The following is a 1,114,868-nucleotide window of genomic DNA, read 5'->3' on the forward strand; positions in this document are numbered from 1 at the left end:
TAAACCAGTTTTTTTCAGAACACTGTTTTGACAGGGGTTGTGCCATGTTCTGTTTGAAATGTGAGCCCATTTTTAGATGACCCATTTGGACCTAAAGATTACACATATCGCCTGTATTCCTTCCTTTGAGCGTTTGCCTGTTTACTGTGCACATTGCACAAGGCACATTACATAAGGCATTTGGAATTTTGTGCTGTTTCACACATGACATATACAGAAACGTCAATAAAATGCATAACTCGATAGTGCATGAGGCCAGTGGTGAGTGACCCATAACCCGGCAGCAGCGCTCACCTTCTGTCCAGAGCTATGGATTTCACATCTGCAAAGTATATATAGAAAAATATGATTTGTTTGTCATCAGCAGTCATAAATACATTTTATAAGACAGCTGTTAATGTTTTGTGTATTAACCAAACATAAAGCAGAACGACCTTCCCATTTTGTGTTGCCAGATTCTACAGCACAAACCCACATTATTAGTGCATGACATCTACTCATTTACTCTTAACTTTGCTATAGGCCGATTGTCTTTACTTTACAGCAGTGTAGTATATTCAGGGTGTTACAAGAGTAAAAGTACAATATAGTATAGTATATTTAAGTGCATACAGGTACATACTGGCTCACAGTAGCTTTGTGGTCATTAGTATTGATCACAGCACTAGTGGACAAGTGCAGCTTTCTCACCCCATGAGTGAACCTTTACATACTGAACCTTTCCATAGCAAACCTTTTCATGGTGAACCTTTACATACTGAACCTTTCCATAGCGAAGCTTTCCATAGTGAACTTTTACATACTGAACCTTTACATAATGAACTTTTACCTAGTGAACCTTTATATACTGGACCTTTACATAATGAACCTTTACATAGTGAACCTTTACATAGGCGGGGCGACAGTGGCGGTACCTGACAGCTGCAGAACTGCATATGGGGACAAATCATGTTCGCGGCTCCATCTTTCTCTCACCAATCATTCGGGCGGCTCCATCTTTCCTTCACCAATCAAACGGTCTCCCCAATCTTTTGACAGCCAGTCGCTGAGACGTCTCCATTATTCCTAGAACCAATCAAATACTCCGCTCCATCTTTTGACAGGCCAATCACAGGCCGAGCTGAGCTCTCTGTCCCGCCTCCGCGGCGCGTGCATTTAAATCCTATGACAGGAGCACTGTCCCAGTGCGGATCTGCCGAACACTGAAACATCATCGTTTTGTGTTGAGGTAAGTACTTTCACTGTCTATTAAATATCACACGCACGTTTAGCCGTTTCAGACAGGATAAAATGAGCTTCTCTGTTGCCGCTAATGTGACAGAAACGGTCACTTACAGATAACTTTAGCGATAGCATCACGTGTCAGTCTGTTTACTGCAGTACAAAGAAAACAAAGGTGTTAAAATGTGTAACTACAGCCGTTTACTCAGATATTCTGTACTGATGCTAGTGACAGGACACATGGAGGTGATTTCATTACACTGACATTAATGATGGGCTAGCCACGTTATTATTAAGCTTTACAACAACATACTCGACAAAAACAACTGCATATCCATCCCTATTATGTATATGTAAGTGTGAGAAGAAGATAATTTTGGTCGTGAATAAATTCTACTCTATATGAAGGCACGCACATAAATGGCACCAATTTAATCCGCCTTTTTGTTGGCTATAGTCCTGTAGTACTAATAAAGTGTCTTACTGTGATTGTGGCACGTGTGTGATCCTGTGAGTTCTGTTCAGTGTTTAGCATTTGGATTTAGACGAGACTCTGTTGATGCAAATAGGCTTTTTGGTTCATTCTATCTCATACAGTAAGTGGAGTATCCATTTTTGCCTTTCTGCAGTTATTTCTAATCAGTAGAGTCATTTTGAAGCTTTATGATGAGTGACAATGTGTGATTTGATCTGCCAATGTATAGTCCAAGTTCTTTTTATACAATGTCGGAGTTTTCTAAACTGGGGAATGACCGTTGTTTCCATTGCAATGGGAAATGTCTGCTTATTGTGATGTTTTTATATAATCATGAGGAAATAATAATAAATTTTCATTCCAGAAAAATGTCTAAACATTCGAAAAGCCACAAGGCCATGGACGACAGCGAGTGGGTCTCACGGCTCAGGTCTTTTGCCTCCACTGGTGCCTGGCCATCAGATGCAGGTAACCGACCTGCACCAAGGCAACACAAGTGGTACAGTATGTATCAGAAGGTATGTTGAAAGCATATCAAATGGGACACATACATTACTTTATTACTACTGCGTATTTACATTACACACTTTTAAGTTTATGCTGAACAAAGTCATTGTGTTCATGCAGCATCCAGCATATAGAATATATGCAGACTGCAAGATGGTAACTTGGTTTTCTTTATAGATAGAAAAGTGCCCTCTGCAGCTCAGAGGTCAGCGGACACTTTTATCCCAGCCACAGAAGTGCACCTGTGGATTTCATCCTCAAATTGTAATATCCTTTTTTGAACATATTGCTAGGCATATAATTAACACAAAGATATTTCAATACCTTAATGTGTTCTTGGGCATTGTGTATTGTTCCTATTTGAATTTTTATAGCAACAGGTCTCTTCCACAGCAGAGGAAATGGCATAGCAGGTAAAATATGGTCATAAGGTTATTAACACTAACTATAACTAACAGCAAAAAATACATATGGCTTAATTTGCATGTAACTGGCACAAATTTGGCTCTCGCGTTTACTGCATAGCTGTAGAATAGAATGGTAATAATGAGCTTTCTGTAAATCACTGCTGATCTCGGCTTTATATGTGTATGAATGAATGAATCTATGTTATTATTGTGTCTTGCATACAAAAAGTGTAATTCAGAATTTGCCTATGTATATACTCTTAATATTTGTTCTGTAACAACAGGAGCCTACTGCCTCACCCAGACCAACCAGTAGTGCAGACCAATCAACAAGTGGTCAAAGTGCTCCCTTAATGGTAGGAAAATGTTATTGTTTGTTGTATAGAAATCTTTAATAGCAGTCACCACATTCATGTCATGCCACATTCATATTTCAGGTCCCAACTGCTGCTCCATTGGAGCACTCCAGAGGTGATGCTACACCTGCCACACCAAGTCCTTCAAAAAGGGCAAAATTGACTGTGTCTTCGGTAAATATGTATGAATGTTATGAATTTTATAATGGTTGTATTAATGCTTGTCTTTCTCTCAGTTTGAAAGATCCAGATTCGGGGGAAAGCACGTGGAGAGTGCAAAACCAAATTTAAATCTTGTAAGGAAACGTGAGGTAAATGAAACAATTACGCTGAAATAACAGACTTCATATAAACAATTCAAATTTTATTTAACTACTCATTTGACCTTGTATTTATAGACTATATCAACACCTCCACCTGCTGGTTTAAATACCATCTCCCAATCACAGCCTGCAGTGGAGGAGCCCTTTTTTCTTGCTCCTCCCAAAGAACCTCAAAGGCCAGTGGAGGCACACTCTTTAGAAGGGAACATGGTAAAACGCATTTTACTTAATAAGTATTTGATTTGTCATTTTAATAGTTTTTGACTATTCCTTCTCTATATTTACCGAACCCTTTTCAGCCAGAGCAGGGTGCTACGCTTCCACTCCTGTGGCCTAAGACCTTGCCACAGGAGGATCACCAGTGGGTGTCCTCTGCATTATTTAGACTAGGTGCCAGTGACAAGCTGGAGCTCCAGGACCATCTCCAGTTGTGGTTTACACCCCCTCAGCCATCTCTTATATACCACCAGCCATCAACATCAGCCAGGTTCTTTGCTCATCCGTTACTGTCAGTACTGTCAGTAGTAGCCAGTTTTTTATATGCCACTGCTCATGCCACCTCAGACCACAGCACCAGGCAAAGTGATGCCACTGCACCAGAGTCTCTCCATCTCCACACCACAATTTGAGAGCACTCCCACTGATCCTGCCCAAACACAAGACACACCACAAAAACGCAAGTACACAAGGACAGTCACCTCCAACAAATGCACCAAGTGCGGAGAACCCCCGCACCACAGACACCGGCCACAGCCAGTTTAAAGGGAGAATTTACTGCCCCAACAGGGAGACACTAACTAAGGAGCAGTGGCTTAGACTGATGAGAAAATGACAATATAACATTATTTTATTTTTTTTGTATATAAAGGTACTCTGCCTTATGTAAATATTTGTAAATATTTTGTAAATATTTTTGGAATATGTAGTAAGTAGGAGTTTTGTGATTAAACACTGTAGTCTATAATAATAATGAATACTTATAATTTGTTGAGCATGTACATTAGCTATAGGTTGTAAGTATGTATATAATATATTTTGTACATACTTTTATAATACATATTTTCTGTTATCTTTTATAATAAATATTTCTTGTTTTCTGTTTTATTTTGAGGAATAAAAATTCCCAAATTTCTCAACTTTCAATACTGTGTTTTTGCTTTTTCTTTTGATTGGGTGATGGGTGATAAATATACTAAATTAAGTCAAACAAACACATGATAGATATTATTATATACTATATTACACACACAAATACACAGTTACTATATAATGTGATCTAATGTTACTGACGTACTATGAGGATCACCAACTCTAGTGGACTGACTGGACAAGTCATAAATCACAAAGTTCATCTGGGGTGCATGCACCTGCTGTGGCTGTAGACAAACAAACAATTTGACCCAAGCCTGGCAGATTTACAGCTCCCTCTAACATCTGCTTAATTAGCTTGTTTGTGTAAACACATTTTGATATAATAGTGATTATTTTTTGTGTAGTAATTAACATCGTATACAAATTGAATACATAGTGGTCTGAGTCTTTGCCATAGTTATCATGTTTAATCCATTGTTTTTCAATAAATGTATATTACTAGTAATGCTGCTAATATTGCACAAAACATTTGACAAATTCAAATGAATAACCCTGTTGGCAATGTACAATAAAGTCGTAGGCCATTGTGTTGAATACAACCATAGAGGTACTTGGTAGAGGTTCAGACTCGAACTCGGGTTTTTTCCTCCCCCCTTCTCCCCCTCCCCCTCACATCTTCCCCATCTTATGTGGATAATTGTTCCCCAGCTTTAGCTCAGTTGGTAGAGTGTTTGTCCACTGATCCAAAGGTTGGCAGTTCAAATCCTGCTCTCAACATAAAAAAACATTGGATGAGTGGTCAGATCCACAGATCTGTAGGTTGGTGGTGTGATTCTAGCTCACACAGATGAATGCTGTTGTTGTGTCCTTGGGCAAGACACTTTACCCACCTCGCCCTCAGTGTCTGTGTACACTAATGTATGAATGGGTGAGTGGTTCCTTGTTGTAAAGTGCCTTGAAGGTGGAAAAGCGCTATAGAAAAATGTGAACCTTTACATAATGAATCTTTATATAGTGAACCGTTACATACTGAATCTTTAAGGTCCTGTGTCAGATCTGGCTAATCAACAGCTGCTAGCTCAAATGCTGCATCTACTGAGGAGACGTGAGCTCTGACATATCAGGAGTGTGGAGAAGTGTGTTCACTTTAAAAACACAGAGGCACACATTTCCTGTAATACCACCTGGTGACATCATGCAGTGGGACTAAGTGTTATGAGCTCTGGACAGGATTAGCATACATCATAAAAAGGAGGGAGGCGGGAGTGAGGGGTAAGAAGATTTCAGATGCATATAAATCAAGAGCGGGGCAAGATGAAAAGAGGGATGGGGGAGAGAAAAAGAAAGTGGGAGAAGACAGAGGACAGACAAAGTACAGGAGTAGAGAGAGGAAAGAAAGAAAGGGAGAGAGAGAGATGGTGAAGAGATTGGTGGTATAAAAGAGTGAGGAGAAAAAAGAAAGACAAGGAGAGAGAGAAAAGAGAACAGATGAGGATGGAGCAGGTCTTTCAATGAGCGGATGAGGAATCTCTGGGGTCAGCCAATTAGAGCAAGAGACACTAGGGGCCCAAGCTCTGCACCGAAAAATCACACACACATGCACACACATGTACACACACACACACACGGACACTCGCGCACACACACATGCACACTGCACACACGCGCACACACATCCAGGCACATACACACAAACACATGCACACATACGCACACACGCATATGTACACACACGTACATGCATGCCGGTCACACCGAGCAGAGGAACACAGAGGGACATCAGCAGTCTGAGCTCTGCACCATAAACCAACACACATACCCAGGCACAGACACACACACATAAATGCACACAATAGACATGTGCAGGGGGAGCTCTCTGTCACTGCAACCCATAAAAGAAGTTGTTCAGAGCAGAGTACAGGTTAAACATGTGGATGTGAGCATCCACATGTTTAACCTGTACTGGGAGACTCATTGACTTTCTAAGAGGGTCTGAGCTTCTGTTTCAGGGCTTTAGAGAGGTGGATAATAGAGTGGGTATTTATTTATTTACTGTATATGCATCCATTATCCATACGCTCATTTACATATATATACATAAATGGATGTGGCTAACTTGCTAGCCGCCGTGTTCCAAATAGGAAGTGAGCATGGGTGCGCTACTTTCTATTGAAAAACCTCTCTCCGTTAGTGCTGCTGTGAGGCTCATCATTTTAGTCTTAAAATGTTCATATTAACCCATATGATCCTGGGGTTTTTATTGCGCTATTTTGTCCATAAATCATGATATGATTCTTTCCCTGAGGTCACTCTCAATAGCGTTAGAAGCAGAGAGCACCCGCTCCCTGCTAAACCAGCAGTGTGGAAGGGAAGGGGTGTTACCATCAGCTTCAGCTTCACTCCAGATTAGCTCTTTGGTTGCTATGATACTTGCTATCAGCATTCCAAATATGGAACTCAGCTCCAAATTAGTCTCTATAACCACTAGCTTCAATGAGCTTCATTTTGCTGGAGCTCAACTCAATGGGTGACATCACACTCACTTTGACTTCTTTGTACAGTCTATGGTATTTACATTTCATTTATGCAGTTACTTTTATTTGAGTAGCTTTTTAAAGAAATTGTACTTTTTAGAGTACTAGCAGAATACTATTACTCCTCAACTGTGGTTCACGTGTTAGCCTTAAAAATTGACAAGATCAAAGTTTGAATTTTATGAAAATATGCAAGAACTTTGAATGGCAACAAAGTGGATCTCATTGAGTAAAATATATTCCTCTATAAGAAGAATTTTAGCTAAAAGAGTTTGGTGATCACCACAATTCACTGCCTGACCCACAGCACAGTATGAAGCAATTTTTAAAATGTGTTCATTATTTTACATATTTCGCATCCAGTAGTGCAACTTCCAAGTGTGACTTCTAATCCATCGTTATGGCATCACCTGGAATGCTCCATAGATCCATTTTTAATTGTTTATTTTCAAGATGTAATTTTGCAGATCATCTCCTATTTTCACCGCACTGGCATACACCCACTGCTCTCTACTTACTTCATTTACCACTTTTATTTTCTTAATTGGTGAAAAGCTTAGGCTTCGGCAGCCTCACTAACATGATCTGCAGCTATCCATCGGTGCTGACAGCATGCGGCTTTCTTGGGAATGATGTTTATGGCGACGTCAGCTCCCATTGGGCCTTGCAGTTTTCTAATGTGGAAGTCAGTGGATTTGTTTCTTTTTAGTCATTTTAGATGAATATTACAATTTAAAATTATAAAATAAAGATCCACAGGTGTCATAGATTATAACTACATAGCAGACACAAGCACAATAACTCTTTTTTAAGTTGTAGGCATCTTGACCCCTTAGAATTTTGGGTCATTTTGGTGAAATTGCCTTTGTTCTGACCTCTCCAAATTAAAATGATAACCATTATTGAACCCTCAGTAGTATATACACAAGTTTGGGGTCTTTGTAAACGTAACATCCTATAGTTTTACCCACAGGTGTCAGAATCACTGTAAGTATGTCTGGCAAACATTTATACACTTTGGAACACACATAAAAAATATTTTTTCTCATCCTCACCACATTTTTTTGTTAAAATGAAGGTGCAGAAAGCTGCAGTAGGTAGCTGGGGACAAAAATACACTATATCTCTGTTGAAAATATTGTTGACCACTCATATTTCAAATTTGAGGACAATATCTATAAATAATTTTTAATTTTTTATTTAAAAGCCATTTTTACACTGATTTTATTATTTGTAAATCTAGGTGTTTTACTAATAATAGGTGAGGGACTTTTGGAGGCAATCTTGACAACCACTACTGCCAAGTATTTGGCAAGGAGGCAAGGAGCTCTGTGTTGCTGCCCAGTTTTGAACTGGGGACCTTTTGCATGTTAGGCGAACATGATAACCACTACACTACAGAAACTGTATGTGAGCCATTCATGTAAGTAAGTGTAGCCCTACCATAACCCAGTTTTCAGGATAAAATCAATTTCAGCTCATGGTAGTGGTTTTCTGTTGCTTGTGAAGAAAAACAATGAATTAGCATTGATCTAATTGCTGCTGCTAGGTGGATTCTATTCATGACAGAAAGGTAATAACTTTTGAATGCTTCAACCCACAGACATCAATGAGGGCTCTAATCGAGACAACTGTTGTTGTGATTTTGGGCGTTACAAAAATAAATGAATTGAATTGAATTAATCAATTCATTCAGTGCATGTTGGACTCCGCCAGGGCTGCCCTTTGTCACCGGTTCTGTTCATTATATTTATGGACAGAATTTCTAGGCGCAGCCAGGGGCCGGAGGGGGCCTGGTTTGGGAACCACAGGATTTCATCTCTGCTGTTTGCAGATGATGTTGTCCTGATGGCTTCTTCGAGCCAGGACCTGCAGCAGGCACTGGGGCGGTTTGCAGCCGAGTGTGAAGCGGCTGGGATGAGAATCAGCTCCCTCCAAATTCGAGGCCATGGTCTCGACCGGAAAAAGGTGGTTTGCTCTCTCCGGGTGGGTGGTGAGTCTCTGCCCCAAGTGGAGGAGTTCAAGTATCTCGGGGTCTTGTTCACGAGTGAGGGAAGGATGGAGCGTGAGATTGACAGGCGGATCGGTGCAGCGTCTGCAGTGATGCGGTCGCTGTATCGGTCCGTTGTGGTAAAGAAGGAGCTGAGCCGGAAGGTGAAGCTCTCTATTTACCGGTCAATCTACGTTCCTACCCTCACCTATGGTCATGAGCTTTGGGTAATGACCGAAAGGACAAGATCGCGGATACAAGCGGCTGAAATGGGTTTCCTCCGCAGAGTGGCCGAGCGCACCCTTAGGGATAGGGTGAGGAGCTCGGTCACACGGGAGGAGCTCGGAGTAGAGCCGCTGCTCCTACACGTTGAGAGGAACCAGCTGAGGTGGCTCGGGCATCTGCTCAGGATGCCTCCTGGACGCCTCCCTAGGGAGGTGTTCTGGGCATGTCCCACCGGGAGGAGGCCCCGGGGAAGACCCAGGACACGCTGGAGGGACTATGTCTCTCGGCTGGCCTGGGAACGCCTTGGGGTCCCACCGGAGGAGCTGGAGGACGTGTCCGGGGTGAGGGAAGTCTGGGAGTCCCTGCTTAGACTGCTGCCCCCGCGACCCGGCCCCGGATAAGCGGAAGAAAATGGATGGATGGATGGAATTGAATTAATGAAAGCTTACACTGAGAGGAATCTGTATCTGCACACCTAGTTGCTCTATTACTGATGTAAATTTATATAACATATCAAAACACAATATAAAATGTATATTTGTATACAAAATAGTAGTAACAGTCAAAACAAGTGGTATGAGACAAAAGCAATATATATTTACAAACTACACACTGCAAACAGTGAACAAACACACATACTTCAAAATGTAAACAAACATACACTGCAAACTTAAAACACACTGCACATGATTATGGCTGGTCTTCTGTGTGCCAGTCATTATAAGGCAAGGCAAGGCAAGGAAAGTTTATTTGTATAGCACAATTCGTACACAAGGTAATTCAAAGTGCTTTACAGAATAAGAAAGAGATTAAAATCACACAAATCAAAACATAAATAATCACCCAATCTGCAACTCTCTCACCCACTCGTTTGCACCCTTTAAAAACTCTCTCTCGCACTCTTTAAACAGTGTCTTGCTCAGTTTAAGAAGTTTCCCATTACTTTACAAAAAACTTTCCTGTCATTTCTCAAATACTTTCCTGTCACTTTACTATGTCTAATAAAAGTCCATGTTTCTTTTGTCATCATAAAATTACCATTAAACCAGAAGAGTGCAGAATAAAAACCTTTCAGTCATATGCACAGCTAAACAGAACCGTTTTGAGCCTGGATTTAATTATTGTCAAAGTAGAGGCCTGTCTCACATCTTCAGGAAGACTGCTCCAAGTTTTAGCTGCATAAAACTGAAACGCTAATTCCCCATGTTTAGTCCTGACTCTGGGCACCAGCAGGAGGCCGGTTCCTGAAGTCCTCAAATTGCGAGATGGTTCATATGGCACTAACATGTCAGAGATATACTTTGGACCCAGGCCATGGAGAGACTTATGCACAAGCAGAGCTGCTTTAAAGTCTATTCTTTGAGCTACAGGAAGCCAGTGCAGAGACCTGAGCACAGGACTTATGTGCTCGTACTTCCTGGTTCTAGTCAGGACCCGAGCAGCAGCGTTCTGGATGTACTGCAGCTGTGTTAAGGCTCGTTTGGAGAGGCCAGTGAGCAGGCCGTTACAGTAGTCTAATCTACTGGAGACAAATGCATGGATAAGTCTCTCTAAGTCTGGTTTTGACAGTAAACCTTTGATTTTTGCAATGTTTTTTAGGTGGTAAAAAGCTGCAGATGTTATTGATTTGATGTGGCTGTTAAAGTTCAAGTCTGAGTCCATTATTACCCCTAGATTTCTAGCCTGATTTGAAGGTTTTAGAGAGAGAGACTGGAGGTGACTGCTGACACTTTCTCTATGTTTCTGTGGGCCAAAGATGATGACTTCAGTCTTGTCTGAGTTTAGCAGAAGAAAGTTGTTTTGCATCCACACACTGATCTGCTGGATGCAGTGGCAGAGTGAATCCACTGGTCCATATTCACCTGCTGCCAGTGAGATATAGATCTGAGTGTCATCTGCATAGTTGTGGTAAGACACATTATTGCTGCGTATTAACTGGCCCAACGGCAGCATGTAGAGATTGAACAGCAGGGGTCCCAGGATTGAACCCTGGGGTACCCCACAGGTCAGGGACATTTTCTCTGATATACATTTTCCAATTTCAACAAAGTACTCCCTGTTTTCTAAATAGAACTTGAACCAGTTTAGTGCAGTACCAGAGATGCCCACCCAGTCCCCTAGTCTCTGTAAGAGAATCCCATGATCCACAGTGGCACTCAGATCTAACAGGATCAAGACTGAGACTTTGCCTGCATCAGTGTTCAGGCGGATGTCATTTGTCACCTTGATAAGAGCAGTCTCAGTGCTGTGGTGGGGTCTAAAACCTGATTGGAAGACATCAAAGGAGTTGTTCATTTCGAGGAAGTTAATAAGTTGTTGGTAAACAACTTTTTCGAGGACTTTGCCTAAAAACGGCAGATTTGAGATCGGTCGATAATTGTTCAATATTGTGGCATCAAGACTGCTCTTCTTTAGGAGAGTTTTCAAAGCGCTTGGGAATGTTCCAGATTGAAGTGACATATTAACTATGTGAGTGAGTGGTGATAGCAAACTGTTGAGCACAGACTTTAGAAATTTAGTGGGTAACACATCGAGGCAGCATGTAGATGAACTCAGACTGGTGACAATCTCTTGGACAGTTTTGTCAGCTACAGGTGCATAGTGAGTCAGCTCTAAGTGTCTAGGTGGGTGCTGGGTTGTTATTTGCATTGTGGAATTTATGGCATTTTTAATGCCCTGAACCTTGTCATTAAAGAACACTGCAAACTCATTGCACTTAGATGTGGAAATTAGTTCTAACGGCAGTGGAGCTGGGGGGTTTGTTAATCTGTTTACCATTGCAAACAGGACACGAGAGTTGTTACTACAACAACCAATAATGTCAGAAAAATACCTTTGCCTTGTTCTACATAAACTGTGGTTGTACATGTGAATCTTTTCTCTGTAAATCTCATAGTGAACGTGGAGCTTTGACTTGCGCCATTCCCGCTTAGCCCTCCGGCACTCCCTTTTCTGTGCCCTGACCGTGTCATCATTCCTCCATGGCGCTTTCTGCTTATCTTTAACCATTTTAACCTTCATTGGGGCAATGGTGTCCAGAACATTCAAAACACTCAAAGTTACAGAGTTCAACAAATCATCAACAGTAGAACATGAGGCATTTTCAAAGTGTATCATTTCCATGAACAGTGCACCTGTGTTATCATTTATGTGTCTCCTTCGAACAACTGCAGGACCAGCCGCTGGTTTGGGAATAACAGACAGGTCAAAGAAGACGCAGAAATGATCAGACAGAGCAACATCCACCACATTGACATTTGAAATATTTACTCCTTTTGTAATGAGCAGGTCCAGAGTGTGTCCTCTGTTGTGGGTGGGCTCGCTGACATGCTGAGTCAGACCAAAGGTTTCAAGGATAGAACTGAGCTCTTTAGCGTTTCTGTCAAACACATTATCCACATGTACATTAAAATCACTAGACTAAACCATCAAAGTCTGTGCATACGACTGAAAGCATCTCAGTAAAATCATGAATAAAACTCAGACAGTGCTGGGGAGGTTTGTATATGACTAAGTAGAGTATGGAGGGGGATTGTTTTAGCTCCATTTTGAAAGAAACATACTCAAAAGATGAAAACACCCCAAATGACAATCTGTGAGTAACTAAATTATCTCTACAAAATGCACACACACCTCCACCCTTTTTGTTTACCTGTGTTTCAGATTCAAATTTGAAGTTGGGTGGAGTTGATTCCACTAGAACTGCATTACCTGTATTTTTGTCGGTTATAAACATAAAGTCAAGATTAAAAGAAGAAATAAAATCATTAATTAAAAAGGACTTGTTACATAAAGATCTGACATTGAGCACAGCAACTTTCAGATTAGTTTCAGTAGGACTGGATGTTATCGTCTTACAGGGAATGTGAACTAAATGTCTCTGATTGGACAGTCTAACTGTCCTTCTGTTAATCAGTCTATGTGGTAGATATAGCTCCATCACAGGACCTCAGCATGATATTATTTTTATCATGACTGTATGTCCTGAGACAGCAGAGGCCCTGTGTGTCCTAGCTCTTGTTGATAACAGCTGTGGGGGAAGGCAGGGAAGGGCGAGCAGGGGGGAGTTTGGGTGAGGGACCAGTTGAGAGAGCAGGGGGGAGTTTGGGTGAGGGACCAGGTGAGGGCCGAGGAGGCGGAGCAGGGGGGAGTTTGGGTGAAAGACGAGGGGGGATAGGTGGGTATGGGGAAGAGTTCAGCATAGTTGATGCCAGAATTCTCGATCGCTCTATATTAGGTGTGAGGGGAGCCATCTTAATTCCTGATCTGATGAGACTTTCTAGATGGTCGGGAAGGGCCATAGGTGAAGGTGTGGAGGAAAAGGAGAAAGAGGAGTCCCTAGAGGGAGTAGATGTAGCAAAGGGGACCCAGGGCTGGTCTGTGGGCAGGGGAGGTGATGTGGGTGCTGCTACGACTGAAACCTCTGCTGGGGCTGTCACAGACAGGTTCAAGGCCTGTGATGTGGGCCCTGAGGGAAGTGACACTGGAGATGCATCCTTCACTTTTGAATCTTTCGCTGGGGGAGATGGTTGTGCTGCTGGTGGTGAGTCCTTCGCTGGGGGAGGTGGTGGTTGTAGTTGTGGTGCTGCAGATGGTGTTGACACATTGGCTCGGTCTCTGGTTGGTGCAGCAGGAATGCTTCTCTCATTCCTCTTTTCTCTCACTGGCCCAGGACCCTGTCCATTATAACAGTATCTTTGTTGCAGGAAGCACAGGGGTATATTGTGTGTTAAACATTTCACTGGAGTTTTGGCATGTCACTTTTTGCACTTCAACCTGCCCTGTGTGTCTTGCCACTGCCAGGGTTGATGTACACAAGACGACTTCTCCGTGCTTCCTTCTTCCTGCTGTGTTCTGATGGCTCCTGCCTCTGCCAGCTCCAAGACAAGAGTTTCTCTAAAGGCCTTTTGGTGCATAGGGATTTTACCCTTCGATCTACAGTGTCCTTTATAGAGAATAAAGGCCTTCACAATGGCAATGTCCACAAAATGGTAAAAAAAAAAAAGTCTTGTACCATTACTTTTGCAATAGCCGATGAGCGCATCTTACAGGTCGGAGTCACCCAGAAAAACACAAATGTGCACAGAAGCCATGCTAATGATTAGACATGATGTATTTTACCTACAATTAAGTCAATAGCAGAATAAGCCACGCTTCATGATCAGGAACAGCATACAGTCCATTAAAACATAACATCCTCTACTCCTGAGTCCAAACGCTATCTTCACTCTTTGCCACAAACTGCTCCGGGTCCGAGATAACTCTAGTATAACTTGTACAAACATCCACAGTGTCCTCGATCGCGTACTTTGTTTGTTTTGTGTGTTTCGTCAAAACTGCTGCAAAACAACAATGCGTCATTTTACGGAAAACCATGGCATGTCATACATCGTCGTATTCCACTGCTCATTGGCTGTAAGGGGAAAACATCACCAGACATGTGTAATGTAACTGCTTGTTTCTACAAGGGGAAGAGTGGGGCATAAACTTTCAGTCATCTGTAGGACTGATTCACTGTCTGAGGCTCCAGTAACCCACAACCCCCACCTTATTGCACCTTATTGGCCAACATTGGTGTCAATCACAAGCTAACAAGTTTGTTTAGCTCTGAGAAACAAAGTTGCGCTGTGAGAAGTTAATTATGCCTGAAATTGACAAAAGAAGTGCAAAAAAGGGACGGAGCAGATTTCACGTTTGGAATACCTTCCTGCAGCAGATTGGACATCAAGGATCTAACTTATTTTGTAGCCATAATTTCTTGACTGGATTATATTCTTTGGATCTGTACAAAACAAATGAGACCAACTTTGTGGGAATATGTTGATGTTTGACAGAACCAGAGCGCTCAAAGTCAAGTGAAGTCCAAATCCACAACAATTTTAGCTTCTGTAAAAATGGCTTTTCTATCAGAGGTGTGGTGATTGCAAGTGAAAATGGTTTGCACATTCAGAAAGATGAGAGCCGTAGCTTTCATCTGATGTGTAGATTGTTTGTGTGGGTGACACAGAAATATATGTACATTGCTGTAAAATTGTAAAGTAAAGGCGACGGCCCGCCCGCTAACAGGTTAATGGGCTCTGCATGTCTGTAACACAATTTAAAATCACACAGTCACATTTTGCTCTTATTTCATTGTTAGTTAAACTCAGTTCCAGTGTAATTCAGCCCTGCTCCCTCTTGTCTGTCACTGTGCACTGGCTGCTCGCTTTACTCACCCCACAACAATTTTAGATTTTCAAATAATGCACTCTCTCTCAAATCTATAAATCAGCACTTTCAATCATCTCTATCCATGGGTTTCAAAATTCAGAAGGACAGTAACCATAGCAATTAACATTTCAAAGCTAAATATTATGTATTTTTGAATGATCAACCGTCTGCAAAATGGCACCATATATCAGGAAGCTGGTCCCATGAATAGGATGTGGTTCAGTGAGTAGAGCAGATGCACACTAACCTGTAGGTTCACACTCGCAACACTTTCTGAGCCTGTGTGGATGTGCTGCATGAGTGTTGGTAGAGGCCGGAGGGGCCGATGGCACTTCCGTCAGACTATCCCAGGGCAGCTGTCTCTACCAGAAGTAGTAGCAGTACCAGAAGCAGAGGAATACTGCCTACAGTGCAGCACATTTTCACACAATACAAACGTCAGATATAATTCAGTAGTTTAACATCCCTGAGTGTGAGTCAATGAATAATTCAATGTATAGCATCATTAAGTGTCTGAAAGCACTACAATATCCAAGTCCTATGTAGTATTATTGTCCCAGTCCACCTCACTATATTTCTCCACATACAAGATATACTAGATCCCATCTTTGAGAATCATGACAAACTATATGTTCCCTCCTCTCACCCTCTTTTCTTTCTTCTCTCTTTTGATTCCCTCACCCCTCCCTCCCCTCTCTCTCTCTCTCTCTCTCCCTTATTTCTCTCACTATTGAGGGTTTCTTGTTCCCTCTCTTCTCCTCCTCGTTCTCTCCTTCTCTTTCTCTCTCTCTTCCGCTTTCTCCTGCCCCTCATTCTGTCCTCCTTTTCCCTCTTTCTACTGATAACCCCCCCCTCTCTCTCTCCGTCCTCTCTTTCAATGTTTTCCTTTTCTCTCTCCTTCTCTTTCCTTCTATATCGATGGTTGTCTCCCTCTCCTCCTCTTCCTTCCTCTATCAACTTTCCTCTTCTCTGGGCTGTAACGTAAACGCCGCACAGTCGGAATAGTAACTGGCAAGTAGCGGTGGATTAGCGCAGAGGAGTGGGGAGAGGCTGGCAGGAGTAGACGGGGGCTGGCAGGAGTAGGCAGGGGCTGGCAGGAACGGATAGGAGCAGGCAAGAGTAGACAGGAGCAGAACCCTCTGTAGGTCCACGTGCTGCGGGTTGGCTCATATAGGAGAGGGGAGCAGAGGAGGGGGAGAGACTGCAGTATGACATGCCAGCTCAGCATCCAAACAGCCACAGTAATATGTCAATGGATCTATAAGGACTTTACATGAGGCAATACTGGAGATGTTAAAGTGCATACAACAGGTTTTCATGTTTTTATAACTGTGATTTTGTTTGGTGGGATAGTACCTGTGGTAAATATTTATCAAAGTTTTACATTCAGTAAGTGGCAAAAGTACAAAAAATCAGGAAGTAGAGGAGAGTTCTTCAAAGGTATGTAGCCTGCACTGTTACTATTTAAAAAGGTAGTGCAGTCTCAACTGAACTTGTTTTGGCAGTGTCCTAAAATGGAGATAGAGGACACATGCAAGTTTTTTTCTTTCTCAGTATATGGACAGGCCTCATGTGAACCAGACCCTTAGCTAAGAACCTCCACAATTCGCTCACTGAGCTGCAGAGGCTGCACTAGCATTGATTTGTGGTTGGCAGCAGGTGCTGGGGTTTAGGTAGTGACCATTCAGATCTTAGAGAGGCAGTTTAGGCTTTCCAATTAGATAATCACCTTGAGAACCAAAACATCAAATTATGACATGAACAATGGAAATGTATTTATAATCAGATTATAACAATAAATCAGCATTACAACTGTTTACCTTATCTGATAATACAGTTATGTTTCATTAGTTTATGAAATTTAAAATAAAAATCTGACCTAACAGTAGCACCTGGATTTAACTAAGCAAATAGGTACTGGGGTTGCTGCAGTCAGGTCTAGGTTCAGCAACAGTATGTGCTCAAAGAATGAGGTCAGCTGACTAGCTGAATATACTGAATGACCAGGTTATACGATCAATGGATTGTTTCTTCCCTGATGGCACGGGCATATTCCAAGATGGCAATGCCAGGATTCATCAGGCTCAAATTGTGTTCAAGGAGCATGAGACATCATTTTCACACATAGATTGGTCACCAAAGAGTCCAGACCTTAACCCCATTGAGAATCTTTGGGATGTGCTGGAGAAGGCTTTGCGAAGCAGTCAGAATCTACCATCATCCATGCAAGATCTTGGTTAAAAGTTAATGCAACACAGCATGCCGTAATCAAAGCTAAAGGCGGTCTAATGAAATATTAGAGCGTGTGGCCTTTTTTTTGGTGGCGACCCTTTCCCATCCTTCCCACTGCTCTGGAAGTAAGTACAGAGCATACATCCGGGTCAGGCATGTAGGGTTACAGATTGCCTCCGACATTTTCATCAGTAAAAACATTTAAATAAAAATCTGCTGCTTGCTCCTGTGAAATGTCACTGGGAAGTGTTTTACACAATATGTTTTTGTTTTTGTTTTGTTTTTTATCTAAAAAGCATTTGGTAAAGCCCAGTATGTAGCTTTAGCTTAGTTTCCACCCAAAAGTACATTCTCTTGTTTACCATTATGTGAAAATATAATTGTTGTTGGAGATATGGAAATAGTCTATAGTAAAACACATTAACACAGACTGCAAGATAAGCAATATATGGATAAAAATAACAATTTGATCTTTAAAACTAAAAGCATAATGTGATCTTTCCAAGAGTGTATAGCAGACCTCTACCCTATGCTGCAAACACCCAAAAGGATGCACCTCCGCCCACTTGCCCCTACTTTTTCATGAGTTTATTCTTTATAGCTGTTGCCTTAGTGCTGCCTAAGTTCGTAGTTAAATGCTATTAAAGGTGATAAAGCTCATGCCAGATATATATGTGTAGCACTATGAGTTTCACAGCAGCGCCAACAACAGCTAGAGAAAAATACAGACATCTTTTGCACATTTTTCACAAACAGAATAGTCCGCTAAAATAGGCTGAAGTACATATGTCGGCATCGCCATGTTTGTTTTGGGTTGCTTGGGCACTTCACCTTCGGCTTCCACACAAACCAAAATGCTGCTCTGTGTTTGGTCTGCCCACCCGATCTCGTGGGTTTGTGGCCTGAAAAATTGCAGTACTTCAGACTGTATATAATCCACAATACACATTTAAAAACAAGTAGCCTACAATTGCATAAATACAAATAGCATAGACATATTAGATGCAGTTTGTCCGTGAATGTGTTGTGGATGTAGTTAAGGTTAGGAGAAGGGTTTGGCCTTGTCTTTAGTCTGAAACAATGTTAATTTTTGTAGAGTTAAACTGAAAACATGAAATCTGTGACATAACAGCTTATATAGAGACACTACACTGGGGGATTGCAGGTTTGAGTACAGCGGAGAGGAGGAGAAGGAGGAAGAAAAGAAGGTTGAAGGCGAGAAGCAGGAAGGTGAGGCAGAAGGTGAGGAGGAGCAAGAGCAAGAAGAAAGAAGAGAAAGAAGAAGAGAAGGAGAAGAAAAGCCCGAAACGGTGTGAGTTCTGGGCATTCCTCTGCTCTTTGTGTGTAAAGCTATTTTCAGACACGGCGCTTTCTTCAGCACAACAAAGACATCGTGAGAGGGCTCTTCTGGTCAAGGCTAAGTTCCTTATGAAAAGCCAGAGAGGGGAGGGAGGAAGGAGACAAGAAGAAAGAAAAGAGAGAGGGGGAGAGAGGGGACACTGTGAGAGGGCTCTTCTGGGAAGGCCAAAAAGCATGTGGAGATCTCCTTTACAACACCCAGAGGGGGAGGTATGAGGGAGAGAAGAGAAGAGTAGTAACGGGAGAAGAAAGGAGAGGGGAAAGAGGGTGGAGTGAGAGGGTTGGATAGAGGAGAGAGAGCAGAGAAGAGAGAAGATGTGAGAGGGAGAAGAGGGGAGGAGAGTGGAGAGAGAGGGGTGGAGAGGAGGGGAGGAGGGGAGGAGAGAGTTGAGGTGGGAGTGGGAGAGAGAGGAAGTGAAAGAGAGGGGGAGAGAGGAGGGATAAGTGGGGTGGAGAGGAGAAGCAAGAGGAGAGACAGGGAGAGAGGAGGAGGAAGGAAGGAGAAAGGGAGACAGAGAGGGGGGAGGATGGTGCTGTATCATGCTCACAGGGCTTCCACATGACTGAAAAATGGACTAAAACTACAACTACATTTCATTTAGTTGACAAATATATCATAGCTTCTCAGAAACTAAACTATATGATAGTTTGAATCACAATCTGCATATTGTCTGAGCTCTGGCCAATCAGAGCAGGTAATACAGTGCTGTTGTTTGGTGTTATTGGGGATATGGAGAGGAGCAGAGACAGATGATTTGGGAACACTGTACTCAGTAACTCCAAAGACTTTAGGTGTAGCTAATTACAATTCTGCATGGTTAGATTTAGACAGGTGTCTGTAATCTGGGCAGTCATGTGTAGTCTGATGTAGTACTATTGCAGGGGCCACTAACGGCAGCACACACTTACATTTGAACTATTTTTGACCAGAAAGTAGCAAATGAACTTAAATTGTGCTAATGTTGCCAAAATGACTAGGAACAGTAGACAATGCTATTAAAACACCATATACACACTTAAAAAATAAGCTTATTTAGTGTTCAACTTTAAGCAAGGATAAACTCCAACCAATTCATATGAACACACTGTATTCTCTGCCTCTTCCTGAAACCTCTTCCTTTCATTCCAGCTCCAACCATCCACCCCAGCAGAATTATCAGCCTCCTCAGCCTCTCGACCTCCTCTTCTTCTTCATCACCACCACCACCAGTGTGTAGTCTCCAGACAAGACATCTCCCTTCACAAATCATTCCCTCCTCCTCCCCCCTCCCTGACAGGTCTAATGGGTTATGGTCCATCTACACAGAGCTGAGCTGAAGCACCGTCTACTGCAGTGTACAAATCACACATGGCTGTCACATGTCACCATAACGACGTGTCACCATAATGACATGAGCCCCTCATCCCCTTTACCCTTACCAACACACACATATGTACCTGAGTGGTCAGACAAGGCTGTAGACACTTGTTGTATACTAACGTCCAGTAGGGTTTATCAGTCACATAAGGCACTATACTGTGAGTTGTGTGGACATTGACTGTTCACATGCATTTGAATACTTGGATTATAAAGTGAATGTAAGCACATGTGAGAAAGGGAGCTGTACCGGATTATTACTGTCTTAGGAATGTGAAAAACAGAACTTTATGCATTCTTGGCATCCTAATAATTCACTACAGTGAGTTCATAAACACTTTCAAGGAGGAGACGAGTTAATGCCTTGATGGTAAAGCTAACGAAAACTAGCATGCTAATGTGCATTATTAGATGTGATTAATAATTAAAAGCACACAGTACACAGCTGACTTTTTAAAACTCAAGACCTGCTTATATAATATAGCTGTACTGGTTCAAGACATATTTTGCTCAAATACATGAACAAAATTGAGTATAGGTTGTTTAAAGGTGCACAATATTATTTTTCTGATGGAACTGCGTCACGTGCTTGTCTCCATGGAGATCCTATTTCCGATCCTGGGGTGCTCTGCAGAATGGCATGACACTGAACTATCTTTCATTTATTCAATTACATATGTTTTTCATGCTTTCTTACTGTGATTGGGCTGGCCTCTTTACAGATCTGACCTGGCACTACCTGCTTGTCTCCATGAATATAGATAAGATCAGTCAAGATAGTGTGGAACATTCCAAGCAAACCACTAACATCTTCATGGAGACAAGCAGGTGACAAATCCACCACCACTAAGTCAACGTTTTATTGCAACTAAACTGTGTATATGGTGTTTGAATGGCATTGTCCAGTGTTCCTGGCAATTTTAGCTATTTTAATGCAACCTAGATAAATTTACAGCTTTCTGCTCAATAACAGTCAAAAAAAGTCTATACAGCCCCCAGTGACCACTGCAGTTTCAAGTACTACGAGACATCACACCAGACTGCCCTGATTACAGCCAGATGTTTCTGATTACAAACACCTGACTGCAAGGGCAGCGTTTGAAGTGTGGATACCTGTTAGACCAATCACACTACTGTACCCCCAGACCCTCCCCTCCCCTTTACTCCTCCAGGTACTGCCCGCTTTAGCACTATTACTACATACTTACTTCTTTAACTCTATTTGAACTGTGGTTGCGGGTGGAGTTTAGGTGTTTAATCCAACTTTAAGAAGAAAATCTGTTTAAGCTGTAGACATTTTTTAGCCTCTCTTATTAAGATACTAAATCCTAATCTATAGTAAAATTCTATTGTTAAGCTAAGACATGCACATAAAAATGCAATAATGGCGTTAGCGGTGTACCGATGAGGTGCATTGTGGGGAATTGGCAGTCTAGTGGTGAGGTGCATTGTGGGTAGGTGGAGCTGCACAGGACTTTCTCACTCTCACAATAGTTCTTTGTTCACAGTGTGGCAGCGGTCATTTTTCAGAAGGCTATTCTCATCAATAACAGAGATTTAAGAACCAGCCCCCAGTGTACCATCAAAGGGTTATTAAAGGGCCCTTATTACGCTATTTTAAACCACTGTATTTTAAACTCCTTACACTTTAGAATCATTTGGATGATTTCAGCCGAGGAATTGCCAGTCTCTACTGAACTAATGGTAAAAGGTAGCTGTTAACATGAAAACTACTACTTCATGACATCATAAGGTGGAACAGAGAACTTTGAGCTTTGGTGTTGTTGACAAATTAATAATAAAGGGTTACTCAAACATGTGTGACTGAAACAAAACACAACACTGGGTAAGTCTATGAGGAGGTAACAGCATTCTAACATGGCTTAAAGCTCACATAGTCCATTTAGCACAATAACTAACCCTTATCATTAACTATGTGTACGGAAATAGCTAAAGACTGCACTGCCCTAATGTTTACGTAAAATAAACATCAACACTGGGCTCAACAATGCCACCTGCTGACACACTAAGGAGTCCCGCAGTATAAAGTTGCCCCCAAAGTCAATGCTGAAATCTAGTTGGTTTAAACCTAAAAGGGCTCTGTTTTTATGTGCAAGACAAATTTCAGATCTCTGATCTGACAATAAAGTATTATCTATCTATCTATCTATCTATCTATCTATCTATCTATCTATCTATCTATCTATCTATCTATCTATCTATCTATCTATTATCATAATCGGCCCTACCTAAACCCCAGCACCTGCAGCAATAATTAACCAGTGCTAGTTGCGTGGCCTGTCCATATGCTCTCAGAGGTTGCTCTCATAATTAAAGAGGAGGTATTATGCAAGATTTTTTTTTTTTTTCTGAGCTTTCTACCATGTTATAATGTTGTTCCATCATCATCAAAAACATGCCCCAAGGGGTTTTAGATGTCATCTATGCATGTTTGAGTAATCTAGCTATCTCTTCTAGGCCCTATTTGACCCTCCTTACAGTTAGCTGTAAAATTCTGTGCAATTCTGAACATGGTGATCTAAGTTTGTTACGTGTTAGCAGTTAATACCCCATAGAAGTAAAATACCTTCTCTTCAATATATGGATAATAGTGACACAACAGCTATGTGATCATTTGTCGATGTGTTGAGTATGTGCACAGATTTTGAGAAAGTAGCAGTTTTGAGAAATTAAATTAAATCTGCCTTTTTCCTACTAAACTGTGTATATGGTGTTTTAATAGCATTGCCTGTTGTTCCTCCAGTCAGCTTGGACATTTTGCAGCTTTCTGGTCAAAAGACAAAATCTTAGTGTGCACTGGCTCTAGTGGCCACTGCAATTTCCAGTACTATGTGACATTTGAAATCACAATGTTCATCTAAAACAACTTATTAAAAGAAACAAGTCAAGATTTTTTATTTAATTTTTTTCATTTGTACCAAAATGTCAACACGATGCTGCCGAATTCTACATGTATTACAGATTAATAAAATAGAAATGGAGAACAAAGTAAGCACAGATCAATGGCTGTATATTGGGGACAGTGAAAATGTGAGTATATGGTATATGGGAGAATATGGTATCCTGAAAATAAGCAATTAAAGATTGCTGGAATATGCACAAATCACTCTAAATACAACTTTGGATAAGTAAATATTGAGGGGAAACAACTCTATTATGGTTACACGCTCTGAAGAGTCAATTTTGCAGAATACGTCTGCTTTAATAACTGAGTCTATTGTCACTTTTTTCCTAATGCTAATATAGCAAAAGATGAAATTAAATCTGTCAACTGGACAAATCGTTGTAGGAGTTTCCCTGCCTATCCAAGCGGCTTCTTCAGTCCTCATGAATTGAAGAAGCGACTTGGATGAGCAGCGAAACGACCTCACAATTTGCCACGATTTGTAATGGTAATATAATTTCACCTTCATTAATTTATAGTGAGAAATGAGAATCCACATTGAACCTTTTTTTATTCAAGACTGCACAACTGCACAACATTTAGCACTGTACTTTTTATAGAAACAAATAGTATGTGCAAGTTAGACCTTTGGGTACATACATGAGATTATTGCATTAGTTTATAATGTTTCAGTTTTCTCACAAATATTAATTCTGCAAGGACAAATTTCACTCTGAACAGAATCCTACATTTTAAAAATACATTGCAAAACCTATTCACAATGGCAATACTTTTGAAAATCATACAGCCCACTAATTACAGGCATTTCAACCAAAAATGATCATTTAGTTTGCATCACTTTACTGAAAACTGCACATTCCACCATAAAATCTTTGTCCCAATCCACAATGCTAGGATGTGTTATACTGCTAGCATCTGTGTGAGGCTCTTATTGATTTTATATTAACATACGTCATGCAGGTGTTAGGTGCAGACAGACAATTGATGCGGGGTGGTCCGCATTAGCACTAAGGCCGAGAGGGGAAGAGCAACTCATCTGTCAGGGATACATTAGCGCAAGCTAACTGCCAATGCAACCAGAGTGACACCTTTATCAAGAGCTCATCCAGAGACACGTGTGAACCTGTTTAGACCTAGTTTAGTACTGGTTTAGTCATGGTTTAGTTATGTTTTAAACTTGCTTTAGTCCTAGTTTAGTTCTGTTTTAGACCTGATTTAGTCCTGGTTTACACAGATTAAATGCTGTTGTGTATTTTGCTTATTATTATTTATTTCTATGGGCCAGTGTTTTTACAAACTTTTCACAACAAGTAGGACAGAGATAAGATTACTATTTTTAAAGCTAGAGGATTCCAGAGCAGAAATGTCATTGCTGTTTTAATGTGTGACACTTACAATGATACTTACAATATTTAATAAATATGACATGGCATTTTTAAAGATGCACTCAGGTACATTTTGAATCTAAAGTGGCTTTATGTATCACAGAAAGAGCTAGCCTAGCGATTTTATGATGAGACTTCAACTGGCAACACCTCCTGCCTCTCATCCCAGCCCAGTTAATTTGTCCTGACAATTATATACCTTCCTGGTTTAGACCCGCGTTAGTTCTGATTTAGATCTGGTTTAGTAATGTTTTAGACCTGGTTAAGACCTGATTTGATTCTGTTTTAGACCTGGTTTAGACCTGGCTTAGTTCTGTTTTAGTGCTGGTTTAGTTCTGTATTAGACCTGATTTAGTTTAATTTTTTACCTGTTTTAGACCTGGTTTAGTTCTGTTTTAGACTTGGTTTATTTCTGTTTGAGACCTGTTTAAGTTCTGTTTTAGATCTGGTTTAGTTCAGTTGTTGACCTGGTTTAGATCTGGTTAATTTCTGTTTTAGTCCTGGTTTAGTTCTATTTTAGACCAGGTTTAGTACTGGTTTGGTTCTGTTTTAAACCTGGTTTAGTTCTGTTTTAAACCTGATTCAGTCGTGGTTCAGTTTTGTTTTGTTTTAAACCTGGTTCAGACCTGATTTATTTCTTTTTTAGACCTAGTTCAGTGCTGATTTTATTCTGTTTTGGACCTGGTTTAGACCTGGTTTAGTTCTGCTTGGATCTGGTTTAGTTCTGTTTTAGACCAGATTTAGTCATGATTTGGTTCAGATTTGGTTAAGTTCCGTTTTAGCCCTGGTTTAGTTCTGTTTGTGACATGTTTTAGACCTGGTTAAGTTCTATTTTAGTCCTGGTTTAGTTCTTCTTTAAACCTGGTTTAGTCCTGGTTTGGTTTTGTTTTGTTTTAGACCTGGTTCAAATGTGGTTTAGTTCTGTTTTTTATGTAGTTCAGTCCTGATTTTATTCTGTTTTAGACTTGGTTTATTTCTGTTTTAGGCTTGGTTTAGTTCTGTTTTAATCCTGCTTTAGTACTGTTTTAGTCCTGGTTTAGTTCTGTTCTAGACCTGGTTTAGGTCTGGTTAAGTTCTGTTTTAGACCTGGTTTAGTCTTAGTTTAGTTCTGTTGTAGATGTGGTTTAGTCCTGGTTTAGTTCTATTTTAGACCTTGGTTAGTCCTGGTTAAATTCAGTTTTGGACCTGGTTTATTTCTATTTTAGACCTGGTTTAGTCCTGGTTTAGTTCTGTTTTAGACCAGGTTTAGTCATGGTTTAGTTCATTTTTTTTAAGCTGGACTACATCAAGCTTAAAAAAAATGAAACAAATCTAAAATGAGAAAACCATGGATAAGGAAGTTCTAAATGATGATTAACCTAAAAGAATATGTCTCTCAATAAAACAAACACTCAAAGTGTACAAGCAGCCTGTATATGTGCCAGTTATTCTAGTTTCTATACCATATATTCCAGTTTTTCCCACAACCGCTCCCACAACCACTCCCAAAACAGCTACCCCAACTGTTTCGACAACAACTTCCACAACCGCCACCCCAACCACTCCCCCAACCGCTCCCCCAACCGCTTCGCCAACCATTTCCCCAGGTTATCCCACAACCGCTCCCCTAATCGCTCCCATAACGACTCCCACAATTGCTCCCCAGCTGCTCCCAAAGCAAATCCTCCAACTGCTCTCACAATCGCTCACCCATCTGCTTTTTAAAGCTGCATTCAGGTACATTTTAGTTCCAAAGTCGTTTTATGCATCAAAGAAAGCGCTAGCGTAGCAATTTTATGATGAGCCTAGCAGAACCAGACCATATGTCCTCACACTCATATTGTCTTCAAGTTTGTGATTAAAATATGTGTATTACAAATGAAAGTAACTTGTACAAATTAACTTGTGTTAAAGTATTTGCAAGATTATGGTTTCCTCCTCTGCATTTATTATACAAAAAGTAAAAAAAAAAAAAAAAAGTATTGACATTCTAGTCATACAGTAATAAGGCCAAATAATCTGGCCATATTTATTAAAAAGTGTGCATAAGCATTATACATTATTACCATAGTCACGTTGCAGTCATTATTAATTTTTATACATAATTATACAGTGTTGTGATGCCATATGGAACACAGCCTATATAGCTTCAGCAAATTTCTGCAGAAAAACATGTGAGCTAACTTGGCAAAAACAAATGTGAAGCTTTAAGTAAAGGAAATAGACTCATTGTTTTTGTTGAGACAATTATATTGTCTTGTTCATTGAATGATCACAGTTTTAAAAAGGGGGTGGGATCTACAGAAGTTTCAAGGTTTCAAATGTGTTATATTTATTCTAGTTTTTGCATTTTTTTCAAGGGCCCATATTGCACTATTGTCTGATCTATGTTATAATTGTTTCCTCATCACAAACATACCTGGAGTTGTTTTGTTTCATTCACACATGTTTAACACACAACTCTGCATATTTAGGAGTTCTCTCAGAGAGAAAACTCTCTACTCCACTTTGTGGAGTGTCTTTTGGTAATACAGAAAGTGCTCCACTGTGTTTTTAAACTCCATACCCCTTCACTGTAACGATCTTGATCATTTCAGTTCTAGAAGTGCCTATTTCTACTGAACAAAATGTAAAAGTTAACTGTTAACTTGAAAACTACCGCTTCATGACATCACAAGGTGGAACAGAGCATTTTGAGCTTTGGAAATGAAGACAGATTATATAATAAAGGGTTACTCAAACATGTGCGAATAAAACAAAACACAACTTGGGGTATGTTTTTGAAGAGGTAACAACATTCTACCATGGCTTAAAGCTCACAAGGGTCAATTTTAGCAAGATATAGAACCTGTAAATGTATACATACAAAATAAATGTCTCAATCAATCAATTGCACAGCTCTAATGGGGTCAAACATGTCACCCAGAACTGACCATTGCAGATAACAGACTCTACCACATAACCACTGGGTTTCAAAATCCATTCCCAACATCACAGCAGTCTTCCAAACACTTCCTTATGGCTACCCCCTCCCCGTCCTTCTCCATCTGTATATGTTCCTGTCCGCTTCCTCTGCATCAGCATCAGATATAGTTTTACTGCCACTACCGCAAATTCAAGCCCTCTCCAGTCCCCCACAGCCGCTCCCCCAACTGCTCCCCCAACCGCTTCCTCAATCTCTACCCCAACCGCTCCCCACACCCACTCCCACAACAACTCCCACAGCCGCTCCCTCATTTGCTTACACTACCACTCTCCAAAGACTCCCCAACCACACGCAACCATTCCCCCACCAAATCTCCAACCACTTCCCCAACCGCTCCCACACCCACTCCCACAATCACTCCCACAACCACTCCCTCAACTGCTCTCACAACCACTCCCACAACCTCTCCTCCAACCGGTCTCCTAACCATTCCCACAATCGCCCCCCTAATTACTCCCACAATCATTCCCCAACCACTTCCACAACCGCTTCCACAGCCAAACCCCATTCCTTCCCACAACCACACCCCCATCTGATCCTACAACCGTGATATTTTGCTGAATATGATGATGTCATAATTTCAAATGGAGGGCAGAGGTCTATACAATGTTATAATCTCAGATGGAGGCCAGGGGTCTATACTATGCTATGGGAGATTCACTGTTATAATCTCAGATGGAACGCAGGGATCTATTCTATGTTATAATCTCAGACGGAGGGCAGGGGTCTATACTATGCTATGGGAGATTCACTGTTTTTGAAAGAAATGTTGAAACCTTATTATTATTTGTTTGGAACTGGCTCCTCTGGGGGTTGAATAACCGCATCTCTTTTTAAAAAAATTGTTTCACTTTTGTTTATTTATACTGATAGAGAAGACGTTGAACTTTGTGTCAGTTTTTGTTTCACAGGAACAGGCCCAGCAATTACAGAGACATTAACCATAAACCAGGTCAACAAATCTACAATCTCACAGTTAAAAAGCAAATTCCACCATGGAATTCTGATCTATTGTCCAGCTCAGTTTAAACTATAGGGATTCTGCAATGTTGTGATATCACGTGAACCCAACCTGTTAGCATATCGCAAAATCAGCAGTTATTAAAACGCCCTCCACAACAATATAGACCTATCATGTCTCCATGGAGCCTTATTATGTGTAAAAGCTGCTATAACTCTTTAGTTTAGCCCTCTACAAACATGTTTTGAAATGTGTCAGATGCTCTCCCTGTGTCTCCATGGGGTCTTATACTGTCAAAGAGCTGCAAACAGTTTAGTTTAGACCACTACAGATATAAACATATATTTGATTCTATCTTTGATTAGTTTAGTGTTCATAGGCTACTCTTGGATATGTTAAAATGATGCACTGTGAATATTGATTGCATAATATAAATCTGTATTTTAATATCAATTCTAACCTTAGTACTTAAAAAAATAAAAAAATAAATACCCATTGCAGTTCAATGCCTCCAATGAACCACCGGTTTACTCAAGTTGGTTCTAATCAGAGTAGAGCTATTGGGTTTTCTACCTGCTGTAACCGTAGTGACAGGTGTAGTGTTTTTGTTGTGTTTTTTTTTTTTTTTTCCTGCAGTACAAAATTATGATTTATTTTCCACTGCGCTTGGGCCCATTCACCCTCGGCTTACACTGACCAGGACTTCCTCAAGATGTTACCACTTTAAACCACCAATCAAGCCATGCATTATGGCAATGACAAATAAACATCTTCAGCGAGCGCTAAACCAAACCAGCTGTTGTTATCATAACGCAAGGTTTCCCAAAAGAGCTGAATGGGCAGAAATACCTTAGATGCGAGATAGGACACCGAGAGATCGCTTATACTTGGTGAGGGGATTGTTTTACCGCATTGAGGGGGGGGGGGGGGGGGGGGGGGGGGGTAAAAGAGGATAGAAGGGTAGAGAGGGTCCTGTCCCATCTCGGTGAAGGGAGCAGTGCTTAACAAGACATGCATTGCTTCATTAGGCTGGTACATGGAACTGCCCTCAAAGCTGGGGAGGTGTTCCATGTGTGCGCCGGAGGACCGTACCCCCCCCCCAAAACAACCACCCCGTCTCCAACCAGCCCCACCACCCACCACACAGTACCTTGCGTTTCTTATCCCGCGAGCGACTCCTCTTCTTGCTCCTCTCCTCCTCTTTCTCCTTGCGCTCCTGCTCCAACTGCGCCTCTAAATCCTTGTTTTTACGAAGGTGCTTGGCGGCTTGAGCCATGGTGTCTGCTCAGTGTCCGGGAGGAGGGGGTTGGTAGCTTTTGGTTGTTGGTATTTTGGGGAGTCCACTCTTGTTGAAAATGCTGCGACCGCGTCGTGTCCGGTAGTTGTTGTTGGTGGTGGTCAGTGAAGGGGCCGACGCGGTAGCCACAGCGCCCGATGCTGCGCTCCTGTCTCTGGGCCCTGCCTGCGCACTTCCCCGCCTCTTGGTGCTGGTTGCAGTGAGTCGCTGTCTGCCGCACTGCTCTGCTCTCCCTCTCTCTCCCCTCTCTCTTTCCTTCTCTCCCTCTCTCTTCTTTTGCCTTGATCACCTTTTCTCCTCCTCCTCCTCCTCCTCCTCTCCAACTCAACAGTACACCTCAAAGCACCTCACTCTTTTATCACTTGTTATTTTGGAGAATTCCCTTCCCTTTAAAACCACAAGCTCTCCCTATCTACCCGTGAGTCGGCCAAAGATTTAAACGCGGATGCCCTGACAGCTTGAGGAGTCAATGGGGCACCGCGCTAAATCAAACCCCGCTCCCTTTCCCTCGACAAAGCATTGATTCGGTGTCCTCTGGCGTTGTTTAATTTCAGTGTCTCTTCATAGTCATGCCGTGAAGCCAGCTGTGGAGGTGAGCGTGCGGCCAAAAAGAGAGAGAGGGAGCGAGGGAAAGGGGAGAAATCTGGAGATGAAACATATATGAGCAGAGCGGAGGAGAGACGGAGGAGATGCGGAAGAGAGGTAGGCTCCGGCACGGGCTCTGGCTCGGTTCCCTCACAGAGTACCCCCCCCCCCTCCTCCCCGCTGCAGCAGACTCGCGCCGTGCTGCAGTGGGCTTGTGCCTATACAAGCCGGGCGTATACGGTGTATGCTGTTTACAAAACAGTTTTTGCGTGACCTAATTTAGTCACAAGTGTGGTATCCGTATTTTTATTTTTTTTTATTTGTTTTTGTTTGTTTGTGACTAGGTAGTTTAATGCGTAAATTCCTGATGTATGCGTAACTAAATGTACTCAAGCACAAAAATGAAATACTTGCTCAAAATGTACACACAAAAATCATTTTACAGATGCACTAAACGGTTTTACAAACACACAGCATTGGTTTCACTCTTAGAGATCGGTAGTTGGACATGTTCACAAAAACTTTTGACACTATCCTGACGGAGATCTGATCCACCTGTAGATGATCCATTCGGGCCTGCCTGAAGCTGGGATATTGAGATTTCCACCTAGGCCCACCGCCATTATAAAATATAAACAGTATGAATAAGGTTGTACAGAAAACAAAGAATATTAAAAATACAATTTTCATACGGCAACTTTGCTTTCAAGTCTTAAATCTCAGACATCTCCTCTGAATATCTTTGTATCATTTAGAACAAAATCAATCATTTCTTTAACCTGAGTGTTAGAGTGACATTTCACAGTGTGTCAAGCATTTGACCAAAAAATGAAAGGTTGCCAGTTTGAATCCCACGTGGGTACAAACTGTCCCTTATGGGACAGGAAGGGTGTCTGGTGTCAAATGACTGATTCACAGTGGCAATCCCAATAAAAAGCATTAGCATGCTGAAAGAAGGGATGTGTATTTAAGTCTAAATGTCTTGACTCTTCTGACAGGAAATATAGATGCAAATACATTTTAATCTCACATCTGTCTGAAGCATGCAAACAGTGTTCTAAACAATATCTTGGACCTAGACCTACAAAATAAAAAGTATACTGTGGGATATATGTGATAGACAGTGCACAAAAACCATTAGGAGTTTAAAGCCAAAATGAAGCTAAGACAAAGGTCAGTGTGTTTGAATAGTCCAATGTCTCAGAGCAAACACTGCTCAGAGCTGAATACAGAAACAAGCCACAAATGTCACACATGTTTGACAGAATATTTAGACATCAGATCTTTTATGGCCTCACATGCTGCTGCACACAGTACAGTGCACAGGGCTGTGGTCATGTCTCTTCATACACAGTACAGGGCAGAGGGCTTCAGTCATGTCTCTTCATACATGCAGTACAGTGCAGAGGGCTGTGGTCATGTCTCCTCATACTCAGTACAGTGCAGAGGGCTTCAGTCATGTCTCCTCATACACACAGTACAGTGCAGAGGACTGTGGTCATGGCTCCTCATACATGCAGTACAGTGCAGAGGGCTGTGGTCATGTCTCCTCATACACACAGTACAATGCAGTGGGTTTCAGTCATGTCTCCTCATACACACAGTACAGTGCAGTGGGCTGCGGTCATGTCTCCTCATACACACAGTACAGTGCAGAGGGCTGTGGTCATGTCTCCTCATACACACAGTACAATGCAGTGGGCTTCAGTCATGTCTCCTCATACACACAGTACAGTGCAGAGGACTGTGGTCATGTCTCCTCATACACACAGTACAGTGCAGTGGGCTGTGGTCATGTCTCCTCATACATACAGTACAATGCAGTGGGCTTCAGTCATGTCTCCTCATACACACAGTACAGTGCAGAGGACTGCAGTCATGTCTCCTCATACACACAGTACAGTACAGAGGGCTTCAGTCGTGTCTCCTCATACACACAGTACAATGCAGAGAGCTGTGGTCATGTCTCTTCATACACAGTGCAGTGCAGAGGGCTGTAGTCATGTCTCCTCATACACTGTCACGATGCCTGTTTTGCCTGTCCTCCTGTGTCCTCTCCCCCTCCCCTACCTGTCTGCCTGGAGCTGGGAGGAGTCCCTGACTCCTCCTGCACGCACCTGGAGCGCATCACCGCAATCACCGTCACCTGCTGCCGAGTATTTGAGGGCTCGGCAGAATACACTCGGAGCCAGATCGTCCGCGTGTAAATGTGAATGCTCCAGTTTAAGTATTTGTATTTTGTTACCTGCTTGCTTGTCTCTGACCGGATTTTTGCCACTCCTCAGATGCCTGTTCTCCCGCTCGTTCCTGCTCCTGCCTCTGCGCACCAGCTCCGGTAAAGTTCACCCTTTGTCTTCGTCTCCTGTCCCGGCTGGGTTCCCGGCTCGTCTCCCGTCGTCCACCTTGGCTCTCACCTGTTGGATTATTCCTGCTCGGTCTCTCCTGGTCCTGTTCCTGGTCCCGTCTTGTCCCGGTTTTGGCTATCTCCGCTCCCGCTCCCGCTCCCGCTCCGGTTCTGATCTGTCCTACCTTGGCCAGTCCTGCGCCCGCCCGCTCTGCCTCCTGCACCTTGCCCCCAGTTGTGACTATTACTATTGACTTTGAATCCCGCACCTTGTAAATAAAACACTGTAAATCTGTCCCGAGATCTGCATCCTTTGGTCCGCACCTACACCCACCGTTACGACATACACATTTTATTTATTTATTTGATGGAGACAACGCATATTAATTAACATCTGTAAACACAGTGTAAATATGACAGATTATAGCAAAAAATACAAATTTCCATCTGCTGTCCCTAGGCAAGTACACAGACAACAAATACAACATAGACATTACAAAAATACAATAGAAGCAGCTGAAGGTGCTCACAGACCTGGTTTTCCTTCAGCCACAGTTTAAGGTGCAGTTTGAATGTGGACGGAGATGAGCATTCTCTTATTGTCAGAGGAAGACTATTCCAAATATGAGTCCCTTTAACAGAGAGCACGGTTTGTCCAAATTTAGTGCGTCTGTGTGGTACATCACAATCTCCTCGAGATGTGGCCCTGGTTCCCATCCCAGTCAGTCTTTAACTTGATAAAGTCTTCCAGCGGAGGAGGAGCAAGTCCGTGTAGAACTTTAAATATAAAACAAGCATTTTTTAACTGTATAAAATTATCAAAATTCAACCAATTATATTTTTCTAAAACAATACAATGGTGAAAGGAGCTAGGTTTTTTGTCAAAGATTTTTATGGCTTTTTAAAGAGGAATTCGATTGGTTTTTGTGTTGTGCCGGCAGCAAGTGACCAGGTGGTTATACAATATTCAAAATGAGAAAAAATCATTGAATGTAAAAAAAATTTAGCTGAGTGCTGTGTCAAAAAGGCCTTACATGTCTAAAATTTCGCACATTAAAATTGATTGTGTTTATCATTTGTTTTATGTGTCGGATCCAAAGTCAAACCTAAATACTTGAATTCTTTGATAAGATCTAGTTCTACTCCATCAAAAAAAACAAAAAAAAAACACTGGAGTGCTGCAATTCATTTGTTATTTTGGTAAACATCATACATAAAGTTTTCTTTATGTTAAGTTGCAAGCAAGAACCTTGGATCCAGTTTTGGACATGAGTCATGGCTGTTGTCAGAATTTGAGAAACTCCTTGAGTAGTTTTAGCATGGGTAAAAATCACAGCATCATCTGCATATAATTGGACATTGACATTGAAAGACACATTTGGTAAATCATTAATATACATACTAAGTACACATACACATAGTACAATGCAGAGGGCTTCAGGCATGTCTCCTCATACACAGTACAGTGTAGAGGACTGCGGTCATGTCTCCTCATACGCACAGTACAATGCAGTGGGCTTCAGGCATGTCTCCTCATACACAGTACAGTGTAGAGGACTGCGGTCATGTCTCCTCATACGCACAGTACAATGCAGTGGGCTTCAGGCATGTCTCCTCATACATAGTGCAGTGCAGAGGGCTGTGGTCATGTCTCCTCACACACACAGTACAGTGCAGAGGGCTGTGGTCATGTCTCCTCATACACACAGTACAGTGCAGAGGGCTGTGGTCATGTCTCCTCATACACACAGTACAGTGCAGAGGGCTGTTGTCATGTCTCCTCATACACAGTACAGTGCAGAAGGCTGTGGTCATGTCTCCTCTTACATACAGAACAGTACAGAGGGCTTCAGTCGTGTCTCCTCATACACACAGTACAGTACAGAGGGCTGTGGTCATGTCTCCTCATGCACACAGTACAGTGCAGAGGGCTTCAGTCATGTGTCTCCTCTTACACACAGTACAGTGCAGAGGGCTTCAGTCATGTCTCCTCATACACATAGTAAAATGCAGTGGGCTGTGGTCATGACTCCTCATGCACACAGTACAGTGCAGAGGGCTGTACCTGAGGATTGGATCTGTTCTGCAGATCAGTCCTCTTTAGATCTCAAAGGCTCAATGTGACATCATCAGTCTGTAGTGCTTCTCCTTGACCACACACCTTCAATAGAGGGCTTAAATTCAGGTCCCTGGGCAGCACAGAGCACTTGCAGAAGTAAAGGAAGAATTTCATAACTGAAGTAGTCTGCTCCATGCAGGGTCCTAACAGCTAGACGTGGTGCCCATCTAATACATCAGCTCTGTATTCAAAGGCATTACTACTAAAGAGTGCTGCTAGCACTTCCCGAGGACTCAGAAGGTACAGGACCTGATGGAGAATTTGTGGCTCCATCTCCTGGTCCCATGTTCTGATCTTTTCTGTGGAGGTCAGGTCCAGCAAAGTTGTGTTGTGTGATCTGAACATCTTTCTTGAGGGTCACAGGGTTGTTTGTCCTACCTATTGTATCCCTTTTTTGGATGCAATCTAATCCAGTTACCTAACCTCTGCTTCATACAATAAAAGAACTATACATTTTGCAGGATTATAAAATCCAGATTATAAGTATAAATTTATAAATTCCAGATGATGCGGAGCTAATAAATGGCATCACTGGGGGAGGGAGAGAGAGCAGGAAGAGATGGCAGAGAGGAGAGAGAGGGAGAGGAGGGTGAGAGAGGAGAGAAAGAGGGGAGGGAGGGAAGAGAGAGAAAGAGAGGAGAGTGAGAGAGGAGGGAGAAAGAGGAGGGAGGCGGGGAGGAAAGAGGGGATGGAGAGAGAGGAGGCAGAGAGGAGAGGCAGGGGATGGTGAGAGAGGAGGGAGAGAAAGAAGAGGGAGAGAGAGGAGAGTGAGAGAGGAGGGAGCGAGAGGAGGGGAGGATTAGAGGGCAATTAGAGAAGGGGGAGGAGGGAAAGAGGGGATGGAAAGAGAGGAGGGAGAGAGGAGAGGGATGAAGACAAGGGAGAGAAAGGGGGAGAGACATGGGTGAAAGGAGGGAAAGTGGAAGGAGAGAGGAGGGAAGAAGGGATGAGAGAGAGGGGGAGAGATGAGAGGGAGGGAGGGAGGGAGGGAGGGAGGGAGGGTGAGAGAGAAGGGAGAGAGAGGACTGAGAGAGAGAGGAGGGGAGGGAGAGAGGGAAATTAGAGCAGGGGGAGAGGAGGGAAAGAGGGGATAGAAAGAGAGGAGAAAGACAGGAGAGGGAGGAAGAGAAAGGAGAGAAGGGAGGGAGAGAGATGGGAGAAAGAGGAGGGAGAGGGGAGGGAGAGAGAGGAGATAGCAGAAGAGAAGGGAGAGAAAAGACGGAGAGATGGGAGAAAGAGGAGGGAGAGAGGGGAGGGAGAGAGGGGATGGCGGAAGAGAAGGGAGAGAAAAGAGGGAGAGAGATGGGAGAAAGGGAAGGGAGAGAATGGTACTAGAAAGGAGAGGGAGGAAGAGAATGGAGAGAAAGGAGGGAGAGAGAGGTGGATGAGAGGAGAGGGAGAGAGGAAAGGAAAGGGAGGGAAAGGAGGGAGAGAGGTGGGAGAGAGGAGAGAGAGAGAGAGGAGGGAGAGGCTCAGTAAAAGACCACACTCATTCTCTCCTCCTGCCCCATCCTCTCATCCTCCTTTTCTTCTCTCCTTCTTCCTCCTCTCCTCCACCTTCTCCTTCTACTCCTCTTCATTCTCTCTTCTTGACCCCAACTTTGTCTATTTTTGCCACATTTTAAAGCTCAAGTCCAATTAGTGTTTTTTTTATGTATGATACAGATATTCTCTTTGCTATCCCACTTCTCCCTCTTTCTTCCTTCCCCACGTTACTCTTTCTCTTTCTCCTTCCCCCTCTGTTCTTCTGCCCTCGCTTCTCTCTCTATTTCTCTTAATGTCTCTTCATTCTTCCTCCATTTTTACCCTCCTCCTTCTCCCTTTCCTCTCCCCCTACCCTCTCGCCCCCCACTCTCTCCATACTCCTTCCTCCATCATCACCCTCTTATCTCTCTCCCTCCCATCCGCCCCCTCTTTCGATCCCTCCTCTCACCCCTCATCCCCCATCTGTTTCTCTTTCCATCCCCTTTCCATTCTTCACTCTCTCTTCTCCCTCTCTCACTCTTCCCCCTCCCCTCCCTCTTTCTCTTCTCACCCTTGTCCTCCTCCCTCATCTCCCTCTCTGTTGCTCCCTCCTCTTCTTCTCCCTCTTCTCCTTATCTTTTCAATCCCTCTCCTCTCATCCATTTGCTCTCCCTTTCCCCTCTATCATCCCCTCTTCTCCTCTCCCTACCCCCTGTCTCTCTTCGTATTAGTGCTGACACAGACAGAAGCTGCAGTTACATCTCTCTCTGGAGGCTGTCATAAATCTCACTTTGTCCACAGAGCGCCCAGGCTCGTTCACACACAGGACACATTCACAAATATCTGAGGATCAATGTTATGACGCTATTAAGAAGCTATGTGGTCTCAGGTTCGATTCCCACGCAGTATGCGGCCTTCCCATGTGGAGATTGCATGTTCTCCCTGTGTCTGAGGGGGTCACCCACTGCTTCTGACAGGTTGCCACAGCGACATGGTAGGATGGATCGAATGCAGAGGACATATTTACTACACAGGCAATAAGGTGCACCTCAATCATGAAATTTAGCTAATCTAGAAATTGTCAGAATGTAAACATGAAATAAACATGTTCAAATCAAATATGGCTTTTACTGACAACAGGTGCTGATTGATTCTTAACTACAAAAGCATTGGTTCTCAGGACAATTATCCTATCAGAAAACAGATTGAACCTTGCTTGAGTGTCTCATTTGGGTTGCAGTTGGTTTAAACTGACCCTCTCTGATATGAACTGTCACTACCTAAACCTCAAATCATGAAGCACCCTCTACAGCTGCACCAGAACAGCTGGTTCTGAGCTTTCACATGAGGCCTGTCCATATACTAAGAATGAGAAAAACTTGTATGTGTCCTCTATCTGCAGGTTAAGGCTCTGGCAACCCAGGGCCGGTTGTGATTGTAACACTTCTTTTCAAAGTGGAAATGCACAGGTTATATACAGTTCCTTTAAAATAAAATAAGCATGTACAGTATAGCATATGCTTTGTGCTATAGATGTGTTTGAAAGCCAGTACTCACGAATCAAAAAGAGCTGAACAATCCACAACAGTTCCTTGTTTAGCATCAGGACTTGCCTGAAAGTATTAGCCCAGACTCAGTATTTAGTTGAGTACTGAGTAGCAGAGATTAAGCTTAAGAACACATTCTTATGGGAAATACAATATGCAATAGACCAAGAATAAAGAATTCAGCTTATCAAATGTTTAAATTTGAATGGAAAAGATTACCTGATTAACTAATTGCAAAGGCTGCACTAGCAATGAATAATGATTGGCTGCAGGTGGTGGGGTTACAGTGACACGACACTGAGACCAGAGTGACCAGCTTGAGATGAAGAAGACCTGAGTGTGGCAGAGTTCAGCTTATCACTAAAATGTGGCCTGCTGAAGGCTGATCGGCTGTTAAAATGTAGCACGGTGAAGGCTGATTGGCTGTTTTAATGTAGCCTGCTGAAGGCTGATTGGCTGTGTAAATATAGTCTGCGGAAGGCTGATTGGCTGTTTAAATGTAGCATACTGAAGGCTGATTGGATGTTTAAATGTAGCCTATGGAAGACTTATTGGCCTCTTAAATGTAACCTTTTGAAGGCTGATTGGCTGTTAAATTGTAGCCCTTTGAAGGCTGATTGGCTGTTTAAATAAAGCCTGTTGAAGGCTGATTGGCTGTTTAAATGAAGCCTGTTGAAGGCTGATTGGCTGTTTAAATGTAGCCTATGGAAGGCTGATTGGCTGTTTAAATGTAGCACACTGAAGGCTAATTGGCTGTTTAAATGAAGCCTGCTGAAGGCTGATTGGCTGTTTAAATGTAGCCTACGGAAGGCTGATTGGCAGTTTAAATGCAGCCTATGGAGGGCTGATTGGCTGTTTAAATGTAGCCTGCTGAAGGCTGATTGGCTGTTTAAATGTGGCCTGCTGAAGGCTGATAGAATGTTTAAATGTAGCATGCTGAAGCATGATTGGCTGTGTAAAAGCAGCTTGCTGAAGCCTGATTAGCTGTTTAAAAGTAAATTATGGACACATAGGTTTCCATGAGAGCCATGCCCCGGTCCAACAGCACTAACTATATACTTCTTATAATGTGAACATGAAGATATGTTTACATATTATGTATACATGTATATGAGTAAACTTTCACGGGGTCTCCACATGAAAATGAGCCCATGGCTATAATGCAACATATTGTTTAAAAGCTCATTAAGGCAGCGTATGAAGGGAATGGTTTAAAATGTACTACAATCACAACTGAACCTATCTAAAGTCCAGCACCTGCAGACAATCATGAATCAATGCTAGTGCAGCCTCTGCAGCTCAGTGAGTGAATTCTGGAGGTTCTGAGCTTTAACATGAGGCATTGAGAATTCACTCACTGAGCTGTAGAGACTTAGTGATGATTCAGATCAGAGAAGTACATGTAGACAATGGGTGGAATGACTCTGTCCCATCAAATATGGTACTAGTTGTTGGCCAGAATGCCTAAAACTCTGTGAAAGTGCTTATGCATAGAGTGACATTGTCTGATGTAGCCCATTACTAAGAGATGACCTTCAGGTGTGTGCATTCCCTGTTTATTCCTATTCATTCCCACATCTCCCATATATCCAATTTGAAGTAGGCCTCTTAGAGCTTAACGAGGGGGTATTCATTCGAACATGGGTAAGGTAGCTAACCAGGGTTCGAATGATGTCCATCAGGCATGTTTTTGATGAGGGAATAACTGTATAACACAGTCGTTTTAGCATAATACCCCCTCTTTAAGAAGAATGCATGTCAGTGATAGTGTTTCAAGACCGTGGACAGCTCCCACACAGGCCTCACTGCAGACAGAGTCAGGCTGAACACTGCCAAATCTTGAGATAGACACTGCATAGTGGAGAGTTATCTTGCTGATCAACAACAATCTGTTCTATTTAATGTAATTTTTATTTCAGGTCTTTACCAAAGTTCTATTGGAAAAACTCAAAGATCTTTCAGTGGTGTTTGGTCTGATGTGAGGAGTGCTTCTCACACCCTCCTGGTCACATGACAAGCTGCTGCCCAGTGGAGTGAGACAGGCAATGATAGTATGTAATAATACAATGTAATATAGGAATACATATCACAATCAGTAACAGCAGTAAAAATACTAATTCACCTCTGAGTCTGAACACTTACATTTGCAATGTTCAAAAAGTCTCCCTCTGTCCTGTTGTCATATAGCTCTCTACAGGAGAAACATGACAGGGGCCAGCAGAGGATATCACTATGGCAGACACTTACTCTTTAAGGTACTCATTTAATTTGAATCACTTGACTGTATAATTGTATTTATGTCGCACATTTAATACACTTAAAAGTACAAAATAATTGAAATCATTAGAAAAGCTTCTAAAAGCTGAGAATGTTATTCAGTGCACTGTCGCTATCTAGTGGCTGTTTGTGCAGAGTGCAAGGACCTGAGAGCAAAGTGAAGAGCAGACCCAAAGAGGAGAGCCAAGCAAATACTCAACAGATATGTTCGATTCAAACATACTATCATGACAGGAAATGTTCACATTTGTCACAGAACAAATCATGGCAACTAAATAAAGAAATCATTATTTCAAATCAATAAATGTTTTAGGGGTGGCCATATACCAAAAAGCCACACATTTTATTTAATTAATTTTATTTAATTGATTATTTACTTATTCAGAAGAGTGCCATCATCATTGTCCCGTAACAGGTGTTAATTTCAGCCAAAAAATTAAAACAAAGAAAATAAGAAGATAAATGTAACAGTATCCAGCAAGGAAATATTTACACTATTTACAAAACAAGACACAGACACATCAGTCAATCAAAAGCATTCTAACAGCACACAACAGAGACACACATCAATGAAAAACTATGCAACAGAGGCACACATCATGAAACAACTACGCAACAGAGACACACATCATAGAACAACTGCACAACAGAGACACACATAGAAGAATTAAAAAACAGAGACACACATTTCTCCGTTTCCTCCTCCTCTTCTTCCACTGTCTCCTCCTTTTTCACCTCTTCTTCCTTCTGCTCCTCTTTATCCAACTCCCCCTCTTCTTCCAGCTCCCCTTGTTATCCATTTATTCCCATTCCACCTCCTCTGCTTCCTCATGTTATTCTCACTCCTCCTCTCCGTCCTCTTTTTCCTCCTCCTTCACATACTCTTCCTCTTCTTCCTCCACCTCTTTTTCATCTTACTCCTCCTCCTGTCCTTCATCCTTCTCCTCTTTCACCTATTCTTCCTCCTTCTATTCCTCCTATTTTTCCATTCTTCCTTTTCCTCCACCTCATATTTCTCTTCCTCTGCTTCCTCTTCATCCTCTACTTCCCCTACCTCTTCTTCCTCCTCCTTCTTCTCTTCTCCTCCTCTTCTGCCGCTTCCTCTTTCTCCTCTTCCTCTATGTCTTCTTCCTCTTCCTCCTCTACTTCTTCTTTTCACTTCTTGTTTGCTCTCCTCTTCCTCTACCTCTCCCTCCTCCTCTTCTTCCTTTTCCTCCACTTATTCCTCCTCACCCCCTAACTCCAAATCCAACCCTAACCCCAATCCAAACCCTAACCTCAACCCTAAACCTGACCACTACCCTAACCCTAATCTTACCCCAACGCTAACCCTAAACCTCACAGCAAACCGAACCCCAACCCTAACCGCAAACCTAACCCTAACTCCAACTCAGCCCCAACTCTAACCCTAACACCAATCCTGGGGTTAGGGTTGGGGATGGTGTTAGGTTTGGGATTAGGGATAGGGCTCCTCTTCTTCCTCTTCCTCCTCTAAAGAACAGGGGACGTTCTGGAACAGTTTTCCATTTGCTTGTTTTCTGTACCTTAGCTGCTTGTCTGTTTCTCTTTCATTGTTGATTTTCTAGCTTTTCTGTTGGTTAAATCGATTTTCATCTTCAGTCCTAAGAGGCAACTGCTGTTGTGATTTTGGGCTTTACAAAAATAAATTGAATTAAAGCCGCAAGCAGCATCGAACGGCCCTCACGGGCCATGCTTCGCACTCGGCCGACCCGGCACTCCCTGTGGGTGGCGCTGACGCGCTACTTGCCTCTGGTTTATTGCGGCGTTGGGCTGCACTTCTGGTTGTCACCAAACAAAGTCAAAAGACATTGGAATCGCTGATGCACAAAATGCAAAAACATGGATTTTTCCAGGAATCACGATGGGAACACCGTGCAAAATACAAACTTAGCCCCTTGGACTTTTTTGACGAGGACAACCTGAAGAATCACTGTGCCAAATTTTATGTTCGTCATTGAAGGTAATAAGTCGTTATAAGACTTTGAAATGTACGCAAATTAGGACATTTTCCCATTAGGATAACATGGGCTGTTTTGCGCATTGCCATGGCAACCCAGTGAAAAACATGACATGTTTCCATTTGACTTTTTTGATCAGGATGACATGAAGAGTCATTGTGCCAATTTTCACATTATTCCATGAAACTAATATTTTTTCTGATGAATCGGAAAATTTGGGAGCATTCCAATTAGATTTACATGGGCAGATTGGTGCATCGCCATAGCAACACGATGCAAAATGCCACATGGGTCTGATTGACTTTCTTGATTGGGATGACCCAATGGAATTTTGTGTCAAATTGGTAACATTTCATTGACTAAATTTTCGGTCCTCCATACAAATATATTAGCTATTCTGTAGGGGGCGCTATTGCGCCAATTTAGTTTCTTTCATAATGAGTAGGTTTAGGCCAGAAAGTTTTATAACTGATTTGAATTTGAGCAAAATCAGACTTTGCATGCACAAACGGGAGCAAATTTTGACAAGTGAAAATTCCAACGCACGCAAACCTTGATAGGCATCATCATAAATTGGATAACTGTTGATGCCCCACTTGTCAAGATGATGTACAGTGATTTTCAGCCCTGCCGGTGGACCGTCCTCAGAGGAGTTGTTTAAAGCGTGAACGCGACGTGAACGAAAATGCTGAAACTGCATTTTGGAATTTTCTATCCAAGATGGCCGACTTCGCCCATTGACTCAATTTTGACGCTGACACGCTAGCAAGAACAAATATGCATATCGCATGGGTTGCTAGGATACTGGAGTCAAGGCAGGGGGCGACAGGGCTTCGCCCATGCACTCATCATTGCGGAAGCAATAGGCCCTACACCCTGTAGGGGCTCGGGCCTAATTAAAATTTAATTGTCGTTTTGGAGAGTCGTTAATAGTCGTTTTGGACAACCAAAACATAGGTTTAGTCTTTATCGTCTATCTCTATTGCGATAACAAAGGGAGATATGGGGCATCATATGTTTGGTTCCTCTATTTACTGTAAACTGGGGGTAATTAGATTTTTAATTCCAGCTTTCCTCCTCCTCTTCTTCTTTTACTTCCTCCTCTTCTTCCTCTCCTTCCTCCTTTTCTTCCCCTCTTCCCGCTCCTCCACTTTCTCTCTGAATCCCCCCTTCTTGATTTGAGTGACAGCCACAAGCCTTCACTTTCTCACTTTCTCTTTCAATCTGTCACATACATCAGCATCTGCCCCACACCTCTCTCTCTCTCTCATAGTCTTTCTTCCCCTCCTCTCTCACTCTCTCCCCCCTCTCTCCCTTCCCTCTCTCTTCCCAATTGAGCTCAGATTGATGGAGCTCAGATTGACAGCTCAGATTGATGGAGCCGAGTAGGGGTGGGTGGAGCTTTGTGGAGGTAGGTGCAGGTGGGTGGGGTGTGGTACATCAGAGGCAGCAGGTGCTCTTGGTAAAGCTTAATTACATGAGCTGTGATTCTTCTAATTGATATGCTAATGACTATGTAATGAATGAAGTGGCTAAGCAACCCATTGATTAGACGTCCGCACGTGTTTATGTACGCTCACTGGTAAACAGACACAACATCCCATAATACTCACCATATACCAAAGAATCAGTCAAACATTCAAAATTGATCATTTGCATCTGATGTCATCAACATCCCCTGGGGGGGTGAAGCTGACTGGAGTCACTCTTCTGTCAGAAGTGCTGTTATTCAACTTTGTTTTAACACAATGTGACCATAAAGAAGTGAGTTATTATTAAACACATGTTTAATAAATCCTGCATATTTAGGCTAAGTTCTTCTCTCAAACTGAAAACACTTTGTTCCAACTTCTGATGCCATCTGGTAATAAAGCAAGTGTTCCACTGAGTTTTTAAACTTCATACACATTCACTGGAATCATTTGGATAATTTTAACCCTGTAATTGCCAGTCTGCACTGAACAAAAGGTAGAAGATAGCTGCTAACTTGAAAACTACCACTACATGACATCACAAGGTGGAACAAAGCATTTTGAGCCTGGGAGATTTAGACAGACTAATAGTAAACAAAGTTTCTCAAACATGTGGGAATGAAACAAAACACACATCTCAAACGCTTTTGATGATGTAACATGGCTTAAAGAGTCAATTTTGCACCTTTAAATAAGTCTCTCAAATTACATTACATGCACACTCTAGCATTACTGATCAGTATTTTAATTAGCTACTCTCACCTTTTAGGTGAAAATCTAACTCCTAAGCAGGACCATGAATGTTTGTATTGATTTTTCCTTGAGTTTTCAGAAAATCTAAAAACTTACTTGGACATAAACCCCAAATCCCCCAGCGTGATGTCACTGTAAAGTATCAATAAGTGCAATACCTGATTTGGTGAAAGGTGCAATGTGTAACTTTTCTGATGCAGAGTTGCCTCCATAAAGATGTTTTTGATGTTATAAACATGCAATTTTATAAATACAAAATGTTTTAATAGGGTACTTTGGGACATTCCAAGGCAAAGCATTCATCTGCAGCATCTGCATGGAGACAAGCCAACAGCTGACCCCTCACCACAAAAGCTACTAGTGCATCTATTTGTTGTCTGGGAAGATTCTAACCAACTAACCAACTAATGCAGCAGTGACTTTAAATTAGGCCTACACCTAGGCTGGACTAAACCAGAATTAAAGCAGGACTAAACCAAGAGTAATTCTAAACCTGGACTAAAACAGGATTAAAGCAGGACTATTCCTAAGCCATGACTAAACCAAAACTAAAACTAAAGCTAAAGCAGGTGTGAATTTCACTACAGTATATGAAATTCATTACTTAATTTTGTTTAATTATTTTTATTTTATTGATTGATTTTTTTTACAATGATGTTGGTGTATTACGGGTAACAAGACAGTGAAGGATACACTTATTTATCTTTTCTAAATTTACCACATGCTAACAAAGCAGAGGACACATGTCTGTGGTGGACATGAGGAATGGAACACGATTTGGGCAGCGAGTGATGACCTGGATGGCTTACCACTCCCAGATCAAACCAAGCCAAGGCAAGACGCCTTGCATTTGAGAAAGCCTCAGATCATGTCTCTGCAGTGACACTTCCCACCGCTGGAGGGTGGTGTAGAGCTGCTCATTCTCACCACAGTTATTCAGACAATAAGTGGGAAACAGTAGAAAGGATCACAATATTTGGAGTAAAATTTACACACCCGAATGTGTAGTGTCTTTCTGTAGGAAAATGAAATGAACCAGCATCAACAACATTTTCTAAAACATAACTGACACATGATATCTGTGGATGCGAGTCAAATCAGAAACCCTAAGCTCTGGTCTGAGCACAGTGTTCAACCTTTAGAGGCACAGTGTTCAACCTTTAGAGGCACATGATAGCACAGTACTTCAGGAGAGAGGAGAGGATGTGAGGTTTATATATTTGGACATTAATGATGTGCCAAAGGGTTTGTGAGAGCGAGGTATCAGTTAGCCTGAAATAGGCTGTACATTTCAATGAGTTCTACTAACAGGGAAGTTGAATTTGTCTTAAAATGTCATATACAGAGTTCAGTTCAGAGTAGTTCAAGTTATCAAAATGTTGAAATATTTATAAAATGGTAAATGGTCACATCTATATAGTGAGTTTCTGACTTCAAGTCACTCAAAGCCCTTTACATGAAGGAACCACTCACCCATTCACAAACAGAATTGCATTGCAACCTGTGGGTCAGTGCATATGATGGTGGACGAGCACTCTACCAACTGCAGACAGGAATTGTGCACAATGGTGGATGAGCACTCTACCAACTGGGCGGCTGTCCCATTTATAAACCAAATGCACTTATTATTATAAGGTAATTTTAAGGAGTGAGGTGTATCCACTACACTACCACTGACACAGATATTCAAGGACTAGTGGAGCTGTTAGACTCAGGTTGGTTTCTCTGCTCATACAATCAAATTTAATACAGCCAGTTGTGCACAACCCCTGTTTGCAGTGTGCAAGTCCAGCGCCATCCCCATCAAACCATCTGAGACAGTGATAAGTGACAACTGTGAGTCTAGAGCCTAAAAAAGGGGACGTGTTCTAGGTCCCGTCTATTAAATTCAACTTTTTGAAGCTTTGAACATTTAAGTAATTCATGTTATTTATTACATGTAAAGTAAAAAAAAAGGTTATTATTTTCCTGAAATGCTAATACTTAGAGCTCATATACAGAGAGTGGCTGTGTCTGGAGCTGAGATGCTTAACCCACTTACCTTTGGATAACACTGTGCACAGGGCAAGGGCGCTATGAATGGTGGATGGCCATACAGGAGCCAGGTCAATTAGCCAGGCAAGACCCCCCTCAGCACAGCCCCTGTATCTCTGAGGGGAAGCAGCTCTGTGTGGGAGGGAACTCTGCATGGCCCTTGGTTTACTGAGTGGAGGGGGTCCCTGGTACTCTTAGGCGAGGGGGCTCTACGTTGGCCCTGGTACACTGAGGAGAGCTCTGTGAGGCCCCTGGTACACTGAGGGGAGCTGGGGTCTGTGCGGCCCCTGGTGCGCTAAGGGGAGGGGGGCTCTGTGCGGCCCCTGGTACACTGAGGTGAGGGTGGCGCTGTGCGGGCCCTGGTACTCTGAGGGGATTCTGTGAAGCCCCTGGTACATTAAGGGGAGGTGGTTCTGTCTGGTCCCCTCATCTGTCAGACTCTGGGTGATTAATCACGTACATTATCTCACCTCCATGCCCAATACAACAAACTACACCAGGTAGCTCTGGTCAGACTAACGGTGGACTGGAGCATCATAAGACAAATATTTGGTCACAAATTGAAACCTGATCCAATGTGCAGTAGTTTCATTAGCAGGATGTATGCTGATGGTGTTCTGACAGCGCTCGGTGTAGGCTTTTTGTAGAGTGTTCTATGACCCGCACTCACACCTGCACAACCCTGAGCCACAGCCCGGTGATGCCATCATACAACATTGCTTCTTTGCATGCTGTGCAAAGCCTTCTCCAGCACATCCCAAAGATTCTCAATGGAGTTAAGATCTATGGTGGCCAATCCATGTGTGAAAATGAGGTCTCATGCTCCTTGAACCACTCTTTCACAATTTGTCATGATCCCTGTCTGTCCTGCCTTATTTGTTGTCCTTTCCCCTCCCTCATGTGTCTGAGCCTGGAGCTTGGCTCAGTTCATGTTTTTTCCTGCTTTTTTCCTTGCTTACCAGATACTTTTTGCTCCATACCAGATCCCGCTCCTTGGACCAGCTCAGCTCTCCCGTCTTCGACCCTGCTTCCCTGTACCAGTACTGTTCTCTCCGTCTCTGACTCAGCTACTCACGTTTTCCCCTTGGACCACTGCTAACTCCTCGCTCCTGACACACTGTCTGATATACCATCATTTGCCTTTTTGCATCTCTATAAATAAACACTGTTAAAACTTCCCCGAGTTCTGTCTTTTTGGTCCCTTGTGCCTAACGGTCTGATCTGGCCAATATGGACCAATCAGACTCGGGGCTGGATCAAACGCTTCGTCAGGTGTTTACACATCACAAAGTGATAATCGGACAACACGAACAGACAATCCGGACCCTGCTCGACTGTAACCAGACCCTCACCCAGCAAGTGTCTCATCTTACTAGCAGGTCGCCCCGCTACTTGCACTCCCGCCCTTGGCTCCCACCGCTGCTGCCGCTACCGAGACCATAGCGCCTCCGGGTCCTCCAGAGTCGAGGGGCACAGATCCAGAACCATATTCAGGTCAGCCTAACCTCTGTCGGGGCTTTCTCTTCCAATGCTTGTCCATGTTGGAACAACGTCCAGCCCGTTTTACATCTTACGCTGCCAAGACAGGTTACATTTGTGGATTGCTGAGGGGGAGAGCACTCCAATGGGCAGAGGCTAAGTTCTCGAACACTGCGTTAGAGCAGATAACCTTTGATAGTTTCATTAGCGAGTTTAAACTAGTCTTTGATCGCCTGACACCTGTTAAGTTTTGCTCAGGGATCCAAGTCTGTGGCAGATTATAGAGTCGAGTTCTGGACATTGGCTGCGGAGGTGGACTGGAACGACAGTGCGTTAAAGGTCGTCTTTTTAAAGGGACTCAATGATCAATTAAAAGATGAACTGGTTTCTCGCGATGAACCCCCTGACCTGAGATCCTTGATTTCGCTAGCCAACCAAATTGACAACCGCTTGCAGACGCGCCAGAGAGAGACGCCATTTGCCGGTTCGAACCGAGATACGCTCCTCTTCACCGCCCCCTGTGGAGTCTATGCAGCTGGGTCGAGCACGCTTGTCTGCCGAGGAACATCTGCGACACCGCCAGGTGGGGGAGTGCTCGTATTATGGCAAACGGGGATACTTTCTTGCCACCTGCCCGGTTCAGCCAAACTGGGGCACCCACCAGTTACACTGGGAGTATTGGTGGGTAAGCATCTTATCCCAGAGAAAAACAATAAATTTCGGCTTGAGGCTACACTGTGCTTTCGTTCGGCTACTTTACCCATCCTAGCCCTCACAGACTCCGGAGCAGAGGAGGATTTTATTGATCAGCAGGTGGACGAGCAGTCGGGGATTAGGCTGGAGCCTCTCAAACAACCCCTCACAGCGTTTGCTCTTGCTCTTTTAGCCAGAGTTATGCACATCACAGAACCCATCTTGTTGCAGTCCCCACAGGAACACCAGTATCATGTACGCCAGGTCCTGCAACGTCTTTTCGAGAATAAGCTCTACGTCAAGGCTGAAAAGTGCGAGTTCCATGCAGACAAGGTCAGCTTCTTGGGATTCATCATGGGGCGTGGACAGGTGAGAGTTGACCCTGAGAAAATTAAAGCCGTGACTGACTGGCCGGTACCCAATAACAGAAAACAATGCCAGAGGTTTATCAGTTTTGCCAACTTTTATAGACGGTGCATCCGGGACTTTAGCTGGGTGGTTTCAGCTCTCACCAAACTCACTTCTCCTTCCAGACAGTTCACTTGGACCCCTGAAGCCCAGTCCGCTTTCAACAAATTGAAGGACCTCTTCACCTCCGCTCTGATCCTACATCAGCCCGACCCCTCTCGTCAGTTCATTGTGGAGGTAGAGTGGGAGCTGTCCTCTCACAGAGGTTTGAGCCCCACAGTCATTTGTTTCCTTGTGCTTTCTTCTCTCGTCGTTTGTCTCCAGCGGAAAGCAACTACGATGTGGGGGATCGCGAACTACTGGTGGTCAAGCTCGCATTGGAGGAGTGGTGGCACTGGTTGGAGGGGACAGAGCATCACTTTTTGGTATGGACTAACCATAAGAATCTTTCCTACATTCAATCTGCCAAACGCCTTAATTCCCATCAAGCCCGTTGGTCCTTATTCTTTAGTCGGTTTAACTTTATACTCACCTACCATCCGAGATCACGTAATGTCAAGCCAGACACCCTTTCTCGTCAGTTCGCTCAGGAGGAGTCCACCACCGATCCAGAACCCATCATTCCACCTACCTGTGTTGTCGCAGCCGTCCACTGGGAGATTGAAGACTTGGTCCGGAAGGCTCAACGCAACGACCCTGATCCAGGTAATGGCCCACCTGGCACTCTTTTCGTTCCAGATGCTGCTCGCTCCAAGCTACTAGAATGGATCCATAGCTCTCGGTTCACCTGTCATCCAGGAGCCAATCGCACACTCTCGCTGTTGAAACAACATTTCTGGTGGCCTACCATCGACAGAGACACCAGGGCTTTGAAGGGTATGTCAAATAATAAAGCTTCTGAGTTGCATTACAAATACATATATCAAAAATATCGAATGCATATTGATTGAATAAAGCTAGGGGCATCACATATACATATATATCTTTTGATACTGAAATCATATAGGTTTTGAATATTGTCATGTAATCACCATTTTTATACTGAATTCATATATCCTTTGAATGTTGTATCTTTTTGGAGGTCGTCTAACAAGCACTATGTTTATACTAAAATTTGAGCACCATGTACTAACACTGAAACTAGGTTAAAGGTAACATTGTAAAATGTGAATTATGGTAGACGGTGCTTTGCAGAAACTCTTACCGAGTTAAGGCAACATTGTAGGATGTGAATCATGTTGTCTGACAAGCACCATGTTTATACTAAAGTTGGAGCACCATGTACTAATACTGAAACTATGTTAAAGGCAACATTTTGTGATATGAATTGTGGGAAACTGTTGGGGTTGTGTAGACGCTCCTTTACAGGGATAGGGCGGTCGGATGAGACTCAAGGCCGAAAAAATAGACTGGTGCAGCCCGGAGAGGTGAACGAGGCCGGAGGAAGGAACCGGGAAGTCAATCTGCTCAACATAATATTTGCATATTCATGTTGCATGTTACATTTTTATGTTGCGGGGCCAGGGAAAGGCAGACAGACCGCCTGCTGCACATACGAGGGATAGATCATTTGACCCCGGGTACTGTATTAGATTGTAACTGTCAGGGGAATAAACTTTTGAGATTTGAACTGATCGAATCCAGTCGTCATTTTGATAGAACACGCCTAACAGCTTACTTCTCCACATGCCAGGTGTGTGCCAGAGGAAAGGCCTCCCATTCGCCACCATCCAACCTGCTGCACCCGCTTCCAATCCTGAAGCGGCCTTGGTCCCATGTGGTGGTGGACTTCGTCACAGGCCCAAGGCAACACGGTCATCCTCACCATTGTCAACTGTTTCTCTAAGGCAGCCCATTTCATTGCACTGCCAAAGCTCCCGACGGCTCAGGAAACAGCTGACCAGATTACAAATCACGTATTCTGGCTGCATGGAATTCCCTCGGATATTGTCTCGGACCGTGGCACCCAGTTTATCTCCCAGGTGTGGTGCGCTTTCTGCGAGTGTCTGGGCGCATCTGTCAGCCTCATGTCTGGTTTCCATCCCCAGTCCAACGGACAGACCGAGCAGGCAAACCAGGACTTGGAGACAGCGTTGTGATGTGTGGTATGTTCTAACCCTTCTGTCTGGAGCACATTCTTACCCTAGATCGAATACGCACACAATTCCTTGGTGAGTTCGGCCACGGGTATATCCCCATTCCAAGCCTCTCTTGGCTACCAGCCCCCTCTCTGTCCTTCGGAGGAAAAAGACCTGGCGGTACCGTCCATTCATCATCACCTCCAACGCTGTCGCAGAGTCTGGGGGAAGACCAGAGCCCCACTACTCCAATCGGGGGCTCATACCAAGACAACTGCAGAGCGGCACCGCACTCCCGGTCCCAGATACCAACCTGGTCAATCGGTTTGGCTTTGGCTGCTGAAGACTGACTCCCGGAAACTATGCCCCCACTTCCTGGGGCCATTTAAGATCACCAAGATCATTACTCCATCCGTCATACAACTGCAACTTCCTCCGTCTCTCCGCATCCACCCTACTTTCCATGTGTCCCAAATCAAGCCCATCTGTACCAGTGACCTTTGCTCTCCTGCCGATCTCCTTCCTCCTGCCCGGGTCGTGGATGGTCACTTGGATTTTACCATCTAGCGGCTCATCGATGTCCACCGACAGGGCAGGGGACTTCAATACCTGGTAGACTGGGAGGGTATGGTCCTGAAGAGCATTCTTGGGTGTCTAGAGCACACATTCTTGACCCTGAATTGGTCATTGACTTTCACCATGCCCATCTGGATAAGCTTGGGGGTCCACCTGGAGGCGTCCCTTGGGGGGGATGGGGTACTGTCACGATCCCTGTCTGTCCTGCCTTATTTGTTGTTGTCCTTTCCCCTCCCTCACGTGTCTGAGCCTGGAGCTGGGCGGAGATCTTGGCTTCTCCCATGCGCACCTGAAAGCAATCACAATCAGCTGCACCTGCAGTGGATAAGAGGAGCCAGGACTCGACACTCGGCACCAGATCATCTGCATGTTCACATGAATATACCTTGCTTGGCTCAGTTCATGTTTTTTCCTGCTTTTTACCTTGCTTACTGGATACTTTTTGCTCCTCACCAGATCCCACTCCTCGTACCAGCTCAGCTCTCCCGTTTTCGACCCTGCTTCCCTGTACCGGTACTGTTCTCCCCGTCTCTGACTCAGCTACTCACGCTTTCCCCTTGGACCACGGCTAACTCCTTGCTCCCGATACACCATCTGATCTATTGTCATTTGCCTTTTTGCACCTTTGTAAATAAACACTGATAAAACTTCCCCGAGTTCTGTCTTTTTGGTCCCTCATGCCTAACATTACAACACTATTTGAGCCTGATGAATACTGGCATTGTCATTTTGGAATATGCCCGTAGTATCAGGGAAGAAATAATCCATTGATGGAATAACCTGGTCATTCAGTATATTCAGGTAGTCAGCTGACCTCATTCTTTGAGCACATACTGTTGCTGAACCTAGACCTGACCAACTGCAGCAACCCTTACCTATTTGCTTAGGTGGTGACTTTTTTTTTGCCCAGGCAGTGTATGTATTTTAATGTGATACAGTCCTCTATGAGTTCAGTGTATGGAGCAGAGAGGGCTGCAAAACCTTCATTGTTCACACACTGGATAAACATATCATGCTGTAGGGGCTTTCTGGGCTAGTGCACAGTTTGTTTGGGCTAGTGGTTTTCAACCCAAAAGTCAACATTAAACATGCACAAAGATGCTGATAAAATTCTCCAGCTACGGTAGTTCTGACCAAGCCTAGATCAAGATTTAGAGATGGGTCCCAAGGTGCTGCAGTGCTTTTGACAGGTTGCCCCAGTGGCATTGAAGAATGGGTCAAATGGAGAGGTCAAATTTGCCTACAACACTATTCAAACTCTCCTTCTGGTTAGCGGCATAATGAGTGTATAATGTGACTCTAAAGGGGGAGGGACTCAGAACGGGGACCCCTCTTTAAATGTTGATAGAACAAACTGAACAAACTTGTATTTTATGCTTTTACTGCTTACTGCTTTTTGCAGTTTGATTTAATTGGTGTTATTGTTTCAAGACCAAGATCAAATGGAGCATTCATTTCTTGTGTTGTCTTTTTTGTTCTGCATTTCTGTGCAGTACTTTCGACGCTGTGTGTTTATGAAATGCAGTATAGAAGTGTTTTTGGTGTCTAACCCTACCTGTATTCTGTTATTACATCAGAGCTTAGCTGCGGTATACTCTGGGCATAAACATAGAACAGAATTAGTGAATCAGGTGTATGCTGCGATGTATGCGGACGTCATGGAGGGAGGGGGGCTAGTGCAAAAACTTCCAGAGCACTGCAAAAATACTGTTATAGATTCATGTTAAAATATTCCAAATAGCTTATTTAAATTGATCATTGTTTATGTGCAATATCTGTGTATTTACTGGCCTATCCACATGAAACAGCACTGGATTATCCCAGTAACAGTATTTAGAGAAAGGTTTAAAAAGGTAGGGTTTATTACAAATTATTTAGTAGAGTGATTAATATCACTGGATCTGACTAATGTGAAATGACTGTAAAGTGATCCAGTGTTCAGAAATAGCACTTTATCCTCTTATTTGGAAGATTACAACAGTAGTATTATTATTTTTTGTTTTGATTTTAAATCAGGTCTTTTTGCAGTGTTGCAGTGCAAAACACAATTCACAATATTATCAAAACTTCAATAATCTGCCACTTCTCCTGAAACAAAGATGAACCAAGGAGATTTTAGCTTGAATCTAGGGTTGTCGAAAGTATCACAAAATCAGATACTAATCAATACTAAAACTAATATCAAAACTAGATGCAATTATCAATACTGTAAAAGTTGACATTAACAGGACAAAATGTGAGCTTTCTTCAACAGTTTTAGTGCATTTTGAGCTTTATCAGAGCAAATATAAAACCATGCTCATGCTAAACTAAAGAAAGTATTGTTATTTTATTTAGGAAAATTATTCTATTACTAAAATTATTTAAAAGGAGCATGTTTATCTTCACTGTGGTATCATAATCGGTATCGTGCATTGACTGAATTCCTTAATATCGAAACCGAAAGTTTGAAATTGACACTACTTGAATCAATTGACAGAAATAGAGTGGTGTTTTGATCCTACAGCTCCACCATTTTGACGCACATGTACAGTACAGTGTGTGTAGGCAGCACGGTGGCTGAGTGGCAACACTCATGCCTCACTGCAAGAAGGTTTAGTTCGATCCCCGGGTCGCCCAGGCCTTTCTGTATGGAGTTTTGCATGTTTCTCCCCGTGTCTGGATGGGTTTCCTCCGGGTACTCCGGTTTCCCCCATCAACCAAAACATGAATGCCCTTCGAGACAACTGTTGTTGTGATTTTGGGAGTTACAAAAATAAAATGAATTGAATTGAATTGAATATATTGCTGGCACTTTTACACATTCTGAAGTAAATCTGTATTATCTTAAGATCACAAAAGACCTTATATGCATGTATGACTTGTGTTTACATATGTGTTTTTGTGGGTAAGGGTGAGGGGGTGGGTCTCAGGGGCCTGTCCCATCTGCTGCCTTTCTCCCCCGGGCCCCCAGGGGATGACAGAAGGCCCTGAGGGAGGAAAGGGGGGGTGGGTGGCGGGGCCTGGACAGTGATGCGAGTGAGAACCCCAGCAGGACTTTAACTAATGGAACAGAGGCTGGGCGCCGACGCTGGAGGTACGAGGACAATACTGGCCCCGGTGATGGCTTGTGGTTTGGGTGTACTACTGGATGAAGCTCCTGCAAAGGACAGGGGAGATTGTTATTCTGTGGGCGGATTGTTGTTCTTGGGACCAGGATTGGATTAGGAAGGAAACCATACTCATGTTTTATTCATATGGATAGGGCCAGTAATAAATATAATCTATCAAACAAACCTTAAACCCTAGAATGTTATGTCATCAGTTGAAGTCAGCCTCTGGGACCAGTGCGGAAACTGGGGTAGGGTGAGACAGGGTGAAGTGAGGGTGCCCCTCCCACTTACTGTATGTCTGTAGAAGAGTCTACGACCAGATACAGCAAATAATTTCTCAAACTCAAGTTTTCTACCCACCTTATTATTTTCACTTATTTGTTACAATGGGCAATATATTGGTATACTGTAAATACTGGTGGGTTTTGTCAGATATAATAATTTTTTGAGATATAATATTTTTTACCAAAGTTAATTTGCTAGTTTTACTAAAACTTAAACTTGATATAGATTTTAGAATATTAATATTGGTAAGTCTCATTGTTGGCCACAATACCAAGACAAGTACAGGATATTGTACTGGCTCAAAGAATTCATATGGGATCATTTTCAAATGGGAAGACATTTATTCTCAAATATCCTCATGAATATCTACACATTATTCAGAACAATCCATTTTTTATTTTTTATTTTTTTTCGCTACTAAACTGTGTGTATGGTGCATTACCTACAAAAACGCCTAAATCAAATTTTGTGTTGCCTCCAGTGGCCACTGTTGTGACTAGGCGAAATGAGACAGTGTTGGCCTAAGAGCAGGTCTAATGCATGTCCACGCAGTGTCTGTGGGGCTAATGGTCCCAGAGAGAGGAGAAGGAGGGCCTATTGTAAACGCCTAACATGAGAGAGGAGGCACACCTTAAACTACACTGGGCCTATTGTAAAAACCTAACATGAAAGATGCACTTTAAACTACACCAGGTCTATTGTAAACACCAACATGAGAGAGGAAGTGCACTTTAGCACAGCTCTGTACATGCTTCCCCTGGTTAATGTTTTTAGAAAGCACAATGTGGCATTTGTTTTTCCGATGACATTCAAATATAAAAACTTCCTGAATTTAAATAAAAATAAAACAGAGATTGTGGTTTTTGGCCAAACTAACCCACTGCTTGGGCCTGATAGTGTGAGGTCTACTGTCCTGTTAATGGCGCCCTGCAGCAGCACTGATCGTGTTTAAATTTCTGCGCTCTATGAGACCTCTACATTTGGTCTGTCCAGGGCCAGGCTCAAAATCAGAGGAGACAGTGCCTTTTCTGTGGCAGGACCCACACTATAGAACAGCCTCCCTCTACAGACTGAGAGGATCCAAGACCAGACTAAAAACCCACGTCTTCTCACTGCATTTGGTCCTAGCTTGGCAGATATCTGTTTTATTGTTATATTGCCTACACATTGTATTTTATGTACATCTGTTTTTATTTGTTGTTATTTATGTGAAGCACTTTGGGCAGCTTAAGTTGTATTTTAAATGTGCTATATAAATAAAATTGAATGGAATTAAACTGAACTGAACTGAAGAAAAATAAGAGGTCTTGCAGCAGCTCCTCTGTCATTTTAGAGTGGTCAAATGTGGTGTGAACGCAGCTGACCGACACAGTCTGCGGTAACAGTAAAAGTGCTTGGAATTGGTCAAAAACCACTTGGATCACATATATTTGTTTGAATGGGCACTGCAGAGCTGCTGTTTGACACGTTCATCTGACGGGGCCAACTTGGATCAACTGGTTATCAGAGACACGTTTCCTTTCCTTTTGCCTTTGTCTGCGCAGGTGATCCTGGGTCTGTCTGCACAGGTGAATCTCAGTCTGTCTGTGGTGTCATTCAGAGAGTTTTTTCTCTGCTGTCATCCACGCATATAGTGTGTATTTATGGGGCTCTGTTTGCTTGAAGCACCTAAATAACTTTGTTGATAAACTGATGGCCTCTCACCTGGATCCCTTGGTCAATCAGCTGCTGGCCTCACACCTGGTGCAGTGTTTGGAGGTGAATGATGCATGGTGCATGTGAACAAGACCAACCCAAAAGTAAAGTAAACTGAACTACATCTAGTGTGCACTGGGGTGGCTTCATAGAGCCACTAACATGTGAAAACAACCTTAAACTACACCAGAAGCTGATGCACTTAAAACTAAACTCCAGATCTTACGCTAGTCTTGGTCAGGACAATTCAATGGATGCTTAAGTATAAGAGCTGGCCAGGATGCTAATAGGTGTGTCTTCGTCAGGACAACCCTAAACCATATTGCCGTGAGGCGAGAGTGCTAACCACTAAGCCACTCTGGTGCCAGATGAAAAATGAAAAGGAAAGGAGGAGGGTAAAATTCAACGGACGCTTAATTATAAGAGCTGGCCAGGATGCTAATAGGTGTGAAAGCACATATCAAGAGCTGAAGGAATATGTTATGTATGTCAAGCATAGTGCACACTTAGTGCAGCTTGACAGACCTAGCCTACAAACAGAAACAGTAAACAATAGCCGTTTTCAGTTTCAGTGTAGTTAGCTTCTCCCTTCAGATAGATATAAGGCAGTGTCCACCAGTAATCTGACCAGAATTGAAGAAGCGGCTTGGATGAGCAGTGAAACGTCTTCACTCCCACAACTTTTTTGTCCAGTTGACAGATTTTACTTTTGTTTTTTACTATAGATTCGACCTGAATGCCTGAGGGATTACACGGACATTCACTATGACCATTATGTTGACAATAGCCATCCTGTAGAAAAACATAATTTAATTATAACTAGACAAAACATGGATACATTTGGTGGATACATTTGCCACTCATCCAAGAGGCTTCTTTGGATCTGACAGGAAAATGGTGAGTCACTGCCTTATTACTGTCTGAAGGAGCTAACTACACTGAAGTACGCCTTACTCTGAACAACTGGGTTGAGTTAGTTTAGGTAGTGTAGTTAGCTTCTCCTTTCAGATAGATATAAGACAGTGACTTACCAGAACGCTGTGAGAACTGTCTCCATGTTTCTAAATATATTCACTCTTAAAAACCTTTGTCCATTTGACTGATTTTTTGGTGTGCTATGAACCTGGATGACTGGGGATACACAGAGCTTAGTCAGGCTGCTGCTTTCTCAAAATAATCCAAATCAGTGGATGTTCAACACAAGTGACCCAGGTGATCCATGTGATCATCCATCCATCCATCCATTTTCTTCCGCTTATCCGGGGCCGGGTTGCGGGGGCAGCAGTCTAAGCAGGGACTCCCAGACTTCCCTCACCCCGGACACGTCCTACAGCTCCTCCAGTGGGACCCCAAGGTGTTCCCAGGCCAGCCGAGAGACATAGTCCCTCCAGCGTGTCCTGGGTCTTCCCTGGGGCCTCCTCCCGGTGGGACATGCCCAGAACACCTCCCTAGGGAGGCGTCCAGGAGGCATCCTGAGCAGATGCCCGAGCCACCTCAACTGGTTCCTCTCGACGTGTAGGAGCAGCAGCTCTACTCCGAGCTCCTCCCGTGTGACCGAGCTCCTCACCCTATCCCTAAGGGTGTGCCCGGCCACCTACGAAGGAAACCCATTTCAGCCGCTTGTATCCGCGACCTTGTCATTTCGGTCATTACCCAGAGCTCATGACCATAGGTGAGGGTAGGAACGTAGATTGACCGGTAAATTGAGAGCTTTGCCTTTGGGCTCAGCTCCTTCTTTACCACAACGGACCGATATAGCGACCGCATCACTGCAGACGCTGCACTGATCCGCCTGTCAATCTCACGCTCCATCCTTCCCTCACTCGTGAACAAGACCCCGAGATACTTGAACTCCTCCACTTAGGGCAGAGACTCACCACCCACCCGAAGAGGGCAAACCACCTTTTTCTGGTCGAGCACCATGGCCTCGGATTTGGAGGAGCTGATTCTCATCCCAGCCGCTTCACACTTGGCTGCAAACCGCCCCAGTGCCTGCTGCAGGTCCTGGCTCAAAGAAGCCATCAGGACAACATCATCTGCAAACAGCAGAGATGAAATCCTGTGGTTCCCAAACCAGACCCCCCCGCGACCAGGACGAAAACCACACTGCTCCTCCTGAATCCGAGCTTCGACTATGGGTCGGATTCTCCTCTCCAGTACCCTGAAATAGACCTTACCGGGAAGGCTGAGGAGTGTGATTCCCCTGTAAATGGAACACACCCTCTGGTCCCCCTTCTTATACAGAGTGACCACCACCCCGGTCTGCCATTCCACAGGTACTGTCCCCGACCGCCACGCGATGTTGCAGAGACGTGTCAGCCAAGACAGCCCCACAACATCCAGAGACTTGAGGTACTCAGGACAGATCTCGTCCACCCCCGGAGCCTTGCCACCGAGGAGCTTGCCGACCACCTCAGTGACTTCAGCCAGGGTGATGAACGAGTCCGCCTCCGGGTCCCCAGTTTCTGCTTCCTCCTCGGAAGATGTGACAGTGGGATTGAGGAGATCCTCAAAGTATTCCTTCCACCACCCAACAACATCCCCAGTCGAGGTCAGCAGCTCTCCACCCGCACTGTAAACAGTGTTGGTGAAGCACTGCTTCCCCCTCCTGAGGCGTCGGACGGTTTGCCAGAATCTCTTTGAGGCCGTCCGATAGTCCTCCTCCATGGCCTCCCCGAACTCCTCCCAACCCCGAGTTTTTGCCTCTATGACTGCCCGAGCTATGGCACACTTGGCCCGCCAGTACTCATCAGCTACCTCATCAGCGTGCTTAGGAGCCAACAAGGCTCGATAGGACTCCTTCTGCTTGACAGTATCCCTTACTTCCAGTGTCCACTACCGGGTTTGGGGATTGCCGCCGTGACAAGCACCGCAGACCTTACGACCACAACTACGAGCAGCCGCATTGACAATAGAGGTGGAGAACATGGCCCACTCAGAGTCCATGTCCCCAGCCTCCCACGGGATCAGGGAGAAGCTCTCCCGGAGGTGGGAGTTGAAGACCCCTCTGACAGAGGGCTCCGCAAACGCTCCCAGCAGGCCCTCACGATGCGCTTGGGCCTGCCAGGTCTGTCCGGCTTCCTCCTCCGCCAGCGGATCCAACTCACCACCAGGTGGTGATCAGTTGACAGCTCAGCCCCTCTCTTCACCCGAGTGTCCAAGACATTCGGTCGGAGATCAGATGACATGACAACAAAGTCGATCATCGACCTCCGACCTAGAGTGTCCTGGTGCCACGTGCACCTATGGACACCCTTGTGCTCGAACATGGTATTTGTTATGGACAAACTGTGACTAGCACAGAAGTCCAATAACAAAACACCACTCGGGTTCAGATCGGGGAGGCCATTCCTCCCAATCACGCCCCTCCAAGTGTCACTGTCATTACCCACATGGGCATTGAAGTCCCCCAGGAGAACAACGGAATCCCTGGTTGGTGCACTGTCTAGTACCCCTCCCAGGGACTCCAAGAAGGGCGAGTACGCCACACTGCTGTTTGGCCCGTAGGCCGACACAACAGTGAGAGACCTGTCCCCGACCCAAAGGCGCAGGGACGCGACCCTCTCATTCACCGGGGTGAACTCCAACAGGTGGCGGCTGAGCTGTGGGGCAATGAGCAAGCCCACACTAGCTCGCCGCCACTCCCCGCGGGCAACACCAGAGAAATGGAGAGTCCAACCCCTCTCAAGGAGTTGGGTTCCAGAGCCCAAGCTGTGCGTGGAGGTGAGGCCGACTATAAATAGCCAGTAATGCTCAACCTCCCGCACAAGCTCAGGCTCCTCCCCCCCCCCCCAGTGAGGTGACATTCCATGTCCCCAGAGCTAGTCTCCATGTCCAGAGATCCAGTCGTCGAGGTCCCCGCCTTCGACTGCCGCCCAGATCTCTCTGCACCCGCCCCTCATGGCTCCTCTCGCAGGTGGTGGGTCCACGGGAGGATGGCCCCATGTCGTTCCTTCGAGCTGGACCCGGCCGGGCCCGGCCACCAGACACTCGCTGCCGAGCACCCACCCCAGGCCTGGCTCCAGGGTGGGGTCACGGTAACGCCAGTCCGGGCGACGTAAACGGCCTTGTTGAATTTTTCTTCATGAAGGGCTTCTGAACTACTCTTAGTCAGACCCATCTCCCAGGACCTGTTTGCCATGGGTGACCCTACCAGGGGCATGAAGCCCCCGACAACATAGCTCCCAGGATCATTCGGGTGCTCAAACCCCTCCACCACGTTAAGGTGGCGGTTCGGGGAGGGGTCCATGTGATCAATGTGGAATAAATTCCTTTTGTGTTTCAAGTTCAATGGGCAAAGGGCAGGAACTTCTTTCCCAAAATTCATTCATTTTAGTCATACACATTCATAAAAATGCATTCATAATTTGACGTTTGCTAATGAGCTATGAGGTAGCTCATAATGCATTCTGACCTATGAAAAAGTTTATAGAAAATGTTAACAAGAACTATATTGCTGTCATTTCAGATGACATCACAACATTCTATAGGCCAATACTATTTGATACAGATGGGGGCAGCTAAATGAATTTAGTTGATATGCAGATTTCTGTTAATATAACAGGTTCTAGGCTTTAGTCACTAATGAAAATCATCAGCTTGAACATTTGTGAGTTTTCCTTTTAGATATCTCATGGCAAACCTATGTAATGTAAATAATGTTATCACTATGAAAGTTTGGCTCCATGCCACCATGTGAGTATGACAGCATTACATCCTAGGCTTCGAAAACAACCAATACTGTACCAGAAGCAGGTGTGTCCCCTTTAAAACCTTTATAGTGTAATATTATAGTGTCTTACACCTATGATCACATACTCACCCTGCCCCCTTGCTCCCAGCTCCCTCACATACACGGGGATACACAGGGGTTTCTCTACTGCTACATTAATTAGCCCATCAAAACAGATCGCCTGGTTAAGCGGCCTTTTTCACCACCGCTAATTACCCCAACACAGAGAGGGCCATTTGAGGAGAGCACTCCACACGAGCCAAACACCAGCAAGAGAGAGAGGAGCTGCAGGAGGAGCTGCAGGAGGAGAGGCGGTCCCCAGGGGCCCACTACTGAAGGCAGAGAGAAGGGCAGCCATGTTGTTTTTCTCTGACATGCTCCATTCAGTTTTAAACAATTAAGATGCTGCGCCTCATCAGATCTGTGCACGAGTGTGGCAGCCAAGAACAAAGCAGCGCTATCTCATGTCAAATACAGAAAGGACAGACTGCTATATGATGACATGGGTTTATTATGTTTAAGCTAGAAGAAAAGGCTAATTAGTCATCAAGATACACTACCAGTCAAACGTTTGGGCACATGTAATGTAGCTAGTCCATTACTATCATGGAGGCTAACAGGAAGAAAAGGACATATACAAATGTTTAAAATGTTCTATTAATAAATGTGTAGCACTGACTTGATTGTAATTGAATTGTGAGAATTTTAACTTACCCGTGTTGTCTGCCTTAGGTGTTTCGGCCAAATGAGTCCCCAGGGAGCCGAAGCACCTTAAGAAGGTTCCGGGGCAGACCATTGGGGGTTAACAAGGAGGGGTGTTGTATATTTTAGCTTGTGGGTAATGTGATTATTTTCCACTGTTAAAATAATTGAATTTAAACTGAGCTCTATTTTAATTGACAATTTAATTGAATAAATTCGTACATTGATGGATTGGAGCTGAATTTTAACAAGAGAACTGGATCTGAGAAAGGAATTACCTGTTATACAGAATGGGCTCACCCAATGAAGGAGAGGCTCTATAAAAGGAAAAATCTCAGTGGGTACAGGAGAGGGTGCTGTATGTAACAGGTACTGCAAATGATGATTCTTTTAAACTTTTGCCTTGTTTTTTTGTAAATGGTTGTGGTGGAAAATAAAACGCACTTGGGTCTGCACTGGACTAACTGGCTCAGCTCTGCTCTGTTCCTCTTTTGACCGCTAAGGCTATCCGGGCGATTACAGCACATCTTATTCATATTTCTTTACATTTAATTTTTTTTTACATTTTAGATGCATATATTTGACACCTTTCATATGTACCATGTATGGGCTTATGTAGTAAAGAAAAAAAGGGAAATTGTCATAATGACTGACAGGAGGGACCAAAGAGATAGAACTTTGGGAAAGGTTCAGCAGTGTTTATTTACAAATTTATAAAGTGCAAATGAAGGTAGATTGGCCAGTGGGTTGAGAGCGGGGTATTTGCCATGGTCCAGGGATCGAGCGTGAGTAACAGAGTCTGAGACAAGGTGAACCGTACCAGTAGAGGAGAGCAGGGTCCAGGGAGAGGCATCTGGTGAGGAGCAAAAAATATTAGTGATGTGACGTTCCGTATTGAGGCTTCAGAGCGTTTCCGCGATGCGCGTATCGAGGCTTACTTCATTTAGGGGAGGAGCTCAAAATGATGACGTCCGAAGCCTCGCTGCCCGGCTGTACCACGTGACTGATTCAGGAAGTGGTTTCGGATTTTGTCGCGAATAACACCTGTAGCATAGGTAGCAACCTGTGGTGTCGCTTGGATGACAGTGTCAGACACAAACACAAAACGTGAGAGCAGACGCAAATATTGAGATCCAACACTACATGATGAAGCAAGGCTGAAGGACCCCCTGGGAGAGACAGAAAAATGTGTATCCAGAGCCCATGTATATGTGTGTGTATTTATATAAGTTAGCAGTGGCATTCTTGTGTACACCTGTATGCCCTGTGAGCGCGTGTTTTCCGCACATACACACAGTGTATATATATATATATATATATATATATATATATATATATACACACACACAGAGTATACTGCCATCACTACAATATACATGTTTTGCATACATCTTTATTTTGCTGACAGTTTTATTCAGACTTTCTACAAAATGCCACACACTTCAAATTCATGCAAACTGATATGTTTGCGTCCAGTAGATGTCCTACTAGAGCAAATCAAACTTCGAGAAGCTTTGCACTGAAGTGAACCAATTGGATGAAAGGCTTCAATGCTTCATGAAGCTTCATCCGCCCATCCCTAAAAAATATCCAATTCAGCAAGAGTCAAAAAGCACAAAAACATGACCTGAGCCAAGCAGAGTTGCACCACAAAGCTACACAGACAATCAGGTGCTGAGTGTCAGGTCCTTGCTCCCTTTATCCTCCCCAGGTGCAGCTGATTGCTCCGCCCAGCTCCAGGCTCACATACAGAAGGGAGGAGGGGAAAAGTGCAAAAAATGGCAGATCAGACTGGCATCATGACAGAAATACAGTATCTCTATGTTGATGACAGTGCCGCAAACCATTGGCCTTCTCTGAGCCCCCAAAATGCTTTTCACTTCATAGCTGTACAATGTGAAGGTTGATTAGATGAATGCAAGTTATTTTTTTGTTTTGTTTGCTTCATTCCTCATGTGCTTATTCATAGTTTTGATGTTTCACTGAGAATCTACTCTGCAGTAAATTATGGAAATAAAGAAAGAACTTAAATAAATGAAAAAGTCCATCCTTTGGCCGGTAGTGTATGTGGAACAACTGATAGCCAAATGGTCTGAGAGGTGGTGGATGCAAAACAGCACTCATGTCTGTTAGTCTGCCCAGTCTGACAGCTGTGGTCACCAGAGGACGTACTACTGTAAAAAAAAAAAAAAAAGAACAAATAATAATATGTTACAATTTTGGAGTGCGCCATTATCAGTTTGAATGATTTGTCCTGAGAAATAAAGACAGATAGCTTACACTTTGTGATGGACTTAATTGTAGCCTTGTAGCCAGACTGGTTCTCTCTGTAGATTCTCTACAGAAGACCACTGAGTCTGGACACCACCTTCTCCTCTGCAAGAGTCTGGCTGCAGACCTCCACCCAGAGGACTCTTGGTTCATTGTCTACTAGAATTCTGTGTTATTTTGGTGAAATTGCCTTTGTTTTGATCTCTCCAAATTAAAATGATAACCATTATTGAACCCTCAGTATTAAATACACAAGTTTGGGGTCTTTGTAAAGGTAACACCCTATAGTTTTACCCACAGGTGTAAATGTTTGGTAAGCATTTACACACTTTGGACACACATAAAAAATTATTTTTCTCATTCTCGCCTAATTTTTTTTTGTTGTTAAAATGAAGATGTAGAAAGCTGCAATAGGTAGCTGGGGACAAAAATACACTATATCTCAACTGAAAATATTGTTGACCACTCACATTTCAAATTTGAGGACAATATCTATAAAAAATTTGATTTTTACACTCATTTTATCATTAGTAAATCCAGCCGTTTTATGGAGGAACTTTTGATGTGTCTCCAAACCTATCCGAATGGAGACATTTGGAGAACGTTTGGAAAAAATGCAATAACGTTTAAATGCTTCAACCACAGACATCAATGAGGGCTCTACTGAAATCTTACATTTAGAGGAATCTGTACCTGTACACATAGCCGGCTGCTCTATTCTTATGTACATTTATATAGCATATCAAAACACAACATAAAATGTAAATATATATTTATTTTGACCCATACCACTTGTTTTGACTATATTTTATATACAAATATACAAACTCAACACACTGCAAACAGTAAACAAACACACACTTCAAAATGTAAACAAACACACACTGCAAACTGAAATCACACTGTACATGATTATGGCTTCTCTGTGCTTCCTTCTTCCTGCTGTGTTCTGATGGCTCCTGCCTCTGCCTCCAAGTTTCTCTAAAGGCCTTTTGGTGCATAGGAATTTTACCCTTTGACCTACAGTGTCCTTTATAGAGAATTAAGGCCTTCACAAAGTCAATGTCCACAAAATGGTGAAAAAATGTCTTGTACGGTTTCTTTGTTTTGTGCAAAACCTGGTAATAGCCAATGAGCGCATCTGATAGGACAATGTCACCCATGTGCTTAAGGAAAAACACAAACACATTAGTAACAAGAAAGTACAAAATTAAGAGGGGGTGAAGTAATCATATACGCATCCATAATCATCACACAAAAACAGTAAATGACGTACAATGATGAAGGATTTACGCATGGAGCTGCGTCTCTACACTGTACTTTACCTGTGTACAGTAAAGCATGTCAAACTATACATCATCTTGTTCAGCTGCTCATTGGCTGTTAGTGTAAAGCATCAGTAATGAGTAATGTGTCGTAATTAGTTGATACTACAACGGTGAGAGCATAAACATTCTATGATCTGAGGCTTCAGTGATGCGCAAAGCCAACATTGATTGTCAAATTAGGTATTAATCAGAGGATAACATTTGGGTTTATCATTGGGCAGCACAGTTATCGCGGTCTGAACTAAATTCTGCCAGATATCAACAATAAACAAATCCATAACTCTCCACAGGAATGTACCAGAGTGCACCTCACCCATGCGCACAGATGAAATGCTAATGAGTGCACATCTTATATTTATAACTACAATAATGCAAATTGCAGAATAGAACAACACCTTCCAAACAATAGCCAAATGAAGTGTAATGCATACAACTAAACACAAATGTGCCAGAGTGCATGGTTCGAATACACACATAAGTGTTGCTAAGGATTACACATATATATTTTACCTACAATTATGTCAGTAGTAGAATAAACCATGCTTACTGATCGAGAACAGCATCCAAGCCATTGAAACATAAGGTCCTCTACTCCCTAAGTCCACCATGGAATCTTCACTCTTTGCCATTAACTGTTCTGGTCCGAGATGCCTCTAGCATACCTCGTACAAACATTCACAGTGTCCTCGATCGTGTATTTCCTTTGTTTTGTCCGTTTCGTCACGTTTCAAATGTAAAACTGTTGCAAAATAACAGTGCATAAATTACGTGGGCTTTACGCAAGAAAGGCTCTCAAGTCACTTGTAATGGAAATTAAAATATTGTGTCATTATTTTACCTTTTAGAAATCACATGGTCTCGTAACTAAAACTCATTTGGTTTGGTCGTCAAAGACAGTGTTAGAAAAACCTTTCTCATGTCAACCCTTTTGTTCCCTTTTGGTGGCTAGACTTGTTAAGATGTGTTGTAATGCAAGTGAAAGTAGATGCAACCAGACCATACAGTCGGCTTTCAATCCTCCCTATTGACCCCCTGAGGGGACCCAGCTCATGAATGTCTTCTGGAGCTGGTCTGACCACACCTCAGCAGAAGAGTGTACCACACTCTGTTATTTTTCTTTTTTTACTTGTGACCGCAGTGCTTTGATATGGATGGAGCACGCGTTCTCTTGGCTAATCTGTCAGTTACGAGAAGACTCTTGGCTCGCTAGGCTAATCATATTGTATGTGCATTTGATTAATATTCAGTACAATTTTATACTCTGAGCATGGTCACCTTTCCACACATTTAACCAGGCCTAGAGGTGCCACTGCTTGTTTCCATGGTGATAGATTAGTTTAATGCCTCCATAGCTATTTCATTGCCATCCAGGCAATGAAATAACTATGGAGAAAACTAGATCAGAAACCTTTAAGTTTGTCTTCGTTAGATTAATTATTCTGAAGAATACAGATCAGAACACTGAAGTAGTTTTGCTTTGTTTTTATTCAGAGCACAAAATATAATTACAACTTGAGATATACAAATCACATTTGCACCAATATGTACTGCTTTAAAATGGCTTTAAAACATAATATTAAAATTGCTAATGCTTCTTAAATAAATAATAATAATTTCATTCCTCAAAATCTGCAACATCAGTGATGTCCGCTCAGCACTGTTGGAGTATAGGACAGTGTTTTATATTCCAATACCATGTCTACATTTCAGATAGTGAGCAATAGCCAAATTTAAAATAATTGCTAAAAAAAGACAAAACTATATAATGTTGACCCTGATTCTATACAGCAATTGGATCTACAAACATAGCAAACTTGCTTGATAAGAAAATGCAATGTTGGGGAAAATTATATGTTGACAAAAAAGATTAATCATAACCCAGACCTCAATATTAAAGGAACTGTACCTGATTTTGCACCATAAGTGAAGAACATGTTTCAGAGTGTTAGCCCTGTCCACGTAGACCCATTTCTAACCCTGATGTTTGTCTGGGCTAGTCACTGGCAGTTCTTTCCACATAGTTCCCATCCATTAATATCTCTGATTGGATAAAATTGTGTGTGTCTGGTGGCTGCTTCTTTATGGCTGTTATTAAGTACAATGCCTTTTAATATCTTTAGGTAATATCATTCAATCCTTCAATTTTTTTCTTCCACTAATAACTGCTTGAGCCATTTATTGTTTGGAGATTAAATGTATAAACTTGAGCAATTAATAGATAGGTAGGCCCTTTAAGTACTGTCACTTCTTATAAGAAATTAGGTGAAGACAAAGTATAGACTATTTAATGTTCTTCTTAGGAAAAATCTATTGGTTTTCAGAATGTAGAATTTGATGACACAGCAAATTTTGTGATATGGTTGGGTTAATTTAACCAAACAACTATACTGAACATTTAAGAATTTAGTTTGGGGATTTTTGTCATGAAATATATTTAAAATTCTACAGTCTGAAAGCAACTATTTTTACTCATAAAACAATAGAAATGTATGTTTTGTGGGTTCCATCAGACTTGACATCCGTGTACTCTGTATGTCTGTGTTGTGTTAACGGAAGCTAGCAAGCGAGATCAGTGTGACATGGTTAAACGCTCCTCTAATAAGCTCCACTCACTTTGTGTTTTCACTGTACTGCATAGAGATCATATCTGCAACATAAGACAATACAACTGCAACATAAGACAATACAACCAGTGCTGGAAGATGCACTCATAAAGCTAGGACAATGTGTTGGTTAAGTACAATGCATTTGACAGTTAAAAAAACATAAATTATAATGGCATTGTTGAGATTCCTTCATTTCAGTAATTGCAAAAATAATAAAAATGTTTATATTATCACCTAAACTAATAACAACAACAACAACAACAACAACAACAACAATAATAATAATAATAATAATAATAATAATAATAATAATAATAATAATAATAATAATAATAATAATAAGTTAAATTGCTTCTTAAATAAATCAATATATGCATTAATGTAACCCTTGAGACAAAGAGTTTCCCTTGTAAAACCTTCAAGAGCTGAACAAAAATAATAAAAAGTCTATATTTCTGGAATGTCTTCAAAAAGTACTACAAAAGTTCATCTCTGGCTATCTCAAAGACAGTCTACACACATGCCATCAAGTGTCAAGTTTAGCATCCTGCTAACGTCAGAGTCGCTGTTAGCTTAATGTCCAGTTCAGCGCTAACATTGCAGCCTATGCTCGTCCTGGCAGATACATATCATTGGAACAACCAGAACAAAAATAATCCGCAAGTCACAATTGAAAATGTATCCCTGTTTATCCAAAATGGTGGACAAGCAGAGTAGTCTTGTCCAGTCTGTTAACCATTAGCAGTGAGCCATCAGCTGTTCTTATGAGGTTAAATGGTGTGTTGCTTCTTAAAACACAGTAATCCGGTCCATTCCTGTGCTGTTAGCCATTAGCATTAGCCGCATTCATGTTTGTTAGCTTTCATCCACTGATTCGTTGAAAAACAAAATGGCTTCCTCTACTTCTTAAGCTGCTGCCATTCTTTGAACACAGCCATAGCTTCAGAAGTGGTTCAGGCATAGAGAGGAAAATTTTGTGACTGCTCTTGACCTATCCACCACCCTTTTCACCCTATTAGTGCCAAGGATAAATGAAGCAGCAGTTCCAAGTGAAGTAGCTTTGTTTACATCGTGGGAGAGACCAGGCTTGTCATGGCTGGAGAGAAAAGGATATACAAAATCTATTACTCTACTGGACGATCCAAGGTACATCCTGTGTCCCTTTCTGGAGTCTGGTCAAAGCGCGGAGGTGGGAGGAGTTAGTGGGAGAAGGCCTAGACTGCGTTGGTGAGTTCGGACAGTGGGGTGAGATAGTGGCTCGGGTGGCTACCTCGGAAGCTGTTGCCCGATGAGGCGGGACAGGCCGGAGAGGGGGAGCCCTGAGGTCGCAGCACTGGGGCGAAGGCGCTCTTCTGTTTGGCAGCAGATGGGAAGGAGGAGAAGGGCAGAAGGGAGGAGGAGGAACTGCCTGGGACTGTGGGGCTGGAGGGCATGACTGTGGAAGATACACACTCTGTTAGAGTAGGGATGCTGTGGTCCAGGCACATAACCCTAAACGGCCTTCAGTCTCTGGGTTGCAGGTTTTGGGTTACGTCTTTTACCGTTCACAAAGGACAGATTCTCAGAAGTGCCTACCCACCTCGTTCTAAGTCAGTTTACCATTAATTTTTCCACATCAATATTTTCATTTTTCATATTTTCATTCTCAAGAGTGTCAGTTACAGATACAATGGTGGCTCAGCTTATGATCTCATCTCTATTAATTTCAAGCTAAAAGTAAATAAGTTTCAAAGAGATCAGCTCACAAGGTGCTTTACAGATTACCGTAATGATAATACAAATTGCAAAAAAACTCAAGCTATGTATACTTGTCTTCTTAATATTCTTTCTTTTAAATAACCTACTGTAAAAAAAAAAAAATCTTTCTAAATACTTATATGCCACACTTGGAACTATGATGTGGAGAATTTACTTCAGGAATGGACATGCAGTGTTGACCACTAGCCCAGATTTTCACTTTTATTTTTATTTCACTTTTATATTCTGAACCTGTGTTGCCAGTGTCTTAACCTGCAGATAGAGGACACATACACGTTTCAGTTTTTCTCATTCTCAGAACACGGACAGACCATTCCTCATGTGAAAGCTCAAAACCTTCAGAATTCACTCATTGAGCTGCAGAGGCTGGACTAGCACTGATTTCAGCATTAAAACTGGCAAACCAAATGAAATGCTTTCAGACTGGATAATCGTCTTGAACCAAAACATCAAACTTTAACATACATAATTTGGCCATCATGTCCAATGTTGTTGTAACTAAGAATAAATTAGCATTGCAATTGTTACCAGTAAACACTATTTTTGATTTGAACACAGTTATAGAATTGAAATCCTTCATTTAAATAGGGTTCCTTTATCATTCCTTAATAATGTGTGACCTTTATTATGAATCAAAAAAATAATTAAAAAGTAATAAAATAGCAAAACTGCAAATTGTGACAGAATTAAACTTTTTGAAAACCGCTCTAATAGGCCATATATGATTCAAGCTAGACTTACTGTATGGCGATCCTGTTGGGGAGGCACTGTTAAACCCGGGCGACCCTGGCACTCCCAGGCTGGTCATTGGGACTGTCCCATACCCTCCGGTCATGCCCCCACTGCTGCCGTAGCCACCTTGCTGAGGGGTGGAGGCCGAGGGGTACCCCCGTGGAGACAGGTTGCTGGAGTTACGAATATACCCTGTGGAGGAGAGAGAGGGCAGGGGAGCTGGGTTATGTTCAGGATTGTATCAGTTTGGGTCCTTGTTTAGCCCAGATTTAGTCCTGGTTTGGTCTTGGTTAAACCCTTGTTCATTATAGGTAGGAATGGTTTAGTTCTGGTTTATTCCTGATTTGCACTTTGTTAATCCTAGTTTACTCTGGGTTAGCTCTAATTCAGTTATAGTTTAGTCCTGTTTCCGTTTTGGTTTAGTCTGGGTTTAGGCCTGGTTTAGACCTGGTTTAGTCTGGTTCAGCCCTATTTCCTGTTTTTTTATGGATTTCTAGTTTAGTCCTCCTGACTCCTGGCTTACGTCTTGTTTAGTCCTGTTTTTTCTTGGATTTAGTTCTGGTTTAGTCGTTACTTTCCCAGTAAACACCTCCTAACGCCCCCTACCAGCCCTCCCTGTGTGAACTCAGGAAGCAGCATACCTTGGCTGCTCTGGACTGGCTCTCCAATCACCCCCAACTGTGAGGGGTACGAGCCCAAACCCATGACGCTGCCATGGGCCGGGGAGCTGGGCAAAGCCTGGAGCTGGCTGTGAGGCCGGGGGACGCTGTAGAGAGCCTCCGCAATGTCTGCCGCACGCTTCAACAGCATGTCCTGAAAGGGGACAGATTTGATTGTTACTAAAGAACGGGCTACTTCTTATACTGGATATTTACTTGATATATCAATAGTGTAAAAGGTATTGAAAAATATCAGCTCTCCTGCAAAAAAAATAAAAAATTATATATATATATATATATATATATATATAAATATATATATATATATATATATATATATATATATATGTGTGTGTGTGTGTGTGTGTGTGTGTGTATGTATGTGTATGTATATGTATATATATATATATATATATATATATATATATATATATATATATATATATATATATATATTGCAGGAGAGCTGATATATGTGTGTATATATACATACACACACACACACATCACATATCACATATACAGCTTTAAAATATATGATTTATACTTTAGTTTAGTATAGTTTAGTTTTAGTTTAGTCGCATATTTAAAAAAAAAATTTGTGTGTGTGCAATTTTGCATGCTTTTTTTTTTTTTTACAGTTTGTGAAGGTCCTGTAACTGATTTGTTACAGTATTTCTAAAAGCTGGCATTTGTATTTACAGTACAGTATAGTATTTGGTTTTGTTCAGTAATACTGTGCTTATTTTTTTAAATCTACGAAGGTCTGAATTTTGAGAGTGTTTAAACAAGAGAGAAATGTGAGAAAATATTAATGCCTGTCTGAGAAACGTGTATGAAGTGAGAGACGGGTTTTACTGCCTTAAAATATATATAATAATTGTAAAAAATTAAGTTTTCTACTTTGCGGATTTCATTTATCGCAGGTTATTTTTGGAACATAACCCCCGCAATAAACAAGGGAACACTGTACTTGCATAGTATTACTATGAAAAGTGAGGAATATCTTTGGACCACTGAAAACTGAACTTGTATTTTATGTTATCTGTTATGTTATTTGATTCAATATTATTAGTTGATTAAAACAATGCACTTGTTAGAATACACAAAATGTCTATGATTCAAATACCTGATTACTATGTGGGTTTCCATACAGGGCCTCCACAAGATCAGCTGCTCTTTTCAGCAGAATTTCCTGTGGAGAGAAAAGTTATTTGCTCATTCTGTTGGTCACTTTTTTTGTTCTTCCAAGTTATTCATTCAATCACACTCTATTGATTTTGCCATAATTGGGTTACATGGGACATATTCAGATTGTGTAAGTCTGACAATTGCAACGAATGGCTACATAAATAACTATACAAACAAATCAGTCTGACAAGTGAATTAAAGCATTCAGTAGACAACATATCCCATATGTTTGAAGGGTCTTACCTTAGCTAGCTTCTCTGGGTCTCCTGGATGCCGTGGGATGACTTTCTGCAGACGCTGGAAGCCATAGTCTATAGTAGGCTCATTCAAAGCTAAAACACAATTAAACATATTTACTACATAGGGTTACAAGTCATACTCGTAAAAACAGCCTACAACATGCTAAAACTACTGTCATCCATGTCATATCGTTCTTTCAAACAACAAGAATGTGATTGTTACATTTACAGTTAGACTAATTCTGCATAGTCAACAACACATTCTCCCTGCTTCAGACCCTACTCACTGCCAGTGTGTCCTCAGGCAAGGCACTAAAGTCTGTGTACACTGGTGTATGTATAGGGGAGTGGTTCTTTGTTTAAAGTGTTTAATCATTTACTGAGAACAAAGCATATTTTATACAGAGTTCAAATCAGTAATAATGGTTACATTTTTATAAAGCACATTATATCTAAGAGCCACTCTCCCATTCACATCCACATTCAAACACACATTTATACACCAGTGAAGGCAGACACTGGGGGGCAAGGTGGGTTAACTGTCTTGCCCAAGGACACAACAACAGTATTCATCTGTGGGAGCTGGAATCACACCACCAACCTGTTGGTCACTGGATCTGACCGGTCTACCAATGATGTTTATATCGAGAGAATTCGCATCACCAACCTTCAAATCAGTGGACAAACACTCTATCAACTGAGCCACTGTCACCCATCTACTTCATATATCTTCTAATATCTAACACAGTGGTTCTTAACCTTGTTGGTGGTACTGAACCCCACCAGTTTCATATGCATATTCATCGAACCCTTCTTTATTGAAAAATATATCCATCCATTTTCTTCCGCTTATCCGGGGCCGGGTCGCGGGGGCAGCAGTCTAAGCAGGGACTCCCAGACTTCCCTCACCCCGGACACATCCTCCAGCTCCTCCGGTGGGACCCCAAGGCGTTCCCAGGCCAGCCGAGAGACATAGTCCCTCCAGCGTGTCCTGGGTCTTCCCCGGGGCCTCCTCCCGGTGGGACATGCCCAGAACACCTCCCTAGGGAGGCGTCCAGGAGGCATCCTGAGCAGATGCCCGAGCCACCTCAGCTGGTTCCTCTCAACGTGCAGGAGCAGCGGCTCTACTCCGAGCTCCTCCCGTGTGACCGAGCTCCTCACCCTATCCCTAAGGGTGCGCCCGGCCACTCTGCGGAGGAAGCCCATTTCAGCCGCTTGTATCCGCGATCTTGTCCTTTCGGTCATTACCCAGAGCTCATGACCATAGGTGATATATATATTTTTTTTTCTAATTCAAGACATAGGTATGTTTTACTGGTGCACAAAATGGTACTTCGATAGGCACATCAGAGGGTCCATTTGTTGAACTGGGACACGGCCAGTGTCTGGAGACGCTCGTAGTCCGCGAATCATATGAGTCGGGTGCATGTCTTGACCTCCGCCGAACCCCTGAGACTGACTCACCGAACCCCTAGGGTTCGATCGAACCCAGGTTAAGAACCACTGATCTAACAGCTAATGTTTTAGCAATAGTATAATAGCCCTGAAGTTGTGTGATGTTGGAAATGTCTCTGACCTGTGTAGATGAAGCGTCCTGGGGCTCCTTTGCAGAATTGCTTGGATTTGTAAGACAGAGTGACCTCCACAACCCCTGGGATGTGCCGAGGAGGCGTCTGCACCCGGATCGCATGTGGGGTGATCAACTACAACAACAGAGCCAAAACTACGTCAACATCAGCACAACATTATATACTGCACAACTGAGTATTTGTGAGGTACAATGACTTCATGAATTCAATATATTTATCCTGACTTACTCAAGTTTAGATTTAGTAAGATGGTTTAGATTTTTTTGTATTTTCAAGGTATTTCTTGCAGATGATGTCTTTATCCAATGACCATATTCAAACGATACTTTAGCAGTTGCAGTTTAGCAATGCAAAGATCTATTTCCATTCATGGATAATTTAACTTAAACATTAAAAAAGTGTATCAAAAATACCAGTACAAATTAATTATATTCAAACTAAGACTGCAATAAAACGTCTAAACTGAACCCTTTTTAACTCCCGTAGATATCTAGATTTACAGTGCATTTGTCATTCAAATCACTAATAATATCAGATGCTTAATGGTAAAAGTGCAGTTTTGTGTCTCTACCTCGCTCCACACTAGCATGCTGCCGAACACCACCTGGAGTCCATCAAAGAAGTTCTCCCCAATGACAATGACCATAGCGCCCCCTGTGGTCCAGCCCTCGCTCGGACTGATGGCTTTGATGCATGGGGTTGCTGCAGGGGAACAATAGAAATGTCCAAAAATGTGAAATATTCTGAATGGTACTCTGGTAGATAACCCTTAACTGCCGATGCAATATCACTATTTTAAATCCACAGCAGCTTAGCCCAGTATTCAAGTGGTCCAAGCAGCACCACATATTTTAGGCTCTGTCTAGCTGGCCTCAGGTGTGGGTTTGATTCCTGGCTCTGATAATTTTCTGAATTTCCCCCTTGCTCTTCACCCCCATTTCATGATACACTGTCCTTTGTGATAGAGTGCTGTTTTCAAGTTAAAACTTTTTTCTCCATTGTCCCACCACCTCCATCTCTATGGAGACAAGAAGCTGATGTAGAGTCAAGTAAAATGTATTGACCTGGGATAGAATATCATTTGTATTTATTATGTCTGCATACACTGGTGTATGTATGGTTGAGTGGTTCTTTGTTTAAAGTGTTCAGTGTGCTCATTCATTTATGATATTCTGGAGAAAAAGGCATATTTTATACAGAGATCAAAGTGTCAGCCATTTAAACTACTACAACTGAAGTCATTTTAACTGATGTTAAGGTTAGAAGCATTTGTAACAGATAACATGGCTCCTTGTGTTATTTTCATTTGGGTCATTGCAGTGTGGTGACAGCTGTGTGAGTGGTTGAGTTATTCTTAAATGAAAAGATGTGTTTTAATGCTTTGATGATGTCTTAATGGTAATGTGCTCATAAGTGGAGCTGCTTATGGTGATCGATCTGGTGATTAGCATTGGATGTTAGCTAACCAGCGTCTGCCTTTACAACGCTGGTTCTGAGGGAGATATTACGAAGGATGCAAATGAGCTGTGACAGAGCTAACATGTTTACCATGGCAAAGTATCTGGAGGTTATCTGAAACTTTTTGGATTTATTTTGTTTTTAAAATGTATAATCCCAAACATAAACTTTTCTCATCTTTCCAGTGGTTTCTTTTTTACACTATCTAACCTTTCTGTTAGAGGGTTCGGCATTTGCTTGTTTCCATGGAGATATTATTGCTTTGACTGAAATTGCACAATATGGCATTAATCACTTCTATTTCCATAGAGACTAGCAGGTAACACCACCAGGCCAGTCAGATCTAGTTTTTTCAGGTTATTTGAGCTATGTACACATATAATTCACTGAATTATATAATAATTACATTATTTGAGGACATATCTTACCGTATTCGATGGGGTTCTCGATGCTCTCGCCCGGCTCCAGTCTGCGAGCGCGGCGGCCATGTTTGGAGTTGTTGTGGACAAACATGTTGTCGGACACAGCGAGAACATGTCCATCTACGCTGACTGTGCTGGACAGGACAACCTGAGGACAGGGAACACATAAGGCCAATCATATTTCACAAAAACTAATATTTATTTCATTAAAATAAGACATTTCTTAGACACTGTACTTTTCTATTTTGAGTATTAAGGAAACTGTACAATTTATCCTATTTTGTGACATTTTAATTAAAATCTTGAAAAGTGGGCAATTACTCATTTTAAATCTAATGTTATAAGATGGTGTAATGTTTCATTCGCCCAGAAGTGGTTACATTTTAAAACTGACTATTGTTGAAACATTCTCAATATTGATAATTTGAAATGCATTTATAGAAATATTACCATTTTAATTGTGATTTTTTTTTTTTTTTCAGTTTTGTGAAAATAGCTTTTAAATATACTAAAATAGCTCTTTTAACAGTAAAGTCAACAATACAATTTTGATTGTGTCAATACCTGTCCAGCAATTGTGTGTAATATACTTTTGCTGAAATTAAACTTAAATTAAAACTATGCAGCACAGTTTATTAGTATACTTATACTTACTCTTTTTTTTTGTTGAATAATAAACAACTTTTTGAAATAATTACTAAATAAAAAGTTTAAACTAGTCCCACCCCCAAACAGTTGCGGTGTCATTCACCCACTAACCACAGGGTCTCCAGGCCAAACCTCAACCAACTCTTAAGTGCATATACTGTACTGTAGTCTATTACTATTATATATTGTCTAGTGAGAGCAAAACTTTTTTCCTTCTCTACTCGACTGCCTTCATGTTCCACTGGGACCTGCAGGTGTCCAGACACCCCTTCCTCCCCTTCTTCCCCTCTCCTCCCCCCTCCCGGCCTGTGAACCATGCAGCTGTTCAGTTCCTGTCCACAGCACTGCACACATGGATCTCGGGCTGAGCGCTAAAATACTGCGTGATATATGGAGAGGCTAATTTGATTTTCTGGGCCTGCTTGTGAGTCGTCCTCGCACACATCTGCTCGTGGTGCGCACGTAGGCTTCTCAAAGTTCACTTCACAGTGAGAGAAGGCATACAGAGTTTGGGCTGTCATAATGAGTGTGAGCTTTTATGGTGGTGGTCCTCAATATCTTACAGATGCATCGCCATGGGAACATGCATCAATTTGACTATTCAGTGTGCCAAATAAAAATATGATGTATATAATGATGGAAAGAGCATGAACCTAAATCACACTCGAAGTATATTTACTCCAAAAATGTTCATGCTGTTATTCTAGCATCCTCCAAGTGTTAAAAGCCCTGCACTGACCATAGCAAAACAAATCATTCATCATTTATTTATTTATTTTCTTCAACATTTCTCGATCACCCCATGTCCCTAGATATGAATAAATGGGTTAACATCAAATGTTGGTTTTACTGTTAACTCAATGTTGATTTATTTTAAGTTACAAAAACATTGCATGTGATGTAAAAGTTGTTTACATTTAGAGTTTTGGTTCTCAAGCCTACTGGCCAATCAGAAAGCAGGATGAGCTGCTGGGTTGGCAGATTCTATGACTAAAACCATTTTGCATTATACTTAAAAGTGCTCTGTATGTTATGATGTATTCTCAGTATATGACATGATAAAACAATCCTAGGTTCAGATGAGATAGTGCTGTTGTTTTAAAATGTCCATAAGAAATTAAAATGTTATAACAGTGATATCTGCTCATATTGGTTTAATTTTTCATGAATAAATTCATTTGAAATAATTTAGTTTCATTCATTTCTACATACAAAATGACAGGAAAGATGGAAGCAAAATTAATTAAATACAATGGCTGTAAGTACTGAAGTTGAAAATCTGATTGAAATGAATGAATCAGACAAGTGATAGAACCGCAGCAGAACATGTGCTGTAGGAGAACATCTCAGAGAGCCAGAGTAGAAGATGTGCAAGTGAAACGGGAACGTCGGAGAGAACCGAAGCAAAACATGTGCTGTAGGAGAGGAACATCTGAGAGAACCAGAGCAGAATATGTGCATGCACTATGACTATAGGAAGGTCTGACAGACCCAAAGTAGGACATGTGCTGTAGGAGACGAATATCTCAGAGAACCGGAGCAGAACATGTGCTGTAGAAGAGGAACATCTGAGAGAACCAGATAAGAACATGTGCCCACGCTGTAGGAACATCTGAGAGAACTGGAGGAGAACATGTGCAATATGTGAGCAAATTGAGAGAACTGGAGTGGAACATGTGCTGTAGGAAAGAAACGTGAGAAAACCGGAGCAGAACATGTGCATGTGCTGTAGGAACATCTGAGAAAACCAGAGCAGAAAGTGCTGTAGGAGAGGAATGTGAGAGAAGCAGAGCAGAACATATGCTGTAGTAGAGGAACATCTGAGAGAACTAGAGCAGAACATGTGCTGTAGGAGAGGAGCATCTGAGAGAATTGGAGTGGAACATGTGCTGTAGGAGAGGAATGTGAGTGAATCGGAGAAGAACATGTGCCAGTGCTGTAGGAAAATTCTGACAGAACCAGAGTAGAACGTGTGCTGTAGGAGAGGAACATCTGAGAGATGAGATATGCTGTAGTAGAGGAACATCTGAGAGAACTAGAGCAGAACATGTGCTGTAGGAGAGGAACGTGAGTGAATACGAGCAGAACATGTGCCCGTGCTGTAGGAACATTCTGAGAGGACCAGAGTAGAACATGTGCTGTAGGAGAGGAACATCTGAGAGAACCAGATGAGAACATGTGCAATAGATGAGGAAATTGAGAGAACTGGAGCAGAACATGTGCATGTGCTGTAGGAACATCTGAGAAAAACGGGAGAACATACTGCAGGAGAGGAATGTGGGAGAAGCAGAGCAGAACATGTGTTGTAGGAGAGGAACATGTGAGAGAACCAAAGCAGAACATGTGAACAAGAGACAAACATTTGAGAGAACTGGTGCAGAACATGTGGCCTGCACTGTAGGGGAGAAAGTTCAGAAAAAACAGTAAATGGTGGATGTGCTACAAAGGACTGTCCTCCTGCACTGACCTCCTGACCCACACCCACAGCGAGGGGATCCCCCCTAGCCCCCATCACACCCTTCATCACCCCCTTCATCACCCCCTCCATCACCCCCCATTCACACCCCGACCAGATTAGGATTTGCAGAAGCTAAAGCAAATAGAATGGGGAGATGGTAGTGACTAAGGGTCCATCTCCTCTGTGTCTAGTAGCTAAATGAATATATATATATATATATATAATATATATATATATATATATATATATATATATATATATATATATATATACAAAGAAAAAGAATATGACTTTTCACAGTAATCGGAGGAGCTGAGAAACATGACGCGGCCAGAGGGACAAAGCTGAGTGACGCACAGGAAGTCAGGCGGGCGGTCCCAAGTGAGTACTTCCTGGGCCATGGAGCGTGACCTCTCCATCTGGAACTAATCACTCAGCTCCTGACCACTTCCTGAACACCTCTGCACTTTCTTCTCCCAGCGGTCCGGCTCAGCACGGCCCGATTGTCTGTCCACGTCGCACTGTGCTTATTGATTCTACACTTTCACCTCTCACCTCCACTCTACGGGAGATGGATGTCAGCTCCTCACAGGGGAGTGCTCACAGTTAAACTTTTAGGCCAAGTTTGTGTAGATTTGTGCGTAACACCCACGAAACGTGATGTGTGCTCTTTGACTTGTGCAACAAGTAGCAACAAATTGTTTGAATGTTTAAAATGTTTTTATTACTAAATATGAACCTGTTTTTTCACAAGTACAAAATATTGATGGACATTTTTAAATATATTTACAGCCACTTATTTAACTGGCCTGAGATGCTGTTGGTTGCTTTTTGGGATTTTGGATTATTATGCTATGTTATGTGTAAAACGTTTTTGGCCATTCAGGTCATTTAACAAACATGTATATAATGTGTGGTTATTATTTAAATTACAGTTGTTTTTGTAAGCTGTGACCATAGTTTAGTTGGTAGAGTGTCAGATCTACTGAGGTTAGGTCGAATCCCGTTCTTGATACAAACATCATTGGTAGAGCAGTCAGATCCACTGACCCACATGTTGTTGGTGCAATTCTAGCTCCCACAGATGAATGCTGTCCTTGTGTCCTTGTGTCCTCCTCGTCTCCATTGTCTGCATACACTGGTATATGAATGTGTGAATGAGTGAGTGGGTCCTTGATGTAAAGTGCTTTGGGTGCCTTAAAAGGTGGAAAGCGCATTATGAAAATGTGACCATTTATCAATATAAAGTCTTTGTATGAAAATGTAGATCTTGACCTTTTGTTGTCTTGTTCAGATAATTAGGGTGAATAAATGGTATCTTTGAGAGTCAAGACCTTGTCAGTTTTAAACACGTGTTCAAATATCTTGCAGTAAGAATATTATACTTTATACTTACTATTAACTCGTTTAGATTCATTTAGTCAGCAGGTCTAGATTTTAGACGTTTCAATGCACGTTTCTGACTGATATAATTTTGTTATGGAGTGGAGAAAGAAAAATATGCGTTACTGATAAATGATTAAATCTAATCTAGACTTGCAAACTATAAAAATAATGCTAAACAAAATCAAGATTAATATTCTGAAACTGACTCCCTCCCTCCCTCTGCTCTGCTTGTACCTGGAAACGCCTCATGTCCCTGGGGTTCCCGGCTGTCTTCAGACAGTTCTGGTTACACTTGAGGAAGAACTTCAAGAAAAACCTGCGGTAAACAAAGAGGACACGGCCGTTAGTGCATCACGACATTCTCATACACATTTTCAGATCTCCTCTCATATCGTTGCGCTCTGTTTTAACTTAATAAATCAAACGTTGCGAGTTGGAAGCACGGCAGTTTTCAAAGTGGAGTGGACGCATTGGCTGTAGTGGATGGCAAAGGCCTCTGGGGAGACATCTTGCTGTGCTGTATTTGAAATGTCACTAGGGAGTTTGTCGCGTCAACTACAGAGGATGTGCGAAGATGAGGGTACAAGGGGGGGACAGGCCGGGACACGTTTCTACTTCTCAGGCAGATGTGTCTCATTACATATGTGCGGTGCAGGGGTCCATGGGGTGAGACGATGTTATAGCCCAACCAGCGCAGCTGCAGTGGAAAAAATATAGGAAGAATATGAAGAAGAAAAAAAGAAGGAAGGGGGGAAAAAGAGTCAAAATTCCCAGGTGGACACGTTTGGCAACACGGCCCGCTGCCATGGCAACCGAGCTCTGCCGCAGTCCCAAAGTCCCAGAGAGAGGAGAGACGAAGCAGGAGAACATTCCACCAGAGGAGAGAACGTGAGAGAGCTGGACCCCAGTACATTTAATTTATTCAGATAGATTGTACATAAACTACAGATAATACTGGTAATACCTTTGGAATTCTGAGTTTAAAATTGTGCTTGTTTTAAAATGCTGGTTATTTGTCTAAGATTGTTTTTCTGATTTCTGAAGATGTCGCAAAAATATTGGCAGAAAATTCAACCACAAACTGTATCACAAAATGAAATGATGACCCAAATAATTATATTCTTTGACTTTTTTACTGTTGTAAATTTTATGGCCCCGAATAGGTGCCGTAAAATAGACTGCCACAAAATGAATGGGGAGGACACGAGCGGCAACATTTAAGTCTTTATAACAGTCACAATGAAATGTAAGTGTTGAAATGCAGGTGTAAGTGCAAAGTACAAGTAGGGCAGCTGCAGCATGGCGTGCAGATGGAGGAGGAGCAGAAACAACCACGTCAGAGACAAGGCCTTTTATACCCAGGGATCCACTGGGCCTTGTGCAACCTAGGAGATCCACAGCACCACCACCAAAAACACAAATAACTTAAAACATAGTAAGTAAATTGTGCCACAAGTGGGCCATAATATAGACACAGAATATTTTTATATTTATATAATATTCTATAAGATATATTTATAGAATATAATATATTTAAATGGGGTCAACATTTCATAGTTTGAATGCATGTTATTGAAGCAATTGTTCACTATGGCCTAGTGACAAAACTATGAATATGGTTATTATTGTTGTTCTTGTTGTTCTTGTTCTTCTTCTTCTTGTTATTATTATTATTATTATTATTATTATTATTGTATCATTTCTGTAATATTTCTTCTAAACCTGAATTACACAAAACAATTACTTCACTGCGTATCTCAAATGTAGTATTGTGACTCAAACGTTTCACACCAATAACTATCAAGAAAAAGACCGGCGCATCAACGATTTGGAGAGGCGAGTGGACGAGCTGGAGCAATATACTCGTATGAACGACATGGTCATTACCGGGATTAAAATCAAGCCGCACTCATACGCGTGCGCGGTGGCTGGGGAGACGGTGAGCGGGCAGCCCAGTGAGGAGGAAATGCGCTCGGTGGAGCAACAGGTGGCTTCCTACCTCCAAAGCAGGATAGAGTTAGACCTGGAGCACATCAAGGCCTGTCACCCGCTGCCCTCAAAGAACAATGAATGACCAGCCGTCATAATGAGGGTTGTGAATCGGAAAAACAAAACGGCTCTGCTAAAACAAGGACGTAAACTAAAGGAACTAACATTTCATAAATGAACACTTAACAAAAAGAAATGCTGATATAGCAAAAAAGGCCAGACAACTGAAAAAGCTACAAAAGATCCAACACACCTGGGTAACAAACTGTAAGATCTTCATTAAACTAAACAGGACCCCAGAGGAAGCCAAAGTGTTGGTTGTGAGAAAGAAAGAAGAACTGGATAAATACAACTGACAACATCAGTGGGCAAAATAAGGAAACACATGACTCTGTACATCCCCTATGAACAATATGAACAATAGGCCCACAACAGATACATCTACACCATCCAACAGCAATGAACTGGACACACTACAGAGAATCCTCCATCACAAACAAATGGATCTGGAAACTTTTAAGTACATGTAGTCTGACACACCCTATCTATCTGAGATTGACCCGGATAACAATTTTCTCTCCACTCTTGATACAATCTGCAATTATCTTACTCAAGAAGATAACAATAACATAAATTCAGAAAGGAAACTGTCAATATTACATTTTAATAGTAGGAGCATGTATAGTAATTTCAATTCTATCAAAGAGTATCTGCAACAATTCACTCGCCCTTTCAGTATCATCGTTATTACAGAAACCTGGTTTAACCAAGACAGAGAAAATGGGAGGTGGGGTTGCCTTACTCATCCATAAATTGGTATTATTTAGCCTGTTAACCCATCTGTCACTTCCAATAGAAGAAACAATGGAATGTTTAACTGTTGAGGTTCAGAATATTGAGATAAGAAGAAAAATATTGTTGTGAGTTCTGTGTATCGTTCACCTGGCTCAAACATTGAAGCTTTTGCTGAATGGATGGAGAAATTGTTTTCTACTATTAATCATAAGCCATTATTTATCTGTGGTGACTTCAACATTGACCTTCTGAATCCAACCAGACAAAAAGCAATAGATGATTTTTCTGGTACAATGTACAGTTTGTCCCTCTGTCCAGCAATAACCAAACCCAGCAGAATAACATCACGCAGTGCAACAATAATTGACAATATCTTTACTAATATTATGGGAAACCAAACAACTATTGGCTTGTTAATGTGTGACATCACTGATCACTTACCTGTCTTTACTATCTACCATTGTGAATTTAAAAAAATCAAAGAGGACAAGAAGGTGACTTATAAACATATAAGAAGTGAAGAGTCCATTAATGCTCTTGACAATAGTTTAAAAGAACAGGACTGGAGCTCAGTCTTTACAGAAACAAATGTAAACCAAGCGTATGACAACTTCTTAACCATATTTCTATCTCTGTATAATAAACACTGTCCAGTAAAAAGAATATCGCAAAAACGGCAAATCATCAAAACCCCTTGGCTCACCAAAGGTATATTAAATGCTTGTAAAAAAAAAATCTTTATAAATTGTTTATCAAACTAAAAACTAAAGATGCTGAGCAACGATATAAGACATATAAAAATAAATTAACAGATATAATTAGAAGTGGCAAACAGTTATATTATAAAAGAATACTATATGAAAATAAAAACAACATTAAAACTGCAAGCAGTGATAAAGGCCCTCGCCACCCCTTGCAACCGCGGGGTACACGCTACCGTGAACATCCTGCGTTTCGTTCCCGCTTACATCGCTCCCCCCAAAATCAGCGTCTCAGTAATACTACCCCATTCATTCCAATGAGACCATTTATGACATTGTCACGCCTGAACGGTTGGAAATAGAGGTATGTCTTCATTGGCTTTTTTGTTCAGTATGATGAGAGGAATATGTGTACCAACTTTCAATGGTCTATGACACAGTAAATATTTTTCATCCCAGTTAACCAAAACCTATGTATTTCAATGAGAAATGTCAGACGACTCTTGAAAATAGAGGTATGTTCTCATTGGATTTTTTGTTCAGTATATCAATAGGGATGTTCATTCCAAATTTCAAATGTTTATGTCAAAGTAATTTTTTGGTGCAATTCAAACTTTCAAGGGGGCGCTGTGGAGCAATATAATGTCTGACCTGTGTAAATTTTATATCTATGCGTTCAGATCAACATTTTGGAAAAAAAAGTATATTCCTGCCGGGACATAGGACACTAAATGTGTGAGTTACACGCATTTAAAAACTTTTAAAAATGGCTTTTTTCTTTGCAGGCTGGCCACACCCACATTTTACAATGTAGAAAATTCCAAAAGAGTTGCTTATAATCCCACATAGGTCTAGTTCATTTTTTTGACCAATTTGCAAGTTTCTTAAATGAAAATCCACGGCGTGAAAAATTCTGAACATCAAAATAATACATTTTTCACCAATCTTGAATTTTGGGTCCAATAAAATTGACTTTTCGTTAACGTTCAGGGGGTCAAAAGTGGATTTAAAGTCGTGACCAAAATAATAATAATAATAATGGAAATGCATTTTGGAATCCTAGGCTCGGGCCTAATAAAGAGAAACTGGGACATACTAAAAAATTAAACAGGGATCAACAAAAACTATGTATCCCAGTGATTTTGATTATATAAATGGGGTTAATCACAACATTAAGAACATAGTTAACGTTTTTAATAACTTTTTGTAAATATTGGTCCAGAGTTGTCTGCTGAAATCCCAGACCAATCCAAAATCCAGCGTAGAAAAACAAAAATGGAACAAAGAGGAACCTTTGTTCCATTTTTCTCTCAGCAACCAACAAACATGAAGTCAAATATGTTGTTCAAAAATGTAAAAACAAATTCTCCACAGACTGTCATGATATCAACATGTCATTGGTCAAAAAAGTCATAGATAACATTGTAAAACCTCTAACCCATATATGTAATTTATCTCTTCAGTCCAGCTGTTTCCCAAACAAAATGAAAATTGCAAAAGTGATACCACTATTCAAAAATGGAAATAAACACTGTTTCACAAATTATAGACCAATTTCACTGCTGCCTCAGTTCTCCAAAATTTTAGAAACAATATTCATATCTCAGTTAGAAATGTTTGTCAACAAACATCAAATAATAAACAACAGTCAATACGACTTCAGAGCAAAAAGAACCACTTCCATGGCAATAATTGAAGCATTAGAAGAAATCACCAATGCACTGGATCAAAAGAAGCATGCCGTTGGTATCTTTATTGATTTGAAAAAAAGCATTCGACACAATTAATCATTCAATCCCGCTTAACAAACTTGAAAGATATGGTTTCAGAGGAGTAGCTGGGGACTGGCTAAGAGCTTACCTAACAGGATAAGTCCAGTACATTAAAATGGGAGAATACTCATCTGAGTACCTTGGCATTTCTTGTGGTGTTCCCCAGGGGTATATGTTGGGACCAGTGTTGGGAGTAACGGCGTTAAACTATAACGGCGTTACTAACTGCGCTACTTTTTCAGTAACGGAGTAATCTAACTAATTACTTTTCCCAGCGTTGTAACGCCGTTACCGTTACTGACAATAAAATGTGGCGCGTTACTTTTAATTGATTTCACTCTGCTCTTCATCAGAGTCTCAGAGATAAAAGGTTTGTTTGAGATGAGGCGGGCGCAGATACGACGCCGTCGATCGGTGCGCGGTGCATGCCAGTTAGTTTTGTGTCCAAGATGCCACCGACTTGCTCTGACGTAACTTGTGCGCCGGTAACAGGAAGTTTTTGAGCGCAGCGTAATGCATGATGGGAAATGATGTCCTGTCCACACGTGCATTCACAGCGGATTGGGTCCGAGTTGTGTTGATCAGAAACGTGACTGTGTTCTCTCCAAAGAGGAACAGGCTCAGATCAGAAGTGATTAATATTTGAATACTGGGCAGAGAATTACAGTGTGTGGCCAGAGAAGGTTAAAGGTTTTGTATTATTTTACATGGTTTACATCTGAATGCCTTAGTTTTGCAAAACATGGTAATGAAACTTTTCAGTATTATACTGAAAGCACTTTATTGTTACTGTTTATTTTAATGAAGAAAATACCTGAAGTTGAAATTGTGTGACATGTTGATTTATTTGCACTTCAAATGAAATGTTTTATATTTTTTTTTATTTTTGATACATTCTATAATTTACTTGGAAACAAATGTAAAATAATAGCAATCTGTTCAAGTAAAATCAATGTTAAAGGTTCACATCTGTTGTGTTTTTATTATTTTAACATAATAAGTAACGTGGAGTAAAGTAACGCGGAGTAGTTACTTTGCCTAGTAACTAGTTACTTCTCCCAAAAAGTAACTGAGTTACTAACTCAGTTAATTTTTGGGATAAGTAACTTGTAACTATAACTAATTACATTTTTGAAGTAAGATGCCCAACACTGGTTGGGACCCATACTTTTCAATGTCTATATAAATGATATATTTAATGTATCACATTCATTAAAACTAATCCTCTTTGCTGATGATACTAACATTTTTTGTAGTAGTCTAGATTATAATCAGGTAGTAGACACTGTGAACATGGAATTAAAGAAAATAAAACAATGGATGGATACAAATAAATTGTCATTAAATCTAAGTGAAACCAAAGTAATGACCTTTGGTGACCATAAATCCTACCCAGACTTACAAATAAATATTTAGGGTGTACAAATTGAAAACGTATCCGAGAATAAATTCCTAGGAGTAATTATGGACAGCAAATTATCATGGAAAGCCCACATCCAGCACATAAGAACTAAAATAGCCAGTATCGAATAGCGAGTATCTCAATTATAAAAAAAGCAAAACAATATCTTGATCATGATGCACTCCATACATTATACTGCTCACTGGTTCTCTCTTATTTCACGTATTGTGTTGAAATATGGGGAAACAACTGCCAATGCTCAATTAATCCATTATTCTTATTGCAAAAACGAGCAGTGCGGATCATTCACAAGGTTGGTTTTCTAGATCACATTCACAATCTTTTCATCCAGTCCAAACTATTAAAATTTCCCGATCTTGTAAAATATTGTACTGTAATCATATTATTCAAAGCCTTCAATAAGTTATTACCAACTAACGTGCAAAAATTTTCTCTCTTAAAGAGAGAACTTACAATTTGAGAGGCTATGGAAATTTTATTCTACCTAATATGTTCGAACCACTCGCAAAAGTTTTTGTGTGACTGTATGTGGGGTGAAACTGTGGAATGCCCTGGATTTAAAACAAAAGCAATGCCAAAGTATTCATAAATTTAGGTTTTTATATAAAGACACGGTCTGGTCTGTATACAGAGAGAGAGAAGTCATACTGCACTTTCAGTGTTGGTTCCACCTTATGCTTGTTGTTTCCTTACCATCATTGGTATGTTTTTCTTTCTGTTACAATTTGGAAATGCCTCATGGTAATCCCGGCAATACTGTACATCTAAATTATTGTCAGTGACTTTTTGTTGTATTTGAATTGAATTTTGAATGCGTCTATGTGTATGTATATGCATGTACGTGTGTATGTATATATATATATATATGTGTGTGTGTGTGGGGGGGGGGGGGGTATATATATATATATATCCTCTTTTTCTTTTTCAGCAGAATAGGAAGCTTAAACAAAACATTGAATTTATGTCCTAAATGAAGACAGGGGTGGGATTTAATAAGTTTTCTTCCTCCCACTCCTTTTTGAGCTTATATAAGGATGAATTTTGTGAAATGTACTTTAAGTGTACCCGATACAAGTGCTCAAAATAAATAAATCCATAAAAGTAAAAAAATATAAATTGATAAGTCTCACAAACATTTGCGCAACACTAGGAATAGACCAAGACTAAATCTGAACAAAATCAGGTCTTAAATTTGAACTACAAATGACTAATGTAAGTGTAACCAGGACAAGCTCTAAGTCAGTAATAACTCAAGTTGTATGAAACTTTTATTTGATTCAGCAATCTAATATTTGTGAAACAGCGAGACTGAATGCTATTGTCTGGTGTATTTTAAAAGGCATTTGCATGGATGAGAACCACAAAGACCTAACTATCAGGGACTAACAAAGACATCCTATCATAAACATCAATGAGAGCCATGTGGAACCAACTGCCTGTTACGCTCTCAGACAGTTGTTTCAGTCATGGTTCAACATCTGAGTGAGGGACTAAATGGGTAGGGCTAACATTGTAAAACATGTTCTTCACTCATGGTTCAAATTTAGCGACCTCTTAGCAGTATAACTGTGGAAGACCCTTTGTACTACCCTAAGGTCCACAATCCACTTATGAAAACCATACAAAGTAACCTGCTATATTGTAATCACCAAGCCAATGGAAATGTAAAGAATTTGTATTTATTTATTTATTTTTAACTATTGACTTCTTTAGATTAATTTAATTGTGCTACATTTCTATGTTTTATGTTTCAATATTTTTTTCTGACAGGTTTCAATTCCATGGGAAAATTTGTCAGGTTCTATGAATATTTCACTTGAAGTAATTAAATAACTCAACTAAAAGATCAAGGACAAATCACTTGACACTTGAGTGCTTGACACAAGAAAAGAAGACAAAACCAGACAGAAGGGCTTAGATTTTTTTTGCTGCTAGTTATAAACAAAAAAAACAGAGCCAATCAAAAATCTGTTATATAGATTTTGGGAAATTGATGTTACGTATATGGTATATCAGACAATCTTAAGGTGTATGGATAATGGTAGTACATAGAGAGTTTTTTTTACATTTGAAATTCTGTATCAGTTTTTGCATACTGAATTTATCCCTTGTCCTGCTAATGTGGAACATGATTTTAGAGGTCCACAGCCTGTCTCAAGTCCTAATAGTAGCCATTTCTTTGCGTGTTTTTTTTGGCCCACACTTGAGATAATTTTTCAGTGAGCTCTCGGACCTCTAGCCTCGAGCTAACATCACACTTCCTCCTCTGCTGCTTAGTACAACTGTAGAGATGGATCACACTCATTCAGACTTTTAACCATTTGGGTGCATTTCGGGAGTCCTGGGACAGACAAAGAAAATGGCGATTTCCTGCAAATTCTGCAGTGTTTTAGACAGAGGGGAAGAATTGGGCTAAACTTCAGATACAAAATGATGTGATTTGTGAATCTAGCAGATAATGTTCCAGCTTGCTTCTTTAAGTTTCAAAGGCTCTTGCAGTCCCTATATAACTTTAACGGCTATGTATTCATTGTATTTGTGTCTTGCCCCAATACCGATACCTCAAGATCAAAATCTGTCTACATCTAATTAGACAGCATTTTATTGTCTGATAATCAAGAAGTGCATGTTAGCATGCTAGTTGCCACAAACTGTATTGTCCCCGCTCTGGTCTCTGAGAGTTAAGAGTTTAGTGAAAAGTGCTTATAAACTCATCACAGTGAATAATTAGGATGCTCGGAATGGATAAGGTAAATGAGGAACAACTTTGGATGACTGCAAACTGTTCACTAGTTTACTACTTTTCCACGTTTTTTAAGATGATAAAAATCAGTGCCTTTAACTGTGCATATTGGCAAAAACTACGACATGGTGGTATAGCTAATGTATACTTTATGGTCATTTAAATGCACTGTGTCCAGTAATTAGTAGTAGCTAATTAGTATATTTACCCTAATTGGCTAATGTATGAAAAGACCTATATTGTTAGTGACATTTACAATTTCTATATTGACTTTACATTCAGTCTTTTCTGTAATTGATACTATTAACCACAGTTGGCATACTACAGTTGTTGGTGACTTGTTGGCATTGCACTAATCTCTATCAGCGCATCACCTCTCATCCCGCTGACTGACACGCTAACAGCTAATTCTCCACTCCACCACTTCCATAGAGAGTTCTTGACCTGGTTTGTTGACTTCTCCTCCTCCTGCTCCTCTTTAGATGACACCCTTGTTTGCCCCGCCCACCCTCTACTACCTCCCCCCCAGGCTGCACCCCCCCCAAAAAAAACCATTGAGTCAACTTTTCACCCCCCTCAGTTCTCGGCCCAGACGCGCACAGCTGCAAACGCGCCCAAATTAAAGCGAGACGTTAGCGCATATATTAGCATGCATTAGCCGCTTCCCCCCTGCCCACTTAACATGCAAATCTCCCCGGCCCCATCGCCTCGCACCTTCTGCCACACATTCATTTGCTGAATTATAATTAGACTAATCTTGCATAATTAATAAGAAGTCGAGGACCCTGTGTATTTTTTTTCATCCCCACGCTTCATTGTGCTCGCCTAACTTTAATATTGCCGATGTTTGTTTTTGTTTTCGCTAATGCACGCCGCCCACTGTAGACGCGAGGGGTGAAGAGTGTGAAGCTGTTTTGCAAAGAGAGAAAGATCCTGCTTTGTTGTGCATGTTTACATGTATCTCCTTTCATGGACAAGTGGATATGATGTTGGCTTTTATCGTGTACAATAGTAAAACAAACAGCCGAAGGGGTCCACGAGTACTCAGACATGTCACAGTTTAGAGGCTGGTTGGATGGGACAGACCAGTGGACTGTCTGTGCCGGTCCAAAGCCTGTAGAAAGGGGAATCACTCACTTCATGAAAACCATCCATCCATCCATTTTCTTCCGCTTATCCGGGGCCGGGTCGCGGGGGCAGCAGTCTAAGCAGGGACTCCCAGACTTCCCTCACCCCGGACACATCCTCCAGCTCCTCCGGTGGGACCCCAAGGCGTTCCCAGGCCAGCCGAGAGACATAGTCCCTCCAGCGTGTCCTGGGTCTTCCCCGGGGCCTCCTCCCGGTGGGACATGCCCAGAACACCTCCCTAGGGAGGCGTCCAGGAGGCATCCTGAGCAGATGCCCGAGCCACCTCAGCTGGTTCCTCTCAACGTGTAGGAGCAGCGGCTCTACTCCGAGCTCCTCCCGTGTGACCGAGCTCCTCACCCTATCCCTAAGGGTGCGCCCGGCCACTCTGCGGAGGAAGCCCATTTCAGCCGCTTGTATCCGCGATCTTGTCCTTTCGGTCATTACCCAAAGCTCATGACCATAGGTGAGGGTAGGAACGTAGATTGACCGGTAAATCGAGAGCTTCGCCTTCCGGCTCAGCTCCTTCTTTACCACAACGGACCGATACAGCGACCGCATCACTGCAGACGCTGCACCGATCCGCCTGTCAATCTCACGCTCCATCCTTCCCTCACTCGTGAACAAGACCCCGAGATACTTGAACTCCTCCACTTGGGGCAGAGACTCACCACCCACCCGGAGAGAGCAAACCACCTTTTTCCGGTCGAGAACCATGGCCTCGGATTTGGAGGAGCTGATTCTCATCCCAGCCGCTTCACACTCGGCTGCAAAACCGCCCCAGTGCCTGCTGCAGGTCCTGGCTCGAAGAAGCCATCAGGACAACATCATCTGCAAACAGCAGAGATGAAATCCTGTGGTTCCCAAACCAGGCCCCCTCCGGCCCCTGGCTGCGCCTAGAAATTCTGTCCATAAATATAATGAACAGAACCGGTGACAAAGGGCAGCCCTGGCGGAGTCCAACATGCACTGGGAACAGGTCTGACTTACTGCCGGCAATGCGAACACAGCTCCTGCTCCGGTCATACAGGGACCGGACAGCCCTTAGCAAAGAGCCCCGGACCCCATACTCCCAGAGCACCCCCCAAAGGACACCAGGAGGGACACGGTCGAATGCCTTCTCCAGATCCACAAAACACATGTGGACTGGTTGGGCATACTCCCATGAGCCCTCGAGGACCCGATGGAGAGTATAGAGCTGGTCCAGTGTTCCACGACCAGGACGAAAACCACACTGCTCCTCCTGAATCCGAGGTTCGACTATCGGTCGGATTCTCCTCTCCAGTACCCTGGAATAGACCTTACCGGGAAGGCTGAGGAGTGTGATTCCCCTGTAATTGGAACACACCCTCCGGTCCCCCTTCTTATACAGAGGGACCACCACCCCGGTCTGCCATTCCACAGGTACTGTCCCCGACCGCCACGCGATGTTGCAGAGACGTGTCAGCCAAGACAGTCCCACAACATCCAGAGACTTGAGGTACTCAGGACGGATCTCATCCACCCCCGGAGCCTTGCCACCGAGGAGCTTGCCACCGAGGAGCTTGCCAACCACCTCAGTGACTTCAGCCAGGGTGATGGACGAGTCCGCCTCTGGGTCCCCAGTTTCTGCTTCCTCCTCGGAAGACGTGACAGTGGGATTGAGGAGATCCTCAAAGTATTCCTTCCACCGCCCGACAACATCCCCAGTCGAGGTCAGCAGCTCTCCACCCGCACTGTAAACAGTGTTGGTGAAGCACTGCTTTCCCCTCCTGAGGCGTCGGACGGTTTGCCAGAATCTCTTTGGACAAGCTTCATGAAAACCTTATGCTTTAAATGTTGGTTAATCTATCTGTCTGTCTGTCTGTCTGTCTGTCTGTCTGTCTGTTATTGACTTTTCAAATGTTCTGTTGGTTTGAGAAGCCCTGCAAGATGACTGCTGTTGTGATTTTGGGCTATACAAAAAGAGATTGAATTTAGCAGAATTTGTGGGGCCAAAAATCAGGTTCCTATGAGGTAAATCCTTCAATATTCAGCAAACTACATGGTTTATCATAAGTAACAAAGTAAAAGTAGTAGAGTACTGTACAAATTTTGCTCAAGTAAATTTTAAAGTGTGTAAATTTTTATTTTATTTTACGTCACTGCATCTGGGAGCAGGTGTCTGTACTTTCTACTCACCTACGTTTTTTTAACTGAAGCAAAAGTATTGTTTTATTATTGTTTGAGACCTGCAGAAAAGGCTGAGGGTTTATTTTTAACATGTTCATACTTTGAGAAAAACAAAAATATACAAATAAAAACACCTGAAAAAAAACAATTGATTCAGTTGTTTCTGTTGAACAAAATTCTGCTCAAATCTTTAGCAAACTCACTAAATTTGAAGCTATCAATCTGTGCAAAATACTTTTACATTTTACTCTTCAGGTACATGTTTAAGCAGGTACTTAAATACTTGATACTGAGTATTTTTTTTACAACAGTATCTGTACTTATTTACTTACTTATTATGTAACAAAACAGAGTACTTCTTCCAATACTGATAGATAGTTCTTATGTATATGTAACTTTTATTAGTTTTTACCATGTTATAGCATCATTCTCACATCACTCACTTAGTAACATTCGGATTTCAATGTATTCTTGCTTGTTTGAGCCCTGTATTGCCATGCACTTGAAGATTGTGCACTCAGAAAAGTTTTGCTTTCACCTACCCCCTGTCACCACCTCCTACCCTGTGCTTAGCAATAAAAGTTGACTTGAGTCAACTTAGTCAATAAAGTTGACTCGAGTGTAGAGTTAAAAAAAATTCATGTAAACATTTTTGTTTGTTTTTAAACAATAAAAACAATTTCATGAAAAACTGCTACTCGCCACAATGAAATATGATTATGAAGAGGTGGGGTCTATCAGTTCTGCAGTTTTAAACAGGAAGTCAATTATCTATTATCAAGTCATGTTAAATCAATACTGGTGTGTACAATGAGCAAAATGCAAAATTATGATCTATGCTATGGACCAGGGTGTAATAATGTGTATAATGTACTTTTAGCTTAGTTCATATCCACATACACGAGAAAAACTGACTACCCACTGACCCACTGACCAGGGTCTAAGCTGGATCAGCCTCCTCAGCCTCGGGGCTGCTGGTCCTGGGTCTGCACCTTTCCTCCTTCACATCTGCTCCATTTCCCAAGACTAAACAATGAACCAATGATGGACCATATCAGCGACTGTGAAAGAGGACAGCTGATAATGGAATGGAATTACCATCATTTACCAACATAAACCTAACAATAATAGATTCAAATCAGAAAGTGAATGCAAACAATCAATCTCTATGTTTGTCTATATCTTGGGAGAAGGGGTAGGGAAGTGTTGACATCATGTATTCAGGTCCATCAGTCATCAGACCCCCCTGCCCCCCTGGCAAAACAAAACAGTGTCCTGGTGCAGCGGTGGTGGGGGGAGGCTAGGGTGTTGGAGAACAGGATGGGGGGGGTCAGTATTAGGAAAGCAGATGTGGGACATTAAAACATACTGACAAGCTCAGGGCTTCCTCTGACGCACTCCACACTCATAGCACTAACCCATCCAGCAGCAGTCTCATGTGCACGTTCACTCTGTCCACGTGCACGCTCGTACTGTCCACATGCACACTCATTCTCACCTTGTGCACTCTTATACCCTCTCATGTACAAACATGAGTATAGGACCGTTCATGCAAGGGCTCATACTGACACATCTGAGGAAATAGTTCAAATTCAATTTCTATTCTTAATAAAAAATGCTGCAGGTTTAGCTCAGGGAGAAAATGTAAAAACATGCAAATTCTGCCACGATCCCTGTCTGTCCTGCCTTCTTTTTGTCCTTTTCCCCTCCCTCCTGTGTCTGAGCTGGGGCGGAGATCTTGGCTCCTCCCTTGCACACCTGGAGCTAATCTGCAAACAGCTCCACCTGGGGAGGATAAGAGGAGCTAGGACCTGACACTCAGCTCCAGAAAGTCTGTGCATATCTGTAGTACTCCTTGCTTCGCTCAGTTATTATTATTATTATTATTATTATTTTCACTTTTTGACTTTGCTGAACTGGATGCTTTCTCTCCTCATCAGATCCCGCTCCCTGGACCCGCTCAGCTCTCCCACCTCCGACCCTGCTCTTCTCTACCGGTACTGAACGTTCTGTCTCAGTCTCTGCTACTCACGCTCTGTCCTTGGACCATGGCAAATACCCCGCTCCTGACCCACCGATTGATCTACCGTCATTTTTGCACTTGCACTCTCATAAATAAACACTATTAAACCTTTCCCCAAGTTCTGTCTTTTTGGTCCCTCCTGTCAAACGTTACGACAAGTTCACACATTTGTGTTTTACTCAACATGGGACTGTTGTCTTCAAGTGACCAATTATACACATCCTTTGACCAAAGCACATAAAAAATCACCAGTGTTGTGATTTGTAAAAGTTATTTTTTTCAGTAAACAAAATGTAAATGCATGTAGTTAGTAGAGTCAAGATCTAAATAAAGCCAAGGGTTAACATAAGGTAAAATGATGACTGCATTAACATTGAAAAAATTACTAAGTTTATAATAATGCTAGCAATAATAATAAAATTGGCCTTGCTGGAAGGACAGCAGTAATACAAAGTTTATTAAATTCATATGATGTAGTGATATAAAATAGAAAACTCATATGCCACATAGATGCTAATTAGCAAAAACAATTCCTTAAAGGCACATATATGTATCCAACGGCTGAGTGTTTGGGGAAGTTGGATCAGGATGTTTTGTTTTCCTTGCCTCTCAACAGGGAGGGAGGGGGCAGAGGAGGGCATAAGGGGGCAGTAATAAATACCCCCGACTTGCCCCCCCTCGGCAGACTGGGAGCTAGACTGGTCACCAAGGTCAACACCCGGGGCAGCCCACCTCTGACCCTGCTAATGGGGCACAGAGAAGCCTCCCCAAACCGATACTGCCGCTGTCGCATACCAGCACGGGACCTTTCACACCTGGCACCCTCTCCGGAGCCCCCTGGTATCCCCCCCCCGAATGAAAACACAGGGTATCGGTAGCATGGGCTGCACTTGTTTGTCAGCAGCACAGATCTCCAAACACTCGCATTTCATCCACAGTTATTCATGTCATGACAACATTCTGTACAATCACAGCACATGAGAGATGGGACAGCTGCTACAGACCCGACCAGTACAGAAACAGAACACATCTTCTGCAATTATTGGTGTATTTTTAACATACAATTTCTGGAGCAAGAATGTATACAAAGAATGTAAAAAAATATACAATAATAATAATAATAAAAAATAATAATAATTATTATTGTATTAATATTAAACATTAATTTAAGGGGACAAAATGTTAAGACATCACCCAGTAAATAAATATATATATATATATATATATATATATATATATATATATATATATATATATATATATATATATATATATATATATATATATATATATATATATATATATATATATATATATATATATATATACTAGTTCAAATGTTTTTAAATTATCCATTTTCCAAATTTTCATTTTGGATCTTATATTATTGACTAGTGTATATGTATGAGATCTAGTCTTTCACTATTAATCTAGTAAATGTATTTTTTTTTTTTTATAAAACAACAGTAATTGAAAATATAGAAAGTAATTTTACCCCACGTTTTACCCTATTTTTGCAGCACAATTAAATGAATACTTAAATGTGAGCCAAGGAGTACTTAAAATGATATTACAATTAATGACAAACATAGTACACAGACAAGTATTAGCATTCCATACTTAGTTTGGAATAAAACAAAATAGTCAAAGTAGTAACATTTCTTTGTGTAAACTGTCCTGTGGCCTCGTGGTCCCGAGGCTGTCTCCACTGGCCCCTGAACCTGAGAACTGTGACCAGTCCAACATTTGGCCCTGTGCTGCTGATTTATAGAAGTGGATAGTGTAGTAAAACCTTCAGCCAACTTTCACTGAAGCCAGGATGGCCTCACAAAAAACACTGCACTCTCTCAAAACAACAGCTATTATCACCCTTATAAATCTGGGTATTTTAGGTCCCGTGCTGGGAGACCAGGCCACATGGGACAGGGGATAACCTATACATTTGTTAAGATTTTTAGTTGGCATCACACATTCTGAAAGGATAGGGATACTACTAAAGAGTGGAACAGTTTAATCATATGTCTAAAATACAGTACATCTCCAATTACAACTGTAGCAAGATATGGTCCCATCTCCAACACTTAATACAATACAGTATATATTGTATTAAGTGTTGGAGATGGGACCACATCGTGCTACGATATATTGTGAGATATAATTGCTAAAAGATTATGGGCGTATCGTTAGCAAACTTGCATTTTTTTGGCAACAATGACAGTAAAAATATTTGAAACCACCAATTATTATTATAAATAAGCAAAATCTCATATTTGATCTCATATTTCATATTGTCTTGTGGAAAATGTCTTGTCTCATCCTAAAAGAATTTAAAAGGAATAAACTAAATAGTTAACATTTAGCTAATATATAAGAATTAGTGCTGTTAGCAGGAAATTTGGCAAAGCAGAACAATGCAATGGGACAGTTGAGGTAATCAACAACTGGACTGTCCACACATATATTTTTGGTTGACATTACACAAAGACCTAGAGAGATTTATAGTGCATTTTACTGTGATAAATTTGCCGTTGTTGGCAGGATACCACCAGGACCAAACAGCTCAAACTAACTGCTGGGCTATTTTCTATTTGTAAAACAGACTCGGCAAACACATTCAAGTCTCTCAACAGCAACTTCTATTATCCTCTAGATAAATCTGGATATTTCGGGCCCCATGCACTGAGACGATGAGGCCACAAGGGACGGTGGTGTTCAGCTGCCAACTGGATGGATATGGATGGATATTGGAAGTCAAAAGAACATGAATTCACAACCAGGACGGGGAATAGCGGTCCCTTCAGTGGGTGACCTCTCCCAGCTCGATCGGCGGTCCAGAGGGATAAGCAAGCAGAAATATTCAACTGACTCTAACATAATGTTACCAAGCACAGAATAGATAGTCATAACGGTCCAACCCGGTTTTAAAGTTTTCCATTAAAGTCATGGTAAGTTTTTCTTGCTAAACAATTTTATATCTCAATTTTATATAGTTTTACTTACTTACTTTAACACATATTATACAATGCTGACTTTTTTGAGCCTTTAACCATGTTATATTGTTGCCCTCTCATCAAAAACATATCTGCATTTGTATACTTGTTTCATTAATCAAAGTTGTCTTCTCTGAGCATTCAACCATGCCCCATTTGGATTTTGCTAGGATTGTTGCATCAACAATAAAACTCCAGACTTCTCCTGTGCAGTTTTTAAATTCACAAACTATCACCAGACTCATTCTGCAGTCAAATGGAGTTCACATTGAATGCATAGAAAATTTGAAATATTTATCCCAAAGTGACCAAAAGCATGTTTAAAAGAGAATATAAGTCACAAACATGCATAATATGTGTTCTTTCATCATATTTTGGGATAGATAATTGCAATGTAATGCTAATATGACCAAATTAAATTACCAACGCAAGAAGTCAGTGGGTACCCAAAAACAGGTTATCTAAAGAACTGACTCTTGTCTGATATGCTCTTATCTCCACACTTCATTTTCATTGTACCTGTAAGTACGTTAAAACATATATTTGAGCCAGGATCCTGGTCTGGAGTACCTAGCTGGAGGATAAGCCCACAGAGCACCTATTACATACATGGGGAAAATCAGATCACTTGAAAACCCAGAGATCTTTAAGCTGTGAGTTAGGAGTGCCCTTGAGTTTAAAAAGATATCACTGTTGGCTCAAATATGCCTTTGACATTAAAGAAAAGTGTTGACACTTAATACCAATTTTGATACCACAGGGTAATAAACATATATAAACATATATTTAATACAATGGAATAGAATTTTTTTCTACACAAAATTGTAGCAGTTTATTTAAAACTATCATGTAATCATCTACTAGTTCTGATCAAGACTGTTCCTAAGTTATTCAGTACCAGTTTTGCCCTTTTCATGTGTTTTTCTTTTTCATTATAGCTTGTTACAAATGAGCAGTCTGAAATGGGTGTTGAATCACTAGCTAATGTAGTTTTCTGGAGGCAGGGTTGGGTGAAAATCTATCTATTTAAGTCCTATTCTGCTGACCAAATTTTTGTTGAGTTTAGTTGAGTTGAGTTCCCAACATTTTTATAATCTTTCATCCTTCTTTCAGACATTTCACACAGTAACCTTTCTTTGCCTTATTTCCTTCGCAGCAGGAAAATAAATCCCCTCCTCAACCTCTCCATCTCCTCCTCACCACCACAATTTCACCAGACCAACTGTCAATTCATACAATCTCATTCTTTTGTCTAAGTCAATCCTGGTTGGATTTCTACCAAACAATATGAACAGTTAAACATTCGGAAATCAACTCGCTAACTCGACTCCCTCCTCCATGTGTCACTCAGACTGGAAACAATGGCGGCCTTGCAGGCACCTTTTCAATCAGTCGTCACTAATCATGTATGCAGATAACCCGGGTGTGCCGCGAGCCGAGATGGGTGCCGTGATGCTGAGGAAGAGGAGTGGAGAAAGAAGAGATGTCTTCTTAATTAGCCAGTAATGATAAGATCTGACAAACAACAGCTGTTAGAGAGAGAGAGGAGAGGAACCTGTGAAGCCTATCAGCAGAGGAGGAAGAGAAGGAAGGCTGGGTACAGACACACAGATGAGAGGATGGATGGACTGACAGAGGGAGAGGAGAGATAGGGTATAGGATCAGGACTTACAGAATCAGGCACATCTGCACAACTGGCCTCTCAGCATCATTCATCTGAGATATAAGTCTATGTCATTTTAACATTTTCCAAGATTTCAAGATCAAATGTTAAAACAACTTTCAATATTGTTTTCATTTTTAATAAGAATAATAGCCATTAGTCAAACCAGATATCTGCTACTATGTTTTTAGATGCATAATTCGGCTCTTTGCCCATTGGACATTTTACAAAGTAAAAAATTGCGGGGAAAAAAACATCTCGAATTTGCTTCTAAAATAATGAGCTCCCACAGTTTAGTATATAATGTATTTGAGCAAACTGTTGTTAACTGAACTGAAAAGCAACAAAGCTTTTCTCATCCAGACTAGTCCAGGCCGCTGCACACATAAATATTCCATAATTGAGGTACAATTTCAATCTTGTGAGATAACCCCAGCAGTGAACACAATTTTCAAAATAAATGATACATTATAACAATGCAATGAAGTTATTTTTGTTTTATACTTCTTACAACAGAAGCATAGGCAGACTGGACTGGACTCCTGGGTTCCATAGTGATCGTAAATATCTTCCCCTGTGTTAGAACTCCAGCATCATGCCCCTTCTTACAATTCTGGGCGCATACCTTAAGTCCGATTTTGCAGTATTACACATTCACTTCTCACTCACACTGTTGGAATGAGGTGCCTTTAGTTTCAACTGCCTGGGACAGACTCCAAACCGATCACCACCAATCACACACCTTCAGAAAAGACAACAGCATGCAATGATAGCAGTAAAATTCAAACTGCTAACCTCAGAGATGATGGGCAAACTTTGCTTCTAAGCTAATACTACTTCCAGAAAAAAATGTCTATTTATGACTTGAAATCATCAATACAACTAGTATTAATATTTATACAAATCAAATGACTAAAACCGCTTCTTTGTGCTCTACATGGAATTTGCACTATGTATTCCTCAGAGTGAATAGGGAAACCAGATGCATGTGGAGGCTAGAAGACAGAGGTGAGAGAGGGGAGAGGATGTCCACGGAGCGCTAATTTATTGTCCGTGGCTAACGCAGTGCGAATGTTTGGAGCCAGCGGTGGGATGGGTGGCCGGGGGGGCAGCAGGGGGGCTCCTGTCACAGTGGGCCTGCTGAGAGTCTGTCAGCGTTGGGTCACCTCTGCCCTCCTCCCTGCTCACAGCTCCATCACACCCAAACCAGTCTCATATGTCCAGACCTATGTGAGAGCTAGCCTGCGCAGCTAACCGTTAAATCCATTGGTTACTTTTTATAACTACACTTTATTAAGGCTTAATAAAGTATGAACAAAGATTTTCATTATAAACAAAAACTTTATTAAAGGGTCTATATTACACTATTTTCCGATCTATATTATAGTGTTTGCTCATCAAAAACATACCAGGTGTGTTTTGTTTCATTAACACAGATTTAACTCACAAACCCTGAGTTCTTCTCTCAAACTGAAAATCCTATGTTCCACTGTGTGATGTCATGTGGTAATACAGGAAGTGCTATGCTGTATTTTTAAACTCCATACACCCTCAATAGAATCACTTGGAGAATTTCAGCCTCACTCTAATGAACAGAAGGTAACTAACTAACTTGCAACTAATGCTACATGACATCACATCACTCAAAACTGAGTGAATGAAATGTGTGTGGGTGTGTGTGTGTGTGTGTGTGTGTGTAGGTGGGTGGGTGGGGTGGGTGTGTGTGTGTGTGTGTGTGTGTGTATGTTTGTATGTATGTATGTATATATCTATGCATGATGTATGTATGTGCGTATGTATGTATGATGTATGTATGTGCGTATGTATGTATGATGTATGTTTGTGTGATGAGCGTATAAAAATGTTTAAAGTAAAGGAATTTTTATTCATGTTAATACAAAATGCTTTGGGATTGGTATCAGATCAATATAACACTACTTGTACTACTAATACTACTAGTACTACTTGGAATCGGATCAAAATAAAAACTTGCAGAGAGAAGTAATAGTTATTTCTTGGACAAATACTTTGTACTACTATGATAGTGAAGTAACATTAGACTTGAGTGCAATTTTTGGCTTCCACGCCTGCATGTAGAATACCAGAGACATAACATGTCTTTGATTGTGATGCAAAAACTTTTTCAAATTCTATACGGCAGAGTTTGGGAACATTTTGTCAACATTTCTGCATTAAAACCATATGGTGTCCGTGACAACCAATTAATATAGAAAAAAACGTATACTGTACATGCCCATACTGCATGCTCTTGTCATTATTTTAGACTGGAAGCACTCATGTCGGTGGGGGTCCATAGTTAGATGTACCTAACAGAAAAGTATGTAGCCCAAACTTTGGTAGTTTTGGCTTCCTTTAGGCTTGGAGTTGCTACAAAGAACCTGTCTCAGGGTAATTGTGGCAGTTTTACACCAGATGCTCTTCCACTTGAAACTGACTAGTCAGGAGGCAAATGTGTATGAAATTCTGCCACCCCATAATAAATGTATGTATTTAAGGGACAAGATCTGAACTGGCTACCCGCTCCAAATGTTCTCCATATCTGTCACTGTAACCCAATGATAATGACTTAACTCGGGTCTTTTTAATGGACCATGTGGTTTTGGCGACAAGTTCACACATTGGAGGAAGAAATTTGACTATGTTTTGGGTGCCAAATTGCAATACTTGACTGTCTGTTTTGTTTATGCCAAAGGTACAGTATGTAACTGTCTGGATGCCGTATGTCTTGAGCATGATTTCAAGAAAATAGTAAGTTAAGACCATACACCAGAACATTCTGCATGCAAAGGAACAACATTTTCATGGAAACGAGTGTGGGGGCTTCCTCCAGGCCCAATAAGAGTCAGGTTTGTGGAGATGCAAGCCCATTCAGAGCAAAAAAAGTTACAAACTGTACTTAAGTAACATTTTTAGGTATCTGTACTTTAGTATATTTTAAAGTGGATACTTTAAAGTTTAATTTACTCCGACTGAGAGCATGTATCTGTACTTTCTACTCCAGTTCTTTCTGAACAGGAATGAAAAGTAAAATGATTTCTTTTATTGCCATTTGAGACCTGCTGAAAAGGTAGGGGGGTTTATTTTTATCAACTTCATAATTTGAGTAAACAAAAATTTACAAATAAAAACAATCAAAGCACAAAGCAAAATTCAGCAAAATTGCTACATTTGAAGCTTTATTGTAGATCTCATAATCAGCACAAAATACTTTCACTTTTTACTATTTAAGTACATTTTAAAACAGATACTTTAATACTTTTACTTAAGTAGATATTTTCATGTGATAGTTTTACTTATTTTTATGTATTTTATGTGGGTTTTTTGCTCCAGTATCTGTACTTTTACCTAATTAACAGAACTGAGTGCTTCTTCCACATGCTTAAAGGCTTCTGTAACATGATCTAATCTGAACACAAATAAAACTGCAGATTTCAGATTCCAGAAGAGTGGCTAAACAAACAACCAGGGTTTCCCAAAGGCAGCAGGGGCCCGGTTAAGTCATTAGTGGAATCTCCAACCTCTCCACACACACACACAGGTCTGAGCAGGGCCAAAGCTAACACAGCCTGATCAGTACAGCCAGCAGAGCACAGGGGCCCCACACTCCATCTGTGACTAAGGGCCCTCACATCAGCCTAATGGGCCTTGTGATCCCCCAGCGGCCTGGGCACAGGCCTGGTTGCAGAGGGGGGCTCATTAGCAGGAGACAAATGTGAGGGGCCACAGCAGTGAACCAGGGACCACTCACGGCTAATGGCACTTAGCTTGATAGCCTTAGCCTCATTCAAATGTGTAAACCTGAAGTAGACAGCTTCTGGTTTGAGGGTCTTACATTCAGACAATCTTTAAATGTGTACTATGTAACTTCTCTGGTGGGAGGAGGATCTGTTTCCTGCTTGTGTCATGAAAATGTTATTGCTTTGTGTGGAATGTTCCACAATATGATATTTGATTAATGATCTTTCTTTTATTAATTTACAGGAGTTTACATTGAATACAATATTTGGTTTTGTAAAGTCACGTGTTTGTGTTTAAATCAAAAAGGATGAATTCACCGTTCTATAACACCACTGTCATAGCAGTTACATCACTGGTATTATGATATTTTAATACAGTGTTTCAGTGTACTTGGACAGTTCTTTAGTTAGAGGGTCCAGTTCTTGTTCAGAACTACCGTATAAATGATGTAGTACAATTCTAGGCCTGGTTTAGCCTGAGATTAGACCTGGAATAGTTTTAATATAGAGCTGGTTTAGATTTGGTGGGACTTGGAAAACCAAATCTTTTCTTTGGTGGTACTTCATCAAACATTTGAGAGCCACTGTTGTAATAAAACTTTATCTGAATGGTAATGTCAACTACAAATACATTTGAACCATTAACAAGTGAGCTCATTTTGTACAGGTGAGCTCATTTTGTGCTGTTAAACAACTCCCTCTCAAACAATATTAAACTCACAAGCTATAATTAGTATTAGCCATTTTTTTCAGTTAGGTGCTCTCAAATTTTGAAACACCTAAACATTCTTAAAAACTTATCAGGCTGTGTTTGGAAATGTGTGCATTCTGTCACTATAGTAACTGCTGAACAATCCTCCCTTGGCACGATGTCAGAGCAAAGTATCAATAGACTTTTACCAACAAATCAAAACCACACTGACAGTCCTACCTGAAATTTTAGGTTCAGTCTCTTTTTGACTTTTCTGTTTTATTGATATTAAAAGTGAGTGCATGAGTGAGCTCCCTGTCAGTCAGTGGGACGTGTCCAGGCCGTTGCGCTGGTGGGACAGTGGACAGTCCCTGCGGCCCCTGTCAGAACTCTCAGAAAGACAGGGCCTGGGGGTGTGGAGTGGATGGAGTGGAGTCTTGGGGATGGGGCCAAGCTCCAGTGCAGCGACTGGACCAGTGAGCAGCCTGGCACCGCAGGGATGCCTGGTCCCATGGGGGCCCCTGGCAGAGTGACATGCAGACAGACAGAGAAAGGGAGCCAGAGAGAGCGAGAGAGAGAGGGGCCGCTACAGTACGTCCAGAATATCAAGCATTCTGACAGGTCCAGTACACATTCAGAAGTGAGAATGAAACCAAGGACCAGAGAGGGGCTGACAGGAGCCATGAGGGGCCCCGGAGCCACTGTGTGCTCTGTCACCTCTGAGCTGCACCTCACACTCATGATGTCAGGGCCTGAACTGTGAAAATGTCCAGAGAAGTAAACGGAAGAGACAAGACGCAAACAGCTACAGTGTGTGCTGGGCCAAGAGCTCTAGTGTTCTTATAACTAAAAGTATTGCTTGTTTTGGAGAATGTACGGTGTGATCCTGATTTTCTAAGTTCACCCATAACAAATATCCAAATGTTAAACCAAGGTTTCATTATCTCCAGCCACACCACAAAGAGGGCACAAAAGCTCTGTGTTCTCAGTCAAATTTTGTTTCAGCTTTGTTTGAGATTTTGTGGGGAAAAAGATTTGTCTCCATATGTTTAATGCCATACTGCTGAACATTCCAGCCAAAGCAATAAAATCTCCATGGAGACAAATTGGTGGTGACGCTCCATCAGAAAAGTTACATAGTTTAACTTTAAAGCTCCAGTATGTAACTTTTTTTTTTACTAAAATAAAAGCTTTTTTTTCATAGTAGTGTTTATTGCACTGAAAATTTTAGAAAAACACGCTCCTTACTGTGAGTGGGCCAGCAACTCCACAAACCTGTCTCTTATTTGGCCTCTTCCTGTTTTTTCTGTGGAAATGTTGTTTCTTTGGCTATAATATTACACAGTATGGCATAAAATGTATCTGTCTTTATGGAAAATGTTCTGAAGCATGGTTTTATCTTTCTGTTTCCATGGAATCATGCAGTTGACTTTACAGCCCCAGAACGTTACACTATCACTTATATTTACATATTTCTTTTTTGTTCTTACACAAATAGAGGACTGAAACAACTAATCCACCAAATCACAGCAAATCAAGGATTTCTTGTTAACTCATTTAGAATTGGAAAAGATATATACTCAAAAGCTGTGCTGAAAGAAGAGCTTTAAGACACAAATAAAGCACAAGTTACATCAAAATGTCAGAAATATGGTAGTACTGTTTTGGATGGAAAAATCTATATTGTAAGTAAACTCTATCAATTATGTCTAGCAGCTGCAATACTTGTAGTTAATGAAACTTATGAATCAGAAAAAAACTAAAACCAAATACATGTTATTGACATGTCCCTGGCTGATTGAGACAGGAAGGGCATCTGGTGAAAATATACCAGATTTCTCACAGTTAAATCCTCAAAATAAACTCATCGGCACATCTCATCTACCTGCTTTGGTCGGTTCCACAACAATGACAATGACGTCCCAGCTTTCTAAATCTATAATGTGCTGCTATATGCAAATGTCCCTGTGAGGCTGCCGTAGTGTCACTCACACCATCTGTTCCCTGTCCACCCGCCTGACCACATCATGTTACACACAGTTAGCGCTTAGCATGGTTAGCATTCTGCAGAAGGATACATTCTGTTCCATACTCACAGAGTCGAAGGTTGAATTCCGCTGTTTCCCAGAAGCATTCTCTCATGTTAGGCTATCACTAAGCTCCCGGACTATATTTTCACAAAACAACCATCAATTCAATGACTGTTTTGGTTTGTAGATTTTTGTGGCGGTGCCAGAGAAAGCCGTGAGCAATCATGGAATAATTTTATAAGACATTGTATTATTTTGCAATTACTTTGGGAATTTTTATTTTTTTTATTTTTTTATAACGAATTATTTCTGAGTTCTGAGTTCCAATCAAAAAATCATATGCATTTCAGAACATGATTGTATAAGTCTAAAATACAGAGTTAGCAGCTTTTAGACCTAAGACCCCATGGAGACACAGGGAGGGCATTTGACACACAGGGACATTTCGGAACATGACTGCAAAGGTCTAAACCAGGGGTGTCAAACACATTTTCATTGAGGGCCACATCAGCATCATCAGCAAAATGGTTGCTCTCAAAGGGCCAGATGTAAAATAAATAACTACTTTTTAAACTTGTTAATTAACTATTTCTGTGTTCATTACTTATTCAAGTTACAAATGTTGTATACGCATTTGCCTAGATGTAAAAATATGGCTATGTAACTGTGCCATATGACATTTTAAGACCATCATCTTTTTAATTTACCCTGTTGAGGGCCACATAAAATGATGTGGAGGGCCACATTTGGCCCGTGGGCCTTGAGTTTGACACATGTGGTCTAAACTAACTCTAAAGAGTTAGCACCTATTACACAGAATAAGACATATTAGATATAGTTGGAATGCCTAAATAATTTTCTATTCTGTATTTTAGATCATTCAGAATTTGACTTTGATTCAATTTAAATCTTTCTATTTAAAAAAATAAAATAAATGTGGGGCTAAATTGTGATAAATCCCCTTCTTTTTCATGTAGCTACATTAGAATATACAATTAAAAATATCTATGTCCATGGAAAGTCAATATTCAGCATTCAGCCAAGTCAATAACATCTCATAACATGGAGACAAACAATTGGACCATTAACCACAAAAGTTATATATTGCGATTACTTGTGTAAAATAGATCTAAGTGCAGTATTTTGACCCCCATCAGCAATAGCTATTCTGGTCAATTTCCAATAAGGCAGTCTATTTAAGAAACCATTTATTTTCACATCTTCACTAACATTGGTGAAATGCATTGATCTGGACCTCCTAAGCCACACCTGGTTCCACACCAACGTGATCTTGAGGTGGTCGATGCATAACAGCACAGATTAATAGCAGATGGTTTTCTATAGCCACCTGCGAGTAGAACCATCAACTACCATCATACCAATTCAAAAAACTCATATATTTATGTATGAAGTACTAAATGAAGTAGTGAAATATATAATGTAGGACATGTGTTTAACATGGCTCCACTGTTTGTATTGTTGTGCTTGAGTGCTCCAGGATATCGACAATATTGGGGAAACTGGTATTGATTATTCCTCAGGTCTGGGAGCGGGGGCTTGTTAAAAAAGACCCTTCCTAGAAACACAATCAATTAGACAGATAGAAGCGGCCATTTATCAACTCAGGCCCCGCCCCTTCCTGTACCAGCTGTTGATACTAAAACCATTAGGAATCTAGATATTCATTTGAGCAGGTATTGATATTGAAAGAGGACATTCATAGGACAGAAATGAACCTATCCTGAATAGCTTTAGAATGATCTTGAGCTGTATCAGAACAACTATAAAACCACATAGACCAGTATGCGTCTATCTTTTGTAATTATCATTGTGGTATCAGAATTAGTATTGAGTATCAAGTCTATTCCTTAGTATCAAAATCGAGTTTGATATTTTAATATTGTGACAACATTATTCTTACTTTCATTTTCACAATAGCGTTTTTATTGTTGTGACAACATTTGGACACAAGCTATTGATCCCATTCCAACATGGCCGACGCACGACATCTGCCTGCACTGTAAACCAGTAGAGGGCCCATAAACCCGGGGCCCAGTGCTGGCCCTCGAACATTATATTCCCACAGAGGTCAAAGGTTACTAGCTAATAATCCAGCTATTAACAGATCTCTGTGTTATTGGTACAAAGGCCAGTTTAGTATTGTATTGTTTTTGAATTTTTGTTTCCTTTTTCACCAGTTTTTATCTTGTTCTGTAGAGTGTCCTTGGGTCTTTTGAAAGGCATTTATAAAAAATAAATAAATAAATAAAATATTATTATTACTATTATATGTTTTTCAAAGAAATAAGACACCTGTTGCTGAATAAATGCAAGAGAGATTATTTTTAATGCCATATTGTGGAACATCCCAGGCAAAGCAATAACATCTCCATGGAGACAAGCAGGTGGCAGACCCTCAGTCATAAGAGTTACATAGTGCTTTTTAATGCCTGGATTGCTTATTTGCTGTTAAAGGCCCTGTATTCAATTGTTTCACCATGTATTTGAGCAAAATGTGTGTAATGTCTGCATTATTTATAAAGCCTTTTTTTTGGTACGATCATCAGGAAGTGTCTGTTAACATGCTTTGTGTTGGTTGTTGTTAGCTACTGCTACAGCAAAACTCCGCTCTGGTCTCTGACAATTGTGGAAAAGTGCTTATAAACTCATCATGGAGAGTGGTTGCTCAGAATGCATACGGTAAGAGAGGAATAACTTTGGACCACTGCAAAGCATTTAAAATGAACAAATTCTGTTTTTTCATGTTTTAAAGATCAGGTACAGCACCTTTAAGATAAAATGTCAACAATCTTAACTGTTATATTTTGTTACATGTTGCTTGTAAATGTACTTGAGTATTTATTTTGACTGCCTAAGCCCAGCACAAGATAACTCCAGTCATTAAAGTGAGAGCAGAAGTCACCTTAGCTCTCCTCTAAACTACTCGATGCCCCCCCCTTCTCTCTTCCGCCCCGCTGCCCTCCAAACTCTGCAGAGCAGTCCCTTTTGTCCTGCCCCTGGATCAGCCGTGATGTGGCCCTCAGCTTTCACTGCAGGAACCGGATTAGACCCACCAAACAGAGGGAGAGGGGAGGGGGGGTAAGTGAAACAATATGGAGAGAAGATTAGAAAAGTGGGGGTTTGGGCGGGGGGCCGCTTGGGGAATTGCTAAGTCCCTGCTGCTTGGGTATGGGTGCTCTAATGACACCCACTAATTATGGTCAAATTAGATGCAGCCACACAAGGGGAGGGGTATTGGTGTTAGGTTCATGGGACCTTCAGACAGTTTGCTTATGACAAAAAAGTTGGGCTACGATTTACAGTTTAAACATGTGTATTTTTAGTGGCAAATTTGTCACTAAAACATGCATTGTATCAGAAAATTTGGAATTAACAGTATTTCAGCTGCATCTCGGAGGTTTTGCATGTTAAGGCAAAAGCAGACTAACTTTAACCAGGCTTGAATTTTTTTTTTTTTTATAAAAGTAAAAAAAGAATGAATAAATAAATAACTAAATATAAATATAAATATATATATATATATATACATACACACACACACACACATACTCCTATATGCACCTACAAACATGAATAATTGAGGAGCAAGCAGGGACCAGGGAGAGGTCATAGAGGAGGTCATTCACTACCCCACTTATTAGATATGCATACATACAGATATACAAACATATGGCTTATATGGAATCATGTTTGAGTATGTTCAGCAGAAGAAGCATTAGAGCAGAAGAAAAAATCTTTTTTAATGTTTTTGAATGAAGATTTACATTTGACTAATAAAAGTCATGAATCACTGAACACATTACAGTTTAAACTGAAGTGTTAGCAAGTTTGATAAGATTTCAGGATATTCTGTTGAGGACATTATTCTACCGTAAAATATCTAAATTCTCTAAATGTAAACAAAAAACAACATTTCTGAACTTTCACTTGAAATTACTCTCCTCTTGCTCCTCTTGCTCAATCTATAAGAAACTGCAAATATTTTATATGTTTTTCTTCATTAAACAGACATAATATGAATGATTCTGACATGTAGGAGCACCACTTAATGAAATCACAAAGTGGAATTGAGCATTTGGAGTTAGCAAGAAAGCTGAAATTAAGACCTGAAGTGGGTTCAAAGTGCATATATGGCTTATTTTGGTGGGATAACAATGGTGGTAAATATTATGTTTTCACTGCAAGCGTCAATATGTTCAGAAAAGCTTAAAAAAATAAAAAAATATGGGAAGGCAGCAATATTTATTTACCGGTATGTATTTATTTATTGCAAAATCTTATGCATATAATAATGTTACCTCTGTTTTAATATGAGTAGTCATGCACTTCAGAAATCTCCAATTCAGTCAGTACAAAACAAAAGCTATGTAATGTATGCGATTATTAACACTTCATATTATATAGAGTTTGTACAGTATAGCCCAGTGCATGTGAGGTGAGACTAGAGGTCAATGCAGTCTCGCTCCTATTGGCTTACTGCAAACAAACCATACTCCTATTGGCTTATCGCAAATGAACTGCTGCTAATAGAGCGCTCCCTCTGGACTTGGGGATTAGCAGAAGTGTTAGCCGGATATGGCCTGTGCAATTAGATTGTACGCAGGTCATACATCCCCAAATCAATGACCCTCCTCTGGCTTCGGATTCAGGAATAACACTCCTCACATAGCCCAGGCTGTGTTCAGGTGAAGAACCAGGATTCAAATGAGAAACACAGTTGTTTGGATGGACTTGGGCAAAAATTATCTGAAAAACTACAAAGAATTACGAAGGAAATGTACTGTGTTGTTTGAGGGGGCGTCTAGAGCTTTGTGGAGGTTCTGAGTATATGTTATTAGGCCTGAGCCCATACAGGGTGTAGGGCCTATTGCTTCCACAATGATGAGTGCACTCATCATTGCAGTCTGTTTTCACAAAGTTGCTCGTGAAGCGCGCAACTTCATGTGCCCCATCGCCCCCTGCCCTGACTCCAGTATCCTAGCGACCCATGCCGTAGGCAGGCGAAGCCCATTGACTCAATGTTGACAAATGCAGCGTGAAGCGCACATGTTCCCAAACACACTCCTGGCGTTGAGCCCTATCCAAGCACCCATGCCGCAGGCATGGGCCATATTTATTACCTCTAAAATGAATGGAAATCAATGGGAGGTCAATGGGTGACCCCCACGCCATGGCGAATGATGGGCACGTCAGCCATTGACCCCACTGTGACGTGGGGAAAGTCAAGAGCTTTCAAAAAACGTATAATATGTCATTGTAATGTTATCGGATATATTGTTTTTGCTAAAATTATTATTATTTTTGTTTGTTTATTTATTAGAACCGACCTCCTAAAGGGCAGAGGGCCTATTGCTTCCGCAACGAGTGCATGGCTAAAGCCCATTGACTCAATGTTGACAAAGGTAGCGCAAAGCGCTTATGTCCCCAAACACACTCCTGGCATCGAGCTCTACCCAAGCACCCATACCGCAGGCATGGGCCGTATTTATTACTGCTAAAATGAATGGAAATCAATGGGAGGCCATAATAATAATTTTTGTTTAGCATCACTTGATGAACATGTGTACCAAATTCCGTGGCTCTACGGCAAAGTTGACATCTCCCATTGACGTAATGTATTTTGGCTTTTGCAGGGGGCACTGTCGTGCCATTTTTTTATTATGCAACATATAAAAAAATAAATTTTTCAGCAGACCTGAATTTTGGGCAAAATTTGGTGAGTTTTTGAATATGTTCAGGGGGTCAAATTCCTGCTCAAAGAGCAGAAGAAGAAGAAAAAATGAATTAATTAAAGCCACAAGCGGCATCGAACGGCCCTTGCAGGTTGGATGAGCAGTGAAAGGTCTTCACTCCTACAACGATTTGTACAGTTGACAGATTTGAACTTCTTTTTTTGCTATGGATAAGACCTGGGCGACTGAGGGTCTACACAGACATCTTTGAAAAGCAAAACTAAACCAGGGCTAAACTGGCACTAAACAGGACTAAACCAGGACTGAAGCAGGATTAAAACAAGACTAAACCAACACCAAACAAGCACTAAACCAGAATTTACTGGCATTAAGCAAGCACCAAACCAGGAGCAAACCAGGACTAAACCAGGACCAAAGCAGGAATGAACAAAGACCAAACCAGTACTAAACCAGGGCTAAAATATGTCTAAACTAGAACTAAACCAGGACCAAAGCAGGGCTAAAGAAAATGAATGATAATGACTATAGTGTAGCGCTTTGAGAGGCTTTGAAAAGCGCATTACAAGTGTAAGCCATTATTATTATTTATTATTAAAGCAAGACCAAATCGGCAATAAACCAGGACTAAACTGGCAATAAACCAGGACTAAAGCAGGACTAAACCAGGGCCATAGCAGAACCAAAACAGGACTAAACAAGGACTAAACTGTGACTAAACTAGTACTGAGCTGGGACTGTTTATTACATTATATCTCTGTGTCTTCTGGTACAGCTCCCTATAAGGCAATAGCTGTGGATATATCAGGCAACACCAATAGATGATTATATAAGTCTGAACCAGGACTACACCAAGTCTCAACTCTGGATCTAAGATTGAACCAGGACTAAACCAGGTCTATCTAGGTCTAACAACCAAGTCCAAACTCGCCCAAAATAGCAACTTTCCTTTCCCCTCCCTTTATATGAAAACCATTTTGAAGAGTGCTCCTCAGAGACATTCTGTCAGCGAGCAGCCAGCCTGAACGAAACAGAGACTGAAAAGGCCTTGTGACGCACTATACAGTATGCGAACCTCAAATCACCCACAGAAGCAGAAGATCAGGGGGTGAGGGGGTAGGGGACATTGCAGTATTTATCACTATGTTTAATGGGATCCAGAGAGCAAAGAGTGGACAAATCCCCAGGACGTGCAAGTCCTCGGCGCGCTACATTACTGCGCCGTAACTGTCTGTCAGCGCGGCAGTTAGCACATGCCAGGGACTGCATGTGAGGGGCCACATGTGAATGGGGCCGCACAGGAGGGAACGTGGCTAGCAGGTGTGAAGCTAATGGAAGGCTAATCAACGCTAAGCTGCTAAAATATATGGAACAGGCAGAGGATTAATCAAAAAAGTTGAAAATAGCATTCTGGAAACAAAACCGGTTAACATTTTGAGTGGACTGCCCTATAATTTTGTGCTAGAACTCTAAGACTCAAACTATGAAATTTGGAAATAGGAAATTGAAAAGTGGAAGTAAAATGCACGTATGAACTACACGAACCAAAACATTTACAAGAGTGCCTTTACTACAGTAAGAATACTACTCAAGCAGACGTAAAAGTATGTTGCTTTCTTTAAAAAGTAGACTTTCTTTAAAAAGTTACTCAAGTAAATAAAATTGAGCAAATGTAGTACCTCTGGCACTATATAACCTCTCTGGTGGAGGGTAAAGCCAGATATGCTTTTTCCATGTGTTTTTATTGCTCAAAGATACATGCAATCTTATTTTGAGCGGGGTTGCCTCTTCTCAGATCTGACCAGTAACTTGGCCTGATGGTTTAAGTTTAATGCTGTACTGTGGAACATTCCAGGCAAAGCCATAACATCAGGGAGACAAACAGGTGGCAGATCCTCCACAAGAAAAGTTACATAGTGCACCTTTGAGTGACATGAACTCCCATCATCCATCCATTTTCTTCCGCTTATCCGGAGCCGGGTCGCAGGGGCAGCAGTCTAAGCAGGGACTCCCAAACTTCCCTCACCCCAGACACGTCCTCCAGCTCCTCCGGTGGGATCCCAAGGCGTTACCAGGCCAGCCGAGAGACATAGTCCCTCCAGCGTGTCCTGGGTCTTCCCCGGGGCCTCCTCCCGGTGGGACATGCCCAGAACACCTCCCTAAGGAGGCGTCCAGGAGGCATCCTGAGCAGATGCCCGAGCCACCTCAGCTGGCTCCTCTCAACATGTAGGAGCAGCGGCTCTACTTCGAGCTCCTCCTGTGTGACTGAGCTCCTCGCCCTATCCCTAAGGGTGCGCCCAGCCACTCTGCGGAGGAAATCCATTTCTGCCACTTGTATCCGCGATCTTGTCCTTTCGGTCATTACCCAGAGCTCATGACCATAGGTGAGGGTAGGAACGTAGATTGACCGGTAAATCGAGAGCTTCGTCTTCCGGCTCAGCTTCTTCTTCACCACAACGGACCGATATAGCGACCGCATCACTGCAGACGCTGCACCGATCCACCTGTCAGTCTGACGCTCCATCCTTCCCTCACTTGTGAACAAGGCCCCGAGATACTTAAACTCCTCCACTTGGGGCAGAGACTCACCACCCACCCGGATGACATGAACTTTTTAATTATTATTCTCAATTACTCTAACGTGATAGTGAATAAAGTTTTAATACTTTGGGAGTGGATAGATTTTCTAGTTTTTAACCTTGATGCCCTTCCTGTTGCAACCAACCACATTTATTGTTAGTAGAAAGAAGTGGTAGATGAAGTGTACTGCTCAGGGACACAAAGATAGAATGAGCTAGGATGAGATTTAAACTGACAACTGGAGCGCTACACCTACTCCATCGCTGCTTTGGAACAGTTAAAATTAGCAAAACATTTGCAATAACAAGATAATTAGCACTTAGCCACTTTTGCTATGCTTGGATTTGATCTGCATATCAAACTACATTTTCAAGGTCTCACACATCAGATTTTTCATGGAAATTATGACAAAATATCAAACCTGAGAAAAAAAATCTACAGCCTACATGATGAGACCAAACGAGTGAAGGCTTGGACATGATAAATGCCCTGAACGTGCTAGCCCTCACACAGCACCATTAAAGCGGGATCACAATCTGTCAGCACAACGCTTAGCACATGTGAGTGCCGGACCACAGGCAGGAGCAGACAGGCGCAGACAGGACTTGACAGGAACAGGTAGAAGCAGACAGGACCTGACAGGAGCAGGTAGAAGCAAACAGGAGCAGGTAGAATCAGAGAGGAGCAGACAGGAGCCGGTAAAAGCAGACAGGAGCAGGCAGGAGCTGGCAGGAGCAGATAGGAGCAGGTAGAAGCAGACAGGATTAGGTAGGAGCAGACAGGAGGTGACAGGAACAGGCAGGAGTAGGTAAAAGCAGACAGGAGCAGGTAGGAGCAGACTGGCGCAGACAGGAGCAGGTAGAAGCAGACAGGAGTTGGCAGGAGCAGACAGGAGCAGGCAGGAGGACAGAGCAGGAGAGGAGGGCAGGTGTAACTCATATACAGCAGAGGCAATGCTTTATCATGGCACTTATGAGGAAAGTTACTCCTGAAGGGGGGCAAGTATGGCTCTTTCTTTCTCTACCAAGTTAGATTTCATAGTAAATTTCATGGCACTAAACCAGGTTCAAACTGGGACTAAAGCAGTAGTGAAAGAGGAGAAATGCAGGACTACAACATGACCATAAAATTCAACATCCTGTATACTATATGGGTTCCGGTACAGGTGTGTGTGTCTGCATGCTGATTGGCTGGTACAAATGTGCGCGCTGATCGTACAGGTGTGTGTGCATGCTGATTGGCCAGTACAGGAGTGTACGTGCTGATTGGCTGGAACAAGCCCTGCTCGGGGGCAGGCTCTTACCTGTCAATGATGACCGGGTCAGAGGGCGTCTCATTGCGGTTGCCACAGCTCTTCTTCTCACAACAGCGGCTGAGAACAGACGCACACAAAGACAGAGAAAAGTCAACAGAAGGGGCAGCCACCACATGCTCCGGGCCCTGGAGTCGATCCGCACCCGGCCCCACACCCGGCCCCCACAAAGGAGGCCCCTGTGAGGGGAGGGGCCACACAAAAGAGGAGTGCAGGAAGAAAAGGTACAACAACACTCGAACAAACAGAGAGAGCCCATTGAGGGAGAAAAGCCGCCCGGCAATCTGTCACATTGATTTCCAAATCAAACCAGCCCCTCCCCACATACCCCCACCCTCCCATTAACACACACAGCCCCATTCGTCAGCACTCCTGTCCCCTCGGCTGCATAACAAAAGTGCCCCCTCCCCAAGCCATCTGCCGTGCCTGCCCAGTGCTGGGCCTGTGCGGAGCATCCCTGCCCCTGTCCTCTGCGCCCCTACCCCCGCCACACAGCCCAGTCCCCAGCTGTGCCCTCTGCCTGGCTCTGTGTTATTAGCCAGCTGTGAGTCCCGCTCAGGCATCTGCCGCACCCACGCACAATGGTGAGGGAGCCAGCCCCCAGAGTCTACCCCAGGATAACCCCTTAGAGCCCAGGTCACTGCTCTCACTAAACCCTTCTGCCCCATCACCCTTTCACCGCTTGGATTTTGGCTTGTAGGTAATGTTTTAGGTAGACTAGACTGTAATGAAAGCTGTCCTTTCCATTAGAGCCATCTTTCAAAGTTACTGGAACAACTATCAGGAGCTGTCCCTTCTCCAGATTGTGAGCAAGCACCAAAGCTTGGAGAATCCTGTTGCACATTTTATGACAAATGGAGAAGATGAGGTAACTCCACACAGAACTTGGGCACTTTTACAGGAGAAAGAAATGGCGAAAATATTCAACTATTGGTTCCACTTTTAAATGCATAAATTTGATATACCGTTATTCTATACACCTGGCCATGGGACCAACCACTGCTTGCACAGGTCAGAGCTGAGGTCAAACCCCCAACTATCCTTTAATAAGATGACAATATGACAACCTGAGCCTATCCTCCTGAACACATTTATAGCAGCTCTAACAGAGTTTTTATACAATAAAGCAAAATTTGTCTTGTGCCAGTACAGATATGTTGTAAAAGCAGTTTTGGGGGCAAAATGAAACCACTACGTGCTGTCTGCTGATTATAAAACAGTTCTGCCAGGATCCAGTTAGCAAACCTGTCACAAATTTTTTTTGAAAAAAGATCCAAGATGGGGCCACGTACGGTCACCCTGGTGATTTGGTTCAGGATCTCCACAGGGCTGTGTACTTTCTCCCCTGCTCTTCCCCCTGTACACTAACTGCTGCACCTCCAGCCACTACTCCGTCAAACTGGTTAAGTTTGCGGATGACACCACCCTCATTGGACTCATCTCGGACGGCGATGAGTCTGCCTACAGGAGGGAGGTGGACCGGCTGGTGTCCTGGTGTCAGGAAAGTCACAGCCTTCCTGCCTCCCCTCACCCTGACGGACTGCCCCATCACCACTGTGGACTCTTTCCGCTTCCTGGGCACCTGCATCACCCAGGATCTCAAGTGGGAGCCGACCATCAGCTCCCTCATCAAGAAAGCCCAGCACAGGATGTTTTACCTGCGGCAGCTGAGGAAACGCAAGCTGTCGGTCCAGATGATGGTGCAGTTTTACACGGCCATCATTGAGTCCATCCTCACCTCCTCCATCACTGTGTGGTTCGCTGGGGCCACTGCCAGGGACAGACAGAGACTGCAGCGCATTGTGTGCTCTGTTGAGAAGGTGATTGGCTGCAGCCTTCCATCACTACAGGACCTGTACCTCTCCAGGACTCGGGGGTGAGCAGGCCGTATAGCAGCTGACACTTCTAACCCTGGACATGGACTATTTGAGCCACTTCCCTCTGGCAGGAGGCTACTGTCCATTGGGACCAAAACCTCTCGTCATAAGAACAGTTTCTTCCCCTCTGGCGTTTGTCTCATGAACACTTTATAACATCTGCACAAAACTGGATACTTTATAATACCAGTCACTTTAATAAGTCATGTTTGCACTGTTGTTCTGATGCTGCTGTTGTATATATTTTCTACCTTAAAGTATTTTATTTGATTTTTTTAAGCATATCTTTTTTAACTTTGTGCATGCCCTTATTTGTATTCGTATTTATTCAGTGTGTTTTATGTTGCACTTTATCACCGAAGTAAGTTCCTAGTTTGTGAACTGTGTTCACAAACGATGGCAATAAAAGGATTCTGATTCTGAAATCCCAAACCTTAACCAAAGTACTTGTTCCTAAACCTGACACAGGCCTGATTTTGAAAAAGCATATGGTCAAACATAACCATCTGCTAAAGCTTAGCCATCATTGCAAAGTGGTTGATGTTGCATAACTGGGTTATGATTGGGATTAAACATTATATTGTATTTTTAATGTCCGCAAACCATGAAGTAGTTGTGGTTAGCTTAAATTTACTTTTGTTTGAAAACTCTGCTCTGACCTCTTATGAATTAATCGTGCTGAATAATTAGGATGCTCAGAATGCATAAGCTAAGTGAGGACCACTGCATATCAGTTAAAAGGAACTACTTCTGTTTCTTTTCACATTTTTAAGTCGGTAAAAATCAGGTCTAATCAGTAGTTCAGTTTATACAAGCACATAAACTGTAATTGTTTAAACACTAGAGCTTAAGAGTTTAGAGCTTTATGCAGTAAACCAAAGACAGATTAGTTGGATGATAATAATCTTCATATTCCTTCTTGTCTCCACTGACCTGCACATTACTTCGTGAGTGAGCAGCACACGGCACATCTCCGGATTCTTGTTCTGTCCCTCGTATGAGATGGGCTGAAGAGAGAAGAGGAAGAGGAGGAGGGTGAGATCAGCGGATTAGAGGAAGAACCGAGGAGGAGAGAGGGACCAGTGAAACAAAGAAGGAATAGAAGAGACGTAGAAGAGAAGCAGAGGAGTTGCTGAGGAGAGAGGAAGAGGAGGGTGAGACCAGGGGAATACAGGAGTGGGGGAGGTGCTGAGGAGAGAGGAAGAGGAGGAGAGTGAGACCAGGGAAATGGAGGAGGAGCAAAGGAGTTGTAGAAGAGAAGCAGAGGAGGTGCTGAGGGGAGAGAAGGAAGAGGAGGGTGAGACCAGGGAAACAAAGGAAGAAGAAGAGGAGAAGAGTGAGACCAGCGGAACAGAGAAGGAGCAGAGGAGGTGCTGAGGAAGAGAGTGACACCAAGGAAACAGAGGAGGAGCAGAGGAGGTGCTGAGGAGAAAGGAAGTGGAGGAGCGTGAGACCAGGGGAACAGAGGAAGAGCAGAGGAGGTCCTGAGGAGGAGAGTGACAGCAGGAGAACAGAGAAAGAGCAGAGGAAGAGGAGGAGAGTGAGACTAGGGGAGGGTTGTGAATGGAATAGAGGGAGATAGGGTGTAGAGAAGGAGCATTGGTGTAGAGGAGGGACTGAACTGGAGAAGAGGGGGAGAAAAGGAGGTACAGAGGAGGAAGAGCAGGAACAGAGGACGAGCAGCTAGGGTTAGAGGAAGTACAGAGGAAGAGCAATCGAGCAGAGGAGGAGTAGTGGTTTAGAGGAGGAACAGAAGAGGTATAGCGCGGGAGGAGAGGAGGTGTAGAGGGGGAGGAGGTGTAGTAGCACACACCTGTTTGGTGACAGAGTCTATGAGGCGTGCATACAGGTCCTGCTCTGTCCTCACACCTGAGAACAGAAAAGTGTGTTGGGTTTGATTCCCTGATATGGAGTTAAAATGAGAAGAGCATTTGTACTAGTGCTGTAGCCCTTCAGTCCCTTAGTTGATTAATCAGTCGATGGTAACTTATTCGATTATCCTCTTAGTTGGCTAATCTTTTTATTTAGATTAGAAGGAAAAGTGAGTGAGTTAGCTGAAGATTTCTTGGTAGTTTTTTCTGCATAAATAATAGATTTTGCATGAACTCCTGTGCAGGTGTAGTATTGTTAGTGCAGTTTGGGTCAGATACTAAATAATCCTTGTGATACTAAATAATCCTTGTGCCCAATGATGTGGAAGCCAGCCATTGTTACACCAATTTTCAAGTCGGGAAATGCGAATGAGGTCACAAATTTCAGACCTATCAGCATTTTGCCCGTGGTATCAAAAATAGCTGAGAGGTGTGTTGCAGACCAACTTCTGTGCCACCTCAATAACTCACCATACAGACTGCACCCCTTGCAGTTTGGCTTTAAAACCAATCATTCCACCGACACAGCTACCTGTTTTCTCATTGAAAGTGTAAAATCTAAAATGGACAAAGGGGGTGTGGTCGGTGCCATTTTCCTTGACTTGAAAAAGGCATTTGACACAATTAATCACAGAATTCTCATCTCAAAATTAGCACAATTTAATTTCTCACCAGATGCTGTAAATTGGGTCAAATCTTACTTACAACATAGAACACAAGCAGTTAAAGTTAATAACACACTGTCATCTCATCTGGCATACAATGTTGGAGTCCCCCAGGGATCTATCCTGGGACCAATTCTGTTCAGTCTTTACATCAATGATTTGCCTACAGTGTGCACTGGATGTGAGGTACAAATGTACGCAGACGACACTGTGATCTATGTACATGGAAAAAAACAAAGATGAAACTGCTAAAAAACTGTCTGAATCTGACTGGATCATGTCTTCATCTCAATGTAAAAAAAACTGAATGCATGTTTTTTACAAAAAGACCATCAACTTACCCAAATCCTGATGTTGTTGTTGCGGGTAAGAAAATAAGTATCGTGACACAATATAAATATTTGGGTGTTGTGTTAGATTCAAATCTTACTTTTAAACAACATGTAAAGAAGGCCACCCAAACAGTGAAACTAAATATAGCAAATTTTAGACATATCAGGCATAATTTAAACCAAGAAGCTGCAAATTTATTTTTTAATGCAATGATAATGCCTCACCTGACCTACTGTGTCACCTCCTGGTCTCAGGGTTGCAAGACGACAATGAAACCAATCCAGTCAGCCTATAAACAGGCTCTCAAAGTCCTGGATATGAAACCTTTTCACCATCACCATTGTAAAGTCTTGAGCAAACATAAACTTTTAAATTGGGACAGTCTAGTAAAATTTCAGGATGCTAACTTGGTCTTCAAAATTCTTCATGGCCTTGCTCCTCCTCCACTCTCTAAATTTTTTACACAGAGTGGTAGAAACACCAGAGCTGCTGCCTCAAACAATCTAGTTGTGCCTCTGAGAAAAAGCTCATTTAGCCAATCTGCTTTCTCAGTTCGAGCGGTCCAGTTTTGGAACACTGTCCCGCCTCACATCAGAAGCGTGGAGTCACTCAGGACTTTTAAAATCATGGTGAAAAAATGGTTACTTCTGAATCAAGCCTGTGATCATCAAATGTGAAATTGTGCTGCCATGTGCTGCCTGCCAGCCTCATCTGTTCTGTGTTGTCTGTAGATTTTGTCTGTCTGTATCACAGTGTTTTACTAATTGCCTACTTACCTGTACTAACTTTTAAAACATTTTACTAATTACCAAACTAACTTTTTATAATCTTGTATTTTATGTGTGGTGGCATTTTACATCTTGCCATAGGGACTGCAGTTGGAAACTAGCTGTATAGCTAATACTGGCGCATTTACAGAAATGTCGATTAATGTGCATTGTCCCTATTCAAATAAACTAATAAATAAATAAATAAAATAAATACATAGAGATAAGTAATAGTTTTGAGAGCTTTTGCCACGCCCCCTTTTAGTTGAGTAATCGATCAGAAGCACATGTCTTTAGTCCACCAATAATTTTTTCAGTCGACTACAGTCCTAATTTTGGCCCCATCCTTCATTCATGTGTGAGTTTAGAATGGCGATCCCATATTGTAGCATGGAATGTGTCAGTCGTCCTTGTTGTCATGGAAGTGCAGATGACAAATTCTGAGGGATTCTTTGGGGATTGGGACTTTTTGGATGACGATATTTGTGATGTTTTCTCTGAGATGGTTCTCACGCGCTGCCCTCTGATTGGGGACTACCCCCACCCACATGCATGTACTCCTATGCTGTATGCCCACGGTGACCAAGCAGCTAGCGCTCTTGTCTCATAGGAGGTTCTGGGTTTGATTCCCGGGTCTTTATGTGCGGAGGTTGCATGTTCTGAGTCTGTGTCTGAGTGGGTTTCCTCTGAGGCCTTCAGTTTCCCCCATCAAGCCAAAACATGTACAACAGGACAGGAATGGGTCAAATGCAGAGGACACATTTGACTATGGAGACAATAACTTTAACCTAATCTAATCTAATCTACAGCTTCAGATGGTAAGTGACAAGGGAAAACTCTATAACATGGTTAAAAGCTGTGAAAAGACGATCTGGAATATTTGGTCTGCTTTAACCTCTTCCCTAGTGCAAGTACTCTTGTCCTGTCCCTGTCGGCAGGTGCAGAGGCAGTGGCCGGCAGGAGCAGATGTCCTCTCATGTGAGTGTGATGGTGTAATCAGTTGTGAGACCTCTTCTCACTCACACCTGACCCTCTGCAGCCCAAACAACACTATGTACAAAATAAAGTTGCGTTTGATTTCAAACCAATGGTGTGGCAGTATTTTTGAATTGGCATGGTTTATTAATGCTTCTTAATGCTTTCTTTTTAGTGGCAGTGGCTTAATAGTTTCGTTTGAAACCACATTCCTGTCAAAACAGCTGCTTTACCATGGTTGAAGTAGTCATATAGTGAGCCACATTGCCATTCTAAAAGACATTAAAGTAAACACTCTGTAACCTTTCTGGCATGGGGACTGCCACCTGCCTTGCTTTCTCCTAGAATGTTTCACAGTATAACATTCAGCTTATTGAGTGTTCTTTCAATGCTCATTATGCACTGAAAAACATGCATCTCCATGACAAACAGGTGATGGGCAATCCACTAGAAATGCTCCATAGTGGCCTTTAAAATGATATTCTGAAGTGCATTACCCGTTCATAGCGAGGGACTGTGGTGAAGCAGGATTCCTCTAGTAGTCGGGACACTTGCTGCCTACAGCAGCCCTTCCTCTCTTCAAAGAGTACAGGAAGGAGCTTTGATAGGGCTTGGGGTGGGGGCTGGTGGGGGGTGGGGGGGGCACATGGGGGGGCACATGGGGGTGTCTTTTATGTGTGTCTCCCATGGGTGCAGAGCCACAGCAGCACCAAGGGAGTACCTCGAGAAAGAGAGGGAGGGAGTTAGGGGGGTTTGAGAGAGGGGGGGAGAAAATGAGAGAGAGGAAGAAAGTAGAGAGTGAGGAGAGAGAGGGCGAGAGGGGGAGAGAAAGATGAAGGGAGAGAGGATGACAGCAGAGGAGAGGGAGGGATAGAGAGAGACTTGTGTGTGTCTGGGAAGGGGAGGGGAGGGGAGGGGGGGGGGTGCCTAGTTTAGTCTGAGCTCATGGAAATTGATTTTTTTGTTGTTGTTTTTTTCTTATTAGTGGTTTTATGATCAGTAAAGCCAAAGCAACATCTCCATGAAGCAAGTAGCACACCTCTAAACCAGAAAAGTTACATAGTGCACCTTTATTTCATTTTAAGCTGCCCATCTGAAGATGCATTTGCTAAGGTTAGGTACTAGGGCTGCAATACATAGGAAAAAGATCTGATACTCAGTAACTATTTTTGTATTTTGTAGTTTTGTAGTTTTGTATTGTATTCCTATGCCTTCATTTATTATTCAAACTAAAAACTTAAGATAAAACCAAGACCGATTTTACTTTACTTAAACTTACTTTACATAAACAGTACACGTTTGTAAAATGGAGAGATGCATGCATTTGACCCAGTTTTCATTACCATTTAGTCCTGTTAGGAACAGAGGACCCATCTCAACCAAGTCTTTGTATGTTAGCTTTTTATCATCAAGGTTTGAAAGTCAGAGAGTCTACATCATTTGATATAAAGGTTTGAGCAGGCCTTACTCACCGTTGCTGTAGAGGAGCTGCAGTTTGTAGTGTGTGCCATTGTTGGTCTTTTCTCCCTGAGATACAAACAAGAGATCAAAGGGTCAAGTGCGGTGCCTGGACCTCAGCAGGTGCAGGGGTCAGTGATGGGAGCAATACAGGGTAAAATTTAGCCATAATCTTGATCTTAATTACAAGTTCAAAACATTTCCATCAATGACATTTGAAGTTTAGTCTGACATTTAAGAGAAATGGGAATGGGAAAAACCTGCACTTCTGAGTTACATTAGTCTGCAAAAACATACCAAAAGTATCATCAAGTACAGAGAGTAGTCCTCCAATCAATTATGTATGACTTCACTTAAACTGGCCTAATTTAAAGAAGGGGTGTTCAATTTTTATGGGGTAGTAATCGCGAACACATAACATATTTAGATCACTGTGTTACCTTGTGAAAACGCTATACTCACCAAAAACAACATATTAATATGTTTTATTAATTCTCTCTGAATCTTAGAGCTAACCATAATGACACTTTGAGTAGGGCCTGGGAGAGATCACTAAAATAACATGCATGGATGACATCGAAAACATCAGGCAACAATTGTTTAAGATGGTAGAAAGCTCCAAAAAGTTGTTTTTGCAGTTCCTCATGAAACTTTTACTACATTTCAGACTCATTTCAACTTAACTTAACTTTTGTCCAAACGTTTAGTTTACTTAACTAACCCTCCTCCACCCGTCTCCCTCTCCTCCTCGGCTGGCTCTCATCTTCCTCGCCCGGCTCTCCTCCTCCTTGCCTGGTCTTCCTCCTCCTTGCCTGGCCGATTTTTCTTGTTTTGTCTGATTTTTCCTGTTGTTTTGTTTTTGTGTGTAGGTAGCACGGTGGCTGAGTGGCAACACTCATGCCTCACAGCAAGAGGGTTTGGTTCGATCCCTGGGTCGCCCAGGCCTTTCTGTGTGGAGTTTTTCATGTTTCTCCCCGTGTCTGGATGGGTTTCCTCCGGGTACTCCGGTTTCCCCCATCAACCAAAACATGAACGCCCTTCGAGACAACTGTTGTTGTGATTTTGGGCGTTACAAAAATAAAATGAATTGAATTGAATTGAATAATAACACTGAGAGCTGTTGGATTTTGTGTCCTACATGATATCTATAGAAAAAGGTACAATATAAAAAATAAGTTTGGATTTGGTGGAGTGGAGCCGCAGCACCAGTGGGCCTTGACAGCTGCCCCCTCCCCCACCACCACCCCAATGTGTATGCTGGGCCTGCTCCTGCCTGCTCCTGCCTGCTCCTGTCTGCTCCTGCATGCTCCTGTTTGCTCCTGCATGCTCCTGTCTGCTCCTCTATACCTCCGTGGTCTTTCTAAGTGGTCTCTAAGGAATGCTCTCTGGTCCAGTAAGCCACGGTCCGAGCAGCAGACAGGAGCAGGTCCGAACACAGAGAGGAAATAGGAGATAGGAGATAGGAGCTAGGAAGCGAGAAGAGAGTTTGAGAACTTTGGAGTGGAGATGCCTGATAAACGTGCGGAGGTGCTTGTTACAATGTTTTTTTATGATATAACACGTGTAACAAGCTTAGTATGCAGCCACATTAGCTAGTATTTATGTCAATACAAAGCATAGTTTTGTTCCTAAAACTTAAATTCTACCAAACGCATTTGAAGTTGTGTTTTGTTTCATTCACGCATGTTATGATTGTCATCTTCTCCAAAATAAAACTGCTCAGAATTGTAGTGTCATCCAATGGTAATCCTGAAAAAGCTCCTCTGTGTTTTTAAATTCACATTCTATGGTGCAATCATTTCAGTTGTCGAATTGCCTTCAGAAACATGCAGATATTTTCATTAACCTCATTTGAATTGCTTGACTTCTGAATACTAAAACTTAATAATGAAAACAGCTCATTTTGTGCTGCAGGCCTGGCCTCTACACAGCTGCAGATCTTCAGTGATTTTAATTTTTTAATTGAATTGAATGTCTACACAATTTTTTTCAACTGTACATTTATGACCCGGAGTCTGAATTTGTCAGTGAAGTACTGTAAGGCTGTGGGCAGGGATAGGGGATAGGTGAAAACTTTTTGAGCAGTCAAGCTAAGGACAAAGGCAAACTAATATAACAAGTTTAAAACATATGTTATCTTTAATTCTTACTAAGACTAAGATAACAACCCTTAAATACATAGCAATGTTACTAATAATCTGTAGACTCAGATTAGGTCCATTGCTCTTTCAGTGCAAAATAACAATTGTTTTTTGTAGTTCCTTTGACTCTTTTCCTGCTTTTTCCTTCATCCATGGCACCCTCACCACTGTCCAAAAACGTCTATCATCGCTCCTCACAAGTCTACTGCTGGCCCCTATTCTGGTCCGGACCTCTCTTTTCCTCTGAGATCCCCCACACACACATACACACATGCATGGACTTTGTAGATGTGCTGGCTGCATGTATAGCTTTGGAGAATGAGCACATCTTAATGAGGCCAGCTGCTAATTAGTCCTACAGATCCCTTTTCAATCGCTCCTTGTCAACATCACAGCCACCAACACACTCCGGGCCACGGTAAACAGCACCATAAAACACAGCTCATCTGCGCCGAAGTGACCCGGGTACACACATGTTTAAGACTGGGGGTGAGATGTCTTGCTCAAGGACACAATAAAAGTGGAAACGGAAGGGTGCGGGATGTGAAACAATACTTTTTTTTTTTCAGCCGTGGCTCTATGCAAAATTCTGATTTCTTTCTGCATCATAAGTGCTGTAAAATCTTTTCACAAAGGTCTGAAAAATATGTTATAAATTTTAACAATCAGACATATTATTAGCAATAGTTGGATAAAAATACACATTAGTTAGCCTTAATAAAGGATGAACAAAGACTTAATTTATAATGAACAAATTGTTTATTAAAGAGGGACTATTATGCAAATCTCTCTTGGACCCTATTCAAACCTGCCTTACGTTTAGCTGTAAGGTTCTGTGCAAAGCAATGGAAGTAAAATACCTCGTCTAAAAGAATGATTCCTGCTTAGTGACTACTTAATTGACACCCTAACACCTTAATAAAGCAGTTACTAAACAGGAATTATTAACAAACCGTTTGCTCATTATGGATTAGGTCTGTTCACTTTTAATAGACTAGTTATTATAATGTGTTCCCAACAATTGCTGATGATGCTTTGAAAATATTTCAAAAGTCAGAAAGTTCTTCAGTAAAGTTAATGAAATGTCACTTTTGATCTTCAGTTGTCAATATTGTCTAAAAGCAGCACGGCATATCTTTCTGGAGGTGGCACGTCACCTTCACCATTCCATAGAAATGCTTTTATTTCAGTCTGTTTAATTTCTGCTAATACCTATTTTAAATATTATGCATTTTGTTTAAATATACACAAAATGCATAATATTTAAAATAGGTATTACCAGAAAACAAACAAACAAAAAAAGAAGAGTTAATTTCTGCTAATACCTATTTTAAATATTATGCATTTTGTTTAAATATATACAAAATGACTACCTCAGGCATCTCTGTGATACCCTCAAGAATTGATTGAGCTGAGGTCTCTTTCCCATAGTTCATAATCATAATCATACAAAGCATCCATACACCAATACTTTGAATTAGAAGGTTCTGTTTTTTTGTATAAACTAGAACCTTGTATGCGCCATACCTTCTCATGCTCCACAAAGTCCACAAAGGCGGTCCTCTCTATCTCTACAGGCTGTCCATGCCGGTCATATAGGGCCAGCACAAAGTGAAAGAAGTTGGATTTCCGGAGGTTTGAGGGGGGTTGCTTCTCAAAGTGTGCCCGCGACAGAGCCACTCCGCTAGGGGACACACAAAGAGGACAGTTAGTATGTGGAGGTCTGACTTTTGGTTTTAGCCAGCATCCAAAAGTTAAATCCACAAATGTTTTCCCTGATTATTTTTATCATTCTCCCAATGTATTCAAACCACAGCACAACATCTGGGAGGGCATCTGACACACCACAACATCTGCAGATTCATTAGAGACATACTTAGGAGTTGGAGGTAATATTTTTGTCCCCTAGGTGGCGCTCACACACGACTCCAATGCATCTACAAAAACTTTTCGTGCTGCTTTATTTAGAATCCTTTTTAAATAAAATCACAGCTGGTTTTATGAAGTGAAAAATGTGGACCCTAAAGTGACTAACATAAAATGAATAGGTTAACTAAACAATCAAGTAACGAATTATTAAAATCCAGTTAAAAGGTTTTTTTTAAGTATGCCTCTTAAATATTTTATGACTATTTCGAAAATCTAAAACAATTTGTTATATATTGTCTTAGATTTTTATAAGACAGAAGTAAAATGATGAATAACATACAGCAGTGCATTTGGGAAATCTCTCCGCAAATCAAAAGAAGAGGAGAGAATTTGAATATTGATTTAAAATGAACTCATGGTCCTGTACACATACAGGATCATGACAAAGTCCGTAATTTTCTTGAATTATTTTAAAACAAAACTTCGAAATTTGTGTAAAATTGGTAAAGTCTGCTCCGGACCAGCCCTCTCACCCGCCGCGCGCGCAGGCCCTTACATCTTCATAAAATCAAACGTGATATTTTTCAGCGGCATAAGCAAATCTAACGGCTAAATTAGATTGAGTCTAAAGAAGAGGCCATTTTGAACCAAACGAGACGCGCGAGACTCTCTGGAGAGTTCCGTATTTGAATAATCACATTCATTATGAGAGTTGAGTCTGCCACAAATAGGCAGCACGAGCGCCTCGTAATGAAAATTATTATTATGCGCAATAAAATAGAACGATTTAAATATTACATTTTAATAAACCATTTCAATTCTGTAAACAGTTACATGGAAACGAGTTGTTTTATTCTCAAATGCAACGAAAATAATGTTGTTCAATATTTAACTTTGAGGCTCATCCATATGTAGGCCTATGTAAAAGAAAAGATAGGCTATAAGTCCCGCTTTAAACTCAGAGTTTGAAAACAGTGGTGAGAGAATTATTTACGCTCTCATGTTGCGCACCGCACTTTGACAAAATAAATAATAGAGCCACAGTCCACATGTCCAGGCAAAGTGCAGAAATAAGCACGCTTTCATCAACAGTATTGCGAATCTTACTCACTACTTATTTTAAAACTTTTTAAAATGTTGTTGTTTTCCGATCCCTCACAGTTTCACCCGCTCATATTCCCCATGTAATGAAACAATAATTAAACTAGAAGTTTAGGCCTACAGAAATCTAAGTGCTTTTTCAACAAGTAGTTGGTTCTGCTCCAAGAAGTGCACGGGCCACTGCGCAGCACGGAACGAGACGAAGGCGCAGTTTGTGCCTGGTGAGATTTTATGAATATTGTGCTCTGCAAAATAACATCAGGAGCTCAGTGGAGGGGGAGACAGATTTATATGTCCTCATTTATATTATAAGTCCGTCATATTATATTCTGCACACATGCAAACCTATAGTGAAGCAGTTAAAAATAATGTGGAACCGTTTATGATGGATCATTATATTGTAATTAAAACAGGCTCCAAGCAACTCACGCGGACCGCTATAATCTGTGTGCAGCATTTATTTAGCATAAGGACTCTTGATTGCCAGTGTCAACATTGTAGAACTGACTGGCTGCATTAAACACCACATCTGAAACTGTGTCTCTTGTTTGGGACTTTTCTGTCCAGTAAACTTGCCGGCCCCGTGAGTAACTCTTCGCTCTGATTCACCATGTCAAAACCACATGACAAACTCAGAGAAAGTCAGAGTACCTTTGCGCGGCCACGTTCGCATCCACCACGCCGACATTGCGCACCCAGGAGCGGACCGGATCCATGTCGTCCACGCCGCGCTCCTTCGCTCCGCTCGCGTCTCTGATCAGATGCTCCTGCAGACCGAACATGGATCTGCGCTGCGCCTCCTGTGTGAAACCGCTCCTTTTACGCTTCTACTGGGGCACTTTTCTACGGTACAGGTCCACGCTACAGGTCCACGGTACGATGCGCTCCAGGACTAGTTATTGGCCAGTCCAAGTAATATCCCCGCGGTGCGTCCTCAGAGCGCCGTCATGGTCCGCGCGTGGATGTGGGTGTTGTGGAAGCTCTGTACGCGAGAGTGGGGTGCGCGTGCGGGGGGCGGGGCCAGGCGGAACATATGGTGTTGTGACTGTGGCACAGAGCGCATTGATTGGTGCGCGCTGCGTCCCTTGTTTTGGACACTTGATTCAGTGGCACTCCACGGGACTGTGTCAGGGCTGGGCGTGGGGACACGGCTATGGGGGACAGGGTAATTTATTGGTTTGGGCTATCGAGGACTGGGTGATTTATTTTTTTGTGTTGGACTGTTTGGAGAAGTACATGGGCAGCGTGGACAGGAGCAGTGCGGGTGCATGAACCACGTGCCCTCACTGGAGACTAAAATGTGTGTTGAAGATCTAAAGATTCACCGTTAAGTCAAGTCTGAGCTGCAGACGCTGCATTAGCACTCATGAATAGCTGCAGGTGCTGGGGTTTAGGCTGTGACGATTCAGATCAGTGAGAGTCCTTTCAGGTTTAAACAAACTGGATTTAAGTATCTAAACTTGCAACCCAAATGAGACACTCATGTTAAGCTCATTCTGCTTCTGGTTCTCATAATGGATAATCATTATGGAGACCAAAACATCAAATTATAACATAAACAACTTGGCCATCATATCCAATGTTTTTGTAATTACGTATAAGTCAGAATTACAACTGTTATTAGTAAACTCTGTATTTGAACATGTTTCCCTCATATTTGTGGGCACTGATAGGTTATGTTTCTGAAATTTGAAATCTAAATCTTGCATACAGTTCCTTTAACTGCTATAGAGCCCTTTAAAACACACAGTGTGTTATAATTATTAGTGTATTTGTTGCAAACAATAGCAAACTTCTAGTCAAATATTTACAATATACAAAAATTGCTTCAGGTACTGTTTTATCAGGAATGTACATTCATTTATAAAGTCTTCAGTTGAATAAAAATTGTGTGTGTTGCCATAATCAATTCTATCAAATTAGCAATAGAATGTTAAGCCCGGTAAGAGTAGCATTACTTTAAAATAAGTGACTGAACTGAAACTTAAAGCCATTGTATGGAACTTTTATGGCCATACATTGTTTAAAATAAAGGCTTTTTTCACTTAGGATGTTTTTATTACACTGAAAAACACATAAAAGCATGTGTCATTACTGTGAGCGGGCTTGCATCTCCACAAACCTGATATGTCCTTGTTTCTATGGAGATGTTATTGCTATGCCTGGAATGTTCTACAGAATGGCATTAATAATTTTTTTCAGGTGTTTCCATCTCTCTCATCTCTTTTGAGCGTGTTGGCCTCTCCACAGAGCTGACAAGACAAGTTTAATACCATATGGTGGAATATTTATTTCATCACAAAGGAGAATAAGCTCAGGAGGGTCTTTGGACAGAGGATGTTCTGAGAACATTTGCTTGTTTTCTGTGAACACTGTAAAACTTCCAAACTGTTTTTTTTTTATTTTTTTATTGTAATTATGGTTTAAGCTTGAATGGACCAATCAGCTGCATCTGTGCTGGGTCTCATGTTATTCCCACATCTGTTCAGTCAGCCCTCAACCCAAACATGCCCTTAGCTTAGCCCGCCCCTGCTAATGAAGTAATGCTAGGGTTAACTCTTCACAACATGTCATTAAAAATCCATCCCTGTTTTGTTTGTTTTTTTGTGTTTTTGTTTTTCTTTTGTTTTAGGTGTTGTTGTTTTTTGTTTGTTTGTTTGTTTTTTTCATTTTTATACTTGGCGATTTACAATTTACAATGTGACTTTACAATAAAAACTAAACCAAAGTAAAAAAAAGTGTTCCCCAAAAGGAAATGTTTCAATGCTTCTTAAAGGTGTATTACATAACGTTTGGGCAAGGGTTGTGTTGATTGTATTCCTTATTTTCTGACAATAATATTAGATGCAAACAGTACACAGTGAACTTATTTTGACCTCAAGAAAAATATAACTCATTAAATTTGCAGTCTTATTGATATCATAAGGAGCAGCCTTCTATAGCTACAGCTACTATGAGCCCCCCATTGGCACTCACCCACACTGTCTCGTTCAATAGCCAGTGGTGGAACGTAACAAAGTAAAAGTAGTTAAGCAATGTATTTAAGTATACATTTTAAGGATCTGTACTTTACTTAAGTAGTTGTTAAAGTGGATACTTTTTACTTTTACTTCATTAGATTTGAGAGAAGGTATCTGTACATTCTACTTCACTACATTTTTTTATTGAATTGAAAAGGAAAGGTATTTTTATTATTGTCTGAGACCTGCTGAAAGGTCTGTGGGGTTTATTTTTAACACGTTCATAATTTGAGCAAAAATATACAAATCAAAACAGTTAGGAAAAAAACAAGTTGTTTTTTTTGAACAGTTGTTTGTTTTGAACAATCACAATTACTGCATTTGAAGCCTTAAAAGAGCTCAAAATCTGCACAAAATGCTTTTATTTTTATTTTTAAACAGATACTTTAATACTTTTACTAAAGCAGATTTTTTTCATGTGATACTTTGACTTTACTTTTTTTTTTTTTTACCCTGGTAGCTGTACTTTTACTTAACTAACAAAATCGAGTACTTCTTCCACCACCTCGAGTAGCAGAACAACAATACAAACTGGTCAAACTTAGCTGAATAGATGGTTGTGAATGGTTCATTTGACATACCTGCTTTGGTCTGCTCTGGTCTTTGTAAACGGGTCATTAAATAGTAAAAAGTGAGCACTGCAATTTATACCTGGCTTTAACGTAACTTGGGCAATGCATTTAAGATCATATAATGTGACTGATCTAAATTATATTGATAATTTGCTGTGACATCACGCTGGGGGTGTATGTCTATGGTGGAGTTTTCAGCAGTTACCTAGGTGACATAATGCACACATTAGCAAACACAGTTAAAAAAGGTTTTAAAATAGTCAGAAAATTCAAGAAAAATTAAAGCCGCAAGAGGCATTGAACAGCCCTCGTGAGCTGTGCTTTGCACTTGGCCGACCCGGCATTCCCTGTGGGTGGCGCTGATGCGCCACTTGCCTCTGTTTTATTGCGGCTTTGGGCTGCACTTGTCACCAAAGAAAGTCAAAAGACTTTGGAAGTTCTGATGCAGAAAATGCAAAAACATGGGTTTTTCCAGGCATCACCATGGCAACACAGTGCAAAATACAAACTTAGCCCCCAGACCTTTTTGACGGGGACGACCTGAAGAGTCACTGTGCCAAATTTCACGTTTCTCCATGAAGTCAATAAGTTCTTATGAGACTTTGAAATGTATGAAAATTTGTAAATTTTCCCATTAAGATAACATGGGCTCTTTCGCGCATCGCCATGGCAACGCAGTGAAAGATATGACATGGGTCCGATAGATTTTTTTGATTATGATGACATGATGAGTCATTGTGCCAAATTTGACATTATTCCATGAAACTAATATTTTTCTCATGAATATGAAAAATTGGGAGGTTTCCCACTAGGATAACATTGGCAGTTTGGCACATTGCCATGGCAACACGGTGAAAAAAAACACATGGGTATGATTGACTTTATTGATTGGGATGACCCAATGGAATTTTGTGTCAAATTTGGTAACATTTCAGAAAATTTGTAAATATTCCCATTAGGATAACGTTGGCTACACAGTGAAAGTTATCACATTGGTCCAATTGACTTTTTTGATTGGGATGACATGAAGAGTCATTGTGGCAAATTTGACATTATTCCATGAAAGTAATATTTTTTATCATGAATGGGAAATTTTGCACACCCCCAGAGAATGTTGACATCAGTTACAAATTATCAATTAAAGCCGCAAGCGGCATTGAACGGCACTTGCGGGCCATGCTTCACACTTGGCCGACCCAGCACTCCCTAAGGCTTGTCTCTGTTTTATTGCGGCTTAGAGCCGTACTTGTCACTAAACAAAGTCACAAGATAGTGCTGGAAACACTCATGTAAATGCAAGAACATGGGTTTTTGAGGCATCGCCATGGCAATACCGTGCAAAATAAGTTGGCCCCTCAGACTTTTCTGATGGGGACCACCTGAAGAATTACTGTGCCAAATTTCACGTTTTTCAATTAAGCTAATAAGTAGTTATCAGACTTTTAAATGTAGGAAAGCTTGGAAAATTTTCCATAAGGATAATATGGGCTCTTTCGCGTATCGACATGGCAACTCAGTGAAAGATATGACATGAGTCCAAATGACATTTTGATCGTGATGACATGAAGAGCCATGGTGCCAAATTTAACATTATTCCATGAGACTAATATTTTTGTCATGAATGGGAAAATATGGGAGCATTCCCACTAGGATAACATTGGCAATTTGGCGCATTGCAATTGCAACACACTGCAAAAACATGGATCTGATTGACTTTATTGATTGGGATTACTCAATGGAAGTTTGTGTCAAATTTCGTAACATTTGGGAACAAAAAATTTTCAGTGTTGTTACTTTCACCACGAGTAGGTTGAGGCAAGAAAGTTTTACAATTTGAGCCCAATTGTATGCACAAACAGGAGCAAACTTTGACATTTGAAAATTGCAAAAATCCATCCATCCATTTTCTTCCGCTTATCCAGGGCCGGGTCGTGGGGGCAGCAGTCTAAGCAGGGACTCCCAAACTTCCCTCACCCCGGACACGTCCTCCAGCTCCTCCGGTGGGATCCCAAGGTGTTCCCAGGCCAGCCGAGAGACATAGTCCCTCCAGCGTGTCCTGGGTCTTCCCCGGGGCCTCCTCCAGGTGGGACATGCCCAGAACACATCCCTAGGGAGGCATCCAGGAGGCATCCTGAGCAGATGCCCGAGCCACCTCAGCTGGCTCCTCTCAATGTGTAGGAGCAGCGGCTCTACTCCGAGCTCCTCCCGTGTGACTGAGCTCCTCACCCAATCCCTAAGGGTGCGCCCAGCCACTCTGCGGAGGAAACCATTTCGGCCACTTGTATCCGCGACCTTGTCCTTTAGGTCATTACCCAGAGCTCATGACCGTAGGTGAGGGTAGGAACGTAGATTGACCAGTAAATCCAGAGCTTCGCCTTCCAGCTCAGCTCCTTCTTCACCACAACGGACCGATACAGCGACCGCATCACTGCAGATGCTGCACCGAGCCGCCTGTCCATCTCACGATCCATCCTTCCCTCACTCGTGAACAAGACCCCGAGATAACTGAACTCCTCCACTTGGGGCAGAGACTCACCACCCACCGGGAGAGGGCAAACCACCTTTTTCGAGAACCATGGCCTCAGATTTGGAGGAGCTGATTCTCATCCAAGCCACTTCACACTCGGCTGCAAACCGCCCCAGTGCCTGCTGCAGGTCCTGGCTCGATGAAGCCATCAGGACAACATCATCCGCAAACAGCAGAGATGAGATCCTGTGGCTCCCAAACCAGACCCCCTCCGGCCCCTGGCTGCGCCTAGAAATTCTTTCCATAAATATAATGAACAGAACCGGTGACAAAGGGCAGCCCTGGCGGAGTCCAACATGCACCGGGAACAGGTCTGACTTACTGCCGGCAATGCGAACACAGCTCCTGCTCCGGTCATACAGGGTCCGGACAGCCCTTAGCAAAGAGCCCCGGACCCCATACTCCCAGAGCACCCCCCAAAGGACACCACGAGGGACACGGTCGAATGCCTTCTCCAGATCCACAAAACACATGTGGACTGGTTGGGCAAACTCCCATGAACCCTCGAGGACCCGATGGAGAGTATAAAGCTGGTCCAGTGTTCCACGACCGGGACGAAAACCGCACTGCTCCTCCTGAATCTGAGGTTCGACTATCGGTTCTCTCCAGTACCCTGGAGTAGACCTTACCAGGAAGGCTGAGGAGTGTGATTCCCCTGTAATTGGAACACACCCTCCGGTCCCCCTTCTTATACAGAGGGACCACCACCCCGGTCTGCCACTCCACAGGTACTGTCCCCGACCGCCACGCGATGCTGCAGAGACGTGTCAGCCAAGACAGTCCCACGACATCCAGAGACTTGAGGTACTCAGGACGGATCTCGTCCACCCCCAGAGCCTTGCCACCGAGGAGCTTGCTAACCACCTCGGTGACTTCAGCCAGGGTGATGGACGAGTCCACCTCCGAGTCCCCAGTCTCTGCTTCCTCCTCGGAAGACATGACGGGGGGATTGAGGAGATCCTCAAAGTATTCCTTCCACCGCCCGACAAAATCCCCTGTCGAGGTCAGCAGCTCTCCACCCGCACTGTAAACAGTGTTGGTGAAGCACTGCTTCCCCCTCCTGAGGCGTCTGACAGTTTGCCAGAATTTCTTTGAGGCCGTCCGATAGTCCTCCTCCATGGCCTCCTCGAACTCCTCCCAACCCCAAGTTTTTGCCTCTGCAACCGTACGAGCCACGGCACGCTTGGCCCGCCAGTACTCATTGGCTGCCTCAGGAGTCCCACAAGCCAATAAGGCTCGATAGGACTCCTTCTTCAGCTTGACGGCATCCCTTACTTCCGATGTCCACCACCGGGTTCGGGGATTGCCGCCACGACAAGCACCGCAGACCTTACGACCACAGCTACGAGCGGCCGCATCGACAATAGAGGTGGAGAACATGGCCGACTCGGAGTCCATGTCTCCAACCTCCCCCGGGATCAAGGAGAAGCTCTCCCGGAGGTGGGAGTTGAAGACCCCTCTGACAGAAGGCTCTGCCAGGCGTTCCCAACAGACCCTTACGATATGCTTGGGTCTGCCAGGTCTGTCCGGCTTCCTCCTCCGCCGGCGGATCCAACTCACCACCAGGTGGTGATCAGTTGACAGCTCAGACCCTCTCTTCACCCGAGTGTCCAAGACACGCGGTCGGAGATCAGATGACACGACAACAAAGTCGATCATCCACCTCCAACCTAGAGTGTCCTGGTGCCACGTGCACCGATGGACACCCTTGTGCTCGAACATGGTGTTTGTTATGGACAAACTGTGACTAGCACAGAAGTCCAATAACAAAACACCACTCGGGTTCAGATCAGGGAGGCCATTCTTCCCAATCACACCCCTCCAGGTGTCACTGTCGTTACCCTCATGGGCGTTGAAGTCCCCCAGGAGAACAACGGAGTCCCCAGTCGGTGCACTGTCTAGTACACTTCCCAGGGACTCCAAGAAGGCCGGGTACTCTGCACTGCTGTTTGGCCCGTAGGCCGACACAACAGTGAGAGACCTGTCCCCGCTCCGAAGGCGCAGGGACGCGACCCTCTCATTCACCGGAGTGAACCCCAACACGAAGCGGCCTAGCTGTGGGGTAATGAGCAAGCCCACACCAACTCGCCATCTCTCCCCGCGGGCAACGCCAGAGAAATGGAGAGTCCAGTCCCTCTCAAGAAGTTGGGTTCCAGAGCCCAAACTGTGTGTGGAGGCGAGGCTGACTATATCTAGTCGGTAACGCTCAACCTCCTGCACAAGCTCCGGCTCCTTCCCCCCCAGCAAGGTGACATTCCATGTCCCCAGAGCCAGTCTCCATGTCCAGAGATCCGGTCGTCGAGGCCCCCTCCTTCGACTGCCGCCCAGATCTTCATGCACCGGCCCCTTACGGATCCTCTTACGGGTGGTGGGTCCACATGAGGACGGCCCCACGTCACTCCTTCGGGCTGAGCCCCGTGGGGCCCAGCCACCAGGCGCTCGCTGTCGAGCACCCACCCCAGGCCTGGCTCCAGGGTGGGGCCCCGGTAACGCCGGTCCGGGCGACGTAGCTTGCCTTGATCGTACTCTTTTCATAAGGGGCTTCTGAACCGCTCTTAGTCTGTCCCATCTCCCTGGACCTGTTTGCCATTGGTGACCCTACCAGGGGCATAAAGCCCCTGACAACATAGCTCCCAGGATCATTCGGGCACTCAAACCCCTCCACCACGTTAAGGTGGCGGTTCAAGGAGGGGAATTGCAAAAAATCAAACGGAATTTTGCAGCTTCGCTGCACACAAACCATGATACTTATCAACATAATTGATAAACACTTGTTTAGATGATGTACAATGATTTTCAGTCCTGCCGGTGAAGCCGCCTCAGAGGAGTTGATTAAAATGCAACATCAGTGAAAATGCTGACTCTGCATTTTGGAATGTTCAATCCAAGATGGCCGACTTCCGGTTTGTCAGGGGGCGTGGCCATAGTAATATATTTTTTGGTATTACTTGAGGAATTGGCATCACTAACGTGACTTGTTGCGGAAGCAATAGGCCCTGCCGTGTAGGGGCTCGGGCCTAATAAATTTATGATCAGTTGAGACGTGTCCCTTGTTGTCGCCATTGGTTTATAAATATAAAAGGAATTGGTAAATATAAAAGGAATTGGTGTTGAACTTGTTGAACATGTTGAACTTGTTAATATTTGGCATGATCATTCCTATCTATTTTTAAAAACACAATGTCAAATTTGCAAAATAACAATAATAATTTCTGAAGTTATGATGGAGTAATAATACCAAGATGGCGCCACGTACGGTCGCCCTGGTGATTTGGTGCGCCGTGTGTTTTTTGTTTTTGTGTGTTTGTCCTGTGTTCGCGTGCTCTTACACCCGTGAAGAGCTCTTATCCATCAGAACTACCACTCCTGTTGATCTACTGCCAGTCCTTTTAGTACCTGCAGTAGATTTTGTTCACTCTTTGGCCAAAAGAGTGAGACGCCGAAGACGAGGAAAGCGGGCAGGGGCCTTGGTGCGCCTTCGGAGACGCGGCGCTCATACGCCCTTACCTGGGATTTTCCTCTCAAACGTTTGCTCATTCAGCAACAAGACGGACAAACTGGCGCTGCTGATGAGGAGAAACAAGGACTTTTCCTCCTCTTGCGTCTTATGCTTCACGGAGACATGGCTCATTGAGCGCATCCCGGACTGCGCACTTCATTTGGAGGGATTCCAGCTCCTCCGCACGGACAGACAGCGGGGACTCTCCGGGGGAACGATGAAAGGTGGAGGTGTCTGTTTCTACAGCAACAACGCCTGGTGTACGGATGTGACTGTGATCTCCCAACACTGCTCTCCCGCCGTGGAATATCTGTTCATTAACTGTAGGCCTTTCTATTCTCCACGTGAGTTCACTTCATTCATTCTGGCCGCAGTTTACATCCCTCCGTGCACGGACACGCACGAGGCCCAGCGCGTGCTCGCGGAGCAGATTCTGAATGTGGAGCGAACCTTCCTGGACTCTTTACTAATCATCTTGGGGGATTTTAATAAAGGAAATCTGAGCCAGGAACTGCCCAAGTACAAACACACTGGCCGTGTCCCAATTCGCCAAATGCACCTTTTGAAGGGTCCCTTCGAAGTACTCTTCAAAGTGTAGTTTGAAGGTTCCGGTCGAGAATCTGCCCTCCTCAGTGTAGCCTCCATCTTGCTGAAGTGGGACAGGTCTACACCACGGACCGCACTTCCACCGCTGTCTTTGAGCGTACGATACGTACATTACATACATTATTTTTAATGATTTATTATTTAATCGAAGAAAACTAAAGATGCCGTCGTCACAGCCGTTTCTTTCTGTTTAAAGTGAATATCAATAGGCAAATATAACGTTCGAGGTGATTTTTTTACTCAATTGTAGCTACTTCATAACTTAAACAAAATAAACCTTGTGAAAATGTAATAACAGAGACAGAGGTAACAATATAATTTTGACATTCATAGTCTATAAACCAGAGAACACTGATTAGTGGTACATAAAGTGGGATATTGCAGTTTAATGGTTCAGTATTTTGGCCAGTGGCTACACCATTTTAATAACAGTAGAGGGCACTGTTTCCCTTCTATGCCGTGCCAGTTCTTTTCATCTGATTATTATAAGGTATTTTCTAGCAGTGCAGCGCTACATCAAGCTAGTATCTTGATTTACTAACACGAAGGTAAATGACACGTGCCCACGACCTATGGAATGTACGGAACTCATGAAGATTTTGTGCACGTCTCAGGACTCTCTTCTGTCCTTTCCTCAGAGTCCGTTGCTTCATTGTTCACATTACCTGTGTGGATCATTAAACTCTTCTGGCTTTACGTTTCAGTCTCTTGGTCTTTGATGCTTACAATAGAAACAAACATTCTTACATTATTCTTATTGCAGTAATATTTTCTAATGATAATAATGTCTTCTTATTGTCTAGCAATAACTCCACATTCCTTTATTCCATGTAACTCTCCTTTTTAATCATCAAACACACTGTACAGATCTTTATTCAGATTTAATAGTTTCATGTCACACTGTTGTAGATGAGGTAAACCAGTACGAACATTTGAACGTGTATTGTGCAACAGACTCCATTTTCTTCTCTTTTTTGCGTAGCCGTGGTGCATGATGGGATATAGAAGTGCGTGAAGTGTGCACGGATGCACGCTTTGGTTACGTCCGATCTCCATGGAAACGGTGCAAAGGGAAGGGCAGGTTTGCCTGCTGCATTCAGTAGGGTGCGTTGAAATGGGACAGCACTTGTCGTGCCGGAAATTACGTAACTGCCCTTTGATGCACACTTTGAATGGTGATTCTAAGGCCAGTTTGGCGAATTGGGACATGGCCACTCACACTTTGGTTTGGTTTGGCTGACGTCATTTCCGGGTGAGTGCATTCTGTTTTGCGAGTTGTATATCTAGCGTCTCTCTCCTGAAATTGTTAATCCACGAATCTTTACAATTTTAAAAAGCAGTTTCAGAGACTGTGTGTGCCCCACGTGCCCCACGTACAAAAAGCAAAAAAAAAAAACACCTCTAAACTCTGACAAGGAAGCTGTCAGATCTCATAACTTAATAAAAATAAATAAATGTGCCGCAAATAAACATAATGATAAGTGTGTAAAATGTGGACTGCTAAACATCAGGTCTCTTTCCTCCAAATCTCTTTTAATAAATGAACTAATTGGCGACCTTAATATTGATCTGCTAGCCCTAACTGAAACATGGCTTCGGGAAAATGATTATGTTAGACTAAACGAATCTACACCATCAAGTCACATGAACTTTCAGAGTGCCTGGAGCACAGGTCGAGGTGGTGGTGTGGCCGTCATCTCTCATTCCAGTCTAATTCTCAGCCCCAAACCCAACTATACATACCTCTCCTTTGAAAGCCTCACACTCTCCATTACGTGCCCCAATTGGAAAAACCAAAAAGCTGTTATATTTATAATAATTTATTGACCTCCTGGTCCATATGCCGACTTCCTGACAGAGTTTTCTTGGTTTAGTCTTGAATTGGGAAAGGATTGTTATAGTTGGAGATTTCAACATACATGTAGATAACGGCAGTGATTGCCTCAGTAATGCTTTTGGCGCGCTCCTGGATGGGATCGGTTTCACCCAGAGTATGAATAAGCCGACTCACTGTCACAATCACACTCTAGATCTTGTTCTAACCTATGGTATTGAGATTAATGATCTAATTGTCCTTCCTCAAAACCCTATACTCTCTGACCATTTCTTAATTACCTTTCAATTTATTCTAAAAGACTATCCAGCCCCGCAGAAAAAACTATAATGAAAAGAACATTATCAGATAAATCGGTTACAGAGTTTAAAGAAATTATTGAGCCATTACTGAAAGATATGTCATGTGACAATGAAAATAATTTTAATCCAATTGTCACTGATCAATTGGTTGACAGAACAATGCTCACCTTAAAATCTGCTCTCGATGTTGTAGCTCCGCTAAAACAGAAAAGCATTAAACCAAGACCTCCGGCTCCATGGTCCACGTTACAGCTCAGGACACTCAAACAACATGTAAGTAACTCTCCAAACCTGCTGTGAAGACTTCTAAGAAGTAGACCAGTGAGGCTGTGGAGGAGCTTCGCACGTGTTTGGACACTACAAACTGGGATGTGTTCAAGGCCACAGACAGTTTGGATGAGTACACAGACATACATTAAGTTCTGTGAGGACAGCATCATTCCATCATGCACCAGGGTGACTTTTAACAACGACAAACCCTGGTTCACACCCAGACTGAGACATCTGAGGAGGGAAAAGGAGATGGCTTTCAGGGCAGAAGATCGTGAAGGCTACAGGCGTTGCAAGTATGCCAAACCAAAGTACAATACACGTCTGGAGCAGCATTTCTCCACCAACGACTTTGCTTCTGTCTGGAGAGGGCTTAGGCAAATCACCAACTACAGGCCCAAAGCCCCTCCCACTGAGGACAACAAACAACTAGCAGAAAAGTTAAACAGCTTTTATGCGAGGTTTGAAATTTCACAGCCCTCCCCCTCCTCCCTCACCATCATGGACATTACCTCCAAACCCACCTTGGACCCCCCCCCCCCTCCTCCCCCACTGCCCTCACAGTTTTGGAGCAGGACGTGACTAAGCTTTTCAGGAAGCAGAATCCCCGTAAGGCTGCGGGCCCAGATGGTGTCTCTCCTTCCACCCTTAGACACTGTGCAGAGGAACTGGCTCCTGTCTTCACGGACATTTTTAACACCTCCCTGGAGTCATGTCACGTCCCAGCCTGCTTCAAGCTGTCCACCATCGTGCCCGTCCCCAAGAAGCCCAGGATCACTGGACTTAATGACTACAGACCTGTGGCGCTGACGTCCGTAGTCATGAAGTCATTTGAGCGCCTGGTCCTGCACCACCTCAAGTCCTTCACCTCCCCCGTCCTGGACTCTCTGCAGTTTGCCTACAGAGCCAATCATTCTGTAGACGACGCCCTTAACCTGGCCCTTCACTTCATCCTCCAGCATCTGGACTCCCCGGGAACCTACGCCAGGATCCTGTTTGTGGACTTCAGCTCTGCGTTCAACACCATCCTCCCTGCTCTGCTCTAGGACAAGCTTGCTCAGGTCAATGTGCCTGACTCCACCTGCAGGTGGATCACTGACTTCCTGACGGACAGGAGGCAGCGCATACGGCTGGGGAAGAATGTCTCGGACACGCGGACTATCAGCACAGGATCTCCACAGGGCTGTGTACTTTTTCCCCTGCTCTTCTCACATCACAGGATGTTCCACCTGCGGCAGCTGAGGAAACGCAAGCTGCCGGTCCAGATGATGGTGCAGTTTTACACGGCCATCATTGAGTGCATCCTCACCTCCTCCATCACTGTGTGGTTCGCTGGGGCCACTGCCAGGGACAGACAGAGACTGCAGCGCATTGTGCGCTCTGCTGAGAAGGTGATTGGCTGCAGCCTTCCATCTCTACAGGACCTGTACGTCTCCAGGACTCGGGGGCAAGCAGGCTGTATAGCAGCTGACACTTCTAACCCTGGACATGGACTATTTGAGCCACTTCCCTCTGGCAGGAGGCTACAGTCCATTGGGACCAGAACCTCTCGTCATAAGAACAGTTTCTTCCCCTCTTCAGTTTGTCTCATGAACACTTTATAATATTTGCACAAAACTAGACACTTTATAACACCGGGCACTTTAATAAGTCATGTTTGCACTGTTGTTCTGGTGCTGCTGTTGTATATATTTTCTACCTTTAAGTATTTTTATTTGATTTTTAAGCATATCTTTTTTAACTTTGTGCATGCCCTTATTTGTATTTGTATTTATTCAGTGTGTTTTATGTTTTATGTTGCACTTTATCACCAAAATAATTCCTAGTTTTGTGACTGTGTTCACAACCTATGGCAATAAAAGGATTCTGATTCTAATGTTAATAGGGTTCTATTAGGAAATAATACAACCCCATTAACCTAATCTTTAATCAACCTTGACAGTACTCTGACCGCAGCCTCTCCACACAACAGCGGCACTTTACATGTGCTGGCACGAGTTGCAATCGCAGTCAAAAAGAAACCACTTGACAGTGAATAGGCGCTGCGGTGTGGACCTCCTCTCCTTTTACTGTAGTGTCGTGTGAATGGGCCCTGGAGCGGGGGCCCTTGTGCGCTCAATGGCCCCTAGTGCAGATCCCGTTTGCTCTATTGCGCGCCTGCTGGAGACGAGGTGCGCTCTCCACCGTGCGCTCTGAGGACGCACGGCACTGGCACATGGCACAAAGGCCCCGCGCCTTCGATCAGCACGTGACACTGGGTTTGCTTTAATTATAACAGCCGCGGCCTCATCAGAACAACCGACACTTGAGTGATAAGTGGAGTGGAGGAGACACTGCGCATGACTGTGTGAGGAGAAAAAGTTCACTGAAATGTTGGCTGTATAATTACCTAAGAGCAGAAGCTTGAATTGTAGTTATAAGGCACATAAAACTAATACAAAGACGATTCTACAACCAGGCTACAGTATCAGTGATTGCGCATTATACCTATTCCAGGTTTGACGTAATAAATTATACTGAGACAACAAAAGAAAAACCCGAGTGGGTACTTTGAGGAATTTGAATATTTAAAAAATCTTTAGTTAGGCTTTTTAATCGGTTTTCTTTGCTGCATAGTTCTATATATCTTGTCTTTTGTGTGTGTATATGTAGAGAGTAGTAAACAAGACAAAAACATTGAATGAGAAGGTGTGTCCAGAACTTGTGACTAGTAGTGTACATCCGTGGTAAGAATCCTTGGATATGTAAACATTTTTTATGCATTTCAGAATGTTCAATAAGTTGCTGTTTAATCATTAACCAGATCGATACTGTTGTTCGGTGGGTTTCTTGGGTGGACATTATTGATTACCACGCCTCCGAACGTAAAATATAATGTAAAAGGCTTTCCCAAAAAAACAAAGTTAGGGGTGAGACCGCAAACGCGCAGAGTGACAGTCCTGTGCAGCCCAGGGCGGAGTAATATCCGCCATGTGCGGTGAAAGAGAAAGTCTGGGCTCGCGCCTCTGTAGAACGGGACTATTGTGCGCGCGTGGAGCTGCTGCGTGCGGACAATACATGTAAATGGGTCCTGGCCCGCCCAGGCCCGGCTCACCATCTGCCGCGCGCATTCAAAAGGCTATGGGAACGGCGCCCCGCCCCCACTGCGAGTCACGTGAGCGCCTGCAGCTACAGGTCCGCGAGCATCTGCGTGGGGACCGGACGCAAGTGGGTCACCGCTGATTACGATTCCTTCACTTTGGATGGGCATTACGCGTGGGTTTGGAGGAGCGGTCCATGGGAATGTGGCTTAATATGAAGCAACACGTGTTTAGAGACCAGAGAAATTCGATGTCAAATTACAGAGTAAGAAAAAAATAAATAAGTGATACTGAAAAATCTTATGGGGTTTATTTTTGGGGTTTAGTTCCGGGCATGTCTGAAGGTAAATCTGTCCTTAAAGGAATATTTTGGACATGTTCAGAGAGGTAAAGGGAACATATGATACAGAGAAGGGACGGTGAATATATGGTGCAGAAGACCGGCAGTATATATGGGTAAAATGGTGGTGAGGCTGGAGCTGCAGGAAACAGGAGGACTAGAGGAATAACAGAAGAGCAGAGGATGCAGAGGAGAGGGCTGGCAGTAATGCCCCCAAACCAGGAACATCGTCTCCATATCCCCATAATATGAGACGCTCTTTATTAACGCCCACGGATCCTCGGGCCCTCACAGGTCCTTGGGGCCTCCCACAGGTAATGCCTACCACAAACTTCAGGACCGGGCTCGTGTGCTTCTTTTGGGCTCCTCTAAAGTGTATCGCGCGCTCTGAACATGGATTAGCGCGTAGCGCGTGACAGGCCTAATCCGCGCGCTCCGGGTGGGTCCCTCACTGAGCCAGAAATTCGTGACTGCAAGCACAGACAATGCGCTACCGGCCGCTCCCAGGGCCTCCCGGGGCCAGAGTCAGTAGAGGTTAGAGGCCGTGGGGCCGTGCGCGTGCGTGAACTGCAGCAGCTGGCAAGCGCCCCTTCCTCAGATGAGCGCTGAGGAAACAGCGGCGTTAATGCGCACAGCACGGCGTCATCGATTGGCTTTATAACATTGGATTGTGTTATTATTGGAGTATCTTTTAGAACAAATTTCATTTCAAGACGGGCTTCACGTATACTATTTACTTGGGGTTTATTGTTAGTAGCCTAACTCTTACTTGAGTAAATGGTTTTGTTGTTTGTTTGTTTTTTTTATTATTATTATTTTTAAGCTTCGCCTACTAAATCAACACTAAAAATATTTCAGGCTGTCAGTTGCTTTGTACTGAAGTACAAACCCTATACTTCGTTACTACCATGATTCGAGCAGTTAAGCGCTGCACAGCCAGCCGCTGTTTAGATAGTGGCGCCATCTGCTGGGTAAGATCAGTTCAACTCAACGAACACCAGCAAATAAAACCTCTTCAATAATACATTGTTTGGGCTCTCGATCCCTTTACGCCATCTATTTAGGGAAACAACAGAGAAGACTAAACCGACGCTCACTGGACTCTATACATCAGGGCCGGCCCAGTTTATAAGTGGACTAAGCAGCTGCTTAGGACCCCAAGGTCACCAGAGGGCCTCAAGAGCCTGTACATTTATATTGAAAATAATGATGGAAAAGGTTTTGGGGTTTTTTTGGCACTTAGATGTTTGTACTTGTCTACAAATCCCTAATGATTAGATGTGTTTTATTTCCAGTAACTAGATATGTGCATACATTTGAGTAGGGCAGTGTGTGGATAGCTACGTGTTTACACCTCCCCTCAGGTGTGCTCTGGGTGCACTGAGGCAGCAGAGGGTATATTTGAATGAGTGTTTTACAAACTAAAAGGACTAAAGTTAGTGAAGTTCAGTTTATATAAAGCACGAGACAATGTATGAAGAGCCCAGAAGAAGATTGTTTTGGGGAAAGATGGACTTTTCAAAGAAACCTCGATATATGTCAACATTTTACACCAGTGCTGATGAAACAGTGAGGCTGGATGTGTGTGATTGTGAAAACAGGACACACCTCAGAGGGACAGAGGACAGCAGGTGAGTCCATTTATTATACTGGCTTGTTTTTTGGTTGTGGCTCATCCTTTTGTCTCTAAAACATCAGATGATGTGAGTGTAGTGAAAGCATCACTGCTCCTGTGTCAGATCAACAACGTTGATCAACAACGTTGATTATGGCAGAAACTTCTCTGTTACATCTGCTGAACGAAAGAACGACCCGTGAACGACTCCTGAATGTGTTGTGAATTCTTATACAGAGACACAATGATACCACTGCAAAAATGAGTATGAGTACTTCATTTTAAGTACTCGCCAATACTGAGTAAAGATACCGATACCAGACATTATTTTTAGTGGTGTTTGATTATAGTAGTAAGTCTAATTAATTTCTTAGGATTTTTATAGTATAGACTACTTTTTCATCTTAGAATACTTATCGACTGAAATAATTGTAGTTACGTATAATTCCAATATAATTTATTTAGATAAGCACCTGGCTTTAACTAACTGCTAACAAGCCACAGTTAGCATAACAGTGACTGTTACTTTTACCACAGCCACACTTTCACCAATATGGACACGCTTTTAAAAGCTCTGAACCCACTCTATTCTTTAACAAAATTATTTGCTAATCATTATAAGTTACAATGCAGCATAACCAAATAATCACCAGCACCACTTGGCAATGTTAGCATGTCACTATTGTTAACACAAGCACTGCGCTGGTATCCTCTGTGAACTATAAAAACCTTTAGTCCTAAGTATTTGTATTTGAACAGTTGCATAAGATTATAGCTGCCGTTAATGTGCACCTTTTTGGTCACCTTGAGCATGTGCACCTTATGGTCACCTCTGCGCATGTGCATCTTTATGGTCACCTCTGCCAATGTGCACCTTTATGATCATCTCTGCCCATGTGCACCTTTAATGGTCACCTTTGTGCAGTGCTCTGCTCAGAGCTCCACTGCTCTGTGGAGAGATGAGCTGTGAGACTGAAACAAGAGGCAGCACAGCAAAAGCTGAAGTTAAATCTGTCAAGTGCACAAGGCATTGTAGGAGTGAGAGTCAGACGCAATTACAGTGGTATCAGCTCTTGTTATCGGCAGCCCATTGACGAGTATGAGTACAGGCCACCCGATACTGGTATCGGTATCTGTGCATCCATATTCATTAATATTGCACATTTACGTGAAATCACAGCATCCAAAGCTTGACAATAAACATAAAAATAATGTGATCCTAAATCCTCTCTTATTTAATGTTCAGTCCTTCCAAATGATCTGATGATTATAAAATCTGATTTTATGTCCAGGCTGTTTCTCTTATGCAACTATTAACTTGGATCACTACTTCTTGACTGATGTGATTTTGAAGTAAGTGTACTCTTGCTTAAATACATCATTTGGCTACTCTGCTCTATCCAATTATGCATTTTATGACTGAACTGATAAATGTAAGCCCACTTTATTCAACTGGAACACAGTAAAATGCAGTAAAAACAGAAACCACAAGAAAAAAGTCAGAATTTTAAAATTTCTTTGGTAGGCCCCCCTTCCTTACATGTTTCATACTGTTATAGGTATTGTTGTTGTGAAGCCCCTAGAATTTGCAGTCTTTTTAAGTGGTTGTGATCATGTCTTAATGTTGTCAAATATGAATATGTGGCATGAAGTGGCGAGGGCCCCTGAGGGCAAATTGAGCTTAGGGCCCCCTAAAGGCTAGGGCCGGCCCTGTATATGATTATATGACCTTACGATTAAAGGGGCTAAAGCTGTTTGTCGCTCTGTGCTTGTTAATCAACCTGTTGTGTTGTCTCCCGTTTAGTGCAATGTGATCCTAAATCCTCTCTTACAATAAAAGCCATTCATTTCATTATTTACTTAATACATTTTTTGCAAAACATTTAAAAAATCCACATTGTAAATTCATTCAAAAGGGGATTAAATTATTATTAACATTCTCCTTCATTCATCCAGATTTACAGATTGTCATCACTTTAAATCATGTACAATAAAAGAGTAATTTAACATATTTAATTTAACTTTCATTATAACATTGTTAAACAGTGGCTCCCAAACATGAGACTGGGTTTTTCACATCTCAAATCTTCAAAAGACTTAAGTCATTAATTTATTACTAATAAATAGCCATTGTTCTATCTGCTGTACATAGGACTTTGGCGGTCTGCTTGGTTATGTTTAGGAGCCACTAGTGAAACAGAAAAAAATTGATCAATGCTTAAATCATGAGCACATTCACAATATTGTGTATAAAGTAATACACAATATTAGAGAACAATACACTTCTGTATCAAACCACGGTTAACCCTTTTATAGTCCTGGTTTAGTTCTAGTTTAGTCCTGGTTTAGTTCTAGTTTAGATCCAGTTAAGCCCTGGTTTTATTCAGGCTTAGTTTGGGTGAAATTCTATTTCTGTCCTGCTACTGTTTTGTCTAGTCCTAGCTCAGTCTTGGTTCAGAGCTGATTCAGTCCTAGTTTAGTCCTGCATTAGTCCTGATTCAAGCCTAGCTTAATCCTGGTTCAGTCCTGGTTAGTCCTGGCTCAATCCTCGTCCAGTCTTTGTTCAGTCCTGGTTCAGGGCTAGTCCTCGTCCTCGTCCTCGGTGAACAACAGCTTCCCGTTGAACTGACTGTCCTTCAGGATACTGTTGCTGCCTTCGATGATAACCAGGTAAACTTCATCGCCCTTCTTCAGAGGGGTGATGGTGTTGCCGCTGGCCATGATATTGCCCCCAGGAGGCAGTGTTTGAAGGAGTGCAGGAGGGGTTCCCCATTAAGCATCAGGTCTACTCCCACAGATGGCTTTTGGATCATCAGGGTCATCTGGAACTCGTACACACCGGGCACACGGCACACAAAGCGGCCACTTTTCTCGTTGTAGTCTCCTGGGTAGTTGTACAGCACCTGATGGAAGATGATGGCTCTGTGCGCCTTAGGGAAGTCGTTGCCCAGGCGAGCGGAGAAGGCCACTTTAGGGAAGGTGCCAAAACATACGTGTTTAGCCTCATAGATTTTTATTTTTTAAATTAATTTTTGTTATTAATGTTTCTATCTTGTAGAAACTGGTTAATCTGCTTTGTCTATTATTGACCAATGACTAAGAGAACTTATCCATTCACGGGAATGGCTGTTGCCCCAGTTGGAAAGCTCAATGTCCCAGTGTAAAAACAGTTTAGTGCATCTGTAAAATTATTTTGTGTCTATTTTTCAGCAAGTATTTCATGTATTTCAAATATTTCACGTTGATCATTTAGTGCTTTACTACACTTAATCACACAGACATCAGGAATTTACACATTCAACCACCTAAAGTCACAGACAAATCACAAAATATGGATATGACGAAATATGTCAACAAATCAAAATATTACACTTATAATACTGCATAAACATGTTGTTAGACTTTTGAATGAACACTGATTTTCTAACTTTTTTCTTGCTTTTCTAACTTTCTTTCTTGATTTTCTAACTTTCTGTTGGTTAAATCAACTATTTTGTTAAGTCCTGCTGCTGCTGCTGCTGCTGTGATTTCATGTTCAAAACATAAATAAAAGTTAAAATAAAATAAAAAAATAAATGTAATTGAATTAAATGTATGAAATATATATTTGATAAAACGGCTGAACTCAGTTCAGCAACACCAGGTATGGTTTATTTTTAGATTGGCATCAATTGTTCTTGAGAGCATAAAAGTATAACCCAACAGTAAGTTTACCTTTATGTCCTCGGGGCTCCTTCCAGGGCAACAGGTCCAGTTCAGGGATTTCCTCACAGGAGGTGTAGCCATCCCCTCGGGGCTGGTACTTGAAGGGATCCACGGGGACCTCGCTGATGCCGGTGTTGTCACAGATGAGGCGGGCCATGGACGCCTCGCGGATGGACTTTCTCTGTCTCATCGTGAACCACATTTTTATTCTCCCACCACAGTCTGCAGCACAGCACACAGCAACCGGCTCATTCTACAATCTTTTTTTTATCTTTATTATTGCAAAAACAATTTTAATATGGTTCAATATTTAGACCATTGACTTTCAATTTGTAAAAAAAAAAAGTGATAAGATATAAAGCTGTATGGTCCTTTTGAAATGAGGTGGCATGTCACCTGTACTTCACAACAATCTTCATGGAGATAAATGTGTTTTATGCCATACTGTGGAACATTATATATTATGTTTTCAGTGCAATAAACACAACTAAAATTAAAAACAAAAAGGTCATTTGATTTGATACTGTAGCTTTAAACCTAATGAACTTAAATCAGTTCTTCCCAATCAAAATTTCCAATCAGGGCACAACAAAAGTATGTGTCCCAATGTGATCTCCTCGCGTATCCCTGACATAGACAAAATGATGTTTTCGATGTTCCATCTAGTGATGTAATGCAATGGTGGAACCCTTATAGTTCCTATGAACATTTATATTTCTAGTGTAGTCTAAGTATGCTTTATTTCTGTCACTGAATTCACTACACTTTTGTGATATCTACACAGACCATTCTTGAACTTTGAAAGTTTGTGCAGAAGGTTTTATCAAATTCCTGCCCTACATTATTGAAAATGTAACTCCAAACACTCCAGTGCTTTCAGTATCATAATACAGTACTGAAATACAAAGTAAGTTTGTAGTTTAAATACATTTTTGGTATTAAAAGAATGGTATCTAAGATTTTGATTTTAAATTTCATAAACATAACCTGTCTGTGTTCCCAGATGAGAGGTAAATATATTACCACATTATACTACATCAAATGTAGATTTTACTGGTAATTATCCTAATGGTGATTTATTCCATTACTACAAAAACATTGGACATGTGTAGTTTATGTTAGGTCTTGTGATTGTAGTACTGGCTGTTTTAATACTCTAAGAGCGTGAGCTACATACAGCTCCTTTATGGCTACATACAGCTCCATTAAGGCTACATACAGTGCCTTTAAATGGTCAGCTTTTTATTTCCACTTAGTCTCTAGTCTCATTCCCAGATCTCTCCCTTACACTCTCCATACTTCTGCATTGTTACCTGTCCCCCACTCGTATCCTCTCAAACTGCTCGGCGATGAGGCAGGCAAACATCGGGCCCACCCTGCCTCCGGGCACCAGCGGTTCAGACAATCCACCCAGCCAGGGGTCTATGTTGTCAGGGGTCTTGTACAGGCTCATCAGCTTCTCCGCCAGGTCGTTGTTCCCCAGCACCTTCTTAAGCTCCTTCAACGTCTTGGGCTGGGACAAGCCGCAGTAGCCCCTCCACGCATTGTAGCCTGATGGGTTGTAGGACAGAGTTAGAAAATAACTAGAGGAGAGAAGAGATGTAAATTTTACTTAGATACATTTACTTGTTTAACTAGTAATGTAGCTAATACCACTTGAGTACTGGTTCTGGCTTCTATACCATCCCAACAATATTTTTTAGACCTGGTTGGGTTCAATAGTCCTGGTTTAGTCTTGTTTTAGATTTGGTTTGATAATAGTTCAGTCTTGATTAAGACTTGGTTTTTATCCTAGCTTAGTCTGGTTAGTCTTACCATAGTCCTGGATTGGTCTTGGTTTAGTACTGTTTTAAACCTTTGTTTAGTCCTAGTATGGTCAATGTTTAGTCCTGGTTTGCTCTTCGTTTAGTCCTGTTTAGACCTTGTTTAGTACAGGCATAGCACTGGTTTAGACCTGCTTTGGTCCTAATGCATTACTGGTTTGGTCCTAGTTTAATTCTGGTTTAGTCCTGTTTTAAACCTGGTTCTGTCTTGGTAATCCTGGTTTGGTCCTAGTTTTGTCTGGTTTTAGTCCTGTTTTAGACCTGGTTTAGTCTTAGCTAAGTTATATTATAGACCTGGGTTAGAGTTGTTCACCTTGTCTGCTGTACATATTATTAGCTTGTTTTTACATCAGATGAGACTTCATGCTGCCCTTGTATAGACCCTCGTAGTACCTAGTATACATCAGAAAGTACCCGGCTGGAGAAGTACCTGGCAGGCCATGGTCCCTCCCTCGCTGCATGTTGAGAGAGCCCAGGTCCAGAGCCAGAGCCGAGGTGAACTTGAAGAGCTTCTCGCGGAGCTCATCAGGCATCATGCGCCTCGGTGTGTTGAGTTTGGCCGGAGTGCCCATCATGCCACGCAGAATGGGGTCTATTCCACCTGTAGGGGGTGCCAGCACACAGGGGCATCAGATATGTGCACTTTTATATACATTTATATATAATGGTATAATGTGTGTTATGTATCCACTTTTTACACAATAACAAGCAGCACAAAGAGTGTCCATCAACTGAGGATTGTTGCCATAGCAATTTACAATTTTAAATGAAAATATTATCAATTGAATTGTAAAAAGTGTCCACATGTTCCTCAAAACAGTCAGAAGAACTGTGAACATACAATATTACATATATGGCATTTACCACCACAGCACAGTCTAAGTGTTTCTAGCTTTTGAACAGACTGGGTACATGCACGTGCATGAAGCCCCACTGACCACTAGGGGTCCCCAAAGATGAACATACTACCTCGTCTGCAAATTTCTAGTCATCACAACACAATACAATATCATATAGTAGTAATAGGATATAATACTATTTTATTAAATAGAATGATACTATATTTTAGTTATGTTTTTGCCTTTATGGGCACCATTGTATGACATTTGACCATTCAAAATTTAGGGTTCATGTAGATTGTTAATTGCTGTGGAAATAGCCCCTTTTAAATTAATGTATTAATGTATTCCACCATGAGGTGATATGTGTTTTTAAACCTTTTTAAACCATGTACATCATGTAACTTTTCAGGTAGAGGGTTCCACAGCTGGTTGTCTCCACAGTAGAGTTATTGTTTTGTCCTGAATGTTCCATAGCATGGCATTAAACTACTTATCTTGTCTGACTTCATCAGGCCAAGAATCATCCTGGCAATAAAAGCACCTGTCTTTAAATACACTTCTGAAAATAACCATGTTATGCAACATTCCAGACAAACTTATTTTTGGTTTTCAGATTCTAAATGTGATGATGTCATGATGTCTTTTAATGTCTCTTGGATTGTACAAGAGAAAGATCTTACTCTTGATTACACTGTACTTTGGCATGAATGTTGAACCTGATGATTTCTATTAGTAACAAATTTTCACTTAAATGATGCCCCCACCACCCTCCTATCTGTATAAATAACAGTAGTCTATAGAATGTTGTGATGTCATCTGGTGGTCTGCCACGAGGAGACAATCACAAATATTACACAGTGCTCCTTTAAACACAATCCCATAATAATTAGTAGTGAAGGATGTACCTTCATGGGTCAACCTCCAGGGACGAAAAAGGCTTGTGCAGGAGGATGCTTGGGTAGTCGGGATGCTCTTCGTACGTCTCGTTGTAGCGGGAAATGCTGGGCTTGATCATGTGGTGGGCAAAGCGGTAGGCGGCAGTAGCAAAGATGTTGGCGATAGAGGGGTCCACCTGGCTGTTATAGCCTGGATACGTGGACAGGTGACTGGCCATTACATCAGGGCCCACGATGTGCGGCAGGTAGTCCCGGTATGTTAAAACCTGAGGGGACAGGAGTAGATGGGAAAAGAGGGGGGTAGAGGAGGTAGCGGGGAAGGGTAAAGGGGAGGGAGAAAGAGCGGGTAGAGGGAGAAGAGGGGAATAAAGGAAAAGGTAAAGGGGAGGGAGGTAGAAGGTAGGGGGGTAGAGGGGAAGTAGTGAGTACCTATCTGTGTCGCATCAATTTAGAGACTGACCCACCTTTTACTGTGCTAAAAAAGGAGGAAAAGTACTTATCGATTTATTGTTTATTTATATAATTTACTCTAGTAGAATTTTTAGCAAAAGAAATTAAATCTGTTAACTGGACAAATCGTTGTAGGAGTGAAGACATTTCGCTGCTCATCAAGCCGCATTTTCAGTTCTGAACTGAAGAAGTAGGTTGGATGAGCAGCGAAACGTCAAGTTGTCCAGTTGACAGATTTTATTTTGTCTTTTGCTATGGCTCAGACCTGGACGACTGAGGGATTACACAGACATCTGTAGTATTTTGGCAACGCATGTAAACATATCTATGTAATTTTTTTTTAAAAATTCAAATTAAGTACCTGTGAGACGGCCCCCAGGATCTTGCGGGCTTCATGGTACAGCTTCTCCCCGTTCCAGTGAGGGTTGAGCTGGGATAGCCTACGAGCCAGCCGGTTGTGCTCTCTCAGCAGCAGAGTGTGGAGGGAGGTCAGAGCAATGTTCTCGTCCACACGTTCATCACCTGCACAACAACAACAGGCCTGTCTACAGCTCCAAATCTCAAAATGCTTTTTTTCACCTTATGATATCATGACATTTTAGTTTTCAAGTAAACAGTTACCTTTTACCTTTAGTTCAGTAGAGATGGGCAATTCCAGGACTGAAATCCAGACAGAGATCAGAAAATAGCCTAATATGGACCATTTAAAGAGGTCAAATCAACCTAAATGAACTTTATCCATCATAAGCAGCTCTTCAGGTTAAAAGTCCACTGTTTTCTGCCTCCCTGACCTGAACCCCTCTGTTATTGGACTTCTGTGCTAGCCACAGTTTGTTCATAACGAACACCATGTCCGAGGTTGATGATCTCCTTTGTTGTTGTGTCAACTGATCTCCGGCCGCATGTCTTGGACACTCGGGTGAAGAGAGTGGCAGAGCTGTCAAGCGATCACCACCTGGTGGTGAGATGGATCCGCTGGCCGAGGAGAAAGCCAGACAGACAGGCCCAAGCGTATCATGAGGGTCTGCTGGTGGAGCCCTCTGTCAGGGGGGTCTTCAACTTGCACCTCCGGGAGAGCTTCTCCCTGATCCTGGGGGAGGTTGGGGACATGGACTCCAAGTGGGCCATGTTTTCCACCTCTATTGTCAATACAACTGCTCATAGCTGTGGTCATAAGGTCTGCGGTGCTTGTCAGAGTGGCAACCCGCGAACCCAGTGGTGGAAACCGGAAGTAAGGGATGCTGTCAGGCTGAAGAAGGAGTCCTATCGAGCCTTGTTTGCCCGTGGGACTCCTGAGGCAGCTGACGAGTACCCGCGGGCCAAGCATGCAGCAGCCTACGTGGTCGCAGAGGCAAAAACTCGGGGTTGGGAGGAGTTTGGGGAGGCCATGGATGAGGACTATTGGACAGCTTCAAAGATATTGTGGCAAACCGTCCGGCGCCTCAGGAGAGAGAAGCAGTGTTTCACCAAAACTGTTCACAGTGCAAGCGGAGAGCTGCTGACCTCGACTGGGAATGTGGAAGGAATACTTTGAGGATCTACTAAATCCCACTGTCACATCTTCCAAGGAGGAAGCATAGACTGGGGATCCGGGTGTGGACTTGTTCATCACCATGGCTGAAGTCACCGAGATGGTTGGCGGACACATTTACACTACAGCATTGCGTGGCGGTCACGGACAGTACCACTGGATTGGCAGACCGGAGTGGTGGTCCCTCTGTATAAGAAGGGGGACCGGAGGGTGTGTTCCAATTATGGGAGAATCACACTCAGCCTTCTTGGTAAGGTCTATTCCAGGGTACTGGAGAGGAGAACCCGGCCGATAGTCGAACTTCAGATTCAGGAGGAGCAGTGTGGTTTTGTCCCAGTTATGGAACACTGGAGCAGACTCTCCATCGGGTCATCGAGGGTTCATGGGAGTTTGCCCAACCAGTCCACATGTGTTTTGTGGATCTGAGAAGGCATCCAACCGTGTCCCTCGTGGTGTCCTTTGGGGGGTGCTCTGGGAGTATCGGGTCTGGGGCCCTTTGCTAAGGGCTGTCCGGTCCCTGTATGACCAAAGCAGTAGCTGTGTTTGCATTGCTGGCAGTAAGTCAGACCTGTTCCCAGTTCATGTTGGACTCCGCCAGGGTTGCCCATATATTTTATATATGTTTATGATATTTATGGACCCCCTCTGGCCCCTGGCCATCTCATCTCTGCTGTTGATGATTTTGTCCTGATGGTTTCATCGAGCCAGTGTGAAGCGACTGGGATGAGAATCAGCTCCTTCAAATCCGAGGCCATAGTTCTCGACCGGAAAAAGGTCTCCGAGTGGTGAGTCCCTGCCTCAAGTGGGGTCCCACCAGAGAAGCTGGAGGATGTGTCTGGGGTGAGGGAAGTCTGGGAGTCTCTGCTTAGACTGCTGCCCTCGTGACCCGGCCTCGGATAAGCGGAAGAATAAAAGGATGGATCGATGTGTACTGTCTGCATCTAATTATAAAGCAATTTATTCCTCGATTGTTGTTAGCTTTTTGGTCACGGTGAAAAGCAGTCTGAAAGTTGTCAAAACTCTGTGTGGTGAACAATTAGGATGTTGAGAAGGCATAACGTAAGTGAGGAATAACTTTAGACCACTGCAAACTTTTTTAAATGAACTAGTTGTTTTTCACAAAGGCATAGTGCCTTTAAATCAGACCTATTCTGCAAAATGGACTTTTCAGAACTTTTAACCGTATTATAGTTGTTTCCCCTCACCATTTACTGACTGTAAGAGTGATTCATAGATGTTTAATTGTTTATTCTCAAGATACCATTTTGTCGATCTACCCCCCGTTTTCACCTCCACTGACACATGCCCATTGCTCTCTACTTACTTTGCTCTCCAATTTTCTTAATCTGTGATACTCCTAGGATTCAGCATTATCACGCTATTTTGGAGAGAAAATGTTTTAAAATGGGCGTGTGGGGCGTGTGATGTGCAGCTACCCATAGGGGGCGCCAACAGCATGCAGCGCTTTGTTCTGATGATGTTTATGGCGACGCCAGCTTCCATTGGGCACCTCAGTTTTCTAATGAGGAAGTGAACAGACTTGTTCCTTTTATTAAGTCATTTTAAATTAATAGTGTGATTTAAAATGTGCAAATTATATCATAATGATTGACAAATATCTATATATATATATATATATATATATATGTGTGTGTGTGTGTGTGTGTGTGTGTGTGTGTGTGTGTTTTGGGAATAATCCTGCTTTAGGGTTATTGTGTCAGTTGCATCAATTAATCTCAATATTATTGTTTCCCCGAACCGCCACCTTAACGTGGTGGAGGGGTTTGAGCACCCGAATGATCCTGGGAGCTATGTTGTCGGGGGCTTCATGCCCCTGGTAGGGTCACCCATGGCAAACAGGTCCTGGGAGACGGGTCTGGCTAAAAGCGGTTCAGAAGCCCCCCATGAAGAGAAAAAGAACAAGGCCAGTTACGTCGCCCGGACTGGCATTACCGGGGCCCCACCCTGGAGCCAGGCCTGGGGTGGGTGCTCGGCAGCGAGCGCCTGGTGGCCGGGCCTTTCCCCACGGGGCCCCGGTCGGGCCCAGCCCGAAGGAACGACGTGGAGCCGTCCTCCCGTGGACCCACCACCTGCGGGAGGAGCCATGAGGGGCGGGTGCAGAGAGATCCGGGCGGCAGTCGAAGGCGGGGACCTCGACGACCGGATCTCCGAACATGGAGACTAGCTCTGGGGACGTGGAATGTCACCTCGCTGGGGGGGAAGGAGCCTGAGCTTGTGCGGGAGGTTGAGCGTTACCGGCTAGATATAGTCGGCCTCACCTCCACGCACAGCTTGGGCTCTGGAACCCAACTTCTTGAGAGGGGTTGGACTCTCCATTTCTCTGGCGTTGCCCGCGGGGAGCGGCGGCGAGCTGGTGTGGGCTTGCTCATTGCCCCACAGCTCAGCCGCTACGTGTTCCCTGCGCCTTCGGGTCGGGGACAGGTCTCTCACTGTTGTGTCGGCCTACGGGCCAAACAGCAGTGCGGAGTACCCGGCCTTCTTGGAGTCCCTGGGAGGGGTACTAGACAGTGCACCAACCGGGGACTCCGTTGTTCTCCTGGGGGACTTCAACGCCCATGTGGGTAACGACAGTGACACTTGGAGGGGCGTGATTGGGAGGAACGGCCTCCCTGATCTGAACCCGAGCGGTGTTTTGTTATTGGACTTCTGTGCTAGTCACAGCTTGTCCATAACAAACACCATGTTTGAGCACAAGGATGTCCATCGGTGTACGTGGCACCAGGACACTCTAGGTCGGAGGTCGATGATCGACTTTGTTGTCGTGTCATCTGACCTCCGACCGCGTGTCTTGGACGCTCGGGTGAAGAGAGGGGCTGAGCTGTCAACTGATCACCACCTGGTGGTGAGTTGGATCCGCTGGTGGAGGAGGAAGCCGGACAGACCTGGCAGGCCCAAGCGCATTGTGAGGGTCTGCTGGGAACGTCTGGCGGAGCCCTCTGTCAGGGGGGTCTTCAACTCCCACCTCCGGGAGAGCTTCTCCCTGATCCCGGGGGAGGTTGGAGATATGGACTCCGAGTGGGCCATGTTCTCCACCTCTATTGTCGATGCGGCTGCTCGTAGCTGTGGTCGTAAGGTCTGTGGTGCTTGTCGCGGCGGCAATCCCCGAAACCGGTGGTGGACACCGGAAATAAGGGATGCCGTCAAGCTGAAGAAGGAGTCCTATCGAGCCTTGTTGGCTCGTGGGACTCCTGAGGCAGCTGATGAGTACCGGCGGGCCAAGCGTGCCGCGGCTCGGGCAGTCACAGAGGCAAAAACTCAGGGTTGGGAGGAGTTCGGGGAGGCCATGGAGGAGGACTATCGGACGGCCTCAAAGAGATTCTGGCAAACCATCCGACACCTCAGGAGGGTGAAGCAGTGCTTCACCAACACTGTTTTACAGTGCGGGTGGAGAGCTGCTGACCTCGACTGGGGATGTTGTCGGGCGGTGGAAGGAATACTTTGAGGATCTCCTCAATCCCACTGTCACGTCTTCCGAGGAGGAAGCAGAAACTGGGGACCCAGAGGCGGACTCGTCCATCACCCTGGCTGAAGTCACTGAGGTGGTTGGCAAGCTCCTCGGTGGCAAGGCTCCGGGGGTGGGCGAGATCCGTCCTGAGTACCTCAAGTCTCTGGATGTTGTGGGGCTGTCTTGGCTGACACGTCTCTGCAACATCGCGTGGCGGTCGGGGACACTACCTGTGGAATGGCAGACCGGGGTGGTGGTCCCTCTGTATAAGAAGGGGGACCGGAGGGTGTGTTCCAATTACAGGGGAATCACACTCCTCAGCCTTCCCGGTAAGGTCTATTCCAGGGTACTGGAGAGGAGAATCCGACCGATAGTCGAACCTCGGATTCAGGAGGAGCAGTGTGGTTTTCGTCCTGGTCGTGGAACACTGGACCAGCTGTATACTCTCCATCGGGTCCTCGAGGGCTCATGGGAGTATGCCCAACCAGTCCACATGTGTTTTGTGGATCTGGAGAAGGCATTCGACCGTTTCCCTCGTGGTGTCCTTTGGGGGGTGCTCTGGGAGTATGGGGTCCGGAGCTCTTTGCTAAGGGCTGTCCGGTCCCTGTATGACTGGAGCAGGAGCTGTGTTCGCATTGCCGGCAGTAAGTCAGACCTGTTCCCGGTGCATGTTGGACTCCGCCAGGGCTGCCCTTTGTCACCGGTTCTGTTCATTATATTTATGGACAGAATTTCTAGGCGCAGCCAGGGGCCGGAGGGGGCCTGGTTTGGGAACCACAGGATTTCATCTCTGCTGTTTGCAGATGATGTTGTCCTGATGGCTTCTTCGAGCCAGGACCTGCAGCAGGCACTGGGGCAGTTTGCAGCCGAGTGTGAAGCAGCTGGGATGAGAATCAGCTCCTCCAAATCCGAGGCCATGGTTCTCAACCGGAAAAAGGTGGTTTGCTCTCTCCGGGTGGGTGGTGAGTCTCTGCCCCAAGTGGAGGAGTTCAAGTATCTCGGGGTCTTGTTCACGAGTGAGGGAAGGATGGAGCAGGAGATTGACAGGCGGATCGGTGCAGCGTCTGCAGTGATGCGGTCGCTGTATCGGTCCGTTGTGGTAAAGAAGGAGCTGAGCCGGAAGGCGAAGCTCTCGATTTACCGGTCAATCTACGTTCCTACCCTCACCTGTGGTCATGAGCTCTGGGTAATGACCGAAAGGACAAGATCGCGGATACAAGCGGCTGAAATGGGTTTCCTCCGCAGAGTGGCCGGGCACACCCTTAGGGATAGGGTGAGGAGCTCGGTCACACGGGAGGAGCTCGGAGTAGAGCCGCTGCTCCTACACGTTGAGAGGAACCAGCTGAGGTGGCTCGGGCATCTGCTCAGGATGCCTCCTGTACGCCTCCCTAGGGAGGTGTTCTGGGCATGTCCCACCGGGAGGAGGCCCCGGGGAAGACCCAGGACACGCTGGAGGGACTATGTCTCTCGGCTGGCCTGGAAACGCCTTGGGGTCCCACCGGAGGAGCTGGAGGACGTGTCCGGGGTGAGGGAAGTCTGGGAGTCCCTGCTTAGACTGCTGCCCCCGCGACCCGGCCCCGGATAAGCGGAAGAAGATGGATGTATGGATGGATTATTGTTTAGCAGACACAATATTATTGTTTAAAGCACATTGACGAAAATGTGCCTCCATACCCAGATGTTAAAATAGTTAGAATTGCGCTAGAATCCTCCTTGCAACCCTCACTCACCAGCATAGAAGCAGGGCACCTCTTCTGCGTTGGAGTCGTTGGTGATGCGCCTCCTGGTGGCACACATGTTAACGGTCATAGGGCTGAAGGGCAGGAACTCGCGTCCATTGTCATTGTACTTCTGGTTGACCCTCATCAAGCCCTTGTCTGAGGAGAGGTCCCGGAGTGCCTGAGCTTTGACCTGGTCCGCCCCGTACACCTGCCCCACGTCCAGGAAGGCAGTCAGAGCGTTTATCTGGTTCCTGACCAAACCCCCCGTGCACGCTGGGGAGGAAGTGATGAAAGGCATGCACCCACCCTGGGGCAGCCGCGCGTCTCCACTGGGGACCTGTATGGAGTTTAAAAACACCATGGAGCACTTCATGACATCACAAGGTGGAGCAGAGTGTTTTTTGTTTGAGAGAAGCGCTAAATATGCAAGGTTTGTTTGTTAAACATATTCAAATGAAACAAAACCCAACTCCAGGTATGTTTGTGATGAGTAAAACATTGTAACGATCGAAGAATAGAGTTATATGGGGCCTTTTTAGAGCTGCTGAACTGGGCAGTACCTAGAGGATTAAGGAAGAGAGTGAGGGGGAAAGAAGGGGCAGGTCGGGGGATATAAGGACCAGTGTGATTGGTCTAACAGGTATCCACACTTGCAGCCAGGTGTTTGTAATCATGATAGTTCAGTTTGGCAGGTTTTTTTTGTTTGTTTTTTTAAATACAAGGCTGCAAATGTACCTAGTTGCCACTAAAATTGCCCAGAAAGGACTAGGAACAGTAAACAATACTATTCAAATACCATATATGCAGTTTCAGTTTAAGGGTCCTGTACCCCATTTGGAACCATGAGTGAGGAACATTCAGTTTCAGTTTGAACTGTTGGCCCCACCCACTTAATCCATTCTCTCATGCTGATGTTGAACAATGACAGTGAAATCTGGAATTGCCACAGTTGGTTCCACCCTGTTCTCATCCTTTAACTTGCATGACTGGACAAAATCTAGCGGTTTAAGCTAACATGAAGCGGCTAAAATGCATCTCCCCCTTCTGGGAGTATTAAACCACTAATATGGATTAATATCAGGTGAAGGTCTAACTTTATCTGTCAGCTCCTAGGACTTATCTCTCTCTTTCTCTCTCTTGCACATAAATAGATGTCAGTGGTACCTCTATGGGAAAGCAGGGCAATGCACGCTCACACGTCTCCTCACAGGTCTCCGTGGAGTTGAAGGAGCGGATGAGCGGAGAATGAGGTGTCAGGGTTAAGTCATGGTCAGTCCACTGGCCAAAGAAGGTCACCATCATGGAGAATATGGGGTCCTCATCCACCGTGTTCCCCGTCTTCAGGATATGGTTGGACACCATTCTCACCTGCACCACAAACATATAACATCAGAATAATTATAATAGAAACGCCAAAACAGTGCATTTCAAGGATCAGTGCATTAAAGGTACAATGTGTAATTAAAGCCAGAAGCGGCATTGAACGGCCGCGCTTCGCACTCAGCCAATCTGGCACTCCCTAAGGGTGGCGCGAACGCACCAGCTGCCTTTATTCTATTGTGGCTTTGGGCTGCCCTTCAGCGCAAGTAAAAAAAACATTGGAAGTGTTCATGCACAAAATGCAAAAACATGGGTTTTTCCATCCCCATGGCAACACCGTGCAAAATACAAACTTGGCCCCTTGGAATTTTTTTGACAAGGATGACCAGAAGAATCATTGTGCCAAATTTCACATTCTTCACTGAAGGTAGTAAGCCGTTATGAGATTTTGAAATGTCCAAAATTTTGGAAATTTTCTTGTTAGGATAACATGGAATTTGTGTCAAATTTGGTAACATTTGGGTAAACTAAATTTTCGGCCCTCCATACAAATTTATTTGATATTCTGTACGGGGCACTGTCACACCAATTTTATTTCTTTCACAAACAGTAGAATTATGCAAGAAAGTTTTACAACTGATTCGAAATTGAGTCAAATCGGACTTTGTATGTGCAAACAGGAGAAAATTTTGACATTTGAAAATTGCAAAAGTTCCGATGGAATTTTGCTGCTTTGCCGCAGGGAAACCGTGATACATAGCAACATAAATTGGATAGGTTTTGATGGCCCACTTGTCTAGATGATGAACAGTGAATCTCAGCCCTGCTGGTGAAGCCCCTTCAGAAGAGTTGATTAAAATGCGGAATTTTCAAGCTAAGATAGCTGACTTCCAGTTCGTCAGGGGGCATGGCCATAATTATATTTGTACCGTGTACCGAATTTCGTGGCTCTATGACAAAGTTGACGTCGGGACGTCTCCCATTGACACAATGTATTTTGACTTTTGCAGGGGGTGCTGTCGCACCATTTGTTTATGCTCAATTATACAACTTATAAAAAAAAAAAATCCGCAGACCTGAATTTTGGGCAACATTTTGTGAATTTTTGAATATGTTCAGGGGGTCAAATTCCTGCTCAAAGAGCATAACAAAGAAGAATTAAAGCCGCAAGCAGCATAGAACAGCCTCGCGGGCCGTGCTTCGCATTCGGCCGACCCGGCACTCCCTGTGGGTGGCGCTAACGTGCCACTTGCCTCTATTTTATTGTGGCTTACACTTGTCACCAAAGTCAAAAGACGTTGGAAGCGCTGATGCACAAAATACAAAAACATTTTTTTTCCAGGCATCGCCATGGCAACACCGTGCAAAATACAAACTTGGCCCCTTGGACTTTTTGTGAAGTGGATGACCCGAAGAGTCACTGTGCCAAATTCCATGTTCCTCAATGAGGCTAAGACGTTGTGTGAAGTCTTTTCTGATGAATGGGAAAATTAGGGTGCATTGGCAGTTTGGCGCATCACCATGGCAACACAGTGCAGAAAAACTACATGGGTCTGATTGATTTTTTTAATTGGGATGACCAAATGGAATTTTGTGTCAAATTTGGTGACATTGCAGAAAACAACATTTTCGGCCCTCCATACAAATTTATTTGATATTCTGTAGGGGGGCGCTATCGTGCCAATTTACTTTCATTCATAGTGAGTAGGTATCATGTGGCCTGCATTATCTGTCCTCCTGTGCTCTCTCCCCCTCCCCTACCTGTCTGCCTGGAGCTGCATCAGCGCAATTACCTCCACCTGCAGCCGAGTATTTGAGGGCTCGGCAGAAGACACTCGGAGCCAGACTGTACGCGTGTCAACGTGAATGCTCCAGCTTAGTTTTTGCATTTTTGTTACCTGTCTGTCTGTTACTCATTGGAATTTTGCCACCTTCCAGATTCCTGCTCTCGCTTGTTCCTGCTCCTGCCTCTGCGCTCCAGCTCAGGTACAGTCCACCCCTCTGCCTTGCCTCCTGTCCCGTCTTGGTCTCCGGCTTGCGTCCCGTCTCCGGCCCCGTCTCCCCGCTCTCTGATTACTGCTGCTGGGTCTTCCCTGGCCCTGTCCCTGGTCCCATCGTGCTCCGGCCCTGGCTGTCTCCGTGCCCGCTCTGGACATCCCTGCTTGGCTTGCCCTGGTCTCGTCCTGATCCTGTCCTCGTGCCGGTCCTGGTTTTCCCGTCCCTGCTCTGCACTATTCCCGTCTGGTCTGCCTCCCGCTCCCTGCTCCCCGTGTGTGTTAAATGAACTATTAAAAACTGAATTTCACCATTTTGTAAATAAACACTGTAAATCTGCCCCGAGTCTGCACTCCTTGGTCAGCACCCGCACTAGCCGTTACGACAGTAGGTTTAGGCCAGAAGTTTTGCAACTGATTCAAATTGAGCAAAACCGGACTTTGCATGTGCAAACGGGAGCAAATGTTGACTTGTGAAAATGTGAAAAATTCGGATGGAATTTTGCAGCTTTGCCACACGCAAACCGTGATCGGCATCATCAAAGATTGAATAACCTTTGATGCCTCACTTGTCTAGATGATGTACAGTGATTTTCGGCCCTGCCGGTGAAGCCCCGTCAGAGGAGTTGATTAAAATGTGACATCAGCAAAAATGCTGAAATTGCATTTTGGAATTTTCAATCTAAGATGGCTGACTTGCCATAATAATAATTTTTGTTCGGCATCACTTGATGAATGCGTGTACTGTATTTTGACTTTTGCAGGGGGTGCTGTCGTGCCATTTATTATTCCCAATTATGCAACATATGAAAAAATTATTAATACAACTGAGCAACATTTACAAAAAATACTTTGCCTACAATAATGCACAACTACAACTAAAGGGCACACGGGCAGAAACTTGATTTTCAATTCTATTTTATTTTGTCTACCTAAAAACAAATAAATATGGCTCTTCAAATAAATTGCATGAACTTGAACATGCTCATGCTGAATTGAATATTTTCATTCATTCATTAAAATAGGCCAAACCTCGCTATCTTTACAGGATTTATTTTCTTAGGAATTCAGATTAAAGTAAGACTAAAGTAAAAAGAGATGTCATACCAGGGGTAGGGTGTTCCCATTGATCTTGACATTGGGGTCCCAGCCCTTGGGCAAAGACAATCCGTCCTGGTACTCTGCTGGCAGGAGGCGCAAGAAGGGGGTATTGGATGCTCCCCACAGCGGGTGCTCCCTGACAAACAAGCAGCTCTGTTAGACTGAGCGTGTACTGGACTCTGCAGACAGGATCATCTCTGCTGCAGTACAAATTTATAGAATTCCCTCTCAGTATTCAACTTGAGCAATATGGCCTATGGATATAGAGTAAATATAAATAAAACAAATAATAAAAAAATATATCCCACAATTCTAACATTTCAAACTCAATTTTGATGCTAAGGGATTAGAATTGATATTCAATTCTGATTCTGATACCATGATGATACTAAAAATATTCTTTCTTTAGACAATAGAATGTGATTTTTAGCATTAAATGGTAATAGTAAAAGTAATGTTTTTATATTCCCATGTGGCCTTATATCTGTAATTCCTCAGTCGCCTAGGTAGATTCCATAGTGGTCCATGGGCGTATACTAGTCTATGTGATACTTGTTCTGATACAGCTCAAGATCATTCTAAAGTTATTCAGGAAATTTTCATTTCTGTCTTGTCAGTGTGACTGTTTTAGTATTGGTACCTGCTCAAATGAGTATCTAGTTTTGATACTAGTTTTAGCATCAATTAGTATTAAGTTTTTGATACTTTTAACAGACATATTCCACAGTCATTCTGACATGAAAAGTTTTAATGGCATTTTTTTTCCTACTTTAAGGAAATTCAGAACACTTAACTTGGAAAAAGAAATTCATTAATTAAATAAAATAAAACTAACCTTATTCCTAACTGAACCAAAGTTAAGTCAAAATGATCTGAATTGTGAATGTAGGTGACTCTGTTTAGCATTGTGTAGACTGTAAATGTAATGACTTGCACTCCAATCAGAGAGCAGTGTACTCACAGGTTGTTGCACACAGAGTTGGCAGTGCGGTACTTGTACAGGTTGGGTACATTCTTACAGGATGGCTCTGCAGTAAGGCGGGCACAGCCACTCTCTGCAGCCAGAGCCGCTATGTCCTGATCTGACAGCTCTGAGGGACACACACAGAGGAGTGAGTGTTATTGGCAAAAGTAGAAACTGTAGGGTGATATTATGGGCCTAAAATATGCATTGAACTGAAAAAATGAACTTGAAATAAAATGTTTTAGATTACATTTAAAGATTCTATATTCTTGTGAGCTTTAAGTCATGTTAGAATGCTGTTACCTCCTCAAAAACATCTAGAGTTATATTTTGTTGCATTCACACATGTTTGAGTAAGCCTGGATTATTAGTCTGTCTACATCTCCACTGCTCAAAATGCTCTATTCCACCTTCTGATGTCATGAAGTGATAGTTTAAAAATGGAGCACTTCCTGTATTACCACATGACATCAAAAGGTAGAATAGTTCTATAGACTATACTTTTAAATGTTTGTTTTTTTCTGTTTGAGAAAATAACTCAGCCTAAATATGCAGGGTATGTTTGTTAAACATGTGAATGAAACAAAACACTACAGGTATGTTTGTGATGAGGAAACAACATTATAACATAGATCTGAAAATAGCGTAATATGGGCCTTTTAAGATTACATTTAAAAGAATAGTAAAACTATGGTTTGTTGCATGGGCCAATCTGGTGTCACAGATGAGGTTTCACCAACTTGGTATAAGCTGATTATTATTGGCAATAAATTATAAATAAAATGCAGCAGAAGACAGGAATTTATGTGATTTTATTCCTAACATGTTAGGGGGAAGACCCCTCGGGCCGCCCTACACATTTGAGTGGCGTTTTGATGATGTCCTTTTTAAAGAGGGGGTATTTTACCTCTATGGGGTATTAACTGCTAACACATAATATATTTAGATCACCATTTTAACTTTTACTGTTTTGTAACTGCTATATTTGCAAAAACAAAACAAAACATATAGACATGTTTTATAAGTTTCACTTTCATCTTTGATGAACTCTGAGTCTCCCATCTGACTCAGAGTTGAAAAGGGGCTGACCCTCTTGACTAAGCTCTCACCTGTCGTGTTGGAGGTGGAGCGTTTGTGTCTATAGTGTGGGTTCTGAAAGTAGCTCAGGGCATTGTTCATGTAATCAGCACGCCTCACTGCCTCCCGGGTCTGTCCCATTGGCTGCTTCATCAGCCTCAGGATGTCTGCAGGGGAGGCCTCATTCCTCCTCACCCGAGACAGGCTCCTGCACAGAGGCAGGAAGGGTCAGGGTGGTACTCAGGTTTGGACAGACTTAAGAACTTAGAATTTGGTGGAACTAAACACCAAATGAACTTTTTCTGACAATTTTAGTGCAAATTATTCAGCTGTGTGGTAAAAAAAAAAAAACAAATAAATAAAAAAATTTTAAAAAACGGTTGCCAGTGGTGGCAGGTAACAAAGTAAAAGTAGTAAAGTACTGTACTTAAGTATACATTTTAGGTATCTGTACTTAACTTAAATGCATTTTAAAGTTGATGCTTTTACTTCACTACATTTGAGAGCAGGTGTTTGTACTTTCTGCTCCACTACATTTTTAACTGGATTGAAAAGAGTATTAAGTAAACTTTTTATTATTATTATTATTATTATTATTATTATTGTCTGAGACCTGCTGAAAAGGCCAAGAGCTTATTTTTAACACATTCATAGTAATTGCACTTCTATAGACAAAAAAAAACCATAAAAAATATTACTTCACTATTTTGCAACTGTGAAGGAGTAAACAGTATCCCTATTAAAAGTAACCAACTAAGTAAAGTAAAACAACAAAGTACTAGTACTCACTCCCTCCTGGAGTACTCGTAGGCTGAGTCCACACTGACTTTAGCAGCTCTTACAGCCCTCTGGATCTCACTGCGGCTCAGCTCTGGAACAAAGACATGTCACCATTCAGATGTGGGAAGCACCAAATATCAGCTGTTATAAATGCCATAAACGTCAGTGTAATCTTTCAGTCGGCTGGGTTTGATTCAGAGTAAAAAAAGAACACTGCCTTACATTTATCTGAAGGCAGTGTCCGCCAGTAATCTGACCAAAACCGAAGAAGCCGCTGGGATGAGCAACCACACGTCTTCATTCGAAAACTTTTGTCCAGTGATAGAATAAAATATTTCTTTTGCCATTTTAAACATCTAGGCCTGATTACCATTTGCAGTAGAGTTATAGATAGGTGGGTAGAGTAACCAAAAATTGCACACAAATATTACAAACACTCAAGTAGTGGTCTAAGAAATTACTTAAGTAAGACTAAAAAGTATTTGGGAAAAATACCACTCAGGTATGAGTAACCTAAAGAGTAACTCTCAGAATGTAACACCTGATTTATAATTTTAGGTTAATGTAATGCGAAGGACAAAACATGAAATAATACATAAAATTTGGTATTTTCAAATGATAGACACAAAGATTTGACTAAATAAATCATATCTGAAGGAGCGGAGCAAGAAACACAAATATTCAAATAATTTCATATTGTCAACATAAAGCTTTTGTCACTTTACTTACTCACATTGGCAAGAGTAACTAAATCCTTTAGTCAAGTAAGAGTACTGTTACTTCAATCAAAATACACTCAAGTAGAAGTAAAAGTATGCTGTTAGAAAAGTACTTTGAAAGGTGAAATTTCATTAAAAAGTTACTCAAGTAAATGTAATTGAGTACTAGCCACTTTGCATCTAGATTCTGTAATATCACTGTAATTACTTGGCCTATCCACATAAAACTAAAACTGGTGTATCTTCTCTGTCAGCACAAATGAACTTTTAAGCCAATGTTTAAAATTCCAAAGACCCAGCTTGTGCCATAAAAATATACAATTGTGGATTTACCGTTTGGATATTTCTCTGAACAACAGAAGTCCTCATAGATTAACATAGGCCCCTGTCCCCCATCCAACTGTAGAATGGTGTGGATGTAACCTGCAGTACTCACCTGCCTGCACCTGCCACTGCACACACAGCAGCACTGCCAGGGCAACCACAGTCACACACAGCCTCATCTGCAAAAACACAAGTACACAGGTAAGAATGTATGGAAGAGCTGGTTGACAAGGGTTCATTTTCAAATAATATTAAAGCAGCACAACGTAACTTTCTAGAGGTGGCACGTCACCTGCATGATTCCATGGAAATATAACGTTAAAACTTTGGAACCTTGTCCACGGAGACAGATTTTATGCCATATTGTGGAATATTATAGCCAAAGGAACAACATTTCTATGGAAAGGAGGTGAAGGCCCTTCTCCTGGCCAAATGAGTTATTTTTACAATAAAAAAAATAAATAAATAGCAAAAGAAAAAAAAAGAAGCAATAGAAAAAAAGTAAATATGAGTTAATAAGTTGTGGTCTCACCTCTGCTGTTGTCTTGCAGAAGGTCCAGTGTCTGATCTCTCCTGATGAAGGTCCAGTGTCTGATATCTCCTGATGAAGGGAGGAGTATTTATAGTGATGTTGTGACGTCACTGTTGTGTTTTTTTTTCTGATCTATATTCCTATATCTTACAGGAAGAACCTACGGGCTCCAGTAAGTGGCACAGCATGACATGTCGCTGTGGGCACCAGGCCAAAGCTAATCTAACTAATATGTGATCAGGCAAGCTCATTATTTAAGCACTCCACCTATAATAACAGGACAGTATGAACCAGTTACATTCCACTTTATTTATATAACACATTTAAAAACAACTTCAGCTGACCAAAGTGCTTCACATAAAAATCAGCAAAAAACAAATATACAGATAATATGATACATAAAAAAAGAACAATAAAACACATCCTGTCTGACAGAGAGGATCCAAATCAACAGAGTGCAATGCCCTTAATGCCCCTGTGTCTCAATTAATGCCCCTGTGTCTCCAGGCAGGACAGAAGGATGCTGTGGTCCACTATGTCCAAGTCAGCTGATAAGTGTAAAAGCAAAAGAACTGTGGATTTCCCAAAGTCTACATTTAAAAAGCAGGTCATAAAAAAAAAACTTTTAAAAGAGCTGTTTCAGTATTTTTACTGGGATTTAAAACCAAATTGGAATTTTTCACAAATTTAATTCAAACCTATAGTTGGTCATATGCAACCTTCTCTAACACCTTTGACAAAAAGGTGATGCTATGAGCCACTCTGTCTGTGTATTGTATTATTTCTGTTGTTATGAAGTGCTGCATTTTTATATGAAAGTAAAAGATACAGGAGTAAAAACTGCAAAATTATTTTTAGAACTGATGTGATTATAGTTCTGCAGATTACTATACTAAAATGGACTTGAGGCAGTGATGTCATGACATGTTAAAACTCAGTCCTGTAAATTAAAGCCCCACAGTGTAACTTTTTAATCCAAAAATAGTAAAAATAAATAAATAAATAAAAATAAAAGCTTTTTTTCTATTTGGATGTTTGCATTGCACTGAAAAGCTTTTAAAAAAGCATCTGTCCTGACAATGAGCTGCAAATATCATCATAAAATACAAAACATGTCATTAAACACTGACTTTACCTTGTGATAAACCTCCATATTTCCAGTGATGTGACTTATATGTTGAGCCAAAATGCTTCACAAAACAAAGCCACCAAATTAGCAACAGCTGTTTATCCTTTTTATGGATGCAAGGCACTTGCGCAAAGACCACAAAACTATAATATATTCAGTGCATAATATGTGTGACATTAAACACCATGCATTACATTAAGAGACCCTGAAACGTGGCACAAGTGAAATATAACCCAAAAAAAAATGGAATGGCCCCACGTTGCTCCTTCGGGCTGAGCCTGGCCACCAGGTGCTTGCTCTCGAGCACCGACCCCAGGCCTGGCCTCAGGGTGGGTGACGTAGTGAATTTCGTTCACTCATCATAAAGGGCTTCTGAACCAGCATCACAGAGAGGGAGAGGAAGAAGCTGGACAAGGTCATCAAGAAGTACAGCTCGGTCCTGGGCTGTCCTCTGGACTCAGTTCAGGAGGTGGGGGACAGGAGGGTCCTGGCTAAGGTCATTTCTATGCTGGGCCATGAGTCTCACCCCCTGCAGGACGCCCTGTCTGCCCTGGAGAGCAGCTTCAGTGACAGACTGATTCACCCTCACTGTGTGAAGGAGAGGTTTCGCAGGTCTTTCCTTCCTGCTGTTGTCAGACTGTACAATGAACACTGTTAACACTGAACATATGTAATTCAACCATAACTATGTGCAATACTCAAGTCACTTTACAGAGATGTTATATTAGAGTCTATTTTTAGTTTATTTTTAAGTCTCTTAAATTATTATAAGCTATTTATCTATTATCTTGTTTTATTACATGTACATTTTCCTTCCGTTCTTTAACTGTGCGGTGCAATACTGGAATTTCCCCACTGTGGGACTAATAAAGGCATATCTTATCTTTAACCACTCTTTGTCTGACCCATCCCCCTGGACCTGTTTGCCATGGGTGACCCTACCAGGGGCATGAAGTCTCCAACGATATAGCTCCCAGGATCATTCAGGCGCTCAAACCCTTCCACCACATTAAGGTGGCGGTTCAAGAACGATTTTGAGTTCTTTTTTTTTAAAGAAATAATTATTGATTATAATGATGTCTAATGTAGCAGAACCCTGCCCCTGGCCTGGGATGTGGAGGCATGGATACCAAACTGACCCTCTCTAGATGCGGCCCCAAGGGCTCCTGGAAAAGAGGCTAAAGAGATGGACTTTTTTTTTTTTTTTTTTACTTTACTTTTTAATACATTATTAATTGTCTCCATGGAAACATTATTGTTTTCCAAAAACATTTCAGTTTATGCCAGTACAATTATTCATTTTGCATGTATTGTAATTACAGTAATTACAAATATTTTTTTATTACTGGAAACTCCTAGAAAAAACAGCATTCTTATGGGCGTATTCACACTTGTTCTGGAGGACTCAGAGCAGTTGACAGACTTTGCACCAGCCTTCATGATGTCCTCTTTCTGATTCATGTTCACATTTGAGTTCTGTAACAAACTGAACTGTGAGGGACCCTGTAGAAGTGAGGATGCAGTCCCACCAGGAGAGGATAGTGCATCCGACGAAAAGGACAATGGAGACTGATTCAACAGAGAGGTAACTAACAATTTGGACACTAACATAGTTTAGTTGAACTAATGTGAAATGCATGATTATACATAGTCAGACTGTCCATGATTGGTTTGGTATGAATCTGGTTTGTTGTTCACATCTCGATGAAGTGTTCTTAGCAGGAAACACACTAGAGTTTGCTTCAGTCAGATGAAGAGGGAACACGCCCTTTCCAGTTCTATTAGCATTGAGAATCTATGAGCATTGTTCTGGTTGACAGAATGATGCTCACCTTAAAATCTGCTCTCGATGTTGTAGCTCCGCTAAAACAGAAAAGCATTAAACCAAGACCTCCGGCTCCATGGTACACGTTACAGCTCAGGACACTCAAACAACATGTAAGTCTCTGAAGGCATGGAAGCTCTGCCTGCTCACTTATAAGGCCGCTCTGTGGAAAGCCCGAACCAGATACTATTCAAATCTAATACAAGTAAACAAAAATAACCCCAGATTTCTGTTCAGCACTGTAGCCAGGCTGACAAACTCCCACACTGCTAATGAGTCTCTTATCCCCTCGAACATTAGTTGTGATGACTTTCTTCAATTCTTCAATTACAAAATTACAACCATTAGAGACAAAATCAACAAAGTTACTCCAAAAATCAGCTCTGAGCTAATCCAGTCTGTAATACCAATATCCCAAATGGATCCTCTAATAATATTAATTTACTCCTGTTGATGAGGTGGAGATTACCTCAGCCATCATGTCGTCCAAACCATCAACCTGTATGCTCGACCCTATTCCAATCAGACTCCTCAAAGAAGCCCTCCTCCTAATAATAGATTCCATCCATAACATAATAAATATGTCATTAGAAAATGGCTACGTTCCTCAGTCCTTTAAGTATGCTGTGATTAAACCCCTTTTGAAAAAACTAACCTAAAACCTGATGAACTAGCCAACTATAGACCTATCTCTAATCTTCCCTTCCTCTCAAAAATTCTAGAACGAGTGGTGGTGAAACAGCTCTGCCGCCACCTGCAGGACAATAATATATTTGAAAAATTTCAATCTGGATTCAGAGCTCACCGCAGCACAGAGACTGCACTGCTTAAAGTAACAAATGACTTACTACTAGCTGCTGATAACGGGCTGGCTTCAGTCCTGGTCCTACTGGACCTCAGTGCAGCGTTTGACACCATTGATCACAACATTCTACTGCAGAGGTTAGAATGTGACATTGGAATCAGAGGGACCACCCTCAAATGGTTTAAATCCTATCTATCAGATAGGTACCAGTTTGTTAGTATAAACCAGAGCACCTCTCCCTGTTCTAAAGTAGCCTGTGGTGTTCCACAAGGATCTGTGCTTGGTCCTATCCTATTTACTCTGTATATGTTGCCATTGGGTAACATTATCAGAAAACATGGCATTAATTTTCACTGCTATGCTGATGACACTCAGCTGTACTTATCAATGAAACCAAATCAGACTGATCAAATAGATAAACTCAGTGCCTGTGTGAAGGACATCAAAACCTGGATGACCTTGAATTACCTGCTCTTAAATCCTGAAAAAACAGAGGTCATTGTCGTTGGCCCAAAAGGTCAAAGAGATTCTCTGTCAGAACAGATAATCTCACTCGACAATGTGAGTATTGCTTCTAGCTCTACTATAAAAAATCTTGGAGTCCTATTTCATCAAAATCTCTCATTCACAGCCCATATAAACATAGCTTGTAAAACCGCATACTTTCACCTGCGAAATATAACTAAAATTACAAATATTTTACCTAAAAACGATGCTGAAAAACTCATCCATGCATTTGTTACTTCCAGACTTGATTACTGTAATTCTCTGCTCGCCGCCTGCCCCAAAGGTACTATAAGAAGCCTCCAGTTGGTCCAAAAAGGCAGCGGCCAGAGTCCTAACAGGAACTAAAAGAAGATACCACATCAGTCCTGTACTAAAATATCTGCACTGGCTTCCTGTCGAGCTCAGAATCAAATTCAAAGTCCTCCTCCTGACATACAAAACTCTAAACGGTATGGCCCCATCCTATCTGCAAGATGCTATTGTCCCGTACCAGCCAAACAGAGCACTCTGCCCTCAGAATGCAGGACTATTAGTGGTTCCTAGAGTGTCCAAAAGTACAGTGGGAGGGAGAGCATTCAGTTACCAAGCTCCTGTGCTATGGAATAAACTCCCTGCTGATGTTAAACAGGCCCCCACAGTCTCTGTATTTAAGACCAGGCTTAAAACCTTCCTCTTCGGTATAGCTTATGACCAGGTTACTTAGTGAGGGAGTTAGGGACATTAATTCACATGTTGTCCCCTGTCCCACTCCCCCTGTGGAGTGTAGCTCTTTCAGATGCCTCAATGACAGCTGGACCCTCTCCTCCTCCCCGCCTGGCTCTCCTCCTCGCCTGGCTCTCATCCTCCTCGCCTGGCTCTCCTCGTCCTCGCCTGGTCTTCCTCCTCCTCGCCTGGCCGATTTTTCTTGTTTTGTCTGATTTTTCCTGTTGTTTTGTTTTTGTGTGTAGGCAGCACGGTGGCTGAGTGGCAACACTCATGCCTCACAGCAAGAGGGTTTGGTTGGGTTGCCCAGGCCTTTCTGTGTGGAGTTTTGCATGTCTCTCCCCATGTCTGGATGGGTTTCCTCCAGGTACTCCGGTTTCCCCCATCAACCAAAACATGAACGCCCTTCGAGACAACTGTTGTTGTGATTTTGGGCGTTACAAAAATACATGAATTGAATTGAATTGAATATTACCAAGTTACAGGTCAAATCTCCACAGATTTTACCTGTAATTTGGCCTGCTGATGCAAGATGGTACTATAATCTGGACCACTACATGAAGACATGCTTTTGTCTGAACCGTGTGGATCTTTATATTACATGTTGGATATTTGAAATATGGTAGTTTGATAGTAGTTAGCATAAGCAGTAGATAGTAGCTACTAAATGGTCCTGCCCAAAGAGTGTGATCAGTCCACTCAGAAAGGTAGAGGGAGTGAACAGGGCAAGAGCTAAACTAGGTCCTTTAAAAAATCTCTTTTCATTTTCTAAACTTCCAGATATTCACGTTAGTGATAAGAAGAAACTATCATAACATCAGTCTTCTTTACAAGACCTGTATGTACAATTTTTTAAAACTTAATAAACATGACCTACCTGTGTCCCCAGATACATGGTAAACATCAAATATTGCTTTTACTAATGACAGTTGTAATCCCAATTTATTCTTAATGTCAAAAACATTGGCCATGGTAGCCATGGTGTTTATAATACAATTTTGTATTTTAGTTCTCAAGATGATTATCCAATCAGAGGGCAGAATGAGCCTCACGCATGTCTCTCATCTGGGTTGCCAGTTTCAATGCTGCTACAGTTGGTTTAAACAAAAAAAGGACACTCTCAAATCTGAATGGTCACCACCTAAACTCCAGCACCTACAGCCAATCATGAATGAGTACTAGTGCAGCCTCTGCAGCTCAGTGACTGAATTCTGGAGGTTCTGAACTTTCACTTGAGGTCTGTTCATATACTGAAAATGAGACACACTTATATGTGTCCTCTATCTGCAAATTAAGGCCCTGGCAACTACAGTTTAGTTGTAGTACCTCTTTTAAACTGTAAACTGACTGTAAAAAGTAAAGTCAGTGATCATTCGGAACAAATTAGCAGGAGGTCTGACAAAAGCTGTGGTTGTGGTTTTGTGAGGTTTCACATGTAAACACCAGTATGCAGTGTGTCTGGGGCCAAAAGCTGTCTATTGTGGGTATGTCACCATTTTGATTAATACACAGATGAGTTTGTTTGTTTATTGTTCTTATTGAATCTCTCCCTTCAGAGCCCCTATCAGCCTCGTCTGCAGTGCTTGTCACAAAACTGTGGTACACAGTCAGCACACACAGGGTATACAGAATATGGGCTTCTTTCTAACATTTGTTTTTTCACAGTGTACCAGGTTTGTCACAGATGTGTTTTATGATTTCCAGTTTGGGTCCTTTACCTTTGCATTTAAGGTAGACATTTATAGTTCCCATCGGAAAATTTGCATATGACCCACCACTGTAGCTGCTAGCCTCAACTGGCTTCAGTTTACTGGAACCATGGGTGACGTCTCACTCCCTCACTCCACTACATACAGACTATGGTCAGGTTAGGGCAGAGGGTGACTGCAGTACAGAAATCAGGGATCCAAGGGGGGCTAAAAAAAAACCTACTGAACCTCCACCCATCCCCTGAAAATATTCAAACTAGAAGAGCATATATATACAATTGGCATGCTGGCTAATTGGGAGAGTCAAGATGTTTAGAGAGAATGCGGCCCAGGCGCACTCTGTGCACTCCACACAACCTCAGCACTGGCGGCTCACAGCCCTCAGCTCTGTGCTTGACCTGCTCTGAGCACTGATTGACTGCCTTGGCCGTCTGTCTGCTGGGTTGGGCAAAAAGGAATTTTCTGCATAATGTATAATGTTCTGTGAGTTCTGCCTGAAATACTGGGCACAAATGGGGAGATGAATTGGAATAAAAAGGCGTTAGAGCCATGTGTTGCAAAACCGAACTGAACAGAAGTGACAATAACATAACAACAGCATCTACAGCTTTAAATGATGAATAAAAGCCAACTAGTATAACTAAAAATACTGTATCTTGTGGTTGGCAGTGTAGCAGTGCCTCAGAGGAGAGGTTTTATTCATCACAAGGTCCAAAGTAGCAGACATTAAGACTTCTAACTGGAGCAGTGTCCCCCTCACCTTGACTAAATGGCCTTTGTCCTTTGTCCTTTGCAAATGCAATAGTCCTGTGGGCTGGTTTATTTTTTGGTGGGTGTTTGCTTTTCCATTCTTGCTCCAAGATGTCTTCTAGTATTACCAACACCTTATCATGGATGGTAGCATTAGCCCGCAAATGATGATGGCGCCAGCGACATTTAAGGATCAACACCTTGGTTTGGGCTCAGCACACATAGTGTGATAAGTTCTTCTGTAGTTTGTGTGTGACTGGCTGAACGCAACAGTTCCTTAGCAGTGGATTAACAGTAAAAACGGTTTGTGGCCTATTCTGGTCTATCCCCTTTGTCTTTACACTAAATCTTGACAAATTTTATTTAAGGGTTGGGACAAGCTGCTGGCCCCTCTGCCTTGCCTTTTTATGAACATTTCGGGTTAACGTGTCCATTGCCTCTGCCAACAACAAATCCATTTGCCTTTTTAGTATGGTCTTGGGCCTATAATAGTCCAGTGTTATTTTTTTCTGTTTACAGCTACATTTAAATTATTCTGTAAGTGTACCTTGACTTGCTATAGTTGCAACATCATACCTCAGGATCCGCTAAATGAACAAGACAGATGTTTAACCAGTTCAGCACGCTCCAGCTTCTTTGTTTGAGTTTGGTTCTTCATGTTTTCAGATCATGGTATGTCCATAAGGAAAATAATTGGAAATCACATCGTGTCTTATGACTCGGTGAGTATGTAACACTTAATAGGCCTGTGTTATGTGATGTAGAAATAGCAATAATGTTCATATGTTTTCACAGATTTGATTTTGATAGCTACAGTTGAAACCAGAACATTGCATACACTATATAAAAAGACATCTTTTTCTTTTTTTCTTTTTTTTTTTTAATCAATGTCTGATTTTATCAGACTAAACTTACATTGATAAGACTAAACGTTCCTGTTTTAGGTCAATTTTTTAGACAATTTTCATTACTTTCTTCAAAGTCAAAAGTTTACATACATTTCATTAGTATTTGGTATTGTACTTAATACAGCAGTGTGTGTGTGTGTGGGGGGGGGTGTGTGTGTGGGGGGGGGGTGCGTGCGTGTGTGTGTGTGAGCATTTAAACGATTTGGGAAAACCCAGATGATGATGTCATGTCTTTGGAAGCTTTTGGTTTATTGACCACACTTGAGCTTATTAGAGACACACCTGTGGATGTAGTTGAAGCCACACCTTTTTGTAACAACATGGGACAGTCAAAAGAAATCAGCCAAGAGGAAGAGAACTGTGGACTTTCACAAGTCTGGTTCATCCTTGGGTACAGTTTCCTGATGCCTGAAGGTGCCTCATTCATCTTCTCAAACAGTGGTGATGTCCAGCCATTAGGAAGGAGATGAGTTTTGGGTCCCAGAGATGAATGTGCTTTGGTTTGAAATGTGGATATCAACCCTAGAAAAAAAAAGATCAAGACCTTGTGAAGATGCTGGCTGAAGCCGATGAGCGTGTGTCATTATCCACAGTGAAACGAGCACTGTACCAACATGGGCTGAAAAGCCACTCTGGCATTTTTAATGCCCTGAATCTTCTCATTCAAGAAAGCTGCAAACTCATTGCACTTAGATGTGGAAATTTTAACCATTTTAACCTTTGTCGGGGCAATGGTGTCCAAAACATTCAAAACACAGAGTTCAACAAATCATCAACATTAGAACATGAGGCATTTTCAAAGTGTATCATTTCCATGCACCTGTGTTTATGTCATTTATGTGTCTCCATCGAACAACTGCAGGACCAGCGGCTGGGGTTTGGGGATAAGAGACAGGTCAAAGAAGACACATAGAAATTATCAGACAGAGCACCATCCACCACATTGATATTTGAAATATTTTAAAGGAAACACACTCAAAAGATGAACACCCCAAATGACAACCTGCGATTTGCTAAATTATCTCATGCACACGCACCCTTTTTGTTCGTGTTTCAAATTCAAATTTGAAATTGGGTGGAGTTGATTCCAGTACACTTACATTACTTGTGTTTTTGTTAAGCCATATTTTGGTTAAAAACATAAGGCCAAGATTAAAAGAAGAAATAAAATCATTAAATAAAAATGATTTGTTACATAAAGATCTGACATTGAGCACAGCAAGTTTCAGATTAGTTTAAGTAGGTCTGAATGTTATCTTCTTAAAGGGAATGTGAACAAAATTTCTCTGATTGGACAGTCTAACTGTCCTGTTGTTAACCAGTCTACGTGGTGCAGATATAGCTCCATCACAGGGCCTCAACATGGTATTGTCTTTATCATGACTGTATGTTCTGGGACAGCAAAGGCCCTGTGTGTCCTAGCTCTTGGTGATAATAGCTCTGGGAAAAGGCAAGTAAGGGTGGGCAATGGGGGAATTTGGGTCAGGGACAAAGACCCAAAGCACACTGCCAAACTGGTTATCAAGTGGCTTAAGAATAAAAAAGTCAATGTTTTGGAGTGGCCATCACAAAGCTCTGATCTCAATCCTATAAGGCATGTTTGAGCAATCTGGCCTTCAAACTTGGCTCAGTTACACCAGTTCTGTCAGGAGGAATGGGCCAAAATTCCTGCTAACAGTTTTGTCAGCATAATAATTATCTTGACAACACACACTGAGCTTTATGAACTTTACCTTAATGTGGTGGAGGGATCTGAGCACTCCAATGATCCTGGGATCTATGTTGTTGGGGGCTTCATGCCCCTGGTAGGGTCACCCATGGCAAACAGGTCCATCCCTGGAGCCTGGCCTGGGGTGGGTGCTTGAGAGCGACCACCTGGTGGCTGAGTTTTTCTCCATGAGGCCCGGCCAGGCTCAGCCCGAAGGAGCGACGTGGGGCCTTCCTCACGTGGACCCACCACCCGCGAGAGGATCCGTAAGAGGCTGGTGCAGTAAGAGCTGAGCGGCAGTCAAAGACGGGGCCCTCAACAACCGGATCTCCAGGCATGGAGACTAGCTCTGGGGACATGGAATGTCATCTCATTGGGGGGAAGGAGCCTGAGCTTCTGCTGGAGTTTGAGAGTTACCAGCTAGATATAGTTGGCCTCACCTCCACGCACAGCTTGGGCTCTGGAAGCCAACTTCCTGAGAGGGGCTGGACTCTCCATTTCTCTTGCGTTGCCTGCAGGGAGCGGCTGTGGGCTGGTGTGGGCTTGCTCACTGCCGCACAGCTCAGCCGCCACTTATTAAAGTTCACCGCGGTGAATGAGAGGCATCCCTGCGCCTTCGGGTTGGGGAAAGGTCTTTCACTATTGTGTCAGCTTATGGGCCGAACAGCAGTGCAGAGCACCTGGCCTTCTTAGAGTCCCTGAGAGGGGTACTAGACAGTGCACCGATTGGGGACTCTGTTGTTCTCCTGGGGGACTTCAATGCCCATGCGGGTAATGACAGTGACACCTGGTGGAGCGTGATCAGGAAGAACGGTCTCCCTGAACCCTAGCGGTGTTTTGTTATTGGACTTCTGTGCTAGCCACAGTTTGTCCATAACAAACACCATATTCGAGCACAAGGGTGTCCATCAGCGCATGTGGCACCAAGACACCCTAGGTCGGAGGTTGAATTTTGTTGTCGTGTCATCTGATCTCCGGCTACATGTCTTGGACACTCGGGTGAAGAGAGGGGCAGAGCTGTCAAGCGATCACCACCTGGTCGTGAGCTGGATCCGCTGGCACGCCCAAACATATTGTGAGGGTCTGCTGGGATCGTCTGGTGGAGCCCTCTGTCAGGGGGATCTTCAACTTCCTGATCCCAGGGGAGTTTGGGGACATGCACTCCGAGTGGGCCATGTTCTCCACCTCCATTGTCAATGTGGCTGCTCATAGCTGTGGTCGTAATGTCTGCGGTGCATGTTGTGGTGGCAACCCCCAAACCTGGTGATGGACACCGGAAGTAAGGGATGCCGTCAGGCTGGAGGAGAGCTGCTAACCTCGACTGGGCATGTTGTCGGGCAGTGGAAGGAATACTTTGAGGATCTCCTCAATCCCACCGTCATGTCTTCCGAGGAGGAAGCAAAGACTGGGGACCCGGAGGCGAACTTGTCCAACACTCTGGCTGAAGTCACCGAGGTGGTTAGCAAGCTCCTCGGTGGCAAGGCTTCGGGGGGTGGACAAGATCCATCCGGAGTACCTTAAGTCTCTAGATGTTGTGGGGCTGTCTTGGCTGACACGTCTCTACAACATCGTGTGGGAGTCAGGGACAGTACCGCTGGACTGGCAAACCGGGGTGGTGGTCCCTCTGTATAAGAAGGGTGTGTTCCAATTATAGGGGAATCGCACTCTTCAGCCTTCCCAGTAAGGTCTACTCCAGGGTACTGCAGAGGAGTATCCAACCAATAGTCGAACCTCAGATTCAGGAGGAGCAGTGTGGTTTTCGTCCCAGTCGTGGAACACTGGACCAGCTCTATACTCTCCATTGGGTCCTCGAGGGTTCATGGGAATTTGCACAACCAGTCCACTTATGTTTTGCGGATCTGGAGAAGACATTCGATCGTGTCCCTCGTGGTGTCCTTTGGGGGGTGCTCCGGGAGTATGGGGTCCGGGGCCCTTTGCTAAGGGCTGTCCGGTCCCTGTATGACCAGAGCAGGAGTTATGTTTGCATTGCCGGCTGTAAGTCAGACCTCTTCCCGGTGCATGTTGGACTCCGCCAGGGCTGCGCTTTGTCACCGGTTCTGTTCATTATATTTATGGACAGAATTGAATGAGAATGAGAATCATCTCCTCCAAATCCGAGGCCAGGGTTCTCGACCCGAAAAAGGTGGCTTGCCCTCTCCAGGTGGGTGGTGAGTCTCTGCCTCAAGTGGAGGAGTTCAAGTATCTCGGGGTCTTGTTCACGAGACAGGCGGATCGGTGCAGCATCTGCAGTGATGCGGTTGCTGTATCGGTCCGTTGTGGTAAAGAAGGAGCTGAGTCGAAAGGCAACGCTCTCCACTTACTGGTCAATCTACATGCCTACCCTCACCTACGGTCATGAGCTCTGGGTAATGACCGAAAGGACGAGATCACGGATACAAGCAGCCAAAATGGGCTTCCTCCGTAGGGTGGCCGGCCGTACCCTTAGGGATGGGGTGAGGAGCTCAGTCACATGGGAGGAGCTTGGAGTAGAGCAGCTGCTCCTACATATTGAGAGGAGTCAGCTGAGGTAGCTCGGGCATCTGCTCAGGATACCTCCTGGATGCCTCCCTGGGGAGGTGTTCCAGGCATGTTCCACCCGGAGGAGGCCCCGGGGAAGACCCAGGATATGCTGGAGGGACTATGTCTCTCAGCTGGGCTGAGAATGCCTTGGGGTCCCACCGGAGGAGCTGTAGGACGTGTCTGGGGTGAGGGAAGTCTGGGAGTCCCTGCATAGAGTGCTACCCCCACAACTCAGCCCCGGATAAGCGGAAGAAAATGGATAGATGGATGGATCACACATTGAGCGGAGGCATTTATGTATATACTAAAAAGCATAAGTCTGAGGATTGAGCCCTAAGATGCAAACCAGTTTATTGCAGGTTATTTTCCAAAATGTCTTATTTTATTGAGAAGAATACTGTGGTTTACAGTGTCGAATGCCTTGTACAAGTCAAGGAAGACAGCTCCAACTACTGTGCCCTGGCCTAAACTTAATTTGACTTGAAGAAGTAGCAGCAGCTGTTTCAGTGGAATAGTTACCTCTGAAACCAAAAGGCAGTGGAGTTACTCATTTGCATCAAAGTGTTGGGCAAGCTGCTCGGCTACAACCTTCTCGTAGACCTTAGAGATGGCAAGAAGTATACTTATGGGTCGATAGTTACTGACCTCTTGCTTATCTCCTGACTTGTCCACAGGCATGACAATGGCAGTTTTCAGTATTGTTGAAAAAATGCCTTCGTGAACCTGGAGGAGGACCTCCTCCTGATTGTTTCCAAGGAAATGTTGTTCCTTTGAAGGCTCCCCCATTGTGCAAATTTGGAGAGAGGGTAAGGTGTTGTTTGCTCTCACACCCTCTCAGGTACAATGCAAACCAGTCTATTGCAGGTTGTGATAATTCAATATGACCTGTTTTATTGAGAAGAGTACTGTGGTTTACAGGAAATGCTTTCCTTTTTTCACAGTATGGAGCTGTATCACTATATTGCACAGTAATTGCAGTGAATGTCGTGTGATTGTCTAATCACATATCCTTATAATTAGGGTGTTTTTAGAGCTAGTTTCCAGCACGTAATAAGGAAGACTATATATGTACAGTCATCGTGTTCGTGACCATAGCTTACAGTAGAAAAGCAGCAACAGAGAACCAGACTAGCCACATTCTGTGAAAGGGTGGGGCAGATATGAGAGCAGGAATTACAGACATAGATTGTATTAATATTGCAAGTATACTTCAGTCAAGCACGATTCATATTTCTTTGTCTTGAGACTTTTGTTTAAGATTTTCTTTCATTATTAATATCACTTTATTATTTATTTATTTATTATTGATTACTAATATTATAATTTATATTGTACTCAGATAGGCACCTCATGTATAGGTAGTGTGACCATCATAGCCGCTTATTGGGCACATCCTGCAGAACAGCCCCATTTTACCATTAAACTGCAGCACTTCAATGCACTGCAGCTACAGTGTGAACTCAAATTTAAACTGCACCAACTTCTAGGAAAAAGGAAACTCACTTCCTTTTGATTGAATAGATTATGTAAACAAAATTATGTAAAGAAGAAAATGCAAGGCTAGAATTTACTGGTATAACTATTTAAAAATCATAATTGCAGTATGTCAGTAAATTGTGCTGCAAATACGATATATAACAGTTAATGGTTTTGTATGTTTAAATCAATCAATTTTGCATGCAGGACCAGGGTTGCCCTTTGTCAGCTGTTTTGTATTTAGGGACAGAATTTCTAGGTGTCGTGAGGGACCGGAGGGGCTCTGGTTCAGGGACCACAGGATCTCATCTCTGCTCTTTGCAGATGATGTTCTCCTGATGGCTTCATTGAACAAGGACCTGCAGCATGCACTGTGGTGGGTGAGACCAGTGTGAACGTGATTTAACAGCAGAAATGCTTAAAACAAGTCCAGCAATGATTTATGGACTTAAAAATTGCACTGGGTCTCTGTGTGACATCACAATCCTGGGAATCCTGGGAGGCAAAGGACAGTTTACAGAGGATTGTAAATGAAGCTAAATACAACCTCAGGTATGTTTTCAATGAGAACAACATTCTATATGGTTAAAGCTAAAAAAAAAAAAAAGTCAGTTTTGCATAATAAGTGTTCTTTAACCCATGCCACAATCACCGCAGCATCTGAATAATTTTGAATGTGAGCAAGCGTTGTCCCCTGTGCTGCCTCACGTTGCTTAAGACCATATCTGATAGTTGTGTCGAGCCGGATGGCTTTGCTGTCAGGTAGTTGAAGATCCAGGAAGTGAAGGTGGTGTCTACTCTCATTGTTTAAAATGTCTCCTTTAGCAATGCAAGCTGGATGATGTTGTGCTTGTGAAGTCAAAGAACATAATGCTAACATACCGTCCTGATTCATCCAGCAATGACTGGATCTTGTGGAGCATGTAATGGGCCACATCTCCAACAATAACACATTCTTGGTGTACAATCTAGAGTGAGTGCAGCATGCACAAGATATGACAGCTGCAGCACATCCAGAATGCCCTGACTAGAACCAGGCAGCACGAACACATAAGTCCTCAGGTCTCTGCACTGGCTTCTTGTGGCTCAGAGAATAGACTTTAAAGCAGCTCTGCTTATGTACAAGTCTCTATGGCCTAGCACCAAAGTACATCTCCGACATGTTAGCGCTTTATGAACCATCTCTGAAGAATTCAGGGACCGACCTCCTTCTGTAGTCCTGGTTTAGTCCTGGTTTAGTCCCGGTCTCCTGCTGGTGTCCTGACTCAGGACTAAACATGGGGAATCAGAGTTTGAGTTTTATGCAGCTAAAACTTGGAGTATGACTGAAAAGTTTTTATTTATTTTATTATCTTTATTCAACTCTTCTCTTTTAATGTTCATTTTATGATGATTATTTGTTTGTACTGTGATGTTAAATCATTCTTCTGTAACTCAGTTTGCATTACGTTTGTGTAGAAAATGTATCATAATAAACAGCATTTGGGAACTGAGGACACCAATTGTTGAAGCTTTGAAGGAAGAATCCTTTCCCATTCTTGCTGAATGTACAACTTCAGTTGCTCAGCAGTCCGGGTCTCCGTTGTCGTATTTTTCACCTCGTAATGCGCCACACATTTTCAGTGAGAGGCAGGTCTGGACTGCAGGCCGGTCAGTCTAGTACCCGCACTCTTTTACTACGAAGCCACGCTGTTGTAACACGTGCAGAATATGGCTTGGCATTGTCTTGCTGAAATAAGCTTGTTCCAAAACCTGTATGTACTTTTCAGCATTAATGGTGCCTTCACAGATGTGCAAGTTACCCATGCCATGGGCACTAACACACCCCCATACCATCACAGATGCTGGCTTTTGAACTTTGCGCTGATAACAATCCAGATGGTCCTTTTCCTCTGTGGCCTGCAGGACACAACGTGCATGATTTCCAAAATCAATTTGAAATGTGGATTCATCAGATCACAGCACACAGTCAGTCAATCTCAGGTGAGCTCAGGCCCAGAAAAGCCAGCGGTGTTTCTGAGTGTTGTTGATATATGGCTTTCGCTTTGCATGGTACAGTTTTAACTTGCACTTGGAGATGTAGCTGTGACTCATGGGGGGGGGGGGGGTGACAAAAGTCACTCTGCTTTGAAATGTATGTAGCATTGTCATTCTGGTATAAAATAGTCAGAGCTCAGATGCTCGAGGTTGGTTGTGGGGGTTGAGACTTGGACTTGGTGAAATGGGGGAGAGGACGGGAGGCAACCAGTCTGTGGCCAGGGCAGGCCTGGGCCCTGTCCTCTCTGTATCTGCTGTAACAAACAATAAACCTTTTTTTTCTCTATTTGAAAACTCACCGAGCTTCGTAAATGGATTACTTTTCATCTAGAACTGTAATTTTTCCACAACATAGCGATGAACTGTGTTAACTGACAATGGTTTCCTGAAGTGTTCTTGAGCCCATGTGGTAATATCCTTTACACATTCATGTCTTTAGTACCACCTGAGGGATCGAAGGTCACAGGCATTCAATGTTGGTTTTCGGCCTTGCCACTTACGTGCAGAGATTTCTCCAGATTCTCTGAATCTGTTGATGATATTATGGACCATAGATGATGAAATCCCTAAATTCCTTGCAATTGTATGTTGAGAAACGTTGTTCTTAGACTGTTGGACTATTTGCTCACGCAGTAGTTCACAAAGTCCTGAACCTCACCCCATCCTTGCTTGTGAATGACCTTTTATACCCAATTATGACACTCACCTGTTTCCAATTAGCCCGTTCACCTGTGCAATGTTCCAAACAAGTGTATTTTAATTATTCCTCAACTTTCACATTCTTTTGTTGCCCCTGTCCCAGCTTTATTGGAACATGTTACAGGCATCAAATTGAAAATGAGTGAATATTTGCATAAAAACAATAAAGTCAGTTTGAAGATCAAATATCATGTCTTTGTAGTTTATTCCGTTCAATATAGGTTGAAAAGGATTTGCAAATCTTTTTTTGTTTGTTTTACACAGCGGCCCAACTTCATTGGAATTGGGGTTGCACTTCCAATCCCTCGACTCTATAATAGTAAAATTCTAGTGGCAAAATAAACCTCCCAGAATAAAACTATCCACACTACAAACCCTAAATCACAAGGTGGACTTACCCTCACCCATTAGACAAAATCTGGTCCAATATTGAACTGGCAATTTGCGGCAACATCTCAATATCTGACCTCCCATTCCAAGGCCATACAATCAAACATCACCCTTGCTTTACATTTTTAACAATATCTTTAGTTCTGACAGCCTGGTGGAAATTTCACAAAATGGCTAACTCCACCATAGCACCATCCAACTTCACACCTATCTGAAATAATACAGATCTCCTATGAGACAAGAAACTCCTATATTTACGCTCATGGGAAGAGAAAGGTATCACACAGCGACAGCATATATTTCAAGACATAGATTGGTCTCTTTTCCACACTTGGTGCAGAAGTCCGGCATCAGGGAGACACAATACCTAGAATCACCAACTCTGTGATCCAAAGAGTCTACCCCCCCCCCCCCCAACAAAACAATCCACACACACAACACAGACTTGTACAACGTACAATTGTAAATAGTTGTTATGTCTACAAACCATGTTATTTCTTAGTATGTCTTGGTATGTCTTGTATGTCCTGTATGTCTTGGTATGTCTTATCCCTACTGTATATGTATCATTGGTCACTATGTTTTATATTTAATAAATACATTTAAAAAAATGTTTTTGTCCCTGGGGTTTCCTGTTTATGTGGAGTAGCGCTCTGTCTCTTCTGTGCACAATTCTGAATCTGGAGACCTGCATCTATTCTGATTATAAAGATAATACTCTACCACAGCACAGTGTTGCATTAAAATAGAATAGGCTTTTCAAAACACTGCTCATATAATTAGGAAAATTGCACCGTTATACTGTTATACTAAACCAAACAATACCATTCATGGAGGAACAGAGATTTAGCTTAGCAGATACCGACATGAAGATGTGAACGTAGTGGAACTGAAAAAAATTAAGTCCTTTATTAAAACAAATGTCCTCATCAGGGCTTAAGAGTAAAATGATAAGGGTGACTCCCTTTTATAATGGCTTACATGTCAAGACACAATTATCAAAAAGGAAACATGATGCATCATGTATACAATAAAAACATATGACGATATAGAGACTGACAGTGAGGCACAGTACATACCCAGTACAGACCGATAACAAACAGTGACTAGAACAGTTTATGAAAAAGGAGCAAAGTCTATCTCCTCATTGAGACCAGGAACAGAAGTAGTGCCAAGGGTGTGTATCCAGAAGGATAGGTCACCTTCTCTGGGGCTCCATTCAATGACCTCTATCACCATGACTTTGAGGTTATCTATATTCGTGTGGGCCTTAGTTTTGAAATGTTTAGCAATAGGATACTCCATCTTTTGAATTCTGATTGCATATTTGTGTTCAACTAATCTTTCTTTGAGTTTCCTTTTGGTACAGCCAATATAGAAACAGCAGTCACATTCTAGTTTGTATATTACATCCATCCATTTTCTTCCGCTTATCCGGGGTCGGGTTGCGGGGGCAGCAGTCTCAGCAGAGACTCCCAGACTTCCTTCACCCCAGACACATCCTCCAGCTCCTCCGGTGGGACCCAAGGCGTTCCCAGGCCAGCCCAGAGACATAGTCCCTCCAGCGTGTCCTGGGTCTTCCCCGGGTCCTCCTCACAGTGGGACATGCCCAGAATACCTCCCTAGGGAGACGTCCAGGAGGCATCGTGAGCAGATGCCCGAGCCACCTCAACTGGTTCCTCTCAATGTGTAGGAGCAGCGGCTTTACTCCGAGCTCCTCCCATGTGACCAAGCTCCTCACTCTATCCCTAAGGGTGCGCCTGGCCACCCTACGGAGGAAACCCATTTCGGCCGCTTGTATCCGCGATCTCATCCTTTCGGTCAATACCCAGAGCTCATAACCATAGGTGAGGGTAGGAACATAGATTGACTGGTAAATCGAGAGCTTTGCCTTTCGACTCAGATCCTTCTTTACCACAACGGATCGATACAGTGACCACATCACTGCAGACGCTGCACCGATCCGCCTGTCACTCTCATGCTCCATCCTTCCCTCACTCATGAACTAGACCCCGAGATACTTGAACTCCTCCACTTGAGGCAGAGACTCTCCACCCACCCGGAGAGGGCAAGCCATCTTTTTCCGGTCGAGAACCATGGCCTCGGATTTAGAGGAGCTGATTCTCATCCCAGCCGCTTCACACTCAGTCCAGTGCCTTGCTGCAGGTCCTGCCTCGATGAAGCCATCAGGACAACATCATCTGCAAACAGCAGAGATGAGATCCTGTGGTTCCTGGACCGGACCCCCTCCGGCCCCTGACTGCTCCTAGAAATTCTGTCCATAAATATAATGAACAGAACCGGTGACAAAGGGCAGCCTTGGCAGAGTCCAACATGCACCGGGAACAGGTCTGACTTACTGCTGGCAATGCGAACACAGCTCCTGCTCCGGTCATACATATATTACATTTGTAGAATTACAATTGGCAAAAGAAAATAGTTTTAGTTCCATGTACAATGATTGCAGGTGCCGCATCTGTGAGTACTAATAGGTTTTCTGAGGAAGGTTCATAAGAGGACACCATAACATTTATAAGCTCTAAGTCAAGGTACAAAATGGAAATTATGAAATAAGAAACAGCTTTTTGGCAATATATGTATGCATAGAATTCCAACATATAGCTTTGAAACATGTTATATTGTTGTTCCCTCATCAAAAACATACCTGGGCTTATATTTTTCTTTATTCACACATTGATTGCACCTGCTCTGTTTTGTGTGTGTTGGCAAGAAGATCAAGGCAAGGCAAGGCAAGGCAAGTTTATATGTATAGCACAATTCGTACACAAAGTAATTCAATGTACTTTATAGAATAAGAACGTTTTTAAAATGACAATACAACAAATCAAAACACAAATAATGACAAATAATCATCATAAAATGAACATTAAAAGAGAAGAGTGCAGAATAAAAACCTTTCAGTCATATGCACAGCTAAACAGAACTGTTTTTAGCCTGGATTTCAGGAAGACTTTTCCATGTTTTCGCTGCATAGAACTCAACGTTGATTCCCCATTAAATAAAACTGTGGTTTGATATGAATAAACTTTCAATGAATCTAAACAAAACTAAATAAATAATCTTTGGGAATAGAAAAATTGACTGCCCAACTAATATTAAATTAAATGACATGGAAATTGAATGAGTGACTGCGACCAAATTCTTAGGTATTCATATTGATAAAAAACTTAATTGGAAAGTGCACATTACTGTTCTTCAGACAAAGTTAGCTAAAACTGCTGCTATAATGAGTAAAATGAAATTTTTGCTGAGTTAGGTTTCACTTAAATGATTGTACAATAGTCTGTTTCTACCATATTTGAATTATTGTCTGGGGTATCTGGGGTAATGCTTATAAATCTAACATAAAATAAATTTTTCTACTCCAAAAGAAGGTCATTAGAATAGTTAACCAAGCAGACTATCTAGCACCAACAAATCCTATTTTTGTTAAGTTTAAACTAGTAAAATTGTTTAATCTTGTTAATTTGAGCACAGCCGTAATGATGTACAAGGTATATATAATCATAAGCTCCCCTCTTGTTTACAGATGTTATTCAAACAGAGAGAGAGTCAATATCATCTCAGACAAACAGGTATATTCAAAAAAATTAAGACTGTAACCAATAAAAAACGTCATTGTATTTCTGTTCGAGGGGTTAGTGTGTGGAACAACCTTGATGATAAATTAAAAAGCTCCTACACGATAGAAGCATTTAAAAAGAGGTACAAAACATAACTTTTTAAAATTACAGGACTCAGGAATGATTCATGTGAACTGTCGTGGTTTGTAGTTTTTCTTTTGTTTACATATTTAGTCATATGTTGTGGAACTGATGCTGCTTTTCTTTGAATTCTTGTGTGTTATTATTAATATGGGTTAGGCATTATAAGTATTTTTTTCTTTACTTCAGCCTAAACCCTTTCGGTCACGATAGAGATGTTATGTACAACCTTATACAAGTTGAATAATGTTTAATTTGAATATAATGACCGAATAAATCTACACATAGCCATGTTTAGTCCTGACTCTGGGCACCAACAGGAGGCTGTTCCCTAAAGTCCTCCGAGTGAGAGATGGTTCGTCTGGCTCTAACATGTGGGAGATGTACTTTGTTGCTATGTCATGGAGAGACTTGTCCACAAGTAGAGCCACTTTAAAGTCTTTTCTCTGAGCCACAGGAAGCCAGTGCAGAGACCTGAGTACATGACTTATGTGCTTGTACCTTCTGGTTCTAGTCAGGACCTGAGCAGAAGTGTTCTGGATGTACTGCAGCTGTCTCAATGCTCGTTTGGAGAGGCCAGTGAGCAGGCTGTTACAATAGTCTAACTGGAGACAAACACATGTGTAAGTCTGGCTTTGACAGTATACCTTTGATTTTTGCAATGTTTTTAGATGGTAAAAAAAATACAGATGTTATTGATTTGATGTGGCTGTCAAAGTTTAAGTCTGATTCCATTATTACCCCTAGATTTCTAGCCTGATTTGAAGGTCTTAGAGAGAGATGGAGGAGGTGATTGCTGACACTTTCTCTATGTTTCTGTGGGCCAAAGATGATGACTTCAGTCTTGCCTGAGTTTAGCTGGAGAAAGTTGTTTTGCATCCACACACTGATCTGTTGGATGCAGTGGCAGAAAGAATCCACTGGTCCATTTTCACCTGCTGCCAGTGAGGCATAGATCTGAGTGTCATCTGCAAAGTTGACACTCGTTGTGGCAGGACACATTATTGCTGCGTATTAACTAGCCTAACCGAAGCATGCAGAGATTGTACAACAGGGGTCCCAGGATTGACCTCTGGAGCACCCCACAGATCAGGGACATTTTATCAGAGACACATTTAACAATTTAAACAAAGTACCTTCTAGATAGGACTTGAACAAGTTTAGTGCAGTACCAGAGATGCCCACCCAGTCCTCTAGTCTCTGTAAGAGGATCCCATGACTGACAAAGTTAAAGGCAGCACTCAGATCTAACAGGAGACCGAGACTTTGCCTGCATCAATGTTCAGGTGGATGTCATTCGTCACCTTGATAAGAGCAGTCTCAGTGCTGTGGTGGGGTCAACAACCTGACTCGTTCATTTTGGAAAAAGTTAATAAGCTGTTGGTAAACAAATTTTTCAAGGACTTTGCTTAAAATGGCAGATTTGAGATGGGGTGGTAATTGTTCAGTACTGTGGCATCAAGCTCTTTGGGAGAGACTTGATAACCACATAGCAAAAGATGAAATTGAAATCTGTTAACTGGACAAATCGTTGTAGAAGCAAAGACATTTTGCTGTTCACCCAAGCCATTTCTTCAGTTCAGATGAAGAAACAGCAGTTTTGTTTCCGATTGAAATTACATGTTAACTATGTAAGTGAGTAGTGATGACAAACTGTTGAGCACAGACTTTAAAAATCTGGTAGGTAACACGTCGAGGCAGCATGTAGATGACTTAAGATTGGCAACGATCTCTTGGACAGTTTTGTCAGTTGCAGGTACAAAGTGCCTGTAATGGCAACGGAGCTGAAGCATTTCTTAATCTATTTACTGGTGCAAATAGGACACAAAAGTTGTTACTGCAACTTCCAATAATGTCAGAAATGTACATCTTTTCTCTGTAAATCTCATAATGAACCTGGAGCTTTGACTTGCGCCATTCCGACTCGGCCCTCTGGCACTCCCTTTTCTGTGTCCTGACCGAGTCATCATTCCACCATAGCGCTTTCTGCTTATGTTTCAACATAGAACATGACACAAATGTATATTGTCAATGAACTGAGCACCTGTGTCATCATTTATGTGTCTCCTTCGAACAACTGCAACTGAACAACTGTAATTCCCAAAACAGCCAACACACACTAATAGTGTAACTGCATATATAGCTCCATCACGGGGCCTCAGCCAGATATTATCTTTATCATGACAGTATGAAATAAAAAGCTTTATTTTTACAACTTTTTGAGTTTGCCTGCATCCATTTTAGAGTGCCTCCATCACCCATGCTGACAAGTGGTGTCAGATGTATGGAGATTTGAACCTGGTCATGAATTTTAAAAAATTTGAAAAATAACGAAGCATAGGAAGATGATGATGCTAGTGCAGCAGTGGAAGCAAATGGAGGAGGTCATTTAAGCAATTTGGATAAAGTGGCAAATATGCTCAGATCCCTGGTGCAGTCACAAGCTGGTAGGGACCAGGAATATCAGCTGGAGACCAATCGTCAGGAACAGAGATGGGTGATAATGGAGACGCCTTGGAACGAATGGAGGATGTTATTATTTCTGGATTAGATGTTAAACCACATTCCTCTGCCAAAGTTGTGCAGAGAGGCAGAGCCGCTGGCGAGGACGCCACAACAGAGAAGCTGCAAATGCTGGAAAACAGGTGCTGCAGTTTTTTGCAGATAAAGACATCCAGATGCAAAGAATATTTCTGTTTCTCATACCCTTCCCAAAAAGGACAAGTCAAAACCGGCGGACATACTACGGTTTGTTAACCGAAAGTTTAAAATTGAATTACTGCAGCAAGGGAAGAAACTAAAAGGATCTTACGTCTTTTTGAATGAGCATCTAACCAAGAAAAATGCTGAGATCGCTCGGGAAGCACGCAAAATGAAGAAAAACCACAAGATCAAGGCGATGTGGACTAGGAACTGCAAGGTCCTAATCCAGCTGAATGGAAATACTCCGGAGCAAGCTAAAGTCATAACGGTAAGCGAGATAAAAGATAAATATAGATAATTTTTTTTGACCAGGACACATATTTTTGGGGGAGGATGACGATGGACAAACCTGGATCCCTTTTTTCTGGACTTGTGGATTTGCTGAATTGACTTTTTTTGTGGATAAAATGAGGAGATATACCGGTATATATAATTTTTTCCAGATGGAATTATAGACTGTTCCTTTTTCCTGCATGTTTTTTTTTGTTTTTGAGATATTGGGATGGACCTATGGAATGGACATATGATCTGCTGTATTTATTTTTATCAGAACATAATGAAATCTATAAACTATGGGTCGGGGTGATTATAGGTGTGGGCGTGTGTGTAGGTCCATGTGAGTGTGTGTGTGTGTGTGTACGTGTGATTGTGCTTGGATGGATGGGCAGTGTACACATACTGTATACATACAAATGATGATGACACTTAGAGATACTAATAGTGAAGCATGTCAACTATATTCTAGTTATGAAAGGTTTTGTGTTAAGGATGATAATTTGGAATATAAAATTAATGAGTTTGGTAATATAGATCCTGATAATAACTTTTTCAATAGTACAAAAGATAATTGTGAATACTACACTGATGAGCAATTTAAAAATATTAACACTGAAAAAAGCTTTACCATAATACATTTTAATAGCAGGAGTCTACAGAAAAATTATAATAACATTAAAGAATATTTGAAGCAATTTAACAAATTTACTATTATTGCAGTGACGGAGATGTGGTTAGATATAGAGAAAGGTCATAACGTGGAAATGGAGGGATATGAGTTGTTAACATTACACAGAACTTGCAGAAAGGGAGGAGGAGTAGCTCTGTATGTAGATACTGACTGCAGAAGTAATATTATTGATATTATGTCAAGTACAATAAATAGAATTATGGAATATCTAACTAACTGTAGAAGGAACAAAGAATATAATAGTGAGCTGTCTGTACAGAACACCTGGATCTTGTCTAGATATATTTAACCACAAAATAGATTTAGATAGAGTTTATTTAGTAATATAAATAAGGTGCACATAGTATGTGGCAATTTTAATATCAATCTATTAAAACCCCACTTAAACACCAAGACAACACATTTCATTACAACAATGTACAGCAACAATCTATTCCCAGTTATTACTAAGCCAAGTAGGATTACAGTTGATACAGCTACATTAATAGATAATATTTTTATAAACAAAATAGGTAGTCAAATAACAGCTGGATTACTTATTAACGACATCAGTGACCATCTTCCTGTTCTTGGTATTTTACATCAACTTCTTAAAATAGATAAAATTAGAACCGTAGACTATAAAATAATTAGATGCAGAACACCTGAAGCCATGGCTGCCCTCAAAGCGGACCTGTCCTCACAGCTGTGGGAAGAGGTCTATGCCACTAGTGACCCTGATAGGGCGTATAATGTCTTCATGTAAGGTCAGCTAAGGTCATGCATTGTCCACAAAGAAAAATCTTACTTAATAATTAAAAATAAACAAAAAAACTAAGGGCATAGAAAATGCATGTAAAAAGAAAAATAATTTATATAAATTATTTATAAAATATAGAACAAAAGAAACTGAACAAAGATATAAAACATATAAAAATAAACTAACAAATATTATAAGAATAAATAAAAGGGATTACTATCATAAAAATTGGAACAGCACAGATCTAATATCCAAGAGACTTGGAAAATACTAAACAGAATCATTAGAAATGGGACTGAAAAAGCCCTAATACCCAAACCCATTTTGTCAAGGACGGTATAGTAATAGATCAAATCAAAGAATTGACAAATGCATTTTAATAACTTCTTTGTAAATGTAGGGCCCACCCTTGAAAATGAAATTATAGAGCCCAGAGAAATAGAAGGGTTAAATGAGGAGATTATTCAACGAAATACAAATTCTATGTTTGTAAGGAATACACGAAGATGAAATTATACAAATAGTAAGAAAATTTAAAAATAGTCTACTGACTGCTCTGATATAAATATTTTATTGATTAAAGACATCATACACTGTATAGTTAAACCTTTTACCTACATCTGTAATCAATCCTTTACCACCGGCATCTCCCAAGTAAATGAAAACAGCTAAGGCTTATTCCTATATTCAAAAATGGTGACCGACACCTGTTCACTAATTACACTGGGTTACAAAAAAAATATTTTTGAAAGTTGTCTGTTTTTTTCAACTGAATTAGGACCATTTAGCACCGCTGAATCCAAAAATGATATCCATTTTTCTCAGTCAGGTCAGGTTTTTATGCTAATTTGATTTTGAAAATCTGATCTTCTGACTAAATTGATTACAATTTGTGACATTATCACAGTTGATTTTCTTTAATATTTCTCATTCCGAAAAATGATTTAGGAGATAAAAATAATTTTCTAACAGAATGTATTAATTAAATGTTACGTTATGTTAATTGATAAAGGTAAGTACATGTAAATTGGAACGTTACGTATCATTGTGCAAAATTCAGGACCTGAACTTTCTCTTTTTATGAACCCCTGAATGCTCAGCAGCAGGGATGTCTCTCTTCAGAGTCCAACAGTAATCAGCCATCATGACTGCATCCCAGCATCACTGATACCTGGTCTCCATCTCTTTTATGTCCTGATGGAATCTCTCCACCTGCTCATCACTCAGTGATCTCAGATTCTCAGGAAACCTGAACATTTAGCTCCTTTTGGGAAAAAGGATGTGGAGCATCATCATTAAAACCACACTGGAGGAATCTTTGTCACTGATGTCAGGAACTTCTACAAAGACAGGTACTGGAATTTCATCACAGTGAGCTACAGGACGATGTGCTGATTCACAGTCAGGATACTTGAGGCTGCTTCGGTTCTTTCTGTTGATCCCAGTCACATCAATAGCCCAGAAGTAGCTATTGATGTCGGCTCTCTCCAAACCATGGGAATTCCAAACTTCAGACAACTTTTCTTGCTTTTAGTCCACTGACGCAGATACTCGGTGCATGACTTGCATGCCATGTGTGGCACCCAAGCTTCATCTTGGTCACCAAGTTTAATACCAAAATAAGCATGGTAAGCACGCTTTATGAAACTTGTGACTTGATTCCTGTTAGGAACATTGGTGTATTCACCGCAGATGTAGCAGAATATGTCAGGCTTATTTTTGCAAGATCTTCTAGTCGAAGCCATTTCATTCACTTGTAATATAAAAAAAAAATTAGTCATAAGTTGGCACATGCAAAATCTTCAGAATTTGTTTATAGCGAGAAATATAACAGAATTTTGCATCATATGACATGAAAATACTCATACATGTAAACAAAATTGTCCAAAAACAAATATGTAGCTTAGTTCAGAACGGTGACCTGATTGAGCCAAACCTGTCGTAACCAGCGGGGCGTAAGGACCAGAGTAGCGAGACTCACAAAGTTTTATAATGTCTTTAATCTCAATAAGTGTTCGTAGATCCAACGTGGCTACAATAAATGTTCATAGCAATCAAAGTTCATAGAGATCAGAGTTCGTGGGTCAAACGTAGCTACAATAAATGTTCATCAAAAACAAAAGTTCATAGAAGTGTCCATATAGATCAGAGTTCATAGGTCCAACGTAGCTGGGGAGCGTGGGTGCAGGTTCGTGAGCGTAGGGAGACACAGTGCACGGCAGTGAGGATACAGGACATACCAGGGCGGAGGTGCGGGTGCTGGGGTAGTCCGGAGCAGGTTCTGGGACGGATATCTGGAGCAGGACAAAAGGATTCCAGTGAGGCACAGAGGACGAGCATGAATCAAAAGTACAAAGCCAAAAGTATAATCACGTGAAACACGCGGACGTTCCGGCGCCGAGTGACTCGTCCGAACCCCTCTTATCCACGGCAGGTGGCGTTGATTGCGCTGATGGGGAGCAGGTGCGCGTGGGAGGAGTCCGGATTCCGCCCAGCTCCGGAGACAGACAGGTGAGGGAGGGGGGAAGACGAAGACACGGGGAGAGCAAGGCAGGAACCGTGACAAAACCAATGTGATTTTTGGATTCAGCACATCAAAATTATCCTAAATCAGCTAAAAAATCTTAGACAATAAATTTAGTGTTGACCAGTGTATAGACCCATCTCATTACTCTCGCAATTTTCAAAAATATTAGAAAAATTGTTTGTAGTAAGGCTTGATAGTTTTATTGAGAAAAATTATTTAAGTAACCATCAGTATGGGTTTCGATCAAACAGGTCCACTTCCATGGCAGTCATGGAACTAGTGGAAGAGATAGTAACAGCAACAGGCAATAATCAATCAATCAATCAAACTTTATTTCTATAGCACCTTCCAACAACCAAAGCTGCCCAAAGTGCTGTTCAACATTAAAAACACGATTAAAAACAATAAACATCATACAAATCAACAAAGCACATTACACCATTAAAATAAAGAAAGTGTCACAAGGCCACTAAGTGCTAAAAGCCATTGTAAATAAATAAGTTTTAAGTTTGGCTTTAAACAGAGGCAGGTCAGAGATGGAACGCAACTCTGTTGCTGCTGTTTATTGAATACAACAATAAAAAAAACACAGTTGGAGTTTTCATTGACTTAAGCAAGGCCTTTGAAAAGGTATGGAAAAATGGAAAGGTATGGTGTCAGAGGCACAGCACTTGCCTGGTTAAATAGTTATCTTAGTAACCGACTTCAGTATGTGTATATGAACAATGTTGACTCAGATAGAAAGACGATTACACATGGAGTTCCACAAGGTTCCATTTTGGGACCAAAATTGTTCTTTATGTATATAAATGATGTATGTGACATATTGATAAACGTGCATACTTTTTTGCAGATGATACCAGTCTGTACTGCTCAGGAAGAGACTTAGATCAGCTTCTGGATACAGTAGAAATGTTTTGATATTAACAAACTATCACTTAACTTAAGTAAAACCAAATATATACTCTTTGGGAACAGACAAATTTCTAAACAAATTAAAATTAATGATATAGAAATAGAAAGAGTGCATGAAACTAAACTTTTATGTATCACCATTGATAGTAAAATAAGCTGGAAACTACATATAAATAATGTAACAACAAAAATATCAAAATCTATGATGTGTAAAATGAAAACTTTTTTAAACCAAAAATCACTGTTTATATTATATTGTTCTCTTTTCCTTCCATACCTTAATTATTGTGTGGAAATATGGGGGAACAATTATAAATCCAATATGAATCCAGTATTTTTTACTTCAAAAGAAAGTGATTATGATTGTCAATCAGGCAGAATATTATGCATTCCACTAACCCACTCTTTATAAAACTAAAAACATTAAAACCAAATGATCTGGTTGAGTTTAATACAGCAGTTGTTATGTATAAGGCCCATAATCATATGCTTCCACGCTGTATCCAGGAGCTGTTCAGACCTAGAGAGAACTACAAAAAAAACTATGTGCATCTCAATTACAGGGGTTAATTTGTGGAATCGTTTGGATAATGAATTAAAAAGCTGCACATCAATTAAAGTATTCAAAAAAATGTATAAATTAAAAATTCTAGAAAAATATAGAGCAATAGTATAACTGTTACTATGACAACTGAACTGGACATTAATGAACATAGTATAAACTTTGTCTATTACATAATATAAATTATGTAATAAGAAAACAAAATAGTAATAATAATAATGATATGTTGATGATTAAAAATAACACCTATGATCATGATAATAAGGACAACAAATGATTATTATATATATATAATATAAACCCAGAGGTAACCGTATGAATATAAAAACAAATTCATTTCTTCTGTATTGTATAATTATTTGAAATTGTTGTGTGTATGTAGAATTAGGCAGGCATAAATAAGCTTAGCTTCAGCCAATGTCTTTCAGTCACAATGGACGGATTCTGTGTGAGTGACTGTGACATTGTTTTGTTTGTTTTCTGTGTGTGTCTGAATAAACTAACTAACTATCTATAACTGGTAAAGCGTGTCTCTCTATGGTAGAATTGGGGATTAGGTTGTGAGTACTTAATGATTTAACAATACAACGATTTTAATGAATGTGGGGCACCAGAATTCCTTGGAATTCAAAACAAAACAATCAAAACCTATTAGTTCCCTTTGAAGGGTCTGAAGGGTAAATAGTAATCGGTCAGAGACTAGGAAATAACTTCAGAAAGCACTCAAACCAGTATTCTTTGTGGTGGTTTATTTATCAAACCCGGCAGGTGAAGCAATTGGGTATAACCTTAACAAGTGAGGTAGTTAAAACAGGGATTCAACTTTATTCAGCCAGGTAATATGACACACAATAGTTGTTCACAACTACTTTTGACTGGGGTGCAGGATGCAACTTATTAACCTGCCAACTTAGGTCAAATAAGGTCACTGCATTTTCAGATCTTACTGGGGGGATGCATAGGTCATGTTGTCAGGGGCTGCATTTCCTCTGGTGGGAGCGATAACGCAGAGCCCTGCAATGCAAACCAGTCTATTGCAGGTTGTTATTATCCAAAATGTCCTATTTTATTGAGAAGAATACTGTGGTTTACAGTGTCAAACGCTTTGCGCAAGTAAAGAAAGACAGCTCCAACTGCTCTGTCCTGGTCTAGACTTGATTTAATTTCTTAGCTGTTTCAGTGGAATAATTCCACCCTGAAAGCAAATAGCAGTGGATTTAATACATAATTTTCATCAAAAGGTTGGGCAAGCTGCTCAGCTACAGCCTTCTCATAGACCTTAGAGATGGCAAGTACTTATGGGTCGATAGTTACTTGTCGTAACCAGCGGGGCGTAAGGACCAAAGTTGCGAGACTCACGAAGTTTTACAATGTCTTTATTCACAACAAGTGTTCATAGAAACCAGAGTTCATATAAGTGTTCATAGAAACCAGAGTTCATATAAGTGTTCATAGAAACCAGAGTTCATATAAGTGTTCATAGAAACCAGAGTTCATATATCCACATGGCCGGGGAAACGAGGCAGCTTCACAGCATAGCGTCTGGTATTATACAGTTCATTAATCCAGCGTAGCTGGGGAGCGTGGGTGCGGGTCCGTGAGCGCAGAGAGACACAGTGCACGGCAGAGAAGACACAAAACGTACCAGGGCGGAGGTGCGGGTGCTGGGGTAGTCCGGAGCAGGTTCTGGGGCGGAGATCTGGAGCAGGACAAAAAGGTTCCAATGAGACAAAGTAGACGAGCATGAATCAAAGTACTAAGCCATGAGCGTAATCACGTGAAACACGCGGACGTTCCGGCCCCGAGTGACTCGTCCGAACCCCTCTTATCCACGGCAGGTGGCATTGATTGCGCTGATGGGGAGCAGGTGCGCGTGGGAGGAGTCCGGATTCCGCCCAGCTCCGGAGACAGACAGGTGAGGGAGGGGGGAAGACGAGGGCACAGGGAGAACAGAACAGGAATCGTGACAGGGCAGAACAGGGATCATGACATTACTGACCTCTTGCTTATCTCCTGACTTGTGCACAGGCGTGGCAATGGCAGTTTTCAATATTACTGGAACTACTTGTGAACCTGGAGGAGGGCCTCCTCCTGATTGTTTCTAAGGAAATGTTGTTCCTTAGGCAGCCCCCCAATTGTGTAGCTTTGGAGAGAGGGTAAGGTGTTGTTTGCTCTCACACATTGCTGTCACCCTCTCAGGTACGATGCAAACCAATCTATTGCAGGTTGTGATAATCCAAAATGTCCTATTTTATTGAGAAGAATACTGTGGTTTTGTCGTAACGGTGGGTGTAGGTGCGGACCAAAGGATGCAGATCTCGGGACAGATTTACAGTGTTTTATTTACAAGGTGCGGGATTCAAAGTCAATAGTAATAGTCACAACTGGGGGCAAGATGCAGGAGGCAGAACGGGACAAGGTAGGACAGACCAGAACCGGAGCGGGAGCGGAGATAGCCAGAACTGGGACAAGACGGGACCAGGAACAGGACCAGGAGAGACCGAGCAGGAATAATCCAACAGGTGAGAGCCAAGGCGGAGGACAGGAGACGAGCCGGGAACCCAGACGGGACAGGAGGTGAAGACAAAGGGTGAACTTTACCGGAGCTGGCGCACAGAGGCAGGAGCAGGAACGAGCGGGAGAACAGGCATCTGAGGAGTGGCAAAAATCCGGTCAGAGGCAAGCAAGCAGGTAACAAAATACAAAGACTTAAACTGAAGCATTCATGTTTACACGCGGACGATCTGGCTCTGAGTGTATTCTGCCGAGCCCTCAAATACTCGGCAGCAGGTGACGGTGATTGCGGTGATGCGCTCCAGGCGCGTGCAAGAGGAGTCAGGGACTCCTCCCAGCTCCAGGCAGACAGGTAGGGGAGGGGGAGAGGACACAGGAGGACAGGCAAAACAGGCATCGTGACAGGTTTACAGGGAATGCTTTCCTTTGGCTATAATGTCCATAGTATGGAATAAAATTTATCATATGTATGATTTTTTTTTTTTTTTTTTATATGTCTCGTATTTCTATGGAATTGTGCAGGTGACATGCCACCTCCACGAGGTTACATCTTGTATCATTACATAGCACAGTAACTGCAGTGAATGTCATGTGATTGTCTAATCACATATCCTTATAATTAGGTGTTTTTAGAGCTAGTTTCCAGGAAGGAAGGAAGCCTATATTTACAGTCATCATGTTCGTGACCATGGCTTAGAGAAGAAAAGCAGCAGCACAGCGTGCTAGGCCTGAGAACAAGACTAGCCACATTCTGTGCAGGCTGGTGGAGATATAAAAGTAAGCAAGAGTTACAGAAATGTATTGTACTGATATTACAAGTTATTGTAGATGTACTTCACTTAAACACAATTCATATTTCTTTCTTTTGAGACTTTTGTTTGAGTTTTTCTTTCATTATTGTTAAACACTCAATCAGTATCACTTCATCCAGGGACGAAAGCTGTATGAACCAAAAGGGTGAGACATATTTAGTTGTGGAAATCCCCAACGGAATGTACCAACCAGGAAATGTCCAGGTCTGAGCCGTAAGAGGGCGTAGACTGAGGCCAGCCTAGCCAATGCAGCTGTGACAACAGTGTGAACTCAAGCTAAAACTGCTCCGACTGAGAAAAGGAAACTCACAATATTTTTATTGAATAGATTATGTAAACAAGATTTCTTGAAATGGAAACAAGGAAACCAGCCACGTTCCATCCCAAATGCAGCACCTTGAGACTATAAGGATGGAGGCCGAGGACTAGTGAGTGTGAGAGCCACAGTCCAGGATGAAATATCTAAGACTCATTGGTACATCAAGGACAAGGCCCCAACAGATGACATGCAAGTGTCTCAGACAGTGGAGTGCAGAAGAAAACATGCTGGAGGTACCACATGGGAGGACAAGCCCCTACATGGGATGCACCACCGGAACATAACTGAAGTGGCTGATATCAAGAAATCCTACCAATGGCTTGAGAGAGCTGGTCTGATGGAGAGCACAGATCCATGTCCAGAGTTGCCGCCTCCACCGACATACCCAACACTGCTCCGGTCGAGGCTGGCAGCAGGTGGCCCCCACAGAGAGGGCCTCATACCGCGCTTCCAGCGGCAGGGGAGAGTGGGCCATAAGGAGACTGGGCGACTGCCCCACCAGTCGCGGCACATGCCCAGACCCGCCTCGCCCAGCCCGACGGATCCTTATCCTGAAGCTAGGGATCTGACATGTCAGTTTCCCTTGTCTATTTCGGGCTCTCCATATCTGGGGACACTATTGTATCTTGTGTTTGTGTCCTTTTAGGTTCCTCCAGGATGGTTCCAGATCCTCTCACAGTGCTCAAACCCAAACACATGGTCAGCTCATTTTCTGCTTTTTGTTAGTGTTGGCTCTATGACACGGACCATAGATCTATAATAGTGATAATTATATCTGAAATAATGCAAAACAAATGTCTTGAAATAAAATAGTGGCTTACAGCCACTATTTTATTTCAAGTCAGCTAATGCAGGCCTACCAACACAAGGTTAAAGCAGGATATTTTCAAACCACAGAAGGAGGAAGTTATTAAATCTAGTCTTTAGCTCTCATTAACCCTTTATGTTCATGTCCACATGTATTACCGCAGGGTCTAAGATGCTGGCAGGGAAAGCATATACGGGCGGCATAACCAATTTGCGGGCATGCTTTACAGAAATATCTTTACAGAGAACAAACTGGAGACCCCAAGGTCAAGGTGAGAAACACCTCCAAAGGTAGTGGAGAATGATAGAGCCAAGATCCTGTGGGACTTCCAGATGCAGACTGATAGAATGGTGAATGGTGGTGGCAAACCAACTGTACATTGTAGTGGTGGATAAACAACAGCGCAAAGTCGTTGTGGTGTTCAACAGCAGAGGTACAGCAGCAGAAGTACAGCTCCCAAGCCCTAATTATACACACACACATATATATATATATATATATATATATATATATATATATATATATATATATATATATATATATATATATGTATCCGACAATAAGGGATTTTGCCGTGTTATCTTGCCACTCACTAAACTGACCTCTCCCTCGTTCCAGTTCTCCTGGTCACCCGAAGCGCACACGGCCTTCAATCAACTCAAGAGACTGTTCACGTCCGCCCCCATTCTATTCAATTCAATTAATTTATTTTTGTAACGCCCAAAATCACAACAACAGTTGTCCCAAAGGGCGTTCATGTTTTGGTTGATGGGGGAAACCGGAGTACCCGGAGGAAACCCATCCAGACACGGGGAAAAACATGAAAAACTCCACACAGAAAGGCCTGGCGACCCGGGGATCCAACCAAACCCTCTTGCTGTGAGGCATGAGTGTTGCCACTCAGCCACCGTGCTGCCTACACACAAAAACAAAACAACAGGAAAAATCAGACAAAACAAAAAAAATCGGCCAGGCGAGGAGGAGGAAAACCAGACGAGGAGGAGGAGAGCCGGGCGAGGAGGAGGGCCAGGCGGGGAGGAGGAGAGGGTCCAGGTGTCATCGGGGCATCTGAAAGAGATACACTCCACAGGGGGAGTGGGACAGGGGACAACATGTGAATAGCATTGCTGATGAGAGAATAGGACAAAGCAGAGGATAGTGCTCAGGTTGCCATACTTCCCCCAGCTAGTTATCTCCTACTGCAGCCTATCTTATCCCGGGTTTTAATGTCCCTAACTCCCTCACTATGTAACCTGGTCATACGCTATACTGAAGAGGAAGGTTTTAAGCCTGGTCTTAAATACAGAGACTGTGGGGGCCTGTTTAACATCAGCAGGGAGTTGATTCCATAGCACAGGAGCTTGGTAACTGAATGCTCTCCCTCCCACTGTACTTTTGGACACTCTAGGAACCACCAATAGTCCTGCATTCTGAGAGCGGAGTGCTCTGTTTGGCTGGTACGGGACAATAGCATCTTGCAGATAGGATGGGGCCATAACATTTAGGGCTTTGTATGTCAGGAGGAGGACTTTGAATTTGATTCTAAGCTCGACAGGAAGCCAGTGCAGATATTTAGTACAGGACTGATGTGGTCTCTTCTTTTAGTTCCTGTTAGGACTCTGGCCGCTGCATTTTGGACCAACTGGAGGCTCCTTATAGTACTTTTGGGGCAGGCGGCGAGCAGAGAATTACAGTAATCAAGTCTGGAAGTAACAAATGCATGGATGAGTTTTTCAGCATCATTTTTTAGGCAAAATATTTCTAATTTTAGTTATATTTCGCAGGTGAAAGTATGCGGTTTTACAAGCTAGGTTTATATAGGCTGTGAATGAGAGATTTTGATCAAATAGGACTCCAAGATAGATTCTGCACCAGCCCGACCCTTTGCGCCAATTCGTGGTGGAACTGGATGCGTCCGACATGGGAGTGGGGGCTGTGCTTTCCCAGAGATTTGAACCCCATAACCGACTCTGCACCTTTTTCTCCTGCCGGTTGTCCCCGGCAGAGGCCAATTACGACGTGGGGGACCGGGAGCTCCTTGTGGTGAAACTCGCCCTGGAGGAGTGGCGCCATTGGCTGGAGGGGGCGGAGCAACCATTTGTGGTCTGGACAGACCACAAAAACTTGGAGTACATTCAGTCCGCCAAACGACTCAACTCCCATCAGGCTCGCTGGTCCTTGTTTTTCAGCCGTTTTAATTTTGTTCTTATTTACCGTCCCAGATCACGGAACATCAAACCAGATGCCCTTTCCCGCCAATTCGCCCTGGGGACAGCCCTTCCTCGGCCGAGAGCATCGTCCCTCCATCTTGTGTGGTGGCGGCAGTGCACTGGGAGATTGAGGACACAATCCAGGAGGCCCAGACCAACGATCCTGACCCAGGTAATGGCCCACCTGGCAAACTATTTGTCCCTGACTCTGTCCGTTCCCAGGTGCTGGAGTGGGTCCACAACTCCAAGTTCGCCTGTCATCCCAGGGTGAGCCGCTCTCTGTCCCTGTTAAAATGCCACTTCTGGTGGCCTACTATGGACTCTGACACTCGAGCCTACGTACAGGCCTGTCAGGTATGTGCACGGGCTAAGGCCTCCCACTCACCACCTTCTGGACTCTTGTTTCCCCTCGCAGTTCCTAGGCGGCTTTGGTCCCACATCGCCCTGGACTTCGTCACCAGACTCCCGCCTTCTCAGGGAAACACGGTCATACTTACCATGGTGAACCACTTCTCCAAGGCCACCAACTTCATCGCACTGCCTAAACTCCCGACAGCCAGAGAGACCGCTGACCAGCTCACCGCTCATGTCTTCCGCCTGCATGGAATCCCGGTGGACATCGTATCCGACAGAGGAACGCAGTTCACCTCACAAGTATGGCGCGCCTTCTGTGAGCCTCACATCCGGCTTTCACCCGCAGTCCAATGGTCAGATGGAGTGGGCCAACCAGGACCTCGAGTCAGCCCTGCGGTGCATGGTCGCCGCTAACCCTGCAACCTGGAGCTCTCATCTTCCCTGGATCGAGTACTTGCACAACTCGCTGGTAAGCTCGGCCACTGGCATGTCCCCTTTCCAGGCCTCCCTCGGTTACCAGCCCCCGCTCTTCCCCGTGGAAGATGAAGACCTCGCAGTTCCGTCTGTCCAGCACCACCTCCAGCACTGTCGCAGGGTTTGGAGGAAGACTCGAGCGGCCCTCCTTAAGATGGGGGTACGCACCAAAGCGGCGGCTGATCGGCACCGCATCCCAGCCCCGGTGTACTGACCCGGCCAGGAGGTTTGGCTGTCATCCAAGACAGTCCCATTAAAGACTGATTCCCGCAAGCTTTCCTCCGTTTTCTTGGACCTTTTAAAATCACCAAGGTCATAAACCCGTCCGCAGTGCAACTCCAATTGCCCCCGTCTCTCCGAATCTACCCGACATTCCACGTCTCCCAGGTCAAGCCCGTTCGGACCAGCGATCTGTCTTGTCTTGGTCTCCGGCTTGTTTCCCGTCACCTGCCCTGGCTCCCGCTTGCTGGATTACTCCTGCTCGGTCCTTCCTGGTCCCGCGTCTGGTCCTGTCATGCTCCGGCCCTGGCTGTCTCCTGCCCGCTCTGGACTACGCCCGCTCTGGACTACGCCCGTCTGGCCTGCCTCCCGCTCCCTGTCCCCGTTTGTGATCTGTGAACTATTGACTATAAATTCTGCACTATTGTAAATAAACACCGTAAACTTGCCCCGGGTCTGCATCCTTTGGTCCGCACCTGTACCTACCATTACGACAGTTATATATGTAATATATAATGATATGAAATAAACGGATCAACGCGAAATAAAAATTAAATTAAATAAAAACTGCCATGAAGATTGAAGAGTGTTGAATGTCTTTGTGGGCTTGAAAACGTTCATGTGTTCACAAAATGTTTTGATTTTGTGTTTTGATGTTTTGGTCTGACAGTGACCGGCCCAAAAAGTGTCTCAGCCCACAGGGAAAACTCCAGATGGCCAATCCAGCACTGACGTCAGTCCAACACGAGCTCACTGTGCTCGATCGGAAAATGCTTTCTTGGCTTGCATAGGGCTGCACTTTATTTTTTCTTTATTTACAGTTTGTGACGGTCCAGGATCCATGTGCAGGTCCTACAAATCATAGCGCCATGGTTATACTTCACATGCGCGTGGTGTTGTCTCCTTCTAGTGGTTTTGATAGGCTATAGACCCCTTTAAATTGAATAGGAAGGATTCTGTGTATTTTTCTATGGGCTGTGCGGCATTTATAGCTATAGCTTAGGTAACGTGGTTTTTGGAAAAATACTGTATCCTTTTGTAACATTTGGGTAAAGCTTATGTCATTCTCATTTGGCCTTTTTGCCTTTCTCACGGTGCAAGTAGCCTAAAATGAAATATCGATAGTAATTGCAAATTCGAATCACACAGCGTATTTTGCAGACAGAACGGAAAGACACACACAGAAAAAGACAAACGTCATAATTTAATAACTGTCCAGTTGAACACGCGTGCCCCTCTGTCCGCTACTATGATTGGCTGAGGCGCTTCTCTTATTTCCGGAGCCGCACTGTTTTTATTATTGCTTTGAATCGTCTGCGCTCTCCTCGCGTGATGGCGTATCTCTGGCTCACCGCAGCGCTGCTCACTGTCCTCCTCTGCCCGGGTAGGTCCTAAATATCCCGGTCCCTTGGTCCTCCTCTGCCCGGGTAAACCCAGGACATCCACGACAATGGGCCCCGGATTAGAATCACTTTATCGGGTTGCGTGCGGTTAAATTCAGGGAATGCAGTTTAGGCTGTTTGGGTGCTTGCCTGTTTGCAATTTGTAGCTCATTTTAACCACGCCTGGTTTATTGTAGGCTAATTGTAAGAATAATGATTACATCTGATTTGGGTGTGTTTACAGCGTAATGTTTTTCTGATCATCAAAATGCCTGGTCACATGTCGCACTTACAGGAAATGTGGCCTACGCTGTTTTTATTTTATTTTATTTTATTTATTTTTTTTAAGGTAGTAGCCTACTAGCGCTTTTTTCCCCTCGTCCTCAGTATATGAACAGGTCATGCCTCATATGAAAGCTCACAACCTCAAGAATTCACTCACTGAGCTGCAGAGGCTGCACTAGCACTGATTCATGAATGACTACAGGTGCTGGGGTTTAGATATGATGAGTCAGATCAGAGAGAGATCTTCTTAGGTTTAGCTGGATTTCAGCATTGAAATTGGCAACCCAAATGAGAGACTCATGTGAGGCTCAGTTTGTTTTCTGGTTGGATATTGGACAACCAAAACACCAAATTATTACATGAATAACTTTTCCATCATGTCCAATGCTTTTGTAATTAAGAATAAATCAGCATAACAACTGTTATCAGTAAAGGTATGTTCATATCTGGGAACACTGCCGTATCTTGTTTATGGAATTTAAATGAAAATCTTAAATGCAGTTCCTATTAATTTGCAGATTTTGTGTCACTGAGATGATCTGCTGTGTTTGTGTGCCTTTTAGGTTCCTCCAGGATGGTTCCGAATCCTCTCACTGCCCTCAAACCCAAACATCTGGTCAGCTCATTTTCTGCATTTTTGTTAGTTTTGGCTCCGTGAGTGACACAGACCATAGATTTATAATACTGATTAATATATCTGAAATAATGCACACACAAAAAATTTTTTAGCTTGAAGCCACTATTTTATTTCAAGTCTGCTAATGCAGGCCTACCAACATGTTTCAGGTTAAAGCAGGAGATTTTCAAACCACAGAAGGAGGAAGTAATTGAATCTAGTCCACAGCTCTCATAAACCCTTTAGCGCAGAGGTGTCAAACACATTTTCACCAAGGGCCACATCAGCAAATGGCTGCTCTCAAAGGGCCAATGTAAAATAAATCAAACAAATTTCATACCTTGTTAATTAACTGTTTCTGTATTTATTACTTATTCAAGTTACAAATATAGCATATACATTTCCCTAGATGTAAAAATATGGCTGTGTAACTGTGTATCTCCTGATAAATTGAGATTTTAAGACCCTCATACTTTTTAATTTACCCTGTCAAGGGCCACATAAAATGATGTGGAGGGCCACATTTGGCTTGAGTTTGACACATGTGCTTTAGTGCATTGTTTTTGTCCACTTGTATCAATTTTAGGGTGTGCACAGCTATAGAACAGCTTTTTTTAGACAGAGAACAGTGGGAATTTCGTGGTGACAAGAAATGGCAGCAATCACTTTTTTGTACTTGTGCTACTTTTCCAGTATACTATTTGTGAAAACCATAAACACACACACACGGGTGACTTTTTGATGATTAATAAACATACTACCCCAATTCCAGTGAAGTTGGGACACTGTATAAAACTTAAAAAAAAAATACAGAATACAATGATTTGCAAATCCTTTTCAACCGATATTGAACTGAATAAACTACAAAGACATGATATTTAATGTTCAAACTGATAAACTTTATTGTTTTTATGCAAACATTCACTCATTCAATTTGATGTCTGCAACACGTTCCAATAAAGCTGGGGACAGGGGCATGTTTCCCCACTGTGTTACATCACCTTTCCTTTTAACAACAATCAATAAGTGTTAGGAAACTGGGGGCACTGATTGTTGAAGCTTTGCAGGAGGAATCCTTTCCCATTCTTGCTGAATGTACAACTTCAGATGTTCAACAGTTTGGAGCCTACGTTGTCTTATTTGGCGCTTCATAATGTGCCACACATTTTCAATGGAAGATTGGTCTGGAGGCCATTCTAGTACCCGCACTCTTTTACTACAAAGCCATGCTGTTGTAACACGTGCAGAATATGGCTTGGCATTGTCTTGCTGAAATAAGATGGGACGTCGCTGAAAAAGACATTGCTTGGATTGCAGCATACATTGCTCCAAAACCTGTATGTACCTTTCAGCATTAATGGTGCCTTCACAGATGTGAAGGTACACATGTCATGGGCACTAACACACCTCCATACCATCACAGATGCTGGCTTTTGAACTTTGCGCTGATAACAATCTGGATGGTCCTTTTCCTCTGTGGCCCGCAGGACATGACGCCCATAATTTCCAAAAACAATTTGAAACGTGAACTCGGCACACTTTTCCACTTTATGTCAGTTCATTTCAGGTGAGCTCGGGCCTAGAAAAGTCGGCTGCGTTTTTGGGTGTTGTTGATATATGGCTTTTAACTTGCACTTGGAGATGTAGCGACGAACTGTTTCCTGAAGTGTTCCTGAGCCCATGTGGTAATATGCTTCACACATTCATGTCTGTTTTTAATACAGTATCGCCTGAGGGATCGAAGGTCACGGGCATTCAGTGTTGGTTTTCGGCCTTGCCGCTTACGTGCAGAGATATCTCCAGATTCTATGAATTTTTTGATGATATTATGGACCATAGATGATGAAATCCCTAAATTCCTTGCAATTATATGTTGAGAAACATTATTCTTAGACTGTTGGACTATTTGCTCATGCAGTAGTTCACAAAGTGGTGAACCTCACCCCATCCTTGTTAGTGAATGACTGAGCACTTAGGTGAATGTCTCCGCAAGAAGCCAAATCAGCATTATTCTAGGTTTAATGAACGTTCTGTGTGTGAATATAAATGCAGCATTTGGTTTTAAAATCACAGCAATGATGTAATAGTTATGTTGTGAGATCCTTTAGATCAAACTGCACACGTGCCTTTTGTTTAAGTAAATGTTGAGCTTGTATAAGCTATGAATGATGACGACCAATGCAGCAGAGCACTTTTTTGAGCTTGTATTGTTCTAGTTAGAAACATGCATTAATCAATCTTTAATCTTCAATAAATGGAAGATAAATGCACCATTCAATGTTTTATTGATTTTTTGTGAAAATGGGGGTGATCGCTTAGTAAGAGGCTGAAAGCATTTATTTTTTTCTGAATCACAACGGATCAGTTTGAAATACATTGGATACGGAAAGTATTTAGACCTCAAATTTTTCACTCTTATATTGCAGCCATTTGCTAAATCATTTAAGTTCATTTTTTTTCCACAGCACCCCATATTGACAGAGAAACACAACTTTGTTGAAATTTTTGCTGAATTATTAAAAAATAAAATTGAAATGTCATACGGCCATAAGTATTCAGAACTTTTACTTATTATTTAGTAGAGGCACCCTTTTGAGCTAATGCAACAATGAGTCTTTTTGGGAATGATGAAACAAGTTTTTTACACCTGGATTTGGGGATCCTCGGCCATTCCTCCTTGCAGATTCTGTCAGGTTGGATGGTGAACATTGGTGGACAGCCATTTTCAGGTCTCTCCAGAGATGCTCAATTAGGTTTAAGTCAGCACTCTGGCTGGGCCATTCAAGAACAATCACAGAGTTGTTTTGAAGCCACTCCTTTGTTATGTTAGCTATGCGCTTAGGGTCATTGTCTTGTTGAAAGGTGAACCTTTGGCCCAGTCTGGCCCAGTCATCTCTGCTGTTTGCAGATGATGTTGTCCTGATGGCTTCTTCGAGCCAGGACCTGCAGCAGGTACTGGAGCGGTTTGCAACCGAGTGTGAAGCGACTGGGATGAAAATCAGCTCCTCCAAGTCCGAGGCCATGGTGCTCGACCGGAAAAAGGTGGTTTGCCCTCTCCGGGTGGGTGGTGAGTCTCTGCCCCAAGTGGAGGAGTTCAAGTATCTCGGGGTCTTGTTCATGAGTGAGGGAAGGATGGAGCGTGAGATTGACAGGTGGGTCGGTGCAGCGTCTGCAGTGATGCGGTCGCTGTATCGGTCGTTGTGGTAAAGGAAGGAGCTGAGCCCAAAGGCAAAGCTCTTGATTTACCGGTCAATCTACGTTCCTACCCTCACCTATGGTCATGAGCTCTGGGTAATGACCGAAAGGACAAGGTCGCGGATACAAGCGGCTGATATGGGTTTCCTCCGTAGGGTGGCCGGGCGCACCCTTAGGGATAGGGTGAGGAGCTCGGTCACACGGGAGGAGCTCGGAGTAGAGCCGCTGCTCTTACAAGTTGAGAGGAACCAGTTGAGGTGGCTCGGGCACCTGCTCAGGATGCCTCCTGTACGCCTCCCTAGGGAGGTGTTCTGGGCATGTCCCACCGGGAGGAGGCCCCGGGGAAGACCCAGGACACGCTGGAGGACTTTGTCTCTCGGCTGGCCTGGGAACGACTTGGGGTCCCACCAGAGGAGCTGGAGGACGTGTCCGGGGTGAGGGAAGTCTGGGAGTCCCTGCTTAGACTGCTGCCCCCTCGACCCGGCCCCGGATAAGCGGAAGAAAATGGATGGATGGATGGTTTGTGGGACTCCTGAGGCAACTGACGAGTACCGGTGGGCCAAGAGTGCCGCGGGTCATGCAGTCGCAGAGGCAAAAACATGGGGTTGGGAGGAGTTCTCGGGAAGCCACACTAATGAAATTTGTTATACACACCCTTTATGTGACCCTGAGCAAAAAAGTCTATGTTAAAATAATTTTCATAAGTCTCAGGGTGTGGTTATAATGATGCTCCCTGTGCTCAAAGGATAAATAAAGTGATGTTGATCAAATTCAGTGCAATGTGAGTGTTTGTAGTGCCTGAAGAGTTAATCCTGTGGTGTATTCAGTCCACAGACATGTGCTCCGAGTGCAGCAGCCTCCTGCTCCTGTCCACCAACATGATCTCCAGCTCCAGTACCAAGGTGAGCAGACACAGAGGACACGTCTGTTTGTCTGTCTGTCTGTCTGTCTGTCTGTCTGTCTGTCTCTCTCTCTCTCTCTCTAACATATCTCCACTTTGTATGTCTCTCTCTCTCTCTAACATGTCCACTTTGTATGTCTCTCTCCTCTCTAAAATGTCCACTTTGTATCTCTCTCTCTCTCTAACATGTCCACTTTTTCTATGTCTCTCTCTCCTCTCTCTATCTGTCCTCTTTGTATCTCTGTCTTCTCTTTTTCTCTCTCTAACATGTCCACTTTGTATGTCTCTCTTCTCTCTCTAACATGTCCACTTTGTATCTTTCTCTCTCTCTCTCTCTAACATGTCCACTTTGTATGTCTCTCTTCTCTCTCTAACATGTCCACTTTGTATCTCTCTTATGTCCACTTTGTATGTCTCTCTCTCTCCTTTTCTTTAACGTGTCCGCTTTGTATCTCTCTCTCTTTAACATGTCCACTTTGTATGTCTCTCTCTCTCTACCATGTCCACTTTGTATGTCTCTTTCTCTCTCCTCTCTATAACATGTCCTCTTTGTATTTCTGTTTCTCTCTTTCTCTCTCTCTAACTTGTCCACTTTGTATGTCTCTGTTTCTTTCTTTTTTCTCTAACATGTCCTCTTTGTATGTCTCTGTTTCTTTCTTTCTTTCTCTAACATGTCCACTTTGTATCTCGCGCTCCTCTCTCTTTAACATACCCACTTTGTATGTCTCTCTCTCTTTCTCGAACATGTCCACTTTGCATGTCTTTCTCTTGTTCTCTCTCTTTCATTAGGCCGCGGTGTACAACACCCTGCTCTCCCTCTGTGGGCGTCTTCCTCCTCCCCAGGCATCCCTCTGTCAGAAGCAGGTGGACACTCACCTGTCCTCTGTCCTGCAACAGAGCCAGAGCGCAAGTCCCATTTTATTTTCCTCTTTTATTTTAAATATTACTTTGAATCTCTGTGAATCCTTCTGTGTGTGTTGTATTTTAGAAATCATGTGGACTCTTGGGGCTGTGTCCTGACACCAAAGAAGCACCAGGCTACACTGAAAGCAGAAGTGAGAAGGTGAACTGAGACATTTTAAGTTTGGTCACTTCTGCAAACTTCTTGTGTGAAAAAATATAAGTACTATAGTGACTGAGTAATATACTAAAGGGATATTATGTAAAATCAGATTCAATTACCTTTTACCCATTTTATAAGAGTGAAGTCCTCTCAGTTATGCAGTTCAAAAACTAGCGATCTCTCCCTCCTTATGGTTAGCAGTACGAGCCCACGCTTCTTGTACAACACTCATGCCCAGAAGCCAAAACTGAAACTTATTAAACATGTTGATATGTTTGCTGCGAATCTAGCATTCTTAAAACAGTAAAAGATAACATGGTGATCTAACTATAGAGCACCTAAATATAAAATACCCCACAGAAGAGTAATACCCCTCTTTACATTGTTCTAGATTAATAAACACAAAGTAAAAATAAGGATTGTTGTATGTGATAGTTTATGACTATCATGAGCTTTGTGTGAGGAGCTTCAGGTCTCCATGAATACCTTCCTCTTTTTCTATCTGTAGCCCCAAGCACTACTTTATTAGCCTATTATAAACTATACATGGTATTAGAAGAGCGCTGGAGGCTGATGTCCTCATATGTTTGCTAACCCACCTGTGATGTTGTCATATTTGCTAACCCCAGCCTCTTGCTGTGTGCAGGAGCGGTTTAGCCCAGTGTGCACGCTGTGTGTGATGGTGGTGAAGAAGCTGGAGACTCTTCTTCCCAAGAACATGACCGCGGTGGGGATGTAATTTTGTAAAACCTTAAGTGTTCAAAACTGTGAGAATTTTGCTAACATTCTGCTTACTATTATTGTACACGCCATAGACAAGGCACTTCACCTACATTACCTAGTATAAATGTCGTGGGATGGGCCAACAGCGCAGATTGGCATTTTATTGAGATACCATTATAGCATTGATAAAGACTTTTTAAACTTGTAAAACTGTAACTGTAATATAACTATAATATAGTAGACCTACACATGTGGACAAAATTGTTGGTACCCATCGGTTATAATGAGAGAAAAGCTCACAGTGGCCACAGAAATAAAATAATAAATAAAAATTCTATGAAATTTAACCAATGAAAGTCAGACATTGCTTTTCAACCACGCTTCAACAGAATTATTTAAAAAAATAAACTCATGAAACAGGCCTGGACAAAAATGATGGTACCCTTAATTTAATATTTTGTTGCACAACCTTTTGAGGCAATCATTGCAATCAAACGATTCCTGATCAATGAGAGCACCTCTCAGCAAGTATTTTGGCCCACTGCTCATGAGCAAACTGCTCCAGTTGTCTCAGGTTTAAAGGGTGCCTTTTGCAGACGGCATGTTTCAGCTCCTTACAACGATGTTCAATAGGATTTAGGTCAAGGCTCATAGAAGGCCACTTTAGAATAGTCCAATGTTTTCCTCTTAGTCATTCTAGGGTGATTTTAGCTGTGTGTTTTGGGTCATTGTCCTGTTGCAAAACCCATGACCTGCGACAGAGACCAAGCTTTCTGACACTGGCCAGCACATTTCTCTCTAGAATCCCTTGAGAGTCTTGAGATTTCATTGTACCCTGCACAGATTTAAGACACCCTGTGCCAGATGCAGCAAAACAGCCCCAGAACATAACAGAGCCTCCTCCATGTTTCACAGTCAGGACAGTGTTCTTTTCTTGATATGCTTCATTTTTCCATCTGTGAACATAAAGCTGATGTGCATTGGCAAAAACTTCAATTTTTGTCTGATCTGTCCGTAGGACATTCTCCCAGAAGCTTTGTGGCTTGTCAACATGTAGTTTGGCAAATTCTAATCTGTCTTTTTTATGATTTGTTTTCAACAATGTCCTCCTTGACCGTCTCCCATTAAGTCCACTTTGACTCAAACAACGATGGATGGTGAGATGTGACACTGATATTCCTTGAGCTTGAAGTTCACCTTTAATCTCTCTTTTCTGGTCTCTTTTGTTACCATTCGTATTATCCGTCTCTTTGATTTGTCATCAATTTTCCTCCTGCAGCCACGTCCAGGGAGGTTGGCTACAGTCCCTTGGATCTTAAATTTCTGAATAATATGTGCAACTGTAGTCACAGGAACATCAAGCTGCTTGGAGATGGTTTTATAGCCTTTACCTTTAACATGCTTGTCTATAATTTTCTATCTAATCTCCTGAGACAACTCTTTCCTTTGCTTCCTCTGGTCCATGTTGAGTGTGGTACACACCATGTCACCAAACGGCACACTGACTACCTGTAGCCCTATATATAGGCCCGCTGACTGATTACAAGATTGTAGACACCTCTGATGCTAATTAGTGGACACACATTGGATTAACATGTCCCCTTAGTCACATTATTTTCAGTCTTTTCTAGGGCTACCATCATTTTTGTCCAGGCCTGTTTCATGAGTTTATTTTTAAGTAATTCTGTTGAAGCAATGTCTGACTATCATTGGTTAAATTTCATAGAATTTGTATTTATTATTACTTTTGTTAGATTCAAGTTATTTCTGTGACGATCGTGAGTTTTTCTTTCATTAACTGAAGGGTACCATCAATTTTGTTCATGTGTGTCAATGTGAAGTGTGTAAGGATTCCGTGTTGTCCGTGTGGGGCAGGAGGCCATCCGCAGCCTGCTGTCAGACGTGTGCTCGCTCATGCCTAAGTCCTATCAGGAGAAGTGTGAGGACTTTGTGCACAAATATGGAGATGACATTGTGGAGTTCCTCCTGTCCTCTGCTGCTCCTCACACCATCTGCACGCTGCTCCACCTGTGCTTGCTCAACGATATGCCAGCACCACGTGAGTCCAACCCCAGTGTGCACACAGGAGAGGGACCATTCAGAGAGGACAGCACGGTTCTACTGGGTCAGATCGTTAAAGGAGTTTTCACAACCTGACATGAAAATATAGAATTACTCCACCAATTCAATTCAGATACAACAGTGTAACAGTTTGGTTGTATTATGCTTGGTTAATGTACACTGCTGTCCTAGAAGTGACCAATACCAGTTACTGTCTTAATTGTTCCACAGTATGGCATTAGACTTCTCTTCCTCCATCAAGTTTAATGTATAAATATTTACCAGTATATAACTTGTAGATTAGGTCTCTGGAGAGGTGAGTCCACTTACAATAAGAATGTGTGTTTCCAATGCAACACTTGTAATTGAATTAATGGGTTTAATACTACACTGTGAAGCATTCCAGGCAAAACAGTCTTCATGAAGTCAAGTAGGTGGCAGCCCTCTCATCACTGATGTTACATAGTGCACATTTAAAAGGCCCATAATACGCAATTTCTGATCCATGATATAATGTTGATTCCTTATCACAAACATATCTGGAGTATCATTTCGTTTCATTCACTCATGTTTAACACACAAACTGCATATTTGGGATGAGTCCTTTTCTCAAACAGAAAACCACTTTGTTCCACTTTGTGATGTTATATGGTAATGCAGGAAGTGCTCCACTGTGTTTTGAAACCTCATACATCTTCCCTAGAATCATTTAGATAATTTCAGCCCTGGAATTGCCTGTCTCTTCTGAACAAAAGACAACTTGAATTACCACTTCATGACATCACGAGATGGAAAAGAGCATTTTGGGCTCTGAGTAATCCTTTATTATTTTCTGTCTACATCTCCAAACATGTATGAATGAAACAAAATACAATTTGGGGTATGTTTTTTTGATGAGGTAACAACATTAACATTAACACAGCTTAAACCTAACAAAAGTGGATTTTGAGTAAGGACCTTTTAATGAGATTTTTTTTGTACTTGTACTACTTTTTTTGTAGAGGCCTCACTACCATCAGACTGCGATTCCTGCCGGACCCTGTCAGTCCTGAGCAGGGTCCACCTTGGTCTGGACCAGGATCTGAACCGGACTGAGGCCCAGAGCTTGGCCTTCCTTGGATCTGTGTGTGGGTTGCACCCTCATGCCATCCCCAAGGTCAGGATCATGTAACACTATTCAACAGTGGGTAGAGCATAGAATTATACTCATGTAGAAGTACTGTTACTTCATAATATTAGTGCAAAGTAGTGGTCCAAAAAATGACTCAAGTAGGGGTAAAAAAGTATTTGGAGAAACTACTCAAGAGTAACTGTAAGTATAAATGTTTGGATGTAACATCTGTTAATCAAGTTATTGAAAGGGCTAAACGTTAAATAATGCACAAAATCTGGTATTTTTAAAGTATAGACTTAAAATCCAAATCATATCTGAAGAAGCGGCGCAAGAAACAAGAATGTTCCAATAATTTTAGTCTTGTAGACTCTTCTGAAGTAGGAAGTACTGTTTCAGATCATCAAATAAATTTTAATATGAAACAAAGATAACCCAAGTTAACATAAAGCTTTTCTGTGATGATTTTATTTGTAAAGAGAAAAATACTATCTAAACCTACATGATCCTGAGTGAAAAAGGAATTGCCCCCTTTGTTAAATGATTAGGTAACTTTGATTAGTCATATTATTGTGGAAAGTTGAGTTCAATTTCATAGCCACACCCAGGCCTGATTGCTGCCAGACCTTTTAAATAGAACCTGTCTGGCAAGGTGAAATAGGCCATGTTGAACCAAAGACATCATACTGCGATCCAAAGAAATTCAGGAGCAGATAAGAAGAAAAGTAATTGAGTTTGTGATCACAAGCTGAAGCGCACTTTGGTTCTGCAGCAGAACAATGATCCAAAGAATACCAGCAAGTCCACTTCTGAATGGCTTGAAAAAAATGAGGGCTGAAAAGTGGTGAAATGAGTGGTGAAAGTCCAGACCTGAACAAACTGATTTAAAACAATTCTGCAAAGAACAATGGGCCAAAATTCCTCCACAGCGATGTCAAAGACTCAGTCATCGCAAATGCTTGACTGCAGTTGTTGAGGCTGGGCTAAAGACAAACAGCCTTGATGCCACAATACTGTTTACCAACAGCTTACTAACTTTCTCCAGATGAACAGTTCTTGATGTTTTTTTTTATGGGTGCCCAGAGTCAGGACTAAATATGGGGAATCAGCATTTCAGTTTTCTATCCATCCATGTTCTTCCACTTATCCTCTGGTGGGACCCCAAGGTGTTCACAGGCCAGCTGAGAGACCCAGCATGTCCTGGGTCTTCCCTGGGGCCTCCTCCCGGTGGGACATGCTAGAACACCTCCCACCTATCCACGATCTTGTCCCTTCAGTCATTCCTACCCTGTTTTCCCTCATTAGGTGAGCATAGGTGAGGGTAGGAACATCGATTGACCAGCAAATCAAGAGCTTTGCTTTTCGAGTCAGCTTCTTCTTTACTACAACAATCTGTTACAGCGACAGCATCACTGCAGATGCTGCAGCGATCCACATGTCACTCTCACGCTCCATCTCTCCCTTACTCGTGAACAAAATCCCAAGATACTTCCTCCACTTGAGGCAAAAACTCTCCTCCTACCCGGAGAAATTCCGTCCACAAATAAATTGCACAGAACCGGTGACAAAGGGCAGCCCTGGCAGGGTCCAATATGCACTGGGAACAGGTCTGACTTGTTGACGGCAATGCGAACACAGCTCCTGCTCCAGTCATACAGGGACCGGATAGAACCCCATACTTCCGGAGTGTTCCCCGGTCAAATGCTTTCATTGCTTCCCCCTCCTGAGGCGTCGGACAGTTTGACAGAATTTCTTCAAGTCTGACTAATATTCTTCCCCTCTCAACCCCCATGTTTTTGCCTCTGTGTCTGCATGGTACTCGTCAGCTGCCTCATGAGTCTCACAAGCCAAAAAGACTTGATAGGACTCCTTCTTCAGCTTGATGGCATCCCTTACTTCTGGTCTCCGGGTTTGGGGATTGCCTCCCAGGGACTCCAAGAAGGCCAGGTACACTGCTCTGCTGTTCGGCCCGTAGGCCATCACAACAGTCAGAGACTTGTCCCCCACCCGAAGTCCCCTTTCAATTACCATGTTGAACTCCAAACATGTGGCGGCTGAGCTGTGGGGAAATACTCAACCCCACATCAGCTCACCACTTCTCCCAGTGGGCAACGCCAAAGAAATGGAGAGTCCAGCCCCTCTCAGGAGTTGGGTTTTAGAGCCCAAGCTGTGCATGGAGGTGAGGCCGACTAGATATAGTTGGTAACACTCGACCTTCCGCACAAGCTAAGGCTCCTTCGCCCCCAGCGAGGTGACATTCCATGTTCCCAGAGCCAGTTTTCCATGTCTGGAGATCCAGTCGTTGAGGCCTCTGCCTTCGACTGCTGCCCAGATCCCTACTCACTGGCCCCTCACAGATCCTCCCACAGATGGTGGATCCACATGAGCATGTCCCCACATCGCTGCTTTGGGCTTTGCCCAGCTGGGCCCTGTGGGGGCCTGGTTCCAGGGTGGCCCCGGCAATCCATGCGATGTAACTGGTCTTGTTTGAGTGAAATGGAGAGAGAGAGAGAGGATGGGATCAATGAGTGATGAGCAGGGGGAGAGATTCCATCAGGACATAAAAGAGATGGAGATCGGGTATCTGGGATGCAGTCATGATGGCTGATTACTGTTGGATTCTGAAGGGAGACATCCCTGCTGCTGAGCATTCAAGGGGTTCAAGAAACGGAAGTTCATGCCCTGAATTTTGCACAATGATGACGTAACATTCAATTTACATGTACTTACATTATGTTAATTGATAAAGGTAACATTTGATTAATACATTCTGTTAAAAAACTTTTTTTTTCTCCTTAAACCTTTTCTGGATGAGAAATATTAATGAAAATCAACTGATAATGTCACAAAAATGTAATCAATTTAGTCAGAAGATCAGATTTTTCAAAATCAACTTAGCATAAAAACTGACCTGATTGAGAAAAATGGATGTCATTTTCAGATTCAGCAGTGCAAAATGGTCCTAATTCAGGTGAAAAACACATAGACTTTCAAAAATGTTTGGTTTTTTTTGTAACCCAGTGTTATTTATGATTATTTATGTTTTGATTTGTTATTGTGCTGTACAAATAAACTTGCCTTGCCTACTGACAATGGGAAAGCTTTTACTTGAGTAAGAGCACTGTTTCACTGTACAATATATTACTCAAGTAGGAGTAAAGAATGGGGTCTGAACATTACCTTGAAAAGTACAGTCTTATTAAAGAGTAACTCTGAGTAAATGTAACTGAGCACTGAGTAGTAGATATATTTCTTCCATGTTTTCAGTGTGAGGCCTTCACCAGAGTCTACACCTCTCAGCTGCTCCGGGTCCTGGGACATAATCCAGACAACTCTGACTCCTGTGAGGTACACGCCCGCCAATTTATCATCACTAGATTTGTAAAGACCAGGCTCTCCACTAAGAGTAACACCCTCAAAGAGTGTGTGCAAAACAAGGGATGATACTGGGTAACAATACTACTGTGGTCCCTCATTTATCTCAGGGGTTATGTTCTAAAAATAGCCCGCAATAGGTGAAATCCGTGGAAGTAATCAGCTTTATTTTTTACAATTATTATATATGTTGTAAGGCTGTAAAACGCCTGACCACACACTTAATGCCTGTCTGAGAGAAGTGTATAAACATTTTCTCTTGTTTAAACACTTTCAAAGCTCAAACATTAATTTATTATACCCCTCTTCCTCGATGATCACTTTAAATTTGTTGTTCATGTGCTTCTGCCAGCGGTATTCGCAGAGGTGAACCTCTCCATGCAGAGAAACAAGTCCAAGTCCAAGCGTTTCTGAAATTTGTTGTTGCAGAACATTTCATCGACATTGTGGGTTTTATCGGGGAGAAAACTTGCAATACATACAGCACTTCAGAGTCACACTGCTAGCAATCGGACATTTATGGATTATTTATTTATTTTTTAAACAATTTTTCATTACTTTCTTCAAAGTCAGAGGTTTACATACATGTCATTAGTATTTGTTACCATTGCCTTTAAACTCTATGACTTAGGTCAAACTTTTTTTGATATCCTTCCACAAGCTTCTCACAATAGTTGGTTGGCAGGAATTTTGTCTCTTTCTCTTGTCTTGATGTCTTGAAATGTTGCATCAGTATTTCCACATAATGGACCTTTCCTCTTGATTCTATCTCTTTTGTGAAGTGTACCAGTCCCTCCTGCAGCAAAACAACCCCACAATGCTGCTGCCATGTGTTTTACAGTTGGGATAGCGGTCTCAGAAGTTTCCCTCTTTTTCAAATGTAACAATGCTCAATATGGCAGTTCAGCAGTTCAATTTTAGTTTCATCAGATCACAGGGCATGTGATGAAATGAAGGTCTTTGTCCCTGTGTGCATTTGCAAACTGTAATCTGGCTTTTTAATGTTTCTTTCGGCAAATTTGGTAATGGGCTGAAAGGCCACTCTGCCAGGAAGAAGCCATGTTGGTACAGTATTTGTTTCACTGTGGATAATGACACAGTCTTACCAGTTTCAGCCAGCATCTTCACAAGGTATTTTGCTTTTGTTCTTGGGTTGATATGCACATTTTGAACCAAAGTAGTATCTCTGGGACACAGAACCCGTCTCCTTCCTGACTGGTATGATGAATAGACATTCCCATGGTGTTTACACTTGTGTATAATTGTTTGAACAAATGAACGTGGCACCTTCAGGCAAAACTGGAAATTACACTTAAGGAGGTGCAACACACAATTCTCTTAGTATTTTGACTGATTTCTTTGACTTTCCCATAATGTTATACAAAGAAGCAGTGTGTTTCAGGTGTGCCTTCAAATACACCCACAGGTGTGGCTCTAATTAACTCAGATGTTGTCAATAAACAGAATAATAATAATCAGAAGCTTCCAAAGACATGACATCACATCTGGGTTCTCCTCAATTGTTTAAAGCCATAGTAATCTTGCTGTATGTAAACTTCTGACTTTGAAGAAAGTAAAGTGAAAGCATTCCAAGTACACAGTACGTTAAAGTATTGAGTATTCTAAATAAATACATTTATTTTTCTTTCCAACACTGATTAAATCTATAGTACAAGAGATTAAGACCAGAGGACAGTGTCGGTGGAGTTCTGGTGTAACTGATATTTCTGTTGTTTTGGTCCTTCAGATAGCAGACTTGTGCGTGCCCAGGAAGCAAGCTCCTCTTCTGGGGCAGAGGCGCTGCACATGGGGTCCCAGCTACTGGTGCAGAGACATGCAGACGGCCCAGGAGTGTGGGGTACGAACATTTCACATGCACTCTGACTGTTCACTATGCAAAATGTTTTCATCTTCCACAGAATTCTTTAAACATCACTGTAGCTAATTTTTCAGTCTCGACCCCCATACTAACAACTGCTGGCATTCGCGACTCCCAAACACAAAAATAGGCTTTAGTAACCTTATGTCTACAGTTTGATTTTATTTTCGGGACACAGGCCTAGATTGTTTTACTAGGTTGGCCAACAAATAGGAATCTACATTTACCACTACATTTGTAGGGTGTCAAGTATTGTATCAAACTATTGCATACATGTTCAATTTTTCCCCTAATCATCTGGGGACCTCTTGAAATCCTGTCATGACCCCTGTGGGGGTCCTGGCCCCCAAATTGAGAGCCACTGCACTGGACTGACAGTTGAAGGTGTTAGAGGTTGTGGATACAGAGCTCAATACTCCTGTATTTAGTTTTCTACCTCTACACCAGCACATCAACCACAGTCACAAACTGTAGATTCTTACTCTGTAGCACTAAGGTCATTTTAATTAGCACTTAAAAAAGCCTGGGCACACCTAGGCTTGACAGACCAGGCAAGAGACACTGTGCCACACAGGGCTGGTGGTACAAATACTTAAAAGGCCTCAGAAAGGCTCTTACAGTTTTACCACTTTAATTTATAATGATGTCATATAATTTGTAGCTCTCAAGGTGTTCCGTTCCAACGTGTACTACTCCTAAAACATTTACTGTAGTAGGTATTATTATTACGATATTGGAAGACTTTGCAACATGTGATGTGGCTGTCAATATTATTACGATATTTTATATATACTTTTTGACAGTAATATCAGTTATAATAAAACAAAAAAAGTACATGCTTTAATTTTATTAGTGAGACTTGATCTTTTTTTTTTACAGACAAAACCAAAACTAAATCAAGGCTAATTTTGGACTGAAAAATTATTAATAAAATCAGCTTTATTAAACATATTCTTTTTTAAAAACATTAATTTTCAGATGGAGCACCTTTGTGTTATTGCGATATATCAAGCATGTTGCTTATGTTGCAATATCAGTTATCGCATCAGTCAATATTGCAGTTTCAGTACTTTTGATACAGTTGAAACCAGACAGTTACATACACTATATAAAAAGACACACTTTTTTCTCACTGTCTGACATGAAATGAGACTAAACTTTTCCTGTTTTAGGTCAATTAGGATTACCAAAATAATTTCTATTTTCTAAATAACAGAATAATGAGAGAATGATTTTTTAATTTATTTATTTATTTTGTATGTAAACTTGTGACTTCTGAGAAAGTAAGATTACTATGCATTTAAACAATTTGAGAAAATCCAAATGATTATGTCATGTCTTTGGAAGCTTCTGATAGGACAACATTTGACATTTAGTGTAACATTTAACATTTTAGTTTAGTGTATTAGAGATACACCTTATACACCTGATGTATTTGAAGGCACACCTGAAACACACCGCTTCTATGTGTAACATCATGGGGAAGTCAAAATAAATCAGCAAAAATATCAGGAAGAGAATTGTGGACTTGCACAAGTCTGGTTCATCTTAGGGTGCAATTTCCAGATGCTTGAAGGTGCCACATTCATCTGTTCAAACAATTATACACAGTACATATAAAAACCATGGGAATGTCCAGCCATCATACTTCTCAGGAAGGAGATGGGCTTTGTGTCCCAGAGATGAATGTGTTTTAATACGAAATGTGCATATCAACCCAAGAACAAAAGCAAAAGACCTTGTGAAGATGCTGGCTGAAGCTGATGAGAGTGTCATTATCCTTAGTGAAACGAGTTGTACCAACATGGGCTGAAAGGCCACTCTGCCAGGAAGAAGCTTTTACTCCAAAAGAAACATAAAAAAGCCAGATTACAGTTTGCAAATGCACACAGAGACAAAGACCGTCATTTTTGGAGACATGTCTGACGAAACTAAAATTGAACTGTTTAGCCATAATGAGCATTGTTACATTTGGAGTAAAAAATGAGAAGCTTGCAAGCCTGACAACAGCATCCCACCTGTGAAATACTGGGGTGGCAGCATCATGTTGCGAGGTTGTTTGGCTGCAGGAGGGACTGGTGTACTTCACTAAAGAGATCATGTATCATGAGGAAAGAACATTGTGTGGAAATACTGAAGCAACATCTCAAGGCATCAGCCAGGAAGTTAAAGCTTGAGTGCAAATGGGTCTTCCAAATGAACAATGGCCCCAAAGCATAGCGCGAAAGTGGTTCCAAAGTGGCTTAAGGATAACAAATCAATGTTTTGGAGTGGCCATCACAAAGCCCTGATCTCAATCCTATTGAAAATGTATGAGCAGACCTGAAAATCCATGTGCGTGCAAGGTGACCTACAAACTTGGCTCAGTTACACCGGTTGTGTCAGGAGGAATGGGCCAAAATTCCTGCCAACTACTGTGAGAACCTTGTGGAAGGATAATGTTTGATCTAAGTCATACAGTTTAAAGGCAATGGTAACATATACTAATGAAATGTATGTAAACTTATGACTTTGAAGAAAGTAATGAAAAAATGTTTTTCTCTCATTATTCTGGCATTTAGCAACTATAAATATTTGTGTTAATCCCAATTGACCTAAAACAGAAAAGGTTTACTCCAATTTCATGTCAGACAGTGGGGGGGAAAAAGCGCATGTGTATTTTTATATAGTGTATGTAAATGTCTGGTTTCAACTGTATATTTTGCAGTCCTATACAAGTAGTATGCCTGTGGCAATAGTTTTTTAGTTTTCAGAAAGCCTGATCATAATAAATGGACTTTTTTCAGTTTATTGTTAATTTTGGTTATAATTTGGTTATAAATTGACAACTTTTAACTCATTTTCTTCCACACAGAACCCTAATTTGTGCTTTGTTTGTCTTTGCAGAACCAGGTTTTCTGTAAGAAATTTGTGTGGAAGTAGGCCACCTGCTGTTCACACCTTGTTACTGCTTCTTCTGACTGGTGCACTGAAGGTTCTGCCAGTACTGCACTGATTTGTTTTATAATGACTCGTATGCACATTAATGTATCTTTTTGCATGTATGCTTTAGCCAACATTCTGTTGACAGTTTATGACTGTCACAGTCACACATGGTAAATTGGTTGGGTTAACAATATACAATTTAATCCTATCTCAAATGGAGCCGATCATTTGGTTCCGGAAGCAAATTTCCCATTCATTTTTCCGATAGACTTTCTGAAAATATATACAAGTTTAGCTTTCTCAGGACTAATCAGCTCTGTAGTAACAAAGGACCACAAGACTTATAATTTTCTGTAAAATCTGTTTTTGTATCTTTTATAAACCACTAAGTTACTAAAGCATTTTGCCAAATCTTGCATTTTAAATGTGATTTCTGGACTTAAAATAACAGTATTATGGATAATAGGTTAACCTCAGTCATATGCCTTAATATTTGAATTTTTCAAAAAGTCTGGGAAAAATTGGTGTAAAATTTACTTCTGAAACCAGAGCAGACCTCGAAGTGGATGGGACTCTTGAGCGCCATAGATGGTCGAGGGGTGGGGCTTATATTTCCTTGTAGGTGATAACTTGTCATCAGAAAATCACAATAAGAAATGTTAGAAATGTAGAACAGGATTGTGGCATGGGACAGGTGATATTTTCCCTTGAAAATGTTAAATCATGTGAACCCAATTTATATTAACATAAACAAGCACAAGACAGACAAATCAATTTTGTTTTATTAAGAAACACATTATCCCAGAAATAACAGTGAAAAATATGAAATTGTATGAAAATGTACACGTCTGCCTGAGGTGGTCATCTCTGTACTCTGCTCATGAAATAAATTCTACTCCTCCTCCTCTGTGTGGACTCCTGACTCCACTATACCCCCATGTGGTGGTTTGTGCCATCGCTGCTCTCCTGTCTCTTCCAGATCTAGGAATGAGGAAAAAGGAAAGATCAGAAAATGAACCATGGTTTTATATTTTTTTTCTTTATAAAATACTAATTATTCACTGCACTGTGCCATTGTCAGATCCTGATAAACCTAACATAAGGAATAACTGGATAAATGTTAACTAATCAAGTTGAAATGAATCACTTTTCCTGAGAGTTAAGATTGATTGAAAAGCTTCTATAAAGTCATTCACATAATGTCTGGTCATCAGTGTGAAATGAATGAGAACCTCACCTGGATGTAGGCCTCGGACAGAGTGATCATCTGAGGCAAGATGTCTATCACCTGGAGGTCCTGCATCTCATACCACTTCCCTGTGCCCTGAGAGGTCAGAGGTCACACACAAATCATACAGAGGTCAGACATACAAACAGCCTAATCAGACCATGGATCTGTTGAATCAGAGCCTATCCATAGCCCTGTCCCATTTATTTTTCTTCCACTCCTCAGTTTTCAGTCACCTCTATTTAACATGAGAGCCAATAGAAAATAAATGTATTAATTTTCCATTTTGGACTATTCTGAGCAAACTTTCTCACAGCCTTCTTAAGACGTAGTCATGTCTACCTTTCTATTCTCAATAACTTAAGGTGTTCTTAAGAAAACAAAGCCATACAATAGTCGTGGAGTTCTTACATTGGTCTGTTTTATCGCACGGCCGCTGTATGTTCACTCTCTGTACAACTCAACCCACTGTCCTTATGAAGATCTTTCAGCTTTTATGTTTAGTGCAGAAGTTGTCACTTTACAGATGATTTAATGCACAATTTTACAGCTCAAGCTTCTGCATGAATAGGATCAACATAATAAGCTGTGGTAGCCGCTGTTTTGTCGCTGTCACCTTGTTGACTGGAGCTGACTGGCTATTTAACAATTAAATAGAGGAAAGATGCACACCTTCAAATAAGCCTCCATAATAACCTTAGATGATTATACGGAATAATTTAGGAATTATCATGACTATTATCAGCAATAGCCTCAGTTATTTTTAATGTTTGATTTTCACTTTTGAGCTACCTAAAAGCCGTAGGAAATTAGAAAAAAGAAAAATCCCTTGTAGACTGCTTATAGCCACTTGTAGGGGACCTTGCTACTGAGGCTCAAGGAATCAGGAAGAGAAGTGAGGTAAACAGAAATGGGAGGGGCCCATGAGAAACCTACATGGTGGAGGACATGTATCCTGTAGGAGCCCTCCGTGGGTTTCCCATCATGCACCACATTAGCCACCAGGTCATAGGTGGTGTTCTTCTCTGTAGCCTGGGCCTCCTCTGTCAGGTACTCGCGCAGGTCCACATTCCTGAATAGAACATGTTGTACTTGGTTTTTCTCTCATTACATCAACACGAAACACAACCATAATTTTTCTCTAGTTATTTGAATATACGTTTGTCCTTCAGACCATGAAAATGTCATATGTTTTAAACTATTTGTTTTCACAGATGGACAAGGCACAACACCAAGTGACATAAAGCTACTTATAAACTGTTTAAAAGGAGAGTTCTAATAGTGCTGGTTACAGACACCAGCTAGCACTAGGTCATGACAGCAAGACTCACGTGATGGGAAAGTTCACAATGGTGGGGTTCTTTTCCACAAAGAAGTTGTTCTTTGTGAATCTTTTGATACAAAAGATGAGATAGGGAGGCAGCTTGGTCAACTGGAATCTCTTCAGGAAGTTCTCTTTGTACGTTTTGTATTCCTGACAACAGAGAGACAAGAGTTTAAAGATTTTTAGCTGCTTGTTTTATTAGATAAGTGCAAGTGTTTTGGGTTTTTTTTTTTTTTTGTTGTTGTTTGTTTTCAAACAGACTTTGTATAGCTGACTAAAATCTTCACATTTCCCCAAAGCCAGTAACAAAAGTGACAACATTGTAATTGGGGCTTAGAACAGAACTATTAAGAAGTGGATAAAGTAGCTAAAATGTATGTGCAATTAAGAAACCCATTATTCTACAACATTATTACCAAGTAAAAGTTGTAATGTAATTCAAGAACTTTTCCAAATGCTGAAGTAAGTAAGTTAAATATCAAACTGGCAGTACGGTTGTTGGGACGCTGTGCAAAATTTATACAGAATACAATGATTTGCAAATGCTTTTCAACCTATATTGAATTGAATAAACTACAAATACATGATATTTAATGTTCAACCTGATAAACTTTATTGTTTTTATGCAAATATTCACTCATTTTCAATTAGATGCCTGCAACATATTCCAATAAAGCTAGAACAGAGGTAACAAAAGAATGGGAAAGTTGAGGAATGCTTAAAATACACCTACACTTGAACAACTGCGTGAGCAAATACTCCAACAGTCTAAGAACAACATTTCTCAACATGCAATTGCAAGGAATTTAGGGATTTCATCATCTCCAGTCCATAATATCAAAAGATTCAGAGAATCTGAAGAAATCTCTGCAACATTGAATGTCCATGATCTGTCAGTTAACACAGTTCATCCCCACATGTCCAAGTGCAAGTTAAAACTGTACCGTGCAAAGCAAAAGCCATATACCAACAACACCAGAAACACCACAGACTTTTCTGGACTGACCGTTTTTGGAAAAATCATGGACATCGTGTCCTGCGGGCTAAAGAGGAAAAGGACCATCCGGATTGTTATCAGCGCAAAGTTCAAAAGTCAGCATCTGTGATGGTATGGGGATGTGTTACTGCCCATGGTATGGGTAACTTGCACATCTGTGAAGGCACTATTAATGCTGAAAGGTACATACAGGTCTTGGAGCAATGTATGCTGCCATCCAAGCAATGTCTTTTTCAGGGACGTCCCTGCTTATTTCAGCAAGACAATGTCAAGCCACATTCTGCACATGTTACAGCAGTGTGGCTTCGTAGTAAAAGAGTGTGGATACTAGACTGGCCTGCCTGCAGACCTGTCTCCCATTGAAAATCTGTGGCGCATTATGAAGCACAAAATACGACAACGGAGACCCTGGACTTCTGAGCAACTGAAGTTGTACATTCGGCAAGAATGGGAAAGGATTCCTCCCGCAAAGCTTCAACAATTACTGCCCTCAGTTCCCAAACGCTTATTGATTATTGTTAAAAGGTGGTAAACACGCCCATGTCCCCAGCTTTATTGGAACGTGTTGCAGACATCAAATTGAAAATGAGTGAATATTTGCATAAAAACAAAGTTTATCAGTTTGAACATTAAATATCATGTCTTTGTAGTTTATTCAGTTCAATATTGGTTGAAAAGGATTTGTAAATCATTGTATTCTGTGTTTTTTTTAAGTTTTACACAGCGTCTCAACTTCATTGGAATTAGGGTTATAAATGTATGAGGCAAATGCAAGGTAAATGTAAGTACCACTAACACTCTACACAGGTAAAGTCATGAGTGAGATACCCTAGTGTCCCCTTGCACAGCGGTAGCTCCATACTGCATACCTTCTCAATGTTGCCATTGAACTTGCCCAGGATGTTGAAGAGGGGAACCTGTGGGATAATGAGCTGCTCCTTCTCATCCTTGTAAAGAGGGGCCGTGGGTAGGTCTAGGGTCAGGAACAGGAACGTGGACTCAGACATCTTTTCCTGGTAGTCCTCCGTGTGCAGTAGAGCCTCCTTCTCCTCTGGCGTCTGACAACAACAAACACTATGTAAGGCTGCCTCAGGTTCCAATGTTTATTACATATAAACCTGGCTAATCATTAATAGGCAGAGTTGACATAATCAAAAAATGTAGAAAAGAGTACTACCAATTCAAAATAATATAGGTAAAACCCCATTTGGTGAACATACTAATAAAGTAAAATGTTCCGTGTATTTAATTTTACAAACAAACTTGCATGGCATGGCATTTTCGTGAAAATAAGTAGGTGACAGCCACAGGCACAGTTATAGGTCTGATCTGTGGAGAGGGGACCGCTGCTTACAGTTTTCGAGGTGTATTTATGACAACAATGACACCTGTTATTGGCAGATCATGTTGAATGCCACCCTGAAAAATGTTCCAGGCAAAGCAATAAGCGGAGATGATGGCAGTAGATGGCAGACACTCCACCAAAAAAGTTACATAACGTACCTTTAAAATGTGTACTTTGAAGTAAATTGGTCTAAAAATGTAGAGTACAAATCTCATTGATGCCTTGCTCGTGTGTGCCTCACCAAATCTGGATGAGGGAGCTTTTTGGAGAAGATGCGCATGGAGCCTTGGAAGGCCTTTGTGATGATGGCTGTAAAACATGGTTAGCACAGTTGAACAGCTGAATATACTATGCTCAAACAGCAAACTGTGGAGCAGCTCAGCACTTACAGGATTTCTTCTTGGTTCCTCCCAGAGCTCCATGTAAAGCATTCAGAAACCACGTCATGAAGTCCACTGCATCTCCTGCAGAACACACAAGCAAATGTAGAAATGTGTAAATAGTAACAATAAATAATAACCATACCCTAATAAGCACATTTAAGACTCCAAGAAATCAGTAGTGATAGTTACTATCATACAAGGTAATACCCATATCAATAGAAGTTGTAACATTTATTCTTGCACTGCAAGGTAACGCAGTGGGGTTCTTACCCTGCTTGAAGGTGATTCTTGCCCTGCTTGAAGGTGATTCTTGCCCTGCTTGAAGGTGATTCTTGCCCTGCTTGAAGGTGATTCTTGCCCTGCTTGAAGGTGATTCTTGCCCTGCTTGAAGGTGATTCTTGCCCTGCTTGAAGGTGATTCTTGCCCTGCTTGAAGGTGATTCTTGCCCTGCTTGAAGGTGATTCTTGCCCTGCTTGAAGGTGATTCTTGCCCTGCTTGAAGGTGATTCTTGCCCTGCTTGAAGGTGATTCTTGCCCTGCTTGAAGGTGATTCTTGCCCTGCTTGAAGGTGATTCTTGCCCTGCTTGAAGGTGATTCTTGCCCTGCTTGAAGATTGTTCTTGCCCTGCTTGAAGATGGTTCTTACCCTGCTTGAAGATATTTCTTACCCTCATGTGAACAGTGGTTCTTACCCTGTTAATAGGTGGTTCTTACACTGCTTGTAGGTTGTTCTTATCCTGCTTGAAGATAATTCTTACCCTGATGCGGTGGTTCTTACCTTGCTTGTAGATAGTTCTTACCTTGCTTGGTGATCTGGAATGTCTTCTTGCTGCACAGGACGACAGCCTGGAGCATCTCGTGTGGGGACACATGGGCCTTGAAGTTTCGGGGGTTCCACAATTTTCTCATAAGCTCTCCAAACCTCTGCACCAGAAGGAACATAATGTCTCCTGGAGGCCGCCGTATATCCCAGTAGTTCTCCTCCTCTAGGAAGTAGTTTCTAAGAGGGGGCACATTTGAAAAGGCCTGGATACAAAAAGGAATCAATAGCATTCGTGTTTTAGATAATGGAACAATCTATGGGTCTGTATTGTTAGTCTAAGATGGAGACTGGTAAATATCCCTAGTGGATAATTGTACCAGTGTAACAACTTCAGAGCAGTTTGTTGTCTTTTTGCGGTCTTTTATTTCTCAAATAATTCCCTCTCTTAATCACATTCTGTCTCTGTTCAACTAATGTCTCATCTCAAACGAAAAAGTGACAGTGACAAGGTAGTCATTTTTCCTTAAAGGTCATTTAAATTAAAATATTTAAACATGTCGTCTTAATCAAAAACATATGCACAAGTATCACATTTCATTTACACATATTCTCCTTAATCGGATCAGATTGAAATATAAATTACAGACAATAGGTCACTTTCTCCTTCTTACCTGTAACACTACATTAGCATAGTCATTGGCCTTGATGTTATTGAGTCCTACGATCCCTGGCAGGTAGGTGGTGCCATCGTAGGCTCTGTACAGCTTTCCCTGTTTGTCCAGACCTGCGATGTGCTGCTTGGTGAATGTAGGCTTCAGCACATACTGAAACACAGTTAGACACAGGCTCATGTAAGGCAGATGTAGGGCAGATGTAGCGCTGATGTAGGGCTGATGTGGGGCTCATGTAGAGGTGGCAGTCTCACCGTGATGTCCTCTAGAGAAGAGTCTATGATTTCGTAATTGTCAGGGAGGCAGTAGAACTTCAGTGTGTGCAGATTGAGGAACACATGATGGGTGAGCTGCACACTGTGTGTGTAGGCGTGTGACTTCAGACCGCGCCCTGAAATAGAGCACCAGGGGAAGGGTGAGGGCTGGGAATCGGTTTGTTAGTATCTGATGTAATCTGCATGCAGTCAGCTAAAGATATTCTTAGTCGACTATAGACATGCCCTGACAATTGATTCGCTGGCTAAAGGGGACAGTGCTGTGAAATTGGCAAAAGCTTTCAAAACCTTTCAGTATCTGTATATGATCTAACATATATCTGACCCAGACTGCACTCACAAGATTGACTAAAGTTCAATAATTTCTTTATCAACGATTGGAATGCATAAACAATAATAATGCCCATTATAGCCAATGACGCATCATCATTTCTGAAGAAGCCCATATGTTTCTAAACAGTGACTGTTTCACTGAACAATACTCCACCTGTCTGTATTAATTAACATGTTTATTTTCTATAAATAAATATAAATAGTGCAGTGGAAACACTGACATTGATGGAGAAGTCTGTCATGTAATACAACAGTAACCCAACAGTGACACAACATTTAGAGCTATCAACGACAATGAAGCACCTATAAATGCATAATGGTCATGTTTTATAGCCCCATTTTATATCATAACTGTACCAATCTAAGGCTGGCTGTCCCCATTATTCTGACTTAATTTCTTGTGACCACTAACAGAAGTAGATTCCTGAAATTTTTGTTCTGTAAAAGTAGCTCTCTGGATGAAAAAGGTGGAAACTGCTTGTGTAAATTGTATTACGTTAGAGGATGTAGTAAAACATTAGTTATGCGTGACATGTCAGTTTGCAAGTGTATTGGTTTATTTGACTGTGAGTTGACCAACCTTGAAAGTATTTCCCACATATAAGACATGCATAGACATTTATGTGAGACAGAGAGACGGAGCACAGCTTCTCAAAGTCGAAATCCAACACGCTCCTGCACACAGACACAAGTACTTAGACCCTCCATGATCCCTTTACCATATCTGCTATATAACAGCACTAGTGTTTTCATGGTCCAGGCCTGTGCGAAGATCTGACCTGTTGATTGTGTCCAGATAAGGACAGTGGCGACTCCTTTGGTCTTCTGTCTGACGTCCTCGTCCTAGTTTGGGAGCCACTAAAACAACAGACAAGCCTTCACTACAGATCAGGGAGAATGGGCTAACTCATGGGTTAGAATACAATAGTAATACAAATAGTTGTCGATTTCCCTACTAAAGAATAGACTTCATACCCAAAAATCTATCTAGAGGCAGGAGTTCTCAGCCCCATTCCCCCCAGTACAAACTGCTGTTGCGCCTTTGAGCAAGAGATTTCACCTCGACTCAATGTCTGCTACATTGGTGTATAAATGAGTGAGTGCTTAGAAAGCTTTTGATTCAGTTATTCAGCAGATATTTTATAAGGTTACAAGGTTATAAGGTTTACTTTATTGCATTAAATATATAACGCATCACTCCCCCGACAATGCTACTTTTAAAATGTACGTAAATGTGTAAATGTGTAATTATTCTTCAAACAAATGCAGTGAAATAAAAAATAATGTTTTATGCTCAATGATTCCCATGGACGCAGCTTTAACGTCTGCTAGCAACCGGCTAATTTAGCTTGACGAATGTAAAAGACAAAAGACCACCTTCATCTTCATTATCATCGTCGTCCACGTCCACGTCTCTCTCGCGCTTCAGGGAAACCATGATCGCGTTCAATTTAAAAGGTTTAAGAGAGAAAAACTGCTTTGTTATGGAATTGTTTGAATGAGTGAGCGATTCCAAATCTACGCCGGATGTTGCGTCACTTCAAGAAGCAAAATGGCGGAGTCAAAACTAGCCCGGAGTTATTTAAAAGCTCGGATAAACGGTTTTTAGGTTAATTGTCTCAGTAATTTATCTAAATCGCATCAAAGCGGGGCGACAAATCTTAACAATCATAATATTGTGTTTCATGTGAGGTTTTCTGTACTCGTTAGATAGCGGCAGAATAACTCCGGGTATAATTTAGTGGCCAATGGTTTACCACAAACTAGCCATGTAGCTTTTGTGAGTGCTGCTGCCACATTTGTTTGTTGGTTTGATCTGTATACGTCTTATTTATTCATGTATAAAAATGGACATTCTAAAAGACGATGAGCTCAAGTATAAACCCGGGGGGCGTTTGGACATGAGCCACGGCTTTCTGCACCATATTCGGAGGAATCAGATTGCCAGGTGAGAGACTAGTGTAGTCATCTCTATGTATTTGTGTGTGTGTGTGTGTGTGTGTATATATATATATATATATATATACACACTCACCTGAAGGATTATTAGGAACACCATACTAATACGGTGTTTGACCCCCTTTCGCCTTCAGAACTGCCTTAATTCTACGTGGCATTGATTCAACAAGGTGCAGAAAGCATTCTTTAGAAATGTTGGCCCATATTGATAGGACAGCATCTTGCAGTTGATGGAGATTTGTGGGATGCACATCCAGGGCACGAAGCTCCCTTCCACCACATCCCAAAGATGCTCTATTGGGTTGAGATCTGGTGACTAAGGGGGCCATTGTAGTACAGTGAACTCATTGTCATGTTCAAGAAACCAATTTGAAATGATTTGAGCTTTATGACATGGTGCATTATCCTGCTGGAAGTAGCCATCAGAGGATGGGTACATGGTGGTCATGAAGGGATGGACATGGTCAGAAACAATGTTCAGGTAGCCCGTGGCATTTAAACGATGCCCAATTGGCACTAAGGGACCTAAAGTGTGCCAAGAAAACATCCCCCACACCATTACACCACCAGCAGCCTGCACAGTGGTAACAAGGCATGATGGATCCATGTTCTCATTCTGTTTACACCAAATTCTGACTCTACCATTTGAATGTCTCAACAGAAATTGAGACTCATCAGACCAGGCAACATTTTTCCAGTCTTTAACTGTCCAATTTTGGTGAGCTCGTGCAAATTGTAGCCTATCCTATTTGTAGTGGAGATGAGTGGTACCCGGTGGGGTCTTATGCTGTTGTAGCCCATCCGCCTCAAGGTTGTGCGTGTTGTGGCTTCACAAATGCTTTGCTGCATTCCTCGGTTTTAACATTGCTCTTCTATCAGCTTGAATCACTCGGCCCATTCTCCTCTGACTTCTAGCATCAACAAGGTATTTTCGCCCACAGGACTGCCGCATACTGGATGTTTTTCCCTTTTCACACCATTCTTTGTAAATCCTAGAAATGGTTGTGCGTGAAAATCCCAGTAACTGAGCAGATTGTGAAATACTCAGACCGGCCCGTCTGGCACCAAGAACCATGCCACGCTCAAAATTGCTTAAATCACCTTTCTTTTCCATTCTGACATTCAGTTTGGAGTTCAGGAGATTGTCTTGACCAGGACCACACCCCTAAATGCATTGAAGCAACTGCCATGTGATTGATTGTTTAGATAATTGCATTAAGGAGAAATTGAACAGGTGTTCCTAATAATCCTTTAGGTGAGTGTATATGTATATATATATATTGTGCGTGTGTGTGTGTGTGTGTGTGTGTGTGTGTGTGTGTGTGTGTGTATGTATGAGAGAGAGAGATACATACTTAGAGATGACTAATATATATATAAACTACTTTAAATACTAATACTGAAAATGCATCGTATGTAACAATCCCCTGAATAATTTTGTGTGTCTAGTTTAACCACTTATCAATATTATATGTTAATAGATGCAATAGTGCAAATTCTGGGTCTTCCCTGGGGCCTCCTCCCGGTGGGACATTCCCAGAACACCTCCCTAGGGAGTTGTAAAATACATATATTATTTATATATATTATGTTCTTATAGTTCTTGTGCATATTTGATACAGAGATGACTATGACAAAGAGGTGAAGCAGGCCAAAGAGCTGAAAAGGAGGAGACACACCACTGTGCCGAGACGCCCGCGCAGACCCGACATCCAGGTCTACTATCCTAAATGCAGAGGTCAGAACGAGGAACAAAACAGATCTTATAGACCACAATGTTATGGTGTTCTATTCAGGCTCTTGGTATCTTATATTGCTGTGTTCACTCCACCCACCATACCTGTAACTGGCATTTTAATTGTTATTATCATTCTTTAGTTAAGTAGTACAGTTATTTCAAAATAATATTGCTCTAGTAATAGTACAATGCTGTGGCCTGAGAAATGACTCAAGTAAGAGTAAAAGTCAAGTAAGAGTAAATGAGTATTTGGGGAAACTACTACTCAAGTAATAGTAACTATCAGGACATAACATCTGGTTTATAATTTCAAATTAATGTGATTGGAAGTAACAAATAAACACAAGATATTTTCCAAGCATAGCATAACATAAATTAGACAAACTAAATCATATCTGAAGGAGAGCTGCAGGAAACAGAAATGTTCAATTCATTTCATACTGTCAACATAAAGATTTTGTCACTTGGAGACATACTCACAGTGGGAAGAGTAACCACAACTTTAACTTAAAGCCATGGTATGTAACTTTTTTTCTAAAAATAGACTTCAGTAAAAGCATGTTCTTTCATTTTGAATTGTTTTTTGTTGCCGTGAAAAACATACATCCTTACTGTGAGTGGGGCTTGCATCTCCACAAGCCTGACTCTTGTTTGGCCTGGAGGACAGCCTCCTCCTGCTTGTTTCCTTGGAAATGACACTGCTTTGGCTATGATCTTCCATAGTGTGGCATAAAACTCCTCATTCTATGAAGTAAGGTTTTAGCTTTCTATTTACATGGAATCATGCAGGTGACATGCCACCTCCAAAAAGTAACATATTGTACCTTTAAGTAAGAGTACTGTTGCACTGTCAAATATATTATTCAAGGAGGAGTAAAAGTATGTGGTCTGAAATTATAACAAATACCATTTTATTAAAGTGTGTGTGTGTGTGTGTCTGTGTGTGTGTTTGCAGATGATTCGAAGGCAGATCCAGGAGGTGAGGCAGATGACTGTAGTGACAGCTCTGGCTCACACGCTGAGGGGGAGGGCCCCACAGAGCTGTTCTGGCTGGACTATCAAGCCGACTGTGGAAGTGTGACCTCAGTCCTGGTGCACAAGGTCAGATACAGCACCACATTAAAACTGCTTTATTGTGAAGAAAAATGCCACATATAGGCTCCTGTTATACTGGTGCTGGACAGACCCGGAAATGCTAGAATTGATAGATTAGTACTGCCCTAGGTGAGGAGTTTACCCATAAACTTGCTCTAGACTTGCTTTCAGACTGGCAGCTGAAATGTCTTAATTCTAAGAAAACACTGTTCAGATGACTACCTCTGAAACCTTTTCTCCCATGGGCCACTCCTGGGCAAATGAGGGATTACATGGACAGATTTCTAAGAATATACACAAACTATATTTTTGAGATGCAAGCAACATAAAAGCAGTTTAATGCTCAAAAATTACACAGTCAAGGCAAACGTTCATTTTTTTGTCCTTGTAGCAAAACATGTTCTCTGCATTTGGCCCATTCTTGAATGCTATTGGGGCAACCTGTCAGGAGCAGTGGGTATTGCAGTGCTGCTTCCAGGGACATATCTCCACTAGTTGAGCAAGCCCTAGAGCTTAAACATGACCACCCATTTAAGGCAATGGGCCAAGCTTAATGGTGCATGTCTCTAGTTTAGCCTATAGCGGCTGAGAAAACGTTTACGATCTGAAAATGGGTCAAATTAAAAATGTACGCAGCATCCGACCATTGCTGAAGCTGTAGGTCCCTGTGAGCCAAACATGAGTAGATTGTGATTACATCGAGTTCTATCGGAAGAATTCTTTTTGGGCAGGAGGGGATTTTTTTTTTTTTCTAATGAGCTTCTAATACCCTATCCAATTTTAAAAGAGCCATGATAGTCCTACTACTTTTATATTACAGGTGATTCTTAAGAAATGCTGACATTTCTCACACAAAGTTATTGTATCTCTTGAAACTGTGAATTGTTTTGTTCTATTTAGAGTAAAACTTAGATAAAATATGTATGTATCATGTGTGATTATGTTCTCCAGGAGGACAAACCAGAGAAGGTGGTGGAGTGTGTGGCAAAGAAGAACATTTTAGATGAGGCCATGAGAGCAGCTCTGAGTGCTCGTGTCCAGAAGGAGATGGACAAGAGACGAGACAAGTGCTGACAGTGGACACATACAGAAGATATGCCCAGACAAGCAGTGACAGCGGACACACCTGTGAGGACCATAAAGTGTACAGTGAGGCAAATAAGTATTTGAACACCCTGTGATTTTGCAAGTTCTCCCACTTAGAAATCATGGAGGGGTCTGAAATTTTCATCTTAGGTGCATGTCCACTGTGAGAGACATAATCTAAAAAAATCTGGAATTCACATTGTATGATTTTTTTTTAAATAATTTATTTGTATGTTACTGCTGCAAATAAGTATTTGAACACCTATCTATCAGCTAGAATTCTGACCCTCAACGACCTGTTAGTCCTTCTTTACAAAGATGGACCATTTGGATGATCCAGAATAGTCATGAGAGAAAGTCATGTGGTCAGATGAGACCAAAATAGAACTTTTTGGTCTTAATTCCACTCGCCGTGTTTGGAGGAAGAAGAATGATGAGCACCATCCAAAGAACATCATCCCTACTGTGAAGCATGGGGGTGGTAGCATCATGCTTTGGGGGTGTTTTTCTGCACATGGGACAGGACGACTGCACTGTATTAAGGAGAGGATGACCAGGGCCATGTATTGCTAGATTTTGGGGAACAACCTCCTTCCCTCAGTTAGAGCATTGAAGATGGGTCATGGCTGGGTCTTCCAACATGACAATGACCCAAAGCACACAGCCAGGATAACCAAGGAGTGGCTCCGTAAGAAGCATATCAAGGTTCTGGAGTGGTCTAGCCAGTCTCCAGACCAAAACCCAATAGAAAATCTTTGGAGGGAGCTCAAACTCAGTGTTTCTCAGCGACAGCCCAGAAACCTGACAGCTAGAGAAGATCTGTGCGGAGGAGTGGCCAAAATCCCTCCTGCAGTGTGTTCAAACCTGGTGAAAAACTACAGGAAACGTTTGACCTCTGTAATTGCAAACAAAGGCTACTGTACCAAATATAACATTGATTTTCTCAGGTGTTCAAATACTTTTTTGCAGCAGTAACATACAAATAAATGATTTTTAAAAATCATAAAATGTTATTTCCAGATTTTTTTTTAGATTGTGTCTCTCACAGTGGACATGCACCTAAGATGAAAATTTCAGACCCCTCCATGATTTCTAAGTGGGAGAACTTGCAAAATCACAGGGTGTTCAAATACTTATTTGCCTCACTGTAAATAGAAGTGGACTAAGGGACGCCATACTGTCTGGCTTCAGTCAATTGAAGCTAATCGAGGCTAGCAGTTACAGCAGCTATTTTAGGACCTAATCCTATATTTCAAAGCCCGAGTGTGCATTTCATGGCAGCCAAAGAGCCAGACAGGAACGAGGTTATTGAAGGTAGATGCCCACACAGTTAGCTCTTCTATATACAGTCTATGGTTATAGCCAGATGAAATGGCCAGGGGATGAGACAAACCAGTGCACACATGTAAGGACAGAGGACATGTCCAAATGTGTGCAAATGTGAAACTGCCTCCTGGAGCTGCTGTGAGGAAGGGCGATAACAAGGAACATTCACTTTGACAGCGGCAGTCATCTGGACACATGGCAGCCATTAAATGTTTACACTGTAATGTTAGTCATGTGCCACATGTTTAAAGCTTCACTATGTAACTTTTCTGATGTAGTAAACAGTAATAGTATATATAAATGTCCATTTATATATACAGCTAAACGCCAGCCGCTGCGTTCCAAATAGCAATCAAACCAAGGTTTGATTAACACTCTTGTTGCTAGACTCCCACTCCCCGCTAAACCAGTGGTGGAGGCAGAAGGAGGCAGTATTCCATTCAAAAGGCTTATTTGCGATTGGCTCTTTGTTTTCATTTGGTTGCAAGAGAATGCATGGGTGACGTCACAGCCATTTCAAATATTCAACCATAGGTGTTTATATCATAGACTGTATAATGGATAAGTTTATTGCCATACTGTGGAATGTTCCTCACCAGAAAAGTTCCACAGTGCAACTTTGTTGATAGTAAAGTAAGATGTAGAATTACAGGAGTTAAGGTAGAAATGTAATGTAAAACGTAGGGGGAGCTCCACTGAGGAAAATGGGGGTTTGAGAACAACCTGAGGGATGTGGGCCAAATATTTAGCCATACTGTAGGGCAGATAAATGTATTGTGTGGAACTGCATCTGGCTTAAACCTGAGCCAAATTACTCACAAGAAGGGTTTGGTTATGCCACATTATAACTTTGAATATGTTTTATTTCGTAACTGAAAAATTGTGTCTGATCATTTTTCTTGTATTGTCTCTGAGCCAAACAAATAGATTTGTCCATAACCCATGTACACATTTGCTATTTTTTTTTACTTATTACTACAATTGTTCCCAGATTTAGCTAATTATTATTTGGCTCATTGGGCTAAACATTCATCCTCCAACCAGAGGGTAACTGGTTCAAACCTCAGCCAAGTCAAATACTTAATGCTGTTGTATCCCTGAACAAGAGCATTTACACCCCATCGCCTGTGCCAGTCATAGTTAAGTACATCAGGATTATATTGTATTATTATTGTATTTGTATTTTTAAGTGTTGGTTACTTTTTGTGCTATAGTTTTATACTGTTTGTGAAGGTTTGGCTTTTCATATATTTATTTAGTGCTTTATAAATCCTTTATTTTTGATACAGTCATTTGCATGTAAAATGGATTATGCACAAAAATACACATCTCAACAGCCATATCAACACTGTAAATAAACATCTACACCAGTTCAAATGTAGTTCAAATGTATTTGGAATACTGAGTAGTTTTGATTCGATTTTTCCCTAAAATAGATAGTTATGACTTGTTACGATATTTTTACTTGTTGTTAGTCATGTTGATGACCTTTCACTGCAAGCTTGGAAACAAATTTTAAGGACTCTTTGTTGAAAAAGATGCCACTGAGCTGTACCACTCCCTCACTCATTTCTGGTCTGAGCCATGGACTTAAGGCAACAAATACACTTCGCCTCAGAGGGAGTGAACTCTGGATTACAATACTGCCCAGAACTCATTCTGAATCAGTTTCAACAAATGATTCTCACTGGACTTCAAGATCACACCATCCGCACAGACTTAAAACTAAATCTGTTACTTTTGGATTTTGCAGGTAAAGTCCTGCTGGAGAAAATGACTGCCTTCTACAATTTAGAAATGGAGAGTAGGAGCAAGCTGTCAACGACAAAGCCTAGAGTCAAAGTGTCAGTAGTGCTTAATGATTCACACTACGGTTTCAGACCATGGTTGCCGAAGTAATTTTACAACCAACAAACGGTCAGAGCAAGCCCAGAAACGAGACACACTGCTGGACAGCGTGAACGGGGGGGAAAAAGCCATCTGTGAGGCAATTCAGAACCTCACCACTGAGCTGTCCAGCCTACACTAGCTTCCCAGACAACAACCAACACCACCACAAGCAAGGGAACAAGCCAGGTAAAATTACAGCAGCCCCTATAGGCCCGAGCCCCTATAGGGGCCTATTGCACTCATCGTTGCAGTCTGTCTTCACAAAGTTGCGAAGCCCATTGACTCAAGCGCTCATGTCCCCGAACACACTCCTGGCATCGAGCCCTATCCAAGCACCCATGCCTGCGGTATGGGCCATATTTATTACTGCTAAAATGAATGGAAATCAATGGGAGGTCAATGGGCGACCTTGATGCCATGGTGAATGACAGGCGCGCCATTGTCCCCATGGTGACGTGGGTCATTGTAATGTTATCAGATATATTATTTTTGCTAAAAATATTATATATATTTTTTTTATTATTATATAATAATCAGACCCATGTCATACCTTTCACTGGGTTGCCGTGGCGATGCTCGAAAGAGTCCATATTATCCTAATCCTAAATTTTTTGTACATTTCCACATCTTACAACAACTTATTCGCTTCATTGAGGAATGTGAAATTTGGCACAGAGACTCTTCAGGTTGTTCCCGTCACAAATGTCCAAGGGGCCAACTTTGTATTTTGCATGGTGTTGCCATGGTGATGCCTGGAAAAAACCCATGTTTTTGCATTTTGTGCATGAGTGCTTCCAATGTCTTTTGACTTGTTTGGTGCCAATTGCAACCCAAAGCCGCAATAAAACAGAGGCAAGTGGCACGTCAGCGCCACCCACAGGGACTGCCGGGTCGGCCGAGTGCAAAGCAAGCCCGCGAGGGCCGTTCGATGACGCTTGCGGCTTTAATTTTTATTTATTATTACTTTTGTCATCTTCAAGTTATTTCTGTGACCATTGTGAGTTCTTCTTTCATTAACCAGCGGGTGCCAACAATTATGTCCACATGCGTAGGTTATGGCGAGAGTATTATGTTTGTGCTGGAGAGAGAGGATGACGATTATGACTCTAACTCAGAGGAGGAAGATGACCCCTTCAGTGGTTCCAAGCCCAAATGACCAGGTAGGTTTGGCATGGTTTAGTGAAATGTAGAGGGCAACTGAAGTAGTGGTGGATAAAAGGTTTCAGTGCTGTGGTCCTCACTAGGTGAGGTAAGAGTTTTCTTATTATTTGCAAATTCATACATACATATCTAATCGTTGTGCTTCATTACAGCTTTGGTTGACACCTAAAAAGGTGTCAAGGGAGGGAATTGTTAGGATAAATAACTGTGCTTAGCTACTCCGTATAACCACTGCTATAGTTTATTATTGTACCAGTGCATGTGAAGACTAGAGACTGTGACTAGATTACAGCTATGTGACACAGATATATGTACAAAATAGTCTATATCTATCTATATATCTAATCAAATCACCGTAGTAAATTCTTCTTTAAATTTCATCTCTGGGTCAAGGTTATTTTTTGTCTTGGCAAAAACTAACGGAGACGAAACAAAAGGGCTGTTTTAGTCAACAAAGATCATACATAAAAATTCCCATGCCTCTGCGCCTGTTGTTCATGCAGCAGAACAGGAACCAACACCACCTGCTTGTCTCCAATATCCAACATTCCGGGCTAACCAATAACAACTCAAAGTGGGATTAAACTTGTCTTTCTCTAGGAAATTTGAGTACTATTTTAGAGCAATAAAAACACCTGTAATTAAAAGTATGGAAGATAAATTTGAATATAGTTGAAGCGAACCCTTTAACAGAAAATTACATGGTGTGCATTTTGAAAAAGCATTTGAAAAAGTCAGAAATTCAACAAGTCAAGTGAGGACAATCATACAGGTACTACTGATTCCCCTTAGGTGAAATTCCAAATAGTGAAATCCACTTGGCATATACAAGTTACCGGTAAATAGTTAATTGTATAGTTCTCTTTCTTTTCCAGCAGGTGTCATTGTAATTTCAAAAGTTGACCAACCCATGGATTTTAGAATGATGAAAAGGTAGGACCATTGCCATAGTGATTAACTATTTTTTTAATGGGAAAATGCCCTCAAATTGTTATAACTGTAAGCTGAACCCCATGAATAGCTATTTTAAAGGAACTGTGGGTAAGCAGCACCCGCAGCCAATCATGAACCAGTGCTAGTGCAACTTCTGCAGCTCAGTGAGTGAATTCTGGAGGTTCTGAGCTTTCACATGAGGCCTGTCCATATAGAATGAGAAGAAACTTGTAGTAAGATATGTTTTTGATTAAGAAACTACATTATAGTAGACTTCAAGGTGCAGTATGTAACTTTCCCGATGGTGGGTCTGTCATCTGCTTTCCATGGATATGATATTGCTCTTCCTGAAGAAAAGCGAGTGATGCCACCAGGTCAGATCTGTGGTGAAGTGACCCCCTCTCACAGTAAGATTCCAGGCAAAGCAATAAACATGGTGACAAGCACATAATAGACCAGAAATGTTACATAGTTTAGTTGAACTATTAACTGTCTCGTTAATAGTTCAACTAAACACTTAAACTCCTCCCACAACCACATTTCAAATAGAACTGCTAAACTGGGAAGTACATGAAGGACTAAAGGGGAAAGTGGGAAGGGAGGAGAGGAGGGGTTTGGAGGTATAAGAAGCAGTGTGATTGGTCTAACAGGTATCCACACTTCAAACTCCACCTCTGCAGCCAGGTGTTTGTAATCAGCAGTGGTGGAAGAAGTACTCAATTGTGTTATGTAAATAAAAGTACAGATTCTGAAGCAAAAAAAAAAACAAAACCTCAAGTGAAAGTAAAAAATATCATGAAAAAATCTACTTAAGTAAAATAGTACCTGTTTAAATGTGCTTTAAGAATAAAAAGTAAAAGTAGTTTTGAGGTCTTATAAGGCTTCAAATGTTGTGATTTTGATAAAGATTTATGTTGAATTTTGCTCAATAGAAACAATTGAATTAATCTTTTTTTTTTTTTTATAGTTGTTTTTATTTGTATATTTTTGTTTTGCTAAAACTATGAAGTTGTTAAAAATAAACCCCTGAGCCTTTTCAGCAGGTCTCAAGCAATAATAAAAAATACTTTACTTTTCAGGTCAGTTAAAAAATGTAGAGGAGTAGAAAGTAGATACCTGCTCTCAAATGTAGTGAAGTAAAAGTAAAAGGTAAAAAGTATCCACAATGCACTTAAGTAAAGTGCAGGTACCTAAAATGTATCTCCAACACTTCCGCATGAGTTTCCGATTTAAAATTCTGATCTGAGTTGTGTTCATTTACATTTCTGAAGTCAGAGATCAGATCTTCAGAGTTTCCGAGATCACATGAATGCTGCACCAGGGCAGTCCTGTGTGGTGTCACTTACTACTGGAAACTGCAGAGCTATCAAAACACAGTACACAACTTAAATTTTGGAGTTTTGTAACCAGAAAGCTGCTAAGTTACCTATTTTGCATTAAATTTGCCAAAATTATCTAGAAACAGTAGATAATGTTACAGCTTATACCCACCTAAGGAGCAAAAAGGTTAGTTAAAGTTAGTTTCACCAAAACCATATTCCATACAAACAGAAGCATGTTAAGTGCATATAAAAGTGCTGTTACCCAAAGCTCCTCCTGTGAGAGCTCCTGAGGTGATCTTGTTCCCAGGCTGTGATCCGTCTTGACAGGCCTCACCTTACATCACTGCCCCCAGAACACAGATACACATGTGTGGGCCCCCGGGCACTCTCTCATGTGCAAATGTGGACCATTCATCAAAGCATACAGGTACTTTAACCATGAGTGTCAAACATCTACACTTCTGTACTCTCGACAGCTAATTACAACCCATTTAATAATAGTAATCAATATTGATAAGTAGGAGTAAAAATATGGTGTCTGAAAACTATTCTCAGTACAATTTTATTCAAAAGTTTTAGACTAGAATCCCCCTCTGAGTACTTCAAAACAAAGTATAGCTCAGTCGGTAGGGGCTCTATACCTAGGTTAACGGTTCAGTCCTCACTACATTCCATACTGTTGTTATGTCAAGACCAGTGTTTTAAACTCACAAGTCAAAGAATTTGAGCTATTCAACATGAATCTTTAATTAAAGGTGTACTGTGTAACTTTTCTGGTAGGGAGTCTGTGATTTATGCAATAACAGGTGTTTAATGCTCCAACATCAGTAATGCTTACTGAGAGTGGCCACCTCTCCACAGATGTGGCCTGCAAATTGGCCTGGTGGAGCCACCAGCTTATCTCCATGGAGATAAGATTGATGCCATAGTATGGGACATTCCAGGCAAAGCAATACCATAATTGAGACAAGTAGTCATTGAGGTTCAATTATGTCTTCTGGTACTTTTCTATAAAGTTGTTTTTGTTTTTTGTTTTTGTTTTTTAATCAAACCAAAGTTTGACTGCAAAGACCTGGGACACACCCCTCCATGAGAAAAGTTACATGTGACATCTTTAAAGGACTTACAGTATGAAATGATCTCATTGTCAGCATACTAGCTCATTACTGCTCTTCATCAGCACATGAATGCATTAGGCTCCTGTGTTTTTAAAGTCTACTCATCCCACTTCACCCCGCATCTGTTCTACACATTGCTTAGTTGAAGGTATTTGATATAAACATTTATTGGGATACATTTTACTGAAGCAAGAGGCTCTCATGAGGACGTCTCTGTTTTGACATGTTGCAAACAGTAAAACCTGAATGCACTCTGAGCGCAGATGTGAGGTATGATAACAGCCCCGGGGCTCCGCATTACACAAACACTTTCTGAGCCGCTCTGACTGGTCGTTGCTTGCTGCTGCCTGGCCTCTGATTGGTCGAGGGGGGCACTCCTTTGGCTGCTTTCCTCCTTCACATGTGACTATAGTTATGATTACAGTGTTGTCTCTGTTTCCTCCTTGGACCACATTGGCATTAGCCTCGTCTAATCAGAAGGCTCGTTTTCAGAACAAGCCCACATTCTCACGGAGATTTGGTGTATTCATTTACATATGTTTTTTTCAGAGAAGGTCTGGGTGTGTGTGGCCTGTCTGAGTAGGTACAAAATGTTATCACAACAATAATATGGGAGTAATCGTCATGTTTTGTTAGTGCTGAGTTTTGACGAAATATCAAATCGCAATTTTTGGATAAACATTGAAATATTGATAAGATCTGTGATGTATACCTAAGGAGATTAACAAGCATTTCTAGAATTTCTACAAACCATAATGATTCTAAAGATAAATAAAACACAATATTTTATTTTCCATCATAGTAAACATTTAACTCAATTCCGAACTAGTGTTGTTACAATACTTATATCTGTGTAATCATCCTGGTAGGTTCCATAGTGGTCCATGGGTGTCTATGTGGTTCTGATGCAGCCAGCTCAAGATCATTCTAAAGCTATAGTATCTGATTTTCGATACTTCATTAGTCATTTTCTTATGTTATTATTTGAAACATTTTAGCCCCAATATCATTCTTCAGGCATATTAGGGTTATGATAGCTGTAGAAATACAAAGAGACAAGACTCATTAGATGTATTTGGTGAAAAGTGGTTTATTTTGTTCCTGCAGCGTTACTGTAATAAGTGAGGAATTAATTGGTCAGTGACTCGGTCACAAGAATTCAGAGCATCCTGTAAGAATGTTTGTTTCTGGTGTAAGCGTCAAAGAGGACCAAGAATCTGAAAGTCGGATGGGTTTTAATTCCACATAGGTAAAGTGAAGTAATGGACTCTATGGAAAGGATAGGAGAGTCTTGAGATGTGCATGTTGACAGGTTTTATAGTGTGTGTAATTCGGGTCCTCATCTGGTCAGCATGGCATTATGTATTAAGAAACTTTAGGCAAAGTCAAACAAGGGAAGTGTTTTATAACCCTCTCAGAGTGGGGCTACAGGTAAGAAAAGGCCTTAACCAAAATTACCAGAACATAGCTGTTATGTAATTGTCCACGCATCCTTGTAACCCCCACATAAAATATCCAATGGTGGGCACGTGTTATTTACCTTAGCATTAGTAAATCAAGATACCATGTTTGATGTAGTGATGCACTGCTAGAAAATACCTTACAATCCTAATTATTCACAGAGATTAGTTTATAAGTGCTTTTCACAACTTTCAGAGAGTTACAAACAAACCATATCTTTTGGGGCGATCTGACTTTCTGAGTTGTGAAATGTTATGATGTAGAGAAGGCCGAGGATAACAATAGGGAGTTAGAGAGAATCAGTGACCAGATAGGATCAGATAGGATAATAATTGTCATATCCGTGTTTAGCTCCTTCTCCCCGATGATCTCATGTGAGGATTTGCAGGGCTCTAAACAGCAGATTTTATTGAGGACTGATTTTGAGGTGTAAAAGTAAGATTCATATCACATGAGTCAGAGGTTTCTAGAAATGTCTCTAATGTCTGTTAATGAACTTTGGTGAGTGCAGATTACACTAATGATCTTTTTTTTTTTTCACTTCACTAAAATGGCTATGCAACACTGCTGAAAGCTCCTATGTGTATCGCAGATTAAGAAAATAAAATTGGAGAACAATGGCTGTGTACTGATGGTTGTGGCGGTGAAAACGGGTTGATCAAAACAATGTCTGGAATACAGGAAAATAAAGATCACTCAAACATGCATGAAACACTAAACTTCAGAGGGTAAATGAGAAGGAAACAACTTTAAAACATTTTTTTTTTAAATTCTAAAAAGTCAGTTTTTGCAGAATAAGTCCACTTTAATGACTATGGGTGGTGGGCTCATCAAAAGACACTCACATGCTTTCTGCCTGTTCCTCAGCATGCTGTAACTTGTAACATGAAAACCATGGATTTACGTCAGCTCAGGGCGCCTGCAGTTATGTGTTACAAAATTAAACAATTGCGTTTTATAACCAACAAATGTAGGAATTTTGTGTAACAGTTTAAGAGCTCCAAAATTTAATGAATTATGCCCAAACATGCATGGTCTCCTCTACAGCGATTCCTATCTCTCCTCTCTCCTATGGACCACTACAGAACCAACCAGGACCACTGAGGGATTACACAGACATAAGGTCACATAGGAATATATTAGCCTTTGGCTGTAATCCGGTGTGTTTATGTTATGTGTCTGTTCATTAACATGCATTGTCCCAACTAAATAAATAAATACAATATAAAAGAAAGTACTATAATTTAATGTTCACATTCTGTTGTCTAAAGCAGTGGTGTCAAACCCATTTTCACTGAGGGCCACATCAGCAAAATGGTTGCCCTCAAAGGGCCAGATGTAATTCTAAGGCAGTATAAATGTAACTAAATGTAACCTAATGTACGTAATAATGTAAAACTACTTTTTAACTTGTTAAATAACAAATATTATAATTATATATTACACATGCATTTGCATAGATGTAAAAAATATGTCTGTGTAACTGTGTATCTCCTGATAAACTGTCATTTTAAAAGTGTGTATCTAGTCAGGGCACACCTGCTCACAGACCTTCAGCACTGATTTAAAAACACACCCACTGAAAAAGACTCAGCCATAATAAAGCTAGTTTCACTGCCACATGTTTTTGGTTGTAGCTTTTGTGAACATATTCTGCTGTGACAGCAGTTTTGCTTTTTAATCCTTGGACAATTTGTTGTTTTTCTTGAAGGCTAACTTTTGCATTGTTAGCTCTGTGTTTATCAAAATGCCAGTGTAGATTGTACTCTTTGACAACACTGCCTCATAACACAAAAAACATACAGTTTTTCTCCTTGAAGCAAAACATGTATTTGCCTTTCCACCATTCTTGAAACTGCCTTCCATCTGTATCAGTTTTCTTCTTCCTGGATATTTTGGAATCATTTTTTGTAAATATTTCTACAGTGATAGCGATAGCTTTTAATTTACAATCTTGCTGGCCCTGAGTTTGACACATGTGGTCTAAAGAAATAGTGTTTTTTATTACTGTGTGGAATCAGTATTGAGTATTAAGTTTATTCCTTAGTACTTAAACAGTACTAGTGTACTACTGATAGAGAGTACAACAAAGAAGTAAACAAAGGTCCCACACAATCAGGTGTGGGGCCACTGGTGCTGGTTATGTCACACTTCTTAAGTCTTGCTGGCTAAGCGAGTGAGTGAGCTCTGACTTTTGACCTACATCGAACAAAGGCTCCACATGTCTGTTATTGAGTCTTATTCACCTGTAATCTCACGAAATGCACAGTCATCATGATCAGGGTTCTGAACGAGGCTTAGGCAATTAGCTTCACAACAAATACAGCAAACACAAAAGGGAGCAGTATAGATTGGACTGATACTTGAGTAACATTCTGGTACCAATCACACTTTGAAATTATCAATGTTTCACAAAGATGGTAACAAATGTATGCATCTGTTACTCATTAACAGAATCTGTAATTAAAGTCAAAGTGCATGCGACAGGTTAGACGGGACATTTCACTAAGCATCGCTTATCATCCATATTAAACACTTCTACCTCATATCTAGGGTTCACAAATAGAACAATTTTATATAATTTTAAATCTAAATCCTACATACAGTTTCATAAAGAGCATCTATCTTAATTCAACCATGAATTAGAGGCTAAGAATACTTCTGGATATGAAATGTTTTTGACTATGCACTATGTAGTAACTTTGCATGTGGAGGTGTTTGTATCCATGAAATGTTATCGCTTTGCTATACTGTTCCACAGTATGGCATTAAACGTATCTCCATTGAGATAAGCGGGTGATGCCACCAAGCCAAGTTACAGATCAGATTTATAGAGAAAAATACCGGATTGAGTAGAGCATACTGCCAAAAGGGTTACAAAGTGGCTTAAGGATAAAAAGTCAAAGTTTTGGAGTGGCCATCACATAACCTTGATCTCAATCCTATTGAAAATTTATGGGTAGACCTGAAAAAGCATGTGCGACCAAGGTGGCCTATAAACTTGACTCAGTTACACCAGTTCTGTCAGGAGAAATGGGGCCAAAATTCCTGCTACCAATGGTGAGAAGCTTGTGGAAGGATATCCAAAGTTTAAAGGCAATGGTACCAAATACTAATGAAATGTATGTTAACTTCTGACTTTGAAGCAAGTAATGAAAACATTGTATAAAAAAAATCCTTCTCATTGTTCTTGCATGCAAGGAACAGAAATAATTTATAAAATCCTACTTGACCTAAATCAGGAAACATTTACTGAGATTTCATGTCAAACAACGAGGAAAAAAGTGCATGTGCTTTTTATATAATACATGTAAACTTCTGGTTTCAACTGTAATTATATGTATATATATAAAAAAAATCTCCTCTTCACCCTCTGCGGGGGGTCTCTCATCCCCTCTTTTCCACTCTCGGGACTCTACCAGAGGCCAGACAGCTTGCGGGTCCTGTGCAGTATCTTTGCTATTATTAGTACTGCACTTGAGATGTCTGATGTTTTTCCTGGGATCTGCTGTAGCCACTCCTCCAGTTTGGGGGTCACTGCCACAAGTGTTCCGATGACCAAAGGCACCACTGATACCTTCACCTTCCTGGCCTTCTCCAGCTCTTCTTTGAGCCCCTGGTATTTCTCTAGTTTCTCATGTTCCTTTTTTCCTGATGTTCCCATCACTTGGTACTTCAATGTCCACCACAACGGCTTTGCTCTGTTGTTTATCCACCACCAAATGTCTAATTGGTTCGCCATCACCATTCTGTCAGTCTGTATCTGGAAGTCCCACAGGATCTTGGCTCGATCATTCTCCACTACCTTTGGACGTGTTTCCCACCTTGACCTCGGAGTTTCCACTCCGTACTCTGCACAGATGTTTCTGTACACTATGCCCGCCACTTAGTTATGCCACTCCATGTATGCTTTCCCTGCCAGCATCTTACACCCTGCAGTAATGTGCTGGATTGTCTCAGGGGCCTCTTTGCACAGCCTACATCTTGGGTCTTGTCTGATGTGGTAGATCTGGGCTTCTATCGCTCTGATGCTCAAGGCCTGCTCCTGTGCAGCCAGGATGAGTGCCTCTGTGCTGTCCTTTCAGTCCAGCTTTCTCAAGCCACTGGTAGGATTTGTTGATATCGGCAACTTCAGATATGTTCCGGTGGTACATCCCATGCAGGGGGTTTGTCCTTCCATGATGGTTGCTCCAGCACCTTTTCCTCTGCAGTCCACTGTCTGAGACATTCTCTGAGCATGTCATCTGTTGGGGCCTTGTCCTTGATGTACTTAAGGATCTTGGATGTTTCATCCTGGACTGTGGCACACTCACTAGTCCTCGGCCTTCTTCCTTATATATATATATATATATATATATATATATATATATACTATATATATATATATATATATATATATAGTATATATAATTATTATTATTATTATTATGTATATAGGGTGTGTGTGTATGTATATATATATATATATATATATATATATATATGTATATATATACATACATACACTCACCTGAAGGATTATTAGGAACACCATACTAATACGGTGTTTGACCCCCTTTCGCCTTCAGAACTGCCTTAATTCTACGTGGCATTGATTAAACAAGGTGCTGAAAGCATTCTTTAGAAATGTTGGCCCATATTGATAGGACAGCATCTTGCAGTTGATGGAGATTTGTGGGATGCACATCTAGGGCATGAAGCTCCCATTCCACCACATCCCAAAGATGCTCTATCGGGTTGAGATCTGGTGACTGTGGGGGCCATTACAGTACAGTGAACTCATTGTCATGTTCAAGAAACCAATTTGAAATGACTCGAGCTTTATGACATGGTGCATTATCCTGCTGGAAGTAGCCATCAGAGGATGGGTACATGGTGGTCATGAAGGGATGGACATGGTCAGAAACAATGTTCAGGTAGCCCGTGGCATTTAAACGATGCCCAATTGGCACTAAGGGACCTAAAGTGTGCCAAGAAAACATCCCCCACACCATTACACCACCACCAGCAGCCTGCACAGTGGTAACAAGGCATGATGGATCCATGTTCTCATTCTGTTTACGCCAAATTCTGACTCTACCATGTGAATGTCTCAACAGAAATCGACACTCATCAGACCAGGCAACATTTTTCTAGTCTTCAACTGTCCAATTTTGGTGAGCTCGTGCAAATTGTAGCCTCTTTTATCTATTTGTAGTGGAGATGAGTGGTACCCGGTGGGGTCTTCTGCTGTTGTAGCCCATCCGCCTCAAGGTTGTGCGTGTTTGTGGCTTCACAAATGCTGTGCTGCATTCCTTGGTTGTAACGAGTGGTTATTTCAGTCAACGTTGCTTTTCTATCAGCTTGAATCACTCAGCCCATTCTCCTCTGACCTCTAGCATCAACAAGGCATTTTCGTCCACAGGACTGCCGCATACTGGATGTTTTTCCCTTTTCACACCATTCTTTGTAAACCCTAGAAATGGTTTGTGCGTGAAAATCCCAGTAACTGAGCAGATTGTGAAAATACTCAGTCTGGCACCAACAACCATGCCACGCTCAAAATTGCTTAAATCACCTTTCTTTTCCCATTCTTGACATTCAGTTTGGAGTTCAGGAGTTTGTCTTGACCAGGACCACACCCCTAAATGCATCGAAGCAACTGCCATGTGAGTGGTTGATTAGATAATTGCATTAAGGAGAAATTGAACAGGTGTTTCCTAATAATCCTTTAGGTGAGTGTACATATATACATATATAAGTTGCCTCCTCACCCTCCACAGGTGGTCTCATACTCTCTTTTTCATGCTCAGGACCTAGGAGCACACACACACAGGCACATATATACACATATATACTCTGACTCGACTGGGGCAAATGTAACTGTGCATACCCACTCATATTAAACATTCCAAATGCCTTTATTTACTGTACTCATTCATTTAAATGAGACAAAATGCAATATTTGGCTGGAATTATACTCAAATACAAGTACAAACATAAGTATTTGTAGTGATTTTCCAGCTTTGGACTTGGGTGAGTGAGTTGGTCAGTCGTACGTATTCTTGGCCAACCCTGGCCTGGCCCCTGACACATTGGACTAAATATAGAGGTTAGGTTAGTGGAGACTCACAGCTGCTGCGCTTCAAAAGGTAGAATTACAACAGAATTACACATGGGCCAAACTCTACAGGCGTGTGAGTTCTAATGGATTTACAGCAGCAACTTCCGATAAGGCTGGAACACGTGATCTCCATGGAGACAGGTAGATAGCAGGCCATTTAAAGGTTAAAAATGTACTATACAATAAAATAGATTTGCTTAAAGATTAATCAAAACAAACAGATACTACTTCCATACAATCAAAATATTTGTCAAGTAAAGATCAGTACTGAAATGATGGCTTCAAGTATTATTTTTATTTTTATTTTATTTTTTTAATGTGTTAATGGAACTCAATAATCCTGCCCACTCCAAAATCGGCCTAAATTCCCATTCATTTGTCCCATAGACGTTTCACAAATTTCAAATATTAAGAGTTCAAAGACATCGCAGAGGCTAACTTGGTACGTGCCAACTAATATCCATAACACGGTTGTTTTAAGACCAAAAAGATTCATAACATTCATAACACAAGATTTGGCGAAATGCTTTAGTAACATAGCGGTTTATAAATTTTCAGAAACAGATTTGAAATAAAACTACAGCTCTGTGGTAACTAATGATCACAGCCTAATTATATTAAAAGTTTGAAAGCTCAGGGCAATTTTTTCAGAAAGTCTCCGAGAAAAATTAATGGGAAATTTGCTGCCAGAACCAGAGTGTGGGCGGTCAATGTTGAGCTCCAATACAGTAACATGAGCAGCGAGTAAACAATTACCGAATCGAATATTGATACCTCAAAATAATATTACCCAAAGACATAGCATATATATAGTTAATATATATATATTTTTTTATGTTGTTTTGGTGACGTTTACCATTCTACTTTTGTACTTTTTTGTAGCATATATAGGCTGATTATGGGCTATAGGAGTTTTTAATAGCATATTTATGTTCCGTGTCTCTCTAATATGTTTCAAGTTTCATGTTTTTTAAGGCGCAACAATTTTACCTAAGAGATTGATTTATATTTGTATCTGGATCCAGCGGCACGCATGAGAGCTTAGCTTGGTTTGCTAACAGCCCTTCTGTGTTGGGTTAAGTGTTTCTTTGGAATGTGTGTTGAAATCAAGAATTTGAGGCGCAGACAATGGTTGTGCTGACGAGACAGGACTGATAGCATTGTAATACTGTAAACTGCATCCAGTGCACAGGTCATTATTAAGGTTAGTCAACAGCATCGAAGTCCTCATTCCTCTGCACTGGTTTAGACAACACACGCCGTTAAAACTACATTTAAATTAGTGTTTATTTTTATTTATTATTTAGTGTTTATTAGTTTATTCATCTTCAATGCTTTAATTATTTACATGCAGGACTTGCTGAATTTTTGGGCGTTGTTGACTGGTAATACAAGATAAATGGTGATCCACTACCACTAATATGCTTTTGCTCATGCTTTGTGTATTTTATAGAGAAATCACAATTTAAAATTATCTTGAACACAAGTTTTTCTATTGCACCATGTTTTGTCACATTTAACTTGCTAAAGTAACTGTTGCCCAAGCTAATAGCTACAATATGCATGTTGAATTTCTAATCTCACTTGGCTTTAGCAACTACTGCAACATTGGAATGGTACTGTAGTTGTTGAAAAAAATTCAGGTTGTAACAAGTCATAATGAACAGGTGTGATTTAACCGGTTTGTGCAAATGCTATCAATTTTGTAGGCAAAACAACACCACAGTGAAAGAATGACAAGACACTGTATATGATGAGTGGTAGTTTATTCTTACAGAGCATCTGACATTGACACTACAGTTGGGAGGGGGGGTGGGACAAAAGCAGAGGAATAGAAAAGGCACTCAAGCTTGTGTCATCCAACAGTGGAAGGGCACTGGACCACTGAGGCACGGCCTGTAAACAAGGCTGGTTTCTCTGTACAACACCAGCCACATGTCTGCATCCCCAGGGCCCAGCAAAGAGCCAATTATTGACATTGAAATCCAATTAAAAATGTTAAATAGAGTGATAAATAGAATGTGCAGGTAAAAAATTAAAGTTGACACTTGTGTCATGAGGCAAACCAAGCTTTTCTGTAGCACACTCTGGAGCCTCAAGTCAATCTCTAAAAAAGTCATACCAGTGGAAAGCTGCCTTCTGAAGCGGCTTCTCTGTATCACACCGCATTTCAGAGAACAAATAAATAGTGGAGGTTTGAGGACAAGCCCATAAAAGGGCAAGGCAAAGACGGCCCAAGCTCCAGAGCTGAGCAGCAGGTTTCTCTGTAGCCACACCTGCCAACAGCACACGGAGCCAGGGACATGCCAACAACATTTCATGTGCAAAAAAGGACGCATCTAAAAATTTTAATTCAATGCACAACAATCCAATTTATCTTGAATTCAAGTATCACCAGTCCCAGTGCAGACTAGAGCAGACAGCAGCTTCTGACTTTTCTGTATTACGTCAGAAAACTGCTCCAGTCTGTGTGTGGGATTCTGAGGAGCTGCTCATTCAGAGCCTTTGCCTGCAATGCATAGCATTTGAGAGAAAACAGCAACTCTAATTTTTATTGTGCCATTCTAGCATCCTCCACAAAGACACAGGGAATAAAGCAAAGAAACAGGAACACTGGATCACTAACAGCAGAGGAATGTTTGAGAGGACCACCTGACACTGCCATAACCAATACCAGTAGCACCATGACCTTAGAAGGCTTGAGACATGTCCACCACTACAAGGACAGAAGATCAACCACTGAGCATGGAGGAATGCCAAAGAACCTGAAAGCTCCAGGTACAGGACTGAACATGTAGGACCCACAAATGTGCCATCAGCAACAGGACAGTGAGAAGTGAGGAGGGATTCAGTGAGGGCATGATGCAAAGGGCATTTCTCCCCGGGAGACTTGAGGCTTCTCTGTAGTAAACACCAACAAGCCTGGGGGGAAAAGCTTAACACGTTTAGTATTTGAGCTTTTTGGGCACCTCCCATGGGAAACAATCTCGGCCAAAGTGGCCGTAGGCCTGCCGTCCCCTGATATATGGGCATCTTCAGATCCAGATCCCTGGAATACATAATCAGGAGATTTAGCAGCAGTCACAGACATGCACACCAAGCAATACAGGCCAGCACTTTAGCATTGAGAAAGATGTTAAACATGTGAGTCAGTACCTGTCCTGTAGACCCGCAGCTCAGGTCAGGCATGCACCAGGACACTTACCACATCCCTGAGGCCAAGACTGTGACTGGAACTCAAAACCATTTATCTGCTGTATTTAACCCTTTAAGGACTGAGCACACTATGGGCCAGTATAGGTCACCTAGACTTTTATATTTTTGTTAGCCATAAAAATCATATTAAAAGGAAGTATCAGAATTTACTGCTTTTTTTTTTTTTTTTACACATCTACTTCTATTTTGCACTTTCATCCGTATTTTTTCTTTTACGCATCGAATAAATGACAGGGAAAATCCCCGCAGCACCCGCGCTCTCATTCGTCACCTTCGCGGAGCAACAGAGGCAGATTACTGTAACTGACGGAAAAATATTTAAATAGCCCCGTGCCTCCGCTTTGAGACAGTTTGAATTTACATGAGAACACGACCGCAGTCCGCATCCGCACGCTATCGCCGACGATAGGATCCGACGCTATAGGGTTAAATAACATAGATCCTGTAGTACTACAACCTAACACTCCCCTACAGGTCCAACATGGCGTTAAGGTTTTAACACCAACTCATTAAAAAGGATCCACCTGGCATGCACACAGCTGCCATCAGCAGTCACTATTTAAGGCTTACACACTCCTACAGTGAGGCAGCGTTTAAACTGACAAGACTACAGTTCCAGTAAAACTCCTGGAGCCCGTTCCTCTAGTCGTTACCTGACAATGACTCCAGGGCGCAGATCAAAGTTCCTCTTCACAATGTCGAGCAGCTCACGCTCACTCTTGTTGGATGTACCGTAGTGGAAGATAGAAATTGACAGAGGATGGGCTACTCCAATGGCATAGGACACCTAGAACCACAAACATGCGTCACTTGTTCAGATTGCTTCTGAACAAGGATCCTTATTTTAGAACCAAACATTCTGGTATGAAGGTTCTCACCTGGACCAGGACTCTCCGGCACAGATTAGCTTTCACCAGCGACTTGGCCACCCAGCGGGCGGCATATGCGGCCGAGCGGTCCACCTTTGTGTAGTCCTTACCAGAGAAGGCTCCACCACCGTGAGCACCCCAGCCTCCATAGGTGTCCACAATGATCTTTCGGCCAGTCAGCCCTGCGTCGCCCTGGGATCATAGAACCAAGAAAGCAAGAGTAAGTGTTACATAAACAGTGCACTGTGAGGAGAGGTTGTTTAGTGATATGTTACCTGTGGGCCGCCAATGACAAAGCGTCCACTGGGCTGCAGATGGTAGATTGTGTCATCGTCCAGGTAGATGCAGGGGACCACAGCTTTGATGACCTTCTCCTTAAGGGAGTCCCTCATCTCCTCCAGGCAGATGTCCTCATCATGTTGGACAGATATCACGATGGTGTGGACACGCACAGGCAGCATGGCCCCGCGATCCTGCCGGTACTGCACAGTTACCTGTACAAGCACAGTTACATATACTTACCATGTGTCCTAAAGCTCTAGAAAGACTCTTTTCACATATATAGAACCCATTCCATAAGACCAGCAAGTTCCTTCTGTCCTGTACCTGGGTCTTGGAGTCTGGTCGGAGCCAGGGCAAAGTGCCATTGCATCGCAGCTCAGACATTTTGGAGTTGAGTTTGTGTGCAAGCACAATAGTGAGAGGCATGCACTCCTCGGTCTCATCAGTGGCATAGCCAAACATCAAGCCCTGCCAAAGGACAACCATTAAAGACCATTTGATACTGGCCTGAGACTCAGGCCCACATGGCCCCTGGAGCCCTTATCTGACCTGGTCCCCTGCTCCAATGTCCTCTTCATTGCGGTCGACATGGACTCCTTGAGCGATATCGGGCGACTGCTGCTCCAAGGCCACCAAAACATTGCAGGTCTTATAGTCAAAACCTAGAACACAAGAGCCATCACACATGTCCCATTAGTGAAGACTCAGCACATCTCCTGTAGCGTTACCTTTGGAAGAGTCATCATATCCAATTTGGCGAATGGTGTCACGGACTATTTTCTGGTAGTCCACCACGGCACGAGAAGTCACCTCCCCCGCCAGCAGGATCATTCCTGTCTTGGCAACAGTCTCTGAACCAGAGAAATGACATATCAATCAAAGATCTCACAGGAGATGTACCCACATGCTGGGACCTACCACAGGCTACTTTGGCATCAGGATCCTGCTTGAGGTGAGCATCCAGAACAGCGTCACTGATCTGGTCACAAATCTTGTCTGAAAAACAGCACACATTAGGTTACTACTACTACTACTACGAAGCATCAAAAATTAAGACAAGTTTATTCCTCAACATTTTACACAAAAAACAATCATAGCTGAAGGAGTGGTGCGAGAGACACCAAATGTTAAAAAAATTAATTTTGCAATCTTGCGCTCAATGGGAAGAGTAACCAACCACGCGCACTCTACAATATTCTTCACACTGACTGGATACTCATGGTATTTTTGATAGAACATGGTCGTTTCCGCATTGGCTTCACGAGGCAGAGCTACCAGCAGTGACAGCTCCAGTCTCCCCACAGGTGTCAACACACCCGTGCTAAAAGGCCGAGTCGGAATCGAAGCGCACCTCTGCGGGGGGAGTGATCCAAGCCCAGTGGGAGTGTCGCAGACGTTACAACAGCCGCCATTGCATCATGCCCACGTGGGGCTGTACTTAGCGCGCGTAACACCATGACCGGAAAGCAACGGGCGCCTGAAGCCTCCAAACACACCAATGTGGGCCGGTTTGGAATATACTGCCACAGTAGCTTTCCAGAATAAATTGTCTAGAATAAACCCCGGCGGCCTGTGTTCAGGGTTAGGATCGCATATTACCAGGTTGCCATGCAGCCCACCATGTGTAAAACGTGTAGGGCTAACAGATTCTCCAAAACACGCGGATTACTGCGGTCATCCAAATAGGCTAGCGCGTGTTAGCAGCTAGCGTGCATTACACAAGCCCACGGCCTCATTGATACAGTACATTCACAATTCACACTTAGACGTTCGTAAACACAGAATAAATGTGGACACTAAACTACACGCGAGTATGGAATAAATGAAATGGAGTGAACACGTTTCCGAGCGGCGCGCGCGGTCTTACCGGGGTGCCCTTCTCCCACGGACTCCGAGGTGAATAAGAAGCAGTCCTCGTCGATGAGCGCGTTGTGGAAGCCGTTCATCTGTCCGTTCATCATGGTTGTGGTGTTGTTGGGACACTAAACGTGTGCTATTCAAATGCAGGATTGTAATGATCGCGCTGTGGCCAGAGTTCGGGCCAGACGTCTTTGCTTACTGTGATCCTGAGTGCTGAATCTCATGGCGCAGAGAGCGCACTATTTATCCGGGAAGGAGAGCTGCTCGCTGACGTCACGAAGAGGAGGAGGGCCGTGACACTCTGTGAAGGAGGGGCGGGCAGCTTTTTGATGTATATATGTAAAGGTCAGCATAACTCAACACGAAGCCATTCACCCCACCCAAAGGATCTGCGGAGCACACTGGTCACTGTGCCCAATTTCTATTGTGCCCCTGTGGGACACGTGCAGATTGTTTACATGAACCTCTGATGACAGTTTGCATCATACACTGTCAATAATCACCTGACGCAGTGCACTGCCGACAAATGACCCCCTTATATGACTACTGCTTATAGTCAGGTTATCTGAAAAGTGCCTTTTTGAACATACACCTTTTGGTAGACTGCTATTTTGGCAGTAGTGAGAAAAGCTCTAGCCAACAAATGTTATTTTGCATGTTGTGCTTGTAATGATGCAAGACTCCTCACTCATATTCATAAAACAAAGCAGATGTAGTTTTCCAGATTTCAACAAAAAAAACAACTAAACAACGCTTTAGGCTATATCTTTTACCCCTTCTTAATGAATGTAAAATGTATGTTTTTAACTGACAATTTTATCAATAAAGGTCAGAGTGTAAACCTTCTTTAAGCCTTTATGCTCCTGGTCAGAAGGCATATTTGCCAAAACAGATGAGATATAGAAAGATATACTAATAGGACCAAAAACATATAAGGGAAATTAATAATAATAGCCTATAATGCAGTTAACGACATTGTTGGCTTTGTCTAAAAGAAATAGCTAGGGTATTACATGTGTTTTGCATGTCTGCTTCCTTCTCGATCAAAATGAAATGATTAGTGTTGTGACCTTAAAATCTTGTTGCTGAGGCATTAAATTGATATGAAAAGCTGGTGCAGGCCTCACAGCACCTTTAGGAGCTTATCAGCTGTGCACCTGTGCTCTGCTGCTATCCCCCAGTCACTCCTCGGGTCATAGAGGTGCTCACAATGACAGGGCCACTCACTGTCCAGATGAAGAGCTGATAGGCTGGGCTTTTAGGTGCCTGCTATAATTTCACAGATGGAACTAGAAGCAGGTAATACGTCAATTGTCTTATACAGAGTGTCCCTGCACAAGGAGCAGGAGGGCAGGAGGTAGGGTTTCTGTAGCAAAGAATGTTCAAAAGTATATATATTTAAAAGTATATTCTGGTCCTATAATCACTATAATCACTTCATCATTCAGTGCCTTCAAGGCCCTGTACCCATTTTTCCCCATGCATATATGTAGGCAAATGTCTGCATCTCATTATAAATCGGTTTATTGTTTGGTCATCACGAAGTGTGTATTTATATGGTAGTTGTTGTTAGATTTTCTGTGACAGCAAAACTCTACACTGGTCCTGGAGTGTTGTGAAAACGCTAACGAATTCAAAGGTAATTGAGGAATACCTTTGGACCACCTTAAAATGAACTAGATCTGTTTTTCACATTTTTAAGATGGTACAAGTTACAGTCCCTTTAACCTGTCCAAAGTTTTTCTTATTCTCAGTATATGGACAGACTATGCCTCATGTTTAAGCTCAGAACCTCCAGAATTCACTCGCTGAACAGCAGAGGCTGCACTAGCACTGATTCATGATTGGCTGCAGGTGCTGGGGTTTACGTAGTGATCATTCAGATCAGATAGAGTCCTTTGAGGTTTATGTCAATACTACTTTTTATATTAGGAGGATCTGGCAACCAAAAGTGTGAGGTTCATATCCTTAATGGGTATAAATAGATAACATGAACTTAAATAATAAATAGATAATATTAACTTATCTATCATACATACAAATAAAAAAAAAAATACAACATAACTTAGTCTGGTGGAGTCACCTACTTGTCTCAATGAAGTTCAAAGCCTTACTGTGGAACATTTTGGCAAGTATAGCAGCTCGATGAAGATAGTCAGGTGGCTGATCCTCCACTAGGAAAGTGCATGAAGTATCAAAAGATCTGTTATATTACAACAACAAGCATTTTACAATTAAAATCACTTCTGTTCCACAGTAGACAGATAAGATGCAGTGTCATGCCCAAAACTGAACAGCCAACCTTTGAGTTAGTGAGCAAATCTTTAACAACTCATTTATGTACATGGTTATTGATTCATTGTGTTAAAAAAACAAAAACAAATGCAGTTACTTTATAGCATTCTGTCTTCTGTGTGGAGTTTGCATGTTTTCTCGTTGTCTGGTGGGTTTCTATCAAGTCCAGCCCTATGTCTCCATCGTGAGAGGTAGAAGCGGGCAAGACTGACCAACAAGGCTCCTGTGAAACCTGATAGGCCAGTCCCCTGTCAGATGAATTCAGTAGAATATCAAATCCCGAACATATAATGAAAAAGAGAACCGGGCCCCTGGAGGAAGATCTTGACCTTTAGATTTGATGACAATGACTGGCAAAATCCAATAGGAAGTCAGACAACCGACTGCCCTGACCACTAGAAGGCCCACTGGGTTTGGGAGATGGAATATCAAGACAATGTGGGAAGTGGGAAGAGTTAAAACATCACAAGAGAGATGGAAAGATATGGCATAGAAGTCTTGGGCCTCAATAAACCAAGATTTGGACTGGCATGAGGCCAAATCGTACTCTGGTCAATCAAAACAAGTAGACTACTATAATCCTCCATTAGCATAAGCCTTTGTTGTTGAAATTCAAATATAGCCAATATATTTCTCATACTATTTGCTCAATAATTTATTTCTGCAAACACAAATTACTTTTACATATTTACAGTGGCTTTAGAGAAGACCACATGTAAGAAGATCTGTGTGAACGTGGACTGAGTATTAACTGTGCTCTTTGTATCAGATCAGGAATGATGTGTCATAGTGATCCAGCAGACTGCCACTGTTGACACAGGTCTACATAAGGGGCCTGTACAATGGACCTACTACACAATGGGCCTACATGATGCAAGGCGGCCATGTTGTTACCCATGCTGCCTGCAGGGTGTGCTGTTCATACTGCTGGAAAAGTAAATTTCTTTTCTTTTAAAAAATACTGTAAGTTAAAAGGAAATGTAACTGAAATGTAACTTAGTCTGTTTGACAGGTGTTCATAATGCTAACAAAAAAAGAGTATGGAAACAAGAAAAAGTAAGGAAAATATTCAACATAAGTATTTTAAATAGGCTTTTTATATGTGTGCTTTGAAGAAGCAAACCATTAAAAACCTGTTACACTAGTTGTTGTCTAACCTTTGAGATAGGGTTAATTTTATGGAGAAATGCCTTTGCTAAGCCCTGAGAAATCTTTTTACTGTTTGCATTTTCTATCAATAATGGCTATTCAGAATTTAAGCCCTTTTGTTGCCTGTATGTAGAAAACTAAGTAGACTAACTAACTAGCTATTACATAAATTTTGCCTTTGTCTTCTCCATCAAAATTACATGATTCATTTTGTAACCTCAAAATCTTGTTGAGGTATTAAATGACATAAAATCTGCTATCCAAGCAGTACATATTTGACTCTTTTGTGTACTCTTGTCATATGCATGTACCTGTTAAATGTTACCTTGTGTTTCTGAAGGAATAACTCACTAAAAGATATTACACTAGCTGTCTAAGCTTGTAGGATAGAGTTAATCTTATAGACAAATGTCTCCGCTAAACTGTGCTCAATTGACATGAGGCAAGTGCAGACCCTCCACAGTAAGAGCTCACTGAGAAAATATTAGACTATTAAAATGCCTTGTTGAAGCAATTTCAACTGTTGCATCTGTTAGATAGGAAATATACACTTTAGACATATTACATAAGACAACCAGCTTGTAATAGGTCATTGTCCAGTTAAGCAGTTTCTATTGATTGCTTTTCCATCAATTTTAGCCCATTAGCCATAAACAGTTAAAAAAAACACATTTGGAAAGTATACTATAAACTACACTTCAGAGAAGAGTCCAGGTCCAAGTTTATGGGCTTAAAAACTGTACAGGAGAAGTGCAGAATTTTATCTGTGACACAACTAAATGGGCAAATGCAAATAGACATTTGTGAGTGCTCAAAGAGGACAATTTTGGATTAATGGATTAATGAAACGTGTAAATAAAACAGAACACAATTTGAGGTAGCCTATGTTTTTTTGACAAGGAGACAACAGTATTTGGTTAAGGTTAAATGGTAAAAAGTACATTTTGCACAATATGATATAATAGTAAAAACTTGATTATATGAAACGTTGCTGAATGAAAACACATAAAGGGACATCTTGCTCAAATACAAATGTTTTATTCCGAACAACAGACAGCAGTTTGTTTGTTTCCAGAGAATTTCACAGCAGAACACAGCAGTAGTACTATATTTTGACAGAACAACAATCAGAACCAAAACAGTATCATCTTTAATACCACTTTTCCACTGGCCCGCAGAATCCAGACTTCAAATAAAAAAATAAATACAAAATTTAAAATACTCTTTGTGCATAGATTGTCTCTTGTCTTGTTGTGTGTGTGTATATATATATATATATATATGTGTGTGTGTGTGTGTGTGTGTGTGTGTATATATATATGTATATATATATATATACATACATACATACACACACACACACACACACACCACACACACACACACACCACACACACACACAACATACATATATATCATATATATGCTTTCTTTACATAGATAAGCTTCTATTCACCACGTACAGTCACATTCTGAGGACACAGAATATGGAATATTCATTTGATTTATTTTTTATTTTTTTCTTTGTTTTTTGTTTGTTTTGTTGGTGCATGTCTACAATATACTAGGATCTATAGCACCCCTACAGGACAGAATACACATGTGCAGTAGCGGGTTCCGGGGCACTGGAAAAAAACACATTTCACAACAACAAATTTAGATTTAAATTCAACAATTAATGTTAATCTTAATAAATGTTAGTCTAAAGTTCAGAATTACCCAGTTTCTATGTATACTTCCAAATACACTGTAGAATGTTATTTTTTTCCTAATACATTTTTCTCCTTAAAGGACCTGTATGTAGCCTTACAGTTTTAAAAAACGTACCACAATCACAACTGAACCTGGTTTGCCACCACCTCTCCACCTGTTACATCTCTCTCCAAATTTGTCAATTAGGTGCAAAGGTTTTACGGAGGAGAGGTTAGATATCTTTTTAGTCTTTGGGTGAATTTAAATGACAAAAACAATTTTGACTTCTCTGTAAACTAAATAAAAATGTACTATATAAAGAGTACATGAGTTCAAAAATGGCTGTAAATGCTACTTTAAGTGGCGAGAAAAGCACTTTGAGAAAACAAGATTAAATTCTCCATATAAATCTAAATGTTAAAGTTGATAACTAATATTAAAGGAACTTTATGCAGCCTGTGCTCTCACTGTTTTTTTAGTTGTTTTTTTTAAATACTACAATCTCAACTGAACATGTGGTGGAACCTGCAGATAGAGAACTTATACAAGTTTTTCTCAGTATATGGACAGGTCATGCTCAGAAGCTCCAGAATTCAATGAGTGAGCAGCAAAGGCTGCACAAGCACTAATTCATGACTGGCTGCAGGTGCTGGGGTTTAGGTAGTAACCATTCAGATTAGTCCTTCTAGGTTTAAACTAAATGGATTTCATCATTAAAACTGAGAGACTCATGCAAGGCTCATTCACCTGAGAACCAATATTATGAATCAAATTATAACATATATAAAAAGGCCATCATGTTCAATGTTTTTGTAATTAAGAATATATCAGCATTAGATTTTTATCAGTAAAAACCTATGTTGGATTTGAACATGTTTACTTCGTATCTGGGGGCACAGATAAGTCATGTTTATGAAATAAAATCAAAATCTTACATACAGTTCCTTTAAAGATGCACTATGTTACTGTTCAGGTGGATGGATCACCACCTTGTCTCCATGAAGATTTAGAAAAAATGTACAGAGGTCACCTTTAATTCAAGCGTTTTCCTCCAATGTGCCATCCAATTCCTGAGAAAATTTGACCAACATTTGCTTGGACCTTGAAACCATTATGCCAACATTTTTCACAGTGACCCAAATCCACTTGACAGACATTATTACAACCATATCTGGCCTTGAATATGAATATGAAATCTTTATTAGCACTAACACAGAGACCACACCACACTAGTCTATCTGTACCAGAGTTCTAAGTCACAGTCACAGACTGAACTAAACCTAAAAACAGCACATTGTACAGTACCAGAATGTTCCAAAGTCCAGAGACACGCCAAGGACTACACCTACATGGCACCCACACACTCCAGTTCTAGTCACCCAGAAGTCCATCGTCTGAGCCCAAGTCTGCAAGTCCACTTTGAGTACTCTTCCAGTCCCCATTGTGGAGTCCAAGTGACACTTTAAGTCTACTTTGTACCAGTCCCCATGGAGATATAATGTGTAGTCTACACCACATGAAAGCCTAAGTAGAAGTTACGTTTCATGACCTTTCGAGGAGGCTTTTCTTAAAGGTGAGGTACCAGAATTTTACTGTCTTAAAAAAAAAAAGCTAGTTCCTTTTAAATGGTTTGCAGTGGTCCAAAGTATCAAGCCTATTCCTCAGTATTAAAATGTAAACATTAAAATGTAAACATTTTAATACTGAGAAATAGGCTTGATACTGGATACCAATTTCGATACCACAAAATGCTCTTTTGAAGGCAATAGTATAGTTTAGATTTTTTTTTAGTATTGATACATGAGTATTTAGTTTTGATACTACATATATTACTTTATTACTTTAGCTACTTTTCCCACTTCTTCAACTCTCATAAACAATATTGGCTCATCTCTACATATTTAAAGTGACTGCAGTAGTTGTGAAAAGAGCTTATAAATTAAGTGTTGTGAATAATTGGGATGTTCAGAATGCGTAAGATAAGTGAGGAATAACTTTGGACCACTGCAAAGCATTTAAAAAGAACTAGTTTTTCATGGCAAGGTAACAACCAGGTGCAGTGCCTCTAACTTGATTCAACATTTATCACTATTTGTTCAGCATTTCCAAGACAGGCCCTATTGTACTATTAAGACACTGCATGACAAAGTAGTTATCCTACATTTGTTGATCAAGTAGGTCTTATTTGAAGTATAGTTGAAACCAGAGGTTTACATACACTATATAAATAGGCACATATGCTTTTTTCCTCACTGTCTGACATGAAAACTTTCTCTGTTTTAGATCAATAAGGATTAACAAAATTATTTTTATTGGCTAAATGCCAGAATAATGAGAGAAGGATTTTTCATTACTTTTTTCAAAGTCAGAAGTTTACATGCATTTCATTAGTATTTGGTACCATTGTTTTTGAACTATATGACCTGGGTCAAATGCTTTACATTGAGATGTTGCTTCAGTATTTCCCCATAATGTTTTTTTCTTCATGATGCAATCTACTTTGTGAAGTGCACAGTCCCTCCTGCAGCAAAACAACCCCAATGCTTCCACCCCATATTTCACAGTTGGGATGGTGTTCTCAAACTAACCCTAACCCCCCTTGGGTCAGCTTCTGGCTGATTTCTTATGATTTTTCTCCTGATGTTACACAAAGAAGCGAGTGCTTCAGGTGTGCCTTCAAATACATCTACAGGTGTGGCTCTAACTCAAATGTTGTCAATAAACCAAAAGATTCCAAAGACATGACATCATCTGGGTTTTCCCAAATTATTTAAATGAATAGTAATCCTACTGTATGTAAACTTCTGACTTTAAAGAAAGTAAAGAAAAATTGTCTAAAAAAAACTCAAATAGAAATAATTTTGGTAATCCTAAGTGACCTACAACTGGAAAAGTTTAGTCTGATTTCATGTCAGAAGGTTAGGGAAAAAAAAGCGTATGTTCCTTTTTATATAGTGTATGTAAGCGTCTGGTTTCAGCTGTAAGTGTAATTTTCTCTCCCATGACACTTTTGTACTAAAGGTTCACTATGTAACTTTTCTCCATTGCTGCTTGGTTTGGAATGTTCCACACTATGGCATTAAGCCCATCTATCTAGCAATTATAGTTTGTCACTTCACACAGATCTGACCTGCTTTTTGGCCTGTGTGCACCAACTGTTTGTCTCCATGGAAATAGGTAAGTTTAATGCAGCATACAAGCAGGTGATGTACTCTCCACTTGAAACGGTGCACAGTGTACCTTTATGTTTAAAAAGCCTGTATGATGTAGTCTCAGTTCTGGGTTAGTCCGTTGTCCAAAAGTCCCAAGTCCTCCCACAACAGAAGTCCAGAGTCCAGAGAAGGAGAACCAGAGACACAAACATCACACACACAGACAAACTTCTGTAAGATATCACAGATCAAAGGTGATATTTCATCAGAAGCACAAATGGCTTAGGGTTCGACACAGCTTTGCCTTGGTCACACTATGAGCTGATAATGTTTGGACAGTGGAAACAGCATGGAGAGACTGTTGGTGAAATGCCCCGACCTGATCACAGAAACCATGGCGAAAGATAAACCGTAGATGTCCGACCGTAAATGTTTGGGTGGGTTACTGGAGACAGAGGACCTACAGATGGACAGTTTACGTGACCCCTTGTGGTCATGTAAGCAATTCCATGCCTTATTCCGGTAGATTGTTTGCCTCGTCGTTAAAACCAAATGTTGCTATGTCATCTCACAGTAATAACTCAAAATGACTTTAAAGTGGTACCATGACATTTTTCCGATGTAGATTTGCGATCTGCTTACACAGAACAGCATAAAACCATCTATCTCCATAGAGACATGCTGGTGAGAAGTTAGATCTATGGAGAGAAATTATTGGGAAATAAAACCATCTATATTTTAAAGGTCCAAAATTATGCAGAATTGTGAATTGTGAGCTTCAAGCCATGTTATAATGCTGTTACCTCCTCAAAACATACCCGAAGTTGTGTTTTGTTTCATTCACACTTAATTATTAGTTTGTCTACATCTCCAAAGCTTTAAATGCTCTGTTCCAACTTGTAATGTCATGAAGTGGTAGTTTTCAAGTTAACAACTACCTTTTACCTTTAGTTCAATAGGGATTGGTAATTCCAGGGCTGAAATCATCCAAATGACTCTAGTGAAGGTATATGGAGTTTAAAAACACAGTGGAGCACTTTCTGTATGACCAGTATTTTCATTTTGTTTTTCATTTATCTTTATCTATATGAAGAGCCCAATGACAATACTCAGACTTCTTTTCATGAGCATCCTGCAGGGTTTGTGTGTTAAACATATGTGAAGGAAGCAAAACACAACTCCAGGTATGTTTTTGATGAGGAAACACTATTATAACATTAATCAGAAAATTGGATAATATAGGCCTTTTAATGCACGCAAGATAGATACCTTAAATGCCATTCTGTGGAACATTCATTTCATGAAGACAAGCAGGTGCCAGGAGGCGGACCGCTCACCTTTCATTTCAGAGCTACAAACAATTTCTGTAACTTCTTCAATTCCCATGCAAAAATCTAATTAAATCAAACATTTAAAGTTTTCTTTAAAGGTTGTACCTTTAAAGAAAACTTTAAATCTAACTTTAAATCTAACTTTCTAGAAGTGGCATGTCACCTGCATGATTCCATGGAAATAGAAATCTAAAACCATACTTCAGAACATTCTTCATAGAGATAGATGATTTTTAAACTAAGATTATGGCCAAAGGAACAACGTTTCCATGGAAACAAACAGGAGGAGGCCCTCCTCAAGGCCAAGTAAGAGTCAGGTTTGCCAAGATGCAAGCAAGCTAAAAGTAAGGATGCAAGTTTTTCTATGCTTTTCAGTGCAATAAAACATCCAAAATGAAAAATAAGATTTTTTTCTAGTCTTTTTAGCTAAAAAGTAACATATTTCAGATTTCAGATATATTTACAGTTTATTTTAAAATCCCTCAGTAAATATATGATATGCACTTTCGAGCAAATACACATTTCAGACAAATGTCAGATATGATAAATAAAGACCAAAGCACTAAATCCCTGTTCAAATGTCACTGTACCCTAAACACTACATACTCAACAATGCACTTCTCAGCACAAACATACACAAGTGCTGATAACGTTCTGTGCAAATGTTCCCAAAAAGATACAATATCAGGATGACTTTGCTTAATCTAAAAATTCCAGTTAGTCTAAACTCAAATTCAAAATGAATTGTTTGTTTTCCATGTGTATTCCAATTACACTGAAGGCTATTAAATGTGTTCTTTTAGAATGTAACTGTTCTGGTAGACTATCCGCCACTTTATCTCCATGGACATTGCTTTGCCTGGAATGCTTCAAAGTATGGCATTAAAAGTTTGATGTAATACTGTGGAATACTACGAGCAAATTATAATTTTTTTTCTCCAAATTGCCATCCTATTCAGGTTTGAGGACTGAACATTCCAGACACATTTTTTTTTTTTTTCAGACTTAGGTCTTAAAAGTATAATCGTTAGCTACTCTCACAAGCGCTGCTGTAGTTACATAGTGTTGCATGTGTTGGATAGTGCAGGAATGACACATAGCACTAAGAACCTTTGCCTTTTTGAAGGTAATACACTTGTTCTTTTCCTACACTTGGAATTCAAAGATGCAGTTGCTACAGTCTGAGCTCAAGTCTTCTTCCCAGTCAAAGTAGAAGACTAGCAATTGGAAGTGGCTCTAATTTAGAGCATACATTGAGTTTTGAGTGGTTTGGTTAGTAAGTGTACTGTCTGCATCTAATTATGAAGCATTTTAGGAAGTGTATTGATAGCATACTAGTTGTTGCTAGCTTTACCGTAATGGCAAATCTCCACTAAGGTCTCCTAAAGTTGTGAAAAGCACTTATAATCTCATTGGGGTGAATAATTAGGATGCTCACAATGCATAAGGTGAAGAATAACTTTGGACCACTGCAAACTATTGAAAATGAAATTCAGTAAAAATCATGTACAGCACCTTTAATATTATTCATTATTTATTATGTTTTGTTTTGTTTTTTTCCTTTTAGTTTAACATTTCCGAGCCAGGACTGATTGTACTATTGAGCTACTGTGTGACAAAGTACTTTTCCTAAGTTTGCTGAAGATCAAGTAGGTCTTATTTGAAGTAAATAACCCGCCAAGTGCAAATTTGTCTCCCATAACACTTTAATAAATAAAGGTTTAGTATGGAACTTTGCACCTTTGTTGGTTTGCCAGGAATGTTTCACATTATGGCATTAAACCTATCTATCTAGCATTCACTCATAGGTATTTTTTATTGCTAAAACCCAGAACTTGGCCTGGTGGTGGCACCAATTGCTTATCGTCATTGAAATAGATATGTTTATTGCCATATACAAGCAGGACACCATAAAGGTTACACAGTACACCTTTACATTTAAAGTAAGTAAGTCTAAAATGATTTAAAATATGTAAAAATAAATGAAGAAATTAGAATTTTCTGATTCTATTCTTGTCAAAAGCTATTCATTTGATTTTCACACAGGTGCAGTGGTCAGGTGCAGAGGCATGTTAGGACGGTCAGCAGAATCTCCCTAGCCCCACCCCCACTCGGGGTTATTTAAAGATCCCCCCGCCCACCACCTCTCCACCTGTTGCATCTCTCACCAAATTTGTCGATGAGGTGCAAAGTTTTGGATATCTTTTTAGTCTTTGGGTGAATTTGATATGATAAAAAAGCATGTCTTGTTTTTTGGGGTAAAAAAGCTCAGTAAATAAGAAAACAATTTGATATAACGTTTTCTGTAAAATAAATAAAAAATTATAATAATTGTCCTGTATAACATGAGTACAAAAATGGAAACTATGGCAGCTGTAAATGCTACTTTTAAGTGGTGAGTGTCAGAAAAGTTCAAATTCTCCATATGAATCTAAATGTTCATTTAGCTGTTTACCAATATTAAAGGAACTGTATGCAGCCTGCACACAATCTCAACTGAACCTTTGCTGGTAGTGCCTTAACCTGCAGATAGAGGACACATACAAGTTTTTCTCCTTCTCAGCATATAGACAGGCCATGCCTCATGTGAAAGCTAAGATACTCCAAAATTCACTCACTGAGCTGCAGAGGCTGCACTAGCACTGATTCATGATTGGCTGCAGGTGCTGGGATGTACACACATAGACAAAATTGTTGGTACCCTTTGGTTAATGAAAGAAAAACTCACAATGGTCACAGAAATAACTTGAATGACAAAAGTAATAATAATTTGAAAAAGAATTCTATGAAATTTAACCAGTGAAAGTCAGCTTTTCAACCATGCTTCAACAGAATTACTTAAAAAAATAAACTCGTGAAACAGGCCTGGACAAAAATGATAGTACCTCCAGAAATGACATGGACATGTAAATCCAAGGTGTATCCATTAATTATCATGTCAGTGAGCCTATATATAGGGCTACAGGTCGTCTCTCTACTGTTTGGTGACATGGTGTGTACCACACTCAACATGGACCAGAGGAAGTGAAGGAAAGAGGTGTCTCAGGAGATTAGAAAGAAAATTATAGACAAGCATGTTAAAGGTAAAGGCTATAAGACCATCTCCAAGCAGCTTAATGTTCCTGTGACTACAATTGCACATATTATTCAGAAATTTAAGATCCATGGGACTGTAGTCAACCTCCCCGGACGTGGCCGCAGGAGGAAAATTGATGACAAATCAAAGAGATGGATAATACGAATGGTAACAAAAGAGCACAGAAAAACTTCTTAAGAGATTAAAGGTGAACTTCAAGTTCAAGGAACATCAGTGTCAGATCGCACCATCTGTCGTTGTTTGAGCCAAAGTGGACTTAATGGGAGATGACCAAGGAGACACCATTAATGAAAACAAATCACAAAAAAGCCAGATTAGAATTTGCCAAACTACATGTTCACAAGCCAGAAAGCTTCTGGGAGAATGTCCTATGGACAAATGAGACAAAAATGGAAGTTTTTGCCAAGGCACATCAGCTCTATGTTCACAGATGGAAAAATTAAGCATATCAAAAAAGAACACTGTCCCTACTGTGAAACATGGAGGAGGCTCTGTTATGTTTTGGGGCTGCTTTGCTGCATCTGGCAGAGGGTGTCTTGAATCTGTGCAGGGTACAATGAAATCTCAAGACTATCAAGGGATTCTTGAGAGAAATGTGGTGACCAGTGTCAGAAAAATTGGTCTCATTCGCAAGTCAATGACCCAAAACACAAAGCTATAAACACCCAAGAATGGCTAAGAGGAAAACATTGGACTATTCTAAAGTGGCCTTCTATGAGCCCTGAACTAAATCCTATTGGGCATCATTGGAAGGAGCTGAAACATGTCATCTGGAAATGGTACCCTTTAAACCTGAGACAACTGGAGCAGTTTGCTCATGAGGAGTGGGCCAAAATACCTGCTGAGAGGTGCAGAAGTCTCATTGACAGTTACAGGAATCGTTTGATTGCAGCGATTGCCTCAAAAGGTTGTGCAACAAAATATTAAGTTAAGGATACCATCATTGTTGTCCAGGCCTGTTTCATGAGTTTATTTTTTTTTTAATAATTCTGTTGAACCATGGTTGAAAAGCAATGTCTGACATTCATTGGTTAAATTTCATAGAATTTTTATTTATTATTACTTTTGTCAGATTCAAGTTATTTCTGTGACCATTGTGAGTTTTTCTTTCATTAACCAACAGATACCAACAATTTTGTCTATGTGTGTAGATGGTGACCACTCAGATCAGAGAGAGTCCTTCTAAGTTTAAACTAAATGGATTTCAGCATTGAAACAAAATAATTTATTCGTAATTATAAAAAACTAACATTAGAACAGTTAATCAGTAAAAGCTATATTGGATTGAACATGTTTACCTCGTATCTGGGGACACAGTTGGGTCATATTTCTGAAATTTTAACAAAAAATCTTACATACTGTTGCGTAATATAAAGTGTAATATTGTGATAGTCTTCCAAAAGAACAATTAAAGCAGCTTCCATGTGATGTATTTGGTCCTATCTCGCGATGCGAGTAACTGACCAATCACTGTTTACAAAAACGCCCTTTCCAGCAAATGCAGCTTTTCACATTATAGTTGGGAATACAGGTAGGATCATCATAAATACCACTATTTAATAAATAACCTTTTTTCTATAAGAGTCTGGCTGAGTATTTAGCATTGGGGTGCATGTGAGATTTCCCTGTACTGTCCACACCTGAGAATGACCCACAGACACACAGAGCTACAGGATGTGCACAGGGCTGACACATCACAGAGCTGACTTGACTCCAGGCAAAGAGAAGACTGCTCCAGCGCTGTACGTTTCACAGGGAAAGCGTAGCAGCTGCTTGGACTGGGCAACACAGCAAAATCTCCACTACAGTTAGCATGACTTCAACTCAGTTTTGGTAACACTGTAATCAGCCAAAAGTAATAATATTGAATTAATAAATATCTTTTTCATAATGACCTAATAATTAATTAAGAATGATTCAGGCTTAGTAACCTTTAGGTTTAGTAAAGGAACCAGGAAGTACAAACACACAAATCCTCTGCTCAGGTCTCTGTACTGGGTTCCTGTGGCTAAGACAATAGACTTTAAAGCAAGTCTGTCTGTGTACAAGTCTCTCCATGGTGTAGCACTAAAATATATCCCACATGTTAGTGCCTTATGAACCATCTCACACTCTGAGGACCTCAGGGACCAGCCTCCTGTGGTACCCAGAGTCAAGATAAAGCATGGAGAATTAGCGTTTCAGTTTTATGTAGCCAAAATCTGGTCTTCCCGAGGATGTGAGACAGGCCTCTACTCTGACCACGTTTAAATGGCAAAACAGCTCTGTTTAGCTGTGCATATTACTGACAGGTTTTGATGATGATTAGTTATGTTTTGATTTGTCTGCATTGTGCCTTACTTAAGTAATATGTAACACTAACTCCTCACCACACTGCAGTTGCTAAGCTTGAATTATTCTTAATAAACATTGTTCATTATTAACCAAGTCTTTCTTCATGCCTAATTAAGGCAGTAAATAGTGTAGGAGATGTTGGACTCAAGCTAAAGCCTATGTATAGCATGGTTCAATCCATGGGTTTCAGAATGAGGAAATGTTAGAACAGTTGTCTTAGTGATTAACAATTTGAAACTATATATTATATCTTTTGAATGGTAATAAAGCTGAAACCCCAACACATTTTTTTTTATTCAAGTAAAATTGTCTGTTAAGCAAGATTTGTGACTTATTTAGTTGAAAATTGAGGTGCAATTTTCTTCCACCAGGTGTACTTTTCTTAATTCTCATAAAACAGAATTATCTCAGTCACTAATGTAGATATATCTAGGTCACCATTAGCCAAAACTAGATTTAAAAAAAATGATTTGAATCATGCTAACTGGTGTGGCTCTTCCTTTTTGCAGTGTATGAGAGGCAGGACATTTGGACCTGTGCACTGGTCACTCCCCTGTTGTCTTCACCTCCTCCTGTGTGCTATCACCCTCTGCTGGCTGCTGGGGGCACAGGCAGGAGTCAGTGTTAGTGTCAGGCGTGGTGTCAGTGTCAGGTGCAGGGTTAGGGGTGGGCTGGGGCTCTGGGCTGCGGTGCCGGTGGGCTCGGGTGGTCCGGTGGCAGGGGCTGGAGCTCCTGGACCTTGTTTTCATGTGGACCACGGTGCTGTCGTCCTCTGAACTGAAGTCGGAGCTGTCAGAGGAGCTGCTGTGAGGCTCCTCCGAGGGCAGCTGAATCTACAGAGAGAGAGAGGGTATAGTGTAAACAATGTGTGCAAAGGAGGCGGCAGGCACTTAGCTAGGTAGTGTTTCAGTGGAGTTACATTAAAATGGAACACTAAATCCACTTTTTGGTGCATATGGTGTTTTAATAGCATTGTCTATTATTCCTAGCCTCTAGTGGCAATTTTAATGCAAACTGGGCACACTTACAGGTTTCTGGTCAAAAACACCTAAATCTAAGTGTGTACAGTCTTCAGTGGCCTCTGCGATTTCAAGTACTATATGACATCACTTAAGAGGGTCCAGGAGCATTGTTCTTCTTCGGTTTCTTCTTCTTATTATTATTTTTCCGCCTAAACTGTCGCAGTTTTCACCCCTTGAATGGCGGCAAAAAGTCCCACATGGGGTATAGGATCGACTGGCCCGGCGGGAAAAAAAAAAAAAAATTTAACAGCTGATTCATAATAACACTTTGAATAGAGCAGAGTAATGAGCACATAGACAGTACATATAGTACATATAAAAGACACAAAATTGTCCGATTGCCATGAAACTTTGGGAAATAATTGTTGGTCTCAAAAGGGGCAAAAAGGTCCATCACACCATAGCTCTATTATGCACAAAGTTGCTGGTTTAACGCCATGAATTGGTGGCCTGTACGCCGCCGCCGAATAACGCTTTCATTTCCTGTTTCATTTATTCCCACTCATGGACACATGGATGAGCCTAATGACGTCAAATTGTAACCACTGATGCAGAATATCCCTATAGTGCATATAAAAGACACCACTTTGTCTGATTGGCATGAAACTTGGGGAGATAATTGTTACCCTCGAAATGTACCAAAAAGTCACAAGGTTGCCGGTGCAAAGCCACGGACCCCCCTCATATGGAGCCAGGGTCACACAGCAAGTTAACATTGTTCTTCATTTTTCTGCCCAAACGATCGCATTTTTCACCCACTGAACGTCGATAAAAAGTCTTGCATGGGGGTATAGGATCGACTGGCTAGGTGAAATTTTTTTTATAATTTTGGCATTGCAACAATGTCCCATGCCCCTAGACTTTACGGCACCACCTACAGTTTGACCCCTGTGGGAGGGGAGACTGTTAAATCTCGGTCGCGCGCCGGGCGAATGCCATCATCGCTGCTTGCGGCTTTAATCATGATTGTTGTTTTTTATCTCTGGGTCTAGGGAAAGACAGACAGAGTGCCTGGCTTAAGTCCTGCATACATAGGCTGTTAGAGACAACGGTCTGACTCAGAGCTCTGTATTAGGATTGTAATTGGCAGGGAATGTGTGTGCAGTGTGTAGTGGATAGTGTGAAGTGTGCAGTAAACAGTGTGCAGTGTGTAGTGTGCAGTGGACAGTGGACATGGACAGTGTGCAGTAGACAGTGGACAGAGGCTGTACCTGGAAGGGCTCTGTCACCCCCACAATGGAGTTCATGTTGTTGCTGTAGTAACCCAGGATGAAGTCCCCTGAGCCTTTAGGCAGCTCCTCCTCAGTGAACAACACCTAACACACAAAAAATATAAAACTTGCACTATATAACTTTTCCGCCGCTTCTCTCCAGAGATGTCAATATTCCACAGTATGGCATTAAACTTATTTCTGAACTGATATCTTGCATTTATCCAATACTCCAATGCCCAAAATACCTAGAAGAACATGCTTTCTTACTGTGAGCTTCTCCTCAGATCTGACCTGTAAATTGGCTTGGAGTCACGTATGTTTAATGCCATTTTGTGGAACACTTCAGGCAAACCATCTTCAGCATCTTCTCGGAGACAAGCAGGTGGTGGACCCAATGAGGTTAATTTGGTCTACTGGTGCTTGCTTACTTTTATTTGTTTGTTTCAGACCAGAATGACTGTGAGTGAGCAGAATCTTAAATACATATGGTATAAGAAAAGTTACATATAGAGCACATATCCAGTAAAATCTTTCATTTTAAAGTAAATGTTGAAACTGTCCTTTACCTGATGCTCCTGTCGGTGGAAGTCATTCTCCTCCTGTTTGGCCCACACGTAGCCCACATAGTCCTTGTGGTGTTTGAAGCCCACCTGAAGTACACATACACAATGGCTATTGTCAGTGAACAGAATTCACAAACTAGAAACTCGTTAACAAAGAATAATAACATAAACTATGATAAATATAAAAATAAGGCCATGCATTAAAACAAGATTAAAAAAATATACTTTGATATACAAATCTAAAAAATATAGTAGGGGCAGAAAAAACATGGGTGATCTAGACTCTAGAGGAGCAGAGGAGCATGAGTAATCCAGATGAGCAGTATTGTAGAAATTGAGTTTGACAACATTAATAAAGGCTATTTAAACTTGTGAATCATGAGTTTATTCTACCTTTTTACATATAAATACCAAAAAATACCCAATCTATTTCACTCACACACTTCTCGTTTCTGCTGTTGTCCCATATAAATCCTCATAATCTAAAGAATTATTATTGACTGATACCATTTTTGATTGACAAAAACACCATTACCAATGATTAGTTAATGAGACTCAGGCAAGCAGAGGAGCATGAGTGACTCAGAGGTAGGGGTGACAAAAAATCAGATAATAAATTGATACTAAAACTAGTATCTAAACTAGATACCCATTTGAGGACACATCACTATTAAAAAAGTCACATTAACAGGACAGAAATGAACTTTTGCTGAATAGCTTTAGAATATTCTTGAGCTGTTTCAGAGCAAGACCACCTAGACAGATGTATGCCCATGGACCACTATGGAACTTTCTGGACGATTGAGGGACTACACAGATATAAGGTCACATCGTAATATAAAGAACAGAGCTACCATTCGTGTTATAAATCACATTTTATTGTCTACAGAAAGAGTGTTTTTATTATCATTTGGCATTGGTATGAGTATTGAGTCTACTCCTTCGTATTGAAATCGAGTTTGAAATTTTAGTATCGTGACAACACTACCAGAGAAGCATAGGAGCATGGAGTGGGGGGTTGTACCCTTGTAGAGGCCGATCCAGTCCCATGAGCTGCGTGAGTAGTTGGGGCCAGTCTGACTTGGCTGTGGCGTCGCGGCACAGTTTCCACTCGTCCTCCACGATCAGGGTGACCAGAGGCACATCCACTCTGTATGGGAACTGCACACATCAACACAACAATCAGCACTATGGCTGTCTACTCACGCCTGGTCTAATCACGGTTTGGTCCTCGCTAAGCTAATTTCTGATGGGATGCAAAAATATCGTCTGATTATCATTGTCAGGAGAGTAAAACACAATTCAGTATTCATTGAAGAGGTTCATCCTCATTCAGTTTTTCATGACATCCCAGTCTTTGAAGAATAGTAAAAGACTAACTTAATCAGTTCATTTTAGGTTTAAATCAACTGGATTTCAGCGTTGAAACTGGATCTAATTGTGTTGTGCAAGTCATCCATCCATTTTCTTCTGCTTATCTGGGGCCGGATCATGGGGGCAGGGACTCCCAGACTTCCCTCATCCCAGACATGTCCTCCAGCTCCTCCGGTGGCACCCCAAGGTGTTCTCAGGCCAGCTGAGAGACATAGCCCCTCCAGCATGTTCTGGGTCTTCTCCGGGGTCTCCTCCTGGTGGGACATGCCCAGAACACCTCCCTAGGAAGGCATCCAGGAGGCATCCTGAACAGATGGAGGAGCAGCGGCTCTACTCCAAGCTCCTCCCGTGTGACTGACTCCTCACCCTATCTCTAAGGGAACGCCCAGGCCACCCTGCGGAGGAAACCCATTTCGGTCATGTATATCCACAATCTTGTACTTTCTGTCATTACCCAAAGCTCATGACCATAGGTGAGGCTAGGAACGTAGATTGAGCAGTAAATCGAGGGCTTTGCCTTTCAGCTCAGCTCCTTCATTACCACAATGGACTGATACAGCGACCGCATCACTGCAAATGCTGTACACCTGTCACACCAATCACCTGTCACTCTCGCACTCCATCCTGCCCTCACTCGTGAACAAGACCCTGAGATACTTGAACTCCTCCACTTGAGGCAGAGACTCCCCACCAGAAGAGGGCAAGCCACCTTTTCCGGTCGAGAACCATGACCCCAGTCCCCAGAGCCAGTCTCCATGTCCCCAGAACCAGTCTCCATGTCCCCAGAGCCGGTCATCGAGGCCCCCGCCTTCGAATGCCGCCCAGATCTCTTCGTACCTGCCCCTCACGGATCCTCCCGCAGGTGGTGGGTCCATGGGAGGACAGCCCACATCGCTCCATCGGACTGGGCCTAGCCAACCGGCCCTCGCACCCACCCCAGGCCTCGCTTCACTGTGGGGCCCCAGTAACTCCAGTCCGGGTGACATAACTGGCCTTGTTCTGATACTCATTATGTGGAGCTTTTGAACCGCTCTTGGACTGACTCATCCCCCAGGACCAGGTTTGCCATGGGAGACCCTACCAGGGGCATGAAGTCGCCGTGAACATAGCTCCCAAGATCATTCGGGTGCTCAAACCCCTCCACCACGTTAAGGTGGTGGTTCGAGGAGCAGCAAATTATAATATATTAATAACCTATAATATATTAATAATAAATATATTAATAACCTGCCCATCGTGTCCAGTGTTTTTGTAATTAAGAATAAATCAGCATTACAATTGCTAAAAAAGCTACATTTGATTTGAACATGTTTACCTCATATCTGTTGAAACAAGATGTTGTTTATGAAGTTGATAAGGATGCACCGATCCAGCTTTTTCAGTTATGATACCGATATTGATACTTTGACTTACTTTGAAGTATCTGCCGATACCCGACACCAGTGTAGGGGCGGAAAATGTCACTTTCCTTAAAACACGGTTAACTTGTTACACAAGAGATCCAATTGTGTAACTCATATTTATCTTTCAGATAACTACTGAATGGCTTCTTAGGAGTGAAAGTTCAAACATTATGGAACATTCTAGACCAAAATCAGTCACTTATTACACTAAATTAAAGGCCCAACCAGGATATCGGCTTAATCATGGAACCAATATAATACAAAAGCACTTTACATCAAGAAACCATGAGGTCACGAGGTCATGACAAGATGGCGGCGCCCTGTACTACTGCTCTCACAAACAAATTGTAAAAACTTGTTTTATCTACCACATAAAACAAAGAGAAACGTGAGAGATGCCTCCAAAGAAAGCGACAACAAATGTTCATAGAGGACATGGAGGAAATCTGTATGTCAGTCAGCATGTTGACGGGGGAGATGGCAAAAGTAACTGAACAGCTGACTAAGCTCACGCAACTCGTGAGTGAAGTTAAACAGTTACGACAAAACAATCAGTGAACTGGAGAAGAGAATTGACAACCTGGAACGATACACCAGAATGGAAGATATCATCATTACTGGCTTCTGTGTTAAACCACGCTCGTATGCCAGAGCTACTACAGATGGCAGGAATGTTACTGAGGATGCAGGGGCTGAGATCTGCAGACTTTGGAAAGGCAAGTTCTGGATTTTTTTTGTGGGGAAAAACATACATCTGGATGAAAGAAGCATTGCAGCATGTCACACTCTTCCGAGAAAGGACAAGGCAAAGCCTGCAATCATTTTACGATTTGTAAACTGTAAACACAAAACAGATCTACTGCGATAAGGGAAAAAGTTACAGGGATCTGAGGTGTATGTGAATGAGCATCTCACAAAGAAAACAGTGGAAGATGCCTGGGAAGCCCGCATTCTGAGGAGAAATAACAAGATCAGAGCAACGTGGACGAGAAACTACAAAGTCTACATACAACTGAATGGATCCACACCGAAAGGTTCATATTGTGTGTGGTGATTTTAATGTTAATCTCTTGAATCCCCAAACAAATGCAAAAACAACAGACTTTATCTTAGGTATATATAGTAATCTATTTCCACTTATTAAACCAACGAGAATTACAAATGACACAGCTACACTGATAGATAACATCTTTACAAATCTACTGGGGAGTCAAATTTCAGCTGGACTACTTATCAATGACATAAGTGATCATTTACCCATATTTAGTGTCTTTCAACAACTGCTCCAAAACATCAAAACTGCATCACAAAAAACTAAAGATTATAAAATGACCAGACTCAGAACACCTGAAGCAATTGCTGCTTTAAAAGAAGACTTAAATGCACAGACATGGGATAAGGTTTACGCTTCTGTAGATCTCGACATGGCTTTCGATGCATTTTTGTCTTTAACTACAGCTTATGACAAGCATTGTCCCCTCAGATGTGTAATTAAACACAAAACCAGATTAAATAGTCCTTGGATTACGAGTGGAATTGTAACTGCATGTAAAAAGAAAAATAAACTGTATAGATTTTACCTACAACACAAAACTAAAGAAGCAGAATACACATACAAGACATATAAAAATAAGCTGATAAACATAATTACATTGAATAAGAAGAATTATTACCAAACACTATTAGAACAGCAAAGAAATAATATTCAAGGAACTTGGAAAATATTAAACAGTATAATTAAATTTTTATTTATTGCACAAATTTTATTCTTATTTAAATGACTTTTTATTTTTATTCTTAATTCTATCCTGTGGTTGTGGCATCTGTTAACTAAGAGAATTTCCCTTCGGGGATCAATAAAAGTGATTCTGATTCTGATTCTGATTCTGAAAGAAAAGACACACATTCCCAGAATATGTTATAAAGGATAATAATGTTATTGTAAATGGCTCAAGTGAAATGGCAAATGCATTTAATGACTTCTTTATAAATGTTAGACCTACATTAGCAAACAAAATAACAGAATCAACAGAGTCACATGGATCAACTGTAGAATATATACATCAAAATCCAAATTCATTCTTTATAAGTGGCACAGATGAAAATGAAATTATTGGAATTTTTAATAAATTAAAAAACAAAAGGTCAACTGATTGCTTTGATATTGATATGGATTTGGTAAAGAACATCATTAACTGCATTGCCACACCGTTTAAATTTATCTGCAATCAATCGTTTTTAACAGGCACTTTTCCAAACAAATTGAAAATAGCCAAAGTAATTCTTTAATTATTTATCATGTACATAAATTATGTCTGTGAGGCAATGGACAATCTGAGCTGCATTTTGTTTGCTGATGACACCACCCTCTATTGCGCGGGAAAAAATCTACCATCTTATACATACAGTAGAAAATGATCTTAGCAAAATAAAATTGTGGTTTGATATTAATAAACTTTCAATGAATCTAAACAAAACTAAATACATTATGTTTGGGAATAGAAAAATTGACTGCCCAACTAATATTAAATTAAATGACATGGAAATTGAACGAGTGACTGCGACCAAATTCTTAGGTATTCATATTGATGAAAAATTTTATTGGAAAGTGCACATTACTGTTCTTCAGGCAAAGTTAGCTAAAATTGCTGCTATAATGAGTAAAATGAAATTTTTGCTGAGTCAGGTTTCACTTAAATTATTGTGCAATAGTCTATTTCTACAATATTTGAATTATTGTGTAGAAATCTGGGGTAATACTTATAAATCTAACATAAAATCAATTTTTCTGCTCCAGAAAAAAGGTCATCAGAATAGTTAACCAAGCAGACTATCTAGCACCAACAAATCCTATTTTTGTTAAGTTTAAACTAGTAAAATTGTTTGATCTTGTTAATTTGAGCACAGCTGTAATGATGTACAAGGTATATATAATCATAAGCTCCCCTCTTGTTTACAGATGTTATTCAAACAGAGAGAGAGTCAATATCATCTCAGACAAACAGGTATATTCAAAAAAATTAAGACTAGAACCAATAAAAAACATAAATTGTATTTCTGTTCGAGGGGTTAGTGTGTGGAACAACCTTGATGATAAATTACACACACAATAGAAGCATTTAAAAAGAAGTATAAAACATATTTTTTTCGAAAATTACAGGACTCAGGAATGATTCATGTGAACTGTCGTGGTTTGTAGTTTTTCTTTTGTTTACATATTTAGTCATATGTTGTGGAACTGATGCTGCTTTTCTTTGAATTCTTGTGTGTTATCTTTTGTGTGTAGGCAGCACGGTGGCTGAGTGGCAACACTCATGCCTCACAGCAAGAGGGTTTGGTTCGATCCCCGGGTCGCCCAGGCGTGTGGAGTTTTTCATGTTTCTCCCCGTGTCTGGATGGGTTTCCTCCGGGTACTCCGGTTTCCCCCATCAACCAAAACATGAACGCCCTTCGAGACAACTGTTGTTGTGATTTTGGGCGTTACAAAAATAAATGAATTGAATTGAAATTATTAATATGGGTTAGGCATTATAAGTATTTTTTTTCTTTACTTCAGCCTAAACCCTTTCGGTCATGATAGAGATGTTATGTACAACCTTATACAAGTTGAATAATGTTTGATTTGAATGTAATGACCGAATAAATCTAAATCTAAAATATTCGATCTAGCAATATTTTCAATATTGACACTATTGTTCGATACCAGTATTGGTATAAGTGCTAAAAACTGTGTCCTTGGGCGAGACACAACCCCTCTCGCCCCCAGTGTCTGTGTACACTGGTGTATGAATGTGTGTGTGAATGTGGTACCTTGACGTAAACCGCTTTGTGTGTCTTAAAGGTAGAAAAGTGCTATATAAATGTTACATATTTGCCATTTATTTATTTCGCCATTTACTGGATCTTATCTTGAGGAATCAGGTCGCCCTCTGCCCTGCTCAGCACAAACAGCCCAGTACCCCGCCCCATCTGACCTGCAGAGTGAAGATGGCGGACACAGGCTTGTGGTCACTGACAGTGTACTCCATGTGGCTCCTGTAGTAGTGCTGGGTAACACGGGTGCCGCTGGTGAGCCCGGAGATGGAGTTGCGCTTGCCATCTGCGCTGCCCGGAGCCGTGGCCCTTAGACGCCACAGGATACGGTCGGTCCAGGCCGGTTTGCGCTTTTTCCCACTGGGCATGAACACATCAGCGTGAACAGATAGCACTTAACATGGGAGTAACATTTAAGAGCATGGCTGTGGTGTCCTGAGGCTGCTGTGGACCTTTGAGTTGGTCTACAGACATGTTATTGAGAGACTGAGAAGATTTTTGTATTTTTTTTTTTTCATTAAAATATGGCTAGGTAACAGAACTCATTTTAATGCCTCCTGTATGTAACTTTTAGCCAAATATATAACAAACATACAACATAATATACTAAAATAAAAGCATGTTGTTGTTGTTGAAAAACCTGCATCCTTACTATGAACAGGTTTGTACCTCCACAGACCTGCCTCTTATTTGGACAGGAGAAGGACCTCCTCCTCCTCGTTTCCATGGAAATTGTGTTCCCTTGGATATAATATTCCATAGTATAGCATAAAAGGTTCCAATCTCCATGGAGAATGCTCTAAAGTGTGTTAATTTCTATTTCCATGGAATCATGTAGGTGACATGCTACCTTCACAAAGTTACATACTGTTGTTTTAAATACCTTGCGCATGTTCTATTAACACATAGTTATAACCACATATGGTTCTCAGTCATGGTCTGAAGTTTAGAAATTATATAATGATAAATTGTTATGCTCCTTAATTATTTTTGATGAAGTGCATATGACAGGTTTCCATGTTTTTCTAGTTCTAACATGGTTTGGTGGGGTAGTACCTATGGTAAATATTTATCAAAGTTTTACATCAGTTAAGTGGCAGTTTGTGTGAAAACAAAGTTGTGAAGAGAAGTATGAAAATACAGGAAGCGGAATACATCCAAAATATTCAATTTAAGTACAAAGATTTAGAAGGTGACATATTAAGATGTGCTCATTTATTTGTACAAATCTATTGTGTATTTTAATTGTGGCCCTTGTTTATGTTGTGGTTGCTAGTTAACAGTTATTTTATTATTACCTCTACAATTATTACCTCTACATATGTCACATCTGTAACTAGTCCAACCAGGAAGTGAAATTATCAACTTAACCAAAATGGTCAAAGTAGGGAAAGCAATATTAAGTTTATATTTCTTAAATAAATTTATATTAACTAAATTAATGCTTTAATGAAATGTGTAGTCTAACCTATCACATGCACTGCAAGTATTGCAAATAAATATAATAACTATAAAATAGTAATCCTGCCCTCCCCACTGCCTCCACACTGACCTGGTGTCGTACATGTCTGTGCCTACATCAAACTTGTACGTTGGGGGGAACTTGAGCGGCCCCTCCTGGAAGCCCTCCAGTACTGTCTCACAGTCTTTGGCCATGTTCAGCTGTAAATGGGACACCACACTGCGTCAGAACCACCTCCGCCCTCTGTTAGTGCTCTGACAGGCCACACTGTACCTGATCTTTTTCCCACAGAGTGGAGTACTTGTTGTTGTCTATGGCAGATTTCACCACCTGCATGTCCAGGTCATCAATGCGAAAGTTCAGGTCCCCAAACCAGAACACCACACTGTCAAGACAGGTTCAGAAAGCAATAATATTGAAGATAACTTTATGCCACTGATATTTTAACCCTAAAGCATAAAAACCCAATAAACTCCTCTCCAAATAAGTTACTCATAAAAAAAGTAGTACAAAGAACGAACAATGACTAAAGACATGCTGATATTTATAGTCATAGATATATTCCTTATTAAAATATCCATAAAGTACATATACAGTACAAACAAAATTATAATTCATTCTGTCATTTATTGAACAATACTTTGTTAGAGTATTCTTGTGACAGGCCAAATTCGCTAATAAATGCTACATACAAATGCAATCTAGATAAGTGTATTAAAAAATCTTTTATCTCATTGGTCCTATATTACACAAAACCAACTCTCGTGAGCTTTAAGCCATGTTAGTGTGTTATCTCAGCAAAAACTCCTCGAGTTTGTTTCATTCTCACATTTTGAGTAACCTTTTATTAGTAGTCTGTCTGCATCTCAAAGCTCAATATGCCCTGTTCGACTTTGTGATGTCATGAAGCGATAGTTTTGCACATGAAGCATATAGGATTTGACAATGCTATAAGTAATTGGTTCCAAAGTTATATATCTAGTAGCCAATGGGTTTAAATATAATTTCATAATTCTAAACTAAAGAGTGTCCCTGCAATTAAAGAGAAAGTCTCATACATTTATACTGTATGCAGATGTTGCTGTTTTATATGCAAGCACTCCCTCTGCTTCCAAAATTCCTTTTTGCTTCCCAAAAAGGAATACATTTCAAAAACATGCAAGACTGAATACATTGGTGCCAGAATGCACTTTAATAATCTGGTGATAAACGTATTACGGGTGATTATATCATTATAATCACACCTGCTTTTAAATGGGCCTATGCAGTTATTTGTTTTGTTGTTTTTTGTTTGTATTGTTCTGTATTTCAACAGGGTGCTCAAAAAAAAAAGAGTGCTCTCATTGAGTTTTTCCTGTACAGATATTGATAAATAAATAAAATAAAGGTGGCATGTAAAAGTAGTGTGTAAAAGTGGTATGTAAAGGTGGGATGTAAAGTTGTCATGTAAATGTGGCATGTAAAGCCAGCATGTAAAGTTTGCATGTAAGGGTGGTATGTAAAGGTGGGATGTAAAGGTGCTGTACACTCACTCGTGGTCCAGCACACCGGTGGCTGCCTGGCCCTCAAACTGCTGCTGCTGTAGTATGCTCTCGAAGTCGTCCATGCGCTGCTCCGAGTTCTCCATGTGGGCGGGCAGGTGGCAGTTCAGGAAGCACAGTGTGTGACCAAACACTGACATACGAGCGCTCACTCCCCCTTTGTTTCCCTGGACAAGAGAGGACAGACAGGTGAGAGAGGACAGAGGAGGACAAAAAAGGAAGGACAGGTGAGAGATGACAGAGAAGGACAAGAGAGGAAGGACAGGTAAGAGAGGACAGAGGACAAGAGAGGAGGGACAGGTGAGAGAAGACAGGAGAGAGAGGACAAAGGAGGATAAGAGAGGAGGGACAGGTGACAGAGGACAGGAGAGCAGGGACAGGACAGGAGAGTATATACCACTTTGTCAATGCCTGATCTAATGACATGACAATTACTATATCAACTTTATGAGATTTGAGTTACAGAAGGTTGAATTAATAACTTCTATGACTCATAACAGATGCAAACTAAGTACCACTTATGGTGCGTTCACACCGGGGCATCAAGAACACGCTGGATGCCTCTTGTTGGATGCCTTTGCGTTTGAGGGCAGACGCCTTCGACACGCATCTTGGGTGCTCTGGACGCCAGAGCGCAGTCTCTGATCGGTTGACTCTGCGTGTTGAATGCCAAAAAATTCTGTTTTTTCAACTATTGGACGTGCAAACAGAGCATCTGACGCCTGAACGCTCAAGACGCGCCGCAAAAAACCAGGAAGCCCAAGACGAGTGTCCACCATAGACTTTGCATGTAAACTCGACACCCCTAATGCCCCGGTGTGAACACACCATTAGTTTGCCTCCTAATGCAGCTAAGTGTTGCATCCAGGTATTTATTCATTGCAGCTGATGTTGTTTTAACAATATTGTAGATTTAGAATAGTTTTTGAGGTATCAATCTGCTCTTGGGTTGTTGTGGCAGTGACATAAATTAGTTTCAATATTATCTTGACACTAAGTGTGAACTGTGCCACTTAGTGTAGCTTCAGATAGATATAAGGCAGTGTCCACCAGCAATCTGACCAGGCTTGGATGAACAGTGAAACATCTTCACTCCTACAACTTTTTGTCCAGTTACAGACTCGAACTTTTGACTTTTACTGTTGATCAGACCTTTATAGTCTATATTTACTTCAGTAATAAATCACACAGGCTAGGTTTTCTCATTTTTTCTAGCATGGACTGGATAGAAAGAGTCTAACTGTACATATTCATTCGCTCATAGAAGGAAAATTCTTTAGCATTTCTGTTAAAAACACAATTTTTTTGCGCCATTTAGCTGTTTAGCACGTTGATAAATGAGGCCCCAAGTGCGAGAGAGCAATGAGCAAAATGCATTCAAATGCCAATTTTTAGTCATCAAACTATCAGACATGGTCTGACCAATGCCAAGGGTTCCTGTCTCAATACAAGCCTTGGCATTGTTGGAATATATTTAGCTTTATGTACAATAGGCTATATGAGTTAGTGGATATAGCTAGAAGTAATTGTATTGTGCACCCCTGTAAGATTTCAATATCATTCAACAAATGGCATTCTATAAAATGTGTATGATTTCAAATAACACTGAGAAAATATATGGTATGTTCGGTGTTGGACCTGCCTGTCCAGTGGTCAGTGTATCTGATGTTGTTGCAGCGTCAAGATTCAGCCACTCTGTCTCCTCCTAGTGGTCAGGTCCTGCTCATTATTTGTTTAAACTAAGCAGAGGTCAGAGGCCTTTTTGTGCGTGTGCATCCGGGTCAAACTCTGTTATCTTGTTCAAACTTGTTATTGTTCAACATTGCTCTGCAGAATGTCGCTATTTTTAAGTATTAATAAATAAGTATTTGGCAGATTGATCATAAAATTTAAAAACTTTAAACAAAATAATAGAAATTTTCCTGACCAAAGCCCAAAAACAGGGCCCACGAGTTTGACATATATGGCACTTTACAGTGTTGTGTGCGGAGCTGAACAAACCTACGAATCACGGTGGGGTATGGCTCTCGGGGGCGGGACATCGGCCAGGCTTTATGCAAGCAGAGAAACATTTCTTAATGAGTGAAAGTTACAGCAGCGTTGCCATAGAGTGTGTTCTTCTGTACCTGGCTGGCTACCTCATTTCTATTGGACACAAGGAACTCAAAGCAGCCTAATCTAGTCTGCAGTCACATAGCGACACCTGTCCATCAGCAATAACAGTCCTTGGTAACCCAGACCAATTATAGGGTCACATTGTTTTTTATGCTGCTAGGTCTCTAGCAGTAAGGAGTAGGCAAGAGAAGCCATGTTCAGAAGAACAGTTCATGTTCTTCAATGTTCCATTCATGTTCAGGACAATTCATGTTCAGAAGAAGGTTAAAAGTTAAAGAACTGTTAAAACAGACATCTGAATCTGAATACAGCAGTGTTGTAACGTTAGGCACAAGGGACCAAATATACAGAACTCGGGGAAGTTTTAACAGTGTTTATTTACAAAGTTTAAATAGGCAAATGACGGTAGATCAGACGGTGTGTCGGGAGCGTGGAGTTAGCCGTGGTCCAAGGGGAAAACGTGAGGCGCTGAATCTGAGATGAGGAGAACGGTACAGGGAAGCAGGGTCAAAGACGGGAGTGCTGAGCTGGTCTAGCTGGTACAGACAGGCTTGATTTGGAACACGTGTAAAGTAGGATGGATGCGGAGAGAGGAAATTGCAGTTCTACAGTGACTGGATTAATGATTTTGGTGATCTTGAATGGCCCCAGGAGGCAGCGGGATCATTTCCGGGAGTTGGTCTTCAGCGGTATGGTCTTGGATGCCAAACCGATTGACCAGGTTGGTATCTGGGAGCGGGAGTATGGTGCTGTTCTGTTGCAGCTGTATTGGTACGAGCCCCCGCTTGAAGTAGTGCAGTTCTGGTGTTCCAGACTCTGCGTCAGCATTGAAGATGATGATGTATGGACGGTACCGCCAGGTCTTTTGCCTCCGACGGAAAGAGTGGGGGCTGACAGAACTTACCAAGGAGTTGCGTATTCAATCCAGGGTAAGAACGTGCTCCAGGCAGAAGGGTTAGAAGATACCACACATCGCAACGCTGTCTCCAAGTCCTGGTTTGCCCGCTTGGTCTGTCTGTTGAACTGGGGATGAAAACCGGACGTGAAGCTGACAGATGCTGACAGACCCTCGCAGAAAGCATGCCACACCTTGGAGGTAAACTGGGTGCCACGGTCCGAGACAATATCCGAGGTGATCCCATGCAGCCGGAACACTTGATTAGTAATTTCGTCAGCGGTTTCCTTGGCATTCGGGAACTTTGGCAGGGCGTTGAAATGGGCTGCCTTGGAGAAACAGTTGACGATGGTGAGGATGACCGTGTTGCTTTGGGACGGCGGGAGGCCTGTGACGAAGAACACCGCCACATGGGACCAAGGCTGCTTCGGGAGCGGATGCAGCAGGCCGGATGGGGGTGAATGGGAGGCCTTAACCCTGGCACACATCTGGCACGCGGAGATAAAAGCCCTGGTGTCTCTGTCGACGGTAGGCCACCAGAAATGACATTTCAACAGCGAGAGGGTGCAATTGGCTCCTGGATGACAGGCGAACCGAGAGCTATGGATCCATTCCAGTACCTTGGAGCGAGCAGCATCTGCAACGAAAAGAGTGCCAGGTGGGCCATTACCTGGATCAGGGTCATTGCTTTGGGCCTCCCGAACCAAGTCTTCGATCTCCCAGTGGATGGCCGCGACATCACAGGTAGGCGGAATGATTCTGGTTCGGTGATGGACTCCTCCTAAGCAAACTGACGAGAAAGGGTGTCTGGCTTGACATTACAGGATCCCAGATGGTAAGTGAGAGTAAAATTAAACTGACCTGGCGCACATGATACTGGTGTTCCTGCGGGGACTGCGAGAAGATCAGGATGTCATCAAGATATACAAAGACAAAACGGTTCAGGAAATCTCGAAGGACGTCATTGATAAGGACCTGGAAGACTACTGGGGCATTGGTTAGTCCAAAAGGCATGACCAGATACTCGAAGTGTCCCAATGGTGTCTTGAAGGCAGTCTTCCACTCGTCCCCCTCCCTTATGCGCACCAAGTGATATGCGTTCCGCAGGTCAAGTTTTGTAAAAATGGTGGCTCCGTGGAGTGGTGTAAAGGCAGAGTCAATGAGAGGAAGAGGGTATTTATTTTTTACGGTGATGTTGTTCAGGCCCCTGTAGTCAATGCATGGACGTAGAGTCTTATCCTTTTTTGCCACAAAGAAAAAACCTTCGCCCACCGGAGAGGAGGATGGACGGATAATGCCTGCTGCTAATGAATCTCGGATGTACTGCTCCATAGCTCCTCTTTCTGGCTTGGAAAGGTTATAAAGGCCGCTGGAAGGCAAGGGAGCACCGGGCAAGAGGTCTATGACGCAATCATAAGGACGGTGGGGAGGAAGCGAGAGCGCCCGACTTTTGCTAAAAACGTCCTTGAGATCGTGGTATTCCTCTGGTATAGAGGAGAGATCCGGTGTGCCTGGGGAAGGATTAAGGACGGAGTTGGCGCTCCCTGCTGGAGACAGGGCTGAATGTAAGCAGTGGGCGTGACAAGAGGAACTCCACTCAAAGACGTTTCCCCGGGCCCCGTGGTGATTGCCGGACAAAACAAGAGTGATAGGTTCCAGCCTAATTCCCGACTGCTCGGCCACCTGCTGATCAATAAAATCCTCCTCTGCTCTGGAGTCTAAGAGGGCTAGGATGGGTAAGGTAGCTGAATGAAAGTACAGTGTAGCTTCAAGCTGAAATTTATTGTTTTTCTCTGGGATAAGATGTTTACCCACCAGTACTCCCAGTGCTACTGGTGGGCGCCCCCTTTTGGCCAAACCGGGCAGAAGGCAAGAAAGTGAACGTTGTTGGAACATGGATAAGCATTGGAAGAAAAAACCCCGACAGACAGAGGTTAGGCTGACCTGTATATGGATCTGGATCCGTGCCCCTCAACTCCAGAGGACCCGGCGGGGCCATGGTCCCGGTGGCGGCAGCGGCGGCGGGAGCCGAGGGCGGGAGTGCGACTAACGTGGCAACCTGGTTGGTAAGCTGAGAAACTTTCTAGGTGATGGTCTGGTTACAGTCGAGCAGGGTCCGGATTGTCTGTTCGTGTTGTCCGATTATCACTCCGTGATGGTAAGTTTTAACAGTGTTTGTTTACAAAGTGTAAATAGGCAAATGATGGTAGATCAGATGGCGTGTCGAGAGTGGGGAGTTAGTCGTAGTCCAAGGGAAAACGTGAGGAGCTGAATCTAAGATGAGGAGAATGGTACCGGTACAGGGAAGCAGGGTCGAAGACGGGAGTGCTGAGCTGGTCCAAAGAGCGGGATCTGGTGAGGAGTAAAAGGTATCTGGTAAGCAACGTTAAAGCAGGGAAAAACATGAACTGAGCCAAGCAAGGTATATTCACGTGAACACGCGGACGATCTGGCGCTGAGTATCGGGTCCTGGCTCCTCTTATCCACTGCAGGTGCAGCTGATTGTGATTGCCTCCAGGTGCGCACTGGAGGAGCCAAGATCTCCGCCCAGCTCCAGACACGTGAGGGAGGGGGAAAGGACAACAAACGAGACAGGACAGACCTGGATCATGATAAGCAGATATAGAAGACTGAAGAAACCACATATAGTCGCTGACTAGAGAAATCTAATTATTATTATTATTATTACTGATTGATTTATTTATTTTCTTATTGGGTGTTTAATCCTTGTGCAGACCAGTTTTAATCCTGGTTTAGACCTTCACTATTTTCAGAGATGGTACTCAGTGTAATTGTAGACCAGGGGTCGGCAACCCGCGGCTCCGGAGCCGCTCTTTCATCCTTATACTGCGGCTCTGTGTGGCTTGGAAAAATACAAAAGTATTTAATTGAAGTGTATTTTATTTGTGTTAGTTCTTTTTTATTGTAGTTTAAATTGGAAGATTATTATGATCTTGAAATATTAAAATAAAATAATATTTTCTTATTTTTCATTGATCAAAATAAGCGTCACACTCGCGGAACAATGTTAAAAACAAACACCACCTGCGTAAGGACACAGCCCTGATTTTCAGACGCTGTGCAGAGGTTCAGGAGCAGGAGGATTTTCTCCGATGTAACTTTCACCCGTTCCTAATGATGCACTAATAAACTCGTTCGTAGATATATCATGAAAATCCTGAGAGGAAATCGCCACAGAAATCTATTTGATATAGTGGCAAGTTTATTATATCTGTGCTGGATCTGCTCTTGTCCTCCGCGATGACGTATCATGTATAACACATCAGACACGTTGCCCAAAAGTAGAGTCACAAGCGAGTGAATATTAGCCAAAACAAAAGTCTTTGGAGAGTTTTTTAACAAAGTGGAAAGGCCAACTGAGGAACCAGAAGAGGCGACTACGACCTCCAAGAAAAAGAAAGCTAAATTTAACAGACAACACCAGGAGTCCTACTTAAAATATGGGTTTGTCGCTGCAGGTGAGTCTCACGCGGCGAAAAGTAAATGAGGCAATGAAACCTTCAAAACTGCTTTGGCACATGGAGACTAAGCACCTGGGATTAAAAGATAAGATTTAGAGTTTTTTGAAAGAAACAAACATGAACAAGAAGGAAAGAAGAAACAAGTGCAGGGCTCCCTCTGACGCAGCGGTTTGGTGAGTTGTATTTTTTATGCACTTAACTTATTTTTGCCATATTTATCTGCCACGCGTAGAAGGCTTGTCCGTGGAAATAAAACTACATTATTCCCTTACGTTATTATTATTATTATACAGTGTTATCTTCATTTTAGATGTCAAAAAGTATTTGCGGCTCCCAGTGTTTTATTTTCCGTGGAAACTGGGTCCAAATGGCTCTTTGCGTGTTAAAGGTTGCTGACCCCTGTTCTAGACAGTTGATGTGTGGTGCCACCTTCTCCTCAAGCCCTCAGGCTTTGGTAAGCTGTGTGTGCTTCTCACCCAGTAGCCCCCAGGCTACGGTCTGGTGGTGTGTGGTGCTTCTCACCCAGTAGCCCCCCAGGCCGGTGCGGGTGGTCTCTGTCTGGACCCCGCGCAGGAAGGGCAGATGGAAGTACTTGGCAAAAACGAGCAGCAATACGCCCTGCATTCTCTGGGACGTCACCTACCGGCACACACATGGTACATGAATTGATTAACTTTGTTACTTAGACTCTGGCAGGTAGAGACATAAGTGAAAGGTAAGGTAGAGGTAGAATAGGATACATTTGTTATGAGAAAAATCTATCCTGGGCTCAACACTTGTGAAGAGGAGGATATAGACAGTCTGACGGTTCTGCTGTTCTAGTGGAGATGGGGATAGAGAAGGGTTGCAGCTGAAAAGGAGTGAGTAAAATGACTCGAGTTATGATTTATTTTCCCAATGACTACATCTACAAATGAGTGTTTGAGTTGATTGGAAAAGATAATGCCTTAGTAGGGGTAAGAAGTAATCCTGTATGTGAGACTTTTTAAGATACTTAAGATAACATATAGTAAGTAGTAAATAAGTAATTATTCTCTGAATCCTTAGCATACTAAATACTACTGTAGGTAAATTAGGAAGCAGCTAAAATTTTACTAACAACAATAGCCCATCTGCTAGCTTTGAATTTGCATTTTAGTGAAATGCAAATAGTTCTCTGAAATGATGAAAAGGCGTTTACTGAAGTGGCCTGTACTGCCTGTTGTGATGTCATGCGTGTTTGAACCACTGGCTCCTCCATTAGCCCTGCAGCACTCTCCTAATGCAGCATAACCACACATCAGGCAAAGAAAAGGCCAGTCTGTGGTGTACCCTTTTAGAGAAGAGCACAAAGCATGCTAGGTGTGGTTAACGGCTAGCTAACATGGCATGGCAGCATCACTTCAGACAAAAACAGCATTAATTTAAAAAATGTAAACACCAAATAAACACTGCTCAAACTATCTTATAGTTTTTGTGATATTGTGGTATTGAAATTTTAACAGTCTCATAATAACATGGGTGATTTAATCTAATAGATATTATTATGAGACTGTTAAAATTTCAATACCACAATATCACAATTGTTACATCCTCCATATTTCTGAACCAAAATGGATGGATTGAGGAATACTTCGGCTCCATCTGAGAAGAGGACATCAGCACTGTTTATCTAAAAACAACTCAATGAGCAAGTCTCATTCTTGTTACATGTTATTCTTCATGTAAATAAGCAATGGTGACGTGCTGGAGAATGCAGTGTGGTTGGGTTTTATTTGGTGTCAGTCTGAATATATCTCCAGGAGCAGTAGTCCATGTTTGTACCCGGCCCGCGCCCTCAGCACAGCACAAATAGGCCGTACCCTTTATGCTTCACCACAGAGCGTTATGCAACAAAGTCACTCCAAGAGGCAGCCACTACACAGGCAAGACAGCTCCTCTCTTACTGTGTACTAGGCTCAAGGATAGAGCTAAGCCTACTTCCACAGAAAATAACTCACTGTGTTTACTCGATAACTGGTCTAGTCAAATTTAAACCAATTTTTCAAAATACACGTAATCCTGAGAACTACAATTGAGGTGTTGTGAATTAAATTGTAAAGATTCCAATAACACATCTGTAGAAGCTGGTACATACATGGAATTGTGTGATAGCCATTTTTATTAGCAATTTTAGCTACAAAGTTTTGGCAAATTACCAGATGCTCATTCACACCCATTTGATTCTCTCTGCATGTCGACGGGGCAAGACTGGTCTGTGAGGAATTGGATTTGGATGCACTCTTGATTCTCTGTGCATGTAAATGTAGTGACTTTGTGAAGCCTACTAAAGATGATATGAGTGATTTCTTTATTTCTTTATTTATTCTTTATATGTCAGGGACCATGGATAAATTAATTAATCTTACAAAAGAAAAGATTATTTGTACCAGATTTAGCTGCTACTACATTCAATGCAGTCCCTGGGCAGGTGAACACACTTAAAAATACACATTTCATTACAAGTACATTATAAGATGAACTTAGTCATTAACATTATTAACATTAGCAGTAAAATGTCACCATTTCCAAGACAGTATGTGTCCTACAGTCTATACAAATATAAAAAATCATTATGCGCATATTTTTACAGTGAATACTGAACAATGTAAATGAACTAGAGGGTTGTTGACACATCTGATTATCTAAAATGTGCTTTTTCAAGTTTTTCGCAAACTTATTAAAATGTACAGGCAATTTCAGACTGTCTGGAGCTGATTCTACTGTCTGATGGTTTTTAAAAAAAAAAGGCTGCCTGAAGACCTTTTTGGAACTATGCAATGTTGGTTCACATAGGATCGAGCGGATGGGGTAGTTTGTTCAGAACAGAGTTTCATAATTTTTTTCAGTGAAGGTGGAGCTGCATTATGAATGATTTTGAATAGGTTTCTTAGATTTGAATGCAGAATTAAATTGTCCAAACTGAGCATTTTATATTTACTTCAGATATTGAACAATGGTGATAACAAAATATTTTTATATAGAGTCCCTTTAAGACCTGAATGATCTGACAGATTTGATTCACTAATTTAGTTACATTTTCTCTAGTCAAGAATATTTTGACACAGTACTACAGTGGCAGTGGAGCTGGGCCATGTAATATTGCTTATGATATTGTTTTATTTATTTATTTATTGTTTATTTTTGGGGATAAATCTAAAATTTGAATATCATCATATACTTTGCATGTACACAACAACTACTCCTAACCTGTCTTAAAAAATTTAATTAAATTTGATTTTAACTGGTTTGCACCCAAAATGATTCAAAGGCCAGAGCAAAATTTGTCATCACGTTACTATTAAGAATAACCAGCATCATCATTACTTCCTGGTTTACGGAGGATTAAAACACTTTATGCTTGCAGGCAGCACACTATGATCTCATGTTGATCCTAAAAGCTGCTGTACCAATAGCCTTCAATTTTCTAGCTTCAGTTATATCATCAGTTACAGTTGCAAGTTTATATACCGGTTGGTTCGCCATCACCATTCTGTATCTGGAAGTCCCATAGGATCTTGAAATAGGAGCCCCTGGTATTTCTCTAGTTTCTCATATTCCTTTTCCTGACATTCACATTAGCATCCTAATAAATCTGACTAGCACCCCCTGCAAGCAGCCACACCACAGCCTGTTACAGGAGCAGGAGGACATGGAAGTTGAGGACATGGAGGAGGAGACTACTGTCAGTGAGTCACGTTAAAGAGGTGCTTAGAGAGTGTGAGGGAGTGTGAGAGAGCATGAGAGAGTGAACGCGAGAGAGAGTGAACGAGAGAGAGAGCAAGAGAGAGAGAGGGGGGAGAGAGAGAGTGTCCTTGTAGCTAGGTCTGTTACAATAAATAGTATATATTGATATATTGTGAAGGGTATGACAAGTAATAAAGCTTTTAAGTTGCATTACAAATACATATATCAAAAATATGGAATGCATATTGATTGAATAAAGTTTCTTAGGGCCATCACATATACATATATATCTTTTGATACTGAAATCATATAAGTTTTGAATATTATTATGTAATCACCATTTTTATACTGAATTTATATATTCTTTGAATGTTGTATCTTTTTGGAGGTTGTCTAACAAGCACCATACTAAAAGTTGAATACCATCTACTAACACTGAAATTAGGTTAAAGGTAAAACGTGAATTATGCAGAAACTCCTTGCAGAAACTCCTTTAACCGAGTTAAGGCAACATTGTACGAGGTGAATCATGTCGCCTGACAGCCACTATGTTTATACTAGAGTGGAGCATCTTGTGATAATACTGAAACTATGCTAAAAGCAATATTGTGTGATATGAATTGGGGAAGGCTGTTGGGGTCTGTAGACGCTCCTTTACAGGGTGGTCGGATGAGACTCAAGGCCGGAAAAATAGACTGGTGCAGCCCGGAGAGATGAGCGAGGCCGAAGGGAGGAACCTGGGCGACAACCTACTCAACATAATATTTGCATATTCATGTTTCATGTTATATTTTTATGTTACGGGGCCAGGGAAAAGCAGACAGACCGCCTGCTGCACACACGAGGGATAGATCATATGACCCCGGGTCCTGTATTAGATTGTAACTGTCAGGGGAATAAACTTTTAAGATTTGAACTGATCGAATCCAGTCGTCATTTTGATAGAACACGCCCAACAATTGGTGACCCCGACGTGATCAAAACTGACGCCGTAAACAACTGCGCGAGGGGGAGTAGGACTCCGCGCGCCTCCGCTCGGACAGGACTTCTCTCCAAGTGCGGCCGCCAACTCTGAAAGGTGAGCAGAAAGCCTGTTGTGATAAGGAACCGAATTTCTGCTATTGGACATATCAAAATTAAGGAGAGAGGTGCTGCCCAGTGGAGGTGAACATGTATTAAAGGCGCTATTATCGTATAAGAGCGGTCCAGACAAGGTGAGCATATATATATATATTTTTCTCTTTTAAAAGTGTTAATATCATAACAAGAGCAGACCCGGGGTCATATGATGTGGTGAACTTGTGTGATGTGGTGTTGTGTTGTGTTGTGTTGAAGGTTTTTATCTGATAGAGGACATGTTGAGATTTAGATCTTATGTGTTGCTCAACTTGATGAACTTGGTGTGTTTTAGATTGTTATGCAATTGAGAGTTTTGCCCTGCCTGGTGTAAAATATGAGACCTAAGTATTTCTGTGCAGCGACCTGAAAGTGTTTGTGTGCTTATGTGCTAATATTGTATATGTTTAAATTAGATACAGTACTGAGCTGAACTCTATAGGTAGGCGGCCACCTCGTGTGGTACGCTGAAAGGAAGGCCACCCGGCGCGGTGAGCTGGATTTTAAAGGTAGGCTACCCGGCGTGGTGAGCTGAATAGATTAGATAGGCGACCCGGCGTGGTGCGCTGAAATTAGATAGGCTACCCGGCGTGGTGAGCTGAATAGATTAGATAGGCGACCCGGCGTGGTGCGCTGAAATTAGATAGGCTACCCGGCGTGGTGAGCAAAATAGATTAGGTAGGCGACCCGGCGTGGTGCGCTGAAATTAGATAGGCTACCCGGCGTGGTGAGCAAAATAGATTAGGTAGGCGACCCGGCGTGGTGCGCTGAAATTAGATAGGCTACCCGGCGTGGTGAGCAAAATAGATTAGGTAGGCGACCCGGCGTGGTGCGCTGAAATTAGATAGGCTACCCGGCGTGGTGAGCAAAATAGATTAGGTAGGCGACCCGGCGTGGTGCGCTGAAATTAGATAGGCTACCCGGCGTGGTGAGCAAAATAGATTAGGTAGGCGACCCGGCGTGGTGCGCTGAAATTAGATAGGCTACCCGGCGTGGTGAGCAAAATAGATTAGGTAGGCGACCCGGCGTGGTGCGCTGAAATTAGATAGGCTACCCGGCGTGGTGAGCTGAATAGATTAGGTAGGCGACCCGGCGTGGTGCGCTGAACGTGTGTGTGTGTGTGTGTTTATGTGATAAGATAAATTGTGCCCGGAGACGTATAGTCTTTTGAGAAACCAGTAAATTGTGCCGCTCCCCGACAAGGTGAGCTGATTGTGTTTAACATTTTTTGGGTGATAAAGTGAGTTATACCAGGCAGGTGCAATAGTCTAAAGTGGAGTTTTCTTATAATTGTGTAGGTTTAGGGTCACCGAGTTGAAATAATACAGTACAACATGGACGGATAGTGTGCATTCTGACTAGACATTTGGACTGTGGGGGCTTGGGGCCCTGGGCCTGGGACCCACTCAGCTGTGCAATATTTGGATAAACTGGCAGGGACAGAACTTCTTCTTTTGGAATCACTGTGGGTGGCTTGGGTCTCTGACTTCTCTTTTTTAGCCTTGGAGTATGGAGTATTGGCTGGAGCAGAAACCACATAGGCTGCATTTGGGGGAGGAGAAAATAAAGGTGAAAACCTGGGGTCTAGAAGTGTCGAGTCTTTAAAACTGAAATCACACATGTCCTGCTGGAACCCCCACCCCGCACAGACGTCTTGGCCTCTGCGTTGGGTGGACAAGGTCAAATCTGGTGGGACCTCTGTGTGGTGAAAGGTTTGGATCCATACATTATGTTTACACTAACATTTCCATTCCCAATAGTCCAAATTACAGGTGTGTAAATCAGACTTAGAGACGGACAGAATTGACAATGTACAAACATAATTGTACCGCTACTATGACAAAAGAAACATGGACTGACAGACTTGTATTAGACATAGTAAAGTGACAGGAAAGTCTTGTAAAGTAATGGGAAAGTTCTTAAACTGAGCAAGACAGTGTTTAAAGAGTGGGAGAGTTTTTAAAGGGTGCAAACGAGTTGCAGATTGGAGACATCCTAGGACAAGATATTATTATACTAAAATATTGTTGTACTATTAGATTATATCATAATATAATTCAGTCTAAAATATGAGGGATTTGTGTAATAACTGTCAGTGCTGCTTGTGACTACATTAAAGCTGCAGTTCAGAAAATCTGTAACTATCTCTATCGAGCTAAAGTACGAAATGTGGACACAGAACACATAAACAGGCATAGTTATAAAATACAATCTGAACCCATGTTCAAAAATGTCAAACAAAATTGTACCGATGATAGATGATGAATAAATACACTTTATCCCATATTGGTGCCTCTGTGAGTGGTTTAAAATGAAAGCAATTTACCAAATAATGATCCCAGGAATATGATTAAACTTGAGTTTAACCACACCTACATGATACAAGACCAGTGGTTAAAGTGCCACAGTTGATGATGTTTGTACAATGCAAAGAAAGAGCAGAATGTTTTAAACTCATCTGACAGTGAAAATTTATTTTAGCATTCAAATAAACGTTAGAAGAATTTTTGTTTAATTAGATCATGCTGAAATTTAAGTAAATAATTCAAACGTCTTTGTCTTTATAATTATTGAAAATTCCTCACTTTAACTTTAGGATATTGTAATATAGATACAGATTTCTTATGCAAACTGTTTACACATTTTTTCAGGGGAAAATGAACAACTTGTCTATGCAAGATAAACAGATTTTAGTTTTGACTGAAGTGGATTTGAGGTGGGTCTTTGGCCTGTTGTGTCTGGGTGGGCGTGGTCTGAGTGCAGTGGCTCTCTGGGTGCACCGCTCCAGCTCTGAACTGAAAGGTCACATGACCTGGACTGGCTCTACTCTGCTGTTGTCTAAAGACTGTCTGAACATGGCTGCTGCGTCACTGAGAAACATGAACTGAACTAAAACCAAAGAAAGTCCTGATGGCTCTGAAACTCATCTGTGGACTGGGCTCCTCCACTACTGGTCACATGACAAATGAATGAACTGAATCAAAAGCTTCAAGTGCTCTGCTGCTCCTCTAAAGGCACCATAGAACTGTCTCTGCTGCTGCATTTGGGCTGTGTTTACCTGGGCACTCATGACTGGAGCCTGTTCTCGGATCCACACAGTCAAAGATTTTGTTTTTTAACTTAATTTCAAAATTTAGAAGTGTATTCATTTATTTGAAATAGTTTTCCTCCATTCCTGAAAATAATCATATATCAATATAACATTATTTAGGCTGTTTCTTTTCATTGTACATCAGCGCTGTCAAACTGGGGCTGCTACATAATGCATATGCAACGCATTTGAAATGGCATTTAGAATGGCCACAATTAACAAAATTAGAAACCAAAGTTTTTAGACAGTAGAATTTCCAATGCGGAGAGAAATATGTAGCTTTATTATGTGTGAAATCTGAGACCGCTGGGGTCTGAAAGGCTTTAAATAGTCTGGTGTAAATGTTTAGTTCATATACTATGATACTTTATATTAGATCAAAATGTTAATGCTCCTGAATGTGTTTGAACTTTGTATTTTAAACTGAATTATATTATCAGAACATAAAACAGTGGCTTTTTAATGCTCGTAAAACAATTGAGCTAACAACAACAACTAAATAGGGTAGTCACAATAAAGCCATTTCAATACATCTGACATATGAAAAACAAAATGTTCAGCAGTATGAATGTGTCTAAATTTAAAGATAATTAAACACTAGGAAAAATCTGAAAGAAATAAGTCCCATTTAAATCTTAATCAAAACCTGGTTTTAAATAATGTTAAGTATTTACAAATAGAATAAATTATTGCTGTGAATGAATGTTTGAATTATATGAATGTTGATCAAATAAAATAAAGTTGTTAAAAAGGGGGAGGTTGCAGGTTATATAACTTAAGGCTAAACTGGACGAGGAGGTTGCAGTTGATATAATATACAGCTAAACTGGACAACATTAACAAAGGACAATTATGGTTTAGGCAGTAATTATGGCATCTGATACACACTGATGCCTCTCAATAGATACTGAAGGATCTACCACCAGCACTGTACAAAAAACTGAACATTCAATAGAACTGATAGACACTGGCAGGTTATTGACTCGAGCTCAGTATTTGGACTGGCACAGATATGACAAATATGTACCAAATATGTAACCAACAGGACAAATAAGTGTCACAATAGACCACCTGACAACTGACGGACTGTTACATATGGCTATATTTTATAGAGGGGGGCCTCATCACTTGAGCAAATGGGAAAATAAAACATGAACTTTACCAGAATGACATGGTTGGATGCTTTGCCATTAGCGCTGATGGCAACGTGATCCACAGCCAGCATTCTTGATTTCTCTTTACATGAGATCTTAATTAGGAAAAGGATGGACACTCCTCTCCAACCTGAAACAAGTGTCCTTAAAAATCTTCAAATTCATAAGGTCTTGATTACAAAGCACTGACTAACTTAAGTCTATAGTTCTCTCCCAATAGGTCCAGAGTCTCTGAGAACCCCCTGGTGACTGGTAAGGGTAAACTAACCTAAACTGAATAAAAACAGCTTAGAATGTATCTGACCTGAAGCCTATTCTGTGAACCGCGAGGATTCTCTTCTGTGATCAAGGGCATGATTAATCATTATATTCCTACTCATGGCTTTCCAGCTCTGATTAGGTCTGATAATGGTACACATTTCCACAGCCATGCTCTTCAAAAGGTTGAAAAAAATGCTTGGTCTGTGTCATAAATTTGGTTCTGTGTATCATCCTGAAAGTCAAGGACGGGCTGAACACTTTAACAGACAAATTGGCTAAGATCTGTTCTACTTCAGGGCTTAATTGGCTCCACGCCCTACCCCTGGCTCTTCTGGCAGTGAGATAGTCTATTAACAAAGTTACTGGTTTCTCTCCTTATGACTTGCTCACTGGACGTTTGATGCCAGGGCCAGGGGTTACATTGGTACCACAGGAAGAGGAGCCCCTTCCAAATCTCCAGTACATGCCATACTGGAATCAATTGCGGCATCTGTTATCTAGTTTTTTCTTCTCAGGTGTCGGAAGAACGGCTGGAGGTGTCCACCAAGGAGGCTGCTCTGCCTCCACCCTCTGAGGTCTATCTGAAAGTTCTGTCTCATAAGTGGTCTGAATCATGCTGGACTGGCCCATACAGAGTGACTGCTCACACCGACAGGGCTGTCCGGTTGGAAGGCAAAGGCCATAAGTGATTTCATCTAACACAGACCAGACCGGTGGACCCTTGAATCTTTGGTGTTTGTTTGTTTGTTCTCTTTTTACATATTTCCATAGGTGTATTGTGTTTGCTTCGGTGACATTCGATGGTTTTAAACTCCAGGTGTGGTGTTAGGCTTTGGTCTCTCCTTCCTGTACATGGTTTGGTAATACGTCCTGGCGGAAGGTTAAGTACACTCACACACACGCACAGCTATTTTAGATTGCATGGAGCTCCCCCTGAGCAAAAGGGGGAAATGGGGAATTGTAGTGATATTGATTGTGGGTGTGCTGGTTGCCTTCGCCATCCTTCTCTGGGAAGCAAATCAAAAACATGTACAAACCAATGTGGAAAAGATTCTCCTAAAACTTGACCCACGGTCAATCTCAGAATGTGATAAGTATGTCAAAATGACCATACAGGACACCAAGGGGCCATCCAGTACATTCCAATTTGATTTATCTTCCGTTGTTTATTGCAAGATTCCAAATGCCCTGTTAAAAAAGGGGTTGTCCCCCCAGTGTTAACTATACAAAGTGACCAACTTTACAGATTGTATTGTGTGCTCATTGGCCAGACCGACTCTGAAGACCCACCCTGCGCCAATTCACCTAGACGATCATCATGGGAATGATTGTATGTTGAACCTATTTGACAGTAATAACACTAAAGAGAATGAAATATGTATTGACTTGTCCAAATTATACCCTCTCCAGAAAAAGCCTGTGCAGCCCCCGATGTTCACTCCAGTATGAGCTAATCATATCTGTTTCAATTCTACTAAAGGCGATCATGAATCTTTGCAGTGGGGAGAGCTTCCAGAAGACTGGTGTGAACACGTGGTGCAGCTGCCAAATCCAGTGCCCTACACTAGGATACGGGGAGATCTATATTGGCTGTGCGGAGACATGCAATTGAGGTACAAGTTGAAGGCAAAATTTACGGGCATTGGTGCTATGGTGAGGCTAATTATGCCCATCACCCTCTGGGGACACCTTAATAAGACTCTACCCCACCCTCAGAGGGTTAAGCGTTCAGTAATGCCAGAACTTCTGGACCACAACAACCCCACTTATTGATGCTATTGGCATTCCTAGAGGGGTCCTGGATGAATATAACTTAGCGGACCGAATAGCGTCCGGCTTTGAAAATATACCTCTAATTGCTGCAATTTTCCCAATCACCCCAAACAAAAATGTGGACCCCATCAATTATATTTACTATAATTTGCTTAGGCTTAGTTTAGTAACTTAACGAGGGACGCAGTAGAAGGTTTGGCCGATCAGCTCCACCCAACATCATTGGTAGCCTTTCAAAACAGAATGGCCATGCTCCTCGCAGAGAAAGGCGGGGTTTGTCATATTTTTAATGATCAATGTTGTACCTTTATTCTTAATAACACAGCTCCTGATGGGTCAGTGTCTAAGGCTCTAGAAGGACTGCGCATGTTGTCTAGGGACATGCACAACGCGGCTGGAGTAGACAACCCGATGAATACGTGGCTAAATAATGTATTAGGTAAATGGAAAGGTCTGGTTGTCTCATTGGTTACTTCATTGGTCGCCGTGCTTGCTATATTTGCACTGGTGGGATGCTGTTGTGTGCCTTGCATTCGTGCCCTGTGTCTTAAGGTCATTAACACTGCAGTTTGTCCGGACCAGAGGGGACAGTATCCTTTGTTGAGTATGGAGGATGACGGAGGGGACCAGCTGCCACGTGATGTTACCTTGCTCTGGGATGTGACCTCTTAGAAGAGGTCAAAAGGGGGAAATGAAGGGTATGACAAGTAATAAAGCTTTTAAGTTGCATTACAAATACATATATCAAAAATATGGAATGCATATTGATTGAATAAAGTTTCTTAGGGCCATCACATATACATATATATCTTTTGATACTGAAATCATATAAGTTTTGAATATTATTATGTAATCACCATTTTTATACTGAATTTATATATTCTTTGAATGTTGTATCTTTTTGGAGGTTGTCTAACAAGCACCATACTAAAAGTTGAATACCATCTACTAACACTGAAATTAGGTTAAAGGTAAAACGTGAATTATGGGAGACAGTTGGTCCCTTGCAGAAACTCCTTTAACCGAGTTAAGGCAACATTGTACGAGGTGAATCATGTCGCCTGACAGCCACTATGTTTATACTAGAGTGGAGCATCTTGTGATAATACTGAAACTATGCTAAAAGCAATATTGTGTGATATGAATTGGGGAAGGCTGTTGGGGTCTGTAGACGCTCCTTTACAGGGTGGTCGGATGAGACTCAAGGCCGGAAAAATAGACTGGTGCAGCCCGGAGAGATGAGCGAGGCCGAAGGGAGGAACCTGGGCGACAACCTACTCAACATAATATTTGCATATTCATGTTTCATGTTATATTTTTATGTTACGGGGCCAGGGAAAAGCAGACAGACCGCCTGCTGCACACACGAGGGATAGATCATATGACCCCGGGTCCTGTATTAGATTGTAACTGTCAGGGGAATAAACTTTTAAGATTTGAACTGATCGAATCCAGTCGTCATTTTGATAGAACACGCCCAACAATTGTTACACAGAATCCACATGGTATCCATAAGGAAGTTTTGAATAGGGCCAAGGAGAGAATGCTAGATTACTCTAACACTCTTCGGGCTTGTTTTTGATGAGGGAACAAGGTTATAACTTAGTAGAAAGCTCAAAAAAGTTTATTTTTGCATAATCTTTATGGATAGTCCATTAGCAGGCAAAGGCAGCAGCTCATTCTTTAGTGCTGTGAGCGCTGATTGGAGCAGTTCTGTCTGAGCCGCGGGATTATGAGGACAGAAGTTAAAAAGTGGTCAATAGAGATGCATGTATAAGAATGGTGTAATCCAGACATGGGCAAACTACAGCCCGGGGGCCACAAATGGCCATTTGGGCTTATTAATATGGCCTGCCAAACGTGAACAAATTATATTAAATAGGTAAGGGTAAACCTTATTCAAAGTTTTTACGCTGTGTTTATTTAACTAAAATTGAATAAATTGATTATTAATTTAATGTATGCATTTGGAAAACAATTTATACAATGAGCCTTGCATATTCATGCTTTGCTACATGTTACAGGTCAAATCTCTAATGTGATATATACATATATAAAGCCTGGCATGGCCCCTCTATCAAATTTTAGAACCCACTGTGGCCCAAGTGTCAAAACGTTTGCCCACCCCTGGTGTAATCAGTGACAATGCAGAGGAGTGGGATGATCCTGCTGGTGTATAGGATTTTCATGCTGAAAGCTGGTTTGGGGTCTTGGATCTTAGTGGCAGTGACATGGATTGAAAGAACATATCAAGCCCGAATTTTACATTTTTGAAACAAAAAATATGAAACTATTTTCAGTACAGTGAACTAGGGATGTCCAAATGTATCAAATTTACAATGAAGTAAGTAAGGTAGAAGAGGTTTCAAAGGACAATATTTTCCCAGAAGTCACCTTCTAAGGAGTTGGTATTTATACTGGCCTTAGAGAAGTAGAGCTGATGCTGATTTTCAACTCAGAAACTCATATGGAAGTGTTATACTCCGAACTGCGGTTTACGTCATTGTGGCAGGATTGGAGGACAGCATGGTAACAAACTGAGAAGGATTTTGTTTTATCTTATTCATGAAGGCTCTGATTTACAGAAGTCGGATGATTACGTAGCTATCTCCAAATTTCCGAGATCACATGAATGTAGCATAACTTAGTTGTATCATAGGCATAGGGGACGAGTTATATTGTGAAACATGTCCTGGACTTGTTTAATTATTGGACTAGTTCCAGGTCATTCTGCTCTATTGCCCTCTCTCCCTCACAGAAAGGCAGATGTTAAATGCCTGATTACTGTTTAACTGACTTTGTGGTTTTAATCAAAGTTGGCGGTGGCTTGTTCAAAGAAGGTTTTTGCATTTAAATCGGAATAAACACTTAAACTCCACCCAAAACTACATTTCAAATAGAGCTGCTAAATTTTGGACTGATAGGTAGGGCCAATTTTGATTACTATTTATTTACCATAATTATATAAATTTACAACAGCATGCATTTACAACAAATTCACACACAGCACTTTTTTTTACCACAAACCTATGAGAGAGCAGTTTAGTCACATTTTGTGCAGTTATCTCTTCACACTAAAGTGTTTAAACACAACATTATGTCTATTCTTGAGACAGCAGGTCAAACTAAATATCGGCTTGAGATTGAGATTGCCTGATATATTGGCCAATCCATATATTGGTCAATCTATAGTTTAATAGCAAAAAAATTTGAGTGATTTAGTTCTCTTTTCAAGTTCCCTTTTAAATACAGGAATTCATGTCATAATATGAGGAGCAAAAACATGGTGTTAAACAGCTTAACGGACTTAACAGCTACAATGATACATGTTTGTAGAGGTTGAACGAATAGGGTTCAAAGATAACCTTATAGTACAGCTGTAGGAGAGTGCCTAGCAGCTGATTAACTATAGGCAATTTAGGCTGGCTCCGTCACACAATCAGTGGATCCATCCTTCAGCACCAGAGCTAATACAGTCCTGCAGACTGAAGAGTTCACCTAAATGGTCACATTTTTGGTAAATAGTAACATTTTTCTATAGCGCTTTTCCACTTTTGAAGGCACTCAAAGCGCTTAACAACAAGGAACCATTCACCCATTCACACACACATTCATACACCAGTGTACGCAGACATTGAGGGCGAGGTGGGTTAAGCGTCTTGCCCAGGGACACAACAGCAGCATTCATCTGTGTGAGCTAGAATCGCACCGCCAACCTGTGGGTCAGTGGATCTGACCACTCAACCGATGATGTTTTTGTTTGTTTTTTGTTTGTTTTTTTACCTAATATAGAAACATTTCACATTTCAGCCTGTGTCAAGCCAATTGGCATTTCATAGAAGAATTCATATTAACATCAATGTATCATCATCATCTAATACACTTATATAAGGGCATTTTTAGACAAGACACTTTTCTATGTGTGACTGTTTTATCTATGCTTGGCCAGTCATGACTAAGCACTTTGTTTTAGCTATATTTACCTTAAAGAGGGTATATTTTACTTCTATGGGGTATTAACTGCTTAACATATAACATATTAGTTAGTTAGTCACCATGTTACCTTTTAATTGTTTTGAAAATACTACATTCAGAGTAAACAATGTATTAACATGTTTCACCTTTGTTTTTGATGCCGTGAGTCTCTCCTCCCTTTGCTCCCCATGCTAAGTCGCTCCGCCTCTAGGCAGCTATCACAACACAATCAGCATGCATTCTGCAAATGAGACTACTGTACATTGCATCAGGTGTGTCAAGTTGCTGTGTGGAGTTTTGTATCATGTTTTAAGTATATTTATGGAGAATTGTTGTGTGGGAGCATGGATGACAAGGGCTACTGGGTAGAGCATTGCACAGAATCTTACAGCTAACTGTAAGGAGGGTTCAAATAGGGCCCGGAAGAAATTGGTAAATTACTGAAACATGTATGGATCTGAAGCCTTTTTAGGCATGTTTTTGATGAGGGAACAACATGGTAGCAAAGAAAAAAAGATTTTGCATACTACTTCCTCTTTAATTTTGGTGTAATTCACAGACAGATTAACCAAACAATAAAAGGTATGGTTTGTTGATCAAACAAACATGGCAGTTTATGGGTAAAAAAAAAAAAAACACAACATAAAACATAAATAATATAATAAAATGTAATTTGGGGGAAAATAAATATAGAGTATACTGAATTAAAAGGGCTTCCTGTGAGTAAGAAGGAAGATTGAAAGATTACTCAAACACGCATGAAAGAAGTCTACATTGTGTTTTGGATAAGGAAACAGCCTTATAACCTAGTATCATACTTTAAAGTTTAGTGTGTCCTGGATATGAGAGCCATAGCATGTATACAGACAGGGGTAGTGTATATGGCCCCTAGCATGCATGCAGACAGGGGTACTGTATATGAGTCATAGCATGTGAGAGAGCCATACTGACCAGCACGTAGCCAAAGGGGCTGAGGCGCTCCATGCACACCTCACTCCACTGGTCAGTGAACAGCACGTCCTTCAGACGCTTGTTTATCATAGAGTTCACCTCCTGCAGCCTGTACACACATATGCATTATACTTACTACAGGTTATGCACAGCTTGGGAGTTGATTTGCATTAATAAATAAACAAACAGTATTAATATTATTTGTGAAAAATGATTTTGGTTCCCGGTGTCTCGGTGTGGTCCAGATCTTACCCGATGATGTACATGTCTGTGTTTCCGTCCCCCACGTTCAGCCCCAACAAGGAAGTGATGTCATCAGGGGGCTGGGCGGAGCCAACATTCCACGTGATGACATGGATCCTGTAAAGGAAAAACACATCACATTCATACATAATTGTACAACATTTCAGAACATCCTCAGTAGGTTTTACATTTTTAATATGCATAAAAAAGTTTTCCCCACTTTCCTACGCACATCTAAAGTTGTTAGATTTATTCACCACAATTAGTTTATAAGCATGTTGAACAACTTTCAGACGCTAGTTTGGGTGTCATGCTACTGCTAACAACAAATAGCATGCAAACAGTGCACCAGCGCTACATCAGAGCATTTTACTTTATTACATGAAAAAACTTGTCCAGTGCCTTTAACAGAGCTGGACACCCACTTCTGATTCCTCTGTCCCTTATACTTTTATAGAAATGCATATATCAATTAATACACGTACACAATGCAGGCTATATCAACCTGTATCAAAATATATAAATAAGCAAACATTTCCAAACAAGGGCTGGTGAATACTACTTTGTGCAACATTTAGGCTGTTTCACCTGACCACCATTAGAAAGGTGATATGGCACCTCGGCGTCATGTGCCGTGGCCTACTTTCTTCAGGTGAACTAGTTCTAAGGCTGAAATACAGTACATGTCATCTAATATGAGGCGGTGCATATGACCAACATTCTACAAGCCTATAACACATTCCTCCCTAACATCAACATTGTTAGCTAGCAGCTAATGTTTTAGCCCTATTTGATCTTGGGGGCGCCATTTATGTCCATGCAAGTTTAATGCCATACTGTGAAACATTCCAGTGAAAGCAAAGCAATTGCTGCAAAACCAACTTTTGTTTAACCATGTTATAGTTATTCCCCTTCTCATTTAACCTCTCAAAGTTGTATTTGGGGTAAATTGTGTTTGTTTGAGCAATCTTTAATCACTTATTTTCAAGACGTCATATTGCCGATCAACTCATTTTCATCGCCACTGCTCTGTACTTACTCCCTTCTTCAGTTTTATTTTCTTAATTGGTGATACACTGTTGTAACGGGTGTGTGGAGCGGACCAAAGGATGCAGACTCGGGGAATATTTACAGTGTTTATTGTAAGAATAGGACAAGTACGAACAGCAGGTGATCCGGAGGTGAGCAGGTGAGCAGGTGAGCAGGAACACAGAAAACACAGGAACCGGGGACATGAAGGGACCACAGGACGACAGGCAGACCAGACGGGCGTAGGGCAGAGCGGGCAGGAGACATCCAGGACCGGAGCACGACAAGAACACAAGGACGACAGGAACACAGGCAGGAAAGAAGTGACACAACAATGATCTCGCGCTGAGTCTCTTCTCCGAGCTCCTTTTATCCACAGCAGGTGTGTTGATTGCGCTGATGGGCTGCAGGTGCGCGCAGGAGGAGCCAGGAGCCCAGCCCAGATCTGGCAGGTGAGGGAGGGAAAGAGCAGGACAGGAGTAAAACCAGGAGCGGACAGTGCGGATCATGACAGTAAGAATGATCTTGCCAACCATGGACCAAGCGGACTCGGGGTTCATTGGACAAGACTACCAGCCCACCCTGCTTACCTGTTTGTCTCCGGTTCACGGGCCTGTTTCCCATTGGCCGTCCTGTACCAACCGGTCCACTCCCAACCTGTCCTCTCCTCGCCTGGACCATTGTGGCTCCGCTGGACACCGTTTCCCGTCCAGGGACCTCCTTGTGTCTTTTGAACCTTGCCTGGACCGTGGTAGCTCCGCTGGACACCGTTTCCCATCCAGGGACCTCCTCGGGTCATCTGCCCCTCGTCAGGACAGTCGCAGCTCCGCTGGACATCATTCTCCGTCCAGGGACCTCTTCGTGTCCTCTGCCCCCTCAGTGGGACCCTCGCAGCTCCGCTGGACTCAGCTTTCCGTCCAGGGACCTCGTTGTGTCGTCCGCCCGTTTCCCGGACTGTTGTTGCCCCACTGGACAGTCTGCCGGCCCGCACCGGTGACATTTTTGCCCTCCGTCCGGCTCCCCTCCGCCCACCCGTATCAATTTTTGGGCCACCAGGAGGTGGCCCTTGGGGGGGGGGGGGGGGGGGGGGGGGGTACTGTCATGATCCGCACTGTCCGCTCCTGGTTTTACTCCTGTCCTGCTCTTTCCCTCGCTCACCTGCCAGATCTGGGCTGGGCTCCTGGCTCCTCCTGCGCGCACCTGCAGCCCATCAGTGCAATCAACACACCTGCTGTGCATAAAAGGAGCTGGGAGAAGAGACTCAGCACGAGATCATCGTCGTGTCACTGCATTCCTATCGTCCTTGCATTCCTGTCTGTTCCTGCATTCCGTGTTCCCGTGTTCCTGTTGTGTTCCGGCCCTGGATGTCTCCTGCCTGCTCTGCCCTATGCCCGTGTGGTCTGCCTGTCGTCGTGTGGTCCCTTCATGTCCCCGGTCCCTGTGTTTCCTGTGTTCCTGCTCATCCTGTAAATATTCCCCGAGTCTGCATCCTTTGGTCCGCTACACCCACCCGTTACGACATACACATACTACTTGCTAGCGTGATCCAGAGTGACCCGGATAAAGTGCCCACTGCCACACAGCTCTTTTAATATGCTGACGTTTGCAGCGATGTCAGCATTGGGTAAAGCAGTTTTCTAATGTGGAAGTCATTCCAAATTGTTTCTTTTATTAAGTAATTTTAGATAAATATTGAGGTTTAAAATGTGCAAATTATAATATAATGATCCATGGGTGTCACAGATTATAAATATAGAAGCACATCAGGTCTTCTTTTAAAATGGTGAATGTGTATTGTGTACTTTAAAAACATAGAGGAGTGCTTCCTGGTTTCATTTGTTTTTGTTTCATTTAATTAGAAACTACTCAATGTGTCTTATGAAGAAACAATAGTAGCCAATAGTAAACCCCATAACTACGTGTGGCTGACATATTTGCTAGAGTAAGAACAAGACTAACACCTACCTGAAGTCTTCCACAGTGAGTGCCTGAGTGTCTGCGGTGCCGGCCACAGACAGAGCCCTATGAGGGTTCAGGTGAGGGGGTATGTGCCTGCCCATGGGGGGGTCGGGCACGGAGGCTGCCCGCACTGGTTGGTGGTGGTGCCCAGGACCTTTGGGACCCAGCTTGACTCCTGGGAGTGATGGGTGCTCCTCTATGGGCTTGGTGGGTTCAGGGCAGGGGGATTTGAGGCAGCTCGGGGCAGAACCATCTGGGACACTCAGTTCTGTCGGAGGAGGCTCTTTGGGCTCGGATATGTCCACGGACCCCTCCACCCGGGCGCTCCTCTGAGGTCTTCTGGGTCTGGGGGGGACAGGGTCAGACGCGCCACTCGATCGCCCCCCGTGCTCCTCAATCTGCCTGTTACTGTCCATTTTGGGAGATGTCTGCAGAGAGAGGCAAAAGCAAAAATAGGAGCGTTACCAAGGAACCAGGTGATCTGTCTGTTGCTATGCCATGACTAACACATTTTCAAAGCAAACTTGTTACATTCAGCGGTCCATACAAAAGCTCCATTTTGAAGTAAACCTATTACACATAATGGATTTTTCAGAACTTTTTGTTGTTTCCTGTTCTCATTTACCTTCTCGCGGTTGTATTTGCCGTGATTTGTGCATGTTTGAGCAATTTTTAATCGCTTATTTTCAAGACGCAATATTGCCAATCAATCCTTGTTTTCACCAACACTGGTACACGTCCACTGCTCTGTACTTACTTCTTTCTCCAATTTTATTTTCTTAATCAGAGATATATGTAGGATTCAGCAGTGCCGTGTAGTCACTTTGGTATAAATGAAAAAAAAAAATCTGCTACACGCTAGTGTGATGTTCAACTATCCATCGGGGATGCTGACAACTTGTGATGACGCTTGTGGTGACGTCAGCTCCTATTGGGCACTTGGATGAGCACAACGATTGTCCAGTTGACAGATTTTAACTTTGTCTTTTGCTATAAATGCATGTGAGATTGTGCAAAACAACTATCTCCAGTCTCCTGTTGCGCATATAATTCCTTATAATATAAATAAAATGAACAGTCGACTAATACAAATTTTGATTTACTAAGGCACCGTCAACCAATTAATCCACTAAATGACTAAAGGACTACAGCACTAGAAGACTGACAGAAAGAAGAACCAATCAGAGAAAACAATCAGAGAAACACACAGCTGAGCTGTTCTGGACCGTAAAATGTCTTAGAACAAAAATTCACCTAATCCTGGAACTGATCCCAATCCAAAACCTTTTCCTGAATTTGAGTCCTGATAATGATACCATATCATTATCGGTGGATCCATGGATACTATCCATGGAGTTCCTCAGTTCTAGCCAGAGTACAAGGACTCAGACATCCACTACAGTATTTTGGAAGATGGGCACCAAACTGCCAACACAGCCTCCCCTTCACTGCACCCCAACCTGTTGACCACTGCATCTCCTCCCGCCACTTCACTGCACACCTGCCCACTGACTGCCGCACCCCTCCCCCCCGCTTCATCGCACCCCCTCCCACCACTTCACTGCACCCCCACCCTCTCACTACAGGACCTCCCACTCCCCACCTGCTGCACCCCTTTGTTCCACTTCACTGCACCCTTATCCACTGCACCCTCACCTGCTGACCACTGCAAGCTCAACTACTGACCGCTGCACTTCCATCCCCGCACTGGACATGCTGCTGACCGGCACTCCTGGTCCTGGACATGGCTGGAGAAGCAGAGCTTTTGGACAGGGATAAATGGAGCTCTGTGACAGAGAGGCAGGTGACGGGGCTGCCAGGCTGAGTACAGTCAGGATCTATCAGCTCCAAACACATGCACACACTTGTCCTCCCTTGCACTCACATCCTAGTATTGTGACAAGGAATTATGCTGCAATTTCAAAATTTCAACAAAAGATAACAATAATATTGTATCAATTTCGAATAGCACCCAGGGGAGATCGCTAAAACACTCAAACATGCTTGGATGACATCTAAAACATTTCAGACATGTTTTTGATGAGGGAATGTTATAATGTGGTAGAAAGCTCCAAAAAAAATGTAAAAAGGATTTTTTTATTGTTGTAGAAAAATTGCAATTCTCGATGAAAAGTAATCCATTTGCTCGGTGAGTTTTGAAATACAGAAAAAAGGTTTATTGTTTGTTACAGCAGATACAGACAGGACAGGGCCCAAGCCTGCCCTGGCCACAGACTGGTAGTCTCCCAGCCTCTCCCACAGTCCCCCTCTCAGTCTAAGTCCAAGTCTAACTACTTTATTATACCAGAATGACAATGTTATATACACTGCAAAGCAGAGTGACTTTTGTTTCACACCCATATGATAATGAACTTTTACACTTACACAGGTAGAACAACAACGGGTTTCCTGTGGGATGGAGACAGAGCCTTCACACATGTTAATGTCTGATCTGGGTCTGACAGACACAGATCAAATGCATTTAAAGACACAACATGAATATAATTAAATTTCCACCACATGCATAATACCACCTCTTTTACATAACCTTGTGAATTTAGTTCTGCCCACCTGATCTTGTAGGTTTTTGTATCATTATTAAAATCTGTATTATCATTAACATCATTTGAATGTAATCTGAACAACAGTATTGATTATAAAATTTGTTTTATATTGAAATGTTTTACGTCTACTTCTGGTTGGTAATAGAATCTCAATCAGCAATTCTGTGCTGTATTTTTTTGCACTTGTTCCATTTTTATTGCCTGGCAAGTCCAGACTGGTATCTCTCTGCAATTTTTTTATACCGATGGATATCAGTCTGCTTCCCAGGACCTCACTCTCATGAAACAAACATGACTGTCCAATCAGATTTGTTTATTTTAGATACGCTTGCTATAAGAAGGAACTCACTACCCTCCCTCCAGATCTCCGCAACCCTGATTCACTCCCACACTTCAATTCCACACTCAAGACACATTAGTTTAGACTGGTCTATTCACTCCACGACACCACCAGACCATAGCTGCATAGTCCCTGCGTTTTTACTGTATATATAACTTTGTTCTATATTCATGCTTTTGTATTTGTTTATTGTTGTAGGAAACCTTGAAGCACCTAATAAATAAAATGTATTTAGAACAAAAAGACATTCCACCCACCTCAGAATAACAGAATTTAGCGCTTTAATCATTGAAATATGCCATTTTTTTCAGTCCCCTGAGATATTTTTTCCCGCCCTTTTTTAAACGTGAAAGATAGTGGGGGCAGTTCACAGTGTATCCAGTCGCATTCAAATGCCTTCTATCAGCATGCTCCTTCAGTCTGCTCTCAGTCTGAAAACCACCGTTGCACAAATTCGGGAAATGATAAGAGCATTTTTTTTCTGCTTTGGCACACAGCAAAAAAGACACCTAAATTTTTTTCCAGGAGTGCACCTGCAAATGTGAACGTGTCGCCACAGCTGAAAACATGTGCTTTTGTTACCCCAGCGGTAAGTACCAGGGATGTGACATGACACAATTTCCACAAGACGAGACGATTTGCGAGACTGAGTCTACAAGAACATACACATACATAGTTCCTAATATTTACATTTACAAATAGCCAGTTTCCAGTTTTGCCGGAATTTTGTCAGAATATTTTTTTAATTTAATATTTTGTTGCCATTCTAGTACCGCTTTTTGGAACTATAAGAGATGTAAGTCACCAACACTTAACCCCCTTTTAACCCCCTTTTTGTCCAGTCTAAATATAAACATGGTGTAAGCGGAAACAAATCTCACAAGATCATTTTTCTTTTCAATCTTGTGGCAATTTTGTCTCTCGAGATCTTGTGACACAAGATCTTGTCCGACAAAAACGCTGCTGCTTAAAGAGCAAGAGCAAATCTAACTTTCTATGTATGTACCTCTGAGTGGGCTTGCATCTCCACAAATCTGACTTTTATTTGGACTGCAGGAGGGCCTCCTCCTGCTTGTTTCCATGGAAATGTTGTTCCTTTGGCTGTAATATCTATATATAAAGATGTCTTATCTCGCTCCATGCAGATACAGTGTTCCAAAGCATGGTTTCATCCTCTTGTTTCCATGGAATCATGCAGGTTACATGCCATCTCCAGAAATTTACATACTATATACTTTAAGAATATATAACCAAGATACACAAACACAATAGCAATAAGTTAGCAGCATTGAAGCAGCAACTGTCCTATAGAAAACACCAATGTCTATACAAACTGACTTATCTTAGACTCATCATGGTTCTGTATATTGACTGTTAAAAATGCGAGATGTTTAGCAGCTGCAGGTTTGAGGGTTATGCTTGTGAGTGTGTCATTTCTTTTGTATGTCAGTCTATTGCCATGGTACTCACAGTTGTGTCTGTTAGCCTGTGCAGATTATAGAAAGCTAAGGAGCAGCGCCAAATTGGCTGTTTTCTGTGGCAGTGGTGTTTCACATTCTCCTCACGTCCAGATTGTGACCAGTGATTATACCAAGATGCACTGAAATATTGTCAACAACAGGGTGGGGTCTGTTTACACTGAGGGTCCACTTCGATGGACTCTACTGCTCAACTGTCTCAAATGACTCCCAAACATTCTAAATAGTGCTGTCATGATACAAAAAACACAAACTCAATTTCAATATTGCAGCACACCCTTACATCCAATGCAGTTTGGATTTCGAAATAATCACTCCACAGAATCTGCAAATTGTCTTTTTATTGAAAAAGTTAAAGGCCTTATTGACAACAGTTGTCACGGTCCCTGCTCTGCCCTCCTCGTGTCCTCGTCTTTCCCCCTCCCTCACCTGTCTGTCTCCGGAGCGGGGCGGAATCCGGACTCCTCCCACGCGCACCTGCTCCCCATCAGCGCAATCAACGCCACCGGCAAGAGGGGTTCGGACGAGTCACTCGGCGCCGGAACGTCCGCGTGTTTCACGTGACTATACTTTTGGCTTTGTACTTTGATCTATGCTCGTCCTCTGTGTCTCACTGGAATCCCTTTGTCCTGCTCCAGGTCTCCGTCCCAGAACCTGCTCCGGACTACCCCAGCACCCGCACCTCCGCCCCGGTACGTCTTGTATCCTCACTGCCGCGCACCGTGTCCCTCTACGCTCACGGACCCGCAACCACGCTCCCCAGCTACGTTGGACCTCTGCACTCTGATCTTTATGAACACTTCTATGAACTTTGTCGCTGATGAGCATTTATTATAGCTCCATTTGATCCATGAACTCTGATCTCTTTGAACTTTTGATTTCTATGAACATTTATTGAGATTAAAGACATTATAAACCTTTGTGAGTCTCGCTACTCTGGTCCTTACGCCCCGCTGGTTACGACAGAACGTTCCGGCCAGAAATGGACCAGGCGGACTCTAGACCAGACACCACGCTTCAACAGGCGTTCACTCACCACGGTGACGTGCTCGGTCAGCACGAGAGGACCATCCGGAACCTGCTGGAGCAGAACCAGTCCCTGGCGCAGCAGGTGTCCCAACTCAGCAATCAGGTCACCACGCTACTCACGCACCTCTCTCCTGCTGCTGCCGCCGCGGGACCCGCTGCTCCGCTCTACCCTCCGGAGTCCAGGAGCACCGATCCGGAGCCGTTTGCGGGGCAGCCGGACCTCTGTCGGGGGTTTCTGTTCCAATGCCGCTCCGTGTTCCAGCAGCGCCCGGCCCGTTTTCCCACCGATGCATCAAAGACGCGTTACGTATGTGGGCTGCTCCGGGGCAGGGCGCTCCAGTGGGCGGAGGCTAGGTTCTCTAACTCCGCGCTGGATACTACGGACTTCGAGGCTTTTATTAATGAGTTCAAGCTCGTTTTTAGTCACCCGCACTATCGTGCGGACGCCGCCTCCCGCTTACTCGACATCACTCAGGGCTCCAGGACGGTGGCGGATTACACCGTGGAGTTTTGGACACTCGCCGCGGAGGTGGACTGGTCCGACAGCGCGCTCAAAGCCGTTTTTTCCAAGGGGCTCCGTGACTCACTCAAGGACGAGTTGGCCTCACGGGACGAGCCCTCGGACCTCAAGGCGTTGGTCACGCTAGCCAACCGCGTCGACAACCGTCTGCAGGAGCGGCGGCGGCAGGCTCGACACTCTCCCGTGCGGTCCACGGCCCGCTTCCCGTCACCGACTGCGGAGGAGCCCATGCAGATCGGGAGGGCGCGTCTCACGGCCGAGGAGCGCATACGACGCCGTGCGGCGGGGGAGTGCTTCTACTGCGGGCGGAAGGGACACTTCGTCGCCTCCTGTCCTGCCCGGCCAAAAGAGAGCCCACCAGTAGCCCTGGGAGTACTGGTGGGTCAGTCGCAAATCCCAGCGAACTGTAATAGACTGCAGCTCCCGGCCACCCTCTGTCTCCGCTCTAGGACTCTGCCTGTCCAGGCCTTGGTGGACTCCGGGGCCGAGGAGGATTTTATCGACCGCCACTTGGCGGAGCAGTGGGGCATCAGCCTGGAGCCTCTGAATCACCCCCTCACTGCTCGCGCCCTTAATGGTTCGCTGTTAGCACGAGTAACTCACGTCACGGAACCTGTTACTCTGCTGTTATCCGGGAACCACCACGAGTCCCGCAGGTTCTATGTCATCGCCACCCCTTCCTCGCCGGTGGTGCTGGGCTACCCCTGGCTTCGGGCCCACAACCCGGTCGTCGACTGGGTCCGGGGCAAGATCGCAGGGTGGAGTTCCGACTGCCATGCTGGGTGTCTGCGGTCCGCCCGGTCTCCTGCGGAGGGGGCTTCCCCACGGAGCGGTCCCGTTCCCAAGGCCCCGGACCTGTCGGTGGTCCCGGAGGAATACCATGACCTACAGGAGGTTTTCAACAAGGACCGGGCCCTCTCCCTGCCTCCGCACCGTCCCTATGATTGCGCCATTGACCTGTTGCCTGGGGCCCCCTTACCTGCGAGCCGCCTCTACAACCTGTCCCAGCCCGAGAGAGAGACTATGGAACGGTATATCCGGGACTCCGTGGCCGCAGGTATTATCCGCCCGTCCTCCTCTCCCGTGGGGGCGGGGTTCTTTTTTGTGGCCAAAAAGGATAAGACTCTTCGCCCCTGTATTGACTATAGAGGTCTCAATGAGATAACTATTAAGAATAAATACCCTCTGCCCCTCATTGACTCGGCGTTTACCCCTCTCCACGGTGCCACTATATTCTCTAAGTTGGACTTGCGTAATGCTTATCATTTGGTACGGGTGAGGGAGGGGGATGAATGGAAAACGGCCTTTAAGACTCCTATTGGACATTTTGAATACTTAGTCATGCCCTTTGGACTCACTAATGCCCCAGCTGTGTTTCAGGCCCTTATTAACGATGTTCTTCGTGATTTTCTGCATCAATTTGTGTTTGTTTATTTGGATGACATTTTGATTTTTTCCAGGTCCCTGCAGGAGCACAGACAACATGTCCGCCAAGTGCTCCAGCGCCTGTTAGAAAATAGACTTTTTGTTAAAGCAGAAAAATGCGAGTTTCACGCCGATCAGGTTAGCTTTCTGGGGTTCATTATAGGGCGGGGCCAGGTGAAGGCGGATCCGGAGAAGGTCAAGGCCGTTAGGGACTGGCCAGTCCCTACTAATCGGAAGCAGCTCCAGAGGTTTATTGGGTTTGCCAACTTTTACAGGAGGTTTATTAGGGATTTTAGCAGAGTTATTGCCCCTCTCACGAGACTCACATCCCCCGCTCAGACGTTCACCTGGTCTCGGGAGGCCCAGGTCGCCTTTGATAGACTTAAGACTTTGTTTACTTCCGCTCCCATCTTGCATCAACCTGACCCCTCTCGACAATTTATAGTGGAGGTGGATGCCTCCGACACAGGTGTCGGGGCGGTCCTCTCCCAGAGATTCGACCCCCATGACCGACTGTTCCCCTGCGCCTTCTTCTCCCGGCGGCTGTCCCCAGCGGAGGCGAATTACGATGTGGGGGACCGCGAGCTGCTCGCCGTCAAGCTGGCTCTGGAGGAGTGGCGGCACTGGCTGGAGGGGGCAGAACTACCATTCCTGGTATGGACGGACCACAAGAACCTCTCATATATTCAGTCTGCCAAACGCCTTAACTCTCGCCAGGCTCGCTGGTCCCTGTTTTTTAGCCGCTTTAACTTTGTTCTTACTTACCGGCCGGGGACTCGTAATGTGAAGCCGGATGCCCTCTCCCGCCAGTTTGCTCAGGAGGAGACCAGTGCTGCTCCGGAGACCATCCTCCCCTCGTCCCGTGTGGTTGCCGCTCTCCGCTGGGAGATTGAGGACTTGGTACGGGAGGCCCAGCGCGATGACCCAGCTCCAGGTAACGCGCCCCCTGGCACACTATTTGTCCCTGACTCTGTTCGCTCCCAGGTTTTGCAGTGGACTCACGGATCCCGATTTGCTTGCCACCCCGGAGCCTCCCGCACCCTGTCGTTACTCAAACGACACTTCTGGTGGCCCACCATGGACAAAGACACTAGGGCCTATGTCTCGGCGTGCGAAGTGTGTGCCCGGGGGAAGTCGTCTCACTCCCCGCCGTCGGGATTGCTGCACCCACTCCCGGTCCCGAGGCGACCATGGTCCCATGTAGCCGTGGATTTCGTGACGGGCTTACCTCCATCCCAGGGTAACACAGTCATTTTAACCATTGTTGACCGTTTTTCCAAGGCAGCCCACTTCGTCGCCCTGTCCAAGCTTCCTACTGCTAAGGAGACGGCTGATCAGCTCACCAATCATGTGTTCCGCCTGCACGGCATCCCTACTGACATTGTTTCCGACCGGGGACCCCAGTTTACCTCCCAGGTCTGGCGCGCCTTCTGCGAGGGGTTGGGGGCCTCGGTGAGCCTCACCTCGGGATTCCATCCGGAGTCAAACGGACAGACCGAACGCACCAACCAGGACCTGGAGAGGGCTCTCAGATGCGTGGTCTCCGCCAATCCGGCCGCTTGGAGCACCTATCTCCCGTGGATAGAGTACTCTCACAACTCCCTGGTGAGCTCAGCTACTGGAGTCTCCCCATTCCAGGCCTCGTTGGGGTACCAACCTCCACTCTTCCCTTCCGAGGAGAGGGATCTGGCGGTGCCTTCCGTCCACCACCACCTGCAGCGCTGTCGTCGGGCCTGGCGGAGGACTCGGGCGGCGCTCCTCAAGGCGGGGGCCCGCACTAAGAAGATGGCTGACCGCCGGCGCATTCCAGCTCCCAACTATGCACCCGGGCAGTCGGTTTGGTTGTCCTCAAGAAACATTCCGCTCAAGACGGACTCACGCAAACTCTCCCCCCGATTCCTGGGCCCGTTCAAGATTGACAGGGTCATCAATGACTCTGCAGTACGACTGCAACTTCCCCCCTCGCTCCGCATTCATCCAACATTCCATGTCTCACAGATCAAGCCGGTCCGTACCAGCGACCTTTGCCCTCCTTCCGGTCCCCCTCCTCCCGCCCTACTTGTCGATGGTCACCCAGCCTTCTCCGTCCGGCGGCTCATCGATGTCCGCCGGAGGGGTAGAGGGCTCCAGTACCTAGTGGACTGGGAGGGCTACGGACCTGAGGAGCGTTCATGGGTGCCCAGGGCCCGCATCTTGGACCCGAATCTGGTGAGGGACTTTCACCGCGCCCACCCGGATAAACCTGGGGGTCCACCGGGAGGTGTCCCTTAGGGGGGGGGTACTGTCACGGTCCCTGCTCTGCCCTCCTCGTGTCCTCGTCTTTCCCCCTCCCTCACCTGTCTGTCTCCGGAGCGGGGCGGAATCCGGACTCCTCCCACGCGCACCTGCTCCCCATCAGCGCAATCAACGCCACCGGCCGTGGATAAGAGGGGTTCGGACGAGTCACTCGGCGCCGGAACGTCCGCGTGTTTCACGTGACTATACTTTTGGCTTTGTACTTTGATCTATGCTCGTCCTCTGTGTCTCACTGGAATCCCTTTGTCCTGCTCCAGGTCTCCGTCCCAGAACCTGCTCCGGACTACCCCAGCACCCGCACCTCCGCCCCGGTACGTCTTGTATCCTCACTGCCGCGCACCGTGTCCCTCTACGCTCACGGACCCGCAACCACGCTCCCCAGCTACGTTGGACCTCTGCACTCTGATCTTTATGAACACTTCTATGAACTTTGTCGCTGATGAGCATTTATTATAGCTCCATTTGATCCATGAACTCTGATCTCTTTGAACTTTTGATTTCTATGAACATTTATTGAGATTAAAGACATTATAAACCTTTGTGAGTCTCGCTACTCTGGTCCTTACGCCCCGCTGGTTACGACAACAGTAATTGTGTAGGTTCTGTTTTTTTAGATCTCAAGAAGGCCTTTGACACAGTCAATCACAAAATTCTTATGTCCAAATTAACAAATTTTTACTTTTCACAAACAATCTTGAAATGGTTTGAATCATATTTATGTAATAGAAAACAGTGTGTCTCACTTTCTGGAATTAAATCGCCATTCCTTTTGTGTCCAGCAGGGGTCCCCCAAGGCAGTATTCTGGGCCCTATTTTATTTAGTATGTATATTAATGATTTACCAAATGTGTGTTTCAATGTCAATGTCCAATTATATGCAGATAATGCTGTGATTTTTACCCTTGCTAAAACTACTCAAGAAGTTTCTCAAATTCTGACAACAGCCATGACTCATGTCCAAAACTGGATCCAAGGTTCTTGCTTGCAACTTAACATTAAAGAAAACTGTATGTATGATGTTTACAAAAAAAACAACAAATGAATTGCAGCACTCCAGTGTTTTTTTTGGATGGAGTAGAACTAGATCTTATCAGAGAATTCAAGTATTTAGGTTTGACTTTGGATCCGACTTTGACATTTAAGAAACACATAAAACAAATGACAAACACAATCAATTTTAATGTGCGAAATTTTAGACATGTAAGGCCTTTTATGACACAGCACTCAGCTAAACTTTTTTTTACATTCAATGATTTTTTCTCATTTTGAATATTGCATAACCACCTGGTCCCTTGCTGCCGGCACAACACAAAAAACAATCAAATCCCTCTTTAAAAAAGCCATAAAAATCTTTGACAAAAAACCTAGCTCCTTTTACCATTGTATTGTTTTAGAAAAATATAATTGGTTGAATTTTGATAATTTTATACAGTTTAAAAATGCTTGTGTTGATTCCGGTGACGTCATCCTACCAAATGGCAGCCTAGAGCGATAGCTCTCCCACATTTTGTTGATTTCACCCCGTAAAAGTATCAGAATTCAATATAATCTAGAACGTAGTTAAGGTAAAAACGGGGTGGACATGGGGAAGGAGGCAAGGCAGAAAACTACGACCGAAGGCCGGTTAAATGAGGAACATGCTGCGGATGCCACGCTGCCTCGTGAGTGTAACAACAAAGCTAGCACACATGCTAGCGATGACTCAAGTTTGGCAAAGGTGCTGGAAGAAATACGGGACTTTCGTAAGGAATTAGAAGCTTTCAAATCAGACCTAACCAAGACAAACCAAAGAATGGCAGAAGCGGAAACTCGTGTTGGCCAAGTAGAGGACCGGGTCCAAAACGCGGAGCAAGTGCTGGTAAAGTTGATAAAAGTTATAAATGAGCAAGAAAGCAAGCTAATTGACCAAGAGAGCCGGTCCCGAAGACAGAATCTAAGAGTGTACAATATTCCAGAAGGAGCAGAGGGTTCATCAATGGTGAAATTTGTGGAAGAAGTACTTCGGGGCAGTTTGGACATTCCCCAGTCCATTGCCCTGGACATTGAGAGAGCCCACCGGGCAGGAGCCCCCAATCCAAACAAGAACGGTGAGGATAAGCCCCGCTCAATAATAAGATTCGCCTGCTTCACAATCAAAGAAGAAGTTTTACGTAAAGCATGGACCAAAAAGACGGCATTTCTGGAGGGACGAAGAATATATTTTGACCAGGATTATCCTCCCAGTATCCTGCAGAAACGCAGAGACTATGCTGAAGCCAAACGAGTGCTCAAGGAACAAAACATCAGATTCCAAACCCCCTACCCCGCTAAACTGAGAGTATTTTATCAAGACGGGACAGTGCTTTATCAGACAGCGGAGGAGGCGACGGCAGACATGAGAACCAGGGGAATGCCGGTCACAAAGATTACACCGAAGGAGAGTCTGACAGAACAACTACTACGGGCGGTGAGGAAAGTGGTGGAGACGCGACCGCAGCGGGACTCCGAGGAGCTCTGGGAAAGAGCAATCAGAGAGAAACTCCAGGCCTTCAGAAGACGTTCGTCCTCCGCCTCAGAGGAACAGTGAGATTACACAAGGTTTCTAACAAATCTTTGGTAAGCTTTAAGAAGCCACTTCCATCTTTCCCCTTAGTAAATGAGGAAATATAAGTGGAGAGACTTTATTATTGAAGGAATAGACACACTGAACTGTCCGAGGGGCCCTCTCCCCCTTGAGAGGAGAGGTTTCCCCTGCTGGTAGAAGTTAATCACAACCTACAGGGTCAGATAGGAAAGACCCCTACCCTGGAATCACGTTTTATTTTTACGTTTTTTTATTTAGTTCATCATTCTGTGTTCTTGTGTTTTAAGGGAGTTGACCACCTACTTTTCTGTTTTGAAATTTTACACTACATTGATAAGGTAAGCAATGTCTAACGGATGTATAAAATGTGTTTCATTTAATGTAAATGGGCTGACAAATGTGATAAAACGTAGCAGAATCTTAACCAAAATGAAGAAAGAACAGGCACAGGTGGTGTACTTACAAGAAACCCATTTAAATGATACTGAGCATGAGAAACTAAAAAGAATGGGATTTACAAGCATGTTTTCCTCTTCATATAAGTCTGGCCGCAGACGAGGGGTGGTGATCCTCATATCAAAAAAGCTAAACTTTGAAAAATCATTTGAAATGAAAGATAAAGAGGGGAGATTTGTATTAGTACGAGGTAGTATAGATGGGAATCCAGTCACATTTATGAATGTTTACGCACCGCCTGGGAGCGACTTGATTTTCTTTAAAAAAAATTATTAATGTTATAGTAACAGAAACTCAGGGATTTCTAATATGTGGTGGGGACTTAAACATCCGGCTACAACCGGAACTGGATAGCTCTAATAGAAGGGTACCTGAATCAAACACCTTATATAAAAAGGTCTCCTCTCTTTTTGAGGAGGTTGGTCTGATTGATATTTGGAGGGATCTTTTTCCCACAAGACGTGATTATTCTCACTGTTCAGCTCCACATTCAATATATACCAGAATTGACTACTTTATAACTTTTGGAAAAGATAAAGACAAAATTCAAACATGTGAGATGGGAACAATAGATGTGAATGATCATGCACCTCTGTACCTGGTAGTCAACTTAAATTTGAGTCCCAGAGTTACTACTTGGAAACTAAATTCATATTTGCTCAAAGAGTAGTATTGTAGTATAGTATTGTTTTGTTTTTGTGTGTAGGCAGCACGGTGGCTGAGTGGCAACACTCATGCCTCACAGCAAGAGGGTTTGGTTGATCCCCGGGTCGCCAGGCCTTTCTGTGTGGAGTTTTTAATGTTTCTCCCCGTGTCTGGATGGGTTTCCTCCGGGTACTCCGGTTTCCCCCATCAACCAAAACATGAACGCCCTTCGAGACAACTGTTGTTGTGATTTTGGGCGTTACAAAAATAAATTAATTGAATTGAAAGATATCAATTTTAAGAAAGACATTAAGAAGGAAATGAAGGAGTTTCTTGATATAAATGATAATGGAGAAGTTTCACCTCCAATACTCTGGGACACATTTAAAGCTGTTATAAGAGGTAAAATTATAGCAATAACCTCTTATAAGAAAAAAATACAAAAGAAAAGGATGGAGGACCTGCAAATAGATTTAAAAAGATTGGAAAAGAAACATAAACAGACCCCCTCACCAAATGTCTGGAAGGAATTAAAAAATGTTAGGACTGAAATAAACAGCTTGGACATACAGAAAACTAAAAAGAAATTAATGTTTCTGAAACAAAAATATTATGAAAGTGGGTCAAAATCAATGAAAATACTGGCATGGAAATTAAAAAAGAAAATTGCAGATAACACAATAACTAAAATCAAACAACCCAAAACAAAAAAAAATTGTCACAAAACTGAAGGAAATCCAGGAAGCATTTGAAGCATATTACAAAACACTATACTCTAAAGTCCCTGGAGGAAATAAAACAGATATCGATGACTTATTGAACTCATTGGATCTACCAAATTTGAATGAAGAACAAAATGAAAAAATGACAACAGCTATAAGAGGTAGAACTTAGAGGTAGAACTTAAGAAAGCCATCAGCCGACTCAAATCCAATAAGTCACCGGGCTCGGATGGCTATACAGCCGAATGGTACAAGGAATTTAAAAATGAGCTTATCCCTATAATACTCCCCACATTTAACTGGGTATTAAAAAGAGCACAAGCCCCCCCGAGTTGGAAGGAGGCTATAATTACTGCCATACCCAAAGAAGGGAAAGATAAAACAGAATGCGCATCATATCGGCCGATATCAGTTCTTAATATCGACTACAGACTGTTCACCTCTATAATGGCCAGACGAATGGAGGAATTTCTACCCATGCTGATACACAATGACCAAACTGGTTTTATAAGAAATCGCCAGACGCATGATAACATACGCAGAACCCTACATATGTTAGATCATATACAAAAAAATAAAATAGAAGCAGTGCTTATAAGTGTTGATGCGGAGAAAGCATTTGACTCAGTTAATTGGGAATTTCTCTATAGAGTTCTATATAAATTTGGTCTGCATGAAACAATTATTGACACGATTAAAGCCTTATATAAGAATCCCACCGCAAGAATAAAAGTTAATGGTCATCTGTCCAATAGTATTATACTGCAAAGAGGAAATAGACAGGGATGTGCTTGGTCTCCACTCCTGTTCGCATTATATTTAGAACCTCTGGTCCAGATCATAAGACAGGACCAACAAATCAAGGGTATAAATATCAAAGGGAAGGAGCATAAATTGGCTTGCTATGCTGATGACATTTTAATTTATTTAGGACAACCTACAAACTCCCTACCTAAACTGGTGCAAATATGTGAACAATATGGCAAACTATCTGGATATAAAATCAATATGAATAAAACTCAGACACTTTCTCTCAACTATAAACCACCAGTGGAAATAGTTACTAAATACCCAATGATGTGGCAGGCTGAATCCTTAAAATACCTGGGTATTAACATACCAAAGGAACTAACTAAATTATTTGAGGTCAACTATGTCCCGTTACAAAAAAAAAAGTTGAAGACATGAAACGATGGAATTTGATTCCCTACTTCACCTTATATTCACGAATAGAGTCTATTAAAATGAATGTTCTACCGAGATTCTTATATCTGTTTCAGACCTTACCTATATATATTGATCAGAATACATTTAATGAATGGGATAAAATTATATCACGATATATATGGGAGGGAAAGAAACCTAGAGTGAGCTTCAAAACCTTGCAATTGACTAAGAATAGAGGAGGATGGGGCCTGCCATCCCTAAAGAATTATTACCGGGCAGCACAGTTGAAGAACGTCATAAACTGGTGTGATGTATCATATACTGCTCAATGGAAAAGTATCGAGGAGAATACCTTTTCTGTCCCAATACAAGTGACCCTGGCAGACCCAAATATACAAAAATATATAGACCGGGTGGGTAATCCATGGGTGGGATGCACTCTCACTGTGTGGAAGAATGCAGTGAAAGAATACAAATTAGATACAGACATTACAGTTTTGAAGTGGTATGCTTATGATGCAGATTTTCTACCAAACAGATTAGACTCCCGGTTCAAGATGTGGTCTGCCAGGGGACTTCCAATAAGTAGCAAATTGATTAAAGATGGTAAATTGATTAGTTTTGAAACACTGAGACATAAATACAATCTGGAAAAGCAAGACTTTTACCGATACTTGCAATTACGACATTTTATAGAGTCAAAGATTCATATGGTGTCAGAGACGAACAAGGACCTGGTAGAAGTGATTAAGAATGCATATGATGGTAATAATAATAAGAAACCCATCTCATTTTTGTACAAATTTATGATAAATCATAAGTCCAATTCAACGGGGAAGGTTAAGGTATTATGGGAAAAAGAAGCAGGAATAAATATAACAGAGGAAGAATGGACATCAATATGGAAACACCAATGGAAATGTACTGCCTCACAAAGATGGAAGGAGTTTGGCTGGAAAACTTTGACTAGATACTTTATTACTCCATGTCAGAAGACTCACTATGACAGAAACCTGCTGGAGAAATTGTGGGAATCAACGAGCGGATCACTTCCATATATTTTGGGACTGCCCATTGATTAAGAACTATTGGTCTGAAGTTCACAGAACATTGCAGGACATATTCAAATGTACAATCCCCCTTGAGATAAAAACTATCTTTTTCGGATATGTACCACAGGACTGGATGACAAATGCCTGTTTAGCTCCTTGGTGGTTGCAAGTAAGAAATCTATAACAAAGAAATGGTTAGCACGGGAAAGACCTAATTTGACAATGTGGTGGGAAATTGTATTGGACATTTATCGAATGGAGGAGATGACGGCATTGGTGAATGATAGGCAAGATTGGTTTGTGTCCTGTTGGGAGAAGTGGGTGGAATATGTAAACCTAGAAATGCCCAATTTTATTTAAAATTATGACAAAATGGAAGATTGTTGTTTATTTTAATTTTACTTTGGGTGGTCACTCCCTTTTGTTTCTTTTGTGTTATGTGTTCTGTGTCATGGTGGAAATTATGTAAATATTTGTTGAGAATAGAAAAATGTTAAAAGTCTTCACCACAAAAATTTATAAATAAAGAATAAAAAAATAAAAAATAAAATGCTTGTGTTATATTTAAAGTTCTACACGGACTTGCTCCTCCTCCGCTGAAAGACTTTATCAAATTGTGTACCTGCCTAGGGACAACAGATGGAAATTAGTATTTTTTGCAATAATCTGGCATATTTACACTGTGTTTACAGATGTTCATTAATATGTGCTGTCCCTATCAAATAAATAAATAAATAAATAAAATACTAAGGAAAATATTTGGTACTCGATACTAGGGGTGTGCTAAAAAATCGATACACCGATATATATCGATATTATTAAAATCGATACAGTATCAATTCTCCGTTTTCTAGTATCGATATTCCCTCCGGACGTTAGGAGGAAGTATAGCTGCGCTGCCACATCTTTACTCTTTACTGGTGAAGAGAAGCGTGTAGCAGAAGAGAAAATGTCAGAAAAAATGTTTCTACCGCCTTCCTCCTTAAAGGCAGACGTATGGGCACATTTTGGTTTTAAAGCCCGAGAGAGGGGCTATCAAATATTCAGGTAATACGACCAACCTCAGAGCTCACCTGCAGCACCACCATCCCGACAAGCTAGTTTTACCGCCCCCGAAGAAAAGCCTGGACCCAAAACAACGCACTTTGGAGAGTCACATAAGCAGACTAGCATCCAACTCTCCGCGTGCACTTAAGATTACAGACACTATTGTGCATTATATCCGCCAAGGTCTATGTCCATACAGTGTTGTGGAGAACCAAGGCTTTCATCTTATGATAAACACATTAGATCAACGCTATGTGATTCCCACACGTAAACATTTGACAGAGGTAGCGGTCCCCCAAATGTATCAGAGGGTGAAAGATGCCGTTAAAACCAGCCTAACGGCTGGACGTCCCATGCAACGGAATCGTATGTAACCATTACAAGCCATTTTATCAACGAGCACTGGGAGCTAATTTCCAATGTTTTACAAACTAGAGCCATGCATGAAAGTCACACAGGGACTAACATTGCGGAGCTACTCAGCGCGGCTCTTGAGGAGTGGGACATTGCTGGCAAAGACCCGGCTACTGTGACGGAAAATGCCGCTAATATGAGCGTCGCGGTGGAGCTCACTGGCATGTTGCATTTTAAGTGCTTTGCCCATAGGCTCAACTTGGCATCACAGCGTGCTTTGAAACTGCCCGTAGTCGCGCGTATTTTAGGTCGTGTGAGATGCATTTCAAACTTTTTCAGGCGCCGCACAACAGCTAGCCATGTACTCCGCCAGAAGCAAAAGCTGCTGCAGTTGCCAGAGCACAAACTGATCGTCGACGTTGTGACCAGGTGGAACAGTGCGCACGACATGCTCCAACGATTTCTTGAGCAGCAACCAGCCATATCTGCTGCTCTTTTGTCAAGTGAGGTGAGAAAGACAGAGAAAGAAGTATGCACCCTAAGTGAGTCAGACATAACGGCTGCAGAGGATATTGTGGATGCCATGAAGCCCATGAAGGTAGCAACACTAGTGATGTCCAAGGAAAATACACCAACACTATCAACTGTTGCACCACTTCATGCTCAGCTCATCCATGATTTACAAGAGAGTCCATCTGATTCCACCTTGGTAAAAGAAATCAAAGCAGCCATTTGTGAGGATCTGAGCAAGAGGTACAAGGATGAACATAAAGAGACTATGTATTTATGCACGGCACTGGATCCACGATTCAAAGCTTTGCCCTTCCTTCCTGACCATCAGCAAGATGGAATCTACATGAGAGTCATTGCAGAGGCTGGAAGAATTCATGACTCATTTCAGGTATGTTGATTTGTTGTTTCACAAATAAATAAATAAAATATTCATCACATATCACATTGTAAAGTACAAAGTTAAATATTAAATAGTGTACATTAAATTCATAGCTGATTTTAAATTCAAACTAGAATGTATTTTAACAAAAATTAGGAACCCACAAGTGGGTATAACTTTCAGTCAGATGACTATAGATGTTTTAACTTATTTGTCTTTAAAGTTTATGAACACAAACTTAACACAAACATGTCATTTGCTTTATAATATAGAAAGAGGTTGATCTGAAGATCGTGACTGAGGTGATGCCTGTGGAGCAAGACGATTCTGAAGAAGTTAAGAAAGAAAACTGTGCTGCTGGCCCACCACCCAAGCGAACAAAGGACATGTACAGTTTGGCTGATTTACTTGGTCCAACCTACTGTGCAGGTACTGCTGTGAGACAAAGAACCACACAGGACCATGCAGAAGTAGAGGTGACAAGGTACAAGGAGGCACCAGCCTTGTCCCTTTCAGAGGGAAATCCACTTAGTTGGTGGAAAGAGCATCAGAATGAATATCCACTCATGTCACAGCTTGAAAAAATTTACCTGTGCATCCCAGGGACCAGTGTCTCCTCTGAGCGCGTATTCTCGACAGCAGGAGACATTGTCACTGCTCAGAGAAGCACACTCAGCTCAGATCATGTTGACCAAATTCTGTTTCTAAACAAAAATCTTTAAGAAATGGCTTTCTATTCTTGTAGTTGTTTGGTCAAGTTTGCTGATAAGCAATGTTCACAGGGCTACTAATGTTACTAGTCAAGTTAACCAACTCAGCATTATTCTAAGTTTAATGAATGTTCTATGTGTGACTATAAATGCAGCATTTGGTTGTAGAATCACAGCTGTGATTTAATAGGTACATTGTGAGATCCTTTAGATCAGTCAAACTGCACGTGCCTTTGTTTAACTGTTGAACTCGTATAAGCTATGGATGATGATGCAGCTGAGCACTTTTTTGAGGCTGTATGTATTGTCCTACTTAGAAACATGCATTCATCAAAAAGCACTTTATTGTGTTTAATCTTCAATAAATGGAAGATAAATGCACCATTTAATGTTTTTTGGGGGAAAATGGGGTTGATCGTTAAAGTAAGAGGCTGAAGGCCTTTATTTTTTTCTGAATCGTACCGTATCGATTTGAAATGTATCGTATCGAATCGTATCATATCGAAAATGCACTGTATCGATATATGTATCGTATCATGGCCTGTGTATCGAGGTACGTATTGTATCGGCAACTTCTTGGTGATACCCAGCCCTACTCGATACTGATTTCCGATACTGTGATGAAAAAAAAAGAAACACCTTTTTTTTAGACAATAGAATGTGATTTTTCAACATTAAATCATAGTGCTTTCTTTTTTATATTATCATATGGCCTTATATAGACTCATGTTCTTTGACTTTACCAGTGCCTTCAATACAATCAAACCTCAAATTCTGAGAGGAAAGCTGGAGGTGATTGGAGTGGATCCCATGTTATTCACATGGATTCACAACTACCTCACAGAATGTCCACAGTACGTCAGGGTGGGTGGCAATATCTCTGAGACAGAGGTGACAAACATTGGGGCCCCGCAGGGGACAGTACTGTCGCCGTTTCTCTTTACTCTATACACTGCTGACTTCACATATAAGTCTGAATCCTGTCACATCTAGAAATATTCAGATGATACAGCAGTGGAGGCATGTGTAAAAGGAGAGAACGAAATGGAGTATAGAGACCTTATTGCTGCCTTCACAGTCTGGAGTGAGAGAAACGGTCTTGTTCTAAATACATCTAAGACAAAGGAGATGATTGTAGACTTCCGTAGACTGAAACTCCCTCCCCATCATCCAGTTGTAATTGCTGGTGAGAGCATTGAGGTTGTCCAGTCTTATAAATATCTCGGAGTTCATCTTGACAACAAACTGAACTGGTCAGCGCACACAACTGCAGCTTACAAAACAGGACAAAGCAGACTCTTCTTTCTTAGGAAGCTTAAATCCTTTGATGTCTGTAATGAGTCTCTGCATACTTTTTACCATTCTGTTGTAGCCAGTGCTGTGTTTTTTGGAGTGGTGTGCTGGGGAAACAGCATTACTGTGCGGGACCGTAACAGGCTTGATAAGCTAATCAGGAAGTGTGTGTCGGTGATGGGTGGGTGACTCTCTCCAAATGGATATATGAAGGTTCCACTTACAAGCCTGAATAAAACAATGGTGCACTGTGTAACTGTTGTGTCATCTGCTTGTCTTCATTAGGTACACTTGGAATGGCTCTAGTTCACCTTGGCGCTCTTAATGGTAGGGCAGCTTGATTATTTAAAAAATTATTATTCAGATCATTTGAAACATAACATGAAATCACAGTTATTATTTTGCTAAGCATGTCGACTCAGCATACAAGTTGCTATGTGCAGTTTGAATGTTGTCCTGTGTCTGCATGGTTTTCCCACCCAGTCCTAGTTTGGGTAAAAGTGTCTTGAATGTGCATTAAACAAGGAAAGTATGAATCACAAACAAATCATATCACCTAAAGGTCAAATTCACAGAAATCTGAGTCAGAGCCACTTACTGTATGTGATAGTGCTGTGACTCTTATTTTAGTTTATTTCACCTTCTCTTGCTGTTCTTGGACAATCCATTGCAAAGCTAGAATTCCCTCAATGAGACAAATAGAAGATCATGATTAGGATTTACTGTCATATCACCCGGCCCTACTACTGCTTGAGTAATCAACAGTGGTCACTGATAGTGGTACACCTCTGATGCTTGTATAATGCTGGCACAGATCCACTGTGGTCATTAGCACATGCGGGAGGTTGAGTGTATTTTACAGAGCTCTTAGTCACAGTGTTAGCGAGCCTCCAGGTCCATATGCTCAGACAAAGACACTCCCCCATGACTCGTCCACTGGACCGCCCCATCCACTTCACACACACACATACACACCCGCACACACATACCAGGACTCTCACCAGCTCAAAATAACTGTGATGTCAGGCCACAGACAAATACTTTGAATAGTCAAACTAATTTAGACGACTATTTACACAGTTAAGCTTGATTAAAAAAATACACAATACACACAAGAGTATGTTTTGTTTTAGTTTTTTTTTTTTCATATTTCACCATTTCACCGTGACCTAACTGTGTCTTGTGCCCCCAGTTGGATTGTCAAATGTATAAAAAATTGAAATACTAAAACTAGTATTGTATACTCATTTGAGCAAGTATCGATACTGCAAAAAAATCAAATAGGACAAAATTTTTCATCTGTACACCATGGCAACGGACAACAGATGAAAACTAGGCTCTTGGCTAATTCTGGCATGTTAAACAGTTACTGTTGGTCAATATGCACTGTCCGCTATAAATAAATAAATAAATAAATAAATTTGTGCTTTTCTGAAAAATGTTTTTGAGCATCATCAGAAGGAATAAGACCTAAGATAAAGAACGTACTATTATTACTATTATTTTGTATATGAAAAGTTAATTCTATTACAAAAAAATATATTTTTTTTATTTTCATCGTGGTGTCATAGTTGTCAAAATCTAATTAGAAATTTTAGTATCATGATAACACTAATCTCAGCATACTATAGGGCTGCACAATTAATCATTATCATAGCGGAATTTGAATGGACATAATTAACAAATCATAAAGGCTGCAGTTTTTTAAGTACCATAATTTCCTCCACAAACAACATCTCCTGTCATTCTGCATAAACACTGCTAATCTTATAGTTTAGATCTGTACAAACATGTTCTGAAATGTGATCCTTCATATTCATGTTAATATTTTTTGTCTTTTTTGTCAGTTCTTCTGGATGTGTTTAAAAGGTGAATTTTAAAGAGAATCCCATTATTAAAACAAACATCTCAATCACAATGCTTGTCAGAAAAATCACAATAAGATACAGTGACTTGCAAAAGTATTTATCCCCCTGGAACTTTTTCAAATTTTGTCAAGTCACAACCACAAATTTTAACATTTTTTAAGTTGCATTTTATGTGAATAAGTAACACAAAATGGTACATAAGTGTGAAGTAAAAAGAAAATTATACATCATTTCCAGATAAAAAAATAAATAAATAAATACAAAACTGAAAAGTCCAGCGTGCAAAAGTATTCAGCCCCCCCTAAGTCAATACTTTGTGGAATACTGCTGCAAGTCTTTTGGGGTATGTCTCCACCAGCTTTGCACACCCACAGACTGAAACCTTTGCCCTTTCTTCCTGGCAAAACAGTTCTAGCTCTGACAGATTTGATGGAGACCGTTTGTGAACTGCAGTTTTCAGATCTTGCCACAGATTCTAAATGACTTTTACTGTGCCCTTCTAACACATGAATATGTTTAGAATGGCATATGCTTTTAACCATTCCATTGTCGCTTTGGCTTTATGTTTAGGATCGTTGTCCTGCTGGAAGGTGAACCTCCGCCCCAGTCTCAAGTCTTTTACAGACTCCAACAGGTTTTATTCCAACATTGCCCTGTATTTAGCTCCATCCATCTTCCCTCTGACCATCTTCCCTCTGACCAGCTTCCCTGTTCCAGCTGAAGAAAAGCACCCCCACAGCATGATGCTGCCACCACCGTGTTTGACTGTGAGGATGGTTTGTTCAGAGTGATGTGCAGTGCTAGTTTTCCTCCACACATTGCTTTTTGCTTTTAGGCCAAAAAGTTAGATTTTGGTCTCATCAGACCAGAGCACCGTCTGCCACATGTTTGCTGTGTCCTCTAAATGACTTCTAGCAAACTGTAAACGAGACTTCTTATGGAGGGTTTTCACCAATGCTTTCTTCTTGCCACTCTTCCATAAAGACCAGACTTGTGTAGTGTAGGACTAATAGTTGTCCTGTGAACAGATTCCCCCACCTGAGCTGTGGATCATTTTGTGGTTTGCTTTCCAACACTCTCTTAACTTCTATGGCCTTCACAGCACAGCTGCATTTATACTGAGACAATATTACACACAGGTGGACTCTTTTTAGTCATTAGGTGAACAATCTTTCCAAAATCATTAGGCAACTTCTAAAAGCAACTGGTTGCATTCACGAAAAAGCGGGCTGAATACTTTTGCACACTGCACTTTTAATTTTTTTTTTATTTAAAACAAAATTGGAAATCTGTAAAAATTTCCTTCCACTTCATACTTGCATGCCATTTTGTCTTGCTCATTCAGCTAAAATGCTAATAAAATGTATTTAAATTTGTGGTTGTGACACGGCAATGTTTGAAAAAGTTCCAGAGGAATGAATATTTTGCATGCCACTGTATTTTCCACAAACCGTTCAGCCTTATCTAAAACACCCGGCCGGCCAAAAAAAAACAGTTGCCACCTGGATTTAACTAGGCACATAGGTAAGAGCCTCCTCCAGTTGGACAGGTCAAGGTTCAGCCACAGTATGTGCTCAAAGAATGAGGTCAGCTGACTACCTGAATACACTGAATGACCAAGTTATTCCATCAATGGATTTTTAATTCCCTGATGGCATGGGCATATTCCAAAATGACAATGCGAGGATTGAGGATGGCTCAAATTGTGAAAGAGTGGATCAGGGAGCATGAGTCCAGACCTTAAACCCATTGAGAATCTTTGGGATGTGCTGGAGAAGGCTTTGCGCAGCGGTCAGGCTCTACCATCATCAATGCAAGGTTTTGGTGAAAAACTAATGCAACACTGAATGGAAATAAATCTTGTGACATTGCAGAAGCTCATTGAAACAATGCCACAGCGAATGTGTGCCATAGTCAAAGCTAAAGGCGGTTGAACGAAATATTAGAGTGTGTGACCTTTTTTTTGGTGGCGACTTTTTTTTTTGGCCAGGCAGTGTACAAGATAGACATGTTCAAATCGAAGAGGAGGATGTCCCCTGTGTGGGAACATTTTCATCTCATTTCTCCCAACAAGGTATGAACAATATTTTTTTCAAAATTAATATTGATTGTGCAATGCAATTTATCTTCGGCTGTCTTTACTTTTGTACAAGGTGAAGTGCTTGCTATGTGGCAGGGAGCTGGGATGTAACAACACCACCTCAACCATGCTTAGACACTACAGAACAGAGCTTTGCATGAGAATAAGGACACCGAATGTGGACCATGACCAGGTCAGCCATCAAAAACTGTAATAAGTTAATGTGTGTGATATTTATATTTGTGCTTTGTTTTTATTTTCTTTCCTCAGGTGAAAATCTCAAATAGATGAAGACCTAGTTCGCATGGTGATTGAGGACACCCAGCCTTTTAGTATTCTGGAGAACAAAGAATTTAAAAGATTTGTTAAATTGTTAAATCCTAGCTATGTTCTCCCCACTAAGAAGGTAATAAAAGCATTGAAAATGGTACTTTTACTGAATAATAACCATTAACAATATGGACAGGCAGGACTGAGGCTCAAACCTGAGTCCATCAGTCACAGGACAGCCACCTCGTACTTTTAAACTAAATGCTTTTTCTTTCCTTTAGGCCTTGAAAGCCATGGTGGAGGCCAGGTACCAGGAGATGAAGGGGAAAGCTAAGGCCAGCATTGAGAAGGCAGCAGCTGTGACTCTCACATCAGATATGTGGACCTCTGTCAACACAAAGGCCTATCTCACGGTCACCTGCCATTTTATTGACGACTCCAGCATATTAAGTACAATTTGGGAGTGCAACATTTTCCAAAGGCGCACACTGCAGAAAATATTAAAAAGGCTCACTCATGAGGGAATGGGCTATTACGGACAAAGTTACATGCCTTGTAACAGATGGGGCTGCCAATATGGGGGCTTGTGCAAGGGAGCTACGGCTCAAACATGCCATATGTGTAGCCCACACCCTCAACTTAGTGGTGAAGAAGGCCCTTGACCAGACCCCTGAGCTCTCTGACATCCAGGCCACATCCAGGAAGATGGTGGGATATTTCAGGAGCAGTACCACTGCAAAGGTAGGTTCTATGGCTTAATTAGTTTCTTTAAGACTGCTTTAGTTTATAGTTCTGCTGCCTTGACAATTTAATGAATACTTTTTTAATTGTATTTTGTAAGGAGAGGCTTGCAGTGGTGCAGGAACAATTGGGCAAGCCTCAACTCAAACTGCTCAAACTGATCCAGGGAGTGGAAGCCCATTGGAACAGCACTTACAATCTGCTACAAAGTCTATTTCAGCAAAGAGAGCCGGTGGGTGCTGCTTTGGCAAGCCTCACAACAGACATCTCGCCGATTTTAATCAGAGGAATATAGCATAATGTCTGAGTGTCTGATTGTCCTAGGACCATTTTATGATGCAACCACTGAGCTCTCTCAGGAAAAAAGGGTGTCTGGCTCAAAGGTCATACCTTTACTTGCTATGATGGATCATTGCCTCAGTGAGGAAATGCAAAAAACACCATCCATTGGGTCTTCTCTGGCTGAAAAACTGAGGAAGCTCTTGAGAGAGAAGCTGGATAGGATACAAGCCATGAGCATTATGTGCCTTGCGACACTACTGGACCCAAGGTTTAAAAAAAAAAATCGGATTTCTCAGCCCTGCAAGAGTGGGTGAAGCAGAAAAAAGACTAAAAGCAGAATGTGCTTCCATAATGAGGGCCACCACCACCACCTCCTCTTCATCCTCACCACCACCATAGTCATCAACGACACAAACTGTTGAGGCTGTTTCCTAAGGTATTATTGTTATTCTATTTGAGTTGCATTTATATGAATTTTTATTGAGGTCCAGCGCTATATGATGGAGCCAAATATTAGAAGGCTGGGGGACCCCCTTCAATATTGGGAGAGACAGAAATATGTCTATCCTCATTTATATAAGTTGGCAGTGGCATTCTGCCACAGTGGAGAAACTGTTGTTTTTAAATAAAAAACAATGATGTGCCCCCTAAAACATAATCGCTGGCCATACCTCAACATTACAAAAGCACAATCATTGTCCATACCACAACCCCAATATACCCACTTTAAAGGCCCTGTACCCAAGTTTCTGATGCGTTTGAGCAAAATGTGTCTTGTCCCAGTAAAGATATACTGTATAAGCAGTTCTTTAGGTCTAAATAAATTCACTGTGTACTGTCTGCATCTAATTATAAATAGTTTCATTGTCAGAGAATCAGGAGGTGCACTGTTAGCATGCTAGTTGTTGCTAATATTATTGTACATTACTTCACTCTGGCCTCTGAAAATTGTGAGAAACGCTTATAAACTCATCATGGTAAATAATTAGGATGCACAGGCTGTGTAAGGTAAGTGAGGAATGTTTTATTTTAAAATGAGCTACTTCTGTTTTTTATGTTTTTAAGATCGTAAGAATTAGGAGCAGGTGAAGTACTCTACATAGTGAATACGTTGTGTAAAGTGTTTGTTAATCATCACCACAAATGGTGAAAGTTCCTCCTTTGTGCAGTTTGAACAGTTGCCAAAGAGCAGCTGGGTCCGATGAGGCAGACGCATTACAGACTTGTTTGGTGACTCTTTAGGAGTTTGCTGCAGAGGCTATCACAGAGGACACAGACACACGACCTACAAGAAACTTTAATTTATTTTGAATCTTAGGGCATGATTGTGGGAATACAGGGAGTAGAAAAACGTTATTCCAAACTAATCCATACTAAAACTGGTATCAAAATTAGATACTCATTTGAACAAGTCCATCCATTTTCTTCTGCTTATATGGGGCCGGGTTGCGAAGGCAGCAGTCTAAGCAAGGACTCCTAGACTTCCCTCACCCTAGACACATCTTTCAACTCCTCCGGCAGGACCCCACTGCCTGAGTCACCACAGTTGGCTCCTCTCGACATGGAGGAGCAACAGCTCTACACCAAATTCCTCCCATGAGTTCCACAAGCCAACAAGGCCCGGAAGGTCTCCTTCAGCCTGATGGCATCCCTTACTTTTGGTGTCCACAACTGGGTTCGGGGGTTGCCACCACAACAAGTACCAGAGACCTTACAACCACAGCTAGAGTGGCCAGGTTGACAATAGAGGTAAAGAACATAGCCTGCTCAGAATCCAAATCCCCAGCCTCCCCTGGGATCTGGGAGAAGCTCTCCAGGAGGTGCGAGTTGAAGACCCCGCTAACAGAAGGCTCTGCCAGATGTTCCCAACAGACCCTCACTGACCCTCATTTTCGTGTGCCCCGTCGCCTCCTTTATCTTAGCAATATATGCATATTTGTTCTTGCTAGCATGTCAGCGTCAACATTGAGTCTATGGACTCAATGTTGACAAAGACAACGCGATGCGCACATGTCCCCAAACGCACTCCTGGTATCGAGCCCTATCCAAGCACCCATGCTGCAGGCATGGGGCATCTTTATTACTGCTAAAATGAATGTAAATCAATGGGAGGTCAATGGGCAGCCTCGACGCCATAGCGAATGACAGGCAAAATTTGCTCCCGTTTGTGCATGTGAAGTCCGATTTTGCTCAAATTGAAATCAAGCGTATGACTCCGGGAACATTCTTTTCATTTGCCGTAATAGAATAGAGTGTAATTGCACGTCCACTACTGTAGGTGGCAGTTGGCCCATTCTCAGAGTGTGCACAGGCCCTACACCATGGAGCTAATACTATGCTGTGTACCCATGTAAACCCTACACTGTAGGTACTGTAGGTAGCGTGTACGCAGCGCGCACACAGCAAAGAGCAGGAGATAGCAAACATATCCGTGACACAGGGCAGTGAACAAGAGACACGTGGACAGGTCGTCCCCATCAAAAAAGTCCGCTGGGCCATGTTTGTATTTTGCATGGTGTTGCCATGGCGATGCCTGGAAAAACCCATGTTTTTGCATTTTGTGCATCAGCGCTTCCAGTGTCTTTTGACTTGTTTGGTGCCAAATGCAGCCCAAAGCCACAATAAAACAGAAGCAAGTGGCACATCAGAAAAAAAGGGGGGAAAAGGTAATCGGATTGAACCTGTATATTTGCACTTGAGATTGATACTTGAATAAAAATTTGATCACACAAAAAAAAATTTTAAATCTTATCTTTTAATCCCAGGTGCTTAGTCTCCATGTGCCAAAGCAGTTTTGAAAGTTTCATTGCCTCATTTGCTTTTCCCGTATATTACGCAGAGCGGACTCGCATGAGAGTCACCTGAAGCAACAAACCCATATTTTAAGTAGGACTCCTGGTGTTGTCTGTTAAATTTAGCTTTGTTTTTCTTGGAGGTCGTAGTCTCCTCTTCTGGCTCCACAGTTGACCTTTTCCCCTTTGTTAAAAAGCTCTCCAAAGACTTTTGTTTTGGCTCATTTTCACTCAATTGTGGCTCTACGTTTGGGCAATGTGTCTGATGTGTTATATGTGATACGTCATCGCGGAGACAAGAGCAGATAATATACTTGCCACTACATCAAATAGATTTCTGTGGCGATTTCCTATCAGGATTTTCATTATATATCTAAGGACAAGATTATTAGCGGGTCATGAGGGATGGGCAAAAGAGAAGATGCAGTTGCTGATAAATTATTTACTGTTTTAGTGCGGCCTGGTAGCAAATGCGTAACGGACCGGTACCGGTCCCCGGCCCGGTGGTTAGGGACCACTGATCTAGAGTGTTTTTTATTATCATCGTGGTATATGAATCGGTATTGAGTATCTAGTCCATTCCTTAGTACTGAAATGGATTTTGAAATGTTAGAACTGTGACAGGGCTTGTCACGATAACACATTTGGAAGCACGAGATATCATTACAGAGAAATATTGCGATAAATGATAACATTGAAACTATTTTATACCACTGATACAAAGCAGGATAATCCCAGTAAATCGGTGTTTTAATATTCTGAATCATTGCCTGAGCTGCAACAAATAAATAGAAGAATAAACGGATAATTAGCCATAGAAGTTATTTACTCATCCCTTTGCAGCTCAAGTCTCATCATATTACATAAAAATGGCAAAAACCTCCCCACTTATGCAAAGAAATTCTACATACGATAAATACTGAGTCCCAAAATATATTGTTCCAGCTTTCATATATATGATAAAATAAGTTGATATAGGAATTGTCGTGACAGGCCTAATTGTGACAACACTATTCCAAAGCCTACTTGAATCTACTGAGAGATCCTATGGAGAGGATGAGAATGAACAAAAAACGAGTATCTCTATTTTTTTTTTTTTTTTGTATTATTATTATTATTATTATTCAGATAACTTTAAACTAATTAAATTAACTGTAAATGTGCCAGTGTCATGATTGAGATTCAAGTATCGCACAAAAGATGAATGGACTATGTAACTGAATGGCATTAAAGGTAAGTTTTCTAATGGGGGTCTGCCAGCTGCTTTTCTCTATGGAATATTGTTGTTGTACGTAAAACATTCCACTGTATGGTTTTAAATGTATCCATCTTGCATAAAATTGCAGGTGTTTTTATTAACACAAAATATCTTGGAAAACATGCTTTCTTACAATCCCTATAATTTTATTTAAAGTCTGTTTCTGAAACTTTATAAACCACTAAGTTATTAAAGCATTTCTTCGAATTTTGTGTTTTACATGTGCTTTTTGGATTTGTTTTGGATTTTAGTTACCATGTAGCAGATTAACCTCCCTGATGCCTTTGAACTCTTAATATTTGAATTTTTTGATTAAATCTATAGGGAATAAATTGGAAAATTTACTTCCGGAACAAGAGCGGATGGTCACTGTTTAGCTCCAAAGTGTATCTTTAACACTGGATAGTCGAACAACTGCTTTTATACTCATTGTGTCAAAGCAGTTAACCAGTGTCACCAGAGCAATTATTGAGGCTATCCATGGTTTTCAGGGTGATGAAAATCTAGCACTGTTACCGTTTGACTGTCCTGACCCTCCACTCACTTGAAAACCTCAGATAATTTCAGAGCAGTTGTCTTTGGTAGCAGGAGGCAGCGGGGCTTGTCCTAATTATACAATACTCCAAGGACATTGTGTCAGACAGGCAACACTAAACTGCCATGGGAATGTTTACTCAGCAGCACGCTTTAATAGAGGTCTGTGTAAACATCAAATGCTGGTTATGAACCTAATAATAATGGAATAACAATGTATTAAGCTCCAGCTATTCTGAATGGACACAATGTAAACAACAATTCCTAGCCATTTTGAGATGTATTTGTCTTACCTGGCGTTTGAAAACCAACATGTCCCTGAGAGGTTGCACATCTTTACGCATGCGTATAGCTAGATAATTATCACTTACCTGCGAGGTTATAAGCGTGAAATAATCGCAGGGTCTCGATGCAATGATGCTTTGCAGATCTAAATTGTCGTCACTGTTGTAGAAGTCCCGTGTGTAGTGTCCGTGTCGCGCTTGAGACCATCGGCATCTCCGCGTCCGAGCTGCTCCTCTGGGCTGCAGATATCCGAGTAGACCGGGGCAGACACGGTGAATGAAGGCGGGTAGGGTACGCTCTGGGCTGGGGTTGATGCGAGCGCTACATGAGACCGTCCCCCGCCTGAAATGAAGACACAGCGGCTGACAGAGCGCCGCTGCACCGCGTGTGCCCTCCTCCCCGCGTGTGTGCCCTTCAAATGTAACGAGGCCACGGCGCTTCCGTAAACGCTCTGTGGCGCTATGGAATGGCGCTGTAGAGTTGTGAAGGATCACCGAGCAGACGCAAACATGGCGATGCGTTTGTACTAATCACTAATTACACAGAAGCGCCTTTGCCATGATGTTTTTCGTGAACATTTCAAGCAATGACAAAGTGAAACATTGTAAGGACATCCATAAGCAGCGTGTGATTTACAGACTGAAAAATAAACCATGTCTTCCACTTGCACAGATCATCTTCGCTCTCTAGTGGCAGCGTGAGGAAATGTCATAATATTGGAAGTCTGAATCAAAGCAACTTTATATAGATTTTAAAGGAACTGTGTGTAGATTTTACAGAAAATGTATATAGATTTTAAATTAACTGTATGTAGATTTTAAATTTCATCCTATCGGAAAGCAGAATAAGCCCCATATGAGTCTCTCATTTGTGTTGCCAGTTTTAGTGATGAAAGCCAGTTGATTTAAACCTAAAAGGACTCTCTCTGATTTGAAACGTCACTATGTAAACTCCAGCACCTGCAGCCAATCGTTAATTAGTGTTAGTGTAGCCTCTGCAGCTCAGTGAGTGAATTCAGGAGGTTCTGAGCTTTCTCATGTGGCATGGCCTGTCCATGTACTGAGAATGACAAAAACGTTGTTGAGACCTCTACCTGCAGGTTAAGGCACCAAAGGTTCAGTTGTGATTGTAGAACCTTTTCTAAACTGTAAGAGTGCAGGCTTCCTTTAAATCCAACACATAACGTTTGCCTATCAGACATATTCTAACGAGATGTCCGACTGCTAAAACTGGCCGATTTTTCTTGTTTTGTCTGATTTTTCCTGTTGTTTTGTTTTTGTGTGTTGGTGGCACGGTGGCTGAGTGGTAACACTCATGCCTCACAGCAAGAGGGTTTGGTTCGATCCCTGGGTCGCCAGGCCTTTCTGTGTGGAGTTTTTCATGTTTCTCCCCGTGTCTGGATGGGTTTCCTCCGGGTACTCCGGTTTCCCCCATCAACCAAAACATGAACGCCCTTCGAGACAACTGTTGTTGTGATTTTGGGCGTTACAAAAATAAATGAATTGAATTGAATTGAATTAAAACAGAAAGAAAACCCACTCCAAAACATTAAAACCTCACCACCATAGTGATATGAGCTACTGTTTCAAACCTCTGGAGTTTGTGTCAAAGGTTTATATTTTATCTCATCTGACCTGCACTACTTTAGTACAGTCAGTCTATGAGATTTACTGGATGAAGCTCATTGTGGTCTAAAAATCTGATGGGCAGCTCATTACTGAAACTCCTCCATGTTGCCTTGGAAACCTATGGCTGCTCAGGGGTCATGACTTCCTGAAAGCCCAGCTAATGCACGGATGAGTGTGCACTGAGCTGAGGTTTCTCTAAATGTTCTGTTCACACACACAGTCCACAGTCCATACAAACTAGTCAGTGAAGAGGACGAAAGGGAGGACTAATGGAGAGAGTGTTGGGACAGAAGGGGTGGAGGACTAAAAAGTAGAGTGAGCCAGTGTAACACACAAAGCAGGATGATGTGTAGACATAGCCCATGGCGGCCATGTCTCTTGTACAACAGGTAGACCCTTCACTGTCGACTCTCGGGATGTAGAACAGATGTGTAAATGTGGCCTGTAGTTCTATGGATCAGATGGCTGCTTTTGTGGAAATGGGTGTGACAGTCAGACCCGAACTGTCTCAGATAAAGTGTGTTTAGTCACTGCTGCTGCCTTCAAAAAAACCTGCCATTAGCTTAACTTTGTGAAAGAGCAATGTTAAAGAACTGAATATTATTTATAAAGTCTGTGCAAAAATTGCTCCAGTGTTTACACCTGCTTCTCAAACCTGTTACATTCTCATATCCTTTTTGCTCTGTTGGACATAAATTGCCCGCTGTCTGGTTAATTATTTATAAAATAAAGTCAGATTTGGTCCAGTGACAGGATACTAAGCTAAAGGATGGAACTATACTGTCACCAGACCAAATCTGCCAACTGCTTAAAATTTGTTTAAATGCCACATATTTTTAGTTTAGAGGGAACTTCTATAGGCAAATCCACAACTGTGCCATGGGCTCACCGGTATTTCCAATAATGGCTAACTTATACATGGAACAATTTGAACAGGAGGCATTGGCCTCATTTCCAGGCAGTCCACCTACGCATTGGTACCGATACGTGGATGACAACTTGACTAAAATCAAAATTCAAGATCTGGAACCCTTTACTGCACATATTAATGCTGTGGATTCAAACATCAAGTTCACACAGGAGAACAAACTGGCCTTCTTAGATTGTGCAGTAACTATAGGAGAGGACAGGCGACTTCAGGTAGAAGTCTTCAGGAAACCTACACACACTGACCAGTGCCTGCTGTTTGATTCACACCGTACACTGCAGCACAAACTCTGAGTAATCTGTACTCTACAACACAGAGCTCAAGTGGTACTCACAAACACAGAGGGAAAAGTAAGGAGTGTTTCTCTAAGTATATAGAGAACGTGCAGTATGAAGAGCGAGTTGAGCCATTTGAAGTCAATAGTTGCACGTCTTGGAATACCAGAGACAGTGATCAAAGACACAGTTAGCATGCCAAGAAATGAAAGACCTTGCAAATGAGTACTCGGGGCTCTGTAGCCATGTTTGCCTGATCTGCAGGTATGTCAGTCGGAGATAAAAAGGAGGATGAGGCAAGCTCCATGGTCCTATGTCATCAGGGGGCCACAAGGGACAATCCGAAGGAACCGCAGTTGTAAGGAAGGATCGTTTTCCTTGCTATATTAATTTGCTGGATCACTAAGGTGGTGGTCAGAATCACTATGAAGCTTCACTGGATTGGATGATGTTTATTAGGACTGTCTGATTAAGTACGAATGTATAGGTGCGTGTGTGGTTCTGAAACAACAAGAAAGATACAAACAACAGTGAATAAGTGTAAATGTACAAATAACACACCATATAACTACAAGAAAAAAATCATAATAATAAACAATGATTGAATAGTAACAAGCTGGTAAAACTGACATTAGCTCACACGAAATAAAAGCCTCTATATTTGTAACGTTATCTTTTACCCAAAGACACGCCATTCAGATAAAATAGCTCCATCTAGTGGAGCCATGTTGGTCATGAACAGTAATAACAAAGGTCATGAACACCGTTCCCTCTAAACTGCGCGCGTGCGCAATTGCGCACTGCTGACACGGTCTCGCGCACAGAAAATCTGTGCTGCGCACAAAAAAATCGAACCGGAGTTGAAAATAAAATAAACACCCAACAATTCATTCTGCGCTATTTTTCAGTGTGAGTCAGTGAGTGTGACCAGTGACGAGCTGCTCCAGCCACTTATGTGATTCACATACGTATTTGCGCATCTTATCAATGTCATTGACAGGCGTCCTCATGTCCCGCTCCCAGTGTTTTAGCCGATGTGACCGACGTGGAGTGAAGACTCGCTAATGATTCTAAGTGTTTAACCCCTTAACGTTCCGACGGCCCGCCCTCGGGCAAAGATCCGCGAGTAAAATTATGCACGCGTAATTGCGTAATTTTACGCACTGTTTTGCAGCTGTTTTGCGTTTTAAACATGACGAAACGGACAAACGAAAGGAAGTACGCGACCGAGGACACTGTGGATGTTTGTACAAGTTAAACTAGAGGCATCTTGGACCCGGAGCGGTTCGTGGAACCGAGTGAAGATCTCATGATGGACTGAGGAGCAGAGGACCTTATGATTTGATGGACTGGATGCTGTTCCTGATCGGTAAGCGTGGTTTATTCTGCTATTGACTTAATTGTGGGTCAAATGTGTATTATGTGTAATCATTAGCATTAGCTAATGCCAATCTGCGCCCCCCGACCACCACCAATTATTCACGCACACACCACTTGGGTGAAGTGTTTTGCCTAAGGACACAATGACAGAAGTTGGTCCGAGCGGGAAGGGTTTAATGAGTTCATCACAGGTAAAGTTAACAATGGAGCACCGGACTCTCAGGAAAGGATAGGGAGAGAGTCCTGAGATGTTTGTGTTTCCAGCTTTTATAGGCCTCCCAGTGCGTGTGTGTGAGGCGGGACTTCTTCTCGGCAACATGTGGTTACACATTAAAAACCTTTTGGCAAAATACATCTGTGGGAGCCAAGTTTTGGTTTACGTTTGGTAATGCATGCAAATTCATTGTTAATCTGTTAATGTTAATGAATGATGTTTTATGTTGATATTTGATTTATATGTATAAGCTACACTTGTTTTATTGCATTAATGTTGATTTAGGAAAATATCTTAGGATTGTCAAGCAAACAAGGCAAGCAAACAAGCTGAGAAGTTTCCCGACAAACCACCTGTGGAATCACCTTTTGATGAACACAGACAAAAATCCAAACACTGAATCTGACAAACTCGCAAATGATAATAAGCCTGATTAAGGTATCTCTGGATGAGCAACATGAGTTCTTTAAATCACAATTTATTTCTAAATCCATCCAACTACAAGGAGAAATGATGAACAACACAAAGGCTATAAAAAGCTGTAGACGGATCAGAAAAAAACTCTCTACTAAAGTTGAAAATCTGTCAGAAACACTAATTGACAAGTACAACATCCTCGAAGAGGCAACTGCTCTCCAAGAAGACAGGAGCAGAAGAGATAATGTACGAATTAAAAACTTACCGGAAGCGCAGGGGGAACCAGTCTGCTGTCCTACATCACTTTGCCCAAATGGTTTCCTTCAATTGCTGATGAAAGAATTGATAATGCGGGCCCTCAGAATTGGCTCCGAACGCTCTCCTGGTGCCCCTCCGCATACTGCGGATGGACATGAAAAAGGACCTAAAGTGAAAGGTGCTAGTTTTGATTTCAGTTTATACTTTGTAGAAAAAGGAAGAAATCTAAATATACAAATAATAATGGGAACTGTACGGATTTTCTTTATGTAGCCACTTCCTCACATAGTCAGGTGTATATATTAGTTAAGGGAGGGGAACCCACCTTACGTGAGGTTTCAGCTTCACTCCCTTCACATTTTTTTTTTTTTTTTTGAGCTCATGGTGATACACGGTGGGGGTTTTGGGTTTTCCATATCTATTATTACTGTATATTAAAGAACAAACTGAAATAACATGACAACTTGTGTTAATATATGTACTTGGAATACTAAAGGTTTAAATGTCCCTATAAAATGCACAGCATGGTTAGATCACCTATTAAGATACAGTGTTGACTGTCGTAACGGGTGAGTGTAGCGGACCAAAGGATGAAGACTTGGGGAATATTTACAGGATTTATTGTAAGAAAAGGGACAAGGTACAAACAGTGGGTGATCCGCAGGTGAGCAGGTGAGCAGGTGAGCAGGAACACAGGAAACACAGGGACCGAGGACATGAAGGGACGACAGGCAGACAGGCAGACCAGACGGGCGTAGGGCACAGCGGGCAGGAGACATCCAGGGCCGGAGCACAACGGGAACACGGAACGCAGGAACAGACCGGAATGCAGTGACACGACGATGATCTCGCGCTGAGTCTCTTCTCCCAGCTCCTTTTATGCACAGCAGGTGTGTTGATTGCGCTGATGGGCTGCAGGTGCACGCAGGAGGAGCCAGGAGCCCAGCCCAGATCTGGCAGGAGAGGGAGGGAAAGAGCAGGACAGGAGTAAAACCAGGAGCGGACAGTGCGGATCATGACAGTTGACATTGCCTTTATACAAGAATCTCATCTGCAAAAGGCAGATATTAATTGATTTTCAGATCAGCACTATTTTATTGCTGCATCTTCTTCATTAGAATCAAAGAATTGTGTAACATTGGTAGTAATTAAACGCAATCTAAATCTGACAATTACAGATAGTTATGGCCCTGGTGGGCGTATTGCATATATAAAATAATCTTTCAGGACGAGATTATGCCCTAATCTCATATTATATATGCACCAAACCATTATGATTCAAAATTTTATGGGGAAAAAATTATAAATTTTACAAGAATATGCGTTAATTATTGGTGCTAATATGAATGCTATTTTAAATGCAACCCTTGATAGTTCATCTTGTCGCTGACAGTACTCACAAAAAATGGCAACTAATGCTTTTGGGAGTTTGCTACTTGATTTTATATCATTTATCAAATCCAAATTTAAGACAATACACCTTTTTTCACATAGGCATAAAACTTATTCTAGAATAGACTATTTACTAGCTAATACTTCTGTCTTTATGAAAATGCACAACGCTAAAATCATTCCAAATGCTTTATCTGACCATTCAATGGTCATTGCCAAATTGTCGCTCAACAACATTTTAGTAAGAGCCACTAGAAGGCATCTTAATACTTTTACTTAAAAACTTAGATCATTGTGATTATATAAGAAAGCAAATAAAACAAATTTAAATTTTTAATTCTGCTCCCAGAGTTGACCCATGAACATTATGGTATGCTATTAAGGGTTGCATTTGTAATGCTACGATCTCTTACTCATCACATATAAATAAGATGAACTAAGAAAAAATTAAACAATATGAACACATTTTACAAGTATTAGAACAAAAACAACATCGAATGGAATTTTGTAATAACAGAGCAAACATTATTGAGATTGTTAAATCAAAGTTATACACACTTCTGCGAGCCAGAGCTGAATTTGACAATCATAGATCTAGACAATACCATTATTTTAGTGGTACCAGAAATAATTCACTTCTTGCAATAAAACTAAATAAATGCGCAAAGCACAGTAATATAATCACCATTAAAGTGAACAATGAAATAATAAAAGATCCCAAAGATATAAACAAAGAGTTTCACTCTTTCTATCAAACATTATATTCATCCACAATTGTGTTAAACAAAGCAGGATGCAAAACATTTCTACATGACGTTAGCCTCCTTATCTCAAGAAAAAGTACAAACCTTAACAGTAAAATTTCAATAAATGAGCTTCACGCTGCCCTAAATAGCATGAAACAGGGTAAATCCCCGGGTTGGGATGGTATCCACTCAGAATTTTATCTTACATTTTGGAATGAATTGGGATATTTGTTTCTAAAAACAATTTTTATTGACTTCAATTGAGAAAGGTTCCTTCATTAATGATGCGAATCAAGCAATAATTATTATTTTACCTAAAGCAAATAAATCAAACTCTATGTAGTAATTATAGGCCTTTATCACTTCTTAACACTGACATAAATGTTTATGCTCAAATCCTGGCTCATCGCATTGACCCATATATCTCTAAATTGAATAACTGTGACCAACTATGCCACGATTGGCATAGATAGCATAAGATAAGCTGGTCAAAATTGGTTTTACTTCCTCTTAACTCATATGCCAATCTTACATCACATCCGTCCATAATTCCGAGAGTGGAACATTTCAAATATTTGGGAGTGGAAATGTATTTATTCACTAAATGTAACCGCCTCTATAAACTATATAAACATTTTAAACCAGGTAACTTTTGATTTACAATGATGGGACAATTTCCCTACCACTTTGCAAACTCAAATCCCTATAATTAAAACAGATATATTGCCACGTATAAATGTTTACTTTGCAATGCTTCCCCTCTCTCCCCCGCCCAAGTATTTTGGTAAGTTTCACTCTCTGGTTTCAAAATATTAATGAAAAGGAAACTGGCCACATGTCTCTTTAGTTACTTTGCAGCATCATAAATGTTCAGGTGGCCTTTCAGTGCCTGATTTTAAATACTACTATTGGTCTTTTGTTTTACGTCCACCCTCTTTATGGTTCTGCCCAACAAGTGACTCTTCATGGGAATGCATAGGAGAAAATCTAGTTCATCCTCATAGATTAAGGGACCTGATCTACTCCACTATTCCACTTAAACAAGTAAAAATTTGTTTTGGCCCAATAATTACTAATCTTATCATCATTACATAATCTTATCTTATCAGTCTGGTGAAATGTGGAAAAAGAATAAAAAACATACAAAAATGGCATAAGAACAGTCCACTTATCCATAACTATTCATTACTCTCTGGGGCCAAACCATTTGCATTTTCACAGTGGGAAGAGAAAGGGATTCATTTATTAGGAGACATGATTGGCAACTCTGGGCTTCTCCCCTTCAACAATTTACAGGTCATTGTTAATCTGTCAGCATCTTCTTTTTTCTTGTACCTCCAGTTGAGATCCTCCATGAAAGCCTATGGGGTTTCATGGAGAAAACCTGAACTTCTCACCACACACAAATTACATAACATATTCAACAGAAAAATTTAAAAGACTTTTGTTTCATAAATATATAATTTATTATTGACTGCAAATTATAAACCATTGGTAACTGAAATAGTGTGGAGTAAGGATTTGGATGCTGTAATGGAGAATGACAACTGGAAAAGAATATGGAACACAATTACAAAACCCAAACCATCAGATATTTAACTTTCTAGATAGAACTTATTTAACACCCAAAAACAGCTACCGGATGAAACTTTCCACCACTTATCTTTTTAATTAACGATTTTTCAAACTTACTAAATTGGTTCTTTTCTCATAAAAAAGATACTACTGGCAGGTTTAACAGCAGCGAAAAACTTTTGGCCCTTCGCTGGATCAATACCTTTCATTATATCATTATGTCATGATGCCTGCATTTTCTGTCTCCCTGTGTGCTCTCCCCCTCCCCTACCTGTTTAAATCCGGAGCTGGGCGGAGTTCCTACTCCTCCCGTGCGCACCTGGAGCGCATTAGCGCAATCATCACCACCTGCTGTTGAGTATATGAGGGCTCGACAGAAGACACTCGGAGCCAGACCGTCCGCGTGTAAACGTGAATGTTCCAGCTCAAGTTTGTATCCTGTTACCTGCCTACTCGTGTCTTACCGGATTTTGCTGTTTCCCAGATTCCTGCTCCCTCGCTCGCTCCTGCTCCTGACCCTGCGCTCCAGCTCCGGTACAGTCCACCCCTCGTCTTTGCCTCCTGTCCTGTCTTGGTCTCCGGCCTGCTTCCCGTCTCCTGCCCTGGCTCTTGCTCTCTGGATTACTCGTCTCCGGTCCTGTCTTGCTCTGGCCCTGGCTGTCTCCGTGTCTGCTCTGGACTACCCCCGCTTGGCTTGCTCTGTTCCCGTGCCCGATCCTGTCCTCGTCTGGTCCTGGTTTTCCCCGTTCCTGCTCACCACTCCGCACACCTGGTTTGCCTCCCGTGTGTTTAATGAACTATTGACTCTTATTATTCCACAAACTGTTAATAAACACTGTAAAATTGCCCCGAGTCTGCATTCCTTGGTCCGCTCCTGTACCTGCCGTTACGACACATTAACATGGAATTATCAATAGCTAAAATGCATGGAGCCAAAAGGAAAACTCTCATTATAGAGTAAAACCTTATTAGAACTGGATAATCTCAAATTCACAATAGAAGAGATTTTCTAATGTAAATATACTGTAAATCAAAAGGTAAACTGAGTAGCTGCAAGGGGCCTTTAATAAGTTTTAAATAAATAAATTCTTATTAATAATAATAATGAAAGGTGTATATATACACTCACCTGAAGGATTATTAGGAACACCATACTAATACGGTGTTTAACCCCCTTTCGCCTTCAGAACTGCCTTAATTCTACATGGCATTGATTCAACAAGGTGCTGAAAGCATTCTTTAGAAATGTTGGCCCATATTGATAGGATAGCATCTTGCAGTTGATGGAGATTTCTGGGATGCACATCCAGGGCACGAAGCTCCTGTTCCACCACATCCCAAAGATGCTCTATCGGGTTGAGATCTGGTGACTGTGGGGGCCACTGTAGTGCAGTGAACTCAAGAAACCAATTTGAAATGATTCGAGCTTTATGACATGGTGCATTATCCTGCTGGAAGTAGCCATCAGAGGATGGGTACATGGTGGTCATGAAGGGATTTGAATTGAGGCCTAGACAACCCAAAATGTACTGTCCACGTATGGACGCTAGGTCCTAGAAGGTTAAATGGTGATCGATGCAATGATGTGAGTGATCTTACATTTGAACTGCAATTTAGGGCAGGTCGCAGATCCTCCAGGCCTGCATTCCATCCTCTGTATTTGACAATTCTCTTTTTTCCAAAGGCTGTTTGAAGTGCATTGTGGGCTATTTAAAGGCTGCCCAACATCCACAAGTGCACCCTGGTAAATGAACCAAATAAAGGAGTAGAGTGCAGCCGACGTGAGGCTTTGGGTGAATTGGAACGCCACTTGGTGGAGCTCTAATAATGTGGATTCCTTTGAAGTGGTTCAGAAACCGAGGATCCTGGCAATTGGGAACTCCACAGGGCTGTGTACTTTCCCCCCTGCTCTTTTCTCTGTATACCAACCGCTGCACTTCCAGCCATCATTCTGTAAAGCTGATCAAGTTTGAGATGACAACCCTCTCATTCTCTCATTAGGCTCATCTCAGACGGTGATGAGTCTGGTACAGGAGGAAGGTGGACTGGCTGGTGACATTAGCAGTGGCAACAACCTGAAGCTCAATGGCCTGGAAGACAGTGGAGATGATCAGGAGACAGTGGAGTTCATCAGAAGACAGTGAAGATGATGGTGGACTTCAAAAACCTCAGTCCCACTGCCCTCCACACCCTGACTGACAGCCCCATCACCACCACAGACTCTTTCCACTTCATCAGCGTCATCACCCAGAACTTCAAGTGGGAGCCTGCCCATAGCCCTGTCATCAAGAAGGTCCAGCAGAGGATGTACTTCCTGCAGCAGCTGAGGAAAGCCAACCTGCCAGTCTAGATGATGGCGCAGTTCTGCATGGCCATCACTGAGTCCATCCTCCATCATGGTGTGGTATACCGGGGCATACAGAGCATTGTGCCCTGTGCTGAGAAGGTGATTGGCTGCAGCCTCCCATTTCGTCTCTGGGATTTGGGGGGCAAGCAGATCATAACTGACCCTTCTTACACCGGAAATGGACTATTTTAGCCCCTCCCCTCTGGCAGTAGGTTGCGGTCCATTTGGACCAGAACCTCTCAACACAAGAACGTTTTTTCCCCTTTGCTGTTGGACTCATGAACACTTGTCACTTTAAACTTAACTTGATCCATTATTAATTTACTTGTACTGAATGTTTTGCTGTAGTTGTACTATATAGGTCTATTAAAAATACTTTGACTGAATATATACTAATTTACCTTATATTTAATGCATTTGTCAATTTTTATATTTTTTATTTATCATATCTTTTATTTACTATTATTATTCAATTCATTCAATGTTTTATATTGCACCATAATGCCAAAGTGAGTTCCCAGTTTTTGAATTTTATTCACTGACAATGGCAATAAAGTTCTTGTTTTCATATGTTTTTTACTCATTGTACCTTTGAGCTTAGCTAATTAAATTGGTAGCATTGTTTCTTCTGCGTTCCACCACTGATTTAAATGAAGAAGTTTGCCCATAATCAATCTATAAAAGTGTCAAAAGCCAGTAAAATTTGCATAGACAACAGGTTCGCACATAGACGCGAACCTGTTGTCTGTTCTCACCGCTTGATGACGCCATTTCACCGCAATGGCACCCGGGACAAAGCCGTGGCCAGGCGGACAGACAGCAGAGCAGAGACAGGGGCGGAGCGGAGACGCGGGGCGGGATTACACCTTTCACTAAAGGGAAGTGTGTTCAAAAAGCCGCTAACGTCCCGTGAAAAAGTGGTGTCCCACCGTGTGTGTATGTGCGCGCGCGGTGTGCCGCTGAAACCAGGACAAGCAAACTCAAATATGTGCCTAATGAGCGGAACGACTTCTTTTGAGTAATTTTTGGTGAGTTTGAGTGGTAGCCTCGTTCAGAGCTGATCCAAGAGGACAAAAGGCATCTCAGGAGAAGAGGAGCCACAGGTGGAGCACGCTGCTGCTGACTCGGCGACACAAGGCTTTTGACACACTTTTTGACTAAGCAGTGGGTCTAGCGCTATTCAACATGTCCGTGGAGAGTTATTCATCGCTGGACGAGTCTTCTCTCCGAGCCTTGGTGAGTATGACCCAAACAGATGCACTGCTGCGGTGTGGCGTCTCAGCCAACTTTCATTTATCCATGGCATATTTTCATTTTAGAAGGAACTAGGTACACTGTTTGACCCAGAGCCAGTCATATGGGTGAAAGACGCGTGTCTCTGAATGGCTGTCTCACGGCATGTAGTCTTTGGCACAGGTTATGTCCCTCTGGTCATGCGTCGTACAGAGAGCTCAGATAATCCAACAGGTGGACAGGCACACCAACAGCACTACGCTAAAGCGGCTTGGCTCAGTTTATCTCAGGTCACCGAAGTCTGTGTGAGCTCCATTTAGCGCGACTGGAATAGACTAAAACTGTACTGCTATTGTTTGTTCAGTATTGACATATTATTGTAGCGGCTTTAGATCTGGTTTAGTCTCTTCTGTTCTACATCTATTGTCAATTAAAGTACTTTACACCAATTAACCATTCAAACATACCAGTGTGCGCAGACACCTGCCTGCCTCAGTCGGGGCCTTGCGTTTAATGAATAAAACAGTGGACAGGCAACAGTTGATATGCTTAGTATTCCAGACATTATGTCAGATTGCAGATCGATTAGTGAGTCAGAGGACAGATGCTGCTGTGACACCTGTGATTCACCCCGACTATGTAGAGCTAAGCACACCTTTGTTACAACATCCACTGCGTGCCAAAGCTTGTGGTGAAGCCTGTGCTCAGACCCTGCTGGCTGCACATGGATTATACGCACCACTGAGGATGACAGTTACAACTCACCTTGTATCATCTTTATGCATGCACAGATGAGCATTCAGGGTTTGAACCCACCCAGAATTCACAGAACTGTAGGTACAAACATTATTCATTCCAAAGAGTAAAACTATTTTGGGTATGAAATCAATCTGGATTAGAGATATTTATTTTTTGACCAATATTGCGATTAGATTTGCAGTAACGTTTTAAAAATCACTCTTCACTGTGCATTGTTTAAAACATGTCCAGAGCAAACAAAAATATGAACTCATTAATTGAAAACAATACAATTTTCCCCCTCATATTTGTCAGGTGTGCCAATTCTTAATGATACTGTGTGAGAAAGTACTTTGTCACTCAGTATTGCAGTTTTTATCGCAAGTGCAAATGTCTGTACCTCTCGGTAGAGTTGGACGTAAGCAGCAGTGGATTGGATTTTCCCAGCAGAGGAAAACTTTACAGTTCAAAGATGTGTTAATGTGACTATGTGGCCTGTTGACTTTAGTCAAAGGTGGGGTCCCAGTGCACTCTTTGGAGGGCATTATTTCTCCTCTGTCTGCTTCAGACAGCCAAGAGCTACAGAGCAAGCCTCCTAAATCACACAGACAAGCTCAAACTGTCTTTAACCTGAGAACAAAGTGGATCCACTGTTTTCTGACCATTTTATAACTTGGTATGTGGACTGCATCTCACTGCAAATACAAATTTATGAACACATTAACTGTAGAGCTCAAATGTCCACTAAACAACATATTATAGGTCACAGAATGAATATTCAAGCTGTCTGAAATGACTGTATTCAGCTACATTAATTGTCTGAGATTTGAATCATGATATTCGTGTTGTCATGGTACTAACACTTCAAACTTGATTGCGATACTAAAGAATAGACTCAATACTCGATACCGATTCTAAGACCAGGATGATAATTTAAAAAGCTCTTTCTTTAGACAATAGAAGTGATTTTCAACATTACATTGTGGTCTATGCATATGCTAGTCTCTGTGGTCTTATACTTGTTCAAGATCATTCTGAAGCTATTCAGGAATGGTTCTTTTCTGTCCTGTGAATGTGACTTTAGTTTGATACTTTTGACAATGCTAATTTGAGTAGTGCTCCATATTTAGTTGTCCCTCTTAAGCTCTCAAAATGTGATTGTGATCTTTTGATAATCTATGAAGCTTGTTTTGGATTTTTAAAGAAGACATATTGTTTTTTTTCAGTATTTAGTATAACATTATATGTTGTTGATCGTAAACTGTAATATTTGACTGAAACAGCCTAATAATGGAAAGAGGTTCATTGACTGATGGACCCTGCCTTATATTGGCATTTCGCTGGTTGTTTTTATTGCTGTGGAAAACTGGGTCGTCAAAAGTATCGAAAATCACATACTCATCACTAAAACTAATATTGAAACTAGATCCAAATTTCAGCAAGTATCGATACTTCACACTTTTACCGTGATTTTGAGCTTTATCACAAAATGTTTGTTTTCCTTTGAACTGAAACTTACCTGGGTAACTGAGGAATTACAGATTTTCCAAGTGTGGTTTTAAATTTCAATTTCCATGGAATCATGCAGGTGACGTGTTAGCTCCAGAAAGTTACATGGTGTTTGTTTATTGATACTTTGCAGTGACCTCATGCTGCCGATGTTCAATATGTATGTGTATGGCAGAATGTTCAGCAATTACCATGGTGACACAATGCACACATTAGCAAACATCCAAAAATGTTTTAAGATCATCTAAAAACATAAGAAATAATACAAAATGTATTTAAAAACACATTTTGATTAGGTTTAATTTATTTTGTTGAGGCATTTGACTTTTATCAAAAATGTGAGAGTGACTAACTGAAAAACTGTTAGTTAATACTATCTAGCTTATGACTGTAATGTTATTTGAGATGGAATTGTTTAACAGTAAAAAATCATCTCACCTGTTATAGTTCCAACTAAGTCATTTCTTCCTGGTCAGATTGTGTTTAAATAAAGGTCAGGTTGAAATGGCAAAAGACAAAGTTTAAATCTGTCAACTGGACAAATTGTAAGAGTGAAGACATTTCGCTGCTCATCCAAGCCACTTCTTCAGTTCTGGTCAGATTGCTGGTGGCCACTGCCTTATATCTATCTGAAGGGAGGGGCTAAATACACTGAAACTGTAAACATCTATTGTCTCCATTTTCATCTGAAACTACCCTATTCAGCTCTTAACGACCCTGCTATTGTTCTCATTGTTCTGGGTCTGAGGATGGGGTTATAGATGGGGGAGAGATTATGTCTCAGGCTCCCATTCCTGTTTAAGGAAGGATTCTCTTTCCTAACAAAAATAGCTTCTTTAACTCCCCTCTCAAACCATTTCTTTTCTCTGGCTAAAATGGAGAAACTAAATGGCTACTCCATAAGAGAATGTACCAACATTGACGTGAGAGTTCCTCTGGACCCTAGTCCGCCGTACATCTCCATCTCAAAGTCACTAACCACTCCTTTGAAGATAGTGAAGTTTAGATGACAGATTTAAACTTCGTCTTTTGGACATGGACAACTGAGGAATTACACAGACGTCAGGTTGAAATCTAACAAAGAAGTCTAAGACATAGCATCACAGTTAGCATCACACCCCTAAAGAATGTTTATGACATCAGCTGCAAAGTATCAATGAATAGGCTTTGAATGAATAATAGAGAGAACATCAAATCACTTTCTAATGTTAAGCTGCATGTCTCATAAAAGCGCTTTTGTGGGCTTGTGGCAGATTTGGCGCTGCACTTAGCCAGACCAGAACGGACTCGGGCTAATTCCTGGCTCATTGTTGCTAGGCCTGGCTTCTCTGCTGTCAGCTTGTCCTGGATAAAGGCTCCTTTTGTCCCATAGAAAACAGCAGTGTCTAAGGTTTTCGTGTGCCACTGATCTGCATTATCCTTTAGCTTAAACGTGCATTGCATGGTGTAGGATCCAGGCCTGAACTGCCATGACCTGTATTATAATATACTAATATATATATAAAGATAGAAATAAATACATAAATACATTTAGGTGCTCATGTTGTCATGATACTATAACTTTTCTAGTAAAGAGTAAGCCACCAACTTGTGTCCATGAAGATGCTATTGCTGTGCTTGAAATGTTCCACAGTGCAACATTAAACAAACCTATCTCCATGGAGACTAGCATCGTAGGATCTCATGCAAAAAAAAAAAAACTAGAAAAATCTGATTAAACTGTCCAGTCATTCCCAAACCCCATTTAACTGACTCCATGCTTTTGTCTCTCTGCTGTGGTCTATACACAAGTGGACAAAATTCTTGATACCCTTCGGTTAATGAAAGAAAAATTAACAATGGTCACAGAAATAACTTGAATCTGACAAAAGTAATAATACATTTTAAAAATCAATGAAATTTAACCAATGAAAGTCAGAAATTGCTTTTCAACCATGTTTTAACAGAATTATTAAAAAAAAATAAAATTATGAAACAGGCTTGGACAAAAAGTATGGTACCCCGAGAAAAGACTGAGAATAATGTGACCAAATGGACATGTTAATCCAAGGTGTGTCCACTAAATAGGTGTCTACAATCTTGTAATCAGTGGACCTATATAAAGGGCTAAAGGTAGTCACTGTGCTGTTTGGTCCATGTTGAGTGTGGTACACACCATGTCACCAGAGGAAGCAAAGGAAAGAGTTGTCTCAGAGAGTAGAAAGAAAATTGTAAAGGCAAGCATGGTAAAGGCTAGAAGATCATCCCCAAGCTGCTTGATGTACCTGTGACTACAGTTGCACATATTCTTCAGAAATGTAAGATCCATGGGACTGTAGACGACCTCCCTGGAGGAGGCCGCAGGAGGAAAATTGATGACAAATCAAAGAGACAGATAATACAAATGGTAACAAAAGAGCCCAGAAAAACTTCTAAAGAGACTGAAGGTGAACTTCAAGCTCAAGGAACATCAGTGTCACATCTCACCATCCATCATTGTTTGAGCCAAAGTGGACTTAATGGGAGATGACCAAGGGGGACACCATTGTTGAAAACAAATCATAAAAAAGCCAGACTGGAATTTGCCACAACTACATGTTGACAAACCACAAAGCTTCTGGGAGAATGTCCTATGGACAGATGAGACAAAAATGTAACTTTTTGCCATGGCACATCAGCTCTATGTTCACAGATGGAAAAATGAAGCATATCGAGAAAAGAACACTGTCCCTACTGTGAAATATGGAGGAGGCTCTGTTATGTTCTGGGGCTGCTTTGCTGCATCTGGCATAGGGTGTCTTGAATCTGCAGGGTACAATGAAATCTCAAGACTATCAAGGGATTCTAGAGAGAAATGTGCTGGCCAGTGTCAGAAAGCTTGGTCTCAGTCGCAGGTCGTGGGTCTTGCAACAGGACAATGACCCAACACACAGCTAAAATCACCCTAGAATGGCTAAGAGGAAAACACTGAACTATTCTAAAGTGGCCTTCTATGAGCCCTGACCTAAATCCTATTGAGCATCTTTGGAAGGAGCTGAACCATTCCGTCTGGAAAAGGCACCCTTCAAACCTGAGACAACTGGAGCAATCTGCTCATGAGGAGTGGGCCAAAATACTAGCTGAGAGGTGCAGAAGTCTTACAGGAATCGTTTGATTGCAATAATTGCCTCAAAAGGTTGTGCAACAAAATATTAAATTAAGGGTACCATCAGGGTACCATATCATCAGCAGGAATTTGACCCCCTGAACATATTCAAAAGCTCACAAAATTTTCCCCAAAATTCAGCTCTGCCACAAAATTATTTTTTTTATGTGTTGCATATTTGGACATCAAAAAATGGCGCGACAGCGCCCCCTGGAAAAGTCAAAATACATTGTGTTAATGGGAGATGTCCCGAGGTCAACTTTGTCATAGAGCCACAAAATTTGATACACGCATTTATCACGTGATGCCAAACAAAAAATATTATGGCCACGCCCCCTGACACACCGGAAGTCAGCCATCTTGGATTGAAAATTCTAAAAGCGTTTTCGCTGACCTCACATTTTAATCAACTCCTCTGAGGGGGCTTCTTTGGCAGGGCTGAAAATCACTGTACATCATCTAGACAAGTGGGGTATCAAAAGTTATCCAATTTATGATGATGCCTATCACGGTTTGTGTGCGGCGAAGCCACAAATTTCCATCGGAAGTTTTGGAATTTTCACATGTCAAAATTTGAATCAAATTTGAATCAGTTGTAAAACGTTTTGGCCTAATGCTACTCATTATGAAAGAAACTAAATTGGCATGATAGCGCCCCCTAGAGAATATCTATTATATTTGTAATGAGGGCTGAAAATTTAGTTTTCTGAAATATTACCAAATTTGACACAAAATTTCATTGGGTCATTCCAATCAATAAAGTCAACCAGACCTATGTCGTTTTATGCACCGTGTTGCCATGGCCATGCGCCAAACTGCCTATATTATCCTAATGGGAAACCTCCCAATTTTTCCCATTCATTGGAACCATATTAGTTTCATGGAATAATGTGAAATTTGGCACCATGACTCTTCATCTCATCCTGATCAAAAAAGACAATCAGATCCAAGTCATATGTTTTCACTGGGTTGCCATGACGATGCACGAAAGAGCCTATGTTATCTTAATGCGAAAATTTCCAAGTTTTCGTACATTTCAAAGTCTTATAACAACTTATTCGCTTCATTGAGGAATGTGAACTTTGGCACAGTAACTCTTCAGGTCGTTCCCGTCAAAAAAGTGTATTTAGCACGATGTTGCCATGGTGATGCCTGGAAAAACCCATGTTTTTGGAAGTTTGTGCATCAGTCCTTTAATTGTATATAGACTTTTAGTGACAAGTACAGCCCAAAGCTGCAATAACAGGGACAAAACTGGTGCGTTAGCTCCTCCTGTAGGGAGTGCCGGGTCAGCCAAGTGCAAAGCACGGCCCGTTCAATGCTGCTTGCGGCTTTAATTATTACTTTTGTCAGATTCAAGTTATTTCTGTGACCATTGTGAACTATTCTTTCATTAACTGACGGGTACCAACTATTTTGTCCACATGTGTAAATGCTATTTGATCCTAATAAAATAATTAGTCGCCAAAAACGCTAATATCCAATTAAACGCCTACAACATTACATCCTGAGTCCTCTCTCTGAATATTTTCTTTGGTGGTTGCTGTCTCTTGTGTGCAGCAGTGCATTCTGGGAGCTGACCTTTGAGCTGCTGAAGGTTACCATAATGCCACATGAGTTCCAGCTGATGTTTGCTCAGACTGTGTCAGGAGTTTCCACTGGACCTCATATTTTGGACAGACACTATAAGCACAGTTTAAAAGAGGCTCAAATCAGTATCTGTGAACACCAAAGCTGATTAACAGTTTACTGATCAGAATGCATCTGCTCAATGTGTCTGGACTTGAAAAACATGGAGCAGCACTTGTTGGATTTCACTGGTTTAAAAAATTAGCTGAACTGGTAAATCCCCCACTTCTAACTCTAATGAGAATTTTGAGTAACCTGGCCTGAGCCAGGTTGATGTGTCACAACATCAACCTGTTCTGTCAATTTGGAACGTCCCTCGCTTGATGCTATAGGGAAAAGGCAGAATGTCACAACTAATACTATAATCTTATGGATCGAAGTGTCTAAGCGCAACAAGCTTTTGTTAGTTGAGAAAAAAGAACAGAAGTGCTTCTTCAAAAACATAGTCCATATTTCTGCAAAAATGGACAGAAGTTTGTCTGTCCATGTTGGTTTTGATTCATTTGGGTGCTTCACTTGTGGGTCCTGCCCAACTGCAATGCTACTCTGTGGGCATCACAACAGCAGGACCTGGGCCAGATTCTTGAGTTTTGCGATGAATATCGTGAGAATTTATCTCTTAGGTTACATATCATGAGGTACTTTTAAGTCAGCAGAGCTTTCCAGTGCAGATCAGTAGGCCAATGGAGGAGAGTGGTTGGGAGGAGAGTGGATGAGTAGGCCTGTCACAATAATTACTATATTGACTTATCTCTCATTATATGAAAGCTGGAACAATATGTTTTTTGAGTCAATATTTATGATATGCAAGTTTTCTTTGCACTACTGGGAAATCTTTGGTTATTTTTTGACAGTATGACAAGATTTAAGATGGAATTAAATACTTATTATTACTCATTACTAATGCATATGCATTAGTAATGAGTAATAGAAGTTAAGTGCTTTATTCTACTATTTATTTATTGCACCTCATATTTTTTTTAACAAAATGGTAGCTTTAGATTGGAGGGAGGAGGTTGGAGGGAGGAGGTGGAGAACTAATCAGTTTGCAGTGTGTGGAGATCATGTGGTCACAGCAGCCCTAATCCCGCACACTGCACTCAGCTACAGTCCTGTACACTAATCCTCACCTTGGCTATCACAGGGGCATTCTCTACCACTCTACCACTCCAGTCTGTGGTAAACAAACTGTGTGTTTTTTGCAGGCAGAGCTGGGGAAATTAACTTCTATTGTTTTACCTCAGAGCTGCACAGTTTGAGACCAAAAACAACCATTTCTAGTGAAACTTAACACTTTCAATTGGTCATCTCTGTATTTACTCATCAAATTATGTCAAACTCAGAACTTTAGGTTATTGAGTCAGTGGCATAAATTTGTTTCAATGTTATCGTTTATTGTCTGCATTTACTTCAACGATATGATGTACCAAGTTTTCCCATGTAGTTGGGCAAAACTTTGCCTTGCCTCAGCAAAGATATATTGTAAAAGCAGCTCTTGGGGTATGAGTAAGACTGTTGTGTGCTCTCTGCATCTAATTATGAAGCAATTTATCCTCAAGAATCACAAAGTATGTTGTTAGCATTAGGGATGTTCCAATCCAGTTTTTTTGGCTCCTGATTTGATACAGATTTTAAAATATTTGTAAATGCAGATACCGATCCAATACCAATATAACCCCGATGTAATGTTCTCATTTTTAATGGTTTTATTATCAGTTAAGTATTCCATGGCAAATTTAGCGCCAGTTGAATAAAATTATTACCAGATATAAAAAGGCTTATTTAAAAATGTCCTAATATTTTTTTATGTATTGTATAGCACAGTATAGCAGCTTTAGAACATAGGGACAGACACATTAGGTGATGTTTTAAAGGCAGTGTTTTTAGCCATATTATTTATGTTTTAGGCCTGTAAAAAGCCAGAAGCCTGCTTGAAATGCATAGCTACTTAACACAACTTAACTCCTCTGCCGATTTGTCCAAAGTTTTGTTTGTCATTAATCAAGTTTTCGCTGTTTTAGAGTTTCCTTCAACTGTGTTTAAGCTGCTCTGGGCGTTAGCGTTAGCTGCTAATGTTGCAGCGTTTGCAGCAACAGCTGCATGTGGATGACACTATTTTCTGGATTCACTAAATCCAATCCAAGCTGATACTCTAAAAATGCCTAGATCAGCGGCTGATACTGATACCAGTATTGGATCGGGACATCCCTTGTCAGCAATACCGCCATGGCAAAACTCCACTCTGGCTTCTGAAAGTTATGAAACAAGCTCATAAACTCATAACCGAGAATAATTAGAATGCCAGGAATGCGTTAGGAAAGTCTGGATGTGGTATAGCAGGGGCGGCTCTCGAGCCGCATGCAGCTCTCTTCCAATAGGAATGCGGCTCTTTGCCTCTCATATTTTCTATATACTATGGCTCTTTGCGTCGTTTCACGTTTCACTTATTTTTTTCTCTCTTAAAACACATTCAAATCCACCAGGGCTTATTAAAACAAACAATATATAAAAACTGATTTATCAGCTTTTTTTTTTATGCTGCGTCTGACACGTGACCACTATTCATCTGCGTGGGTTACGTCTAATGCCGCGAAAATAAGTAAACATTTCATGCGCGTGCAGACTGTTAACCTCGTCGTCAAAATGGCAAAATGCAAAACTAAACGAAAATATGAGGATGAACACGGGACATTTCTGGAAGAATGGGAAGATGCTTACTTTTTTATTGAACGGAATGGCAAATCACTCTGTTTAATCTGCAATACTACAATATCACATTTCAAGGCTTCAAATCTTCAGCGTCATTTTAGCTCTCTCCAGGCTCATATGGACAAGGAATTCCCCAAAGGTTCTGAACTACGCAAGCACAAACTGAGCACCTTGAAAAGCCAGGTAAAAAGACAGTCTCAAATGTTTCAGCAATTGAACAAGCATGGAGAAACTGACACTTGCACTGGCATCCTATAAAGTGGCCTGGAAGATTGCCCGTGCTAAAAAAAACGTACAACGAAGGAGAGTTTTTAAAACAGTGTTTTGTGGATGTAATTGCAACCTTGGCTCCAGATAATAAAAAAATCTCACTGAGATTATCATCCCATCACTCCAACAAGGTAAGAAAATCTGTGATGTGGTTTGGAAATAACACCTGACTTATGCTTGTGTTTATATTTTAATAAGATAAGATAAGCCTTTATTAGTCCCACAGTGGGGAAATTCCAGTATTGCACCGCACAGTTAAAGAACAGAAGGAAAATGGTACATGCAATAAAACAAAAATAATAGATAAATAGCTTATAATAATTAAAAAAAAGACTTTAAAAATAAACTAAAAATATTCCATCAGTTTATATTATACAGGCCCTACATGTGTTTCTGAAGTGTGTTCAGTAGTTGTGTGTGTCAGAGAGAGACAGAGATGAAGATAAAGAGAAAATGTGTGTGTGTGTGTGTGTGTGTGTGTTTTATAGAGCGAGAGAAAGAGAGGGAGGAAGAGATGCCTTTATGTGTGTATGTGGGGGGTATCTGACCTCTGGGGTAGGTGCTGTGTTAACTCTGGCTAAGCTGAATTTGATGTGTGTGTTGAGGGTGGACACTTATCTTGAAATGAACAGAAGTGTGATCTAGCTAGCTAGGTCTGGTCAGAGAGGCAGTCTACACGACCATTTCCGCTGTAATGTAATCCCTATGAGGTTTTTGTTGTGCTAAAATCAAACATCGGGCAACACTGTTTTTACCATTGTGTCTCAATACTAGGGTGACCTAGTATTGACTATTGACTCAGGACAGTCCCAGTTTTTAGCCATGTGTCCCATTTTCCAGCAGATTTATCCAAAACCATTGATCTGTCCCAGTTTTATGCAAGAAATGTAGCATAACATCAAAATTACATTTGTAGTAGACTATCTGATTATTTGTTGGTGTAGATTTTTTGTAGACTGTACCTTTTATTTTAGGAGTTATTATGCTCCAAAAGTATCATATGGTTATATTACAGCAGAAACGGTCACGCAGACTGTCCCTCTGACTGCAACTAGCCAGCTGCTGTTGTGCACAGAGCCAATTGAGTCTCTATTATATACTCTGCACATTTGGTTTAGAACCGAATTGCTAACATTAACAAGCTAGGGCTGCAAAATGAATCTTAATCAAACAAAATTACTGTTGTGGGTAATTTAGATCTGAAATTATTTAGTATGCAGTATTATGTAAAATTGTAAACAGATTGATCAAAAAATGTAAAAACTGTTATGTTGACATGAAATAGAAATGGATGCTATTTTTGAGCTCTGTGTGTGGCAGTGTCTGATTGGTTAGGGTTCCCTGCCCTCCCTGTGGTGAGCAGCATGTAGCCTGTCTATACCTGTGCATTTTCTCTGTCCTGTGTGTTCTGCTGATGGATAGGACCCTGGGGCCCCTGTTTATGGCCCTGTGAGGGTCCCACACACAAAGCAGAATGGCTCTGTGCTGAGGGCCCCTGAGACTAGGTTAAATGTCACTCCCATCGTTACAGTCCAGTGGAAAAATCATTGTGAACTCCCACTGGACACTATCTAATTATGACCATTTAATGGTGGGCTTTGTAACGTTTCTGGGAAGGGTTTTTCACCTGCTTGTCACTATGGAGATGTTAATGCTTTGCATGGAATGTTCCGCAGTAAGGCGATAAGCTATCTACAGAGGCAAGCAGGTGATGCCACCAGGTCAAGTTCGAGGTCAGGTCTATGGAGAGGCCCACTCACAATAAGTGTTTTTCAAGGCATTTTATAAAAATAGCTGTTATGGAATAATGCAAGAACGATAAGTTTAATGACCCTTCACCTCCACTTTAGATTTGTTTTTGGACTATGGTGGCACTGGTACAAGATTAAATCCCTTTGTCTTATTACTATTATTTCTTGGAGTAGTTCTGAGGACAAATGCATTTCTACTCAAAATGTTTTATTGAAAAAAGTGACTTAAATATAGGAGTTATTAGGCTATACATGGCGCATAAATGGAGGAAATATATGGATATGTCTGACCTTTTTTCAGCTGATACAGACATTTGCATACAATTTTTTTTTGTATTTTACAAGATATTACAGATTTGAAAAATTGTGACCATCTTCTACAGGTATTATTAATTCAAATAATGCCTAGTGGATTTTATCAAGGAGGGGTGGAACACTCCTCACCCCCCTTGTCCCCCCCGCCTTGTCAGTGTAAAGAAATAGTTCACACGATAAATATTGACCCACAAAAATTGATTAGCACCGATTTTTGATATCAGTATTAGTAACCTGTATCCCTATTGCTTGTCAATTGAACCGGTATTTTTTCTGAATTACAAGCTAGTAAAAATTGACATCTAAAAGTACGATTCAAATAGAATATAGCACCTAAAATGTCTGAGATGTGGTAGTGCTGATAGTGCTGATAGTGCTGATAGTGCTGATAGTGCTGATAGTGCTGATAGTGCTGATAGTGCTGATAGTGCTGATAGTAGTAGTATTCGGATGGACTTTTTTTTTTGGTATCAGTATTGGTAACCTGTATCCCTATTGCTTGTCAATTGAACCGGTATTTTTTCTGAATTACAAGCTAGTAAAAATTGACATCTAAAAGTACGATTCAAATAGAATATAGCACCTAAAATGTCTGAGATGTGGTAGTGCTGATAGTGCTGATAGTGCTGATAGTGCTGATAGTGCTGATAGTGCTGATAGTAGTAGTATTCAGATGGCCTTTTTTTTTGGTGAGTTGGACTTGCTGCTTGGTTCTGTTGTAAAGTGTCCTCAGTGGTCCTGATCGGTAAGTGTGTTTGTTTTGTTTGTTTTTTTAAAGGGGTTGGGGGGAGTTTGGAGTAAATAGTATAATTTGGGGAAAATATAATTTATTGGAATATTGGCCCAAAAATATTGGCAGAGCTTATCGGCCATTGGTTACTCTAGATTCAAAACAATCTGCACCAGAAACCACACAGAAAGCCTGTGTGACCCGAAATTGAACCTGGAGTCTTGTTGTGAATTGTGAGTGCTAGCCACTCAGCCACTATGCTGCTGTCTATGTGGTTTTATACTTGTTCCGATACAACTCAAGAACATTCTAAAGGTGTTCTGGAAAGGTTCATTTCTGTCCTGTGAATTTGACTTTTTTAGTATTGATACCTACTCAAATGAGTGTCTAGTTTTGATACTAGTTTTGGTATCAGAGTTTTGATAGTTTTGACAGCCCTACTCCTGGGTTAGTCCCTGCATTTTCAGTAAACTGACTTGAAAATTTACCCAGACCTCTGAAAGTATGTATGTATAAGTCTTCTAAATCAACTATTTGCTGTTTGTTACACACTGCCTGGCCAAAAAAAAGGTCACACTCTAATATTTCGTTGGACCGGCTTTAGCTTTGATTACAGCATGCATTCGCTGTGGAATGGTTTTGATAAGCTTCTGCAATGTCACAAGATTTATTTTCATCCAATGTTGCATACATTTTTCACCAAGATCTTGCATTGATGAAGGTAGAGTCTGACCGCTGTGCAAAGCCTTCTCCAGCACATCCCAAAGATTCTCAATGGGGTTAAGGTCTGGACTCTGTGGTGGACAATCCATGTGTGAAAATGTCTCATGCTCCCTGAACCACTCTTTCGCAATTTGAGCCCGATGAATCCTGGCATTGTCATCTTGGAATATGCACGGGCATATTGGAATATCCTGGTCATTCAGTATAGTCAGATAGTCCGTTGACCTCCTTCTTTGAGCACATACTGTTGCTGAACCTAGACCTAGTGAGGTCAGAGCTGTCTATCTGTCTAGTTGTCCTAGGCTGTAGTACTTCCTCTGCTGTACAGTCTGGCCTCTGGAGCATCATTGTAAACATGGTCAGCTGCAGCAGATAAGAGCTCAAACAGGAAGCTCTGCCCAAAATATCCTCTGCACTGATGAGAAGAGGAAACCCAAATATGAGGCCGTCACGGACAATTTTAGACTATTTACATTTATCATTTAAACATTGCACTGGGGCGTTTCCTGCTTTACTTGAACAGCTAAACAAGTTTTGGCTTTTTTATTATGGTTGTCATGTTACATTTTGGCTAGCTTGGAATGGCAGTATGTTCTTAAAGAATCATGTATATGCTATATTTAAAATTACAATATTCATCTAAAGCAAGTCCGCTGACTTTAGAAAACTGGTGCCCAATGGAAGCTGACGTTGCTGTAAACATCATCACAACAAAGAAACATGTAGCTGTCGGACACTCATATGGATTGCTGCAGGTCACACTAGTGAGCGGAAGATTTTTTCACTTGTGCCAAAATGTCTACATGATGTTGCTGATTCATACACGTATTATTTATTTATTTATTTTAATGGGACAGTGCATATTCATGATATATATTTACATATAAGTGTAAATATGCCAGAATTAGCCCGAAAGCTACTTTACATCTGTAGTCCCTGGCAGGTTAGAGAGATAGAAACAGCAAGAAACTACAAGTTCATACATGAATCACATAATTACCGATGTGGCCGACGTGGAGTGAAGACTCGCTAATGATTCTAAGTGTTTAACCCCTGAACGTTCCGACGGCCCGCCCTCGGGCAAAGATCCGCGAGTAAAATTACGCCTCCGTAATTGCGTAATTTTACGCACTGTTTTGCAGTAGTTTTGCGTTTAAACATTACGAAACGGACAACAAAGGAAGTACACGACCGAGGACACTGGATGTTTGTACAAGTTAAACTAGAGGCATCTCGGACCCGGAGCGGTTCGTGGAACCGAGTGAAGATCTCATGGTGGACTCAGGAGCAGAGGACCTTATGTTTTGATGGACTGGATGCTGTTCCTGATTGGTAAGCGTGGTTTATTCTGCTATTGACTTAATTGTGGGTCAAATATATCATGTGTAATCATTAGCATTAGCTAATGCCAATCTGCCCCCCCCCCCCCCCCCTCCGACTACCACCAATCATCACGCACACGCCACTCGGGTGAAGTGTCTTGCCTAAGGACACAATGACCGTGTTGGTCCGACAAGTTGGTCCGAGCGGGACTCGATCCATCCTCTGTCACAGAATGACTGTCACTGTCACATGTACAGTGTATTTTTAGTTTCCAGTGTGTGTTCGTTTACATTTTGAAGTGTGTGTTTGTTCACTGTTTGTAGTGTGTAGTTTGTAAATATATATATATTTTGACCCATACCACTTGTTTTGAATATATTTTATATACAAATACACATTATATATTGTGTTTTGATATGATGTATAAATGTACAGTAATAGAGCAGCTGGGTGTGCACATACAGATTCCTCTCAGTATGTATTGGTCATTGAATACTGTCACTAGTTTATGAGTTGTAAAAATCAAATAATCGTGTCATATACTGAAAAAGAGTTACCGGACTGTCTCCCAGACACAGTAGGACAATCTCACTCAGTGCACAGCAAAAGCTTCACACAATGGCTTATACTCATAATACAAGTCAGAGCTTTATCATAAAAATGTTAAGTGTGTTTTCAACATTGGAGTTAACAGTTGGCTTGGTTTGGTTAGAAGCTCATGTTTTGCCATAGTTAAAATTAAATATTTATACTTTCAATAGCATTAACATACTACACAGGTCATGAGCAAGATTTTTGTCATTTGAGACTAAGAGGCTAAAGCACTTAATTAAAAGTCTTATAACAGAAATGTAAATGCGGTAATTTGATTATTTTAATAAACCATTTAACTTGGATGGATGCGATGCAGCATGACCACAGTGTGCACATCTGATGTTGCTCACAGTGGTCCATGGGACCGCTCAGGGAGTTTGTGTGTTTGCTCAGACTCGTGAAAAATTAGAGGGAACATTGGATAAAACGTCTTTAATTTTGGAGAAGAAGGTAGCACTATTTGTTATGATGTCATCACATGAGATTAATTCAGTCCAATTTAGCTCCATCAGAGCCTTAGCTAGATTTTGATGTTAATTTCTTGGGACTACATCATAGAAGGATGCGGAGCTATTAGCAACTGTACAAGGCATTTGGAAATGCAGTTTAGTTAGCTTTCTGGCAAAGAAGATGGCATTATGGTCGGAAAGACCAGTTAAAAAATTAAAAGTTTTAAAAATTCTTTCATTTTTATTTGAGAATAGGAGATCTATTCTTGTTTTGGACTGGTTAGTATCAACGATAAGAAAATAAAATGGGAGAATCAAGAGAGGTGGGTGTATGCTGGTGGCTGTGAAAAAGGGAATTGATCAGCAATATGGTAAGCTCTGAAAGGTCATTTTGGCAGGAAAGGTCTGCTTTAAAGGGCCTGTACCAGATTTGAATTTGTTCTAGTCAAGATAAATGCTCTTCACCTCATACATTGTCTGTTAAAAACTCCTAAATAATAAAAAAATGTGAACTGTAAAATGTAATCTATTCATTTTAAATGGCGTTATCTTGGGTGATAACTAATACAGAAATTCCTGAGAGTAGTGTTGTCACAATACAAAAATTTTAAACTCGATTTGAACAGATTTTTGTACTAAAGAATTCATTCAATGCTTGATGATTATGATGCCATAATGAAAAGCATGCTTCTTTTTTAGTAATAGTTTTTACGATCGTACGTTGGCTTCTGTCATATAAATGAATGGCTCTTCAACAGATTCAAAGGATTCCAATCCCATAAAGGAGCCGAAATCAAGACAGACAGACACCTACCTACCTACCTAGGGCTTAAAGAAGAGCTGGACAAGGCCTGGAAGGTGAAGGTATCAGTTGTGCCCATGGTCATCGGGGCAGTGACCCCCAAACTGGAGGAGTGGCTAGAGCAGATCCCAGAAAAAACATCAGACATCTCAGTCCAGAAAAGTGCAGTACTAGGAACAGCAAAGATACTGCGCAGAACCCTCAAGCTGCCAGGCCTCTGGTAGAGGTCCCAAGTGTGGAAAAGTGAGGGGATGGGAGACCCTTTATATATAATGCAATTCTACATGCTTTTTTACAGTGTATGAACGTGCATTGTACTCTGAGTCCCAACTGTCAGAAGAACTGTGAAATATGTGTGAGTCACTATTAATTAATTAAACAAGAGAGAAATGTGAGAAAATGTTAATGCCTGCCTGAGAAAAGTGTATAATGTGTGTGATGAGGGGTTTTACAGCCTTAAAACATATATCACCATTGTATTGTTTTAGAAAAATATAATTGGTTGAATTTTGATAATTTTATACAGTTTAAAAATACTTGTTTTATATTTAAAGTTCTACAGGGACTTGCTCCTTCTCCGTTGAAAGACTTTATCAAATTAAAGACTGTGACTAGGATGGGAACCAGGGCCACATCTCGAGGAGATTGTGATGTACCACACAGACGCACTAAATTTGGACAAACCGTGCTCTCTGTTAAAGGGACTCATATTTGGAATAGTCTTCCTCTGACAATAAGAGAATGTTCATCTCTGTCCACATTCACACTGCACCTTAAACTGTGGCTGAAGGAAAACCAGGTCTGTGAGCACCTTTAGCTGCTTTTATTGTATTTTTGTAATGTCTATGTTGTATTTGTTGTCTGTGTACTTGCTTAGGGACAACAGATGGAAATTAGTATTTTTTTGCTATAATTTGGCATATTTACACTGTGTTTACAGATGTTCATTAATATGCGCTGTCCCTATCAAATAAATAAATACATAAATAAAAAATATATATAATAATTGTAAAAAATAAAGCTGACTACCTCGCGGATTTCGCCTATTGTGGGTTATTTTTGGAACATAACCCCCTTTCCAAAATATTGGCAGCAGTTCCAATATTATCAGCACATAGAAGTGAAGAACTGTCAGAATTCTGTATCGGGGTGTTTTAAAAAAAATTTGTTTTCATAAGACTGCATTATCACAACAGCGCTGTACCTGACTTTGAGCCATTTGTGACAAACATGCTACAACCCCAGTAGCTCTACCCTCTTAGTACTTTCTTTCACATTAAAGTTGCATCATGACAGAGAAAACAGCTGTTTTTTTGTTGTTTTTTTTCCTGAATTAGAAAAAGTAAAGTCATGTATGTGTCTATATTTTGTTATTATTAAATTATAAATTCAGCCTTCACTTTGGAAATCTTACTACATACAAACAAGAGTTAAACAGTTGTACCTGATTTTATTGTCTAAAAAAATGAAACTCACAACTAGGTTATTTTAAGCTATTTGCAGTGGTCCAAAATTATTCCCAACTTGCATTATACATTCCAAGCTTCCTAACTATTCACCGCAATGTGAGTTTAAGCGTATTTCACAATTAGATGGTAAATGGTCACATTTTTCTATAGCGCTTTTCCACCTTCAAGGCGCTTTACAACAAGGAACCACATTCACACACCTGTGTACGCAGAGGGCGAGGTGGGTTAAGTGCCCAAGGACACAACGACAGCATTCATCTGTGTGAGCTAGAATCGCGCTGCCAACCTATGGATCAGTGGATCTGACCGCTCAACCAAATGATGTTTATGTCGAGAGCAGGATTTGAACCGCCAACCTTCGGATCAGTGGACAAACACTACCAACTGAGCTAAAGCTGGGGAACAATTGTCCGCATAAGATGGGGAAGATGGGAGGGGGAGGGGGAGAAGGGGGGAGGAAAAAACCCGAGTTCGAGTCCGAACCTCTACCAAGTACCTCTATGGTTGTATTCAACACAATGGCCTACGACTTTATTGTACGTTGCCAACAGGGTTATTCATTTGAATTTGTAAAATGTTTTGTGCAATATTAGTAGCATTAGTAGTAATATACATTTATTGAAAAACAATGGACAACAATTAAATATAACTATGGCAAAGACTCAGACCACTATGTATTCAATTAATTTGTATACCATGTTAATTACTACACAAAAAATAATCACTATTATATCAAAATGTGTTAATTAAGCAGATGTTAGAGGGAGCTGTAAATCTGCCAGGCTTGGGTCAAATTGTTTGTCCACAGCCACAGCAGGTGCATGCACCCCAGATGAACTTTGTGATTTATGACTTGTCCAGTCAGTCCACTAGAGTTGGTGATCCTCATAGTACGTCAGTAACATTAGGTCACATTATATAGTAACTGTGTATTTGTGTGTGTAATATAGTATATAATAATATCTATCATGTGTTTGTTTGACTTCATTTAGTATATTTATCACCCATCACCCAATCAAAAGAAAAAGCAAAAACACAGTATTGAAAGTTGAGAAATTTGGGAATTTTTATTCCTCAAAGTAAAACAGAAAACAAGAAATATTTATTATAAAAGATAACAGAAAATATGTATTATAAAAGTATGTACAAAATATATTATATACATACTTACAACCTATAGCTAATGTACATGCTCAACAAATTATAAGTATTCATTATTATTATAGACAGTGTTTAATCACAAAACTCCTACTTACTACATATTCCAAAAATATTTACAAAATATTTACAAAAGGCAGAGTACCTTTTATATACAAAAAAAATGTTATGTTATATTGTAATTTTCTCATCAGTCTAAGCCACTGCTCCTTAGTGTCTCCCTGTTGGGGCAGTAAATTCTCCCTTTAAACTGGCTGTGGCCGGTGTCTGTGGTGCGGGGGTTCTCCGCACTTGGTGCATTTGTTGGAGGTGACTGTCCTTGTGTACTTGCGTTTTGGTGGTGTGTCTTGTGTTTGGGCAGGATCAGTGGGAGTGCTCTCAAATTGCGGTGTGGAGATGGAGAGAGTCTGGTGCTGTGGTCTGAGGTGGCATGAGCAGTGGAAAAAAAAAAAAAACTGGCTGGGATGTTGGCGGTTTCGGCTGAAGGGGTCTCAGCTCTGCTCTGTCCCTGACGCGGAGCTTGGTGTTTGCCTGCCCACTTGTGTCAGGTGGCATGCTGTAAACGTGCTCATGTCTGTGTGGAGTGACTTCAGTGGGCTTTGTACTGACGGGGAGCAATGGTCCACTGGCAAGGGGGGCCGTTCAACAGGCAATGCCAACCCTTGCAGCAGAATGGCAACATCTTGAGCCTTAAAACGTTTATTATGCCACTGTATTAAGGTGGTTTGATTAACAGTTACTAATTGTAGGGTGGTATCTTTCATGATAATCCCATTGTTCAAAATGAGCTGCCGTATCTTTTTGTAATCGTTAAGAATTAGGGACTATCTTGATATGGTTTGGTGTCCAATTCTTTGGGGCTGTTATGAATATTACATAGTCGAATGAATATAGTCTCTACTAGGCGGCAGCAGTTTGGCCACTGAGCTGCAGACCCAGTAGAACCAAGAACACACCTTTTCGTGCTGTCAGCTCCTGAATAAACAGCCTTCTTTTTGGGGGACCTAAAGCACCCAGTGAGTAGCCTGTCCTGATGCCGCGCAGCATACAAAATTCTGCTCTTATCTTGTCGATCCAGGTACTGCCATAGACCCACAATGGTGCTAGCCTGCTGGTTGGTAAGCGTCAGACCTTTCTCATTTCTTAGCTCCACCAAATATTCTGCAAGCAGGTCAATGCGATCCATTCCAGACATACTGTGCTCATCAACGGCCTAAAAAAAGACATGACATGAGCAGACAGAGGAGTGGACTGAGCAGCAGACTGATGAGCAGACAGGGGAGTGGACTGAGCAGCAGACTGATGAGCAGACAGGAGTGGACTGAGCAGCAGACTGATGAGCAGACAGGAGTGGACTGAGCAGCAGACAGGGGAGTGGACTGAGCAGCAGACTGATGAGCAGACAGGGGAGTGGACTGAGCAGCAAACAGGTGAGTGCTCACCAGTCTGCTGCTCAGTCCAAACAGGTGAGTGGACTGAGCAGCAGACAGGGGAGTGTTCTGAGCAGCAGACTGATGAGCAGACAGGGGAGTGGACTGAGGAGCACATGCAGATGATGGACCAGCTGGTTCAGACGGATGGAGAGCAAATGGAGGTGGAATATGCTCTGTAATATCAGCTGTATCTAAAAGTAAATCAGTAAGTGTAGCATCGCTGCTATCAATTTCCTCAAAGCCCTCATCTGTCTGTGATGACTGCTGCTCCTCCAACTGTGCCAGCAACTCTCTTGCCTCCTCAGAATCTGGCGACATATCCTGAAGGGGCTCCTTTTTCTGCCTCAGCAGGTACTGCAATCCAATGAGTTCACCTGCAAAACATAAATATAAAACTATGTCAGGAAAAAACATTACAGTAAAATGAGCATTAATAGGACAACATTACCAGTATATTTTGCAGGTGGAGTAAATGAGGGAACCAGTTTCTTTCCAAAAACCTCCTCATAATCACTGTTCACACTGTGAAGCAGCTCTCCAGAGTATGTGCGGAGGCCAAAAGTGTCCGCCTCAATAGCAGCGTTTGCCCTGTCTTTGTTCCAGCGATGTAGCCCATCCAGTAGGTACATCTGGAAGTTAAGGGAGTTTGCACTGTTTCCTGAAATAAGAGCCACAAATGTCTGAATAGGACAATTGATTCACTTTAAACAAAAGCAGTATTCTCAGACTGCACATACCTGGAATGAACCAATTTAAATGGCAGTGGAACGACTCCAAAGATGTGGAACCTCTGGCACAACACAGTGTCTGCAGCTGGACTCCTCCTTTGGTGATGGTGCCAGTCTTAGTGTACAGTGCCACACCAGGTGGGTCTTGAATACACTTGACATGCCTCTTCTGAACATGCCAGATGTGCTGCATTCTTACTGGGTCCAGAAGAGGGACACCAAGCGCATCCTTTCCCTTGTCGCTTATGAGCTCACTAATGAGCTGATCCAACAACTGGATGGTCTGCTTTTCTCCACGTGTCCTCCTCCTGCAGTGCAGCTCCAGCTCAGCCTTAGTGATATGCCAGTCCAGTTGCTTTTCAGTGAGAGAAGTCCAGCCTGCCTTGGTTAACTCCGCTCTCTTGGCCTCTCTCAGTTTATTCACATCAGCTGCATCCCACTCAAAGATGCATGCTGACATGCGAGCCATGAAAGTGGGGTAGAGCTGGTGGGCATCAGTGGTACATCCCACAGCCAGGCGCCGCATAAAGTGCCAGATGTCAAGGCGAACAAGTAAGTCAGGCCATCCACTGAATCTGGTCTTCAGTTTGCTCTCACCCACTTCTTTGCAGCAGCCACAGTCCACATACAGAGCAACAGGAGGATCAACACCGGCTGTCCGATATCTGGAGACATCATTTAAAGTTATAACATTAATATGCAAATGTAGGGCAGGTCTGGATAGGTACTGCTGACTTTTAACATGTTTCTGTTAATAATTGTTTACTAAGCTGCTTTATATTGTAACTAATATTTGTAGTAAACAATAACAAAAACTAGCTTCTAGCAAATTATATACTTACTGTATGAACTTGCACGCCCTATGAAGTAAAAAAAAGGCAAATTACCTGTCTACCAAGCCAGCAGCCCTGAGATCCAAACCTGGGCCTTCTCCAGCAGTCAGGACACTGATGAGCACTTGACCCATCTCATTGCCAACTGAAGAGAGCCACTGTGCAGTGCCCTTTGCTGGCCCAGTTAGCTTCTTTGTGATCTATCACAAACATCAGATTTGTTAGTGTTTTAACATTTAATCATATGGACAGCCAGCAGTGTTTACTCCTTTCTGTTTATACTAATAACATTGAAAGGCAAACCTTTCTAGTGGAGTCCAGTTTTAAAATGGATCCATATGTTGAGGTGATACTGGCCTTGATATCCTCCAGCCTGTAAAGAATATCTTGGCTGTACACCACAAGAAGCCACTTGTAATTTGGCAATGCCACGGGCTTGGGGGGCTCTTCAAAATGTATTGGCAAGAGGCCAGCTTTGTTTTTAAAAGCTTTGCACTCTTTGGTGAAACGTGCAACCCTTTTCAGCCACTCTTCACTGTGGTTCTCCTTCAGCTGGCCAATGAGTCTAACTGGGCCATTCCCCAGGCCTCGCTCCCATAAGAGGCGAAGAACCCTAATGTCACAGGCATATCTGCAATATAAAAAATATATTTGCTGACACACACTTAAACTATTGACAGAATCATACAGAAAATGCTACATACTGTTTTGTTAGGATGACCCTAAACTCAGAGCGGTGGGCCCAGTGCAGCTGCTCCAGAATCCTCTCGTTGTATGACAGGTAGCTGGTGCGGCACTTGGTGCAAATCAGAGACTCTGTGACCAGGTTGTAGTATCGGTCAATGTCCAGAACCTGACGCACTCACCTGTGAATGCCTCCACTGCTCAGCGGATGCTTACAGCCTTTCATGGTGCAAAGCAGCCGAACCTTCCACAGCCTTATAGGGCATCCAAAGCAGTAATGGATGAGCAAAGAACCTGGCTGATGTTGGTGGCTGGTGGTATATAAGAGATGGCCGAGGGGGTGTAAACCACAACTGGAGATGGTCCTGAAGCTTCAGCTTGCCACTGGCACCTAGTCTAAATAATGCAGAGGACACCCACTGGTGATCCTCCTGTGGCAAGGTCTTAGGCCACAGGAGTGGAAGCGTAGCAACCTGCTCTGGCTGAAAAGGGTTCTGTAAATATAGAGAAAGAATAGTCAAAAACTATTAAAATGACAAATCAAACACTTACTAAGTAAAATGCGTTTTACCATGTTCCCTTCTAAAGAGTGTGCCTCCACTGACTTTTGAGGTTCTTTGGGAGGAGCAAGAAAAAAGGGCTCCTCCACTGCAGGCTGTGATTGGGAGATGGTACTTAAACTAGCAGGTGGAGGTGTTGATTTAGTCTATAAATACAAGGTCAAATGAGTAGTTAAATAAAATTTGAATTGTTTATATGAAGTCTGTTATTTCAGCGTAATTGTTTCATTTACCTCACGTTTCCTTACAAGATTTAAATTTGGTTTTGCACTCTCCACGTGCTTTCCCCCGAATCTGGATCTTTCAAACTGAGAGAAAGACAAGCATTAATACAACCATTATAAAATTCATAACATTCATACATATTTACCGAAGACACAGTCAATTTTGCCCTTTTTGAAGGACTTGGTGTGGCAGGTGTAGCATCACCTCTGGAGTGCTCCAATGGAGCAGCAGTTGGGACCTGAAATATGAATGTGGCATGACATGAATGTGGTGACTGCCATTAAAGATTTCTATACAACAAACAATAACATTTTCTTACCATTAAGGGAGCACTTTGACCACTTGTTGATTGGTCTGCACTACTGGTTGGTCTGGGTGAGGCAGTAGGCTCCTGTTGTTACAGAACAAATATTAAGAGTATATACATAGGCAAATTCTGAATTACACTTTTTGTATGCAAGACACAATAATAACATAGATTCATTCATTCATTCATACACATATAAAGCCGAGATCAGCAGTGATTTACAGAAAGCTCATTATTACCATTCTATTCTACAGCTATGCAGTAAACGTGAGAGCCAAATTTGTGCCAGTTACATGCAAATTAAGCCATATGTATTTTTTGCTGTTAGTTATAGTTAGTGTTAATAACCTTATGACCATATTTTACCTGCTATGCCATTTCCCCTGCTGTGGAACAGACCTGTTGCTATAAAAATTCAAATAGGAACAATAGACATTGCCCAAGAACACATTAAGGTATTGAAATATCTTTGTGTTAATTATATGCCTAGCAATATGTTCAAAAAAGGATATTACCTTTTGAGGATGAAATCCACAGGTGCACTTCTGTGGCTGGGAGAAAATTGTCCGCTGACCTCTGAGCTGCAGAGGGCACTTTTCTATCTATAAAGAAAACCAAGTTACCATCTTGCAGTCTGCATATATTCTGTATGCTGGATGCTGCATGAACACAATGACTTTGTTCAGCATAAACTTAAAAGTGTGTAATGTAAATACGCAGTAGTAATAAAGTAATGTATGTGTCCCATTTGATATGCTTTCAACATACCTTCTGATACATACTGTACCACTTGTGTTGCCTTGGTGCAGGTCGGTTACCTGCATCTGATGGCCAGGCACCAGTGGAGGCAAAAAACCTGAGCCGCGAGACCCACTTGCTGTCGTCCATGGCCTTGTGGCTTTTCGAATGGTTAGACATTTTTCTGGAATGAAAATTTGTTTATTATTTCCTCATGATTATATAAAAACATCACAATAAGACATTTCCCATTGCAATGGAAACAACGGTCGTTCCCCAGTTTAGAAAACTCCGACATTGTATAAAAAGAACTTGGACTATACATTGGCAGATCAAATCACACATTGTCACTCACCATAAAGCTCCAAAATGACTCTACTGATTAGAAATAACTGCAGAAAGGCAGTCTCATCTAAATCTAAATGCTAAACACTGAACAGAACTCACAGGATCACACACGTGCCACAATCACAGTAAGACACTTTATTAGTACTACAGGACTATAGCCAACAAAAAGGCGGATTAAATTGGCGCCATTTATGTGCGTGCCTTCATATAGAGTGGAATTTATTCACGACCAAAATTATCTTCTTCTCACACTTACATATACATAATAGGGACGGATATGCAGTTGTTTTTGTCGAGTATGTTGTTGTAAAGCTTAATAATAACGTGGCTAGCCCATCATTAATGTCAGTGTAATGAAATCACCTCCATGTGCCCTGTCACTAGCATCAGTACAGAATATCTGAGTAAATGGCTGTAGTTACACATTTTAACACCTTTGTTTTCTTTGTACTGCAGTAAACAGACTGACACGTGATGCTATCGCTAAAGTTATCTGTAAGTGACCGTTTCTGTCACATTAGCGGCAACAGAGAAGCCCATTTTATCCTGTTTGAAACGGCTAAACGTGCGTGTGATATTTAATAGACAGTGAAAGTACTTACCTCAACACAAAACGATGATGGTTCAGTGTTCGGCAGATGCGCACTGGGACAGCGCTCCTGTCATAGGATTTAAATACACGCGCCGCGGAGGCGGGACAGAGAGCTCAGCTCGGCCTGTGATTGGCCTGTCAAAAGATGGAGCGGAGTATTTGATTGGCTCTAGGAATAATGGAGACGTCTCAGCGATTGGCTGTCAAAAGATTGGGCCGACCGTTTGATTGGTGAAGGAAAGATGGACCCGCCCGTCTGATTGGTGAGAGAAAGATGGACCAGTGAACATCATTGGTCCCCATATACAGTCCAGCAGTCGACAGGTACCGCCACTGTCGCCCCAATTAAACACAACTAGCATGCAAACAGACACTTCCTGATTATCAGACAATAAAACTCTTTATAATTGGATATAGACAGCATGCAGTGGACATGTTTTGGCCTTAAGAGCTTCCATAAACAATACATTTTTGGGGGGGCAAGACCATATTTACTCAAGTATATGAAAAAGAAGGTGTAAGGCCTTTTTAAATGTGAGGTACACTATCTCTCTTTTTCTCTCTTATTTGTTGCTCTAAATCCAGGTCATCACTGGCGTATCTGGTTCAATAGAACAACATGAAGGTGTGGCATTGTTTACAGGAGAAAATAGGACACAGCATGCGACCGTCTTTGCAGTTTGAACCTTCCACCACAATGTCACAAAAATGTGACTTTAATATTGCTACTTGTTCAAATGATTATCTAGTTTTGATACTAGCTTTAGTTTTGATTAGTATGTGATTTTTGATACTTTTGGCAACTATATGCACAATCTTAGGCCTGATAACAAACTTTGAAGTACAATATATTACTCAAGAAAATACAGACGATAAATTACATATAAAAATATATATTTTATTTTATTGTTATTATTTTCATTTATGAAAGTCCTCTACAACTCAAATCTAATTGTATTTCAGAAAAAATACAAAAAGTTCTCCACTAGCACAAGCAAAAAGTCCCTAAGATAAATATTGACCCCCAAAAATGTTCGCTTTCTCATGTATTGAACAATAAGCGACATAGTATTCATTGTGACAGGCCTGCACAGTTCTTATGCACAGTGGATTTGGGTTTTCTACAGTGTAGTTTCAATTGAATCTCGGTGCAGGATGTGGCCTTCTGGCATTCTTGTTAATAGATTTACAGAGCTCAAGGTGGATGTGTGTAGATCCTTTGTGTTATTTTTTTGGAAAGAATTTATTCCTGTGGGACTTCCAGACTCCTGAAGATAAACAGACATGAGCAAGTGATAAGACATGGGTCATTCTGGTGGCATGGAAGAAGGCTTGAATATCGAGAAAAATTGTGTTGAAGCATAGAGCAATATATCAATTGATCAAATATAAATATTTATATTAGTAGAAAGTCATAAAATAAAATGTATAAATCAGTATTCATCAGTGCAACTCTAACTAAAAGTGTGCATGTTTTTTGCTCCCATGTACAGTAACGATATTGCTCTTTGTTCACTGTATCCCATGGCCGAACTCAGTCCACCTTTTTTGTGTCTTAGGATAGGGTTGAGCTCAGTGGCCTTGCACCCAGATCATTGGTCTCTTTGTTACTGTGTCTCCAGCCTGTAGCACTCCCGCAGACCTGCTTCCCTCTCAGGTTAAGGGTGTGTCCTCAAACCGCCGGTGTACACTCTCACTAATGGTTTATAAGCGGACAGTGAACTTATCTTGAGTCAAAGTTGAGTGCAGATTTATGACGACTGTACTGTGAACAAGAAAAATACTGGCTGTTCTGAGCAAATGTATGAAAAGTAATTTTATGTTAAACTTCTGGAGATGTATTATGCTTACTTATTGCAGTCTCATATTCTTTATAAACTGCTATACTGATTTAAAATGGCTTGATAATAGAATGGTCTATTTACTTCCTGTTCAAAACTGCATAACTGAGAGGCCCTGCCCCCTCAAAGTGGCATTTAATTGTGGCAAGCAGTTCATATTCAATAGATTTTTTTCAAGTTTAAAGTTTTTTTAATGGCTATAATTTTTTTTGGAAACCCCAAATTTGAAGTACAAAGTGTGAATCTCTGGGTGGAGGTGGGGGTAAGTGAAAACATACTTTGTGCCTTACATGCAGGACAATGCAGGATTACTCAAACATGCATGAAAAAATCTAAATACAACTCTGAGTAAGATCATGATGAACACTTGTTTATAGCATGGTTCAAATCTCCTAAAAATCTATTTAATTTAGGGGTGGAGGGTATGGCAATAAAAACAAATCATGATCTAATCCCTGTGATCTGCTATTTTGTTAATGTCGTCATGATTCCTGCATTTCTGTTTAATGCAGAATTCTGTGGTCAAAAACACACTTTACACCTCCTACAGTGACTACACTGAAAAAAGTAAAACACTGGTTTAACATACAACTTATAAGCATCATTACATCTAAGTATTCCTAATTGATCATAATGATATATATTAAATTGGTCAAACTAAATTAGTTTAATTTATAACAGTACATTATACATTGGTTCAATGTTTAAAAATTTAATGGGTCAGTTTTTAAAAAATACAAAATTAAATGAACATACTTGTAACAGAATAATACTTAAATTTCTAAATTAATGTACATTTAATGAATTAATGAGGTTCACTGGTTCAACTTACAATTTATATAGTAATCTATTTACATATAAAAAGACTTTGTTGTTCATAATGGTATCTATTACATTGGTCTGATTCTGATTCTCATTCAAAGAGGGAATTGGTTCAAGATGAAAATTATATTACCTTAATATTCAACATTAATTGAGCAAATTTAAAACAATATAAGTTCTTTATAACATATTTCAACCCTCAATATTGTTGTCCTATATTCTTTCGTAAATAACACATTGATATTTTTGTTTAACAGTACATGCACAAAATTGACACTGTACAATGTATAAAATGAAAGCTACGAGTCTTCAAGGCCTGCTCAAAAACCCCAAATGGCATTTTTTCAGTATAGAGCTCCATAACTCAGCCATGGAAGGGAAGCTGACTGTGAATCTGCATTGAAACGAATGAAGCGCATTTCTCAGTTTTATAAAATATGGATGGTTTTGTGGATTGTGATTTATAGTGTGTAATGGCGATTCCATTTTTAATGAATATTAAACAGAGCGATCTGTACTATTATAGAGATGGCAACAGAGCGAGTTGTTTGAATAGAAAACAAAATCACAAATGCTTTTCAAAACAGTCTTTGCATCATTTATGGTTTAATAAAAAGGTGGAAAATCTTTAAACAGTAGTGACTGTTTACTGCCCTGTGTGATTTTAAATGTATTCAATTTTAGTATGTATTGTTATTTACGTCTTCTTTTAATCACACAAATAAAACCCAAATTTCAGGCTCATTGCCATTAGATACCACCATTTCTTTCCTGCCATCCTGGTAGCCGCAACAAAGATAATGGGTGCAGGAGCTTTACCAACCATTAAAACAAAACCAATAACATTCACATTTTGTCTCCTGCAACTTCAAACAAATGTGGACATATATAGCAAGACGCTGAGTTTGTGCACCTTTGTGCTCATTCTTTTTCCATTCAGTCCGAGAAGCACTTTTTGGATAAACACACGTGCATTCGCACTTTTTAGGATGCCTCATATTAAGGGCGTAGATCAGTCCAAAGAGCATGACGAACCCTTTAATCGGCGAGTGGAGATTAGCCATGACCACTTCACCTTCCAGAATTATTTTGGCGTTTGTAGTTGTTGCAATGACTGCCATGGTCACCTCAATGTCATCATCTTGCAGTACCTGCAAGATATGAGTATTAGCACAAAATATAATTCCCATATATAACATAATGCATTTTTTAAAAATAGTAAATCAAATGCCCCAGCAAGCCATGTCCAATGGCGAAGCTACATTAGCAACAATCTAAAAAAGCTGTGTAAGAATACAATATTAATCACTCAGTACTGTAAAAAAAAATCTATCCCAATAGTGTTTAAATGAACATTAAGTCATTAGCATCTTATTTTTTTCCATCCCTTGAGATTTTCTGAAGGTAAATACAGAACTTTGCATTAATCAAAACATTTCAGTATTTACAATAGTGACCCAGCAGTGTATTGTTCCAGATCTTTTTTCTTTTATTCTTTTTAATAATGTAGCTCTATAAACATTTAACACTTCTTGCTACACAAGGTTTGATATTTGTGTTCTGTCCTGAGCTCTATAGGTTGCATTCAAATTGAACTTGAATTATAATTTCAGATTTCTAGATCAGATTTACAGTTTGTGAATCTCTATTTAGGATGTACAAATGTTGAATACTGTGGTATTCAACATTTCATTTGTAAACTTTTTTTGAACCAGTTTGTTTCTTACAGCAAATTGGTTGCGCTCATGTGAAATAACAACATTCTATGGGGTAAGAACATAACAGTAATGTAGATGGTGGGCAATTAAATTCAGTATTGTTAAAAATATGATTTTTGTTGTTGTGATGGAAATGTAAGTATATTCATGTTGTGTCTTTAAATGCATTTGATCACATGAGTGAGATCACATTAGTCTGTCAGACCCAGACTAGACATTAACATGTGTGGGTCTCCATCCCACAGGAAAACTCTCTGTTGTAATACCTGTCTAAGTTCATTATCTCATGGGTGTGAAACAAAAGTCACTCTGCTTTGAAATGTATGTAGCATTGTCATTCTGGTATAAAATAGTCAGAGCTCAGATGCTCAAGGTTGTTGAGACTTGGATTTAGACTGAGAGAGGAACTGGGGGAGAGGCCGGGAGGCTCCCAGTCTGGCCAGGGCAGGCCTGGGCCCTGTCCTGTCTGTATCTGCTGTAACAAACAATAAACCTTTTTTTTTCTTTCTGTATTTCAAAACTCACCAAGCTTCGCAAATGGATTACTTTTCAACTAGAACTGGAATTTTTTCCACAACAGTTGTAATCCAAGGAGTTCTTTGGTCCAGTCACTAGTAGAGATCATCAGGTTCAACATTTGTGAATATACCTATAGGCTATTTCTTGTCAAATACAACATGGACCCAACCTATTCTACCATACAATTGGCTGGGTTCATGTGATGTCACTACAATGTAGAATCCCTGTAGTTAAAATTGAGCTGGAGGGTAATTGCATTTTGTGAAGCCAACTTAACTAGAACTTTCAAACAAGATTATTGTTCTGCCTTAAATAGCAGCTAGATCTAGATCAAACATTTTAAAGTTGCACTATGTAATTTTCGGATGAAGGGTGTGAAATCTTATATTCTCAAGGGACATATTATTTTGCCTGAAATAATCCAACAACAACTAAGAGAAAGTTAGATTTTAACTAATGTATGTCAACATGGTCAATAATGCACCCATGTTTGTCTACTCAAAATAAACTCCTTCAAAAACTTAATGTAATAACATTAAACTGAATACAATAACAATTTTACCATTTCTGAACGGGCTGGGGTACCTAATTTTCAAACAGTTAAAAATATATATCAATTTAAATCTTTCTAACTCCTCTTTCTCGCACTCACAAACCTTTTTAGATTCACATGCATGTTTTATTGGTCCCTGGCACAGGTTTAGAACAGAGTTTTCAAACACAAAAGTTGAAGCACTGGTTTTATCCATGAACAGCCAATCAATCAGCTCTCAACTCAAAAATATAATACAGCAAATCACTGGACACTTTCTTACAAGTTTAGAAAAGCTAAAATTATTATATGAGGACGTGTAGGGGTCAGATTTTGTTTTTTCTAAAGCTTTACAAAAAATAAAGGAAGCCAAAGGGAAGGAAAACCAAAGGTATTTATGAGAAAATAAAGTTGGGTACACACGTTTTAACTCTTGGTACACTAAAGAGCTTCTTGTCACAGTGCTGTCTCTGGAATGCACTGCATCGTCATAGTGGCAATATTTGTATCGTCCCATCTGGTGGTAAAAGTTATGTCACACTGATGCCATGTCCATGTTTCCTTTGAAATTAACCTGTTACCATTCTGATGGCCCGCCTCCGGGCGGTTGCCTTTACTTTTTAATACTTTACAGCAATGTACATATACCTCTGCGTCACACACACCCAACAATCTACACATCAAATGAAAGCTACGGCTCTCATCTTTCTGAATATGCAATCCATTTTCACCTGCAATCACCACAGTGCTAAGAGGAAAGCCATTTTTACAGAAAAGCCAAAAATTTGGATTTGGACTTACCTTTGAGGGCTCTGGTTCTGTTCAATATCAACATATTCCCAAAAAGTTGATCTCATTTGTTCAGTACAAGTCCAGAAAATATAATCCAGTAAAGAAATTATGTCCACAAAATAAGTTAAATCCTACATGTCCAATCTGCTGGATGAAAGTATTCCAAACATGAAATGTGCTCACTTTTTTGCTTTTTTTTTTTTTTTTTGTCAAATTCAGGCATAATAAACTTCTCACAGTGTCAACTTTGTTTCTTGGTGCTAAACAAACATGTTAGTTTGTGATTAACACCAAGGTTGGCCAATAAGGTGGGGGTTGTGGGTTACTGGAGCCCCAGACAGCGAATCAGTGCTATAGATGACTGAAAGTTTATGCCCCACTCTCCCCCTTGTAGAATCAACCAATTACATTACACACATTTAGTGATGTTTTCCTTTTACAGCCAATGAGCAGCAGAATACAACGATGACGGAGCTTGACAAGTGCGGAAAGAATGTTAGTGAATTGAGGGCCTTTCTTGCGTAAAGCCTGCATATTTTATGCACTGTTGTTTTGCATTCTAAACATGACAAAACGTACAGACCCGTACTTCCTTTGTTTTGTCCAAGTTATACTAGAGGCATCTCGGACCTGGAGCGGTTCGTGGCAAAGAGTGAAGATTCCACGGTGGACTCAAGAGCAGTGGACCTTATTTTTTGATGGATTGGATGCTGTTTTTGATTGGTAAGCATGGTTTATTCTGCTACTGACATAATTGTAGGTCAAATATATTGTGTGTAATCCTTAGCATCACTTCTGTGCACATAGTGCGCATTGGAACCATGCGCTCTAGCACATTTGTGTTTAGCTATATGAAAAAGACTTCATTTGTCTATTGATAGAAAGGTGTTGTTTTATTCTGCAGCTTGCATTATTGTAGGTAAAAATATAAGATGTGCACACATTAGCATCTGTGCACATGGGTGAGGCGTGCTCTGGCACGTTCCTGTGGAGAGTTACAGATCAGACTTTGTTTATTGTTGCTATCTGGTAAAATATAGTTCAGGCAGCATTGGTTTTGCAGATCACTGAAGCCTCATATCATAGAATGTTTATGCTCGCTCTCACCGTTGTTGTATCAACTATTTACTACGCATTACTGATGCTTTCCACTAATAGCCAATGAGCAGCTGAACAAGAAGATGTCTAGTTTGATATGCTTTACTGTACACAAGTAGAGTGTAGAGACACAGCTCCACTCCATGCGTAAATCCTACATCATTGTGTGTCGTTGACTGTTTTTTTGTGATGATTATGGATATGTATATGATATAATATTACTTCACCCTCTCTTGATTTTGTAATTTCTTGTTACTAATGCGTTTGTGTTTTTCCTTGGGCAAATGGGTGACATTGACCTATCAGATGCGCTCATCGGCTACTACCAGGTTTTGCACAAAACAAAGAAATGGTACAAGACATTTTTTCACCATTTTGTGGACATTGCCTTTGTGAAGGCCTCAGTTCTCTATAAAGGACACTGTAGATCAAAGGATAAAATCCCTATGCACCAAAAGGCCTTTAGAGAAACTCTTGTCTTGGAGCTGGCAGAGGCAGGAGCCATCAGAACACAGCAGGAAGAAGGAAGCACAGAGAAGCCATAATAATGTACAGTGTGGTTTGAGTTTACAGTGTGTGTTTGTTTACATTTTGAAGTGTGTGTTTGTTTACTGTTTGCAGTGTGTGGAGTTTGTAAATATATATTTATTTTGACCCATGATATGCTGTATAAATGCACATCAGTAATAGAACAGCTAGGTGTGCAGATAAAGATTACTCTACATGTAAGCTTTCATTAGAGCCCTCATGGATGTCTGTGGGTTGAAGCAATTCAAGAGTTATTGCATTTTTTCCAAACATTCTCCAAATGTCTCCATTTGGAGAGGTTTGGATAAATTTGGATACATCAAAAGTCCCTCCATAAAACTCTTAGATTTACTAATAATAAAATGAATGAATTTTTTTTTTTTTTTTATAGATATCGTCCTCAAATTTGAAATATGAGAGGTTAACAATATTTTCAGTTGAGATACAGTGGGTTTTTGTCCCCAGCTACCTACTGCAGCTTTCTACATCTTCATTTTAACAAAAAATCTAAGTGAGGATGAGAAAACTCATTTTTTATTTGTGTTCCAAAGTATATAAGTGCTTTCCAGAAATACTTAGTGATTCTGACACCTGTGGGTAAAACTATTGGGTGTTACCTTTACAAAAAAAACAAAAACTTGTTTACATACTACTGAGGGTTCAATAATGGTTATCATTTTAATTTGGAGAGGTCAGAACAAAGGCAATTTCTCCAAAATGACCCGGAACTGTAAGGGGTTAAACAAACTTAAGTGTCACAATTATGGCAAAACATTAGTTTTCACCTACCTCCTGAGAATTGACCAGGTGTTTGCTTTGAGTCCCTGTCCAAGTGCTTGGGTGGGGAATGGGCTCCATGTAAATTAATAAGAGAAAAACATGTGTTGTAAATACATTTTAGGTGAGGAAATTAGTAAAATTATATACCTTTTAGTGTAAATAATTTATGTTTTTACATTATATATAATTGTGTATATACACAATTAACTAGTAATCAGTAAAAGTCACTTCATAATATAAGTTTTGGAATAAATTGCAGTCATTTAAAATTAATTGTATTCACCACTTTTATTCTCTTGTGCATGTGAAGTATTTATTACACTCAAAGAGAGCACACTTACAAAGACATGTCTAAATGTAATTTAATGTAATGTATAATTATCTTTCACCGCAGACAAGGTTAAAAAAGCTGTAGGTCTGGAGGAGGTCTTGGTCACATTGTTGGAACTTGCAGGAAGCATTCAAAGCACATGTGACGCAGTTATCTTCTGTTGTGTTATTGGACAGAGTCAAGTGAAGTTGTTGCCGTTGCTGCCCCCTGTGTTGAAGGGTTGACTTGGCACAGTGCATGTGCAAGAAAGGCACAATGAATAAATTATTCATTGGGTCAATTTAACTATTGTGAACTACTGTTTATTTGCACTAGCCAAATAGGATGTACATAAAAAGTATAAATCTGTCATTAAAATTGAACAGACTGGTTCGATTTTGTTAAATTAAGCCAATGGCAAAAAAAACAAAACACATTGAATGAACAACAGCAATGTTTCACTTTTTTCAGTGTATAAAAGATACTAAGAAAACTATCAAAATTGTGATCTGGCTCTAATGAAATTGTGATATGAATGTTTTGTCATATTGCCCACTCCTAATGTTCCCTTTAACTAACATAAGCAGTTCACTCAGATCATGAGCCCCGTGCTTAGATCAATGTTGTTGTTTTTCCTGGCACATTCAAACCACATGCAGGTTTCTCTAAAGTCAAAATTATTCAACTGAGGATGAAAAGTTGTAGTTGAAATATATTATTTCTTGACACAGATGATAAATCAATTGGATTATTTAAATATTTTGTTCGGCAGATGAAATGTTTTCAATTATTTTATAATTATGTTTTTTCCAACTAGTGGGTTTAAAGGTTCCAAGTTTACAGGTTTTTCAGGAATGCATACATTCTCAAATATTTGAGCAAAATAGAGCACCTTTAGATATTGTCCAGCTTTTGTGTTGGAAGGTACACCACCTGCATGTCTCTATGGAGATGTGACGTCTTTGTCGAATGTCCCATAATGTGGTATTAAAATTGCACCTCTATGGAAACAAGCAGGTGGTGCAAGAAAAGTACAATTTGAAAGTAACACTGTGCAACTTTCTGGAGGTGCCATGTCAAATAGAAAGTTAAAATCATACTTTGTAACATTTTCCAGGCATGTTCAATGTCAGATTTGTGGTTTGTTTCTACATTTTTCAGTGCAATCATAATTTTAAAATAACAGTTCTTTTTTGGCTAAAAAGTTACACAGTGGAGTTTGAAATGGTTAGAACACTTTGTACATACAGTCTTTGTTTTATTTATTTATTTATTTATTTATTTATTAGGGCCTCATTATGGAGGATTGCTGCACGTGGTTTCATTTCCAAATAATTTCCACAGTATATATAGTATATAGGAGCATGTGTCTCCTTATAAGGCTACAACACTAAAGGCTGAGTACGAACTCAGATGATCCGGTTTCTGTCAGTCACACTGGAAAACCACTTGACTGCAGAGAAATAACTGGACACCTGCTCACGATGGAACACTTAAGCACAGACTTGGACTGTGTTTGGGAACACATCTAAATGTACTGTCTGCATTAATTTAATCCTTGTGATGGCCTGGTCTTATCTCCATTTTACCTCCTTTTGATGAGATTTAAAAAAAATTAATCTGGTGACGTTGACTAGCGGAGGTGACGTTGACTACCAGTGACATATTCCACTTTATTGCATTTGAGTCTTTTAAAGTCCTCTCAGTGCTATTTCTTGGGGTCAACTGTCAGCAGGCGCCCAGGGCACTGCCACATGCAGACTACACTTGGAGCTGTTTATGGTCCAACTGTAAGAAGGCGATTTGCCCCATCCAGCTCAATAGACAGGCTCAGATATAATTCTGACCATCTGAACCAGTTTGAACCAGAGCTGCAAGGAAAACATCAATCTGAATGTCTTTTTTTATGATGGTTAAACTCACCATTTACTACTTTAAACCAAAACTTTGTGTTAACGCAGTGGTCCCCAACCACAGGGCCGTGGACCGGTACTGGTCAATTGGTACCGGGCCACCGGCCGTCCAAGAAATAATTAATTATTTCATTGTATTTATTATCTGAGTCTGAACAATTGTTTATTTTGAAAAAAAAATTATTTTGAAAAATGACCGGATTCTCTCGGTTACATTTCCGTCACTTGAGCGCCGACAACTTAACCACTTAGCATTCCGACGGCCCGCGGGCGCCTTTACGTTACAACTTTACAGCAATGTACGTGTATTTCTGCGTCACCCACACAAACAATCTACACATCAAATGAAAGCTACGGCATTCATATTTCTGAATATGCAAACCATTTACACTTATAATCACCATAGTCCTGACAGGAAAGCCGTTTTTACAGAGAAGTCAGAAATGTGGATTTGGACTTCACTTAGCATTGAGTGCTCTGGTTCTGTCAAACATCAACATATTCACACAAAGTTGGTCTCATTCATTCCGTAAAGGTCCAGAGAATATAATCCAGTCAAGAAATTATGTCCACAAAGGAAGTTAGAGCCTCCATGTCCAATCTGCTGCAGGAAAGTGAAATCTGTTCCGTCACTTCTCTGCATTTCTTTTCTCAGTTTCTGTGGGTAAAACTATAGGGTGTTCCCTTTACAAAGACCCCAAACTAGTGCAGTTACTACTGAGGATTCAATAATGGTGATTATTTTAATTTGGAGAGGTCAGAACAAAGGCAATTTCACCAAAATGACCCGGAAAGCAAAATGAGTAACCTGAACCTGAGTTTTACCATCTCAAAAACAGTTCATTTAAAATGGTTTGTAGTGGTCCAAAGTTATTCCTCTCTTACCTTGTGCATTCTGAGCATCCTAATTATTCACCACAAAGAGTTTAAAAGCACTTTATTCAACTTTGAGACCAGAGCAGACCAGATAACGCTCACAACAACTAGCATGCTAAGTGTGATTATTGGCAATAAAACTCTAACTGGATGCAGACAGCACACAGCAGACTTATACTTTGTAGGCAGCTCTTGAGATACTTTTGTTCAAATTGGCTCCCATTGGGATCTGCAATTTTTCAACCCAGAAGTAATACTTTGTTCCTTTTTATTAAGTAATTTTAGCTCAATATTGAAATTTAAAATATAACCTAATGATCCACGGATGTCATAGATTATAACTATATAGAAGACACAAGCACAGTATGTCTTCATCAAGGAACAGTCCCGTCTAGAATGAACCACAAGTTAAGTGCACAGAGGTCCCTGGATTACTCCCATAGCCCCATCCTGCTCACTCTCCCTCCTGCATCTCTAATAGACTGAGACTGGCTGAGCGGCTTTGGGTGGATATCTTTAGCTAAGTCTCAGCTTTCACTATAGCTCAATCTGAAGAGCCTAAAACCCAGACAAATGAGTGAGGAGATTAATGAGTAGATAGACCATGTAGCCTAGACCCTGGCAGGTAGAGGAGGGAGAGAAAGGATTTTTTTTAATGGAAAATGTCTTGGGGAGTAGAGTAGAGCTGTACATTATATTGCAATTGAATCAAAATTCCAGTTAATTAAATGCAGCCTTTGCGAATTGATAAATGCACCAACTCAATGTATTTTATTTCTGTCTTTTTTATAGAAAATCAGTTTGTACCTGTAGTTTAACCCTACAAACATGTTTTGAAATACAGGGGGATTCTTGTATTTAACTTTTAAAAATGTTTTAAAGACTGATAGTGGTCTAAAGTTATTCCTTGCTTATCTTATGCATTTTCATAATTATTCACAATGGTTCTAAAAGTTGTGAAAAGCTATTTTAATGTCAGAGTGGTAAAGCTAACAACTACCATGCAAATGTGTACTTGCTGATTATCAAACAACAATTATAATTAGATCCAGACAGCACACAGCAGACTCATACAATATCTGCACTGGAGTTAGGCAGATTTTGCTCAAATATGTGGGGAAAAAAAATCATGTACAGGACCTTTTAATTCTCCTAGATGTTTTTACAATGTGCACACTGATCAGAATCCTGCTACATAAATCACAAATCTAATCGTAATATAGATACCTCAAATCATGTAGACAATGGTGGCGTTGGTGAAGAGATAGACGTGGAGAGGCTGAACAGGCTGATGGCTCTGCTGCTGTGGCGATGAGCTAGATAATGGTTGTAATTAGGGACGCACTTACCTAGGGCTGCAGCTATCAATTATTTTAGTAATTAAGTAATCTATAGATCATAGAAAAAGTTGAACTTCTGGACATACTGAGGGAAGATAGAAGTTATGCAGCTGTAGGGCACCATTACGGAATAAATGAATCGTTCGGTTCATCACATAAAAAAGGAGGAAAATAACATAAGGACGACAGCAGCAATACGTTTTAACAAGGATGCAAAAAGGGTTGTAACAGCCTGCAACAAGACCATCGTAAGGATGGAGTCTGCTTTAGCTTTGCAGATCAGTGACCGCAGGAAAAAGAACATTACAAGACACTACAGCGGAGCAGTGCCAGAACGAAGAGGCGTGGTCAGAGGAACTGTGAAATACGCGTGAGTCACTATTAATGTGTCCATCCTCGTAGGTTGATCATTAAAATTCCGTATTTCTAAAAGCTGTCATTTTTATTTACAGTGCAATATAGTATTTGGTTTCATTCTACAATACTGTGCTTATTTTTTTAAATCTACGAAGATTTGAACTTTGAAAGTGTTTAAACAAGAGAAAAATGTGAGAAACTGTTAATGCCTGTCTGAGAAAAGAGTACGAAGTGTGTGGTGAGGGATTTTACATCCTTAAAATATATATAATGTAAAAAAATAAAGCTTTCTACTTCGCGGATTTCGCCTATTGCGGGTTATTTTTGGAACATAACCCCTGCAATAAGTGAGGGAACACTGTAATCCATAAAGTAAAAAATGAGTGTCACAGCAGGACTTAATCTGACTCACTGTTAAGAGATATTTTATTCCTCTGGACTTATTTTCTCAGCTAAAGCGGTAACACTGCTGTGTGACACATAAATAAACAGTGCCGTGTGTTGACGTCACTGGGCCGTGGCTCATTCGGTTGTGCAGGTGTGAGTGCAGGCCATAGAACTCTAATCCTGCTTGAGCACGATTTGTTTCAAAAGTCGTAGTGTGAACTTAAACTCACTTGTGGGTCTAAAATACACAGCCCTCTGCACTGTTGTGTAGTCCGTGCTGCACAAGCTCCATGCTCTGCAGGCTTTGTGTTGGACAGGCTCAGTGCACTTCAATTTAACGTGGCTTTAACTAATAATTCTAATTAAATTAATCATCGAGGCAATAAAACAAGAATCAAAGCTTTTTAGTAACTGCGGTAATTGCCTGATTTACTCAGTCATTTCAGTAGTACAATTACCATATTGCAAAGGCTGCAATTTTTTTAGCTGCCTTTTTATTTCCTCCATTAACAACAAAATCTTTTATCTTAAATCTCTATAAAAATTGCTAATCCTCTGTACAAACATGCTCTGAAATGTGATTCCTGTATTACTTTGTTAGTTCATATTTTAGTCTTTTTGTCAGTTTATCTGGATCTGTTTAAAATGTGAACTTTGAACTGAACCCCATTATTAAAACATAAACTGAAAATCGAATCACAATTCTTGTCAGAAATATCGCAATTTTGATATTTTCCCCAAATCGTTCAGCCCTAGTTTATCATCAGAGGAGGCAAAGGACAGGCTGAGGATTCTAATGGTCACGATGATTGCTGTAGAGTAAGGAATGTAGTGCATTTCTGATTGGTTTAATAACAGGCCGTGATTGGTTGAGAGGCAGGAGTAGCTGGCTCTGATTGGCTGACGGTAATGCAGGTGAGTAGATAGGTTGAGGAGGTGAGTCAGAGGAGGCATGCTCAGTCTGGCTCAGTTTAATGCACTTTTTAATGTCATTGCTGTTGTCATATGTGTGACGCAGGCTGTTGTGATGGGCTAGAACACTGTAAAAGTTGAGAGGAGCAGGTGAGGAGCTATGTTACAGGTGCAGATAGCTGTATATGTATGATAGTGTGTGCTTGGACAGGTATTTACCACATAATGGGATCTAAAATCTATGCATTAAGGCTGCAATGTTTCATCAAACCACTAAACATTACTAGACAACAATATTTCTTTATCTATCTAATGATTGGATGTTGTCTGTTTGAAAACAGCTGGCCGCTTTTAGATTTCCTGTGAGAATAATAAAGTTTATATCAATCATTAATAAATAATCATAGTCATATTTTGACAATCATAATCAGTTTACAGGAGGTTATGGAGGTTTTCTGGGCCCATGGAAAAAAAATGTCATGAAAAAGTGAAAAACAGTTCCTTTTAGATGGTTTGCAGTGGTCCAAAGTTATTCTTCACTTACCTTATGCATTCTGAGCATCCAAAATATTCACCATAATGAGTTTGTAAGTGCTTCTCACAACTTCCAGAGACCAGAGTGGAGTTTTACCATCTCTGTAAATCTAACAACAACTAGCATGTTAACATGCACTTCCTGATTCTTTAGACAGTAAAATTATTTATAATTAGATGCAGACAGCACACAGCTGAATTAGTTTGACCTCAAGAGCTGCTTTCACAATACTTCTGTGCTAGGACAAGACACATTTTGCCCAAATACATCAGGTACAGCCCATTTAAAGCTAGCTTCAGTCTACAAGAAATAAATGTATGCCAATGTAATGTCCCCAAGGTCACAGGTAAACCCAGGTCACTGTGTCAGACTGTAACATACATCTACAGGATTCTGGGACCTCTGTGGTCCTGCATCTGGCATAATCCCACATCTTCAGTACTCACACAAGATATCTGTGTGATCCCTCAGTCGCCCAGGTCTGATCTATATCAAAAGAAAAATATAAAATTTGTCTAATGGACAAAACGTTGTAGGATTGGAGACGTTTGGCTGCTCATCTAAGCCACGGCTGGGGATGAGCAGCCAACGTTGATACTCAAGCAAACGTTTTATACAGGATTTTATTATGTCAATTCTGTCTCCTGTTTGCTAAAAAATACACTTTAGATTGTTCCATTTTTGTGAAGGGAGAAGGAGATCTCCACAGCACTGACATTAGCAGCCTGCTCTTTGCCTGGCTCTCCAGCCCCTCCCACTTTCTGTTCAAATGCAGTTGAAGCAGTTGTGAGAGAAACAGTTGGCCTAGTTTGAAAAGTGCAGTAATAGTGAAGGTGTCACAGTCCCTCCTCTTCATCCTCACTCTCACAGTTTCTCTCGCTCTCTTTGTTCTGTTTGTTCTGTCTCTTTCTCTCCCTGTTTTATCTCTCTCTCTCTTTCTTTCTTGCTCTGTTCTCTCTCTCTCTCTCATTCTATTATCTCTCTCTTGCTCTATTCTCTTTCTCTCTCTTGCTCTATTCTCTCTTGCTTTATTGTCTCTCTCCCTCTATTCTCTCTCTTGCTCTGTTCTCTATTCTGTCTCTCTCGCTCTCTTGCTCTATTCTCGTGCTCTCACTGTATTCTCACTCTTGCTCTATTTTCTCTCTCTTGCTCTATTCTCACTCTTGCTCTATTTTCTCTCTCTTGCTCTATTCTCTCTTGCTCTTTTCTCTCTCTTGCTCTATTCTCTCTCACGCTATTCTCTTTCACTTGCTCTATTCTCTCTGTTACTGTATTCTCTCTCCGGTTCTGTTCTCTCTCATGCTATTCTTTCTCTTGCTCGATATTCTCTCTCTCTTGCTCGTTATTCTCTCTCTCTTGCTTGATATTCTCTCTTGCTCGATTGTCTCTCGCTTTCTTGCTCTATTCTCTCTTGCGCTATTCTTTCTCTTGCTCTGTTCTCTCTTGCGCTATTCTTTCTCTTGCTCTATTCTCTCTCGCGCTATTCTTCTTTTGCTCTATTCTCTCTCTTGCTCTGTTCTCTCTTGCTATTTTCTCTCTTGCTTTATCCTTTCTCTCTTGCTCTATTCTCTCTGGCTCTCTTGCTCCATTCTCTCTGGCTCTCTTGCTGTATTCTCTCTGGCTCTCTTGCTGTATTCTCTCTGGCTCTCTTGGTCTTTTCTCTCTGGCTCTCTTGGTCTTTTCTCTCTGGCTCTCTTGGTCTTTTCTCTCTGGCTCTCTTGGTCTTTTCTCTCTTGCTTTATTCTTTCTCTCTTGCTCTATTCTCTCCCCCTCTCTGGCTCTATTCTCTCTCGCTCTCTTGCTTTATTCTTTCTCACTCTCTTGCTCTTTTCTCTCTTGCTTTATTCTTTCTCTCTTGCTCTATTCTCTCTCGCGCTATTCTTTCTCTTGCTCTTTTCTGTCTCTCTTGCTCTATTGTCTCTCACTCTGTTCTCTCTCACTTTCTTACTCTGTTCTCTTTCTCTTGCTCTATTCTCTTTCTCTGTTCTCTCTCTTGCTCTATTGTCTCTCACTCTCTTGCTCTATTCTCTCTCACTCTCTTGCTCTATTCTCTCTCACACTCTCTTGTCCTGTTCTCTCTCTTGCTCTATTCTCTTTTACTGTATACTCTCCCTCTCTTGCTCTTTTCTCTCTAGCTCTCTTGCTCTATTCTCTCTAGCTCTCTTGCTCTATTCTCTCTCACTTTCTTGCTCTATTCTCTCTCGCTTTCTTGCTCTATTCTCTCTCTCTACTCTCTCACACTATTCTTTCTCTTGCTCTATTCTTTCTCTTGCTCTATTCTCTCTTGCTCTCTTCTCTTTCTTACTGTATTCTCTTGCTCTCTTGCTCTATTCTCTTGCATTCTTGCTCTATTCTCTCTCTTGCTCTATTCTTTCTCTTGCTCTATTCTCTCTCTCGCTCCCTTGCTCTATTCTCTTTTCTTTCTCTCTTGCTCTAATTTCTCCCTCTCTCTTGCTCTGTTCTTTCTTTCTCAGCTCTCTCGCCTCTGCCTCCTCTTCCTCATCTCTCACTGTAACAAATTTCTTGTAAATTGGATGCACCGATCCAGCTTTTTCTGTTCCAATACCGATGCCGATACTTTGGCTTTGTCGATATCAGCTGATACCACTGCAGTGACTGAAAATATTTATTCCTTTAAACACAGTCTAAGGTTAAAAAAAAAAAAAATCCAAATGTTTTGTAACTACAGACCAGTTTGTAAAAATACAATTTATCCAGTAAGCCAATTTATTATACCAATTTGTAGACCAAAATTTATAATAATTTAATATCAACGCCAATATCCAGTATCATATAAGTGCATCCCTAATTACCTGGCAATTTTGTTGTCAGATAATTACTGTACTATTTCAGCAAATTTCTGCAAATGATATTTACAGGTGAGAGCTGGATACTTTACAGGTTTTGTTAGGTTCTTATTTACTGTATACTTCAAACCAATGAATAACCATCAAAAATTACCTGCAGATTACAGCTAAACCTATTACATGGCCATTTTGTTGCCAGTAATTACCTGTAATTTTAAATAGTTACCTCATGTATTATCATAAAAATAGACATACTCTGAGCTAAAATAGATTCAAACATTTCTTTAAAAAACAGTTAACACAAATATACATTATAATATGCAAACAAATAATATAAGAAACGATTTAGGAAAGACACATATAACAGACTTACAGCTGTACATGAGCTGATGTGTAAACTTGGATGGAAACCTAAAGAGACTTGACGTCCTTTAGGCTTCTTCTGCATGTGTTGTCTCGCGCTGATGTGTCCACCTCATGAAATATCTGCATTCACACAATCACAGGAATCACAGATGGCAACGCTTAAAAGCAGTTTAAGTATTAATTTAAAGAGTTTGAAGATTTCGTGTGCAGTGGATGCAGAACTGAGTTCAGCTCATTCATAGAGGTGGAATGTCACCTGCTCTATACTGATTAGTGCTCAGTTTACGCCTGGTGACCAACAAAAAAAACTGACATTTTATTATTAGAAATGGAGGCGATATTTATTCCTCTAATACACCTTTATTATTATTACAGAGTAATGGCAGATTACTATTGTGCTCAATGTTATTACAATGACCTCACATCCCACTATTAAACCTTTACATTAAATACACACTTGCCTTTAACTGAAATCCAGTGTGCAGTGGGTACTTCTTCAGTATTCAGTATCCAGCCAGTAAGTTGCAGTAACTTCACAGTTTTACAGTTATTATAGATGCCTTTAGTACAGCTGTGATCACAGAAAACAGTGGCCCATGTTCTTCTAATGACACTAAATCTTTACATTAATGACATGCTTACCTTTAACTCAAATCTGGTGGACAGTGAGCTTATAATGAAGAAGGCAGTTTTAGGCACTGTTTAATAATAAATTCCCATATTTATTAAACATGCAAGTGTTCATTTTTACACCTCCCAAAACATAGACAGAAAATTGTGTTCCATGTTATACTTTTGTGACATCATATTTAACATATTTGACTAATTCTTAGCCTATCTCCTCTCCTTCTTTGAAAACACTTGAGCTCAAACACACAGCTCGTCTTTTTGTAGTGTAGAAACTACAGCAGTTTGTTACAGTGCTCCTCTTCCTCCTCTCTCCCTCTTCCCTTATTCTGCTCTAGTGTAAAGTCCACTGTAGCGGTCCCTGTTTTTCCTGGCACATGCCCAGCCAAAGGTGCTTGTTTTCCATCCTCATTCCTCGACTCTGCTGCTCCACAGGGAGCCCCGCCCAATGCCCACAAACCTGTTTTCTATTGGCTCGTTTGAATGTAAGTGTGGATTTGAACTGGCTGGGTTTGTAACAGAGGGACATTCAAGTCTAATGGTACATTGCCGCTCAAACTGTTAATTCCACTTCAATTGTCAATGCACTCTCACTTCACATGAGTTAAACTGTATTACTCCAATGCTAATCACCACAAAAAGTGGATCGAAGTGGTTTAGCACGGTATGAGAAAACTATGCCATATTCAATAACTGTTTTGTATTGCAGTAACAATATTATTGCGATATTTTAATATACACAAAAAGTATACTTAATTTAAAAACAAATGCACATGCCTTCATTTACTAGTAAAACTGAGTCAAAAAAATACAATTTTAACAAACAGAACTAAGACCATGTCTAATGTAGTATAAAATCTGCCTTTTATCAGTTTATCTTTCCAGAAACACTTCTGTAAAATGAACAACTATGTTGATGTTGATGATTTCCTTGCAATATCAATTATTGCGTCAACTAAGATTGATATTTTCACGATATATAGTGCAGTCCTATTTAAGACTGCATAAACCATGTAAACGCTTGATGTGGGTTCAATCTAACATTATTCTGTTATTTAATGTTTGAGCTATTTCGCTTTTTTTTTAACCTTCGGCTTAGCATTGCTCACGTATGAGTTAATTCAGCTGGAACGCTCTGAGGTCGTTATGTTTAAGTGGGAAATAACTCACTTCCTACTGTCTGGAGTCCAGCATTAGCTCTATTGTGATTACCGTACAGCAAATGTACCCGTGAAATAGTTCATGTTCTGATCTGACTGAGGGCATTCTCACAGCCATAATTCAGAAGCTGAGCAGTCTTAAAGCAGTATAGCATGTGGGACTTACTCAAACATTCCTGAAACTACACACAAGTCAAACATGATGCAGTTGATTTGGCACTATATAAAACCCTACAAAATACTCCAAACTGAAACAGGAAATCTTTTCTGAGGGATATTATATATATTTTTACCCATGTTTTCAGTCTGCTTTACAGTTATTACCAAAGTGACAAACTGAGAATGGAGTGAGTAAGTGCAGTAGTGTCGGAGCTGTGAGTCATGCATCTATGTGTGTCTGCATCTGTGTGTGTATATGCGTGTGCTTGTGTGCTTGCATGCCTGCGTACCTGTGTGTGTGTCTGTCTGCCTGCGTGTGTCTGCCTGTGTGTGTGATTTATGATCCAGAGTTCACATTGTCAAACATTATGACATGTGGAAGTCAACATGTTGTGTCACCATTATCAGGAGGTGTCAGTTGTTTGAGTGAGTCAGCCCATTCATTTCTATGTAGTCATCTCCATGTGAAGAGTGACAGCAGTGCATAGTGCAGGCCAAAAAAACTAAAACCCCAATAAAACCAATATGGAGAGACTTTTGTGAGATTGCTCATGTTGTAGTCATATCTTGAACTACCCTGAACTACTTTTAATCAGCTTGAGCCAATATCACAATTCAGTTTTGTAAACGTAATAACTTAGAGGGCATATTATGCAAAATCATTAAAACCAATTTTTTTTTTTTTTTACTTTAGTATTTTAACAATCTCTCCTGGGCCCTATTCAAACCCTTACAGTTAGCTTTAAGATTCCGTGCATCACCAATGCTCCCACATGACAATTCTCCATGTATATGCAAAAGCTTGATACAAATCTGATGAGATGTTCAGATGTTTCTTTAGCAAGGTCCACTCTGATTGTGTTGTGATAGCAATCTGAAGAGGGAGTGACTTAGCATGTTTTTAAGTTTCACTTTTGTTTTTGTCGCTCTGTGTCTTGCTTTTCACTCTAATACGTTGTTTTCGGCAAATATAGCATTTTCGAAACAAACGCTACCATGGTGATCTAAATGTGTCATGTGTTAGCAGTTAATACTCCCTCTTTACCATACTAATAACTTGACACTGACCATGTATCTTCAAAATGTTTACGATATTCTTGTGTTCATTATTGTCATTACTGATCATAACAAAGTAATTTCATCGTCTTTTGATATCCTTAATTGGACTTTCCTTCTTAAAGATGCACTATGCAACTTTCTGATGGGGTCTGCCACCAGGAGATGTTGCTTTGCCTGGAATGTTCCACGGTATGGTATTAAATGTATCTAACCTTTTTCCTCCAAGTGGGTTTATTGATCAAAAATGCGATGAAAAACAAAAATTGCAATTGCAAAATTGCATTATCACCTCTGTACAGAGCTGGCATGTGGCATGGAAAGGTCACCTGCTTGTCACTATGGAAGTGGATGCACATAATGCCATAATGTGGAACATTCCTGGCAAAGAAATATCATCTCCATTGACACAAGTGGCCTAGTGCACCTTTAAAAAATACGCTGTGTTTAACAGGCTGTCTGCTCTCTAATATATCTGATAAATTACAAAGGCATTCTGTAAGTCTGACCATTTTTCCCAGTCTTGTCTCATGTGACTCTCCTTTAGATATGTTTTTGGTCTTGTGCAATTTCTGTACAATTCCTGTGGTAAAGTTGAATGTGCTGACTCAGCATTTGTCAGTAGAACTACTAACTCCAATATCATTTTTATCATGTTTGTCACTGTCCCACAATAGTCATTTGACACTGCCAGCTGTCGCTGCTCCTGTCTGCTCCTATCTGCTTCCGTACCCACTTTCCCTATCCCCACCTGCTGTGCTCCTGTTTGCTTCTGTCAGCTCCTGTCCACTCCTGCCTGCATCTGCCTGCATCTGCCTGCATCTGCCTGCATCTGCCTGCATCTGCCTGCATCTGCCTGCATCTGCCTGCATCTGCCTGCATCTGCCTGCATCTGCCTGCATCTGCCTGCATCTGCCTGCATCTGCCTGCATCTGCCTGCATCTGCCTGCATCTGCCTGCATCTGCCTGCATCTGCCTGCATCTGCCTGCCTGCTCTCATGCCCACCCTCCTTCTCTCCATTTGGATCTTGTCTGCTCCTATGCCGGCCCTCTCTCTCTCCTGTCCTCTCCTGTCCTCTCTTATCCTCTCCTATCCTCTCCTGGCTTCCATCTCTCCTCTCCTGTCCTCTCCTGGCCTCACTCTCTCCTTTCCTTGTCCGCTGTGTTTCGTCTCCTCCTCTGAGTCAACAGGAATTTGTGGAATGGAGCTTTTTCTACCCAGCCCTCTCCTCGCCATATTTAGACATTCCCCTGCACACTCTGCCTCTCTGCCCCCCTTCCTGCCCACAAGTGTAACATCGAGTTTGGTTGGCAGCTGCAGCAGACCCACAGGCCCCTCCGTGGTCCCTCTGAACATAGATCTGTGGAGGGTGTTTGCCTGATTTTTGGGGAGTGGGCACTGGGTTAATGGCCACATCCACACTACAGGAAATGTAGTCTGTGTAAAATTTCACTAACATTCTTCTGTAGCTGCTGCACTGCTCAAACTGACATTTTCAAACTGCGTGTAGCCTGCGCTGTTACAGTTTTAAAATAGACTACAATCGCAGCTAAGCCTTGATTACAAGTGCCTCAACCTGCAGGGCACGTACAAGTTTTTCTTATTCTCAGTGTATGGACAGGCCTCCCGTGAAAGCTCACAAACTGTTTACAAGGTTGTGTTGCTCTGAGCACTCAGTTTAAATTTTCCCCACATTGTTACATGTAATACATCAGACACCCATATGTCTGCAGTTTTTAAGTCCTTAAACTATCACAAGCCCATATAACAGCTCCAGCAGAACCCCAGATTTCCAAACACGGGCAAGATTTTAAATTCCTAAATGTGAAATACTAATGGAAGTGCACTTAAAAAGACAAAATAAAAAATAATCCATGTCCAAATTTCTGTCCATTGATCTGCATTCTTTCTCACATTTATAAGCCTTCAACACTTGAAGCAAGAACACAACTGTTGTTTCGCCTGGAGTGACTGCCACCCCACTGTGGCACCTGGTATTCGCAAAGGTCTCCCATGCAAGTACTAATCAGGCCCAGTCCTGCATAGCTTTGGATATCAGATTGTCAGGGAATAGTACAGACTAACTGAACTCACTATTACATTTTTGCATATACCTTCAAAAAAGATGGTGGTCTCTGTTGCATCAGCCCCTGTCTGTACGCCCCCTGCTGGTGTCAGCTCCTGTCTCTGCTCCTGCCTTTCACTTTCAACTCCTGTTTCTGCACCTGTCTGATCCTGCCCCTTCCGGTCTGCTCCTCCTGTCTGCTCCCCCTGTCTGTCCTTGTCAACTCCTCTCTCTGCCCCTGTCTGATCCTGTCTCGGTTTGTTTCTTTTCTGCTCCTGTCTTTGCTTTTGCCTGCTCCTGTCTGCTCTTGTCTGCACTTGTCTACTCCTCCCTACTCCTGTCTGGTCCTGTCTACTCCTGTCGGCACCTGTCCTCCATATGCCTTAATGTCCTGCTGTGTTGTGATAACAGCTCAGCCTTGAACTAAAGACCTGAGCACTCTGACAGATGCACCCCTCTTTCCTCTCTTCCTCCTCTCTCTGCGCTCCTTTCCTCCTCCTCCCTCGCTCTTCTTCCTGTTTTTCTTCCTCTCCTCCTTTTATCCTCCTTCTGTCTTCATCTTTTACTTCTCTTCCTCCACCCTTTCTCTCCCCCCCTCCCCTCCCTCCTCTCTCTTTTCCCTGGAGACAGTTCTTTTGATCCCTCTATCATCACTGCTCCATAATAAACTTTTTTTTTTTCTCTCCCTCTTAAATCAGTGGCTCATTGTAAAGAGGCTCTATCTCTGAGCAATTTTTTGGCACTGTACACACTATTTAACAGACTACAGATGTGAGGTGCACTTGATGAATGTTCCCAGAGTGTAAGATTTTTGGAAGAAACATGCGAATATATAAACGTAATCTATCTATATTTGCAACACCCTGTCTGTATGTCCCTGTTTCTATGCACCTTATTGACACCATCATGCTGCTACAAGACTCATGTTGTACTGTCTCATGTTGTACTGAAGCCACACTGGGTCAATGTTACACTGGGGTTTAAGGGTATTTATTTTATTTTATTTTTCTTGCACTTTATGGGATGCTCCAAACACAATTTTGTTGTTCTTTTTGTGACAATGACTACAATAAACTAAACTAAAACTAAACAAAGAATTTAAATTTTAACTTTTATTTAAGCAGATATAGATAGAAAAGCAAATAAACATTAGAGAGATGTTTCTTTTTTATCTTGGCTTTCTGCGATATTTCTAACATTCCCTCCTTCAAAAACGTGTCTGAAGAGGTTTTAAATGTCATCCATGCATGAATGTTTTTGCATTCTCTCCAGGGCTCTATTCGAACTCTCCTTACAGTTAGCTGGTCAATGCTCCGCCCATAAGTCTAAGTCACCTATGCTCCCATTTGACAATTCTCCATAAATATACAAAAGCATGACAAAAACACTACACAGCAACTTAACAAACCTGATGCAATGTGCAGTAGTTTTATTAGGGGAATGCACACTGCATATAAATTAAAGTGGTGAATATTTCGGATGCTCAGAATGCATAAGGAATAACTTTGGACCACTGCAAAAATAGCTGACATTAAGTGGTGACAGACTGTGACAGTGACAGATGGGTAACAAAGTATTAAAGGTTAACTTTACTCTTAAGCTGCTCTCTATTTATTTTGTTCTCCAATTTTATTTTCTTAATCAGTGATACATGGCGCCATCGCATAGTCATTTTGTTACAAATGAAAAAAAAATCTGCTGCTTGCTAGTGTGTGTGTGCAGCTATCCATCAGAGCATCCAACAGCATGCGGTGCTTTGTTGTGATGACATTTACAATGACGTCTGCTCCTACAGTTTTCTAACACGGAAGTCTGCGGACCTTATTAAGTCATTTTAGATGAATATTCTGATTTAAAATGTGCAACATAATGATCCACGGATGTCAGAAATTATAACTATATAGTGGACACAAGCACAATATGTCTTCTTTAAAACATATCGTACATCATTTGTTAAATTATAGGTGTCCAAAAAAACAAATGTGGATCTGTGGATCTCTTTTGTACACTGGACACGCCTTCTGGAACAATATTGACCATATGTTTAACAGGGAAATCTCTTGATCCATTCACAGGCTGCCCACAGCTAAATAAGGCAGACAGCTCTAAGAGGAGTCACTCATCTCAGGCACACTTTGGTTTATTTTAGTTGTACCCTCACACACATGCACACGCACATATAATTAAGAGTTCAACAAGAAAACCCTCTCAGGACACATTCTACCTGTGAAGCGGTGCACTTAAAGATAAAAACACTGCACCAAAAAATGACAGGAGGAAGTATGCCGTGTCTGCCTGATTCAAATCGACACGAAAACTTTGCTGAAAACAGCTCAAAAGTTGCAGTGCCCACATTATACCTGGAGTTATGCTTAGTTACATTTACACATGTTTCAATAATCCTGTATATTCTGAAATTAAGCTTGCCCTTTTATTAAGAAGCATCTAAAATTTTAAAGCCACACCACTTGATGATAACATGGTGGTGGCATGTCACCTGTAGTGTAGTACTATAGTCATACTACACTACTGTCATACTTTGGACTATATGCCATAAAATCTATATCTCCACAAAGTCATGGAGATGCCATGGAGATATAGATTTAATGCCATAAAGTTATACAGTAATACTGAAGGAATGTTGATATTGGCAGTATTATTGCATAGAATATTATTGCTAGGTATGATATTACTATGACTCTATAACATGTCCCCTTTTGGCCTCTGCAGCTGGATGGGACCACAGACCTAGACGAGCGACGGCTGATCCGCTCAGCCATACGTGAACTGAGGAGGAGGGAGATCCAGGACATGGAGGCTGCCCTAGCCTCCAAGAGGTTCAGACCCACCAGAGCACCCCCTCAGGAGGACAAGGAGAACCACAGGGAGAACCACAGGGAGAAAGTCCAGCAGCACATGTGAGCTCCACTTCCTCAGGCACAAAACACGGCAAAACGCGGGCCTGCAAGATGACCGGAAATAGATAACATTTTACAAGGTTGTAATGTTACCTGGCTCACGGCAGATTGACAAATCAACTCACAGCGCTACACATATCAATCTGGAACTACTCTTGCTGAGCATCATGAAGAATATTTGAATCTGATTGGTTGAAGTCTCACAACAGCAGAGCAAGCGGAGAAATCAAACTTTTGTTACATCTAGTTTTGTGAATAGGGAAGATGTGCTTTTCTCTAATGTACAAAACGCTTCAATCCAAAAAAAAGTCTGTATGATGGTTTGATTCCAGTCGAGACTGTTGTTGTGGTTTTTGGTAAGACATCTTGCCTATGTGTGAATGTGGTGTGCTAGTGTTCGTGTTCCAATATGAATAATGCTTTGCAAAGCATCCATAATTAGTTTAGGCTCCTACACGTTCTGAAATGCCTGGGATTCCTGCATTAGGTCAGCTATTGAGTCTTCTCTTAAATAGTAATGTTCCTTACTTTATGAGAAACTGGATTTTGACTACATCCAAAATTTAGTAACAATATTTGTAAGAATGGTAATTATTATTATTCTATTCCCAAACTGGTAACAGAACACATTCCACTGTCCTCCCTCTGTAGCACAGGAAGTAGAGACACACAGACAGGAAGTGACTGGTGCAGGAGTGGGTCTATTCATGATTTCCTCAAACCTGTCATCTGGCCCCTGTGACACAAGGGCCCAGATGACAGGTTTGAGGAAATCATGGAGAGTAAACTGAAAAGCATGTGTAGCCTGTGCAGTCCCACACTGTGTCTGAGCTCATGGAACTGTGGTTTATTACAGAGAGTTTAGCATCAGCCAGCTGCTGTTCACTTTAACCTCAATATTGAATGGTTCTATAATGCGTACTTTAAAGAGGGGATATTATGCAAAATCTTTATTTTAAAGCTTTCTCACATGTTCCCTCGTCAAAACATGTCTGAAGAGGTTTTAGATGTCATCCATGCATGTTTGAGTAATTTAGTGATCTCTTCCAGGCCCTATTCTAATCCTCCTTATAGTTAGCTGTAAGATTCTGTGCAGTGCTCGGCCCACAAGCCTACTTCATCCATGCTCCCACATGATAATTCTTCAAAAATAAACAAAAACATGATACAAAACTGCACACAACAACTTGACAAACCTGATACGATGTGCAGTAGGTTAATTTAGGCTTGTCATGATAATTACTATATGGACTTATGACAGATGGAACAATTTTTGGGGGTCAATATGTATCCTGGTTCCTTTTTCTTTATACTAGTGGGGAGATGTTATTTTTTGTGCAATGATGAGATTTGAGCTGTAGAGGGTTCAATAACTTTTGACTCATCCAAAAGAACTACTAAAGTGTTTCATTAAGTCAGAGATAAATTAGTTTCAATATTATCATTTATCGTCAATATTTTCTTAGATAATGCTCTGAATGGGGAGTGACTTAATGTGGGGACCAATGTTCCCTCTAATTTTTCACGAGTCTGAGCAAACACAAACTCCCTGAGCGGTCCTATGGACCACTGTGAGCAACATCAGACGTGCGCACTGTGGTCATGCTGGCATCGCATCCATCCAAATGGTTTATTAAAAGAATCAAATTACCGCATTTACATTTCTGTTATAAGACTTTTAAGTTCTTTAGTCCACTTATACAATGAAAATGACAAAAATCTCGCTTCCAACCAAACCAAGCCAACTGTAAACTCCAATGTTGAAAACACACTTAACATTTTTATTATAAAGCTCTGACTTGTATTATGAGTATAAGCCATTGTGAGAATCTTTTGCTGTGCACTGAGTGAGATTGTCCTACTGTGGTCTGGGAGACAGTCCGGTAAGTCTTTTTCAGTATATGACACAATCATTTGATTTTTACAACTCATAAACTAGTGACAGTATTCAATGACCGATACACACTGAGAGGAATCTGCATCTGCACATCCAGCTGCTCTATTACTGTACATTTATATATCATATCAAAACACAATATAAAATGTATATTTGTATATAAAATCTAGTCAAACCGAATGGTATGGGTCAAAATCTATATTTACAAACCACACACTGCAAACAGTTTCCAGTGTGTGTTTGTTTACATTTTGAAGTGTGTGTGTTTTTTTTACTAAGAACACACACTGTACATGATGTGTGACAGTCATTCTGTGACAGTGGCTCAGTGGTTAGAGGTTGGAGGATCGAGTCCCGCTCGGACCAACTTCTGTCATTGTGTCCTTAGTTCTGTCATTATGTCCTTAGTTCTGTCATTGTGTCCTTAGGCAAGACACTTCACCCAAGTGGTGTATGCGTGATGATTGCTAATGCTAATGATTACACATGATATATTTGACCCACAATTAATTCAATAGCAGAATAAACCACGCTTACCGATCAGGAACAGCATCCAGTCCATCAAATCATAAGGTCCTCTGTCCTCAGTCCACCATGAGATCTTCACTCGGTTCCACGAACCGCTCCGGGTCCGAGATGCCTCTAGTTTAACTTGTACAAACATCCACAGTGTCCTACTTCCTTTGTTTTGTCCGTTTCGTCATGTTTAAAACGCAAAACTGCTACAAAACAGTGCGTAACAGTGCGCCCAAGGGCGGGCCGTCGGAACATTAAGGGGTTAAACAGCACTTAGAGTCATTAGCGAGTCTTCACTCCACATCGGCCACATTGGCCACATCGGCTAAAACCCTGATAGCGGCACATGAGGACGCCTGTCAATGACGTTGATAAGCTGCGCAAATATGTATGTGAATCACATATTTGGCTGGCGCAGCTACTCACCGGTCACACTCACTGACTCATATTGAAAAATAGCGCAGAATGAATTGTTGTGTGTTTATTTTATTTTCAACTCCGGTTCGATTTTTTTGTGCGCAGCACAGATTTTCTGTGCGCGGAGACCGTGTCAGCAGTGCGCAATTGCACACGCGCGGGACCAAAGGGAAGGGAGACACAAACCATCAAAACCGAAACAACTTATAAAACATGTTAATACGGGTAATGTTAATTATGTGAATATAGCATTTTAAAAATGATAAATTGTAACACGGTAATCTAAATATGTTATGTGTTAGAAATTAATATCCCATAGAAGCTAATACCCCTGCTTTTAAACAGCTACTGTGGAACATTCCAGTCAACGCAATAACATTTCCATGAAGATAAGCATGCGATGGGACATATTAAAGTATCAGTTAAATTTACACAATATCAGCTCTTTAATATGCCATAACTTGGGTTTGAATGATGACAGGTAGAAAGGTTAACTACTCTGCCACCTAACAACAACCGCTAGTTTTTTTCTCTTTAGTTTGGCTTTAGTTCTGGCTCTAGTTTTGGCTCTAGTTCGGTACTGGACAGATGCATATACCGGTAGTTAATTTGTTCAAGTTCAAGTCAGGATTGGAGTATTTAACAGCAGTCAAACCATGTAAACAAACAAGTGTGATCAGTGAGCCATGTTTATTTACCCAAACTGAACTTGAACTTGTGCTCAACTAAATAACTTAAATAAACTGGCAGTGATCCAATCTTCTCCTATTCAGTTGACTCCAATTTGAGCAACATCTAAAAGCACAGTTGCCAGTCTCCAATTTATCATGGCTGCATTTCAGGGACCCACACCATTATTCACTGTGTAGTACATACATAAAGTGCATTTGATTTAAGTTTTTTATAAATTATGACCACAGGTACTATCCCACCATAGTTTTACAGTGGCAGTTTGTGAAAAACAGTTCAAAGCCAAAATACCTCTACTATGTCAGCAACAATGAAAATTCCATTTCAAAATGATGACTGCGGGTGCTGAGAGAGAGTGAGAGAGTGAGAGAGTGAGAGACACACACAGACAGACACACACACACACACACAGACAGACAGACACACACAGACAGACAGACACACACAGACAGACAGACACACACAGACAGACAGACACACACAGACAGACAGACAGAGACACAGACACACAGACAGACACACACAGACAGACAGACAGAGACACAGACACACAGACAGAGACACACAGACACAGACAGACAGACACAGACAGACAGACAGACAGACTCAGGCAGACACACACAGAGACAGACAGACAGAGACAGACAGAGACACAGACAGACAGAGACACAGACAGACAGAGACAGACAGACACACAGACAGAGACACACAGACAGAGACAGCTACACAGACAGAGACAGCTACACAGACAGACAGACACACAGACACCGACAGACGGAGACAGACACCAACAGACACAGAGACACACAGAGACACACAGAGACACACAGAGACACACAGAGACACAGACAGAGAGACAGACAGAGAGACAGAGACAGACACACAGACAGACACACAGACAGACACACAGACAGACACACAGACAGACACACAGACAGACACACAGACAGACACACAGACAGACACACAGACAGACACACAGACAGAGACAGACACACAGACACACAGACAGAGACAGACACACAGACAGAGACAGACACACAGACAGAGACAGACACACAGACAGAGACACACAGACACACAGACAGAGACAGACACACAGACAGAGACAGACAGACAGACACACAGACACACGACAGACAGACAGACAGAGACACAGAGACAGACACAGAGACAGACACACAGAGACAGACACACAGAGACAGACACAGAGACAGACAGACACAGAGACAGACAGACACAGAGACAGACAGACACAGAGACAGACAGACACAGAGACAGACAGACACAGAGACAGACAGACACACAGAGACACAGAGACAGACAGAGACACAGAGACAGACAGACGGGCACATAGACAGACAGACACAGAGAGACAGACAGAGACAGACAGACAGACAGGCACATAGACAGACAGACACAGAGAGACACACAGACAGACACACACACAGATAGAGACACAGGCAGACACAGACAGACAGACACACAGAGACAGACAGACACAGAGACACAGACAGACACAGAGACACAGACACAGCCAGACAGAGACACAGCCAGACAGAGACACAGAGAGACAGACAGAGAGAGAGACTGGCAAAGAGAGACAGACAGACACAGACAGACAGACACAGAGACACAGACAGACACAGAGACACAGACAGACAGACACAGAGAGAGAGACAGACAGACACACAGACACAGACACACAGAGAGACACAGACACACAGAGAGACACAGACACACAGAGAGACACAGACACAGAGAGAGACAGACACAGAGCGAGACAGACAGAGCGAGACAGACACAGAGCGAGACAGACAGAGCGAGACAGACACAGAGCGAGACAGACACAGAGCGAGACAGACACAGAGCGAGACAGACACAGAGCGAGACAGACAGACACAGAGCGAGAGACAGACCGACACAGAGCGAGAGACAGACCGACACAGAGCGAGAGACAGACCGACACAGAGCGAGAGACAGACCGACACAGAGCGAGAGACAGACCGACACAGAGACAGAGACACAGAGAGAGTGACACAGAGACACAGAGAGAGCGACACAGAGACACAGAGAGAGACAGACAGAGAGAGAGAGACAGAGAGACACAGAGACATACAGAGACGGAGAGAGAGACAGAGAGACACAGAGACATACAGAGACGGAGAGAGAGACATACACAGAGACAGACAGAGAGACACACAGAGAGACACACAGAGAGAGACACAGAGAGAGACAGACAGACAGACACAGAGAGAGAAACAGAGAGACAGACAGACACACAGAGAAGAGAGACAGACAGTCAGACACAGAGAGACAGACGGACACACACAGAGAGACAGACGGACACACAGAGACAGAGACACAGAGACAGAGACAGACACACACAGAGAGACAGACACAGAGACAGGATTTCAGTATTGTAACTGGCAACAAAATGTGAGGCTCATTCTGCTTTCTGATTGGATAATTGTCTTGTACCAAAACACAAAATTTTAAAATGAGCCATCATGTCCATTGTTTTTTGAACTTAAGAATAATCAGTATTACAATTGTTATTAGTAAAAGCTAAAAGCAAAATCTTATAAACCTTTAACATTGGAATTACCTCTGCATATGTCATATCTGCTTCCCATATCCAACCAAGAAGTAAGAAAAAAAATTAAACAAGAAAAAGCAATATTCTTTTTTTTTTTTTTTTTTCTCTTAAATATAATGATGTTGTAACAAAATCCTTAAGGTGATAAACAATTTTACTATGTTTCTGATTTAGCTGGTGGTTTTAGCACATACAGTGAGGCAAATAAGTATTTGAACACCCCGGGATCCCACTTAGAAATCATGGAGGGATCTGAAATTTTCATGCATGTCCACTGTGGTAGACATAATCCAAAAAAAATTGGAAATCACATTGTATGATTTAAAAAAAAATGTATTTGTATGTTACTGCTGCAAATAAGTATTTGAACACCTGAGAAAATAAATGTTAATATTTGGTACAGTAGCCTTTGTTTGCAATTACAGAGGTCAAACGTTTCCTGTTGTTTCTCACCAGGTTTGCACATACTGCAGGTGGGATTTTGGCCCACTCCTCCACACAGATCTTCTCTAAATCAGTCAGGTTTCTGGGCTGTCGCTGAGAAACAGAGTTTGAGCTCCCTCCAAAGATTTTCTATTGGGTTTAGGTCTGGAGACTGGCTAGGCCACTCCAGAACCTTGATATGCTTCTTACGGAGCCACTCCTTGGTTATCCTGGCTGTGTGCTTCGGGTCATTGTCATGCTGGAAGACCCAGCCATGACCCATCTTCAATGCTGTAACTGTGGGAAGGAGGTCGTTCCCCAAAATCTCGCAATACATGGCCCCGGTCATCCTCTCCTTAATACAGTGCAGTCGTCCTGTCCCATGGGCAGAAAAACACCCCAAAGCATGATGTTTACACCCCTATGCTTCACAGTAGGGATGGTGTTCTTTGGATGGTACTCATCATTCTTCTTCCTCCAAACACGGCCAGTGGAATTAAGACCAAAAAGTTCTATTTTGGTCTCATCTGACCACATGACTTTCTCCTATGACTCCTCTGGATCATCCAAATGGTCATTGGTAAACTTAAGACGGGCCTGGACATGTGCTGGTTTAAGCAGGGGAACCTTCCATGCCATGCATGATTTTAAACTATGACGTCTTAGTGTATTACTAACTTCCTTGGAAAGGAAACGGTGGTCACAGCTCTTTTCAGGTCATTGACCAGCTCCTCCCGTGTAGTGGAGTGGCAGTGGACTTTTTAAAGGTGGACTAACAGGTCTTTGAGGGTCAGAATTCTAGCTGATAGACAGGTGTTCATATACTTTTTTGCAGCAGTAACATACAAATAAATGATTTAAAAAAGTTATGCAATGTGATTTCCAGATTATTTTTTTTTAGATTATGTCTCTCACAGTGGACATGCACCTAAGATGAAAATTTCAGACCCCTCCATGATTTCTAAGTGGGAGGACTTGCAAAATCACATTGTGTTCAAATACTTATTTGCCTCACTGTACACAGTTTCTTCTCTGCATCCCATTATGAGTGGTGGCTGCTATAATCATCCCCCTGCTATAACCATTCAACTCTCAGATGACTTTTGAAAACAAAGGGCGTACCTTGTCCACTTGCACGCGCATGTCTGCTCCAGGAATGTAGGGTATCCAACCTGGGTATCTGACCTGACAGTAGCACCGTTTTACCCACAACACCCACCAATCCAAAACAGTATCCCTACTGTCTGAAATTTGGGCTGGAAAAGTTATAACTATTCTGACAAGTGTTGTGGTTGAATTCACAACATCCTTTTTTAAAATCGAATTTCAGTTAACAGTGCACTTTTTTAACATGTATAGTTAAAATCTGAGAGAAGTCTGAAATCTGAACTGCTAAATTAAGACTAGAATCCCATGCATTTAAGAACATATTTGTAGAGGGTTAGCAGCTTTTACATAGAATAAGAACCCATGGAGATGCAGGGAGGGCATCTGGCACATGGAGACATTTCAGAGATTTCAGTTTGTGGAGGCCTAAACTACAAGCTTAACAGCTTTTATGGAGACACAAGGAGGTGGGTAGAGTAGCCAGAAATAGTACTTAAGTAGTAGTGCCATAATTTCAAAATATTATGATTAATTAATATTATTAATATTTAGAAAGTATAAAGTGGTAGAAAATGACAGTCTTGGTTTTATTGTAATTCATCTTACAGGACACATTTGCCATACTTTGATGCTTTCCAAATGATTTCTGTTTTGATTTAATGTGAACTCTCCCTTAGGCCTGGCAGTAATGCACTGGACCTCCTCTCTCAGAAGCTACAGGGCATCAGGGACATCGAGGAGCTAACAAAGATGGTGAGTGAACATGGCTCCTTTGAAGCTAAAAGCATATAGCATTTGATTACGTCAACAAATCATTGCAGCTCTACCCTCTTTGCTTTGATCTGCTCTTGACATTCAACTACCGAATCCTGACAAAGCACAGCTATGAAGTGAAAACCATTTCAGGGTCTTTGTCATGAAGCATATTGAGAGAAGGCCAAGGGTTTGGACTGCTGTCCACAAAGCAAAGAATGGATACTGTGAGGAATTTGAAATGTATTTGCTGCATAATTCCATACATCTTGCTTCATATATTTTATGTCTTGAATATGTATCTAGAACGTAGAAAGTAGTTACTTAAAGAAAAATCATTGAATGAAATGGTGTACCCACAAACGGATAGAGAGCCCCAACAAATGTAAGCAAATTATAAAAATGTGATGAAAGGGCCCCAGAGAAACGCCTATAATTGAAATGACCATTGTGAAATCATGTAGGCCTACATTTTCAGTCCCAAATGCTATAAACTGTAAATAAACCAACAGACAAGTTTCATAGTGTACCTTTTTAAATAACAAAGAGTTCTTTGTTTCAGCTGCGTTCTGCCGGAGAGTACGAGGAGAGGAAGATGATCCGAGCGGCCATCAGACAAATCAGAGAGGAGCAACAGCAAGGTCCTCTGCCTGTACCCACTTACAACACCTAGTGCCCAGTCACTGCACCGACCCACATCATACCAGCATTCCAGCACGGAGTGAAAACACTAAGCACCCTACTCACAGCACCCTTGCCTGAGCACTCAATCCCTTCTACTTCCTGTTAGAATCCAGAAGGGTCTGGAACCAGACCATAGAGCGTGACAAACGTCCATCCTAACATGGGATGGTCCAATCACAGCTGCTAATTTGTAGCATGTGTCTCTCAAATGCGGAAGATATTACGTCTCAAAATTCTTGTATCATTCAGAACAAAAAAAGCTATAAAGCTATACAAACCTCATCTGCTTGAACCCCTGAGGTAGCAATAGTGGTTAGCTTTGGAGCGAACAATAAAAATGCTAAAAGTTTTCTTAAAGGGGCAGAGTTAGAATACTAAATGTGGTTACTGTGGTTTCTTCTTTCTTATATGCTTTGACTGATCTTAATACTGTGATATTGCAGTAACCGAGACAACCTCCGTCTAGCCCTCTACCTTTGCCATAGCATGCCTTCTCCTGTCTGTCCTCAGACATCATACAGTAGAGCGCAGCTCACTGATAATGTGGCAGTTTCTTGAATGATAATGACTCGGATTAGGGATTCCTCTCATTCCTGGGGTTGCTCTGCTCCTGAAGCCCCCTCTGCCACCCCCCCATTGTATCACCACCAAAACTCCAATCAAAAACTCACATCAGTGATTCTGAAGTAAGGCTGGGCAATTCATTGAATTCATTGAGTTAATTTAATTAATTTGTGTTTTTAATAATCAAGATTTAGAAAAAATGTGAATTTGAGTGTTATTATAAAACAGGTTTATTCCTAACTTTCTTACTTGCAAAGCAGAGATATGGCGCAATTAAACAGTTGCCATTGTAAAGAAATCTCATTCTAATTAAATTAGATTACATACCTACAGAAATATAAGTGAAGGCGGTTTAATTGTTTTAATGAATAGGATAAAACTAAAATGACTGAACTTATTAATTTACATCCCCTTTTGGCTCTTTCTACCATGTTACAGCATTGTCCCAAAAACTGTCCAACATTTACTCAAAAACTGAGGGAATGTTTGAGTAATCTAGCAATCTCTCCTGGGTCCTATTTGAGCTCTATGCTTAGCAGTACAATTCTGTACAGAGCTCAGCCCACAACGCTACATCACCCATGCTCCTGCACAGCAAATTTTCATAAATATGCAAGAGCATCATACAAAATGCACAATGATCGTGTTGTTATAGCGCTCTGAAAGGGAAGTGACTAAGTGCAGGGAGCATAGCAATTTTCAAAACAATAAAATATAACATAGTGATCTAAATATATGTCTTTGCAATTAATACCTGACAGAAGCTGTGTGGAAGCATGGGTTACATAGGCTTGTGAGCTGATTATTGGACAGAATCGTCCTGGTAATTGTAAAGCTGCTTTTAGACCATGCCATCAAAAATGAGTTGGATGCCTTAGCATTTGAGGGCGGGCACTGAGTGCGGCCATGACACGTGTTAGAGAAAAATACTGGATGTGCGTTCAGGGTGTCTGTTGCGGTCAGTGAGTGCTCTTGGATCTCTTTGGGAACAAAGGCAGACCAGGTTGAAAAGAGTAGCTTTAGTGTATTTATGAAGGTGTATATACTCCATAAATGTCACCTTGTACAGTTCTGGGCAAAGGCAAATCCTCCAGACAGGCACATAGACACAGCATAAGGAGGGTTCAAATGCATGGATGACATCTAAAATTTTTCAGGCATGTTTTTGATGAGGCAGCTCCAAAACTTAAAGGCTATATGGGACCATAAATGTAAACACTAAACCAGATCTAAAAAGACTATCCCAGAACTAAACCAGGACTTTCCATAAACCCTGTATTGATTTCTCATAATAAAGTGAATTTGTCTGTTGTGTGTTTCTGTAGGCTCGGAGGACGGATGCAGATCAGCAGACCAGGCAGTGGACAGTCTCAAAGGGGTCAGGGCCCAGGTGAGTGCTTCAGAGTGCAAAACCCATCACTGTACACTCTATAAAGTAGGTTGGCCATCGCTATCTGTCACAAGAGAACAACACTGTCTAAAATATATTTACCATAAATTTCGAACTATTGAGCGCACCTGACTGCAAGCCACACCAGCTAAATTTTAAAAGAAAATCAATTTTGTGCAGATATAAGCGCACTTGAATATAAGCTGCAGGTTTTTATGTCATAACATGAACTATTTACACAGAAAGACAGTACACAGATTTTTTTTGTTGTTGTTGTTTTTGTTTTAATTTAAGACATGCTTTCTTTTTAACCTGTGCCTGAAAATCATCAGTATGGCACCAACATGCCATCAACACGAGATGAACATACCTGCATGTTTAGAAAATAAAACTGCACCAACATGGGCCATCTGCTTTTATTTCCTCTGAAAGCTTTTGTCTTTTTACATTGACGTTCTCTTCACACACCATTGCACACCATCGATTCATTGATGCCAAATTTACATGCAGTGGCTCTATTTCCTTCTTTGATGCCAGATTGATTGCATTTAACTTAAAAGCTGCATCATATGCATTTCTTTGTGTTTTCCATGATGAGGGTGCGTACATAATGCGCAAAATAAGTTCAAAATCAAAACTAATGTATTCTGTAGTGCATAATCTTTCTCCATGTCTGTCTCACCTTTGCGTTTACAGCTAGAGAGTGCCCCCCAATGGCTGTTTGCCAGTAAAAATCTATAAATTAGTTGCACCGTTATATAGGCCTCAGGGTTCAACGTGTGGGGAAAAAATAGTGGCTTATTGTCCGAAATTTATGGTATAAAATGTGAGATTACTTGATAGAGTGCCTGAATATCTGATTTATTTGCTCAACTTTGATATGGGAACTTTTAATATTAAATCTCATGACTCTGTACTTCTAAAACCTAGAACTAAACTAGAACAGAAATGGGGAAAATCAGCTCTTGGTTATTTTGCTTCCCAAAAATAGAATACATTTCAAGACATGCAAAACTGGATACACTGGTGTCACTAATGCACTTTAATAATCTGATGATAAACATTTATATTCACACTTGTTTCTGTTTTTAATTATTTAAAAGTGTTATAATGTTGTTTTCTCATCAAACACATACCTGAAGTTGTTTCGCTTAATTTATTCATGTTCAATACACAAATCTTGCATATTTAAAATGAGTCCTTCTCTCAGACTGAAAACACTCTGTTCCCTCTTGTGATGTCATGTGGTGATACAGGAAATACTCCACTGTGTTTTTAAAATCCATACACTTTCACTAGAATCATTTGTATAATTTCAGCCCTGGAATTTCCAATCTTTGCTGGACAAAAGGTAAAAGGTAGCCATTAACTTGACTTGAAAACTACCTCTTCGTGACATTACAAGGTGGAACAGGGCATTTTGGGCTTTGAAGATAAAGACAGACTAATAATTAAAGATTACACGTGTGAATGAAACAAAACACAACTCCAGGTATGTTTTTAAGGAGGTAACGGCATTCTTACATGGCTTAAAGCTCATAAGAATCAATTTTACGTAATATAGGACCTTTGAATGGACAGACATTATTGTTTTGCTTGTTTTGTCTAAACAGGGTACTCATGAAAAAGAGAGTACAGTACTCTCATTGGACTCTCCCTGTATAAATAAAGATAAATGAAATGGGGGATAAAAATAAATGGAAAATGCAATTTGAATAGTCATAAGAAAATCATGGCTGAACATATTTTCCTGTCTTATTGTGCAAAAGTTCAAATCTGTATGGAGGTGGTGAGCCCATCAGAAAAGTTACGCAGTGTAGCTTTAATAACTTGTCAGAGAAATTGTCATCACTACACTGCTAACCAGATTATTAAATATGAAAAATAGTGTCCATGGAAGGCCTATTGCATTATAGATGTAGAAACCACATATTCTGTCTTCTCTGTAACCTTAAGTGACACATTCCAGTCTTTGCGGTCTTTGTATGTGGGAGACTCCTGTCCATCTCTCTTTCTCTCTCTTCTCTCTCCTCTCCATCCCACTGCTCCTGTTTTAGTTGCATTCTTCTTTGGGGCTCCAAACCTCCATGGTCCATTTGAAAAGAAAAGAAAACATCATGTCTACACACCACGGTAACACACAGTGATCAGATTATCCTGTCTCTGGGAAACAAATGTCTGGGATATTTTGGCCCATTAGGACTGGTGAGATGGTACACACAGAATATTTTGGCCAAGTTTGGCCCAGAGTTTGTTGAGGGCGTGGTTGGCTTTACTTTGTTTTGGACACTCAGAAAAGTGCAGGGGAATAACACTCAGCCACTGGTGAAAGAAAAGCCCGCCATGTATCACTATAGGGAATCGAGCACATGCATGCATAGCCTCTGTCTGCTTGAAATGCGCTGTCATGGATATAAGCTCTTTTGTCAGCTGATGACTCTCACGTGAACAAGGCCAACCAAAAAGTAAAGCAAATGGACCTGAATTTAGTACCACTGAGGTCGAAAACGGGCCCGCTGTCTGACTGTCTGCCCTGCCCCGTCGCCCCTAAAACATCCTCCACCCCCTTCCCACCTCTCCCCCTCATCCATCACTGGCCTGTCATGAGCCTGTCGTCAGACCATCACTGAACTCAGCCAGGCCACAGGAAGTGATATCAGTGAGGATTTCCTGTAACGCCATAGCTGGTTGTCACGTTTTCCGCTCTGAGCCGACAGATTTCTGCACAGGACAATGGACAATAGAGTAGGAAAATGGAGAGGACAGATCCAAGCACAGGCCCTTACAGTGAGGCCCTACAGAGTGTGGCCTCAGGCACCTGACCCCAGACTTCTACCACTCACATTATTACTCACACAAGGGAAGAAACTGTCTGTGTTACTCTAGTACCACTCCTGATGTAATGACATTTGATTATTTACATATAAGGCAAAAATGGTATTCAAACTAAAATGTATCATATTTTTGGCTCACAATTTGAAGAATTGCTATTAAACAATTATAACGTTGTTCTATCATCAAAAACATGCCTAAAGAGGTTTTAGACCTCATCCATGCATGTTGTTGGCAAGCCCTATTCAAACCCTCCTTATGGTTGGCTGTGAGATTCTGTCCAATGCTCAGCCCTCAAGCCTATGTCACCCATGCTCTCACATGACAATTCTCCACAAATATACAAAAGCATGATACAAAACTGTACACAACAGTTTAATACCCCATAGATGTAAAATACCCTCTCTACTGAAGGACGTTTTTACGATGTGGCAACAATCATTATATTGAACATGATTTTTTACAACCCCAATTCCAATGAAGTTGGGACGCTGTGTAAAACTTAAAAAAAAAAAAAATACAATGATTTGCAAATCCTTTTCAACCTATATTGAACTGAATAAACTACAAAGACATGATATTTAAAGTTCAAACTGATAAACTTTCTTGTTTTTATGCAAATATTCACTCATTTTCAGTTTAATACCTGCAACACGTTTCAAAGCTGGGACAGGGGCAACAAAAGAATGGGGAATGCTTAAAATACACTTGTTTGGAACATTCCACAGGTGAACAGGTTCATTGGAAACAGGCGAGTGTCATGATTGGATATAAAAAGAGCATCCCCAAAGGCCTCAGTCATTCACAAGCAAGAATGGGGTGAAGTTCACCACTTTGTGAACAACTGGCTGAGGAAATGGTCCAACAGTCTAAGAACGTTTCTCAATGTACAATTGCAAGGAATTTGGGGATTTCATCATCTACGGTCCATAATATCATCAAAAGATTCAGGGAATCTGGAGAAATTCCTGCACGCAAGTGACAAGCCCGAAAATCAACATTGAATGCCCATGACCTTCGATCCCTCAGACGATACTGTATTAAAAACAGATATGAATGTGTGACGAATATTACCACATGGGCTCACACTTCAGGAAACCATTGTCAGTTAACACAGTTTGTCGCTACATCTCCAAGAGCAACTTAAAACTGTACCATGCAAAGTGAAAGCCATATATCATCAACACCCAGAAACGCTGTTGGCTTTTCTGGGCCCGGGCTCACCTGAGATGGACTGACACAAAGTGGAAAAGTGTGCTGTGGTTTGATGAATACACATTTCAAATTGTTTTTGGAAATCATGGACGTCGTGTCCTGCGGCCAAAGAGGAAAAGGACCATCCGCATTGTTATCAGCGCAAAGTTCAAAAGCCAGCATCTGTGATGGTATGGGGGTGTGTTAGTACCCATGGCACGGGTTATTTGCAAATCTGTTAAGGCGCCATTAATGCTGAAAGGTACATACAGATTTTGGAGCAACATACGCTGCCCTCCAAGCACTGTCTTTTTCAGGAACATCCCTGCTTATTTCAGCAAGACAATGCCAAGTCACATTCTGCATGTGTTACAACAGCCTGGCTTCGTAGTAAGAGTGCAGGTACTAGACTGGCCTGCCTGCAGTCCAGACCTGTCTCCCATTGAAAATGTGTGGCACATTATAAACCTGGACAGCTGAGCAACTGAAGTTGTACATTCAGCAAGAATGGGAAAGGATTCCTCCTGCAAAGCTTCAACAGTTAGTGTCCTCAGTTCCTAAACACTTGATTGTTGTTAAAAAGAAAGGTATTGTATAACAGTGGTAAACATGCCCCTGTCCCACCTTTATTGGAACATGTTGCAGACATCAAATTGAAAATGAGTGAATATTTGCATAAAAACAAAGTTTCAGTTTGAACATTAAATATCATGTCTTTGTAGGTCCCTTTGTCTTTGTTCCTTTTAGAGGGACTTGTTTAACAGCACAAATCAGCTCACCTGTTGTAGTTCCAGCTGAGTCTGTTCTCTCTGGTCAAATTGTGTTAAACTAAAGCTCACACTAAAGTCTAACAAAGCCTCAGACAAAGCATACCTACAGTTTGCACCTGATATCATCAACATTCCTTGGGGGTGTGATGCTAAGTATCAGTTATAAGATTATAGCTCCTTTTAATGAACCCCATAAATCTGAGATAACAGTACAGATAAAGCTGTGAGGGGGGCCTCCTTAGTGATGGTAAAGGTCAGAACACTCCCAGTGGAGCAGACAAGGTTGGAGCAGATCTGAGACAAAATATGGACTAGTATTTGTTCAAGCTTTTATATATCTTTGGAGAACTTGGCAGAATATTTTATATTTTTGAAACTGTAACTTGACTTATCCATGTCACTTTGAGCATCCGCTTTGTTCAGTGCTATTTCAGTCCTGGCTCAGTCTTGGTACAGTCCTGGTTTAGTCCTCGTTCAGTCCCATTTCTGTGTTGTTACTTTGATCATCTGCTTTGTCCTTATTCAGTCCTATTGTACAGTCTTGGATTAGCCAGACGTAGTTCAAACCAGCTTCTGTCCTGCTTTAGTCCCCCTTTATTCCCTTTTTTACTTCTGTTTTAGTCCTGTTTTAGTTCTTTTAGTTCCGGTTGAGGCCTGGTTCAGTCCCGCTTTAGTCCTATTTTAGTCCTGTTTTTAGTGCTGTTTTCAGTCCTAATTCAGTCCTAGTTTAGTCCTGGTTTAGCTAGTGGTACATGGTTTGGTCCTAGTTGAGTCCTCATTCATTCCTGGTTCTTGGATCAGTCCTGGTTTAGTCCAGTCTGTTATGGACTTTAAAACACAGTGGAACACTTCTTGTTACATAGTTAAAGGAACTTTATGTAAGACTTGGGTCATATATGAAATTTAAAATTAATCTGTGTCCCCAGATACGAGGAAAAAAAATTTCAAATCAAATATAGCTTTTACTAATAACAATTGTAGTACTGATTTATTAGTTACAAAAACAGTGGACATGATGTGCATGTTGTTTATGTTAAAATTTGATGATGAAAAGATGACTATCCAATCAGACAGCAGAATCAGCCTCACATTTGGGTTGCCAGTTTCAATGATGAGAGCCAGTTGGTTTAAACCTAAAAGGACTCTCTCTGATCTGAATGGTCACTAACCCCACCACCTGCAGCCAATCATGAATCAGTGTTAATGCAGCCTCTGCAGCTCAGTGAGTGAATTCTGAAGCTTCTGAGCTTTCACATGAGGCCTGTCTATATACTGACAGTGAGAAAAACTTGGATTTGTCCTGCAGTATCTGCAGGTTAAGACACTGGCAACCCAGGTTCAGTTGTGACTGGAGTACATTTTTAAAACTAAGAGTGCAGGCTACAGTTGCTTTAAGTTCGAAACAATGAAGGGGAGACAACCATTCACCATTTAAAACTCTATGATGGTTAATTGTAGCATTTTTAATAGCGAATAAAACATTAAAGCACATTATAAAATCTCATAAAAGTCACATTAGCCTGTCTCCTTTAAGCTGGAGATCACACAGCACTCCCGAAAACCTCAGCATTTTCCTCTGCCTGCTTAGCTGCAGCCTGCCTCAGCCACTGCTCATAAAAGCTGATAATTATAGGTGTATGACAACGGCGTCTATGGAAAACAGTGGAAATGTGGAAAACTGTGCAGCATTCCCGACTGCAGTCATCCATATTATGCACTGTGATGAGTGTTTCACAAGTTTCAGAGGCCAGAGCAAAGTTTTGCCATCACAGTAATGCTAACAACTAGCATGCTAACACCGCACTTCCTGATTCTCAGACAATAAAATGCTTTGTAATTAGTAGTATTGTAATGATACTAAAATTTTCTATTTCAGTACTATAGAATAAATTCGATACTCAATACCGATTCTTTTACCACAATGATAATAAAACCACTCTTTCTTTAGACAATTTCCAACATTAAATAGTAGTTCTTTCTTTTATATTTCCATAAGTATCTAGTTTCGATACTAGTTTTATTATTAATTATAATTAGATTTTTGATACAACCCTAATAATTAGATGCAGACAGTGCACAAATCATACGAGCATATAATAATAATGATCATGTTAATGATGATAATGATGATAATGATGATACAGTGTTCTGCGACAGGGATGAAAAACACACTGCTCCTCCCTGTATGACCGGAGCAGGAGCTGTGTTTGCATTGCCAGGAGTAAGTCATACCTGTTCCTGGTACATATTGGACTCCGCCAGGGCTGCCCTTTGTTACCAGTTCTGTTCATTATATTTATGGACAGAATTTCTAGGCGCAGCCAGGGGCCGGAGGGGTTCTGGTTTGAGAACCACAGGATCTCATCTCTGCTGTTTGCAGATGTTGTCCTGATGGCTTCATCGAGCCAAGACCTGCAGCAGGCACTGGGGCGGTTTTGCAGTGTGTGAGTGTGAAGCGGCTGGGATGAGAATCAGCTCCTCTAAATCTGAGGCCATGGTTCTCGACCGGAAAAAGGTGGCTTGTTCCCTCCAGGTCGGTGGTGAGTCTCTGCCTCAAGTGGAGGAGTTCAAGTATCTCGGGGTCTTGTTCACAAGTGAGTGAGGGAAGGATGGAGCGTGAGATTGACAGGTGGATTGGTGCAGCGTCTGCAGTGATGCGGTCGCTGTATCGGTCCATTGTGATAAAGAAAGCGCTGAGCCGGAAGGCAAAGCTCTCGATTTACCGGTCAATCTACGTTCCTACCCTCACCTATGGTCATGAGCTCTGGGTAATGACTGAAAGGACAGATAAAGATTGCGGATACAAGCAGCCGAAATGGGTTTCCTCCATAGGGTGGCCGGCCCACCCTTAGGGATAGGGTGAGGAACTTGGTCACACGGGAGGAGCTCAGAGTAGAGCCGCTGCTCTTACACGTCGAGAGGAACCAGTTGAGGTGGCTCGGGCATCTGCTCAGGATGCCTCCTGGATCCTTCCCTAGGGAGGTGTTCCGGGCATGTCCTACTGGGAGGAGGCCCCGGACACGCTGGAGGGACTATGTCTCTCGGCTGGCCTCGGAACGCCTTGGGGTCCCACTGGAGGAGCTGGAGGATGTGTCTGGGGAGAGGGAAGCCCCTGCTTAGACTGCTGCCTCCGCAATCCGGCCCCGGATAAGCGGAAGAAAATGGATGGATGGATAATGTTGATAATAATATATCTGTATGCCACTCAATGTTAATTCACATGTTACTGCTACTACCAACATATCTATTATGCATTATTGTGTGCTACGCTTGTGAGACCTTAGCCTTGGTATGCCTCTTTATACAGACTAAAATAGTATTGGTGAGTACAAGCATAAATAAATGTACATGGAAAAGATGGGGATGCCATCTGATGACGTCACAAGGTGGAACCATGCAATTCCTTTAAACCTATCTATGTCCATGGCAACAAGCAAGAAAGGGAAGGTAAAGATCAGTTCTTTGTTGAGGCGAACCTACTCACAATAAGAATACATGTTTTACTAAGGTATTTTTATTTTACATTATTATTATTATTATTATTATTGTTATTGTCATACTTTTGACAAGCTGACAGCTTATCCTCCACCAAAAATGATACATAATGCACCAGGATCTTCTGATTTGTTTGTAGAATTGAACTACGTTTTTATTTATTTTTTCATTTTTTGAACCTCTTGAGTGTCATTGCCTACGTGAACCCGACTGGCGTGGTCAGACACAGGGAGTGGGGTGGGGCTAAGGAAGTGGTGGGAGGAGCCATGTGCAGCAGCAGTTGTATGTGAGTGAGAAAGATAGAGAGAGAGTGAGACCGGCAGTAGCAGAGTCTCCTGTCAGCACTGGAGTCACTGCTCAGAAGCACGCAGGCAGGGGATCCGTCAACACAAGGTAACCTGGCTTTAATTATCCACTCCAGCTGTAAAAACGTGACATCTGCCCTGGTCTACAGGACTGTAGCTTGTGGGGAGGGTTAACGATATGGGTAGGATTGAGAAAAAAAATTTTTTGGTTTTTTTTTAAACAAATGTTTAATAGCTAGTATATCTGTCCTTTTGAAGGTGTTACTGTAAGTTCTATATAGAGATTGCAAGTTTAAATTCAAAGTAAATAAAAAAAAAAAAAAGATCTTTAAGGAACACTGTAGCTTTTAAAATTGATGGTGACTTCTATAGATAAAAAAAACTATATAAAGAAAAATGTCATATTACTGCTAAATACAATATGTGCTCTGATCAAAATATGCCGTAATAGATTTAGTTTTCCTAAATAAGTTCCTGATTTAGGACCTGGCTTAGTTGCTGGTTTAGGTCCTGGTCTAGTGATGATGATGATGGTCTATACCATCATATAGTCTTGGTGCAGCTCTGACTTTGAGCTAACTTAGTCCTGCTGTTAATCCTGCTTAGTCCTTGGTTCAGGTTGAGTCCTGCTTTAGACCAGGATGAGTCCTACTTTAGTCCTACTTTAGTCCTACTTTAGTCCTGCTTGAGTCCTGCTTGAGTCCTGCTTGAGTCCTGCTTGAGTCCTGCTTGAGTCCTGCTTTGGTCCTGATTTGGTCCTGATTTGGTCCTGATTTAGTCCTGATTTAGTCCTGATTTAGCCAAGGTTGAGTCCTGCTTTATTCCTTCTTTAGTTCTGCATTAGTCCTGGTTTGTCAGTGCTCTTTATCTGTTATCTTTGTGTACACAATAGTAAAGTCCTGCCATAGCCAGCATAATAATCAATGAAACACAAAAACAGTTTAATATTGTGATACAGTTTTTGCTATATAAGTTGAGCATTACTGAGCAGAGCCTCTAGGGGCTCTGCTCAGTAATGTGCCTCCACATTGGTCTCTCTGGCTTGGTTCCTCTGTACAGCTGACAGTCTCATTTAGCTCCTTCATGTAAACAACAATTGTCAAACCACTTAGAAGCTGCCAAAACCTTTGTCTTTTCTGTCATTTCAATTGTAGCATGTCTTAAATGTGATGGATGCTTCACCAGTTCACATTGTGTTTTTAGTGTCTCCACCTTTCCTATGCTGCACTGTTACTCTTTTGTACATAATAAGAAACAGTGTGTTGCACTGTTAGTCTATATTTAGTTTATTTTTAAGTTTATTTTTAAATTATTTTAAGCTATTATCTATTATCTTGTTTTATTGCATGTTACCATTTTTCTGCTGTTCTTGAACTGTGCGGTGCAATACTGTAATTTCCACACTGTGGGACTAATAAAGGCATATCTTATCTTATATCTTTCTAGGCCCTAGTTTGTTTACTACATGGCTTATTTACCAATATGGAAAATGAAACTAGATACAGTGATATGGCTTTCAAAGTAGGACTTGAATCCTCAACTCTAGGATTCAAAGCTGCCGTGTCCACTATACTGCCCCTTACACGGAAACCTTTCGACTGCTGAGGCTCTTGGGTTAAAGTGTGTTTCTCTGCTACTCACCCGGTCAGTTAAACAGGTGTCAGCTGAAGCATGCTGTAAAATGAATGTTTTGAAAAGTTGGCTAAAATATTAATGAGCTAGCTTTAAAAGCTTTAAACAACTTTTGAACAGTTTAAAGTTGTGTAACTTTCTATGGAGAACGTTCCACAGAGTTTTATACCATACTATGGAATATTATAGCCTAAGGAACAACATTTCAATGGAAACAAGCAGGAGAAGGCCCTCATCCAGGCCAAATAAGAGTCAGGTTTGTGGAGATGCAAGCCTGCTCAGGATGCATGTTTTTCTATTAACTTATTCAGAAAATGCAAGAGAGCAACTAGTGACTGTGCAACTGGCTGGCATCAGTATTATGTAAAAAAAAAAAAAAAATATATATATATATATATATATATATATATATATATATATATATATATATATATATATACTGTAATATACCCACTTATTTTGCAAAAACGTTTTAGGATTTTTCTTGTTGGCATAATTTGTATCACTTGAAAATATGTGATAGTATACAGATACAGTGTAGTATTTCGTGAGAAGCTTCTGTTTACCTGTAGATGTGATCTGGAATCTGGATCTGCTGCCCTGATGACAATAGTTGTACAGGATCAGACGGAGAGTGGGAATAAGATGGAGAGATTCTGATGGAAGAATACAGCTTTACATTGGCTGCTTTCAGCTCATTTAGACCTATGAAATATGTCCTACACCCGTATCCATCTTACAAGTACTGAAATACCCCAGTGTCCCAGATGTTTGGTGTGAGTGTTCTGTGTGTGATTGTGATCGGGCCTACAAAATATATTTATATGTATATATTTGTTTGAAGTTTTCCAAAACTTAACTAGGGCTTTTCATTTTTTAAATTTTTATTTATCAATTTTTAAAAAAAGAAATGATGCCAATGTTTCAACGATGACATTCAGGTACATTGTTCCCTCGCTATATAGTGGTTCACTTTTCACGGTCTCGCTATTTCGCAGATTTTTTTTTTGGGTGCAATTTTGCATACTTTTTTACAGTGTATGAAGGCGCATTGTGTTCTGTGTCCTGATTGGCTAATGGATGTGCTGTGTCTCCTGAACAGTACAGAATGCGTTCAGCCAAATTTACACAAATGTTTGAGGCTAGCAGTGTGACTCTGGGGCATCAGGAACACATTGGATGCCTCTAGTTGGACACCTTTACATTTTATGCCCCTGATGCACGTCGTGGACACTCTGGACGCACGTCATCTTGATGCTTGTCCAGAGCTCTGTTGCGGTCTGTGAGTGTCTTTGGATGTTTTGTTTTCCCTGTGTCTTTGTGAAAGCTGCAGACCAGGTTGAGAGAGTGACTTTAATGTTTTTATTACATAAAACCCATCAACAGTGGTGATCAGCTCTGCAGCGTGTTTGGGTCGGTGAGCCGGTGCGCCTGGCATAATTAAGTTGCCGCTAGTTTATGGCTGATGTCTCTCTACTTGTTCCGGATAATGACGCCGCTTTGTCATTGGAGCGTAGTCTTTGATTGAACGCCAAAAAGTACAGGTATTTCAACTTTTGGACACATGAACAGAGCGTCTGACGCCTGGACGCTCAAGACGTGCCACCTAAGCACCAGATTCGCGCCACTTTGATGCTTTGAAACACGCCGCAGAAACGCAGCGTGGCCAAGACGCACATCCACGAGAGATTTTACATGTGAACTCGACATAAAGAGGAAAATAACATAAGGACAACAGCAGCAATACGTTTTAAGGAGGATAAAGGATAAAGGGTTGTAACCATCGTGCGGATGGAGTCTGCTTTAGCTTTGTGGATCAGTGACTGCAGGAAAAAGGACATTACGAGACATTACAGCGGAGCGGCGTCAGGACGAAGTGGCGTGGTCAGGAACTGTGAAATACTCTTGAGTCACTATTAATCATTTCTTATGTGTCTAACCTCGTAGGTTGATCATTAAATTGCATTTGTTACAGTAAAAGATGTCATTTTTATTTATAGCATAGTATTTGGTTTCGTTCTATAATACTTAAATCTACGAAGGTTTGAACTTTATTCATTACTTTTGCCAGATTCAAGTTATTTCTGTGACCATTGTCCATTGTGAGTTTTTCTTTTATTAACCAAAGGGTACCAACAATTTTGTCCAGGTGTTTATGTATGTATATGTGTGTATGTATATATGTATGTATGTGTGTGTGTGTGTGTGTGTGTATATATATATATATATATATATATATTTATATACACACACACACAAATGAAAATGTATTATGATCAAAACTTTTCTTTAAATTTCAGTTTTAGTCAAGATTTACTTCTGTCCAGTTTTGACTTTTAAATGTTAAACTTGCGGGTGAAAAATAAGTATGGTGGTTACTTTTTGTAATCCCTTAAACTTTCTATCTGACTAAAATAATTTGGAATATTCCAGATGTCATCCAATCCAATCCTATTCAATTTTCCTCTGAGCATGCAGCTGTGGGTCTGTGGGCTCTATGCTCCATCAGTGCTGCTAGACTTATTGGAACTGTTCCGAGAGTGTCCAGTCATGGAAAAGAGACAGGAGAGAGGGAAAGAGAAGGAGCGCGCGTGAGAGAGAGAAAATGGAGAGGAGGGGAGACAGAGGAGAGAGAGTGTGTGGCTGTGCAGTCATGGAAAAGAGACAGGAGAGAAGAGAAGGAGAGAGAATATAGGGAGAGAGCGAGGAGGGGAGACAGATGAGAGGGTGTGGGTGTGTAGCAATGGAAAAGAGATGGGAGAGAGAAGGAGGAGAGAGAACAGAGAGAGAGTGGAGACTGGACAGTGTGGCTGAGAGAGAGAGAGAGAAAGAGGGGGAGATGAGGGAGGGAGAGGAGAGTGCAGCAGTAGAGTCATTGAAAAGAACTGTCCAAGTTTTCCTCGAGAATAGTCAGATGCTGTGACCTCATCAGAACGAGAGAGAGAGAAATGGAGGTGAGAAAGATGGATAGAGAGGAGAGACGGAGAAAGAGGCGCAAGTAGGCCAAAAGAAAAGAGATATTTCAGTTCGATGGGCTAAGCAGAAAGTTTTCATTTGGGACATATTCTGGGTGAAGGCTGAAACTAAAAACTCCAACTTTCTCAAGAATTTGCATAAGAATGTGATTTCAGTTCTGGCCTGAGACTAAATAACATGGATTAGGGAGACTATTTCAGTCCTGGTTCTGTTCTTACAAGAATCTATACTGTGTAATAGAGGACCTTTTTAAAACTGAAAGAGTGAATTTATCAGTGCATCCCCTTTTAAATTCAGAAGAAGTGGGTAGGTGGACTTGTGCTAAAGACATTGATAATTAAAGGTTTATGGTTGCAGACAGGGTTAATGGGTTTGACAAACACCGGCTCTGTGTTCACTGTGGAATATCTGGACTGCTGTGGATTTGGAAGAAGAGTACCATCTTTTTACACTGTCATTAAAATGTACTTTTCAACATAAACATTTGCAATGGCGTTTGAAATGGAAATGATTTTGAGCCATGGTGACCTAGTCTACTGACAGACTCAAAGTAGAATGCTTACATAAAGGTCCTATATTATACAAAATTGACTTAACAATGTTAAAGCATGGCTTAAAGCTCACTTCATCAACAACATACCCCAAGTTGTCCTTTGTTTAATTAACACATGTTTGAGTATTTTTAGTCTGTGTACATCTCCAAAGTTCAAAATGTTCTGCTCCAGCTTGTGATATCATGAAGCACTAGTTTTTAAGTTAACAGCTCCTTTTACCTCTTGTTTTGCAGAGATTGGCAACTGAAATTACCTTAAATGATTCTAGTCAAGGTGTATGGAGTTTAAAAACAGTGTAGCACTTCTTGTATTACCACATGACATCACAAGGTGGAACAGAGTGTTTTCCTGTTTGTGAGAAGAACTCAGCCTAAAATGGATTTGTGTGTTTAACATGTGTGATTGAAACAAAACACAACTCCAGGTATGTTTTTGATGAAGAAACAACACAGAAAATAGAATAATATGGGCATTTTAAGTTTGATGGGATATATAGAAGATTTGATGTGTGAAAGATTTTAAGAGAAGACTGAAACGAATGACTTATAAACTGTCAACGATATGATTTCAGTGTGGCTTTGTTGATAGTTCTGGCCTAAGAAAAAATGACATGGAAGAATGGGTCAAATAGAAGGGAGAATTTTCCTAAGTGGAACTGTTTTCACCATCGAGACAAGAAGATTACAAATATTTAATATATATATATACACTCAAAGGATTATTAGGAACACCTGTTCAATTTCTCCTTAATGCAATTATCTAATCAACCAATCACATGGCAGTTGCTTCAATGCATTTAGGGGTGTGGTCCTGGTCAAGACAATCTCCTGAACTCCAAACTGAATGTCAGAATGGGAAAGAAAGGTGATTTAAGCAATTTTGAGCGTGGCATGGTTCTTGGTGCCAGACGGGCCGGTCTGAGTATTTCACAATCTGCTCAGTTACTGGGATTTTCACGCACAACCATTTCTAGGGTTTACAAAGAATGGTGTGAAAAGGGAAAAACATCCAGTATGCGGCAGTCCTGTGGGCGAAAATGCTAGAGGTCAGAGGAGAATGGGCCAAGTGATTCAAGCTGATAGAAGAGCAACGTTGACTGAAATAACCACTCGTTACAACCGAGGAATGCAGCAAAGCAGTTGTGAAGCCACAACATGCACAACCTTGATGGGCTACAACAGCAGAAGACCCCACCGGGTACCACTCATCTCCACTACAAATAGGAAAAAGAGGCTACAATTTGCACGAGCTCACGAAAATTGGACAGTTGAAGACTGGAAAAATGTTGGCTGGTCTGATGAGTCTTGATTTCTGTTGAGACATTCAAATGGTAGAGTCAGAATTTGGCGTAAACAGAATGAGAACATGGATCCATCATGCCTTGTTACCACTGTGCAGGCTGCTGGTGGTGGTGTAATGGTGTGGGGGATGTTTTCTTGGCACACTTTAGGTCCCTTAGTGCCAATTGGGCATCGTTTAAATGCCACTGGCTACCTGAACATTGTTTCTGACCATGTCCATCCCTTCATGACCACCATGTACCCATCCTCTGATGGCTACTTCCAGCAGGATAATGCACCATGTCATAAAGCTCGAGTCATTTCAAATTGGTTTCTTGAACATGACAATGAGTTCACTGTACTACAATGGCCCCCACAGTCACCAGATCTCAACCCGATAGAGCATCTTTGGGATGTGGTGGAACGGGAGCTTCGTGCCCTGGATGTGCATCCCAGAAATCTCCATCAACTGCAAGATGCTATCCTATCAATATGGGCCAACATTTCTAAAGAATGCTTTCAGCACCTTGTTGAATCAATGCCACGTAGAATTAAGGCAGTTCTGAAGGCGAAAGGGGGTCAAACACCGTATTAGTATGGTGTTCCTAATAATCCTTCAGGTGAGTGTAGATCATGATTTTGGCTAGCACTCACGCCTCACAGCAAGAAGATTCTGGGTTTGATTCCCAGGTCACCTTTCTGTGTAGCGTTTGCATGTCCACATGTCTGGGTGGGTTTCCTCCTCCGAAAGTAGTCCTGACCAAGACCTCAAGATCTGGAGATGAGTCCACTGCTCCTGGCAAGTTTAACTCAGAGAAACTGAAGGATGGGTCAAATGTAGAGGACACATTTTCCTAGAGGGACAATAAAGTGTACCTTATATTACATTTTGTTTATTGTAAACCACAGTATTGATCTAAAACAGCTTAATTAACAGGTCCTTTGAAAATTACAGAGTTGGGAGTTGTAACTCTTGGTATCTGATTTTACTGAACAATGCACAGACTGTATAACGAAGTGGATTAAGGGAGTGTGACGTCACCCAGCATTCAGCTCCAGTCAATTGAAGCTCACCGAGGCTAGCGGTTATAGAGAGAAATTTGAATTTCCATATGTTGAATTCCAACTGTGTGTATCTTAACAACCAAAGACCCAATCTGGACCAAGCATGTTGAAATAAGGTATAAGCCTGACAACAGCAGTTATGGCAAGAGGCACAGGGTTTTTCTATAGAAAGTAAATTGGAGCCATAGTGGATGCAGCCGGAAGTGTGTCCATTGTCACTTCCTGTCTGGAACGCAGCGGCTGGCAGGTTAGGTCTCTTTATGGGTGCTGTTGGGGCTCCCTTACATGTGTCTTTACTTTTCTAATTGTTGCCTTGGTTGGATGAGCTCTGGAGTGTGGGGCAGCAGCAGCACTCAGTAATAACAGACCGGCTTCTCCCTCTCCTTCGCTCTCTGAAGTGCCAGCTGTCTGAGAGAAGAGACAGATGAAGAGAGAGGAAGAGAGAGGGGGAGGAATCAGGCAGGCTGCTCTTACCTAGCCTAGTTTCTTTCAAATATATATGCACACTGAATATTTGTTTTACATTTTTTCCTTCCAATTTTCCCACAAAAAACAAGACTTAGGTTGAATTGGAAAAGTTGCGCTCCACTCGCAACGCAAATCTTTATCACCTTTACAACCACAAATTTTTAATTTAGCACTGCAAATGTACACTGACCCCCATGAAACCACTACTGCTACTAATGGTATTACTTCTATTACTAATAGGATACCATCACAATGCACCTACTACTGTTATTGGCTAATACTATACTGTTACTGTTACTACTACCACCTTAACCTCAAATGCTATTATTACTACTATGTATCATCACCACCACAAAGACTATTCCTACAATCTATCACACTACTACTAATAATAATATGACTAACACTAATACTAATCCTAATGTTAACACGAATGCCACTAATGCTAATATTACTACTACTAATATGGTGGCGACAATAGCTCAGTTGGTAGAATGCGATTCCAGCTCCCACAGTTGAATATTTCATTGTGTCCTTGGGCAAGACACTTAGCCCCCCCTCCCCCTCAGGCTGAGTGTAAAGAGCTTTGAGTGCCTGGAAGGTGGGAAAGCGCTATATAAAAATGTGGCCCATTTACACCATAATACTAATACGACTACTAAGACTACCACCTCCACTCCTGCTTGTGCTGTCCCCTTGTGGGAACCTTCACAACTCATTGACATTTATTATCCTGACTTTGTAATGAGTGAACAAAGGGTAATCAAGATCAGCTTAAGCCTATTGTCATAGCGCCCAGAGTAAACACAAGCCCCTTCCTCCTTCTCTTTGATATTATTATGTAAGCTTTTTAAACTGATTTGCTTAAAGTGCATATGACAGGTTTTCTTTTTTTTTTTTTATTCTGACTTTACGTCAGTTAAGTTGCAGTTGGAGGGTAACAAAGTTGAAAAGAACAAAAATACAGAATGTATCGCTGAGTTCTAAAGCAAAATCCCTCTGCCTATGTCAGCAACACAGAAAACTCCAATGCATCCAAAATGCAGAGACAATTTACACACAAGGAAGGCATTTTTCTGACAGTTTAGTCATTGATGTAACAAAATAAAGGTGTTATTTAATTGTAATAGATGAATCATAACTATTGTGTAATTTAGACCCTTGTTTACATTATGGTTACTGCATCACAGTTATGGAATTACATTTACCTTTGTCACATCTGCTGCCCGTGTCCAACCACAAAGTAAAAGTTATAAACTTCACCAAAATTAAAAATAATAATACATTTTAGAAAACTTGGCAAAACCTTTATTAAAATCTGGGGATCTAAAGAGTGCAGAAGTTTTCAGGCTAAAAATAGTAGCCGCTAATGTTGAAGTTTGTCATCTGTGTAGTAGGGGATTTAGTAGGGAGTGCTAAAATGATGAGAATGAGTCTAGTAAGAGGACTTAAAGAAGGGGTATTATATTTTTTTAAGCATCACCATGTTATAATATTGTTCCCTCATCAAAGCATGTCTGAAGTGGCTTTAAATGTCATCCATGCATGTTTGAGTATTTTGGTGATCTCTCGCGGACACTATTTGAACTCTCCTTAAGGTTAGCTATAAGATGTGCAATGCTCAGCATACATGCCAACATTATCCACGCTCCCACACGACAATTCTCCATAAATATACAAAAGCATGATGCAAAACTGTACACAGTAGCTTGACAAACCTGATGTGCACCCCATCCTGTCAATCAGATTATGTGGTGATATCCTATTTAGACTCAGAGCATCAAAAACGTATGTGTTAAGTTACCCCCTCTTTAAGAAACACATGAGTTCCTGTTTCTTTTAAGAAACAGGAGCACTTTTGGATTACCACCTGATGACATCATTTGGTGTGATAAAGTGTTTTGAGCTCTGGAGAGGAAGATGAATAATTATACAGGATTTCTCGTGTTAATGAAACTAAACATACCTCAATTCAATACAGTCTTTTAGTACTTAAAGGTGCACTGTGTGACTTTTCAGGTAGAGAGTCCGCCACCTGCTTTGATTTATTTTGGTGTTTTCATGGAGCTACATAAGTTTAATGCCTTGCTGCGGAACGTACCAGGCAAAGCAGTAACATCTCCATGGAGACGAGTAGATCGCATATACTCTCCACTAGAGAAGTTATGCAGTGCACCTTTTAAAATTGTGCAAGGTGCATTTTAAAGAGCCATTTCTTGTTTTCAAACTTTTTTTTTTTTTTTTTTAAAGCTGGATGGTTGCAATTTTCATTTTTGTCAATACGTGCATCCTAAGATTGCAGTAGTGTAACCCATCCCTCAAGCCCTGTGAAGTGAGGGTTCTCAAATCGTCTCTTCTCTGTAATCAGCTCCATTTTGGGGGCAGGGCTGGCTTCTCCCTGGGCCTCTGTACAACCAGACAGGTCTGTGGTAGGTTTGCCAAAACAGTCACACACCGCTGTAGTTAGTTACAAGGTAGAAAACTTTTTGTTCCTGATAAAAAAAATCAGAATAATGATTTTTTTTTTTTTTTTCTAAAACAGGGCAGAAATGCATCAAGGGGAGGGGTGTGAACCTTGGACTGAAGCCTGGTGTCCATTGCAGTGTTTTTAGTCAGGTGTTGTCAGGTGTCAGAATACACAACTCTCATGATCCTGGTCTGTCCTGCCTCGTTTGTTGTCCTTTTCCCCTCCCTCACGTGTCTGAGTCTGGAGCTGGGAGGAGATCTCGGCTCCTCTCGTGCGCACCTGGAGGCAATCACAATCAGCTGCACCTGCGGTGGATAAGAGGAGCCAGGACCCAACACTCGGTGCCAGATCGTCCGCGTGTTCATGTGAATATACATTGCTTGGCTCTGTTCATGTTTTTCCCTGCTTTTTACGTTGCTTACTGGATACCTTTTGCTCCTCACCAGATCCCGCTCCTTGGACCAGCTCAGCACTCCCGTCTTCGACCCTGCTTCCCTGTATCGGTACCGTTCTCCTCATCTCAGATTCAACTCCTCACGTTTTCTCTTGGACCACGGCTAACTCCCCGCTCCCGACACACCGTCTAATCTACCGTCATTTGCTTATCTATACTTTGTAAATAAACACTGTTAAAACTTTCCCGAGTTCTGTATTTTTGGTCCCTCGTGCTTAACGTTACGACAACAACATGAGGAACACAGTGTGTGTACCATCATTGTGACTATGACTAAAGTTTGTCTGAGCATATATCAGGCTGCAGGCTCTGTGTGGTAACATGTCCATCATCATACAGATAAGATGAAGCTAGCGCTACATGCTAGCAGTGGTTTTGCTTTTGTAAAAGTTAGTAAATGAAAGGAGAAAAGGGGAGAGGTGCTCCTGTTCACGATGGAACACTTCTGCTGTTAGACCGCTTGTGTTGTCACATGACGCTATCAAAGATCAATAGACACAGATGTAGCGAGAGGAAGTCTCACTGTGAGACCAAGAATCTCAAATATCAGAACCGTCGTACAACCAAAATGAGCTGAATCTAGGATCTAGTTTGATGTTTCTCCCGATCTCACTCTGAGACCCATGTCCCATGATTTTGAGGCGCGACTGATCAGAAAATCTGCCAGTGGACTTCCAACTTTAGTGTAGCTTGTTTTTAGAACCCACTTCCTGGTCTGTTAAAGTTGATTGCAATGTGGATCTTCAGGCATTTGGTTTATGTTTTTGTTTTTTTTTGTTTTTTGATGATGGAGTAAAAGCCTGCAATTTACTCTGGGTAACTTTTCTGGTGGAGAGTTTGCTCCTTCTTGTCTCTATGGGGACAGTATTGCTTTTCCTGGAATTTTTCATAGTATGATATTATACCAACCTATTTAACCAATAAGAATGTGATTCTTTATTGAAAATAAATAAGGACCTTGTTTTGTTGTAACTACATGTATATTGACTGGGAGACTTGGGACAAAGCCTGTGTGTACAAGGATCCGGCTTTGAGTCTTCCCTTTTCACAGATCTGACCAGTAAATTGTACTGGTGGTGTCATCTACTAGTCATGAATAGATAGGTTTAATGCCATTGTAGTTGCATGTACACACGTGGACAAAATTGTTGATACCCTTCGGTTAATGAAAGAAAAACTCCAAGTGGTCTCAAAAATAACTTGAATCTGACAAAAGTAATACTAAATAAAAATGCTATGAAATTTAACCAATGAAAGTCAGACATTGCTTTTCAACCATGCTTTAACAGAATTATTTAAAAAAATAAACTCATGAAACAGGCCTGGACAAAAATTATGGTACCCCTAGAAAAGACTGAAAATAATGTGATCAAAGGGACATGTTAATCCAAGGTGTGTCCACTAATTAGCATCACAGGTGTCTACAATTTTGTAATCAGTCAGTGGGCCTATATATAGGGCTACAGGTACTCACTGTGCTGTTTGGTGACATGGTGTGTACTACACTCAACATGAACCAGAGGAAGCAAAGGAAAGAGGTGTCTCAGAGAGTAGAAAGAAAATTATAGACAAGCATGTTAAAGGTAAAGGGTTTAAGACCATCTCCAAGCAGCTTGATGTTCCTGTGACTACAGTCACACATATTCAGAAATTTAACCCCTTAGCATTCCGCCTTTGTTTTGACCTCTCCAAATAAAAAACATAATCATTATTATATTTATTAGTAGTATATACACAGGTTTGGGGTCTTTGTAAAGGGAACACCCTATAGTTATACCCACAGGTGTCAGAATCCCTGTATGTATATCTGCTAAGCATTTATACACTTTGGAACCAACATAAAAAATTAATTTTCTCATCCTTGCCTAAATTTTTTTGTTAAAATTAAGGTGCAGAAAGTTGCAGTAGGTAGCTGGGGGAAAAATACACTATCTCAGCTGAAAATATTGTTGACAACTTACATTTCAAATTTAGTTAGTTAGTTTATTCAGACACACACAGAAAATAAATAAAACATTGTCACAGTCACATACACATATATAGAATTTGTTCATTGTGTCTGAAAGGCATAGGCTGAAGCAAAGCTTATTTATGCCTGCCTAATTCCACATCTAAAGAAAAACATACAGTATACAACAAAAGAAATACATTTGTTTTTATATTCTTACAGTTACCTCTGGATTTATATTTGTATATATAATAATCATTAGTAGTCCTTTTTTATCCTGATCATAGATGTTATTTTTAATCATCAAAATATTATTATTATTACTATTTAGTTTTCCTATTACATAATTCATATTATGTAGTAGACAAAGTTTATACTATGTTCTTTAATGTTCAGTTCAGTTGTCATAGTAACAGTTATACTATTGCTCTATATTTAAATTTGAGGTCAATATCTATAAAAATTAGATTTTTACACTTTTGATGTATCCAAACCTCTCCAAACCTACCCAAATGGAGACATTTGGAGAACGTTTGGAAAAAATGCAATAATTTTTGAATGCTTCAACCCACAGACATCAATGAGGGCTCTACTGAAAGCTTACACTTAGGAATCTGCACACCTAGTTTGTATAAATTTATATAAAATTTATGTAAAAAAATGTTTTGTATCATTGTTTTGTGCAAAGCATCGTAATAGCCGATGATAATGCAAACTGCAGAAAAAAACCCTTTCAAACCATAGACAAATGTGTAATTCATACAGCTAAACACAAATGTGCCAGAGCGCATGGTTCTAATGCACACTGCGTGCACAGAAGCAAGGCTGACGATTACACACGATATATCTTACCTACAATTATGTCAATAGCAAAATAAACCATGCTTACCGATCGAGAACAACATGCAATCCATCAAAAAATAAGATCCTCTACTCCTGAGTCCACCATGAGATCTTCACTCAGTTCCACAAGCTGCTCCGGGTCCGAGATGCCTCTAGTATAACTTGTACAAATATCCACAGTGTCCTTGGTCGCGTACTTACGTTTTTTTTGTCTGTTTTGTCATGTTTAGAATGCAAAACTGCTGCAAAACGACAGTGCATAAAATTACGCATCCATTACGCGCAGATCTCTGCATCTCCACTGCATCTCCACTGCATCTCCACTGCATCTCCACTGCATCTCCACTGCATCTCCACTGCATCTCCACTGCATCTCCTCTGCATCTCCTCTGCATCTCCTCTGCATCTCCTCTGCTCCTTTTATGCAGGCATCAAACTCTGTCATTTTACGGAAAACCATGGCATGTCATACATCGTCACGTTCCGCTGCTCATTGACTGTAAGGGGAAAACATCACCAAACGTGTGTAATGTAACTGTTTGAATCTACAAAGAGGAGAGTGGGACATAATCTGTCAGTCATCTGTAGCACTGATTCACTGTCTGGGGCTCCAGTAACCCTCAACCCCCACCTTATCGGCCAACAGTGGTGTCAATCACAAGCTAACAAGTTTGTTTCGCACTGAGGAACAAAGTTGGTGCTATCAGAAGTTTATTATGCTTGAAATCGACAAAAGAAATCCAAAAAAGTGACAGAGCAGATTTCACTTTCCTGCAGCAGATTGGACATGGAGGATATAACTTCTTTTATGGACATAATTTCTTCACTGGATTATATTCTCTGGAAGTGTATGGAACAAATGAGACCAACTTTGTGGGAATATGTTGATGATTGACAGAACCAGAGCCCTTAAAGGTAAGCGAAGTCCAAATTGAGGGCGGGCCATCGGAATGTTAAGTGGTTAAGATCCATGGGACTGTAGCCAACCTCCCTTGATGTGGCCGATTCAAGGGACTTCAAGGTCAAGGAACATCAGTGTCAGGTCGTACCATCCGTCATATGAACAGATGAGACAAAAATGAAACTTTTTGCCAAGGCACATCAGCTCTATGTTCACAGACGGAAAAATAAAGCATATCAAGAAAATTTCTGAGAGGTACAGAAGTCTCATTGACAGTTACATTAATCGTTTGATTGCAGTGATTGCTATATATATATATATATATATATATATATATATATATATATATATATATATATATATAGTTAGCTAGCATCTTGGTAAGTAGTACCTAGCTGGCGAGTTAGCCTATTTAGCATTTTTCATTTTGAAGGAAGAAACCAGACTACCCAGTAAGCCACCATGACATGAGGAGAACATGCAAAGTCCTCTCAGACAGAAAGCCCCACCTGGTACAGGAATCAATCCTGTGACCTTTCCGCTTTGGAGAATGACTACTACTCTTTCACCACTTCCTCAGACCTTAGTTTAACGTTACTGCAATGAAAGAAGATCCCAATAAATTTCCATATTTTCTCCATTTGGGAATATACTGCATATGAATATACTATGTAGTTATAAATTTCCCATATATGGCTTTAGTCATTGTCTATGGAATATATCTTGATTTAGAACATTGTGTAGCCTTTAATGTAAATCACTCCACTCCTATGCATATGCAGTTGTAGGAGTGCAAGGGTCTTGCTCAAAGGACACAGCAGGCGGAGGTATTTGTACAGCTGATGTCAGAGTGGAGCGGTTGAGAGTTAAACTCCTAGAGCCCCAAGTTTACGGCCCTCCCTGCTCCCATCCATCTGTCCAAAGCCATCTGGAGCCCCATAAACAACCAGGGAAATGGGAAGGATTTTAAAGCAGAGGTTGCAAATAAAAAATACATTATTAATTAAAGATTTTCAAATTATTATTTTGAACAGATAAAATTGTTTTTATTATTATTTTATTACATGCAAGTTTTTGTCACTCTCAGTATATGGGTGCAGGTGCTGGGGTTTAGATAATGAACATTCAGATCAGAGAGGGTCCTTTTAGGTTTAAACCAACTGGATTTCAGCATTGAAACTGGCAACCCAAATAAGAGACTCATATGTGGCTCATTCTGCATTCTGATTGGATTACTGATTTGATTGGTCTTGAGAACCAAAACACCAAATTATAACATAAATCAGTGGGACATCATGGGTTATGATTTACTATGAACATTAATCATGATTTATTGATGCACTACTTCTGGTAGACCGTCTTCCCTGTGCTTGTCACCATGGAGTTTATATTGCCTTCACTAGAATGTTCCACATTTGGAACAGGCTTACCTACCTCCATAGACAGACGCAGGTGACGCTACCATGCCAATATGTCAGATCTGTGAAGAGACAAACCCAATCCAAATAAGAATGCATGTTTTTAGCAACAATAGCTCAAATTTATCAAGATGGATATGATTAATTCCATACTTGTGAACATTCTGGGCAAGGCAATAACATCTCCATGTCCAGTTTTAGGACTAAAAGTTTGGAAGATTTTTACACCAGATGTCCTGCCATTGTTTTTACCATTTAAATGAAACAATACAATTTAGACAGAGGAGCTCATAATAAAAATGAGGCCACACTTTACAATGGAAAGTAAAGGGGACTGGTGCAGCTGCCTAAACATCTGCCCTACAGCAGGAGGGTCCAAGGGGCTTTGACTGTGACCTGTAACCCCTCATAACAGGAAGTATAGATCAGCTGGTGGGCTGTCAGTTTTCATCCTGTCATACTTTTAAGTGGTTGTATGACATTTTGTTAAGCAAAACTGGTCTTGCCCCAGTACAGATATATTTTCTAAGCAGCTCCTAGGGTCAAAAATGAAGTGCACTGTTAGCATGCGAGTTGTTGTTAACGTTATTCTGATGTCAAAACTCTGCTGTGGGCTCCAAAAGTTGTGTCTAATTGTAAAGCATTTTTAATCTGCCACTAACCTGGAAGTGTGCTGTTAGCATGCTAGTTGTTTTGTTAGCATTACTCTTTGGGCATACTCCACTCTAGCCTCTGACAGTTGCATCTAAATGTTGAGCATTTTTATCCTCCACAATGGAGGAAGTGCTGTTAGGATTCTAGTTGTTGGCATTACAGTGTTTGCAAAACTCCACTCTGGCCTTTGAAAATCGTGTCTAATTACGATGCGTTTTTACCCTTCACCAACCAGGAAGTGCACTGTTAGCATGGTAGTTGTCAAAGTTCCACTCTTGTATCTAAAAGTTGTGGAAAGCCCTTATAAACTCATTCGGGTGAATAATTAGGATGCTCGGAACAGATTAGAAATACCTTTGGAGCACAGTCTAAACTAGTTCTGTTTTTTCATGTTTTTTAAATCAGGTATAGCCTAATATTATTCCCAGCCTAACTTAGTTCCCTCTCATGTGTCATAAAGAATCGGAAAAGTAAAAGTCCAGGGAATGTGAGTCTGGATGTGGAAAAGTTCTCCGCAGGTCTCCTGGACTGTGGTTTAACCTGATGTGTTTGTGTTTCTTTTACAGGAACCTGAGAGCACGACAGCCCAAAGTACAGAGACACAACACGAACCAGACTCACACAAGACAGGTACCAGCCTATCTTTAAAGCTCTATTCTGGAATTTTAGCATTGGTATTCCACATTTTATAGCAAAAAATAGTGCATAATAATTAGGTGCCACAATAATGTGCCATAATAATGGTGCCACATGTTTCAGCCAAAAGAAAGTGGGCTAAATTGTTTAAAGAAGGACCGAGCAGTGTTGAGGATGAAGGCAGGCCTGGGAGGCCTACAGAAGTGAGGTCTCCTGAGGTGATCGAACCATACACAGTTGACATTCTCCTATGAATTTCAACGGGTTTGCACCCTTCAGCAACCAAAAACTTGATAACTGACCGCTGTTCAATTCTGGAGCATGCTTCTTGGTCAGCCATCTTTGTTAATTGCCAAAACTCTCAAAGTTTTTTTTTTAATCTGCAAAAGAAATGAAATCCATGTGAAAAACAAGTGAAAAAAAAAGTAAGCTTCTATCTGTATTAAGTCCTTATACCGAAAAATTCACCTTATTTATTGAATGAACCTCGTGTGTGTATGTATATATATATATATATATATATATATATATATATATATATATATATATATATATATATATATATACATACATACATACAGCTAGCATATATAATATAAGCGTATATCTGATTTGTCTTTAAAACAAAGGTGAAACACTAGTTAATTTTAGTGGTCCAAACGTATTCCTCACTTACCTTATGCATTCCTGAGTTTTTTGCATGAACTCCGGCGCAGGTGTAGTCTTTTGGGTGCAGTTCTCAATTTTTTCTTAATTTGGTAGAATAATACCTGTTGTAATTATAAATCATAGTTTTGTGAATTTGTGAAGACAAGTTGAAAAAATGCTGAAAATTACAAGTAGAGTTTTAAAACATATTGATGACATCACACTAGGGAAAATTCTGTCTAAAAGTTCGGCACAATTTAAAATACAGTTGTACCTATAAGTTTACATACACTACATAAAAAGACGTACATTTTTTTTCTACTCACTGACATGAAAACAGTCTAAACTTTTCCAGTTTTAGGTCAGTTAGAATTACCAAAAATATTTCTATTTGCAAAATGCCAGAATAATGACAGGATTTTTTAAAGACAATATTCCATTACTTTCTTCAAAGTCAGATGTTTAATACAGTAAGATTACTATGCATTTAAACAGTTTAGGAAAACCCAGATGATGTCATGTCTTTGAAAGCTTCTGATTATTATTATTATTTTTATTGACAAAATTTGAGTTAATTAGAGTCACACCTGTGGATGTGTTTGTAGGCACACCTGAATCACACTGCTTCTTTATGTAATATCAAAAGTCAAAAGAAATCAGCCAAGATATCAGGAAGAGAATTATGGACTTGCACAAGTCTGGTTCATCTTTGGGTGTGATTTTCATATGCCTGAAGGTGCCACGTTCATCTGTTCAAACAATTATACGCAGGTATTAACACCAAGGGAATGTTCAGTCGTCATACCGCTCAGGAAGGAGATGGGCTGTGTCCCAGAGATGAACGTGCTTTGGTCTGAAATATGCATATCAACCAAAGAACAAACGCAAAAGACCTTGTAAAGATGCTGGCTAAAGCTTTTAAGAGTGTTACTATCCACAGTGAAACAAGTACTGTACCGACATGGGCTGAATGCCACCAGCTTTCTGACCAGAACTGAAGAAGTGGCTTGGATGAGCAGTGCAACGTCTTCACTCCTACAACGATTTGTCCAGTTGACAGATTTGAACTTCGTCTTTTGCTATGGGCTGAAAGGCCACTCTGCCAGGAAGAAGCCATTACTCCAAAAGAAACATAAAAGTCTGATAACAGCTTGCAAATGCACACATGGACAAAGATTTTAATTTTTGGAGACTTGTCCTGTGGTCTGACGAAACTAAAATTGAACTATTTGACGATAATGAGCATCATTATGTTTGGAGGAAAAAGGGAGAAGCTTGCAAGTCTGAGAACACTATCCCAAATGTGAAATACAGGGGTGGCAGCATCATATTGTGGGGTTGTTTTGCTGCAGGAGGAACTGGTGCACTTCACAAAATAGATGGCATCATGAGGAAAGAACATTATGTGGAAATACGGAAGCTACATCTCAAGATCAGCCAGGAAGTTAAAGTTTGGGCGCAAAAGGGTCTTCCAAATGGACAATGACCTGAAGCATATTGCCAAACTCGTTATAAAGTGGCTCAAGGATAACAAAAGTCAATGTTTGGCGTGGCCATCACAAAGCTCTGATCTCAGTCCTATTGAAAATTTATGGGCAGACCTGAGAAGGCATGAGCAAGAAAGGTGGCCTACAAATTTGGCTCAGATGCACCAGTTTTGTCACGAGGAATGGGCCAAAATTCCTACCAATTATTGTGAGAAGCTTGTGGAGGAATATCCAAAACGTTTGACGTAGAGTTTAAAGGCACTGGTATAAAATACCAATGAAAGGCATATCAAGTTTTGACTTTTAAGAAAGTAATAAAAATTGTCTAAAAAATCCTTTTTTTCAGTAATAATCTCTCAAATGTGCACATTTGAGGAGCTTTGGCCTAGTGTACAGGATGGTTACTAGGTAATAGTTATAGAGTTCCCTAGCATGATGTCATGATTTCTAACCAGGGAGTGAAATTTTAAACCTAAGAAAATTAACAAACTGGGAATATTTTTAAATGATTAGTAAAGTCTGTGTAAACCCTCAGTCGTCCAGGTCTGATCCACAGCAAAAGACGAAGTAGATGTTTACAGTTTCAGTGTAGTTAGCCTCTCCCTTCAGATAGATATAAGGGAGTGGCCACCAGCAATCTGACCAGATGAGCAGCGAAACTTCTTCAACCTTACAACGATTTGTCTAGTTGATAGATTTAAACTTTGTCTTTTGATTAGTAAAGTCTTAAATTTAACAATCTTAGCTGTTTGTTAGAGCAATTAGAAGTCTAACCTGTCATACGCACTTTAAGCATTGACCGCTGTGCTCTGGTCAGCTTTACTACTGCCTCTATATGAGATCACAAGCACCTCTCCATGTTCCCTGTGCGTCTGTCCAAACACACCTCAAAGGGCTCATTCTAAAGGGGCCGGTCAGGGGGTCAGGTACCATTGGCCCCTCATCACACCTCATTAAGTGTGTGCTGAGTTTTAGCCTAACGAATCAGGGCTGAGGGTTTAAGTGTTAGCTAATAAAGAGCTCTGAATAGGACCTTGATGGAGGACTGAATATGAGCCATTCACCTGTTCGTTTATAAACTAGAGCGAGGCTTTAAGAAGCAAACATGCAGCAGAGCAGGCGCAAAGGTTATGAACATTGGGTTTCATCAGTTATAATTGGGACTTTTAAGCAGCACGTTACAGGAGAAATGTTGTATTGTGTGACTTTTGCTCGAATAGTAGGCAAGGCAAGTTTATTTGTATAGTAAAATGCGTACACAAAGTCATTCAAAGTGCTTTACAGAATAAGAAAGACATTAAATTCACACAAATCAAAACATAAATAATCACAAATAATTATCAGCTGCGTAAAACTGAAACGTGTTTTCATGTATTCATGTTTAGTTCTGACACCAGCACCAGCAGGTGGTCCGAGATGGTTTATATGGCACTGCCTGTCAAACATTGCCTGTCAAAATCATACTTGGAGTGTTGTTTGGTTTCATAGACACATGTTTGAGTAATCTTGTTTGTGAGGTATTTCAAAGTTCTATATTGTGCATTCTTCAGGCAATTTAGCAACTTTTGCACAACTTAAAAATCTAAATCTTACATACTGTCCTTTTAAATTCCATAAACATGACCTACCTGTGTTCCCAGATATGAGGTTAACATGTTCAAATAAAAATGTTACTGTTATAACAATTCTAATACTGATTTAATTACAAAAATACAATTAGATGTTTCTGATTATCCAATAGGAAAGCAGAATGAGCCTCATGTGAGTCTCTCATTGGGGTTGCCAGTTTCAGGGGCGGACTGGCATACAGGGATACCAGGGATTTTCTCAGCTATCTCTCACTGTAGGACCGGCCCAGACAGCCATCAGCCCATGGCCTCATTGGGAGTGGGACTTGTCTCTCGGGACTGTGCACTTGCAATAGGTGGGCCGATTCCTTCACTCTTAGTTCGCTCTTTTGCTGTTCAGTAGGCGGTGCCACGGGTGTCTGGACCCCTAGCCTAAAACAGCCTAAACCATTTTTAAGTCTTATCTCTTATGTTATTTAGATGACCATTTTCTTGGTGACTGACATGATGTCTTTAGTATCTCTCTCTTTCTCTCTCTCTTTCTCTTGTCTCTCTCTCTCTCTCTGTCTTTGTGAACAGGCAGTGCTAGCTTTGGTAAACAGCTCTTATATCTGCTATTATTGACAGAAAACATACTTTTAATAGTTTATTACCCAGTTAAATGATGAAATCAGGTTTTTTAAAGTATGACAGGAGAAACACAGGATTCAGAGCCAGAGTAATTTTGCTAAGCATGTCAAATGTTCTACTATTATTGTACATGTATGCCTGTCAGAGAAAACAGTATAATATATTGGAAAATACACACATGGACAAAATTGTTGGTACCCTTCGGTTACTGAAAGAAAAACTCACAATGGTCACAGAAATAACTTGAATCTGACAAAAGTAATAATAAATAAAAAATTTGATGAAATTTAACCAATGAAAGTCAAGCTTTGCCTCAACAGAATTACTTAAAAACAGGACAAAAATGGACAAAAATGATGGTACCCCTAGAAAAGACTGAAAATGTCGTCACCAAAGGGACATGTTAATCCAAGGTGTGTCCACTAATTAGCATCACAGGTGTCTACAATCTTGTAATCAGTCAGTGAGCCTATATATAAGCACATTCAACATGGTCCAGAAATTATAGACAGGCATGTTAAAGGTAAGATCTCCAAGCAGCTTGATGTTCGTGTGACTACAGTTGCACATATTATTCAGAATTTAAGATCCATGGGACTGTAGCTAACCTCCCTGGACGTGGCCACAGTAGGAAAATTGATAACATATCAAAGGGAGGCTCAAGGAACATCGATGTCAGATCGCACCATCCGTCATTGTTTGTGCCAAAGTGGACTTAATGGGACACGACCAAGGAGGACACCATTGTTGAAAACAAATTTTTTTAAAAGCCAGATTAGAATTTGCCAAACTACATGTTGACAAGCCACAAAGCTTCTGGGAGAATGTCCTATGGACAAATGAGACAAAAATTGAACTTTTTGTCAAGGCACATCAGCTCTATCTTCACAGACGGAAAAATGAAGCATATCAAGAAAAGAACATTGTCCTTACTGTGAAAAATGGAGGAGGCTTTGTTATGTTCTGGGGCTGCTTTGGTGCATCTGGCACGGGGTGTCTTGAATCTATGCAGGGTACAATGAAATCTCAAGACTATCAAGGGTTTCTAGAGAGAAATGTGCTGGCCAGTGTCAGAAAGCTTGGTCTCAGTTGCAGTTTATGTGTCTCACCACAGGACAATGACCCAAAACAGCTAAAAACACCCAAGAATGGCTAAGAGGAAAACACTGGACTATTCTAAAGTGGCCTTCTATGAGCCCTGACCTAAATCCTATTGAGCAAGGAGTTGAAACATACCATCTGGAAAAGGCACCCTTCAAACCTGAGACAACTGGAGCAGTTTGCTCATGAGGAGTTAGTCAAAATACCTGTTGAGAGGTGCAGAAGTCTCATTGACAGTTACAGGAATCGTTTGATTGCAGTGATTGCCTCAAAAGATAAAAGAAAATATTAAGTTAAGGGTACCATCATTTTTGTCCAGGCCTGTCTCATGAGTTAATTTTTTTTTTATAATTCTGTTGAAACATGGTTCAAAAGCAATGGATTTCATTGGTTAAATTTCATAGATTTTTTTAAATTTATTATTACTTTTGTCAGATTCAAGTTATTTCTGTGACCATTGTGAGTTTTTCTTTCATTAACCGACGGGTAACAACAATTTTGTCCACGTGTATCCATAGACAATTTGTTAGTAACTATGCCTATTGTGTAGTATAAGCAAAGGGGGATTTTTGGAGCATGTATTACCATAGTATTACCGCTTGGAAGCCTAGAATTTCCCCCAACTATCTCTACTGCATAACAAACTTGTTAGACTGCATGGATTATAACATCACCACTTAAGTCTGTCAAAAACTCCTGAGCCTCTTTTTTCCCAGTCCACCTCTGCCCAGTTTCAATACTAAAATCCAGTCGGTTTAAACGTCAAAGAACTCTCTCTGATCTGAATGGTCATTACCTAAACCCCAACATCTGCAGCCAATCATAAATCTGTTCTAGTGCAGCATCTGCAGCTCAGTGAGTGAACTCTGGATGTTCTGAGCTTTCACATGAAGCCTGAGAAACACTTGTATGTTTCCCCTATCTGTAGGCTATAGCTTTGGCAACCTAATTTCAGTTGTGATTGTTGTACCTTTTAAAAAATAATAACTATATATGGTTCCTTTAATCTTCCACATTGTAGAACATACATTTTTTTAAAATAAAATATTAATGACTTATGTTTGTAACTACAAAAGCGATTGACAGATGGTAAGAGATGGAGACGAGCGGTTTTAACTGTCTAGAATGAGACTGAAGCTCCTATATTTTAACCATGTCCTATTTTCTCTGTCTGTCTGTAAGCCAGATGTTGCTATAAGTAGCTTTGCTTAGATCAGAAGGATGATTAATGTTGCAAGTTGCGACTTTTAAAATCCAGTTCAGCTTTGCCTATTGAAAAGATAAAGCCTGTCATAATACCATTACATAAAATAAATTGAGAAAAAAAATCACATATTCTTTTAACAATGTATCTGAGAACCCCACAGCCACACCTTTGTCTAAATCTAGCTGTTCCCAGAACAGCTCCCGACCGCCTTGTTGTGGCCGCTCCTCTCCCCCACAACATGCCACTTACATTGGGTTAGCAGGAGGGTTAGCAGGAGGTCAGGAGTTGGGACCACCTCAGAAAACCCCAGAGTTCAGGGAGGAGAGCTGCTACCGGGCCTTCTAAACAAAGAGCAGGGTGTGATGTGGTACCCAAAATAACTGAGGGACCTCAAACACACCACCACACAAACAGCTCCGGTTTACAGTGAAAGACTCCATGTCCGGCCAGAGCATTCTTGGGCAAACTGTAACTGAAAAAGCAGTCATTTAAGTCTGGACTGTGCACGGCCTATTCTGTTTTTCGAACTCTACTGTAAACATGTTAAGATGACTTCAGTTAAAGGAGGTCATTTAAGTTGATGTCATTTAAAGGTACATTATAACTTTTCTGCCTGAGGGTTCGCCAGCTGTCGTCTCCCTGGAGCTGATGTTGCATTGTGTGGAATGTTCCACAATATAGCATTAAACCTTTGTCTCCATAGAGAAAAGCTATGTCAGGAAGGTACATTAAGTTTAGGTTACTTACATCAAGTGAGGAAATGATTAGAGTGGTTAGAGTGTTGGTCCCCCAACCCGAAGGTCGGAGGATCGAGTCCCGCTCGGACTCGATGTGTGCTCGAAAGATAGGTGGTGGTCGGAGGGGCCGATGGCACAGATTGGCAGCCTTGCTTCCGTCAGTCTGCCCCAGGGCAGCTACAATAGTAGCTTACCATCACCAAGTGTGGAAATGAATGAATAATGACTATAGTGTAGTGCTTTGAGAGGCTTTGACAAGCCTGTAAAGTGCATTACAAGTGTAAGCCATTATTAAATTTTTGTCAGGATTTTGCAGTCAGCATTAATAAGTCTCACAGGTCTACCTGGATCTATACTATCCCTATCTTTTTTATAGATTAGAAAAATTTGAGCTTCATTAAAGGTCCCTGACATCTTTCCCAGAGTTAATGATTCTTTAAATACCTCAGTCAAAATAGAGGCCAATTTATCTGCACTTTTGTTTTTTTATAATACTCTATAATACTGCGTTTCCAATTTTCATAAGTGAAATGCCCCTTTTCAAGTCCTCAATTGTTATCGGTCTGCCCCAAATCAAATTTGGAAAAAAAATTGTCATATTCTTGCACATCATGTTTAACCTGTGACTCATAAAGTTTGTTATAAAATGTTAATAAAACCTTGTTGTCCCCTGTGTTGGTCTTAAGCACTCCTGACCCATCCTTAATATCAGGTATTGTAAAGTTGGCCTCCTTCTTTCTAAGCTGTCTATCCAGAAGCTTTCCAGCTTTCTCTCCGCTTTCATAAAAATTGACATTTAACCTAACTAAAGCATGTTCTTTAGGCTTGACCAGCCTCCATATACCCACCAGGCCCAGGTCTCATCAATTCAATAGCCTTCAGTTTGCTATTGGAAAAAGTCTTGTCAACAGCCCCTTCCAGAACCCCATTAAAGTGTCCCGCTATTCTAGAATTAGCACTAGCATGTATTGACAAAACTAGACTACCATAGATGTCCATGTCCGATAGTCACATTTCATTTATGAGCAATGTTCCCTCTAATTTTTCACAAATCTGAGAAAACACACAAACTCCCTGAGCAGTCCCATGGACCACTGTGAGCAACATCAGACGTGCACACTGTGGTCATGCTGCATCGCATCCATCCAAGTTAAATGGTTTATTAAAAGAATCAAATTACCGCATTTACATTTCTGTTATAAGACTTTTAATTAAGTGCTTTAGCCCACTTATACAATGTAAATGACAAAAATCTTGCTCATGACCTGTGTAGTATGTTAATGCTATTGGGAGTATAAATATTTCATTTTAACTATGGCAAAACATGAGCTTCCAGCCAAACCAAGCCAACTGTAAACTCCAATGTTGAAAACACACTTAACATTTTTATTATAAAGCTCTGACTTGTATTATGAGTATAAGCCACTGTGAGAATCTTTTGCTATGCACTGAGTGAGATTGTCCTACTGTGGTCTGGGAGACAGTCCGGTAACTCTTTTTCAATATATGACATGATCATTTGATGTTTACAACTCATAAACTAGTGACAGTATTCAATGACCAATACACACTGAGAGGAATCTGTATCTGCACACCCAGCTGCTCTATTACTGTACATTTACATATCATATCAAAACACAATATAAAATGTGTATTTGTATATAAAATATATTCAAAACAAGTGGTATGGGTCAAAATAAACATATATTTACAAACCACACACTACAAACAGTGAACAAACACACACTTCAAAATGTAAACAAACACACACTGGAAACTAATAATACACTGTACATGTGACAGTGACAGTCATTCTGTGAGAGAGGTTGGAGGATCGAATCCCGCTCGGACCAACTTCTGTCATTGTGTCCTTAGGCAAGACACTTCACCCAAGTGGCGTGTGCGTGAATAATTGGTGGTGGTCGGGGGGCGCAGATTGGCATTAGCTAATGCTAATGATTACACATAATACACATATGACCCACAATTAAGTCAATAGCAGAATAAACCACGCTTACCGATCAGGAACAGCATCCAGTCCATCAAATCATAAGGTCCTCTGCTCCTCAGTCCATCATGAGATCTTCACTCGGTTCCACGAACCGCTCCGGGTCCGAGATGCCTCTAGTTTAACTTGTACAGTGTACAGTGTCCTCGGTCGCGTACTTCCCAGTGTCCTCGGTCGCGTACTTCCTTTCTTTTGTCCGTTTCGTCATGTTTAAAACGCAAAACTGCTGCAAAACAGTGCGTAAAATTACGCAATTACGCGTGCATAATTTTACTCGCGGATCTTTGCCCGAGGGCGGGCCGTCGGAACGTTAAGGGGTTAAAGCAGCACTTAGAATCAATAGCGAGTCTTCACTCCACATCGGCCACATCGGCTAAAACACTGGGAGCGGGACATGAGGACGCCTGTCAATGACGTTGATAAGATGCGCAAATACGTATGTGAATCACATAATTGGCTGGAGCAGCTCGTCACCGGTCACACTCACTGACTCACACTGAAAAATAGCGCAGAATGAATTGTTGGGTGTTTATTTTATTTTCAACTCCGGTTCGATTTTTTTGTGCGCAGCACAGATTTTCTGTGCGCGGAGACCGTGTCAGCAGTGCACAATTGCGCACGCTAGCAGTTTAGAGGGAACGGTGCTTATGAGAAATTCCTTTCATTGTTTACTGAATAAATTATCAGAGGTGGGTAGTAACAAGAAATTGTACTTTTCAGAGTAGCAGCACTTTTACTTCTACTTGATTCATATTTTTAAAGTAACAGTATTCTTACTTGAGTAAAATATTTGGTTACTCTTCCCACTGTGAGTAAGTCTACAAGTGCCTACAAGTGCCAAAGCTTTATGCTTTATGAAATAATTTGAACATTTGTGTTTCTTGCTCCTCTCCTTCAAATTTTAGTTAGTTTTTCTCATTTTTGAAATTGCAGATTTTGTCCTTCCAATTATATTGACATCAAATTATAAGTCAGATGTTAGGTCCTGACAGTTACTCTTTAGGGTACTCTTACATGAGTAGTTGTTTTGCAAATACTTTTTAACTCTTACTTGAGTACAACTTTTGGCTACTCTACCAACCTCTGGTTCAAGTCTGTTTGAACTTTATAAATTGTTCAGCCCTGGTTTATTCCTAGTTTGTCCTGTTTTAGTCCATGAATAATTGCTGGAGAACTGCACACAGTAGTTGGGTTTAGGGTCAAATTTTTCAAAACAAGATTGTATGTTAAATATTCTTGAAGGACAGTTTATGTAGTGTACTGATCACTCAAAAATACTTCCCGTAAGAGTACTATCAAAAATGAAGGCAAAAGTTATTGTAAATATTTGTTTTAAAGGGGGAGTATTAAGCAAATCCAATTTTTTGTAGTATTCTATCATTTTATAATATTTTTTCCTCATCAATGCGTGCCTGAAGTGGTTTCATGTCATCCATGTTTGAGTATTTTAGCAATATCACCCAGCCCTATTCAAACCCTCTTTACAGTTAGCTCTAAGTGTGTGCAATGCTCTTCCCACAAGCCTGCATCACTCATGCTCCCACACACCAATTTTTCATAAATATACTAAAACATGATGCAAACCTGATGCAATGTGCAGTACTTTCATTAGGGGGATGCACGCTGATTGTGTTGCGTTCTGAAGGGAGAGTGATTTAACGTGGAGAACAAAGGGAGACTCAGAGTGTTAAAAATGAAAGTGAAACTTATGAAACATGTTAATACGTTGTTTTGGGCAAATATAGCATTTTCAAAACAATTAAAGAGGTGAACATGGTGATCTCAAGATGTTATGTGTTAGGAGTATACCTCATACCTCAATACCCCATAGAAATAAAATGCCCCCTCTTTAAGGACTACTTCACTTAATTTGGAGCTTTGATCTTCTCCCTGCTGTAGAAAATGTGCATCTTGTACTGTATAGTATGGGCTTGGTACATTAACGCGTTTTATTACGTTAACTAAAAAACAAAATCATTAATCGCAATTGATTATTTTGTTGTGCATTAAGGCAGATCAGTCAAAAACACAGGATCAAAAAGCCCAGCTCCGGTCTGTGAACTGCTGCTCAGCACATACACACATGAGGAGCCACTGTGTCTGCACTGGACATGGCATGGACATGGGTCCTGAGAGAGCACAGCAAGTTTTTAAACTCTCCAAAAAAAAAGTGAGTGATTATGGAGAGATGGCCTGCTAAAGTTTGTAAACCGAGAGTAAAGTAAATATGCGCGCGGAGGATTAATCAGGACTAAACAAGGACTAAATAGCAGGACTGATTACCAGAGCTGTATCAGGACTCGAAACTAAATCAAGACTCAACCAGCCTTCCATTCGGCTCATATTGAGCAGAAAGGAGCAGCAGACTACACAGAACAGCCACAAGAATACTTTTTTTTTTTTAATATAAAAATAGTTTCAGCTTTCAAAGGTTAAATAACAGTCCTATATTTGAATTTAGACATTAGAAATGTAAGACAATAGCCTAATACTGAGCAGATGGTTTGCTTCCTGGTTTAGCCACTGATTTGTTTCTTGGATGTAATCCCTGATTTGTCTCCTGATTTGACCCCTGGTTGTGGCTCCTGATTTGTCTCTTGGTTTGTCTCCTGATTTGACTCCTGGTTTGTCTCCTGATTTGGCCTCTGATTTATCTCTTGGTTGCGGTCCCTGATTTATCTCTTGGTTGCGGCCCCTGGTTTGACCTTTACACACACTGACCATCAGCAGTCTTATTCTGGATCAGACCTCTCCTTGTATCACAGTTTTGGGGGTTTTCCAGGTTCCCTCAGGGCCCATCCACACAGTAATATCATTAGGTTTATGCAGGACTATGGGATCTATTATGTCTTATTACATAATACCTGTTTCTCAGAATGGTGTAAATTAGTTGGAAACCTTCTTAAAAGACATAGTACAGGACACATACAATTCTACAAATAGGCCTACTATATACTACAACTACTATAACACAGTTTGATGTTGGTTTTGCAAGTCACATTGGGGCAGGGTATTATGATTTTGCTCATTGATTGATTTCCAGTTAATTTTTTTGAATGTTTTGGATGGATAATAGTTTGAGTTCATCAGCAAAGACCTACCTTAAAGTGCTAAACACATAAAATCTGCCATCAAAACTGCCTACAACCACATGGAGAACTAAGGAAGAGAGTGACTGGAGAAGAGGGGCGGGGTCTGGAGGCATAAGGAGTTGTGAGATTGGTCTAACAGCTATCCACACTTCAAACTCTGCCCATACAGCCACTTGTGTGTAATCAGAACAGTCCTATGTGATGTTACTTAGTACTTGAAATTGCAGGGGCCACTGGAGGCACCACACACTTTGATTTAGGCATGCTATTAAATATATGCAGAGTTTAGTAGCAAAAAATATTTTGTGTTGAATTCCACTCTAAAGCTTTTTCTCATGGCTGACATCAGAGGGAGCTCTAACTCTTAAATGCCTCTTTGGAACAAAGGTGAAGCTTATGAACTATATTTCCCAAAAGCAGACTTTATTTTAAGTTTGAAAATATTAAATGCTGAACCTAACGTGACAAAAAACACATTTAAAAAGGATTTAATGTCACAAGAATGCATCATATGTGTTCTTTATTAAAAATATGTCAAAAAAATTTGACATATTGCTCAGATCAACTTGGTGAAATGATTGACATACGCTCACATCAGCACAGCTCTGTGAAAGATTATTTGGAGAAGAGTTTTCCGTTTCTGGGAAACACTTCCTGTCAGCGTCCTACTAATTTCCTGTATATTTTATTTTTTATCTATTTGAGAATGGGCTGTGTACACAATTCAGTAATATTCAGTGCAAATGTTCAAGCTAAAAATGACATTAGTTACTTAAAACACTATACTGGCATAAAAGTGGCATCCCTGATGTGGACCAGGAAGTGCAGCTGCGGCAGCCTACAAGAGGAAATCCTCACTTCCACTCCGTTCTCCTCCGGTCTCCTCCAGTCTCCTCCGGTCTCCTCCGGTCTCCTCCGGTCTCCTCCGGTCTCCTCCGGTCTCCCCTTCCAGTGTCCTCTGCTCTGGTCCTTCATTTGAGGGCCAGGGGCCTCCAGAAGCCTCATCACATCTTCACTGTGCTCTAGTCCATACTTGTTCACTCACTGGACATAACTGCTGTAGCATCTTGTTAACCCCTTACTATTATGTGTTATCAAGACTGAAAGCATTGCAACATTATGTGATATGCAAATCTACATTGAAAATTCTTATTCAAAGCGAAATCCATCTCCCATAGGTGAATATTGCAGTGTCTTTGGGCAAGGCATTTAACTGCCTCACCCCCAGTATCTGCGTATACTATGCATGTGAATAGGTGAGGGGTTCCTTTGCTATAAAGTGCTTTGAGCATATTGAAGGTAGACATGTGCAGTAAAAATGTGAGTTTAACATTAAGATAAAATTATATACCTTTTTAAAATTACTTTATGAACTATCAGATTACAGGACTAATTCCTACCCTGACTTCTCCTGTGTCTCTAGGCTCTGGCTCTGGCTCAGGCATGGTGCTGGTGTTTGACCACCTGTTGAAGGACGAGGGGCCTCAGCCTTTACTCATCCAGGCCCCCAGAGAGGCCCCCAGAGAAGCCGTCAACCCAGGACCCGATCTGCTCCCGTCCTCCCGCCAGAGATCAGACTCCACCTCCTCTGACCGTAGCTCCAGCTCTGTCCAATCATGCTCCAACTTGGATTCTGTGGGCTCTGCATACAGGACCAGACTGGGTTCAGGGGCCTCAGACCAGAGCCAGGGGCCACTCCAGCACAGCTGTCTAGATTCAGGAGCCTCAAACAAGAGCCACGGGTCACTCCAACGCAGCCGTTTAGAATTAGGAGCCTCAGACAAGAGCCAGGGGTCACTCCAGCACAGCCGCTTAGACTCAGGGGAGTCAGACAAGAGCCAGGGGCCACTCCAGCGCAACCGCTTAGACTCAGGGGCCTCAGATAAGAGCCAGGGGCCACTCCAGCGCAGCCGCCTAAATTCAGGAGCCTCAGAACACAGTGTGGGCTCCGTGTCCCAGACAAGCACCAGGCTGGAGTTAGACCCCTCGGACTCTGGACCCCGTTCCAGACTGGACTCAGGGGCCTCAGAGTGCAGTGCCAACGTGTGTTCAGATGAGAAGGGCCCCTTTGAGGAGCCCACACCTGTGACCAATGGCTCGGTTCACTGCACAGACTTGGAGGGAGAGAGCAGGGGCCCCGTGCTGAGGGCCTCCATACTGCTGGACCAGGTTGATGGGGCCGGACTCTCCAGGCAGGGGCCAAAAACTGGACTGACCAATGGCAGTCTGAAAGGCCGCTTGGACTTCCTTAACCAGAAGGTAAGGCTCCCACACATGTATATTTTTACTGTATTTGAGAATAATTATCAGCCTTGGAATTACCTAACTTTGAAGTTACAGCTTTAGTTTTAGCCTCCTTGGTGCACCAGCAGATATTACAGACTTTCTGTGACAATCTCAACTGAACAAACGGTATCACTAAAATATGTATTTAAAAAGGCAACAACATATTCTAGCATATAGCAGAGTAAATTAGTTCAATTGAGGCTAAAAAAAAAAGATCTTAACTCTAAAACTCTCTTGATGACTTCAGAATTTGGAAAACATCATTTTGAACTTTGGAGATGTAGACAGCCTAATAATCCATCACTACTCAAACATGTCTCAGTGAAACAAAACACAACTCCACGGATGTTTTTCATGAAGTAACAGCACTATAACATGGCTTTAAGCTTACAATAGTCAGTTTTGCATAATATATGACGTAATTCAACATCCATATGATGCTAAAAAACAGTGATTAATGGGAAACAGATCTACACACATTAATAAGAACTTTATAATACCAACAAAGATCTAATTGACTACATAGTATGCCATTATTATCAGTAATACGTGGTCTGTAAACCTTGGATGCTATATTATCATCGTTGCCCATATCATAAAGATCACACACACCACATTCATACTAGGCAATGTGGGTGAATAGTCTTGCCGAAGAACACAATGACACTAGCGACTCACTGTGGCATCGAATATTCTAACCAGGTCCAGCCCTGTTTAGCTTCTTGGGTCTGACAAGATCAGGCTTCGACAAGCCTTTGACAAGGTCAACTTAGGTTCCTTTGCAAATACAGTGGGTCCCCCTGCTGGACGAAGAGGACACAACAATGCCACGATTAAAGTGTTGCATACAAAACAGCATCTCCAGAGGGCAGTGTTTCCAATTAATCTAACTGCAGTCACCTATCCTAGTGCTTACTCCTTCTGCCTTGTACTATGAAACTTTTCTCAAGTGGGGCTGTGCCACCTGCTTGTTTCCATGGAAATGCCTTTCATGTTCCTGAAATGTTCCACAGTAGAACAATAAAGTCTAGCATTTATTCAATTACATGTGTTTTATTGTTGAAAATCTGACACTTAATCTTCCTGTGTCACATGGAGATTTGGAAGTTTAATGTCATTCTCTGGAACATTGCAGGCCAAGAAATAAGATCGCAATGGGGGTTTAGTTAGTGAGATATCAGATTAGCAAGAGTCCTTTTAGGTTTAAACCCACTGGATTTCAGCATTGAAACTGGTAACCCAAATGAGAGACTCATGTGAGGCTCATTCTACTTTTCAGATTGGATAATCGTTTTGAGAACCAAAACACTAAATTATAACATAAACTACCTAGCCATAGTTCCTTTAAATGGTTATACAACTAATATGCTAACTCACACTTCCTGATTATCGGACAATGAACCACTTTAGATGCAGACAGCACATACAATATATTTATACTGAGGTAAAACTAACTTTGCTCAGATACACCCAAAAAAGTGTGTATCTTTAATGTTACCATTAAAGTCCCTTTAATGGTAACATTTGCCAGAAAACGTCCCTGTTGGTTCATCCTACTGGTGTCTCCCATCTCTGAAATGTTTTTCATTGTACTGTCTCTGGGGCTGTGGTGTCTCCTGTCTTGTCTCTAATGCTTTGGACAGCGCGGTCTGGACTTGTTTTGTTGTCTCCACAGTTGCTGTGAGCAGTCCTGTGAGCATAGTGTAAACAGCAGGGGCCCCTCGTGTCCTCGGGCCCTAAAAAAAAGACCAAACCTCCCCTCACTCCAAACACTAGGGTTACATAATGAAAACATGTCCACTGTCAATGATAAGTGAAACAGGGTAATTACCGTAGATGAGGAGAGATTTAAACGCAGGCAGGGTTTGTAGTCCTGGTTTAGCCCTGGTGTTGTTCCAGATTTCATAAGATGTAGACCTGCTTTATCTATTTAAATATCAACCTAAACCTCATTAGTCATAGTAGACTTAGTTTAGCTGAGGTTTGTGTTAGTTCAAATCCTGGTTGAATTTAGACCTGGTTCCGACTTGATATAGTCCTACCTCCTGGTGAACCCCTGGTTCAGATCTGGTTTAGTTCTGGTTCTGAACTACTTTAGTCATGGTTTAATCCAGTTTTTTTAGGCCTGAGCCGCTACAGGGCGTTGCTAAAAATATTATTTAGGCCCGAGCCCCTACAGGGCCTATTACTTCCGCAACGATGAGTGCATGGGCGCAACTTTGTGTGCCCCGTCGCCCCCTGCCCTGACTCCAGTATCCTAGCAACCCATGCCATAGGCATGGGATATGCATATTTGCCATGGCGAATGACATGGGGAAAGTCGAGAGCTTTCAAAAAACGTATAATATGTCATTCTAATGTTATTGGATATATTGGGGTTTTTTTTGTTTTGTTTTTAGGGCCTATTGCTTCCGCAACAATGAATGCATGGGCGAAGCGCATTGACTCAATGTTGACAAAAGCAGCGCGAAGCGCTCATGTCCCCAAACACACTCCTGGCATCGAGCCCTATCCAAGCACCCATGGAGCAGGCATTGGCCATATTTATTACTGCTAAAATGAATGGAAATCAGTGGGAGGTCAATGGGCGACCCCAACGCAATGGCAACCCTGACACCATTGTCCCCACGGTGACGTGGGGAAACTCAAGAGCTTTCAAAAAACGTATATGTCATTGTAATGTTATCGGATATATTGTTTTTGCTAAAAAATATTATTATTATTATTTAGGCCCAAGCCCTTACAGGGCGTAGGGCCTATTGCTTGCGCAATGATTCACCCATGCTCTCATTGTTGCAGTCTGTCTTCATGAAGTTGTGGCGCGTCAGTGCCACACTTAGGCAGTCAGCTGAGCGTGAGACGCAGCCTGAGAGGGCCGTTCAATGCTGCTTCCGACTTTAATTATGTTTTTTTTATTCCTGATTCAAACTTGGGTTAGACCAGGTTCTAACCCTTGTTAGATGTAGTTCAGACCAGCTCTAGTACTGGTTTAGAGGGACTTTAGTCCTGGTTTAGTCCTGGTTTCATCTTGGTTTAATCCTGGCTTTCACTTGGTTTTGTCCTGCTTCAGACCTGGTTCAGACCCGGTTGAGATCCGGTTCAGATCTGGTTTTATTCTGTGTTATTGTATTGGATTGTGCATAATACTAAGAGCACTTTTGTTTTTTTTAGATCACCATCAATAACTCCCTGAGCAACGGGAAGCCCAAAGATGCAGGTAAGACATAGACTTTGAACAAAATCACATTACTAAGTACAAGTTTATAGTTTGATAAAGATTCCTTCCTTGAGATAAAAAGCATTCATGTTGTAGAGGGCAGCGGCCTGTGTAGCTCTATGAGAGATTGACTGTTGTTCAAACTTATGATCCACAAATGCTTAACCTTATCATCAATCACATGTTTGGTTTGAAATAATGTCACCACTTTCTGAGGCTTTTGTCAAAAAAAATCTTTTTGTTTATTTATACTGACAGAGAAGGTGTTGAACTTTGTGCCAGTTTTTGTTTTTATATGGATAGGCCTAGTAATTCCAGAGATATTAACTATAAACCAGTTCAACAAAGCTGCAATCTCACAGTGAAATGGCAAATTCCACCATAGAATTCTAACCTGTCCTCCAGCTCAATTTAAACTATAAACAGTTTAAACTCGTGTCACATCACATGAACTATCAATATTTTGCAGTAACATCACTCACACTCTGAGGGGGGTGTCTGTAGTGGAATGTTCTGCAGTTACCATAGTTACACGATGCACACATTATCCAACAAACCCTGGTAAGTTGTTAAATTGTCTGAAAACTCATGGTAAAAGTTAAGTAGTTTGTGAGGGGAAAATGGGTTTTACAAGTTGCTATAAACCTGCTTAAGTCCGACAATTTGTTCTCTGTGCTTTCCGTCCTTTCAGTCCTGGAACACTTCACCCGCACAAACTCTGTACGGGACAGGCTGCGCAAATACACCGAGACCACCCAGAGCCAGAGTGCCCCCTACAGGAACACCCTTACCCCCAGGACCACCTCCACTACCTCTCACACATCCACCGACAGGACAGCCCAGAGAGCAAGCCCAACTGCAGAGCATGTGTCCTCCACCAGCCAATCAGAGCTGTTGGGGGGCGGGACCAGGCCGGCTGGAGAAAAGCATGGGGCAGAGGAGGAGCAGGCTCCAGGGAGCAGAACAGAGGCAGACATGAAGACGTTCCTGACCATTGAGATCAAGGATGGGCGCTCAGGCGGCTCCCAGGGGCCCCCCAGGAACACCCCAGTACCCCTCTCCAACATGGGGGCCCTCAGCAGCATCAATCCCAGTGATCTAGGCCAGAGAACAGGTATGTGGATGTGCTGTGGAGGAGTTTAGACCTGGTGTAGATTTGGTGTAGACCTGCTTCAGAGAGGTTTTAGTCCTGGTTCAGACCTGGCTTAGTCCTGGTTTAGTTCTCGTTTAATCTAAACAGGATTTAGTCCTTGTTTAGGTCTGGTTTAGTCCTGGTTTATACCTGATTTTCGTTCTGGCTCAGATCTGGTTTTAGTCCTGGTTCACACTTGATTTAGTGCTGATTCAAATCTGACTCTTATTTAGCCTTGGAAACAGTGTCATGAAACGTTTGTGTCACGTTTGTGGAGATGCAAGCCTACGCACTGTAAAGACATATGTTTTTCTGCATATTACAGTGTAATAGACTAAATTGCACTGAAATATGTACTAAATACAACTAATTTGAAAAAAATTAGTTGCCCTGTATAAATGCAGTGTGTGTGTGTGTGTGAGTGCCGGTGGAGGTCAGAGGGTCAATGGGGTAGAGTGGCAACTGTGCTTCAGCCAGTCTGCCCCAGGGTAGCTGTGGCTACAATACTGCATGTGAGTGTGGAGCAAATTAATAATGTAATAATTTAAATTCAATATATTTCTATTATTATTATTATTGGCAAATCCAATACAGCTGGACATTAAAGGGCCAATATTACTATGCTATTTCCTCCTCAAAAACATGTCTGGAATTGTGTTGTCTGTTCTACATTGTGATGTCATGTGTTAATACACCTTTACTAGTATAATTTAGATCATTTCAGACCTCGAATTGCTAGTCTCTACTGAACAAACGGTAACAGGTAGCTGTTAACTTGAAAACTACAACTTCATGACATCACAAGGTGGAACAGAGCATTTTGAGCTTTGGAGATGTAGACAGACTAATAAGCCAGGAATACTCAAACATGTGAATGAAACAAAACACAACTCCAACATGCCAACATGGCTTAAAGGTCACAAGAGTCAATTTAGCACCTTTTAAAGTCAGGGTCTGATCTGGGAGGAAGCTATGGATGTGGGAGGGGGTCACACCATCTCTCCATTCAGAATGTATGAAAGGGATACTGTAAAGAGAAAGCCAAAGAAGAGAGGATGCAGAGAGGAAAAAGGAAGGAAGATAAGGACAAAGATCTACAAGATGAGAGACAGGAGAGGAGAAGAAAGAGAAGAGAAAAAGAAGAGAGAAGAAAGGAGGAGAGAGATAATGGAGAGAGGAGAAAGCGGAAAGGAGCAAGGAGAGATTGACAAAGACAAATGAGAGGAGAGGAAAAGATGGAGAGAGGGAGAGGCAAGAAGAGAGGAGAAATGAAAAAAGAGAGAATCGGAGGGGGGCTGAGGAGAGAAGAGGAGAAAAAGGGAGAGAAAGACACAGGAGGGAGAGAGCAACAAAGAGAAGGGGGAGGCGGGCTTGTGGAGAGTGGGATCCCTCTATGAAGTGTGTGTGGGGGGGGACCAGTGAGACCAGTGTGGACAAAGGACCTCTGAGGGACAGGACACAAGGAATAATGTAGAGGACAGTACTGCTCTGTCTAAACATACACATATTTACATAACTCTTTGTGGTACTGTGAGCAGATTGCCTATTCAGCCAGTTTATGGCCAGTTTATGGCAGATGTGTGTGTCATACACACACACATCTGTCAAAACATGTTGTATAGAAGTATTTGATGGTGTATATATTATGTATGTGGCATGGGAGGATTGATTCCTGAATAATGTTTGGCCTTGTGGAGTTTGCAGGTTTCTTGTGTGTCCACTCAGACACAACCTATCAACCTATAACTTCAGACAACCTTGTATTTGTCAAGTAAGAGATGTACATTTAAAAAGAAGGATTCTGTTCAAAATGTCTATAGAAGACTGAAATATGAACTGATAAACTAATACAATAATCCCATGCATTTCAAAATATGTTTGTAGAGGTCTAAACTACTAACACAGGACATTTTACTATCCAAAATGATTACAGCATTTGCAATATATCCCAATAAAGTTAAAATCATTCAATTTATATATTGAACAATAAATCAATATATAGACGTGGACAAGATTGTTGGTACCCTTCGGTTAATGAAAGAAAAACTCACAATGGTCACAGAATATTGCTTCAATAGTTGAAGCAATAGCTGAAGGTTTCTCAGAATAATCAAAGAAAGGGCGCCATAGTTTAAAAATTTTTGTTCCTGATCTGCGAACAGTATATCAAATCTTTTCCAAATCCATATACAACATTATGTCTTTTATTCATTGTGCATGGGAGGGAGATGCTGAGTCTTTCCGCTTAAATAAAATAGCTTGTCTGGCAATAAAGAGTGCAAAGGTCAGAACCTTTAGCTTGGAGTTTGGTAAAAATGGGTCCAGGGCCACTCCGAAAATGGCAGGGTGGATCTGATTTAATTTGATACTGCAGGATTTCAGATATAGTCTAAAAAACAGAATGCCAGAAATTAACTAACCCCAGACAACAATGTGCCAGGAGCGCTGCTACATTTACTGCAAGTTAGGTCCACATCAGGGTAGATGCATGCTAGTTTAACCTTAGACAAATTTAAACTGAATGAGCGCATGACGAGCACACCTCATCTGTTAGAGGAAGATTTAGATCTTGTTCCCATTTTGATCTAATAGCAGCCAGTGGGTTTGACCAAAAGCAATTTGTCAACCGGATTGTCTAAAGCAGGGGTCTCAAACTCAATTTACCTGAGGCTGGGCCGCATTAGGTTTTCCACAGGAAATGCTGTTAAAAAAAATGCATTTAAGGGCTTACGTAACTTCTGGCGCAACAAGTGCTGGCCCATTTCATGCACCCAACGAATGCGGCCGAAAATGTGTCATGTGTTTCCATGGAGATAGGCCGTAGCCGGAGCTTGCATCCGAGCACACTTCGCACACTGCTATATCCCGTCATTTGTCTACACAAATGGAGTCCGCTACGCAATACACGTTCAAATGTAAGTCACCTACAACAGTGCGACATGAAACTGTTGCAACATGAAACTGTAAAAGCTGAATAAAGATATATACAGGCCGTGTGTTTAATGATAAAAAAAACCTGTGCAGCTCTGGCACACTCAGGTATAGAAGACATAGAAGGTAAACAGCGCCCTCTACTGGTATTAAAGTGATTTAGCCACAGATCAAATTAAACCTGGCCCAAATACAGAACTGTTAAACTGCAATATCCCACTTTATGTACAACTAATCTGTGTTCTCTGGTTTATAGACAATTAATGTAAAAAATATACTGTTACCTCTGTCTCTGTTATTACATTTTAACAAGGTATATTTTGTTAAAATTATGTAGAAGCTACATTCACAAAAATCACCTCGAACCTTATATTTGTCTATTGATATTCAAAGGGAAAGATTAATTCCTTACTTCATTCAGTTTAAACAGAAAAAACTGCTGCGACGACGACACCTTAACTTTTCTTCTTCTAATAAATCATTAAAAATAAAACTAATTATTTCAGCGACATCACATAAGATAAGCGCACAGACAGAGGTTGAAGTACACTCCGTGTCCCATTTCAGCACAAAGGGGGCTACATGGAGGAGTCCCCTTCATTGGCCGGGTACTTCGAACAGCACTTTGAACTGTGCATGTGGCGAATTGGGACACCCTGTAATTGGTTCGCGTTACCGGGGACTGTTATTGCCGACGGACAGGTGTGGCTATGTGACTGCAGACTACATTACATTGCATTGACCTCCTTTCTTTTCTTTTATCCCGCTGCGTACGCATCACTTATTTTGTCAGAGAGAGACAATATTAACTCTCTAAGTGCCATTCATGTGTGTGTATAAATATATGTATACAGTTATACACATTTATATACGTATATATATATATATATATATATACGTATAATGTCCCGCATGGCAGCAACTTAAAAAAACTTTTTTTGAAGTGCTGTGAGCACAGAGTGCTGGGACGAATGTCCAGTCAGGCACGGAAGAAAATACTTCATAACAACGCTGCTGTAACTTTCACTCATTGAGAAATGTTTCTCTGCATCAAGCTGGCCGATGTCCCGCCCCGAGAGCCATATAACCCACCGTGATTGGTAGGTTTGTTCAGCTCCACACACAACAATTTTTGGGCCAAACATGAAATGCCCCATCTGTCATGGAAGTGGCAAACATGTGGTTTAAAGCAACTGGACTCTGGAGTGAGAAAGCTTGGAGACCAAAACTCTTCCTTAACTGGGACCAAATCCTTAAAGACTGTTGAACTACTTTATTATTACCAGAAGACTAGGAGGCAAGAGGGAGCAGTGACCCCAAAGTTACTAGTAAAGACATTTTATTAGCCGCGTGTGACTCCATGATGACCCAGGCAGGAGATGATTGCTCCAAGCATACACCTAATATTTGCAGCCCAGTAATAGTATTGAAAGTTGGGCAATGTCAGTCCTCCCACCTGTCTGGGCCTCTGAAGAATAGCCCTCCTCAATCTAGGTGGTTTATCCTTCCAAGTGTATGAACTAATTAAAGAGTCTAAAAATGTAAAAAATGATTTGGCAATAAAAATATGAAGACACTGAAACAGGTAAAGGAATTTTGGGAGGACTGTCATTTTAACAGAATTTATTCTCTCCACCAGAGACAAGAGAGATAATGGAGACCATTTAGACAGCATTTGCTTGTTTTGATCAAAAAGGGGAACAAAGTTACTCTTAAACAAGTTGTTTAACTGTTTAGTGATGCATATCCCAAGATGGTTGAAATTGTCAGACACTACTTTGAAAGGTAAATTTAAAGGATCCTGGTCTCCACCTTTTCCACTGATAAAGAACAATTCACTCTTAGTTAAGTTTGTCTTATATCCCGATAATTTACTAAAAGCATTTAACACTAAGTACAGGAGGTAAGGAAGTGGGTGGATTGGAAAGAAATAAAAGTAGATCGTCCGCGTAAAGGGAGACTTTATGCTCAATTCCACCCCTCCAGATGCCTTGTATCTCTCTACTGACTCTGACTGCAATTGCCAGTGGTTCAATTGCTAAAGCAAAAAGCAATGGGCTTAAGGGATAGCCCTGCCTTGTTCCACGATATAGTTTAAAGAATTGTGAATAATGACCATTTGGCAGCACAGAAGCCATAGGACTTATGTAAAGGACCCAGGAGCAAAATAAAAGACCAAAGCCAAACCTTTCTAAAGTAAAAAATAAGTAGCCCCACTCGACCCTATTGAATGCTTTTTCACCATCCATACCAATAAGACATTTAGGTGTTTTGTGGTTAGGGGTGTAGATAATGTTAAAAAGACAACATTTTAATATTCATGTTCAATAAAGATATACGTCTGTAGGACGCACAGTTAAGAGGGTCTTTATCTTTTTTATGTAGCAAGGAGATACAGGATTGGTAACAGGAAGCAGGGAGTACCCCAGAGCTAAACAATTCAGTAAAAACATCACACAGAAAAGGGCAAAGGTCAACAGAAAACTTTTTTTTTTAAATCTGCGGAAAACCCATCAGGGCCCTGAGATTTTCCTGACTGCACAGATGATATTGCCAATTTAATTTCCTCCTTTGTAATGGGGCATTCTAGAATTTGTCTTGAGTCTGGGGAACGTGAAGGCATATCAGTACAGTTGAAAAAACTGTCCAAGTCATCAACATTCACTGTAGATTCTGATGAGTATAATTTAGAGTAAAATGACTTAAACATATCGTTAACTACTTTTGGATCAGATTTAACCTCCCCATTATCCGTCCTAATTCCAGTTATAATTTGACTTGCAATTTGCAGTGGAGCTGATTGGCTAGAAGTTTACCAGTTTTTTCACCATGTTCGTAAAATTCACTCCTATTTCTAAGCAAACAACCCTCAACCTGGCGAGTGGAAAGAAGATTGAGCTTAGTCTGCAATTTCAAATATTCTTTATACAGTGTGGGTGATGGTGATTGTGCATACTGCCTGTCAAGGTTTAAAATCTGGTCTGAAATGTTCTCCTATTCCTGCCTCACAGATTTCTGTTTAAAAGCTGCAAACAAAATAATTTCCCCCTTAAGAAATGCTTTCATTGCCTCCCATACTGTGCTTTCTGGCATACCTGGTGTTCTGTTTTCAGTCAAGAAGGTTATGATTTTGGAATAGATATCTACGACAAATTATTTATCAGTAAGCAACAATGGATCTAGTCTCCAGTGCTTTCTCACAGAATCACTTCCCTGGAAAGTCAATTTAAGTACAAGGGGGGGGGGGGGGGCGTGGTCAGAAACAGTAATACTTTCATAAGTGCAAGAAGTAAGATTAGAAAGTAATAAGCTATCAATAAAGAAATAATCTATCCTAGTGAATGTATGATGACATGAGATAAAAAAGAGTAGTCTCTACTAGTGGGGTACAAAAAGCGCCAAGGGTCTGTAAGGCTATAATCTTCAAGAAAAGATTTCACATTAGTTTGTTAGGAGATGCAGGTTTAGAGGATGAGCGGTCTAATATTGCATCCAAAAAGAAATTAAAGTCTCCCCCTAGAATTAAAGAATTGCTGTTTAAATCAGAGAAATGGGAGAACAGATTGCAAAAAAAATTCACATGATCAAAATTGGGTGCATAAAGATTTGCTAAGGTCACCAGTTTATTGCAGAGTCTGCCAGAGACAATAACAAAATGCCCATTTTTATCAGCAACATTTGAGGGTTGACAGAATATTTCGGTCAATGAGAATAGCAGTGCCCCTGGCTCATGTCTTAAAATGCGAATGAAAAAATTGTCCCGGCTAGCACTTCCCTAGGTGTGAATGATCTGAATCCCGCAGGTGAGTCTCCTGCAAAAAAAAATCACTCCAGCTGTTTTAAACATGTCAGGACTCTCTTGCGTTTCACTGGATGATCCTGCCCTCGCAGGAAAGAGGAGAGATGGGCGAAATCCTTTTTTATAAAGGTCGGTCACGACGTCCTTATACTCAGCTCGTTGTTTCACAACATCAGTATTATAATCCTCATAGACTCAGTTTGTGACCGCGGTATTCCAGAGTCCCAAAAGTCAGTATCTTGGCGCCAAAAACTTCCACAAGAAGTTGAGGGAAAAAAACAATTGGACACAGACCCTCCAATAACTCCGGTAGGCCCAGAATGCGTATGTTTTGCCTCCTACTTCTCCCCTCTAGATCAGAAAGTTTGGATTTCAGTGACTTAGTTTCCTTCTGTAGTGACTCACAGATATCTTCAAGGTTCACCAAGTGCTGATTCACGTCCTCTGCATTTTCCTCAAGATCACTGATATGTTTCCCCTGGCCCGTTATATCGGCTTGAATCTTGTCTAACTTGTTGTCAATCACACTGAATGAGGCCTTGAAGTCAGTGGCTATAACTGTTTTGTGTTGCTCTAGTAAGCCCGTCAAGCTAGCGCTAACACCGACAGGTGAGGGCACTAGCAGCTGCAGACGAACTCTCCACCGCTGTGTCTTTTGTGTCTTGTTTGCTCGCTTTGGGGATATTTCAAACGCCAAGCAACTGCCACACTGTCCGAAGCCCCAAAATGAGTGCACGGTTAGTCAAATAGCTAAAATAGCTTTTGTAGCTAAAACTGAAAAAGTACTGCGGGAGCTAGCGGCCAACACACCTACTCCATTGAACGCAACACCGGAAGTCAATTCTATGAAAATTAACCAATGAAAGTCAGACATTGCTTTTCAACCATGCTTCAACAGAATTACTTAAAAAATAAACTCATGAAACAGGCCTGAACAAAAATGATGGTATCCCTAGAAAAGACAGAAAATAATGTGACGAAAGGGACATGTTAATCCAAGGTGTGTCCACTAATTAGCATCACAGGTGTCTACAATCTTGTAATCAGTCAGTGGGCCTATATATAGGGCTACAATTAGTCACTGTGATGTTTGGTGACATGGTGTGTACTACACTCAACATGGACCAGAAGAAGCAAAGGAAAGAGTTGTGTCAGAAGATTAGAAAGAAAATTATAGACAGGCATGTTAAAGGTAAAGGCTATAAGACCATCTCCAAGCAGCTTGATGTTGCTGTGACTACAGTTGCATATATTATTCAGAAATGGGACTGTAGCCAACCTCCCTGGACGTGGCTACAGGAGGAAAATTGATGACAAATCAATTTTCAGATAGACGGACACAGATAATACGAACGGTAACAAAAGAGCCAAGAAAAACTTCTTATGAGATTAAAGGTGAACTTCAACCTCAAGGAACATCAATGTCAGATCGCACCATTCGTCCTTGTTTCAGCCAAAGTGAATTTAATGTGAGACAACCAAGGAGGACACTATTGTTGAAAACAAATTTTTAAAAAGCCAGATTGGAATTTGCCAAACTACACGTTGACAAGCCACAAAGCTTCTGGGACAATGTCCTATGGACAGATGAGACAAAAATGGAGCTTTTGCCAAGGCACATCAGCTCTATGTTCACAGATGGAAAAATGAAGCATATAAAGAAAATAACACTGTCCCCACTGTGAAACATGGAGGAGGTTCTGTTATTTTCTGCTTTGCTGCATCTGGCACAGGGTGTCTTGAATTTGTGCAGGGTACAATGAAATCTCAAGACTATCTTAAGACTTGGGGATTCTAGAGAGAAATGTGCTGGCCAGTGTCAGAAAGCTTGATCTCAGTGGCAGGTCATGGGTCTTGCAACAGGATAATGACCCAAAACATACAGCTAAAAACACCTAAGAATGACTAAGAGGAAAACATTGGACTATTCTAAAGTGGCCTTCTATGAGCCCTGACCTAAATCCTATTGAGCATCTTTGAAAGGAGCTGAAACATGCCATCTGGAAAAGGCACCCTTCAAACCTGAGACAACTGGAGCAGTTTGCTCATGAGGAGTGGGCCAAAAATACCTGCTGAGAGGTACAGAAGTCTCATTGGCAGTTACAGGAATTGTTTGGTTGCAGTAATTGCCTCAAAAGGTTGTGCAACAAAATATTAAGTTAAGGGTACCATCATTTTTTGTCCAGGCCTGTTTCATGAGTTTATTTTTTTAATAATTCTGTTGAAACATGGTTGAAAAGCAATGTCTGACTTTCACTGGATACATTTCATACAATTTTTATGTATTATTACTTTTGACAGATTCAAATCATTTCTGTGACCATTGTTGGTACACGTTGGTTGATGAAAGAAAAACTCACAATTTTGTCTACGTGTGTAGTACGAACGATAAGTCAATATAGCATTTATCAAGACAGGCCAAACTTTGGTCCAACTAAACCGTCAGTTTGGAGATGGAGGAACCTCGAGCAGCCAGAGGAGATGTAGAGACACGAGTAGAACATGTAAACTCTGCACAGAAAGGTCTGTTTTCAAATCACAATAGCATATTATATTACTATAAATAATATATTGATGTATCTTTCAATACATAACATTTACAGGCACACTTTAGCACATTCCTAATGCACTGTTAAAATATAGTTTGAATTTTTTTTTTTGATAATGCAAAAATAACATTCTACATTCTATGTTGCCCACCCCTACCCCCTACTCAAACAGTTTACTTAATTCCTGTTAGCATTAGCTCCATCTCTCACCTCAGTACATTAGACCAGTGCACTCCTTTTTTAGTGAGCCGTCTGTTAGCCATGTTGGAGCCCCTCTGCTGTGTTCACGGTGGGCATTACCATTAGCGAGTGCTGGTTTGTTATGGAGCAGAGGAGAGCTAGTACAGAGCCATGTTTATAAAGGGGTTGACATCAGGTACATTAGCCTGTGTGAGACCTGCTGTTTATGTCCGTCTCTGTGGAACATTCTGGAGTGAGAGATGACTTACCTCATCTACAGGTCGAGAGACTCAGGAGAAAGTCCAAATAGCCTAAAGCTCCTGTGTTTATGTAGGGGTGGGAGACTAAAATGAGTATCACTATATTACTAACCATTAACTGACATACTCCCACTGAGATTAAAAAGAATTTTGAGGAGGGTTCAGGCCCCAAAGGGGAGGAGCCTATTTTACATGTTTTTAGTGGTAGGAGAAACTGGCGCACTGGTGCCACCCCAGAATCGATCCCAGAATCTTCTAGTTATAAGGTGAGAGCACTAACCACTGTTAGAGTTTATCAGAAATAGCTCAGATTGTAGACATAATGGGTAAAATACAAATGTCTTATGAGTCAGAATTAGAGTTGTGTATGGACTTTAAAAACACAGAGGAACACCTCATGGATTACCTTGAAATGAAGAAAAGTACAACAATAATATGGTTAAAAGCTTCAAATGTTGTGTAATGAGGAACTAAAATAAGCACACATTTGGATTAAACCAGGACAAAGCCAAGATAAAAACGAGACTACAGCAGGTTTAAACCAGTTCTAAATGTATCTTACAAACATGTTTGAATATGTTCCTGTGTTTCAGAACTGACCCTGGGTCTCGGAGCAACTCCATTTAAGATCTCTAGCTCCACCTTCTCCTCTGCCCCCTCCATCAAGGTAAGCTCTTCTACTGGGCTTTGTTATAACTGCAAGTGATGTGCTCCAATACATATCCACTTTGCATAAGTGGGATTTTCCAACTTTATTGTGTCAAGTTCATACCACCATATTTTTCACACAATGTTGAACGTGAGGAGTTCGTACAGAAGAAAGAACTTTGGACAGTATTTTTCAAACTCAAAACTTGATTAACAAGTGAACACATACTAAAACTAGTATGTAAACTGGATACTTATTTGAGGAACTATCGGTACTAGACGAAGTTAAATCTGTCAACTGGACAAATCGTTGTAGGAGTGAAGATGTTTCACTGCTCATCCAAGCGGCTAGGATGGGCAGCTAGGGATCAGACCTGGACGAATGGACAAGGGATTACACAGACTACTATCGGTTCCTCAAAAAGTCATACTCACAGGACAGAATTGAACCTTTCCTGAATTTAGAATGATCTTGAGTTGTATCAGAACAAGTATAAGACACATAGACTAGTATACACCCATGGACCACTAGACCTGTCACAATAATCACTATATTGACTTATAGTTCAATATATGAAAGTTGGGACAGTATTTTTTTGGGATCAATATGTATTGTATCTACTTTTCTTTGCAGTAGTGAGATTTTTTTTTTCTTTTTTAGACTACATGACAAGATTTAATCTGTGAAATTATTATTATTGTGTTTTCCACTAAATCAAAGTTGACTTATATACTCTGGTGTTTTGCTGGAGCCTATCCCTTTAGCCATTTTAATCATCAAAGCAGTGAATACAATGTTCCCTCCTTTATCGCGGGGGTTATGTTAAAAAAATAACCCACAATAGGCGAAATCCGCGAAATAGAAAGCTTTATTTTTTACAGTTATTATATATATTTTAAGGCTGTAAAACCCCTCACCACACACTTCATACACTTTTCTCAGACAGACATTAACATTTTCTCACATTTCTCTCTTGTTTAAACACTCTCAAAGTTCAAACCTTTGTAGATTTAAAAAAATAAGCACAGTATTATAGAACGAAACCAAATACTATACTGTACTGTAAATAAAAATGACAGCTTTTAGAAATACTGTAACAAATTTAAATTTAATGATCAACCTACGAGGTTGGACACATAAACAACCCTAACAGTGACTCACGCATATTTCATAGTTCCTATGACCGCGCCTCTTTGTGCCGCTCCACTGTAGTGTCTTTTTCCGAGTAAAGAACATAGTTAGTCTCCGTTCAGAGAAACACTTTAAAGTTCTGATATTTGTCAAACCAGCCCTTGCCGGCATTAAACGGGCTTGGTACTGTATACTTGTCAATGGCCTGGGCTCCACATCCTGCTCCTCACTGTCATGAATGTCATCATTATCAGCAAAGGTTTCATAAAGCATTTTAGCTTTTGTGCGGATGATGTTCATATCCAGCGTTTCTTTTTCCTGCAGTCACTGATCCACAAAGCTAAAGCAGACTCTATCTTTACGATTGTCTTGTTGCACACAGTTACAACCCTTTTTGCATCCTTGTTAAAACTGTAACCCTAATATATTGTTCTTACCACACTTACCTCATGAGGCTGTGGGTATGGCGAGTTACAGTTAGATTTAATATGATGTATGTTCTTGCTGTCTTTCTTCCTTAAATAGACCAACACAACAGGACAGTGTACAGCTAGTCTTTTTATTCAACAACTCAATTTATCTCATCTTGTGTGCACACTGTGCGCGTTCATACTTTACATTTATTGGTGCGCTCCTCACATGCGCTGTACCAAAATGATAAGTAGGAAGCAGTATTATGGAGAAAAGCAAATGTGATTTATTCAAACATAATATAATAAATAATATTAATTGTTAATAGAATAAGTACAAAGTAATAAACAAAATACTAATGACCCAAATAAATGTTAATACATAAAATAACGTCAAATATTTCAAAGGTTACAAAACTTATTGCTGCTGTCGTTCCTTTATGTTATTTTCCTCCTTCTTTATGTGTCAAACCGAAGATTCATTTATTTCATAATACATACACACATATTTCACTACAGCCGCAAAACTTCTACCTTCCTTTAGCATGTCCAAAAGTCCAACTTTTTCTGCGATGGTTAGCATCTTCCTCGGCCTTTTGGACATGGGCGTAGTTGCCTTTGTCGGTGCAGAACATTTCATCGACATTGTGGAAACATACGGCCCTTCAGAGTCACACTGCGGTCGGACATTTATGTAAATTTGTCAAACGGAACGCATTCTGTACTGTAGAGGAGATGTGGCATGTCCCTTAGCTAATCAGGACACAGACCACAATGCGCCTTCATACACTTTTAAAAAAAAAAGCATGCAAAATTACACACACAAAAAAACTGCGAAACAGTGAGACCGCAAGAAATGAACTGCGATATAGCAAGGGACCATTGTATGTCAGATGTGTTTCATAAACAAATTTCCTTTCTCTAAACAAGCAACAAAACATTTTTATTATCTCAAATGGTTCCTCTCGATGTGTTGGAGCAGCGGCTCTAGTCCGAGCTCCTCCCGAGTGACAGAGCTCCTCACCCTACTGATCTTGTCCTTTCGGTCATCACCCAGGGAGGGTAGGAGCGTAGATTTACCGGTAAATCGAGAGCTTTGCCTTCTGGCTCAGCTCCTTCTTTACCACAACGAACCAATACAGCGACCACATCACTGCAGACGCTGCACTGATCCGACTGTCAATCTCACGCTCCATCCTTCCTTCACATCCTTCCTTCCTTCAGACCCCGAGATACTTGTACTCTTCCACTTGAGGCAGAGACTCATCATCCACCCGGAGAGGGCAAGCCACCTTTTTCCGGTCGAGAACCATGGCCTCAGATTTGGAGGAGCTGATTCTCATCCCAGCCGCTTCACACTCGACTGCAAACCGCCCCAGTGCCTGCTGCAGGTCTTGGCTCGATTAAGCCATCAGGACAACATCATCTGCAAGCAGCAGAGATGAGATCCTGTGGTTCCCAAACCAGACCCCTCCGGCCCCTGACTGCGCCTAGAAATTTTGTCCATAAATAAAATGAACAGAACCGGTGACAAAGGGCAGCCCTGGCAGAGTCCAACATGCACCGGGAACAGGTATGACTTACTCCTGGCATTGCGAACACAGCTCCTGCTCTGGTCATACAAGGACCGGACAGCCCTTAGGAAAGAGCTCATATCCAGTGACCCCATACTCCCGAAGCACCCCCCAAAGGACACCATCAGGGACATGGTCAAATGCCTTCTCCAGATCTACAAAGCACATGTGGACTGGTTTTGCAAATGCCCATGAACCCTCGAGGACCGGATGGAGAGTATAGAGCTGGCTCCAGTGTTCTGCGACCGGGACGAAAACCACACTGCTCCTCCTGAATCCGAGGTTTGACTATCAGTCAAATTCACCTCTCCAGTACTCTGGAATAGACCTTACCGGGAAGGCTGAGGAGTGTGATTCCCCTGTAATTGGAACATACCCTCTGGTCCCCCTTCTTATACAGAGTGACCAGCACCCCGGTCTGCCAATCCAGTGGCACTGTCCCCAACTGCCACACGATGTTGCAGAGACGTGTCAGCCAAGACAGCCTTGCAACATCCAGAGATTTAAGGTATTCGGGACAGATCTCGTCCACTCCAGAGCCTTGCCACCAAGGAGCTTGCCAACCACCTCAATGACTTCAGCCAGGGTGATGGACGAGTCCGCCTCCGGGTCCCCAGTCTCTGCTTCCTTCTCGGAAGACGTGACGGTGGGATTGAGGAGATCCTCCTCCATCCCCTCCAGAGGCGTCGGACTGTTTGCCAGAATTTCTTTGACATAGTCCTCCTCCATGGCCTCCCCAAACTCCTCCCAACCCCGACAGCAGCAGACAATATGCTTGGGCCTGCCAGGTCTGTCCAGCTTCCTCCTCCGCCAGCGGATCGAACTCACGACCAGGTGGTGATCGGTTGAAAGCTCAGCCCCTCTCTTCACCCAAGTGTCTAAGACACGAGGTCGGAGATCAGATGACACGGCAACAAAGTCGATCATTGACCACACCAGCTCGTCGCCACTCCCCGCGGGCAATGCCAGAGAAATGGAGAGTCCAGCCCCTCTTGAGGAGTTGGGTTCCATGACCAGGCTGTGCGTGGAGGTGAGGCCGACTATATCTAGCCGGTAACTCTCAACCAACTGCAAACCTTCCCCCTCGCGAGGTGACATTCCATGTCCGGAGATCCGGTTGTCCAGGCCCCTGCCTTCGACTGCCACCTAGATCTCTTCGCACTCGCTCCTCACAGCTCCTCACGCAGGAGCAGGTCGGCCCCACCTCGCTGCTTCGGGCTGAGCCGGGCCGGGCCCGTGGGGAAAGGCCCAGCCACCAGGCGCTCGTTAACGAGCATCCACCCCAGGCCTGGCTCCAACGCCAATCCGGGAGACGTAATTGGCCTTGTTCTGACACTCCTGACCCCCCTCCTTGAACCGCCACCTTAATGTGGTGGAGGGGTTTGAGCACCCAAATGATCCTGAGAGCTATGTTGTCGGAGGCTTTGTGCCCCTGGTATGGTCACCCATGGCAAACAGGTCCTGGGGGACGGGTCAGACTAAGAGCGGTTCAGAAGCCCCCCATGATGAGTGTAAGATAATAACATTATAATAACATAATTACATTATTATAATAATAATAATGCTGCTCCTTTGGGCTTGGGCCAGCCGGGCCACGTGGGGAAAGGCCCGGCCACCAGGCACTCGCTGACGAGCACCCACCCCAGGCCTGGCTCCAGGGTGGGGCCCCGGTAACGCCAATCCGGGCAATGTAACTGGCTTACACTTATCACAGGGGGCTTCTGAACTGCTCTTAGTCTGACCTGTCCCCCAGGACCTGTTTGCCATGCTTGACCCTATCAGGGGTACAATATAGCACCCAGGATCATTTGGGTGCTCAAACCCCTCCACCACATTAAGGTGGCGGTTCAAGGAGTTCTTATCACAAACCTAACTTTATATATTACCGTGTATAATATAGAGCCATTAAAATTTGTAACTCGCCATAACAACATAGGTTTTATAATTAAACGATGACCTCAAATCTAGCCACACGTCCTCCACCTTGTGTCCAGATCCACATCAGTTACAGTACAGGTCCCTATAGAAGTAGCGCTTGTCTCACAGGGTTTACTGTACTGCACTGTGTTTATCAAAGCACTCTGTCCTTTTAGGGTATGAGCAAGAGAGCGAGGCACACATGGATATCAGAGCATTCCTCGTGCGCTGTCTGCAGACCATCTCTTCCGCTCTGGTCCAGTCTTTCCTTAAATCACACCTGTCGTCCTGGTTCAGCTGCATATACACACACACGCACATACATACACACACAAACAGGGACACAGGTCTAATGGAGCGAGGAGGCTCCTGACTACCAAACACACACAAATACACATATGTTTTATCTATGCAGGGATAGGAACTGTAATGGCTTTGTCATAATACATTCAAAAGGTTTTAACTTCATGAAACTTAAACCATGAAACCAACAGTGTTAATGTTAGTGTCAATAACTTACTCAAGGTTGTATTTAGAATGATTCCTGCATATTTGGATTTGACCTACTGTGCATGTTTTCGTTGCTTTGGGCCTCTCAATTCTGTAGTTCTGAACAGGAATTTTGTGGAATTGTTTTTATTATTGTTGTGGAATTGTTTTTATTATTGTTTTTATTACTGTTTCACAATACTGTGGTTTACAATGAACAAAATGTAAAATGATACATTATGTATCTTCTTGTTTAGTAAGACTCAGTAATTGAGTTGATGCAGTTCGGGACTCGTGGTTCTCCTAAGCCTTTCAAAGTGATTAAACCAGTGCATCCTGTCACACTGAGCTCTGACCTCTGCGAGCATGGTTCCAGTGAGGCGCTGATCTGCTGGTCTGGAGTAGTTTATAGGTCAGTAGACGTGTGTTATCACAATAGACTGTATATATAAATGGACATAGCTAACCTGTTAGCGGCCATGTTCCAAATAGGAAGTGAGCATGGGTGTGGTTCTGACTCGATCGGTTCCAATTCACTGTCTACAGAAAAATTGCCGCCCCTCTCTGTAACTGCTGCTGTCAGGCTTGACAGTTTGGTCTTGTGATGTCGTAGATGAAGCATTTCTGTTGTCAATTCACTTGTCCAGTCATGTTTCTCATTACCTAGTTTCATAGTTTTCACTGTGGTAATTCCCTCTGCAGTCAGCATATGACAAGTTGCACCAGATCAGAGTATATTGAGCACTGGGGGTGTGAAATAACTTGAGCTTTATTTCAAGTTCTAAATCATGAAATAATAAAGCAAAGGTGTTATTATTGTCCTTTAAACATGATCTTAGTACAAGTAAATACTCATTTGATTTGAGCAAGTATTGATACTAAAATAGTCACAGGACAGAAATTAACCTTACCTGAAATGATCTTGAGCTATATCAGAACAAGCATTAGACCACATAGACTAGTATACGCCCATGGATCACAATGGAACCTACCTGGACCACTGAGGGATTACACAGATACAGGACCTCATAGTAATATAAAAGAAAGTACTATGATTATATGTTCTATTGTCTAAATAGTGTTTTTTGTTTTTTTTTAAAATTATCATTATGGTATCGGATCAGTATTGAGTATCAAGTAAATTCCTTAGTATAGAAATTGAGTTTGAAATGTTTGTCTCGTAACAGCACTAAGGCCTACATTGTGTTCAAGTTGTAATCGTCCAACAACAATGAATGTGCAGTTGGTTTCACTTGTTGGTTTAAATGTTTACAGAAGTCACTCACAATTAGTCTAAAATTGTATGTGTGACATCACAGTGAGTTTCCTCCATGAAAGGCATGGTCTAGCACTGAACCTGCTACAGAGACTGACCCTTTTTGGCCTCAGAGGAGAGGCTCTAATCTGGTCTCGGATCTGGACAGGAGAGGAGGACCGGACTATTCAACCAAGAGGGATATTAGACGCCAGGAGAAAGTAGTCAGGAGGTCTAGTGCTGTCTGTGGACTAAGAGATGACTTGGTTTGACATTTGAAGAGCATGCAGGTAAATGTATTACTTGATGAAAATGTAAAATATGTAATTCGGTCATCTAGAGCTGTATGCTTTTAGTAGTTTAGTTGAGTAATTGGATTCATTCGTCAGTGGAGTCTTAGTCAACTAATAATTTTATTGTGATTTTAAGAGAGGAGAAGGCATGGAGTGAGTTAGAGACTTTTTGCGAAGCGTGATTTTAAAGGTCCTATATTACACAAAATTGACTCTTGTGAGATTTAAGATATGTTGTAATGTTTTCTCATCAAAAACATTCCTGGAGTAGTTTTGTTTCATTCACACGTTTGACTATTTCTTTATAATTAGTCTGTCTTATTTTCCAAAGCTCAAAATGCTCTGTTCCAACCTATGATGTCATGAAACGGTAGTTTTCAAGTTAACAGCTACATTTGTAGAGATTGGACTGAAATTACCATATGAATTTACCGTAGATTGGACTGAAATACCATATGACATTACAAGGAGTGTTTTCTGTTTGAGAGAAGTACTCAGTCTAAATCTGCAGGGTTTGTGTGGTAAATGTGTGTGAATGAAGCAAAACGTAACTCCAGGTCTGTTTATGATGAGGAAACAACATTACAACATAGGTCGGAGAATAAGTAATCTAGTAATCTAATCTAGTTCTTTTCTGTAAGCAGATACATGGTCAGATGATAGAAAAGCCCTGTTTAGTCAACTTATCAAAACACAGTCCACTACAGCCCTAATGTTATACTTGTCTTGAATATAAATCTTGTTTTGGGCCGTAGTTTGAATTTTGTATTTTGTTCTGGGTTTCAGTTTTCTTAATTGATTGTCTGGTAGGGTCCACTACCTGTTTGTCTCTATGGAGGTGTTATTGCTTTGCTTGGAATATCCTACATTATTGTATTATTGTCACTGAATAAATGCCAGATCAAGTGTTGTTATGGCTAAAATATACCTTTAAAAAAACGACTCGCCTCTTCACAACTTGAGCTTGACTTTTGTGAGGTTTAAAACATCTTATAATTTAAGTCATGTTATTAAAAAACATACCTGGTGTTTTGTTTCATTCTCACATTCACACATCTCCAAAGCTCAAAATGCTCTGTTCCATCTTGTGATGTCTTGTAGTGGTAGTTTTTAAGTGAACAGCTCTTTTTACCTTTTGTGTATGTTGTGATGATTATGCTTGGCAATTCCTGGCCTGAAATCATCATAATGATTCAAGTGAAGGTGTGTGGACTTTAAAACACAATGGAGCACTTCCTGCATTACAGCATGACATCACAAGGAGTGTTTTCTGTTTGAGAGAAGAACCACCTAAATATGCAGGATTTACATGAATGAAACAAAACACAACTCCAGGTATGTTTTTAATGAGGAAACAACATTATAGCATAGATCAGAAAATGGCCTAATATGGGTCATTTAAATGAGGATAATGGTTGTCCTGGGCAGGATAAGTGCACTTAGGCTTATGTTGACACCAGGGCTGTTTAGTTGTTTCAAATGCAGTCAATGTTGGAGCCAACTCTGCATGTATTTGGTTATTTGGAGAAAACTGGAATAAAACTGGCTTACCTGGACACCCAAAGTAGATAATAGATTTATTGGCTGTTTGCTGGACTGAGGTGGGACAAAAGGAACAAAGTTCTTTTTACTAAGAAAATGTGACAATGGCTACTTTTACTTTTACACTACAGTTCAGAACAGGTAGGTATTTCTATAGATAGAAAAATTTTGAAGTGATTGTATAGAACTGTATGCAGCCTGTACTCTTACTGTAAAACCCTAAAAAAAGGTACTACAATCTCAACCGAGCCTGGGTTGCCAGAGCCTTAACCTGATGATAGAGGACACATACTAGTTTTTCCTCATTCTCAGTATACGTACAGGCCTCGTGTGAAAGCTCAGAAGCTCCAGAATTCACTCACTGAGCTGCAGAGGCTGCACTAGCACTGATTCATGATTGACTGCAGGTGCTGGGGTTTAGGTAGTGACCATTCAGATCAGAGAGAGTTCTTTTGGCTTATTCTACAGTAAGCAGCAGATTGTTTTTTTTGTTGTTTTTTTTTTCAGTTGTGCGAAAATCACAAATGGGAGTTGATTTGGCAATATGGCAACTTGAAAATAAGCAATTAAATATTGCTCAAACTTGCATGAATCACTCCAAATTCGAGGGTGTAAATGAGACGGGAAACAGCTCTGAAAAGTCAATTTCTGCAGAATAGGTCTGGTAAAACTCTCTTGAACAAATGCAAGTTCAATACATTTAATAACTTTTTTATAGAAGAAAAATATGAAGGCTATTATTACTATAGCCTATAAAATATGCTGGGCCTTAGATTATCAGAAATACGGGACCCGCTGGATGGAACAAAGCTATCATATCATCTCCATGGTGGATGATACTATACTATACCATGCTCAATTTCCCTTCTCCTCCTCTTCCTCCTCCTCCTCCTTCTTGTTCTCCTCCTCCTTTCTCTCAAGTGGTTTTGGGCTCTTTGGTGGTCGTCTAAACCTCCCTATAAAACGCGCTAATGCAGAGAAACAGAGGTGGAGAGAAAGCGTGAAAGAGCGAGGGAGAGCAGCGGAGTCAGCTGATGGACATATAGAGCACACAGAAACAGTGGAAAGCCCCTCAATCCCTCAAGTGTGAGTGAGATTTAATGAGGTAAACATAAATGAACATAGCCATTCAAAATAAAGCCCTCATTGTGTAGGCTCCTTCTATATTCTAATCTAAACAGCCCAGGCACATGTCCCAGTGCAGTACGTCTGACTCTGAACACAGGCTTGCTCAGATAAGGCATTTGACCTTAAGAAGACACTGCCTGGGCAACTTTGGCAGGTAACATGGTACCTACTTATGTAGCCCTCCAATCCTATGCCATTAAAAAAAAAAAAAAAGAAGAAGAAAAATCATGTTTGCAATTTTTGACACTGATCTGATACCGATATCCACCCAATATGATCTTTTAATTTTATGCAAAATTCACTATACCTCATTAAAAACAAGCCTGAAGTAGTTTTAGATATTATTCTTTTCAGAAGGTTTAGCCAACAAGCCTACCTCACCCATGTACCGCATGGTAATTTTCCATAAATATACAAAACACAAAACTTCACAAACCTAATGCTCACTGTGTGAGCACAAGGCGTGATGGATTTAATGTGTAATTGCTTTTAAGTCATTTAAGCACACATTCAACCGTACTTGTGGACACCTGAGGTTATGCAATGATTAGGGTGCACATCAAGCAAATCCAAAATGAATCCCAAACTATCAAAAGCAGAGAAGATGGAAGAGTGTATTCCACTCAATCACAGTCTGATGCAACAACGGAAGGACACGTTCACAGTACAAGTGAAGTTTCTAAAGTTTTGTCAAGATCTTTGTGGGAACAATTAATACCAGACTTAATATGATAACAAAGGCCTTGAAAGAAGTGAAAGTCAGCCTACAAAGATGAATATTTGACGGCATGCAGTGCCAAATAGACCTGGAAAGGCAGTCCAGCAGGAACAATCTTGAGATTAATGCAATACCCAAGTTTCTTGGAGAATCCTGGATCTAGAAGGAGGAACAGGTCAGGAATGTTCTGACTGAGATTTTATAGCTGCAGCCACCCAGTGGAGGTGGAGAGGGCACCCCACACCGATCAACCCAGAAGCCAAAGACTGAGGCTCATAGTGGTTAAACTGCTGCAGCATGAGGACAATGCACCAATGCTCATTAATGAAGTTTTTGGTTCCTTTTAAAGGACTACACAGAGGTCGGAGGAAAGTAAGGGAGTTACTGCCAGAAATTAAAGTGACGAGAATGAGGGAAGTCATTGCCTATCTGTGTTATGACAAACTGGTAATGCAATCTCACTTAGCTATTATGCTATATGATTATGTTGAACCTTTAGGCCTACATCATCCATGATGGTTGATATACCACATGTACTGTCGCAATCATGACATGCATGTAGGGACGTCCTGGATCCTCTGGACCTAAACATGTGTACAGCATATCAAATGACAAACATGGGCAATGAAAAGGACATTGACCCAGAAAATCACTATTTTCAGAACTGTATTAGCGAATGCCAGTATTACTCTGAGGAACTATACAAGAACTCATTCAAAGCAGAAAGAAAAAATGTATTATACATTTTAACAGCAGGAACCCATGCAACTTCTGAAACAATTTAGACAACCATTTAATATAATTCTGATATCGGGAACTTGCAGTAACAATGATCCGGATGTGGATTTTGGTCTGGAGGGATATATATATATATATTATTTTTTTTAATAGAAATGGAAAAACTAAAAAAAGAGGAGTCATAGCCATGTAACTAGACACCAGTCTTTGTTACAAAATTATAAAAAATATTCTATTCAAATAGTTACTGACATGTGATAATCAATCTGTTGTATTATACTGTATTGTTTTGTATTGTAAAGAACATGGCTGCCCGTTTGAATAATCATGTAGTTGTAAGAGAATGGCGGTAGGATCACATCAATTTTACTTCTTCATATGCCCTTTTGAACACGTGTATATTATTTTCATTTAGTGACATTTTTGTATATACAAATTTGATATTTTAATGACAAGATTTTTGTGCATTTATATATTTGAAATAAAGGAAAGAAATCAGATCACCCCCTTTATTAGTTTATTAGCACAGTTCAGACTATGCCTTAATAAATAATTAAGGACGCATTCACCTCCAGTGGTCCAGTGGAAAAAACTAATTATTTGTTATAATGTCGTGAAATGTTTTTAAGTCCTCCACAGTACAGCAGCTTCAGAGCATTACACTCACAGTGACAGAGATAGTAGGTGACGTTGTAGCCCTCTGATAGACTACTAAAGGCAGTGTTTTTTCACCATATTATTCACGTTTGAGGCTTGTGCAAAGTCCAGAATCCTGTGCCAGAACACATGGCTGGTTAATATGCTTAAGCAAGTTAGCGCATTCAGCTTGGTTGGCTATGTGATTTGTTTCAAGTTTCATTTTCACTCATAATGCTCCATGAAGACATGGCAGAGGTAAAACTACCATCTCAGTCATTAATCATGTTTTTATTGCTTTAAAGTCTCTTCAGTCTGAGTTCAGCAACAGCTCCCTACCTAAAAATGCCCAGGGACCTCCTTAATGGTCACAGCTCTGCATGAAGTCTAATGCTTTCGTCCATAGTGGAAAAAGTAAGGGGACTCCCATAGAGTACATTTGAACCTTCCCTTCATTTCTGCCCATACCTATGTAGCCTTGATGGGGTAAACATTTGTATTTTGTAATCCGTTTGACTCACCTTGCTTTTACCATAATATGATTGCCAACTAAAGATAATGGCAGGTATGGATGGGACGATATATACGATAATATCACTAATCACGATCAAAAAATCAAAAAGGTCCGCAATTAATCGTTCATGGAATTTTTTTTAATAATCATGATCATCGTACACAATTATAATCGCCTTTTACTGCACCAGACTGCCTCATGTTTCCGGTTTCAGTACAATATTTAGATGTTAGTTCTGTTGTTTGCCCACAAGGGGGCCCTCTATCATAGCATTGAAACTTGTTAGCTTCTGTGCCTATTCTGAATTGCGGATGGTTTTTCATCACCGCCAGTCACCATCATTGGCTATGCAGGCAGTGGCCCTGGATCCTGAGGACATATCCTCCACTCAAGAAGGTGAAGTCTGGTGTGTGAAATTATTATGGCTTTGAAAAACAAGACCAACAAGGCGATGAGCCAACAAACTGCAGAGCCTGCCAAAAAAAGGTCACGACTCCAAAGGCAAATACAAACAACTTGCATGCGCATTTGCGAGACAATCATCCTGCATTTTTTGCCAAACTTGAGCCGAAAATCCATCCAAGTAACATATCATGTGAAATAAACAATTGAATGTAGTTTGTGTTAGTTTATATTTGTATGAATGTGTGTTTGTGTCGACTTTGCTATCGTTGATTACACAGCTTGCTAGCAGCAGTGCATGGTTTTACAACCATGAACTAATCTGAATACCTATCATTTACTATCTTTCTGTGTTACAACATGAAAACCTGTGGTTTATATTTAAGTGTGGCTTATATATGTACAAAGTTTATTTTCTTGCACTCAATAGTCTGAAATTTACGGTAATTGATGTTTTACTGACTTTTAAAAAAAAACCTGTAAACCTTGATTTAATAATTATCATGATAATATTGTTAATCACAATTATTTTGGTCTAAATTTTAATATTGTCCCATCCCTAATGGCAGATCATGCTTTGGGGGTTTCTGGGGAAAAAAAGAAAACACTCAAATCAAATAAACTGTCATCTCTGTTCTTGTCTCATGTAATTACACTCTCACTTGTATCTCACTGGCCTTTCCTGCTTTCCATTTCCATGTTGGGTTGGTGCGTCTCTGTAGCCCCCCCATAACCCACCCAGAGCTGGATTCCACAGAATGTGATGGACCCCAGCAGAAACCAATGCATTTATGGGTCTGTTAGTGAGTGAGCACAGCACATGGATGTTCTATGGTGTCAAGTGTTTAAACAGTTTTATAATGCCTTTGTAAACGGCCTGTTCGAGGAGCATTCGATCCACAAACACAGAGCTGTCAGCGCAGGGAGAGCTCTGTTTACGACAAAACCTCCAGGCATGGAGGATGGTCCGGATTTTGTCTTGTTTTTAAAGATGCACTGTGCAACTTTTATGGTTCAGCAGTTACCATGGTGACACAATGCACACATTAGCAAACACGGCCTGATAATTTTTAAAAGCTTAAGAAAAAATATAAAATGTTTTTAAACAACTCATTTTTAGGAGCCTGTCATCAATCCATGTGTTCATAGTCCTGTTTAGGTGTTTGATCTTCAACAAAAAAGGTAAGAGGGACTAACTGAAAAACTGCTATCTTGTGACTGTAATATTATTTGAGAGGGACCAGAGTAGTTCCAGATGGGTCAGTTCTTGGTCAGATTGTGGTCAAATAAAGCTCAGATTAAAGCCTGATTTGAGTAACAGAGTTTCAAACATCAAAATTAAATTGATCAAGATCTGGTGAAGGGTCCCTGGGTCCCCACTGCTCCTGAGGTTGAACACCATCTCTTGAAGATTGGGTCAAATTCATAGAACCCCAACTTGCAACACGGATATGGATACATTAAATGCCATACAGTGGAACATGCCTGGCAAAGGTACATCTCCATGGAGACTAGCATGTGAATAGTGAACCTTTAAAATAGAAACAAGATCTGACTCTAACTTAAAGGTGCTGCACCTGATTTTAAAACTTGGAAAAGCAGAACTAGTTTATTTTAAACAGTTTGCAGTGGTACAACCTAATTATTCACTTTGAGTTGAAAAGCGCTTTTCATAACACCAGAGAGTTTTGCTGTGGCAGTAAAGCTAACAACTACTAGCATGCTAACAGCGCACTTACTGATTATTGGACCATAAATTGCTTTCTAATTAGATGCATGCAGCAGACTTATTTTGATTTGTGTATACTATATTTGTACTGTGGCAAGACAATTTTTGTTCAAGTACAGAGTCTTTAAATAGAAAATGGTATTGACCATCAAAATACATTTTCCTTTTTGTAACTAACCAACTGTCATTCTAGTCTTCGATAAACTTTAGACCAGCAGCAGTCCATGTTTTCCTGTTTAGCTTTTAGCTGTCCCTCATGTTTGGCTGTGGTGTCTTATGACTTGGCTGGGGTTGAATAGACAGACTCATGACACCTGGAACAACCGCTCAGGCTTTGTTGCCAGGGCAACCGGATTCCTCTGACCCCATTGGTCCCTCGTGAGAGGCTGTCACAGAGAGGAGATTAGCCCAGGATATAAAACTCATTGTTGTTTTGGAAGGTCCCTCCACAGAGGACAGACAGACTGCATTATGTACTCTGTGGGCTAGACAGTTGATTTCTGGTACCACATTTTGTTTATTTTTTTATAGGAAACAGAGAAGAAATATTGTAAAACTTTAAAACTGCTGTAAACATTGCATTGGAATACTGTGATCATGCCCGGAGTCAGTTTGGATTTTCCTCCAATTTCGTCAACATCGGAAGTGACTAGTTCAGCGAAGGTTGCCCATCAGCTTCTGATACAGGACACCACAAGAGGAGATGAGAACCTCGCTGAGCAAAAGTTTGAATCTCTACTCTGTTGTGCAGTCCAGGAGATTCACATGGACTTAAAAGAGTTTGGAAAGCAGTTGGAACAAAGTTTAGACGAGGCTGCAGCTAAAGTGGCCCCGCTGGCTCAAACTTTGGTCCAATTACAAGAGGAGAGCAAGATCTTAAAGAGTGAACAGGAGAGGTTGGCAAAGGAAGTAGAGGTCCTATGTCTGGTTATGGGGCTTCAAGATCTCCAGACCAGCATAGAAGATCCATCCAAAGTTTCTAATCTGTTAAATTCTCCACTAAGGGTTCCTCAAGGGTCTGTTTTTGTCCCACAAGAGTTTCAATCTTCACCTCAAGAAGAAAAATGTTCTCCCATAGATCTTTCACAATATTTAAGCTCTCCAAAATGTTCTTTCCAAGAGTCAATATTGGACCCACAACACTTTGAATCTTAAGACAGTCCATTAAGTCCTATTGATTTGGAATGCTACACGGATTTTGAGATAAATGCTAATAGGGCACCAGTTGAGTTAAGATTTGAAACTTCTCCTGAAATGACAAACAGTCTATTGAGTTCTCCTACAGGGGTTCCACAGGGGCCCGCAGAACTTTGAATTTGAATCAAAAGATATACAAGAAGTTAAAAAAATAGGATGTTCATCAACAAACAGTGCATCAACTATGGATAATGCATCTTGTGAGTCCAATTTGAAAAAGCCTACCCACCCAGAACTGGCAGAGCCTTCGTCGGCTCCCCATGTTCCCTCCTTCTCCCCCTGTCGGTCCCTTTCTGTTCCGGCTCTGGCGGGACACGTTCCAGGCAGCATGGTACTTCCTCTGATAACAACACAGTGTGGTTGCAGTCTTTCCCAAAGTGCGATTTCAATTTGATAAGAGTTTGGCAATGTATACAAGATCATATTGAAGTTGAATGTTAAGTATGTCGTTGCTAGTAGTTGTGGTTAATTTACAGTGTTTTTGTGTGATATTTGAAGACAGTACTCATTATTAGCAGAAGATTATATTTTGTTTATATGAATCTAACTAATTGTGATTCCGTTTGATGGTCTGCTCCTGAGGGATGGGAGAAGACGTAGCACGTTATCATGGCTTTGGTCGACATAAGATTATTATTAAACCAATTTAAAATGACCACCAACACATACAAAAAAAAATTATAAATAATAATTTCATGACACTGAAAGATGCATAACAGACAAATAATAAAACAGGAAATTTAAAGAAATTTAAGTAAACTAATTATACAGAAAGCATAAAGATAAATAAATGATAAATAAATCATTATGACTTAAGTCTTTGTTCATGATTAAGGCTATTAGTATAGTTTTAATTATGTTAATTAATAATGTGTTATCAAAAATCTATGAGAAAAAACTAAATCAAATCATAACCCTGTTTTTAAACCTAACCAAAATCTAAAACCCTTTTGAAAGATTAACAAAAAATATGCCTTAAAATTGTCATTGCAATATGCACCTGTACCATAAACACCATTAATTAAACTCATTCAAATGGCCTGCCATCACTTAAGCAGACTTAAGCAGTCGTTTCAGAGGCTACTACCTATTGCCAACCGTCTCCTCTGTACGACCTTATTTACTCTTCACCTCAGCTCCTGTGTTCAGGCTTGTAGACTATTTGAGAAGGTCACCAGCAGGTCAGGTTTAAAATTGTGATCTAATGTCTACACTAGCGGGACTGCAGTGAAATACAGTGTTTACATCTCAGAATCCGAGTGGAGGTTTTTCCACTTCAGAACTCTTGCTTTACCTTTTATATCCATCCCATAATGAGCTCAAAGTGATGTGTCCCAGTTGTGTCAAATGGATTTAGCTCTGTGGTAATCTGATACCTGAGCCATGATTCCGGTACTAGGGATTTTTAATTATGGAAAAATCTGAATTGATATCACGATTGATTTACAGTTTAATGTAAATGTTAAGACTACAAGATTAATTGCAATCAAAATAAAAGTATCAAAAATTTGATACTAATCAATCCTAAAACCAGTATCAAAGCTAGATACTCATTTTGAGCAAAACATTCACCGGATAGAAATGAACCTTTCCTGAATAGCTTTAGAATGATCTTGAGCTGTGTCAGAAGAAGAATAAGACATAGATCAGTAGACCAATCAGTATACGCCCATGGACCACTATGTAACCTACCTGGATGACTGAGGGATTACACAGATTTAAGGCCACATGGTAATATAAAATAAAGTACTACCACTTAATGCTGAAAATCACTTTCTGTTGTCTAAAGAGTGTTTTTAATTGTATTGGTATATCAGTGTTAATTTTAGTGTTTAATGATTTTGATACTAAGAGATACTTTATGTCTGTACAAGCATGTTCTGAAATGTGATTATTAGTTTGTTAGTTAAAATTTCAGTCTTTCTTATTCTCCTGGATGCATTTTAAAATGTGAACTTTGAACAAAATCCTATCATTAAAACACAAATTGTAAATCTAATCACAATTGCAAGTAGATATTTTTCCCAAACTGTGCAGCCCTAGTGTACACAGCTGTCAAATTTAGAATAGACCTTTTATTTTATTGTATGATTTGTGGCTTGAGGAACAAAACAAGCATCCATATCCTCAAGACAATTTTTGTAATTAAATGGGGCAATAATTTTAATCAGGGTTAAAATTTGGTTTGGGTACTGAAACTTATACTGATAAACTTACAATGATAATTTTAAAACACTCTTTATTTAAACAATAGAATGTGATTTTCAACATTAAATCATAGTACTCTCTTATGTATATACCACATGGCTTTCTCTGTGCAATCCCTTAGTCCTCCAGGTAGGTTCCATAGTGGTCCATGGGCATATACTAGTCTATGAGATCTTATGCTTGTTCTGATACAGCTCAAGATCATTCTAAAGCTATTTAGGAAAGGTTCATTTTTGCCCTGTGAATGTGACTATTTTTAGTATCAATACTTGCTCAATTGAGTATTTTTTATATTTTTGGCAACCATAGATTGTAATACCTTCTTTAACCCAGTAAGAGCACAGGCTACATACAATTCCTTTAAATCCATTTTCCAGTCCTCAGACAGCTGGCTCCTCTGACACGCTAAGACCCCACACCGCATATTGCATAACTCTGCCATAATCTTACACAAGTTTTTCCTTTCCAAAACCACATCACTTAGTAATACTTGGGATCATACTGCTCAATCAGCACTTCATGGTGGAATATTATATCATATCATTAGATGGATAACTCAAATGGCATTAGTGCATATGCATTCAAAGGTGCTTTTTCTTAATTGAGTGCTGCTTATGTGTCCAATATGGTAACTCTCCCCCACACTGCACTGCTGTCTGGATGGGAGCTTTGCTGTTGAACCCAAACATTCCTCTACGGTCAAGTGGCTCTCAGTCCACCCTCTGCCCACTTTGTGTCCACTGGGAACACTGTGAGTGCGCGTGGGGGACGAGCTGCACTGCTCCTCACAGTGTGTATACCCAAACATGGGACATGAGCTGCCTTGTATTTTGTAAAGTTGAAGTTCATGTTGGCAGGTTCTGTTTAAAAGTGCACTATGCAGCTTTACTGGTGGAGGATTTGTCACCTGCTTGTATTCATAGTGGAGTTATTACTATTACCTAGAGTGTTCCACAGTATGTCATTGGCCTGTCTATGTCTTTGGAGAGAAGCAGGCAATGGCACTAGGCCAACCACTATGGAATCTACCTGGATGACTGAGGGATTACACAGATATAAGACCGCATGGTAATATAAAGGACTAGCATTTAATGTTGAAACTCACATTCTATTCTCTAAAGAGTGTGTTTACTATCATAGTGCTATTGGAATTAGTATTGACTATCAAGTCTAGTCCTTAGTATCAAAATTGTGACAATACTTTAGATCTGTACAAACATGTTCTGAAATGTGAATCTTGTATTAGTTTGGCAGTTCATATTTCAGTTTTGTTTGTGTTTTTTGTTTGTTTTATCAATTCTTCTGGACACAAACAGAATCCTATTATTAAAACAGAAATTGCAAGTTAACTGCAACTGAGGGTCTATCACCTGCTTGTCCCAATGGAGATGTTATTGCTATTGCCTAAAATGTTCATTAGTGTACCTACTTCCATGAAGACAAGCAGGTGTCTGCATAAGGCCAAGTCAGTTATTGAATCTGCAATTGGATAAATGCAAGACCAAAGAACATAAACGTTATATAGTGCACTTTAAATTACAGATCTGGGTTCTTTATTAAACTTAATGTGGAATTCTTACTAAAAGTGTATGTCCAGACAAAACACAAACTTATACTCGCTCACATCTCATCTCTGCGCAAAGATCACATAATGTCTCAACTCTGATGCGCAGAGTTTTTGGGCTGGGTGGCTTATTTCCACAAGTTGTCTTTTTCAGAAATGACATACCTAACATTTTTGCATTTACACATGCTTTATAAATGTGGCATCTAATGTGTGCAGAGAATGCATGTTTTCTGAGGTATTTCTAGCTAAAATCCAAACTGTACAGCCTTTTACTACATAAAATACCAATGCCTAGTTGTCATGTAATATTGAATGATTTTTAAAGCAGACCTAATTGTCGACTTTTCCAAGCTTTTAACCATGTTATAATTGTTTTCTCTCACCATTTACTTTCGGAAGTTGTATTTGGAGAGATTTGTGCATGTTTGAGTAAGCTTTATTTTCTTATTTTTAAGATGCCATTTTGCTCATCAACTCCCATTTTCACCTCCACCAGTACACACTCACTCGATACTGTCAATTTTATTTTCTTAATCAGTGATACACATAGGATTTGGCAGCGTCACATAGTCATTTTAGTACAACATATTCTGCAGCTGGAGGAGACACTGCTCCTCAAGCCTCCATTGCACAATGAATGCACTTGCACTTTGGTAAATGATTGAAAGACAAAATGCCAGCCAGTGCTGCTGTCTTCTGTCTCACATCCTACCACTAAAGGCCTGCCTATGTTACAACTGGGACCACAGTTTTCTAATGCAAAAGTCAGCGGACTTGTTTCTTTTATTAATGAATGAATATTGCAATTTTAAATGTCCAAATTATAACCTAATGATCCATTAACTGTATAGAAGACAAAAGCACAATATGTCTTCGTTAAACCTGAAACCTGTCCACTGACACTGCCCTGCCTGATCTGGGCCTTGGACTTGGGGGTCATGGGTAGGCATGGGATGATATTGTAATTTTTTGTGACGATTATTATGGCCAAAATAATTGGATTATATCACAATAATGATTAAAAGTTGTTAAGGATATGAATAATTATAACTTTAACAGAGAATATTACAGATAAGCAGCAATTTCTTTTTTTTGGAACATTCAGGTGATATAATGGCAATTATCTTTGTTGGCAATTATCACGATTATAATAAAAGGTCCCAAGAACGATTTTTGTCATGACGATAAATTATATTATCGTTTATTGTCCTATCCCTAGTCATGGGTGAATTTGTTCCCAGGTGGTCCTGTCAGAGCTGGTGGACTTGTTGGGCCGGTCCTGACCCCACAGCTCTCTTGACCCTGAGTGAGTCTGAGTGATGGATAAACTCATCAGGCAGGGGTCACATATGTGAAGGAGCAGTGCAAGAAACACAAACGTTCAAATCATTTCAAATGAACCAAGACGTTTACTCAAGTACTGTAGTTACTCTAGTAAACGTAACTGAGTACTATCCATTCCTGGAGTAGTATAGGTGTATTGAAGGGTCATGTTACTACTATTACCAGTACTACTACTACTACAGTGCCAAAATACCTTACATGGGTCATACTCTGTTACTACTACGACTACTGTGTCAAAATAACCTCATGAGGAGTATAGGTGTTACTACTACTACTACTACTACTATATGGGACTGCTTCAGTGGTGTCCCATTTACAAAATGTGTATGCTTAAATCAATTTTTTGGAGCTTTCTACCATGTTATATTGTTGTTCCCTCATTAAAAACATGCCTGAAGAGGTTTTATAAGTTATCCATGCATGATGAGTAAGTTGGTGATCTCCTGGGGCCATTTAAAGGCTCCTCATGGCTAGCTGTAAAATTCTGTACAATGCTCAGCCCACAAGCCTACAATTTTCCATAAACCTACAAAAGCATGATACAAAACAATACATCGCAACTTCACGATCTTGATGTAATGTGCAGTAGTTTCATTAGCAGTAAGCACAGTAATTGCGTTGTGACAGCACTCTGAAGGGGGAGTGACTTAGTGGAGGGAGGGGGAACTCAAAGTGAAAAAAAAAACCCGAAAGTGAAACTTATCAAACATGTTAATACATTGTTTCGGCAAATGTAGCATTTCCAAAACAGTAAAAGATAGCATGGTGATCTAAATATGCTGTGTGTTGGCAGTTAATACCCCATAGAAGTGTAATAACCCCTCTTTAATGTTTTTTTTTTTATTTTTTTATTTTTTTATTTTTTTTTACTGTATATTTTGTCATTTTGTAAACTTAACTTAAACTAAACTATTAAACACACGTTTGAAGAACTATAATGATGACCTATACATTGTTCATGTTTAGCTTATTTAATAACCCTGCAGCATTTGTGAATAACTGTCTGTATTTCTCTATTGCAGATTGGGACCGAGCCGATCATGGCCTCAGAGCCTGTGTTCTCAGCCTCTTCCTCGGTACAGGTGGGATGTCCCGCTTCAGACATCCCCAATGGCTCCAGTGCCCTGCCTCCTGCCACGCCCACAGCCATGTCCACAGCCAAACCAGAGGAGCGCCCAGGCAAAGTGACCCCCGAGACACTGGCCGCCATCGAGGACGAGGAGCTGCTTGACAAAATGGTCAGACTCTTACTTTTATCTGAGCTCCTCCTGGTTTAAAACAGGTATTGCAAAATGAACCTGGGTTGCCTTCATAAATCTATTAAAATAGTCAGATAGGGCTATCTTAAAGCTATCTCGATTTGGATTAAGTTACACTTTATAATAATTAGGTTAGAGATTGGTGTGGTCGCATGGTACTACTCAGCCCATTCACTTAAACGAGTGGTCATATGTTAAGGGCCCAGGGCTTGGTTGCCTTAAGCTACATATTAAGTCTACAAATACAAGTGTCCGTCTTTCCTCTCAGTACGTATGGACAGGCCATTCACATTCACTATGCAGTGAGTGAGGAGTTACAGACCCAGGGTGGACATTCAGACACAGCTTAAGCCTCACCTGAGTCTCTCATTTGGGCTGCCATTTTCATTGCTTCTCTGATCCAAACTGTCACCACCTAAACCCCAGCAATTGCAGCCAATCATTAATCAGTACCAGTGTACTACAGCAGCTCAATGAGTGAATTGTGGAGGTTTTGAACTTTCACTTGAGGCATGGCCTGTCCATATACAGAAAACTTGTATATGCCTTCTATTCGCAGGCTAAGGCACTGGCAACACAGGTTCAGTTGTGATTGTAGTACCTTTTTTAAATTGTAAGAATGCACACTGCATACAGTTCTAAATTATTTGCAAGTTATATGATGAAATAGTTTGTGAAATAGTGTGGAACAGTATTTTTTCTGTACATTTAAACGTTATAAAGCATTTTAAATAGAACGTTTTTAGATTTAGTTTTTTGCCAAGAACAAGCAACTGAATATTTTTATCTTCATTAGTTTTTTTCAGTCAGAGCTCTAGGTGCACTAATTAGCAAAATAACTCATATTAAAGTGAATTTCTGCTTTCTCCAGCTGGATGAGTCCAAAGATTTTGAGGAGAGAAAGCTGATCCGTGCTGCCATGAGGGACCTGAGGAAGAGAAAGAGAGGTAACAATGATGACAGCCCATAATAATCTCATAACACATGTGCGTATATAATAAAGCCTATATGACCCTGTAGAAGCCATGCTGGGCTGCACTCAGGAGGAGAAGGGTAGGAAGCTGTGTGCTGTGCGTTTGAATGGCATGATCTAAGATGTTTTTCCATACTGTTAATCATGCATGATTATTCCCTCCACATGGACATTTAGGGGGTTTTGTGCTGGGACAGTTGTGTAACCTATGGAGTTCACATATGGGGTTTTGACATAACATCAACACAACAATGTCATAGCAAACACGTCCCAAATATATCATATGCTGTTTTAAAGGAGCTGTACCTGATTTTTACCCTGTTAAAAACATGGGAAAATAACAAAATAGTTAATTTGAAAAGGTTCGCAGTGGTCCAAAGTTATTCCTCACTTACCTTGTGACGACTATACTCAGTTACACTTGAGTAACTTTTTAAAGAAATTGTAGTTTTCAGAGTACTTTTCTAACGGCATACTTTTACTCCTACTTGAGTAACATTTTTATTAAAGTAACACTACTCTTATTTTTCGTAAAGGTTTTGATTCCCACTACAAAAGCTTTATTTTGACAATATGAATTTGTGTTTCTTGCTCTGTTCCTTCAGATATAATTTAGTTTGTCTAATTTTTGTGTAATTTGAAAATACCAAAGTTTATGTATTATTTCATGTTTTGTTCTTCGTACTATATTAACTGTTATTTAATGTTTTGTTCTTCATATTATATTACATCATATTATAACATTACATCATTTTGGTGTATTTTCATTTTGTTCGAAAAACTAGAGATGCTTCTGTCACTGCAGTGTGTGGTGTGGTGTGCTGCACTGACCCCTCCCACTCATGTTCATGTCTGTGTGCGTGTATGTTTACCAAGTAATGTGAGGACTCAAACCTGATCAGAGTCACTTAGATTCAGTTAGGATGAGGGATAGTGCCAGCCAGGTGATGAGGTTAGCACTTTCAACTCACAGAAAGATGGATAAATAGATAGCTAGGTACTTGGTACTAAGTACTTGGTCTGAAAAGTAGTAGTAGTCGTAGTCGTAGTAGTAACGATACTAAATTTTACACCAGTTTTGATAAAACGCAAGATGAGACTGTTCAGGAAAGGTCAAATTTTATCCAGTTTAGTTTTTTGTTTTTTTTTCAGTATCGATACTTGCTCAAATGATTACCTAGTTTCGATACTAGTTTTAGTATACTTTTGATAACCCAAGAATATTATCCAAAATACACTGAACAAGTCAAGTCTCCCTTAGGTTGACATGATAGCCAGGCTAAGGTTAGGGTCATGCTTCTGAGAAAAAATATGCTTAGAGGTGTTTCCCAGGACCAGGCCCACATGAACCCTACGTGTTTAGAGCCTTAATGTGGAAAGAATGCCAAAGGGGATTCCTGGATGTCTCCTTCCATCCATGCATCTGCGGGGAGGTCTGTTTTTCCACTGCCCCAGCCTCATCTCACACTGCTCTGCTCCTGTGCTCCTCTGTAGACCAAAGGGACAAGGAGAGGGAGAGCCGCCTGCAGGAGCTCCGCCAGCAGAAAGACCAGAAGACTGCATCCAGGGGGGGGGCGGGGACAGGGGAGGTGGTCATCAGGAAGCTGGAGAAGTCCGCCGACGGGAACACACTCAGCCAAGTTACCAAGACGGAGCGATTCGCGCAGTCTGGTAGCTTTTAAAGTCTCTCTATGCTTTTTACCTATAGAAGTAAAGGTACAGTGTGTAACCAGTACTGGTGGAGGGTCAGTCACCTGATCTCCATGGAGATGTTATTGCATTGCCTGGAATGTTTCCCCACTGTGGGACTAATAAAGGCATATCTTATCTTATGTTCCACAGTATGGCATTAAGCATATCCATGTCCACAGTGGATTTTTTTTTCATTTGTACCAAAATGTCTATGTGACACTGTCAAATCATATGTGTATCACCATTTAAGAAAATTACACTGGAGAACAAAGTAAGTAAGTACATCACACTGGGCATGTACCGGTGACGGTGAAAATGGGGGTTGATCGGCAATATGGTGTTTTGAGAATAAGCGATTAAAGATTACTCAAACATGCACAAATCACTCTAAATACAACCCCAAGTGAAAATGAAACCACTACACACGTCAACAAAATTGTTGGTACCCTTCGGTTAATGAAAGAAAAACTCACAATCATCACAGAAATAACTTGAATCTGACAAAAGCAATAATAAATAAAAATTCTATGATATTTATCCAATGAAAGTCAGACATTGCTTTTCAATCATGCTTCAACAGTATTACTTAAAAAAATAAACTGATGAAACAGGCCTGGACAAGGACAAAAATGATGATACCCCTAGAAAAGATTGAAAATATTCAATTCAATTCATTTATTTTTGTAACGCCCAAAATCACAACAACAGTTGTCTCGAAGGGCGTTCATGTTTTGGTTGATGGGGGAAACCAGAGTACCCGGAGGAAACCCATCCAGACACGGGGAGAAACATGAAAAACTCCACACAGAAAGGCCTGGCGACCCAGGGATCGAACCAAACCCTCTTGCTGTGAGGCATGAGTGTTGCCACTCAGCCACCGTGCTGCCTACACACAAAAACAAAACAACAGGAAAAATCAGACAAAACAAGAAAAATCGGCCAGGCGAGGAGGAGGAAGACCAGACGAGGAGGAGGAGAGCCGGGCGAGGAGGAGGGCCAGGCGGGGAGGAGGGGAGGGTCCAGCTGTCATCGGGGCATCTGAAAGAGATACACTCCACAGGGGGAGTGGGACAGGGGACAACATGTGAATAGCATTGCTGATGAGAAAATAGGACAAAGCAGAGGATAGTGCTCAGGTTGCCATACTTCCCCCAGCTAGTTATCTCCTACTGCAGCCTGTCTTATCCCGGGTTTTAATGTCCCTAACTCCCTCACTATGTAACCTGGTCATATGCTATACCGAAGAGGAAGGTTTTAAGCCTGGTCTTAAATACAGAGACTGTGGGGGCCTGTTTAACATCAGCAGGGAGTTGATTCCATAGCACAGGAGCTTGGTAACTGAATGCTCTCCCTCCCACTGTACTTTTGGACACTCTAGGAACCACTAATAGTCCTGCATTCTGAGAGCGGAGTGCTCTGTTTGGCTGGTATGGGACAATAGCATCTTGCAGATAGGATGGGGCCATACCGTTTAGGGCTTTGTATGTCAGGAGGAGGACTTTGAATTTGATTCTAAGCTCGACAGGAAGCCAGTGCAGATATTTTAGTACAGGACTGATGTGGTCTCTTCTTTTAGTTTCTGTTAGGACTCTGGCTGCTGCATTTTGGACCAACTGGAGGCTCCTTATAGTACTTTTGGGGCCAAAGAGACATGTTAATCCAAGGTGTGTCCACTAATTAGCATCACAGGTGTCTACAATCTTCTAATCAGTCTGTGGGCCTATATACACTCAACATGGACCAGAGGAAGCAAAGGAAACCGTTGTCTCAGGAGATAGGAAAGAAATTTATGGACAAGCATGTTAAAGGTAAAGGCTATAAGACCATCTCCAAGCAGCTTGATGTTCCTGTGACTACAGTTGCACATATTATTCAGAAATGTAAGATCCATGGGACTGTAGCCAACCCCCCTGGACGTGGCTGCATGAGAAAAATTGATGATAAATCAAAGAGACAGATAATACGAATGGTAACAAAAGAGCCCAAAAAAACTTCCAAAGAGATTAAAGGTGAACTTCAAGCTCAAGGAACATCAGTGTCAGATTGCACCATCCATCATTGTTTGAGCCAAAGTGGACTTCATGGGAGACGACCAAGGGGGACACCATTGTTGAAAAGAAATCATAAAAATGCCAGATTGGAATTTACCAAACTACATGTTGACAAGCCACAAAGCTTCTGGAAGAATGTCCTATGTACAGATGAGACAAAAATGTAACTTTTTGCCAAGGCATATCAGCTCTATGTTCACAGAAGGAAAAATTAAGCACATCAAGAAAAGAACACTGTGCCTACTGTGAAACATGGAGGAGGCTCTGTTATGTTCTGGGGCTGTTTTGCTGCATCTGGCAATCAATCTGAATCAATCTGTGCAGGGTAGAATGAAATCTCAAGACTATCAAGGGATTCTAGAGAGAAATGTGCTGACCATTGTCAGAAAGCTTGGTCTCAGTGGCAGGTCATGGGTGTTTTTAACTGTGTGTTTGGGTCATTCTGTTGCAAGACCCAAGAATGGCTATGAGGAAAACATTAGACTATTCTAAAGTGGCCTTCTATGAGCCCTGACCTAAATCCTATTGAGCACCTTTGGAAGGAGCTGAAACATGCCGTCTGGAAAAGGCACCCTTTAAACCTAAGACAACTGGAGCAGTTTGCTCATGAGGAGTGGGCCAGAATCAGGAATCATTTGATTGCAGTGATTGCCTCAAAAAGGTTGTGCAACAAAATATTAAGTTAAGGGTACCATAATTTTTTGTCCAGGCCTGTTTCATGAGTTTATTTTTTTAAATAATTCTGTTGAAGCTTGGTTGAAAAGCAATGTCTGACTTTCATTGGTTAAATTTCATTTCATTTTTATTGCTTTGTCAGATTCAAATTATTTCTGTGATCATTGTGAGGTTTTTCTTTCATTAACCAACGGGTACCAACAATTTTGTCCATGTGTGTATAATATGGTTAAAAGCTCTGAAAAGTCCATTTTGCAGAATAGGTCTTTTTTAAGGAATAAAAACATCCATAACATATCTTGCATTTATTCAGTTTGCTATACTGGAAAACATTGCAGGCTCAGCAATAACATCTCCATGGAGATCAGCAGTAAAGATATAGTCCACCTTTACGGTTGTACAATTTGAATTTTTGCAGTGAAAGATAGTACGTTGAATAGTTCTTTAATATCTTAAAAATATTGCCTCTTGTGTTTGTTGACAGATGATGGGAGCAGGTCCAGTTGCAGCACAATGGTTGAGACCAGTTATGTCCAGAAAACAGACAGTAAGTCTCCTCTGTAAGGATTTCCATTATACTATCCTCAGCATCTGCCCACACTGCTCAGGACTCTGTTTAATATTCTGGAGTAAGGCCATTTCTGTACTTGGCTATGTGAGGGAGTTTTCATAGTTCTGTGTTGTGAGGTATTTATCCCTGTTGCCCTGGTCTAAACGCATGTCGCACTGTGTATTATACTCATACATTACACTGACACAGGTTACAGGAACAGCCTACGCTCTTATAGTTTAAAGAAGGTAGTATAATCACAACTAAACCTGTATATAGAGGACATGTATCCGTTTTTGGCTGCACTAGCACTGATTCATGATTGGCTGCGGGTGCTGGTGTTTAGGTAGTTTGAATTCAGATCAGAGAGAGTCCTTTTAAGTGTAAACCAACTGGATTTCAGCATTGAAACTGGCAACCCAAATGAGACTTGCGTGAAGCTTAGTCTGCTTTCTGATTGGATAATCGTATAAGAACCAAAACACCACAATTACAACTTTGCCATCATATCCAATGTTTTTGTAATCAAGGACACATCAGCATTACTTTTGTTTACCTAGTATCTTATGTTATTTATGGAAGAAACAAATTGGATTAGTATTTAGATTTTGCTGTTACAAACCAGCTCTGTTAGGATGAAGGGAAGTAACATAAACAAGATGTCAAATGGTCAAATGAAGTGGCTATAACTTATTAATAAAACAAAATGATAAAAGGAGGCGCTTAAGAAGTATTATGTATTAAAATAAAACATCGTTACCTGAATTTGGCAGTCATTGAAATTAAGTAATGGTGACCTCTAGTGCCTTGTTTGGACTACTACACATAGATCACAAGAATACAGTATATATTCACTATATTGTAAATTTAGAAAACGGTTTATTGGGATTATCCTGCTTTAGTGTTATTGTGTGAGTGGTATAAAGCAATTTCAATATATATTTTGTTATTTTCTGGAGCAATATATCACTCTTCAAAATTTGTTGATGTGACAGGGCTTTACCTGATCTCATTTTAATTGAAGTCCACCAAATACTAGCATTCCCTTGGTCTATGTGCTTATTTATTGTGCATGTCTTATAGGAGGAACTGTCCAGTCGAAATCCTACAGCTATTCTTCCTCCTCATCCTCCTCTACCTCTATGTCCTCCAACACTAAGAAAGTGGGCAGGTTGGTGCACACTCATGTTTATTATGCAGAAACCACAGTCCATCCATCTTTATCTGTATGGCACAATTTATCAATACAAAGTTCCCAAGTTAAACAGAATACAGTAGCCTAAAATATGCTAAATAATTATATACATTTATAAACTAATATATATATATATATATATATATATATATATATATATATATATATATATATATATATATATATATATATATATATATATATATATATATATATATATATATATATATATATATATAAAGGTATATCAAATTGTAAAAATATGTGCCTGAATTAATAAAAAAAACAACAACAACATGCATTTAATAAATTAATTAGGGCCTGTACCTGTATCTTGCCACATATTTGAGCATTTGTCTTACCCCAGTACCGATCTATTGTATAAGTAGATCTTCTCAGATGTGTAAGGTTTGCCTCTAGTTGTTTAATAGGTGTTTTGTTGTCGGATAATCAGGAAGTGCTTGTTATAATGCTAGTTGTCGTTAGCATAGCCGTGCAAACAGCAAAACGGCAAACTCTGCATTGGTCTCTGAAAGTTGTGAAAAACGCTTCTAAACTCATTGTGCTGAGTAACTAGGATGAGGAATAACTTTGAACCATTGTAAACGATTTAAAATGGACTAGTCCTATTTTCCATGTTTTAAGACAGCAAAATTCAGCACCTTTTAATAATTATATACATTTGATAGATACATTAAAAAAAAAAGTCCAACAACCATGTTTATGTATTGACTGTTGTCACGATGCCAAAATTTCAAACTTGATTTCAATACTAAGGAATAGACTCACTACAGTTCTTAAAACAATAGAATGTAATGTATTACCATGTGGTCTTTATCTGTCTAATTCCTCAGATGTCCAGGTAGGTTCCATAATGGTCCATGGGTGTATACTTACTATGGAACTTATACTTCAATCTAAAGCTATTCAGGAAAGGTTAATTTCTGTACTGTGAATGTGACTTTGTTTTTTATATATATATATATATATATATATATATATATATATATATATATATACTTGTTCAAATGAGTGTCTAGCTTCGATACTAGGTTTTGTATCGATTAGTGTCTGATTTTCGTCTTAGTGTGTTTGACCGCGAGGATGACAGTCTATCCCGGGGTGGAAGTCTCGCTGCGATGGAGAGGAGGCAGGCGGAGAGGAGGAAGGAGCTGATGAGGGCTCAGACCATGCCCAAGTCCTCTATGCAGGCGCGTAAGGCTATGATGGAGAGGCTGGACAAGGACGCTGCAGCTGGGTGAGCACTCGAAATATTGATACTTTGCAGTGACATCACACTGGGGGTGTTCTACATGTATGTTTATGGTGGCATTTTCTTCAGTTACACATTGGCAAACACTACCAAAAAGTTTTTAGATCGTCTGAAAAAATACAAAATGGATTTAAACACATTATGTTAGATTTTCAACAAAAAGGTATGAGTGACTGAAACTGTTGGCTAATACTACTTAGCTTGTGACTATAATGTTATTTAAGAGGGACTTGTTCAGTCAAGTGTCATGACTGAACAATGGCAGCGCATTCTGCCATTTAGCCTCACACACAATCTGACTACATTTTAAATACAGTGTTTTCATGTAATGAGCTTTGGGTTTCATGTTTAACCCTGCTTGTCTCTGTGCACAGCTCTGGAGGTCCAGCTGTAGTGAAGATCAACAGGGTCCAACGCTCCACCAGCTTCGGAGTCCCAAACGCCAACTCCATCAAACAGATGCTTCTGGACTGGTGCCGGGCCAAGACTCGCTCCTACGAGGTGAAACAGCCATGCGGCCTGTGGGACAGACTCTGCTTGTGCTACTACTGGTACCAGACTCTAACACCTGAGAGCTCATGTTGTACTTGTTCTCCTCGTAGCATGTGGACATCCACAACTTTTCGTCCAGCTGGAGCAACGGTATGGCTTTCTGCGCTCTGGTTCACCACTTCTTCCCAGAGGCGTTCGACTACAGCTCCCTCAACCCCTCGGAACGCAGACACAATTTCGACTTGGCCTTCTCCACGGCAGAGTGAGTGACCAGTATGCACACACACTCCCTCTGAGCACAGACATAACTTTGACTTGACCTTCAGCACGGCCAAGTTGGTAACCGCTACATATCCACACACACGTACACATACACACTTCTGAACATTTGAAGAGGCCATCCGGGCAGTGGACTTCAATACAAAGACAGCCCTATGCACCAAGGCAGCACAGACAGCAGGCAGTGCTCTGGACAGCCCCCCCCTCCCCCCATTCTCCTGTGTGTCCCCCACGCTCTAGTTGGACTGGGCACAGAGCTGGTGTCATGTACTGTACTGCACTGCCATAGAGAACACTGTCACATTATGCATACAGTCAGTCACTATTGTTCAGTGTCAATGTTCACTATAGTTCACTGTGTCACCTGAGCACTGTATTTATGTAATATGGGGCTCCAATGCATTACAAGCAGTCATAGAGTTTAGTTTGAGATCAGACATTAGAATGATAAAATGATATAAGTTCTTTTACCATCACTTGGTTTGAACAAAGTCTTGCTGTGTTTACTAAACTCTTAAAGGGACAATATTTAAGATTTTAATTATAAATTGTTTCAATGTTTCAAATCAGATATCTTTTTTTTGTTTTCTGGTTACAATTGTAATACAGATTTATTCTTAATTAAAAAAACATTGGACACAATAGCCAAGTTGTTTGTTAATTGACCAGTGCTAGTGCAGCCTCTGCAGCTCACTGAGTGAATTCTGGAAGTTCAGAGCTTTCACATGAGGTATGGCCTATTGGCTGCATACAGTTCTTTTAAGTTTGTAACATGAAAGTTCTATGACTGGTCAGAGCATAGTATCCATAGGGTCTATAGGAGAGGTCCTTGTCAATTGCATGGAGCCCAGGTTTACTGTTTATTGTCTGTGTATTTGTAAGAAATCTCAGGGCCTGTGGGTGTTGTGGTTCTGCTGTGGAGCCTCAGACACCCTTGGGTGCTGTGGTTCTGCTGTGGATTTTCAGACAACTTTGGATGCTGTGGTTCTATGTCACTGCTGTAGATGAAGCATGCCACAATGTAATGTGTTTGTGTCACTCACTCTGCTGCCTGTGCACTGCTTTCTCTATGTCCACCCCTCGCTCTCTGTCAAACTCTCTCTCTCTCAAACCCTCTCTCTCGCTCTCTCTCTCAAACCCTCTCTCTCTTGCTCTCGCTCTCAAACCCTCTCTTTCGCTCCCTCTCAAACCCTCTCTCTCGCTCTTTCAAACCCTCTCTCTCGCTCTCTCTCTCAAACCCTCTCTCTCGCTCTCTCTCTCAAACCCTCTCTCTCGCTCTCTCTCAAACCCTCTCTCTCACTCTTTCTCCCTCTCAAACCCTCTCTCTCGCTCTTTCTCCCTCTCTTGTTTTCCCTCTCTGTCCACCCCGTTCTCCATCCCCCTTCTCTTCGTCCTTCTCTGTCCCTCTGTCTCTGCCCTCCTCTTTGTCTCTCGCTATCTGTTCATCTCCTCGCCTTTCTCTCTACCCACCTGTCTTCCTCTTTCTGTCTCCCTCTGTGCTCTGCATGCCCGCTCCCCTCAGGAGAATGGTGGACTGTCCTCAGCTATTGGATGTGGACGATATGGTGAAGATGCGTGAGCCCGACTGGAAGTGCGTGTACACATACCTGCAGGAGTTCTACAGGGGGCTGGTGACCAAAGGGCTGGTCAAAACCCGGGGCAACAGCTAAACCGCCAAGCCTGCCCACAACCACCCCCCAAAAACATGGTGAGAAAGGGTATCTGAGGCAACCAGGCCCCCCACACATGTAGAGCCAGGTTTCAGGTCTTAAAGGTTGATCCCCATAGACCATTTTAGAGTTAGTTGATTGTGTTGTCATTGTTAAATGGCCCATATTACGCAGATTTGACTCTTGTGAGCTTTAAACCATGTCGGAATGTTGTTTCCTCATCAAAGACATGAACATGTGTGAATAAAAGAAAAACACAACATTGTGTAAGTAATCCTGTTTTATTAGGCTGTCTGCATCTCCAAAGCTCAAAATGCTCCGTTCCACCTGATGACGTCATGAAGCGGTAGTTTTCAAGTTAACAGATATCTTTCACCTTGAGTTCAGTAGAGATTGGCAGTTCCAGGGCTGAAATTATTCAAATGATTCTATTGAAGGTGTATGGAGTTTGTATTACCACATGACATCACAAGGTGGAACACCGCGTTTTCAGTACGAGAGAAGAACACAGCCTAAGTATGCAGGATGTATGTGTATAAACATGTATGAATAAAACAAAACACAACTTTGGGTATGTTTGAGGAACAAATGACATAACATAGATCTGAAAGTAGCTTAATGCAGGCCCTTTAAAGTGCATATGACAGGTTTTCATGTTTTTCCAATTATGACTTGGTTTGGTGGGATACTACCTGTGATAAATATTGATTATTACGTCAAGTTGAAATGTTTAGAAAAAAAGTAGCCTACAAAAATGCAAGAAGTAGTGGAGAGTTCTACAGCAGAATTGCTCTACCTGTCCCTCTTCCTCTTCTATCTAAAATACAGGGATAGTTTATGCACAACAAAGGCATTTTCTGGCAGTTTAAACGTTCCTTTCACAAAATAAAGATTTATATTTATTAGTCTAATCTTAACTCTTGTGCAATTTAGATAAGTTATGGCCCTTCTTAACATCGTTGCTAGGTAGCAGCTGTGGAATTACCTTTACGCATGCCACATCTGCTGCCTGTGTCTATCAGGCTATATTTAAAATTTAGTTGTACTTCCTGGTTAAAGTCAACTGTTTTAGAGACATGAGTATTCTAAGCTATATGCACTTTAACATGCACATTTAGTGGTCATTGTCTGTGTGTCTAACTGTCTAAAGGTTGGGCAGAATTAACACATGTGCATTCATTTTTATTAGGCAAATTGTCTGAATTGGAGGGGTGTAATGTTCATCAAAACCTGTATCTCAATTTGTGTAAGGGATTTTCACAATAATCACAATAATTAGAAATGTGCTCAAAAATTGATTTAAATTTAGCCTATGAGAAACCTATACAAAGCCTATACAAACTTTAATGGTCCTGTTTAAACGTTACCGAAAAAGGTGAGATTGACTAACTGAAAAACTGTTGGCTAATGCTTGCTAGCGTGTAGCTTTAATGTTATTTTAGAGGGACTTGTTTAACAGCACAAACCAGCCAAATCAATTCTTTATGATCAGATTATGTTGAAATTAATCTGAGTTTTAAATCTAACAAAGCATCAGACAGGGCATGCCTGCAGTTAGCTTTACACCCCGAGAGAATGTTGATGACATCAGCTGCAAAGTAATTGCTCCAAAATGGCTAACTATTAAATGTATTACTACCTACCAGCATTGAAGTACATAATTAAGCATTATTACTGCAGTATATGGTAAATACTGTAGTACATGGTGAGTCCTACATATTGAGAAGTACCTCACTGACCTGTGTCTGTCTATGTGTGTATAGGACATATGCTAAGTGCATGCCTCTGCTGGAGGTGGAGGACATGATGATCATGGGGAACAAGCCAGACTCTAAGTGTGTCTTCACCTATGTCCAGTCTCTGGTCAACCACCTGCGCCGTGTGGAGATGTCCCGGGGGCTGCCCTCTGACCTTTGACCCCTCACTCCTCACCTCTGTGCCGGGCACACTCCAGGATCCAAAGTTTAAATTACACTAAAGCTTTGAGTGCTTTAACATATTCATTTTGCAGTGTGACAAATATATAAAAAGTCCCAATGACTTGAATTCACTATATTTAATAATAATAACATTTATTACAATGCGCTTTACAAGTTTGTTTCTCAGAAGCACCTCAGAATGCTGCTATTGATACTTTGCAGTGACATCATACTGGGGGTGTTCTACATGTAAATCTATGATGTAATGTTCAGTAGTTACTATGGTGATGCAATGCACACATTAGCACATTAACAATTTAAAAAAAGGTTTTAAAAATGTTTGAAAACTGAAGAGTAAATACAAAATGTATGTATACAGTACATTTTCAGCAGCCTGTGATCAATACAAGTGTCCATGGTTCCGTTTAGGTGATTTTCAGCAAAAAGGTGAGAGTAATTTATTAAAAACTTGCTAATGATAGCTAGCTTGTGACTGTAACTTTATGTGAGAGAGACTTGTTTAAAAGTACAAATCAGCTCACTTGTTGTAGTTCCAACTAAACCAGCTCTATGTGGTTAATCTGAGATTAAATTTAACACAATCTAAAGTCTGACTTGAGTAACAGAACTTCAGACTGAGCAGTACCTAGTTAGCTACACACCCCCAGGGAATGTTGATGACATCAGCTGCAAAATGACTCCCCCTTTAAACAAGTCATATAAGTAAGTAATAATTCAATCTGAACTATAATTCAGGAATATAGAGGTTATGCAAATGACATCACAACATGGAAACATTACATAAGTATCAATGGCAGTAATGACATTTTCTTCTGTAAAAGCTTAAAACACACCTAAAATGTGAAAGAGTTGCTACAGTCTATAACTCTGCTAAATATTTAGTTTGTACTTGACTCTAAAACATCACTGCAGGACTGCCAACTCTCACACATTTGAGCCTCTTTGCACGCTCTTGCGTCACACTCCTGATATCTCACTCTGGTAAAAATTGAAAAAATCAGATGAAAATAGGCACAGTAATGGGAGGATAATTCAATTTCAATTCATTTTATTTTTGTAACTCCCAAAATCACAACAACAGTTGTCTCGAAGGGCGTTAATGTTTTGGTTGATCGGGAGTACCCGGAGGAAACCCATCCAGACAAGGAGAGAAACATGCAAAACTCCACACAGAAAGGCCTGGGTGACCCGGGGATCGAACCAAACCTTCTTGCTGTGAGGCATGAGTGTTGCCACTCAGCCACCGTGCTGCCTACACACAAAACAACAGGAAAAATCAGACAAAACAAGAAAAATCGGCCAGGGGAGGAGGAGGGAGGGAGGCGGAGGAGGGCCAGGCGAGGAGGAGGGAGGGAGGCGGAGGAGGGCCAGGCGAGGAGGAGGAAGACCAGGCGAGGAGGAGGAGAGCCGGGCGAGGAGAAGGAGACCCGGGGAGGAGGAGGAGAGCCGGGCGAGGAGGAGGAGAGGGAGGCGGGTGGAGGAGGGCCAGGCAGGGAGGAGGAGAGGGTCCAGCTGTCATCGGGGCATCTGAAAGAGTTACACTCCACCGAGGGAGTGGGACAGGGGACAACATGTGAATAGCATTGCTAATAGTCTATCATATGCATGAAGCGCAGTTTTATTCACTTATTTCTTTTTATTCTAAAAGTCCAACCACTCACCCACTTCAGTGGCATGAACATTGCACGCCTATCACATGTAGGCTTGGCTTTATATAATGAATCTGGTCTGTAAACCATCCACATGTGTGTGTATACATACATATGTATGTACGTACGTAGGTATATATATATAAAGTAAAAGTAGGTCAAATAACACAATACATTTTTAAATGGATACAATTAAACCTATAAACCTAAAGTGAGTGCAAATGTCAAGTTCATTTTACAGTGGAGGGTCCTGCCCTGAAAAGTTTGGGACCTGTGGTTTAACTAAGAGTAATTTTGTTGTGCTGCAACTTTGGTTTACCCTATTTGGATATTTAGGCAATGTTAATTTATCGACAGTATTGAGCAGTATATCAAATAAAATGTAGGCACAATTTTTGCAGTAAACTGTGATTACATTTTTGTCATTGGGGTTGACAAAGTCACAATTTGATGATCCAGATTGTACTTAATAATAATTGTAATAAAATTAAGGGGAGGGGGGCCAGGTGCCATGAACCTCTTCTGGGAGGACACTTTAGTCAGCTTGGCAACTTGTTAAATTGCATTCAAGTTTACGAAATACTGTCTAGAATACTGTCTGTAAAGGTTACATTTATCTCTGTTAGCTATAATATAGGCATATTTTGCTGGGGACGTTGGAGAACATGGTGCCAAATAATAGCTATATCTCCTGTGTGATCCCCCATGAAAAAAGGGTGCAGATCTACTAACAGGAACCATATAGACCCTACCGGGAATGGGCCCCAGTGAAATCTCACTCAAGCTTTAGTAAAAAGGTAGCAGCCCTGTCACTGATATAGACTTTGGGATCAGACAGTTTAACTAAACCTTTCTCTCCTTAAATAACATGTTTCTGAGTCTGTGTGTTGAGGAGATTAATTGTTGTGGGGTGAACTGAAGTGTCTTTTATGTTCCCCTATCATTAGCTTACAAGCTAGCTAAGCTCTGCACAGTCATAGCAACAACAGAAACTACTTTCAGTTTCTATTTTGTCGTGCAAAGCTAATTTGAGCTAAAAATCATAGCTCCATGGACAAAAATTTGGCAAAAAAGTAAAACACATTTTGACTGTTATTTTACCTATAGCAGTATGCATGTTGAAGAGCATTTTTCAAATAAAAATCTGTCCTCTATTCCGAAGTGCAGTCACTTGGACATATTCCCTTTAAGTAATTTTACAGCGCGTTTTATTTTGACAGTGCAGTCTGTCCTGTGTAAACCTTTGGAATTCATGAGGTGGCGCTCACATGGAGTCGGGACATCCTGCATAGCTCCTGTCAAACTCAGAGTGTGGACTGGGGCCAGGGAAAAATAATGTTCAAATCCATGTTGTTGCACACGTCTAGTCCTGATATATAGTCGTCAATACGGTGTTTGTCCAGAGAAACCAAAACTCAAGTGTTGACAAACCATGAAGGAGCAGGACTTCCCTTCACTGACATTAAAGGTGCACTGTGTCACTTTTCTGTTGGGTGGACTGTTACTATGGTGATGTTAAAAGGGGTGTTATGCAAAATTCAACTTTTCCTCATGTCATGGACTTGTCATCCATGCATTTTTGAGTATTTTTGCCATCTCTCCCAGGCCCTTTTCGAACCCTCCTTACGGTTAGCAGGCATTATAACTGACCGGGGTCACCTCTCAACAGATATAATCAGTAACTTGGCCCTGTCTACATGGAAATAAAAGATATGTGTATTCATGCCATACTGTGGAAGATTCAGGGCAAATCTCCCTCCTCCTCAAGAAATGTTGCATAGTGTGCCTTTAAAAAAACAGCAGAAAATGAATCCAAGCAATTGAATATCCAGGATTATTTGAACTATATTTATGTGTCATGCCAATTAAACTGCTGTATATAGTAAGAAAATTTTTGAATATTATTGTACTGTTCAATATTGCAGCTCACAATTTTGAAACGATAATTTTTTTTAAACTTAAAATTGTTTATCACTTTTTTTTTCTTTTTTTTATACATTTTTTTGTTCTGTCTCTTCACTATACAATTTGTACACACATTTGAAAGGGGCTGTCCAATATGAGAACTTGCATATTTTAAAATTTCTGCACAGATTTCATCATCTTATAATATGAATAAAAAATACCAATATTTTCATTTTCAGGTTGCTATGATGACATATTGTTCAGCCTTTATCAAACCTCTGTGCTTTCTGCACTTTCTGGTACTTTATCCAACACGGCTTGAAATTATGTTGAATTTTTTAATGCATTTTTTTTTCTGATCTACCAAGCTAAGACCGAAGACACTTTGTTTTTATCATGCCTTTCCAGATTTAAATATTTAATCATTCCAATCAGAACCACCCTCACACTTCACTATTTTAAATGTATTTATCATAGTTTTTGAAATTTTATATTTTTGACTAGTGTGTACATGGTTCTGATTTTTTGTTAAATTTGGATAGATATTTCTGACTGAAAAAGGCTGTACATTTAGAACAAAGAAATTGATTTATTGATATTGTTTGGCTGGTTTTTAGACAGTTTAAAATGATTCAGAGATTCTAACAGTGAAGGGCTGTGAATATAGAAGCATATGTCACGTGTCAGCGCACCACTTTATTTGTAAATTAATAATTAAACTCTCTTGAATTTTTGTGAGTATAGTACTTTGTTCTTGTAAAAATTGTAACAGGTGTTGTTTCAAATTTATGGCACAAATAGTGAAATTATTTTATGTAACTGTATGTAGCCAGCTCTCTTACTGTTTTAAAAAATACTATAATCACAGCTGAGCCTGTGTTGCTAGAGCCTTAACCTGTAGAGAGACGATATACAAGTTTTACTCACTCTCAGTATACGGACAGGCCATGACTCATGTGAAAGCTCAGAACCTCCAGAATTCACTTATTGAGCTGCAGAGGCTGCACTAGCTCTGATTCCTGATTGACTGCAGGTGCTGGGGTTTAGATGGTGATGAATCAGATCAGAGAGACTCCTTCTAGGGTTAATCCAACTGGATTTCAGCATTAAAACTGGTACCCCAAATGAGAGCCTCATTCTACTATAATCTTGAATCAAAACACAAAATTATAACATACCCAACAAAGAATACATCTGTATTACAATTATATATATACACACACTGGTATATATATAGCGAGAGAGAGAGAGAGAAATCTTTTGATTTCGTCATTTACATTCACGGATGTAAAAGTTTGACTTTAGAGTGGAAATTAATATATTATCGGTTTCAGATTGTACCATTTGACTACCCATTTATCTGACATGATTATTTTACACTGGTAACTTCTATCCCTATCATATTTCACTCAGTTTCCCCTGGCTAAACTATGATATGAAGGCAATTTTGACTACCTATTTGTAAAGTCTGATAAATCGTTTAAAAAAAAAATCTATGATAGACTTATGACTTTATTCACTGTATTAAAATAAACACTAATGTCAGGTGGTTTTCCAGGTTAAAGGAGACACATTATGCAGTTTTGTTTTGTTTTTTTAAATCTCTTTGTAGCTTTGCATCATTTGCTCTTTTTTATAACTTAAAAGGTACAGTGTGTAATTTTCTGAAGGTAGCATGCCACCTGCACGAATCCATGGATTCCATGGAAATACAAAGTTAAAACCATAATTTGGAACATTCTCCGTGAAAATAGTTCAGTTTTAGACCATCCTGTGGAAGATTATAGCCAAAGACCAACATTTCCATGAAAAGAAGCACGAGGCCAAATAAAAGTCAGATTTGTGGAGATGAAAATCCCACAGTAAGGACACAAGTTTTTCAGTGCAATAAACAACCAAAATGAAATAAAAACCAAAACAATTTTGTCTAATTTCGACTGAAAAGTTACACACTGTGGCTTTAATATGCTTATACACTTTGCTGGCAACAGTCCTAACACAATTTGAAAATAATTGTCAACAACATGCTAACAAGTTTTTATAATACAAACAACTATGGTTAAAAGCTAAAGAATTTGTACAACAGGTCCCCTTTAAGTAAGAGTTATAGTCAAATAAATCACAGGTCGTTAGATTGTAGTGAATCCATTGTTCTGCAGGGCCCCGAGTCCCTGCGTGCCCGGCTGGCCCCACCCCAGCAGAGTGTCGGCCCCAGACCTGCAGCGCTTTGTGCCTGGGGCGTCATTGGGCGTGGGCGGAGGCAAGCGGGACACGGCAGACTGACTCAGGGTGCTCCACACGATGCAGGGACCCATTGACGCTCCCTGCGGACGACACACCTCACCCAGGGCCTGTAGAGAACAGGTTTATATTTAGAGAAGACACTTGAAAAGCCCATGGATATAAATACTTGACAAATTTTACTTTTTGTTTGTGCTTATAGTAATCTCAAAAATATATATTTTGCCAAACCAGCACAATAAATCATGTTAGGAATTTCAGAAGTTGTAAACAAATCTTTCTGTAAATCCATCCATTTCTTCTGCTTATTTGGGTCCAGGCCAGCCGAGAGGCATAGTCCCTCCAGCGTGTCCTGGGTCTTCCTCGGGGCCTCCTCCCGGTGGAACATGCCTGAAACAGCTCCCTAGGGAGACATCCAGGAGGCATCCTGAAAAGATGCTCAAGCCACCTCACCTGCTCCTCTCGACATGTAGGAGCAGCGGCTCTACTCCGAGCTTTTAGTGTGTGACCGAGCTCCTCACCCTCTCCTTAAGGGAGCACCCAGCCACCCTACGGAGAAAACTCATTTTCGCCGCTTGTATCCACAATCTTGTCCTTTCGGTCATTACCCAAAGCTCATGACCATAGGTGAGGGTAGGAACGTAGATTGACCGGTAAATCAAGAGCTTTGCCTTTTGGCTCAGCTTCTTCACCACAACGGACCGATACATTACTGCAGATGCTGCACCGATCCACTTGTCAATCTCACGCTCCATCCTTCCCTCACTCATAAACAAGTCCCCGAGATACTTGAACTCCTCCACTTGAGGCAAAGGTCTGTAAATATTCAGTAAAATGCATATACTGCCAAATATAACACTGAAATATTGGGTGTCTCTTGGTGAAATGGAAAATCCAGATAAAGAACAGGCTCTTGTTTATTTAACTTAAGTTTAAAGAAGTTATCTAAATGCAACTCCCTCATCATTACCTCATTCAAAATGTGCCTTGCCCCAGTTCTCCATAAAGATACAAAAAAAAAGGTATACCACATTTTGCTTGTTTCATTTAATGGGATGCACATTGATTGTAATAGTGCTGTGAAGGTGGAGTGACCTCATGAAGGGAGCAAGGATAGAAGGGACTCTTATAGCATTTTCAAAATAATAAAAGGTAACATAGTGATCCAAATATGTAATATGTTAACCATTAATACCCATAGATGTGTAATACACCCTCTTTAGTTCAATTTCAAGATTTATAAATCAGCAAAATGTTAAATAACGATATATATGCATGTTATAATTTACTAACTAAATACCAAAAAAGCATAACAATAAAACATAAGTCATGCTTTTTCACATTTTGTTCATTGTTATAGATCCACTCTGCAGTATTCAACCTATTAATAAAAACAGAAGTGCAGCATGGGCCGTTGCTTTTCACTGTAACAGGTGAAAATCCACTGCCTGCTGTTCACAGATGATGTTTTTATATTGCAGGTCATACACATAGGGTTCAAGATTTGGGGAAAAAATGTAATTGTGTTTTTTTTTTTTATGTGTGTGTATTGCTATCAGATAGTGTTGAGAAGTCACTTGTTGCAAAGTAAGGAGAGTACTGTATCAGATAACTTTTTTAGTGACGCACGTAATGGAACTAGTTACAATTGAAAATTGAATAGTTAGATTACAGTTACTTGCTCTAGTAACTTTTAGTTACTTATGCCCTGCCAAAAATGAATGTAACCCATAGAACTGTGTATAATAAAAAGTAAAAAAAGATAAACAGGCAGCATGGGATTGCATCTTCTTGTTCAAAGCTGATCTGTGTCTGACACCAGAACACCACAAATTTATGGAGGACTACATTGCCAGGGCAAAAAAAAAAAAAGTCACCACCAAAAGAAAAGGTTACACACTAATATTTAGCTATTAACTTTGATTACAACATGCATTCGCTGTGGCATCGTTTCAATAAACTTCTGCAATGTCACGATTTATTTCCATCCAGTGTTGCATACATTTTTCACCATGAACTTGCATTGATGATGGTAGAGTCTGACCGCTGCGCAAAGCCTTCTCCAGCAGATCCCAAAGATTCTCAATGGGGTTAAGGTCTGAACTCTGGTGGCCAATCCATGTGTGAAAATGATGTTCCATGCTCCCTGAAACACTGTCACAATTTGAGCCCGATGAATCCTGGCATTGTCATCTCGGAATATGCCCGTACCATCAGGGAAGAAAAAAAAACATTGATGGAATAGCCTGGTCATTCAAATATATTCAGGTAGTCAGCTGACCACATTCTTTGAACACATACTGTTACTGAACCTAGACCTGACCAACTGCAGCAACCCCTGCCTACTTGCTTAGTTAAATCCAGGTAGTAATTTTTTTTTGGCCAGGCAGTGTATGAAATGAGCTCCTCTAAGTGAAAATGTCATTTCATGTGAAGAATTCATACTTTTACAAATTGGTTCCTGAGTTGTTTACTTTTTCAAATAATTTAATAATAATCTGTAATCAAATTGCTTTTGAAATAATGTAGTAATTACATTACTTTAGTCAGTAATCACATTAGTTTTGCAAAGTAATCTGATGACTGAGTTCTAACTGAACAGAATCTGATCAGCAGTGTTGGTCGGTGCAGACCTGATGGAAGCAGAACATACATTGTAAAGAACTCCAGGAGCATTAATATTTGAGAGAGAACGAAATATAAACTGAATTAAAGCCGCGAGCGGCGATGATAGCCCTCGCCACCCGCGCGACCGCCACCCCACGCGACCGCCCGGGGCCGGCCACCACCCCCACGCACCATTTTCCCCGCCTGGCCACCCCACGGCCACAATCCACCCCCCTTCACACAGTTTCTATATAAATATGTGTGACCAACACATTATAATGGAGGTCCACGGCATTGAACCGGCAACCTCGTGCACAATACAGGTATGGTGTAATGGACTTTTTTGCCTCTTTTGAGGTGCACAATTATCTCCCCAAGTTTCATGCCAATCGGACAAAAATGTGTATTTTACCAATACTTTAGGGGGCGCTATAGTGTTCATTTAGATAACAATTAATAGTGCATTCTATTAATACCCTGATATAACATGTGTGATGAGAATTTCAGCTGTGTAGACCAATGCATGTGTGTGTCAGACATGTTTTAATGTTGTTGTTTTTTTGGAGTATTTGTGCCCCTGGTGGCCTGCCGTGGAAAATGACTCATGGCTATAATGTAATGTTTTGCTTCTTCTGATGCCACCAATTGATTCCCCAAATTTCGTAGGAATCTGATAATGTTTACATATCACCTTTAATGTAGGGGGCGCTATAGAGTTCAGTTTGATTACAATTAAAGTGCATTCTATTAATGCCCTGATGTCACATGTGTGATGTGAATTCGAGCTGTTTAGACCAATGAATGTGTGTGTCAGACATGTTTTAATGATTTTTTTTTTTTGAGTCTGTGCGCCCCTGGTGGCCAAGTGTGAAATATTACCTATGCCCGTAATATTTTTTTTTTGTACACGTCATGCCCCCAATTGATTCCCCGAATTTTGTAGGAATCTGATAATGTTTGTGTTTCACCCCTATGGTAGGGGGCGCTATAGTGTTCATTTTTATTACAATTAATATTGCATTCTATTAATGCCCTGATGTCACATGTGTGATGTGAATTTGAGCTGTGTAGACCAATGCATGTGCGTGTCAGACATTTTTCAATGATTTTTTTTGGAGTCTTTGCGCCCCTGGTGGCCAAGGGAGTAAAAAGACCTATGCCCATAATATAATTTTTTTTTCCACGTCATGCCCCCAATTTATTCCCCGAATTTCGTAGGAATCCGATAATGTTGGCGTTTCACCCCTATGGTAGGGGGCGCTATAGTGTTCATTTTGATTAAAATTAATATTGCATTCCATTCATGCCCCAATCACACATATGTGATGTGAATGTGAGCTCTGTAGGGCAATGCCTGTGGTCATGAGAGGACATTGAAAAAACAGGAAATAAAGGCGTATTTTGGTGGCGGCGTACGGGCGAACCGTGTGGAATTCGTGGAAAAAAAACGGATGTTTTATGAAACCCCATGTGTCTAGATGTAGCATGTGAAATCTGAGCTCATTTGGACCAAAAACCTGGGAGGAGATGCATTTTGAAAACACGCAGTGAAAAAATTGGCAAATTTTTGATTCAAAATGGCCGACTTCCGGTCAGTCCTAGGGCAGCACTATGATTGGCTTTTTTGCTTGTCTCCATGAGCTCTATCACTGGTGTGAATTTCGTCGAGCTAGGGCAAAAAATGCATGTCAGCTCCCAATTCATTTGAAAATTTTGAATTTTCTAGGTGGCGCTGTCGAGCCTGTGTCCATTGGACATTGTTGTGATGCCAATTTTATGAAATTTTTCGCCGAGCCGGTCGATCCTATATATATATGTGGGACTTTTCATTCATGTTCAGGGGGTGAAAAATGGGATTGTTGTGGCGGAAAAAAAAGAATAAGAATAAGAAACCCAGGAAGAACAATACCCCTCGCCATCACTTTGTGAATGGCGAGGGCTAATAATAAGAAAAAGAAACCGAGGAAGAACAATACCCCTCGCCATCACTTTGTGAATGGCGAGGGCTAATTAAAGCCGCAAGCGGCGATGATGGCCCTCGCCCCCCATGCGACCGCCCCCCCATGCAACCGCCCGGGGCTGGCCACTGCCCCCACACACCATTTTCCCCGCCCGGCCACCCCACGGCCGCAATCCGCCCCCCTTCACACAGTTTCTATATAAATATGTGTGACCAACACATTATAATGGAGGTCCACGGCGTTGAACCGGCAACCTCGTGCACAATACAGGTATGGTGTAATGGACTTTTTTGCCTCTTTTGAGGTCCACAATGATATCACCAACTTTCATGCCAATCGGACAAAGTTGAGTTTTTTACCTGTACAGTAGGGGGCGCTATGGAGGTCACTGGCCACATATTTATAATGGTTCTCTATTCACAGTTTTAATCCGCATCAGTGATTAGAATTTGAGCTTTTTAGTCTGATCCACGTGTCTGTGAGAGGGAATCAAATATGCAGGAAAGCAGTCATATTTTGACAGTGTGCTGTGCATAAACCAGAAAGAATATCCCCAAAACGTGGATGATTATTGACAATAATCATGTGTACATGCTGTATGTGGAGTTTGAGGAAATTTGGATGAAAAACCTAGGACTAGATAGGTTTCATTTGCACTTAAGGAAAAGTCGTGTAGGAATTTAAATCCAATGACGAAGTCATATTTTGAGGGCATCCTACTCATGAACCATAAAGAATATCCCCAAAACGTGGATGATTATTGACAATCGACATATGTACATGCTGTATGTGGAGTTTGATGTAATTCGGATGAAAAACCTAGGAGTAGATATGATTCATAGACATGCAAGTCAAAGTGCCAAGTGCCAATTTCTTTTCAATTCATTGCGCCCCTGGTGGCCAACAGTGGAAAATAACCCATGGCCCTAATGTAATTTTTTGTTTCTTCTGAGACCATGAATTGATGCCCCAAATTTCATAGGAATTGGATAATGTTGGCATTTCACCTCTATGGTAGGGGGCGCTATAGTGTTCATTTTGATTAAAATTAATATTGCATTCCATTCAAGGCCCAATCTTGCATATGTGATGTGAATGTGAGCTCTGTAGGGCAATGCCTGTGGTCGTGAGAGGACATTGAAAAAACAGGAAACGAAGGCGTATTTCGGTGGCGGCGTACGGGCGAACCGTGTGGAATTCGGAGAAAACGTGGATAACTTTTGAAAACCCATGTGTCTGGATGTGGCATGTGAAATCTGAGCTCATTTGGACCAAAAACCTGAGACTAGTAGCGTTTTGAAAACACGCTGCGAATGAAGTGGCGAATTTTTGATCCAAAATGGCCGACTTCCTGTCTGTCATAGAGCAGTGCTTCAATTCATTTTTATGCTTGTCCCCCCATTCTCTATCACTGTTCTGCTTTTTGTGTGTGTTTTCCAAAATAAACCAGGCTCCTCTCCCATAGGGGTGAATTTTTAGGTGGCGCTGTCGAGTCAGGGGGCATGGGACAGTTTCACGACACCAATTTTATGAAATTTTTTGCCGAGCCGGTCGATTCTATACCCCCATGTGAGACTTTTCGTGAATGTTCAGGGGGTGAAAAATGCGATTGTTTTGGCGGAAAAACGAAGAACAATGTTAATATGCAGTGTGGCCCTGAGCTGTGTGGCTCTGACTCTATATGAGAGGGGTCTGTGGCTTTGCACCGGCAACCGTGTACATAATACAGGTATGGTGTAATGGACTTTTTTGACCCTTTTAATGCCCACAATTATCTCCCCAAGTTTCATGCCAATCGGACAAAGTTGTGTATTTTACCAATACTGTAGGGGCGCTATAGTGTTCATTTAGATAACAATTAATAGTGCATTCTATTAATACCCTCACATCACACGTGTGATGTGAATTGGAGCTGTGTAGACCAATGCATGTGCGTGTCAGAAATGTTTTTATGATTTTTTTTTTAGTATTTGCGCCACTGGTGGCCAACCGTGGAAAATGGCTCATGGCCATAATGTCATTTTTTGTTTCTTCTGATGTCACTGATTTATTCCCCGAATTTCGTAGGAATCCGATAATGTTGGCGTTTCACCCCTATGGTAGGGGGCGCTATAGTGTTCATTTTTATTACAATTAATAATCCATTTTATTAATACCCTCATATCACATGGGTGATTTTAATTTGAGCTGTGTAGACCAATGCATGTGCGTGTCAGACATTTTTAAATGATTTTATTTGGAGTCTTTGCGCCCCCGGTGGCCAAGTGTGAAAAAAAACCTATGCCCATAATATTATTTTTTGGTCCACGTCATGCCCCCAATTTATTTCCCGAATTTCGTAGGAATCCGATAATGTTGGTGTTTCACCCCTATGGTAGGGGGCGCTATAGTGTTCATTTTTATTACAATTAATAATCCATTTTATTAATACCCTCATTTCACACGTGTGATGTGAATTTGAGCTGTGTAGACCAATGCATGTGCGTGTCAGGCATTTTTCAATGATTTTTTTTGGAGTCTTTGCGCCCCTGGTGGCCAAGTGTGAAAAATGACCTATGCCCGTAATATTATTTTTTGGTCCACGTCATGCCCCCAATTTATTTCCCGAATTTCGTAGGAATCCGATAATGTTTGCGTTTCACCCCTATGGTAGGGGGCGCTATAGTGTTCATTTTGATTAAAATTAATATTGCATTCCACTCATGCCACAATCTCGCATATGTGATGTGAATGTGAGCTCTGTAGGGCAATGCCTGTGGTCGTGAGAGGACATCGAAAAAACAGGAAACGAAGGCGTATTTCGGTGGCGGCGTACGGGCGAACCATGTGGAATTTGGAGAAAACGTGGATAACTTCTGAAAACCCATGTGTCTGGATGTGGCATGTGAAATCTGAGCTCATTTGGACCAAAAACCTGAGACTAGTAGCGTTTTGAAAACACGCTGCGAAAAATTTGGCGAATTTTCGATTCAATATAGCCAACTTCCTGTTCGTCCTAGGGCCACACTATGATTGGCTTTTTTGCTTGTCTCCATGAGCTCTATCACTGGTGTGAATTTCGTCAAGCTAAGGCGAAAAATGCATGTCGGCTCCCTATTCATTTTAAAATTTTGAATTTTCTAGGTGGCGCTGTCGAGCCAGTGTGTGTGGGTCATTTTCGTGATGCATATTTTCTTGAATTTTTTGCCAAGCCGGTCGATTTGATACCCCCATGTGAGACTTTTCGTTGACGTTCAGGGGGTGAAAATTGCGATCCCAGGGGGAGAAAAAAAATAATAATTAAAGCCGCGAGCGGCGATGATAGCCCTCGCCACCCGCGCGACCGCCACCCCACGCAACTGCCTGGGGCCGGCCACCGCCCCCACACACCATTTTCCCCGCCTGGCCACCCCATGGCCGCAATCCGCCCCCCTTCACACAGTTTCTATATAAATATGTGTGACCCACACATTATAATGGAGGTCCACGGCGTTGAACCGGCAACCTCGTGCACAATACATGTATGGTGTAATGGACTTTTTTGCCCCATTTAATGCCCACAATTATCTTCCCGAGTTTCATGCCAATCGGACAAAGTTGAGTATTTTACCAATACTGTAGGGGGCGCTATAGTGTTCATTTATATAACATTTATTAATGCATTCTAGTAATACACTAATACCACATGTGTCATGAGAATTTCAGCTGTCTAGAACAATGTATGTGCGTGTAACACATTTTTTAATGATTTTTTTGAGTGTTTTCGCCCCTGGTGGCCAAACGTGGAAAATGACTCATGGCCATAATGTAATTTTTTGTTTCTTCTGATGCCATCAATTTATTCCCCGAATTTTGAAGGAATCCGATAATGTTGGCGATTCACCCCTATGGTAGGGGGCGCTATAGTGTTCATTTTTATTACAATTAATATTGCATTCCATTCATGCCCCAATCACACATATGTGATGTGAATGTGAGCTCTGTAGAGCAATGTCTGTGGTCGTGAGAGGACATCGAAATAACAGGAAACAAAGGCGGGTTTTTTTGGCGCCGTACGGGCGAACCGTGTGGAATTCGGACAAAACGTGGATGTTTTATGAAAACCTATGTGTCTGGATGTGGCATGTGAAATCTGAGCTCATTTGGACCAAAAACCTGAGACTAGTAGCGTTTTGAAAACACGCTGCGAATGAAGTGGCGAATTTTTGATCCAATATGGCCGATTTCCTGTTCGTCATAGAGCAGTGCTTCAATTCATTTTTATGCTTGTCCCCCCATTCTCTATCACTGTTCCGATTTTTGTGCATGTATTCCAAAATTAACCAGGCTCCTCTCCCATAGGGGTGAAATTTTAGGTGGCGCTGTCGAGTCAGGGGGCATGGGACATTTTCCCGACACCAATTTTATGAAATTTTTCACCGAGCCGGTCGATCCTATACCCCCATGTGAGACTTTTCGTGCATGTTCAGGGGGTGAAAAATGCATTTGTTTGGGCAGAAAAAACGAAAGGAGGGAAGGAAGAACAATGTTAATTTAAAGCCGCAAGCGGCGATGATGGCCCTCGCCCCCCGCGCGACCGCCCCCCCATGCGACCACCCGGGGCCGGCCACCGCCCCCACGCACCATTTTCCCCACCTGCCCACCCCACAGCTGCAATCTGCCCCCCTTCACACAGTTTCTATATAAATATGTGTGACCAACACATTGTAATGGAGGTCCACGGCGTTGAACCGGCAACCTCGTGCACAATACAGGTATGGTGTAATGGACTTTTTTGCCTCTTTTGAGGTCCACAATGATATCACCAACTTTCATGCCAATCGGACAAAGTTGAGTTTTTTACCTGTACAGTAGGGGGCGCTATGGAGGTCACTGGCCACATGTTTATAATGGTTCTCTATTCACAGTTTTAATCCGCATCAGTGATTAGAATTTGAGCTTTTTAGTCTGATCCACGTGTCTGTGAGAGGGAATCAAATATGCAGGAAAGCAGTCATATTTTGACAGTGTGCTGTGCATAAACCAGAAAGAATATCCCCAAAACGTGGATGATTATTGACAATAATCATGTGTACATGCTGTATGTGGAGTTTGAGGAAATTTGGATGAAAAACCTAGGACTAGATAGGTTTCATTTGCACTTAAGGAAAAGTCGTGTAGGAATTTAAATCCAATGACGAAGTCATATTTTGAGGGCATCCTACTCATGAACCATAAAGAATATCCCCAAAACGTGGATGATTATTGACAATCGACATATGTACATGCTGCATGTGGAGTTTGATGTAATTCGGATGAAAAACCTAGGAGTAGATATAATTCATAGACATGCAAGTCAAAGTGCCAAGTGCCAATTTCTTTTCAATTCATTGCGCCCCTGGTGGCCAACAGTGGAAAATAACCCATGGCCCTAATGTAATTTTTTGTTTCTTCTGAGACCATGAATTGATGCCCCAAATTTCATAGGAATTGGATAATGTTGGCATTTCACCTCTATGGTAGGGGGCGCTATAGTGTTCATTTTGATTAAAATTAATATTGCATTCCATTCAAGGCCCAATCTTGCATATGTGATGTGAATGTGAGCTCTGTAGGGCAATGCCTGTGGTCGTGAGAGGACATTGAAAAAACAGGAAACGAAGGCGTATTTCGGTGGCGGCGTACGGGCGAACCGTGTGGAATTTGGAGAAAACGTGGATAACTTCTGAAAACCCATGTGTCTGGATGTGGCATGTGAAATCTGAGCTCATTTGGACCAAAAACCTGAGACTAGTAGCGTTTTGAAAACACGCTGCGAATGAAGTGGCGAATTTTTGATCCAAAATGGCCGACTTCCTGTCTGTCATAGAGCAGTGCTTCAATTCATTTTTATGCTTGTCCCCCCATTCTCTATCACTGTTCTGCTTTTTGTGTGTGTTTTCCAAAATAAACCAGGCTCCTCTCCCATAGGGGTGAATTTTTAGGTGGCGCCGTCGAGTCAGGGGGCATGGGACATTTTCCCAACACCAATTTTATGAAATTTTTTGCCGAGCCGGTCGATTCTATACCCCCATGTGAGACTTTTCGTGAATGTTCAGGGGGTGAAAAATGCGATTGTTTTGGCGGAAAAACGAAGAACAATGTTAATATGCAGTGTGGCCCTGAGCTGTGTGGCTCTGACTCTATGAGAGGGGTCTGTGGCTTTGCACCGGCAACCGTGTACATAATACAGGTATGGTGTAATGGACTTTTTTGTCCCTTTTAATGCTCACAATTATCTCCCCAAGTTTCATGCCAATCGGACAAAGTTGTGTATTTTACCAATACTGTAGGGGGCGCTATAGTGTTCATTTAGATAACAATTAATAGTGCATTCTATTAATACCCTTACATCACACATGTTATGTGAATTTGAGCTGTGTAGACCAATGCATGTGCGTGTCAGAAATTTTTTTATGTTTTTTTTTTTTTGTATTTGCGCCCCTGGTGGCCAACCGTGGAAAATGTAATTTTTTGTTTCTTCTGATGCCACTGATTTATTCCCCGAATTTCGTAGGAATCCGATAATATTGGCGTTTCACCCCTATGATAGGGGGCGCTATAGTGTTCATTTGTATTACAATTAATAATCCATTTTATTAATACCCTCATATCACACGTGTGATGTGAATTTGAGCTGTGTAGACCAATGCATGTGCGTGTCAGAAATTTTTAAATGATTTTTTTTGGAGTCTTTGCGCCCCTGGTGGCCAAGTGTGAAAAATGACCTATGCCCGTAATATTATTTTTTGGTCCACGTCATTCCCCCAATTTATTTCCCGAATTTCGTAGGAATCCGATAATGTTGGCGTTTCACCCCTATGGTAGGGGGCGCTATAGTGTTCATTTTGATTAAAATTAATATTGCATTCCATTCATGCCCCAATCTCACATATGTGATGTGAATGTGAGCTCTGTAGGGCAATGCCTGTGGTCGTGAGAGGACATCGAAAAAACAGGAAACGAAGGCGTATTTTGGCGGCGGCGTACGGGCGAACCGTGTGGAATTCGGAGAAAACGTGGATAACTTTTGAAAACCCATGTGTCTGGATGCGGCATGTGAAATCTGAGCTCATTTGGACCAAAAACCTGAGACTAGTAGCGTTTTGAAAACACGCTGCAAATGAAGCGGCGAATTTTTGATCCAAAATGGCCGACTTCCTGTCTGTCATAGGGCAGCGCTATAATTATATTTTTTGCTTCTCTCTATGAGCTCTATCACTGGTACGAATTTCGTCAAAATCTGAGTCGGGCCTTCCTATTAAATTGAAAATCTCAAAATTTCTAGGTGGCGCTGTCGAGCCGGTGTGCTTCGGACATTATCGCGATGCCAATTTTATGAAATTTTTCGCCGAGCCGGTCGATCCTATACCTATATGTGGGACTTTTCGTCGACGTTCAGGGGGTGAAAACTGCGATCCTTTTGGCGGAAAAATAATAATAATAATAATAATAAGAAGAAGAAACCCAGGAAGAACAATGCCCCTCGCCATCACTTCGTGAGTGGCGAGGGCCAAAAATACAAGAATCCCATGTATTTCAGAACATGTTTGAGGTCTAAACTACAGGAATAACAGTTTTTACACAGATGGTCTCCCTGTGCCTTCAGGAGGTCTTATTCTGACACATACAGGGGAGGGCATCTGACACATACAGGGGAGGGCATCTGACACATACAGGGGAGGGCATCTGACACACAGGGACATTTCAGGACATGTTTGTAGAGCTTTCAGTCTCAGCTCACCAGCTTCCACCCCTGTAAGCTTATTGTTTCTAATAGTCATTTCTGCTGCTGTAATGTAGTCCACTGTGGGGGTCTAGTCCACCAGTGGGTCAAGAGAAGAAAATCATAGACTGCTTACAGACGCTGGAGAAGGAGGAAGTCATTGACAGACAGCTGTATTACAGACTATCTTGGTGATTCCATAACTTGTATCTATGGTCTCCCAAAGATCCACAAAGAAGAAGCACCCCTCAGACCCATTGTGTGTAGTGTTGATTCCATCACATACAATGTGGCCAAACATCTGAAGACCATCCTGGCTCCTCTGGTGGGCAACACGGAGCACCATATTGAGAACACAGCAGAATTTGTGAGCAAAGTCAAGCATCTCCAATTTGATTCAGATGAGACCATGGTTTCATTTGATGTTACCTCTCTTTTCACTTGTATCCCCACATCAGTAGCGGTGGAGGCTGCAAAGAGGAGGCTACTGCAGGATCCTAAGCTAAAACAGAGAACTAAACTGCAGATTTGGTCCGGTGTCAAACTACTGGAAATTTGTCTTAATACCACATTTCTAGTTTAGACATGTACAGGCAAATCCACAGCTGTGCCATGGGCTCATCGGTCTCTCCTATTATGGCTAACTTATACATGGAACAATTTGAAAAGGAGGATTTGGCCTCTTTTCCAGGTACTCCACCCACACTCGTATGTGGATGACAACTGGACTAAAATCAAAATTCAAGATCTGGAGCCCTTTACAGCACATATTAATGCTGTGAATCCAAACATCAAGTTCACACGGGAGGAAGCCAAGGAGAACAAACTGGCCTTTTTAGATCATGCAGTAACAATAGGAGAGGACCGGCAACTCCAGGTAGAATTTTTCAGGAAGCCCACACACACACTGACCAATACCTGTTGTTTGATTCACATCATCCACTGCAGCACAAAGTTGGAGTCATCTATACACTACAACACAGAGCTCAAGTGGTGCCCACTAACACAGAGGGAAAAGTGAAGGAGGAGCAACATGTGGAGAAAACGCTGTCTGCTTGTGGATATCCATAGGCCTTCAATAGAATAGAGAGCTAAAAAACAGGAAAACAGGGAATCTAAACCCAGAAGGAAAGGTGTATTCCTTACACAGCGGGTGTCTGAAAAACTTCAGAGAATTTTCAGACAGTATGAGATTTCTGCCTACAAACACTTTAAGACAAAAACTGGTTCACCCAAAGCCACAAACAAAGTAATGTAGTCTACTCCATTCAGTATAGTGAAGAGTGCAGTGAGCGTTACATTGGAGAAACTAAACAGCTACTCCATAAGAGAATGTACCAACATCGGCGTGAGAATTCCTCTGGACACCAGTCCGCCATACATCTCCATCTCAAATCCACTAACCACTCCTTTGAAGACAATGAAGTTCAGATCTTAGCCAGAGAAAAGAAATGGTTTGAGAGGGGAGTTAAAGAGGCTATTTTTGTTAGGAAAGAAAATCCTTCCTTAAATGGGGGCCTGAGACATAACCTCTCCCCCATCTATAACACCATCCTCAGACCCAGAACAATGGCAACAATAGTAGGAGCAGCAGCAGTTAAGGGCTGAATAGGGTAGTTCCAGCTGAAACTGGAGACAATAGATGTTTACAGTTTCAGTGTAGTTAGCCCCTCCTTTCAGGTAGATATAAGGCAGTGGCCACCAGCAATCTGACCAGAACTGAAGAAGCGGCTTGGATGAGCAGCGAAACCTCTTCACTCTTACGATTTATCCAGTTGACAGATTTTAACTTTGTCTTTTGCAATAATAATAGATAATGCAGCTGTTGCGATTTCAGAATTTTGAGGTACTCGAGCCTCAAATGCAGGACAATACAAGATTACTCAAACATGCAAGAATCAACTGACACAAATGATGATCAAATTATTAAAACTTCACATTACAAGTCCAATTTGCCCCATATGTGTCTGTGATTTCACTCGTATATATTCACTGTATAAATCTAAATCTAGCATACATTCATAACATACATTTGACTACATACCACCAGTGTCTCCCCCTACAGGTCGGTGTGCTCGGGCTCCTTGGGCTCGGAGGCCACGGCTGACTTGAATGGGGGCTCGTCGGGGAAGGGGCTGTCTTTGGCAGGTGAGAACCTGAACTCCTCTGGTACTTCGTCGTCCGATTGCTCCTTTTTATAGAAGCCCAGTTTGCCCAGCAGAGCGTTGATCTCCGAGCGTGTCATGTCGCTTAGAGGGATCCGCTGGAGAGGGAGGGAAGGAAGGGAAGGAAGAAAAGAAAGAGGTAGAGATGGAGAAAGAAGGAAAAATGGAAAGAGAGAAAGATTGAGAAAGACAGAGAGCGAAGGAAAAATGAGAGAGAAAGATGGAGAGGGAGAGAGAGAAAGAAAAATGGGGAGAGAAAAAAAATGGAGAAAAGAACAATGAGAGAAAGAGAGAGAAAAAATGGAGAGAGAGAAAGAGAAGAGGAGATGGACAAAGGAAAAGGGAGAAAGATGACAGAAAAATTGAAAGGGAAATGATGGGCAAATGAAAAGAGGGAGAGAGGAGGGGTAGATAAAGAAAGAGAGAGAGGGAGAGAGATGGGAGAGTGATTTTTAATGTCATAAACCCAGATGGGGGCAAGAGGCAGTTTCTCTATTGACTACATTGTACTTTGCCATGAAATATTTGGATATTCAAGACAAAATCACAAATGATGAACCTGATCATTTTGATTAGTGACTAGACCCAAGAACTCACTATTACAACACAAATCTGCATTTAAACCGCTCAATCTGTATTAAAAATTATTGGCCTGCAGAATGTTGTCATGTTTCCTGTTTGTTTTTGTGTGTAGGGCAGCACGGTGGCTGAGTGGCAACACTCATGCCTCACAGCAAGAAGGTTTGGTTCGATCCCCGGGTCGCCCAGGCCTTTCTGTGTGGAGTTTTGCATGTTTCTCCCTGTGTCTGGATGGGTTTCCTTCGGGTACTCCAGTTTCCCCCATCAACCAAAACATGAACGCCCTTCGAGACAACTGTTGGTGATTTTGGGCGTTACAAAAATAAAATGAATTGAATTGAATCTGATACCAGGCCATTTAGCATTGTAATATTTTGTTAAACTCTGTTCATCTTAATATTAAAAAAAAAAAAAAGATCTGTCTACTAGGATACTTTGTATAATAGATTTCACTACATGAAAAACTAAATAATAATGGATACAGTATAATGGCTAGAATGACATGTTGAGATATCAAAGTGCCAGAGTCTCGTTCTCAACCTGCAACCCTTGGATTTTAAAAATGTGAGAGATGAAACTGTCCACTCATGGAGTGTTGGAGCTACTGGTTTTAGGTTGGTTTCTCTGCTCAACCCATAGACTATACATAAAAATGGACATCGGTAGCCTGCTAGTTGGCATGTTCCAAATAGGAAGTGATCAGGGCTGCACGTCCGTCTCGATCGACTCATCATTTCACCTTACATTACAAAACTGTCACCCCTCTCTGTGTAAATGCTGCTGTAAGGCTCGTCAATTTGGTCTTTAAATGTTCCTATTGAGCTGTTCTACGTGATCCTGTTTTTTTTTATTTTCGCAATTATGTCCGTATTTTCAAGATATGATATCAAGATATCTATCCCTGAGGTCGCTCCCACTAGCTTTAGCAACAGGTTTGTCTGACAGTACTAGCAAACATTTCATTAGTAGTTCACAAGGAGTAGGCTGAGAGGTTATTTTCAATCAAAGGGTTAAAGACTAAGGCTCGTCAGTTTGGTCTTAAAATGTTCTATTTTGAGCTGTTCTATGTTTTTTATTTCGCTATTATGTCCATATTTCAAGATATGAATATTATATAAGAGTCCGATGAGCTGTCTTCTATCCCTGAGGCCACTCCCGCTACCATTAGCAACAGGTTTGACTGACAGCTAAAACAGTCGTGTGGGTGGGAAGGGAGTTAACTTCCACAGCTTCGCTGCAGATTGGCTCTTTGATTGCTATGATAACCACGGTCCAAATTCTAAATATAGAGCCTGGCTCCAAATTCAGCCTGTAACTGCTAGCCTCAGACAAAGGTTTGTCAGAGAGGCAGAAATACAAGAGGCTCTGGAGTTGTGCGTTCCCTTAATAAAACATTTGGATAAAGTAATGCAAACTGGAAGAGCAGATGACTCACGTCCAGCTCCTCGAAGTAGTGGTTCAGTAGGACGAGTTCTGGGTCAGCTCCAGGAATGTGCTTCATCACCAGGTTATGGCTGAGGAACAGAGTCAAGGCTCCAAACAGATAACACACCTACAGGTACAGATGCATACTGCCTAGCCATCAGATCAATTAAACATCCTATATTATACAAAATTGAGCTTTAAGCCATGTTATAATGCTGTTACCTCAAAACATTATTAGTCTGTCTACAATGCTCTGATCCAACTTGTGATGTCATCTAGTGGTAATTTACTAAACAAAAAAAGTAAAAGGTAGCTGTTAACTTAGAGATTGGCAGTTCCAGGGTTGAAAATAAAGTGTATGAGTTTAAAAACACAGTGGACAACTGTATTTCTGTATTACCGCATGACATCATCAAGTGTTTTCTGTTTGAGAGAAGAACTCTCAAAGAGCCTAAATATGCAGGGTTTGTGCAAGTAGTGGTCCAAGAAAAGTATGAGTAAAATGTATTTGGTAAACTCAAGTAAAAGTGATTGTAAGTAACTGTCTGGCAATAACATCTGATTTATAATGTTGATGAAGGAATGCATTGAAATAATGCACAAAATGTGGGATTTTCAAACAGACACAAAAATGAGCCAAACTAAATCATATCTGAAGGAGCTGTAAAAAAAACAAAAAAAAACAAAACACAAATTTTTTGTCAAAAAGCTTTTGTCACTTGTAGACTTACAGTGGGAAGAGGAACCACAACTTTTACTTGAGTAAAAGTACTGTTACAGAGTATGATGTATTGCTCTAGACCTCTGACGGTCAGTGTGTACAGTAATGCACAAAGCTCTCCGTGTGGAGCCTGAGGGGAGGAAAGGATGCTACAGAGGAATGTCCTGGACCACGAAGGCCTTCACCTGCGAACAAACACAGAGAGAGAAAGAGGGGTAAAAAAAATATGGGGAGGGCGAGAGAGAGACAAAGATGGAGAGGAGAGGGAGAAAAAGAAAGAAGGGAAGAGCAAGGGAGAGAGGGACAGAGAGAGAAAAAGAGAGAAAGAAGGGGGAAAAGAGGGAGAAAGAGAGAGACAAAGAGAGGAGAGGTAGAAAGAGAAATAGGAGGGGGAGAAAAGGACAGAGAGGGAAAGAGAAAGACAGGGAGAGCGAGAGGGACAGAGTAAGACAAAGAGGGTGAGGAGTGGGAGAGAGAGAGTGATAGGGTGTGGAGGGAAAGAGACGCGAGAGAGTGAGAGAGACAAAGAGAGAAAGAAAGATGGGACGAGGAGGGGGGGTGAAAGTGAGAGCGAAAGAGGGGCAGCGGAGGGGGCAAGAAAGAGGCAGAGCAGAGGTAGAGACAGCAGAGAGGAAGTGACAGGGAGAAAGAGAGCACTGTTAGATGAAACTGGAGATGTGGTATTTGAAGGGTCTGTGTTAAAGACTTGCTCTGGCCTCACCTCTCTGAGCTTGTTCAGCTGTCATCCTCCACACGTCTGCAACAACACAACAGCACATTAGTAAGATGGACTAAAACCAGACACTCGGTTTATTAGGTTTTCTTTGATTATTGACGCCTACTCTACTAAGACCTTTCCCAAAATATTATAAATTCTATTTTTCTAATTTCAAATTTTATACAAACATCAGTAGAAAAATTTAACACTCATATCATTGAACAATGAAGACTGCAGTAGTGTGAGTGCTCGCCTTTCAGTCAGGCTCACTATGGAACTAACGCAGGATTATTATTAAACTAATGAATCATTAGTAATAGCCAAAGCTTCATCCCCGACCTTCTGACAGCAGTGCACATGCACCAACAAGCCAAGCAGTGCCCCCTTGGGCTTGGGTTTGCGAAAGACAGATTAATATTTCATAAAAAAAAAAAAATTATATTCTTTGACGCACACACACATCTTACCCAAGGACACAACAGCAGTTTGCTCTAGAGCCACTGTTGCCTCAATTTGGTACCTGTGCCATTCCCAGCGGTCTCGCATCCAAGCACTAATCAGGCTCAATACTGCTTATCCTCTGAGATCTGATGAGAGTCACTCACTTGAGACTTCTGTGAAAACCAGCTTTGAGCTACATGTATTGTATAGTGCAGTCTTCAATATTAATGTGTGAGAATACAAGATCACAGATAATGTTACATCTCTAGTCTTTAGGCCAAGGAGATTACTAAGCAACATACTATTAAAGCTCAAGAACAATGTGAAACTTTATTAGGATACCACAATGCATTACCAATCACGGCTGTGCAATTAACTCCATTTAAATGGAGATTGAGCCAGACTTCTGCCAGTGCCATGTACCTTTTCAGTTGATTCATTGCTGCCCAGAGCATTTCTTTAGTCGACTCTTGGAAACTAACTTAGTAAAAATCATTTGAACTATTTCTTCTCCACAAAAGGTGACAGGAAGAAGGGTGTGTGTCATGGGGGATAAGATATAATATATGGGAAGATGAAGACACACCTCGGGCTGAAGAATGAGCCATCTCTTTGTGTTATTCAGGACAGAGCCAGGGAAAGCCTGCAACACTACCTCATCCTGGGCTTTACAACAATAACGCAACAATAACCACCCATCTGAGCCAGGTCATGTCACAGGATTATATGACAGCTCTGGGGGATGGGCCAGGCCCACATTTAGCTAAGTTTGGAAACTTTGTGAAGCTCAATTGTGTTTTGTAAAACTACCAGATTTGGCACAATGATCTTACCTCCTGCCACCTGCCTGTTAGTCTCGGTCAGCCAATCACAGCCTGCCACCTTTGCCTCTCAACCACTCACCTCTTAGGCCTTCCTCTTCATTTTATCATACACTTCATATGAAGTGTCCTCAGCAGATAACTTGTGATTGTATTGGTGTTTCATGTTGTAAATATACAGCATTAACAGCAATAAATAATTTCTTGGCAATACAGTTACCAATAGAGCGAAGAGTTAGTCCCCGGCTTTAGTCCCTAGTCCCTAGTTAGTTCTCTCCATCCTTTGATTTAAGCTTGACTGTTTTCAGTCCTGGTTTAGTCCTTCCTGGTTTAGGAAAGATTTAGTCCTTGACTGTTATTTTCATCACATGTCATTATGAGACTCCTTCATCGCTTTTATTTACATCTGCTTCCTACATCTTTTACGCATGCGCATACACCAATTCTCCAAAACGCACTTTTTCGATTTTTAATTTATTTTTTCCCCTTCTTTGACTACTCCAAACCATGTTCCAAACCAGCATTTTACCGCTACGCCCCACACGCTGCTCCGTCCCCGGCTCTTGCACACCGACTCCCGTCCTCTGCGCGTACCTCCACCCGGGCTTTGGCCAGTCCCTGTAGCTTCTCCGTGTCCACGTCGTAGGCCGCGGTGCTCTGCAGGAGACTGAGCAGGAGAACCAGCCACATCTCTCAATTCAGCTCCGCGTGTGTCCCCGCTGAGAGGAGAGCCGGTAGAAGAACACTCAGAAAGCCGCGGAGCAGTGATGTGAGCCCCGGTGCCACGTCAAATGCCCCCACCTCTGCCAAAGAACTGGAGCGGGAGGCGGGGCCAGCGCGCTGATTGGACACCAGAATAGGAGTGTGGGTAGGTTAAAGTGAATAGTCGTGTTTAGTAGTCCTACGGTGTCTAGTGCCACTGTTCTGTTAAGGCTCGTGACAAAATAAAAATGTAGCCTGACTGTGTGTGCTGCACAAGTAAATTTTCTTATAGCTTTGACTGGATTCCACAGTATCGCTTTTATTCTGTTTATTCAACATACGTTTTTGTTTTTTTTTGCTCAAAAATACATTGAAAAACACAGCTTTCTTTCTGTGTGGTGATGTCTCTCCACGGATCTGACCTGTAATTTGGTCTGGTGTCCCCACTACTTGTCTCCATGGATACAATACCGAACCATACTGTGGAACATGCCAGGCAAACCCCCGACTAGAAAAGTTACATAGTGTGCCTCTAATCTATCTTTTCATCAGGCTAGTTCCTTCTCTCTCTCTCTCTCTCTCTCTCTCTCTCTCTCTGTCTGTCTCGATCTGTTTCTCTCTGTCGATCTCTCTCTCTCTCTCTCGCCCTGTCAATCTGTCTGTCTCTATCTGTCCCTCTCTCTCTTTCTGTCTGTCTCTATTTGTCTCTCTCTCTCTCTCTCTGTCTGTCTCTCTTTCTTTTTTGCCTCTTATAGCCTTATCAACTTTTCTTATCAACATAGAAAAACATGCTCCGAAGTATTATTTTAACTTTAACTATTTTTCATGATATATATTTATATATATTTTTTTAATTCAAATTTTAGTGACTTTTCAATGGAGAAGAGGCAATTACAGTTCACAAGTTGGTAAATATTGTTAAATCATTGTTGTTGTTTTTCCTGCTCCTTTTCCCAAATCGACAGACCAGTCATTTTATTTCTGTATACATCTCTAGTTTTGTATTTGTATACGTACATACATTCATAAATGTGACAAAGGGGCAATGTTACAAAATTTGTTTTACAAAATTGAGAAAACAGGTGTTCGCACCTGCTAAGCAAGAGGACACATGGTGTTCTCCTCAGCAGGAGGACACATGGTCTTCTCTTGAGCAGAACCAGACCTAGATCACGAAATCCATCCTGTTTCACTCCCTATCCCACAGGAAAGTCGATGTTATTAACTCATGGGTGTGAAACAAAAGTCACTCTGCTTTGGTATGTATGTAGCTTTATAATTCTGGTATAAATACTCAGAGCACAGATGCTCTGGTAAGAAGGGGAGATACAGTACTAAAGATGCTCTAAAGGAGAGGCTCAGGGAGATTTGCTTGAGATGCCGGAAGGCTGTTGGTCTGTGGCCAGTGCAGGCCTGGGCCTTGTCCTGTCCATATCTGCTGTAGCAAAGAATAAACCCTCAAGAGATAGTACAACCTGCTACATCTCTATCTGCTGGTGATTTTCTACCTGCTGTGTTGTCATCCATCTCCACAAAACTCTTTTCTGCATTGTCAACTCTGGCGTTATTATATTTAACATGAATACGGTATTGAGATAGGAAACAGTAATACATCATGGTACTCATTTCATGATACTATCACGTTATTACGCAATAGTATCACGTTAAAATGTTATACTGCTGATTTTGAATGAATTTGTATGAATTGTCCCCATTTTTAGTCAGTGCAGAGAAGTTGGTGGAGATAGGTGGTAGGTAAAAAGAAAAATTCTCTGAGCACATAAATGCTGATTTTACATAACATGTCCCCTTAACTATACAATGTATTATTGGAGTGATCTATATTTTTGTTACTTCTTCTGTTGCCAATGGCTCAAAAATGATCCAACAGCCTCTCTTTGCATTGGCTGCGAACTTAAGTTTTTGCTTTAGTCTAGCAAACTAGCATAAAACCCAATAACCAGCACAGCACACTCATTCTTGTGATTCAGAACAGTGGCCATTCTTTGTTTTTTAACCAACTGAACATGTTGTTGATGTGGTGATGACAGCCAGTGACTCTGACGATTCGTAATGTTACTGCTCACGATAAAAACCATGGCTGCGGTCACTGCGAAACCCCCCAAATACAGCAACTCCCAACCCACAGATCTGACAAGTTGATAGGCTAAAGACCTACGAGCTTGAGTCCTTCCACCATCCATTCCTTCCCTGTCCTCTCTGCCTTGCTTATGCCTATTTTGGTCATCTTTCCTCTCGTCTATGTTTGACTCTTGATCTTCAGAACTAATGGATGCTTCTGCTTTTTGTTCTTCTCACTGTGGAATTTCAGAAGGAGCCTTATTCTTGTTGGAATCATGAAGTTTTTCCTTTCCGCTGTTTAAACATTCAAGAGTGTCAAAGAATACGTCCTCACTCTGTGCGTCTTCTGTGTGATCTTGTTCTAAATCAGTGTCATTTCGCTCATCAGAACTTCCAGAACTGACTGATGTCTCAGAATCATTTGGTTTTGGGTTGGTAGCACTGATGTGCTTGTGTATTTCTTCTCCACTGTTTAAACTGTCGAGAGCATCAAAGAATACCTCCTTACCATCCCCTTCGCTTGCATTTTTGTCTTGTCCTAAACCAATGTCCCTTCTCTCATCACTAGCACCTTTAGAACTGACCGATGTCTCAGAATCATTTGGTTTTGGGTTGGTTCTAATGTCAATATCTTCTCTTGAAGCTACAGCATCGTAACACTCTTTCGCCGTATTGATGTTTTCAGCTCCACTAAAACCAACAACAGCATCTGAGTCCAATTCTGGACTGAAGATAGTAGCATCAAGGACATATGATCATTCTCTGAACAAATTGAAGGGATGATGCGTGTTTCTGCTGCTCTAATTTCAGATTCCAAATTTTATATTAGAAATTGCACAACATAACCTTGGACCTAGTAAATGTACTTATAAAATACTATACTATAAAAATTAGTCATTCAGTAGATATTTTTCTTGGTGAGATGAAGTTCCTCCAAACATAAATGGGGCAAGAATGGGACCTACAGACTTTGAAAATAAATGTTTTATGGTTACTTGTTTTAAATTCAGTTAACAATTGAATGAACTATAATTAACAACACATGAGACTATTTTAGACTAGTTCCACAACCAGGCCAACCATGTCCCAAAAGGTCTAAGCCAGGCATGGGCAAACTACGGCCCGGGGGCCACACACGGTCCTTTAGGTTTATTAATCCCACCCAAAAGACGTGAACAAATGATATCAAAATAGGTAAGGGTAAACCTTGGTACCTTGGGTAAACCTCAAAGTTTTTCTGCTGTGTTTATTTTACTGTATTTTAATAAATTATTAATTTAATGAATACATTAGGAAAATAATTTGTACAATGAGCCTTGCTTTGCTACATGTTACCAAATCTCTAATGTAATATATATTCCTGGCCCGGCCGCTCTGTCAAATTTTAGAACGGATTGTGGCCCGAAAGTCAAAAAGTTTGCCCACCCCTGGTCTAAGCTATGGTCCTCATAAAAACACTGATGTGCATCCATATAATTCTACTTTATATATCCATTTAGAGGTTACAAAATGCATTATTGCAAGTAAATACAATTTATATTTTTTTATCACAATGACAATGACTGTTTGAATTATATAAAAACAAAAATAAGTAACAGTATACAAAAAATCATAATTTTTTTGTAAATAACTAAAAGCATTGTCATATACCTTTGATAAGCCCTTTTTGATAATAATAAAAGTGCTTGAGTGGAATGGGAACACTGACAAGACTATAAGAAGGAATGAAAGCTTCAATCCCAGTCATTTTAGGCTGGCAACCATTTTGGTAAATGGTGGCGTGCTTATTAAAAATACACAGATACAAGATGAATGTGTGTGTGATCTGATGTCCACTGTAATTAGGACAATAATGCAGGCACTTCTTTAGAATGGGGGGCGTTATACTTTTTAAATGGGGCAAAGGTTTATATAAAAAGTTTAGTTGAGTCCAGCTCACTCGCTCTGTGGCTTTTCATTCTGCTTCTTGGGCAACTGCAACGAAACAAAAAGTATAAACACCCAGAACAATTCAGGTTTAAAATATGTCTATCAAGACATCTTGTTTCCTGGCAGGTCTAACCCCTGCATCCCTCTACTCATATTCACAAATTAATCTGTAAACATCAAGCAAACAGCTGTACCTTTGTTGCGTGATTCCTTCGGTTGTCCCACCCCTCTTTATTTTCTGCTCGCCTGCAAGTATAAAGTTGCGCTTTAGAATTACAATAAAAGAGAGATATAATATTTCATAGATTTAACTGATTTTAATTTGATTACTTTTATACTTTGCAGATGTCATCAACATTCCCTGGAAAGGGTGACTCTAATCGGGGGCACTGCTCTGTCTGAGACTCTGCTAGACTTTAATCTGAGCTTTGTTTTAATACAATATGACCAGAAAGAGCTGGCTTAGTTGGAACTTCAACAGGTAAGCTGATTTGTGATGTTAAACAAATTACAGTCATGAGCTAGCTAGCATTAGCCAACAGTTTTTCAGTCAGTCAGTCTCACCTTTTTGTTGAAAAACAAACTCCTAAACAAGACCATGTCCAATTGTATTAATCACAGGCTCCTGAAAATGTGTTTAAATCCATTTTTGTATTTTTTTCTTGAGTTTTCAGACAATCTAAAAACACATCTGGCAGCAGTGTTTGCAGTGACATCACCCTGGAGGGGTGCTCAAAACATTTAGTATCAAGTATAATAATCAATAAATGTTTTAAAATACATGATCATAAAGACAAAATAGACAATAATTAAGGAATACAGTTGATACATTCAGTAAATTTGAGAGGGTGTATGAACAACTCTAAACGTTTTAAATCCTACCCCTAGTTCTTCTGCACATCATAAACTACCTCTGTGTAGTATATCTTACCCCCTTTGAGATACAGCTCCCACGCTCATATCTCCTTCGCAAAGAGCCTGGTCACTGTTGGAGGGTTTTCTGTGTCTGTGCGCTCTGTGAGGAGGCCACACACTGGGCTCTGCTGATGTGTCCTCATCAAATTGGAAAAACTCATCCGGTACGTCTGCTGTAATGAAGAAGAACAACTCAGTAGGTTTGTCCAATGATGGCCTCACTTTAAATCACTGTTAACGAGCTGGTAATATTGATGCTTCATAGTGACAAGTGAAAGCTATTGCTATTTTGCAGTGACATCACACTGGGGAGGTATTGCATGCATGTCTATGGAAGAATGTTCAGCAGTTACTATGGTGACACAATGCGCACATAAGCTTGATTTAAAGTGTCTAAATCATTTTTTTTTTATTTTCCTTGAGTTTTCAAACACATTTTCAGGAGCCTGTGATCAATACAAGCATACATGATTCTGTTTAGGAGTTTGATGTTCAAAAAAACGTTGGCTAACGTTATTTGAGAGGAACTTGTACATAATCAGCTCATCTAGTTCCATCTAAATCAGTTCATTATGGTCAGATTGTGCTGTAAACTATCAATTTATGATTCAGTTTTCAAATGCATATTCAGAGTTTAGTGTTGGCATCTGCTCAAAAGTAATGGTTAAAATATGTATAAAAATACATGCACTTTTTCTGGTGAAGTATCCGCCAACTGCTTTTCTCCATAGAGATGTTATCGCTTTAGGGGCATAAAAACTATCCAGATTACATTGTTATTTTCAATTACAAATGTTTTATTTCACTAAAATATCTTGAAAAACTTGCAATCTTATGAGAACGAGCTTGCCTCTACATAGATCTGACATGTAACCTGACCTAGTGGCATCACTGGCTTTGCTACATGTAGATAGAAGAGTTTAATCCCATTCTATGAGGTAGAACAATAACATCTCTATGGAGACAAAAAGTTACAAAGGAATTACTGTTTACCTTGGTGTTTTATCCTTCTAGAAGAGTCTGGAGATTTGAGGGCCATGTCCTTAGAAGAGTTCAGTGGTTTCTTATTAGATGTTGTCATATTATTCAGTTGGAGAGATGCCTGAGGCCGCATGTCACATTTATCCTGTTCACAAAGAAAATATCAAAATAAACATATGATATCAAAAATTCCCTTTTTAGAGGAATAGTCATGCATAAGCCCATTTGGAGGCAATAATGTAACCCTCCAAACCCTTTTGCTAATGCAGTATCAATATGTGATATTATACACATTATACATGAAAAATATTACATAGAGAATACATTAAATGAGACACAAACTGCTTCCATTTATATCTATCACATCACTAAAAACACTGCATCAACCGGTCTGTCAGTCTCATCCCACACCCTTTGCTCCCATTAATTACAAATAGTTCATTGTGGCAGGGTTATCACTGCATATATATGAAATGTGCCTCACCTGATGATGAAAGACCACAGCCTCCTCTAGGGCGACTCCACAGAACTCACAGGGAATAAGAATGTCTCCCTCTAGTGGGCTGGCAGGGGGGCTGTAGGACGGGGACAGCGGCCGGGGGTACTCGGGGAATGAGGAGAACATGGAGGTCAGACGGTTGGGTTGACTCAGGCTTTTGAAGACAAATCCGGGGTTGTCCTGAGGCGTCCTGTCCTCTCTGGGAGGAGAAGAGCCATGTTTACTGAAGGAGGCAAAGGCGGAGGCTGGACTGCAGCCAGTCTGTGGAGAAACATGATAGGGACAATACAGGCAAGTCAGAAAGATGGCAGAATTATTCACACTGCTCAGTACTGAATCACAGCTTATGTCTGTAGTACAACCATAGTGTTTGGATTCAGTCAAACAAAGCTGAGGCTAGCAGTTACAGTGAGGCAAATGGGTATTTGAACACCCTGTGATTTTGCAGGTGCATGTCCACTGTGAGACACATAATCTAAAAAAAAATCTGGAAATCACATTGTATGATTTTTTAAATAATTTATTTGTATGTTACTGCTGCAAATACGTATTTGAACACCTGTCTGTCAGCTAGAATTCTGACCCTCAAAAACCTGTTAGTCCACCTTTAAAAAGTCCACCTCCACTCCACTTATTATCCTAAATTAGAAGCACCTGTTGAGGTCGTTAGCTGCATAAAGACACCTGTCCACCCCATACAATCAGTAAGACTCCAACTACTAACATGGCCAAGACCAAAGAACTGTCAAAATGCACAAGAGACAAAATTGTAGATCTTCACAAGTCTGGAAAGGGCTACAGGGCAATTGCCGAGCAGCTTGGTGAAAAAAGATCCACTGTTGGAGCAATTATTGCAAGCTCTCACCTCGTGGGGTCTCAATGATCCTAAGAAAGGTGAGGAATCAACCCAGAACTACACGGGAGGAGCTGATCAATGACCTGAAAAGAGCTGGGACCACCGTTTCCAAGGTTACTGTTAGTAATACACTAAGATGTCATGGTTTAAAATCATGCATGGCATGGAAGGTTCCCCTGCTTAAATCAGCACATGTCCAGGCCTGTCTTAAGTTTGCCAATGACCATTTGGATGATCCAGAGGAGTCATGGGAGAAAGTCATGTAGTCAGATGAGACCAAAATAGAACTTTTTTGTCTTAATTCCACTTGCCGTGTTTGGAGGAAGAAAAATGATGAGTACCATCCAAAGAACACCATCCCTACTGTGAAGCATGGGGGTGGTAGCATCATGCTTTAGGGGAGTTTTTCTGCACATGGGACAGGGACTGCACTGTATAAAGGAGAGGATGACTGGGCCCATGTATTGCGAGATTTTGGGGAACAACCTCCCTCCCTCAGTTAGAGCATTGAAGATGGGTCATGGCTGGGTTTTCCAACATGACAATGACCCGAAGCACACAGCCAGGATGACCAAGGAGTGGCTCCGTAAGAAGCATATCAAGGTTCTAGAGTGGCCTAGCCAGTCTCCAGACCTAAACCCAATAGAAAATCTTTGGAGGGAGCTCAAACTCTGTGTTTCTCAGTGACAACCCAGAAAACTGACTGATCTAGAGAAGATCTGTGTGGAAGAGTGGGCCTAAATCTAAATCTAAACCTGGTGAAAAACTACAGGAACCATTTGACCTCTGTAATTACAAACAAAGGCTACTGTACCAAATATTAATGTTGATTTTCTCAGGTGTTCAAATACTTATTTGCAGCAGTTAAATACAAATAAATTATTTTAAAAATCATACAATGTGGTTTCCAGATTTTTTTTTAGATTATGTCTCTCACAGTGGACATGCACCTGAGATGAAAATTTCATACCCCTTCATGATTTCTAAGTGGGAGAACTTGCAAAATCACAAGCTGTTCAAATACTTATTTGCCTCACTGTATAGGGGCAAATTTGGAGCGGAGTTCCATATTTGGAATTCTGAGTGCGAGTATCATAGCAACCAAAGAGCCAATCTTGAGCGAAGCTTCTCATCCACACTGCTGATTTGGCAGGGGACAGGCATTTAGCAATGCTGTCAATCAAACCTGTTGCTAACCCTAGCAAGAACGACCTGAAGTAAAGAAGGCATCTGATTTGTCACTTATTAATGTTCATATCTTGAATTACAGATACAAAAGTAAAAAAAAAAAAAGAATTCCATGATCATGTAGAGCGAGTTAATACGAACATTTTAAGACCAGAATGATGAGCCTGACAGCAACATTTACAGAGGGAGAGGTGCGACAGTTTTCAAATGTAACTGGAGCCAGAAGCGCGCCCATAATCACTTCCTATTTGGAACGCGGCGCCTAGCAGGTTAGGTATGTCCATTTATATATACAGTCTATGAGTACAACACAAATCAACAGTTAAAGAAGCTATAAACATAATCAAAGAAAAAACAGAGCTATTGCAAGTGACCAACCTGGTGCAAGATGAGGTCCTCTTCAGGAAACAGCTCCTCACAGAATTCACAGGGCAGCATGATCTCTGTGGACAGGAATGACCAGGATTATAAGCACCTACATGTTGATTGTCAATGAAAGGGAACTAAATTCACAAGCTAAGAATTAATTTTGCCAACCAATAAAGTAAAATACTATACTGTGGAAAAAATAAAAGGCATGCATAAAATAGACTTTGATGAGCCTCAAACGCCTCCTATGGTCTGACCTGCTGAGCCCTGGTCCGGCCCCCCTCCTGCTGTGGAGGAGCTGCAGATAGTGGGAGAGCTGTCTGAGGTGCTGGCTGGTCTCTGATCCCAGATGGAGCTCCAGGGGCTGGGCTGTCCCACTCCAGCCCCTCCAGCTCCTCCTGCCTCACTGTCGCTCTGGAGGCTAAGGGCCAGCATGTAGTCCAGACCAGAGGAGTCCTCATCCAGTACGTTCTGTTGGAGCCAGAGCCTGCTGCTGTGAGATTCAAAGTCACTGTTCTCCAGCACTGCAAAAACAACATGTGAAGGGTGCAGATGAGTTCATCTATCAAGTGAAATACACAAGACAGTTTATTCACTTCATAAAGACTTTCAATGAGAGCCCTTGAAATTACTAACCTGATTAGCACCATTAGCCTGATTTGTTTTTGTGCTAATCTGATGATGACAAAATTAGACTTACGGTGGTTCAACATATTCCTTGGAGCAGAGTTCTTCCAGTCAGGAGGAGCATATCTGTTGACGTTCTCAGCTGCACTGATGTTGTTGTTCTTGGGACCTCGGTCCTGAGCGCGCAGGTGATTCCGGATGGAGTGTGATTCAAACCAGGATGCAGGGAGCTGGGGTTCTCCTGGAGGGGGGCTGGCCCTGCTGTTGTTCCTCTCCTGGGGAGGGGTGAGGTTGCCACAGAGAAAAGGGTGGATGGCCTGATCCCTCAGCATCACATTGCACCTGCATCGTGGACAGGGCTCTGTGCGAGTGCCGCAGTACTCCTCGTGTTCTTTAGACTGGCTGAAGACTAGCTCCAGGTCGCAGTATGGGCACGGCACCAGACGCTGAGGACATTCAGCGGTCTGAAACCAGGTAAAACACTCATTAAACATAATCACATACAGTTTGTTACTCAGATATGTATAGTGCAAATCTAAATCTGGCCCTGCAGCTGTATGCATAGGTCCTCAGGGTTCTGACTGAATTAGTCCAGTATAACCTGAACTAACCTCTTAGTAATAAAATCTGAGTTTGAGGCATGTCGTTCCAAGCCTGGATAAAGGTGTGGTTGCCAAAGGGGTTCACAGCATTGTGAATGGACTAACTACTGTCCAAAGGCTATTTATTTTGCTATACATAATACATGCCAATAAAAAACACATTAAACAAATATTAATACCTGATGGACGTCAAAGAGCTTTTTATCAATCTTCAGGCCACACTTGCACAAAATCTGAAATTAAAGCAAAAGTGTTGTCACTGTTTATTGTAATGATTACTACAGTACTTATATAGTTCTCCCTAGTGATCTGATAATTGCACAAGGACATTCCACATTACATGATGATGATGAATCATAAAACTTGCTCCTTGCCTGGGAGTGCTCCTGTTGCTTGTGGCTGTGCAGGTCTGACCGGGGAACAGGCTCCTGGCACACGTCACACAGAGCAATGTTCCGGTGACAGTGGATCTCGTGAGTAGTAAAGTTTGCTTCAGGAATGTCATGTTTGCTACAAAAGAGAGATATTTCACTCCGAGCAGCAGTGCAGCCTTATCATATACTCACTCATGGTATGTGTCCTTACCAGTTTCCACAAAACTGTGTATTTTCATCTGCCATGCTTGAGTTTTCCAAGAAATGTAGATGTGATTTCCTATAAAACAGCAGAAGTTAAAGCATACTGATGATCAATATATTTTTCTTATTCTGACTTGGTTTGGTGGGATAGTACCTGTGGTGAATATTTTAAGGTGCAGTTTATGAAGAAAAGATTAAAAAAAAAAATAGCACCAAGTTCTAAAATGGAATCTCTCTAGGTCATAAACTGTCCATCCAAAATCCAGAGACAATTTATATACACAGGGAGGGCATTTTTCTCACACTTTATTCATTTAACATAACAAAGGTGTTGTCATTTACTTTTAATATTGTGTATCAAAATGTTTATCAAGTTTATCAAAATGGCAAAAAGATTAGAATGAATTATATATATATATATATATACACACACACACACATGATATATATATATATATACACACACATGATTATATATATATATATACACACACATGATTATATGTATGTGTGTGTGTGTGTATATATATATATATATATATATATATATATATATATATATATATATATATATATATATATATATATAATCCAGTTGTTAATTATGTTTTAGAAAAAATTGTCGTATGCACTATAAAGGGTTTAGTTGACTAAACTCTTCATAACCCTTTATAACCCTTTGATTTGACAAAGTTACTATCTAACTTTGTCAAATCAAACAATGACAACTTAATATAGTATACACAATAGAGAGCAAAAATGTATTTAACCCAACTTATAAAAACTTGACAAGTTTTTTTTTTCATATTTTAAGATGATGGCCCAAAAAATAAATTACATTTTTACTAAAACGTTAGCAACCAGTAAAGATAAACTGACAGCCTAGATATGTATTTGTTATTAGCTGTTTTTAGCTCCTTTGGCCTATTTTAATATAAACCAACACCTTTCAGTTTACCTTAAAGGGTTATTTGGGGTTTTATAACGATACAAAACATCCGGTAGCACTTGTTTGGTTTATTACACATTAGCAACCAGCCACAACAGACTTACCGTTAGCAAACACCGCTTAGCAGCTAGCGGTTAGCACATTAGAGTTGCTAAAAAGAGGGATTAAACTAAAAACGATAAAAGATCATTCCACTTCCGACCTCAAAAACTATCCGCTAAATGTTACTGCATGTCGGTCAGTCTTTCGCGGTGTACGGGCTATCATGCAGTTAAAATGAAACTAAACTGACTTGACTTGAGCCCGACATACCAGAAAAAAGCACCCTCTTCACGCCTCAGGCAATCCGAACACTTTTCCCCGGATTTGTCCCACAGGCCGGTCACAAAGAAAGAAAAGGAACAAAGCGTGAAAACAAATTATTATAAGCTTTTAATTATCCGTGCACACAGCATGAATTACTTAAGACTGCCGGTAGTTCGCGGTGTAATTACAGGTGAACAAAACCTGCAAGTCAAAACTCGGGAAAATATCATTGGTTACTTCAATGCTCTCTACATAATTTACGAGTTTTGCAACACTCATTGAGCCACAAATGATTTGCTTAGCTAAATTGTGTATGCGTGTTACTGTTAACACCACCAAACTTGATCTGTCTATTTAATTTTTGTCAAAATCCGAAGAATACTTCATATCTTCTTATCCAACCGCAACCGTCAACTAAACTTGGGAACATAATCACATATCTTGTGTGACAAAAGATTTCATAATTCATAATTTAGAAAACAGACATATAGGCCTACATTTCACTTTAAACTAACTGTTAAAGGTCCATAAACAAGTTTATTATAAGGGAAAACTAGGTAAGTCAAAAGTATTGAAATCATATATTAAACAACATTAAAATTTGTATCAAAAGTAGATACTCATTTGAGCAAGTATTGATGCTAAAAATATGTTTCAGAACAAACGTAAGACCACATAGACTAGTATACGCCCATGGACCACTATGGAACTACACAGATATAAAGCCACATGGGAATTTAAAAGAAAGTACTACCATTTAATGTTGAAAATCACATTCTATTGTCTAAAGAAAGAGGATTTTTACTATCACCTTGGTATCTGAATTGGTAATGAGTGTCAAGTATATTCCTGAGTATCATAGTTTGCAGACTTTGTTTATTGCCACGTAAACAGCAGATTGAAAAATACATGAACAAAAAAATGACCAAGCGTAGCAAACTTTCAGTGTATTTATTTAAGATGTATATTCCAATACTGTCGTGTCACACATTTTACAAGAATCAAGGCACAGATTGTGTCAAACATTTCTTTTCAGAATGCATCATGTATACCCTTGTTTCTTACCCAGTGAAGATTGGACCATTTTTTGAAAATATATAAAACTAGTCATTTATTTCAAGCCCTTGCTCCTTATTCAATTGAAAAAACAAAACAAAAAGTAAATTCTACAATGCAATTTTAAATTGAAACCTTGTGTCAGATATAAACAATCAAGTGAAAAAACAATGCATCTTTAAAAAAATAAAAAGTAAAAAAATAAAAATAAAAAATAAAATAGACTAGTCATGCAAGGTAACTGAAAACTGGAATTCTAAGATACAGTCGACAGACTGTTTGTGAAGTGGGAAAAGGAAGAACTGCAGGGGTTGTTTAAGGCGATGGTAGAGATGGTCTGATGTGGGTCTTTTTTGGGAGGATACAGGTATTTGTTTTGCTGTTATGGACGATAACTGATATTAAACATAGGCCTGTCATTATATTCACTATATCGTCTTATCGTTCTATATAGGAAAGTTGGAATATAAGTTTTTGGTAGGGGCAATATTTATCATGTGTACATTTTCTTTGCACTACTGGGAAATTTGTGGTTTCTTTTTTGGCTGTAGGATAAGATTTAGGCCATAAAAATGTTGAATTAATAACTTTTAATGATTCATTACAGATGCAAACTAAGTTCTTAAGTGTTTAATTTTTTTATGGCAGCTCATGATTAAAAAAAAATAATAAAAAAAAGATTGAGTAGTTTTTGTGATTGAAATCTGCTCTTGGGTTGTTGCATCAGTGGCATAAATTAGTTGCAGTATTGTTGTTTATTATCTATATTTACTTCAGCAATGCTAAAAGAAAAATTCTATTCTGTCAACAGGAACAAAAATTTTTCTCTTACTATGGCTCATACCTGGACAACTGAGGGGTTACACAGACATACTTTTGCAATATGTTGCACTTCAAAATTTGTTATCGTGACAGGCCTAATTAAGCTATTATCTGGAATATAAAATCAAAAAGACAAATCGGATGCACTGAGAACAAACTGATAGCACATGGGCACGCAGAGACTGGGGCGCTGCAAAAATATCAGTGCCAAATACTTTCAATATAGGACCGATACCGATATCTGGGAATATGATAACATAGGTATCTCTGATAACGTAAAACATCCCTAAGAAAAGGATATTGTAGCTGCATTAAATAAAAGAACAAAAGCTAAACATGTCAAAGTACTCTTTCTATGAAAGATATATATATATATATATATATATATATATATAAAATCTTCATGTGAGGGGGAACTGAACCAGAGCAGTTTCCAACCAGGGCTATGGGAGCACTTAACGGGGTCATGTTGTTGTTTTTTTCAGATTTTAAAACTGTGAAATTAAACAGTATTTGTTTAAAACAAATCTTATTTTGTATCTTTAATTATACTGATTTTAAAAATACTCCTAATTAAATATGTATGTAATATTTAGGTTTTACATTTCAGAAACATTACCTGTGCCCCCAGATATGAGGTTCAAATAAAATGTTCAAATCAAATATAGCTTTTACTGATGAGAATAAATCAGCATTACAATTGTTAATTACAAAAAACATTGGACATGATGGTCATGTTTATGTAACAATTTGGTGTTTTGGTTCTCAAGACGATTATCAGAAAACAGCATGAGTTTCACATGAGTCTCTCATTTAGGATGCCAGTCCCAAACCTAAAATCCAGTTAGTTTAAACTTAAAATGCCTCTCTTTGATCTGAATCATCACTACCTAAACCCCAGCACTTCTAACCAATCATGAATCAGTGCTAGTGCAGCCTCTGACGCTCAGTGAGTGAATTCTGGAGCTTCTGAGCTTTTACAAGAGGCCTGTCTACATACTGAGAATGAGAAAGTTGGATGTGTCCTCTATCTGCAGGTTAAGACACCAGCAACACAGGTTCAGTTGTGATTGTAATACCTTTTTTAAAACTAAAAAAAAAAAATAATAATAGTAATATACTACTATGGTAAACAGACTTGCCTGGTAGCCGAGTTAGGGGTTTCTTGCCAGACAAGGCTTAGAGGGTGCTCAACATAACAAAAGGTTGGGAGCCACTACACTAGAGGTCCCACAGCAAAGGAATAGGAGAAAGCCTAAGCGGTAATGATTTGGTATGTATGATAGACTAGGCTTAGCAATAAACCAGCAAATTGGCAAATTACACATTTCACTTTTGAAATTTTCAGGGAGTATTAAACATGTGCAAAACACAAAAGATAAGTACAGGACGGCTCACTGTCCAGAGGCAGTGATCCGCATAGGATCCTGTGTGAGATATCAGTCAGCATAGAACACAGATAGACTAGAATAGAACAGAAGCCTATGCTGTACAATTATAGACACTACAGTTAAATCAGAGAAAAGAAGCAATGTGGAAGATTTCACTTGTAACAGAAACCATTTTGTATGTATTTATGTATTGGAAAAGATTGCAGAACCAACTAGGGCTATAGTCTTTTAGTGGATGCATCATTTTATTTAGGATTTATATGGGACACCGGCAGAAGTTAGTAGTGACTCAGCTGAAGATTTCTAGTTTTTTGGTATTTATCTGTAAAAAGGCAGATTAAATTTATGATTTGCAAGTTTAATCTGTCTTTATCCAAATACTTTTTATGCAGAAAAAAGTACTAGGAAATAATGTATTTTTTGCATGAACTCCCCCTGCAGGTGTAGTCTTGTGACTGCAGTTTGGGTCAGATACACAGACAAAATAGTTTTGAGAGCTTTTGCCACATCCTTTTTTAGTTGACCGATCGATCTGCAGCACATGTCTTCAGTCGACCACAGCCCTAGACCCAACTATCTTTGCTATCAACAACATAACATCTCATTGAACATGCTAGAGTGTTAGACAAGTTGAAAATAAGTTGGATATTGATAAGTTGGAAATTGAAATAAGTTGGATACGCCAGGAAATAACTAAAACAATTTAGTTACAAGAATACAGTGGATGAAAATGTAAAAAGGTATCAAAATTACCCTACGCAACAGCTGTGCACTTCCACTACAAATGTCAAAGCTCATCGGTCCACTGAACTCCACTGTATTTGTGGAAATGTCCTAAAATAGACTATCCAGTGTGTCCCATTAATACAGGAGACTATGGTGGCCACCCCATAGTCTAAAATTCTCCCCCTTAGTCTAAAAACAACCTGGACTATATTAGCGTAATAACATTAGACTTTTTTGCTTGTTGTATCATCATCAACTGCTGCTTAAAGATTAAATATAGACAGTAGGTGACATTTATACTAGTCAAATTGAAGGAAATTAAATGATTCAAATTAAAAATCTGTGCCACCATAATCTTAACCAAATTTACAGAAAACACAGGACTGGATTGGCTCAGAGGCCTACAGCATGAGAAGGACAGTGAGGTGAGTTTGGAGAGTGTGGAGAAGGCACACAGCTCAAAGAGTCAGAGGTAGCACAGCGGAAAGAGAGACAACAGGGAATGAAGGCTCTATCTGTCCTTAGAGCCCAGCTTCTCAATCAGGTCCTGCAAGGGAGCCAGCTCGCGTCTGTCGATCAGGTTGAACTCCTGTCACAGAGGAAGAGTGGGGTTAGATTTAAGTTTAGGGTTGGACTATAGGAAAGCTATCATCATCAGAACAGTATTAGCCAGAAGCATTTGGCAAGATATAAGGACTTTAGTTTAGAGCAAGACATTTGAGAGTGTAAAAGAATTTAACCATTTCGCATTTTACATTCCAGTATGGTGTTATCTGTACAATACCAAGATACAATTATGTATATATATCATTTTGGCTTGAGAAAATAATTCCTTCTTCAAAAAAGCTGTTCTTTCATCTTGAAATGGATCCAGTCTGCTGATAAAACTGTGGAGTTGTTTTATCAGCAATACTTGATGTGTCTCTGGTCAACAGTAGACCACACCCCAAAAAATATCACAGGGGACTGAAAAACATCAAGGATTTTTGCAGAATCAATGAGCAAAGCACTAAACGCTTTTAATCTGAGGGAAATATAATTTTGTTTGTAAATGATAGGTGAGCTCTAATGAGCTCCTTTGTTCCACATGAGTAACTGAAAAAAACAAACAAATCTGATTGGATGATCATGTTTGGTTCAGGCTTGAGACGCAACAGAGGGCATGGAGATTAGACTGATATTCCTCTGTATAAATTTATCTGCTTCTTTCATTTGTGTTTTGTCTGTCTTGAACTGTGTAAAGCATGATTAAGTGTCTCGGAAAGCACTATTTAAATGTATGTATGTATGTATTATTATTATTATTATTATTATTATTATTATTATTATTATTATTATTATTATTATTATTATTATTATTATTATTATTATTATTATTATTATTATTATTATTAAAATGCAGAGAGATATCAGTCTGGATTTGCCTGGCAAGTACATCGTAATACCATATGAGCATGTGGGTGTGGTACCTGCACAAAGAAGATGAAGTGCTTGAAGGAGGTGTTGAGGTGGGCCTCCTCCTGCAACTGCATCACAGAGTCAAAGTGCTGGTGGTAGATGTGGGCATAGACCCTGAACAGACGCTTCAGGATGGTCTTGGCCACGGACATGAAGTTCTTGGGGAAAGGCACTCCTGGAGGAGATACAGAGGAACATGTTTAGTATTCATAGATTATAGCCAACAATTAAATTATGCCTTTAAAATTCCTAAAGACGACATATTACGCTTTTGTCTGCTATAGACATTTATTCCTGTAGTAGGGCTGCAAGATTAATCACATCAAATCAAAATGGTAATTCGACTAGACATGGTTAGCAAATAGCAAAGGTGGCAATTTTTAAAGTCCCATAATTTCCTCCACAAAACAAAAAATATTCTGTCTTATTTTAAAAAACTTAACCCTTGTATTAGTTGTACTGTATTCTTGTATTAGTTTTTCAGTTCATATTTGTCATGTTTAAGTTCTTCTGGACAGAATCATTATCAAAGCATAAGTTGCAAATCCAAGTGCAAAGCTTAGCAAAAAAAAAAAAAGACAATTTAATTATTTTCTCCAGTCGCCCTAGAAAAAAACCTTCTGTCATTTGCTTGATCAATCAGTCAAACCGAGAATTCTTATTCTTATCTTGTCGGTGGCAAGGCAAGGCAAGTTTATTTGTATAGCACAATTCGTACACAAGGGTGTACGAATTGTGCTTTACAGAATAAGAAAGACATTAAAATCACAATACAACAAATCAAAACATAAATAATCATCACAAAATTACCCTTAAAAGAAGAAAAGTGCAGAATAAAAAACTTTCAGTCATATACACAGCTAAACAGAACTGTTTTGAGCTTGAATTTAAACAGTCAAAGTAGAGGCCTGTCTCACATTTTCAGGAACACTGTTCCAGAATGTTTAGCTACATAAAACTGAAATGCTGATTCTCCATTAGGTGACTGTGGTTTTGTCTTTTGTTTCTGTAAAATACTAAACAAATATTCTTAAACACATTATAACATCAAACCAGCTGAAGTGGCTCTATAGTAGTTTTGGGTAAATAAACTCAACTTTACAACATATTAAGCATAAGATTTTAATTCACCATCTGCTGCACTGTATAATTTGTAAATTAGTATTTGGAAACATTCGGTTTGATCTGCACAGTGAATTGTGGAAAGTCTCAGGAGGTTCCTAACCAGCGTAAAGAGCTCTAAGATTCCTCTGCTAAAGGAGTTATGAAAGGAAGCATAATTGCCCCTTTCCTTACTTTGTTCTAACTTCACTGATCAATTGGGATGGTCCCCGACAAGGACGCACATCCGGACAATAGTAAAAAAGAAAATGGTAAGAAAAGGAGCTTCCTGGGTGCATTCAACCAATTAAGATGGGGCCTTATTCTGCTTTCTGATTAGATAATCATCTTGAGAACTCTATAATTTGAGCTATATTTGACTTTGGGTACAGTTTGGTCATGTTTGTGGATTTAAAAATCACCATATTACTAATGGTTCCTTTAACTACAATTGCTCAAAGATATGCAACCTTACCCTTTCCACCCCCATGCTAAATTTAAAGGCTGAGGAAACAATTTTGAGATTCATCCATCCATCCATTTTCTTCCGCTTATCCGGGGCCGGGTCGCGGGGGCAGCAGTCTAAGCAGGGACTCCCAGACTTCCCTCACCCCGGACACGTCCTCCAGCTCGTCCGGTGGGACCCCAAGGTGTTCCCAGGCCAGCCGAGAGACATAGTCCCTCCAGCGTGTCCTGGGTCTTCCCCGGGGCCTCCTCCCGGTGGGACATGCCCAGAACACCTCCCTAGGGAGGCGTCCAGGAGGCATCCTGAGCAGATGCCCGAGCCACCTCAACTGGTTCCTCTCAACGTGTAGGAGCAGCGGCTCTACTCCGAGCTCCTCCCGTGTGACCGAGCTCCTCACCCTATCCCTAATGGTGCGCCCGGCCACCCTACGGAGGAAACCCATTTCAGCCGCTTGTATCCGCGACCTTGTCCTTTCGGTCATTACCCAGAGCTCATGACCATAGGTGAGGGTAGGAATGTAGATTGACCGGTAAATCGAGAGCTTTGCCTTTGGGCTCAGCTCCTTCTTTACCACAACGGACCGATACAGCGACCGCATCACTGCAGACGCTGCACCGATCCGCCTGTCAATCTCACGCTCCATCCTCCCCTCACTCGTGAACAAGACCCCGAGATACTTGAACTCCTCCACTTGGGGCAGAGACTCACCACCCACTCGGAGAGAGCAAACCACCTTTTTCTGGTCGAGAACCATGGCCTCGGATTTGGAGGAGTTGATTCTCATCCCAGCCACTTCACACTCGGCTGCAAACCGCCCCACTGCCTGCTGCAGGTCCTGGCTCGATGAAGCCATCAGGACAACATCATCTGCAAACAGCAGAGATGAAATCCTGTGGTTCCCAAACCAGACCCCCATGGGCCCTGGCTGCGCCTAGAAATTCTGTCCATAAATATAATGAACAGAACTGGTGACAAAGGGCAGCCCTGGCGGAGTCCAACATGCACCGGGAACAGGTCTGACTTACTGCCGGCAATGCGAACACAGCTCCTGCTCCGGTCATACAGGGACTGGACAGCCCTTAGCAAAGGGCCCCGGACCCCATACTCCCAGAGCACCTCCCAAAGGATACCACGAGGGACACGGTCGAATGCCTTCTCCAGATCCACAAAACACATGTGGACTGGTTGGGCAAACTCCCATGAACCCTCAAGGACCTGATGGAGAGTATAGAGCTGGTCCAGTGTTCCGCAGCCAGGACAAAAACCACACTGCTCCTCCTGAATCCGAGGTTCGACTATCGGTCGGATTCTCCTCTCCAGTACCCTGGAATAGACCTTACCGGGAAGGCTGAGGAGTGTGATTCCCCTGTAATTGGAACACACCCTCCGGTCCCCTTTCTTATACAGAGGGACCACCACCCCAGTCTGCCATTCCACAGGTACTGTCCCCGACCGCCACGCGATGTTGCAGAGACGTGTCAGCCAAGACAGCCCCACAACATCCAGAGACTTGAGGTACTCAGGACGGATCTTGTCCACCCCTGGAGCCTTTCCACCGAGGAGCTTGCCAACCACCTCAGTGACTTCAGCCAGGGTGATGGACGAGTACGCCTCCGGGTCCCCAGTTTCTGCTTCCTCCTCGGAAGACGTGACAGTGGGATTGAGGAGATCCTCAAAGTATTCCTTCCACCACCCGACAACATCCCCTGTCATGGTCAGCAGCTCTCCACCCGCACTGTAAACAGTGTTCCGGTGTCCACCACCAGGTTCGGGGATTGCCGCCGCGACAAGCACCACAGACCTTACGACCACAACTACGAGCAGCCGCATTGACAATAGAGGTGGAGAACATGGCCCACTCGGAGTCCATGTCCCCAGCCTACCCCGGGATCAGGGAGAAGCTCTCCCGGAGGTGGGCGTTGAAGACCCCTCTGACAGAGGGCTCCACTAGACATTCTCAGCAGACCCTCATGATGCGCTTGGGCCTGCCAGGTCTGTCCGGCTTCCTCCTCCGCCAGCGGATCCAACTCACCACCAGGTGGTGATCAGTTGACAGCTCAGCCCCTCTCTTCACCCGAGTGTCCAAGACACGCGGTCGGAGGTCAGATGACACGACAACAAAGTCGATCATCGACCTCCGACCTAGAGTGTCCTGGTGCCACGAGCACCCTTGTGCTCGAACATGGTGTTTGTTATGGACAAACTGTGACTAGCACAGAAGTCCAATAACAAAACACCACTCGGGTTCAGATCGGGGAGGCCATTCCTCCCAATCACGTCCCTCCAAGTGTCATTGTCATTACCCACATGGGCATTGAAGTCCCCCAGGAAAACAACGGAGTCCCCGGTTGGTGCACTGTCTAGTACCCCTTCCAGGGACTCCAAGAAGGCTGGGTACTCCACACTGCTGTTTGGCCCGTAGGCCGACACAAGTGAGAGACCTGTCCCCGACCCAAAGGCGCAGGGACGCGACCCTCTCGTTCACCGGGGTGAACTCCAACACGTGGCGGCTGAGCTGTGGGGCAATGAGCAAGCCCACACCAGCTTGCCGCCGCTCCCCGCGGGCAACGCCAGAGAAATGGAGAGTCCAGCCCCTCTCAAGAAGTTGGGTTTCAGAGCCCAAGCTGTGCATGGAGGTGAGGCCGACTATATCTAGCCGGTAACGCTCAACCTCCCGCACAAGCTCAGGCTCCTTCCCCCCCAGCGAGGTGACATTCCATGTCCCCAGAGCTAGTCTCCATGTCCGGAGATCTGGTCGTCGAGGTCCCCGCCTTCGACTGTCGCCCAGATCTCTCTGCACCCGCCCCTCATGGCTCCTCTCGCAGGTGGTGGATCCACGGGAGGACGGCCCCACGTTGTTCCTTCGGGCTGGGCCCGGCCGGGCCCGTGGGGAAAGGCCCGGCCACCAGGCGCTCGCTGCCGAGCACCCACCCCAGGCCTGGCTCCAGGGTGGGGCCCCGGTAACGTCAGTCCGGGCGACGTAAACGGCCTTGTTGTATTTTTCTTCATGAAGGGCTTCTGAACCGCTCTTAGTCAGACCCGTCTCCCAGGACCTGTTTGCCATGGGTGACCCTACCAGGGGCATGAAGCCCCCCGACAACATAGCTCCCAGGATCATTCGGGTGCTCAAACCCCTCCACCACGTTAAAGTGGCGGTTCGGGGAGATTCAGTCTTGTGGCAATTTGATCAAGTCCCATTCTTTTTTTTTTTTTCCAGTTCTTTTTATTTGAGTTTTTCTTTAAAACAAATGTAAAACAAAAGCAATGTACAAAGTAAATACATAAAAAGAGACAACAAATGTAAAATTAAATAAGTAAAATAATTAATAAAAATAATAAAATAAAAACAGGGGAGGGGGCGGGGTTCAGGTAGCATATTCTATACCTGCATATTCACCTGTCTATCCTGTCTATCACAGTACTCCAGAAACCCATCCCATGTCAGGTGGAAAGTGTCCACTTTCCCTCTAAGTTCAAATTTAATTTTTTCTAGCTGGACATGTTTCAATATATCATACAACAGATTAGTATAGGCTGGAGGGTTTTTTTGTTTCCAGTTCAACAGAATAAGTCTCCTAGCCAATAATGTCACAAATTTGACAAATGTTTTTTGTTCATTCCGGAGGTTTACACCAGCTGAGGGTACACCAAACAATGCCAGCACAGGGTCAGGATCTAACTGAAGTTGACAAACGTCAGACATCATGCAGAATATTTTTGTCCAATAGAGGGACATTTCTGGACAACTCCAAAAAGTATGAGCCAGTGAGGCTTGGCCCTGCCCACAGCGCTCACAAGTTGTGTCCACTCCAGGAAACATTTTGGAGAGTCGCACCTTTGACAGATGTAGTCTATGTAAAACTTTAAATTGTAGTAGACCATGACGGGCACAAATCGAAGAAGAGTGGACGTTGTCCTGGGCTTTAGTCCACTGATTGTCAGTTATGCCCACTCCAATGTCCTGTTCCCAAGCGTCCTTGAGATGATCTAGCGTAGGCATATCTTCCAAGTCCAACAATCCGTTACAAATTCTGGAGATTGAGCCTTTTTTCAGAGGATCTTTCAAAAGTACAGTATTAAGTTCATACTCAGGAGGCTGACAGGGGAAGGATGAGAACGCTGATTTTACAAAACTGCGAATCTGCAAATATTTGAAAAAGTCTCTCTTTTCTATCTTATATTTTCCACAGAGTTGATCAAAGGTGGCAAATGTTTTTTGGATAAATAAATCTCGCAAAGAATTTATTCCCATGGTTGTCCATTGATTGAAAGAGATTTCCGAAAGTGCTGGAATAAACTCATGATTATATGTTATTGGTGCCATTGTGGAAATCTCTTTCCATTTAAAGTGTTTTCTAATTTGATGCAAGATTTTAACTGAGTGGGAAACGATAAGATTCTTAAATTTGGGAATAGTCGCTTTTAAAGAAGCATAAATAAGTGCTCGCAGTGAAGTTGGGCGGGCGCTGTTTTCTTCAATTTCAACCCAGTCAGCCTCCCCAGCATTACACCAGAAGGACAGAGATCGTATATTACATGACCAGTAGTAAAATCTGAAGCGGGGCAATCCCATCCCCCCAAGTTCCCTGGGTCTTTGTAAAAATGCTTTCTTAATCCGGGGGGTCTTTTTATTCCAAATAAATTGCAAGATCAAACTATCTAATTTGGAAAAAAATGATTTGGTAATGAAGTAAGGTATGCATTGGAATAAGAATAAAAATTTTGGTAAAATATTCATCCTTACAATATTAATCCTCCCTGCCAAAGAGACTGGAAGACTCATCCATTTGTCCAAGTTCTGTTTCGTTTGTTCATACAGCGCTACAAAATTTTGTTTAAAGAGACCAGAGAACTCTTGTGTCACATTAATTCCCAAGTATTTAAATTTATCTGAAACTGTAAAGGGATATGCATTAAGAGGGGGGCAGGGCTGTTTAGATACATTCTTGATTAAAAAAAGGGTACTTTTAGAAAAATTTATTTTATATCCCGATACTATCCCAAAGTCCTTCAGTACTGACATTATAATTGGTAGGGAGCGTTCGGAATTTGATACATATAACAACAGATCGTCGGCATACAAAGATACTTTATGTTCCATTTCTCCTCTAATGATGCCAGAATATCCCACATTTGTTTTTAATGCTATGGCCAGGGGTTCAATTGCTAAAGCAAATAACAGAGGGGACAGTGGGCAACCTTGTCTTGTTGATCGGCCTAAAGGAAAGTAGGATGAATAAATGTCATTAGTTTGTATGGATGCTTTCGGGTGTACATACAGCAACTTGACCAAAGATACAAAAGTAGGGCCAAATCCAAACTTCGACAGGGCAGAGAAAAGGTAGTCCCATTCAACCCTATCAAAAGCCTTCTCCGCGTCCAAAGAGAGCAGCAATTCCTGACCATTTTTGTTTTCTTGGGTGTAAATTATATTTAGTAATCTCCTAATATTAAAAAACAGATGTCTGTCTTTTATGAAGCCCGTCTGATCTTGAGATATGACAGTCGGAAGTATATTCTCTAGGCGTGTAGCCAGGATCTTGGCTAAGATTTTATAATCGACGTTTAACAAACTTATTGGTCTATATGAACTGGGTTCTAAAGGGTCTTTGCCAGATTTGTGTATGAGTGATATACTGGCTTCATAGAATGATGGAGGCAGCAAACCTCTGATCAGAGCCTCGTTAAACACTTCCAACAGCATTGGGGAGATCTGGTCTTTAAATGTTTTATAGAACTCAACAGTATATCCATCAGGACCAGGGGCCTTCGAGTTTTGCATTTTAAGTATTGCTTCTTTTATCTCTCCTAATGTTATCGATTTTTCCAGCATGGCTCTATGGTCGTCACTAACTTGAGGAATACTGAGATTTTCAAAGAAGTTGTTAACTAGTTTAGAGTCCCCCTTTGATTCAGACGTATACAGTTTGCTATAGTATTGTTTAAACATGTCATTAATCTCTTTAGGATCAGTTGTGATCTGTCTCAAACCAGTCCTGACTTCGATAATTGATCTTGACGCCTGTTGTTCTTTAATTTGGGATGCTAGGAGTCTACCCACCCTCTCACCATGTTCATAGTATTTATGTCTTAACTGTGTTAAAAGTTTGGTTGTTTCAGAGGTATACAGTAAATTAAGTTCAGTCTGGAGACATTGCCTTTTATTATACAGGTCAGATGAGGGGGAGGTCTCATATAGGCGATCTATTTCTTTGATTTTGCAGATGATAGTGGATTCTTTTTCTCTTCTCTTTTTGTTATTAAAACTGCTCAACGAAATTAGCTGACCGCGTAAGTAGGCTTTTTGAGTCTCCCATAAAGTGCATCTTGTTATATCTGGGGCGTCGATGGTGGCTCGAAAGAGATGAAGGTGTTTCTCAATTTCTTTCTTGCTTAACTGATCTAATAACAGAGAGTTGTTAAATCTCCACATTCTATTTGTATTTTGCCCAATTGCAATTTGTAATAATGCTGGACTATGGTCTGACAAAATTATTGTTTTATATTCACAGCGTTGAACTTTAGACAGTAGGCCCTGATCAATTAGGAAGAAATCAATCCTCGAAAAGGAGTGATGAACTGGTGAAAAAAAGAGTATTCACTTTTATCAGGAAACAATGATCTCCAGGGATCTACTACCTTGTAGGTATCCATAAAGGTATGAATAGCTTTTGCTGTTTTTGACAGGATTGCCGCTCTCTTCGAGGACCTATCCAGCTGTGGATCAAGTACCAGGTTGAAGTCCCCACCAATGATAAGCTTGTGTGTGTTCATATTAGGTATTGCTGAAAAGAAAGACATCATAAATTTGTAATCATCAACATTAGGAGCATATATGCTTATCAGCGTAATTGGGTTATTATAAAGCCTCCCTGTCACAATAACATATCTGCCTCTACTGTCTGATATTATTTTATCTTCAATAAATGGTATTGACTTTTTAATAATTATAGCGGTTCCCCTGCTTTTGGCATTAAAATGGGAGTGATAGATCTGCCCTATCCATTTCCTACGTAATCTGTTATGGTCTTTATCTTTGAGATGTGTCTCCTGAAGAAACCCATTATCTGTATCAAGTTTTTCAAGATGGGAAAAAATATTGCCCCGCTTCACCGCTCCATTTAGACCTTTACAGTTCCAAGAGATAAGCCTTACTGTATTTCTTGCCATAGTTAGTGATCATCAAAAATTATCCTGAAATCCTGCTCCCGGGGATAAAAAGGAGAGGAAAAAAAATAAAAATAAAATAAAATAAAACAGAACCCGCATAACCCTCTCTGCCTTTCCCCAAATGAAAGACATACAAACTGTATCCGGTGCAGGAACAGAAAAAAGACAAAAACAAAATAGAGGTCTTAGAGGAAACTAAGTCTTGACTTCTTGCTAAACTCTGCTTTTTGGGAGAGAAATAAAATATAAATTTTCTGGATGTTTTCTACATCCCTCCCCCCCTTCCCAGACCAAGCCCACCACTGGAGTATCCAGGGGGCTAATTCAAGAATATGTATAACGGTACTCGCTACAATTGAGGACTATCCATTTAAGTAAACATTATGGTACTAGAATAAATGAGTAAAAATAAATAAATTTGGCCTGTCAGCATGTAAATAGCTTAAAAAATAGTAAATAAAATAAAATAAAAACAAATACGTAAATACGTAAATATTCGTACCTTTTAAGAACAATTAAAATGGTGCAGAACAGTTGTGGTAAAAGAAACTTTTGCAAATACAAATAAAATAAAGGTGTCAGGCCTTATCTCTTAAACAGCAGTCGTTTTTTTTTTTTTTTTTTTCCCCCGTTATGCTCAGCTCCCGGTCCTCAGCATGGTCCACTTCTTTCAGATGTCCTCAACGCTGTCGGCTGCAGATGCAATGCTTTGAATAAACTTCTCCGCTTCCCGTGGCTCGGTAAATACGTGTGTAGATCCCTTCACCTTTATCGTCAGCCTCGCTGGATAGTATATGCTGTACGGAACTCCTACCGCGCGTAATTTGGCTTTAACTTGGTTGAATGATGCTCGGAGTCGACTCACTTCTGGGGAGATGTCTGGAAAGATGTACAATGGGGCGCCGTTATATGAAAGTCCACCTTTCTCTCTGGAGAGTCGTAATATTTTTTCTTTATCAGCGTAGTAGTGCATACGGGCGAGTAGCGCACGGGGACGGCCATCCCGCCTGTTCTGCGGGGTACCGGTCCTGTGTGCGCGGTCAATGAGTGGAGGAGATTCAAAGTTATCTGCTCCCAGGACCTGCTGCAAGAGATGCGCCAGAAAGCGGCTGACATCACCACCCTCAGCGCCCTCCGTGACTCCCACAAACCGTAGATTTTGTCTGCGGCTCCGGTTCTCAAGGTCCAGGCATTTCTCCCACACTTTTTTGTACTCTTTCGAAAGTGTTTCGTATGATTTCTCCATTGCAGTCATCTTATCACTGTTGTCATTGAGTGATTTTTCCATCTCGCGCTGAGTATTTCGGGTCTCTGTGTGTGTGTCGCTCAGCGTCTGTATTTGTTGGGACAGTTCGGCTCTAAGCGCTGCTGTCTCGGCTTTGGATTCACGGCGGAGTTGGGCAATTTCTTTCTGAAGTTCCTTTTTCATATTCTCCACTTGTATTATCAAGTCAGCCGATATACCCTCACGGAGAGTTTTCAGTTCGCTTTGCAAGATTCGTACCGTGAGGGAGGAATCCTCCACCCTTTGCTCCGCCACCTGTGCAGTGTCCGCCATATTGCTAACCTCCACCGATATGCTAGCTGAGGGAGCCGACGTTGTCTGAATAGTCTTCTGCGTATATTTGCGAGTGCCTTTTTTTAGTAGTCATATCCCCGTCAACATAGTTAACATGTTGTAGTGTTATTGAAGCTTCGTCTGGTCCGGGGGGGGATTTAATATCGATGAAAATAAAGCGGAGCTGCCACAGGCGTTCTGCTCACTCCATTAGGCGGAAGCGGAAGTCCCGGTCAAGTCCCATTCTTAATACATATAGTATAGGTTATCTATATCATCTGAAACAAGAAAATCAAGGGAGGGATTACACAGACCAAAACCATTGAATACAACAGGGGCACTGTAGACACACTCATTTATCACGGGTACAGACTTTGGACCAAACACTGTTGCACTGAACCTTTCACTCCTTAAATAAAATGTTTGTGTGTTGAGGAGATTCATTGTTGAGCTGAAGCGTCCTTTATTTCGCCCTGTCATTAGCTAAATAGCTAGCTAAGCTCTGCACAGTCACAGCAACAACAGAGAAACTACTTTTAGTTTCCATGTTGTCACATAAAGCTAATTTAATCTAAAAAGAAAAAAAATCATCTGAAATCAAATTATGAATTTGTTGAAAGTTGATTGTTGTGCATTTTTCTTGTATGAAAAGCGCTTTATAAATAAAATTTGTTATTGTGTGTGCTGTGCATTTGTACCAATCTTGGAGGGAAAGAGGGTCTCGTCATCCAGCTGGTCCTGCACCCAGGTCATCAGGTAGTCAATGTATTTGGGAGCCGAGCATTTGATGGGCTTTTTTATGTTGGTGCCGTCAGCCCAGTGGTACTCATATCTACAGGAAAAGAAAACAGTTCATTTACAATAGCTGATAATAGACCATGCATTGGCTGGTATGAAAAGTATTAGGGTAGCACCATTTTAGAAACATTTTAATTGCAGAATTCTGATTGTTCAGAATGCACATTTAATTTGTAAACAACTCCAGTAGTTCATGCTGCTTCTGCATTAACATTTGGCAGAAAAAGCATGAACTGCTTAACCAATACAGGAATCCCATGCATTTAACAGCATGTTTGTAGAGATCTAAAAACTACATGGTTAGCAGCTTTTTTTAATAAAAAAGACAGGATACCTTGTTGTTTACATTCGACTTTCTATTACTCAAATAATTGGTGTCTTACTTTACGCTTTTGATTAAAACAATTTTTATATATATATTTCATCACTTTCAAATATAGTTTGCTAAATTTCCAGTCAAAAACATGTGGAGACATATAAATATTTTAAACTATGAATACATTATTAACAGCCTCACTCTAATTTGGCTGATTGTGGGTATAGCCAATGCGCTGTCTTGCCCTAGATAACAGATATATTGTGTAAGCAGCTCCATAATCTGGAAGTGATGTCATGTCCGGGTCCATCAGCTGATTGAAAGATTAATGCAATTTTTAGCAACAACAAATCTCAAGTTAAATAGAGATTGGAGTCATTTAAAGCTAACAAGGTTATAGATATGGATCTATAACTATAACTGTGACAGAAAGTCTACAACGAAGGCTGAGGTCAGAAGCTAGACTAGGCTGAACTAGTGTTAGTGGTGACTGGCAGTTAGTGAGACATATACAGTAATCTTATGTAAATAGTGTAGTAATAATCTATCATAACATATTTGATATGGTTTGTGTTTAAAGGTATGCTTTTGAAAGGCAATTGTCTCTTGTTTGATGTATAAATTCAAAAACAAAGCCAAAAATCAGCTGTGAAGTTTCTGGTTGGATCTTGAAGTTCAAGCGACATCATCACTTAACAACTTCATAAACTTACTGTAGTGAATAATTAGGATACTCAGAATGTATAACGTAAGTTAGGAATAACTTTGGACCACTGTAAACCATAACTAGTTCTGTTTTTCATGTTTTAAAGACAGTGAAATATATACTGCACCTTTAATACTGACAAAAAAACAGTGACGTGTCATTTAGAATTTGTCTGGTTAAAGAGGAAGTGAGTGTGGCCTGTTCCTCATGATTGCAGAGCTGGTGTCTTGCCGCAGAGCACAAAGGAAGCATGAATAGAGATTAGAACTAGCAGCAGCAGCCTGGAGAAGGAGCATGCAAGCTTTAATTCCTGTTTTCCTCATGTGATTTCTGATCATGCCCTGACCATCTGAAGACATCGTGTGCTCTATTTATAGAACACGCAGTAATTCCACATTTCTCTTGAGGCAACACACACAAGTCAGTCAAAAACAGTGGACACTCACCGATACTTTTAGAACTTTAAAAATACTTTAAAAAGGAACCGTATGTAAGATTTAGAATTTTAAATTTCATAAACATGACCCAACTGTGTCCCCAGATATGAGCTAAGCATGTTCACATCAAATATAGTTATTTTTATTAATTACAAAAATATTGTTGGCCAAGTTGTTTATGTGGCATTTTGGTTCTCAAGACAGTTTAGAAGAACAATGAGCCTCACAGTGCTCTCTGATCTGAATGGTTACTAACATCTGCACTACTTAAACACTGCACCTGCAGTCAATCATGAATCAGTGCTAGTACAGCCTCTGCAGCTCAGTGAGTGAATTGAGGAGGTTCTGAGCTTTCATAAGAGGCCTGTCCATATACTGAGAATGAGAAAAACTTGTATGTGTCCTCCAACTATAGGTTGCTGCACTGGCAACACAGGTTCCGTTGTAAATGTGATGTGTACTCCTTTTGTAACCCAAAAAGATCGCGGGCTTCGTACTGCTCCTTTAAATTCCCATATGGTGCTTTATTTTGCCTTTATACTTTTGTACATTTTTGTATTGGTATTTAAAGTCAAGAAACCCAAAAACAACGTACAGTTCAGAACAAACAAAGAATCAGCCAATGAAAGTTATTAAAACAGTTTGGACTGGATATGGCTAACCTGCAAGCTGTTGCATTCCAAATTAGGAAGCATGGGTATGATTCGGGTCCATTGACTCTGGCTCAATTCACTTTCTATTGAAAAACTGTTGCCCCTCGTTCTGTAACCGCTGCTGTCAGGCTCGTCATTTTGGTCTTAAAATGTTCATATTATCCCACTCTACATGATCCTGGTGTTTTCACAATGTTATCCGTAACTTAAGATATGAACATTAATAACATACCAATAAGGTACGTTTTTTCCCTGAGGTCACTCTCGCTAGTGTTAACAATAGGTTTGACAGCGTTGCTATGTGCTCACTCCCTGCTAAACCAGTGGTGCGGATGCGAAGCGGCATTACCTTCAACAGCTCCTTATTGGCTCATTCCCTTAGTTCACTTCTTTATACTGTCTGTGGATCTAATATAAAACTTTCACAAAGAATATTTGAATTGATGGTCTGATGCCATCTGCTGGAAACAGTGGGGGAGTACAGTGGTTTTGAAATGTCAATTTAGCAGCACCTCTCCAGTCAACATGATGCTAACGAATAGACACTTTACTTAGCAGAATTTGGGACTATAAAATTCCTGAAATCCTGTGCGTACCTTGGTCCCGCAGACATGACAGAGCAGGTGGTCTCGGTGCAGAACTCAGTGATGGTGCCATACAGCATGTTGATCTGGTTGAAGAAATCCACAGCTGGAACACACAAGTACAAGTAATAAGCAATCAGTTTAATAATCAGTTTCAAAGGAACAGATGATGTAAATATAATGTAAATGTTATACAATCTGTTAAAGTTGCTGTACCTTATTTTTACCCTCTCTAAAAACATGAAAAACAGACTACTTCATTTTAAAAGGTTTGCCTTGGGCCAAAGTTATTCCTTGCTTACTTTATACTTTAGGCAGATGCCAATTTTATTTTTTTTTAATGTATCTTTATTTATACCAGGGAACCCAATGAGAGCACTTGGGCTCTTTTTCATGGGGACCCTATTTAAAATACAATACAAGTAGAAAAACAAAACAAAACAAAGTATAAAAGTCCATATAAAAAATTAAAACAGAAGCAGGCGTCTGTATAAAAGTTTGTAACCAAATTATTAAATTGCGAATGTGTCACCAACGTATCCAGTTTTGCATTTCATTTTCGTGAAGCAAAACTAAAAGCTTCTTTCCCGTCTCAGTTTTGGTGCGGCTAGTTCTTAGCAGTGACTTTACAAGTGCTTTTCACAACTCTCAGAGACCAGTGCGGAGTGATGGTGAAGCTAATAGAACAGAACAGACATACTTAGAGCTAAACAGCTGCTTATACAATATCTGTACTGGGGCAAGACAACGTTTGCTCAAATACATGAGAAAGAAAATCTGCTACGGGACCTTTAACTTGGGCAGTTCCATAATTCTTTTTTCATCACCTACATGATTCACTGATGAAATAGAAAGTGATTAGTGGAATAAAAACAGCTGTGCAAGGTAAGATCATGTTTGAGGATGGAGTCATTTTGTACCTGCATCCCATAACAAAGTTAATATTTATTTAGATGTTATATCAATATTTATATGAGGAACGGTGTAATTGGTCTAACAATTATCCACACTACAACTCTGCCCCTCTAGTTTTTTTTCTTTCAAAATATTTATTGATCAGTTTGCAATTGATAGATGGAGTAATAAAAGTGAGAGCAATGCCAGGGGTATAAATTACAATACAAATTTACATAGTAAAAATAATACCAGTTATATACAGTTTAACTGTCACCCAGAGTTTCCAGAGTCTCGACAGCTTTGGAGTTGGAAGAAAATAAAATATTATACTTGGATACTTAGATTTAAGCATTTTTGACCAGAAAGCTGCAAATTTACCTGGTTTACTAGCTGCCATAAAAAGGACTAAGAACAGTAGATAAATAAAACACGATGTACACAGTTTAGTGCCGAAAAGTGGATTTAGCGTTTAGTTCCACTTTAATGATCCAAGTTGTTGGCTAGTACCTAGTTTGGTTGTGGGAACTTGCAGTAGAACTTTGTTTGTCAGAAACTGGGAAACACATCATGGTTCCTCCCTATCCTCCCTACAAGCCCCAACCATGTTCCTCCTGATGAACTATGAATTCTCCCATTGTCCCACAAGCCTATTACATTTGAAGACTGGACTTGGAAGGAAAATAACCACTCTTAATTAATAAGGCCCTCGGCCATTCCTACTTTACACCCCTGTATGACTGAAGGTCATCTGAAGTGACAACAGAACACCCCTGCACAGAAACAGTTTAAGAGCTACCGATACTTCTAATGCACTCACAAAATTAACACTATGCAAGAAAGATAACTTTACTAGGTCATATTCAATTGGCTTTGAGTTGTGTTTTGTTTCATCCACATGTTTAACAAACAAATCCCTCACTGTGTTTTTAAACTCCAGACACCTTCACTAGAATCATTTGGATGATTTCAACCAAGGAACTGCCAGTCTCACTAGAGGTGAGGTAAAAGGTAGCCGTTTACTTGAAAATAGAGCATTTTAAGCTTTGGAGATGTAGACAGACTAATACTAAAGTGTTACTCAAACATGTGTGGATGAAACAAAACTCAACTCCAGGTATGTTTTGATGAAGTAAAAACATGTTAATATGACTTAAATCTAAAGAATACATTTTGTTTAATACAGGACCTTTAAACAGAAGAGAGCAAATCCAAGCGCATGACATCAGGAGCACCGCAGAGACAGTCCACACCCCTCAGTGTTGTGGCTCTGAACCAGAATGCAACATGCTCAAAATGTGGAGGTTTTAAGCTCAGACAGTGAGGCCACATGACAGAGCAGAACTCCATTGTTCACAACAGCTGCTGCTTTGGGTGAGAATCATCCAGTTTGTGTTGAATTTGCACTGGCTTGGAGCATTTCTCAGCGAGTTTAGACATGCAAGACCTATTCAATCTGCTGAATCCTTTAGCACACAGAGCTACATGAGAAGAGAAGCCTCACAAGTCCATGCATGGCAACATTTATGTGAATCATTTGGGCTACCATGGAACCACATTACAGAATGCAGGTATAAACACAATATTATCTTATGTAGCTTATTTATTTTTTCCTCATATTAAGAAGGTGTCCATAAAAGTTCTATTGTTATCAGCCTACCTGAACAACTGAGGGATTGCACAAATATAAGGCCACATGCTAATAAGTAATACAATATAAAGTTGAAAATCACATTCTGGTTCTTCCTGTGAGTTCAGGAGTCTCTCTATAGATCTGAGATGTTTGCTACCTGCTTGTCTATATGGAGATACATAATAGTTTAATGCCATACTGTGGGTATGGTGGTCTATCTTCATGGATCACCATTCACCATGTTACCTTTTATCATTCTAAAAATTCTATACTTATTGAAAACAATGTATTAAAATGTTCACTTTTTTTTTTTGATGCTGTAAATCCATCCTTTCTTACACACACACGTGCTGATTTAGAGATTTTTACTGGCTAACTACCACCAGGGGACACTCTCTAGGAGAAAACACAAAAGTGAGACAGACATGGAGAAAAATTAAGTTTGGATTCATTTTACACATCGTACACACCCCCTCATATATATACATACATATGAAAAATGGCCACGAGGGAGGAGCATGGTTGACTTAGGTTTGTGGGCTGAACCTTGCTAACCATAAGGAAAGTTCCAATAGGGCCCAAAAGAGATTTGTTAGATTACTCAAATGTGCATGGATCTAAAATGTCTTCAGGCACATTTTTGAGGATGGAACGTTATAACATGGTAGAAAGCTCCCAAAACTACATTTTGCATAATTTCTTATTTCTTACAAAAACATGAATCCTCCATACTGGTATATAGATTGTGCTGTCATTACATTTTTATTGGCCACATATATCCAATGGCCTTACTGTTGACAGCGATCCACTCGTTGAGGTCCTCCCCCTCAGGCAGCATGACGGCCTGCCGCAAGTTGCCACTGCCCAGCGTGGCTTCAGCATGCTTCAGCAGCTCATACTGGTGCGAGCCCTCGGGGATGTTCTTCTTGGGTTTGAAAGTTTTGGATGAGCGACTGCCACTACAAACAAACAAAGTACAGAAACAACTTGTTACTATCAATTAAGAGCTGTGCAATTAATACAGATCCAGAGCTTTTGATTATATATTATATAATATGTACCAAATCTACATTAGGATTTAGATTGGGCTAAATCCAGGTTAAGTGTGAATGCACTCAAAAAAAATTTGATTGATAAATATGAGGGGGTAATACATTGTTTTCTTTGCTTCAATTTAAACTTATACAAATTTGTTCAGAAATATGATTCATTCTATAAGTTCATACATTAGCCTTCAGATGTTAATGGTCATGTAAAAATGTTAAATTTAATTGCAATATCAATAATTGAAAACTGTATTTTTTTTTTCAAAATTGTTACCATGTAGTAGAAGGGCAAAATTTATCGCAATGGAATTGAAATTTGGCAAATTGCTTTTCTGAAGTACCATAATGTCCTTGACAAACAACTTCATCTCCTGTCTTATTGTGAATAAAAACTGCTAACCCTGCAGTTCAAATCTATACTAAATGTTCTGAAATGTAATAATTGTATTGATTGACTGTTTCCGTCCTTTCTTCTGGACATATTTAAAATGTGAACTTTAAACATAAACTGAATTATAAATTCATAGTAATTTTTCCAAAATTGTGTAGCCCAATGTTGTTTTACACATATTTTATTATGTCTTGGAAAACAATACATGTGTAATTACAACAAGACACTGTGGATTATTTACGTAATAATACGGATGATGAACTGATAATAGCAACACAAATGTCGATTTCCCTGCTTTGTCTGTATCCAAGTACCATAAAATAAGGTTATGCCAACAGACTGCGGGTCCAAAGTGTGCTGGGATGTCCTCTGAAACACGGCAAAGTGGCAGTCCAGAGACAACAACAATAGACGTGCAGTTGACCCATATAGATGATGTACCATTGGCTGTCAGTGAGATGAGAGATGCGTCAATTTAAGATAACATCCACGTTTCCATGTCCTTATTTTAGACTGTAAAAACTATTCTGATAAAGAAGTGGTCCCCAAATCATAAGATCCAACCCGATGCGTTGTTGAGTCAAGTTAAAACGCGTTCAGATGAGGCACTGTAAAGCAAGCTATCAAGTTAGCACAAAGTTAATACAGTTAGTTCAAAACCACTAATCGAGACTAAATATACGCCAAAAAACGGAAGATCGTAATTATTTAGGAACATTATTAACTAAATAGATTATAATCAAAAGGGTAAAGTTGATCATCTTCGTGATCGAGAGAGAGACAGCAGTAAGTAACTTCCCCTGCCGTGAACCGCAGCTAACTTTAACCCAAAGAGATGTTTAAGGATATGTACTTACAAAAGGAAGCTCATCTCTGCAGATCGTTCTCCGAAGTCCTTGTAAATGAGAATAAACTACCGCTGGGTTAAAATAAAACAAAAACAAAAAATCTGGTTTAGTGTAGCAGAAGAGAGATCTGACGCGTTGCGTGCGTTTGTGACGCTAGGCTAACTTTGCACTCTTCCTCTATCTGCACGTCCGGGGTTGCCAGATCCTGAGACTGAAATAAGGAGGAAGTCCGAACAAACCCAAGGTCTTTAAAGTTCCTATACAATTGACTCATGTCAGCTTTTAGTCATGTTAGAATTCTGCTAACTTCTCAAAAACATACTTGGAGTCGTTTTGTTTGTTTTGTTTCATTCACACATAATTTTATGATTTACTAAGCTATTTTAGTCTCAATTAAGGCTTACCTTTTTTGTTCATTATTCTACTTTTTGTTCAGTCGAGATTGCCACAGAAAGTCTTTAATATCTGCTGGTGCCCTGGGGAGTGAAGAGGTTTCAACAAGGTTAAAACAATAGCTGTAAATTCAAAGATGGCAAAAATGTGTATGGAGTTTAAAAACACAGAGGAGCTTTCCTGTTTTACCATACAACATCACAAGGTGGAACAGGCTGTTTTCAGTTTGAGAAAAGAACACAGCCTAAATATGCAAGATTTGAATGTGTGAATGAATTATATTTGTGATGAGGAAACAACATCATAACATAGATCAAAACTTTGCGTGATACAGGCCCTTTAATACATTCAGGTAAAAGTGGAAATATTAAACCCCCCATAGCAACAACTTTCAGATCTGAAATTGTATGCATTGTGTAAGGGAATGATTTGTATGGCAAAAGACTAAACAATTTAAAACATTTACGTAGGAACAGCAATGCAAAACACTGAATAAAAAAATAAACTGTAAAAAGTTAATCTGTCATCTTAAGCAACTACTCAAGAAAACTATTAAAACTAAATGTGATGCAAAAAAGCGGACCTGGCAACAATTTTACCTGCACATGCGCACACTGTTTACACTGAAAGTGAAAATAGTCACTGGGGGGCGGTTTTGAGTTGTAATCAAACAGTGCGACGGCCTACGCACCTGTTACTAACTTCCCTTATTTGTCATTTAAAATTGTGACGTAAGTGTAAAAAAAAAATTCGAAATTATGCATATAAAATTATATACTGTATATCTTCATGAATACCTCAGTATCCTCACTACCACTTTTTTTGAACTTTGAACCAAGTAGAATAATATAGTTTATACCAGCTTAATTCTAAATTCTAAGTTTTTCCCTTTCTCAGTATGTGGACAGGTCATGCCTCATGTGAAAGCTCAGAACCTCTAGGCCTTCACTCACTGAGCAGCAGAAACTGCACTAGTTCTGATAAGATAAGATATGCCTTTATTAGTCCCACAGTGGGGAAATTCCAGTACAGTAAAATTAATGATTAATTATCATTAATGATTAATGATTGGCTGCAGGTGCTGGAGTTTAGGTGGTGACTATTTAGATGAGAGAGAGGCATTTTAGGTTAAACCAACTGGATTTCAACACTGAAACTGGCAACCAAAATGAGAGACTCATGTGAAACTCATTGTGCTTTCTGATTGGGTGATTGTCTTAAGAACCAAAACAACAAATAAATGGGACACTGTGTTTAATGTTTTTGTAATTGAGTACAAATCAGCATTAGAATTGTTATCAATAAAAGCTATATTTGAAATGTGAAATTTGAACATGTCTATCATATATCTGGGGGACACAGATGGCTCATGTTTATGAAATTTAAAATCAAAGTCTTACATATGGTTCTTTTAATAATAGTTTATCTTGTTTTTTGATTGCAAGTTTTTATTTTGCTACTGTTGCAACATAGCAGCGGTTTATCTTACCCACCCATGGTCCCACGGTGCTTCCTGTGTGACCCTGTGGATGATAGCTGACTGCCAGGACTTATACTGTTACAGTTCATATTTATATCACCTCTCTTCAGACTTTAAAGGAAACTGATGTTAGTAAATAAAAGTGATCCTCATCGGGTTCAGATCCGGTGCCATGAGCTGGACTTTTATCAAGACTGCAGTCAAAACAGTCAGGCAATGTACAAATGTGGAATGAGTAAGAAAACAACAACAAATTTCTTCAACAGACTTCATTCTCCAATAATACAAATTAGTCTCTCAATCAATTAGGTCTAAGTATTATATAAAATGTTTATATGCAACTTATTACTTATAACATATATATGATGGAAATTATTGCCAGGGGTGGAAAGTATCCAATTACAAATACTCACGTTACTGTAACTGAGCAGATTTTTGGGGTAATTGTAATTTTTAGAGTACATTTTTAGAGCACATTATTAAACCTGTACTTCTACTTGTAAGCTAGTATAATTGTATTTGTAATTGAGTATAATTGTACTTGTAATTGAGTATAATTCTACACATGTAAAATCTTGAGCAGTGAGTTGCAATCGTCTCAATCCACGGCTGCCTCAACATTGTATCTGGTTCTTTCCAAACCGAACTCACATAACAGCACTGCGTCACCTGCTCTGCTTGGATAGAGCTCAGAGAATAGGCAGATTGTTGTTTAAAATGGTTCAATTCAGCTTTTGAACTGTTTCATTTAAATAAAATACTGATGTAAAATTCTTCTAAAAATCTGTTTAAAAGTAACTAGTGACTAGTACTCAGAGTATTTTTATTTTCATTCAAGTATAATTTTGGCAGCAGTACTTGTACTTTTTAGCCACATAAAAGTACTTTTACTGGAGTACAAATCTGCAGCACTCTTTCCACCACTGATTATTATTGGTACTGGGTATGGTGTTCAATTTATTTGGTGTGTTAGTTCTCAATACAATTATCCGAAGCAGAATGATCCTCACGAGTCTCTCATTTGGGTATGCTGATATTCAGTTGGTTTAAATATAAAAGGATTTTCTGATGTGAGTCGTCACTACATAAACCCCAGCACCAGCAACCAATCATGACTCAGTGCTAGTGCAGCCTCTGCAGCTCAGTGAGTGAATTCTGGAGGTTCTGAGCTTTCACATGAGCATGGCCTGTCCACATACTGAGAATGACAAAAACGTGTATGTGTTCTCTATCAGGGTCAGGTGTGAGAAGGATTGGGCAGCAGTCAAGGATGAGTGTCTCGACAATCCTAGTCCAAGGACACAACATCTGGCGATGTGGGACGTCACCTTGTTAGGGGGAAGGGGGAGCCTGAAGTTGTGCAGGAGGTTAAGAGGTACCGGTTATATATAGTAAGGCTCACCTCCACACACTGCTTGGGCTCTAGTACCCATCTCCTTGAGAGAGGCTGGACTCTCCACTTCTCTGGCGTTGCGAGGACTATCACTTGGCCTCAAAGAAATTCTGGCAAACTGGCTGACACCTCGGGAGGGGGAAGCAATGCTTCACCAGAGTTTACAACGCAGGTAGAGAGCTGCTGACCTCAACTGGGGATGTTGTCAAATGGTGGAAAGAATAATTTGAGGATCTCCTCAATTCCATCGTCACATCTTTCAAGTAGGAAGCAGAGACTGAGGCCTTGGAGATAGACTCATCCATCACCTTGGCTGAAGTCACCGATGTGTTTGGCAAGCGTCTAGGTGGCAAGGCTCTGGGGGAGGATGAGCTCTGTCCGGAGTATCTTAAGTCTCTGGATGCTGTGGTGCTGTCTTGGTTGACATGTCTTTGCAACATCGTGTGGCAGTTGGGGACAGTACCTCTGGATTGGCAAACTGGGGTGGTGGTCCCTCTGTTTAAGAAGGGGGACCACGAAGGGGTGTGTTCCAACTATAGCGGAATCACACTCCTCAGCCTCTCCAGTAAGGTTTATTCCAGGGTACTGGAGAGAAGAATCCAACCAATAGTTGAACCTTGGATTCAGGAGGAGCAGTATGGTTTTTGTCCCGGTTGTGGAACTCTGCACCAGCTCGGGTGCCTGAGGGTTCTTGGAAGTTTACCCAACCAGTCCACACGTGCTTTGTGGATCTGGAGAAGGCATTCGGCCATGTTCCTTGTGGTATCCTGTGGGGAGTGCACCAGGAGTATGGGTTCTGGGGACCTTTGCTAAGAGCTGTCCGGTCCCTGTATGGCTGGAGCAGGAGCTGTGGGCGCATTGCCAGCAGTAAGTCAGACCTGTTCCCTGTGCATGTTGGACTCTGCCAGGGCTGCCTTTTGTCACCAGTTCTGTTCATTGATTTTATGGAAAGAATTTCTAGGTGCAGCTAGGGGCCGGAGGTGGTCCGGTTTGGGGACCACAGGATCTCATCTCTGCTGTTTGTAGATGATATTGTCCTGATGGCTTTATCGAACCAGGACCTGCAACATGCCCTGGAGCAGTTTGCAGCCAAGTGTGAAGTGGCTGGGATAAAAATCAGCTCCGAGGTCATGGTTGTCAACCAGAAAAAGGTGGCTTGCCCTCTTGGGGTGGGTGGAGAGTCCCTGCCTCAAGTGGAGGAGTTCAAGTATCTTGAGATTTTGTTCACAAGAGAGGGAAGGATGGAGTGTGAGATTGACAAGCGGATCGCTGCAGCGTCTGCAGTGATGCGGTCGCCGTATCAGACTGTTGTGGTAAAGAAGGAGCTGAGTCGAAAGGCAAAGACTGAGATTTACCACTCACTCTACGTTCCTACCCTCACCTATGGTCATGAGCTTTGGATAATGACCAAAAGGACAAGACTGCAGATACAAGCGGTCGAAATGAGCTTCCTCCGCAGGGTGACTGGGAGCTCCCTTAACGATAGGGTGAGGAAGCTCAGTCACACAGGAGGAGCTTGAAGTAGAACCACTGCTCCTCCATGTTGAGAGGAGGCAGATGAGGTGGCTTGGGAATCTGTTCCGGATGCCTTCTGGATGCTTCCCAATGGGAGGTGTTCCAGGTATGTCCCACTGGGAGAAGGCCCCGGGGAAGACCCAGGACACGCTGGAGGGATTATGTCTCTTGGCTGACCTGGGAACGCTTTGGGATTCCCCTGAAAGAGCTGGCAGAGGTGTGTGTGTGAAGAGGGAAGTTTGGGCCACCCTACCCAGACTGCTGCCTCTGCCCTAGATAAAGCAGAAGAAAATTGATGGATGGGTGTCTTCTATCTGCAGTTTAAGGCTCTGGACACACAGGTTAAGTTGTAATTCCAACTATTCCTTTAAACCAGGTTTTCTTCTCTAGATGCTGTCCACATGTTATTATATCATGTGTTACTTTCTTGTCCTACCCGTAGTACAAGGTGCTGAACAGGCATTTGCCACAACACAACATTTTTTGCACGGTGAGCAGTACATACAGTGGCCGTACAGTAGGGCGCCTCGCGCCAAAACACAACACAAAACAGCCCTACTCTTAAGGGACCAGCCAGACTGGTAAGACGTGTGTATGCTATATGTAGCAGACCTGGTTTTAGCTTGTTATGAATGTGTATTTACCATACTGCAGTAAATAACTTAAATAGAAGTAAACTCCTGCATCAGTAGGACTATTACCACAGTGCTGTGAAAGAGGCTCGACGTACGGGGGGCGTGGCAGCAGATAAGAATGACGTCAGGCGTGGGTAAGTGGGAGGGGTGCTAGTTAAAGCGCGTCTCTGCGGCTCGTCCTTCCACAGAGCCCTTCTCTTTCGGCTCCGGCGCAGCTCGTCTGTTGTACCTGGTGGTTTGTCCTCTGTCCTCTGTCCTCTCCTCTTCGTCTTTATCATGGCTGCGGTCAGGACCCTCAGAAAACTGTGCCAACACTCGCAGCACCAGGTCTGCCAACTGCACACGAGCGCGGCAAGGTGAGTGTGCGCACTGCGTCAAACCGGGCTCTAACGTAAACGATAAGATTTTACCGGTAGTACTGTGTATATACCGTTTGTATAACGCAGTATTTGTACACTTCCCGCGGATTTGTGTGTGGGAAAGACCGTATTAAATGTCCGCATTCAGCCTGTTGTGTCGCGCCCCTAGCGGTTTGCCGGTATCACAGCAGCTTGGCTGGCTGATGAAATCGTGGTGGGTTTTTGCAGCCCAACAAGACAGGAGCAGGTCTCAGTGGGAGACCGGGGCTGCTGTGTTTTTGGCACAGGGCTAGGCAGTATGACATAGCTCGCCTCATAAAGACCAGAACATTCAACTTATGTTTATTAGCCTATATTCATCAGGGACTTTGTGACAGTGCAGAAGATTTATTCAACCTTAGTAGTGTGAGGCAAAGTGTTGTTGTTCAGAGTTTAAAATAAAGATCCGAGGACTATTATCAAACCTAAACCTGGTTAATAAGCGGGTCATAAAAGTGTAGCCTAACAGAAATGTTTTTTTCTCCTCAATATCACAGTAAAAGTAAAACCTAACTGTGGCATCTACATTTTATTGCTGTAAAAAATCTGGTTGTATTCCCTTTTATCTGAGCTCTTTTATCTTTTTAACCAATATCACCATTTGCACAAGGCAAGTTGTGGTCAAAATGTGGTAAATTCTTATGAAACAATTTGTATTTCAGCTTCCTTCTTTTAACCTTTTCTTTAACCATTCCAAAGAAGAAATAAGCCTATTCTGTTGGCCTAAGTTGAAACTCAGGAATGGGTAGAAATCAAGCAAATTATAAATTATAGATGTATTTGGGCAAGGGTTTTGCTAAAATCTGCCTGTAAATATCTTGGTTCAAACATGAATGGACCATCGAATTGACCACAAAAGTGCTGAAATGTAAAGTAAAGCCTCTTAAGGTGAAGGCATTTTTGATAGTTTTCATTACAGTCTATATACTCAATTTTCTACTTGACAATTGCCACATAATATACATTTTTCAATATACCCACCAGCTATAATGTGTGAATTCCACAGTGACTTTGTGACAGCCCTGCACCAGCTCAAAAGTATGTCCTTATCTATAATGTTCAGTTAGATTTAGACTGGGTTCTCCGGTTTCTGCACCTCCAGCACTCCTCTGCATAGTCTCTGCAAAACTACAAAAATATATTCTAGATGAGTTAAAATGTCTTGAATTTCAGTAATTCTGTGTGGGTTATTAAATTACTACCTATTTCAAGCAAGAATAATTTGCCCATGGGCTAAGGAAATGTTCTTACCTCATTGAATATGTAATGTCTTATTGAAAGGGCCCATATTATGTTATAATGTTGTTTCTTCATAAACATACCAAGGGTTTTGTTTCATTCACACATGTTCAACACCCAACCCCTGCATATTTAGGTCCTTCTCTCAAACAGAAAACAGTCAACAGTCATGTGATGTCATGTGGTAATACAGGAAGTGCTCCACTGTATTTTTAAACTCCACAAAGCTGTGTTAGACTAATTTGCATAATTTCATCCTTGGACTTGCCTGTCTTTATTGTACTAAAGGCAAAACGTAGCTGTTAATGTGAAAGCTACCACTACAAGGTGGAACAGAGCATTTTAAACTTTGGAAATGTAGACAGACTAATAATAATGGATTACTCGAACATGAGTGCACGAAACAAAACACAACCCCAAGTTTTTACTTGGAGTTGCATTCTAACATGACTTAAATTTCATGTAATATAGAACCTTTTAAAATTAAGATATCTTGTAACAATTTGGATTTGTTAGAATTAGTTAGCGAGTTGCATACCTTGACATGTTTCAGCTGCTAGCCAAATGTCATGTCAAAGTGAATAAATACATCAAGATATGTTGTAACTGAAGACAAGAGAAATGTCACTTGTTTGGAATATCCTCAAACCAGTGAAATATTCTGTGGTACAAAGATGTCAAAAACAGTAAGTTGCAGTGGTCCAAAGTTATTTCTCACTTACCTTATGCATTCTAACTATTCACTGCCACAAGTTTATTAGAACTTTTCACAACTTTCAGAGACCAGAGCAGAGTTTTGCAGTCACATCACAGTAATGCTAGCATGTTAGCATGCTAACAGTGCACTTCCTGATTCTCTGACAATGAAACACTTTATAATTAGATGCAGACAGCATGCAGCTGACTTATTTTGACCTGCTTATGCAAAATGTCTCTACTGGAGCAAGACAAATTTTGCTCAAATACATGTGGAAAAAATCAGGTACTGGCCCTTTAAATGTCACCTAGTCAAAACTCCAGATTAATATTATTCTGAATTCAAGTAAATTTAAATGTGACTAGATAAGAACTTTTTGCATTGTATAGATCCTCTCTCCCACTATGAGCTCACAGGTTCATTTCGTGTTGAGTTGATTGTAAACGTGCATGGTGCAGCGTGAGGGCCATGTGTTTAATGGACTAATGACTCACTCATGGTCCCAAACGTGCTCCCGTGTGACAACCTGCGCATGACAGCAGCTTCACCCGCTACATAGGCACCCAGGGGTCTTACTGATATAAATGTTTATAATGCATTTACGACAATGTGTATGTGATTTATTTATACAGGGGAACCCAGTGAGAGCACTTGGGCGCCCTGTTTACAATACAATACAAACAGACAAAAACAAAACAAACAAGTATTGGTATGGTATTGATATCATAGCAATTAACAATTTAAAACAAAATGGTACCAGTACATAGCCCACAAGCCTACATTATTTTCGTAAATATACAAAATCACGATACAAAACAATACTTTACAACTTACAACATAAATGTGTGCAGTAGTTTCATTAGCGGGATGCAAGCTGATTGTGTTGTGATAGCGCTCTGAGGAGGGACTGACTCGCCCAGATAACAAATGAAGGTGAAAAGTGAAACTTATTAAATATGTTAATACACTGATTAAAATATCTATGAACATGTATATTTAGTTTAGTTTGTTGTGATCATTCCATTTGCAGGTTTGGTTGAATCTTTCAGTCTTGATCTCAAAGGCATGTGTTTAGTACTTCATGTTTCCTTTGTTTTATTAGACTGTACATTAAGGACAGGCACTACTATGATTTCAACATGTGTAAATATTATGGTGATGACCCATTCATGTGATATTAACCTAGCAAACCTCTTTAAGTTGAATTGCAGTCTATTCTTATGTTTAAGTAAACCATTAAGTTTTGAAGCTGGTCGCTATTGCTTTGAGCCGCATTTCTTGGGTTCATGATGCTGTTCAAAAGGTGGTACAGTGCAGTGGTACAAAGTTATTCCTCGCTTACCTTATGCATTTCGAACATCCTAATTATTCACTACAATTAATATATAAGCTCTTGTTACAACTTTCAGAGACCAGAGTTTCGTGGCCACAGTAATGGTCACGACAGCTAGCATGCTCCCGACAACTAGCATGTGAATGACCACTTGCATGCTAATGCGTACGTTCTGACAATAAAACAATTTATAATTGGATGCAGACAGCACACAGCAGACTTATTTTGGAAGGCAAGACACATTTGCTCAAACACATTGGGAAAAAATCGACTGCAGGCCCTAAGTTTGCAGCATCCCACTTTCCTCATTTGTGCTCTCTCACCCGGTTTTCACACAAATGCGTTAGTGGGTCAATTAGCAAACAAATAGCGTGTTACATCATCACTGCTCCTCTGGGCTGTCCTTCGGGTTTGCTCCGGCTTACATAAGGTTAGGTCACTGATTTGCATGTGAATACACAGGAGGTGATATCACAATACACAATACAGCCTTGAGTCAGTAACTTTCTACTGGCTTTGGTACCTGTGGTCTGGAAGAAGAACCAACATTCAAGACTTCATGACTTCAGAAGGCTGCACTTGCCCCCTGTCCCTGTGTGTCAGATGCGCTCCCGTGTCTGCATGGGGTCTTATTCTGTGTAAAAGTTGCTAGCCCCCTAATTTCCACAAACACAAATGTCTATGTGTGTCAGTTGAATTGTGATAAAGTCGAAATTGTACACTCTTTGTTTGGGCTATTAAGGGTCACCCACCTCTACGGTTGAATGGCACTACCAGTCTGTATTTATCTTTGGCTCCTGTACACCAAGTATGACGTGTATTACAGCAGCGGGTGTACAGGGTAACTCTAGCACTCAGGTCCAAATGTCTCTGTCAGGTCACTGGGCTAATTTTAGTGAGCACACTCCGCTCCATGTGTGAAGTGCAGACTGCAGCAGGCCGCAAGGACCAAGTCTGGACTGGGTTTTTTCTTTTTACTTTAAATCGGTTAATGGTGGTTAAGTAGTTTTAAAGCAACAAAAGGCACAATAGGTTTGAGCAGGTTGAACTTGTTTGTTGCAATAAAACTTGAATGAGTAATAGATGAGACACAATAGGAATTAACCAAATTTCTGTCTGCTGCATGACAAAAGAATAACAGGACATCTCAGCCCTGCAGCCTCTCAGAGCTCACCTTTTACATTTGACAACAGAATTTGATGTATGTTGTTTCTAACATGTGCATGTGTTTTGTCTCCAGACAAGAGGCTGTGGTGATCTCGGGGAGGAAGCTTGCACGGCAGATCCGAGAGGAGACGCGGGTGGAGGTGGAGAAATGGGTGCTAGCGGGGAACAGGAGACCCCATCTAAGTGTGGTGCTGGTGGGGGATGACCCAGCTAGTCACTCCTACGTCCTCAACAAGACCCGGGCTGCTGCGGATGTTGGTGAGGAGAATGTTTGTACGTGTGGAACATCTCTGAGGTTTTTTGTGGAGCATAGTTTAACTGCGCTGTGGTCCTCAGGTATCTCCAGTGAGACCATCCTGAAGCACTCATCCACCAGTGAGGAAGCCCTGCTGGACCTCATTGACAAACTCAACTCAGACCACCGCGTGGACGGGCTGCTAGTACAGCTACCTCTGCCTGGTATGCTCTTGGCTCTCCTGTGGTTCTACTGTGTAGAGCCTGTACAGCACTGCTGTATAGGCTCCTCATATGTCATTATATAACTCTTCTGTCTGTGCAGATCACATTGACGAGCGCACGATCTGTAACGCTGTGGCACCTATCAAGGATGTGGATGGTTTCCATGTGGTGAACGTGGGCCGCATGTGTCTGGACCAGGCCACCATGCTGCCTGCCACCCCGTGGGGCGTGTGGGAGATCATTAAGCGCACAGGTAGCTCCTCCGCCTCCTCTTCTATTGTTCTATGGGTCTTCTGTCCTACTTCCTACTGTCCTGCTGTTGGACCATCCTATTCTGTCTGTCTGTCCAAATGTTCTACAATCCTTTGACATGTGTCTGTGCAGGGATCCCCACACTGGGGAAGAATGTGGTGGTGGCCGGACGCTCTAAGAATGTGGGCATGCCCATCGCTATGCTGCTGCACACGGATGGGCGTCATGAGAGGCCTGGAGGTGAGAAGGCGCTGCACATACACTCATGCACAGGGGGTACATGAATGTATGGACTTTGTCAACAGAATTTAAATTATTAAAATAAAGTCAAATTATAACAATAACAAGAATGCTTTTATCATGGTTTGAGTTGAACCAGGGGTCCTGGTTGTAAACATGTCATCTATATGTGCGTTCATACAGTGCACTCCCCTGCATGTAGAATGGCTGGAGGGCACATCAGCATAGTGACATGGATGAATGTCCAAAGAAGGTAGTATTTGTAAACTAGCTTGCCATGTTTCCCTGTCCCCTGGTTTACATGTGAGGATCACTCTGAGCCAATCACAGCTCACAAAGAGAGCAGGAAGTACAGCCGGGCCAATGACATATGGAGAAGGCCCTTTCACAGCACAGAATGAGACACCATCCATCTGCCACCTCTTCTAAAGGAGTGGAGGGCCATGAGGCCAGCTCCTCATCACTATTCACTCCATAGCCCAATGCAGACAAAACAATACCCACACAACACAACAAGCCTTTTGCTATGGTGACCCAAACAGTGCAGAAACATGGGGAAAAGGAACTCCATTTAAAGTGAAAATCCTAAATAAATGTAATATGTATACATGTGTGTGTTGCAGGTGATGCCACAGTGACCATCTCGCACCGGTACACGCCCAAAGAACAGCTCTGCCAGCACACCAAAATCGCTGATATCATTGTAGCTGCAGCAGGTCTGAACAACCTCAGAAACTTTACTTTAAATGTATTCATTCCACTAATGAATTGTTGGTTCTTTTAGGAATCCCTAACTTGATCACTGCAGATATGATCAAAGACGGAGCAGCTGTCATTGATGTGGGAATAAACCGGATACAGGACCCAGTGACCGGGAAGAGCCGGCTGGTGGGAGATGTGGACTTTGAAGGTACAGGATTTGTCTGGGTATAAAAAGGGTCTAGACGGGGTCTATACAAGATGTGAATGTTTGATTACGGTCAGTGTGACTTCACTCTATTGCACCACCCAGTCAATCTGAATTTTACAATCTACTGCAAACTGCAAGTGAGCTTGCAGAGTAACGTGAACATGGCCAATAGGGTGAAACTCCAATACAAACCTGACACATGTTACTGTTTGGGCAAAGCAAGTGTCCAACACACTACATGTGCCTCTATCTCAAAGGCTCTGTGGAGGGCCTTTGGACATAATTGATTGAACTGATGTGGGTATTTACATATGTATGTGTGAATAATAACAATCTCATTACAATAATTATGAGCTGTGACTTGCAAATAGTGTTTCTGATTTTAAAGAAGAGTTGTGTGTGTTTAACAAAGGCTTCTGTATATCACATTCCCTGTAACTCCACAGGTTTGATGCTAAACAGATAAATTGGCTACACTAATAGGTGTGGAAGTTGGAACTTAAAGTAATGTAAAAGTGAGACTGCTCCTGACACAGCCTGACTGTGTCCTTGTCCTTTCTCAGGTGTGCGACAGAAGGCAGGCTTCATCACCCCAGTGCCTGGAGGTGTGGGGCCCATGACTGTGGCCATGCTGATGAAGAACACGGTGAAAGCCGCTAAGAATAGCCTGCTGTGCCCCCCTGAGAGGCTGCGCATGGCTGCCGCGTCCTAATTGGCCGTGGGTGCACCCAAGGGTCCTGCTCCACTGACATTCCACCCCCTCCCTCCCCCACAGTTTATCGGAGAGCTTCCTGGAGCTCCTTTGCACATAGACAGGGAGACACACAACGCCAGTCCAGCCATATTGAAACTGTTACTGACTCCGCAGCTGAAATTTTACCCTATGCCATTATTTATCCATTTTTTAAAAATGTCTGTGGAACAACACACAGACTTTTTAGAGTTATTTATTACTGCAGTATTTAAGTGGAGAAATTTGACAGTTTCTTTTATTTTTATTTCACTGGTGGTTTAGCCTTAGTTACAAAGGGCTACCAAAATCAGGTCTGAAGATATATAGAATATCAGCTTTAAGAATTCACAATTGCCTTTGTAAAGACTTTGAATAAATATTACAGTATCTTGTCATCCTGCTGTGTATTTGTATTCTTTCAATCATAATAAATAACAATAATACATTAAAATAAATTCACAATAAAATGATAAAGCACTAATGCCATAAAGTTAAAGATATTAACAGTAAATTATGTATTCTTAAAAGAGTCATTGATAAAGATAAGAGCAATACAAATATTAGAATACATTTGAATATTTGTTTCAAGATAAAGCTGAAGTTTGTCTTCAACACGGCTTATTCCCAGATAGTCACAAAATAAAGCAGTATAAAATCATGTTCAGGGTAAAACAGAACTACTTGATGCTATTTAGGACAGTTATTGTAGTTGGGATTGTTAGGCGTGTTCTATCAAAAATTACGACTGGATTCGATCTGTTCAAATATAAAAAAATATTCCCCTGACAGTTACAATCCTAATACATAACCCTGGGTCAAAACGTTTCCCTAACCGCCTACGTATGCAGGACTTACAGTCAGGCGCTCTGACTACCTGCCTTTCCCTTGACCCAGGGGATAAAATATAATATGAATATGCAAATATATTGAGCAGGTTGACGGCTTGGCTCCTTCCTCCGGCCTCGTTCACCACTCTCGGACATCCCCGACTGCACCGGTCCGCCCTTCTGCCTTGAGTCTCCTCCGGCTGCCTTATCTCTGTAAGGGAGTTTCTGAAAAGCACCCAACTGCTTCCCATAATTCAGAACACACAATGTTGCCTTTAAAGGAGGAATATTATAATGAATGAATAGTTTCAGTGTTAGAGTATGGTGCTCGTTAGACAATCTTCAAAATGATACAACCTTAATGAATGAATAGTTTCAGTGTTAGAGTATCAAACAAGTGCTCAAAATTTAGTACAAAAATGGTGCTTATTAGACAACATTCAAAGGATATATGAATTCAGTGTTTTGATATATATGTATATATAATGCACCGAAAAAGCTTTATTCGAACTACTATGCATTCAGTATTTTGGTATATGTATATGTGATGCAAGAAGCTTTATTACTTAACAGATTTACCCAAAGCTACTTACCATCTGTAGTCCCCGGGCGAGTCTTACTGCTGTTAGGCATATCTTACTACTATCCAACAGGTCACATAAAGACCATACAAGTTAATAATAATCACTTAGATTTTACAGTCTGTGACATAGGTTAAATTTGTCTGTTTTGTTGAAGGACTTTTCGAATTATTTTTATGGCAATAAATGCTGGATAAATGTACATTATTTTTACTTCACAACTTCAAATTCAACTGTTATTGTTATTTTAAATAACGGTTATATAACTGTTTAAATAATACACAATAGCCTAAAGAAAAAGTTAAAACCGCAGGGAACTTGTATTGCTCGCTGACCAAGGAACTACGAAGACGCTCAGTTGTTCCACCCGGACTGAATTCCCAGACGGACCCAAATAACGCTGGTAATGAAGCAGTTCTGTCCTGCTATGTCCGCGCTGTTTTTGCCCATGGTCGCGCAGTTTTCGTACATTTGCATGTTGTAAGTCCTCGGGACCGTGATGGATCGCAGCAGGTCTCGGGACAGAGTTGGCAGAGAGCAAAAACAGACCCGTAAGAAGAAGCGGAGACGGTCTTCATCCACGTCCAAATCCTCCTCTTCCTCCTCCAGCAGCAGCAGGAATAGTACTCGGAGAGACAAGCCCAAAGGTAGGAAACACTCCGACCCATCCTACTCGTTTTGTCCTGCTTTAAACCTCCATGTGTCCTGATCCTGGCATAAAGTGTACTTGATCCCGCCCTGTTTTAAAGGTCTGCACTATTTCGGATCTTTGTTGTTTCCTCATCCATACCTGGAGTTCTGTTTTGTTCACAGATGTTTACCTCACAAATCCTGCATGTGTCCTGACTCAAATTGAAAACACTCTGTTCCTCCTCGTGATATCATTGAGTAGTTATACAGGAAGCTCTCCACTGTGATTTTAAACTCCATACACACCTTCACTAGAGTCATTTTGATAATTGCAAACCTGAATTTACAGCTATTGCAACTTTATTGCAACTCTTCGGTGCGCCAGCGGATATTAGAGACATTTGTCATTGGACAATCTCAACTACAAATGATAAAACAAAAATATTCAAAAATTAAAGCAACAACTTGTGATTATTATAGTGTATTGAAGAGTAAAGCAGTTCATTTGAGGCTAAAAATAGCTGTTTATCTACAAGGTGAAATGGAACATTTTGAGATGTACCCAGACTAATAATAAAGGATTACCCAAATATTTATGGATGGAAAAAAAATAAAATAAAACTCCAGGTATGTTTTTGATGAGGTGACAACATTATAACATGACTAAAGGCTCACAATTTGTGTAATATAAAACCTTTAAATCCATTGTGTTCTTCCTTCATCAGGGCTAGTTTAGTCTCTATTGGTTGTTCTTAAGCTCTTTTTAGTCCATGTTGGACTTCGTCCTGGTGTAGTTTGATACCAGGTAAAGTAGAAATACTGCAAAATCAGATCTTGTCGAATGTAATTGGTTTATTCAAAGTGCTGTTTTGAAAGCACTTTGAGTTGTCTTGCTTTGATAATAATAATAATAAAAATAATAATAATAATAATAATAATAATAATAATAAAATAGTAGTAGTAGTAATAATAGTAATAATAATATAATTTTATAAACAAAAGTCCTAAATAAGACCCCAGACTAAAAGCCACACTATGTAACTTTTTAGCTGCAAATAGACTAAAATTAAAGAGTAATATTTGTATTAAAGTAACAGTACTCTTGCTTCAGTAAAAGTATTCCATACTCTTCCCACTGTTAGTAACTCTAAAAGTGATAGAAGCTTTATATTGGCAATATGAAATTATTTTTACATTTGTGTTTCTTACTGTGGTACATAGTGCAACACATGTAACAATGGCCAAATTAGGCACTTGACTCATATTAAAGTCTTTCTCTCCTCAGACAAAAAACAGAGAAAGAAAATAAGGAGAAGTTCATCCTCCTCATCCTCCTCTTCCTCATCCAGCTCCTCTTCTCCATCCAGCCAAGAGAAGAAGAGGAGGAAGAAACGTAAGCACAGCAAACAGAGGAAAAAAAAGGACAAGAAAAAGAACAAGAAAAAAGTGAAAAAGGAGAAGAAAAAGAAGGCAAAGAAGAGGAAGAGTGAACTCTCCCCTGTGGTCAGCGGCCCCTACCCTCTGGTCAGTAGGCCCCTGGCTGGACCCTCTTCTCTGGAGGTGTGGCAGAGCGAAGACACCGCAGAGGATTTTGGACCAGGTTAGAATTTTCTGCTATCAGAAACATTTTCTAATTTGAACTTGGAGTGGGATTAAATACCTAAACTGAGAGAGAGTGAGGGGGGAGTATAAGGGCTGTGTTTCAATTCGCCAAATGCACCTTTTGAAGGGTCCCTTCGAAGTACTCCTCAAAGTGTAGTTTGAAGGTTCCGGTCGAGAGTGTGTCCTCCTCAGTGTAGCCGCCCTCTTGCTGAAGTGGGACAGGCCTACACCACGGACCGCACTTCCACCGCTGTCTTTGAGCGTACGATACGTACATTACGTACGTTATTTTTAATTATTTATTATTTAATAGAAGAAAAGTCAAGATGTCGTTGTTTCTTTTTTTTTTAGATTGAATATCAATAGGCAATTATAACGTTCAAGGTGATTTTTAACTTAACATAACTTTAACAAAATATACCTTGTGTAAACGTAATAACAGAGACAGAGGTAACAATATCATTTTCACATTCATAGTCTATAAACCAGAGAACACTTATTAGTTGTACATAAAGTGGGATATTGCAGTTTAATGGTTCGGTATTTTGGCCAGTGGCTACAACCACTTTAATAACAGTAGAGGGCACTGTTTCCCTTCTATGCCATGCCAGTTCTTTCCATCTTATTATTGTGAGGGATTTTCTAGCAGTGCAGCACTACATCAAGCTAGTATCTTGATTTACTAACACAAAGGTAAATGACATGTGCCACCAGATGGGCGCAGACCTATGGAATGTACCAGAACACATCAGAATCAGAATCAGAAGACTTTTATTGCCATAGTCTGTGAACACAGTTCACAAACTAGGAACTTGCTTCGGTGAAAAAGTGCAACATAAACACACTGAATAAATACAAATACAAATAAGGGCATGCACAAAGTTAAAAAGATATACTTAAAAAAATCAAATGAAATACTTAAAGTGAGAAAATATATACAACAGCAGCATCAGAACAACAGTGCAAAGTGGCTTATTAAAGTGACCGGTATTATAAAGTGTCCAGTTTAGTGCAAATATTATAAAGTGTTCATGAGACAAACAGCAGAGGGGAAGAAACTGTTCTTATGGCGAGAGGTTCTGGTCCCAATGGACCGTAGCCTCCTGCCAGAGGGAAGTGGCTCAAATAGTCCATGTCCAGGGTGAGAAGTGTCAGCTGCTATACGGCCTGCTCGCCCCCGAGTCCTGGAGACGTACAGGTCCTGTATAGATGGAAGGCTGCAGCCAATCACCTTCTCAGCAGAGCGCACAATGCGCTGCAGTCTCTGTTTGTCCCTGGCAGTGGCCCCAGCGAACCACACAGTGATGGAGGAAGTGAGGATGGACTCAATGATGGAAGTGTAAAACTGCACCATCATCTGGACTGGCAGCTTGAGTTTCCTCAGCTGCCGCAGGTGGAACATCCTCTGCTGGGCTTTCTTTATGAGGGAGCTGATGGTCGGCTCCCACTTGAGATCCTGGGTGATGCAGGTGCCCAGGAAGCGGAAAGAGTCCACAGTGGTGATGGGGGAGTCCGTCAGGGTGAGGGGAGGCAGGGGGGGCTGTGACTTTCCTGAAGTCCACAATCATCTCCACTGTCTTCTGGGCGTTGAGCTCCAGGTTGTTGCTGCTGCATCAGGACACCAGCCGGTCCACCTCCCTCCTGTAGGCAGACTCATCGCCGTCCGAGATGAGTCCGATGAGGGTGGTGTCATCCGCAAACTTAACCAGTTTGACGGAGTCGTGGCTGGAGGTGCAGCAGTTGGTGTACAGGGAGAAGAGCAGGGGAGAAAGTACACAGCCCTGTAGGGATCCTGTGCTGGTAGTCCGAGTGTCCGAGACATTCTTCCCCAGCCGCACGCACTGTCTCCTGTCCGTTAGGAAGTCAGTGATCCACCTGCAGGTGGAGTCAGGCACGTTGAGCTGAGCGAGCTTGTTCTGGAGCAGAGCAGGGAGGATGGTGTTGAATGCAGAGCTGAAGTCCACAAACAGGATCCTGGCGTAGGTTCCCGGGGAGTCCAGATGCTGGAGGATGAAGTGAAGGGCCAGGTTAATGGCGTCATCCACAGACCGATTGGCTCTGTAGGCAAACTGCAGAGGGTCCAGGAGGGGGGAGGTGAGGGACTTGAGGTGGTGCAGGACCAGGCGCTCAAATGACTTCATGACATGTCTGTAGTCATTAAGTCCAGTGATCCTGGGCTTCTTGGGGACGGGGACAATGGTGGACAGCTTGAAGCAGGCTGGGACATGACATGACTCCAGGGAGGTGTTAAAAATGTCCGTGAAGACAGGAGCCAGTTCCTTAGCACAGTGTCTAAGGGTGGAAGGAGAGACACCGTCTGGGCCCGCTGCTTTACGGGGATTCTGCTTCCTGAAAAGCTTAGTCACGTCCTGCTCCAAAACTGTGAGGGCAGTGGGGGGGGGGTCCGAGGTGGCTTTGGAGGCAATGTCCATGGTAGTGAGGGAGGAGGGGGAGGGGTGTGAGACTTCAAACCTCGCATAAAAGCCGTTTAACTTTTCTGCTAGTTGTTTGTTGTCCACGGCGGGAGGGGCTTTGGGCCTGTAGTTGGTGATTTGCCTAAGCCCTCTCCAGACAGAAGCAGAGTCGTTGGTGGAGAATTGCTGCTCCAGACGTGTATTGTACTTCGCTTTAGCCTTTTCCACCTCTTTGCTAAACGCATACTTGCAACGCCTGTAGCCCTCACGATCTTCTGCCCTGAAAGCCATCTCCTTTTCCCTCCTCAAATGTCTCAGTCTGGGTGTGAACCAGGGTTTGTCGTTGTTAAAAGTCACCCTGGTGCATGATGGAACGATGCTGTCCTCACAGAACTGAATGTATGACGTCACAGTGTCTGTGTACTCATCCAAACTGTCTGTGGCAGCCTTGAACACATCCCAGTCTGTAGTGTCCAAACACGTGCGAAGCTCCTCCACAGCCTTACTGGTCCACTTCTTAGAAGTCCTCACAGCAGGTTTGGAGAGTTTCAGCCGTTGTTTGTAAGCAGGGATGAGGTGAACCATGACGTGATCAGAGAACCCTAGAGCAGCGCGGGGCACGGCTCTGTAGGCTCCACTGACTGTTGTGTAACAGTGATCCAGCGTCTTCTGCTCTCTCGTCGGGCAATTAATAAACTGTTTATATTTGGGCAGTTCATGAAGATTTTGTGCATGTCTCAGGACTCTCTTCTATCCTTTCCTGAGAGTCCGTTGCTTCATTGTTCACATTACCTGTGTGGAACTCATTAAACTCTTCTGACTTTATGTTTCTCTTGGTCTTTGACGCTTACACTAGAAACGAACATTCTTACATTATTCTTATTGCAGTAATAATTTCTAATGATAATAATGTCTTCTTATTGTGTAGCAATAACTGCACATTTCTTTATTCCATATAACTCCCCTCCTTTTTAATCATCAAACACACTGTACAGATCTTTATTCAGATTTAACAATTTCATGTTGCACTGTTGTAGATGAGGTAAACCAGTACGAACATTTGAATGTGTATTGCGCTGCGGACTCCATTTTCTTCTGTTTCTTGCAGTGTGCACGGATGCATGCTTCGGTTACGTCCGATCTCCATGGAAATGGTGGAAAGGGAAGGGCAGGTTTGTTGGGCGCATTCAGTAGGGTGCGTTGAAATGGGACAGCCCTTGTTGCGCTAATTACGTAACTGCCTTTTGACGCACACTTCGAATGGTGATCGTAAGGCCAGTTTGGCGAATTGGGACACAGCCAAGGTATCCACACTTCAAACTCCTCCCCTGCAGCCACATCTTTGTAAGCACAAACACTTGGCTGTAATCAGGGCAGTCTTGCATGATGTCACGTAGTTCTTGAAAATGCAGTGGCCACTAAAGGCAGGACACGCTCAGGGTTTTACAGCTTTAGTAGACAGTAGACATTGCTATTAAAACACCATACAGACGGGGACTTCCGGTTTAGCGACTGATGGCGTAGGACGTGTGACTCGGGGGCTCCCGCAAAGAACGATAAAAGTTTATCGGGGCTTTCTAATTGACACTGTGGCAAGATGTTTTGGGACAATACTTTGTTTTATTTACATCACGGAGCACCAACATGCCTCCAAAACCCAAAAACTCAAGTAGCTCCACGACAGCACATGCTCGGCCCTCTGCCGCGACAGCATCCCCGGCTCTGAGTGACCCCGCTCCGGCCCCCTCGCCTCCTCCGGACACGGCTGCCCTCGCCTCGGACATGAGTTCTGCAGACTTTAAGGCTGGACTGCTCACTAGCCTCCGTGACGAGGTGGTAAGCATTTTTAGAGCTGCCGACAGCCATGTCTGACAATTTCACCAAAATAAAGTCCGAACTGCAAGACGTGGAAACCGAGCTAAGTGGTAGCACAGTAGCACAGGTCCATTGTGATTCCCTCTGGTATTGGATGTGGAGTAAGTGGCTCCACTTGGTTTCTTGGTTGCATTTGTTGGCATTGTTCACACTTTTCAATCATCGTCTCTATATCACGTGACATTCCAGGCCAGTACAGAACTTTTCTCGCTTTGGCTTTCGTGCGCTGTACCCCTTGGTGAGCATTGTGCAGTTTCTCTAGTATCACGTGTTTGAAGTTTTGTGGTATAGCTATCTTATCTCCTACCATGACAATGTCCTTGTTAACACTGATGGTGTGACGCAATGGCCAATAGCTGTGGAGTGTTTTGTCCAGACTTTTCTTTTTAGTAGGCCACCCAATCGTGTGTCTTTCGCGTACAGCCTGTAGCACCCTGTCCTCTGTTACTGCTGTTTTCAGCTTGTTGAGTGTCTCTTCACTCAGTGACTCTGTAGCCTCTAAAGTGTACACAACTCTTTCATCACTTGATGTTTCCGTTGCATTGTCACTGTCTTTGGTTGTTGTGGCACGTGAAAGTGTGTCAGCTATGTACATATGTTTGCCAGGTGTGTATGTGACAGTGAGATCATACCTCTGCAGTTGTAACAGCATGCCTTGTAGCCTTGCTGGCGCTTTACAGAGTGGCTTGCGCATAATTACTTCAAGCGGCTTGTGATCAGACTGCACTGTCACTGGTCTTCCGTATACATATTGGTGAAATTTTTTGGCAGCAAACACAATGGCTAGCAACTCTTTTTCTATTTGTGCATACCTCTTTTCTGCGTCAGTGAGTCCTCGTGACGCATAGCATACAGGTTGTCCTTCCTGCAGCAGACATGCACCCAGTCCATCTTTTGAAGAGTCAGCTTGTAATGTTAGTGGTTTCCTGTGGTCATAAAATCTCAAAACTGGTGCTTGTGTCAGCGTGGACTTCAGTATTTGTAAAGCTTTGGTGTGATGTGATTGCCACTGCCATACTGTGTCTTTTTTAAGAAGCTGTCTCAAAGGAGCTGTTAGCGAAGCTTCGTTCGGGATGTCAGAAATTTTGTCATTCCAAGAAGACGTTGAAGGCTTTGTTTGTCCTCTGGAGTGGGCATGCTCACAATAGCTTTGATCTTTTCGTCATCTGCTTTCTGTCCAGCTGCAGTGATAATGTGACCCATGTATTTCACTGTATCCACTTTGAACTGTATTTTGTCCTTGTTAAGCTTAACATTTGCAGTTTTTGCTCTTTCCATCACCTTTTGTAGGATCTCATCATGCTCTTGTTCTGTGGCTGCTGCAATGATCATGTCATCTGCTATGATAAACACACCAGGTATGTCACCAAAAATTTCACAGTTCTTTTGTTGAAATACCTCGCTAGCTGATTTAACTCCAAATGGGAGTCGGAGGAAACGATACCGACCCCAGGGCGTGTTAAAAGTACAGAGCTTGGAAGACGGCTTGTCCAGTTTGATTTGCCAGTAACCATCTTTTTCATCCAGAATGGTGAAGATAGATTTTCCAGCTAGTTTACTGTGGACATCCTCATGTGTGGGAATGGAGTAGTGCTGGCGTTTCACTGCTCGGTTCAGATCACAAGGGTCCAAACACACCCTTAGTGTCCCGTTCCTTTTCTGTGTGACGACTAAACTGTTCACCCATTCAGTAGGCTCATTGACAGGCATAATGACATCTCTGTTATGTAGATCTTTTAACGTCTGTTTCAGTGGGTCCAATATGGAGAGAGTCACATTACGACATGCGTGTATCACAGGCGTTACATTTGTATCAGTGTGTATGTGGTGAACTCCAGGAAACTCACCAAGTCCTGTGAAAACATCTGCATACTTCTCCAAAAGGTCTTTCTTGGTGGCTGGTGGTTTGGTCGTATTTGCGGTAAGTGACTCAACTCATTGCACCAGTTGCAGCTCTTCACATGCTTGTCCACCCAAGATTGACTTATCTGCATAGCTAGTCACAAAAAAGTCAAGTACAACTTTGGTCTCCTTCATTTCACATTCGAGAGACACCACACCTTCTGCATGTATGCGAGCACCACCAAAAGCTATGAGTGCAGTCTTTGTAGGTTTTAACTGAGGTGCACCATAAAGTTTTTTGTAAAATTCAAGATTGGCAAAATTTTTTGTATTTTTATGTTAAAAAAAATTAATGTATCAAAATGACTCAATAGCGCCACCTCAAAATTTGAAATACATTACGGCAATGAGAGACCTTTTTCATCGTAGACAAATGAAATTTGGTCCAAACATAGAACATGTCAAGACAAGTAAAAAATTATATTATGACCCCACCCTAAACCCTACAGGAGGTCGGTCATTGTGGGCGGAACCCCATTTTTTGAAAATTTTAAGTCTAACATTTCAATTTTTTTATGCCGTGGATTTTCAATCAAGAAACTTGCAAAATGGTCACAATTTACTAGACCCATGTGGGAACTCTTTTGGAATTTTATAAGTTATAAAATGTGGGTGTGGCCAGCCTGCAAAGAAAAAAGCCATTTTTAAAGTTTTTAAATGCGTGTAACTCACACAGTTGGTGTCCTATTTCCCGGCAAGAATATACTTTTTTTTTTCAAAATGTTGATCTGAACGCATAGATATACAATTTACACAGGTCAGACATTATATTGCTCCACAGCGCCCCCTTGAACTTTTGAATTGGACCAAAAAAATTACATGGACATCCCTATTCCTATACAGAACAAAAAAGTCAATGACACCATACCTCTATTTTCAAAGGTGTTGCCATGGCAACGTCTGACATTTCTCATTGAAATACATGGGTTTTGGTTAACTGGGATGAAAAATAATTACTTTGTCATAGACCATTGAAATTTGGTACACATATTCCTCTCATCATACTAAACAAAAAAGCCAATGAAGACATACCTTTATTTCCAACCATTCAGGCGTGACAGTGTCATAAATGGTCTAATTGGAATGAATGGATGTATTACTGAGATGCTGATTTTGAGGGGAGGGGGCGATGTAAGCGGGAATGAAAGGCAGGATCTTCACTGTGGCCTGTACCCCACGGTCGCAAGGGGTGGCAAGGGCCTTTATCACTGCTTGCAGTTTTAATTATTATTATTATTGTTATTGTTTATGATTTATATGTTTTGATTTTTTTTATTATTTACTATGTGATGCCTTTCTTACTTATTTACAGTCAGGATTTGTGGGATCATTTATTTATTTATTTTTTTGTATTATTATTATTAATTTATATTATTTATTTACTTTTTAAGTTTCAGTTTTGTTATATATAAAATTAAAAAGGTGTGAATGCATTTGGTGTTTTAAATGACAGTATGTTGTAATATTTGTTCACACATTAATAAAAATATGAATAAAAAAAAAACAAAAAAAAAACATACAGACAGTTTAGCAGCAAAAATGGATATAGTGTTTACTTCCACTTTATATACATATACATATATATTTTTTTTTCTCACATTAGCGTAAAAAGGTTGAACTGGAAGAGAGGAAGTAGTTTTCGCGACTAGACTCAGCTTATGATAAACTAAATATTTACAATATTGTTCATTGCCTTTATGATGTTAGAAATGATTAATACATTACACATCAAATGTATAAAAGAAAACAAGTCAAGTAAATTTTCTTACAGGTATTACAAACACACCTATCTATTGGTCAAACAAGTGAACTCCCACCATCACATTATTAGCAGTATATGATTTTAAATAGAATTCAACACAACATTAGCAAACATTACATATTACTCAGCTTCAAGTAAAAGAATCGTTTTCTGAATTGGTCTTTCTAAAACAGTCTGGGTTACACGTGTTCCTTTCTTGGCTTGAGTAGCGTTGCTGAGAAAAAACTTCACCTTTCTGACTTTGCCATTGGCTCCTGGGGTGACTTCTATGACTCTGGTGAGCTTCCATTGTTTTCTCTGAACACAGTCATTTTGTAGTGGAATGATGTTGTTTACCTTGGTGTTTCTCCTGATCTGGTTCCTCTTACTTCTCTGTTGTAGATTTAACAGCTATTCTTTTCTCCATCTGATCCAAAATACGTTTGACAAATACTGCCCTCTTATCCATTTTTTTGCAGATAGAGATCTTTTTTGACAAAGTCTCCAGGCGATGGTATAATCACTGAGGATTCCATGTAATCAAAATGTAGTTGGGTGTCAGCAGCTCTGGTCCTACACGGTGGTTGATACCAGACACCTCATGTGACTGGAAGCAGGTAGGTTAAAGATAAAGCTTATGCCCAGCTCCTTTGCTTTTCTTTGTTCTTCACACCAACAAAATTACTGCCTTGATCACAATGCAGTTGACTGACATTGCCACATATGGAGATGAAACAACGGAGTGCATTGAGGAAACATTCTGCAGTGTACATGTACATACAAGACTTCAATATGAATAGCTCTGGAGCACATGCATGTAAACAAGAGTCCATACCTCTTTAGCTCTTTCCTTCCTTCTTTTACAAGGAATGGCCCAAAGCAATCCATACTGCTGCATGTGAAAGGAGGGGTAGCTTCCATTCTTTCTTATGACAGGGTAGACATCTTTTGTTCTTGACCATTCTCCCTGCGTTTGACACACTTGTATATGAATGATGACACTTCATTAGTGCAGCTGACAATCCAAATGCCATTGGCACGTATTTCATGTCATCCCTCGTAAATCTTTTCATGAAAGGACATAATGACTAGCCGTGATGCGTGATGTTCCTTTGAAAGTATGACTGGATGTTTGACATAAGGATGGAGTGACGTTCTTGTCAGTCTTCCTCCCAGGATGTTGTGGTTATCGAGGAATGGACTTAACAGATGAAGCTTAGAGTGAGAAATCTTGACTTCTTCCTTTTCTTTCAGAGACTTGATTTCCTCACTGAATGCTTCCCTTTCAACAGTGTGTATTATGACCTCCTCAGCTTCTTTCCTTATTCCAGCATACTAATTTCATTCCTGTGGTTTTTTTTGCATACTTAACACTTTGCTTTAGTCTTGCTATTGCTTTCACAACTCTCCTCCAGTCAGAAAACTTTTGCAGCTGATCTCCAATACACTTTTCTTTCCCTGGTTTAACTGTGAAAACTTGATACTGAGTTCTGGATCTTTAGAGCTGATCTCTTTCACCTTCACATCTTCCCCTGGCAATTTCTTTTGCCCTAAGAAACTTTGGCACTAGTACCTTTGCCATGATTCCACGTGATGCATGATCAGCAGGATTTTGTTGTTTGAGACAATGTATCGCCACTGACTTGAGTCTGTGCTCGCTCTGATTTGCTGTCCTGTCCTTTCCTGAAACGACACAGAACTCCTACTAGGGTGCTTGTGAGGTCCCGTCCTGTCAGAAGATGCTCCTTCAGCGATGTATCTTGAAACCTGGCTGGGCAATCAAAAACATGGATTTTATTTGGTTTCTAAGTATGGTATATGCCATAATGAGGGCTTTACCAGGCTAGTTTTTCGCTCCTTTCCACAAAGACCATTTCCAACACCTTTATTATCTCTTTAACCCCTTAGCATTCCGGGTCATTTTGGTGAAATTGCTTTTGTTCTGACCTCTCCAAATTAAAATGATCACCATTATTGAACTCTCAGTAGTAAATACACAAGTTTCTGAGCATTTATACACACATAAAAAATTATTTTTCTCACCCTCGCCTAAATTGTTGTGTTAAAATGAAGGTGTAGTAAGCTGCAGTAGGTAGCTGGGGACAAAAATACACTATTATTATTATTCAATTCTTTTTATTGATTTTAAGCAGTTCAGAACATATATAAACACTACATAAAAACACAGTAAGACAGCAGGCACTTTCAAATAAATAGGGAAGGAAAACTATATATACATAGATACACATATATACATGTATATACATATGTAAACATACACAGACATGCACCCACACGTACAAGTATGTAGGCTGGAATTGGATATATTGATCAGTTTGATGAGAAAACAACAATACAAAATCAATTCCAAGATCAGATACAAAGGGATGAATATAGTGGTTGCATAATGCTTAATAGGATATAATACAAACACACACACACACACAAAAAAAACAAAAAAACACTACTACAGTTAGAATAAGTAAATAATGATGACACAGTAAAATAACATAAAATAAATAAAGATGAAGATAAATAAGTAATGAGAAATTTAATACAAAACTACAAGGTGAAATAAAAGGTGAAACAGGTGGGCTATGCACTTAGCTCAGATTCAAAATATAAGAGGAATGGCTGCCAGGTTTTATGATAATCTTGAACTGATCCATTTACAGTGTATCTCAGGTGTTCAAGCTTTAAGTGGGACATGACTTCTTCCACCCACCTCCTAAAGGATGGTGGGGCTTCTTTTTTCCAATTAAACAATATTAGACGTCTTGCAATCAGCATAATAAAAGCTACTGCGTTTGCCTGGTGACGGGTCACTGTAATATTCGAAGGCACAACCCCAAACAAGGCTGTAGTGGAATTTGCCACAAAATTCCTTTTGCATATAAAAGAAATGGTTTTAAATATTTTCTCCCAGAAGTAATTCAACCGGGGACATAACCAGAACATGTGGCTTAGGTTGGCTGGGTCATGACCACACCTCACACAAGAAGGATCTGCACCAGGGTATAGTCTGGCTATTTTACTTGGTGACAAATGCAGCCTGTGCAGCACCTTAAACAACAACAAGCCATGTCTTATGCAAATAGATGTAGATGTTGAATGGATTCTCGTAATTGCTTTTTGCCAGATGTTGTCAGTGAAGTAGTCACCCAGTTCCTCTTCCCACTGAATTTTTAAATGGCCCAAGGACGGGGATGCTGAATCCCGAATTCTATTGTAGATGACTGACACCAAGCCTCTATCAAGTAGGTTTAAGTCTAAACACTCTTCGAGCCATGTTTTTGGAGGTAAGGTTAAAGAGAAAGCAGTTTTAACAAAACTACGTATTTGGAGATACCTGAAAAAATGAGATTGTGGGATATCAAAGTCATTCTTTAGTTGTTCAAAGGAAATAAATTTATCATTTTTAAAAAGATCCTTAATGCATCTTAGTCCTCTCCTATGCCAAAGCTGAAAAGATGGGTCTATTACAGATGGGGCAAAATGGACATTACGCTGAATAGGAGCTGAAATTAAAGAACGCTTGAATTTGAAATGGGTTCTAAATTGAAACCATATTCTTAAAGTACCCTGAACAACAACATTGTTTGTCCACAGACGTTTACTCAATGGTAGAGGACTACACAAAAGTGATAAGAGTGAAGCTGGGTTAGTAGAATGCTGTTCAAGCTGTACCCAAGACGGAGACTCCACCTCTAACTTGTCTGCAGCCCAAAACAACAGTTTGTGGATGTTTGTTGCCCAGTAGTAATAAAGAAAGTTAGGCAATGATAAGCCACCATCCTCCTTTGGTCTTTCCAAAAACTCTCTTCTGATTCGAGGGATGTTTTTATTCCAGATGTACATGGACACGTGTCCATTCAGTTTACTGAAAAAGGCTTTAGGGATGAAGACTGGCACTGTCTGAAACAGGTATAGAAGCCTAGGCATGATTATCATTTTCACAGAGTTAACTCTTCCAACCAATGATAGGGGGAGTTTTGACCACCTGTCCATATCTTGTTTGGCTTTTTCTAGTGCTTTTGTGAAATTATTTTTAAAAAGGAGATCATAATTGTAAGTGACACATACACCCAAATAATCAAAATTGTCCTTGTTGATTGTGAAGGGGAAAGCCTGAAAATTTAATTGTTGAGCCTTTTTGTTTATTGGGAAAAGTATGCTCTTGGACATATTTAATTTATATCCAGACACCTGTCCAAATTTGTTTATAAGATTGAGAGCAATAGGGATAGTGGTATGTGGATCAGAGATAAAAAGAAGAAGGTCATCCGCGTAGAGGGCTAATTTATGAATTTGTCCTGCTCTTTGTATTCCAGCCAATTGGACAGATTCCCTTAACATAATTGCTAGGGGTTCAATAGCAATATCAAATAAGATTGGGCTTAATGGGCAGCCCTGCCTTGTCCCACGGGCAAGGGGAAAAAAGCTAGACACAACCTTATTTGTTCTAATTGCTGCTTGAGGTATAGAATATTGATCCAAGAACAGAAAATAGGGCCAAATCCCATCTTTCTAAGTGTAGTGAATAAAAAATTGTATTCAATTCTATCAAACGCTTTTTGCGCATCAAGGGAGATCACCACTTCGGGCACAATATCATTACGTTGATAGATAACATTAAACACTCGCCGAAGATTACTAGATATTTGCCTACCCGCAACAAACCCCGTCTGGTCTGAGTGTACCAATTTTGGAAGGACAGTGTTGTGGAAAAATTACAGTTCTAGATGAAAAGTAATCCATTTACAAAGCTCGGTGAGTTTTGCAATACAGGAAAAAAGGTTTATTGTTTGTTGCAGCAGATACAGACAGGACAGGGCCCAGGCCTGCCCTGGCCACCGACTGGTAGCCTCCTGGCCTCTCCCCCAGTTCCCCTCTCCCCTAAGTCCAAGTCTCAACCACCCAACCAACCACCCACCCACCAGCCACCTCCCCGAGCATCTGAGCTCTGACTATTTTATACCAGAATGACAATGCTACATACATTTCAAAGCAGAGTGACTTTGTTTCACACCCATATGATAATGAACTTTTACACTTAGACAGGTAGAACAACAGCGAGTTTCTTGTGGGATGGAGACAGAGCTTCACACATGTTAATGTCTCGTCTGGGTCTGGCAGACTGACACAGATTAAATGCTTTTTAAATACACAACATGACTATACTTAAATTTCTATCACACTTTCTCCCTTTTGATTATTCATTAATCATACTTCATAAACAATCATCACAAACAGAACATGCACAAAAACATTCATTATTGTGGATCCAAAACAGATCCATTATTGTTGACTGAGATGGAGGGAAATTCAACAGTTCATTGTTGTGTTCAGTTCAGTTTGTCCTTATCCAATATGATTTGTAGTCAGACAGTGAATGCTGTTTTAACATGATGGTGGCGGTGTTCAGTTAAATCTTTCCCATCACCTGTCCTCTGTCCTTTTATCCTCCTTCTGACCACACATGGCTGTACTCTCCGTCCGCACGCAGCTTGGCGTCTCTCTGGCCACAGCTCGTCTCTGGAGTTGTCCTTCAGCCCATGTGTCGATTTCAGGGCTGTGGTTGGGGACAAGAGGAACAGGTCGAGTTCTTCTGAGTCACATGAAAAGAAGTGAATAGCTGAATTTTTCTGAAGTTTTTCTCAGGTGACATTGAAACAGCAGAATGGTTTTAATGATGTAGGTCTGATTCAGTCCAGGAGAAGACCATGTGTCCTCCAGCTCAAGAGATGTTTTTGTTTCAAGTCCAGGTGGAAACTTATCCCTGGCTTCAGATGTTGTCAGGTTACAGGTCTTATAGTTAATGGAACATTCTCTAAATGATAACACCTTTTTTTCACACAATCCAGTTTTGAAAACTAAAATTAAATTTGTAATATCCCCCCTTTGACACATTTATATATCTATATATACATGTGTCACTTTTGGCTTAGTTGTCTTCTGCTGCAACAGAACAGTCAAATTACTGTTGCTGGAATAAACATTTTGTGAAGCCCAAAACTGTTATTGGTTAGTTGTTAGTTGTTAGTGTTGTTAGTGTGTGATTATTTCATAGGAACATGTAAAGAAAAAAGAAGAGAAATTATGCAGCATCCGCATCTCCTGTAACAAAAAAGAATTAACAAAATCGCAGGCGCTTAGTCGTCAAGGATGGTCAAGTCAGTCAAGTCAGTTTGGATTTGTGATCACTATTAGCTTTGATTAGGCCTTCATTTTGTTTTTAAGAGAGCTCTTTACAATTTTTGGGAATTCGTGGAAGAATTTGGTTTCGTCTTCCTAATTACAATTGAGGAGGGTTTTTTTGGTATCAGTTGGACTTTTCTTAGGACATGTTTGTCATTAAACTCACTGCAATGATGAGGCAGAAAAACACACAATAAATACAAAATTTTTCAAAAAGGAAATATAAAGAAACAAAGAAATGTAGACAATGAGTAGATCAGTTGAAACTGCATCCTGTAATTTTCTTGTTGACACGGTTTACAATGTTTTAGCTGTTGCACACATATTTTCTGATGTCACATATTTCACACCACACAGTTTGGTTGATCAGGTCTAAGGACACACTAATGTACAGTTCACTTCTTGTGTCATGCTCTGTACTTAACCATTTTCTTTCTTTTCTTTTTTTTTTTCAGATTTTTTTTTTCAGTTTTTGTTTTGTTTCTTTTTCATTTTTTTTTCTCTTTTTTTACTGTTTTTTTTTCTTTTTTTTCACACTTAACATTGCGAGTGAATTAGAGCATACTGTTGACATTACGTACATTTACATTTGTCTGCATTTTGCTGTCACATAATATCTTCATTCTTCTGAATTTACTCTCCCTCATGAAAAAAGTTAATCTGTCCTTACACTCAACTACACAGGGACTCTCACCCTTTTGCCTTTTACCAGTTAGTAACTCTAGATAGGAGTTTCACCTAGTGACTGTTCGCTAAATAGCAGGGACTTTCACCCGTTTGACTGTTTACTAGCTAGTTACAACTAGAGGGGAATTTCACCCATGACTGTTTGGTACTTAACTGTAATGACTCCTAAACCTCACTCTGGAGAATAAATTAAAGTATGTCCCAATACTAGATATTATACAAAGCAAAAAGTAGCACAACTAAACCCATGCACCTTTAAAATGCAGAGGGCTTATGGCGTAGAGGGCACTCCCGTCTCCAATGTCCAACTTGACAACAGATGAAACAAGGTTCATTGAAAAATCTTCTCTTGTTCTTTCGATGGACTCTCCTCCCATATTTGCTCTGCTTATGTGTTGGCTGATGAGTCTGTAGTTGTCTATGTAATTGTGAATTCACTCGGTGATTTTCATGTTGTTGGGTCTTATTGTACATAGTCACTGCTGCCATATGCAGTTCTTTCTGAATTCTTTCTTGCTTCATTATTTTCTTTCTGTTTATTTCTTCATATGCATGTGTGGCGTGTCTTTTCAGTTCAGTTAGGCGAGCAGCTTTCCAGCCAATGCAGGTTTTCTTCACAGCTGAAGAAATGTCTGTTTTTAGTCCATTAATGAAATAGTTACACAAATATGTTTCCCAAACATCACGAGTCACACCTATGTGATCAGGTCTTGTAAATCCACTGTGGGTGTTATATACTTCTGTTAAACGTGTGAGAAACTCTTCAGGGTCCTCAGTGTGTCTTTGTTTGCAGGATTGGATTTTGTCAGTATCGATAGAGGCAGGAAAGGCTTTTGTGATTGCTGTGCAGATGTTATTCACAGCTTCTCGATACAAAGCATTGGAGTCATGTTTCCAATCAACATGATTGCATCGCAGTTCAGTGTTTTGAAGTTGATCAGCTATTTTGTGCCATTCAGTAGGTTTCATTTTCAGGATTAATACTCTCCTTAGTTCCCTCATAGTAGGTTTGAAATCTTGACAAAAAGTGATAAGTTCTTTAGCAAAAGTCTGACCTGATGCTGTAGGATTGGGCAGATGTTGAGATGCTGCAGATATTTCAGATGAAATCCAAGGGCGGAAAACTAATGTTGAACCTTGTGGACCAGAGACTTCAACCATTGGCATAGTGTACATTGTGTCTTCTTCAACACAGCTCACTTTGCTTGTTTCCATGTGTACCTGCACGTGTCCATTACTGTCCTGCGTTGTAGAGTTATTTGGTGAAGGATCAGAGAGACAGGTTGGATGGGGGTTGTTCAGATCTGGATCAAACTTCAGTACAGTCAACTGTTGAGACAAAGAGTTCTGCGAGTGGGGCAATTTCAGCTCACACATTTCAGTTGCATCTTCAAAGAGAAGAGGCTTGTGCATAGTTTTTCTGATTTTGACTTCAGCTTCGTCTTTCCACATTTTTAAACATTCCTTGTAATTTTCGATGTTTTCTAATTTTTTTATCAAAAATGTTATTTTTTCTCTCATTTCGACTTCAATTTCACATAATTTGTTTTCCAATGCATGAACATTTTTTAAACTGAATGCACCAAGTTCTGAAGACTTCTTATCTCCATGTTTTCTTCTAATAAAATCAACGATGGGGCGTCCTGGAGGGGAATACTCCCTTGAAGTTTTGCTCCCCATTTTAGATGTTTTAGCACTCGTAACTTCCAGTAGTCCCAAAAGTGAGGAAATCAGGAGTGGTGGAGAGCCATTGTTGCTTGGATTGTATTAGCAGCACGTTGTTAGGGCAACATGGTGGTACACACATGAGATTTTGGAGCCAAAAAGACTGAAAAGTTGTGAGATGAATCAAAAATGGCATAGGATCAGAACTATGCCCGTTGGGTATGTTTAGTTAAGCATTTTGCATTTCCAAAATACATTCTCCTTTGATTTACCAGTCTTTGTAGATGAAGATACAAATGGAAAGAAGTCTGTATTGGGAAAGTTCACCAAATAAACCTTGTTCAAATCCAGCGGTGGTGATCCAGGACAGAAACCAATGTCCGTCCATGTTCCTGTTCGAAAGATCCGTGCATCAGGACAGAAACCAAAAGGAAGACAAAATCCCATCTTCACTGTGTTCTGGACGACCACTCGTGGATCCCACTTCTGACACCATTACTGTTGTGGAAAAATTACAGTTCTAGATGAAAAGTAATCCATTTACAAAGCTCGGTGAGTTTTGCAATACAGGAAAAAAGGTTTATTGTTTGTTGCAGCAGATACAGACAGGACAGGGCCCAGGCCTGCCCTGGCCACCGACTGGTAGCCTCCTGGCCTCTCCCCCAGTTCCCCTCTCCCCTAAGTCCAAGTCTCAACCACCCAACCAACCACCCACCCACCAGCCACCTCCCCGAGCATCTGAGCTCTGACTATTTTATACCAGAATGACAATGCTACATACATTTCAAAGCAGAGTGACTTTGTTTCACACCCATATGATAATGAACTTTTACACTTAGACAGGTAGAACAACAGCGAGTTTCTTGTGGGATGGAGACAGAGCTTCACACATGTTAATGTCTCGTCTGGGTCTGGCAGACTGACACAGATTAAATGCTTTTTAAATACACAACATGACTATACTTAAATTTCTATCACAGACAGTTTCAAGTCGTCCTGTCAATACTTTTGCCAGGATCTTATAATCACAGTTGAGGAGGCTAATAGGACGATATGATTCACAAAGGAGTGGATCTTTTGATTTTTTCAACAACAGTGAAATTGTAGCTTGGGTCATTGTTGCGGGCAACGCTTTATTGTCTAAAGTTTCCCTAAAAACTTTCAACAGTAGTGGGACCAGTTTAAAAGAGAATGTTTTAAAGAATTCTATCGGATACCCATCTGGGCCAGGTGCTTTGCCAGGTTTCATCTTCCTGATGGCATTATCTATTTCAGTCAGAGACATGTCTGACTCCAAAATCATTTTATCTGAGTCCTCTAAAATGGGAAGTGTCAGGTCACTGAAGAAGTTCTCTACCTGGGTTGCATCACTGGCTTCGGAGGTGTATAATTTCTCATAGAATGAGTTGAATTCTTTATTAATGTCCTTCTGGTCCGTAAGAACATGCCCATGCTCATCCTTGACTGCAGCCACAAAACCAGTAGCTGCTGATTGTTTTAATTGATGTGACAGCAATTTGCTAGCCCGGTCACCATGTTCATAGTATGTTTGGCAGGACCGCAGGTGAAGGTCTATGGCCTTGGCATTGGTGGCCTCATCAAATTCAGCTTGGAGCAAGATTCTCTCCTTGTACAAGTCATCAGAGGGCGAAGCTGAGTGTAATCGATCTATTTCTTTGATACGGTCAGTTATCACTGAAGCTCGTTTTGTTTGTTTCAGATTTTCCCCTGCAACAAAAGAGATCACCTGCCCCCTTAAATAAGCTTTTAAGGTTTCCCAGAGTGTAGAAAAACTTATCTCAGGAGATTCATTAAGATCCATGAAAAAATCTATTTGTGTGTTAATGAATTCAACAAACTTTTGATCAGATAATAATCTGGAGTTTAACCTCCAGGAAAAGGGTGAGGCCACATTCTCTGGAAAGGTCAGTTTTAAAATCACTGGTGCATGATCAGATATTACAATGCTGTCATAGTCTATGTGGGTAACTAAGGGTAATAGTTTTTGGTCAATTAAAAAATAATCAATTCTTGAATAGCTTTGGTGCACCGGAGAAAAGAAAGAGAATTGTTTGGATGTTGGGTGTTTCAACCGCCACGGGTCCAACACACCATAGACTTCAAGAAAATTATTAATACATTGGGCTGATTTGCTTTGTATCATAACTTTAGGGCTAGAACGGTCCAGGGCTGGGTTCAAGGTGCAGTTCAGGTCTCCAGCCAATATTAGATCATGTGAGTCGAGGTCTGGTAGGAGGGAGAAGAGACTTGTGAAAAAATTGGCATTGTCCCAGTTAGCCAGAATAACGGACCTATTAAATAATTTGCCTTGAGTGATGACATAGCGGCCATTTTTGTCCTTTAAGGTTTTAGTTTCCACATATTGCACATCCCTGTGTATTAAAATGGCCACTCCTCTACTCTTACTGTTAAAATCTGAGTGAAAACACTGCGTGAACCCCCCTCTGAGGAGTCTTGAATAGTCTTTGTTTAGCAGATTTGTCTCTTGTAGGTAAACAATGCGGCTATGTAGTTTATGCAAGTGTGAAAAAATTTTGTTACGTTTGATAGGGTGATTGAGCCCGCGAACATTCCAGCAAACCATTGTGGTAGGGGTTAAGGCCTTATAGGTTGATGACATAACAACGGTTCAATGTTGAAATACTTAAAGTAGTGGGTAGAGAAGAAAAAATAAATAAAATAAAGAGAAAAGTGACACAAAAAGAAAAAGGACCTGAGCCTGCTGTCCAATAATGCACAATGGGGGAAAACCACACCCCAGGAAAACAAAATGAACAATAGTAAATCAAAACTAGTCTCTTAAGGAGACCGTCAAACTTCTGGTTTCTAAAGCTCACCTCACACTCCATCTAAAATGCTTACCATGTCATCCCACACAGGAACCTATGTAGGTTACTTTTAAGGATACATATTATATATATATATATATATATACACACACATATATATACACACATATATATATACATAAAATGGTATTTATAATTGTAGCAACAACAAAACTTCACTTAGTCATTTGACTTAAGACCAAGCAACAATTACAAAAAACTAAGAAAATTAAGGAGATATTCAGCTGGGCTACTAAAGGTAAGAGTAGCATTGTTTCCACAGCTAGAAGGCGCAGAGATGAACAATAAAATATTACCTGGTCAGACCGCGATATCTAGCTGCGAGGAGAAAAGATAGGGTGCACTGGAACACTGGTCTTAAATGCTGCAAGAAATGTAGTCTCGCCACAGTCATGCACTCTTTATTTCCTTCAGAACAAACTCCTTGGCAGTCTTGGGGTCTTTGAATCTACTCTCACGTCCATCCGATGTCGTGATCCTCAGCGTGGCCGGGTACGTCAGCCCGTAGCGAACCCCCTCACAGCCGCGAAGCAGATTCCTCACCTCCGTAAATGCTGCGCGCTGTTTGCTCACGGCCTGGGTGAAGTCGTGTAGTACACGGATGCGGTCTCCATCTGGGGTCGTTATCAAGCCAGCTGTGGCAGCCTTCTTCATGAGCATTTCTTTTTCAGTGAAATAGTGGCATTTCACTACAAATGCTCGTGGCGGTACGTCATGTGTCGGTCTAGTACGGGAAGTCCTGTGCGCTCTGTCCAAACACGGCAACTTGTCTAAACCAAGTGATTCTTTCAGCATGCTAGCTATATACTGGGAAGGGTGTTTACCGTCCTCTCGTCCCTCTTTCACCCCGGTGACGCAGACATTGCAGCGTCGTGATTGTGCCTCTAAGTCCTCACATTTGGCCTTCAGTGCACCTAGCTCTTTCTTCATAGTTGACACATCAGACTCCAAGGCAGTGATAGCGTCTGAATGGTCACTGACTCCCGCTTCCAAGTCAGTCGTGCGGCTCTCAATGGTATCCAGCCTCGTATTAATTTTCCCAATTGCGTTGCGTAGTTCCACTTGTGTCTCAGTTGCTTTCTCATCAATTTTGTCAAACAACTCTTGTTTAAGTGCGGTTATTGCATTAAGAACTTGTTGGTCGCCGGCGCGACCGCCGACCGCTGCGTCCTCGTCCGGGCAGGCTGGGCCAGGTATGCTAGCATTAGCATTAGCTCGAGGTTCCCTCATCCACATGTTCCACTTTATTAGCATGTTTTTTTGGCATCTTGGCTGTGTCCCAATATTACCACAACTCCAGATTAACAAGCAGAGCCCCGTTGCGCTATTTTCAAAGCGAAATATTTGTTAAAAGAGAATGTCCCTGTGTGGAGCTCGACGAGACACGACTTTACATGGCACTGCCTCACCGGAAGTCCACAAAAATACACTATATCTCAACTGAAAATCTTGTTGACTACTTACATTTCAAATTTGAGGTCAATACCTATAAAAAAAAAAGATAGTTTTACACTCATTTTTATCATTACTAAGTCCAGGCCTCTCCAAACCGATCCAAATGGAGACATTTGGGGTACATTTGGAAGAAATGCAATAACTTTTGAATGCTCTACTGAAAGCTCACACTAAGAGGAATCTGTATCTGCACACCCAGCTGCTCTATTACTGTACCTTTATATATCATATCAAAACACAATATAAAATATAGTCAAAACAAGTGGTATGAGTCAAAATAAATATATATTTACAAACCACACACTGCAAACAGTAAACAAACACACACACTTCAAAATGTAAACAAACACACACTGGAAACTAAAAACACACTGTACATGATTGTACAGTGACAGTCATTATGCGACAGTGGCTCAGTGGTTAGAGCTTTGGTCCCCCAGCCTGAAGGTTGGAGGATCGAGTCACGCTCAGACCAACTTCTGTCATTGTGTCCTTAGGCAAGACACTTTGCCAAAGTTAAGTCAATAGCAGAATAAACCATGCTTGCCGATCAGGACCAGCATCCAATCCATCAAAACATAAGGTCCTCCACTCCTGAATCTCATCATGAGATCTTCACTCGGTTCCATGAACCGCTCCAGGTCCGAGATGCCTCTAGTTTAACTTGTACAAACATCCAAAGTGTCCTCGGTCACGTACTTCCTTTGTTTTGTCCGTTTTGTCATGTTTAAAACGCAAAACTGCTGCAAAACAGCGCATAAAATTATGCAATTACGCGTGCGTAATTTTACGCACGGATCTTTTGCTCCTCCTTTTACGCGCACAGCAAACTCCGTCTGTTTACGGGAAACCATTGCATGTCATGCATCGTTGTGTTCTGCTGCATTGGCTGTAAGAGGAAAACATCACTTAACGTGTGTAATGTAACTATGTCCGGGGCTCCAGTAACCCACAACCCCCACCTTATTGGCCAACTTTGGTGTCAATCACAAGCTAACAAGTTTGTTTTGCACTGAGGCGCTGTCAGAAGTTTATTATGCTTGAAATCGACAAAAGAAATGCAAAAAGTGACGGAGCAGATTTCACTTTTCTGCAACAGACATGGACATGGAGGATCTAACTTCTTTTGTGGACATAATTTCTTGACTGGATTATATTCCAGCCTATTTCAAACCTACAAACATTTCAGACAAAACCCCGAGCCACAAGGTAATTTGGTCTACTCCATTCAGTGTTGTCAAAAGTGCAGTGAGTGTTACATTAGAGAAACTAAACAGCCACTCCATAAGAGAATGTACCAACACCTTAACGAGAGCTCCTCTGGACCCCAGTCCACCATACATCTCTATCTCAAACCCACGAACCACTCCTTTGAAGATAGTGAGGTACAGATCTTGGCTAGAGAAAATAAATGGTTTGAGAGAGGAGTTAAAGAAGCTATTTTTGTCAGGAAAGACAATCCTTCCTTGAATAGGAACGGGGGCGTTAGACTCCTTCCTCAGACCCAAATCAAACAGAGGAAACAAAGAGAACAATAGAGCTAGCCAGGATGCCAATAAGGGTGAAAACATCAAGAGTTGCATGAAAATGCAAAGTATGTCTTAGACACAGTGCCCACTTTGTGTAACTTAATAGACTTAACCGGCATACAGACAATGTAAACAAAAGCTATTTACAGTTTCAGTATAGTTAGCTCTTGTCTTCAGATAGATATAATGCAGTGTTCATCAGCAATCTGACCAGAACCAAAGAGTGGCTTAGATGAGCAGCGAAACGTTTTCACCCCTACAACCTTTTGTCCAGTTGACAGATTTTACTTTGGACTTTTACTATGGATCAGACCTGGATGAGTGAGGGATTAGACAGACACAATGACGCACTCCAGACCTTTGTGCAAATGGTCGGTCTCTTTCACCACTAACCAATTCTAGAGAGCTTGAAGACAGTTATATCCTATGAGTGGTTCAACCTCACAATCAAGTTTGGGAACCATTTCCTTTGATAAATGTTTTAGATGGGACCAGTTCTCTGCAATCTTGTTTGTCAGAATGTGGGACCTGTTGGCTGGAATATAGTCTCTGGTATGTGTTATTGCCAACTTGATTCTTGTTTCAGACATCATGCCTCTTACTTGTAGATCTTTTAACTTGTGGCTGGGCACAATCTTTGTTTTGGATGTTATTGTAGAAATCTTGAGCTTGGCTGGCACAGATATGGTGCTAAGTGACGCAGCTGTATTTAGGATGAAATTAGTGTAGCTTTGAGTGTCAAGCAATGCACACACCAGCTTCTCTTTCTCTGGGTTGTCTAAAGTGGATATATAGAATAACCAAGAAGGTACAACCTTTTGCTTTCTGTTGCACAACTCTGTTTGACGTGGCTTACTTGGATTCTTGTTGTTCAGACACATTTACAGTCTGTTTGTTAGTGTGACAAAGTGGGCCTTTGTCCCTTTTAATAGTATTATAATTTGGTTTGTGCACATGTCTGTTCATTTTCAATAACTTTTCAATGCTAAACTAAAAAGAAATATCCCGGGTTTGTTTTGTTTTCAATCAGTTAAATCACCACACACTAGTTAGTTAAAATATTTTTTTTTAGTTATTCAGTTCAATACAGTAATCCACTTACCTGCATGTCCACATGGTCCAAACAAAGAGGGGGCGTGCCCTATGTCAGCCATTTTATAGACTTGAGAGGGGTCGTGGGCCGGACCATGTGGAGGGGAAAAACTGGTTTAAGTTTGTTTCTTTCTTTGCGTTAATGTCTTGTGTATTTTGTTTCAATGATATAAGTGTTTATAGTTTATTTTGTTAAACACTTTTAGTAAAGGGACTTGGGCCCCAAGAGATGGTTTTATACGGAAAATATTGCTCATGTTACACCCGCAGCCCCTGGAGAAGTGATGGAGTCTACTGGGGAAGGAGCTTCTGGTACACGAGAGTATTTTAGCCAGGGTAATTAGAGAGATGGGGGACATCAGTGTAGCCAGGGTACTCGTGGCCTTTTTTCTTAGTTGTTTAAGTTTTTGTTGCTTAGTTTTCGTTGAGCACTGTCAATTTTTGTAAATATGTATTATTTTAGGGTTCACGGAGTACCACTACACGGACAATAAATATTGTCTAATGGGACTTCTTTTGAGTCTGCCTCCTGTTTTGATCACTCGGGCCAGCTTCCCCACATTTGGTGGCAGCGGTGGGATCCAGACCATTAGGAGGCAGTGAAGATGAAGTCCACAAGACAGAACCCGAAGAAGACTTGTGCTGAGGCTGATGGAGAAACTGGGGTACCTGACGACAAGCAGAGTCCAGTCAGAGAACCACAGGTGAAAAGCTTGGGACAATGGAGAAGTCTACAACAACTTAAGAGGCAACAGAGGATTTGTGAAGTGCAGCAAGCGTGTGTGGAGACTGCAGAGAACGCCCCTGAAGTGAGGATGGTGTCTCGTGCGGAGGTCCACCACCGGACGGCGCTGCTTGGGGCTTTCAGGATGTTGTAGTGTGGCACATTGTGGCGGATGACTGCAGTGTGTGCAACGTCTGTGGCTGCCAGGAGCTGCTGTCTGGAGCTGTAGTCTGGTTGATGCCCAACTGTAGCTGTGTGCAGCTGGAGCAGGCAATCAGATGGTGTTTGGAGAACGGTGAAGTTCTTCAGAAAAGGTTCCGGAAACCCACTGTGGGTAGAGGTTCGCCAGCTCAGGGTTCAACAGGCCAGTGATGGTCTGCTGGAGAGACTGGGCACGATTTGGAACTGGACTTTTTTTTTTTTTTTTTTTTTTGAGAAGGTACTGTCATTGAAGAAAATGTTCTTGATACAAGAGGAGCTTTTGACGTTTTGCGGTAGCCTGTCTAATTGGGAAAGACTGTTAAATTTAGTTTTGTAGTGCCTCCATTTAAAATGTCTCGATTCAAGACTTCCTGTCCCGTGACTCTGACGACTTGCTTAGTTTTCGTTGAGCACTGTCAATTTTTGTAAATATGTATTATTTTTGGGTTCACGGAGTACCACTACACGGACAATAAATATTGTCTAATGGGACTTCTTTTGAGTCTGCCTCCTATTTTGATCACTCGGGCCAGCTTCCCCACAGTTAGTCTTTGGAAATTCTTGGTCTTTGGGTTTTGTTCTTTGTCTCTTTTCTCTGTTTGTAGACATGTTGGGTATGGCTTTTGGCATTTGTCAGAGACATTTCTGGGAGAACAGTTCTTGGACTTAAGACACCCACAGAACAGTTTCTCAGACTAAACAAATTTTACTCTATCATCAACTGTTCCTCCATTAATTTTCAACATTTGTGAAGTGTGTGACTAAGTGTCTTACGAAAGAGCCATGCCATACTAGTCTTTTTATTAGTTCTTGTGGTCAGTGTTTTGGCTTTAAGAACATGGCTTCTTTGTGACTTGTTTTTCATGAAATGCTTGTGGTCTTGGTCAGTTGGCTTTATTGCTTGCAATGAGGTGATAGGATATAATTGCAGGGAATTCATGCTTGTTTGTTCAGGAATTTGACAAATGGCTGAAATCAGGGAACATTTTGTATTCATCTTGAAACTGTCACTGTTCCATTCCAGAGTGCGGCTTTGCTGCTATTCTTATTTTTTCAACACAGTCATTGAATTTTTGTAAGCCTTGTACGTAGGGCATTGCTGACTCAACACTGCTCAGGAAGTATACAACCTCTCATAGGTCTTTGCTGTCCTTGGTTGTGATCTTTGGCTGTATCTTGTCACAATAGGACTTGCCTATTATAAAAGGATTTCCAAATCTATCTTCAAGTATTTCACAGGCTGCAAGATACAGTGAGGCAAATAAGTATTTGAACACCCTGTGATTTTGCAAGTTCTCCCACAAAAAAATTCTGGAAATCACATTGTATTATTTTTTTTTTTTTTTTTTTTTTTTTTTATAATTTATTTGTATGTTACAGCTGCAAATAAGTATTTGAACACCTGCCTATCAGCTAGAATTCTGACCCTCAAAGACCTGTTAAAAAGTCCACCACCACTCCACTTATTATCCTAAATTAGAAGCACCTGTTTGAGGTTGTTAGCTGTATAAAAACACCTGTCCACCCAGTACAATCAGTAAGACTCCAACTGCTAACATGGCCAAGACCAAAGAACTGTCAAAATGCACAAGAAACAAAATTGTAGATCTCCACAAGGCTGGAAAGGGCTATGGGGCAATTGCCAAGCAGCTTGGTGAAAAAAGATCCACTGTTGGAGCAATTATTAGAAAATGGAAGAAGCTAAACATGACTGTCAATCTCCCTCGGACTGGGGCTCCATGCAAGATCTCACCTCGTGGGGTCTCAGTGATGACCGGGGCCATGTATTGCGAGATTTTGGGGAACAACCTCCTTCCCTTAGTTAGAGCATTGAAGATGGGTCATGGTTGGGTCTTCCAACATGACAATGACCTGAAGTCCACAGCCAGGATAACCAAGGAGTGGCTCTGTAAGAAGCATATCAAGGTTCTAGAGTGGCCTAGCCAGTCTCCAGACCTAAACCCAATAGAAAATCTTTGGAGGGACAGTGACAGCCCAGAAAGATCTGTGCGGAGAAGTGGCCAAAATCCCTCTTGCAATCAGTGCAAATCTGGTGAAAAACTATAGGAAACGTTTGACCTCTGTAATTGCAAACAAAGGCTACTGTACCAAATATTAAAATTGATTTTCTCAGGTGTTCAAATACTTATTTGCAGCAGTAACATACTAATAAATAATAATAATAAAAAAAAAAATCATACAATGTGGTTTCCAGATTTTTTTTTAGATTATGTCTCTCACAGTGGACATGCACCTGAGATGAAAATTTCATACCTCTCCATGATTTCTAAGTGGGAGAACTTACAAAAAAAGAAGAGCTCTTCTTGTATTGGCAGGTTTTTACTGTCAACTAAAGTCTAAAAGGCCAGCTTCCAATCATTATACTGCAGTGGATCACCTGTGAAGTCTGCAGGTTCTGGGACAGGGATTCTCTTAGCAGTTATAACTTCAGCAAGTGTTTTCACCAGGTCAATGGAGGCTACTACTACAGCTGATTGAGCCACAGATGCTTGAAGAAGAGCTTGGTGGCTTGTAGGAGCTCTGGCTTTGGAGGAAAAGAATGGTTTAGAATGCACATTTGGAAAACTTGGTGGTAGGAGGGATTAATCTTCCTTTTCCTTTTGGAGAAAACAAGAGGATTGTCTTCATTCTTACCATTGATACTTTGAGCATAAACGTTTAGCCTTGCTTGTGCCGTATTATGCTTTTGCATCTCCTTTAATAGTTCCACTTAGTTCTCTTTTGCTCCAACTTTGCTTTTATTGTTGTGCTTTCTGTTAGAAACGGTGCTATTTTCTTTGCTACTTCAAGTTCTCTAAGTAACTTAATTAAACTGGGCGAACCAGCTAGCATAAAGGCTAGTCATGGATCCAGACACGACGCCGAGCTGATAGCCTCCGCTGATAGCCTCCGCTGATAGCCTCCGCTGATAGCCTCCGCTGATAGCCTCCGCTGATAGCCTCCGCTGATAGCCTCCGCTGATAGCCTCCGCTGATAGCCTCCGCTGATGGGTTTTATGTAATAAATGCACTGAAGCCACTCTCTCAACCTGGGCTGTATCATTCACAAAGATATAGGGAAAACAAAACATCCAAATGCACTCGCAGATTGCAATGGATGCTCTGGTGTCCAGAGCGTCCAAGACGCTTTTTAGAGGTGTCCCCCCTCAAATGCAAAGGTGTCCAACTAGAGGTGCCCATCACGTTCTTGATGCCCTGGTGTGAACGCACCATCTCATTGATGTTTTCTTTTCATAATTTTAATTACTTCTTCTGAGGCTCCTACATCAGCTGCAGCTTCTTGTCTTGTCCCTATAGATGACCGCTTAGACATATTGGAGGTGGCCTTGGACTTGCAGGTAATCCTTAAAGAGACACTGCTTGAACTATCGAACACTGACTTTGAGTCCAACCAGGGAATGTCTTCTGGATTGCCATCTTGTTCGAGAAGACACTGCTCCTTAGCCATAGCAGCTTGACTAATAGCCCAGCACACATCACATTTTCTTCTTATTTCATCATGTTTTGCAAATGTATGTCTGAAATGTATCTATTACACTCACAGCTTCAGTGATTAGCTTAGTGTCTTTACTTTTCATAAATCTCTTAAAACAGTTTATATGGTATTTCCATTTCTTGTACAGACGTTCAGAATCTTTGGTTTGATCACTTAGTTTAGCCTCATATAGAGATCTTCTCTTTTCAGCATTTTCAGCGTACTCACTGGCTTTTACAAACATCTACTGGATGTGTTCTATCTGCTGATGTGGAGAGCTGAGGAGCTGCTTCTCCGTCTGCACTATCTACTTTAGTGTGCTGTACCTTTATCTTCATTTGCTATTTTAACTTTAATTAGCAGCTTGAATCTTTCTTAAGCAGGTTATGCAATTACTTGTTTGGTCTTTTGGATTATTATTTTAGGGTTAGACACAGTTTACAAGTGCTTGTGCTACTTCCAAGACACAAACTTTAGTGCTTTTTTTTTTTTTAACTTTCACTTGATAATTTTATCTTGGCTTTTAACGATGCTTTATTGGAGCACTTAGTACTTCCCTTGCATATAGCATCGTGTTAGTAGCTTTGGTACTGACCGTCTCGTTTCATCTCAGGCAGTGTAGTATTCTACTACGCCAGCTTGTCCACAAACATGAGAGACACGAGAGTTCTTTACTGATGTTTACTGTGGTCTTACTTCGTCATCACAGTTCACACCGTAGAATTAGCAAACACATAAAATATAACATAAGCTCTGGCTCATATTACATATACACACAAAATTGCACATGAACACATGGAAAATATACATACTACTTTTGCCTGCTAGTAAACAAACCAGTTAACTGAATTTTTAGATTCTTAATTGCTTCTTTAAATATAAATTATAATGTTTTATGCTTACAGGAGCTTCTGAACCATTTTCTAAACCTGTGGCTCTTTCACGACAGTCGGGCTCATTAATATCGCTCCCATGCTTGTTCATGTCGTACTACATGACTGCTCTAAGCAATCAGAGCTTGGGTTTAGCTAGAGTGGACATAGAGCATAGCCGAAGCTAAAGACAACAGACAAATTTTGAGCTGAGAAAAAAATTGGTAAAAAATCGCCACCAAATTCAAACTTTGTGATAGTTGTAGGTGCCCTGTCAGCTGAACACAAACAGTTTGTGATTATATTGCTCTCTATGAGAAAAAAAATTTCTGGGCAGGGGGGATTTTTTTCGTTGTAGTACCAATGAGTGGCCACTAATCCAACTTGAGACGGCTCTAAGATAGCTATACCCTATCTAGTTATTTTAAAAGAACCATGGTCTGACTGTCCATTATTAAAAGGCTGAACCAGGAGACAGGAAGTAGTTTTAACAACCTTAAACTAGACTTATGATAAACTAAACATTTACAATATTGTTCAGACTGAAATATCTTTATGGTCTTATAAATGATAAATAAATAATGGGAAATTAAATGTGAAATGTAATTACAGAAAATGAGTCAAGTCAATTTTATTACAAACACACCAGTGCCATCTACTGGTCAAATAAGTGAACAATAACATTCAACTGTTACAAAAACTATAGATGAACACATATGGAGTTTAGCTAAAAAAAAAAAAAAAAAAACTCAAAATAAATTGATTTTTAAAAATGTACACCCTTTGTTTTGAACACTGCTCAGCATTTTCACTAATGAACCCTGAAAAGTTACACCAGTGAAGTGAAACCTATTTCAGGAGACTTCATCATGAAGCTCATTGAGAGAGTCATGTTTTTTTGGGTTTTTTTTTTTTGCTACGTAATTCCATATATATCCCCTCCCCGAACCGCCACCTTAACATGGTGGAGGGGTTTGAGCACCCGAATGATCCTGGGAGCTATGTTGTCGGGGGCTTCATGCCCCTGGTAGGGTCACCCATGGCAAACAGGTCCTGGGAGACGGGTCTGACTAAGAGCGGTTCAGAAGCCCATCATGGAAAGTAAAAGATCAAGGCCAGTTACGTCGCCCGGACTGGCGTTACCGGGGCCCCACCCTGGAGCCAGGCCTGGGGTGGGTGCTCGGCAGCGAGCGCCTGGTGGCCGGGCCTTTCCCCACGGGGCCCGGTCGAGCCCAGCCCGAAGAAACGACGTGGGGCCGTCCTCCCGTGGACCCACCACCTGCGGGAGGAGCCATGAGGGGCGGGTGCGGAGAGATCCGGGTAGCAGTCGAAGGCGGGGACCTCGACGACCGGATCTCCGGACATGGAGACTAGCTCTAGGGACATGGAATGTCACCTCGCTGGGGGGGAAGGAGCCTGAGCTTGTGCGGGAGGTTGAGCGTTACCGGCTAGATATAGTCGGCCTCACCTCCACGCACAGCTTGGGCTCTGGAACCCATCTTCTTGAGAGGGGTTGGACTCTCCATTTCTCTGGCGTTGCCCGCGGGGAGCGGCGGCGAGCTGGTGTGGGCTTGCTCATTGCCCCACAGCTCAGCCGCTGCGTGTTGGGGTTCACTCCGGTGAACGAGAGGGTCACGTCCCTGCGCTTTCGGGTCGGGGAGAGGTCTCTCACTGTTGTGTCGGCCTACGGGCCAAACAGCAGTGCAGAGTACCCGGCCTTCTTGGAGTCCCTGGGAGGGGTACTAGACAGTGCACCAACCGGGGACTCCGTTGTTCTCCTGGGGGACTTCAACGCCCATGTGGGTAACGACAGTGACACTTGGAGGGGCGTGATTGGGAGGAACGGCCTCCCCGATCTGAACCCGAGCGGTGTTTTGTTATTGGACTTCTGTGCTAGTCACAGCTTGTCCATAACAAACACCATGTTCAAGCACAAGGGTGTCCATCGGTGCACATGGCACCAGGACACTCTAGGTCGGAGGTCGATGATCGACTTTGTTGTCGTGTCATCTGACCTCCGACCGCGTGTCTTGGACACTCGGGTGAAGAGAGGGGCTGAGCTGTCAACTGATCACCACCTGGTGGTGAGTTGGATCCGCTGGCGGAGGAGGAAGCCGGACAGACCTGGCAGGCCCAAGCGTATTGTGAGGGTCTGCTGGGAACGTCTGGCGGAGCCCTCTGTCAGGGGGGTCTTCAACTCCCACCTCCGGGAGAGCTTCTCCCTGATCCCGGGGGAGGTTGGAGACATGGACTCCGAGTGGGCCATGTTCTCCACCTCTATTGTTGATGCGGCTGCTCGTAGCTGTGGTCGTAAGGTCTGTGGTGCTTGTCGCGGCGGCAATCCCCGAACCCGGTGGTGGACACCGGAAGTAAGGGATGCCGTCAAGCTGAAGAAGGAGTCCTATCGAGCCTTGTTGGCTCGTGGGACTCCTGAGGCAGCTGATGAGTACCGGCAGGCCAAGCGTGCCGCGGCTCGGGCAGTCACAGAGGCAAAAACTCGGGGTTGGGAGGAGTTCGGGGAGGCCATGGAGGAGGACTATCGGACGGCCTCAAAGAGATTCTGGCAAACCGTCCGACGCCTCAGGAGGGGAAAGCAGTGCTTCACCAACACTGTTTACAGTGCGGGTGGAGAGCTGCTGACCTCGACTGGGGATGTTGTCGGGCGGTGGAAGGAATACTTTGAGGATCTCCTCAATCCCACTGTCACGTCTTCCGAGGAGGAAGCAGAAACTGGGGACCCAGAGGCGGACTCGTCCATCACCCTGGCTGAAGTCACTGAGGTGGTTGGCAAGCTCCTCGGTGGCAAGGCTCCGGGGGTGAATGAGATCCGTCCTGAGTACCTCAAGTCTCTGGATGTTGTGGGACTGTCTTGGCTGACACGTCTCTGCAACATCGCGTGGCGGTCGGGGACAGTACCTGTGGAATGGCAGACCGGGGTGGTGGTCCCTCTGTATAAAAAGGGGGACCGGAGGGTGTGTTCCAATTACAGGGGAATCACACTCCTCAGCCTTCCCGGTAAGGTCTATTCCAGGGTGCTGGAGAGGAGAATCCGACCGATAGTCGAACCTCGGATTCAGGAGGAGCAGTGTGGTTTTCGTCCTGGTCGTGGAACACTGGACCAGCTCTATACTCTCCATCGGGTCCTCGAGGGCTCATGGGAGTATGCCCAACCAGTCCACATGTGTTTTGTGGATCTGGAGAAGGCATTCGACCGTGTCCCTCGTGGTGTCCTTTGGGGGGTGCTCTGGGAGTATGGGGTCCGGGGTTCTTTGCTAAGGGCTGTCCGGTCCCTGTATGACCGGAGCAGGAGCTGTGTTCGCATTGCCGGCAGTAAGTCAGACCTGTTCCCAGTGCATGTTGGACTCCGCCAGGGCTGCCCTTTGTCACCGGTTCTGTTCATTATATTTATGGACAGAATTTCTAGGCGCAGTCAGGGGCCGGAGGGGGCCTGGTTTGGGAACCACAGGATTTCATCTCTGCTGTTTGCAGATGATGTTGTCCTGATGGCTTCTTCGAGCCAGGACCTGCAGCAGGCACTGGGGCGGTTTGCAGCCGAGTGTGAAGCGGCTGGGATGAGAATCAGCTCCTCCAAATCCGAGGCCATGGTTCTCGACCGGAAAAAGGTGGTTTGCTCTCTCCGGGTGGGTGGTGAGTCTCTGCCCCAAGTGGAGGAGTTCAAGTATCTTGGGGTCTTGTTCACGAGTGAGGGAAGGATGGAGCGTGAGATTGACAGGCGGATCGGTGCAGCGTCTGCAGTGATGCGGTCGCTGTATCGGTCCGTTGTGGTAAAGAAGGAGCTGAGCCGGAAGGCGAAGCTCTCGATTTACCGGTCAATCTACGTTCCTACCCTCACCTATGGTCATGAGCTTTGGGTAATGACTGAAAGGACAAGATCGCGGATACAAGCGGCTGAAATGGGCTTCCTCCGCAGAGTGGCCGGGCGCACCCTTAGGGATAGGGTGAGGAGCTCGGTCACACGGGAGGAGCTCGGAGTAGAGCCGCTGCTCCTACACGTTGAGAGGAACCAGCTGAGGTGGCTCGGGCATCTGCTCAGGATGCCTCCTGGACGCCTCCCTAGGGAGGTGTTCTGGGCATGTCCCACCGGGAGGAGGCCCCGGGGAAGACCCAGGACACGCTGGAGGGACTATGTCTCTCGGCTGGCCTGGGAACGCCTTGGGGTCCCACCGGAGGAGCTGGAGGACGTGTCCGGGGTGAGGGAAGTCTGGGAGTCCCTGCTTAGACTGCTGCCCCCGCGACCCGGCCCCGGATAAGCGGAAGAAAATGGATGGATGGATGGAATTCCATATATCTTGTTTCATATACTTGATGTCTCCAGTATGTATCTAAAATGCAGAAAGTAGTAAACACGAAAAAAAAACTGAATGAGGTTGTGTCCAAACTTTTGACTGGTCGTGTCATGCACGTTAGATTATTGTGAGACGTGGCCGGGCAAACGACATTAGTCGACATTAGAGTTAGTTCTATCCAAACTGCTTTGGGTTGTGTCAGGTTTGAAATGGTTGCCTCCTCTTTTGTTCACTTTTGGCTGTGTTGTAGCCACATGACAGAACTGGGTCTTTGGCTGGTCTGTCAGAGTCAGGCCTGAGTCTGGAGCTGTGCTGGAGGTCCCTGGGGTGCTTCATCTAAGTCTTCTAAACCCGTTTGTTGTACTTTGTAGTGAAGAAGGGGAAATCCAGTTTAAATAATGGTATTCATCAATCAATCACTATATTCATCCCAAAAGGCCAGTTCAGTTTGCAGCTCTCTGGTGGAGATGGTGTAATCCTTCATTTGTCCGAGGTGGTTCAATGTAGAGATGCTTTCAACGGCGGTCATCTGGACACTGTTTTTGAAATCAAGATGTTTCGGCTTCCATCCAGAAGCTATTTTCAACTTGATGGCTTTTGAATGGGAGCTGAAACGTCTTGATTTCAAAAACCAGATGACCACCATTGAAGCATTCTCTAGTAAGAGTAAAAAAGTATTTGTAAGTAAGAGTAACTGTTGGACCATGACATCTGATTTATTATTTGAAGTCAAAATTTGAAGGACAAAACATTAAAGCCACTGTATTTTACTTTGTTACAGGCTTGCATCTCCACAAATCTGATTCTTATTTAACCTGCTCCTTCTGCTTTTTCCATGGAAATGTTGTTCATTTGGCTGTAATCTCTCACATTACGGCATAAAACCTGCCTATCTTCATGGAGAATGTTTCAAAGTGTGGTTTTATCTTTCTATTTCCACGCAGGTGGCATGCCCCCTCCAGAAGGTTATGTACTGTGCCTTTAAATAAAGCACAAAATGAAACAAAAGGCTAGATACAAAAACTCAAACTAAATCATATCTGAAGGAGCGGTGCAAGAAACACAAATGTTCAAATCATGTCATATTGTTAACATAAAGCTTTTGTGATGTAGAATTACTCACAGTGGGAAGAGTAATAGCAACACTTTTACTCAAGGAATAAATAAATAAAATCAATAAAAAAAATTTATTCAAGTAGGAGTGAAAGTATGCTGCTAGAAAAGTACTCAGAAAAGTACACTTTCTTCAAAAAGTGACTCAAGAAAATGTTAATGAGTAAATGTAACTGATTATTACTGATGCTACATTACTGAAATTTTATTATTATATTACTGAAAATCACGTACAACCACTTGCGTTATACATTATACATGCATTATACATTCAAATCAGGAAACACATTGGCAGGGTGACTTTCCATTTAAAAGTTTAAAAGTAATGGCAGAAGGACTAAAAGAATTTGCATAGCAGTTGGTCTTTTGTTGTGGAGTGACATATCGCCTCCCGCAGGGCATTAGCACAAACTGCGAGTGCAGGACATGATTAGGCTGGCTCATTATGGCCGAAACATTTGGAGTACCCTTTTTCTGCCTACACAATTAATTTTACGCCACACACTTTAACTGTGTGCTTTAGATCATTGAGACAACCCATGAAACCAACAAATAAAAGACAATGTCAACAAACGTTTGATAAGGGAATCATACAAAGGATTTAGAATGCTTCTCTCTCTGACATTACTGGTCTAGCCGCCTTTTACTCACTCTTCTTTAGCTCTCGAACTGAATCCTAAAAAAGGAATAAACTGAACTCTTACACAAAGTCACACAACTTTAAAAAAAGGAATGAACTGAACTCTCACACAAAGTCAAAATATTTGATAAAGAACTGCCCTTCTTTTTGTTGTTTTAAAATTGTTAATTTTGTTCAATGTAGTACGATTAAATGGTATGCCACTTTATGTTTTGACTTTTGCCAAATATATTTTACTTTATTCCAATCCAATCTGTCCTGTGTGTCATTCATGCGCAAGCTCCCTGAGCAGCCTGTTCTTCTGTGTCGGTCTTAATGCGTTAATTGCCATAAACAATAGCCCAACCAACTAAAAATACTATAATGGTTACAATGTCGTGTCTGTGATATCTCAGTGATGCCGTGTCTATGATCTCTCTCAGTGATGTCGTGTCTGTGTTCTTTCTCAGTGATGTCGTGTCTGTGTTCTCAGTGATGACGTGTCTCTGTTCTCTCAGTGATGTCGTGTCTGTGTTCTCAGTGATGACGTGTCTCTGTTCTCTCAGTGATGACGTGTCTGTTCTCTCGGTGATGTCGTGTCTGTGTTCTCTCGGTGATGTCGTGTCTGTGTTCTCTCAGTGATGATGTATTGTCTGTGTTCTCTCTGTGATGTGTCTGTGTTCTCTCAGTGACGTTGTGTCTGAGTTCTCTCAGTGATGTCTTGTTTGTATTCTTCTAGTAATGACGGATGAGCAGAAGGTGCGGCTCTCCACCAAGAGACCCTTGACCAAAGAGGAGTACGAGGCCCGGCAGAGCGTGATCCGTCGCGTGTTGGACCCAGAGACTGGACGAACCAGGTTTCTTTGAACGCACCACAAGTCACATTTTGATGTATTGTTCAACAAAGCCAAAGATTATTTTGCCTTGAAACAACTTAGATTTTCTAGGTCCAGCCATTCTACATAATTAGTTCTCAAAATCTGTATCCACTTGGTAAAAACATGTAATAGGGCTGTAAGATTTTCACATTTTGAATGGATGTAATATGCAATTTTTGAAGTATCATAATTTTTTCACATACACTAAAATGTGATTCTTGAGTTTATCAGTTCATTTTTTTTCTTTTTGTGAATAAAAAAAAAAAAAACTTTAAAAATGTGAACTTTTAACAGATTTTTTAAATCAAAACATAAAGCACAAATCTAATACTTGCCAGAAAAATTTTAAAAACTGAATATTTTTTACCAAATTGTTCAGCCTTACTTTTTCCTGGCAGCACATTTGAACGTAGCTGTAACACTGTACTCATTGTGCTCGTGTCCTGTTTTCAGACTGGTGAGAGGAGAGGGGGAAATCATTGAGGAAATAGTGAGTCGGGAAAGACACAAAGAAATCAACAAGGTTTGAAAAGCTCGTGCTGCACAAAGCCGTCTGCGCCAGACCACAGATGTGTGTTTAAAGTAAAGTTTGTCTCTCACAGCATGCCACCAGTGGGGATGGGGCTGCCTTCCAGAGGAGACTGGGCAGGTAAAGGACTGCACACTTGTATATGATTCTTAAAGTGCACATGACAGGTTAGACAAGTAGACACGGAGTGCAGAGTTTTCCAGGAAAAATGGACTGAGAAGTATTTATTCACAGAAGTGAATGCAAAACCAGTGTGCTTGGTATGTAATCAGCAAGTTGCAGTGTTCAAAGAGTTTAATATTCGGTGCCACTATGAGACTCATCATAAAGACAAGTATGACCACTTGAAAGGACAAAGAAGGAAAGACGAGATAAACAAATTGGTCGCTGGTCTGAAGAAACAGCAGTCTACTTTTACGCGCAACCGCGATATCGCTGATGGGGCTGTAAGAGCCAGCTACATTATTGCCAACGAGCTGGTGCAGGCATCCAAGCCATTTTCTGATGGGGAGTTTGTAAAAACATGCATGCTGAAGGCTGCAGAAGTCGTGTGCCCTGGAAAGCGACCTGCCTTTGCCAATATTAGTCTAACGAGGAACACTGTCGCAGATCGGGTGACAGAACTCTCGGGTGACTTGAGCAGCCAACTGAAAGGGAAAATCAAGTCATTTATCTCATTTTCAGTTGCAATAGATGAGAGCTCCGATGTCACAGATATTGCTCAACTGGCCATATTCATTAGAGGTGTTGATGAAACTATGACCATCACCTGAGGAGCTGCTTGAATTGGTGCCCATGAATGACACCACAACAGCAGATGACATTTTCGGCGCTCTCGTTGGAGCGCCGGACAAGGTGAGAGCGGACCGGTCCCGTGCTGAGCCTGGCTACCGACGGTGCGCCATCAATGGTCGGGAGAAAGGCAGGCGTTGCCACAAAATTCCGTGACAAAGTACAGACCGCAAGTGGAGGACAAGAGTTTTGGGCATTTCACTGTATTTTGCATCAGGAGGAGTTATGTTGCAAAACACTGCAAATGGACCATGTTATGAGTGTGGTTGTGAAAACTGTCAATTTCATCAGAGCGCGCGGTCTAAATCACCGTCAGTTTGACACATTTCTCAGTGATAATGACATTCATGCTGGCCTACCATACCACACTGACGTGCGGTGGTTAAGCAGAGGTGCAGTACTCAAGCGCTTCTTTGAGCTACGAGGGGAAATTGGACAGTTCATGGAGAAGGGACGCCCAGTAAAGGAACTTAAATCAATTCAGTTCAGATATTCAGCGAACTTGAGAACAAATTTGGCTTTTTTCGCTCGCCATTTACAGTGAAGCCTTCTGATATGCCAGCTGACATTCAACTCGAGCTTATTGACTTGCAGTGCGATTCCGCTATGAAGGATAAATTTGGGTCCGTGGGATTGGATACGTTTTATCAATATCTTGTGCCAGGTTACCCCAAATTAACAGCCATGGCTGCAAAGGTTCTATCCATGTTTGGGACTACTTATCTTTGTGAACAGGTGTTCTCCGTTATGAACAGTAATAAAACAAAGCAGCGCTCAAGGTTAACAAATAAACACTTGAATGACATTGTTAAATGTGCTGCTACTCAGGATTTGACACCTAATATCGATGCACTAATGAAGGCAAAAAGATGCCAAGTTTCAGGAGCCAGCAGCAGCAAGTAGACTGCAGGAGTGCAGTGAGAGAGAAAAAAAGTGTGATGACATGAAATTTGTTTGCACTCATGAATACAGATAATTAAAAATAAGATTAATCTGGTTTCATATTAAAGACAATTAATATTGTGCAGTATATTCTCAGCTTCAGTAGGCCCAGCCTAGTAGTTTGATCTGATGTAGTCTAATCTTATTGCCCATGCACTGCTATAACCTTTAATTTAATTTTATTTTGTATTTCTTTTTTTATTTATTTCAAAGCAGTATGACAATTAAGGCGAAAATATTTTATACTTGAGTTTGTTTAGTGTGGTGAGTTGGTTCAGGTGTAAAACTGCATTCACTCAACTGTTAAAATAAACTAGTTGTTAACACATTCACCGCCAAACATGAAAATCTTTTTTTTTTGTGAATAAATGTGTTGTGTTGTGTTGTGCTTAGAAAAGATCCCTTGTCATCCGTGATTATAATATGTAGGGTAGGCTACAAATGTAGGCTGAATGATAAAGCATAGTACTGAAAAACAAAGCTAAATATTTGGAGTTGACATTTTTTTATTGATCCGGCCCACCTGAGAACAGAAAGTCTGGATCCGGTCCCAGAGCCAAACTGAGTTTGACATGCCTGCTCTACAGGATACAGGAAGTAAATGGTCACATTTTTCTATAGCACTTTTCCACCTTTGAAGGTGCTCAAAGCGCTTTACAACAAGGAACCACTCACCCATTCACACACACATTCATACACCAGTGTACACAGACACTGAGGGCGAGGAGGGTTAAGTGCCCCTGTGTGAGCTAGAATCGCACCGCCAACCTATGGGTCAGTGGATCTGACCGCTCAACCAATAATGTTTTTTTATGTCAAGAGCGGGATTTGGATCAGTGGACAAACACTCTACCAACTGAGCTACTGTCACCCCCGTGGCACTGAGTTATAAAACAGAATCTTTCTACCTGATGAAATTTCTATCCAGTGTAGAGACACAAGAAAGGCATTTTCTAACAGTTTAAACCTTAATTTAAGAAAATAAAGGTAGTCATTTATTTTATTTTGTAATTTAGGAAAGTTATAGCCCTTAAAATAATTGTTGCTAGCAGTTATGGAATTAACTCTATGCATGTCAAATCTGATGCTCGTGTCCAACCAAGAAGTAAAATTCTAAACCACCGAAATTTAAAATTAAGGAAAATTGTTGTGGAAATAATGCTCTTTTTGCAGGCTCTGATGAATGTTAAAGCAAAAACAAGAGTTTATTTCTTGCAAGAAATAGGTCCGACAGCATCAGACAGCTAATGATGGAAATCATCAGGTTTATATAGTTTGAGATGACCAGAGGACATACATTTCTTAGTAAGGATGTGACACTCTGAGGTGTGGACAGACAAGCTCCTGGACACACAGTGTGATACATTTCAAAGGAGAGAGATCTGAAAGCCAACTGTATGGTCTGCTTGCATCTATCTTCACAACACATCTTAACAAGATTAGCAACCAAAAGGGAACAAAAGGGTTTAGATGAAAGGTTTTCTAACACTGTCTTTGACTACCAAACCAAATGAGTTTTAGTTACAAGACCATGTCATTTCTAAAAGGTAAAATAATCACAATATTTTAATTTCCTTTACAAAACTAAGCAAGATTTTTTTTTTAATTAAATATATATATACTTCAATATAATGTTAATTATGTTTTAGTGAAACTAGTAGTCATATGCACTTTAAATGGCATTTACCCTTGAATCATGTTATAATGTTGGCTTATCAAACACTGACCTTTCATTTTGATTATTGCTCTGAAACACAAGTGTTCTTATTGTGAGCAAGCTTGTGTCACCACAAACCTAACTCTTATTTGGCCTGAAGGAGGGCCTCCTGCCGTTTGTTTCCATGGAAATGTTATTCCCTTGGGCTATAATCTTTCAGTGTGGCATAAAACGTATCTATCTCCATGGAGAAGATTCTAAAGTATGATTTTTTTTATGTTTTTTTTACATTCTGTTTCCATGGAATTAAGGCCACTTATTTAAGTATTTGAACTAATTTATCAAAAGGTGAGTATAAAACATAATATGGGCCATTCAACAAAAAAATAAGATGAATAGTGCACACAATTATCACTTTGTATTTAAACATTTAAATATGTGTTGTTTTTTGGTCCCTGTAGAGAAATCTGTCCTCTGCATTTGGCCCATCCTGCAGTCAGTGCCAGCGGAAAACCACCGAGCAGCACCCAGGGACCCACCTCCAAATACTGAGCCAGAATTTTCAACTGAAATAAAAACAAATAAAAAAATAAAAACATAACATTGAAATTTTGTAACACTTAAAGGAACTGTATGTAGTCTGCATTCTTACAGTTTGAAAAAGTTACAAGTCAGTTCAGTTACAACTGAACCTGTGTTGCCAGAGCTTTAACCTGCAGATAGAGGACACATACAAGTTTTTCTCATTCTCAGTTTATGGACAGGCCTCATGTGAAAGCTCAGAACCTCCAGAATTCACTGAACTACAGAGGCTGCACTAGCACAGATTCATGATTGGCTGCAGGTGCTGGTGTTTAAGTAGGTTTAGGTGACAATTCAGATCTGACAACACAAATGTGAGACTTGTGTATGCTCATTCTACATTCTGATTGGATAATGGTTTTGAGAACAAAAACACCAAATGCAACATATACAACTTGGCCATCATGTCCAATGTTTTTGTAATGATAATAAATCAGCATTACAATTATCAATATCAGTAAAGGCTCTATTTGATTTGAACATGTGTCTCGTACCTGAAAGCATAGTTCATGTTTGTGGAATTTAAAATTGAAATGTTACATACAGTTCCTTTAACCTTAAATATTTAAGTTGTGTTAAAAAAAATTATGTAACGTGTCTGGTTTGGCCTTTTGGTCTCCATAGATATTTTGTGTTCAAATGTTCCACAGTATGGCATAACTGGACAGGCCAGATCTGTGGAGAGGCTGCTCCCTCTAAAAATGCATGTTTTTGACCAGAAACACATATTGAATATTTTCAAGATATTCATGTTTAATTATGCTAAATTGACTTTGCAGCTGTTATAAAATTCCCTCATCAAAAAGATGCTAGAAGAGGTTTTAGATGTAATCCTGCAATTTCTCTTGTGCCGGTTTGAACCCTTATTGTTAGCTGTGAGATTCTGTACAAAGCTCAGCCTACAAGCCTACGTCACCCATGCTCCTGCATAGCAAGTTTCATTAGTGGGATGTATGCTGATTGTGCTGTAAGGGCAAAATAAAACTAAACTGAACATGTTAATACATTGTTTGTGGTGAATATAGTATTTTCAAAACAATAAAAATGTAACCTGATCTAAATATGTTATGTGTAAGCAGTTAATACCCCATACAAGTAAAATACTCCCTCTTTAGGCATTTAGTTGTGGGCTGTAAAAAGTGTTTCTAAAGGTGCATTATGTAACAGTTCTGTTGGAGGGTCTTCCACCTGCTTGTCTCCATTGCTATGCTTTGATTGTTTCACAACATAGCATTAAACTGGAGAAGTGAGCCTGCTTACTGTAAGAATGCATGTTTTTGAAAGTATTTCATTTGGAACAGAACACATGTAATTGACGTTAAAGTTGAGTATCAAATATCCAATGTGTAGAAATGTACCAGTCAGCTAGTGTTGCCACTATACTAAACAATTTCGATACTAAGGAATAGATTTGATTCTCTATACAGATTCCAATTGTCTTTTGACAATAGAATGTGATTTTCAACATAAAATTGTATGTAATCTCTCAGTCATCCAGGTAGGTTCATAGTGGTCCATGGGTGTATATCAGTCTATGTGGTCTTATACTTGTTCTGATACAGCTCATCATTCCACTGCTATTCAGGAAAGGTTCATGTCTGTCCGGTGAATGTGACTTTAGTATTGATTCCTGCTCAAATAAGTATTTAGTTTCAGTACTGGTTTTAGTATCTGATTTTTTATATTTTTGACAACCCTACAGACAACTAATCGTCATGAGACAAGCAAGTTGTAGACAGTCTACCAGAAAAAAACATAGTGCACTTTAATGCTAGACTGATATCTTGATGTACTTTTGTTCATTGACATTGATTTTGACCCAAAACATTAAAATCTTGTAAAAAAAAAAAGAACACGCCAACATGTTTTAGTATTATATAGTTTTTATACACTGTACATAAAATACAAGAGATGGATAAATGAACTCATCCAATACCACCCACATATACACCAGTGCAAGGAGGAGTTTCTGGGTTCTAGAGTCTACAAGGTTTTCCAAAATGGCCACCCCATGTTTGGGGAAGAGGCATTTTCACATAGACCAGTGTAAGGCAGAGGGAGAGTAAGGCCTCAGAATGAACAGGAGCTTAACGGGTATTTTACATTCGAAACCAAATCTGGCTAAAAATCAATTTACCAATTTGGAAAAGCAGTTATCCGGTTATATTCTCTTTCAAAACTAGAGAAAAGCTGCAAGCCCAGTGGCAGTGATTTGGGCATGTAGTACTGAGGTTTGGGAGGAAGTAGGTACATGTGATCTGGAGATCTGAATGATCTGAATGAGTTAGCATGTGGCAGCATGTGTAAAGTAGAAGAATGTACTGGCCTGTGTGAAGTAGCATAGTAGCAGTATGAGTTAGCATGTGTACAGTAGACATATTGCTACTGTGTACAGTAGCATGTATAGAGTAGCGTGTACAGCAGAAGTATGGGTGTTGTATGCTGTGATTGTCAGCGTTGGGGAGTATATTGCACGTCTGCCCTCACTCTCCAGGTGGATTGGTCCATCAGCTGTGTGATTAACATAGAAAACACTGTACACTGTACAGTCAGACATAAGACAGCACAAGTTTATGGAGTCCCCTATAAACACATTCATACAGCAGAGCCAGGCTGCACACTGGCTATAGGACCACCACAGATGATGAAGTTTTACTCATGTTCAGATTATAATCTGGTGAGATTACCATCAGATAAATACCAGTGCAAATATGAGCGGACATCTAATCTATATAAAGTCTACATAAAGTTCATTTAAAATAAGTTAAATTTGGATAACTATCACTGTCTGTGAATGTATCATAAGTAATGATTGTTCCATACAGTGGTCCTAAGCCTATAGTTTCATGATACAAATGGAAGGAAATGAAGTACATTTGACTAGATCTCCTGGTTTGTCTTAAGAGACAAAAATAAAACATATTTGTTCACCAAGTCAATACACTTTTAAATAGAAGTATAGTCTTAAATAGTATGACTTTGTCAAAGAGCACATCCTGCAGAGGATTAAGAAGACACTTGACTCTGGTCTGTGTACACATGTACAGTATGTACAAGGCTCTGAAGGCCTCAGCTCAACTGTACAGCTCTCCACACTGTTACTTTGGCACAAACAGCAGGGTTATGGGGAAGCGGTCTACGGAGGCCTGGAGGGACAATCCCCACAACACTCAGCACTTTGCATTCTGCGGAGACATTTAGTCTCTTTGTCAAAATTCATTTTATAGTTGTGCAATTGACTTTTTCAAATGTCTATTTTTAGCTCCTCACTGGTCCTTCAGGGGCACTGTAGTGCGCTGTGCCTCGGACAGATGCTCCCTTAGGGGTTAAAGGGTCATGTCCCAGTTTGACTCTGTCCAGATTCAGACAGGACAAGCCAAACTGGAGTGGTGCGTTCAGATCCAAGTAGCAGCTTGAGTTTGGACTGGCTCACACATTTGTCATGGTCCACCTCCACAGACAGGACTCTAATGTTCCACAATTGTGCTTTAGCCCACACCTCTGATCACATGTCAAGACGCTGCCCCACTGAACACCAGGGCAGAGCACAGTGCCTCAACAGTCTGTCACAGCATAGCACCTGTGTGCGCAGCTATGGCGGTTCAATTAATCACATTTACATTTAATAATAATAATAATAATAATAACAACAATAATAATAGTAATAATGAGAAATTGTGGAAACCCTATAAGGGACTTTTCCTCTTACTTGAAGAGCCAAGTATCATAAAGTGTGTGGATTGTAAAATCAGTACTGTATAGTGAGGTCTATCTCTCTGTGCTGAGGTAAGTGATTAGTTTGAATGGTGAGATTCTGAGGGCCCTCCACGTGTGACCCTACAGTGTGAGAGGAGATGGCCCCCACACCTCTCACATGTCCACAGTCTGGACCTTTGGGGTGCTCGGTCCATAGCCTGTCCCAGTATCATTTGGGGCTGAAGAGTCCTGGGTCCACCTTGGTGCTTGTACTCCTGCCCCAACAGCTGGCAGTGATGCTCATGCTGCGCTGTGTGGCCCCCTGGTGGCCGTAGTGAGCACCACGTTCACTGTCTGACTGGCTCTGCGTGCGCTCGGGCCGGTTGTGGCTGTGCACGTTGGCGGTGGGGGAGGTGGGGGCGGGCTGGGAGGAGATGGTACGCAGTAGGTGATTCCTCTTCCTCAAAAACTCGCTGTTGGCTCCTAGGCCGAAGCTGCTCTTCCTCAGCACCATGCGCGTGCTGCTGGACTTGGGCGGCCTTGAGCGGTGAGAGTACTCGAGCTGGGACAGGTGTGCCGCGTAGCCCTCTGTGATGAACTAGACACAGCACAAATACACTTTTTAAGATGATGCCCATCTCAACATGTTTTTTTTTCTAAACCATGGGCTCTGCAATTAATCCAGTTTCAATTGTGATTATAATATATCTCTTTAGTGATTACACACAATGTAAAAATTATAGTGACAGATGATATATCATTTTGCTGCTATACTGGGCTGATATTTGGATTTTTTAGGGTATCGGCTGTCAAACTTAAATCTCCATCCCAGGCCGACATTTTGTTTTGGCCCACTTGATACCTAATGAATACACAAAGCTTTATTTGAACACTTAAATGTGATGTGACTAGTTACAGTTCTTTTATAGATTTGCGGTTAAAAAAAGGCTGTGGGTGAGTTTGTAGTAAATTTTAATTAAATCATATAATAAAAAACAAAACACGGCCTACAGTGAGGCAAATAAGTATTTGAACACCCTGTGATTTTGCAAGTTCTCCATCCATCCATTTTCTTCCACTTATCCAGGCCAGTCTGAGCAGGGTCTCCCAGACTTCCCTCACCCCAGACACGTCCTCCAGCTCCTCCGGTGGGACCCCAAGGCGTTCACAGGCCAGCCGAGAGTCATAGTCCCTCCAGCGTGTCCTGGGTCTTCCCCGGGGCCTCCTCCCGGTGGGACACCTCCCTAGGGAGGCGTCCAGGAGGCATCCTGAGCAGATGCCTGAGCCACCTCAGCTGGCTCCTCTCGACGTGTAGGAGCAGCGGCTCTACTCCGAGCTCCTCCCGTGTGACTGAGCTCCTCACCCTATCCCTAAGGGTGCACCCAGCCACCCTGCGGAGGAAACCCATTTCGGCCGCTTGTATCCATGATCTTGTCCTTTCAGTCATTACCCAGAGCTCATGACCATAGGTGAGGGTAGGAACATAGATTGACCGGTAAATCGAGAGCTTCGCCTTCCGGCTCAGCTCCTTCTTCACCACAACGGACCGATACAGTGACCGCATCACTGCAGACGCTGCACCGATCCGCCTGTCAATCTCACGCTCCATCCTTCCCACACTCGTGAACAAGATCCCGAGATACTTGAACTCCTCCACTTGAGGCAGAGACTCACCACCCACCAGGAGAGAGCAAACCACCTTTTTCCGGTCGAGAACCATGGCCTCGGATTTGGAGGAGCTGATTCTCATCCCAGCTGCTTCACACTTGGCTGCAAACCGCCCCAGTGCCTGCTGCAGGTCCTGGCTCGAAGAAGCCATCAGGACAACATCATCCGCAAACAGCAGAGATGAAATCCTGTGGTTCCCTCCAGCCCCTGGCTGCACCTAGAAATTCTGTCCATAAATATAATGAACAGAACCGGTGACAAAGGGCAGCCCTGGCGGAGTCCAACATGCACCGGGAACAGGTCTGACTTACTGCCGGCAATGCGAACACAGCTCCTGCTCCGGTCATACAGGGACTGGACAGCCCTTAGCAAAGAGCCCCGGATCCCATATTCCCAGAGCACCCCCCAAAGAGCACGAGGGACACGGTCGAATGCCTTCTCCAGGTCCACAAAACACATGTGGACCGGTTGGGCAAACTCCCATGAACCCTCGAGGACCCGATGGAGAGTATAGAGCTGGTCCAGTGTTCCGCGACCAGGACGAAAACCACACTGCTCCTCCTGAATCCGAGGTTCAACTATTGGTCGAATTCTCCTCTCCAGTACCCTGGAATAGACCTTACCGGGAAGGCTGAGGAGTGTGATTCCCCTGTAATTGGAACACACCCTCCGGTCCCCCTTCTTATACAGAGGGACCACCACCCCGGTCTGCCAGTCCAGTGGTACTGTCCCCAACCGCCACGCGATGTTGCAGAGACGTGTCAACCAAGACAGTCCCACAACATCCAGAGACTTGAGGTACTCAGGACGGATCTCGTCCACCCCCGGAGCCTTGCCACCAAGGAGCTTGCCAACCACCTTGGTGACTTCAGCCAGGGTGATGGTTGAGTCCGCCTCCGGGTCCCTAGTCTCTGCTTCCTCCTCGGAAGACATGATGGGGGGATTGAGGAGATACTCAAAGTATTCCTTCCACCGCCCGACAACATCCCCAGTCGAGGTCAGCAGCTCTCCACCCGCACTGTAAACAGTGTTGGTGAAGTACTGCTTCCCCCTCCTGAGGCGTCGGACGGTTTGCCAGAATTTCTTTGAGGCCGTCCGATAGTCCTCCTCCATGGCCTCCCCGAACTCCTCCCAACCTCGAGTTTTTGCCTCTGTGACCGCAGGAGCCGCGGCACGCTTGGCCCGCTGGTACTCATCGGCTGCCTCAGGAGTCCCACGAGCCAACAAGGCTCTATAGGACTCCTTCTTCAGCTTGACGGCATCCCTTACTTCCGATGTCCACCGCCGGGTTCAGGGATTGCCGCCGCTACAAGCACCACAGACCTTACAACCACAGCTATGAGCGGCCGCATCGACAATAGAGGTGGAGAACATGGCCCACTCGGGGTCCATGTCCCCAGCCTCCCCCGGGATCAGGGAGAAGCTCTCCCGGAGGTGTGAGTTGTAGACCCCTCTGACAGAGGGCGCCGCCAGACGTTCCCAGCAGACCCTCACGATGCGCTTGGGCCTGCCAGGTCTGTCCAGCTTCCTCCTCCGCCAGCGGATCCAACTCACCACCAGGTGGTGATCAGTTGACAGCTTAGCCCCTCTCTTCACCCGAGTGTTCAAGACATGTGGCCGGAGATCAGGTGACACGACAACAAAGTCGATCATCGACCTACAACCTAGGGTGTCCTGGTGCCACGTGCACTGGTGGACACCCTTGTGCTCGAACATGGTGTTTGTTATGGACAAACTGGGACTAGCACAGAAGTCCAATAACAAAACACCGCTCAGGTTCAGATCAGGGAGGCCGTTCTTCCCAATCACGCCCCTCCAGGTGTCACTGTCGTTACCCACATGGGCGTTGAAGTCCCCCAGGAGAACAACAGAGTCCCCGGTCGCTCCCAGGGAGGCCGGGTACTCTGCACTGCTGTTTGGCCCGTAGGCCGACACAACAGTGAGAGACCTGTCCCCGACCCGAAGGCGCAGGTACGCGACCCTCTCGTTCATCGAGGTGAACCCCAACACGAAGCGGCTGAGCTGTGGGGCAATGAGCAAGCCCACACCAGCTCGCCACCTCTCCCCGCGGGCAACGCCAGAGAAATGGAGAGTCCAGCCCCTCTCAAGGAGTTGGGTTCCAGAGCCCAAGCTGTGCATGGAGGCGAGGCCGACTATATCTAGTCGGTAACACTCAACCTCCCGCACAAGCTCAGGCTCCTTCCCCCCCAGCGAGGTGACATTCCATGTCCCCAGAGCCAGTCTCCATGTCAAGTTCTCCCACTTAGAAATCACTTAGGTGCATGTCCACTGTGAGAGACACAATCTAAAAAAACCTCTGGAAATCACATTGTATGATTTTTAAAAATAATTTATTTGCATGTTACGGTTGAAAATAAGTATTTGAACACCTGTCTATCAGCTAGAATACTGACCCTCACAGACCTGTTAGTCCACCTTTAAAAAGTCCACCTCCACTCCACTTATTATCCTAAATTAGAAGCACCTGTTTGAGGTCGTTAGCTGCATAAAGACACCTGTCCACCCCATACAATCAGTAAGACTCCAACTACTAACATGGCCAAGACCAAAGAACTGTCAAAATGCACAAGAGACAAAATTGTAGACCTCCGCAAGGCTGGAAAGGGCTACGGGGCAATTGCCGAGCAGCTTGGTGAAAAAACATCCACTGTTGGATTATTAGAAAATGGAAGAAGCTAAACATGACTGTCAATCTCCCTTAGACTAGGTCTCAATAATTCTAAGAAAGGTGAGGAATCAACCCAGAGCTACACGGGAGGAGCTGGTCAATGACCTGAAAAGAGCTGGGACCACCACTTCCAAGGTTACTGTTAGTAATACACTAAGGCGTCATGGTTTAAAATCATGCATGGCACGGAAGGTTCCCCTGCTTAAACCAGCACATGTCCAGGCCTGTCGTAAGTTTGCCAGTGACCATTTGGATGATCCAGAGGAGTCATGGGAGAAAGTCATGTGGTCAGATGAGACCAAAATAGAACTTTTTGGTCTTATTTTGAGGAACAACCTCCTTCCCTCAGTTAGAGCATTGAAGATGGGTTGTGGCTGGGTCTTCCAGCATGACAATGACCCGAAGCACACAGCCAGGATGACCAAGGAGTGGCTCCGTAATATCAAGGTTCTGGAGTGGCCTAGCCAGTCTCCAGACCTAAACCCAATAGAAAATCTTTGGAGGGAGCTCAAACTCTGTGTTTCTCAGTGACAGTCCAGAAACCTGACTGATCTAGAGAAGATCTGTGTGGAGGAGTGGGCCAAAATCCCTCCTGCAGTGTGTGCAAACCTGGTGAAAAACTACAGGAAACGTTTGACCTCTGTAACTGCAAACAAAGGCTACTGGTGTACAGGTGTTCAAATACTTATTTGCAGCAGCAGCATACAAATAAATTATTTAAAAATCATACAATGTGATTTCTAGATTTTTTTTAGATTATGTCTCTCACAGTGGACATGCACCTAAGATGAAAATTTGAGACCCCTCCATGATTTTTAAGTGGGAGAACTTGCAAAATCACAGGGTGTTCAAATACTTACTTACTTCAACTACTCTCACTTGATATATATCGGCCCAAAAATATTGGCAGAACTTATTGGACATCAGTTTCTGTGGGTTCTAAACAATCTGTCGATCTCTAAAAATAAATTCTGTTCCGCAAAACCTAAAGCAAAGCTGCTCTTCTGATATTACATATTCTTTGTCAATATTTTGGTCAAATAATTATTTTATAGAAATTGAATCAATGTATTTACAATATGAATTGGTTTCTCTAAAGTACCTGACACTGCTGCTGCATCTTCTTGGTGGGTCGGCCCACAATGTAGATGTGAGAGGGGGGCAGGCCAATAGAGCTGTACACAGAGATGTCTTTGGTTGAGCCGTACCCGGCGATAATCTTCATGCGAGTCTGTACAGACACATGACAGGGTTAGGTTTACGGTTATGATGGTTATTATGGTTACTACGATCACTATGGTCTCTATGGTTACTCTATTGTTATGGTCATGGAGACTCCCTAAAAGTATTTACATTTTTAAACAGGTCTAAACAACCTTGGTAAGACAAAACAACTTTAGACCTAAAACTATACCAAAAACACATCCAACATGTTTTATTTACCATTGATGGAAAAGCCATTTTGTTTGTTGTTATGCTCATAGATGTTGATGTTTGACAATAGATTTTTTTCAATATCAGGTTAAGAAGGGTTAGAGTTAGGTTAAGTTTCTTAACCGGGTCTTTGCAAAAGAAAGCTGTAATTGTTTAGATAGAAAAAAATCATAAATAGAAGTATTAGCCAACTGTATTTCACGGATCACAAAAACAGTGCAAATGTTTCTGAGCCTAACATTATTACATCTGCTAATTATGAAATGAACTCTCTCCATGCACAATACAGCACGCATCAGTTAGTTTTGATCGACATGAAACACTAAGCCCCGAAAATGCTGAGAATTTAGGGAGTCGCTATTGTCATGTGAGGTAGAGCATAGCAGCAGACCTCAGTGAGAGCCTTGAGAAAGTTGGCCTTATGCCTGAGTGGATCGTGCACCAGCCCATCACAGAAGGACACGATACCGTGGGGGAAGTTGTGTTGGGAGAGCCAGGCCACCACTCTCTGCTTCTGCATGTCGGGACGGCCTGTCACATAGATGATCATGTAGCCAATGTCCTGCCAGTGCCTGCACGCACACAGTACACACATTATCTAATATGATTCATATAGAGAGTCAAATAACAGCCGTACCTGACCACGTCTACTGCTCCTGCACGCACTTTAGGGTCACTGCCCATGATGGACACACTGGCTGCAAATGAGCCATCGATACTGAACACCACAAACTCTGTCCCACGAGGCACCACAGTCAAGTAGCTGTCCGCAAATGTGTGGTCACCTCTGAGGAGCACAGGGCACAGCATTCACATATACAGCTCTCACATACACAGCTTTAACACAGTCTTCAAACTGCTAATACTCTTTTGGGTTTTTGTTTCAATACACACCTGACCACCATTTTAACTGGGTACACTCCGATGCCCAGACGCTTGTCATCTGGAATGTTGAAGGACACTCGGCCACTGCTGTTGGTCACCTCAGTGCTGTAGTACACCCACTCTCCAGAAGGAGGTTGCGTCATGATGTGTAGGTCCACCTGTGCAGAGACAGAACACTAAGTGGAACGTTCTAAGTATATGACATATTGTACAGTGTCATGCGGGTGGGTTCAGACCTTCTCTCCAGCTAGAGTGACCATGTCCAGGGGTCCGTACATGAAGCGCCCACTCAGCATCTGTGGGCTGTCCTCCGGAAACACAGCATCGTTCATGCGGTGGTTAGCCGTCACGTTCTGTCAGAGCGAGAGGACACATGTGAAGGACAGTCCAGTACAGATCACAGATTTAACACTGGTAAAAGTCCTTAAGGCGAGGTTTTTTTACATCTATGAGCATGTCTGAGCCTGCTAACACCTAACACTTCACCATGTTATTCTTTATTGTTTTGAAAATGCTATATTACATTGTGTGGGAGTATGGGTGACGTAGGCTTGTGGGTGAAGCATTCCACAGAATTTAACAGCTAACCATAAGGAGTGTTCGGGAGAGATCATTAAAATACTCAAACATGCATGGATGACATCTAAAACCTCTTCAGGCATGTTTTTGATGAGGGAACAATGTTATGACATGGTAGAAAGCTTAAAAAGAAAAAAAAAAAAAAAGATTTTGCTTTTTAGGGAACTGGGATGTGCTGATTGTAGCCCTCCTGAGCCGCGCTGTGTGGTCTCTCACCCTAATCTTGACGTGCGTCCTCTTGCGGAGCCACTTCTCTCTGGGTTTGGATGGAGTGAACTCTGAGACCTCCTTCCCGTCCAGCTCCAGGATACTGGAGTTCTCGTGCCTCATCACCTGCATGCACACACACGCACACATGCATACACACGTTGGGTTTCCATGCTTCTTGGGGACATTATATTGACTTACATTCATTTCCTGCAGACAGTCCCAACCTCAACTGATAGACAAATGGAACTGGTGCTATGCAAAGAACACTGCCCATTCAGGCCCTGTTATTGGCCTAGATCATCAGCGGTATATAATATTCCCTACAATGAAAACATAGTCCAACTCTACTAGACAATGCTGTCACAATACTTTCATGTTCATGTCTCTTGGTCTCATATGGTAAATTAAATGTATTCTACAACAATTCTACAACATTAACCATAGTCACTACTGCCTAACCTTAACCTAAACCCTACTTTAACCCACAGCTGAACATTAAAGGATCTGTCTCCAGATATGAGGTGAAATTTTTCAAATTCAATGTAGCTTTTACTGATAACATTTGTAATGCCAGTTACAAATTCTTAATTACAAAAACATGACTAACATATTGGAACATATATTTATGTTATAATTTGGTGTTTTGGGTTGGCTCTCTTATCCAAGCAGAAAGCGGAATGAGCCTCACATGAGTCTCTGATTTGGGTTGCCAGTTTCAATGCTGAAATCCAGTTGGTTTAAACCTAAAGGACTCTCTGCTGACCTAAACCCCAGTCATCAGTGCTAGTGCAGGCTCTGCAGCTCAGTGAGTGTATTCATTTGTGGCATAAACACTTGTATGTGAGAAGAGCTGACACTACAGAAAAGTGTCCCAGCACTGACCTGTCTGAGAAGGAAAGACACCACGTCGGTGGATTCCCAGTACGAGGCATGGAACAAATGCGGTAGTGCCACCGTGGGGAAGGCCGTCAGAGCATCAGGGCAGTACAGGGCAAAGTCCAGACGCTTAGTGCCCCACCAGCGAGCTGCAACTACACACAGCACTGCTCAGTACACAGCACAAGTACACAGCAGAATTACACAGAGGCAAGAAGGAATCTCAGAGGAGGGTTAATCTCAAGTGATCCTGTCCCATCCCAGTATTGTCCAGCCGCTGCAGAAAGAAGGGGTCAAAGGTCAGAGAGAAGTCATGATTAGTACAGAGGTGACAGACATGTGGTGCTGCTGTGAGAAGACCCACAAGTAACAGAGGACAGTGCCTGGGCACTCATCAGGTGAGAGGCTTCAAATCAGAGAGGATGTATGTGATTACTGTATGATTTAAATTACCTAATGTGTAATGAAGTTGCACCCATAAGAAATACTATTGCCCAGTTGAATGTAATGTAATCCGAAATCCAGACATAGAACCATGTCCAATAATGTGATTTAACTAGATAAGAGTTGCTCAAAGTCACATATTAAAAACAACCACATGCACCTCCTGAACAGCTGAAGCCTCTGTACATTTAGAGCCTAAATCATGGTTAGTCCTGTGAGGCAGATTGTTGCAAGGTGAGAGTAGATTTTCTCATGCAGATTGTAGCGTCCCGTCCTTCTGCAGAATACCTTGGTCTACTTCGGCCTGAGAGTCCAGAGACACCAGATCTAATATGGCACATTCCAGCCCAGCAGACAGGCAGCTCTCCTCCTCACCATCACCAGGAGGCGCACTCTCCCCGTCCAGCCCCTGGTCCAGCTCTGGCTCCAGGTCTGGAACTGGATTATGGACAGGTTTCTTGCGGGACTTAGGAGGGCTTTTCAGCCGGAAGGACTTTTGGGAGGTCAGGGCAAGTTGGGACAGCAGACTGGAGCTTTTAGACTTGGGTACTTTGGTTTCTGTGGCTACATGGAAAACACAACACAGCAATATACAGTTCAAGCAGATGCCAGAGTGTACTGTTCAGAGGACCGGGGTGCTTTCAGTGAAGGTCCTAGCTAATTATTTAAGAAAAGGTTGCATTCGTGTTTTATAAAGGGAAAGTATGTAGTATGTAAGGTCATAAACATGACCTAAATGTGTCCCCAGATATGAGGGCAACATGTTCAAATCAAATTTAGCTTCTACAGGTTGGAAGTGCAACCATGACATATCTGGGGTCTTCACGGGTCAAAGGTCAAACTTCAAAACAGTTAAAAAAGTTGGAAGTTAAAAGTGAGAGATCGATCAGACCACACCACTATAACTAAGAAAAGACTACATGTCCTTTGCGGTGTGCTTGTGGTCCCCGACAGGATGAGGACATAAAACATTCATCTTTCCAGAGAAAGTGAAAGGTGAGGTGTGCATGCACCAGAACACTGGAGAAATGCATCCTTTTATTGCATTTACATAGAGACAGAGGACAGTGAAGGTGGAGTGTGTTCATTCCACCACAAGAGGGAGACAGAGTAGGTCTGCAGTGAGTCCAGTGGGCTTCAGATTTGGGCAGGCAGAGGTGTGTGAAGGAGGGAGTGAGAGAGTGTTAGAGAGGAGTCAGAGAGAGAGGGAAGTGCTGCTGATACTCCAAAGTACAAAAGTAGTTCTGTTATTCTTTTAGCATGGATAACTAGCTGTGTGAAAGGAGATCTACCATGACTGTTAGTCTATATTTACTACCTAAACGATGTACAAATAATGTGTCCAAAGAAATTATGAAAAAGGGGAATTATGATGTTATATACAAACTCGTATTACTTTTAGAAGCTTTTAGTATTGTACACAGTTCATAACTTATGATAATGTATAGATAAGGCTGGGTTTGTTTCAAACATTCTGCTGGAGACACTAGTCCTTAGCATATGTCCCCTATAAACCACTGGAGCTGAGCTTGAGACAGAGGACATGTTGTCCCTGCCCCTTCTGAGTCTGAATCTGTGCAGTGAGAATGGCGAACATGTCCCTCCTGTCCCTCCTTCATGCTGAGACAGATGTGTGCAGAATGGAGAACATGTCCCTGTCCGTCCTTAGTGCTGAGACACATGAGTGCAGAGTGAAGAACATGTCCCTTTCCCTCTGTAGTGCTGAGACACATGTGTGCAGAGTGGAGAACATGTCCCTTTCCCTCCATAGTGCTGAGACACATGTGTGCAGAGTGGAGAACATGTCCCTGTCCCTCCTTAGTGCTGAGACACATGTGTGCAGAATGGAGAACACGTCCCTGGTCCTTTCTTAGTGCTGAGACACGTGTGCAGAGTGGCGGCAGTACTGCAGGTGGACACTTACTGTTGGCTATGTTGGTGGCAGTGTAACTGTCTGCCATTCCTGAGACCTGGCTGGCAATGCTGACCTCACTGGCCCTCCGCTGGCCCCGGGACAGGGGCCCCGTGATGGGAGACGAGGGGTACGAACTGTCCATGAAGACACCACCATGAGACTGAACAACGTCTGCTATTGGTCCAAACAGAGATCATGTTAGACACACATCCACAGAGGACAGGACAGAAACGTCCAATCACAGGCCAGCTCAGGGACACTGGGACACTGAACCTTCCTGTAGATTTGGATCAAAGACAGAAGCAAAGGACAACATAAAATGCAGATGCAGGACATAGATGTCCACAATGACAGAGTCCTGGGGTCAGAATGTGTAGATGTGTTCTGTAGGAGCTCTGAGCAGTGGTTAGTGTTAGCGCTCACACCACAGGTCAAAGGTCACAGCAGAAGCTAAACTCATGGAGTTATTCTTCACATGATGAGCAGGCACAACACAATGGAACACAACCACAAAAAGGAGGCACAGTATTTCAATGGCTCATGAACGCCAACACAGGCAGGACATGTGTTTGATTAGGGCAGACATGATTAAACTATAAAATGAGTCAAACGTAAAGGGCCTGTATTCAATTTTTCTACACGTATTTGAGCAAAATGTGCCTTGCCTCAGTACAGATATATTGTATAAGCAACTCTTGAGGTCAAAATAAGTCCGCTGTGTACTGTCTATATCTACATATATCTAATGACAATTACTATTAGCTTTGTTTACAGTGATGCCAAAAACTCCGCTCTGATCTCTAGAAAGTTGTATAATGCACGTATAAACTCATTGCAGTGAATAAGAAGAATGTGTAAAATGCATAAGGTAAGTGAGAAATAACTTTGGACCACTGCAAACTGTTTAAAATGTACTAGTTCTATTTTTCACATTGTTAAAACTGTGAAAATCAAGTGCCTTTAGCCTGTGTAGACTAATCCTAAATGTAGTTTGGAGCCATGGGAATACTGACGCACACAACACTGCACCCAAGCATCTCCACATTCAGAGGGACAAAATGGGAGGGGACGGAGGCAACTGATTGGACGAGGCTACACACACTCCAGGGTGGTGGGCGTGGCTTTGAGGAGGCCGTCCTGCCAGCTGAGCACGGGCACTGGGATGCACGTCTCGCTGATGGTCTCCGGACAGCGCAGGGACAGCGAGGGTCCACTGTCCAGCAGCAGGGGGGCATGGCTCTGCACTGTCTCCACTAGGGTGCAGAGGAGTGCGGGGGGGAGGGGAGACACAGAGACTTGTGAGGAAGGACAGTGACAGGGGAACACCATTGGTCAGCGCCACTCCTTCAAAAAGCCACGACTACTGCAGTACTTGTTCTAAATTCTTGTCTAAGATCTTAGAAGATTGGCTATATAAGTAAACAGTTAATCGTTGTAATAGTAGTTATGTCCTCATGACTACACACTTACCAGAGGCTGTGGGCATCTCTGGTATAGGCCAGAACTAGACCAAACAAAAGGTCTTAAGTCATAAAAGTGAGGCTAACTAAATGTAAAGTGCATAGACTAAGAAGTGGGAAGTGGGAAGAAGTTTTCTTCTTCCCACTCCTTTTTGGGCAATCGGAGATACTCTTTTTTTTTTTGGTGTGTGTTTTGCTGTCTGTTTTTGTTTATTTTTCCTTGTCTCTTGTATCATGTTGATTGACATCGATTGTGGCTGCCTAGGCTATGCAAGAGAAAAGATGTCTATTTGCCCAAGACAAATAATAAAAAAAAAAAAAAAAAAAAAGTGCATAGACTATACTTTTCAGTAAAGTATAATTAACATGATCAACTAGCTTTCCTATTTCTCTATGGTGGTAACCTACTATTGTAGCCACAGCTACCCTGAGGTAAAATGATAGCAGCAAGGCTGCCAATCTCGGCCCCTCCGACCACCTACTTATGGAAGGACAAGTTTTGCCACTGCTGCTCCACTGTGGAGCTTTGAATTCCTTGAAGGTGGAAAAGCACTCTATATCGACCATTTACCATTTACCTAGTATTCCCATCCAAGTACTAACCCGGACCAGCCCTGCTTAGCTTCTGAGATCTGACGAGATCAGCCTTTGACAAGCAGGTATGGTTGTACATGGGCAACAGATACAAAATTATTCTACATAATCTACATATGACATATTACCTAGCAACCATAATGTTAACAATATGCTAAAACAAATATAAATTTAGGTTAAATCAATAGCTAAACTGCCAGACACTTGTCTTTTTTGGATAAAAATTTTGTATACTGATGATTCAATTAAGGAATTCAATTTAGAACTCACAACTTCTTGGATTTTTCAACTGATGTACTATCCTATCAAACCAAGTCAGAATTAGAAAAACCTGTCATATGCACTTTAACATTAGTTAGCAAGCATAACTAGGCTGCAGCATCCATCCAACATTGAATGCAAAGTGAACTGCAGCTATACTTTAGTTGATTGAATTTATATAATATGGGTAGTTTACCAAAAAAGATCTGAAAATAAATATCTTTTAATTGTATATTTGATTGTATATAAAAACATAGTCATACACCGAATTCCATGTGGTGTATGTGAGGCCTTGAGCAGCCTGCACTTACCCAGCAGAGCGGAGTTGCCGTCTCCCAGAGGGAAGCGCTGGTAGCGGGGCACGTTGAATGGGGGCAGGAGGTGGAACTTCTTCTCCAGTAGAGGCTCCAGGCGAGAGGCTGATGGGTCAGCTGGGTGGAACAGGTTATACACTTGCTGACAGGCCGGACGCAACTGAGCCACTGTACACATGGAAACAGACAGGATATCAATGTAAAGACTAACGTCAAGTTTTAATGTTGTTTTATCTCACTATGGTGGGTGGAGAACCAACAGCCTAACGATCAACTTGATGCATTGTGTTGGGAACTATTACATGTAATAATTCTATGTCTATTACATGTAGAGTAAAAAATACATATTCAGAATGCTAACTTTGAGTAACTGTGCAGTTACTGTGTTCACATTACAGTTACTTTCCTAAAATAAAAGGAATAAATTGCAAGTTTAGCAAGTTAGGCTTTGAATTCCAGAAAGAAAAGTAGAAAAAAGGTCTTGTGGTGCTTATGTGTAATTTTTCCTTCTGTAGTCAGTGATAAATAAATGCATAACAGGTATGCATTTATTTATTTATTTTGTCACAATACAAGAGTAATAAAGTTGGCAAAAGAACACCGGCAGACAGGCAATCTGTGCTAAATGTCAAGGTCAGCAATACACTACTGTTAGGAGACGGGGCTATCAGAGATGTGAGCCACAGAGGAATCTTATCCCAGTCACTGTTTCTGAGATTACAATACTCCTGCCAAAAGTTTTGTCAATAGACCGAGGAGTTGAACAGCTGATTGTGCACGTGGGTGCAGTTGACACCAGAATGGAACAGGTTGAAATCTTGAAAAGGGATTTCATTAAATTATTTGAGGAGCTTGATAAAGTGGAGGTTAATACATTCATCAGTGGACCTCTTCCTAGCATAGACAGAAGGAAGATGAACAAATTTACCCGGCTGCTTTGGTTGAACACATGGCTGTTCAACGCATGTGTGGCCAGAGGATTACACTACATTGAGAACTTTGATCTATTTTGGAAATGAGAGGACCTGTTCAAGAGAAATGGCCCGCACCTGAGCAGAGGTGAAGTGAGAGTGCTGATGTATAACCTCCTCCACCCTCTGAGGCACTAGCCTGGACAGGGTCCTGGACCAGTGTCTGTGACAGCCCCAATAGAGGTTTCAGTCCCAGCTAATTGCAATGAGTTTGCAGTTCTTTAATGGCAAGGTTCAGGACATTAAAAATGCCATCAATTCCACAACGCAAATAACATCCCTACAGCCACCAAGTAGACACTTACAACTGACTTACTTTTCACCTGTAACTGACAAAACTGTCCAAGAGATGGTCACCAGTTAATCTACATGCTGCCTCGATGTGTTACCCACTAAATTTCTAAAGTCTATGCTCAACAGGTTAGACTACTGTAATGGCCTGCTCACTGGCCTCTCCAAATGAGCTGTAGTACATCCAGAACGCTGCTGCACGTGTCCTGACTAGAACTAGGAAGTACGAGCACATAAGTCCTATGCTCAGGTCTCTGTACTGGCTTCCTGTAGCTCAGAGAAAACACTTTAAAGCAGCTCTGCTTGTGTGCAAGTCTCTCCATGGCCTAACACCAAAGTACATCTGTGACATGTTAGTGCTGTTGTGGAAAAATTACAGTTCTAGTTATCCATCTGCAAAGCTCGGTGAGTTTTGCAATACAGGAAAAAAGGTTTATTGTTTGTTACAGCAGATACAGACAGGACAGGGCCCAGGCCTGCCCAGTCCACAGACTGGTAGCTTCCCGGCTTCTCCCCCAGTTCCCCTCCCAGTCTAAGTCTCAACCCCCCAACCAACCACCCTGAGCATCTGAGCTCTGACTATTTTATACCAGAATGACAATGCTACATACATTTCAAAGCAGAGTGACTTTTGTTTCACACCCATATGATAATGAACTTTTACACTTAGACAGGTAGAATAACAGCGAGTTTCCTGTGGGATGGAGATAGAGCTTCACACATGTTAATGTCTGGTCTGGGTCGGGCAGACTGACACAGATCAAATGCTTTTTAAATACACAACATAACTATACTTAAATTTCTATCACAGTGCCATATGAACCATCTAGAACACTGAGGACTTCAGGCACCGGCCTCATGCTGGTGCCCAGAATCAAGACTAAACATGGGGAATCAGTGTTTCAGTTTTATGCAATTAAAACCTGGAACAATCTTCCTGAAGATGTGAGACAGGCCTCTACTTTGACAATGTTTAAATCCAGGCTCAAAACAGTTCTGTGTATATGACTGAAAGGTTTTTATTCTGCACTTTTCTCCTTTAATGTAAATTTTATTATAATTATTTGTGATTATTTATGTTTTGATTTGTGTGATTTTAATGTCTTTCTTATTCTGTAAAGCACCTTGAATTACTTTGTGTACAAATTGTGCTATACAAATAAACTTGCCTTGCCTTGCCAGTGCAACAGTCATAAAGCTGTTTTAATCCTATGTCACATTTTTAACTCTATAATATTATGTGTAATTATCAGTACGCTGACTGGACCAGGCAATGGGATTCAATACAAAAATACATCTCAAAGATACACATCTCCAGACTTTGTTTGGAGCTTACCGTCCAGTACGGGAATGACAGTTTTCCGGAGTGCCAGCACGAGCCCCAGAGGAGAGCCGAACAGAAAGAAGTCTGTGACCTCAAAGTCAAACTTGCCCAGAGCAGCTCCGTCCAGCATGGTGCTGCTGCTGGAGCGGCGCGACACACCATCACTGCGCAGCACACTAGAGTGGAGACTGTAAAACACAACCACAACAAGTCAGAAAAAATAAACTTTAGTATACACACACACAGTTAAAATGGTAGGTTAGACTACTCATGTGTCACTAAAATGTTGTTTACATAATTTTGTTTAGGATTTTACAAAATATCTTACATAATTGTCTCTAGTTTAATAGTTTTGGTGAATTTATAATTTTATTTCCTGGTTGGACATGGGCAGCAGATGTAATATTTAGAGGAAATTCCATAACTGTTATCAAGCAACCATACCACATACGAGGGCAAAAGCTCATCTAATTAACACTGCAGTCATTTTTTGACAAATAGGTGACACTTATATTTTGTAAAATAAATGTTGAAACTGTCATAAAATGCCTCCCTTGTACATAAACTGTCACTTCTTTTTGGATGGAATTTTGTGTATAGATGACATAGCTGGATTCCGTTTTAGAACTCAGTAGTCCAATTTGTTTTTACAAAACAGTTTTGTAAAACTATGAGTAACTATAAGAAATGTATTTGCAATGTGGTTGTAGGAAGAGTTTAGGTGTTTAGTCCCACTTAATTTTGTGTACTGATGACATAGAGAGAGGGATTCCTTTACAGAACTCCATGCTATTTACTTAAATTTTTTTGGCCAACTTTTCTTCACAAACCACCATTTGACTGATGTAACCGTGATACATATTTAGCACAGGTACTATCCCACCAAACCAAGTAATAATTAGAAAATCATCAGTCGTATGCACTTTAAACATGGCTGCACAGTATAAAGAAGATGACTGTTCTTGCATATTCCAGCCAACCGCCACACCTGGAGAGGAAGGCCTGGTGCTGCTTGATGGTGTCCAGCTCATATGTGGAGGAGTCGCTCCTCTTACGGGCCAGGGGCTTCTTCTCTTCGCCTGTGCTGGTGCGGGGGATGTCTATGTTACTGCGGCTCAGGTGTCGGCTGCCCTCTAGTGTGGGTGATGAGGAGCCACAGTTTACAATGATGCCTGGAGACAGCAGGTCCTGGTCCTACAACAGCACAAATGCATATGTTAGGTACACAACATGTCTTAAAATGATTTATTAAAGGAACTCTATGTAGCCTGCACTCTTAAACTGAACCTAGGTTGCCAGTTCCTTAACCTGCAGATAGAGGACACAAACAAGTTTTTCTCAGTCTCAGTATATGGACTGAGACTGAATTTCGGAGCTTTCATGTGAAAGCTCTGAAATTCAGCTGCAAAGGCTGCACTAGCACTGATCAATGAGGTACTGGGGTTTAGGCAGTGACGGTTCGGATCAGAGAGAGTCCTTTTAGGTTTAAAGCAACTGGATATCAGCATTACTTTGCATTGGCGTTTCATGTTTAATTTACAATAATGTCAATGAAGAAAAATGTCTATATTGAGCATAGGTATAACAGAAGTGGGCTGAGGTAGTGACCCTCCCACAGCATTCAGCTCCATCCAAATGAAACCAATCAAGGTTAGCAGTTATAGCGGCTAAATTGGAGCAGAGTTCCATATTTGAAATTAAAGTGTCATATTACAGTTACGTCTGGGTAATGTGATCAATCTGAGAAACTAATTTTTCAAAAATGAAAGAACATGGGAAAGACTGAAAGAGTTATTTTTAAATTAACTGTACTTTCAAACTGTGTTTTCTAAATCCACATAAACTGAAACATGTCAAAAGCACGTCAACAGGCCTTTTTGGTGATTGCAGAATCAGAAATCAATCCGATCTGATTAATAATAATATATATATGGTGAAGCATTTGTTAATGTATAGGTAGCAGCATGGCTACTGTCAGATAGAAGCTTCCTGCATATACCTCTTAATGACTGTTCATGATGACATATTTTGCTGCTAGATGATTTAACCACAAGCCTGCAAGGTTATGTGGTGTGCAGCGGCAAATAGGATTGCTTTACTCCAAACCAGGAATTGTGTTTGTCCAATAGTTACTAAGAAGGCATATCATAATTCCAAATGCCTTTATTTATTCATGGCTTATAAAGGATGACAAGCTTGTATGTCCTCCACATGTGACGTACCTGCACACTAACCACACTGCCTCTGCGGCTGCTGTTCTGGCTCTCGTTCACAGTTTGGTTACTACTGCACAGAGCATCAAATCCCAAGATGCCCCCCACACAGTCCCCGATCAGACACACCTACAGGCAGAGGGACAAGGGACATACTTTAAGTCACAGCTATAGCCCACATGTGCAGTCCTAAGCAGCAGTGGAAAGTAACTAAGTACAAAAACTCATGTTACTGTAATCAAGTAGCTGTACTTTTTTGAGTTGATTTTTAAACATGCTTTTAAATGTACTTTTATTTCTAATCAAGTAAAATTCCAGCCATGTTGTAATTAGCTACATTTAAAATCATATTAGTTACTATACAAGTCCCAGTTGTCCTAATACATCTCACCGCTGTCTCTCTACTATACCCATACTAACACAAACTGCTATTTTAATACTTTTCCATGTGTATTTTTATTTACAACTTATGTACAATTTTCGCAGCAGTAATAAATAGAATATAATAGTTGTAATGTAATAGAATATGATGATGTCATAATTACAAATGGATGGCAACAGCCCTGTATATCTCTATGGGAGATTTACCGTTTTTGAAATAAATATACAAATTTACGATCCACCTCTACATATGCTGATGACATAGGTAGAGTATTTAGTATTCAGTTTTCAAACTCAGTATACTTCCTGTATTTTTGTACTTTTCTTCTTAACTTTTTTCCACAAACTGCCATTTAACTGATGTAAAACTGCAAAAATATTTACCATAGGTGCTATCCCACCAATGTAATCCTTAGAAAAAACCTGGCATAAACACTTTAATGCTAAACTATATGTATTCTAGAATGTTGTGATCCCATGAGTGCATATTTTCACTACTCTTTCCATCACGGCCTGTATAGCTGAGCTGTTAGACACCTGTCCCGAGAAGGCAGCCCCATCCAGAGACTTGAGGAATTCCCCGTAGACCTGGTTGGCGCGAGCAATGACGGTGGACACAGCATCCTGGTACAAGGGGGAGGAGGTGGCCAGGAGGGGCAGAGCGGCAAGAGGGATATGGTCCTGACTGCTGGAGAGACAGCCCTCATCGTAACTATAAGGGCTCAGGCTGCAAAACACAAAATGCCAGAGAGAATGTGGGTATAGTGAAGGGATGAAAGGTTAATGGCAAAGGAAAGTAAGATCTCAAATTGAACAGTTGCAATTAATGGCACTGTACCTTTTTACTGTCTTACAAATGTGAAAATCCAAACTCTTAAACTGTTTATTTTTATTATTCTTTTTGCATTCTGAGCATCGTAATTATTCACCGCGAAGTTCATAATTGCTTTTCACATCTTTCAAAAGCCAGAGTAAAGTGAAGCTAACATTGACTTGCATGCACTTTCTAACTCTTGAAGAATAAAACACTACGCTGCAGACATACTTTGACCTCAAGAGCTGCTTATACAATCTATCTGTACTGGGCAAATTCTTCTCAAATACATGGGGAAAAAATTGTCCCATAGTCCAAGTATGACTAAAAGAAATACATGTCAGCCATTAATTGTTTTTTTCATAGTTTTTGTTTTTTAACTGTTAATTAAAATAGAATAAAACTTCTCCATTGATTTCAACTGTACTCAACTCAGCCTTTCGGCAGTATATACACATACCCAGATGAAGCCAAGGTGTCTCTTAGGTAGTTTTCACTCATGTTAGTGGGCTCTGTGGACTGACTCCGTGTGTACTAGGTTTGATTCTGTTTCCTTTACTTTTGGTTTATCTTTGTTCACACACACCACGCATCATTCACCCCAATCAAGCACCATAAGCCACATTAGAGTCTATCAGATGATCGCCAAACTTATTTCTGTGATAACGCGCTTCAAATGGACAGAGCCCCGTGAATATGTGGGCATGCTCGCTTCCCTTATACGAAGTGGTCTTTTCTTTCACCTGTGGCTAAATACACCGTGAGGCCTGTACACACTGGTGGTGGAGGAAAAGCATTTGGAACGACACACAGACAGACCCAGGCTCACCTGTGCAGATAGAGGCAGGAGGAGACTAGTTTCCTTCTGGAGGCAGATAAGTTGATCCTTGTCAGACAGTGCAGTTTATGTCAACCTCACTAGAGGCAGTGTGAAAATGACCTTATTTACACTTCAACATAAAGATGTAACTATAGCTATTTTTAACCTAAAACATTTTAAAATCTTCTACTGTAATCAAGATGAACACTTTAACTCTGTTTAATCTTTTTAACTGTTGCTACCTTAACGCCTGTGTAGTCCTGCAACTTTGTCAGAGCAGAACTGTGTCATTTCTTCTTCAAATGGGTTTAAAAAAATTGGCCAGTTCTTCATTTTGATGGTTTTTATCAATAATGGAAATTTGAAAAATTGATTGTATTAAAAAAAAGTTACGTTAATTTCTTTCTCTAACTCTATCAGGTGAATATACTGATACCAAATTTATTTTATTTTGGTCAATAGGCTTTGTTTTAGTAAAAAACTTGACCCTCAAAATGCCCTGTAACTCTTAATTTCCATCACTGTACTTGACAAACACTATTTGATCCATTACCAAGTGGGACTTGTCAAAATTTAGTGATTTTTATTTATTTTTTTTATTATTTTGACTGACAGCAAAAAGTTAGGTTGAAATTCCTCTGGGATCAATTTGAGTCCAATTTGTTTCCCTTATAACTCAGAATAACATTTTTAGATTTGGGCTCTATTTTTAGAGCCCAAATCTGACTTCAGAATAATACACTGATGCCACATTTATATTACATTTATATATTTAGTGCCAATAAGCCTTGATTATGTGAAAAAAGTACATTTTTTGACATTATAAGGCCACCTAACACTGAAATTACATGACTGTACTGACAGAAAATAGTTGGTGAATTAGAAGGTAGAAGTGGTCTAAGTTTAGTGTAGGTGCTGTTTTGAGAAAATGTCAAATTTTTGAATGAGAGCAAAAAGTGATGTTAAAGTTCCACTGACCCCAGCCATTTCCCCATTCATTTCAATGGGACTCAGTGAATCCTGCTTACATTTCTGCATTTGGCCTTTCATACCAACTTCTTTCAAACTCCAGACTGACAACACTTATGAATATTTACTTGATTTTGGATTTATCAGTTTTTCATAGTTTTAAACCCCCAAAACCTCTGCAAAAAACAAGTGTTGACATATAGTCAGATGATTTTTTTCCCCTCACAAATCCACCTTTAATGAAAAGTCAGAAGTTTACATACAGTAAGATGACAATTTGGGAAAACTCACATGATGATGTCATGTCTTCAGAAGCTTCTGGGGTTTATGGATAACGTTTGAGTTCAATAGAGACACACCTGTGGATGTATTTGAAGGCACACCTGAAACACACTGCTTCTTTGTGTAACATCATGCGAAAGTCAAAAGAAATCAGCCAAGATATCAGGAAAAGAATTGTGGACTTGCACAATTCCGGTTCAGCCTTGGATGCAATTTCCAGACACCTGAAGGTGCTACATTCATCTGTTCAAACAATTACACACAAGTGTAAACACCATGGGCATGTCCAACCACCATACCGCTCAGGAAGGAGACAGGTTCTGTGTCCCAGAGATGGGACATGCTTTGGTCTGAAATGTGCATATCAACCCAAGACCAAAAGCAAAAGACCTTGTGAAACGAATACTGTACCAACATGGACTGAAAGGCCACTCTGCCAGAAAGAAGCCATTATTCCAAAAGAATTTTTGAAGACATGTCCTGTGATCTAACAAAACTAAAATCATCATCATAAAGCCCTTACCTCAATTGAAATACTATTGAAAATGTATGTGTGGCCTACAAACTTGGTTCCAGTTACCTTAACACCAGTTCTGTCAGGAGAAATGGGTCAATATTCCTGGCAACTATTGTGACAAGCTCATGGAAGGATATCAAAAACGTTTTACCCAAGTCATACAGTTTAAAGGCAATGGTATCAATCACTAATAAAATGTATGAAAACTTCTGACTTTGAAGAAAGTAATAAAAAAATTGTCTAACAAAAATTCTTCTCTCATTATTCTTATTCTTCTCTCATTATTTAGGTCAGTCTTAATTGACCTAAAACAGGAAAGGTTTAGTCTGATTTCATGTCAGACAGTGAGGAAAAAAAGTGCATGCTTCTTTTTACATAGTGCATGTAAACTTCTGGTTTCAACTGTAAGTCTATGGACAGTGGAACTAGGCTTTGTGTAAAACAGGATCAAGACTAACACAGGGATCAAATGTCACTCTGAATATGTGGCTGGGCATTTAGAACAACTAAAAATACACATTCAAGTAGAGTCAGAGCCTCTTTCAGAGACTTGTACCTCCATAACACACACACAATGTCCTTTGACAGTCAGAATCGAGGGTGTGTGCTTTCCAGTACAGTGAAGAAAGCTGACATCTGTGCAGCCTTTGACCACTCAAAGTGCTCAAGGGGTGCATTTTGTTCATGTAATAAGACATTTTATATATATATATATATATATATATATATATATATATATATATATATATATATATATATATATACATATATATATATACATATATATATATATATACATATATATATATATATATATAAAAGATAAATTCTAAATTTATCTTAGTAAGTAAATATTCATTTAAATGCGAGTCTATGAGCTGTATATTTCAAGCTGACAGAATGGAGTTTGAATGAAGTTGGTATGAAAGGCCAAACACAGAAAGGATTTACTGAGTCCCATTGAAATGAACGGGGAAATGGCTGGGGTCAGTGGAACCTCAACAACTTTTTGCTCTCACTCAAAAATCTGACATTTTTCAAAAACAGCACCTACACTAAACTTAGACCACCCCTACCTTCTAATTCACCAAATATTTTTTGTCAATACAGTTATGCAATTTCAATATTATATGGCCTTATAATTTTCAGATAATCAAGGCCTACTAGAACTAAATACACACTGGTACCGCATTTACCTTTCATTTATATTATTCAGAAGTTAGGCAAAAAATAGAGGCCAAAATAAAAAAAATAAAAAATGTCATTTGACCCCAGAGGACCATTTTGAAAAAATGTAAACTTGTTACTAAAACATGGCCTACTAGCCAACATTTTAAAAAATATAATACATTTGGTTACAGTAAAAATAGAGCCCATAATTATAAAAATATGTTATTTTATGGCTGAATTATAAGAGAAACTAATTGGGGTCAAATAGACCCCAGAGGAACTTCAACGCAACTCTATTGGGAGGAACAAACAAGGGTTTTAACACCTCAGACTTTAATACAAATGTTTCCCTCAGTCACAGCTGACACTGGTTTAACTGATTATATGAGCAGATGTCAGTAGGTAATCTGCTGCCATTTGTACAGTGGCTTGGAAAAGTATTCATCCCCTTGGAACTTTTTCACAACCACAAATTTAAATACATTTTCTTAGAATTTTATATGAATGAGCAACACAAAATGGCACACAAGTGTGAAGTGGAAGGAAATATTTTACATGATTTCCAAATTAAAAAAACAACAAAAAAACTTAAAAGTGCAAAAGTCTTCAGTCCCCTTTTTCTTGAATGCAGCCAATTGCTTTTAGAAGTTGCCTGATGATTTTGGAAAGACTGAATGTTGACCTAACGACTAAAAAGAGTGTGTGTGTAATATTGTCTCAGTATAAATGAAGTTGTGCTGTGAAGGCCGCAGAAATTTGTTAAGAGAGTGTTGGGGAGCAAACCACAAAATGAAGTCAAAGGAGCACACCAAACAGGTCAGAGAAAATGTTTTGGTGAAGTTTAAAGAGGGGCTTGGATCTAAAAAGCTTTCCCAAGCATTGAACATCTCAAGGAACACTGTTTAATCCATCATCCGGAAATGGAAAGAGTATGGCACAACTGCAAACCTACCCAGACATGGCCGTCCACCAAAACTTACAGAACGAACAAGAGCACTCATCAGAGATGCAGCCAGGAGGGCCATGGTGACTCTGGAAGAGCTGCACAACTCAGGTGGGGGAATCTGTTCATAGGACAACTATTAGTCGTGCACTACACAAATCTGGTCTTTATGGAAGACTGGCAATAAGAAAGCAATTGTTGAAAATCATCCATACGAAGTCTTGTTTACAGTTTGCTAAAAGTCATTTGGAGGACGCAGCAAATGTGATAGAAGGTGCTCTGGTCTGATGAGACTAAAATCGAACTTTTTGGCCTAAAAGCAAAATGCAACCTGTGAAGGAAAACTAACCCTGCACATTACTCACAACACAGAGAGTGAGTGAGTGAACACACAATCCCCACAGTCAAACATGGTGGTGGCAGCAAAAGGCGATTCCACAAAGTACTGACTTAGGGAGGCTGAATACGTTTGCATGCTGCACTTTTCAGTTTTGTGTTTTTTGGAATATGGAAATGATGTATAATTTTCTTTCTACTTTACACTTATGTACCATTTTGTGTTACTTATTCACATAAAATGCAAATAAAAAAATATTTCAATTTGTGGTTGTGACTTGACAAAATTTGAAAACATTCCAGGAGGATGAATACTTTTGCAAACCACTGTATGTCAAAGGTGTTCCCCCTCTACTGATGGTGCAGTTGGTAAGACACTGAACAGAGGTTCAAATCCCATTCGGCACATGTGCTTGAATCTTGCAACTTTTGTTACCCAACATACTATGTTCTTCACAGCTGGCACCAGTTAACCTTGAGTAGAGAGTGAGTAGAGAAACCCTTTTCAAACTAAAAGCTGTATAAGCCCTATATAAGCCTTTAGTTCAGTAAAGACAGGCAATTCCTGGGCTGAAATCACCCAAATGATTCTAGTCAAGGTGTAGGAACTTTAAAACACAGAGGACTTTCTGTATTACCACATGACATCACAAGGTGGAACAATGTTTTCAGTTGGAGAAAAGACCATAGCTTAAATATGCAGGATTTGTATGAATGAAACAACACAACTCCAGGTATGTTTCTGATGAGGAAATAGCATTATAATGGATAGATAGATCAAAAATAGCGTAATATGGGCCCTTTAACTATTTATCTTCTGGTGCAACCCAAATCCTGTGTCTTACTTAGAAACCAGATTGAAGGCCTCGGCGCAGATGGGTGGACAGGGCACCAGTCGGATGGCAATGCGTCCCAGGGCAGCAGGGTAGTGGACCCTCATGACAGCGTCAAAGGCTGTGCTGATGGTGTTGACATCGGCCTGTTTGCTGCTCTGCTCCCCCCCACCCGTGTCCAGGATGTTCCCCCCGTGGAGAACCAGGATCAGTACGTGGACCTTAGAAGGCTGGAGGCACTGCTGTGATGAGCTCTCCTAGGGGTCAGAAATCAACACAATTACACAGTTAATATTTATAGAAAGTCTTTAATAATCTGGGTACAGTCAATCAGATTATCATAATGAGAGCAGAGACAGTATGCTCACAGGAGGGCAGTCCAAGGATTCTGAGGCTGAGTCATTTCATGAGTCATGATGTTCACACAACAGAATATGGAACAGAGCAGAGGAGACCAGAGGGGACAGAACCTGCACTGGGACAACCGTTCAACATCACATAGGGGGAGGAACACTGGACCACTGGAGAACACTAGGGAACCCTGCTATAAGAACTAAGCATACCCTGGTCCATGTCTGTAGGACCAACCAACAAAATATAGAACTACAGACAAAGTGGCCAAACCTTCTTGTCAGATCTAAGATGCTAAGCAGCTCTGGGCCGGTTAGTACTTTGATGGGAGACTGCTGGGAATACCAGGTGCCTCAGTGGGGCGCCCAGTGTTATTGTGTCATTAGGAAAAATACTTCACCCACATTGCCTGACATGAATGTGGTGTGTGAGTGGTTGGTGAGGCTGATGGTGCAGATTCCATCAGTCTGCCCCAGGGCAGCTATAGCTACAATAGCAGCAGAAATCCCATCACTGAGTGTGGAATGACTTGTAAAGCAACATGTGGCATTGGTCTTATATAGCATCAAGGAAAACGGTACACAAGAAGCTCTGACTGGCTTTATATTTGACAATAAATTATGTGTATTTTCTGGTGGAGTATCTGCCTGAGAAATTTCTCTGCTGCGCTGTGCCAGCACAACATTGCCAGCTCAGCCCTATCTAGGATATAAAAACATGTCATCAGAGGTATAATACTCCTTACAACTGAAGTATGGCCTGATGACACTTAAATGGACAACACTATCACAATGTCTTGAGGGTTTGTTACAACTCCAGCCTGATGTCTCTTTTTACCATTCTCATTCAACACCACCTACTTGTCTTCGTAGAAATGTTTGCTTTTCTTGGAATGTTCCACAGCATGGAATTGAACATACCTACTGTGTATGTATGTATGATTTTTTTTCTGCTGCATACTTGGCCTTGGCTTGGTTTTGCCACCTGCTTGTGGCTTGTTAGTGTCATAATGTGGAACATCACAGGCAAAGCAAGTGTTTCCATGGAAATAAACAGATGATCCTTCACCAAAAAAGTTACATAGTGAACCTTTAAAACTTGAAAATAATCTGGGTTGTAACTTCTACTGCTGTGACTTCATCTGTACACTAACACTTGCTCAAGTGTGCAGTTTTGTGTGGGACTGGTCCAAAACTCCACATGTGCACAGGACACACATCTGGACGTCTTCACGGGGACAGGGGGACACAGGGACAGGGCGAGAGTCCAATGGGGCATTTGGGGGGTCAGTCTGGGCTAGGCCGCGAATTACTTACTGTTACTGTGATGGTGGGAATGGGGGAGCTATCGGCCTGGCCAATAAGAGAGCCACGCATCTGAACACAAGAGGACATATAGGCTCAAGCTCTACCAGCCAACACACACTCACAACACACTGCCGCTGTGGGGGCATCTTCAATCAAATTACTAGCTTGTTATATTTTGGAATATCCTCATAACACTTCAGATACCCTACCTGCTGTAGCAGAGATCCTGTGCATGCAAGTGCACTCTTAGGATCCTGACTTAATAACTTGTGCGTACGAGTTAGTAAGTTGCACACACAAGTTGCTGTCTCATACATGTGAATTACTAAATTGTATGTACAAGTAAAATAAATAAATAAATAAAAATCCCTTGGTGGGTGCTGTAGTATCCTGACATATATAAGATATTTCAAATCCAATGCCAATATACAAGACCAGTCAAACGTTTGGACATACCCTCTCATTCAATCTTTTTTTTTTTTTTTTCTTTTGTTTCTTTCTACATTTTATATACAGTGGCTTGCAAAAGTAAAGTTAAAAAAATATTAAAATTTCTGGTTGTGACTTGATAGAAGTTGAAAAAGTTCCAGGGGGATGAATACTTTTGCAAGCCACTGTACGTACAAGCAGCAAGATATATGGAATCATGTTAAGACATAAAGTTAAATTAAAGCCACAAGCGGCATCGAACAGCACTCGCGGGCCGTACTTCGCACTTGGCCGACTCGACACTCCCTGTGGGTGGCGCTCATGCGCCACTTGCCTCTGTTTTATTGCAGATTTTGGCTGCACCTGTCACCAAACAAAAGACATTGGAAGTGCTGATGCACAAAATGCAAAAACGTGTTTTTTTCCAGGCATCGCCATGGCAACACCGTGCAAAATACAAACTTTTTTGTCACTGTGCCAAATTTGACGTTCCTCAATGAAGTCAAGATGTTTTTATGAGACTTTGAAATGTACGAAAATTTGTACATTTTCACATTATGATAACATGGGCTCTTTCATGCCTCGCCATGACAACCAAGTGAAAGATATGACATGGGTCCAGTTTACTTTTTTGATCGTGATGACATGAAGAGTCAAGGTGCCAAATTTGACATTATTCCATGAAACTAATATTTTTCTGATGAATGGAAAAATTGGGGCGCATTCCCATTAGGATAACATTGGCAGTTTGGCGCATTGCCATGGCAACACGTTGCAAAAAAACTACATGGGTCTGATTGACTTTGATTGGGATGACCCCAAAAAATTTTTCGGCCCTCCATACAAATATATTTGATATTCTGTGCTACCGCGTCAATTTCACAAACAGTAGAAATAGGCCGGAAAGTTTTACAACTGGTCAAATCGGTCTTTGTATATGCAAACGGGAGCAAATTTTGACAATTGAAAATTTCAAAAAATTCCAATGGAATTTTGCGGCTTTGCCACACACAAACCGTGATAGGCATCATCATAAATTGGGTTTTGTTTTTTCATGTTTTTAGGGTAGTTTGAGGGTTCTCTTTCTGGACTTTAATGTTGATGTCAGCAGTGTCACAACTGGGATTTTTTTGTTTTCTGTTTCAGCTGCAGGGACAGCTTGAGTCCCTGCTTAGACTGCTGCCCCCGCGACCCAGCCCCGGATAAGCGGAAGAAAATGGATGGATGGATGGATGGATGTTTCAGCTGCTTTCCTCTAATATTCAACTGTTTGTTGTGCAGAGACTGTCAAATTTATTGTTCCTCATTTACATCTAATGAAAGAGGAGTGGCTTTATTTATTATAAAAACCTTAAAATTCACAATTCCACAGAGAATTGTGATTGTGTTGTAAACATGTAAAACAGAGCAAACAATTGACAGTACTAAAATCAAAGCATATCAGAAAATTTTCCATCCCTCCGAATAACGTCTAGTGACCTCTTCATATTCTACATTTTTCTCAAATTCAAAAAGAACCCGCAATAATCATATCAATGGATGCAGAGGAGTTTAACAGAACAGAACCATGTTTTCTTTTTGAGACTATAAGGGCCATGAATTTTGGTGATAGTATTGTGATAGAAATTTAAGTATATTCTTGTTGTGTTGTTGTGTTTTTAAAAGCATTTGTTCTATGTCAGACTCAGACCAGACATTAACATGTGTGAAGGCTCTGTCTCCATACCACAGGAAACTCATTGTTGTTCTACCTGTCTAAGTTCATTATCATATGGGTGTGAAACAAAAGTCACTCTGCTTTGAAAAGTATGTAGCATTACCACTCTGGTATAAAATAGTCAGAGCTCAGATGCTCGGGAACTGAGACTGGGGTAGATGGGAACTTGGACGGAGACTGGGGGAGATGCCGAAAGGCTGCCAATCTGTGGCCAGGACACACTGGTCCTGTCTGTATCTGTTGTAACAAAGAATACACCTTTTTTCTGTATTTCAAAACTCACCAAGCTTCGCAAGTGGATTACTTTTCATCTAGAGTTGTAATTTTTCTACAGTAGTATACTTGGTTTTATTAAAACTTTATTTGCCCAGATCACAGATTTTGACAATGGGTGCAACAATGGATGGACCTCCCTCTGTCCTTAATTGGTAGGATCAATACAATGAAGATGAATGTTTATTTATTTATTTTATTCCTAGAAAAAATCATTTATCTGTTTTAAAGGCTTTGACGCCAAGATGCCAAGGGTCAAACATGTTACTCTGCAAGCATCATCTTCCAAGGAAGGCTTATTTCTTCCAAATTTTAGAGTTTATTACTTAGCTGCTTAGTTTCTGGTGTTGTGGATTTGATTTCTTTCAAAGGCTGATAAATGACATGGGTCTCCATAGAGCAACAAGGATTAGTCTTCACCATTAATAGTTATACCTTTGTTAGGTGCAAAAAAGAACCTTTCAATACTCGACTAATTATTTCAGTTATTTTTTTTAACCCCTTAGCATTCCGGGTCATTTTGGTGAAATTGCCTTTGTTCTGACCTCTCCAAATTTAAATAATCACCATTATTGAACCCTCAGTAGTAAATGCACAAGTTTGGAGTTTTTGTAAAGGTAACACCCTATAGTTTTACCCACAGGCGTCAGAATCACTGTAAGTTTGTCTGCTGAGCATTTATACACTTTGCCAAAAAAAAATTGTGAAAATGGTGTAGAAAGCTGCAGTAGGGAGCTGGGGACAAAAATACACTATATCTCAACTGACCACTATATCTCAACTGACCACTTACATTTCAAATTTGAGGTCAATACCTATAAAAATTTGAGTTTTACAATCATTTTATCATGAGTAAGTCCAGGCCTCTCCAAACCTATCCGAATGAAGACATTTGGAGAACGTTTGGAAAAAGTGCAATAACTTTTGAATGTTTCAACCCACAGACATCAGTGAGGGCTCTACTGAAAACTCACACTGATAGGAATCTGTATCTGCACACCCAGCTGCTCTATTACTGTACATTTATATATCATATCAAAAGACAATATAAAATGTATATTTGTATATAAAATACAGTCAAAACAAGTGCTATGGGTCAAAATAAATATATATTTACAAACCACACACTGCAAACAATCAACAAAATGTAACCAAACACACACTGGAAATTAGGAACACACTGTACATGATTGACAGTGACACATTCTGCAACAGTGGCTCAGTGGTTAGAGCTTTGGTCCCGCAACCTGAAGGTTGGAGGATCGAATCCCACTCAGTAGGCAAGACACCACCCAAGTGTGTGTGCGTGATGATTGGTGGTGGTCGGGGGGCGCAGATTGGCATTAGCTAATGCTAATGATTACAAATGATACACATTTGACCCACAATTAAGTCAATAGCAGAATAAACCACGCTTACCGATCAGGAATAGCATCCACTCCATCAAATCATAAGGTCCCTCTACTCCTGAGTCCACCATGAGATCTTCACTTGGTTCCACAAACCGCTCTGGGTCCGAGATGCCTCTAGTTTAACTTGTACAAACACCCACAGTGTCTTCGGTCGCGCACTTCCTTTGTTTTGTCCGTTTCGTCATGTTTAAAACGCAAAACTGATGCATGAAATTACGCAACACGCGCGCGTAATTTAACGCGCGGATCTTTATATCCAGTCTCGTCTTTTTACGTGCGCAGCAAACTCTGTCTGTTTACAGTAAACCACTGCATGTCATGCACCAGCGTGTTCCGCAGTTCATGGGCTTTAAGAGGAAAACATCACTAAACGTGTGTAATGTAACAGCTTGATTCTACAAGGGGGAAAGTGGGGCGTACTCTTTCAGTCATCTGTAGCACTCATTCACTGTCCGCGGCTCCCGTAACCCACAGCCCCCACCTTATTGGCCAACTTTGGTGTCAATCACAAGCTAACAAGTTTGTTTTGCACTGAGGAACAAAGTTAGCGCTGTCAGAAGTTTATTATGCTTGAAATCGACAAAAGAAATGCAGAGAAGTGACGGAACAGATTTCACTTTCCTGCAGCAGATTGGACATGGAGGCTCTAACTTCCTTTGTGGACATAATTTCTTGACTGGATTATATTCTCTGGACCTTTACGGAACGAATGAGATCAACTTTATGTGAATATGTTGATGTTTGACAGAACCACAGCCCTCAAAGTTAAGTGAAGTCCAAATCCACATTTCTGACTTCTCTTTAAAAACGGCTTTCCTGTCAGCACTGTGGTGATTAGAGGTGTAAATGGTTTACATATTCAGAAAGATGAATGCTGTAGCTTTCATTTGATGTGTAGAGTGTTTGTGTGGGTGAGACAGAAATACACGTACATTGCTGTAAATTTGTAACGTAAAGGCGATGCGGGCGGGCCGTCGGAATGCTAAGTGGTTAAAAAATTGCATGTGCTTTTTTGGTCTGAAGATACAATTATCAGTAAATACACCACTTGAGAAGAATCCCAACATTCCAAGCTAATAGCAGATGGTCTATAAAGCTGGTCCAATAAAGCCATTAAAACAGTTGGTGACCTTAATATCAACAACATATTTGCTGACTTTTGTCAATTATTTCAATTATATGACTTGAAAAACATCATTTTTAAAAGTATTTGTAAATCTGCAATTGGATAAAAAAAAATCTTTTCTAATTAAACCTGACAAATTCTATTTTGAATCGTGTGTTTTTGACATCAAAAGCACCTCAGCACCTCCTGATATTAACTACAGCTGTAGCTTATATGCGTGATAACTTCCCAGTTTATGACAAATCCCCAATTAAGGCAAGATGGGAATCCAACCTAGGATGTGCTTACACAGACGAAAAGCGCCCGTCATTTGAGAGCTTTCAAAAAATGTATAATATGTCATTCTAATGTTATCGGATATATTGTGTTGCTAAAAATATTATTATTAAGCCCGAGCCCATACAGGGCGTAGGGCCTATTGCTTCCACAACAATACAGTCTGTTTTCACGAAGTTGCGTGAGAAGCAAAACACATTTCGAGGTTTTTGTTTTTTGAGAAAATAATCGTGAAAATAAAGAAATATAAATGTCAGTGTAATTCCTCAGTCGTCCAGGTATGCTCCATAGTAAAAGAAAGAAAAATTATGTTTCTTTTACTACAAAAATAAGTTAAAAAGTGTGTCCAAATTTTTGACTGGTAGTGTTTGTCTGACTTTACAAATGTTTCTCGAATGAAATGTTTCTCATCAGTCCTAGATCTTACCTCATCCAACCTCTCTTCACTGATGGTGCGCTCATAATCCACAGACATCTCCTGGAACAGTTCACCTGCATGCACACACAGACACACAGATACATTTAGTCCCTGTCAGAAGCAGAAGGACAGCAGCTCAGAGGGGACATGTCCTACCAGGAGCATCCTCCGTATCCACTGCCTCCATCTTGTCCATCAGGTCATTGGAGTTCCATTTAGTGATCTCTTTTGGGAAGACCTCCTCTCCGTCAGACAGGTCCTCTGAAACACAGGCAGAATACAACTTCTATCACCTCCAGTCATAGATGGATACACGCTAGAAGGCCTTTAGTCGTCCAGGTGATTAATCGTCAGTGGTGTCTTAGTCGACCAAAACTTGTAATTATTTAATTTATATATATATATATATATATATATATAAATATATAAGGCAGATCATGATTCACAAGTTGAATCTGTCTTTATAGAAATATGCATGAACTCCAGTGCAGGTGTAGTCTTGTGAGTGCCATTTTGTCAGATATGCAGGCCGTGTCCCAATTCGCCAAATGCACCTTTTGAAGGGTCCCTTCAAAGTACTCTTCAAAGTGTAGTTTGAAGGTTCCGGTCGAGAATCTGCCCTCCTCAGTGTAGCGGCCATCTTGCTGAAGTGGGACAGGCCTACACCACGGACCGCACTTCCACCGCTGTCTTTGAGCGTACGATACATACATTACGTACGTTATTTTTAATGATTTATTATTTAATAGAAGAAAAGTCAAGATGTCATCACAGCCGTTTCTTTCTGTTTAGATTGAATATCAATAGGCAAATATAACGTGGTAACGAGGTGATTTTTTTACTTAATTGTAGCTACTTCATAACTTAAACAAAATATACCTTGTGAAACAGAGACAGAGGTAACAATATCATTTTTACATTCATAGTCTATAAACCAGAGAACACTGATTAGTGGTACATAAAGTGGGATATTGCAGTTTAATGGTTCGGTATTTTGGCCAGTGGCTACACCACTTTAACAACAGTAGAGGGCACTGTTTCCCTTCTATGCCGTGCCAGTTCTTTTCATCTGATTATTTTAAGGTATTTTCTAGCAGTGCAGCGCTACATCAAGCTAGTGTCTTGATTTACTAACACGAAAGTAAATGACACGTGCCCACGAGGGGCGCAGACCTATGGAATGTACGGAACTCATGAAGATTTTGTGCATGTCTCAGGACTCTCTTCTGTCCTTTCCTGAGAGTCCGTTGCTTCATTGTTTACATTACCTGTGTGGAACTCATTAAACCCTTCTGACTTTACGTTTCAGTCTCTTGGTCTTTGACGCTTACAATAGAAATAAACATTCTTACATTATTCTTATTGCAGTAATAATTTTTAATGATAATAATGTCTTCTTCTTGTCTAGCAATAACTGCACTTTCCTTTATTCCATGTAACTCCTTTTTAATCCTCAAACACACTGTACAGATCTTTATTCAGATTTAACATTTTCATGTTGCAATGTTGTAGATGAGGTAAACCAGTACGAACATTTGAACGTGTATTGCGCAACGGACCCCATTGTCTTCTCTTTTTTGCGTAGCCGCGGTGCATGATGGGATATAGAAGTGCGTGAAGTGTGCACGGATGCACGCTTCGGTTACGTCCGATCTCCATGGAAACGGTGGAAAGAGAAGGGCAGGTTTGTCGGCCGCATTCAGTAGGGTGCGTTGAAATGGGACAGCCCTTGTTGCGCCGGAAATTACGTAACTGCCCTTCGATGCACACTTCGAATGGTGATTCTAAGGCCAGTTTGGCGAATTGGGACACGGCCATAGACATACAGAATAGATTGAAGAGCTTTTGTCACGTCTCCTTTTTAGTCAATTAATCAATCGGCAGGACATGTCTTTAATCCATCAAAAATGTATTTAGTTCACTAGAGCCCTAGTGGACTTCTTCTGATAGAGTCTATGGTGACAAAATGAATTCTAGAAGGCGTAAAACTGAAATAGGACATCACTTACAAAATAAATAAAATAAACTATAAAAGGGCTCTGGATATAGTACGCGATTTGGGAAAAAAATATTGAATTGAATTTTCTGACAACGCATTGTCATTAGATTTGCGATTTATGTTTTAATAATAAGATTCTGTTTAAAGAATATATGAATTTAAGAATATGAACTGACTGATATAAGGACCCCATTTTAGAACATGTTTGTACAGATTTAAACTACAGACTACAAACTACAAATTATGGTACTGCAAAATAGCAGCCATTGATTTGGCTAATTGAGTCCATTCAAATTATGATTTTGATTTGATTGTGACAAATCCTGTAGCCCTATAAAGCACACAAACATTTTTTAAATTATTTACATTGAAATTAATAACATGGTGTTTAAAGATGCATTGCACAACTTTAAAAATGACAATATTTCACTCCTATACATGCTTAAACAATTGCCTGATGCGCAGAACAAGTTAAATTCATCCTTATTTGTCCTGCAAATCACCAAATGCACCCAGAGCCATATAAGCCATTTCATCCACAGAGCTCAAAATCACTAACATGGACTCACAACTTTACAGTCATAACAACGCAGGTTGTAAGTAACTGCATGTCAAACAGCAGCTCTGCAACGCCCACTCGTACAAATATACACGTGGACAAAATTGTTGGTACCCGTCGGTTAATGAAAGAAAAACTCACAATGGTCACAGAAATAACTTGAACCTGACAAAATAGATATAGATTAAAGCCGCAAGCGGCATCAAAATGCCCTCACGGTCCATTCTTCACACTCTGCTGCACTCCCTAAGGGTGGTGCTAATGCGCCATTTGCCTCTATTTTATTGCGGCTTTGGGCTGCACTTGTCATCAAACAAAGTCAAAATACTTTGGAAGTGCTCATGCACAAAATGCAAAAACATGGGTTTTTCCTGGCATTGCCATGGCAATACCGTGCAAAATACAAACTTTGCAACTGAGACTTTTTTGACGGGGACGATCTGAAGAATAATTCAGATAAACTCGTTATAGGACTTTGAAATGTAAGAAAATTATTAAATATTATCAGGATAACATGAAGAGTCATTGTGCCAATTTTCACAATATTCCATGAAACTAATATTTTTCTGATGAATGGGAAAATGTGGGAGCATTCCCATTAGGATAACATTGGCAGTTTGGTGCATCGCCATGGCAACATGGTGCAAAAAACCACATGAGTCTGATTAACTTTATTGATTGGGATGACCAAATGGAATTTTGTGTCAAATTTGGTAATATTTGAGAGAACAAAATTTTCAGCCCTCCATACAAATATATTAGATATTCTGTAGGGGGCGCTATCATGCCAATTTAGGTTCTTTCATAATGAGTAGGTTTAGGCCAGAGAGTTTTACAACTGATTCGAATTTGAGCAAAAATCGGACTTCGCATGCGGAAATGAGAGCAAATTTGGACATGTGAAAATTTCAATTTCATCATAAATTGGATAAGTTTTGATGCCTCACTTGTCTAGATGATATACAGTGATTTTCAGCCTTGCCGGTGGAGCGCCCTCAGAGGAGTTGATTAAAATGCGATGTCAGCAAAAATGCTGAAATTGCATTTTGGAATTTTCAATCCAAGATGGCCGTCTTCCGGTGTGTCATGGGGCGGGACCATAATAATATTTTTGTTTGGCATCACATCACTTGATGAATACGTGTACAGAATTTCGTGGCTCTATGGCAAAGTTGACATCGGGACGTCTCCCATTGACGTAATGTATTTTGACTTTTGCAGGGGGCGCTGTCCCGCCATTTTTTTATGCCCAGTTATGAAACATATAAAAAAATAAATATATCAGCAGACCTGAATTTTGGGCAAAATTGTGTGAGTTTTTGAATATGTTCAGGGGGTCAAATTCCTGCTCAAAGAGCAGAAGAAGAAATTAAAGCCTCAAGCGGCATCGAACGGCCCTCGTGGGCCGTGCTTCGCACTTGGCCGACCCGGCACTCTCTGTGGGTGGCGCTGATGCGCCACTTGTCCCTTTTTTATTGCGGCTTTGGGCTGCACTTGTCACCAAACTAGTCAAAACACATTGGAAGTGCTGATGCACAAAATGCAAAAACATGGGTTTTCCAGGCATCGCCATGGCAACACCGTGCAAAATACAAACTTGGCTCCCTGGACTTTGTTGACAGGGTTGACCTGAAGAATCACTGTGCCAAATTTCACATTCCTTAATGAAGCAAATAAGTCATTATAAGACTTTGAAATGTACAAAAATTTGGAAATTTTCCTATTAGGATAACATGGGCGCTTTCGCGCATCGCCATGGCAACCCAGTGAAAAAAATGACATGGGTCTGATTGACTTTTTTGATCAGGATGACATGAAGAGTCATGGTGCCAAATTTCAAATTATTCCATGAAACTAATATTTTTCCCATGAATGGGAAAAATTGGGAGGTTTCCCATTAGGATAACGTTGGCAGTTTGGTGCATCGCCATGGCAACACGGTGCAAAAAAAAGCATGGGTCTCATTGACTTTATTGATTGGGATGACCCAATGGAATTTTGTGTCAAATTTGGTAACATTTGGAAAAACAAAATTTTCAGCCTTCCATACAAATGTATTTGTTATTCTGTAGGGGGCGCTGTCGCGCCAAATTTATTTCTTTCACAAACATTAGAATTAGGCAGGAAAGTTTTACAACTGATTCGAATTTGACCAAAATCGGACTTTGCATGCGCTAACGGGAGCAAATTTTGTAATTTGAAAATTGCAAAAATCCATCCTAACGATTGAACCAGTGGTTGTATCTTAGAAGAGAAGTCTTTCAAACCTCTGATCTGAGAGCCTGTTCCTCTTTGGAGAGAACACAGTCACGTTTCTGATCAAAACACAACTCGGACCCAATTAGCTGTCAAAGCACGTGTAGACAGGACATCATTTCCCATCATGCATTAAGCGTTTGTAGTCCATGCAGGCGGCCGTAGGCAGTGTCCCAATTCGCAAAACTGGCCTTAGGATCACCATTCGAAGTGTGCATCAAAGGGCAGTTACGTAATTTCCGGTGCGACAAGGGCTGTCCCATTTCAACGCACCCTACTGAATGCACCCGACAAGCCTGCCCTTCCCTTTTCACCATTTCCATGGTGATCGGACGTAACCGAAGCGTGCATCTGTGCACAATTCACGCACTTCTATATTCCATCATGCACCGCGACTACGCAAGAAACAGAAGTCCGCTGCGCAATATATGTTCAAATGTTCGTACTGGTTTACCTCATCTACAACAGTGCGACATGAAACTGTTAAATCTGAATAAAGATCTGTACTGTGTATTTGATGATTAAAAAGGAGGGGAGTTATATGAAATAAAGGAATGTGCAGTTATTGCTAGACAATAAGAAGACATTATTATCATTACAAAATATTACTGCAATAAGAATAATGTAAGAATGTTTGTTTCTATTGTAAGCATCAAAGACCAAGAGAAACATAAAGTCAGAAGAGTTTAATGATCCACACAGGTAATGTGAACAATGAAGCAACAGACTCTCAGGAAAGGATAGAAGAGAATCCTGAGACGTGCACAAAATCTTCATGTGTTCAGGTACATTCCATAGGTCTGCACCCATCTGGTGGCACGTGTCATTTACCTTCGTGTTAGTAAATCAAGATATTAGTTTGATGTAGCGCTGCACTGCTAGAAAATCCCTCACAATAATAAGATGGAAAGAACTGGCACGGCATAGAAGGGAAACAGTGCCCTCTACTGTTATTAAAGTGGTGTAGCCACTGGCAAAATACTGAATTGTTAAACTGCAATATCCCACTTTATGTACAACTAATAAGTGTTCTCTGGTTTATAGACTATGAATGTCAAAATGATATTGTTACCTCTGTCTCTGTTATTACGTTTTCACAAGGTATATTTTGTTAACCCTTTAAAGTTATGAAGTAGCTACAAATGAGAAAAAAAATCACCTTGAACGTTATAATTGCCTATTGATATTCAATCTAAAAAAAAGAAACGGCTGTAACGACAACATCTTGACTTTTCTTCTATTAAATAATGAATCATTAAAAATAACATACGTTATGTACGTATCGTACGCTCAAAGACAGCGGTGGAAGTGCCGTCCGTGGTGTAGGCCTGTCCCACTTCAGCAAGATCCTTATTATTATTATTATTAAGATGGCGGCTACACTGAGGAGGGCAGATTCTCGACCAGAACCTTCAAACTACACTTTGAATTGTACTTCGAAGGGACCCTTCAAAGGGTGCATTTGGCAAATTGGGACACGGCCATAGTCGGTGGAGAGCTGCTGCGCTCGCCTTGCTCAAAAACTTCCCGTTACCGGTGCACATCAGAGCAAGTCGTGGCATCTTGGACACAAAACTAACCGGCATGCACCGCGCACCGATCGACGGCGATCGTATCTGCGCCCGCCTTGCTCATCTCAAACAAGCCTTTTATCTCACCACTAGCCTCCTCTTTTACCAAAGAAACACAACAGCGTTGCAGCTCCCTTGGCTGAGAGACTGCTCTGATGAAGAGCAGAGTGAACTGAATTAATAGTAACGCGCCACATTTTATTGTCAGTAACGGTAACAGCGTTGGGACGTTGGGAAAAGTAATTAGTTAGATTACTCCATTGAAAAAAACAACGCAGTTAGTAACGCCGTTATAGTTTAACTCTGTTATTCCCAACACTGATGACGAAGTCTCCTGAAATGGTTTTCACATCACAGCCAGGGACAAGGAATGCCATATGTACAAAGCAGTGACCAAACAAAGGGTTGATATTTACTGTTTAGTTCATTCCATACATGCCATTCATAGTTTTGATGAATCTATAATGTACGTAATCATGTAAATAAAGACAAAACATAAGTGAAAAAGTGTGTCCAAGCTTTTGACGGGTCATGTATATTAAAACACACACACACACACAATTACACACACTTCCATTCACTCAAAAAATGAAAACACTAAACATAACTATTACAAAGAAATCGACCTGTACCTAGGGTCAAAAAAATAAACAAAACATAAATGAAAAATGTGTCCAAATTTTTGACTGATCATGTACATTAAAACACATACATAATTTCACACACACGCATGCACGCACGCACTTCCATTCACTCAAAAAAAACAAAAAAGAAATAGACCTGTACCTAGAGTCCATCAGGCTAATCTCTTATGTTTCTTTTGTGTCATGGTTTATAAAGTCCAGCTGTTTAAGTAAGCGTGCCCAAATTAGTTTCCATCTGTCTACTGACTTGTTTGTAAGGACATTGTATGAGCTTTAAACCATGTTCCCTCATCATTAGTTTACTCTAAGTTGTATTTTGATTTATTCATGCAACTGTAATCCTGTACTGCAGTGCTTCTCAATTATTTTCTATCATGCCTATAAAGAAGAAAAAATTTATTTCTTTCGAAATAATTAAATTATTTTAATGTTTTTAATTGTATCCTTATTTGAACTATACATATTGTTGGAACAACTGACTGAACCATTTGATACTGAAAAAATAAAATAAAATATAATGAAATTTAATTAAAATTAAATTAAATAAACATCAAATGAATAAATTAAATTTAAATAAATATCAAAATAATACATTAAAATTAAATAAATATCTAATTAAAACAAGCAATTTAGCAATTTGGTACGCCACCTTATATGATGCTAACAGTGCTTGCTGGTTTAAGTGACATTCACAAAGCAGGATGATTGTTGGCAATATTTGGCACGTTTATGCTAAAAAAACTCCAGCGTCTTATCAGCGTGACTGAGGTGTAATCAGGTGGCGCCTTATTTGGCTTCATACTGTCCGCTGCCAACATTTTCAGACACAGCAGACACCGGTCTGTCCTCGTGTCCCACCGGAGTCACGGTGAAGCCAAGTGCTAAATACGCTTCATCAGACTTTCTCGTCTTACTTTTCGGGTGACTTTCGTGCGTCTCATTACCTCCGTCTATCTCCGCCTTTCTTTTCATCCCTGTTAAAATGTTTTCCATATTGTCTCTTTCGCAAAAGTGTCTCTTGTTCACTGTCCTGTGTCACGATCTGTTCGCTCTCTCCTGTTCTTTGCTGTATGCGCGCTGCGTACGCGCTATGTATGGCGTCATTTGGCTATCTTTAAGTTGCAACGCGTATACAGAAATCGTAGCGCGCAGTATCTAAAATTGAGCGGTGAAAATGTGAAAGCAAAGCGCGCATGAGTCTGACCGCGCGCTGTTTACCCTCCAGCGCCCGCTCTCTTTCTACCTGTGCGCGCTACGGTTTTTATTTTCTTTAGCGAGCGCCCGCTTTGGTTATTTTTTCTTCAACAGAAATACGTCATCAGGAAGACTCATCACAAGACTTGAACAGACGATCTCAGATTTATCGTCAGCGTCAGACTCAGAAGTGAGACGTTGAGTTGATATCGAGAAGTCATGGCCAACCCAAACGTAAGTTTATTCTTTATCGGAGAATTTGTAATTTTACAGTATGTACAATTTAATATTAGCATATAACTGCCAAATCTGAACTTAAAAAACAAACAAACATCTGTAGTACTTTAGACATAATACTATCTCAAAATCACATGATGGTTTCACGAAATACGTGATAGTTTCATGTTTAAAAAAAAAAAAAAAGATACAAAATGATCATGATATCATGTGATATTTAAAACGAGGATCTAAAGTAGAGGATCTATCCACTTTTGCGCGTTGAGATAGGCTATGATACTGATGCTAGCATGAATTATGCAATATGTATACATGTCATATGTGTATTTGTGAAAGGATTATTGCAACAAAGATGTAGACCTATGTGTGTTGTAAAGCATGAACTTTGTATTTTGTAGGAAATACTTAATGGAATACTGGAGCGGCTAAAGATCAGACTTCAGTGGGCCCTGCGTCAGCCCACTGTGGATCTGGATTATCTGGAGTATGCGTGCAATCAAGAATGCATCCTGATTGATGCAGCTTCCCGCATATTCCATGTTCCTAAAGCCATTATTGAGGGTCTGGAGCATTTAGGTAGACTTGTTCAGTCTGCCATTGAAGATGAGCAACGTCCCACTTACTTTAGTTTGGAGCAAGGGGAAAGAGGAAGACCTAAATTTGTGTTTGCATCTGACTTCCTTCAAAATCTCCTTGAAATATCTTTGCCTGTAACGTGTGTGTGGCCAGTCTTTTAGGTGTTTGAGATGAGGTGAGATTACCATTTTCAGAAGGATGAAAGAAGAGGGCATTTCAACCAAAACAGCATACTTGTCAATGTCTGATGAAGAACTCACTACAAACAGCATAACATATGTGCACCACGTCTACAGCAATAATAGAATACACTGAATACTAATATACTAATCTACTGATTTTATCAATCTAATAATCAAACTTTATTTATAAAGCACCCACCCCCCTACACACACCCCCCCCCTACACACACGCACCTACACACCCCCACCTACACACAAGCACCTACACACACCCATCTACACACACATACACATACGCACACCCACCTACACACAAGCACCTAAATAATGTAAGCTACACTACTTTTTTTTTTTAATCAGGTATTTTTATATCTGCCTCAGAGCAGCTGTGATACATAAGTGTGATTTTTAAACCAAAGTCGTGTGTTTTTTAATCTGATATTCTCTACATTTATAAAATGTTTTACTTTATATATAGTAACATTTGTTATGTACTTTTTAGATACAATATTGTGATATTTGTAAATGGGGATGGCTACTCCAGAAAGGTGAATTTGGTGATGAAATCAAACAATTGTGCTTTTTAATGTGTGTAGCTGCATGCAGCAGGTACAATGTACAAAAGCAATAGGCTGAGACAGTACAATCTGACCTGTGTATAAATCAATATAATTACACTAATGTAATTTAGAAAATAATCATTTAATGGTGTAGTGCACAAATATATACTTTATAATACAAATTCATGGTGTAGAACTTAAAGAAAAAATAAAATTATATATATATATATAATATATATATATATATATATATATATATATATATATATATATATATATATATATAATATATATATATATATATAATATATATATATATATATATATATATATATATATATATATATATATATATATATATATATATATATATATTTTGGCTTACTTTGTTTAATTCTTTATAATTAAGTTTATGTTATGCATTTTACCCTAATCCATGATTTTCCCCAATAACTTGGATCTGTGATTGTCTGTTCACGCCTTGTTCTGATGACGTATTTCTGTTGAAGAAAGAATTACCAAAGCGGGCGCTCGCTGAAGAAAATAAAAACCGTAGCGCGCACAGGTAGAAAGAGAGCGGGCGCTGGAGGGTAAACAGCGCGCGGTCAGACTCATGCGCGCTTTGCTTTCACATTTTCACCGCTCAATTTTAGATACTGCGCGCTACGATTTCTGTATACGCGTTGCAACTTAAAGATAGCCAAATGACGCCATAGCTATCTACAGTACCTACAGTGTCATACGCGGAGTCATACGCGCCCCCCCAGGGGGACGCGCCCCACTATTTGAGAAGCACTGCTGCACTGTCCTGCATTTAAGGCTTGTTTTCACCTACCTCCTCTCTGCGCCCATTGCTCTGTACCTACTTGCAATTATTCTACAAACTCATACTTGGGGGTTATACATGTAAAGCCCAAAAATGTCACAATGTCATTTTAAAATGCAATGGGCTATCAGTTCTGTAGTTTTGAACAAGTCAATGGACCTTTTTCTATTATAGAGGTGTTTTAGATCAGTATGACAGTTTGCAAAAAACTAAATGTAAAATATTGATTTACATATATTACTTTTAATACTAAATACTGAAAAATATAATATGACTTCTTTAACCGCAGTATAGCAATAATGAGGCATTTCTTATTTAGGGAAGTAAGTGGTTTATGTGTAGTAATACATGTACCCACCAGCAGAGGGCAGTGACTTGTTAGTTTTAGAATGGCTGTTTATCACGTAGGTTGGCTAGTTCAAAGAAAAGCTTCTCAGTACAATAGGAAACATTAGAGCAATATGTAAGCGTATGGAAGTCATTAAGAAATCTGTAGAGCACATATGTCAGACAAAGGCAAACACACTTTGCTAATAAAAATGAGACAAAGAGTTGTATTTCCTCATATTTGTATGCATTCAGTAATGTAACGTTCACAATCTGGTCAGTTTCAATGCTGGATTTCAGCATTGGGTGTGGCAACCCAAATGACTCATATGAGGCTCTTTCTGCATATCCAATGCCTTAGTATTTAAGAATAAATCAGCATCACAATTGTTATTAGTAAAAGCTATTTTTGATTTGATCATATTAACCTCGCTTGATTAAAAATTTCATACATGTGACCTAAGATCTGACAGTTCTTTTAAGTTTTATTCTTCTAATTATATTCACTTCAAATTAAAAATCAGATGTTACTCCAGCACGCTTGAGTACATTTTTGGCTACTTTATAGGTCTCAAGTTTACAGCCAAATTGTACTGTACATTAAGTTGAACATTATCAGTATTAAATTCCTCCCTCTCTGTCTCCCTTTTTAAAACAGATAATTAATATTATTTTATCCATTTAACTAATATTTATTGTCAAAAACACAATAGTCACTTTTGAGGTAATTTTCCTCAAAGACACTCACACCAGCACATAACAGCTCTGTGTGGCCCTGCATTCACTCACAGGTTTAAGATGAGAATAAAACAAAGCAAATACCTACTTGGATTTTATCATTTTTGTGGTGGGAACTACAAATGCAATACAACTCTAAAAATATAGGACTGAAATAGTTTCAGTGTAGACGTACATGCATATTTGAAGAGTTATTCTATGATATTTTTACAGTCACCACTGGCAACTGAAGCAGACACACTTACATTGAGGCAAATAAGTATTTGAACACCCTGTGATTTTGCAAGTTTTTCCACTTACAAACCATGGAGGGGTCTGAAATTTTCATCTTAGGTGCATGTCCACTGTGAGAGACATAATCTAAAAAAAATCTGGAAATCACATTGTATGATTTTTAAAAGTATTTATTTGTATGTTACTGTTGCAAATAAGTATTTGAACACCTAATAAAATCAATGTTAATATTTGGTACAGTAGCTTTTGTTTGCAATTACAGAGGTCAAACGTTTCCTGTAGTTTTTCACCAGGTTTGCACACACTGCAGGAGGGATTTAGGCCCACTCCTCCACACAGATCTTCTCTAGATCAGTCAGGTTTCTGGGCTGTTGCTGAGAAACATGAAGTTTGAGCTCCCTCCAAAGATTTTCTATTAGGTACGCCACTCCAGAACCTTGATATGCTTCTTACGGAGCCACTCCTTGGTAATCTAGCCATTGAAGATCCATCTTCAATGCTCTGAGGGAAGGAGGTTGTTCCCCAAAATCTCGCAATACATGGCCCCGGTCATCCTCTCTTTAATACAGTGCAGTCGTCCTGTCCCATGTGCAGAAAAACACACCCAAAGCATGATGTTTACACCCCCATGCTTCACAGTAGGGATGGTGTTCTTTGGATGGTACTCATCATTCTTCTTCCTCCAAACATGGCGAGTGTTTTATTTTGGTCTCATCTGACCACATGACTTTCTTCCATGACTCCTCTGGATCATCCAAATGGTCACTGGCAAACTTAAGACAGGCCTGGACATGTGCTGGTTTAAGCAGGGGAACCTTCCGTGCCATGCATGATTTTAAACCATGACATCTAAATGTATTACTAACAGTAACCTTGGAAGCGGTGGTCCCAGCTCTTTTCAGGTCATTGATCAGCTCCTCCCGTGTAGTTCTGGGTTGATTCCTCACCTTCCTTAGGATTATTGAGACCTAGTCTAAGGGAGATTGACAGTCATGTTTAGCTTCTTCCATTTTCTAATAATTGCTCCAACAGTGGATCTTTTTTCACCAAGCTGCTTGGCAATTGCCCTGTAGCCCTTTCTAGTCTTGTGGAGGTCTACAATTTTGACAGTTTTTTGGTCTTGGCCATGTTAGTAGTTGGAGTCTTACTGATTTTATGGGGTGGACAGGTGTCTTTATGCAGCTAACGACCTCAAACAGGTGCTTCTAATTTAGGATAATAAGTGGAGTGGAGGTGGACTTTTTAAAGGTGGACTAACAGGTCTTTGAGGGTCAGAATTCTAGCTGAGAGACAGGTGTTCAAATACTTATTTGCAGCAGTAACATACAAATAAATTATTTTTAAAAATCATACAATGGGATTTCCAGATTTTTTTTTAGATGTCTCTCACAGTGGACATGCACCTAAGATGAAAATTTCAGACCCCTCCATGATTTCTAAGTGGGAGAACTTGGGTGTTCAAATACTTACTTGCCTCACTGTATGTATTGTGCATGAAGCTAATTTTTGACTTGTGGCCATATAACCAATAATTACCAATACACCCATTCATTGTATAATTTACTGAAAGATGATTCCTGCTTTGTCACTGAACAAAAAGAAAGAGTTGAAGTACCTTGAATTAGGGATGGTCTGATGTGCATTTTTAAATGTTATTTTTTGAGCCAATACAATATCCAATAGTTGTCGTGCTGTTGTAGCTGGTAAATTATTTTAAAATTCATAACAAGGTCCAGAAATGTCATGTTATAGTTAAAGAGGGGGTATTGTACTTCTATGGGTTATTAACTGCTAACATATAACATATTCACCATGTCATGGTCATGAAAATGCTATACGCTCCAAAAAAAATGTACTAACATAATAAGTTTCATTTTCATTTTGATGCTCTGAGTCTTTCCACCCCAAGTCACTCCTTCAGAGTGCTATCACAGCACAATCAGTGTCATCCCACTAATAAAACTACTGCACATTGTATCAGGTTTGTGAAGCAGCTGTGTATAGTTTTGTATCATGTTTATGTACATTTATGGAGAATTGTTATGTAAGAGCATGGGTGATGGAGGTTTAGGGGTTGAGCATTAGACAGAATCTTACAGTTAACCAAGTAAGGAGGGTTCAAATAGTGCTTGAGAGAGCTCGCAAAGATGCTCAAACCTGTATCGATGACCTATGGTTGGAAAACCTCTTCAAGCATGTTTTTGATGTGGGAATAACATTATAACATGGTAGAAAGCTAAAAAAAAAAAAAAAAAAAGTATTTATCTGGGACATAAAATTGTCTGTTGCATGATTGTGTAAACATACAGCCGTATGTTAGCCTAATTGCTCTTCTATTCTCATTGTTACTTCTGTTTAAAAAGACACAGTTGTTTAGATAGTGAGGATTCAGATCAGAGAGAGTCCTTTTAGGCTTAAACCAACTGTCTTGAGTCTGTTCAAAAAGACACATTTGATGCACTGACAACAAACTGGCACCCACACATGGGCACACACATCTATGGGCAGATAATAAAAATATTGTTGCCAAACATCTGATGTCATGAAGCGGTAGTTTTCAAGTTAACAGCTACTTTTTTACCTTTAGATCAGTAGAGATTGGCAATTCCAGGACAGAAATCAGCCAAATGATTCTAGTGAAGGTGTATGGAATTTAAAAACACAGTGGAGCATTTCCTCTATTGACATCACAAGATGGAACAGTGTTTTCTGTTAGAGTGAATAACTCAATATAACTAAATATGCAGGATTTGTGTGTTAAACATGTACAAATGAAAGAAAATACAACTCCAGGTCTGTCTGTGATGAGGAAACAATATTATAACATAGATCAGACAATAGCATAATATGGGCCTTTTAAAAACATGCTATCTGACCTGTATGGTATGATGACTTGAGTTTAATTCATATATATTTTTTATAATTGTATGCATATATATATATATATATATATATATATATATATATATATATATATATATATATATATATATATATATATATATATATATATATATATATATACACACACACACACACATACATACAGACAGGAACCACAGAATGAAACAATATTTTACAATAAACATAATCATAAAGCACTCATTGTCACCATAAGAAATAATAAGACAATATTTATGCATTTTTTGCATTGTGCAGAGGATGAAATATTAGAGATGAACTTTCCAAACTGGAGACATGATGATGGGATGAAGCCAACACTCAACACTGTAATTAAAGGAGACCTATTATGCTTATTTTAAGGGCTTTTAACTGTATTTTCCAGTTTCACAATCATGACATGTAAGAAAACTCTGCTTGTGTTTTTCCTAACATTGTTGACCAGCAGAGCATGCAGGAACTATTGCAACAATTTAAAGGGACAATCCTTTTTGGCAGAGGCCTTCTTGCATTCTTACCATTTTAAGTTGCATAGAATGGTAATTAGACCTGTCACTATAACAAATATTGATGTGCGATATATTGCTAACGACACTGTAAGTGATAAAAAATCAAAATGTACAATAACGTAACAAAAACAGCAGAATGCAACACTCAAGTAGTTTGTGTCTATAATGATAAATAGAAGTTATTTATTCAACCTCTGGAAGATCAAATCTAATTGTATTGCTGAAAAAATTACCAAAAATTACCCAGTAGTGTTGTTATGGTATTGAAATTTCAAACTCACTTTCGATAATAAGGACTAGACTCGATACTCAATATCAATTCTGAAACCACAATATTAAAAACACTCTTTATTTAGACAATAGAATGCCATTTTTGACATTAAATCTGAGTAATTTCTTTTATATTACCATGTGGCCTTTTATCTATGTACAGTAATCCCCTCAGTCATCCAGTTAGGTTCCATAGTGGTTTATGGGCGTATAGTCTAGTCTATGTGGTCTTATACTTATTCAAGATCATTTTACAGCTATTCAAAAGGTTAATTTCTGTCCTGAATGTGACTTTTGCAGTATTGATGCTTGCTCAAATGAGTATCTAGTTGTGATAATAGTTTTAGTATGAATTAGGATCTGATTTTCAATACTTTTGACAACCCTACCCCCTAGCTGATGGATCCAAAAGCTCTTGTTCCATCTATCATTTATAAAACAATAAGTCCATATAGTAATTATCGTAACAGGCCTAATGCAATTACAAAGCAGTTCTAACTTATTTCAAAAGCCTGACTATAGCATTATATGTCTCCTTTAATATCTGAGAGAAGGCACTGTCTTGGAAGTGTTAGCCATTTTGGAGCATGCAGTGAAGCCATCGCCACTGACCCGAACGCGCAGCGAAACACAGCCACATCCACTTATTTCAAGCGCAGTCCCAAAGCATGCTGGGTATCAGGGAAGCATAGGAAGTGATCTGTGGTTAGAGAGCATGCAGAGTGAGAGAGGGGTGGCAGGTGCGGACAGGTGCTGACAGGTGAGAGAAGAGAACAAGGAGCTGTTGTTTACCGTGAGCGTCAAAGAACTCCTCGTCTGAGCTGTCGTCCGAGTCCCGTGCAATACTCTGCATGCGCCACTCGGACAGACTGTGACGCGATGGGCTCACTGCAACAAATGCAACAAATATAGAAATACTGGGTTAATAGTATGTTTATAAATGTATTACCAGAAATATATAAATTTGGTGTGTTTATAAACACATTACAACAAATATATAAATACTGTGCCGTGATTCTTTCATTTGGGTTGCCAGTTTTAATGCTGAAATCCTGTTGGTTTTAACCTAAAATGCCTCCCTCTGATCTGAATGGTCACTACCTAAACCCCAGCACCTGTAGCCAATCCTGAATCAGTGCTAGTGCAGCCTCTGCAGCTCAGTGAGTGAATTCTGGGGGGTTTTGAGCTTTCACATGGGAAGTTGGGGAGCTGCCTCTCCACAGACCTGATCTGCAACTCGGACAGGTAATGTCAACTGCTTGTCACTATGGCAAGAGATAACTTTAATACCATGATGTAATATTTTAGGCAAAGGAAAACCATCTCCATGGAAACAGGAGCAGGTGGCGGACCCATTCCCAGAAAAGTTACATAGTGCACCTCCATACAATCTTACTTACTAGGCATAATGCAGAAATATGTTTAGTTGTTGAAGTACAGTTTTTAGTCATGATCCTACTTACTAATTTAGTATCAATTTTGTATCCTTGTGGTCCTGAATATTTATATATTTTGACTTTGCAATACTTTAAGTAGCAGTTTTGGGGTTGTTTTTTTGTTTTGTTTTTTTGTAGAACAAAACAGTAAAATATGATACCAAAAATATTTTCACTATTTCCATTACTATTAAATATTACTTAAATAATGATAATAAACATGAAATCTCTTAAATGCTTTTGAAATTTTGTCCATTATTAGCTTTTTGTTTTATTTTTAAAACTATCAGCAGATTTCCATAGCATTTGAGAAAGTAACAGTCACCATTTGATATATTTTGAGTTTGAGGAGTGTAAGTCAGTATGAGAACTTGGCTGCAAAACATCTTGGGTATTTCTATGCATGTGTTTGAGCCTCTCTCTTTCCCTTTTTAACCAGCGTTCTATGACAAAGAAATCTTCCACAAGCTCTCGGCCCCCACATGAGTGTTATATAAACATGGACAGACTCTTGGATCCTGCACCCCCTCACGTGCACACCCCCACGTGCACGGCCCTGTGGCAGATGGAGTGCATGCCGGACGCTGAAATGGGGTTCAGCTCGCTAATGGCACATTGGTACAAACATGGAGGTTCTGGCAGATGGGGCCAAGAGTGTGACCTTCTCCACTGTGACTAATCAGCCTGTTGTCATCGACAAAGTTACAAGAAGAACGCAGCAACTTCAACATTTGGCTTAGAAAATGTGTTGGCAGAGTATTTCAGCCACCATGAGACGCATACGTTTATGAAAAAGACTCAAATAATTAAAAGTGACAAAGTGTTCTTAGGATGGAGTTAAAGCTAAGATTGAACCGCCAATCTTTGCATTTGTGCTGCCCATGACCCTTTGTATTTGAGCCATCTTTAGAAATGGACATAGCTAACCCACTAGCTGCAGCGCTCCAGATAGGAAGAATGAGCACAATTCGGCTTCATTGACTTCAATTCACATTCAACTGAAAAACCTCTCTCGGTAACTGTAACTTTCAGTGTTGTCATTGTGACACGACATACACAGGACATAATGGACGGTTGGATGGAGCTCTTGTTGCTTAATTAAACCGGTGTCACCTGTGAAGAATACTATGCAACAGTCAAAAGCATGCTCTGAACCCTGAACCCCAAGGCCCCCCTCATAAACAATCAGAGTTTGGTGACACCTACTGATTTGAGTTTTGTCAGCTGTGAAGTGTAGACCTACAACTTGCTGTCTCTGTTTTGAAGAGAGTGTTGTTGAAACGTAAAATCTTTGAATGGAGTGAATTATAGTGAAAGTTCAAAAAGGTTACAGCCGTTGAACAGTTAAAGCTTTAAAGGACTGAAAGAAATGAAAGATCGAAATGAAACATACTTGTAAGTAAGTAAGACACTATGGTTGGTTATATATCCTACTGCAGAATAATGCCACTTTCACGTGCATGTCAGGCAGTTCAGACAGGGCAGGGCTTGTTCTCCCGACCCGTTTGACCTGTGTGCGTTCATGTTCTTTTGGTGGGATGCTGAGAACATTCTATCTGCTTGTGACTCCATTTTGAGCAGAAACTATTGCCAACAGTAGCTACCCCAAACGTAATGTTCACTTGATACAAATATATTTCACACTCTCTCTTATTTGTTGAAAACTCGTTTGACTTCCACCAATCAACGCCCCTGACGTCACAACTTGAGTTGTTTGTGCTGCTTCCAAAATTCCCATTTCTCCACCTTGAGCAGACGGGCTCGGCTGTGAAGTGGATGTGCCTGTGTGTCTAATGTTTGACTGTTTTAGGCATTAGTGCAAAAGCCTCGGCTGCAGCTCCCCAGGATTCCCCCATTCATCTGATAGTCTTGAACACAGCTGCTTCAAGCTAACAGAGGGCCCCTGCCAACCACGTCTGCCTCATGATGTCAGCAGCATGCTATAAATAGACCAAGAGAAGGGGAAGAGAGAGGGGGAAAGGGAGGAGAGGGGGAGTGGTAGGAGAGAGAGGAGAGAAAGAGGAGAGAGGAGGAGAGAGTAGGGGGAGAGGGAGAAAGGGGAAAGAGGAGAGGAAGTCTACGCTGCTGTGTTCAGACAGGGAACTCTGGAGGAGGGTGTGTCCTGCATGTGCTTGTGACGTCAAAGCTATAAATAGCGTGGGGGAGTGGGGAGCAGAGGGGTGACACAAGGTGAGGTGGTTTCTTGCAAGTTCTAGTCATTACACGAATACTCCCAACAAGTACATGGCATTTTTGATATGCAAAAGTAATATTATAAACTTATTATTTGTTAATTATTAATCATTATCCATGAATAAAGATTACTCTCATTAGTTATACCTTTAAGAACCTATCTAACAAGGCTAACTGTAAACAGTACGGTAATCTAGAAGACAAAAACCAGGCTCACCTCCTCTCTTGGAGGAACGGGATGACCTGGAGGAGGTGGACCACTGCTTGGTCAGAACCCCTCGGGGTTGCAGTGTGTCCCCAGAGCCGACCACCACCTCCTCAGCCTCGATGCTGCTGATGGCCTCCTTGGCCTCCTGCTCCTTGTCTGGAGAGGTGGCTCCTCCATTTGCCTCGATGGCCTCTTCTGCCTGACAGAACTGGGCCATCTTTCGGGCCAGGGCCAGCTGTGTCTCTAGTTCCAGCTGCCGGATGTCTTCCATGGTCAGGCCATACCACTCATCCTGCCAGCACCAAGCCTGCCGGTGGGCACGCACCATCACCTTACGCAGGCCTACGCAAAAATTACATACTCATGTTAACTACTAATATTACTCACTAATACTTATAGTACTGAGAGTGAAGCACGGTTCTTACCCACATCATGGATGAAGCGTTCGATCTTGGACTGCATGCCCCAGTACCTGAACTCCACCTTACACAGTTTGTAGGCACACATGATGGGAGTCTTCCCGGGATTGTTGTTGTATTCTTCGATCCAGTCGTCCCTCAGAGGGCCCCTCTGGGTCTTAGTAGACTTATAGAGCCGAGGGTCCTCCTCCACTTTGTACTCATGAGCTGCAATGGGGTCTGTGACTATGTCAATGGGATCTGACAACAATCAGGGAAAGAAAGTTTATTTGCATTTATAGTAACCAGCTATGTACACCAAAGCTCTGTTAAAACCTGTAATGAGAAAGTACAAAATAATTCCACAGAGCATGGTTTGCCTTGTATCAGACAGCTCAGAGAGATTCATAAATACATGAGGGCCTTCTGAATGTGGGTCAGCACAGGCCCTGGAACCATGACTCTGAGCAGCTTCAGCACACAGCATACAGCTGCAGTACACACTATGACCACTAGAGTGCTCTGACAGCTATGCTGAAAGAAAAGTTACACAGCAAATGTGGGGTGATGCATCTAAGTGACCATTATGTTGTATTTTGCGACAATTGAACATATTGGTATTGTTATAAGGAGGATAGGATATCTTATATCCTATCATTCCAATATCTACACAACATCCATTACAAGATATCTAACACATACCTTTATGTGTTAGATATTAAAGCCTGACGTGAAATGTTGTGAAATGTTACAACAGTAAAGTGGAAAGTACACATAAATCGATGTGTGACTGTTTTTGATTGGGAGAGTTGTAGTATTTTTTCAGTCTCCCTGTTGCTTATGAAGGGCCGCAGGAAGACCAACATTAAAGCCAACCTGCACTAAACACGTAATGATACAATCAGTATCCTGATACATATGCATATGTACATATACACTTAGTAATGACACAGGGACATTACTAAGTGTATATTTTCAGTACGTGGAATTAAAAAAGTGCATCAGGATGTTATGTCCACATAACATTCCAATGTGTCGTGTGTAGTACTGTACACAGTCCCCCTCCACCTCTCACCTATACTCCTCTGTCTCTTCTCAGTTGCAGACATGTTGAACACGTCGGCCTGGTTTCCTGTGTCTGGTTTGTAGTATGTTTCAATGTCGATTGAAAACTTCTCCACAAATGGACAGGTGTATCTGGAGGGAAACCACAACATAACATTTCATTCATTACAGTACAAATGAAGCACAAATAACAAAAAACATGGGTGTTGATACCTGGTGCGTGTGTAGGGGTAGGCGTTCCAGGACTCTTCCTCCACCCGCAATGCCGCTTTTGGCAGGATGGAGCGGAACCAGCTGGGGATGTGCATGCCAATGTGGTAGACCTTGTGAGTGTACTGGCCCGTGCCCCCCGGTCCATCTGTGTAGGGCTTATTCTCCAGGATCTCCACCCCACTGCCCTCACCGCAGCTCTCCTCACGGCTCTTCTTCTGCACGAATCAATGGAGAGGACAGCTTACACAGGAGGCAATATACAAGCAAGATTTGGAACAACACTAACATTTCAAACCTGATTTCAATACTAAGGATAGGAAATGAATGTAAAAAAATTTAAATGTACAAATTCCATTCTGATACCACAATGATAATTAAAAACCCTCCCTTTTTAGAAAATAGAATGGAATTTTCAGCATTAAATTGTAGCACTTTCTTTTATATCACCGTGTGGCCTTATATCTGTACAATTCGTCCAGATATGTTCCATAGTGGTGTATAATAGTCTATGTGTTCTGATACAGTTCAAGAACATTCTAAAGATATTCAGGAAATTTCTGTCTTGTGAATGTGACTTTTTTAGTATTGATACTTGGGCAAAAGAGTATCTAGTTTCAATATTAGTTTTTTAGTTTTTGTATCTTCAGTAAGTATTTCTGTAAGTATTTGATTTTTGATACTTTTGACAACCCTAAAAGAGACTAGGTTACACAAGAGGCAATATACAGTGTTGTTACAATGCTACCACCTGATTTCAATACTGTATTCAAAACACAGTAAAAAACAAAACTCTAATTTAAACTACTATAGACATTGTTGGTGTCTTCAGCAAAGAGGATTAGTTTTAATGAATGGGATTCATTAAATACATATTATGAAGATTGAACAGCGTTGGCTTCAACATTGACCCCTGGGGGCTACTTTCTTTCTTACCATAATATCATTTATATAGTCATGGGATAGGCTACACATTGGAGTGACAGTACCTCATTAGTGATTATTCCTAGTTTGTCCATCTTCTCCATTTTTTACATTGAAAGAGAATAAGATTGTTGTGAAACGCAAAGATGTCAATGTGGTTACTGTTCCACAGATCTGAACTGTAACTTGGTCGTGGGGCACCAAATGCTTGCATGCAGGGAGAGTCTTTAATGCAGACATTCCAGGCAAAGAAATAACCTCACCATGGAGACAAGCAGGTATCAGACCCTCCATCAGAAAAGTTACATAGTGTACCTTTAATTTGAACACACTTCTAAACTGAATCATAGGCCATACAATTCAGTCTTATCATATAGGCCTTACATTTACTAATCTTATAGACCATAGTCCACATGCTGACGTTAAGAGGCAGAGGGCAAAGACCAAAAACCATAAACGTTTAGACATTTACTGACAAATCACCTTCTGTTACTCATCAACAACACTACACCTCACCTTGACTGAGAGAGGCTATGAGAGTGACAGGCCTGAGGAGAGGAGGAAGAGGAGGACAAGGAGGAGAAGGAGGAGGAGGAGGAGGAAGAAGAAGAGGGGAGGAGAAGGAGGGGGAGGCAAGGAGGAGAGTAGGAAGAGGAAAGGAGATAGACCACATGTGTCAAAGTCAAGGCCCGCGGGCCAAATGCAGCCCTCCACATCATTTTATGTGGCCCTCGACAGGGTAAATTAAAAGGTATGATGGTCTTAAAATCTCAATTTATCAGGAGATACACAGTTACACAGCCATATTTTTACATCTAGGCAAATGCATATGAAATATTTGTAACTTGAATAAGTCATAAATACAGAAACAGTTAATTAACAAGTAAAAAAATGAGTTAGATTTATTTTACATCTGGCCCTTTGAGAGCAGCCATTTTGCTGATGTGGCCCTCGGTGAAAATATGTTTGACACCCCTGAAATAGACGATGGCAAGGAGGAGGAGAGGGAGAAGGAAGAGGAGGATGTCCCAGAGTTATTAGGCTGACAGCTCCTTCATTAGCCCCTCAGTTCTCAACACAAGCTCTCCAGACACAGAGCAGAAACACCAGACGACTGTCCAGACCAGATCCCCACATAGCATACATACAGGAGGGACAAGAGGGAGGGAGATAGTAGGGCTGCACAATGTAAGGAAATGATACGAAAGAACCATATTGTATTGCAATAACAAGATTACTGCGATTATTATTATTATTATTATTATAATTTTTTGCCACAATAAGCCTAGCGATATATTGTGCAGCCCAAGGAGACAGGTCATTAGAGCTGGGTATTGCGGTATGGAGAATAACAACATGCATTGGAATTTTACATCCACATTAGCTTTAAAGGTCCTATATTACGCAAAATTCACCATCTTATAATGCTGTTACCTCATCAGAAACGTATCCGGAGTTGTGCTTTGTTTCATTCACACACGTTTGAGAAACCCTTTATTACTAGCCTGTGTACACCTTCAAATCTCAAATTGCTCTGTTGCAACTTGTGATCTCATGCAGTGGTAGTTAACCTTTTACTTTTTGTTGAGTAAAAATAGGTAGAAATTCCAAGGCTGAAATTATCCAAATGATTCAAGTGAATGGAGTGTGTATGTGCATGGAGTTTAAAAACACAGTGGAGCACTTCAAGTATTGCCACATGACACCACAAGGTGAAACAGTTTGAGAGAAGAACACAGCCCAAACGCAGGGTTTGTGTGTTAAATATGTATGAATGAAGCAAAACACAACTCATAACGTTTTTAATGAGGAAACAATATTTTAACATAGATCAGAAAATAGCATAATACGGGCCCTTTAATATCAGAACACAATTGTCACTTCTTACAGCTCAGCAGCTTCAGTTTTAAAGCAGTGGTAAGCAGGTATAAGAAGCAGTTGTAACTAATTTGTGTCTTGGCCTAGTACAGATATAGTGTAAAAGCAGCTCTTAGGATCAAAATGAGACCACTCTGTACCATCTGCATCTAATTCTAAAGTGTTTTTATTGTTCTGAAAAACATAAAGTGTTCTGTTAGCATGCTGGTTAATTTGGCATGCAAAGTTGCATGCTAAGTTGCATGCCAAGTTGTGAAAAGAGCTCATAACTCTTCACGTCTTTAAGTCAGTGAAAATCAGGTACAGAGAAGTCCATCAGAAATACAGTATATAACCATACTGACAGAGGCCATACAGAACCAAAATGAAATCATGTTATCAAGTTGTGTGTTTAAGCGTGCTCCATTCCCTCAGGTGACAGATAGCCCCCAGCAGTGGTCTATCAAAGAAAAGAGGAAGGTGATAAGACTAGCCCTGGTAACGTCGAACAGCAAATGTATGAACAGGTAAAAGACAAAACAAAAAGGAGTGTAAAAGGAAGAGGTTCATCTTGAGAAAAAAACTGTGGGTAAAAGGGGTATTGCGCCAAATCATTTGATCTTTCTACCATGTTATAATGTTTTACCCTCATCAAAAACATGCCTGAAATGGATTTAGATGTCATCTGCATCTTTCAAGTATTTTAGCGATCGCTCCCAGGCTCTATTCAAACCTCCTTTACGGTTAGTTGTACAAGCTTGTACAATGCTCCACCCACAAGCCTACATCACTCATGCTCCCACACAACAATTCTCCATAAATATACAAATGCATGATACAAAACTGTACACAAAAACGTTCCAAAGCTGATGCAATGCGCAGTAGTTTCATTAGCAAGCTGTATGCTGATTGTGTTATGATAGTGCTCTGGAGGAGGAGTGCGGGGAGCAAAGTGTGGCAGGACTCAGCAGTGTCAAAAATTAAAGTGAAACTTCTAAAAGATCTTAATTGGTACCTGTCACAGCAACAAGACAAATATATGATATCAGTACAAAATATCCAAATCCTGGGCCTGGTGATGATGGGTGAATGTAGTTGGCATGGAACAGCAGCCCCAACTCCTATTTGTCTGTCCCAAGTCAGCTGTGTAAAGTATCTTCACCTGAGAGTGTGAAGTGTGAATGAGGAGTGACTGAATAACAACTCAGGCAGCCCGGTCCACAAGCACAGCTCCATCTGACCTTATTGTGAAGAGTTAAGCACAGACAGGATGCTGATGCTGGCACTTCCTTAGTTAAGTCAGGTCTCTCTCAAAACAGCGCCAACACTGCTCTCCATCGGCTTCTATGTAACGCCTCATAGCTCTGGGCATATTAAGATTATATAATCTGTGTTGTAGTTACTTGTCTGGGACATACAGTTCTTACAATTATTTCCATTTTTACTAGTCTGTTTAAAAAGACACATCTGATGCACTGCTGGACCTGGTGGTGGACCTCTGGACCTGTGGTGCCATGAACAAGTAACTGCCGCTCTTCTCCTCTGTTCCTCTGGAGGACTCAAGCCTAGTGCCTAGGACGTTCTCCGGGCTTTCTCCTCTTGGTTTTACACTGGCTGTTTTATTTGGCTTTTTTAGTATTTTTGGCATTGGCCCCAGTAATAATTTTACCTTATTTATTGATTTATTTTGTAAATAAGTAAGTATTTTATTGTTTCTTGATTTTACATTTGTTTTTATTGACAATGCTCCCTTGTTTTTAAAACGTTTTTAGCAAGAGTTCCTAGTCTCTTTTTAAAAAGGTCCGCAATTAATCGTTGTGACATTTTATATAATTGTGATCATTGCACAAGATTATAATTGCCTTTATGGCACCAGACTGCCTCATGTTTCTGATTTAGATACAATGTTTAGATGTTAGTTCTGGTGTGAAACTTGTTAGCTTCTGTGCCTATTCTGAATTGGGGATGGTTCTTCACCGCCAGTCACCATCTTGGCTAGTGGGCAGGCAGTGGATCTGGAGCCGGTTGACAGCACACATATATATCCTCTAAGCAATCAGGTGAAGTCTGATATTTGGAATTATTATGGCTTTGAAAAATAAGACCAACCAGGCACTGAGCCACCAATCTGCAGAGACTGCCAAAAAAAAGTTGCTGCTCCGAAAGCAAACACGCGCAACTTACAGGCACATTTGTGAGACAACCATCATGCACTGTTTGACAAACTTGAGCTGAAAATATCCATCGTAAGTAACATACCATGTTAAATAAACTATTGAATGTAGTTTGTGTTAGTTTGGATTTCTATGAATGATGGTACATGTTTGTGTCAACTTTGTTATATAACTGACACATGTATCATTCATTCATTGTTAATTTCACTTACAGAAAAAAGGTGAATGCTCAAATGACACCTGCAAATTGTATGGTAACTGATGTTTTAGTTGCTTTTTTTTTTTTTTACTGTAAACCTTGGTTTAATAATTATGGTGATAATATTGTTAATTGCAATTATTTTGGACAAAATAATAGTGAGTCTATATTTTAACATTGTCCCATCTCTAGTGGACCCTACACCAAAAAAGTTACAAGGTGCACCTTTAATGCAGCAATGTACAGTCCCATGCATTGTGGGAATTTGTGTCCACTCAAATCGGAAAACAGCCATGTAACCCTTAAGGGACTTCAGCATCACTGGCTCAGCATTGTACAAATGTGGTTGCCATGGTGACACGAGTATCTTAACTAGCACATTTCTTCATTTCCTCTGCTTTCTTTCCTCCTCAGCTCACTCACTCCTCTGAATACGAGCTGACCACCGCACGCTGCTGATGTCACCATCGCCATGGTAACAAAAGGCTCCAAGAGTGAGGTCAGAAAAGAGGTAACTACTGGTCACTCTCAAGATGCACACAGCATTCTACAGTTCACCCACAACCACACTGATGTAAATGAGCTGTGTCCACATGATGTCAGCAATAGATTAAAATATGGCACAGCACTATTCATGGGTTTCAGGCATAAGCATTCCTTGCTGCTTTGAAGGATTTGTCATGGCAACAGTCCTCTGTTATAGCAATAATTCAGATCAAAATACTTTATCAGGAAGGAATCAACCCACAAACAGTTAAAAAATACTTCTAATAACTAATAATTCACTTTCAAATAAGTAAGGTCCTATATTATGCAAAAATTAACCTGTGAGCTTAAAGAAATATCAGAATGAAAAAAGGTGTCATTACGAATTTACATTCTTATAAAAAATAACAATGAAAAAAAACAACCATTTAAGTGAAACAGAAATTTAATTTGGTACCAGACTGTGTACGAAATCCCTCTACTCATCTCACCCATGGCTGGGCAATAGTGACAAAAATTAAAATCTTTTTTTTTTTTTTTTTAAACTCTAATGGTATATTCAAAGTACATTACAACACTCTCTGTTCATAGCCTGTCTGCACGTAGTCTGTGTGTGCGTAGCCTGTCTGCACGTAGTCTGTGTGTGCGTAGCCTGTGTGCGCGTAGCCTGTGTGCGCGTAGCCTGTGTGCGCGTAGCCTGTGTGCGCGTAGCCTGTGTGCGCGTAGCCTGTCTGCACGTAGCCTGTCTGCACGTAGCCTGTCTGTATGTCTGACTGTACCCTGTATTTAACCTGTATGTAGCCTGTCTGTCTGTAGCTCATATGTAGCCTGACTGCGCATCTGCATGTGCCCTATGTAGCCTGTCTGCTTGTAGTCTTAATGTAGCCTGTCTGCCTGTAGCCTGTATGTAGCCTGTAGCTCATATGTAGCCTGTTGTGTAGCCTGCATGCGGATCTCTGATGATGTTTGGTCTGTACACATGCTCTTGTGTACAGACCAAAGACAATATTCCATTTCAACATCCAGAGTAAAGACTACAGTCAGTGCTCTACCACCGAACTACCCTCTGTCTAATGGAAAGTAGGATCATATGCTTACTGTGAAAACATTTACACTGAAGAGCTCACTATTAACTATACAATTAATCTAGTTTTCATCCTAGTCAATTTTTTGTTATAACCTTTTAATTTATTTTGACTTCAATTATGATGATTGTATTGCACTCAAAGACCACCACATGTTCAAAGACATGTGCTTTGGACGTTTACTTTGTATGGCCTGAGCCTTGGATTTAAAGTTATAAGGTTGCACCGTTTTTGTCCCTTAAGTCTCGTTTCCATAGGGCTGGTGCGAAACCTGAGTGTTTCCACTGCATAAAACAATCCCTACTGCCCTCTTTTAGGGGTCCGAAGCAGGCCGCTGGAGGTACTACCATCCAAAGGGTCTGGAATGCTTGGGAGCTGAGAGTCATTCAAGGACCAGCAGCAACTCCAGTCAAGCTGTGTTTCCATGCTCCGGGTACAGCTCCAGGGCTCTGCTATGTGAACAACTGATACCACCTCAACATAACTAACATTAACTTAATAAAATCTAAATCATACCTGAATTATACTAGGCCGATCTCAGCGAATCACAAAAAGACATTTAGTATTCCAAGTTTGTGGCACTGTGAGATGAGGCTAAAGGTGGAGTAAACACTGAACTAATTCTGGTTTATCGTCAGTTTTTTGCATACATTACATGCATCTTCACCTCTACGCCATGTTTTAACCCCTCTTTATGTAATGCATCAGTTTGCGAGGCATATCAGCTCAACATACAAGTTGCTGTCACTAGAAATACGGTGGTATATCACAAAATCAAGTCAGCGCTGGTGAGAAACGATTATTTAATGTTTATATCTGTTTCTTGCCATCTTAATGATGATCATTTATCCAAGAAATGTCAAGCGTACCAGTCCCAACTCCCGTAAGGTCACCCATAGTGTTCGGCTCCAGTCAAATGAAGCTCATCGGGGCTAGCAGTTTTGGTGTGAATTTGGAGCCAGGCTCCATATTTGGAATTCCGACTGCAAGTATCATAGCAACCAAAGAGCCAATTTGGAGTGAAGCTGTGGAACGTAACGGCCCTCCCTGCAGAGGCTGGGCCTATAGCAACGCTGTCAATCAAGTCTGTTGGTAACACTAGCAGGAGTAACCTCGGGGAAAGAAGGCAGCCGATTGGTCTTTTATTAATGTTCGTATCTTGAGTTATGGACACAATAGCAAAATAAAAATACCAGGATCATGTAGAGCAGCTTAATACGAACATTTTAAGACCAAAATGACGAGCCTGACAACAACATTTACGGAGAGAGGGGCAACAGAGCTGGAAGTGCAGCCTATGATCACGTCCTATTTGGAATGGGCTGGCTAGCAGGTTAGCTATGTCCATTTCTATAAACAGTCTATAGTCTAGTGTGTTGCATCCAAAAGCAGCCTGGGACGGTTGTAATCGATCCCCCCTCCCTCCTCTTTATATTCACTTTTCTTTCACTCAGTTGACAAAAATATTAGGTCAGCTACCTGCTTGTCGCCATGGGGATATTCGTGCATTGCCTGGAATGTTCCACAGTACGGCATTATCTTGCATTCTGTATACACCTGGTGTAACTGAATAAATGCAAGTGCAATGCGGTTCGGGAGTTGTGCGAATCCCGCAAGGCAGAGAAGGTCATTAAAATCCATGCGCCCTGCCACACTGAGGGGAAGGGATCTGCAGAAAGAATCTGTAAACAGACAATCTGCAAATAACCCATTCAAAGTACAGAGCTGGTGTTTGAGGTTGGTCGACATAAACCCTTATTTGTCCCTCTAGTTGACAGACACCTTTGACATTGCTCAAAAATACAATGAAAGGGGTGGCCTCTCCACAGATCTGACCTGTAACTTGGCCTGGTGGCTTCACCTGTGAATTGCAATTTTTCTGACAAGCATTAAATTTGCAATTTATGTTTTAATAATAGGAATCTGCTCAAATTTTTAAACACACCCAGAAGAATTGACAAAAAGACTGAAATACAAAACTGACAAACTAATGCAAGAATCACATTTGAAAAACATGTTTGTATAGATTTAAACTACAGGGTTAGAAATTTGTTATGCAGAATAAGACAGGAGATTTTGTTGATTGTGGAGGAAATTATGGTACTTAATAAATTGTAACGTTTGATCAGCTAATTGCGTCCACTTAAACTGCAATTTCGAGTTAATTGCAATTAATCTCACAGCCCTAATGGAGATAGTAAAAAATTGTCAATGGAAACAAGCAGATGGTGTACCGTTTACCAGAAAAGTTATGCAATGCACTTTTAACATTTTTTCATTACTCTACAGCTCCAAAGTATTCCTTTTCACCACAGTCCACAGAACAGCTCCATATTCTACGAGTTGGTTTGTTAGTGCTAAAAGTGGAGCCAAAGAGGCTTATTCCACACTGCACTACTTATCCAATCTTTGGCTTGCAGCGCTTAAAGCTATAATCAAAATACAGTTTATGCCAAATAGACACAAACATCAAGTGAAGCGAACTGAGGCTGCGCTCCACTGAACACGCTTTAGAGGATTAAAGCAATCCCTCTATATGTACGCTCTTCATATTCAGACATGTCAACACATAGAGGGGCTGTGGAGGGCTGCAAGGAGGCTGCAGAGCTTGGCACAAACATGTGAGCTGCCAGGTTCTACTGCCTTCCAGAGCTGGGTGTTGATGTTGATGAAAATCTAATTGTGATCTCATCCCTGTGATTTTCTGCTATTTTAGAAAACCCACCCACTACTCCTATTGGTCAGCCTCCATCATGCTTTGGCTATGAATGAGTGACAGGTGGATCTAACCAATCATAGTGAAGAGTGAACTTTCAGAAACAGCAGATAGCTTTAGTTACCTCATAAAGACTGTATAAAAAATACTAAGAAGCATGCTGAGTGGTTACCGCTTATGCTTTACAAAAGCGTGACTAAAAAACCTGACTAAAGCTAGCACAAGATCATGAGATGGGTCCCCAAGCACTGTGCTGTGACCCCAGTGGCACTGAAAAATGTCGGAAAATTTGTCCCCTGCATTTGATCCAAGTCAATAACATTTAATTCAATCAAAAAAAAATTACTATGGCTTTTTGGAATATTGCCAACCCCTATTGCCTTATGAAATGTGATGTGGAAATCTACTGTTTTGGAGCAGAAATGGGATAATCTCTAACACACTACAGCCCTGTTCCTGTGCTCACATCAGTGGCCCTGTGACCAAGGCTTTCACAATTGAACAAGCACACAGTTTAAAGGAGGCTTTAGGAGACTTGTGTTGTGCACATGTTGTGCACAACACAAGAGGGGATACAAGACATTATCAAAATTGTTGTTTTGGAAGGGTACAATATATATCTAATATAATACAATATATATTTATCATTTAACCATTTAAACTCAAAAGTATGTTTACTGTCAAGAAGGTACAAAACAAGTTGATCAAAATGAAACCATTTCAAATGTGTTGTGACATTTTTCAAACTATATATACATATATATACACACACACACACACACACACACACACCCCCACACACATATATATATATATATACACACACACACACACACACACACACATACATATACATATACATACATATATAGATATATGATCAATGAGCTATTATTGTACTTCAAACAATCAAATATATCTTTGGTCCACATGCCCCCTACACAGGAGATCATTAACAGTGCATTTTCTTATTTTTAACGGGACAATTGTGCAATTTACAATAAGTGTCTCTACTTAGGTGATAAAATCTAACTGAGATGGTTTACAGATTGCAGTTATTGGAAAACTGGCAAAAAAAACATTCATCTGTTTATTTTGAAGTTGGCTTTGTATTGGCTCATAAACATTATTAAAAGTCATATTTATCTATTTTTCATAAATACCATATAATTGACTAAATAAGTGAAATGAGGGAGGAAATAAAGATTTTTTTGCCAAGTCACCTAGGCCTACTATTTGCAGTAACTAGTGGTGGGAAATATCTAGGGTACAAGATAAGATTGCAATTTTAAAACTAAATTTGAATATGTAAATGTTGTAACAATTTTTAAACCAACCAATATTCTGAAACAATAAATATATATACAGTGTTCCCTTGTTTATCGCAGGAGTTATGTTTCAAAAATAACCCACGATAAACGAAATCCGCCAAGTAGAAAACTTTATTTTTTACAATTATTGTACATATTTTAAGGCTGTAAAACCCCTCTCCACACGCTTTATACACTTTTCTCAGACAGGCATTAACATTTTCTCACATTTCTCTCTTTAAATGCTCTCAAAGTTAAAACCTTCTTAGATAAAAAAAAAAAAAGCACAGTATTATTACAGAACAAAACCAAATACTGTACTATACTGTAAATAGAAATGACAGCTTTTAGAAATACTGTAACAAATTAAATTTTAATTAAAACTGCAAGCAGTGATAAAGGCCCTCGCCACCCCTTGCGACCGCGGGGTACACACCACCGCGAAGATCCTGCATTTCGTTCCCGCTTACATCGCCCCTCCCCCCAAAATCAGCGACTGAGTAATACTACTCCATTCATTCCAATGAGAGCATTTATGACATTGTCACACCTGTATGGTTGGAAATAGAGGTATGTCTTCATTGACTTTTTTGTTCGGTATGATGAGAGGAATATGTGTGTAAATTTCAATGGTCTATGACAAAGTAATAATTTGTCATCCCAGTTAACCAAAACCCATGTATTTCAATGAGAAATGTCAGATGTTGCCATGGCAACACCTTTGAAAATAGAGGTATGTTCTCATTGGCTTTTTTGTTCAGTATGGCACTATGGATGCCCATGCCAAATTTCAAATGTTTGTGACAAAGTAATTTTTTAAAAAACAGTTCAAGGGGGCACTGTGGAGCAATGTAATGGTTGACATATGTAAATTGCATATCTATGCACTCAGATCAAGATTTTGAACAAAACGTATATTAATGCCAGGAAATAGAGAACCGCATATCTGAGTTACGGGCTATTTAAAACTTCAAAAAATGTCTTTTTTCTTTGCAGGCTGGCCACACCCACATTTTATAACTTAAAAAAATTCAGCCGAGTAGCCTATAATCCCACATGGTTCGAGTTCATTTTGATCAATTTCCAAGTTTCTTGAATGAAAATCCGAGGCACAAAAACTGCAAATGTGACAGGTAAAATTTTGAAAAAATTGGGTTCCGCCCACAATGGCCAACTTCCTGTAGGGTTTAGGGTGGGGTCATAATATAATTTTTTACTTGTCTTGACATGTTCTATGTTTGTACCAAATTTCATTTGTCTATGATGAAAAAGGTCTCTCATTGCCGCAATGTATTTCAAATTTTGAGGTGGTGCTATTGAGTCATTTTGAAACATAAATTTTTTTGAACATCAAAATAATACATTTTTCACCAACCTTGAATTTTGGGTCCAATAAAATTGACTTTTCGTTAACGTTCAGGGGGTCAAAAATGGCTTCAAAGCGGCCACCAAAATAAGAATAATAATAGAAACACATTTTCCACCCATTATTTTTCTCCTAAACCATAACAGCTACAGTCATGTGACTTTCTCACATTGTGCCCCATCACAAATAAGGCCCCTGTGAATTTTTTCACAGGTACATGACAAATCGATTGTCTTCTACGAACTTTTTGAAAATGAAATTTGAAGAGGGCGCTAGAGAGCCATTTTGTGACAGAGTGCCTTAATTTGCATATCATTGCGTTCAGCTCACAATTGTGCATAAATGCTGTATTAGCGTTTTCCCAACAAAAAATGTGTGAAAGAGAAATATTTTATTGAAATATTCCAAAAATTGCGATTTTGTTGAAAATTCACCCTGACCAAACCCAAAGTCATCATCAAAATGTAATTGATAAACTTTAATCACACATGGGTTTAGTGGGATTTGACCAAATTTGACATGTTTGTGATGAAAACTGTGCGAGGAGATGTCCTGAATGCAAGGGTGTGCACTTTTGTCATTCCTGGGTTTCATCCAATATGGCCAACTTCCTGTACATTTTAGGGCGGGGCCACAATATCATTTTTGTCATGTCCTGACATGTTCTATTTTTTGATGTGAGTTTCAGATTTCAGACTCCATCCGCACAATGGTTACAACCCTTTTTATATCCTTGTTCAAACTTATTACTGCTGCGCTGTGTTTCTGCGGCGCATTTTTAAGCATCAGAGCAGAGCGAATCTGAATGCTCAAAACAGAAAGCCAGATGCTCTGTTCAAGCATCCAAAAGTTGAAGAAGCTGATTTTTTTTTTACATTTGACGCGCAGTGTCAACAATCAGACACTACGCTCTAGTGACAAAGCGATGTCACTATCCAGAACAAGTAGAAAGACATCAGCGACAAACTAGCAGCAACTTAATTGTGCCAGGCTCACCAGCTAGTTTAAAGGCTAGTCATAGACATGCCTCAGCAGAGCTGATCACCTCCGTTGATGGGTTTTATGTAATAAATACATTAAAGTCACTCTCTCAACCTGATCTGCAGCGTTCACAAAGACACAGGGAAAACAAAACATGCAAAGGCACTCGCATATCACAACGGAACTCTGGACACGCGTCAAGATGACGTGCATCCAGAGTGTTTATGACGCGCATTGGAGGCGTTTGTCCTAAAATGCAAAGGTGTCTAACTCGAGGCATCCAACGTGTTCTTGACGGTCCAGGGTCACACTGCTAGCATCGAACATTTATGTAAATTTGGCTGAATGCATTCTGAACTGTACAGGAGCCCATTAGCCAATCAGGAAGCAGAACACAATGCGCCTTCATACACTGTAAAAAAGCATGCAAAATTCCACAAAAAAAGCGCGAAACAGCAAGATTGCGAAAAGTGAACCGCGATATAGTGAGGGACCACTGTATATATATTTATATAAGTAAATTAAAAAAAACATTATGATACTTTATATTTATGTTGGATAACCAGATTATTATTGAGATATTACCAAGGTCAATAAGTTCTGACAGCTGGTACAGAGGAGGCACTTGGAGTTGAAGAAGTAGGAGTCTGACATATCTCTCCCTCTACCCATGGGTTTCAGAATGATGAAACATTTGGTTTACTGCCATAGCGATTAACAATTAAAAACATATTATAACTTCAGAGTGGGAAATGTCCTCAAAATGCTGCATATAACAGGAATCTGAAACCCATGACTAGCAGTGGCCAGGAGTGGTTCTTGTGAACTGCTTATGTGTTGCTGACCTGGATCATGTAGAGCTGAGCGATACGGTACTCCTCCACACTCATGGGCATGGGGATGCGGTACTCCTTGATGAGCATGGTGTTGCCGGTGGGAGGGGGGCAGAGTCAGAGGTCAGACGAGAGGAGGAGGTAGGGAGGGGGCACTCCGACACTCCTACTGGGCGCTGAGAGGGTCTGAGTCTGGACACTTCATGGATGGTATCTATGAAGACAAAGGCACAGAGAAGATAAAAGGTTAACATGGCCATAGTTAAAATATGCTGTCAACCCTCACTGACTAAGATACCACACAAGATTTAACCAAGAAAAAACAAACACATGCACACACTTATTAAAAACCAAAGCCACTTCAAACGTGACTGACAAATGGATTAGCTAATCAGGGACATGCAATCTCCAATCTCACATTCTGTTGAGTTCACAAATTTTTCCCAACATTGCAATCATATAGTAGTGTTCTAATTAATGCTGTTACAATGCTTAAATTTAAAATTTTGAGAGCAAGACTTGATTTTTTTCCAACACAAAACAATAGTTTTTTTTCCACATCTTCACCCCAACTCTACACTCCTCACAATTACAGCTGATTGTCTGAAAGTCCACTCGTCCAACTTCATGAAAAACAACAAAATTATAGAAAAGTAAATAAACTGCCAACTCTTTCCAAATCTTCTTATCACAGCCACCTTAGTGATAACTTCAAAACATCTCCTCCTACTCCAAATGTGTCAACTGTAAAGTCTCCTCTTATAACAGCACCCAAAGGTCCCCAGCAGCAGCACCCAGCCCCTGGGCGTCACATGGGGTGTTGTGGTCCATAAGCAGGATTACAGAGGGGGGCCTTACATAATGATAAGAACCCAGCACGGGCACGGTTTAGGGCATATGTGGAGGGAAGGTGTGGGCTGGAGCTGCACCAGTGTGTGGGTGGACCGGCTCTGCTCCTCCTGACCACTTTGGCTGCTACTACTGCTACTGCCATTACTGCTGCTGCCATTACTGCTACTGCATGAGGCTGTGGCTGAGAGGAGACAGGCGAAATTACGATGCAATTAGAGCTAGGTACCACTAAATTCTTTTCAGATCCCAGTGTTTGAACAATACAAGATATTTGGAACGGTACCTTTTCTTGTATTAATCACTTTCTACGATAACAGATACGATTTACAGTGTTCATAAATTCCACTGAATACAATTTCTTTGAAGAAAAACTGTAGGAAAAAATAAATAAAAAAATTGTGGTGACATAGCACATTCTCAGGAAAAATAAAGTGTACCCTAACTAGGGCCTTTAACTATCCTTATAAAGGGGTCTTATAGTGCACAAAATTGATATTGTTAGGTAGAATAACAAAATACATTGGAATTTAATGTTCCCAGTGCCCTTAATGTCAATGGACTTCAATTAATCAATGAATGAATGCCGTATGTGGTATTAGAAGATAGTTAGGTGTATAACTCTGCAATTTATAATGATTTACCATTGTTTAAAAGTAACGCAATACACCAAGTTATATTTTGAGTACAACATTAACCTTAACCTTACAACTGTCCATGACATAGTGTGTTGGAAATAAATCAAAAGCTTAATGGAGTGTCCAAAAAAGTCTCTTTATTTTAGAGTGAATATTTCAGTTGTTTAAACTTTGTGTCTGGATTGGCCAAATCTGATGAATGTATGGAATTAATATCAACACAATGTTACTCAATAAAGTGCTTACACTTAGTGTAAATACCTGTCTCCAGGAAAAAAAAAAGTTCCTAGACTGCAGAGGCACTAAAAACTCCTGATGCTCATGACAACATGTGGCATATAAAACATGGTTTGTTTTATTTATCATTAGAGCGCATGCGTGTTATTGATAAATGTCAGGGCCTTATTTTCATTTGTTTATAGTTTGTTGTAGGTTGTTGTTGTTCTAGGCACAGGTTGTATTTGAATCTATGTAAAATATGTACAATGGCTTTTCACCAAATCAAATGTGGACAGATAGTAGCACCATATTTCCACAAAAATATGCAAAATACTACACTAGAATACATGTGATACCTGTGAAATATCCCAGCTCCAGCCTTTTGTTGCAGAGTTCACCGGGTACTCCGGTTTCCCCCCATCAACCAAAACATGAACGCCCGTTGAGACAACTGTTGTTGTGATTTTGGGCGTTACAAAAATAAAATGAATTGAATTGAATTCACCGGTCACACCTGCTCCTGACCACATGTATACCACACTTCCCTCTGGTTCTAATCACACTGTATTCCCACTGTGTCACTTCTTTACCAACAATGAGCTCTTCAGTGATGCCGCTGCACCTTTACAACACTTCTCCCAAAAGAGCTCCTGTCTGTTCCCATTTGCACCTCTCTATCGCTTTGTCCTTTAGCAGAAAGAGAGCAGGGAGTTTAAAAGGCACCCTTGGGGCTGATAGTGTGGCCGATGTCAGGTGAGGGGAGGCAGAGCTCAGTAAGCAACAGCTTTAAGCCTGGTTCAGCACAAAGTATGCAGGCTGCACTGATACCACAACAAAGACAAGATTGTAACAATAATATGGGTGTCCGAACAAGAGACCCCTCACTCCCTAAACCCCAGCACCTGCAGCCAATCATGAATCAGAGATAGTGCAGCTTCTGCAGCTCAGTGAGTGAATTCTGGACATTCTGAGCTTTCACAAGAGCCACAGCCTGTCCTGGCCTGATTATAGAACAGAAATCAACAATGCCTAATTATTGTGCAATAACTTGAATGTGCTAAGAAGATTTGCATCTTTAGGTGTGTTGTTTCTGTGTTGCATGTTTAAAGATCTTGTCAGGACACAGGCGTCACAGCTTCTTCAATGGAATCTCAGAATGTTAATCTGTGCATGTTACAGCTGCAGCAAGCAAGATCTGGAGTAATAACAATTCAAAGCCTGTTTCATTGAAATCAATTGAAAATTAAAGACATATAATGCTTTTTTTCTGGTATTTTGTAATAATCTGTCCCATATGAAGTTGGGGTGAATGATATCAGTTAATGATAATTATCGGCCAATCACGGCAATTATGATGTCACACTAATAGTTTAATCAAAATAATTAGAGGCCCAAAATACACAGATTCAGACAGTCAGAAGTATTTACATAAGCAGGGTTTCCTTTACATTTGAAGCAAAGATATTTCAGCAAAACTGCTTTGTACCAGTCCCTCAACACAGGAAGGGGCATACAGGTTTCTAACATTTAATATAACAAGTCACATAAACGTTTTCACTGCCACAATGAGTGAAAGTGAGTGATCCCCGATAGGCAGCTGAGAGCCTGTGCATTAGCCCCATAGCTTGACATAGGTCTGACTGACGGGCTTGGGCTATGTCAGGATCTAGTTGTATTTTAGTTCTCAGTCCAACAAAAGGATGCCAGTGTAGCGACAGGAATTTGCCTGTTTGAGCCACGTGTGTCACAGAGCATTAAACCCGCTGATAAAATATGACTTATCTGAAACATATTGCTAATAATAATGAAAATAATAAAATAAAACAAACAGCATTTACAATGTGGCAAGAAGAACTAATGTACCTGTATTAAACATTTCCAGGACATAGAAGTCTATAATTAAAAAATACTGAGTTTACAAGAGGTACAAACCCAATAATATATATTGGTAAATGTCATATTTTTAAAGGCTGTCATATTTTGGTTTAAATTTTATTATGGGTTTTACTTGAGCTGTTATCGATGACAAACATGTTGAAATTATCTGTATTAGTGGAAATTCCATATATATTCCAATATGTAGACCTTTTTTTTTTTTTGAGAGCAGCAATATTGTTTAAAATGAGTGGGGAGAGGTAGCCTCAAATGGAGGACAATTTAGGATTACCAAACATGACTGAATCACTCAAACTACAACTGAATGAGGGAATAATGAGGGAACACTGGTAATACAGGTTTAAGAGTGCATGCTTCAATTATAGAACACAGATTATGGAAAACAGATTTTTTTGAGCTTTTAACCATCTTGTACTGTTCCCTCATCAAAAACATACCTGGAATTATATTCACGCTTGTTTCATTACTCCATTAATCTTTCATTACTCCATTAATCTAAAACAGTCTTCTCTGATTACTCAAATTGTGTTTTAGCATTTTAGTTGTGCCAGAGGTAAAAATCTGGACTTCTCCTCTGCATTTTTTTGAAGCCCATAACCATCACCAGACATATTCTACAGTCAAATGGTGTTCATGACAAATGCATGGCTCTACAGTGTTCCCAAACTTTGCTTGAAATCATTTTTCAGGACATTTTGTTTTGTAATCACAAACTGATTATCCCCCATATACATTTTTTTTACATGTTTAAGCATAAGTCCCCACCCAAAGCCCACAATTATTGCAACTTATCTATATAGCAAGTCAAGCACACTGTATTTAGTTATGTAGACCCAAAAATATTTTCTGGTGGAACTCAAATATGATTAGAACACGTGAACCTAATCAGTTAAAATAAACCAGCAAGTAAGTGTTGAATATTCATTCTCTGCATTTGAATGGTACTTGTGAGTCTAGTGTTGTACACACAGGAAAGTGAGCAGAAAGAAATGCAGCAAATTACACCATATGTTGTGTGTGTGTGTGTGTGTATATATATATATATATATATATATATATATATATATATATATATTGGCTGGAAAACAGTGAACTAGTTTCTAGGTTTTTCAAGACGCGCAGATCTTGCTCTATTAGCATAGTATTCAAGTGACCTAAGGGCTCCATTTGTTTACTTTTTCATTCCAGTTGCTGAGAGAGCTCCAAAGCCTAGGCCTCATTGGAAATGGAGATGAAGTTTATAAACTATATTTTTCAAATGCGGACATTTTTAGAAAATGTGAAATATTTATCACAAGGTGCCTAAAAGCAAAGGGAACTAAATACACGAGAATTGCCAAATAAGTGTTCTTTAAAACTCCAAGTTTCTTCACACACACACACACACACACACACACCCCCACACACACACACACACACACACACACACACACACACACCAGACAGAACATGGTGCAGGTCTTTGCCCTGTGGCCTTTGAGACACACCCAAACCGCCACTCACTCTCTCACACACTCACACAGGCACACACGCACACAGGCACAAACACCCCAACACACACACACACACACACACACACTACATAGCTGCTCTGTTATTATAGTAGTGCTGCACTCTTCCATTCATCAGTGTTATTAGAGTTCTCATGAACAGAGCATGGCTTTCTCAGATGGCATAGTTTTCTGCTTTTTGTTTTATTAAAGCTAGAGTATGTAACTTTTCTGGTCTGTCACCTGCTTATCTAATTAAAATGTTATTGCATTGCTGAGAATGTTCCATAGTATGGTATTAACTTATGTATCTTTCATGTATTCAATAACAGGTGTTTTTACTACTACAATAATAATACAGTACTTGGTTTTGGTGGAGTCGCTTGCTTGTTTCCATAGAGGTTGGCAAGTTGGAGATGTGCCATTTTGTGGAACATTCCTGGCAAACAGGTACAAGAGGAAAAGAAGGTTTGAGGCACTACTTATATTTTTAAAAAGAGGGTCCCTTTTAAATGTATACGTAGTGCCCCTTTGACTTTCTCACAAAGCTACAATGGTACTCGGCCAAAATTAGGTGCTGGTTCCAATGTCAGTTATATTAGGTTATAAATGTCCCTATATATCAAGATATTTTTTCTACAAATTTTCTATTTCCATCTTTCTCCATGGAGATAAGCGGCTAACAGTAAGATATTTGCATGTTTTTCAATGCAATGAAATGAAAGACAAGTTTAAAGAGGGGGTATTATGCAAAATCCACGTTATAATGTTGTTCCATCATCAAAAACATACCTGAAGAGGTTTTAGATGTCATCCATGCATGTTTGAGTATATTAGCGATCTCTCCTGAGCCCTATTTGAACCCTCCTTATAGTCACAAGAATTCTCCATAAATATACAAAAATATGATGCAAAACTGTACACAGCAAGCTAACAAACCTGATGCGATGTGCAGTAGTTTCATTAATGGGATGCACTCTAGATTGTGTTGTGATAGTGCTCTGAAGGGGGAGTGACAATGCGGAGAGCAAAGGGAGGGGGGGATTCAGAGCATCAAAAACAAAAGTGAAACCTGTTACTACGTTGTTTTAGGCAAATATAGCATTTTCAAAACAATAAAAGGTAACATGGTGATCTAAATATGTTATGTGTTACCACTTAATACCGCACAGAAGTAAAAAACAAAACCCTCTTTAATACCTTTCAGGCTAAGCAATAACATCCACCATGGCATAGTGGCAATGGCAAATGATATAGTGCATCTTTAAGAGGAGGGTTCTTTTTGAGCAAGACATTCCACATAAAACTGTAAAATGAGTAAAAACATAATAAGCCTAATAATGGACATGCATATGAGAAATTAGGACCAGTGCCATAGCAATTACCAATTTGAAACCAAATATTACATCTTTTGAATGGGAAAAAAAAATTCTTAAAACGTCGCATATAACAGGAAGTTGGAGCCAATTTCCAATTAACAAATAATGAAACCCTTTTTGTGTATGTTGATCTGGTATATTTGTTTATGGTGCCAAAATCTGCAGATTGCTAACTGCTAAGGGTTTTTTTTTCCTGTTTTTTTCTTGAAGTTGTATTAACCAAACAAACACTTTCTTATATTTCAGCATCTGGCCAGTGAAAATTTCACCTAAACTAACAGAACTAATAAGAAAGATGCCATTTCATTTTAAACTATGTTTTATATTCTGATAATGATATTATTGTGATATTTATATTTTTCTCACAATAAGATCAGGTAATATAAAACAAAAAATGCACATGCCTTAATTTACAAGTCAAACTGTGCGAAAGTAGAAACTAAACCAAGATCAACCCAAATCTAATGTAGAGCCTAGTAACAATACTAGTATTGATACTAAGGAAATTAAAACGATACAAAAATTTCAAACTCAATTTTGATAATAAAAAACACTCTTTAAACAATAGTATGTGATTTTCCACATTAAATGATAGTACTTTCTTTTATATTCCCATGTGGCCTTATATCTGTATAATCCCTCAGTGGTCCATAGTGGTCCATGGGCGTATACTAGTCTATGTGGTCTTATACTTGCTCTGATCCAGCTTAAGATCATTCTACATCTACATTCATTTCTGTCCTGTGAATGTAACTTTAGTATCAATACCAGCGATAAATCAGTATCTAGTTTCGATACTCGAACTTTTCTATGGATTTGTATCTGATTTTCAATACATTTGACAACCCTATCATTAATACAATCTGCCTTTTTACATTTTCCTTTCAAAAACAGCACATTTCTGTAAAACAGAAAACTTTGTATTGTTGCGATATACTTATTTTTTCTCTACATCGATTATTGCGTCAGCCATTAATCCTATATTGTAATTTTTGCAACATACTGTGCAGCCTTATTTCCTTGTAAAATGCCATGTGGCTGTGAGTGTTGTTGTGAGTGCTGCTGTCGCTCTCTCCTTCACCCTGCCACTAGACTGGAGCTGATGAAGGCACACTGCGCAACCTCCTGAGGACTGGCACCAGGCGTGACCCAGAAACAGCTCCCTCTCCCAGGCATGCAGAAATAGTCCGCCCCACTCACAATAATCCAGCACACACATGCTGCAGGCCTGACGCTGTTCACTCACACAATCTGCTCATTCCAGTCTAAAAATACAGTGTGCCCCCTTCTGCCTGTGACGCAACAGCAGCCCCTCACTGCACAGGGGCCGCACAGGCAAGAGGGAGAGGACATCCACCGGCTATAGAAGGACAGTGGGAAAAGAGATTGGACAGAGAGCAGAGAGGGCCACAGAGAGGGCCAGAGAGGGGACAGAGATTGGACAGAGGGGGGATAGAGAGGGACAGAGAGGGGACAGAGAGAAACAATGAGGGGACAGAGAGAGACAATGAGTTGGTAGAGAGAGACATAGGGGACAGAGAGGGGACAGAGAGAAAGAAAGAGGGGACAGAGTGGGAACAGAGAACATATGTAAAGAATAAAGTAAGGTAACAGCATGAGCATGGGATGTCAAATATAAAATTTTGGAGTTATTATTATTATTGTGAGGAAAATTATTGCAATTTCATGATTACTGACGAAAAAATGTCTTTAATATCAATGACAATAATTATAGTATTATTATGTATTAATATCCTGTTTGTTCTGCGTGTAACATATGTGGACTTTGTTTACCCAGCTGATCCTCAGGCATGCGGCTGAGTACTTCACATAATATTTTCACTTTGCAGGTTACATCCAACGTAGCACTCTAAAAGCACATTTGTCTTGTACTGTGAGCCTCGTGGCACTTTTGGGCATTTTTGCCTTTATTAGGTCAAAGATACATAATTATCTCGAAGACATCGTTGGATCACACGTTAGTGACTTAAAATGAGAGGGATTGGATTTATGCCTTTCATTCAGTGGTGAGTGACACACTGGGCTCCCCACACACAGGCACGCTCAGCGTGTGGGATGTGCATTGCACTCAGTGCTGCACATTTCTGCAGTACACCGTAGATTCTAAAACTCCTACGATTAACCCACTGTGGCCAAATATATCATCCCTAAGCTTGACCACAACTTTTCACCAAACTGGATGGATGACAACAACAAAACATGACAAGATTTTGGCAATCACACTAGGGCTATACTAGTCTATATGGTTTTATACTTGTTTTGATACAGGCCAAGATCATTTTAAAGCTTTCGGGAAAGGTTAATTTCTGTCCTGTGACACCTGTTCAGATGAGTATCTATTTTCGATACTAGTTTTGGCATCAATTAGTTCCTGATACTTTTCACAACCCTACTAGAGTCATTTGTGTCTTCTACCCTAAGTCACACTGTGGTGGTCCCCTGCTTCTGCCAGCTGTCCTGGGGCATGAAGTGAACAAAACACAAAATGACCAAATCAGATGTTGCTTTTGTCCTGCTCTTCATCTTCCTCACACAGTACACATTAGCATTATGTTAACACAGAGCAGCATTTAACTATAGCTCACAGTTTTGTGCATCACACCATGCCATAGAGGCCTCTCGCTGTGAGGTGGGTGGAAGTCCCAGGGTTTCCGTCTTAACCTCACCCAAGTCTTTAAAGGTTCTATATTGCTACATTAAACATGACATGTGTACATGAACTCCAGGTATATTTTTGAGGAAGTAACAAGATTCTAACATGACTTATAGCTCACAACAGTCAATTTTGCATGATAAAGGTCCTTTAAAAAGGGACATTTGGACAGACACAGATATGACAAATATGTACCAAATATGTAACCAACAGGACCCAGTGGCACAATAGACCACCAGACAATTGACGGACTGTTATATATGGCTATATTTTATAGAGGGGGGTCTCATCACTTGAGCAAATTGGGAAACAAATCATGAACTTTACCAGAATGACGTGGTTGGATGCTTTGCCATTAGCGCTGATGGCAACGTGATCCATAGCCAGCATTCTTGATTTCTCTTTACATGAGATCTTCATTAGGAAAAGGATAGACACTCCTCTCCAACCTGAAACAACTGTCCTTAAAAATCTTCAAATTTATAAGATCTTGGTTACAAAGCACTGACTAACTTAAGTCTGTAGTTCTCTCCCAACAGGTCCAGAATCTCTGAAAACCCCCTGGTGACTGGTAATGGTAAGATAACCTAAATGATCGAAAAACTAACTAACTAACCTAAATGATGGTCTGATCGGATAAAAGGAACAGGCTTACAGGGCCTTAACTACATTGTGTCAGTTTCACAGCATGTGGGTCATTCCTGCCATGACAACAAGCACGCATACATAATACTAGGAGGAGAACTAGTCATGATCACATAGTCCCAGGGCCATAGCCCCTTTTAGCCCCACCAGCTGCCCCCAAAATCAGCATTCTGAGAAACAGCACATATTACATAAGAAAATCACCTAGATCTGAAGGTGTCAAGGCCACCAGAGACCAACACAACTGAAATGTAATCACTTCTGTAATGTTCATCATGTTACAATATTTACCTTCTTTTTTTTCCCTTTAAGTCTTATTAGTGAGATGTGTCTACCTTGACAGCAGAAAGGAGAAGTGAGTGAGGGAGATAGCTGAAGATTCTGTATTTTTTGGTATTTATATGTAATAAGGCCGATTATACTAAAGCTAAATCCGTCTTTATATAAATACATTGTCCAGTACTATTTTCTGTATACATAGTTGTTTTTGTTTTGTTTGTGAGTTAAGTTTGGGTCAAATGTATAGAGATACACCCTCTTTTTAGTTGACTAATTGATCAAGAATTTCTTTAATTACAGCCCTAGAACTGTCCCAGTGTTGCTGGTGACTTACATATAGTATGTTTGCTGTTGTTAATTCCTGTAGCCTGAGGGATCTGGCCTCCTGTCACCCAGTGTTCTCTGGAGGAAAATGTCCCATGTGTGAGAAAAGGAGAATGCCCTTTCATCACGACTGATGGTGTCTCACTTCCTGATTTCAGCGGCCTACTTGATCGAATTTCTTGGTTTCAGCTCCTGTGATCCATGCTCCGTTTCACTCCATGATATGCTTGTTCATTTTGCAGTGATCTGACAAAAAAATTACTTTTCAGAGCATTTAACTACGCTATACTTGTTTCCCTATTTACTGACACAAAGTTGTATTTGGAGTGATTCCTTCATGTGTGAGCAATCTTTAATCAAATCATTTATTTCACTGCCACTGGACTTGTTTCTTGTCATTTTAGATGAATATTTTCACTCAAAATAGGTCTTCTTTAAGTGTTAAGATAGTTGCAGTAGATGCTCGGGTCCTGACTAGAACCAGGAAGTACTAGCACATAAGTCCTGTGCTCTTGTCTCTGCACTGGGTTCTGTGGCTCAGAGAACAGACTTAAAAGCAGCTCTGCTTTAAAGTCTCTCCATGGCCCAGCACCAAAGTACATATATGAAATGTTAGTTCCATATGAACCATTTAGCTCTCTGAGGACCTCAGGGACCGGCCTTGTGTTGGTGCCCTGAGTCAGGACTAAACATGTGGAAACAGCGTTTCAGTTTTATGCAGCTAAAACCTGGAAGAATCTTCCTGAAAATGTGAGACAAGCCTCTACTTTGACAATGTTTAAATCCAGGCTCCAAATGCTGTGCTTTTGATTCTACACTCTTCTCTTTTAATGTTCATTTCATGATTACTTATGTTTTCATTTGTTTGCATTGTGATTTTAATGTCTTACTTTCTTTTTTCTGATGCCTACAGGAAGTAACAACAGCTGATGTACAACACATCACCACGACACAAGTGACAGTTCTAAGTTAATTATTGAAATCAAATCTAGACCAAATGAAAATAAAAAAGCTGGAAGAGCAGATTATTTAAAGATTATAATTAAACAGTTCAACTGCCACAATTCAAGACCAAACATGTGAGAACCTGTCAGACACAAACATTGAAGCTCTCAGAGTAACACTTGTGTATCACAGAGTTGGATGAGTTCATACAATATAATACTACATTTACTTTCCCTGTGAGCAAACATGTTATTGTTCACTCTATATGACACATTGGCCAAATCTCATTGAAATCAGACACACACGAGTGACTGGGGCTGGACCATTTGGGAAAAGCGTGAGATTGAGATTGAAATTGAGATTTTTCTGACAAGCATTGCGATTGTGATTATTTGACTTTTATTTTGCTTTAAGCTCACCTTTTAAACCCGTACAGAAGAATTTGACCAAACTAATACACGAATCACTTGTTTGTACAGACTAGTACTAATACTCGTTTTTATGCAGAATTAAACAGAACATTTTGTTGTTTGTGGAGGAGATGATGGTACTTAACAAATTCCATTCAAATTGCAATTTTGATTCAATTTCAATTAATCTTGTAGCACTAGCCTTAGACTGGTCTGCTAAAACTCGAAATCCATGTTTCAACTGCATGTTTATACACTCAATTCACAGGCAGCTGCTGATTCTAACAGCAGATCTGCAGCTAAATGTTGAGGACTGGCATGGCACAGAGGAGAGCCCATCTGGAGCTGTGATGTCTGCTGCTCACTCACTGCTGCACATGGACACAGTGGAAGCTATTATGTGTGGAGTTCTTCTAGTAAACCAATCCTCCAAGTAGGTACTGGTGGATGCGGACACCACTGTTGGAAAATTATATTTAGATACATGTTAAATGATCACATTTATATAGCGTTTTCTACCTCTACCTTCTAGGCTCTCAAAGAGCTTTACATCAATTAACCAGCACCCATTCACACACACACTCGTACACCATTGTATGCAGACACTGTGGGCGAGGTGGATTAAGTATCTTGCCCATGAAGACAACAACATAATTCATCTTTGGGATCAGACTATCAACCTGTAGGTCAGTGGAACTGACCATTCAATCAATGATGTTTATGTTGAGAGCAGGACTTGAGCACACAACCAACTGAGCTACTGTCACCTCAGGTCATAGGTTTGCTTGGCCTGCTACCAACTTTAGCATAGTCTTGTTGGTGACTCTTTGCTGCTCATCCAAGCCACTTTATGTTCTGGTTAGATTACTGAAGGGAGGAGCTAACTACACTCAAACTAATACACCTATTGTTTACAGTTTCTGTTTGTAGGCTACGTCTAATGAGCTACACTGAGTGTGAACTGTGCCTGAGTCATATTTAGCATAATCATTCAGCCCCTCAGGCGACTGAAGGATTACACAAACAATAAACAGATAAAAAAAATTCAATGAAATGGTGAAATGCCGCTATGAAGACGAAGCCTGCTGCAATTTTGAACAGGATGTGAATGGACCTGTATCTATTATTAAGCCTTTTTAGATCAATATTGCAGTTTACAATGAACAAAATGTAAAATAATGATCTTCTCATGTTATAGTTTAAATTTAAATACCCAAATAAGCATACGTCACAAGGACCAGTTTGGCAGCTGCACTTTGAAATCTCCACATGGATCTTATGGGGACGGGATGGTGCGTCATCTTTTGCTGCTGTAGCCTGGAGACGTCCACATGGTGCTTCCTGTGTCCTGTGAGTGGGCTGCTGTCCTGCCCTTGTGCTCCTCTTATCATGGAGGTGCCAGGGGGAGATAAAAAAAAAATCCCCCCCTCTCTCTCCATCTCTCTGGGAGCACCTCGTGCTCAGTCCTCCTACAGACCTGCTTCTAAAAACAGAACAGAACAGGGAGGCAAGGAGAATCCACACCAAACCTGTGTGTATGGGGAGGGTTTTGTTCATTTCAGCTGGTTAACATGGGTGCGTGCATGATTTATTGCAGTAAAAATTTTACAGTAATCAGCAAACAGTATCAGATTTAACAGTATCAGATTTAGATGGCTGCACATCTAAATCTGATAAAGTTATACAAGAATCCCATGTATTTCTATGGCTGTGGTCATTTAAATCCTGCCAATCGATCAGTCAGCTAAAAAGGGGGTGTGGCAAAAGTTCTCGAAACTATTGGACAGAATATACAAAATATCGTGTTCTTTGCATTCTATTACGCTATATAGTAATTTTGCCAAATCAAAATGCCATTTCAAGGTATTGCAGCCCTATTAACATACTGTGGAATTCTTCTGATGGCAATGTCTGTCATTTGCTTGAGATGTTATTGCTTTGACTAGAATGTTTCCCTGTAAGGCATTAAACTCCATGGAGAGAAGCAGATGATGCCACCAGGCCAAGTTCAGATCTATGGAGAGGCAACCTAACTCACAGTAAAAATGCACTATTTTCTGAGGGATCCTACATTGCACAACATTGTCTCTTGTAAACTTTAAGTCATGTTAGAATGCTGTTACCTCGTCAAAACATACCTGGTTTAAAAGAGTTTAAAAATACAGTGGAAAAAATGTATTGCCACATGACAACACAAAGTGGAGCAGGGCGTTTTCCATCTCAGAGAAGAGCTAATGCTAAATATGTTTAGGTTTGTGTGTTAAACGTGTGAATGAAACAAGACACAACTCCAGGAATGTTTTTATAAGGAAACAACATTGTAACAAAAAATCAGAAAATTACATAATATGGGCTTTTTAAGCAATAAAAACACTTGTTGCAAAATAAATAGCACATTGTGGAACATTCTATCTAGGCAAAGTATCTCAAGAGACAAGTTCTGAAATACACATCTTCAGTTAATTTAATTAACATTTCCAATTTCAATCAAATTTATAAATGTTACCGGTACAGGGTTGCATTGTGAACTCAATCCTGATTCTAATAGACAAAAAGCTATAACTGCAATTAAAATAACACATTTAGAATTCACAAAACAGATTGGGGTATGGTCTGAGGTAAAAAAGAAAAAAAAAAGAAAAAAGAAAAAGAAAGACAAAAGGACCGTGACGTCAACTGCTAGCTGACATGGAGTTTGAGCAATGCACACTCCCACCACATCCTCCACAGTCACACTGTTGGAGATATATACAGTAAATCACCTTTATGTAAGCTTTGTGTGTGATATATATAGAACTGCATTTTTGCCTCATCTATTCCACCTCTTTCACTACATGCACAAACCTCCTGTTTGGTCTTTCAGTTGGCCTCCTGTTTCCCGCAGTTCTATAAGCTCAGCATCATTCTTATATATATTCTCATATATTCACTGTCCCTCCTCTGCACCATATATTCACTGTCCCTCCTCTGCACCATATACAGTGGAGCAAAAATATCAGCCACCATTTGTGCAAATTCTCCCACTTAAAAAGATACAAAATGAGGAAATTAAACAAAAAATGACATTGTCTGATTTTTAAAGAATTTACTTTTTAAAAATCCACCAAATTTTGGTGGAAAATAAGTATTTGGTCAGTAACAAACGTTCATCTCAATACTTTGTACCTTTTGTTGGCAATAACAGTGGTGAAATGTTTTCTGTAAGTCTCCACAAGATTTTCACACACCGTTGCTGGTAGTTTGGCCCATTCCTCCATGCAAATCTCCTCTAGAGCAGTGATGTTTTGGGGCTGTCGCTAGGCAATATGGACTTTAAACTCCCTCCAAAGATTTATCTAAGATCTATGGGGTTGAGATCTGGCTAGGCCCCTCCATGACCTTGACATGCTTCTTTCGAAGCCACTTCTTCATTGCCCGGCCGGTGTGTTTGGGATCATTGTCATGCTGAAAGACCCAACCACGTTTCATCTTCAATGTCCTTGCTGATGAAGGAGGTTTTCACTCAAAATCTAACAATACATAGCCCCATGCATTCTTTCCTTTACATCAGGTGTGTTCATTATGTCGATTGCGAAGGCATTTTGGATAGATCACGTCCCGTCATCCATCCAGTCATATGACTAATATACAGGACAACCAGTCAGATTACACCTGACCCTAGGTCACATCATGGGCGCTGCACACGCATAAACAAGCGCGAGTTAGTTTAACCCTATAGCGTCGGATCCTATCGTCGCTGATAGAGCGCAGTTGCGGACTTTCCAGCAGCGTAACTCCGCGCCCAGTCGTGCTCTCATGTAAATTCAAACGGTGTCTCAAAGCAGAGACACGGGGCTATCTAAATATTTTATCGTCATTACGGTAATCTGCCTCTGTTGTCCCTCGAAGGTGAGGAATGAGAGTGCGAGGGCTGCGGGGATTTTCCCAGTCATTTATTCGATGCGTAAAGGCAAGGCAAGTTTATTTGTATAGCACAATTTGTACACAAAGTAATTCAAAGTGCTTTACAGAATAAGAAGGACATTAAAATCACACAAATAAAAACAAATAATCATCATAAATCATCGTAAAAGAAAAAAAATACGGATGGATGTGTAAAATAGAAGTAGTTGTGTGAAAAAATGCAGTAAATTCTGATACTTCGTTTAACATGATTTTTATGGCTATAAAAAAAAGACAAAACTGTAATCAACATGATTAGTTCTGTTATCGCTTTCAAACGAAAAATACAATTTTACTCCTGGCTGGCTGTCAGAAGCTACTGCCCGAACTATGCATCCCTCACTGATTCCATTCAGTGCAAGTCATCAGAGTAGTAATCGTCATTCAAGTAATTATGAACATGTAGGAAGTTCAATTGTGTTGTGCAGTATTATTTCATGACATTGTGCAAGGTACATCAAAATGCACTGTACATGTAAGAATTCATAATACATTTATAAATAACTATATGTTTAACATTTTTGTATTAGGTTGTAGATCTTTCAGACGCGATCATTTTAGAAGTAGCTCCCATACTGAAAAAGTCTGAGCACCCCTGCTTTACATGGATCAGTCATCCTGGTTCCTTTGCAGAAAAACAGCCCCAAAGCATGATGTTTCTACACCCATGCTTCTTTGGATGAAACTTAGCATTCTGTCTCCTCCAAACACAATAAGTTGAGTTTTTTTTCAAAAAGTTCAGTTTGAGACAGGCCTGGACATGTACTGTTTTAAGCAGGGGAACACGTCTGGCACTGCAGGATTTAAATCCCTGGCGGGGTAGTCTGTTACTGATGGTAGCCTTTGTTACTTTGGTCCCAGCTCTCTGCAGGTCACTCACTAGGTCCCCTCGTGTGGTTCTGAGATTTTGCTCATCATTCTTGTCATCATTTTGACCCCACGGGGTGAGATCTTGCGTGAAGCCCCAGATTGAGGGAGATTATCAGTGGTCTTGTATGTCTTACATTTTCTAATAATTGCTCTCACAGTTGATTTCTTCACACCAAGCTGCTTATCTATTGCAGATTCAGTCTTCCTAGCCTGGTGCAGATCTACAATTTTGTTTCTGGTGTACTTTGACAGCTCTTTGGTCTTGGCCATAGTGGAGTTTGGAGTCTGAATGTTTGAGGTTGTAGACAGGTGTCTTTTATACTGATAACAAGTTCAAACTGGTGCCATTAATACAGGTAAACAGTGGCAGACAGAGGAGCCTCTTACAGAAGAAGTTTCAGGTCTGTGAGAACCAGAAATCTTGCTTGTTTGTAGGTGACCAAATACTTACTTTCCAGAGAAATTTACCAATTAATTAAAAATCCTACAATGCGATTTCCTAGATTCTTTCCCCCATTCTGACTCTCATATTTGAAGTGTACCTATGATGAAAATTACAGGCCTCTCTCATCTTTTTAAGAGGGAGAACTTGTACAATTGGTGGCTGACTAAATACTTTTTTCCCCCACTGTATTCATTGTCTCTGTACCATATATTCACTGTCCCTCCTCTGCACCATATAGTCACCTTTGGCACATTAGCATATTAGCACACAGTGGGCAAGGTAAAGTTGCGTTATATTTTTAAAATGCCTTTAGGAGGTAAATCTATGAAAGTTAAATTTACTTTCGGAACCGGGGGGTGGGCTGTCACTGTTGAGGTCATAGGACATGTCTTTAGATTTTTTTAATGCACTACAGCGCTAAAGCCGGAGAGAGTGGAGAGAAGTTTCCAGCCAGCCATCCTGAAGCCTCCTCAGTAATTAAAAAGTGACATAAATAAACCAGCCCCGTACCACTCCAGGGATTTTAATCCTCTCTAACAAGTACTCCATTGTTATCTGCTGCTTGGGCCCATCCATCACCCCCCACATACCATTTCATCTCCAATCAACACGCAGCACAATTAGATGACCTTATATGCAAATGACACCTGGATTAATGCACGACAAGCCAAGGTTAAACGAGGATGTGTCACACTGTCAGTCTATTCACGCTTATGTAACACAAGAGGCCAAGGCCGGTGCTGCACTGTTTGGGGAAAATATGTATGTAATGTATATATATATATATATATATATATATATATATATATATATATATATATATATATATATATATATATATATATATATATATATATATATATATATATATATATATATATATATATATATATATATATATACATACATGGGAAAGATAATCGTTTATCGCAGGGGTTACGTTCTAAAAATAACCTGCAATAGTCGAAATCAGTGAAGTAGTCAGCTTTATTTTTACAATTATTGTATATGTTTTAAGGCTCTAAAACCCCTCACCACACACTTAATACGCTGTTCTCAGACAGTCATTAACATTTTCTCACATTTCTCTCTTGTTTAAACACTCTCAAAGTTCAAACCTTTGTAGGTGCCTGTGTTGGTCCAGAACGTTTCATCGACATTGTGGGTTTTGTTGGGGAGAAAACTTGCAAACATACAGCACTTCAGAGCCACACTGCTAGTAATCAAACATTTATGTAAATCTGGTAAGCTGAATGCATTTGGTACTGTACAGGAGACACGGCACGGAGGAGATTGATTGACAATGGTCTACAGTGTCTTAGCCAATCAGGATGCAGAACACAATGCGCCTTCATATGCTGTAAAAAAATAAATAAATAAAAAATAAAATTGCTATTAAAAAATCTGCGAAATAGCAAGGCCATGAAAGAGGAACCGTGACATAGTGAGGGATAACTGATAAATGATGACAAGAATTTCATGCATGTTTGTAGAAGTCTAAACTACAACTACAAAATATTTCTATAAATGCAGAGGACATTCTATTATCTAAAACAATTGCAGCCTTTGCGATTTGATAATTGTGCCGATTTAAATTTTGATTTAATTGCAATAGATTAGGTCCAAACAACGGTTGCACACCCAAAGCTCATTACCTAATTCATTGAGTAGCAGGAAGACATTTGGGTGATTTGGACCTCGTTGCTGCTCCTTCTGCAACAGTTAGGCAGCTTCTGATGTAATTACAGGATTTCGTCTAAATGTAGGGCTTCTGACGTCACTCGAGCTTTGGATGAGGAAGAAAATGAAAACTAATGGTGCCTCGTGTTTACATAAAATGGAAAGCTAATTTAGCACAAATGAGTACATGCTATTAGGTCTATACTGTCTACCTACTGACCAAACTATCACAAGATAGACTACAGCAGAGTCAGTTCCAGAGCAAGAAACTGACACTGCGTTTTAACCTCTCTATATAAAGTATTGGGTTTGACTAATGTTCAATGCATTATGTTATAATCAGCTGTTTCAATTAAAAGAAAACAGATGTTTACTTGTACTAGTTATGTTTTGCTAAGTATGTCAATTCAACATATAAGTTGGCATCACTGGAAATATGGCGGGCCATCACAAGTTCAAGTCAGCGTTTGAAATTAGATATAAATATAAACATAAAATAATTATTTCAAAAGAAAGGCAGACAGCTTTGGAAGTACGTTCCAGGATTTGATCTTCAAATGGACCAGTACAGTTAAGACAGTGGAGACACTTTTAGACTAGATCATTTTGCTCCAAAGCGAAATAATAGAAACAAGGCTATAGTGAGAAACAAGGCTATAGCCTTCCTCTCTTCTCTCTCGCCTCCCTCTCCTCTCTCTTCTCCCTGCCTCCTTCTCCTCCCTCTCACTCCTCCCTCTCGTTCCTCCCTCTCTCCTGTAGTCCTCCTCTGTCTCACCACAGGGGGCAGTGTGGTGACTCAGAGGCCTCAGTAAACTGCACTGATGGTGTTGGGTTTGCTGCTCAAGGCAAAGGGTCAGTGGTGAGCTAGTGCTTGTGGAATTGGATTATGACAACAGTATACAGCAGCTTTAGAGACACGAAAACAAATAGCAGCTGTACTATTAATGGTATATTTTTGCTGTGTACAAAAGTGGATCTTTGTGTGGGACAGAATTTAGAAACTGCACTACTATACCAAGGACACCTCTAGTTCAGTCCTTGTTTTATCTGGCCTGCTTCCTCAGAGATTACAATGCTCCTCAGAACAGAAGCCTGGCTGATCCTGTCTCTGTAGAGTTTACATATCACCAGCAAACTGGGGACAGTTTCTATGTCATATTAAATATGGTTATAGCACGTGTTATAGCACAAATTCAGAAAAATCATAATTTATAAATAATTCATAATTTCTAACTTACTTACTTCTAACAAACAAATACATGTAAGATTAATCACTGCAATATTACAGTAATTGTGTCTAGAATGACTCAGCTGTAGTAATATTATTATTACAGTGCTACACCAAGGCTCTGAGGCAAGATATAAAAAATTGCAAAACCACATTTCTGTGGTTAATTTAGGGTGGGCCGATATAACATGTCACTTATTTATGTTTTTGTTATTAACCCCTTACCATTCCGGGTCATTTTGGTGAAATTGCCTTTGTTCTGACCTCTCCAAATTAAAATGATCACCATTATTGAACCCCCAGTAGCATATACACACATGTGGGGTCTTTGTAAAGGTAACACCCTATAGTTTTACCCACAGGTGTCAGAATCACTGTAAGTATGTCTGCTGAGCATTTATACATTTTGGAACACACAAATATTTTTTCTCATCCTCGCCTAAATTTTTTTGTTAAAATGAAGGTGTAGAAAGCTGCAGTAGGTAGTTGGGGACAAAAATACACTATATGTCAACTGAAAATATTGTTGAGCCGCACATTTCAAATTTCACCATTGTGTACTTAGGCAAGACATTAGGCACCCATTGCCTAATGGTGTGTGCGTGAAAGGTCGGAGGGGGTCGGAGGGGGAATGATGGTGCAGATTGGCATTAGCTAATGCTAATGATTGCACATGATATATTTGACCCACAATTAAGTCAAGATCTGAATAAACCACGCTTACTTCAGGAACAGCATCCAATCCATCAAAACATAAGGTCCTCTATTCCTGAGTCCACCCTGAGATTTTCACTCGGTTGTATGAACCGAGATGCCTCCAGTTTAACTCCAGCTCATGTTCATGAATAATACTGTACATTCAGAATAGTTATTTTGGGGATAATCCTGCTTTAGGGTTATATCTTGTCAGTGGGATAATGGCATCGTTTATTGTCTATATTTTCTTTAGTAATATATCATACTTCAACATTTGTAATTGTGACAGATCTACCTCCCTCAACCCAAAACATAATAGGTCAAATGCTCCAGCTAAGGTAGATCTGACCAAGACTTGCTCAAGATTTGGAGATGGGTCATGGGTGATACACTGTGGTCTGCTGTATTTACTTGTATTGTATTTAAAACATAAGACAACATACTGAGTCACTAAACAACAGAAACCAATGGTAAACACCACCTTCACATTTGAGAAATTGCTGAGTCATACTTTTGGATTTTACGATGCATAAAGAGTTGCAAATATGATGGTAAAACACTCAAAAAAGTCAGTGGAATACTTGAGTGTGTGAAGAGAGCCCCTTCTCAAACTGACAGCTCATCAGCCCTAACCATAAAAGGACGTTCTCTCAAAAGGTCAGACACAAGGAAATCCACTAGTCTGTCCACACATCAAAAGCAAAACACAAACATGATGAACTGGGCTAAATATGGCAATTTAAAAACAATACATTTTGCCTGAACTTAAATAAACGTAATGGGAGAAGAATGAGACAAAATTAAAGGAACCATATGCAAATTTGATAAACTTGAACTGAATTTAAACTTTTCATCCAACGAGAAAGCAGACTGAGCCTCACATGAGTCTCTGACTTGGGTTGCCAAATTCAATGCTGAAATCCAGGTGTTTTAAAGATTTTTATATAAACAGGTGGTTCAAATAAAGTCCTAAAAAGGACTCTCTTTGATCTGAGTCGTCACTACCTAAACCCCAGCACCTGCAGCTAAACATGAATCAGTGCTAGTGCAGCCTCTGCAGCACAGTGAGTGAATTTGGGAGGTTTTGAGCTTTCATATGAGGCCTGTTCATAAACTGACAAAGAGAAAAACATGTATGTGTTCTCTATCTGCAGGTTAATCCTCTAGCAACACAGATTCAGTTGATATTGTAGTACCTTTTTAAACAGTATGAGTGCAGGCTACGTACAGTTCCAAACTAAAGATTGGTTAAACAAGCCTGGTTTAGTTAAGTCAGTTTCATTTAATGGTCTGCAATGACAACAAAATACATTTCTGTCGAAAAGACCATCCAGACACCCAAAGGTTATTGCAATATGTAAGAATTATCTCACATATGCCAACATTATAATATAAATTTTGTGACATATTGCACAACTATATTAGATGCCAATATCTATGCATCACACAGGGAAGTCACATACGGCAACTTGAACAACTGAATCAGCACAACACAATACTAAGGCTATAACAGTTAGCATCTCATTATGTAGACAAGCAACGTTAGTAGCAATTACATTCCATTATAAACAAATAGATGCCACTGCTGTTGTCCTGACATGCCATATTTAAAGTTTACCTCTCATAGATCCCATTTCAGACGCCGCACTAAATCCAAGAGCACTCCGTTTCATAAGTACCTACTTTAATGCGACTTTCTGGAACATTCAGAATCGTTTGTCCAATCAATGTCTCATATTATTCTGGTATTTAGTGCTTATCGACCCCTGCACAGTGCAAACAACATTAGCACACAGTATCATAAGATCCTGCATGGAAACAACCAGAAGGTCACTCACTTACTCAATATACAGAACACATATCACAGACTATAGTAAGGAGGCATAATAATAAAGTTTAATAGATTCTCATCATAAATGTTATAGTTCTTAAAAGGCCCTTGTACTAGAGATCGATCGATCGATCAATGTGGGCTTTTCCATGGTTGATGCCGATACCAATTGGTCAGAATCCAAAGCAACCGATGGCTGATAAGCTCTGCCGATACTTTTGGGCCAATACATAGGGGCGACTTTGATTATTTTCTTCAAATGATGTCAAACTCCCCCCAAGCCATTTTTACCACAAACCTTTAAGAGAGCTGTGTATCACATTTAGTGCAGTTGTCTTTTCATATTAAAGTGTGAAAATATAGCTTTAGTGTATGTTCGAGGCAGCAAATTGACCAAAACAAAATATCAGCCTCTGCTGGAGGCTGATATAACTCAGCTCAGAAAGTTGTATAAAGTGTTTATAAAGTCATTGCTGTGACTAATTAGGATTGTACTGTTTACACTTTGATGCTATGAAATTGAATGACATCAATACAACAGGGTTACTGAACTTACTGCCAATGTTAAGATAAACGTTACCTTACGTATCTTGCAGCACAGACATTTGGTTTCCATGCTGCTTGGGGGCATTACATTGATTTACCAGTAACAAATCAAAAGAAAAAGAATGAATAATATGAATATAACATGAAGTTATTAAAGACACAGTACCTGATTTTTTACATCTTATAAATCTTTAAAAATGTGAAAAACAGAACTAGTTCATGGGTTACAATGTTCCAAAGATGTTCCTCACGTACCTTATACATTACGACTTAATTCACTGCACTTTTCACATCCTTCAAAAATCAAAGGAGTTTTGCCCTCACAGTAAAACTAATAACAACTAGAATGCTAACATAGACTTCCTGATTATCGGACCAGAAAAGCTTTATAATTAGATGTAGACGGCATGCAGCAGACTTATTTTGACCTCAAGAGCTGCTTATACAATACATCTGTATTGAGGAAAAACTAGTTTGGGACATGGGAAATAATTTGTGTACAGCACCTTTAAACATGACATTTCTAAAGAACATATTGAGGTTAGAAAAATAAACTAATGTTGTCATAGTATATTTTTTACAACATGTACACTCAGTTAGCTTTAGGCAAGGCAAGTTTATTTGTATAGCACAATTCGTACGCAAAGTAATTCAAAGTGCTTTACAGAATAAGAAAGTCATTAAAATCACACAAATCAAAACATAAATAATCACAAATAATCATTAACATTAAAACAGAAGAGTGCAGAATAAAAACCTTTCAGTCATATGCACAGCTAAACAGAACTGTTTTGAGCCTGGATTTAAACATTGTCAAAGTAGAGGCCTGTCTCGCATCTTCAGGAAGACTGTTCCAGGTTTTAGCTGCATAAAACTGAAACACTAATTCCCCATGTTTAGTCCTGACTCTGGGCACCAGAGGCCGGTCCCTGAAGTCCTCAAAGTGCAAGATGGTTCATATGGCACTAACATTTCGGAGATGTACTTTGGTGCTATGCCATGGAGAGACTTATACACAAACAGAGCTGCTTTAGTCTATTCTTTGAGCTACAGGAAGCCAGTGCAGAGACCTGAGCACAGGACTTATGTGCTTGTACTTCCTGGTTCTAGTCAGGACCCGAGCAGCAGTGTTCTGGATGTACTGCAGCTGTCTTAAGGCTCGTTTGGAGAGGCCAGTGAGCAGGCCGTCACAGTAGTCTAACCTACTGGAGATAAATGCATGGATAAGTCTCTCTAAGTCTGGCTTTGACAGTATACCTTTGATTTTTGCAATGTTTTTAGGTGGTAAAAAGCTGCAGATGTTACTGATTTGATGTGGCTGTTAAAGTTCAAGTAGCATGTCATTTAGATACAAGATCTATATGGAAGAAGTCCCATCAAAAGCCCAGGAGGAGCAGGAGTAGCATACAGGTCTACAAGGGGTCTTAAATGGGACTATTTTTACACGGGGCAGAAATCAGGTCCTGCAGTCAATGGAGAAAGAAGAATCTAGTATGGCCCTGTCACTTTGGCTTTCCTTGATCCCCGAGTCACTCACCCCAAGGGCTTAAGCAGAGGCCCATACGCATGCAAGCTCCATACATGCTGCATATATAACATAGGCCACTTGTATTTTTGTCTGTGTTATGTCACAGTGGAACATCAACCAAGAGAGCACACATCACAAAGGATTGTAATCTTAAACAAGATATATTACAGTGTTTCCACCCAGCCATCTGTGTCCCCAATTCTTTTATATGGTGTCCATTTACTGTTTTATCTCAACATAAAATAAACTTGTGACTTCCAGAAGTCACTGAACTGTATGTGCACATTTCAACTTTATGAAAAAATTAATGACCTGTTAGAAACTTGGAGGAAGGAACATGGTTAAGAATAATAAAACTGTTATTCTGAATTGACCCATCTTGAATAAAGTGGTCAAAAAATCTATAACAGAACCTGTATAAACTGCATGGTAAGTAGGGTTGTCAAAGGTAAAATCAGATCAATATAAAAACTAGTATCAAAAGTAGATACTCATTCGAGCAAGTATCGATTCAGAGGACAAAAATGAATGTTTCCGGAATAAGAATGATCTTGAGCTGTATAAGAACAAGTATAAGACCACATAGACCAGACATGGGCAAACTATGGTCCGGGGACCAGACATGGCCCTTTGGGCTTATAAATCCAGCCCGCCAAATGTGACCAAGTTATATTAAAATAGGTAAGGGTAAACCTTGTTCAAAGTTTTTCTGCTGTGTTTATTTAACTGTTATTTTATAAATTAATTATTAATTTGATTAATGCATTTGGAAACAATTTGTACAATGAGGCTTGCATATTCATGCTTTGCTATATGTTACAGGCCAAATCTCTAATGTAATATATACATATATATATCCTGGCCTGGCCCCTGTCAAATTTTAGAACCTATTGCGGCCTGTGTGTCAAAAAGTTTGCCCACCCTTGACATAGACTAATGTACACCCATGAACCACTATGGAACCTATCTGGGCCACTGAGGGATTACACAGATATAAGGCCACATGGGAATATTAAAGAAAGTAGTAAGATTGAAATAATAACGATCAGGAAGTGCATGTTAGCATGCTAGTTGTTGTTAACTCATTGTTGTAAAACTCTGCTCTTGTCTCTAAATTCTGAAAAGCGCTTACAAACTCATCGTGGTGAATAATTAGGATGCTCAGAATACATAATGTAAGGGAGGAATAACTTTGGACCACTGCAAACCATTTAAAATGAAATAGTTTTTAAGACAGTAAAAATCAGATACAGCGCCTTCAAGCCTCTTTAGTTTTATTTTGATACAGTTTAACATGTTTCACTCATATGGTGCAGCCCTAAAAACTTCTCCTCAAATGTCCAAGCCCAGCGCCTGGATCTCAGTGGAGTGGCCCATATGAAAGAGCCATAGAGCCGATGGTCTGTGCGCTCAACAGAACACAGCCCCGAGCCAGCTGGCACTGCCTCCTGCCTCCCACAGATACCAGAACAAATGCTAAAACAGGTTGTCCAGGAATTAGGCAAATCTCAATCAGATCCTTAACAAATGCTAACAGTTTGGTAGCAGTGTGAGGGGTGATACTTTTAACTGTACATTTTACCTTAAGCTTATTGACAATCATAGGTTTATCATGTTTCCTCTGCTCACATGCTTAGCTGTACCCTATCTGGGTATATTGTGTTGATATCGAACAACATGTCTTTAAATGTAATGGGTGAGTTTATGTATGAGTTTATGTTGAGTCTATGTATGAAAACACTATAAAATTACCCATAAAAGCAGAGGTATTGTCATCAAGAAGTAGCCGATATTAGAGGTCGACTGGTATGTTTTTTTTTTCATGGCTGATGCCAATTGTTTAGAATACAGAGCAACCAATGGCTGTTAAGCTCAGTAAATATTTTGGGAGCGATATTTTTTCCCCAAATTATGGAATTAAAATTTACAACAAACTCACAGTCCTTTTTTTAACCATAAATCTTTAAGAGAGCTGTAGTCATGTTTTGTGCAGCTAGCACTGCCACTAAATGAGTTCATAAAAGAAAAAAAAACTCTTGGCAATATATATCAATATACGACTTCATGCATTTACATTGTAGTAAAGGTATTAACATTATCCATTCATACCTTGCTAGTAGAGATAGGTGGTAGACATTTCTGAGCACTCAAATCTCAAATGCAGGACTATACAACATTAACATGCAGGAATTCAATGAAATACAACTCTGAGTAAACTAATAATGAGGCAACAATTATAAACATGGTTAGAAGCTTATAAGAGTCGATTTTAGATTAATATGCCCCCTTAAAATTTGAGAGAAGACTAAAATCTGGACTGCTAAACTACACAGAATAAGACACCATGGAGACATGGGGAGCATATCTGACACACAAGGACTATTTAGTAATCTTGTGTGACATTTTTTTTTTTTTTTTTTGCACAGACAGTTGCTGCACACGTCACTACAACAGGAAAGACACTTCAATGTCAATTTCCTTTGACTATTTGATCAGACCTATTGACCTTTTATTACATTGCTTCATATTCAAAACCTATTCTTCAATTTTCCGTCCATTTGAATGTTGCATGGGTTATTTCCTGGACAGTGTGTAGTGTGGTTTACCGAATGCAAATGTACTAGCTAGCATGGGTTCCACTGTCTTACACTTTATATGGCCCTCTGAGAAGATTTAATATGCCTTTGTAATAGGCATTGTAAACAGGAAACACAAATCAACTGGCCTTTTATAATCTAATACAGGTTTATTGGTTTTCCATTCAACCCATGAATCTCCCGTAAAATCTCAAACCTGACCTACCGTAATTAGACTCGGCTTTTACAATGTGTCCTAACCACATTGATTGTTTTTAAAGAAAACATATTGTGCTGGTGTCTGCTGTGTACTTATAATCTATGACACCCATGGATCATCATGTTATAATTTGGACATTTTAAATCACAATATTGATCTAAAACAACTCAATCAAAGAAACAAGCCCTCTGACTTCTGTAATAGAAAACTGTGGTGCCCAATGGGAGCTGACTTTGCCGTAAGCGTCATTACAACAAAGAGCTGAGCAGCTGTCGGCACCTCCGATGCATAGCTGCATAGCACACAAAATGGCATCTTGAATATAAGTGATTAAAGATTGCTGAAACATGCACGAATTACTTCCGAATACAACTTCAGGTGAAACAACTATAACATGGTTAAGTGCTCTCAAAAGTGAATCTTGCAGAATATGTCTGCTTTACATTTGGCTGTGTCGCGTTCTGTCATATAAAAAGTAACAACTGGAGTGAATGAAATGTGCAGAGTGGTAACAGTACGGTTGTCAAAAGTATCGAAAATCAGATACTGATCGATGTTCAAATGAATATTTAGTTTTAATAAGTATTAATACTAAAAAAAAGTCACATTCATGTGACAAAAATGAATCTTGAACAGCTTTAGAATGATCTGGGGCTGTATCAGAACAAGTATAAGATCACATAGACTAGTATAGGCCCATGGACCACTATGGAACCTACCTGACTTGTACTATAAGACCACATATATCATATCATTTAATGTTGCAAATAACATTATATTGTCTACAATGTTTTTATGATCATCATGGTATTGAGTATTCAGTACATTTCTTAGTACTGAACTCAAGTTTGAAATTTTAGTATCATGACAATGCTAGCTAACAGTACAACATAGTTAGTAGTGCTTTCTCTCCATGTTCGTTTTGAGGATGTAGCCACTTTCATTTGTGTTTAATAAAAAAAATAAAAATAAAGCTTCTTTCCTTCTTTTAAAATCAAAGTCACAAGCTATTCTGTCCTGTTGATTATGTAGTGTTTTAAATGACATTTGATTCAGTTTAGCTAAAACTGGATCAACTGGACTAATTAAAGTTGTACTTAGCCTCTGTACTGTAGTCTTAAATTGCAGAGGATTCTGAATGGCATAAACAGTGGGGTGAGATGCAAATTGCAAGGCAAGGTTTTGGCATAATTCATATGAAACAGGATTATATTTTACCTGTGGCATTAAAAAAAAGAATATTACAAGAGTGTCGAACAAAGAGTGGCATGAGATCTTTTCCTGTATCTATCTTAAGTGACAACTCTTTTCTGTGTGCATATTCCATCTGTGTCTGGGTGGCCTTCCTCCAAGCACTCTCCCATCCACGCAAAACATGTACCTTAGTTTACACAGATTGTCCTGATCTGAAGATCTGGAGATCGGTGTACTGCAGCCAGAGATCGAATGCTCTTGACAGGTTTAATCCCTCACTCATTTAAAGATCAAATGAGTCACTGTGCAGATTTATTTCAGTGTTTCAACATGATCAAATAAAACTAATAACAAATATCAACATTCAAACTGTACAATTCTCTGCATTCTGACAATAGTCTATAACAACTGTATTTGCAGGCATACAGCACAGGTTCAGGCTGAGTGAACCAAAGTGTTCAGCCCTCATTGTGACATACATTTAGATATATGTGTGTGCTCTTGTGTTCTATACAACACAGCGCACTACTTCCTTCCTGCACATCTTTCACTCAACATCCTCAGTGTGTGGAGCAATGACACAGATATTACCACACGCACACATACTAGGGTTTTAACTGCCATCTCAGTGACATAACCTGCACTATTAGAATGTCCAGAGGAGCTGTATTCTTGTATGTATGGGCCTTACAAACTGGCACAAAGTTCAATATTGACTGTCAATATAAATAAAATTAAGTTAAAATAAAATCCCACAAGAACTTCAGAAAGTGGTGCATTTATTACATCCCAAAAAGGACTTTATGGAACCAACAACTAACAAATAATGAGGAATCTGAGGATCATACGTTTTCATATCCTTAATATCCTTCAGAGGGACATCATTCTGGCCTTGCCAGGCAACAGAATCACCATAACAGCAATATAGTCAGCAACATGACCTTCAGGACATATCTGAACACTTGTAGTAATAGATGCAGTACTGTACTTCAAGGAGGCTGGTAGTATTTGAATGTGCTTAATTAAAACGTAATGAAACCACTTCACAATGAGCTATCCACAGCTTGAGTCCCAAGGCTATACAAATGCCCATTGTAAAGAGAACAGGGTTCCTCCTTCTGTGGACCTGGACTAGACTAAGCAGTCTGGACTTGGACTGCACGTCTAATTGGGATTAAACAAGACTAAACTGGGCTAAATCCAGGAACACTGCCCAAGTTTGATTCTGTTAATCATTATAAGACAATGTACAGATTGCGCATCCTTAATGTCCACATCTACTTACTCTGACACAGTCAAAATGTATTGAAAGTCCCTGAGTGAAGTGTAAATGTGTTCAATGGCTGGGGCACAACTGTCAGAGAGCCCAATGGTGTAGATGACATTAGAACATGAGAGGTACACTACCCAGCAGCTCTGTCAGAATACAGGCCCCTGCACCAAACAGCAATCCACCAACAAACACACTGCAGCTTCAATGTCTGTACTGCTACCACATCTTGCAATCCTGCTCAATGACTAGGACTCCATCACTACTCAGAAAAGCGCACTTACAAACCTGATTTGAAAATATAAATCTACGTTCAATAAATGTAATTTTTTAATTTAAAAGGGACAATATGTAAAATTCAATATAAAGTTTAGTAAAAATCACCCAACTGTGTCCCCAGATAAGAGGTAAGCATGTTCAAATCAAATTTAGCTTTTATTGACAACAACTGTAATGCTGATTCATTCTTAATTACAAAAACATTGGCCATGATGTCCCTTATATTTATGTCATCATTTGGTGTTTGGTTTTGGACGATCCAATCAGAAAGCAGAATCAGCCTCACATGAGTCACTCATTTGGACTGCCAGTTTCAATGACAAAATCCAGTTGGTTTAAACCTAAAAGGACTCTCTTTGATCTGAATGGTCACTACCTAAACCCCAGCACCTGCAGTTAATCATTAATCAGTGCTAGTGCAGCCTCTGCAGCTCAGTGAGTGAATTCTGAAGCTTCTGAACTTTCACATTAGGCCTGTCCATATGCTGAGAATGACAAAAACTTGTGTGTGTCTCATCTATCTGGCCCTCTATCAGGTCAAGTAAGTCAGATTCGTGCAGATGCAAGCCTGCTCATAGTAAGAAAAACAACACTTTTAGTTTGTACAAAATGGAGCAGACAGGCACCTGACTGCAGCACAGTGTCTCCTCTGACAGTGACAGACTAAACAGCACATACATTAGTGCATTTCTCTCCCTACCCGGTCTATGTGTGTGTGTTTATGCTTGTAGAGGGTAGCAGCCCCCAATGAAAACTGGTTAAGCAGAAATGCTCAGTGCCACACCTCCGCTCTGTCACTCACCTGTACAGACCGAGCAAAACAAACATGGCCCCACTTTTGCACAGAAACTACACAACGGGCACATGTCCACACATTAACACCACAAAGGAAGTGTGCAAGGGAGAATGTGGCTTCACATCATTTTTACAGCATAACTGATAAAATTTTGCACATTCAAATCAATATAAAAGGTGTTTTCATGAAGTAGTACACATACTTATTTCTGTTGGCTATAAATAACGAGATTAAACAAGATTAAAACCATAGAATATCCTAAAGCGGCTCAAATTTGGACAAACATATATTACTGATGTTGCTGTTGTCAGCTGACGGGAGGGTACTGTAATGTAAATAGTGTAAATATGTTGGACTATTTGATACAATCGGCAATTACATAATGTAATTGCAGATTGTACCATTACATTTTCTTCTTTTATCTTTAGGCTGACATTAATCTTTGACAACAAATACCCTTCTTCGCTTAGCATATATAGACAAATGTTGATATGTTAATATGCCATTCCTGAAAGCATTGTGATTGTGATTAAATTTACGATTCCTGTTGTAAGTGTAGGATTCTTTTCTGAGTGCACACCTCAAATTAAGGGTCCACTACCCAGGTTTTCCCATGTATCTGAGCAAAATGTGTCTAGCCACCGTACATATATTGTACAGCTATATTGTACAAGCAGCAAAATAAGTCTGCTGTATACTGCCTGCATCTGATTATTAAGCATTTCATTATATGATAATCAGGAAGCGCACATTAGCATACTAGTCTCTGTCTAAAGTTGTAAAAAGCACTGAGTGGTAAATAAATAAAGAATGCATAAGGTAAAAAAGAGGAATAACTTTGGACCACTGCAAACTGTTTAAAATGAACTAGTTCTGTTTTTCACAATTTTAAGACAGTAAAAAAAAAAACAAGTGCAAGAATCCCATGCATTTCAGAATATTTTTGGAGGTCTAAACTGCAGGGTGAGCAGGTTTTAGACCATTTAAGATGGGATATTGGGCGATTTGCCGTTTGCGACTATGGAATTATTATTATTATTATTATTTTAATCATAGTTTATATTTGCTATTATTATTTATTGCTTTATGTTCCACCAAACTGCCAATGCAAGTTTTTAGATTGGGAATATACATATTTGAAAATGTGACAGTGGCAATACATTTTTTTCTGATTGTGATCAACTCTTCTATGTGAATTCTGTTAGGAAAAATGGCAATCCTTCCCACCTGCACCAGTTTCAGCTTTCCAAAAGTAGGAAACCCCAGATTGCCGTGGTTATAGAAAACCATTCCAGCCCGTTTCACACTCATGTTGGGGCAGGCTTCAGAGGAATAACTGGGTTTGTATGGTACAGTCTCACCTGCATGCGTGTTCAAGCCTGCTCTGCTCACATCTCCACACTCCTGATGAATAAGTGAATGTCCCTCGCTCTCACTGACCATTCTGTGCCGAGCCAGTGCTGCCTATGACTCACCCGACTGGCCCTGCTGCTGAGTCAAGAACAAGCACGCGGCCTCACGGTGCTGATGGTAAAACGATTAGGTCATTAGTTGGGCTCTTATTGTATGTTCATTTGCGATGTCAACCTGCCATTTTGCACCTTAATTTAGTCCTGACAGCGGGAAGAATATCCCAGACTGCTGACATACGGGGAGTTGTTTTAATGGTATTAGGGCTATCAACGATTTCTATACTATCTGCTAATACCATTATCAACCGATACCAGAGCAGAGACAGAAAACAGCATTAATTGCCTTCAAACAAAAGTAAAATAGGACAAAAATCAATCCAAATGTGTTATGTAGCTGTTATTTATACCTTAACCTCCTAGGACCTGGTGTCCACATATGTGAACACATTCTGGGTTGTCTAGGTCACAATGCAATTTTTTTTAGAAGAACAACAGCATACAAGAACAGCAACAATGCAAAAATGTTATTTATATATATTATATATATATATATATATATATATATATATATATATATATATAAAGCATAGTGTAGGGTTGACCTGGGTCTTGCAAGAACTATATGTGTAGCACTATGAATTGAGTTCTACACACTTATCATATCATTTTATATATGATATAATATATATATATGTCAAGATGGATTCTTGTGAGTTTGTGAACCCACAATTACAAGAATCCATCTTGCTGTGCAAGGTTATCTTAGGGTCTCCACAGTCTGTGACCTGTAATTTGGACTGGTGGCACCAGTTGCTTGTCTCTATAAAGACAAATAAAGTTAATGGCCTACGGTAAAACATTCTAAGCAGGTGGTAGACTCTACACCAGAAATGTTACATAGTGCACCATTAACTATTCCCGTATGAATAAACATTCAACCATCCAATAGGACAACTTGAAAAATATCCAGGAATCTGACAAAATTGCATTAAAAGAAGGCAGTTCACACAAATATATACTTCCATAAAATAGGAACAAATATTAAATAAACAACGGCCTATTTTATGACATAGAATACCTTAGATCACCTTAAAGTGTAGGCAAGCCTTTTAAAGGAAAGTAGAAAAAAAATGTTTCGTTAAAAAATTACTGTATTCCAAAAATATAAAACTCTAATCACAAACTTAAGTTCGCTGTTGCAATTTAGACTGTAATTATCATCTTTTAGAAATGTTGACTTGTCCTCAGTGCATTTGCCAAAGGTGCTTCTAAGCAGTTACATAACATCCTCATAGTGGTCATCCTGATCCTCTTAATACTCTTAGACTATATACTGCTAACTATAAATGAGCCACAAAACAAGACTTGGATGCAAAACGATTATGCAAATGTGAATATTGTATTAAAAAAGCCGAAAATCACACAGCACAAGGAACTGAGTGGATGACAAGAGAACAGTGTGTGACATCGCTGGCTATTTTATAGAGAGGGTAGAGGTGTGTCTGAAGTCTATGGACAACTAAAAGACAAGTGACTATGACTTAAGTAAAGCTAGCCTGGGGAATATTCACCTGTTTAATTACTTAGCTTGGGCTTAATCAATTCACAATCAAAACAAATCAATTGCCACACCACCTGAGCATCATCAACTTAATGAATGGTAAGTAAACAACAACAATCAGGTCCACGAATCAGCAGACATAGAAAATGCATAGAAAATGCAATGACAACTCACTGATTAGAAGTATCAGAATGATGCAGCTTCATCTCACTATCACAACAATATCTACTCACAAACACAACCACCTCACCTACAGACTGTTACAACATTTTGCTGATCATGACCCTTAAAGGAACAGTATGTACGATTTTGGTAAGCATGTTCAAATCAAGTATAGCTTTAACAATTATAATGCTTGTAACTGCAAAAACATAGGACACGATGCCAAATGTGTTTATGTTTTAATTTGCTGTTTTGGTTCTCAAGGCAATTATCCAATCAGAAAGCAGAATAAGCCTCACAAGAGATTTGAGTTGCCGGTAGGGTTGTCAAAAGTTGAGTTATCATGCCGATACTAACACTAGTATTGTTTGAGCAAGTATCAGTACTTAAAAAAAAAAAATCACATCACAGCAATTAACCTTTCCCTTAGAATGATCTTGAGCTGTATCAGAACAATTATAAGACCACACAGACTAATGTAGTTCTAAAATAAAAAAATGTTGGAACATTTATTGGAACACAATAAAAAGAGCACCTTGATTGGAAAAGAGATTTAATCTCAGTGAGGTTCTCCTGGCTAAATAAAAACTTTTAAAAATAGCTGATGCACATGAGCAAAGATTATTATGACTATTAATACAGCAGGCAAAAAGGTTCCTGGGCTACAGAGACATTAATAACTCCTGATGCTCAACATGTGGCAAATAAATGGTTTGTTTTATTCATCGTCAGAGTGCATGCCTGTTGATATTGATAAATGTCAGAAGTCAGGACATCATTTTCATTCATTTACAGTTGGTAAATTCTGTAATTCTTAGGAATGCCTGGGATTTCCAAAGTCTGACAGACAACATACATAACCTCTGACCCCAGCATCTGCAGCCAATCATTAATCAGTGCTAGTGCAGCCTTTACAGCTCAATTAATTCTCCAGGTTCTGAGCCATGGCCTGTCCATATACTGAGAGAGAAAACTTGGATGTGTCCTATTTCAAGGTTAAGGCACTGGCAACCCAGATTTCCTTGTGATTGTACTAGGCCTACCTTGTTTTTATCTGAGGCTACACACAGTTCCTGTAATTATTTTGGCTAAGAACACCACGTTCAATCCTGTCGCTTTACACCACAACCATTAGGCTACCACTCTGTTCCCTCACGTCGCCATTACTCCAATCACCTTCAGAAGACAACATCATGTCTGCTTTATGAGATTCCTGAGAATGACAACCCCACACAGCCATGATGACAGAGCCCGGCAACAGCAGCCCTGGGCCCGCCACAGGAAGGCCAACTTGGCGGGGAGTTATGAAACCAAACGACTGTGAAACAAAATGGCATTTGAGCAAAAAATAAAGAAATAAGACAACCGCTTCTTTTGGAACATCTCCTGCCGCCGCGTGAACAAGAGTAAACCCGCCACTGCTGTTAGTTACCTAGCAACATGTCCGCGCGGTAAAAAGCACCAAAAATTGATGGCGGGTTGCAACGGTTCTCACATACACATACCTGGACTTGATGCACCTGAAGCGTTATAAAACACTCAAAAGTTCAAGGGCCTCCGTCAGTCAGTTAGTCAGGGGCCTGCTACGGCGTGGTGTTACCCCTCAGCACGACGTGATGATGAGGAGGTGTGAATGGTGAAGAAGGGGTGGCATGATGGTAGCTGCTGGTGAAGGTGGCATCCAAAAATTTAACAAAACGTCGGTGTCTGTGCTTGGTTTACCGCCACTATCAGTCTATACGTTTTAGAATTATGACAAATTAAGACTGTTGCCATAGCGATTAACAATTTGAAATATTTCGCATAGGGAGGAAAAGTCATCAAAATGTTGAATGTAACAGGAAGTTGAGAGCCTTGAAGACGGCCCGTGCATTACTGGAAGAGAAGGCGGGCTCTAGGAGGTACGCTGCGGGGAGAGACAAGCGCAACAACATGGTGAAGCAGCTCATTACGTGCTGTCAGCGGGAGCCGCGGTTTACATCCGTGTTTACACCGCCAGCCCACGCCGTGTAGTCCGGGGAGAGGCTGCAAGCTAGATAGTTTTCCCTACTCGACAGTAAAAGGCCAAAGTCGCTATGGTAACGCGAGAATGTCCTTGGTTATCCAGTAAAAAACGCAAACGCCGTAATGTTGTTGGTGTAGTTAAAATGCTGCTGGTAGAAAGTTTAGTTCCGCGACCGCCAAATAATGCCGTTGCTGTGGTGAAGAAAGGGGAGGAGGAGAAGACACAGAGACGCCACTCGCCATCGTAACTTGTCACTCATCAAGTCTCGAACCTCTGCAAGACTTCACACGGCCACGCAGCCTTCACAGACACGACACAGAACGGAGGCAAGTTACATGGGAGGGACTGAGAGGCATCCGGTGAACGCTTCGTAGTAAATAAGTTGGGTTTTATTGTGGAAAAAAAATTATACGGGGTGGTTTATTGTGAAGGGAGGAGTGTTTGTTTCCGGTAACATCGCTGGCTTTACTAAATGTCGTCGCCACAGCCAGTCATGCCAGCGCGTAAACTAAGGGCATGGTGACATCTGCCGGTGTATTTGTACACTACAAGCTGAAGGACAGACGTTTAAGTAGATTCGATTACAAAGGGTCACTATGGCCCATGTTTCAAATAATTCATATTATACGCTATTTTCGGGTCTATGTTATAATGTTTCCTCATCGAAAACATACCCGGAGTTGTGTTTTGTTTCATTCACACATTTAACACACAAATCCTGCATATTTAGACTGAGTTATTTTCTCAAGCAGAAACTCTGTTCCATCTTGTGTTGTCATGTGGCAATACAGGAAGTGCTCCACTGTGTTTTTAAACTCCACACACCTTCACTAGAATCATTAATTTCAGCCCTGGAATTTCCAATCCCTGCTAAACAAAAGATAAAATGTAGCTATTAACTTGAGAATTACAGTTTCTTGACATCACAAGGTGGAACAGAACATTTGAGATAAAGAAAGACTAATAATAAAGGGTTACTCAAAATTGTTTGAATGAAACAAAAAATAAATCCAGGGATGTTTGGCTTACATAGTTTATAAGCTCACAAGAGTCAATTTTGCATAATATAGGACCTTTAAGTGACTAGAAAAAATCCAATGCCACTATTCTAATGCTATGTTGCACTTGTAAGCTATAAATATACAGGTTTAAAGACATTGTGTAACTTTCAGGAGGTACCAGCATGATTCCATTGAAATAGAAAGTTAAAGCCATACTTCAGAACATTCTCCATGGAAAGTTAGTTTTATCCCTTACTGTGGAATATTATAGCCAAAGGTAAAAATTTCCGTAGAAACAAGCAGGAGGAGGCCCTCATCCAGGCCAAATAAAAGTTTGTGGAGATGGTGTTCCATCTCCACAAACACAACCAAAAATGAAAACAAAAAAATGTACATACTGTGGCTCTCCAGTAAAAATAACATTGATGCAATGATAGCACAACAAATCAGTAGGGTCTAATTATGTACACTATATTTCTGTAATATTTAAAATAGTATACAATGTGCTTATGTAATATATGTGTTTTTTCTAATATTGTAATTGTAAGTATGAAAAATTTTCATACTTACGATTATATATATATTTAATATATTATATATATATTTAATATATTATATATATATATATATATATATATATATATATATATATATATATATATATATATATATATATATATATATATATATATATATATATATATATATATATATATATATATATATATATATATAATTTTTTTTTTTTTTTTTTTTTTTTTTTGTCCTGCGCCACCCTTTAGTCAGTACCTTTTGTACCATGAATGCTTCTTGTAACACGTTGATTTTTCTAATGCAGTGCCAGTATTTCTTGGGTGCGCTGTACCCTAATTGTTATGACCACTAGACGGCAGCATGTATCTTTTATTTCCTTAAGCTTGCTCCCATACCAGGGTAAGGTTTGTAGAAGAAGACAGTACAATAAAAACGGATCGAAGTATGGTTGAAATATTCCAAAGTGACACAGGCTTTGGTGCAGATCGTATAAACGTGCCCCGGGACGCGCAGACATGTCGAGGCTACTCGTATCTGTGAGGGGTTTGCACTCTGTATTCTGTTCCACACGGGGGGGGATAGCCTGCTGCGCCTATCCCGGGCTGAGGGTGCGCACTGTCGGTCTCCCGTGTCTGCTGGCGGCGGGGAAGAAGGACCTAGTGGAGCTGCCCGTCCTGAACGAGGAGGAGCTGGAGGAGCAGTTTGTGAGGGGACACGGGCCCGGGGGACAGGCCACTAACAAGACCAGCAACTGTGTGATCCTCAAGCACGTCCCCACAGGCATTGTGGTCAAGGTAAGCTTCAAGTTCATTATATAGGTTAATAATGGTAGACTACCTTTCCAAATGTACATAGAAAGTAGCAAGTACAAATATCTGCTCTCAAAATGTAGTAAAATAAAAGTTAAAAGTAGAAGTACAGATACCTAAAATGTATACTTAAGTACAGTACTTTACCGCTTTTACTTTGTTATCTTCCACCGCTGCAAATGAAGCTTTTCCAGGGCTGAAAAGGCAATAGAACGTATTGTGTATAACAGGAACATAATACTGAGATTCCAAATGTATGTCTACAGGTCTCCATAGGTCACCATAGTTTCACAGTAAAAAATGTCCAGATATCTCTTGTACTTTTCACAAACTCACTTTTATGGTTCTGGGATGTTTATGGCAAATTGCGTGTTTTTCCGCCTAAACTGTTTTGTTCACATATATGTCAGAATGTAAAATTCATATATATTACTATATTATTTGTTCTTGGTTATGAAGATATTAGAACATATTGTATTGTAATTTGTGAGCAACGTCTAAGTTATTTACTTTGTTGATTAAAAGTGTTATGCTGGAGATGTGAAGTGTTACATTCGTACAGTAGTTCATATAACTGTTTTTTCCCCTTGTATCTTCAAATACAACCCCTGTTTAGCAGATTTTTGTTTTCACATTTTGATGGATTCAAGCAGCTCTTGCACTCTTATTATCCGTGGGATGAACTGTCACTGGCACTGTCACCATAGCAATTAAAGGAATTGTATGTAAGATTTTGATTTAAATGTCATAAAATTGTCCCCATGTCTGAGGTAAACATGTTCAAATCAAATATAGCTTTTACTGATAACAGTTTGTACAATAATGTACTGCTGATTTATTCTTAACTTGGACATCATGCCCATTTTTTTTGTAATTATTATTCCATTTGGATTGCTAGTTTCAATGCTGAAATACAGTTGGTTTTGAATATAAAAGGAGTCTCTGTTACTGCCCCAGGCCTCCAATTCCTCCTACAGCCTTATACATCAAATCCCTGCAGCTGATCTGTTTCCCTTTGCAAGCTTTGATCTGACAGACCTCTCATTATTGGAGTATTGCTCTCAAGCTGGCACCTGATTGACTCCTGGGCCCTCTGTGGATTGGTGCGACGCCCTAGAGCCTGGCCAATTCTGGGCCTTCACCTGCGGCAGCCACGCCTTAAAAGGACCTGCCCCCTGACACTCTTGGCTGCTGGGTTCAGACAGTGAACAGCATGCCACCATTCCTCTGTGACTCTTATTTAGTTTATGTGCCTTGTACATTGAATCCTTCGACTTAGCTCTGAGACGGATTTGTTTTGTCATTGTAACTTTTGTTTCTGTTAGTTGTACATTAAATACTACTCAGTTAGGAGCCTCTTTTTGTTAGTTTTCACTTTAACATTCCTTTTAAATAAATTATAACTTTAGTTGCACTATTTTTCCATGTTGTTTTATTACTTCCCCTTTTCCCTAGCTGAGCTGGGACGTAACATTCTCTATGACCTGAATGGTCACTACCTAAACCCCAGCACCTGCAGCTAATCAGGAATCAGCGCTAGTGCAGCCTCTGCTGCTCAGTGAGTGAAATCTGGAGGTTCTGAGCACATAAGGCATGGTCTGTCCATATACGGAAAAGGAGAAAAGTTTGTATGTGTCTGCTATCTGCAGGTTAAGGCTTTGACAACATAGGTCCAGTTGTAATTCTAGTGCCATTTTTAAAACCGTAAGAGTGCAGACTTCATACAGTTCCTTTAACAATTCAAATTAAAGTATTATGTCTTCACTGGTCAAAAGTCTTCAAAATATCACCTATATACTGAAAGCTGAAACCCATGAATGGGATGATCTATAATTCTCTTGTTTCCTTCCACAGTGCCATCAGACACGCTCCGTAGACCTGAACCGTAAACGTGCCCGGGAGATCCTGAGGGAGAAGCTGGACGTGGCTTTCAAAGGAGAGCTCAGTGAGATCTCTGTGAAGAAGAGGGAGTCTGAGCACAAGAAACAGAATAAAAGGAGGAAGGTCAACGAGAGCCTAGAAAAGAAAAGGCTGTTCAAAGAAGCCCAGGCTGCACACGCCACATCCACTGAGAAGGACTCGTGAGCAAGGTGCTAGCTCAGATCCCAAAAACATTTATTTATTTGTTTAGGGTTTTGTCCCAGCCACTGGCATGATCATAACTCATGTCATTGAGCAAGACCCATCATGCGCTTTGCTTTCACTACAGATATAACTTAACCCATCTAAGTTGTGAGGGTGAGTGAATAATACATTTAATTGCTGCTTTAAAGCTACCATCTGTAAGGTTATTTTTTTGTTACCAGTAGATGGCAGATGTGAAACTTGTTCCCCCTCCTCCGTCCCCTCACCCGGCCTTTGTTCAGGCTCCCCTGTGTTTTCTGGTCTTCTTCTGTCAGGTCAAAGTTGGCACACTGTCAGGCTGTCAGACACCAGCAATGTGGATGGCATCTAGTGGTTTTATGTGAGAATGCAACAGGGTCAGGCCGGTCTGTCTAATTACAAATGGTAGCTTTAATAGACTGCATCAACGTGTTCTTTAATACTTTTATTTTTATTGAGGTGTTCATTCTTTCCACACCAAGGGGACAATGTTGTAGTGTAGTGTGTATAACAAAAATACACAGGTGGTGTTTTAGATATGTGGACGGTCATATTTTTGCCTTTAAAATGTTCCAGAGCTCATTTACAGAATAAGAATTCTTAATAAATATGTACTTGGGGACAGACCACAAATTAAACAAAAAAAAGATCACTTTTTTATCTTTACCACATAAAGTTGTCTTTATATAATATATGTATCTTATATAGATATTATATATCTTATAAACACAGCCCTGTGAACAATAGCGTGTCATGCATGACATGTGATGGTGCTTTGCTGATGCAAATACCCTCTAAAGGAAAGAAGTTGGATGCTGCAGTTTGATGATGTTTTGAATTACATTTGATTCAGTATTTCCAGTGTCACTTTGGAGATAAAAGTTTCTGGCCCATTGTAATTTTACTGAGCCATCCTGCAACTTAGGTTCTTGGGGACATTATGTAAATAAAATTTGTGTGGACCTCTAATTTTATGCTGATTTTCATGACTACTTATTTCCACCCCTGCTTTTAAATGGGGAAACCTAAGATACATAAATTAGCTAAGATTAATATTATTACAAATGTTACAATTTGATAACAAGACCATAAGCAATAATAGGAGCAGTTTATTGGCTATACAGTATTTGAATTGTAAAAATTAGAATAGTTGAGTCTAAATAGGTGAAAACCATTACATCTCCTATTCCTGTTAATATAAAACTTTAGCAGTTTGCAGATCAACATAATCTGAATTAAATAGCCTATCACAAAATAAATGGCAAAGTTGAATCAAAATAGCATCTTTCGATAAGGTAATCTAGCAGCGGTTTGCGTATTCACCGAAGGGCCAATCATGCGGCTCCTTCCACTCTCGTGCCAGCCCCTCGAGACGTGAGCAGCCAATGGGATCCGCAGAGGGTTTTTTAAACGCTCCCCGTGGCACCGCCCCTTCAGCGGTGCAGTGTTGTGATGTCTATGCTTACCTGAGCCGTGCAGTAAAAACTAAGGTTTACGGCTGAAAAGAGACTGCAAATATCCAACATTGGTCCTCTCACGTGTGCTCTGTGACCCTGACATGGCAAAAGGTAACCAAAAACGAAATATTGTTGACGTTTTTGCAGAGGAAGCATGAGCAGCCTTCAGGGGAAGCCACGAACAAACTAGGCTACCGAGATTTGTGTACTATAACGTCGCATGTTTGTAAATATACTACTTAGACGGCTTTGCACCTTCACATTGCATGCATACGGTTGTAATATTCTATACTTGTATTTATATGGCGTTTTTACTTGTTTTAAGGAAAGAGGAATGTGCTGAGAACTGACAGAAAGCCCGACGACACCATTCAGCACAAAGTTAGCTTCTCCCGGAACGAGACAAAGGAGAATAAACCTGCTCCTAACCAGGTATGTGGAACGTGTTTAGGAGTTTACTGTGTACACAATGGGGAGTAGGTTTAAAGTGACCCAACCTGCTGCAGTTGCATCAGAAGACAATGGTACAGGGAGTTTAGGACATTTTAGCCGGACTAGTGCAGCTACTGTGCTTTTAACAGCGTTTACCCGGAGTACTGACTGACAGGAACACGATACGAACTTGCTCTTGAGCCAATGGCAAGTTAATGGTGCATGTATTTCTTCCCTTGCAATGAAAATGGTGAGCAGATTGTAGCGCAGAGCGTTCTCAAATATCTTCAACTGTCTGGATTTTAATAGGTTAAAGGTACGTAAATTTCTGGAGGTGGCACGTCACCTGCCTGATTCCATGGAAATGGAAAGTTAAAAACATTCTCCACGGAGAGTTTTATGCCCCCGTACTTCCTTTAGGCCAAATAAGAGTCAGGTTTGTGTAGATGCAAGCCCACTCGGTGAGGACGGATGTTTTTCAGTGCAATAATTGCATCAAATATATATAATATATATATATATATATATTTAAAGTCTATTTTTTGCATAAAAAGTTACATACTGTGGCTTAAATTATTGCATTGTCTCATTATCTATTGCATTGCTTTAAACACAGCAATTTGATGTCCCCAGAAAATAGAAACAAAAAATGTCAATTGAAAAAGAATATAAAAATATAAATCATAAAATATCAGTTCATTATCAGGTAATTGATCTATAATTCATAATGTCATCCAGGTAGGTTCCATATAGCAGAAGAAAATTCAGTTTTGTCAGCTGGACGAAAGTTATTAGAATGAAGACGTTTTGCCACTTATCCAAGTAGATTTATTATAATAATAAATCCATAGTTCCTAATGACACCACCATTGGTGGGTGAAGTACTCAATTAACAAACTTGAGTAACTTTTTTTTTTTACCTCTATATCTGTACTTATATTTATGTTTTGTTTTTGTTTTTTCATGTGATACTTAAATAGATTAAGTAAATATTTAAGTACCTATTTAACAAATGAGCAAAATACAGTTACTTCTTACTCTAAAAATACATTTTTGTTAAATGTAGTGATATTGATTCAAAAATAATACATATTTTGGTCAACAGTGACAATACAAATCACTGTCTTAATTTTTCATGTGTAGTTTTTCTTTTGCTCAAAGCCTCAAAATTTTACTCAGGATGTTCCCACAAATATGGTAAAATTAACCCCTCACATCATATGAAAAGTACTTTTTTACTTCAATCCTGTTCAAAATGTAGTGAAGTAGAAGGAACAGATGCATGCTCTCAAATGTAGTGAAGTAAAAGTAAACGGTATCCTCTCTAAAATGTAGTTAAGTAAAAATCACTATTCAATTACTACTACAGTACTTTACTATTACTTTTACTTTGTTACCTTTCACCAATGGATACCACTGCCTTCATTTAATAAAATTATGTATTTCTCTAGAGCAGGGGTCACCAACCTTTTTTAACCTGAGAGCTACTTTATGGGCACTGAGTCATACGAAGGGCTATCAGTTTGAGACGCTCTTCTGAAATAACACATTTTCTCAGTTTGCCTTTAGTTATACATTATTAATAATGATAAATGACAATCATCTATGTGAACACACTGATCATGTTGCAAGACACTGACACTGATCACATTAATGATTTTTCAAAATAATTATCAACAATGAGCAAGGAGGGAAACGGATATCAGTATTCAGCACTTTAACTTTACTAATCTTAGTAATTGTTAAATTTCCAGATGACACTTACATCACTACATCTCATAGGAAAAGTGTCCCATTTTCACTATCCATTGACAAACCTTTTTAACAAAACATAAATAATATACATTGCACCATGTTTCATAAAGTTATCAATTATGTAATGTTAAAGAAAAATAAGCTTACATATTTTTAAATAAATCTCGGTTGCGTTGTGTGACTTTTTCACCGGTGTCGTGAAAAAAGCCTGTTGTTTACCCAAAGCTGCGTTTAACTCTGGGCTTGTTCTGACCATAGTGGGGCGTGTGCGTCCCCGTGGGTAGTTAGTGTGGAGTTTAGTGAGAGGTAGTCGCGGGCACAGGGTTGGTGACCCCTGCTCTAGAGTACTACCTAAACACCCACAACTTTATAATATATAATATGTAAGAAAATTGTGGAGTAATTTTTTTTTTTTTACTAAAGTTACAATGGTAGAATGCAGATTGTAGATTCTTCTTTGTTTGGCACTTAACTTTATTTCCCAAGATCACTGTTTGAATTGACTCATACGTAGTTCTGAATAATATGATGTTTAATAAGCAGTACTAATGACACTAACAAATGGTTTATATAATCTAATCTAATACACACAAATGTGTATTTAAATATGATAATGATTAAGTGTGAAGTGTGATCTTCGACATTCCTTTGAGCAAAGAACATCTGACTGTAGTTTCCTTTTGAAGCACATCATGTGGTTATTCATGCTAGAATTACACAATTTTACTCACTTAAATGGGCACAGGGCAGTTACAATTTAAAGAGCATGTCAAATTATTTTCATCCAGTTAATTAGGAATGTGCTGACAGTTGTTACAATTAGAAGGTTTTAAACATTGCAGTTAACGGTCTTTGTTCCCAGCAAAAAGGTCAGTCCATCGTTCAGAGCCAGCAGAATTCAGCCAAATCCCGCTCTCCCCTGGGACAGTGCAGCATGCTGATCCAGGATACTAACGACGCCGCCCCCACCAGCGCTGACTCAAAGCTAAGAAAAGGTCTCCCTCCCTCTCCCTCATCGTCTAACCTACATACCAATATATTTATCTTGTATTACACGAAATTGAAAATTGGGAGCTTTAAGCCATGTTATAATGCTGTTGCCTCATCAAAAACATACCTGGAGTTGGATTTTGTTTTGTTTCACATGTATGAAGATGTAGACAGGCTAACAATAAATGGTTATTAAAAGTTCAAAATGCTCTTTTCCACCTTGTGATGTCACGAAGTGGTACCTTTCAAGTTAACCGCTACCTTTCACCTTTGTACACCTCCCATAGAATCATTTGGATGGTTTTAGCCCTGAACCAGAGTTTAAAAATACAGTAGAGCACTTACTGTTTTATCACATAGTGCACATGTGTCAAACTCAAGGCCCGGAGGCCAAATGTGGCCCTCCACATCACTTTAAGTGGCACTCAACGGGGTAAAAGGTATGATGGTCTTAAAATGTCATTTTATCAGGAAATACGCAGTTACACAGCCATATCTTTACATCTAGGCAAATGCATATGCAACATTTGTAACTTGAATAAGCAATGAATACAGAAACAGTTAATTAAAAAGTAGTTAGATTTATTTTACATCTGGCCCTTTGAGGTATTTTCAGCTATTTTGCTGATGTGGCCCTCGGTGAAAATGTGTTTGACACCCCTAACATAGTGGAAAGAAGTGTTTTCTGTTTGAGAGAAGAACTCTTAAATATGCAGGAGTTGTGTGTTAAACGTATGTGAATAAAAGTATGTTTTTGATTAGAAAACATAACATAGATCAGAAAAAAGGCATAATATGGGCCCTTTTAAATGGTGCCATGAAGCCTCCTCCACTGCTCCCATAAGGTCAGCAGATCCACATGTTGACCCATGCGTTTCCTGTGCTTCTGAATGCCTGCACTGTGTTCTGCCTGCTCATCTTATGACACAACTTAGCCTGGTTTTGTTAAGGTGCCCGGCTCAGTCCTTATCGCTGCTGCTATAAACTTTCTCTCCGCTGTTTTAGACATACCTACAGAGGGTAAATGGGACGCCAAGGAGCAGAAGACTAAGAGCTGTGCAGAGATGGGAGAGAAGTCTGCAGCCAGTGAGCTCAAAGAGTCCAGCGGCCAAACCAAAGCAGGCCCCATTAAGGATAACAAGCCACAGGCATCCAAGAACCGAAGTCAGGCTGTACACAAGAAGTGGGTCCAAAAAAGTGTATTTATACATAAATAGAAAATGCAGAACTGACTAGTGTTGTCAGGATACAAAAATTTCTAACTCAATTACAAAACTAAGGAATATACTCGATAGTAGCCTGCGGTGACTCGATGGGCAATTAGACTTGGGGTGGACATCAATATTTAATCGACAACAATTGAATAACGTTACTTTTTATACAAACTATACTGCAAATGAGTACATTTAATTTACTGACACATTAAATGCATACATACGGAGTCAAACTGGAGAAGCCTAGACCTACATAGTTTGTTAAATACTGTTCAGTATATACAAACAGGGCCAAACATTAATAGTCAGTGGCCTTTGTTTCTTCAGATTTGTCCTACTCCTACACTTCATTTATGCATCTGAGCCTTGTTATCTATGTAATTATTTTGTATCTAGAAACAATATGAGTGACACATGACAGCTCTGCAGGTGTGTACTGCGCTTACTATATAAAATGTACATTCATGAAGAGATACTAACAAGCACGCTGTTTGGATGGATGTTTCAAACTGGTAGAAATGAAGTTTTGATACTGAAACCCTAGTACTGACATTAATTTGTCTATTCAGGAGTGAAAATAAAGCTCCCAAAAATAAGAAGGTGACAGACTACTTTCCAATCAGAAGAAGCAACCGAAAGACCAAAGCTGAGCTGAAGGTTTGTACACTCAATTCCTGTGCAGTAGAGTTGGTTCACTGAGATGTTGTCACCATTTCAAACCATAAAACACAATGAACATTAGTGGATTAGTACAAGAATAAAATGTACCCTTTCTGACTGTAGAGTGAAGAACACCGACATCTGGATGACCTCATAAAGAACGGTGTGGAAGAAGGAATGGAGGTAACTATGCCTGGCATGTGGTAGTAGCACGACCAACAAACTGACTGAAGGAGCTGAGAATCTAAAGCGCTTGGGATACATGTATTACTAATGAAAGCTTCTATTCACTACCAACATGTTCTCATATACCTAGGGCTGCAACGAACCATTATTGTAGTAGTCAACCAGTTTTGCGATTAATGTATGACTTTTTGAATTTGTTATCAAACAGTGGTGGAAAGAGTACACATGAAAAATACTCCAAGTACTAGTTGCTAGTTACTTTTTAAGAGCAATTTAGATGCATTTTAGATCACACTTTAATACAAAACTTTATCAGTCAAAAAGTCATTTAATTTCATCATTTTAAACCCCAATTATTTTCTGAACTTCAGCCGATCAGAGTAGGCGATACATTACAATTGTCCCAATCCACAGCCGCTGCTGTGGATTGGGACAATTGAATTGGAGTTACATGGCTAGAATGCAATGAATTAGAATTACATGGCTAGAAGTGTACTCGATTACAAGTAGGACTACAGGTTTAAAAATGTACTCAAAAGTACAATTGCTTTAGTTACTTACTTTACACCCCGTCAACCAAATATGGTGACTGGAGGCTTCAAGATGGAGAATGTGTACGAATAAAGTGTATTGATGAAAATGAGAAATTGTTTCTTTTTTGACATTTTGATCCAATAATATGTTTGTAGTCAACCTTTTAAACACAATTAATCGATTTTAATCCTTGCAGCCCTACCAAAATCATCATATTAACAGTTGTAAAAAAGTATCAAGCCTTGTGTAATGGATAATAAAAAGTACCATCCACTTGGTTTTGTCTAACATGCGATTCTGGTCCATTGTAACAGGTGAAGGTGATTGAGGGGAAGGGCAGAGGTGTGTTTGCGGTGAAGGGCTTTAAAAAAGGCGACTTTGTGGTGGAGTACTCTGGAGACCTGCTGGAGCTGTCTGAGGCCAAAGCACGTGAGACCCAGTACGCCCAGGACCCCTCCACAGGCTGCTACATGTACTACTTTCAGTACCAGACCAAGACCTACTGGTGAGAGCACTTATTCTTAGTGTACATTTTTTGTGCATATAACCGATTCAACTACTCATTGCACTATTTATATTTAAGATTTTACAAAAACACTTGCTTAGATTTTTGTAGTTAATTTTGGTGAAGTTTATAATTTGACTTGGATGGACACTGACAGCAGTTATGCATGGAGGTAATTCCATAACTGTTACCATACAACAATTCTGTAAACAAAAAAATATTTTTAAATACAAATAGTAATGATTGTTGCAGAAGCAGGCTGTACCTTTTAAATTATTTTAAGCTATTTATCTATTTTGTTTTATTACATGTACCATTTTCCTTCTGTTCTTTAACTGTGTGGTGCAATACTGGAATTTCCCCACTGTGGGACTAATAAAGGCATATCTTATCTTTACTTGAGTAAATTGTTGTCAGAGTGATTTTCTAGCAGCATATTTTTACTCCTACTTGAGTCAGATTTCTATTGATGTATTGGTTACACTTCCCACTGTCTAACCTACGTCTACAAGTGACAAAAGCTTTATGTTCACAATATGAAATGATAGTTTGTCTCAGGTTTATCCTTTGAAAATACATTAATTTCAAATTCTAAATCAGATGTTGCATCCAGACAGTTACTCTCCAAGTTTTACATGTAGTAGTTTCCCCAAATACTTTTTACTCTTACTTGGACCAGTACTTTGTATTTTTAGTTGAGTAATATTATTTTGAAGTGATATTACTCTTACTTGAGTTCATTTTTTTTCCTACAATACTCATCCCTGCTACCTTAATTGTAAATCATTCCTGCATTTTGTATGGAACTTTTGGTGTTGATGACATGGGTATTCTGTTTTAGAACTCAGAGCTAGTTCCTGTATTTTTGTACTTTTCTTGTTTTCCACAAACTGCCACTTCACAGTAAACTGACAAATATTTACAATGCGTAACTCTACAGCTGCAGCAGGACATCAGAATAACACCAGTGTTTTGTGTTCCAGTGTGGACGCTACAAAAGAGAGCAGCCGTCTGGGCAGGCTCATCAACCACAGCAAGAGCGGGAACTGTCAGACACGGCTGCACCCCATCGAGGGGACACCCCACCTCATCCTGATAGCGTCCCGGGACATCAGCGCAGATGAGGAGCTGCTCTACGACTATGGAGACCGCAGTAAGACCTCAATCTCTGCTCATCCCTGGCTCAAGTACTGACCTCAACCACGCCTTTTAGGACTACTCCATAGGTTTTAAATGGAGCCAAGAGCTTCCTGTATATTTTTGCTACAGTTTTAAAGAGTGCTTTTATTTTATTTTTTTCTTGTATTGAGTCGATGCTTAAGGAGCATTAGCTAGTGTGGAATATTGAATTTCATAAAGACTGTCATTGTAACTTATTACTTGTACTTTAAGAATAAACATTTTCTGTGGTAGCTCCAGACGCATGTTGAAAATATGAAATTAAACCTGGAAAACCTTTGTCTTTCTGATGCTTATAATATCACACAAGTCAGTAGAGTCCCACTGAATTTAATAAAATGCCATAAAGACTGCAGCTGGTGTGAGTAAAAGCATTTACATAAACATATTTTTCAAACATTTCCAGTTAATACTCTTTATCAATATATACATAATACCTTACAAAAGTATAACTAGAAAAGTAGTTGGTCCGTAGATCTTGGTTGTAGTGATCAGTTGTACTAAAATGGTGAGTCTTGTCCTCATTTCCTTCTGAAGGAGAACCTGAGTGCAACGAAGAACGGGTTAGGTCAGGGAGAAGGCAGCTGGGCTAATGAGTAAACACACTTTTCTGACATTCACCACAAACAAACATGACCTTCCACTCATTCAGTCACAAGTAAAACATTAGGAACCATTAGGACCAGGCAGCTGTGAGAACTGTCTAAACCAGCCTGGAGGAGGGCTGAACACTCTCGTATGTGGGAGTTTAGATGACACTCTAGGGATGAATGTGTTGAGGAGACTAATAAATCAAATTGAATTACAAAGATGGTCAAAAATGTATGACAGAATTGGCTGTGTCCAAAGACAGGTGTCTTTGCCTGGTTTGTTACTTATGTATGGGTGTATCCACAGTAAAAATTGCCTTCCTCATATGGATTCCTTTTCAGTCAATACCAGTATTCATCTTGCAGTTGTGGCCAATAACCATCATTTGCCCATCTTTTTGTCAAGATTCAAATGAGTAAGAGTAAAAAAAATAATACACAATGTATTTGCCTGGGATATAATTGTGGTTTTAGCTTCATTGCTATTCCATTTCTGTTTTAATATTTAAAGAGATACATATGAGATACTGAGGACAAACTGGGATGCAGCTAAATTATTGGTGCTAAATAAAAAAATGTAAAAAAATCTATCAGACAAATTCATAAAAAATATGAAGATATAACTACCAATATTAACATTGTCAATCACTACTTCAATTGTAAACCATTCAGTTACAATACAAGGTGATTCCAATCAAATACAAAAATAATTAAAACTATTAAAAATCACCTCAAGAGGGAAAAGTCTAGAGTAATAATCAAAACTACAGTATAAAGTGATATTTCTGCACCTTTTGGATTAATTTGATGGTCCCTTAAGTTTTTGTGCCAGATTTGAATCTCAACCAAGACATTTACAGGCACATTTTAGCATATTCCTGATGCACTCTTAAAATATCATCTGAATGTTACTGAGATAATGCAAAAAATATTGAGAATTAATTTTTGTCATTATCGCCCACCCCTTGGTAACATATTTTGGGGCTTGAGTTTGTATACATCCGATGTTATGAAGACTCACATTTTCCCGATGGTGCTCCTCTCCTCTTTGGCGTCCGTGAGGTTGCCTAAGCTGTCTTGAGATGCAGGAGGAGTGTCCAAATCCACCTCCACCATGGCTGCTTCAGCGTTAGGCAGAATCCCACTGGACAAAAGTGGGAGGAGGAGAATCAAACAAATTCCACATTATAATAGAATGACCACATATGACAAGGGTTGGTTAATAAAAGAAATGAACACAAAGGACCAACATTACTCAGTATTATAGAGGGCATGATGGAAAAACTGTTGGCACTCTAGCCCCACAGCAAGAAGGTCAAGGATTTTATTCCGAGAACCAAGTATAGCAGAGTTAATTTCTTTACTTGCATCATTGTGAGTAATGCAAAGTGATACATGTTGCCACTATAGAGCCCTCAAATAACTATGTGAGATGTCAAAAAAGGTTGGTGACAAGTCAATGGAAAATGTTAATGGAACTGTATGTGTCCAGTTGTAAAAAGGTTCAGCAATCACAACTGCACCTACGTTGCCGGTGCTTTAATCTGCAGATAGAGGACACATACATCCATCCATCCATTTTCTTCTGCTTATCCGGGGCCGGGTTGCGGGGGCAGCAGTCTAAGAAGGGACTGCCAGACTTCCTTCACATACACGTTTTTCTCATTCTCAGTATATGGACAGGCCTCATTTGAAAGCTCAGAACCTTCAGAGTTCACTCACTGAGCTGCAGAATAAATCAGCATTACAGTTATCAGTAAATGCTATATTTTTTTTGAAAATGTTTACCTTATATCTGTGGACACATTTAGATGCTCTTTATGAAATTAAAAAATAAACCTTACATACAGTTCCTTTAAATTAACAAGTTTCTGCTATCCATTCACTCCAAAAAACTCTTCACATCAACCCATTAGTTGTTGTATATACAAGCCCAATTCTAATGAAGTTGGGACGCGGTGTAAAACTAAAATACAGAATACAATGATTTGCAAATCCTTTTCAACCTATATTGAACTGAATAAACTACAAAGATATTTAATGTTCAAACTGATAAACTTTATTGTTTTTATGCAAATATTCACTCATTTTCAAATTGATGCCTGCAACACGTTCCATTAAAGCTGGGACATGGGCAACAAAAGAATGGGAAAGTTGAGGAATCCTTAAAATACACTTGGAACATTCCACAGGTGAACAGGTTAATTGGAAGCAGGTGAGTGACATGATTGGGTATAAAAGGAGAATCCCCGAAGGGCTCAGTCATTCATACGCAAGGATGAGGCGAGGTTCACCACAGTGTGAGCAAATAGTCCAACAATCTAGGAACAATGTTTCTCAACGTACAATTGCAAGGAATTTAGGGATTTCATCATCTATGGTCCATAATATCATCAAAAGATTCATTCAGAAAAATCTAGAGAAATCTCTGCACGTAAGCAGCAAGGCAGAAAACCAACATTGAATGCCCGTGACCTTTGATCCCTCAGGCGATACTGTATAAAAAACAGACATAAATGTGAAAAGGATATTACCACATGGGCTCAGGAACACTTCAGGAAACCATTGTCAGTTAACGCACTTCGTCGCTAGATCTCCACGTGTTACAACAGCGTGGCTTTGTAGTAAAAGAGTGCGAATACTAGACTGGCCTGCCTGCAGTCCAGACCTACTGAAAATGTGTGGCGCATTATGAAGCGCAAAATACGCTGCTGAGCAACAGAAGTTGTACATTCAACAAGAATGGGAAAGGATTCCTCCTGCAAAGCTTCAACAATTAGTGCCCTCAGTTCCCAAAAGCTTATTGATTGTTATTAAAAGGAAAGGTGATGTAACACAGTGGTAAAGCTGGGACAGGGGCATGCCCCGTCCCAGCTCAAACGTCAAACATCAAATTGAAAATGAGTGAATATTTGCATAAAAATGATAAAGTTTATCAGTTTGAACATTAAATATCATGTCTTTGTAATTTATTCAGTTCAATATAGGTTGAAAGGATTTTCAAATAATTGCATTCTGTATTTTTTTTTTAAGTTTTAAACAGCGTCCCAACTTCATTGGAATTGGGGTTGTACTTTTATATCAATAACTTATTCCTACAAAGCCTGAGACCTGTGAGGAGCTGGCTGTTTCTGTCCTTCACCATGTCCCAAAACAGTAAATTACATTTAATACACATTATGCAACACCACGGAAAGTCATTACTGTGTACTTAAAATAAAAACATGAGCAAAGAATGGAGCTCCAGAATTCACTTTGTCACATTAGTGTGAATGAAGCCAATCCTACACAAGAGAGCCACCGTGCTAAAGAGATACATTTTGGCATAGGTAAAATTGGACTATTTGGTAAGCTTATACTACTGGTGATATTGTTCAATTAAAAAGGCAATTTTTTCATTGCGTTTTTGCTCCTAGTTCAAATTAAAATGGAACTAACCACTAATTCCAATTTATTTTTGGCTTTTGGTTTTTGACCAGAAAGCTGCAGATTTACACCATATACACAGTTTGTCAAAGTTTATAGTGTGTGCTGCCTTCAGTGGCCTCTGCAGTTTAAAGTAGTTGGTGACCTCACGAAAGACTGCTCTGATGACAAGCAGGCATTTCTAATTAAAAACACCAAGCAGCAGGGGCGGAGTGTGAAGTACCTGTTAGACAGAACACAGCAGACTTCTTATGAACTCAAGAGCTGCTTATACAATATATATACACTCACCTAAAGGATTATTAGGAACACCTGTTCAATTTCTCCTTAATGCAATTATCTAATGAACCAATCACATGGCAGTTGCTTCAATGCATTTAGGGGTGTGGTCCTGGTCTCCTGAACTCCAAACTGAATGTCAGAATGGGAAAGAAAGGTGATTTAAGCAATTTTGAGCGTGGCATGGTGCCAGACGGGCCGGTCTGAGTATTTCACAATCTGCTCAGTTACTGGGAGTTTCACGCACAACCATTTCTAGGGTTTACAAAGAATGGTGTGAAAAGGGAAAAACATCCAGTATGCGGCAGTCCTGTGGGCGAAAATGCCTTGATGCTTGATGCTAGAGGTCAGAGGAGAATGGGCCGAGTGATTCAAGCTGATAGAAGTTGACCGAAATAACCACTTGTTACAACCGAGGAATGCAGCAAAGCATTTGTGAAGCCACAACATACACAACCTTGAGGCGGATGGACTACAACAGCAGAAGACCCCACCCGATACCACTCATCTCCACTACAAATAGGAAAAAGAGGCTACACTTTGCACGAGCTCACCAAAATTGGACAGTTGAAGACTGGAAAAATGTTGGCTGGTCTGATGAGTCTCGATTTCTGTTGAGACATTCAAATGGTCGAGTCAGAATTTGGTGTAAACAGAATGAGAACATGGATCCATCATGCCTTGTTACCACTGTGCAGGCTGCTGGTGGTGGTGTAATGGTGTGGGGGATGTTTTCTTGGCACACTTTAGGTCCCTTAGTGCCAATTGGCCATCGTTTAAATGCCCCGGGCTACCTGAACATTGTTTCTGACCATGTCCATCCCTTCATGACCACCATGTACCATCCTCTGATGGCTACTTCCAGTAGGATAATGCACCATGTCATAAAGCTCGAATCATTTCAAATTGGTTTCTTGAACATGACAATGAGTTCACTGTACTACAATGGCCCCCACAGTCACCAGATCTCAACCTGATAGAGTATCTTTGGGATGTGGTGGAACGGGAGCTTCGTGCCCTGGATGTGCATCCCACAAATCTCCATCAACTACAAGATGCTATCCTATCAATATGGGCCAACATTTCTAAAGAATGCTTTCTGCACCTTGTTGAATCAATGCCACGTAGAATTAAGGCAGTTCTGAAGGCGAAAGGGGGTCAAACACTGTATTAGTATGGTGTTCCTAATAATCCTTCAGGTGAGTGTATGTGCTGTACTTTTCTCAAATACATTGGAAAACACTCCAGATATTTTGAGTGATGTGTGTGTGTGTGTTGTGGTCGGCACCTCTTGTACAGCTGTAGCTCCTCCTGGGCCACCATGAGCTGAGCCTTGAGCTGGTTCCTCTCCTGCAAAACTTCCTTGAGCTCCTGCATGGTGAAGCGTGGTCTGTTAGGGTCTGTCAGGTCCACCACAAGCTGGTTAGGTCCCACTGTCTGATGGATGACAACACAATAACATTCTGGGAAATAGAACATTCTTTAAGAGGCAGGAGAATACATGGACAAAGCAGGTATAAAGAAGGACTAAACCAGATCCAGAGGTGGGTGGCACTCAGTTACATTTACTTGAACAATTTTTTAAAGAGTACTAGCAGTATACTTTTACTCCACCTTGAGTAATATTTTGATTATTTTTCTAAGTAATAGTACTTGAGTAAAGATTGTGGTGCCCCATTTTGAGTACGTGTACAAGTGTCAAAAGCTTTATGTTGACAATATGAAATGTTTGGTATTTTCAAAAGATAGACACAAAATTGAGACAGATTTTGTGCGTTATTTAATGTTTTGTCCTTACACTTACATTAACGCCAAATTAATAACTCAGATGTTGTGTCCTGACAGTAACTCTTTACTTGAGTAGTAGTTTCCCCAAATACTTTTTTACTCTTGAGAAATTTCTTTGACCATGACATTGTACTTCTACTTGAGTAATATTATTTTTAAGTAACGTTATACTTGGGAACAATTTTTAGCTACTCTACCCACTTATGACCAGATCTTATCCAAGACTTGGTCAGGTCTAAACCAGGACTGAAGTTCACATTCACTTTCACAACAGTTATAGCGGCATTCTGTAACTTTTCTGGTGGGTCCGTCACCTGCTTCTCTCCACAAAGTTATAGCTTTTTCCGAAATGTTCCAGAGTATGACATTAGACTCGTCTATCTCCATAGAACAAACAGGTTATACCTTTAAAGCATCTTATTTCTGAAGGTCTACTGCAAGATGCTAGGACAAAGCCGGCCTATCAATATCTTACCAGGTTCTTAAGGAGGACTAAACCAAGATTTAACAAGGTATTTATATCAGAATTACCACGATTTTATCTAAATCAGGATTGAATCAAGGAGAAAAGTGCTAAAAAGTACTAACCCAGGATTAATATGGGTTTTACAGAAGGCTGATCCAAGTTTAACCCAAGAGTAAAACCAGGTTTAAAGTAGGACTAAACCAAGACTAGATTAAACAAGATCTAAATCTGCATTTCTATCCAAACCATGACTGAACAAGCAAAAAACAGGGTTAAAAAGGATCTGCCCAGAATTCAACCAGGTTTAAAGAAGGACTGAATCAGGACTAAACAATGTCTGAATCATGACTCCAATGATTTTTCTCTAGCCGAGGACTGAACTGGGAAAAAATATTTAAAAATGACTAGTCCTGGATTAAACTTGGATTAGTATTCCTTTACACCTAGTTTAATCCTGGGTTAAAGAAGAACTAAACCAGGTCTAAAGGGGACTTAAGTGTGGTAGATCTGATTCAGACTAAACAAGGTCTGAATCAGATCTACCATATTGTTTTTTAATATAAACCACAACTAAACTTTGAAAATATTGCAGGTGTGGACTGCAATATTGCTTTGTTTTGTTTGTTTGTTTGTTTGTTTATCTTAAGCAGTAAGACTGGATGATATCTCAGCGGTACTACCATTTTATCTAAACCATGATTTAATCAGGGCAAAAATGCTAAAGTGAACTATGAATCCATTTAACCCATGTCTTAAAGACACTTAAACCTGGACTAAACCAATAAATCAACAGGATTTATTTTTTTTAATGAAACTGGAAAAACAGGGTTAAAAAGTACTAGAAGGGGTCTGAAGGAAAATTGATCCAGGTTTACCAGATTTAAGACTGGACTAAATAATAATCAAAATAGGTCTAAAGAAGGATTAAGCCAGGACTAAAACAGGACCAACCTAATAGCCTACTGGACCTCATCTCTGTAGTAGGTTATCTGAACTGGCTTTGGGACTCTAAAAGAGAACTAATTCAAGTTTTACCCAAGGCTGGACAAAATAAGTAGCCTATCAAAACACGGGACTAAAAAGGGACTAAACCAGGTCTACATAAATTATTGAACTTGTATTTGAACCACTTCGCTTGTGACTCGTGTGTGGACCGGGGACCGTAGAAGACCGACTGACCGTGCCCTCCCTGGATGCGCCCTGCTCGGACAGCACTTTTTGCAGCTCTCCCTTCAGGTTGTCCCGCTCCATTCGCAGCTCCTCCAGGGACAAGTTGTACTTATTCACCAGCGTCTCAAACATCTCCAGGACGCGCACTATCCGGAACTGCAGGTCCGACACCTCCTCTCCGGAGCCGCTGATCTTCAACAAATCACGGCCGATCACGTAGGAAATATCGTACACATCTTCCACAGTGAGATCGAACGCATCCTTGTCGAAAACCAAAGCGGGCGATGTCTCCTCTCCGAACTCCATACCTCCAACGCGGCTGCGTACAGACGGAAGGAAAATACAGTTGTAGCTGTGTTGTGTTAAAGTTGTCAAAAATGTCTTATTTGAATCAGTCTCGCGGACAGTTAAAAAAAAAAAAAAGTTTCAGTTTAAGCACTTCCCACATCACTCACCCACGTGACCAGGCGCCCCACTCAGCAGAGGAGGGCAAAGTATCCTAGCGACAGGTGAATAGGTGAATACAGAGGGCATTAGAGGGAGGAGGGCAACAACATTCACTCCACTAATTACATTTACTTGAGTAAGGTTTTAAAGAAACTGTACTTTTCGGAGTACTTTCTCAAGCCGCGTACTTTCACTCCTTGAGAAATGTTTTTATAGGAGTAACAGTACTTGTACTTGAGTAAACGTTTTGGTTACTCTTGCCAGGCTACATGTGACAAAACCTTGATATTGACAGTATGAAATTATTTGACCATTTGTTTCTTGCACAGCTCCTTCAGATTACGTTAAATTTGCCTCTAAGACGCTACGTCACGACAGAGAAATAAGTTTCCCAAATACTTTTTTACTCTCACTTTTTTGTACCACTACTTTATATACCAGGTGCGCACACAGAGGCGGAGTGTAGAGGCTTGACACCACTACGAAGGAGCAGAGGACAAAGTTATCTAGTGACAGGTGAGAAACAAAGAGCAAGAGGAGGTGAGAGGATAAGTTCCACAACACAGCTGCGCAGAGGCAAGATAGTCCTTTGACGCGTGCGTAAAACCAATAAAAGTGAAACCACAAGTCACATTAATACTTTCATTGTAATTTTGCTATTTTTACGTTAGAAAAGTGTTGTTCGTCATTGTATGTACTGCATTAGTTAATAGTTGGTAGGCATTACAGTCCTCTCTTAGTAAAGCCCGACAGTAGCAGTGACACAGCATAATAGAGTTCTGTCTGGTGCTGCTTCTCTAATGGAATCCATTGGATACGCCATTAAAGGCATCACAGTTCAGCTGGGCATACAGTAAATACAACAGGCAAAGGTCTTACATAAAATAACTTTATTGACATGATTTTTACAGAATCCACATCCCTGCCATAAAACAGGACACACATTAACAATTTAAAGAACCATTCTAATTTAACTATTTCAAAGTGCTATTTTTTCTTGAATACTGTACTGTCTGTATTTTTAAAGGCACCATCAAGAAAAATGGTTTTAAAGCTGAATAAATTACACATTGACAAACAATTAAAAATAAAACTTTAAAACCAATAAAAATAAAAACAGTAGATTGTCCATGTACATGACTAAGAGTTTAAAAGAATAAATAGTGTTAAAAGATCAGACCATGGAGAATCTTCTGATGGGTATCAAGGTGGGATCATCTGAGATCAGACCTGCTGCCACCATGGGCATGATGGCCGTGAAGATCCTGCGCACGCACACACACATCAAAGGACATATATTAAAAGGCTCTGTACCCGATTCCAAATTCGTCTTATACCAGGGCCGATATGTATATGCAGATTTGTATAAGCAGGTCTAGATATGTCCACTTCTTGCCGTCTGCTGTCTGCGTCTAATTATAGTGTTTTATTCTAATTGAGTGTTTTATTGTTTGAGAATAAGGAAAAGAGTGTATACATGCTAGCTGTTGTTAGCTTTACAGTCACATGCAAAACTATGCACTGGTCTCTGAGAGTTGTGAAAAATGCTTATAAACTCATTGCAGTGAATATTTAGGATGTTCGGAATGCATAAAGTAAGTGTGGGATAACTTTGGACAACTGCAAGCTGTTTAAAATGAACTAGTTATGTTTTTAAATCAGGTACAGGCCCTTTAAAAAATGGACTGTAATATTACGGAGACTCACAGTCTGCGGATGCCAGACTCGGGCTCCTCAGCAGCAGCTGCAGGCTCAGAGCGCTCCTCCTCAGATGGACCATACGTACGGAGGTCCTCTTCACACTCTTCCCTGCAGCTCAGCACAGTTCAGATTAGCACAGGTTAGGTTAGCTCAGATCAGGTTAGCATGTGGCTTATTGGTACTTTGCAGTCACATCACGCTGGGGGTGTTCTACATGTATCTCTATTGGTGGAATGTTCAGTACCATGGTGACACAATGCACAGATTAGGAAACAGACAAAAAAAGTTTTAATATACTCTGAAAAAAGAAAAAAATAGTAAATAGATTTAAACAATACATTTTCAGGAGTCTGCGATCAATACGATATGTTTGGTTTTCAACAAAAAAGGTGAGAGTGACTAACTGAAAAACTGCTGGCTAATGCTAGCTACCTTGTGACTGTTGAGTCAGTTGGGTGACCAGACGTCCCTATTTATCCGGGACAGTCCCAGTTTTGAGTTCTGTGTCCCCAGTCCCAGCAGATCCAAATCCATAGATTTGTCCCAGTTTTATACAAGAAATGTCCCAGGCGTCCCCATTTTTCACTCTGCAAGAGTGAAACTGCAAGAGAAAAATTAAAGGTACAATCAGCGATCTCTTTCAATAATTTCACATTCCAGTAAATGTAGTATTGTGAGCTCAGTAACTGGTAATAAAGCAGTTGCACTAAATTGCCAGTAAAAGGTGGCTTATTTTAACATGAAAATAAATGAATTTATCGCAGGCAATTCTTATCATAAGCAAATTATATGAGGCTGCGTGACACAAAGAAAATTACTGTTAGCATAAATAACTTGGCTGACTCGTATAATAATAATGTATTTTTTGCGTTTTATTGCCTCTTTTCTAACTTGTGTTCTCATCTCTCTCCTTTATTTTTCACACTTTCAGTTCCATAGACTGGTGTAGAGTACCAAAATGAAATCAGATTTCAAAATAAACATGAAAAACACATGAAAGGCAGAACAAAAACCATCCCAATCCAGATCTGTCCCAGTTTAGAATTTTGTTTAACAGCACAAATTAGCTCACCTGTTGCACTTCCAACTAAGTCAGCTGTCTGGTCACATGGTGTGTTAAAATAAAGCTTAGAAACTCTGTTACTCAAGTTAGACTTTAATCTAACAGAGTAGTGCTTTCAGTTAGCATCACACCCCCAGAGAATGATGATGACATCAGCAGCAAAGTATCAATAAGGTGGGCATCAGTATAATTCTGAGAAGAAATGGACATACGGTTTGTAGAAGGCCAGCTCCTCCTGCAGCAAAAACACTTGGGCTTTGAGCTGGTTCTTCTCATGCAGGACATCCCGGAGTTCCTGGAGGGTGAACCGAGGACTGTCTGACTCACTGCTGTCTGTGTCGTCCCCCACATCTGCCCCAATTGACCGGTCCTGTAACAGCAACACAATCTGAGCTTACGCATGAGTGTAAAGAAGATATATTGTGCTTGTGTCTTCTATGTAGTTGCAATCTATGACATCTGGGATCATTATGTTATATGTAACATCGTGGGAATGTTCAGCCATCATATCACTCAGGAAGGAGATGGGTTCTGTGTCCCAGAGATGAACATGCTTTGGTCCGAAATTAAATCAACCCAAGACCAAAAGCAAAACACCTTGTGAAACGAGTACTGTACCAACATGGACTCAAAAGCCACATATCCTGTGGTCTGACAAAACTAAAATTGAACTCTTTTGTTATAATAAGCATTGTTACGTTTGGAGGAAAAAGGGGGAAAGCTTGCAAGCCTCAGAACACCATCCCAACTGTGAAATACAGGACTGGCAGCATCATTTTGTGGGGTTGTTTTGCTGCAGGAGGTACTGGTGCACTTCACAAAATAGATGATATCATGCGGAAAGATCATTATGTGGAAATACTGAAGTAACACCTCAAAACATCAGCCTGGAAGTTAAAGCTTGGGCGCAAATGGGTCTTCGAAATGTACAATGACTCCAAAGCATACTGCCCGTTTGCCTGGTTGCAAAGTGGCTTAATGAGAAGCAAGTCAATGTATTGGAGTGGCCATCACAAAGCCCTGACTTCAATCGTATTGAAAATGTATGGGCCCAAAAAGGCATGTGTGAGCCAGGCGGCCTACAAACTTGCCTCAGTTACATCAGTTCTATTAGGAGGAATGGGCCAAAATTGCTGTCAACTATTGTGAGCAGCTTGTGGAGGGATATCCAAAACGTTTGACCAAAGTCATACAGTGCAAAGGTAATGGTACCAAATACTAATGAATTGAATATAAGCTTCTGACTTTGATGAAAGTAATGAAAAAAAAAAGTCTAAAAACCCTTCTCTCATTATTCTGGCATTCAGCAAATAGACATATTTTTGGTAATCCTAAATGACCAAAAACAGAAAAAGTTTAGTTTAGAAAAAAAAAGTGCATCTGTCTTTTTACATAGCATATGTAAACTTCTGGTTTCAACTTAACACTGACTGGACTGACTATCCCGTGTAGTGCAGAACGCAGCTGCCCTACTCACAAGATCAGTACACTTGACCACATATCTTCTTAGTCTTTTCATGGCTCCCTGAGCACCTTAGCATTAATTTTATAATTATTTTATTTGCTTTTAATAGTCATCATGGTCCAACCCCTTCAGTGCCTGTCTGACCTGCTTGTACCTCACAACCTGTCTTGTGTCCTCAGGACAGCAGATCAGACTCTTCCCCATGTCCCAAAGACCAGGACGAAACAAAGAGGTGATGGTGCTTTCTGCACATTAGGCTGTCCCACTCACTCCCTGTTTCTAAATCTCTCTTAAAGACTCCATTTTATCTCACTTTGTTCTGTTTAATTTGTGTTCAGTACTTTGGTCGATTGTTGTTTTTAAAGTGCTCTAGAAATAAAGTTGAGTTAGTGATTGGATAGTTTCTACAGGTCTTACCAATAAAAGTGCTGGTTGCGTCTCCTCACAGTAGGCTGCGGTCAGGGGCTCTCGTTCAAAACAGTTTGCCAAAAACTCCGCGTCTCCTGCACATTCCATCCATACTGAGGATGGCTTCACTGCAGCATCCCCTGCAGCAGTGGAGGCCTAAAGGGATCAATGATGGAATAGACTACAATAATGATAATGTTCATTAAATACATTTCATTGCTTATGTTATACTAATTAGGGTTGACAAAAGTATAAAAAAATCAGATACTAATTGTGTACAAGTCTCTCCATGGCCTAGCACCAAAGTACATCTCCGATATGTTAGTGCCACACGAACAATCTCGCACTCTGAGGACTTCAGGGACCGGCCTCGTACTGGTGCCCAGAGTCAGGGCTAAACATGGGCAATCAGCGTTTCAGTTTTATGCAGCTAAAACCTGGAACAGTCTTCCTGAAGATGTGAGACAGGCCTCTACTTTGACAATGTTTAAATCCAGGCTCAAAACAGTCCTGTTTAACTGTGCATATGACTGAAAGGGTTTTATTCTGCACTCTTCTGTTTTAATGTAAATTTTTTGTGATTTGTGATTATTTATGTTTTGATTTGTGTGATTTTAAAGTCTTTCTTATTCTGTAAAGCACTTTGAATTACTTTGTGTACAAATTGTGTTATACAAATAAACTTGCTTTGCCTTGCCTTGCCTAATTGATACTAAAACTAAAACCAGAACTAATTTGAGCAGGTATCAATATTAGAAAAGTCAGGACAAGAAATTAACCTTTCCTGAATAGCTTTAGAATAATAATATAAGACCACATAGACTAGTATGGACCACTATGGAACCTACCTGAACGACTGAGGGATTACACACTGAGGGACCACATAGACTAGTATGGACCACTATGGAACCTACCTGAACGACTGAGGGATTACACAGATAAGGCCACATGGGAATATAAAAGAAAGTACTAGGATTTATTGTTGGAAATCACATTCTACTGTCTAAATGGGCTTTTTTTTATTATCACTGTGGTATTGAAATCAGTAGTCTGTTCCTTAGTATGGAAATCTAGTTTGAAATTTTGCTATCTTGACAACACTAATACTACTATACAATTATCTATACATCCAAACAAACAAACAAAATACCCCACTGAGGGTAGCAGTGACAGCAGGTAAAGCCTCAGCCCTGCTCAGCCCCTCATTCATGTGTACAGGCTCCAGCTGTGAGTGTAGCTGCAGGTCCTGAAGGTCCTGGAGCTCCCTCTGCAGGCGGGACACGTCCTGCTTCAGCTGGCCCAGGTCCTGCAGCCGTGCCTGGGCCACTGCCTCCAGCTCGGCCCTCTGCTGCACCAAAGCCTTTCCCTGGGTTTCCATTAGAGCCAGCCTGTGTCGCTGCTCCTGGTTCATCTTCATCACACGGCTCTGCTGCAGCTGGAGCTACAGCACACGGAAGGAATCATTAAGGCACTTTTTATACTTAAGAACATGAATTAGGGCTGCCGGATGTAAAAAAAAAAAAAAAAGGAATATTTCATATCTATATTTTGTATTGTGATAACAATATCGCAATATTTTAATATACTTTTTGGACAAGAAGTCATTTAACAACAGCTTTCATTTACTAAGCAGACTGGCTCAAAATAAAAACTAAACCAAGATCAACCCAAGTCTAAAGTAGGACTTTGTCCATTTCACCTTCCAAAAACACTGTAAAATGGACAGCATTGTGTGTATGCGTGTGTGTCTATGTGTGTATGTACATAGTTTTTTGTTTTTTTTTTAGTTTAGTTTGTTTATTCAGACACACACTGAAAAATAAAACATTGTCACAGTGTCATACATAGAATTTGTTCATTGTGACTGAAAGGCATAGGCTGAAGCTAAGCTTATTTATGCCTGCCTAATTCCACATCTAAAAAATAATATACAGTATACAATACAGAAGAAATACATTTGTTTTTATATTCTTACAGTTACCTCTGGATTTATATTTCTATATATAATAATCATTAGAAGTCCTTTTTTATCATGATCATAGGTGTTATTTTTAATCATCAACATATTATTATTATTACTATTTTGTTTTCCTATTACTTAATTCATATTATGTAGTAGACAAAGTTTATACTATGTTCTTTAATATTCAGTTCAGTTGTCATAGTAACAGTTATACTATTGCTCTATATTTTTCAAGAATTTTTTATTTATACATTTTCTTAAATACTTTGATTGATGTGCAGCTTTTTAATTCATTGTCCAAACAATTCCATAAATTAACCCCTGTAACTGAGATGCACATAGCATTTTTTTGTAGTTCTTGCCATAGTTTTTTGGAAGATGCCAGTTCCCCTCAGATTATAGCGACTCTCTCTAGGTCTGAACAGCTCCTGGATACAGTGTGGAAGCATGTGGTTATGGGCCTTATACATAACAACTGCTGTATTAAATTCAACCAGATCGTTTAGTTTTAATGTTTTTAGTTTAATAAAGAGTGGGTTGGTGGATGCATAATATTCTGCCTGATTGACAATCCCAGCAGAAGGAGGGGTGAATAAAACTAAAAACGCAGTGTGCTTTTGATTCATAGACAGTTTTCTAACATGAGAAGCTCTGAAGGTCTGCTCTCTAAGGTCTAATTTGTATGACTAGGCCAATGTTTGTTTTGTTTTTATAATGTTGCTTGCTTATTCTTTTTAAACTAAAAGCAGTGAATATAAAAACAAAAAAGAGGGTCTCCCTCACTGCCTCCACGTCACAGTTCCTCAGAGACAGCTCGTTCTCTTTGGAGCGGATCTCATCCCTCTGCTTCTCCACCAGCATCTTCAGTTTCTGCAGCACCTCACGCTCCTTCTCAGACACTCCTAGAGCTTACAAAACACATTCAAATTACAACTGTATCATAAAACCGGCTCTAGTGACATAACTAAAAATGAACAAGGACTTCAATGATGTAGGGCCGCAACAACTGAAATAATTGTGACTAGTCAAAAATAGTGGTAATTCATGTTTTGATAAGAGTATTAACATCCGAGCAAAGACAGAAATATGATCTGCTGATCCAAGGATCCCTTGCATTACAAAACATGTCTGTAGAGGTCTAAAAAGAGACTCCACTAGATTTTTTATATTTGAAAGTAATATATTGTGCAACCCTAAAAGACATTGAAATGTCAAAAAAAAAGGAATAAAGAATTTCTGATTTTAATTAATAATAGAGATGTACCGATCCAGCCTTTTCAGTTCCGATGCTGATTTTGATACTATACCTTTAAATATCTCCCAATACCCGATATCAACAGATACAAGTGGCAAGACTATTTATGTTCTTTAAACAAAAGTAAAATGAGACAGAACTCCAAATGTGTTATGCAGCTGTTATTTATCACTGAAACAGACTTTCTGGGCCAACTACCACCAATGAATAGTCTCAATACATCAATTTATAGCTCCAAACAGGATATTGGCTAAACCAATATTTGGAAGCAGATATTCAATCCAGCTAATTTTTCAGCATCAGCGCTGATATCCATTATCTGTGCCCATTTAATAATACACTTATATTTATACATTTATCTCACTCTTTCTTTAGTTAGGAATAAATTTCAAATCTCAGTGTAGAATAGAAATAATCATTTGACTAGTCAAAGTTAAATTTGCCTTGTATCTATCAGACAAATATAAGGCAGTGTCCACCAGCAATCTGACCAGAACTGAAGAAGCAGCATGGATGAGTAGCAAAACATCTTCACTCCAACAACTTTTTTGTAAAGTTGACAGATTTAACTTTGGCTTTTACTATGGATCTGACCTGGATGACTGAAGGATTACACAGACATTTGACTAGTCGTCTACTACAACCTCTATCAATTTTTGGGGCACAAATTTTAAAACACTATGAATTTAGGGTAATATCTGGTTTTAACATTTTACAAATTTCCCATTAGTATGAATCATAAACTGAGGATTTCATGGTATATTAAAATATGGTATGAAAAATTGGCTTTTTATTATGACAGCAGAGGTTCCGCTGTCTGCATGCTTATTTTGGGGTATGGTGGCCCTACATTAGACTGAGAAGTGATTTTGCAGAGGTGTAAACACTGCAGCAAATGTATCCTACTCCTCCATGAAAAGACTCACAGCACAGGGCTATATTTGTGTTGGGTTTAAAAATAGTCCTGCTCTGGACTCTACTGTATATGAGGAGGAGCTACTGCAGATGAGGGCTATGGACACCAACCACTTCACACTTTTGCTTACAAGCCCAATTCCAATGAAGTTGGGACGCTGTGTAAAACTTAAAAAAAATACAGAACACAATGATCACTAAACGTGTGTAATGTAACAGCTTGATTCTACAAGGGGGAGAGTGGGGCGTACTCTTTCAATCATCTGTAGCTCTCATTCACTGTCCGTGGCTCCAGTAACCCACAGCCCCCACCTTATTGGCCAACTTTGGTGTCAATCACAAGCTAACAAGTTTGTTTTGCGCTGAGGAACAAAGTTGGTGCTGTCAAAAGTTTATTATGCCTGAAACTGACAAAAGAAATGCAGAGAAGTGACGGAACAGATTGGACATGGAGGCTCTAACTTCCTTTGTGGACATAATTTCTTGACTGGATTATATTCTTTGGACCTTTACGGAATGAATGAGACCAACTTTGTGTTAATATGTTGATTTTTGACAGAACCAGAGCGCTCAATGGTAAGTGAAGTCCAAATCCACATTTCTGACTTCTCTGTAAAAACGGCTTTCCTGTCAGCACTGTGGTGATTAGAGGTGTAAACGGTTTACATATTCAGAAAGATGAATGCCGTAGCTTTCATTTGATGTGTAGATTGTTTGTGTGGGTGACGCAGAAATACACGTACATTGCTGTAAAGTTGTAACATAAAGGCCGTCGCGGGCGGGCTGTCGGAACGCTAAGTGGTTAAGTTGTCGGCACTCAAGTGACGGAAATGTAACCAAGAGAATCCGGTAATTTTTCAAAATAAACGATTGTTCAGACTCAGATAATAAATACAACGGAAATAATTAATTATTTCTTGGACGGCCGGTGGCCCGGTACCAATTGATCCACGGACCGGTACCGGTCTACGGCCCGGTGGTTGGGGACCACTGATTTACAGGAAATGTATGTAGCATGCGCTCTACTTTTTAAAAAAGTATTACAATCACAGCTAAACCTGTGTTGCCAGTGCCTTAACCTACAGATTGAGAAAAACTTGTATGTGTGCTCTTTCACAGTTTATGGACAGGACAGCACTAGCACTGAGTCGTGATTGGCTGCAGGTGCTGAGCTTTAGGTAGTGACTATTCTGATCACAGGTGGACTACCTGTTTTAGGTTTAAACCAACAGGAACCAGGTGAGGCTCATTCTGCTCATTCTAATTGTAAACAAAACACCAAATTGTAACATAAATAAACTCAAGTTTTATCAGTAAAGCTATATTTCATTTGAACCTCATATCTGGAGACAGTTAAGAAATTTAAAATCGAAATCTTACAATCTTACAAATCTTACATTACAGACAATCTTCCATTAAAGCCCATATCATTCACAACAGAAATGTCTTGATTTTTCTATTACAACATTTTGTGATTGATTGGAGCAATAATTGTAATCATGCTTAAAACTTTATTAACTGAGCAGTCCTAGTAACAAGAAGTGTCCAAAAATCTAAATAGACAACTCTAAAAATCATTACAGAAATTAGGTCAAATGAAAGAGACGTGCTATGGTTTGACACAGCTCGATCAGATTGCAGCTGCACTTTACTACCCTGCTGAGCTCAATGGCTCCTGGTGCAAAGCTCATGTAGGCAACTAGTATTTTCACAGTCAGCATCCTCACCGTGGCCCCACTGCAGATTATCTTATACTTCATATAAAGGTAGTGTCTGTAGTGTATGTAATTCATGTGTGCCAGACCTACAACACTTCTTGTGACAAACGCCCTTCGAGACAACTGTTGTTGTGATTTTGGGCGTTACAAAAATAAATGAATTGAATTGAATTGAAAAACTAATTACTATTATGGTGCAATTACTGATACTTCAGAGAGAAGTCTCAAGGTTGCTTTGACTGTTGGTAGCAGTCCTTACCCTCCTGCTCCTGCTGTGGGTCCACAGCCAGAGGACCCTCAATCACAGCCTGGGACAGCTGCAGCTTCTTGTTGTCGCTCTGGAGCTGAGAGATCTGAGACAGGAGGTCCTGTACTTCAGACCTCCACACGTCCTCCACCAGCTCCAGCTCCTGAGCGGGACAACAACATGGGACAAAAATGTCAGTTTAGCAGGGCATGACCTCGTCACAACACGACCAAGTTTGTACAAGTAACCACAACAAGTTTATTCTCCAGATATGTTCTCATGGAAAGACTAGTGTATGAGAGGTGAAATGTTTTTACTCCTGAACTGACTGTCAAACTGTTCTAATGTCCTTATACTAAGACCACTCCAGTTTAATAATCCCTGTGAACGCCCCATAAACAATAATGAAGGTAAAGGTGAGACCATCTGGTGCCTTCGGTCCTGCTCGTAGCGTTCGTTGCGCTCCTGCCGCAGTCTGTCTAGCTCCAGCTGCAGCTCCTCGGCTTTATTTCGGGCTCCACCGTAGTTCACCAGGGCCTCCAGCAGCTCCAGCACACGGACCACTTTGGGCACCACTCCGATCATGGCCTCACAGCCGTAGCGGTCAATGACCCGCTCAAATTCATGCCCCAGCAGCGCGGCGATGTCGTACACGTCCACCACCGTGAGCTCTGCCGCGGGTCTGTCCAGAGCGCACACTGCCCCGCTCTCCATGTTCTTCAGTACAGCCTGTAGTGTTGAAGACTACTCCGACACTCCGCATGTCTCTGCTGAAACAAGCCGCACCGCGCGCTCACATGGCCCGCGGACCCAACGATCTTGAATGGCCCCGAGGCTCTGGGTGAGTTTCGCACACACAGTGGGGTCGAGTAGGACCTGTTGGTTCACTCGTGTAGCAGCCTGTGGATCACTATAACTTTGGTTTGAGTCGTGTCTGCGCGCGCCTAGTGCGCGCTCCTGTTACATTCAAAGACAGATAGGAACGTGGGACCAAAATCTACTATGTTACTTAATAACAATAGCTAAACGTGATAGTCTTCGTTTAAATTCAGACTTATATATATATATATATATATATATATATAAGGGAAAGTGGAAAACTTTATTAATAGCACTAGGAAACATCCAAAAATGTATTCAACTTACATTTTAGTGTGTTTTCAATTTGTTATGTTGTCAATTTTTATTACTGGTTTAATTAATAAAAATATTTTAGGAACTGTCACTTGAAATGTCCCAAAAACTCCTCTTCCCTGAGCCAAGGGTCTGTTCAGATTAAGTGGAACTCTAAATTAGGTCAAGTCCAACACAAGTGACCAAAGACCAAACATCAAATCAAATCAAACATTTATATTTTATTTGACATTTACACTTGGTACAATGAGAAACCACCATTATCTTTACTAAAATATATTAACCGATCTGAGCTTATAAAGAGACATAATTCATACAGAGCAAAGAAGAGGAAATGAAAGGGGGCAACCCTGTTTGATGCATCACCTTGAGCAGATTAACACATGACTTCACTCCAAACATTCACTCACTGCACATCCATACTGTCTGAGCTGCTCACATCACTCCAGCACATTGAAGCTCTCTGATCTGTCATGTCAGATTAAAGGCATAGGCAGAGGTATGTTCAAGATTTCCAGCAAAATATAAGACATCTTTCAGCTTTAATACAGTGTGACAAAAGGTCCAAAATTCCACTAGGCCAAGGCGCTGCAGCCACTTAAGTAGTTAATTCTTCTCATTTATTAAAAGCAGTAGTGTTCAAAATCTTTTTTTTAAAGTTTCATAATATAATAAAAATTAAACTTAGAAGAAGTAAAGATGTTTATAATGCCAAAATAATAGGTACAGATGCATTTGAAGTGTCACATTTGAAAAGGTCTGGTGATTTCTCAGATGAGTTTTGGCAAAAATTAGGACTTCGATGTCAGGATTGTCAGCAAAACATTAAAAAATACAAATAAAATGGATGATCTTTGTCAGACAGACCCAACTCTTCAGCATGTTCATGGAGCCAGGTCTTTATTTGAACTGAAAAACAAAAAGAGAGAGATCAATTTAAACAATCAGTAGTAGTAGCAGCAGTTGGTCAGCTTGGTTAATTATCAGGAAAAATGTGGCAAAATATCCACTTGAGATTTTTCCTGACAAACATGCCGGTTATAGTTAGATTTGCAGTTTTAATAGTTGGATTCTGTTGAAAGTGCATACTTTAAACATGTCATTGTTCAGAAGTTTTAACATTTGAGAGAAGACTGAAATATGGACTGATACACTAATACAAGAATACCATGCCTTTTAGAACATGATTACATATAGGTCTAAATCACAAAGAAAAACTATTCAACTTACAATTTAGATTTGATTGGTATTAATCTTGCAGCCAATCAAACCATCCCATACTCTATGAACGTGAATAAATCAAAAAGGTTAAGAACCTCTGAACTAGACTATTGGTTCCCAAATTGAGAAGTACTGGAGATTGTGGAATAATTGCAGAGGAGTTAATTGGATTAAAAAAAACAGTTCCAGTTTAATATTAAAATAAACAAGTGCTTGTAAGGAAGTATTTTTGTCGTTATAGTTTTGGGTTTGAAGGGTTCAGCTAGTCTATGGCACAAGCAGAGGAAAAATGGTTGGGAACCACAATACTACAAAATGTCATCTTAAAATGAAATATCTTAAGCATCTATATTGCCAACCTCTTTATCTAGCATTTTAGGTGGTCAATAAGGATAGCATTTGCACAATTAAGCGTTTGGCTATTAGAGTTATTTAAAACGGGGCAGAATAGTAGATAGTGTCACATCCATGTACGGCCTCACCATGTTCTTGGGTGCGATGCTAGGCTTCTGAGCTACAATGGGCTTCTTCATGAGCGCAGGTTTAGAGGCTTTGGGGGAGGCGGGGGCCATGGGGCCAAGGCCGTTGTCGTCGCTGAGCTGTTCCAGAGGGACTCCTGCCACCTCGTAATGCTTCTTCCGGAGCTCACCTAGACGCAGCCGCTCGTTCTCCAGCAGAGACTCCAGCTCCAGAACCTTCACCTGCACAGGAGAAAGAGAGTGACAGGCCTAGGGTCATCTACTGTAGAGGTTTTTACTGGAGGAGAACAGTACAACACAAGGTGACATCAGGTAGAGACAGAACATGCAAGAGATGCAAATAGATGGTCTGCATTGTCATGGGATATTTCATCTAGGCACATATGTAGATATAGTAGTATATAGTAGAGATTAAAGAAGACCTATTGTGCTTGGGTCTGCTATATTGTTATAATCTATGACACCCGTGGATCATTGTGCTATAATTTAAATGAATACATATTAAAATGACTTAATAAAAGTAACAAGTCTGTTGACTTCCACATTAGAAAGTTGCAGTGCCCAATGGGAGCTGAAATTGCTGTAAATGTCATCACAACAAGAGTCGTCCAGTTGTCCATACCTTTGATGGATAGCTGCACATTACACTAGCAAGTAGCATATTCTTTTTCACTTGTACCAAAATGACTCCCCAATCTGCAGAATCCTACGGGCATCACCAATTAAGAAAATAAAATTGGAGAACAAAGTAAGTACATCACAGTGGGCCTGTGCTGGTGGTGATCAACAAAATGGTGTCTTGTAGATAAGCGATTAAAGATTGCTCAAAAATTAACAAATCACTCCAAAAATAACTTTGGGTGAGTAAATGGTGAGGGCAAGTAACTAACGTGGTTAAAAGCTTTGAAAAATAGATTTTGCATACCAGGTCTGCTTTAAACTTTGTGACTTACAGGAGCACATTTAACTGGACAAGATTATTTTTAAACAATGCAGTTATGATTTTCCAACATTGTGAATGATGTTCCAACATTGTGAATATTTCTATCTCTTTTGAATAACCATGTTGATAAAATGAAAGGGGAAAAACAATTCAAATTTTCATTTTAAATATTCACTAAATCAGAACTGGTTATTTCAATTTTATTTATTTCAATTATATTTTATTGCTATTCATAACATCTGTATCTGAAATAGTACTGGAATTTTAATATTTGGGAAAAACATGGGTAAAATACAGAGCATTTTTCTTTTCTTTCTTTTTTGGGCATTTTTATTATTAAAATTGTACAAGTGCAAGGGTATTAAGTGTCCTAAACTTAATACTCAAATAACTGGCACTACTGCATTCAGAAAGATGAAATAATCCTAAGGACTTGTTTAATGACAGGTCATGAAAGGTTAAAATATCAAATTTTCTTGCCACTCTCACGCGATGTTTCTATGGTGATTCAAACACCTGCAGTCTGCTTTTTCCCACCTACTCCTATTGTCCTTGCTCAGAATGAGTGACAGCTGGAGTTAACCAATCACAGAAGTGTGAACTCACCCACTGCTACTCACAAATAATGTCTTTCATACAAAACTACAGCAATAGGATGTCTGGTAATTCACTTTCAGTTGAGTCCGCACACGATAATCCGGTCTACTTGCCTGTGATTCCATTTCTTCCTTTTTGAGCTTGATAAGAGACATCCCTGAGAAGTCCATGGTATCTGCACAGACAAAAGGACACAAGTAAACATTAGATTTGATGTTGTATTCACCAAACTCCTCCTGACCTTTTTCCTCGAGGTTCTCTTGGCCCGTCCGTGTGGAGGCCATCACGTTGGCAGCCATCTCGTTGACATAGCGCGAGGCCTGCTGCAGTGTGGAAAGGCGCTTGCTGCTGCGGTCAGCTTTCACCTGACACAGTAATATGGTTAAGGTAGGGAGACCATGTGTGCAAGGAAATACACAAATACAAGTATACTGCCTCATAAAGCTAAAAACAGAGTATAAGGAGTACCTTGGAAGCAGCCACCAGTTGTGCAGTACTGGCAGCGATCTCATGTGAGCACACAATGAGCTCTTCATATTTGCCTGTGTGCAGAACCACTTTATCTGCAGAGTCCCTGAGGATTAGATAAACAAATGCACACAAATATAAGACTAATGGATGGGATTTTTGTCAATGATGAGTTTTTATTCACTGCAAAATGTCCAAAAAAGCATGCATTTCCAGGAAGAAAACTGAACTGACTGATAGCATGGTTTAAAAGTTTTGTGATTTGAGTGAGATTGTACATGTGATTTTGTATATTTTGTGTCATCTCCGAGTAAAGCAGATATTACAGAAATGAGAAAAAATTTTACATTTTGTGATGTTTTGGGAGGGGTTTAAATAGCTTAATAAGAATAGGATACAATAAATGAAAATCAAAGTGTAAAACTGTGGTATGTTGGATATTGCACAGAACAACTTGAGTGCCCATCAATGTTCCATACTAGGGCTGCACAAAAGATTTACATTACATCCCAATTTGAGTTGGTACAATTATCAAATCAAAAAGGCCACTTTTTTTTGGATAATATAATATCCTACAAATATCAAAAATAACCTGTGTTTTTATTGAAAAACCTTGTTGTACCTGTAGTTTAGACCTCTACAAACATGTTCTCAAATACATTGGATTCTATTAGTTTATCAGCTCATATTTCAACATACACCCCTGTACCATACAGAACATAAGTGAGAGTGGTGAGACTTACACTAGCTCAGTGGCCCCCCAGCCCACAGCCTTGGCTGCAGAGATCAGCCCCTCGGTCCAGCGCGAGTTACGGGCGTAGAACTCTTTGATAGATGCTCCTCCCTGTACGCACACACACATTAGATAGATATAGACAGAAAATGTATTAATCCTGTAATTTCAAAGCCATCAGCTGCTTTCATGCAGACAACAACATCCAATAATTAGATAGATCATTTGTGAGGCGTTTAAGATGAGTGCAGGACTCACCCTCCCACCCTCCACAATCTCCTTCTGCAGGTCTGTGGAGGCCATCACCAGCATACGAATGGCCTGAGACACACATAAAACCGAAAGATTCAAATACTGCACCAAATAGTTTGTAAGAATGAATAAAGTGGAGCCTATGTACCTTCATCAGGTCTGTGCAGCTGTTCAGGATTCTGTAAAAAGCACAACAAAGGTGAGGTTGGGTCATGCACTTTGTGAAATTGGTGTCCAAAATCAGAGTTCAGACATGTTTTTTCTGGCATTTGGGGATAATCTTAAATGTAGATGAGATTTTTTTGTTCTTAGTAAAACACAATTTTGATCTGATTAGATTTTGGAAAAGACCCTCACCTCTCATTGACCTCCAGTTTCACTCCTGTAGTGTCTTTTCTGGCCTGGTTCATCATTTCCTAAGCAAACAGACAAGTCATTTAGATTAAAATGCCATAAAAGGTTTACTGTAGTGAGTTCATTGGCAAAAGGCCTCACATCGATCCTGCGCACAGCTTCCTCTATGGCCTCTGATGTGGCAGCCATCTCTTTGTCCACCAGGTCCCCCAGCTCATCCTGTCGCACATCCATGCCTTTGGGACGCAGCTCCTGTAGAACCAAAACAGAGCATGCACTGAGGCAGACCAGAGCAGGACTGAGGCAATACATATGTGCAGATGTTGTGTTTAAATACTATGATATAAAACAGATTTATCCAAACCTGTCCTAAGTGCAGGATCTTCTGGATGATAATTCTGACTGAGGCAGGGTCAGCTCTCTGCAGAGACACTTTGGCCTTCAGGTCCTGGAGGTACTGCAGACTCTGAGTGGCACAGCTCCTGCAGTTCTCTGTCAGTCCTGCAAGGGGAAAACACACATTTGTGTAACACACCAAAGATTTAACTATACAGAAAACCTTTTACAATATTAACCAATTTTAAAGCTATAAATTAATACAAAATCATCTTATCATTTTAGTCATCAGATTAAACAAGCAGTCAAAATGACATGTCATCTGTATTCTTTTTAAGATGCTAATACGCAAGCACTCTTGCTGAAAGTCTCCACACATTACACAGAAGATCTCTGTTGCACTTACTGTCTGCGTGGTCGGTGGGGGCCATGTGAGCTGTGGCACTGCCGTTCACGATTGTGTCCGCAGTTAGGTGGGAGAACTGGGTCAATGCTCTCACTAATCCTCCAGCATCTGTGCACATTTAATATCGCACTAATGATGTGATGTATTTAACACAAAACAGAGGTGAACAAGACATGACAGAACAGACGTACCACTCATGTTTCGCATGTAGTCTGAATGACCCCTCTTCAGGCTGTCGATGGAGCTGAGGGCTGCCTCTGCCCGACTGATGAGGTAGTCTGTTTGGAGGAGAGACATCGGTACTAACGTACAGTACTTTTTATTCTGGCATTTAACAAATAGAAATAATTATGTTAATCCTAAATGACCAAAAGGTAAAGTAAGTCTGATTTCATGTCAGACAGTGAGGAAAAAAAAGCCTATGTGTCTTTTTATATAGTGTATGTAAACTTCTGGTTTCAACTGTATATGTAGAGTATGAGAGTAGACCTGGCGAGCTCGTGCAGCGGATGTGCAGAGGGTCGTCGATCTTGGCCACAGCATCCTGGATGATGTTCTCAGCCTCGCTAACGGTTCCCTGCAGCAGAGCAAACTGCTCCTCCAGCAGCTTCTGCTTCAGCTGCTCCTCCTGACTCGTCTGAACGCAAACAACACAACACAATCAAAGAAAATATATGTGTCAATGTAACATTCAGTAAAACACTGGCCTCACACACAATTTCTGAGCTCTCTTCAGCCTATTATATTACAATACAGCAGCAACAGGTGTGAAAATCACTTATGGTTGTGTGTTGGTTTTTTTTGGAAGTAAACTCTTATAGTCCTTTTAAGCATGAGCAATGACATGTGCAGCTGAGGGATTGCAATTAATTATTGTAAAAAAACAAACAAAAAAACAACAACATTCCATTAATTGTGTGGAATTGCTGTGAGAGTGTCCTGTATAAGTGTAAACTACCTTCTGGTGCAGTTTGCTCTGCAGCTCGCCCAGCTCCCTGCTGCTCTTCTCTTTCTCCTGTTGGAGTGAGGACTGCTGGAGCTGAGCAGACTGTCTGAGGGATGACAGCTCGGCCTCTTTCTCACTCACAGAGCGCATCAGACGCTCTTTCTCTGCCTGCAGAGCTGACATGGAACTACTCATTTGTTCCGATGCCTGTAACACACACACACAGACCAGCGTCACTGTACAGCACAGCCACAAGAGTTCGCAACCCCATTAATATACATTGGAGCCATCCACAATCTTTCCTACTGAGCCAGCGGAGTGAGGCAAGTGCAGATGTCTACATAAGCATTTTAATGATAAAATCACATGGCATTGAATGCAACACACACACAAAATAAAAAAAAAATTATGGAAGAGAAGAAGCTACTGTCCACACCAGCTTCACTGGTTTTGTGTTATACTGGGTGTGTGCTGTGAGAGGGATCTGACCTAGGAGTGTTCCTCCCCACAGCTGAGGAAGACGTACTGGTGGTGGATCTAAAGCCTTTATCTAAAGCCTGTACAGTGAGTTGAAGTAGACACAGCGTTACAGGTCTCATATCTGACCTGCTCCGTGTTCTGAAGAGATGACTTGATTCGCATCATCTCTGTTCTCTTCTCCTCCAGTTCCCTCCTCAGCTTGTCCATCTCAAACTTCTGTTCCTCCATCTACAAACACACACATATATATTTATACAATGAGACAGAATATAGTTCAGCCCTGTGTGTTGCTGGGGTAACACTGACCCTCATGTCAGCCTCCTGTCTGATGCGGTCCATCTCGAAAGACAGCTGCTGTTTGGTGCGCTCCACCTCCTCCTGAGTCTGCTGGGTCACTGACAGCATCTTCACTGTGTCTGCACTCTGAGGGAACAAGGCTGTCAGCTGCTTACACTCAAACTTTGAGAAAATCATATAGGGCCAGATGTGAGATCTAAAGAGTAAAGCCTTAGAAGCTGTAAATGAAGTTGGAATGGAAACAAAATTATTAAGGCTGATCAGCGATAAGCCATAAGTGTATACAAGACACATAATAAAGCTGAAAATATATTTCCAAAACAATATAATTTCTTTGGTTATGATTTGGACAGAAAATTATTAACCGTGTGTCAATTATCTTTTCATATTAATTTGTAGTTTATACAGTTCACATATGTAAAGTTAGGTCCAAGATGTGTATAAACTGTCCAGCCCAAGTTGAGAAACAAGATTTTAAAAACTTTGGGGGGAAAAAAATTATGTATTTACTACTTATCACTGATGATAAAGATGGGCGTAAATATATTTCTTTCCAACACTTTATCTTAATTTAACCTTTAATAGCAAATTTATTAGTCATTAAACTCTAATCCTGTAATCTTTGAAATAGATATGGAAGAGGATTCTGTAGTGTACCTTCCGTAGCAGCTCTGCATGACTGGCCACCAGCTCTGTGTGCTTGTCCTTAAGCATGTTGTAGCGCTGCTCAGAGGCCTGGGCTCTCTCTGTAAGCACAGATCATCACACTGTTTTTTTAATTTATATATATATATTATATATATATATATATATAGATTATATATATATATATATATATAGATTATATATATATATATATATATATATATATATATAGATATATATATATAGATATATAGATATATAGATAGTATATAGATATATAGATAGATAGATAGATAAATATATAAAGACAGATATATACACATACATACATACATACAAACATACACACATACACACATACATATATAAACATAAAACCACACCAGTCAAACATATTAGACACTGCTCCCTCTTACTCTCAGCCTCCAGAAAGGTGACCTGCAGCCCCTCGTGCTCAGCGTTCCTGCGGCGTGTGCTCTCCAGCTCCATCCTCAACTGCTCATTCTCTAGAAGAGCCCTCTGTTTCTGAGCCCTCTGCTCTTCCAGCTCAGCCTCCAGGCTGTTGATCTGAGACTTGAGCTGGGTAATGTACCGCTGTGCCTGCATAGGTGAGCCAACATGCCATTCATGTTATTTCAGAAACTCTCAGGTATCCACGTAATCAGCAGACTTGCATTTGAAACCAGAAGTTTACATATACAATATAAAAATACACATCTTTTTTTTTTTTTCTCACGTCTGTCTATTAGGATTACCAAAATTATTTCTTTTTTTTTTTTTTAATGAATATTTTATTTCAGGAAGAGCACATATTACAGGCACATTTTTTCCAGTACAAGTATTGTATAAAACATTATTGATCAAAGCCCCTAAGAAAAGTGCTTGTCAAAACTAGTCAATTAGTCTCCTCCCATTTTAATATAATAAAGGAGTAGAAAGGAAAAAAAAAAACGCCAAAAACTATTTACAAGAACTGGGGAGCTTACATGGAAAAATAAAGTGTAGTCAAACATTTATATATGCATTATACCATAAGAATATAAATCTTCACCCAAAATGGAGAAGTCACAGAAAGTCTGTTCTAATTGGAGCGATATACTTAATCCACTTGTTCCAAATACAATAAAATTTGTTCCTTTGAATGTTTATTGTGTACGTTAGCCTTTCCATCTTAAATATTTCATTTACTATATCAATCCAGCCATCCACTGAAGGCGGAGCAGAGTTTAGCCATTTTTTAGTTATGTTCTTTTTACTTGCTGCCAGGAGGGCTTGCAACAGCTTTTTATCACTTCTCCGTTCCAAAAGAGCAACCCTACCTAAGTACAAAGTTTCAAAGTTGAATGGCATGTTCACTCCAAAAACTAAGTTTAACCGCACATGGATCTCACTCCAATACAGTTTTAATTTGGAGCAAGCCCAAAATATGTGGTAGTGATTCCCCTCCTCAGAACCACACTGTCTCCAGCATGCCGACTTATTGCTCCCCTGTGCCGGAGTTCTAAAATATCTAATAATGTTCTTCCAGCAGTGTTCTCTCCAGGACAGGGATGCCGTCGATGACCACTGGAATGACCAGATGCTGTCCCAATCCTCCTCAGTCATTTTAATTGTTGCCTCCTTTTCCCATTTCTGTTTCACATATAACGTATTACACTTGTCAGTCACATAAAGTGCATTGTATACTTTAGAAATCATTTTTTGGGTAGATAGCCCATATGCCGATTTCAATATTTTAAAAAAGGCTTCTTCAGATTGTGTAAAGTTTGTTATACTGCAATTTGAGTTAAAATAATGTCTGATTTGTAAGTATCTGTAAAAGTCATTTGCCCGCAGATTGTATCCACTTTGCATTGCCTGAAAGCTAAGAAAAGTGTTTCTCTCTGTGAATGACAAGTAGGTGGTCAAACCCCTGTCTATCCAAGATTTAAAAACACAATCGCTTCTGTTTGGGGGAAACTCTGTGTCATAAGCACACCATCTAAATAGTTATCATTTTCTGAATTCGAGTTAAATTTACCATCTTTTGCCATATCTTCAAAGTTAAATTCATGTAACAGTTGCCCATTTCACTCACCTGTGACCATAGATTATTATCACCTATAAAGGCCTGCAAAGGGAACTTTTTTTATCATTTTAAACTCCATTTCCTTCCACTTTGCTTTATAATCATCATTGCACCAATAGAGAAGCGGAACCAACTGAAACGCATAGTAATAATGTCTCAAGCAGGGAAGGGCCATGCCTCCTTTTTCTCTTCTTAATTGCATTGAACTGTACCGCACCCTAGGTTTCTTACCTTCCCAGATAAAACGTGATATCTGTTTGTCCCACTCCCTGAAATAATTGTCCGGTACTTCCACTGGGAGTGTTCTGAACAAGTATAGCAATTTAGGAAGTACGGACATTTTGATGGAGTTCACTCTAGAGGTCAAATTTAAAAAGGGGATGAGACTCCATCTATACAAATCCTCTTTGATCGCTAATGACAGCGGGTTCGTAATTTATTTGAAACAGATTTGAAAGATCTTTAGTCATTGTGATACCCAAATATTTCATTTCCGTTGCTTCCCAGTTCAAATTATATCCTTCCTGTAGCTTTACTGAAGCAGTGAAGTTTATGGCCATCACCTGTGTTTTGGCAATATTAAGCTTGTAACCAGATAAATTCCCAAATTCTTTCAACATAATCATCAGCTCATTAAATGACTTCTCAGGATCCTCCATGTAAACTAGTACATCGTCTGCGAACAATACCACCTTATGTTCGACCCCTGCCATTGTCACCCCTTTAATCTGGGGGCTTTGTCTTATCCATTGTCCAAGAGGCTCAATAAATAGAGAAAATAACCGTGGAGAAATTGGGCAGCCCTGTCTACTTCCCCTTTCCAACTGAAATGAGTCTGAGAGGTCACCGTTAATTTTTATCTGTGCAGTTGGTTTTGAATATAGAGATTGGATCACTCTGATAAATTTGCCATGAAAAGCAAATCTGTCCATTACTTTATAGAGAAAAAGCCACCTTACAGAGTCAAAGGCCTTTTCTGCATCCAGCCCCACTATTAATGCTTCAGTTTTTTGACGTGTTACGTGTTCTATAATATGTAGTGACTTCCTGATGTTGTCCAATGTTTGTCTTTGATGAATAAATCCTGTCTGGTCTAGATTAATTATCTCTGGCAGAATATTTTCTAATCGACGTGCCAATATGGAAGTAAATAATTTACAATCCACATTGAGGACACTTATAGGTCTATAGTTTCCACATTCTTGTTTGTCTTTATTTTCTTTTGGGATCAGTGATATAATGGCTTCGCACCATGAGGGAGGTATTTCACCTGTTTGTAATACCCAGTTAAATGTCCGCAACAACAGTGGTGCCAGATTTGCTCTCAGGCATTTATACCACTCTCCTGTGTACCCATCAGAGCCTGGGGATTTACCAGACTTCAACTTTGTTATGGCAAGGTTAACTTCTTTAATTGTGATTGGTTTCACTAACATCTCATTTTGTGAATCTTGGATTTTGGGCAGCTCAAGGCCATTCAAAAACCTATCGATACTCTTCTCATTAGCTGCTGGTGGTTGAGTATATAATTCTTGATAGAATTTCCCAAAACATTCTTTAATTTTCTCCCTCGAATCTATCACCTGACCAGTAATAGGATTTTTTATCTTATAAATTGTATTCTCCCTTTGTTGTTTTCGTAGTTTGTAGGCCAAAATTTTTGCCGATCTTGCTCCAACCTCATAGTGTTTCTGTTTCAAAAACGTCAGCTTTTTTTGCACTTCTAAATTATAAATCTCATCTATTTGTTTCTGTACTTTCTTTATTTCAGCTCTCAACTGGACATTGATGTTTTGGCTGTCCCTGTTTTGCATCTGTTTCAATTTTGCCTGTAGATCTGCCAGACTTTGACCCCTAGTTTTTTTCATGAACGCTGTTAGGGAGATAAGTTTCCCTCTTAAAACTGCTTTTAATGCATCCCATAAGATTGTGGGCTTAATTATACCATCATCATTAAATTCCAGATATTCTTTAATATCTTTTTTAAGTTTCTCTACTGTTGTGGAGTCATTGAGAATATTTGAATTAAGTTTCCACGAGGTTCTCTTTGTATCTTTTTTTAAATCTAGCAGCAGGATTATTGGGCTATGGTCTGATATGTCGATCGTTAATATTTGAGAATCCTTTATCTTAAGTCTATCAGAGCTAAAGACAAAGTAATAATCAATCCTTGAGTAAATTGAGTGTGGGCTAGAAAAATGTGTATAATCTCTAGTTATTGGGTGCATATCTCTCCATACATCTATAACACCCAGCTCCTCCATCAAGGATCTAACTTTTTTTGTTAGTGGGTTACTCTGGGTGCTCCTCCGCGATGAGTCCAGGTTTGGGTCTAGCCTGATATTAAAATCTCCGCCACAAATCACCAGACCATGGGACGTGGCCATCAGCTCAAAGATGCTTTTATAGAAGGGCCAATCACTCCCTGGTGGGGCGTATACATTTATCAAAGTTATATCGATGCCCTCTAATCTACCAGTAATCTTAATAAATCGTCCTCCCTCATCTATAATCTCAGACCCATGTTCATATGTCAGTTCACTAGATATTAATGTGGCAACTCCTCTTTTATGAGCCTGTTTGTATGATGAGGCAAATACATATTTAAAACCTTGCCTCTGAAGCTTAGCGTGCTCTAACCCAGACATATGTGTTTCCTGGAGAAAAGCTATTTGGGCCTTTTCTTTTTTAAGTTTAGAAAGAATTTTAGATCGCTTAATTGGATTTAATACCCCATTCACGTTAAAAGAAATGCATTTCAGTACATCACTATGCATATTTCCTTAGTCTAGTAAAGTAAACAACTCCAATCAGAACTATTGTGTAGCTACCCCTTTTAACAAAACAACAAACATGAACATAAAAACTACAACTAAACCTTGTAGTAGTTAAAACAATTAAACTGTGAACATTCATACCCACTTCCAAGGATGAGGTCCCAACTCTATTGGACCTCGGCTCCAGGGGATATCCTCTTTGGCCTGCTTGGCGTCGAGGGCCCTCTAAATCAGTCATTTTACTATTGTCCCCGACATTAAATATTTCACGTCCTGCATCCAAGTTCTTAAGTCCTTCTCAAAATATATCCACTCCATACCTGTCCATTATAGCTCCATCAATTGCTGGTACCTTCAGATACTTCCCGCCTGAACACCTGTAGCTTTTCTTTAAAACCCCGTTTACGTCGTCCTGGCGCTGGCATCCAACTGTACCGCTGTAGTTTCTCCAGAGAGGAAACCGGGCGCTCCACCCTCATTATAGGTAAACCTTTATCAGCCAGATCTGACGCAGCCTCCTCTACTGAATCATATCTTCGTCTCATCCTTCAGGAAGACCTTAAGTCGAGCTGGATACAGCGTTTGAAATCTTATGCTGTTTGCTTTAAGGACCCTCCTGATCTCTCCGTATTCCTTTCTTCTTGCCAAAACATCTGGCGCGTAGTCATGATCCAGGTTGATTTTGCTCCCCTTCCATGTGAAGCCTTTCCTTTGCCAGGCCGCTCTGAGCACTTCGTCTTTGATCCGGTAACTTTGGAATCTGATGATTATAGATCTGGGCTGGCTGTCCACCGGGGGTCGCGGCGCCAAGGCTCGATGCGCTCTCTCGATTAGCAAATCTTTAATATTTGGGAGATCCAGGTTTTCACGCAGCAACTGCTCCACAAACGGGATAACTGATAGAGCCGTGGACCCCTCAGCCCCATCCGGTACACCGTAAATTCTTATGTTCTTCCTACGGGAGCGTCCCTCTAAGTCAGATACTTTTAGTTGAAGTTGCACTTGTTGCTTCACTAATTCAGTAATGATGTCCTCCGCCCCCTGCACACGATCATCGATAGTTACAAACCTTTGCTCCACTTCGTCCAATCTCACATTTGTCTGTGCAATATCTTGTTTTAAGACGCCAAATTGTTTTTTATTCTCCTCTCGCATCTCTCTAATTTCCTTCAGGATTAATGACAGTTTATCCTCGCCGCCGGCCTCACCGCTGCCCTCATCTTGGCTAACAGAGTTAGCATCTTCATCTTCAAAGTTTTTCTCGTGTAGTGGAGCGTTCCTCCTTTGACTTTTCTTGGATGTCATTTTCTTCCCCTTTTAACACATTCCTAGTGTGGCAGAACACGCTTCATAAATTCGTTTAGGGGATTTTTTTAATCAATTTGTCGCTGCGGACTTTTCACGCTGCCATCACTGGTGGTGACCCGGAAGCGATCCCTGTTATAGGCGTTTTCATCTTTTATTCACCAAAATTATTTCTAATATCAAAATGCTTATTATCATCATCATTATCATGATTGCCAAACAGTTCAATTTTAGTTTCATTAGACCACAGGATAGGTCTCCAGAAATTAAGGTCTTTGTCCTTGTGTGCATTTGTTTCTTTTGGAGTAATGACCTTCCTGGCAGAGTGGCTTTTCAGCCCATGTCAGTACAGTACTTGTTTCATGGTGGATAATGATACTATCTCATTAGCTTCAGCAGCATCTTCACAAGGTCTTTTGTTCTTGGGTTGATATGCACATTTCGGACCAAAGCACGTTCATCTCTGGGACACAGAACCCATCTTCTTCCGGGGCGGTATGATTGCTTAACAGGTATGATGGTTGTAACACATGAACGTGGCACATTCAGGCATCTGGAAATTGCACCCAAGGATCAACAAGACATGTGCAAGTCCACAATTCTCTTTCTGATATCTTGGCTGATTTCTTTTGACTTTTCCATAATGTTACACAAAGAAGCAGTGTGTTTCAGGTGTGCCTTCAAATACATCCACAGGTGTGTCTCTAATTAAATGTTGTCAGTAAACCTATCAGAAGCTTCCAAAAACATGACATCATCATCTGGGTTTTCCCAAATTATTTAAATGCACAGTAATCTTATTGTATGTAAACTTCTGACTTTGAAGAAAGTAATGAAAAAAATGTCTAAAGAAATCCTTCTCTCATTATTCTAGTATTTAGCCAACAGAAATAATTTTGGTAATCCTAATTGACCTAAAACAGAAAAAGTTTAGACCGATCTCATGTCAGACAGTGAGAAAAAAACGTGTACGTGTCTTTTTATATAGTGTATGTAAACTTCAGGTTTCAACTGAATTTCTTATTTTATTTTTTTGTAAAGCGACAGCACATATTAACAAACATTTAAAAATGTAAATATCTAAAGATTAAAGCCAACGTGGCTAATTTCCATCTTCAGTCCCTCCCAGTGGTCAAGAGTGCAGCTCGAGAAACAAATGGATGACAGAGCTAATAACATTTGCATAACTTCCAGTTGAGTACTGTTGATGATTGGATTGGAAAAATATGTAAAAAAAAAGAAAAAAAAAAAGAAAAAAAAAAGCGTATTATTGTGATAGGAGCATTTTGTGAAGAGATGTGTTGTTTCTTGGATGGGACAAGCTCTCACAAGATCAATTCCATCTTGAGATTTTTACCTCACAGGTTTACATTACTTACGTTTCTTGAGACTCTGTAGTTCCAAATGTTGACAAAAATCTTAAATCACAGATTGTGAGGCCAAAATTGTGAGCAGAATGGCACAGTTTATTTTAGTCAAATGCACAGATTTTGATGGTTTAGTCATTAAAGGTGATTTTAATGTACATGTGGATAATGTGTTTGACAGAAACGCTAAGGAGCTCAGTTCTGTCCTTGAAATCTTTGGTCTGACTCAACATGTCAGCAAGTCCACCCCCAACAGAGGGCACACGCTGGACCTGCTCATTACAGAATGATTAAATATTTCAAATGTCAATGTGGTGCTCTGTCTGATATGTGTCTTCTTTGACATGTCTGTTATTCCTAAACCAGCGGCTGGTCCTGCAGTTGATCGAAGGACACATGTTCATGGAAATAATACACTTTGAGAATGCCTCATGTTCTAATGTTGATTTGTTGAACTCTGACTTCGAGTGCTTTGAATGTTCTGGACACCATTGCCCTGATGAAGGTTAAAATGGTTCAAGATGAGCAGGAAGGGCCATGGAGGAATGATGAGAGAAAGGTTGTACACATACAACCACAGTTTATGTAAATCAAGGAAGAGGTATTTTTGAGACATTACTAGAAGTTTCAGCAACAACTCTCGTTTGCAACAGTAAACAGATAAACAAACCCTCCAGCTCCGCTGCCGTTAGAACTAATTTCCACATCTAAGTGGAATGAGTTTGTAGTAAACTTTAATGACAAGGTTCAGGGCATTAAAAATGCAAATGACATCCCTGCAGCCATCTAGACACTTAGAGCTGACTCACTTTGCACCTGTAACTGACAAAACTGTCATGCTGCCTCAACGTGTTGCCCACTAGATTTCTAAAGTCTGTGCTCAGCAGTTTGTTATCACCACTAGTTTGCATAGTTAACATGCCACTTCAATCTGGAACATTCCCAAGAGCTTTGAAAACTGCAGTTATCAAGCCTCTCATAAAGAAGAGCAGTCTTGATGTCACAGTACGGAACAATTACCAACACATTTCAAATCGGCCATTTTTAGGCAAAGTCCTTGAAAAAGTTGTTTACCAACAGCTTATTAACATCTCCAAATTAACAACTCCTTTGATGTTTTCCAGGCAGGTTTTAGACCTCACCACAGCACTGAGACTGCTCTTTTCAAGGTGACAAATGACATCCGCCTTAACACTGATGGAGGAAAAGTCTCAGTCTTGATCCTGTTAGAACTGAGTGCTGGCTTTGACACTGTTGATCATGGAATCCTTTCACAGAGACTAGAGGACTGGGTGGTCTCTTGTATTCAAAACAGGCTAGAAAGGTAACAATGGACTCAGACTTGACCTTTATCAGCCACATCAGATCAATAACATCTGCAGCTTTTTACCATCTAAAAACCATTAGTTTTGACAGTATACGTTTGATTTTTGCAGACTTGGAGAGACTTATCCATGCATTTGTCTCCAGTAAGTTAGACTACTGTAACGACCTGTTCATTGGTCTCTCCAAACAAGTGTTATGACAGCTGCAGTACATCCAGAATGTTGCTGCTCGGGTCCTAACTAGAAATAGGAGGTACGAGCACTTAAATCCTTCTGCTCTCCGCACTGGCTCCTGTGGTTCAGAGAATAGACTTTGAAGCAGCTCTGCTTGTGTACAAGTCTCTTCATGACCTAGCACCAAAGTACGATATCTCTCACATGTAAGTGCTACATGAACAATCTCACACTCTGAGGACTTCAGGGACTGACCTCCTGCTGGCGCCCAGAGTCAGTACTAAACATGGGGACTCAGTTTTTGACTTTTATGCAGCCAAAACCTGGAACAATCTTCCTCAAGATGTGAGACAGGCCTCTACTTTGACAATTTTTAAAGCCAGGCTCAAAATGGTTCTGTTTAGCTGTGCATATGACTGAAAGGGTTTTATTCTGCACTTTTCTCCTTTAATGTTAACTGTATGATGATTGACATATGTGATTATGTTATGATCGGTCGTACTGTGATTTTAATGACTTTCTTATTGTGTAAAGCATTTGGAATTACTTTGTATACGAATTGTGCTATACAAATAAACTTGCCTTGCCTCATTATAAACAATGTCAAAATCTCGTCGTCTCTTGCTTGTGAACCCGATCTCATGTCTAGTTCCACTCCTATTGTTTCTTCTTGACAAATCACAAATAAAAATGTTTGCATATTGCTGCAACAAATTTATTATAGTATGAAGCAGCATTTTAGCACTTAAATGTGTTTCATTTGCACAATTGAGCTGTTATTGAAATAAAAAGGCTGATTTTTTTTTAACCCTCCTATGTGCATTTAAAATGTGAACTTGGAACAAAATCCTATAATTAAAACGTATTGTAAATCCTAATGGCAATACCTGGCAGAAAAAATGTGATTAAATTTTTTTTTTCCCAAATCGTTAAGCCATAGTTTGTACCCAATCTGTCCCCCAGTCCTAAACAAACTCAGGCTTGAACTTGAACTTTTAGTTCAAGTTCAAGCCTGCTTTTCTGAGTTGAAGGTTGGATCTGTCAAGTTTCCGAGTACCCATGAAAGCATCACAGTACCTCATAACCTGTGATGTCACACCTGCTACATTCCACATGTGAGGACCAGCGAGTGCATCCTCCAGCTCAGCACACAGATTCTGTCATAGCTTAGTAAAATGTAGCTGCATATTTTCATGTCGGAACATGGCGAAAAAGCAACAGCCCTGATGATAAGGGTTGCCAGATTTTTGAGGTGCAACAATTGACCAAGCACTTGAAAAAAGACCTAAACAAGCAACCTCAGCCCTACCAAAAGAAGCCCCAAATAGAAACAACTTGTAGTGACTATTTGTCAACAAGCAAACAAAAGCCTAAACAAACGCAAGACTCAAAAAATCACTTTGGGCATCATGGGTACGTGGTCTATGCAGTACAAACTTAACAAAAATGAATGTCCATTTCAGTTCCATAGGTTTATTTCCAAGTTTGGCAAGCAAACAAGGTAACATGTTCAACTAAACCAAATCAACAGAAAAGGAAAAAAGAATCCTAAAGTGGCTATAAAGGAGCAGACTTGGCAACTCTTTTCCTGATAAGACATGACATAGCCTTTACCTCTGCCTTGACTCGCTCCAGCTCTGCTCTGAGTAACTCCAGGTCCCTCTTCAGGTTGTCGATCTGCAGGTCTCTGTGTAAACATGGTACACTTACAAAGAGCTAGCACAGTCAAACCCCAGCAGAGATTGTACTGAGAATACTGGGCCTTACCGGTCGTCAAAGGCTCCATTAGGAGGTCCGAACGCCTTGTCAAACATGTCCACGGACTGAGGGAGGGCAGACAGAATAGTTACTGCTTTGTGCTGACAAGTTTGGGATCTTTTTCCTTTTTTCTCACTTTTTTGAGATGAAGAATATCTGTACTAATTTGTTATTTATAGGAAAGGCAAGCTATCTTTAATAGAGCATTTAATAGAAACCGGCAACTCAAAGTGCTTTGTAGTGGAGGAAAAAAAAGTAAAAACAGTAATGTTTCAGTATTATTTGCTTGGCCAACAACAAAAAATGCAACACCTTGGGAGATATGTAAATGTAAAAAATGATAATACTTTAATTGCTTTGGAGATATGCTAAATTTAAGTATCGCACATATCCCCTGAAACACTGGTTTCTAAACTTTTCAGGCTGGGACCTCCAAAATAACCACGCAACTGGCCCTGGACACCTATGACATTGTACAGTTCATTCACATTTGAATAACTTAACCTCCATCATAAAATTTATAGAACATTTTACCTTTCTGATGGATTGCCATAATATTGTCTGAATATCGCAATCAAGATAACCCTCAAAAAGATTTCAATATTAATTTTTGTCAACATCGCCGGCCCCTCCTCCCACATGAACGTGGCTAGTTTAGTTGTAGTTCTAGTTGTAGTAACAACTGCTTGTTACTACATTGTTATAGTGTAAGCATTGCACTTGGTACCGGCTGTGATGCAAGTGCGACCGGGGCTGGGCTCCCCACATCTATCAGAGGCTCAGGGTCATCGTCATCATCGTCTGGCTGCTCCTGCTCGTCCTGGTCTGGGATCACCACCACCAGCTTCTTGTGTTTGGCCAGAGATGCAGCATGCAGGAAGTTTGGGGGGGTCTGACACACACAAAGGCAAAACAGAGAGACAGGTTTACAGAGATCTGTTGGAGCTGTTTTGTGTTGTATTTGTGCTCAGATACAATTTATGATGTTATATTGCCAGTTTTTGTTGAAAGATTTAAGATTTATTACATAAACACGATGTCTCTCCAGATACAAGATGTTAATGCTGATTTATTTGGTATTATAAAACCATTGGAAATGATTTGCAAACTATTTATATTGTAATTTGGTGTTTTGGTTCTCAAGACAATTATCAAATCAGAAAGCAGAATGAGCCTCAGATGAGTCTCTCATTTGGGTTGCCAGTTTCAATGCTGAAATCCAGTTGATTTAAACCTGAAATGAAATTGTCATAACCAAAACCCAAGCACGTGCAGTCAGTCATTAATCAGTGCTAGTGCAGCCTCCGCACCATCGAAAATATCAGGTGGCCCCAGCGAGTTTCCAACCAGGGGCTCAGAGCTCGCACGCTCCGGCCCAGAGCATCCTGCCTGGCTGCACAACGCCGCACCCGCTGGTTTGGCCATGTCCTCCGCCTTCCTGCTGACCATCCCACGAGAGCCATCCTCCAGTTTGACCCAAAGGCGGCAGGCTGGAAACGACCACGAGGCAAGCCCCGCACCCAATGGCTTGACGTCATTGCGGGCAACCTCCAACAACTTGGAGTCACCATAGAGGACGCAGAGCAGCTGGCCCTAGACCGCCAGCGTTGGAAAAAACTGGTTCACCTGGTCGGCTCAACGCGTGGGGATGGGATGCCCCCCTCCCCTTTGCTGGAGCCTTAGATAGAGATAGATAGTGCAGCCTCTGCAGCTCAGTGAGTGAATTCTCAATATTCTGAACTTTCACATGAGCTGACCTGTAGTACCCTTTTAAAGCTGAGAGTGAAGACTACATACAGTTTCTTTAAGTTTATTATTTTTATCTAAATATATTTTTTGTAATTTAACTTTATTTTGCATATCACTTATTCATTGTTTGGAATATTATTGCTAATTTAATTGCTACATTTAGAGTTTGTTTGCCATTCATTTGCATAAATAGGTAAACATGGGAAGAGGCAGTAGATATGGAGGGGCTTAGTTTTTGTTTTTTTTTAACCAGAAGGTATGAGGTGATGCTACTGCTACCGTTACTGCTACTGCTTTTGCTACTGCTACTACTACCACAAACTTACTTAAACAAATTCATCCACCTAGCTTCATTAGTAGTAACCAGGGATGGGACACAAGATCTTATGCCACTTCTTGCAAGATACAATTACAATGAGATTGTGCACACATGTGGACAGGCATATACAATTTTTTATTTTGCATTTTATATTTTTGCTGTTATTTTAGCATTGCTTTATGAGCTACAGCTTTTTAAATTTGTGTAACTCACCAGCACTAAACCCTTTTTAAAAATATGTTCAATGTGTGTTTTCTGAGCCACAAACACAGACAGAACTAGACAGGTTAACTCTGGTCTTCTAAACTTACATCGGGCAGCCGGGGGATCTGGATCAGCCTCTTGAAATATAGCATGTCTCTGGCTTTGTTGAAAAAGGTTTTCAGGCTGCAACACAAACATGAATGCCAAAAGTTATTGTTCCATTACACTGATAATGGCAATAAAGCATTTCTGATTCTTAGTAAAAGAAAATTCAATTCTGCCAACTGGACAATTCTTTCTGATTCTAATATAAAGGGGGAATAGCAAATATAAAATGCTTCTTTAGCTTTAAACGTGACTTGTGTTTCCTCTGTGTATACTAACTGGGTGTGGAATTCCCCTGGTTCCATTTGCATGGGTGAGTGTGGCTGGGCGAGGCAGGCTTAGGTTGCAGCCTTCTTTGGGAGACACAATTTTTTTTTTCCACTAGGACATATGTAACCCCGGGCCAGTGCCTCCTACCTGTGGAACTGGTCATGGAAGCGGTCCCGGTGCCCTTGGAGTGTGTCGGCTGGGAGACCTAAGAGACGCAGTAGTACATTATGAACACACAGTATAATACGAACACACACACACTACACTTACAGTCACAACAGGAAAATTACTAGACTGATTACTCTGATTTGCACTAGGTTTATAAATTAAATGCAAAAGCAGGAATTTTGGAGTGGACATGATTCGAATTGACTAAACAGATTGCAATCATGTTCTAGAGTTTGATGTCATAAATTCAGATGGAGGGCAGGGGCTTATGTAGCTCTATGAGAGATTGATTGTTTTGGAAAGAAATCTCTAAACTTATGATCCACAAATGTTGAACCTTATCATTATTTGTTAGAGGTTGACTGCACAAACCATATTAATCTTATGGCTTTAAGTTCAACAATCATGTCTTTGGGGTTGAATAATGGTACCACTTTTTGAAGGTATTGTGAAGAAATAATACATTTTTTGTTGATTTGTTCAGATTGTTCCATGCTAACAGGTCCAGTAAATGAAACCTGACAGTTAAACAGTAAATTCCATCATAAAATTCTGACCTGTCCATCAGCTCATTTTAAACTATGGACATTCTTAACATCTAAGGCCCATGAACAGAACCTCTCTTCCTGCAACAGGCAACCTGAACACACTAAGAGAGGCATTCAAAAGCACAGGGCAAGAAACAATCTAATCTAAACATTTGAAACCATGTCAAATATTCTGACTAATTAAAGATTGACTTGGCAAGAGACAACATTATATGCTAATCTTGAATTGCATCAATCATAACATCTGAAAAAGAAAAAAACGTTTCCATAAATGCTAGCAATTACAGTCTCATTTGAGATCAGCACAGCACTAACTTGGGTTTCATTACATTTTGGTCTACTCCCTGAACCGCCACCTTAACGTGGTGGAGGGGTTTGAGTGCTCGAATGATCCTGGGAGCTATGTTGTCGGGGGCTTCATGCCCCTGGTAGGGTCACCCATGGCAAACAGGTCCAGGGAGACGGGACAGATGAAGAGCGGTTCAGAAGCCCCTTATGAAGAAAATTAAATCAAGGCCAGTTACGTCGCCCGAACTGGTGTTACCGGGGCCCCACCCTGGAGCCAGGCCTGGGGTGGGTGCTCGACAGCGAATGCCTGGTGGCCGGGCTCAGCCTGAAGGAGTGATGTGGGGCCGTCCTCATGTGGACCCACCACCCGCAAGAGGATCCATAAGGGGCCGGTGCATGAAGATCTGGGCAGCAGTCGAAGGCGGGGGCCTCGACGACCGGATCTCTGGACATGGAGACTGGCTCTGGGGACATGGAATGTCACCTCGCTGGGGGGGAAGGAGCCTGAGCTTGTGCGGGAGGTTAAGCGTTACCGACTAGATATAGTCGGCCTCGCCTCCACGCACAGTTTGGGCTCTGGAACCCAACTTCTTGAGAGGGGCTGGACTCTCCATTTCTCTGGCATTGCCCGCGGGGAGAGGCGACGAGCTGGTGTGGGCTTGCTCATTGCCCCACAGCTCAGCCGCTTCGTGTTGGGGTTCACTCTGGTGAACGAGAGGGTCGCGTCCCTGCGCCTTCGGGTCGGGGACAGGTCTCTCACTGTTGTGTCGGCCTACGGGCCAAACAGCAGTGCAGAGTACCCGGCCTTCTTGGAGTCCCTGGGAGGGGTACTAGACAGTGCACCGACTGGGGACTCCGTTGTTCTCCTGGGGGATTTCAACGCCCATGTGGGTAACGACAGTGACACCTGGAGGGGCGTGATTGGGAAGAACGGCCTCCCTGATCTGAACCTGAGTGGTGTTTTGTTATTGGACTTCTGTGCTAGTCACAGTTTGTCCATAACAAACACCATGTTCGAGCACAAGGGTGTCCATCGGTGCACGTGGCACCAGGACACTCTAGGTCGGAGGTCGATGATCGACTTTGTTGTCGTGTCATCTGACCTCCGACCGCGTGTCTTGGACACTCGGGTGAAGAGAGGGGCTGTCGACCAATCACCACCTGGTGGTGAGTTGGATCCGCTGACGGAGGAGGAAGCCGGACAGACCTGGCAGGCCCAAGTGTATTGTAAGGGTCTGCTGGGAACGCCTGGCAGAGCCTTCTGTCAGAGGGGTCTTCAACTCACACCTCCGGGAGAACTTCTCCCTGATCCCGAGGGAGGTTGGAGACATGGACTCCAAGTGGGCCATGTTCTCCACCTCTATTGTCAATGCGGCTGCTCGTAGTTGTGGTCGTAAGGTCTGCGGTGCTTGTCGCGGCGGCAAACCCCGAACCCGGTGGTGGACACCGGAAGTAAGGGATGCCGCCAAGCTGAAGAAGGAATCCTATCGAGCCTTGTTGGCTCGTGGGACTCCTGAGGCAGCCGATGAGTACAGGCGGGCCAAACGTGCCGCGGCTGAGTGAGTCTCTGCCCCAAGTGGAGGAGTTCAAGTATCTCGGGGTCTTGTTCACGAGTGAGGGAAGGATGGAGCGTGAGATTGACAGGCGGATCGGTGCAGCGTCTGCAGTGATGCGGTCGCTGTATCGGTCCGTTGTGGTGAAGAAGGAGCTGAGCCGGAAGGCGAAGCTCTCGATTTACCGGTCAATCTACGTTCCTACCCTCACCTATGGTCATGAGCTCTGGGTAATGACCGAAAGGACAAGATCACGGATACAAGCGGCCGAAATGGGTGTCCTCCGCAGAGTGGCTGGGCGCACCTTTAGGGATAGGGTGAGGATCTCAGTCACACAGGAGGAGCTCGGAGTAGAGCCGCTGCTCCTACACGTTGAGAGGAACCAGTTGAGGTGGCTCGGGCATCTGCTCAGGATGCCTCCTGGACGCCTCCCTAGGGAGGTGTTCTGGGCATGTCCCACCGGGAGGAGGCCCCGGGGAAGACCCAGGACACGCTGGAGGGACTATGTCTCTCAGCTGGCCTGGGAATGCCTTGGGATCCCACCGGAGGAGCTGGAGGACGTGTCTGGGGTGAGGGAAGTTTGGGAGTCCCTGCTTAGACTGCTGCCCCCGCGACCCGGCCGGAAGAAAATGGATGGATGGATGGATGGACTTTAAGGGAATGTAAAAATGACTGAAGCTTTGATGTGCTTTGAGCTTTAATAGCATTGAGAGGCAAAAAAAATTACTAAACTGAATTGTCGAGTATATTAGTTCTCATATTTATTTTTTCAAAAGTTTGACCCTATGCATATAAACAGCTTTTATTATAGCTACAAAGTTGAGAGGAAAAGCCTTTTTGTGAGGTCACCTACTTTCATTTCCCCCACCTTCTCTCTAAACAAACAATCATGATTTCAAATATATATAAAGTAACTGTGCTAGCTATTCTTTTTCCTTAATCAAGCAGCCCTAAAGTAGACTGAGTAGTCTGAACTGAGTGGTCTCTGGAGAAACAATACAAAACTTGTCTTAAGGGCATTCCCTGTACTCCATGTGCATGTAATCATAGCGAATGATCAAGTAGACAAACATACGCAGTGCTGGTGCTTACATGCATGCAGTTTGAAGAGGAGCTTGACGGTGAAGTGGTAGAGCTGGCTGCAGTCTTGGATGACCTGAATTAGGGGAGACAGACGACACTGGCCGGAGGTCAGACTCGAGATGGCGATTGACGTGTTCAGCTGTCGGATCACTGCAAAATAACAGACAAAAGTCTCTTGTTAAACATGCATGAACTGTTTGTGCTTCAGTACTCTTTAAAAATGGTATGTTTATTAATTTTACAGGAACCATGTACAGGAGCATGAATCAACAAAATACTGAAGAGATGTTTTGTACAGACTAATTTCCATCTGCAGTTCCTGAGACATACAAAAACACAGAATACACAAACAGCATTAAACAATACCATCGATACACATAAATAGTGCAATTATTTCATGCAGCCTGTGCACTTTCAGTTTTGAGTGTAGCACCTTTTTAAAACTGTAACTGGGTTGCCAGAGCCTTATCCTGCATATAGAAGACACATACTCATTCTCAGTATATGGACAGGCCTCATGTGAAACCTCAGAACCTCCACAATTCACTCACTGAGCTGCAGAGGCTGCACTAGCACTGATTAACAATTGTCTGCAGGTGCTGAGATTTAGGTCGTGACAATTCAGATGAGTCTTTTTAGGTTTAAACCAACTGCATTTTAGCATTGAAACTGGCAACCCAAATGAGAGAATCATGTGAGGCTCATTGTAAAAACTTTACATGTTGTTACATTACTACAATAAAAGACGTGCTGAATAAAACTAAAGATACGTCTAAATATAAGCACATAAAATAACATTAAATATCAGAATGTGAGACTAACATTTGTTTCGCTCTGATCTCTTGATGTTTGTTTTTACTGTTACATAGTAGACAGCTTTACTTTTTTATGGTAAGACAAAAATATACACTAAAAACAATAAGCCGTGCAGTTGTCTTTTTGGAAGTGATAGTGGATGTGTTCCGAAACTGCTTCCAGTAATACTACAAGATAGTCAAAATTGGACTTCCGGGCGGGTTACAGACATGGCGGCAGGCTAGGGAGAGTGCTCCCCGACTAAAGTTTTAAAAAAACCCTCGAGGACCGTTTTTTCTGATTTTACTAAACCAAATGTTGAATAGCACCAAAGGGGACATTACTATGACAAGAGGGAGATCAAAGAGGACTGAACATAACACAGGAGAAGACGTCGAAGAAGTTGCGAAGCCAGATAAGCTAGCAGCTGCAACGCTAACAGCGGAAACCACGTTAGCGGCCAAGGGACACATACCTGATAATATGTCAGATCTACAAACCATACTCCGTGAAATAAAAGATTTTCGGCGTGAACACGCAGAAACATTCAAGGAGCTGAAAGATGACATCAAAAAGACAAACACTCGCATCGCAGAAGCAGAGGAACGCATAATGGAGTCGGAGGAGCGTATTCAAAATATAGAGGACGCAACTCAGGAGCTGTTTAAAATACAGAAGCAGTTCATGGACAGGCTGACAGACCAAGAGGGACGCTCCAGAAGGGATAATATCAGAATTCACGGTGTGAAGGAAGGGTCAGAAGAAGGAGCCCAGTCAATGATTTCCTTTACTGAGTCCCTCCTAAAAGAGAACCTGCGCTTTGAGCCATTACGTGAACTCAACATCGAAAGAGCCCACCGCGCGGGGGTCGCGAGACCACCTGAAGACGCCCCACCAAGATCGATAGTGGTAAAGCTGTTAAGTTACAGAAGCAAAGAAGCGATCATTACGGCAGCGTGGCAGAAACGGGGCTTCATGTATGAGGGGAGGAGAGTAATCATTGATCATGATTATGCACCGGAGATTTTGAGGCAGCGGAAAGAATATACGGAGGCAAAGAAAGTGCTCAAAGAAAGGAAAATACGATTCCAAACGCCATTTCCAGCAAGGCTCCGGGTGTTCTATGATGAGGGGACACAGACGTACGGCACAGCGGCGGAGGCGACCAAGGATATGGCAGCGAGGGGCTACCAGGTGACTGTGGTGACACCGGTGGAGGACGTGTTTGAGAGGATGAAGCGTTTAACGTGGCGCGCGAGCGGAGCAGCGAGTGGAGGACAACAGGTGGATGCGAGACAGAGGTTTAAACAAGGTTTAAACATTTTTGAAAAAAAGCCGTTGTTCCCTGTTGTTCTGGTTCTGCTACTCAAATGTGTTATTTTTAATATTATTGTTATTTTTCACTTCATTTTATTTTATGTTTTCTAATTATGGAAAAAAAAATAGATGTATGTCAGTTGTACATTACGATTACATTCTGTACTATAAAACTAATAAAAAAATAAAAAATAAAAAAAGATAGTCAAAATTAAATCAAAAGCAAACAGCCATTGGGGCATTGTCATCAGCCAGTAGCCAATGGAATGTGTGAAGTAGAGGACAAAGCATAAAACAACTACACTTGGATTCAACGTTGTGGGACTCCAAAATGTAATCTAAAAAGGACAGATCTGCTCCACTCAATGACTTCCTGTCTAATTGTAACGACAATGTTGAATAAGTTCTTGCCTTCCAATATGTCACTCGTTTTCTCGTGCTTACATCATTATCAGGTGATGTACTGTCAACATACCACACGTTTCCAGAATCCACAAAAGTAAATCTAGAGCATTTACACAACACTGGTATTGACACTTTGCATTGATATCTTGCTGTAGCTACAAAGTATCAATAAATGACTATGAGGCCATGTTTAATTTATTTATTTAATTTTCTTCACATGACCGAGTGACTGCCCATTCCGGCCACCAGAGCACTACATCATCACAGCAGAGCAGAGGAAGTGGGCTTAATTCTCTATGATTAGTGGCATTTCCACACCATTTAGTGCTAATTAAAGGCTCACAACACAATATAAACTGCGGTGAGTTTACTGCAGGCTAACCTGCTTTGCGGCATGGCCTAGCTCTGAGAGCATGAATAGATAATGACAGGTGCTTTGTGGTGGCTCTTGTTACTGTGGAGTTTTTCACCTGTCTCCGCCAGACGCAGCTCCCCGTCCATGTAATCGAACACCTCTACTGTGAGCTGGAACCTGAGGGACACAGCAACATGCCTTTGTTAACATACTGAGGGATGCAAATTCAAAGACAGTGAAGTGAGACAAATTTTGAATATAAAATGATTCATATTATTGTTAAGAGAAGTCAGTATCAAAGTAAAATTACTGTACTTAAAGCGCATATGACAGGTTTTCAAGGTTTTTTAGTTCTTAGTTTGGTGGGATAGTACTTGTGGTAAATATTTATCATAGGTTTACATCAGTTAAATGACAGAAAAAAAGAAGAAAAAGAAAAGAAGAACCCAAAAGAAACAGGTAATAGCGAAAATAGAATCCCTCTACCTATGTCAGAAACACTGAAAATTCCATCCAAAGAAGACATTTCTGACAGTTCAAATCTTCATTTAAGATACTAAAAGGTGCCATCATCTATTTTTATTCGTTTAATTCATAGGTGTTGTGCCATGTGCACAGGTTTTGGTTCTTGACTGCTAAGTAATAGAACTGGAATTACCTCAACACTAGTCATATCCTGCCACCTAGGGTTACCCTTACCTGATTTGCTCAGCCCGCAACTGGTTGAATGATAAAAATCCTGGGCAGCTCTGTACCTTTCTGCTCCTCTGCCCCTTCCACTCTCACTATGTGCTGTGTAACTTGCACCTGAAGTCCCAAACTGAGCGGCTACTGCTTGGCTTTAAGCCTTATTTACACATTCCAGATCAATTACAACTCTATGGTGAGGTTTGCCCAAGTCTTTATTATGTAGTGTTAAGATGGCACTAACCTTGAATTTAGTACTAGTTTATCACATATTAACTTGTAACTTGCTGTTTATTTCCGCCTCTCTACGTGTTGGAGCTCCACTAATAATGCCAGTGCTTTTCTGTTTGTTCATAAATTATGAATCAGGTGTCAAAATAATGAATTAAACTTTATGCCTTAACCTGCTATGTTATGCCAACTTGAATTTGGTAGTACTGTTATGCTGTTGTAGCACTTTTTGTTTATGCATTTAACATCGTTTGTCAGTAATGGCTCGCAGTTTTGCTAATCGCTAAATGCTTGTGGTATTGTCGGCTTGTTAATCTGTAGCTTTCTTTTGTAAATGTTTTGATTTTTGTGAAATAATGTTGCGCAACAGTAATTGAACCAATTAAGAATGTTTGATGATGAAATGTTACCGGTAACTTTGAATTGAGAACCTGTTTTGACCTCGTTTCCATGTCTTTTTTTTTTTTTTTTTTTTTTAAATGGGACTCTGATCTGGGATCTCTCTTCTGATGGTGAGCTGGTAGGACTAATCAATTTTATTTTGCTCTGCGGTCCTTGGATTATGCTCCCATGCTGCGAAAAATTGCAGGAAAGGCAATAACATCACACTGAAGACAAACAGGTTCCCTTGTCAAAAAAGTTACATCAGGGGTCACCAACGCTGTGCCCGCGGGCGACCATTCGCCCCCGAGGACCCCTTATGGCGCCCGCAAGACATGCTCCAAAAATAGCACTGCTCACATTGCAACTCAATAGTTGCATTTTTTTTTTTTTATTAATGCTTATATTATGCAGATTTAAAAAATAATGTTATATAAAATAAAAAAAATTCAAATAGAAATATTAAATATCAAACTCTTTCAAACCTCTTTCTAAGTCAAAGGTCATTCGTGCGCGACTGCCACACCTCTTTCCTGACATGCTTGCCCCAAAAATCATGGCAGAAAAGCGAAAAAGGACAAACTATTTTCACAATGATTGGGAAGAAGAGTTCTTTTTTACGTCATTCAAAGAGAAATGTCTGTGTCTTATTTGCAGGACGACTGTTGCAGTACTAAAGCGGCACAATGTGGAGGAAACCTTCAAAACCTGCCACAAAAACTTTGATGTAAATTACCCACCTGGCAATGCATTATGGACAGGAAAAGTCAGTGCGTTAAAGGCAGCTTTAGACACACAACGGACTTTTTTCACAAAAATCTCAACACCGAACGCAACCGAAGCTTCATTTAGAGCTGCACATTTTTTGATAAAGAACAAGAAACCTTTTTCGGATGGGGAGGTCTTTAAAGAAGCTATGATGCTTGTCACTAACTCATTATTCAAAGATGAGAAACATGGTCCCGATGTCATCTCTGCACTCTCCGATGTCCAGCTTAGGGCAAGTATGATGGCTAGACGAGTGTGATCTTTGTCTGAGAACTTATCAGAGCAGCTGGACTGGGATCTCGCTATGTGCAGGTGGTTTAGTATCCAGTGTGACAAGTCGGTAGAAAGTGCCAGCACGGCTCAGGTGATGATATTTATCTGAATGGTGTTTGATGATTTTTCTACAAAGGAAGAACTGCTGACACTTCTGCCACTTACGACAACAACGCGGTAAAAACTTTTTTTGTGGAGAAAAAGGTCCCAGTACATAAGTCGGTAACAACAGATGGGCAGATGCTTCATTGCACAATGCAAAAATTATCCAGAATTCCCAAAATTTCTGCACTACCACTGCATCATTCATCAACAAGCGATTTGTGCGAAAGTGACCGGCTTTGATCACGTGATGACTCCTGTCGTAAAGATCATAAACAGCATCCACTCCAAAGTTAAACAACACAGAATGTTTAAGATGCTCCTGGATGAGCTGTCTGCTGAATATGGTGACCTGTTATTACACACAGAAATTCGATGGCTCAGCAGGGGTCAGATTCTGCAGCGTTTTTTGTCACTTCTGTGTGAAATAAAAGAGTTTATGCAATCCAAGGGAGAAGACGCATCGCTGCTGGAGGACCCAGAGTGGATACTTGACCTTGCATTTTTAACGGATTTGACTGAGAAACTGAACCATCTGAATCGGGAACTGCAAGGTAAAGTTAAAACTGTTGCTCACATGATCAGTGCAATAAACACATTTAAAACCAAGATGAACATTTTCTCCACACAGGTACAGAGGGAAAAAAATGCTGCATTTTCCCTCTGTGCAGGCAGTGTTAAATGACAATGTTTCTGCTTCTGCAGCTTTGGACGAAGCTGTAAAAAAGTACTCCCAAGTCATAAACAGACTACGACAGGAATTTGAAGACAGGTTTTGTGACTTTGAGCAGCTTGAACCATGCGTGTCATTTGTTACAAATCCTTTCATGCTCGTAGACATTACATCCACTGCTGAGCAGCTCAGTGCTTTGTTCAATTTGAACGCTGGTGAGGTAGAGATAGAAATCTTAGCGCTTCAAAATGACCTCCACCTCAAAGCTCAGCAGTCTGCACCAAATTTTTGGTGCCTTGTGGACAAGGAGAAGTATAGTGGTGTATGCACAGCAGCTATGAAAATTGCCTGCTTTTTTGGTTCAACCTATCTCTGTGAATCAGCCTTTTCCAACATGAACTTTATCAAGAACAAACACAGAACACACCTGACTGATGCACATTTACAAGACTCACTGAGAATTGCAGTGTCAAATTATTCACCAGATTATAATGCACTGGTGAGCAGCATGCAGTGCCAGACCTCCCACTTTCATAGTAAATGAGCTGACGAATCACAGAGAAATTTTTATCATTATTTAAACTCAGCAATTATCATTATTTAAAATCAGCAATATTCATAAAAAAAATACTGCACAAAACATTAAATGTTCAGAAAGAACTTATTAACCTGTTCAGGCAAAAAAAAAGTGTTGTTTTCCTGGCTTAAAAATGTTAAAAGTGATTATTTGTACTACAAATACAACAGGTGTTTCCCCTAACTTTCAAATGTTTGCGCAAATAAACATAAATAAGTGTTTCATGTTCAGACATGTTTTTCTGATTTTTATTGATGTGTAAATTACTGATTGTAGAAAATAATTATGATTGATATGTGAGCAATCACTTCACATAGTGTTATAATAACTACTGCTATTTTAATATCACTATTATAATGTTAGTTATCCATGCAGTTTTGTTATTTAGGAAGTTTTTAGCAAACAAGTTCTGTGGCGCCCTTCGTACTACTCAGTGCCCCTGAAATAGCCCTCAGTCTCAAAGAGGTTGGTGACCCCTGTGTTAGACCAATCACACTATACCTTTTTACCGTCAGACCCCGCCCCTCCTTCCCTCTCACTGTCCTCTTTAGCCTTACAGGTATGGCCCAAGTTAGCCGCTCTATTTGAAATGTGGTTGTGGCGAAGTTTTTGTGTTATAGTTCTACTTTAAATAAAACCATCACGTTTATCGTGAATTGGTGTTTAATACATGTTATTGTAGACTAGCAAATAATTTTGCTTTAACAACAAAAGGATTTAGAATTTTTAGCCTACTTAAAATTAATTGGAAGGCACTAGTTCCCTTTTGCAGTATATTGAACTGTATTGGGTTACATACACATTGTTGATATCGGTCCCAGCAGCACGCTCCAGGTCCTCGTCAGTGATCTCAAGATTGGGGGGGATGGTGTGGCGCTGTGATGATATTGGGACAGTTAAAATGCACTCAGGTCATTAAGCAGTGGTAAAATGAGGACTTACCTTTGTGTGGAACTCCATTTTGGTACAAAGCAGCTTAGTGTAGAGTCCCACAAGCTGGCCATATTTGTCATGAAGATGAGCCTGGACACAAAATTGAAGAAACACTACTTAAATATTTGTACTTGTGCAAAATTTTATTAAAAGGTGCACTATGCCAATATTCTAGTGAATATTGGCATAGTGCACCTTTCATAAGAAATGCTATTGCTTTCCCTGGAAAGTTGCACAGTATTGCATTAAGATCTCTATTAAATGCCTGAGAACACAACAGAACTTGGTCTAAGCAGGATTTCATAGCAGCAACAACATCTCCATGGAGACAAGTAGGTGGAGAATCCTTGACCAGAAGTTACATAGTGTACCTTTATGATTTAAAATGTTTGGGGTTTTTTTCCAGGTAATTGGAATATTAGCCCATATATCTCCAGGAAATCAAGCAAATTACATCACCCAATAGTCTCTTATATGATACTTATTAAAGAGTTTAGAGTGTGATCAGGACTTACCCACATTTTCCCCACCTCCACCAGACTGCTGTGGTGTCTCATACAGTCTTGTAAAACCTTGTCAAACAGAACACAATCACATAAATGGATAGATGTAGAGACGTCTTAAAGTGCATACGGTTGTCATGTTTTTCCAGTTACGACTCTGGTGAGATGGTACCTGTGGTAACTATTTATCATCGGTTTACATCAGTTAAGTAGCAGTTTGTGGAGAAAAACATTGAGTACAAAATACTAGAAGTTATGATGAGTTCTAAAATGAAATACCTCCATGTCAACACCAAATATTCCACCAGGGATGATTTATGATTTTTTTCAAACAGTTTAAACCTTCATTTAACAAAGGTGAAAGGTGCAGGCTGTACTTTTATTTGTAAAATAATAACTATTGTGTAAAGCAGATGAACTTTGGGCCTTGTTTACAGTATGGTTACTAGGTAACATAAATAGAATTACCTCAGTGAATAATATATCTGCTACCTGTGTCCAACCAGTAAATCAAAATATAAACTCAACCATTGCTAGTTTTTTTTACTTTAAAAATGTTGGTGATTAGTAAAATATAATATAATCCTCTATATATTTGAGTGGAAAAGTGTAGTCTAAACTGTCATATGCACTAAACATGTCTGGCGTATTCTCTTACATTGCGATGTCCATCCCTTAGCACTTTGTGGAGCACATGGCAGAACTTCCAGCTGAGGATGGAGCTGCTGGCCAGAGGGAACCCCAGCGAGTATGACCAGAAGGTGTAGGCCCCCTTCTCTCTGTGCGTGCCCAGGATGATGCCTATGTGTTGGGTTAAGGAAGCACCAACAGGGACCAACGAACTATGGTCATGTGAAGACTGGAAATGTGGTATATTATTGTCAAGACATATTGTGGGCAATTGGAATAAAATGTGTATATACACACTGTGTACTGATACTGTGCCTATTGTACTGTATATATCTAGGACTGAAGTAGGTAGGTTTTTGTACTTGTACAATTGAAGGTTAATGTGGAGTTATTCAATTAAAATAAAACATAACTTATAAGCCAATAAGTTACATTAACAATCTTGCAATGTAGAGATCGGTTTTATTGGTGAGGACATGATTGGATGGATGAATAATGGATTACATTTTATTATGAACTATGTTAAGATATGTTTTTCTCACGTTTACCTATCTGACAACTGTTTTAAGCAAAACCCGCCATCTTTGTAATAGTAGTGCAAAACGTTCAAGCTAGCTCACATCTGTCTACTCTTTGTTTTTTTGTATAAAACCTTATAATCAAAGAAATAAGTAGTCAACTAAGACCCTCAACTGATTAATAAACTCAATGACCTAAAGGACCATGTACCTAGTATTACCATCTTAAAAATCTCCATTGCTTAACTGATATATTTCATAATTTTGCAGCTGTGTATGTGAACTATTCTAAGAGGGAACTGTCAGTATTAGTGTCTTGTGCTCACATGGTCAGTGTTTAGTGTCATCGTGGCTAATGACATAATGCATGGGTTATCAGGCAGATCTCAGGTGTCAAGGATACGCCGAGCATGCTTCTCTTTGACAGGTGTCTCGGTGGAGTTGATGGCTTTGCTGATACTGCTGAGCTAAAAAAAACACAGAGGGGAGGAGACACTGGTAGCACCGAGTCAGAGATGTCACAAGATCACATTTTTGTGTTACAATTATTGAGAGAAAAACATCCCAATTAAGGTCATTTTTACACTGCTATGAGTTAGGTCGACGTAAAAGAGTTTTTGCTCTGAGAGAGGTAAGCTTTGGTCGGTGTAAACCCAACAGTAGCATTTTGAACCGCAGTAAACGGCCAGTCCGAGAGCGTATTAAACAGGAGGTCTCAGAGCGGCTTCACCTATACTACCACAGGATATGTGCTGTGTGAATGTGGCCAACCTTGGGCCAACTATTGCAGTGTCCTGTGACAGCAAAGGTGCTTGGAATTGGGCAAAAAGACCTCAAATCATGTATAGCCTATTTGTAATGAGTGCGTTGATTCCCCTGGACTCTATCCCTTGAAGTGCGTTGTCATAGAAATAAGTTCGGCGGTCAGCTAATGGGCTATCACGTGGCTTATGGTGCATGTTTGGGGTGAATGATGCACGGTATATGTGAACAGGATCGACACAAAAGTAAAGTAAACAGAACAAAATCTAATGAGCACTGGGGCTGCTCCACAGAGTGCACTTAAGTGTGAAAACGACCTTATTTGCGGTTATTGACACCATGACCAAACAACAGTGAAATCCTTAAAGGGGGATTAAACATCTTAACTCCGCTCACAACCACATTTCAAATAGAGATGCTAAACTGGGCAGGACTAAAAGGGAGAGAGGGGAGAGGCATGGTCTGGAGATATGAGGAACAGTGTGATTGGTCTAACAAGTATCCACACTTCAAACTCTGCTCCTGCGGCCAGATGTTTGTAATCAAAATGCCTAGCTGTAATCTGGGGAGTTATGTGTGATTTCAGGTAGTACTTGAAATTGCAGTGGCCACAGGAGGCACTCTGTTTTTGTTACTGAACACAAACCTGCAAATGTACCTAGTCTGTGCTAAAATTACCCACTTTAATTGTAATCGGGTGGATAGTACTCAGTTACATTTACTTACTACTTCTAGCAGCATAATTTTTAATAAGTAATATTTTAAATTGAAGCAACAGTACTCTTACTCGAGTAAAAGTTGTAGTTACTCTTCCCTCTGTGAGTAAGTCTACAAGTGACAAAAGCTTTAATTGTCAAGATTTAATCATTTGTGTTTTTTGCAGCACTCCTTCACTTACAATCTGTTTTTGTCATTTTTGTGTCTAGACAATGCACAAAATTCGGTATTTTCAAAGGATAATGTTTTGTCCTTCAAATTCTAAATCAGATGTTACATCCAGACTCCACTCTTCAAGTTACATGAATCATTTATTGTACCACTACTTTGTACTTCTGCATAAGCACTTTTACATTACTCTGATTTTTGGGTACTCTACATACCTCTGCTTTTTGGAGTATTAATTGAACGGAAATTACTTACATTTGCTTCAACAATTGTCACGATTAGAATTTTTAGCTGTTAAGATTGTATTGTGACCTGAATAAATCACAATAATCGATTAACCTGATAATCTTAACATGCCTATACGATTCACAACACGAATCACAACACGAATCACAACACGAATCACAACACGAATCACAACACGAATCACAACACAAATCACAACACAAATCACAAGGATGACTAAACATTGCATCTGCTGCACTGCTTTGACTCAGATAAAGTTATCCCTGGGCCGTGCTGGGCCAGATAAGACTGTTTCATACTTCTACAACTCAAAGAAACAAGAAAAACATTTCCTTGCCAAAGATTTGATACAGTAACCTTGTGTCAGATTGAAGTAACGTGTGATACAATATTTCATGGCATACAAGATATTAGGGCTGAAAGGTTAATAGAAATTCTGATTTTCAGCATGAGTTTGATATTAGAAATTATTAGATCTGATCATGTATAAAACCTGTTAAAATCCCACATTTGAAGATGTATAAACTACAGGGTTTAGTTTAGCAAATTGATTTTAGCGTTCTCTCAACACTCCAAGAGCACAAACCGAATTATTAATTTTAAACACATAAATGTTGCAATAAGCTCCAAGCTGGTTCAACAAGAGTTGTGTGAGTTTCCTCCCTGAACAAATTATCACTATCCATCGGTCTCAGGCTGATAAACAATGGGCACAGTTGTCATAGCAATCAACTAAATATTGTGTTAAATAGTCAAAGTTCCTCAAAAAGTCCCATATCACCAGGAAGCAGAAACCCATGAATACTTGGTTTATATCAGTCACCAAAATACTACAAGAATAATCACTAGTAGGACTGATAAAGGAAATTCTTGGTCAACTAAACATATGTTCTGGGAATTGCATTATCATCTACGGGAGTGTTGTGTGCTCTCAAACCATGCATCTGACCCAAACTGGACTCACTAGACTCAACGGGATTGTTAAATAATGATGTCACTTTCAGGTCATTGTTCCCTCATCAAAAACATGCCTGAAGAGGTTTTAGATGTATTCAAGCATATTTGAGTATTTCAGTGATCCCTCCTATACCCTATTCATTTTTATGGATAGTTGTAAGATTTTATCCAATGCTCAGCCTACAAACCTACGTCATCCATGCTGTCACACAACAACTTAGATAGATAGAGAAATACTTAACACACCTGATGCGATGTGCAGTAATTTCATTAGAGGAATGACTTAATGCGGGGAGAAAAGGGAGAGTCAGAAAAACAAGTGCTTATTAAACTTATTAAACATATTAATATATTGTTATTGGCGAATATAGCATTTAAAAAGGTAACATGGTGATGCAAAATATCTTATGTGTTATCAGTCAATACCCCATATTAACTGATAAATACTCCCTCTTTAAACTCACAATTTACTCCCAAATCTTTAGACAGCTCACTCCATGCCTTCTCCTTTCTGCTATTGTCCATACAAATCCTTACAATCCCAATAAAAAATGGGTTGACTAATAAAAAGGTTGGTCAACCAAGATTCAATTAACCCATTAATTAACTAGATGACTAAAGGCCTACAGCCCTCACACTAGATATATACCAGCACAACAAGGACAGGCAAAACACTCTGAAGCATAAAGCAAACATGTCATTACATCCTATTGATCATATATGACAGACGTTCTAGTCAAAGACTCAATGAGGTAAATTACAAATTCAACAAAAAGGTAAGTCAGTTGGAGTTTAGCCTTGAATCAAGCTGTAAATGGTATCCCAGTGTTAGTGTCAGCTGAGCCTTTTCCAACCTTCCTACCGGCTTGTCTTTTGCCTAGTATCGTATGGCATTAAATTTATTATGCATATTTTACTTTGAGCAAGGGTCGCCTCTCTACTGATTTGATCTGTAACTTGGTTTGGTGGCGTTCCCTGTCACCCACTTCACTGATCCTAACTCCTACAAAACATATTCCACTTAAAAAGGAGTTTTCTCTAAGCTCCAGCAACGATAGCAAGGCAACCCCAGACACAGAAGGGACTTCAGAGAGTGAGCTGGGCCCTCCTCCTCCCTGCTCCTCCAGGCCAGGACACACATTGTGGAAGAACACGGGACAATGGGGGGCTTGTTGGTGGAGGAAGGCCCATGGCGGACACAGAAGACGGGGGGTGGGTTGGTGGGGGAGCTCTGCCACACTGAGCCTGGCACATGGAGCCTGGCACAAAGACCCGGGCAGATGGTCACTGGGCAGGGATGAGCAAGGCTGCAGGAGGGAGGGAGTAGACCCAGGACCCAGGAGGAGGGAGGAGAAGAGCTGAACATGTGTGGAGTGGAACGTGATAGCCAAAACATGCTGCGCTAAGGGGCGGACAAGATGACTAAAACTTTGATGTCTAGCAATTTTGACAAAAATGGAGCAATTATTCACTGTTTATGCATTATAACTAGGGCTTTAATAAACTAAAGAAATTCCTAACCTGAAAAGAACTGTGGATCAATTAATTGACTAATATGGAACATATCACGGTGCTGGCAGAAGTTCTCAAAATTCTGAGGATTTTGCATAAAAGCAGCTTATAGTACTACTAAGTACTAGTAAAATGCATCTTCCAGTGAACAGGCAGCTAAAGCTGTCCAGTCACTCCCAAAATGCCATCCAATTCTCTCCTTGTATTCTCCTCTCTGCTGCTGTACAATCAATCCCAATAATCCAAATAAAAGATACTTGACTAATAAAATCATTTGGCCTACTAAGACACAGTCAACTAATTAATCAACTTAACAACTAAATAACAACTAACTAACAACTAAACCTAATGCTTATTTTAGCTTAGTTAGCACCTGTGCCATTCTTAACATTTCATTAGTGTGCTAAACAGCTGCTAGAATAAGATGCCTAGTAGCATTAAAAAAAAGAATTTCGATTAGCATTGTTGATGTAGTTGTCAGGTGAAATGACTAACTGACAGTTTAGAAATTATAAATGATGTAATGTCTTTTTTACACTGTCAACGAGCAATGTTTTGCTCTTAGTGTAGGTCTCAATAATGTGATGTCATACTCTCAGTATGACAAGGGCCAGTTCTTCCAATAGATTTTGTACTTTACCATAAAATCTCCAAAAAGTAAATTTACAAATGGTGAACCTGATGACTAGATCGAACTCAACAAAAATCTGCATTTCAACAATATGAATTTTAGCTGTATTAAATATTATTGGACAATAGAATGTTGTGATGTCATCTGAAACACAGAAATATTTGACTTATAAACCCACAACTTGGACTCAAAGTAACAAAGGCATACAGACAGCAATGAGCACTGAAATGTATTAGACTGCAGCATCCATAAGCACTACAGACAAAACAATATTATTCACTCTTCAGATAGGGCCCCACACTGTTCCACAAATGAGCATCTTGTACAGTGGAGGTAGGACTACAAGATTAATCACAATCAAAACGAAATCACAATTGGCGAATTGCAAAGGCTGCAATTTGTTAAGTACGACAACATCTTCCATTAATAAAATCTTCCATGAATACAATTTCGTGTTTATTCTGCATAAAAACTGCTAAGCTTGTACATCTGATCTGTACAAACATGTTCTGAAATGTGATTCTTTTATTAGTTTGTCAGTTCAGATTTCTGTCTTGCTAATTTTTCAGGATACATTTAAAATGTTAACTCTGAACTCAATCCTATTAAAACACAAATTGCAAAATCTAATCACAGTCACAATGTTGGTCAAACTTTTTTTCCCAAACCATTCATCCCCAAGTGTAGTTCCTAATGTAGCACAAGTGAGAGGCACACTTGCTGTTTAATCTTGTAGCTGCCATAGAGTCTGCTGCCAGCTCAGTGCAGGGGCAGCACTTGGGGGCAGGACTTTCACCAAAAACACAGAGCTTCCAAAATCACACAAAGTCAAATATGGCAGCACAGACACATCATTCTGGTATGCTTTCTGATAAGGTGCACAGGGACAGATGAACTTCATGGAGGCCACGATACTCATGGAGTTTATTTTATTATGCATCTTCTTTTAACTTCTCCTTTACTTACTAGGGTTATAAAATCAATCACAATCAAATCGAAATCGTAATTTAATAATAATAATAATGGCTTACACTTGTAATGCGCTTTACAGGCTTGTCAAAGCCTCTCAAAGCGCTACACTAGAGTCATTATTCATTCATTTCCACACTTGGTGATGGTAAGCTACTACTGTAGCTGCCCTGGGGCAGACTGACGGAAGCGAGGTGACCCTCGGGTTGGGGGACCAACACTCTAACCACTGTCGCCCCAATTTGAATTTACACAATTAGCTGCTTTTTGCATAATTTCCTCCACAAACAACAAAACAATCTCCTGTCTCATGGGCTCGACACACGGGGAGCGAAGTCGCTCGCTCTCCATTTATTTTCAATGGTCCCTGTGCGACACTGCAAAAATCGCTCGTCTCTCTCACCTCCGCGACAAGCGAAAGTCGTGCACGTGAAAACCTCGCGCTCGTGCATGTCGACGTGCACACGCGGGCCTGCGACGTGACGAATGAAAGTTGAAAAATGTTCTACTTTTATCGCTGTCGCCTGCACAACAGCCAATCAGCGAGAGTTTGATTGACGAGCCAATGCACTGTCCACTTCAGAAACATCATGGAGGAGAAAATTATACTCACGGTGTCGGATTTCCCAATTCTTTTTGACATACCTCAAAGAGACTACCGAGATATATCAAAAAAAGCAGCTGCCTGGGAACTCGTTGGTGCCAGGGTGAATATGAGTGGTAAGTTAACATGCGCAAATTTGTTAATTCAGATAAATTTATGGAGGCTAATAACCAAATGTATTAAAGACTGATTCAACATTAAAAAAATATATTATTTAAGGTTTTCACATTAAACAGAATTAGCTGCAGAATAGGGTGGACCCAGGATCGCTTTTTTTAGTTTTGTAGAGTGCAACCAATTGTAATATTTTAGTCAAATGAAGCAAAACTTTACAAGATTTTATTTTAGCGTCTTTTTCCCATCCACCACTATTGACCTCAAAATTCCCTCCAAATAAACAGCCAATCAGACGTATAGGACGCTCACGATCTGCTCTGGAACAGAGCACGACGTGACAAGCTGCCGCTAGTCGCTGCAGTTTGTCGCTGCTAAAGCCTATGCGATGAGTGTCACTGCACGCTGTCGTTAGTCGCTCCCCGTGTGTCGAGCCCATTATGCTGCATAACAATCTGCTAACTCATAACAAACTCCTGTAGTTAAGATTTGTGCAAACATGTTCTGAAATGTGATTCTTGTATTAGTTTGTCAGTTTAAATTTCTTTTTGTCAATTCTTCAGGATGAATATAAAATGTTAACTTTGAACAGAAACCTTTTTTAAATTATCAAAATATTAATCACAAATCTACTAACACAACAATGCTTGTCAGAACAATTGTAATTAAATATTTTTCCCCAAATTGTTCAGTCCCAATACTAAAACTGTTGAGTACCTAGTTTCGATACAAGTTTTAGGATTCATTAACATCTGGCTTTGCTAATTTGACCGCCCTCCTTATTCTCCATAGAACTCCTCACCTTGTCATCCTTGCTCTTGCGCAGGGTGTCCATGTTGTAGTGCAGGTGTACAGCAGACTGGACCTAACTCAGTGGCAGCAGCAGACCTTAATGCACCTCTTATCAGCTTAATTCAACACTGGAGCTGAGAGCGCAAGGTCACTCAGGCACACTAGCTAATGCCACAGAGCAAGCACCAATAATAAACTTGACAAACTGTTTTCCAGATATTTAGTATGAAACTATAACATATGTTTATCATTGTAAACCACAAAAATCTATCTAAAATTTCTTAAAGAGCCTGTACCCAATTTTTTCCATGTGTTTGAGCAAAATGTGTCTTGCTCAAATATATTGTACAAGCACCTCTTGATGTCAACGCAAGTCTACTGTTGGCTGTCTGCACTGCCAATTGAAAAAACATTATAGTCTGATATTCCGGAAGTGAGTGCTAGCATGCTACTTGTTGATACCTTGACCGTAATAAAGTTGTGAAAAGTGCTTATAAACTCATCACGGTGAATAATTAGATTTCTCAGAATGCATAAGGTAAGCGAGGAATAACTTCAGACCACTGCAAATCGTTATGGCTGGTGATATTTTTTAACCCTACATGTATAGCCCAGAGTCTGAATTAGATGAAAAATCACAAGTAAATATAGACCAATGGGCGGGGAAGGGGGTAGGTGAAAACAAGATGTTTTTGGCATCACATATGCCTCAAATGCATGCCAGTACAGTTGTCCCTTGTTTATTGCAGGGGTTAAAGATAACCAACAACAGGTGAAGCAGAACGTTTCATCGATATCGTGGGTTTTGTCAGGGAGAAAACTTGCAAACATACAGAACTTCAGAGTCACACTGTGATCAAACATTTATATAAATTTGGCTGAATGCATTCTGTACTGTACAGGAGACACAGCACCAGAAGACTGATTGACAATGGTCTACAGTCCTTTAGCCAATCAGGACACAAAACACAATGCGTGTTCATACGCTGTTCAGGCAAATCATGCAAAATTACACCAAAAAAAAGTCAGCAAAACAGCAAGGCCACGAACAGTGAACCCCAATACAGCAAGGGACCACTGTACAGGATTACTTTTATACATTCTAAGCTGATTTTGACGACAGGTATCGAAGCAACATTAGCATCACTGACTAACGTTCTTTATGTCATCTCACTGACTTTACACACATTTACCCTGTTTGGTACCACTTTTGTTAGTTTTGCCAATGTGTGTATTTGAAACTGCATACTGTCAGGTTACCCTATTCCCTCAATTACTGCTACAGTGAAGTGAAGGTCATGGCCTGTTTTATGTTATGAGTACAAATACAATGAGACTTCTGGTGACTGTATTGCTCAACACACAAGACATAGAGCTGCAGATTGGCCCATATATTGTAACATATTGATAATAGGTCAATTTGAAAATATTAGGGCTGTAGTCTACTAAAATTAATTAGAATATTGATGAGCTTGCTTACATGCTTGCTTACATGCTTGCTTACATGCTTGCTTACATGCTTGCTTACATGCATGCTTACATGCATGCATACATGCATGCATACATGCATACATGCATGCATGCATGCATACATACATACATACATACATACTTTACTTCTTTCATCCACAAACTGAAAGAAAACTAGAATTACAGAATGTACACTTTTGTTGTTCTTGTAACTGTATATATGTTGCAAATGTAACAGCTTTTATATGTGACACTTGGTTGCTATGCTGACAAGCTGATGTGATGGTTCTACTCACTAGGGATGGGACGATATACGATAATGTCGTTAATCGCGATAAATAAGGTCCGCAATTAATCGTTAGTGGCATTTTTTAATAATCGCGATCATCGCGCACGATTATAATCGCCTTTACGGCACCACACTGCCTCATGTTTCCAGTTCCAATACAACGTTTAGATGTTAGTTTGTGGTGTTTGCCCACTCTGACATAGCAATGACACTTGTAGCTTCTGTGCTTATCTATGTCTGAACTATATTCTGTCAGATATCAACAATAAACAAAGTCTGATCCGTAACTCTCCACAGGAATGTACCAGCGCGCACCTCACCCGTGCGCACAGATGAGACGCTAATGTGTGCACATCTTAGATTTTTACCTACAATAATGCAAACTGCAGAATAAAACAACACCTTTTAAACAATAGACAAATTAAGTCTAATTCACACAGCTGAACACAAATGTGCCAGAGTGCATGGTCTGAATGCGCACTATGTGCACAGAAGCAAAGCTAACGATTATACATGGTATATTTTACCTACAATTAAGTCAATAGCAGAATAAACCTCGCTTACCGATCGAGAACAGCATCCAATCCATCAAAAAATAATGTCCTTTACTCCTGAGTCCACTGTGGGGTCTTTACTCTTTGCCATGAACCGCTCCAGGTTCGAGATGCCTCTAGTTTAACTTGTACAAACATCCACAGTGTCCTCGATCACGTCCTCCCTTTGGTTTGTCCGTTTCGTCATGTTTAAAATGCAAAACAACAGTGTGTAAAATGCGCCATTATGCACACATTTCTGCATCCACTCGTTTCCCAATTCACCAAAGTGCCTTAATTTAAAAAAATTAAGTGTTCGTCGACGGGCACTTTTCGGTCCATTTCGGCAGCATGGCATTGAGGAGTACACATTTTCTTCCGGGTACGTCTGTTTACGGAAAACCATGCCATGTGATACATCATCCTGTCCCGCTGCTCATTGGCTGTAAGGGGAAAATGTCAGTAAATGTGTGTGATGTAATTGGTTGATTCTACAAGGGGAAGAGTGAGGCATAAACTTTCAGTCATCTGTAGCACTGATTCGCTGTCTGTGGCCTCAGTAACCCACAACCCCCACCTTATTGGCCAACACTGGTGTCAATCACAAGATGACACGTGTGTTTAGCACTGGGGAACAAAGTTGGCGCTGTCAGAAGTTTATTATGCCTGAAATCGACAAAAGAAAGGCGGAGCAGATTTCATATTTGGAGTACTTTGCTGCAGCAGATTGGACATGGAGGATCTTATTTTGTGGACATTATTTCTTGACTGGATTATATTCTCTGGACCCTTACGGAACAAATGAGACCAACTTTGTGTGAATATGTTGATGTTTGACAGAACCAGAGCGCTCAATAGTAAGTGAAGTCCAGATTCACACTTTGTGACTTTTCTATAAAAACGTCTTTCCTGTCAGCACTTTGGTGATTGCAGGGGAAAATGGTTTGCATATCCAGAAAGACGAGCGCCGCAGCTTTCATTTGATGTGTATATTGTTTGTGTGGGTGACGCAGAAGTGTATGTACATTGCTGTAAAGTTGTAAAGTAGGCCCGGGCCATCGGAGCATTAACAGGTTAATAATTATCGTGATAATATCGTTAATCGCGATTATTTTGCCCATGATAATCGTGAGTCTAAAATTTAATATCGTCCCATCCCTACTACTCACCAGTTACTCTGTTTTTTGTAGACTGGATCTAGTACGTTGCTGCTCTTTTGCTCTTTTTTGGTGTGAGTTACAGCCAACAGTAACTTTATGTTCAGAGAATAAACAACAACCAGAAGAAATTTGTTTCCTTACACCAGAACACTACCATATTTACTGGGGAAAATAATAATAGGGTAAAGAAAATTATACATTTTAGTTTTGTTAATATCGACCACATCTCCTAACGTCAATATCCTGTTGATAGAATGAATCTCGCTCCCCGTCTCCCTCTCCCCGTCTCCCTCTCCCCGTCTCCCTCTCCCCGTCTCCCTCTCCCCGTCTCCCTCTCCCCGTCTCCCTCTCCCCGTCTCCCTCTCCCCGTCTCCCTCTCCCCGTCTCCCTCTCCCCGTCTCCCTCTCGCTCCCTCCTCAGGCACTCACTCTGGCAACAGTGGAGATGAGGGAAATGCAAACAGACTAAGGCGTTACACCTTGTGCCGAGGTCACAGGGAAGAGGAGTGGGGAGAGGAGAGGAAAGGGCAGAGGAGATGGTAGAGGAGATGGGAGAAGAGAGAGGAAAAAGGAGGGGAGAGAGAAAAAAGTAGAGGAGAGAGAGAAGATGGGAGGGGAGAGAGGGGGCTGTGCTGCTGTGAGTGACTCAGCACTCCTCGTACATAATAATTAGAATAGAGGAGTAAAAACACATGAGCGCAGCCTCCCACACACCAAAACAATGAACACAACAGTGTCGTGACATCAGAGAAATGTGCTGTGGTTCAAAGCCGTGTGATAATATTAAAGACATTAAAAAAGACATAATTATGGGTATATGTCTTTAGAGTCTAACAAATAAAGCATAATATATTTTGCTCATTTAAAATTGTCATATGAATCTAAAACAACTTACAAACAATACATGTCTGTTGACTTCCGGTTGATAGCGTCAGTTTCCGCCTGCCCTTTGAGTAACAATAAAAGTCTTCACAACAAAGTGCGCACAGTTCAGCTACAGTTCACAATAACAAGCAGTGATTTTTTTTTTTCTTTTGGCAATGCAATGCTGATGAACCCTAGCAGCTCGTTAAATAAAAATGTCCCCACCTGAGCTACACCTACATCATCTTGTGTTAATGTCTTAATAATTCAGAGTGAAGTTGGCACAGACTGGTCTCTTAATTTCCAATAGACAGTTGTAATTATAACCAGTGCCAGTGCCTTGGCTAATCAGGCCAGCAACATTAATTCTGGCCAGTAAGTGTAAATGGTCCAATTTTTCTATAGCGCTTTTCTACCTTCAAGGCACTCAAAGCGCTTTACAACAAGGAACCACTCACCCATTCACATACACATTCATACACCAGTGTACGCAGACACTGAGGGCAAGGTGGGTTAAGTGTCTTGCCCAAGGACACAACGACAGCATCATCTGTGTGAGCTACAATCACACCGCCAACCTATGGATCAGTGGATCTGACCGCTCAACCAATGATGTTTTTATGTCGAGACATCCTTCGGATCAGTGGACAAACACTCTACCAACTGAGCTACTGTCGCCCCCATGTGTGAGGTTACAAAAGCCAGAATAAACATGGTGACGCCACAGGACAGCCTATTTTAGCAGAAATTCAGACTATTTTGTGCATTTGTGCGCGGGTAAGACGCCTACGCCTTTTCTCTCAATTGGATGTAACAAAAGTTGGATTTTTCAGCTTGTTCCACAGTGACGCTGCCACCAATCAGATACAAATAAACACCATGACAGTCTTTTCCCAATCACATTTATTCACTAGATAGGACTCAAGTCAGAGGGCTACACATAACAATCTGGTGTGAGCCTGGTTATGCCTTTGCAGGAACCTTAGACCAGTCATTTCCACCCTAGGGGTAAAGACCCAAATAATCGCAATTAATGATAGTATCACGATAATTATTAAACTGTTCCGACAGCCTGGGTTTACTTTACAACTCTACAGCAAAGTACATATACTTCTGCATCCATTTTCACCTGCAATCACCAGAGTGCGGGAAACCCGTTTTTACGGAAAAGCCAAACATTTGGATTTGGACTTCACTTACCTTTGAGGGCTCCAGTTCTATCAAACTAGGGATGGGATGATATAAAATTTTATACTCAATATTACTGTGGCCAAAATAATCGTGATTAAACAAACGCAAACAATCTACATATCAAATGAAAGCTGCGGCGCTTGTCACAAAAGTGAATTTGGACTTACCATTGAGCGCTCTGGTTCTGTCAAACATCAACATGTTCACACAAAGTTGGGCTCATTTTTTCCGTACACGTCCAGAGAATATAATCCAGTCAAGAAATTAAAATAAGATCCTCCATGTCCAATCTGCTGCAGAAAAATACTCCAAATATGAAATCTGCTCCGTCACTTCACATTTCTTCTATCGATTTCAGGCATAATAAACTTCTGATAGCGCCAACTTTGTTCCTCGGTACTAAACAAATGTGTTAGCTTGTGATTGACACCAGTGTTGGCCAATAAGGTGGGGGTTGTGGGTTACTGGAGCCGCAGACAGCGAATCAGTGCTACAGATGACTGAAAGAGTACGCCCCACTCTTCCCCTTGTAGAATCAACCAATCACATTACACGCATTTAGTGACGTTTTCCTCTTACAGCCAATGAACAGCGGAACACAATGTATGACAGGCCATGGTTTTCCGTAAAGAGACATACCCGGAAGAAAATGTGTACTCCTCAATGCCATGTTGTCCAAATGGGACAGTCCTTGTCACACCGGAAGTGACACAAGTGTCCGTCGACGAACACTTAGACCGATGCATTTAAGGCACTTTGGCGAATTGGGAAACGGCTGAAGATGAGTGGATGCAGAAATCTGTGCATAATGGCGCATTTTACGAACTGTTTTGCGTTATAAACATGACGAAACGGACAAAACAAAGGGAGTACGTGATCGAGGACACTGTGGATGTTTGTACAAGTTAAACTAGAGGCAATTTTTATCTTGTTCAGTGTCCTTGGGTGTTTTGAAAGGCGCTTATAAATAAAATGCATTATTATTATAATTATTATCATCATCTCGGACCCGGAGCGGTTCATGGCAAAGAGTGAAGATCCCATAGTGGACTCAGGAGTAAAGGACCTTATTTTTTTTATCTTGATCGGTAAGCGTGGTTTATTCTGCTATTGACTTAATTGTAGATAAATATACTGTGTATAGTCGTTAGCATTGCTTCGGTGCACATAGTGCGCATTCGGACCATGCGCTCTGGCACATTTGTGTTCAGCTGTATGAATTAGACTTCATTTGTCTATTGTTTAAAAGGTGTTGTTTTATTCTGCAGTTTGCATCACTGTAGGTAAAAATATAAGATGTGCACACATTAGCATCTCATCTGTGCGCACGGGTGAGGCACACTCTGGCACGTTCCTGTGGAGAGTTGCGGATCAGAATTGGTTTAGTGTTGACATCTGGCAGAATATAGTTCAGACAGCGATAAGCACAGAAACTAACTAGGGTCATTGCTATGACAGAGACCCCCCTTGTGGGCAAACACCAGAACTAACATCTAAAGATTGTATTGGAACTGGAAACATGAGGCAGTGTGGTGCCATAAAGGCAAAAAAAAAATTGCGGACCTTTTTTAATCGCGATTATCGTATATCATCCCATCCCTATATCAAACATCAACATATTCCCAGAAAGTTGGTCTCATTCGTTCCATACAGGTTCAGAATATAATCCAGTGAAGAAATTATGTCCACAAAATAAGTTAGATCCTCCTTGTCCAATCTGCTGCAGGAAAGTATTCCAAACATGAAATCTGCTCCATCACTTTTTTACATTTATTTTGTTCATTTCAGGCATAATAAACTTTTGACAGTGCCAACTTCGTTCCTCAGTGCTAAACACACGCATTAGCTTCTGACTGACACCAATGTTGGCTAATAAGGTGGGGGTTGTGGGTTACTGGAGTCCCAGAGTTCCAGGGCTAAGATGACTAAAAGTGTACGCCCCACTCTCCCCCTTGTAGAATCAACCAATTACATTACACACATTTAGTGATGTTTTCCCCTTACAGCCAATGAGCAGCGGAACACAACAATGTATGACATGCCATGTTTTTCCGTAAACAGACGGAGCTTGACAAGTGCATAAACAAAGCAGAGTGGATCCGTGTGTAATGCGTGCGCATTTTACACACTGTTGTTTTGTGTTCTAAACATGACAAAACAGACAAAACAAAGGAAGTACGCAATCGAGGACACGGTGGATGTTTGTACAAGTTAAACTAGAGGCATCTCTGACCGGGAGCGGTTTGTAGCAAAGAGTAAAGACGGCTGTGGACTCAGGAGGACCTTATTTTTAATGGCTTGATACTGTTCTTGATCGGTAAGCGTGGTTTATTCTTCTATTGACAAAATTGTAGGGAAAATATATTGTGCGTGCGCCCGTGCGTGTGCCCGTGCGTGTGAAATTATGTTTACCTAGCGCTAACCTAGCGATAGCAAAGTCCACACAAACATGTACCATTATTAATACAAATCCAAACTAACATGACTTACATTCAATTTTTTATTTCAGATGGTATGTTACTTGGATGGATGGATATTTTTGGCTCACGTTTGGCAAACAATGCAGGATGGTTTTCTCGTAAATGTGCATGTAAGTTGCTTGTGTTTGCTCTTGGAGCCGCAACGTTTTTTCAGCAGGCTTAGCCACCAGAATAGGCACAGAAGCTAACAAGTTTCATTGCCATGACATAGGCCGTGTCCCAATTCACCAAACTGGCCTTAGGATCACGACTGGAAGTGTGCGTCGAAGGGAAGTTATGTAATTTCCGGTGCGACAAGGGCTGTCCCATTTCAACCCACCCTACTGAATGCGCCCACAAACCTGCCCTCCCTTTTCCACCGTTTCCATGGAGATCGGACGTGGCCGAAGCGTGCATCCATGCACACTTCACGCACTTCTATATCCCATCATGCACCGCAACTACGCAAAAAAAAGAAGAAAATGGAGTCCGCTGCGCAACACACATTCAAATGTTCGTACTGGTTTACCTCATCTACAACAGTGTGACATGAAACTGTTAAATCTGAATAAAGATAAGTACAGGCCGTGTGTTTGATGATTAAAAAGGAGGGGAGTTACATGGAATAAAGGAATGTGCAGTTATTGCTACACAATAAGAAGACATTATTATCATGAGAAATTATTATTGCAATAAGAATAATGTAAGAATGTTTGTTTCTATTGTAAGCGTCAAAGATCAAGAGACTGAAACATAAAGTCAGAAGGTTTAATGAGTTCCACACAGGTAATGTGAACAATGAAGCAACGGACTCTCCAGAAAGGACAGAAGAGAATCCTGATACGTGCACAAAATCTTCATGTGTTCCGGTACATTCCATAGGTCTGCGCCCCTCGTTGGCACGTGTCATTTACCTTAGTGTTAGTAAGTCAAGATACTAGTTTGATGTAGCGCTGCACTGCTAGAAAATACCTTACAATAATAATATGAAAAGAACTGGCACGGCATAGAAGGGAAACAGTGCCCTCTACTGTTATTAAAGTGGTGTAGCAACTGGCCAAAATACCGAATGTTAAACTGCAATATCCCACTTTATGTACCACTAATCAGTGTTCTCTGATTTATAGACTATGAATGTAAAAATTATATTGTTACCTCTGTCTCTGTTATTACGTTTTCACAAGGTATATTTTGTTAAAGTTATGAAGTAGCTACAATTGAGAAAAAAAAATCACCATGAAACTTATATTTGCCTATTGATATTCAATCTAAACAAAAAGAAACGGCTGTGATGATGACATCTTGACTTTTCTTCTATTAAATAATAAATCATTAAAAACAACGTACGTAATGTGCGTATCGTACGTTCAAAGACAGCGGTGGAAGTGCAGTCCCTGGTTTAGGCCTGTCCCACTTCAGCAAGATGGCGGCTACACTGAGGAGGGCACACTCTCGACCGAAAGCTTGAAACCACACTTTGAGGAGTACCTCAAAGGGTCCCTTCAAAAGGTGCATTTGGCAAATTGAGACACGGCCATAGACCCCCCCTTGTGGGCAAACACCAGAACAAACATCTAACCATTGTACTGAAACTGCAGACATGAAGCAGTCTGGTGTTGTAAACGCGATTATAATCGTGATCACGATTATTAAAAAATGCCATGAACAATTAATTGCTTGACCTTTTTTTTTTTTTATCGCCATTAGCGATATTATCGTATATCGTCCCATCCGTAATCGCCACCATGTTCATGGGTAAAATGGGGGTCCCTGGAATAAAATAGGCTGGGAACCACTGTCTTGACAATTTTGTCAGACAACAATTCTGGTATGCAGGCATCTATCAGATTGCTCTCAAAAGTGTGCCTAAAATGTGTGGTGAACTGGAAAACTCAACTGGATTTGAAAGATGCAGCAGCAGGTTGTATTTAACATATTGTAGACTGGATCTGACACCTCAGAGGGACTCTGTATTTGATGTGGTCCACCTCCAGCTACTTTTTCTACAGTCAGTGGTCAAATCGAAACACTTACATGAGCCAATTGGAGTGCACAGTGCTCTTGGTCACACTCTCCTTATCTCCATAGAAGCCACAGGCCCCATATAGCAGGAGCAATGACACAGAACACCACTAGCTCTGTTACACAGAGAAGCAAAGGACTTTTCACTTTGGGCACAATATGCTCCCAGCACTCTCTGCAGCTCTCCTCCAGCATTTGGCTCACAGCATGGAGACAAGCTTTTGCTAGAACTGAGAAGAAATGTGCCAAAAGATGTCTGCAATAAATAAAGGATTCAATAACGGATGCAGGAAGAGGCCCAAATTGGAGATTGGAACATTACACAGAAGGATTTAAGGAATATGGAAGGCTAGTTAACTGAATTTGAATCGAGATAGAGTATATTTTATTTATTTATTAATAGAAATGATAAAATCTCTAATGATCAGATTGGGTCTTTTTAATGGAAAGGTCTACAGCCAATCCTCTGTCAGTAAAAGACTGTGGTTTGGAGCAAAGTTTGGACTTTAGATAAACTGGACATGAAATCAAAAGTTAAAGAAATATTTATTTTGATTATGAAAAAAATAAAATCAGGATGGATCAATATGAGGATGAGAATAATGGCAATTTTTTGCCATATCGTCCAGCCCACATGTACGCTAAATGTGTATATATTTTAAAGTTGTCCAGGATAGAGATTGACCAACAGGAGGGTTTTCATTAGAGCTCACACACGCACGCTGATAAATCACAACTAATTGATTACTGAAATAATTGTGAACTAATTTAGTAATCAAATAATCCTTTTTGAAATTTTACGGAAACTCCAAAACATTCCATGTGCTGAGACAAGGGGTTTCATCACGCCATATTTAGTAAAAATCTCATATTCCCAGGCTTTTCACAATCTCGACAATTAACAGATTAATCAAAGAATAATTGCTAGTTTGTAGAGGTCTAAACTAGGGGTATAGCAACTTTTACACATATGTCATTGAGATTAGATTCTTTGTAGTGGTCATTATCATACTTCTATCATTGTGTCCATTCAAACAGTTCTTAGCTTGTAATTCCTGTTGCTCAGCTGAGCCTGGTGCAGATAATGAAGTGCTGTGACTGTACTGCTGGACTCCCTGGTGGCTGTTCATAGTTTGTGTAGTTCCTCCCTCACACTTGTATACAGTCACTACGTTTATACTGCAGTACGATTACAACAGCCGCAGAAGCATTTAACAGCACTGGGTAAGAAACAGCCAGGCAAATATTAGGCATGTGTTTGGATGTGTATTCAGTTGACAAAAAATGTATATGACAATTTCCTTGGAGCCTTTTCCTTGGGGATCACAATCTCAATTTCATCACAATTCATGTAAACTTAGTGTCTGTATATTGCTTTTAAGAGGTAACTATATTCTGAAAGCTCACACTTCTGATATAAGGTATGGGCTCGAAGAAGGGTATTTGAACATAGAGCTGGATTCAAGCAGTAAGAGACAGTGAATTCTTGGGTGTAGTCACTAACAGAAATTATCAGGTTCTACACTTAAGAATTTACCTTTTGGATATTTCATGGCAAAGTACAATGCAATCACATTCTAGAATCAGAAAACCAACATTAAGGCTATAAATCTTTGTTGTTGTCCTATGACAATCACATATATGACATTCAAACTGAAAGTCTGTGTGTCAAAGACAAAAGAATGTGCAGCAGAGAAAAGATGGTCAAACAGGAAGAACGAGCTGAACATGACACAGGAGACAGGCCCACAGGGCACTGCTTGGTCACATGCCTGGGTTCAGACCAAACAGAGTGCATATGAGTTTAAAAAGGGTGAAAACATAATATGACAAATGCTTGATTTACCTGAAGTTAGGGTGGAAACACTTTTAACTGAGGTTGCAATGCTCCATTTTGTTTCCCTGTAGATCCGTGCTTGCCTGTTCAGTGATAACTCTGCAAATATTCCTCTACACAGCATCCATCTTTAAACATCCAACATGGCTGAGTAATGATGTCACTATGTGCTCTTTACATCTACAAGAAACCTTAAAGAATTTCTGTGATACATTTGTGTAATAACTTCAAAAAACAAGTGATCCCAATACCCTTTCTTCTAGAAAACAATAGAAGCATGCCATTACATTACTGTAACATTACTGTAAGGCTAGCAGATTGATTTTGTATAGTCTAATTTATCTACAGAGAAAGTTAGAGTGGTTCAAAAAGATTTGACCTCCAGAGTGCCACCAGATCTAAACCAGGTCTATAACAGCACTATTGGAGGTCTAAATTAGGGCTAAACTAGGTCTAAAATATAACAATAGTACTGTCACAGTATTCTAAGCTATTACCTACAGGGCAAACAATCTGGAAAAAAAAAAAAAAATCTAATTTAGGCAAACACTAGAGCTGAAGAGTTGTCAGTGTCCTGTTCTAGTACTCAGCATTGTCATGAAGTAATAGGAGATATGTTTTAATGCAATATCATTCAAATGAAGTTTGATGTCGCCAATGTCTGCATGAAGACACCAGACACATTGAGGAGAACAGGGTCAATTCCTCTAGACTAAAGCTTTCTAGTAATTATCTTTTTCTGTCTATCCTGTCAACCAGCCACTACATCTGAACTATGAAGGCAGTTCAGAACATTTGGCAGTTTTGTAGCTAAACATATCCCAACGAGAGGTTCAGAGACTTGGGGTAAACACACATTTAGAAAGGGGTACTTGGAATGGTTTTCAGCTTTTAGAAGAAGTGTGAATACGAAAAATGTCTTAGTAGTAAATTTTAAATCATAAAGAAAGTTTTGTACGACTTTGGATATCCATAACAAGAAATTATACCAGAAATGACAATATACAACTACAGTAAAAAGATTAGTCTTCTCTAGTACCCTGAGGGCTGTTACGAAACTCAAAATGCCCTGACACTGGATCTGATGACCCTACCTGTTGAGTTAAACTGAAACTTTTGTTTGAGCTTTTTGTTATTATTGTACTTTACTGCACAATGTTCTTAAATTGCCCATTGGGGTGAATGAACTGATACTGATTCATAAAGGTACTTGGAGGGTATTCAAGACAAGAAGCACTGAACTCCACCACCTCCTACACAAGAAGCCCATCCATAGACTTTTCTCTGACAGCAAGCAGGTAGCAGTATTTCCCATTAATACAAGAGACTATGGTGGCCCCCTAGAGTCTAAAATAGTACCGGATTATATATTGGCATGACATAATTTGACTTTGGTGCTCACTGTATTACCACAAATTTATAAAAAAAGACGCCACTGGTCAAACACGGCTTGAATAAATAAAGGCATTGACATACAAAATGAATTAGATGAAATGACTAGTGTTTCCCGTAGCCAACACGAACGGCGTATAAGATAGAGATAGATGTCATTTAATTTATATCTGTGTCATATTGAATCGAATTCAACATCATTTTAATACTGTATTATTATTTTATATATATTTGAACACAGATGCTAAAGAAAAGAACCAAAGATCGCAAGTTTGCTTTTACACCGCCACAAGCAAGCCTCTCCGCCTCGTGCGCGGTTAGCTCGAGGTCGTGTAAACGCGTAGCACATTCACAATATTTGATCATTCCGGAGACTAAATTAAACTGTAGTCTGCGCGGTGTGGCCTATATGTGTTCACTGCTGTCCAAAACACCTGAAAACTACCTTGCCAAAGCAGTGAAGCTGTGACATCTTTAACCGCTTACCTGCTGCTTGTCAAAGTGCTCCCGCTCCGCTCCCAGGCTATTCTCGCTCCTCCGGCTTCTCACCCAGGTGTTCATCCTTTATCGCTTTATTCGGATTATTTACAGAGATGAAGAAACAGCCAATATCATCCAACGTATTAAAATAAAGATGGTAGACGTCCAAGTGCCTGTGCTTTCCGCCGTGTCCGTGTCAAACGCCAGACCGCCAGTGGCATCGCTCGTTCGGCTTCTTTCCTCCTGATGAACCGTGGCTCAGGGAAAGCTAAGCTTCGAGGAGCAGCAGCCGGGCGGGCGGGGCGGCTACGGTCCTCCCCCAAGGTGGAGGGAAGGAGGAAGCGACTATAATGTCCTCTCCCACCCCTCTCACATGTCACAGCGCAGGTATAGCACCCACTGCGTCACTTTATGGTACCAATGTGTCTCGTATGTGTTTAGCAGAGCCGTGAAGAAGAGAGCCGTGTGTCTCTTTCAGATGAACAGTGTCTCTGCAGATGGCAGCAGTGACGTCACCTCCCACTGGGGAGCACAGACAGGAGATTATTTTATGGGGTTGGACATAATCCCTTTGAGATTATATCTGCTTTTTACTTTTTCACATAAACTGTGATGGAATCCTAAATGTACACGGGAGTTAATGGAGCTCATCTCCGATCAATCAGTTTGCCATGGAGGTTCAATAATCAATAATTATCTATCTATCTATCTATCTATCTATCTATCTATCTATATATATATATATATATATATCTATCTATATATTATATATATATATATATATATATATATATATATATATATATATATATATATATATATATATATATATATATATATATATATATATATATATATATATATATATATATATATATATATATGATCACATCAAGAAACATATAGGCTAAAGCTATTAGGAAGTATCGAACTACTCTCTGCTTTACCACTTGACAGTATCAGGCATGCAGTCAGTCCTGATCATCACTCCTTCCGAAGAACATTCAACCCATTCTTTCCAAATTACTGTTATGCAAAACTACAGCACATTTCGTCAAGTCATTCTTGTGACTGTGTGCTCTTTCAGCTCCAAATGAAAATAAACTATTTCAGGCCCAGATGGCGTGGAGCTGGTGTGGAGCTGGGCGGACCAGATAGTCCTGTTGCAGGGTGGAGCAGGTTGCTTGGGGCTTTGTTATGGGGAAAAATCAGGCGAGGAAGAGGGACATGTGCTTGTCCTGCAGGTTCTACTAGACGGTGCACATTTTTACCCATGGCACAAACCAAGGCCTGAGATTCAAATCAGGTGAGAAGAAACGGAAGGAAGTGATGAAAGTGAGTGCAGTTCTGTCTTAAAGCAGTTTTCATGGTTTTCTAATTCTGACTAGGTTTGATGGATAGAATCTGTGCTAAATATTTATCATAGTTTTACAGCAGTTAAGTAGCAGTTTGTGAAGAAATGTTGAGAAAAGTGCAAAAAAAAAAAAAACCTGATGATGGTGAATTCTAAAGCATATTCCCTCTGCCTATGTCATCAACAAAAACCTTCATTTAACTAAAAAAAAAAAAGGTGTCATATGTACTTTAATGAAGAAATATAGAGAGTAGGTAGAGTAGCCAAAAATTGTACTCAAGTAAGAGTAATGTTACTTCAAAATAACATTACTCAAGTAAGAGTAAAGTTACTTCAAAATAACATTACTCAAGTACAAGTACAGAGTAGTGATCCAAGAAATGACTGAAGTAAGAGTAAAAAAGTATTTGGGAAAAGTACTAGGATAAAACATTAAATAGTACATAAAATCTGGTATATTCAAAGGATAGACACAAAAATGAGACAAACTAAATCATATCTGAAGAAAATCCAATGTTCAAATAATTTCATATTGTCAACATAAAGCTTGTGCCACTTTAGACTTAGTTCAGTAAAAGTTGTGGTTCCTCTTCTCACTGTGAGTAAGAGTACTGCCACTTCAATAAAAAATATTACTTAAGAAGGAGTAAAAGTATGCTGCCGGGAAAGTACTCTGAAAAGTACAATTTCTTTTAAAACGTTACTTATGTAAACTCCTTAAAAAATAACATAACGTGGGCGAAGCGTCTTGCCCAAGGAGGCAAAAGCAGAGTTTTGAACAAATCACCCTACAGTAGGTGGACCATTGCTTACCCACTGCACCACTGTCACTTGAACTTATCTCACGGAGTCGCATCTATTACACTGGTCAACACTAAATTTATTGTCTAAGATTTTTTAAGTGATTTAGGATCATTTTGATGTGTTGAATCCAAAAATCACATTGGTTTTGCTCAATCAGGTCAACGTTCTGAACTAAACTACATATTTGTTTTTGGACGATTTTGTTTACATGTATGAGTATTTTCACGTCATATGATGCAAAATTCTGTTATATTTCTCGCTATAAACAAATTCTGAAGATTTTGCATGTGCCAACTTATGACTAATTGTTTTTTTTATATTACAAGTGAATGAAATGGCTTCGACTAGAAGATCTTCCAAAAATAAGCCTGACATATTCTGCTACATCTGCAGTGAATACACCAATGTTCCTAACAGGAATCAAGTCACAAGTTTCATAAAGCATGCTTACCATGCTTATTTTGGTATTAAACTTGGTGACCAAGATGAAGCTTGGGCGCCACACATGGCATGCAAGTCATGCACCGAGTGTCTGCGTCAGTGGACTAAAGGCAAGAAGGGTTATCTGAAGTTTGGAATTCCCATGGTTTGGAGGGAGCCGACATCAATAGCTACTTCTGGGCTATCGATGTGACTGGGATCAACGGAAAGAACCGAAGCAGCCTCAAGTATCCTGACTGTGAATCAGCACATCGTCCTGTAGCTCACTGTGATGAAATTCCAGTACCTGTCTTTGTAGAAGTTCCTGACATCAGTGACAAAGATTCCTCCAGTGTGGTTTTAATGATGATGCTCCACATCCTTTTTCCCAAAAAGGAGCTAAATGTTCAGGTTTCCTGAGAATCTGGAATCACTGAGTGATGAGCAGGTGGAGAGATTCCATCAGGACATAAAAGAGATGGAGACCAGGTATCAGTGACGCTGGGATGCAGTCATGATGGCTGATTACTGTTGGACTCAAGGGAGACACATCCCTGCTGCTGAGCATTCAAGGGGTTCATAGAAACAGAAGTTCATGTCCTGAATTTTGCACAATGATAATGTAACGTTCCAATTTACATGTACTTACCTTTATCAATTAACATAACGTAACATTTAATTAATACATTCTGTTAGAAAACTATTTTTTATCTCCTAAAACATTTTTTGGATGAGAAATATTAAAGAAAATCAACTGATAATGTGACAAAATTGTAATCAATTTAGTCAGAAGATCGGATTTTTCAAAATCAAATTAGCATAAAAACCTGACCTGACTGAGAAAAATGGATATCATTTTTGGATTCAGCGGTGCAAAATGGTCCTAATTCAGTTGAAAAAAACACAGACAACTTTCAAAAATGTTTTTTTTTTTTGTAACCCAGTCTTATAACTTTGCAACTACAATGCTGAATTTAAAATATCAGTGATGCTAATATAGTTAGTTTTCCTGAAGGGTGAACTTTAGAAATATATTTTGTTGCTCCTTATGCATGCAGTGTTTACTCACTAGAGAGCAGCAGAGTTTCACAGTTTTAACAAGCACCATGGTAATTCTAAATGCAACATCACAAAAGAATCAGAATCAGAATCAGAATCAGAATCAGAATCAGAATCAGAATCACGTTTATTGATCCCCGAAGGGAAATTCTCTTAGTTAACAGATGCCACAACCACAGGATAGAATTTAAGAATAAAAATAAAAAGTCATTTAAATAAGAATAAAATTTGTGCAATAAGAATAAAGTGTCATACAATAAGAATAAAGTGTCAGTGTTAAACAAAATAAATAAATAGATCATCTCACAAAATCACACACTATTTACATCTATGTACAAAGTGGAATATTGGAGTATTGAAGTGTTTGGTTACAGAACGGAGTTTAACAGTTTGATGGCGACAGGCAGGAAAGATTTCCTGTGTCTCTCAGTGGAGCAGCGTGGCAGTAACAGTCTGTGGCTGAACGAGCTCTTCAGATTGGCCAGCACCTCGTGGAGGGGGTGGAGGGGAGAGTCCAGAATAGTAGACTAACCGTTGTTACAAATTTGTTTGTAAGACAGCAATGCCACTCATGAAGGATTTGTAAAACTTAAACTAGTTCAAGAGATAATATGGATTATTAAAAGGTTTGAAGGACAGAGGACAAAAATATTAGGAAATTAGACTGACCCTTACTTTTATAATTTTGAGTTAAGCAAAATGTACAACCTTTGCCCATTCATACAGTAAACAGGGTTGTAATGTCCCCACAGGACTATACGAACTCAGCTCAAATTTGTTCTGATTTGGAGGTGCAGGAAGCTTTATCACCTAAATCCACTGTACTGTATGTATATATGTATATGTATGTATGTATGTATGTATGTATGTATGTATGTATGTATGTATGTATGTATGTATGTATGTATGTATGTATGTGTGTATATTTATGTATGTCTGTCTGTCTGTCTATCTATCTATATATTATATATATATATATATAATATATATATATATATAATATATATATATATATATATATATATATATATATATAATATATATATATATATATATATATATATATATATATATATATATATATATATATATATATATATATATATATATATATATATATATATATATATATATATATATATATATATATATTATATATATATATATCCTCCTGAGACCCGAGCTTTAATCAAATAAAAAAATAAAATAAAACAAATAAAAAAAATACAATAAAAATAATAATAAAAATAAAATAAAAATAAAATAATTAAATAAAAATAATTAAATTAAAAAATAAATAAATAAATAAATAAATAAATATTCTAAACTCTTAGAAATATTCAAAATTGAACATGTTCTTGTTGCTGTTCTTCTAAAAATTTGCACTGTGGCCTAAACAATCCAAAATGTGTTGTCCACAGATGAGGACACCAGGTCTCAGGAGGAGATAGATTAATACATTTTATTATCACACTTTTTTTTTCTGAAGTACCACTTCCCTTTCCTGAGTGAAGGTTTGGTTACTTGGTGCTTGCTCTTTAAAGGAGATCTATTCTGCAAACTGGACTTTTCAGAGCTTTTAACCATGTTATAGTTGTTTCCTCTCATTGACTTCTGAAGTTGTATTTGGAGTGATTCATACGATTCTTTTATTATTCTGAAAATGATATATTTGAAAACAATGTATTAACGTGTTATATAAGTTTTACTTTTGTTTTTGATGCATTTCCCCTCCCTTTGCTCCCCAGTCTCTACCCCTTCAGAGCACTATCACAACACATTCAGTGTGCATTCCAACTACTGCACATCGCCTCAGGTTTGTAAAGTTGTTGTGTACAGTTTTGTATCATATTTTTTTTAAATATTGAATTGTTGTGTGGGAGCATGGGTAACGAGAGATCGCTAAATTACTGAAACATGATTGGATGACATCTACAACCTCTTCAGACATGGTAGAAAGCAAAAAAGAAAAAAAATCTAATTTAATTACTACCCTCTTTAATCTGCCTTTTTATATATAAATAGCAAAAAATACAACACTTTTAGCAGACTCACTCACTTCTCCTTTCTTCTGCATAAATGTAAATTATAATCTAAATCATTATAATCTAAATAAAAATGATTAGTCAACTAAGACACCTACAGCCATATTATTTTCATCAAGTACTTTTGAACTCTTTAAAAAATATTGTACTTTTGACTGAAGGCTGTGCAGCTCACATGCTGCTCACATTAGAATGACATTTACTGGGCTACTTTTACTGGGCTACTTTTTGCAGAACATTGTGGTTTCATGTTCATTTCCATGAATTGCTGACCATATAAACGTGTGCAAATCTCTTTCAGAAGCATTGCTAGAGTGCACCTCTCCTCTGTGAAGGACAAAGTGAAGTAGGGCAGCAAGATTAATTGCAAACACTATAATCTCTTGCGTTATTGTGCATAAAAATGGCTAACCATGTAGTTTAGCGCTATACAAACATGCTCTAAAATGTGATTCTTGCATTAGTTTGCATTTAAGTCTACCTATCTGTGTCCTCGGATATGTAAACGTGTTCACATCAAATATGGAATGAATGTTAACAATGGTAATGCTGTTTATTCTTATTCTTAATTAAAAAAACAAAACAAAAAACAGCAAAAACTGACTTGTGCAAACTTTAAGCCATGTTATAATGCTGTTACCTCCTCAAAAACATACCTGGAGTTGTGTTTTGTTTTATTCACACATTTGAGTAATCCCTTATTATTAGTCTGTCTACATCTCTAAAGCTCAAAATGCTCGGTTCCACCTTGTGATGTCATTTCAAGTTAACACCTTCTTTTACCTTTTATTCGGTAGAAATGGGCAATTCCAGAGCTGGAATGACCCAAATGATTCTAGTGAAGGCTGTGAGGTGTATAGAGTTTGAAAACACAGCACTTCCTGTAATACCACATGACATCACAGGATGAAATAGGCAAGGCAATTGGTACACAATATAATTTAAAGTGCTTTACAGAACAAATCAAAATGTAAATAATACAAAACAAATCAAAACATAAATAATCTGAAAAATCTTTCAGTCATATGCACAGCTAAGTATTTAAACATCAAAGTAGAGTCTGTCTCACATCTTCAGGAAGATTGTTTCAGGTTTTAGCTGCATAAAACTGAAATGCTGATTTCTCATGTTTAGTCCTGACCCTAGGCACCAGAAGGAGGCTGAGACTAAACCAGAATACATAAGGAAGTGGGTCCATGAGATGTACTTTGGTGCTAGGCCATGGTGAGACTTGTACACAAGCAGAGCTGCTTTAAAGTCTCTGAGCCACAGGAACCAGTGCAGAGACCTGAGCAAAGGGCGCATGTGTGAAGTACTTCCTGGTTCTAGTCAGGACCGGAGCTGCAGCGTTCTGGATGTACTGCAGCTGTCTTACCACTCTATTGGAGAGGCCAGTGTCCAGGCCGTTACAATAATCTAGCGTACTGGAGAGTATATCGTATAAGTATGGTTTTGACAGCATACCTTTTAATTTGGCAATGTTTTTTAGACTCTAAAAATCTTCTGATGCTATTGAATTGATGTTTTTGTTAAATTCATCGATTCATATTCACCTGCTGCCAGTGAGACATAGATCTGAGTGTCATCTGCATAATTTTGGGAGGCCAGTTAATACACAGCAATAATGTGTCCTAATGGCAGCATGTAGAGATTGAACAAAAGGAGTCCCAGGATTGACCCTGGGACACCACACAGGTCAAGGCCATGTGATATGAGAGTTTCCAATTTCAACACAGTACTTCATGTCTTCTAGATAGGACTTGAAACAGTTTAGTGGAGTAACAGAGATGCCCACCCAGTGCTCCATGATCGACAACTTTAAAGTTAGCACTCAGATCTAACAGGATCAAGACTAAGAGTTTGTCTGCATCAGTGTTCAGGCGGATGTTCGGGTGGCTGTTCATAACAACTTTTTCAAGGACTTTGTTTAAAAGAGGCTTGATAACCAGAGTTTTCAAAACTCTTGGGAATGTTCCGGACTGAGGTGTCATGTTAACTATGCCAGTAAGCGGTGACAGCAAACTTGAGCACAGACTTTAGAAGTCTGTTGGGTAACACATTGAGACCGCATGTAGATGAACTCAGATTGGTGACGATTTCCTGGAACTGAGTCACTTTGCACCTGTAACTGAGAAAACTGTGTGAGTGTTTTAAATTTGAGAGAAGGCTACATTTGATGAGTTTTTGTGTTAAATATGTGTGAATGAAACTAAATTCTCCAGAAATATTTTTGATGAGGAAGCTTTATAGCATATAACATTATAATATAGACCCTTTAATACCAGTTAACAGTGCAGACTGCATCCCCTACCTTTAACAATATAAAGTGCAGGTTTTGTATGTGTTGATTAGGTTCAACATTTGTGGCTTTTCGTTGTCATTATAAAAATACAGTACAAATAATTAAACTCCTTCTCCAGGTGTGTTATTCTCATGCTACATTGTCTTCCAGCAGCTTGCTTCTACTCCTGCCACCTGTGTGTTGTTTCTATGGAGCATAGCCTCACCTTGCATGACCTCCGTGTGAGTGCGGCGCCTTCAAACCCGCTCAGCTGACCAGCACATTCCTCACAGCTGGAGGAATGCTGGAAAACATCGCTGGTCCGGCTGCTCCTCCAGGCGCAGCATGAGGAGCACTGGGAGGCTTTTAGACACTCCACTATCGGCTTTAGAACATGCAACAACATGCACTTCTTATCAATTATATTTAAACAGGAAAATATCGAATAGGCCAGATCAAAGGTTTAAGACTGATGAAAAATTAAAACCGTTGTCATAACAATCTAAAACAACATCTTTTTGGATGGGAAAAAGTCTTCAATATATTACAATTATGATTTTCAGCTTCTTTTTGTGTGCATTTTAAGGTGAAAGTATTGCAGTGTATTAGTGGCCACAGAGTCTACATTACATCTCACTTTAAATAGAAAGAGGAACAGCAGTTTCCTGTGACACCTCCTCCATCACCGTAAGCATATAGTTTGACAAAAATGCAGTTGTGAGCATCAGCTTTGAGTGCTGCAGAAGAACCAGGCCAACATGCTGTGTGCCTTCAACGGGACAGCCCTGAGCAGAGTGCTGCCTCCACTACTCCTCTCAGAGTTTGTCCTGGGAGCCCTGGGGAACGGCCTGGCCCTCTGGATCTTCTACTTTTATCTGAAGCCCTGGAAGAGTAGCACCGTGCTCCTCTTCAACCTGGCCATGGCAGATTTCCTGCTTATCCTGGTGCTTCCCTTTCGGGCCAGTTACTATATGTCCCAGCTGGAGTGGCACTTTGGGAGCTCCTTCTGTAACGTCTGTCTCTTCATGCTGGCCATGAACCGCAGTGGCAGCACCTTGTTCCTCATGGCCATCGCTCTGGACAGGTATATGCGTGTGGTGCACCCCCATCACCCAGTCAACTTCTTAAGCCTGTCCAAAGCCCTGTGTGGAGCGGCCGTGCTGTGGCTGCTGGCCATCTCCATGAGTGCTCACATCTTTACCTTAAAACACAGCAGCACCACCTACTGCGAGAGCTTCAGCATCAACATTAGCCCTGACAGTCACGTGAACTTTTCTTGGCATAAATTTGCCTTTTTGTTTTCCTTCTACGTGCCTTTAGTGGTGATCCTCTACTGCACTGTCAGCATCACCTCTTACCTGAGGGGGAGGCAGATCGCTCAACAGGCCAAGATTAAAAAGGCCTTGTGTTTTATCATAGTGGTGGTTGTGCTTTTCATCATCTGTTTCCTTCCCAGTAACATCACTCAGGTCATCATCTGGTTCGAAACTAATAGGGCTCTGCAGACTTTACCTTTTTCACAGGTTTGTCCTAAAATGGAGGACCTGACTACAGTCTTCTACATCACCATCAGCCTGACCTACCTAAACAGTGTGCTCGATCCTTTGGTCTACTACTTCTCCAGCCCAGCCATCAAGAACATTTGCAGGAGAGCACTACATCTGCCCCAGGCCTCGGAGACAGTGGAGAGCGCTGAGAAGAAGGCCAGAGACACAGGCTCACTGTCACTCAGCCAGCTCTAACCTGAGATAAAGGAACAGAAAGGACCCATCCAAAAATATTGAACTTGCAGTGTATTAATAACCAGGACTTCAAATGTTGACTAAACTAGAGACTGACTGAAGTAGATCCTAACCAGTGTCTAAACTTAATCTATTCCAAGATTAAATCAGCAACAAATCAGGTCTAAACTAGAACTATACAAGACTAAACCAAGGCTAAGCCAAAACTGAACCAAGACTAGACCAAGACTAAAAAAGACTAAACCAGAACTAAACCAGCCTTAACTCACAAGCCGTTTATAGTGATCTTTAATATGCCTAAGTAGGTCAGTGGATATTTACTGTATATTTAATCAGCTTTACTATTATAAATTGTATTTGTTTTGTTTTTTTGTCACATGCACATTTGAGTCTTTCATGCTTTCTGCACTTTACATAATTTTGAGAGCTGTTTTAGTTGTTAAAAATGTTACTAGAAGGTTGTTTGTATGTTTACCTATAGCCACTGTAGCAGATTTGTATTTTTTCAGTCTTTGTACTTGCCATTAAATTATATATTTAATTGTGTTTATACGTACATACTTAAATCTTGAAATAAATAATAAAGCATCTGTTTCAATGAATGGCCTGTGATTATTTGGGTTACAGAAGTTTATGTCAAGATATAGCACAGGTAGTAACTAACTACTAACTAATCCTGAAATCAATACGGTTCCCCAATGGTCTATGGAGGTGGACAAACTGACATTTTAAGAGTAAAATGCTGAGGTGACACCATGAAATTGTTTGCTAATGAGGCTAATTTATTTCACTATTATATTGGTATGATTTGAACACGGACCACATTGATATTTTTATTTTGTCTGTGCTCTACTGGCTGATCCACCAAGATTTACAGATCTTCTGGTAAAATCATTTTGCATGAGTTTTTAACCATGCTATAATGATTGACATAATCCCTCATTTGTCCAGGAGGGGTCTATTGTATAAAGGCTTCAAAGGTAGTAATCTGGACAGTGTCACTTTATGTAGGACCTTTAATGGTTTAACTTGACAGAATGCCATACATACAATAGCAATATGTTAAATTAAGTTGTTTGTTTTTTCCGGTGAAATCTATTTGGGCGTGTAGTGCTTAATTTCTGTAGTATCTATTTGGTGTTTGTGGCTGTGGTTCCATTGGTAATTCAGCTACATATGACTAATGGGTTAAAATATGTTCAAAGCACTACCAATGACAACAGTGTGAAAAACTGTTGATCTTGATAAGGTGTATGTTTGGGGCTTTTTAGATCTTTATCATATTTATGTGCCTTTAAATGGAGACAGGATGCTTCATGTGTAGATCAACACTGAGCACAAAACAAGTGGGTGTACAGCACATGGAGGTGCTGCAGAAGAACCAGGCCAACATGCTGTGTGCCTTCAATGGGACGGCCCTGAGCAGAGTGCTGCCTCCACTGTTTCTCTCAGAGTTTGTCCTGGGAGCCCTGGGGAATGGCCTGGCCCTCTGAATCTTCTGCTTTTATCTGAAGCCCTGGAAGAGGAGCACTGTGCTCGTCGTCAACCTGGCCTTGGCAGACTTCCTGCCCATCCTGGTGCTTCCCTTTCGGGCCAGTTACTATATGTCCCAGCTGGAGTGGCACTTTGGGAGCTCCTTTTGTAACGTCTGTCTCTTCATGCTGGCCATGAACCGCAGTGGCAGCACCTTGTTCCTCATGGCCATTGCTCTGGACAGGTACATGCGTGTGGTGCACCCCCATCATCCAGTCAACTTCTTAAGCCTGTCCAAAGCCCTGTGTGGAGCTGCCATGCTGTGGCTGCTGGCCATGTCCACGAGTGCTCACATCTTTACCTTGAAACACACTAACAATATATGCTGTCAGAGCTTGAGTCTGCCTGAGACAGCTCCCAGGGATTTTGACTTGGCAAAAATATGCCTTTTTGTTTTCCTTCTACATGCCGTTCCTTGTGATCCTCTACTGCACTATCTACTGCATCACCTCACACCTGAGGGGGAGGCAAATCACTCAGCAGGTTAAAACTAAAAAGACACTACGCTTTCTCATAGTAGTGGTTGCCCTTTCTGTACTCTGGTTTATCCTGTACCACATGATGACCTGAGTGATGTTACTGGGGAAGAAGCAGACAGTCCACACTCCAGAGTCAAGTGTGTGTGCTGATGGAGGACCAGACCACCGTCTTCACCTTCACCATCAGCCTGACCTACCTAAACAGTGTGCTGGATCCTCTGGTCTACTACTTCTCCAGCCCGGCCATCAAGAACATCTGCAAAAGAGTGACGCATCTGACGACAGGGGAGAACTCTGACACGGGCTCACAGTCACTCAGGCAGCAGGGAACTCAGAACAGGAGCAAGAAGAGAATGGTGGAACCTACGGTGGACTCCTAACCAACTCTTAAGAAACCCCGAAACGAGCTGCAGTGTATGAATTGTTGGAATAGGTATTGGGATAAGGAATGTGATTGTTTTTTGTAAAGTTCTCTAAGGTGACTGATGTGATAGCCGAAACAAATAGCATGGAATTTGACACACTGACAATGTTAGACATTACCAGTAAAAAGTTTGCACACACCATCTCATTCAAGACATTCTTTTCCTCTATGTTTACTACTTGGTGCACTTTAGATACAAACATGAAGACATCAAATATAAGAAGCAAGATGGATTAAATTATGTAACAAAGAAAAAGTTTTTATATTTTAGATTCAAGTTTCTCAGTCTCCACCCTTTGCTTTGTTGAGAGTGCTGCAAACCCTCATCTTTCAAAATCTAGTTATTTTTTTGTTTACTCATTCATAGTTTGATGCCTTCAAAGATCTACAACGTAGTGTAGTGGACACGAGAGTATTTAACTTTGAATTGTTCTCATCTTCTGCTGTTTGGCCAAAAATGGGTCACAAAAGTGCCTCACAAAGGTGGGTCACAGTACCATTTTCAGTGGATCACATTTGCCAAAAATAAATGTTGTTGCCCTAACTGTTATTATTATTGGATGCATAACTACTCGATATCATATCAACATAAAATTTGTTTTGAAGTGAAGATCTTTAGTATAACAACAGATGACCTATGAGCTCTGCCAATATAGTTCAAAATGATGAACAGGGCCAATTTTGATCATATTCCCCAAATTATATAATTGAAATTGCCACAAACTTATTTATAACCCTATTTCACTGCAAACCAACCAAAGCTGTCATCACACTTTTTGCAGGGCCCTCTTTGCACTAAAACGCTAACATCTTTAATTTAGACAAGTGGTCAGTCGGTACTATACGTGGTGGAGATTTAAGGCCGATATGTTAAAAAGTGCAAAAAATCAACCTGATATATTGGCCAACTGATATATCTCTAATTTATACAATATATAACTTTATCTTGTCCTGTTGTCTTAGTTACAGATAATCCACCCTTTATCTTCTTAAACAATAAAAAGGGCAGTAAAAGAAAAATTCGATTCTGTTTTTTTTTTAAGTGAAGATATTTCGCTGCTCATCAAAGCCGCTTCTTCAGTTCTCGTCAGATTGCTGGTGAACACTGCCTTATATCTATCTGAAGGGAGAAGCTAATTACTTGATTTGGGTCTGAGGATGGAGTTTTACATATATCCTCAGACCCAAATCAATGCAAGTGTAGTGGGGTTGTCTGCTTTCTCTTGCTGTCCTTGAAAGCACCCCTGTGGGCTCCACCCTTGACCCCACCCTCTTAGTTTCAATTCAATTCATTTTATTTTTGTAACGCCCAAGGTCACAACAACAGTTGTCTCGAAGGGCGTTCATGTTTTGGTTGATGGGGGAAACCGGAGTACCCGGAGGAAACCCATCCAGACACGGGGAGAAACTGAACTCCACACAGAAAGGCCTGGGCGACCCGGGTATCGAACCAAACCTTCTTGCTGTGAGGCATGAGTGTTGCCACTCAGCCACCGTGCTGCCTACACACAAAAACAAAACAACAGGAAAAATCAGACAAAACAAGAAAAATTGGCCAGGCAAGGAAGAGGGAGGGGGGCGGAGGAGGGCCAGGCGAGGGGGAGGAAGACCAGGCGAGGAGGATGAGAGCCGGGTGAGGAGGATGAGAGCCAGGCGAGGAGGAGAGGGAGGCGGGTGGAGGAGGGCCAGGCGGGGAGGAGGAGAGGGTCCAGCTGTCATCGGGGTATCTGAAAGAGTTACACTCCACAGGGGGAGTCGGACAGGGGACAACATGTGAATAGCATTGCTGAAGAGAAAATAGGACAAAGCAGAAGATAGTGCTCAGGTTGCCATACTTCCCCCAGCTAGTTATCTCCTACTGCAGCCTATCTTATCCCGGGTTTTAATGTCACTCCCTAACTCCCTCACTAAGTAACCTGGTCATAAGCTATACCGAAGAGGAAGGTTTTAAGCCTGGTCTTAAATACAGAGACTGTGGGGGCCGGTTTAACATCAGCAGGGAGTTGATTCCATAGCACAGGAGCTTGGTAACTGAATGCTCTCCCTCCCACTGTACTTTTGGACACTGTAGGAACCACTAATAGTCCTGCATTCTGAGAGCGGAGTGCTCTGTTTGTTGCCACCTGCTCCCAATATGGCACTCTTTTTGCTGCTACCACACTGTCCGCTGCTTGGGTTGATTGTGAGGTGGGAAAAAGGCTCTTAATACATGGCTTTAATTGTAAGTTAATCTAATGATCTATTTTCATTAGTCCTGCTCTGCACAGTTGGTCTGAGGGGTCCAAGCCATGGTAAATCTGCAACAGAGGGCTGGTTTAATCCTTGCTGGGCTTTAAAGAGTGGTAAGTTGGTTGTAAGGGAGAAGGATGTAACAAAGGTGAGACAGATTTTGTTGTTTTTCAGGCTAAACCTGCTGCTGTTTGCAAACAGTTTTGCTTTGCATTAATTTTGTTTTGCCATTATCAGTAGGTTTGACCCAACTGGAGTCTAATTCATTATTTTGTTTTGTTTCAGCATCGCTGGGTGCCTTCTGGTTGTTGGGCTAGGCACATTGGTGAGGTTCCCCCACCTTCGCATGTGATTTAGTGCACTGGGATCACGAGTATAGTTTTATGCACTTTTCATTTTGCTGTGCCGTTTGCTGTGTCACTGAGGTGAGTATGTGGTAGCACCCCTGGGCACACCATAGATGGTTTGCTCACCACTGGTGGCCCCAGCTAGCTTATTTTGTTGGTAATTTTAAATAGCTTTTGTTTTACTCCTAGGCCTATTTTAAGTAGAAATTGAACTGTTGGCTTGTTTTTGCAATAAAATTAAAATGTTCTACCTATTTAATTTAATGTTATAATTTTCCTAAACTTAGTTGTATTTAACTTTATTTTGTTTTAGCCATATATTAGAATTTTTTACTTTTTAAATAAAATAATTTAAATCATTCTTCACGTCTCATCTTTTAATTCAGGATCTTACCTGTGTATCTGTTACACTGTAAATTTGATTGTGACCCTTGGGCCTTAAACCCTCCCCCAAAACATACAGTGGGCGACCGTGCCACGCAAAGAAAACAAAAGGGCTAGCTAGTATGCCAATAGGGTGAGAGCACCCACTAAGGGCCTGAATGATTATGACACGCAGAGTTCACTTAGTTCAATAGTCCACAAACCTAATATATGTATGCAAACAGGTGTGTGAGTTTAAGTGTGGTTAGCTCCTCCCTTTAGATATAAGGCAGTATCCATCAACAATTTAACCAGAACTGAAATAGCCTCTTGAATGAGCAGCAAAACATTCTACAACCCCAACTCCAAAGAAGTTGGGATGCTATGTAGAACTTAAAAATATAGAATACAATGATTTGCAAAATCCTTTTTAACCTATATTGAAATGAATAAACTACAAAGACATATTTAATGTTCAAACTGAAACTTTATTTTTATGCAAATATTGACTCATTTTCAATATGTCTGCAACACGTTCCAATACAGCTGGGACAGGGGCCTGTTTACCACTGTGTTACATCACCTTGAAGCTTTGCAGGAGGAATCCTTTCCCATTCTTGCTGAATGTACAACTTCAGTTGTTCAGCAGTCCAGGCTCTCCGTTGTCATATTTTGCACTTCATAATGCGCCACACATTTTCAATGGGAGACAGGTCTGGACTGCAGGCAGGCCAGTCTAGTACCTGCACTCTTTTGCTACAAAGTCATGCTGTTGTAACACATGCAGAATGTGGCTTGGCATCGTCTTGCTGAAATAAGCAGGGACTTCCCTGAAAAAGACGTTGCTTGGATTACAGCATACATTGCTCCAAAACCTGTATGTACCTTTCAGCATTAATGGTGCCTTCACAGATGTGCAAGTTCCCCATGCCATGGGCACTAACACACCCCCATACCATTATAGATGCTGGCTTTTGAACTTTGCGCTGATAACAATCCGGATGGTCCTTTTCCTCTTTGGCCCGCAGGACACATCCATGATTTCCAAAAACAATTTGAAATGTGGACTTGTCAGACCCCAACGCACTTTTCCCCTTTGCGTCAGTCCATCTCAGGTGAGCTCAGGACCAGAGAAGCCGGCGGCATTTCTGGGTGTTGTTGATATATAGCTTTTGCTTTGCATGGCACAATTTTAACTTGCACTTGGGAGATGTAGCAACGAACTGTGTTAACTGACAATAGTTTCCTGAAGTGTTCCTGAGCCTGTGGTAATATACTTTACACATTCATGTATGTTTTTAATACAGTATCGCCTGAGGGATTGAAGGTCCTGAGCATTCAATGTTGGTTTTCGGCCTTACCACTTACGTGCAGAGATTTCTCCAGATTCTCTGAATATTTTGATATTATGGACCGTAGATGATGAAATCCCTAAATTCCTTGCAATTGTAAATTGAGAAACGTTCTTAGACCAGGGGTGGGCAGACTTTGACACATGGGCCACAATGGGTTCTAAAATTTAACAGGAGCCGGCCAGGATATAGATATATATATGTATATATTACATTAGAGATTTGCCTGTAACATGTAGCAAAGCATGAATATGCAAGGCTCACTGTACAAATTGTTTTCCAAATGCATAAATATAATAATTAATTTATTACATTTCAGTTAAATAAACACAGAAGAAAAACTTTGAACAAGGTTTACTCTTACCTATTTTAATATAATTTGGTCACGTTTGGCGGGACAGATTAATAAGCCCAAAGGGCCGTGTGTGGCCCGTTGGCCATAGTTTGTCCATGTCTGTCTTAGACTGTTGGAGTATTTGCTCACACACTTGTTCACAAAGTGGTGAACCTCGCCCCATGCTCCTTTTATACCCAATCATAACACTCACCTGTTTCTGCTTAACCTGTTCACCAGGTGCATTTTAAGCATTCCTCAACTTTCCCATTCTTTTGTTGCCCCTGGCCCAGCTTTATTGGAACGTGTTGCAGGCACCAATGGAAAAAAAAAAAATTGAGTGAATATTTGTATAAAAACAATAAAGTTTATCAGTTTGAACATTAAATATCTTTGTAGTTTATTCAGTTCAATATAGGTTGAAAAGGATTTGCAAATCATTGTATTCCATTTTTGTTTTTTAAGTTTTACACAGAGTCCCACATTAATTGGAATTGGGTTTGTAAGTCAAAAAACCTTTTGTCCAGTTGACAGTATTGAAATTTTCTTTTACTATGGATCAGACCTGGACAACTGATTACACAGACTATAAAAAGAAACAAATAATCAGAGATACAAAGCAAATTGGTAAATTTATTTAAGAATGTGCTTTATATATAGACAGTAGGGCGGTAAACAGGGGTGATACAAACGTGATAATACTAAATATGTTGTGTGGGCTCTTCACGGCAATCCACTGTCCAGACTGAGGAACTCCTGAGGGTCAGATATAGACACAGAGATAGAATAAGAGCCACAGCCAAAGCAGATGCAGTGATGCTGGTGAAGATGTGGTGGTGAGTGTAGTACCTTGATGCAACTGCCCGGAGATGCAGATCCATTGGTGACCAGCTTAGCCCTATGAGGATCTCTGTGCTTCAGGAAATCGCGGGCCAGGGACGCTGCCTCCTCTGGACTGAAGCAAACAGCACAAACAACCAGTAATGTGACATTTGTGAAGTGAATATTTTTCTTCGTACTTTTTGTGCATTTTTACTGTGATAAAGACCAATACAAGAATTTGCAAAGAAGCAGAGCAGGCATGAGTGAGAACTTTGTGCACAAAAAAAACAAGATGGATATTGATTGTAAAGTTCTTCTTAAAGTTTTTCTTTTAACTCAAAATGAACACATACAAGACAAACTAATTAGTACAGATAACACAAAAAAATGCTCAATTTATTTCTTTAAAGAAGACATATTGTGCTTGTGTCTGCTATATAGCTGTAATCTAATGACACCTGTGGATCATCATGTTATAATTTGCACATTTTAAATTGCAATATTCATCTAAAACGCCTCTCCATTTCTCCGGCGTTGCCCGCGGGGAGCAGCGGTGAGCTGCTGTGGGTTTGCTCATTACCCCACAGCTCAGCCGCCACGTGTTGGAGTTCACCCTGGTGAACGAGAGGGTCGCGTCCCTGTGCCTTTGGGTCGCGGACAGGTCTCTCACTGTTGTGTCGGCTTACGGGCCAAACAGCAGTGCAGAGTACCTGGCCTTCTTAGAGTCCCTGGGAGGGGTACTAAACATTGCACCAACTGTTGTTCAACTCTGTTGTTCTCCTGGGGGACTTCAATGCCCATGTGGGTAATGACACTGACACTTGGAGGGGTGCGATCGGGAGGAAAGACCTCCCCGATCTGAACCCGAGTGGTGTTTTGTTATTGGACTTCTGTGCTAGTCACAGTTTGTCCATAACGAACACCATGTTCGAGCACAAGAGTGTCCATCAGTGCACGTGGGGAGGCTGGGGACATGGACTCCGAGTGGGCCATGTTCTCCACCTCTACACTATGTGCAGAATTATTAGGCAAATAAGTATGTTGACCACATCATCCTTTTTATGCATGTTGTCGTACTCCAAGCTGTATAGGCTTAAAAGCCTACTACCAATTAAGTATTATCAGCTGATGTGCATCTGGGTAATGAGAAGGGGTGTGGTCTAATGACATCAACACCCTAAATCAGGTGTGCATAATTATTAGGCAACTTCCTTTCCTTTGGCAAAATGGGTCAAGAGAGATTTGACGGACTCTGAAAAGTCTAAAATTGTGAGATGTCTTGCAGAGGGATGCAGCAGCCTTGAAATTGCCAAGCTTTTGAAGCGGGATCACAGAACAATCCAGCATTTCATGGCAAATAGCCAACAGGGTTGCAAGAAGTGCGTTGAAAAAAGAAGGCGTAAAGTAACTTCCCAAGAATTGAGGAAAATCAATCGTGAAGCTGCCAAGATACCATTTGCCATCAGTTCTGCCATATTTCAGAGCTCCAACGTTACTGGAGTGTCAAAAAGCACAAGGTGTGCAATACTCAGGGACATGGCCAAGGTAAGGAAGGCTGAAAAACGACCACCACTGAACAAGAGACACAAGATAAAACGTCAAGACTGGGCCAAGAAATATCTCAAGACTGATTTTTCTAAGGTTTTATGGTCTGATGAAGTGAGAGTGAGCCTTGATGGGCCAGATGCATGGGCCCGTGGCTGGATCAGTAAAGGGCAGAAAGCTCCACTCCAACTCAGACGCCAGCAAGGTGGAGGAGGGGTACTGGTATGGGCTGGTATCATCAAAGATGAGCTTGTGGGACCTTTTCGGGTTGAGGATGGAGTCAAACTCAACTCCCAGTCCTACTGCCAGTTCCTGGAAGACACCTTCTTCAAGCGGTGGTACAAGAACAAGTTGCCATCTTTCAAGAAAAACATGATTTTCATGCAGGACAATGCTCCATCACATGCCTCCAAATACTCCACAGCATGGCTGGCCAGTAAAGGTTTAAAAGATGAAAAAATAATGACATGGCCCCCTTGTTCACCTGATCTGAACCCCATAAAGAACCTGTGGTCCCTCATGAAACGTAAGATCTACAAGGAGGGAAAACAGTACACCTCTCTGAACAGTGTCTGGGAGGCTGTGGTTGCTGCTGCACGCAATGTTGATGGTGAACAGATCAAGAAGCTGACAGAATCCATGGATGGGGGGCTTTTGAGTGTCCTTGTAAAGAAAGGTGGCTATATTTGTTACTGATTTGTTTTTGTTTTGTTTCTGAATGTCAGAAATGTTTATTTGTAAATTTTGAGTTGATAGTCGAACCTCAGATTCATGAGGAGCAGTGTGGTTTTCGTCCTGGTCGCGGAACACTGGACTCAGCTCTATACTCTCCATTGGGTCCTTGAGGGTTCATGGGAGTTTGCCCAACCAGTCCACATGTGTTTTGTGGATCTGGAGAAGGCATTCGACCGTGTCCCTCGTAGTGTCCTTTGGGGGAGTGCTCCGGGAGTATGGGGACCGGGGCTCTTTGCTAAGGGCTGTCCGGTCCCTGTATGACCGGAGCAGGAGCTGTGTTCGCAGTGTCGGCAATAAGTCAGACCTGTTCTGAATTTTTGTAATAATCTCAAGTAAGTAGAGAGAAGAGGGAGAGAGGGGTTAGCACTCAATCCTCAAATGCAGGATTATGCCTGGGCTTACCAGTTGTGGTTGACGAGGCACTTTACCAGCTGGCGAACTTCCTGTGTGTGCCCGTGTGACAGTATCAGATGTCGGAGGTGAGCGAAGTGTCTGGTCTTTATGAGCTTCTGCTGCTGCCCACTCTGACTGATGAAACTCAACACAGTGTCACGAATCTGCAACAGCCACAAAACACTCTTACAACAATGTTCAGTGTGAGGCCAGTAGACACACTAGCTGAATAATATGGTAGTGTAACAGCTTCTCACTGAACAGCGTGCCCTGTACACTTGATAGACTGATCTGGATATGAACTGTCAAGACTGATAGGAGTAGGGATGTACCGATCCAGCTTTTTCAGTTCTCATACTTACGACAATACTTAGGCATTAATTAGGCATTCGGATATCGGCAGATGTTTAAAGAGGCGGTATTTTACTTCTATGAGGTATTAACTGCTCACAAATAACATATTGAGATCAGTGTGTTACCTTTTATTGTTTTGAAAATGGTATATTTGCTGAAAGCAACATATTAACAAGTTTAATTTTCAGAGTCACTATGTACAGTTTTTGTATCATGCTTTTGCATATTTATGGAGAATTGTCGTGTGGGAGCATAGATGACGTAGGCTTGTGGGCTGAGCACTGGACAGGAATGTTACAGCTAACTGTAAGGAGGGTTCAAATAGGGCCTGGGAGTGATCGCTAAATTACTGAAAGATGCATGGATAACATCTAAAACCTCTTCAGGTATGTATCTGATGAGGGAACAACGTTGACATACTTGACTTATTACAATTACCATTTGTGTTATGTAGCTGTTATTTATCCTGCAAGTAACTAATGAACAGCTTTGTATGAAGAAAAGTTCAAACATTTTTTATAGTATATTCTGGGCCAGTAAATTTTCTCATTACATCCTATTAAAGGGCTGAATGATCAGGTTAGGATAAGAGAGGTGGCCCATTGTAGTTAAATAAACTCCTTCCCCCTATAACAATAACAATCTATAGCCAAGGCCAGCCACAGTCTCCCATTTACAGTGATTGGTAGTATATGGCATATATGGATCTAGAATAGAGGCTGAAATAAAAACAAAAGGTGCATACCGGTATATCTTTGGTCCTTGGGTGAAATGCTGCTAATATACCTAAAAGTTCCAGTACATTAAACCAGACATAATATCCAAAAATAATAACAAAAAGTATTTTATAATATAATTTGTTTTTTCATCATGGTGTAAAGATACAGACACCTCTTTAGCTTTATTGTTTATGTTAAGAAAGAGGACATTATATCAGGAAATATTTCTCAGACTGAAATATGAAAAAAATCCTCTGATGTCACCAATACTAATAAAACACCAAGGGCTGGACGATCTCTGCCCCAAGTGGAGGAGTTCAAGTATCTCGGGGTCTTGTTCACGAGTGAGGGAAGGATGGAGTGTGAGATTGACAAGCGGATCGGTGCAGCGTCTGCAGTGATGCGGTCGCTGTATCGGTCTGTTGTGGTAAAGAAGGAGCTGAGCCCAAAGGCGAAGCTCTCGGTTTGCCGGTCAATCTACGTTCCTACCCTCACCTATGGTCATGAGCTCTGGGTAATGACTGAAAGGACAAGGTCGCGGATACAAGCGGCTGAAATGGGTTTCCTCCGCAGGGTGGCTGGATCCCTTAGGGATACGGTGAGGAGCTCGGTCACACGGGAGGAGCTCGGAGTAGAGCCACTACTCCTACACGTTGAGAGGAACCAGTTGAGGTGGCTCGGGCATCTGCTCAGGATGCCTCCTGGATGCCTCCCTAGGGAGGTGTTCTGGGCATATCCCACCGGGAGGCCCCGGGGAAGACCCAGGACACGCTGGAGGGACTATGTCTCTCGTCTGGCCTGGGAATGCCTTGGGTCCCACCGGAGGAGCTGGAGGACGTGTCTGGGGTGCGGGACGTCTGGGAGTCCCTGCTTAGACTGCTGCCCCCGTGACTCGGCCCCGGATAAGCGCAAGAAAATGGATGGATGGATGGGCTGGACGATATATTGCCTCCTGTATCAACATAACAGCCGATATTTCAGAGTGTCCTTTTAGAACACACTAATGAGTCAAAATGGAAATAGAAGAGCGTTACAGTGGCTTACAAAAGCATTGATCCCCCTGGAACCTTTTCAAATTTTGTCAAGTCACAACCACAAATTTTAATATTTTTTATTTTGCATTTTATGTGAATAAGTAACACAAAATGGCACATAAGTGTGAAGTAGAAACAAAATTGTACATCTTTTCCAGATAAAAAAAAGAAAGAAAAGGGCAGCACGCATAAGTATTCAGCCCTTAAAGTCAATACTTTGTGGAACCGCCCAAGTAACAGCAGTATATTGTTCATCCCTATGAAATACAGCCTTCAGATACATGTGCTTAGTGTATGTGCATTATTTTTTTTTTAATCCAATAACACCATGACTAAACCCACATAGAATGTCTGACCTTTGAAGGGATTCCTGCCAGCTCTCCAGTGCTCATGAGCTCCTCCACTTGTTCCAGAACAGTGAGCGGGTTACAGAGTGACAGAAAGCCCTGGTACAGCATACATCGCAGTCGGTATAAAGACAGATAAAATACTGTGAATATACTTATGCTTAGTGCAGAATTAACTACCTGGATCTGTTGGGCCTTTTTCTGGGCATAGGGGATGAGGAGCAGAGTCCCCAGAGCAAACGCAGACAGCTGTAACTGAGCAAAGCGGTTAGCGATGCCAATCAGGTCCAGACTGAGCACAAAGGGACACCTTCACCGGAATCAGCACAAACACATGACATCAGCTGTTATCTGTACATATGTAAGAGGCGGTGAGGATGTGAGCACATACTTGAGTAGCAGCACAAAAGTCCTGTACAAGATGATCTGCTGCTCCGGGGTCAGAGGGAAAGAAGCTGCATCAACAAGACAACAACACTTCACCTACTTTCAATGATACTCAAACTACGTGTCAAACAGTGAAGGGGCGGTGTACCTGAGACAAAGGGGGCCAAAATAGTACTCCTCCAAGTCCTTGAAAAACTGGAAATCTGAAATAAAAATGCAGTTCAGTTTTATATTTTACTCTGTTAAAACATTTGCAAATAAATAATTGTTGAAAAGTTACCTCCCACAGAGAGGGCACAGCCACCAATGCATCCAGAATCTTCTGCAAGTGGCCAATCTGAAGATAGGGTAGTCATGTTTAGGTTTAAGGAACTCTATGATTACACACTGTAGTTAATGTGTTGACTCACCAGGTTGAAGCCCAGCAGTTTCTGGAGTAGACTATTCCAAAGCTGAGGGTCATAGATCTGGTACTCCAGACACAGGTCTGTCACCAGCTGAACAGCCTGGTACACAACAGTAACATATTATTATTACCGGTATATGTCTAATACATCTCACACTCATTTACATAGTGCTGTGCTCCTCACCCGGGGCTCATGGCTGTGGTTCTTCCACAGCCCTTTTACCAGACCATCTTTAGGGCTGCTTAGGAACGACTGCAGTGTGTATGGGATGTTTAAGGCCTCCAGTTGAGACACAAACACGTAAGACTTCAGGTAAAACCTGGATTAATACAGTGAAAAAACAAAGATGATTAAAATGCACTTAACTACAATTATGTGTGTACTACAGCCATACTGGATCTGTCCTCTGGGTATATATGTGTGCATCTCCAGTGTCTGAGCATCAGTGAGGCGGACCAGGCAGAGCAGAGCGCGGGTGCGATGGCAGAAGGTCAGGCGAGGGCCCGAGCTACTCAGAGGCTGCAGAGGAAATGGCACCACATCAGCATAAGCAGGTACCCAAAGATATGCAGACACCGTGATACTAACCCAAGTCTCAGCTGATAACACAGGAGTGAGAAGATGGAGTGACTTCTCCATGGGGCAGGACTGAAGCATGTACACAACCCTTTCAACACACACACATTAATGCCATCAAAAAACAGACACACGTTACATATGCAGAATGCCGTACCTCATCAGGTCTGGATCATCCTCAATGCTCACACAGTCACCAGCACTCATTTCCTGTTCAATACACAGACAATTTCAGATTGGCTTAAATATAAAAGTCACAAAACACTATTACAAAACACACTCTACAAACCTTGGCTACTGCAGGTCCGGTTTTGCAGATCCATTTTTCCAAAAGCATATTACAAATTTTCAACAGATCCACGCTGTTTATTGCAGCCACTTCTTTAATAACAGCATGCAGGTCTGTAGAGAGATTGAACAGTCTTATATACAGAGGTGAGCAGTGGAATTTTGCATCCCTTGCACAGTCTGAGCAAGGACACCTCCAGTTCATTGTTGACTTTCCCCTGTGGTTATGGTGTCATCCAACTATTACAGAGTTTGTCCTTCTTTAACATTACCAGTTTCTTTGACCAACTCCTCTCACTGAAACGGTATACTATGTACTCATTTTATCTCAGCCAGCTTGTCTCCAGGCTTGTTCTTCCTTTCTTATTTAAATCTCCTTGTGTGGAAGCATAGTCAGACTTGAATAGCCAGTACTAACCTGCAGTGTTAAATATTCAAGTCACCGGGTCTGGACTGATGGTAAATAAACTTCTCCTCCTCTCCTGCCTTTCTTTACAACTCTAGGAATCGTCAGGACAACACTTATTTTCCCTATCAGGTAGCAATCATATTTTAATAATACCATATTTCTCAGAGTAGTTTTCAGTACTCCTACTTGAGTTAAATATTTCACAGGGTATCAGTACTTTTACTTGAATAAAAGCTTTAAATCTAAAAGTGGCAAAAGCAGTATGTGTGTGTAATCCCTCAGTCTTCCAAAACAAAAAAATAAATACATAAATTCTGTTAACTGCACAAAAGGTAGAATGGCTTTTCACCGCTCATCCGGCTTCTTCAATTTGTCAGATTGCTGATGGACACTGGCATATATCTGAAAAGCGGATCCAACTATACTGAAACTAAGGTCGTTTTCACACTGCTACTAGTTAGGTCGATGTTGCGTGAAAGCTCAAGCTCACTACTCTGACAACAATGAGCTTGGGCTGGTGTGAACCCAACAGTCCCATTCTGGACCACAGTAAAAAGCTTATCTGAGAACACTTCAAACAGGAGAACTGTGCCTGAATCATATTGTGCATAATTGTTCAGGGCCCTAACAGGTGCTCTCACACTTATTAGCATATTGGCTATCACTATTTTTTCTTTGTTTTGAGGTTTGAGGATGGAGTTATAAATAGGAGATATATGCTGTCTAAGCCTCACATTCCTACATTCCCGTTCAAAGATGGATCATCTTTTCCAACAGAAATTGCTTCTTTAACTTCCCTCTCAAACTATTTCTTTTCTTTGGCTAAGATCTGTACCTCACCATCTCCAACAGAATGGCTAGTGGCTTTAGACTCTAGTTTCTCCAATGTAACACTCACTGCAGTCTTCACTACACTGAATGGAGTAGACCACATTACTTTGTATGACTTGGGATTGTGTCCTTTGGGTGAACCAACTCTGTATGGAATAGTTACATCTTTTCTCCTAGATTCTGATTCTCTGTTGTCCTGTGTTTTATCTACAAACACAGAGGGCCGAAATGGGCCTTAATTAGAACTAAGAGAGTTAAAGAGAGTTGCATCTGTATCATTCAAAAGTAAGAGAGAGTAAGTAAGAGAGAAGCTTATTTGAAAGCACAATGTTTGGCTAGTCACCCACATCTCCTCATATGAATATTGTCATGATAATAAGGAATAAACTCGATACTCAGTACCAATTCTGTTACCACAACGATAATAAAAAGCACTCTTTGTTTAGACAATACAATGTACTTAAATCAAAGTACTCTTTTATATTTCCATATCTGTGTAATCCCTCAGTCGCCCAGGTAGGTTCCATAGTGGTCCATGGACGTATACTAGTCTATGTAGCCTTATACCAGTAATTGTTCTGATGGGTAAATTTCTGTCCTGTGCACATAGACTGTACATACAAATGGACATACCTAACCAGAGAGCTTCATTTAGCTAGAGCTGAATGCTATGGGTGACGTGACACTCCCTTTATGCAGTCTATGCATGTGAATGTGACTTTCAGTATTGATACCTGCTCAAACAGGTATATAGTTTTGCTACTACAACCGCAATTCCAATGAATTTGGGGTGCTGTGTAAAACTTAAAAAAAAAAAAAAACAGAATCCAGTGATTTGCAAATCCTTTTCAACCTATATGGAACTGAATAAACTACAAAGACATGATATTTAATGTTCAAACTCCATCCATCCATCCATCCATTTTCTTCCGCTTATCCGGGGCCGGGTCGCGGGGGCAGCAGTCTAAGCAGGGACTCCCAGACTTCCCTCACCCCGGACACGTCCTCCAGCTCCTCCGGTGGGACCCCAAGGCGTTCCCAGGCTAGCCGAGAGACATAGTCCCTCCAGCGTGTCCTGGGTCTTCCCCGGGGCCTCCTCCCGGTGGGACATGCCCAGAACACCTCCCTAGGGAGGCATCCAGGAGGCATCCTGAGCAGATGCCCGAGCCACCTCAGCTGGTTCCTCTCAACGTGTAGGAGCAGCGGCTCTACTCCGAGCTCCTCCCGTGTGACCGAGCTCCTCACCCTATCCCTAAGGGTGCGCCCGGCCACTCTGCGGAGGAAACCCATTTCAGCCGCTTGTATCCGCGATCTTGTCCTTTCGGTCATTACCCAGAGCTCATGACCATAGGTGAGGGTAGGAACGTAGATTGACCGGTAAATCGAGAGCTTCGCCTTTGGGCTCAGCTCCTTCTTTACCACAACGGACCGATACAGCGACCGCATCACTGCAGACGCTGCACCGATCCGCCTGTCAATCTCCCGCTCCATCCTTCCCTCACTCGTGAACAAGACCCGGAGATACTTGAACTCCTCCACTTGGGGCAGAGACTCACCACCCACCCGGAGAGAGCAAACCACCTTTTTCCGGTCGAGAACCATGGCCTCGGATTTGGAGGAGCTGATTCTCATCCCAGCCGCTTCACACTCGGCTGCAAACCGCCCCAGTGCCTGCTGCAGGTCCTGGCTCGAAGAAGCCATCAGGACAACATCATCTGCAAACAGCAGAGATGAAATCCTGTGGTTCCCAAACCAGGCCCCCTCCGGCCCCTGGCTGCGCCTAGAAATTCTGTCCATAAATATAATGAACAGAACCGGTGACAAAGGGCAGCCCTGGCGGAGTCCAACATGCACCGGGAACAGGTCTGACTTACTGCCGGCAATGCGAACACAGCTCCTGCTCCGGTCATACAGGGACCGGACAGACCTTAGCAAAGAGCCCCGGACCCCATACTCCCAGAGCACCCCCCAAAGGACACCACGAGGGACACGGTCGAATGCCTTCTTCAGATCCACAAAACACATGTGGACTGGTTGGGCAAACTCCCATGAGCCCTCGAGGACCCGATGAAGAGTATAGAGCTGGTCCAGTGTTCCACGACCAGGACGAAAACCACACTGCTCCTCCCGAATCCGAGGTTCGACTATCGGTCGGATTCTCCTCTCCAGTACCCTGGAATAGACCTTACCGGGAAGGCTGAGGAGTGTGATTCCCCTGTAATTGGAACACACCCTCCGGTCCCCCTTCTTATACAGAGGGACCACCACCCCGGTCTGCCATTCCACAGGTACTGTCCCCGACCGCCACGCGATGTTGCAGATACGTGTCAGCCAAGACAGCCCCACAACATCCAGAGACTTGAGGTACTCAGGACGGATCTCGTCCACCCCCGGAGCCTTGCCACCGAGGAGCTTGCCAACCACCTCAGTGACTTCAGCCAGGGTGATGGACGAGTCCGCCTCTGGGTCCCCAGTTTCTGCTTCCTCCTCGGAAGACGTGACAGTGGGATTGAGGAGATCCTCAAAGTATTCCTTCCACCAATGTTCAAACTGATAAACTTTATTGTTTTTATGCAAATATTCACTCATTTTCAACTTGATGTCTGCAACACGTTCCAATAAAGCTGGGACAGGGGCATGTTTACCACTGTGTTGTTAAAAGGAAAGGTGATGTAACAATCAATAAGCATTTGGGAACTGAGAACACTAACTGTTGAAGCTTTGCAGGAGGAATCCTTTCCCATTCTTGTTGAATGTACAACTTGAGTTGCTCAGCAGTCCGGGGTCTCCGCTGTCATATTTTGCGCTTCATAATGTGCCACATATTTTCAGTGGGAAACAGGTCTGAACTGCAGGCAGGCCAGTCTAGCACTCTTACTACAAAGGCACGCTGTTGTAACGCATGCAGAATGTGGCTTGGCATCGTCTTGCTGAAATAAGCAAGGACCTCCCTCAAAAAGACGCTGCTTGGATGGCAGCATACACACATGGACAAAATTGTTGGTACCGTCGGTTAATGAAAGAAAAACTCACAATGGTCACAGAAATAACTTGAATCTGAGAAAAGTAATAATAAATAAAAAATTCTATGAAATTTAACCAATGAAAGTCAGACATTGCTTTTCAACCATGCTTCAACAGAATTATATATATATATATATATATATATATATATATATATATATATATATATATATATATATATATATATATATATATATATATATATATATATATATATATATATATATATATATATATATATATATATATATATATATAAATAAATAAAATAAACTCATGAAACAGGCCTGGACAAAAATTATTGTACCCTTAACTTAATATTTTGTTACACAATCTTTTGAAGCAATCACTGAAATCAAACTATTCCTGTAACTGTCAATGAGACCCACTCCTAATGAGCAAACTGCTCCAGTTGTCTCAGGTTTGTAGAGTGCCTTTTCCAGACGGCATGTTTCAGCTCCTTCTAAAGATGCTCAATAGGATTTAGGTCGGGGCTCATAGAAGTCCACTTTAAAATAGTCCAGTGTTTTCCTCTTAGCCATTCTTGGGTGTTTTAGCTGTGTGTTTTGGGTCATTGTCCAAGACCCATGACTAAGACCAAGCTTTCTGACACTGGCCAGCACATTTCTCTATAGAATCCCTTGATAGTCTTGAGATTTCATTGTACCCTGCATAGATTCAAGACACCCCGTGCCAGATGCACCAAAGCAGCCCCAGAACATAACAGAGCCTCCTCCATGTTTCACAGTATGGACAGTGTTCTTTTCTTGATGTGCTTCATTTTTCCGTCTGTGAACATAGAGCTGATATGCCTTGGCAAAAGTTCAATTTTTGCCTCATCTGTACATAGGACATTCTCCCAGAAGCTTTGTGGTTTGTCAACATGTAGTTTGGCAAATTCCAATCTGGCTTTTTTATGATTTGTTTTCAATAATGGTGTCGTCCTTGGTCGTCTCCCATTAAGTCCACTTTGGCTCAAACAACAATGGATGGTGCGATCTGACACTGATGTTCCTTGATCTTGAATTTCACCTTTAATCTCTTTAGAAGTTTTTCTGGGCTCTTTTGTTACCATTCGTATTATCCATCTTTTTGATTTGTCATCGATTTTCCTCCTGTGGCCACGTCCAGGGACGTTGGCCACAGTCCCATGGATCTTATATTTCCGAATAATATGTGCAACTGTGGTCACAGGAAAATCAAGCTGCTTGGAGATGGTCTTATAGCCTTTACCTTTAACATGCTTGTCTATAAGTTTCTTTCTAATCTCCTGAGATAACCCTTTCCTTTGTTTCTTCTAGTCCATGTTGAGTGTGGTACACACCATGTCACCAAACAGCACCATGACTACCTGTAGTCTATATATATATATATATATATATATATATATATATTATATATATGGTTACAAGATTGTAGACACCTGTGATGCTAATTAGTGGACAGTTGGATTAACATGTCCCTCTGGTCACATTATTTTCAGTCTTTTCTAGGGTTACCATAATTTTTGTCCAGGCCCGTTTCATGAGGTTACTTTGTAAAATAATTCTGTTGAAGCATGGTTGAAAAGCAATGTCTGACTTTCATTGCTTAGATTTCATAGTACAGCAGCATTTGTGGGTGTTGTTGATATATGGCTTTCGCTTTGCATGGTGCAGTTTTAACTTGCACTTGGAGATGTAGCGACGAACTTTGTTAACAGACAATGGTTTCCTGAAGTGTTCCTGAGCCCATGTGGTAATATCCTTCACATATTCATGCCTGATTTTAATACAATACTGCTTGAGGGATCGAAGGTCAGTGTTGGTTTTCCGTCTTGCCTCTTACATGCAGAGATTTCTCCAGATTCTCTGAATCTTTTGATGATATTATGGAGCGTAGATGATGAAATCCCTAAATTCCTTGCAAATTCCTTGTACATTGAGAAACGTTGGGCTTAGACTGTTGGAGTCTTTGCTCACGCAGTTGTTCATAAAGTGGTGAACCTTGCCTCATTCTTGCTTGTGAATGACTGAGCCCTTCGGGGATGCTCCTTTTATACCCAATCATGACACTCACCTATTTCCAATTAACCTGTATTTTAAGCATTACTCAACTTTCCCATTCTTTTGTTGCCCCTGTCGCAGCTTTACTGGAACATGTTGCAGGCATCAAATTGAAAATGAGTGAATATTTGCATAAAAACAATAAAGTTTATCAGTTTGAATATTAAATATCATGTTTTTGTAGTTTATTCAGTTCAATATAGGTTGAAAAGGATTTTCAAATCATTGTATATGAGTGTATATGAGTATATATGAGTATGAGTGTTCCAACTTCATTGGAATTGGGGTTGTAGTATTAGTATGAATTAGCATATGATTTTTGATAATTTGGCAATCCTAACAGGTGCTGCTGCTGACCTGGATATGACTGACAGGCCGTGTCCCTGTAGCGCTGCTCCACACTGCTGTGCTCATACAGGGACACGATGAGCTTGGCAGGCAGTCCACTCAGCTTCAGGAGCTCTGGGCTGCTCAGATGATTGGCTATAAGCGTGTTCTCTGTGGCAGAACGCTGGTACTGCAGCTTCAACTTGGACAGGAAGGTTTCACCTCTGGATTGAGCAGGCGCCTGAAGATTAGGAACAATAAACAATATAAATTTTTTTTAAAAGGTGCATTGCTCAAGTTTTCTGCTTTGTCTCCACAAACATGGCATGGCAAGGCAAGGCAAGTTTATTTGTATAGCACAATTCGTACACAAGGTAATTCAAAGTGCTTTACAGAATAAGAAAGACATTAAAATCACACAAATCAAAACATAAATAATCACTCAATCTGCAACTCTCACCCACTCGTTTGCACCCTTTAAAAACTCTCACTCGCACTCTTTAAACACTGTCTTGCTCAGTTTAAGAACTTTCCCGTTACTTTACAAAAAACTTTCCTGTCACTTCTCAAATACTTTCCTGTCACTTTACTATGTCTAATAAAAGTCCATCAGTCCATGTTTCTTTTGTCATCATAAAATTACCATTAAAAAGGAGAAGAGTGCAGAATAAAAATCTTTCAGTCGTATGCACAGCTAAACAGAACCGTTTTGAGCCTGGATTTAAATATTGTCAAAGTAGAGGCCTGTCTCACATCTTCAGGAAGACTGTTCCAAGTTTTAGTTGCATAAAACTGAAACGCTGATTCCCCATGTTTAGTCCTGACTCTGGGCACCAGCAGGAGGCTGGTCCCTGAAGTCCTCAAATTGCGAGATGGTTCATATGGCACTAACATGTCGGAGATATACTTTGTCTATAAGTCTCTCCATGGCCTAGGTCCAAGCAGAGCTGCTTGTGCATGTTATTGCTCTGATGAGAATGTTCCACTGTATAATTATAAGCCTACTTGGCACTGCAAGCAGTGATAAAGGGCCCTCGCAAACCCTTGAGACCACTGAAGTGCACGCCACAGTCTGAGAGATGCATATTAACCTTAGCTTGACATGTGATTCAATATTTCCAGTGTCATGTTGGAGATAAATGTTTACGGCGCACTGTAACTTTGCACTGGGGAAACATTTTTAAGGATAGAATTTTAATCCACACATTTTGTCAAGCTCATCAAGATACACTGACACTACATTGGATTTGTCTGAATCTACACTGAATGGAGTAGACCACATTACTTCTGAATGTTGTTTGCAAAAGCTACATTTTATGCTTTCAAAATGGCTGCTTCGTTAAGAGCTCATTATGATCACACCCTCGACTTTGGACATCTGTATAATTAGCTTCAAAATGGCCATCTTCACATCTGTGTTAGGGTGTGGTCCCCATAGATTTTTTTGCTCAGGGTCACATAAAGGGTGTGTGTACCAAATTTCATTAGTCTAGGACAAACAAAAAATTTCTGCCCCATTACAACTGCGTGGAAGGCACAGAAGAGACATTTTTAAAGATAGAAGAATATAGAAGAATAAGTTGCATATTAGTATGTTCAGGTCATTAAAATACACAAACACCACTTTGGGCGCATGAGTCGCTGACTCGCCCTCCTCACACATTCGTGCTCGGGCCCTAAATATATCAATTCTCCGTACACCCAGGCACCACACGAGCAGTGAGCCAGAAAAACAGATAATGGAGGCGCCAACAAGCAACAACAGGCCATGTAGGTCAGGGGTCTTGTCTTATCTTTAAAAAGTGTATATGTACAAAAATGTTGTGTAGATGGGTTTTCATGTTAAATGTGTGATCTATAAAAAGACAACTTGTTGTGGAAATGAGCAGTCTGGTCCAAAAAGAGATGAGAAAGACAAGAAGTAAGCAAGGTTGATGATGTTTAAGGACATTTTCGTTTTCTTTTTACATAGTAAATGCCAAAAGTAAATCTGCCAGCTGGACAAAAACTTGTAGGAGTGAAAACGTTTCGCTGCTCATCCAAGCTGCTGCTTCACTTCTGGACAGATTGCTGGTGGGCACTGCCTTATATCTATGTGGAGGGAGGAGTCAACTTCTGAAACGGCTTTTGTTTACAGTTTCTGTAGGTAGGCTAGGTCTATTGAGCTACACTAAGTGTGCCTGAGACATATTTTGCATATTCATTCAGCTCTTAATGGGTACTTCCACGCCTATTGGCATCCTGGCTAGCTCCATTGTTCTTTGTTTCCTTTGTCTGCTTTAGGTCTGAGGATAGGATGGAGGTATAGATAGGGGATAGATGATGTCTAAAGCCCCCATTCCTGTTCAAGGAAGAATCATTTTCTTAACAAAAATTGATTCTTTAACTCCCTCCTCAAACCATTTCTTTTCTCTAGTTAAGATCTGTGAGTGGTTACTGGCTTTGAGATGGCGATGTATGGCGACTGGGGTCCAGAGGAGCTCTTGCACTGGTGTTGGCACATTCTCTTATGGAGTGGCTGTTTAGTTTCTCCAATGTAACATTCACTGCACTCTTCACTACACTGAATGGAGTAGACCACATTAATTTGTTTATGGCTCGGGGTTTTGTCCTTTGGGTGAACCAGTTTCTACCTTAAAGTATTTGTAGGTTTGAAATAGACCGGAATTTTATAATTCTCTGAAGCTTTTCAGATACACCGTCTAAGTTCAGATACACCTTCTAGGTTTAGATTTCCTGTTATTCTCTATTTTAACTCTTTAATATACTGAAGTCCCATTTTAGATATCTACAAGCTGAGAGGGCTTTCTCCACATCCCAGCTTGTGGATATCCAAAATGGGCCTTCAATAGATATAAGAGAGCTAAAAATAGGACAACAGGGAATATGAACCTAGAGGAAAAGGTGTAACTATTCCTTACACAGCTAGTGTGTCTATCTAGAGGAGAGTTAAAGAAGCAATTTTGTTTAAGTAAGACAATCCTTCCTTGAAGAGGAATTGGAGCCTTAAAAATCATCTTTCCCGACATCTATAACTCTATCCTCAGACTTAAAGCAAACAAAGGAAACAAAGAACAAGCCAGGTGTGAAAAATACCCATCAAGGGGTGTATGACTATGCTAAATATGTCTCAGGCACCGTGCACACTTAGTGGAGCAGCAAAACATCTTCACTCCTACAACTTTTTTTTCCAGTTGAAGTCAAAGCAAGTTTCTCCATGAAGTCAAGCAGGTGGCAGAACCCCACCAGAAAGGTTACACAGAGCACCTTTAAGTAAAAAAGAAAAGGCTTATCCACAAAGAGGTCCCTTTCTATTGTTCCATCTTTATACTGTATCTTTTACACATTTTAATAATTATTTGGTAAGTACAAGTAACAAATTACTAATAATTTTCTCTCCTCAATCTAGGGCAAAATTGAACATGGAGATATTATTGCTTTGCGTACTAATTTGTAAATGTTTTGGGGGTATCTTTTTATGTGTGTCAAACTGATTCACACATGTGATCAGTGGAACTTTCAGAACTCCCCCATCTGCCATCTCTGATTCACTGCCTAATTAGTTACTAACTCATGTTAAAACCAGTAACTCCGGGGTGGCATTCAATTTGCCAATCTTGCATTTATTCAATTAGAGGTTCAAGTGCTGGATACCTTGGAAAACAGGCATTCATACAGTGACTGTGGTTGCCTCTCCACAGATCTAACCTGTAACTTGGCCTGATAAGTGTCCCCTGCTTGTCTCCACTGACATAAGTTAAGTGGCTGTCGAACACTTTTGAGCAAAGCAATAAGATCTACATGGAGATGACAGACCTCCACCACAAAAGTGACAGTGCAAGTCAATTTTCCCAAATGCAGTATGATAATGCTTCAAATAGAAAAGTGAGCATTTCTACATAACTATGAGATTTGGATACAGTTACACTTCTACTAAAATGTTTTTTTTCTACATAAAGTCTATATACAACTATGTAGTGTTTACACGGGAAAGACACTGAAGTGACCTCAAGGTTTGGATCCTTCAGCCACGTTTCTCCAAGAGCCAAGCAGAACCGAAGGGACTGGGTCTTCTCATAACCTAAAAGAAAAAAAAAATCTAAATTCTTGATGGATTAAAGATATGTCCTGCCAATCAATTTGTCACCTAAAAGGGAGCGTGGCAAAATCTCTCAAAACTATTGCATATCTCTGTGCATTTGGCCCACTCAAAACTGCACGGAGTTCATGAAAAAAAACAAAAAAAAACCAACCACTTACGCTAAAAAGTACAAGGGAAAAATGTATGTTAGTGTCTTTTACTTAAAAAAAAAAAAAAAAATCTCAGATGAGGATCCAAAGTCAGGTCACAACTCCCTGAAGTCGACGAGAGGCAAATACTAATTGGGGAGTAAATCAAGCAAATAATCCTGTAGTGTGAGGTTTAAGACAACATCAACTGATTAATGAACTAAACGACTAAAGGCCTAATGCCCTAGTAAACAGTAAAGGGAATAAAGAGGTCAAAGTACCTGGGGGCAACTCCTGTGCAATCTTGTGCGCGGTGGCAGCAGCCCACTCAGGGCTCTGGATGCAGTGGATGTACCTCATCATGATCTTTGCCACTTTGAGTGTCTCTTTGTTGTAGCCGTGACAGTTTCCTCTCCTCTTCTGCTCCAGAAGGAGGGGCTTCATCTTCTCCTCAAACACGTGGTTAGCTGCAGACATGTACAGCTTATCCAGACACACCTGAAATCACCACACATGTGGACACAAAGTAAAATTATATATATATATATATATATATATATATACATATATATACATATATATATATATATATATATACACACACACACACACACACATACAGTGAGGCAAATAAGTATTTGAACGCCCTGTGATTTTGCAAGTTCTCCCACTTAGGAATCATCGAGGGGTCTGAAATTTTCATCTTAGGTGCATGTCCACTGTGAAAAACAGTCTAAAAAAAAATCTGGAAATCACATTGTATGATATTTTTAAAAATTATTTATTTGTATGTTACTGCTGCAAATCAGTATTTGAACCCCTGTCTATCAGCTAGAATTCTGACCCTCAAAAGACGGTTAGTCCACCTTTAAAAAGTCCACCTCCACTCCACTTATTATCCTAAATTAGAAGCACCCGTTTGAGGTGGTTAGCCGCATAAAGACATGAGACTACAAGACTACAACTACTAACATGGCCAAGACCAAAGAACTGTCAAAATGTACAAGAGACAAAATTGTAGACCTCCACAAGGCTGGAAAGGGCTTTGGGGCAATTGCCAAGCAGCTTGGTGAAAAAAGATCCACTGTTGGAGCAATTATTAGAAAATGGAAGAAGCTAAACATGACTGTCAATCTCCCTCGGACTGGGGCTCCATGCAAGATCTCACCTTGTGGGGTCAATGACCTGAAAAGAGCTGAGACCACCGCTTCCAAGGTTACTGTTAGTAATACACTAAGACGTCATGGTTTAAAATCATGCATGGCACGGAAGGTACCCCTGCTTAAAACAGCACATGTCCAGGCCCGTCTTAAGTTTGCCAATGACCATTTGGATAATCCAGAGGAGTGGCTCCGTTTATGTTTGTGTATTTATTAAATATGGGACAGTGCACATTGATCAACATGTGTTAGTACAGCATGTAAAAGTGCCAGAGTTAGCCATGCAGGCTAATTTTCATCCGTAGTCCCATTGGCAGGTTGATGGCAAGACAAAAAAAATGACATAGGCACAGAAAACATTCAGTTCATCACACATGACAAAGCACATTGAAGATCAGTGAATAATACTGTAGACATTAGTAAAATTAGAACATGCTAAAAGCACAGCACATACATGAACAACAATAAACATAATTCAGTCACTCAAGACAGAGACATTTGCTGTGATGCAAAAACACATACAGATTAGTTATGTTCAGATGTCTGATTATCCAGAAGCCACCAGATTTGTGAAGACAAATCTATTAAAACTATGGATAGAAGTCATATTCCTTATTTCTGTGGGGACCAGATTCCAGGAGTGAGCGGCGCGAACTGAAAAGGCCGACTGTCCAAATGAAGTTTTTCTAAATGGAATTTTACAGTCTCCTCTGCTTGATGCTCGAGTGTTTGTGTTTACATTCAACTGTATGAACTCTTTTAATGGGGGTGGAGCAAGACCATGAAGGGTTTTATTGACCAGAACAATGTCTGAATAAATAATTACATTTTCCCAATTTAAAAAGTTATATTTCCCCAATATTTTATAGTGATGATAGGAGTTTGATTTTTGATCTAGTGTTTTCAGACTCTGCTTGTAGAGCCTTTCTATAGGCAGCAGTGTGCTCTTGTTTGCCTGGCTCCAGCTCGTCAAACAGTAATTTATATGAGACATAATAGTGGCATTCAGATAGAGTTTTGAGGCATCTGTAGTTAAATTTCCTCTAATGTGTTTGAAGTTGACCAAGTTGACCCTAAGATGCATATCAAGGTTCTGGAGTGGCCTAGCCAGCCTCAAGATCTAAACCCAATAGAAAATCTTTGGTGTTCAGTGTTTCTCAGCGAGAGCCCAGAAACCTGACTGATCTAAAGAAGATCTGTGTAAAGGAGTGGGCCAAAATCCCTCCTGCAGTGTGTGCAAACCTGATAAAAAACTACAGGAAACGTTTGACCTCTGTAATTGCGAACAAAGGCTGCTGTACCAAATATTAACATTGATTTTCTCAGGTGTTCAAATACTTATTTGAACAAATAAGTTATTTTTAAAAAATCATACATACAATGTGATTTCCAGATTTTTTTTAGATTATGTCTCTCAGTGGACATGCACCTACGATGAAAATTTCAGACTCCTCCATGATTTCTAAGTGTGAGAACTTGCAAAATCACAGGGTGTTCAAATACTTATTTGCCTTACTGTATGTATATATATATATATATATATATATATACACACACACACACACACACCCCCACACACACACACACACACAGTGGCTTGCAAAAAATATTTTACAAGATTTCAAAAAATGTTTTAAATAAAAAACTTAAAAGTGCAACGTGCAAAAGTATTCATCCCCCTTTTTCTTTAATGCAACCAATTGCTTTTAGACACTGCCTGATGATGACCTAATGACTAAAAACAGTCCACCTGTTTGTGATCATGTCTCAGTATAAATGCAGTTGTGCTGTGAAGGCCATAGACGTTAAGAGAGTGTTGGCGAGCAATCCACAAAGTTATGTCAAAGAAGCACAGGTCAGAGAAAAAGTTCTGGTGAAGTTTAAAGTGGGGCTTGGATCTAAAAAGATTTTCCAAGTGTTGATCATCTCAAGGAGCACTATTCAATCCGTAATCCGGAAATGGAAAAAGTATGGCACAACTCCAAACCTACCCAAACGTGGCCGTCCACCAAAATTTACAAGAAGAGCACTCATCAGAGATGCAGCCAGGAGGCCCATGGTGACTCTGGAAGAGCTGCAGAGATCCACAGCTTGGGTGGGGGAATCTGTTCACAGGACAACTATTAGTTGTGCACTACACAAATCTGTTCTTTATGGAAGAGTGGCAAGAAGAAAGCCACTGTTGAAAACCATCCATAAGAAGTCTCGTTTACAGTTCACTAGAAGTCATTTGGAGGACACAGCAAACATGTGGCAGAAGGTGCTCTGGTCTGAGGAGACCAAAATCGAACTTTCTGGCCTAAAAGCAAAATGCTACGCGTGGAGGAAAACCAACACTGCACATCACTCTTGACCATACAATCCCCAGAAAACATGGTGGTGGCAGCATCATGCTGTGGGGGTGCTTTTCTTCAGCTCGAACAGAAAAGCTGGACACAGAAGTGATGGGAAGATGGATGGAGCTAAATACAGGGCAATCTTGGGAAAAAACCTGTTGGAGTCTGCAAAAGACTCACCTTCCAGCAGGACAATGATGGCAAAAATTTCAGTCTGTAGGTGTGCAAAGCTGGTGGAGACATACCCCAAAAGACTTGCAGCTGTAATTGCAGCAAAAGGCAGTTCCAGTTCTTTGGGGAGCTGAGTACTTTTGCATGCTGCACTTTTCAGTTTTTTTTTGTTTTTTTTTGTTAAATCTAGAAATGATGTATAATTTTGTTTCTACTTCACACTTATGTACCATTTTGTGTTATGTATTCACATAAAATGCAAATTAAAAAGTATTTAACTTTGTGGTAATGACTTGAGAAAATTTGAAAAAGTCCTGTTCCCGGTGCATGCCATGACTCCGCCAGGGCTGCCCTTTGTCACCCGCTCTGTTCATTATATTTATGGACAGAATTTCTAGGCAGGGCCAGGGCTCAGAGGGGGTCCAGTTTGGGAACCACAGGATCTCATCTCTACTGGCTCTGGCTTCGTCGAGCCAGAACGTGCAGCAGGCACTGGGGCAGTTTGCAGCCGAGAAGCAGCTGCACCAAATCCGAGGTCATGGTTCTTGATCGGAAAAAGGTGGTTTGCCTTCTCCAGGTGGGTGGTGAGTCCTCCCTAGGGAGGTGTTCCGGGTATGTCCCACTGGGAGGAGGCCTCGGGGAAGACCCAGGACATGCTGGAGAGACTACACCTTGGGGTCCCACCAGAGGAGCTGGAGGATGTGTCTGGGGTGAGGGAAATCTGGGAGTCCCTGTTTAGATTGCTGCCCCTGCGATCTGGCTCCGGATAAGCGGAAGAAAATGGATGGATCTTACGTTAACATACCAGACACGTATTCACTGTCTATGCTTCATGTACGTTTTTACATGTTCTGTAACGGTCGATTATACATGTTACAGTTCACTTGTTTGACCACTAGATGCCATTGTTGTGTTTGTAATACCTGCAAGAAAATGTACTTGACTTGTTTTTTTTTTTATAAAGTTCATATTAAATTTCCACATATTTATTTCCCCCTCATTTAAGACCATAAAGGTGACAATTTTTCATTTGGAACCAGGGGTGAAACTGATAGGGGGGACAATAAATAGATGGATCTTAGAACTGTCCTGAACTGAATTGAGCTGTAACAATACCTAATCATAAATTCAATAATTATGTTAATAATGATAAGGCTGCTATTATTATTATTATGCGTTTAATTTTTAGGCCCGAGCCCCTACAGGGCGTAGGGCCTATTGCTTCTGTTGCAACTTTGTGGCAGCACCGCCCCCTGCACAGACTCCTGTGTCCTAGCAACTCCTGTGTCCTAGCAACCCATGCCGTAGGCATGGAACATGCATACTTGTTGTTGCTAGCATGTCAGTGGCTTCGCCCATTGACTTAATGTTGACGCTGACATGCGTCAACAGGAGTGAATAGCAGGAGTCGTCGCCCCCTGCACAGACTCCTGTATCCTAGCAACCCATGCATATTTGTTCTTGCTAACATGGCAGCGTCAACATTGAGTCAATGGGCTTCGCCCATTGACTCAATGTTGACGCACGCAGCGCAAAGCGCTCATGTCCCCAAACACACTCCTGGCATCGAGCCCTATCCAAGGCCCCATAACGCAGGCATGGCCCATCTTTATTACTGCTAAAATGAATGGAATTCATTCATTCATTTATTACTGCTAAAATGAAAAAAATTCGCCATTGACCCCACGGTAACGTGGGGAAAGTCGAGAGCTTTCAAAAAACATAATATAATATGTCATTGTAATGTTATCGGATATATTGTTTTTGCTAAAATTATTATTTTTTATTTTTATTTTTAGGCCCGAGCCCATACAGGGTGTAGGGCCTATTGCTTCCGGAACGATGAGTGCATGGGCTTCGCCCATGCACTCATCGTTGCAGACTGTCTTCACGAAGTTGCGCGCTTCACCGCCCCCTGCACAGACTCCTGTGTCCTAGCAACCCATGCCGTAGGCATGGGACATGCATATTTGTTCTTGCTAGCGTGGCAGCGTCAACATTGAGTCAATGGGCTTCGCCCGTTTGCGCATGCAAAGTCCGATTTGGCTCAAATTCGAATCAGTTGTAAAACCTTCGGGCCTAAAGCTACTCATTATGATAGAAAGTAAATTGGCGCGATAGCGCCATGTTATCCTAATGGGAATCCTCACAATTTTTCCCATTCATGGGAAAAATATTAGTTTCATGGAATAATGTGATTGATTTTTCCTGTTGTGTCTGATTTTTCCTGTTGTGTCTGATTTTTCCTGTTGTGTCTGCTTCTTCCTGTTGTGTCTGCTTCTTCCTGTTGTTTTGTTTTTTGTGTCTTGGCGGCACGGTGACTGAGTGCCATCACTCATGTCTCACAGCAAGAAGGTTGGTTCGATCCCCGGGTCACCAGGCCTTTCTGTGTGGAGTTTTTCATGTTTCTCCCCGTGTCTGGATGGGTTTCCTCCGGGTACTCCGGTTTCCCCCATCAACCAAAACATGAACGCCCTTCGAGACAACTGTTGTTGTGATTTTGGGCGTTACAAAAATAAATGAATTGAATTGAAAAATAATGTGAAATTTGGTACCAAGACTCATGTCATCCTGATCAAAAAAGTCAATCAGACCCAAGTCATATTTTTCACTGGGTTGCCATGGCGCCTATGTAATCCTAATGGGAAAATTTCCAAATTTTCATGCATTTCAAAGTCTTATAACGACTTATTCACTTCATTGAGGAATGGGAAATTTGGCACAGTGATTCTTCAGGTCGTCACCGTCAAAAAGGTCCAGGGGCCAAGTTTGTATTTTGCACGGTGTTGCCATGGCGATGCCTGGAAAACCCATGTTTTTGCATTTTGTGCATCAGCACTTCCGATGTGTTTTGACTTGTTTGGTGACAAGGGCAGCCCAAAGCCGCAATAAAAAAGGGACAAGTGGCGCGTCAGCGCCACTCACAGGGAGTGCCGGGTCGGCTGAGTGCAAAGCATGGCCCGCGAGGGCTGTTCGATGCCGCTTGTGGCTTTAATTTTTATTTTTTTCTTCTTCTTCTGCTGCTCTTTGAGCAGTAATTTGACCCCTTGAACATATTCAAAAACTCACCAAATTTTGCCCATAATTCAGGTCTGGCGAAAAATTATTTTTTGTATGTGGTGCATCATTGGCCATAAAAAAATGGCGCGACAGCGCCCCCTACAAAAGTCAAATTTTTTACGTCAATGGGAGACGTCGACGTCAACTTTTTCATATAGCCACGAAATTTGGTACATGAATTCTTCAAGTGATGCCAAACAAAACATTATTATGGCCACGCCCTCTGACACACCGGAAGTCGGTCATCTTGGATTGAAAATTCCAAAATGCCGAGTCAGCGTTTTCGCTGACCTCGTTATTTCGTCAACTCCTCTGAAGGCGCTTCACCGGCTGGGCTGAAAATAACTGTACAGAAACTAAATTGGCGCGATAGCGCCTCCTACAGAACATCTAATATATTTGTATGGAAGGCCGAAAATTTAGTTTTCCCAAATGTTACCAAATTTGACACAAAATTCCATTGGGTCATCCCAATCAATAAAGTCAATCAGACCTATGTCATTTTATGCACCGTGTTGCCATGGTGATGCACCAAACTGCCAATGTTATCCTAATGGGAAACCTCCCAATTTTTCCCATTCATGTGAAAAATATTAGTTTCATGGAATAATGTGAAATTTGGCACCATGACTCTTCATGTCATCCTGATCAAAAAGGTCAATCAGACCCAAGTCATATTTTTCACTGGGTTGCCATGGCGATGCGCGAAAGCGCCCATGTAATCCTAATGGGAAAATTTCCAAATTTTCGTACATTTCAAAGTCTTATAACGACCTATTACCGTCAACGACGAACATAAAATTTGGCACAGTGATTCTTCAGGTCGTCCTCGTCAAAAAAGTCCAGGGGCCAAGTTTGTATTTTGCACGGTGTTGCCATGGCGATGCCTGGAAAACCCATGTTTTTGCATTTTGTGCATCAGCACTTCCAATGTGTTTTAACTTGTTTGGTGACAAATGCAGCCCAAAGCCGCAATAAAAAAGGGACAAGTGGCGCATTATCGCCACTCACAGGGAGTGCCGCTTGCGGGTTTAATTTGCTTTTGTTTTCTCCTTATGGTGATTAATACCAAAAGCAGCGCTGGGAAGCACATACTTTTATTTTGATAACTAAGATTTCACTCTGCGGTTTCCTGAGCAAAGGAAGATGATTATGGCGCTTTACATGAACTCATCTGGCTGCATCTTGTCAGTTTCGGTTCTGTTGTAGGAAGAACAGGCGCAGAGGCACAGGAAGATCTGTAGATCTTGATTGTACAGTCGGGTTAAAGGCAGCATACAGCAAAATTCAAAGCAAATTCAAAGCAGAATCAAATGCAGAGTCTAATGCAGTCTAACACAGAGTCTAAAAAACTGAGATTACACCAGTGTTTTAAAATCCTCCCCGAGTGGGTGTGTCATGCACTCGTGTATGAAGGAGGCTATTGTGAAGAAATGAGAAATGTGACCTTGACCAAAATGTATCAGTTACGTCTGAGTTTTCTGAGATTACGAGAAATGACAACTGTTACATGGGAAACAGAACGTTTTGTAAGCAATGTATTATATTTGTATATTGTTCACAACCTTTTCGCACACAAGCTCGAGTTTTTTTTAGCGGAGTTACGCACAGCACTTTGACTGCGAGACACTGTAAAGGTCCCACACTGGAGACACTGTTTCTTCAACTCCTATGTTACCGGTAAGAGAATACACTGTGCTTTTAGCGCAGATGTTAAATGTCTACATCGTACATCTAAGCATCTTATGGGTTCAGATAAGCATGAACTCATAATTTCCCACCAAATTGGGACAATATTGTAAATGTTTAGTTTATCATAAGTTTAGCTAAGGTCATGAAAACTACTTCCTGTTTTCCAGTTCAGCCTTTTATGCTAATGTGAAGTCTGACCCAACAGAGCACTATTTAAGAAACAATTAAAAGGGGGACTGTTTGGTCTGTTTGATTGCAGGTGAATGCTTGTAATCGAGTTGTCTGAAGTAATGTACTTTTTAGGATGATGAATTTTAACTTTGTAATGTGATTTTATTTTATGTAGAAGTGACACCTAACATCTGTCAAGGGACTACAGATGAAAAATAGCCACCTGGCTAACTCTGGCATATTTACATGCAAATGTTGATTAATATGCACCGTTTTTTAAATAAATAAATAAAAAAATAAAAACTAAAATATATAAAATAAATAAATTTTGGTTCACCTGTTTACAAGCAGCCCAAAGTGGTATGTATATTTTCCATGCATTTAATTCAGTTTTGTGTGTATATGTAATATTAGCAAGAGCTTATTTTACATTTTATGTGTTTGCTAGTTCTACAGTGTGAACCATTATGAAGAAATAAGACCACAGTAATCGTCAGTGAAAAGAACTCTTGCATCTCTTGTGTTTGTGGACAAACTGCATGTTACATTAGCGTAGCGTATTGGATTAATTGATAATGTCTTACATAAACATACCAGACAGTTCGTTGTCTATGTGTTCCATTAGCGTGCTGTGCTACTATTCAGCCTGTTGTTACCTATTTTAATGTTATTCTTATAGCTTACCTTTAAAAATAAAATGTCTGTTCCTGGTCTCAGATTTTGTTAAATAAATTTCCCCAAAAATGCGATTTATAGTCCAGTGTGACTTATATGTTTTTTCTTCATTATTACGCATATTTTCGTTGGTGCAACTTATATTCCGGAGCAACGAATAGTTCGGAAAATCTGGTACACACACACAAACTTTTTCATACACTATATAAAAATACCCATGCACTTTTTTCCCCCCACTGTCTAACATGAAATGAGACTAAACTTTTCCCGTTTTAGGTCAATTATGATTACCAAAGTTATTTCTATTAGCTAAATGCCGAAAGAATGACAGAGGTTTTGACAATTATTCAAAAGTCAGAAGTTTACATGCAGTAAGATTACTATGCATTTAAATGATTTTGAAAAACCCAGATGATGTCTTTGGAAGCTTCTGATAGGTTTATAGACAACATTTGAGTTAGAAATTAGAAATACACCTGTGGATATATATGAAGGCACACCTGAAACACACTCCCATGATGTTACACAAAGAAGCAAAGTCAAAAGAAATCAGCCAAGATATCATGAAGAGAATTGTGGACTTGCACAAGCCTGGCTTATCCTTGGGTGTCCCAACAATTATACGCAAGTAAAAACACCATGTGAATGTCCAGTCATCATACCACTCAGGAAGGTGTCCCAGAGATGAACCTGCTTTGGTCTGTGTGCATATCAGCCCAAGAACAAAAGCGAAAGACTTTGTGAAGATGCTGGCCAAAGGTCATTATCCACAATGAAACTAGCACTGTACCGACATGGGCTGAAAGGCCACTCTGCCAGGAAGAAGCCATTACTCCAAAAGAAACATAAAAAAGACAGATTTTTGTTTGCAAATGAACACAGGGACAAAGACCTTAATTTCTGGAGACATGTGTGGTCTGACAAAACAAAAATTGACCTGTTTAGCCATATTGAGCATTGTTGTGTTTGCAGGAAAAAGTGGGAAGCTAACAAGTTTGAGAACACCATCCCAACTGTGAAATATATGGGTGGCAGCAAGATGTTGTAAGTTGTTTTGCTGCAGGAGGGACAGGTGCACTTCACAAAATAGATGGTATCATGAAAGAATATTATGTGGAAATACTGAAGCAACATCTCAAAACCTCAACCAGGAAGTTAAAGCTTGAGCGCAAATGGGTCTTGGAAAGAGAAAATGACCCGAAACATACTGCCAAACTGGTTAAAAATGGCTTAAGAATAACAAAGTCAATGTTTTGGAGTGGTCATCACAAAGCCCTGATCTCAATCCTATTGAAAATGTATGGGCAAACCTGAAAAGGCATATGCAAGTAAGGCAGCCTACAAACTTGGCTCAGTTACACTAGTTCTGTCAGGAGGAATGGGCCAAAAATCCTGCCAAGTATTGTGAGAAGCTCGTGGCAGGATATCCAAAATATTTGACCAAAGTTATACAGTTTAAAGGCAATGGTACCAAATACTAATGAAATGTGTATGTAAACTTCTGACTTTGAAGAAAGTGATGAAACACTGTCTAAAAAAACCCTTCTCTCATTATTCTGGCATATGGCAAATTGAGCAATCTTAGCAAACTTAATTGACCTAAAACGGGAAAGGTTTAGTCTGATTTCATGTCCAACAGTGAGAAAAACAAGTACTTTCATGTAGTGTATGTAAACTTCTGATTTCAACAAATCATTTACCTTCATAAGTTTGCTGATCAGGAGCAGAGTGGGAAATGTCTCTTCAGTAAGTTCTGGAGCTATAGACAAAAAAAACCAAAAACATCCACAAAATCAGGAGAAGACAGACATGCTTGTGAGTGCAGAAGCATATCACTAACAGATGATCTTCCAGAAGTGTTTCGTCTGCATTAGCAGGTGGAAGGGCAGCCGTGTGTTGGACAGCTGGTTGGGGAGAAGGTTGTTTTCCAGGAGATATGTGTTCTCCGTGTTCGAGGGAGCAGACACTCGCTTATAGGACTTCAGGTGTTTGAGCAGAGCCATGGCCTGTGGATCACAACACAACTGAAGTCCACTCACTAACCTGCCTGATTATTACTATGTATATATCTGTGTGTGTGTCTTTTACCTGGCAAACTGAAAAGGAGGGCACATTTTCATCTGCCACCTCCAGAATCTTCAGCACAACTTCAATTCTCTCGTAGTTGTATGGGCTGAGCTGTAGGCAGAAGCTACTTTATACATAAAATAAAGATACTAAATGTGCATATTGTTGTCAACTATCCAATTGTACTTTTTTAAACTATAGACAATACATGTCTCTAATACATTCATTTCCAGGAATAAAAGAAAACAATAAAATATTAAAGGTGCACTGCGCAACTTTTCTTTTTGTCTCTTTGAAATGAGGAAATGTTATAACATTTAACATTTCTGTTCAGTATTTTATTGATTATTAAAATGTTCACTTCTGCACAAATCTGACAAGTAACTTGGCCTTGAAGCATGACCTGCTTTTCTCTGTAGAGATAGACAAGTTAAATGCCATACTGTGAAACATTCCTGTCAAAGTAATAACTTCTCCATGGAGAAAATGTAGCACACCTTCCACCAGAAAAGTTAAACAGTGTACCATGAAATGTAAAATTCAAGAATCACATATCTGCAAAATGTCTACAATTGTTCTAGGTCTACTAGGCGTGTGGTTTATGATTCTGTTTACTTAGCATATAGCTTAGAGTTTTTACAGTACACTGTGATTAAGTGTGAAAGCTTTACTTGGTAAATCCAGAATGGTATCTTTATATTCAGAGGGTTATCAGTCTGGTTCCCATGTCCTCTGTGGCATTTTGAGTCAGAACCAAACATGATTGTCCAACCAGATTAGTTTTTTCAGTGACACATGAAACGAAGGAGCTTATTGGTCACCTATCATTTACAAGCAAAACAGCATTTCTCTTATCTCAGATTAAAAGAGTGTAGTACTTCAATCATGAATTCTGCAGAAATCTGCCATGTTTTTCAGTCCCCAGTAATATTTTTTCCTTTTTTTACATGTAAGTAGCCATAATTGTTGTGATGGGCCATGCGTGTCCCTGATTGGCTAATCTATCCGTCAATCACATCCATTTAAATTCACGGAGATTCACCACAGACCAAACACACATATTCACAACGTATTGAAGAAGTGGGTATTCTGGCTCCCAGGCAAGTGAATGCTCGTGTCCTGGTTGCTTACCTTGAAGACAGCTGCACACAGATTGTCTGTGAGCTCGCTGGTGCTGTGGAGCTTGGGGATGATCTGCAGGACTCTCTCTAGAGCCTGGTCCTGCTCCTGTCTGCTGTCCACACGCTGGTCTGTGCCGCTGGAGCCAACTCCCTCCACGTCCTCCTGGAGCAGCAGCAGAGTGGTGATGTACTGGTTTATCACACTGTCCTGGGCAAGGTCGTACGTACTGCACACAACAGCACAGCTCTATGAGAACTCCGCTGGATTCATGTGACATCACAACATCCTAGATTCCTTATAGTTAAAAAGGGGGATATTATGCAAAATAGACTTTTTGGAGCTTTCAACCATGTTATAACGTTCCCTCATCAAAACATGCCTGAAGAGGTTTAATATGTCACACATGCATGTTTGAGTAATCAAGTGATCTAGGGCTGGGCAATTTTACTTGAAAATAGATAGATTTGATTTTTTTCTCCAAAAATCCATTTTCAATTTTTTCCCTCTCTCCACTAAAAATGTTCTACAAACTACAGAAAATGGTCAACTAAAAAGATTGCAATCAGTGATCATATTTAACCCACTGGCCAACTACTGCATTAAACACGCAAGTCACTGACCTCAAAGCAGTCAGCGCTGCATGTCCTTTTGACTGCAGTGAGCAGCATTTCTTTTCAATGCAATTTCCAATGACGGAAAGTAGAAAAAATAAAAATGGATTTTCTTCCAAATAAATTGATTTAATTTATTTTTTTCCCCCAGCCCTCGCAATCTCTCATGGGCACTATTCAAACCCTCCGTGCAGTTAGCTATTTGATTCTGTCCAGTGCTCAGGCCACAAGTCTACCTCACCCATGCTTCCGCATGACAGTTTTTCATAAATATACAAAAGCATGATGCAAAACAATACACTACAACTATAAACCCGATGCAGTAGTTTCATTAACAAAATGCATGCCAATTGTAATGTGATAGCGCTCTGAAGGGGGAGTGACTTAACGTGGGCAAAGGAAGGGGGAAAGTGAAACTTATTCAACATCGCGGGGGCAGCAAGTCTAACTTCCCTCACCCCGGACACGTCCTCCAGCTCCTCCGGTGGGACCCCAAGGTGTTCCCAGGCCAGCCGAGAGACATAGTCCCTCCAGCGTGTCCTGGGTCTTCCCCGGGGCCTCCTCCCGGTGGGACATGCCCAGAACACCTCCCTAGGGAGGCATCCAGGAGGCATCCTGAGCAGATGCCCGAGCCACCTCAACTGGTTCCTCTCAACGTGTAGGAGCAGCGGCTCTACTCCGAGCTCCTCCCGTGTGACCGAGCTCCTCACCCTATCCCTAAGGGTGCACCCGGCCACTCCGTGGAGGAAGCCCATTTCAGCCGCTTGTATCCGCGAACTTGTCCTTTCGGTCATTACCCAGAGCTCATGACCATAGGTGAGGGTAGGAACGTAGATTGACCGGTAAATAGAGAGCTTCGCTTTTGGGCTCAGCTCCTTCTTCACCACAACGGACTGATACAGCGACCGCATCACTGCAGACGCTGCACCGATCCGCCTGTCAATCTCACGCTCCATCCTTCCCTCACTCGTGAACAAGACCCCGAGATACTTGAACTCCTCCACTTGGGGCAGAGACTCACCACCCACCCGGAGAGAGCAAACCATCTTTTTCCAGTCGAGAACCATGGCCTCGGATTTGGAGGAGCTGATTCTCATCCCAGCCGCTTCACACTCGGCTGCAAACCGCCCCAGTGCCTGTTGCAGGTCCTGGCTCGAAGAAGCTATCAGGACAACATCATCTGCAAACAGCAGAGATGAAATCCTGTGGTTCCCAAACCAGACCCCCTCCGGCCCCTGGCTGCGCCTAGAAATTCTGTCCATAAATATAATGAACAGAACCGGTGACAAAGGGCAGCCCTGGCGGAGTCCAACATGCACCGGGAACAGGTCTGACTTACTGCCGGCAATGCGAACACAGCTCCTGCTCCGGTCATACAGGGACCGGACAGCCCTTAACAAAGAGCCCCGGACCCCATACTCCCAGAGCACCCCCCAAAGGACACCACGAGGGACACGGTCGAATGCCTTCTCCAGATCCACAAAACACATGTGAACTGGTTGGGCATACTCCCATGAGCCCTCGAGGACCCGATGGAGAGTATAGAGCTGGTCCAGTGTTCCGCGACCAGGACGAAAACCACACTGCTTCTCCTGAATCCGAGGTTCGACTATTGGTCGGATTCTCCTCTCCAGTACCCTGGAGTAGACCTTACCGGGAAGGCTGAGGAGTGTGATTCCCCTGTAATTGGAACACACCCTCCGGTCCCCCTTCTTATACAGAGGGACCACCACCCCGTTTTTGCCTCTGTGACTGCCCGAGCCGCGGCACGCTTGGCCCGCCGGTACTCATCGGCTGCCTCAGGAGTCCCACGAGCCAACAAGGTTCGATAGGACTCCTTCAGCTTGACGGCATCCCTTACTTCCGGTGTCCACCACCGGGTTCGGGGATTGCCGCCGCGACAAGCACCACAGACCTTACGACCACAGCTACAAGCAGCCGCATCGACAATAGAGGTGGAGAACATGGCCCACTCGGAGTCCATGTCTCCAACCTCCCCCGGGATCAGGGAGAAGCTCTCCCGGAGGTGGGAGTTGAAGACCCCCCTGACAGAGGGCTCCGCCAGACGTTCCCAGCAGACCCTCACAATGCGCTTGGGCCTGCCAGGTCTGTCCGGCTTCCTCCTCCGCCAGCGGATCCAACTCACCACCAGGTGGTGATCAGTTGACAGCTCAGCCCCTCTCTTCACCCGAGTGTCCAAGACACGCGGTCGGAGGTCAGATGACACGACAACAAAGTCGATCATCGACCTCCGACCTAGAGTGCCCTGGTGCCACGTGCACCGATGGACACCCTTGTGCTCGAACATGGTGTTTGTTATGGACAAACTGTGACTAGCACAGAAGTCCAATAACAAAACACCGCTCGGGTTCAGATCGGGGAGGCCGTTCCTCCCAATCACGCCCCTCCAAGTGTCACTGTCGTTACCCGCATGGGCGTTGAAGTCCCCCAGGAGAACAACGGAGTCCCGGTTGGTGCACTGTCTAGTACCCCTCCCAGGGACTCCAAGAAGGCCGGGTACTCCGCACTGCTGCTTGGCCCGTAGGCCGACACAACAGTGAGAGACCTGTCCCCGACCCGAAGGCGCAGGGACGCGACTCGTTCACCGGAGTGAACCCCAACACGCAGCGGCTGAGCTGTGGGGCAATGAGCAAGCCCACACCAGCTCGCCGCCGCTCCCCGCGGGCAACGCCAGAGAAATGGAGAGTCCAACCCCACTCAAGAAGTTGGGTTCCAGAGCCCAAGCTGTGCGTGGAGGTGAGGCTGACTATATCTAGCCGATAACGCTCAACCTCCCGCACAAGCTCAGGCTCAGATCCGGTCATCGAGGTCCCCGCCTTCGACTGCCGCCCAGATCTCTCCGCACCCGCCCCTCACGGCTCCTCTCACAGGTGGTGGGAGGACGGCCCCACGTCGTTCCTTCGGGCTGGGCCTGGCCGAGCCCCGTGGGGAAAGGCCCGGCCACCAGGCACTCGCTGCCGAGCACCCACCCCAGGCCTGGCTGCAGGGTGGGGCCCCGGTAACGCCAGTCCGTGCGACGTAGTTTGCCTTGTTGTTTGTCTCTTCATGGGGGGCTTCTGAACCGCTCTTAGTCAGACCCGTCTCCCAGGACCTGTTTGCCATGGGTGACCCTACCAGGGGCATGAAGCCCCCGACAACATAGCTCTCAGGATCAGTCGGGTGCTCAAACCCCTCCACCACGTTAAGGTGGCGGTTCGGGGAGGGGCTTATTCAACATGTTAATACATGCATTTAATACAGCATTTTCAAAACATAATATGTAACATGGTGATCTAAATATGTTAGCAATTGATACCCCGAAGAAGTGTTAATACCCCCTCTTTTAAATAGTGCTGAAGGACAGGTTCGAATGTGATGTGGTAGAATTAGCTTTTTTCAGTCAGATTTGTAGACCTGTTTTATGGTTAATATGCTGAGCCTGTCCAGATGAAACGAATCTGGCACAAAATTCAATGTCTTCTCTGTCAGTATAAATAAACAAAAGTGAAATTAAACAAAAGTAACTTTTCCCCCATACCTTCTGAAAGTGTAAAGGCACTATACCTGATTTTTACAGTTTTAAAAACATGACAAACTAGTTAATTTTAAATGGTCTGATCCAAAGTTAATTCTCACTTACCTTATGCATTCTGCACATCATAATTATTCACTGCGATAAGTTTATGAGCGCTTTTCACAAATCTCAGATCAGTGCAGAGTTTCTCAGTGATGTAAAAGCTTACAACTAGCATGCTAACGCACATTTCCTGATTATTGGAGAGTAAAACACTGATAGAATTTGATGCAGACAGTATGCAGCAGAATTAATTTGACCTCAATAGCTGCTTATACAATATCTGTACAGGAGCAAAGAAATTTTGCATACATGGGAAAACATCTGGTACAGTAGGAAAGTTCGATGTTAGTATGAAAGCCATATTTAATATATATAGAATATTTTTGAATTAGTCTAAGTCTTAATTCTTCAGAATAGATATATTAAAATACTATAGGTTTTTACTCTGCACTCTTCTGTTTTAATGTTAATTTTATGCTGATTATTTGTGTTGATTTGTATGATTTTAAATGTCTTTCTTATTCTGTAAAGGACTTTGAATTACTTTGTGTATGAATTGTGCTATACAAATAAACTTGCCTTGCCTTGTCTATAGAGATTTAGTAGCAGGAGAGCTACCTGCAGTACTGGAGGATTATGTCTGAAGTGATTTGACTGTTCTTCACCAGCACTGGGGTGAGCTGGCTCTTGTCTTGCTGACGGAACACTGGCTGCATGGAGATCTAAGGGACAACCGAGAGGAGCAGAGGGAATGAGAAGGTGTGTATAAGACAGAGAGAGAAAAAGAGAGAGAAAAGGAAAGACTGGAGAAAGAATAAAGACAGTGATAAATAGTAAAAATACGTTCTGTCCAGTTGACAGATTGAACTTCGGCTTTTACTATGGATCAGACTTGGACAACTGAGGGATCACACAGAGATAAATAGAGAGAAACTATGAGAAACAGATGGAGAGAGAGAATGACGGAAAAAGAGGAGAAAAACAAAGAGGGAAATTAAGGGAGAGAGACACGCCAGAAGAAAAATAGGGAGAGAGTAAACAATCACGACTCGCCTCCAGTTTGCTGAGCTTGATGCCCCACTCAGCATCAGTGATGACAGACAGAAACCTGATTTTCTCCTCGGCCCGAGCATACAGGCAGCACAGGTTAGCCCCGACTTTAGCCACAGCCTTGGATGAACAAATGGAAAAGTACATAGACCAGCACTAGTTTATCGTTTCAATTCACTTCCTTTTGCTAATCCACATAGAGCTAAGGGATGGAACAATATCCAAATCTTAGATTATGTTTTTTACTCACAAAATTTCATATTGGCCACCATTTTATGAAGGGGAAAACTACAACTTCACTCATCAAATCTTCCAAACTAAAACCAGAAATTATTTCAATTGACAAGCTATAATAGATCAACACACCAGGAACCACTATCTGTATTTCCCTCTAAAGTGGCCACACTTGTTTCATGTGGGAAACACATAGTTGTAGGGTAGACCCCCATTTCTGGTATAAAAGAATGAACTAAACAATTCAAGTAACCTGTGACTAATTGCTGAGAGAATACATAGCGGTAGTCTTACTTGGGCCAAAGATCCTTTTCTTGCTTTTGTAGTTTTGTTCTTACGCATTTACTATTTACTACCCAGTCTAACTTCAGATGGGGTGACCATGCCTTTACACTCTGCACATTGTAAAACAGCCACTGTGTGGTAGACTTCAGTATTTGTATTTGAGTAGACTCCAGTCATGGCATATCACTGCTGTCTAATGCAGAGCTAAGCAAGAATGCAATGCAGCTTACAATTTGATATATCCTTAATGGTTATGAAAATTATACATCACCTAACTTACCAAAATCTTGTCATAATTCTGCCAGGCGTTGTCAATAACTTTCCACAGGATTTTAAAGACTTCGGATTCAGAGAGGAGTGTACAGAGACCAATGGCCAAATTACAGTCCACCATTCTCCAGTTGAATACCTGCACCATGATAAAGTTTAATATAATTGTGTTGTTAGAAATACATATACAAAAACTAGTTATGGTGAAAAAGTTAAGTAATTATTGTGATTTGCCTTGTTCAGCAGAGCCAGTACAACTGCATTCATGGAGGATATGGTAATTTTCCAAAGTTCACTCAAGCACATGTTGTATTTCTTCAGTGTGTTCTTATCATATAGCTGTAAAAGAACACAAAAACAACATTATGAAACACAAGCATTTTGTAGCCAAGGCCACTAGATCAGTCACCCGTTATTGACAGGGTTATCCAGTTGTACTGTTATAATTTATTTAACTTTTTAAAAGAAAATAAATGTTATTGTATAGACATAATAGTTACAACCCAATAAATTAAAAATCTATGAACATTTTACAAGGTGCTGCAAAAACAGATAATTTGCTGAAGTTGGTTACATTATGTTTAGAGGGTATGGTAGATTCTCCCCCTATTCCATTGCTAATAGTTCTAAATATTGCAAAATTGTTCTAATTATGTCGATTAAGTTCAATTGTCTCAGTTCAAGTTGTCCATATAGTTAAACGTAGCCTTTTCCCTTCAAAAAATGAACAATTATCCCGTGAACATGTGCCCTGAAATGTTCAGCTTCAAAGGCAGTAACCGTAACAGTAAAGCAGAGCATCTGTGAGTGTAACACTCCAGCAAAACCGCTTCAACAACTAGAAAGGGTAAGCAAACTGCTGAGTTTTTCACCATGTCAAGGATGCAGGCTTAGCATCCTACTGTTATTTTTATATAACCTTCATGATAACTCAGGCTTGTTAAATAATTTTCTATAAAGAATTATTCCAAGTTATGGGATTCCAAGACTAGGTATCCAATGTGTACAGGTGTGTATATGATACAGGAATGACAATAGTATTAATCATAAAGTTTGTCACCTGTACGCCAAGGCGCAGGTCCATGACATTGGAGGTGCAATGCTGTAGGCTGCTGCCGTACAAGTTGACCAGCACTCGGAGGGCCAGCTCCAGCTGACTGCACTCCTGGAGCATCTGCAGCATGTTACTCAGAGGGTTGAGGAGCAGGGGTAGGTAGTTAGAGCCTGCGCACACACACAGAGACACACACACACACACTTGAGACAGAGGCATTTGACAAAGTACAGCACCCTCCAGTCTTACTGTCCCCTGATAAATCCATCTGGGTATAACACTGTAATAAACTAAACCAGGACTAAACCAGGACTGATCCAGTTTTCCAATTATTCACCTGAAGTTTGAAAGTTCTAGCTGAAATATTTTCTTGACTAATAAAATTCATTAGAATAATTGACTACATTAATAATTGTTAATCTTTATCTGAAAGAAAAACAGAATATAACACATATCACCTGAAAAAAAGATCATCGCTTAAGACATTACATGATTTGTAATTAAAAATACCTTTCACTTGTCCCTTCAGTCTACATTTGGCATATTTTTGTTTTAACTAGTGAAATAACAAAATCTCCAAAATACTGAAATATTACACGTTGATTAGTAATATGAAAATTGAAATAATGCAGACTAGGCGAAATAAATCTTAGAGCCCATTCTTGACCCCAGTGTTCAGAGGAAAAAAATATGGACTTGTTTATACATATTAGTTGTAGTATCACCACATACTACTTGAGCCTGTCCCAAAAACTACAGTTTCTCATGTCACTAATAATTAGTTTCACTGGTGAGATCAGCCGACGCACAAACTTTACACATCACCATGGAACCATACCTAACCTGCTGTAATTCTACTCAACGTGCTACAACCGCAGAAGCTACCTGCAGTTTGCCTCCAGGACAGACTGCGACATACACTTAGAGATATATATATATATATATATACATACACACACACACACACCCACACACACGTATGTGTGTGTATTATATATATATATATATATATATATATATATATATGTATATACACACACACACACACACATAATTTTAAAAATATGTGTAAAACCACTACATTGGTACCCCTGTGTGAGCAGATTCATAAAGATTACATTTTTGTTATTTTTTTTGCAAGTGATCCAAAATGTAAACCAATAAACAACAAATCCTTCTTTGTTTATACCTAGTCGAACATGCCAAAAGAAAAAAAACCTACCATCTTCAAATGAGCAGTGGGACAAGCAGGAGCAGTCCAGTGGATATAAGATGGCATCTGTGAGGAGAATAAAGTGACTGACTTGTTGAAAGATTCTAACAAAAATATCCAAGTATCCTACCATAAGAAATAGGCAGTAAGCAGTTAGTGATCTCGTACTGGACTGGCAGCACTGACACTGGGTCCAGAACTATACAGTCCTCATTGAAGACGTCCTGGTAGTTTGGGTCTTTCTCTGCCTCGGTTACATCCTGGGAAATAGTTCAAAAATGAAAATGCACTACCAATCAAGTTTGGACACAGGTAAGAGATGAAATAATAAGAAAGTACTATGATTTAATGTTGAAAATTACATTCTATTGACTAATAAAGAATGTTTTTATATCAAAATCGGTATCGAGTCTATTCCTTAGTATCGAAATAGTTTTGTCACAATACCAGCATTCCAAACTCAATTTCATACTTTCTACATTTTAGATGCATACTTAAGACATCAAATATATGCAACATGTATGGAATTGTGTAGTAAAGAAAAAAAGTTGAATAGCTCAAATAACTATATTTTTTTAGGTTTTAAATTAAAATTCCTCAAAGTATCCGCCCTTTGTTTTGTTGACTGTGTTGCAAACCCTTGGCCTCTCTGAGTTTCATGATGAAGTCTCCTCAAATGGCATTTCTTGACCCTGACATGGCAAAGCTGTAAAGTGATAACCAGGAGTGCACAGGATCAAAGCAAAGGATGGCTAATTTCAAAAATCTAAAGCGAGTGAGTTGAATTCTTTTTTTTTTTTGGTTTACATTACATATGACTTTGTACATTACACTTAAGGCATCAAAACTATGAACTATGGACATTTTTGTTTAAATAAAAAAAATCAAAAAGTGTGTCCAAACGTTTGACTGGTAATGTATGTGAAACTTAATATATGTAAATAAATATAAGACAAAATGGTAGGAAATTAAAACCTTGCCAATGAAGCCGTAGTTGTCTGAAAGCTGACACTGGTGGTACACATCCATAGCAATTCTGGTGCATTTACAGAGCTCCAGGCAGTCCAAGAGCAAGTCTGAACCAGGCATAAGAACAAGGGTCAGCTATATCCAGTCTGAACAATATGTTTATGTACAATATATAAAAAGACAGATACGCTTTTATTCTCACTGTTTGACATTAAATCAGACCATTTTTTTCCTGTTTTAGGTCAATTAGGATTACCAAAATGATTTCTATTTGCCAAAGGCCAGAATAATGAGAGAATTATTTTTAATTTTTTTTTGTATTTTTTTCTTCAGAGTCAGACGTTTACATAGATTTCATTAGAATTTGGTATCATTGCCTTTAAACTGTAGGACATGGGTCAAACACAAGCTTCTCACAATAGTTGGCAGGAATTTTGGCCCATTACACCCCTGACAGAACTGGTGTAACTGAGCCAAGTTTGTAGGTCGTGTTGATTGCACATGCTCATAAATCTTCAATACGACTGAGATCAGGGCTTTGTGATGGCCACTCCAAAACACTGACTTTGTTACCCTTAAGCCACTTTGTAAACAGTTTAGCACTATGCTTTGGGTCAATGTCCATTTGGAAGACCCATTTACACCTAAGCTCTAACATGTAGCTAAGAATGAATATGCAAGGCTCATTGTCGAAATTGTTTTCCAAATGAATTAATTAAATTCATTAATTTATTCAATTTCAGTTAAACAAAGTAGAAAATCTTTGAACAAGGTTTACCTTTCCTATTTTAATATAATTGGGTCATGTTCGGCAGTGCGGATTAATAAGACCAAAGGGCCCTGTGTAGCCCCCGGGTCATAGTTTGCCCATGTCCGCCTGATGTGGAATGGAAGCTTTAAGTCTTTGGCTTTTTAATTAAATATTGGAAGTCTTTGGTTATCACTATCCTTATTGTTTTTACTTATTTCAGTTTCAAGTTAATTGAATTGGTTTCACAATGGTTTATGCTACATTCGTGCCCGAAATTATACATCCTTTCCTGGAACACCGCCAAGCATGAAAAATGTGAAAGTAGTAGTCAAAGTAGGGTCTACTGAGGGCCGCAGTCTTGAGTATTTTTTTAAATTTTATTTTCTAGGTATGGTGTTCAATGTTTGCTCTAAAGAAGAACATTTAGCTGTAAATCCACATGACTCCTTACCTCAACTATCTATTTTATTTATGGTGTTCAAAGTTGGCTTTAATAAATCAACATTTAGTTGTGAATCCATAATGACTTCTTATCTGTGCCTATCCCTAATCTTTAACCAATTCTAGTGCACTCAAAGCAAAATAAACAGGGGACCTCCCTAACCAAATGTTTGACTCCTTGTCTTGACTACCGGTACAAATCTTCAAGTGGCAAGTCATGTTTCTCTTTATGTGAGATAAATTTAATATGTGAGGCAGGGGCATTCCAGATGCAATATTAATGAAAGGTTTTTTCTAGGAATCACTACAATATCCCAATTCTAATAACCAACAAAAAAAATCTATTAGTAATCAGTAATCTTTTGGTTAAAGTCACTTGATTTTAGTTTTACTGATATTGGTATTAGTACATACTTTGCAGTTAAAGATGGAAGATATATAATCTACATACAAGATAATATAGAAATAGTTGTTTTGAAGATGTGCACTATACCATCTGTAATAAGAAAAGCTGAAAAAGATAAACTGATAAAAAACATTTACAGACATGCTTCATTTAACTCGCAAAATCTCTTATCTTTTAATTTTTCGGAATTTTGTCAATCCCTAGGTTGCAATAGGTACCACGCTGTTTGTATTGTTAGATTTGAGCAATAGCATGTAAGAGATACCATAACACAGACAGTAGATTACCTGAATGACAGACAGTGGTAGCTTGGCAGGCCAGATTGTGAATGACTGCGGGCAGGTCCATGCCTTCACAGAGAACCATGGGGACGTCTGCCTCTAGCATCTGGCACAGGGTCTTAGCTGCAGTGAACAGCACTCTGCCTGTGCTGGTGTTACAGTGGTGCTCGTAAAGCTCGCTGGACAAACAGGGAAAGAATACATTTTTAAAAACATATTCATTTCCTCCACCTACTTCAACTATCTCCTCCTACTGCAGGAATCACTTAACCTGGCTCAGGCCAGACTGATATATGTAGCACTCTGAATTGAGTTCTACATTTGTTTTAGCTGACTTGGGCGCTACACCTTTGGCTTCCGGAAAAAAACTTCAATACTGCTCTGTCATTGGTCTGCCCGCTACTGGGAAAATTTGACCCTTACAGCAGGAGTATGTCAGGATGGATTCTCATGACTTCGTGAACTTCATGCAAGGTTAGCCAATAAAAAGTGTGCCCTCATTAATTTATTTTTTCTAGTTTAAAGCAAAAATTTTGAGTGAATCTGCAACACATGTCTACATAACATTTAAGGAAGGAAATGTTTATACTAAATGTGGACTCTGTAAAATATATTCCACATTCCACAACTGCCTTGAACTGCCCTCTGCTGGCCATTCAATATGTTTCTGAGGAGAAGCACTGATAACAATTGTAATGTTGATTTATCCACAGAGTAACAAATATTTTACATGGTGATGAATGAAATGTTGCATTTTGGATCTAAATCTGACTATCCAATCCTCAGTTAGGGTTGCCAGATCACTAAAAGATGATGATGATGTTATTAACATGACATCCCAGAGGTAGCTGGGTCCATTTCCCATAAACACATCATGCTGAAGAAAAAGGATGCAGACCTGAGAATCTTCAGAGCCTTGTCCACTTTGCCCACTCCCAAAGCTCGGTGGGCGAGGTCGGACCACAGTTCCTGCTCTGTGCGTTGCAGCTGCCTCCCCAGGCGTCGCAGCCCAGCCTCGGTGGAGATGGTCTTGGTTTTGCCGTCCGGATCGTTGGCCATCACAGGAGTCCTCTGGGGCTTGGCCTTAGATGAGCAATGCCCACGAGTGTTCTCATAGGCCGTGATGTGGTGCTCCTGGATCTGCTTACGGATCTGTGGGTCTTCATAATTGGTTGGGGTGAAGAAGATATCAAAGTCTTCCTATAAAAAGTAACACATACAGGTGGGATGAGAGACGAAAGATGGGCTGTACTGGAACAAGACAGGATTTTGATAATTTATTTAAAAAAATTATAAAATCAACTGACATTTTGTTGTTGTTTTTTTACAGTATAGTATAGTATCTATAGTGGAGTGTTAAAATATTGAAATATCGATATATATCATGATCTGCTGTACCAATATATTTTCAGCTACTTAATGTAACGTAAACCATATTGAGGGCAGATAGGTGGCAATCAAAACTATATCACGTGATGTCACGTGGAAGATGTTATGGCAATAGACCTCATCTTATCCTAGTAACACATGTTGACTACCTAGCTAAAACATGACATCAATTTAAAAGGCACTGCACCCAGTTTTTACCAAAACTAGAACTAGTTCAGAGTTTACAGTGGTCCAATGTTATTCTTGACTTTGGTTGTTCTTCTGTGACAATGACTAGAAATAAATTGAATTGACTTACATCACAAGCATCTTAATTATTCACTATGAAGAGTTTATAACTTGTTACAAATCTCAAAGACCAGAGCAGAGGTTTGCAATGATGTTAACACTGACAACACTTTACTTTTTGGATGTTTCATGGCAAAGTACAATACTAACAATAGGAAGAAGTGGGCCCTGCCCCTCGTGTGGGAGTATGTTATCATCGCTTTCCAGAATCTGAAAACCACCAGTCTATACTGGGGCAAGACACAGTTTGCTGAAATGCACAGGATGAAATTGGGTACAGGCCATGATATTAGCTGACTTCTGACAGTACTGAAGAACTGTTAACACCTAAGCTGGTGTTATATTATATCCTAATTTTGAAAGATCTGTTTGCTGGTCTTGTTGTGTCTGAATGTAGTTCCATGAATGTATAGATGTACCTGCAAGTTTGAAATAGCGTGGAACATCACTAGGTTTTTTTCACACTCCATGCTTTTGAGGCCATCATCTGCAACACACACATAGAATACATTAAGCTGAAGAAAGGTTGCACATATATTATAAGATGATAAGGAGCGTACGTACTTTTCTGTATGATCTGCAGGTATTTAAGAGCTTCCACCATGACCTGGGCAACAGACATCTGCTCCTTTTTATGCTGTTAAAGGAAACAACAAAACACACACACTTGACTTTTTCAACTGGCCACCCCAAAAACAATCAAAATGTATATACTTAATTTAGATTTGGTGATTAATAAATTATCTTTGTGCACAATGGTAGCGGGCTAGTTCCAATCAAAGAGACAGTCAGCGCAATCATTTCCAGTGCAATGTAATGTAGTCATGATCCCTGTCTGTCCTGCCTTTTCTTTGTTCTTTCCCCCCTCCCTTCTGTGTCTGAGCCTGGAGCTGGGGCGGAGATCTTGGCTCCTCCCATGCACACCTGGAGCTAATCTACAATCAGCTGCACCTGGGGAGGATAAGAGGAGCCAGGATCTTACACTCAGTGCCAGATTGTCTGCGGTACTCCCTGCTTGGCTCAGTTCATGTTTTTTCGCTTTTTGACTTTGTTAATCTGGATATTTTAGTTCCTCACCAGATCCCACTCCCTCAGCTCTCCCACCTCCGACCCTGCTCTTCTCTACTGGTACTGTTCAGTCTCTGCTACTCATGCTCTGCCCTTGGACCACAGCAAACACCCCACTCCCGACTCACCGATTGACCTACTGTCATTTTTGCACTTTCACTCCTGTAAATAAACACTGTTAAACCTTTCCCTGAGTTCTGTCTTTTTGGTTCCTCCTATCAAATGTTACGAGAAATGTATAAAAGGTTTTTGTCAAGTCGCTCTAAAATCAATAAACCCTGACAAATTAGTGAGTGGAGAGGCAGCTGCAGATGGATGTTACTGACAACACGTTAAAAACTTTACAAATGGGAGAAGAACTTCACCGGAGGACACTGCTTTTAAAAAGGTATGACTTTGTGTGTCAATGCTAACTTCTATGAGAACAAATGTAAATGTTCTCATAGAAGGAATAAATGTAACTAAATTAAATTTGTTGTAAGGGCAACCAAATTATTTCTAGGTGTAGATTATTTCAGTCAGTGACGTTATTTAAATATTAATCTAAAATGAATATTGGCATTAGCTGCGACACAAAAAGATGTATTTTTTGTAAAAACAGAAGTGTCCTCCAATGAAGTTTTCCTCGCATTTGTAAAATGTCAAACATATCAGTGACATAGTTACTGTGACATGTAGTTCTGTGACAGTTACTGTGACTTGGCAAAACCCTTTTCGACCTTACATTACACCAGAAATGACTGTCCCTCTGACTGTAACTAGCCAGCTACTGTTGTGCAGAGCCAGTTACGGTAATGCCTAATTATCCACATGGCATTGTTAGAGAGCATTTTGATGCATGAGAACACACATTTATCTAAGAGAAAAAGGTAACAAGGTATTAGTACTTCATTTTTACATTTTGGAAAACCAGTAAAAGATTTTCCAAGGTTTTCTTTATAGTTTTGATAAATCTGCCACTTATATTTTTGACTCTGAATGCCTTTAGTGTCTTGCTCAAAAACACAATAGTATTGACTTTTCTGCATTTTGAATTGAAAATGTCTAGTTGGTACAATACTGCTTCACCTACTGCACCATGACCCCAGTCCAATGTATTTAAATGTATTTAATTAGCTAAGAGCTGAAGAGAAATGGCAAATACAAGAAATGCACTTCCACCAGGCAATATGGGGTCTCCACATTTACTGTCTCGAAGTCCTTTTGCCTGGTCAGCCAAAACCACACGCTTTAACAAAAAATCTTGTCTCTCAAATTTCAGATGGGCATGACTGATTAGGCTGTCAAATAAACATGATGGTTTATGAGTAAAAAAACAAAACAAAAAACAGTGGACTGAGAAACACCGTGGTTTTCTGTAGAATCAACAGTCGAAGAAATAAACTCTTATATCAGGTAAAAGAAGTTTTATATTATGTTCAGAATAATATGAAAAAAATCAGATTTCTCTGCATTTCTACATATGAGAGACAAGTGCTACAAATAAGAGGTTGTAATTGAATGGTTGTCTGATGTGCAGTAGGAGGATCTCATTCCAGGCCCTTGTACAAAGGAGGCCATTGCTGTGCTCCGGGCTCACCTCCTCAGACAGGTGCTCCTTGTCCTCCAGCTGCAGCCGGGCCCATGTGGTGAGGCGTTGGATCACACACTCCGCCTCTGCAGTGGACATCCTCTTCAGCACAGTCATGCACTCCTCTCTCTGCACACACACACACGCACACAAGCAAAATATACGTTTTACTTTGAATAATGTGATTGGTTTCATTTATAAAGGTTTGGCCTGTACCTTGCCCCGTCTGATGAGCTGGATGAGGTGCAGGTAGCTGATGTGTGCTGTGGGCAGTTTATAGGCTTCAGCTAAAGTCAGGGAGTCCTTTAAAGAACACGGTAGGTTTTGCTTCAGGATGTGTCTGATAACAGTCTGTAAAATCATCATTATTATTCAACCATTCTTGAAAATAGAATTGAAAAAGACAAGGTTAAAAGTTCATAAAAAATACCATGATTTGGTTATTGTTGGTCAGGTTGAAGTTGCGAATGCCATAGCCCCTCAGCAGTTTCCTGATCTCCATCAAGCGATAGTTCTCCTTCAGAAGTTCCTGTCTGTTGAGTAAACAAGGTGTATGGAGCTGTGTTTAAAAAGGCACAACATGAGCTGTTGTGGGATAACTGATGACTTAAATGCAATTATGTTTCAAAGATTAAAATACCGAATGGTGAAAATACACAAATGCATTTACCACTTGCATTCACAAACAGCAATATATGTTTGAACAACAGCTCATAAACACATTCAATATTTTGACTGAATTAAGTATGGCTATTAGGAGTGCAAAATAAATCACAATCAAATAGCATTTTGAATAGATGCTGCAAATTTTTTAAAACTCTTTGAACAGATTCCTATTATTAAAAATTATAAATCATCAATCTAATTGCAATCTCAATGCTTGTTAAAAAAATTGCAATTGGATATTTTCCCCCAAATCATTCAGTCCATGATACTAATCAAACTTACAAATTCAGTCCAACAAATATATGGCAATTCTACCAGACCAGATCAGTGATTTCTAGTCATCAAGGAGATTAATCGGTCAATGGTTTATTACGCTAATCTTTGTATTTAGATTATAAGGATTTATATGGGACAACAGCATAAAGGAGAAGTGAGTGAGTGAGTTTTTTGGGGTATTTATATGTAAAAAGGAAGCTTAAACTCATCATTCAAATTCAATCCGTCTTTATAAATAAACTAAATAGTTGTTTTTGCATGAACTCCCATGCAGTTGGAGTTACATTTCATTCCTTCTAACCTCCAGAGGGCGGTGCTTTACACCTAGATACCTACATGTGTGCGTAGCACATATGTGTAAGAATAAATGTCAACAAAGTCCTGTCATGGATGTCAGAAAACCCATATATAGCTGATGCACCAATTACATTTATCACATCAGCAGGTCAAAGTTGCTATTGGATTACAGCTTTTTTTTTACCTTGCTTGTACCCTCACATATTGGAGCTGCATCCTGCATCCTCTGGAGGTAAATTATGTTGGAGAAACATTTTTGTTATCTACCTTCGCCTGTAGTGAGTATATTTTGCTACCATCAGCAGTTTTGATACTTAAATTAAGCCAATACATTTATCTATTCAGAGTAGAGTTTAGTACTTGAATCGGTGCAGCAAATTCAACAATACCATATTGTGACTATTTAACCAGGTTAGGGACTTGTCTGTGACTTGGTGCTTTGTGAGTGCCTTCACTTCTACAACACCGCTATTTTAAAAGTTTTGTCATGTATGGGCTGTGTGACTCGATGCCTTGGGAGTGCTTTTGCTCCAGCGGCATAGCTAACTCTGTCACCAAGCATTTGCTTATATGTCCAGGGAGCTTTAACTATGTCCACTCTGACCATCCCCAGATGTTGGCAGCAGAGGTAACACTGCCCGTGGTACTAGTCCAGGTGTTGCTTACAGATCCATGGATGATCTCAACGTTGCTCAAGGGTTACAACATTTAGCTCTGACGTAAACCCCCAAAGTTTGATGGGGTGGCGTAGAAAAAGAGCAGTTAAAGGGGTTCTATTCAAATAATTTTCTTGTCCTTCATCTCAGGCGCATAAATTGTTATGTCAAGGTGCTAGGTTTTTACATGATACATGCCACAGCATACCAGTTTAAGGTGCTCCCCTTCGGACTATGAATTCTACCATACTTGAATGATTGGCTTGTGTTCTCAGAGTTGAGGTTAAGCACTCAGGGACACTTCCATTCTACTAGACCATGTATCACAATTGAGACTTGCTGTGAACTTTGCAAAGAGCTTGTTGATTCCCTCTCAGAACTGAACAGTCCACTTGAGCAGGATGCACTAGCACACCCGTGGCCAGAGTGTGCCACCTGTATGCATTTCCTCCTGTCCCACTCTTCCTGCACAGGGTAGGCAGGAGCAATCAGAAGGTTGTTAGTGGCTCCTTATTGGCCAGGGACAATATGGTTCCCCATGCTCCTGATGCTCCTCAACAGGATCCTTGGTCTCTCCCTCAGAGGAAGGATCTCTTATCACAGCAGGGAGCATCTGGATGGTTCACAGTTAAGGTGGGTGTCAGTCACAACAGTCTTCCTCCTTGGGATCATCCCTGCTAAGCGGGTTGGGGGGCTCTATGCCTTGTCAGTTGCTGAAAATTATATATGCTGGAATTCTGATGGGTCTGTTGTCACCTTGTGGCCTAACCCACTGCTCTTCATATGAATCAGTCACTTTCTTTGCCTGTGTTCACCCCACAGTCTGAGCAGGGGGCTCCAATGCCAGTCCTTTTTGCCCTGTTCTTACATTGAGGACTTGTACTGACATAACTGTCTTTGCAAGACAGATGTCCTGCTTGTGTTTCAAGGAGGTCACAGAAAAGGCTATGCTGTATCTAAACAATGGCTCTCACATGAGGTTGTGGATGTCATTCTACAGGTATATGAATCTAGGGATAGTCAGCCTGGGGTGCGCTGAGGGGTGTGCCACTGAATGACATCTGTGCTGCAGCTACAGTTGAAACCTTATGTTTACATACACTATAGAAATGTTCCTGTTTTAGGTCAATTAGAATTACCAAAATTATTTCTATTAAATGCCAGGATAATGATAGGAGGATTTTTTTTATTTTTTTTTACATTTTTTCATTACTTTCTTTAAAGTCAGAAGTTTATATACATTTTATTAGTATTTGGTACCATTGCCTTCAAACAGTATGACAGTATGGTCACCCCCTTTTTCTCCATGTGCATTATGGCCAAACCGTTCAATTTTAGTTTTGTCAGACCACATGACATGTACAAGGGACAAACACCTTATTTTTTGGAGACATTTGCAAACTGTAATCTGAACTTTTTATGTTTATTTTGGAGTAATGGCTTCTTCCTGGCAGAGATACAGTGGTACAGTGCTCGTTTCACTGTAGATAATGACACGCTCTTACCAGCTCCAGCAGCATCTTGACAAAGTTTTTTCCTTTTGGTCTTGAGTTGATATGCACTTTTCAGACCAAGGCAGATTCATCTCTGGGACACAGAACCCATCTCCTTCCTGAAGGGTATGATGGCTGGACATTCACATGGTGTTTATACTTGCGTATAATTGTTTGAACAGATGAATGTAGCACCTTCAGGCACCTGGAAATTGCACCGAAGGATAAACCAGACTTGTGCAAGTCCACGATTCTCTTAATTCTCCTAATATCTTGTCTGATTTCTTTTGACTTCACCATAATTTTACACAAAGAAGCAATGTGTTTCAGGCGTTCCTCTAATTAAATGTTGTCAATAAACATTTCAGAAGCTTCCATAGACATGACATCATCATCTGGATTTTCCCAAATTGTTTAAAGGCAGTAATTTTACTGTATGTAAACTTCTGACTTTGAAGAAAGTAATGAAAAATTATCTAAAAAACCCTTCTCTCATTATTCTGGCATTTAACAAAAAAATAATTTTGGTAATAATAATTGAATTATAACAGGAAAGGTTTAGTCTGCTTTCATGTCACACAGTGAGAAAAAAAAGCATGTGTGTCTTTTTATATATATGTATATGCATGTATGTATGTAAATGTCTGGTTTCAACTGTATGTAGGCTTCCTCCTGTACGTTCACCCACTTCTACAAAGTGAATATGGCTCATCCAGTGGCTCCAGTCATCTTGTCTGCTTCTAACATCTGCAATTGATTACTGAAGTGCAGAAGGAATGAAATAGAAAGAGTTACACATGTAACAAAGGTTCTATGAATTCCAGATGACTGCCACAGTTTCCTGTCACTCAGAGTTATTGCGAGTGCATTTCAAAAGATAAGTATAATGGATCAGGTATATATAGGTCACGTCAACAATGTCACATTGTTGATATTTATACTTGACCTATGTGTTGCGCACACATTTAGATATCGAGGCTCAATGCACCGCCCTCTGGAAGTAATCCCGTATTCATCTCACATAGTTATATGTGTAACTCTCGGCCTACTGAGTCCTCAGGATAATGATGACATAAAGTTACATGTATGAGTTTGCATGTGAGCGTACTTTGGTCCTTCCATCTCCAGGTACTGTTGGACCAGCTTTTCCACTATGTTATTCCAAGGGACGACGGCCTTCTGCATGATTTCCAGCACTGCGTCCACCATCAGCTGTCAAAAATAGATATAAAAATAGGTATTTATATTAAGGAGCATCAACAATTGATAGAACACTAAAAGACTAAGTTACCACAAGGAAGCATATATTATCTTGAGAGGATTAAATTACAGAGCAGGTTTTAAAGCAATCACAAAAAAAATTTTCTCCTAAAGAACTAGCCTTTGTGATTTCCTAACCATAGATGTGAAAGATGTGAAAGCTGGTTTTGACTATTGTCCTAGTGTCCTTACATCAGAGTCAGTCATGCAGCCCAGCACAGCCACAGCTTTGGCCTCCCATTCTGTGAAGAGGGTGGTGGTCTGAGAGCTGCAGCGCTCCAGCAGGTCCTGCTCCAATACAGTGAGAATAATCAAAACAACAAGCATCTTTAGATTTATATCAAAGTGTACTTAGGACTTGTACCTTTATATACTGTAGAAGTAGCTCCTCATATGACAGATTTTGCTCCTGGGCATAAGGCACGATGCAGGTTTCCACTGTGTGAGAAATGAGCTCTGGAGCAGGCACTTTGTCCAACATAAAGAAGGCCACACTTCGGGCATTCCCCTTTAAAAGCATTTTGCACAAATATTTGAACATGCATTAGAAGTGATCATTAAAGTGAGCTATATTGTGCAAACTTATCTGAGCTTTTAATTATGTTTTCCCTCATTCTTTAGGGGGTTCTATAGGCATTTGTTTAGCCCTTGTTGTTTCATGTGGGCCTATCCACATAAAAAAACAGGCAGAGTTCAACATCTTTACTGTCATCAAAAAGTAAAGTGAAATTATGTTTTCACAATTGCTTCAGAAGGTGGTGACCTGAAGATAGGACTGCTGTTAACTGAAAGAACTTTAGGCCTTAATATTAATATTCCCATATTAATATAGTACATAGTTTGTGTACATAGTTTCTATATCCACATAGTTTGTGGAGTCAGAACCTAATAAATGGTTCAACATTAATCAATTATCAGTTTGGATATTTTAAAAAATATCTCCCACAAAGTTACACAAGCCCCTGCACATTAGCCCGAGCACATTTAGTATTATCAGCACAGGATCTCCACAGGGCTGTGTACTTTCTCCCCTGCTCTTCTCCCTGTACACCAACTGCTGCACCTCCAGCCACGACTCCGTCAAACTGGTTAAGTTTGCGGATGACACCACCCTCATCGGACTCATCTCGGACAGCGATGAGTCTGCCTACAGGAGGGAGGTGGACCGGCTGGTGTCCTGGTGCAGCAGCAACAACCTGGAGCTCAACGCCCAGAAGACAGTGGAGATGATCGTGGACTTCAGGAAAGTCACAGCCCCCCTGCCTCCCCCCACCCTGACGGAATCCCCCATCACCACTGTGGACTCTTTCCGCTTCCTGGGCACCTGCATCACCCAGGATCTCAAGTGGGAGCCGACCATCAGCTCCCTCATCAAGAAAGCCCAGCAGAGGATGTTCCACCTGCGGCAGCTGAGGAAACGCAAGCTGCCAGTCCAGATGATGGTGCAGTTTTACACTTCCATCATTGAGTCCATCCTCACCTCCTCCATCACTGTGTGGTTCGCTGGGGCCACTGCCAGGGACAGACAGAGACTGCAGCGCATTGTGCGCTCTGCTGAGAAGGTGATTGGCTGCAGCCTTCCATCTATACAGGACCTGTACGTCTCCAGGACTCGGGGGCGAGCAGGCCGTATAGCAGCTGACACCTCTCACCCTGGACATGGACTATTTGAGCCACTTCCCTCTGGCAGGAGGCTACGGTCCATTGGGACCAGAACCTCTCGCCATAAGAACAGTTTCTTCCCCTCTGCTGTTTGTCTCATGAACACTTTATAATATCTGCACTATACTGGACACTTTATAACACCGGTCACTTTAATAAGCCACTTTGCACTGTTGTTCTGATGCTGCTATTGTACATATTTTCTCCCTTTAAGTATTTCATTTGATTTTTTTAAGCATATCTTTTTAACTTTGTGCATGCCCTTATTTGTATTTGTATTTGTATTTATTCAGTGTGTTTATGTTGCACTTTTTCACCGTATCAAGTTCCTAGTTTGTGAACTGTGTTCACAGACTATGGCAATAAAAGTCTTCTGATTCTGATTCTGATCAAACATACGATACCTTCTCAAAGACGGACAGGGAGAGCTTGCAGTTGTACTTCCGGTCCAGTTCCAAAAGTTGGCCTAGATTGGTCACTAAAGACTTGAGGTTCTCCACTTCTTCTGCTCCATAGTTGTCATCCTAAATAACATGAGGAAATACACTGTCTCATCCTAAATACAGTTGGGGCTTATGGTTTGCAATGGTTTACTGGATTTTGGTAAAGTTTACATTTTAAAGACAACCAGAATAATTGACAAAAAGAAATCTGAACTGGAAAATTATGCATGTATAACAGATATTACTACAGAGTTACCACTTTTTAGGCAAAATAACAGCATAATTTGTTATTTGTGGGTGAAATTACAAAACTTGTATGTAGCCTTTGAGATTTGCCAATTTTGCTTTTTTAAATTACGATTTTGATTTGATTTTGATTAATCTTATAAACCTACAATAAACATACTTGGATAGATTTGTAAATGATTTGGTTAATTTACACATTTGGTCCAGGTCCATAAAGATGGAAGTCCGAGCACAGCCAGGTTCAAACCATTCTGAGGCCAGGCGCTCTAAAAAAGGAACACAAATATTTAACAGGAATGATCTTATTTTCGATTATTGTTCTTAATATTATTCATTAATAATACCTTCTCAGTTAACTCCAGATTCCTAGCTCTTTGTTCCAGCCATTTCGCCAGGTTTTTCTATGACCACAATGAAATAATTTTTAAAGTGAGACAAATTTTAATGTTCACTTATATGGAGTGACAAAATCTTTAATTTTGACTTTTTGTGTGTGAGGAAACTTTGCCTTGCCCAGTACAGATATTTTGATCTTAAGAGGCAAGGCAAGGCAAGTTTATTTGTATAGCACAATTCGTACACAAGGTAATTCAAAGTGCTTTACAGAATAAGAAAGACATTAAAATCACACAAATCAAAACATAAATAATCACAAATAATCATCGTAAATTTACCATTAAAAGAGAAGAGTGCAGAATAAAAACCTTTCAGTCGTACGCACAGCTGAACAAAACCGTTTTGAGCCTGGATTTAAACATTGTCAAAGTAGAGGCCTGTCTCACATCTTCAGGAAGACTGTTCCAGGTTTTAGCTGCATAAAACTTAAATGCTGATTCCCCATGTTTAGTCCTGACTCTGGGCACCAGCAGGAGGCCGGTTCCTGAAGTCCTCAGAGTGCGAGATGGTTCATATGGCACTAACATGTCGGAGATGTACTTTGGACCTAGGCCATGGAGAGACTTATACACAAGCAGAGCTGCTTTAAAGTCTATTCTTTGAGCTACAGGAAGCCAGTGCAGAGACCTGAGCACAGGACTTATGTGCTCATACTTCCTGGTTCTTGTCAGGAACCGAGCAGCAGCGTTCTGGATGTACTGCAGCTGTGTTAAGGCTCGTTTGGAGAGGCCAGTGAGCAGGCCGTTACAGTAGTCTAACCTACTGGAGACAAATGTATGGATAAGTCTCTCTAAGTCTGGCTTTGACAGTATGCCTTTGATTTTTGCAATGTTCTTTAGGTGGTAAAAAGCTGCAGATGTTATTGATTTGATGTGGCTGTTAAAGTTCCAAGTCTGAGTCCATTATTACCCCTAGATTTCTAGCTTGAAGGTTTTAGAGAGAGAGACTGGAGGTGACTGCTGACACTTTCTCTATGTTTCTGTGGGCCAAAGATGATGACTTCAGTCTTGTCTGAGTTTAGCAGAAGAAAGTTGTTTTGCATCCACACACTGATCTGTTGGATGCAGTGGCAGCGTGAATCCACTGGTCCATATTCACCTGCTGCCAGTGAGACATAGATCTGAGTGTCATCTGCATAGTTGTGGTAGGACACATTATTGGTGCGTATTAACTGGCCTAACGGCAGCATGTAGAAATTGAACAGCAGGGGTCCCAGGATTGAACCCTGGGGCACCCCACAGGTCAGGGACATTTTATCTGATGTACATTTTCCAATTTCAACAAAGTACTCTGTTTTCTAAATAGGACTTGAACCAGTTTAGTGCCGTACCAGAGAATCCCACCCAGTCCTTCAGTCTCTGTAAGAGAATCCCATGATCCACAGTGTCAAAGGCAGCACTCAGATCTAACAGGATCAAGACTGAGACTTTGCCTGCATCAGTGTTCAGGCGGATGTCATTTGTCACCTTGATAAGAGCAGTCTCAGTGCTGTGGTGGGGTCTAAAACCTGATTGGAAGACATCAAAGGAGTTGTTAATTTCGAGGAAGTTAATAAGCTGTTGGTAAACAACGTTTTCAAGGACTTTGCCTAAAAACGGCAGATTTGAGTTTGGTCCAATATTGTGGTATCAAGACTGCTCTTCTTTAGGAGAGGCTTGATAACCGCAGTTTTCAAAGCGCTTGGGAATGTTCCAGATTGAATTGACATATTAACTATGAGAGTGAGTGGTGATAGCAAAGTGTTGAGCACAGACTTTAGAAATTTAGTGGGTAACACATCGAGGCAGCATGTAGATGAATTCAGACTGGTGACAAGCTCTTGGACAGTTTTGTCAGTTACAGGTGCAAAGTGAGTCAGCTCTAAGTGTCTAGGTGGCTGCTGAAGTGTTATTTGCATTGTGGAATTTATGGCATTTTTAATGCCCTGAACCTTGTCATTAAAGAATACTGCAAACTCCTTGCACTTAGATGTGGAAATTAGTTTTAACGGCAGTGGAGCTGGGGGGTTTGTTAATCTGTTTACCGTTGCAAACAGGACACGAGAGTAATTACTACAACTTCCAATAATGTCAGAAAAATACCTTTGCCTTGTTCTACATAAACTGTGGTTGTACATGTGCATTTTTTCTCTGTAAATCTCATAATGAACCTGGAGCTTTGACTTGCGCCATTCCCGCTCAGCCCTCCGGCACTCCCTTTTCTGTGCCCTGACCGAGTCATCATTCCCCCATGGCGCTTTCTGCTTATCTTTAACCATTTTAACCTTCATCGGGGCAATGGTGTTCAGAACATTCAAAACACTCGAAGTTACAGAGTTCAACAAATCATCAACATTAGAACATGAGGCATTTTCAAAGTTTATCATTTCCATGAACAGTGCACCTGTGTTATCATTTATGTGTCTCCTTCGAACAACTGCAGGACCAGCCGCTGGTTTGGGAATAACAGAAAAAGACACAGAAATGATCAGACAGAGCAACATCCACCACATTGACATTTGAAATATTTACTCCTTTTGTAATATGCAGGTCCAGAGTGTGTCCTCTGTTGTGGGTGGGCTCGCTGACATGCTGAGTCAGACCAAAGGTTTCAAGGACAGAACGGAGCTCTTTAACGTTTCTGTCAAACACATTATCCACATGTACATTAAAATCACCTGTAATGACTAAACCATCAAAGTCTCAGTAAAATCATCAATAAAACTCAGACAGTGCTGGGGAGGTTTGTATATGACTAAGTAGAGTATGGAGGGGGATTGCTTTAGCTCCATTTTAAATGAAACATACTCAAAAGATGAAAACACATCAAATGGCAATCTGTGAGTAACTAAATTATCTCTAAAATGCACACACACCTCCACCTTTTTTGTTTAGTCGTGTTTCAGATTCAAATTTGAAGTTGGGTGGATTTGATTCCACTAGAATTGCATTACCTGTGTTTTTGTCGAGCCATGTTTCAGTTAAAAACATAAAATCAAGATTAAAAGAGGAAATAAAATCATTAATTAAAAAGGACTTGTTAAATAAAGATCTGACATTGAGCACAGCAAGTTTCAGATTAGTTTCAGTAGGACTGTATGTTATCTTCTTACAAGGAATGTGAACTAAATGTCTTTGATTGGACAGTCTAACTGTCCTTCTGTTTATCAGTCTACGTGGTGTAACTGTAGATATAGCTCCATCACAGGGCCTCAGCATGATATTATTTTTATCATGACTGTATGTCCTGAGACAGCAGAGGCCCTGTGTGTCCTAGCTCTTGTTGATAACAGCTCTGGGGGAGGGCAGGGAAGGGCGAGCTGGGGGGAGTTTGGGTGAGGGACCAGGTGAGCGCCAAAGAGGAGCAGGGAGGGGTTTGGGTGAGGGTGAGGGACCAGGTGAAGGCCGAGGAGGCGGAGCAGGGGGGAGTTTTGGTGAAAGACGAGGGGGGGATAGGTGGGTACGGGGAAGAGTTCAGCATAGTTGATGCCAGAACTCTCGATTGCGCCATATTAGGTGTGAGGGGAGCCATCTTAATTCCTGATCTGATGAGACTTTCTAGATGGTCGGGAAGGGCCATAGGTGAAGGTGGGGAGGAAAAGGAGAGTGAGGAGTCCCTAGAGGGAGTAGATGTAGCAAAGAGGACCCAGGGCTGGTCTGTGGGCAGGGGAGGTGATGTGGGTGCTGCTGCGACTGAAATCTCTGCTGGGGCTGTCACAGACAGGTTCAAGACCTGTGATGTGGGCCCTGGGGGAAGTGACGCTGGAGATGCATCCTTCACTTTTGAAGGTGGTGGTGATGGTGATTTGTTCTCTTGGGGAGGTGGTGGTGCTGTTGAATCCTTCACTGGGGGAGATGGTTGTGGTGCTGGTGATGACTCTTTCGCTGGGGGAGATGGTTGTGCTGCTGGTGGTGACTCCTTCGCTGGGGAAGGTGGTGGTTGTAGTTGTGGTGCTGCTGGTGGTGCTGACACATTGGCTCGGTCTCTGGTTGGTGCAGCAGGAATGCTTCTCTCATTCCTCTTTTCTCTCACTGGCCCAGCACCCTGTCCAGGCCGGTGCCTCAGAGCGTGGAGGAGGTTATCCGTCAGCATTCTCACTCCACCTCTGCTCAGGTGCGGGCCATTTCCCTTGAACAGGTCCTCTCGTTTCCAGAATAGATCAAAGTTCTCAATGTAGTGCAGTCCTCTGACCGCACACGTGTTGAACAGCCATGTGTTCAGCTGAAACAGCCAGATAAATTTGTTCATCTCCCTTCTGTCTATGCTAGGAAGAAGTCCACTGATGAAAGTCTTAACCTCCACTTTATCAAGCTCCTCAAATAATTCAACGAAATTCATTTTCAAAATTTCAGTCTGATTCATTCTGGTGTCAACTGCACCCACGTGCGCAATCAGCTGTTTAGCTCCTTGGTATGTTGACAAAACTTTTGGGAGGAGTTTTGTAATCTCAGAGACAGTGTGACTGGGGTACGAGCAAGTTTGTATTCCTCTGTGAGTCACATCTCTGATAGCACCGTCTCCTAGCAGCAGCGTATCTCTGACCTTGATGTTTGGCACAGACCGCCTGTCTGCCGCCGCTCTTTTGCCAATTCCACTGCTCTTGTTTTGCGACAAAAATCCATTTTCCATTTGTATATTAACATCGACATCAGTCTGTGACAGTGGTAAAAATCTGTTTGTAAGTTGTATTTTGGGTGATGTAACTATATTAGCATTGCCTCTTATCACTTGTCGCGTTTGCTTGAAATTCTTGTCTTTACAAAGTTTTGGAAAAGACACCGTATCACTCAGGTTTAAGTTGAAAGTAGCAGTTTTTTCACTCTCTTCTCTGAAAGTAACTGTAGGCTGCTTACCACTGGAAGTCACAGGGAGCGTCCGGTGAAGTCCTTTTTCAGATTCTAAAACAAATATCCGTGCTTGTAGCTCATTAATTTGTTGTTGATAGTTCCGACAGTGTTCGCAGAAAGAATTCCTTTTGTCTCTTCCCCCAGACATGTTGGTGGCTCATCAAAAATTTTGTTAAAAAATGTAAAAATGGTTTAAAAGTCTTGGTTTACTTAAGAGAAAATCATAACTAAACAAATCTCCCAGAAATGGAAGAGGTAAAATGATTAAAAAAGCAAAGTAAGGAGGAAGCAGCAGGAGCAAGCCTTATACAATATACTGCAAGAGCTGCTTATACAATATACTGCAAGTTTGCTGAGTGCTGTTTGCATTTAATTACGAAGTGTTTTATTACTCAGTAACCAAGAAGTGTGCGTTAGCATGCTCATTGTTGTTAGTTTTGTTGTTAGCGTGGCAAAACTCTGCATTGGTCTTTGAGCATCTTAATTTATACTTTTCACAACTCTGATTGCATAAGGTAATTGAGGAATGCTGAACCACTGCAAATTGTTTGCTAAATTAACTAGTTTTGTTTTTCACATTTTTAAGATGATAAAAATCAGGTACAGCGCCTTTAATTGATAATCGTGGTTTTCCAGGACTGTTTGTCACATTTTCTCATTCAGGAAGTTTGAATATACAAAGTGATATGCAGTAATTTCATTAGCGTATGCACACTGATCGCGTTGTGATAGTGTTCTGACACTTAAGTGTTTAGTGTTTCTTCACTAAAACACTAAAATGTGATTTTAACATCCCCAATATAAATTCTGTAGTCTTTGCCCATATTTCCTGTACCTGTCCTGATGGAAGCACTCTCCTCACAAATGGGAAAAAGACAGAGTTGAACCAGGGACACAAGTCTTTGGAGGGCAGGTCCTCTGGGATGCTATTCAGCATCTCCTCGAGCTTCTGCTCATCAAACTCCGCAGCCATTTGTCCCTGGTACACACAAATCCTCAGGTCAGGCTCACACAACAATTACCTCTATATGGGTCTGTAACAAAGTTAGTGATCAAATCAAATCAGAGCCTGGTTTAAAGACATTTACAAATGTGTTGTTACATTATGTATGAGATTTTAATAGACAAGGTTGTGATTTTTAGGTTTTACTGGTGACTCCACAAAGTCCAAATATAATCTTGAGGCTAGAAAACTATATATAGTGTTTCATCCTTTTTAGTAAAAAAACCCCAAACAGTTCTATCCTGTAAAATCAGAATATAGTAGTTACTTTTATCAAGATGGAAAAACCTTTAAATCTGTTTATGATTGTTAGTTTATTATTGAACATGTGTTACAGTTTACCTAATTTTGCCTCTAGTCACCTTAATTACAGAATTATGAACATTATACTGGCATAGTATTTTAATGGCTCCATTACCTCATGTCTGAGCCAGAGAAGCTGTGCCCCCTTCAGGTCGGCGTCACGCAGATGACATAGGATGTCTCCAAAAACATCTGTGCAATTCAGGAACTCGATCCAAGCGATGCCACTGGAAATTGCACGACAGTTTACAGCTAATGGGGTAATGTACTAGCTTTGCGCAGCAAGATGAATTCTTGTGACTTCTGTGAGTTCACAAACTATTGAGAAATGTCAGCTCCAGCTGAGACGTTTGCATGTGACGCACCATTGGTGCAAAGACTGGCCAATCATATGGCAGCATGGTGGTTTGTCAGAAGCCAGCGCTGAACTAACCAAAACAAACATGGCAACGCCAACAGGCGTACTTAAGCTTATTTTAGCGGAAATACAGACTATTTTGTTTTTGAAAAGCATGCAGAGAGAAGTTCTTTGCACATTTGTGGTGACTTAAGTTAGATTTTTTGCTTGCTCCTCTGATGCAATCCTTCAGCATGAAATATTTGTTTGAATGCACTGATCGCTTTTAGCAAGAGTCATTGCAGATTGATATGTAGAACTCTGTTCACAGAGCTATACATATCAATCTGCCGAAAGCTCGGGTTAGTTATGTACACTTTATTAAATACATAGGGAAATTGTCATATCTATATCTATAGAAAAGGGAACAATCTGATTTTCTTTGTGATTGTCTTCAGTATAAGTACCTGTTCAGATAATGATCTAGTTTCTGTACTTGTTTTAGTATTGATTTGTGTCCATTTCTGACCTGTTCGATGTGTAGCTGGAGGATTGACCTATAGTGCTAATTTGTGGGCCTCATAAAACAAGTAGAGCGTACACAACTTGATGGTGTGGTTTTCAAATACCAGGCTACAGCTACAGTAGTCCTGACCAAGCCTAGCTTAAAAATTGGGACATGGCTCTTGTGTTGCTCTAGATTTCCCCAGTAGCATTCATGACTGGGTTAAATGCAGAGGACAAATTTCCCTACTGGTTCAATAAAAATATCTTACCTTGGTGAGATTAGAAAGATTTAGCAAATATATGCTATCAAATATCAAGCCTAGCATAGATGTTTAGTCTTAAAGAATTTTACTTGAATTTGTCGACAGTGTACAGACTGCAAAAGGTGGCCAGTCGTGCTAGTGCCTCTTGGATCTGGAGAGTGCAGTAATGAGAGGCTGCGTGGTTCAGCATCTTCTCAGCCATCTCAAAGGTAGGCCACGGAGCCTTCAGACAGTACTCCACCACATACTGCTCATCCTGAACACAACCAAACAAGTCTGCATTGGTGTGGCTGTTTTCATAATGAAGAAAATTATATTAAAAATCATGTTGACTCACTGAGATCTTCATGAGGTTAGTGCGTGCCTCCTCGACCAGGTCGGACCACACCTCTTGTCCATAGCCCCCCACCGACGCAGAGGCCAACTGCTCCAGCACAAAGTCCAGCTTCACCTTATACACCAGCTGCGCACATAAAAGTCAATTAGTCAATTTAAATAGGGCAGGATCATTTTGGAAGCACTGAGATTATGATTAGATTTGCAATTTTGCTTTTTGAAATGTGAATTAATTTTACAGTGCTTATTTCAAACACACCCAGCAGCGCTGATGTTTGAAAAAAGATAGAAATTTGAACTACTAAAGTAAGTCAAGAATCCCATGCATTTCAGAACATGTTTGTAGAGGTCTGAATTACACGTTACCAGAACAATGAGATATTTCATTTACACAAAATATTATGTTACCAACATCCTCTCTATATACTGATGTAATGATTATACGATTTGATTTCATGACCAACATATCGAGGAAACAAACTTATTCAGCGCTATATTGTGGCGTGACCAAACTAGGTTCCAATGTATTCTGCAAAATTACAAACTCATTCACTTCTTGATGATATCTTTTGCATTTAACACTGACAAAAAATGGTTCAAATATTGAAGACTGACATTAAAAATGCTAAATCATTTTTTAAAAATGCCCGTAAATAAAATACATTTTCAAAATAAATATAATTGTATTTTATAACAAATTAAATGAGATCCAAAATTATCTGGGCAGAGGGATGTGTTGCTTTTCAGTTGTAGGCTGTATGCAGAAGTGGACTAAGGGAGTGTGACATCAACCATAGAAATGAAGTTTACCGAGGCTAGCAGTTATAGGGATGAATTTGGTTGTTATGACACTCGCGACCGGAGTTCCAAATATGGACCTTGGTTCCAAAGAGCCAATCTGGAGCGAGGCTGTTGAAGGCTTTCCAACCTGCATCCCTAGTTTAGCAGGGAATGGGCACTTTGCAATGCTGTCAATCAAACCTAATGCTAGAGGGAGCAACCTCGGGAAAGATTTGTCTGTTATTAACGTTCATGTCTTTATTTACAGACACAATAGCGAAATAAAAATACCAGGATCATGTAAAGTTAATACAAACATTTTAAGACCAAAATGACGAGCCTGACAGCAGCAATTACAGAGAGAGGGGCGACAGTTTTTTGAATGTAAAGTGAATTGGAGTCAGGGTCGATGGTGCCAGAAGCGCGCCCTTGATCACTTCCTACACATTGGTTATTTAATATATATACAGTCTATGGCTGTAGGTAATGACTTAAAGCCTCTAAACCCCCTTTGTAAGGAATGTTAGTATAGAGGCTGGTTATGTCCAAAGTTAACAGCAGAGCCTTTCAGGCAAGTCTTTTAGGTTTGAGCACTTTTCTATAAAGTCAGTGGAGTCTCTTGTGTAGGCTGGGAGATGGTGAACATAGGGCTTACTGAAATGATTTACATATGCAGAAAGAACAACTATTAATTGGTTTGTCATTATAGGCTGCTCCGGAGGGTTTGTCAACTTGTGCATTTTAGGAATATAATATAGAAGGAATTCAAACTTTTATTTAGAAATCCGCTTGCTGGCCTTTACTTGGTGAAATGTCTCAGTTTTACTTGTTTATTTTTAAATTGAAAAGCTCCAATATTGGTCCTATCACTATGAAATAAAAACTGCGAGAGAGTTTAAAGTGTTCTCTGTCAGAAAATGTGGAGGAATCTTAGCTACAGCTGCTAAAAAATACGCAACTTTCCAAAGCTTGAGCGAGGCGTAGGGAAGCACCTTGTGCGTTTGTGCACAGGGAAGATGTCTGTGCTTTTCTCCCAACTGGATGTAACAAGCAGCTGGTTCTGCTGTTGTGGCACATCGACCAATCAGATTAAATTTAGGAATAAGAATCATAATTGGTTTACCTCTAAATCCAACTCAAAAGCAATTGCAAATTTCTCAGCTTCCTCAAACATGTGCTTATAGAGTAGTCTGCTCAGCCTGAAAATAATAAGTGAAAACAATTTTAAAACATACCAATTATTGATTTATGTTAAATGAATCCACTCTAGTTCCGTTATAAGTTGCTACACTGCTTACCTGTTTTCTGGCAATGCCTCTGTGAAGCATCTGATTGCAAGAGAAGATATTGGTTGCCCTCGACTTAAAAAAAAAAAAAAAAAATCTATTATTTCGTTGCTAAAATTGCACCAAGACAAAGATCAAGTCTCACCTTTCTGGGTTTTCAAAGATCCCTTCTACCAAGTAAAATGTATCCTTCAAAGAATACACACAGATAGTATATTAAAACATGAATTATTACTATTGAATATAAGTTCATTCACAGCTTAGTACCATGTTGATGTTTGTGTGGACAAGGCAGGAGACAGAGGAGATGTTCATGGAGTAGCACACAGTCATTGAAGGCAAGGAGCGGATCTGCAGTAAGTTTATCTAAAATGTTGTGAATTAAAGTCAAAAGGTTTAAAAATGAATACATAAAAATGTTAAGGGTGCACTATGTAGCTTTTTGGCTGAGAGTAGGTCATTGCTTTGTTTGGAATGTTCCAGAGTATGGCATTAAACTTATCTATGTCCATGGAAACAGGTAAGTGACATCACCCGGCCAATTTACAGGTCAGAGCAGTGGATAAGGGATCACTCACAGTAAGAAGAGGGATTGTAAAAAGTATCCCTACATGTCCCTGTTATACAGCTGCTGCTAAACTGTAACTGTTTATTTATAAATGGGCTGCACTGAACATTATTGTGGTAATGTTTACAATAGTATTGGTACTGGCCCTTTACATCATAACCATGGACTGTTTGATGCTCTAAAGCAGGAGCGTCAAACTCATTTTCAAAAAGGGCCACATCAACAAAATGGTTACTCTCAAAGGGCCAGATGTAACTACCTGTAAGATAAATGTCACTAAATGTAATCAAATTTAATGTAAAATAAATGCAACTGCTTTTGAATCTTGTTAATTAACCGTTGGTATATTTATTACTTATTCAAGTTACAAATATTACATAGGAATTTGCATAGATATGAATATTAAAACAGTCATACCTTTTAATTTACTTTGTAGCGGGACACATAAAATGACATGGCAGGCCGCATTTGGCCCACGGGCCTTGAGTTTGACACATGTGCTCTAAAGGTAATTTGCTAGTTTAATCATTGATAAACCTAGTATCGAATCTAGAATAATTTTAGTAAGTGACCGCAAAATAAACAGGAGAAAAATCTGACCTTTTGAACATTGTTAGAGTGATCTAGTATTATTGTTGAATATTACATTCTATTGTCAAAAAAGTGTTTTGTTATCATTGTGGTATCGAAAGTGGTAAAATTGTAGTTTTGTGCATATTTTGATTCTTGAGCAATAAATGTATAAATACTACAAAACATTCGAGGCAAAGCAATAGCACATCCATGGAGACAAGCAGGTGGCAAACCCCTAACAGAAAAGTAACATATACAACTTTAAAGCAAAATGATACAAGTATAGTCAATACTTCACACAATACGCACCTGACTGTTGCCTTGCTTGACAATTGTGATCATCTTGATGCTGCTGCCATCTTGTCTATAAGCAACAGGTGAGTTTTAACTCTTTAAATCTATTTTGAATGTAGGAAACACTTAAAAATATTGCTGGGCAATGATTTAGGTTTTAATCAAGATGGAGATTCTGTCATGTCTGATGGTCTGAATGTGACCAAATTATATGAAAATAGGTAAGGGTAAACCTTGTTCAATTTACCTTTTTAACAAGTTGTTGATCTTTTGGCACTTTTTAAAAGTTTTTCTGCTGTGTTTATTTAACTGGAATTTTAAAAATTAATTATTAATTTAATTAATGCATTTGGAAAACAATTTGTACAATGAGCATATTCATGCTTTGCTACATGTTACAGGCCAAATCTCTAATCTCTACACACTTGGACAAAATTGTTGGTGCCTGCCAGTTAATGAAAGAAAAACTGAATGGTCACAGAAATAACTTGAATCTGACAAAAGTAATTATAAAATTTAACCAATGAATGTCAGACACTGCTTTTCAACCATGCTTCAACAGAATTATTAAAAAAATAATAATAATAAAGTCATAAAAACAGGCCTGGACAAAAATGATGGTATCCTTAACTTAATATTTTGTTGCACAGCCTTTTGAGGCAATCACTGCAATCAAATAATTCCTGTAACTGTCAATGAGACTTCTGCACCTCTCAACAGGTAATTTGGCCCACTCCTCATGAGCAAACTGCCCCAATTGTCTCAGGTTTGAAGGGTGGCTTTTCCAGACATGTTTCAGCTCCTTCCAAAGATGCTCAGTAGGATGTAGGGCAGGCCTCATGGAAGGTCACTTTAGAATAGTCCAATGTTTTCCTCTTAGACATTCTTGGGTGTTTTTAGCTGTGTGTTTTGGGTCATTGTCCTGTTGCAAGACTCATGACCTGCGACTGAGACCAAGCTTTCTGACACTGGCCAGCACATTTCTCTCTAGAATCCCCAAGTCTTAAGATAGTCTTGAGATTTCATTGTACCCTGCACAGATTCAAGACACCCTGTGCCAGATGCAGCAAAGCAGCCACAGAACATAACAGAGCCTCCTCCATGTTTCACAGTAGGGACAGTGTTCTTTCCTTGATATGCTTCATTTTTCCGTCTGTGAACACAGAGCTGATGTGCCTTGGCAAAAAGTTCCATTTTTTGTCTCATCTGTACATAGGACATTCTCCCTGAAGCTATGTGGCTTGTCAACAGGTAGTTTGGCAAATTCCAATCTGGCTTTTTTATGATTTGTTTTCAACAATGGTGTCCTCCTTGGTCGTCTCCCATTAAGTCCACTTTGGCTCAAACAACGACGGATGGTGCAATCTGACACTGATGTTCCTTGAGCTTGAATTTCACCTTTAATCTCTTTAGAAGTTTTCCTGGGCTATTTTGTAACCATTCGTATTATCCGTCTCTTTGATTTGTCATCAGTTTTCCTCCTGTGGCCACATCCAGGGAGGTTGGCTACAGTCCCATGAATCTTAAATTTCTGAATAATATGTGCAACCCTGAACCGCCACCTTAACGTGGTGGAGGGGTTTGAGTGCCCGAATGATCCTGGGAGCTATGTTGTCGGGGGCTTCATGCCCCTGGTAGGGTCACCCATGGCAAACAGGTCCAGGGAGACGGGACAGACTAAGAGCAGTTCAGAAGCCCCTTATGAAAAGAGAAAAATCAAGGCTGGCTCGCCCGGACCGGCATTACCGGGGCCCCACCCTGGAGCCAGGCCTGGGGTGGGTGCTCGACAGTGAGCGCCTGGTGGCCAGGCTTCTCCCCACGGGGCCCGGCCGGGCTTAGCCCGAAGGAGTGACGTGGGGCCGTCCTCATGTGAACCCACCACCCGCAAGAGGATCCGTAAGGGGCTGGTGCATGGAGATCTGGGCAGCGGTCAAAGGCGGGAACCTTGACGACCGGATCTCCGGACATGGAGACTGGCTCTGGGGACATGGAATGTCACCTCGCTGGGGGGGAAGGAGCCTGAGCTTGTGCGGGAGGTTGAGCGTTACCGGCTAGATATAGTCGGCCTCACCTCCACGCACAGCTTGGGCTCTGGAACCCAACTTCTTGAGAGGGGCTGGACTCTCCATTTCTCTGCCGTTGCCGGCAGGGAGAGGCGGCGAGCTGGTGTGGGCTTGCTCATTGCCCCACAGCTCAGCCGCTTCATGTTGAGGTTCACCCCGGTGAACGAGAGGGTCGCGGACAGGTCTCTCACTGTTGTGTCGGCCTACGGGCCAAACAGCAGTGCAGAGTACCCAGCCTTCTTGGAGTCTCTGGGAGGGGCACTAGACAGTGCACCGACCGGGGACTCCGTTGTTCTCCTGGGGGACTTCAACGCCCATGTGGGTAACAACAGTGACACCTGGAGGGGCGTGATTGGGAAGAACGGCCTCCCCGATCTGAACCCAAGCGGACTTCTGTGCTAATCACAGTTTGTCCATAACAAACACCATGTTCGAGCACAAGGGTGTCCATCAGTGCACGTGGCACCAGGACACCCTAGGTCGGAGGTCGATGATCGACCTTGTTGTCGTATCATCTGATCTCCGGCCGCGTGTCTTGGACACTCGGGTGAAGAGAGGGGCAGATCTGTCAACCGATCACCACCTGGTGGTGAGTTGGATCCACTGGTGGAGGAGGAAGCCGGACAGACCTGGCAGGCCAAAGCGCATCGTAAGGATCTGTTGGGAATGACTGGCAGAGCCTTCTGTCAGGGGGGTCTTCAACTCACACCTCCGGGAGAACTTCTCCCTGATCCCAGGGGAGACTGGGGACATGGACTCCAAGTGGGCCATGTTCACCACCTCTATTGTTGATGCAGCCGCTCGTAGCTGTGGTCATAAGGTCTGCGGTGCTTGTCGCGGCGGCAATCCCCGAACCCGATGGTGGACACCAGAAGTAAGGGATGCCGTCAAGCTGAAGAAGGAGTCCTATAGAGCCTTGTTGGCTCGTGGGACTCCTGAGGCAGCCGATGAGTACAGGCGGGCCAGTCACAGTCACAGAGGCAAAAACTCGAGGTTGGGAGGAGTTCGGGGAGGCCATGGAGGAGGACTATCGGACGGCCTCAAAGAGATTCTGGCAAACCGTCCGACGCCTCAGGAGGGAAAAGCAGTGCTTCACCAACACTGTTTACAGTGCGAGTGGAGAGCTGCTGACCTCGACTGGGGATGTTGTCGGGCGGTGGAAGGAATACTTTGAGGATCTCCTCAATCCCCCTGTCATGTCTTCCAAGGAGGAAGCAGAGACTGGGGACCCAGAGGCGGACTCAACCATCACCCTGGCTGAAGTCACCGAGGTGGTTGGCAAGCTCCTCGGTGGCAAGGCTACAGGGGTGGATGAGATCCGTCCCGAGTACCTCAAGTCTCTGGATGCTGTGGGACTGTCTTGGCTGACACGTCTCTGCAACATTGCGTGGCGGTCGGGGACAGTACCTGTGGAATGGCAGACCGGGGTGGTGGTCCCTCTGTATAAGAAGGGGGACCGGAGGGTGTGTTCCAATTACAGGGGAATCACACTCCTCAGCCTTCCCGGTAAGGTCTACTCCAGGGTACTGGAGAGGAGAATCCGACCGATAGTCGAACCTCTGATTCAGGAGGAGCAGTGTGGTTTTCGTCATGGTCGCGGAACACTGGACCAGCTCTATACTCTCCATCGGGTCCTCGAGGGTTCATGGGAGTTTGCCCAACCAGTCCACATGTGTTTTGTGGACCTGGAGAAGGTATTCGACCGTGTGCCTCATGGTGTCCTTTGGGGAGTGCTCCGGGAGTATGAGATCCGGGGCTCTTTGCTAAGGGTTGTCCGGTCCCTGTATGACCAGAGCAGAAGCTGTGTTCGCATTGCCAGCAGTAAGTCAGACCTGTTCCCTGTGCATGTTGGACTCCGCCAGGGCTGCCCTTTGTCACCGGTTCTGTTCATTATATTTATGGACAGAATTTCTAGGCGTAGCCAGGGGCTGGAGGGGGTCTGGTTCGGCAACCACAGGATCTCATCTCTGCTGTTTGCGGATGATGTGGTCCTGATGGCTTTTTTGAGCCAGGAACTGCAGCAGGCACTGGGGCGGTTTGCAGCCGAGTGTGAAGCGGCTGGGATAAGAATCAGCTCCTCCAAATCCGAGGCCATGGTTCTTGACCGGAAAAAGGTGGTTTGCCCTCTCCGTGTGGGTGGTGAGTCTCTGCCTCAAGTGGAGGAGTTCTCGGGGTCTTGTTCATGAGTGAGGGAAGGATGGAGCGTGAGATTGACAGACGGATCGGTGCAGTGTCTGCAGTGATGTGGTCGCTGTATCGGTCCGTTGCAGTGAAGAAGGAGGCGAAGGCGCCGGAAGGAGAAGCTCTCGATTTACTGGTCAATCTACGTTCCTACCCTCACCTATGGTCATGAGCTCTGGGTAATGACCGAAAGGACAAGATCACGGATACAAGCGACTGAAATGGGTTTCCTCCGCAGGGTGGCTGGGCGCACCCGTAGGGATAGGGTGAGGAGCTCAGTCACACGGGAGGAGCTTGGAGTAGAGCCGCTGCTCCTACACGTCGAGAGGAGCCCGCTGAGGTGGCTCGGGCATCTGCTCAGGATGCCTCCCTAGGGAGGTGTTATGGGCATGTCCCACCGGGAGGAGGCCCCGGGGAAGACCCAGGACAAGCTGGAGGGACTATGTCTCTCGGCTGGCCTGGGAATGCCTTGGGGTCCCACCGGAGGAGCTGGAAGACGTGTCCGGGGTGAGGGAAGTCTGGGAGTCCCTGCTTAGACTGCTGCCCCCGCGACCCGGCCCCGGATAATCGGAAGAAAATGGATGGATGGATGTGCAACTGTAGTCACAGGAACATCAAGCTGCTTGGAGATGGTCTTATAGTCTTTACATTTAACATGCTTGTCTATAATTTTCTTTCTAATCTCCTGAGACAACTCTTTCCTTTGCTTCCTCTGGTCCATATATATATATATATATATATATATATATATATATATATATATATATATATATATATATATATATATATATATACATATATACACACACACACACATATATACACATATACACACACACATATATATACATATACACACACACACACACACACACACATATATATACCTCACACACATACATAGGTTTTAAAATATCGCCCAGTCCTACATGAACGTTTGATCACACATGGATACATACGACATAGCAGCGCTTCCACATTCGGAGGTCAGCTCAAAGTCGTGAATAAACAGATCTGACCAGCAATGAATCATGACGAAGACGTTCACATCCCACAGACTGAGGAAGTCCTGTTATCAAACAGGGAGAAGAAGGAATGGGTCAAAGATAAAAGTTTAAAAGGTCCTATATTGCACAAAATGAAATCTTGTGAGCTTTTAGCCATGTTATATTGTGCTTACCTCTTCAAAACATGCCTGGAGTTTTATTTTGTTTCATTCACATGTTTGAGTAACACTTTGTTAGTCTGTCTATATCTCCAAAGTTCAAAACCTTTTACCTTTAGTTCAGCAGGGAACAACAATTCCATGGCTGAAATCATCCAAATGATTCCCCTAAAGATGTATGAAGTTTAAATACACAGTGAAGCACTTTCTGTATTACCACATGACATCACAAGGTGGATGGTGTGTGTTAAACATGTGTCAATGAAACAAAACAAAACTCCTGGTATGTTTGTGATAAGGAAACCACAATAACATAGACCAGAAAATAAGAGCAGATTTAGTGCTGCTCTGATGAACTCACCTCCGTATCAAGAATGTACACTAAATTGTTCACCACTACCATCTTTTGCACACCTGGAGAAAACACATACAGTATTTTTGACACATTTGCTAAAACCTCATAGCAAGAGTCAAAAGGTTCTGGAAAATGAGCTTCAGGCCTAATTATTTCATTTTTGCATTACAGTGGTCCCTCACTATATTGCGGTTCACCTTTTGCAGACAGGCCTAATTATTTCATTTTTGCATTACAGTGGTCCCTCACTATATTGCGGTTCACCTTTTGCGGGCTCGTTGTTTCACAGATTTTGTTTTTGTGCAATATTGCATGCTTTAACAGTGTATGAACGTGCATTGTGTTCTGCGTCCTGATTGGCTAAGGGATGCTAGCAAGGTGACTCTGGAAGAGCTTTATGTTTGCAAGTTGTCGATGAAATGTTCTGCACCGACAAAGGCACCTGTGCCTGCATCCAAAAGGCCGAGGAAGATGCTAACCATCGCAGAAAAAGTTGAACTTCTGGACATGCTGAGGGAAGGTAGAAGTTACGCGGCTGTAGGGCGCCATTACAGAATAAATGAATCTTCAATTCGTCATAAAGGAGGGAAAACAACATAAGGACAACAGCAGCAATAAGTTTTAACAAGGATGCAAAAAGGGTTGTAACTGCCCGCAACAAGACCATCGATGAAGTCTGCTTTAGCTTTGTGGATCAGTGACTGCAGGAAAAAGAATATTACTACAAAGGAGCAGCACCAGGATGAAGAGGCGTGGTCAGAGGAAGTGTGAAATACGCAAGAGTCACTATTAATCATTTCTTATGTGTCCAACCTCGTAGGCTGATCATTAAAATAAAATTTGTTACAGTATTTCTAAAAGCTGTCATTTTTATTTACAGTAAATAAATCGAAGGTTTGAGAGTGTATAAAAAGAAGAGAAATGTGAGAAAATGTTAATGCCTGTTTGAGAAAAATGTATAAAGGGCGCCAAAAGGGGTTTTATAGCCTTAAAATATATATAATCGTAAAAAATAAAGCTTTCTACTTCGCATATTGCAGGTTATTTTTTGCAAAGTAACCCCCGCAATAAACAAGGGACTACTGTATTGAATGTAATAACGTTCAAATAGATGCAACATATAGAAAGTTATACGGTACTAATTTATTTCAAAATAGTTTAAAACACTAGTACCCAGCCTGAATGTAAAACTGACCAGGGATCAGAGTGTTGCTGACACGGTGGGCCAGACACATCTTCCCGTTTGTATCCATTTTCCAGTCTGTTAAAACATTTTCCTGGTCTCCCTGTGAAGATGGCATTAGAAAATAACATGAATACTAAACAAATGTAACTAGAGCCACAGCATTCTTAAGTGTCAGAGTCACTGACCCCGATAAGCAGATGGATCTCCTGTCCCACAGTAAAGAGAACTGCAGTGCTGCAGCCCTCATTGTGATACTTGCTGGTCGGGTAAATGTCAATCTTGATGACAGACTGAAGCTTTAAAACCAGGACAATGTCAAAATAATGAACATAAGACCTGTATAGACATGAGTTCATAAACTACCTCTTTTAAGACTCCCAGATCCATTTTTGCAATGGCTGTGGTTAAAGGAAGATGTTTACATTAATGAATTGGTGTTCTACAAAACAGTACCATTTGAAGATTTTAAATGTGTTACCCGTTTCCATCTTAGCCAAAGCCAGGTTTGTGATGTGGAAAAAACTATCTTTGATGAGCAGAAACACATGGTATGTTCCTGGAAGAATAGTAAGAGTAGTAAGTCTCCTGTCACTATAGCAGTCAAATGAAATATGAATGAGACTTACCTGAAGATACTTGGTCCTCCTTCATGATGAGATAGTGATAGGTTTTAGCTCCAGTGGGCTTGTTTTCCACCAAAGCCTAATACAGATTAATTAGTAATGAATTAGATATCATCATTTGTACATGGATGCATACAACATTTTGAGCACTACCACACATGTAGGAGATATAGATGTCAGACACAAACGTTGCGAGAGCTTTTGTCACGCCCCCTTTTTAGTCGATTAATCAATCGGCAGGACAAGTCTTTAGTCCAACAAGAATTTCTTTAGTTGACTAAAGCCCTACACACCATGGCTAAATCCTGCATGACTTACCTTGGTTAGGAGGATTTTCTTATGTGGCACGTAAATCAGGTGCAAGTTTCCATTTTGTTCACACACCACTAAAAACTGTCCATTGAGACACACGTCAAATGCTTCCACGCGAGTCTCTATAAATCCAAACAAGTAGATGAAAAAAGAAGCCCCCTCATAAAGTTACAAATGTCACATTTGTTTATGTACCAAAGTGCAAAAGCAGTAGGATGGTCTGGTAGGTCTGGTCAGATAGGATCACCGTCTTATCAGCCACCACTATGCTCCAGTTGGATCCGCTGGAGGATGACAGATGAGGTTCTCCCTGGACCTGCACAAATCAGCAGATCAGGCCAGCAATTCCCCAAGTCAGGAGACACATCCACCAGTACACTATTATATTCAAAAAATTACCAAAAATCTCTTTTATGTCTAAATGTCTGTATTTGATTTATCGAACAGCCATTGGCAGAGTTGAGAACAAAATTTAAAGTAGAGGTCCACAGCCAATTCTCTGTCAGTAAAAGCATGTGGAAAAAATGTTTTCATATCGCCTAGTATTAGTTATCCTAGTTGTGTCTCACTATTATTTTTGTTTATATAATATATATATTCCAGGTGAGACACGCTCAGACACACCTACCCAGGGAGGTATCCAACCCACCTAAGATGGCTCCTCATAAGATGAAGGACTCTACTCAGAGGTCCTCCTGTGTGACTGAGCTCCTCACTCTAGCTCGAAAGGAGAGCCCACTTACCCTGCCTTTCAATTCACCTCCTTTGTTTAATATAGAATTACCTAAATAAGTAAAACTATTAATTAACTGATTGTCTGATTTATAAGAGGACTCATTGGAGTTAGAACAAAGACAGTGAATTACACCTTTTTTTCTTTTCTGCTATCCCTGTTTAACTCAGCACGATCAGGGGGCGCTGGTGAAGTACCTCACTGGCTGCAGAGATCTTGGCCAACGTGTCCACCTGATACAGCCCGCTGCCGTTCTCCTCTGTGGACACACTACCCAGCCTTACGGTGCCAGTGTCCTCGTTGGTTAGAAGTTCAACGTCACTCCACATCGCCATTTTCTATCGCTATCGCTAAAAAAAACACTGTAAATAAGTAACATACGTAAACACAAAACGACTGCTATGAACCACGCTATTGCCAAATTAAGAACTAGCAGAGTGATTGGGCGGTGTAGCTTCACAGTAGCTGTATAAATTATATAACTTAGGGGGCGAAATGTTTATAATTGTGCCTCACTGTATACTGCTTCTCTCAGGATCCGAAAAATGTCCAAATCTCCAAAGGCATAGATCTTTACTGTCTGACAACCTCACAAACACAACCTTAACCCATCGCAGTTCCTGTTAGAATTTGGCGGGTTGCTGCAGGAAGTAAACGAAGAAAGCGAATCCCTGAGCTGTGTCTTGTAGGCATAAACGTTCTACTTTTTCACTTTAACTTCAACTACAAAAAATAATAAATAATTATATATTGTAAAACAAGAAATATTGTTTAATTTAAAAGTCTCTTATTTTACTATTTATAAACGTAAAATTGTACGTCATTGATAAATAAAAATGTATTTGCAGTTACATGTTCGCATCCTGATTGGTAAAATTAGGGCGAAAAATAATTGAGAGGCGTGACGAAACCTTCGGTTGCCAGTACCTTAGAATATACTGTCAAATTAGCAAGCAACAATACTACAATAATGTTTTAATAAGTTATTCAGTTTATATAGGTTCATCATTACAAAATAGAAATGTTACCTTTAGTTCGGTCAAAGATGAATAACAGTAGCGATGTAGTTTGCAGTCTGAAAGTAGAAAGATGACAACGCTTGAATAGTAAAATCTGGCAACCCTGCAGTAAGTGAGTGACCGTCGATTTGCAGACAGAACAAGAAGATCCAATCGTTGTTCATGAGAGCTGAGGCTACGGTCTTGAAAAAAAACGATAGTGGTTTACAAATTATGTCGGTAAGTTTGATCAAGAGGTTATCAATGCACCGTGTTCAACTCGTTGATGGTAGTCTTTGGATTAGGAGCTACCTATTTACATAAATAGCTACGTTTTCGTAAAGATGGCGACTAGCCACAGCGCCGTTAGCTTCAGGCCTAGCTAAGGTTGTGTCTATTCTATTTATGTCTTAATTTTAGATCACGAAGATCTATATAGCGTTAATACCATACTGTCAGGTGCAGTCGGTGTGTAATCGGATTTCCTGTATGCCAGCTATGGATCAACGTTTATTTTAGTTAATCGCACATTGGCATGCTAATCAACATTTTGCATCAGAGAATCCACTATCACAAACATTAGGACATACATGTGCTAATTGTTAAAAAGCATCTGTACGTAGTAGTAGTAGTAGTAGTAGTAGTAGTAGTAGTTATTGCACATACACTACAATAATTTTGCATGTCTTGTACTTTCTTCGTCCAGGCCAGCGACAGTGACTGTACGGACGTGAACAGAGAAGGGTCTCCAGTTGCTCACAGAAAGTCCTTCACCATGGAACCGAACAGGTCCCCCCGGAGCTCCAAACGGCACCATTCCCGCTCACGCTCCAGAGACAGAAAACGTCAGTGCAATATTTATTCTGTTATTTCATGGTCCTCACGCCTGTATGTTGTCTTCCTGTTTATGATGCACCATTCATACTCTTGTAAGCTCACCTGTATTTGCACTTTAGGTGACAGAAAACACAGGCGCAGTGGCAGCAGGAGCAAAGAGGTAAATAATGAACTTTTACTCTGTCATTTCAAATCACCCATTTACATCATAGTTAGCTTAAATAAAAGGTGAGTATTTTTATCAAAATAGAAATGTATTTATTTGGTTGGAAGATGTTTTCACTGTGTTCTCAGTGGATGTCAATATTTATATTCGCATAATGTAGTGCAGCGTAGTTTTCAATCAAATTTAGTTGCCAATTAATGTTGGAATGTATGTAGATCATGATAAATGATAAATGATAACATTTTTACAATAAATCATACTCAGCGTGCAAATGCACGAAGAGACTGAACTGAGGATCCTGCTGACATAGCAAAAAATATGTCTTCTACGGGGACAGGTAACTATCTGCCATTTAGAATCTGTTTGTCTCACTTTTCACTCTAGAAAACCTCAAGTTCAATTGATGCTAACTTAACCTTTGATTCCTGTGGCAATTTCAGTTTGTCACTGCTAAAAAATATACTGTGCTCGCTGCTACAATTGAAACAAAGTCCTGCTGGATCAAACCTGTCAATAGAAGTACAACTGTGTAGTAATGTGACAGTTTTCCTCAAATTTCTGACTTGCAAACATTTTATATTGTCAGGTTTGTATTCTGGACAAGGCATTGTTTCCAGTGATTTCAATGCAGCATGCCCTGAGACGCCACCTGAAATATTTGGGGTGTCCTAAAGGAGAGGCTTAAATTATATATTCATGAATATAATTGGCCATTCATTGGCCGTTCAATGCTTTATTTGTTTTTAAATTACAAATAGTTGGAAAATAAGTTTCAGATTGTCAACACTGTTGATACCATCTGCTCACCACCCTGGTACTAACTTTTTTTGTTGCACTATTTTCCTGAAAGAGACAACTTCTTCTTAAAACAGGCTCGTAAGCGGGACCATGAAAAGACGTCGAAATCCCACAAAAAAGCACATGACCCAGATAGATTGTCCGTGGAGAACGGAGAGGAGCGAGCCAGGCGAAAAGAGCGCAAGACATCCAGAGAGCGCAGCATATCCCGGTCCTTGTCCCAGGAGAGGTAAAAGGGCAGGAGCAGCACATTTGTGGAGGTGGTTTAGGTTTAGGCCAGTTGAGACAGTCTGTTTGATTTCAGGCGCCATCACAGCAAGAGCAAGGACAAACGGAGGTCCCGGTCTCGCAGCAGTGAAAAAAAGAAGAAGGCTAGGTCCAGGTCTGGCTCTAGGTCCAAACACCGGCATCAGAGCAGAAGCCGCAGCAAGAGCAGGTGCCTCTATCCTCACTGGTGGTTCTGTGCACAGCTCCACATGTGCTCATGCCCTTTACTTTTATCAATCATTCAGGGACAGAAAGAAGAGGCTGGACAAAGTGCGCAGGAGGAGCAGAAGTCACTCTGCAAGTCCCCCCAATTTTAGAGGCCGAAACCCTGCCATGGATGCACAGGAGGCCCTGGCCCGAAGGTAAAGGACGGATGCATCAGTCACATTTGGACAGAAGTGTTGATAAAGACTGTAGAATGGCCAAATTGCATTACTGCTGTTAGCACTTACTGTGCATTTCAGCAATAAGTTAGGCAGATTTAGTAGTATGTAAAACTAATTGAGTGTGCTTAAACTCCTATAATGTCTTTGTTTTGTCCCTCAGACTGGAGCGTGCCAAGAAGCTCCAGGAGCAGAAGGAGAAGGACCTGTTGGAGAAGCAGCACCAGCAACACCAGGAAATTGCCGCAGGTGAGGCACACAGTGGTAGATCTTCATCAGGGACATGTTGTTGTCAAACTGTGTTTGATTAATTCCCAGCTGCTGCTCCTACAGCCGCGGCGGCTGCTGCAGCTGCTGCTACCACCCCTGGCCTGGATGTGGCTGCTCTGCTGGCCTCAGGCACACAGGTCACTCCACAGATTGCTATGGCAGCGCAGATGGCTGCTCTCCAGGCCAAAACACTGGCAGAGACTGGCATTGCAGTACCCAGCTACTACAACCCTGCTGCTGTCAACCCAATGAAGTTTGCAGAGCAGGAGAAGAAGAGGAAGATGCTATGGCAAGGAAAGAAGGAAGGGGTAACAGGCTTCTCCATGTATAGTATGTATAATGGAGTCATTGACACATCATGGGCTTATATGTTTATCTTGTTCATAGGACAAGTCCCAGACAGCTGAGCTGTGGGAAAAGCTCAATTTTGGGAATAAAGACCAGAATGTGAAGTTCAGAAAGCTGATGGGTATAAAAGTAAGTCATTTTCTGTCAGCTTGAGTATCTATGACCCCATATGAAAGGTTTCTGCAGCTTCTGAAAGTCTGATTAGTACAATATTTGCCAAGCCCTGTTCCTGCATTAATTTTTTATTTTTTTATTTTTTTTTTATCAGGGACCATTTGTGTACATCTGGCATTTTTGCTTGTCTGGTCAGCCAGACCTATTAAGAGAACCTGTTGATCAATTTTTAAATTGCAATAATTAAAAAAAATAAAAAATCTCCATTGTTCAAATTGGCATATCATACTAACGTAAATTTCGATCACACCTGAATATAAGCTGCACCAGCAAAATTTTAAAAGAAAATCAATTTTGTACATATATAAGCCACAGGTTTTCATGTTGTAACGTGACATATTTACACAGAAATCAACACGAGATCCCTGCATGTTTAGAAAATAAAACGGCACTAACACGGTATCAACATAGCACCAACACAACAGTAACATGGAATGAACATACCTGCATGTTTAGAATATATATGTATATGTATATGATATAACTGTACCAACACATTTTTCATCTTTTTACATTTACCAATGTCGCATCATCGATTCCTTAATGCCAAGCTTACGTGCAGTGTCTCCATTTCCTTCTTTGATGCCAGATCGATTGCTTTTAACATAAAAGCTCCATCATTTGCATTTCTTCATGTGTTTTCCAGGATGAGGATGTGTGCATGATGCGCACAAATGACAGTTAATAATCTTTCCTCACGTCTGTCTCACTTTTGTATTTACTGGTAGAGTGCCCCCCAGTGGCCGTTAGCCAGTAAAAATCTTTAAATCAGCTGCATTGTTATATAAGCTGCAGGGTTCAAAGCTGGGGAAGTAGCGGCTTATAGTCCGAAATTTACGGTAATTTTACATTGATTTGCTCTTGTTCTATACTAACTCTGGTACAGTCCTCCTCCTATGCTATGCATGAATGCCATTTCCTACAGCGGATCTCTTAAAAATCTCTGTCTTTGGTGCAGGGGGACGAGGAGGTGGAGGCAGCCAAACCTCTGAATGAAGATGGTCTGAAGACTCTGCAGAAGCAGGAGGAGATGTTCAGAAACCTGGACGTTCAGTATGAGATGGCACGCTCACAGACACACACGCAGAGAGGAATGGGGCTGGGCTTCTCCTCCTCCTTCTCCCGGGGCCCGGAGCCCATGTAGCAATCATGTAGGGACTACTTTATCCATCAGCGTGCATGGAACTGTGCTTTAAACATAGACACCCATCTGACACTTAATGTGTAAACATGAAAATGCTGACTTTATCTCAGCATTTAGAAAACTGAACGTCATCAGTGAAACTGATGTTGGTCACATATTTGTTTTAATATTGTAGCTTTTTGTTTTCTTATTTTAACTTCTATTAATGTGATTGTTTTGAACATACTAAATATGTGATTTAAGTGAGTACTGTTTACATAGATCTAGTGAAAGGCAGCTGTTTGGGTGGAATCAGAACCTTTAAAGGAAAGGCGATTATTTAAAGAGGATCTGTTCCCGACACAAGGACTACTCATTGGGATTCATGTGGCAGATGTCATGTTTCAGACATGCTTTCAATAAAACATGTTTATGTTGTACTTAAGTCCTATATACTTTCACTAGTGTTAGGCTGGTTTAGTAAACATTGAATTACCAAAGACTACTTTATCTGTTTATTAGAAATGTATAATAACTTGCTGCTGTAGTTGCATCTTTGCATCGTAAACTGTTCTGAGCATCTACAACTGGTGTGTAATCTCAAAGGGTCAAAACATTATTGGCCATTTTGGTCTTTACAACTACATTTTATACCATAATTAACACTGTCAACATTTGTAAGCTATACAGTATTTCTTAGGGGAAAAAAATATCAGTTTATGAAGCAGTATAGTGTAAGAATGTTCGTTTCCCGTGTAAGCGCCAAAGAGGACAAAGAGACTGAAGCATAAAGTCAGAAGGGTTTAATGAGTTCCACACAGGTAAAGTGAACAATGAAGCAATAGACTCTCAGGAAAGGATACGAAGAGAGTCCTGAGATGTGCATGTTGACAACTTTTATAGTGTCTTTCAATGTATGTTTGTGAGGTGGGTCTTGTTTGCATGGCATTACACATTAAGAAACTTTAGGCAAAGTCGTATAAGGTGACTGTTTAATAACCCTCTCAAAGTGGGGGTCACACATTCCTTAGTGAGAGGGGGTACAGTTAACAATTAGCTTTAACCAAAAGACCAGAACATAGGTGTTATCCTATTGTCTACATGTCCTTGTAAGCCCCCAGTCTGGTCTGCATTTGATGTAGTGCTGCATTGCTAGAAAATGCCTTACAATATTGACACTGAAAACAAATGCAATTTTTTTTTCAGGGTAGTTGTGCTCCCTAAAGTACAGCATCTCTGACAAGTCTAGTTTATTGTTTAAAATGAAGACAAAAGAAAGGTGAAGGGTTCACCACCTGCTTAGCTTCACGGAAATGTTTATTATCTAGAATGTTTATTACTATTTATATATCAGACTAGAATACAACACATGGGCTACACCAGTGATGAGATTGTGATTTGCAAATTCTAGTATGAGAAGTAATATGGGACATTCACTGTGTCTCTTGTCTACACTGGCCTCTTCACTTAAACCCATCCAGTGAAGCAGCAGACTTCTCATGGCTTCTGGGAACAGCTCCTGGGTCAGTTCCTCAGCAGGAGGCAAGTCATTGATGCGATCGATGTGATGCAATTTGAACCCCTCCACTTTTTGGCTGATGCTACTGTTGGCTTTGTGAAACTGCTGCCCGAGCCAACGCCCAATACAGCTCAGCAAACAACTAGAATACACTTCGTCCCATTGTTTTGCCTGGAGGAGCACCATTACTGCTTCTGTTACGTTGTGTTCATTTAAATTATCTGTAATATAGCTGTCAATCAAATCTAAAAGCAGTCCAACAGTCTTAAGCTGCCCTGGTTGGATCTGGGGAAGTTTGTCGCCCAACCTGTGGATTTGTTTTTGAGATGGGAAAAATAAGTCCAGATTTGGGTGAGTCTCTGGGCATTGGTATGGATGAGAACAATAATTGTGGTCTTCTGAGTTGTCACCAGCCTCCATTGAGGTATGCACTGCTTCAAGAGGCTTGAGAATGTCACTTCCAGGTTCATTAATTCTAGATTGTTTGGTTCCTGGTTCCTTACCAATTACTGTAAGGTCTAACTGCTGACTGAAGGTGTAGCCCTTTTGTAGAGGATCATCGTTTATGTGTGATTTCCATATATCCTACAAAAGACAATTAAGTTTCCGGTAATACAAAAATTTATATAAAAGTGAAATTAAAAAGATATTTGGAAATACCTGAAAATTCTCAAGCAAAGAAAGCTGGTCTTGCTTGCTGTAAAACTCAAAGGCTATTCGGAAAAGTCCCTGAACACTGTAGAACCAGAGGCTGTTGTTGGAGGTGGGAACCTTCAAGCCATGAAACCTATAAACTAAGATACATGAGTTCACACATTAGCAGAGATGGGTAGAGTAGGTAAAAGTTGTACTGGAGTAAAAGTAATATTACTTCAGAATAAGATTACAAGAGTAGAAGTACAAAGTAGTAGTTTAAGAAGTTACTCAAGTAAAACAAATAATATGAGGGAAACAGTATGTAGATTCAAGTTATAGTATTGGATGGAGAAAACATTAATAATACACACAAATGTAAGACAAAACCATCAAATCATTTCATATTATCAACATAAAGCTTTTGTCACTTATAGATTTACAGTGGGAAGAGTAACCAAACCATAACGTTTAGTTAAATAAGTACTGTTACACTGTAAACTAGATTACAAAACTGTGAATAAAAGTAACACCTTACCAGAGGAAAAATGTAGTTTAGTGGCTAATCCTTTCTTGGCAAACTTGGCATGATGCCTGGGATGGTTCTCTGTGCGGATGCCAGTGTTGGAAAACAGATCAGCTCCCAAGTACAGAGGAATGGCTGGACCCTAAAAAAGATACACAGCACTGAATTAGTTATGCAGGCATAAACCACTAAATGCATTTATTAAATTAGGTTAAAGTAAAAATAAACAAAAGTAAATTGAGGATCTGCCACCTGCTTGTATCAATGTTCCATGGTATAGCATAACACTGGGTTACAAAAAAAACATTTTTGAAAGTTGTCAAAAATGATATCCATTTTTCTCAGTCAGGTCAGGTTTTTATGCTAATTTGATTTTGAAAAATCCAATCTTCTGACTAAATTGATTACAATTTTGTGACATTATCAGTTGATTTTCTTGAATATTTCCCATCCAAAAAATGTTTTAGGAGATAAAAAATAGTTTTCTAACAGAATGTATTAATTAAATGTTACGTTATGTTAATTGATAAAGGTAAGTACATGTAAATTGGAACGTTACGTTATCATTGTGCAAAATTCAGGACATGAACTTCTGTTTTTATGAACCCCTTGAATGCTCAGCAGCAGGGATGTGTCTCTTCAGAGTCCAACAGTAATCAGCCATCATGACTGCATCCCAGCGTCCCTGATACCTGGTCTCCATCTCTTTTATGTCCTGATGGAATCTCTCCACCTGCTCATAACTCAGTGATCCCAGATTCTCAGGAAACCTGAACATTTAGCTCCTTTTGGGAAAAAGGATGTGCATTATCATTAAAACCACACTGGAGGAATCTTTGTCACTGATGTCAGGAACTTCTACAAAGACAGGTACTGGAATTTCATCACAGTGAGCTACAGGACAATGTGCTGATTCACAGTCAGGATACTTGAGGCTGCTTCGGTTCTTTCTGTTGATCCCAGTCACATCAATAGCCCAGAAGTAGCTATTGATGTCGGCTCCCTCCAAACCATGGGAATCCCAAACTTCAGACAACTCTTCTTGCCTTTAGTCCACTGACGCAGATACTCGGTGCATGACTTGCATGCCATGTGTGGCACCTAAGCTTCATCTTGGTCACCAAGTTTAATACCAAAATAAGCATGGTACGCATGCTTTATGAAACTTGTGACTTGATTCCTGTTAGGAACATTGGTGTATTCACCGCAGATGTAGCAGAATATGTCAGGCTTATTTTTGCAAGATTTTCTAGTCGAAGCCATTTCATTCACTTGTAATATAAAAAAAACAATTAGTCATAAGTTGGCACATGCAAAATCTTCAGAATTTGTTTATAGCGAGAAATATTACAGAATTTTGCATCATATGACGTGAAAATACTCAAACATAAACTAAATCGTCCAAAAACAAATATGTAGCTTAGTTCAGAACGTTGACCTGATTGAGCAAAACCAATGTGATTTTTGGATTCAGCACATCAAAATTATCCTAAATCAGCTAAAAAATCTTAGACAATAAATTTAGTGTTGACCAGTGTAATACTAATCCAGCTTCTATTCATTTAAGTGTTTTTCTGCAAACAATACCTGGAAAAAACATGCGTGCTCACAAGTGTGCTCACCTCTCCGCAGATCTGACCTGCAACTTGGTGTAGTTGCATCACCTGTTTGTGTGTTCATGGAGATAGATACATTTAATGCCATATTGTGGAATTTTCCAGGCAAAGTAATGATAGAATAGCAGGTGGCAGATCTTCCACCAGAAAAAGTTACATTGTGCAACTTTAATAGTCTATCCAATCACTATCAGAACTGTGTGATCAATGGATTATAACAACGATTACAACTTGATGGTGTGTAGAATAACTTAATACAACAGTGCAGACTCTTTGGATGAATCATATATAATACTGATTTTGCACTAAATAAACTGGATGGTATTTAGATGGATTTAGGATGTGGAAAATGGTACAAAAATACATTGGGAGATAATTAAAAAAGGTGACGTGATGGGTTTTCAGCAGGTAAAAGATTTATATGGTCTCAGTGATTTTTACAGAAACCTGCAACTAAACCTGCACTATTTAAGGCAATATATAAAAAGATGAATCTTGATTTATCTCAGCCGGTTATTCTGAAAATTGTCTTAGATGCTTATAAATCAGAGTTAAGCAGTGACGTTATTTCAAAATTGTGAACAGCTTTATATACAAAGCTTTGTACATTGAACACTATGAACACTAGATACAAGAGAAATAAATGGCTAATACAACATACCTTGTAGGGACACTCAGTTAACCTAAATGATGTACTATTCACCAGGTAAATAAACCTAATATTCAAAGAACCACCAATCCATGTAGGTAACGTTAAGTAGGTGACATCTGACATTTTAAATAACGAATATTCCGTCCAGCTATCGAAATATTGGAACAAAAATAAGGACACAAGAACAAAATGTGTGGTACAACATGAAGTCCACGTTACGGCTACTAGACATGTGACACAACGAGAACCCATCAGCGTGCAGAAAAATGCTTTGACCTGTGACGTCGCTACGTACTACTGCGTCCGCTCGGGAGAAAATGGCGGAGGTGGATTTCGGCGATAGAGAACTTTTCGAGCAGTTGGATGATGCTGCTCCGTCTGTCAACACTCACATTCGCTTCACAGAGGAGAATGAAAAGGAGAGCGAGCTGGGGGTGCTCCGAAGCAGGCTGGAGGAGTCGGATAGCCTTATTCAGAAACTTACTGAAGAAAATATCCTTCGGTTGTTGTGGATACAGCGCTAGCTAATGCTATGCACGGGTTAGCATTTCTTTCAGAACCGAAACCATCAAATGTTGAATTTTAGATTTTCTTTAATCAGATGATCACATAAAGGATTGAGAAGAAATCTTAATGTCCTGATGCGTCCTAGGTAGCGTATTGTCATTCTAAATAATTCTAAGTTAAATTAATGGCCACGATTCATACAAAGCTGTTTCACCTTATATGTTTGTTAGTGGTGTTACAGTGGACGATGTGAATGTGGACGGACCTGTTCTTCAAATCCTCTATGCCAATAATCTGATCTCAAAGTAAGTATTTTTAACATGCTGAAATCTGCCATCTGCCTGTTTCCATGAAGATGTTATTGCTTTGACTAAAATATTCCATAGCATGATATTTCACGCATTCCATCTTGCATTTATTCATATACAGGTGTTTTAATAGCAAAACTAAATACCTTGAAAAACCATGTTAGTTGTCAGAAGTATCAAAAAAAAGATGCAAATTGATACTAAAACTAGTATTGAAATTGATTACTCATTTCAGCAAGCATCAAAACTAAAGTCGCATTCACAGGATAGAAATGAATCTTTCCTGAATAGCATTAGAATGGTCTTGAGCTGTATCAGAACAAGTATAAGACGCATAGACTCATTCTGAAGTTTGCCTACGACACAGCCGTGATGGGGCGTATCACAGGTGGAGACGAGGCGGCCTACAGGATGGAGGTGGACAGTCTGGTGACATGGTGCAGAGTCAACAACCACACTCTTAACACTGGCAAGACAAAGGAGATGATAGTGGACATGAGGAAGAAGAGGAGACCTCATCAGCCACTGTTTATCCGGGACCTTGAGGTGGAGAGAGTGAGCAGCTTTAAATACCTGGGGGTCCACATCAGTGATGACCTCACCTGGACACTGAATACAACACAGGTGGTGAAGAAGGCTGAACAGTGGCTGTATTTCCTGAAGAGGCTGAGAAAATTTGACATGTCGCCCAAAATCCTCAACAACTTCTACAGCTGCATTATTGAGTCCATCCTGACCAGCTGCATCATTGTGTGGTACGGCAGTACTACTATGAAGGATCACAAAGGACAAAACAGATAACAAGATAAAGAGAGCATATAAAAGATATATATATATATATATATATATATATCTTTTATATGCTCTCTTTATCTTATCTGTTTTGTATCTGATTTTCTATATACTTTGGCACCCAGTGTGGTTAGCAAAGTAAGAATCTCATGGTATGGGGAAACGTGTTTCTCACTGTACATACAGTATGACAATAAAATTTTGAAGTTGTAGACTAGTAAATGCCCAGGGTTCACTATGGAACCTACCTGGACGACACAGGAAGTACACAGATTTAAGACCACGTGGTGAAATAAAATAAATTACTACCATTTAATGTTGAGAATCACATTCTGTCAACTAAACAAAAAGTGTCCTCATTTTCCTTGTGGTATCGGAATTGGAAATTTTAGTATTGTGGCAACACTACATGTTAGTGGAGTCACCTCTCCACAGATCTAACCTGTTCTTGGCATGGTGGTATAAATCTCCTGCTTGCCTCAATGGCGAAATAATAGTTCTATTTCATCCTTACAGACTGCTGCATAGTGTGATACTTTAATTGTTATGTTTGTAATTAATATTATTGCCTTACTAAGAGCATGAGTATATGCGTATGTGTATCTAACTGTTATGCGTTTTGTTAATTCTTTACAAGTAATCCTTTACTCTTTTATAGGAAGTGCCGTCAAGAAATTGAAGATGCCATCTGCAGCATCATAGTAAAGAATCAGAAAATTGGGTCCTCCATCTACTATCTAAAAGCACAGGTGTGTATTCTTGCAATTAAACACAAAATGACAGAATAAAAGATGTAAGATATGGGTCAATAAATTGAAAATAAGACTTGATAGTTATCACTTTTACTTGATGTGTCACTGTCAATTTTTTATCCCATAATGTATAACTTATTTCTGCTCATTTGAATTATTACAGGGTATTCTTTCTACCACCTTACTACTGTGTAATACCTTAGTCACCCAGGTCTGATCCATAGTGAAAGCTAAAAGTAAAATCTGTGAACTGGACAAAAAACTGCACCAGCAATCTGACCAAAACTGAAGAAGCGGTTTGGATAAGCAGTGAGATGTCTTCACTCTTATAACTTTTTTGTTCAGTTGACAGATTCTACTTTTGGCTTTCACCTTACTATTTGTAGATGCTTTTTCAACCCATGTTTCAATTTAAAACTTTTTTGTACAGCCTTCTGCGTTTGCTTTGGAAGAGGATCCACACATGTTAAATTTTACCAATGTAAAAACTACATCAGAATCGTTCAAAGTAAGCACTGTTTTTTGTTTTACATATTAAAAAATCTGTGTTTCCCATTAGAGGAGACTATGGTGGCACCTCATAGTCTAAAAGTAACCTGGAATATAGCATCAGAAAATCACTTTGTTGCCAATTGTAATGGGGCTTTAGGTCTTTAGCCATATAGACAATTAATTGGTCAATGGATTCTTAGTCGATCATTTTATTTAGATGAGATTTATGTGAGGCAGCTGCAGAAAGGAGAAGTGAGTGAGTGAAGTAGCTGCAGATTATGTATTTTATATAAAAATGTATATTCACTCATTAAGTTTAAATTAAGCTCTTTTTAAATGCATTGTGTCTTGTGTCTAGTTGTTTTTGCATGAAATCCGTTGCAGATATAGTCTTGTGAGTGCAGTTTGCGTCATATAGGCATTCATCGATACCAAAACCATGTGCCAGTACTGATAATTGTCAATGTGCTGCCCTCGCCAAGCACCAATACCACTATAAGCATGCAGTGTCTTAATTTGTCGGTCAGTGTTCGCGCTCTCAGCTGACCAAAGAGGAGATGACAATAAAGAAGCACATTAACTGTTCTGCACGTTAAGCTCAGCTCTAATCATATGTGACTGTCACATGAACTATGTGAAATATAAAAAAAAATTTCAATGATGCAGTGGTTGTGTTTACAATGGTAGCATACTAATGTGGCTAAGTGGCACTGGCAATTTTTTTACTCATGCATGCATTGGGACTTGTAATTAACTAAATAGAGCTTTTACAAGAGGTACAGCATGTCAATATCTGTCAAAGTCTGGCTGTGGTAAAAGAGAACACTCACCGTTATGCCAAAAGTGGCTTCTTAGCAGTTAATGTGGTGCGCAGTCTGCAAGGACGATGTAATAAATATAAAAGGTTCTTATATAAATTATGCTTAAATTTCTACTAAAATCACTGTTAGGTATAATTCCAATATACAGTGAGGCAAATAAGTATTTGAACACCCTGTAATTTTGCAAGTTCTCCCACTTAAAATGAAAATTTCAGACCCCTCCGTGATTTCTAAGTGCATGTCCACTGTGAGAGACATAATCTAAAAATAATCTGGAAATCACATTGTATGATTTTTTTAAAAATAATGTATTTGTATGTTACTGCTGCAAATAAGTATTTGAACACCTGTCTATCAGCTAGAATTCTGACCCTCAAAGACCTGTTAGTCCACCTTTTAAAAAGTCCACCTCCACTCCACTTATTATCCTAAATTAGAAGCACCTGTTTGAGGTCGTTAGCTGCATAAAGTCCACCCCACACAATCAGTAAGACTCCAACTACTAACATGGCCAAGACCAAAGACCTGTCAAAATGCACAAGAGACAAAATTGTAGACCTCCACAAGGCTGGAAAGGGCTACGGACAATTGCCAAGCAGCTTGGTGAAAAAAGATCCACTGTTGGAGCAATTATTAGAAAATGGAAGAAGCTAAACATTACTGTCAATCTCCCTCAGACTGGGGCTCCATGCAAGATCTCACCTCGTGAGGTCTACTGATCCTAAGAAAGGTGAGGAATCAACCCAGAACTACACGGGAGGAGCTGGTCAATGAAAAGAGCTGGGACCACCATTTCCAAGGTTACTGTTAGTAATACACTAAGACGTCATGGTTTAAAATCATGCATGGCACGGAAGGTTCCCCTGCTTAAACCAGCACATGTCCAGGCCTGTCTTAAGTTTGCCAATGACCATTTGGATGATCCAGAGGAGTCATGGGAGAAAGTCATGTGGTCAGATGAGACTAAAATAAAACACTCGCCATGTTTGGAGGAAGAAGAATGATGAGACCATCCCTACTGTGAAGCATGGGGGTGGTAGCATCATGCTTTGGAGGTGTTTTTCTGCACATGGGACAGGACGACTGCACTGTATTAACGAAAGAATGACCGGGGCCATGTATTGCGAGATTTGGGGGAACAACCTCCTTGCCTCAGTTAGAGCATTGAAGATGGATCGTGGCTGGGTCTTCCAACATGACAATGACCCGAAGCACACAGCCAGGATGACCAAGGAGTGACTCCGTAAGAAGCATATCAAGGTTAGGGCTAGCCAGTCTCCAAACCTAAACCTAATAGAAAATCTTTGGAGGGAGCTCAAACTCCGTGTTTCTCAGGGACAGCCCAAAAACCTGACTGATCTAGAGAAGATCTGTGTGGAGGAGTGGGCCAAAATCCCTCCTGCAGTGTGTGCAAACCTGGTGAAAAACTACAGGAAATGTTTGATTGCGAACAAAGGCTGCTGTACCAAATATTAACATTGATTTTCTCAGGTGTTCAAATACTTATTTGCAGCAGTAACATACAAATAAATTATTTGAAAAATCATACAATTTTTTTTAAAATTATGTCTCTCACAGTGGACATGCAAAATGAAAATTTCAGACCCTTCCATGATTTCTAAATGGGAGAACTTGCAAAATCACAGGGTGTTCAAATACTTATTTGCCTCACTGTAAATACAGCATTCCAATAAGCATTCCAGCGAAAAGGTAGGCTGTACTATAATACACACGTGGACAAAATTGTTGGTACCCATCGGTTATTGTAAGAAAAACTCACAATGGTCACAGAAATAACTTGAATCTGACAAAAGTAATACTAAAAAATGTATGAAATGTAACCAAACAAATGATTCCTGTAACTGTTAATGAGACTTCTGCACCTCTCATCAGGTATTTTGACCCACTCCTCATGAGGAAATTGCTCCAGTTGTCTCAGGTTTGAAGGGTTGCTTTTCCAGATGGCATGTTTCAGCTCCTTCCAAAAATGCTCAATTGGATTTAGGTCAGGCCTCGTAGAACGCCTCTTTAGAATAGTCCAATGTTTTCCTCTTAGCCATTCTTGGGTGTTTTTAGCTGTGCATTTTTGGTCATTGTTCTGTTGCAAGACCTATGACCCGTGAGTTTTTCTGGGCTTTTTTGTTACCATTCGTATTATCCATCTTTTTTATTTGTCATCAATTTTCCTCCTGCGGCCACGTCCAGGGAGGTTGGCTACAGTCCCGTGGATCTTTATTTCTGAATAATATGTGCAACTGTAGTCACAGGAACATCAAGCTGCTTGGAGATGGTCTTATTACCTTTAACATGCTTGTCTATAATTTTCTTTCTAATCTCCTGAGACAACTCTTTCTTTTGCTTCCTCTGGTCCATGTTGAGTGTGGTACACACCATGTTACCAAACAGCACAGTGACCCTGTAGCCCTAGATATAAGCCCACTGATTTACAAGATTGTAGACACCTGTGATGCTAATTAGTGGACACACCTTGGATTAACATGTCCCTTTGGTCACATTATTTTCAGTCTTTTCTAGGGGTACCATCATTTTTGTCCAGGCCCGTTTCATGAGGTTATTTTTTTTAAGTAATTCTGTTGAAGCATGGTTGAAAAGCAATGTCTGACTTTCATTAGTTAAATTTCAGATAATTTTTATTTATAATTACTTTTTTCAGTTTAAAGTTATTTCTGTGGCCATGAGTTTTTCTTTCGTTAACCGAAGGGTACCAACTAGTTTGTCCATGTGTGTATATAACATAGAGATTCATAATAGATTGAGAGCTTTTGCCATGCCCCCTTTTTAGTCCACTAATCAATTGACAGGACGTGTTTAGTCGACCAACAGTTTTTGTCTACAACCCTACATTATAATATCATGAAGTATACTGTGTAAAAATGGCTGTTTAAAGATTAGATATAGGAAATAAGCCACTCATGTACTCCACAAATTACATGGTAATAAATTATTCAAAAGAATTTATCTGTGCCACCATATTCTCCTTGGAATCTATGGGGAAAAACTAGCATTTAACTGTGTTTGTAACTTTTTTTTCCCTTTCTTAATTCATATCATAGATTGTTGGAAGTGTTCAACATTTTACTACATTTAGTGTGGACAAACTTGGACAGCCTCTTCTGAATGAAAACAGTTCGATGACTGACGGATGGGAGGTGCCAGTGTATCTTTAACTCAGACATCATCTGACCTTTTTATATATGGTCACACGCTGCACTATTTTGTGTCTACTAAATTACTAGCAGCTACTACATATGTTTACAGCTAGCCATAACTTGTTTATGACTTCCTGAATTGTACCAAAGTTACCAGCAAATTTTCAATCAAGTCATTGGCACAAATGGGCAAGATATAGAGATGAAAGACAAAAGGTAAGATTTAGTAGGTATTACCTTCTATGATTGGCAGTTCTAACCTCTGCATTCTTCATTCTGTACATAATATTTCTCCATTATGCTACTTCTGTGTAGACCCAAGTCCATGTGTTTCAACTGTGGGTCTGTTGGACATCAGCTGAGAGACTGTCCCAAGGTAGTTTCAAATTATATGTAATCTTCACTGTATACTTGTTTATCAAAAAGATGTTCATATCTTTATGGCTGTGCAAACGCTAAGTAATCAATGGAGAAAGGTACTCGGCAGTTTTATTTTTCTAATGTCATATTACTTTTTAGGGGTCTCATGCTACTAAAAGTTTTCTTTGTGGATGTTAAGTTATATGTTACTAACAAGTATCATCCATTGTCTTAAAGGGCTTGTACCTGATTTCAAACCACAAGTTAGGAACATGTTTTAGTTTGAACTTTTTGCCCCAGCCACTTAGTCTTTTCTATCGCTGAGATATTGCACCATGACACATAAACAAATGCATAATTTTATACAGTTGGTTTCTTTATAGTTATCCAGTCTTTTTGCCTGGGATGTAGAATACACACTTCTTGAATACTTTATGGAGATGTGAGTCTGGTCACAAGTGAAGCTTCCCATTTTCAAATGAGCATGATTGACAGGCGGATTAGCCAGTCCACCTGATCTGTCTGTATTGGAAATAATAAAGGGAAAAAAGATATCACAGGGGGCTGAAAAATATGCAAAGCACTTAATCTGAGGTGAGATCAATTTGATTTTATTTGTAAATCATAGGTGACCAATGAGCTCCCTAGTAGAAAAAAATTGATTTGATTGCACAATCACCATGACTAGGCTTGAGAGGCAATGGAGGACGTGGGGACCAGACTGATGGCAATCTGTATTAAAAAAAAAATGCACAGAGATATCATTCTGGATTTGCCAGGCAACCAATCTCTGCCTATTTGCATTTTTGTTACTCTTGAAAATGCTCTATGACAGAGAATCAAGTGTCTGGGATAGTGACAGGCATTTGGTTTCCTATGATTCTTAGTAACAATGTTCCTGATTGATATGAAAAAAGGTGATCCTGCCAGTAGATTCTGTAGTAGTTGAAAAAATGCTATGAATAATTACTCCATTATACGGTCTCAATTTCTTTTCGTATTTAGCAGCTTTTACCAAACAATGCATGATGTAAAGAGCATTTATCTTGACAATAATAAACAGCTACAGGCCCTTAATCAGTTTATTTTTTTATTCTGCGTTTGGATAGCCTAAAGATATGGCAGCAATAAATGAGAGAAGAAAGGAGTTTAATCAGAATAGCAACCAAGCCATGCAGGGTAACCGTTACCACGCAGACGAGGTGGAGGAACGCTTCTCCAAATACAAGCCTGGAATCATGAGGCAAGCTTTTATAATTCTACATAATAATATAATGTAGCATATTAGTTACATTTTATGTTCTTATAACAAACAGTGAAGAGTTGCTGTCTGCTCTGGGCATCGACAACTGCTCACTGCCTCCACTCATCTATCGCATGAGGCAGCTGGGATATCCACCAGGTTGGCTTAAGGAGGCGGAGATGGAGCACTCTGGACTAGCCCTGTACGATGGCAATGGTATGTTTAGCTAATGGCAAGAATGGGTCTTTCAACTGAAAAGCCATTGTTGTATTATGTAAAATTGACTTTCTGGGGCTGCTGTCATGTTATAATGCTGTTCCCTCATCAAAAATATGCCTGAAGTGGTTTTATGTTATCCATGCATGTTTGAGTAATTTCAGCAATCTCACCCAGGACCTATTTGAACACTCCTCACAGTTAGCTGTAAGATTCTGTTCAATTCTGTCCCATGCTCAGCTCATAAGCCTACATCACCCATGGCAATTTTACATAAATGTACAAAAGCATGATAGAAAACAATAACAACTAACCTTATGTTGATGTGCAGTAGTTTCATTACCAGAATGGACACCTTTGCAATGTGATGGTGCTCTGAAAGGGGAGTGACTTGGTGTGGAGAGCAGTGGGAGGGGGAATTCAGAGCAAGTGAAACTTGTTTAATACGCTGTTTTCGATTATGGCATTATTTCAAAACAATAAAAGGTATTATGTGTAGGCAGTCAATACCCTATACGCTATAAGTGTTATACCACCTCTTTATATTATGTATACAATTTTGTTCAGTTTCAAATGATGGCAGTTCGACAGAAGACCCGCTCAGAGTCTCATATGATGTGTCAAAGCTAGTAGATTTCCCCGGATTCAATGTAGCCACGCCTCACAAAATGAAAGATGTAAGTTTGTGTTTTGGGTGCTTGTAAAAATTTATATTTAAAGGATTTTCTCACAGTGTCTGTTCCCTTCTGACTTCCAGGAGTTCATGCATTATGGCTCTGTTCCAATACAAAGCAATCACATGAAGGAAAACTACGCTGCATACCTGTCCAGTAACTTTCCAACGGTAATAACATTTAAATAGTTTTGTTTTCCACGGTATTCAGTTGAATTTCAGTTGCAATGTTCATGTATGATCAACTAAGACACAATTCAGAGTCACATGGATATGCTACAAGACATGTACTGCAGTTTGGTTTCTCATCCCATTTCTCAAAATAATATTCTTGGACAAACCATGTTCTATAGAGCCATGAAAGCCTGGAAAAATCTGCCTACAACTATATGACCAAACAAGGTTGAAGTTTTAAACAAACCAAAATGCTGAAATGTTATAAAAAAGGACCCCAGGAAGACTAGCTGGCCCTCGAGACATCTAATGGTGATCTTAATAAAACAAACTATGAACTAATTACATATCAAGGATAACATAAATTATAATCACAAAACATTTTACAATATTTTAAAGGTGGGCTATGTAGCTTTTATTGTGGAGGATCTACCTGTTTGTCTCAGTGGAGATGTTTTACTGCTATCCCTAGATTACAAATGTGTTTATTGCTCAGAAATACATTGAAAAATATGAATTCTTACTCTGAGCAGTGTCGCTTCTCCAAAGATCTGACCTATAATATGGCCCCATGATGTCACTTTCTTAGTATCTCTACGGAGAAGTTACAATACCTTACTGGGGAACATTCAAGGCTAAGACACTGCCCATCATCAACGTGTACAATAGATCCTCCAGTTAAGATAGTTCTGGAGATCTGGAGATGAATCCCACTGCTCCTGACAGAATTAACCCGAAGACACTGAAGGATGGGTCAAATGCAGAGGACACATTTCCCTACCGTCACCTTAAAGGCTGAAATTAACGTCTGTGGAGACAAGCAGGTGGCTGAACCTCTACCAGAAAAGTTAGTGCACCTTTAAAGAAATCCACAGTGATAGTGGAATATACTTGTTCCTATTTATAAATAACCTAATATGACACTTAAACACCCCACCTCAAAATTGGGACTAAACCTACAAGAGGACTAAACCAGGTGTACACTGTTACTTAACTAGGGCCACTGACAAGTCATGATGTACACCTGGTTTAGTGCTTAACTAGGGCCGCTGACCAGGTCTAAACCAGGTGTATATCGTGACTTAACTAGGGCCATTGACCGGGACTAAACCAGGTGTACATCATGACTTAACTAGGGCCACTGACAAGTCCTGATGTATACCTGGTTTAGCCCTTAACTAGGGCTGCTGACCAGGACTACACCTTGAGAGAGATGTGGATTGAATATACAATGCCCAAATGAGTGATATGTTTAAAATATTTTCTTCACAGCCTGGTGCTGCTTGTAACAAGAGAAGACATGAATCGGACTCGTCTCCACAGAAGAGGAAGAAGTACAGCTCCAGTCCCGACAGGAGCGTGACCTTGAGCTCGGATATGGACATCGAGTCAGGTAGCGCTTTTTCTCTGTTTTTTTTAATCAAAGCACGTTTTAATCATTCTTGACTGCTAAGAATCTGTACTAGGACTGCGACAATTAAGCTAAAGCTTCAAAAGTAATCGTTGACCATTTTAATCATTTTTATTTTATTCTTTCTTTGTTATCTGGAGTATAAACAGACTACCACACTCTACATGCATATCATAAAAAATGCTTCTCTATTCGGCATATTTTGTAATTTTCTGGATGATTCTGTGGGAAAAAAGGTAAACCCATACTTGGGAAAAGACATACTTCAAAACATTCTCCATGGAGATTGATGAGTTTTGTGGCATTTTGTGGAATATTATTGCCAAAGGAACAACTTCTCCATGGAAGCTACCTCCTCCAGGCCAAATAAGTCATGTTTGTAGAAATGCAAGCCCACAAGTTTTTCAATAAATGAACATAACCAAAATTTAAAAAAAAACACTTTTATTTAGTCTATATGACTAAAAAGTTACATATTGTGGCTTTAACTGGTTAAATCTTCAAGCCACATTAGAAAAAATGCTTTGACTATTAATCACCATTTATCAAAAACATAATTGCTGACTAGTCAATTACTAAAATAATTGTCAACTGAAGCCCTAATTTGTACTTGAGTATGGACCTGGACACATGATCAGTGACTCATGGTCATTGTAACTCCTCCTCTACAAACTCGGCCCTCTCTTCCTGTGCTCTCATTAGAAAAGTGTCTCTCTTTCTCTCATATTCTTCTTAATATCCTTTCATTACGCCTCCAGACTTAATTGACATTTAGACAGCTCCTACTCCTAGGTTTTACTCTGAGACATGTTATGTCACAATTATAGTGTTCCATTTCACTGATCCAAAATGAAGCCGCTGGACTTTTATACACTTTTGTAGTCCTTTTTGAGCTTTGAATAGCATTATAATGTGGGTCACTGTTTGTTTGCATAATTGACACATGGTTTGACAAGTAATGGAAATTTAAGCAGTCATCTCAAAAGTCCACACATCTTCACAAGACTACAAAATATCCCTAATAGTGATAATGGTAATAACCAACTTTGAAGTTACCGGCTATTTAAAATGCTTAACTCCCAAGTTACAAGTTATGTCCCATTTGATTGCATCAATCTTATCTAACTTGTATTTTTATAGTGAAATGCCAGCCCTATAATATTTTATTTATTAGTACAACGTTTCTGTCCTTCTGACCTTCCTCAGGTCCCTAATCTACAAATCTAATTTTGTGACATTGCACAATACCAGGCAAATTGCAAATTTGCAAATTGCCTTACCAGGGGAGATGCACTGTACCAGGTTGTACCACAATTGCTCATTTCTGCCTGTAGCCCTTGAGCAGACTGATGTTAAAGCTACCATCTTTAAATACACTGACCAACTCAGCCCTGTTTAAATTTCACATAACACCGTTAGATGCTATTTACATGACTTCTGTCTGACAAGCCTTGTTTCCATAGGCCCCTTTTTGGGGTCCAAAGCAAACCGCTGGAGGTACTACCTTCCAAAGGGGTAGTACCTCCAGCAGTATCTCCAGCCAAGTTGCATTTCCATCCTCTGGGTGCAGAGGCAGGGCTCTGCTACATGAACAACTGACTAATACCGGGTTATAGTTTTGTTTTTGTTTTTTTTTTAATTTCATTTATCTGCACCTCTACGCTGCGTTTAACCCCTCTTTATTTAATGCATTGGGGGCTGCTAGTGCTAGCTACATTATCCACTGCAAATGTAATATCTTTTTATCTTGATGGGAATGGCATGCATCAATAAACAGGAAACAGCTGGCTAGGTCAGTTGCCGTCACTGGAAATATGGCGGTATCTCACAAGGTCAAGTCAGTGCCTGGGGAGAAACTATTATTTTATATTTATCTGTTTTTTTCCATCTTGATGATGATCATTTAGCCAAGAAATGTTACCGCTACTGGTGTGCTGCTGGTCCTCCATTGACTATGTGGAGGCGTATCCAGTCCCAAACCCCACAAGCTCGTTGTTGTCCTGCTGTTGATCTGTGTTGATGCTCCTGTAGCATCAGTCTTTTTATAGCTGTTTTGCACCTTATGGTGGCCTATGTCATACCTTTGGGTGTGACATAGGTCAAGCAAGATACACCCAAAAGCGGCCTGGGCTGTTTGTAATCGAAATGCCCGGTGGAAATTAGCCTACAGTGTGCCAGCTTTGGCCCGACAGAAGACCAGAGAGCATAAGCTAGTCTGAACAAAGATCAGGCGAGGGGAGGAGGGAAATAGGTTTCACATATCTGTCATCTACTGGTGAAAAAAAATCAAACTTACAGATGGTAGCTTTAAATGTATATTATGCAAAATTTTTCTGTGTAATCCCTCAGTCATCCAAGTAAAAGCCAAAAGTAAAATCTGTCAGCTGGACAAAAAGTTGTAGGAGTGAAGACGTTTCGCTGCTCATCCAAGCCACTTCTTCAGTTCTAGTCAGATTACTGATGGACACTGCCTTATATCTATCTGAAAGGAGGAGCTACACTGAAACTGAAAACGGCTATTGTTTACAGTTTGTTTGTAGGCTAGGTCTATTGAGCTAAACTAAGTGTGCATTGTGCCTGAGTCATACTTAGCATATTCATTCAGCTCTTCATGGGTGCTTTCACACCTATTAGCATCATCTCATGGAGCTCAGAAAAAACAACTCGAGTCACTAGGGCGACCTCTAGAGGAGAGTGCAGCATTCCAAAACGTAGGACCTCTTTCGCCAAATCGGCTTTCTCTGTTGTTGCTAGAAGTCAGTGGAATAGTTTGTCAAATGAGATTATAACGTGCACAAGTTTTCAAAAGTTTGCACAGGTGACAAAGAAATGGCTAATATCAAATCAAATTTGCACCCATTAGTGAATATGTATGAAAGAAAGGATTTGTAAATCTGAAACTCAGTGATTGTGTGTGAATAATTTGGCATGGATGTGTGTGTGTGAACTGAATGTTTTAGAAATGGCGTATTTGATGGGCGAGATGTGTTGTATTCGAAGTATGTACCATATGTTTACTGGTCTTTCATTCATCTGCACCAAACTTATTTTTACTAAACATCAGCCTGTCCAAGGACTACAGATGGAAATTAGTACTTTAGCTATAACCTGGCACCAAACATCTTTCCTGTTCTTTTAAGGTCAATGTAATGTTGTGCACTGTCCCTGTTCAAATAAAAGCATACTATACCATACTAGCTCTATTGTTTTCTTTGTTTCCTTTGTTTGCTTTGGGTCTGAGGATAGCGTTATACATGTGAGTTAAAGAAGTAATTTTTGTTAGGTAAGACAAACCTTCCTTGAACAGAAATGGGGGCCTTACACATTGTCAATTGGACAAAAAGTTTTAGGACTGAAGGATAGACAGATTTTACTTTTGGATTTTACTAAAAATGGACTCTTGTGAACTTTAAACCAGGTTAAAGTATTGTTGCTTCCCAAAAACATACATGGAGTTGTGTTTTGTTTTATTCACAGCCTGTCTGCATCTCCAAAGTTCACCTTGTGTTCCACCTTGCGATGTCATGAAGTGGTAGTTTTCAAGTTAACAGCTACCTTTTTCCCTTTTTTTAGTAGAGATTTGCAATTACAGGGGTTAAATTATCCAAATGATTCTAGTGAAGGTGTATGAAGTTTAAAAACTCAGTGGAGCACTTCCTGTATAACCACGTGACATCACAAGGTGGAACAGAGTGTTTTCTGCCTAAATATGCAGGGTTTGTGTGTTAAACATGTGTGAATGAACCAAAACACAACATCAGGTATGTTTGTGATGTAGAAACATTAACATAAATAAGAAAATCACCTAATATGGGCCCTTTTTGAAGTTCATAAAATCAAATATGTAAGGAAAATGGCACTGACCGGACCATCATAAAAGTCCTCTAATTGGAAAACCACAAGTGGTAATTTTGTAAATTTTTTGCCCACAGACCCAGGAACATCTTATAACAGCTCAGGAGACTTCCAGTTCCAGGCTCCACCTCCTCCTGGCTCTCCGTGCTTCAGCTCACCTCCTCCTCTACCCCAGGGCACCCCTCCTGCCACCCCCACACCCCCGCCCCTTCCCAAGGGCACCCCCCCGCTCACGCCCCCCACCAATGGCTCACCTGCACTGAGGGGTCAGGGCTGGGTGACACTGGACCAGGAGGGGACAACTGATGAGCTGAGCCTGGAAGAACTGGAGGAGCAGCAGAGACTGATCTGGGCTGCTCTGGAGAATGCAGATACAGCTACCAACAGCGACTGCGAGACCCCCGCCATCGGTACACCCACACCAAGTTCACCCAGTGTCTGCTCCTCAGCTCAAGTAGACAACGAGTTTTGATGAAGTTGAAGATGCCAGTCAAAAAGGGGCGATGCCTCAGGACCAATAAAATCTCAAGGTGACCCCCCACAGACTCCAGGGCCAATCAGATTGCAGGAAGACACGCCCAAAAGTCCTGAACCAGTGAAATTCCAAGAGTACACAAGTTTTAGGCTAATTAAAATGCAAGATGATAGTCCAGATAGCCCGCTGAATATTCAAGATGATACTCCGCTAAGTCCTGAAGGAGATGAAGTGGATAAAAAACATGCCAATTCCACATAGAAGTAATTTTGCAGCGGGGATTGTTCCATTTGAGGAAACACCAGAATTTATGGAAGTGGCAGAGGCTACAGGAACGTACCTGAAGATTAGAGATTTACTCAAAAGCTCACCACGAAGTTTGTCCAAGAAAAAATAGCGGAAATTTTTTTTTTTTTTTTTTAAAGCAAATAATTTCTGCACTGTATTTTTATTTGTCAAATGTGGATAATTCATGATGTACATACAGTAGTGTAAAAGAGAGCAAAGTTGAAGCAGAAAGTGTTTTTAATCGTTTGTAAATTTAAAAGATGTTTCAGTTGTTTCTTCATTTCAGTTTTGATACAGATATGATTTGAATTTTTTCTTACTTGGATTTGCTCTAAAAGTCTGAAGTAAAACTGCTTGTATATAATCTTTGTGTGTGATATTTCTACATATGTTTAGAAGACGTTATGACATAACCAGGGTTATCGATACTAAAACTAGTATTGAAACTAAATACTCATTTGAGTAGGTATCAATACAAAAAAGTCCCATTCGCAGGACAGAAATTAACCTTTCCTAAATAGCTTTAGAATGGTCTTGAGCTGTATCAGAATAAGTATACGACACCTAGACTAGTATATGCCCATGGACAAGTATGGAGGGATTACACAGATATAAGGCCACATGGTAATATAAAAGAAAGTACTACCATTTAATGTTGAAAATCACATTCTATTGTCTAATAAAGAGTGTTTTTTATTATCACCGTGGTATTGGAATCGATACTGAGCCTATTTCTTAGTATCAAAATTGAGTTTTAAATTTTACAGGATCTCTGTTATGGTCCGGTTTCATGGCCAGTAAAATGAAAAATCTGCCAACAACTTTTTACAGTTAAATTATTTGCCACAACCACGCAGTTGGGCCTGTCACGATAACACATTTTGAAGTTTGACATATTGCTGAAGTATAGACTGAAACTAATTTATGCCACTGATACAATAAAACAGAGCAGATTTATTCCACAAAAACTATTCTAAATCTACAATACTGTTAAAAAGCTATGAGCTACAATAAATAAATGGCAGAATGAAACACTTTGTTACTTAGTTTGGCATCTGTGATGAGTCAAGTTATTCATTCAACCTTTACAGGTCAAATTTAATCTTATAAGTAAAACATCAACAAAAACTTACAAAAACTCCAGTAGTGCAAAGAAATGTACCCATGATAAATAATAACCCCCAAAAATATATCACTCCATCTGTTATATATTGAAAGATAAATTGATATTGTGATGATCGTGACAGGCCTACACACAGTGGAATTTCATTTGTCTTATTGTTAAGAATGGCTACATGGTGAACATTTTCTTAGCAGTCAACCCTCAAATGCCTCCTTTTTTACGGCTTGAGTACAGTCTCAGGTACTGGATTTGGGATGGAACCTCCTTGCATGGTCAGGAGCTTTTATGTCTTAACGTCTGTGGTGTGTATCTTCTCCTTTGGCCAGCTTATGATTCCTGCTGGGTATCTAATTACTGACAGGGCGTAGCTGTTCATTGCCCGGCTCTTGTTCTTGCCATTGAGCTGACTCATTAGGACTTGCCGTACTCGTTGGATGTATTTGGCCATGGCTGCTTTCCTTGTTTCCTCTTTAAGGTTGCTACTTGCTTGTGGGATACCAAGGTACTTGTAACTGTCCTCAATATCTGCTGTTGTTCCTTCTGGGAGTGAGATCCCTTCTGTGTGGACTACCTTCCTTCTCTTTATCACCATGAATATTCTAGTTGTTTACATTTTTTTGAAAAAGACAAAAAAAAAAAAAAAAATCTTAATTAATTAAAACCAAAAAAGGATTGAGCTGAAGCTGCGTGCTTGTGTAAGCCCACCCTGACCAACAGATAACAACTCCACAATACAGTACCTGTGTGACGGGAGGGACCAAAAAGACAGAACCTGGGGAAAAGTTTAACAGTGTTCATTTACAAGAGTGCATGTGCAAAAATGACGGTAGCTAACGGTGAGTCAGGAGCGGGGTGTTGGCCATGGTCCAGGAACAGACCATGAGTAGCAGAGACGGAGATGGGACGAACAGTACCAGTAAGGAAGAGCAGGGGTCGGAGGCGGGATAGCTGAGGGCGGGGTCCGGGGAGAGGGATCTGGTGAGAAAATGTGTCCAGTTGAGCAGAGTCAAAAAGCGAATAACCATGAACTGAGTCAAGCAGGGAATACCACAAAAATACACGGACGATCTGACACTGAGTGTCAGGTTCTGGCTGGATTGCCGCCAGGTGTGCACAGGAGGAGCCAAGATCTCCACCCCAGCTCCAGGCTCAGACTCATGTTTTTGTGTGTAGGCAGCACGGTGGCTGAGTGGCAACACTCATGCCTCACAGCAAGAGGGTTTGGTTCGATCCCCGGGTTGCCCAGGCCTTTCTGTGTGGAGTTTTGCATGTTTCTCCCCGTGTCTGGATGGGTTTCCTCCGGGTACTCCGGTTTCCCCCATCAACCAAAACATGAATGCCCTTCGAGACAACTGTTGTTTTGATTTTGGGCGTTACAAAAATAAATGAATTGAATTGAATTGAATAGAAGGGAGGGGAAAAAGACCAAAAAAAGAGGCATAACAGACAGGGATCATGACAGTACCACAACAAAATCCATTTACTCTAATCAATATCTTAGACAAAGATGCCTTGACTCATATAAACCTACAGCAATGTATGATTTAAGTTTAGTTTTAAAGTTTTCTATTTATTTATTTATTTTTATTTAGACAGAGTTTTAATTAACTTAAATCCATACTGAAGATCGTTCCAAAGTCTTATTCCTAAAACAGACACACATCTTTGCCTAATATTAGTTCCGATTTAACTAGAATCAAAACGAAGCAACCCTTAGTTTAAAGAAGGACTGAATGCCTACAGGAATATCCTTGTTCAACACAAAACAGAATTGTCAAAATGTTTAACTTAACTATTGCCATAAATTTAAACATATTCGATTCTGTGAATAGTTAATTTGTAGGATCAGGGAATCTTGCTTTATTAATTATTCTTATTGCCCTTTTCTGCAGGTTAATTGTAGGATCTGCATATGTTTTACAGGCATTTACCCTTAATTTCCTAGCAATAAGATAGATAGGGAAACACAAGAATATTATATTTGTAAGCATTTCTTCTTCAATGGTTTTATAAAGTATACCAACTCATTCTATTATATTCGATTCCATTCCAAAAATGCTGAATTTTGTGTTCTTCCCGTTCAACGATAACTTATACTTGACGTTCCGACGGCCCGCAGGCGTTACAACTTTACAGCAATGTACGTATATTTCTGCGTCACGCACACAAACAATCTACACATCAAATGAAAGCTACTGCATTTAATTGTCTATACAGACTATGTCTATATGTAAACCATTTACACCTGTAATCACCACAGTGCTAACAGGAAAGGCGTTTTTACAGAGAAGTCAGAAATGTGAATTTGGACATCACTTATCTTTGAGCACTCTGGTTCCGTCAAACAACGACATATTCACACAAAATTGTTGTCATTCGTTTCGTAAAGGTCCAGAGAATATAATCCAGTAAAGAAATTATGTCCACAAAAGAAGTTGGATCCTCCATGTCCAATCTGCTGCAGGAAAGTGAAATCTACTCCGGCATTTCTTTTGTCGATTTCAAGCATAATAAACTTCTGACAGTGCCAACTTTGTTCTTCAGTCCAAAACAAAATTGTTAGCTTGTGATTGACACCAAAGTCGGCCAATAAGGTGGGGGCTGTGGGTTACTGGAGCCGCGGACAGTCAATGAGTGCTACAGATGACTGAAAGAGTATGCCCCTCTCTCCCCCTCATAGAATCAAGCTGTTACATTACACACATTTAGTAATGTTTTCCCCTTAAAGCCAATGAACAGCGGAACACGACGATGCATGACATGCAGTGGTTTCCCGTAAACAGATGGAGGAGGCTGGATGCAAAATTACGCGCTTGTAATTGTGTAATTTTACACACTGTTTTGTAGCAGTTTTGCATTTTTATCATGACGAATATATATATATATGTATATATATATATATATATATATATATATATATATATATATATTTTAATATACAACTTTTTATTTTTATATAACTGATTTTTCTTTCTACATGATTTTTCCAGACCTCTTGTCATCCATGGATTATGTCTACTTTTATGTTTAGCTTTGACTTGCCTCGCTGGACAATAATAGTCATACAATGACATAAATGTGTCAAGAAATGAATTATAGGAATCATTTGTATCTTCAACATAGACTTCATTCCAATCATGATTACCAAGTTCCGCTTTAAACACCTCAATAGTCTCTGGCTGATGTGTCTACTTTATTTTTCTTTAACTTAATTTCAAACACCACCAAAAATGTTCAAATGATCACTTACCTCACTAATCTGTTAACAAAATCACTTGTTTTAATATGTTCACATGATTTCAACAAATCAATGTTAAAATCCACACATACCAAAAGACCCTTAATACTTTGTTTAGTATATAAATCAGTACATGATTCTTGGGGATCATGTATTGACAAAAATGATGGTACCCCTAGAAAAGACTGAAAATAATGTGACCAAAGAGACATGTTAATCCAATGTGTGTCCACTAATTAGCATCACAGGTGTCTACAAGTAATCAGTCAGTGGGCCTGTATATAGGGCTACAGGTCATTGTGCTGTTTGGTGACATGGTGTGTACCACACTCAACATGGACTAGAGGAAGCAAAGGAAAGAGTTGTCTCAGGAGATTAGAAAGAAATTATAGACAAGCATGTTAAAGGTAAAGGCTATAAGACCATCTCCAAGCAGCTTGATGTTCTGTGACTACATTGCACATATTATTCAGAAATTTAGATCCACAAGACTGTGGCCAACCTCCCTGAATGTGGCTACAGGAGGAAAATTTGATGACAAATCAAAGAGATGGATAATACGAATGGTAATGGTAATGTGATGGCTGCTTCTGCTTCTGCTGCTAAGGAGGTGTCAGAGCTTAAACCTGCTTGGGCGGAGGAGCTGATACACGCCGTGAAGACTGTCTGTGGGACCCCGGGGTGCTGATAAACTGCGTGACCCAGCACCCCCACCCACCTGTTGGGGGGTGTGGCCAGCCCAGTCATACTCTCCGTCACTGCCCGGAGACTAAAAGTCAGCAGGGAAACAGGAGAGGGTCTGTATTACCATCCACTACCATCCACCATGAATTTCCTTCAGGACAAGGAGACAGTGATACATCGCCGCATGCAGATGCCGTGGAGACTGTGGGCTGGACAGAGGTGGGCTTTTGATGTCATGTCCCAGTGTTGGCTGGAAATGTTTCCTGCCCGGCCCTTGCCGATACGGAATCTACAGCTACATTTGTGAGACCTGATGTTGTTCCAGATGGGACCGTCTTAGAACCAACTTTAGTGAAATTGAGGACAGTGACTGGACAGATGGCTGCTATGAGAGGACTTTTGTCTTTGCTATAGGGGTATAGTATTTTCGTGACCTTCCAGGACCTGGCTGGCTGACATTAAGACCCGTGTGTCCTGCGCCTGGACCTGCTCAGTTTATGGGATGTGTATTTGACCTGGGGGCGAGCATACTGATTCTTCCAGGCAGGCAGGTTGTTCAGCTTATTTCAACCTACAGCCAAGCTACCCCAGTAGTACCCATCTGCTGCACTTTGTGCTCTCTGGGACTATTCAGCCCAACCTGTCTTCACCACCCTTGTCCAACCCACCGCCCCCGCAGGTCTCAGCCTCCTCTCATCAGCAGCTGAGTATACCAGAGGACAGAGCAGAGGCCATCAGGGGTATCTGGGAGATGAACTGCCGGGGTTAGATGAGCCGCAGCGGGCTCAACTGTGGCAGGTCTTGTGGGAATTTAGGGGCTTGTTTGCTCTCAGTGGGGGCGACAGTGGCTCAGTGGTTAGAGTGTTGGTCCCCCAACCCAAGGTCGGAGGATCGAGTCCCGCTTGGACCAAGTTCTGTCGTTCTGTCCTTAGGCACGAATGTGTGCACGAATGATAGGTGGTGGTTGGAGGGGCTGATGGCGCAGATTGGCAGCCTCGCTTCCATCAGTCTGCCCCAGGGCAGCTGTGGCTATAATAGTAGTTTACCATCACCAAGTGTGGAAATGAATGAATAATGACTATAGTGTAGCGCTTTGAGAGGCTTTGACAAGCCTGTAAAGCGCATCACAAGTGTAAGGCATTATTATTATTTTAATGACAATGAGGTGGGGCTCACACACCTGATTGAGCACCACATTGACACAGGGGATGCACGACCCATCAAAGTTCACCCCCGCCGCCTACCCATGATACGGCGCGAGGCTGCTGATAATGAGGTCCAAGCCATATTGGAGGCCGGTATAATCGAACCTTCTGATAGCCCATCAGCTGTGGTCATGGTCCCAAGGAAAAAGAGCCCAAGATGGAGGTTCTGTGTGGACTATTAAACAAGGTAACAAGGAAGGACTGCTATCCCCTTCCATGTGTGGATGAGCCTTGGATTTAGTGTCAGGATCATCATGGTTCTCCTCATTGGATTTATGTAGCGGCTATTGGCAGGTCCCTCTCACCCCTGAATCGAGACCAAAGACTGCATTCAGCACTGGCAGGGGGCATTGGCAGTTCAAGGTCCTTAGTTTTGGGCTATGCAATGCCCCAGGGACATTTGAGAGACTTATGGATCGCACTCTTGCTAATGTTCCACGTCAGGAGCGCTTAGTGTATCTGGATGACGTCCTTGTCCTTGGAAAGACCTTCTAGGTGGCCCTGAGTTCCTTGCGGCTGCTGCTGGGGAGGATCGCTGCTGCGGAATTGAAGCTGCACCCAGATAAGTGCCACTTCATGCAGCGCGAGGTGGAGTTCCTCAGCCACAAGGTGAATGGTGAGGGCATCAGTACACTCCAGGAGAAGATCCAGGCTATCCAAGACTGGCCAGTGCCAGGCAATCAGAAACAGCTCAAGAGCTTTCTGGGACTGGCCTCTTACTACAGGTTTGTTAGGTGGTTTTCCTGCATTGAAGCGCCCTTGTTCCGCCTCCTTCAGAACAATCATCCCTTTACATGGACATCAGACTGCCAGGACACATTCTTCATCCTCAAACAGGCCCTCATTAATGCTCCTGTCCTCATTCCCCCAGACCCACATTGGCCTTCACACTGGATACCAACGGCAGTAACATCGGGGTGGGAACAGTGCTGTCACAGATCAGCCCTGCAGGTGAGCGTGTGGTAGCGTACTTCAGCCATGTGTTCAATAAAAGTGAGCGGCGCTACTGTGTGACAAGGCGTGAACTGTTGCCTGTTGTGCTAGCTGCCCGGCACTTTAAATATTACCTGTGTGGACTTCCATTCACCATTAGGACAGACCATACTGCTCTATGCTGGCTAATGTCTTTTAGGGAACCGGAGGGCCAGATGGCACATTAGCTGGAGGAGCTGCAGTCCTTTCATTTTGAGATCGTCCACGGCCCTGGGACCCAGCACGCCAATGCTGACGCCCTGTCCCGCTGACCGTGTGCAGTGGCTGGTTGCAGCTACTGCCACAGGAGAGATGCCCAGGAGGAGGAGCTCAGAGGAAATGTGACTGCATCTGAACGCACTTGCTGCTCGGTGGAAATTGTGGGTGCTGATGATTGGGTCTCTGAGCAGGAGAAGGACAAGGACTTGAACCCTGTGCGCCAATGGGTGATTGGGTGATTGGGTGATTAGTGGTAAGAGACCGACCTGGGAGGATGTTATGGGACTCTCAGTGACCACTAAGGGCCAGTGGAGTAAATTCAGGGCACTCCGCATCATGGATGGAGTGCTGCAGTGGGCATGGAAGGAACCTGCCACTGGAGAGGAGAGATGGCAAGTGGTCGTCCCCAAGGCCCTCAGAGAAGCTGTGCTGGGGGTGTGTCATAGAGGTGCTGGTTCTAGTCATTTCGGCCCCAGTAATAATCCTACGCCAGGATTATTACTGGGGCCAGCACCGCCATGATGTTGAGGACTTTTGCTGGTTATGATGAATGTGCTGCCTACAAAGGACCCCTGGACCAGCCCCATGCCCCCCCCCCCCCTTCAACAGCAAGCAGTGGGGGAACCCTTGCAGAGGGTAGCGGTGAACATTATGGGCCCTTTTCCGGTGTCAAACCAGGGAAATAAGTATGTAATGTGTGCAATGGACTATTTCACTAAGTGGCCCGAGGCCTATGCTTTGCCGGACCAGGAGGCGGAGACAGTAGTGGATGCACTGTTAGAGGGGATCTTCAGCCGGTTTGGTATGCCTGACATTATTCACAGTGATCAGGGAAGGAACTTTGAGTCCCAGGTCTTTGCTTCCCTGTGTAACCGGTTGAACATGTAAAAAACACAGACCACGCCATTTCACCCCCAGAGTGACGGGTTAGTGGAACGTTTTAATAGTACTATGCAACAGCAGTTAGCCATCCTCACCACTGTTCACCAACATGATTGGGACAAGCACATTCCCCTTGTTTTGATGGCCTATCGTTCTGCTGACAGTTCCAAAAACTGTACCCCTGCTCTGTTAATGCTGGGCAGGGAAATACAGACTCCAGTGGTGCTGGCTTATGGACAGCCCCCAGGTAATGCAGACAATGCTCCTGGACTGGTGTATGCCAGGAAGCTGCAAGACTGACTGGAATTTGCTCATGCTTTCGAGACCAGCTGGAGAAAGCTGGTATGAGACAAAAAAGGAACTATGATGTGAGAAGTAAAGGCAAAGACTTTCATACTGAGGACTTAGTTTGGGTCTACACACCCAAAAGGCCCCTCCCCGAACCGCCACCTTAACGTGGTGGAGGGGTTTGAGCACCCGAATGATCCTGGGAGCTATGTTGTCGGGGGCTTCATGCCCCTGGTAGGGTCACCCATGGCAAACAGGTTCTGGGAGACGGGTCTGACTAAGAGCGGTTCAGAAGCCCATCATGAAGAGAAATCCAGCGAGGCCGTTTACGTCGCCCGGACTGGCGTTACCGGGGCCCCACCCTGGAGCCAGGCCTGGGGTGGGTGCTCGGCAGCGAGCACCTGGTGGCCGGGCCTTTCCCCACGGGGCCCGGTCGGGCCCAGCCCGAAGAAACGACGTGGGGCCGTCCTCCCGTGGACCCACCACCTGCGGGAGGAGCCATGAGGGGCGGGTGCGGAGAGATCCGGGTAGCAGTCGAAGGCGGGGACCTCGACGACCGGATCTCCGGACATGGAGACTAGCTCTGGGGACATGGAATGTCACCTCGCTGGGGGGGAAGGAGCCTGAGCTTGTGCGGGAGGTTGAGCGTTACCGGCTAGATATAGTCGGCCTCACCTCCACGCACAGCTTGGGCTCTGGAACCCATCTTCTTGAGAGGGGTTGGACTCTCCATTTCTCTGGCGTTGCCCGCGGGGAGCGGCGACGAGCTGGTGTGGGCTTGCTCATTGCCCCACAGCTCAGCCGCTGCGTGTTGGGGTTCACTCCGGTGAACGAGAGGGTCGCGTCCCTGCGCCTTCGGGTCGGGGACAGGTCTCTCACTGTTGTGTCGGCCTACGGGCCAAACAGCAGTGCAGAGTACCCGGCCTTCTTGGAGTCCCTGGGAGGGGTACTAGACAGTGCACCAACCGGGGACTCCGTTGTTCTCCTGGGGGACTTCAACGCCCATGTGGGTAACGACAGTGACACTTGGAGGGGCGTGATTGGGAGGAACGGCCTCCCCGATCTGAACCCGAGCGGTGTTTTGTTATTGGACTTCTGTGCTAGCCACAGCTTGTCCATAACAAACACCATGTTCGAGCACAAGGGTGTCCATCGGTGCACGTGGCACCAGGACACTCTAGGTCGGAGGTCGATGATCGACTTTGTTGTCGTGTCATCTGACCTCCGACCGCGTGTCTTGGACACTCGGGTGAAGAGAGGGGCTGAGCTGTCAACTGATCACCACCTGGTGGTGAGTTGGATCCGCTGGAGGAGGAGGAAGCCGGACAGACCTGGCAGGCCCAAGCGTATTGTGAGGGTCTGCTGGGAACGTCTGGCGGAGCCCTCCGTCAGGGGGGTCTTCAACTCCCACCTCCGGGAGAGCTTCTCCCTGATCCCGGGGGAGGTTGGAGACATGGACTCCGAGTGGGCCATGTTCTCCACCTCTATTGTTGATGCGGCTGCTCGTAGCTGTGGTCGTAAGGTCTGTGGTGCTTGTCGCGGCGGCAATCCCCGAACCCGGTGGTGGACACCGGAAGTAAGGGATGCCGTCAAGCTGAAGAAGGAGTCCTATCGAGCCTTGTTGGCTCGTGGGACTCCTGAGGCAGCTGATGAGTACCGGCAGGCCAAGCGTGCCGCGGCTCGGGCAGTCACAGAGGCAAAAACTCGGGGTTGGGAGGAGTTCGGGGAGGCCATGGAGGAGGACTATCGGACGGCCTCAAAGAGATTCTGGCAAACCGTCCGACGCCTCAGGAGGGGAAAGCAGTGCTTCACCAACACTGTTTACAGTGCGGGTGGAGAGCTGCTGACCTCGACTGGGGATGTTGTCGGGCGGTGGAAGGAATACTTTGAGGATCTCCTCAATCCCATTGTCACGTCTTCCGAGGAGGAAGCAGAAACTGGGGACCCAGAGGCGGACTCGTCCATCACCCTGGCTGAAGTCACTGAGGTGGTTGGCAAGCTCCTCGGTGGCAAGGCTCCGGGGGTGGATGAGATCCGTCCTGAGTACCTCAAGTCTCTGGATGTTGTGGGACTGTCTTGGCTGACACGTCTCTGCAACATTGCGTGGCGGTCGGGGACAGTGCCTGTGGAATGGCAGACCGGGGTGGTGGTCCCTGTGTATAAGAAGGGGGACCGGAGGGTGTGTTCCAATTACAGGGGAATCACACTCCTCAGCCTTCCCGGTAAGGTCTATTCCAGGGTACTGGAGAGGAGAATCCGACCGATAGTCGAACCTCGGATTCAGGAGGAGCAGTGTGGTTTTCGTCCTGGTCGTGGAACACTGGACCAGCTCTATACTCTCCATCGGGTCCTCGAGGGCTCATGGGAGTATGCCCAACCAGTCCACATGTGTTTTGTGGATCTGGAGAAGGCATTCGACCGTGTCCCTCGTGGTGTCCTTTGGGGGGTGCTCTGGGAGTATGGGGTCCGGGGCTCTTTGCTAAGGGCTGTCCGGTCCCTGTATGACCGGAGCAGGAGCTGTGTTCGCATTGCCGGCAGTAAGTCAGACCTGTTCCCAGTGCATGTTGGACTCCGCCAGGGCTGCCCTTTGTCACCGGTTCTGTTCATTATATTTATGGACAGAATTTCTAGGCGCAGCCAGGGGCCGGAGGGGGCCTGGTTTGGGAACCACAGGATTTCATCTCTGCTGTTTGCAGATGATGTTGTCCTGATGGCTTCTTCGAGCCAGGACCTGCAGCAGGCACTGGGGCGGTTTGCAGCCGAGTGTGAAGCGGCTGGGATGAGAATCAGCTCCTCCAAATCCGAGGCCATGGTTCTCGACCGGAAAAAGGTGGTTTGCTCTCTCCGGGTGGGTGGTGAGTCTCTGCCCCAAGTGGAGGAGTTCAAGTATCTCGGGGTCTTGTTCACGAGTGAGGGAAGGATGGAGCGTGAGATTGACAGGCGGATCGGTGCAGCGTCTGCAGTGATGCGGTCGCTGTATCGGTCCGTTGTGGTAAAGAAGGAGCTGAGCCGGAAGGCGAAGCTCTCGATTTACCGGTCAATCTACGTTCCTACCCTCACCTATGGTCATGAGCTTTGGGTAATGACCGAAAGGACAAGATCGCGGATACAAGCGGCTGAAATGGGCTTCCTCCGCAGAGTGGCCGGGCGCACCCTTAGGGATAGGGTGAGGAGCTCGGTCACACGGGAGGAGCTCGGAGTAGAGCCGCTGCTCCTACACGTTGAGAGGAACCAGCTGAGGTGGCTCGGGCATCTGCTCAGGATGCCTCCTGGACGCCTCCCTAGGGAGGTGTTCTGGGCATGTCCCACCGGGAGGAGGCCCCGGGGAAGACCCAGGACACGCTGGAGGGACTATGTCTCTCGGCTGGCCTGGGAACGCCTTGGGGTCCCACCGGAGGAGCTGGAGGACGTGTCCGGGGTGAGGGAAGTCTGGGAGTCCCTGCTTAGACTGCTGCCCCCGCGACCCGGCCCCGGATAAGCGGAAGAAAATGGATGGATGGATGGACACCCAAAAGGAAAAAAGGACGCTGCCCTAAGTTTGATAGCCAATGGGATGGTCCATGTCTGGTGTTGGAGCGGGTGGGGGAGGTGGTGTATAGAGTTCAGGTGCACCCTAGAGGCAGAAAAATAGTCTCCCACTGGGATAGGTTGGCTCCTTATAGAGGAGGGGCCATCCCTTCATTTGAACAGTGAGTTTCCCCAGAAATATATCTCGTTTGATTATATATATATATATATATATATATATATATATATATATATATATATATATATATATATATATATTTATTTATTTATTTATTTATTTAATTTTATTTTTTACTTTCTGTTCAAAACTGGAGAAATGATAAACCCAGCTTCTCCATCCATCCATTTTCTTCCGCTTTATTCCCAAACCACCTCAACTGGCTCCTCTCGATGTGAAGGAGCAGTGGCTCTACTTAGCTCCTCCAGTGTGACTGAGCTCCTCACCCTTTCTCTAATGGAGCGTCCAGCCACCCTGCGGAGGAAACTCATTTCGGCCGCTTGTATCGCGATCTTGTCCTTTTGGTCATTACCCAAAACTCATGACCATAGGTAAGGGTAGGAACGTAGGCTTCTGGCTCAGCTCCTTCTTTACCACAACGGTCACGACTGCATCACTGCAGACGCTGCATCGATCCGCCTGTTAATGTCACGCTCCATCCGTCCCTCACTCCATCCCCCGGACCCCGAGTCGGGGGGACGGAGACTGGGCAGCGGTCAAAGACGGGTGTCTCGACCACCCGGTCCACAGACACAGCATTTGGCTGTAGTGACGTGGAATATCAAACCCAGCTTCTTTATAGTTATATTTCACTGTAGCAAACAGTAGAATTTCTTATTGTTACAAAAATGCTGCTTGACATTTTTGGACCCTACCTATATGAACCGGTGTCTAAATTATTTTAAGTTAATAAAGGGTGGGTATAAAGTGGGTGGGCATAAGGGGAAGCTGAAAGACATTTTCTGAGCACTCAAACCTGAAAACTAAGACAATACAGGATTAGTCAAACATGCATACATCAAAATACTACATTGAGTGTTGTAGTAATAAGAGAACAAACATGTTTAAAAGCTCAACAGTTGATTTAGCATAATATGTTCTCTTTCAAGTTAAAGGTGAGTTTGTCCATCTCGCTGTGCTTATGATCTTTGGTCGCAGTTCCTCTGGCAGTCGGAAAGGCGCGTTGGCGGCTCCCCTCTTGGGCTGAGCGTAGTATGTGAGGAGACGTCGTGCTTCTGACTCGTTTGGAAGCTGTATTTTCTATCTTCCAGGAGCATTTTGGGAGTAACGACACACATCAGGTTAGTATTTATTCTCGGGCTTTCAAAAGTCATTTGTACGCAAGGTTCAAAGTGCACTGGCGTCTGTATCAAACTTGTCCAGGAAGACTAGCCGTTACTTGAAGTGTTGCTTTAGCTAGCTAGCGTTAGCCCTCCGGTTGACTGCCACTGCGGTGGTAATCGAGCCTGGCTACTAACTTCCCGGATTAAGGTGGGCTCATTTGTACATGAGTAGAGCGGCGGCAGCTGCGTGGAGTTTGTATTCGGACGACGCGCCTCCCCCCCCGGGCAGCATTTGACGTGTTTGTCCGCTGGCACCTCTGCCTGATAGGTGTCACTGCGGAGACTTTTGGATTTGTGGAATTTGCCGCGTGTGAGGTGAGCATTCCTCTGATGTCGTTGAAACGTGTTGATTCTTAAACGTGTCTCCTGCTGATGTTGACCGTAAATGTGTTGTAATGAACCGCTACAGAGGCACAAACACAGGCGAAGAGCGAGAGCGCATTTTAGGTGGATCCCCGAGCAGATGTGCCACCTCAGCGAGCGAGCGACAGCCCGCAGACCGACAGCCCGCAGTCAGAAGCCGCGGCCCAGTTTGGGTACACCGTGTAACCCCACCGCTATGACTGTCATGTGATGGACAGAGCTTGAGGTTTTCGTTGATTTGTGAAGCCATTTCTGTGCGTCATCTTTGGGTAGGTTACGTACAGTGAAGCGTTATTTACAGGTTACAGTACATTTTTATAATTTACGGCGTTGTCTGGCTAGACAAGCATAAAAAATCACATGTGAATTCCACAAGCCTGCCCAAAATCCAGCAGGAAAGAGTTTTTAGTTCAAATGGAACATCTTTTGTGAAAGGACCCATATTACGGTTTTGTTCAAGTTATACTGTTGTTTCCTCATCTCAAACATACCTGGAGCTGTTTGGCACACAGACCCTACATATTTAGTTTTTCTTTCAAATGGAAACCACTCTGTTCCACCGTGTGATTTCATGTTTGTAATGGATGAAGTGCTCCACTGTGTTTTTAAACATACACCTTCACTATAATCCTTTAGATAATTTCTGACGTGGAATTACCAGTCTTTACTAAACTAAAGGTAAATGTAGCTATTAACTTTAAAACATCATGACATCAAGGTGGGAACGGAGCATTTTGGAGCTTCGGAGATGTAGACAGACTCATAAAAGATTACTCAAACGTGTGAATGAAACAAAACAGAACTCCAGGTATGTTTTTTGAGGAAGTAACAACATTATAATATGTCTTAAAGCTCATAAGAGTCAATTATGCATAATATAGCACCTTTAAGGACACACTGTTTGTGTGTTCTGCTTTGCTATTTTTTTGTTCATGGTGACATTTTGTCCATTGTTATTGAAAACTGCTTTTGTTGTTTATTAATGGGGTGCTACCTGCCCACTTCTGTTTTCACTCAGTTGAAAAGCATTCAGTAGTAGCCAAATGAATATGCTGTTGCCCAGTAAGTTAGATAAGTTAAAAAGTGTTGTAGTGGTAATAGTGGTAGTAGTAGTAGTGGTAGCAGCAGATGTGCTTCTCCAGACCTGGACTGTCTATTGGCAGGCTGACTTAAGCATTGGAGCAGATGTTTCTGTGCAGAGGAAAGCCCAGTGTCCACCTCAGCCTGGACTGAAAGAGCAGCTACTGTCAGGTTTTAGAATAAGAAGTGACAATGATGCTTCAGAGCTGATGTACAATTACATTCAAGGTAGCTTGAATCAGAACCCCAAAAACTGCACTGACACAGGATCTATTGACCCTACCTGACCAGTCCCTCTGTTACACTGCACTGAGACCTTTGAGTGAGACACAAAGGTGACTGAGAAGTTCAGTGGGTTTGTTGCTGCAGCTGAATTTCTTTCAAGATCAATAAAGTATCTCTATCTACCCCATTATCTCTATCTCTCTTCCCCAGTCATGTCTGACTATGAGAAAAGATGGGGCTGACATGCTTCGAGTATCTAGACGCTATACAGATTTAATGCATTAGTCCTTATTGAGCAGATGATGGATGCTGAAGTAAAAGAGAGTGTTGGTCTATTGGTTAAAATGTCTGTCTTATTTATAGCATTGTTCACTTTGAAGCTTTTGAATGAAAAGGGACTCAGTTTTACACTTGAGGTTTTTGCACATCTTTAGTCAGCGAGTTACATGTAGTAAACTCTATAAGAGCCACAGCCACTACATGTTTTTGTAACTAAACTTAAAGCTATTGTATGTAACGTTTTTGCCAAAAATATACAAAGATGTTTTTTCATCATGGAGGTTTTTTATTGGACCTGATCATTTAGAAAAAACATGCATCCTTACTGTGAGTGGACTTGCATCCCCACAAACCTGACTCTTATTTGGCCTGAATGTGGGACTTCTGCTTGTTTCCTAAGTATATATATTTTTTATAATATTTTTCTTTATTCTTTTTTTCTGTTTTCATGGAATCATGCAGGTGAGTTTCCACCTCCAGAAAGTTACATACTATCACTTTAAGAAATATTCATGTCCACATTTAATTTTATTTCAATATTGTTTGCTGAATTTGAGCCACAGTTTAGCTGCAAATATTGCGTAGTGCTTGAAGATGCACTTTGTAACTTTTCTGGAGAATACTCCATCACCTGCTCGTCTATTAAGCTTGAATGAACTTGGATGCAATTCAATTCCTGCTGTTTTTATTGCCTTGAAAAAACATGCATGTTTTCGTGAGTGGGGTCACCTCACCACAGATCTGACCTGCAACTTGACTTGGCCTGGTGGTGTCACATGCTTGTCTCCATAGAGATGGATATAGTGCTAAAGAAAATAATAAAATAATGTACTTTTTAACCTGATCATACATAACTATAATAATGTTTTAAAGCTACCATTAGACCAGGGGTCACCAACCTTTTTGAAACTGAGAGCTATTTCATGGGCACTTTGCTCAGTTTGCCTTTAGTTATACATTATTAATAATGATAAATGGCAAACATCTATGTGAAGACACTGATCACGTTAATGATTTCTCACAATCAACTATGACAGCAAGGTGGGAAACATATCAATATTCAGCACTTTAACTTTATTAATCTTAGTAATTGTAAAATTTTCAGATGATCACTTACATCACTACATCTGATAGGAAACATGTCCCATTTTCATGAACCTCTGACAAACCTTTTTAACAAAACAAACTATGTTGCACCATGTTTCAAAAAGTTATCAACTTTGTAATGTTAAAGAAAAATCAACTTACATATTTTAAAATAAATCTTGTTTGCTTTTTGTGACTTTTTTGCCGGTCTCTTGAAAAAAGACTGTTTCCCAAAACTGCCTTTAGCTCAGGGCTTTTTCTGCCCGTAGTGCGCCTCCTGATAGGTAGTTAGCGTGGAGCTTTTGTGACACGTAGTGAAGTGTCCCTCCACATTGTGCCACTTTGCCGTTGCCACAGTCGCCCAGCAGATGAGACACGTAGGTTTTCTTTTTGTTTTTTCTGCCTTGTTTTTGTGGTAAAAAAGCTGCCTTCAGTGTGCGTCTTCACAGCGCTTGCAAGCTGAGCACTGGTTTTGTCACGGGCACAGTACTAACCTTTGAACTGAGTAGGTCAGAGTTCACCTTAACTTGTCTAAACTTCACGTAATGAACATATTTTTAAGGTATTGTCATTTTTAAATCTATATAAATTCAAGGGTCCATCCATCCATTTTCTTCCGCTTATCCAGAGCCGGGTAAGCGGTAAATTCAAGGGTGATTAAAAAAATAGCAACAGAACAAAATAAAATTTTAGATTCAGCTCATTGGTGAGTTGTGCTATATTTAGAACCGGCCTGCGGGCGACTCATGTAGTCCTTGGGGGCGACTTGGTGCCCGCGGGCACTGTGTTGGTGACGCCTTCATTAGTCTATATTGTTGCTATTTCACATCCATCTGAAAAGCTTAGTAGAATATGAGTTTTCATTCAGAAGTGTTTTTCTGCTGAACATGGGCTTTGTTCCGAGGCACAGATGATTAGAGTATATTGGCAAAAGACAAGACTGAAAAGACTGACTTTGAGTGGGAAAGAGTCCAGCCTAAATGGATCATATTTAGATGGCTGCCTCCCTTGAAGTACCCCACTCAGGCTTGGATACTGTGCTAATTCTGTCTCAAGGCTTTACTACTATACTTCAGGAGTCTAGTAGGTCATTGTTAAGGCTCTGTTTGGTCGATATTGGCTTCTCCTCCTATGCAGTATTCAGCCTACTTGGCCTGGCCTCCCTGCTTACTCAAGGGTGCTAATCGGAATCATTCAGAGCCTAAAGTGTAGTGTTTAAACTAGGTCACCCACCCCTAACCACCAGTTAGTTTGGGACAGACGAGTTTGTGCCAAGTAGAGTAATCTTGACTTTTGAGTGCATATTTCTATTATCTTGCTGTTCCTGTTGAAACACTGGAATTTCCCCATTGTGTGACAAATAAAAGGCTATCTTATCTTGTATAAAAAGAAAGACTAATTGATATTGCTAGAATCATATAGTATTATTAAAACTAGGAATGGGCAGGAATGGCTCTTTGAGCCGGTACCCGTATCCAATAATTTGACTTGTTGCTGTGGTCAATAACCAATATTTGCTGATTCCTACATTTCTCTTTTTAAGATCCATAGCAAGGACCACAAATTTATCTTAAGTTCAAGTAAAGATCACATATTAAATTTTTGCCTTTGTCAAAAATAATACAGCCATATAATGCTCTTCTATTTCCATTTTTACTCATTAATCGGTTCAAAAAAACAAATCTGATGCACTGAGGATAAGCTGGGAATGACACAGTGCACAAAATATTGGTATTGGTACTGGAGTACAAAGTGATAACTATTAACAATAACTTAAAAAAAAAACCATATGTTTTATAGAAGGTAAAAAATGAATAGATTGCTCGATTAATCAAAGTAAATAATTTATAGGTTCCTCGATTTGAGAGAAACAGGTGACTAATAACCCACACCAGCGAAGTTAACATCTTTAAATGCTATAGAAAACATTGTTAAAACATATTGAGGGTGATGGTGGCACAATGGTGACTGTCACGCTCTAACCAGAAAGTTGCAGGATCAAATTTCACTCATACTGTCTAGACACTTGACCTACAGGAAGTTTAAAAAATCTTCTAAATCACCAGCCAAGAGAAAAGTTACTGTTTTTACCATATTTTATCAGTCTATTAATGATGTGGCCATGTCCATGTAATGAGTTGGTTGTGGGAGCGTAAACATGATAATCTGCTTTTGTCTCTATAATCCTGTTTGAGAAAAGCTGCCAGCCCAATTGAAGCGTTTTCATCAGATTTCAGTAACGATTCATCAGATAAAACATCAAGTATTTGGGCAGTGTGCAGGTTGTTGTCAAGATAACGCATATTCTTATGGGTTGTGAGGTTCAGGGCAGGCTGCATGTGGAGGGCATTACACAAGGTATTTTTAGGGCTAACAGTGACGAGCCCTTTGCTAGCTGAGAGCTTGTTGTCATGACAGGTCCAAGTTCCTCCATTCGCTACACACACAAGGCCATCCACACCAGGAGCACTGTGATTTTATAACTTATTTAAATAGGGATGAACAAAATGAAATGGCATTTAAAACAGACCACATTTATAGCCTTTTAAAGAGGTTGTATTATGCAAAATCGACTTTTTGGAGCTTTCTACATTGTTATGTTCAAGTGGTTTTATATTCATTAAGGTTTGTTTGTGTAATATTGCTCGTTCTCCTGGGGACTATTTAAACCCTCCTCATGGTTAGGAGTACAAGCCCATGCCTCTTGTACAAGGCTCAGCCCACACATTTGGCTCTCTGAAGCATTCCTGAGTCCTGCCCTTACTCCTGCATGACCATTTTTCTGTACAAAAGTAGGATACAAAAACAATACATTACAACTTCACAAACCTGGTGCTGATTGTGTTGTGATGGCACACTAAAGGGATAGTGGGGGACATGAGCATCAAAACATTTTTTAAATACATTGTTTCTAGCAAGTGTAGCAGTTTCAAAACATGCTATCATGGCGACCTAAATGTTGTTAACAATATAGATTGTATAAAGTGGACAAAGGGAGTGTGACGACATCCATAGTGTTCGGCTTCAGTCAAATGAAGTTCATCAAGGTTAGCAGATATATGGGTAAATTTGGAGCAGAGTTCCATATTTGGAATTCCGACCACGAGTATCATATCAACCAATTAGCCAATCTGGAACGAAGCAGTCGAAGGTAATACCACTTCCCACCTGCCCCACTGGATTAGCACAGAGGGGGGTCTTGACAACCTTGGGGAAAGAAGGCACCTGATTTGTCTGTTATCAATGTTCATATCTTGATTTACAGGCACAAAAATATCAGGATCATGTAGAGCGGGTTAATACGAACATTTTAAGGGCAAAATTATGAGGCTTACTGTAACAGTTAGAGGAGTGACAATTTTTCAATATAATGTGAATTGGAGTCGAAGGAGCCAGAAGCGTGCCCACGATCACTTCCTATCTATGTCCATTTATATATACAGTCTATGGTTAACAATGAATACTCCTTTAGAAGTTTAATACCCCCCTCTTTGATAAAGTGAACAAAATCTCCATGGGGACTTGTATAAAACCTGTTAACCCATAGTTAAGACTACAAACCTTTTCTGGAATGCATGAGATTCTTGAATTAGTTCATCAATTGAGATTTCAGTCTTCTCTAAAATGTTACTCCTCCTTGTAATACACACTGTGAAATACATTTATTTTTTCACTTGACTCTGCTTTGTAAGAAAGTACAATTAATCCTATAGAGTTTTGTCATTGTGTCCTGGCTTTGTTTTGCAGGTGTTTCTCTCTCCATGTCTGCTTATGCACATAGGACTTTGAGTGAGGAGTGCCTGTCCATCACTGTGAGTTTGGATGTTCTAGGCTCAGTCTGCACACCCGTCCTGTGGCTGTAGGCACCTCACAGCAGAACCATGAGCACAGCCAAGACCAGCGGCCTCAAAGCTCCCAGCAAGATCGCCCGGCCAGGAGCGGGGGCACCCAAGACAGCTCCAGCAGGAGGTAAACAAAGGGCAGGGTTTGTCCATTGTGAACTGTACTATTGATCTAAAATGTAAATAGTAAATAAAAACAGGACTATTGACTTCCTGTTCAAAACTGAGAAGCTTTCCCTCTTCATGGTGATATTCCATTGTAGCAAGCACCAAGTTGTCAGATAGTACATGTGTTCACATTTGAGTCACACACGGTTCAAAAATGTTCAGTACTCATTCCTCAGTTGCAAGTATTTGAAGAATTAAAACTCTAAGTGCAGGGATGTGGAGTGCACTGTCCCTGTACAAGTAAATAGCATAACAAGCCAAACATGAACGCTTATCTCGATGTTTTCAAGATTTAGTCATTAGATTAATTACTCCAGGTTTGTAATTTAAGAACAAACAAGTTGACGACATGGTTAAAATGTATATAATGTATCAGAAGTTCAGTAAATTAGGTCTATATTGGTCTATTTTTATTGGTAGTCCCCTGACACGTTGAATAAGCTGTTAGCACGAAATGGCATTGCACTGTTTAACAGATCTGGAGGATCCTCTTTTTCTTCTTGGTAGAGTGTGCGTTTTTGAACATTTCCTGGATAGATGCCTGTTATTTTCCTACCTGCTCCATTTCATCTGCTCAGTGTGGTTTGGCATCCATAAAAGTAGTAACATTTGATTGTGACAACTCTCTCTGCACTCAGTGGGGTTTATGCTGTAATGCAGTGCCCTCAAGTTTTAGCAATATGTCCACATTTGTATTTTAGGTATGATTTTCAAGCTGCATTTTTACTGGAAAGATCACTAGTCTTGAGACCGTATTCACTCTGAATAGACTGATTTCGTTACGTGAGATAAAAAGTGTACCTGATTTTGAACCAAGCAATGAAATGCTCTCTGTTTTTGAAACATGACTGCTTTTTAGAAGTCAGTCAGATGATGAAAACAGTTGATACTTTTGACAACCCTTATCAGTAGGGTAAGTATTGGTAAGTATCAGATACTAATTGGTACTAAAACTAGTATTGACAATAGATGCTCATTTGAGCAGTTATTGACACTAAAAAGTCCCATTCACAGGACAGAAATTAACATTTCCTGAAACAGTTTTAGAATGATCGTGAGCTGTATAAGAAGAAGTATAAGATCAAATAGAGTAGGATGCATTTGTAACCAGAAGTTTACAAACACTACATAAAAAGACACATGCTTTTTTCCCCCCTCACTGTCTAATATGAAATCAGACTAAACTGTTCTAAGTCTATTGGGATTACCAAAATTATTTTTATTTGCTAAATGCCAGAATAATAAGAGAAGAATTTTTTAGGCAACTTTTAATTAAAAGTCAAGTTTACCTATGTTTCTTTAGTATTTCGTACCATTGCTTTTTAACTCTATGACTGGGGTCAAACGTTTTGGATCTCATTCCACAAGCTTCTCACAATAGTTGGCAGGAATTTTGGCCCATTCCCCCTGACAGAACTGGTGTAATTGAGCCAAGTTTGTAGGCCGCCTTGCTCGCACATGCCTTTTCAGGTCTGCCCTTAAATTTTCAATACGATTGGGATCAGGGATTTGTGATGGCCACTACAAAACATTGACTGTTATCCTTAAGCCATTTTGTAACCAGTTTGGCAGTATGCTTCAGGTCCTTGTCTTCCATTTGAAAGGCTTATTTGTGCCCAAGCTTTAACTTCCTGGCTGATCTTGAGGTTTTGCTTCAGTATTTTCTATATAATGTTCTTTCCTCCTGATGTCATCTATTTTGTGAAATGCACCAGTCAGCAAAACAATGCCACAATGTAACGATGCTCATTATGGCTAAACAGTTCAAGTTTAATTTTTGGAGACATGTCCTGTGTTCTGACGAAACTATGGTCTTTGTCCCTGCCTGCATTTGCAAATTGTAATCTGGCTTTTTTATATTTCTTTTGGAGTAATGACTTTTCCTGGCAGAATGACACACTCTTACCAGCTTCAGCAGCGTCTTCACAAGGTCTTTGTTCTGCTTTTGTTCTTGGGTTGATATGCACATTTAAGACCAAAGCACGTTCATCGCTGAGACACAGGACCGTCTCAGTATGATGGCTGAACATTCCCATGGTGTTTATACTTGCGTATAATTCTTTGAACAGATGAACTTTTAGGCATCTGAAAATTACATCCAAAGATGAACCAGAGTTGTGCAAGTCCACAATTCTCTTCCTGATATCTTGGCTGATTGCTTTTGACTTTCCCATGACGTTACATGAAGAGGCAGTGTGTTTCAGGCATGCCTTCAAACCATCCACAGGTGTGTCTCTAATTAACTCAAATGTTGTTGTTGACATCATAATCGGAGTTTTCCCTATTGATTAAATGCATGGTAATCTTACTGTATGTAAACATCTGATTATGAAGAAAGGAATGTAAAGTTGTGAAAAAAAATCCTCATTCTGGTATTCAGTTAATAATTTTGGTAGGCCTAATTGAAAATTTTAGTCTGATTTTATGTCAGACAGTGAGAAGAAAAAGTATATTTACTTTTTATGTAGTGTATGTAAACGTCTGGTTTCAACTGTATGCTCATAGACCACTATGGAACCTATCATGTGACACACAGCTATAAGGCCACATGGTAATATAAAAGAAAGTACGAGGATTTTATGTTGAAAATCGCAATCCACTGACTAAAGATATAATCATTTTGGTATTGGAATCAGTATTGAGTCTATTCCTTAGTATCGAAATAAAGTTGTAATGTGAGTTTTGTGATGGCACTAATACTGATATAGCTCTTTCCTGTATAAACTCGTAGTTAAATGTCTTTATTTCCCCTCTAATAGGAGCCAAAGCAGCGATAGACAAATCAGCAAGTGTCAGTGCAGAAGATGGAGGAGCTTCCGAAGAGAACTTCCAGGTTGGGGAGCGAGTATGGGTGAACGGGAACAAGCCGGGCTACATCCAGTTTCTAGGAGACACCCAGTTTGCCCCGGGACAGTGGGCGGGCATAGTCCTGGATGAGCCAATTGGTAAGAATGATGGCTCGGTGGCGGGGGTGCGCTACTTCCAGTGTGAAGCCCTGAGAGGAATCTTCACCCGCCCTTCCAAGCTGTCACGCACCGAGGGAGAGGCTAACGGGACCCAAACGGCACCCCCCTCCCGGGCCTCCTCTCCCACCCCCTCTTCGGGCAGTGTGGTGCCCCAAACCCCTGTGCCCAAATCCTCTCAGGCCTCTGCCCCTGTGAAGAAGACCACTCCACCAGCAGCAGCTAGCTCCAACCTGGCCCATACCAACAGTGAATCTGTGTCTAACCTGACCGAGTCTGGCTCAGTCAAGAAAGGGGAGAGGGAGCTGAAGATGGGTGACCGTGTGCTGGTAAACTCACAAGCAATAATCATATTTACAGAAGGTGCCACTGGTGATCTTTAATGAAATGGTTTAATGCTGTACCTCATTTTTACTGTCTTAAATATGTGACAAACAGGACTAGTTCATTTTAAACAGTCTGCAGGGGTCTAGAGTTGTTTCTCACTTATCTTATGCGTTGAGAGCATTCTAGTTATTCACCGCAGAGCCCACTTGCTCAACTTTAAGGCTAGCCTTTACAGTAATCCCGCCAACTAGCATGTCAACACCATACTTCCTGATTCTCTGACGATAAAACCACTTTATAATTGGATGCAGGCAACACACAGTGCTCTCATTTTGACCTCAAGAGCTGCTTATACTGTATCTATATATCTATATATATCTATATCTATATATCTATATCTATCTATATCTATTTCTATATCTATATATATATATATATATATATATATTATACTTACAGTGGAGAAATTTGACCATGATGGGCCATTTTGGCCTTCTTAGCAAAAAATGCTGCATTTTATTTTGGGACTGCATACGGACTCATTAAAATTTAGCAAAAAGGGCCCAAAAATGGAAAGCACAATATCAAAGTTAAATATAAAAGCAGAAACATTTACCAACACCCACTTTTCATAAAAAAAAATCCCTTCTACAAGTTAATTTGTATTACATCTGTTGAATGGAAAACATTGTGCTTGACATGGGACAGGCACAGAATCTGTTGATCGTTGAATGTTGATCTATGTGAGTTCCATGTGTTCCCTCGGCCTTCCCCTTGTCAGGCAGCATAATTATATAATATAATATAATATAAAGAGGAAGTGCAAGTTCTGCCTGCTGTGCTGCAAAGGAAATGTACTTACCATCACAAGTGCTGCAGCTGCCCAGTCCAAACAGACATGAGGAAATGTGAAGGAAATGTGGAGCTTTATGTGAGATCAGTGTGGGTCGCCATAACACATTTTGAAGTTTGATATATTAAAAATATCCAAAAAAACTATTACATACCACTGATATAATTGCCCTAAAGCAGCATTATCTCATTAAACTTTTGTTGAAGTTAACCATATTGTAAAATAAATGGCCAATACATAAAAATAGACCAATTGAACATATAATAGTTGGTTCAAAAGTGTCATAAATGTTAATTATTTGACAAACTATAGCTCAAATGTTATCAGATAGGCTTACTACAAATACTACAAAAAAATGAGTGGGAAAAAGTACACTCAATATTTATTGAGCCTAAAAATTATTGTTCTATTCACCAAAAGATATTGAATATGGAAAGATAAGATGATATAATAATTGTCATGACAGACCCACATCAGTGTAAAGCCATTATTTTCAAGCCTCTTTTCGGTGCATTGATTATCTGGATTATGAGTGGGCAAACATAGGCTAATGCTATGTGCTGCCCCCTCAGGTCGGCGGTACAAAGGCTGGAGTGGTGCGCTTCCTTGGAGAGACAGATTTTGCCAAAGGAGAGTGGTGTGGTGTGGAGCTCGATGAACCTTTAGGCAAAAATGACGGGGCAGTGGCTGGCACCAGGTATACCAGTCAACAGGCTTCAATTTCATCACATTTAAAGAGTCCATATTGCACTATTTTCTGATCTGTGTTATAATGTGAATGAAACAAAAACAACTGTTTTTGATGGAGAAATAACATGTTTAACGCTGCATATTTAGACTGACTTCTTCCATCAGACAGAAAACACTCTCGCCCACTTTGTTATGTCATCTGGTAATGCATGTTGTTCCACTTTTACTAAAATGATATGGATAATTTAAGCCATTGAATTGCAAATCTTTACTAAACAAAAGGTAAAAGGCAGCTGAAAACTACTGCTTCATGACATCACAAGGTGAAGCAGAGTATTTTGAGCTTTGGAGATCTAGACAGACTAATAATAAATGGTTACTCAAATATGTGAATGAAATTAAAAACAACTCTGGGTATGTTTTTGAGGAGGTAACAACATTGTAACATGACTTAGCGCTCACAAGTCAATTGTGGATAAGACAGTGACAAACCTCTCCGTGCGCAGGTATTTCCAGTGCCAGCTTAAGTACGGCCTGTTCGCCCCAGTCCACAAAGTCACGCGCATCGGCTTCCCCTCCACCACACCGGCCAAAGCAAAGACCACAGCACGCAAGACTCCCAGTACCACTCCATCGGGCCTGAAGCGCAGCCCCAGTGCCTCCTCCATCAGCACGATGAGCTCTGTGACGTCTGCAGCCAGCGCCAAACCCAGCCGCACCGGCCTGGTGAGACTCAGTACAACCATTTACTGTCGGGAGTGTAGGGTACTGGAAAAAAATATTGTACGGTTATGTAAAAAATAGTGCTGTAGCCTTTTAGTAGTTTAGTCGACTAATACACATTTTGTTCGACTGAAGCACCATCAACCGATTAATCGACAAATCAGTTTATTTATATTATAAAGATTTATTTGGGACAAGATTATGAGGTGAGGTGAGTGAGGTGAGTGTATTCATCTGTAAAAATCCAGATTAAATTTTGAGTCACAAATTTATTCTGTGTTTCCATAAATACATTGTTTCCTAGTACTTTTTCTTCATAAATAGTTGTTTTGCATGAAATCCCCCAGCAGGTGTAGTCTTGTGAGTGCAGTTTTGGTCATTGGCATGTATTTATCAGACCCACTCAATTCCAATATTAACAGTTCATCATGTCACTTTTCTGGTGGAGCGTATTCAGTTCAATTCAATTTGATTTATATAGCACGTTTAAAATACAACTTAAGCTGCCCAAACTGCTTCACACATACAACAACAAACAAAAATGGATATACATAAAATACCGGTACAACACAAACAGTAAACAACACCACAATATTGTAGTCTTTTTAGTCTGGTCTTAGATCCTCTCAGTCTGTTGAGGGAGGCTGTTCCATAGTGTAGGTGCAGTCTCCTCTGGTTTTGAGCCTGGCCCTGGGCACAGCCAGCAGGAGCTGGTCAGATGACCTCAGGGCTCTGGATGGAGTATAGGGCTCCAGTAGCTCTCTCAAATATAGAGGATCCATAGAGTGCAGACATTTAAAGAAAATCACTAACAGTTTAAATTTCACCTGATAAGAAATTGGAGCCAGTGCAGGTTACACAGCATAGGCGTGATGTGCTCTTGTCTAGTTGGTTTAGTTTTTGTGAGCAGATGAGCTGCAGTGTTCTGGACATTTTGGAAGCACTGCAAGGAGCCCTGATCCAGCCCCACATACAAACTATAACAATAATCCAGTATTGTCCAAGGTTCACAGAAAAACTCCTGTCTGACAGGCAGGGTTTAAACCAACAGTGTAGTACGCTTAATGCCCACATGTGTCTCCAGGTGGGATAGGAGGCTGTAATCTGCTGTGTCAAAGGCAGCTGAGAAATCTAAAAGCAAAAGAACTGCTGATTTCCCAGAGTCAAGAGTTAAAAGCAGGTCATTAAAACTTTTAAAAGAGTGGTTTCAGTGCTGTGCTAGGATTTAAAACCAGACTGGAATTTTTCAACAGTTTTATTCAGATTAAGGTAGGCCTATAGTTGGTCATATACAACCTTCTCCAAAACCTTAGACAGAAAAGGCCATTTTGAGATGGACCTAAATAGAAAGAGTATTTGGTCAAGATTAGGCTTTCTGAAGAGTGGCTGGACCACAGCATGTTTCAGGGCAGTGGGAAAAAAATCAGACGTCAGAGACAAGAAGTTTACAACATTATCAATAGAAGGTCCAATAGAATCAAAAAATGCTTGAACAGATGACTTGGAATAAAGGATAGAGGACACAAGAAAGGATTAAGCTGGATTAAGTCTGATAGTGACACTGGCTCAAAACACTCAGACTGAATTGCAGACTGTTGTAGCTACAAGGTCCACAACAGAGGGCAGTGGCAGTCTTAAGAGCAGAGACTTTATGCCTAAAGAATAGGTGAGGGCACAGCAGCATTTGCATTACATGGATTTAAGATATTTCAAAGTACTAAAAAGCATCTGAGGTTTGTGGCAGTTTGCCTGGAATCTTCCATAGTGTGGCATTGAACATGTATTCAATTACAAATACCTTGAGAAATGGTGAAAAACAACTTTCACAACTTTCACACCTTTCTAAACTAACATGGCCAGGAGGCATGCTCTGTTTAATGCCATATTATGGGACATTCCAGGAAAAAATTGACAAATCTCCAAGGTGACAAGCAGCTGGTGGACCCATCACCTTTAGATCAGAAATGGTCTTTTGTTCAGAGACCTTAAAAGTGACTGGTATTATATTTGCACATATCAAGATGATGTTCATTGTTGGTTCTATAATATAATATCACATGCAACACAGTTGGTAAGTGCCTGCCCTCCAATTAAAAAGGGTGCATCCAGATGAATAAAATGAGTGATTTGGAATGTCAAGCTTATGTGATTTTCTTCCACAGCTGACGGAGACCTCATCCAGGTACAACCGTAAGATCTCAGGCCCCACAGCGCTGCAGGAGGCTCTGAAGGAGAAGCAGCAGCACATTGAGCAGCTGATGGCAGAGAGGGACCTGGAGAGAGCTGAAGTGGCCCGAGCTACGAGCCAGGCTGGAGAAATGGAGCAAGAACTCACTCTGCTCAGGGACGACCGCGACGAGGTCACTGCCTATACCCACTATAGCTTTAACCATACCGAACATCACAATAACATTTACAGTCATCAGTTACATTTATTTTGTGACACTGCTCAAATCTATGGGGATATAGCTAACTTCATAATGTACTTTTTGTAGACTTTTTGATCCATCAAATAAAATATGACCAAGGAGACACCAGAACCATTCTCCTAACTGTGTGTTTAATCTGATTTGGAAATTACATGTGTCCTGTCACATTCAGTAACAGTTTAAAATTTTGGAAAGTGGCTGCAGTATTTTCTGGTCAGTGCCAATATGTTTCAATCCAAAATTAGATTTAAAGAGGGGGCTGTATGCAAAAAATAAATAAAAAATAAATAAATTAAAAAAAATATATATATATATATTTTTTTACTTTTCTACCATGTTAAACGTTGTTCCCTCATCAAAAACATGCCTGAAGAGGTTACATGTCATCCATGCAAGATTGAGTAATCTAGCTCTCTCTCCCAGGCTCTATTCAAACCTTTCTTATGATTAGCAGTACAATCCTATCCAAAGCTTCACACACAAGCCTCCACGCACAAGCTCATATGTGCTCCCACACAACACCACATCTCCATAAATATAAAAAAAAAAAGCATCATGCGAAACAAACTACAACTTGACAAACCTCTTTTGTTGAAAGTGGGGTGCATTATGATGGGCATTTAACCAGTAGTAGTTAAACTAGATTGGTGTTTTTGCCAATTTTAAGTGGTTTATGTCTCCATTTGTTTCAAAGATGGAGACAAAGATGGATCAGTTACGTGCCTTGGTAGAAGCAGCGGACAAAGACAAAGTAGAGCTGCTCAACCAGTTGGAGGAGGAACGCAGGTAAGAACTACAACTGCCATTTTGTGACATGGTACGCAATACTGGAGTACAGCAATGTATTAATGTGTAGTTTGTACATCACTATCTCCTCAAACAGAAAAGTGGAGGACCTTCAGTTCCGTGTAGAAGAAGCTTGCATCACCAAAGGAGACTTGGAGGTAAAGACTCACGACCATAGTTTTCTTCACATTTTCAGCATTGATGGAGCAATTCCTGTGGATCCTAATTTTTTTTATACTCTAATTGAAGTTGTATGATGTGGCAAGTATGAAGTGCCAGTTTACAATTCAAAGGACTGTCTATTTTAGTTAATCAGTCCTCTCTTCAACAATTACAAAATATAAGTTCTTTTAGAGAAATAAGTTATTTCTTATCTATACAAAAATACCTACATATTCTCTTATGTCCCTGGACATGTTTTGCATTATTTCCATCTTTTGTTTCCCAGCACAGAAAATGCTGAAGGCACACATCTCCAACTTAAACCTTTAGAGTACAGGGTTAGGGTATTTGTTATTCTTTCAAAGCCAAAGCTAACCTTGTGTGCTAACTCAGAGTTCAACTATTAAACTGCATGGTGCTTGAAACATGTTTGGACTAAAGGCGGACATACTAATGTGCAGTGGCTTCCTGGTTATAACCATGTAACATAATTGCTATTTTCCCCCCTCCTTTTTCCTGTCATGTTGGTCCAGTATTTAGCATGAAACCACTGTAAATGTTCCCTTATTTCTCCACTGTCTCAACACAAAGTCATACTCAGTCCACTTTTTCATACAGTCTATGGTTATAACCTAACAGAGTGTGATGTCACCCATAATGTTTGGCTCCAGTCAAATGAAGCTCATTGAGTCTAGCATTTATAGGGGTGAATTTGAGTCAGAATTCCAAATATGAAACTCTGCACCAAGTATCATAGCAACCAAGAACCAATCCAGAGTGAAGCTGTTGAAGGGAATGCACCTTCCTGCCTGCACTGCTGGTTTAGAAGGGGGTGGGCACTTAGCAACCAGTTTAATTGACAGCGCTGGTAATGATCTCGACTAGTATCGAAACTAGATACTGATTTGACCGGGTATTGATACTAAAAAAGTCAAATAGAAGACCATATATTTTAGTATACACCCAACTCTGTTAGCCAATGTATTAGTATCGAAATAGTCTATTCCTTAGTTGTCATGATACTAAAATTTCAAACTCAACACTCAATACAGATTCTGATACCACGATGGTAATGAAAACACAATAGACAATAAAATGTGAATTATAGTACTTTCGCTTATTTTGCTATTTGGTCTTACCAAATCCAGTTGTCCACAGATGTTGATAACAGGTACAGGGAGCAAAAGACGAAGTTCAAATCTGTCAACTGGACAAATCGTTGTAGGAGTGAAGACGTTTCAGTGCTCATCCAAGCCGCTTCTTCAGTTCTGGTCATGCTGGTGGCCAGTTCCAGTTTCTGAAACTGGAAACAATAGCTTTTTACAGTTTCAGTGTGGTTAGTCCCTCCCCTCAGATAGATATAAGGCAGTGGCCACCTGCATTCTGACCAGATCTGAAGAAGCGGCTTGGATGAGCAGTGAAATATCTTCACTCCTGCAACTATACTTGATTTGATACAGCTCAAGATCATTCTAAAGCTATTTCTGTTCTGTGAATGTGACTAGTTTAGTATCATTTAGTATATGATTTTTGATTCTTTTGACAACACTATAATGTATACCATCATTAAATACGATAAACTTTACAGTTAATTCTGAGCCAAGTAACATCCCCTTTGGTTATATTTTTCTTTTCATCCAAATGATTTCACGCAATAATCTTTTTGGTGGTTTATAATATCTGGTGTGGAAAATGGCCTAATCACTGTGTAGAATTATAATTTAGCATTGTTCTCGTGCCAATTTATTCTGAAAATTGTTCAACTTCAGAGATGCTTCACAGCTTACTTAAAGGCACTGTTTGACCTGAGTTTATGATTAGGTCATTGTCCCTAAATAATGGCTGGCTCAAACACACATGGTCACATGTTTTTGTAACTTGACAACCAGTGTGCTTCATTCAAACAGGTGTACTGCATGTTTACCTCACCCATCCTCCCTCTCCCCATAAACCACTCCTGCTGCTGCTTGCCCTGTAATCCGTATTCATCAGAAACAAACACAGGTTCCAGGCTTTAATATAGGCATGGGGTGTTTTCAGATTTCCACTCATCCAATATAAGATCTGGGCTTTGTTTTGCAAAAGCGGGTTCAACATGAGTAGAAATTAAGTATTAACTTTAGTGCCATTACACTCCACACTAGACTGATGAATAATGAAACTTCTCACAAAACAAGTTTAAGAGTAGATGCATTCAATTAGTACTTTCAGTTTGACTCAGGCAATTATCAATTGTCAGCTGATCTTATATCACTATACGCTCTAAATCTAAGGAATTTTTTGATGCATCTTTGTGGAAAAAGTGCAATGTCATCTTCAAATGTATTGGTTTCAAAAAGAAACCCTGGCTGTAGTTACATACCCACTCAGAATGTGATTATTATTGGATTTAAAAAAATTATAATATTATTAAAATCACTTGTAAGCTGCAAAATCATCTGATGGTCTCTATAATTACATCAGATTTAGTGGTTTGCATGTAATTTAAATCATCAGATAATAATCAGATTTTGGTGTGCATATGAACAGAGCCACAAGCTGGGGCAGAAATTATTAACCCGCTTTCTAAAACAGAACCCAGAGCCAAAGCGATTCTGACTGATCACATGCAACACATGCATCCCCAGAGACTCTTCTAAATTCTGTACCCCCTGAACCTCCTGAATCCTCCTTTGTTGGGCTGGCATGTGATGGTGGCACTTTGGTGTGTTCTCTTCCTCTCCTTCCTTGTTTACTAACAGACGCAGACCAGGCTGGAGCATGCCCGCATTATGGAGCTTGAACAGGCGCTGCTCATTGAAAAGACCAAAGCTGAGAAACTCCAAAGAGAGTTAGAAGACACTAGGGTAATGACTTCTGTACTGCACTGGATACATGTGCAAGGGGCACATCTGTATCTTTAACAAGTTGTGCATTTGGACTACAATTCTGCCCATGCACACAAATGAGTATATTTGAAATCTTTAATTCAATATTCCAAAGGTATTTAGTATATTCTATTGACATAATGCTCAGACACAAATAAGAGAGACCACATTTCCCCTGTCTATATTTTATTATGGATAAATTGGCCCATGTTACATGTCCTCAGACCCCCGCAACACCCATGTCTACCGCTTATTTAGTGCCCTTTTCTAGTCCGCTTCAAATATGCATTTGTGTATATCCCAAGCTTACAGAGTAATGAACAAAACTATCAGCTTTTAAGTCATTTGTATAATGAGATTAATGTTCCTTATGTTTTAGAATGTTTGTCATCACAAAGGGTCAGTTTAAGACTTAAGAGTGTTTTCAGTCACAGGATCCTTCCATAGAGAATCCTTTCTCCTGATTCACCCTGTACTTAGACAGAGCAGCAGCATAGACTAGATAATGATAAACATGGTATGCTATTAAGGCATAATAAACAAATTGCATTCATAGATTTAATTTAATTACATTTCATAACATTGATAAATCTAATTGGTAAGCTTGAAGGAAGGATCATACAGGATAAAGGAGCAAATAAATAGCTGATATGGTTGATCTGATTCAGACTGCATTATTTAAGAATATTTTCTTAATGACCCATGTACTGTTGAATACCATGGTAAGTATTGGAGATTGCACCCATTTCTTATTTCCAATTTGTGTTTTTGAAGGTTGCGACAGTTTCCGAGAGGTCTCGTATTCTAGAACTAGAGAAGGAGCTCTCTGTGCGCACCAGAGAGGTGTCTGACCTGCAGTTGCGTCTGTCCAGCCAGCAGGACTCGGGAGACCAGAGTTTCAGTACAGCCCCACTTCTACAAGAAATTAGCACTTTGAGACATCAATTAGCATCCCAGGAATCTAAACAGCACCAAGAGCTAAAGGGCTACCAGGAGCGGCTGGAGGCACAGCAGAAGGTTGCTGTTCAACTTCAGAGCACATGTACACAGCTCTCCAGTGAGAAGGACCAGCTTCAGGTGCGCCTGAACCACATGGAGCGAGAGCACTCTGACACACTGGAGCTGTGGAGGTCTAAACTGGAGTCTGCTGTATCATCTCACCAGCAATCCATGGAGGAGCTAAAAATGTCTTTCAGCAAAGGCACAGATATGCAGACAGCCGAGCTCATTGAAACCAAAAGTGTACTAGAAGAGCTCAAGCTAGAGCATAAGAGTTTTAGAGAGGAACATGACGCCAAATTTAAAAAGGAAGTGTCCACACGGACTCAGGAAATCCAGTCTCTGAAGGCGCAGCTCTCAGCTGTGAGTGAGGAGAAGGAGAGGCTAGAGGAGAGTCTGAAGACCTGCATGGAGAAGGCAGAGGAGCAGCACCTTGTGGAAATGGAGGAGGTCCTGGCCAAACTTCACACCGCAGAGGTGAGGCTGAAGGAGCTCAAGGAAAGAGAGGCTAAGCTCATACAAGAGGCTCAAGACAAGGAGCGAGAAACCAAAGAGAAGATGGCAGCCCAACTGGAAGCTCTGCGCAGCCAACAAGCACAAAACACAGAGGAGCTGAGCAGTGTGAGGAAGAAGCTACTGGACGCTCAAAGCCAGCAGGGGGCCAAGGTAAGGGACTGCTCTGGATGAGGCAACTCACTGTTGGAAAAATGCTCTCTCTAACATTTACTAGATTATAGTTATTGATTGAGTCATGTTGTCACTGCCAACTTTAATAATATGCCTAATTGGGCCAGGTCATTCATATATTTTTATATTTTACATATATAAATTATACGGTTTGGTAAAAACAACAAGGCTTGATATTGCAGTTTATATTTGCAATTTTTGTTGTGAAAATAGGATTCTGTTAATATTTCAGTCTTTTTTCATTTCTTCTGGACACAAAATATGACTTTGAACTGATAAACTAATGTAATCACATATTAGGACATGTTTGTACAGATCTAAACTATAGGGTTAGCTATTTTTATGCAGAATAAAACTGAATGTTTTTTGTTTTGGTGGAAATGATGGTACTTCAAAAATGTTGATTACCGGTAGTTTGGAAAAAATAATTGTATATATTTAGTAGGGCTGCAAGATTAATCACAAATACTTTTTCAACTTCTATTCTCCAATCCATTCTCAGGGAAAGTGTTCATTATAACCTTGCCTTTATGATTTGAATGTGCCCATTCATAGGTAGGTGAGCTGGGCTCTCTTCTGGAAGCCAAGGAGAAGGAGGCCCTCTCTCTCCAACAGAGTGTGAGCATGCTACAGCATCAGAGGGATGACCTTGAACAGGAGCTTGGAGACCTAGTAACTATAATGAGATATATAATGAGATGTATAATGAGATGTATAATGAGATGTATAATGATATATATATATAATGATATATATATAATGAGATATATATATATAATATATATATATATACATATATATATATATATACATATACACACACACATATATATACACACACACCCACACACACCGTAAATTTCGGACTATAAGCTGCTACTTTTTTTCCACGCTTTGAACCCTGCGGCCTATACAGCAGTGCGGCTTATTTATGGAATTTTACTGGATAACGGCCCCTGGGGGGCGCTCTCTAGCTGTAAACGTAAAAGTGAGACAGACGTGGGGAAAGATTCTGCTCTGAAGAATTCACTAGTTTTGATTTTGAACGATCATTTTGCGCATCATGAAATGGATATGATGCGGTTTTTAAGATAAAGAAGGAAATAGAGCAGGTGTTGGCAACCTGTAACACGCAAAGAGCCATTTGGACCCACTTTCCACGTAAAATAAAACACTGGGAGCCGCAAATACTTTTTGACATCTAAAATGAAGATAACACTGTGTATAATAACAATAATGTAACGGAATAATGTAGGTTTTATTTTCACGGACAAGCCTTCTACACGTGGCAGATAAATATGGCAAAAATAACTTAAGTGCATAAAAAAATACAACTCACCAAACCGCTGCATCAGTGTGAGCCCTGCGCTGATTATGTGATTATGTCTACTCTGCTCCGCAGTTTCTTTAAAAAAAAACAACAAAACTCTAAAGGCGTATCGTTCAATCCCAGGTGCTTATTCTCCATGTGCCAAAGCAGTTTTGAAGGTTTCATTGCCTTATTTGCTTTTCCCGCATGTTACGCAGAGCGGACAAACCCAGATTTTAAGTAGGCATTGTCTGTTAAATTTATCTTTCTTTTTCTTGGAGATCGTAGTCTCCTCTTCTAGCTCCTCAGTTGTCCTTTTCCCCTTTGTTAAAAGCTCTCCAAAGACTTTTGTTTTGGCTCGTTTTCACTCGCTTGTGGCTTTACTTTTGTGCGTCGTGTCTGATGTGTTATACGTGATACATCATCGCAGAGACAAGAGCAGATAATAAACTTGCTACTACATCAAATAGATTTCTGTGGCGATTTCCAGCAGGATTTTCATGATACATCTACGGACGAGCTTATTAGTGTGTCATTAGGGACGGGCGAAAGTTGCTCCTGACCCCTGTGCGCACAGCGTCTGAAAATCAGGGCTCTTTACGCAGGACTGTGAGCTGTGTCAGTGTCAGTTCCCAAGCCACGCAGAGCCGCAGTATAAGGCTGAAAGAGGCGCATGCGGCTCCGGAGCCGCGGGTTGCCGACCCCTGAAATAGAGCCGCTGCACGTAAGCTCGGCATCAATGAATCCAACTTGGTCAATGTAAAAAGACGGCAAAAGTTTTCAGAGGAAATAAAAGCAGATTTTACGTGTTGGTGCAGTTTTATTTTCTAAACCTGCAGATGTGTTCATCCTGTGTTGATGTCGTGTTGGTGCCAATTTTCACGCACAGTTTAAAAAAAAAACGTGTCAGTGCACCGTCTTTCTGTGTAAATATCTCATGTTACAATATGAAAACCTGCGGCTTATATTCAGGTGCGGCTTATATATGGACAAAATTGATTTTCTTTTCAAATTTAGCTGGTGCGGCTTATATTGAGGTGCGCTCTGTAGTCCGAAATTTATGGTGTGTATATATATATATATATATATATATTCATATTCATTCATCGCAATGTGCTACACACTTACCTGTTTTCAACCACAGAAACAGAAAATTTACAATATCACAGAGGAACACACCAAATCCCTAAAAACTATGCAAAAAACGAGTGAAGAACTGAGCGTGAAGGGGGAGCAGCTCACCGCACTCACTGCACAAACTGAAGCACTTAAAGTTCAACTTACAGGTGAGATGGAACTTAATGTATTTAGCTTTGCTCTTAAGTTTATAGGTGTGTATCTAGGTGATGCGTGGCTTTTTTCCTGGCCCAACCCAAGTTCAATTCCAACCTGACTCACCCAGCCCGAAGAAACTGGTTCAGCTGTTGACACCCAACTTGTTCCTAACCTGCGCACATTAAAACTATGTCTTCCGCACCGGTGCAGTTGGCCGTTGTATCTGCCAGGGCTTAATGTGTTAAAATCACGATTCGCTTTACTGTTGACACTCAGATGCATTATTTACACACTTACGCACTCACAGGATATAGTGCAGATAGAAGCTTAAGGAGAGTTTGGGACTAAAGCAGCCTAGGTCATGCCAGAGCGAGTAGCATACTTGACTCGGTGTGAGCCTGCTCTGGACATCGTTTGTGTAGTTTCAACGTGTAGTAACGTTGAACTGTACTGATAACATCTCTACTCTATTTCTTATACAAGTAACAGCAAATGGACAAAGTTGCTTTCTTTGTGCAGTTAAAGACAGGCGAATACAAAAGTCCTGTGCCATTGTTTGTTAATCAGAGATATAGAAGATGCTTTAGGTTCGGCTGATTGTGTTTACTTTTATACCACATTCATTTAAAGTGGAGAAGTGTTTGGACCTGACTCTACCGCACCCACTGTAACCTGCACATAATTTCTATGAAATTATTGTGTTGTTCCACAGGTTTGGAGAGAAAGCTGAAGACTGCAGATGAAAAGGTTGAGCAGCTAACACAGGACAAGAGTAAACTGGAAAAGGACATCTCTGACATGATGAAGGAGTCTGGAGACAGCTCAGCACAGCTTACCAAGATGAACCAAGACCGCATGCACAAAGAAAGGTACTGCTCCTCATTCAGACGTTTCCTGTTCAAAGTCACCCTACAGTTGTATATGTCATTTTATGTCCATATGTGTCTTCAGGAGGCTAGAGGAGCTACAGAGCCTTCTGGCTGAAGAGAAGGAGAAAGTGGCTCAGATGAATGAAAAGCTCCAGGAGAACGAAGCCCAGAAAGAACAACAGCTGACTCAGACCAGAGACACACACCAGGGAGAGATAAGTCGACTCCAAGAGAAGATCACCATGCTGGTCAGTACTTGAACTATTATCGATGTTACGACCCAGCTCGGCTAGGGAAAAGAGGAAGTAACAAAACAAGATGGAAAATTGTAAACTTAAGTTACAATTTATTTTAAAGGAATGTTAAGGTAAAATCTAACAAAAAGAGGCTCTAAACAGAGTGGATATCGATGGGTAACTTAAACAGAGCTAACAAAACAAACAAAAGTTACAATTACACAAAACAACCGGGTCTCAGAAAAAGCAGAAGGTAGTTTCTCTGAGCTGACTACAGCTCTGGTTATGAGGCATGGACCAAATCAGATGACAAGGAGACGTAACATGTGGTTGGTGTTGGTCAACTCCCATGCACAGTCCACCTCTGCAGCATGAAAATGATATTTGGACATACTCTGGGCTCTGAGGACAGGCTTGGGACCTTGCCCCAACAGGTTTGGGAAACAGGATTATCTGGAAAAGGGGAAAAGAAAGGTGCTGATGAGATGCTTTGCCAGGAGGGGGACCCACTAAACCATCCGAAATCAAAGACTCGGAATCAGTCAGGCTTTTGGGTAGGGTCAGTGGCTAGGGTGGTTGAACTAGACTGAATTGAACTGACACCTTCTGGCTTTGGTGCATAGTGTTCTGCTTTTCGCTTCAGAGCTGGGCAGTTGGCAATGACGTGTCCGGGTTTATGGCAGTAGAAACATTTTCTCTGGGTTCTTTGCATTCAGGCTGTTGCGATGCGCTCAAAGACGGTAAAATATGAATCAACATCACATTCTCCAAATGTGAGTACAAACATCTCACTTGTTCCCACATCAAAAGGTGCAGTAGGCTGAAAGGTGGAGGGCAGGTCGGTGGCAGCAGTAGAGTGGTTACTTGGTCTAGGGCAGTGGTTCTTAAGCTTGTGGGAGGTACTGAACCCCACCAGTTTCATATGCACACTCACCGAACTCTTCTTTATTGAAAAATAAAATATGATTTTTTTCAAGTTCAAGACAAATGTATGTTTTACTGGTGCACAAAATGAACTGTGCATTAACATCACTGTGTTCAAAGAATAAAACCAATACAATGCATGAACTCACAACAAATAACATGCATACCTTTTCACAAAGACATGACCTTTTTTATACTACCACACTGAAATTATTTAAATTTTTAACCTTATGTATAATAATGAATTTTAACCTTATGTATAATAATGAACTTATTGTATTTATGTTATTTATTATTTTTAACATTTTAACACACACCGTAACTCCGCAACCAATTGTGCTCTCATGTAAATTCCAATGGCATGTAAAAGCCGAGGCATGGGGCTCTTTAAATATGTTACTGTCATTACGATAATGTGTTTCCGTGCTTCCTCGAAGATGTCCAATCAGCGCAATTGCTGGGATCCTCCCAGTCAACGCTGGGGCATCACTCTGGCCGTGTCTCATGCTGTGTCTCCATTCACCAAAGTCACATTTAAGTCGGGCGGGTACTTCGATAGGCACATCGAAGGGTGCATTTGTCAAATTGGGACACGGCCGGCTTCTGGAGACGCTCGCAGTCCACAAATTATATGAGTCGGGTGCGTGTCTTGACCTCCGCCGAACCCCTGAGACTGACTCACCGAACCCCTAGGGTTCGATCTAACCCAGGTTAAGAACCACTGGTCTAGGGGTATGATTCTCGCTTGGGGTGCGAGAGGTAAGGGAAGGGAAGGGAGGCAACAAAAAAAAGAAAACCGAGATGGAGAAACGGTTAAATAAGGTCATTTAATTAACAGGTATGTAGGGCTGAACTTTAAAAAAGGCAACTTAACATACATAAACAAAGGTACCTTGCAAGGAATTAAACCAAAAACAATACAGGTAAAGTAACTAAACACAAATTTTACAATAATTAAAATCTTACACACATACCACCTGGAGAGGTCCATGGAGACAGCATGGACAACACCGAGGCATGTAGGAGGAGCTGGAGGCACAGGGCCGTAACAATCGACTAAAGAAATTCTTGATCTAAAGCCCTGCCTAACATTCTTAAAATATTTGTTCAGATCTCTTCTGTAGTTACTTGTAGGATAAATACACAATTGCTATATTCAGTGTCTGCTCCAGGATTTGGATTGGTGCATGTTTAGTAAAAACTTAAATCCTGTTTTAATTGCCATAATGAATTGAAACAGTTGTAATGATGAGTTTACTGTGTGCAGGAGAAGTCTGTCACAGATGGAGCTGCTCTTTTGGAGGAGCTGAAGGCGTCCCATCAGAAGGCCTCAGAGCTTCACAGACAGGAGCAGGAACAGAAGGTGCAGGCTCAGGTCCAGCACCTGGAGCAGGAGCTGGGCCTGTCTCGACAGAAGGAGGAGGAGCTGCAGAGGCTAGTGACAGAGCTGCAGGTGTACAAGCAGCAGGCACAAGTATGCACAAATTCACTTTTCCTTTTATTATTTGAATGAAAAATTTTTTTTTTACTTGACGTCATATAGTAAGCTATATTAAGTACCAATGTGAAGTCCTCAATCATTGTCAGAGCTTATTACATTGTCATTATTTGTATTTATCATCTTCCATTTTTCATTGTTATACTGTTTATATTGTTTATATTTTTTCAAGATATGAACTATCTATTTTATCAGACAAATATTTAAGAGGGGCATTTTGGCTTGTTCAACCTTTAAAATAAACACTAAAGTAGGACAGATTTAAGAAGATGATTGCATTTATTTCCACAAAAATATCAAATCAATGTAAAGAATTGAACAAAACATTTACATTTGTTTGGTTTTCACAAATTTTGGATTAGCTGAAATAATATCTCCAATACCCCTGTCATAATTACTGTATCGACTTGTCGTGCAATACATGAAAACTGAAGTAATATATTTTCCAGCTCAATATTTACTGTATGTGCAATTTTCTTGTAGAAATGGTGAGATTTTTTATATTTTTGTTATAGATTTGAGTAGCAGGTTGAATCAGTGACTTCTGTGGCTAATTATTGATTCATTCTATTTATTTATTTATTTATTGCAGCTCATGTCTCAATGATACTGTGTGTTTAAAAATGGTTTACTGAGATTATCTTGTATTAATATTAAGTCAGTTGAATATTAGTTCAGTATTATCGTTGATGGCAGTATCTCTTTGTAGCAATGTAACATGCTTTGTAGCTACCCTGATTTCTTCTTAAAAAAAAAAAAAAACGCTCCTTACTGATGTTTATGTGCCAATATTTAATTCATTTTCACACCGTGAACACGGTAAAAACTAAAAGATAAAGAAAATTTACTTGACTCTAATACATTTAAACTTTCAAAATAAATACAAACAATCAATCTTTACCGTGTACCATCATGACCAGCAGTAGTTAAGTCTGATATCTTTCTTTGCACTTTTCGCATTTTCCTTGCTCCTCTTTTTATACTTTTCGCAGCTACTATACTCCTTTTTTTTTTTTTTTTACTTCTGGGGCAAACATGCACTTACATGACTCACAACGGTAAATTCTTTTACAAATAAAAGATATATAAAATTAATAAAATACATCAATGTTTTCTTACACAAATACAGAACTTCGGAAAACAAATATACTGACATGTTTCCGTCAGCTACATGCTTCAAAATTTGTTATCATGACAGGCCTAACCTCTAATTATAGTGAATCTTGGCAAACTCTTTTACATAACAGAAAATGACTGACAAAGATAATAAACTCATCAGGTGAAGTGAAAGTGCTCCTCTTAAATATGGCTGGTATGTGCAGTGTTAGTCGTGGTGTAACCTTTGCTTGCTTCTGTATTTTAACTTTTTCCAGCGGCATACATCCATATCTGCTTGGTTTGTTTTGGTCCATCTTATTCCCCCTCTTTATTTTTGCTTTTTTTGTTTCCCATTAAATTATTTTTCCCAGTGTCTTTCTGCTGAGCTCCAATCTACCAAGCATGACCTTGAGAGCTTTTGCCAACAAGTGGATAAGCAAAGGTTAGATCAGGAGCTCATTCAGAAGGAATGTGAGGCTGAGAAGTTAAAACTACAGGGGGAGCTTTCAGAAGTCCAGACTAAACTTGCCAGCATCGAAAGTAGTTACAGGCAACTGGAGGAGCAGCATGAACAACTCCACATGGCTAATGAAGAACTTTCAAAACGCCAAGAGGAGCTGCAAATGCAAGGCAAATGTTCAGAAGAACATTTGCAGATGGTCACACGTGATCTCGAAGTTGCACGAGCAGAAAGCAAAGAACTCAAAGAGGTCTACAATGAACAGTTAGCCAAAATGCAGGAGCTCGAGAAGCAGAATGCAGAGAAGCAAGATCTTGTTCTAAAGCACCAACAGGAGATTGAGCAACTTCAGGCTCAGAAGAAGCAACTGCATGTCGATTATGAGGGCATTTGTAAAGAGAAGAGCAGACTAGTGGAGGACTTTGAGCAAAAACAATCCAGGCTCATATCAGAGAAGGACAACTTCATCTCAGAGCTAGACTCTGCCAGAAATGCCAAAAAGTCCCTCAATACGAAGAACAGCGAACTCCAATCCAAACTCAACTCCATAAACTTGGAAAAAGAAGATCTGACAATGAAGAACAGCCAGCTGCAAGCATTTAACGAGACGCTAACCAAAGAGAAGGCCAAACTGTCAAGTGACATCAGTGCCACCATGTTGGAAAAGGCGAAGGTAGAAAAGGCCAAAGAGTGGCTTCAAAACCAGCTTGATGTCGCTAAGAAAGATCTGGAGATGTTGCGCTGTGAGTGTGAAGAAGTGAAAGTATCCAAAAACGGGTTAGCTCAAATGTTGGAGGAGTTCAAAACAAACAGCCAAGTTACAGATTCTGAGAGACTGCAACTACTGCAAGAGAAAGAGGACCTGCTCGCCGTTCAGAGGAAAGCTAATCACGAAAACCAAGAGCTGCTCAAACAGATCGAAGACTTGAAGAGTAAGGTTCAGACGTTAGCAGATCAGCTAGCTCAGGCTAATGACAAGTCTAAGGAGCTAGCTGAAGCTCTAGAACTAGAAAAACAGTCATTCCAAAAGCAGCGTTCTGAAGCCGAGATGACCGTCCATGCGCTAAAGAAAGAGCACATGATCCTGGAATCCACACTAGAACAGCAGAGAACAGACAACGAGAGGCTAGCAAGGGAGAAAGGAGAACTGGAGAGGAAGGTGTCAAAAGTGCTAGCAGAAAGAGATGGGGATTCATCAGAAAGGGTAAAACTGTCCACTGATTTAAGAGCAGCTAAAGACCAGTTGGATAGCGTTTCCAAAACAAATGCAGAACTTAACCAAGAGAAGTCAGATCTATCAGGCAAGTTGGAGGACATTAACAGGCAAAAAGCTGAGGTTGAGGCTGTAGTGGTTGTTTTGAAACGGGATAAAGCTGACTTTGAGAATCAGGTGAAGAAACTAACTACAGATATTGACACTCTGCTTAAAGGTAAAAAGAAACTTATTGAGGAACATGCCTGTTTTAAACAACAACTACAAAAGACCAATTTAGAGCTGGTTGAGAAGGTAAACAAGCTCACCGATGACTGTCAAAACCTGCGTTCTGGGCAGAGTGACGCAAGCAAGCAGCTGCAGTCTGTACAGTCAGAGAAGCAGAGTTTACAGCAAAAATTAGAAAGGTTCCAATCGCAAATCCAGGTGCTGTCCAAATCGAAGGAGAGTCTTGAATCACAACTCCAAACTGAAACTAGTCAGCGCATTGAAGTCATTGCTGTTAAAGATGGCCTCTCCCAACAGATCAAGGAGTTGGAGCAGATGATGTCCAAGCTGAGGCAAGAAAAAGAACAAGTGTATCTGAGTCTACAAAAGAGTGACCAGGACAAGAAGGGAAAAGTGGAGGAAATGTCCAAATTATTACGACGACAGGAGCAGGAGTCCTGTCAGCTGAGGACAGAGAAGGAACAACTCAAGTCTCAAATGGAAGAGATTAACAAACAGATGGCTAGTCTGAGCTTCAAAGAGCAACAACAAACTTTAGCTCAAGGTAATTTAGAACAAGACCTAACGTCTCTGCACAGCGAGCGGGCAAACTGGCTCAAAGAACGGCTAGGACTGACCACTGAGTTAGACAAGCTCCAAGGTGACTATAAGCAAGCAGAGGCTGATCTGAAGAGGCTCCAGCATGACAAAGATGAGCTGGAGAAGCAGTACCAGCATGCTACTGCAGAGGTTGCTGCATCAGCCAGGGAGAGGAACCAGATAAGCACCTGCCTTGCAGCACTCACAGCTCAGAAGGAAGCCCTCCTGAAGGAGCGCGACCAAGCCCAGCAAGAGGCCACTCAGCTCGGGTTGCAGCTCTCACATGCCCTTTCTAAGCAGCTTGAGGTACTCTCTTCCCCTCCGGCACTAACCAGTCACTGAGTCCTTTAGACAGCTGGGGCCACTGTACTACTAAATGCATGCTGCTCTATCTCCCCACTCCCTCCCTACAATGTAACTATCATCTTCATTCACTAACCTCTGGTGCTAGCTCCCAGCCTTCACTGTCTTTCCTGTGGGCTTATAACGGCTCTAATAGTCACAAAGTTAGCCTAGCTATCTTGCAAGTCCACTCTGGTTCTTGGTTATTAGGGAACAAAATTGGGTTCAAGATTGTGCAGGGTTTGGCAGAAATACATTGAATTAGGGCTGCACGATATGAGAAAAGGATAAGATTTTCGATTACTGTGTTTTGTATTGTATGAGTCCAATTACAATTTTTCTGACCAACATTGCGATTGCAATTAGATTTGATATTTGTTTTTAATAAGAGGTTTGTGTTCAAACTTCAGATTTAAAAAGTGTCCAGAATAACTGACAAAAAGACTGAAACAGAAACTGACATACTAATACAAGAATCACATTCTATGCAGAATAAAACATGAGATTTTGTTGTTTGTGTAGGAAATTAGCGATTTGCTAACTGTGTCCATTCAAATAGTAATTTTGATGATTTTGATTAGACGATTAATTTTGCAGCCCTATTGCGATAACGATATTATTGCAATATTTCAATATACTTTTTGATAAGGAAATCATTAATAAAATGTGTCCTTTTGTCCATTTTATTTTCCAAAAACACATTTGTAAAATGAGGAACTTTGTATTGTTGCAATATAATTATTTTCTTGTGATATCGATTATTACGTCAGCCAATACCGATATTTCCGCGATACATTTTGCAGCCCTACATTGAATCAATTTGAATATAAAAGAGGCACTGTTAACAAAATTTGCTGTGACTTATTTAACTACTTATTATTATATCATATACTTGATTTCATGCCCAACTTTTTCAGTCACTAGATATTGTGACTGACCTAGCATGAGAGAGTCACGTGTTTTTATTGGTGGAACAGTGTCGAGTGTGATTATTCTCATCATCTCCGTTCTAAGGCCACAGGTGATAGTTTTGCAGTGTAGATACTTTTGTTTTCTTGATCATTGTAGAAATACTTGTACTATCATCTAAAATGCAAATAGTTGTTTATCAGCATGCAAAAGTAGTTTTAAATAGTTGCAATCGCCAATTCAAAGTAAATGAAACAATCCCAGCATCCAGCGACTCATGTTTTCTTTTCGACGCACTTCAGGCCACAGAGTCTTCTGGGAAAACGTCTGAGGCTCTTAAGCAGCTGTCCAATGAGAAGGCTTTGCTGCTCCAGGAGAAGACTCAGGCCCAGGCTCTGCTAGAGGAGCTGCGCACATTCAAGAGCAACCTTGAGTCAGAGGTAAGATATGCTTTTTTTTCATGGTCCATGCTAATTGTTTTTAGCAGCTGATGGCCAATAAACTGGCCAATATTTTGAGACAGATATATAGGGCCAAAAGTATAAGTTACTACAGGGCACTGCTCTTCATAATAAATGTGTAATAATAATTAAAACCTATTTCTATAGCAACGATTTTTAATATCAGAACTTTTTAACATAGTCTTGTCTTACTGCAAATCAACAAAAGGGAGCAGTGGTCTCATTTTATACACTGCTTTCTTATGATCTGAAGTTAATGCAGCACATAACGTCATATATTTCCTTTATACCTTTATATCTCCATTAGTTGGATTTTTCAATAGCCAGTATGTGTAACATCCAAATATCAATCCATCTCTACTCATCAGGGTCGAAACAGAAGTGCAAGCTGTGTTCTGCACCATCCTAAACTACTGGTGTTCATTTTTGTGTCTAGACGAAAACACTGAAGGAGGAGAAGGTCATGTACCAGGAGGATCTGAAAACCACCAAAGACCAGCTCAAAACAGAGTCTCAGAAGAGCAAGAGCCTGAGCCAGGAGCTGTAAGTACATTCTCACCTACAGGCCTCAGTATGAGACAAAATGGTTCAGTGATTTACGATATTGTTACTATCTCAGAGCCTTGACTTTTTGCCAAATGTCTCTACTCGTCATACTTGAGCTGTCGTGTCCAATAAAGTCTTTTAAAAAATCACATTTGAATGAAGACCTGTTTGGCAGGTCATATATTTTACTGCCCTCCTAAAAGCTAATCTCCTGGCTGTGTATGCTTTGTGAAGTGAGTCTTACGTGAAAGATGATGGGTAAATATTAAATGGTGAAATTTTTATATATATTTTTTTACATTTTTATATATAGTTTCCACCTTCAAGGCATTCAAAGCTCTTTACATCAACAAACCACTCATCCATTCACACACATTAATACACCAGTGTACGCAGACACTTGCCCAGGGACACAACAACAGTATTTATTTGTGAGAACTGCAATCACACCGAGCTGCAATCACACCGTCAGTGGATCTGACCTCACCAATGATGAGTGGGATTTGAACCGCCAATCTTCATATCATTGGACAAATACTCTACCAACTGAGCTACTGCCAATATATTGCAAATATAGAAATGTTAACCTATTTTAACCAAACTCCACAGAGAGAAGCTGAAGGAGGAGATGTCCACACAGAGCCAGTCTCTTCAGAATCTGCAGCAGGAACACGAGCAGCTGAACAGAGAGCTGAGCAACAGCCACCAGGGCCAGGCCCATCTGTCCAAGGTTCCCACTAACACTGACTTAAATTTAACTATGACTGTGCTACTGTCTAACGTGTGTGGTGTTTACCTGCAGCTCAAGAACGAACACTCCAAGCTCAAGCAGCAGGTGAAGGAGCTGAAGCAAAGGTAAGCACTCACATCTAGTACATGTAGGTGAAAAGCTGTGCAACCAAGCAGACCATCCTTTAAGCTCTATTGTTTCTGTCCTCTGCTTCCCGAAAGCCTGCCTAATAGCTTCAGGTACCTGGTATTTTCATTTCTGCATGTCCGTTAATGTTATCACGATACAAAAATTTTGAACTCTATTTCGATACTAAGGAATAGACTCGATACTCAATACTAATTTCGATATCACAATGATATAAAAAAAAATTATTATTATTATTTAAACAATAAAATGTTATTTTCAACAATAAATCATAGTACTTTCTTTTATATTCCCATGTGGCCTTATATCTTTGTAATCCCTCAGTGGTCCAGGTAGGTTCCATAGTGGTCAATGGGCGTATACTACTCTGTGTGGTCTAATACTTGTCCTGATACAGCTCAGGATCATTTTAATGCTGTTCAGGAAAGGTTCATTTTTGTCCTAGGGGTGTGAATTTTTAGTATCGGTACCTGGTCAAATGAGTATCTAGTTTCAGTACTAGTTTTAGTATAAATTAGTATCAGATTTTTGATACTTCTGCCAATCCTAATGTCAATTAAATACTGTCTCATTGCAAAGTGAATGGGAAATCCAAGACCTCATCAAGCATCTTCATATGACGTAAATTGGTTTTGTTTAGCTGATTTAATTTCACTGCTAAAATGGGATCAGTGTTAAGTTTCAAGGAGCTGGTTGTCTTGTAAATATTAGTACTATGTTAAACCACACTGTATCATCATTTCATGTTTATTATAATTTATCATTTATTTGTCTTTTTAGTGAGAGCATCCTGAAGGAGCAGTTGGACAAAGAGAAGGATTCCCTGACTAAGAACAGTGCCTTAATCAGTAGTAAAGAGGAGCAACTGGAGGTGCTGGGGAGACAGGTGAGCAGACCCCAGCATGTCCATGCCCCTCTGTCCTCCTGTCCTTGTGTCCAGAGCAGTGAGATAACCTAATCTGTGTGTATGTATGCGCATGCAGCTGACGGCCCTACAGGCAGAGTGTGCATCTGCCCGAGCTCTGGAAGCCACTGTGGAGGCTTTGGAGAGGGACAAAGCCAGTCTGAAGGAACGTCTACTCAAACTGGAGAAGGAGAGAGGAGGAGGAGGAGGAGGGGGGCAGGGCTCAGGTAACACTTGCTCTCTCATTAACGCACTCTTTATAGTCTATGGGGATGATAGTAATTTGGTTGTAGCTTTATAGACTTTCTGACCACTGCAAAGAGGGTTGGGAGATGTGGCAAAGTATTTTTGTTTAGATTTTTTCCTGTATTGATTGATTAAATTACATATTTTTTCTAATAAAATGTCTTTCAATGTTTTTTTCCACACAAACAATACATCATTGCAGTTTAGCACAAAAATAGCCCACACCACATGCTTTTATTGACAGAGGATTGGCTTTAGACCACTCCATTAAAAAGACCCAAGCTGATCATCAAAAGAATGAGTTGCAGTTAAGGCTGTGCACTTCACACACACATTTTAACAGTATCAAGATAGTGATTTAGAATCATCAATGAACAAGACACATGTCCATTTTCAGACTCATTTTGAATATTTTTCCCAAAATCCACATATCTTCCTCTGTCTGTAGCACATGTGTGAAAGCATTTTAAAGCATTTTCTCTTTTTGAGGAGGATTCCTTATTGAACAATTTTGTTAGGTGCCTCTATGAATGTAGAAGACTGTGATATTTGTGAGTAATAACCCTGACTCATGTTTGTCCTCACACTTTAGGAAATGCAGAGGTGGATGAGCTCCAGGAGGAGAAGACGTCTCTGGAGAGCCAGGTCTGTATGGCACTGGTGTCCTGTCACCTTCTCCATCTGAGGGCATCCTGCTGTCATGTAGTTGTATCCTAGCGTATTCTGAGTGCTTCATTGGAATTGTCATGCCATATTGATGATATCTCCACAAAAACCAAATGGCTCTCGTACCAACACAGCTCTAATTATGTAACTGTAGTATTTGTGTTATTCATGAGAAGGTCACAGTATAATGCTTTACAGAGGAGGTCTTAAATCTGCACTAAACCACTTTGAAAGAATCTAAAACATCCCCCTCATCTTTTTCATGTAAAATGTTATACTGTATTTGTGGTCAGATCTGGGCCCTGGACTATGGCATTATATTGATGTTAACAGGAGCATTGCAGTGCAGCTATACAAACTGTTCAGGTTTGTTCTCTTGCTTACATTCTTGCATGACAAAAGCCAGCAACCAAATGTGTTCTCTCAATCTCACCAATTTCCAAGATACAGCTATACTCCTTAGATCGCACTTAGCCAGTGTTCCTGAAACTGTGGTAATCCTTCAGGAGGTACTTGGACAGCTCTTCAGCTTGTGGGTTTGCCTAATTCAAAGTTCGTATTATCAATTTTTTGCCCTCCTTTGAATCATTTTTTAACAATAATGGGAACGATGTAGTCCACTTTTAGACATGATTTAGCCCTAGATTAGTCCTGGAATGGTTCAAATATAGACTGGGGTTAGATTTATTGCATAATGGTCTATTATCTTAGTCCAGTGGCTTAGTCCAGACATGCATTCTCCTAAGGATCATGGCTGGACAGCAGTCATCTCCCATTCAAAGCTTTTGTATTGCTCCTCCTGTACAGTCTGTGATAGTTCAGGGCCCAGTGGAGTGCTGTGTCCGGTGCTGGTTCTAACTTGAGCTTTTTTTTTTTCTTTTCTCTCCTCTTCTCTGCCCTGTCTTTGATGTTGTCATAGCAACCCCACCATCAGGCAGCGGTTTGTTCATGTTTTTCATCGGCTTTCCTTGTGCATGCCCTCACCCTTACTGTGGTTCTACATAGTGTCTATTGGGGGCAGTGGACTATATTGGGGTGTAGATACTAGGATACATTTAGGAAATTGTTTCACACACTTTAAACTCAAAGCTAAAGTTTAAGGATAAATAATAGTGTTTAGAAGAGTTGATGCCTGATTGTCAGTTCTTAATGACCGCTGACATATGTGTACTTGTAGATTGACTTCCTGAACTCGGTCATTGTGGACCTTCAGAGGAAGAACCAGGAGCTCAAGGAGAAACTGGAAAAACTGGCTACTGCAGCACTCAATGGGAACAGCTCCAGTGAGATGGACAACTACGAAAGGTCAGCTGAGTGTGCATGTGGAAATCATATCGTAGACACTAATCAATACTACAACTAGGATCTGAAGTAGATACTTATTTTAACAAGCTTGATCCAAGATGGCGCCACGTACGGTCGCCCTGGTGATTTGGTGCGCTGTGTGTCTCCACGTGAGTTCACTTCATTCATTCTGGCCGCTGTTTACATCCCTCCGTGCGCGGACACGCACGAGGCTCAGCGCGTGCTCGCGGAGCAGATTCTGGATGTGGAGCGAACCTTCCCGGACTCTTTACTGATCATCCTGGGGGATTTTAATAAAGGAAATCTGAGCCAGGAACTGCCCAAATATAAACAGTTTATTAATTGCCCGACGAGAGAGCAGAAGACGCTGGATCACTGTTACACAACGGTCAGTGGAGCCTACAGAGCCGTGACCCGCGCTGCTCTAGGATTCTCTGATCACGTCATGGTTCACCTCATCCCTGCTTACAAACAACGGCTGAAACTCTCCAAACCTGCTGTGAGGACTTCTAAGAAGTGGACCAGTGAGGCTGTGGAGGAGCTTCGCACGTGTTTGGACACTACAGACTGGGATGTGTTCAAGGCTGCCACAGACAGTTTGGATGAGTACACAGACATTGTGACGTCATACATTCAGTTCTGTGAGGACAGCATCATTCCATCATGCACCAGGGTGACTTTTAACAATGACAAACCCTGGTTCACACCCAGACTTAGACATTTGAGGAGGGAAAAGGAGATGGCTTTCAGGGCAGGAGATCGTGAAGGCTACAGGCGTTGCAAGTATGCGTTTAGCAAAGAGGTGGAAAAGGCTAAAGCGAAATACAATACACGTCTGGAGCAGCAATTCTCCACCAACGACTCTGCTTCTGTCTGGAGAGGGCTTAGGCAAATCACCAACTACAGGCCCAAAGCCCCTCCCGCCGTGGACAACAAACAACTAGCAGAAAAGTTAAACGGCTTTTATGCGAGGTTTGAAGTTTCACACCCCTCCCCCTCCTCCCCCACCATCATGGACATTACCTCCAAACCCACCTCGGACCCCCCCTTCTCCCCCACTGCCCTCACAGTTGTGGAGCAGGACGTGACTAAGCTTTTCAGGAAGCAGAATCCCCGTAAGGCCGCGGGCCCAGACGGTGTCTCTCCTTCCACCCTTAGACACTGTGCTGAGGAACTGGCTCCTGTCTTTACGGACATTTTTAACACCTCCCTGGAGTCATGTCACGTCCCAGCCTGCTTCAAGCTGTCCACCATTGTCCCCGTCCCCAAGAAGCCCAGGATCACTGGACTTAATGACTACAGACCTGTGGCGCTGACGTCTGTAGTCATGAAGTCATTTGAGCGCCTGGTCCTGCACCACCTCAAGTCCTTCACCTCCCCCCTCCTGGACCCTCTGCAGTTTGCCTACAGAGCCAATCGGTCTGTGGACGACGCCATTAACCTGGCCCTTCACTTCATCCTCCAGCATCTGGACTCCCCGGGAACCTACGCCAGGATCCTGTTTGTGGACTTCAGCTCTGCATTCAACACCATCCTCCCTGCTCTGCTCCAGGACAAGCTCGCTCAGCTCAACGTGCCTGACTCCACCTGTAGGTGGATCACTGACTTCCTGACAGACAGGAGACAGCGCGTGCGGCTGGGGAAGAATGTCTCGGACTATCAGCACAGGATCTCCACAGGGCTGTGTACTTTCTCCCCTGCTCTTCTCCCTGTACACCAACTGCTGCACCTCCAGCCATGACTCCGTCAAACTGGTTAAGTTCGGACTCATCTCGGACAGCGATGAGTCTGCCTACAGGAGGGAGGTGGACCGGCTGGTGTCCTGGTGCAGCAGCAACAACCTGGAGCTCAACGCCCAGAAGACAGTGGAGATGATCGTGGACTTCAGGAAAGTCACAGCCCCCCTGCCTCCCCTCACCCTGACGGAATCCCCCATCACCACTGTGGACTCTTTCCGCTTCCTGGGCACCTGCATCACCCAGGATCTCAAGTGGGAGCCGACCATCAGCTCCCTCATCAAGAAAGCCCAGCAGAGGATGTTCCACCTGCGGCAGCTGAGGAAACGCAAGCTGCCAGTCCAGATGATGGTGCAGTTTTACACTTCCATCATTGAGTCCATCCTCACCTCCTCCATCACTGTGTGGTTCGCTGGGGCCACTGCCAGGGACAGACAGAGACTGCAGCGCATTGTGCGCTCTGCTGAGAAGGTGATTGGCTGCAGCCTTCCATCTATACAGGATCTGTATGTCTCCAGGACTCGGGGGCGAGCAGGCCGTATAGCAGCTGACACCTCTCACCCTGGACATGGACTATTTGAGCCACTTCCCTCTGGCAGGAGGCTACGGTCCATTGGGACCAGAACCTCTCGCCATAAGAACAGTTTCTTCCCCTCTGCTGTTTGTCTCATGAACACTTTATAATATCTGCACTATACTGGACACTTTATAACACCGGTCACTTTAATAAGCCACTTTGCACTGTTGTTCTGATGCTGCTATTGTACATATTTTCTCCCTTTAAGTATTTCATTTGATTTTTTTAAGCATATCTTTTTAACTTTGTGCATGCCCTTATTTGTATTTGTATTTGTATTTATTCAGTGTGTTTATGTTGCACTTTTTCACCGTATCAAGTTCCTAGTCTGTGAACTGTGTTCACAGACTATGGCAATAAAAGTCTTCTGATTCTGATTCTGATTCTGAAGTATAGATCAGAGATAGACCGATATTTTGGGCCGATATTTCCACTTTTTTGCATATCTGCCTAAATATTTAGTTTGGGCCAACCACCTAAGCATATGCATAACGCTTTAGTGTGAAGAGGACACTGCACAAACGTGACTACACAACTCTTAGTCAAACAGGTTTGTGGAGGAGTTTATAATCATTTAAAATCATATAACATAGGGAAAATAATCAAAATCGGCCTTGCATATAGGCTCAAAAAGAACAGGACCTTATCGACCATTGGTTTCTTTGGATTGTAAACAATCATCATCGACCATGAAAAAAAATCATTGATGCTCAATAACAAACAGTTTTTATTCTAACGAACATCACTAGATATTTCAGAAGGCCTGTCCTCTCTAACGTGTGTTTTGTGTACCCCAGTAAGGCCCAGAACACAAAGAAGAAGCCCCCTCCACGCCTCTTCTGTGACATCTGTGACTGTTTTGACCTTCACGACACTGAAGACTGTCCCACACAGGCCCAAGAGCCTGACTCCCCTCCTCACAGCACCTACCACGGCTCAAAGGATGATGAGCGGCCATACTGCGATATCTGCGAGGTGTTCGGCCATGACACAGAGGCCTGCAACGATGACCAGACCTTTTGAGGAACCTCCTAGAGCCTTCTGCACAATCAGCACACGTTTGCACATCATGTCTGCTGCTTCTGGATGGGTTTCTGTACGCTGTAAATTGGGGCTGGAGCTCCAGATCTTACCATGTTGCGGTTTGGTGATCTCTGAACCGGAGTGTCTCATGTGTGGGTTTGTGTGACTGGAACTCACTGTGTGATCAATCATTGCTGAAGTGTCTTTTCTATCATTAATTTATAAATCTAGAGAATGCACAGCCTGTCGATTACGAAGAACATTAGGTATAAGGTGATTGGAAGTTTGAGGGTGCTATAGTTTATTTTTTTATGCTTGTAAAAGTACTTTTAAGATATGCTGAGCGATGTAAGGAGCAGCCATACTGTGCTGTTTAACATAGACACTGTGGACACTGGAAGTGCTGCTCTACAGGAAATCTATAGATCATATCTTTTAGCACTTCTCCACTGGCCTTTCCAAAACAGTTTTGCAAAGAATTTATGTAAGGAGCGTTAATGTACTAAAATAAATGGAATTTATGTATAAATGTAAAATGTGTGTGTTTTTCTTCATCTTATGCTCCAGATGGCAAGTTGCCTACAGAGTGGTCACTCCATATTTTCCCCTTTTAGCTTAATGGCCATCAGTCTTAAATCTGGCTGATCAGCTGCCTATAGAGTAAACACAAAGCTTTAGATTAATGCTTCTGTGCAAAGTGATAACTGCACAAAATGTGACTACAGCTCTCTTAAAGGGTTGTGTGGGGCTATGGATGAGTTTTTAGTAAATTTAAATAACATAATTTGGGAAAAATAATCAATTGGCCCAAAAATAGCAGAGCTAAGCGACCATCGGTTGCCTTCGATTCTAAACAACCAGTACCAGATAAAGGCCATATCTCTACACCAGAGGTGCAGTGGACATTTATTATGTCCCAGAGGACAGATCAAGAGTGGCTTCGAGGGACAGTCCCAGCTCCTAAGATACCTTGACTGCAGACTGCCATCGGTCCAGCTGCACACACAGCTCCACCGTGATGGGCTCCAAAGGTCCCCATGCACCAGCCTCATCCACCTCCTTCACCGACTTGGCTTTTCCTGACAGACAACAGAAGAAACAGGTGTATGATAATAGACTGTCAGCATGTAGGCAAAGATGTAAAGGACTTAAACCCCTGCCATAGTATCCGTGTACATAAACTGCATATAAATCTGAACCTTTGGCAGTATCAGTCTTCTTCCCTGAAGCTTCTGCCTTTGAGTCTTCTTCCCTCTTCTTGTCCTCTTTCACCATCTTTCTGACATCCTGCATTTCAGTGAAGAATTTTTTAAAAACATTGCAGTGTCAGCATCATGTCAAGTTTAGAATTGAGAAGGAGGGCTGTAAAGTTGGAATACTGCTAAAGATTCAAAAGCAAGTTTAGGTTGTGATTTACATCTCAGAATCTCTCTCCATGCAAAACTAAAACTAGCACAAAGCACAGTTTTTTTTCTTGTCTTATTAATGTCACTGGTAGAACTGACAGAAAGTTGACAGCATCAAGCCATAACAAAAGTTAATCACATTTTTCATTTTTTCTGTTTACATTTTTGATTAAAAATTGTACCTTACTCATAGTATTACTAACCTGTTTATCTCAAATACAACACTGGAAACACAGCTTGTAAGATACATTGCTTTCCACTGAACCTGCCTTGTCCATAGTGTTGTCAGCCTCTGTTGTGTCTAGTCCCTGAGGTCCAAAGTCACAGCACAGCGCCACTGTGTGTCCACTGTGAAGCAGACTGTGGAGGGGCACATGCACTGTCCCCAGCAGTGTCCGGATGGGGGGGTCCTGCACTAGCTCTGGGGGGGCCCTCTTCTTGTCTTTGCCCTTGTCTTTGGTGGAAGCACCTTTATTTGGAGGCTGAAAGAGACCGAGAATGTGAAGCTGGCTCTGATTATTTGGATATTGTCACACAGTCAAAGAGTAGAATTATGTAACAGGAACATTTTTAGGTCCTTATTTATAGGCTAGATTATCATTTATTAATATATTCTATATTATTGTTAGTGTTTTTTTTTTTTTTAAGACAACTACAGCCATGTCTGCTCGCAGTAAACTGGCTAAGAAGGCAATTTGAGTTCTGAGATGTGAAGGCTGGAGAAGATGTCTGAGCTTCACCGTTCAGGTTGAGCTGGAGGAGTCGAAGGAAACAATGTTTGAACTCCAGATAAGTTTCTGATGAGGAGATCATAACATGATAAAATCTTCAAAAATGTCAGTTTTACATTACATAGGACAGTGACTCCAAATCCTTCAAACCTCTGCTGCATGAACTAGAGACTTGCTTGTCTTATGATCACCCATTGTCCCCACAAACACATCACACGATGGTAACTAAAGCATTTATTTAATACAATTATTACATCAGTTTTTGGTGGTGTTTTTGCTCCCATACTCATTTCCTTTTGGCTTTGATGACATGATCCTCCTACCAGACACAGCTCTAGGGACGCACTGAAATCTCAAGGGCCTTCTCAGGTTGTGAACCACTGACATAGGACATGTAAAATAATAGTAAAATAAAATACTCAATGCACATAAAGGTGCACTACCTCTCCCTGAACTGCCGCCTTAAGGTGGTGGAGGGGTTTGAGCACCTGAATGATCCTGGGAGCCATGTTGTCGGGGGTTTCATGCCCCTGGTAGGGTTACTCATGGCAAACAGGTCCTGGGTGAGGGGTCAGACTAAGAGCGGTTCAGAAGCCCGCCATGATGAGCAATAGAGCAAGGTGAGTTACGTCACCCGGACTGGCGTTACCGGGACCCCACCCTGGAGCCATCTCCCTGATTCCGGAGGAGGTTGGGGACATGGACTCTAAGTAGGCCATGTTCTCCACCTCTATTGTTGTTGCGGCTTCTCGTAGCTGTGGTCGTAAGGTCTGCAGTGCTTGTCACGGCGGCAACCCCCTAACCCGGTGGTGGACACCGGAAATAAGGGATGCTGTTAGGCTGAAGAACGAGTCCTATCGAGCCTTGTTGGCCCGTGGGACTCCTGAGGCAACTCCTTGGTGGCATGGCTCCGGGAGTGGACGAGATCCGTGCCGAGTACCTCAAGTCTCTGGATGTTGTGGGGCTGTCTTGGCTGACATGTCTCTGCAACATCACGTGGCAGTTGGGGACGGTGCCACTGCACTGGCAGATCAGGGTGGTGGTTCTCTGTATAAGAAGGGGGACCGGAGGGTGTGTTCCAATTAAGAGAGAGATATGCCTTTATTAGTCCCACAGTGGGGAAATTCCAGTATTGCACCGCACAGTTGAAGAACGGAAGGAAAATGGTACATGCAATAAAACAAGATAATAGATAAATAGCTTTAAATAATAAAAAAATAGACTTAAACTAAAAATAGACTCTAATGTAACATCTCCGTAAAGTGACTTGAGTATTGCACATAGGTATGGATGAATGACACATGTTCAGTGTTAACAGTGTTCATTGTATAGTCTGACAGCAGCAGGAAGGAAAGACCTGCCAAACCTCTCCTTCAAAAAGTGAGGGTGAATCAGTCTGTCACTGAAGCTGCTCTCCAGGGCAGAAAGGGTCCAGCAGGGGGTGAGACTCATGGCCCAGCATAGAAAAGACCTTAGCCAGGACCCTCCTGTCCCCCACCTCCTGCACTGAGTCCAGAGGACAGCCCAGGACGGAGCTGGACTTCTTGATGACCTTGTCCAGCTTCTTCCTCTCCCTCTCTGTGATGCTGCTGTTCCAGCAGACCACACCGTACAGGATGGCTGATGCCACCATAGAGTCATAGAAGGTCTTCAAAAGTGGCCCTCTCACTTCAAAAGACCTGAGTCTCCTCAGGAGATAGAGCCTGCTCTGGCCCTTCCTGTACAGTGCATCTGTGTTGTAAGTCCAGTCCAGTTTGTTGTTCAGATGATTACAGGGGAATCGCATTCCTCAGCCTTCCCAGTAAGGTATATTCCAGGGTACTGGAGAGGAGAATTCGACCAATAGTCGAAGCTCGGATTCAGGAGGAGGAGTGTGGTTTTCGTCTATACTCCTGGTGGGTCCTCAAGGGTTCATGAGAGTTTGCCCAACCAGTCCACATGTGTTTTGTGGATCTGGAGAAGGCATTCTACTGTGTCCCTTGTGGTGTCCTTTGGGGGTGCTCCGAGAGTATGGGGTCCAGGGCCCTTTGCTAAAGGCTGTCCGGCCCCTGTATGACCGGAGCGGGAGCTGTGTTCGCATTGCCGGCAATAAGTCAGATCTGTTCCTGGTGCGTGTTGGACTCTGCCATGGCTGCCCTTTATCACCAGTTCTGTTCATTATATTTATGGACAGAATTTATAGGTGCAGCCAGGGGCCGGAGGGGGTCTGGTTTGGGAACATCATCGCTGTTTACAGATGATGTTGTCCTGATGGCTTCATCGAGCCAGGAGCTGCAGCAGGCACTGGGGCGGTTTGCAGCCGAGTGTGTAGTGTGTGGGATGAGAATCAGCTCCTCCAAATCCGAGGCCATGGTTCTCGACCAGAAAAAGGTGGCTTGCCCTCTCCGTGTGGGTGGTCAGTCTCTGCCTCAAGTGGAGGAGTTCAAGTATCTCGGGGTCTTGTTTACGAGTAAGGGAAGGATGGAGCGTGAGATTGATAGGCAGATTGGTGCAGCGTCTGCAGTGATGTGGTCGCTGTATCAGTCCATTGTGGTAAAGAAGGAGCTGAGCCGGAAGGCAAAGCTCTTGATTTACCAGTCAATCTACGTTCCTACCCTCACCTATGGTCATCATCTCTGGGTAATGACTGAAAGGACAAGATCGCGGATACAAGCGGCCGAAATGGGTTTCCTCTGTAAAGTGGCTGGGTGCACCTTTAGGGTGAGGAGCTTGGTCACATGGGAGGAGTTCCGAGTAGAGCCGCTGCTCCTACACGTCGAGAGTGTTGTAGCTTTATGCTGTATCCAGTCTTAGACGTGGGTTATATATAATTAACAGATGACTGAGACGAGGCAGCCGCTCAGGTCGAAGGTTTAACTTTAATGAACAGTCCAACTTCTACTGACAACTGTTACACAACAGCACCACCTGTTGGCTGGTGGCGGATATAGCACTGAGCACAATATACCACAGAGAGGAACCAGTTGAGGTGGCTTAGGCATCTGTTCGAGATGCCTCCTGGCATCCCCTAGGGAAGTCTTCCGGGCATGTCCCACCGGGAGGAGGCCCCGGGGAAGACCCAGGACACGCTGGAGGGACTATGTCTCTCAGCTGGCCTGGGAACTCCTGGGATCCCACTGGAGGAGCTGGAGGACATGTCCGGGGTGAGGGAAGTCTGGGAGTCCCTGCTTAGACTGCTGCCCCCGTGACTCGGCCCCAGATAAGCAGAAGAAAATTGATGGATGGATAAAGGTGCACTATATTTAACCTTTCTGGTGGAGGACTTTCTACTTGCTTGCCTTTGTCAGATATGTAAAACTACACTGTGGAACATTTCAGGCAAAATAATAGCTCAATGGAGACAATAAGGTGTCAAACCTCAACCAGTTAAGTTACAGAATACAGACTTAAACTAATACACACTGGCAGAATTTGTCACTGTATTGGCTGCCTTCTGGTTGGAGGGCAATGACTTACCTAATGCACCACTGTCACCCCAACTACTAGTACTGACTCAGTACTAGTACTTCACTCACCTCTTTCCCCTTTGCTCCTTTGGACTCTTTGAAGGCTGGTTTAGGAGCTGTGTCCTCAGCGACTGCAGGCCAGGACAGGGTCTGCAGACAGGCACACATTAGGACAGGAGGGCAATTTTCATTTACCGTTTTATCATTGAGCTCAGTGGTGATCAGATGAGACCTTGTCCTCCACAACATGCACACACATGCCCCGCCTCACAAAGCTCTTGAGGGCCCTCAGGTCAGACACACTGTGGTGGTGGGTCTCACTGAAATCCATGCAGTCGGACCAGGGCAGACTGCACGAGCTGTGGGTGGAGCCTGTGTAAACAGCAAAAAGATTCTGTTCTAAAAAATATTCAGAACACACAATATCAAAAGATCTGACAAGAATTGGTGAGGGCAAAAAAAACAACACAACAAAACAACGTATTTCATCAAAATTAGGAAAAACATTGTATTATTTGTTGAAAATTGACAAATATAGTTTTTGATCTTAATATTATGAGCATGGACAATATACACTTTTAATAATTGCTAATTTCATACAACATTTTTTTTCAAATTTCCTCCTCTGAACTGTGCTCCAAACCACATTCTTTTACTGATAATAGGATGGCTGTAGATGTTTCCATTGAAAAGGCCCATCCTTCTTAGTGCAGAATCCTGCAGCCATCCTTCTGATCACTGGTGATATTGATTCTTTGGTAGCCTGGGATCCAGAATACACACTTCTCCAGTAATTTATGAAGATGTGAGTCTAGTCACTGGTGAATCTCCCAGAGCTCAGATGTGATTGCCAGGTGCCAGCTAATCAGGGACACATATGGCCTGTCTGTATCAAAACAAACATGGCTGCTTACAAGGAAAAAAGAAAGAAAAAAATACATCATACGGGACGGAAACACATCACAAACTTCTGCAGAATCAATGGGCAATGCACTAAATTCTGTTCATCCGAGGAGAGGGAAATGTCATTTTATTCAAATGATGATGGCAGCCAAAGAGCTCCTTCCTTTCACATGCATCACTGAAATAAACAAATCTGATTGGACAGCTGTGCTTGGTTCGAGCTTGAGACACGATGGCAGCTCTCTGTACAAAATACAGAGAGCTGCCAGGCAAGCCCAACCCACATGCTTTAGACCTCTCCAAGACCCAAACTGATGATTGATTTTCCATCCATCCATCCATTTCCTTCCGCTTATCCGGGGCCGGGTCGCGGGGGCAGCAGTCTAAGCAGGGACTCCCAAACTTCCCTCACCCCAGACACGTCCTCCAGCTCCTCCGGTGGGATCCCAAGGCGCTCCCAGGCCAGCCGGGGCGTCCTCCCGGTGGGACATGCCCAGAACACCTCCCTAGGGAGGAGTCCAGGAGACATCCTAAGCAGATGCCCGAGCCACCTCAGCTGGCTCCTCTCAACGTGTAGGAGCAGCGGCTCGACTCCGAGCTCCTCCCGTGTGACCGAGCTCCTCATCCTATCCCTAAGGGTGCGCCCAGCCACCCTGTGGAGGAAGCCCATTTCAACCACTTGTATCTGCAATCTTGTCCTTTTGGTCATTACCCAGAGCTCATGACCATAGGTGAGGGTAGGAACGTAGATTGACCGGTAAATCGAGAGCTTCGCCTTTGGGCTCAGCTCCTTCTTTACCACAATGGACCGATACAGCGACCACATCACTGCAGACGCTGCACCGATCCGCCTGTCAATCTCCCGCTCCATCCTTCCCTCACTCGTGAACAAGACCCCGAGATACTCGAACTCCTCCACTTGGGGCAGAGACTCACCACCCACCCGGAGAGGGCAAACCACCTTTTTCCAGTCGAGAACCATGGCCTCGGATTTAGAGGAGCTGATTCTCATCCCAGCCACTTAACACTCGGCTGCAAACCGCCCCAGTGCCTGCTGCAGGTCCTGGCTCGATGAAGCCATCAGGACAACATCATCCACAAACAGCAGAGATGAAATCCTGTGGTTCCCGAACCAGACCCCCTCCGGCCCCTGGCTGCGCCTAGAAATTCTGTCCATAAATATAATGAACAGAACCGGTGACAACCGGTGAACATAACCGGTGACACTCCTCCCCGAACCGCCACCTTAACGTGGTGGAGGGGTTTGAGCACCCGAATGATCCTGGGAGCTATGTTGTCGGGGGTTTCATGCCCCTGGTAGGGTCACCCATGGCAAACAGGTCCTGGGAGACGGGTCTGACTAAGAGCAGTTCAGAAGCCCCCCATGAAGAGAAAAAGAACAACGCCAGTTACGTCGCCCGGACTGGCGTTACCGGGGCCCCACCCTGGAGCCAGGCCTGGGGTGGGTGCTCGGCAGCGAGCGCCTGGTGGCCGGGCCTTTCCCCACGGGGCCCGGTCGGGCCCAGCCCGAAGGAACGGCGTGGGGCCATCCTCCCGTGGACCCACCACCTGCGGGAGGAGCCATGCGGGGCAGGTGCAGAGAGATCCGGGCGGCAGTCGAAGGCGGGGACCTCGATGACCGGATCTCCGGACATGGAGACTAGCTCTGGGGATGTGGAATGTCACCTCGCTGGGGGGGAAGGAGCCTGAGCTTGTGCGGGAGGTTGAGCGTTACCGGCTAGATATAGTCGACCTCACCTCCACGCACAGCTTGGGCTCTGGAACCCACCTTCTTGAGAGGGGTTGGACTCTCCATTTCTCTGGCGTTGCCCGCGAGGAGCGGCGGCGAGCTGGTGTGGGCTTGCTCATTGCCCCACAGCTCAGCCGCTGCGTGTTGGGGTTCACTCCGGTGAACGAGAGGGTCGCGTCCCTGTGCCTTCGGGTCGGGGACAGGTCTCTCACTGTTGTGTCGGCCTACGGGCCAAACAGCAGTGCAGAGTACCCGGCCTTCTTGGAGTCCCTGGGAGGGGTACTAGACAGTGCACCAACCGGGGACTCCATTGTTCTCCTGGGGGACTTCAACGCCCATGTGGGTAACGACAGTGACAGGGGAGGAATGGCCTCCCCAATCTGAACCCGAGCGGTGTTTTGTTATTGGACTTCTGTGCTAGTCACAGCTTGTCCATAACAAACACCATGTTCGAGCACAAGGGTGTCCATCGGTGCACGTGGCACCAGGACACTCTAGGTCGGAGGTCGATGATCGACTTTGTTGTCGTGTCATCTGACCTCCGACCGCGTGTCTTGGACACTTGGGTGAAGAGAGGGGCTGAGCTGTCAACTGATCACCACCTGGTGGTGAGTTGGATCCGCTGGCGGAGGAGGAAGCCGGACAGACCTGGCAGGCCCAAGCGCATTGTGAGGGTCTGCTGGGAACGTCTGGCGGAGCCCTCTGTCAGGGGGGTCTTCAACTCCCACCTCCGGGAGAGCTTCTCCCTGATCCCAGGGGAAATTGGAGACATGGACTCCGAGTGGGCCATGTTCTCCACCTCTATTGTCGATGCGGCTGCTCGTAGCTGTGGTCGTAAGGTCTGTGGTGCTTGTCGCGGCGGCAATCCCCGAACCCGGTGGTGGACACCGGAAGTAAGGGATGCCGTCAAGCTGAAGAAGGAGTCCTATTGAGCCTTGTTGGCTCGTGGGACTCCTGAGGCAGCCGATGAGTACCGGCGGGCCAAGCATGCTGCGGCTCGGGCAGTCACAGAGGCAAAAACTCAGGGTTGGGAGGAGTTCGGGGAGGCCATGGAGGAGGACTATCGGACGGCCTCAAGGAGATTCTGGCAAACCGTCCGACGCCTCAGGAGGGGGAAGCAGTGCTTCACCAACACTGTTTACAGTGCGGGTGGAGAGCTGCTGACCTCGACTGGGGATGTTGTCGGGCGGTGGAAGGAATACTTTGAGGATCTCCTCAATCCCACTGTCACGTCTTCCGAGGAGGAAGCAGAAACTGGGAACCCAGAGGCGGACTCGTCCATCACCCTGGCTGAAGTCACTGAGGTGGTTGGCAAGCTCCTCGGTGGCAAGGCTCCGGGGGTGGACGAGATCCGTCCTGAGTACCTCAAGTCTCTGGATGTTGTGGGGCTGTCTTGGCTGACACGTCTCTGCAACATCGCGTGGCGGTCGGGGACACTACCTGTGGAATGGCAGACCGGGGTGGTGGTCCCTCTGTATAAGAAGGGGTACCGGAGGGTATGTTCCAATTACAGGGGAATCACACTCCTCAGCCTTCCCGGTAAGGTCTATTCCAGGGTACTGGAGAGGAGAATCCGACCGATAGTCGAACCTCGGATTCAGGAGGAGCAGTGTGGTTTTCGTCCTGGTCGTGGAACACTGGACCAGCTCTATACTCTCCATTGGGTCCTCGAGGGCTCATGGGAGTATGCTCAACCAGTCCACATGTGTTTTGTGGATCTGGAGAAGGCATTCGACCGTGTCCCTCGTGGTGTCCTTTGGGGGGTGCTCTGGGAGTATGGGGTCCGGGGCTCTTTGCTAAGGGCTGTCCGGTCCCTGTATGACCAGAGCAGGAGCTGTGTTCGCATTGCCGGCAGTAAGTCAGACCTGTTCCCGGTGCATGTTGGACTCCGCCAGGGCTGCCCTTTGTCACCGATTCTGTTCATTATATTTATGGACAGAATTTCTAGGCACAGCCAGGGGCCGGAGGGGGCCTGGTTTGGGAACCACAGGATTTCATCTCTGCTGTTTGCAGATGATGTTGTCCTGATGGCTTCTTCGAGCCAGGACCTGCAGCAGGCACTGGGGCGGTTTGCAGCCGAGTGTGAAGCGGCTGGGATGAGAATCAGCTCCTCCAAATCCGAGGCCATGGTTCTCGACCGGAAAAAGGTGGTTAGCTCTCTCCGGGTGGGTGGTGAGTCTCTGCCCCAAGTGGAGGAGTTCAAGTATCTCGGGGTCTTGTTCACGAGTGAGGGAAGGATGGAGCGGGAGATTGACAGGCGGATCGGTGCAGCGTCTGCAGTGATGCGGTCGCTGTATCGGTCCGTTGTGGTAAAGAAGGTTTACCGGTCAATCTACGTTCCTACCCTCACCTATGGTCATGAGCTCTGGGTAATGACCGAAAGGACAAGATCGCGGATACAAGCGGCTGAAATGGGCTTCCTCCGCAGAGTGGCCGGGCGCACCCTTAGGGATAGGGTGAGGAGCTCGGTCACACGGGAGGAGCTTGGAGTAGAGCCGCTGCTCCTACACGTTGAGAGGAACCAGCTGAGGTGGCTCGGGCATCTGCTTAGGATGCCTCCTGGACGCCTCCCTAGGGAGGTGTTCTGGGCATGTCCCACCGGGAGGAGGCCCCGGGGAAGACCTAGGACACGCTGGAGGGACTATGTCTCTTGGCTGGCCTGGGAACGCCTTGGGGTCCCACCGGAGGAGCTGGAGGATGTGTCCGGGGTGAGGGAAGTCTGGGAGTCCCTGCTTAGACTGCTGCCCCCGCGACCCGGCCCCGGATAAGCGGAAGAAAATGGATGGATGGAGAACCGGAGACAAAGGGTAGCCCTGTCGGAGTCCAACATGCCCCGTGAACAGGTCTGACTTACTGCCGGCAATGCGAACACAGCTCCTGCTCCGGTCATACAGGGACCGGACAGCCCTTAGCAAAGAGCCCCGGACCCCATACTCCCGGAGCACCCCCCAAAGGACAGGACACGGTCGAATGCCTTCTCCAAATCCACAAAACACATGTGGACTGGTTGGGCAAACTCCCATGAACCCTCAAGGACCCGATGGAGAGTGTAAAGCTGGTCCAGTGTTCCACGACCGGGACGAAAACCACACTGCTCCTCCTGAATCCGAGGTTCGACTATCGGTCGGATTCTCCTCTCCAGTACCCTGGAGTAGACCTTACCGGGAAGGCTGAGGAGTGTGATTCCCCTGTAATTGGAACACACCCTCCGGTCCCCCTTCTTATACAGAGGGACCACCACCCCGGTCTGCCACTCCAGTGGTACTGTCCCCGACCGCCACGCCATGTTGCAGAGACGTGTCAGCCAAGACAGTCCCACAACATCCAGAGACTTGAGGTACTCGGGACGGATCTCGTCCACCCCCGGAGCCTTGCCACCGAGGAGCTTGCTAACCACCTCGGTGACTTCAGCCAGGGTGATGGACGAGTCCGCCTCCGGCTCCCCAGTCTCTGCTTCCTCCTCGGAAGACATGACGGGGGGATTGAGGAGATCCTCAAAGTATTCCTTCCACCGCCCAACAACATGCTCAGTCGAGGTCAGCAGCTCTCCACCCGCACTGTAAACAGTGTTGGTGAAGCACTGCTTCCCCCTCCTGAGGCGTCTGATGGTTTGCCAGAATTTCTTTGAGGCCGTCCGATAGTCCTTCTCCATGGCCTCCCCGAACTCCTCCCAACCCCGAGTTTTTGCCTCTGTGACCGCACGAGCCGTGGCACGCTTGGCCCGCCGGTACTCATCGGCTGCCTCAGGAGTCCCACGAGCCAACAAGGCTCAATAGGACTCCTTCTTCAGCTTGACGGGGCATCCCTTACTTCCGGTGTCCACCACCGGGTTCGGGGATTGCCGCCGCGACAAGCACCACAGACCTTACGACCACAGCTACGAGCGGCCGCATTGACAATAGAGGTGGAGAACATGGCCCACTCGGAGTCCATGTCTCCAACCTCCCCCGGGATCAGGGAGAAGTTCTCCCGGAGGTGTGAGTTGAAGACCCCTCTGACAGATTACTTGTTTCAAAATCAATCATCCAGTGACACCTGGATGATTGATTTTGAAACAAGTAATCCATTTGATCAAGGCTGTAAATAAAATTGCAGTCATATTGCCAACTCAAACATTCTTTACTATATTTATAGAAATGGGCAAACTGAACACATATCGTCTCTGCACTGTTTTACACCTAGGTAAATGTGTGTCCCCAGAAAAGCCTACACTGAAGTTACCGTGAGCTGGAGAGCAGACTTCACATACTCCTGAAGCTTCTCTGTGTGACTCTGGCTCCTCATGATTCTTCTCTGAGTTCTCCTCTGTCACGTCTCCCTCACGTTCACACTTACCCTTTATGTTCTGTGAGAAACAACAATAGATATTTTCAGTAGTCAGGCTGAGCACTAGAACCACAGCACTAACGAGCAAAGTCAATGACACGTTAAGAAGTGAAAAATGAATAAGGCGAAACCACACTATACAAAATCAATATGGGTATTTTTATGACTACTGTGCCACGGTCCCACTTGTGTTTTAATTCAAAACATTTCTAAATGTAGATCATTTAGCAAGATTTATAATGTATGGAAAAAGTGCAAAGTAGAGTTTTTGCTGGTAAAATTAATAGCACATGCGTACAGTTTGAATTTGTTTGTTTGTTTTTATAAACAACATTAAACATAAAAATGTGTGTGTTTACATGTTGTGTTTTATCCAATCAGGAAGCCCACTTTGGGTTGCCAGATTCTATGACTAGAAAACCACTTTGTAATAAACTCTCTGATGATGTTGTGTCCTCACTCTGTATGTGATGACCACTCCAAATCAGTTTTTACACATGTTTACCTTTCTTATAAATCATAGGTCAATAATATTTAATACAGATGGGAGCAGCTAAAATTTATATTGTACAGATTTTTGGTGTCATATAGTGAGTTCTTGGGTCCAGTCTGTCATGAGCCCAGCCTACTCTGTGTTTGGTGCTATTTTTCCCGTCTCAGACCCTGCTCCACTCGAAATAGTAAACTACAATGTTATATTCTGACTTTAAGATGACATCACAGCATTCTATAGGCCAATAATATTTGATGGATGGGGGCAGATAAAATGATAATATCATAATCAACAGGGAAAAATGACTCTTATGAGTGCATAACATCACTACATTTTACAATCTGAAAACCACAAATAGAATTCTTTTAAAATCAGTTACACATATGAACATACATCTCTTCATTCTTAGTATCTATGTAGAGCAGGGGTGTCCAAACTTTTCTCATTAAGGGCCACACATAGAAACACAGACAAAGCTGAGGGCTGTTTGAGGGCCATAGACTGGTCACCAGTACAGTGAATACTTCAAATCTGTGTTATTATTACAAGTTAGACTGAACCACCAGAACTTTATTCATGCTTACATCCTCAATGGGACAAATTAAATATTTGATATGGGCTTCAGAAATATACAGTAAAAAGTACTGTTTAAGGTAATATAGGCCAATTCACCTAGAAGCTTGAGGGTCAAGAAAAATTGGTCTGAGGGCCACAGTTTGGGCATGCCTGATGTAGAGCTTACTTGCTGGTCAAGGGCAGAGTCAGGCAGGAATAGGTATGAGATGTGGTAGGAAAAGGAAAGCAGAGGATAGTGTGAGCTCTGAGGAGGGTCAGGAAGTCCCCTCAGCCGACCCACATGCACTGTGACATGTGCACTCTCCTGCTCTGCACCTGCACACACACGCACAACCACATTTAGTCAAGTACATTTACTACATTTATTCTTCTCTGAGTAGTTTCAAACCCCATACTTTTACTTCTATTTGAGTAATATATTGTACTCTTACTTGAATAAAAGTTGTGGTTACTCTTCACACTATGAGTAAATCTACAAATGACAAAAGCTTTATGTTGATAATATGAAATGATTTGAACATTTGTGTTTCTTGCAGTGCTCTTTCACAGTTTTTCTCATTTTAGTGTCTATCCTGTGAAAAAAATAATAAATTGTGCATAATTTCATGTTTTGTCTTTCACATAATAATTTCAAATTATAAATAAAATGTTACATCAAAACAATTACAAATAGTCTAATATGTTTTTCTCTTAACTGAGTAATTTCCTGGACTATAGTTTGTACTTGTACGTGACTAACATTATTTTGAAGCAACCCTTCCTAAAGTAAAGTTGTAAACCTAACTCGTCAAAACCACTCAAATCTGGATGAATCAAGGGGTCTCATTTACAAAGCTCGTCATGTCAAAGGTGCCTTAGAGGAGACCAGAGAGGAGCTGTGAGGAGAGAGTTTGAGGAACTCATGTTGGGTGTAAGTTTTAAACTGTTCATTTTGACTTCTTTTTCCTACAAAAATCCAACTGAATCCAACTGAACTGTGAACATTTAGTCACAAGTGTGTGAGAAACAATTTATTTGAGTATCATAATTTTATTTTAGTGTTGTGATCATTAGAGAGGAATAAATATGTGTGCACATCTACGAAAACACACCGATGTTTTTCAAATAGATTTTGACGCACATATAAACATGGCCCCATGTAATTTTAAACAGGCATATATATATATATATCTCACAATGGTCACAGAAATAACTTTAATCTGACAAAAGATTCCTGTAACTGTCAATGAGACAGTTTGTCGTAACGGTGCGGGTCAGGACCAAAGTATGCGGACTCAGAGCAGGTTGACAGTGTTTATTTACAAGTCTTGTGAATCAAAGTCTTAAACAGTTCAAATAACACACACGAGGACCCAGGAAGCAGGAGGCAGGCAGGACGGACGGAGAGCGGGTCGGGAACGGGAAGCCGGGGCTGGAGTGAAGACGGGAGCGGGGACGAGACCAGGACAGACAGGGCCGGCGTAGTCCAAGGAGCGGGACCCAGGGTAAGAGGCAGGCGGGACGCCAGAGACCAAGACAGGCAGTGCAGAGTGAGATGACTGTACCGGAGCGTAGAGGCAGGAGCAGGAGCGGGCGAAGGCAGGAGTCTGGAAAGGTGGCAAAAATCCAAAATGAGAACAAACAGGCGGGTAACAGGAATGCAAAAAACAGAGCTGGAACATTCACGTTTTACACGCGGACGGTCTGGCTCCGAGTGTAGTCTGCCGAGTCTTCTTATGCGCCACCACAGGTGAGGGTGATTGCGCTAATGCGCTCCAGGTGTGAGCAGAAGGAGTCAGAGACTCCGCCCAGCTCCAGACAGACAGGTGAGGGAGGGGGAGAGAGAGTACAGGCGGGCAGCAACAAACAGACATCATGACACAGTTACAGGAATTCTTTGATTGCAGTGATTGCCTCAAAGAATTCCTGTAACTGTCGATGAGACAGTTCTCATGAGAAAACGGCTCCAGTTGTCTCAGGTTTGAAGGGTGCCTTTTCCAGACAGCATGTTTCAGCATCTTCTAAAGATGCTCAATAAGATTTAGGTCAGGCCTCATCGAAGGCCACTTTAGAACAGTCAAATGTTTTCCTCTTAGCCATTCTTAGGTGTTTTTACCTGTGTGTTTTGGGTTATTGTCCTGTTGCAAGACCCATGACCTGCGACTGAGACCAAGCTTTCTGACACTGGCCAGCACATTTCTCTCTAGAATCCCCAAGTCTTAAGATAGTCTTGATATTTCATTGTACCCTGCACAGATTCAAGACAACCTGTGCCAGATGCAGCAAAGCAGCCCCAGAACATAACAGACACAACATCCATGTTTCACAGTAGGGACAGTGTTCGTTTCTTGATATGCTTCATTTTTTCTGTCTGTGAACATAGAGCTGGTGTGCCTTGGCAAAAAGTTCAATTTTTGTCTCATCTGTACATAGGACATTCTCCCAGAAGCTTTGTGGCTTGTCAACATGTAATTTGGCAAATTCCAATCTGACTTTTTTATGATTTATTTTCAACAATGGTGTCCTCCTTGGTCGTCTCCCATTAAAACCACTTTGGCTCAAACAACGATGGATGGTACAATCTGACACTGATGTTTCTTGAGCTTGAAGTTCACATTCAATCTCTTTAGACGTTTTTCTGGGCTCTTTTGTTACCATTCGTATTATCCGTCTCTTTGATTTGTCATCAATTTTCCTCCTGCAGCCACATCAAGGGAGGTTGGCTACAGTTCCACGTATCTTACATTTCTGAATAATATGTGCAATTGTAGTCATAGGAACATCAAGCTGCTTGGAGATGGTCTTATAGCCTTTACCTTTGACATGCTTGTCTATAATTTTCTTTCTAATCTCCTGAGACAACTCTTTCCTTTACTTCCTCTAGTCCATATTGAGTGTGGTACACACCATGTCACCAAACAGCACAGTGACTACCTGTAGCCCTATATAGGCAAGGGCAAGGCAAGTTACACAAGGTAATTCAAAGTGCTTTACAGAATAAGAAAGACATTAAAATCACACAAATCAAAACATAAATAATTACAAATAATCATCATAAAATTACCATTAAAACAGAAGAGTGCAGAATAAAAACCTTTCAGTCATATGCACAACTAAACAGAACTGTTTTGAGCCTGGATTTAACCATTGTCAAAGTAGAGGCCTGACCCACATCTTCAAGACTGTTGTATTAGCTGCATAAAACCGATTCCCTATGTTTAGTCCTGACTCTGGGCACCAAAAGGAGGCCGGTCCCTGAAGTCCTCAGAGTGTGAGATGGTTCATATGGCACTAACATGTCAGAGATGTACTTTGGACCTAGGCCATGGAGAGACTTGTACACGAGCAGAGCTGCTTTAAAGTCTATTCTTTGAGCGACAGGAAGCCAGTGTAAAGACCTGAGCACAGGACTTATGTGCTCGTACTTCCTGGTTCTAGTCACGACCCGAGCAGCAGCGTTCTTGATGTACTGCAGCTGTCTTAATGCTCATTTGGAGAGGCCAGTGAGCAGGCGGTTACAGTAGTCTAACCTACTGGAGACAAATGCACAGATAAGTCTTTCTAAATCTGGCTTTGACAGTATACCTTTGATTTTTGCAAAGTTTTTAGATGGTAAAAAGCTGCAGATGTTATTGATTTGATGTGGCTGATGTGGCTATTAAAGTTCAAGTCTGAGTCCATTATTACCCCTAGATTTCTAGCATGATTTGAAGGTTTTAGAGAGAGAGACTGCTAATACTTTCTCTATGTTTCTGTGGGCCAAAGATGATGACTTCAGTCTTGTCTGAGTTTAGTTGGAGAAAGTTATTTTGCATCCACACACTGATTTGTTGGATGCAGTGGCAGAGTGAATCCATTGGTCCATATTCACCTGCTGCCAGTGAGTGTCATCTGCATAGTTATGGTAGGACACATTATTGCTACGTATTAACTGGCCTAACAGCAGTATGTAGAGATTGAACAACAGAGGTCCTAGGATTGATCCCTGAAGCACCCAACAGGTCAGGGCTATTTTATTTGAGACACATTTTCCAATTTCAACAAAATACTCCCTGTTTTCTAGCTAGGACTTGCCTGCATCAGTGTTCAGGCGGATGTCATTTGTCACCTTGATAAGAGCAGTCTCAGTGCTGTGGTGAGGTCTAAAACCTGACAGGAAAATGTCGAAGGAGTTGTTAATTTGGAGGAAGTTAATAAGCTGTTGGTAAACAACTTTTTAGAGGTCGGTAATTGTTCAATATTGTGGCATCAAGGCTGCTCTTATTGAGGAGTTTTCAAAGCTCTTGGAAATGTTCCAGATTGAAGTGACATATTAACTATGCAAGCGAGTGGTGATCTCTTGGACAGTTTTGTCAGTTGCAGGTGCAAAGTGAGTCAGCAAGTGTGTAGGTGGTTGCGGGATTGTTATTTGCGTCGTAGAATTGATGGCATTTTTAATGCCCTGAACCTTGTCATTAAAGAATACTGCAAACTCATTGCACTTAGATGTGGAAATTAGTTCTAACGGCAGTGGAGCTGGGGGGTTTGTTAATCTGGAATCAGGAAACGAGAGTTGTTACTGCAACTTCCAATAATGTCAGAAAAATACCTTTGCCTTGTTCTACATAAGCTGTGGTTGTACATGTGCATCTTTTCTCTGTAAATCTCATAATGAACCTGGAGGTGTCCAGGATTGTGGACACCTGTGATGCTAATTAGTGAACACACCTTGGATTAACATGTCCTTTTGGTCACATTATTTTCAGTCTTTTCTAGGGGTATCATAATTTTTGTCCAGGCCTGTTTCATGACTTTATTTTTTTTAAGTAAGCAATGTCTGACTTTCATTGGTTAGATTTCATAGAATTTTTATTTATTATTTCTTTGGTCAGATTCAAGCTATTTCTATGACCATTGTGAGTTTTTCTTTCATTAACCAAAGGGTACCAACAATTTTATCCACGTGTGTGTATATACTATATATATATATATATATAGTAGTGAACTTTGACCTGTGAGAAGAGCCAGCCCCCTGAATGCCTCCTTCTCCTCTGCTCTGACCCGCTCTGAGTCTAGGTAGGACAGTTGTGGCAGGAAGTCCAGAGTGAGCCCAGGGTACAAGAAGCCTAGGGAGCACGGGTTTCCCTCCAGCAGCAGGCTCCTTAGGCAGGGTAGAGAGGACAGCGCCCCCAACAGGATTCTCTGGTTCTCAAAGTCACAGAAGGACAGGTCGAGACAGAGCAGCGTCGGCCTGGGACACAGCACAGTGCTTCAGTTTAAAGAGGATGGTAATATGGTACTAAAGTGCACTGCAGAACTTTTATGATGCCACTTGCAGGTCTTGGAGATGTTATTGTATTGCATGGGTGACATTGGCTCAGTGGTTACAGCGGGCGGTCCTTCAACCCAAAGGTCAGACAAAGTTCGGTTAAAGTTCTGTTGTCATGTACTTAGGCAAGGCACATCTTGCCTAGTATAAAAGTGGTGTGTGCATGAATAATTGGTGGTGGGGCCCGTGGCACAGATTGGCAGTCTTGCTTCCGTCAATCTGCCCCAGGGCAGCTGTGGCTACAAGAGTGGCTTACCATCACTGAGTGAATGAATAATGACTCCAGTGGAGTGCTTTGAGAGGTTTTATTGAGCCTGTAAAGCACATTTAAGTGTAAGGCCTGAGACTGGGACAATGTCCCGGCGAGGGACTCATTAAAAATGTAGTAAACACGCCTTGACATGGCAGTGAGTGGTATCAAAAATTAGAACTCAATGAGCTCTAATTGTCAACGATGACCCAGAGAAAAAATAAAAAAGATGACTCAATAGCGCCACCTCAAACTTTGATTTTCATGGGGCCAATGGTAGCCCGACACGGAAAAAAGTCAACGTAAAAAATTGGAAACTCACATCAAAAAATAGAACATGTCAGGACATGACAAAAATAATAATATGGCCTTGCCTTAAAATGTACAGGAAGTCAGCGATATTGGATCAAACCTGGGAATGACAAAAGCGCACACCCTCACATTTAGGACATTTCCTCGCACAGTTTTCACCACAAACATTTCAAATTTAGCCAAAACCCACTAAACCCATGTGTGATTAAAGATTATCAATTACATTTTGAATATGACTTTGGGTGTGGTCATGGAGAATTTTCAAGAAAAATCACAATTTTTGTAGTAATTTAAAAAAATATTTCTCTTTCACTGATTTTTTTGTTGGGAAAAAGCTAATACAGTGTTTACGCAGATTTGTGAGCTGTATGCAATGATACGCAAATCATGGCTCTAACTATCAAAATGACTCACTAGCGCCCTTCATTTTCAAAAACTCGTAGAAGACAATTGATTTGTCGTGGACTTGTGAAAAAATTCACAGGGGCCTTATTTGTGATAGGGCACAATGTGAGAAAGTCACATGACTGTAGCTGTTATGGTTTGGAAAAAAAATAATGGGTGGAAAATGCATTTGCTTTATTATTATTATTTTGGTGGCCGAATTGAAGCCACTTTTGACCCCCTGAACGTTACCGAAAAGGCAATTTTATTGCATTGCATTGTGGGCGGAACCCAATTTTTTCAAAATTTTAACTCTCACATTTGAATTTTTTACACCATGGATGTTCATTCACGAAACTTGCAAATTGGTCAAAATGATCTAGACCCATGTGGGATTATAGGCTACTCTTTTGGATTTAGCTAAATCATAAAATGTGGATGTGGTCAACATGCAAAGAAAGTAGAAGTATTTACTTGCACCTAACTCAAACATGCAGTGTCCTGTAAAGCGGCATTAATATACATTTTGGTCACACTGTTGATCTGAACCTAATGATATACAATTTACATAGCTGAGATAATTGCTCCACAGTGCCCCCTTGAAATTTTGAATGGGATCCAAAAAAATGTACTTTGTCAAAAACATTTGAAATTTGGCATGGACATCCATATTCCCATACTGAACAAAAAAGCTGGTGAGAACATACCTCAATTTAAAAGTGTGTTACCATGGCAACGTCTGACATTTCTCTTTGAAATACATGGGTTTCTTGTTAACAGGGATGAAAAAAATTACTTTGTCATAGGCCATTGAAATTTGGTACACACACCCCACATCATACTGAACAAAAAAGCCAAAGAAGACATACCTCTATTTCCAACTGTGCAGGCGTGAAAATGTCATAAATGCTCTCTTTGGAATGAATGTAGTAGTATTACATGGACACTGATTTTGGGGGGAGGAGCGATGTAAGTAGTATCTGGAATGTTCCACAGTATGGCATATCACTATAATTTATTTAATTAAAGATGTTTTATTGCCAAAAAATACATTAAAAAATTCTTATTGTGAGCGGGGTCGCCGCTGACGTGTGACTTGTGGTGCAATTGATAGTCTCCATTAAAGTTTAAACCATACTAGGAACCATTCTTAGCAAAGCAATAACATTTGATGGTGAAAAGCAGGTGACAGATCCTCTACCAGAAAAGTGACACAGTCATCCCACACAGATGAACAGGAAACAGTGCTACTGCTCATGAGTCATCAGGATTAGCGTTACACCACTTCCTTATGGAAATTAACTGACCACATTTTCAACATGCCACACCTCAAAACCTGTTTACACACTTTTCTAATAATTTTAACCGTGATAAGTATGAATGTGCTGTGTGAGTGATGGAAACAAGGCTACCAATCTGTGCCTTTGGCCCTTCCGACCACCACCTGTCTGCCACAGGGAAGCTGTATAATAGACAATAGTAGCTTACCACGACTGAGTGTGACGTGAATGAATAATCACTATAGTTTAGCCAGTTAGAGAAAATTTGTCTTATTGCCTTAATTAACCCTACGCTCCACACGCTTAGGGGAAGGCTGACACTCCAAGTGTCAACTTTTATCATATTCTCAGAAAGGCACTTAAAGTAGGAACTATGTGCCTAAATGAGTGCAGTGCAGTTAACTTCTCAGTTAACTTCTCTCAAACCAAACCTTATGATGAGCTAAAAAATGTAGCATTGTTTAGAGACAAAAACATTCCACATTTTCAAACAAACCCATGTTTCTTACTGACCAGTGCGCTCCGGTCAGACTGCACACATCCAGAGCAGAGCCCAGCGGGTTGTAAGCCAGGCCCAGGTAGAGTAGCCGAGGAGGGGGCTGAGTGGTCAGCAAGGACAGGGACCTCAGCTGGTTGTTCTGCAGCTCCAGGACCTACAGGACACACAGAGTGTAGAACAGGGTACCTGCAGCCAGTCTGAGTGCACAAGTCACTCATAAGTCACTCAGCTGCCATTGTGTAAAACTACTTAAAGTTTGTAGGTGTGTGTTTTATCTGTCAAGTGATGCTGAAAATCAATTTCCCTATGGGCATGAATAAGCAATCTATCACCCATCTATGTATCAAATGGCTTTGTTATTATTATTAGTAGTAGTAAAATCATAGGCGCTAATGACACAGGTCTGATGAGTGTCATGATGAGTGTCATGATACGTGAGTTGAGCACCGTGAGCGACACCGGCAGCAGAAAAGCAGGGACCTCCTGGAGATGGTTAGCACTCAAGACCAGCTCCTCCAGGTTGGACAGCCTCAACAGCCCGCTGTCCAGCACAGTCACCTAGTTCAGAGGGTTACATTTAACAAAATGCATTGATTTTAGTCATTTTAATAACACAGTTTGATGAGTTTGTTGTTTAGTAGTAATTTTGTATTTATACTTGGATGGGAAACCACTGGCAATACTAGGTGTGAAAACTGTCCTTACCGTCACTGTCCACCATTGTTTTTAAAGGTGCATTGTGCACTGTAACTTTTCTGATGTTGCCTGAAATATTTCACAGTGTAGCATAAACTTGCTCTCTCTTTATGGAGATAAACACATTACAGGTTGAATCTATGGAAGAGCGGGCCCACTCACAATAACATTGCATGATTTTCCTCTGTATTTCTGACCAAGAAAAACACCTATATTTGGATAAATGCAAGACTATGGAATGGTCCAGGAAAAACAATAACATCCTCAAGAAGACAACAAGTGAAGGACACTCCACCAGAAAAGTTGCATAGTGTTTTAAAATTTACCCCCATAATTCATTTTCATGAAAATACTGTAACTACTGAAACATCTTTAAAACCATTACCACTGGGGACATAAAAGCATTTTGTAGAGTGTAAACTTCCACATCTGGAGAAATCAATTGTCCAGCGTGCTCTATATGGTTCCAGTGCAGAGTTCAGAGTATAGAATGTACTCACACCCTGGTCCATAAGTCTGAGAGCAGTGAAGTGTCTGTACACAGAGCTCCTGGTAAGCGCTTTGTGGCTGAGCACGGCCCTCCTCCTCAGGGCTGCAGCCTGTGGGCTCCAGGTGGGCTCCTGGTGCCAGGGGGAGGAGGGACAGTCCAGGACGTCCTGGAGGATCTGAGGGTCCTCATCAGCACTCTGCTTCTGCAAGAACATACAGGTGAAACCAGAAGTTTGCATACACTACTGAAATCAGACTAAATGTTTTCTGTTTTAGATCAATTAGGATTACCAAGAGGATTTCTATTTGCTAAATGCCAGAATAATGAGAAAAAGATTTTTAAAGACAAATTTTCATTACTTTTTACAAAGTCAGATGTTTACATACATTCCATTAGCACCACTGCCTTTAAACTGTATGACTTGGATCAAACATTTTGGATATTCTTCCACAAACTTCTCACAATAGCTGGCAGGAAGTTTGGCCCATTCCTCCTGACAGAACTGGTGTAACTGAGCTAAGTTTGTAGGCTGCCTTGGTCAAACATGCCTTTTCAGGTCTGCCCATACATTTTCAGTAAAAGAGAGATCAGGGGTTTGTGATGGCCACTCCAAAACATTGACTTTGTTATCCTTAAGCCACAGTGTAATGTTCATTATGGCCAAACAGTTCAAAATTTTGTTTTGTCAGACCACAGGATGTGTCTCAAAAATTAAGATCTTTGTCCCTGCGCGCATTTGCAAACTAATAATCTGGCTTTTTTATGTTTGCTTTGGAGTAATGGCTTCTTTCTGGCAGAGTGGCCTTTCAGCCCATGTCGGTAGAGCACTTGTTTCATTGTGGATAATAACACATTTACCAGCTTCAACCAGCATCTTCACAAGGTCTTTTGCTTTTGTTCTTGGGTTGATATGCACATTTCGGACCAAAGCACTTTCATCTCTGGGACACAGAACCGTCTCCTTCCTGAGCGATATGATGGCTGGACATTCACATGGTGTTTATACTTATACACCAAGGACTTATACTATAAATTGTTTGAACAGATGAACGTGGCACCTTCAGGCATCTAGATATTGCACCCAAGTATGAACCAGACTTGTCCAATTCTCTTCCTTGTATCTTGGCTGATTTCTTTTGACTTTCCCATGATGTTATACAAAGAAGCAGTGTGTTTTAGATGTGCCTTCAAACACATCCACAGGTGTGACTAATGTTAGGCGTGTTCTATCAAAATGACGACTGGATTCGATCAGTTCAAATCTCAAAAGTTTATTCCCCTGACAGTTACAATCTAATACAGTACCCGGGGTCAAAATGATCTATCCCTCGTTTGTGCAGCAGGCGGTCTGTCTGCCTTTCCCTGGCCCCAAAGACAAAAATGTAACATGCAACATGAATATGCAAATATTGTTGAGAAGGTAGATGCCTTGAATCCCTCCTTCCGGCCTCATTCACCTCTCTGAGCCGCACCGGTCTGTTTTTCCGGCCTTGAGTCTACTCCGGCAGCCTTATCTCTGTCAGGGAGTCTGTGGAAAGCACCCACTGTCTCCCACAATTCACATATCACAATGTTGCCTTTAAAGTAGGACTGTTATAATGAGTAAATAGTTTCAGTGTTAGAATATAGTGCTTATTAGGCATACCTCAAAAGGATACAACTTTAATGAATAGTTTCAGTGTTAGTATATCAAACCCATGCTCAAACTTTAGTATAAAATAGTGCTTGTTAAACAACCTTCAAAAGGATACAACATTCAAAGAATATATGCATTCAGTATAAAAATGGTGGTTACATGACAATATTCAAAGGATATATTAATTATTATGTTTTGATATGATATATGAATTATATAATGCATCTAAAAAGCTTTATTACTTGACATCCCCTTCACTAATTAACTCAAATCTTTTCAATAAATTCCCAAAAGAAGCTCCCGAAGACATGACTATCATCTGGGTTTTCCCAGATTGTTCAAAGGCTGTTTGACACGTTAGTCTGAGAGGCCATTTGGATCAACTTACGTGCGCACGTATTCTGTCTGCTTGAAGAGCGTTGTCATCGAAAAAAGTTCGGCTTTCCATCAGCTGATGGACTCTCACGTGGCTCATGGTGCGTTTCATACACCACGCATCATTCACCCCAAACAGGCAAACAGCTTCCACTATAGGCGGTGGTCTTTTCTTTCACCTGTGGCTAAATGTGACCTGTGACTGTACGCGCTGGTGGCGGAGGAGAACAAGCTTTTTGGCACACAGACAGAGCCATGCTCACCTGTGCAGACAGAGGCTGGAGCAGTTGCTGATATTAAGGTGATCCAAATTGCCTCTTCAGATGAACGTGTCAAACAGCAGCTCTGTAGCTCCCATTCATAGAAATATGCGTGATCCAAGGTTGATCCAATTTCTAGCACTTTTACTGCGTAGGTTGGCCTGCGGTTGGCCGCGTTCACACAGTACACGTCTCGCTCCAGAGTGCGCGTGGAGCCACTCTGAGATCTTCTTGGACCGGCTGTTTACTGCGGTCCGGAATATGACTGTTGGGTTCACACCTGCTAAAGCTTGCGGAGCGAATACACTTTTACGTCGACATCACATAGTGGCTGTGTGAAAACGACCTTACTCACAGTGGAAAAAGTAACCACACATGTTACTCAAGTAAGAGTACTGTTACACTGTACAATATGTTATACAAGCAGGCCTACAACAGAGTAAATGTAACGTTATCTAAGTATTAGCCAACTATGTGAACATGCTAGTTAGTGCTCAATGAACTTACAATGCTGTGTGAGTGAGGGACTTACCCAGGGCCCGGGGCCACAAGGGAACTCCCACAGACCCAGAGAGTTTATGAGCTTCTCCAGCACCGCACTGACATACACCATGGTCCACTGCAGCCTGGTGCTCACTCTGCTACAGGCTACAGACTACAAGCTGCAGGCTACGCTATGTTTACATCGACTCTGTTGTTGCTAGGCAACCATGGCAGACAGCTCTGGGCAGCTCTGGTCTGGCAAATACAGACAAGCATGGCCAATGGACCAAACTCTGGCAGATTCTCTACAGTCCATCAAGTATCAGGTATCTGGTTCGATGCACTCAAATGTACTGTGTTCTAGACTGGCCATCTGGAACTCTGGGAGTTTTCCGGTGGACTGAAGCACTTTCTGGGCTGGTCACTGTCAGACCTGTACGCAACACCACACACAGTCCTGATGTAACGCGTATTCAGCTGTCCCTGGTTGTATACGCTCTATCATGAGTTCACCGTGCACATGTGGCCCCACGCAGAAGTGGTCCTGGTCCAGTTCTTTATCACCCGGCCCAAAACCTGCAAGGCGATGTTGCTGTGGGAGCGCCAGCCCCTGTCCCGAGCGGCAGTGTGCTCAGACCTGCTGCTGCAATGAGCCTGTTCACTGAAATCACGCAGGACGTTTTTGTGAACACCAGGAATGTTTCCAATCCCATAAATGCATTCTGTTTTCTTAAGTTTTCACAACAGTTTTTTTTTTTAATTTAACATCGATACCTCACATAAAACCTGAGTTCCGACGTCCTGACAAAAGTGTGTGAAGCCTATATAGTTTAGGGTCACTTCAGACCACTGCTGTCCACTGATGTTCTCAGGCTGTGACTGCGCTATAAGCATCCAGAACCTGTTAAACTTCGGCTATTATTATTATTTTATGATTTAATTTCTACCAATAATAATAATAATAATAATAATAATAATAATAATAATAATAATAATAATAATAATAATAATAAAAACAAGATTTGATTACAGTTAATGACACTGGCTTATTAAAAATTGTGTAACAAATACAGGTCAATAATAAAAACAGGCCAGCCATAATATTATTAAATCAGTTTTGGATCAAATCTCCCCAGTTATGACTAAATTAAACACAACTATTACATTAGTAAGACTAGACATAAAATAATAATAATAATAATAATAATAATAATAATAATAATAATAATAATAATAATAATAATAATAATAATAATAATAATAATACAAAATTCTGTAATCAGGTCCAGACCAAGAAGTCCAGGGCCAATTTCTTCTCCCAGTCCAGTCCTGTTGTTGTTGTTGTGTTGTATCAATTTCAAGATATGCCCTCAGGTGTAGGCCAATCATTTTATGAAATAAGACCATTCAGAATGTCTCATGAATTTGAATTTTTAATTACGACCTTACAATGCAGTTTTGAATCGACTAGAATAAATAACCCATTTAGATCAGAGTAGTGATTAGGCAGATGCTTGAAATGGATGGGTTCTTCTCCACAGTTGTCTATTAAATGTTAAGAACAGCACTAGGGAGAAAACCCCACGAGCCTGTTAGGAACAGTTCGATGAAATACCAACCTAATTCACTCTAATCATTAGAGTCTAATGGCATTTTGACGCAATACTCAAATATGGAACTGTCATGGAAATAAGACTCCTTTTTCAGGCTCTGGTGAATGTTGAAGCATAGACAAGAGTTTATTTCTTGCAAGAAATAGGTCCGACAGCATCTCCCCCTTATGTCAGACCCCAAATGCTGGAAAGCACCCAGTTTATATAGGTTGAGATGACCAGAGGACATACATTTCAAAGTAAGCATGTGACACTTCCATTGAGGAGTGGTCAGTCCAGCTCCTGTAGACATTTAGGAGCCGGTTCCCCTCAGGAGGTAACATTTGGAGTAGAGACAATACAAGGTGTGAAGTAGCATGTGGAGTAGAAACAATACTAGATGTGGAACACTTCAGGGGAGAGAGTGTGGTACTTCTGCTGAGGTGTTGTCAGACTGGCTCCTGGACATATTCATGAGCTGGGTCCCCTCAGGGGGTCAATAGGGAGGGATTGAAGGCCGACTGTATGGTCTGGTTGCATCTACTTTCACTTGCATTACAACACATCTTAACAAGTCTAGCCACCAAAAGGGAACAAAAGGGTTGGCATGAAAGGTTTTTCTAACACTGTCTTTGACAACCAAACCAAATTAGTTTTAGTTACGAGACCATGTGATTTCTAAAAGGTAAAATAATGACACAATATTTAAATTTCCATTACAGAACATTGCACACAACTCCACAAAGACTAGATTTCCTCTAGAGATAAAAGTCAGACATGACAGTACTATCATTATCAGGGGCGGCCCAGCCTATAAGCAGACTAAGCAGCTGCTTAGGGCCTCGAGTCACCCGAGGGCCCCCCAGAGCCCACACATTTATAGTGAAAATAATGATTGGAAAGTTTTTTTCTGAAAACTAAATGGCGCTCGTGTGTTTATACTAGAGTCTAAATATCCCTCTTAAAATTTAGATGTGTTTTATTTCCAGTAGCTAGATATGTACTGCCTACATTTTTTGAATTGGGCATTGGCGTGAACAGCTACGTGTTTATACTGATGTGAAGGACCCCTCCCCTAGAGGTGCGCTCTGGGAGTGCTGAGACAGTGTTTTTACGGGACAATGTATGAAGAACCCCAGAGGAAGATTGTTTTGGGGAAAGAGGGACTTTTCAGAGAGCACTCAAAATATAGTAAACATCCATCCATCCATCCATTTTCTTCCGCTTATCCGGGGCCGGGTTGCGGGGGCAGCAGTCTAAGCAGGGACTCCCAGACTTCCCTCACCCCGGACACGTCCTCCAGCTCCTCCGGTGGGACCCCAAGGCGTTCCCAGGCCAGCCGAGAGACATAGTCCCTCCAGCGTGTCCTGGGTCTTCCCCGGGGCCTCCTCCCGGTGGGACATGCCCAGAACACCTCCCTAGGGAGGCGTCCAGGAGGCATCCTGAGCAGATGCCCGAGCCACCTCAGCTGGTTCCTCTCAACGTGTAGGAGCAGCGGCTCTACTCCGAGCTCCTCCCGTGTGACCGAGCTCCTCACCCTATCCCTAAGGGTGCGCCCGGCCACTCTGCGGAGGAAACCCATTTCAGCCGCTTGTATCTGCGATCTTGTCCTTTCGGTCATTACCCAGAGCTCATGACCATAGGTGAGGGTAGGAACGTAGATTGACCGGTAAATCGAGAGCTTCGCCTTCCGGCTCAGCTCCTTCTTTACCACAACGGACCGATACAGCGACCGCATCACTGCAGACGCTGCACCGATCCGCCTGTCAATCTCACGCTCCATCCTTCCCTCACTCGTGAACAAGACCCCGAGATACTTGAACTCCTCCACTTGGGGCAGAGACTCACCACCCACCCAGAGAGAGCAAACCACCTTTTTCCGGTCGAGAACCATGGCCTCGGATTTGGAGGAGCTGATTCTCATCCCAGCCGCTTCACACTCGGCTGCAAACCGCCCCAGTGCCTGCTGCAGGTCCTGGCTCGAAGAAGCCATCAGGACAACATCAATTGCAAACAGCAGAGATGAAATCCTGTGGTTCCCAAACCAGGCCCCCTCCGGCCCCTGACTGTGCCTAGAAATTCTGTCCATAAATATAATGAACAGAATCGGTGACAAAGGGCAGCCCTGGCGGAGTCCAACATGCACCGGGAACAGGTCTGACTTACTGCCGGCAATGCGAACACAGCTCCTGCTCCGGTCATACAGGGACCGGACAGCCCTTAGCAAAGAACCCCGGACCCCATACTCCCAGAGCACCCCCCAAAGGACACCACGAGGGACACGGTCGAATGCCTTCTCCAGATCCACAAAACACATGTGGACTGGTTGGGCATACTCCCATGAGCCCTCGAGGACCCGATGGAGAGTATAGAGCTGGTCCAGTGTTCCACGACCAGGACGAAAACCACACTGCTCCTCCTGAATCATAGTAAACAATGAAGTTAAATCTGTCAACTGGACAAATCTTGTAGGAGTGAAGACGTAGATTTAAAGGCAGTGGCCACCAGCATTCTGAGCAGAACTGAAGAAGTGGCTTGGATGAGCGGTGAAACGTCTTCACACTTTGTTGTTTGCTATGGATCAGACCTGGACGACTGATATCCACTCAACATATGTCACCACTTTACACCATTGGACCTCCAGGATAAAATAGTAAGGATGGATGTGTCTAATTATGCATACAGGACACACGTCAGAGCAGCTGAGTATAGCAGGTGAATCCGTTTATTACACTGACTTTTGGTTGTGGCTCGTTCTTTTGTCTCCAAACCATCAGATGCTGTGAGTGTAGCTAAAGCCGGTCACTGCTCCTGTGTCAGTTTAACAACGTTGATTATGGCAGAAACCTCTATGTTACATCTGTTGGACGAAAGAACGACCTGTGAATGACTCCTGAATTAATTGTTAAAGCTCATATAGGGATGTACCGATACTGCTGCAAAAACGAGTATGAGTACTTCATTTTGAGTACAGACATTATTTTTATTGGTGTTTGATTATAGTGGTAAATCTAATTAATTTCGAAGGATTTTTATAGTATAGCCTACTTTTTCATCTTTGAATTCTTATCTTGTCTACTGAAATCACTGTAGTTAGCATCTGGATTTAATATTTACCACTTCCTCTTCCTAACTGCTAACATGCTAACTGCTAAAGCGCCACTGTTAGCATAACAGTGAGTGATGTCTTACTTTTACCACAGTCACACTTTGACCAATATGGACATGCTATACCTCTTTAAAAGCTCTGAACCCACTCTATTCAGTCGCTAAATTGTTATTGTTATAATAAGTTACAATGCATGCACAAGCAAATAATCGTCAGCGCACTTAGCAACGTTAGGATGCTACTATCGTAAACAAAAGCTCAGCTCACTGTTCTGTTGAGAGATGAGCTGTGAGCATCAAACAAGAGGCAGCACAGTTACAATGGTATCAGCCCTTGGTGTCGGCACCCCATTAACGAGTACGAGTACTGGCACCCAATACTGGTATCGGTACATGTGTATCCCTACTCACTGATATGTGCATTTAGTGAAATCACAGCATCCAACGCCTGACTATAAAGATCCCAGTCTGCCTTGTGTTTTATGCTGTTTCCCCCTCCCTTCTGTGTCAGAGCCTGGAGCTGGGTGGAGATTTGGGCTCCTCCAATGCACACCTGCAACTAATTGCTAATCAAGCTGTACCTAGCGATAACAAAGGGAGCCAGGACTTGACACTCAGCACCAGTTTGTCCACGTATCCACAGTGCCCACTTGTCGTCCACTTGTCTCTGACCCCACTGCTGCAAACAACCCCGCTCTCAACTATCTGATCAATCTACCTTCATTTGCACATTTTAAAGCTGTAAATAAACATTGTTAAACTGCTCTCTGAGTTCTGTCTCTTTTGTCTCCCTGTCAGTCGTTACGACGATCTGGCCAACATGGACCAATCAGCCTTGGGGCTGGATCAAAAGCTACACCGGAATACATGGAATCATCATTGGGCAACATGATCAAAACCATCCGAAACCTGCTCAAATGTAACCACACTCTGATCCAGCAAGTTACCCAGCTCTCCAAGCAGGTCTCCGCTCTGGTCACTCTCCTGCCTTCAGTTCCCACGGCCACCTCCCTCGTCTCCAGGACCACCACGGCGCAGCGCCCTCATGAATTGAGAGGCACCAATCCGGATCCATATTTAGGTCAGCCCAGCCTCTTCCTTTTTCAATGCACCACCAATGCATGCGTCTGATGTAATAGAGGCTGGAGGTTGTTGAAACATCACCAATCTCTTTTACATCAGACGCTGCAAAAATGTGGTACATGTGTGGATTATTGAGGGGGAGAGCACTCCAGTGGGCAGAGGCAAAATGTTCGAACACTACGTTAGACCATGTGACTTTTGATGGGTTTGTGGGAGAGTCTAAATTAGTCTTTGATCACCCACACTATCAAGCTGGCGCCTCACTCTGCTTATTAAGTCTGGTCCAAGGTTCCAGGTCTGTGGCTGATTATACCATCGGGTTTTGGACACTGGCGGTGGAGGTGGACTGACAGCGCTCTGAAGGCTGTCTTTGTGAAAGGAGTACGTGACAAATTAAAGGATGAACTGGTTTCATGAGACGACCCACCTGACCTAAAATCTTTGATGTCCTTAGCGAACTGTATCGACAATCGCCTACAGAGTCGTCAAAGGGAGAGATGCTGTTCGCCTACCCAGACCGTGAACCGTTCCACCCTGCTGCCACCAGTAAACCTGGCCCCAGCGACACCCCCACCAGAGGAGCCAATGCAGCTGGTTCACGCGCACCTGACTGCAGAGGAGCACCTGCGACGCCGCCAGGCTGGTGAGTGCCTGTAGTGTGGAAAACAGGGGCATTTCCTTGCAACCTGCTTGGTGTGGCCAAAAGGGGGCGCCCATCAGTAAGACTGGGAGTACTAGTGGTACAGATCCCTTGTGCTTTCGTACTGTTACCCTACGCATCTTGGCCCTCATTGCCTCTGGAGCAGAGGAGGACTTCCTTGACCAGCAGGTGGCCGACCAGTCAGGGGTAGGGTTGGAGCCACTGAAGCAACCACTCACAGCCTTAGCTCTCAATGGGAGGCTACTAGCCAGGGTAATACATATCACCAAGCCCGTCACCTTAGTCTTGTCCGGAAATCAGGCGGGTTCTACGTCATTTCTGCTCATTCTGGGTCACAACCCCACAGTTGACTGGGTTAGGGGAAGAGTGTCAGAGTGGAGTCCCTTTTGTCATGCGAACTGCCTAAATTCTGCCCTGTCTCCAGTTGAGGGTGCCAACTCGCTCGCCAGTCACCTGCCCGACAAGCCGGATCTCTCCTGTCTCTCCTGTCTCTCCAAATATCATGACCTCAAGGACGTTTTCAGTAAAAGTCGGGCGCTGTCTCTTCCTCCCCACAGACCTTATGACTGCGCTATCAACCCCCTTCCCGGCACTCGCTTGCCTTCCAGTCGTCTGTATAATCTCTCTAAACCCGAACGAGAGACTATGGAACAGTACATCTGGGACTCTCTTGCTACGGGTATCATCCGCCCATCCTCGTCACCCCTAGGAGCTGGATTCTTCTTCGTCGCTAAGAAGGACAAAACATCGTGGCCCTGCATAGCCTCAACAATATCACCGTTAAAAACAAATATCAATTACCACTCATTAAAGGTGGAATCCACTCCACAGGGCCACCATCTTTGCCAAACTCGACTTCAGGAACGCTTATCATCTGGTGCTCATAAGGGAAGGAGATCAATGGAAAACTGTATTTAAAATGCCTCTGGGACATTTTGAATTTTTAGTGATGCCCTTCGGGTTAACCAATGCCCCCACCCCCCACCATTAATTAACGACGCGCTGTGGGATTTTCTCAATCCGTTTGTGAGACCTCACAGGAACACCAGCACCACATACGCTTGGTCCTCCAGAGGCTTCTGGAAAACAAATTATTCGTGAAGCCGGAGAAGTGTGAGTTCCATGCGGACAAGGTTCATTTTCTGGGGTTTATTTTGGGATGTGGACAGGTGAAAGCCGACCCAGAAAAAATTAAAGCAGTAAATGAGTGGCCTACGCCCAACAACAGGAAACAGCTACAAAGATTTATTGGGTTTGCTAACTTCTACAGACATTTCATCTGAAACTTTAGCCGTGTGGTCGTTCCCCTCAATAAACTCACCTCTCCCTCTAGACTGTTCTGCTGGACCTTGGAAGCCCAGTCTGCCTTTGAGAAAATGAAGAACCTATTCACCTCTGCCCCAATCTGCCCAATCTGCCATCTAGGGGTCAATCGCACCTTCTCCCTTCTGAGACGTCACTTCTGGTGGCCCACGCCCACGACAAAGACACCAGGGCCTATGTGTTGGTGTGCCAGGAGCAAAGCATTCCACTCACCACCTTCCGGTCTGCTCCAACCGCTACCAGTTCTGAAACGCCCTTGGTCTCACGTGGCAGTGGACTTCATGACTGGCCTTCCCCCATTTCAAGGTAACACAGTCATTCTCACAATTGTTGACCGGTTCTCTAAGGATGCCTACTTTGTCGCCCTACCAAAACTCCCAACCACCAAGGAGACCGCTGACCACACAACCAACCATGTGTTCCGACTCCATGAAATCTCGGCGGATATTGTGTCAGACTGAGGAACGCAATTTACAGCCCAAATTTGGCATTCCTTCTGTGAGGGCTTGGACGCATCAGTACTACTTCTGGCTTTCACCCCAGACCAATGGACAAATTGAGCTTGCCAACCAAGACCTAGACTGCGTTACACTGTGTTGTCTCCTCCAATCCCTAAACCTGGAGCACATTCTTGCCATGGCTTGAATACTTTCCACAACTCTTTGGTGAGTTCTGCTACCAGTCTTTCCCCCTTCCAAGCCTCTCTTAGGGTACCAGCCTCCACTCTTCCCATTTGAGGAGAAGGACCTGGCAGTGCCCTCTGTCCAACACCACCTCCAATGCTACCACAGAGTCTGGAGAAGAACTAGGGCAGCCCTTCTCCAATCCGGGGCTAGGATAAAGGCAGCCGTGGACAAGCATCGTACTCCTGCTTCTCAATATCAGCCAGGTTTGGCTGGCAAAAAATATTCCCCTAAAAACAGATTCTCGGAAACTCTCTCCTCGCTTCCTTGGGCCCTTCAAGATAACCAAAATCATCAGCCCATCGGCAGTACACCTCCCTCCTTCTCTCCACATCCATCCTACGTTCCATGTGTCCCAGCTTAAACCTGTTCAGTCCAGTGACTTATGCCCTCCGGCAGATCCCCCTCCTTCCGCCTGGGTTGTGGATGGTCACCTGGCTTTCACAGTCCGGCGGCTCATTGATGTCTGACAATGTACAAAGAAACTTGTTTCACCTTCCCTACATTTGAAGCTTTATGACAAAATTGAGTAGTTCTTCCACCACTACAGACACTCCTGTGCTCAGTGATGGACCCCCTCACTCTATAGGCCTAGAAAATTTCTTATGTTAAAACTGCCCTGGAGAATGGGGCAGAACAAAATGTTACCTCAGTATCACACATACAGTTGAAACCAGACGTTTACTTACACTACATACACTGTTGTACTGACTGACAGGGGGACCAAAGAGACAGAACACGGGGAATAGTTTAACATTTATTTTACAGTTTTTAAATGAGCAAATGAGGTAGTTGATCAGATGGTCCAGGAGTAGAGCATGAGCAGCGGGGTCAGAGATGAGGTGAGCTGGGTCGGAAGGTGTGAGGTTTGTACCGGTCGTGGAGAGCTGGACTGGAGACAGAAGATGAGCGGGTCCAGGGAGCAGGATCTGATGATGAGGAAAAACATCCAACTTAGATTGAGCAAAGCAGAGTTGTACCACTATGGATATGGTCGGCCTCACCTCCACGCACAGCTCGGGCTCTGGAACCCAACTTCTTGAGAGGGGTTGGACTCTCCATTTCTCTGGCGTTGCCCGCGGGGAGCGGCGGCGAGCTGGTGTGGGCTTGCTCATTGCCCCACAGCTCAGCCGCTGCGTGTTGGGGTTCACTCCGGTGAACGAGAGGGTCGCGTCCCTGCGCCTTCGGGTCGGGGACAGGTCTCTCACTGTTGTGTCGGCCTACGGGCCAAACAGCAGTGCAGAGTACCCGGCCTTCTTGGAGTCCCTGGGAGGGGTACTAGACAGTGCACCAACCGGGGACTCCGTTGTTCTCCTGGGGGACTTCAACGCCCATGTGGGTAACGACAGTGACACTTGGAGGGGCGTGATTGGGAGGAACGGCCTCCCCGATCTGAACCCGAGCGGTGTTTTGTTATTGGACTTCTGTGCTAGTCACAGCTTGTCCATAACAAACACCATGTTCGAGCACAAGGGTGTCCATCGGTGCACATGGCACCAGGACACTCTAGGTCGGAGGTCGATGATCGACTTTGTTGTCGTGTCATCTGACCTCCGACCGCGTGTCTTGGACACTCGGGTGAAGAGAGGGGCTGAGCTGTCAACTGATCACCACCTGGTGGTGAGTTGGATCCGCTGGCGGAGGAGGAAGCCGGACAGACCTGGCAGGCCCAAGCGTATTGTAAGGGTCTGCTGGGAACGTCTGGCGGAGCCCTCTGTCAGGGGGGTCTTCAACTCCCGCCTCCGGGAGAGCTTCTCCCTGATCCCGGGGGAGGTTGGAGACATGGACTCCGAGTGGGCCATGTTCTCCACCTCTATTGTTGATGCGGCTGCTCGTAGCTGTGGTCGTAAGGTCTGCGGTGCTTGTCGCGGCGGCAATCCCCGAACCCGGTGGTGGACACCGGAAGTAAGGGATGCCGTCAAGCTGAAGAAGGAGTCCTATCGAGCCTTGTTGGCTCGTGGGACTCCTGAGGCAGCTGATGAGTACCGGCAGGCCAAGCGTGCCGCGGCTCGGGCAGTCACAGAGGCAAAAACTCGGGGTTGGGAGGAGTTTGGGGAGGCCATGGAGGAGGACTATCGGACGGCCTCAAAGAGATTCTGGCAAACCGTCCGACGCCTCAGGAGGGGAAAGCAGTGCTTCACCAACACTGTTTACAGTGCGGGTGGAGAGCTGCTGACCTCGACTGGGGATGTTGTCGGGCGGTGGAAGGAATACTTTGAGGATCTCCTCAATCCCACTGTCACGTCTTCCGAGGAGGAAGCAGAAACTGGGGACCCAGAGGCGGACTCGTCCATCACCCTGGCTGAAGTCACTGAGGTGGTTGGCAAGCTCCTCGGTGGCAAGGCTCCGGGGGTGGATGAGATCCGTTCTGAGTACCTCAAGTCTCTGGATGTTGTGGGACTGTCTTGGCTGACACGTCTCTGCAACATCGCGTGGCGGTCGGGGACAGTACCTGTGGAATGGCAGACCGGGGTGGTGGTCCCTCTGTATAAGAAGGGGGACCGGAGGGTGTGTTCCAATTACAGGGGAATCACACTCCTCAGCCTTCCCGGTAAGGTCTATTCCAGGGTACTGGAGAGGAGAATCCGACCGATAGTCGAACCTCGGATTCAGGAGGAGCAGTGTGGTTTTCGTCCTGGTCGTGGAACACTGGACCAGCTCTATACTCTCCATCGGGTCCTCGAGGGTTCATGGGAGTTTGCCCAACCAGTCCACATGTGTTTTGTGGATTTGGAGAAGGCATTCGACCGTGTCCCTCGTGGTGTCCTTTGGGGGGTGCTCTGGGAGTATGGGGTCCGGGGCTCTTTGCTAAGGGCTGTCCGGTCCCTGTATGACCGGAGCAGGAGCTGTGTTCGCATTGCCGGCAGTAAGTCAGACCTGTTCCCGGTGCATGTTGGACTCCGCCAGGGCTGCCCTTTGTCACCGGTTCTGTTCATTATATTTATGGACAGAATTTCTAGGCGCAGCCAGGGGCCGGAGGGGGCCTGGTTTGGGAACCACAGGATTTCATCTCTGCTGTTTGCAGATGATGTTGTCCTGATGGCTTCTTCGAGCCAGGACCTGCAGCAGGCACTGGGGCGGTTTGCAGCCGAGTGTGAAGCGGCTGGGATGAGAATCAGCTCCTCCAAATCCGAGGCCATGGTTCTCGACCGGAAAAAGGTGGTTTGCTCTCTCCGGGTGGGTGGTGAGTCTCTGCCCCAAGTGGAGGAGTTCAAGTATCTCGGGGTCTTGTTCACGAGTGAGGGAAGGATGGAGCGGGAGATTGACAGGCGGATCGGTGCAGCGTCTGCAGTGATGCGGTCGCTGTATCGGTCCGTTGTGGTAAAGAAGGAGCTGAGCCGGAAGGCGAAGCTCTCGATTTACCGGTCAATCTACGTTCCTACCCTCACCTATGGTCATGAGCTTTGGGTAATGACCGAAAGGACAAGATCGCGGATACAAGCGGCTGAAATGGGTTTCCTCCGCAGAGTGGCCGGGCGCACCCTTAGGGATAGGGTGAGGAGCTCGGTCACACGGGAGGAGCTCGGAGTAGAGCCGCTGCTCCTACACGTTGAGAGGAACCAGCTGAGGTGGCTCGGGCATCTGCTCAGGATGCCTCCTGGACGCCTCCCTAGGGAGGTGTTCTGGGCATGTCCCACCGGGAGGAGGCCCCGGGGAAGACCCAGGACACGCTGGAGGGACTATGTCTCTCGGCTGGCCTGGGAACGCCTTGGGGTCCCACCGGAGGAGCTGGAGGACGTGTCCGGGGTGAGGGAAGTCTGGGAGTCCCTGCTTAGACTGCTGCCCCCGCGACCCGGCCCCGGATAAGCGGAAGAAAATGGATGGATGGATGGATGGATATGCAGATGATCTGGTGCCGAGTGTTAGGTCCTGGCTGAGCCCGAGTCTCTGTCCAGCTCTAGGCTCTGACACAGAAGGGAGGGGGAAAACAGCACAAAACACAAGGCAGACTGGGATCTTGACAGTACACTATATATATATATATATATATATATATATATATATATATATATATATATATATATATATATATATATATATATATATATATATATATATATATATATATAAATATATATAAATATATATATATATATATATATATATATATATAAATATATATATAAATATATATAAATATATATAAATATAAATATATATAAATATATATAAATATATATATATAAATATATATATATATATATATATATATATATATATATATATATATATATATATATATATATATATAAATATTTTTGACACATTTCTGTCTGACATGAAATCAGACTAAACTTCCAGTTTTAGGTCAATTAGGATTACCAAAAATATTTCTATTTGCTAAATGGTTGAATAATGAGAGAAGGATAAAAAAAAAAAAAAAAAAATTTCATTACTTTTTTCAAAGTCAGAAATTTACATAGATTTCATTAGAATTTGGTATCGCTACCTTTAAACTGTATGACTTGGGTCAAACGTATTGGATAACCTTCCACAAGCTTCTCACAATTGTTGGCAAGAATTTTGGCCCATTCCTTCAGACAGAACTGGTATAACTGAGCCAAGTTTGTAAGCTTCAAAACAAACCCATATTTCTCAGTTGGGATGGTGTTCTCAGGCTTGCAAGCTTTGCACTTTTTCCTCCAAACACAACGATGCTCAGTATGGCCGAACAGTAATGGCTTCTTCCAGACAGAGTGGCCTTTCTGCCCCTTTGTACAGCACTCGTTTCACCATGGATAACGACTTACCAGGTTCAACTAGCATCTTCACAAGGTCTAGTGCTTTTGTTCGTCTCGATTTGCACATTTTCTACTAAAGCACATTCATTCAAATCAGGGACACAGAACCCACTCCTTCCTGAGTGATGGCTGGACATTCCCATGGAGTTAATACATGCATATAATTGTTTGATCAGATGAACGTGGCACCTTGATGCATTTGAAAATTGTACCCAAGGATGAACCAGATTTGTACAAGTCCACAATTATGTTCCTGATGTCTTGGCTGATTTATTTTGACTTTCTCATGATGTTACACAAAGAAGCACTGTGATTCAGGTGTGCCTTCAAAAACATCCACAGGTGTGTCTCTAACCCAAAAGTTGTCAATAAACCAGAATAAATCAGAAGCTTCCAAAGACATTGAAAATTGACCCAAATTGTTTAAATGCATAGTAATCTTACTGTATGTAAACTTCTGACTTTGAAGAAAGTTATGCAAAATTGTCAAAAAAAGAATCCTTCTCTCATTATTCTGGCATTTAATAATTGACCTAAAACAGGAAAGGTTTAGTCAGATTTCAAGTCAGATGGTGAGAAAAAAGTGCATTTTTAAACCTGTAATTAAACATAATTCTAGCATGTAATTGTAATTAGCTAAAATAATAGGAGCTCCTATTGTCCTAATCTACGGCTGTATCTGCTCCTCTCTGTCCCCTCAAACACATGACAGCACTGCATGGCCTGCTCTGATTGGACACAACTCAGCAAATTGTCGTTTAAAACAACTAAATTTGTTTTTACATAATGTGATCAGGTTTTGTAGAAAAGAGTGAGCTAAAATGCTTCCAAAATTGAGTTTAAAGTAACTAGTAGTTTGAGTAGGATTATACCTTACATTTAATTAAGTACAAATTTGGCTGTAGTACTTACTTGATAACTTATTACAATTCTAGCCATGTAACTGTAGTTTTACTTGATTACACATTCTCCACCTCAAACTAGAGATCAGATGTGCTCAAAATGAATCACTCCCGGAAGTATTGCACCATACTGGTGGAGTCAGGACTGTTCACATATTTGATTCTGTGAGCTCACCTCGATGACAAAACCATATGATGCAACATTTATAATTTCAGAGCGGTTTCTTTGTAATTGTCAGATAAGATCTAGGCCTTCAGTCAGTGTACAGTTCCATGCATCGGTGTGTCGTCTTACTGTAGGACAGAGAACCCCATATGAGTATAAATGAGGTACACACGACATGGAGAACCAACGTGCACATGGAAGAGAGAGGGGGGACAGGTCAGTGGGTTCTTGTCCTGTTTCTGCTGCTCGGCCTGGGAATGAGCGGGCCCCCCCTGAGCTCCGGGGACATTGGGGTGCTTTGTTTGAGCAATGGGATGCTCCCTTTTAGGAGCCTACACACAGCAGAGCGGAACTATGTGAGTACACAATAAAAACTGTAGAAATTACTTCAATTTAAACTACATATACCAGGGGTGTCAAACACATTTTCACCGAGGGCCACATGAACAAAATGGCTGCCCTCAAAGGGCCAGATGTAAAATAGCTGTAACTACTTTTTTAACTTGTTAATTAACCGTTTCTGTATTTATTACTTATTCATGTTTCAAATATTGCATATTCATTTGCATAGATATAAAATATGGCTGTGTAATGACATATCTCTTCATAAAATTACATTTTAAGACAATCATAACTTTTAATTTACCATGTTGAGGGCCACATAAAATGATGTGAAGGGCCACATTTGGCCCCAGGCCTTGAGTTTGACACATGAGACATATACAGTATATTATATCCTTCTGCAAGAAACACAAATGTTCATATCATTTCATATTGTCAACATGCAGCTTTTGTCACTATCACTGAGTACTTTCTTCTAATTCCAAGAGAAAAAAATTGTAAGTGACACGAGAAATAATACAGTGAAAATAGAAGATGTGGGTTATACTCAGTTCTAGGAGAGGGCTCTGCACATATTCATAGAACTATAGTTACACAGGTAACTGTATATTTCAAAAAACATACTTTTACTACTAAATACATACATTTTGTAGTTTTTTGGTCAAAGGCTGTTGTTATTTATTATTTATTTAAAAGGGACCATATACAATTACAGCATGAATGATGCCATTTGATGCATTGTACCAGCGTTAGCCTTGAGCTAATTTACATCTGCAGTCCACTGGCAGGGAAAAGAAAAATCCACAAACATTTGACAAAACACAAACAAAGTGACAATGGGTGGAACACAAAAAGTATACATGCATTAAAAACTCCCACACCCTTCCACACACACATTTTTACAGCCAGGACCACTGGAGCATAGAACCTAAAGAGAATGATGGTTACAGTTTTGTTTGCTCTTTAAGTGCTTTTTTAGTTCAATATTAAAGCCTTTAATTTTGACACATAACTTTATGGAGTCATGTGTCTTTTGCAGCATGTTCCACTGTATAGTGGCCTTCACCTTCAAAAAGCTGATTATCCAAAGATAGAGTGACGGAAAGGTATTATACAGTCATGCAGAGAGGCTTGAGAGAGTTCGTTAGCTCCAAGCCATTCAAAATCTTGAAAAACATACAGATTGGAGTCTGTAATTTTCAAAACTCAAAAGCTTATATTTTGCCAGGACGTTAAAGTGATGGTGCCTTAGAGGCTTGTTATCAAAGATCTTTAAGGCTTGTTTATACACTGACTCTAAAGGCCTGATAGCAAATTACCCAGCCTGTCCCCAGCAAGTGATGCAAAAAGTGGGAAAAAATAAGGGCATGTATAAATGTCGTGGCTGCTTCCAATGATAGACAAAGCCTGAAGTTAGCCATGCTATATTTGATAGTTTTTGTCATGATCTTGATATGTTTTTGGTTTGGTTGGTTTGAGTCTAAGGTGACTCTAAGGTATTTAACTTCAGAGACATTAACAATCGTCTTGTTTTTAATAAAAATGTCAGGGGGTGAATTGTTTGTATTGGTTTTGGAAAAGAACATAGCAAAGACAGATCGCTCAAGTAATACTGCCACTTCTTCCATAGCTTTGGAGAGTTTTTTGGCTGCCGGGTCACTAGTTTTAGCATGCATGTATAACACTGTCTCATCAGCGTAAAGATGTAATTCTATGCTCTGGCAGTACTGTGAAAGGTCATTGATATAGGGACTGAATAGCAAGGGGTCTAATACCCTTGGGACATGCCTATTTTGCATTCCAAGTAGCTCAATCAGATCCTTAACTTTAACATACTGCATTCTACTGAATAAATATGAAGACACCCAAGTCAGAATTTTTCCAGAGAAACCAAATTTTGAAAATTTTGAAAAAAGAATATCATGATTAACCAAATCAAAAGCTTTTACACAAATCTAAAAAGACTGCACCAACCACTCCTCCTCTGTCAAGTTTTGATCTTATTTGCTCAGGTGCAGAAACCAAACTGTAGAGGGTGCATTGGTGTTTGTTTTATATGTGTGGTAATTTGATGATAAATAATATTTTTCTGTGATTTTTGAAATTACATGTAAAATGCTTATGGGCCTATAATCATTTGTCATTATAATCTACAGCTTTGTGAACTGGAATAATATCAGCCTGTTTCCATTTTGCAGGAAAAAACTTTGTGGGTGACTGAGAGATTAATTAAATGAGTGATGGGAGAAACCAAAGTATCAGAATGTTTTTGAATAATGTAGCATCAATCTTGCAGACATCTTTACATTTTGAGTTTTTTAATGAGCTTATAGTTTTTCTATTTTATGTTCAATAACAAGCTGCAAGTCACATCCTTGAGTTGACTCATTAAAGTTCTTTCTAACCACGTCCAAGTGTGAGAAACATTTTCCAATCTCTTAGATGGGCAAATGAAGTAAGTTAAAAACTGTGGCTATGCTCAAGTTGTCCTGTTATTTCACCCTGCACTATGAGTTGGGGATCTTTTTTTCTTTTTCTCTTCAAATTAACTGATTAATTATTTTTCCAAATGACTGTGCTATTGTCTTTTGCCTCATCCATAATTTGGAGATAATTGTTTGTGTATTTGTGATTTAGCTATTCACATTTCATTAGTAACTTTATTTCTTAGATTTTTATACATCAACCAATCTGTTTCTCTTTTGTACTTTACAGCTTTCTTTAGGACAGAGTCTAAGACTCTGTCTTAAAGTCTTTAAGACTCTGTCTTTAAAAGAAAACTTCTCCATAGTTCTCATGCAACACTGTCTCTGATCTGTGTCATCTAAAGTAATCGTTTTTTCTGGAATGTTCCACAGTATGGCATTTATGGCATTTTTATTGCACAAAAGAACAACAAAAAACAAAACAAAACCATGAATTCTTACTGTGAACAGGGCACCTTTCTACAGATCTGACCTGTAACTTAGCATGGTAGTGATGACATTTCCTGCATGTCTTCAAGGAGATAGTTTCCTGATTGATTGATTGATTGATTCCTGGATGAGGAGGGGATAAGAACAGTCGGCGGAGATAGTTGAAGTTTTCAGTTTATGCTGGACAATATTGACAAGAATAAATATGTGGCTATTTTTGAATCACTCCAGTGAAAATAGTCACACTATATTATGGCACAAATCCACCAGCAATGTTCTAAAATGTGTCTGTAAATATCAATGTTCTAAAATGTGTCTAAAGATCTTGACTGTAGTTCAAGTATGCACAAATGTGAATGCTCACACTTTAGTCCACAAAAGTGCAAAAATATAATTTAGAGGTGTATTTTATTTTATTTGCAGCCTTTTTTAAAATCTTCTTTATTATAGACCAACCAGAGAGCTGAACAGTGACTGCCCACCCCTGATTCTGGAAGTAAATTTGTCATTTTCATATTAAAAATTGAAACTTGCTCAGGGAGACTCAGCTCTATGGTAACGAAGGACCACAATACCTATAATTGTACATAAAATCTGTTTCTGAAACTTTATAAACCTTTTAAAACATTATGCCCAATCTTTCATTTTAAATGTGCTTTTTAAACTTAACTGTGTTATGGATGTTAGTTAGCACATAGTTGTTTAGTAAGAAACACATTTTTCTGATACTTTAAAGGTCCTATATTACAAAAAAAATAAAAAAATAAAATAAGCCATGTTATAATGTTGGAGTTGTTTCATTCACACATGTTTGAGTAACTTTTTATTATTAGTCTGTTTAAATCGCCATTGCTCAAAATGCTCTGTTGCACCTTGATGTCATGAAGCAGTAGTTTTCAAATTAACAGTGTTGTTTGTGCAAAACACAGAGGGGCATTACCAGACAATGACATCACAAGATGCAACACAGTGTGCATTTCTGTGTACATTAGGAGTTTTGGCTTAGTGTTTAAGTAACAGTTTTCGAATTCCCCAGTGTGATTTCCAAACAGGAAGTAACATTTTTTGTACTCATGTGATTCTTACCTCCTGTAGGTAAAGTATGTTTTTGGCGACAAACCTCCACAGAGGTACTGCACAGAGACCTGGGAGCTCATGGGGGGAATGAGTCTATCCACAAGCAGCAGAGCCATGGTGGAGTCGTGGTGCACCGTCTCCCAGTGTGTAGACCACCTCCTTCCTGCCATTGTGAGGAGCAGCACAAAGAACCAGCATAGTATCCTGGAGAACCTCAAAGAGTTTTCACATGTATTCAGACAGACCCTGAATGCACCGCAGGAGGAGCCATGCCAGAGGAGACACTTCATGGTGCGTTTGAGGTACAAGAAGAAAGAACTGGGCCTTAAAATGCTCTTTTCCATCAGAAAGTGGCTTGTGTATTTGACAAATATCAACTACATGGGCCACTGCAACACCACTGCATTCAGCTGACTATCACATGTATTTACATTTAGTTGAAGATTTTTTTTTTTTAAGAACTTGTTCTTTTAAGAGTACTTTTTAGCAGCATACTTTTTCTCCTGAGTAAATTTTTTATTGAAGTAACAGCAGTCTTACTTCAGTCAAAGCTGTGGTTACTCCAATTGTGAGTGAGTCGGCAGGTGATAAGTTTTATGCAGACAATATGAAATGGTTTCAACATTCGTGTTTCTTGCACCATTTTACGTTGTCTAATTTTTGTGTCTATAGTTTGAAAATACCAGATTTTGTGTACTATTTCTTGTTTTGAAACATTAAAGTATATTTAACTTTGAACTCTTTATGTGAATTTTTCAAAAAAAACTCAATGGGAAAAAAGAGTGGAAAATATTCTTCCAGAACCTGAGCACGCTATCACTGTTGCACTCCACAGTGAGGGATCAAAGACATCACAGGTGGAGGCCAGCTATGTGCTAACTAATATCCATTACATGGCTGTTTTAAGTCCAAAAAGGCAGTTTAAAATGCAAGATTTAGTAAAATGTTTTAATAACTTTGAGGTTTATAAATGTTCAGAAACAGATTTTTAATAAAATATAGGCCTATGGGTCTTGTGGTCATTAGTTGACACTATTGTGGAAGTTTTAATAGTATAAACCTTAATATAAAATCAGAGGTTGTCTTGATTCAAAAAGTCTGATTTATTGACTCAATTGTGCACAAAGAGCTGTTGTCCCTAATAGTGTCGTCTCACCCTCAGCTGACAAATGAAACTACATCCAGTGCATTTATAGCATCAGAACAATCATACCCGTTTAGTCTAGTCAAAGTAACTGGAGGCACAAACAAGAGATACTGTAAATGAGGTGCTGGGAAGAAACCCAAACTTGTGCCCTCAGGAAAGGACTGTATTTAGGACTAGTTTAGTATCCACAATCTCCCCAGGTTGTTCGGCAAGAACAAAGTGACCAGACGCCAATCCACACTCTACCACTCTTTATTGAAGTTGTGTTTATGGTTTATGCTCATATTCATGATTCATGCTCATAGTTGTCCATGGTTGCTCATGTCTGTTCATGGTTTCTAAAAGGCAGAAAATAAATGCTATGAATGTGATGAATGATACAACCAATTAAATATCAGATATGTGGTATTAATAAACATAACAAACATGTAAATACACAATATAGAATACAGAACACATTAGAAAGAAAGCTATAGATATAATACAAAGCAATAATGAACTAAGAGTCAGAGAATGGCACTTTCTCGCCTGAAGTACAAAATTCCAACTGTCCTTGAATGCACCACAGACGGCAGCAGAGAGCAGTGAAAATACAAAGGTCTGCCGGTCCATGAATGCATCACTGGCGCAAGTTGCGTAACAGCAACGCGGACTAACGAAACAGACCTAATTAAGGCTGGATTGACGGCATATGCACTACAAATACTTATAATACTGAGATTAACTTACGTTCTCAAGGACACATGAACAATTGTAGATGAAGTAAAGGAAAAACATTTAAAGTTGGGAAGGAGAGCTGGTGCGACTGTCCCGAACACAACACTGACTACTACTAAAAAGTTCCGCTGGTGGCTGCTGAATTGTGATTGGTTGAGGAGTGAGAAGGGGTGGTTACTGATTGGTTGAGATGGTTGCTGGGCTGGATTATCTGAATAATAATGATAAAAACTGTGAAAACCTAATGCCTAAACCAGGAACGTCATAAACAAATTAAAACAAAACAGATAAAACAGATAAAATTACACTCTTGTTAACAGATACACCCATGCATAACAGATGGTATTATGAAGGTTAGGTCAAAAAGATCAATAACAATACAAGTAAAGAAAGCCATAACAATTCCCCCCCTTTTGATTATAATAAATCATTTATTTTTAATTAACTCAATTTAAATTATTTAAAAATCACACATGAAAAAAAAAGTACCCAAAAATCATACTTAAAATAAACATTTAAAATGAACCTTACCTTAGTCATTTTCCTACACCGACTTGGGGAAATGTCGTAACGGTGGGTGTAGCGGACCAAAGAGTGCAGACTCGGGGAATATTTACAGTATTTATTGTACAGATTGACACAAGATACAAAACTGAGGGTTGATCTGATGGTGAGCAGAAAGCCAGGTGCGGGCCAGGATCCAGGAACGTGGAGTGCAGGGAAAAACCAAGACAGTACCAGGGCTGAGGAGCAGGGTCGGAGCAGGGTCGGAGCAGGGTCGGAGCAGGGTCGGAGCAGGGTCGGAGCAGGGTCGGAGCAGGGTCGGATAGAGATGTTACACTCGAGTCTGTGATCTCGGAGCAGTGTCGGGCTCATGAACCCGAAGGGTTGCGAAGCCCTGATTCGACGTCGGATTCACGTGGCTAAAAATCACGTGTCCATGACATGCGGGGCTTCATTACGTCAACACTACGTTACGAGCTCTGATTGTGCGCTGCTTTGCGGGAAGTTTGAAGGGGATTGGCTTGTAATTATGTCATAGCTATAAAAGAGTTCAGAATTCTTTTCATATTGTGGGTCTTGAGGAGAATTGCTGACGCCACTGCTTATTGTTGTTTGAGAAAGGGAAGGTTTGTTGAGATAAAATTTCAGGTAATAACAGGTAAGATATAGACAAGAGGTAAGGTAATAAAAAGGTAAGCTATCAGGTAAGGTAAAAAAGGTAAGAAAAGTGTAATAATAATAATATATGTAATAGGCTTTGTACCTTGTCTACAGTCTAGGCTTTAGCCCACAAGAGACAGGCCAAGTCCAGGCTGTATACATTGATTTACAAAGTCATTTTATATTGGCAGTTTCAGTTAAGTGACAGTGGTAGGCTAGTAGTAGCCAATCAAATAGGTAAGTGACAGTGTTATAGAAAGGTAAATGAGAGTAAGTGTTCAGGGTTTCAGTTATTGCAGGCCTGCTTAACTGTGAGTATTGTGTGAAAGTTTGAGTGTGAGAGTGATAGTTTGTGTGAAAGTTTAGAACAGGTAAGACAGGAAGGGCTACGGAGGGTCGAGGACAGCCAGCAAAAAGAGTTCGCTCTTATGTATGGGAGCACTTTGACTTGAAAACCCCCACACAAGTAAAGTGCTTAAAATGTGGTCAAGAGCTGGCATATTCCTGCAATACGTCCTCAATGGTTCGCCATTTACGCAGGAAGCATCCGGAAACAAATCCAGAAGCAGTGGCTGCTGCATGTGCTTCTGGTGCAGCAAGTCAGCAAGGTATGTAGCCCATGTAGGCAAGGCTATGGAAAGAATTGGTTAAACACTCACTCATAACTCTAAGTTTATTTTTTTTTTTCATTCATTTATTTGTGAATTCATTTATTTATTTATTCATTCATTTATTTATCTATTTATTCATTCACGTTTTATCAATTCATTATTTTAAGGCCGCCAATCTGAGCTGGATGAGGCACTTCTGGACATGATCGTCATGGACCTACAAGCATTTAAAATTGTGGAAAGTCCAGGGTTCAGAAAATTTGTTCAGAAGCTGAATCCAGATTATGTTCTACCAACACGCCAGGCGGTCAAATCTATGCTGGAGGCTAAATATGCAGAAGTGCAGGAGCAAACAAATAAACATCTTGAGAATGTTGAGACAGTCAGCCTCACAGCAGACATGTGGACCTCCATGAATATGGATGGATATCTCGGAGTAACCTGCCACTTTGTAAATGACATGAAATTAGAAAGTGTACTCCTTGGTGTAGGGCATTTTGGTGTATCACACACAGCTGAAAACATTAAAGATGCTATGGTGGTGCAGTTGGAAAAATGGGGTTTGAGACAAAAAGTAAAATGTCTTATAACTGACAGTGCATCAAACATGCTCCTCTCTGCCAAACTCCTTGGTGTTGCAAATATACCTTGCGACGCACACATTTTAAACTTAGTTGTAAAAAAGGCCCTGGACCAAACACCACCACTGGCAGAAATAAGAACAAAAGCCAGAAAAATTGTAACATTTTTCAAAACCAGTGTCAAAGCCAAGGAGAGACTAACAGAAATCCAACAACAACTAAATAAGCCACAGCACAAACTCCTGCAAGAGGTCGACACCCGATGGAATTCCACCTTTTTAATGCTGGAAAGATTGTTTGACCAGTGTGAACCTGTTGCAGCAGCACTGGCGTCCCTCTCGTCTGAGACCCCCCCTCTCTCAACCATGGATTATGAGATCATTCAAGAGAGCCTCGGTATACTCGGCCCAATTAATCTGGCATCAAATGAACTGTCTGCAGAGAAAACTGTGTCAGCATCAAAAATTATTCCCTTAACAAGAGGGATTCAACACAAACTGGCCCAGCGAGCAGTCACATTAGTGCAACCAGCAGCAGTTATGCTCTGTCAGAACCTGCAACAAGCCTTCAGCGTCAAGTGCAATGGAGAAAATGTGAGCATTCTGGCAATGACCACCTTGCTGGACCCAAGATTTAAAACAATGGCTTTTGGGAACCAGACACATGCACAAGAAGCAGTGAAGAGGCTCACAGCTGAGTGCTCCAAAATTATTGGGGCAGTAAGAGCTACACCAGTAACATCTTTATTTTGTTTGTTTATAATCATGTCTGACTAACAGCATAGTTTATAACATTTCATTCATAAATTCTAGGGACCATTACCAGAAGCAGCAGGACTTGCAGAAGCAGAGGAAGGTGACAGTCTGTGGGACTTTCTAGACTGTCGAGTTGGTTTGTATTTCACTTTATTAGCTTTAAAAATATATGTAAACTTAAGCTGTATCCTCATTAACTTGTATTTTTACCTTTAGGTGCAACCCAAGGTACAAACAGCACCACGGCTGATGCCACAGTGGAGGTTCAGCGCTACCTCTCAGAGGCCTATCTGCCAAGAGGAGAAGACCCGCTCAAATACTGGGAAAGCAGAAAAGACATTTATCCCCATCTCCATAGAATGGCGATAGACTATCTCCACATCCCAGCCACTTCTGTACCATGTGAGCGGGTCTTCTCCAAAGCTGGAGAGGTAGTGCGACAGAAGAGGAGTAGGCTAAAGCCAAAAACTGTTGATATGATTCTTTTTCTGAATAAAAATCTAAAGCATTAGCCCTTATTCACTTTCACTTACAAAAACAATATGTTTCCTTTCCCTTTGACTACAAGTTGCATAAGCACTTAGGCAGACTTCATTCACAATATTCTTACCCAATAATCCCCCCAGTAGAATGGCAGTTTTTCATTGCACTTTGCTTAAAGTTAATTTCACACATTGTCAATCTACTCTACTCACTCACCAATTCATCATTTATTATTATTATGTCAAGTGAACAGAACTTATAGATTTACAAAGTTAAATATCTTTAATAAGATCAAAAGGCCTGTCTAGTGAATGTAAACCCCCTAATGCAATACATATAAATATCCAGCAGATGTCGCTGTTCTAACATCACTCTGCTTCGAAACAGTGTGCCATTTCAAAGAAGGTGTTTCATAATGATTCAGTGGTTCACGGGGCTTCAGTTTCTCCAACACTAGGGTCGGAGCAGGGCTGAAGGCACACATAGGATCCAGCACCAAACGCAGATAATCCAGTACGGAACAGGGTGAAGCAACGTAGGCAGACAGGAACACAGGAATGGACGACGACGATCTTGCACTGAGTGTCTTCTCCCAGCTCCTCTTATCCACGGCAGGTGTGGTGATTAGCCAGATGGACAGCAGGTGCGCGCGGGAGGAGCCGATAGCTCCGCCCAGCTCCAGGTACAGACAGGTGAGGGAGGGGGAAGAGCACACAGGGAGACAAAACAGGAACAGAAATACACACATCGGCTGTGTCTCAATTCGCCAAATGCACCCTTCAAGGGTCCTTACGAAGTACTCTTCAAAAGTGTAGTTTCAAGGTTCCGGACGAGAATCTACCCTCCTCAGTGTAGCCGCCATCTTGCTGAAGTGGGACAGGCCTACACCACGGACCGCACTTCCACCGCTGTCTTTGAGCGTACAATACGTACATTACGTACGTTATTTTTAATGATTTATTATTTAATAGAAAAAAGTCAAGATGTCGTCGTCACAGCCGTTTCTTTCTGTTTAGATTGAATATCAATAGGCAAATATAACGTTCGAGGCTACTTCATAACTTAAACACAATATACCTTGTGAAAACGTAATAACAGAGACAGAGGTAACAATATCATTTTGACATTCATAGTCTATAAACCAGAGAACACTGATTAGTTGTACATATAGTGGGATATTGCAGTTTAATGGTTCGGTATTTTGGCCAGTGGCTACACCACTTTAATAACAGTAGAGGGCGCTGTTTCCCTTCTATGCCGTGCCAGTTCTTTCCATCTGATTATTATAAGGTATTTTCTAGCAGTGCAGCGCTACATCAAGCTAGTGTCTTGATTTACTAACACTAAGGTAAATGACACGTGCCCACGAGGGGGTGCAGACCTATGGAATGTACCGGAACACATGAAGATTTTGTGCACGTCTCGGGACTCTCTTCTATTCTTTCCTCAGAGTCCGTTGCTTCATTGTTCACATTACCTGTGTGCAACTCATTAAACTCTTCTGACTTTACGTTTCAGTCTCTTTGTCTTTGACGCTTACAATAGAAACGAAGATTCTTACATTATTCTGCACATTCCTTTATTCCATGTAACTCCTTTTTAATCATCAAACACACTACAGATCTTTATTCAGATTTAACAGTTTCATGTCGCTCTGTTGTAGATGAGGTAAACCAGTACGAACATTTGAACGTATATTGCGCAACGGACTCCATTTTCTTCTCTTTTTTGCGTAGCCGCGGTGCATGACGGGATATAGAAGTGCGTGAAGTGTGCACGGATGCAGGCTTCAGTTACGTCCGATCTCCATGGAAACGGTGCAAAGGGAAGGGCAGGTTTGTCGGGTGCATTCAGTAGGGTGTGTTGAAATGGGACAGCCCTTGTCGCGCCAGAAATCACGTCACTGCCCTTCGAACCGCCCTTCCAATGGTGATTCTAAGGCCAGGTGGGCGAATGGAGACACAGCCATAGCTTTCTAAGGGGACAGTGCCCAATACATCGGGAATAGCATAACAGGGCGCACAAAAGCTTCCAGGAGCTGCCTGAGAGACATTTAACTTGAAGGAGCCAGGCAAATAGATGCAAGGACTGTATACCACAGAGCAGTAAATCAACGGCAATTTGCAACTGGTTTGTGGGTGACATTAGCAGCAATGAGTTGCTCTTTGGAGCAAATTTAGAGCCAGGCCGAATATGAACTGGACCAAAAATAGGTTCATGCCTGGGATTAAGAGCTGACCTGATAGTGGCCACAGAACGATTCACAACTGGGTACTGGAGTTGAGGGGGTTCAACCCATGACATAGACCAAATAACTTTGCCTGGTGTCTTTGGAGAAGATTGTGACACCAGGGTTTCTGGCATGATCAGAGAGATGTTTGGCACTGTTACGACCCAGCTCGGCTAGGGAAAAGGGGAAGTAACAAAACAAGATGGAAAATTGTAAACTTAAGTTATAATTTATTTAAAAGGAATGTTAAGGTAAAAACTAACAAAAAGAGGCTCTAAACAGAGTAGATCTCAATGTTTAAATTAAACACAGCTAACAAAACAAAATACCAAAAGTTACAATTACACAAAATAAACGGGTCTCAGCAGGAAAGTGCTCAGTCACTTTTTTGCATTTCTTTTGTGGATTTCAAGCATAATAAACTTCTGACAGCGCCAACTTTGTTCCTCAGTGCAAAACAAACTTGTTAGCTTGTGATTGACACCAAAGTTGGCCAATAAGGTGGGGGCTGTGGGTTACTGGGACAGTAAATGAGTGCTACAGATGACTGAAAGAGTACGTCCCACTCTCCCCCTTGTAGAATCAAGCTGTTACATTACACACGTTTAGTGATGTTTTCCCCTTAAAGCCAATGAACAGCGGAACACCACGATGCATGACATGCAATGGTTTACCCGTAAACATACGGACTATGCTGCGTGCGTAAAAGGAGGAGACTGGATACAAAGATCCGCGCGTAATTGCGTAATTTTACGCAGCAGTTTTGCGTTTTAAACATGAGGAAACGGACAAAACAAAGGAAGTGCGTGACCGGGGACACTGCGGATGTTTGTACAAGTTAAACTAGAGGCATCTTGGACCCGGAGCGGTTCGTGGAACCGAGTGAAGGTCTCATGGTGGACTCAGGAGTAGAGGACATTATGTTTTGATAATAATAAATAATAATAATACATTTTATTTACAACGCACTTTACATTTGAACAACAAATCTCAAAGTGCTACAGTGCAAAAAAAGACATTAAAAACAGAAGACAATTAACATTAAAAACAGAAGACAATTAGTGTAAAAGCAATAAAACAATAGCCGGTGTTTATCTGTAGGCCAAGGTAAAAAGGTAAGGTTGATGGACTGGATGCTGTTTCTGATCGGTAAGCATGGTTTACTCTGCTATTGACTTAATTGTGCGCTAATGATTACACATTAGCCAATGCTAATGTGTAATCATTAGCATTAGCTAATGCGAATCTGCGACCCCCGACCACCACCAACCATCATGCACACACCACTTGGGCGAAGTGTCTTGCCCAAGGACACAATGACAGAAGTTGGTCCGAGAGTGATGCTCCAACCTTCGGGTTGGGGGACCAAAGCTCCAACCACTGAGCCACTGTCGCACTTCACAATCATGTACAGTGTGTTTTTAGTTTCCAGTGTGTGTTTGTTTACATTTTGAAGTGTGTGTGTTTGTTTTCTGTTTGCAGTGTGTGGTTTGTAAATATATATTTGTTTTGACCCATACCACTTGTTTTGACTATATTTTATAAACAAATATACATTTTATATTGTGTTTTGATATGATATATAAATGTACAGTAATAGCAGCTGGGTGCAGATACAGATTCCTCCCGGTGTGAGCTTTCAGTAGAGCCCTCATTGATGTCTGTGGGTTGAAACATTCAAAAGTTATAGCAGTTTTTCCAAACATTCTCCAAATGTCCTCATTTGGATGGGTTTGGAGAGGCCTGGACTTACTAATGATAAAATTAGTGTAAAACTCTCATTTTTATAGGTATTGACCTCAAATTTGAAATGTAAGTGGTCAACAATCTTGTCAGTTGAGATATAGTCTATTTTTGCCCCCAGCGACCTACTGCAGCATCCTACACGTTCATTTTAACACAAAACATTTGGCGAGGATGAGAATTTTTTTTTAATGTGTGTTCCAAAATGTATAAATGCTCAGCAGACATACTTACAGTGATTCTGACACCTGTTGATAAAACTATAGGGTGTTACCTTTACAAAGACCCCAAACTTGTGCATTTACTACTAAGGGTTCAATAATGGTGATCATTTTAATTTGGAGAGGTCAGAACAAAGACAATTTCATCAAAATGACCTGGACCTGTTGATCCAATAGATCCCAAAGTCCAGGCCCTGAAACAGAGGCATTACAGTTAATTACATTATTTGTCAAATATAGCGTCCATAATACAATACTACTTAACATACCAGAGGCTGAAGGCACAGGCGTGGTAGGCACAGATGTAGTTGGAACAGGTGTTCTGGGGGTAGACAGCGCAGATGTACTTTGCACAGGGGTTGTAGGAGTAGTTGGCACAGGTGACGTGGGCACAGGTGTTCTGGGGGTAGACAGCGCAGATATTCTAAAGGACATTTTTATGCTGCATAACTCAACCCTCTTATTAATATCTGCTCCCCAAAATTTCAAGCTAGAAAGATATAGATAGATATAGATATAGATATAGAAAGATTTAGAACTTTTAGTTAAAGACCCTCCAATACATGCAGTCTTGGCCCATAAAAGCTTGGATGGTTATATCAAGGATATTAGGAATCCATTCATTAAAACTCAGTTAAAAATTTGGATGAAAGTAAAAGAATATCTGTTAGATGATAAAATAAAATTCATACAGTGGTGTGCTTTTGATTCTGGATTTAGGCCTAATCTAATGGACCATACTTTTAGACGCAGGACTCTAAAAGGAGTGACAACTTTTTATTCACTTACAGATAATGGTAAACTTAAGGATTTTGATAGTTTACAGACTGAATATCAGCTTTAAAATTATGGCTTTTTCAGATATCTGCAATTGCGGAATTATTTTGAACATAACATTTGGGTCAAAACAGACCCTAATGATCCATCCATCCATCCATCTTCTTCCGCTTATCCGGGGCCGGGTCGCGGGGGCAGCGGTCTAAGTCTTGAAAGCTTATAAGAACAATACAATCAAAGGGGCCATTGCTAAGTTTTATAAAGGATTTTTGGCAAAAAAAAAAAAAATCACATCAACAGAATATATCAAAGAAAAATGGGAGACTGAAGGAGGACTGATAATATCAAATTATGATTGGCTGAATGTTTGTGAATCTCAATTGAGGTGTACTAATTCTCATATTTGGTGTGCGTTTAATTGGAAATGTTTAATACGCTTTTTTATTACGCCAAAGCAAAAAATACATTTTGGAGCTGAGAATGCTGGATGTTGGAGACAGTGTGGGGCCCAGAAAGCTGATCATTGGCATATATTCTGGGACTGCCCAAAGAAACAACCATTTTGGATCGAGTTCCACAGGGCAGTAGTAAGTATACTTAAGGTAAATGTAACATTACAATTTTTGACTCTTTTTTTTGGTCATTTTGATAATCAGCTTCAGCTAACAAATACTTATTCCGAATTTTGATATCAGCTGCTAAAAAGGCAATAACAAGACGTTGGCTTCTTCCTGGGCCCCCCACAAGCTCAGAGTGGATAAACATTGTGAATGATATATATGTAATGGAAGCGATCACCTTCTCGATCCGTCTCAAGAAACCTGTTTTCATTAAATTATGGTCTAACTGGGTTAAATATATTAAGCCTTTATGGCCAGACTTTGTGGAGATCCGGCCCAACTAGCTCATACTGCTGTAAAAGAGATGACCCCTTACTCTCATGTCTTCCTTTGTACTTAATTTTACTTTTTTATTTACTATACAGGTCAAGTTAAAGTGCACTGTTACTGTTCTCTCTCTCCCTTTGTATAAAGTTCTATCTGTGTGTAATTTTTGTGGAAAAAAAAGACACTGTGGATAGATTATGTATTGGGTTTAATGGTTTGCTCCGTGACTGTATGCCACAGTCTGAAGAATTACAAAAAAAAAGAAACTGTAAATAATAGCCGTTTCCAGTTTCAGTGTAGTTCGTGCCTCCCATCAGATAGAAATGATTCAGTGTCCACCAGCAATCTGACCAGAACTGAAGACGCAGCTTGAATGAGCAGCAAAACGTCTTCACTCCTACAACTTTTTATGTAGGTGAACTTTTGGCTTTTACTATGGATCAGACCAGGACAACTGAGGGATTACAAAGACAGGCACCAACTTCAACATAATCACTTATTCTAACTTAGAGATACTAACATTTTTAATACATTTCATTCGAGAGATTTCACCAAAACTTTCCCACTTTCAATGCCATCCCTCAGATGAAAACTTTGCAATATTGCTACAACAATAATATTGTTGCTATAAAAGATCATGTTTTGCTCTGGGCCTACACGCCTGCAACTACAGTAATCAGAAACTGTGCCATTACATACAGTAAAGAGACAAATAATGTAAAGTCTGATCCAAAGGCCTAACCAAAGGTGTGACTCCCTAATGCCCATGGTGTACACCGATACTAATTTTTAAGCATCTAATATTTTACCTGCAATTACGTTTATAGAAGAATAAAACCACACCTACAGATAAAGAACAGCATCCAGTCCATCCAAACACATTTCCTCTGAAACTGAGTCCATCGCTGAGTCGTGGACACGTCACATTCTGCCTCAGATAGCTCCTGATCTGAGGTGTCTAGTACAGATTTCTTTGTAATCCCTCAGTCGTCCAGGTCTGATCCATATTAAAAGCTACAAGTTTAATCTGTCAAGTGGACAAAAAATTGTAAGAGTGAAGGCATTTTGCTGCTTATCCAAGTATTCTTCAGTTCTGGTCAGATTGCTGGTGGACACTGACTTATATCTATCTGAAGGGAGGGGAGAAGCTAACTACATTGAGACTGGAAACAGCTATTGTTTACAGTTTCTGTTTGTAGGCTAGGTCTATTGGGCTACACTAAGTGTGCACTCTGCCTGAGACCTACTTACCATATTCATTCAGCTCTCAATGGGTGCTTCCACACCTATTGGCATCCTGGCTAGCTCTATTGTTCTCTTTGTTTTCTTTGTTTGCTATGGGTCTGAGGATGAAGTCATAGATGGGGGAAAGATGATGTCTTTTCTTTGTTTGCTATGGGTCTGAGGATGAAGTCATAGATGGGGGAAAGATGATGTCTAAGTCCCCCATTCCTGTTCAAGGAATTGCTTCTTTCACTCTCTTCTCAAACCGGTTTCTTTTCTCCAACGAGAGAGCTCCTTTGGACCCCAGTCCGCCATCTTCATCATCACATCTTAATCTCAAATCCACTAACCACTCCTTTGAAGATAGTGAGGTACAGATCTTAGCCAGAAAAAAGAAATGGGTTCATTCAAACGTGTTTGAGTAACCCTTTTTTATTTGTCTGTTTACATGTCAAAGCTTTAAAGCATCTCTTAGCTCAAAATGCTCTGTTTCACCTTGTGATGTCATGAAGCAGTAGTTTTCAAGCTGACAGCTACCTTTTGCTGAATGGTTCTAGTGAAGATAAACGGAGTTTAAAAACACAGAGGGGCACTTCCTGTATTACCACATGATGACATCGCAAGGTGGAACAGAGTGTTTTCCATTTGAGAGAATAACTCAGCCTAAATATGCAGGGTTTTTGTGTTAAATGTGTGAATGAAATAAAACATAAAAGGCTGGGTATGTGTGTGTGATGAGGAAACAACATTATAACCTAGATAAGAAAATAGCGTCACAACATCAGCATCAATTCAACAAAATAAAGTTGTTTTCTTATATTTTTATTTGTCAGATAATAATTTCTGTGCACATTAGAGGAGTTTTGGTCTAGTGTTTAACATGGTTGCTAAGTATGGTCATTAAAAAAAAAAAAATGTTTTTTTTTTAATAAAGTATTAAACATTTTGATCTTAACTGTATTTTAGTAATGTACAATGCCTCAAACCCCACTTTAGGAACCACTGTTATAGCCAGTTGTGTTGATATTCCAATTTTACATCCCAAACAAGTGATATTACCCTTTTTTCCTCCTTGTACTCACATGATTCTTACCTCTTGTATGTGAAGCATGTTTTTGGCGACAAACCTCCCCAGAAGTACTGCACAGAGACCTGGGAGCTAATGGGGGGAATGAGATGCACAAACAGTAGAGCCATGATGGAGTCACGGTGCACCGTCTCCCAGTGCGTAGACCTCCTCCTACCTCCCATCGTAAGGAGCAGCACAAAGAACCAGCATGGCATCTTGGAGAACCTCAAAGAGTTTTTACTTGTATTCAGACAAACCCTGAATGTGCCGCAGGAGGAGCCATGCCAGGCGAGACACTTAACGGTGCATTTGAGCTACAAGAAGAAAGAACTGGGCCTTAAAATGCTCTTTTCCATAAGAAATTGGCTTGTGTATGTTACAAATGTCAACTTCACGAGCCACTGCACTACTGCATTCAGCTATCACATGTATGGGCTAGTTATGTGCCAACTAATATCCATAACACAGTTTTTTACATCCAAAAAGGCTGATTAAAATGCAAGAACTTAAATGCAAAATGTTTAAATAACTTTGAGGTTTATAAAGTTTCAGAAACAGATTTTAAATAAAATTAAAACTGCAAGCAGTGATAAAGGCCCTCGCCACCCCTTGAAGATCCTGCCTTTCGTTAACGCTTACATCGCTCCTCCCCCCAAAATCAGCGACTGAGTAATACTACTCCATTCATTCCAATGAGAGCATTTATGACATTGTCACGCCTGTACGGTTGGAAATAGAGGTATGTCTTCATTGGCTTTTTTGTTCAGTATGATGAGAGGAATATGTGTACCAAATTTCAATGGTCTATGACAAAGTAATTATTTTTCATCCTTGTTGACCAAAACCCATGTATTTCAATGACAAATGTCAGACGATGCCATGGCAACACCTGTAAAAATAGAGGTATGGTGTTATAGACTTTTTTGTTCAGTATAGGAATAGGGATGTCCATGCCAAATTTCAAATGTTTGTGACAAAGTAATTTTTTTAAGTGCCATTTAAAAATTTCAAGGGGGCGCTGTGGAGCAATGTAGTCTTTGATATGTGTAAAATTGCATATCCATGCACTCAGATCAAGATTTTGAACAAAATGTATATTAATGCCGGAAAATAGGAAACTGCATGTTTGAGCTACGGGACATTTAATACTTCAAAAAACATCTTTTTTCTTTGCAGGCTGGCCACACCCACATTTTATAACTCAGAAAATTTCAAAAGAGTTTCCTATAATCCCACATGGGTCTAGTAAGTTGTGACCATTTTGCAAGTTTCTTGAATGAAAATCCATGGCATGAAAAATCCAAATGTTAGAGTTAAAATTTGGAAAAAATGGGTTTCCACCCACAATGGCCGACTTCCTGTAGGGTTTAGGGTGGGGTCATAATATATTTTTTTTACTTGTCTTGACATGTTCTATGTTTGTACCAAATTTCATTTGTCTACGATGAAAAAGGTCTCTCATTGCCGCAATGTATTTCAAATTTTGAGGTGGCGCTATTGAGTCTTTTTGATACATACATTTTTTTGCACATGAGAATTCAAAATTTTTTCCAATTTGGAATTTCAGGCCATAATTTGATGAGTGTAGAGCATCTAATTAGTCTACAACAAAGTCCAGTACTCTGAACCCCATTCATTTCAATGACACATTTATTATGTTACCACGGTAACATAGTTGCCGATAGAGGTATGTTGTCATTGGCTTTTTTGTTCAGTTTGCCAAGCCAAATGTCCATGCTGAGTTTCAAATGTTTATGTCAAAATAATTTTTTTGGTCCAATTCAAAAGTTCAAGGGGGCGCTGTGGAGCAAAAATTTTTTTGACATATGCAAATTGTATATCATTTGGTGCCGATGAAGATTTTAAACAAAATGTATATTAATGACGGGAAATAGGATACTGCATGTGTGAGTTACGCACACTTTAACACTTCAAAATATTGCTTTTTTCTTTGAAGGCTGGCCACACCCACATTTTATGATGTACAAAAATCCAAGACAGTTTGCTATAATCCCACATGGGTCTAGTTCATTTTGACCAATTTGCAAGTTTTTTGAATGAAAATCCAAGGCGCAAAAAATCCAAATTTCCAAATCCAAAATTTTGAAAAAATGAGGTTCCGCCCACAATGGCCGACTTCCTGTAGGGTTTAGGGTGGGGTCATTATGTAATTTTTTACTTGTCTTGGTATGTTCTATGTTTATACGAAATTTCATTTGTCTACGATGAAAAAGGTCTCTCATTGCCGTAATGTATTTCAAATTTTGAGGTGGCGCTATTGAGTCATTTTGAAACATTAATTTTTTTGAACATCAAAATAATTAATTTTTCACCAACCTTGAATTTTTGGTCCAATAAAATTGACTTTTCGTTAACGTTCAGGGAGTCAAAAGTGGATTCAAAGTCGCGAGCAAAATAATAAAGAATAATAATAATAATGGAAACGCATTTTCCACCCATTATTTTTCTCCTAAACCATAACAGCTACAGTCATGTGACTTTCTCACATTGTGCCCAATCACAAATGAGGCCCCTGTGAATTTTTTCACACGTCCATGTCAAAGCGTTTGTCTTCTACAAATTTTTGAAAATGAAATTTAAAGAAGGCGCTAGAGAGCGATTTTGTGAGAGAGTGCCTTGATTTGCATATCATTGCGTTCAGCTCACAAATGTGCATAAACGCTGTATTAGCGTTTTCCCAACAAAAAATGTGTGAAAGAGAAATATTTTTTTGAAATATTCCAAAATTTGCGATTTTGTTGAAAATTCACCCTGACCACACCCAAAGTCATATTCAAAATGTAATTGTTAATCTTTAATCACACATGGGTTTAGTGGGATTTGGCCAAATTTGACGTGTTTCTGATGAAAACTGTGCGAGAAAATGTCCTGAATGCGAGGGTGTGCACTTTTCTCGTTCACGGGTTTGATCCAATATGGCCGACTTCCTGTACATTTTAGGGTGGGGCCATAATATCATTTTTGTCATGTCCCGACATGTACTATTTTTTTATGTGAGTTTTGGATTTTTACGTCGACTTTTTTCCGAGTCGGGCTCCCATTGGCCCCATGAAAATCAAAGTTTGAGTCTTTCATTATTTTTTCTCTGGGTCATTCGTGACAATTAGAGATCATCGAGTTCTAATTTTTGACACCACTCACTGCCATGTCGGGGCGTGTTTACTACTTGATTTTTGCCATTTTCCGGGTTTCAGACGCAGTTTTAATGAGTCCCTCGCCGGGACGGAGTCCCAGGCTCGGGCCTAATTAGGTCTATAGGCAGGGCTGGCCCTAGCTTTCCAAGGGGCCCTAAGCTGAATTTGTCTCTGGGGCCCCCAGCAGCAGATGGATCCTGCACATTTGACAGCATTGTGACTATGCTCTATTCACCTTGACCAACTGCATTTGTATTTATATGACCAACATCAGTCTGAAAACATCCAGAATGTCACAACTACTAGACTCACAAGAACAGCAGACAAACATATAATGGAGGTGAAGATTTTTGAAATTGTAGACAAGTTTCTGGTGGATTTGAATGTGTTTCAGTTGGCGACAGTGGGCTTACTTTTACATTATAAAGGGTCCTTGCACCGGTGTAAACACATAGTTTCCCTCACCTCTGCCTGGCTCAAAAACAAATGTAGGCAGCAGCAGACATTTTGCCACTATAGATATAAAACAAATGTAACCCTTTGAGAGGGATATTTAGGCTACTGTAAACATACGAGCCCTGTTTCCAATAAAACTTGATACATTATTTTCAATTTAAATGTATGGGCTACTGGAGGCCATCTGCTGCCCTCAGGGCCCTAAGCAGCTGCTTCGTCTGCTTATAGGCTGGGCCAGTCCTGTCTATAGGTCTTGTGGTCATGCCTGCAGCAAATTCTTTTTCAGTTCAATTCTACTTACTTAGCATTACCTTAACTCACCCTGAACTTTTTTTTTTTTTACTCTTTATTTATAGGTTTTAATGTTTTAGAATGATGGGTACATTTAACAAATATATGTACACTTTTCTAGGTGGCGTTTCCCCCTCTTAAAACACATTCCCATCATTTCAACTTTTTTTTCTTTTTAAAGGTAGGCCTACTACAGTCACAAGTGAACTTGTGTGTCCAAAGCATTAAACCAGCAAATAGAGGACACATACAAGTTTTTCTCATTCTCAGCATATGGACACGCCTCATGTGAAAGCTCAGAACCTCCAGAATATACTCACTGAGCTGCAGAGGCTGCACTAGCACTGATCCATGATTGGCTGCAGGTGCTGGGTTTTAGATAGTGAGCGTTCAGATCAGAGTCCTTTTAGCTTTAGACCAACTGGATTTTAGCAATGAAACTGGCAACCCAAGTGAGGTTCTTCCTGCTTTCTGATTGGATAATCATCTTGAACCAAAACATCAAGCTAAATAACTTGGCCATCATGTCCTATGTTTTTGTAATTATTAATAACGCAACATTACAGTTGTTACCAGTAAAAGCTATATTTAAGGTCCATTGAATCCAACAATTTGATATAAGTTATCCAAGTTAAGTAAACTTGTACTTGAGTATATGTAACCAAGTACCCACCTCTCCGTATATACTGGTCTTTGACCTTTTAGTACACACGCAATACAATACATGAAGTTTAAGAAAATATGTTTAATTTTCATGACATATACAAGTTTGTTTATGGACTGAACATGGGCAGAGATCAAATTCCCAAACACATCGGTAAAATAGAACTATATGTACAGAATGGGATCAGAGAAGCATCATTCAAACAAATGCCTGACATCTTTGTTGTCGGTTTAAAAATAATTCAGAGCCAAGTCACATTCAAAACAGGTGTGGAAGTCTGTGCTGTACATTCAGGAGCTTTCATCTGAAATCCCATGTAAACTCGGGATAGTGCAAGAACCCAGAGAGGAAGGACACTTTGTGTGCTGGACTAAGGCTGCTTTTGATAAGGCTGAGTGATATTTACAATTAAAAGGAACTGTATGTAGTCTGTCCAGTTTTAAAAAGGTACTACAATCACAACTGAACTGGGGTTGCCAGTGCCTTACCCTGCAGATATAGAACATATACAAGATTTTCTCATTCTGAGTACTGGTATATGGACAGTATATAGCCTACTGCATTGCACTAGCACTGATAAATGATTGGCTGCTGGTGCTGCTGTTTAGGTAATGATGATTCAGATCAGAGAGAGTCCTTTTAGGTTTAAACCAACTTGATTTCAGCATTGAAACTTGCAACCCAAATGACAGACTCACGTGAGGCTCAGTCTACTTTCTGATTGGATAATAAATCAGATTTACAATTGTTACTGTTAAAAGCTATATTTGATTGACATGTTTACCTAGTATCTAGGGACATGACCTGTTCATGTTTATGGACTTTAAAATCTAACTTATACATGGCTCCTTTAAATATATACTCACTGAGCTGAGTATATATTTAATTACAAACATTTGTACTGCCAACCAAATACAAACAAACCAACCAAATAAAAAAAATAAAAAATGACATCACAACTAAGACAATGCTTCTATTCACATACTTTTTCACTGGACAGTTAAACAGATCTTAAATGCCTCTTGTTCATTTTATTAGTGTAAAAATGGAAGTGTGTATGCATCATAATAATTGATTTGTTCATTGCGGAGGAGTCCATCTGCTCACCTGCTTTAGCCCTGAGCGATTGAAGCTGCTGAGTCACATGTCCCCAAAGAGAAGGGCTGGGTACCATTAGACCATATCTCTGTAGTACTGAAAAATACATCAGATGATTACTGGTAGAGAATTTGGTGTCGATTTTGGATTTAAAACTCATGGTTCCATTTTGTCCTTACTGACCACTAGTACTGCTGTCACCATAATAAAAATTCAAATTTGATCTCAATACTGAGGAATAGACTCAATACTGACTCTGATACCACAATGATAATTCCAAATACTCTTTAGACAATAGAGCAGCAGCAGCATTAATTCAAACTACTTTCTTTTATATTTCTATGTGGCCTTATATCTTTGTCATTTCTCAGTGGTGCAGGTAGGTTCCATAGTGGTCCATGGGCATATACTAGTCTGTGTCTATTGTTTTGATACAGCTCAAGATTATTCTAAACCCATTCATGAAAGGTTCATTTCTGTCATGTGAATGTGGCTTTTAGTATGATACCTGCTCAAATGAGAATCTAGTTTTAGTAATAGTATTTAATTTTCTATACTTTTAACAACCCTACTATTGACCCCATTTAACTTCAAAACATGTGGCGGTACCCAGCCCTGTGTTAATGTGTGTATATTTATATATACATACATATACATACAGTATTGTTCAAAATAATAGCAGTACAATGTGACTAACCAGAATAATCCAGGTTTTTATTATATTTTTATTGCTACATGGCAAACAAGTTACCAGTAGGTGCAGTAGATTCTCAGAAAACACACAAGGTCCAGCATTCATGATATGCACGCACTAAAGGCTATACCATTGGGCAACTAGTTGAAAGGGGTGTGTTAAAAAAAATAGCAGTGTGGCATCCAATCAGTGAGGTCATCAATTTTGTGAAAAAAACAAAACAAAAAACAGGTGTGAATCAGGTGGCCCCAAGTTAAGGATGAAGCCAGCACTTATTGAACAAGCATTTGAGAAAAATCTTAAGAATGGCGTACTTTGATTTGGAAAGTAGATTTCCAGAGGGGGAAACCTATAAAGGGTTACAAAACGTTACAGGCTGTTCAGCTAAAATGATCTCCAATGCCTTAAAATGGAAAGCAAAACCAGAGAAATGTGGAAGAAAACAAAAGACAACCATCAAAATGGATCAAAGAATAATCAGAATGGCAAAGGCTCAGCCAATGATCAGCTCCAGGATGATCAAAGACAGTCTGGAGTTACCTGTAAGTGCTGTGACAGTTAGAAGATGTCTGTGTGAAGCTAATCTATTTTCAAGAATCCCCCGCAAAGTTCCTCTGTTAAAAAAAAGGCATGTGGAGAAGCGGTTAGAATTTGCCAAAGAACACATCAAATGGCCTTAAGAGAAACGGAGGAACATTTTGTGGACTGATGAGTAAAATTGTTCTTTTTGGGTCTAGGGGCCCCAGAGAGGACCCCCAAACTCTGAATTCAAGGCACAGTACACAGTGAAGACAGTGAAGCATGGTGAGATGGGCATGTTTCTCCTACTATGATGTTGGGTCTATTTATCGCATACCAGGGATCACGGATCAGTTTGCATATGTCAGAATACTTGAAGAGGTCATGTTGCCTTATGCTGAAGAGGACATGCCCTTGAAATGGGTGTTTCAACAAGATAATGACCCCCAAACACACAAGTAAACAAGCAAAGCCTTGGTTCCAAACCAACAATTAAATGTTATGGAGTGGCCAGCCCAATCCCCGGACCTTAATCCAATCGAGAACTTGTGGGGTGATGTGAAAAATGCTGTTTATGAAGCAAAACTAAGAAATGTAAATGAATTGTGGAATGTTGTTAAAGAATCATGGAGTGGAATAACAGCTGAAAGGTGCCACAAGTTGGTTGACTCCATGCCACACAGATGTGAAGCAGTTATAAAAAACTGTGGTCATACAACTAAATATTAGTTTAGTGATTCACAGGATTGCTAAATCCAACAAATAAAAATGTTTCTACAAATTAATTTTGAGTTTGTAAAGTCAACGGCAGACACTGCTATTTTTTTTTTTTAACACACCCCTTTCAACTAGTTGCCCAATTGCAAAGCCTTAACAGCATGCATATCATCAATGTTGGGTCTTGTTTGTTTTCTGAGAATCTACTGCACCTACTGGTAACTTGTTTGCCATGTAGAAATAAAAAAAAAAAAATTAAAAACCTGGATTATTCTGGTTATTCACTGCTATTATTTTGAACAATATGTAACTGTATATATATACACATACACACACACATACATATAAAAATTATATAAGAGAGAGAGACAGACCTGTGATGCTAGCCTAACATTCCCCTGAGCAAATAAGGGATGCATTATACAATAAAGCTCATATGTTTTTGAATCATGTCAAACTTTACAATCCAATAGAAAACACTTTGGTTGTTGGTAAACCATAAAAATCCACATAATCCTATACAAAGAGAGAGATATAAAACAGCTTCCCTTTTTTGCACAATGTCTTTTGAATATTGCAAGGCAATCATTCTTCTCTGAAATCTGAAAATCCTTCCCTCAGGCAAGAAGGTAGTAGTCTTTAATTAAATAAAAATCTATTTTTGATTTTGCTTCACTTATTGAGCAGAAACATCGTGCCTGGAGCCCTTAAAACCACAGAAGGAAGACTGGAGGACAACGGGGATTGCTGGGATACTGAGTCCAGGGAAGGTGAGGCATGCTGAGATATGAAGCCAGAGGAGGAGGTGCATGCTGGGAAACTGAGTCAGGAGGAGGTGAGGCATGCTCGGATACAGAATCCAGAGGAAGTGGTGCATACTGGGATACTGAGTCCAGAGGAGGAGGTGCATGGTAGGACACAGATTCTAGGGTTCTGTCTGTGATACGGCCTTCAGAGCTTCATCGGGCAGTAGAGTGGGCTCAGTCAGAATGGAGGTGCTTGTGCACAGGTGGCGAAGTGTACTCAGCACCACTGCAACAAAGAAGAGAGGTCAGTATTTATAGACCATATTTTTGTTTTTTCAATAATTTACACATTTTATTTTGTTAAGATATTAGAGTTGCTTTTAATGATTACATCAAATCAGAGGAGAATGAGCTATCTCTAATACATCGCTACAACCATGACCAAGTAAAAAGTGTACATACTGGGCCTGAGTACTGGGAGAGAGCAGTGTCGGTCCAGCCACTGCAGCGTGGTCTGGCACAGCTCGGCCCGACTCGTGGTCAGCACCATGCCGTTAAAGGACTCGAACAGAGGCTTGATTATGATGCTGAACTGCAGTGGACAAGGTCAAGGCTTTACATGAAACATTCAGAAACAGCACAAAGACAGAGATGTCAAATGAAAATAATAAATTATATCTGAAACAGCCCAGCTCGGCTAAAATGGATGAAACCAAGATGTACATAGTTAATGCAAGAATGTCTGCTGTGATTGGTCATTCAAAGTGATGAAGGTTAGAAGTTAGGAAAGGGGTTATGGTTAAGGTTATGGGTTAGGGAAATGCTAGGGTTTGGTTAAGGTTAGGAACATGAGTATGTTAAGTTGAGGATTAAGGTTAAGACAATGTTATGGGGTAGTTAAAAGAAGTGTTAGCAGAAGTAACTTTAAAAACAAATTTACCAACTACAAGCCTTATCTCAACTTACACCGTAAAATAAGCAAACCGTCATTTTAGGCACATTATGGCAAGACGGCGGATGGTGCAGCACTGTGCTGAAGCTGCGCCTGCATTTGCGCCTTCTAGACTGAAAAGTCTACGAGACCGTGGATGGTACAATAATAGTGGAGGATGAATTTCTAAACTTCCTAGCTGTGAAATCTAGAGAACTTTATCCATTCTGTGTCAAATGTGTTTGCATCATGGCTTAGAGGCCTCTAAGAAAATACTGTTTAAACTGTGCCCTACTACTCAATGTAATATATCTCTCACAAGGTAGCACAAAAGAACATTAAGAACATAAAGAGCTGCTCAAAAGTCCTCAGTGGATGCGGAGAAAATGTACTGTGATTTGTATCCCACTTTTTGGACGATTTGCCTCCTATAACATTCTCAAGCATGGATGTGTACGGCCTGCTCAAGAAGATGGAGCAGTTAAAAGCTGACATCGACGCCATGAGGAGCGCGCTAAAGGTACAGGTGGATGTGTGTGCAGACCTCCATGCTATTACAACTCACGTGAACCGCCAGGGGTATACCCGGGAGTGTGCCGCGGTTGTGACACGACAGAAGGGCTTGGATACGGATCAGTGGCGCTGGAGGCCCCTTGCGGTGACGGAGGCTGCGGCTCTGAGATGGACGCCAGGATAGAGCAGGTGACCCAGGCTGCCAGTTGCACTTCTGCTTCTTCTGGAGAGCGAGAAGAAGACGAAGAGCTAGCTGACAGCGGCGAGGGAACTGTTGAATTAAGTGCTGTCGTAAAAAGGAGAAGGCGGCAGCCAGGAGCAGTTAAAACGACTGCGCGCTCTGGTACACCTGGGGCGAGGAACCAGCGCAAGCGGCTTGCAATCGTGGGCACGGGAGCAGCGAGTCACAAAAAACGGGGACAATTAAACTGGTGAGTGTTTTCGCCTCCAAATTGTCACCTGACATAGATGTCCAGACACAATCTCACTATTTGCAAGCTCAACTTAGCCGTGAGGTTACGTGCCAGAAAATAGCCACTACTAATAGTTGATTTTCCTCGTTTAAAGTTACGGCTGAGTGCAAGGATGTGGCGGAGGTATACAATCCGGAGATTTGGCCTGTGGGCACTTATGCACAGCGTTTTTATGAGCCGCAGGGCTGGTGCTGGCGCCAACTGCGCTGGTGTGGGCTAGCAGTTGACTGGTGACCCATCGGCCGTTGGCACGGAGGCGTAAAAACTTTGAGATATAAACCTAAAGGTTATCTCATACAACTGCCGCGGACTGCGCTTGGGGCAGAAGACAGGATATAACGCAGAGTTGTTGTGAACCACCTGTTGACCCAATGCGATGTACTGTGTTTACAAGAGATATTTCTAACAAAGCAGGGTTTGGAAGGATTAAATTCACCAAATCATAATTTTCAGGGTGGGGAGTCCTGCGTTGATATTGGTGATGGGATAAGAGGGCGTATTCCTAGTGGTTGCAATCTTCTGGAATAAGAGGCTTAACTCTTTTATTAATGTAATGAGACTTAAAGTGGATTGGTGTATAGCGATCCACCTTACACAAAATGGCAAGGAATGTGTTATTTTAAATGGGTACACCCCTTATAAGACAGAATATCTTAATAGACTGGCTTTTATTAATTTGTACACAACAAGAAGTTATTTTTAAACATGCTTGCAATTGAAGATTTTAATTCAGACATGGACGATAAATCTATGTTTGGCAATCACCTGAACCAGTTTTGTGAGGATAATGGTTTAATACTAACTAAGGCCCTCTTGCCTGCGATATGTAAGTAAAACTAAGTGAAGCTTGGCACGCCACCTCTTGGTTGAACTACTGCATAGCTATAGCAGATACAGATGCATCAGATAGATATGAAAATAATTTATGAGCTCTCAACAACTGGTCATATTCCATTTGGGATGTAAATTAACTGTCAGTTTTTACACCTTGGACTGAAATTTACAGGAAAGAAAGTAATGCATTCTTTTTGGACTGGAGCTCTTGCTCAGGGGAAGAAATACTGTCTTATTTTGTGAGCACTAATAATTTGCTAAGAAATATCTACCTGCCCAAGGAAGTAGTCATTTGCAGGGATGGCAGCTGCAAAAAACTGACAATATCCTCATACATAACACTGATGGCTGCTCTGTGTTCAAAGTGTTGTTTAAGTCAAGTGAAACTCTTCACAAAACAAAAGCTAAACAGAAAGAAAGGCCAGGCTGGAATGCCCATGTGGCTGAATTTTATGCTAAGGCATGAGAAGCTTCCAAGGACTGGATACAGGCAGGAAGGCCAAGACTTGTGTATGAACAAAAGCGGGTCGCAAATGCTCAGCATAAGTATGCCTTGCATTTTATAACCAAAAACGAGCAAGCTATGAGAGCGGACTCGTTGGCCCAAAAAACTCTCTTGTAACAACACGTTTGGCTTTTGGAAAGAAGTAAAAAACATGACTGCCCCTAAAACATCTTTGCTATGTGCAGTGGATGGCACCTCCGGCACTGAGAACATTTTGGAGCGTCAGCACTACAGTAGATTATTTAACTGTGTTCCGAGTGAGCCTTGTGTTGGCCATGCAGATCTAATCCTATCACATGAAGTCTTTAAAGCTGTCACCAAACTGTCTAATAATAAGGCCATCTGTCTCACAGGTTTCCTTATTCATGGATTTTTACCTGACTCTTTGTTAACTGTATTGCTAGTCCCTGTCATTAAAGATAAGACTGGAAAAGTTGGAAGCTCTGGCAATTATAGATATAGCTCTGGCCAACATAGTGTCAAAAAGTATTGAATTACTTCTGCTGGACAGGATCTCACAATGTATTAAATCCACAGACAATCAGTTTGGGTTTAAGGCTCTGCTGGGTAGACGTGTGTATATGATCTAAAAGAGTTTGACAAATGCAGGAGGCTGAATTAATATTTTTTTTGTGTTTTTTAGATGCGTCCAAAGCATTCGAAGGGTAAATCACTGAAAATTATTTATGAAGCTGATTCAGATAGGTTTACCCAAATATTTTGTGCATATTTTAATCTATTGGTATGGACAACAGACAATGCAGATTAAGTGGAGAAACGGTGTTTCTGCCCCATTTAGAGTCACCATTGGGGTCAGACAAGGAGGAATCTTGTCCCCAATTTTGTTCAGTTTGTATCTAGATGAACTGTCAACAAAGCTTAAAACCTGTAAAACTGGCTGTGTGGTTGGATATCTTGTCCTTAATCATTTAATGTATGCAGACGGCTTGGTTGCGTTTAGTCTGAGCAGCTACTCAACATCTGTTCATCTTATGGTGTGGAGCATGATATTAAGTATAAAGCAACTAAGAGTATGATCATGATCTGTAGGACCAAAGAGGACAAGCACACGAGATATCCTGATTTTTGCCTGTCTAATGTTGTGTTGAAGGTTACAACTAAAATTGTTGGGCATATCATCACGGTGGACATGGCAGATGACGATAATACTTATAGACAATGCAAAATGTTGTATGCTCAAGCTAATACTCTTATGTTCAAGTTTGATTCATGTTCTGATGATGTAAAGTTGATGTTGTATCATATTGTACACCACTATACACTGCCCACCTCTGGACTCATTACAAAAAAAGACTCCAAAGGCTGCAGGTGACTTATAATGACGCTTTATGGGTGCTCTTGAGGCCGCGATGGACTAATGCGACCGAGATGTTTCTCACTGCACGAGTGAACACTTTGCAAGCTGCACTAAAAACTTTAATGTACAGTTTTATATGCAGGCTGAATAAGTCAGAAAATGAAATAATAATGTCACTCAGAAACATAAGATTCAGTGCAATTCGCTATCAGTCCAAGATGGCTGTCTTTTTAAAATGTAGAAGTTTACTCTTTGTATTGTCACTGTCCCTGTCTGTTTTTAAAAATGGACCATGAGTCTGAAATAAAGATGAATTGAATTAGGCCTGTTTATAGCAACAGGTGCTAACACGTTAACAGCTACATGTCCCTCCAGATTAGACCATCTAGCACAAACCAATATAATAATTTAAAGTGATGACTTCATTATCTAATGGGCCATCTGAATGGTATCTTTACTGTCTGATAAAAAGAGATTTACCCAGGGAAAGCTGTGACTTCCAGGTACTCACAATATAGGGATTTCTATATCCAAACAAAATACAAGAGTGAGTTTAATCTGTGAAACATGGACAGGTATTAACCACCAGCAGTGATGACAGTGCTCTTACCAGCCCACTATTGGGCTATTGCAGTGGCATTTGACACGTGTACACAAAGTTTTAGTGAAGGATACAACCCAGAACTTCCAGTTGTGCAGTGTACGCATCTGGACGTACTCATTGAACTTTTCCTGCATGTGGTCGTATCTGTGCCGTGTGACAGGGACTCCAGTGGCAGGAAGCTGCTCCTGGCATGAGCTAGGGGCACACAGAGTAAAGACGTGAGACTATGGGCCTGTGTAGAGTGTGGACAGGAGCGGACAGGAGCAGACAGGAGCAGACAGGAGACCTGATGGAGGCGTTGAGCTCCTCAATCTCCTCCTTGAGCCTGCGCACCTCCTCCTGCATCTGCTGCCTCTCCTGCTGCAGCTTCCCAATGTGCTCCACAGTCTTCTGCAATGTGACCGCATTACTGATCTGTAAAGCACACACAAACCCACACACAATTACACCAGTGCATTACTGATCCGTACATTTAATAAATAAGCAGCATGCAGTTGCAAAGTGAAGTGTGTCTGAGCATACAGGACGGTTACTAAACCTTTCAAGACATGAATGCCCCAGTAAATCAGAAAAAAGCAGCAAATTTACATTGGACTGGGACTTGAGGGGAGGCACCAAGGTACAGAGGGTCTTGAAGCCGTTGTTGATGTTGCAGCGCCTCTTCTGTTCAGCAGAGATGTGTGTAGACCTGCGGCCCTGTCAACCAAATACAGCATAGAAACGGTTAGAGACTGGGGATAACAGGAAATCTTTAACACATCAGGCTAAATAATATAGGTAAATGTTACTCGGTAACATTTACTGGATCATCATCTCATGAATCATTTAACCTCAAGCGTTGCTAAAATTAAACAATAACAATTGTATTTTAGATTGCTCTCATATTGTAAGCGGTGATACAAAGTAGGCTCACAACTGGCTCTGTTAATGTAATTAGCATTGTATACAGCATGTAGCAATAGCATGTAAGCTAAATGCATTTAAATCCTTCCTCTATGAATCTATTTTATAGAAGAATAAATGCGCTGTTGCTTATGCCGTTCTTCATGTCTCCACACTGCGCACTCTCTCTCCATCTTCGTAGTATAGGGCCCAGTTTTCATAAGGATGACAAATTTGATTTAAACGAGGATACAGAGTACAATTATACAAAGAATAACTTTGAAAGCACATCTAGGTACACTATTTACACAAATAAGCACACAAACCTGATGTTGTTCATTCTTCACTAGTGGCGAGCCGCTGCTGCTAATAGAAGACTGAGGACTGGGCACCTGGTCTAACCCACAGGGGGAGCCAGAGGCCGGCCGGCTGAGAACTGTCCAGACAAAAGAGGCCTTTATGTTATAGGACACTATGTACATCTTAGATTAGTGTGAGTCTAGTCAGTCTAGTTTGATAAAGCATACAGTAGAAAGTTGACATTTTGAAAGTAGAAGCCTTTGTCCAAGTCAGTACCATACAGTGCCTTGTTGGTAAAAGAATGGCACGTCAGCACGAGCTGGTAAGGATCTTACCAGTGCTGGGTGAGGCTATGGAGCTTTTGTGACTGGAAGAAAAGCCGGTGTCATTTTGTATCAAGGCCTGTGGAGAGTTCTGAGGCTGAGACACCACGTTAAAGTTTGAAGACTAGTACACACAAGAAAACAAAATACTGTTAGATTAGCAGTACAGGAGGAAAGATAATACAGATGTAATGCTCAAAAATGCTGTAATAACTTATTCTTCTATGGAATAAGTATTTGGCATGAAGATATACAAACAGTACACTATATCATGGAGAGGATTTGATTGCGTTTGTCTTCTGTTGGATTGAGAGAGGCTTACCCCAGCCAGAGGAGAGGACGCTATGACCACTCCTGTACTAGGAACTACTTCGGCCTTGAGGTGTGTGGGCGTCACAATCACAGCGTTGGCATGGCTGGAGAAGGGACCTGAAACACAGAGTAAAATTCTTAACAAGCTACATTCATCACCCATGTGTTTTTATTAGAGATCAACCAGTATGTTTTTTTATGGCCAATGTCTGATTTAAAATTATTATTTTTTTAATCCAGAGAAGTCAATGCCTGATGAGCTCTGATGATATTATTGGGCCGACATTTTTGATTATTTTCCTCCAAAGTATAATTGATCCCGTTAGTATTGTCAATTCCAGTTCAGTCCATTCTTGTCTAGTCTGGCTTCAGATGTAGGGAGGATTATACCACTGATGACATAAGCCAAGATAACAAGGACTGAGCTGGCAGAGTGAGTGGGCAGGCACAGGACAGAAACACAATAGCCCACTTAACAATTAATATCACAACTGGCACATAGCATAAAAAATTAGAACTGAAAATGAGGAGGTTGTTTTGACAGAGGACAATCAAACGCTAAAACGTTCGATTGTCTAAGGGGTATCCCATAAAGCTTTGACCATTTTTAGCAACAGTGAAAAGCCTTCTTTCTCTATCCATCTATCTGTCCATCTCTTGCCTGACAAATCCTGACTGATATCTCTCAGTATTTCTTATATAGATTGATATCAGTCTGGTCCACCGTTCCTCCGTTGAGTCTCAAGGCCAGCCAGACGTGATTGTGCAATCTGATTTGTTTTGTCAGTAACACATGTGAAACGAAGAACCTCAATTGGTCATCTGTGATTTACAAATAAAATCAAATTCATCTCACCTCAGATTAACAGAGTTTTCTTCGCTGATTGATTCTGCAGGAATTCCCCATGTTTTTCAGCCCTGTGTGATATTTATTTCCTTAATTTTTTCAAATACGGACCATGCGAGTGCCCGATTGGCTAATCTACCTGTCAATCACGGCCATTTGAAAACGGGGAGCTTCACTGGCGATCAGACTCACATCTTCGTAAAGTATTCAAGAACTGTCCATCTCTAGCTTTTATATCAGAACCTCACACTCCAAATATTTAATGGACCTGAAGGACGTAAACGTCATTGCTCATAATATTAAAGATTAGACTAAAAGGAGGTTTAGGACTTTCATGCAACACTGCACAAACACACTCCATTCTTGCCCTATCGCATAGAAAAGAACGTACTGTGACAATAGATAGATTGTGTAGCCTGTCCTCCCAGATTAAGCTGTTACAGATAACGCTGCGCCAGTGGGGCGCCTGGAAGGTAGAGGAGTGCCAGAAGAAAGAAGATGATGTCCACACCCAGCTACTGAATATTCATGATTTATGTTTAAATGTGGCGTTCAGGGTCAGGCACTCAGATCAAAACGGGACCGCCCCTGAGATCTCCGTGCACGTACTAGGGACAGCATCACGCCTGACTTGTATTAGATTGGATGTATAGGGAACAATAAAACTCGAGTGATTCTACTCTCTGGTCTCCAGTGATTCTTCTGATCGGATAAAAGGAACATGCTTACAATTTGGTGACCCCCGACAGGATCCGATCTTGAGGCCCTGGGGACGGAGACCGACCCTTGAGGATAGGTCCAAGGCGACTGGACGCATTGTGACTTCCCGCCGCGCGGCAAACTAAAGAGGTAAGGAAGACCTTTCAAAACGTCCATACTGACTACATGTAAATTGAGGAAGTCACTGTGCTGTCTGGTTCCGCCTGTGGTTAAATTTAGCAAACTGACCGTATTAAAATCGCATTTTAGGGACAGAAGGGCCACGGGGTAACTGGTAAATTACAGGTGTAATATTATATTACGGGGTTAAAGGCTTGTACAAAAAAAAAAAAAAAATATATATATATATATATATATATATATAAATTAAAAAAAAAAAAAAAAAAAAAAAGGTTAACGGCCGAGTTCAGGTTCAAGTCCTGTATACAGGGTTCAAGTCCCTGGTGAAGGGTTAAAGTCCCTCACGAAAAAGGTTAACGGCCGAGTTCAGGTTCAAGTCCTGTGACCCACCATGGACTGGTGTAGTGGGCAGACGTGTCCCTACGTAGCTGGGTGCATACAGCGCTTCCCTGGGGACGCCTGACTTGTATTAGATTGGATGTATAGGGAACAATAAAACTTGAGTGATTCTACTCTCTGGTCTCCAGTGATTCTTCTGATCGGATAAAAGGAACATGCTTACAGACCATAACAAGAGTGACAAATAATTATGGGTTTGACTCAACTGAATGAAGTGCTCATTCCATTTATGCATTTCAACTGGGTCAAACCATTTGATCAAAAAGCTATATAATGTGAGAAATTTGTGTTCCAAAGGCAGTTTTCTGATGTACCCATTTCATTTGCCTTTCTCTGTGGAGTTTGAAATGTGACTTTGTAGCCATAAAGATGCAGGGCCAAAAGAGAATCCATAAACTGTTGCACCAAGTCAACACGGCCATGAAGAACAGCCCCTCACCTGTGAGGATCAGGTGTGGGGCAGGCAGCGCGCTGGCTGGAGCGATGCGTTTCACTAGCCGGTTTTTGTTGGTACCAACGGGCTGGTATGGCTGTGGGAGGGCGAACGTCTGAGCCATGGGAGGGGAGGGCATCGAGGCTAGAGCTGGTAGCTGAGGAGGAGCCGGCTGTGAGGATATAGTGCCATAGTCCGAGCCGGGAACTCCATTGTGGGTGATAGGCGGGGCCGTGTGCGCGTCACCCAGAACTGTCCTATCCAGCGAGGGAGTAGGGGGGCCCGGGGAGGACAGATCTGAGGGTGGAAGGCACTGCGTCAGAGGGTCGTGAGTCAGAGTGGGAGGCCCAGAAGAGATGGGCTGAGTGCTGGATGGAACTTGCTCTGGGAAAAGAGGCATGTAGTTGGGTGCAAAGTCAGTGCCGGTGCTGCCTCTGCTGGGGCCTGCGGGTAGATTGGCCATGGAGGAGGGCAGGAGCAGGGGGCCAGGCGGGAGCATGTGGTCAGGGGGGAGGTGCATGGAAGACAGCAGCTGGGCCTAGATCAGATCACAGTGTAAGGATGAAAACAGAGCATCATAATGAGCAGGTAAGAAGCTAATCAATGTTAGCTTCTTTAATTTATTTGTTTTGTAAATATATGTAATGGGCAATTTACTGTATGCTCAAAATATTGCATTCATTTTCATGATGAAAAGCTCTATACATATATGTCAGGGCTGTGCTATGTAACTTTTCTAGTAGGCCTATTGGCGTTTTCAGATTATAGAATAAGATGTCATAATGGTGATGTAACTTCTGGGTCCGACAGGTAACTTCACAGTTGATTTTTAGCTTTGTTTTTGTTCCTTATTCATCAAGCAAGAGACAGCTTTCAAAAGCACATGTTTAACCATATACTGTATCAAGTACATGTAAATAATGTAATAACAATCTATTTTAACATAGGATTACCAGTGTGTATATCTCACCAATGCTAATTTAGCCTGACCAAGCTTCTTACCTCAACCTCAAACATTTTCTATCACACTTACAGCCTTAACCAGTTGGAATAGTCAGATGTGTTGTTGCTTAAAAAAATTTGAGAAATTATAAACTTCATCCATTTTAATTCAATCAGTTGATGCCCCATGACTCGGAAGTGGCATCACACTTAAAAATTCTATTTGTTATGTTGTACTTTGCCATCAAATATCCAACAGGTAAATGCACAAGTGTCGAGCCTGATCATTTCCATTAGTGAATAAACCCAAGAACTCACAGTATTACAACAAAAACCTGTATTTTAACAATGTTAATTTTAGCTGAATACAATATTATAGTCCAATAGTTGTGATGTCATCTAAAACCCAGGAATAGTATCTGGCACCTACTTGTATCCAAGGAGATTTTAATGCTTTGTCTAAAATGTTTCACAGTACAGCATTAAACTATATCTCCAAGAAGACAGGAAGTAGGACAAACATGCTCTGCAATAATGAGAAGATATTTCTTAATAAAAAAAAACATCTGTAATTGAATGCAATAAGTTTAACATTGCACTATGGAACATTGCAGGTAAAAGAATAGCATCTCAATGGATACAAACTAGAAAAGTTGCATGGTGCATCTTTAAATAGTTTCCCGTCGGCAAAAAATACTAGCATTTTAACCATTTACCATTCTCAGAGCGAAAATCGATTCACTACAGTTAAGTTTTTTGATATTTCTTAAATCTCTACCACACATTTTATTACACCAAGAATACTTAAATTCTCATGAACAAAGTTGATTCTTCTACCTCGAATGCAAGATTCTATAAAACAGTTAATATTACTACTTAGGTACAGTTAGATTTATAGGTGTGATGTTATGTGCCTTCTAAAATTCAGTTTAGTTACATTGTTACCGGAATTTATCTCTACATACACTGGGTCAGTGCACAGATGTATGACTGTGGTGTTAGTGCTGGTGTTTACCTGTGCTGTACAGATACTGCTGGGTGTAGAGGGAACAGATGTGGCAGCGGGGGGGGTGGAGGGGTAGGCGGGTGGACGGAGGCTGTGAAATAAGTCTGCAACAAGAATCTATGTTAGCGTTGTCAGGTTAGTCCCACCACACTATTCCTGTTAGCAAAAGCATGAGTGCAGCGCTGCGACGGGGAGGTACAGAGACTTCGCTCACCTTGTAGGGGGTCGAACGTCTCCATAAATCCCAGGTTAGGCTGCAGAGGGATGAGGCCTGGTTGGATCATGTCTGCATTGCCTGCATGAGCTGAGGAAGGGCACAGACAGTTGAAAAGATGTTTTGTGAGAGATTACATTATGATGACATGAAAATGTTCCAGAGTATGGAAACATTTCTCCCTGGAGACAAGCAGGTGGAAGCACAAAATAAAAGTTATAGGTCAGATCTAGATCAGACAGCAATATTTTATTTTGCAAGTTGCAGATGTAATTTTCATTGTGCCGAGCAGGTGACAAAGCTTCCATCATACCATCTTTAGGTAATATGATAGTTGGTTGTAAGGCTTGTCAATAAAGTTTGCTAATTTTTTAAGTATAGCTACAGACAATATAACAATAACACTGAAACTATATTATGACACAGAAACTCTGAAGCCATCCATCCATCCATTTTCTTCTGCTTATCCAGGGCCGGGTCGCGGGGGCAGCAGTCTAAGCAGGGACTCCCAGACTTCCCTCACCCCGGACACGTCCTCCAGCTCCTCCGGTGGGATCCCAAGGCGTTCCCAGGCCAGCCAAGAGACATAGTCCCTCCAGCGTGTCCTGGGTCTTCCCCGGGGTCTCCTCCCGGTGGGACATGCCCAGAACACCTCCCTAGGGAGGCGTCCAGGAGGTATCCTGAGCACATGCCCGAGCCACCTCAACTGGTTCCTCTCGACGTGTAGGAGCAGCGGCTCTACTCCGAGCTCCTCCCTTGTGACCGAGCTCCTCACCCTATCCCTAAGGGTGCGCCCGGCCACCCTACGGAGGAAACCCATTTTAGCCGCTGGTATCCGCGAACTTGTCTGTTCGGTCATTACCCAAAGCTCATGACCATAGGTGAGGGTAGGAATGTAAATTGACCGGTAAATCGAGAGCTTTGCCTTTGGACTCAGCTCCTTCTTTACCACAATGGACCGATACAGCGACCAATTCACTGCAGACGCTGCACTGATCTGCCTGTCAATCTCACGATCCATCCTTCCCTCACTCGTGAACAAGACCCCGAGATACCTGAACTCCTCCATTTGAGGTAGAGACTCACCCACCCGGAGAGGGCAAATCACCTTTTTCCGGTCGAGAACCATGGCCTCGGATTTGGAGGAGCTGATTCTCATCCCCGCCGCTTCACACTCGGCTGCAAACCGCCCCAGAGCCTGCTGAAGGTCCTGGCTCAAAGAAGCCATCAGGACAACATCATCTGCAAACAGCAGAGATGAAATCCTGTGGTTCCCAAACCAGACCCCCTCCTGCCCCTGGCTGCACCTAGAAATTCTGTCCATAAATATAATGAACAGAACCGGTGACAAAGGGCAGCCCTGCCGGAGTCCAACATGCACCGGGAACAGGTCTGGCTGACTGCCAGCAATGCGAACATACCGGGATCAGGGAGAAGCTCTCCCGGAGGTGTAAGTTGAAGACCCCTCTGACAGAGGGCTCCGCCAGACGTTCTCAGCAGACCCTCATGATGCGCTTGGGCCTGCCAGGTCTGTCCGGCTTCCTCCTCTGCCAGCGGATCCAACTCACCACCAGGTGTTGATCAGTTGACAGCTCTGCCCCTCTCTTTACCCGAGTGTCCAAGGTTTGTGGCCGGAGACACGACAACAAAGTCGATCATTGACCTCTGACCTAGAGTGTCCTGGTGCCACGTGCACCGATAGACACCCTTGTGCTCGAAAATGGTGTTTGTTATGGACAACCTGTGATTAACACAGAAGTCCAATAACAAAACACCACTCGGGTTCAGATCGGGGAGGCCATTCCTCCCAATCACGCCCCTCCAAATGTCACTGTCATTACCCACATGGGCACTGAAGTCCCCCAGGAGAACAAAGGAGGGGTACTAGACAGTGCACCAACTGGGGAGTTGGTGCACTGTCTAGTACCCCTCCCAGGGACTCCAAGAAGGCCGGGTACTCTGCACTGCTGTTTGGCCCGTAGGCCGACACAACAGTGAGAGACCTGTCCCCGACCCGAAGGTGCAGGGACGCGACCCTCTCGTTCACCGGGCTGAACTCCAACACGTGGCGGCTGAGCTGTGGGGCAATGAGCAAGTCCACACCAGCTCGCTGCCGCTCCCCGCAGGCAACGCCAGAGAAATGGAGAGTCCAACCCCTCTCAAGGAGTTGGGTTCCAGAGCCCAAGCTGTGCGTGGAGGTGAGGCCGACTATATCTAGCCGGTAACGCTCAACCTCCCGCACAAGCTCAGGCTCCTTTTCCCCCCAGCGAGGTGACATTCCATCTCCCCAGAGCTAGTCTCCATGTCCGGAGATCCGGTAGTCGAGGTCCCCACCTTCGACTGCCGCCCCGATCTCTCTGCACCCACCCCTCATGACTCCTCCCGCAGGTGGTGGGTCCATGGGAGGACGGCCACACGTCGTTCCTTCGGGCTGGGCCCGGCCACCAGGCGCTCGCTGCCGAGCACCCACCCCAGGCCTGGCTCCAGGGCGGGGCCCCGGTAACGCCAGTCCGGGCGACGTAACTGGCCTTGTTGGTTTCCTCTTCATGTTGGGCTTCTGAAACGCTCTCAGTCAGACCCGTCTCCCAGGACCTGTTTGCCATGGGTGACCCTACCAGGGGCATGAAGCCCCCGACAACATAGCTCCCAGCTGCTAGCCTCGATGAGCATCAATTGGAGCTGAACACTATGGGTGACGCTATGGGTCACACTCACTTAGTCCACTTCTTTATACAGTCTATGACACTGACAATATTTAAATCCAGGCTCAAAACGGTTGTTTAGCTGTGCATATGACTGAAAAATTTATATTCTGCAGTCTTCTTTTAATGTTCATTGTATAATTATTTTTTTATTTGTTTGTGTTGTGATTTTAACGTCTTTCTTAATCTGCAAAGCACTTTAAATTGTATGAATTGTGTATTGTTGTATGAATAGTGCTATACAAATAAATTAGCTTTGGCTAATTATTTGACTTTTTATTTTATTTGATTATAATACAGTTCAAATAACTAGTAATCATACTATCAAAAAATAAAAAATAAACATTAGTGATGGGCCTATTATAAGCCTCTATAAACATTTGTTGTGTACACTGGGGCATGTTTTGTTTCTTTGTATTTTATACTGAACCCCCCTCCAAATGTTACAAGTATAAGTATTTTCAAATAACACAGAACGTAGTGTTCTGTGTTATTTGAACATTCAAATAACACATTCTGCTTCCTTCCTCACCTATCTCACGGGGGTTGGGCCAGGCGATGTGCTGGTGTGAGGCCAGTGTGGAGAAGAGTGTGTCAGAGAACTCTGACATGAGCACATCCATGTCGAACAGCGGGTCCATTTCCATGGGGGCGGGCGAACTCTCCAGGCCTTTGCGGGGCATGCGTCGTATGGCTGCGTCTTCATCCTGGTAAAGGGGCAAACGCAGCATGTCTGGAGACACTTCCCCGAACAGACACAACTGCTCCGCTGGGTCCTTACAACAGGTTACACACACACACACAACACACACATGCAGGATGAGTCCAAGAGAGTGGGCAACACAACATATGTACATGCCATGCACGTATTGCCAAAAGTATGATAGAGCACCATTCAAAAGTCAACTCAAATGTCCGGCAACGTTTGCGTGCCACTGTACAATTTCATGTATGAAGTCTTTTCATTGTGTTGCATAACTGTTCTGGTGGAGACCTATTGCTTGCTTGTCCAAGAAAGTTCCACAGTATGGCTTTTTGAGAAGCGGGTAGTGCAACCAGACCAAGTTCAGGTCAGATCTGTTGAGAAGCAATCTTCTGCTCACAGAAAGATAGTCTGGATGTCTGGATAGTCTGGATGTCAAAGATATTTTTAGATTTAAAAAATATGCATGCAAAGCTACACATAAACCTTGAATGTCATACTGTGGAACATTCCATATTTCCAGGGAGACAAGCAAGTGCCATAAACTCCACCAGAAAAGATATACACTGTACCTTTATGGAACATTTGAGTCAGTGATCACTTGATTGTGTTTCTTTTTAATAAATACAAATTGCACATAAACCTGGATGAGGCATATGATGTCCTCTACTGTCCACAGTGAGGAGTTAAGCATGGCTATTGTCAACATGACTTTAGCTAAGCAGGTAAGTACATGTACCATATTTTCGGGACTATAAGTCACACTTTTTCATAGTTTGGCTGGGGGTGCGACTTATATGTGAAATTATTAAAATATATCATATCTTTGTTATTGTCATACTGACAACTGCGCGAGGGCACTCTAGGCTTGTGTACCAGAGCCATCTACTTCCGGAGCGGCGCTTCATCTACTTCTGGAGCAAGCGGAGTTGTTCAGAAGCATTACCGAGGATGAAGAATTCAATGAATTTAGTGATTTGGAGTGAGATCGAGATCTAGTTTGTTTTTTACGCTTTTAGTTAACCTAAGATATTAACAGTTAATCAGTTAACATATCAGACACGTATTCAGTTTCCTGTCTATGGTTCATGTACATGGTTATGTATGCTTTAGATAACAGTTGATTATATGTTACAGTTCACTTGTTTGACCACAAGATAGTGCTGTTGTGTTTGTAATACCTGGAAGAAAATTTAGGTGACTTGTTTTCTTTTAAACATTTCATATTTAATTTCCTCTTATTTATTTCCCGTTCTTTTATAAGACCATAAAGGTGATAATTTTTCATTTGAAACAATATTGTAAATGTTTAGTTTAGTCTAGTTTAAGGTCGTGAAAACTACTTCCTGTTTTTCGGTTCAGCCTTTTATGCTAATGTCTTTCCCGACAGAGCACTATTTAAGAAACAATTGAAAAGTAAAATATAAAATGTTTGGTTCACTGGTTTGTTTAATAGAAGGCCAAACTGGTATGTATATTTTCCATGCGTTCATATGCAGTTTTTTGTGTATATGTAATATGAGCCAGAGCTTATGTTATATCTTATGTGTCTGCTAGTTCTACGGTGTGAACTGTGATGAAGAAGTAAAACCACAGTAAACATCAGTGAAACAAACTCTCGTGTCTTTCATGTTTGTGGACAATCCGGCATGTGTAACGTTAGCGTTAACTTACGTAAACATACCAGACAGTTCGTTGTCTATGTGTTATATTAGCATGCTGTACTGCTATTCAGCCTGTTGTTGTCTATTTTAATGTTATTATTATTATAACTTGCTTTTATAGATAAAATGTTATATTTCAGAGCGAAATGGAGAACCTATTAGTTTCAGTTATACAAATGAAGAGTCGCAACTGCGGGTTACAATCTGCTAAAGAGACAAGCTTACCAATACAATATTACTTTATCATGCATGAACTGATTGAAACCCTCCTCCAGGTCTGTTGTAAGATTCATAAAACAATACACCATGGTTTAGCATATGTCACCTTACAGTCAGATTGCAGTAAAACAGAATAGGCTATCTTGAGGGGTAGGAGTGTGTGGACAATATATAAATGTAATATTGCTTACTTTCTTATAATAATGTAAAACGTTCTGTTTTCCATGCACTCTAGGTATTATAGACCACTGATGCAATCACATTGTTCGACTTCCTGATTTAATCACATTGTTCGATTGTGCTTTAAATTTCTTATCTATAGAATGTTAACTCCCACTGCTTGAGTTATATAAAACATTGGTGCAAGCTCACCTTCTTCAGACTCTCTGAGACTGTGAGATTGTGGGGCTCTGTTAGACCCTGGTGTAACCCAACAGTACTGCTGTAACCAACAATAAAGATCTACTGAACGATAACTGTGCCTCTGCGCCTGTTCTTCATGCAACAGAACAGAAACCGACAAGTGATACTTAGTGACTTTTAGTGTGAGCAAAAATGGGCCTTTAACAGTATGCAACAGCCGAACATTCATGTGTGTACCTTGAGTAAGCTTGACAAATCTTCATCCTTGTGCTTCTGTAACTGGAAATAAAACTGAATCAATACAGCATAATACAGTAATGCTACTATTACATTCTATATTTTATCATTTACCCTTTTCTTAAAATATGTCCTCCATTTGTGGTATTCTCTAATGACTATTTCTATTCTTCTTTTCCAGCACTTGCCCTCATTGGTGATGGCCTGGAAACAAAAACAGACAGAGGATTAGAAATGTGAGGCCTGAGGGCAGGAGCAGGCCCAAAGCATGTACCTCTGCTGGGCGATGGATGTCCAACTCTATGCTTCCGTCCAGGGGGGTGACAAAGTGGCATACGGGGTTCTGCCTCTTCTCCACATCTGGGAAAAAACAAAACCATGAGGCGTACAATTAGGGCTGGGCCAAATTGACAAAAATGAAAAGCTTGAAAAGATTTACAGATGATATTATTGTCTCTTTAAAAATGGTCCCCTCATCGGATACATGCCGATGTCACCCATGCTCCCATGCAATAATTTTGAATGTTTGTTTGACTGTAAACTTAACCATAAAATTACAGAAATATCACTTAAGACACTCATATGGGAGATATTTCAAAACAGCAATGGCATAATATATTGTTTGCAAGTAAAAGTGTGAGATATGTCAATCATAGCGCTGTCTATTTGCGCTACTACAGTACTCCAAAGTTGCCGTTGTTCCCCTACGCTGCTGTTTAACACAACTGATGAGTGTGTAACAACCAAAACTCAAAGCTGCTTTGCACTGATAGAGTTGGGCTTATTATTTCAACTACAGCACTTCAGCAAGACACGTAAACAAACTGGTTGTTTTCACACATTGCACTCTGTGGACCAACCCCAGTGGCTCTAGATTTAGTTCTGTTTCCTTTACTTTTGGGGCAGTCTTGTTCACATACATCAAGCATCATTCACCCCAAACATGCACCATGAGCCATGAGAGTCCATTGCTCGCTTCCCCTAAGGGGAAAAGGGTGGTCTTTTCTTTAACCTTTGGCTAAATACAGCGTGAGGATTGTAAGCGAAGGAGGCGTGGTGGCGGAGAAGTAAAAGTCTTTGGAACAGCACACAAAGCCAGGCTCACCTGCACACACAGAGGCAGGAGGAGACTAGTCTCCTTCTGGAAAATTATGTTAAGTTGATCCAAATGGCTTAGTCAGAAGAACATGTAAAACAGCAGTTCTGCAGAGGCCATTCATAGAAGTGACCAGAGCGGTTTTTTTCCTCAATTTCTAGCATTTTTACTGTCACAGCGGACTGCATTGTTTGGCCCGAGGTCAGCCGCATTCACACTGCACTTGCCTGGCTCTTGAATGTGTATGGAGCCATTCTGAGACGTTCTGTTTGAAGCGCTCTTGGACCGGCCGTTTACTGCGGTCCAGAATGCGACTATTGGCTTCACACAAGCCCAAACGTACCACTTTACTGCACATATTAAGCTGTGGATCTAAACATCAAGTTCACATGGGAAGAAGCCAAGGAGAACAAACTGGCCTTTTTAGATTGTGCAATAACAATAGGAGAGGACCGGTGACTCCAGGTAGAAGTTTACAGGAAGCCTACACATATGGACCGATTCCTGCTATTTGAGTCACACCATCCACTGCAGCACAAACTCGGAGTGATTCGGACACTACAACACAGAGCTCAATGGTGCCTACAAACACAGAGGGATATCCAAAATGGGCCTTCAATAGAACGAAGAGAGCTAAAAAACAGGACAACAGGGAATCTGAACCTAGAAGGAGAGGTGTTACCATTCCTTACACTGCGGGTGTGTCTGAAAAACTTCAGAGAATTTTCAGACAGTATGAGATTCCTGTCTTTTTCAAACCTACAAACACTTTAAGGCAAAAATTGGTTCACCCTAAGGACAAAACCCGAGCCATAAACAAAGTGATGTAGTCTACTCCATTCAGTGTAGTGAAGAGTGAGCGTTACATTGGAGAACCTAAACAGCTACTCTATAAGAGGATGTACCAACACCAGCGGGAGAGTTCCTCTGGACCCCAGTCCGCCGTACATCTCCATCTCAAAGCCACTAACAACTCCTTTGAAGATAGTGAAGTTTGGATCTTAGCCAGAGAAAAGAAATAGTTTGAGAGAGGAGTTAAAGAAGACATAATCTCTCCCCCATCTACAACTCCATTCTCAGACCCAGACCCTATTCCAACCCTTCTTACGGTTTGCAGTAAGATTCTGTCCAAAACTCAGACCACAAGCCTACATCATCCATGCTCCCATTCGACAACTCTCCATGATTATACAAAAACATGATTCAAAACTGAACTACAACTTCACACCCATTGTGTTGTGATAGCGCTTTGAAGGGGGAGTGACTTACAACATGTTAATATGTTGTTTTTGGCAAATATAGCATTACTAATATAGCATATTTACATGTTACCTTTTATTATTTTGTATTTTTTGTAAATATGTTATAGCTCACAGAAGTAAAATAGGCCCTCTTTTAAGTTAGAAGCTGGGCAGCTGCCAGAGTCAAGTAGTGCTAGCAGACAACATACTGCATCAATCAATCAACTGAATGACTACAGCAGGACAGCCCTAATGACACATATTTTATAGAATAAGGCCATGTGGTAATTTTACTAAAACTATGATTATGTTTGTGTAGAAAATTTGATCTATTTGTACAGTCATGCTACTATTACATTCTACAAATCATGTAAAATAACTAAGCACTCATGTAGTTTTTCACCAATACTTACACTGAATGTACCAGGCCCTCCATATGGCATTGTTCAGGCGGATCTTGTCCCTCCATAGCAGCTTCAGGCCCTTAAAGTTCTTCCACTTGGGAGACACCAGCTTCCCACTAACAGAGAGAAGCACAGCAATTCATAAAAAAAAACTGTGAAATAGAAAGTATGCAATGGAGTAGAGAAGGGAGGGTTAGGGGAGTGCTGGCAAATGTGCTTCGTGCTTGTACAGGATAGGTTATATAAACAGAAATATGCTGACTAGACTGCCTCTGTCAAACACTAGCAGCAGAAGACAAAATGATTTATAACTAGATTTGGCAATAAAATGGTTCAGAAAGTTCAAAATATACTCAGTTGGTCTTATAAAATCCTTATCTCACAGCTATTTAAAGGTGCACACCACCTGCTCGTTTCCATGGAGATGTTATTGGCTTGCTTTACCTGAAATATCCCAAAGAAGGCAATGTAATTATTTATCTCAAGCAGGTGATGCTACCAGGCCAATTTACAGGTGGAGCTCTGTGGAAAAGTAAACCAGTCTCATAACAAATGTGCAACAGATACATGCTGTGACGAGAGATTGACCGATATGTTATTTTTATTTTTTTTATGGCTGATGCAGATATTGATTGTTTAGAATCCAGAGCAACCAATGGCAGGTTAAGGCTCTGGACACACAGTCTCAGTTGTGATTGTAAACCTGTAAGCACACAGGATGCATACAGTTAATTTAAAGAAGAAAAACAAAGTGCTCAGAATTTCTCAAGGCTGGAAATTGCAACAGTTAGGCGCCGTGGGCAGTAAACGTTCCCTTTCACATTTCAGCCGCACTTTGACTTGATTCACGCAAAGAGGAATCTGAGGACTAAAGTCATGAGCATGCACTTTCCCTCTTCCTACTTTACAGTATGTACAGCCCAGTCTTCACAACAACACCAGCTCCCCCCCTGCAGCCTACAGCAGGGAAGAGGCAGACACAAACACAGGCTTTTGCAATGTTACCATTAGTGCTCTCCTTGAATCCAGCTCAGGGTCTAGTCCATTTTAATCACAGGGAATCCTCCACAACATAAATATCATAATGGCCCATATGCAATATACTCCCATCTAGGGCTCCCATCTTCATTAGTTTTGACCATACACTGTATAAAGAAGTGGACTAAGTGATGGTGACGTCAACCACAGCATTCAGCTCCAGTCAAATGAAGCTCATTGAGGCTAGCAGTTACAGGGGCGAATTTAGAGCTGGTTTAGCAAACAAACCTGTTGCTAATGCTAGCGGGGAGTGACCTCAGGGAAAGAAGGCGCCTGATTTGTCTGTTATTAATGTTCATACTTTGAGTTACAGACACGATAGCAAACTAAAAATACCATGATCATGTAGAGCGGGTCAATATAAATGTTTTAAGACCAAAATGAGGCTCATTAAGGCTCATTGCAGCAGTTACAGAGAGAGGGGCCACAGTTTTCCAATGTAAAGTTAATCGGAGCCAATTGGAGCCAGAAGTGCATCCATGATCACTTCCTATTTGGAACGCAGCAGCTATCAGGTTAGCCATGTCCATTTATACACTGCCTGGCCAAAAAAATAGTCGGTCAAAAAAACCCAAAAGGTCACACACTCTAATATTTCATTGGACCGCATTTAGCTTTGATTACAGCATGGATCTGCTGTAGCATTGTTTCGATAAGCTTCTGCGATGTCACAAGTGTTATTTCCATCCAATTTTTCACCAAGATCTCGCATTGATGATGGTAGAGTCTGACAGCTGCGCAAAGCCTTCTCCAGCACATCCCAAAGATTCTCAATGGGGTTAAGGTCTGGACTCTGTGGTGGCCAATCTATGTGTGAAAATGATGTCTCACGCTGCCTGAGCCACTCTTTCACAATTTGAGCCTGATGAATCCTGGCATTGTCATCTTGGAATATGCCCGTGCCATCAGGGGGAAAAAAAATCCATTGATGGAATAACTTGATCATTCAGGATATTCAGGTAGTCAACTGGCCTCATGCTTTGAGCACGTACTGTTGCTGAACCTAGACCTGACCAACTGGAGAAGGCTTGTACCCATTTGCTTAGTTAAATCCAGGTGGCGACTTTTTTTTGGCCAGGCAGTGTATTTACAGTCTATGGTTTCAACTCCTGTTATGTGCAATATTATGACGACTTTAAATGCTATGGCAACAGTCCTAATTTTATATAATTGTGTTCATGTTCTGGAATTTGCTAATGTCAAAATCAAAAACATGGTGGGCCTATGTCACTCTATAGGACAGGGGTGTCAAACATATTTTCACCGGGGGCCACATTAGCAAAATAGCTGCCTTCAAAAGGCCGTATTTAAAATAAATCTAACTACTTTTTTAACTTGTTAATTAACTGTTTCTGTATTTATTACTTGTTCAAGTTACAAATATTACATATGCATTAGCCTAGATGTAAAAATGTTGCTGTGTAACTGCGCATCTCCTGATAAAATTACATTTTAAGACCATCATACCTTTAAGTTAACCCTGTTGAGGGCCACATGAAATGATGTGGAGGGCCGCATTTGGCCCCCGGGCCTCGAGTTTGACATATGTGCTATAGGAGATTTACAGTTTTTGAAATAAATATAGAAATCCACAAAGCTATCATTATTTGTTTGGCATTGGCACCACAGACTTGAAGTCCTTTGAGCTGAGAACAATCACTCGTTTGGAGTTGAATAATGGCCACCATCTGAAGCCATTGTGAAAAATAGATATAAAATGAGATAAAACCTCTTCAGCCAGGTTTCTGATGAGGGAACAACAATTTTGCATAATAGTCCCTCTTTGAGTTTTTATTTTCACCCAGGAAAACAAGTAAATAAAGGCATGCACATGTTTTGTTTTAATCTAACTGAACTTGTGCCAAAAAGTTTTTTAAAATATTGCAATATCGTTATTGATGTTGCATTCATACATAATTATCAAACATCACATCTTTTTCTCTTATCTTAGCTACTTTGAAAACAGTAGCGCTGTCAAAATGCAATTAATTGTCTTTAACAAAACAAAAAAGTCATAGCTACTGAAATGATCCATCCTACTGTACCTTTAAAAGAAGCCCATGTGTGTACAGGCATATCCTAAAACAACCCTGCCCTCTCACCCACCTGGCCACAGTCGAAATATGTCCTGGCCCCATTCATTCATTCTTCCCTGACAGCTGACACAAACAATCAATCAGGGCTGTTCCAGAGCAGGTGAAATGCTGTTGGATCAGTCTGCGAGCTCTGAGGGCAGCGAGCAGCAGCAGCAAAGGAGGAAAACAAGATGAGATGAGCTACTGGACATCTTTAGATAAATTATTTCAAGAGCTCAAGAAACATGCATTCTTGGCAGCGTTTTGAATTGAGTGCCTTTGGTTTACAAAGAATAAATAGAAAAACAAGGAAAGGTCCAGCTGCATGTTTGAAGTAGGAACTTGCATTAAGAGGAGGCTTGTGACAGCAATATTACTGTAGTGAGGATAGATTCAGCTGACACCATTTAATCAAATACTTCGCCTCAATACATACTAGAGTAGCAGAAAATATTTCCTGCTTCACTTTTAAAAGTTGCTGTACCTGATTTTTATGGTCCTAAAAACAGAACTACCTAATTTTTAATAATTTGCAGTGGTCCAAAGTTATTCCTCACTTAGCCTTATGCATGCCTTGCATCCTAATTATTCACGGAGATTAGTTTATAAGCACTTTTTTCAGCTTTCAGAGGCCAGAGTAAAATTTTTGCCACAGTAATGCTAACAACTCTTTGCCAATAAAATTCTTTCTAAATAGATGTAAACAGCATGTGAACTTAATGCTCAAAGACAGACATCTATTTAGTGCAATACAGACTATATTTTACTTATAAAACAATATACTGGTCTTCAGCGGATCCATCCTTTTCCATTATAACAGTAGTAATAAAAGTTGGGTAACTTTCTAGTGAGTATTTTCATAATTTCTAGTTTTGGAGTAAATCGCTGCTTCCTGTGCCAGCTACCTTGGCTCTTTGAAAGACTCCTGGTTAAAACATGTGACAGTACCGCAGTTGTTGTTTTGAGGATACATTGAATACATGTTTTAAAAGTCTGCCAAAACAAAAAGTGTTATATTTCATAAATGTCTGTAATTTTGTTGTTTAAGGGCACTGTGTAAATTTTCTGGTATACCTATCTCCATGGAGATGTTATTGCTGGCTTAGAATGTTCAAAAGAATGGTATTAAAGTTAATAATCTTGCATTTATTGATTAACTGCTTTTTAAAAAAACAATAAAAAATACATTCTCACTGAGATCCTTTCATCTCAGTGAGAACTGAGCATCTACGATAATCATACATTAATAATAAAGTAATTTACACATTATTTTAAGGTTTTGGTCCTTGCTAGTGAATCCAATAAGTACTTGTTCACAGGACTCTGGTACAGTACAATTACAAAGAAATATTGTTATCTGTTAATTATATACAGGTTTTTGGAGAAGCGAAGTAAATCATAGTCACAATGAATCAACCAAAAACTAAACCTGGTTTGGAAAAAGATATACTGAGATTATACAGACAGGCCCAATCTGGTTTATCCAGGCCTGTTTCTTTTTGTGGCACATACACAAGTAATATTTTAAATTTTAAGATTGACAGAGAAATTGCATTTGTTCTGTGCCAGCTCCACACTGCCAGCTCAGCCCTTGTCACCTTAACAGGCTAATCTCTCCACAGATCTGGCCTGTAAATTTGCCTGGTGGAGTCACCTGCTTGTCCGATGGAGATGGATACAGTTAATGCCACACTGTGGAACATTCCAGGCATGGCAATAACATCTTTATGGAGATAAGCAGCAGGCAGACCTTCCTCCAGAAATAATACATATTGCACCTTTATCCTCCAGTCTACACAGCCTTTTGCAAGACTTGAATCTCCACCAAGATTTTTAGACATTTCTGATAGATTGTTTTAACAGCATCGGAATATCATCACCGGGAACATAAAAAACAAAAACTAAGATATCAATGTTTGCCAGTATTGCTCAGTCCCCCTTAGAATGGTCTATATTCATGCATCCAATACCTTTAAATGTAACTGGTGCAGCCAGCCAATATGCACACCAACGCACCCTCAAACTCTGAAATATAGGCTACTACAGCTACATTGTACTAAAAACTAGGTTTTAGAAAGCATGACAGTTGGAATATGAGGGAAACGACCATGTACCCAAGTGCATTTAGAAGGCGCGTGGAGCCGTGTCCAGTTACCTGTATGCCAGCGTCATGCACTCAAAAAGCTTGGTGAGAGAGGCATCTATGGAGATATGGGACATGCTGGCTTTCCCGAAGTGATAAGTCTGACACGTCTGTTTGTTGACAGTGTCGAAGTCGTAGCCCTTCTTCGGCGTGTGCTCGATATGGGGCGACGAGACCATAAAGTGCCCACTGTGGATGACTTGCTGCACCCCGGGACAGTCCGGGCTCCGGAGGGACAGCGGGCCGTCTTCACAGTCCGAGTCCTCATCCTGTTCTTGCTTCATCGGGGGACGGCGATATCTCAGCCGCAAAGACGCCTCTCTACTATCCATGTCGGCGACGCATCAGACAAATAGCTAAGGTTAGCCAACAAGCTACAACAATAAAAGTCGGGCTTGCGTGAGTGTCAGAGCGGCGCAGGGGGACGCGACGGCTGCCGTCTGCGGATTAGAGCGGTGCAATTTTGTCCCAAGCGCTAAAAGTCCCGCGATGGGACATTTTGCTCGCTGGGGCACTTGTGGACAGAGTAAACTTATCGAGAGTTGACGTAGCAGAGTGCCAGAAGCCAGCTGACCAAACTGCTACACTGGGCTCTGCCCGGATCAGGAAGTAGCTCCTGGAACCCGTTACCTGATTGGCTAGTGTCAGAGCCCCACCCCTATGACCCCGCCCATCATGAACTCAAAATAAACCACAGTATTTTTCAGTGAGAATGCCGAGACTTCGCGTACTAATAATGGGACTTTCGGATCTTTTATGGGCTCCGAATCTTCTGGATCCATAAATTTCAAAAAACAAGCTCTTTTTATATTTATTTACATGAAAAAAGTGAGAACTCAGTTGTGAGAACTCAGTTTAACAACAAACTAATCACAGAGTTTAACAACAAACTAATCACAGAGAGAAATGTCTAAGGCTCAGTGTTTAAAATAGTTCAAACTGAGAGTGGGAGAGTGTTTACCCTTTGAAATGATACATAATCTAAATAAAACGTTGTACTACAATAATAATTATATTTTTAAAACTGACAATTATTCTCTAATGCGTTTTTGTGCAAAAAGCTCTCACTCCTGCCATCTACCTAGAAGAAATTCTTGTGTTGTTTCAGGGTTAATCTAGCTAACGTATGCATAACACATCAGTACCTGTGCACAAAAGGAACTGCAGAATGGCCACCTGTCTACAGTAGGCCTACAGCATTTCATTGCTTCAGTAAAAGTATGTGTACACAATGTTACTGCAGGTAAATATGTTCAAATCAAATATAACTTTCACCGATAACAATTCTAATACTTATTTATTTTTAAATAAAAGGACTAAAAGGATCTGGTCTGATCTTATCTGATCTACCTAAACCCCAATCATGACTCAGTGCTAGTGAAGCCCCTGTGGCTCAGTGAGTGAATTCTAGAGGTTCTGAGCTTTCACATGAGGCATGGTTTGTACATATATTGAGAATGAGACAAACTTGTATGTTTCTGTCATGATGCCTGCATTGTCTGTCCTCCTGCGTTCTTCCCCCTCCCCTACCTGTCTGCCTGGAGTTGGGCGGAGTTCCTGACTCCACCTGGAGCGCATCAGCGCAATTACCTTCACCTGCTGCCGAGTATATGAGGGCTCGGCAGAAGACACTCGGAGCCAGACCATCCACGTGTCAACGCATATGCCTCAGTCTAGCTTTGTATTTGTGTTGCCTGTCCGCCGGTTACTTACCGGATTTCTGCTACCTTCCAGATTCCTGCTCTCGCTCGTCCCTGCTCCTGCCTCTGCGCTCCAGCTCCGGTACAGTCCTCCTCACTGCCTTTCCTCCTGTCCCGTCTTGGCCTCCGGCTTGCTTCCCGTCTCTGGCCCTGTCTCCCACTCTCTGGACTATCCCTGCTGGATTTTCCCTGGCCCTGTTCCTGGTCCCCTCGTGCTCCGGCCCTGGTTACCTTCGTGCCCCCTCTGGACATCTCTGCCTGGCTTGCTCTGGTCTCATCCTGATCCTGTCTCGGTCCTGGTTTCCCGTCCCTGCTTGGCACCACTCCCGTCTGGTTCGCCTCCCGCTCCCTGCTCCCTGTGTGTGTGTTACATGAACTATTAAGACTGAACGTTCACTACCTGTAAATAAAACACTGTAAACCTGTTCTGAGTCCTGCATGTCTTTGGTCCTCTACACCCACCGTTACGACAGTTTCCTCTATCTGCAGGTTAAGGTTCGGGGCATACAGGTTCAATTACAACAATAAGAGCACAGGCTACATATGGTCCCAGTTCTGTACTGAAGTATTCCCTGTAAAAAATATTGAATCCATCCATTTTCTTCCACTTATCCAAAAACGGGTTGCAGGTGAAGCAGTCTAAGCAGAGCGTCCTTCACCCCAGACATGTCTTCCAGCTCCTCTGGTGGGACCCCAAGGCGTTCCCAGGCCAGCTGAGAGACATAGTCCCACCAGCGTGTCCTTGGTCTTCCCCAGTGGGCATGCCCAGAACATCTCCCTAGGGAGGCATCCTGAGCAGATGCCTGAGCCACCTCAGCGGGCTCCTCCCGACTTGTAGGAGCAGCTGCTCTACTCCAAGCTCCTTCCGTGTGACTGAGCTACTCGCCCTATCTCTAAGGGAGCGCCCAGCCACCCTGCGGAGGAAGCCCATTTCAGCCGCTTGTATCTGTGATCTTGTCCTTTCGGTCATTACCCAGAGCTCATGACCATAGGTGAGGGTAGGAACATAGATTGACCGGTAAACCAAGAGCTTCACCTTTGGACTCAGCTCCTTCTTTACCACAACGGTCCAATACAGCGGCCGCATCACTCCGGATGCTGCACTGATCATTTGGTCCCAACACTGACCCCTGTGGAACAAGCAATGCCAAGGCATTCAGATGATCTAATCTCTAATATTATGAGGAATGATGTTTTACATCCTTCAGTATTCTTCCATTTTAACATACTGGTCTTGTCCTCTTAAGCAATCTCTTGACCAGTTCCTAGCTATTCCTCTGATACTGTATCTTTCAAGCAGTATTGAATGTTTAATTGTGTCAAATGCTTTGTCAGATCATTAAAGATACCAACAGCATGCTTCTTTTTGTCCAGTGCTTTGGTGATTTCTTCTCCTGCTTCAATTATTGCCATGAAAGTGGTTCCTTATGTTCTGAAGCCGTATTGACTGTCATTTATTTGATGTTTGTTAACAAACTTTTCTGGCAGAGATATGAATATTTTTTCTAGAATTTTTGAAAACTGAGGCATCAGTGAAATTGATCTATAATATGTGAAATTGTGTTTATTTCCATTTTTGAATAGTGGTATCACTTTGCAATTTTCATTTTACTAGACTGAAAAAATAAATTAGATAAAGGAGGTTTTACAATGTTTTCTATGACATTTTTAACCAATGACATATCGATATCATGACAGTCTGTGGAGAATTTATTTTTACGTTTTTGAACAACATATTTGACTTTGTCTCATTAGTCGCTGAGAGAAAAAATGAGTAAAGGTTCCTCATCACTGAAAACCATTAACTATATTCTTTATGTTGTGATTATCCCCATTTATATCAACAAAATAACTAGGATACAGAGCTTTTGTTGATCTCATTCATTTAATTACACTATTTAGTATGTCCCAGGTTCTCTTTATATTGTTTTTATTTTCATATAGTATTCTTTTATAATATAACTGTTTGCCAGTTCTAATTATTATTATCTGTTAATTCATTTTTATATGTCTTGTATCTTTGTTCAGCATCTTTAGTTTAGTTTATAATTTTTTAATTTTTTTTTACAAGCATTTAATATTCTTTCGGTAAGCCTAGGGCTTTTTGATCGCTTGCCCTTTTTTATGATATTCTTTTACTGGACAGTGTTAAAGATAAGATAAGATATGCCTTTATTAGTCCCACAGTGGGGAATTTCCAGTATTGCACCGCACAGTTAAAGAACAGAAGGAAAATGGTACATGCAATAAAACAAGATAATAGATAGTTTAAAATAATTTAAAAAATATACTTAAAAATAAACTAAAAATAGACTCTAATATAACATCTTCGTAAAGTGACTTGAGTATTGCACATAGGTATGGATGAATGACACATGTTCAGTGTTAACAGTGTTCATTGTACAGTCTGACAGCAGCAGGAAGGAAAGACCTGCGAAACCTCTCCTTCACACAGCGAGGGTGAATCAATCTGTCACTGAAGCTGCTCTCCAGGGCAGACAGAGCGTCCTGCAGGGGGTGAGACTCATGGCCCATAGAAAGGACCTTAGCCAGGACCCTCCTGTCCCCCACCTCCTGCACTGAGTCCAGAGGACAGCCCAGGACAGAGCTGGACTTCTTGATGACCTTGTCCAGCTTCTTCCTCACCCTCTCTGTGATGCTGCTGTTCCAGCAGACCACACCGTACAGGATGGCTGATGCCACCACAGAGTCATAGAAGGTCTTCAGGAGTGGCCCTCTCACTCCAAAAGACCCGAGTCTCCTCAGGAGATAGAGCCTGCTCTGGCCCTTCCTGTACAGTGCATCTGTGTTGTGAGTCCAGTCCATTTTGTTGTTCAGATGAACACCCAGGTACTTGTATGAGTCCACTCTCTCAAATTTATTATACAGAGATAGAAATATGTTCAAGAAGTTGCCATATACTCGGTTTACATTTGTTTCTGTAAAGACTGAGATCCATTCCTGTTCTTTTAAACTACTGTCAAAAACGTTAATGGTCTCTTCACTTCTTATATGCTTTATAAGTCACTTTTTTTTTTTCAATTCACAGTCGAAGAGAGTAAAGACAGGTAAGTGATCAGTGATGTCACACATTAACAAGATACTAGTTGTTTGGTTTCCCATAATATTAGTAAAGATGTTATCAATTACACTGGGTTACAAAAAAACATTTTTGAAAGTTGTCTGTGTTTTTTCACCTGAATTAGGACCATTTTGCACCGCTGAATCCAAAAATGATATCCATTTTTCTCAGTCAGGTCAGGTTTTTATGCTAATTTGATTTTGAAAAATCCGATCTCCTGACTAAATTGATTACAATTTTGTCACATTATCAGTTGATTTTCTTTAATATTTCTCATCCAAAAAATGTTTTCTAACAGAATGTATTAATTAAATGTTAGGTTTTGTTAATTGTTAAAGGTAAGTACATGTAAATTGGAATGCTACGTTATCATTATGCAAAATTCAGGACATGAACTTCTGTTTTTATGAACCTCTTGAATGCTCAGCAGCAGGGATGTCTCTCTTCAGAGTCCGACAGTAATCAGCCATCATGACTGCATCCCAGCGTCCCTGATACCTGGTCCCCATCTCTTTTATGTCCTGATGGAATCTCTCCACCTGCTCGTCACTCAGTGATCCCAGATTCTCAGGAAACCTGAACATTTAGCTCCTTTTGGGAAAAAGGATGTGGAGCATCATCATTAAAACCACACTGGAGGAATCTTTGTCACTGATGTCAGGAACTTCTACAAAGACAGGTACTGGAATTTCATCACAGTGAGCTACAGGACAACATGCTGATTCACGGTCAGAATACTTGAGGCTGCTTCGGTTCTTTCTGTTGATCCCAGTCACATCAATAGCCCAGAAGTAGCTATTGATGTCGGCTCCCTCCAAACCATGGGAATTCCAAACTTCAGACAACTCTTCTTGCCTTTAGTCCACTGACGCAGATACTCGGTGCATGACTTGCATGCCATGTGTGGCGCCCAAGCTTCATCTTGGTCACCAAGCTTAATGCCAAATTAAAGCCACAAGCGGCAATGATAGCCCTCGCCCCCCGCGCAACCGCCCCCCCACGCAACCGCCCGGGGTCAGCCACCATCCCCACCCGGCCACCCCCCTGCCGCTATCCACTCCCCTTCACACAGTTTCTACATATGTGTGGACATGGCATTATAATGACGGTCCATGGCTTTGAACCGGCAACCTCGTGTACAATACAGGTATGGTGTAATGGACTTTTTTGCCCCTTTTGAGGTCCACAATGATCTCACCAACTTTCATGCCAATCGGACAAAGTTGTGTTTTTTACCTGTACAGTAGGGGGCTTTTCACAGTTTTAATCCGCATCAGTGATTAGAATTTGAGCTTTTTAGGCTGATCCATGTGTCTGTGAGAGGGAATCAAATATGCAGGAAAGCAGTCATATTTTGACAGTGTACTAAACCAGAAAGAATATCCCCAAAACATGGATGTTTATTGACAATAATCATGTGTACATGCTGTATGTGGAGTTTGAGGTAATTTGGATGAAAAACCTAGGACTAGATAGGTTTCATTTGCACTTAAGGAAAAGTCGTGTAGGAATTTAAATCCAATGATGAAGTCATATTTTGAGGGCGTCCTACTCATGAACCATAAAGAAAATCCCCAAAACGTGGATGATTATTGACAATTGACATATGTACATGCTGTATGTGGAGTTTGATGTAATTCGGATGAAAAACCTAGGAGGAGATATGATTCATAGACATGCAAGTCAAAGTGCCAAGTGCCAATTTCTTTTCAATTCATTGCGCCCCTGGTGGCCAACTGTGGAAATTTTTTTGTTTCTTCTGAGACCATGAATTGATTCCCCAAATTTCATAGGAATTGGATAATGTTGGCGTTTCACCCCTATGGTAGGGGGCACTATAGTGTTCATTTTGATTAAAATTAATATTGCATTCCATTCATGCCCCAATCACTCATCAGCAATGCCTGTGGTCGTGAGAGGACATAAAAAAACAGGAAACGAATGCCTATTTTGGCGGCGTACGGGCGAACCGTGTGGAATTCGTGGAAAACGTGGATGTTTTATGAAAACCCATGTGTCTGGATGTGGTATGTGAAATCTGAGCTCATTTGTGTCATTAGTGTTGACCAGTGTTATTGTTGCACTATGTGACGTTATTCTGCTGGGTTTGGTTATTGCTGCATAGAGGGAAAAATTGAACATTGTATCAGAAAAATCTATTAAAATCTATCTATCTATTGTCTTTTTGTGTAGTTGGATTTAGAAGGTCAATGTTGAGGTCACCACAGATAAATAATAGTTTATGATTAACAGTAGAAAACAATTTCTCCATCCATTCAGTGAAAGCCTCAGTGTTTGAGCCAGGTGAACGATATACACAACTTACAACAATATTTTTCTTATTATTATGAATCTTGACAGTTACATTTTCCATTGTTTCATCTATTGAAAGTGATAGATGGGTTAACATGCTGAATGATACAGATTTATGGATGAATAAGGCAAACCCACCTCCCATTTTACTTTCTCTGTTCATATATCTTAGTTCATAACCATGTAGACAAACTGATATATCTCTGTCTGGGTTAAACCAGCTTTCCATAACAGCGATGATACTGAAAGGGCAAATGAATTGTTGAAGATACTCTTTGATAGAATTGAAATTACTATACATGCCCCTGCTATTAAAATGTATTATTGACAGTTTCCCATCAAAGTTTATGTTATTGTTATATTGTTCTTGAGTAAGATAATTACAGTTTGTATCCAAAATAAAGAGAAAATTGTTACCTGGGTCAATCTCAGATTGTGTGTTGGACACCATGCACTTAAAAGGTTCCAGTTCTGTTTGTTTGTAATGGAGGATCCTCTGTAGCATGTCCAGCTCATTGCTGTTTGATGGAGTTATGTATTTATGTATTTGATGTAGGCCTATTATTCATATGGGATGTATAGAGTCATGTGTTACCTTATTTTGTCCATTGATGTCAGTTGTATTTGCCCAAGTTCTTTTTTCTTTCTCATAACAAACACTTTGGTTTCCTCTGGGGTCCTGTTTAGTTTACTAAAAATCCCAGGTGTGTTGGATCATTTGCAGCTTTTTGAGTTGTCTGGCCTTTTTTGCCATGTCAGCATTTCTTTTTGTTAATTGTTCATTTATGAAAACGTTCGTTCTTTTCATTATACGGCCTTGTTTTAGCAGAGCCGTTTTGTTTTTCCGATTCACAAACCTCATGATGGCTGGTTTTTCGTTGTTCTTTGAGGGCAGCGGACGACAGGCATCGATGTGCTCCAGGTCCAACTCTATCCCCCGCTTTGGAGGTAGGTTGCTCCACCATACGCGGGTCTCCTGTTCACTGGGCTGATCGCTAACCTTCTCCTGCTCACTGAGCTGACCGCTGACCATCGCCACGGCTTAATTTTAATCCTGGTGATCACGTCGTTCATTCGAGTATATTACCCCAGCTCGTCCACTCACCGCTCCAAATCCTCAATGCGCCGGTCCTTTTCTAGATGCGCAGTTTGTTCACCAGCTCCAGCAGAGTCAGGAGCTGTATCTGCTGCTCTCTGACAGCAGTCGTCTACCCAGTCAGGTAATCGAGGGAAGCTTTCATATCCTCGAACTCCTCTGGTGTTGGGCTTCTTTTTGGCGGCATATTGTACTTTGCCATGAAATAATGTGTAAATTCACACATATTGAGCCTGATCTGACTAATGATCCTAGAACTCACAATTTAAAAACAAAAAAACTTCATTTGAAGAATATCCATTTTAGCTGCACCCATCTGCGTATTAAATATTATTGTCTTATAGAATGTTGTGATGTCATCTGAAACCCAATAAGAACAAGATAGAACATCATGATTTTGTCGTAACCAGCGTGGCGTAAGGACCAAAGGTGCAGACTCACGATGTTTAACAATGTCTTTATTCACACAAGTGATAACAAAAGTAAGCGTTCAAAAGCTTAGTTCAAAATCCAGTAAATCATAAGTCATAATTCGTAGAAGCCGGGGAGCGTAGGTGCGGGTCCGTGAACGAGGAGGGACATGGGTGCACGACGAGACAGGGAGAACACAAGACCATACCAGGACAGAGGTGCAGGGACTGGGGAGATCCGGAGCTGGTTCTCGGGCTGATTCCTGGAGCAGAGCAGAAAGGTTCCAATAAGACACGGGAATACAAAGATCAAAAAGTGTTAAGCCAAGAGCATATTCACGTAGAGCACGCGGACGTTCCGGCGCCGAGTGACTGGTCCAGACCCCTCTTATCCACGGCAGGTGGTGTTGATTGCGTTGATGGGAAGCAGGTGCGCGCGAGAGGAGTCAGGACTCCGCCCAGCTTCGGAGACAGGCAGGTGAGGGAGGAGGGAGACGAGGATGCAGGGAGAGCAAGACAGGGATCATGACAGATTTATGAAGCTTACTTCCAGTTTCCAGCTATGTGCAAGAATAAAGGTTGTCACAAAATCAATACCAGACACTAATAGATACTAGTGTTGTCACTGTTACAAACCATTTCCTAGGGAAAAAGGAAGGTAATGCAAGATAGTATAATTTAATAAGTAGCTTTAATGTTGGATAAGGAAGGGCATTTAACAAACTTAGAATTACAATACAAAAATAAAAGTCAACAAAAGGTACAAAATCAGTAAAGTGGCATGTCAATTAACAAACAGAATCTAGCAGCAAGGAGTAACAGGGGCAGGTCCTTTTAAACTAAAGCAGCCACAGGTGGAGGAATACTAAAATTTCAAACTTCATTTTGACTTGATAATAAATACATATTCTGATAATGATAAGAAAAAAACACACTTTCTTTAAACAATAGATTTTTTTTCTATATTTTCATTTATTTTTTCATGTACGTTATATCTGTGTAATCCGTCAGTGGTCCAGGTAGGTTCCATAGCGGTAGGTGTTTACTAGTCTATGTGGTCTTATATTTTTTCTGATACAGCTCAAAATCACTTTCAAGCTATTCAGGAAAGGTTCACTTCTGTCCAGTAAATATGACTTTTTTGTATCGATACCTGTTCAACTGAGTATCTAGTTTCAATACTTGTTTTAGTAGCAATTAGTACCTGATTTTCAATACTTTTGACAACCTGAATAGCTACTAAAGCTAGAATCCAAACTAGTCAGGTCAATTTTATTTGTAGTACCTTTCATACAGAGACAGGTGCAAAAACAACTCAAAGTGCTTTATGCTGAATTAAATCACAGAAATAGCCAATGTACAACGGTTCACATAAATTACACATGCCAAATACAAAAGATAGACATATGACAGTTAAAACTTTCAAGTCAATAACTATGTGAATTCATGTATAACTCTCCCATAAATGATTATCAAGCAATATTTTAAAAGTGTCTTTAATTTACCACAACAGTCCGGCAATAATCAATGCTCTCAATTTACCGGTTAATCTACATTTCTACCCTTACCTATGGTTATGAGCTTTGGTAAATGACCGGAAAGACAAGATCGTGGACAAGCAGCTGAAATGGGTTTCCTCCGTAGGGTGGCCGGGCAGTTAAAATGTGACTGGGCTGGTTAGGGATAGGCTGAGGAACTCAGTTACATGGGAGGAGCTTGCAGTAATAAAAATATTAGTGCAAAATGAGGCTCCACTGTGTTTGATCACTGTGTTTTAACCAGCAGGAGACCAGTACCAGCTGATCTTAGGGGCCTATGGACAGAGCTGTCTCACACTGTTGGGACCCTAAACAAGAGACAGTCTGGGGGCCTATGATGTGCTTTTATTTTGGTAACAGATGGGCTGTTTGTTACATTTCCCTCCGCCTCTTGAAAAGGTGACACAGTCCTCAGCCATTCTAGACAGATAGTTATTTGACCTTCCCAGGTTGGTAGTGTACTGTAAAGTTGTAGAGATGAAGAGATAGATACCAGCCTGCAATGCAGTTATTAGCACCCTTCATCTGGTTCAACCACTGGAGTGCATGATGGTCACTCCAGGGTGAAATGAGAACCTAGCAGGTAGTACCTCAAGAAGTTGATGGCCCACTTCACAGCCAGACACTCCTTCTCCACTGTCAAGTATCAGGTTTCCCTGCCGAGCAGCTTACGACTAAGGAATATCACTGGTCTCCTTTCTCAATCTTTCTCTTGGAGGAGGACCGCCCCTAGTCCCACCCCGGAAGCATCAGCCTGAAGGATGAAGGGTTTGTCAAAGTCAGGGCTGTGCATATAGCTTTATTCAGGTCTGTGAAGGCTCGATCACACTCGGCTGACCATCTCACTTTGTTGGGGGCAGAGTTCTTAGTGAGGTTGTTCAGGACAGCTGTACTCTGAGCAAACTTTCTTTACCACCCTACCAAGGCAAAAAATCCACAGACCTTCCTCTTGGTACTGGGCACAGGGAATGAATGGATGGCTTCCATTTTCTGTACCTGTGGCCTAATCCTCCCATAGCAAATGGTATAGCCCAGGTACTCCACTTCCCAGTGGGCCACCGCACATTTGTGGGGTTGATTGTAAGTCCTGCTGCCCACATTTTCTGCAGGACTTCCTGGAGGCGGTGGAGATGTTCCTCCCAGAACCTGCTGAAAATCACCACATCGTCCAAGTAGGCTGCAGAAAACTCTGAGACGTCCTTCAGCACAAAGTCCATGAGCCTTTGGAAAGTGGCTGCAGGCCAAATGGCATCACCTGGAACTGACATAAACCAAATGGCGTCCGGAAGGCAGTCAGTTCCTGAGCTTCAAGCCAACTGCTAGTAGCCCCTGGACAAATCCATTGTTGTGATATATGAAGCACCTCCCACTCGCTCCAACAGGTCATCAATGTGTGGCATTGGGTACAGATCAAAGTTCAAAATTGCATTCAGGTATCTAAAATCACTACAGAATCGAAGAGAATCATCCTTTTTCGGTACGAGAACAACCAGGCTACACCATTCACTGCACTTTAATAATGTTAAGCTCCAGCATCAGTTTCATTTCTTTTTCTAGCACTGGCACCAACCATTCAGGTATCCGGTCACTCCTCTGCCTCACCGGAGCATCCTTTTTGAGTCTGATTATGTACCAGTGACGTGAAGCCAGGGGTCTCCTGAAATAGAGTGGAGGCCTGCAAATCTTTGATTTCTGCATGCTGCGATAGAGAGAGGTGAGAAAGGTCAACAGCAGCTGGCTATTGACCTCAGGAGTAGGAAAGAAACAGTCAGTCACTTCCTCATCCTTCACAGCACGCACCAGAAGTTGCTGTGAAGGCTCTAGCTGAGTGAGGATTCTTTCAAAAGATTTACATGGAAAACCTGGTGCTTTTTATGTCTTTCTGGCATGTACAGTTCATAGTTAACTTTGCTGATTTGTCTTGTGATCTCGTAAGGTCCGTGCCATTTAGCTAGCAACTTGTTATCACTAGTGAGTAATAGCAACAGTACCTTCTGACCAAGCGTGAAGACTCTGTCCTATGCCTTGCGATCGTACCAGGTCTTTTGCTGTTCCTGTTCCCCCTTTAAGTTCTTCTGAGCCAGGGCTGCCATTGCCTCAAGTCTCTCTCTCATCTTCAGGACGTAGGCCACAATGTTGTCTCTTTCCAACTTTGTACACGCCCAGCGGTCCTTTAACAGGTCTAGTGGGCCCCTCACCTGGCGTCCATATAACAGTTCAAATAGTGAGAAGCCAATTGATACCTGTGGGACCTGCCTGTAGGCAAACAGGAGGTACGGTAGCCACTGGTCCCAATCTGCACCTGTGGTAAAGACAAACTTCTGCACCATAGTTTTCAGCGTTTGATTGTACCTCTCTACCAACCCGTCTGTTTTTGGGGGTGATAAGGAGTTGTCCTGATACCCTTGACCCCTAACAGCTGGTAGACTTGTTGGAGGAGTTTAGACAAAAAGTTGGTGCCACAAACTGTGAGAATTTATTTAGCGACCCCGACCCTAGAGAAAAGCTGCATTAAACAATTAGCAACCTGTTTGGCTTTGATAGACCTGAGGGGAAAGGCCTCGGTAATGTAAAATGTATTTGTTTCCAGCAGAGCTTCTCTACAGGGGGCCCACAATGTCCATGCTAATTCTTTCAAATGGGGTGCCAGTAATTGTTAGTGGTTGTAGTTGGGCTTGTATCACTTGAGGTTAACTGGCATATTTTACAGGATGTACAAAACTTACATTCCTGGCCAAGCAAAACTGCTACCAATTCTTCTGAGAGGTTTCTGGAATGCCATGTGACCTGCCCAGGTAATGGAGTGTCCTAGTTCCATTACCCTCTCTCTGAGCTGCTGTGGGAAGGCTAAGGCTTCAACCTTGTCCTTTCTCTGGTAAAGGAGACCATTTTTAATTATATAGTGTCATGATCCGCAGTGTCCACTCCGGGTTTTCCTCCCTGCGTGCTCCTTCCCTCCCTCACCTGCCAGATCTGGGCTGGGCTCCTGGCTCCTCCCGTGCTCACCTGCAGCCCATCAGTGCAATCAACATGCCTGCTGGGCATAAAAGGAGCTGGGAGAGGAGACTCAGCGCGGGATCATTGTCATGTTCATTTCACCCTGTCGTGTCACGTCTTTCTTGCCTGCATTCCTGTCGCCCTTGTGTTCTTGTCGTGCTCCGGTCCTGGATGTCTCCTGCCTGCTCTGCCCTACGCCCGTCTGGTCTGCCTGTCGTCCCTTCATGTGGTCTGTTCCTGTGTCCTGTGTTCCTGCTCACCTGCTCACCTGCTCACCTCCGGATCACCCACTGGTTGTACATTGTCCTATTTTCTTACAATAAATCCTGTAAATATTCCCCGAGTCTGCATCCTTTGGTCCGCTACACTCACCCGTTACGACATATAGCCAGCTTTATCCAGGCAGCTGACCGTCCCCATGCTAACACCCTCCTGCTCTGTAACAAATGAGCTGTTTGTTACAGGGCTGCTTGGCAGGTAATTTGAAAAATGCTTAGTTTGTACTTTGATAATTCATTTTAAGATGCACCTGGGGAGGACATAGAGCCATAGCTCAATGCTAGTATTAATGAACAAGGCAAGGTTGGACAAAACCTGAATAGTCTCTAATATCAATCAGAGGTGGTAGAATAGTAATGGTAGAAATACAGAAATGGTAGTGGTCCAAGAAATTACTCAAGAGTAAAAAACTGTTTGAGAAAAGCACTACTCAAGTAAATGTAACTGAATACTACCCACCTCTGATCACAAGTGACATAATATTTAAAAAATGACATTGTTATATTTAAGAAAAAAACACGTGTTAAAAATAACATTTGGGATTTAAAAATGGCTGTTTAAATTAGAAAAGTAATTCTGTTGTGTAGCCTATGAATTTGGTACAAGAGCAGAAGAAGTATTCCTGACTGTAGTGAAAGAAAATGTAAACACATGAAAAAGCCTGTATATCTGCTGAGATCATAGGTCATGGGTTCAGGCCGCTTCTGACCAGGATGACCTTTCACCTCAACACTCCATACAGGCTCTTAAACATTTACATACAACTACCACTTTGGTCTGGTGGTAAATATGAAGGATTACATTCTCTCCAAATCAAGAGAAAGAAATCTGAATATTCTCCCGAGCTTAAGTTAACAACTATTTGTAGCCTAAATTGAACTGCTACATACTGTAAAACACTACAGTAACCATTAGATGTTACTTTAAAAAAACTGAAAAAATGTCTACAATATCTTCTGATCCACAAATTGGCACATCCACAAAGAATTTCAACAAGACTGAAACAAAGTGTGGCAATCCCAGGTCTGAAATCATCAAAATGATTCTAGATGGCGATGTCACCTGTCGATGTCGCATTCCAGGCAACGCAATGACATCTCCATGGATCAAGCAGATCACGTATATACCAACGGCAAAGTTGCATACCGCATGGCAGGTAGGATTGAAAATGACCAGGATTACCAGAAGAGGGTTTATCTAATTCCATTCCAAGAGTAATTTGTCTGTGCTATTCAGTCAGTCTTTTGTTACAAAAAGTCATCATTATCTGGTCAAAACAGGCTGCATATGTTTGTTTCTTTATTATTAGGTAATGTATATGCAGAAGTGGATAGAGTAACCAAAAGGTGTACACACTTAGTAAGAATTACAAAGTAGAAGTCAAAGTATGACTACTACTCAAATAAGAGTAACTTAATTTGATAATTTATAATTTGAAGTTAATGTAATTAGACAAAACATGACATAATGCACAACATGTTATTTTCAAATGATATACACAAATTAGTCAAACAAAATAATCTGAAGGAGCACTGCAAGAAACCCAAATGTTCAAATTCTTTCATACTGTCAACATAAAGCTTTTGTCACTTGTAGACTTACTCACAGAGGGAAGAGGAACCGCAACTTTTATTCTAGTAAGAGTGCTGTTACACTGTACAATATATTACTCAAGAAAGAGTACTGTTGCACTGTACAATATATTACCCAATATAATACTCGAGTACTGTTACTTCAATAAAAATATGATTCAAATTGGAGTGCTGCTAGAAAAATACTCTGAAAAGTACAATTTCTTAAAAAGTTACACAGCTAACTGAGTAAATGTAACTGAAGACCACCCACCTCTGTGAGTATGCTTCATAACAATTTCACAAAGTTATATTTTGAGACATTTTTCTGTGTTTGATCCTATATATTAAATTAAACACTTCCCTGAAAATAAACAGTCAACCAATCACAAAAAGGCAGGGGAAGAAAAGTTAGAAATCCCCGTCCACGTGCTTGCTGTGTGTACTTTCACAATTAAAGTCGTTTATATATTTTTTTTAAGACGCCATTCTACACATACGTTTACATATTATAATAAAACGCTGGTCTATATTTTTGTATCTAATCTATTTCATGTAAATAAATATTATTAAAGGTGCAATTAATGAATTTAACTTGAGTTAAAATTGACAGTAGAAATCGGTGTCAACTTCCGCTGTTCAGGAAACCGTTTACTTCGCGACGTCTCCTTTCTACCTCCAAGTATGTTTGTGTAATTACTACAAACTGTACATTTTAGCCGTTTTATAACTTTCATATCAGATTAGATTTAGTTTTTATAAGAGAATATATCGTCCATTTGATCGTTAAGCAAACGTTATTGGCTCCCTTTTAACGAGAAAGAAACTTGTGTTTCCGTGTACCAGGTGAGTCTAACCTTACATAATTCATTAAATATGTGATTAAAACAAATGGCGTTAGTCTGTATTTACATGTGGTGTGTGCTAACATTAGCCTGTTGCTTTAATCTCCTTCCATCAGCTGACTGTCATGCTGGAGGGATTTAACCTTCATGTTTCAGGGATAAAGACTTCTTAAAAATAGTAGTTTTGCACATGTTAACGTACCCTATCGTGATCACTTCATTTGTGCTTATTTAATCGAATTGTTGTCTATAGCTAGATTAGTACAAATAGTACAAAAGTAGTGGTTCAAGAAAGTCAAGAAAGTAAAAGCATTTGGGGAATGTTCTACGCAAGAATAAGAGGAACCGTCAGGGCGTAATTGATAATTGGTGTTTATGTAACTAGAAGGACATAAAATTTAATGTCACAACATCTGGTGTTTTCAAAGGATAGACTAAAAATTAGAAACTGCAAGAAACACAAATGTTTAAATCGTTTAAAGGAAGTGTGTGTGAGATTTAGATTTTTTTATTTCATAAACTTGACCTTTCTGTGTCCCCAGATTCAAGGTTTTACTCATAATAATTATAATGTTGATTTACACTTACTTAAAAATACAGAGAACATGATGGCCAGCTTGTTTGTTATAATTTGGTGTTTTGGGTTTCACAGTGATTATCAAATCAGAAAGCAGAATGAGCCTCACATGACTTTCTCATTTGGGTTGCCAGTTTAATGCTGAAATCCAGTTGTGCGTATCCGCTATCTGCAGATTAAGGCAACTTGGGTTCAGTTGTGATTGCTTCCATTCCATCCCTCCGGACCCAACTATCCAGACTAATAATTTTTCAAATTTTACTTCCTGGTTGGAAATCAAGATTTCTTGTGGGGGAATTCCATAATTGTTACTTAGCAACCAAATTCCTCTAATGTCAAATTAGAAGAAATTATTGTTTGACCAAGGTCTCCTTTGTCTTGTTGAAATAATGTTTAAAGTATCAGAAAAAAATAGTTTCTTGGGTGTAAATTACTCTGAAGTTTTGGATAGAATTCTCCCAGTGTGATGTCATCAATATGAAACTCTTTAAAATAGAGTTCCCCATTTCCTGTAATTTTCCATATATTTTTCAACTTTTCTTCACAAACTGCTTCTTGATTTGTGTAAAACTATAATTTCTATTTACATGTACAACATGCATTATCCCACCAAATTAAGTAAAAAATTTGAGAGTCATAAAAACCTGTTGCATGCACTTTAAAATGTTCCTGAAGTTGTATACACTCCTGATGATCTGTCTGATTTCAGTTAGCTACAGCTGCACCATGTGGACGGACAAGCACAGGGGCATCCGCATGTCCCAGCAGGAGCTCCTGTGTAAGAACTCGTGTGGTTACTATGGAAACCCAGCGTGGCAAGGCTACTGCTCCAAATGCTGGCGGGACAGAGCCCGTCCCCCCGGAGCACACCCACAGGATAGCAGGTACTGGGCTGTTTGTACCATCTGACTACCACGATACAAGTAACCTGTGTCTCTGTCTAACTTGCAGACCCAGCAGTGATGGAACACCTGTCACCTTCTCCAAGTTTGAGGAGAAGAAGAACATTGAGAAAGGCCGTCGCATCTATACCATGAGGAGGCTGTTCTGGGGCAGCCCGTCTTCGCCTAAACCAGGTAGTGGAGCTTAGGGCTGTGGGGTCAATTGCAATCAAAATGGAATAACATTTTCAATAGTTGTAACTGGCAATTGTGAAAACTGCACTTATTAAAGAGGAGGTATTATGCTAACTTTTTTGAGCTTTCAGCCATAGCAAACAAAAACTTAAATGCTGTCACTGTATAAAGGTTTTAGAGTGTGGCTGCAAATCCAAGTGGCTTCTTCAGTTCTTGTCAGATTCCTGGTGAACACTGCCTTACATCTACAGTGAGGCAAATAAATATTTGAGCATCCTGTGATTTTGCAAGTTCTCCCACTTAGAAATCATGGAGGGGTCTGAAATTTTCATCCTAGGTGCATGTCCACTGTGAGAGAATCATGTCAGTGTAATAAACACAAAAAACATTGACGTAACTTTAGTTTGTGATTTTATTTTATTTATTTCAAAGTAGTCAATTAACATTAAGCAAATTAAAGTTAAACAATCCCAAATGCTTTTTTCTTATCTTTAAACTCTTCTCTCTCTGCCTAATCAATATAATATAATGCTAATGACAATACACACATGTACAGTTTTTGGATTATTATGAGACTTTGGTTGAGTACATATGAAGGTTATAGTAAAAGCCAAAGTTAAATCTGTCAACTGGATAAAAAGTTGTAGAAGTGAAGACATTTCACTGCTCATCCAAGCCACTTTTTCAGTTCCTGAACTGAAAAATATGAAGGTTATTGTTACAACCTAGCTTGTCTAGGGTCTGGGAAGTAACAAAAAACAGATGGAAAAAAGTGACATAAAGAAATAATTTAATGTACAGGGTAACAAACTAACAAACGTGGACTAAAATATTTGCATAAATGTATAAAAGAAAATAACCTAAACTAAGAAATCAAAAATAACAAGTCTAACAAATAACAAGATTTGTGTTTCAGAAAACGGGTCACGTAGGCCTATTAAAAACGAGTGACAAAACTAAGGGACACGAAAACAATCAAGTGACAAAGGAAAATGAGAGACACATGAATCAAATACTAACAGTAAATTAGTGTCTCAAAACACACACACACACACGTGGACAAACAAGTGACTAACTAAATGAGACACGTACGTAATGGCATACAGACCACACACAGGCACACCCAGGCACACCCAAACAGGTGTGCTGAAGCTCCTTAAGTAGGGGAATCAGCTGCAGGTGAGCTACAGGATTGGCCAGGCGGGGAAACAGTCCTCACACAGCTAGGATCATGGGTTCATTGGGGTAAGGGGACAGATTCAGTCGCACACTAACATAACAGGCAAATAATAACAAATGAAAAGAAGTTAAGGCTTGCGGCCGTAACAGTTATCTTAATCTTCAAGTACAGATACATAGAACAGATTTGCATTCCCATAATAATCTTGCTTTTTACATTTTCTTTTAGGGTCAGCAGAGATCCACAGCAACGTGCTGAAAGCCTACCAGAGCTTGGAGCCTGGAGACTTCCCTGGTTTCCTCAAGATACTTCGAAGCCCACCCTCCCAGCGCCTGCAGTCCCGCTGTACCGCCTTTCTCAATACTATGGAAGCCTACCATGTATGTACCTTGCATGGCATACATACATGTACTACAAGTCATTTCAATACAGCATGCCCTGTGACTTAAAAAGTGTTTTCCTTTCTGTACAGGACCTTCCAGTGCAAAAACAGTCTGATTTGGTCCAGGATTTTTACCAGTCTTTTTCGGCACATTTTAGTGGTGAGCAAAGAGAGGCTGTCCCCAAATCTAAGATGCGTTTTTAATTGCCTATAGCTGTAAATCCAATGTGAAAATAGAATTTGGTATTTGGCTTTCAAAATCCTAATATTTATTTAGTGCTGGTTTATGGCTAATATCTATATCTAATAATATGTAATTACTGGACCTACCCTTATGAAAAAAATTGCATAAAGTTTTTCTTCCCTTTTCTTTTTGTATTATTCAGTCACTAAGGCATCGTTGTTGTCAGCATGACATTGCAATATCAATATTACCTTTTTGGCCCAATCCATAATGAAAAATGGTTAACCATTTGTGGATTTCAGTTTGAATATATCTTTTAAAAGCAGTGATTTGCCAAACACAATCTGTGTTTTTGTGTTCCAGAGGTCTAGATTAAAAACAGTTTGTGACATTTGATAGTCTTCTTTTTCTTGATTTCCAGACTTACCTGAGCCTCAGGTGCACCAGGTCATGGAGCACTTAGAGAAGCTGATCATGACACGCCTGCACAAGTGGGTCTTCTGCCATGACTCATGTGATGATGAGCAGAGAGACCTAACTCTGCAGAGGAGAATACGGTCAGTCCTACATGGTAGTGTGTGTGATACAGGTTACCTTATTAATCCCCCAGGAGGGAAATTTGACCCACTGCTCAATGCTGCTGGGGTTAAACCTGTCAGGAGTAGTGAGCTGCTGCATTACAGAGCTCCGGGACCCATCCCCAGATCTTAAGCTTGGCTTGTTAGCGTGAAATCTCAGCTCTTGTTGAGATTTGACACAAGCAAGAGGTTGTTTAATTTAAGGTATGGGTTGTTTAATCTTTCATATTGAATGGTACAGTTCTTGATAGAGCTATGTAACTGCTGGGTTTCAGAGAACCTCAACATTCTATAGGCCATTAATATTTAATACAGAACGGGGCATTTAAGCCAAAAGTAATATTGTTAAAATGCTGATTAGGGTCTAGTTACTAGGACGGGGTCCAACATTTGAGAATTACCTCAGATATTTCATAGGAATTGCAATGTAACTAAATATGTTCCTTAATGTTGTGGTTTATAACATTGACTTTCAGCCTGTAGTAAATGTCTTATAGACAGTATTAATAACAACAAAGCATGTGAAAATAAAGGAATTAACCCAAGGATAACAAAACAATGTGGTTGTGTGTTGACAGCTCTTTAAACTGGGTAACTCCTGAGATGTTAGATGTGCCTTTTCCTGACAGAAAGAGTGGAGTTACCGGAGACCCCTTTCTGCTTGCCATCACTGGTAAATACCTCACTGGCTTTGTTCACATGCACACCAAAATCGGGCTATTACCTAATTTCTGGGTATTCTGCCCTCCCTAAACGACCGTGAAGTTAGGCAGATAGCAAACAGACTTGAAATAAAGAAGTTGAAGTGCTTCTCTTTGCTTCAATTTATTTTTAACTGTAAAACAGGCACAAAAAAACATAATCAATCTCTGCATACAGGAAACAAAAGACACATTAAAACATGACTAACGCTAACACAGGTTAGCAGTGGCTAGCTACTCAATTGAACTGGTAATGACCATGTAAAGTCCGCTAGCATAGCAAGTAGCAATTAGCATGTGTAAAAACGCAAACGCGATCTAATTAACATAACAATAGGGCTAAACGGAAATCATATTTACACAGAACAGGTAATGAACTTACAGGCATATGTTCCCTTTAACTCTGCAGAAGATATTTCAACACTTAAACATGAACTGCAGCTCCAACTCGTAGCTTGCAGAAGGAACATGGCTGCTGCCTCAACCTCCTTTACAAAAAGACAAACTGCAATATGACATACGCCCACTAGAGGGCAATGTTTCCCCACCTGTCCTTAAAGGGACAGCACACTGGGCCTTTAAGAAGATTTAAATGACGCTTAAACCACAAAGTCTGATGTGAGTAATCGGAGGAACCATGACCAGAACGAAATTTGATTATTTTGCTGTTTACGGCACTTCTGATGATATTTACTTCTTATCTGATGATAATCTAATTTTGAGCGTGCATGTAACCTCAGCCACTGTCTCTCATCTGTTATTCCTTAGTTCAGATCAGATGGCAACACACAAACCAGGATAACATAAGTTTTTGTTTTCTGTCAGCCATAATCGAGGTGGATGCCAAGCGTGCCCCTCAGGATAAGTTGGCCTGTGTGTCCAAATGCTGCCACCATATCTTTGAGGCTCTAGCCCTGTCCAACAGTGAGCCGGCTAACGCAGACGACTTCCTGTCCGCTCTGGTCTATGTGCTGCTCAAGGCCAACCCCCCACGCCTCCACTCTAACATGCAGTACATCATCCGCTTCGGCCTGCCCCACAGCCTCATGGCTGGGGAGAGCGGATACTTCTTCACTAACCTGGTGAGTGGTGGTTTGTTTTGATTGCAGCCATTTGTGTTTTGTTAAAAATAAGGTAAAGAAGACATTCAAATCACATCATAGTGTAATGACTACCTATTTTGTCTGCTTCATACTGTGGGGGTTTTCCCACGGTATTCTTCTTTACCATAACTGAAATATAGCTCTGGAGACAATTTCTTAAAGATGGGGTATAATGCAAAATTGATTTTTTTTAATTTTTTTTTAATTTTTTGGCTTTCTACTATGTTATAATGCTGTTCCTTCATCAAAAGCATGCCTGAAGAGGTTTTAGATGTCATTCATGCATGTTTGAGTAATTTAACCTTTAAGTTTGCAGTACAAGCCTACTTCACCAATGCTTTTCCATAAATATACAAACGCATGATACAAAAGAATACACTACAACTTCATAAACCTGGTGCAACGTGGGGAAATTTCATTAGGGTGCTCTGAAGGGGGAGTGACTTAGTGTGAGAAGCCAAGGGAGCACCAAAACGAAAGTGAAAGTTATAAAACATGCTGTTACATTGTTTTGGGCAAATATAGCATGTTAAAACATCAACGTCGGCAACGTCAAAATGATAAAGGTAACACGGTGATCTGTATGTTATATATTACCAGTTAATAGAAGTAAAATATCTCCTCTTTAAAATATATATATATATATATATATATATAATATATATATATATATATAAAGAATATTATCATACTGTTATCTGTAGCACTGTTTTATTGATGGGTCAAAATAGGGACACGGTATATCCAGTTTAAAATTTGATCTTAACCTAATATTTAATAAATTATCTGTTTGTATCACACTCACATCACATGTATTCCACAGAATGTAGTGTGGCATGAATATAGATACAAGAATGAAAGTAAAAAATATACAAATATTGTTGGCATTATTGCTTGTCTTACAAGCCCAGGTTGTTCTGTAAACTTGTGTAGGTTATAATTATAAACCTGAGTTTCTTAACATGCTGTGAATGTGTCTTGCAGTCTTGTGCTGTTGCCTTCATTGAAAAGCTGGATGGTCCATCTCTTAACCTCAGCCCAGAGGAGTTTGAAGGTTACATGCTGCACCAGAGAGCCCCCTCTACTGGACACCGGAGGAAACATGTGGCTAAAAGCACCCAGCATTTACTAGAGGAGCTCAAGGCCAGGCAGGAGAGCATGGACCAGGATATGGATGCCCTGAGCACACAGCTGCACCAGTGGATGGAGACAGTGACAGCTCAGTTAGACCAGACTACTGCCACTTTCGCTTTGGTTCAGAAGGAGATTTGTGCACAGGCCCAACACTTTCCCAATGCAGAGGAGAGGAGCAGGACCAGCTCTGCACAGACTGACTGTTAAAATCATTGTGCATTACAGCGTAGGTCTGTTTGTTATAGCAGCTCCTAACTTCAACTGCTCTCATTTAAAATTCTACAAAGACTATGTTTATAGTCAGTGGAAAACATTTTCACCATGCAAGCTCTGTTTGCTGACCTCACATGGACTAGAATGCAGCAGGGAACACTAGCTTTGACCTTTGCTTGACTAAGCAACATCAGCACTAACTAACAGCTTGTACATAGTGCTGCACTGTAAGGTAGTGGTCCACTATGCAGCAGCAGTGTTTAGTAGCACAACACTCTTTACATAAATTCAATATAGGATTAAAATCAGGAATATTTTAATACTTTTTGATAATTAGGTCTGTATTTAAGATGTAATGATCAGATTGAGCAGTAATTTAAACAGAAAAAAGATTATTACCCTATTATGTACAGTTCTGTAGACCCCTGTGTAGACATAATAAATTATTGCCCTAATGTAAATGGGAGTGCTCCCTATATGATTTTGAACTTATTCAAACATAGGTGGGTCTGTGGTAGGTTATAGAGGCTTATCCAAAGTCACTTTTTTGAAACAGCTGATTGCACTTTTTTCCTTAGTGAAAATGAAGGTCATAATTATGAAAAAAAAACTCCATAAATGTGATATTTCTCATGAACTACCCTGTGGTGTAACAAAGCCAGCCTCTCTGTGCCTCTCCTGTGTCTGTGGATGAAGTGTTGCACTGTTTACATTTACATTTTATACTAAATGTCTTTGAATTATGAAGACAAGTAGCTGACTCGTTCCTTCCTGATTTGTGTGTTTTCTTGAGGATGTTTTCTATCTGTCTAATAATAAAATATATAATAGTTAATAGCACTGTTTATTTTCAGTTCTTGTTTACCATCTCCATGTGTGAACATATTTAAAGTGGAACTAAATAATTTAGATGTTAGTTCCACTTTAATTCCTTTAGCCTGGTGAGTGATTCCACACAATGATACCACAAAACACAATTTAAAGCCCCACTCTGTACTTGTGTTTCTGTCTTTTCATTTTAGTTGTATTTTATTGCACCAAAGAATGTACAAGAACATCAAAGAAAAGTGTCTTTGCTGCGAGCGAGCTCGCATCTCCACAAACCTTATTTGGCCTGGAGCAGTACCTCCTTCTGCTTGTTTCTAAGGGCATCTTGTTCCTTTGGCTTTAATGTCGCACAGTATGGCATAAAACTTGTTTATCTGTATTGAGAATGTTCCCAAGTATAGTTTTAACTTTCTATTTCCATGGAATCATGAAGGTGATGTGCTACCTCCAGAAAGTTATGCAGTGTTGCTTTAAGGAGGTCATTGGCAAATACACAGCTGTATTGTGATTTTCAGATATGAGGTAGACAAATCAGTTATGGCATTTATTGATAAGAATTACAATTACAAAAACACTGGACATGATGACAGTTGTTCACGTGATCATTTGGCATTTTAGTCTCTCATTTGCCCCAGCACCTGAAGCCAATCATAAATGTATTTATTTTATTTTTATTTATTTATTTATTAGAACGGACAATGTACAGAGACATTATGCTCATAAAACAGAGATGATCTGCACCAGATTATAGCTAAACAGCTAGTTTTCATCTGCAGTCCCTGACAAACAATAGAAAAAAAAGAAAAAAATTACACAGTGGAGATTAACATAATCAATAATAAAAGACAATAATCATTAATTCCTATTAGTCAGTGCATGCATTACATAGTAAAAGACATACATTTCATATTAATTGCATATTATAACAAAGGAATAAAAAACAGTTATTTCAATGCTGACGAGTCTGACTAGCCCATAACCATTTTTTGAGTTCTTTGGAAAAGGAATCAGAATTTGATAGGCTCTTTATTTCATTTGAAAGATGGTTCCATTCTTTTATTGCAGTGTATGAAAAAACGGCTGATTGTGCAAATGCAGTTTTTCTCTTTGGGATGGTACACTGCCCCCTGGTGGAGGCCCGTGTGATTCTAGAGCAGTGGTTCTTAACCTTGTTGGAGGTACTGAATCCTACCAGTTTCATATGCAAATTCACCGAACCCTTCTTTATTGAAATTTTTTTTTTTTTTGTTTTTTTTTTTTTTTCAAATTCAAGCCATATGTGTGTTTTACTGGTGCACAAAATAAATCGTGCATTAACATCACTGTGTTCAAAGAATAAAACCAATGCAATGTATGAACTCAAAACAAATTACATACATACCTTTTCACAAAGACGTGACCTTTTTAACACTACCACACTGAAATAATTTTAATTTTCTATTGTATTATGTATTCCAATAATGAACTTATTGTATTTATGCTATTTATTATTTTTTAACATTTTAACACACACCCAACACCTAATTTCCACCAGGCTACAATAATAATGAATATTTACTGCAAATCAGTGTGACTTCTGCTGTTGCCTTTGAGAGACCAGTTCAGAAATGCAGGGCTTCCCCTTGGCAAGTGCCACTCTCATGTCATTTTCACAGCAAAGTCTGTTCCTTTTCTTCGTTTTTATGTCGTTTTATGTTTTTATGCCGTTCGAAGTGACAGTATTCAATGACCAATACACACTGAGAAGAATCTGTATCTGCACACCCAGCTGCTCTATTACTGTATATTTACATATATCAAAACACAATATATAATGTGTTTTTGTAAATAAAATATATTCAAGTGGTATAGGTCAAAATAAATATATATTTACAAACCACACACTGCTATTGTGTGAACAAACACACACTGGAAACTAAGAACACACTGTACATGTGACAGTGTGACAGTCATTCTGTGACAGAGGTTGGAGGATCGAGTCCCGCTCGGACCAACTTTTGTTATTGTGTCCTTAGGCAAGACACTTCACCCGAGTGGTGTGTGAGTGAATGATTGGTAGTCGGGGGGCTATTGACTTAATTGACACACAATTAAGTCAATAGCAGAATAAACCACGCTTACCGATCAGTAACAGCATCCAGTCCATCAAATCATAAGGTCCTCTGCTCCTGAGTCCACCATGAGATCTTCACTCGGTTCCACGAACCGCTCCGGGTCCGAGATGCCTCTAATTTAACTTGTACAAACATCCACAGTGTCCTAGGTTACGTACTTCCTTTGATTTATCCGTTTCATCATGTTTAAAACGCAAAACTGTTGCAAAACAGTGCGCGGATCTTTGCCCGAGGGCGGGCCGTCGGAACGTTAAGGGGTTAAAGCAGCACTTAGAATTAGAGGTAAGATCGGGCCTAAAAAATCCAGCCCAACCCGACCCAGGCCCGCGGGTATTAAAGCCCGACCCAGCCCGAGCCCGACCAATTAACTTGATTTGCAGGCCCGAGCCCGAAGCAAACCCGAAATTTCATATTTTATTTGTGAGGATAAATTTAAAAAAAAAATAAAGAACCAAACAAAGTTAAACATGCGTAAAAATAAGCCTACTAATAAAAAACCTTCGCCACTAACTACTGAAAATGGTCTAAGGTCCTGACAGCAAAAGTCCACGCACTTGTCTGTGATGGTCTGCTTAGCGCGAAGAGGTGCGGTCTGTGGGACAAATGATAATATAGATGTTTGACGATCATCACTTTTGCCAGTACAGCTGTTTAAATGCCTGCTCAGCGTCGAGGTGCCAGTCTTTTTGCTCTGGTATGAAAGCAAAGCGCCACATTTACTACATTCAGCGAAGCCAACGCAAGTTTCTGTAGCATTTTCAACAATCATTTGAAGCATTTCCACACCTCACTCTTGCCGGTGCGTGTTTGCCTTTTCAGTTCCCCTGTCTTTAGTTTATCCTTTACTTCTTGCTGCTCCATATCAGGGATACCAGGTCAAAATAGATGCGGACTTGCGGAGGGGAAGAGGGGGCGTTCACGTGCGCAGAGTGTGCTCTGGCTCTGCGGCTCCTGCTTAGTAGTTAAATAGCAATTACCTTACAGCGCCTTCTCTGTTTTATCCAAATTATTATTTTTTTTAATAACAAGTATTCCTAAGTTTAGTATCCACACATTGTTTTAGTATACATTTTTATAAACATATATTTATTTTAAAAAAGTCAGGTAGAGAGAAGCCCGGCATTTTAGGCCCATTTTAGGCCCGACCCGGCCCGAAATTCGGGTCGGGTCGGGCTCGGGCTCGGGCTTAAGATCTTACCTCTACTTAGAATCAATAGCGAGTCTTCACTCCACATCGGCCACATCAGCTAAAACACTGGGAGCGGGACATGAGGACGCCTGTCAATGGCGTTGATAAGCTGCGCAAATACGTATGCGAATCACATAATTGGCTGGAGCAGCTCGTCACCGGTCACACTCACTGACTCACATTGAAAAATAGCGCAGAATGAATTGTTGTGTGTTTATTTTATTTTCAACTGCGGTTCGATTTTTTTGTGCGCAGCACAGATTTTCTGTGCGCGGAGACCTTGTCAGCAGTGCGCAATTGCGCACGCGCGCAGCTTGGAGGGAGCAGTGTTTGATAGGCACAGCAAAGGGTTCATTTGTCGAATTAGGACACGGCCAGTGTCTGGAGACGCTCGCAGTCCGCGAATCATATGAGTCGGGTGCGTGTCTTGACCTCCGCCGAACCCCTGAGACTGACTCACCGAACCCCTAGGGTTCGATCGAACCCAGGTTAAGAACCACTGTCTTACTGTATGTCTTGACGCTCATTTGGAGAGACCAGTGACCTGGCCGTTACAGTAGTCTAGCCTACTGGAGACAAATTCTTGGATAAGTCCCCCCAAGTCTGGTTTGGGGTCTGAGTGCATTATTACCCCTAAATGTCTAGCCTGATTTGAAGGTTTTAGAGAGAGTGAGTGGCGGTGACTGCTGACACTTTCTTTCTGTGCGCCAAAGACTATGACTTCTTGTCTTGTCTGTCTTGTCTGAGTTTAGCTGGAGAAAGTATGTGGAGTGTTAATACGAAATTGATATATAGCATATCATTTGTACAGTCAAGTCCTGATTCCCTCACCTCAGCAGCAGTGACGACTTCACAAAGGTCATATTACTAGAGACAGATACAACAAACGGGTATCATAGTGTTTATAGCCTAGGCCAGGGGTCACCAACCTTTTTTAACCTGAGAGCTACTTTATGGGCACTGAGTCATACGAAGGGCTACCAGTTTGAGATGCTCTTCTGAAATAACAAATTTTCTCAGTTTGCCTTTAGTTATACATTATTAATAATGATAAATGATAATCATCTATGTGAACACACTGATCACGTTGCAAGACACTGATCACATTAATGATTTCTCAAAATAATTGT

General features: G+C 41.2%; 29 protein-coding genes, 1 non-coding gene and 1 pseudogene across 42 annotated transcripts; 14 read left to right on the top strand and 17 right to left on the bottom strand.

The window, feature by feature from the left end:
• Positions 1 to 8,247: 8,247 nt before the first annotated feature.
• Positions 8,248 to 8,320, bottom strand: trnav-aac (transfer RNA valine (anticodon AAC)). The gene has a single exon. It is a non-coding gene; the product is annotated as a tRNA-Val (tRNA).
• A 61,061-nt stretch (positions 8,321 to 69,381) lies between these two features.
• On the bottom strand, positions 69,382 to 130,339 carry ebf2 (EBF transcription factor 2). Its single transcript, XM_033972709.2, has 15 exons — positions 130,047 to 130,339; positions 127,953 to 128,109; positions 124,299 to 124,353; positions 120,029 to 120,084; positions 119,149 to 119,222; positions 116,330 to 116,398; positions 81,116 to 81,197; positions 76,396 to 76,537; positions 75,081 to 75,211; positions 74,497 to 74,623; positions 72,925 to 73,013; positions 72,620 to 72,685; positions 71,473 to 71,644; positions 70,841 to 71,023; positions 69,382 to 69,776 (listed from the first exon to the last, which is right to left on the bottom strand). Exons 1-15 carry the CDS (start codon positions 130,175 to 130,177, stop codon positions 69,556 to 69,558), a joined length of 1,755 nt encoding a protein of 584 aa, XP_033828600.1. The 5' UTR covers positions 130,178 to 130,339; the 3' UTR covers positions 69,382 to 69,555.
• An 18,168-nt stretch (positions 130,340 to 148,507) lies between these two features.
• Positions 148,508 to 170,355, bottom strand: LOC117376741 (eosinophil peroxidase-like). Its single transcript, XM_033973272.2, is given in 17 exon segments — positions 148,508 to 149,805; positions 149,808 to 150,028; positions 150,775 to 150,961; positions 150,963 to 150,987; positions 152,079 to 152,316; positions 153,019 to 153,189; positions 154,336 to 154,367; positions 154,369 to 154,592; positions 155,138 to 155,298; positions 161,504 to 161,831; positions 162,659 to 162,862; positions 165,916 to 166,045; positions 166,871 to 167,000; positions 167,983 to 168,158; positions 168,740 to 168,821; positions 169,886 to 169,952; positions 170,306 to 170,355. Coding segments are annotated over 16 exon segments (2,541 nt in total). The 5' UTR covers positions 170,306 to 170,355; the 3' UTR covers positions 148,508 to 149,640.
• A 38,228-nt stretch (positions 170,356 to 208,583) lies between these two features.
• On the top strand, positions 208,584 to 227,219 carry sftpbb (surfactant protein Bb). 2 transcript variants are annotated; one of them, XM_033972444.2, is made up of 11 exons: positions 208,584 to 208,702; positions 209,549 to 209,601; positions 213,624 to 213,698; positions 214,487 to 214,603; positions 214,686 to 214,760; positions 215,407 to 215,487; positions 217,359 to 217,542; positions 218,546 to 218,700; positions 221,923 to 222,003; positions 223,778 to 223,888; positions 226,796 to 227,203. In XM_033972444.2, exons 1-11 carry the CDS (start codon positions 208,651 to 208,653, stop codon positions 226,829 to 226,831), a joined length of 1,020 nt encoding a protein of 339 aa, XP_033828335.1. In that variant the 5' UTR covers positions 208,584 to 208,650; the 3' UTR covers positions 226,832 to 227,203. The 2 variants fall into 2 exon arrangements, with proteins under 2 accessions (XP_033828335.1, XP_055080165.1); XM_055224190.1 differs by lacking the exon at positions 214,487 to 214,603 and having other exon boundaries at positions 208,611 to 208,702; positions 226,796 to 227,219.
• Positions 227,220 to 227,726: 507 nt separating this feature from the next.
• Positions 227,727 to 235,708, bottom strand: usp39 (ubiquitin specific peptidase 39). Its single transcript, XM_033972830.2, has 13 exons — positions 235,529 to 235,708; positions 234,931 to 235,009; positions 234,732 to 234,826; positions 233,798 to 233,934; positions 233,544 to 233,696; positions 232,910 to 233,135; positions 232,118 to 232,192; positions 231,970 to 232,037; positions 231,253 to 231,441; positions 229,394 to 229,536; positions 228,999 to 229,134; positions 228,072 to 228,158; positions 227,727 to 227,815 (listed from the first exon to the last, which is right to left on the bottom strand). The coding sequence occupies exons 1-13, from the start codon at positions 235,587 to 235,589 to the stop codon at positions 227,762 to 227,764; spliced, it is 1,503 nt and encodes a 500-aa protein (XP_033828721.1). The 5' UTR covers positions 235,590 to 235,708; the 3' UTR covers positions 227,727 to 227,761.
• On the top strand, positions 235,686 to 242,748 carry c9h2orf68 (chromosome 9 C2orf68 homolog). The gene is made up of 4 exons (XM_033972831.2): positions 235,686 to 236,099; positions 237,733 to 237,848; positions 238,804 to 238,949; positions 239,895 to 242,748. The coding sequence occupies exons 1-4, from the start codon at positions 235,999 to 236,001 to the stop codon at positions 240,015 to 240,017; spliced, it is 486 nt and encodes a 161-aa protein (XP_033828722.1). The 5' UTR covers positions 235,686 to 235,998; the 3' UTR covers positions 240,018 to 242,748.
• A 15,395-nt stretch (positions 242,749 to 258,143) lies between these two features.
• On the bottom strand, positions 258,144 to 261,792 carry mat2ab (methionine adenosyltransferase II, alpha b). The gene is given in 10 exon segments (XM_033972323.2): positions 258,144 to 258,351; positions 258,353 to 258,392; positions 259,213 to 259,346; positions 259,438 to 259,620; positions 259,704 to 259,922; positions 260,035 to 260,178; positions 260,260 to 260,372; positions 260,439 to 260,561; positions 260,629 to 260,706; positions 261,578 to 261,792. Coding segments are annotated over 10 exon segments (1,191 nt in total). The 5' UTR covers positions 261,672 to 261,792; the 3' UTR covers positions 258,144 to 258,288.
• A 15,309-nt stretch (positions 261,793 to 277,101) lies between these two features.
• inpp5jb (inositol polyphosphate-5-phosphatase Jb) lies at positions 277,102 to 345,839 on the bottom strand. Its single transcript, XM_055224062.1, is given in 14 exon segments — positions 277,102 to 277,453; positions 278,854 to 278,958; positions 279,423 to 279,505; positions 280,444 to 280,499; positions 280,501 to 280,580; positions 286,171 to 286,369; positions 287,562 to 287,671; positions 287,745 to 287,856; positions 289,004 to 289,179; positions 296,027 to 296,143; positions 311,531 to 311,639; positions 311,783 to 311,890; positions 314,768 to 315,189; positions 345,510 to 345,839. Coding segments are annotated over 13 exon segments (1,953 nt in total). The 5' UTR covers positions 315,178 to 315,189; positions 345,510 to 345,839; the 3' UTR covers positions 277,102 to 277,165.
• Positions 332,504 to 334,032, top strand: LOC129456513 (E3 SUMO-protein ligase ZBED1-like). Its single transcript, XM_055224040.1, has 2 exons — positions 332,504 to 333,319; positions 333,583 to 334,032. Exons 1-2 carry the CDS (start codon positions 332,504 to 332,506, stop codon positions 334,030 to 334,032), a joined length of 1,266 nt encoding a protein of 421 aa, XP_055080015.1.
• Positions 345,840 to 357,469: 11,630 nt separating the features above from the next.
• smtnb (smoothelin b) lies at positions 357,470 to 511,360 on the top strand. 3 transcript variants are annotated; one of them, XM_055224058.1, is made up of 20 exons: positions 357,470 to 357,819; positions 409,789 to 409,976; positions 418,303 to 418,378; positions 418,941 to 419,019; positions 420,952 to 421,016; positions 446,839 to 446,902; positions 460,810 to 461,645; positions 464,844 to 464,889; positions 465,581 to 466,003; positions 476,334 to 476,407; positions 498,204 to 498,419; positions 499,312 to 499,387; positions 499,461 to 499,493; positions 500,908 to 501,084; positions 504,316 to 504,378; positions 505,465 to 505,552; positions 506,664 to 506,834; positions 507,224 to 507,350; positions 507,452 to 507,603; positions 511,054 to 511,360. In XM_055224058.1, the coding sequence occupies exons 1-20, from the start codon at positions 357,769 to 357,771 to the stop codon at positions 511,205 to 511,207; spliced, it is 3,159 nt and encodes a 1,052-aa protein (XP_055080033.1). In that variant the 5' UTR covers positions 357,470 to 357,768; the 3' UTR covers positions 511,208 to 511,360. The 3 variants fall into 3 exon arrangements, with proteins under 3 accessions (XP_055080033.1, XP_055080035.1, XP_055080034.1); XM_055224060.1 differs by lacking the exon at positions 499,461 to 499,493 and adding an exon at positions 509,143 to 509,328 and having other exon boundaries at positions 357,529 to 357,819; positions 511,054 to 511,132; XM_055224059.1 differs by lacking the exon at positions 499,461 to 499,493 and having other exon boundaries at positions 357,529 to 357,819.
• Positions 511,361 to 516,336: 4,976 nt separating this feature from the next.
• Positions 516,337 to 536,976, bottom strand: selenom (selenoprotein M). The gene is made up of 6 exons (XM_033972254.2): positions 536,781 to 536,976; positions 534,928 to 534,963; positions 534,357 to 534,391; positions 533,496 to 533,574; positions 531,361 to 531,579; positions 516,337 to 517,135 (listed from the first exon to the last, which is right to left on the bottom strand). The coding sequence occupies exons 1-5, from the start codon at positions 536,874 to 536,876 to the stop codon at positions 531,376 to 531,378; spliced, it is 450 nt and encodes a 149-aa protein (XP_033828145.1). The 5' UTR covers positions 536,877 to 536,976; the 3' UTR covers positions 516,337 to 517,135; positions 531,361 to 531,375.
• A 3,713-nt stretch (positions 536,977 to 540,689) lies between these two features.
• On the bottom strand, positions 540,690 to 548,799 carry trafd1 (TRAF-type zinc finger domain containing 1). Its single transcript, XM_033972251.2, has 12 exons — positions 548,568 to 548,799; positions 547,522 to 547,590; positions 547,311 to 547,446; positions 547,116 to 547,169; positions 546,408 to 546,798; positions 545,965 to 546,231; positions 545,717 to 545,781; positions 543,280 to 543,555; positions 542,808 to 542,940; positions 541,831 to 541,987; positions 541,094 to 541,145; positions 540,690 to 540,944 (listed from the first exon to the last, which is right to left on the bottom strand). Exons 2-12 carry the CDS (start codon positions 547,554 to 547,556, stop codon positions 540,906 to 540,908), a joined length of 1,605 nt encoding a protein of 534 aa, XP_033828142.1. The 5' UTR covers positions 547,557 to 547,590; positions 548,568 to 548,799; the 3' UTR covers positions 540,690 to 540,905.
• A 2,274-nt stretch (positions 548,800 to 551,073) lies between these two features.
• On the bottom strand, positions 551,074 to 573,014 carry mob1a (MOB kinase activator 1A). The gene is made up of 6 exons (XM_033972253.2): positions 572,833 to 573,014; positions 571,331 to 571,497; positions 568,024 to 568,117; positions 565,216 to 565,349; positions 554,234 to 554,397; positions 551,074 to 553,353 (listed from the first exon to the last, which is right to left on the bottom strand). The coding sequence occupies exons 1-6, from the start codon at positions 572,844 to 572,846 to the stop codon at positions 553,276 to 553,278; spliced, it is 651 nt and encodes a 216-aa protein (XP_033828144.1). The 5' UTR covers positions 572,847 to 573,014; the 3' UTR covers positions 551,074 to 553,275.
• Positions 573,015 to 578,365: 5,351 nt separating this feature from the next.
• On the top strand, positions 578,366 to 586,062 carry mthfd2 (methylenetetrahydrofolate dehydrogenase (NADP+ dependent) 2, methenyltetrahydrofolate cyclohydrolase). Its single transcript, XM_033973216.2, has 8 exons — positions 578,366 to 578,595; positions 583,147 to 583,331; positions 583,410 to 583,532; positions 583,633 to 583,785; positions 583,917 to 584,024; positions 584,648 to 584,740; positions 584,809 to 584,934; positions 585,498 to 586,062. The coding sequence occupies exons 1-8, from the start codon at positions 578,516 to 578,518 to the stop codon at positions 585,644 to 585,646; spliced, it is 1,017 nt and encodes a 338-aa protein (XP_033829107.1). The 5' UTR covers positions 578,366 to 578,515; the 3' UTR covers positions 585,647 to 586,062.
• A 1,396-nt stretch (positions 586,063 to 587,458) lies between these two features.
• Positions 587,459 to 630,530, top strand: arl6ip4 (ADP-ribosylation factor-like 6 interacting protein 4). The gene is made up of 6 exons (XM_033972864.2): positions 587,459 to 587,722; positions 588,991 to 589,305; positions 624,806 to 624,923; positions 625,398 to 625,467; positions 625,547 to 625,593; positions 629,326 to 630,530. Exons 1-6 carry the CDS (start codon positions 587,575 to 587,577, stop codon positions 629,414 to 629,416), a joined length of 789 nt encoding a protein of 262 aa, XP_033828755.1. The 5' UTR covers positions 587,459 to 587,574; the 3' UTR covers positions 629,417 to 630,530.
• Positions 630,531 to 631,282: 752 nt separating this feature from the next.
• LOC117375977 (membrane-associated phosphatidylinositol transfer protein 2-like) lies at positions 631,283 to 736,977 on the bottom strand. Of its 3 annotated transcripts, XM_055224056.1 has the most exons (26): positions 736,158 to 736,977; positions 700,681 to 700,882; positions 686,741 to 686,955; positions 686,538 to 686,659; positions 685,490 to 685,723; positions 685,074 to 685,406; positions 682,020 to 682,115; positions 665,801 to 665,905; positions 665,654 to 665,718; positions 658,348 to 658,592; positions 652,189 to 652,378; positions 651,280 to 651,399; positions 650,046 to 650,251; positions 649,070 to 649,245; positions 646,469 to 646,639; positions 644,943 to 645,095; positions 643,852 to 644,016; positions 642,216 to 642,491; positions 641,490 to 641,638; positions 640,614 to 640,730; positions 640,055 to 640,171; positions 639,828 to 639,976; positions 639,571 to 639,720; positions 639,325 to 639,505; positions 638,602 to 638,730; positions 631,283 to 633,740 (listed from the first exon to the last, which is right to left on the bottom strand). In XM_055224056.1, the coding sequence occupies exons 2-26, from the start codon at positions 700,756 to 700,758 to the stop codon at positions 633,372 to 633,374; spliced, it is 4,311 nt and encodes a 1,436-aa protein (XP_055080031.1). In that variant the 5' UTR covers positions 700,759 to 700,882; positions 736,158 to 736,977; the 3' UTR covers positions 631,283 to 633,371. The 3 variants fall into 3 exon arrangements, with proteins under 3 accessions (XP_055080031.1, XP_055080032.1, XP_033828267.1); XM_055224057.1 differs by lacking the exon at positions 642,216 to 642,491 and having other exon boundaries at positions 631,284 to 633,740; XM_033972376.2 differs by lacking the exons at positions 642,216 to 642,491; positions 644,943 to 645,095 and having other exon boundaries at positions 631,284 to 633,740.
• A 1,624-nt stretch (positions 736,978 to 738,601) lies between these two features.
• mtrfr (mitochondrial translation release factor in rescue) lies at positions 738,602 to 742,993 on the top strand. The gene is made up of 3 exons (XM_033972992.2): positions 738,602 to 738,986; positions 740,856 to 741,091; positions 742,887 to 742,993. The coding sequence occupies exons 1-2, from the start codon at positions 738,708 to 738,710 to the stop codon at positions 741,084 to 741,086; spliced, it is 510 nt and encodes a 169-aa protein (XP_033828883.1). The 5' UTR covers positions 738,602 to 738,707; the 3' UTR covers positions 741,087 to 741,091; positions 742,887 to 742,993.
• On the top strand, positions 742,516 to 750,039 carry kmt5ab (lysine methyltransferase 5Ab). Its single transcript, XM_033972132.2, has 8 exons — positions 742,516 to 742,672; positions 742,887 to 742,993; positions 745,611 to 745,743; positions 746,744 to 746,921; positions 747,522 to 747,609; positions 747,736 to 747,795; positions 748,647 to 748,837; positions 749,821 to 750,039. The coding sequence occupies exons 1-8, from the start codon at positions 742,663 to 742,665 to the stop codon at positions 750,029 to 750,031; spliced, it is 978 nt and encodes a 325-aa protein (XP_033828023.1). The 5' UTR covers positions 742,516 to 742,662; the 3' UTR covers positions 750,032 to 750,039.
• Positions 750,040 to 750,353: 314 nt separating this feature from the next.
• Positions 750,354 to 758,166, bottom strand: rilpl2 (Rab interacting lysosomal protein-like 2). The gene is made up of 4 exons (XM_033972133.2): positions 757,745 to 758,166; positions 755,600 to 755,748; positions 751,628 to 751,750; positions 750,354 to 750,559 (listed from the first exon to the last, which is right to left on the bottom strand). Exons 1-4 carry the CDS (start codon positions 758,039 to 758,041, stop codon positions 750,538 to 750,540), a joined length of 591 nt encoding a protein of 196 aa, XP_033828024.1. The 5' UTR covers positions 758,042 to 758,166; the 3' UTR covers positions 750,354 to 750,537.
• Positions 758,167 to 759,059: 893 nt separating this feature from the next.
• Positions 759,060 to 769,868, bottom strand: LOC117376041 (RILP-like protein 1). Its single transcript, XM_055224063.1, has 8 exons — positions 769,341 to 769,868; positions 768,930 to 769,080; positions 765,566 to 765,690; positions 763,970 to 764,260; positions 762,829 to 762,975; positions 761,159 to 761,316; positions 759,890 to 759,991; positions 759,060 to 759,447 (listed from the first exon to the last, which is right to left on the bottom strand). The coding sequence occupies exons 1-8, from the start codon at positions 769,629 to 769,631 to the stop codon at positions 759,357 to 759,359; spliced, it is 1,356 nt and encodes a 451-aa protein (XP_055080038.1). The 5' UTR covers positions 769,632 to 769,868; the 3' UTR covers positions 759,060 to 759,356.
• A 384-nt stretch (positions 769,869 to 770,252) lies between these two features.
• Positions 770,253 to 825,906, bottom strand: hip1rb (huntingtin interacting protein 1 related b). Its single transcript, XM_033972131.2, has 32 exons — positions 825,592 to 825,906; positions 804,821 to 804,884; positions 803,928 to 804,070; positions 803,282 to 803,338; positions 802,776 to 802,856; positions 802,633 to 802,709; positions 798,257 to 798,318; positions 795,279 to 795,419; positions 791,777 to 791,834; positions 791,362 to 791,437; positions 789,710 to 789,874; positions 788,992 to 789,047; positions 788,839 to 788,911; positions 778,625 to 778,808; positions 778,221 to 778,309; positions 777,573 to 777,689; positions 777,393 to 777,494; positions 776,799 to 776,993; positions 776,330 to 776,477; positions 776,032 to 776,118; positions 775,841 to 775,948; positions 775,463 to 775,599; positions 775,240 to 775,350; positions 775,102 to 775,160; positions 774,893 to 774,923; positions 774,751 to 774,813; positions 774,503 to 774,603; positions 773,760 to 773,865; positions 773,533 to 773,656; positions 773,405 to 773,466; positions 771,755 to 771,973; positions 770,253 to 770,960 (listed from the first exon to the last, which is right to left on the bottom strand). The coding sequence occupies exons 1-32, from the start codon at positions 825,664 to 825,666 to the stop codon at positions 770,952 to 770,954; spliced, it is 3,180 nt and encodes a 1,059-aa protein (XP_033828022.1). The 5' UTR covers positions 825,667 to 825,906; the 3' UTR covers positions 770,253 to 770,951.
• An 8,385-nt stretch (positions 825,907 to 834,291) lies between these two features.
• On the top strand, positions 834,292 to 835,545 carry LOC117376618 (hydroxycarboxylic acid receptor 2-like). Its single transcript, XM_033973134.2, has one exon. The coding sequence runs from the start codon at positions 834,307 to 834,309 to the stop codon at positions 835,288 to 835,290; it is 984 nt and encodes a 327-aa protein (XP_033829025.1). The 5' UTR covers positions 834,292 to 834,306; the 3' UTR covers positions 835,291 to 835,545.
• Positions 835,546 to 836,681: 1,136 nt separating this feature from the next.
• LOC117376043 (hydroxycarboxylic acid receptor 3-like) lies at positions 836,682 to 837,682 on the top strand (annotated as a pseudogene).
• Positions 837,683 to 843,004: 5,322 nt separating this feature from the next.
• kntc1 (kinetochore associated 1) lies at positions 843,005 to 916,159 on the bottom strand. Its single transcript, XM_033972448.2, has 61 exons — positions 916,022 to 916,159; positions 915,287 to 915,407; positions 915,098 to 915,213; positions 914,783 to 914,858; positions 914,635 to 914,712; positions 914,520 to 914,554; positions 914,342 to 914,452; positions 914,166 to 914,256; positions 912,977 to 913,029; positions 912,410 to 912,519; positions 907,222 to 907,276; positions 906,039 to 906,137; positions 905,917 to 905,960; positions 905,784 to 905,846; positions 905,609 to 905,684; positions 903,707 to 903,832; positions 903,459 to 903,625; positions 902,378 to 902,489; positions 901,792 to 901,935; positions 896,079 to 896,135; positions 895,929 to 896,000; positions 895,450 to 895,569; positions 893,748 to 893,891; positions 893,576 to 893,671; positions 893,232 to 893,335; positions 889,166 to 889,268; positions 888,952 to 889,086; positions 888,745 to 888,864; positions 886,662 to 886,734; positions 886,517 to 886,584; positions 885,319 to 885,620; positions 884,427 to 884,599; positions 882,548 to 882,648; positions 881,703 to 881,832; positions 881,582 to 881,638; positions 880,366 to 880,529; positions 879,540 to 879,644; positions 879,316 to 879,444; positions 878,520 to 878,636; positions 878,085 to 878,188; positions 873,288 to 873,504; positions 872,178 to 872,267; positions 871,930 to 872,095; positions 871,790 to 871,848; positions 861,106 to 861,322; positions 860,602 to 860,675; positions 856,625 to 856,835; positions 849,960 to 850,072; positions 849,828 to 849,880; positions 849,683 to 849,761; positions 849,489 to 849,613; positions 849,278 to 849,413; positions 849,098 to 849,193; positions 848,968 to 849,024; positions 848,836 to 848,890; positions 848,692 to 848,755; positions 848,481 to 848,610; positions 848,310 to 848,399; positions 845,856 to 846,010; positions 843,201 to 843,306; positions 843,005 to 843,107 (listed from the first exon to the last, which is right to left on the bottom strand). Exons 1-61 carry the CDS (start codon positions 916,157 to 916,159, stop codon positions 843,075 to 843,077), a joined length of 6,615 nt encoding a protein of 2,204 aa, XP_033828339.1. The 3' UTR covers positions 843,005 to 843,074.
• Positions 916,160 to 916,944: 785 nt separating this feature from the next.
• On the top strand, positions 916,945 to 921,688 carry rsrc2 (arginine/serine-rich coiled-coil 2). 2 transcript variants are annotated; one of them, XM_033972008.2, is made up of 10 exons: positions 916,945 to 917,062; positions 917,529 to 917,667; positions 917,779 to 917,819; positions 918,698 to 918,852; positions 918,928 to 919,059; positions 919,136 to 919,252; positions 919,437 to 919,522; positions 919,607 to 919,851; positions 919,931 to 920,020; positions 921,024 to 921,688. In XM_033972008.2, exons 1-10 carry the CDS (start codon positions 917,006 to 917,008, stop codon positions 921,207 to 921,209), a joined length of 1,248 nt encoding a protein of 415 aa, XP_033827899.1. In that variant the 5' UTR covers positions 916,945 to 917,005; the 3' UTR covers positions 921,210 to 921,688. The 2 variants fall into 2 exon arrangements, with proteins under 2 accessions (XP_033827899.1, XP_033827898.1); XM_033972007.2 differs by having other exon boundaries at positions 916,954 to 917,062; positions 919,592 to 919,851.
• A 288-nt stretch (positions 921,689 to 921,976) lies between these two features.
• si:ch211-110p13.9 (uncharacterized protein LOC562347 homolog) lies at positions 921,977 to 926,351 on the bottom strand. Its single transcript, XM_033972010.2, has 4 exons — positions 926,144 to 926,351; positions 923,879 to 924,008; positions 923,368 to 923,501; positions 921,977 to 923,292 (listed from the first exon to the last, which is right to left on the bottom strand). The coding sequence occupies exons 1-4, from the start codon at positions 926,255 to 926,257 to the stop codon at positions 922,528 to 922,530; spliced, it is 1,143 nt and encodes a 380-aa protein (XP_033827901.1). The 5' UTR covers positions 926,258 to 926,351; the 3' UTR covers positions 921,977 to 922,527.
• A 97-nt stretch (positions 926,352 to 926,448) lies between these two features.
• zcchc8 (zinc finger, CCHC domain containing 8) lies at positions 926,449 to 941,794 on the top strand. Its single transcript, XM_033972006.2, has 14 exons — positions 926,449 to 926,626; positions 926,744 to 926,786; positions 926,872 to 926,946; positions 928,400 to 928,490; positions 928,924 to 929,001; positions 932,881 to 932,984; positions 933,127 to 933,192; positions 933,292 to 933,352; positions 934,446 to 934,579; positions 934,653 to 934,795; positions 935,363 to 935,472; positions 935,553 to 935,639; positions 936,915 to 937,035; positions 940,986 to 941,794. The coding sequence occupies exons 1-14, from the start codon at positions 926,452 to 926,454 to the stop codon at positions 941,378 to 941,380; spliced, it is 1,683 nt and encodes a 560-aa protein (XP_033827897.1). The 5' UTR covers positions 926,449 to 926,451; the 3' UTR covers positions 941,381 to 941,794.
• A 13,155-nt stretch (positions 941,795 to 954,949) lies between these two features.
• Positions 954,950 to 995,497, top strand: clip1a (CAP-GLY domain containing linker protein 1a). 3 transcript variants are annotated; one of them, XM_055224053.1, is made up of 25 exons: positions 954,950 to 955,109; positions 961,932 to 962,153; positions 964,954 to 965,486; positions 966,910 to 967,034; positions 967,534 to 967,753; positions 969,913 to 970,110; positions 970,874 to 970,965; positions 971,063 to 971,123; positions 973,869 to 973,973; positions 974,769 to 975,659; positions 976,236 to 976,352; positions 978,134 to 978,275; positions 978,977 to 979,133; positions 979,216 to 979,381; positions 981,561 to 981,767; positions 983,261 to 985,675; positions 986,923 to 987,060; positions 987,518 to 987,624; positions 988,237 to 988,357; positions 988,430 to 988,482; positions 989,285 to 989,390; positions 989,488 to 989,635; positions 990,247 to 990,299; positions 991,498 to 991,625; positions 994,736 to 995,497. In XM_055224053.1, exons 2-25 carry the CDS (start codon positions 962,066 to 962,068, stop codon positions 994,959 to 994,961), a joined length of 6,597 nt encoding a protein of 2,198 aa, XP_055080028.1. In that variant the 5' UTR covers positions 954,950 to 955,109; positions 961,932 to 962,065; the 3' UTR covers positions 994,962 to 995,497. The 3 variants fall into 3 exon arrangements, with proteins under 3 accessions (XP_055080028.1, XP_055080030.1, XP_055080029.1); XM_055224055.1 differs by lacking the exon at positions 983,261 to 985,675; XM_055224054.1 differs by lacking the exon at positions 973,869 to 973,973.
• A 54-nt stretch (positions 995,498 to 995,551) lies between these two features.
• LOC117376045 (leucine-rich repeat-containing protein 43-like) lies at positions 995,552 to 1,020,674 on the bottom strand. The gene is made up of 13 exons (XM_033972449.1): positions 1,020,594 to 1,020,674; positions 1,017,801 to 1,017,992; positions 1,017,052 to 1,017,162; positions 1,016,619 to 1,016,758; positions 1,013,563 to 1,013,801; positions 1,008,844 to 1,008,907; positions 1,006,750 to 1,006,759; positions 1,000,777 to 1,000,938; positions 1,000,614 to 1,000,694; positions 996,637 to 996,849; positions 996,161 to 996,248; positions 995,931 to 996,040; positions 995,552 to 995,614 (listed from the first exon to the last, which is right to left on the bottom strand). The coding sequence occupies exons 1-13, from the start codon at positions 1,020,672 to 1,020,674 to the stop codon at positions 995,552 to 995,554; spliced, it is 1,554 nt and encodes a 517-aa protein (XP_033828340.1).
• Positions 1,020,675 to 1,060,721: 40,047 nt separating this feature from the next.
• mlxip (MLX interacting protein) lies at positions 1,060,722 to 1,087,234 on the bottom strand. 4 transcript variants are annotated; one of them, XM_033973037.2, is made up of 17 exons: positions 1,086,661 to 1,087,234; positions 1,081,402 to 1,081,508; positions 1,078,926 to 1,079,011; positions 1,078,766 to 1,078,855; positions 1,078,652 to 1,078,687; positions 1,075,998 to 1,076,172; positions 1,072,764 to 1,072,853; positions 1,072,559 to 1,072,653; positions 1,070,608 to 1,071,139; positions 1,068,093 to 1,068,199; positions 1,067,783 to 1,067,894; positions 1,067,474 to 1,067,583; positions 1,066,854 to 1,066,961; positions 1,066,552 to 1,066,679; positions 1,066,337 to 1,066,460; positions 1,061,550 to 1,061,679; positions 1,060,722 to 1,061,373 (listed from the first exon to the last, which is right to left on the bottom strand). In XM_033973037.2, exons 1-17 carry the CDS (start codon positions 1,086,978 to 1,086,980, stop codon positions 1,061,267 to 1,061,269), a joined length of 2,457 nt encoding a protein of 818 aa, XP_033828928.1. In that variant the 5' UTR covers positions 1,086,981 to 1,087,234; the 3' UTR covers positions 1,060,722 to 1,061,266. The 4 variants fall into 4 exon arrangements, with proteins under 4 accessions (XP_033828928.1, XP_033828925.1, XP_033828926.1 ...); XM_033973034.2 differs by having other exon boundaries at positions 1,075,998 to 1,076,241; XM_033973035.2 differs by having other exon boundaries at positions 1,078,652 to 1,078,693.
• Positions 1,087,235 to 1,102,265: 15,031 nt separating this feature from the next.
• On the top strand, positions 1,102,266 to 1,110,439 carry LOC117376760 (rab5 GDP/GTP exchange factor-like). 2 transcript variants are annotated; one of them, XM_033973297.2, is made up of 9 exons: positions 1,102,266 to 1,102,480; positions 1,103,766 to 1,103,940; positions 1,104,008 to 1,104,132; positions 1,105,541 to 1,105,692; positions 1,105,785 to 1,105,854; positions 1,106,300 to 1,106,435; positions 1,107,035 to 1,107,129; positions 1,107,983 to 1,108,239; positions 1,109,245 to 1,110,439. In XM_033973297.2, the coding sequence occupies exons 2-9, from the start codon at positions 1,103,783 to 1,103,785 to the stop codon at positions 1,109,599 to 1,109,601; spliced, it is 1,350 nt and encodes a 449-aa protein (XP_033829188.1). In that variant the 5' UTR covers positions 1,102,266 to 1,102,480; positions 1,103,766 to 1,103,782; the 3' UTR covers positions 1,109,602 to 1,110,439. The 2 variants fall into 2 exon arrangements, with proteins under 2 accessions (XP_033829188.1, XP_055080381.1); XM_055224406.1 differs by having other exon boundaries at positions 1,102,295 to 1,102,316; positions 1,109,245 to 1,110,411.
• Positions 1,110,440 to 1,114,868: the final 4,429 nt, after the last annotated feature.

The sequence above is a fragment of the Periophthalmus magnuspinnatus genome, chromosome 9 (genome assembly GCF_009829125.3).
Source record: "Periophthalmus magnuspinnatus isolate fPerMag1 chromosome 9, fPerMag1.2.pri, whole genome shotgun sequence".
In the NCBI taxonomy this organism is placed as follows: Eukaryota; Metazoa; Chordata; class Actinopteri; order Gobiiformes; family Gobiidae; genus Periophthalmus; species Periophthalmus magnuspinnatus.

Coding starts and splice junctions, on each gene's coding strand:
- ebf2 (XM_033972709.2), bottom strand. CDS start 130,177: ATGTTCGGTCTGCAGGAGCATCTGATCAGAGACGCGAGCGGAGCGAAG. Junction 124,354..127,952: donor ACTTTGTGGAGCATGAGAAG/GTATGGCGCATA, acceptor TTTGTATCTCAG/GGAGAAAAGACCAACAATGG. Junction 71,024..71,472: donor GCCAGTCCAGAGCAGCCAAG/GTATGCTGCTTC, acceptor TCTCCTCCACAG/GGTATATTCGTAACTCCAGC.
- sftpbb (XM_033972444.2), top strand. CDS start 208,651: ATGGCGTATCTCTGGCTCACCGCAGCGCTGCTCACTGTCCTCCTCTGC. Junction 213,699..214,486: donor TCTCCAGCTCCAGTACCAAG/GTGAGCAGACAC, acceptor CTCTTTCATTAG/GCCGCGGTGTACAACACCCT. Junction 217,543..218,545: donor CAACGATATGCCAGCACCAC/GTGAGTCCAACC, acceptor CTTTTTTTGTAG/AGGCCTCACTACCATCAGAC.
- usp39 (XM_033972830.2), bottom strand. CDS start 235,589: ATGGTTTCCCTGAAGCGCGAGAGAGACGTGGACGTGGACGACGATGAT. Junction 234,827..234,930: donor TATCTGGACACAATCAACAG/GTCAGATCTTCG, acceptor GTCTGTGTGCAG/GAGCGTGTTGGATTTCGACT. Junction 229,537..231,252: donor TCAATGGCAACATTGAGAAG/GTATGCAGTATG, acceptor CTCTGTTGTCAG/GAATACAAAACGTACAAAGA.
- c9h2orf68 (XM_033972831.2), top strand. CDS start 235,999: ATGGACATTCTAAAAGACGATGAGCTCAAGTATAAACCCGGGGGGCGT. Junction 236,100..237,732: donor CGGAGGAATCAGATTGCCAG/GTGAGAGACTAG, acceptor TATTTGATACAG/AGATGACTATGACAAAGAGG. Junction 237,849..238,803: donor CTACTATCCTAAATGCAGAG/GTCAGAACGAGG, acceptor GTGTGTTTGCAG/ATGATTCGAAGGCAGATCCA.
- LOC129456513 (XM_055224040.1), top strand. CDS start 332,504: ATGCATGAAAGTCACACAGGGACTAACATTGCGGAGCTACTCAGCGCG. Junction 333,320..333,582: donor GAATTCATGACTCATTTCAG/GTATGTTGATTT, acceptor TTTATAATATAG/AAAGAGGTTGATCTGAAGAT.
- smtnb (XM_055224058.1), top strand. CDS start 357,769: ATGTCCGTGGAGAGTTATTCATCGCTGGACGAGTCTTCTCTCCGAGCC. Junction 418,379..418,940: donor TCGAGGAGCTAACAAAGATG/GTGAGTGAACAT, acceptor TCTTTGTTTCAG/CTGCGTTCTGCCGGAGAGTA. Junction 464,890..465,580: donor CGGGAAGCCCAAAGATGCAG/GTAAGACATAGA, acceptor CCGTCCTTTCAG/TCCTGGAACACTTCACCCGC.
- trafd1 (XM_033972251.2), bottom strand. CDS start 547,556: ATGGCAGATGAAAATACACAGTTTTGTGGAAACTG. Junction 542,941..543,279: donor CTGTGGTCTTTCATCATCAG/GTGAGGCACATT, acceptor CTTTGTGAACAG/GATAAATGTGACATGCGGCC. Junction 540,945..541,093: donor GAAGGAATCACGCAACAAAG/GTACAGCTGTTT, acceptor GTTTCGTTGCAG/TTGCCCAAGAAGCAGAATGA.
- mob1a (XM_033972253.2), bottom strand. Junction 568,118..571,330: donor CGAGTGGATCGCTGTCAACA/GTAAGGCCATTG, acceptor TGTGTGTTCCAG/CTGTGGATTTCTTCAACCAG. Junction 554,398..565,215: donor CCTCTTTCCCTCCAAGATTG/GTACAAATGCAC, acceptor TATCTCCTCCAG/GAGTGCCTTTCCCCAAGAAC.
- mthfd2 (XM_033973216.2), top strand. CDS start 578,516: ATGGCTGCGGTCAGGACCCTCAGAAAACTGTGCCAACACTCGCAGCAC. Junction 578,596..583,146: donor CTGCACACGAGCGCGGCAAG/GTGAGTGTGCGC, acceptor TTTTGTCTCCAG/ACAAGAGGCTGTGGTGATCT. Junction 583,533..583,632: donor AGTACAGCTACCTCTGCCTG/GTATGCTCTTGG, acceptor CTGTCTGTGCAG/ATCACATTGACGAGCGCACG.
- arl6ip4 (XM_033972864.2), top strand. CDS start 587,575: ATGGATCGCAGCAGGTCTCGGGACAGAGTTGGCAGAGAGCAAAAACAG. Junction 589,306..624,805: donor CGCAGAGGATTTTGGACCAG/GTTAGAATTTTC, acceptor GTATTCTTCTAG/TAATGACGGATGAGCAGAAG. Junction 625,594..629,325: donor TTCCAGAGGAGACTGGGCAG/GTAAAGGACTGC, acceptor TGGTCCCTGTAG/AGAAATCTGTCCTCTGCATT.
- LOC117375977 (XM_055224056.1), bottom strand. CDS start 700,758: ATGCTCATCAAGGAGTACCGCATCCCCATGCCCATGAGTGTGGAGGAG. Junction 682,116..685,073: donor CCGTTCCTCCAAGAGAGGAG/GTGAGCCTGGTT, acceptor CATTTGTTGCAG/TGAGCCCATCGCGTCACAGT. Junction 649,246..650,045: donor CACCAGGCCTTCCTCTCCAG/GTGTGGCGGTTG, acceptor TGTGTTTTACAG/TCTCCACTCTAGTGTGCTGC.
- mtrfr (XM_033972992.2), top strand. CDS start 738,708: ATGTCGAGGCTACTCGTATCTGTGAGGGGTTTGCACTCTGTATTCTGT. Junction 738,987..740,855: donor CCACAGGCATTGTGGTCAAG/GTAAGCTTCAAG, acceptor TTCCTTCCACAG/TGCCATCAGACACGCTCCGT.
- kmt5ab (XM_033972132.2), top strand. Junction 745,744..746,743: donor TGACTCAAAGCTAAGAAAAG/GTCTCCCTCCCT, acceptor CCGCTGTTTTAG/ACATACCTACAGAGGGTAAA. Junction 746,922..747,521: donor AGTCAGGCTGTACACAAGAA/GTGGGTCCAAAA, acceptor TTGTCTATTCAG/GAGTGAAAATAAAGCTCCCA.
- rilpl2 (XM_033972133.2), bottom strand. CDS start 758,041: ATGGAGTTCGGAGAGGAGACATCGCCCGCTTTGGTTTTCGACAAGGAT. Junction 751,751..755,599: donor GAGCTACAGCTGTACAAGAG/GTGCCGACCACA, acceptor ACTTTTGTCCAG/TGGGATTCTGCCTAACGCTG. Junction 750,560..751,627: donor AGGAGCACCATCGGGAAAAT/GTGAGTCTTCAT, acceptor CGTTGCACTCAG/GTTCTCCTTCAGAAGGAAAT.
- LOC117376041 (XM_055224063.1), bottom strand. CDS start 769,631: ATGGAGAGCGGGGCAGTGTGCGCTCTGGACAGACCCGCGGCAGAGCTC. Junction 764,261..765,565: donor GGAACTGTGACGTGGAGGCA/GTGAGGGAGACC, acceptor CGTGTGCTGTAG/CTCCAGCTGCAGCAGAGCCG. Junction 759,448..759,889: donor GAGTCTGGCATCCGCAGACT/GTGAGTCTCCGT, acceptor GTGCGTGCGCAG/GATCTTCACGGCCATCATGC.
- hip1rb (XM_033972131.2), bottom strand. CDS start 825,666: ATGAACACCTGGGTGAGAAGCCGGAGGAGCGAGAATAGCCTGGGAGCG. Junction 789,875..791,361: donor AGATCCCCCGGCTGCCCGAT/GTAAGTTTAGAA, acceptor TGTGTGTGTCAG/ACCCCCCCAAACTTCCTGCA. Junction 774,604..774,750: donor AGATTGTGGAGGGTGGGAGG/GTGAGTCCTGCA, acceptor GTGTGCGTACAG/GGAGGAGCATCTATCAAAGA.
- LOC117376618 (XM_033973134.2), top strand. CDS start 834,307: ATGCTGTGTGCCTTCAACGGGACAGCCCTGAGCAGAGTGCTGCCTCCA.
- kntc1 (XM_033972448.2), bottom strand. CDS start 916,159: ATGGCGATGTGGAGTGACGTTGAACTTCTAACCAACGAGGACACTGGC. Junction 914,555..914,634: donor TTTGGCTAAGATGGAAACGG/GTAACACATTTA, acceptor CTTTAACCACAG/CCATTGCAAAAATGGATCTG. Junction 848,400..848,480: donor AAAAGGCCCAACAGATCCAG/GTAGTTAATTCT, acceptor ATGCTGTACCAG/GGCTTTCTGTCACTCTGTAA.
- rsrc2 (XM_033972007.2), top strand. CDS start 917,006: ATGAGAGCTGAGGCTACGGTCTTGAAAAAAAACGATAGTGGTTTACAA. Junction 917,668..917,778: donor ACGCTCCAGAGACAGAAAAC/GTCAGTGCAATA, acceptor TTTGCACTTTAG/GTGACAGAAAACACAGGCGC. Junction 919,523..919,591: donor ACACCAGGAAATTGCCGCAG/GTGAGGCACACA, acceptor ATTAATTCCCAG/CTGCTGCTCCTACAGCCGCG.
- si:ch211-110p13.9 (XM_033972010.2), bottom strand. CDS start 926,257: ATGTCAGATGTCACCTACTTAACGTTACCTACATGGATTGGTGGTTCT. Junction 924,009..926,143: donor TAACTGAGTGTCCCTACAAG/GTATGTTGTATT, acceptor TATCTTTTTTAG/GGTCCAGCCATTCCTCTGTA. Junction 923,293..923,367: donor CTTTGCTTGAGAATTTTCAG/GTATTTCCAAAT, acceptor TGTCTTTTGTAG/GATATATGGAAATCACACAT.
- zcchc8 (XM_033972006.2), top strand. CDS start 926,452: ATGGCGGAGGTGGATTTCGGCGATAGAGAACTTTTCGAGCAGTTGGAT. Junction 929,002..932,880: donor CTACATCAGAATCGTTCAAA/GTAAGCACTGTT, acceptor TTCATATCATAG/ATTGTTGGAAGTGTTCAACA. Junction 934,580..934,652: donor TACAAGCCTGGAATCATGAG/GCAAGCTTTTAT, acceptor TATAACAAACAG/TGAAGAGTTGCTGTCTGCTC.
- clip1a (XM_055224053.1), top strand. CDS start 962,066: ATGAGCACAGCCAAGACCAGCGGCCTCAAAGCTCCCAGCAAGATCGCC. Junction 970,111..970,873: donor TCAGGGACGACCGCGACGAG/GTCACTGCCTAT, acceptor TTTGTTTCAAAG/ATGGAGACAAAGATGGATCA. Junction 979,134..979,215: donor GACCGCATGCACAAAGAAAG/GTACTGCTCCTC, acceptor ATGTGTCTTCAG/GAGGCTAGAGGAGCTACAGA.
- LOC117376045 (XM_033972449.1), bottom strand. CDS start 1,020,674: ATGGTGTATGTCAGTGCGGTGCTGGAGAAGCTCATAAACTCTCTGGGT. Junction 1,013,802..1,016,618: donor AGTCTGACCGGAGCGCACTG/GTCAGTAAGAAA, acceptor GCTGTGTCCCAG/GCCGACGCTGCTCTGTCTCG. Junction 996,850..1,000,613: donor AAGGAGCAAAGGGGAAAGAG/GTGAGTGAAGTA, acceptor GGTCTCTTTCAG/CCTCCAAATAAAGGTGCTTC.
- mlxip (XM_033973033.2), bottom strand. CDS start 1,086,980: ATGGATAGTAGAGAGGCGTCTTTGCGGCTGAGATATCGCCGTCCCCCG. Junction 1,076,242..1,078,651: donor ATTTGTCAAGCTTACTCAAG/GTACACACATGA, acceptor ACCTGTTGTAAG/GACCCAGCGGAGCAGTTGTG. Junction 1,066,461..1,066,551: donor GAGCTCAACGCCTCCATCAG/GTCTCCTGTCTG, acceptor GTGTGCCCCTAG/CTCATGCCAGGAGCAGCTTC.
- LOC117376760 (XM_033973297.2), top strand. CDS start 1,103,783: ATGTGGACGGACAAGCACAGGGGCATCCGCATGTCCCAGCAGGAGCTC. Junction 1,104,133..1,105,540: donor CCCGTCTTCGCCTAAACCAG/GTAGTGGAGCTT, acceptor ATTTTCTTTTAG/GGTCAGCAGAGATCCACAGC. Junction 1,106,436..1,107,034: donor ACTCTGCAGAGGAGAATACG/GTCAGTCCTACA, acceptor GTGTGTTGACAG/CTCTTTAAACTGGGTAACTC.